At 45.9% G+C, this 1,030,887-nt stretch overlaps 7 protein-coding genes and 3 long non-coding RNA genes across 43 annotated transcripts in view; 6 read left to right on the top strand and 4 right to left on the bottom strand.

Annotated features, from left to right (window-relative positions):
- Window positions 1-7,618, bottom strand: part of TMEM218 (transmembrane protein 218) — a 10,841-nt gene extending 3,223 nt beyond the window's left edge. The window contains exons 1-3 of one of the 2 annotated variants that reach the window (XM_077249599.1): window positions 7,484-7,618; window positions 4,641-4,751; window positions 1,972-2,074 (exon numbers count right to left, since the gene is read on the bottom strand). In XM_077249599.1, the coding sequence (XP_077105714.1) occupies window positions 1,972-2,074; window positions 4,641-4,750 (213 nt within the window). In that variant the 5' untranslated portion in view covers window position 4,751; window positions 7,484-7,618. Of the gene's footprint in view, window positions 1-1,971; window positions 2,075-4,640; window positions 4,752-7,441 lie in introns of both variants that reach the window. The other variant, XM_077249600.1, reaches the window with a different exon arrangement.
- A 74,585-nt stretch (window positions 7,619-82,203) lies between these two features.
- Window positions 82,204-451,903, top strand: PKNOX2 (PBX/knotted 1 homeobox 2). Of its 23 annotated transcripts, none has more exons than XM_077249565.1 (14): window positions 82,211-82,269; window positions 174,310-174,365; window positions 279,933-279,992; window positions 329,404-329,508; window positions 372,032-372,141; window positions 390,832-390,968; window positions 420,417-420,588; window positions 424,656-424,844; window positions 431,581-431,710; window positions 433,829-433,926; window positions 443,953-444,135; window positions 448,298-448,374; window positions 449,949-450,100; window positions 450,991-451,903. In XM_077249565.1, the coding sequence occupies exons 5-14, from the start codon at window positions 372,055-372,057 to the stop codon at window positions 451,203-451,205; spliced, it is 1,440 nt and encodes a 479-aa protein (XP_077105680.1). In that variant the 5' UTR covers window positions 82,211-82,269; window positions 174,310-174,365; window positions 279,933-279,992; window positions 329,404-329,508; window positions 372,032-372,054; the 3' UTR covers window positions 451,206-451,903. The 23 variants fall into 23 exon arrangements, with proteins under 23 accessions (XP_077105692.1, XP_077105680.1, XP_077105690.1 ...); XM_077249579.1 differs by having other exon boundaries at window positions 82,219-82,269; window positions 444,016-444,135; XM_077249566.1 differs by lacking the exon at window positions 82,211-82,269 and adding an exon at window positions 100,161-100,249.
- LOC143764218 (uncharacterized) lies at window positions 131,416-149,804 on the bottom strand. Of its 2 annotated transcripts, XR_013213107.1 has the most exons (6): window positions 149,665-149,804; window positions 145,051-145,118; window positions 140,986-141,097; window positions 140,297-140,342; window positions 135,004-135,196; window positions 133,997-134,496 (listed from the first exon to the last, which is right to left on the bottom strand). It is a non-coding gene; the product is annotated as an uncharacterized LOC143764218 (long non-coding RNA). The 2 variants fall into 2 exon arrangements; XR_013213106.1 differs by having other exon boundaries at window positions 131,416-135,196.
- On the bottom strand, window positions 231,092-260,241 carry LOC143768781 (uncharacterized). Its single transcript, XR_013214023.1, has 4 exons — window positions 260,151-260,241; window positions 232,696-232,847; window positions 232,204-232,268; window positions 231,092-231,202 (listed from the first exon to the last, which is right to left on the bottom strand). It is a non-coding gene; the product is annotated as an uncharacterized LOC143768781 (long non-coding RNA).
- Window positions 451,904-452,987: 1,084 nt separating the features above from the next.
- FEZ1 (fasciculation and elongation protein zeta 1) lies at window positions 452,988-593,188 on the bottom strand. 8 transcript variants are annotated; one of them, XM_077249596.1, is made up of 13 exons: window positions 593,068-593,188; window positions 592,940-592,990; window positions 592,490-592,623; window positions 519,859-519,981; window positions 514,084-514,444; window positions 504,616-504,715; window positions 484,490-484,576; window positions 471,585-471,750; window positions 463,689-463,960; window positions 463,434-463,514; window positions 461,636-461,711; window positions 461,426-461,491; window positions 452,988-453,823 (listed from the first exon to the last, which is right to left on the bottom strand). In XM_077249596.1, exons 5-13 carry the CDS (start codon window positions 514,389-514,391, stop codon window positions 453,807-453,809), a joined length of 1,173 nt encoding a protein of 390 aa, XP_077105711.1. In that variant the 5' UTR covers window positions 514,392-514,444; window positions 519,859-519,981; window positions 592,490-592,623; window positions 592,940-592,990; window positions 593,068-593,188; the 3' UTR covers window positions 452,988-453,806. The 8 variants fall into 8 exon arrangements, with proteins under 8 accessions (XP_077105711.1, XP_077105712.1, XP_077105706.1 ...); XM_077249597.1 differs by having other exon boundaries at window positions 592,490-592,606; window positions 593,073-593,168; XM_077249591.1 differs by lacking the exon at window positions 519,859-519,981 and having other exon boundaries at window positions 593,068-593,178.
- An 11,743-nt stretch (window positions 593,189-604,931) lies between these two features.
- Window positions 604,932-636,767, top strand: EI24 (EI24 autophagy associated transmembrane protein). The gene is made up of 11 exons (XM_077249598.1): window positions 604,932-605,098; window positions 610,324-610,472; window positions 612,633-612,778; window positions 612,941-613,001; window positions 616,884-616,950; window positions 617,104-617,228; window positions 631,986-632,105; window positions 632,201-632,312; window positions 632,491-632,602; window positions 633,023-633,097; window positions 636,013-636,767. The coding sequence occupies exons 2-11, from the start codon at window positions 610,431-610,433 to the stop codon at window positions 636,155-636,157; spliced, it is 1,005 nt and encodes a 334-aa protein (XP_077105713.1). The 5' UTR covers window positions 604,932-605,098; window positions 610,324-610,430; the 3' UTR covers window positions 636,158-636,767.
- Window positions 636,768-639,651: 2,884 nt separating this feature from the next.
- STT3A (STT3 oligosaccharyltransferase complex catalytic subunit A) lies at window positions 639,652-660,423 on the top strand. The gene is made up of 18 exons (XM_077249563.1): window positions 639,652-639,787; window positions 651,292-651,417; window positions 651,505-651,565; window positions 652,196-652,317; window positions 652,807-652,952; window positions 653,482-653,572; window positions 653,777-653,883; window positions 654,482-654,646; window positions 654,736-654,916; window positions 655,130-655,285; window positions 655,952-656,043; window positions 656,344-656,499; window positions 656,577-656,765; window positions 658,179-658,295; window positions 658,536-658,638; window positions 658,772-658,960; window positions 659,481-659,596; window positions 660,163-660,423. Exons 2-18 carry the CDS (start codon window positions 651,330-651,332, stop codon window positions 660,199-660,201), a joined length of 2,118 nt encoding a protein of 705 aa, XP_077105678.1. The 5' UTR covers window positions 639,652-639,787; window positions 651,292-651,329; the 3' UTR covers window positions 660,202-660,423.
- Window positions 660,424-670,934: 10,511 nt separating this feature from the next.
- On the top strand, window positions 670,935-699,429 carry CHEK1 (checkpoint kinase 1). The gene is made up of 13 exons (XM_077249526.1): window positions 670,935-671,205; window positions 672,275-672,347; window positions 677,154-677,377; window positions 677,828-677,892; window positions 678,229-678,298; window positions 694,280-694,468; window positions 694,851-694,955; window positions 695,101-695,196; window positions 695,326-695,425; window positions 696,962-697,145; window positions 697,232-697,363; window positions 697,853-697,954; window positions 698,732-699,429. Exons 2-13 carry the CDS (start codon window positions 672,283-672,285, stop codon window positions 698,825-698,827), a joined length of 1,428 nt encoding a protein of 475 aa, XP_077105641.1. The 5' UTR covers window positions 670,935-671,205; window positions 672,275-672,282; the 3' UTR covers window positions 698,828-699,429.
- A 27,387-nt stretch (window positions 699,430-726,816) lies between these two features.
- Window positions 726,817-750,073, top strand: LOC143764193 (desmoplakin-A-like). 3 transcript variants are annotated; one of them, XM_077249527.1, is made up of 8 exons: window positions 726,817-728,030; window positions 730,764-730,804; window positions 733,137-733,263; window positions 734,599-734,750; window positions 736,041-736,203; window positions 736,499-736,582; window positions 736,735-736,842; window positions 737,163-738,134. In XM_077249527.1, the coding sequence occupies exons 1-8, from the start codon at window positions 727,719-727,721 to the stop codon at window positions 737,352-737,354; spliced, it is 1,179 nt and encodes a 392-aa protein (XP_077105642.1). In that variant the 5' UTR covers window positions 726,817-727,718; the 3' UTR covers window positions 737,355-738,134. The 3 variants fall into 3 exon arrangements, with proteins under 3 accessions (XP_077105642.1, XP_077105644.1, XP_077105643.1); XM_077249529.1 differs by lacking the exon at window positions 737,163-738,134 and adding an exon at window positions 749,834-750,073 and having other exon boundaries at window positions 726,821-728,030; XM_077249528.1 differs by having other exon boundaries at window positions 727,094-728,030; window positions 737,182-738,134.
- Window positions 750,074-751,786: 1,713 nt separating this feature from the next.
- Window positions 751,787-804,980, top strand: LOC143768782 (uncharacterized). The gene is made up of 3 exons (XR_013214024.1): window positions 751,787-753,003; window positions 776,206-776,310; window positions 804,859-804,980. It is a non-coding gene; the product is annotated as an uncharacterized LOC143768782 (long non-coding RNA).
- The last annotated feature ends 225,907 nt before the right edge of the window (window positions 804,981-1,030,887 follow it).

Here is a 1,030,887-nt window from a genome sequence, read left to right on the forward strand (position 1 = left end):
GTGGTGGTGTACCTGGTAACTGTACACTCCCCCATAACCAGTGGAGGTGTACATAATGACCGTCTACTCTTCACTGCTAATATTCTTGAGGTCAGTATAGTCTCACCGCCCCCCCCGATGCAGCAAATACAGACACTTTCCACCCCTAGCAGGATGCTGATGAAAGAAAGTCAGCAGAAGCCTAATAAGAGTTATTTTGCCGGGCATGAAACAAGTGTGAACACATAAGAGGTGATCTCCTGAGCTATCCTTAGCTGTAAACTGGCTCCAGGGACCGGGCCAACACACTGCTGCAACACGAAAGGTCATTCTAAGGAGTCCATATTACGCCTGACCTTGGCTTCGGCACAGAACAAGTCTCTTGTGGATGACATGTTTGTCTGGGCAACGCGTTTCGCTTTTTAATTAGCCAATTAGTGGACCTTCAGCGCATAAAGCCCTAGTCATGTATTATTGATAGAGCCCTAGTGCTGCGAGATGGAAAAGGGGGAGGGGGATGGGAGGAACACAAATCTTATAATTAGTTCTCAGACGAGTGCGGTGGTCACCGGGAGATAAATCGGCCACAGATACCTGCGTTCATTTTCTGTTTATTTCTGATCCAGTGACCTGTAATCTCCGGCTGCGGGCACCCCATATTTACATAACGAGCAATCCCGCATATTTTGCTTTGGATTCTGGCCATGTGTATTGTGAGGGAAATGTGGGTAACTTTTCATCCGAAAGAGGAGAATCACATAATATTAATGCTTCTACGAAATCCTAACGTTAAGCCGTATAATATTATTACTAAGAAAGTAGCTAGAAATCAAAACGGCTCCTGGATCCCAGATGCTGCACATTATAGCATCCATCACCCATCGTTAGTTCACTATACAAATATACAACAAAATTTTGTGAAATGCAGAACTGTTTTCAATTTTTCAATATTCGGTAAATAGTAAAGTTGCAATTTTAACCATTTAAAAGGTTATTTCCAAAATCACAATGTATTCTTATAATAATGTGAGCATATTTATTTATTTATGCAATATAACTCATGTTTATATCGGCCTCGTCTTGCACATATCACCCCCTCCCCCCAAGGATGCTCCTCGAGGAGGAAGAGAAATGCTCCCTATGACCCAAAGAACACCATCCTCACTGTCAAGCATGGAGGTGGAAACATTATGTTTTGGGGGTGTTTCTCTACTAAGGGCACAGGACTACTTCACCGCATCAATGGGAGAATGGATGGAGCCATGTACCGTAAAATCCAGAGGGACAACCTCCTTCCCTCCACCAGGACATTAAAAATGTCACGTGGCTGGGTCTTCCAGTAAGACAATGACCCAAAACATACAGCCAAGGCAACAAAGGAGTGGCTCAAAAAGAAGCACATTAAGGTCATGGAGTGGCCTAGCCAGTCTCCAGACCTTAATCCCATAGAAAACTTATGGAGGGAGTTGAAGCAAGCCAAGCGACAGCCTCAAAATCTTTTTGATTTAGAGATGATCTGCAAAGAGGAGTGGACCAAAATTCCTCCTGACATGTGCGCAAACCTCATCATCAACCACAAAAAACGTCTGACTGCTGTGCTTGCCAACAAGGGTTTTACCACCAAGTATTAAGTCTTGTTTGCCAGAGGGATCAAATACTTGTTTCTCACTGCAAAATGCAAATAAATGTATATAAAATTTATTCAATGTGATTTTCTGGATTTTATTTTTGATATTCTATAATGTTAAAATTAACCTACCCTTAAAATTATAGACTGTTCATGACTTTGTCAGTGGACAAACTTTCAAAATCAGAAAGGGATCAAATACTTATTTCCCCCACTGTATCAGTAACGCACGCCTCCTTATCCGCAGCTTCCCCAGAAGACCAGACTGAACAATAAGGCGCGATCACCCATGTACATTTCAGTATCTCGCTGAGTGCACTGGGGCTAGTATATATGTAATGTCAGAGGAGGATCAGATGAAATACCTGAACTTCTTTTTCTGGAGAGGGCGTTTCGCTCGCTCGGGGAAAAAATACCAGAATAAGAGTAATGATCACTGCCAGGAGGAGCAGAGCGAGGCTTGAAAACCTGGAAGACAACAATAATAGTAGCAAAAAAGATATAAGGAAAGAGCATCTCTCCCAAGATTTCTTTACAATCTGACATCCGGTCCCTGCAGACTTACTTGCCATGTGGATACCATGAGGTCTAAACTGTTTTGTTGAGTCAGCTATAATTCCATAAGGTGTTATGGAGATACTATACATCGTAGCCGTACATTGTGTATATTTCCGAGATCCCCAGAACATGGCGAATGCCCGGCTGGGTCTCAACCTGTTCTATCACGCAGGGGTATGGAGATACATAGAATAGCCAGTAAAAACCAGATAGCAATGGGGTGTTTGGTCTTAACGCATAGTGGGGACTTGGCTGGATCTGATGGCACCAGAACTGCCTCCCTAGGACTGTCTATTAAAGAATTATGACTTCTCTTAGGTTTTGGAGTTTTTAGCTGCCAGAGGCAAGAGGAGATTTAGGTTCAGCCCAGATGGCAGGAAGGGAGTGACCCAAAGGCTAGTGTAAAGCTATGTGGTCCCTCTCACTGGTATGCTTGCTGGTCAATTTGAAAGTGGGTGCCGCATCAAGTAACGTGCTGAACAGGTACCAGGGAGACAGCTGGCGGCCCATGCTCCATGCCGCCCAGCACCCACACAGTCGAACATCAACACAGTAATTGACATTCTGCTTATACCTTTTGTCCTACCACTATCTGTATTTGCATATCTGACCATTGTATATGTATAACCATTGTGTACATGGAGTATTGTCTAGCGTACCCGATATTGTATATGTATAACCATTGTGTACATAGTGTGTTGTCTAGCGCAGAGGTGTCAAACTGCATTCCTCGAGGGCCGCCAACAGGTCATGTTTTCAGGATTTCCTTGTATTGCACAGGTGATAATTTAATCACCTGCACAGAATGATTCCAGCACCTTGTGGAATGCTAAGGAAATCCTGAAAACATGACCTGTTGGCGGCCCTCGAGGAATGCAGTTTGACACCTCTGGTCTAGCGTACCCTTAGGCCATGTGCACACGTTCAGGATTTTTCGCGTTTTTTCGCTATAAAAACGCGAAAAAAACGCTTACATATGCCTCCTATTATTTACAGGGTATTCCGCATTTTTTGTGCAAATGTTGCATTTTTTTCCGCGAAAAAAATCGCATCGCGAAAAAAAAAGCAACATGTTCATTAAAAATGCGGAATTGTGGGGATTCCGCACACCTAGGAGTGCATTGATCGGCTTACCTCCCACACGGGGCTGTGCACACCATGCGGGAAGTAAGCAGATTATGTGCGGTTGGTACCCAGGGTGGAGGAGAGGAGACTCTCCTCCACGAACTGGGCACCATATAATTGGTCAAAAAAAAAGAATTAAAATAAAAAATAGTCCTATACTCACCCTTTGATGGACCCCGAAGTGTTCCCGCCTCTCCGGTGCATGCTCTCTCTTCGGTTCCTATAGATGGTGTGGTTCAGGACCTGTGATGACGTCACTGTCTTGTGATTGGTCGCGTGAGTCACATGAGCGGTCACGCGACCAATCACAAGACAGTGACGTCATCACAGGTCCTGAACCACACCGGCATCTATAGGAACGGACGCCGCTGAGGAGATCGTCTGGGTGAGTATAACCATTTTTTATTTTTTTTAATTATTTTTAAACATTCTATCTTTTACTATAGATCCTGCATAAGCAGCATCTATAGTAACAAGTTGGTCACACTTGTCAAACAGTATGTTTGACAAGTGTGACCAACCTGTCAGTCAGTTTTCCAAGCGATGCTACAGATTTCTTGGAAAACTTTAGCATTCTGCAAGCTAATTACGCTTGCAGAATGCTAAAAAAACGGGAAAAAAACGGGAAAAAAACACAAAAAAAAAATGCGGATTTCTTGCAGAAAATTTCCGGTTTTCTTCAGGAAATTTCTGCAAGAAATCCGGACGTGTGCACATACCCTTAAGGTGATTAAATATATAATTTCATCTTGAGCTGCTCTTTTATATTGTTCCACACGTCCGTTTCTCGGCTTAACTTTCCATGCTACTGGGGCTGGTTTCTGGCCTGATATAATCCCGTTAACGGATCGGGCTTATATCGAACGAGGAACGGATGGCAGTCCTACTGAGCTAGCAGCGCTCTGTTTCACTGGTGCTAGTGAAAGGTACCTCTCAGCCTGTCAGGGTTGTGAGCGAGTGTGATGCCACGTCAGTGACTGCATGGGCCACATCCTCTCTCACTCCCTGTGCCTCCCTGGACCCGTGTGTCTGGGGTGTGTGTAAAATTGCACCACGTTGACCTATGTGTCCCCAGGGGGTGTGGAACGTCATGTTGGGATAAGTGAGGAGACCATACCACGTGATCTCGCTGATGTAATAGTGATGTTAGGCGGGGTGGCGAGATCGTCACATGTGGTGGCAGTGGACGGATTCTGCGTGATATCGCTGGTGTCATCCATCACAAGTACCGTCTGACATGGCTGCTGGACCAGGTCCTGTGAAGCGATCTGCATCATCTTCATTTGGGGAGCACATGACCATGACTGCTTCAGTAATACAGACTCTTATTAGCGAGTACCATGGATCTTACCGCGCTGCTCCAGACGCTCGAGACAGAACGATGCACATCAGCAGGGTGACCACCCAGATCACAGCGATCACAAACACCCCGGTGCCCACGCCGAGGACCGTGGAGGCCATCCTATGGGAGAGCACACAGATGTGAGGTTACTCTGCAGCAGGACCATCATACATGCTGCATCCATTGTCCGTGTTACTTCTGCCATCCCCGGCCGCACGTCTCCGGATCGGACCTGTCTTATAGGGATATACACTGTGTTCCAAATTATTATGCAAATAATATTTCCTCATATTTTCTCTAAATTACCTATCTGAATTGCAGTCATTGTTATATTCCAGTCATCTACTATTCTAGTATAATTGCAATGTTTTGGAACAAACTGCCTATGAAAACAGTATCTTTTAAAAAAAAATAAACACTCAAAATGCATGTTCCAAATTATTATGCACAGCAGAGTTTTCAACCTTTTTTTTTTTTTTTAACAAGAAAATGGTCAATTGTGAAGTTATAAGCATTATCAGCTTATTACAAAATAAAATCAAACAGTTTTCAAGTGAAACTTTATTCTAGGTGATGTTACATTTGCACATAGGACCCCTTGTTCGAAAGAAGCTTCTGAACTCTCTCGTCCATTGAATTTGTCAGTTTTTGGATGGTTTCTGCTTCAATTGTTTTGCATGTGGACAGAATACCCTCCCAGAGCTGTTGCTTAGATGTGAACTGCCTCCCGCCATCATAGACACTCTCCTTTTGATGATACTCCAGAGGTTCTCAATGGGGTTGAGGTCAGGGGAAGATCGTGGCCACACCATAAGTTTGTCCTCTTTTATGCCCATAGCAGCCAGAGATGCAGATGTGTTTTTTGCAGCATGAGACGGTGCATTATCATGCATGAAAATGATCTTGCTGCGGAAAGCACGGTTCTTCCTCTTGAACCATGGCAGGAAGTGTTGTTTTAGAAACTCCACATAGATTATGGAGTTCATCTTTACCCCTTCAGGGATCATAAAGGGGCCGACAATCTCTCTCCCCATGATTCCAGCCCAAAACATTACTCCACCTCCTCCTTGTTGGCGCCTTAGCCGTGTTTTCATGGGGTGTCCATCAACCAGCCATCCTCCACTCCATCCATCTGGACCATCGAGCATTGCACGGCACTCATCGGTGAACAAAACAGTTTGGAAGTCAGTCTTCATGTATCGTTTGGCCCACTGGAGCTGTTTCTGCTTGTGTGCAGTGGATAGAGGTGGACAGGATGGCTTACGCACCTCTGAAGGACCCTGCATCTTGTTGTTCTGGGGACGTTGGAGGCACCAGCAGCTTCAAAAACCTGTCTGCTGCTATGACAAGGCATTTTTGCAGCTGCTCTTTTAACCTTACGCAATTGCCTGTTGGAAAGAGTCCTCAATTTTTCCTTATCAGCACGCACACGTGTGTGCTGGGAATCAGCTACATACTTCTTGATTGTGCGATGATCACGATGAAGTGTCTTGGCAATGTTGATTGTAGTCATGCCTTGACCTAAATACTCCACAATTTGTTGCTTCTCAGCAGCCGACACATCCTTTTTCTTTCCCATTTTGGCAAAAAATGTAGGCTGCTTAATAATGTGGAACAGCCTTCTTAAGTAGTCTTGCCTTTATTTGGACGCACCTGCCAAACTAATTTGCACAGGTATCTGCAATTGCTTTCAGTGATATAATGGTATGTTTCCACGTTCAGGATTGCATCAGGATTTGGTCAGGATTTTCCATCAGTATTTGTAATCCAAAACCAGGAGTGGAACAATTAGAGGAAATGTATAATAGAAACATATGCACCACTTCTGCATTTATCACCCACTCCTGGTTTTGGCTTACAAATACTGATGAAAAATCCTTATCAAATCCTGATGCAATCCTGAACATGGAAACATACCCTAAAGATCCCTGACACACATCACCATCAATGAGTTTAAATGACAAACAAAAAAATTCTAACCTTATCACTCCTAAACTCTTTGTGCATAATAATGTGGAACACAGTGTAAAGCTGTTAGTTCAGGGCAGAGGACGGCGAGAAATGTGACTGTAACATGAAATGTAAAATACGACTGAGCATGGACACGTGAATGTACCGCGGCCGCGCTCAGACCAGGCGCAGAGTTCAGCTGCCGCCACAGACGCAGAATTCGTGCACTTCATGCTGCAATGTCACAGAAACAATTCTTAGCAAATCCCCCATTATAAGAGGCTGCTGGACACTGACACTATGGCGCATTACTGGGGTGTCACATTAGAGCGCCACCTACAGACAGAGGCCTGTCACATTAGAGCGCCACCTCCAGAGACCTGTCACATTAGAGCGCCACCTCCAGAGACCTGTCACATTAGAGCGCCACCTCCAGAGACCTGTCACATTAGAGCGCCACCTCCAGAGACCTGTCACATTAGAGCGCCACCTCCAGAGACCTGTCACATTAAAGCGCCCCCTACAGACAGAGGCCTGTCACATTAGAGCGCCACCTACAGACAGAGGCCTGTCACATTAGAGCGCCACCTCCAGAGACCTGTCACATTAGAGCGCCACCTCCAGAGACCTGTCACATTAAAGCGCCCCCTACAGACAGAGGCCTGTCACATTAGAGCACCACCTCCAGACAGAGGCCTGTCACTGAACCACATTAGGGGGAACAAGTGTTTCCATAGGAACCAACATGGCAGCAACGTTCGATTTCAGTCCTACACAAGGAAAATGTCGGTTGCTAGGGGTGACCGCGCGGTTTACATGGCTCAGTGCACGATATCACAGAGCTGTAGTGTCCGTGTTACCCCGGATCAGGAGCCCTCCCGGGACACCGCAGAACCTCTCACCCGCTGCCCGGTATCAGCAATCGCTCTCGTGTTGCAGGCCTGTTAAGAGTGGAGACGCAGTATAGCCAATCCAAACTGACGTCACATCAGTCCTCTTGCCGCATGTCCAATCACAGGCGCAGTCTCATCGCGTCCTCGGTCTGCGGTTGGCTGACGTGCGTCTCCTTGGTAACCCTGGTTTGCTGTGGTCACTCAGGCCTGGGGGGTTTTGAGCACAGGACGGCGGCGGGTGAGGACGGCGGCGGGTGAGGACGGCGGCGGGTGAGGACGGCGGCGGGTGAGGAGGAGGCGGCCGCTCCTGTGTATAATCCTATCATTGTAGTCAGAAACCTTCCTGCTGACACTGTACAGACAGCGGCGACAATCACTGTGCGCCTCCGGATACCAACAGTGCAGAGCGCGACTGTAATAATTATAAGGGTATGTGCACACGCTGCGGATTACCCTTCGGAATTTCTGCTGCAGATTCTTCCCTCTCTTGCCAGTAAACGCAGGTGCGGTTTTTGATGCGTTTATTCCATGCGGATTTGTATGCGTTGGTGAAAGCTAAATAAAGATCCATTGACAGAAAAAAAGAGTTGTGGTGTCTTTTCTTGTCTAACCCACACTCCATTACACACAGATAGGCTCTGTTCACACGCAGCAGATTTTGCTGCAGGTCTGCAGCAGTTTTCCATGCGTTTACAGTACAATGTAAACCTATGGGAAACGCAATCCGCAGTGCACATGCTGCAGAAAAAAACGCGCGGAAACGCAGCGTTGTTTATTCCACAGCATGTCAATTCTTTGTGCGGAATCTGCAGCGGTTTACACCGGCTCCATAATAGAAAACCGCAGGTGTAAAACTGCAGTGGAATCCACACAAAAACCGCGGTAAATCCGCAGAAAAAACGCAGTGTTTTTGCCCTGCAGATTTATAAAACCCGCTGCGGAAGAATCTGCAGAGGACCGTTCTACGTGTGCACATACCCATAGACAGATGGAAGGTAGCAGGCCGGTGTCACACTAGAGAGTTTTACGGACGTATGAGAGGCGCAAAAACAACGCATTGCACACGGACCAATGTTTCTCTATGGGGCAGCTCCTATCTGCCGTATATTTCGCAGCCGCATTTTACGGACGTAGAAAATCGCAGCATGTTGCGTTTGTCAGTGTATTGCACAACAAATCCACCAATGAAAGTCTTGCCAACGGATTACATACAGAACACTGTTTTGGGAACATTTCTGCATATTGCGCCCGTAAAAAACGGACCATATTTTCCTACGCCAAGTGTGACGCCGGCCTGAGATAGATAGAAGGAATGAGATGGATAGATGTAGATAGATATATGGATAGTGAGGGTGTGTGTCCACGTTCAGGAAACGCTGCGTGTTTGATGCTGCGTAGAGCCGCAGCATCAAACCAGCAGCGTCCAGATGTTACAGCATAGTGGAGGGGACTTCATGAAATCCCGTCTCCACTATGCATTAAAAGACGCATGCGGAATTCCCGCAAAAATGCACATGCGGTGCGTTTTTTAAGAACGCAGCATGTCCTTACATAGCATAAAAAACGTAAGGACAACGCAGGTAACCTGCCAGTGACCTCAGGTGCAGATTTGGTCAGGATTTTACCTGACCAAATCCTGATGCAATCCTGAACGTGGACACATACCCTTACGGTATGGCTCCACGGTACGGTTTGCCGGCGGGATCGCCGCAGCGGCGAAGCCGCTCGGCGCTAAGCCCCGCCCCCTTAATGGGACGCGATGGTGCCGGATGTGTACAGTACACATCCGGGATCATCACACCCCTCGCCATAGGGCCCTGTGATATGCCTTGCGGGGACGCTGCGTCCCCGCAAGGTGTACGGACATGCTGCGTTCTGAAAAGACGCGCAGCATGTCCGGAGTCGCAGGGCCGCCGCGTGCGGGTTTCCACGCATAGTGGAGACGGGATTTCATAAAATCCCCTCCACTATGCTGGAACATCTGGACGCTGCTTGTTTGACGCTGCAGCGTCAAACAAGCAGCGTTTACTGACCGTGGAAACATACCCTTAGGCTACTTTCACACTAGTCTGTCGGTACGGGCCGTCGCAAACCGTCGGCCCGACGGACAGTGTGATAATGTAGCACAACGGGGGCAGCGGATGCAGTTTTTCAAGGCATCCGCTCCCCCATTGTAATGTCCGGGGAGGAGGGGGCGGAGTTTCGGCCGCTCATGCGCGGTCGAAAATGGCGGACACGACGCGCAAAAAAAGTTACATGGAACGTTTTTTTGTGCCGACGGTCCGCCAAAACAGGACGCATCTGTCGCACGACGGATGCGACGTGTGGCAATGCGTCGCTAATGCAAGTCTATGGAGAAAAAACGAATCCTGCGGGTAACTTTTTAGGATGCGTTTTTTCTCCAAAACGATTTACACAACAGAAGTAGGCAGGCACCACTACCAGGGATCACCTACTGCATGCTACAAATAAGTATAAGGGTATGTGCACACGTCCGGATTTCTTGCAGAAATTTCCTGAAGAAAACCGGAAATTTTCTGCAAGAAATCCGCATTTTTTTTTTGCGTTTTTTTCCGTTTTTTTCGCGGTTTTTTTAGCATTCTGCAAGCGTAATTAGCTTGCAGAATGCTAAAGTTTTCCAAGCGATCTGTAGCATCGCTTGGAAAACTGACTGACAAGTTGGTCACACTTGTCAAACATAGTGTTTGACAAGTGTGACCAACTTTTTACTATAGATGCAGCTTATGCAGCATCTATAGTAAAAGATAGAATGTTTAAAAATAATAAAAAAAAATAAAAAAATGGTTATACTCACCCTCTGCAGACAGCCAATCTCCTCAGCGGCGTCCGTTCCTATAGATGCCGGTGTGGTTCAGGACCTTCAATGATGTCGCGGCTTGTGATTGGTCGCGTGAGTCACATGAGCGGTCACGCAACCAATCACAGGTCCTGAACCACACCATCTATAGGAACAGAAGAGAAAGCATGCACCGGAGAGGTGGGAACACTCCGGGGGCCATCGAAGGTGAGTATATGACTATTTTTTATTTTAATTCTTTTTTTTTGACCAATTATATGGTGCCCAGTCCGTGGAGGAGAGTCTCCTCTCCTCCACCCTGGGTACCAACCGCACATAATCTGCTTACTTCCCGCATGGTGTGCACAGCCCCGTGCGGGAAGTAAGCAGATCAATGCATTCCTAGGTGTGCGGAATCCCCGCAATTCCGCATTTTAATGAACATGTTGCTTTTTTTTCCGCGATGCGATTTTTTTGCGGAAAAAAATGCAACATTTGCACAAAAAATGCGGAATACCCTGTAAATAATAGGAGGCATATGTAAGCGATTTTTCGCATTTTTATCACGTTTTTATAGCGAAAAAAACGTGAAAAATCCTGAACGTGTGCACATGGCCTAACAATCAAAGCAAAAGACAAAAGGGTAGCATGCATTTCAAAAAGGGATCACCACTCAAAAGTATCAAAAAGGGGAATAATTTTATTAAATCACAACACTAGCACTGCACAAAGATTAAAAACATTTAAAATTGCAAACCACAACAAATACAGAGACCCATAATGAGGTCATGCCACAGTCCCACCCTAAACAAAGATGAATATACCAGATGATATCAATAACTCACAGGTAACCATACTAGGTAAACAGAAGCATCATGTCAGTATAATACAGCAGATGTATATATAATAAGAATCAATCGTCAAGGGTTACAGGTGCAATATTTACCCATTCAGAAATCCCTTTAAGGTACCGTCACACTTGGCGACGCTGCAGCGATATAGACAACGAGCCGATCGCTGCAGCGTCGCTGTTTAGGTCGCTGGGGAGCTGTCACACAGACAGCTCTCTCCAGCGACCGACGATCAGGGGAACAACTTCAGCATCGTTGAAACTGTCTTCAACGATGCCGAAGTCCCCCTGCAGCACCCGGGTAACCAGGGTAAATATCGGGTTACTAAGCGCAGGGCCGCGCTTAGTAACCCGATATTTACCCTGGTTACCATTGTAAAAGTAAAAAAAAAAAACACATACTCACCTTCTGATGTCTGTCACGTCCCCCGGCGTCCACAGGGTTACGCGCTGCTGCTCAGAGCTTCCTGCACTGAATGTGTCAGCACCGGCAGTAAAGCAGAGCACAGCGGTGACGTCGGTAACCCGATGTTTACCCTGGTTACAAGTGAACACATCGCTGTATCGGTGTCACACACGCCGATACAGCGATGACAGCGGGTGATCAGCGACAAAATAAAGTTCTGGACTTCTAGCTCCGACCAGCGATATCACAGCGGGATCCAGATCGCTGCTGCGTGTCAAACACAACGAGATCGCTATCCAGGACGCTGCAACATCACGGATCGTCGTCGTTCTCGCTGCAAAGTCGTTAAGTGTGAAGGTACCTTTAGGCTTAAGGTGCCGAACAATACAGCAGCCTACACAACCTGAGCCTATGAACAAAGCTTCCTAAGCAGGGTCCCTGTGAGAAGCATCATAGCAATAAAGGGTAAAGAATGAAAGGGTGGACCAGGGCACTGAACGCCCAAAACACACATCAGTTTGTTTCCGTCACGCAGGATCCGGCGAATTTTTGAAAAAACGGATCCGTTGCAAATAGTGAAAAACTGATCCGTTTAAAAAAAAAAAAAGAAAGCGAACGGAAAATGTGCATGATTTGAATGGAAACATGCATGAAAAAGCGGATTCGGCGGCCGGATTCATCATTTAACATCTCAGTTTCATACGTTTTTTGCTGGATCCATCGCTGTGCGTTTTTTCGCTGGACAGAAAAACCGTTCCTCTGTATGTGTTTTCTGTCTGGCGGAAACAGCTTTTTTTTAAACGGATCTGGCCAAAAACAGATGAAACATGTGGCCATCAGGCGCAATCCGGCGCTAATACAACTCAATGAGAAAAAAACATCCAGCAGAAAAAAAAACGGATCGTTTTTTTCAAAAACTCGCCGGATTGTGCCTGACGGCAAAAACCTGATGTGTGAAATTAGCCAGATAGATATATGGATAGAAACATCTATGTATCTATAGATATACTGTATCTATAGATAGATATATCCATAGATAGGCCGATGTTGATTAATGAACATAAAGTAAAAAACGTGAAAAAAAATGGCGTGGGCTCCTACGCAATTTTCTGTGCCAGAGGCTGGGGGCCAATATTTGTAGCCTGGGCTATGAATATCAGCCCGCAGCTGTCTGCGTAGCCTTTACTGGCTATTAAAATAGGGGGACCCCCCAAAAAAAATGACGTGGGGTCTCCCTATATTTTATAGCCAGAAAGGCTACGCAGACAGCTGCGAGCTGACATTCATAGCCTAGAGAGGGGCCATGGATATTGCCCCCCCCCCCCCCCCGGCTACAAATACCAGTCCGCAGCCGCCCCAGAAATTCCAGCACTTAGCCCCTCTCTTCCCACTCCCGAGTAGCGGTGGGATATGGGGTAATAAGGGGTTAATTGTTGCTATTGTAAGGTGACATTAAGCCGGGTTAATAATGGAGAGGCGTCAATAAGACGCCTATCCATTATTAATCCTAGAGTAGTGAAAGAGTTAAAAAAAAAATAAAGACATAGCCAGAAAAAAGTATTTTATTATTCTTAATTTAACCATACTTACCATACTCGATCACCTGCAAAAAACGTAAAATAATAAACCGTATACTACCAGTCCGACGCAGTCCAATTAATAACGAGTGTCCCACGATGATCTCCCCTATAGAACAGTGACATCGGGTGATGTCACTGCTCTATAGGATCTCCAGCGACATGCTGACAGGAGACAATGGCTCCTGCTGTGCATCACTGAGAGGTTACTGTAGTTCACTGGTCTCACTCTATGGCCATTGCTGCGTGGGAAGTTTCTCACACAGCAGTGCCAAAAGTGAGACTAGGGACTATTTTTTTTACAGTCGGAGGAATACAGTGTGGAAGGATACCTTCCTCCCATCATTGTATTCCTGGAGCCCCTAGAGAGCGGTCTCATCAGCTGATGTTGCTGCTCTCCACGGGAGATCATTGTGGGACACTCAGGGAGTATAGTGTTTGTTATTTTAATATTTTTTACAGGCGACACTGGCTTCGGGGATCAAAGTGACAAGTGATGGTGAGTATGTAATCTATGTTATATGTACTGTATGTATGTATTGTATGTAATGTATGAATGTACTGTATGTATGTCTATATGTATGTATGTTATATGTTCTGTCATATGTTGTATGTTCTGTCATGTTGTATGTACTGTCATATGTTGTATGTACTGTCATATGTTGTATGTACCGTCATATGTTGTATGTTGTATGTACTGTCATATGTTGTATGTTCTGTCACATGTTGTATGTACTGTCATATGTTGTATGTTCTGTTGTATGTTCGTGTTTTGTATTTTTTTGTTTGTTTTTTTACATTCAACACATTAGCCGGATGATGGGACTACTACTGTCCCATCATTGGCTAATGTGTCAATCACTGTCACTGTAGCAGGCATAGCCCGATGGGACTTGTAGTCCCATCGGACGATGCCTGCACACGCACACACCCCCAAGGACCCCCCGACAGCCCGGCACAGACCCCCGACAGCCACGCACAGACCCCCGATAGCCCGCCGCAGACCCCCAGCAGCCCCGCACAGACCCCGACAGCCCGCCGCAGACCCCCAGCAGCCCCGCACAGACACCCGACAGCCCCGTGATCCCCGCAGACCCTCGCGATCGCCGCAGACACACAAACACCCGCACACAGACACGCACATCTTCCCCGCACACTCACTCTTCCCCCCTCCCGATCTGCAGCGTTTCTCACAGCAAAACTGCAGATCTTTTTTAGATCTGCGGTTTTGCTGCGGATGTGCCCGACTCAATGCAAGTCAATGGGTGCAGAAACGCTGCAGATCCACATACAGTACTGTGCCCCCACAGCACTCCACATACAGTACTCTGCCCCCACAGAGCTCCACATACAGTACTGTGCCCCCACACACAGTACTGTGCCCCCACAGCGCCCCACATACAGTACTGTGCCCCCACAGCGCTCCACATACAGTACTGTGCCCCCACAGCGCTCCACACACAGTACTGTGCCCCCACAGCGCTCCACGCACAGTACTGTGCCCCCACAGCGCTCCACATAAAGTACTATGCCCCCATAGCGCTCCACATACAGTACTGTGCCCCACAGCGCTCCACATACAGTACTGTGCCCCCACAGCACTCTACACACAGTACTGTGCCCTCACAGCGCTCCACACAGTACTGTGCCCCCACAGCCTCCACACACAGTACTGTGCCCCCACAGCGCTCCACACACAGTACTGTGCCCCCACAGCCTTCACACACAGTACTGTGACCCCACAGCGCTCTACACACAGTACTGTGCCCCCACAGCGCTCCACACACAGTACTGTGCCCCCACAGCCTTCACACACAGTACTGTGCCCCCACAGCCTCCACACACAGTACTGTGACCCCACAGCCTCCACACACAGTACTGTGCCTCCACACACAGTACTGTGCCCCCACAGCCTCCACACATAGTACTGTGACTCCACAGCCTCCACACACAGTACTGTGCCCCCACACACAGTACTGTGCTCCCACAGCGCCCCATACACAGTACTGTGTCCCCATACGGCCCTCCATACACAGTACTGTGCCCCCACAGCTCCCCATACACAGTACTGTGCCCCCACGTCGCTCCATACACAGTACTGTGCCCCCACACAGCGCTCCATGCACAGTACTGTGCCCCACACAAACCCCCACTGTACAATGCAATGTGCCCACAGTGCTCCATACACAGTACTGTACCCCACACAACCCTCCTCAGTACAATACAATGTGCCCACAGCCCTCCATACACAGTACTGTGCCCCCACAGCACTCCATACACAGTACTGTGCCCCCACGGCACTCCATACACAGTATTGTGCCCACACAGCGCCTCACACACAGTACTGTGCCCCCACACAGAGCTCCATACACAGTACTGTGCCCCCTCACAGCGCTCCACAAACAGTACTGTGCCCCCACACAACTCCCCATAGTACAATGTCTCCACAGGGCCCCATACATAGTACTGTGCCCCCACAGCTCTCCATACACAGTACTGTGCCCCCAGTGTCCCACACACAGTTCTGTGCCCCACAGCGCTCCATACACAGTACTGTGCCCCACACAACCCCCCACACAGTACAATGTCCCCACAGTGCTCCATTCACAGTACTGTGCCTCCACACAACCCCCCACAGTACAAAGTCCCCACAGCGCTTCATACACACTACTGTGCCCCACACAACCCCCCACACAGTACAATGTCCCCACAGTGCTCCATTCACAGTACTGTGCCTCCACACAACCCCCCACACAGTACAATGTCCCCACAGTGCTCCATTCACAGTACTGTGCCTCCACACAACCCCCCACAGTACAAAGTCCCCACAGCGCTTCATACACACTACTGTGCCCCACACAACCCCCCACACAGTACAATGTTCCCACAGCGCTCCATACATAGTACTGTGCCACCACACAACCCCCCACACAGTACAATGTCCCCACAGCGCTTCATACACACTACTGTGCCCCACACAGTACAATGTCACCACAGCGCTCTATACACAGTACTGTGCCCCCGCACAACCCCCCACTCCCACAGTATGATGTCACCACAGGACTTCATAAACAGTACTGTGCCCCACACAGTACAATGTCCCCACAGCGCTCTATACACAGTACTGTGCCCCCACACAACCCCCCACACAGTACAATGTCCCCACAGCGCTGCATACATAGTACTGTGCCCTCGCACAACCACCACCCAGTGCGATGTCCTCACAACGCTCCATACACAGTACTGTGCCCCCGCACAACCCCCCCACACAGTACGATGTTCCCACAGCACTCCATACACATATGTTGGTGCTATATAAGCAATGCGACCAGCGATGCTACTATGCACTGAACTGCAACAACACTTAAAGGGGTGACCCAGTGAAAATATGTTATCACCTGTCCACAGGATGCTGATCAGTGGGGGTCCAACCGCTGGGGCCTGCACTAATCGGAAGAACGGGGCACTTTTATCCCTGTTAGAATGAAGTGGAGGTGTGGATGCCCGACCACCACTTTTTCTGGCAGCCCCATAGAGAATGAATAGAGAAGTCGAGCAACTGACCTGCAGTTCTATTAATAATAATAGTCTTTATTTATATAGCGCTAACATATTCCGCAGCGCTTTACAGTTTAACAGTTTCAAACACAAGTCATAAGTAACAACGTTAACAATACAATAATTAAAGCACAATAAGACGACCCTGCTCGTGAGAGCTTACAATCTACAATGAGGTGGGGGAGATACAAAGTACAGAGGTGTATATACAATGATGTATTTACAATGATGGTCCAGCCATCTTCAGGGAGTGGGGGATAGATGGAGATAGTGAATGGGCTACACACACATACAAACATAAAATGGCTTTGATTAGGGAACATGATAGGCCGCTCTGAACAAATGTGTTTTGAGCGAGCGCCTAAAACTATGCAAGTTGTGGATGGTCCTAATATCTTGGGGTAGAGCATTCCAGAGGATTGGCGCAGCGCGGGAGAAGTCTTGGAGTCGGGAGTGGGAGGTACAGATTAGTGCAGAGGTTAGTCAAAAGTCATTTGCAGAGCGCAGAGGTCGGTTAGGCCGATAGACAGAAATGAGGGAGGAGATGTAAGGGGGGCCGCACTGTGGAGAGCTTTGTGGGTGAGAACAAATACTATGTTGTAATATATTGTATACTGTAATGAATGGGCAGCCAGTTTAAAGACTGGCGAAGAGCGGACGCGTTTGAGTAATGATTAGCCAGATGGACGACCCTGGCTGCTGCACTAATGATAGGATTGGGGAAAGACGAGTAAGGGGGAGGCCAATTAATAGAGCATTGCAGTAGTCCAGGCGGGAGTGGATCAGGGCAACAGTGAGGGTTTTTGTTGTCTCCATAGTGAGAAAAGGGCGGATTCTAGAGATGTTCTTTAGGTGTAAGCGGCACGAGCGGGCAAGAGATTGTATATGGGAGGTGAAGGAGAGATCGGAGTCAAACAAAACACCCAGACAGCATGCCTGCTGCCGGGGTGTTATTATGGTGTCACTCACGGAGAGGGAAATGTCAGATTTAGGGAGGTTAGTAGATGGCGGGAGCAGAAGAAGTTCAGTTTTGGAGAGGTTGAGTTTCAGATAGAGAGCGGACATGATGTTGGAGACTGCAGACAGACAGTCAGTGGTGTTCTGTAGTACAGCGGGGGTAAGGTCAGGGGAGGACGTGTATAGTTGTGTGTCATCAGCATAAAGATGGTACTGAAAGCCAAATCTGCTGATGGTCTGTCCAATTGGACAATTGGGGCCGTGTAGAGGGAGAAGAGAAGGGGGCCAAGGACTGAGCCCTGAGGTACCCGAACAGTGAGAGGAAGAGGAGATGAAGTGGAGCCAGAGAACAGAACACTGAAGGAGCGGTCAGAAAGATAGGAGGAGAACCAGGAGAGAGCAGTGTCCTTAATGCCTAGTGACTGGAGCCTAGAGAGTAGGAGAGGGTGGTCAACAGTGTCGAAAGCTGCAGAAAGGTCGAGAAGAATGAGCAGAGAGTGGTCGCCGTTACATTTTGCTGTCAGAAGGTCATTGGTCACCTTGATGAGTGCAGTTTCTGTCGAATGTAGGGGGCGGAAACCGGACTGTGAAGGGTCTAGGAGGGAGTGAGTGGAGAGGTAACGGGTAAGGCGGGAGTACATCAGGCACTCCAAGAGTTTAGAGATGAAGGGGAGAATGGAGACCGGTCTGTAGTTGTTTGTGCAGGATGGATCGAGGGTTTCTATTATAGCAGAGTCCTGTTCTGTCAATCTATGGTGGTCCCACCAGTCAGACCCCCCCACCAACCAGTAAGTTGCCAACTATCGCGTGGCTAAGTGATAACTTGTTTTCATAACGATCCAGTGGTGTAATGACCACGATCTCAGAGGTTGCTACGACCAGGCCCATGAGGGTGAAGGGCCCACCGACGCCAGCGTGCATCCTTGGAAGTGTATTGCAGCGCACTAACTCACTGGGTCAATGTGCCCCAATGCACGCTGCCGGCCAATCAGAGGCCAGCAGCTGACATCGGCGTCTACGTGACTGGCGGTGACATCTTGGACGCTGAAGTCAGCTGCTGGCTTCAGAAGATGGCGCCGTGCAGCGGGGAAGCAGAGGGAAGGTTAGGCTTCTTTCACACTTCAGTTGTTTGGCGTCAGTCACTTCCGACATAGTGACGGATCGACGGACCCGTCACAATTGTTGAGAAAACGGTTCCAACGGATCCGTTTTTTTGACGGATCCGTTACTTGGGGGTTGTCTGGGAAAAGTATCTACTTTTTGGAGCATGCGCAATTGAAAAAACGGATTGGGGCGACGGATCCGCCGAAATGACGGTCGCGACGGATCCGTCGCCCATAGGCGGCCATTCTATGGAATGACAGACGCGACGGATCCACTGCGAACCGTCATTTCGGCGTTGACAAAAAACGTTTCAATGTCTATATCTAGACAACGTCCGCCAAATTTCGACGGATCCGTCGCATGACGGATGGAACTGACGACCATCCGTCACAATCCGTCGCCAATGCAAGTCTATGGGAAAATAACGGATCCGCAAAAAAAAAATGACGGATCCGTTATTTGAGGAAACTGGCGGTTTTAGACTGACGCCAAAAAACTGAAGTGTGAAAGAGGCCTTAGTAGTAGCATTTTTATTTTTTTTCTTATGCATTGAACAACAGTGCCACGGTCAGAATGAGGAACATATACCAAGAAGGGGCTGAGGATGAGGGACATATAATAGGATTGGGGACATATACCAGGATGTGGGACATATAACAGGATAGAGGGATATATATACCAGGATGGGGGACATATACCAGGATGGGGCTCAGGATGAGGGACATATAATAGGATGGGGGACATATACCAGGATAGAGGGACATATATACCAGGATGGGGGACATATACCAGGATGGGGCTCAGGATGAGGGACATATAATAGGATGGGGGACATATACCAGGATAGAGGGACATATATACCAGGATGGGGATCAGGATGAGGGACATATAATAGGATGGGGGACATATACTGTACCGGGATAGAGGGACATATATACCAGGATGGGGCTCAGGTTGAGGGACATATACCAGGATGGAGACATTATACCAGGATGGAGATGATATACCTGGATGGGGGAACATATATCAGGACGATGGAACATATATAAGGATGAGGGAACATATAGCAGGATGGGGGACATATACCAAGATAGAAGAACATAAACCAGGATGGAGACATTATACCAGAATGGGGGACATAAACCATGATGCAGACATTATACCAAGATGAGGGAACATATACCAGGATGGAGGACATATATACCAGGAAGGGGACCTTGATGGGGGGTATATATACCATGACGGGGCCCATGATGACAATATAACAAAATAGAATAGGAGGGGGGTGAATGGTATGTCCTTAAAACACTACAAGATCCCATAAATCTAACTAACATGCAGGAGAGGTGACAAGTCTAATTTTACATGGGGCCCATCGGACTCTAATTACACCACTGTAACAACCCCTTTAAAGGGCCACTGTCACCCCCTCCAGCCGTTATAAACTAAAAGAGCCACTTGTGCAGCAGTAATGCTGCATTCTAACAAGGTGGCTCTTTTAGTTTTTGGTTCAAGTATTCCCAAAATAAAGCGTTTTGAAACTTAGCCAAAATACCTGTCTTTAGCCAGGGAGGCGGGTCCTCACTCCCCAGCTTGAACCGCTACTCTGCCTTCACTCAAATCTTCAGGGGCTTTCGGCGCCGCCCCCTCCGCTCTTTTTTCGCTTCAAAACTGGCGCCTGCGCTGTGTTTAAGCTCTGGCCGTCTGACGTCCCAGCCAGGCTTGCAGACTGCGCCTGTGCGGGCAGTGCGGCCACCCTGCTACTGAATCCCCGCCCCCACAGTGTGCTATGCATTATGCACAGTGCGGGGCTGGGATTCCTGGGCACGGCACAGGCGCAGTCCGGGAACCCGGCATCTGAGCTGACGGCCAATGCTCAATGCGCCTGCCCCAGGCAGAAGAGCACAGCGCAGGCGCCGGATTTCAGAGGTAAACATCGCTGAGGGGGCGGCGACCAGCACCCCAGAAGAGATGACTGACGGCAGTTGGGCGCTTCAAAGAGGGGGGTTCAGACCCGCCTCCCTGGCTAAAGACAGGTATTTTGGCTAAGTTTCAAAACGCTTTATTTTGGGAATACTTGAACCAAAAACTAAAAGAGCCACCTTGTTAGAATGCAGCATTACTGCTGCACAAGGTGGCTCTTTTAGTTTATAACGGCTGGAGGGGGGTGACAGTGGCCCTTTAAATATTACAACTGCAATCTAATGCTATTTATACTTAAAAAATTGACATAAAAAGTACTATAATTGCTTTTTTCTTGCAACTACCTCCTCCACCCCTCAAAAAATTGGAACAAAAGTTATATGTTACTCAAAATAGCACCAATAAGAACTAGAGCGCCAGAAGTTAGTGTACACACAGGAGCACTGGTACTGATGACCACTAGAGGGCGCTCAATAAACACCACTGACACTGGAATCCCCACACATCCGAGTGTCACATTATTTGCACTTCCTACTCACTTTGTCATAAGTTTTTAAGCATCCAAGTCCATCTAGGTCATGTTCACACGCTGCATATTTGCGGTAGGTGTTGCTGTTGTTCACCTGGAACCAGCCCCATTCAGGTGAATGGAACTGAAATTCAGCTGAGGAAAATTTCGGCAGAAAAATTTGCAGTGTGGGAATTCACCCAACGTTCTGAGCTGACAACGTTCGGACCAATGTTCTTTATTAGGAGCACTGAAATGCAAAATCACAACTAAAGTAAAATTGCATACACTGTAGGGGTCCGACCTGTGAGCGAGCGGTGGAGTGACTATCATAGAAAGGGTCCGGCCTGTAATACACTACATCGGTATATCAGCACAGTCATGGACGTGGCTCCAGTCCCTGCAGTCTACAAGGCAGATAAGGCTACTTTCACACTAGCGTCGGGAACAACCCGTCGCTGTGCGTCGGGCCGAGGTTCCCGACGCTAGCGTGGTCTCCGCCGCACAACGGGGGCAGCGGATGCATTTTTCCCACGCATCCGCTGCCCCATTGTGAGGTGCGGGGAAGTGCGGGGAGGTGGGGGCGGAGTTCCGGCCGCGCATGCGCGGTCGGAAAAAGCGGACCGTCGGGAGCAAAAAACGTTACATGTAACGTTTTTTTTCCCGACGGTCCGCTAACACACGCCCAAGCGTCGCAAAACGGACGCGACGTTTTGCAATGCGTCGCAAATGCGTCGCTAATGTTAGTCTATGACAAAAAAACGTATCCAGCAAGAACTTTTGCTGGATGCGTATTTTCGGCAAAACGACGCATTTGCGACGTATTGCAGTTAACGCTAGTGTGAAACTAGCCTTAGGGCACTCAGGAGGAACTTCACAAGCCAGGGAACCCTGCCTGGTGGTCTCTTGTTAGCCCAGGCCCTATAACCGCTCGTGTACATTCTGCGTTGTAGGATCTCTTATATATGTGTCGTATAAGACAATGGGCTCCCTGCACCAGCAAAATCCAAAATGCAGGTTTCAATGTAACTAGAGAAAAGTATGAAGCCGGCCATCGTCATGGACACAGGAGAAAAATGTTTGTAGTTTTTTAATCAGTAGATAGAAAGCTATAAACCACCGAGCGATCAGAGGAGGCGATGTAGCAGAGCAATGCAGACGTATGGTGCCAGACTCCGCTATTTCAGGGTGAATTCGCACTCTGCAGATTTGGTTGCAGGAAGATCTTCATCTGAAATCATCCCGTTCAGATAAATAAAACCAACCGTCAATCACAGACATGTCTGCAGCGGAATCATCCCTTCCATTTCCCATCTCTGTGTGGCGGTGTACATGGAGAGTCACTGGACACAATGATCGGGGGAGCCTTCTGTGCGCAGAACCTCTGAGTTACTCCTCTACTTGCAGGTTTTGTCATTTGCGTTGTCTGCTGTAGCCCTGCGTAGAGGAGAACCTGCGCACAGTGCACATCTCTATCTTCACATCGGATCCACAGCTAATCTAGGTGCTAAATGCTGATTTCTTTGTCACAGATTTCAGCCTATGTGTTGCAAAAAGTAAAAGTCAAAATTAAATTCTGCAGAAAGAATTGATATTTGCAGATTTTAGGATCCACGCTACAAGGCAATTTCCAGAATGTTTAGGTGACATTTTTAAAATCTCATGTCTTAGCTGTTGCTTTATTACACTGGGAATTTTCTGCATGGAAATCTGCACTGACTCCACTAAATCTGCATATAACCTTCTTTCTTGTGTTTTTTCCCCAGAACTTGTCATCATTCTAGCGCAGGTGCCGGATCCATCCTACAAGTCTCTACGTCTAGGAATCCAATGCCTCCGTCTTGTGCACAGACAATATCCTTCCTGAAGATACAAGAAAGTGTGGATTCCTGTCTGCCTGGCAATGTGTGCGGCCTCCCCACCTTCTCTACAGGCGCCATGACACAGGGCCGCTCTGGGATCGGAGCAGGAGTGCTGACCGGCCGCATTCTGCAGCCATTACACTTTTTGTCTATTTAGCTCTCATCCTGTGAATTTGGCTGTACTGTTATTTTTTGGGCCCCCTCGGTGACACTTGCGTTTCGCACCTGTGGCTGTTGATTGTCTTCAGGATGCTTACATCTGGACAAAAAGCAGCTGACAATGAGCCAAGGAGAGCTGACAATCAGCAGCGGGCGGCACACACAGAGAAAATGTTTCCTCGCTCAATCCTCCTGTCTGCCATTAGCCGCGCACAATCTTTATGGCGAGCCAAGGAAGTGAATTAGAGAAGGAAGTCAGCGTTTATCTCAAGAAAATGTTTAAGTAACAGCGACATTTGAGTCAAGAAGTTGGTCCCCAAGTTGTTCTTTAAGACATCGGAGCTTTTTATGTAACCTGTAATTACAATGAAAGGAGAAAGGGAATAAAATGGAAATAGAAGCCGCTCGCGACAAAGTTTTAGACAGTGGTCCGGTGCAACAGGGTTAAAAAGCAAAAGAGGTGAACAGGCCTCATTCAGACGTCCGTTTTTTGCATATAGGTGCTATTCATTATTCTCACAGACAGCACTCGTACCTATGATAATCTATGTACCCATGCCCGATGTTTCCCACGGACGGAGTGATCCACAGAAAGTATCAGACAATTGTCCGATTTTGATCTGACGGTTGGCTTAAAATCGGCAATGCAGGTCAATGGGTCAGTGAAAAAAAATTGGAGAGTGGTCCGATTTTCACAGACAGAATGGAGAATATGGAAAAAATGTATTTTTTTATTTCTCCACATACGAAAAAAATCGGATGACACTCGTACCCGGAGTCTGATCAATCTTTGATCAGAATAATCGGTCCGATTTTCCCGTACACAAAAAAATGGGACATCTGAAAGAGCCCTAATAGAGATGGGACACAAGTCAGTAGTAAACTGCAGGTAGTGGGATCAGGTGCGGCCCCCCAGTAAGCCGCTGGCGTCCACTCCATACAGAAGCCTGCGCCGGACAATGGTAAGAGAAAGAAAGCAGGAAACCACCATAGGATGAACACAGATTGATAAAAAAAAAGAAAAACGTGTTTCGGCTGCATCCATTCTTCAATATGTATGATATACTGTATATCTGATGAAAACTGGAGGCAGCCAATATGCGTTGTATTTTTTAATGTTTTTTTTTTTTTTTTTTAAACTGTGTTCATCTGATGGTGGTCGCCTCACTGAGGCGCCTGATTACCTACTGAATCCTTACATATATTTTCAGTTACTACTGATTTATGCTAACAGTATTTTTTAACATAATGACCTCAAGGACTGTAGCTGGGCCCTATTGTTATGGTCAGGGCACATCACATTTGCAAGAACTGCACCGTCTGGCCTTGCCTTACATTTGGAGACAGGCGTATGAATGCCACAGGCTAGGTACGTCATATCTAGGTGTCTGCTTTATCATACCACGCTCATATCATGTCCAGCAACATGCGCACCCCGCAGAAACCTTGCACACCTAGATACCCACCCACTTTCTGACTCTATCCTACCACTGGCATCCATATCCTCACTCCACGACACAGACACTGCCACTGCTTTCTACAATGCCACTCTCGCATCAGCTATTGACAAGGTCGCCCCTCTCGTTCATGGCAGAGTGCGATGTATAAATAGACAACCCTGGCACAATAACACCACTAAAAAGCTGCAGCAAGTGTCCAGGGTTGCAGAGCGGCATTGGAAGAAAACACATTCACAAGATGACTTAACTGCAATCAAACAGGCAACACTCGCTTTTAAATCTGCTCTCACCTCTGCTAAACAGGCGACTTCACAACCCTCGTATCTTCCCTATACTACAACCCCAAACAGTTATTCAAAACCTTTAACTCCTTCCTCCACCCACCACTGCCCCCTCAAACCTCCCTCATCTGTGCTCAGGACTTTGCCACACACTTTAAAAATAAGATCGACCAAACAAGGCAACTCTTCATTGTTCAACCACCACAACCCCTTTGTATACCAGACCAATGCCCAAACCCCATAACCTCCCTATCCAACATCACTGAAGGGGGGCTTAATTGTCTCCTCTCCAAATCACACCTCACCACCTGTGCGCTCGACCCCATCCCATCTCCTCACCACCACACTTATCCCATCCCTAACTCACCTCTTCAACCTATCACTAACTTATGGCACCTTCCCTTCTGCTTTCAAACATGCCACAATCACGCCTATCCTTAAAAAGCCAACCCTCGATCCAACAGCTATGTCCAGCTATCGCCCAATATCGCTGCTCCCATTTGCTTTTAAACTCCTGGACTTTCCTCCCATCTCTCATCTAACTCGCTCATTGACAATCTACAATCTGGTTTCCGCCCCCATCACTCAACTGAGACTGCCCTGACCAAAATTACTAACGACCTACTTACAGCCAAAGCTAACGGCCAATAATCTATACTCCTCCTTCTAGACCTGTCCTCTGCTTTCGACACAGTTGACCACTGATTCCTACTACAGATCCTCTCCTCCTTTGGCATCAAAGACCTCGCCCTATCCTGGATCTCCTCGTACCTTTCCAACCGCACACTCAGCGTCTCCCACTCCCACACTACCTCCTCATCCCACCCTCTCTCTGTTGGAGTCCCCCAAGGCTCTGTTCTAGAACCCCTACTCTTCTCAATCTATATACTTGGCCTGGGACAACTCAAGGTCCTATGGCTTCCAGTACCACCTTTATGCTGATGACACTCAGCTCTACCTCTCTGGCCCAGACATCACCACTCTGCTGTCCAGAATCCCGGAGTGTCTATCAGCCATATCCTCCTTCTTCTCCTCTCGCCTCCTCATGCTAAATGTGGACAAATCTGAACTCATCATCTTTCCTCCATCTCATAGATCTTCCTTACCTGACCTATCTATCGCAATTTACGACATTAACGCTTTCTCCCATACCAGAAGTCCGCTGCCTCGGAGTAACCCTTGACTCTGCCGTCCTTCAACCCGCACATCCAAGATCTTTCCACCTCCTGTCGCCTCCAGCTCAAAAATATCTCCAGAATCCGTCCTTTCCTTAACTGTCAATCTACTAAAATGCTTGTGCATGCCTTCATCTCCCGCCTCAACTACTGCAACATCCTTTTCTGTGGCCTCCCTGCTAACACCCTTGCACTTCTCCAGTCCATCCTTAACTCTGCTGCCTGACTAATTCATCTCTCTCCTCACTACTCTGCTTCCAACCTCTGCAAATCTCTTCACTGGCTCCCGTTCCCTCAGCGTATCCAGTTCAAATGACTAATACTGACCTACAAAACCTGTCTCCTCCATATATCTCTGACCTAATCTCCCGATATCTTCCCTCACGTAATCTCTGGTCCTCCCAAGACCTCCTTCTCTCCTCCACATTTATTCGCTCCTCATCCAACCGCCTCCAAGACTTCTCCAGAATATCCCCCATCCTCTGGAACTCTTTGCCCCAACACGTCCGACTATCAACCACATTCGGATCCTTCAGACGGAACCTGAAAACCCACCTCTTCAGGAAAGCCTACAGCCTGCACTGACCCCGCTGCCTCCTCACCACTACCGAAGCTACCGCCTCACCAACACCGGAGCTCCTGCAACCCTCAATCTACTGTCTCCTTCTCCACCATCCTGTTGAATGTAAGCCCGCAAGGGCAGGGTCCTCGCCCCTCTGTATCAGTCTGTCATTGTTAGTTTGCTTACTGTAAGTGCTATCTAATTTGTATGTAACCCCTTTTTCATGTACAGTACCATGGAATCAATGGTGCTATAGAAATAAATAATAAAAATACCACACCACAGCTATGGTGGCCACTTGGAGGAACCAGAAGCCATGGAGCAGTACAGCCATCCATTCAGCAATGACACAAGAACAGAACTAATTTACTTGTAATTCAGTCAGTTCTGAGAACGTGGAGAAGTGTTCGCTGCAAGTTTGTGCTTTTCAGTAAGTTTGGAAATTGTTTTGGAAATGTCCCAAGTTGGATGAGATTCCAAGCGGAGCTGGAGAGACTCAGCTAGTGCAACTTAATGTCTCGAGCAGAACAGCTGTGGTAGGCAAGAGGACTGGATGTTTCCACCGCCATCTCTGCCACTCCTACTGTGTGACCATATACAAGTTGCTTATTCCTGGGGCACCCCCAGACTTTATCTCTATGTTCCCGCACTCTTGCTCCCTTAATGTTCCTCTACCCCTCTGTGTGACAGAGAATTAGTAATTGTTACTGCATGTTCATTGATTGCATTGGACCCTCCTCAGTGGCAGCAGATGGCTGGGTCATCTGGGAAAAATAAAGCCATCTATGGATTTCCTCCGAGCAGAAAGGCGGAATATTTCCATTTACTGGGAATCACTAAAGATCCCACTTTCTTTTTTTTTTTTTGGGTAAGAAAAATATGCTGCTGTATAGAAGACGTCTGTGAGCAAAGTTTGTTCTCAAGTCGGTCCTTGATTTCTACCTCGCCGCTGTGTCGGCTTGGCAATGATTCAGATTAGACTGATTGTATCCACCTGTTGTATTGCTTTTTATATCCGGGACCTTTCTGTTCATTCTTATGCTGAAGTTTAAGAGCGCTTTCAGCGCTCGAAACGCGTCCAGCGACTTGATGGTTGTCTCCATCCTCATTTTGTGATCTACATTTTTTGTAAGCAGCTTTCCAATTTTTAAAGATGTTCGAATAAAATTTCTGTTAATTTTACTTCTGGAGCTGGATTTTTTTCTTCTCTTTTGCTCACAAACTGCAGCGTTGGACAGAGACGCTTTCCGTGCTCGGACTATACTTGGACTATGGAAAATTCTGTTATGCGGGTGAGCTGAAATATAATGTTTTTTCTTTCTATAGAAGACGTCTGCCTGGTGCGCATCGTAACGGCAGCGGTGATGGCGGCGTTCTGTTCACCGATATACACAGGAGCAGTAACATGGTAACACAAATACCAAGTGTCCCACAACCTAAGGGCTCATTCACACATCTGTATTTATCACCTATGATATAAATATAGTTTTCTCAGTGTTTTTCATCAGAGTTTCATCCGAGTGTCATCAGAGTTTGTTACAAGTTTGATTAGTTTTTCTTGGATGAGAAAAAAAAATTCTCCAGCTTCTCCCATCAAACAGTCCGTGAAGATTTTGTCACGGAAAATGCTTACAAGACCGCAATGCTATTCCTAAAACACTTTTTATTTTCTGTTTCAGTTTTAAAAACGTTCACATTAATAAAAGTGAGAAGTCATTTCTTTGATGCACCAAACTTTAAAGTGAAATCAAAAGGCTTAAAAAAAATAGTTAAAAGAAGTGTCGAAAGCAATAACAAAAAACACGTCAGAATCAAAGAATCGGGTCAAAACTAAAAACATCCTCAAAAACTCACATGGATTTCTAATGAGGATTTCTCACTTGGATTTTTTCCACCTGATAACAAAAAACTGTGTGAAAATCCACTCCCACTATAGAGGCATCACAGGAGCTAGATAGTCCTTGGTCAGATCTCGGCTCGGTCAGATCTCGGCTCGATCAGTTCTCATCCTGGTCAGATCTTGGCTCGGTCAGATCTCGGCTCGATCAGTTCTCATTCTGGTCAGATCTCGACTCAGTCAGATCTCGGCTCGGTCAGTTCTCGTCTCGATCAGATCTAGTCTCGATCAGTTCTCGTCCGGTCAGATCTGGGCTCGGTCAGATCTGCGTTCGGTCAGCCATGTGTCTTCCTTTATAGTAGGAGTTGATTCACGGTGGATAATTCATTACAAGTCAGATTATATTGCACTTTTAGGCAGGAAAAAAATGTGTTTTTAGCTGAAAATGACTAATTGCGCTGATTTTGATGACCCTGGTTCTGTAATTATTCCGCTAATCGCTCTGCATGCCATTACATTCACATAACTAGGTTCGCAATTGGTCTTGACAAATATGATGACGCTGGTTAATTCTCTACCCGGGCAGAGAACATTTCCTTAAAAAACCTATTAAAAAGAGGATTTTCATAATGGTGATTTTTGGAGAGCTTCATTAGAGGGTGGCGTGTCCTTCGCTGCCACAATCTTCATGTATTACATCCATATACAGGTTTTATTCCGCTGCCGGCTGAAGACAGAAGAAGTCATAGACTCTGATTTAGGAAATAAACTGATAAATGAATGAGATCGGAGATGGCGGAAACTTTCCATCGTATATGACAGAACTTCAGAATTAAAATCCAGAGCGGCACCGGTGCGAGGAATAAATATTCTGTCGCTAATTTAAGGGAGGTATAGGTAAATAGTTTTATTAGCAGCACATTCGAGGCAAGAAGTAATTTCATGGGCTGCAGAGATGGAAGTTTGTTGGGGAATGGCGTTAAATTAGTATCGCGTGTACAGCCCTCCGCAAAGTCTAGGAGACCACTTGGTGGCAGCAGAAATGAGAATCTAGGGGAGATTATAGTCGTGGTTGGCGGCAATACAGAATATTAATGTGGAATGTAGCATAGAAAGCAGAATTGATTTGTAATTTCAAAAAAAATTAGAAAAAGAGTCTAGTATTCTACATAAGCAAAAGTCAAAAATCCAGGATCCTCCTCAGTGCTGGAATTCCCCTAAATTGACTGAATAGCACAGTATATAAAAGGGAGTATGGCCCACAGAGCAGAGGGGTCCGGCCCTGTAAGTGGGCTGGGGGCAGGCAAGTGTGCCTAACTTTGACAATATGGAGTCGTAATCAGTCAGGTTCCCTAAATATATGTTTCTGAGACCTCATAGCCTCCCACAGTATGATTACGTCAGAGCCCCCCGCCAAGTCTGATACTCCCTACACAGAATAATGCCCTCTCAGCCCCCCGCCAAGTATACTGACCACAGTCTAATGTCCTCACAGCCCCCCGCCAAGTATGAAACCGCCCACACAGTATGATCCTCTCACAGCCCTCTACCAAGAATAATACCCCCTACACAGTATTATGCCCTGAAGCCCCCCGATAACTATGATACCCCCCAACACAGTATGATGTCCTCACAGCCCTCTACCAAGTATACCACCTACACAGTATGATGCACTGAAGCCCCCCGATAACTATGATACCCCCAACACAGTATGATGCCCTCACAGCCCTCTACCAAGTATAATACCGCCTGCACAATATGATGCCCTGAAGCCCCCCGATAACTATGATACCCCCCACACAGTATGATGCCCTTACAGCCCTGTCAAGTAAGATGCTCTCCACACAGTATGATGCCCTCACAGCCCCCCGCCAAGTATGATACCCCCCACACAGTATGATGCCCTCTGTTATGATCTGGTGACCTTGGAGCCGCATGGGACTTTCTCAGGAGTAGGTGGAACCTGTACTGACCGCAAACCCTAAACTGACACCGCAACTAGAAGTAGCCGTGGGGTGTACCTAACACATCCTAGACACCTCGACACAGCCGGAGGACTAAATACCCCTATAGATGGAAATGGGAATTCTATCTTGCCTCAGAGCAGAACCCCAAAGGATAGGCTGCCCCCCACAAATATTGACTGTGAGTATTAGAGGAAAAGACACACGCAGGCAGAAATCAGGATTTAGCAAAAGAGGCCACGCTAGCTAAATAGGAAAGGATAGGACAGAATACTAAGCGGTCAGTATTAAAACCCTAAAAATATCCACAGCAGAAAATACAAAAATTCCACATCTAACTAAAGACATGGAATGTATATCTGCTTCTACTGAGAATCCAACTTGACTGAAAATATCCAAACACAGTCTAAGCTGGACAAGAAAAAAACATGAATAGCACTGAATTGTAAAGCACACAGCATGTGCGCTGTAGAAACAAAAACCAGACACTTATCTTTGCTGATTTGGCAGCAGGGCAGGAGGAACCAGACAGAGATGCAAAACCTCCAAGAACAATGGACAACTGGCAAGGGCTAATGAATCCTGCACACCTAAATATCCCAGTCAGAGCTGCAATCAGCAGGGACACCTGCCCAGGATTGCAACCCAGGGACAACTGCATTACTATCAACAACCACCGGAGGGAACCCAAGAGCAGAATTCACAACAGCCCTCACAGCCCCCTGCCAAGTACTATATGATACAGGACAATATGATGACCATAGTCCCCGCCAAACTATACAGTATGATGCCCTCACAGCCCCCAAAGTATGATACCCCCTACACCATGATTCCCTCACAGTCCCCCGCCAAGTGTGATACTGCCTACACTGCATGATTGCCTCACAGCCCCTGCCATGTATGATACCCCCACACAGTATGATGCCTTCACAGCGCCCCAACTATTATATCCCCTACACAGTATGATGCCCTCACAGCCCCCCATCAAGTATGATACCGAACAGACAATATGATGGCCACAGCCCCCCTGTCATACTATACAGTATGATGCCCTCACAGCCCCCAAAGTTTTAAACCCTCTACACAGAATAATTCCCTCTCAGTCCCCGGCCAAGTTTGATACCACCCACACAGTATGATGCCCTCACAGCCCCCCGCCAAGTATTATACCCCCCGCACAGTATGATGCCCCCATAATATAATACCCCCCAGCCCCTCCCTTGGTAATATTTCTATATATCCTACACACTTTATGATGCCCCCATTATCCGTTCATACAGTATTATTTTATTTTTACAGCACTATTGACTCCATGGTGCTGTACAGAAGAAGGTGTTACATACAATACACAAATAGAAAATTACGATGAACAAACGAATAGCGACAGACAGGTACAGAGGAGTGAGGACAATGTCCCTGTGCGCTCACAATCTACAGGTATGAGACCTCCATAGACCCTACACAATATGTTGTCCCTATCCCCACAATAACACCCCCAAATCCCTTATACACTTTAGGATGCTCCCACAGTCTCCGCACAAGGCGTGGCTGACAAAATTAAAAACAAACCACTCAGCACTGTTCCTCTGCGGCTCTGCTCCGGTCGCTGCTGTTTGTGGACTGAGGCTCCGCACAGCAGGTGTAACCTAGTGACATCCTCGTGCCTGCTGTGCCGACGACTGCACCACTACATCCAAAGGATTAAATCGAGATCCGGGCACAGCGCCGCTCCAATTCACAGGCCCCACGGCAACTCTTAGTGGTGTGCCTCTGGTGTAAGTACCATAAAGGACAAAAAAATAGAAGTTCCCCAGTGATAAGGAACGTAGTGGTGTGAACCCGCACCAAAAGCTGGCTCCATATACAGTACATCCCGGACTATGAGGACAATGTAGAAGAATGATGCTTGTACACTTTAAAAACTGGATTTATAATTTTATTTTTTTATTTTTGGGGACCTTTTCTTATGGCAGACAACAGCAATAAGTACAGATATATATGGGCAGAAACAAAAAAAGAATATCTAATTTATCCAATGAAGTGAATGTACGGATTAGAGTAATCAGTGCACATATTATCCACCTGTCGTCTGTTTTCATGTCTCCGGAGTACCTCGTACGGTAACATGTGGCCTTGTCGTTCCCTCGCTCCTCTCTGGATAGTTCAGGGCTTGGCCTGTTCCTCCGTGGAGGGCTGCACTTTATCCCTGTGATCTGTGACCTCACATAACCTTATTGATGGCGCTCGTTCTTCCCGGCGTGTACTTCAGCGGGGTCATTATGAAGGAAGTGGGCACATTAGGCCGCCGCGATGATGTCAGAGAAATCCAGCTATTATCTTATGCCGCCATGAAATATTAAATGTTACTATTGAAGCGCTCACTTCCGCACTACGGCCGTAATGACATTAGCATGCGGTTTCCCCGGCTAGGAGGGAAGTCAAACCTGGCGGAATTGATGCAGAAATTCCTATGATTATAAGTGAACGAGGCTTGAAGAAAAGCATGTGAATCCACCATTCATAGAGTGTACTAGGATTAGATGGAAATGCAGCGCCCCAGAGTCCTGGTCGTTGCAGTACTGTGGCTCCGCCGCTAAGGGGGGCCATGGTACGTCTGATGGCACTGAAGGAGTTCATCTGACCAGGTATCACATACACCAATACATTTCACAGTCGGGCCTCCAGGGGGAGCTAAGGGTGCTATTTATTAGGCCACTCCTCACCGTGTGGGTAAACTGGGGGTCAGGCAGGAAGTTAGTTTAGAAAGCTGACTGGGTTGGAACCAGGCAACACCTTGTGGCAGAGGGTGTTGTGGGGAAGATTCGGTAGGGTCCCTGTCAGGTTTGGGACCCTGACAGAGGCCTGGCAACAAGAAAGAACGTCACGGGACCGTGCCTGCTCAGCATAGCGGCGGTGCCCTAAGAAAGGATCAGAAGCGAGATATATTGTGCTGAGTGAGAAACGAGATCAAAGCAAGAAGGAGATTACCAGTAGGAGTCGTGCTGTAAGATCGAGGCAACATCCTACTGAGGCGCACAACCGGCGGCCGGAACGCCGAGGAAGTATTCATATATCTAGCTCCAGGCAATACTTCAAACCAACGGCAGGACAGTCAGTCACAGGCGGGCTGTCTCACCTAAATCACCTATGCAGACTTGGGGGGCAACCCGTGGAGAGGGGCGACTCTAGGGTCCCGGAAGAGCTCCGAGCCTACCCGTCATACGGGTGCGTCCCAACCATAACACCGGGAGGGACGGAGGATTAGCAGAACATCATCTAATCGAGTTGTTGTGAGGGAACACGAGAAACAGGCACAACAGTTGTGGGGACTATCCCGTAAGCACAGCAGGGGAGGACCACAACACATAGCGCAAGCAGGAAGGCACAGATTTCCACCTGCAAAGGGAACTCTGGAGGTGCCATCGGACCGGCCGGACTTGCGCAGCCTGGTGAACCGTATTCCGGACTGAGGACCCAGAGACCTTCAGTAAAGAGGTAAAGAGACTGCAACCTGGTGTCTTCGTTATTTACTGCACCGCACCACCACCACCATCCACATCTATCATTCACTGTACGCCCCTCAGCAGGGTCACGGACCGGGCCTAGCCACCGTGACAACCCCAGAGCAGAGACTCAGAGGCCCGGTACCGGGTACCCCTCGGCCCTGCGGCAGTGGGGGTGCTACAGAAAGACGGGGTCAAGTGAGAAACCTGCGACATGTCAATTATTTCAGTGTTTTTGCAGCATTTTTTTCACCAATAGAAAGTAATGATAAAGTACAAAAGAGCACCTCAGCGTTTTTTGGTGAATAAAACTAACTTTATTAAACATGTACTGTAGACAAATCACACAAGTAATCCGCACCCAGAAAAAGCCATGAAAATGATGAATGATTGTTTTGAACGCAGCGTTTTTTTCTGCCAAGAGTGCAGGGTTTGGCTGCTGAAAATACATGTGCAGATAGTGTTATGGAGACAGTCCCATGAAAAACCTGGACCGTGAACATGCCGGACTGCACGGTGTGAAATAAGTGGAGATATCAGGAGCAGAGAGTGACAGGTGTCATATCTGGAGCAACGGTCAGTCTAGGCCGGGGTCACACAGCGTGTATTCTGCCGTCCCAGAGAATTGGGCCGATGGTGACCATAGTGTGACTGATTCTCTTGGATGAGAAGAAATAGTGAAAAAAAGTCTCCATCTTGTCCATTCCATCAGTCCATGAAAATCATATGGAACAGAAGTCATCCGAGTGCAGACTGATGTTTTCCACGGACTCACTGACTTCCATGGCCATGTGCGATATATGCACGGCCCCATAGAATTACACCGATCCGATGATTTGTCGGAACGATAATTCACTCGTCCTCTCACTGAGGATTTTCTAGTAAGAAGGAGATTTTGAGAAATCAGACGCAGATCTGCAGATTACAGTCTGCCGAGGACTTGTCCTGTGGAAGCGCAGCCCTGAAATATTGGTGGTGAGCGATAACATGGGGTCACACAACCGTTTTCTTCACAACCAAGAACAATGGCCCATTATTGTGATCAGTGAGGCATCAGTTTTTCTCAGCCATTGAGTGAAAAATAAGTATTTCCACCTTCTCCCTTCTGTCGGATTTGATCCGAGCGCTGTCCGATTTTTTTCACGGACTCATAGACTTGCATTGCTGATTTTGATCTGACACTCATATCAAAATCAGACTTGTCTGATTTTTTTTCAACAGACCACTCCAAGGATAAAATCGGACATGTGCACAGCGTCACAGAATATCACAAGAATAAGGGCTGTGAAACCACTGATCGCACTCATCCGAGAAAATCGGTCCTGTGCACAAACCCATAAGATGATGTAGCATCTATACAAACCCACATGGACTCGTGCATGCTCCTAATGAGCAGGACAGGTGTACGGAGCCTGCCGATCATGCACCCGTCACAGCCTCTGCCGATCGTGCACCCGTCACAGCTCCTGCCGATCAGGCACCCGTCACAGCCCCTGCCGATCGTGCACCTGTCACAGCCCCTGCCGATCGTGCACCCGTCACAGCCCCTGCCGATCATGCACCCATCACAGCCCCTGCCGATCGTGCACCCGTCACAGGCCCTGACGATCAGGCACCCGTCACAGCCCCTGACGATCGTGCACCTGTCACAGCCCCTGCCGATCGTGCACCCGTCACAGCCCCTGCCGATCATGCACCCATCACAGCCCCTGCCGATCGTGCACCCGTCACAGCCCCTCCCGATCACGCACCTGTCACAGCCCCTGCCGATCACGCACCTGTCACAGCCCCTGCCAATCACGCACCCGTCACAGCCCCTGCCGATCACGCACCCTTCACAGCCCCTGCAGATCATGCACCCGTCACAGCCTCTGGCGATCGTGCACCAGTCACAGCCCCTGCAGATTATGCACCCGTCACAGCCCCTGCCGATGATGCACCCGTCACAGCCCCTGCCGATCAGGCACCAGTCAGAGCCCCTGCCGATCAGGCACCCGTCACAGCCTCTGCCGATCAGGCACCCGTCACAGCCCCTGCCGATCACGCACCCGTCACAGCCCCTGCCGATCAGGCACCCATCACAGCCCCTGACGATCAGGCACCCGTCACAGCCTCTGCCGATCAGGCACTCGTCACAGCCCCTGCCGATCACGCACCCGTCACAGCCCCTGCCGATCAGGCACCCGTCACAGCCTCTGCCGATCACGCACCCGTCACAGCCCCTGCCGATCACGCACCCGTCACAGCCTCTGCCGATCAAGCACCCGTCACAGCCCCTGCCGATCACGCACCCGTCACAGCCCCTGCCGATCACGCACCCATCACAGCCCCTGCCGATCACGCACCCATCACAGCCCCTGCCGATCGTGCACCCGTCACAGCCCCAATCACCTCTGATGTTAAAGTGAGCGACGCCGGACAGTCCCATCAGGCACAGCGCTGCCATAGGGCAAATATGCTTATATTATTCACGTTATTTTGGTGCTGAGTTGAGCGGTAGGTTATATTCAGCCATGAACAGAGACAAATGAAAGCATGTTAAGTACTGTTGACAATAGCCACGAGTCTACTCTCTGACTATTTCCAAACAACAATCTTATTTTATAACACGTTAATACTGCAAATTATAGAATGCAAATAAAAACAGCAAAAAATAATACATTTCCTAACGGTAGAAAATATAAATATATGGCCACAGTATTGACCGGCACTTCAGAAAAATTACGCAAAACCTCTAAGATTCCTGACCCCTTTAATGGTGTCGCACAATCCGCCCACGACCATTAACCAAGAACTGATGACTTTTGTGACAAGGAGGACCATGAGCCAAATCCCAGCTGTATCCTCCCGGCTGCTCTCAGGTGCAATGGGACAAGGTGGGCTCATTTCCCCATCCTAACATCATTGGAGTGAAGATCTGAAGTGCGGTAATCCCTCACGGTAGGAATGGATGATAATAGCACTTGAATGCTTTCCAACAGATGCATTGAGGCACAGAAAATATATTGATGAGCCTTTAAAAATATGGCCGACCATGAATAATTCTACCTGACATTTATTGTAATCTGATTAAAAACCTTGTCCTTCTCCGAGTTTTAATGTGCATATAATGTTTAATCCATATTAATTTAGCCGTGTCTCAGCAGGAGATAGCACAGTCTTACCCGGCCGACGGAGAACACGCAATCTCTCTCACCCAACGCGGTGACTACGGGAAGTCTTGTACCACTAATCCGTTTGGCAGGGTGTTATCGCACTCGCTGTATTCGGGACCTGGATGCAGATTACACAACCTAATGGAATGACCTCAATGCACACAAAGAGAAATAATAAAAGAAGAACATTTCTGCAAATTGTAGTAAAAGGCCCTAGAGAGGCCATCACTAATACAGGTGTGACGCTGCCGCCATGTTTGTCTACGGCAATGCTGCACAGAGCCTGATAACCAGAGGACTCCTCCTGGGGGCACTTACTTTCTACTCATTTCATAAAGGGAATGTGAGATGAGAAAATGGGCCAGTGCTTAAATCACAGGTTTTTATTTAAAAGAAATAAAAAAAAAAAAAAAATATATATATATATATATATATATATATATATATATAATATATTATTTTAGTATTAATGTTTATCTATATTTAAAAAATCCTGCAGCCAGGATGAGCCTCTTACGGTTAGTACTTTCTGTCCTGTACTGATCACTTCTCAGCAGACATCTCTTTATCATCACAGATACGATTATAATGTCACCTCTACATACAGTAGATAACACAGGATCCACCATTCACAATAGGTGATGTCACAGCTCACCTCCTCCTCCTGTACAATGACTGGTAACACCTCTATATACATTAGATAACACAGGATCAACCATTCACAATAGGCGATGTCACAGCTCACCTCCTCCACCTCCTGTACAATGACTAATAACACCTCTATATACAGTAGATAACACAGGATCCACCATTCACAACAGGTGATGACATAAATCCTCCTCCTTCCTGCACAATGGCCTCTGCACACTACAATCTCCGACTCCTATACAAATCAGTGAGTGACTATCACAGCTCACCTCCTCTCCTTCTGTTCCAATGAACTCACACCATTTTTGTCAGGAGACAACCCTATCTAGAGCGCTCAGTGGAGCAGGTTATTTACTATTAGGGTCCATTACTTTTACAGGAGGCTTCACAACTAATTTATATTAGTCCATAAGGATATAATGTGTATTTTAATAGTCACTGAGGCTACAAAGTGATGCAAAGGGTCATGCACACATCCTTCCTCCACTTTCATGTCTTTTTTTCGTCCATGATGACCATTGTCTATTATAATTTGTCAGTTAGTCCTATGGGCCAAGCACTAACCTAATTATGAATGGGCTCGGAGCCACACGCTCTGTAGACGGCTATGTATATATATATGTTTGTTTAGTTGACAATGGAACAGGAAACAATAGTGAGACCCCCAAACAGACGGAGCGTTACATAGACTCATTCTGAGCGTCTGCTTCCTGGATATCGACATATATACTACCATCTCCAGAAACATATAATATCATCACTCAGCCTTGAGATTTCTATTTAGGAGCGGAATACTTTGAGGTTGTGCCAAGAAATACCTCGAATTTCCTGCTTCAGAAAAATTACCTTCTGAACTTCCGCCGTGAATGTAACTCTTGACACAATGGACATGATGCCGGACTCCTTCCCTTATTCCCCGGCCTCGCTCTATTTTATGCCATTGTTTCTGCAGTTCTTACGGACAGGTTGCGTATCGTCTGGCACATAACATAGCGGGACATTGACCTGTCTGCGCACCTGAAGCTAAAACTTTAAGGATACGTTCCCACAAGACCTTTCCGCCCCAGAATGGTCGTTGAGGAAATGGTGCGGACGTGCCACGCATTTCACTCTTTGCACTGCAGACATTTGCAGTAACATCTACAGCAGGATTTGGCATGTTGCGGATTTTCTGGTCGCACCTTGCAGATTTTCTGGTCGCACCTTGCAGATTCTGAGCAGTTTATAGATAAAACATGGGAGTCTACTATGAAAAAATTGACCCATGGCGGTTCCTACTGGACCCGGGACCGGTTGTTCGGATCCCCATCTGCCGAGTCTGCTTCTTTAATTCAGACATAAACATATTCCTCGACTGGTGGAAGCGGCTGCCTTAGTTTCTGCTGAACATACAAGGCAGGAACGAGCAGCCTTCGTCCTAGTGGCCACGTTTAATGCACGAGGATCTAACTGAAAACCACAGAGACAAGCAATAATTCAATGAAGTGGAAAGCTTGGGGGAATTGTGGGTAATGTGCCCGTCCGGTGTCGTCAGGTAATGCTACAGGCCTGTGTGCAGATTTATCATCTAACCACACTTCCACTTCTTCCATGTCAGAGCAGACTGCAGACTGTCCAGTCTGGGCATTCATACCTGCGGTCAGCGAGAGCGGCCATATTGATCCGAGTGGTTTCTTATGAGTACTTCGCATTTTAACTCTTCATATGATGTTAAATCATTTTACTTTACTTCTCTGTCATTACATTTTAGGAGGCAAAAAAAAATCAATGTAAAAGGAACTGGAAATATAATGGAAGACGTTATACTTCTTCTCGCTGGATTCATTGTTTCGCCAGTTACCTGAATATGTAAAGATGCTGGAGGAGGTGATGTGCGAGGCGAGAGGTGCACAAGAGCGGAGGGAGACGCAGCGGCCAGCGCTGGTCAGGAGATGCTGGTGTCACCTCACACCGAGAAAACTAATCCACAAGGAACAAAACTGTCTTTTAGTATCATCTTTAGATTGCTTGCTGCAGTTCTGATAAAATCCCTGTTTTATCTGATGCAAATCTAGCAGTTCTCTGAATGCTGAGCAGTGCATAACCCCACCCACACCCGATTGGCTGCTTCCTGTGTATAACTCCACCCACACCACTGATTGGCCGCTTCCTGTGTATATCCCCACCCACACCCAATTGGCTGCTTCCTGTGTATAACTCCACCCACACCACTGATTGGCTGCTTCCTGTGTATATCCCCACCCACACCCGATTGGCTGCTTCCTGTGTATATCCCTGCCCACACCCCTGATTGGCTGCTTCCTGTGTATAACTCCACCCACACCACTGATTAGCAGCTTTCAGTGTACACTATGCATAGGCAGAAAGTTGCATCAGTGGGATGCAATATAGAGCTTATGAATATGGAGGACTTCATGGCAGCAGGTGTACTAGTCCTCTAGTGATAACCTCCTATCCTAGGGGACAGATTCCCTTTAAGTGACAGGATTCATATCCATGTTTACTCTCTGCCATATTATTAATATTAAAAGTGATAAAGCTCATTTATATTCCACGGCGCATTTCTTTATTATATCGGTCTTTCCATTTATCAATAGAAGGAATAAATCAGCTGAGAGGAGTGAACCAGATACGGCAGAGAGGGAGAATCTCAATTTGCATCTTTAAAGAGTTGTGACCAAAACCTGGACCCCGTCTGCGCTGCCGCCCTCTGCCAGTCCTGTTAATAAACATTCAGCAGAGTGTGCTCGGTATAAGCAGAAGATTACGTGACACTTCTGTTTGATAACATGTCGCAGGGACAAGTATCAGTCTCATCCTCAATGTTTTTGCAGCAGGAACAGAGTAGAAAGAATACACGGATGACTCTTGTTCATAGAGGTTTGTACTGTTGTACAGTGAGTAAGCTTCGCAGTATTGAGTTAGTTGGCTCGGCCCTATTGGTCTAGCTGGCTCTGTACTATTGGGTTAGCATGCTCCGCACTATTGGGTTAGCTGGCTTGGCATTATTGGTTTAGCCGACTCTGCAATGTTGGGTTAGCCAACTGTGCACTATTGGGTTAGCCGCCTCTGCACTGTTGGGTTACCCAGCTTGGCACTATTGGGTTAGCCGGTTCTGCACTGTTGGGTTACCCAGCTTGGCACTATTGGGTTAGCCGCCTTTGCACTGTTGGGTTACCCAGCTTGTCACTATTGGGTTAGCCAACTGCGCACTACTGGGTTAGCCGGTTCTGCAATGTTGGGTTACCCAGCTTGGGACTATTGGGTTAGCCGCCTCTGCACTGTTGGGTTAGCCAACTGCGCACTATTGGGTTAGCCGCCTTTGCACTGTTGGGTTAGCCAACTGTAAATTATTGGGTTAGCCACCTCTGCACTGTTGGGTTACCCAGCTTGGCACTATTGGGTTAGCCAGTTCTGCACTGTTGTGTTACCCAGCTTGGCACTATTGGGTTAGCCGGTTCTGCACTGTTGGGTTACCCAGCTTGGCACTATTGGGTTAGCCGCCTCTGCACTGTTGGGTTAGCTGCCTCTGCACTGTTGGGTTACCCAGCTTGGCACTATTGGGTTAGCCGGTTCTGCACTGTTGGGTTACACAGCTTGGCACTATTCGGTTAGCCGCCTTTGCACTGTTGGGTTACCCAGCTTGGCACTATTGGGTTAGCCAGTTCTGCACTGTTGGGTTAGCCAACTGCACACTACTGGGTTAGCCGGTTCTACACTGTTGGGTTACCCAGCTTGGGACTATTGGGTTAGCCGCCTCTGCACTGTTGGGTTAGCCAACTGCGCACTATTGGGTTAGCCGCCTTTGCACTGTTGGGTTAGCTGGCTCTGCACTGTTGGGTTAGCCAGTTCTGCACTGTTGTGTTACCCAGCTTAACACTATTGGGTTAGCCAGTTCTGCACTGTTGGGTTAGCCAACTGCGCACTACTGGGTTAGCCGGATCTGCACTGTTGGGTTACCCAGCTTGGCACTATTGGGTTAGCCACCTCTGCACTGTTGGGTTAGCCGCCTCTGCACTGTTGGGTTACCCAGCTTGGCACTATTGGGTTAGCCAGTTCTGCACTGTTAGGTTACCCAGCTTGGCACTATTGGGTTAGCTGCCTCTGCACTGTTGGGTTACCCAGCTTGGCACTATTGGGTTAGCCAGTTCTGCACTGTTGGGTTAGCCAACTGCGCACTATTGGGTTAGCCGCCTATGCACTGTTGGGTTACCCAGCTTGGCACTATTGGGTTAGCCGGTTCTGCACTGTTGGGATAGCCAGCTGTTGTGAATTCTGCTCTTGGGCTCCCTCCGGTGGTTGTAAGTGGTAGCGTTGCTGTCTCTGAATCACAGCATTTATCAGGTGTTTTCACCTTTTGCAATTTGGACAGGGCTATTTAGTCTTGCTTCACCCTTTAGTCAGTGCCAGTTGTCCATTGTTCCTGGAGGATTCACATCCCTGCCTGGTTCCTTCTGCTTTGCAGTTCTTTTCATCAAAGATAAGTTCTGGCCTTGATTTGCTGTCCACATGTTGTGGTCTTATTGCTCAGTTCCTTTCTATGTTTTGTCTTGTCCAGCTTGGTCTGTATTAGGATTTTTTTAGCCAAGCTGGTATCTCTGGAGATGCAGATATACCCTCCATATCTTTAGTTAGCTGTGGAGTTTTTGTATTTTCTGTGGTGGATATTTTCTAGTTTTTTTAATACTGACCGCATAGTACTCTGTCCTGTCCTTTCTATTTAGCTAGAAGTGGCCTCCTTTGCTAAATTCTCATTTCAGTCTGTGTATGTTTTTTCCCTCTCCTCTCACAGTCAATATTTGTTGGGGGCTGCCTGTTCTTTGGGGATTTTCTCTGAGGCAAGATAGTTTTCCCTTTTCTATCTCTAGGGGTAATTAGTCCTCCGGCTGTGTTGAGATGTCTAGGGAGCGCTAGGTACATTCCACGGCTACTTCTAGTTGCGGTGTTAGGTTCAGGGTCTGCGGTCATTACAGGTACCACCTTCTCCAGAGTACGTCCCATGCTGCTCTTAGGCCACCAGATCATAACAGTACAACTGGCCAACAATGAGTTAACCGCATCTCAGAAGAAGGGAAGGAAAGTGATAAGCCATTTTTTTTTCTGTAGTCTGTTGTGTTTTTTTCTCTTCCCTCTTTGCCTCTGGGTGGCTCAAGAGTTTGGCGCTGGTATGGATGTTCAGGGACTGGTTTCTCGTGTGGATCAACTTGATGCTAGAGTACAGGGTATTTCCGATTATATCGTTCAGACTCCAGTTTTAGAGCCTAGAATTCCAACTCCTGATTTGTTTTTTGGGGATAGGTCCAAATTTCTGAGCTTTAAAAATAACTGTAAACTGTTTTTTGCTCTGAAACCCCGTTCCTCTGGTGATCCCATCCAGCAGGTTAAAATTATTATATCTCTGCTGCGTGGTGACCCCAGGATTGGGCATTTGCCCTGGAACCTGGGAATCCGGCGTTGCTTAATGTAGACACCTTTTTTCAGGCGCTTGGGTTATTGTATGACGAACCTAATTCTGTGGATCATGCTGAGAAGACCTTGTTGGCCCTGTCTCAGGGTCAAGAAGCGGCAGAATCATATTGCCAGAAGTTTAGAAAATGGTCTGTTCTGACTAAATGGAATGAGGATGCCTTGGCGGCAATCTTCAGAAAGAGTCTTTCTGAATCCGTTAAAGATGTTATGGTGGGGTTCCCCACGCCTGCTGGTCTGAATGATTCTATGTCTCTGGCCATTCAGATTGATCGGCGCTTGTGCGAGTGCAGAGTTGTGCACACTATGGCATTGTCTTCCGAGCGGAGTCCTGAGCCTATGCAGTGTGATAGGATTGTGTCTAGAGCTGAACGACAAGGATTCAGACGTCAGAATAGGTTGTGTTTTTATTCCGGTGATTCTGCTCATGTTATTTCTGATTGCCCTAAGCGTACCAAGAGAATCGCTAGTTCTGTTACCATCAGTACTGTACAACCTAAATTTCTGTTATCTGTCACGCTGATCTGCTCATTATCGTCATTTTCTGTCATGGCATTTGTGGATTCAGGCGCCGCTCTAAATTTAATGGACTTTGAATTTGCCAGACGTTGTGGTTTCCCCTTGCAGCCTTTGCAGAGTCCTATTCCTTTGAGGGGCATTGATGCTACACCGTTGGCTAAAAATAAACCTCAGTTTTGGACACAGCTGACCATGTGCATGGCGCCAACCCATCAGGAAGATTGTCGTTTTTTGGTGTTGCATACTTTGCATGATGCTATTGTGCTGGGTTTCCCATGGTTACAGGTGCATAATCCGGTATTAGATTGGAAATCTATGTCTGTGACTAGTTGGGGTTGTCATGGGGTTCATGGTGACGTTCCTGTGATGTCAATTGCCTCCTCCCCCTCTTCTGAAATTCCTGAGTTTTTGTCAGATTTCCAGGATGTATTCGATGAGCCTAAGTCCAGTTCCCTTCCACCACATAGGGACTGTGATTGTGCTATTGACTTGATTCCAGGCTGTAAGTTCTCTAAAGGCCGACTTTTCAACCTGTCTGTGCCAGAACATACCGCCATGCGGAGCTATGTGAAGGAGTCCTTGGAGAAGGGGCATATTCGGCCATCTTCTTCACCATTGGGAGCAGGTTTTTTCTTTGTTGCCAAAAAAGATGGCTCCTTGAGACCCTGTATTGATTATCGCCTCTTGAATAAGATCACGGTCAAATTTCAATACCCTTTGCCTTTGCTTTCTGATCTGTTTGCTAGGATTAAGGGGGCTAGTTGGTTTACTAAGATTGACCTTCGAGGGGCATATAATCTGGTTCGTATTAAGCAGGGGGACGAATGGAAAACTGCGTTTAATACGCCCGAAGGCCATTTTGAATACCTTGTGATGCCATTCAGACTCTCTAATGCTCCATCTGTGTTTCAGTCCTTCATGCATGATATATTTCGGAATTATCTTGATAAATTCATGATTGTATATTTGGATATTTTGATTTTTTCAGATGATTGGGAGTCTCATGTGAAACAAGTCAGGATGGTATTTCAGATCCTTCGTGATAATGCCTTGTTTGTGAAGGGGTCTAAGTGCCTCTTTGGAGTACAGAAGATTTCTTTCTTGGGCTTCATTTTTTCTCCCTCATCTATAGAAATGGATCCGGTTAAGGTTCAGGCCATTCATGATTTGATCCAGCCCACACCCGTGAAGAGCCCTTCAGAAATTTTTGGGCTTTGCTAATTTTTATCGCCGTTTCATTGCCAACTTCTCCAGTGTGGTTAAACCCCTGACCGATTTGACAAAGAAAGGCGCTGATGTTACTAATTGGTCCTCTGCGGCTGTTTCTGCCTTTCAGGAGCTTAAACGCCGATTTACTTCTGCCCCTGTGTTGCGTCAGCAGGATGTTTCTCTTCCTTTTCAGGTTGAGGTTGACGCTTCTGAGATTGGGGCAGGGGCCGTTTTGTCTCAGAGGAATTCTGATGGTTCCTTGATGAAACCGTGTGCCTTCTTTTCTCGAAAGTTTTCGCCTGCAGAACGCAATTATGATGTCGGCAATCGTGAGTTGTTGGCTATGAAGTGGGCATTTGAGGAGTGGCGACATTGGCTTGAGGGGGTCAAGCACCGTATTGTGGTCTTGACCGATCATAAGAATCTGATTTATCTCGAGTCTGCCAAACGGCTGAATCCTAGACAGGCCCGATGGTCCCTGTTTTTCTCCCGTTTTGATTTTGTGGTCTCGTATCTTCCGGGTTCTAAGAATGTTAAGGCTGATGCCCTCTCTAGGAGCTTTTTGCCTGATTCTCCTGGGGTCCTTGAGCCGGTCGGTATTCTGAAGGAAGGGGTGATTCTTTCTGCCATCTCCCCTGATTTACGACGGGTTCTTCAGAAATTTCAGGCTGATAAACCTGACCGCTGTCCAGTGGGGAAATTGTTTGTTCCTGACAGATGGACTAGTAAAGTGATTTCGGAGGTTCATTGTTCTGTGTTGGCCGGTCATCCTGGGATTTTTTGTACCAGAGATTTGGTTGGTAGGTCCTTTTGGTGGCCTTCTTTGTCACGGGATGTGCGTTCTTTTGTGCAGTCCTGTGGGACTTGTGCGCGGGCCAAACCTTGCTGTTCCCGCGCTAGTGGGTTGCTTTTGCCTTTGCCGGTCCCTGAGAGGCCTTGGACGCATATTTCTATGGATTTTATTTCGGATCTTCCGGTTTCCCAGAGGATGTCAGTTATCTCGGTGGTTTGTGACCGGTTTTCTAAGATGGTTCATTTGGTACCTTTGCCTAAGTTGCCTTCCTCTTCTGATTTGGTTCCGTTGTTTTTTCAGCATGTGGTTCGTTTGCATGGCATTCCGGAGAACATTGTGTCCGATAGAGGTTCCCAGTTTGTTTCTAAGTTTTGGCGGGCCTTTTGTGCTAGGCTGGGCATTGATTTGTCTTTTTCTTCCGCATATCATCCTCAGACAAATGGCCAAACCGAGTGAACTAATCAGACTTTGGAAACTTATTTGAGATGCTTTGTGTCTGCTGATCAGGATGATTGGGTGGCTTTCTTGCCATTGGCCGAGTTTGCCCTTAATAATCGGGCTAGTTCTGCTACCTTGGTTTCACCCTTCTTTTGTAACTCTGGTTTTCATCCTCGTTTTTCTTCAGGGCAGGTTGAGCCTTCTGATTGTCCTGGGGTGGACTGTTGTGAATTCTGTTCTCGGACTCCCTCCTGTGGTCATGAATGGTACTTTGGTTAGTTCTGCTCCCTCTGGTGGCTTTGAGCGGAACTGCTGGTCACTGAGGTTGGCTTTGTCAGCTGCTTCGTTTATTGCTATGTTGGCTTCCCTATTTAACTCCACTCAGATCGTTACTTGATGCCAGCTGTCAATGTTTCAGTATTGGTTCAGATCTCTCTTGGACTTCTCTGAGGACCTGTCTACTCCAGCAGAAGCTAAGTCTTTGCTAGTTCTTTTGTTGTTACTGCTTCCTGAATATATTTCTTAGTACTGCTAATTTCTTGTCCAGCTTGCTATCATGATATTCCCTTGCTAGCTGAAAGCTCTGGGGTGCAGAGTGGCACCTCCACACCGTGAGTCGGTGTGGGGAGTCTTTTTGCTTACTCTGCGTGGTTTTTTGTAGTCTTTTGTGCTGACCGCATAGTTCCCTTTTCTATCCTCTGACTATTTTAGTGAAGTCTGGCCTCCCTTTGCTAAAACCTGTTTCATTCATGTGTTTGTGACTGTCCTCTTAACTCACAGTCAATATATGTGGGGGGCTGCTTTTACCTTTGGGGAATTTCTCTGAGGCAAGGTTAGGCTTCTATTTCTATCTTTAGGGGTAGTTAGCTCTTAGGCTGTGAAGAGGCGTCTAGGGAGAGTTAGGTACGCTCCACGGCTATTTCTAGTGTGTGCGATTAGGAGTAGGGTTTGCGGTATGTTTTTCATAGATCTTTGTTGCGGAAATATGTGGTGCCCGTTGTTCCCTCTGTTGATCCTCCTGCCCCGGTGTTGATTGATGGGGAGTTGGAGTATGTGGTTGAGAAGATTTTGGATTCTCGTTTTTCGAGGCGGAGGCTTCAGTATCTTGTCAAATGGAAGGGTTATGGCCAGGAGGATAATTCTTGGGTTGTTGCCTCCGATGTTCATGCTGATGATTTGGTTCGTGCCTTTCATTTGGCTCGTCCGGATCGGCCTGGGGGCTCTGGTGAAGGTTCGGTGACCCCTCCTCAAGGGGGGGTACTGTTGTGAATTCTGCTCTTGGGCTCCCTCCGGTGGTTGTAAGTGGTAGCGCTGCTGTCTCTGAATCACAGCATTTATCAGGTGTTTTCACCTTTTGCAATTTGGACAGGGCTATTTAGTCTTGCTTCACCCTTTAGTCAGTGCCAGTTGTCCATTGTTCCTGGAGGATTCACATCCCTGCCTGGTTCCTTCTGCTTTGCAGTTATTTTCATCAAAGATAAGTTCTGGCCTTGATTTGCTATCCACATGTTGTGGTCTTATTGCTCAGTTCCTTTCTATGTTTTGTCTTGTCCAGCTTGGTCTGTATTAGGATTTTTTTAGCCAAGCTGGTATCTCTGGAGATGCAGATATACCCTCCATATCTTTAGTTAGCTGTGGAGTTTTTGTATTTTCTGTGGTGGATATTTTCTAGTTTTTTTTAATACTGACCGCATAGTACTCTGTCCTGTCCTTTCTATTTAGCTAGAAGTGGCCTCCTTTGCTAAATTCTCATTTCAGTCTGTGTATGTTTTTTCCCTCTCCTCTCACAGTCAATATTTGTTGGGGGCTGCCTGTTCTTTGGGGATTTTCTCTGAGGCAAGATAGCTTTCCCTTTTCTATCTCTAGGGGTAATTAGTCCTCCGGCTGTGTCAAGATGTCTAGGGAGCGCTAGGTACATTCCACGGCTACTTCTAGTTGCGGTGTTAGGTTCAGGGTCTGCGGTCAGTACAGGTACCACCTTCTCCAGAGTACGTCCTATGCTGCTCTTAGGCCACCAGATCATAACAGCCGACTGCACACTATTGGGTTAGCCGCCTCTGCACTGTTGGGTTACCCAGCCTGGCACTATTGGGTTAGCCGGTTCTGCACTGTTGGGTTAGCCAACTGCGCACTATTGGGTTAGCTGCCTCTGCACTGTTGGGTTACCCAGCTGGCACTATTGGGTTAGCCCGTTCTGCACTGTTGGGTTAGCCGGCTCTGCTCCATGTGCCATTGAGAACCAATAGAGCGGGTAATGTCACGTCTACTGATGCCGCCAATTGCACCTGTATCCCGACAGATATTAGTAGACGTAACATCACCTGCCTCCTCACCTCTCATAGCAGAAGTGAGAAGAGCAGGATTAACCATTTAAACTCCGTAAACGGCAAACAGAAGGAGCTAAAGAGAGAATAACGCACCCGATTCATCATGTGATTTATTGAAATCACTTTCTTTTTACTTCGTGTTATTTGATGACCGATTCTGAAAAATGCTGCACACGAATCACTAATTTAGCTCCAAATAAAAAATGCTCTTTGTTTTTAAACTTTGTTTTGTAACTTTTTACAGCAAAAAATGCACAAATCCTTTAAATAGTCAGTGTCAAAAAATGCACCAAATTATTTTTTACATAGATATATAGGTTGAAAAAAAACACCTAGGTCCATCAAGTTCAACCTTTCTCCACCAATACTCCAGGCAGAATTTGAAGTCGGACACTGAAAAAATAAATAAAACAAAATTACGCATTTGTTAGAAATCACATTTTGTGAATCCAGCAAACATCTGGATAAATAAAGTTGTCAATGAAGAATTAAAAAAAAAAGAAAACTTTAACAATGGCACAAATCTTATAGAGAATAAGGCGCACATACTAAAGCCGCTAAAAAAAAAAAGAGCAAATGACACCAGAAAATGGGAGAAACTCTGATGATTCGGAGCCAAGGTCTATAAAGAATCTGTGACCTGTGACAAAATCATAGCTTCGTAGTAGACAGAAATGTTACTCAGCTCCAGGTACAGAGGAGATTAGGAGTATAATGTCTATCCCTTCGGAGGGAGGATACAATGAGACTTCTCAGTACAGCACAGTTGTGAGATTTGAGCTAAGATTTGCAGTACTTGTGAATTACCATTTCGAGGCCCCATCAATGTGGGCATCACAGGGGGTTCCAGCTTCCAGACTGCTAACAATCTCATTCTCTGACAGGTCCATGCCATGTGAGGAGATAACGAAAGGTGGCATTCCCTTTTCATAAATGGGTTGAGGAAGACACAGCTGGATAGTGTTATCTATGGCTGAACCTTACATATGAACACACAATATCCTTGCAGCCAGACAGCAGAAAATTGATGTGCGCATTAGTCATGTCCACAAGTGTGACCCCAATGTGCCATGATCATGGGGAGGCAAAGATCCTACAGAACTTTTTCCTGTTTAATTCTCACGGTAAATGGACAGCGTATAATCGGCTTTAACACGTGGTAAGTAAAAATCTTCATCCTCCGTCACCAGCGACTCTGCGTGACTCCTATGAGAAAAGGTTCTGGAGATGAAACCAAGACAAGTGTTTGGAGCAGACTCCCCACATGTCAGACGCTCACAGTGGGGTGTTCAGCGTAAATGCGAGCAATAAAACTCTGCTATCCTTCCGTGCAGGACGTGAAATGTGGGAAAGCATTATATGGCTATTCCACACAATATCATTGTCTGCACAGAGGATATTGAATCCGGCACTGACATTTTAATGACCGTGAGTCTGAAAGTTACGTTTAATTCCAAGCCCAGAGTTGGTCTCTGGGAAAGAAGTTATAGACATTGGGGCACGTTTATGAAAAGTTAGGACTGAGATCACACCACACAGTCAAAAAGGTGTCATCCTGGGAAATGTAAGACTGGGATGTGCCATCAGTCATTTGTACTTTTAATACAATAGTATCTGTTAACACACACACACACACACACACGTTGCTTTTGTTCTAATGCTCGTCAGTGGGAGATGTATAGATATATAAATGCATATAGTCACATATTTTGGCTGTATCAAGCAGCGTGAATTTAATAAATTTTGCAAGTTTCATGATATACTAAGAGAAAAAAAGCAAAAGTGCTTATTAGAGTACAAATTCCAAAACAAGCAAATTTACACAAACGTCACAATAAACCCTTTGCAAAAAGAAGATCAAATATAAAACAGGTTTGCAAAATCAGACATGTCTAGATTTAAAAAAGAAAAATACATATTTTTTCTTTTTTTACTAAATATAACTCCTCTTTTTAAAAAAGGGACATAATAAAAAATGCTAGGTGGATAACTACACGTGCTAAAAGCAAAAGGCGGCAAGTGGCAGTAGTGGTTTTCGCATGCATAGTTGTTACAATGAACTAGTAAAACAGGTGTGCAGAAGGTGACATGCACAGTTAAATGCCTAGATTTAAAAACAATTTATTTATTTTAATTCAACCATCTTTCCCCAAAAAGACACAATAAAAAACACTAGGTAGGTACAGGAACAGAAAGCAAGAGGAGGCAGGAGACTGCAGCATATTAATTACACCGTGTGCAGATTAGGCAAGTTGTATTTTAGAGACTTATTTTAATTATTGATCAAGAACTATGTTCTCAATCAACCCAAAAGACTCATAAATATCAAAACTTAATATTTTTGGAAGCTGGAGTGTTTTTTTTTTTTAGATTTGGCTATCTTAGGAGGATATCTGTTTGTGCAGGTAACTATTACTGTGCAGAATTATTAGGCAACTTAATAAAAACCAAATATATTCCCATCTCACTTGTTTAATTTCACCAGGTAAACCAATATCACTGCACAAAATTTAGAAATAAACATTTCTGACATGCAAAAACCAAACCCAGAAAAATTAGTGAGTGACCAATATAGCCACTTTTCTTTATGATGACACTCAGCAGCCTCCATCCATAGATTCTGTCAGTTGCTTGATCTTTACGATCAACATTGCGTGCAGCAGCCACCACAGCCTCCCAGACACTGTTCCGAGAGGTGGACTGTTTTCCCTCCCTGTAGATCTCACATTTTATGAGGGACCACAGGTTCTCTATAGGGTTCAGATCAGGTTAACAAGGGGGCCATGTCATTATTTTTTCTTCTTTGAGACCTTTACTGGCCAGCCACGCTGTGGAGTAGTTGGAGGCATGTGATGGAGCATTGTCCTGCATGAAAACCATGTTTTTCTTGAACGATACCGACTTCTTCTTGTACCACTGCTTGAAGAAGGTGTCTTCCAGAAACTGGCAGGTCTGGGAGTTGAGCTTCACTCCATCCTCAACCTGAAAAGGTCCCACAAGTTCATCTTTGATGATACCAGCCCATACCAGTACCCCACCTCCACCTTACTGGCGTCTGAGTCGGAGTGGAGCTCTCTGCCCTTTCCTGATCCAGCCTCTGGCCCATCCATCTGGCCCATCAAGAGTCACTTTCATTTCATCAGTCCATAAAACCTTTGGAAAGTCAGTCTTAAGATATTTCTTGGCCCAGTCTTGATGTTTTATCTTATGTTTCTTGTTCATAGGTGGTCATTTTTCAGCCTTCCTTACCTTGGCCATGTCCCTGAGTATCGCACACCTTGTGCCTTTTGTTACTCCAATAAAGTTGCAGCTCTGAAATATGGCAAAACTGGTGGCAAATGGCATCTTGACGCTTGATTTTCCTCAATTTAGACAGTTATTTTGCCCAACACGCTTCTTGCAACCTTGTTGGCTATTTGCCATGAAACGCTTGATTGTTCAGTGATCACACTTCAAAAGTTTGGCAATTTCAAGACTGCTGCATCCCTCTGCAAGACATCTCACAATTTTGGACTTTTCAGAGCCCGTCAAATCTCTCTTCTGACCCATTTTCCAAAGGAAAGGAAGTTGCCTAATAATTAAGCACATCTTATATAAGGTTTTGATGTAATTAGACACAACACCCCTCCTCATTACAGAGATGAACATCACCTGATTTACTTAATTGGTAGTTGGCTCTCAAGCCTGAACAGCTTGGAGTAGGACATGATGTATAAAAAGTATCATGTGATCAAAATACAACTTGCCTAATAATTCTGCACAGTGTATGGGCACAATCGATGAATTGGACTAGCAAAACGTGTGTAAAAAGAGGTTTGAAAAACACACACACTGTGTAGAATATGTAGGACTGAATTAAGGGGTATTTTTCTTTTGTATTACAAAAAAAAAAGCCCCCTGAAACAAAAAAAGGGATTGATTAAGAAATGCAGAATTTGAGTAAAGACGTTTGTGATAAGCAAGCCCATGTCTCTGACAATGATTTCAGATTTTTTTTTGTTTCCTGTAAAAATCTTGTGCTGAATTGCTGCTGCTTTCTAGTGCATTAAGAAAAATGTGTAATTGTAATTCAAATGCAGGACAGATGCTACACGATATCACACTGAGTCTGACACTGCTGTTGACTCCTCTCCTCTTTTCACTTGAATCTCTGTATTAGGCTGGTGTCACACTTGCAACTATAATGTGAGAAACTCGCCTCAGTACCTGGCACTGCTGCCAGCACTGGGGATCGAAGAGTGCGGCTCCATGTATTTCTATGCAGCTGAACGCTCCGGCACAACACGGCAGACGGCGACAACCCTGGCACACGCTGCAAACGCGTTTCCTATAGTGGTGCGCCAGGTGCGCTGAAGGTCTGTGGAGAAATTCCAATCTACCAGATGATTTCATCCATTATAAGATTATGCTTAAAACATACAACACTGCCCTTCACCTCTCCAAACAAACCTACTTCAACACGCTCATCACCTCACTGTCCAATAACCCTAAACTTCTTTTTGACACTTTGCATTCCCTACTCAACCCAAGAGTGCAGGCCCCAACCACGGATCTCCATGCTGACGATTTGGCCATATCTGACAGGAAATTATCTCCCAATCCCCTCATACCATGCATAGTCCTCCCTACCCCACTGCATCTAGTTCACTCTCTGAATTTGAATCTGTCACAGAAGTAATCAGGCTCCTTGCATCTTCTCGCCTGACCACTTGCACCAGTGACCCCATTCCGTCACATCTTCTCCAGTCACTCTCCCCTGCTGTCACCACCCACTTAACAAAAATATTCAACCCCTCTCTCTCTTCCGGTATCTTTGTCTCCTCATTTAAGCATGCCATCGTACATCCATTACTTAAAAAACCATCCCTCGACCAAAACTGTACCGCTAACTATAGACCTGTCCCTAATCTTCCCTTCATCTCTAAACTCCTCGAACGCCTGGTCCACTCCCGTCTAATCCGCTATCTCTCAGATAACGTTCTGCTCGACCCTCTACAATCCGGTTTCCGCTCTTTACACTCTACTGAAACTGCCCTCACTAAAGTCTCTAATGATTTACTAACAGCTAAATCTAATGGTCACTACTCCACGCTAATTCTCCTGGATCTCTCCGCAGCATTCAACCCTGTAGATCACCAACTCCTCCTCACTATACTCCACTCCATCGGCCTCAAGGACACCATTCTCTCCTGGTTCTCCTATACCTCTGACTACTCCTTCACTTTTACTGGCTCCTTCTTCTCTCATCTTCCCCTTACTGTTGAGGTTCCTCAAGGATCAGTTCTAGGACCCCTTCTCTTCTCTTTGTATACTGCCCCTATTGGACAATCAGTAGATTTGGTTTCCAGTACCAATTATACACAATTATACACTTCTTCTCCTGACCTGACGCCTGCCTTTTTTTTAGAAAATACTAGTGATTGTCTTACCGCTGTCTCTAACATCATGTCCTCCCTCTGAAACTGAACCTGTCAAAAACTGAACTCCTCGTGTTTCCTCCCTCTACTAATGTGCCTATGCCCGACATTGCCATTTCCGTGTGTGGTTCCACCATTACTCCCAAGCAACATGCCCGCTGCCTTGGAGTCATACTCGATTCCGAGCTTTCATTCACCCCCCACATCCGATCACTGGCTCGCTCTTCTTATATGCACCTCAAAAACATTTATAGAATTCGCCCTATTCTTACTTTCGACTCTGCAAAAACTCTCACTGTTTCATTCATTCATTCTCGTCTGGACTATTGTAATTCTTTCTTAATCAGCCTCCCTCTTATCAAACTCTCCCCACTCTAATCTGTCCTGAATGCTGCTGCCAGGATTATAATCTTCGCCAACCGTTACACCGATGCCTCTACCCTGTGCCAGTCATTACACTGGTTACCCATCCACTCCAGAATCCAGTACAAAACTATTACCCTCATTCACAAAGCACTCCATGGCTCAGCACCACCCTAGATCTCCTCCCTGGTCTCAGTCTACCACCCTACCCGTGCTCTCTGTTCTGCTAATGATCTGAGGTTAGCATCCTCAATAATCAGAGCCTCCCAGTCCCGTCTCCAAGACTTTTCACTTTCTGCGCCAATTCTTTGGAATGCACTACCCAAGTTAATATGATTAATCCCCAATCCACACAGTTTTAAGCAGGGCCTCAAAACGCATTTGTTCAGACTGGCCTACTGTCTCAATGCATTAACCTACCTATCCCTGTGTGGCCCATTCAAAATTTTTACCATAACCAGGTTCCTCGCATCATTTTTTATGTATTTAATAGCCCTCTGTGTCTGTACTGTTACATACTTAGGCTGATTACCGGTTCATGCAGCATTACATGAACACCCTATTCTTACACTATGGCTCGTCCGAACAACTAAAGCAATTGTTACCATTCATGTGCCTCCCCTTTTCCTCAAAGATTGTAAGCTTGCGAACAGGGCCCTCATTCCTCTTGGTATCTGTTTTGATCTATGTGCTTATTGTTATGCTGTAATGTCTTTTATTGTCTGTACAAGTCCCCTCTATAATGTAAAGTGCTGCAGAATATGTCGGCAGCACTATAGAAATAAAATTATTATTATTATTATTATTATTATTAATAAGATTGGCTTAGATTGGGCATTTCCATGATCAGCAGAAACTGGGTGTGCATCTGAAAGGCGGCAGCAGATGCTAATAATTTATTTTTTTTATGCTACTCCAAACCTTTAAAAAAAAATGTCCAACTGAACAACCCAGTCAAGGAGGACACCGTGGGGATCACACAGATCCCACCACTGCCACCAGTTGGTCAGGGAGATGTAAGTCATCAGGACAATTAAGCAATTAACTGATGAGTGATGGATGAGGCTGCAGCTGCTTCCACTACTAGGCCAGTTATTGGGGACTCACAGTGAGGGTATGGTATATACAACTACGATTCTCCAACTCATTCAATATATATATATATACCGCTCCTGTGACTGCCATGTCCACAATAACAAAAAGGAACTACTAGCTGCCACAACCAATTGCTTATACAGGCCGATTAGACACCCATTACAGGTAGCGTATGGCTTCAGGGGTGCGGTTTACAGAGCAAGAGGAACAGAGATAAATTTTATATATTTAATCCGGAAAGGTAGGCACTGTCTATCAAAAACATACAAAGATGATACAAAATGGGAACAAACAATACAGTATATACAATTACATAGTATAAAAGAGATAACAAAAAATTACTTAACCTGATGTTGCAGGAATGACTCAGAGCTTAGGTTAGGATTAGGAAAGATTAACATTTTCACAGCAAAGTGTGTCTTCCAGAATGAAGACAGACACCCAAATTCTGCTTTTCATTAGATCAAGGCTATGCCTTCATACCTCCCCTTGATGAACTCTTATGTGGGCTAATCGTGAGATGTGATAGGTCTGTTAGAATTTTATGAAATCCGTAATTTTCAGGTTATCTTAGCCCATGGAGGTCCCAGGCGGTAGACATTGTCATCATGTTTCTTATCGCGATTTTATCTGTCTACAGAGATGAAACATGGCCTGGATAGCACCATCCACTGGGCCGATATTAAGTTGGAGGGTTAGAATGGCCTATTGGTGATGTGAGTGAAGGCGTTATGTGGGTCCCTTTGCTATGAAGCTGAAAATGTATCTCCTATAGATATTGGATCAATACAAACCCCAATATTCATTACTGGCCACTGGCTCCAAAAAGTCTCACTCTCGGAAACATCCTTTGAACAGAGGAAGCTCCAGTACTTTTCCGCCTCTGAATAAATAAATCTCAGCCTTGGTGTCTTTTTCTCCAAATAAATCTCCGGTAGTCAATACCTGGTCACTGCAGGAGGCACCTACTTTAATGGAGGTTGAAGTGTCATCTCTCTCACACTTCACTAGTATAATTAATTTTCTCTTTTCTAGCTATAATTAATCCCATATGTTCAATGTGAGGGTGATATGTCCCCTCTCCGGAGAAGTCTTATGGATTTTAATTTTTCTCTATGATAAAATCCTTTAAGGCCATATCCAGAGACTTGTAACTTGAAAGGATGAATATCCCCAGTCCCTTCTGCTCCCCTCCTGATATCACGTTTTGGTGCAGGTCTTTGATGTGAAGTCTCATCTGTCCATATTTTGTAGTAAATATTGGATAATAACAGTTTAAATCCGGCCCTGGTGCTATAATGTAGGAAAATGCAAGTTTATTTTCTGTCGTTCTCGGTTTATCTACTAGTCAAATATCTCAGGGAACAAGATAATATTTCCTTCTCAGTCTGCCGGCGGAGAGGATCCACAGACACTTGTGTAATATGGGTTTATGGGTCCACACCATGTGCCTCTCCTGTGGAATATTAATGGAGGTGTTAGGACAGTGATTTACTAGTCGCCCACACTGCAGCCGCCGTAATTTACGGTATAAATGACAAGAAATAGCTGTAAATTGTCACTCCTCCAAATCTCTGCAGAATTGGTGACAGAGAAGGGAAAGAAAAGCTTCTCTCAGTCACTCCTTAAATGATCATTTTCATGCTGACATGAGACTCTTGCAGCCTCAGGAACGCGTCCATCCTCCGCCGTGATTTATGCCTCATGTCCTGGGTGCAGTAGAAGCACGGGGCTGTCAAAATGGCAAATTTGCAGCCTTGAATCAGGTATCCGCTGATTGCTCTGCTATGGAGAGAGCGGGAGGAACTTAACCCTATGCTGAGGCCCAAACTCTGACCCCGTGTCTTTTTAGCACAGAAAACGGTCCTGGCAGATTATTATTATATTACATTTCTAGATAAGTATCAATTTGTGCGCAATATGTAGCATTGCGAGAAAAATGCATAACATGGCGCTCTGTTTCCAGCAGCGTTCACGCTATACTTTCCCAATCTCAGGTCTCAAACAATCGGAATGGATGGAAATCCATGCAGGACAATGGAAGACCTCGGTAAGATGCAAGCTTAGGATTCCAGTGTAAGATGTCCTACACTTCCCATCATTGTTCACAAGATTTGCAGAAAGGAAATATCGCATCACCCAGTCCTTTTTGTGCCCGCACAGAAATATTGCCCCCAGTACATGTCCGTGGTGTTCCCATACAGTTCAGTACCTTTCCTTGCAATCAGAAAAAAATGTAAAACCTGTCCATTTATAATGACCACGGACAAGATAAAGATCCCCAATTCACATCAGGACTACAAGATACCAGGTACTCTCAGCTGCGTCACTTCTAATGTGGTGTACCTAATTATTTGTACTAAATGTCCAACTGAGGGTCTGTATGTGGGGGAGACAGGGCAAAAACTGAGGACAAGTATGAATTCTCACCGCCATACAATAAGAGAAAAAGGAATGGATCTGCCTGTGGCAATACATTTTTGTCTCACTGATCATAACATTATGGACATGAAATTACTTGTATTAAAAGGTAACTTTAAATCTCAAAGAGACAGAAGAGTCTGTGAATATAAGCTGATGATGACCTTTGACACACAGCGCAGGAATGAATGTTTTGCATGGATTTATGTCTTTTTAGATCAACTAAGGAATCTGCCCTTCAGACCATGTGGGGTCATCACAACAGAACCAGACCCCAATCAGAGGACAATAAAACATTCCCTATCTAAGAACTGGTCCAATATTTATGGACATAACTGTTTATCACCCTTGCTTCATGTCACCTGTCTTATCCATTTTTTTTTTCTGTGATGTTTTGTGCATAAATATTTGATTCTTCAGAATTTCTTTTAGTCTATGCCTGATGAAGAGGCCTGAGTAGTCTCGAAAGCTGCAATTTGTTACCATCTTTTCAGTTAGCCATTAAAAGGTATCAACCACTGAGGACTCTCAATTCTAAATATTTTTCTCATACAGTATCAAAACACTTTCATGGCCCTAACCCAGTTGCTCACACATTCTTTTATCACGGCTATGTGATGCCATAAAACAAGAAGGCATCCCTATACGTAAAGACCGTGAATCCCACCACTAGACCCTCAAATGGGCATCAGTAAAAATGGGGACGTAGTACAAAAACCAGTTATTCTGACATCTAATAGACAAGACTCCATTTCGGACTATAGACCTGGCACCGAGGTCCTCCCTACATCTGAAGGCTTTATATATGGCAGAGCTAGGATGCTGGCTGTAGGATCAGTCACATGTGGGAGAGAAGATGTTAACTGCAGATCAGAGAAGCGTCCTCGCCGTAATGCTTTTTTTAAGTAAATTGTCTCTAGTGCAAACATCATTTATCTGCCAGCTGCACCGCAGGGTACAGGCTCAATGACCTGAGGTGTATCAATGGGTGGTTAATGGACCATTACCCAGCTCTGCCTAATTGGAGTTTTAATCAGACTACACTTACATATAGCAAAATGATGGATTTACTTCTTGTAAATTATATATATATTTTTCTATAATGGAAGAAAATAGAGTCAGGGTCTAGTGATAGTAACAGAAGTGGCTGTCATCCACAATATGAATGATGATGTCCTGTAGATACTTGACCCCAGCCCTGGATGACGGGAAATGTTCATAGAGAACCTCTGACTAGTTTACAACCAAATGCAGACGTCTTTCACTTCATTTACCTAAAGGTACCTTCACACTCAGCAACTTTACAACGAGAACGACAACGATCCGTGACGTTGCAGCGTCCTGGTTAACGATCTCGTTGTGTTTGACACGCAGCAGCGATCTGGATCCCGCTGTGATATCGCTGGTCGGAGCTAGAAGTCCAGAACTTTATTTGGTCGTCAGGTCGGCGTGTATCGTTGTGTTTGACAGCAAAAGCAACGATGCCAGCAATATTTTACATGGAGCTAACGACCTGTGAGAACGATAAATGAGTCACCGTTACGTCACAGGATCGCTCCTGCATCGTTCTGGAGCTGCTGTGTTTTGACATCTCTACAGCGACCTAAACAGCAACGCTCCAGCGATCGGCTCGTTGTCTATATCGCTGCAGCGTCGCTGAGTGTGACGGTACCTTAAGTCAGCGATTCCCCGCATTATTACCATGGGGGAGCAGCTACAGGAGGTTTTAGGTCCAGAGAACTCCCAGTCACATTACTACCTGAAAGAAGCTTGGTTTAGGGCCAGCAAAACATTTCATTATTCACATTTTGCAAAACAAATTGTACTAACTTTTGCCAAGAATCTTTGAGATGGCTGAAATCATCAGTTTGTCATCTCTAGTGTGACAGTCCTTGCAGGGTGTTCCCGATTACTGTATGTTTTGTAGGGTGTTCCCAGTATATGGCGGATCTTGTGGGGTGTTTCCAATACACCGCAGGTCTTGGTGGGTGTTCATCTCTACTGTGACAGTTCTTGCAGGGTGTTCCCGAGTACTGTATGTTTTGTAGGGTGTTCCCAGTATATAGTGGGTCTTGTGGGGTGTATCCGGTACACCGCAGGTCTTGGTGTGTGTTCATCTCTACTGTGACAGTTCTTGCAGGGTGTTCCCGAGTACTGTATGTTTTGTAGGGTGTTCCCAGTGTATGGTGAGTCTTGTGGGGATGTATCCAGTACACCGCAGGTCTTGGTGGGTGTTCATCTCTACTGTGTGACAGTTCTTGCAGGGTGTTCCTAAGTACTGTATGTTTTGTAGGATGTTCCCAGTGTATGGCGGGTCTTGTGGGGTGTATCCAGTACACCGCACGTCTTGGTGGGTGTTCCTGATATACAGCGTGTCTTGTGGGAATTCTTGAAATGTAGTGGTTAGATCCTATTCAAAAGTTTTAAAGAAAGGGTATTTGGTTCTTTGGCTACAGGGTCCTGGACGGCCACCGCTCATTGTGACTCACCTGTCCAGGCTCAGGTGTTGCCTCCTTCCCCTAGAGTGTTTTCCCTTTGTGCATTATCCACACTGGATTATAGTGGGAGTCCAGCAATCACCCTTGACATCATCACCTAAGGCCTTTTACGACTGACTCGATACTGTGCAAAGTTTTTAGGCAAATGTGGAAAATATGCGGCAAAGTAGGAATGCTTTAAAAAAATAGAAGTGTTAATAGTTTATTTTTACAATTACCAAACTATAAAGTGGAGAAAATAAATATGTAAATCCTGTCAATATTTTGGTGACAGTCCGTCACCTTCATCACTTCTTGCTGGTCACTTCTGCACAGTTTTTGAAGAAAATTGTCAGGGGGTTGTGCCAAACATCTTGGAGACCTGATCCAAAATCTTCTGTGTATGAGGCCTGTGTAGATCCTTCTGTCTCTTCATGTGATCCCAGACAAAGGGGCTGATGAGAGATCAGGGATCTGTAGGGCCAGATCATCACTTCCAGGACTCCTTGTTGTTAATGACATTGGCTAGATGTTGGGGGTTGTCCAGCTTTAGGATAAACTTGGATCAAATCAGACACCTCCCTGATTGTATTACATGATGGATAAGTATCTGCCTTTATTTCTCAGCACTGAGAACACCATAAATCCTGACCAAACGCTGAACTCGCCATTTGCTGGAATGCATCTCCAAACTTGCAGGATTCTCCACCATGCTTCACTTTTCCTGCAGATGCTCAAAATTGTGCTGCTCTACAGCCGTTAGGGGAACAAACCGCCTTTTGTTACAGCCAAATATTTCACATTGTGACTGATCAGTCCAGAGCACCAGTTGCCATTTTGTTTGCACCCCTACAGAATATGGTGCATAGTTGAGTCACTTGACCTTGTTTCCATGTAGAAGTTAAGGCTTTATGGCCACAATTCTTCCATGAAATTAAAGGGAACCTGTCACCCCCCAAAATCGATGGTGAGGTAAGCTCACCGTCATCAGGGGCTTATCTACAGCATTCTGTAATGCTGTAGATAAGCCCCCGATGTTACCTGAAAGAGGAGAAAAAGAGGTTAGAATATACTCACCCGGGCGGTCCCGCTGTGGTCCGTGGTCAAATGGGCATCTCAGGTCTGCTCCGGTGCCTCCCATCTTCATTCCATGACGTCCTCTTCTAGTCTCCGTGCCGCGGCTTCGGAGCAGGCATACTTTGTCTGCCTTGGTGAGGGCAGAGCAAAGTACTGCAGTGCGCAGGCGCTGGGCCTCTCTGACCTTACCGGCGCCTGCGCACAGCAGTACTTTGCTCTGCCCTCAACAGGGCAGACAAAGTACGCCTGCGCCGAAGCAGCGGCGCGGAGACCAGAAGAGGACGTCATGGAATGAAGATAGGAGGCGCCGGAGCAGACCTGAGATGCCCATCGGAGCGGAACCGCCCCTGGGTGAGTATAATCCAACGTCTTTTTCTCCTCTTTCAGGTAACATCGGCGGCTTATCTACAGCATTACAGAATGCTTTAGATAAGCCCCTGATGCCGGTGAGCATACCTCACCATCGATTTTGGGGGTGACAGGTTCGCTTTAACTTCTGGACAAACTTCTAAGCCCAATAGATGGTGTAGCTGGGTCCCACTAATTGCATACATCTCAGCCATTGACCATATAATATTACTCATTTGCCTGCAGTAAAATACATCTTCACTTCTCATCCAGATCTACACTCCTGAATTTGTGTGTTCTGGTGTTTCCTGCCCCACTTGTCTGCCTGCCATCCTGTGCTCCCCACTGTCCCACTACTTTCTGATCCATGTGCTGTCCTGTCAAGTCTTGCTATGTAGCGTTAATGCCTCCAGCCTAGGTTGCTCACTCTAACCTACAGCTTAGAAAATCCACCTGCCAGGTGTGCCCATAACATTAATCAATCCCACAAAAAAGCTTCTGTAGAATTAATTACTGATAAAGTTACAGCTGGTTATGATAGAAGGCTGTTAGACTATATGTAGAGCATGGTAGCTACAATAGAAAGGTCAGAAGAAACAAAGCATGGAAGCTATGATAGAAAGGTGTCAGAAGAAACAAAGCATGGAAGCCATTATAGAATGGTGTCAAAAGAAACAAAGCATGGAAGCTATGATAGAAAGGTGTCAAAAGAAACAAAGCATGGAAGCTAGGATAGAAAGGTGTCAGAAGAAACAAAGCATGGAAGCTAGGCTAGAAAGGTGTCAGAAGAAACAAAGCATGGAAGCTATAATAGAAAGGTGTCTGAAGATACAGAGTGTCACAGCTCATTGTGTGTACAGCATGCAGTCTGACACCTGTCCACAGCCAAAAGCATCTACAATGGGCAAGTGATCATCAGAATTGGGTCATAGACCAATAACCTTTTACATCTTATTGCTGAATAGGTGTTTGTACATGTCGCTAACCTGAAGAAATCATGATCATCTGTGGATGTGGAGGAAACAGAGGTATGATCTATGGAGTCGGCAGCAAACAACTTCCAGGAATTAAAGTATGCGTTGTCTGTCTTGTGCCAGATACCATGTGTTTATGGGTCAAAACTGTTTTGGTGGCAAGGGGAGAACTTACACAATATAAAGCGCAGGGACAGGAGGGTTATTACTAAATGTTTATACTATGTGGGTGTGTAGAGTAAACTAAATGGGCAGTATATATGGAGTTCCACAATCCACACCAAGTATCCCACTGATAAACATTTGACAGGGAGATGTATAAGGAAAGGCTCCGGGGCAATTCCTCTAGAAAGCTTTTCTTTTGTAAGACGAGCATTGATTGGCCGCTTTGGGGACGTCACTCATCCTTGTGACATGAAGAACAGCAGGCGGCAGCGCAATCATCATTCAGAGACATAATGTATTATTAAAAGAGCACATTCCCTAAGGCTTCATCTCCATAACCAGTGATGCAATTAATTACAAAAGCAAATAATGCATTATGTCGTATACATCAAACATATTGTCTAACCCTGCAAATATATAGGGCTGCAGAACAATGCTGTAATGACAATGATTCTCATCATTGGGAAAAGGAATACATAAATGTGACCAAGTAATGGGCTTTCATTTCTCTTAGAAAGAAGGTAACACATTTACCGTTAATGCAATTTTTCAGGACACACTTTTCAAAGTGTGAAAAATAACCTAATAGGTGACCTGGCCGAGGGGAAGACAACTGGGAAAATTAACTCAAGGAACTAAGCCAACGCCCAGCTCTAATAGCACATCAAATTATGTTATTTGCAAATGTTACATTTATGTAACACAACTACTGTTACCAATATGTAACACACCTACTGTTACCAATATGTAACACAACTACTGTTACCAATATGCAACACAACTACTGTTACCAATATGCAACACTACTGTTACCAATATGTAACACACCTACTGTTACCAATATGTAACTGTTACCAATATGTAACACACCTACTGTTACCAATATGTAACAACTGTTACCAATATGTAACACAACTACTGCTACCAATATGCAACACAACTACTGTTACCAATATGTAACACAACTGTTACCAATATGTAACACAACTACTGTTACCAATATGTAACACACCTACTGTTACCAATATGTAACACAACTGTTACCAATATGCAACACAACTACTGTTACCAATATGGGGATGGTAATGGGTTGCATCAACAGAGACTGATTGAAGGGCTGTCCAGCTTACAAAGAAAGTCCACCTAGTAAGTAATGTAATTCATGTAGTGACCCCAACATAGTGATAAGTGATAGAATGTACAGTGCTCAGCATAAATGAGTACACCCCTTTTGAAAAGTAAAATTTTAAATAATAACTCACTGAAGACCAGAACAATTTCCAAAATGTTGGCAAGTCTGAGTTTCATAGAACACTTTTCAACCCATAACATGACAGAAACGTTAATATTATAACTTTCATTATAAAATCTTCACTTTTACGCAAATTGTCTCCTCAATAGGAGATCTGTATGATGCGGGGAGTTTTGCGTCTTTTGAACAATTGCAAAACAAATATGAGATACCGAGGTCTCAATTTTTTCGATACTTACAGCTAAGGTCGGCTATTCAATCATATATGAGACACTTGGGTACAGGTCGTGCTATATCCTCTCTACCTTTGATAGGAATCCTTAAATCGCAGGGCCTTCAGGGTCTTATCTCCTCCTTACTTTTATTTTACAAATTACTTGATGAGTACACCTCACATCAAAAACTTCTACATTTAGGATTTTGTGTGACCTCCATAATTTGTAAGGACAGCACTGAGTCTACTAGGCCGCCTTTTTCCATTTATCAAAAATAAGCTCCAGAGCCTGGATCCTGGATGGAGAGTAATGACAACTTATCTCTTCAGAATTGCTCATAAGTGGACGGTTGTCAGATCAGTAGACACTTGGCCCCTGAGTCACAGTCACCCTGTTCTTCAGAAATGCAGTAGATACATGTTGTATATCATTGTCATGTCGGAAAAGGACTAGTCTACTAAGAGCACAGAGTCTCTGTCACTATAGAGCAGCACATCTGTGAATCCATGATCCCAATGACTTGTAGCTCTGACACCAGCAGCTCATGTGCCTCCAATACTAGCAGCTCATGTAGCCCCGACACCAGCAGTTCATGTGCCCCCTGATACCAGCAACTCATGTGCTCCCCCACCCTTCTGACACCAACAGCTCATGTGCCCCCTGATACCAGCAGCTCATATAGCCCCGACACAAGCAGCTCATGTGCTCCCCCCAGACACCAGCTCATGTGCTACCCACCCCCGACACCGGCAGCTGATGTGCTCCCCCCTAACACCAGCAGCTCATATGCTCCCAGATACTGGCAGCTCATGTACTCCCCAGCACCAGCAGCTCATGAATCCCCACACATAAGGACACTGCCACCACCATGGTTCACTGTAGGTACCATGCATTTTTCTCTGTACTCCTCACCTTTGCGACCCAATACAGTTTTGAGGCCATCAGGTACAAAACATTAATCTTTTTCTCATCACTCCAGAGTACAGAGTCCCGGTATCTTCATAATTTTCAGCATGGGCCCCAGCACACTGTAGGCAGCTTTTCAGCGCCTGGGCTTTAAGGAGCAGTTCCCTTCGTGACAGGCTCTCATGCATGCCGTTCCTCTGCAGTGTACGCCATATTGCGTCACGGGAAATGCTCACTCCATTTCGGCTTTCTATTTCTTTAGATAACTGCAGGGAACTTCCATGTGGATTTTCTTCCTCTTTTTTTTATCAGAAGACGCTCCTGTCTAGGTGTTAATCTCAGTGGTCACCTGGACGTCCCTTTGAGATGCTGCAGTTCCATCTTTGTCACATTTTTGTTTCACTTTTGCCAGTTTTCTGACTTATAATAAAAACATTGATCTTTTTGTAGACTTCACCTTTCTTGTGTAAAGAAATTCTTTTCTCTAACAGGTCTTGTGACATTTATCTTCCATGTGGTGCTATTGCTGACAGCATGAAATAGGAAGGGATTTACTTTGCTAAATAATTGCCTGTTATAGACATCTATCTGCTGGAGACGAACAACCAGAATTAACTGTGATTGAATTGAGTAGAAATTTGTAGTATAAACTTTAGCTTTGCTCCTGATGTACAATAACAAATTGTATTGTGGTACCGTGTTAGCCAGAAAAATCGATCTATTTGTAATCTTGCCTGAAGAAGGAGCCACTGTGCTCTGAAAGCTTGCAAACATATTATTTTCTGGTTAGCCAATAAAGGTATCACTCCTAGAATACTTCTGTCATCATTGGGCAGAAAAGTATTCTCATAGCTTTGCTCCTAAAACTTTCATTGTGTACTCATTTTTCCATTAAAACAACAGAGTTGCAGCCAATCGCTGAGCTTAACAGCTCTACTGGTGTAGATGGCAGGAGTCACTGAGTTTAGTGATTGGCTGCAGCGTCGGTGTGACGTAAGCCCTGCAGCCAAATACACAAGGATGTTGCATTTTTAATGGAAAAATAAAGAATGGGAAATTTTAAAAGGAGCTGGAACTACTAACTTTTTTCACATATTGGATTGAAGACACGTTGGGTCAGGACGGGTTCCGTGCACCTGTGAAGCGAATCAGTGAGCTGGCTGAGGCTTCGCCTCATATTTATTTATTTACTTTATATCCTGCAGCCAAATAACAGGGAAGGATACACTGGCGCTGGACTTGGGGAGGGTAATTTAAGATCAACTCATTTTTTATACACCTGTCTGAGCCTGGAAGGAAAAAAAACTCAAATTTGTGTTCCCCTAAATAAATAAAAATCTCTGACCCCTCTCCGGTCATATGCTCGCTGCTTTCACAGCCTCACCTTCACAGACACACAATACACCCCTTTTCAGATCTGACACAATTATAGGATGAAATAAGTAAAAACTTTACAACTCTAGGAAGTGCAACACAGGATTTCCTGGGAATCTAATTTTATTTGTATGTCCTTGGCTGATGAATATCTAGTCTCTAATAGTAGATGTAATTTGCACCATGATGAGATAGTCGACAACAGGTTAATTGTGGCAAAATTAATGTGCCTAATGTGCCAACTTTTTGGCTTAACCTTGTGCAAAAAAATACAGCCATAAATGCTGTGAACGTGGAGTAGCTTAAATGAAAGGAACCTTTCAAGAAAGTTTGCATAAATCAATAGTAGAGGCGATTATAAGAAACTTTGTAATGTATTTTTTCAGAGATATCAGAGTCTTTCCACAATTATCAGACATTTCTACCTCTCCCCAACCTCAAGAACTCAACATTCATTGTGAAAATGCAGCTTGTCAGTCTTGCACAGAGGAGATGGATGTGAGAATGAGTAAGGCGCAGGGACCAGAGGCAGACAGAAAACATTGTGCAGAGCTCTATAGTAAGTGTTTTACATCACATCAAGGTTTCATTTGGATCAACACAGCTGAGCTCTGCTGTATAATGTCCTTCACGCTGCTGCATCTTGAGCTAAAAAGTGAATGAAGAGCAGACATTCCCCTTTCTGTGATGAATTATTTGAATCACTATAGCTCCATGATAAATATTCACATTAGTGTACACCATTTGTTATAAATATAATTAATAGGGGAAGAACAAAGGGGGGGAAAAGATGCAAATGTGCATAAAATACAGGGCCGTGCTGTCGGTGTCCATTTTGGTGGAGTCGATATAAATTGGACCGACTCCTAAAACATATAATAAATTGGATAAAGTATTTAAATTCTGTATGTACTGTAAATGTTTACATAAGAATTTGTGAAAGTTATGAAATCTCCTATAAATGTCTGTTCTGATTTCCGCTTTTAGTTGAGATGAATCTGTGCTGCACTTTATGTTTATGCTCAGTAGTAAAGCTCCTTCTCCACAGAGCAGAGCAAAAAGGCACTGATAAGGAATGCCTGCGGCCCTGCACTCATCTCAAGAACTGATAGCATGAATAGGAAACTTGTTCAACTTCTGTCTTGTCAATCCACAGAGTATTCTCCCAAAACTTATGGAGAACATCAATATGTTTTCTTGCAAAACAGAGATGAGCCTTTATGTTCTTACTAGATGGTGGCCCGATTCTAACGCATCGAGTAATCTAGAATATGTATGTATGTATATAGCAGCCACATAGTATATAGCACAGGCCACGTAGTATATAGGAGCCATGTAGTACATAGCAGACAAATACTACGTGGCCTGTGCTATATACTATGTGGCTGCTATATACATACATACATACAGTACATATTGTAGAATACCCGATGCGTTAATACAGGCCACGCAATATATAACAGTGGCCACGCAGTATATAACACAGGCCAAATAGTATATAACACAGCCCACGCAGTATATAGCAGCCACGCAGTATTTAACACAGGCCATGCAGTATATAACAGTGGCCACGTAATATATAGCACAGGCCACGCAGTACATAACACAGCCCACATAGTATCTAACACTGGCCACGTAGTATATAGCAGCCACGCGGTATAGAACGCAGCCCATGCGGTATATAACACTGCCCACACGGTATATAATACTGCCCACGTAGTATATAACACTGGCCACGTAGTATATAGCAGCCACGCGGTGCCCACGCGGTATATAACACTGCCCACGTGGTATATAACACTGCCCACGTGGTATATAACACTGGCCACGTAGTATATAGCAGCCACGCGGTGCCCACGCGGTATATAACACTGCCCACGTGGTATATAACACTGCCCACGTAGTATATAACACTGTCCACGTAGTATATAGCAGCCCACGTGGTATATAACACTGCCCACGCGTTATATAACACTGCCCACGTAGTATATAACACTGGCCACGTAGTATATAGCAGGCACGCTGTATATAACGCAGCCCACGCGCTATATAACACTGCCCACGTAGTATATAGCAGTGAGGGCATATATCCGTGTTAAAAAAAGATAATTAAAACAAAAAATAGTTATGTACTCACCCCCTGGGATCCAGCGAAGCTGTCCCTATGCGCGCGGCTGCTGCCATCTTCCGTTCCCAGGGTGCATTGCAAAATTACCCAGATGACTTAGCGGTCTCGCGAGACCGCTAAGTCTTCTGTGTAATTTCGCAAAGCATCTCTGGTAACGGGAGATGGCGGCAGCCGCGAGTGCATCGTCGGACTACGGAGGGTGAGTATAGCAGGTTTTGTTTTTTTTTAATTATGTTTAACATTAGATTTTTTTTACTATTGACGCTGCATAGGCAGCATCAATAGTAAAAAGTTGGGGACACACAGGGTTAATAGCAGCGGTAACGTTACCCGCGGCATAACGCGGTCCGTTACCGCTGGCATTAACCCTGTGTGAGCGGTGAGTGGAGGGGAGTATGTGGGCGCCGGGCACTGACTGCGGGGAGTATGGAGCGGACGCCGGGCACTGACTGCGGGGAGTATGGAGCGGGCGCCGGGCACTGACTGCGGGGAGTATGGAGCGGGCGCCGGGCACTGACTGCAGGGGAGTAGGGAGGGACTAATCGGACTATGCCCGTCGCTGATTGGTTGCGGCAGCCATGACAGGCAGCTGGCGAGACCAATCAGCGACGCGGGATTTCCGTGACGGAAGTTGCAGACAGAAAGACGGAAGTACCCCTTAGACAATTATATATATACACTCACCGGCCACTTTATTAGGTACACCTGTCCAACTTCTTGTTAACACTTAATTTCTAATCAGCCAATCACATGGCGGCAACTCAGTGCATTTAGGCATGTAGACATGGTCAAGACAATCTCCTGCAGTTCAAACCGAGCATCAGTATGGGGAAGAAAGGTGATTTGAGTGCCTTTGAACGTGGCATGGTTGTTGGTGCCAGAAGGGCTGGTCTGAGTATTTCAGAAACTGCTGATCTACTGGGATTTTCACGCACAACCATCTCTAGGGTTTACAGAGAATGGTCCGAAAAAGAAAAAAAATCCAGTGAGCGGCAGTTCTGTGGGCGGAAATGCCTTGTTGATGCCAGAGGTCAGAGGAGAATGGGCAGACTGGTTCGAGCTGATAGAAAGGCAACAGTGACTCAAATCGCCACCCGTTACAACAAAGGTAGGCCTAAGAGCATCTCTGAACGCACAGTGCGTCGAACTTTGAGGCAGATGGGCTACAGCAGCAGAAGACCACACCGGGTACCACTCCTTTCAGCTAAGAACAGGAAACTGAGGCTACAATTTGTACAAGCTCATCGAAATTGGACAGTAGAAGATTGGAAAAACGTTGCTTGGTCTGATGAGTTTCGATTTCTGCTGCGACATTCGGATGGTAGGGTCAGAATTTGGCGTAAACAACATGAAAGCATGGATCCATCCTGCCTTGTAGGAGCATCTTTGGGATGTGCAGCCGACAAATCTGCGGCAACTGTGTGATGCCATCATGTCAATATGGACCAAAATCTCTGAGGAATGCTTCCAGCACCTTGTTGAATCTATGCCACGAAGAATTGAGGCAGTTCTGAAGGCAAAAGGGGGTCCAACCCGTTACTAGCATGGTGTACCTAATAAAGTGGCCGGTGAGTGTAGATTGCTCTGCAGTGGTTATCGTCTTGAAACTCTGCCATGCTTTCCATTTTTGCCCAGTCTCTTTCTTATGCTGGAGTCATGAACATTACATAGTTACATAGTTATTGAGGTTGAAGGAAGACTTTAAGTCCATCTAGTTCAACCCATAGCCTAACCTAACATGCCCTAACATGTTGATCCAGAGGAAGGCAAAAAAACCCCATGTGGCAAAGAGTAACTCCACCATGGGGAAAAAAATTCCTTCCCGACTCCACATACGGCAATCAGACTAGTTCCCTGGATCAACGCCTTATCAAGGAATCTAGTGTATATACCCTGTAATATTATACTTTTCCAGAAAGGTATCCAGTCCCCTCTTAAATTTAATTAATGAATCACTCATTACAACATCATACGGCAGAGAGTTCCATAGTCTCACTGCTCTTACAGTAAAGAATCCGCGTCTGTTATTATGCTTAAACCTTCTTTCCTCCAGACGTAGAGGATGCCCCCTTGTCCCTGTCTCAGGTCTATGATTAAAAAGATCATCAGAAAGGTCTTTGTACTGTCCCCTCATATATTTATACATTAAAATAAGATCACCCCTTAGTCTTCGTTTTTCCAAACTAAATAGCCCCAAGTGTAATAACCTATCTTGGTATTGCAGACCCCCAAGTCCTCTAATAACCTTGGTCGCTCTTCTCTGCACCCGCTCTAGTTCAGCTATGTCTTTCTTATACACCGGAGACCAGAACTGTGCACAGTATTCTAAGTGTGGTCGAACTAGTGACTTGTATAGAGGTAAAATTATGTTCTCCTCATGAGCATCAATGCCTCTTTTAATACATCCCATTATTTTATTTGCCTTTGTAGCAGCTGCCTGACACTGGCCACTGAATATGAGTCTGTCATCCACCCATACACCCAGGTCTTTTTCATTGATGGTTTTGCCCAGAGTTTTAGAATTAAGCACATAGTTATACATCTTATTACTTCTACCCAAGTGCATGACCTTACATTTATCCCCATTAAAGCTCATTTGCCATTTATCAGCCCAAGCTTCTAGTTTACATAAATCATCCTGTAATATAAAATTGTCCTCCCCTGTATTGATTACCCTACAGAGTTTAGTGTCATCTGCAAATATTGAAATTCTACTCTGAATGCCCCCTACAAGGTCATTAATAAATATGTTAAAAAGAAGAGGGCCCAATACTGACCCCTGTGGTACCCCACTGCTAACCGCGACCCAGTCCGAGTGTGCTCCATTAATAACCACCCTTTGTTTCCTATCCCTGAGCCAGCTCTCAACCCACTTACACATATTTTCCCCTATCCCCATTACTCTCATTTTATGTATCAACCTTTTGTGTGGCACCGTATCAAAAGCTTTGGAAAAGTCCATATACACTACGTCCACTGGGTTCCCTTGGTCCAGTCCGGAACTTACCTCTTCATAGAAGCTGATCAAATTAGTCTGAGATGAGCGGTCCCTAGTAAACCCGTGCTGATACTGGGTCATGAGGTTATTCCTCTTCAGATACTCCAGTATAGCATCCCTTAGAATGCCCTCCAGGATTTTACCCACAGTAGAGGTTAAACTTACTGGCCTATAATTACCGAGTTCAGTTTTTGCCCCTTTTTTGAATATTGGCACCACATTTGCTATACGCCAGTCCTGTGGTACAGACCCTGTTATTATGGACTCTTTAAAGATTAAAAATAATGGTCTATCAATGACTGTACTTAGTTCCTGCAGTACTCGGGGGTGTATCCCATCCGGGCCCGGAGATTTGTCAATTTTAGTGATTTTTAGACGCCGCTGTACTTCCTGCTGGGTTAAGCAGGTGACATTTAATGGGGAATTTTTATCACTAGTCATATTGGCTGCCATGGGATTTTCTTTTGTAAATACTGATGAAAAAAAGTCATTTAGCAGATTGGCTTTTTCCTCATCCTCATCCACCATTTCACCCAGACGATTTTTAAGGGGGCCAACACTGTCATTTTTTAGTTTCTTACTATTTATGTAGTTAAAGAATATTTTGGGGTTATTTTTGCTCTCTCTAGCAATGAGTCTCTCTGTCTCAATCTTTGCTGCCTTGATTTGCTTTTTACAGAATTTATTTAATTTTCTGTATTTATTTAATGCCTCATCACTACCTACTTCCTTTAATTCTCTAAATGCTTTCTTTTTGTTCCTTATTGCGCCCCTAACAGCTCTATTTAGCCATATTGGTTTCCTCCTATTTCTAGTATGTTTATTCCCATACGGTATATACTGTGCACAGGTCCTATCCAGGATGCTAATAAACGTCTCCCATTTTCTTTGTGTATTTTTGTGTCTCAGGATATCGTCCCAGTTAATTGCACCAAGATCCTCTCTCATCCGTTGGAAATTTGCCCTCCTGAAGTTTAGTGTCCTTGTCACCCCCCTACTACCCATCTTATTAAAGGTTACATGAAAACTTATTATTTTATGATCACTATTCCCCAAGTGACCCCCAACCCTTATATTTGATATGCGGTCTGGCCTGTTGGTTAATATTAGATCTAGCAGTGCCCCCCTCCTTGTTGGGTCCTGAACCAGCTGTGAAAGGTAATTGTCTCTCATAGTTGTCAAAAACCGATTACCTTTGCTGGAACTGCAGGTTTCTGTTCCCCAATCTATTTCAGGGTAGTTGAAGTCCCCCATAATAATGACTTCTCCTTGAGTCGCAGCTTCATCTATTTGCTTTACGAGGATATTCTCCATTGCTTCCATTATTTTTGGAGATTTATAACAAACCCCTATCAGTAATTTATTATTTTTTCCCCCTCCCCTTATCTCCACCCACAGGGACTCCACATTTTCATTAAATTCACCTATATTATCACGCAGGATGGGTTTTAAGGAAGATTTTACATATAGACACACCCCTCCCCCTCGCTTATCTGTACGGTCATTTCTGAACAGGCTATAGCCCTGCAAGTTAACAGCCCAGTCATGGCTCTCATCCAGCCACGTCTCAGATATCCCCACCATGTCATAATTATGCTCCAACAACATTAGTTCTAATTCGTCCATTTTGTTGGCGAGGCTTCTGGCATTAGTATACATGCACTTGATGTTACTCTCTGTACCTCTATTCTTTCTTAAATTAATAACTGTTCTAACCCCACCCCCCATGCCACCGCCACCCCCAACTTCCTTATTTGTGCCCAGCTCTCTATCTGCACTATCTTCCCCTCCTATAAAATGAATACCCTCCCCCCCAATCCCTAGTTTAAACACTCCTCCAACCTTCTAACCATTTTCTCCCCCAGCACAGCTGCCCCTTCCCCATTGAGGTGCAGCCCGTCCCTAGCGTAGAGCCTGTAGCCCACTGAGAAGTCGGCCCAGTTCTGCAGGAACCCAAACCCCTCCTTCCTACACCAATTCTTGAGCCACTTATTAACCTCCCTAATCTCCCGTTGCCTCTCTGGCGTGGCACGTGGTACAGGCAGTATTTCGGAAAATACCACGTTGGAGGTCCTTGCTTTCAGCTTGCAGCCTAATTCCCTGAAATCATCTTTAAGGACCTTCCACCTACCTCTAACTTTGTCATTTGTGCCAATGTGCACCATGACTGCTGGGTCCTCACCAGCCCCTCCCAGTAATCTGTCCACCCGATCAGCGATGTGTCGGACTCGAGCGCCAGGTAGGCAGCACACCGTCCGACGATCCCTGTCTTTGTGACAGATTGCCCTATCTGTTCCCCTAATAATTGAGTCCCCCACTACCAGCACCTGTCTGGCCTGCCCTGCTCTCCTATTTCCCTCCTTACTGGAGCAGTCACTCCTCCGGCTTTCAGAGGACATGCCTGGCTGCAGCAGTGCTACCCCTGTACTGGCACCCCCCTCATCTGCCAACTTAGCAAACTTATTGGGGTGTGCCAGATCAGGACTAGCCTCCCTGGCACTCTTCCCTCTACCCCGCCTTCTATCTGTCACCCAGCTAACTGCCACACTGTCCTGCTGCTCCATCCTACCATCCCCCTCCTCATCTATCCCATTGAGCGTCTGCTCTGTGAGCAGAAGACTCCTCTCCATATTGTCTATGGATCTCAGTGTTGCCAGCTGCACATTTAGATCCAAAATCTGGGCTTCCAAATGCACAATGTGCTCACATCTCGCACAGCAGTATGCACCCTCGACCGGCTGGTCAAGGACTGCATACATGTGGCAAGATGTGCACTGGATGGCATTAACAATTGTGGAGCACATTTCCTAATGGGGATTGCACCACACAGAAACTTTAATTAAAAATAAATACAAAGTATTAATTAAAAAAAAAAAAAACAGAAGCAATTCCTCCCTTGGAAACTCCCTGATTCCAAAGTCACTGAATCACAAGTCACACACTTACCGCCGTTCACACTTACGCTCAGGTCACACTCAGCTCGCTCACACTCGCTGTGCTGAAGATTTATAGATTTTTTTTTTCTCTCTATCTCCCCTCAACAGCAATCCACCTTGCTGTTCAGATGCACTTCCAAAAAGGGCTTGAGCCCCAAACAGCTGCCCCTTATAAACCCTTGATTATGACCGCCCACCCTAAGTTAACACCTTGTGAATATAGCTACTCCCAATTCAGCAATTCACACAAATTCACACAGGTATTTGTTAAAGGCCTTCCAAATACCTCTTCACTGAATCACAAGTCACACACTTACCGCCGTTCACACTTACGCTCAGGTCACACTCAGCTCGCTCACACTCGCTGTGCTGAAGATTTATAGATTTTTTTTTTCTCTCTATCTCCCCTCAACAGCAATCCACCTTGCTGTTCAGATGCACTTCCAAAAAATGAACATTGACCTTAACTGAGGCCGGTGAGGCTAACAGTTCTTTGGATGTTGTTGTGGGGTCTTTTCTAACTTCTTGGATGAGTCGCACGGGTAATTTTGGTCGGCCACTCCTGGGAAGGTTCACCGTTTTATGTTTTTGCCATTTGTGGATAATGGCTCTCACTGTGGTTTGCTGGGATTTCAAAGCTTTAGAAATGGCTTTATAACCTTGGCCAGAGTGATAGATCTCAGTTACTTTGTTTCTTAATTGATCCAGAATTTGCTTTGATAGTGGTATGATGTCTAGCGTTTGAAGATCTTTTGGTCTACTTTACTTTGTCAGGCAGGTCTTATTTAAGTGATTTCTTGATTGAGAATAGGTGTGACAGTAATCAGTCCTGGGTATGGCTAAGGAAGTTGAACTCAGCTTCCTAAAGATCTGATAAACCACAGTGAATTTAGGTTTTACGGATGGAGGGGGGCAATCACTATCACACAGGACCCTGTAGGTTTGGATTTCCTTTTCCCTTAATATTAAAGACCTTCATTTAAATACTGCATTTTGTGTTTACTTGTGTTGTCTTTGTCTAATATTTAAATTTGTTTGGTGATCTCAAACATTTAAGTGTGACAAACTTGCAAAAGAATAGTAAATCAGGAAGGGGGCGAACACTTTTTCACACCACTGTAGATACATGAATGGATAGATAGATAGATAGATAGATAGATGGATAGACATTCTTATTCAGTGGCATTTTCCTCCTACATTGAACATAGTAAACTACGATAACTAGACACCATCTTGCCGATTGTTCTTGTCGCTTTTCCACCAGACTCTCATTCTCTGTCAGTTTTGTTTTACAGAAAATCCCTTTTATTCCACTGGTCTTTCAGACACAATTTTTCTGTAATAAAATCCTGATTAGCTTACGCAGAGGAACAGAAGTCAGGGATTGGCATATTTGGAAACAACAGCTGTGCTATATGTTAGAATACTTATTTGTCTAATATCGCGCCTCAGATCCAGCTTTCAGGATAGAGACCAAATACCAAACCCAGATCAACAGAAGGGATTTTCATGATTTCCCTTTAAATGCCTAAGCTACAACAAATCTGAATGAGGCCATTAAAAGCAATGATATGTCTTGTAAAATGTCACTTGTCAGTGAATATATGTGCTGGGGGTTATGAGAATGGCCTTGTAATCTCTATCCATAAACTGAATTATTGGAGATCAAACTAAGAGGCTACGGCCATAGACTGGAAAACACATTTCATGGAGAAAACATGATGAATACAGGACTTAGCCAGACTCACGTCCCCGGGTGAGTTAATAGCCCTCCCCTCATCCCACTGCCTAGATTAAGCAAAGATCTTTGAAAGTCTCCATTTGGACACATTGTAGAAGGCAATTGTTGAGAGACGCTTTCAGCTAAGTAATTTCACTTTACTTCTTACATTTATATATCTGGCAACTGGAACTAAATTTGTCTACTACAGATTCTCACCCACTGCAATAGGGGTAGCTCCCGGTATACAGAGATACATGATAAGATCCTGTCTGCAGCCACCACTAGGGGGAGCTCCCCGTATACAGAGATACATGATAAGATTCCGTCTGCAGTCACCACTAGGGGGAACTCCCTGTATACAGAGATACATGATAAGATCCTGTCTGCAGCCACCACTAGGGGGAGCTCCCCGTATACAGAGATACATGATAAGATCCTGTCTGCAGTCACCACTAGGAGGGGAGCTCCCTATTTACAGAGATACATGATAAGATTCTGTATGCAGTCACCACTAGGGGGAGCTCCCTGTATACAGAGATACATAGTAAGATGCTGTCTGCAGCCACCACTAGGGGGAGCTCCCTGTATACGGAGATACATGATAAGATCCTGTCTGCAGCCACCACTAGAGGGAGCTCCATGTATACAGAAATACATGATAAGAGATACATGATACTCTAGATCAGGGATCCCCAACCTGTAGCTCGGGAGCCACATGTGGCTCGCGGTCCCATAAATTGTGGCTCGCGGCTGTCTGCCAGCTTGGTGCATTAGCTCCAGATCTAACAAACAGGTATGAAGATCACATTTTAAAATTATGAATGTTGTGAGCAGCCCTGCAAAGAAGAGCAGATGTGGATGCACATATACTGGTCTTTCGTTTAGATATAGTTTAAGTATGGTAAGCTGAGAACTGGATGATACTACCTGGGAGAGGAGGTGCTTGAAGCTATATGCAACCATGTTTTGGGAGTGATTGATGGGAGAATACTGAAGGGGTATTGTGATAACCCCTGGATCTTGGTATTATGCTTTGGGGTAATTTATGTGGAAAAGCTTTGATTATCATCATACCCATAATGGGGGCTTTGGTTGCCATTATTGTAAGGGAGTCGAGACTTGGATGTGGCTCGCGACCCTCTCCCAGAGCTGAATGTGGCTCGCGACCCTCTCTCAGAACTGAATGTGGCTCTCAAGGTCAGAAAGGTTGGGGACCATTGCTCTAGATCAACTCACAGGCACTTACACCCGTAAACGCAAAACAAATCGGTGGCCAATGGTTGTTTTTTGCAACATTCTTGATGTGTTGGCATACAATGCATTCTTGCTATGGCGTGAAATAGACCCAAATTGGAACAAAAATAAACTATATAAAAGACGAAGTTTTATAGAGGAGTTGGGAAAAGAAAGAAAAGTAACACCCAGAGATCATGGAGCGGCAGCCATTGTCCACAGGATCCAACATCACGCTAAAGAAAGTGAACCAACGGCTTCCACCAGCAATACTACGATACCCACGGCCTCCACCAGCACTGCTACGATACCCACGGCCTCCACCAGCACTGCTACGATACCCACGGCCTCCACCAGCACCGCTACGATACCCACGGCCTCCACCAGCACCGCTACGATACCCACGGCCTCCACCAGCACCGCTACGATACCCACGGCCTCCACCAGCACTGCTACGATACCCACGGCCTCCACCAGCACTACTACGATACCCACAGCCTCCACCAGCACTGCTACAATACCCACAGCCTCCACCAGCACTGCTAGGATACCCACGGCCTCCACCAGCACTACTACGATACCCACGGCCTCCACCAGCACTTCTACGATACCCACGGCCTCCACCAGCACTACTACGATACCCACAGCCTCCACCAGCACAGCTACGATGCCCACTGCCTCCACCAGCAATGCTACAATTCCGAGGGCCTCCACCAGCACTGATACGATACTCACGGCTTCTACAAGCACTGCTCCGATACCCACGGCCTCCAACACCACTGCTACGATACCCACGGCCTCCAACAGCACCGCTACGATACCGACAGCCTCCACCAGCACCGCTACGATACCCACGGCCTCCACCAGCAATGCTACAATTCTGACGGCCTCCACCAGCAATGATACGATACCCACGGCTTCTACAAGCACTGCTCCGATACCCACGGCCTCCACCAGCAAAACAACCAACCTAAAACGGAAACGATGTGCCTTCTGTCCAACATCAAGTAATCACAAAACAAATGTGATATGTTGCGGTTGTGTAAAGTACTTATGCAAAAGATATGTAAATTATACTTGTGAAAAATATAAACAGGAAATTTAGCACCGTGAACCTTATTTACCATTTTATATAGAAAAAACTGAACTTTTTATTTTTTTTGTTTTAAATATATTTACATACAGTTTGATGTTATTAGCTATAGTTTACAGTTATATAAAGAATATTTTTATGTGCAAGTGTCCAATACGCATGAATACTGCAGTAAGGCCATGTAACATTTTTTGACAAAAAAAATTAAGTTTAGCTCAGTCTAAGGCTACTTTCACACTAGCGTTAACTGCAATACGTCGCAATGCGTCGTTTTGCCGAAAAACCGCATCCTGCAAAAGTGCTTGCAGGATGCGTTTTTTCTGCATTGACTAACATTAGCGACGTATTTGCGACGCATTGACACACGTCGCAACCGTCGTGCGATGGTTGCGCCGTGTTGTGGCGGACCGTCGGGAGCAAACGCTTTTTGCTCCCGACGGTCCGCTTTTTCCGACCGCGCATGCGCGGCCGGAACTCCGCCCCCACCTCCCCGCACCTCACAATGGGGCAGCGGTTGCGCTGGAAAAATGCATCTGCTGCCCCCGTTGTGCGGCGCAGAGAACGCTAGCGTCGGTAACCTCGGCCCAACGCACTGCGACGGGCCGAGCCCGACGCTAGTGTGAAAGTAGCCTAAGTTAAATCAATATCCACCTGCTCATCCTGACTGACAGCTGCAGCTTGTACTGAGCAGAAAACAGTCAGGTTAGATGGGCAAAGATACAGCAGGAGGGAGGAGGGATACTGAGGAGATAGCAGTCAGGTTAGATGGGCAGAGATTCAGCAGGAGGGAGGAGGGACACTGAGGAGCCATCAGTCAGGTTAGATGGGAGGATACAGCAGGAGGGAGGAGGGACACCAAGGAGATTGCAGTCAGGTTACATGGGAGGATACAGCAGGAGGGAGGAGGGACACCGAGGAGATAGCAGTCAGGTTACATGGGAGGATACAGCAGGAGGGAGGAGGGACACTGAGGAGATAGCAGTCAGGTTAGATGGGAGGATACAGCAGGAGGGAGGAGGGACACCGAGGAGATAGCAGTCAGGTTACATGGGAGGATACAGCAGGAGGGAGGAGGGACACTGAGGAGATAGCAGTCAGGTTAGATGGGAGGATACAGCAGGAGGGAGGAGGGACACCGAGGAGATAGCAGTCAGGTTACATAGGAGGATACAGCAGGAGAGAGGAGGGACACCGAGGAGATAGCAGTCAGGTTACATTGGAGGATACAGCAGGAGGGAGGAGGGACACTGAGGAGATAGCAGTCAGGTTAGATGGGAGGATACAGCAGGAGGGAGGAGGGACACTGAGGAGATAGCAGTCAGGTTACATGGGAGGATACAGCAGGAGGGAGGAGGGACACCGAGGAGATAGCAGTCAGGTTACATGGGAGGATACAGCAGGAGGGAGGAGGGAGGAGGGACACTGAGGGGATAGCAGTCAGGTTACATGGGAGGATACAGCAGAAGGGACACTGAGGAGCTATCAGTCAGGATAGATGGGCAGAGATACAGCAGGAGGAAGGAGGAACACTGAGGAGCTATCAGTTAGGTTAGATGGGCGGCAAGGATACAGCAGCAGGGAGGAGGGACACTGAGGAGCTGTCAGCTTAGATGGGCAGGGATACAGCAGGAGGGAGGAGGGACACTGAGGAGCCATCAGGTTAGATGGGCAGGGATACAGCAGGAGGGACGAGGGACACTGAGGAGCCATCAGGTTAGATGGGCAGGGATACAGCAGGAGGGACACTGAGGAGCTATCAGTTAGGTTAGATAGGCAAGGATACAGCAGGAGGGAGGAGGAACACTGAGGAGCTATCAGTTAGGATAGATGGGCAAGGACACAGCAGGATGGAGGAGGAACACTGCGGAACCATTAGTCAGGTTAGATGGGCAGAGATACAGCCAGGTGGTTCAGTGGTTAGCACTGCAGCGTTGGAGTCCTGCGTTCAAATCCCACCAAGGACAACATCTGCAATGTATGTGATGCGCTGAGGAATAACATAGCGATATATAAGCAAAGCATAATAAATAAATAATAATAAATCAGTCAGATTAGATGGGCAGGAGGGAGGACGGACACTGAGGAAATGGCAAGCAGGCTAGGTGAGCAGAGATTCAGAAGCAGATAGGAGAGATAATGAGATATCAACATGGCTTGGTGGTGAGAGAATTTGGAGGAGGACCAGAGGAGATGTTAATTAGGCTACTTGGTCAGAGAGGTGGAGAATAACTTAACTGTCACAACAAAATAATACAGCTGTTTTAAAAGTGGAGAGATCACGATACCTGGACTGCGCTTACAGGGATTAAGCATAGTATAAATTTAAGCTATATATTACACCAACGCATTTCGGCACCCAGACTGCCACCTTTTTTAAGGTTAAAAAACAACAAATGTGCTTATGGGAATGAAGACTCCTGAATGGTAAAAAAAAAGGCTTTTATTAAACTAGCATGCTTTGGTGCCAGACTGGCGACTATTGCAAGGTGAAAAAATATAAATCACATTTGAAAAAGTAGCCAGCCAGACGCCAAAACACGTTTGTGTAAAAATCGCAATTTCCTACCATCGAGGAGTCGTCATTCCTCCAAGTGCAGCACAGGTACCATGATATCTGCACTAAAGTGAACAAATCCACTTTAAGACCCCGGAACGAAATACTAAAATAATAAACATTGTACAAAGTTTGACCTGTAGGTTCTGCTGCATGAAAGCTTGTCTACAGACAGTCCAATACGTGGAGTAGGCTGCAAAGAAAATATGAGGTTTTGATGTGGGATATGATGTCCTGTAATTGACCAACAAATCCTAATATTTTAAGAACACATGAGCTAGACATTGGGATATTACTGTGAGATCATATTTCTCACAACATAATTAGAAATGTTAATTATATAATTAATTAAAACACTTTCACCAGTAAGCCATGGGGATGCATATGGGTTATGGAAACTCCTTTCAGACCTTCTGGTACATCTGGTGGTCATGCTATACATAGTTTTGGGGAAAACCTATTAACAGGAGCTCATGGATAATTGTGTGACCCGGATTCCGTTCCGGTCATATATTTTAGTAATGTGATGTAGTGCGAGTTGTAGAATATGGATCCTCAGGATATCTGACATTTTGCAAACTGTTAAGTGCATCTACAGGAAAATTTCCAAGTAAATTTCCACCGAACTCTTTGACATTTTCAGTGCATCCCATGTACGACGTTTCAGCGAAATGCTCCACGTGAATTGTAAAAGAATTCTTTTTCTTCTTTTGCATGGAAGGAATCGCTGTTGGGTTGGCTATGCTTTTCTCCTTATAGATGGGACCCAATATTTGGAGTCATTTTTCCAGCTGTCACAAGTAGCGGAATGTGGGAGAAGGATGACATCTCCGCACGTCCACTAGATGGCGCAAAAAATCTAGGAATAAACCGGTACCATGTAAAGCCAAAAGCAAAAGAAGTAGGGGGCGTGCGTTTGGACCCCCCTCCAGTGACGTCACAGCCTGTGCTGGGAAGTATAGGCTGTGCTGTCACGCCAGTGTCAGTCTGATGAAGATTGGCACTCAGGTAAGCTGTCATTCATTCTCAATGTCAGGAGCTGCTTTCCAGGCTGCAGGCTGCTGCCGTCGCTGTTGTTGCTTGCAGCCTCAGTGTGTGTGTGTGCGCTCTCATTGCAGCGTGCGCCTCTCCCTCTTTCTTTTTTTTTTCTCTTTTTTTTTTTTTTTTTTTTTTTTACAGTCCCATAGCCAGAGCTCTTCATACATACAGGGCACAGGAGGAGGAGGCGGCAGCACAGGGCAACCTCTAATGCCATCGCTCCTCACGCCCGGATCTACGCGGGCGCGGATTTCACACCCGAGCTGACACACACGGATTTATGCCGCCATACATATGCACACATACTTACATGCATGGATTTACATGCAGAATTTAACACATTTGTATTTCCGTGTTTCCATGGACACATTAATACCAATATACACACGGTGCACGATATACAGATATATTCACATAGAGATATTTTATATACATATTGGAAATAACATCTTTACATGTTCACGTGCACAATGACAATTATTTCACTATACATTTTTACTACAGAAAATTGACATTTTTTTTATGTTTTTTTTTTACATTTTCATATTTTTTTGTGATTAATTTTTTTTTTTACTTTTTTCCCTCTGGGAAAAATATCTGTCCGGTGCATCTGATTATTTTATGGGACTTTTTTTTTTTTTAAAGAAAGACCAAGCAGGAGAGGCTGCACTACTGATATTGGGACTTGGTGTATTATTTGGGCTGCACTACTTATATTGGGACTTGGTGTATTATTTGGCTGCACTACTGATATTGTGGTTTGGTGTATTATTTGGGCTGCACTACTGATGTTGTTGTTTGGTGTATTTGGGCTGCATTACTGATATTGTGGTTTGGTGTATTATTTGGGCTGCACTACTGATGTTGTTGTTTGGTGTATTACGGTATTTGGGCTGCACTACTGATATTGTGGTTTGGTGTATTTGGGCTGCATTACTGATATTGTGGTTTGGTGTATTATTTGAGCTGCACTACTGATGTTGGGACTTGGTGTGTATAGTTTGGGCTGCACTACTGATGTTGGGACTTGGTGTGTATAGTTTGGGCTGCACTACTGATGTTGGGACTTGGTGTGTATAGTTTGGGCTGCACTACTGATGTTGGGACTTGGTGTGTATAGTTTGGGCTGCACTACTGATGTTGGGACTTGGTGTGTATAGTTTGGGCTGCACTACTGATGTTGGGACTTGGTGTGTATAGTTTGGGCTGCACTACTGATGTTGGGACTTGGTGTGTATAGTTTGGGCTGCACTACTGATGTTGGGACTTGGTGTGTATAGTTTGGGCTGCACTACTGATGTTGGGACTTGGTGTGTATAGTTTGGGCTGCACTACTGATGTTGGGACTTGGTGTGTATAGTTTGGGCTGCACTACTGATGTTGGGACTTGGTGTGTATAGTTTGGGCTGCACTACTGATGTTGGGACTTGGTGTGTATAGTTTGGGCTGCACTACTGATGGTGGGACTTGGTGTGTATAGTTTGGGCTGCACTACTGATGTTGGGACTTGGTGTGTATAGTTTGGGCTGCACTACTGATGTTGGGACTTGGTGTGTATAGTTTGGGCTGCACTACTGATGGTGGGACTTGGTGTGTATAGTTTGGGCTGCACTACTGATGTTGGGACTTGGTGTGTATAGTTTGGGCTGCACTACTGATGTTGGCACTTGGTGTGTATAATTTGGGCTGCACTACTGATGTTGGGACTTGGTGTGTATAGTTTGGGCTGCACTAGTGATGTTGGCACTTGGTGTGTATAATTTGGGCTGCACTACTGATGTTGGGACTTGGTGTGTATAGTTTGGGCTGCACTACTGATTTTGGTGTGTCTGGAGTGTCAGGGGGCTTTTTTGCTGCACCCTTGCATGTCTGGAGCTGGATCTTGACGTTTGGGTGCAGATTAGCGGATGCAATGCTTGCAGCTGATGTATGCTAATGTCTTTGCGTGTCCTCGCGCTCCGTGGGCTGAAGAGCTCATTATTGGGCTGGTGTCACTACTATTAATAAACCCACTTTGGATTCCAGTGTGTGAGCTCTTGAATTATTCAGAGTGTGATGTTTGCCTCTCTGGATTTGCATAGATCTACATCCTTGTGTAGATGGATGGTTTGGAGCGGGGACTCGGCTTCTGGCCGGTGATGTATTTTTTGCCTCTTTTTATCCTCGCCCTCGGCTGGGCTCCGTGTTTTCACTGAAGTCTTTTTACTCCTTGTTTTGTGAGTCCGGACCGTCTATTGAGGCATTCGGGATCCTGTCATGTTGTTTTAATTAAGTCTGACTAATCCCATACTGAGCAGAACTTTGCTACTTAAAATGTGCTCAGAAGCTGCAACGTGTTTTAGAATTTGCTTTTTTTTTTTAGTCTGATGCGATTTATTGAGTCGATTTATTGCAAATGCGCCATGTAAATAATATTTTGAGGGCGACCCGTAATTCCCTTTTATTTATACAGTTACAGCCTTGATACGGAGACGCTGCCATTAGTTTGGAGTAATGTACCCGAGCACTGTCATATCCCCACGTGTTCTTCGCTTAATTCACATGGGCATCGATTCTTAATTTCCAATACAAAGTTGATCATGGCGATAGGCGGAGGTCGCATTATCAGGTGCTGCGGACGCCCTTGTCTTGTTCATTATAGGGAGAGACGATTTTGCATTTTCTTCTGTCGCTTTATGTAAAAAATACCCAATAATTGGGACAGACGAGCAGTAACGTGAAGGAAGGCCGCTTTGTTGCTTTCCAATAAATTATTATCCGTAGCAAAGTTTCCTTCCTAGAAGCCGCTGAGCGCCAATAACGGCCATAATATTTTTTGTTATGTTCTATGTGATAATGCAGAGCGAGCGTCTTTCATTTGCATTCTACAGATGGGTAGTGTGGCAATCATTTTTTTTTCTCTCCAGGATTTTAATTGTAGCAATTAAGAAGGAAGGAAACCGTGTTGTGTAGCGGTGGACTCGGTCACATCTGCAGCAGGAGGGGGGTCTGTCCAGATCTGGATGGTTCGCTTCTGCTTAGGGATAATGTGATACTTTCTTTTGCTCAAGTGATCAAACAAAAAGTTTCCAAAACTTTTCCCTTGTTTATCTGTTTACACTCCATGCGACATGGGTGGCATTCTGCAGGATTAACAAGCCACTGATCAGCCAATGAGGCTAATGAGATGGAATAATACATTATACAGCGCTGCCTTCCCTGTCATTGAGTGCGGCCGGAGGAAAACACAAAGTACGGTGACAGCTGCAGGATTGCAAAATAATGTGTGTTGTGGAGAAGTATAAGTCCCCCAGTCCAGGAATCTGGGGCTCTGACACCATGACGTCCGTCTCTCTGCATTTATTGCATCTGATTTAGTCGCATTGTGTGAGGAGTTCTGTGGGTGATCGCAGGATGTCCTGTTATTTTTTAGGGCAGACGCTTTTGTTCTCAGACATGTTATGGATCTATTGTATTGTATGGAAGTGACTGCAGATTACCTTTACATTTCATGCAATGTGCAGGACCCTAAATCTAAGCAGATGTGGGGTCTAACATTTGTAATGGGATAGAAGCTCGATAGCTGTGCTCTTGAAGTTGCAGCTGTCTTTTCACTACAAGTCTCAGCATGCTCCAAGGCACGCTATGTCTCCACGATGAGCTTTTGATGTTGCAGATTTTCAGCACACAATAAGTTACTTGCATTTTTTTCGAAAATACACAGTGAGAAAAAACACTAATATTGGGAACATAGCCTTCCAGTTTTACAACAGCTGATCAATGCTGTGAAATACTAGACAACAGTTTCTGCGCTTTTTTTCTTTTTGACTAGTGACTGCGAGTAAGTGAAATATTCATTAAAAAAAATTGGAATGCAATTATTAAATAAATTTCCCTCATAAATGTTCCAAAATATATTGAAAAATGCATCTATCCATCTATTACCTGGAATATTACACATTGCATTAACTAATATGACTACCACAGTCAGGGGCAAGCGGTGGCTTTCCATTTGCTGGGGAACTACAAGGCCCATCCTTCTTCCACGTAGGAGAGATGCAGATATATATATATGTATATTGGTGCATTTTATTTCTATGGATTACTATACTACTTTATAATAATTCTGCATTTGCTGGAGATCGACTATTGACGCGCTCAGTCCTCAAAGTATATAATAAAATCCTGTAATTACCGCTAACAGGAAGAGTCCTGAAAGACTTTTAGGTCCCCGCATCGCACTAAATCCGGTGATTACGTCATTTTAAAGTGTCTGAAAAGTTAAAAAAATTCTGTTATTAAAATAAATAAATAATAATCATAAAATAAATAAATAAAAATCATCAAATAAAATAAATAAATAATAATCATCAAATAAATAAATACATAAATAATCAAATAAATAAATGAATGAATTCTCATTACGGCTGCCAGCAATATGGTTTCTATGGCTGGAGGAGAATGAATCTACTATTCGCCTTCAGAAATCGTGCCTATAGAGAATATAGAACCTAGGTTGCGGTACGGGGGCGACGTATTGCACATTCCTGGTAGGGATTAATAGGACGGAGCGGCACACAAAGGGTTAGCGGCCATTATTCCCTCCTCTGGGCCTGCTATGTCTTTGTGTGTAATCCTTGCTCTATTTCCAGGGCTCGGATAGTCTAGCGTCTTAGAAACGAGAGGAATGAGAGCAGTGATCTCGTCTCCCGGGTGCAGTTCCTGCCGTACACAGGCACAATATGACCGGCTGTAGCCGACTATTCCGCCGCCGCCGGCAATCAAAACTAAACCGGCACAAATCATTAAACCGAAGCTGCAGCTTATGAGGCGCAGGTTCAGCAGTCGCCCCTCCTGGATACTCACCTACTGAATTGTTGCATCGCTTACTATGTAACACAGCGAGGACGCAGCCCTGGGAATGGATCGTAGCTCCACGTTCTAAAACAACAAGAATAAAAAAGTGACGGTATAAGAACCCGTAACAGAACCGCAGACTCGGAGACGGATGGGGAGACATTTCTGGGCCGCAGTGACGGGGGGACACTTGTTGGGTGATGTCGGTTGTAGAATTCGGACTGAAATTCTGAAATAAAAGTAAAATACAAATGTCGTAAATGTGGCATTAACCAATCAATATTACAGTAACAATCTGTCACGGGCCTTAAGAACTGGAGATTTGGGAGCAATGCTGCAGATTTTCATTTATTCAATCCAATCAATTGTGCACAAAAATAGGGAAAATCCAAAATGTATCGCGTGAAGTTTTCACTGAAAAGAACAAGTTTTAGCCCGTAATTTTTCCATGCGTTCCCTTAAAGGGCTCCTCAGTCCAAAACCACATATACCATACTAAAAATAAGTGCAATGTCCCGTCATATTCCCATCTGGGACATTGTATCCTTTTACAGAATAATTGGTTTTCCTTTACTTTTTGACCCTATGGATCCACTATTCTGTTAAGTTGGTTTCATTCACCGATTTTGTTTTTTGCATATGAGAAAAAACAGACGATTTCTCATCCATGTGCCTCTCCAAATCCTCATCCCCTTTTAGTCTATGTCAGATTTTACCATTAATGTTTCGTCAGTGTCTCTTTTATGCCAAAAAACACAAAAGTCACAGCTTCTCCCACCAATTAAACATTAAGAAAACGGACAATAAATGGAGGTCACACGGTTGCATCTGTCACAGATTTATAGACTTGTATAAGTTGATTGTGATCCGCAGATTGGATGAAAATCAGTTGTGGAAGTGTCCGTTTTGTTTTTTGTTAGGACAATCGGCCCACAAAAAATACAGACATGTGACCAGCACCATAGGGGCCTCAGTCCAGTATAGAAATCCACCGGTGACGTCCCACCTCCCCCCCGTATCATGCAGCAGCCCACAGCTCAGCATCCCGGGCTCTTGTGAGAGCGATGGGAGGAATAATGATTTGGATGAATTTCTCGATTTTACACAAATCACTAAGAATCTTAGCTGGGATGAGGGTTGGGTGCAGAAGTTTAGACTTTTGTCCCATCCATCCAGGAATGATTTCTTCCATTACGGCACGTCTTGATGATGAATGGTTTTATGGATGGCCTCCGCTGTGACCACCGCTCTTGCTCCCTCGTGAACACAGGTGTCATCAAGTACAAAAGATGCCTTCAGATCCATAACAACCGCCGTAGGGATCCTGGATTGTATCACGCTCCCACGCTGGGAGTTTTGCAGGAATCCAATGTGTAAGAAGAGCAGTAATTGTGCTGTAATATCTGGCTGAATGTGACCTCATTGGGGTCCGTGGGGTTAGGAATTATATTTAACCCCTTATAGTATTATAAAACCTCTCCTTCTGATTGGATCCGTTATTGCAGAACGTAATAAAGACATATTAATATAACATGTTGTGTGCCGCTACATTATTATAAAAGACCTGGACACATTTTATGGCTATGGTAACACTTCATGTTCATGGTTCGGTAAGTGTGTCCATAGGGAATAATGGGTGGGCAAAAGCCCGACTAGGAGTGCCTAGAAAAGAGGAGACAACTATGCTTTTCAGTATAGGAGGACCCATCCACGAAAGGATGCACCAGTATCGGTTGGATACTGGCTGTCTCCATGTCCCAAGAGTTACACAAGCCATTATTGACAGCTACAGAACCACCCAAATGTTTATAACCCGGCCAACCACCCTTCCCATGCACAAAGAATGATCGGACACACATGGTTCTGTTCTCGGCAGCACACACAATGTGCCGCTGAGAACAGTTACTTTTAGGCTATGTTCCCCATGATGAGTTTTTCATGTTGTAGATTTTCTGCTCCCATTCTTTAAATTAGATTACTTGTGCTTTTTCATTACATTTTTGAGTGATTTTTTGACATGCATTTTTATGTGTTTTTCTTCTCTTTTTGCTTTATAATGTTTTAAATAAAGCTGCTTTGTTTTTGACACTTCCTGGTATTTGACTTTGAGAAAACTTTATTGATACAGTCATGTGCAGATGACACAAGGTTTTGATGCGATTCCGCATTGGAAACACCGATAACGGATATGTTTTCTTTTCCTGCATATTTTCCACAACTAATCCAAGTCTATGTGAAAAATCTGCAAATAAAACTCGCACGGCAGGTCAGTTTTTATGCTTAGTTTAGAAAAAGAAGTGGAGTGGGCATAAGATTTCTATGAATCCCATCCACATGCTGGAACTATATGGCTATGTTCCCATGATGAGTTTTTTTTACTAGGACTATTTTTGAAAAAATGCAAGTTAGCTATTTTATACAATGGGAGTGAAAAATCTGCAACATCAGAAACTCATAGTAACAACAGAGAATCAAAGCTAAAGTAGCTTTTTTAAAAACATGACATACTAAAAGAGAAAAAAAACAGCGGCAAAAAAGCATGTAAAAAACTGACTCATAAAAAGCAAAGAAAAAAAAACGTGAGTAACCGAATTTACTTAATAGGTGCAGAAAATCAGCAACATCAAAAACTCACCAAATACGCATCATGGGAACGTCGCCTTATGGAAGCTTAAAAATAATTTCACGCCGTAAATGTGCATTTTGGGGTAATTGGCAGCCTGTCTACACCCTCTAATTAACGGAAAATGATAGATAGGTCAATGCGCTGAGAATGAGCCATTATTGTTCCTCCGGCCACACGATCTGCCTGATAGGACGTTACTGCTGGCGTCACAGACCTGGTCGCTTTCACTATGGATTCTTTGAAGATCCCTTAATCTTATTTAGTTTATAATATTTTTGAGTGGTTGTTAATAAAATGTCAATGCTTTAGATTAGTGTCATATGGATATGAGTAATCGTAAGAGGCTAAATATTCACTGAATGAAAGAATTCCCGCCTCCAAATTCCATAGAAATGTGCAGGACGCTAAGTATTAATTTTTCAGTCATTCTTGTAATTAACGATCACATGTCTACAGCGTACGATACGGTAAATAATCGGAGACGACAGATGATATACCGTGTAGTATTACTCGTATGATGCATTTCAGTAACTCTTACCAATCCAGTATCAGAACAAGCGTTACAGGGGTATTAGAGGGGTCTTCCGGCTCATCCGGAGGTAAGGGGGCTGCTGATATCACCCCTGCTTATACCTGCCGGGTCGTGTGCGAGATCAGGGACATATGACTATTTGTGGGCCTGGAGCAGAGCAAGATGCCACACTTTACTGCAGAATGATAGCACGCATGCTTCTGCCTCTCTCAAAGTTTCCTAAAGGTTTAATGGATAACAGATCTATCAAATTGCTATTTTCTCCAAGGATACAAAAAGTTTTAAGTTCACAGAGAGTGACAAGCAAAGCCTGGCATGTCAGAATGAGGAGACTTATAAGCCATGCCTGCTCCTCTGGGAAATTAAATATGCAAATTGTCTCTTGAGAAAGGAAGAGGACTAAAGATCTAGTGCTGCCTACAAGTCACTATTGACCCTTTAACGAGCCTTGCTATATGACTTAGGATAAAAGCCAAACCAGAATCTCAGTTTGCAGACACGGTGTCAGCCCCTCATCAGTGCAAAGCATGAGATCTGATTTGGCTAGGTGAGAGGCTCTGGGCTGGGGTGTAAGAGGTAATGTGTAGAGTGACAAGCCGAGCATGGCATGTCAGAGTGAGGAGACTTATAAGCCATGCACCGATCCACAAACACATCCCATCCCCTAAGGCTCAGAGTGAGTCTTATTCTCATCCATTTTGCAAAACAGACTCAGATGAGGATATGTAGACTTCAATAGCAGCGTCTGATCTGCAAATCGGAAAAAAGATGATAAAATGAGTGTAAAATACGGTAACTAAAACATCACCAACAAGGAAAGGATGGAAATCGCATGTAAAAAAAATGCAATAAAGATCCATTATACAAAGCAAAGATAAATAAAAGTTTTAGTTTGAAAGGGAGAGGAAGAGAGAGGTCATTATTTTGGTTGTTTTTTGGTGTTCTCGTGGGGGGAGAGGAGAGGGAGGCTTAGGGGGACGCATGGATATTGTATAGAATTAGTAAAAACAAAAGGTCTATAGGGATATGGTAAAAATGGAAGACAACTCTTACTAGGTTTTAACTTCTCCATTGCTAAGATCCAATGGATAAAATAGTTCAGACAGTCGACCCTCTTCAGTTTTTTTTTTAAAAGGCAAGAAAAAAAGGATGCGAAATGGATGATGACACTGTAGTTGTGAAAACAAAACCAGGGCAAGATTTTCAGCTCCTGGGAATAAATAAGGTTTCTATTCAGTGACAGAAAGCAGTTTTGTTATCACGTGTATTAGGAGGCTGCAGATCTGTCTTGTACACCGAAAGGTTTCCCTCTTCATGTCATCACTTTATGATCAGTGGGGTCCAACCTCCTGGGAATGGAGGGGCCACAGCACTGGTGCGGAGCCACGTCACGTCACCTGCAGAGACACCAGTGCTATCTCCCCCCTATTCCCAGGCCCCCGCGGAGGTCTCAGGGGCCGAATATTCATATCAGTTTATAATATGGTTTAAAACATCGGAAAACTTCAACTTTCAAAACCAGAATAAATTAGTAGAACAGGAAACCATCTGTGGGATAGGACGAAACTCCATGACCACAGATACTAAACCTGGTATGGAGCTAGAGACTATGAGCCCCAGGCATCATTTGTGGGGGGGTTTAACTCGCTTTTCTTTTTTTCTTTTTTCTTTTTTATATATATATATATATATATATATATATATATATATATATATATATATATATTTTACATTCCAGTGCAAAAGGCTGCAGGTTTTCCTAAAATTTTGCATCATCTGCGACATTTCAGTTGTGCATAACATCACTCCTGGGGGAAGGGGAGCGCATTTCTGCAAAAAATATTGCGACTTTTTAAAAGGTTGCAATTGATGAATCAGATGCAAACACCTGTTATACAAAACCACCTCCACACTGACGATCATAAAAAGAAAATAGGTGAAAATACATATATGTGTGATATATATATATATGTGTGATATACACTCACCGGCCACTTTATTAGGTACACCATGCTAGTAACGGGTTGGACCCCTTTTGCCTTCAGAACTGCCTCAATTCTTCGTGGCATAGATTCAACAAGGTGCTGGAAGCATTCCTCAGAGATTTTGGTCCATATTGACATGATGGCATCACACAGTTGCCGCAGATTTGTCGGCTGCACATCCCAAAGATGCTCCATACAAGGCAGGATGGATCCATGCTTTCATGTTGTTTACGCCAAATTCTGACCCTACCATCCGAATGTCGCAGCAGAAATCGAGACTCATCAGACCAAGCAACGTTTTTCCAATCTTCTACTGTCCAATTTCGATGAGCTTGTACAAATTGTAGCCTCAGTTTCCTGTTCTTAGCTGAAAGGAGTGGTACCCGGTGTGGTCTTCTGCTGCTGTAGCCCATCTGCCTCAAAGTTCGACGCACTGTGCGTTCAGAGATGCTCTTAGGCCTACCTTGGTTGTAACGGGTGGCGATTTGAGTCACTGTTGCCTTTCTATCAGCTCGAACCAGTCTGCCCATTCTCCTCTGACCTCTGGCATCAACAAGGCATTTCCGCCCACAGAACTGCCGCTCACTGGATTTTTTTTCTTTTTCGGACCATTCTCTGTAAACCCTAGAGATGGTTGTGCGTGAAAATCCCAGTAGATCAGCAGTTTCTGAAATACTCAGACCAGCCCTTCTGGCACCAACAACCATGCCACGTTCAAAGGCACTCAAATCACCTTTCTTCCCCATACTGATGCTCGGTTTGAACTGCAGGCGATTGTCTTGACCATGTCTACATGCCTAAATGCACTGAGTTGCCGCCATGTGATTGGCTGATTAGAAATTAAGTGTTAACAAGAAGTTGGACAGGTGTACCTAATAAAGTGGCCAGTGAGTGTGTATATATATATATATATATATATATATGTATATATATATATATATATATATATATATATATATATATATATATATATATATATATATATATATATATATATGTGTATATACTAGATTGTGGCCCGATTCTAACGCATCGGGTATTCTAGAATATGCATGTCCCCGTAGTATATGGACAATGATGATTCCAGAATTCGCGGCAGACTGTGCCCGTCGCTGATTGGTCGAGGCAACCTTTATGACATCATCGTTGCCATGCTGTGCCCGTCGCTGATTGGTCGAGGCCTGGCGGCCTCGACCAATCAGAGACGTGGGATTTGCAGGACAGACAGACAGACAGAAAAACCCTTAGACAATTATATATATATAGATACACAGGGGTTGGACAAAATAATGGAAACACCTGGAAACATCAACAAAAGTTAGTTTAATATGGTGTAGGTCCACCTTTTGAAGCGATTACAGCCTCAATTCTCCGAGGTATGGATTCATACAAGGTGTGAATTGTTTCCAAAGAAATTTTAGTCTATTCTGCATTTAAAACACCCTCCAGTTCTTTGAGCGACGATGGCGGTGGAAATCGACATCTAACTTGAATATCTAAAATCGACCATAAATGCTCAATAATGTTGAGGTCTGGGGATTGTGGGGGCCAGATGAGATGCTCATTTCATTAGAATGTTCCTCGTGCCATGCTTTAACGATTCTAGCTGTATGAATTGGTGCATTATCATCCTGAAAGATGGCGTTCCCCTCCGGGAACAGTGCTTGAACCATTGGATGCACTTGGTTGCCCAAATAATCTCAGCTGTTAATTCTTCCATGAAGGGACATCATTGGCTCGGCGGATCTGCACGAAATAGCACCCCAGATCATCACAGAACCTCCGCCATGTTTTACGGTTGGGAGAAGGCAGTCTGGATGGAATGCTTCCTTCGGCTGTCTCCAAACGTGCACTTGGCCGGAGGTCGGAAATAGAGTAAACGATGATTCGTCTGAGAATATCACATGTTTCCACTGCTTGAGGTACCAATTCTGGAGGTTTCTACACCACTCTAAACGCTTGGAAACATTTGTCATTGAGAGCAGCGGTTTTCTAATTGCAGCTCTTCCGTGGAATCCAGATTTGTGCAGCTCCCGGCAAACAAGTTTCATGGAAACTAGGTTCTGTAGGTGTTCTTTGAGCTCAGCAGTGATTTTCGGAGCCATGGTCTTGCGATCCTCTCTCACAATTCGCTTTAGAGTCCGACGGTCTCTCCCAGTCAACTTTGACTTTCGGCCGGACCGGTGCTTTGCTGCTTATGTTTTTCATTTTATTTCAAGTGCAGTTATTACTTTGGAGACAGTACCTCTTGACACGCCAAGCATTCGGGCACTTTCTGTTACACTAGCGCCTGCCATACGAGCACCAACAATTTGGCCTCTTTGAAAATCCGAGAGGTCTGCCATTGGTATCAGGTTCTCATCAATGTTCTTACAATTATGCAAAACAAACAGTTAATTTACATACACATATCACATAATACAAATAATCAACTACAAAACATTACCATATGTCACGGTTTGCATGTTTATCACATGTTCGAAGATTATGATGCCAAAACGTTAGGTGTTTCCATTATTTTGTCCAACCCCTGTATATTTATAAAACACATAATAGATAAAAAAGAGAAAACTAGGTGCAAATAAAAAACAAGCTAAAAAAAAAAACCTAGACAAAAAAAGCTGCAAATGCAATAATATTAGGACCTATACGTCTCTTTATCGTGCTTTTCAAATGCCATATTCTTCATGAAATGGGAACTGAATTCATATAGAAGTACATATATCTCTATGGTAGCTCCATTACATCTCTGCATTAAAAAAAATGCAAAACGCATTCACTTCCAATTATAATACAGTTTACCATAATCATTTTCTGTGCTGAACTAAACACTCACTAAACACCACCTCCTAATAATTCATTTATTCTTATAATTATTTGGAATGAGACGTTCGTTACTTCTCTACACGTCTCTTATTCCCCCTTCCCTATTAATCGTGGCATGGAATAATATGGGGGGGGGGGGGAATTTATTATGAGTGCAATTTTTTAAAGTCAGTTTTACTTTTTGGTTTCGTGTTGCGATTGTTAAATTTGCCGCATCTTTATAACACTTCTATCTAGAGGAGTTTTCCCATTCGTTACGTCTCCCCCTAATAGAGTGAAGATTACTCTTAAGTTTGTCTTGACCTTATTTGCAGACTAACGCTCCACCTTTTGAAAGTGACAAAAACATAGTAAAATTGTAAAATGTCGCTATTTTTTTTTTTTCCGCAAAATTGATGTGATGGAAAATGTTTCACATAAGGAAACGGAGATAAAAAAATCCTCATGTATCAAGATACTTAGATTTTCTGTATGGGACAAGTGGAAACTAATTTAAAGAAAACATATCTGTCGTGTCGCTTTATTTCACCAAGTTTTCATCGGTTTCTGCCGCGATGGTCTTATGTGCCCCGGCCGCGGCTCTCACCACATGTCATAAACATTTTAAGCTGCGGTTACACAGAAACAGCTCGGTGCTCGGCCAAGATGTGTTTCATTAGCTTCAGCAGACTCCCGTGCGCTCGCCGGCATTATATATTGTAGGAAAACACTGAGTAAATCTATGCTGAAATGCAAATTATAGTGTTTTTTATGAAGGAAATTAAGTGGTGTTTTCGACTCCAGTTGCCTTTCAGAGGCCAGCTGTAATAATTTAGATTTTTTTCCGTGGCCAGCGCAGGGTTACACAGTTCTCTCAGATGAACGACACCGTGTTAACATTTTGATCCGGGGACAAGGTTACACATTAGCGGTTTTACTGTAAAAAGGTAAATGATGACATAATAATGACTCTGAATTGATGGTGAAGGGGCCGATCTTGTCATCTCGCCGTATCGCTGGGCCTAGAATATTGTAACGATTTATTTTCTTGTTGCTTACACTTCGGCACTTGTTTCACCTTGCCATATCGCCGGGACTGGAACGTTGTCACGATTTATTTTCTTGTTGCTTACACTTCGGCACTTGTTTCACCTTGCCGTAATGCCGGGACTGGAACGTTGACACGATTTATTTTCTTGTTGCTTACACTTCGGCACTTGTTTCACATTGCCGTATCACCGTGACTGGAACATTGTAACAATTTATTTATTTTCTTGTGGCCTACACTTCAGTACTTGTGTCACCTTCCAGTATCGTCGGGCCTAGAACGTTGTCATGATTTATTTTCTTGTTGCTTACACTTCGGCACTTGTGTCATCTCGCCGTATCGCTGGGCCTAGAACGTTGTCACAATTTATTTTCTTGTTGCTTACACTTCGGCACTTGTTTCACCTTGCCGTATCGCCGGGACTAGAACGCCACGATTTATTTTCTCGTTGCTTACACTTCGGCACTTGTATCACCTCGCCGTATCGCCAGACTAGAACGTTGTAACGATTTATTTTCTTGTTGCTTACACTTCGGCACTTGTGTCACCTCGCCGTATCGCCGGGACTGGAACGTTGTCACAATTTATTTTCTCATTGCTTACACTTCGGCACTTGTATCACCTCGCAATATCGCCGGGACTAGAACGTTGTCACAATTTATTTTCTTGTTGCTTACACTTCGGCACTTGTTTCACCTTGCCGTATTGCCGGGACTGGAACGTTGTAACGATTTTTTTTTTTGTTGCTTACACTTCGGCACTTGTGTCACCTCGCCGTATCGCTGGGCTTAGAACATTGTCACGATTTATTTTCTTGTTGCTTACACTTCGGCACTTGTGTCACCTCGCCGTATCGCTGGGCTTAGAACATTGTCACGATTTATTTTCTTGTTGCTTACACTTCGGCACTTGTTTCACCTTGACGTATCGCCGGGACTGGATCATTGTAACGATTTATTTATTTTCTTGTGACCTACACTTCGGCACTTGTGTCACCTTGCCGTATCGCCGGGCCTAGAACGTTGTCACGATTTATTTTCTTGTTGCTTACACTTCGGCACTTGTGTCACCTCGCCGTATCGCCAGACTAGAACGTTGTAACGATTTATTTTTTCGTTGCTTACACTTCGGCACTTGTAACTAATCAATAACATATCAATGAAGCGTTTCTCACCATGTGCTATTGATCTGGAAGTCTTGCACATGCAGGTCACATGCGTCACCGGCAGGGCCACAGTTACAGTACTGGGGGTCACACATGCCCCACTGTGGGGTCCCCACATCTGTACCTGTTCATCACTTCATTATTTATATTAGGACCATCTGACACAAATCTAAACTGCAAAAATTGTATAAGAGCAGATCGGTCAATAGATCTCACAACACAAAATACCTACAGACCTGATGAGGCTGATACTTACCTTTTTACCTTGAGAAAGGCACTGGTCCGCTGCCGAAACGCGTTGGGACAATAAAGAACCATTTTGGAAGATACAAAAAAAGGCTTCTCAGTTATCGTAGAGCAGCCTGTTCAATGTGATATCGTCCTCCTCTACTATGTGTTATGGCAGGCATACACATTAGGCAAATCGTAACTGACTACAGTTAGAACTGGAAGTGTGAGGTATAAAGGGGTGTCCCTGCCCTCGCTGAAAGCAGATCTCAAGGGAAAAAAAGAAGTGTTTTTATATATGGACAACTAAAAAATTACATGAAGAAACTTTGTAAATAGATCACTCCTTCTGTTACCCTTTCTTACCATTCTGCACATAGCAGAGGAGGCAGATGGGAGATAGTGAAGCTGGCCCTACACCTGACATTGCTATGATGATGCTAGATGATTAGTATTTTTTACCACTATTGTTTCTGCTGACTCCTCCATAAGTCACTTGGCTTTTTAGCGATTTCTCTGCCTCCAATTAGTGTAATTGTTCAAATGGTGTACACCTTCTCTATTCTCTGTGTTCCTGTATTTCATCTTTGTTGCCTAAATTTAACCATTTGCCTAGCCCCTTTGTCTGACCTCGGACTGACGTGATTATGCCTTTGCCTTACCCCTTTGCATATAACGAGCCTTCTTGGCATCTGACCTCTTGACTACCCATCATCATCGTTTGTCAGTGTATAGTGACTAGCGTCACATTCTGATCCTTTTTAAGGCAACCAAAAATGTCCCGTTGTCAAGTCGAAGACACTTCTGGAAACTCTCCTTTTCTCTGGCATTTTTAATAATAATAATAATAATAATAATAATAATAATCTTTATTTTTATATAGCGCTAACATATTCCGCAGCGCTTTACAGTTTGCACACATTATCATCACTGTCCCCAATGGGGCTCACAATCTAAATTCCCTATCAGTATGTCTTTGGAATGTGGGAGGAAACCGGAGTACCCGGAGGAAACCCACGCAAGCCACACCTGGAAACCTGAAGCTTTAACAGCTCATAAGAAAAACATGGATTTCTCAAAAATAAGACATCGGATCACCGGCACTAGCTTGCCCAGATAGACAACTTAAAGAAGCACTTCCATCAAAATTTGTATCCTCTTAAAGCATTAACGTCATCATATTGTACAGCATTGTGCACTTACAATTGCTCATTTTTACTATCTACCCAGATAATTCTCCTCTTTTCCATTAGGTCTATGACATCCCGTGATTAAAAACTGACTAGCTGAATCCTTCTAAGCTCTATGTAGAAACAGCAGGTAAATTCTCCCTGTCTTCACTGCAAAAGTCTATAGGGGGGAAGAGCAGAGCACCTGGGTCAGGAGGTGAAGAGGGGGATGACTCATGCAGGGAAAATAGGCTTCTTGCTTCTACACAGAGCAGAAAAAAGAGGTTGGAAAGGTAAAATGAGCAATTGTAAGTACACAGTGCTATATAATATGATTGATGACTTCAATAAATCAAGAGGATCGAAACTTTGATGGGAGGAGGAGTGCATTTTAAGAAAATTGATCCCACTGACATACTACCTTTAAGCCATTTCCAGCAGTCACAATGAGTGAAGCAGAGACCAAGCCTGCACATCTCTGCTCCATTCAATAGTGTTCTCAGGATCGCTAGGAATTCCAGTAGTCGGACCCCCAGCGATCAGCACCCGTGACGTGTGGCTCGCGGGCCCGTGCTGTGTGGCTCGCGGGCCCGCGCTGTGTGGCTCGCGGGCCCGCGATGTGTGGCTCGCGGGCCCGCGATGTGTGGCTCGCGGGCCCGCGATGTGTGGCTCGCGGGCCCGCGATGTGTGGCTCGCGGGCCCGTGAAGTGTGGCTCGCGAGCCCGTGATGTGTGGCTCGCGATTGTCTTCCTGCTTGGTGCATTAGTTCCAGGTGTAGCAAGCAGCTATTATGAGTGAATCTCTAGATGGTGACTTTTGTGTGTAGCCTGCACAGAATAGCAGATCTGAATAGGGGTAAGATTGGAAACCTTGGATGTTGGCACACTGGCTTGGTGTGATTATACCGGTAATAGGGGACGCTGAGTGTCAGTACTGGGAGTGGGGCAGGAGCTGGATGTGGCTCTTAAGGTTAGAAATGTTGGGGACCTCTGATCTAGTGTGAAACCATAAAAAGTGGATTAAAGAACCCAAATACTAAAAAAGGAGAGCATACCATAGCGCCTACATAACAGAGTGCAGCGTATTTATTGTTCTTGTGAGGTTTCCTGAACCTTTTGAACAGCAGAAGATGCAATCTTCTACATGGACACAATGTGTTCTCCTTCAGCTCTTCCTTAGTAATAGTAGTGTATTGGGCCTCGATAATATTAGATACATTACAGAAGCGCGTCATCCTGACCTTGCTATTCCAAGTTTCCTGGGCCAAAAAAAGCAGATCTCAGAAAAGAGGAAATTCTGTTTTGTGTCTGCTGGAGAACTTACGCGGATTGGGTTCTAAAATAACTCGTGGGCTCCGCCGGTCGGGGATTGTGCAGATACTTAATATGCGTTACTGTAACGCTAGATCCTGGGGACTTGTAAAGACGAGAACTGCATAGAGCAGCGCTTTCCTGCAATGTCACCTGCTCCTATGGATGCCTACCAACTGTCTGCATGATCTCCACTGCCTACTACAGCTAGGACTTTACAACTTCATGGGAAAAATACTGCAATAAGTAAGTGACCCTCCCACAACCTCAGCTCTACACTGGTTTACCATTGATAAGATTGTGTATAGACAAACATAAAACCTTCAAAAGATTTGCACAGCAGCTACACGAGCAAATAAATGACCAAATATAAAAAATAAAATGTTTTAATGATCTTCAGAACAGAGGGCAGGATGGGGGCAATGGTTTCTAAATGACAGGGGTTACATGGTATCACCTATACACGGTTATAGCTATTAGATCGGAGGAGTTCTGACCGCTGAGATCGCCACCGACCACCAAGACAAACGACTCGTGTCCCCCCATTTGAACAGGCGGTGTACACATACATGTCTGCTATCTGTGCGGTCACAGAGACAGCCGGAGGGAGCCAGGAATATCAAGGTGAAAGTGTTACAGCAGCAGATCGAAGGTACCTGCAGTCTGTAGAGCGGAGCAGGTTGATATATAGAGGAGTCAAAAGCTTCAGATAAATAGTTTTTTTGTATTCATTTGAATTATCAGTCACTGTGGGCTAAAGAGTCCAGTGGGCAGTCTCAATGATTGACAGCTTTCCTGTAAAGCTGAAAATTGGGGAATATAAATCACTAAAATACTAATTATAGCCACAGAAACTTTGTAGAGCTTGTTGACTATGCACAGTGTATGATATACTCAGGGTCGGACTGGGGTGTCTGGGGCCCACCAGAGGAATGGACTCTAGGGGCCCACCCTACAGCTATATGCAAATATCTGTCATTATAGTGGAGCACCGGCTGTAAAACACCGGCGGCTGCTGCACATCTACCGTGTGCCCCAATAACTGGGATGTATAATTACGGTAGTTTACATTAATGGGGTTCTTGGTTAAAACAAGTTATCACTGATCCATGGGCTCCACAAGATAGGTGATCGCTTAGATCCGACCATTAGAAACTGCACCGATCGGAAGAATGGGGAAGTTTTATCCCTGACAGGACACTTTTATCACTAGTTTAAAATGCAGCGGCAGGTGGGATTTCTGACCGCAGCTCCATTCATTCTCTTTGGGGCTTCCAGAAAAAAACAAGTGCAGCCACAGAGTGAATGAATGGATCAGTGATCTAGTCGGACATGCCACTCCAGTCTAATGGGGATAAAAAGTTCCACATTTTGCTGAATGGGTCCAAGCAGTCAGACCCCCACCAATCAATACGTTATCACTTAACCTGTGGAGAGGTGATTACTTTTTTCCACAGGAACCCCCCTTTAAGTGCATCTCCGCCGCTGTGTACAAAGCATTAAAACTCTAATGAAAATAAAGAATCTTCTAATTAATATCAGAGAGAACAAATGACCGCCATACACAACACAATCCACTATACCAAGACCAATAATACCACATACAGGAAGAAATACCACCACACCATGACCAGACCACATAGTGACCGAATAATACTACATACAAGGGACAAATACCACCGCACCATGTCAAGACCACATATTACCACCACTTGGTGACCAAATAGCACATACAAGGGACAAATATCACAACACCATTTCCAGACCACATATTACTACCACAAAAGAATCTGAAGACCCACCTCTTCCGACAAGCCTACAACCTGCAGTAACCGCCGATCGACCAAACCGCTGCATGACCAGCTCTACCCTCACCTACTGTATCCTCACCCATCCCTTGTAGATTGTGAGCCTTCGCGGGCAGGGTCCTCTCTCCTACTGTACCTATTATGACTTGTATTGTTCAAGATTATTGTACTTGTTTTTATTATGTATACCCCTCCTCACTTGTAAAGCGCCATGGAATAAATGGCGCTATAACAATAAATAATAATAATAATAATAATAATAATAACATAGTGACTGAATACTACAATACTGATCAGTAATAAAAAAAAAAAAACACAATACTATCACCATAAGTGCCAGTATTCACAGGAGATCTGTACTTAGTATGCAGTGTCTGTGTACAGGTAATACAGAGATCACTGGTGGTATTATACACAGGAGCTCTGTATATAGTGTATAGGTAATACAGTGATTACTGGTGACATTGTACACAGGAGCTCTGTATATAGTATACAGTGTATAGTGTCAGTGTATAGGTAACACTGACTCACCAGTGACGTCTCTAGGTGAAGTCCTTCATCTTTCATCCAGCACAGACCACCATCATTTCTTCCAGCCAGGACTCATTTCTGCAGGAAATAACACAGTTATCTAGAGCTCCGTTTGCAGAACACATTACTTAATTTTTCACAACTTCTACATTACACCACATGAAGAAAAAAAGGCGATATAGTGTCACTCCGCACAGTAACAGGACCGCCCCCTCATTTAAAACAGTATACTCAAAAAATAAAATAAATACATCACTGCAGTAAAGGCCCCGTCTCACATAGCGAGATCGCTAGCAAGATCGCTGCTGAGTCACAAGTTTTGTGACGCAACAGCGACCTCAGTAGCGATCTCGCTATGTTTGACACGTACCAGCGACCCGGCCCCTGCTGTGAGATCGCTGGTCGTGTCGGAATGGCCTGGACCTTTTTTTGATCGTTGAGGTCCCGCTGACATCGCTGAATCGGTGTGTGTGACTCGGATTCAGCGATGTCTTCACTGGTAACCAGGGTAAACATCAGGTTACTAAGCGCAGGGCCGCGCTTAGTAACCCGATGTATACCCTGGTTACCATCGTAAATGTAAAAAAAAACAAACACTACATACTCACATTCCGGTGTCCGTCAGGTCCCTTGCCGTCTGCTTCCCGCACTGACTGACTGCCGGCCCTAAAGTGAAAGTACAGCACAGCGGTGACGTCACCGCTCTGCTGTTAGGGCCGGCGCTCAGTCAGTGCAGGAAGCGGACACCGGGGGACGCGAAGGTGAGTATGTAGTATTTGTTATTTTACATTTTACACTGGTAACCAGGGTAAACATCGGGTTACTAAGCGCGGCCCTGCGCTTAGCAACCCGATGTTTACCCTGGTTACCCGGGGACCTCGGCATCGTTGGTCGCTGGAGAGCGGTCTGTGTGACAGCTCTCCAGCGACCACACAGCGACGCTGCAGCGATCGACATCGTTGTCTGTATCGCTGCAGCGTCGCTATGTGTGACGGGGCCTTAATAATATCCCTTAATTAGCCCCTATGGTAATAATATTCCCCACCCTGGCCCCGTTTATCTCATTCCTGGCTCCAGCCATATGTTCTCGCATCCTGCCCTCATGAGTATCCATTCTGCAACATATGATCTCCCCATCCTGCCCCATCTGTCTCCATCGTATCCATCCTGCCCCATGATCCAATCCTGCCCCATGTCTTTCATTCTGCCCCGTGTCTCCAATCATGCCCCGTATCTACATTCTGCCCATGCCTCCAGTCCTGCCCCCAGTGTGTCCAGCAATCTGCCCCGTGTGTCCAGCATATTACCCCCAGTGTGTCCAGCAACCTGCCCCAGTATGTCCAGCATATTGCCCCAGTGTCCAGCAATCTGCCCCAGTGTGTCCAGCATTGCCCCCAGACAGTGTGTCCAGCAATCTGCCCCAGTATGTCAAGCATATTGCCCCAGTGTGTCCAGTATTGCCCCCGGACAGTGTGTCCAGCAATCTGCCCCAGTGTGTCCGGCAATCTGCCCCAGTGTGTCCGGCAATCTGCCCCAGTGTGTCCGGCAATCTGCCCCAGTGTGTCCAGCATATTACCCCCAGTGTGTCCAGCATATTACCCCAAGTGTGTCCAGCAATCTGCCCCAGTATGTCCAGCACTGCCCACAGTGTGTCCAGCAATCTGCCCCAGTGTCCAGCATTGCCCCAGTGTGTCCAGCAATCTGCCCCAGTATGTCCAGCACTGCCCCCAGTGTGTCCAGCAATCTGCCCCAGTGTCCAGCATTGCCCCCAGTGTGTCCAGCAATCTCCCCCAGTGTCCAGCATTGCCCCAGTGTGACCAGCACTCTGCCCCAGTATGTCCAGCACTGCCCCCAGTGTGTCCAGCAATCTGCCCCAGTGTCCAGCATTGCCCCAGCGTCCAGCAATCTGCCCCAGTGTCCAGCAATCTGCCCCAATGTGTCCAGCAATCTGCCCCAGTATGTCCAGCACTGCCCCCAGTGTGTCCAGCAATCTGCCCCAGTGTCCAGCACTGCCCCCAGTGTGTCCAGCAATCTGCCCCAGTGTCCAGCATTGCCCCAGTGTCCAGCATTGCCCCAGTGTGTCCAGCATTGCCCCAGTGTGTCCAGCATTGCCCCAGTGTGTCCAGCATTGCCCCAGTGTGTCCAGCAATCTGCCCCAGTGTCCAGCGTTGCCCCAGTGTGTCCAGCAATCTGCCCCAGTGTCCAGCACTGCCCCCAGTGTGTCCAGCATTTCTGCCCCAGTGTCCAGCATTGCCCCAGTGTGTCCAGCAATCTGCCCCAGTGACTCCAGCATTGCCCCAGTGTCCAGCATTGCCCCAGTGTGTCCAGCAATCTGCCCCAGTGTCCAGCATTGCCCCAGTGTGTCCAGCAATCTGCCCCAGTGTCCAGCATTGCCCCAGGGTCTCCAGCACATAAGTCAGACATAAAGAAAAAAAAAAAAAGTAAAATCCTCACCTCTCCCGTTCCCAGCGCAGGTCCGATGCACTCAGCGTCTCTCCGGCTCTGCAACGCTCAGGACAGAGAGGCTGAGCGCGCAGTGATGAGGTCATCGCACCCTCTGCCCTGAGACGTCACAGAGTCAGAGGGCGCTGAAGACGCTGCAGCTGCCGCAGGTACCAGGAGAGGTGAGTATTAAAGGGGGGGCCCAATGCCAGCGCTGGCACCGGGGGGGTGGGTGTTGTGGATTCTGTTTGTGGGCTCCCTCTGGTGGTTACTGCTGGTACTGGGTGACTTTGGTGGGTTGCGGCCTTTGGTTTCCACCTGTCCATCAGAGGCTGGGTGTTTCCTATTTTACCTGGCCTTTCTGTCATTCCCTTGCCGGCTATCAATGTATTCAGATGTGCTCTGTTTGGTTCCTGCCTACCTGCTCTCAGATCTTTCAGGATAAGCTAAGTGCTGATTTTCAGTTGTTGTTTTTTTTGTCCAGCTTGCTTATTATGTCTCTATGCTAGCTGGTAGCTCTAGTGGACTGAGGTTCTCCCCATGTGCCATGAGTTGGCACATGGGTTCTTGTAATCTCAGGATGGTTTTTTGATTAGGGTTTTTTGCTGACCGCTCAGACCCCTTTTGTATCGTTCTGCTTTCTAGTTTACAGCGGGCCTCAATTTGCTGAACCTATATATATCATCTCTATGTGTGTGCCTTCCTCTCATTTCACCATCAATACATGTGGGGGGCAACTATATCTTTTGGGGTTCATTCCTCTGGAGGCAAGTGAGGTCTTTATTTTCTCTGCAGTACTAGTTAGCTCTTAGGCTGGTGCGTGGCGTCTAGAAAAACGTAGGCACGCTCCCTGGCTATCTCTAGTTGCGTTTGTCAGGCGTAGGGCAGCGGTCAGCCCAGGTTCCATCACCCTAGAGCTCGTCCGATATTTTGTATTACTTTGCTTGTCCCTTGCTATCCCTAGCCATTGGGATTCATGACAGTATAGCCGGCCAACAAAGTGTTAATTGTTTGGGCTGAAGCAGGAGAAAAAGAAGTGTTTTAGGGAAATATTTTTTTTTTTTCCTTCAGAGTTTTGCTGCCTAGCCCTTAATTGCTGTCTAGCTGCTTCTTACCTCCTCTTAACCCTTGAATGGCTCTGATATTAGCTGTTTAACATGGATGTCCAGAGTTTGGCTTCCAGCCTGAGTAATCTCGCGGCAAAAGTTCAAAACATACAGGATTTTGTTGTTCACACTCCCATGTCTGAACCTAGAATTCCTATTCCAGAGTTCTTTTCTGGAGATAGATCTACCTTCCTGAATTTCAGGAACAATTGTAAATTGTTTCTTTCTTTAAAATCTCGCTCCTCTGGAGACCCTGCTCAACAGGTCAAGATTGTAATATCTTTCCTGCGAGGCGACCCTCAGAATTGGGCATTTGCATTGGCACCAGGGGATCCTGCATTGCTCAATGTGGATGCGTTTTTTCTGGCATTGGGATTGCTCTATGAGGAACCCAACCTGGAGATTCAGGCTGAAAAGGCTTTATTAGCCCTCTCTCAGGGGTATGATGAAGCGGAAATATATTGTCAAAAATTTCGGAAATGGTCGGTGCTTACTCAGTGGAATGAGTGCGCCCTGGCTGCAAACTTCAGAAATGGTCTTTCCGAGGCCATTAAGGATATTATGGTGGGGTTCCCTACGCCTACAGGTCTGAATGAGTCGATGGCTATGGCCATTCAGATTGATCGGCGTTTACGGGAGCGCAAACCCGTGCACCAGTTGGCGGTGTCTTTTGAACAGGCACCTGAGACTATGCAATGTGATAGAATTCAGTCCAGAAGTGAACGGCAAAATTATAGGCGGAAAAATGGATTGTGTTTTTATTGTGGTGATTCAGCTCATGTTATATCAGCATGCTCTAAACGCACAAAAAGGGTTGATAAATCTTTTGCCATTGGTACTCTGCAGCCTAAGTTCATTTTGTCTGTGACTCTGATTTTTTCACTGTCTTCCATTTCCGTCGATGCCTATGTGGATTCGGGCGCTGCCCTGAGTCTTATGGATTGGTCATTTGCTAAACGCTGCGGTTTTAGTCTGGAACCTCTGGAAGTTCCTATTCCTCTGAAGGGAATTGACTCTACACCATTGGCTATGAATAAACCGCAGTATTGGACACAAGTGACCATGCGCATGACTCCCGTTCATCAGGAGGTGATTCGCTTCCTTGTACTGTATAATTTACATGATGTACTAGTGCTTGGTCTGCCATGGTTACAAACTCATAATCCTGTCCTGGACTGGAAAACAATGTCTGTGTTAAGCTGGGGATGTCAGGGGGTTCATGATTATGCACCTCCGATTTCAATCGCTTCATCTACTCCTTCTGAGATCCCTGCGTTTTTGTCTGACTATAGGGATGTTTTTGAGGAGCCTAAGCTCAATTCGCTCCCTCCGCATAGAGATCGTGACTGTGCTATAGAATTGATTCCTGGCAGTAAGTTCCCTAAGGGTCGTTTATTTAATCTGTCACTGCCAGAGCATACTGCTATGCGGAATTATATTAAGGAGTCCTTGGAAAAGGGACATATTCGTCCATCTTCGTCCCCTCTGGGAGCAGGTTTTTTTTTCGTGGCAAAAAAAGATGGTTCCCTGAGGCCTTGTATAGATTATCGCCTTCTGAATAAGATTACAGTCAAGTATCAGTATCCATTGCCATTATTGACTGATTTGTTTGCTCGCATTAAGGGGGCTAGGTGGTTCACTAAGATAGATCTTCGCGGTGCGTATAATCTGGTGCGGATAAAACAGGGTGATGAGTGGAAAACCGCATTTAATACGCCTGAGGGCCATTTTGAGTATTTGGTAATGCCTTTTGGACTCTCCAATGCTCCGTCAGTCTTTCAGTCCTTTATGCACAATATTTTCCGTGAATATCTGGATAAGTTTATGATTGTGTATTTGGATGATATTTTGGTGTTTTCTGATGACTGGGAGTCTCATGTTCTACAGGTCAGGAAGGTGTTTCAGGTTCTGCGGGCTAATTCTCTGTTTGTGAAGGGCTCAAAGTGTCTCTTCGGAGTCCAGAAGATTTCTTTTTTGGGGTACATTTTTTCTCCTTCTACTATTGAGATGGATCCCGTCAAGGTTCAGGCGATTTGTGACTGGACACAACCTACATCTGTTAAGAGCCTTCAGAAGTTCTTGGGGTTTGCTAATTTTTATCGTCGGTTCATTGCTAATTTTTCCAGTATTGTTAAACCTTTGACTGATTTGACTAAAAAGGGTGCTGATGTTGCTGATTGGTCTCCTGCGGCCATGGAGGCCTTTCAGGAACTTAAGCGCCGGTTTTCTTCTGCTCCTGTGTTGTGTCAACCAGATGTTTCACTTCCTTTTCAGGTTGAGGTTGATGCTTCCGAGATTGGAGCGGGGGCGGTTATGTCACAGAGAAGTTCTAATGGCTCGGTGATGAAGCCATGTGCATTCTTCTCTAGAAAATTCTCGCCCGCCGAGCGCAATTATGATGTGGGTAATCGGGAGCTTTTGGCCATGAAGTGGGCATTTGAGGAGTGGCGTCATTGGCTTGAGGGTGCTAAACATCGTGTGGTGGTCTTGACTGATCACAAGAATCTCATTTACCTTGAGTCTGCCAGGCGTTTGAATCCTAGACAGGCTCGTTGGTCGTTGTTTTTTTCTCGTTTCAATTTCGTGGTTTCATACCTGCCAGGTTCAAAGAATGTGAAGGCAGATGCTCTTTCCAGGAGTTTTGTGCCTGACTCTCCTGGAGACTCTGGGCCTACTGGTATCCTTAGGGATGGGGTAATATTGTCCGCCGTATCCCCAGACTTGCGACGTGCATTGCAGGAGTTTCAGGTGGATAAACCGGATCGTTGTCCACCAGAAAGACTGTTTGTTCCGGATGATTGGACCAGTAGAGTCATCTCCGAGGTCCATTCTTCTGTGTTGGCTGGTCATCCTGGAATATTTGGTACTAGAGACTTGGTGGCCAGGTCTTTTTGGTGGCCTTCCTTGTCTAGGGATGTGCGTACCTTTGTGCAGTCTTGTGAAGTGTGTGCTCGAGCTAAGCCTTGCTGTTCTCGGGCCAGTGGGTTGTTGTTATCCTTGCCCATCCCGAAGAGGCCTTGGACGCACATTTCCATGGATTTTATTTCTGATCTCCCGGTTTCACAGAAAATGTCCGTTATCTGGGTTGTGTGTGACCGCTTTTCTAAGATGGTTCATTTGGTGCCCTTGCCTAAGTTGCCTTCCTCCTCTGAGTTGGTCCCTTTATTTTTTCAGAACGTGGTTCGTTTGCATGGGATTCCGGAGAATATCGTTTCTGACAGGGGATCCCAGTTTGTGTCTAGATTTTGGCGGACGTTTTGTGCCAAGATGGGCATTGATTTGTCTTTCTCGTCTGCATTCCATCCTCAGACGAATGGCCAGACGGAGCGAACTAATCAGACCTTGGAAACTTATTTGAGGTGTTTTGTTTCTGCTGATCAAGATGACTGGGTTGCTTTTTTGCCACTGGCCGAATTTGCTCTTAATAATCGGGCTAGTTCTGCCACGTTGGTCTCTCCTTTTTTTTGTAATTCGGGGTTTCATCCTCGTTTTTCCTCTGGTCAGGTGGAGTCTTCGGATTGTCCTGGAGTGGACGTGGTGGTGGACAGGCTGCATCAGATTTGGAACCAGGTGGTGGACAATTTGAAGTTATCTCAGGACAAGACTCAGCAGTTTGCTAATCGCCGTCGCCGCGTGGGTCCCCGACTTCTTGTTGGGGATTTGGTGTGGTTGTCTTCTCGTTTTGTCCCTATGAAGGTCTCTTCTCCTAAGTTCAAGCCTCGGTTCATCGGTCCTTATAGGATCTCGGAGATTCTTAACCCTGTATCTTTTCGTTTGGATCTCCCAGCATCGTTTGCTATTCATAATGTGTTCCATCGGTCGTTGTTGCGGAGGTATGAGGTGCCCGTTGTTCCTTCGGTTGAGCCTCCTGCTCCGGTGCTGGTGGAGGGAGAATTGGAGTATGTTGTTGAGAAGATCTTGGATTCTCGTGTTTCCAGACGCAAACTCCAGTATTTGGTTAAGTGGAAGGGTTATGGTCAGGAGGATAATTCCTGGGTGGTCGCCTCCGATGTTCATGCGACTGATTTGGTCCGCGCCTTCCATAGAGCTCACCCTGATCGCCCTGGGGGTTCTCGTGAGGGTTCAGTGACCCCTCCTCAAGGGGGGGGTACTGTTGTGGATTCTGTTTGTGGGCTCCCTCTGGTGGTTACTGCTGGTACTGGGTGACTTTGGTGGGTTGCGGCCTTTGGTTTCCACCTGTCCATCAGAGGCTGGGTGTTTCCTATTTTACCTGGCCTTTCTGTCATTCCCTTGCCGGCTATCAATGTATTCAGATGTGCTCTGTTTGGTTCCTGCCTACCTGCTCTCAGATCTTTCAGGATAAGCTAAGTGCTGATTTTCAGTTGTTGTTTTTTTTGTCCAGCTTGCTTATTATGTCTCTATGCTAGCTGGTAGCTCTAGTGGACTGAGGTTCCCCCCATGTGCCATGAGTTGGCACATGGGTTCTTGTAATCTCAGGATGGTTTTTTGATTAGGGTTTTTTGCTGACCGCTCAGACCCCTTTTGTATCGTTCTGCTTTCTAGTTTACAGCGGGCCTCAATTTGCTGAACCTATATATATCATCTCTATGTGTGTGCCTTCCTCTCATTTCACCGTCAATACATGTGGGGGGCAACTATATCTTTTGGGGTTCATTCCTCTGGAGGCAAGTGAGGTCTTTATTTTCTCTGCAGTACTAGTTAGCTCTTAGGCTGGTGCGTGGCGTCTAGAACCAACGTAGGCACGCTCCCTGGCTATCTCTAGTTGCGTTTGTCAGGCGTAGGGCAGCGGTCAGCCCAGGTTCCATCACCCTAGAGCTCGTCCGATATTTTGTATTACTTTGCTTGTCCCTTGCTATCCCTAGCCATTGGGATTCATGACAGGTGGGGGCCCCTGGTCGTGGCGGCGGTCGGCGCCGCCCGAAGATTTAAAGGGCCCGCGTCTTTTTTTTTTTTTTTATTCCTTCCTCCTCCTCCTCTCCGGGTCGGGGCCCACCGGGCATTTCACCGGTATCCCGGTGGGCCAGTCCGACGCTGGATATACTGTATATGATATATCTCAGGCGCCTCCTGAGGAAGTCTTACCGAAACCTGCGTTGGGGCGGCAGGGACAGCTTGTTACCAGCACACTGCCACTTTTACTAGTAAGTTTATCCTCTTAAATCTTGGTTTTTACAAATAGACTTGCCCCCAGTGTTTTTCCACTTACGGTCCACATCCATTCCATGGTTGGCTAGCACTCTGCACTTTAGGTTTACACTGCTATTAATGCTGCTATATAAGTGGACCTATTCTGCAACAAATTCGTATGTTATGGGTATATGGTATGCTTTTCTGCATCTATATTTATCAAATTTAAACATATTACTGAGGTTTGCACTTTGCGCTTTTTTTCTGAGAGCTGCCACTTGCAGAAGTTTTTTTGAGGTTATATTATCAATTTATTTACTTATGGCTTAATTCCATACTGTGCTGCTGATGCGGTAACACCCTGTCCCTGTATACATGGTGTCCAGTAGTTTTTTCAGAATTTTTGTTATATTATATATTTGTTTAATAAAGATTTAATTTTAAGGATTATACTCTTTTGGTGGTGGTTCATTCACCTACTCCTGATAGTGTTATACTGTATCTGTATGTTTGGTGATAATAATTCACCGTAACAGCCACAGTGACCCCACAACAGTCACAGTACCCTAACAGACAGTGCCCCGCGACAGCGACACTGCCCCCGCGACAGTGCCCCCGCGACAGCGACAGTGCCCCCGCGACAGCGACAGAGCCCCCCACGACAACGACAGTGCCCTCCACGACAGCGACAGTGCCCCCCACGACAGCGACAGTGCCCCCCACGACAGCGACAGTGTCCCCCACGACAGCGACAGGGCCCCCCACGACAGCGACAGGGCCCCCCACGACAGCGACAGGGCCCCCCCCGACAGCGACGGTGCCCCCGACAGCGACAGTGCCCCCACGACAGCGACAGGGCCTCCCACGACAGTGCCCCCAACGACAGCGACGGTGCCCCCACGACAGCGACAGGGCCCCCCACGACGGCGACAGGGCCCCCCACGACGGCGACAGGGGCCCCCCACGATAGCGACAGGGTCCCCCCACGATAGCGACAGGGGCCCCCCACGACGGCGACAGGGCCCCCCCACGATGGCGACAGTGCCCCCCATGACGGCGAAAGTGTCCCCCCACGACAGCGACAGGGCCCCCCACGACAGCGACAGTTTCCCCCCACGACAGCGACAGTTCCCCCACGACAGCGACAGGGCCCCCCACGACAGCGACGGTGCCCCCCACGACAGCGACGGTGCCCCCGACAGCGACAGTGCCCCCACGACAGCGACAGCGTCCCCCACGACAGCGACAGTGCCCCCCACGACAGCGACGGTGCCCCCCACGACAGCGACGGTGCCCCCGACAGCGACAGTGCCCCCGACAGCGACAGTGCCCCCACGACGGCGACAGGGCCCCCCACGACGGCGACAGGGCCCCCCACGACGGCGACAGGGCCCCCCCCATGACGGCGACAGGGCCCCCCACGATGGCGACAGTGCCCCCCACGACGGCGACAGGGCCCCCCACGACGGCGACAGGGCCCCCCACGACAGCGACAGTTCCCCCCACGACAGCGACAGGGCCCCCCACGACGGCGACAGGGCCCCCCACGACGGCGACAGGGCCCCCCACGACGGCGACAGGGCCCCCCCCATGACGGCGACAGGGCCCCCCACGATGGCGACAGTGCCCCCCACGACGGCGACAGGGCCCCCCACGACGGCGACAGGGCCCCCCACGACAGCGACAGTTCCCCCCACGACAGCGACAGGGCCCCCCACGACGGCGACAGGGCCCCCCACGACGGCGACAGTGCCCCCCACGACGGCGAAAGTGTCCCCCACGACGACGACAGTGCCCCCCACGACAGCGACAGTTTCCCCCCACGACAGCGACAGTTCCCCCCACGACAGCGACAGGGCCCCCCACGACAGCGACAGGGCCCCCATGACAGCGACAGGGCCCCCATGACAGCGACAGGGCCCCCATGACAGCGACAGGGCCCCCATGACAGCGACAGTGCCCCCATGACAGCGACAGTGCCCCCATGACAGCGACAGTGCCCCCATGACAGCGACAGCCATAACACTTCTCATACCAGTTTAAAAATAAAAAACCTAATGATTTCTAAGGCTCACACATCTGTAGCCCAATGTTGCCCTTCTTTACACGTCTCTCACGCTGCACCTGAACGATAATTTTTGCACATCTGTCTTTTGTGTCACAGCACTCTTTCACTAGTAAACTCCTCTTTAGCTTCTAGCTGCACCATCCATTGCATTTCTGGTTGGCATTCGCACAATTTGCATATTATACTGTATAAATGGCACTATAGCTACTAATGCACAGCAATGTCAGACATCGGCTGCCATTATTATCTCTCTGGGTGGTCCAAGTTTTTGAGCAAACTGACCTTCTTTCCATCGACCACTCTGCCTCACTTTTATGTCTAGAGGGTGAAATACTTTGGCTTTTTTTTTTTACGATTAGTTTGTGGTTTTGAGAAACTTTCTACTAAAAGTTTGTGTTTGTCTTTACAGAGGGGAAAAAAAAACACAACTTTTGTTCCCGACTAATGACCATTCCTTGCTATAAGTTGAATTGCTGTCTGGTGAGGGATAATAGAGCGGCGCTCGGTGCAGGGGTTGCACTTGTCGGCTGCACAGAGCCTTCTCTTGCTGGCCAGCCTGATGCTCTGTATTCTAGGTCGCTCCGGCCTGATCCATACATTGGAGGCTGAGGCTTCCAAACCATGGCTACCTCCACACCTCACATGGATCCAGCAGGGTCCTCCGACTGCGATATCATTTACCAAGTCAGGAATCCAAATCAGTTGATTAACATGAATGGAAATGATGAAGGATTCTGTCTCAAACACAGAACCTGCAAATCTCAGAATCGTTAATTAAATTTTACACGGCACCTCTAATAATTTATGCTGCAATTATTTTCTGTGCCAGACTGCCTCAGTGTCTTTCCTCCTGTTTGAAGGGAAATGTCAGGATACATTAAGTCAAATAACGATGACATCCTCTTGGGGAAACATTCCTCACTTGTCAATTACTTTCCTTGGGGAACAGAAATAGCTGTACGACCCCCAAAGCCTACGGTGCGTTCCAGTAATTGAGGAGAACTCTCTTGCCTGTGATAGCCTTCGTCTTTCAGGGTTGCCCTTGTTCATCTCTGAGGGCTGACCACGACTTTTTACCAAGGGTTAAATCGAGTGATACATGATAAACTCTCATTATTATGTGTATTTTTCGCATAAACTGATAAATGAGACGCACAATGGGGAAGATTAAAAGCCTGACAACTTCCCTGAGCGAAGATTTAAGCTAAAGGCAGAAGTAGTCATGGCTACCTATATAGAAAATGACCTTCGATGGCATCATCTTATTTTGTAATTTAAAGGGGTTGCCCTCTATGTTTATACTGATAACCTATCACTTGGATAGGACATTAAATCAGATGGGCGAGGGTTTGGCACCGCATCTATCAGCTATCTGCTGGATGTAAATAGTGTGTAGGGCTGTAATGGCACGGCTCCGTACACTGTGTCGTAGCTTTCGGCTCTTAGGTGTCGTATCCTACTGAAATGCTGAGCTGCAGAACCTGATAACAGGAACTACATGGTGAGAACAGAGCCGTGCTGTGCACACCTTCTACATCTGAGCATACCTTAAAGTTGCACTTAAGGTATGTAATGTAAGGTACAGGACAGAATGCTGCACACCGGAAAGGTAAAACCGGTACATAATGGAAAGTTTCACCTCATTGTGCCTATAACGGGAGATGTAGTGTTAAGGGCTCACCTGGTGAGGTGGATCCTTCAAGCCCAAGGTCCATGTGGGCACAAGGGCCATGCGCGTTGGTGTGGCAGCCAGGTGAGGCACACAACACAGTAGTAGAAGCAATGGAGACTGCATGCTGACAGGAGGCAGGGAAGCAGGTAGCAGAGGTAGTGGAAGACGCAGGCAGAGATCACGAACAAGTAGCAGAAGTCCTGAAGATCGCAGACAGGTAGCAGAAGTCCTGGAGACCGCAGACAGGTAGAAGAAGAGACTGCAGACAAGTAGCAGAGGCCCTGGAGACCACAGGCTAGTAGCAGAGGCCCTGGAGACCACAGGCTAGTAGCAGAGGCCCTGGAGACCACAGGCTAGTAGCAGAGGGCCTGGAGACCACAGGCTAGTAGCAGAGGGCCTGGAGACCACAGGCTAGTAGCAGAGGGCCTGGAGACCACAGGCTAGTAGCAGAGGGCCTGGAGACTACAGGCTAGTAGCAGAGGCCCTGGAGACCACAGGCAAGTAGCTGTGGCCCTGGATTCTAAAATCAGGTACCAGATGCCCTGGAGACCGCAGGCAGGTAGCAGAGGCCATGGAGACCGCAGGCAGGTAGCAGAGGCCATGGAGACCGCAGGCAGGCAGCAGAGGCCCTGGAGACTGCAGGCAGGCAGCAGAGGCCCTGGAGACCGCAGGCTAGTAGCAGAGGGCCTGGAGACGACAGGCTAGTAGCAGAGGCCCTGGAGACCACTGGCTAGTAGCAGAGGGCCTGGAGACCACTGGCTAGTAGCAGAGGGCCTGGAGACCACAGGCTAGTAGCAGAGGGCCTGGAGACCACAGGCTAGTAGCAGAGGGCCTGGAGACCACAGGCTAGTAGCAGAGAGCCTGGAGACCACAGGCAAGTAGCAGTGGCCCTGGATTCTGAAAACAAGTAGCAGATGCCCTGGAGACCGCAGACAGGTAGCAGATGCCCTGGAGACCGCAGGCAGGTAGCAGAGGCTCTGGAGACCGCAGGCAGGTAGCAGAGGCTCTGGAGACCGTAGGCAGTGCCTGTAAGAAATCTCTGCCTCCTGTCTTCATTATCATAGCACCCCCCTTCCTATGCACGTCACACTGCTCGTAATCCCGCGCCTGCGCGATTATCCATACCTTATCTACTCTTCTATGGGCAGAGTCTTCATCCTTCTTCTTCGCAGTAACAGAAGAAGTATGAAGGCATTTCCCATAGAAGGGCAGATAAGGTTTGGATAATAGCGCGAGTGCAGGATTACGGCGTCACAACTGTACGTCACAGGGCAGCGTGACATGCATGGGAGGTGGGTGGGATGATAATGAAGGCAGGAGGTAGAAATTTCTTCCAGGCACCACACGCCCTGGAGTCTCAAATAAATCATTAACATAAAACATTAAAACTCAATTTCTCAACAACTACACCGCAGGCGTACAGGTAAGACTATTTTAACCATTCTATTACCTGTATGCCCATAGTAATAGGTTATATACGTCCCAAGAAGTGACAGATTCCCTTTAAAGGTTTGTTTTGGAACAGTTATTGTGCAACCATTGAGCCCTCTATTCTCCTGGGCCTGAGATGTTGCTTGTGCTGGTAAAGGTGGAAGTCGGAACTTCTTATTGACTCGGAAAGCCTTAATAGGACATTTTATAAAAGTTGCTGCAAATGTCAGGAATTCACACATCAAGAATTTGTTCTGGAATCAGCACCGAAATACTACCACAAAGTTCGGCACAATGTAAGTAAATGGAGTTTTACTTGATGTATAAAAAATATCTTGCAAATTCTAGGTAGAGAATTTGCTGCTGCTTGAATAATAGTGTCTTGTCACAAGCAAAGTAGCCACACAGTTTAGCCCAGGAAGCTCGAACTGGAAATGTGCAGCAGAAAAACTAAGACTTGGATGTTTGCAGCAAATTTCACGGCAAAAGCACACTGAATTTTTAAATCGCAAAAAAAACCGTTCCAATGTTCACAAGAGGCGACTATGCTGCAGATTTTCACATCACAGCAGCAGCAAATCTCAGGAAAATGTGTCAGAAAAACCCTAGGAAAATCTGTAAGGAAATTGATCCGTAGTACGGAATGCAAAAAGTGTCTTTGTGTCTTGGACTCTGCGGATTTCTTCCCTGGGGTGAAATCTGATGGGTAATAAATGTGGAATTTACTGCAAATCTGCAAAAAATATATGAACACAGAGGAACTTTGTCAGATTCTGCAAGAAGGAGAGCTGTCCTTGGGTCTGTAAATGTGCATGTACGGAAGGACTGAAAAACAAAACCGGGACAACACGTAAACGGGTAACTCCAAAATTGGCAAAAATGCTCCAAAGTGGCGGTAACAAATCATGCCCCTTCCAGACGTGAGCGGGAGCCTTATTTCACACAATCATAACTGCTTATTTCGGAGTTGTGTAGTGTGGCTTAGATATTTGCAACTCAATGGGGCATCGCAAAACAGAGTTTTCTACAGTTAAACCGATGCCGAGAGGCATTTAGAATGAGTCTCGGTGTAAATTTATCAAAGAGATCTGAAATAGTAATGCATTGATTTAGCTCACAAAGCAGGAAATCTCAGAGACAGTGGGCTGCATTCATTTACATGCGCGTCACAGGATCATCAGACATTTGTATTGTGCCAGGATTGTCATTTGTGGACGATAGTTTATTACTAGAAGGAGCTGAAATAAGAAAAACATAAAGGTTGTAGGAGGACACGTAATAAAAGGTCGCATCTGTCCAATATTAACAAAAAAAATGAAGAAAAATTAATATGCCGAACAGAAATGAAAAGGCGAAGAACCTAAGGGCGATAACATTAGGGAAGGTCAGACGTCTGCACAATTTAATCCTGATTATTATCAATAAATTTCACTAAAATTGACAATGCAAATGAAGCGGAGGGCAGGGATTATCTGGTGGCCTTATTACACACAGGGTCAGCACTATTCCTGCAGTACAGGCAGCAAAATGGCAACGATGGTGTACGCGGATGAGCATCGTGTCACAAGTATACGAACAAAAGACTACAAACATCGAACAAACGACTACAAACATCTCTGTTATATTAGAACATTTCTCTGTGCTGCTGTGGAGCCCATCAATCACTCTCCTGAAATAATCCTCCCACTATGTGATGCTTAGCTGGTGAAAAGCAATCATTTATGACTACAGCTCCATTGCAGAGCAATATGACTCCATGGTTACAGACTGCAAGCACTCCTGTGTAGCCAGGTCCTGCGTAGTCAGGTCCTCATTGCAGTAACAGAAATGGCTGCACTGGTTGCAGGAAAGGCGAGGTCTTGCCTGGCGAGTACATCATGGCAGTCGGTGCACATGCATAGAGCTCTATACCTGCTTGGCAGAGATAATTTGTGTGATCATTGGAGATCTCGGCAACTTGACTTCTTGTGCACTGGACACTTCTCGCTTCTGGTAATAGACCCTTAACCTCCCGTCACCTCATTACATCCTAATGACCGTGATGAATGACCTTGCGGGCAGATTTCAAGGTATATGATGAAGCTCATGTTGAGTGGATGAACGTGGCGGCTTGTGCAGCTAAATGACAGGATCGGTGCGTGCAGCAATGTCGTTGGTCCCGTAGGCTGAGTGCACAACGAGTTTCTTAGAGCCGGTCAAAAATAACGCGTTTTCAAATTGAAACCAAATTAGGAAATGCTCCTACTTTGAGGAATTTTTCTAGTTTTCTGAGGTGGTTTTGAAGAATTTTGGAAGAGATTTTTGCAAGCTTTTAATTGGACAGTGACTCATTTGGAGCGGATTCTATGAAGTGACATGCACTTGTAACCTCTCCAGGAGCCCTAAAATGCCCAAAACACTGAATATATGAACAGCAAAATGGTTCTACAATAGAAAAGTATAGGAAGAGTCTGTCAAGCAATTGTTCTGAAGCGGACTCACTCTAATAAAAATTCCATTTGTTCTGAGGATATAAAGCTTGTGACTTGTTGCCATTAGTATGGGACGACATCCTCTACTAGGGCCATGTATGTAAAGTGTCACCATGGACATCAAGGAGAGGTCTTCTTCATTCAGTGCCTCTACTAGGGCCATGTATGGAAAGTATCACCATGGACATCAAGGAGAGGTCTTCTTTATTCAGTGCCTCTACTAGGGCCATGTATGTAAAGTGTCACCATGGACATCAAGGAGAGGTTTCCTTCATTCAGTGCCTCTACTAGGGGCCATGTATGTAAAGTGACACCATGGACATCAAGGAGAGGTCTTCTTCATTCAGTGTCTTTACTAGGGCCATGTATGGAAAGTGTCACCATGGACATCAAGGAGAGGTCTTCTTCATTCAGTGCCTCTACTAGGGCCATGTATGGAAAGTGTCACCATGGACATCAAGGAGACGTCTTCTTCATTCAGTGCCTCTACTGGGGCCACATATGTAAAGTGTCAACATGGACATCAAGGAGAGGTCTTCTTCACTCAGTGCCTCTACTAGGGCCATGTATGGAAAGTGTCACCATGGACATCAAGGAGTGGTCTTCTTCATTCAGTGCCTCTACTGGGGCCACATATGTAAAGTGTCAACATGGACATCAAGGAGAGGTCTTCTTCATTCAGTGCCTCTACTAGGGCCATGTATGGAAAGTGTCACCATGGACATCAAGGAGAGGTTTCCTTCATTCGGTGCCTCTACTAGGGGCCATGTATGTAAAGTGTCACCATGGACATCAAGGAGAGGTCTTCTTCATTCAGTGCCTTTACTAGGGCCATGTATGGAAAGTGTCACCATGGACATCAAGGAGAGGTCTTCTTCATTCAGTGCCTCTACTAGGGCCATGTATGGAAAGTGTCACCATGGACATCAAGGAGAGGTCTTCTTCATGCAGTGCCTCTACAAGGGCCATGTATGGAAAGTGTCACCATGGACATCAAGGAGAGGTCTTCTTCATTCAGTGCCTCTACTAGGGCCATGTATGGAAAGTGTCACCATGGACATCAAGGAGAGGTCTTCTTCATTCAGTGCCTCTACAAGGGCCATGTATGGAAAGTGTCACCATGGACATCAAGGAGAGGTCTTCTTCATTCAGTGCCTCTACTAGGGCCATGTATGGAAAGTGTCACCATGGACATCAAGGAGAGGTCTTCTTCATTCAGTCCCTTTACTAGGGCCATGTATGGAAAGTGTCACCATGGACATCAAGGACAGGTCTTCTTCATTCAGTGCCTCTACTGGGGCCACGTATGTAAAGTGTCAACATGGACATCAAGGAGAAGTCTTCTTCACTCAGTGCCGGATCTGTACGTTTTCCAGTACTGCTCACCATTAAAGTTACATAATGTCCCAGCGTTCAGAGTAGATGTACTGGGCCACTGAGTAATGGAGGTGGGGTAGATACACTGCAACCCAACCTACAGAGATACAGGAATATTACTCGCCCTGTCACAGCCGGTCTCCTGGGTTTGTCCGTATCAGTTCTGGACTCCATTCTTTAAGAGACATGGTTAGTTCTATGCATTAGCTGCAGAAATCATAGTTCTTGTCTGTCCTATATGGACAAATGTATAGTGTGGTTAGTAGTTCTACCGCTAGACCCGTACTACAGGTAACCAACGCCTAGGTGAAATCTATTACATATTAGTGGCTTCGCAGCACAAAGCACTTGAAGTGTTCAAGCTCATTTAACTTCTAGAAAGTTGATAATGAGAACAAGAGCCTAAAACTATCGGCTCTTTAATTTGTCACTAACATGCAGCCACTCTTCAATGGGTCTGCTCTTAATGATCTCACGGATAAGAGTGAAATCACTTAAAGCGCTGGAGAGACGGCGAAATATGTTCCTACCACCCTTGCATCAGACTTCCTAATGGTTATTGGAATTTGTATCCTGTTTAAAACAAATGACCTCTAATTAGTTATTTCATGGCTTCATTAGTCAGACAGGATGGAAAAAGCAAGTGGAGAAGAATGCTAAACATACGTAAGGAATCGTTTCTGCTCAACGCTGAACCTTTAGGTCTTTTCTCAAATAATCCACAATATATGAAAGTGAAATACATCACCTAGCAATGTAAAGCTAGTGATCGTCCTATTGGAGTTTACTGAGCCAATAAGGGGGCCCATCAGCCACAGCAAAAAGACTGCCAGGGTATTAATCACCTCTGAAAATCCACAATATATGAAAGTGAAATACAACACACAGCTACGTAAAGCTAATGGTCGTCCTATTGAGGTGTACTGAGCTGATAAGGGGGGCCCATCAGCCATAGCAAAAAGACTGTCAGGGTAATAATCACCTCTGAAAACTGTTGTCTATTTACCTAAAAGGGCCTGTTCAATAAGCAAAGTTCATTACCTATATACAGGATAAATGTATAATTATTGGGGGTCTGCATAGTAAGACCCAACACTAATACTGAGGACAGGGGTCCCAAGTTCCCTGTCAATGGAGCAGTGGTCGCATACACTCAGTATCGTTCCATTCACCATCTGTAGGAGAGGCGGTCACACATGCTCACACTCCATTCACTGTTTATAAGAGTGGTGGTTGCACATGCTCAGTATCGCTCAGTTCACCGTCTGTAGTAGTGGTGGTGGTCACACATGCTCACTACTGCTCCATTCACCGTCTGTAGGAATTGTGGTCACACATGGTCACTATCACTCCATTCACTGTCTACAGGAGTGCTGGTCGCACACGTTCAGTATCGCTCGGTTCACCAGCTATAAGAGTGGTGGTTGCACATGCTCACTATCACTCCATTCACCGTCTGTAGGAATGGTGGTCACACACACTCACTATCACTCCATTCACTGTCTGTAGGAATGTTAGTCGTACACACTCACTATCACTCCAGTCACCGTCTGTAGGAATGGTGGTCATCCACACTCACTATCACTCCATTCACCGTCTGTAGGAATGGTAGTCGTACACACTCACTATCACTCCATTCACCGACTGTAGGAATGGTGGTGCACACGCTCACTATCACTCCAGTCACCGTCTGTAGGAATGGTAGTCGAACACGCTCACTATAACTCCATTCACGTCTGTAGGAATGGTGGTCGTACACACTCACTATCACTCCATTCACAGTCTGTAGGAATGGTGGTCATCCACACTCACTATCACTCCATTCACCGTCTGTAGGAATTGTAGTCGTACACACTCACTATCACTCCATTCACCATCTGTAGGAATGGTGGTCATATCCACTCACTATCACTCCATTCACCGTCTGTAGGAATGGTGGTTGTACACACTCACTATCACTCCATTCAACGTCTGTAGGAATGGTGGTCGTACACACTCACTATCACTCCATTCACCGACTGTAGGAATGGTGGTGCACACGCTCACTATCACTCCAGTCACCGTCTGTAGGAATGGTAGTCGAACACGCTCACTATCACTCCATTCACCGTCTGTAGGAATGGTGGTTGTACACACTCACTATCACTCCATTCAACGTCTGTAGGAATGGTGGTCATACACACTCACTATCAGTCCATTCACCGTCTGTAGGAATGGTAGTCGTACACACTAAATATCACTCCATTCACCATCTGTAGGAATGGTGGTCGCAAACTCTCACTATCACTCCATTCAACGCCTGTAGGAATGGTGGTCATACACACTCACTATCAGTCCATTCACCGTCTGTAGGAATGGTAGTCGTACACACTCACTATCACTCCATTCACCGTCTGTAGGAATGGTGGTCGTACACACTCACTATCACTCCATTCACTGACTGTAGGAATGGTGGTGCACACGCTCACTATCACTCCAGTCACCGTCTGTAGGAATGGTAGTCGAACACGCTCACTATCACTCCATTCACGTCTGTAGGAATGGTGGTCGTACACGCTCACTATCACTCCATTCACCGTCTGTAGGAATGGTGGTCATACACACTCACTATCACTCCATTCACCGTCTGTAGGAATGGTGGTTGTACACACTCACTATCACTCCATTCAACGTCTGTAGGAATGGTGGTCATACACACTCACTATCAGTCCATTCACCGTCTGTAGGAATGGTAGTCGTACACACTAAATATCACTCCATTCACCGTCTGTAGGAATGGGGGTCGCACACTCTTACTATCACTCCATTAACCGTCTGTAGGAATGGTGGTTGTACACACTCACTATCACTCCATTCACCGTCTGTAGGAATGGTAGTCGTACACACTAAATATCACTCCATTCACCGTCTGTAGGAATGGTGGTGCCCACGCTCACTATCACTCCAGTCACCGTCTGTAGGAATGGTAGTCGAACACGCTCACTATCACTCCATTCACGTCTGTAGGAATGGTGGTCGTACACACTCACTATCACTCCATTCACAGTCTGTAGGAATGGTGGTCATACACACTCACTATCACTCCATTCACCGTCTGTAGGAATGGTGGTCATGTCATACACACTCACTATCACTCCATTCATCGTCTGTACTAATGGTCGTACACACTAACTACCGCTCCATTCACCGTCTGTAGGAATGGTGGTCACACATGCTCACTATCACTCCATTCACCATCTGTAGGAATGGTGGTCGTACACACTCACTATCACTCCATTCACCATCCATAGGAAGAGTGGTCACACATGCTCACTGTTGCACCTGTCATAGAGGGGATTTTGGGACCTCTTCTCTTGTGACTGATGAACCCCTAGCGATCATACTTTTATCAGCTATATAAACAGATTTATGTTATTTACAGTGCAATCCTTCTAAGATAATCTTGTCCTATATGATAATATTGCCCCACAGTTTAGAGTTAAAAGAAGGTAGAACTTTATGATCTGCACCCTGCCCTCATCGTATCTGTGTAAAGATGGCATGTACGATATATGGGAGCTGCGCAGCAGGCGCCAGACGTTCCTGCTATATCCCATTCAGGAAACATGTTATGTATAAGTGTCCAAGGTAACGGATATCTGCCAGCAGCATACAGATCTTAAAACATCCACAACTCTGCGCTGATTCTTTTCCTGATGCATCTTTACCGGTGTTGTGACCTTGACATGTATAAGAAAATGCTACTTTTTTGTGCATGTTTTTTTTTTTTAAATTCTACCTTTGTAGCTTCCCAGGTGTTTGCATGGTACAGCTTCAGTGCACTTTTTACATTGTTTTTGGAGGGGTATATTTACACTTGCCAGGTTTCCAGCGGGACAGTTCCACTCATTTGAATTGAAGCTGCACAAATGCAATTGTTTTCCACAAAAACATTTTATGACAAATGACTGAAGCCAATTTTCAGTTGCAGAAATTTCAGCAACAAGCCTGCCATGTGTGAATGTATTCATACTCAAAAACAAGTTTGGATTGGCTTCCATTCACACTGCCAGTACTTATAAATTCACTCCAACAAAATATATAACCAAAAACTGAAACCAACCCAGACATATGGGCTGAGGTTCCCGTCTGCCTCCTGACAGTAACTTGACCAAGCTGTTGTGCAAAGGTAGAGTCCTGCAGGGGTGTAGCAAAACGACTGAGGCTGCAGACTGGGGAATAAACCCGCGAAGTTGTCACATGTATCAAAAGGTATGCCCACAGACAATACCTACTGGATGCGTTGCCCGATGGCATCAGCGTCACACAATCAATCATGCATATCTGCCTGTCACACTGTGACGGTCTCGGGTAGGGGTTCTCAAACTGTCCCTGTCCCAGGGGTACTGTTGATGGTAGAGAGGCCCGAGTCTCCGACCTCACTATGCTCCTGTTAATCCCTGCTCTGTCCCCTCCCCATGGAGCCTGGGACAGAAATGTAATGTGAACAAGACACACAAGACAAAACAGGGATAACAGAAACCCTCTATCATTCAAAAGCACCAACCAACAATAAGAAGGAGGATAGGGACAGGGAGGAATAAACTTAACGGGAACAGGGACTAGGAGATAAACACACACGTACAACAGAACAACTCCACAACAACTTTTCTCCAAAAGACTTAGCTTAAGCACACCGCACAGAAAGACAAACCTCCCATAGCAACAACAAACTCCTATTCAGCACAGTAGCTCCTAACAGGAAGGAAGAAGAGCTTTCACTGGCAAGTCAGAGAGGGTCTGACCAGGTTTTATAGGGAGAGGTAATGACCAGATCAGAAGCAGCTGAAATGAAGCTGCATGTTTCTGACCAGCATAGAAAGGGTCGTTAAGGCTACGTTCACATTTGCGTTGCGTCGGGCGCAGTTTGGCGACGCATAGCGACGCATGCGTCATGCGCCCCTATATTTAACATGGGGGCGCATGGACATGCGTTGTCTTGCGTTTTGTGACGCATGCGTCATTTTTGGTGCAAGCGTCAGGGCGCAGAGGACGCTGCATGATGCAGTTTTTTTGCGCCAAAAATGGACGCATGCGTCACAAAACAATGCGTTTTGCATGCGTTGTGCATTGCGTCACCGACGCAACGCCCAACAACGCAAATGTGAACGTAGCCTAACCTCTTCTCCCAGGTTGGTGTGACACACTCGTGACACTGCCCTTACATATCCATTTTCCTTCACATTTGTCTTCTAACACTCATTTTTTATTAAATAATGGAAATCCGCTGTAAATATTGCTCACCATTAAGGACGTGAGGACAAGGGGTTGATACGTGTATCACACCGACTTGTTTATGTAAACACACAAAAAATGAAAGGGTTAGGAAACGTCCATCTGTTAATGATGGCATCTGCGCAGCAAGACAGAACCGTGCGTCGCTCGCTCATCCACTGGAAAATGACACAATGTACCCAGGGCTAACAGGGACATGAAATGAAAATCCCTCTATATTTTGATGGCTAATCCTTTTAATTCTGCTTGTCTTCATGTTTCTCTGTGCGTTTGATACAGAGAAACAAAGATTGAAGCAGAGCCGTCTATTTCTGGAACGTGTCGTGGAACAAAGTGCGGTGCAGCCATGATTAATGTTACGGGTTCGCTTTTAACGTTAATAAGGTGCCACGAACGCCATGAAACATATTTTACAGCTTGCTGGGTTTACAGTGCAAGTTCTTTACTTTATTAGTCAAACATTATTCCGTCTTCTCTAAACAGAAGTGGCTGGAGCGCAGGCTTCGCTGGGTATTCTGTGGCTGAATTTATTGTCATCGAATGTTGATACAAGTAAAGCCATAATTCTAGTATTAGTTTAATAGTGCTGGAGCGTGAGCCCCGGGGCGAGGTCTGTAGGGGCTCTCTTGTGACTGCTATTTACAGAACACGGATACGGGTCATGGAGTCATTAACTACAGCGCGGCACCAAGGAGAGGCCGGCGAGATTGGGGACTAAGCTGGAACGTTTTACATATATATAAAAAATGTTTCAGGCTGTGGTTCGGCATAGACGTAGTGTAAAAAGTAGAGAACCTGAGAGCTTGGAACATTTAGGGAAAATTCCAACTCTGCAGTTGTTGCAGCAGAAAATTGTTTCTCTTCATCTGAACGGGGACGTTCCAGGTGAATGAGACAGAGGAAGAACTTTTCCGTAATTAAATCAGAAACTTTGAGTCTGGACAGAAGACTTTTTCTTTCCCTAGGTAAAAAGATGGAGATGGGTTCTGCTAAGGGGTGAAATGTTGCAGGCAAACGTTAGAAGATGCCACAATTCCATAATTAGCTGACAGTCAAATGCCGCATGAGCCGAAAGGAATCATTGCACATTTCGTTCTTGGTAGGACATTTGTTTGGAGCTTTGCAACTTTTTATGACTCTTTATTGCAATACATTGCAGTGGCAGAGGCTGCATGATAAGCACACGTACACATCATAGTCTATGGCGCTGTTCACATGTCCATGTTTTTTATTTATTTATTTTATTTTTTTTTTTACAGACCTCGTGTCTGTAAAAAGATCATGAAAATAAGTCTATGGGTCCATGAAAATTGTGGACAACTCAAATAGGTCAACTGTGTGCTGTCCGTTATTAACACTGCAATTGTTTTGTATAGGAGAAACCCCTTCCTTTACTAGACCTTCTCCATGTCCTCACACTCAGTAAGGTGGCCGTTTCACAGGCCGATCGCGCTGGCCTGACGCTTGGGAACTTCTGTTCTCTTTCTCTCTTCTGTTAACACTTCTAACCTTTCTTCTTTTCTCCATCTATTTCTCTCAGTTGATTATTGACCTAGGAGAGCTGTGCACACATACACAATAAGGTAATTGTTTAGTCTACATATTTACAGATCATTTTAATGGTAGGGTCCCATGACCAGTTTTCCACATCGGAGAAAAACGGTCCTATTGTTCTGATCAAAGAGGCGCCAGTTTTTCCACCTACTGCATTCTTGCAGCTCATGTCATCAGAGTGCGGTCCGATTTTTTTCACGGACTCGTAGCCTTAGGCTGGAGTCATACGCAACGTACTGTATTTTCTGGCGTATAAAACGACTTTTTAACCCCTAAAAATTTTCTCAAAAGTCGGGGGTCGTCTTATACGAAGGGTACGACATGTGCGCGGAGCTCTGAAGTCACCGCATATGGTGCAGGGAGCGGTCCCAGATGGTTCCCAGGGTCTAGAGGAGAGGAGACTCTCCTTCAGGCCCTGGGATCCATATCCATGTAAAAAAAAAAAGAATAAAAATAAAAAATATTGATATACTAGCTGGGGGGAGGAGGGCAATAACCATGGTCCCTCTCTAGGCTATTAGTATCTGCCCTCAGTCACTGGTTTCCCTCTCTGGAGGAGAAAATTGCGCAGGAGCCCACACCATTTTTTCCCGTGAATTAACCCTTTAATTTAACACCTACAGCTTCAAAATTTTACACACAAACAATTATAACATTATATATATATCTATATGTTACAAAACTGGAACAGCACCAAACCCAGTACCTTAACCCCTTAATCCCTTATGACGTACTATCCCGTCAAGGTGACCTGGGACTTAATCCCCAGTGACGGGATAGTACGTCATATGCGATCGGCCGCGCTCACGGGGGGAGCGTGGCCGATCGCGGCCGGGTGTTAGCTGTCTATCGCAGCTGACATCCGGCACTATGTGCCAGGAGCAGTCACAGACCGCCCCCGGCACATTAACCCCCGGCACACTGCGATCAAACATGATCGCAGTGTTCCGGCGGTATAGGGAAGCATCGCGCAGGGAGGGGGCTCCCTGCGGGCTTCCCTGAGACCCCCGGAGCAACGCGATGTAATCGCGTTGCTCCGAGGGTCTCTTACCTCCTCCTCCCTGCAGCAGGCCCGGATCCAAGATGGCCGCGGCATCCGGGTCCTGCAGGGAGGTGGCCTCACTGCGCCTGCTCAGAGCAGGCGCCGGGAAGTCCCCAGGAGCTGTGCACGTCAGATCGCCGATCTGACACAGTGCACAGCAAAGTGTCAGATCGGTGATCTTACACTATAACATCATTGCCCCCCCCCCCCCCGGGCAATGTTATAGTGTAAAAAAAAAATTCACGTGTAGAAAAAAAAAAAAAAAAAATTCCCCAAAAAAATGCAAAAAAAAAAAATATATTGTTCCTATAAATACATTTCTTTATCTAAATTTTAAAAAAAAACAATAGAAGTACACATATTTAGTATCGCCGCATCTGTAGCGACCCGACCTATAAAACTGTCCCACTAGTTAACCCCTTCAGTGAACACCGTTAAAAAAAAAAAAAAAAAAACACGAGGCAAAAAACGTTTTATTATCATACCGCCAAATAAAAAGTGGAATAACACGCGATCAAAAAGACGGATATAAATAACCATGGTACCGCTGAAAACGTCATCTCTGTGGACCAAAATATGGAAAAATTATAGCTCTCAAAATGTGGTAACGCAAAAAATATTTTTTGCATTAAAAAGCGTCTTTCAGTGTGTGACGGCTGCCAATCATAAAAATCCGCTAAAAAACCCGCTATAAAAGTAAATCAAACCCCCCTTCATCACCCCCTTAGTTAGCGAAAAATTAAAAAAAAAAATGTATTTATTTCCATTTTCCCATTAGGGCTAGGGCTAGGGTTAGGGTTGGGGCTAGGGTTGCAGCTAAAGTTAGGGTTAGGGTTGGGGCTAGAGTTAGGGTTGGGGCTAAAGTTAGGGTTAGGATTACATTTACGGTTGGGATTAGGGTTGGGATTAGAGTTAGGGGTGTGTCAGGGTTAGGGGTGTGGTTAGGGTCACCGTTGGGATTAGGGTTAGGGGTGTGTTTGGATTAGGGTTTCAGGTAGAATTGGGGAGTTTCCACTGTTCAGGCACATCAGGGGCTCTCCAAACGCGACATGGCGTTCGATCTCAATTCCAGCCAATTCTGCGTTGAAAAAGTAAAACAGTGCTCCTTCCCTTTCGAGCTCTCCCGTGCGCCCAAACAGGGGTTTACCCCAACATATGGGGTATCAGCGTACTCGGGACAAATTGGACAACAACTTTTGGGGTCCAAGTTCTCTTGTTATCCTTGGGAAAATAAAAAATCGGGGGCGAAATATCATTTTTGTGAAAAACTATGATTTTTTATTTTTACGGCTCTGCATTATAAACTTCTGTGAAGCACTTGGTGGGTCAAAATGCTCACCACACATCTAGATAAGTTCCTTAGGGGGTCTTCTTTCCAAAATGGTGTCACTTGTGGGGGGTTTCAATGTTTACGCACATCAGGGGCTCTCCAAACGCAACATGGCGTCCCATCTCAATTCCAGTCAATTTTGCATTGAAAAGTAAAATGGCTCTCCTTTCCTTCCGAGCTCTGCCATGCGCCCAAACAGTGGTTTACCCCCACATATGGGGTATCAGCGTACTCAGGACAAATTGTACAACAACTTTTGGGGTCCATTTTCTCCTGTTACCCTTGGTAAAATAAAACAAATTGGAGCTGAAATAAATTTTGTGTGAAAAAAAGTTAAATGTTCATTTTTATTAAAACATTCCAAAAATTCCTGTGAAACACCTGAAGGGTTAATAAACTTCTTGAATGTGGTTTTGAGCACCTTGAGGGGTGCAGTTTTTAGAATGGTGTCACACTTGGGTATTTTTTATCATATAGACCCCTCAAAATGACTTCAAATGAGATGTGGTCCCTAAAAAAAAATGGTGTTGTAAAAATGAGAAATTTCTGGTCAACTTTTAACGCCCTAACAAAAAAACATGTTGGTTAAAAAATTGTGCTGATGTAAAGTAGACATGTGGGAAATGTTACTTATTAAGTATTTTGCGTGACATACCTCTGTGATTTAAGGGCATAAAAATTAAAAGTTGGAAAATTGCGAAATTTTCAAAATTTTTGCCAAATTTCCACTTTTTTCACAAATAAACGCAAGTTATATCGAAGAAATTTTACCACTATCATGAAGTACAATATGTCACGAGAAAACAATGTCAGAACCGCTAAGATCTGTTGAAGCGTTCCAGAGTTATAACCTCATAAAGGGACAGTGGTCAGAATTGTAAAAATTGGCCCGGTCATTAACGTGCAAACCACCCTCGGGGCTTAAGGGGTTAATAAAGTGCACGCATCCCCAGCCAGCAATCTCATAAGGCTCCTTGCAATAGTAGAAAAAAAAAAAAAGGGGAAACAGTACAGCAGACTTCCAGAAAAAAATGTCTCACTGACATATGTATGTATGTATGTATATATATATATATATATATATACACTCACCGGCCACTTTATTAGGTACACCATGCTAGTAACGGGTTGGACCCCCTTTTGCCTTCAGAACTGCCTCAATTCTTCGTGGCATAGATTCAACAAGGTGCTGGAAGCATTCCTCAGAGATTTTGGTCCATATTGACATGATGGCATCACACAGTTGCCGCAGATTTGTCGGCTGCACATCCCAAAGATGCTCCATACAAGGCAGGATGGATCCATGCTTTCATGTTGTTTATGCCAAATTCTGACCCTACCATCCGAATGTCGCAGCAGAAATCGAGACTCATCAGACCAAGCAACGTTTTTCCAATCTTCTACTGTCCAATTTCGATGAGCTTGTACAAATTGTAGCCTCAGTTTCCTGTTCTTAGCTGAAAGGAGTGGTACCCGGTGTGGTCTTCTGCTGCTGTAGCCCATCTGCCTCAAAGTTCGACGCACTGTGCGTTCAGAGATGCTCTTAGGCCTACCTTGGTTGTAACGGGTGGCGATTTGAGTCACTGTTGCCTTTCTATCAGCTCGAACCAGTCTGCCCATTCTCCTCTGACCTCTGGCATCAACAAGGCATTTCCGCCCACAGAACTGCCGCTCACTGGATTTTTTTTCTTTTTCGGACCATTCTCTGTAAACCCTAGAGATGGTTGTGCGTGAAAATCCCAGTAGATCAGCAGTTTCTGAAATACTCAGACCAGCCCTTCTGGCACCAACAACCATGCCACATTCAAAGGCACTCAAATCACCTTTCTTCCCCATACTGATGCTCGGTTTGAACTGCAGGAGATTGTCTTGACCATGTCTACATGCCTAAATGCACTGAGTTGCCGCCATGTGATTGGCTGATTAGAAATTAAGTGTTAACAAGAAGTTGGACAGGTGTACCTAATAAAGTGGCCGGTGAGTGTATATATATATATATATATATATATATATATATATATATATATATATATATATATATATATATATATATATATATATATATATATATATATATGTGTGTATGTATGTATGTATGTATGTATGTATGTATGTATGTATGTATGTATGTATGTATGTATGTATGTATATATATATATATATATATATATATATATATATATATATATATATATATATATATATATATATATATATACACCTGTTCTATGTGTAGACATCTATTTTATCTATTCTATTGTTAACCTGCCAGCGTGATTTTACTGTACACCGCACTGAATTGCCGGCTTTTCTATAGGACACTGGTGCGTATTTCTCACAAGTCACAATGACGGTCCGTGTGGCTGCGAGTTTTTCCTCGCACCCATAGACTTTCATTGACGAGTCTCGGGCCGGTGGACAATCCCAGCATGCTGCGATTTCTCTCGCAAGTATAATACGGGCGGGAAAACAACGGATGATGGGAGCTGCCCCATAGATTAACATTGGTCCGAGTGCTATGCGATTTTTTATCACATAGCACGCGTCCGTATTACGGTCTAGTGTGACCCTGGCCTTACCCTGCCAATGTTGATCCGACATTTGGACCAAAATCAGACGTGACTCTGAATTTTTTCTGCTGACCAAGAAAATAAAAAAAATTGGACATGGAAACAGCCCCAAAGAATACAAGACCTATAGGTGATAGCACTCACCAGAGAATATCGGTCATGTCAGCGATCCACATCTATAACAATACGATTCAGTCTATACTTTTCTAGAGTTAACAAGTTGCCATTTTTTGCTTTTTTCTTAGAAAATATAATTTGGCTGGAAATTGGCCTAATGGCCTGGTTTGTATGTGGCAGGACATAGAGCTGCTGCCCTACCAACAAATAAAGGTTGTGTGTAACAGCAATTTTGCCATTATCCAGCATTCCTAACCTGTTCTTTTTAACGACAACCCTTTAGAGAAGTCTTCCTACAAGTCAGCATCACACTGGGCTAGGAAGGTGACATGTTTGGCTTCCTACGTGATACAAATTGACACTTTAATGGCAGGGCACTGTGGATACTTTCCATCACTGGCCACTGGTGGGTAACATGAGTGGCAGTAATATGGAGAGCTTTCATTCGTAGCATCCCATCTCTTTAATGACTGCCTAATCGGATTTAAATAGAGTTTGGGAAAGTATCCAGTCATCCATATTGTTACCATGTGTGTTTGTATTTTTATCATGTAGAACATAAATCAGCCAGAGCTACCAAATACGTCCTTCCAGAAAAAATCCCGGGTAACGCGGGAGGCCAAGCCTGGGGTGTATCATGGTGAAGTGTGGAGACAACATAGGAGCGGAAATCATGTCCAGCAGAACGAAATATTTGGGCTGCATTTTTTCCATTTGTTTCTAAATAATGCAAATTGACAGAGCAATGAAGCTCAAAGAATTCTGGACAGATGGCTTGGAATTAACTCAAATGCACATAAATTAACTGAGTCGGAGTAAAAAAAACAAAAAAAACATCAACATGAGTTACATTCTAAGCTACAAAGCCAAGTGGATGAAAATTAGCCCGATTCTTCACATGGAAAATGAGATACAGAACTTCGTAATGAACCCAGCAGCCTCGAGCCGGCACTGTGTGTGACCCGGCACTGTGTGTGACCCGGCCAGCCATGGAGCGCTTACATATTGATGAGACGAGGGAGAGGTCACTTCAGTTCACCGTTCTGTTTCTGCCGAGATCAAGCTCCAGTTGTTGTTTGGAATCAGGTATATAAGAGGAGCAGACTACAATCAGGCTCCAACTAATGAAATAATCCGCCCTGTGATATGTGAATCATCCCGCACCAGAGTATATAAGAAATACCCCGCTCACTGCAAATAATGAAGGGATTTTGCAGAGCTGTAAAGTTAATACAATCACATGCACCCTTCCCAGGGGCCACACAATCTACTACAAGTACCGTGTATACTCAGCCCTGGTCACAGATCACCAATTTCCTAATTATATATTCACAAATAGGTAAAAAATAGTACTGAATACAGAATTTGCAGAAGGATCAGAGACAGATTTTTTTGTAACAGTTAAAATGACTAATACTAAAGGTAACAGCCTTTATTAGGCTGAGCAAACGGCATTGTTTTCCAACTCTTTGACTTTCTCAAATACAGTTCTAGCTCTAATGTCTATGTGGACCCTACTAAAGAAGGGCAAATAGCACTGATATACAGTTGTGTGAAAAAGTGTTTGCCCCCTTCAGGAAGAGGACAAACACTCTTTCACAACTCTATGTATCCACTTTTGGAGGTGTTTGGTTAAAATGTTCGAGAATTACATTAAATCCTATGCGCACCTTCACACAAATTTTTATTATTGTTCATTTGCCTCCTAAATGCAAAGTTAAAGCAACTTTCAAACTAGTCTCCAATACAATGCTCATATATTTTGCTTCTGCGGTGTTTGTAAGTCCTTTTGTAAAAATGTTCCAAATCCATCAGTGCGTCTCTTTTCCCCTTCTCTCGGTGTTAGAGATAGGAGGAAAGGGGGTTTGTACACAGATCTGAAGTGTACAGGATAGGGGAGAAAGTAACTAAAGTCTCAAGGAGGGCAGCGAAAACAGGTTACGAAAAGCAGATGAAGAGGAAAGAAGTGCAGGACAGAAACTATGTTGATATGAGAGTTAACACATAGACCTAGCATCCAACCTATGTCAGTGGTCACAGAAGAAATATCAGAAACTTGAATCATGCTGAAAACAGCATATTTTGGAATTACTGAAAATTGCAGACAGGCTTTTATTAAAGGTTCCCACTGATGTATGAAAAAAATATATACTTCCACATCAAATGTGTTCACAGCGTTAACAGTAAGGAATGGGCCATAGTTATTCACAGCCGGTCACCCTTGGGGTCATCAGCAGTCTGATATGGGTGATTATTTGGTTATCTTTAAATGCACACAATGCAAGTCTTGGTGTTTCCACCCTTACATACACCATACACTTTTACAAATAGCAGACTTGGGTATGCAGGAGGTTAACCCTTTGCCGAAACAGTGCGCAGCATATCCGAGAAGAGAATCTTTGGAACAGACAACAGCCCCCTGCGACCTTAAACCTCATCTCCTGTGTCTTGTATCAATAAATTAGAAGCTTCTGTTCTGGCAATGCTAGATGTATACCTTTCACTCTCAATTACAGGAGAGCATAGACGTGAGAAATCCAACTCTTGTGTTGACAGGGGGCATTAGAGGGTTAATTCAATCGCGCTTGTTACTAAATGAAATAAGAAAAAAAAAATGAAGAAAAAAAACCAATGAAACCCATTAGGAGGACGGTCTAGGGGCTTTATCAGATCTGGATACTGACAGAAGAGAAGATGACACCATCAAAAAATAGTAAATTCCTATAAAAAGCTACAAATTAATGGAGTAAATGGTAAAGAATTGCAGATTACGAAAACAGTCGAAAATTAACAACGGGGAAGATTACAACATCCCATCCACATAGAGAAGACGGCCTGAAACTAGGCTAAATTTATCAGAGTGGCGCAAAGGTCGATGACAAATGTGGCACATCGTTAGATACCTTTTACTACCTCTTGGTTGTCTTTCTTTGTGCAACTTTTCTTTGGTTCAGTTTGTGATCTCATTTTTTGCTATTCCTCATTCATGTTAAAGCAAACCCCCTTTGTCGAAAGAGCTTAAAAAATGTTTAACACATAATGAATAGATCTAAAACTAGATAAAATAATGTGTGGCAGAATATAGCACATTTACTAACCAAGCACATGAGTAAATCTGCCGCATGGAGACACGACAAGGTCCGATAAGAATGGAGAGCGGTCTATAGCATGTTGATTGGCGCTCGTTGTATATGTGCGAGCGGTCGATAGCCTGGTTGCAGAGGGTGAAGATTGGGCACATTTGCTCCCTTGAACGTTCGTTTAGCTGATCATCTGCCAGTGTAAATGGGCCTTAAGAACAATTCACAATATTATTCCCGTCAGGTTAAGTAGGTTCTAATTCAGAATTCATAACATCACAACTTAAAAGTAAAGTCAACATTAGTCAAAGTCTACATTTCCGACCACATCACGGCTTATTCAAAGACATGGGAGCTTTAATCAATTCCCTGTGAAAGGAGAAGAGCATTAAATGGGGTATTTCCATCTCCAAGATCCTATCCCAATATGTAGGTGTAATAATAATAATATTACCAAATACCACTAATTAAAAATGCAGTACAGTTCTTCTGATTCGCTATGTTGCTTATGTTGCTTACCCCATGTGCAGGGCATTACAGAAGCTTATGTATCCATGGTTACAGCCACTCACATAGTGAGTTATTAGTGGTCGTAACCATGGATATCTAAGCTACTGCAATACCCTACACATGGAGCAAGTTACATAGCTAATCAAAAGAACTATACTACATTTCTAACTGAAGGAATTTTCTAATATTATTATCCCTACTACATATAGGGATAGGATCTTGAAGATGGGAATATTATTATTTATTATTATAAATTTTTATAGCGCCATTTACTCCATGGCGCTTTACATGTGAAAAAGGGGGCAAATATAGACAAATACAACTAAACATGAGCAAAAAACAAGACGCAAATATGCGTCTGTTCCACGGCAAGTGAGACAGTATCCGTCAAGACAGCATGTCCTAAGGAACGATGAGCACGTCTTCATTGTGTCTGTGCCCCTGTGGAGACCATCAAGTTCCTTATTTTCTTTGCCATTTTAAGTTTGTGGAAAGTTTTTACAGCCTTTTGTGAGGATTTAAAATACTCTGTTCCCAGCTTTTTTTTTTAGGTTTTAAAGCAGCAATTACAATTTTTCCTGTCCCCTGGCAGGCTCATGCTGGGATAGTGTATGTAAGCGGTTTCAGACATTTTAATACTCCCTGGCGATAAATCTAAGAACCCCCCTCCTCTCCTCTCTACAAATGAGTGGCGCAGTATTCCTTTCTAAGCTCTAATTTATGGTGTATATAAAATTCTATAGAGTAGTTGTGCATCCTTCTGTGGGAAGGTTTAGATTTTTACTGTTTCAAGCTGTTAATTTTTCCATTTAAATATAGCCTTCTGTTTATGTCAACTGCGCCAAGAACATGCCAGGGACTGTCAGCAGACATGAGCGAGACGCACTCCGTCCTGGAGGCAGAGGAAGGGAAGAAAAAAAAAAAGACAGCACTCAGATCAGAGCGATTTGAAAAAAAAAAAAAAAAAGTTTTATTCTGCCAAAATGTAAAATTAATTAAAAAAATGTGCAATGGAAAAAGTTCCATAATAATTATTAAACCTAAGTTAATAGCAGTGTAACTCAGTGCAGTCTGTTGAATTGTTTTGATTGAAATTTAGGATTTTAAATAATCAGTTTTCCACTTATGTAATTACTAAGATGACAAAGAAAAAAAACAAACCTACAAGACTGCAAATACATGTAAAATGGCCAGTACTGATACAAAGTTTACAGTCGTCAAATGAGCATTTCTTTTTTTAGTTGTAAGTGAAGAGCTCATATAATGAGTTAGTTAGTGGTCGTAACCATGGATACCCACTGCAATGCCCTGCACATGGGTAAGCGACATAGCTAATCAGAAGAACCATACTACATTTCTAATTGGAGGTATTTGGTAATATAATAATAATTAAATCTGCTACTTATTAAGAAATGGGAATACCCTTTTAGTCATCAAACATGTTTCTAACTGTGATGTTTTCTGGTCAATGACACAACTTGTTCTTTTGAGTACAAAGCTGTGGAAAGAAATGTGGATATGTCTCGAAAGAAGTCGCTTCATCAAAATCAACCTCTTTCAGTTTGGAGCCGCTGCATCCGGCAAAGTTAGGGTATGTGCAGACGATCCGGAAGTGGCAGCGCTTTGGACGCAGCACATGTCCGCTGCCGTCTATTGAACGCAGGCGATTCCGCATGTGTTCACTGAACCGTGCAGATGCACCACGTCCAATACATTGTATTGGTGAAATTTCTCTTTGACATGCTGCGGTCTGGAAAGACGCGCCGCATGTCCGTCTATGCGGGTGATCTGTGGACACATAGTGAGCATGGAATATCTTGAAATCGCATCCACTAAGCTGTAACATCTGGACGCTGCACAAGTACGCAGGGTCAGACCCGCAGCATTTACTGCTGGCGGCTTCTAAAATGCTTTAGGGCAATCTCTTTGTGTAAAAGGGATATAGAAAAGTTGCTCATTTCCACATCTGGAAGTGAACCCCTTGAAGCTGATAAGGGAAAATTATAAAGGGGCACGACTATAAGTGTAACTACGGCTCCACTGTTTTGATCCTTTTTGCAGTGACGTTTAGCTGGTCACTTATGAGGTCTAGCTTTTAATATACAGTAGTTAGATATGTGATTTATTACAATATGGAAAATAAAAAGTATCCATTATTATCAGAATGCAAAAAAAAAAACTAAAATGATATATGTTCCATTAAATATTTGCATTTCTGTATGAGATAGGTCATAGGCGGGAAACCTAAACTTTTTTTTTTTTTTAGATATTTGCACAGTCTTGGTTTGCAACCAGTGAATTAGCCTCTATTTAGAGAAGGAGATTTTGTGTGAATAGTTAAAGCTAATCAGAATTTCACCTTAATAAACTTGGCTGAGATTATGCCTAAAAATGTAAGTTGGTAGAAGAGTTAATCCAAGGGAGAGCGAATGCTACCTGCCCCACCGAGTATTCAGTCTTCTGCTCACATCATCACCTTTACAGCCCATAGGAGAATACTAGAGGACACAAATTGATTGAATCGGCCAAGCATTGAGAAGTAAGTTGTTGCATTAGTTTGCAGCCTCGGTGTACTTTTTTTTAGCTCCTAAAGTTTGAGTCCTATATTCCAAAATGAAATGAATGCTGCTGGGCGCTTTTTAATAAACACCAGCAGGCTACATTAATCCAGTCATCTTTTCTGCGACATGAAATATGGGCACTTTTCCTATGTGTCCATTTATATGACCCATCCAAAAACACAGGCGGCACAATGGTCTCGCTGTGTTTGCACATGCAGACATGATTTACAGACATGTGCTTGTGAAATGAGCGCCTCCATATAAGTGTTGCTTGATGACTGCAGCTTCTGTACGAGCCAAAAACATCTAGAACGTTCTCCGTCTGCATCCTGTTGTGTTGCAATTAACCAATTCAAGTCTGGACTTTTCCCATAACGAGCCTTCTAATCAGCCTTGGTGTGGAAATGGAGAGGACCTAGTAAACTCTCAGTGCATGGCCATGTTGGCCTGTGTCCATCCCCGGGCCGTGGATGTGGAGCATGAGGTTATACCAGACAGGCCTTGCACCCTTTGGTTCCTGTTTGGAGAGCTCTGCAGTTAGTGAGGCGAGTGATCTCAACAAGACAGTCTTTGTATTAATCTAATTAATGATTTAACGCGCGGCAGACGTATTTCAAGGAAGTTTGTCTTAATAATTGTGTATTTAACATGGTTACTGTGTCAATGACACATTGTCCATCCAACGGCTCCATTCCTTCCTTGTGACATTTTTCCTGAGCCATGTCTGCAGACGCGGAATGGGGAACTGACACGCGAAGGGGGTTTAATTGGCCGTTACACTGCATATCCAGTGTAAGAAGGAATCTCTGCTTCATAGAAATACTGAGAAATCGCTTCTACCCAGGTAATATGAGACAGTGTTTTCATTTGCTGCTCTGAGATGACAACTGCAAGAGCGGCATCTCTATGTATAGTCCTTCCATCTGTCACGGGAAAGCACTGGCCATAATGAAGAGAATAATTAGAAAATATATTGCGCTGATAAGTTTGTCAAATCACATGTTGTTAAAGAACGTGACTATTACAGAAGAAAATCGAGGTGCTGTTAACTCATCGAGGGTCAACACAAACTATATCTCATGTACAGGCAGTCCCCAACTTAGGAACATCAGACTTTATGTGCGACCCAAAAGTTACAGACATTGGATGTGCAAAAAAAAACAAACTACTAATACCTCTCTGGCAGCCTGATGCTCATCTTTCTGCCACTGCTGCATCTCCGGCCTCTTCAGTATGCGCCAGAGCATCAGGACGCTTCCAGGTCAAAAGGTACAAGGTTGTGCCATCGTGATGATGCGCAGTGACTCCCGAGGCCTGGACGCGACCGAAACTCCTGGCCTATATTGAAGAGGCCAGAGATGTCGGCATGCTACAGTGGTAAGATGACGACTAAACTATAGGCCACGAGCAGGCCAGAGGGGTCAGCGATGAGGTATTAAGGTACCTTCACACGAAACGACTTTACAACGAGAACGACAACGATCCGTGACGTTGCAGCGTCCTGGATAGCGATATCGTTGTGTTTGACACGCAGCAGCGATCTGGATCCTGCTGTGATATCGCTGGTCGTTGATTAAAGTTCAGAACTTTCTTTGGTCGTCAGATCGGCGTTTATCGTCAGGTTTGACACCAAAAGCAACGATACCAGCGATGTTTTACGCTGGTAACCAGGGTAAATATCGGATTACTAAGCGCAGGGCCGCGCTTAGTAACCCGATGTTTACCCTGGTTACCAGCGTAAAAGTAAAAAAAAACAAACAGTACATACTCACCTGCGCGTCCCCTGCCGTCCGCTTCCTGCTCTGACTGAGCGCCGGCCCTAAAGTGAAAGTAAAAGCACAGCGGTGACGTCACCGCTCTGCTGTTAGGGCCGGCGCTCACACAGTGCAGGGAAGCGGACGCCGGGGGACGCGCAGGTGAGTATGTACTGTTTGTTTTTTTTACTTTTAGGATGGTAACCAGGGTAAACATCGGGTTACTAAGCGCGGCCCTGCGCTTAGCAACCCGATGTTTACCCTGGTTACCCGGGGACCTCGGCATCGTTGGTCGCTGGAGAGCGGTCTGTGTGACAGCTCTCCAGCGATCAAACAGCGACGCTGCAGCGATCGGCATCGTTGTCGCTATCGCTGCAGCGTCGCTTCGTGTGAAGGTACCTTTAGTTGTATTAGTTTGGGTTTTTTTGCAGGCCCTCCTCCAACTTATCTACAAACTTATCTATAAAATGTTACAAACAAACTTACAGAATATATCTAGTTTGCATACCGGGGACTTCTTGTCGTTACAAACCTGTAAAAGGTGAGAGGCTGAAACATTTGTCCTCGGTAAAAGGGAAAGATGTGATAATGAAGAAACATCTTAGGGTCAGTTCTCATTGTATTTGCAAAGTACGCCAGGATTACATGTCAGAAAGTTTTACCGACATATAGCTCCAAAAAAAGCCCCTGCCATATAGTGATATAGGTCACACATATGATGCGTGCCTACTGCTATATTTGACATTTGCTGGGCTACACATATAGCAATATAATAGCCATAATGTCAAATTTAAGTTACATTGTGTTTATGAGGTTTTGGCTTCTAATGTAACAGGTTAACAGAAATTTACACTGAAAAAAAAAAACACAAGAAACCTAAAAAAAAACAAAAAAAACCCCTTTTTTGGCAGATATGAATAGCCCTTGTATTAAACAAAATCCCCATGGTCATAATAACAGAAAAGCATTGTACTGACAGTGAAAATAACAAGTCGGGAACCACAGCTGCCATCATGTAAAACAAACATGGTCGCACTGTGGTAACATTGTTGTTCTGCAATGTTGGAGCCCTGGGATTAATTGTATCTTTGTTGAGTTCGTAGGCGTATGTGGTTTCATCTTGGGCCAAAAAAACACGAATGCTTTCATTTTGTTTCACATTACAGAGTACTTACAGTGAGGAGGTAACGCTGCAAATACTGGGGGATCGCTGTACCTGCAATTCTGTAATGTAATGATGGAGACTTAGCAATGTCAGCGCTCCGCTCTGCTCTCCAGGGCAGCTTGCTGGAAAAAAAAATGAAAAGAAAAAAATAGTTGTATATTATTATTATTGAATCTGGTGGTGTCTTACAGAAACATTGGTTAGGACTTGTGAGTCCGTGGGATACAATCTGACTGTTCAGATATTTGCAATTCAAGGTAGCACTAGCATTTATCATAAAATAATGATCACAGGGGACAGACCCGTGTCTCCAGCTGCTCTGCTTTACGTAGGACTTGGCAGTTCTCCTGCCAGGTCTGCTTTAGTTAATCGTTTTCTTCTTATATATGTCCAGTAACAGCCGCAAAACTGTAATTTTTGTACAAATTTTACTAAGCCCTATTCTCTATGTGGCCCGGTTCATGGCACTGTCCAGGGAAATATGCATGCTACGACGATTGTTGGGCATCTTCTTATACATCGATGATTCCCCTTGGAACTATGAAGGGTTTGACAGCTGGGTGTTGCCCTTCCTCTTGTAACTCAGTTTTAATCTATGGCACATTGATGATTCTGACCGCAAATGTTGATCTATCAACCTAGAATTACATAATGCAAATAGATTGCATGCCTTTAGAAAAATGGGCCGTGTATATCAATACTATTTACTTTTTTGGACAGTGCAAACTTGAGCCACCATACACATTAGATTAACATCAACGATATCGATGGAGTCGGCCGACAGTCATCTCAGCTGACTTTCCCATACACAGGAGCGCTCTTTCGGCTCTATGAGATGCCGGCTGACATGTCTGTCAGAGGCTTAATTCTGAGAGGACAATGCGATCTCAGTCCTCGATAAGACATGCCTGACTTGACACGTCCCTTGACGATTCCCTAGACTGCTGGCTGAATGAGTCAATATGGACAAGTTTGGCCATAAATGTGGATGGAGGCTTCCCGGAGATAAGGATCTGGCCTGTCCAATTTCAGACGGCCAATCCTTTTGTCCTATAGAGACAAGCTGCCACCGGAGATGTCCAACAGCGGCTTTCTCGGGTTACAGTCACTTGATCAATTTTCTCTCATCCAAGAAAGTCGGACCAATTATGCCATTTTCTCAAATGTGGAGGAAAAAAATATATATAAAAAAGTCTCCATATTCTACATGTAGCATGTCCGTGATTTCATCCCAGTGCGGTCTGATATGTTCCATGGACCCATAGACATGAATAAGTCAAGTGCCATCTGATTATCGGGGCAACTTGTGCATGCCGTTATTTTTTTACTCAGATCGGTCCAGGAGAAAAAAAAAAAAAAAAAATCGGACATGTGCATTGCCTCATTGAATACCACGGGGACGATTGCCAGCCGTCAAAATGACATATAGCCCTGGTCCAATTATTACAGTCGTGTGTGTGAGACCTTATAGAGAATACAGGAGCGTCAGCGGGGGGTCAGGAGATAAATGTCGGATTAAGAACATCGACAACTGAAGGGTATAAGGGCCTTAGCCAGGACATTCTCACTGTGTGGCTGTGTGGCACATGCTGTTTGATAAATGTGATGCCAATTCGGACTGTCTAGCATAATTTTGCACGGCCTATTAGTTTTCTTACTTTATGCTAAAAATGTGGTTCCTTTTTGGCATTTGTCCACTTCCTTTACATGAGGCCGCACCATGACAGTGTCTAAAACACTAAATATAAATGCAATGCAAGTCATGGAAGTCACTTTGCGGCACAAATTAGGCCAGATTTCTGGAGTATATGCCGGTATATGGCCTACCAAATCTCTTAAGGAGCATTCATTATATTTCTTGACATCTACAGAAAACAATCATCGCCAATTACTATAATACTGATTGTTACATGCAATTATTATGTCCATGTGACTAAAAACGATCAGTCCCAACCAATTAAAACCTGCCCCATTGGTCACTACCGTGTACAGTTTTTCCACCCATGGTACAACCACAGCATTTTTCTACTGCCCAAGAAAAGCATACACTAGGTATTAAATATATTGCTCTTATTTAGGGAAAATGTATGCAAGTGTTAAAAAAGACTTGCTGTAAAGGATTATTATAGGACTTTTACTAAGCAAAATGCTGAGAGGCTCCAAGAAAGCTGGAACGTTAAAGGATGCTATGAAATGAGAGCTAGGAACTGGAATATGAGGAATGCAAGAAATGCTTTGTCAGGGGATGGCGTATCTGGGCACTGGGATGTTTCATGTGGGGCCCCGATGAGGGTCTGTATCACTTTCACTAGTAGCGTGTATTTTCCCCATGCAAAGAGTATCAGTGCCTGAAATAGAAGTCAGAGCAGCGGCATCATGCATAAATAATTATCCACATGTTTTCCGGCTGCCCTTTCTACTCAGACAGTTTTTTTTCCGTTTTTCTCAAAGTGTTAAATATTCGGTTGGTGGAAAGCGCCCTGCACCTCGGGCTGTGCACAGGTCAGATGACTCGTCACATTCATCCCAGGACCCGTCTTCAGGGAGGCAGCTGTTTTCATCAGCTGTTCTTGTTGTAGAGCGGACCCTCTCAGTGACCCATGGGGGGCATAACATGACACCGGCGAATCTGTACCATGGGTAGTATTACAAATGAAAGTTTTATAAACGAGACAGGGTGCACTTCAACAAATCTCCACGTGGAGGGTAGTTTTTGTATTTGGTTTCTCGTATGACTGACATTTTGTACAACAAAACTTCTACTCCAAAGACATAAATGATTGATAGATTGCACCAATTACAACTAACCAGAGCTTTTATTTTATCAGATTTTATGTATAAGTATAGTACAAGCGATCAGACGATCACAGCTTCAGGTTCCCTAAAGGGACTAACAAATACAGTAAAAAGTCAAACAAAAGTTTCTAAAACTATGAACAAATATACATAAAAATATAAAAGTTCAAATCACCCTCTTCCCCCCCCACCCATTAAAAGTAAAGCAATGAAAAAAATATATAAATACACGTTTGGCATCAAAACGTTTGTAAAAGTCCAATCTATTAAATAATATAATAAATTCATTTGATCAGTAAATGGCGTAATGAAAGAAAATATTGGAAGACCCAGAGTTGAGGTTTTTTGGCTGCCGCAACATTGCAATAAAAGCAATTAGACTTGATCAGAACATTGTATCTACCCCAAAAAGGTATCAGTAAAAATGTCAGCTAAGGGCACAAAAAATAAGTCCGCACATATCCCGAAAACTAAAAACGTTACCTGGCAACAAAAGCAAAATATTTAGGCTTTTTGTTACAAATTTCTTTTCGCCACTTAAGGGGGTATTCCCATCTCCAAGATCCTATCCCAATATGTATTGGGTGTCATCCAAAAGAGCCATACATCTTGCCTCGCAAAAAAACAAGCCCTCATTTGGCTATGTTGACTGACATATTAGAGAAATTATGTTTTTGGGAAGAGGGAGGAGGAAAAAACAACATTGAAAAAACGAGAAGTGGAAACAGCGTGAGTCGGTTAAACAGATAAAAGGAGGCATTCAGGACCTAACGATTGAGGATGTAAATAATGTAAAACTTAAGAATAATCACATTTGTGAGTAACTTGTATCAGTTGCTGATCTTTGGTTGATCAGAAGCCTGTGGTACCAAAAAGCAGATGATTGACACCCGTCACCAACACCAATCACCTGGAATCTGCTCCTGCTGCAGCCAGATGTGGGTGATGTATAGGGCACAACAGCTCCATACATCCTTTAGGGGGCGCTGCCGAGCACTGCAGTTTATTTACCAATCACTTGAATTAGATATAAATTGCAGTACTAATTAACAGTGACCAAGCCGTGTAGGGGTGATTGTTGTCCCCCACAAAGAACCCTGATATACAGCTGCTGCAGATTTCAGCTGATAGGTGGAGGTGCAGATGTCTCTTTTGGAATTCTACTGTATAGACATATGGTACACTCCACACGCACGGTGTGAATTGACCCCAATGTATCAGTGTCCATTACGTAATGTGCATGTACTTTATAGCAGCTCCCTACACTGTCCAGACTTACCTTAGAGTGAGTTTCCTTCCTCCTCTCTCAGATGCCGATAATACTAGTGATCCTCGAGATGTCGGCTTCTGGACACAGTAAATTTAGAAAGAAACAAATAACATAAAAGTCAAACAATTTACACACATTGTAAAATATTAATCAGAACACAAATGTTTAACCATTGCAATATAGCAATAAATTATCTTTCATGCTTTGTTAATCATGGCTGCTTCTCTAAATCTACAGTCGGTTTCACACATTCAATATTGCCGATCTAAGTACGGATAGAGATAACCGGACCGACAAAGGTCTAAAGGGCTCCTGAAAACCGGCAGCCTCACACACGCAGGCAGCCTCACACACGCCGGCAGCCTCACACACGCCGGCAGCCTCACACACGCCGGCAGCCTCACACACGCCGGCAGCCTCACACACGCCGGCAGCCTCACACACGCCGGCAGCCTCACACACGCCGGCAGCCTCACACACCCCGGCAGCCTCACACACCCCGGCAGCCTCACACACGCCGGCAGCCTCACACACGCCGGCAGCCTCACACACGCCGGCAGCCTCACACACGCCGGCAGCCTCACACACGCCGGCAGCCTCACACACGCCGGCAGCCTCACACACGCCGGCAGCCTCACACACGCCGGCAGCCTCACACACGCCGGCAGCCTCACACACGCCGGCAGCCTCACACACGCCGGCTCGGAACAGGAGACCTGTGGCCAGTCCAGGCATTGCACTCTGTACTTGGACCGTGAACGTCAGATCCTCATAAACTTCTATAAATCATTCGTAAGTTCAGGATCTTTGTTTGACCAAAATATTGGGAGCAAAAAGTAAGTGTAGGTTTATTCTAAAAATTCTCATCCATGAAGGGCTCATTCCCATTTGTGATGCAACCGAACAAGTGCAATCCAAAAAAAAATCAGATTGCACTCGCCCCATTGTTTCTCTCCGGCTCATATCTGCGGTTATTTTCTCATGCAGATTCGGCAGAATGCTGCGACTGCACCCGAGAATCAGATCGCTCGCACCCATAGAAGTCTACGGTGCATGTGAAACATCACACTGAATTCTGACATCACCTGAGCGCAGTGCGATACACGCCAACACCGCAGGCAGAGGAGACGGAGAAAGCTGCGTTTCCAATCCTCTCATGCCATGGGACCCAGGCCAAGTAATGTGATGTATCTCTGTGGGGGTCTCTATCCGTATAAGGGTCTGTATCTCTGTGGGGGTCTCTATCCCTATAAGGGTCTATCTCTGTGGGGGTCTCTATCCGTATAAGGGTCTATATCTCTGTGGGGGTCTCTATCCGTATAAGGGTCTGTATCTCTGTGGGGGTCTCTATCCCTATAAGGGTCTATATATCTGTGGGGGTCTCTATCCCTATAAGGGTCTGTATCTGTGTGGGGGTCTCTATCCCTATAAGGGTCTGTATCTCTGTGGGGGTCTCTATCCCTATAAGGGTCTGTATCTCTGTGGGCGTCTCTCTCCCATTAAGCGTCTGTATCTCTGTGGGGGTCTATATCCCTATAAGGGTCTGTATCTCTGTGGAGGTCTCTATCCCTATAAGGGTCTATATCTCTGTGGGGGTCTCTATCCCTATAAGGGTTTATATATCTATGGGGGTCTCTATCTCTATAAGGGTCTGTATCTCTGTGGGGGTCTCTATCCCTATAAGGGTCTATATATCTGGGGGTCTCTATCCCTATAAGGTTATGTATCTCTGTGGGGGTCTCTATCCCTATAAGGGTCTGTATCTCTGTGGGGGTCTCTATCCCTATAAGGGTCTGTATCTCTGTGGGGGTCTCTATCCCTATAAGGGTCTATCTCTGTGGGGTCTCTATCTCTATAAGGGTCTGTATCTCTGTGGGGGTCTCTATCCCTATAAGGGTCTATAGATCTGTGGGGGTCTCTATCCCTATAAGGGTCTGTATCTCTGTGGGGGTCTCTCTCCCTATAAGGGTCTGTATCTCTGTGGGGGTCTCTATCCCTATAAGGGTCTCTCTCCCTATAAGGGTCTGTATCTCTGTGGGGGTCTCTATCCCTATAAGGGTCTGTATCTCTGTGGGGGTCTCTATCCCTATAAGGGTCTGTATCTCTGTGGGGGGTCTCTGTCCCTATAAGGGTCTGTATCTCTGTGGGGGGTCTCTGTCCCTATAAGGGTCTGTATCTCTGTGGGGGTCTATATCCCTATAAGGGTCTGTATCTCTGTGGGGGTCTCTATCCCTATAAGGGTCTCTATCCTTATAAGGGTCTATATATCTGTGGGGGTCTCTATCCCTATAAGGGTCTGTATCTGTGTGGGGGTCTCTATCCCTATAAGGGTCTGTATCTCTGTGGGGGTCTCTATCCCTATAAGGGTCTGTATCTCTGTGGGCGTCTCTCTCCCATTAAGCGTCTGTATCTCTGTGGGGGTCTATATCCCTATAAGGGTCTGTATCTCTGTGGGGGGTCTCTATCCCTATAAGGGTCTCTATCCTTATAAGGGTCTATATATCTGTGAGGGTCTCTACCCCTATAAGGGTCTGTATCTGTGTGGGGGTCTCTATCCCTATAAGGGTCTGTATCTCTGTGGGCGTCTCTCTCCCATTAAGCGTCTGTATCTCTGTGGGGGTCTCTATCTCTATAAGGGTCTATATATCTGTGGAGGTCTCTATCCCTATAAGGGTCTATCTCTATGTGGAGGTCTCTATCCCTATAAGGGTCTATAGATCTGTGGGGGTCTCTATCCCTGTAAGGGTCTATAGATCTGTGGGGGTCATTATCCCTATAAGGGTCTATAGATCTGTGGGGGTCTCTATCCCTATAAGGGTCTGTATCTCTGTGGGGGTCTCTCTCCCTATAAGGGTCTGTATCTCTGTGGGGGTCTCTATCCCTATAAGGGTCTGTATCTCTGTGGGGGTCTCTATCCCTATAAGGGTCTGTATATCTGTGGGGGTCTCTATCCCTATAAGGGTCTGTATCTCTGTGGGGGTCTCTATCTCTATAAGGGTCTATATATCTGTGGAGGTCTCTATCCCTATAAGGGTCTATAGATCTGTGGGGGTCTTTATCCCTATAAGGGTCTATAGATCTGTGGGGGTCTCTATCCCTATAAGGGTTTGTATCTCTGTGGGGGTCTCTCTCACTATAAGGGTCTGTATCTCTGTGGGGGTCTCCATCCCTATAAGGGTCTGTATCTCTGTGGGGGTATCTATCCCTATAAGGGTCTGTAACTCTGTGGGGGTCTCTATCCCTATAAGGGTCTATAGATCTGTGGGGGTCTCTATCCCTATAAGGGTCTATATCTCTGTGGGGGTCTCTCTCCCTATAAGGGTCTGTATCTCTGTGGGGGTCTCTCTCCCTATAAGGGTCTCTATCCCTATAAGGGTCTGTATCTCTGTGGGAGTCTCTATCCCTATAAGGGTCTGCATCTCTGTGGGGGCCTATATATCTGTGGGGGTCTGTATCTCTGTGGGGGTCTCTATCCCTATAAGGGTCTATATATCTGTGGAGGTCTCTATCCCTATAAGGGTCTATCTCTCTGTGGAGGTCTCTATCCCTATAAGGGTCTATAGATCTGTGGGGGTCTCTATCCCTATAAGGGTCTGTATCTCTGTGGGGGTCTCTATCCCTATAAGGGTCTATAGACCTGTGGGGGTCTATAGATCTGTGGGGGTCTCTATCCCTATAAGGGTCTGTATCTCTGTGGGGTTCGCTATCCCTATAAGGGTCTGTATCTCTGTGGGGGTCTCTATCCCTATAAGGGTCTGTATCTCTGTGGGGGTCTCTATCCCTATAAGGGTCTATAGATCTGTGGGGGTCTTTATCCCTATAAGGGTCTGTATCTCTGTGGGGGTCTCTCTCCCTATAAGGGTCTGTATCTCTGTGGGGGTCTCTATCCCTATAAGGGTCTATATATCTGTGGAGGTCTCTATCCCTATAAGGGTCTATCTCTCTGTGGAGGTCTCTATCCCTATAAGGGTCTATAGATCTGTGGGGGTCTATATATCTGTGGGGGTCTCTATCCCTATAAGGGTCTACATCTCTGTGGGGGTCTCTATCCCTATAAGGGTCGATCTGTGGGGGTCTCTATTCCTCTAAGGGTCTGTATCTCTGTGGGGGTCTTTATCCCTATAAGGGTCTGTATCTCTGTGGAGGTCTCTATCCCTATAAGGGTCTCTATCTCTGTGGGGGTCTCTATCCCTATAAGGGTCTGTATCTGTGGGGGTCTCTATCCCTATAAGGGTCTGTATCTCTGTGGGGGGTCTCTATCCCTATCAGGGTCTCTATCTCTGTGGGGGGTCTCTATCCCTGTAAGGGTCTATATCTCTGTGGGGGTCTCTATCCCTATCAGGGTCTCTATCTCTGTGGGGGTCTCTATCCCTATCAGGGTCTCTATCTCTGTGGGGGGTCTCTATCCCTGTAAGGGTCTATATCTCTGTGGGGGTCGGTTTAGGGACTGTTTAGTGGTCCGTAACCCATTGTGCCTCTATACCTCAGGTCTGGTTTGGCCTCTGTATCTGTGTAGGGATCTAGTTTGGGTGGTAATCTGGGGGTACAGCTGATAGTCACTGCACACCCTCCTGTGTTGTAGGCAGCAGCTTCCTCACACCTGTGTCCTCCATGATTACTGACCGCAGAGAAGGTCTCGTCCTGTCAGACTTCACCAGCAGCAAATCATCCCGGGACCCGAGGTGTACTGAGCTGAGCCCGCCTTTTTTGTCTCCATAGCAATCGCAGAAAGCAAAAGTCCTTTAGATACACACAAAGTGCAGAACAGGGGCACGTGACTGAAACCACCAATCAGCATGTAGCAGGTGGGTGGAGGCTCCACCCACTCTTTTTCCACAAGGGTTCAGGCAGAAGGATGTTGTTGTCACCTGGAGCTGCTGGGGGGACACAAGCCTCCATGTCTGAGGGCAGAGCTGAGGGACAAGCCTCCCTGTCTGAGGGCACACAAACCTCCACGTCTGAGGGCAGAGCTGAGGGGACACAAGCCTCCATGTCTGAGGGCAGAGCTGAGGGGACACAAGCCTCCATATCTGAGGGCAGAGCTGAGGGGACACAAATCTCCATGTATGAGGGCAGAGCTGAGGGGACTGTGATAAACCTCCGTGTCTGAGGCCAGAGCTGAGGGGACTGTGATAAACCTCCATGTCTGAGGGCAGAGCTGGGGGGACTGTGATAAACCTCCATGTCTGAGGGCAGAGCTGAGGGGACTGTGATAAACCTCCATGTCTGAGGGCAGAGCTGAGGGGACTGTGATAAACCATGTATGAGGGCAGAGCTGAGGGGACTGTGATAAACCTCCATGTCTGAGGGCAGAGCTGAGGGGACTGTGATAAACCTCCATGTCTGAGGGGACTGTGATAAACCTCCATGTCTGAGGGGACTGTGATAAACCTCCATGTGTGAGGCCAGAGCTGAGACAGGGAGGGCAAGTGAGACTTCGATAACAAAGCCAGGGTGTCCCCAGTCAGTGCTTAGTCAAAGGACCTCAATAATACTTTGTGGAGGCCTCCACCATCATAATGTCTTGTGTTTAACCTGACACAGCTCATTTTTGTTTAATTCTCCACATTTTTATTTTCGTCCATGTTGTCATATGAGGGCCTGTGTTTTGTTTTGTTTTTGCTGGGCGAGTTGTAGTTTTGATTGACACCATTCACTTTACCATGTAATGTTCTGAAAAATGTTTGTACTAGGAGGCATGAGGCAGCTAGTCCTGTAGTGATAATCCCCTGTTGATACAACACTGATTGTTTTTAAACAGCAAAACAAAGTCCAGTAAGTGATACATCACTGCAATCAGGGTCTCTGCTCCTACATTTTGCTGCTGTCAGATTACAGAGCAAAAACAGCTGACAGATTCCCTTGAAATTGTGAAAAAAAACCACCATTCTGTCATTGTCTTGAAAGTTGTTTTTGCGGCATTTATTGTGCGGGTCCTCCAGGTAAATACGATTACAGAGATTTCAGTCTTGTAATTTTTTTTTATTATGGTAGAGGCAAAAAAATTATATTTTGAGGCCATTCTTTGAGACCATTAACCTTTATTTTTTCGTCTCTGTGTGAGGAATTGGGTTTTGGGTTTTTTTGCATGCAGGAGTAACAATTTTATTACTGTCATTTTGGGGCACATACCACTAAGGAGCGCAAATTGTTTTATTGCATTTTTGGAGTGAGGTGCATCAATCTACTGACTGGTAATTGTGGCATTTCAGGTTTTGTTTTTTTTTCTTGATTTTTTTTTTTTTTTTTTGTCATTTGTTTTTAATAGATTTTTTTCTCTTTTTTTTTGGAGATGGCAGTACAGAATGTGCATTTTTTTTTTTTAGATGAGGGGAAGGGGATGATGCCATCCTTTTTTTTAATCGCCATGTGGTGCTTGGACTTGATCATATTGCAGTGTATAGTAAAGGTGCTCCCATGTATGGGCTTCAGAGGAGCACCAAGATGGCGGCTACTGGAGGCCTTCCTCAGGCCCTGGCTGCAATGCTAACCTCTCTGTCTCCTGCGGTCACGTCAGACACCTGACTACTATAAGTAGATGAGAGCTCCTGCCCGACGTCCCCAGAGATGTGGTGCACGAGATCCGGACAGAGAGTGTTCCCTGGATGAAATTAAGGTGAGGAAATAACCTGTGTTTAGGACCAAGCTATATTTTTTTTCTCCACTCTTCAGATACATAGCAGTCTTTTATTTCCGTCAATATATCTGCATGGCGGCTTGTTTTATTGTGGAATGAGGTGTGTTTTTCAGTGGCTCCATTTTGGGATCCATACAAATTACAAATTGATTAAAGTGGTCTTTAAAAAAAAAAATAATAATTTTTCTCTGTTTTATAGAATAAGTTATAAGTTGCTCGGAACCCCTAACAGTCTGTAAAATGGGGCTCCAGAGAACATGGCTCTGCAGCACCATTTTAGGCTTGTTTTACACTTACCAGGGTTTTTGCGGGCCGTATTGCCGCAATTTTCAAGGACTGTCGCAATATCGGACCGCAAAAAAACTTGTGGAATGCCGTTTTTCAAGTTCCCAATACTATAGCAAAAGTATTGGGGGGAAAAAAACAGCGGTCCGCAAAACCGGAAGTCACGGCGCACCGCATAAACAACCTTCTATTGTTTTTGCGGCGGCCACATTGATTTACAATGGGGGCTGTGTCCGTAAGCTGTGAAAAATATCGAGCTGCTCAATATTTTTTCACGGCCCTAATTACGGCGCACCATGAAATTATTGCGGCCCCATAGAAATGCATTGGGGCCGCAAAAACGGGCCGAAAAAACACGGCAAGTGTAAAACCAGCCTTAAACAGAGCGGAGGCTGTGCATGCACATGTCCACTTTATGGAAGATAGATTTTTCTTAGGATTGCAGGGGTCCTAGCACTCAGACCACCAGCGATCACCACGCTATCATATGAATAGGAGATAACAATTATAAAGAGAGTAAGTCATGGCCAATAACACAGTTTACCTGCAGATGTGGGGTCAATAGCATTACAATTACAGAAAGCATGACGAAAATAAACTTTTTTTTTTTCCTCCTGGTAGCTGCCTACTTTTAGTCATAAAGGTGAATGTAGCTGCATCGGCCGCATCTCTGTGACTGAAGGGGGGTGGATCCTGGGAGCAATTAAGTTTTTTCCTCCCATTAGCCGCCCTTTCAGTTAGGTGGTCAGACTGGATAGTAACGACCCATATCTACAGGTAAATAGCAATTAGGCACATGACAGGTTCCCTTTAAGAAAGTCGGGGCATGTACTATTGATAAAGTTTAACTTTTTCCTGTGCTTAGGTGGGCCTATGGTGATACCAAATACATATAGTGCATCAGTCACAACTTGCACTCCCCTGACTACAAAGAACAGATAAAAGTTTGCTGGACTAATCAGAAGTTTCACCTCTTGTGATTCAGAAATCATCGTTACTTTGGGAAGAAGCGGCATGGTTGTAGTTTGGTATCTGTAATTTACCTCCATGCATTGTTACTTTGTAGCACATTCTAATTAATTCCCGTAACAGCTGCAAGATTTTCATTATTCCCTGTAATGGATTCTGAGATATAAATTAGTCACTTAGTTTTGTCTATTAGATGTAAACTGTCTCTGTCCTAAAATCTAAATACTCTTTTGAGACAAAGAATATAAAAGACCATATTGAGAGCAGAGCCGTTCCTTGCACATATACAACTATTACAACCAATTAAGCATTTGCTTTATCTAATAACACCATTCTGCCCGGCAGGGGCAATTTCCATTGTTCTACGTCTTTTTTTTGTTGTTCTTGGATTGTTGTACTTGCAACAAAACTAATATTGTGGTGTGTATAATAGCGTGCGCATCTTCACTTCTTGCACGGGTTGCGGCTGTCACAGCTCATGCATGGAGAACCTGTGTGTTGGGCGCTCCATGCATGTGCTGTGACAGTGAAACAACTGCGACACATGCAGCTGCGGCACTAGACAGCTGATCAGCCGGAGCGCTCCATGTATTCGGGTTCTCTCTGCTGCTTATTCAGTAAGTGCTATAGCTTGCCAAATAAGCAGGGACCCGATGAAATTCGCTGAACTCTATTAAAGATGTGCAAAGACAGATGAGATGTATAATTAGTGTTTGTGCAGTGTACAGTACTTTTATTAAGCTAATAAATGGAAAAAAAACAAAAATGATTTGGGGTTCCCTCATTTTTTTGATAACCAGCAAGGTAAAGCAGACAGCTGCTGGCTTATATTATTAGGTGGGAAGGTCCATGGATATTGGGCTCTTTCCAACCTAAAAATACCAGACCGCAGCCACCCTATAATTGGCACAAGACATGAGATTAGCAAGATCTGGGATTATCCATCTTGAGACATTTTGCCATTATGTAGATCTTGTGCTTTGCTTAGTAGGAAAATTTCTGCCACTTGGTTAGTAGACAGACAGTTGTACATCTGTCAGTTGCTGCAATCAGTTTCTCCAATTGCATAGAGATGACGGTTTGACCATTTTTGGAGACCTTTAAGGGTATGATCACACTGGGTTATTTTCCACCAGTTTTTGAGCACTCAGAAAAAAACACTAAAAAAATAACCAAAAGAATGATCCTAGTAATTTGTATACGGCAAGTGTTTAAAAGCAGTAACATACACTCAATATTTTACAATAGGAATGAATGGAAGTTTTTGACTGCCGTTAAAAAAACATTAACCTGTATAGTTTTGTTTTTTTTCCTCTTTTTTTAAGTAGTCAAAATTTTTGAATTTTCTATTGGAATTTACATCAGAAAAAGCTTCTTATTTGGGGAGTTTTTCATTTCCTCAAGTGTTTTGGAAGAGGTTCACCTATTAGGTTACTTGTGTTTTTGAGTCTATTTGGTATGTTTTAAATAAAGCTGCTTTGTGATACTTGCGAGTATTCATCTTTGTCAAAACTTTATTGATAGTCATGTGTGGATTATGTTTGTTTTTGGGGGGTCTTACCTGTGGATTTTTTGCATTTAATGCACTTTTAGGGTATGGCTCCACGGTACGGCTTGCCGGCGGGATCGCCGCAGCGGCGAAGCCGCTCGGCGCTAAGCCCCGCCCCCTTTCTGGGACGCGATGGTGCCGGATGTGTACAGTACACATCCGGGATCATCGCACCCCTCGCCATAGGGCCCTGTGATATGCCTTGCGGGGACGCTGCGTCCCCGCAAGGTGTACGGACATGCTGCGTTCTGAAAAGACGCGCAGCATGTCCGGAGTCGCAGGGCCGCCGCGTGCGGGTTTCCACGCATAGTGGAGACGGGATTTCATAAAATCCCCTCCACTATGCAGGAACATCTGGACGCTGCTTGTTTGACGCTGCAGCGTCAAACAAGCAGCGTTTACGTACCGTGGAAACATACCCTTACAGTATGTGTCCACGTTCAGGATTGCATCAGGATTTGGTCAGGATTTTTCATCAGTATTTGTAAGGCTAGGTTCACATTTCGTTTTTGGGTGATCGCTAACGGACAGCGTTGCACGGCGAAAATGTCGCAATTAACGCCGTGCAACGGGTCCGTTAGCGCACCCATTGACAGCAATGTTCTTTTTGCCTGAAGCGCATAGCTAGCGCGTGCCTTTTTCGGCTCGCGCTAGCGATGTGCCGTTCTTTTGTGGCGCGCCTTGGACGCTGCTTGCAGCGTCCACGGCGCGCCCGAGGTCCGTTCCCCGCTCTCGCAGATCGGGGATCTGCGAGAGCGGGGACGTTAACGCGAACCCCAAACGCGACCCCTAAAAATACATTGCGTTAGCGCAATCCGCTAGCGCTAAACGGATTGCCCTAACGCAATGTGAACCTAGCCTAAGCCAAAACCAGGAGTGGAACAATCAGAGGAAAAGTATAATAGAAACATATGCACCACTTCTGCATTTATCACCCACTCCTGGTTTTGGCTTACAAATACTGATGAAAAATCCTGACCAAATCCTGATGCAATCCTGAACGTGGACACATACCCTTATGGGTGAAAATCCACACATAAAACTCATCATACTCGCCATAGAGATTGACATGCTCAGGATTTGAAACTTGCACCGCAGATCAGTTTTTGCTGCTTTAAAAAAAAAAGCACAGCAGGCATGGGTTTCCTATGAATTGTCAGACATTATATTTTTATTTTGCTAAGCAAAAATACAGAGCGTCAAAAACTCATTGTGGGAATTGAACTAACAGGTCATTGTCCGCCAATGGTTTGGATTAGAGAACGGGTCCCAAGAAAGACAAAAGTTGTGTCTTTCCCTTCTCCAATGACAGCACCATCAAGGACAAGAAACCTACTGAATAAGAGCAGTACCTCTCCTCCGCATCAGTTTTGGTTTCCTGTCCTGGATGAAGGATGGTACGGAAGAATAAGTCTGGCTGGTATCTGTTAGAGGACTTTCCGGTGGCACTGGTGGGTCTGGAAGCGCCTCCGCTGGTGCAAGTGATTGATTGTGTGTGGTCACGTGTAGGCGGGGAGACCTCTTTTTCAAATGTCTCTGACCGACACGCTGTCCTGGGCCTGCTCATGCACCAGACGCGCTGGATTGCTGTGTCGAGAGACTGCCACCCGGGTCTGCCCATGCGCGAACATGCCGGTGATGTTGAAGTTGGCGCACCCTGATGAAGAGCACGCTGGAAAATGTTTGCAGCTGGAAAAAATAATGGGTTTGCTCATGCACAAGACACGCCTGGTAGCTTCCTGCACAGAACTTCGGAGAAAAAGTCTAACCCAGAAGTGCATGGAGAATACTTCCAAAGGGTCTGCAGAAAAACGCTGAATGTGCGGCTGGTCCCTCATATATAACAGATGTAGGACCACCGAAGAGCAGATTGCTCCAGCTTTACTTCCCTTGATGAGCATGGATGTGCAGCAGCAGCATCTTCGCCAAAGAGGACGCAGCGGCAGCCATATGACTGGCAGCAAGACCAGCCAGAAGAACAGAGCATTTCTTGAGTCCACCACCTCCAGGGGGAAAAAAAATCATACAAGTTGATCAAGCCTCTGATTCCGGTACCCTAGATTGAATGGCAGAATAGTGAATGATTTTCGTGAAAGTTCACCATTTTAAATAGGTCCCTTTCTCTTTGTATTTTTTTCTAGGAAAGGCCTAAGAAGTGTAGCGCCAAGCTTAAAAATAATGTGCACTGTGCAGGGATGAGTTACCTAGCACATTCCAGAAGAGACTGTGCCCAGGTTGCATTCAGAAAACTATATGTGAAGAATCCCCCAACCTCCCCATGGATTTAAAATCTGTAATTAGGGCAGAGGTCAGGTATTCCATCAGATCACTTATTCAAAAGGAAGGGGGTATAAGGGAGAAAAAATCTATCCGGCAGATTAACAACTGATTCAGATGATTCCATAGTATCTGAAGATAGAGATGAATCAGACTCCTCTCCTCATCCTCTGATGGTGATACGGGTGTAAGGCCGTGTTTTCCCATAGAAGACATGGATAAGCTAGTTTAAAGGGACTCTGTCACCCCCTCCAGCCATTAGAAACTAAAAGAGCCACCTTGTGCAGCAGTAATGCTGCATTCTGACAAGGTGGCTCTTTTGGTTATTGGTGCAGTCAAAGCAGAAATAAAGCGTTTTATAATTTCGCAAAAATACCTGTCTTTAGCCCTGGAGGCAGGTCTTAACCCCCCTGCTGCACATGCCACACTGCCGTCACTCGAGGCTTCTTCGGCGCCGGGCGCCGCCCCCTCCACGCTGTTTTCAAATCAAATCCGGCGCCTGCGCTGTTTTGTTCTGCCTGGGGCATGCGCAGTGAGCGCTGCCCGTCTGACCTCAGATGCAGTCTCGCAGACTGCTCCTGTGCGGCCACCCAGCTTGTGAATTCCTGCCCCGCACTGTGCATAATGCATAACACACTGCGGGGCTGGGATTCACAAGCCCCAGGCAGAACAAAACAGTGCAGGAGCCGGATTTGATTTGAAAACAGCGCGGAGGGGGCGGCGCCCGGCGCCGAAGAAGCCTTGAGTGACGGCAGTGTGGCGTGTGCAGCAGAGGGGTTAAGACCTGCCTCTAGGGCTAAAGACAGGTATTTTTGCGAAATTATAAAACGCTTTATTTCTGCTTTGACTGCACCAATAACTAAAAGAGCCACCTTGTCAGAATGCAGCATTACTGCTGCACAAGGTGGCTCTTTTAGTTTCTAACGGCTGGAGGGTGTGACAGAGGCCCTTTAAGCCGTAAGGGCCATTATGGGTATCTTAGTCCAGGTCATCATATTTAGTGGATTCAAACAAAAGAAAAGACTCACATTTGCCATTAATGATAAAATCAAGATGTTCATTGATAGGGAATGGAAACAGACGTAGATAAAAGGTCTGCTACCCTCGTCATCTAACAGAAATCCATTTAATGAGGAGAATCGGCCATATGCAATAAAACCCCTAAAAGAGATATGGCGGTGGCCAAATTATCCAGGAAGTCGACCTTGCTCTTTGAAGATTTGGGCATTCTTAAAGACCCCCACTGAATAGGAAAGCAGATGTACCGTATGGTGAAGCAAACCTGGGAGTCTTCGGTGGGGGTGTTAAAGCCAGCCGTTTCTGCAACCTGTGCGACCAGAGCAATGATGATTTGGTTAGAGCAGCTAGGGGATCAAATAAAAAATAATGTCCCTAGAGATAAGATTCTGGCCAATCTCCCGTTAATACAGAGAGCAGCTGCTTTTCTTGCGGACGTCTCGGCAGACTCAGCAAGGTTGGCGGCCAGATCAGATCGGCCAGCCCTTCCTCAAAGCCAAGAAATTCTTCCCAGTGACAGGTTTCCCCAGGTAGGAGGCAGGCTTCCACGTTTCCTTCCTGCCTGTGAAAATATATCATCCAGTGCCTGGATCCTCATGACAATACAGGTAGAATTGAGACTGGAATTCAGGACTGTTCCCCGGCAGAGAATGAGGGTAACATCTCCTAGGGGTTCTTGCAGGGAACAGTTAGCCCTGATGGCAGAAGTTTTAAACCTAGTGCAGAAGCATGTCCTCACAGACGTACCAGTGGAGGAGATTTTATTCCCCCTCTTCTTAATAAACTGATGGCATCTTCAGGACCATAGTGAACCTGAAAGGACTAAACAAATTTCTGGCCTACAGGCCCTTTAAAATGGAGTTCTTAAAATCTGCCATAAAGATACTGTTCCCAGTGTACTAGACCTGAAGGACGCTTATTAGTACCATGTCCCAATCCACACGGAAGATCAGAAGTTTCTGAGGGTGCCTTATCTATAAACAAGGAAGTCAGGAATTTCCAATTTAAGGTTTCACCCTTTCCTTTGGCCTGTACATGGCTCAAAGGATATTTGCGAAAATCATACTGGAAGTGACCGCACATTTCCAAGAACAGAACACCCTTATAATCCCACAAATGGACGATCTTCTAGTGGTGGACCGGTCAATAGAACACTGCAATTGTCAGCTGATAGAAGTTTAAGACCATCCTGGCCAGGCTGGATTGGCTTATAACCCTAAGGAAATCGAAATTGGAACCAGTGAGAGTTCAACCTTCCTTTCCTTTTTCTTTCTTTCTTTTTTTTTTTTTTTGGGGGGGGGGGTTATTTTGGACTCAATAAATCAAACCTGTCTACTAACAGAAGAAATAATGGTCAATGTGTCACTACTAGGGACGATGACCTCATGTATTCCAGTGGGCTCAGATACACTCCAGACCATTACAACAAGAAATTCTGAGTGGTGAAAAAACCTCAGAGGCTGCTTGGAGGGAAGGGAACTTTATCCGGTGACTATCAATTTCCTGACATGGTGGCTGTAAATAGGGAATCTGTCACTAGGAGTCCCTTGGTTATATAAGATCAAGGATTTAATAACGATGGACTCAAGCTCGGATGGATGGACAGAGCATCTGAGGGATTGTGTGGTATAGGGAATCGGGTCACAAACTAAAAGAGATATTCATCCAACATAAAAGAGCTGCCATTAGTAAAATATGCAATGGCAAAGTTCCTTTCCTCTCTGCAAGGAAATCATGTTCATATCCTATCGGTAGCCTACATCAACCATCAAGGGGACACAAGATCCCGCTCTCTCTGATGGTGGTAGTGAAGGAGATCGTTCACATTGCAGAACATCTTTTGATACTAACAGTGTTTCATATACAGGGAAAAGAGAACAAAAGAGCAGATTTCCTAAATTGAAACCAGCTAAGACAAGGAGAACAGGAGCTAAACCGAATAATATTCCAACAGATTGTGGATTGATGGGGTCAGCCAAATATGGACCTGTTTGCAAACATAGAACAGGAAAGTGAAAAGCTTCTGCTCTCTAAATGCAAGAGAAAATCCTCACGCAGTAGATGCTTTGCAGACTTCCTGGGACTTCGACCTGGACTATGGTTTTCCCGCATTGATGTTGATTCCAGCTGTATTGAGTAGAATCATTCTCATTGACCCATTCTTGCCCAAGAGATCCTAGTTCTCATGGATAAGAATTATGTCAATATCAGATCCTAGGATCCTTCCAGAAATTCCAGACCTCCTCAGGGTCCAGTTTTCCATCCGCTGAAGACAGGTCTTCATTTGACGGCCTGGAATTTGAGAGGGCATTATTAATTCAGAGAGGCTTTTCCCAGAATTTTGTATCGACTCCTTTTTAAATCCAGAACACTAGTAACATCTAAAATATATGGTAGAACCGGGGCAATGTTTTTGTCTAGATTGGGGGAAAGTTTGAGTAGTGAAATACCAATTCATGCCATAATAGAGTTCCTTCAGAAGAGTATGGAACTAGGCCTATCTACTAGCAGTCTTATAGTGCAGGTGTCGATCTTATACAACTATAACCTGGCAGCTGATGGATTTGTTAGATTTATCAAAGCATGTGATAGATCCAGGCCGATACCTAGCCCAAGGTTTCCTCTCTGGGATTTAGATTTGGTCCTGGAAGCGTTAACTAAACCCCCGTTGGAACTACTGGAAGGGTTTCCAGTCAAGGTTCTCACCTTTAAAGCTGTAATTTTATTGGCATTAAAGGGGTTGTCCTCTACTAGGACAACCCCTTCTTAAACAAAATGTTTGGACCCGATAAAATAAACAAACCTATACTCCCTGCTCCGGTTCCAGCGGTGTCGGTAGTTGCGGTCCTGGGGCTGTGATGCAGTGGAATGACACATGGTGCCTGGCGCCCAATCGGCGTTTCCAAATTCTGTCAAAATGAACGTGAAGAGAAAGTCTGAGATCTGCTGCAGCCCGGACTTCCGCTTCATGTTCTGTTCATACAAAATCAGGGCCAGGGATGTCATCGCAGATTGGGCGCAAGGCATCACATGTCATTCCACAGCCCTGGGACCGCACGGGAAGCGAGTATAGGTTTGTTTATTTTATTGTTTCTGACCATATAGTTTAAGAAGCGGTTGTCTTAGAAGTGGACAACCCCTTCAACTTCTGCCTTTAGAGTCAGCGACATACAAGATTTGTCGGTTAATCATCATTTACTCAGATTTTTGAGGATTGCATTGCCTTAAGACTGTACTCAGCCTATCTTCTGAAAGTGGCCACAAAATTCCATAGTATCCAGGAAATTGTTCTCCCCTCTTTTTTTTTTTTTTTTTGTTGATAGTCCTAAAAATGCCAGAGGACAAAAACTTTACACACTAGACGGTAGACAGGCCATGGTAGAGTACTTGGCTGTGACGAAACAGTGGAGGAAGAGAGAGGCCTTGTTTGTTTCTTCCCAGGGGGTTAGGAAAAGCCTCAAGGTGGCAAGGGGTACACTAGCTAGATGGAGTAGGGAGGACATTAGGCTAGCCTGCTCATCTAGTAATGTGTCAGTTCCAGAGAACATGAAGGCTCATTCTACTCAGGCCGTAGCGATCTCCTGGGCAGAGAAGGTGGAAGTGTCTATCGACCAGATATGTAAGGTGGCAATATGGTCCTCTCCTTCCACCTTCTATAAACATTATCAACTTGATCTGTCATCCTCTGCTAATCTATCCTTTGGGATAAAGGTATTACAAGTGGTGATCCCTCCCTGGGTGGATTTGTTCTATATAAATCTCTCAGGTGGTGCTGTCATGGGAGAAGGGGAAAAATCTTAGTTACTTACCAGTAACGGGATTTTCCAGAGCCCATGACGGCACCCTTTATATTCCCTCCTCTTTTATCACTGGTTGGTGTGCTACTTAAATTCGGGTGTATGGTTAGAAATTGTGATGGTTGTATAAATAACTGTCTGGAGGTCCTCTCATACTCTGAAACCCACCTGATGCGGAGGAGAGGTACCGTCCTCATATTCAGTAGGTCTCCTGTTCTTCATGGGCGGAACCTTCCCTCAGGTGGTGCTGTCATTGGCTCTGGGAAATTCCATTACCGGTAAGTAACTAAGATGTTTCTGCTTCTCAAATCTATTCCCGTAATTGGTGAGCAGTGATGGATCGAATGACGTTTATTACAGACCCCAATAGACATGCCGCCTGCATTATGTCACCTCTGAAATCTGTGGCTCCATACAACTCAAGGACAGTAGATTATCTAAAAGTGGAGCTCCCTTTGAGAACATGGGTGAACATGCAGCCTCTGTGGAGGTTTCTTTAGGCCACAAGGCTGTAACGCTGCCTTACATCCCCGGTGCGGAGTCTGCATGTGCTGGGCTTGGAAATGAAAACCAGAAAAACTGAAATATGAGCAGCTTCGTCTCTGCAACGGATCGTATTAAAGGGATGACAGACTTTATTGCAAGACATTTATTGTCATACAGATAAAAATGTTAATTGAATTCTTGAGATTTCAGCCCCTAAATGTTATGCATAAAGTTTCCTTCCCCCCCCCTCAACCTTCCTACGTCTCATACAGATGTTTGCAGAAATACAACACAATTGGTTTTGATAGTGAAAACTTCAGCGATGCCTCATAGTCTGAGATGATGGATCTGTCTTCTAGATTGCTGGCGACACTCTCGTGTTCTGCTGCACATTCTCTCCGAGGCTTTGGAGAGACAGTAATATAATTGTAGGTTTCTTATTAATTCCTAAACATGAGCGTTTCCGGGGAGGATTATTGATGTGTCGTCGTATTTATCCATCTATTTGTGATGATTTATCCTCGCGGATTCCACTTTGTTCATTTTGAGCCTAGTTGGCATATGTAATAACGGAGCGGCTGGTTTTAGTATCTTTGTTCTTTGCTGTGTCAGGGATTGGCCGCTCCTGACGGTAACACCTCCGTGCTGCGCTATTAAGCACATTAGTGGAATGGTTATGACCTTTACAAATGTGCAATCTGAAACTCCTGATCATTCCTTTCTCTTCACAAGGACATGGACTAGTTCCCGTGTGTGTAGCTCTATCACTGGTATTGGGCACACACTGTTAGTAGTAGGAGAAATCGGCATCCGTAGATTACAAGGGAACCAATATTGGCGATCAATACATTTCAATCCCTGGGGTATTAGCCACTCACCCATCTAAGTGCAGACGAGAGTATAATCTGTTTGTTTGGACCTTCCCCTCATTTTGTCTGTTCGATTTTAGGAGCAGATATATAGAATAAGACCGGGATCATGCGACCATATATTTTCTCATCCAAGAAAATCGGGACGATTATGCTAATGACACTCTGATCAGAGTTTGATCGGATTGTCAACTTACTGTGATACGGTTCTCGCGTCCGAGAAAATCTGAGCAAACTTTCTTCATCTTCTCCTTTCTGATTCTGTGGAAATCGGACTGCACTCAGATGTCGTACAAGCGCAGTCTGATGATTTCCATGCACCCATAGCCTCAATTGGACAAGTGGCATCCGATTTCAGAGGTAAATAGCAAGATGTTGTGACTTTTTTATTTTTTCATAGAAAGATTCTGTCAGTGGAAACAATTGGTTATCAGCACCGCCCCATTGAATAATATTGGTCCAAGTGCTATACGATGAAAAATTGGATAGCACTCGTCCGAATTATACGCTTGCGTGACCCTCACCTTTGAGATCCGCTGCATCTGTTATACGAGTGGAAATAGAGGGTCACAATTGATTATTATGGGATCAATCTGTGCTCCGTGTTATAGATCTAAATAAAAAGTTCTGCATGCAATACTTATCAGCAATAATGCTTTGCAGGGGGAAATATATATATAATGTATATATATTCTACTAGATGGTGGCCTGATTCTAACGCATCAGGTATTCTAGAATATGCATGTCCACGTAGTATATTGCCCAACCACGTAGTATATTTCCCAGCCACGTAGTATATTGCCCCGCCACGTAGTATATTGCCCAGCCACGTAGTATATTGCCCAGCCACGTAGTATATTGCCCAGTGACGTAGTATATTGCCCAGTGATGTAGTATATTGCCCAGTGACGTAGTATATTGCCCAACCACGTAGTATATTGGCCAGTTACGTTGTATATTGCCCAGTGACGTAGTATACAGCACAGAGCCACGTAGTATATTGCACAGCGACGTAGTATACAGCACAGAGCCACGTAGTATATTGCACAGCCACGTAGTATATTGCCCAGTGACGTATATTGCCCAGCCACGTAGTATATTGGCCAGTTAGGTAGTATATTGCCCAGTGACGTAGTATACAGCACAGAGCCACGTAGTATATTGCACAGCGACGTAGTATACAGCACAGAGCCATGTAGTATATTGCCCAGCTACGTAGTATATTGCCCAGCCACGTATGTCACAGGTTAAAAAATAAACATATACTCACCTTCTGAGGGCCCCTTGTAGTCCTGTCGCTTCCGTTCCCAGGGTTGGTATGAGTGCAGGACCTGTGATGACGTCGCGGTCACATGACCGTGACGACGTCGCGGTCACATGACCGTGACGTTATGGCAGGTCCTTCTCGCGCAGGCACGCAGGACCTGTGATGACGTCACAGTCACATGACCGTGACGTCATGGCAGGTCCTTCTCGCATACCATCCTTGCCACCGGAACCTGACGCTTGCATGGAGCGGTCACCGGAGCGTCGCGAGGAGCGGGAAAGGCGGCGGAAGGTTAGTATATAATGATTTTTTATTTTTTTCATTATTTTTAACATTATATGTTTTTACTATTGACGCTGCATAGGAAGCATCAATAGTAAAAACTTGGTCACACAGGGTTAATAGCGGCGGTAACGGAGTGAGTTACCCGCGGCATAACGCGGTCCGTTACCGGTGGCATTAACCCTGTGTGAGCGGTGACTGCGGGGGGAGTATGGAGCGGGCGCCGGGCACTGACTGCAGGGGAGTAGGGAGGGACTAATCGGACTGTGGCTGACGCTGATTGGTCGCGGCAGCCATGACAGGCAGCTGGCGAGACCAATCAGCGACTTGGATGCCATGACAGACAGAGGCCGCGACCAATGAATATCCGTGACAGAAAGAAAGACAGAAGGACAGAAAGACGGAAGTGACCCTTAGACAATTATATAGTAGATATGGCTATGTTCACACACAGTGTTGTCCTTTTCCAACTAAGTAGCGTTTTACAGTAACGGCAAAAGCTCTGAGATTTTAGAAATCTCCTGCACTCGCTTGTTTTGTTTTAATTTTTGTTCATGACTGAATTTGAGAACTTTTTTAACTCCGCATCATATCTATTATTTTAGTGTTTTTGCAGTATTTTATTTTCACCCATAGAAAGCAAGGAAAGTGCAAAGCCTTTTTTTTACCCAACCCTTTTATCGCCATGAGAGCAGGTTTTGATTGCATGAAAAAACGCTTTGTGTGAACATTGTCAGAGGGATCCTAGTTCCTCATAGGATCTCCTGCCTTTGCCCTGTTGATCAATTGTCATCTGATTTGCAGAGCAATTGACAGTTAGGCTGCATTCACACCTTGTGGTTTTTGTTGTTTTTCTTTTGCCAATAATTGCAAAGTTTTTGCCACAATTTTAACCCCTTCCCGACCTTTGACGCATACGCTGCGTCATGAAAGTCGGTGCCTTCCCGACCTGTGACGCAGCGTATGCGTCATGGAAAGATCGCGCTCCTGCAGATCGGGTGAAAGGGTTAACTCCAATTTCACCCGATCTGCAGGAACACGGGGAGTGGTGCTTCAGCCCAGGGGGGGTGGCTTCACCCCCTCGTGGCTACGATCGCTCTGATTGGCTGTTGAAAGTGAAACTGCCAATCAGAGCGATTTGTAATATTTCACCCAAAAAAACGGTGAAATATTACAATCCAGCCATGGCCGATGCTGCAATATCATCGGCCATGGCTGGAAAACCTAATCTGCCTCCCCCCCACCCCACCGATCGCCCCCCCAGTGCTCCGTTACGTGGCCGCCCCCCTAATTCGTCCTGTCCGCTCCTCCGTCCTCCTGTCCGCTCCCCCTGTGCTCCGGTGCCCCCTCCCTGTGCTCCGGTCCCCCCCCCCGTGATCCGATCACCCCCCCTTCATACTTACCGGGCCTCCCGGTGTCCGTCCGGCTTCTCCATGGGCGCCGCCATCATCCAATATGGCGGGCGCATGCGCACTGCGCCCGCCGAATCTGCCAGCTGGCAGATTTGTTTCAGATGTATTTTGATCACTGCGATATAGCCTATCACAGTGATCAAAATAAAAAAAATAGTAAATGACCCCCCTTTATCACCCCCATAGGGACAATAATAAAAATAAATAAAATATATATATATTTTTTTTTTCTGCTAGGGTTAGGGTTAGAACTAGGGTTAGAATTAGGGTTAGAATTAGGGGTAGGGTTAGGGGTAGGGTTAGGGCATGTGCACACAGTGCGGATTTGGCTGCGAATCCGCAGTGGATCGGCCGCGGATCCGCAGCGGATTGGCCGCGGATCCGCAGCGGATTGGCCGCGGATCCGCAGCGGATTGGCCGCTGCGAATTCGTAGCAGTTTTCCATCAGGTTTACAGTACCATGTACACCTATGGAAAACCAAATCCGCTGTGCCCATGGTGCGGAAAATACCGTGCGGAAACGCTGTGTATTTTCCGCAGCATGTCAATTTTGTGCGGATTCCGCAGCGTTTTACACCTGTTCCTCAATAGGAATCCGCAGGTGAAATCCGCACAAAATAACACTGGAAATCCGCTGTAAATCCGTAGGTAAAACGCAGTGCCTTTTACCTGCGGATTTTTCAAAAATGGTGCGGAAAAATCTCACACGAATCCGCAAAGTGGGCACATAGCCTTAGGGTTAGGGTTGGAATTAGAGTTAGGGTACCGTCTCACAGTGGCACTTTGATCGCTACGACGGTATGATCCGTGACGTTCCAGCGATATCCATACGATATCGCTGTATCTGACACGCAGCAGCGATCAGGGACCCTGCTGAGAATCGTACGTCGTAGCAGATCGTTTGGAACTTTCTTTCGTCGCTGGATCTCCCGCTGTCATCGCTGGATCGTTGTGTGTGACAGCTATCCAGCGATGTGTTCACTTGTAACCAGGGTAAACATCGGGTTACTAAGCGCAGGGCCACGCTTAGTAACCCGATATTTACCCTGGTTACCCGGGACCTTGGCATCGTTGGTTGCTGGAGAGCGGTCTGTGTGACAGCTCCCCAGCGACCACACAATGACTTTCCAACGATCACGGCCAGGTCGTATCGCTGGTCGTGATCGTTGGTAAATCGTTTTGTGAGACGGTACCCTTAGGGTTGGAATTAGGGCTAGGGTTGGAAATAGGGTTAAGATTAGGCTTGTGGTTAGGGTTAAGGATAGGGTTAGGGTTGTGTTGGGGTTACAGTTGTGGGTAGGGTTGGGATTAGGGTTAGGATTAGGGTTGGATTTAGGGTTACGGGTGTGTTGGGGTTAGGGTTGTGGTTAGGGGTGTGTTGGGGTTAGGGTTGTGATTAGGGTTATGGCTACAGTTGGGGTTAGGGGTGTGTTGGGGTTAGTGTTGAAGTTAGAATTGAGGGGTTTCCACTGTTTAGGCACATCAGGGGTCTCCAAACGCAACATGGCGCCACCATTGATTCCAGCCAATCTTGCGTTCAAAAAGTCAAATGGTGCGCCCTCCCTTCCAAGCCCCGACGTGCGCCCAAACAGTGGTTTACCCCCACATATGGGGTACCAGCATACTCAGGACAAACTGGGCAACAACTATTGGGGTCCAATTTCTCCTGTTACCCTTGCAAAAATAAAAAATTACTTGCTAAAACATAATTTTGAGGAAAGAACAATTATTTTTTATTTTCACGGCTCTACGTTATAAACTTATGTGAAACACTTGGGGGTTGAAAGTGCTCACCACACATCTAGATAAGTTCCTTCGGGGGTCTAGTTTCCAAAATGGGGTCACGTGTGGGGTGTTTCTACTGTTTAGGCACATCAGGGGCTCTGCAAATGCAACCTGACGCCCGCAGACCATTCCATCAAAGTCTGCATTTCAAATGTCACTACTTCCCTTCCGAGCCCTGACGTGCGCCCAAACAGTGGTTTACCCCCACATATGAGGTATCAGCGTACTCACAACAAACTGGGCAACAAATATTGGGGTCCAATTTCTCCTGTTACCCTTGCAAAAATAAAAAATTACTTGCTAAAACATAATTTTGAGGAAAGAACAATTATTTTTTATTTTCACGGCTCTACGTTATAAACTTATGTGAAACACTTGGGGGTTGAAAGTGCTCACCACACATCTAGATAAGTTCCTTGGGGGGTCTAGTTTCCAAAATGGGGTCACTTGTGGGGTGTTTCTACTGTTTAGGCACATCAGGGGCTCTGCAAATGCAACGTGACGCCCGCAGACCATTCCATCAAAGTCTGCATTTCAAATGTCACTACTTCCCTTCCGAGCCCTGACGTGCGCCCAAACAGTGGTTTACCCCCACATATGAGGTATCAGCGTACTCACAACAAACTGGGCAACAAATATTGGGTTCCAATTTCTCCTGTTACCCTTGTGAAAATAAACAATTGCTTGCTAAAACATCTTTTTTGAGGAAAGAAAAATGATTTTTTATTTTCACGGCTCTGCGTTGTAAACTTCTGTGAAGCACTTGGGGGTTGAACGTGCTCACCACACATCTAGATAAGTTCCTTGGGGGGTCTAGTTTCCAAAATGGGGTCAATTGTGGGGGGTTTCTACTGTTTAGACACATCAGGGGCTCTGCAAACGTAACATGATTCCCGCAGACCATTCCATCAAAGTCTGCATTCCAAATCGTCACTACTTCCCTTCCAAGCCCCGCCATGTGCCCAAACAGTGGTTTGCCCCCACATATGGGGTATCAGCGTACTCAGGAGAAACTGGACAACAACTTTTGGGGTCAAATTTTTCCTGTTACCCTTGGGAAAATTAAAAAATTCTGGGCTAAAAAAATATTTTTAAGGAAAGAAAACACATTTTTTATTTTCACGGCTCTGCGTTATAAACTTCTGTGAAGCACTTGGGGGTTCAAAGTGCTCACCACACATCTAGATAAGTTCCCTTGGGGGTCTAGTTTCCAAAGTGGGGTCAATTGTGGGGAGTTCCTACTGTTTAGGCACATCAGGGGCTCTGCAAACGCAACGTGACACCCGCAGAGCATTCCGTTAAAGTCTGCATTTCAAAACGTCACTACTTCCCTTCCGCTCCCCGACGTGTGCCAAAACAGTGGTTTACCCCCACATATGGGGTATCAGCGTACTCAGGAGAAACTGCACAACAACTTTTGGGGTCCAATTTCTCCTGTTACCCTTGGGAAAATAAAAAATTGTGGGTTAAAAAATCATTTTTGAGGAAAGAAAAATAATTTTTTTATTTTCATGGCTCTGCGTTATAAACGTCTGTGAAGCACTTGAGGGTTCAAAGTGCTCACCACACATCTAGATTAGTTCCTTGGGAGGTCTAGGTTCCAAAATGGGGTCACTTGTGCGGGAGCTCCATTGTTTAGGCACACAGGGGCTCTCCAAACGCGACATGGTGTCCGCTAATGATTGAAGCTAATTTTCCATTCAAAAAGCCAAATGGCGTGCCTTCCCTTCCGAGCCCTGCCGTGCGCCCAAACAGTGGTTTACCCCCACATATAGGGTATCATCGTACTCAGGACAAACTGGACAACAACATTTGGGGTCCAATTTCTCCTATTATCCTTGGGAAAATAAAAAAACTCCGGGCTAAAAATCATTTTTGAGGAAAGAAAAATATTTTTTTATTTTCATGGCTCTGCGTTATAAACTTCTGTGAAGCACCTGGGGGTTTTAAGTGCTCACTATACATCTAGATTAGTTCCTTGGGGGGTCTAGTTTCCAAAATGGGGTCACTTGTAGGGGAACTCCAATGTTTAGGCACACAGGGGCTCTCCGAACGCAACATGGTGTCCACTAACGATTGGAGCTAATTTTCCATTCAAAAAGTCAAATGGCGCGCCTTCCCTTCCAAGCCTTGCCATGCACCCAAACAGTGGTTTACCCCCACATATGAGGTATCGGCATACTCAGGAGAAATTGCCCAACAAATTTTAGGATCCATTTTATCCTGTTGCCCATGTGAAAATGAAAAAATTGAGGCTAAAAGAAATTTTGTGTGAAAAAAAAGTACTTTTTCATTTTTACGGATCAATTTGTGAAGCACCTGAGGGTTTAAAGTGCTCACTATGCATCTAGATAAGTTCCTTGGGGGGTCTAGTTTCCAAAATTGGGTCACTTGTGGGGCAGCTCCAATTATTAGGCACACGGGGGCTCTCCAAACGCGACATGGTGTCCGCTAAAGATTGGAGCCAATTTTTCATTGAAAAAGTCAAATGGCGCTCCTTCCCTTCCGAGCCCTGCCGTGCGCCCAAACAGTGGTTTACCCCCACATATGAGGTATCAGCGTACTCAGGACAAATTGGACAACAACATTCGTGGTCCAGTTTCTCCTTTTACCCTTGGGAAAATAAAAAAATTGTTGCTAAAAGATCATTTTTGTGAGTAAAAAGTTAAATGTTCATTTTTCCCCTCCTTGTTGCTTCTGCTGCTGTGAAACACCTGAAGGGTTAATAAACTTCTTGAATGTGGTTTTGAGCACCTTGAGGGGTGCAGTTTTTAGAATGGTGTCACTTTTGGGTATTTTCAGCCATATAGAACCCTCAAACTGACTTCAAATGTGAGGTGGTCCCTAAAAAAAATGGTTTTGTAAATTTTGTTGTAAAAATGAGAAATCACTGGTCAAATTTTAACCCTTATAACTTCCTAGCAAAAAAAAAATTTATTTCCAAAATTGTGCTGATGTAAAGTAGACATGTGGGAAATGTTATTTATTAACTATTTTGTGTCACATAACTCTCTGGTTTAACAGAATAAAAATTCAAAATGTGAAAATTGCAAAATTTTCAAATTTTTTGCCAAATTTCCATTTTTTTCACAAATAAACTCAGAAATTATCGACCTAAATTTACCACTAACATGAAGCCCAATATGTCACGAAAAAACAATCTCAGAACCGCAAGGATCCGTTGAAGCGTTCCTGAGTTATTACCTCATAAAGGGACACTGGTCAGAATTGCAAAAAATGGCAAGGTCATTAAGGCCAAAATAGGCTGGGTCATGAAGGGGTTAAAATATCTCCACAAAATTATGCATTTTTGTCAATTGAGACAATGAAATGCAACATGTGAACTCAACCTTCCCAGTTTCGGTTGAAATAAATAGGCTGAATTTCTACATTTGTCTGTTAGATGCGGATCCTACCCCTGAGATCCTGTGGATATGCCCTAAATGCCCTTTTAAATACGTGGCCACCTTAAAGTCAGGACTCGATGCCTCTCATGCAGGCACAGATGGATTAGACTGTCTCTTCTGCCACAACGCTAGTTCTAGGGATTTTATTATGATTTTTGGAATTTTAGCCATTAGTGGCGACTCCTCCTTACCCGGTTCCTGATGATGAGGGGGGTCGCCATACTCTGATACTGTTGCCCATTGTATAGAGATACTGAATTAGTAAAAAAAAATAAAAATCTGGAGATCTAATCCTGACTATTTTTTCTACAAGAGTTTCCGTACCAGTATTTAGTTAGTATAATTCCTTCATATGCACCATTAATTTTTCTTTATACCTGTCCTGATGACCGTTAGACTTTTTTCTCCTTTTGTTAATGCCTTTATTTCCCATTTGTTTTTTTACAATTAACAAAATGCCTTGAATCTTTTTTTTTTTTTTTTTCTTCTTTTTTTGTAAATCCAATTTCAATGGGAGAAAGGTCTATGCACTAAAGTGATTCTAATGGACTGAAAACGACGCAAATATCGATGTTTTTAGGCCATGAGGACGTAAAGCTCGACCGTGCTACAACTGGACATTATGGCTTGTAGAAAGCCGAGCTCTGGTGGATTTTTTTTTTTTTTGCGCCCTCGCAGAAGAAAGGTTTTCTTTGTGTGTAGGGCTATGCCATAAATGTCCAATGCTTGCTCAGTTGTACTCAGGGCTTCCATAGTTGTGAATGGAGACTGCCCGGCGCGGTCATCACTGCTGTCATTACGGCTGGGACCTGTCAGAAAGGGGGGATCTGGGGGCTTTTCCTCTGGAGATAGGTGGGATCTACATTTACTTAGAAATCTTTTTGGTGGGATCTACATTTACTTAGAAATCTTTTTGCATGTTCACTAGACAACCTCTGTAACCAATCATTCGTGTACAGTGTATGCACGATAGGGCATAGGTATATGGAGAACTCGGCTGCTACTCATTAGTTAGGGAGACCCTAAGGGTATGTGTCCACGTTCAGGAAACGCTGCGTTTTTGACGCTGCGTTATTCCGCAGCGTCAAAAACGCAGCGTCCAGATGTTACAGCATAGTGGAGGGGATTTCATGAAATCCCGACTCCACTATGCGTTAAACAACGCATGCGTTTTTGCCGTGAAAACGCATGCGCGGTGCGTTTTTTCAAAACGCAGCATGTTGCTACAATGAGCAAAACACGCAGGCACACCGCAGGTGACCTGCCAGTGACCTCAGGTGCAGTTTTGGTCAGGATTTTACTTGCATAAAATCCTGACCAAAGCCTGAAGCAAACCTGAACGTGGACACATACCCTAATGGTCCGTACAGCCCTGAATAAACTGCAGTGCGCAGGTGCTGGGCCTCTCTGACCTTTCCGGTGCCTGCGCACTGCAGTACTTTGCTCTGCCCTCAACAGGGCAGACAAAGTACGCCTGCGCCGGAGCCGCGGCGTAAAGACCTGAAGAGGACGTCATGGAACGAAGATGGGAGGCGCCGGAGCGGACCGGAGACACCCATCCGACCGGACCGCCCCTGGGTGAGTATAATCTAACGTCTTTTTCTCCTCTTTCAGGTAACATCGGGGGCTTATCTACAGCATTATATAATGCTGTAGATAAGCCCCTGATGCCGGTAAGCTTACCTCACCAGCGATTTTGGGGGTGACAGGTTCCCTTTAATAAGTGGGTCTATTCTTAGGGTGTTTACCCACGGAGATCAATCAGGTTTCATAGGGAAAAAAACTCAGTCAGAAATGCTAAATTTCCACTCCGGTTTTCTGGTCATAGAGTTCTTTGTGCAAAAACAAAGCGTCAAAAACTCTGCAAGATTCACTATGACAATTACCACCGGTGCCCTAGGGACCATCTTGACTTATAACTGGGTCCATCTGGCTCTGTCATTATTTGTTGTGTTTACATAAACCATAGGATTGAATGGATCGCTATTTGTTCTGCCAAGACTGCAGACTGATGCTCCAAACTGAACCGGAAAGTGATCGGCAGAAACGGAGGGGTCCTTGCACCACTGTATTCATATGGACCCCTCTGTTTCTGCCGATCACTGTCCATTTGGAGCATCAGTCCGCAGTCTTGGCAGAACAAATAGCGATCCATTCAATCTTATGGTTTACGTCAACACGACAGAAATCATGACCGAGCCCGATGGACCCTGATAAATATATATATATATGTATATATATATATATTGTTTTTTTCTGAATAGGATGACTGATGTGTTGCTTATTTATGCTGCAGCTGAAATCTGTGTGTACATACAAATTTAGCATAAAAAATCAATGAGAAAATAAAAACATATTAAAGAGGAAAAATCAGCATGATAAATAAAACTATGCAATAATGTAAGTGCTTGTATATGATACTAATGTGAATTTATACTTACAGGCACCGTACCATCGGTGTATAGGATTGGGTGTATGTATTAGGATTGCGTCGGAGGATCAGATGTCTGACTGATGACAGACATATGAGATATGAATTACATTACTCATGCCCCTGTCTCCAGGACACAGCAGGTCAGCGCTATGTATATGTGACACCTGCTAGTCCCCGACACACAACGATCGGTACTATTTAACCCTTTATATTAGTGTGCATTGAAGATTTCACGGAGCAGCTCTTAAAAATAATTACATTTATTTTTATTTTATTTGCAACCAGTCTGCAGGGGTGATCACATTGACTGTGATTTCATATGAGCGCATAACAGATCATTCATCCAGGAAAATGGGCCGATTTGTTTTCTTACTAACTTCCATCAGTATGTACACAGACATCCATGTATACACAGAGCACATGCACACATGTATGCAAAGCACATACATACACATATTACTGTACATGACACTCAAAAGCTGGGAATGGAAACAAAAATGAAGATTGGATCCATCACACTAATGAGAAAATCAGTCTATTTTTTTTTGTGTGTGGGAGTAGCAACATGTGAATGAAGCCTAAATCTGCGGTTGCCGTTTGGGTCTATACTACCGGAGCAGTGCGTTATTCTCCCGTTTTCCGCCTTGCATGTTGTTCTCGTGTGCTGTCAGGACGTAGCGGTCTTATGATTTCATAAGCGTCTGTTCCAGTGATTTACACGTTAGTAATAATTAAGCTGCTGACGGTTTAGTGTTGGAGGTGATCACTAATGATGCTTTGCTTCTTTTCTTGCAGATGACCTCGGTTTTCGGTGATAAGGTCATGTCGCCCTTTTGTCAGCACTGAACATGGTAAGTTAATGGCTTTGCCGTCATTTTATTTTGATGCCTAGTTGTAGCAATGTCATTTTAAGATAAATAGATTTCAAGGAGTTTTTCCATTTTGCACATTTATGGCATATCCATAAAATATCTTATAAATGTCTATTAGATGTGGGCCCTACTTAAATCAGATTGTAACGATTTGATCCTTTTGTTCTGTGGAAGTCATTGTCAGATGTATCAGACAGAGGAGTCAGGGGGTGGCTCAAAGCACCCAAACAATACACATTATACTAAAGTCAGCTAAACCCATCAATATCGTCGAGATCAGCCAATAGTCTAATGTGTATGGGGGGCTCTCAACTTGTCCACAATGGATGATGTCAGGGGAAGAGAATGATCCGGTTTATTTTTTTGGAAGGGGGCAGATCCTTTTCTTCAGGGTGGAAATAAGACGCTGCCAGAGCAGCCTGGCGGATGGGAGGGCGGCGCAGCCTGGCGGAAGGGGGCGGATCAGCCTGGCGGAAGGGGGCGGATCAGCCTGGCGGAGGGGGGGCGGATCAGCGTGGCGGAGGGGGGGCGGATCAGCGTGGCAGAAGGGGGGCAGATCAGCCTAGCAGTTACTCTCACGGAGGACACAGGAACATTCGGCCAAGCATTCATGTAGATGGGGGGAGTCAGGAGAGATATCAGTTGGCAGAACAATCTTTCATCCAACGGCTATCTAATGTGTTTGGAGTCCTTTTCTGTTTCTCCTGAGAACACAAGGACACACAGCCAAGATGAGCATGTGCATATACATCAAGGTGCTGGGTTTGTCGCAAGCATCTTTTTTTGATGCAAAGAATAAATGTCTAACAAATATGTGCTAAAAAAAAAAGAAAAACAAATATGATAAAAATGTATTTTTCAGTGTCCTGAAGCAATATATTATCCAATGTGTAGAATTGTGATTACTTGTTACTATATAACATAATGCTGTTCACGTTCTGTCTCTCCTGTTGTCGTTCTCTCAATTGTTTGATATTTCTTCAGCTAAATAAGCTGAAATATTAACCCCCACAAAATTCCCGCTAATACTTGGTAACATCATGGTAGGTTATCGTCGTCACTCGGAGGCGCTGGTGAATGTTTGATACTGCGGTGAGGAGCGTTTTCATTTCAAGGGTGAGGAAAGTGCAGATAACCCCTGAGAGTAGCTTCTGCCTGGTCTCCGATGGTTCATTAACGAGTGGTGTGTCTACAGAGTATGATCACACATCACTGGAGATTGACGAATAATTTTGTTATTTTTTTATGTAGCTTCTTCGTAGCGTTCGCCTTTGTCACCTGTGTGAATTGTATTTCTGAGGGTTTGTTTACACTACACAACCTGTGGTGTCGCCTACTTGTTCGCCGAGCCTGTTTAGACCATACGACCACGTGTGTTGCACACTGACCAGTAATCTTCCTGCGTGTGTGTGTAGACCACCATTCTTCTCAGCAGCACATTACCTGTTCACACTGGCCGATGTGCTGCAGAGAACAATGATTTTTACATTTGCTTTTTCACCTGGTCGATTATCAGGAGACAATTGTTCTTTAACCTGAAGCCAAGTTCCCAAGATGAATATTTGATGCTTTTTTTTTCATGCTGCAGATGCATTTCTGGACCATTTAGCTAAACTGGGTTATTTGCATTTTTTTTGCATTTTTTTCCAGCTGCAGTTTTGTTTTATGCCTATGCCAAGTCATGAATAAAACTACTTTATTTTGGAAACGTTCTATTTGCAGAGCTTTGATAAAGCTTAATTGATAAACCCACATATGGATTACATTCATTTTACAACAATTCCACTGCAAAAACGCAATAAAAATGCATGTACACTTTTTTTTATAATGCAGGTTTTCTGCTTCTCGTTCAAGTCCATGGGGAAAATTTTGTAAATATATTGTACAGGTGATAACTTTGTAACATCTGTCCACAGAGTCCAATCCGCAGCAAAATCTCAAGCAATATGCCCCATGGAAACATACCCTTACTCTTCAACTGAAACAAAACCGTGTATTTTCTCCCAAGTTTTTTTTTTTTTTTTTCTTTAAGCTAACTTTTTTTTGTCATTACATTTTGTCTGAAATCCTGACTGTCAATTGGAAAGATGTGAACCTCTGAGTAATATTTACACCCACACTAGTTGTAGTGATACTTCTCTCCAGATTTCTGTCACTTTGCTATTCTGGCTGCGTGGGTGGTCTGTACAGCTGGAACGCCGATGAGATCTTCTTTACTAACAGACGGAGGTTTTTTTGTAATTCTTTAATTATATAATAATGATTTGTTTTGTGGAAAGTGACATCACATAAGACTCACAGGAACCTATCAGTTTGTCTGGTATGAAGCCATTACATAGCCGTTAACCTTATTAATTCAGAACAAAAAAGTGTGAAATCGATGCATAAAGTCTTTCATTGCGATTTTTTTATTTATTTTTTTTTAATTTTAATATGAAATAAACAAAAACTTAGTCTTAAAGGGAATGTATCATGAGAGAATTTTTACCTACATACAAAAACATACGGTAATATAAAAGTGTGTTGTTTGTTTTGTTTTTTAATGGGAGTTTTTTCACAACGTTGTCTCTTTTGTATAGCAAGATCTGTATTAAAAAAAAAAAAAGAAAAAAAAATACTAAATTGGTAATCTTTTTTACACAGGCCACTGGGGCTGTTTTAGACTCATATTTCTTGTGTTTTCCTCTCTGAAGAGACAATGTACATAAGGAAACTGCTAAAAATTGTTCATGAAGAGGACTAGAACAATAGTGCCACCTATTGGAAGCCGCAATCCTAAAAATCAATATCGACTTTAAGTATGCATGACTTATAAGTCTCCTCACTCTGGCATGCCAGGCTTGGCTTGTCACTCTCCACAAGGAGAAATGTTACCCCTTAGATGGCAGTTTCCTTATAATACAAGGCAAGATTACAATGATAAGTAACTCCTCTATACATAGCTGTTATATTATAATCACAATAGGTGATGTCACAGCTCACCTCCTCCTCCTGTACAATGACTGATAACACCTCTATATACAGTAGATAACACAGGATCCACCATTCACAATAGGTGGTCACAGCTCACCTCCTCCTCCTGTATAATGACTGATAACACCTCTATATACAGTAGATAACACAGGATCCACCATTCACAATAGGTGATGTCACACCTCACCACCTCCTCCTGTACAATGACTGATAACACCTCTATATACAGTAGATAACACAGGAACCACCATTCACAATAGGTGATGTCACACCTCACCTCCTCCTCCTGTACAATGACTGATAACACCTCTATATACAGTAGATAACACAGGATCCACCATTCACAATAGGTGATGTCACACCTCACCACCTCCTCCTGTACAATGACTGATAACACCTCTATATACAGTAGATAACACAGGATCCACCATTCACAATAGGTGGTCACACCTCACCACCTCCTCCTGTACAATGACTGATAACACCTCTATATACAGTAGATAACACAGGATCCACCATTCACAATAGGTGATGTCACAGCTCACCTCCTCCTGTACAATGACTGATAACACCTGTATATACAGTAGATAACACAGGATCCTCCATACACAATAGGTGATGTCAGTGCTCACCTCCTCCTCCTTTACAATGACTGATAACACCTCTATATATAGTAGATAACACAGGATTCACCATTCACAATAGGTGATGTCACAGCTCACCTCCTCCTCCTGTACAATGACTGATGACACCTCTATATTCCGTAGATAACACAGGATCCACCATTCACAATAGGTGAGGTCAGAGCTCACCTCCTCCTGCATAATGATAACTCCTCTATATACAGTAGATAACACAGGCTCCACCATACACAATAGGTGATGTCACAGCTCACCTTCTCCCCCTCAATTCACTATGACCTTTGTCGATGTTCATTAGATGATTTGATACAGACAATGGGGTCTGCTGATTGCTGCTGATGTACATAAAAAAACAGTAGTCCGTGTGAAAATTACAAGATTTCTTTGTTTTATGTATTGTGATATTTAAAAAAAAATTAAAAAACTCCAACAATTTATGAAAAAAAGAGAAGAAAAATACATTTAAGAACTTTTAACTGATCGTGACTGCTGAACACCTTTTAGGGTCTGGTCTGATTGACATAAAACTCACAAATCAAATTCAGAAGACTTTTTTCCGGATTCAGCAGACGACTCTACATCACAACAGACAGGAGTCCAGTGAATCAGGACAACCGATACTTGTTTGACCTCAACATCTGTCCCAGAAGTTTAATTTTTTTGGAATCCATAAGGTCTTCTGCGTATAAGTTTTACCCCAGACTCCGTTTTAAAAAGGTTTTGCGCAGTAACCATCAGTTTTAAACTTCACATGAGGTGTTTTAAAATGAGGCTTGGTGGGCACAGAGACTAAAAGATGTGTGCACAGATATTGCTGCCTTCCCCTATGACTGGAGATGGCGTAAGTTCAGGTAATATTGCTTTTCTAGATATAATGTATGCATATATACTAGTACTTTCCTGTAGGCACAGGTAGTGCTCGCTCCTCATTTCCCCATCAATGACAGTAGATGGCAAAGGTTCCGATAATATTGCCTCCCTGTAAAAGATATATGCACAGATAGTACTGCCTTCCCCTCTGACCAGAGATGGTGTAGGTTCAGGTAGTGTTGCCTCCCTGTAAAAGATATATGCACAGATAGTACTGCCTTCCCCTCTGACCAGAGATGGTGTAGGTTCAGGTAGTGTTGCCTGCCTGTAAAAGATATATGCACAGATAGCACTGTCTTCCTCTCTGACCGGTGATGGCATAGGTACAGATATTATTTTTCTTACCAATAATGTATGCATATACTGTAGCACCTTTCTGATGTGTCACAGGTAGTACTCTCTCCCCATTGATGATGCACAGATAGTGCTGCCATCCTGTTGAATGTGTAAGCACAGACGTTACGGGCTCCCCGATCGGTGCACACACAGTTTCCCATTCATGCACACAGTACTAAACCATACAATGAAGAACTTACTAATTGAAAACCCAACAAGAACATCATTACTCCAGCACTTTTATAATACGTTGTATCAGGGGATTACATGCGTCACTGTCACCTGGTAGAATTGTAGGGAGAAATAGGTTTTTCTTTGTCCGTAGCTCTTGCAATAAAAAAAAAGTCTGCAGTGTAAATGGTAGACCACTGCTCCAAGTTATTCTTGTAGTAAAGCCTCATCATGTCGCCCCCTTCTTCAATAACATCCCTTACATCTGAGCCGGACCGCAGATTCCATCCAAACCTGTTTATGCAATCTAAATTGCTTCTGACCCCAGAACATTTAATGCGCTCCGGTGTTTACACAGCTGCAGATAAGCCCAACAACAATAATTAAATATCGATATGTGCGCAGAGGCGAGTACCCCAGGGGATCCCTTTATTAGGGCTATATAAGGCTCACACATTATTTTAAGGTGGGATGTATGGCACTTTAAGAGAAAATCAAATAACACAAGTAGCCAGAAATGTCTGACCCTTTAAATAACTAAATATTTGTATAATTTCTTAGGTTGTTTATTTTTAAAGGGTGTCTGTCACCCCAAATTTACGCTACAAATGCACCACATAGACATGTAGGAAATAGACCAGCAATAAAAAAATCAATTTTTTTTTTTTATGTCTTGCTTCCTCCAATTTTGTTCTAATATAATGTGCTCCGTGTATGTGACTAAATGCCTCTATGCACCTCTCCACCCACTTACTTAGATCACTGCCCCTCCTTCTATGATTGACAGTGGTGCTTGCCCAGAACCAGCACTGCCTGAATATAAACTTCTATCGGGCGCGTGCACCCAAATCGCTTTTCTCATTTATCACTTCAGTGCAGGAGAGTGCACACAAATTGCGTTTGTCCTTTATCACTAAAGTGCAGGAGAGTGCACACAAATCACTTTTTCCTTGCAGTTAAAATCTCTACAAGACTGCACCCCAACGGATCCTGAGAACGGTGTTCTGAGCTACTCCATGAGTGGCCACACACGCGCCTGTCATTCTTTATGTAGGGATAAAAAAAACAAGAGGCGCTCCCTGTGTGCGACAGGTGAGGGTGAGTCAGAGGGTCGGTCGCTCACCTGATCAGACCCACCAATGCAGATGAGCTGAAGGCTGCTATCAAAGAAACCTGGGCTTCCATAACCCCTCAGCAGTGCCACAGGCTGATCGCCTCCATGCCACGTTGGACGTTTTTTAGACTTGTCTCCAGGATTATACTTTGTCTGCTGCAGCGCCCCAGATCTACCGCACTCCTCTCTCCTTTACTTTTCATTCTCTATGGGCCTGCTGGGGATAGAGTACAGCTTGACCTCTGTTATGTCGATGTTTGTGTCTCAAGCTGGACATAAGCATAAAACGTCATTAAATAAAACAATGTGTGTATCTATATCTACCATATATATCTCTATCTCTCAATTGTACCGATGTATAAATTCCTCCAAGCTCCAGTGGTCCTCAGAATCGCAAGCATTGTTCATGTAATGACTGCCGCCAAACTCCGTCCTCCATAGTCGCAAGCCGCACATCACATGAAGCATGTGACTATTTTGTTGCAAGGCTCTAAGAATACGGGCGACATTGGTGGACAAGATGAAGAAAAGTTGCTTTTGGATAAGATTCTAGTTTTCGCAAGAGTAAGCGATAAAAGTGGAACCACTGATTCCAGTGAAGTAGAGCGTCAATTTCCTAAATGAGCAGCTTTGTTTAATCATACCCCCTGTCCAGATGAGTATTGTCTTCTGAATCATTTTGTTTGCCTAACGAGATTTCACTAATTAAATCTCCTTTTGGATGGTGTGACTCTTGCCGCAGGGGAAGAGTGGGTTTTCTGAGCCCCGTGAGCTTACATTTCTACTCCACTTCAGGATGGCAAAACATGGCTTTTTTTGTGTGTTTGTAGCACAGGCTTTAAAATTAATTAGTTTTCTTTTCTTTTTTGTTGCAGTCAAAAGGTACCTTGTTTTCTAAAACCACTTTTAATAACCTCTCTTGTTTTACAAGCCACTTTAATTCCAGACTGCCTACTACTCCAATCCCCGCTGTGGCTTGTCCACCCCACTGTTCCCCTGTAGACTCGTTGTGCCAAATTACAGATGTAATGGACAGTTATGGTCCCACTACTTGCATTCTTTTTTACTTTAATGCCTTAATTGGCATTTACAAAGAGCCATTAATCAAATGGGTTTTGATTTTGTTTGCTCAAATCGAATATAAAGCGACTCTTAAAGTCCTTGCATAGTGAAAACACAAATAATCAAGGCCTGCAAGACATGAAGGGGAGCTTCAACTTCGGAAAAATTTTGTGGATCAGTGTCAAATGTATGGAAGTCTGTGTAACACCTTACCTAAAATTATTGTAGGATTATATACAGCAGCTGCACCTGTGATAGATTAAGACAAGCAAAAACTGTCCAAAAAAACCATTTATAAAGTGACATTTATAAATGCAGGATTTACAGTATGCTGGGGTTCACCAAATCTGATGAAGCTACTCCCAGCACATTCGAAGCTTTTACATAAGCTCCAGAGCTAAAGGTTGGAAACCAAAGAATTAGAAGATGCACAAAGCTATGTTTATCAAAGCAGTAATAGGAATCGGAAGGAAAAAAAAATCTAAAGTTGCAAAACTAATTTTATTAAAGAAGAAAAAAATCACATTTATCGTATGCACTAACTTGTCAAGGTTTTAGATGAGTGCAGCGCCCCAGAGTCCTGGTCGTTGCAGTGATGTCGCTCTGCCACTAAGGGGAGTGATGTCACGTCTGATTGCACTAAAGAAGTTCACCTGACCAGGTATAACAGTCACACATTACACTTCACACTCTGGCCACCAGGGGGAGCAAAGGGTTCTATGTATTAGGCCACTCCTCACACTTTGGTAAAACTGGGGGTTGGATAGGAAGTTAGAGAGAAGCTGACTGGATTTTGCCCAGGTAACATCCTGTGAGAGAGGGAGTTCCTGGGAAGATTCAGGGGGGTCTCTGTCAGGGGTGGGATCCTGACAGTGGCCTAGCGAAAAGGACAGATCGTTACGGAGCCGCGCCTGCACCCGTTGCGGCGGCATCCTAAGAAAGGACACGAAGCGAGGTTTATTGTGGAGAAGTGAAAAACGAGATCGCAGCACAAAGGAGAATAGAACCAGTAGGAGTCGTGCCCTAAGACCATGGCAACATCCTACTGAGGAGCGTAGCCGGTGGTCGGAACGCCGAGGAAGTATTGGGCTCCAAGCATTACTTCAAACAGCGGCAGGACAGTTAACGCTAGGTTGGCTGTCTCACCTAAATCACCTAAGCAGACAACGGAGGCAATTGTGGGAGAGGGGCGACTCTAGGGTCCCGGAAGAACTCCAGGCCAACCCCGTCATACGGGTGCGTCTTAGCCATATCATCTGGGGACGGAGAGAGAAAGAACATCAGAAACAGACACAACAGTTGTGAGGACTATCCCGTGGAGCTCAGCAGGGAGGTACTACAACACACAGGCGCTAGAAGGTAGGCACTGATTTCCACCTGCAAAGGGAACTCTGGATGTGCCTTCGGACTGGCCGGTCTCAGCCAGCCCTGTTAGCAGTGCTCTAGATTGCGGATCCCGAAGCCTTCAGTAAAGAGGTAAAGAGACTGCAACCCTGTGTCCTCGTTATTCATCGCACCTTGCACCGCACTCCATCATCACACCTTTCATTGGACACCCCTTAGCAGGGTCACGGACCGGGTCTAGCCACCGTGACAACCCCAAGACCGAGACAGAGAGGCCCGGTACCGAATACCCCGCGGCCCTGCGTCTCGGGGCGCTCCATGAGCATGTTACATTGCATGGCTTATAAGTCTCCCTACGCCAGCTTGGCAGTCTCCTTACCCAGCAAACCAGTCTCCTACTTTGCACTGATGAAAGGCAAGGCCCCAAAATAGCTGTCTGCAGATGGTGGACTGGTTTCAGGTTTGGCTTTATGGCCTAAATCCTGTAGCAAGGCTCTTTAAAGGATCAAAATTGACATATTGGATTGTTACCTCCAATAGGTGGAGCTAGAGGCCCTGCTCTCTTCCTCTATGAAGAGGCCGTTTGCATATTTCCCAGGAAGCATTGTGTGGCCTACAAATCTCCCTACGTCAATTTGGTGGTCTCTTAAGGACATACTTTTCTCCTTAACCCCCTCCTAAAGTATAGGTGCGCCATAGGACGTGTCCAGGCATTTAATGACGGCTCCAGTGCCGGAGCCCGCATCTTTTCAGGCACATGATAGCTGATTTGATCAGCTGTCATGTGTCATTAACTGCGTGGGTGGAAACGATCAGATGATCACAGATTCAAGTCTCCAGATGAGACTATTGAAGCCAGTAAAAAGTGCAAAAAAAAATAACAAAAAAAAAATATATAAAAAAAGTTCAAATTCTCACCCCCCCTTTTACCTGTATTCTAAATAAAACAATAAAAAAATGCACATATTTGGTATCGCCGCGCTCAGAAATGCCTGATCTATCAAAATATAGACTAAATTAATCCGATCGGTAAAAGGCGCAATGAAGAAAGAAAAAATTAAAACTCCAGAATTGCAGGTTTTTTTTGGCTGCCGCAACATTTCAGGAAAGTGCAATAACAGGCAATCAAAACACAGTATCTACCACAAAATGGTATCAGTAAACGTCAGCCTGGCGCGCAAAACATCAGCTCTATATCCTAAAAAAAAAATGCAAAATGCTGCGCTTTTTTTTTTTTTTTTAATACCACTTAAAACTATGAATGTTTGGTTTCTGCAAACTCATAATGACATTTAGTGAACATAGTAAAAAAAGTTGTGGAATTGCACTTTTTTTTTTTTTTTGCCATTTTTAATCACACTTTAATTTTTTTCCCATTTTCCAGTACACTTTATGGTAAAATCAATGGTGACGTTCAAAAGTACAACTCGTCCCCAATAAACAAGACCTTAGACGGCCAAGAAGGGGAGCAAAAAATGAAAAATCCCATGTTCCTGAAAGGGTTAAGCTATGCGAAATTGGAGCCTTTTTGAAGCTGTCAAAAGCGATTATTTTTAATAGTTTTTTTTTTGCAGCCTTTTGATAGAAGAGCATCTAGTTTGGAGCATTTTCCTTCAGGAGCCTCTTCAAAGTAACATGCATTACCATTTCTACCACCAGGCTTTATCAAATCTAGAAGAAAAGAGAAATGCTTAAGACTGATCATGTGGACAGCAAGGTGGTTTTACAATAGTAATGCTTCAGAAGAGCAAGCATTTTTTTTTTTTTATTAAGCAAACCCGTTCCAAAAAAGCTGTGTGCTCATAGGCTTGGGCCCCCTTTGTGCTTCCATGGTTCAATCATCCTGTCTGTCGATGGCGATGGTTAACATCCTACAGTGCCACAACTCCAGAAAGTAATGGAGAAATTCTGTTTTTATGGTTGGTCTGAGCACTCAGCATGTAGGAGGTCACGGCCGATCTTTTCCCTGTGTTAGCGAGCGGCACAAGACTAATATACTACCCCTGAGGGCCACAATCCAGGCACATGGGGCCACTCTCCACCAATTGGCATCACGGCACTGTGTAATAATACATATTTATGCCACTTCCTCTTTCCATTGTTTTTAATGGTTAATATATTATAGTCTACAGCATTTCTAGCTTTCAAGAAGTGTAAAAGTTAGCCGGGTGCAGCCATCATCCATCTCGGCCGAAGCAAGTTCAGCGAAGTCTTCAGTTTACTGCCTTGAGCGTTGAATAATTTGCCCCAAATAATTTCTTTTTTTGATACTGCAAAGTAATGCTCACTGGTTATCGTACAAAAATATTTCTCTTGTTTTTTCTTTTGATTTTCAGACCTTTGACTTCATATCCTATTTCTTAGCCCACCTTTTGAGCCCCCAAACCTTGTTCTATAGAAAGAACAGGATTCTGGGCTGGCAGCCAGGCGTTTTAATCAGTCGTACTCGCTCAAAGTGTAGGATTTCAGGCCACCTGTTGAGATGGTTTCAGCCTTGATTTTTTCAGATGCATCTCGTAGAGACGGCACACTGTTCTGCTTCTCAAAGTGTTTTCTGTTAAAAAATAATGTCGTTTTGAAAGTGTTTTTTTTTCTTAATGGAGATAGCTTGACGATCCTACAGGTGACCTTTTCCGTGGTGTAACATCTAAAATGTTAAGACATGCCGCCATGGTTGCACGTCGCTGCCTTGGAGTCTGAGCGCCATTAGTTGCTGTAATTACTTGAATACGTTGACCTTAGCGTTCAGTCATGTGATCTCTAAGATGTTATGTGATGTTTAGCCCAAGAGCTTTACATACACTATCCAGTATCTGTCAATCTGGAATATGCACATTGTAGATTGACTGAAGGCAGCAAAACCACAAAAAAAGGACTCCTATGGAGATGAGGAGTAAAGAAACACACATGAAACAAAAAGGCATTAAACCTTAGATTCCCCACAGTTCTCCCATTTCACTTTGACAGCTTTACACCCATCCTCATTCTCTCCGCAGCTTCATCAGGTCGCCAAGGGAGGCTTCCAATGGTCTTTGTAAAGTTTCCAGTGGTGCTGAGCGCTTGTCGGCTTCTTCTCCTTCACTCTTCAACCAACTCATCCCAAATTATCGCCATTGGGGTGAGGTCGGGTGATTGTGGCGGCCGTGTCATCTGACAGTCTCCATCCCTCCCTTTCTTGGTCACATCACCTTTATGTACACTAGTGGTGTTTTGAGTCATTGTCCTGTCACAACACAAATTATGGTCCCACCAACTGCAAACCAGATGGGATGGTGGTCACTGCAGGACGCTGTGGTGGCCATGCTGCGTAATGTGGCATTAATTTGGAATAAAGCAAAAAGAGGGGTATTGTGAGGAATCTGCAGTTTAATTCATACTCTGGTTTGTTTAACATGTATTTATTTGTTTCTATATGTGTTCCTTCCTTTCTGTGTGGTTTTTCTTTCTTTAATATGAATCTACAATATACATATTCCAATAAGAACAAGTAAAACCATTGCATGAACAGGTCTCAAAACTTTCGATCGGTAATGTATGTAGTGACAATTGGGGATGGTGATAAATTGTCCCTCGGAATCACAATATTTTGGTTTAGATGATTGGCAAAAAAACTAACTTTTACTCCAACACAAAGTAGATTCCAAACTGCAACCAGATTTATTTTCTCATACATGGCATTACAACTACTGTAGAGTTAAGCGAATATGTTTGGATTCGGTCACCGAATATGACTGTGCCATATTGGTACCCTATTCATGTCGAATTTATGTTTTAATGATCAGTACCAAACATATTAGTTCATTTCTACTCCCATTGACTCCAATGATGTTCGGCTGTGTTCGTCGAATATTGCAAAAATAATATTCGCCGCCGATCGTAATCTGAACCGAAGTTGAAAAACTTGATCAACTCTAATTTACAACGCAAATTTAACATATTGTCAGTTGTCAGTCCATTAGTTAGTCAGTACTACTCCAGTAAGGGGCACCTATTCCCACCATACTAATCCTGGCGTTAGGTGTCATAATTGCGCCCTCTCGGCGTTTTTAATGTGTCCCATCGTAGGTTCAGAGAATGAGATCGCACACAGGGACACTACATTCTGCTTGCGACGGAGGACCGTGAAAGTCACGCATGTCGAGGAGGAGTGATTGACACCTAAGGTCGGGACTAAGGGGACATAGACACCTCACCAGACTAATCCTGGCTAATTATGAGCAGCGATATAAAAGTCATTTTGCTGCTCCTATAAGCAGAGTTTTGGAACACCAGATAATTCATTAAAATGCAGGAATTGGGCTATGGCAGATATTGGTGGCAATCGGACAGGTTCCATTTAAGATTTGCATCCTATGAATCGAAGAGACCCAAACCATCAAAAACATTTCCAACTAATACTTCCAACAGTCTTCAGTCATTTAATTGGGAAGGGTCTTCCAGCAATCCTCTCCTACTGAACTGAGTCTTCTGAATATTGGTTTAGCGTAGTAGATTAGCCCTTCACTGCGTATTTGGGCCCCTCATAACGCTGCAGACTTTTGTCTTAGGGGATGAGCTGCCACAGTTTTGTAGGATAAAAGAAGAAATTATGCTACCAAGATCATTGTATTTTAATGATTTAACACATGCAGACTTTTATTCCGAATTGGGGAAATAAAAATTCATTGATTTTTAATGGAAAGAGGAAAAAGCTGCAGAAGTAAGAATGTAATTGCAGGTTGCGCTACAGTTATCTAAATTTTTAATAAACATTTCACAATGCCGAACTGCCAAAGTGAGATCATAAAAATTAAAATTTAACAAATTGCAGGATGTTACGCTGCATATGAGACAATGACTTCCAGCCGCCAGGGTCCGCAGTAATGAAGTGTAATTTGCTGTTTCAGAGTTTCGCTCAGTGTGGATGCTAGCCGTATTAAATTATGCTGCGTCTCCTACCACTTCTGCTGCAAGTATGCAAAATCTTGAAGCTGTAGGAGCCGTGTGAAGAAAGATGAGGGCAGATATCGCATCGCATGCACTTCCTGAAAGAAAACAATGCAGGGTTGGAGAGATGATTCTTAGAGATCATGATGGATATTTCGATATGGGCAAAGAAAGGAACGATTGTGATAACTGGTATTGGATAGGGAGAAAGAGTTCATTTTCTTTTAGCTGCTGCCTTTTCATGCTGCAAGTTACATGTCGTATCTATGTCCTACAGAATTACGGTAATTGGAACTAAATTACTCTCCACCTTTTATATCCAAAGTTGCTCAGCTCTTATAGGATAGGTCTCACCGCCAGGGATCTCCCTGCTGGGAACTTGGCCGTTAAGTGAAGTGGGTCCTGGCTCCAGTGAGATGGAGTTTGATTTGACCTGTGGTCACAAATGTCCTATCGTGGTGACTATGGGCTTCACAAAATCTGCCACCCATGGTTCTTAACCATCCCTACTGACTCTGAAAAGGTGCAACTGCTCCATTTGGACTGCCATCATCTCTTCGCTCCACTTCAATATAGTAACGCGATGAAGATTAACTAAGCGCTCAGGACCACCATTCTTGAGTTTGTTGGAGCCCAGAGAATGTTGAGACCCTGAGCAAACTCGCTGTCCATCATTGTTCCGAGAGATTATACTCCACCTATCAGTCATTTGTATTTCATCCTATGCATCCCACTGACCAAACACAATATCTGGGACTGAGCCGGACAGTTCCACAATATGTAAGGCTGACTTGGAATTCTATAAATCTGTCCTGATAGATGTGATCGATCATTACTCACTTCTCCAAGACTGCAGAGATTATGATGATGATGATAATAATAATGATGATGAATGCAATAATATCCCTATCTAGGGAGTTGTCGTTGCAACACAAGTCTTGAGTTATTTCACTGGATTGCACGTAGTCCTCGCAGTGCTGGTTATCCGTGCACGGGTTTTCACATTTGTTATAGTGTTACATCATGGTGTCTGCGCTACTATACTACACGTTTCTTTCTTTATCAGTAATTACCGGAATGTTTTTGGTCATTTGACATGAAGAATAAAAATGGCAGTGATATTGAAAACTGTGGGAGCCAAATAGAATCATCTTCTTGGCCTGAAACTCAACATCTTAAATTCATTGTCAGCAGCATTTAGGCAAAGAGATAAATCCGATATTACACAATGTCATATTCTCAACATTTTTATTGTCCCAAGGACTTTATTATTTATTTAACTGCCTTTGGCCTGATCTCGATCCATAGTGACTTGATGGATGAACGCTGTGTAGGTAGATCAATTTTGTGCAGCCTAGAGAGGACCACTAGGGTCTTCTCCACCACTATGGTGATTGTATCATGCCATCAGGTTGTTGGTCTTCCTCTTTTTCTTGTTCATTCTATTGTCCCGACCATGATGTCCTTCTCCAGTGATTGCGTTCTTCATCTGATGTGTCCACAGTAGACCAGTCGTAGCTTGGTGATCCTTGTTTCGAGTGACATGTACGGCTTGAGTTGTTCCAAGATTGATTTGTTTGTTCTTCTTGATAACATCCTTCACCAGCACTTCATTTCAAAGGCGTCTATTCTTCTTCTTCTTCTGTCTTTGTTGTTTTTATTATCCAGGTTTTCCATCCGTATGTTACTACAAAAACCGCCAGACTATGTACGAGCCGTGTCTTCTTAGCCAGTGAAATGTTCCTCGATTTGAAGACCTTGTCCAGTGACTTCATTGTTGATTTGCCCATAGCGATTCTCCTATTGACTTCAGGTGTTGACACTGCATCTTGAGTGATCGTTGATCTGAGTAGGTTGAAGTCTTCTACAACTTCCAGTTTGCCGTCGTCCTTCAAGGACTTTAATAAATGCAACGCAAAATATGTATAAAGTATTTGATCCTTTGTTACTGGACGTCAGATTGTAAAACCCTGAGCCAGGGCACCTAAATCACTATATACACTGTATATCGTATATTATAGTTTATTTTGTGTCTCTTACTTAACATCTTTGTGTGTTTTGTTGTTTTTTTTAGCTACTTCTTTGAATTTCCCTAAGATTTTCTAGTGTTTCTTCCCATACCAACATCTTGCGAAGTTCATTTTCTATTGTATCCCAATATTCATAATTTGCATTTATATAGCATGCAAAGTACAGCATGGAAAATACAATTTGCCAGTGTATAGATTATGAGAAATTGAAATCATTGTTGGGAACATTATGGTTTCCGATATGGCGAAGTGCTAAAGAAAACTTTTGATGGCGCCATAAAATGGAAGGGAAATAAAGTTATTTGAATAATTGAGGCGGCTAATGATATGGCGGAGTATAACGAGGAGCTAGAAGTGTATGATTATTGTTTTGTTTCAGAAGGAACAAAAAACCTGCAACAGATTTTTCCAGCAGAATACATAACCTATAAACGCTGGCTGCAGCTTTATGATGGTGCTTAAAGGGGTGTTTGTATTAACAGAATTCATCCCCTAACCATAGGACCGGGAAATACTGCAAGGGTGGTACTGACTGGACTACGGAGGCCTGCTTCATCTGCTGCTTATTGGAGGCTAGGGATACCTTCATTATTTTTATTCTTTTTACCTAAACACTTGCCGTTTGGATCAAAAAATATTTATTTGCATTTGGCTTTAATAACAAATTTTCAACCGTTCAGTTTTTATAGACTTTATGTAACACAGGCAGACTATCCTCGTGAGCTGATTTACTTTGAATTAAACTTCACCTTTTGTGGTGGGAAATTAGCCTAGAAGATGGCTCATAAGAGGAGAGATAAGTCACAATCGGACAGATACATAGACTATGTAGATAAATTATTATATGTGAGTGTATATGTATATATGTTTATGTATATAATATATACAGTTGTGCTCAAAGGTTTACATACCATGGCAGAATTTTTGCTTTCTCTGCCTTTTTTTTTTATATAGAGAATATGAATGATAACACCAAATCTTTTTCTCCGCTCATGGTTAGTGGTTGGGTGAAGCCATTTATTGTCAAACTACTGTGTGTTCTCTTTATAGATCACAATGACAGCCCAAAACATCAAAATGACCCTGGTCAAAGGTTCACATACCCTGGTAATTTTGGCCTGATAACATGCACAGAAGTTGACACAAATGGGTTTGAATAGCTACTAAAGGTAACTAAAGCTGAGTGAGTTTCTGGGATCCAGACAGACTCTTGCATCTTTCATCCAGCCACTGACATTTCTGGATTGTGAGTCATGGGGACAGCAAAAGAATTGTCAACGAATCTACGGGAAAATGTTGTTGAACTGTATAAAGCAGGAAAGGGATACAAAAAGATATCCAAGGAATTGATAATGCCAATCAGCAGCGTTCACACTGTGATTAACAAATGGAAAATCAGGGGCTCTGTAAAAACAAAGCCACGGTCAGGTAGACCAACAAAAATGTCATCTACAACTGCCAAAAAAATTGTGGGTTTCAGCTGAAATACTGGACATTCTGAAAACTAGCGGTGTGGCTGTTTCAACATGCAAAATAAAAGGGCACTTGAAGAAAAATGGGCTGCATGGTCGAGTCGCCAGAAGAAAGCCATTACTGCGCAAATGCCACAAAGTATCTTGCCTACAATACGCAAAACAGCACAGAGACAAGCCTCAAAACTTCTGGAACAAGGTAATTTGGAGTGATGAGACCAAAATTGAACTTTTTCACCACAACCATAAATGTTACATTTGGAGAGAGGTCAACAAGGCCTATGATGAAAGGAACACCATTCCTACTGTAAAGCACGGAGGTGGAGATCGCTGATGTTTTTGGGATGTGTGAGCTATAAAGGCACAGGAAACTTGGTCAAAGTTGAATGAAAGATGAATACAGCACGTTATCAGCAAATACTGGAGGCAAATTTACAATCATCAGCCCGGAAGTTGCGCATGGGACGTACTTGGACATTCCAACATGACAACGATCCAAAACACAAGGCCAAGTCGACCTGTCATTTGCTACAGCAGAACAAAGTGAAGGTTCTGAAGTGGGCATCTCCGTCTCCTGACCTCAGTATCATTGAGCCCCTCTGGGGAGATCTCAAGTGTGCAGCTCATGCTAGACAGCCCAGGAATTTACAGGAACCGGAGGATTTTTGTCAGGAAGAGTGGGCAGCTTTACCATCTGAGAAAATAAAGAACCTCATCCACAACTACCACAAAAGACTTCAAGCTGTCATTGATGTTAGAGGGGGCAATACATGGTATTAAGAAATGGGGTATGTGAACTTTTGATTAGGGTCATTTGGATGTTTTGGGTTGTCATTATGATTTAAAAAGCGAATACACAGTAGTTTGACAATAAATGTCTTCACCCAACCACTAACCATGAGTGAAGAAAAAGTTTTGGTGTTATCATTCATATTCTCTGAAGAAAGGCCAAGAAAGCAAAAATTCTGCCGGGGTATGTAGTATGTAAAGTTTTGAGCACAACCGTGTGTGTGTGTATATATATATATATATATATATATATATATATATATATATATATAATTATATATAATATTACACAGTCATGTCAAGATTTTTCTGTATTTTCATGACTATGAAAATTGTACATTCACACTGAAGGCATCAAAACTATGAATTAACACATGTGGAATTACATACTTAACAAAGTGTGAAACAACTGAAATTATGTCTTATATTCTAGGTTCTTCAAAGTAGCCACCTTTTGCTTTGATGACTACTTTGCACACTCTTGGCATTCTCTTGTTGAGCTTCAAGAGGTAGTCACAGGAATGATTTTCACTTCACAGGTGTGCCCTGTCTGGTTTAATAAGTGGGATTTCTTGCCTTTTAAATGGGGTTGGGACCATCAGTTGTGTTGAGCAGAAGTCTGGTGGATACACAGCTGATAGTCCTACTGAATAGACTGTTAGAATTTGTATTATGGCAAGAAAAAAGTAGCTAAGTAAAGAAAAACGATTGGCCATCATTACTTTAAGAAATGAAGGTCAGTCAGTCCGAAAAATTGGGAAAACTTTGAAAGTGTCCCCAAGTGCAGTTGCAAAAACCATCAAGCGCTACAAAGAAACTGGCTCACATGAGAACCGCCCCAGGAAAGAAGACCAAGAGTCACCTCTGCTTTTGAGGATAAGTTTATCCGAGTCACCAGCCTCAGAAATCGTAGGTTAACAGCAGCTCAGATTGGAGACCAGGTCAATGCCACACAGAGTTCTAGCAGCAGACACATCTCTACAACAACTGCTAAGAGGAGACTTTGTGCAGCAGGCCTTCATGGTAAAATAGCTGCTAGGAAACCACTGCTAAGGACAGGCAACAAGCAGAAGAGACTTGTTTGGGCTAAAAACACAAGGAATGGACATTAGACCAGTGGAAATCCGTGCTTTGGTCTGATGAGTCCAAATTTGGTTCCAACCACCGTGTCGTTGTGCGACGCAGAAAAGGTGAATGGATGGACTCTACATGCCTGGTTCCCACCGTGAAGCATGGAGGAGGAGGTGTGATGGTGTGGGGGTGCTTTGCTGGAGACACTGTTGGGGATTTATTCAAAATTGAAGGCATACTGAACCAGCATGGCTACCACAGCATCTTGCAGCGGCATGCTATTCCATCCAGTTTGCGTTTAGTTGGACCATCATTTATTTTTCAACAGTACAATGACCCCAAACACACCTCCAGGCTGTGTAAGGGCTATTTGACCAAGAAGGAGAGTGATGGGGTGCTACGCCAGATAGAAGGAATATAAACCAGCTCACCCGTGATGCATAAACCAATCTTCGGGAGCACGGACCCGCTGTGTCCAGGCGTGTAGAATCCAAAAAAAGAAAAGAATGTCCAGCTTCACCAAATCCGTAATTGATTAATTAATCATGACATTGTTGTCATGATTAAGGGAGCTTAGTCTCCAGAAATTCGTTGAGATTCTTACCCATATGGTTCGTGCTAAAGTCTGTATCCTCTATGCTTAAAAGTTCGTGAATAAAGAAAACTCTTTTTTACGGATTTGGTGAAGCTGGACATTCTTTTCTTTTTTTGGCTGCGCAAGATGACCTGGCCTCCACAGTCACCAGACCTGAACCCAATCAAGATGGTTTGGAGTGAGCTGGACCGCAGAGTGAAGGCAAAAGGGCCAACAAGTGCTAAGCATCTCTGGGAACTCCTTCAAGATTGTTGGAAGACCATTCCCGATGACTACCTCTTGAAGCTCATCAAGAGAATGCCAAGAGTGTGCAAAGCAGTCATCAAAGCAAAAGGTGGCTACTTTGAAGAACCTAGAATATAAGACATATTTTCAGTTGTTTCACACTTTTTTGTTAAGTATATAATTCCACATGTGTTAATTCATAGTTTTGATGCCTCCAGTGTGAACTCTGTATTGTGTGTGTGTGTGTGTGTGTGTGTGTGTGTTTGTGTGTGTGTGTGTGTATGTATGTGTATATATATTTCATTGAAATGTTATTTCACTCCACCTTCACACCTTCTTGTTTTCCATCTGTAGCCATCCTCCTTGATTGTCAGTTTTGCTTTACAGGAGTCTGAGCTGGGAAGAAATAGATGAAAAATAAGTGAGAAGGTACAGTGAAATGCTTAACTTAGCCACACCAAGGGTGCACTGAGCACATGTGCTTGGTGTGAACAGTCGTTTTCTGCAGACTGACTAAACGAATGTAAGATGTAAAAACCTTGGAAAACCTTTTCTAGGCTTGATTTGAGCGGTGGTTGAATATGTGCACGGTCACTCCATGCAACTACTTGAGTGATATGGAGTAGCCAAGTTCTCGCTCAAATAGTTTTGTTGTGCAAGGTTATAGGAAGCGGCAGTGCCTAGGATCACTGCTCCTAATATTATTATTTTGTTTTGCCATGACACTATCTAATGTACCCTTAATGGTGAGGCACTATAAAAGTAAGTAAACCTAGCTGGCTTTAAAAGTGCTTAGACACCTAAAGTAAATGTCCCAGCTAGAGTGTGTATAGGGGTCCTCAGGCTCTTCTCCCAAATGCCAGGGGTTGGGGTGAGATGGAGAGAGGATTGGGTATGTTGGATTTCAACATGTCCCAATCCTTTGTCATTGTGGGAGATAAGCTGCTGCCGATGAGGTTTGGGTAACAGTTTGTCTTCCTCTCCCCCATTGGTAAAACATGGATGGTCAGCCAAGCCATGAATGTTTTTAGGAGACTCAGTGACTGATATCTTAACTATGACGACCTAAAAAGTTGTAGGTTCTTCTGACCTGCTCCTACGGTGGTCCCACCACACTGCCCCCAATGTGCCCAGGGATTATTTGCAGTAACTACCGATATCTTCCTTGCCATTTAGTGTGGGTATACTCGGGCCTTCAGCAGTATTACTTTTTTTTTTTTTTTAAGACCAAGAAAAGTGCTGAGCTGGCGTCGAAGAGTAAAAGTCTGCTTTTAACAGATTCTGCCTTCCTTCTGTTATAGCAGTGTGTGAATGAGACCCCCGTGCTGAGCTCAAACCCATTTACATAAACTAAGGGGGCACCGAAGACAGAAGTGCAGCCCGATGAATGTTGGCTTTTCTAAAGACTGTAAAACGTAACCCTTTATAACCTGCCAAGATTCGCTTTCCATGAGCCCTGAGTATACTCCGAGCATCTTCTCATGTGATCGCAGATATCTGACTGCCTAGACCCATCGCTGTATCCGGGGTTGTGGGACGTGCCGATGAGCGACAGGTGTATGATAAATCCACAGCGTCTCTATGGCATTGACGTCTTCTGTAAAGACTGGTAGCTTAAGGGAGAAAGTAATACCATTCCATAGATTTTTACATTTTTATTTTTTATCTTCCGTTCATTTCTACAGGAGAAAAATAAGTATATGGCGGCTTATAAAAAAGATACCTTTGCACAAACAAACTAGCAGCTCACAGATACCTCTGTATAGCAACCTTATCACTATTTTACATGCCTCATAGAGCTGGAAGCTTGCACAAAGCTTCTTATTGAATACTATGTATGAGACCTGACACCATAAAGAGCATTGATGCCTAGAATCAAAGAAAAACACAGACGGGAAGGAAAAAGGCAGGATAAGGGTCTTGTCTCATTTTATAGGCAACCAGGAGAATTTTCTTAAGAGTAGATTAACAAGAGTGCACTTTCAGTCCTGGTGGCATCCATGAAAAAACGGACGTGGACCAATATTATTCAATGGAACAGTGCAAATTAGCTTTTTTTTTTTTTTTTCACTGATCGGATCTGCATGTGAAAAAAAAAATTGCAGGACATGTACTAGTTTCTTCCGGCTATCTGATAAGATTCGCCCACTCATGCCTATGGGAGGCACCATATTGCATTCATATCTTTTTTTTATCGGATATATTGCAATTCTTGAACATAGGAAACTGTAAATGGTCTTAAAAATTAATCACTGCTGCTGTAAAAACAAAAACAAAGCCTGATGCTCATGTGAACTTTGCCTAAGGGCTCATGCAATGATTATATCGGACAAGTGCTTTCCAAGGTTTTCACTGACAGCACGAGTACACATCATTCTATGGGGCTGTGCACATGTATGGCTTTTTTCCTCCGACCGATTTTGATTCGACTGTCAGATCAAAATCAGCAATGCAAGTCTATGGATCCGAGAAAAAATTCTGATCACACTCGGATGACATCTGAATGCAGTTCGATTTTCATGTTCCAACACAATAGAGAAGGCAGATAAACTTAGAAAAAAAAGATTCTGTTTGGATCAAAGTCTGATTGCAAAAATCAGACCATATTTTTCAGATGGAGAGAAACTTGTTGCACCTGCCGAACAGGCCGAGGTCACCTAGGTTAAGCCCGGCTGGAAAGCAGACTCAGTGACGTCACTGCTACTCACCGAGGCTAACCCACTCACAGCAGCTCATTCACCAGTGGTTCTCAGCCTGGATGGTCGCATCTTGGCACCGTCCAGGTTGAGAACTATTTATCCCCAGAATTGGATTACGGCATGGGACAGAACAATGGAGAGTTCAAGGATATGGTTGTTTGTTTTTTTTTGTTTTGTTACAGATGATGAGGGCTTCGGTGGAATTGGGCATTAGGTGAGTTTGTGTGTTTTGATATTTTTAAATAAAAAAGTAAGTGTGTTTTGTTTTATTTGAAATAAAGGACTTTATTCTGGTTGTGTTTATTTACCATATAACTATAGGATTAGTATTGGATACAGGTGTCTTATAGATGCCTCTCAATTACTAAGCTGTGGGCTTGATGTCACCAGACAATACAAAGGTGACATCAACCCCACAAATATGAACCCCCAGAAATATGAATTGGTACATATGTGCCTTTTCTGGGCTGCTGGGGGGGCAATATCCATGGCCCCTTACCAGCATCAAATTGAGAATGCCAGCCCCCATCTGTCTGCTGTAGCAAGGCTGGTTGTCAAAAATGGGGGGACCCCACGCTGCTATTTTAAATTATTTAAATAATTTTAAAAAAACAGCATGGGGACCCCTCTATTTTTGGTAACCTGCTGAGGGTTGCAGCCCCCAGCTGTGAGTTTTGCCTGGCTGGTTATCAAAAATTATGGGGGTATCCACATAGGTTTTTTGTGTTGTTTTTAATTATTTATTTACACCGCAGGAGCCGACTGATGAATACTCTTATCAGCCGCTCCTGCTCTCACTGTTATTAGCTGCAGCAGGTGTTGGATGATGGGAATACCGCTCCCATCACCTGACACCAGTTCCCGGAGGTAAACTTTATACCTCCGATCATAGCTGCTGGCTCACCTGGTCTTTTGACAGCGTGGGAATTGCGGCTGTCTGACTGGCGGGGATAGTTTCACCGCCAATCAGAAGCGGTGTTTGCCGTGCTGTCATGCACATGACAGCATGTGAAACACTATATTGTCGGGCCCCCCATTCAGGTGAATGGGGTTCGGGTCCACTGCTCAGTGTCTCTGCTGGATGACAGGCTGTATGGACGCATGATGCCACCATGCTGCCTGCTGACTGTGAGGTAACATCCTGCTATATTTGACTTTTCTGCAGCAAATATGCTGCAAAAAAAATCAACCAATGTATTTGCAGTGTGTTTTCACCATCCACTCAAGTGGGTGAAAAACGCTGAAAGAAGTGACATTCTCTATGTCAAAAAAGCGCTGCAAGGCACAAAATCCTTGTGCATGAAATTAACTTACAAAAAAAAGGGAGCAAAAACGCCCAGTGTGAGCATATCCTAAATATGTAGATCCGTTAAATGGACTAAACTGGTTCCTATAGACCAGATTACGTGTCATCGTGCCACTTATCCACCATTGTTTTGTGATTTTTGTTTTATAATGAAAGCCATGAGACAAATGTGAATATGACCATAGGATGAACCCATCCGGTCACTTGTGGCGCCTCCCAATTGTCACTTAGTATCATCAGCAGTTATTCCTAGTGCCACGTCCAGACCTAGCCTATTGCTGATAGCTAACGATATATTATTCATTAACGATATTTGCACTTGCAAAATTATCATCGGCAACAAAATGCTGTAATTTTTAATGAGGTCTTTTATTGACTCATTTACAGACGTCCCGCTGGCTCGTTGGATTTTGACAGTCTTCTGAATTTGACATTATTTTACATTTTATCAAAGGCTGAATAGTGTTTGGTATAAAGGTTGGCGGATCCGTGATCGTAGATGATGTGTTTGTCATCCAGAGTTTCAGGAGCATGTAATGCAGATGATATTTCGTATCCTGGAACATATCACTCTATCGACCCTCCTGATCTAAGCGCAGAGACGGGAAGCCGTAAAATAAATGACGGCGATAACATTAAAGCACCGCTTTGGCAGGGAGGTGGCAATTTGTGTTTTAGGGCCAGGCTAGACTGGTGGGCATACATACATAATGTCACAATGGCTTGATCAAGGCTCGGCTTGTAATTGTTGACCTTGTTGCCAGCAGCACAATGAGGATGGTTTTTACAAGGCGTTAATGTGCGTCGTACAATCCTTGGCTTCTCACCGCTACATGTGAGCCCTGTATCGTGTTCATCTTATGGACAATCTATTTGCAAATAAGCAGTCAAATTTCACTGGATTTCCGCTCCCCAAGTCTGCGAGCGTCCGTGACAGATGTGTCCACTTGGATCCGATACCAAATAGCGTAAAAAAAATCAGAATCACCCATGTCCTAATTGTAATATCAATTAGCGCTGCGGTAAAGCTTAATTTTAATGTGGTGTCTATAAGGAAAGACTGTATCGCGTCTGGTGTCACAGGAACCTGGTTAGAAAGGTCAGTATCTAAGCCGATGCTTGTAGTATCCTAAAAAGTCACATAAAATGGCCACAATATTACTGTGCAAAACAAATAATGGAAATTAGGATTGGTTTCAATGTCTCTGTCATCAGTCAGATGCCAGGTTTGTTTTTTTTATGTACGAAAAAACGGACCGAGTTTTATTAGTAAGTTTCAGCAGTTTATAACTGATAGGAGAAGGTGAAGAAACTTTTTTTTTTTTTCACCCATCTGTCAGTGGAAAATGGACAGAACACAGAAGGCATCCGAATGCTGCCAGATTTTTTTTTTCACACAGCCATAGACTTTCATTGCGGAGTTTGATCCGACACTCTGATTAATATTGGATACGTCTACGTGATTGTGCCGGACCACTTGGTCTGCAAAATATCACTGATGTGAACAGCTCCATAGACTATCATATGAAATAAAATGCACAAGTTTTTCCTCATATACCACAGGCCAGAGCTTTAACATAGAAAGTTTAATAAATTGTAATACCACTGGGGTTATACATTTATAGAATGTGTACGGCATAATAAAATTCAATCCGTGAACTGTACTATTGGCCCTTGAAGAATCCTCAGGAGGCACGGGTCAGATGCAGCCATTCATATCTCTGCACTTTCTAGGCATTGTCTCCATATACATGAAGGGGATGTGTCTGCCTTTAAAATTAGTTGATTTATGGACCCTTTCTATGCCAATCAGAGGAGGAAACCATGGAAAAGAACATTCTCAATGGAGAATTTTTTTATTCTTTAAATTAATACGAGAACTCCATTGGCACTTACAGGAGTATTCCCATCTCCAATATGTAGTGGGTCTAATAATCTTGGCAAATACCTCCTGGCATTGGAGGACCTTAGGTATCCATGGTTACAACCACTAGCAAGTAACTAACTATCACTTCATCAGTGGATGTAACCGTGGATACCTAAGGTCCTGCAATGCCTGCACACGAGGAAAGTGACATAGAAAATTAGAAAAACTATACTACATTTCTAATTGAAGGCATTTGCTAATATTATTATTATTACACCTAGTACGTATAGAGATATATATGTTTTAATCAAATGTTTTGTATTATTAACATTATTTTTTGTAACACAACAGTAAAAGCTACTTTACCATGAAAGGTACCCAGTCCCTCTTCTATCATCCCCCACAACACGTCACCCATGCCATATTTGTCAGGGCTCAGATTTTCTATATACCCCAGTATACATCATATGAAGCAGGTTACATCTAGTACACAGGGAGTCTGGTCGAAGCCCTATATCGTGGAGAAATTGGGGTGTTCTGTATGACTGGTGTAATACCTGTAAGTGGGAGAGTCTATGGGACTCAAACATAACTGTGTATTTATTCGGACTCCCATGACAGCACCACGAGAGAGGGGATCCGCCCCTTTAGGAACAGGAAACCCACTGATACAAAAGGGCGGCACCTCTCCCACGCATCAGTTGGTTTCCTGTTCCTAATGGGACGGGATCCTACAGAATTTACAAGAGGATCCCAGGCCGGCCGGCCGACTCAGGTAGCGAGAGGGTCTCCTACCTCGGCCGGTGCGGAATTCCTGGATGATGCCACGATGGTCCTGGTAGGGCTGCATGGCGGTGGCATTTCAGCAGGGAGCGGTCGCCGGTGGTGTCCTGTCTCCAAGCCAGCGCCGGGTGAGTATTTCCCTGGGGTCTCCTCCTGCTGAAGGTGGCTGGGGTCTCTGTGTGCGGCGGCGCTTGGGGGCGCAACCCGGGGTGCTGCGGCTCTGTCCGGCGTCCTCGCCGCTCTGCGCGCTGATGGTAAAGCGCCGGGAGCCCGGGTGACGTCGGGGGAGGAGTCGGCAGTCACTTCCGGGTTTCCAGGGTCCTGCGCATGCGCAGTGTATCCAAGATGGCGGCGCCCACCGGTATAGCGTCGCCGGCGCTCTCAGCCCTAGAGAAAACCGCCTGCACCAGGGGGAGGCCGGAAAGATCAATCAGGGGAGCGCTAGGCACAGCTGCTGACCGGAGGAGGGGCTATAAAAAGAACTCCGGATCGTGATCCCTTGCTTCTGGCCTCATATCTGGTAAAGATGGAGGACGAGCACGTGCAGCTTCAGGAAGAGGTGTCCCAGAAGCCTAAAGAGAAGGATCGCGACAGAAGGAGCAGTGAGTCCCCCTCGTATTCCGGGGAAGAAATGTGCCGGGAAGGCGAAACACAGGGAATGTGGAATCTGCGGGGTTCCCCTACCTGATTCGTGCCCTAAAAAGTTATGTGGCCCCTGTATACAGCAGACGGTGAGGTCTCAGGAAAGGGGAGAGGGGGAGAGCATTATATCTACAGGGATTAGATTGCTTTACTTACCCCCCTCAGGTGGCGGAGGAATCCCTTACTATGACCACCAGCTTAAAGGAGATGATCAGAATGGAGGTCAGACAATCCTTAAAGGGTTTTGCTCAAGGAGGAAGCTCTAAATCCAAAGCTCCGTTACTCTCCGATTCTTCAGTAGAAGAGGATAAGGAGGAAGTTTTCTCCGGTTCAGCTGCGTCATCCTCTTCCTCGGATGAGGACACCGCCCGTTTCTGTCTACCCCTCGAACGAGTAGATAAGCTGGTCAAGGCGGTCAGAGGGACGATGGGCATAACGGAACCGAGACCCCAACTTTCCAAGGAGGAAATTATGTTCAGTGGGTTGGAGCAGAAAAAACGCAGAGTCTTCCCGCTCAATGAAAAAATCCAGGCTCTTATCAATAAAGAGTGGAAAAAACCTGAGAGAAAGGGTTCGTTACCTCCAGCGCAGAAACGCAGATATCCGTTTGATGATCCTGCAGTCACCAACTGGGAAAAAGCCCCTAAGTTGGATGCGGCAATAGCCAAAGTGGCCAAACGGGCCTCTCTCCCCTTTGAGGACATGGGGACCCTTAAGGACCCCCTTGATAGAAAAGCGGATACCTTTCTAAAAACTACCTGGGAGATGGCGGCCGGTTCTTTAAGGCCTGCGGTGGCTTCAACCTGTACAGCCAGATCAATGATGGTCTGGTTGGAACAATTAGAGACTCAGTTAAAAGAAGGTGCATCAAGGGATTCTATCCTGACTGCCTTACCACTGATCCAAGAAGCAGCTGCTTTCTTATCAGATGCGTCTATTGACTCTGTCAAAATGGCTGCTAGGGCAGCAGGTCTCTCGAATGCGGCCAGAAGGGCTCTTTGGCTGAAATGTTGGCCAGGCGATATACAGTCAAAATCAAAACTCTGCATCATTCCATGTAAAGGGGAGTATCTATTCGGGCCCACCTTAGATGATCTCCTAGAGAAAGCGGGAGATGACAAAAAGAAGTTCCCCAACCTGCTGGGGTCCTACCGTCGTCCCTTTAATAAAAGAAGGTTCGGTCGCGGAGGGAAGCGTACCTTTTCACCTTCAAGGGATCGGTCTAGGTGGGACGACAGACGTAGACGAGGTACGGGATATATGTTCCGTCGTTCCTCAAAAGAAAGGAAGAAGGAGGACAAATGACTAGAAGCCCCGGTGGGGGGCAGACTTTTACATTTTGGTTCAGAATGGTCAGAGATCACGAATAGTGTCTGGGTGCAAGATACTATTTCTCGAGGTCTTACTCTTGAGTTTTGCCATACCCCACGGGATAAATTTATGTTAACGCCCTTACGTTCTAATCCCCTAGAACAATCTGCTCTAGAAGAAGAAGTTTGGTCTCTCTGTTCTAAAAATGTTCTTACACAGGTTCCAGAGACTGATAGAGGGAAGGGATTCTATTCTCCCTTGTTTCTCATTAAAAAACCTGATAACTCGTATAGAACCATTATAAATCTCAGACATCTTAATAGTTTTTTGGTTAAGCATACCTTTAAGATGGAGTCCATCAGCTCGACAATAAAGATGCTGTTTAAAAACTGCTTTATGGTGGTAGTCGACTTAAAGGATGCCTATTACCACATACCTATTCATGTGGATTTCCAGCAGTTCTTGAGGGTAGCAGTATTAATGGAAGGGGTTGTTTATCATTTTCAGTACAGAGCTCTTCCTTTCGGTATAACATCAGCCCCTAGAGTATTCACAAAAATAGTGGCAGAGGTGATGGCTCACTTGCGAGAATCTAATGTCCTTATGGTCCCATACCTGGACGATTTCCTCATAATAGGTAACTCGGTAGAACACTGTTTGTCCCAACTAGAACTAACTAGGGTTAAGTTGGAACGCCTGGGCTGGATAATTAATTTTGAAAAATCTCGATTACAGCCTCAAAAAATTCAGAAGTTTCTGGGCTTAGTACTAGATTCAACTACACAACAGTGTTATCTTCCGGAAAACAAACTATCTCAGATTCAGCATAAGGTACTGAAAGCAGTAAATACACCCTCTATGACCCTGCGGCAAGCTATGTCCCTGTTGGGGTCCCTCACATCGTGCATTCCAGCGGTAAGGTGGGCACACTTTCACACTAGATCCCTCCAGAAAGAGATTTTGGTTAAAGATAGGATCTTGAGGGGTGTATTAGAGGAAAAAATAACGCTAGAACCAGCGACTCTCAAATCCCTAAGTTGGTGGCTGGATAGGGATAATTTGTCAGCAGGTGTTCCCTGGATGATAGACGTGTCCCGGGTTGTGACTACGGATGCCAGCTCCTCAGGTTGGGGGGCTCACATGAATGACATTGTAGTGCAAGGCCAATGGGAACCATACTCAACATCCTCTTCCAATCAGAGAGAATTATTAGCAATCGAATTGTCAGTTAAAAACCTCCTCATGTATCTGCAGGGCCACCACGTCAGGATCCTCTCAGACAACCGGGTGGCAGTCTCCTATATAAATCATCAAGGAGGGACACACTCCGAGGCTCTGATGAAGATCACAGATCGTCTCCTCCGGATGGCAGAAGGGAATTTACAATCTTTGACTGCTCTGCACATCACAGGAAAAGACAACATAAAAGCGGACTTTCTCAGCCGCAATGTTCTAAAGCAAGGAGAATGGTCTTTAAACGGAGACATCTTCAAACAGATTGTTCGCTTATGGGGTCAACCGGTAGTGGACCTATTTGCCACAAGAGAAAACAAAAAAGTAAAAAACTTTTGTTCCCTAAATCCCAGGGAAAATCCACTGGCAGTGGACGCATTCCTCATAAAATGGGATTTTTCTCTGGCCTACGCCTTCCCGCCACTGAACCTACTACCTCTAGTGGTGAGGAAGGTCAGAGAAGATCGTGCGAGACTCATTCTGATTGCTCCCTTTTGGCCCAGGAGAACCTGGTTTTCATGGCTCAGGACGATGTCAGTGGGCGATCCCTGGGTACTTACAGACATCCCAAATTTACTCTCCCAGGGGCCGATACTCCATCCACAAGTGAAGGGACTTCATTTGACGGCTTGGAGTTTGAGCGGTCATTGTTAGAAAATAAAGGCTTCTCTCCTAAATTGGTCAATACCCTTTTAAGAAGTAGAAAGCCAATAACAACAAGAATCTACTCCAGAACCTGGAGAAAGTTCTTAACTTCCTCAGAATTTAATATTAATGATGGTGTACCAATACGTCAAATATTGGAATTTTTGCAAAGAGGGTTAGAGTTAAAACTCTCCACAATCTCCCATATTTTGACAAAAATCTCCCATATTTTGACAAAAAATTTGAGACTTGGAATAAGGCCCTTGAGACAACAGTGACGGCTGTGTCGGCAAATACATCTCGGATTACAGTAGCTGAACAGCGGATTAGTGATGTGGAGGATACTGTGGTAAATACCCAGACCACGGTGGAGGCACAAAAGATTCTCATTGGTTCTTTGGTGGACAAAGTTGAGGACCTTGAGAATCGTAGCAGGAGGTCTAACCTCAGGTTTATTGGCATCCCTGAGAGTTGCAAGGGTGCAGACCTTATTCGGTTTCTCACGATTGACTTGATGGCGGCCCTCCAGCTGGAGCCTGGCTCTTCTAGACAAATTGAGAGGGCACACCGGGTGGGACCGGAGAGGAGAGAGTCTGGTGCGAAGCCTCGTCCGGTCATCACTAAATATTTCCATTACCATGACAAAGAGAGGGTTCTGTCAGCAGCTAGGAAACTTAGAAATGTTACTATTCAGGGATCTAAGATCTTGGTGTTTCAGGACTTCTCGGCAGCTATCTCCCAGCGTAGAAGGGAGTTTGGCCCGGTTTGTAGGCTCCTCGTTGATCGAGGAGTTCGTTTTGCTTTAGTTTATCCGGCTAGACTCCGAGTAACCCTGGGCACAGAGACAAAGGTATTTGAGGACCCTAAGCTTGCTTTAGATCAGCTGCGACGAGACCTTGCTTCCCCAGACACTTGAATTATATCTTATATTTGTGATGGGACTAAATATGATATTAACAGACTTCTCTTTAAATAAGTCAAAATGATAAGAGACGTAAGGTGTATAGTAATGATAAATATACTTTGGTTAAAGTTAATTTTTTATATCAGCGTGAAATTGGTTACAGTGTTTTTGTATAAGTGTTTTGTTGCTAATGATGTCACACACCTATTTAATTTAAAGGGTCGCGGAGCAGCTGGGACTCCGAAACCCTATATGTTATTGTATACTGGAAGTATTTTGCCTTTACGCCACTTCTATCCACCATGATGGCAACTTCGCAAATACCGGGTCGGAAGGGGGCAGGTAATCCTTTAAAAATTTTATCATGGAATGTGGCGGGCCTTAATTCGCCGGTGAAACGGCGTCGTGTATTACAGGCACTCAAACGAGCCAAACCTGATGTTATATTTTTGCAGGAAACTCATTGGTCGCATAAGGATACATTACATTTGAGGGATACTTGGCTAGGCCAAACTTATGCTACTACATACTCTTCCAAAAAGCGAGGAGTGGCCATTGTGTTTGCCAGACACTTACGGATAATCCCGGGAGACATAGTTAGTGACCCCCAGAGTAGATTTCTTCTCATGAAAGTGACCATTGAAGATACCCCCTACTCATTATTGAACATTTATGCCCCGAATGTTGACAACGCTGCCTTTTTTGCCACTATTTCCCAGATGATTTTAACGGAAAACTTGCCTAATTTAGTGGTGAGGGGTGATCTCAATGCTGTGCTAGATCCTCAATTGGATAGATCTGTGGGTTTGCCTACTTCCTGCTCTGGTTCGGGACCTGGCCTGATTAATCTTATGCGTGATACCCCCTTGGTGGACATATGGAGAGTGTTACATCCGACGGAAAGAGATTATACTTGTATGTCTAGGGCACATAAGTCCCTCTCACGCATCGATATGTTCCTGGTTGGTGAGTCCCTTTTGTCGGAGGTGGTGGAAGCAACTATAGGAGATGCTGGTATTTCTGATCACACGCCTATTATTTTGCTTCTTCGCTGTGGCCGGAACACTCATCAACCGGCAACATGGAGATTCCCAACCTATTTGGCTAAAAGCAGAGAGTTTGGGATGTTCCTCAGACAGGAATGGGGTAATTTTGTTGATGACAATATTCAGCATTGGGATGATCCGGTACTCATGTGGGAGACGAGCAAGGCAGTTATGAGAGGGAGAATTATAGCATATGTGACGGGAAAAAAGAGAAAGACTGGACAGGAGACGAGAGACCTCCAGAATATGGCCATACTAGCCTACAGACGGTTCCTTGGATCTGATGATCTAGAGGATTGGTCGCAATGGCAGGATACTTTATCATTACTAAATGCACATTTGACTAAAATAGCCCAACAGAAAGTGGACTTTGATAAACAGCATTTCTTCCGATGGGGTAACAAAATAGGAACCTTACTGGCTAGGCTGGCAAATCCAAAAGGTCCCAGACAGAAAATCCCGCTTCTAGTGGACCCTATTTCAGGGACTCATCTGACTAAAAGTGAAGATATGTTGCAGGCTGTTCATACCCACTACACGGCCCTTTATTCTACACGGGGAGGTGACATATCTTCTATAACAGACTCTTTAAATTCTTTACAGCTACCTATATTGACAGACTCCCAGCGTACAACCCTTGAGATGCCTATTACATTAATAGAGTTACGCTCTGCTATCAAAACAATGGCAAACCATAAATCACCAGGACCGGACGGTTTACCTGTGGAATATTACAAATTGCTCTCCCCTGATATAGACCCCCTCCTTAAAGATCTACTTAATTATTATTTGGAAGGGGGTGCATCCCCAACCTCCTTTAACTCTGCATTAACTTCCCTAATTTTAAAGCCGGGTAGAAGTCCAGCACAGATAACATCATACAGACCCATATCCTTGTTGAATCTGGATTACAAGTTGCTGGCAAAGATCATGGCTAATAGAATACAGATGTTTCTCCCCGAGATTCTCTCGCCGAACCAGTATGGTTTTACCCGAGGCAGACATTCGACCATTGCCATCCGCACGGCAATTGCGGCCACTATAGTGTCAGCTAGAAACAAGAACTCTCCAAATGTCTTACTCAGTCTAGATGCGGAGGCTGCGTTTGATAGTGTAGAATGGCATTGGATACATGCGGTGCTTGAGAATCAGAGATTTGGTGAGAAATTTGCGGCATTGATCAGACTATTATATAATTCACCTAAGTCCAAAATTATAGTTAATCAACAACTAACGGAAGGGGTGGAGTTAACCAGAGGTACTCGTCAGGGCTGTCCACTTTCTCCCATCCTATTTAATCTTGCCCTTGATCCTCTTATACGTGCTTTGGAGTCTCTGCCATTGTTCAAAGGGATACGGGTGGGGAGACTTACTTTGAAACTCACGGCATTTGCAGATGACATCTTGCTTTATATTGCTAACCCGGAGGAGGCCCTCCCTGGAATTATAGCCCTTATGGAAAGACTGGGGGCTTTGTCTGGCTACTCCATCAACCCAACTAAATCCAAGGCACTTAACCTGCGCGCTCCGCGTAAACCACCATGGGCAGGGTTGTATACTTTTGAATGGTGTAAAGAGGCATTGCCCTACCTGGGTGTACTTATAACTAAAAACCCTCATGATCTTCAGAGATGTAATCTTTTTCCTCTTATGCAAAAAATTAAAAAAGAACTGGAAGGATGGCAACATTTAACCCTTTCATATTTGGGTAGGGCATATTTGTTAAAAATGGTTGTTATTCCACGGATACTATATTTTATACAATCCCTCCCAATACTGCTTTCCCCTAGTGAATTGCGGGAAATAAATGGAATGTTTCGCACTTTTATCTGGGCAAAGAAGCATCATGCTATTAGTATGGCCATATTGGAACAGCGCCCATCGAATGGAGGTATTAATTTTCCAAATTTGGAGGATTACAACCTGGCGGCGCTGCTTCGTTATCTTAAAGACTGGATTCAAGATACTTCCATATTCACTAACACTCAAGTAGATCAGAATCTGATACCTCATACTAACTTATTATATCTATTACATACACATAAGGAATTGTTGCCCTCTTCAGTGTTAGATAATCCTTTACTAATGGTGATATGGAGGGTATGGCATAAGCTGCGACATAGACTCTCTCTTAATGCACATTCTTCACTTTTCTTACCAATATTTGGGAATCGAGATGTGGGGTTGAGAATGGGGAGGGAGGACTTAGATACCAGATATCGGGTTGTGACAGTGGGTTGCATATTGGATTCTTCGACACGTAGACCACACTCCTGGTCAATTATTAGGAGATACCTTCCTTTGACAATGGGATACCTTGCGAATTGTGCGGTTCTGGAAGTTTATGCTACTAAGGTGGGAGAGAGACTATCAGATAACGATTGGGAAAATCCATTAGATATCATGCTACGAAATAGGTCTTCGCTGTCCCACTCTACGTCTAGATTCTATCTCTTTTTGAGAAGAGAGATGGACTACACTAAACGAAAAGCAGGCCTTCCGAGATGGCTCTCTCGTTTCTCAGCCTTAACCCCAGAGCATATCCTTAAGGCAATGTTTTATGCTTGGAAGGCCTTACCGGCCTCTTCTTACAGGGAAATGTTGCTTAGATTGTATCATGGCACATATGTATCCCCACACCGTTCGTTTCTTATGGGTCTATCTCAATCGGATAATTGTTTGAAGTGTGCGGCTCCTGGGGCAGACCTTTATCATCAATTTTGGGATTGCCCGATTATCATGAGGTTTTGGGGAGAGGTAAAAAGTTTCTGTCTAGACCACCTCTTGAATTATATACCCTACATGGCAGAGTGGGCGATTTTGGGAATATGGCCTAGAGAAGCTTTAAGAATTACAAGAGGGGCTAAACGTTTGGCATCTATAGTGTCCATGGTGGGGAAAAAATGTATATTACAACAATGGATAACAGCAGAACCCCCAACACTGATAATGTTTTTAAATAAATTAAAGCATGTGTTCCGTATGGAATGGATAGAGACGCAGCTGGGGGAAGATCGTATGGTACCCCGCTTTTTTGATACATGGGAGAGTTTTATTGACTTGTTCTCTGAAGAGGTAAAAACTCATCTTATAGCTTGTTTTGAACAGTCCACATGGTATATTACTAGGATGGTGGCAGGCGACCCCCCGATCCGATCTACTGGACAGGATGGGATGGGACAGGAGTGATAAATCATCAAACAATTGTGGCCAATGGGTTGGGAGGGTTCTTGTAATGCAGAGATATTGTTGGTTCGATTAAATGGACATGTCAGGGTGTGACGGAAGTGACATTACACTAAATAATTGTTCCTTGTAGGTTATGATAGATTCAATACTGAAAAGTTATTGTTTGTTTTATAATTTTTATTTTTATTGTTTAAAACTGAAACAAAAAAAATAAGTTAAAATGAAGGTCATTTTTCTTTTAAATATGTGATACTGTTGAGTCTACAGTTCTTATGGACACTGTCTATAATCTTATATACTTCAAATATTTGATGCTCATGAGACATTGAATTGTATACTAATGTATGGATTACTGTATTGCATAATTTTGTGAGCATGTATATTACATCCTTCAATAAAAACTTTTAAATATAAAAAAAACTCTCCACAAGCACATTAAAAGTACAAGTTTCTGCACTTGGGGCCCTGTTCTCATGTAATATTGCGGGAAACTACTGGGTGTCGAGATTCATTAAGGCGGTCGGTAGAATTAGACCACTTTATAGAAACAAAATGGTACCATGGGATTTAAATCTTGTCCTTTCTTCTTTGACAAAACCCCCTTTTGAGCCGTTGAATGAAGCCTCAGTCAGGATGTTGTCTCTTAAAACAGCTTTCCTAGTAGCTATAACATCAGCTCGCAGGATAGGAGACATCCAGGCACTCTCTAGACTTCCCCCGTATATAGAATTTCTCCAGGATAGAGTTATCCTTAGACCGGACCCAGCCTACTTACCAAAAGTAGTATCCCAGTTTCACAGGTCGCAGGAGATAGTTTTACCTTCGTTTGTCCCTAATCCTTCTAACCCTAAAGAAAGGGAGCTCCATACCTTAGATGTCAGGAGATGCCTTCTTCAATATATTTCGGTCACTAATGATTGGAAGAAGGATAATGCACTATTCCTGTCCTTCCAAGGTCCAAGGAAAGGGGCTAGAGCATCTAAATACATACTAGCTAAATGGATTAGGGAGGCTATCTCTCTTGCTTACACGACAGGTGGGGGTCCGGCTCCGCAGAATCTGAGGGCACATTCCACCCGAGCCATGGCGTCATCCTGGGCAGAGAGGTCTGGAGTGTCGGTCGACCAGATATGTAAGGCGGCCACATGGTCATCCCCTTCCACCTTTTTCAAACACTATAGATTGGACTTGGGGTTCTCCTCAGATCTCACCTTCGGGTTAAGGGTGCTGCAGGCTGTGGTCCCTCCCTAAAAATGGCTTACATCTCTGTAAATCTCTCGTGGTGCTGTCATGGGAGTCCGAATAAAGCATTAAGCTACTTACGGGTAGCGGCATTTTTCGGAGGCCCATGACAGCACCCTTAGTTCCCTCCCTTTTCACATGGGGTTGCACATCTTGGAGTTATAAATAACTAAATAATTTAAAGAAGAAATGTTATCTTCTCACGTGTGTTACTTTATTAAAGTCATTGTGTTTAATTGTATGCAATATTGTGTTTGCTTGTCATTAACTGCGGTAGTCCTCTCAGGCTCTGTAATCCAACTGATGCGTGGGAGAGGTGCCGCCCTTTTGTATCTGTGGGTTTCCTGTTCCTAAAGGGGCGGATCCCCTCTCTCGTGGTGCTGTCATGGGCCTCCGAAAAATGCCGCTACCCGTAAGTAGCTTAATACTTTCCGACCACAGCCCCTCTTCAATAGCGCCTATCATACACTCCTATTTTTCTTCTGACCATATGGGGTGTTCTGTTTATATAAGGTCCAACATATACCTATAAAGTAATGAGATTTGTCCCCCAGAGTTCTCTGTATTATATTATTTTGAGGCACTCTGTTATTTAGGACGAGACCCTCTGCCTGACATGCATGTCGTAACTGAAGATACTTATAAAATTCCGCGTTGGGTAGTCCATATTCATTCTGTATTTGTGATAACTCGTTGAGTGAATCTCCCATAAAACATGTGTAAATCTTTCTACTCCTTTTTGACTCATTTTTAATCCCTTCCAAATTATATAGATTAGGGAGCTGTGGCTTTTCCCACAGTGATGTAAATTGTGAAATTTCTTGTATACCCTGTAGTTTCTTCACCGTCCCCCAATGTTTGTGTATATATAGGGATATATAATGGATCCTGATACCCCTTTCATCCACCTTACTATTGCCTACCTGTATGTGACCACTGCCATTTAGTGAGGGTCCTTTTTGTACACTGTATTATGTACATGGTTTGGATACCTGGTCATCCAGCTAGCGGGAGTTACTGAACTGTTATTAAACCCTGTCTACCTAGTATTTTATTTACTCCCTCCACATTTGCTCTGTGTCCCTTTTTATGGCATTTTTTTTTTTGCTTTTTTAATGGTATGTTTTAATATTTTTCAATTTAATTTCTTTTAATTTTACTCGGTTGGATCGCTTCTTTTGGCTTTCCACATTAACCACATGTGCGGGGGGGTTTGGTTGTTGTATCTTGTACAAAGTGCCTTCATCTACTAATTTTGGTTTAATATTCCAATATAATGTAGAGGCGATTGCTAAATATCACTTAGTGACACCCTGGAGGTGTCAACATTATAGGGCAAACAGGTCAGCTTTTCTTATAGCGTGTTTCACCGCAGATGCGACATCATCAGGGGATGTGACTACAGCTAGAATTCTGTCTATAGTCCCATCCCCTGATGATGCAGTGAAACATGTTGTTGGGCTATGTGCTCTAGGAAAACCTGTCCTGTTTGCCCCATAATGTTGACACCCTGCGGTGTCACTAAGTAATATTTGCCAATCTCCTCTACATTATCTTAGAATCGTTTGGGCAATATAGGGACAGAACGTTTCATGTTTAGTTTTGCCCCACTATTTTAATCCATAATAAAAGTAAAGTTTTAGCACTTGTTAGTGAGGGTTCCTGTTGGGTCATCCCAAATTGTAAATAAATGTTATATATAACCCTCCCAAGCCCTTACCAGATCTACACAATGTGCGCAGTGATATCCTAAATGAGAGAGGTTAGAAAGTCGGGAGGAAAAATGACACCTGCCGGCAAATAGAATGTGTTTGTCATTGGTGACTGACCGTCAACCTGGTGAATATAGGTCTGTGTATGAGCTGTATCCCCAATGCCACAACACTTTGAATATAAATTATTTACAAAGTTTCATTTTTTTTTTTTTTTTTACAGGTAAGATTATTTAGAGAGAAAATATAATGGCATTAATTAATTCCACCCAGGGTATGCTAATGAAAGGATGCAATCAACATCCAAGTGTAAATACTGAGATTGGATGAGGCCTGGATGCATATTCATCTTCCCATTATGATAAGCCATGATGATAGGAGACAGACTACAGCACCGTCCTGTTGGGGTAGGAGCGCCCGTCTTGTGACAACTAGCGCCTTGTTGACCATGTTGTGGCGACGCTGTATATTGGGGCTGCCGGTAGCAGTGTCACAATTCTAGACACAGTGTAAATTGATCGCGGCTCATGATTTACTTCCAGGCTTTCCAGCTGCCCAAAGGTTCACTTAATTTTGTACTTAAAGGGGATGTAAGAAAGAAATTGATCTAGCAGCAGGAAAGATCGTCCAATAGCTGGCCCCAGTGGTCTTGTGTTCTGTTGTGTTAAGGCTAGTGATTGGCTGCAGCGTTTACTTAACAGCAGTACGATATGTCATTTCCCCAGCAAAGTAAACAGTATTGTGCCACCTCCAAAACATCAACGTGGGGCAATTACCGTATTAGCTGAGCAATGTTTGATTCTCTTTTTATTATTATTTATAACCTTTTTTGCAATCGGCTTCATTTCTTTAACCCCCTGACAACCTCTTTGGAATATTTATTATATAACTTTATACTTGGAGTAGTTGTTCGTGTTTTCATATTATCAACCCTATAAAAATGAACAATATTTTGTTAGTTTCCAACGATAGAGAAATATTGTATCACATAATTTACACCTGCTCTGCGGGTGTCAAAGTGTTAGAGCAAACAATAAAGACATTTTATTACAGGAATTGTGTAGAATTTGCCATTTAGCAGGATTTTCTCTTCTTTACATATTAATTTGCATCCTTTCAGTTCATGAGCATGGAGGTTTTTGACCCAATTCTGTTATCTCTGTGGGTATCTAGTGTTTTATAGCCTCCTGTTGTATGAATAATAACAATTGGTCAGAAAATTATCTAGTTTACAAATCAAGTTTATATGTCAAACTTTTTTTTGCAAAAAAAAAAGTCCTTTTTCTTTTTTTAAAAGATAAAATATAAGTTGTTTTTTTTAAACCTTTATTTAATGAAAGATCACCTTGTAAATCAGGAAGTAGATAACAGTTTTTTACCATTAATGGGGTTGTCTGGAATAAACGTTTAGTTAACCAAAGATTTGAAGACGTATAAAATAAAGAGTTGTAACTTTTCAACCTCACCTCCGGCCCTTCCTCTCCTACACTGTTCTGGTCTTTGACAATCTGCTGCAGAGACGTCATGTTGACAGGGAGTGTCACTGCTTAGGCCGATCTCTGGGCTCCGCAGCTAGTGCTCTCTAAGTTGGATGAGATGATGAGCCTAGTGATTGGCTGCAGTGGTCTTGTTCATTACTGATGTGAAGTCACCAGAGCCACAGAGAGGTAACACTGGACATGGGGAGTGTGAGTAATTTCCATATATTATTTTATACAGTAATCACTTTTTTTTTTTTTTTTAATTTAAATTTACTTATACCGTACATTGCTTCCATTTGTATCTGTTTTTCTTTTGTTTGTTTTTTAAAATAAAAGTTATGTGGTTACTTCCTGAAAAAGAGTGATATACTTCAAAACGCGTAGAGTAAAAACCACATTGGTAATATCTCTTGGCACCGGATTTTCTTCAATCTTCAGCATTACTAAAATACTACACAAACTTTTTCCTACAAAGTGCTGTGAAACCACTCTTACATGTACAAACTATTAACCCTATGATAAAGTCCCCTGTTCATACACCCTCCACATCCAACCGTCCGTCCACCCTCCTTTCCCGTCCGTCCACCCTCCTTTCCCGTCCGTCCACCCTTCTTCCCCGTCTGTTCGTCCGCCCTCCCTCCCCGTCCATCAGTCCGCCCTCCCTCCCCGTCCATCGGTCCGCCCTCCCTCTCTGTCCATCCGTGCACCCTCCCTCCCTGTCCATCCGTCAACCCTCCCTCCCTGTTCGTTTGTTCATCCTCTTTAATACCAGGACATACCTCCAAGATTGTAATTCCTTTCTTATACCATTATTTAGTTAATTATTTTTTTTCCTTTTTAACAAATTCCCTGCCTTTGTTAATTTTTATGATTCGCTGCCTCTAACCTGTGCAATGTCTCCATTTATTATGTTATATCTACAAGCCTTTGGCAAAGTGCTAGTTTATTGCGGCCACCAACCCTCATCTGTGACCGCTCCTCTTCCCCTCTCTGCATGGTGTCCCCTGCACAGGTTACAGAGCATGCTCACAACACTGCGTCGTAATAGTCAAAACGTGTTTGTTTTGGGTTTTTTTCTTGCTGTTGAAGCAAATCACAGTAGCACCCCAACCAAGATGGTTGCCTTATAATAATGTGCAGAAAATGAAAAAAATATTACATGTCTAATGTAAGAAACTAAAATATATTAGCAGAAAAATTTAGGTTTCAATATATATTTTCAATTGGAAAAAATTGTGATTAGAGAGGAGTGAATCGATTTCCATGACCCTGGTCCGGCAACTACATGGGTAGTGGTGCAAACCTGCCAGCATCCGCCTCCTGATTAGTAGACCCCACATGTGTCCCACCATAACAATGTCATTGCATCGCACATACAAATCAAAAGAAAATCCGAGGATGCAGATTACTGATGTGGCCCTGGACCAGGGTCCTGCAGGAGATGCATCCTAAGAGCTGGTGTGGACAACTCTCTTGTGTGTTCATCATGGAGTAAGGTTGTAATAAGGTTGTACTTGCCCTTTAAAACAAATAGTCCTGTTTCGGAGCTCCCTGGTCCTCTCTCTAGATTTTGGGATGCTGAATCCTTTCTCAGGAATATGGCGCTTCTGCTGTCTTCTTGTATCTCCCCAAGTTCGCCCAGACTGAGTGAGTAATGGTGTTAATTTCATATCGTTAGCACCCCCCTTTTCTGCGTTGTGCAAGCTGAGCACTTGCTACCCCGCTGTCTGTTTTTCCTTGCTAAGGTTCACTTGTAATTATGTTGATTTTCATCAACCCACCCCCTCATGGAAGCTTATTAGTTTGAATATTTTTTATTTATGATCATTTCACCAAACTCCTGCTAGCAATTCCAATTACTCTCACCGCTTCCTTGTAATTGTCTTTCCATAATGGCTCAGAAACAATTGCACTAAATGAGGTGGCTCCAGCAAGATGAGAGTCTCACTTCATTAAAGGCTAATGTATTCTCAGCTCCCGCGCGGTGGGGCCTGGCTTGGAAGTGAGACGTTTAAACAGCTCCGCTTTTTTATTCCGCCACATACTTTGTTATATTTCCTTCATTTTGGTGGCATCACAGCATTTTTTTTTTTTTTATCAGTGGCGGTAAGGATTTTGTAGGTGTCTTCTGCACAAACGACAATGAAATGTTACAGATCGTTGTTGCAAAATATCTGTGTATAATCATTCCTGTATATTATTTGATGGAGGGTATATAGCCTATAATCATAAAAAACGCACTCATTATAGTCTATGCGGCTGTTCACACGGGTGTTTTTTCCTACTCCCCTCCAAAAAAAGTCTGTTTGGTTTTTTGTCTTATACTGTTTAATAATGAGTTTTTTTGTTTGCATATGAGAAAAAAAACACTGGTTGGAAAAAAAAAGACTTAGACCAAAAGTGGTTAAAAATTAAATCCATCACACTGATGACCCACGAGAGCAGAGCTCTTAAAGGGATTGTCTAACATTTATTTTATTTATTTTTAGTTCTTTGTAGCTGAGTTATGACCATTGATGACATCAAAGTCGAAACTGCAGGAAAACAAAGACTCTGTAAAAACAAAACTGTGCAAAATTTTTATTGGCGTTAAATTGTTAAATTGATTTACTAAACCTGCTGTTTAGTTATTGAAAGGGAGAAAGTTGTAGGTAACTTGCGTAATTATTGTACTTGTCTTGCAACATTTTCTTTACAGGAAAACATTGATGTTGCCTTGATCACTGTAACCTGTAGTTTTTTTGGATGACCTTCATGTAACCAGAAATCACCATAGAGTAGACCTAAAGGAGTTGTCTCGCAAACAATCACAAATCCACAGATGATACAGATAAGTCCCCTATATTATTGTAATATTAGTACTCATGTGTGACCACCACTCCTGTATATGGGGAATGGAGCAGGAGTGAGCATGAACGGCCACTACTCCTATATGTGGCACTGAGTCACTTCTCGTGGACAAGACACGAGTCAGGGTAGTAGAGGAGTCCGAGGTCAAGAGCCAGAAGGGTACATATAAACGGAGGGAAGAGACAAAGGCGTAGTCAGGTAACGTCGGAAGACCGACTACCAGGAGGATAACGCATCAGAGCAAAGGGGCTAAGCAAAATTGGGTGGTCAGAACTAAGTCCAAGGTCCAGCAACCAAAAGAGGGGTGGAATTGTGTCTATATATATATATATATATATATATATATATATATATATATATATATATATATATATATATATATATATATATTGAATGGAGGTGAGGTGTACAGGGCGTGTGCTACCCCCTCTCCTATAGATAACCAATAGAGCGGTAGTACGCGTGTGCGACCACCACTCCTATACATGGTGAATGGATTGGTAGTGACATGCGACCACCACTCCTATACATGGTGAATGGATCGGTAGTGACGTGTGCGACCACCACTCCTATACATGGTGAATGGATCGGTAGTGACGTGTGCGACCAACACTCCTATACGTGGTGAATGGATCGGTAGTGACATGTGCGACCACCACTCCTATACGTGGTGAATGGATCGGTAGTGACGTGTGCGACCACCACTCCTATACGTGGTGAATGGATCGGTAGTGACGTGTGCGACCACCACTCCTATACGTGGTGATTGGATCGGTAGTGACGTGTGCGACCACCACTCCTATACGTGGTGAATGGATCGGTAGTGACGTGTGCGACCAACACTCCTATACGTGGTGAATGGATCGGTAGTGACGTGTGCAACCAACACTCCTATACGTGGAGAATGGATCGGTAGTGACGTGTGCGACCACCACTCCTATACGCGGTGAATGGATCGGTAGTGACGTGTGCGACCACCACTCCTATACGTGGTGAATGGATCGGTAGTGACGTGTGCGACCACCACTCCTATACATGGTGATTGGATCGGTAGTGATGTAGCGCCCCCACTGCCGCAGGGCCGAGGGGTACCCGATACCGGGCCTCTGAGTCTCTGCTCTGGGGATGTCACGGTGGCTAGACCCGGTTCGTGACCCTGCTGAGGGGCGTACAGTGATAGATGTAGATAGTGGTGGTGGTGCGGTGCAGTAAATAACGAGGACACCAGGTTGCAGTCTCTCTACCTCTTTACTGAAGGTCTCTGGGTCCTCAGTCCGGAATACGGTTCACCAGGCTGCGCAAGTCCGGCCGGTCCGATGGCACCTCCAGAGTTCTCCTTGCAGGTGGAAATCTGTGCCTTCCTGCTAGCGCTATGTGTTGTGGTCCTCCCCTGCTGTGCTTACGGGATAGTCCCCACAACTGTTGTGTCTGTTTCTCGTGTTCCCTCACAACAACTCGATTAGATGATGTTCTGCTAATCCTCCGTCCCTCCCGGTGTTATGGTTGGGATGCACCCGTATGACGGGTAGGCTCGGAGCTCTTCCGGGACCCTAGAGTCGCCCCTCTCCACAGGTTGCCCCCCAAGTCTGCATAGGTGATGTATGTGAGACAGCCCGCCTGTGACTGACTGTCCTGCGGTTGGTTTGAAGTATTGCTTGGAGCTAGATATATGAATACTTCCTCGGCGTTCCGGCCGCCGGTTGTGCGCTTCAGTAGGATGTTGCCTCGGTCTTACAGCACGACTCCTACTGGTATTCTCCTTCTTGCTTTGATCTCGTTTCTCACTCAGCACAATATATCTCGCTTCTGATCCTTTCTTAGGGCACCGCCGCTATGCTGAGCAGGCACGGTCCCGTGACGTTCTTTCTTGTTGCCAGGCCTCTGTCAGGGTCCCAAACCTGACAGGGACCCTACCGAATCTTCCCCACAACACCCCCTGCCACAAGGTGTTGCCTGGTTCCAACCCAGTCAGCTTTCTAACTAACTTCCTGCCTGACCCCCAGTTTACCCACACGGTGAGGAGTGGCCTAATAAATAGCACCCTTAGCTCCCCCTGGAGGCCCGACTGTGAAATGTATTGGTGTATGTGATACCTGGTCAGATGAACTCCTTCTGTGCCATCAGACGTACCATAGCCCCCCTTAGCGGCGGAGCCACAGTAATGCAACGACCAGGACTCTGGGGCGCTGCAGTGACGTGTGCGACCACCTCTCCTATAGATGGTGACCGATGTAGGGGACTTTGGCACCTCGTTCTTGTGGTTGTTGAGGGTCTCAGCGGTCAGACCCTCAGCTATCCAATATCTACCAGCTATGATGTCTCTTGTTTATGGGACAACCCTTTTCCATCTTCTTGATATTAAACCCAATTGTTTCATACATAAGATGATGCCCCCCGCGTCACGCCTGGAAATCTGACATCTGGGTCTGATATCTGTAATATGGACGTTCTCCGCTCTGGGCGACTGCGAGGATTAATCCCGGACTTATTAGATGACTAACATAGAAACGGTCGGCCTGACGAGGATGCTGAGCGAACGCTTCCTTCTGTCCCTGAAATGTAGATTTTATTTAGAGTAAAAACATTCCCTCAATCTCATCCTGAAATTAGACGAATTGTGAGATATCGCTTTTCACAGCAATTTACCAGGAATGTGACAAAAGCCGCTGCTGTGACCGTTCCGCTTTGCGGATCTAGAAATAAAAACAAGTTGTGTGCGGCTAAATCCTAAATTTAATTAGCACTTTCCTGCGTCTCATCCCCCACGGCCTCGTACCTTGGTGAGCGCTGGGGATGGAATCGGCCCACTAAAGTGCGGTAATTGGGAGGCCGCGCAGAAGGCGCCTTATCTCTAGCAGGAATGTTTGACTGGAAAGAGAGTTAGTCTCCCATGTAAACATGGATGGTGGCCAGGATCTGTGCTTTTCTCATAGACAGAGGATCCGTTTCAGCTTCAGACCACATGTCCGCAGAGAACGGTTACACGTTAGTTAATTGCAGACAGCTCCATTCCTATCCTAGTTATCAGACCCAGTGGTTGAGGGTGGATCACTTTCTCCAGCACTATCTTTCTAATTGGCTGGAAAGAAGAGTAACCTAAAACTGCGTAAGACTAAAGTCGGCTCCCTCCGAGGCCCAAGAAAAACACCTTCACTTAGACAGTCAGGCCTCAGAGACGGGGATTTGTTTTGCACTTTTTCTCACTTTTCCCTGGTCTTGTTATCCTTACCCCACAATTGGCTTTCAGAGCTGAGAGTAGTTTAACATTTCAGACTAATAATATTAATGTAAACTATACGGGGGCTCTAGTGGAAATTTCTCAAGAAATGTCCTTCGTAGACAGTGGATCATCTACAGGTCCGTCTTACTCCCAACGCCAGGGGGGAATTCGGAGCCAGAAACTATCCGTGGGATTATAAATAATTTTATTTCCATAGAGCCGACATATTCCGCAGCACTTTACATTTTAGAGGGGACTTATACAGACAATAAAAGACATTACAGCATAACAATAATCACATAAATCCACAGATACCAAGAGGAATGAGGGCCCTGCTCGCAAGCTTACAATCTTTGAGGATTAGTTTATAATCGATCCTGTTAGGTATGTCTTATATGGTGGAGGTGTTCCCCATTATTATGACGACACAAAAATTAAATGATTTTCTACTAAACATTAAAAATGACACTATATTTTAAGCACATCTGACAGCTTGCTATTGTATGACTTACTCGGGTTTTCCCATCTCCAAGATACTATCTCAATATGATAATGATAGCAAATACCTGCAATCAGAAATATAGCATAGTTCTTCTGATTAGCTATGTAGCTTATCCCATGGGCAGGGCATTGTAATAGCTTAGGTATCCATGGATACGACCAGTCATATAGTGACAGTTAGTTGCTGCTAGTCATAACCATGGATACCAAAACTACTGCAATGCCATGCACATGGGGTAAGCAACGTGGCTAATTAGAAGAACTATACTACATTTCTAATTGAAGGTTTTTGCTATTATTATTATTATTATTATTATTTATTATATCTACTACATACTGAGATAGGATCTTGGAAGTGGGTATACCCATTTAAAGCATTTTTTAGTCCTTTGCTGGAACCATGAAAAAGTGACATCTAGGTTCCCACCATATTGTTTCTCCCTTGCCATTCTTTTTATTTCCCCCACCATATTAGTTTTCTGCCTATGTTCAGAAGCAGAAGACTGTACCAGTATGACTTCTTGCAGTTATTACAGGACTTCTGTGAGTAATATAGAATTGTAGCTTTTTATTTCTGGATAGGGAATGTGAATCCTAGGTGATTACATACAATGCAACCTTTTTTTTTAATTGCTCCATAAGGAAGATATGGTGGTGCTCTGTAAGGTCCAGAGGTGCCACAAAGAACCGGGCTGGATACTGGATCAGTGCACCAGGAATCGAATTACTAGTTTCTGGTATACAGGTAAAAAAAGAAAAGCGTTCAATGTGTTACAACATAAGTGCCGTATGTCACATCATTTCATACGATGGCACCTTATGTCGTTGTCTGTCTTTGGGGGTCAATGTTGGATGCGTCTCTCTGCTTCTACACTGAATGAAGGTTCAAGGCGGGATGTGTACAGGGCCAAACGTTTAGCGAATTGCCCTAAATAGGACCTGTGCCATTTTGATAAATTTTACAGAACTTGGTTATTATAATAAGTTTACGGATTCATGTTCTTAGTAAGTTTTGTGATTTCTATAATATGTGACTGCTCTATTGAGAAAGAAAACAATGAGTCTTTAGTTGGCAAAGTGGAAGTTTTACCAGTTGGGATAACTTTACCGTTGTTGTACGGAGATGTCTCGGTGTGATGCCACGGTTATACGTCTACCTCCAAACACTAGACATATCCCTACCTCATCCTCCTGCGCCACAAGCGAAGCGTTGTTCACTTTGCAAATGTGTGTTGGGAAAATGTCGACATCTGTTACTGCACAGCTCAATTAACTCCCAGAAATGTGATTACCACAGATCAGGAGTCACTTATGCTTCCCCTCATCTCGTTGAGAATATTCGCTAGTGATAAAGTGAGTTGTCGCATTGTTGATTCCACAGCTTTCCTGTAAGGACGGTGCTCATGTTCTCCATCTTCCTTCATCAGGGCGACCTTCTAGGGGTTCTGGTTGTCAATCACGTACCTCTTATGTACATCAGTCACATCGGTAATGGTGGGCAAGTGTTCTAGAAAAGGCTCTTACTACACTGAGATGTATCATGAGGCCGAGATCGTACTTGCAGTTTGACACCATTTTTTATGCTTTTTTTTTCTTTGTTGTTTTTGAGTCAAACTTAGAAGCAAATATATTAGAGTGGATGTATCCCCCTTTCCTTTTTATACTTTTTGGATCTACTCCCAGATTTGACTAAAAAAAATAACAACTCAAAAACTGCTCCGTCTCTGCATCCGGAGGTGAACGATGGCGATGACTTCAGATCTGCACATGAGTGACGGGACACATGCACTATTGTCAGGTTGTGTGTCTGATCAGTAAAATAGGACATGTGGTTGAATGGTTGAAACTTGACAATTGTGCACACGTCCCGGAGATTTGTATAGGTGCAATGTCGTCCCCACATCATAGGACAGGGGCACGATACCATCCGGTGCGACACTGGTATGTATGCATGATCATCGGCACAGGTCACCTCCCTATCGGGAGGTAAGTGGTGCCGGCCATTAGAGCTAACCACACATTTGTGATAGGTTGAATAGTAATTTAATTTCCATTCTTTTTAGACTGGAAAGGTACAGTTGTTTTTTTTATGCCTTTTTGTGCCAAAGTCAGAAGTGGATCCAACTGGAAGAGGACGTATAATGGTGTGTCTACAGCGGTCGGATAGGTGATGTGCTCTAGTACCAGCATTGTGCGCCAGATTTAGGGAAGGTTCATCCTCACACTTCAGGGAAAAAATTACCTCTGACAATATATACTGCAGATTATTACCGCAACGCAAAGGGTGAAAGCTTCTGCAAATCCAGTAAAGCCGCCGCTCGTCATTAATTGGACCAACTGTGGCTTTATGCCCCAGGCTCAGCCATTGGGCAAAACAGTTGTGAAAACGCCAAAAGTCACCATTTTTATTTTTGCAAAAAAATTTGCAATTTTTCTAAGAGATTTACATCAAAATACCGGCATAATGTCTTTGATGAATTGAGGCAATTATGAGTCCACTGGAAAAATAACGTCACTACAAACTGGCACAAATCTTTGTGTGTGCTTTTCCATCCTTATCGCCATGTAAAACTGGCCAAATTTAGAGCGTACGAGTGTGAACACTGTTTAAAAAATAAATGATTAAGGATTGAATCGATATTAAAAATGTATTTGCTACAAATTTATTCTGAAACCCACAAAGATATTTTTGATGCTGTTATTCCAGTTAACTTTGAAAATTTTAATTAGGACGAAGACCCAAATGTTAGGCAGGCTGCAGTCCCAAATTGCAGGTTCACTAGTGAGGCAGTGATGATCCCTCAGCCCCATCGCCCGCTCCATAGTCCCTCTTATGTGGTATCGGTTCTAATGGGCCTAGATGCCGCCCACGCCCCAGATACTGGATGTAAGTGACTGCCATCCGCTCTGGCTTCTGAGGACCATAAAAGATTCCTGGGACTCTGGGACGGACAGGAGATGTGTTTTGTTTACTGGTTTGCCGACTAATTGCTATTCTGGGGATGCTAATTTACTTTCTAGTGTTGCATATTTTTAGATGCGGCTTTTATGCTTTGCTGTGAATTTCTTTTTTTTATTCTGGTTGTTTATTCTCGGAAGGTTTGTGTCTGTAGTGATGAACGTCTGCAGGAGCGACGTGTCGGTTGGGCAGATTAAAATCCGATTGAGACCCCTCGTGTCATGTTCCATCATGTCAGGCTTTATGACTGAACACGAGGAGTGATGGTTGACGACATCTCGCTTGTTCTTTTGTACTAAATGGAATCCGCATCGTTTGTTACGTTTCTAGAAAAAAAGCCGCATGTAAATGATCAAATAAGAAAAGTCGTAGGGGAGATTTCACTTCTTGGAGCAAAATCCAAATCAAATACAGTATAAAAAAAAAAAAAAGGAAATATTGTGTCTGACACATTGTCTTCTCTAACTGCATATTGTAAGTCACTGCATTGGGAAATATCTGGGTATATAAACCTAGGGGTGACAGAGAAAGCACTTAATGTAGAGGTGGACGCGATGTCATAGGTTCGGCATGAAGCGATGGCCGGGGGACCACCACGGTGCAGGAAGACTACTGTACACAAGATGAGGTGCAAACAACAAAGGGTAGATTTATTGGAGGGCAAGGAATGAAAGGAATGAGGAAGATGCAAACTGGGGTATACAATGGCAACAGACAATTTACAAGAGTTATGAACTTTAACTTTTCCGTAAAACAGCAAGGTGCTACAACTATTGCAGACTCAACATATGTCTAGCAAGCAAATGTAAACAATAAACAAGTGATGATGCTACTCTACGTATAACCTCCCTGGCCTTTACTAAGCAGGCCACACGGGTGCCGTGTACTGACTATTGAAGCCTACACTAGGCCCTAACAGGTGCACCAAACAGGAACAAACTAACGGTGATGTTGGAGAATTAGATCCAGTCCCAGGGGGACCCCAGCAGTCTAATATGGTGGTGCGCACGGCTTTCTGTCAGCTCTGTGAAACGTGGTCTTCTCCTTGCTTCTGGATCCTAGGGATGCTCCTGGAAACAGTAAATCCCTTTCTCTGTATCTTCGTGGCTCTCTTGCAGCTATATCCGGACACAGTTCTTCTCTCTTTCAGCTATCAGCACAAAAAGTCCTCTCTGCACCAGCCTCAGCTCACACACGCTGCTCCAGCTCCACACCTGCACTCTGCACCGACTAGTTCATTACAACGATTATTGCAGGGGAGAAACAGAACATTCCATCATGCCAGACAAGGGGGTGCAGCCTCTTAGTGACAGCGTGTTCCTTACTGTCCATAACAGCACCACCCTCTTACATGCCTCCCTTCTTAATGATGGTCGTCCTCGGCCATCACAGCATCAGGGTCAAAGTGTAATGGAGGAACGTGAAATGCGGAAACAGCACCTATAGAGGGGGAAACAAAGGTGTAAGAACAGACAGAGCACACTGTTCTACATATCGGACTGGTGGAACCCCTACATTAGACCTCTGGGATCTCCGAAGCTCTTGGGTGTCAGGCAAGGCTTGACTATCTTCCAGAGGACCACTTGTTGCAGGAGACATTGCGAGCTCTTGTCTGGTCTCGTCCTCGCATGGCGGTACTGGTACATCCATGGGATTACCGTCTCTGTGCGGCTAAGGACCCCCTACTGTGTCAGGGACGGTCCACCACTCATTATTGATTTCACCATCAGGCATGACAGATTCAGGAAGTGGAGTAGCGCCTTCAGGCGACAATGGTGTAGAACAGACCTCAGACCGGCAAGGCCGCAGCATATTTCTGTGAAGTACTCTAGGGGCGGATGCCCCAGTCTCAATCTGTACTTTGTAGACAGGGCCGTTAGCATACACTCGCTCGATAACTTTGTACGGCTGTACTTCCCGTCTCACTTAGTTTTCCCTTGGGCCGTTTCTCTCTGACTAATACTCGATCTCCAGGTTGGAGCGGTAACTCTTGAGTCGGTTTGTGGCCCGTATGTTCTTTTTCTTGCAGCTGCTGACCCGCCAACCGCTGTATCGTTTGCAATCATTGTGGATGCTCTTTCACCCATGAAGTTACAGTTCGCTCCATCAGCTCCTCTGGCTGTTCCAAATTCAGCTCAATGATCTCTCGTCCAGCTCTTCCAAACAACAGTAGATAGGGGGTATAACCCGTGGTGGAGTGGACCCGATTGTTGTAGGTCCAGACCAATTCCGGCAGATAGTCTGGCCAACACGCCTTCTTATCCTCTTCCAACGTTCTCAGCATTTGAAGTAAGGTTCGGTTGAAGCGTTCACAAGCTCCGTTGCCTTGAGGGTGGTAATGGGTGGTCCGGGACCGCTCGATGCCATACATACAATACAATTCTTCCATCACCTTGCCTTGGAAACATGCGCCTTGGTCGGAGTGGATGCACTTTGGGCACCCATACACCCGGATGAAGTCTTGACAAATGGCTCGCGCCGCCGATTCCGCAGTCTGATCTCTAGTCGGAGTGACTACTGCGAACTTAGAGAAATGATCGGTCATCACCAAACAGTATTGCAGCCCTCGAGCCGAGTGTCCCACGAGGAGATAGTCGATCATCAAGACTTCTAGCGGTTCCTTAGTTTGTATGGTTTGGATGGGTGCCCTCTGTTTGGTACTCTTTAATGAGGTCACATACTTGACATTGCCGGCAAACCTCTTCCACCACAAATTCCAACCGGGGGCAATACACATACCGCTGTAACCATTGGTAGGTCTTTGTGGGGCCGAAGTGGGCTCCAAATTCATGGGCTTCTTTAGCTACTTATTGAGCCATTTCTCCTGGGATGACCACTTGCCACCTTACTTCCATATCTTTTGGCTGTTGCCTCTTACGATATAGCACTGACTCTCGCACTTCCAGTCTATCCCACTGGTGTAACACACTCCTCATTTCAGAGTCCAGATCATCTCTCTCTTATTTGCCAGGCTTCCACTTTTGAGTTACCCACCATTTCATCTGTCTCAGCCCTTTGTCTTCATCCTGAACGTGTCCCCATTCCTCATTGGTTCTCCCGAGGGACCGGGGTAATGCGCAGTCCTCCCTTTTTGACTGGGCCGCAACCATTGGGGGCTTAAACTTACGAAAGTCTGGGGTTTCCTCCTCTTCGAATTGCTCATCAAGATCCCCCACTGGAGTCTCTATAGTCACTCTTGACAGCCCATCAGCATTTGCGTTTTCGGTAGCAGAGCGATAACGGATGGTAAAGTCGAACTTGGCTAGGCGAGCCATCCACCGTTGTTCCAAGGCCCCCAATTTAGCACTCTCAAGGTGGGCCAGGGGATTATTGTCTGTTCGAACTTGAATCTTAGTACCTGTCAGGAAGCCTGCAAACTTTTTTGTCATGGCCCACACCAGGGCCAGGAGCTCTAACCGGAAGGAGCTGTAATTGTCAGGGTTTCTTTCGCTGTCTCGCAGGGACCTGCTGGCATACCCGATGACGCTCTCATGTCCATCCTGTATCTGAGAAAGTACTGCACTGAGTCCATGAAGGCTACCATCTGTGTACAACAGGAACGGTTTATCGAAGTCTGCGTAGGCCAAAATAGGGGCTGAGGTAAGGGCATTCTTTATAGCCTGGAAGGCTTCGTGTTGTCCCTGTGCCCAGGGGATGCGCTGGGTCTTCGGCACTCCAGCGGTCCCCCTCAGCAACTCATTGAGAGGACCCGCCACCTTTGCGAAGTCTTTAACAAACCGGTGGTAGTACCCAGTGAGTCCCAGGAAGGCCTTGAGTTCTCTCACGGTTTGAGGGACTGGCCACTTCTGGATAGCAGCCACTTTTTCTGGCGAGTGTAGAACTCCATCTTGTGACACTATGTGGCCCAGGTACTCGATCTCTCTCTTGAAGAGGTGGCACTTCTTTGGCTTCACCTTCAGGTTATGAGCCCGCAGTCTTCTGAGTACCTATCCAAGCCAGGCAAGGTGTTCTTCGAATGAGGCCGAAAACACAATGATGTCATCCAGATAGATCACGGTAGCCTCAAAATTTAAGTCTCCCAAACACTTTTCCATCAGCCGTTGAAATGTGCCTGGAGCATTGGAGAGCCCGAAGGGCATCCGGTTAAACTCGAACAGCCCCATAGGGAGGATGAAGGCTGTTTTCTCTTTGTCTTTCTCTGCCATGGCTACTTGCCAGTATCCGCTTGCTAGGTCCAGGGTGGAGAAGTACTTGGCTTTCCCCAACGCTGTCAAGGATTCCTCGATGCGGGGCAACGGGTACGAGTCTCGAACAGTGCAGGCATTGAGATTCCTGTCATTTACACAGAACCGGATGGTCCCATCCTTTTTCTTGACAAGCACCACCGGGGCTGCCCAAAGGCTCTGACTACCCTGCACCACTCCTGAATCCAGCATCTGCCTCGGTAATGTTTTCACCTCTTGATACATCTTGGGCGGGATCTGCCGGTATCGTTCTCGAATTGGACGAGCTTCCCCAGTCGGTATCTCATGCGTGATGGCTTCAGTACAGCCGAAATCTTCAGCGTGACGGGCGAATGCGGCCTGATTTTCCCACAGCATAGTTTCTATTGCTTGCACACGCTCAGGGCCCAGAGCCTTCACATCCACTTCCATTTGATCAAGTATGGCCCGTCCACTCCACTCCGGGGATGGCGTATCTTCGTCCCCCGCAGTAACTGCTAGGGTCCACCCCGCGCCTTCTTTCAGTGATAGACATCTCCTTCTGACTCACCATTTCACCCTTATGTAGGTACACCCGGACCAGATCTGTCCCTCGTGGCAAGATGACCTCCCCGGGGCCCACATTCAAAGCTCTTATGGGGACATGTCCTCGCTGGACCACAGCTATGTACGAGCTATCATGACTTCTTGGTCCACTCCTCCACCTACCACAGGCTGAACAACCACTTCCAACCCGTCAAGGTTGCGGTGAGTCCCAACTGGAAGGTATACTATACCTATCGAATATTCATCCACACGACCCCTGTGACCGGGATCGGTTGTTGGTTGGTAGCAAATAACCGGATCAATGTCTCTTTTTCTGGCTTGGCCAGGTCCTGGAAATGCTGCTTGAAATACACTTCTGGCATCGTTGTCACTTGTGACCCGGTATCTATCAGGCAATCCACTAGAACTCCTTCGAATTCAGCACGTAGGATGGGGCTCCCAGCAATCAAGTGTTCGTTATGATATGGAGCGGCCTCTCTTCTCGCCTCCCCCGCAGAGTGCCGCACTACTGCGGGGGTTGGTAGTTTAACGGCGGCTTCCGCTGGCCTTGAGTATAGTTCCGACAGTCTCTGGCAAGGTGCCCCCGTCCTCCACATTCCCAGCATTGGATGCCTCCTCCTCTTCGAGGGGTACCTCAAACCTGTCCTCGTGCCTCCGATGCCTGACGGGAGGGGGCTTGCTCCCACTGATCCCTTATCGGTCGGGCTGAAGAATGGTTGCATGAGTACGGTGGGTCAGACTGTTGTAGTTCCCCCACTCTTCGCTCCATCTGGGTCAGTTTCTCTTGCACGTTGACAAGGGACCGCTGCAAGTCTTGCACCACCTGGACCAGCACCTCCTGATGGTTTGGGTCCCCTCTGGTATTGGTGCCCTGGACACGCATCACCCCAGACGCATAGCTCTCTTCTTTACTTCGGGCCACTGTTTCCGCCAGGATTTGACGAAGCGTAAGAGCCGGATCTGCCCAGACCCGTTCTGACAGTGCTCGCCTCAAGGATGTGCTGTGCAGTCCCAGAATGAATTGCTTTCGGAGTATCCGGTCTTTAGAGCCCATGCCGCCAAATCTATCCGCCTCCTTTCTCTGCACCTCTGCTAACACTTCTTGCAGTGCTGTTGCATACTGAGAGATTCCTTCTTCCCGCTGCAGCCTAGAGAAAAATTTGGCGCAAAGGTGTCCGGCGCTAGCAGTCTCGCCGTAGATATCTTCCAGGAACTTCACTAGCTCCTTCAGGGTGCTGCGGGTGAGTTCTGGTTGTAGGCAGACGTTTCTACGGGCTTCTCCCTCTAGGGCAGTTAACGCAATGTCCACTTCAAGGTCTGGGCTGATGTTATAAATCTTCAGGGTGCTTTGCAGCCGGGACACCCAGTCGGACAGTGGCATATTCTTGCCGTCAAACTTTGGTAGCACACTAAATATGGTGCCCATAGGGAGTGTCCTTGCAGGGGTTCCACCAATGCCCACAGCATCTCCATTAACATTAGCATTCCCGCCATTGCTGTGTGCTGCCTCTATCTTGGTGACAGTACCCTGCTCGCAGTGCCACTTGAAGCGATGGCCGGGGGACCACCACGGTGCAGGAAGACTACTGTACACAAGATGAGGTGCAAACAACAAAGGGTAGATTTATTGGAAGGCAAGGAATGAAGGGAATGAGGAAGATGCAAACAGGGGTATACAATGGCAACAGACAATTTACAAGAGTTATGAACTTTAACTTTTCCGTAAAACAGCAAGGTGCTACAACTATTGCAGACTCAACATATGTCTAGCAAGCAAATGTAAACAATAAACAAGTGATGATGCTACTCTACGTATAACCTCCCTGGCCTTTACTAAGCAGGCCACACGGGTGCCGTGTACTGACTATTGAAGCCTACACTAGGCCCTAACAGGTGCACCAAACAGGAACAAACGAACGGTGATGTTGGAGAATTAGATCCAGTCCCAGGGGGACCCCAGCAGTCTAATATGGTGGTGCGCACAGCTTTCTGTCAGCTCTGTGAAGCGTGGTCTTCTCCTTGCTTCTGGATCCTAGGGATGCTCCTGGAAACAGTAAATCCCTTTCTCTGTATCTTCGTGGCTCTCTTGCAGCTATATCCGGACACAGTTCTTCTCTCTTTCAGCTATCAGCACAAAAAGTCCTCTCTGCACCAGCCTCAGCTCACACACGCTGCTCCAGCTCCACACCTGCCACTCTGCACTGACTAGTTAATTACAACAATTATTGCAGGGGAGAAGCAGAACATTCCATCACGCCAGACAAGGGGGTGCAGCCTCTTAAAGTGACAGCGTGTTCCTTACTGTCCATAATAGCACCACCCTCTTACAGGCATATAGCAATAGAAACACATTACATTTCCACACCGTACAGCACCTCTTGTGTTTTTTTCTTTTGTTTGTTTTTTTTTTACCACAATTGCAGATCTCGTCAGCAATAAATTTTGGCAAATTTTAGGACCCTTCCAAGTCGGGCCCCATTTTCTAAATGATTCTTTAAGTTATAAAGTGCTTAAACTGATAACAAATGTGGCACAAGGCAGGTCCACTTGTCTTTTGGTGCAATTTGAGCCCAAATTCTAGTGCATTTATTTGGCTCAGTAAATCTCTCAGTATGAGAAAATTACATTTCTTATTCTTTCACTTTGTGAATAATAGTGGAAAGCTTATTTCTACTCTGTTTTAATTCATTACATTTATTTTATTTTATTTTACTACATAGTTATTTTGTAACGAGCTGTTATAGCTGTAACTATGGTGGAAAATACCCTGAGGGTCGCAACGAGCGTCTGTGTCACCTGAGAGTCGTTCCGACAGTCCTGCGATCTCCAGGGACCGGTAGTGTCACTGCCTGCATTAAATACAGATGTCACAAAGCACTGGAATATAACAAAATAAAAACATTTTCTTTAGTTTTAAATGTCTGTAAAAAAAATCCTTTTAGACAATTTTCAAGTCAAGCACCAAATGCCGTAAGTTTTGTGTCACGACTGAAAATTTCTCAAGTGCAGCTCAAGAAAGGACCAAGGTTTCATGCCAAATTAGTCATTAGTCCATGGATTAAAACTATTTACACATGAAGCATTAAGTGTGCAAAATCTGTATTATCTCACAAGGTCAGAGCATCCCAATGAGTGAAAATACAGAAATCTATTATGACACAAAGGTAAAAGGCATCAATCAAGAATAAATGTGCGAAAGAAGAAAAGCGAATAAGCAGCAGTTAAAGGGAAGGAACATATACAGGATCTGTCGTTTGTCTTGGAGCTGGCCCCGATTAGGGGGTGACCACAATTCTGGCAGCTTCAAAACCGTGTTTACAAGCTCAATGGAAAAGAGCTTGTAGCGCTGCACTTGTTCTGCTATCCAGCAGCGGTGGTTGGTCTCTAAAATGACAAAATGTCTTCTGTTTACAAGTTCTTTCCAACAATATCTATCCATGAAGATGTAGGGGAAAAATCAACGGGATGGGACTAAAAATGTAATATATTAGTATGCAAAATAAATAGTTTTATGACAAGTGTATGAAAAAAAAGGTATAAAACTATTGTAAAAAAAGGAGAGAAAATGCAAGTGTTCATTACTTTATCCTCCTTTTTTTTCCTTAGTTTCATCATATTTACACATTTTCACTTTTATAGACTTTTGCAATAAACCTTTTTATCTTGCATATTACGGATCAGTGGATTGTACTGAGCTTTTTTTTCCTGTTTTGGGCTTTTCTGATCCCCTCGGTTTTTCCCTTATCCCAGGCGAGGTCGGCCACTCATACTTAAGGGAGTCTGTAAAAATCTGCTGCATTTTCTATATCACTCCTACATTTGTTATTTTCTAGGAGCGTTTTTTCCCCATTATCTTATTGCAATATCCATTGACTTACTCATGCGGCGCTTTTTCTTTTTTTTTTCTGCTTTTTTTCCTCCTCCTGTGAATTTTAGAATAAACCTGTAAATGATAAAATGTTACGATTATATGCTCCACTTTTTGTATGCACTTTTTGTATGCACCGTGGTAATGTTTCCCCTAAGATTAACAAGACCAATAACTTTCAGAGACCCTAAAATGAACCACAATGATACTTCTGATGCCGTTATTACCCGGTAATACTCCAGGTCCCGTTATATTGCTACCCGTGTCCCAGAGAATAAAACCCTTTTCTTTTTCTCCACTGGAATTCTGCTGTATCTATTTTGCAGGCTTATAAGACTCTTCCCCTTTATTGCAGATTCTTCATTTTGTTGTTTCCATGTCCTTAGCCCACCCCAGGGGGTCTTGGCAATGGCCTCTGGTATCATTAGGAGGGCACTGGAGTGAGGAGAGAAGCATTTTACATATCTTAGCAATAATGACTTAATGGCAGTTTTGAGTTCACCTGGTAGACACGAATCCATGAGATGAATGTCCCTCGGCGTTCCTCTTTCCTCCTGCGTTTTTTCCTGTTTGTTCTGTGCACCACGGTGAATACGTAGAATATCACTGCTGCAAATGTACTGGTATTGGAGCAAGATGTATGAAGAAAGAAATCTGAAAGAAGAGTTCACACGGATTATATAAACTCTTCATAGTGCGGTCATACCGCTAATCTGAGCGAAGCCGGTTATGGGGCCACATTACATCTATTGCATTATATCCTACTCTATAATTTGGTAATAGGTTTAGGAGAGCGTAACTTTCCAGGGTCGTCCTGCCGCCGGACACAGGTAATGCTTTTATGGCAGTCTGTCATATTCAACTATTGTGGCCGCCGCTCTGGTCTCCCCTCCATTCGCTGAGCACAGGGTGAGCACACTCCCCAGTAACAGACCCGCTGCAGAGTTGTGGATGGATTACATCCCCCTTATATAAAGGTGACCAAACTTATTCAGCTATTGAAGAGATAGGAGGTCCAGGAGCGAAGCAATCGCCAATGCAAGCAATTGTTACCATCCACCTTACTGTAAGCCTGCGAGCAGTGGGGCCCTCATTCCTCTTGGTATCTTGATTTATGTGATTATTGTTATTCAGTAATGTCTTTTATTGTCTGTACAATTCCCCTCTAAAATGTAAAGTGCTGCGGAATATGTTGGCGCTATAGAAATAACATTATTATTGTCCTGCATGTAAGGGGAGTTTATTATGACAAAATTATCTTCTGTTGATATAAAGTTTTGTACTAAAGTCAATATACAGGTGATGTCACAGCTCACCTCCTCCTCCTGTACAATGACTGATAACGTCTCTAAATACAGTAGATAACACAGGATCCACCATTCACGATATGTAATTGGAGCGTCCCCACTGCCGCAGGGCCGAGGGGTACCCGGTACCGGGCTTCTGAGTCTCTGCTCTGGGGTTGTCACGGTGGCTAGACCCGGTCCGTGACCCTGCTGAGGGGCGTCCAGTGAAATAAATGGTGGTGATATTGCGGTGCAGTGTAGGTCGTAGTAAATAACGAGGACACCAGGTTGCAGTCTCTTTACCGAAGGTTTTAGAATCCTCAGTCCAGAGCGCTGTCAACAGGGCTGTTTGAGACCTGCCGGTCCAAAGGCACATCAGGAGTTCTCTTTACAGGTGGGAATCAGTGTCTACCTTCTAGCGCTGTGTGTTGTAGTCCTTCCCTGCTGAGCTCCCGAGATAGTCCTCACAACTGATTCTGTCTGTCTCTGATGTTCGTTCTCTCCGTCCCCCAGGTGATATGGTAGGACGCACCCGTATGACGGGGTAGGCCTGGAGTTCTTCCGGGACCCTAGAGTCGCCCCTCTCCCACAGCTGCCTCCGTTGTCTGCTTAGGTGATTTGTGTGAGACAGCCAACCTATAATTGGCTGTCCGGCCGTGGTTTGCAGCAGTACTTAGAGTCTCTTACTTGCTCGGCGTTCCGGCCACCGACTGTTTGCGCCTCAGAAGGATGTTGCCTCGGTCTAACAGCACGACTCCTTCTGGTCCTAATGCCTCTTTTCTGTATTCCCGTTGTTCACTGGTTAGTTCTGCTCTTAGGAGTCTGCCAGGATCCCATCCCTGACAGGTCCTCTCACTAGCTCTTCCCAGTTACTTCTCCCTGTCTTCCTGTCCAACCCCCAGTTTTACCAGAGTGTGAGGAGTGGCCTACTAGATAGAACCACCCCCCCTGGTGGCCGGAGTGTGAAGTGTAGTGTGAGTGTTACCTGGTCAGAGAAACTCCTTTAGTGCAATCAGACGTAACATCACTCCCCTTAGTTGCAGAGCGACATTACTGCAACGACCAGGACTCTGGGGCGCTGCACTCTCCCCCGGTTAAATCCAGTACTCCCGGACTGGGAAAACAAGAACAACAATACATGTTAACAGAAAACACACAAATTTTGAAATAGCATAAACAATTAAACATAACAGTGCTTCCCTTTATGGGAGGTGAGGACTCTTGAACGTTGCAAAAGTTAGGTCATGCACAGTTTGACTCTCAGTTCAATGGTTCAAAAAAGCGGGGACCCCGGGTAAACAAAGGGGTCCCCCTTTTGAAAGTTTTTGAGCAATTCACCGTCCATTACTCTATTGTCCATTTTAAAACCTGTAACAAAAGATATGCACACAAACATTTTCAACTAAATAGCAGCCCTCGCTAATACCTCCAAGTTTTGTAGCGGAGGGGAGTTTGGTTCTGAGTGCTGCGTGTGGACCTTCGCAGCGCAGGGGTTGCTTTTGGCCTAACAGGGCCCGCTATGCTTGCTACCGCTGGTGTAGTGCACTGTCTTCTAGCTACACTTCTAGTGAGTCTGGGTAGCACTGGCAGGTTGGGGCTCTCAGAGCTGCTGCTATCAACAGTGGGTACAGCAGATTCACCGATAGCAGAGGGAGGATTTGCCGGTTCAACGGTTGGCATGGCATCTTCAGGTAGGGCTTGTTGAGGTTGCGGGGCCGGATGATCTGGTACCACCATCGCTTCTGGTGGGTCCGGCTGTTGAAACGTTAGAACAGGTACCACGATGGCCTGATTTATCTGAGTCCAGGACTGGGGAAAGTCACCAAGGACGGTATGGATAATCTTCTCCTTTACCACCGGCGGGGAGATTCTTGGGGCCGTGTCCCTCTCTCTCAACTTATCGGGGCAGACCTTAAGGTGATCCCTGGATACCACTGTCGAAGTCTCCCCTCTGTCCTTGCTGATGAGACAGACCTTCGTGTTGTCGAAATCGGATGGCAGGATGGTATACAGTTCCGCTTCCCATTGGTCATCGAGCTTGTGTAGTCTCCTCTTTCGTTTAAGTACTTGCTCACCAGGTGACAGGGGAATCGCAGGAGCGTGCTGGTTGTAGTCCCTTTCTTGTTTTTGCCTAGCCTGGGCGAGACTTCTTTCCACGCACTCCTGTACTTTGCGGTACCTTCGCTGCCTTTCTGCATCCCAATCTGCGTCCGGCGAGGTATCTTCGGGGACTAGGACCCCCATGTCCAGATCAACGGGTAACTGGCTAGGCCTTCCCCTCATTAGGTACGCTGGAGTACAGTTGGTGGAATTTACTGGGATGTGATTGTAGATATCCACCAAGTCAGGCAACTTTGTCGGCCACAGGTTCCGTTCCTCTACGGGCAAGGTCTTCAATAAGTCGATCACCACCTGGTTCATCTTTTCGCACATCCCATTGGTTTGAGGATGGTACGGCGTGGTTCGGATCTTCTTACACCCGTACAGTTGGCAGAACTCTTGGAACACTTCTGCTTCGAATGCTGGTCCCTGATCGGTCAGTACCTTCTCTGGGTAGCCATGGGGCCTACAAAAGTACTGCTGGAAGGCCTTGGCGGCAGTCCTGGCCGTTAGATCCTTGACAGGTACAACCACCAAAAATCTGGAGTAGTGATCTACGATGGTAAGAGCGTAGATATAGCCTGACCGGCTAGGTGTCAACTTCACATGATCCAGCGCGACCAGTTCGAGCGGCCATTTGGTGATGATAGGCTGCAGGGGAGCCCGTTGGCTGCCACGGTCCTTCCTGCGTAGGCTACATGGACCGCACTCCCGACACCACTTCTCAATGGCTCTCTTCATGCCAATCCAATAGAACCTCCCTCGGAGTAGCCTCTCTAGCTTCCTCCATCCGAAGTGTCCGGCTCCATCGTGGTAGGCTCCCAGAACCATGGGCGCATCTCGCCTTGGCACCACTATCTGCCACACCAATTCATGAGTACGTGGGTCGATGCTCCTCCCGCACAGCTTGCCATCATGGATAAACAGTTGGCTTCTCCCCTTCCACAGCTGTTGGGTTTCCTGTGGATCATCTGGGCCGGGATGCAACCCTGCCTGCGTCAAGAGCTCTATCACCCGACAGACCGCGGGGTCACCATCCTGGGTCTCCGCCCACCCGTGATGGGGCAGGGGATTCAGCGTGGCATCCAGTTGGTTCCTGTGCCTGTTCTTCACATGATGAGAGTTCTGAGTGGCTTTGGGGCGATGGAATGCAGGCAGCTCCACCTCTTCAAGTGCCTCCGGGTCTTCTCCCGTTTCTAGCAAATTGGGCATTCGGGACAAGGCATCGGCATTGGCATTCTTGTGTCCCGCCCGGTATTTGATGGTGAAATCGTAGTTGGACAGCCGGGCCATCCACCGCTGTTCCAAGGCCCCGAGTTTGGCAGTATCCAGATGCGTCAGCGGATTGTTATCCGTGAAGACGGTGAATTTCCCGGAGGCCAGGTAGTGTTTGAACCTCTCTGTCACTGCCCAGACGATGGCAAGGAATTCCAGCTTAAAGGAACTGTAGTTGTCAGGGTTTCTTTCCGTGGGACGGAGTTTCCTGCTGGCGTAAGCGATCACCCTTTCTTTGCCTTTCTGGACCTGGGACAGCACGGCTCCTAATCCCACATTGCTGGCATCTGTGTACAGCACAAACGGTTGGTCGTTTTCGGGGTAAGCCAGTACCTCTTCTCCCGTCAGTGCCGACTTCAAACAAGCGAAGGATCCCTCCAGCTCCTCGTTCCAATCAAAGGGGGTGTTCCTTCCCTTGGTCTTCTTTGGTTGGCCCACCAACAGGTTTTGCAAGGGTGCGGCCTTCTTGGTAAAGTCCTTAATGAACCTCCGGTAATAGCCTACCAGCCCGAGGAACTGCCGGACTTCGTAAAGGTCACTGGGCCTTGGCCAGTCCTTGATCACCGTGACCTTGTCGGGGTCTGGGGCCACTCCTTCAGCGCTCACCACATGGCCCAGGTACTGCACTTTAGGTTTCAGCAGATGACACTTGGACGGTTTCACCTTTAAGCCAAAGTTGGACAGGGCTTCAAACACCTCGGCCAGGTGCTTCAGATGGTCTTCGTAGGTCTTAGAGAAGACAATGACATCATCCAAATACAGCAGCACGGTTTCGAAGTTCATGTGTCCCAGGCAGCACTCCATCATCCTCTGGAACGTCCCGGGAGCATTGCACAATCCGAAGGGCATGTAATTGAACTCACAGAGACCCATTGGTGTCGTGAAGGCCGTCTTCTCTTTGTCCGCCTCCGCTACAGGAACCTGCCAGTACCCACTGGTGAGATCTAAGGTAGAGAAGTAGTTAGCAGATTTTAAGGCAGCCAGAGACTCCTCTATCCTGGGCAGTGGGTATGCGTCCTTATGTGTAATGCGATTCAACTGCCTGTAATCAACACACATCCTCATTGTACCATCTTTCTTTTTAACAAGGACTAACGGAGCTGCCCAGGGGCTACAGCTGTCTCTCACCACCCCAGCCTCCTTCATTTCCCGCAACATGTCCTTGGCACACTGGTAATGAGCTGGGGGTACAGGGCGATATCTCTCTTTTACGGGTTGGTGATCTCCCGTGGGGATATGATGTTGGATCCCTTTCACCTGCCCAAAATCTAAGGGGTGTTTGCTGAATACCTGCTCGTACTCGTGTACCACCCTGTAGGCCCCCTGTTTTTGATGGGATGGGGTAGAGTCAGTGCCCACATGCAATTCCCGACACCAATCTTTCGAGTGCTCTGCAGAACCGTTGTCCTCCGCCACGTTTGACGGGACCAAGGGTTCAGGTGTCTGTATCACACTATTATTAACAGTGAATAATTTGGCGAGCGTGGCATACTTGGTGAGGTGAACCTCTTCCTCCCCACAATTGAGGACACGTACGGGCACTCTCCCCTGGCGAACGTCGACCACCCCCCAGGCTGTCAGAATAGTAGGCCTATTGTCTGAATATACGGGTTCTACCAAGGCCTGGTAGTCCTTTCCCCTGAGGCCTATGGCTGCCCGACACCATATTAACATTTCACTCCTGGGGGGTATCGCGATGGGGTTTGAATCACTCACAGTGACACGACCAATCTCACCACCAGTCAGCTCTACCTGCTGTCTCTGCATCAGAGCTCTGATTTCCTTCTGCAGGGCACGTTGCTCACTGTGGCCAGCGGTTTCTGCCACCTGTTGCAACAAAACAATAACTTCTGCAAGACAATTTTCTATAACATTAGTACCAAGAGTCATCATGGGATTACATTCTCGACGATCAATATCAACAATCACAATCCCTTGGGCTTTCAATTCCACCCGCCCCACCTTGATGGTGACCTCCTTATACCCCACTTGTGGCAACGGCTGACCATTACTGGCTATTATGGTGAAATCATCGTCAGTGCCACGAGTAATATCGGTGTCCTCCCAATACCGTTTATAAAGCACGTAAGGTATAGTCGTCACCTGAGAACCGGTGTCCAGCAAAGCATTCAAGGGGATTCCATCAACCACTACAGGGAGAACTGGTCGTCCTCCAATGTACTTGGTTCTCCAATGCTGCGGGCCTGACCGTCCTACTCCTGGGGGTTGGCCCTTTGCCCCAGGGGTTGCTCGTTTAAAGGACAGTAGCTTGCAAGGTGGCCCACCTGGTGACAGCGGCGGCAGATGGGTCGTCCGTCCTGGTGGAAGCGATCGTCGTTCCGGCCTCTGGTCGGCGGAGTCCTCCTCTGTCGCATCCAAGGGACATCCTCTGGTCTGGAGGCCAACTGGATCTTCTCCTTGGGGGCCTCCTGTAGGGACTGCACCGTCCGGGCCAGGGCAGCAACGCTCTTGGTTAGCTCCTGCATCTGGAGACGAAGTCCTGCAGGGGAGTCGTCCTCTAGGCTCTGGGCATCGGCCTCGGCGGCGACTGGGGCATCCGACGCCACCTCCTGGTGGTATGTGAGAGCGGGACGCCGGGGAGGTGCTGCACGTTTGGGCTGTCGCTCCTGCAATGCCTGGATAGCTTTATCTTTGAATTGCGCAAAAGTCAAGTCTGGATTTTGCATGGCCAGGAAGTGCAATTGGCCCCGCTGGTGACTGCACAGGAGCCCCTCAATGAACCGCTCCTTCAGGATTTTATCCTCATCCTGCATGCTGCCGGGGTCACTCTGCTTAATGGCCCGCATCGCCTCCTGGAGATTAAGGGCATAGTCCCGTAAGCTATCCTGCGGCCTCTGTTTGCATCCATAGAAAGTCAGTTTAATTTCTGTAGCAGTGCGAGTATCGAAGGTAGCTTTAAGCTTTGCAAAAATCTGCTGTGCAGTTCCCTTATCCTCGGCGGGCCAGGACTTCAATTCTCTCAGAGCCGCCCCAAAGAGTTGGCCGGTTATCATATGAACCTTCTGCGGCTCTGTCAGGGGATAGAACTCGAGCAGGCTGCAGAGCCCTTCCTTAAAGTCAGTGAATGTATGTGACTCCCCAGAGTATCGTGGGAGCCAGGCCGCTCCGGGCAGGTACGGCATAGAGAAGGGCATTATGGCTTTTGTGTTAGCGGCAGCGTCCGACTGGCTGAGGGGAACAGCGGGTTCTGCGGCAACCGGTGGTTGTATTAGGGCCGCGGCTTCGCCCGCTGCGGATCCCGGAGGTGCCCCTGCGTCCCCGGCTGCGGCCTCTTCCTCCGCTCCTCCCGACTCGGACATGGCTGGCCCTTCCTCCACTAACCTGCTGGAGATCGGAGTTCCTCTTCCGGGATCGGCACGTTACCACGCTTTCTCGTTCCGCGCTTCTTTTTGGCCGGTCCCGCCCACGAAGCTGAGGCTCCTCCCTCCGCACACTGCGATGGCGAATCGTGGCGGGAACTCCTGGCGGCAATTGTCAACGCACAGTCTTTGCAATAAGTTACAGTCCAAGCACAATAAATCACAGTTCCAAGGCACACATGACCTGATTCTTCAGGCTTAAGTAAATCCTGTTCGTGACGCCAAAATGGAGCGCCCCCACTGCCGCAGGGCCGAGGGGTACCCGGTACCGGGCCTCTGAGTCTCTTCTCTGGGGTTGTCACGGTGGCTAGACCCGGTCCGTGACCCTGCTGAGGGGCGTCCAGTGAAATAAATGGTGGTGATATTGCGGTGCAGTGTAGGTCGTAGTAAATAACGAGGACACCAGGTTGCAGTCTCTTTACCTCTTTACTGAAGGTTTTAGAATCCTCAGTCCAGAGCGCTGTCAACAGGGCTGTTTGAGACCGGCCGGTCCAAAGGCACATCAGGAGTTCTCTTTACAGGTGGGAATCAGTGTCTACCTTCTAGCGCTGTGTGTTGTAGTCCTTCCCTGCTGAGCTCCCGGGATAGTCCTCACAACTGATTCTGTCTGTCTCTGATGTTCGTTCTCTCCGTCCCCCAGGTGATATGGTAGGACGCACCCGTATGACGGGGTAGGCCTGGAGTTCTTCCGGGACCCTAGAGTCGCCCCTCTCCCACAGCTGCCTCCGTTGTCTGCTTAGGTGATTTGTGTGAGACAGCCAACCTATAATTGGCTGTCCGGCCGTGGTTTGCAGCAGTACTTAGAGTCTCTTACTTGCTCGGCGTTCCGGCCACCGACTGTTTGCGCCTCAGAAGGATGTTGCCTCGGTCTAACAGCACGACTCCTTCTGGTCCTAATGCCTCTTTTCTGTATTCCCGTTGTTCACTGGTTAGTTCTGCTCTTAGGAGTCTGCCAGGATCCCATCCCTGACAGGTCCTCTCACTAGCTCTTCCCAGTTACTTCTCCCTGTCTTCCTGTCCAACCCCCAGTTTTACCAGAGTGTGAGGAGTGGCCTACTAGATAGAACCACCCCCCTGGTGGCCGGAGTGTGAAGTGTAGTGTGAGTGTTACCTGGTCAGAGAAACTCCTTTAGTGCAATCAGACGTAACATCACTCCCCTTAGTGGCAGAGCGACATTACTGCAACGACCAGGACTCTGGGGCGCTGCACTATGTCACAGCTCACCTCCTCCTCCTCCTGTACAATGAGCAATGTACAGGTCACTGAGCATGACCACAACACTCTCCACAGGAGTCCTCTCGAGACTATTGTTTCCTATGGACTAAGTGTCAATTGTATAACGCCGTCATCCGCAGCCCAGACAAGATTGCCGGCACTATACAGAAAATACATTGGAAAAAATACATATGTGTGTGTAGAACTCTGTTTGATTTTTTTTTTACAAAATAATTTTATTTAAATTAATAGGACATATGGAAGTGAGTATGCTTACAAATGGAGTTCTGTTGATTAGACATTTATGAAACCGTTATCCCTGGAGCTCTGATTAATTATTTCGGGTAGCCTGACCCACGGCACGTGCTAAGCCTCTGCCTGCAGCTGACACTGGACTCGGTGAGTTCACTGCTGGCTGTATGGATCTGAGTGCGGTTAGCGCCCCCTACTGGGTCTGCAGATTCTCAGAATGTTATCATTGAAGGAAAGCCGGAGATCTGATGTAAATATTATGAAATTATAGTAAATATTTACCTCAAAAGAAAATGAATACATTAAAGACTAAACTTTTATTGAGCCCATGTTGAGCTTTATCACAGGACTGTGTGTTTGTGATGGGTATAGGCTGTAGCATTTTGATGGGAATAGGCTGTAGCGCCTACAGGTATGTGCTGTAGTGCACCGATGACATGTATGCTGAAGTTCGCTGATATGTATGGGCTTTAGCATGTTGACGGGTATAAGGTCTAGTTGTGGTGCGCTGACAGTATGGGGTCTAGCTGTGGCGTGCTGGCGGGTACGGGCTTTGATGCGCTGGCTGGTACAAGCTGTGATGCGCTGGCAGGTTTGGGCTGTGATGCGCTGGCGGGTATGGGCTGTGATGCGCTGACTGGTTTGGGCTATGGTGTGCTGACGGGTATAGGCTGTGGTGTGCTGACTGGTATGGGCTGTGGTGCGCTGACTGGTATGGGCTGTAATGCGCTGACTGGTATGGGCTGTGGCGTGCTGTTGGGTATGGGCTGTGATGCGCTGGCTGGTACAAGCTGTGATGCGCTGACTGGTTTGGGCTGTGGTGCAGTGACTGGTATGGGCTGTGATGCGCTGACTGGTATGGGCTGTGGCGCGCTGACTGGTATGGGCTGTGGTGCGCTGACGGGTACGGGCTGTGGCGCGCTGTTGGGTATGGGCTGTGATGTGCTGACTGGTATGGGCTGTGGTGCGCTGGTGGGTGAGGGCTGTGATGCGCTGACTGGTATGGGCTGTGGTGCGCTGACTGGTATGGGCTGTGATGCGCTGACTGGTATGGGCTGTGTTTGCCCTGACTGGTATGGGCTGTGATGCGCTGACTGGTATGGGCTGTGATGCGCTGACTGGTATGGGCTGTGATGCGCTGACTGGTATGGGCTGTGGTGCGCTGACTGGTATGGGCTGTGATGCGCTGACTGGTATGGGCTGTGATGCGCTGACTGGTATGGGCTGTGATGCGCTGACTGGTATGGGCTGTGGCGTGCTGTTGGGTATGGGCTGTGATGCGCTGACTGGTATGGGCTGTGGTGCGCTGGTGGGTGAGGGCTGTGATGCGCTGACTGTTATGGGCAGTGGTGCGCTGACTGGTATGGGCTGTGGTGCGCTGACTGGTATGGGATGTGATGCGCTGACTGGTATGGGCTGTGATGCGCTGACTGGTATGGGCTGTGATGCGCTGACTGGTATAAGCTGTGATGCGCTGGTGGGTAAGGGCTGTGATGCGCTGACTGGTTTGGGCTGTGCTGCGCTGACTGTTATGGGCTGTGGTGCAGTGACTGGTATGGGCTGTGATGCGCTGAGAGGTATAGGCTGTGGCGCGCTGACTGGTATGGGCTGTGGTGCGCTGTTGGGTATGGGCTGTGATGCGCTGACTGGTATGGGCTGTGGTGCGCTGGTGGGTGAGGGCTGTGATGCGCTGACTGATATGGGCTGTGGTGCGCTGACTGGTATGGGCTGTGGTGCGCTGACTGGTATGGGTTGTGGTGCGCTGGTGGGTGAGGGCTGTGATGCGCTGACTGATATGGGCTGTGGTGTGCTGACTGGTATGGGCTGTGGTGCGCTGACTGGTATGGGCTGTTGTGCGCTGGTGGGTGAGGGCTGTGATGCGCTGACTGATATGGGCTGTGATGCGCTGACTGGTATGGGCTGTGGTGCGCTGGTGGGTGAGGGCTGTGATGCGCTGACTGATATGGGCTGTGGTGTGCTGACTGGTATGGGCTGTGGTGCGCTGACTGGTATGGGCTGTTGTGCGCTGGCGGGTGAGGGCTGTGATGCGCTAACTGATATGGGCTGTGATGCGCTGACTGATATGGGCTGTGATGCGCTGACTGGTATGGGCTGTGGTGCGCTGGTGGGTGAGGGCTGTGATGCGCTGACTGATATGGGCTGTGGTGCGCTGACTGGTATGGGCTGTGGTGCGCTGTTGGGTATGGGCTGTGATGCACTGACTGGTATGGGCTGTGGTGCGCTGGTGGGTGAGGGCTGTGATGCGCTGACTGATATGGGCTGTGGTGCGCTGACTGGTATGGGCTGTGGTGCGCTGACTGGTATGGGTTGTGGTGCGCTGGTGGGTGAGGGCTGTGATGCGCTGACTGATATGGGCTGTGGTGCGCTGACTGGTATGGGCTGTGGTGCGCTGACTGGTATGGGCTGTGGTGCGCTGGTGGGTGAGGGCTGTGATGCACTGACTGGTATGGGCTGTGGTGCGCTGGTGGGTGAGGGCTGTGGTGCGCTGACTGATATGGGCTGTGGTGCGCTGACTGGTATGGGCTGTGGTGCGCTGACTGGTATGGGCTGTGGTGCGCTGGTGGGTGAGGGCTGTGATGCGCTGACTGATATGGGCTGTGGTGCGCTGACTGGTATGGGCTGTGTTGCGCTGACTGGTATGGGCTGTGGTGCGCTGGTGGGTGAGGGCTGTGATGCGCTGACTGATATGGGCTGTGATGCACTGACTGGTATGGGCTGTGGTGCGCTGGTGGGTGAGGGCTGTGATGCGCTGACTGATATGGGCTGTGGTGCGCTGACTGGTATGGGCTGTGGTGCGCTGACTGGTATGGGCTGTGGTGCGCTGACTGGTATGGGCTGTGATGCGCTGACTGGTATGGGCTGTGATGCACTGACTGGTATGGGCTGTGGTGCGCTTACTTGGTATGGGCTGTGATACGCTGGTGGGTATGGGCTGTGATGCGCTGACTGGTATGGGCTGTGGCGTGCTGGCTGGTATAAGCTGTGGTGCGCTGACTGGTATGGGCTGTGATGCGCTGACTGGTATGGGCTGTGATGCACTGACTGGTATGGGCTGTGGTGCGCTTACTTGGTATGGGCTGTGATACGCTGGTGGGTATGGGCTGTGATGCGCTGACTGGTATGGGCTGTGGCGTGCTGGCTGGTATAAGCTGTGATGCGCTGGCGGGTAAGGGCTGTGATGCGCTGACTGGTTTGGGCTGTGCTGCGCTGACTGTTATGGGCTGTGGTGCAGTGACTGGTATGGGCTGTGATGCGCTGAGAGGTATAGGCTGTGGCGCGCTGACTGGTATGGGCTGTGGTGCGCTGTTGGGTATGGGCTGTGATGCGCTGACTGGTATGGGCTGTGGTGCGCTGGTGGGTGAGGGCTGTGATGCGCTGACTGATATGGGCTGTGGTGCGCTGACTGGTATGGGCTGTGGTGCGCTGACTGGTATGGGTTGTGGTGCGCTGGTGGGTGAGGGCTGTGATGCGCTGACTGATATGGGCTGTGGTGTGCTGACTGGTATGGGCTGTGGTGCGCTGACTGGTATGGGCTGTTGTGCGCTGGTGGGTGAGGGCTGTGATGCGCTGACTGATATGGGCTGTGATGCGCTGACTGGTATGGGCTGTGGTGCGCTGGTGGGTGAGGGCTGTGATGCGCTGACTGATATGGGCTGTGGTGTGCTGACTGGTATGGGCTGTGGTGCGCTGACTGGTATGGGCTGTTGTGCGCTGGTGGGTGAGGGCTGTGATGCGCTGACTGATATGGGCTGTGATGCGCTGACTGGTATGGGCTGTGGTGCGCTGGTGGGTGAGGGCTGTGATGCGCTGACTGATATGGGCTGTGGTGCGCTGACTGGTATGGGCTGTGGTGCGCTGTTGGGTATGGGCTGTGATGCGCTGACTGGTATGGGCTGTGGTGCGCTGGTGGGTGAGGGCTGTGATGCGCTGACTGATATGGGCTGTGGTGCGCTGACTGGTATGGGCTGTGGTGCGCTGTTGGGTATGGGCTGTGATGCGCTGACTGGTATGGGCTGTGGTGCGCTGGTGGGTGAGGGCTGTGATGCGCTGACTGATATGGGCTGTGGTGCGCTGACTGGTATGGGCTGTGGTGCGCTGACTGGTATGGGTTGTGGTGCGCTGGTGGGTGAGGGCTGTGATGCGCTGACTGATATGGGCTGTGATGCACTGACTGGTATGGGCTGTGGTGCGCTGGTGGGTGAGGGCTGTGGTGCGCTGACTGATATGGGCTGTGGTGCGCTGACTGGTATGGGCTGTGGTGCGCTGACTGGTATGGGCTGTGGTGCGCTGGTGGGTGAGGGCTGTGATGCGCTGACTGATATGGGCTGTGATGCGCTGACTGGTATGGGCTGTGGTGCGCTGGTGGGTGAGGGCTGTGATGCGCTGACTGATATGGGCTGTGGTGCGCTGACTGGTATGGGCTTTGGTGCGCTGACTGGTATGGGCTGTGGTGCGCTGACTGGTATGGGCTGTGATGCGCTGACTGGTATGGGCTGTGATGCGCTGACTGGTATGGGCTGTGATGCACTGACTGGTATGGGCTGTGGTGCGCTTACTTGGTATGGGCTGTGATGCGCTGACTGGTATGGGCTGTGATGCGCTGACTGGTGTGGGCTGTGATGCGCTGACTGGTATGGGCTGTGATGCGCTGACTGGTATGGGCTGTGATGCGCTGACTGGTATGGGCTGTGATGCGCTGACTGGTATGGGCTGTGATGCGCTGACTGGTATGGGCTGTGATGCGCTGACTGGTATGGGCTGTGATGCACTGACTGGTATGGGCTGTGATGCACTGACTGGTATGGGCTGTGGTGCGCTGACTGGTATGGGCTGTGGTGCGCTGACTGGTATGGGCTGTGGTGCGCTGACTGGTATGGGCTGTGGTGCGCTGGTGGGTGAGGGCTGTGATGCGCTGACTGATATGGGCTGTGATGCGCTGACTGGTATGGGCTGTGGTGCGCTGGTGGGTGAGGGCTGTGATGCGCTGACTGATATGGGCTGTGGTGCGCTGACTGGTATGGGCTGTGGTGCGCTGACTGGTATGGGCTGTGATGCGCTGACTGGTATGGGCTGTGATGCGCTGACTGGTATGGGCTGTGATGCACTGACTGGTATGGGCTGTGGTGCGCTTACTTGGTATGGGCTGTGATGCGCTGACTGGTATGGGCTGTGATGCGCTGACTGGTGTGGGCTGTGATGCGCTGACTGGTATGGGCTGTGATGCGCTGACTGGTATGGGCTGTGATGCGCTGACTGGTATGGGCTGTGATGCGCTGACTGGTATGGGCTGTGATGCGCTGACTGGTATGGGCTGTGATGCGCTGACTGGTATGGGCTGTGATGCGCTGACTGGTATGGGCTGTGATGCACTGACTGGTATGGGCTGTGGTGCGCTGACTGGTATGGGCTGTGGCGTGCTGTTGGGTATGGGCTGTATCACACTGTCGGGCTTGGGCTGTATCACACTGACTGGTACGGGCTGTGGCGCTGATTGGTATAGGCTGTGGCGCACTGTCAGGCTTGGGCTGTGGCTCTCACTATAGATGTACAGTATGCCCTGTCTGGCTGTCAGTCCTTTTGTGTATGTGGAGCGCACAGCGTTTATCCTACAGACGAGTCAGATCTCATACAGTTGTGACTACATCTGTCATGGTGCGGCCCTTTCCCCTATATCGGCCATTGCAGACATTCTGGTTGGCACAGGTGGCACCGCCTCTGCTTTTCATGCCAGGCACTGACTTATTTATAGTGTAAGCTGCAGGCTGGTAGGCAGCGCTGGGGCCGTGTCCTTGAAGTTGGTTTGAGGGGGATTAATGTTTATTTTTCAGTGTAAGTGGCCGGGATTCCTGCTTTTGTAGAGGCCTACAAACAGCTGCGGTCCAGCTGCTGGCATCCCCGCTGAGGGAGAGTGTTAAAACCACTCAGGGGTCAGAGCTGTGGTATGTTGGTTTCTATAGCAACCAACGAAAGGGCCACTTTCTTTGAACAATCCCCCTACTCAGTCCTGTCCTGCAGTTAGCTCAGCTAAAGGGTATGCAGCTCAGGGGGAAAGGATCTGCGCTGGGGGAGGGGAGAGGAGAAGGACATGTCTAGGAGGAATAGTCACACTGCAGCCACATTCATTCCTTCCTGAGCAGCCGTGGGGGCAGCACCATATGCAGGCCCACTGCTTATACATGCAGATGTTATGTTACATGTGGCGCGAAATGTCCGCTCTCATCATCGACTAATTGTAACATACGACATCCAGATTATAACGCGCGCAAGTCGCAACTTATTAAAGTATTTACAAAGGATTTCCAAGTATCTCGTAGTGACCCATTCACAAAAAACTGCAAACGAATGCCATCATATTTCCATATGACCATATTTAGTTTATTTGTTTTAATGGACAATTTATACCCCCATCTGCCTTCATCACCGCCTTGTGGAAACTCCAAACTGCAGATTCATTTTACTTCCTACTTTTGTGGAATCTTTTACAAATTAATCTGATATTCTTATATTCGATGGTTATTATTCCTTACTGCTCAGTATGAAAGATCTCAGATATTTCCATGTGGGATGAAAAAAAAATTTTTATTTCAGAAATACCTCTGATTTATGCAGATTTTTGTGCATCTTATTTTTTGTAATCATTTAATTTACAGTAAAATCCACAACAATTTCCTTTTGAAATGAATAGTAAAAATCTACATAAAATCCATAATCCTTCTAGGGATTCGTACACACGGCAGATTTTTTCATACAAGCGCTATCACAGATAGCACTCATACCTATGATATTCTAAGGGACTGTACACTTGTCCAATTTTATTTTTTTTCTTCTCTCGAACAGCATGGTCCATGAAAAAAATTGGAGACATCCAATTTTGACCCAAGTGTTTGAAAACCTGCAATACAAGTCTTTTGGGTTCATAAAGAAAAAAACGTGATCAGACTGTTTTTCTCGGATGTGGATGCATCGGTGGTGTGAACCTACCTTTACAGAAACTGGCAATCTACAGATTCAATGAGGAGCGGTCACTTCCCATAAATAACTTTTTTTTTTTTTTTTTTTTTTCAGTTCCTGAAATATTACCTCCTCTTCTTTCTATAAGGCTATGTGCACACGTTCAGGATTTATTGCAGAAATTTCCTGAGAAAAACCTGAAATTTCCTGCAAGAAATCTGCAAAGAGTCTGCATGTGTCTTTTGCGCGTTTTTGGTGCGTTTTTTTCCGGATATTTCCCAATGCATTTTATAGTGGGAAATCCGCAAAAAAAAAAAGCAAAATTAATGAACATGCTGCGTTTTTTTACCGCGATGCGTTTTTTTCGCGGAAAAAAACGCATCGTGCACAAAAATTGGGAATTCATTCTAAATGATGAGATGCTTAATGTATGCTTTTTTTTGCAGTTTTATAGCGTTTTTATAGCGATGAAGCGCGAAAAAAAACGCGAAAAATCAGCAACGTGTGCACACAGCCTTAATCTGGCCTTGTTTTACAACTGGGAGTGGTCTTAAGAAAGATGCGCAAAGAGAAATGTTGAGGACCATGCCCAGTTGGCTCACAAGACTAGATTTATATGCAGGAAACAGGAGGCTAAGAGCAAATATTGAAAAGACCAGCGGCATTTACACTGCTTAAAAATAAATGCATAAACAAAAAGTATCCACACCCACAGGTCAATTTTTGTAGCATATGGATGAGATTTATCAAACATTATTATTTCCCCTATAAAAGTGGGCAGAGTTGACAAAGAGGTCACTTCATTCCTTCGAGCACTTAGTGTTTAGTGTTTTAATGTTTTGTCTTTATGATTTTTAATCATGTAAATGTAATGTATAGTCATGATTTTTAAAGCCTGTATGCAATTATCAACCAATCACGTCATTGTCTCTGTAAAGCACCGAGTGTGATATACATTTTGTATTCACCTGATGAAGGGGAAGGATCGTCCCTGAAACGCGTTGTTAAATGAATCCAGTTTTCTTATCTGACCTGGGCGGTTCCTGGGCATGGCGCCCTGCGGATTTCCACCGCACATCTTTCATCGTTTTTCACTGCGTTACTGCTCCTGAGCAGGACTCGAGGTGCCGCAGCTCTTAGGACCGCCATCATTCACCGCTTATCATCAGCATTGTGCCTGGCATGCACATCTACCAGAGAAGAGCTGAACACCTCTTCCCTCGCAACATATGTGTTGTGCCATTCTTCACATGGAGCGCCCTCTCATTTTGGTTTATTTTTACTATTTAAGGCCCACACTTTTTAGTGTTTTAGTATTTAAACTCTAGTTTCCAGTGTTTGGTGTGCTGCACCATTGATGCTCCAACTGTGAGCCTCCATATCTACAGGTCACCTTGTTAACCCTCATTTTGCTTTCCCTGCATTCACCCATGCACCTGTACTTCTAGTCCTGAGTCTCATGCATTTGCCTAGTCCTTGCTTCCAGTGTGCTTTGTCTGTCTGCCGTGCTGACACACGGGGCCCGTGTGCCCACCCAGACCTGGGATTTATAGGACCCATCTCACCAGGTGATTGCAAACAGTTGGGTTTGCACAAGTCGTCTGCAACCATTACACAAGTGCCTCCGATCGGCTACATGCATCTCGCCTGCAGTAGTTTTTTGGCTTCTTAAGACCAGATGACCTCCCTTCTATAGAATCGTTCTACGTGCATATCATATAATTGTTCTCTGCAGCACATGCTAGATACACAGGTTGTGCTGCCGAGAACAATCTTTTAAGCTAGTTAAAGAAATAATTGCAGCCGAATAACTAAAAAATGTTCTTCTTTGGGGAGTTTTTGAAGGAGTTTTTTTTGTTTCCTAAAACAGTTTGTTTGAAGCCTTTTTTGGAAAGTCTTCCCCCCCCCCCCCCCCCAAAGCATTCTAATTGTATCGTGACTAATTTGATGTGTCTTTTATCAAGAGACTCTTTAAAGTAGTGACATGCGCTTAATTTTTTTTTAAACCTGAAGAGGATGAGGTCTGGCTTTGGAATGATGCTCAAAATCAAAGTGGAAAATGAAGTTACAGGCTGATCCAACTTCAGTTTAAATGCCTCAAGACAAGGAAATGATGCTCAGTATTGTGTGTGGCCTCCACGCCTGTATGACCTCCCTACAATGCCTGGGCATGCTCCTGATGAGGCGGCAGTTGGTCTCCTGAGGGATCTCCTCCGAGACCTGGACTAAAGCATCCGCCAACTCCTGGACAGTCTGTGGTGCAATGTGACATTGGTGGATGGTGCGAGACGTGATGTCCCAGATGTTCTCAATCAGATTCAGGTCTGGGGAACGGGCGGGCCTGTCCATAGCTTCACTGCCTTCATCTTGCAGGAACTGCTGGCACACTCCAGCCAAATGAGGTCTGGCATTGTCCTGCATTAGGAGGAACCCAGGGCCAACCGCACCAGCATATGGTCTCACAAGGGGTCTGAGTATCTCATCTCGGTACCTAATGGCAGTCAGACTACCTCTGGCAAGCACATGTAGGGCTGTGCGGCCCTCCAAAGAAAAGAACACCCCACACCATTACTGACCCACTGCCAAACCCTTCATGCTGAAGGATGTTGCAGGCAGCAGATGGCTTTCCATGGCGTCTCCAGACCCTGTCACGTCTGTCACATAACCTGCTTTCATCTGTAAAGCGCAAGGGGCGCCAGTGGCGAATTTGCCAATCCTGGTGTTCTGTGGCAAATGCCAAGAGTCCTGTATGGTGTTGGGTTGTGAGCACAACCCCCATCTGTGGACATCGGGCACTCAGACCATCCTCATGGAGACGTTTTCTAACCGTTTTTGCAGACATATGCACATTTGTCGCCTGCTGGAGGTCATTTTGCAGAGCTCTGGCAGTGCTCCTCCTGTTCCTCCTTGCACAAAAGCTGAGGTAGCGATCCTGCTGCTGGTTTGTTGCCCTCCTACGGCCCCCTCCACATCTCCTGGTGTACTGGCCGGTCTTCTGGTAGCGCCTCCAGCCTCTGGACACTACGCTGACAGACACAGCAAACCTTCTTTCCACAGCTCGCATTGATGTGCCATCCTGAATTTGCTGCACTACCTGAGCCACTTGTGTGGGTTGTAGAGTCCGTCTCATGCTACCACGAGTGTGAAAGCACAACCAACATTAAAAAGTGACCAAAACATCAGCCAGAAAGCATTGATACTGAGATGTGGTCTGTGGTCCCCACCTGCAGAACCACTCTTTTATTGAGGGTGTCTTGATAATTGCCAATAATTTCCAGCTGTTGTCTATTCCATTGCACAACAGCATGTGAAATTGATTGTCAATCAGTGTTGCTTCCTAAGTGGACAGTTTGATTTCCTAGAAGTTTGATTTACTTGGAGTTATATTCTACAAATAAATAAACAAATATCACTGGCGCTCACCACTTATGTCCGCCGAACAAATCGAAATGGACCAAGAAAACTCCCAGCTGCTGGTATCCACAGAAATGGCGCCCCTTCTGTAAGATAACTAATACATATAACAACTGATACCGCGCTTGGGAACAGATCAGGAGGGAGGGGGGGGGGAAAAGAAAGGAGAACTACCCCTAAATGTGAAAATGTAGCCAGACTAAGAAAATGTACAACAAAGGACAAAACTATCCACTGTATTCTATCACAAGTCGAATAGAAAACTACTCATACTATCAAACTGCTTGCTCACTCACAAAAAATGCATGTGCACCGGTATATATATACACTCCCGCAGGAGTAACCAAAAAAGTCCGTATACTAATAGATTAATGACATTTGTATGCTACAATAACTACAAGAGATAAGGATCTCTACATTTTCACATTTAGGGGTAGTTCTCCTTTCTTTCCCCCCCCCCCCCCTCCCTCCTGATCTGTTCCCAAGCGCGGTATCAGTTGTTATATGGAGTTATATTCTGTTTAAGTGTTTTTGTTCCCTTTATTTTTTTGAGCAGTGTATGAACAGCAAAATGGCTTTAGAATAGTAATGAAAAGGGTCATCAAAAAAAACCAAAAAAACTGATGGATAAAACTTGAGAATCATCAACCAAACAGGCAGTGAAAAATGGATGTTGTACAGATGCCATCACAGTGCTGTCCAATATTTTTTCTTAGAGGCTGATAACTTACAACTCAGGTCAAAATTGGACTTGTCTGCGTTTTTTTAATGTACTGCTCAGTACGCCGAAATACATGTATGTGTGAACCGCTCCATAGACTATAACAGGTCCAAGTTCTATCCATGAAAAACCGAAAAGTCGTACGTGAAATCCAGGCATCGGAATGAGCCGTTATATGATGCTTTATAATAGAAAAATACAAATTTGGTAGCAGGTCATATATTATCCAATAACAGTGTGTTGTCTGTGGTTTTCTTTATACTGTGGCCCGCTTTACTTTCTGGGTCGTTCCTCACTTATGCAATGATTTTTCTTGCAGAGTGTTTGAGATCCGCTTTCCGGAGAGGTGCGACTGCTGGCTGTGACCTCGTCACGTCAGGTCTCCGAATTCAGTGCATATATCGTTCTTAATGAACATGTTAAGATGATTTTTTTTTTTAAACACTTTGTAGTCGAAGATCTAAACCCTGTTCCTTGTATACAGGTCTCCCGCCCCCAGCACGAGCATGTAAATGGTGGAGAATTAGCAGAGTGAATGAGAATGTAATCCTGCAAAACGAAAGCAATCGCCTCCCAGTTCCCTCTGACAGCATCTGCTGAGCAATCTGTGATCAGAGACACAAACTATTTATTTATTGTCAATTAGATTTTTTGCTTGTATTGTATTTACATAAAACAATGGAACAATTATAATTATTACAGCATTTGTGATCCAGGGCTCCTGGCAGAACCAGCCATTTTCTTCTTTGGAGAATCATTGTAATTTGATTAGTTTTGTACGGGGGAGATTGTCTGGAATAGGAAAATGCAAATTAGATTAAAAATTATAGCTTAAAAGTAAGTGAGCCCCATGTGCAAAGGCAACCATCGAAGTATACTCTGGAATCACTGCATCCGTGTAGTGTTTTCTCCATAATTTCCATACAATTGTGTCCTGAGATTGAGATGATGGAGGCCCTGGTTACACTTGCATCATGATCTATCCAGTGGTAGTCTTCCCTTACTTTCTCTATTGTAACCCAATGGATGCTGGTCCTGAAGCCGCCGTAGTACATACATGGTATGTCATGTGAGCCTTATATATAGTGCCCTCATGGCGTCCTCAATCAGGATCCTTTTCTAAGAGCAGAGATTTACAGCAAATCTTCCCAAACTGCTACCACCCCCATCCATGTCAATAGTAAATGCATGGAGAATTTTACGTATAATCATCCAAAGTCTCCAAAAAAGACTTCTTGTGTCGCTCACCATCCACCCAGTTGTTGCCTTTGTCATAACACTATGATAGTTTTCATTGAAACGTATTAACAGATGGTTCGAAAAGTCCTCTTTTCAAGGGTTGTAAAATAAAGGGGTTGTCCATTTTTGAGATTTTTTTTTAATAATTATCCATGTTTTTAGAACTAAATCTAATTTTTGAACTTTTTTGATAAAAAAATGTTCGTACCATATGGCTGTTTATAGGCTTCTTGTTTCTCTAAACATTCAACGTTTTAATGTGGCCTGTGGTTATAAATCAGCTGAGAAGAGCGCCGAAAGAAGGATTAGAGCTACACGCTCCCCAGCAGAACCAGATCACTGATGGATTCTTTGCAGCACAAAGGCTGTAGAAGGCAAATGGTGCAAAATTAACGAAACCCAAATACAAAAATGATTTTTAACCCTAAATGCATGTGTGTCCTCTCCTGGAAGGTAGACAAGCACTTAAAATGCAATATTTGCCGTGATCATAAGATGCAGGGGGAAAAAATGACAGTATCTACCACAGAGTTCTAACATTGCCTTACATAGGTTGGTGCCACTTGGTGTTCAAAACATATAGAAATGTGTGTGTCCATGTAAAGAGCGGCGTGCTGGTGGACTCACATGCTCAGTTAACTCTCCTCACAGCATTGTAATCCTGTTATTAATGCAAGGAGTCCATCGTCTGCAGCACATGGCAGGATATATGAGAAAATGCCTGAAAGTGGAAGTAATGCCCCCAAACGGATTAGACAAAAATCGGCCATACTTGGTGATTGTGGTCAGCCATCTGATGTTTATGGGGCCCTCCCAACTCTCCCCTGAGAAATGCTCTGTTAAGAGGCAGAGGTCAGGGTTCCTTTTGTTTTCAAGGGTGATAAGCCGGTGTCAGAGGAATCTGGCAGCGGCTTTTTAATTTCTCCCTGTTGGAAATAAATGAGTGCTCTCGTTAAGTCGAGCATTTGTGTGTATGCAGGGGTCAGGAGAGTTTGCTGTTTAGCAACCAAGTGTTCAACTGGAAGCCTTGGTGTCTGTGAAGGCGCTAGATCAGCTGCCAGGGGGGGAAGGAGACTGATTCTGACCAGAACCTGCCCCCAGCAGCATCTCAGGGCATACATTGAAGTAAAAGAATAAAGCTAAAATGAAAAAGGTGCTTTTCTAAACTGCAAGCCCTGAATGACATTAAAACAGGGATTACCTGCATTTCTGAACCTTTAGTATAAAATAGGTCAGAAGAGCGGCAGTGACCGCAGTAGATCGAGGCCTTTTATTTAATCTATAAAACTAAAAACAATGCAGAAAACATACCGAGGCGACTGTCTCTTCACATCGCAGTCAGAGCGTGCATTACATTGTCAAGCGACGGCCCCGGCTCGTTTTTGCCATTGTGCATTCGCCAGCCTTTAACTTGGGTTAAAAGAAAGGCCGTGATCTACTCCTACTAGTGCCAGTCTTCTGGTTTTCTCCATGGCTGAGCACCCAGATTGACATGGTTCCCTGTAACATGCTCCTGAGGCTCAGGCAGAATTATTTTTTTTCTATACAAATCACTTGGTTATAAAACGGAGAATCACATGGTCATCAGCCTCTGCAGTTTACTGGGTTGCTGCACTATACATTCTTGTTCTTGTAGTGCCTCCTAGATCCTGAAATGATTTCCACAGCTCCATATTTAGTCCCTGTGACTCCTCATATCCGTGATGCAATGTTATTCATATTACACGATTAGGGCAGCTCGTTAATTGCCAGCGGTAAGGACATCCCATACCAACATTTTTATTTTAGTCACAGAACATGCTGCTCGTTGTAAGGGGCCGCTGCCAGCTCAGACAACAGACGCCTTCTTCTCGTTGAAAGTGGCGAGCGTTTCCAGCCATCGCTCGCTCTACATTTACTCATGGGATATCATTGTCGTCCGGCTGCAGAGAGAGGTGGCGGCCATTCTGAAATTATCACGGTCAAAGCTCAAGTCCAGGACAGAGATTAAAAATTATTCCCATCACCCTGCAAGAGTGACACGGGCAGAACGCTTCAGGCTAACACCGTGCAATAACACATGTCCGTCACCCTCGGTACAATTGGTATCAGCTGATTAGTTATTAATCTTAATCAGTTTGTTTTATACTCAAGAGCTACATTCACATTTCTGCCGGCTTCAGAGCTGAACTCTTCCAAAAATCCCTATAGGTTTAGTGTCCGCATAGAACTTAACTTTTTTTTTGGAGTAAAGCTTTATACCGTATCCATAGGTTAAGTAGGAATAACTTAATGATCGCTGAAGGTCCGACCACTGGGGTCACCAGCAATCCTGAAAATGGGAACCTGCAGCCCCCTTCTGTCAAGACTTTGAACATTTTTTATTACCTTTTTGTGCATTACTGCCCTTTTCCAAGATGGCGTCTTTGGTCTCATGTGCACTGTGTCTTCCTGCTATAAAACTCCACCCCAGCCTTCAGTCTGTGCTATAGTATTCTGCCTTGCATCCAGCTCCTGACCTCTGGTGACTCCCTGGCTATATACCTATACTATACCTATACTATATATCTACTTCTTATTTGTTTTTACTTCTGCTTTCTCACAACTCGCCCGCCCTTTAACACATTCTGGGCACTCTCTCTATATCCACCCCTCCCTTCTCCCCTCTCCCATGTATAATTCTGAGGCTCTACTGACATTTCTTACCCACTCCAAACCAGCCACTACCGCCATGCAGCACTCAAAACGTTCATACAAATCATCCCACAACCTGCTCTTTCTGTTTTTTCTCCTTCTACTAGTTGCAGGTGACATCTCCCCGAACCCTGGCCCCCCTCCACCAGCATACATTACTCTCCTCCAGCTGCATATAGAAACCCTGCTAATCTTATTAACATTCAGTGCATGCCTTCTCCTATGGCTTTCCACTGTGCTCTCTGGAATGCACGGTCTGTATGTAACAAACTAACTTACATTCACGATCTTTTCCTCTCTAATTCCCTTAACCTTCTGGCTATTACAGAAACCTGGATCCAGAACGCAGACACCACCGATGCTGCCGCTCTCTCGTTTGGTGGGCTGAAATTTTCACATACCACCAGACCTGAGAACAGATAGGGTGGAGGCGTTGGTTTGCTCCTTTCATCACAATGTGCTTTCCAAGTCATCCTCCCGGTTCCCTCACTCACATTTCCTTCCTTTGAAGTCCACGCCGTCAGACTCTTTAAGCCCTTCTCCTTGTGAGTGGCGGTTATTTATCGCCCTTCAGGCTCCTCCCGCCAGTTTCTAGACCACTTTGCCACCTGGCTTACTCACTTTCTATCCGTGACATCCCCGCCCTCATCATGGGAGACTTCAACATCCCCATCAATGATCCCCTCTCCCAATCTGCCGCTCATCTTCTTTCTCTAACTTCTTCATTCGGCCTTTCACAGTTTACTAATTCTCCTACGCATGAGGACGGGAATACTCTGGACCTGGTCTTCTCCCGCCCCGGCTCGCTGCACGACTTTACGAACTCCCCTCTCGGACCACAACTTTCTTTCCTTCTCTGTCAAGAATTGTCTCCTCACCCGGGACACCCCCACTTACCACACTTATCGGAATACACGTACCATTAATACCCAGCAGCTTGTGGACAATCTCCACACATCTCTAGCCCCCATCTCCTCCCTCTCCTGTCCAGACTTAGCATTGTCACACTTCAATAATACACTGAATGCCCTAGATGAAGCAGCACCTTCTACACGCAGAAAGACACGACACAGACAACGGCAGCCCTGGCACACTATGCAAACATGCTTCCTGCAGCATTGCTCAAGGTGTGCAGAGCGGCAGTGGAGAAAATCTCTCTTAGCAGAAGACTTCATCCACTATAAGTTCATGCTCAAAACCTATAACTCTGCCCTTTATCTGGCCAAACAATCCTACTTCACCACCCTCATCACCTCACTATCCAACAACCCAAAACGACTTTTTGAAACCTTAAACTGCCTCCTGAAACCTAAAGTACAGGCCCCCATCACCAACCTCAGCGGTGAGGATCTGACCACTTATTTCTTAGAAAAAAATCAACCACATCCATCAGGATATCTCAGCGCAATCTCCTCAGTGCCTGGATCCCCTTCCCTGCCGCACCTCAAGCTCACTAGACATCTTTGAGCCTGTTTCAGAAGAAGTCTCCAAGCTCCTCGCTTCTGCTCAGCCTACAACTTGCAACAGTGACCCCATTCCTTCACATATCCTGCAGTCTCTCTCACCAGTGGTCACCACTCACCTGACTAAAATATTTAACCTCTCTCTTTCTTAAGGTATCTTTCCCTCCTCATTTAAACATGCCATCATAACCCCTTTACTTAAAAAGCCATCCCTGGACCAGAACTGCACTGCTAACTACAGACCTGTCTCTAACCTTTCCTTCATCTCTAAACTCCTGGAATGCTTGGTCCACTCCCGTCTAATCCGTTATCTCTCAGATAACTCTCTTCTTGACCCCTTACAATCTGGTTTCCGCTCTTTACACTCCACTGAAACTGCCCTCACTAAAGTCTCTAATGGTCTAATAACAGCCAAATCCAAAGGTCATTGCTCTCTGCTGATTCTCCTGGATCTATCTGCCGCATTCGACACTGTGGATCACCAGTTCCTTCTCACTATGCTCCGCTCCATAGGCCTCAAGGACACAGCCCTCTCCTGGTTCTCCTCCTACCTCTCTGACCGCTCCTTCACTGTATCTTTTGCCGGCTCCTCTTCCTCTCCTCATCCCCTTACTGTCGGGGTTCCGCAAGGCTCAGTCCTAGGCCCCCTCCTCTTCTCTCTTTACACGGCCCCTATTGGACAAACAATCAGCAGATTTGGGTTCCACTATCATCTCAATGCTGATGACACCCAATTATAAACTTCTTCCCCCGACATCACCCCTACCCTAATTCAAAATACCAAGGATTGTCTGTCTGCTGTCACTAACATCATGTCCTCCCTGTACCTGAAACTAAATCTCTCCAAAACGGAACTTCTTGTGTTTCTCCCTTCTACTAACCTCACTCTTCCCAACATCAAAATTACCCTGGAGGGTTCAACCATAACTCCCAAGCAGCATGCCCGCTGTCTTGGGGTCATATTCGACTCCGAACTTTCCTTTACTCCCTATATCCGCTCACTCACTCGCTCTTGTCACCTGCATCTTAAAAACATCTCCAGAATCCGACCTTTTCTCACCTTTGAAACTGCTAAGACTCTTACTGTCGCTCTTATTCATTCTCGTCTGGACTACTGCAACTCTCTTCTAATCGGTCTCCCTCTTACCAAACTTTCTCCTCTCCAATCCATCTTGAATGCTGCAGCCAGAGTCATATTTCTGTCCAGCTGCTTCACTGATGCCTCCATCTTGTGCCAGTCATTACACTGGCTACCCATTCACTACAGGGTCCAGTATAAACTCATCTCTCACCCACAAAGCTCTCCACAGTTCTGCACCGCCTTATATCTCCTCTCTCATCTCTGTATATCGCCCTACACGTGCCCTCCGTTCTACAAACGACCTAAGACTAACATCCCTCCGTCTCCAAGACTTCTCTCGTGCTGCGCCAGCTCTCTGGAATGCACTTCCCCAGACGATCAGACTGATACCTAGCCCCGACCTATTCAAGCGAGCTTTAAATCCCATCTCTTCAAACAAGCCTACCACACCAACTACTCAGTAAACTAACTTTGCCCTGTTCCCTCCCTCCAAATATTACTCTGAATCTGCCCCCTACTATTCATCTGTCTCCACACCCTCCATGCACACGATTAACTGCACTTGATACTTGACTATTGCACTTAAACACACGGGCTGATGACCGGATCATGCAGCTTTGTATGAAAATCCCTATGTATTATAATTCCAGACCTGAAATAACAATCACTTTTCACCTATTGTGTCCCCCCATTTCCTTGTAGATTGTAAGCTTGCGAGCAGGGACCTCACTCCTAATGTCACTGTTTAAATTGTCTTAACTCGTACTGAATTTATTGTTTGTACATGTCCCCGCTTAATTGTAAAGTGCTGTGGAATATGTTGGTGCTATATAAATAAAAATTATTATTATTATTATTATTATTATTATTATTATTATTATATACCTGCTCCTGTGAACCTGTGGGGTTATCCTGCTACTCTGCTCTGAGTTCCTGCTGCATACACCAGTTCCAGTAATCCTCCTTCATCTGCTGCTCGTGTTTGCTTCCATCTGCATTTGCTGGACATGTAAGCTATTTCTGCTCTGCAAGAACCTGAGACTATTACCCAGACCTCCCTGGTTGAGCTAAGAAAATTATTTGAACTGCTTTATAAGCATATCTATTTGTGTTTTGGACTAAGCAAGGACTTATTCATGTCAAGTATCTTCAAGAATAATTGTGCTTCATAGACTTTCTGCATGATTGCATTTTCCTCTGAAGTTTCCTATAGACTGATGAGCTGCATTTGATATTTGCACCAAGTGTTGTGGACTTGAGTTTCTCTCTGCACCTGTTTTAATCACCGTGTGATAATATAGACTTTACCACTTATAAAACTGTGTCCTGTAGTGGTCTTGTTCCACGCAAAGAGTCTCCTGAGTTATCCCCTATAATTACACCTTCTGAATGAGGCGGAGGTATGGGGAAAGACATGGGCTGTACTGGAATGTCTCCATAGTCAATGAACGGAGTCGAAGCAGAGTATAGACACCCCCACTATAATCAAGGCCGGCACTGGCGGACACGGAAAAGATCAGGAACAATATATGGACCCTTTGCAGCCCAAGGGCTCCTAAAAATGCACAGATTGCACCAATAATATGTCCACCCCTGAAGACAGGGCAGGAATTGCTGGGAGTCCCTAAGGTCGGACCCCCAGCCATCAGAAAGTTGTGCCCTTTCATGTGGATAAGGGGTAAACCATGTTATTTTGGGAATAACCCTTTTATCAATTCTGGAAAACATGGTGTAATGACAAAGTATTGTACAGTTATCTGACTAGCAAAAACGATAACTCCCTGCGTACAAGCAACTCGGCTAAGATGTTAGGGGGAAATCTCCCAACAAATTTATTGATTGCTTCTAGTGGCAACTTGAATAATAGTGAGTGCAGCTCTGGAGTATAATACAGGATGTAACTCAGGATCAGTAATGTAATGTATGCACACAGTGACTGCACCAGCAGAATAGTGAGTGCAGCTCTGGGGTATAATACAGGAGGTAACTCAGGATCAGTAATGTAATGTATGTACACAGTGATTGCACCAGCAGAATAGTGAGTGCAGCTCTGGGGTATAATACCGGATGTAACTCAGGATCAGTAATGTAATGAATGTACACAGTGACTGCACCAGCAGAATAGTGAGTGCAGCTCTGGAGTATAATACAGGCTGTAACTCAGGATCAGCAATGTAATGTACCGTATGTACACAGTGACTGCACTAGCAGAATAGTGAGTGCAGCTCTGGGGTATAATACAGGATGTAACTCGGGATCAGTAATGCATGTACACATGGACTGCACCAGCAGAATAGTGAGTGCAGCTCTGGAGTATAATACAGGATGTAACTCAGGATCAGTAATGTAATGTATGTACACAGTGACTGCACCAGAAGAATAGTGAGTGCAGCCCTGGAGTATAATACAGGATGTAACTCAGGATCAGTAATGTAATCTATGTTTACAGTGACTGCACCAGCAGAATAGTGAGTGCAGCTCTGGAGTATAATACAGGATGTAACTCAGGATCCGTAATGTAATGTATGTACAGAGTGACTACACCAGCAGAATAGTGAGTAGTGAGTGCAGCTCTGGAGTAGAATACAGGGTGTATATACAGGTACCTCTCACAAAATTAGAATATAATCAAAAAGTTAATTTATTTCAGTTCTTCAATACAGAAAGTGAAACTCCTATATTCTGTAGTCGTTACACACAGAGTGATCTATTTCACGTGTTTATTTCTGTTAATGTTGATGATTTTGGCTTACAGCCAATGAAAACTCAAAAGTCATTATCTCAGTAAATTAGAGTAACTAACAAAAAACACCTGCAGAGGCTTCCTAATCGTTTATAAAGGTCCCTTAGTCTGTTTCAGTAGCTCCACAATCATGGGGAAGACTGCTGACTTGACAGATGTCCAGAAGGCAGTCACTGTCAAAAAAACAAGGCAGCACACTGTAGCGCCAAAACATGCAAACATGAAACATGAAAGTTAGACTGCATTACTGCACTAGAATTATGAAAAAATGAGAGCGTTTAGCGCATAAATTGGCCAATTTACGTGTACCTGGTAGCCACTTTACGGCATCTCACATATACCAGGTCCTACACTTTCCCTGCTGAGAACAAACGTCTTCAGCAGGGAAAGCGTAGGACCTGGTATACGAGAGATGCCGTAAAGTGGCTACCAGGTACACGTAAATTAGCCAATTCATGCGCTAAACGCTCTCATTTTTTCATAATTCTAGTGCAGTAATGCAGTCTAACTTTCATGTTTCATGTTTGCATGTTTTGGTGCTACAGTGCCTTGTTTCTTTGACTGTGTACGAGTTGGTGACTCTAGGTTCAGCACCTGTTCACACTTGATCTATATTTGGATGTGATGGTCAGTTTTTTTAAATTTGCAGAAGGCAGTCACTGACACACTCCACAAGGAGGGGAAGCCACAAAAGTTCATTGGTAAAGAAGCCGGCTGTTCAGAGTGCTATATTCAAGCATATTAATGAAAAGTTCAGTGAAAGAAAAAAGTGTGGTAGAAAAAGGTGCACAAGCAACCGGGATAACCGCAGCCTTGTAGGATTGTTAAGAAAAGGCCATTCAAGAATTTGGGGGAGATCACAAGGAGTGGACTGCTGCTGGAGTCATTGCTTCAAGATCCACCACACACAGATGTATCCAGGACATGGGCTACAAGTGTCACATTCCTTGTGTCAGGCCACTCATGACCAGTAGACAACGCCAGAAGCGTCTTATCTGGGCCAAGGAAAAAAAGAACTGGACTGTTATTCAGTGGTCCAAGGTGTTGTTTTCAGATTAAAGTAAATTTTGCATTTCATTTGGAAATCAAGGTCCCAGAGTCTGAAGGAAGAGTGGAGAGGCCACAATCCAAGCTGCTGGAGGTCTACTGTGAAGTCTCCACAACCAGTGATGGTTTGGGGAGCCATGTCATCTGCTGGTGAAGGTCCACTGTGTTTTATCAAGACCAAAGTCAGCACAGCCGTCTACCGGAAATTTTAGAGCACTTCATGCTTCCTTCTGTTGACAAGCTTTTTGGAGATGGAAATGTCATTCTCCAGCACGACTAGGCCCCTGTCCACACTGCCAAAAGTACAAATACCTGGTTTAAAAACAACAGTATCACTGTGCTTAATTGGCAGCAAACTCGCCTGACCTTAGCCCCATAGAGAATCTATGGGGCATTGTCAAGAGGAAGATGAGACACCAGACCCAACAATGCAGACGAGCTGAAGGCTGCTATCAAAGCAACCTGGGCTTCCATAACCCCTCAGCAGTGCCACAGGCTGATCACCTCCATGCCACACCGCATTGATGCAGTAATTGATGCAAAAGGAGCCGAGACCAAGTACTGAATGCATTTACTGAACATACATTTCAGTAGGGAAACATTTCGGATTTTAAAATAATTTTTCAAGCTGGTGTTAAAGTATTCTACCATATATACTCGTGTATAAGCCGAGTTTTTCAGCACTTTTTTTGTGATGAAAACTCCCCCCTCATCTTATACACGAGTCATTGTCCCAGAAAGACGCAGGGAGAAGAGGAGCAGCGGGCCACAAGAGGCAGGAGCCGGCGACTGCGGCTAGTGCCTGTGCCCGCTGATAAAGAGAAATTAATATTCACTGTTCTGGCAGTGAATTTTCATTTATCTTATAGCGCACACAGTTACAGCCACAGCCGCCAGCTTCTAGCACACATACTACTTACCTTCCCTTCGCACCCTCGCTGCATCTCGTTCCGGCGCCAGCAGCTCTTCCAGCTGAACGATCACGTGTCCTCCACTCATTAAGGTAATGAATATTCACGTCTCTCCACTCCCATAGGCATGGAGTGAATATTCGTTACCTCAATGAGCACGAACATGTGATCGCTCGGCCGGAAGATCTGCTGACGCCGGAGCGAGATGCAGCGAGGGCGCGCAGGGAAGGTAAGTAGGATGTGTTGGTTTTTTTTATAGGAACCATGCATACAACCACGGGCAGCCATGCATACAAGAACGTTGATAAGGAGCCATGTGTACAGGGATCGGGATAAGGAGCCATGCATACTAGGACAGGGATGGGGAGTCCTGCATACTAGGACAGGGATGGGGAGTCCTGCATACTAGGACAGGGATGGGGAGTCCTGCATACTAGGACAGGGATGGGGAGTCCTGCATACTAGGACAGGGATGGGGAGCCATGCATACAAGGACAGGGATGAGGAGCCATGCATACAAGGACAGGGATGGGGAGCCATGCATACAAGGACAGGGATGAGGGGACAATGCATACCCGGCTTATACTCGAGTCAATACGTTTTCCCAGTTTCTCGTGGCAAAATTAGGTGCCTCTTCTTATTCTCGGGTCGACTTGTACACAAGTATATGTGTTAGTTTACTGAGATAATGACTTTTGTGTTTTCACTGGTTGTAAGCCATAATCATCAACATTAACAGTAATAAACACGTGAAATAGATCACTCCGTGTGTAATGACTCTATATAATATGAGATTCACTTTTTGTCTTGAAGAACTGAAATAAATTAACTTTTTGATGATATTCTAATTTTGTGAGAAGCACCTGAATATGTGAGGGGAAGAAAAGGCAGAGTTTGGGTACATTATTCTATGAATACAGAGTTTGAGGTGCTTTTTACTTAAAAACACTTTTTAAGAAACTTTCCACTTATTTTTTTTTCAAGACATCCTTTTCATTTCAATTGTGAAACCACTTTTAGTCATACATTTAGTCTTCTGATATAACATTTAGTTTTATACTTCAGTTTTTGAAAAACGAGTAGTGTTAAAAAAGGCAGTACATGTCATTTCTTCACAATCCCATTCGATTGCTACAAAAACCACTTTAAGCTTTGTTCACATGTTGCCTTTTTTGTGCATGTTTTTTTTTCCCCACAGGCAAAACTTGCTCTTCTGGCATTAAAAAAGCAAGGTAAAAAAAGCAGGTTTTGCTGAGTGTTTGCAGAGTTTTTGCACTACCTATTGTTTTGAATGGGTGAAAAACGCTGAAAAAAGTGACATGCTGCATTTTGTGACAAAACCGTCAGGAATTAAAAAAACAAGCCATGTGCACGAGATTCGTAAAATCTCAGACTTTGCTGGTACTGTGAAACGCAGCTGAAAATTTGCATTAAAAAATGCTGCAAAAACGCAACAAGTGAACATTTCCTTAGGTAATGAAAATCTTCTCCAGTAATCCACAAGGAAGCAGTGTTTCATGCTGCAAGTTCCACTAGAAAACTTAGTTTTTTAAAACCTGGAAAATTCTTCTTTTTGCTTAGTAAATTTTGTCATCTTGTCTACTAACATCAGTTCAAGAACTAAATGTAGCCGTCATCGCCGAGCGCTTCCGTCATTAGACACTTTGCATTTAGCCGACATACTGACAAACAGGTTTTAAACTAATTTTAATATCCAGTAGTAAAATTATTTACTGCAATAATCCAAAAATGAAGAGAATGCGGCAGCACAGTCGTCTTTTGAATCCTTCCATTTGGCATTGATTCCACGCTGATCTCCATCTGCACCTACTTTACTGACTCTTCTCTGGGAGAACTTGTGACTAATAAAGAGAGAAGCGTCGGAGGTGTTGGTATGGAAAGACTGCCAATTTTCCTGTTGAAGAGGTGTTGGCAGGGAGCAGGAGTCATTTAATACCTGTCTTCAGCTGCTATCTGCAGGCGCATAGCTCAGAGATGTTGGAATACTGGTTTATCCCATACCATCTGCGTCACTCGCTGGGTCTGGTTTCCTCAGCTTGTGCCACAACAACTACACCTATCCTCTCGCACTTACTAGGGAGAATATACTACCTACCTGAAATGGTTACCGTTTCCTCAAAATGTTTGAAACATGACTAATGACTCAACGGGCTTAATGAAAGATGTTACTAATCTGTAATGGGAAGCTGGAGCAGTGAGCAAAGCAGGGAACGTGTGCCTGGGAAGGGAGAGATTGGGTGATACACCAGCATGGCGGCGCAGAGCGTATAGCTGAACTGACACATCCAGTGTTTCCAGGCAGTGGCAGCAAATAAGTACGGGGAAATGTGACTTTATATCCAGGCAGTGGCAGCAAGTAAATGTGGGGAAATGTGACTTTGTATCCAGGCAGTGGCAGCAAATAAGTGCGGGGAAATGTCACTTTGTATCCAGGCAGTGGCAGCAAATAAGTGCGGGGAAATGTGACTTTATATCCAGGCAGTGGCAGCAAATAAGTGCGGGGAAACGTGACTTTATATCAAGGCAGTGGCAGCAAATAAGTGCGGGGAAATGTGACTTTATATCCAGGCAGTGGCAGCAAATAAGTGCGGGGAAATGTGACTTTGTATCCAGGCAGTGGCAGCAAGTAAGTGCGGGGAAATGTGACTTTGTATCCAGGCAGTGGCAGCAAATAAGTGCAGGGAAATGTGACTTTGTATCCAGGCAGTGGCAGCAAATAAGTACGGGGAAATTTGACTTTATATCCAGGCAGTGGCAGCAAGTAAATGTGGGGAAATGTGACTTTGTATCCAGGCAGTGGCAGCAAATAAGTGCGGGGAAATGTGACTTTATATCCAGACAGTGGCAGCAAATAAGTGTGGGGAAATGTGACTTTATATCCAGGCAGTGGCAGCAAATAAGTGCGGGGAAATGTGACTTTGTATCCAGGCAGTGGCAGCAAATAAGTGCTGGGAAATGTGACTTTGTATCCAGGCAGTGGCAGCAAATAAGTGCGGGGAAGTGTGACTTTGTATAGCACACGTGATCAGACAATCTCAGGTTCAAGTCCCCTAATGGGACTAACATATACAGTAGAAGGTGAAAAAAAAAATATTGTAAAAATATGAAAAATAAAAAATATATAAAAGATCAAATCACCCCCCTTTTTCCCCATTAAAAATAAAGAAACCCCCCCCAGATATTTGGTATCGCTGCCTTTGTAAAAGTCCGTCCGTTAAAATATGAAATAAATTTGTAATGTACACCGTATCAGACTCACCACCAGAGACTGTATGTGTGCTGGGGAACCCGGCAACTCCTGCAGTGGAAAGTGGACATCGCAGGTTCTGTTCCTCCTGCAGCACACTTTCTGCCATCACATGATCACTGAGGGTGTGATCGGGGGCGGAGCTAGGTCGCGGACTCCTAGCAGGGATAGTGGGACCCAGCAGAGCCAAGAGAATAGTCAATAGAGCCGAGGTCAGACCAGAGGGCAGCGCGCGGTAACAAGCAGGTAACACGAATAGAGTGGTAAGGAACAAGCCGGAGGTAAGAAGCCAGAGAAAGCAACTCTGTACCAGAGGAACAGGCAGGCGAGAAGCCAGGGACGTAGCCGGGGTAGAACCAAGAGTAACACAGAAACTACAGAATCAGCAAACGAATATCAAACGGGAAACAGACCGGGTCATACACAGAGCAATCGTACAGAAGCAGGCAATATACACAGGTATGCAAGGGTCAGCTACTCAGCCAGGAACGGACGTATCACTGAAAACAAGCATAGCACCAGTGCGGTTACTTATAGCCCTCCCCAAACCAAAGAGAGGCCACATAGGATTAACCCTAGAAGGACTGTAACAGAAACTCCAGGCAGACCATGACAAAATTAACCCGACCAGTAATTGATGTAATGAGAAAACAAAATTGAAACTCTGGTATTATGTTTTTTTTGTCCGCCGCAACACTGCAATAAAAGCATTTATATCAAAATTGCATGCATAAAAGCGACAGCTCAGGGAACAAAAAAATCAGCCGTGGCACAGCCCCATTGATCAAAAATGTAAAACGTTATGGGTTTCTAAAAATGGCGGCATAAGTGAATTTTTTTTTTCCTGAATTTTTTTCACCACTTAAAAAATAAATAAATAAATAAAATCTATACATGTTTTGATATGTGTAATCATAATGACCTTGATAATCATATTTCCAGGTTAGTTTTACAGTATGGTGAACATGGCTAGTAAATATGCAAAAATGATGGATCAACCGATCGTTGGGCCCATATCCATATCAGCCACCTCTCCCATACACAGAGGCGCTCGCTCGGCCCAATACACCAGTATACTCTACAACAAAGCATTAAGCTTTATTTCTGGGAGAACAATGCGATTGTGCTTGTCCGATTTCCAACTGGCAATTGTTATCCCTCCTGACCATCATTTGTCTGGCGTCCCCATACACATTAGACCGTCATTATTATAATATGTATAGGTGCCTTAATAGTCAGGTACTATAAATGATATTGTACAGTCCACAGGTTTAGTGTCCATTTACAGGGAATCTGTCAACAAGTGTTTGCTATTTAATCTGAGAGCAGCATCAAGTAGGGGCAGAGAGCCTGATTCCAGCTATGTGTCGCTTGCTCAGCAGATTGTTGTAGTTTCATTCCAATCATTGTTTTATCACAAAGAGATTATCACTGCAGGACTAGTTCTCACGTGCACACCAGTCAGGCGGATCTGTGCAACTCCACCCACACCACTGATTGGCAGCTTGCTGACACTGTACACAGGAAGCTGCCAATCAAGAGAGTGGGTGGGGTTATAAACAGCTCCTCATTTGAGCACTTCTACATCTACAGAATAGAAAACAGAGATTGTATCAAAACTGCTGTAAACAGCCCAGTAAGTGACACATCGCTGCAATCAGGCTCTCTGCCCCTACATCAAATTAAAAAACTACTGAAAACAGCAGAGCTGAACTCCGCCAGTCCCATAGACAATGAGACCCTCCGTAGCATAGACCCCTCTGTACTAATGCGGAGTGCAGCGGTGCTCCCCTCCAGAAGGTGAATGCAGGCATGATACAAAATGTCAATGTGTTACTATACTTAACCCCGAATAATAAAATCCTCACCCCGGACGAGGCGGGAGGCTTACACCGCCTCCATCAACCATGCAACCGCGGACAGTCCAAATGAGAAACTGTGAATTTACCCTTAAACCTGCCAACACGTCAGCAGAATTAAACACTTTTCTGTCAAGCGCTGGGGTTTTTTTCTGTGTTTTTCCTCCTTTTATTGGCTGATTCCAACAGTCCAGTTGTCATAGTAACAGCCTGCTCTGAAAAAAAAAAAAGGTCACCGGCAAGCAAGTCTGTTTTAGGAACAACTGGCGGAGATTAGAAGATTAGCTAATATTTCTCTCCTTTATGCAGCAAAAGGAAAATAAAATCAGACTGAACTTCCAGCTTCTCCTTCCAACGGAGAGAGAAAAAAAATTGGTAATCAAGGTTTTTTTTTTTCTCTATCTTATTATTTTTTCCTCTCTTCCCTTGCCGGTATGTGGTCGGCTGGTGTGTGAAGCAGCACATCTCCCCTCTGTGCCTTTTGGATGACTTTAATTAAACCTCACTTAGGGCCGGGAAAATGTGCTGAGAGCAGATAATTGAATAATTTCTCTACGTTCTGCTTAGACTTGTGCTGTGTTCACAAGGAGCTTGCGATTAGATCTCGCTTTGCACAGGTCACTTTCTTCAACGTCAAAGCAAAAGTTCCTCATTCCTGCTGAGATGCAGCACAAATCCCAGCCTAAGAAATGGGCTTTATATCCTTCTGACCTCCGTAAGGCTGCACACACCGGTCTGTCCTTGCTAACCAACGCCCAGCTGGCCCAGGGTGTTTACGGACCCTTCTCCACTGCTTCTAATAAGTTCTGTAGCTCTGGTCTGTTCAGTTCTTCAGATTTGTCTTCCAGTTACCAACCTGGCCTCTATCCTGATATTTGTCTGCAGCCTGCCCTGACTGCCTTCTAGTCTTCCCCTTTGTCTGCTGCCTGCCCTGACCTCGATTTTATCAGATTCTGATCACGGATCCGATCTTTATCGCTAATCTCAGATTGTACCATCTCTCTGCTGTTGATAATCCCAACTGCACCTTGTGAGGGGTTAGGGCTCCATCACTTCCATGTACACGTGTAGCCAGAAGCTGCTGGCAGTGCAGATCAGCAGCTCTTTTTAAAGGGTTTACATCCGGCGATTATTGACGCAAAAAAAAACAGCTTATTGGTGAGGGCGCGGGATGTCTGACCCTCACCTTTGTGCTGTTGAAGATTTGTCATCAAATACTTATGCCCAGACATCCTCTTTAAACCTCCACCCTAATAACATGACTCTGCTTACCCTGACCTAGCCAACACAGCAAAGTTGACAAATATTTCAATGGCCAGTGTAGAAATTAAAAAATTGTTTTTACGTTGTGTATGGCCACAACAATAATAAATATTATGTATCGTCACAGTAACAATAATGATGTTTAAATATGTAGTCAGATGACTACGGATGCCAAATATGAGTAAGAAAAAGACAATGTACATCACTTGTTTACTCATGATACATTTTAACTAGAAATTTGACATTTTTTGTCAGTGTTTCTTTGCTTTAAATGACAATTTTTGTAGAATGTTATGTTTATCAGAGTGGAAAAATCTACGTAATAATTTTTACGGGAGAGCAACTCTGCATATATTGTGGACTTGTGGAGGTTTTTTTATACTTTTTTTTTTTTTTTTTAACAGCAACAAAAAAAAAGATAAAACTTTTTGGAAAACCACTGAGATGACATGATGCCCAGATGTCAGCTGTATGTACGATGTTTAACAAGTGATATTGCCCCATGTCCACAACGGGGAGAAATCTGTTTCGAGCTTGTTCTCCTCCTCGCTCCTTTCTTGGCTCCAGATATAAATCTGTACATTTGTAACTTGGCAGAAAGTTTTGTAGATCAATATTTATTTTCATTGTTGAGGAGTGCGCTTTGAACTTCAGGCGTCAAACACAAGCCGCCCGCATGCCATCATCATTAACTGATTGACAGTGTCACATGGGGATTTCACGGTACCGATCCCAAGCAATATAGCCGATGCTTAGCATCCATCATTGATTTTTTGTTTTATTGTACCGAATGTGGGATCTTTAACAAGTGTTGGTTCAGTCTTCAATCATTTTTTTAGGTCAGTTTCCTAGTAAATGTTCATTGCTTTAAATGCTTTGGCAAAATTAGTCACTGCTCCACCTTCCTGTGTCTGCTACCACTACAGAATATAGCCTGCTGATGGAACAAGTGGGCAGTGGCCGGGGTCAGACTGGCACACCAGCCATCTGGAGAATCCTCGGGTGGACCCCAATACTAGGCTCCATTGTATAGTGTGCGTCACGTTGATGTTATGTCTATAGGTTCCCGCCAGGATACGTGCACATTGCCATGTATCACTGTCCTATTTTTAATTAGCACAAGTTGATGGGTCCGAGCAGATCTCTGTAGACATAACATCTCCAGCGCTGCCCACCTCTCAAGCTGCAAGTGAGCGGTGCCGGATCCGAGCAGATCCCTGTAGACATGAGGTCTCTAGCGCTGCCCACCTCTCAAGCCGCAAGTGAGCGGTGCCGGATCCGTGCAGATCTCTGTAGGCATAACGTCTCCAGCGCTGCCCACCTCTCAAGCCGCAAGTGAGCGGTGCCGGATTCGAGCAGATCTCTGTAGACATAAGGTCTCTAGCGCTGCCCACCTCTCAAGCCGCAAGTGAGCGGTGCCGGATCCGAGCAGATCTCTGTAGACGTAAGGTCTCCATCGCTGCCCACCTCTCAAGCCGCAAGTAAGCGGTGCCGGATCCGAGCAGATCTCTGTAGACGTAAGGCCTCCAGCGCTGCGCACCTCTCAAGCCGCAAGTGAGCGGTGCCGGATCTCAGCAGATCTCTGTAGACGTAAGGTCTCCAGCGCTGCCCACCTCTCTAGCCACAAGTGAGCGGTGCCGGATCCAAACAGATCTCTGTAGACATAAGGTCTCCAGCGCTGCCCACCTCTTAAGCCGCAAGTGAGTGGTGCCGGATCTGAGCAGATCTCTGTAGACATAAGGTCTCCAGCGCTGCCCACCTCTCAAGCCGCAAGTGAGCGGTGCCGGAATAACCCTGTAAAATCTATTTTGTACGGGATGATATGCACAATAGATGTAGGGTGGCTCTCAGAATCGTGGCCACCATGATTAGTTCAGCGCATCCCAGTATCACCTGACTTCTCTTATTCTTTTCCATCCTTGATTGATGGTAGCGGGTTCTTGTCTTTTTTGTTTAGTTTATGGAGGAGTTTGTTTTCTTCCTGTCATTGCTGCACAATGAAAAATGACTCCTTTTAATCTGAAATGTAGTAATTCAATTAAACGCCTTCATAAAAGCAATTGTGTTTATACAACGGGAAGATAATAAACTCCACTTCGCCGCCTGCAGCTCTGAAAAAATGGCAAAGCATTTCCAAATTTTATTAGAAAAATGCCTGCACATGTTCACGGGTTTACAATGACATTCCACAGACGGGTGTTGTGAGATCCCAGCCCCTGCACCAGGGAGATGAAAATAAGGACCGGGAATCAGCAGCTGATGTCCGGATCATGTGGGAATGATCGCAGGTGACGGTGGAAGTCCAATAGGTGCCATAGTATGTGGCCAATACTGTATATAGTCACTATATGCCAGCGCATGGAGGAACTATAGGCACCTTCTTTCTATGGCTCTGTCGTGTGCATGGAGACTTAGAGGCAATTTGGGCATTGGTTTGTGAGCAGGGCCGGTGATGTGTCATCTTCAGATATGTGCCGGCTCATTTGCACAAGCAGAAGGTATCTTGCACCTGTCCTGTTCTTTAGAAATAGGAGAGGTGCATCTGAGCCGGCACATATCTGTTGACGTGACGTCACCGTCCCCATTTGCTTTTGGTGAGCAGGGGCAGATAGCCTTAATAAAATGGTCATCCAAGAATAAAAAATATGGCGGCTTTCCAGAAACAGCGCAACTTTAGTCACCTGTGTCTTTATTAGATACACTGAGATGTGAAATCATTGGAGACCCAATCTGTTCTTCTATAAAGAAGAAAAACCCAAGATCTGTTGTCATGAATTTCAGACTTTTGTTTTTTGGGGGTACAATCACTTAGAACTGATCCTTTGGGAAACTTCTGCAAAATCCCATCGTGTGTTTTGTTGATGAAATTTTGTGTATTTGCATTGCAAGAATATTTTTCACACCTGGCAGCTTTGCAGCAATTTTTTTCAGTACCGTATCTGCCTCAAAATCAGCATTTGCGACCTGCAGATCTGACCATTTGCATAGCAAACTGTGAAATCCAGCGTGAATGACACACAAAGAATTAACACGCTGCATATTTCAAAATTCTCTCCACGTATCCATTTCCTCCCACAATTTTTCAGCAGCATCGAGATGAGATTTCATGGTCTTATCTACATGTTAACTTGTCGCCATGAAAATGCAAAATGCAAAAGGTGCAGGCAGCATGTTATAGAGCAGGGAGACAGATTTGTGAGAAAAAATTCAATATAACCTGTATTTTCATCGTTGAAACTTCTGCTTTTTCTGGGGGGTTTCAGTCCAGTGGGCGGTCCTATCGGTGATTGTATCAGTCTGCACACGGAGATTGCTGTCAGTCACTGAGGGGACCGGCCACTGGACTGAAAACCCCAGAAGCAGCAGAGGTTTACATTATGAAATCGGGTATTCTGAAGCTTTTTTTCACTAAACTCTCCATCCATCTACTCCCCTGCCTGCTACATAACATGGTACCTGCAGATTTGACTGCATTTTCGTGGTGACAGGTTAACTTTTAATCTGCAGAATTTCCGCTCAGAAATTCCTATGGGCAATCCGCTGCACATGTTCACAATGAAATCTGTGATGAAAATCTGTGGCCTAAGTGGGCGTATAATCTGAATGTCGGTCAATTTACGCTGTGGATTTTCTCCGCATCGCATGGATGTGATTGTATGAAATCTCTTGTATTTTGCTGTAATACGCAGAGGAATGTCTGTACCAATTCTGCAGAGTTTTTGCTATAAGATTTGGTTTCTTCATTGTTACATTTATTTGCACGAATGCAAACATTTCTGAGGATTAGACATAAATCTGCCAGGCGTGGGCATTGCGCTGTGCACGGCGGAGAAGCATTGTTGCTGGGATGATTGTATGACACGATGATACAGTCGATAGTGTTAGAACTTTCCAATGGCTCCTCAGTCCATTATACGCAGCCGTCTCTGCAGGTATCGGCTCTCGGGAAGCACGCCGACTGCGGACAGACTACTCATTATATTACAGCCATAGATAACGGCCAGAGCTGCTGTCGGATTTGTGCAGAACATAATGACAATTGAATTACATTTCCAAAATCCCTTCCCATGGCATTGTGGGGCTGAAGCCAGAAGCCGCTGCTGGGATTCATACTACCTGGAAAATGTTTTTCAGGTGGAAGAACAAACACATTTCTCCTACGGATCATAAAGGGCTACTGGCAGAATTAGATGTTCTATCCATCCGAAGGATTTATCACTGAGATCAAGGCTCCAGAACAAAGCCCTGCACCCCCAATATGGCAGGGGTTCAGGGGGGTGATTTGGGGAATAAATGGAAACAATCAATAAGCTGATGGATCTTGCGATTTCATTTCGTGTCTCTTATTTCTGGGGGCCAACAAAGCAGTTAGTATGCGGCTCCTGCATTATCGAAAGTGCGGCTGTCATGCATCCACTTAATAAAGGCTGTATCATTAGAAATTCAGTGCAAATTATTAGCTTAATGGACACAATGTTGCAGCAAACAAAGTAGTTAAGTAAAAAGAGCAAATACATTGTTCTATCGGACTTCTTTGCGATCTCGATCCATGGTGACTTGATGGATGAACGCTCTGTAGGAAGATGGATCTTGTGCAGCCTAGAGAGGTCCACCAGGGTCTCCCCTGCCATTTTATTGCTAGTATCCAGCCATCGGGTCGCTGGTCTTCCTCCTCTTGTTCCTTCTATTCTCCCGGCCATGATGTCCTTCTCCAGTGATTGCTCTCTTCATGTGATGTGTCCATTTGGCAAGTCGTAGCTTGGTGATCCTTGCCATCCATGCTATTGATAACCACCTTCTCCAGCACATTTCGAAGGCATTGATCCTTATTCTGTCTTGTACATCGCAACTATGTGCAAATAAAATCCCCATCTCCATTGTCTCTTACGAAAATCAAAATTGCAAGCAACTTTGATGGAAATCATGGGACATTCACAGGGTGCTACTTTTTCTCTCCTTTGAGAACTGTTAGAACAGCCTAAAGTGTAAGTGAGGTGTAAATTATCTGATAATATCAACTTTATTAATTGATTACTATGGGAGCATTTCAATAACAAGGGAAGGAATCCAGAGATAGTAGATACTTTGCAATGTATGCTGCATTATGCAGAATACTGGCCGCTGTAAGCATCTCCACATCTGCTGCTACCCTCGTCTTAAAGGATCCCTGTCTGCAATGTCTTAATAGTCATGCATAGGCCTCACTTTACGGTACATGAAGCTTGTCCATTATCGGCTGCAGACTAGATGCTTCCACTAGCGCCACCTAGAGGTCAGATGACAAGCCAAATAGATGAGCTATTGCATGCCTTTAATTCAGGAGGTAAAATGTCTCAATACCCTGAGCTAGTGAAATCTCATTATTGGTATGAGGACGTATCTGGCCGGCTCTTGTGTTTCTACATCAGTTACTCGGTGCGCCACGTTCTGCTTGCCCAGGGCTTGCTATGTGATGACATTTGTAAGTTAATTATCTCTTAAATCCCCCCGACCGTTTAATTTTCTACAGCTGCTGGTGCTTACTCCTCTTTTCTTTTTCTTTTTTTTTCTATTACTATATGCATGACTTTTTTTTTTTTTTCCAAAAAAAGTTGCACTTGGAAAAGTAATATTATTTCTTTAGATATTTATACCGTATACAATTGCTTCCACTTAGAAGAAAAAGTTAATTTAGAGAAACAGCTTGGTTTGTATGTTCATCCAAATAAAGCGCAAAAGTAAAATCGCTCTTGGTGTAAATGACCGAGACAGGAAACCGAGCCTGAATTTGTGGAAATTTCAGCACAGTGGGGGCAGTTTAATAGCAAGGTCATTGTAGACCCGGCTCCAATCCCAGCATCTTGTACTTGTGGTTTCGGGCAAGTTCTTTATTTCTTTGTTCATTAGGCACAAAAATTAGAGTGTCAGCTCTGCAGGGGAGTAATTAGTTTCTGTAAAAGCCTTCTGTAGTGTCCTGCTCAACCGCTGCTATTACATTCTTCACTCCCCTGACGGAGACTCGCCTGCATCACAAGCTGCGGAACAGGGGCTCGAAAAATAAATAACCCTCCTGGATTTTAGTGATTGTCGAGAATCTACAAATGAACTAATTCTAAATCACATTTCCTAAAGTCAAACAGCAGCTTACAGACTGAAATCTACAGCTGCAGACCCGGGGGACTCGTAATGTTCAGAAAGACTGCTGACCCCTATGCTTTGGTGAAATATCTCCTAACAGCGCTCAGAAAATATCCATTTGTGGGAAGTGTTCACCATTGGGACCGGAGGGATAATAATTGCATTACGCTCTTTCTGCAAGATCTCTCATCGGCACCATACAGAGCGACGTAGCCGAGCCTGACTTTATGTGGACCCAGTGCATCTCCGCCAGAGGGGCTAGTGATTGCAGTAGCAGACCTCTTACAAGAATTGTTTACAGCACTTAACATCATTGCACCCTCAGATAGTGATGGGTCCATTGGGTAAGATGAGGAGGCTCACAGACCCATATAGCCTCCAACACGGTGGCCGACCGGGCTGGCTCAGCCCCACCAATAACATCTTGGGGCCCAGTGTTTAGCTGCATGCATTAATAACCTGACCGTAGTATGAACATTTACTTTTGCTACCATATAATGTTAATTGGCTAGTTTGTTTGCTGACTGATTAGATGATATCCTTTCCTGCAAATAGTGAGTCAAGTGCAACAGCGCTGCGCGTCAGCATTTCTTTACAGAGGATTTTCCGGTTCCCCTGTGGGCCAGTCCGAGCCTACTTCCAAGTTTCTTTTGGGCCTTTGGAGAACCCAAAGTTTGGAGGACATTTCTGCCTCTCAATAACTGCGGCTTCTCATCCCTTGGTGAGAAGTAGAGATTACTATCAGGTGACTGGTCATCTCACAATGCAAACATGGTGGCTCACTAGTGGTTAATGCTGTTGCTTCATATGTCCGGGGTCCTGGATTTAGATCTAGCCCAAGAGCACGTTTGCATAGTGTTTGAGTTACTAATGAGTATTGGAGACAGCGAGTGATGAAGATGAGCAATAAAATAAAGAAAGGGATGTCCATGCCGGGATCTGTAATCTCCGCCCCGGGCTATCTTCGATGGAAGACTAGCTCCCTTTGGGCTGCAAATTGTTGCTTAGTATATAAAACTCTTAGGGTACCGTCACACAGTGCCATTTTCATCGCTACGACGGCACGATTCGTGACGTTCTAGCGATATCGTTACGATATCGTAGTGTCTGACACGCTACTGCGATCCGGAACCCCGCTGAGAATCGTACGTCGTAGCAGATCGTTTGAAACTTTCTTTCGTCGTCTAGTGTCCCGCTGTGGCGGCATGATTGCATCGTGTGACACAGGTTGTATACGATGTGCGCACAGTAACCAACGGCTTCTAAATCGCAAATACGTCATTAAATTATCGCTCCAGCTCCGTGTATTGCAACGTGTGACCGCAGTCTACGACGCTGGAGCGATAATCATACAACGCTGCAATGTCACGAATCGTGCCGTCGTAGCGATGAAAATGGCACTGTGTGACGGTACCCTTACAGTTACTCCTTAGCATCTACACACAAGCATTAACTTTCTCAGTTTGTGTTAGTAAAGTGCCACTGAGAGGTTGTAGACTGTGCCGGCATCCAACTGAAAAGGATGTATGGGAGGAGCCTTCCCATTCAACCAATGGGAGTGTTTTTAGAAATGACTGTGCTGCCCAAACATTATCCTCCCACCTGTCCTCTTCAGTTGGATGACCGTCTACAGCCTCTCACGATGGTCTTGCTCTAAAAATACTTTCTGAATGAGCTAAGCTCATATGTATATATAGATAACAAACCAAAATATCTGAGGTTTTCATGGCCTACACTCAGAATAATGTTATGTTCCATGTCCTGGTCCTCTCGATCTCTTTTGGCTTTTTTACCTTTTTCAGATATTTGTTGTATAGTTTAGGATATTTGTATATCTTCTAGGCAGGATACTATTGATCCACGGATACACGGATATAGCTGGGTATTGTCATCTAGCAGGTGTAATTGTGATAAATGGCGTAATATAATTCCTTTATCGTGCTGTCATGTGCAGGAAATCACCGGTATAAGTGATTGCCCCCAGCCTTGGTGATGATGGCCGCTTCTCTTCCGTAGGCGCTCAGTCATATTGTCATATTTCTATTCTTCGGGGCCACTGACAGCTGTGTAATAAGAGCCCACATGGTTTGCCTATCAGTGTGAAGTAGTGATCCCATCAGCTATAAAGCGTAATATTAGAAGTGCATAGATTTCTTATTGTTAATGTCAAGTGGTAATGCGATCACTTCTCGGCTATGAATAATGGCCTTTTTTACGATCTCTGCGATTCGTTAATGTAGTTGCCAGCATACCAAGAATAGGGAATTTTCCTGACTCCGAGCATTGCTGCACATAACGTTATCACAAGAGCCTGACTCCGGAAAAACGATGACAAGACGGATATTTCTCCAATTGTCGTTATGACTCTCAATTCAAGAACATGAAGGTTTACTTCTATGGTTTCCTGTTGAGTATTATCTTTTCACGTCTGTCCATGGTTATCATCATTACTGTTACAGAATGGGCCAGAAAGGTAGATGTGGGTCCTAAGTCCCAGCGCACTGACCATAGAAATGAGTGGAGAGAGCTGCACACGAGTGTCCGTCTCTCCATTCCTGGTCTTGATGGTGGGACCCTCATCTATTGGATTTCTCCTCTCAATATGTCATGAGTGCCCAAGTTGGGACAACTTAATTAACAGCGCTGTTAAAGGACCCTCACCATCTTAAAAAGCAATTGCACATCTCTAGGAGACGCCATTATTTAACAGTGTTGCTCCAACCTTTTGGGGCCTCTGCCTCTCTAAAGAGCAAAGGGGAACCACCGCCTCAAATTGTGAGGTCTACTCACTCTGAAGATCATGGTGGGTCCGTGCAGTGGATTCCCACTAAATAGTGTCCTACACTGAAATAATTATTTTTTTCTGCTTGTGGATGATTTTAAAAGAATAAACAGATAAATCTTCACCTTCCAGCACGGGCCTTTCTGGATGTATCTATTGTCTCTGGAAGTGATGTCTGCTCCTCATCGGGACCACTGCAGTCTGTGATTGACTGAAGCAATCGTGACTACATGAGCATCTCGTCAGCGGTACATCTAAGGATGTACTGTTCTAGTCACCTGATCGCTGTAGCCAATCGCAGGCTGTGGCAGTCCTGGAGCCTTCTGGGGCCAGCGGAGATCTCCGGAGCAGGCTCTTGCTGGAGGGAGAGTATGTTCCATTTATTCTTTTAACCCTATGGATTCCTAGAAAATAAAAATGATTTCCTTGTCAGATGATCCACTTTAAATTTATCATATGTTCTTTATTTTTCTTCTTTAATTTTTTAATGTACTTTTATGATAACTTTGGACTTTAGACACTTTTGTAGCACTTTTATTAGTTGGATTTACTCTTTAATCAGCATTTAGCGTCATAATTCTGACGTATACAAATCGATCCAGACGTTACACATATTTAATTTCATTGTATCTCAAGATATTTGATTATTGTCTTGTTTTTTTTTTTCCCCGCCTCAGGTTTCAAGAGGATTTTCCCAATGATTTGATCAATCCGGGTGCATCGTTTTCCGCTGAAAGGTAATCTACGACTTTATTAATTCCTAGCATACAAACTGTGCCAATCACGAGCAAACCGGAGACGTCGTCTTGTGCAGCAGCACTTGTTCTAGGACAATATTGTCCAGTGGTGGTCATTGGACATGAAATACGCACTTAAAGGGTATTTTCCAGTTTAGAAAGGTGGACCCCAAATGTTTCCTGTAGTGTAATATACTGAAGCAGGACAGTACTTACGTCACCACATCGGCGGAGAGCTGGGGACAGCAACAACTGCAGCCAGTCACTGAGCTCAGCGACTTTGTGAGTGTAGACGGCTCGAGCAGCTGCGCTTAGTGATTGGTTGCAGTGGTGAGGTCTGTAGCCATAAGGATAAATACTGAGAAATACAAAAACGTGGAAAACTCAATACTGGTACAAAAGCCACAGTCACACGTGGCAGAAAATTTCCAATGGCAAAGTGGCCTGGAATCCCATAGCGGAAATGACCACAAAGTGATATACTCAGCTAAACTTTTTTACGTATAATTAAGCGTAATAGAGAAATAAAATTTTTATTCCTCTATATCTAACTTAACTAGAGATTACCCAGCTCCATAAACTTTTTTAAGCCTGACTTAGAAAATGGGAGGGAAAGGTGTGTGACTTTATGAAAGTGGGGGGGACGGTGTTATTAAATATGCTCGTAGGGTGTGCAAAAAACAAGCCCCCACACTGGTCCATCGACTGAGAACTAAAGCTATGGATCTCAGAAAATGGCGACACTCATTTTAATTTTTTTTTTCAGCCACTAAAATAATTTTAACAAAAATTACACAAGTTTCGTGTCGCTGTAATCATACTGACCTGCAGAATCGTGATGATAGATCACTTGTTTTCGCACAGGGGATGCTGTAAAAACAAAAGCTTAAAAAAAATGGTGGAATTGCATTTTTTTTTTTTACCATTTCAGCCCAATTGGAATTCTATTCCCATTTTTTTTTCAGTACATTGTACAGTAAAAAAAAACAACAGCAAGCTGTCCTTAACGACTATACCGCCAAATAAAAATAGAACTAAAAATTAAAATTGAAAATTGTTAGTTATTGAAGTTTAAAGGGGTTATGCCATCTTGGATGTTCTGGCATGAGAGTGTGTTTTAAACAAATCTGTCATCAGGTTTTTGTTACCTAATCTGAGAGTAGTATAATGTAGAGATGGAGACCCAAATTCCAGTGATTTGTCACATACTGGGCTGCTTGCTGTAGTTTTGATACAATCAATGTTTTACCAGCAAAAAGATACTGCTACAGGACTAGCAAACCTGCTGCCATGTAGTCCAACCACACCCCCACCACTGATTGGCAGCTTTCTGCCTATGCACAGAAAGCTGCCAATCCATGGTGGAGGGCGGGGTTATATAGTGAAAGCTACCAATCATTGGTGGAGGGCGGGGTTATACAGGGAAAGCTGCCAATCGGTAGTGTGGGTGGGGATATTCAGGACAGGGCTTAGCATTAGAGAACTGCTAGATCTGCAGAAGAGAAAATGGGGATTTTATAAAAACTACAGCAAGCAGTAACTTAAGTGACATATCGCTGGAATAAGTGTCTCTACATCATGCTGATCTCAGATGGAGATGCAAAACCTGCTGACATATTCCCTTTGGTGTTTAATAAGGGGGTCCGACTACCGAGATCGCCTCTGCTCCCTGGAGGGTGTCACTTTTTTTTTCCGTTTAAGACATTTACAACTTGCAATTTGTAAAATGATGTTTTGCATGATGAGTGTGGTCACTCTGCACTTTACGCTTGTGGAGGGGGTTTCTCTTGGTCCTGTTGTCTCTTCCCTCATCAGTAAGTGCAGTAATGTCTTCCAGTTGCTGCGGTGGGGATCAGAAGCAGGAGCCATTTACATGCAAGATGCGGCATTAATATTGATGTGCTGTCAGGTAATTTCCCCCAGTGCCGGCAGCATATAAATACCATTATGGAGCAATTAGTCAGCATCAAGCGGAGTCCTGATTGATGAAAACTTTGTCAAGTGTCGCCTACCTGCTCTTTTCCTTCCGTCAGTCAATCCACCAAATCAGAACGTTCCCTCTTCGGAAGAGATTCTCCTGTTATCAGCTCGGTTAATACTCGGTCGCCCCTGTGCCTGTTTAGTCATCTACATAGATGTCTTCAGGGGACATTATGTTAGAAGGCTCTTCTGAGGCTGTCACACATGGCAGACAAGCCTTGTAGACATTTGCATCTGTTTTAGAAGTTGCGGATTAGTTTGTGCCCTTGGAGCTGGAGCTGATTTGTATGCCGCTTATGTATCAGAGGAAGAGTGCAGCCGTTTTTTATTGAGATCTTTGGATCTCGTCACCAAAGTCCTGCTTTTGTCCCTTCTTAGTTACTGTTGATGACCCATTTGTCACCTGGATTATATTTTTAGTGGGTTTCGGGGACGTATCTCAGTCTTGACGTGGATGGCAAATGAAACCATAATACTACACAGCGTGTAATAAATTCTAGAGCCATGTAATCATCGCACCGTCCAGGAGAGAGCAGAAATTGGAGGATTACCTGGATGATAATGAACGAGCTGCAGGGAGAGATAAGAGGAGGAAAGTTTGTATCCCATCTCCTATATAATTGTCAGAGCAGATATTAACCAATCTGTCATCACCCTATGTGTAATACTAAATGCATGTATACATTGATCAGATCAGGGTCTTATTAAAGATTGGACATGAAAAGCTAAAAAGTTCTGCAACTTTCTAAAATACTTTGGCTCTCATTCATCGAGTCATTTTTTCCCTCATAATTCTGCTTGAAATGTCCCAAAAAAGTGATTAACTAATGGCATTCTTACACCAATCGTGTGCGGAGCTCGGGCTGGACTGGGCCTGATAAATTCATTATTTTTTACGTCACATGCGATGAGTGACTAGAAATATAGAACCTTGGTGGCTCGCTGGACAGCGGCTCGCTAGCTTGCGCTGGACAGTGGCTCGCTGGTTGTGCTCGAAAGGCGGCTGAGTGTCTGGCGCTGGACGGCGGCTCGCTGGCTGGTGCAGGACAGCGGCTCGCTGGCTTACGGTGGCTCTCTGGCCGACGCTGGATGGTGGCTCGCTGGACAGCGGTTTGCTGGTTGGCGCTGGATGGCGGCTCGCTGGTTGGCGCTGGACGGTGGCTCGCTGGACGGCAGCTCGCTGACTGGCGCTGAACTGCGGCTCGCTGGTTGGCGCTGGACTGTGGCGCGCTGGACGGCAGCTCGCTGACTGACGCTGAACTGCGGCTCGCTGGTTGGCGCTGGATGGTGGCGCGCTGGACGGTGGCTCGCTGGACGGCAGCTCGCTGGCTGACGCTGGACGGCAGCTCGCTGGTTGGCGCTGGACGGCAGCTCAGTGGCTGGCGCTGGACGGTGGCTTGCTGGACCTTGGCTTGCTGGCTGGCGCTGGACGGTGGCTCGCTGGCTGACGCTGGACGGTGACTCGCTGGACGGTGGCTCGCTGGCTGACGCTGGACGGTGGCTCGCTGGTTGGCGCTGGACGATGGCTCGCTGGTTGGCGCTGGACAGCGGCTCGCTATATAAATAAGTAAACCTATGGTGTAGAGTTTATCTTTTGTATCTTTGGGTTGTCCACCAGCTCAAACTAATGCCGCCTCTGCATTAGAGAAACATAACCTAAAAGTAATTGGTGATTTCCACCTTTGCACGGTGTGCTGGGATGATGCACATCTCTGATTTTGCTGCGTGCAGCTTGTGTACGTGGGTCAGTCTGTGCAGTGGGTCGCTGTAATGGAGCCTGTCTCCGCTGTGACCTGCACATACTTCTTTTCCCGCTGTCCCTTTTCCAAACAATTTTCTTCTTAAGCAGCAAATGAATGTTTTGCGTAAAGCCTCCCCTGCAGCTGTCGAAAGGATTTCATTCCTTCAGCCGTTTACTATTTTTGATAGGGCTGTTAACGGCTTGATTTAGGGATCAGCTGCGTAATAAATTGTTTCATATTTTGGGCCTTTTCTTTTTTCAGACTTCTTTTCAGATCTCACCCCTGAGGCTTAGAGCGGTGTTTGAGACATGTCAGCACCGTGTCCCTCGGCTCTCCGTCATGTCAAAGCTTTTGCCTAATCCCTCGCCCACCCAGAGCCGGCTGCTACCAACACAACCAAGTACCTGTTTGTGATATGAAACACACCCCGACGCAATAATACCTTCCAGATGTGTCCGAGCCCCATAACAAGGGCTGCGTTCTGCCCCAATATCTCCTCCACTTTACTTTTACAAATATTTCCCTGATTAATGTATTCTGGCTTTAATATACTCAAAAACTGTTTCTTATTATTATTTAATGCACGCTGCTGGAATACTTTCCAGAGTCCTCAAATGGGCTGAAAACGAGACGGCAGAGTAAAGGCAACTTTATAGTCTTAATAGCTTAAGGCTCGTTAAGGATTTCAAATTTTTCTCTGTATTTCAGGGCAATTTACTATGATGATGGGGTCATTTGTCCACCTGATCAGGAATTTCATCATTAGGATAAATCTCCCTCAATCAATACTTAAAGACTGATGACAGATGCACAAAGTGCAACTCTATTTGAAAAAGCAAAAATATTAAAGTTTTTTTTTCAGGAAAGTGGTTATAGCATCAGGAGCTGCAGTCTTTCATTGTTCATTAGTGTGCAGCCATTGGGCATATCTAGAATGTCTGTCATCTTAAAGTGGTTGTTCACAAGTAGATGTCTAGCAGAAAAAAATATGGAATCCAGGATTTACTCACCCAGTAAATCCCCTGCGACTCCAGGGTTCCCTGCTGCCAATAACTATTACTCACCTGATTATATCTACTTCTGATCTAGTGATCCTACATCTGGGCAAGAAAAATGAAAATTACATCTACAGAATTGGAGGAATAGAGCTAAGCAACAGCACGCGTGAAACAGACTTGGGTATACTAATAGATCACAGACTGCACATGAGTCAACAGTGTAATACAGCAGCAAAAAAGGCAAACACAGTTCTAGGATTTATTAGGAGAAGCATAGAGTCTAGATCACGTGAAGTAATTCTTCCCCTCTATTCCTCCTTGGTCAGGCCTCATCTGGAATACTGGGTCCAGTTCTGAGCACCACGTTATTAAAAGGACATGAACAAAGTGGAGCAAGTTCAGAGAAAAGCGTCCAGGATGGTGAGCGGACTGCAAAGTATGTCCTACGAGGAACGGTCAAAGGATTTGGGAATGTTTAGCTTGCAAAAAAGACTGAGAGGAGACTTAATAGCTGTCTACAAATATCTGAAGGGCTGTCAGTGTAGAGGGATCATCATTATTCTCATTTGCACATGAAAACACGAGAAGCAATCGGATGAAACTTAAAGCGAGAAGAAACAGATTAGATATTAGAAAAAACTTTTTTACAGTGAGGGTGATCAATGAGTGGAACAGGCGGCCACGAGAGGTGGTGAGTTCTCCTCCAATGGAAGTCTTCAAACAGAGGCTGGAGAGACATCTGTCTGAGATGGTTTAGTAACTTCTGCATTGAGCAGGGGGTTGGACACGAGGACCCTGGAGGTCTATTCCAACTCTAACATTCTATGATTCTATGAATTGCAGGAAATAAGACTTTTTTTTTTTTTGCAGTAGCTCCAAATAGATCTCTGCTTAAAAGTGCATTTATTATAAATTAATACTTAATCAGCGTTTCCCTGGAAACGGTCGTATAGCACAAGTGTACACAGGCGTCTTGCTTGCGTCGAGGCTGCAACTCCTGAATGGTAAATTTGTGAGATTTTTTATATTTTTATTCACATCAGTGAAAGCTGTAACCCGAGAGAGATTTGTAATGGTGGCCATTGAGCGAAAGAACGTTAACCGGCAAATATGATTGTTAGCGGACCAAAAAGAGTGATAAATGAATGGTATTTTGCTCTGTTTTAGATGGGAATGCTTTTCTCTTTTGTATCCATGCAGAGTTGCATGGAGAATGGAGTTATTCTTTATTATTGTATATTCTGGATATCTTCATTATGCAGGAAACTTTTTGTAGCAGTCACGTTTTGCACCCTTAGCCACCAGGGACTTTGTTAGTCTGCCATGTGGGGGCCCATTACAGCTCTGGAGATAGGCACAGAATACATTTGGTCCATGCAAACATTTCAGTAAATCGGGTTATTCGTTAAATCGGGATATAAAAGTTAACTGAGGCCGGATTCACATGAGTTTTTTCATAATTGGGATACATGCCACAATGTATGGACAGAACGAGGGTCTTCTGACCCAAACTTGACTTCTGATACCGATCTGACCTGAGCTCGATGTTAACGTAGGAGGCTGTGGAGCTATGGTCAGTAGACCTGTGGCCGGTCTCTGCATCAGTCCATATTCGTTCCATGTAGCCCTCCTGTGAATCTAGCTTTAGGTTGGAGCTATATGTTGACTTTGGTCATGCAAGAAGTTGCATATGATAATTGTGCAATTTGTCTGTGACTTGCTGGCGATCAACTATTTTATTTTGGCTGTTAATTGCCTGCGATTTAGGGTGTGTAACACCCAGTCGATAGTAAAAAATGGAATTGGGTGTCAGTCGTACTCCACTTCCATTGTAGTCCAACTTGGCAAAGTTGCGTGCAAATAGTAACCTGCAATGAAAAATCAGGCAGGTTTGATATTTTCGTGACTGACTGTGCCTTTCATACAGCATTGGGTTAACATCGCCAACACATTGACAATCATCGCTTGCAATCTTCATGTAGAGAGCCAGGAGCCTAATTGCTTTGGGACTGTCCGTTTTAATACTAGGTAGTATCTGACTACTTTTGACCACTCACACTATCAGAGTACCCTAGATATTGTCTTTACTGCCTGTACCTATGGAGCGGCCCCCAAACGCAGGGCAGCGGGGTACCCGGTACCGGGTCTCTCGGTTCTGGGGATGTCACGGTGGCCTGACCCGGTCCGTGGCCCTGCTTAGGGGCGCCCAATTAAAGATGTAGGTGACGGTGTAGGTCGCAGTAAATAACGAGGACACAGGGTTGCAGTCTCTTTATCTCTTTACTGAAGGCTTCGGCATCCACAATCCAGAGCACTGCTAACAGGACTGGCTCAGAATGGCCGGTCCGAAGGCACATCCAGAGTTCCCTTTGCAGGTGGAAATCAGTAGCCTACCTACTAGCGCCTGGGTGTTGTAGTACTTCCCTGCTGAGCACCACGGGATAGTCCTCACAACTGTCGTGTATGTTTCTGTTCTTTCTCTCCGTCCCCCAGATGATATGGATAGGACGCACCTGTATGACGGGGTAGGCCTGGAGTTATTTTATAGGGACCCTAGAGACGCCCCTCTCCCACAGTTGCCTCCATTGTCTTCATTTGGTGTAAAAGGTGAGACAGCCAACCTAAAGTTAACTGCCCTGCCGTAGTTCAAAGTAATGCGTAGTGTCTATTACTTCCTCGGCATTCCGGCCGCCGGCTACGCGCCTCAGAAGGATGTTGCCGATCTCGGGGCACGACTCCTTCTGGTTCTATCGCCTTTGTGCTGTGATCTCGTTTCTCACTTCTCCACAATATACTTCGCTTCGTGTCCTTTCTTAAGATGCCGCCGCAATGAGGTGCAGGCACGGCTCCGTAACGATCTGTCCTTTGCTAGGCCTCTGCCAGGACCGCCCCTGACAGGGACCCCCCTGAATCTTCCCAAGTAACGCTCTCCTCTCACTAGATGTTACCTGGGCAAAACCCAGTCAGCTTCTCTCTAACTTCCTATCCAACCTCCAGTTTTACCAGAGTGTGAGGAGTGGCCTAATACATAGAACCTTTTGCTCCCCTTGGTGGCCAGAGTGTGAAGTGTAATGTGTGACTGTGATACCTGGTCAGGTGAACTCTTTTAGTGCAATCAGACGTACCATCACTCCCCTTAGCGGCAGAGCGACATTACTGCAACGACCAGGCCTCTGGGGCGCTGCACTCCCATCCCCCCCCCCCCCCAGCCCCGTTAAATCCAGTACTCCCAGACTGGGAAAGAAGAACAACAATACATGTTAGCAAAAGACATACAAAATTTTGAAATGCTGTAAACAAGTAAATTTTAACAGTGCTTCCCTTTATGGGAGGTGAGGACGCTTGAACGTTACAAACAAAACATATTTACATTATGCTTAAGATTTTAAATAACACTTATTGAATAACTGACTATAAATAACTATCATTACCCAGCCGGGCATTCTATCTACTAAGTGCAAGTTCGGAACAATAATTTAACTCTTCCTTTAAGGGCGTAAGGGCAGGTACCCACTAAAGGCATACTGTAAAACACTATAGTACAAATTAACTTTTCTTTATCTTCCTAAGTACAGATTCACCAACCATCTTCTTATGGCTTTCCGGAGGACTCGCTAACCCCTACGGGTTCACTTTATTGAAACTCAGTTTTCAACTTTCCCTGGTCCTCAATTTTCAAAAAATATCATTAAACGTTTCTTATTACTATCTAACCAACTACATATTCATATGTAAACATTATTACTATTTAACTCTCTTAAGGCAACATTATATTTTGGCTAAGTGCAACAAGGAACATTCCCTTTAAGAGGGACATCTCAAGTCTCTTTGAGGTAGTGCAAACTATCAATTTGCAAGTCTGTGATAAACAAGAACTTCTGCGCTGTAAGCAGGAACAGTCTCTTCAAAAAGCTCTTCTTTCTTTTGTAAAACCAGTAGGGGGCACCTTTAAGAAGGTGCAAACTATATACAGCAACAGTTTGTGAATCATTCACCGTCCTTGATTCGGCAGTCTTTGATAAACGTGGAAAACTTGTGCAAAAACATAAAACGATAGGGATCCCGGGTCAAAAAAGGGATCCCTTTAAGAATAACCCTGGTCGGGTTTTAGCAGCAAAAACAGGAAAACCGTTTTAAAGAACTATTTACAGTCTCATTGCTCCAAGGTTTACTCTGGTAAATCAGGAGGTGGCCTCCGCCAGGGCCTTACCTGACAGGTGGCCCTCTGCGGTTTAGGAAGGCTTGACTCCAAGTCCACTCCCGGCGCCAGGTGCACTCCATGAGTTTGTCCTTTCTGCACGACCAGGTCGTGCGCTGCAATGCGTGTCTGAGTGGGCCAGTGGATAACGCCGGTGGCGGCGGAAGCTGCTGCAGCCGCTTCAGCGGCGAGCTCTTCTCCTTCGGTTCTAGATACCGCCAGGACGGCTGTACATCTCTGCATATCTCGGGCCCACCAGCGACTCCCCTTGAGATATCGGCGATAAGGCTACTTTCACACTAGCGTTTTTTGTCCTCCGTTGCAATGCGTCGTTTTGGAGCAAAAACACATCCTGCAAAAGTGCTTGCAGGATGCGTTTTTTCTCCATTGACTTGCATTAGCGACCCATTGCGACAGATTGCCACACGTTTCATCCGTCGTGAGACGGATGCGTCATGCTTTGGCGGACCGACGGCACAAAAAAACGCTACATGTAACTTTTTTTTGTACCGACGAACCGCCATTTCCGACCGCGCATGCGCGGCCGGAACTCCGCCCCCACCTCCCCGCACCTCACAATGGGGCGGCGGATGCGCTGGAAAAATGCATCCGCTGCCCCCGTTGTGCGGCGTATACAACGCTAGCGTCGGTAACCTCGGCTCGACGCACTGCGACGGGCCGAGCCCGACGCTAGTGTGAAAGAAGCCTAAGTCACCACGTCTCCAGGCTTCAGGATGGATCTGACACCGTCTCCGCACAGGCAGGGCTCTACCTCGTCCTGCGTAATGCGAACCCTTATTGTCGTCCCAATCTCCTGAACAAAGCCTTTTCCTTCCTGGGGTTGGTAGATGATCACAACACCCCATTTCGGCAGGGAGCCGTCCCGCAGCTCGCCTCATGCTTCCCGCTCCACTTCCCGCCGGGACTCCGCAATCAGGTGATTCCGGTACTCTCCCCAAGGGAAGGGCCCAAGGTCAGGCCCCCCCGGTGGTCTGGGGTCAGGCGACGGGAACGCCGGGGCTCCAGCAGTCGCGGCGATAAACGGATCAGGTGCGGAGGGGGGATGGTCCTCTGGATAGCCGCGGCACCGGGTACCTGCGCTTAAGGCGGCTCCTTCTGCGCCACTCCACTCCTCTGAGGAAGGCGCCAGGGCTGGTGTCGACACAGGCAGCGGACCCTCCATCGGCAGCTCCCAGGGGTCCAGGCTCTCCAGCGGTGGCATGTCGGAGTAGTCCTCCGGTGACGGGGGTCTGTGCGGGGCCATTCTTTTTCAGAGGTTCCCTCTGGTCGCCGGCTCCGTTCCTTCTGAGTCAGTTTCTTTGGACTCCGCCCGCCATAGAGAATTAGGAGGCGGACCTCGGCTGCTGACGGACACGTCCTCAGGATACAGAAATATTTAGACTGGGCGGCCATGGTTCTTCACGCTCTTCAGTCTGTCCACGCCCACAAATCCACGCCCTTCTTCTTCTCCTGCGCTCCTCGTGGCGCTGTAATGGCGGCGGTTTTGGTGGGAATTTTTGGCGGCAAATAGCAATACAAAGTCTTTGCAATAAATCACGATTCAAGCACAATTCAGTCACAGTTCCAAGGCACACATGACCTGATTCTCAGGCTTAAGTAGATCCTGTTCGTGACGCCAAGTTTGGAGCGGCCCCCAAACGCAGGGCAGCGGGGTACCCGATACCGGGCTTCTCGGTTCAGGGGATGTCACGGTGGCCTGACTTGGTCCATGGCCCTGCTAAGGGGCGCCCAATTAAAGATGTAGGTGACGGTGTAGGTCGCAGTAAATAACGAGGACACAGGGTTGCAGTCTCTTTACCTCTTTACTGAAGGCTTCGGCATCCACAATCCAGAGCACTGCTAACAGGGCTGGCTGAGACCGGCCGGTCCGAAGGCACATCCAGAGTTCCCTTTGCAGGTGGAAATCAGTAGCCTACCTACTAGCGCCTGGGTGTTGTAGTACTTCCCTGCTGAGCACCACGGGATAGTCCTCACAACTGTCGTGTATGTTTCTGTTCTTTCTCTCCGTCCCCCAGATGATATGGATAGGACACACCCATATGACGGGGTAGGCCTGGAGTTATTTTATAGGGACCCTAGAGACGCTCCTCTCCCACAATTGCCTCCGTTGTCTTCATTAGGTGTAAAAGGTGAGACAGCCAACCTAAAGTTAACTGCCCTGCCGTAGTTCAAAGTAATGCGTAGAGTCTATTACTTCCTCGGCATTCCGGCCGCCGGCTACGCGTCTCAGAAGGATGTTGCCGATCTCGGGGCACGACTCCTTCTGGTTCTATCGCCTTTGTGCTGTGATCTCGTTTCTCACTTCTCCACAATATACTTCTCTTCGTGTCCTTTCTTAAGATGCCGCCGCAATGAGGTGCAGGCACGGCTCCGTAACGATCTGTCCTTTGGTAGGCCTCTGTCAGGATCCCACCCCTGACAGGGACCCCCCTGAATCTTCCCAAGTAACACTCTCCTCTCACTAGATGTTACCTGGGCAAAACCCAGTCAGCTTCTCTCTAATGCTGGAGTTACACTAAACGACTTACCAACGATCACGACCAGCGATACGACCTGGCCGTGATCGTTGGTAAGTCGTTGTGTGGTCGCTGGGGAGCTGTCACACAGGCAGCTCTCTCCAGTGACCAACGATCAGGGGAACGACTTCGGCATCGTTGAAACTGTCTTCAACGATGCCGAAGTCCCCCTGCAGCACCCGGGTAACCAGGGTAAACATCGGGTTACTAAGTGCAGGGCCGCGCTTAGTAACCCGATATTTACCCTGTTTACCATTGTAAAAGTAAAAAAAAAAAAACACTACATACTCACATTCTGATGTCCGTCACGTCCCCTGCCGGCGTCCACAGGGTTAAAACTGCTTTTGGCAAGAGCGCTGCTTATGCACGTGCTGCTGCCGAGAGCTTCCCTGCACTGAATGTGTCAGCGCCGGCAGTAACAGCGGTGACGTCACCGCTGTGCTCTGCTTTACGGCCGGCGCTGACACAGTCAGTGCAGGGAAGCTCTCGGCCGCAGCGCGTGCATTAGCATAGCTCCTGACGAAAGCAGTTTTAACCCTGTGGATGCCGGGGGACGTGACAGACATCAGAATGTGACTATGTAGTGTTTTTTTTAAAACTTTTACAGTGGTAACCAGGGTAAATATCGGGTTACTAAGCGCGGCCCTGCGCTTAGTAACCCGATATTTACCCTGGTTACAAGTGAACACATCGCTGGATCGGCGTCACACACGCTGATCCAACGATGACAGCGGGTGATCAGCGACCAAAAAATGGTCCTGATCATTCCCCAACGACCAACGATCTCCCAGCAGGGGCCTGATCGGTGGTCGCTGTCACACATAACGAGATCATTAGCGGGATCGTTGCTACGTCACCAAAAGCGTGACGTTGCAACGATATCGTTAACGATATCGTTATGTGTGACTCAGCCTTAACTTCCTATCCAACCCCCAGTTTTACCAGAGTGTGAGGAGTGGCCTAATACATAGAACCTTTTGCTCCCCCTGGTGGCCAGAGTGTGAAGTGTAATGTGTGACTGTGATACCTGGTCAGGTGAACTCTTTTAGTGCAATCAGATGCACCATCACTCCCCTTAGCGGCAGAGCAACGTTGCTGCAATGACCAGGTCTCTGGGGCTCTGCACCTACATAGTGTAATATAACAATGATGACGTTGGTCTGGATCTTCTCCTTAAGATGAAGGTGTTTTACCTTCAGCACAAGGGAAGGTGAAGACTCCTCTTTAATCTTGCTCCTACCCTCCCTTGCATCCTCTTCCTTCACTCTTTGCGTCCTCTGGCTTGTCTCTTTGCTCCCCCTGGCTTGTCTCTTTGCTCCCCCTGGCTTGTCTCTTTGCTCCCCCTGGCTTGTCTCTTTGCTCCCCCTGGCTTATCTCTTTGCGCCCTCTGGCTTGTCTCTTTGCGCCCTCTGGCTTGTCTCTTTGCGCCCTCTGGCTTGTCTCTTTGCTCCCTTTGGTTTGTCTCTTTGTGCCCTTTGGCTTGTCTCTTTGCTCCCTCTGGCTTGTCAATTTGCACCCTCTGGTTTGTCTCTTTGCTCCCTTTGGCTTATCTCTTTGCGCCCTCTGGCTTATCCCTTTGCGCCCTTTGGCTTGTCTCTTTGCGCCCTCTGGTTTGTCTCTTTGCACCCTTTAGCTTGTCTCTTTGCGCCCTCTGGCTTGTCTCTTTGCACCTTCAGGCTTGTCTCTTTGCGCCCTTAGTCTTGTCACTTTGCCCCCTTTGGCTTGTCTCTTTGCGCCCTCTGGCTTGTCTCTTTATGCCCTCTGTCTTGTCTCTTTGCGCCCTTTGTCTTGTCTCTTTGCTCCCTCTGGCTTGTCTCTTTGCTCCCTCTGGCTTGTCTCTTTGCTCCCTCTGGCTTGTCTCTTTGCTCCCTCTGGCTTGTCGATTTGCACCCTCTGGTTTGTCTCTTTGCGCCCTTTGGCTTGTCACTTTGCGCCCTCTGGCTTATCTCTTTGCGCCCTTTGGCTTGTCTCTTTGCTCCCTCTGGCTTGTCGATTTGCACCCTCTGGTTTGTCTCTTTGCTCCCTTTGGCTTATCTCTTTGCGCCCTCTGGCTTATCTCTTTGCGCCCTTTGGCTTGTCTCTTTGCGCCCTCTGGCTTATCTCTTTGCGCCCTTTGGCTTGTCTCTTTGCGCCCTCTGGTTTGTCTCTTTGCACCCTTTAGCTTGTCTCTTTGCGCCCTCTGGCTTGTCTCTTTGCACCTTCTGGCTTGTCTCTTTGCGCCCTCTGGCTTGTCTCTTTGCACCCTTTGGCTTGTCTCTTTGCGCCCTTTAGCTTGTCTCTTTGCACCCTTTAGCTTGTCTCTTTGCGCCCTCTGGCTTGTCTCTTTGCACCCTTTGGCTTGTCTCTTTGCGCCCTTAGTATTGTCACTTTGCCCCCTTTGGCTTGTCTCTTTGCGCCCTCTGGCTTGTCTCTTTATGCCCTCTGTCTTGTCTCTTTGCGCCCTTTGTCTTGTCTCTTTGCTCCCTCTGGCTTGTCTCTTTGCTCCCTCTGGCTTGTCTCTTTGCTCCCTCTGGCTTGTCAATTTGCACCCTCTGGTTTGTCTCTTTGCTCCCTTTGGCTTATCTCTTTGCGCCCTCTGGCTTATCTCTTTGCGCCCTTTGGCTTGTCTCTTTGCGCCCTCTGGCTTATCTCTTTGCGCCCTTTGGCTTGTCTCTTTGCGCCCTCTGGTTTGTCTCTTTGCACCCTTTAGCTTGTCTCTTTGCACCCTTTAGCTTGTCTCTTTGCGCCCTCTGGCTTGTCTCTTTGCACCTTCTGGCTTGGCTCTTTGCACCCTTTGGCTTGTCTCTTTGCCCCCTTTGGCTTGTCTCTTTGCGCCCTCTGGCTTGTCTCTTTATGCCCTCTGTCTTGTCTCTTTGCGTCCTTTGTCTTGTCTCTTTGCTCCCTCTGGCTTGTCTCTTTGCTCCCTCTGGCTTGTCTCTTTGCTCCCTCTGGCTTGTCGATTTGCACCCTCTGGTTTGTCTCTTTGAGCCCTTTGGCTTGTCTCTTTGCGCCCTCTGGCTTATCTCTTTGCGCCCTTTGGCTTGTCTCTTTGCGCCCTCTGGCTTGTCTCTTTGCACCCTCTGGTTTGTCTCTTTGCGCCCTCTGGCTTGTCTCTTTATGCCCTCTGTCTAGTCTCTTTGCGCCCTCTGGCTCGTCTCTTTGCACCCTCTGTTTTGTCTCTTTGCTTCCTCTGTCTTGTCTCTTTGCACCCTCTGGCTTGTCTCTTTGCACCCGCTGGCTTGTCTCTTTGCGCCCTCTGGCTTGTCTCTTTGCGCCCTCTGGCCTGTCTCTTTGCGCCCTCTGGCTTGTCTCTTTGCACCCTCTGGCTTGTCTCTTTGCACCCTCTGGCTTGTCTCTTTGCGCCCCCTGTCTTGTCTCTTTGCGCCCCCTGTTTGTCACTTTACCCCCTCTGGCTTGTCTCTTTACACCGAGCTTTGTTCTTACAATGTAAAGAAAAAAACATACAATGTCTCCTTAAATCAAAAGCGCCCAGAAATAAAGCAGCAGTTCCATGTGGTAAACGGTTTCATCTGCAGCCACATCCCATGTCCAGATCTTCTTTTTCAGCAGCTTATTTCTAACAATGTGCAGAATGTACATTTCCTTCCAGCACCCGTTTATTGTGTAACTCTTACCGGGATGATTGACTTTTTGTTAGCGGCGTCCAACATCTGTCTTTTAAATGCCTTAAATCAATCACGGATTGGGGCCCTTCCTTATAAATAACCTTGGAAGAGAAGACACTGATTGTTACACGTTTTCATTCTCGCCGTCACTTTCAATGTTCGCCTGAACCTTTAGCGGAGGAGCTGCAGTGCATGAAATGGCAGCGGTTCATGGAGGACCGCATAGAACTCAAACACTTTCCAAACTTACCTCGCACAAAACATTTCCTCTCCATCCCATAATGTCTGATATTTTGCTGCCATTAAGAAGTGGAGAAGGCTGGGGGGATAAATGCAGTCCTCGGCACTAAGCAGATGTGCCACAGCAGGAGGATTGGATCCACGGTAGGGCAGTGAGCTCACGCCTCACTTGCATTTCCACCGCTGCCAAAGCCGGCTCTGTTTATTCAGCAATACATTCTCGAAAAGTCCTGGAGGAAGCAATTGCCGGCATGATATTTGTTTCATGGTGGTTTGAACATTATTGTTTTAAAGACGCCAAAAAAAGTTCTTTACACCTAATCAAATTCTGTTCCATAACTGTGCTTTTTTTTTATTTTTAACTTCTTCTTACTGTTTTAAAGTTCATTGCAAACTTTTATTGTTCTGGAAAAAAAAGAAGAATGATTAGCAACTTTACAATGGAGATTGCAAAGCCATAGAAAAGTCAGCGCCCTGGTTATAAACTTGGCATCTCCAGTCTAGTCATGAGTGCATGGATGCTGCGGTGGCCATACGGCTGGGGGTTGTCAGCCCATATGTCGGCATGTAACCAGGCAATTCCATGTATTTTATGCTATGTTCTCATTACGTTTGAAATAGAAGCCGCCAAAAAAACAACTTGGACAGAACGGAGCCATTCACTATTAGGTCTACCGTGTTTTTGTATCTGCCCCAAAAAGATGGACTTGGAATGAAGGCTGCTTTGGGAAGAAAGCTGATTATTGCTAACTAGATGGTGGCCCGATTCTAACGCATCGGGTATTCTAGAATATGTATGCGTAGTGTATAGCACAGCCCACGTAGTATATTGCGCAGCCCACGCAGTACATTGCGCAGCCCACGCAGTACGTTGCGCAGCCCACGTAGTACATTGCGCAGCCCACGTAGTACATTGCGCAGCCCACGTAGTACATTGCGCAGCCCACGTAGTACATTGTGCAGCCCACGTAGTACATTGCGCAGCCTACGTAGTACATTGCGCAGCCCACATTGTATATTGCGCAGCCCACGTAGTATATTGCGCAGCCCACGTAGTATATTGCGCAGCCCACGTAGTATATTGCGCAGCCCACATAGTACATTGCGCAGCCCACGCAGTACATTGCGCAGCCCACGCAGTACATTGCGCAGCCCACGCAGTACATTGCGCAGCCCACGCAGTACATTGCGCAGCCCACGCAGTACATTGCGCAGCCCATGTAGAATATTGCACGCCCACGTAGTATATTGCGCAGCCCACGTTGTATATTGCGCAGCCCACTGTTGTGAATTCTGCTCTTGGGCTCCCTCCGGTGGTTGTTGGTGGTAGTGCAGTTGTCTTGGGGTTGTAATCCAGGGCAGGTGTTTCTGCTGATTGCAGCTCTATTAGGTATTTAGGTGTGCAGGATCCATGAGTCCATGCCAGTTGTCCATTGTACTTGGAGGGATTGCATCTCTCTCTGGCTCCTCATGCCCTGCTGCCAATTCAGCTAAGATAAGTGTCTGGTTTTTTGTCTCTGTGCACACATGCAGTGTGCTTTGCAATTCAGTGCAATTCATTGTGTTTTTGTCCAGCTTAGACTTTGTTTGGATTTTTCAGTCATGCTGGATTCTCAGGAGATGCAGATATACTTTCTATGTCCTTAGTTAGATGTAGAATATTTGTATTATCTGCTGTTGATATTTTTAGGATTTTAATACTGACCGCTTAGAATTCTGTCCTATCCTTTTCTATTTAGCTAGAAGTGCCTCTTTTGCTAAATCCTGTTTTTCTGCCTGCGTGTGTTTTTCCTCTTATACTCACAGTCAATATTTGTGGGGGGCTGCCTATCCTTTGGGGTTCTGCTCTGAGGCAAGATAGAATTCCCATTTCCATCTATAGGTGTATTTAGTCCTCCGGCTGTGTCGAGGTGTCTAGGACGTGTTAGGTACATCCCACGGCTACTTCTAGTTGCGGTGTTAGTTTAGGGTTTGCGGTCAGTTTAGGTACCACCTACTCCTGAGAAAGTCTCTCATGCGGCTCCAAGGTCACCGAATCATAACAGCCCACGTTGTATATTGCGCAGCCCACGTTGTATATTGCGCAGCCCACATAGTATATTGCGCAGCCCACGTATATAGCAATGTGGGCATGATATCCCTGTAAAAAAATAAATAAAAGAATTAAAATAAAAAATAGTTATATACTCACCTTCCGTTGGCGCCTGGATCCAGGAAGCGGTTACCGACGCTTGGGATCCACCGAAGCTCCGCCGAGCCGCTCGCGCCGGCCGCCATCTTCCGTTCCCAGGATGCATTACGAAATTACCCAGATGACTTAGCGGTCTCGCGAGACCGCTAAGTCTTCTGGGTAATTTCGCAATGCATCGCCGGGAACGGAAGATGGCGGCCGGCGCGAGCGGCTCGGCGGACTACGGATGGTGAGTATAGCAGGTTTTTTGTTTTTTTTTAATTATTTTTTAACATTACATTTTTTTACCATTGATGCCGCATAGGCAGCATCAGTAGTAAAAAATTGGGGACACACAGTGTTAATAGCAGCGGTTACGGAGTGCGTTACCCGTGGCATAACGCGGTCCGTTACCGCCGGCATTAACCCTGTGTGAGCGGTGACCGGAGGGGACTATGAAGTGGGCGCCGGACACTGACTGCAGGGGAGTAAGGAGCGGCCATTTTCTTCCGGACTGTGCGCGTCGCTGATGGTCGCAATGGTCATGGGCGTTTTGCCACGACCAATCAGCGACTTGGATCCCATGACAGACAGAGGCCGCGACCAATGAATATCCGTGACAGAAAGACAGACAGACAGAAGGACAGACAGAATGAAGTGACCATTAGACAATTATATAGTAGACTAGATGGTAGCCCGATTCTAACGCATCGGGTATTCTGGAATATGTATGTAGTTTATTTATGAAGATTTTAGAATAATACATTGAATACACAGGATTCGGCCGGCTTCGACCAATTAGCGAAGCGTGGTTCAAATCCCATGCCAATTCGCGGCCGGACTGCGCCTGTCACTGATTGTTCGTGGCCGGCCATGTAGTATATAACAGCCCACGTAGTAAATAGCACAGCCACGTAGTATATTGCACAGCCATGTAGTACATAGCACAGCCCACGCAGTACATAGCACAGCCCACGCAGTACATAGCTCAGCCCACGCAGTACATAGCACAGCCCACGCAGTACATAGCACAGCCCACGCAGTACATAGCACAGCCCACGCAGTACATAGCACAGCCCACGCAGTACATAGCACAGCCCACGCAGTACATAGCACAGCCCACGCAGTACATAGCACAGCCCACGCAGTATATTGCACAGCCCACGTAGTATATTGCACAGCCCACGCAGTATATTGCACAGCCCACGCAGTATATTGCACAGCCCACGCAGTACATTGCACAGCCCACGCAGTACATTGCACAGCCCACGCAGTATATAGCACAGCCCACGCAGTATATAGCACAGCCCACGCAGTATATAGCACAGCCCACGCAGTATATAGCACAGCCCACGCAGTATATTGCACAGCCCACGTAGTATATTGCACAGCCCACGCAGTAAATAGCAATGTGGGCATAATATCCCTGTTAAAAAAGAATTGGCCCCAGATCCAGGCGAAGCGTTTACCGATGCTCCTCGCGCGCTTCGGTCCCAAGAGTGCATTGCGGTCTCGCGAGATGATGACGTAGCGGTCTCGCGAGACCGCTACGTCATCATCTCGCGAGACCACAATACATGGAGCGGTCACCGGGGCGTCGCGAGGAGCGGGAAAGGCTGGTTCTGGATCCGAGGGGCTGAAGGACGGTGAGTATATAACTATTTTTTTTATTATTATTATTTTTAACATTAAATCTTTTTACTATTGATGCCTCATAGGCAGCATCAATAGTAAAAATTTGGTCACACAGGGTTAATAGCAGCGGTAACGGAGTACGTTACCCGCGGCATAACGAGGTCCGTTACCGCTGCCATTAACCCTGTGTGAGCGCTGAGTGGAGGGGAGTATAGAGCGGGCACTGAGTGCGGGGAGTAAGGAGCGGCCATTTTGCCACCGGACTGTGCCCGTCGCTGATTGGTCGTGGCCGTTTTGCCGTGACCAATCAGCGACTTGGATTTCCATGACACAGAGGCCGTGACCAATGAATATCCGTGACAGACAGAAAGACAGACGGAAGTGACCCTTAGACAATTATATAGTAGATACTGTGCCACCTCCTACATTTCTAGTTATGGAAATGAAGACTGGACCTGATTTGTTAAAAAAGACAGCAATGTCTAGAGCAGAGGTGGGTGAACAAGAACGTGGGGCCAGAGGTGGCCTGCAAAGCTTTTCTCAAGCAGCCCACCGTCACCTTTGGCCTCCATATTTGGGAGTTCAATGGAGAAAGCTGCACTTGTATGTTGCTATCTTGACTCCTTTTTTCTGCCAAATCAGCAGGTGATTTCCTTTCTCCAAATAACTAAGTCCCACAAATTGAACCCTCTACTTATCAGAGATTTATGGTAGAGTGGAGTAACCTTTTAAGTTTTAATGCAGAACTCTGAAATGTGGCCCACGGACTGAAAAACTTTAAACAACCCTAGTCCATAAAATGGATAAGGCTGTGCCCTTAGGGGCTTCCTCTGTCTCTTTTTGTATGGAGGAGTCTGTCTTCATATTGAAGATTTCGATACATTTCGTTCCATTTGGAAATAAAAGTGAAGGTTTTGGGATGGATCCGAGCTTGTAAACCTCCATGGCAGCGTCGTCTGAGGTGTCCGTGATGAGATTTACTGTCGATCATCTTTTCTGACTTATTTGTACTTGAATTTGCTCCTTTTTAGCGTTTTTATTTTGCATGCCATTAATTCTCTGGTACTTTGTTTTGCCATTTTTGCTGTGCTCCAGTTAAGTGAGGAAGTGTTTGCTATTTTTTTGTTGATAACCTCTGCCTGATATGTATTTGTTTACAATGCATTAAAAAAAATCCTGCAAAGTTTCGTTTTTCCAAGTATTAAAATGAGACTGGAGAGCGGAAATATAGAAATTTGTAGTCAGAGATTTGCGTTCGATTAATTAATGCATTTGGGCCTTTTTTTTGTCTAGTTTTTAGTGTTTGTGACTTTTTCATATGCACCTTTTTTTTTTTTTTCTTTTTTTTTTCATTTGTGCCTTTTTTTAAAGTCACTTTTTTTATGTCCGCCTGTTTTTTTTTAATGTGCATCATTGTGGATGGGGTTTGGGTTTTCTCCTTTTTTTTATCTAATTCATCAATTAAGTCTTTTTTTGTATTTTATTAAATAAGTTGTAATTTTTGGGGAACAAAAGTACTCCAGTCCCTTCCTGGTGTGATTTTATGCAAGTCTGGATTTTTTTGTGCAAATTTTGTAACAATTTGGTGGAACATGTCACATTTTGGGTAAAAAAAAAAAAAAAGAGGAGGTAGAAATAAATAATATTTTGGATTTTGCATAAAATTTAGTAACCACATGCATCACTCTGAAGTCTTTTACATCAACAAGTACAAGTTTAAAACAAAAATAATAATTATTTGAGGAAAAAAAAACAGGAAATGGTGAATTGGACCCAAAATGTTTTGTGGTTCTTCAGCTCTGATTACGAAGGTCAAAGTAGCACTTACTAGGATCAGTGTGGACCCCGACGGTAATCCTATGCATTCAGGCCTTGTTTATAGTCGGTCTCTGATCACTATTCTGATTCATAATTTGTTAATGAAAAAATATCATTCATGAAATATTTGGTTCTTCATCAAAGAATTGTGGTGTTTGCTTGACTTGCGGCATTAGGTGAAGCTGATCCAATCTTCATGTGAGGTCATAAATCAGCTTTTGTGACACACATATTTATTAGTTCTGGTTGTGCACGTATTTCAGAGAAATTACTCCACACTACGATGATTCTGTTACACAGGATAGAGTGGTGCTGGAGAGGAGCCGGGAATTGTGTCCTCCAGTTCCAACACCTGCATAGTATAATAAGCCACCAGACCAGAAGAGGAAACGCCCATTCACACCAAGTGCGATGTATCCTGCTTGCCACGGACAACTTAAGCATTTAAACAATGACAAGTTGTCCTTGTGAGAACTCCGCATCAATCGGGCCACTTGTGTGGGGGGTGAACTAGTCTTAATTATGACAGAAGTATTATTCCTTTGTTCAGTAAGTCAAGGGACATGAGCCATTGTTTCATGTGAGACTGATTGATGACCTTTTTGTATGCTAATTTGTGTAATGTCTGCTGATTATGGATTTCATCATCTCCCCTGCAGCATACTAGTCTGCATTACTTGGAGGACAGTTAAGGTACCGTCACACTCAGCAACTTTGCAAAGAGAACGACATCAATCCGTGACGTTGCAGCGTCCTGGATAGCGATCTCGTTGTGTTTGACACGCAGCAGCGATCTGGATACCGCTGTGCCATCGCTGGTCGGAGCTAGAAGTCCAGAACTTTATTTCGTCGCCAGGTCGGCGTGTATCGTCATGTTTGACATCAAAAGCAACGACGCCAGCAACGAGCATAGGGGGCGTCGCAGCCTCTCCTTCTAGCCAGTCGGTACACTCCGGCTGTTTGACATGGAGCTAACAACCAGCGAGAACGAGAAGTGAGTCGCCATTGCATCACTGGATTGCTCCTGCATCGTTCTGGAGTTGCTGTTTGACTTCTCTACAGCGACCTAAACAGCGACGCTCCAGCGATCTAGTTTAGGTCGGCTCGTTGTCTAGATCGCCGCAGCGTCGCTGAGTGTGACGGTACCTTTATACAGTCTAATCGAACAATGAGGGAACAGTCATGACTATCTTCCCCCAATCCTGTGGGACAATGCCCTGAAATGGGAGCTGAGAATTATAAAAGGGGCCTGCTCGTATCATTGGTGTGATTCTACAGGACTTCCACCTAAGGGCCATTTGTTCCAGCTGGTGGAATACAGAACTGCTCCACTGCCCATCACTGCGCCCATAAAGTTGTTTGGAGAACCCAGGTTGGGACTATCTGGTCATCTGGCCACATACCTCGCTGTGCTTTGTGTTCTGCCCACAGGGAAGGAGAACGGATGTTCAGTGGCATGAGTTCCATCCTGTGAAGTCTTTCTAAAGCAGAGAAAAGCACCCACTGACCCTCATGTCTCCTCAATCTTAATTAAATACGTAAGTGGAATTTTGCAAAATTGCTTTTATACCTTGCAACAGAAAACGGGAGAAAGGGGGGTTGAAGACACGTTGAACACAATATCAGCAATGACTTCTTCTGTCCAGGCTGGACTCTCCTCTCCGACTAACCACGTGCTAAACAGTTTTCTCAGTAATTATACTGAATATTGAGAAAGCTGCTCAGTGCATGCTCAGTAGAAGAGAAGGAGAACAGACAGTTGTGTCCAGATGCCATCCAAATCTGACATCAGATGCAAAAAGTGCATTCACGTGACATATGGCTGCACAATGCATTGGGGCCACTGGGGCTAATCAATATTAGTAAATAAAAAAGTGCAGACAAGATGGATCTATAAAAAGGCTCTTCACATTACTTACTTCACTTACTATTTTCTCAGGAAAGTGTGAGGCCCTTACAGTGGTAATTATGATTATAATAGCTGCTTGTTTTTTCTGGTGAAATAGCTGTTTTGGGGCAAAATAATGTACAAATGTATTAAGTCAAGAACTACAGCAGCGGCATAATGTAGAGGTTTTGTACCAAATCATTAACACATGTTATGGACTTACCCTAGTACTTTGAGAACACATGGATGTACTAATTAGAACAGTGCTCATAATTACTTTTAATAAGCTTTTAAGCCAGGCCTTTAATACCTGAATTTCCAGTATTAGTTAATAGTTAATTCTGGCAAATAGCGGTACCTAATTTCTAATTGCAGACTAACAAACCATTCTGCACAGTACACCCTTGAGCATTCAAAGTACTAAGGAGGGATGCATAACTATTCTAAAAGTTAGGATTTTAATACTTTGCAAGCAAAAAAAGTAAATTCTTTGCCATACAAAAGTGACAATCACTATATTATGGTTCATTTAGCCTTTCTGTATGTAGTAACAATCTGACCGAAGGAGATCCCCTCTATATCCATGCTTTACCTTGAATTTTACGTTAGACTACAAGTGAGTGTAAACTCGATTAGCATTTCTATAATTGGGTTATTTTAATTGGGAAAGTTTCTGTTTTCCTGCAGGTGTAATAAACAGAAGATTAATGTCTGGCAATCTCCGTTATTAGGCAGAGATGATGTCGATTCTCATGTCTCGGTTCTGTCCACGTATTTACCGAACACAAAGAAGCAGGCATTGTTATTATTATGCGTTGTGGGTTCACCTGCCCAGACTTCCTTCATCAGACGATCACAATCAGGAGTTTCCTTTCAGATACAACTTAGAGGAAATAATTAGGACCCAGCTGATTAATTAAACCCAATCAGTGGATGAGGAAGAGTCTCCTGGCAGACGCACCCCTCATGTTTTGCTTGGTAGAGATTTTGTCAAACTATGCATTCACTTGTTAACCCTACGGTTTCATCTACTGTAGTTTTTTTTTATTTTATTTTATGGATATGTGAAATAGAGAGCTATGAAAATGCACCAATTCTGTCCCTCAGATGGACTGTGAAATCTGATAATGACTGAGCTCAATCATATGTAGGACTGACAGATTCGATGCAGTTAGTGCCTGCTAGGAAGGGGCTCCCAGGAATGTCATAGACCATTATTCTACACCTGGTGGAATATAATGAGGAGTGGCAGCAGAAGAACAGGTATCTGATGGACAACCCCCCCTTGAATTAATATTGGGAGCTCCTTTTGGAACACCTTTGGTTTTTGGCAACAAAGAGCAGCTTTAACCCTACAGAAACGACTGGTAAAGTGACATGCAGCAAACACCACCACCTGTGATCTGGCAGCGTGCCGAACACTACTTATTACGCTATTCTTACATATGTAAGGATGGTTTTCAGGTTGTGACTGTTGGCAGCCTCTGATCTCCAGGGGGCCCACAGTGGGATGTAACTCAATAATTGAGAATTTTTGTGCAAGAGCCTTGTGCAATCAGTGAACTGGGCAGCACGGTGGCACAGTGGTTAGCACAGCAGCCTTGCAGCGCTGGAGTCCTGGGTTCAAACCCCACCAAGGACAACATCTGCAAAGAGTTTTGTATGTTCTCTCCGTGTTTGCGTGGGTTTCCTCCGGGTTCTCCTGTTTCCTCCCACATTCCAAAGACATACTGATAGGGAATTTAGATTGTGAGCCTCAATGGGGACAGCAATGATAATGTAAAGCGCTGCGGAATGTTAGTGCTATATAAAAATAAAGATTATTTATTATTTATAACTGGACAATCCTTTTTAATGTTGACTTATTATATATGATCACTGCTATATAGGGAAATAGGGATCCCCAAATGTTTTCACTTTCGTATGTACATAAGGCATAACCGTATTTCTGGCCATTTATATGAGTTGTGTGCTGCATTTTTTCCACTCTGCAGACTCTCTAATTTTCAACTGTGTGAGCTACGGGCCAAAGACTAGCTGCTATGATGTCTCACATACTGAGCAGTATAACTGTGACTACAGCTCCAGGTTAGATGAGATTCAAAAAAACATCAGTATGAAGGTCAGTTTATAGTAGCAGTGTAGCTGTGAATCTAACTCTTTGGTAAGAAATGCTTACTAGAAAGCAGTAATGTGGAAAACAATTTACAATGCTTTTGAGCAGTAAAACTGTGAATCCAGCACTGAAGTGAGATCAGACACTAACTAGAAAGCAGCTGCACAGTCTGTGTATTTTTTGCCTCTCTCTCTTTTTTCCAATTTTCCTAGTTTTCATTAGTCAGCATTAATCTGATTCCTCCGTTAGACAGCAATCCATTTTTTTCAGCAAGATGGAATGATTTCTGAAGGCCAGGAAAATGAAAAGAAGTGGCTCCTAAGTGAAGAAAGAAGCACATTTTCTTATAGTCTCTAGTTCTAATAATTTACGCCAAGTTTATGGAAATGACATCAACCATATAAAGATCAGAAACTGATTAGTATGGTGCCCAGCTAATAATCCTACCATACAGGCTCCATCGGGTGGTGTACGTGTTGAGATATTCTCTTCTAGAAGCTGTGTCTCCTTTATACTTTTTTAAATGGGGGAAGCTCAAACGGATTCCATATTTTGTGTATTTTTGTAGAATGCAAGAAACAAAAAAATTAATTCTGCTATATGTAACGAGACATACGTAGGTGGCCTAATAATGTGTCCACAGTGGGCATGAATGGTCAAACATTGTTGGTACACTGGCACCTCTTCCAATACAGGCAGCAGTATGGTGGTGGCTACATCTACTTCCCCCAGCTTTAATGCGTCCAAGTCCAGAGGTGTCATCAGTTTCTTATAATTTGCTTTTCTCTGCAGCGGAGGTGACGACAGTACTAGTTTCCGGACTTCTTTGCTTTTAGTGTTGGGGACATCTGTATTATGCGGAGGTCATGCTTCTTTATTTTGCACGCTTTCAGCTATGCTGCGTGCGGAGTCAACACTGGGATGACAATGGGCAGCATTCAGAGACCGCTACAATGTAGTAATGTAGGAAATAATAAACATGATTATGTGCATCTACCTGCTCTGACCGGATATCGGTAATGAAGCCTAATGGCGAGCACTGGAGATGTCCCAGAGATGCGGCCAGAGAGGCTGAATAGAGGATGTACAATGATGCCATAACCAAAGCGCTACTGCCGCGAACAACAAAGAGCGAGCGCTACAGTAAAGCCACGCTGGACGGAGGCAGGAAAGACTCAGAGGAAGCCATTCTTTTGCCAACTCCAAGGGATTTTATCTTCCCTTATGTATTAGTCTGCCATTTCTTTCTTTAGTCTATATGACATTAACTTTCTATACGTTATGTGATGCAGTCACCCCTGTGGCAACTAGGGGGCGCTGTGTGTGCTCCTTGGGATATGCACGGGGGCGTATCTGTGGTTATAATGGTGATGAAACAGCCACTGGCAGAATTGTAAGTGGCCGATATGTGTCGCAGAGGGAGTCTGCGTGGTAAGTCTGAAGTAATGTTGTTGTTCTGGGACCTGCAGTTCTACAAGTAAATTGTGTTGTTTGTATAGTTGTGAAGGGAGACTTACTGGGCTAGTTATGAGAGATGAGCGGGTCGAACTAGCCACACACACACACACACACACACACTCCCACCTGTGGGAGTGGTTACAGCTTCATAATGTGAACAGGGTGTGGGTCACATGGTCTCTGAGTGTGGACTGAATGATCTATGCTGGAAGGGGCTTTGGACCTGGTGGCCTGGGGTTTTGGACAAACGTCCTGAATAGCACCCAGACAGGTCACATGCCTGTGTGTTGGACGGTCCCCGGCAGGGATGGATGTCCTGAATAGCGCACTGAGTAGCCTGTGTTGGAAGTCCTGGGAGTAGGAATCCTGAAGAGCACAGGCCAGTGTGTTGGACGGTCCCAGGTGGGATGGACGTCCTCAATAGCGCGCAGTGAGACTGTGGTCCTGGACGGTCTGTGTTGGAAGCTCCTGTGAGTGGAGTCTTCCTGGAGCGCCTGAGAGACCGTGGACCTGGACGGTCTGTGTTGGGGAAGCTACCGACCTTCGGCGGCTCTGGACTAACTGATGTGTGCCTGCCAGGCAAGTTGGTGAACCCCGTAAGGCAGCTTCCCTGAAGAAGGGGGAGGACTGACAGTAGGTCAGCGTGTGGAGCAGGAGCTCCAGAAAGGTAACACCTGGGAAGAGGGGCTATCATAACGGCAGAGACATATCTGCCAGTGGAACAGACTGTTTGTGCTTGTTGTGTTCCATGGATAGTGATGAACTGTGCGGTCTCCCACGGTAACTGGATGAAGTGAGGTCCAGCGTGTTTAGAGATGGCGAACCATTGTATTATGCGCTATATGACACGGACATTTACACAGCGTACGGACACCCCGGGAACTAGTCAAGGAGGGCTGGCAGGTGTAGTGTCTGAACTGTGAGTTAAAGCCGTATATGAAATATCTGAGTCAAAGCTGCAACTTAATGTCACCGGTTGGTGCCTGTTGTGTTCTATGAAGTTTATAACGAACTGTGCATAACCCGGTTTATGATGCTATAACACAGGTCAACAAAAAAAAAAATTTTTTCTGGTGTCCAAAATATTTTAATGAATTTGGGGTATTTTTGGGGTGCTGATTCTGAATATGCTATCAGTTTTGCCAGATTGGCTCAAGTTTTTGACATTTTTGGTATCTTATTTATAGCACTTGTTGGTAAATGCGACGCATCATCTCATTAATTTCTTTGGATTAGTACTTGAACTGAGCAGTTCTCAATATAGTTTTGTGTTAATTAGTGTTCTAAAAGTTTGTTCATAGCTTGATTTTTGCACTAACTTTATGTTGTTGTCTGTTTTCCAGTGAAAAGCATGAACTCATCAAGAAGAAGTTGTCTTAACGATCCAGACTCATTCTGTTACATTTGTGGTGAATACACACTGCCAAAACATAGAAGAAACATAACAGACTTCGTAAAAAAAAGTGTATTTTGCCTATTTTGGGGTTATGCTTGGGGACCAAGACAAGTTTTGGGCACCACACATAGTGTGCAAAGCATGTATCGAATTATTACGAAAATGGAGCAAAGGACAAAGAAAAAGCTTCAAATTTGGTGTTCCAATGGTGTGGAGAGAGCCAAAAAATCATCATGATGACTGTTATTTCTGTGCAGTGCAAGTGCAAGGATTCAATAAGCATAAGAAACGAAAATGGGAGTAACATGGAATCTGCAAGAAGGCCTGTCCCTCATTGTGAAGATGTGCCTGTACCTGTGTTTACCATAAATAACAGTCATCATGATGATTTTTTTGGCTCTCTCCACACCATTGGAACACCAAATTTGAAGCTTTTTCTTTGTCCTTTGCTCCATTTTCGTAATAATTCGATACATGCTTTGCACACTATGTGTGGTGCCCAAAACTTGTCTTGGTCCCCAAGCATAACCCCAAAATATGCAAAATACACTTTTTTTTACGAAGTCTGTTATGTTTCTTCTATGTTTTGGCAGTGTGTATTCACCACAAATGTAACAGAATGAGTCTGGATCGTTAAGACAACTTCTTCTTGATGAGTTCATGCTTTTCACTGGAAAACAGACAACAACATAAAGTTAGTGCAAAAATCAAGCTATGAACAAACTTTTAGAACACTAATTAACACAAAACTATATTGAGAACTGCTCAGTTCAAGTACTAATCCAAAGAAATTAATGAGATGATGCGTCGCATTTACCAACAAGTGCTATAAATAAGATACCAAAAATGTCAAAAACTTGAGCCAATCTGGCAAAACTGATAGCATATTCAGAATCAGCACCCCAAAAATACCCTAAATTCAATGAAATATCTTTGGCACCAAAAATGCTGTTGACCAGTGTAATAAACCGCATGGACTGTTGTGTGTGAAAAAAAACATGCCTGTGTGACTGAATCTTGTTGCTAAGCGAGTGTCCCCCAACACATGCGGTAAGCACAATCTTACAGCTATCACAATGATTTAGCAATGGTCTGTCAACTAATTTATATTTGCAGTCACAGTTCTTAGTTCATCTTTTTTGTAACACAATTTTCGTTCCTGGCTTCCAAGTGTAATACTTCAACTGCTTACGGTATGTTTAAATATTGTGGAAAAATTACTACATTCAGCACAAATTTTGATTTTAGGACCACAGGCCAGAAAAATTTTGTATTTTCGTGTAAAAAAAAAAAAAAGGAAATTACACTAACAAATTTTTATTTATTTTTTGTTCCTGGGTCCAAAGTATGTTTTCCTAACCCATTATGCCTAAAACAAATAGAAAATAGTTGTTCCACAAAAACTTTGCTTCTGTGATCAGGACAATTAAATTTTGAAATTTGTCTGTTTTCGGGAAAATATTTAGAATTGAGAGTCCTCAGTGGTTGATACCTTTTTAAGTCTAAGCCTGATGAAGAGGCCTGAGTAGTCTTGAAAGCTTGCAATTTGTTACCATCTTTTCAGTTCGCCATTAAAAGGTATCAACCACTGAGGACTCTCAATTCTAAATATTTTTCTATCTACTGGCTAACACGGTACCAACATATACACTCACCGGCCACTTTATTAGGTACACCATGCTAGTAACGGGTTGGACCCCCTTTTGCCTTCAGAACTGCCTCAATTCTTCGTGGCATAGATTCAACAAGGTGCTGGAAGCATTCCTCAGAGATTTTGGTCCATATTGACATGATGGCATCACACAGTTGCCGCAGATTTGTCGGCTGCACATCCCAAAGATGCTCCATACAAGGCAGGATGGATCCATGCTTTCATGTTGTTTACGCCAAATTCTGACCCTACCATCCGAATGTCGCAGCAGAAATCGAGACTCATCAGACCAAGCAACGTTTTTCCAATCTTCTACTGTCCAATTTCGATGAGCTTGTACAAATTGTAGCCTCAGTTTCCTGTTCTTAGCTGAAAGGAGTGGTACCCGGTGTGGTCTTCTGCTGCTGTAGCCCATCTGCCTCAAAGTTCGACGCACTGTGCGTTCAGAGATGCTCTTAGGCCTACCTTGGTTGTAATGGGTGGCGATTTGAGTCACTGTTGCCTTTCTATCAGCTCGAACCAGTCTGCCCATTCTCCTCTGACCTCTGGCATCAACAAGGCATTTCCGCCCACAGAACTGCCGCTCACTGGATTTTTTTTCTTTTTCGGACCATTCTCTGTAAACCCTAGAGATGGTTGTGCGTGAAAATCCCAGTAGATCAGCAGTTTCTGAAATACTCAGACCAGCCCTTCTGGCACCAACAACCATGCCACGTTCAAAGGCACTCAAATCACCTTTCTTCCCCATACTGATGCTCGGTTTGAACTGCAGGAGATTGTCTTGACCATGTCTACATGCCTCAATGCACTGAGTTGCCGCCATGTGATTGGCTGATTAGAAATTAAGTGTTAACAAGAAGTTGGACAGGTGTACCTAATAAAGTGGCCAGTGAGTGTATATCTTTCCTGTATCTGTTTTTGGGAAAATTGTCCATTCTTATTCAATACTGAGTAGTCTTCATTGTCCTGATCAGAGGCAAAGTTTTTGTGGAACAACAACTATTTTCTATTTGTTTTAGGCATAACAGGTTAGGAAAACACACTTTGGACCCAGGAACAAAAAATACAAATTTGTTACATAATTATCAATGCTTATATCGGTGGTCTTAACCATAAAGGTGCAGGAGCTGCCAACTATCTAATGTGCACCAGATTGTCCTGACTCCTGACAGGATCTGCAGATGGGTGCAGTTGCCCAGAATATAATAGAGGGGTGTGTAGGGGGACTGAGGGGTCTGGAGGTGGGGACAGAGTTACCCAGAAAATAATAGATGGGAATGTAGGAGGACAGAGGGGTCTGGAGGTGGGGACAGATTTACCCAGAGGATGATAGAGGGGCGTGTAGGAGGACAGAGGGGTCTGGAGGTGGGGACAGAGTTACCCAGAGGATAATAGATGAGCATGTAAGAGGAAAGAGGGGTCTGGAAGTGGGGACAGATTTGCCCAGAGGATAATAGAGGGGCGTGTAGGATGACAGAGGGGTCTGGAGGTGGGGACAGAGTTACCCAAAGGATAATAGATGGGTGTGTAGGAGGACAGAGGGGTCTGGAGGTGGGGACAGAGTTACCCAAAGGATAATAGATGGGTGTGTAGGAAGACGGAGGGGTCTTGAAACAATTATTCCCCTCTCCCTGTTGAGAACACATGCACGGTCAGCAGAACTAAGCGTGCATGTGAATGGGGGAAGGGGTCAGAAGGAAAAGCTCTCAGCCAGTCGGCCTCCTTAGGCTACTTTCACACTAGCGTTAACTGCATTCCGTCACAATGCGTCGTTTTGCCGAAAAAACGCATCCTGCAAAAGTGTTTGCAGGATGCGTTTTTTCACCATTGATTAATATGAAGCGACGCATTGTGACGGATTGCCACACATCGCACCCGTCGTGCGACGGATGCGTCGTGCAGTGGCGGACCGTCGGGAGCAAAAAACGCTACATGTAATGTTTTTTGCTCACGACGGTCCGCTTTTTCCGACCGCGCATGCGCGGCCGGAACTCCGCCCCCACCTCCCCGCACTTCCCCGCACCTCACAATGGGGCAGCGGATGCGCTGGAAAAATGCATCCGCTGCCCCCGTTGTGCGGCGGAGACAACGCTAGCGTCGGGAACGTCGGCCCGACGCACAGCGACGGGCCGAGCCTGACGCTAGTGTGAAAGTAGCCTTACGTTTTCATTCCAGATTATTTTGTGGTCCATTTCTAAGAACATGCGGACGACGTAATAAAACCTCCATGTTTGGTGATTACAGGAATGGTCACTGCACACGTGTATTGGCTTTTATTGATCGTTTAGCCCTGCTATACTAACAGTAATGACGCACTCACTCTATTGAGGTGTATGAACATATCCACAATGTGTGAATGCACCCATACTGGTAGGATATAGTAGAGGACAAGCGCCTAGTTCATGAAGGGGTTAAATGCCTTTCATATCCGTGTAATAGTGTGAGCGCCCCCCTTCTATGGACAGATATGACAGATGTGGACGGCATCCAGCAGGGGGCAGCACAGTGTAATGGATGAAGCGTGCACTGTCCCTTTTAGCATCCCTATTGTCATGCACATGGCCATATGTATACATGGTGGTGGTAAATCGCCCCTTTGGGTCCTCTGCTCCTATCCTCTCGCCTCATGGCTGTGTGTATAGTGAAGTCTGACATTCTCCAGGTCTTTTATGCAATTCTTTAATGCAATGAGAAGCTCCTGCATGAATTATAAGGACAAAGGAGACGGCATAATATCCTATACCGGTGTTCTTGCCTTAATTTCCATGGCATTGAGTGAAGTCTCCTCCATCCCCCTCTCCAGGACGGAACATGTCTGCATGCAGAAATCTGAATAAGTAATCAGACTGCTCATTAGCCCCCCGCCGAGATGCTCAAACATTCACTTTGCTGTTTGTGAAGCAGAAAAAAAGGCCGCTGCATTAAAATTGATGCGTTATTAATCCCACTGTTTCAGAGCTGGCGGGCAGCGCATTTCCTCCGTCTCTGCCTCTCATCTGCCCGAGGCCAAACAGTGTGGCGCTCACTACTTCAGGGCGCTTTAACTTTCTCTTATTTATCGGCCTTGTGCGGCCGTCCCGCTGCTTGTTCCTAGCTTGTCAGATTTCATCCTCGGGGCTGGCAGCAGCCAATGTGCCCAAGCAGCCTGCGCTTCAGAATGGGCATCTCCTGACATGTGCGGGTGCTGTCCACGCCTGCTCCATTAATCTTCTGCTCAGATATTTAGCACGGCGCCTGTAAGATCCAGTTCTGAAGAGCTGTAAATGTCACGGGCTGTTGTGCGCTGCTATATCGAGCTGCCGTCAGCATGTATTTATTTTCCATCATGGGACGCAACGTGCGCTCCGGTTAATGAGCCTCTGTAACCAGACGGCCAGGAAATGCACATGGCGAATATGAAACAGGGTTAATGTCTAGCCTTAAAAGCCAAGAGGGGCCATGTCAGGTCCGACATGTGGTAAATTCAGCCCTGGGGAGCTGCCGGACTGATCGCCATGTCAGGCTGCGTTCACATTTACGCTTTTCTGATCCTTTTGAGACTCAAAAATATGTAAATAAAATGTTCAGTTACAGGACTCTTTCAATTGAAGTTTTTTTCTCGGTCCCCCATGACAGCACTACGGAGAGAGGGGATCCGCCCTTCAGGGACAGGAAACCTACAGATAAAAGGGCGGTACCTCTCCCTCGCATCAGTTGGTTTCCTGTCCCTGACGGGGAACCTCTTCTTGGTGGTACCTGAAGAAGACACCGTATCACGTACCGGGACCGGGCAGTCGGGTTCCGGCAGCGAGGAGGCTCCTGCCGCGGCTTGTCCAGCACCCGAAGCCGCCACCGCTGGAACCAAGGGGTTCTTCAGGGTGTGCGGGGGAGAGAACGCCGCCCGACTCTGAAGGAAGAAGGGGCGCTGGTCACCCGGAGCTCCTGTGCCACCTACCGCACGCTCCGGGTGTGGAAAGATGGCCACCGCTCCGGAAATGCGGCAATAACTTCTGGGTCATCTCCGCGCGCATGCGCGGTAGTCTCCTCTCCCGGGAGGATGTGCGCAGGACCGAAAGTGCGGTAAAACGCAGGAGGTGGCGCCGGATTCAAATAGGGAGATGGTGCACACATAGTGCGACAACTATCTCCCTGTAACCATGGAGGACAGCGATCCACAGCAGCAACTGCAGCCCAGGCAGCAGCACCATAAGAAGGTGGACCCTAAGAGTTCCAGAAGAAGTGGGTCTAGCAGTCAGTCCATGCAGCGCAGCAGATCTGCTGCAAGGACTAACTCCCCTCCTCAAGAGACTCCTCTACCAGACCCGGGCCCTCCTCCAGAATCGGTACCTGCCTCCACATCTGAATGGTGAGTGATCTCCGTGAAAGTACATATTTTATAATGGGGTTCCCTCTTCTCCCTTACTAGGGTAAGAAGAGGCTGGAGAAAAAGAAAAATAGGGCCTGCCCCACCTGTAGCAAAGCTTTGCCGATAACCTGGAACAAAAAGCTTTGTAAATCATGCATTCAACATTTATTGTGTGAAGAGACCCCTGATTTCGTATCTGAACTTAAAACTATAATTAGATCTGAAGTTCAGAATGCCCTTTTATCTTCCAAAAAAGGGAAGGATAAGGTGAAGGAAACGGTATATTCCCACTCTGTCCGATCCTCATCTGAGGACGTGGATTCTGACGATTCTAAATCCTCCCTATCTTCCTCCGATGAAGATTCGGGCCGTCATTGCTTCCCACTAGAGGAAGTGGATGCTCTAGTGAAAGCCGTCAGAGCCACTATGGGGGTTGAGGATCCCAGACCCGATAAAACGGCTCAAGATATAATGTTCGGAGGTCTGGGACAAAAAAAGCAGAGAACTTTTCCATTAAATTCCAATGTCCAGACACTGATCAAAAAAGAGTGGGAGAAACCGGACAGGAGAAATTCTTCAGTGCCCTCGCTTAAAAGGAAGTATCCCTTTGAGGACGAGGCGTCCACTTCTTGGGACAAGGCACCAAAATTGGACGTAGCAGTGGCCAAAGCCTCGAAAAAATTTGCGCTCCCGCTTGAGGATATGGGTACCCTCAAAGACCCTTTAGATAAGAAAGCGGATACCTTTCTTAAAGGGGCATGGGAATCGGCTGGGGGTAGCTTGAGACCTGCAGTTGCAGCGACCTGCACCTCCAGGTCTTTAATGGTGTGGGTTGACCAGCTGGAAAGCCAGATTAAGGATGGGTCACCCAGGAGTAAAGGTACCTTCACACTAAACGACTTTGCAGCGATAACGATAGCGATCCGTGACGTTGCAGCGTCCTGGATAGCGATATCGTTGAGTTTGACACGCAGCAGCGATCTGGATCCTGCTGTGATATCGCTGGTCGTTGCTGAAAGTCCAGAACTTTATTTGGTCGTCAGATCGGCGTGTATCGTCGTGTTTGACACCAAAAGCAACGATGCCAGCGATGTTTTACAGTGGTAACCAGGGTAAATATCGGGTTACTAAGCGCAGGGCCGCGCTTAGTAATCCGATGTTTACCCTGGTTACCATTGTAAATGTAAAAAAAACAAACAGTACATACTCACCTTCTGCTGTCTGTCACACGTCCCTCGCCGTCTGCTTCCCGCACTGACTGTGAGCGCCGGCCGGAAAGCAGGGCACAGCGGTGACGTCACTGCTGTGCTCTGCTTTCACTTTACGGCCGGCGCTCACAGTCAGTGCGGGAAGCAGACAGCGAGGGACGTGTGACAGACAGCAGAAGGTGAGTATGTACTGTTTGTTTTTTTTACATTTACAATGGTAACCAGGGTAAACATCGGGTTACTAAGCGCGGCCCTGCGCTTAGTAACCCGATGTTTACCCTGGTTACCCGGGGACCGTTGGTCGCTGGAGAGCTGTCTGTGTGACAGCTCTCCAGCGACCAAACAGCGACGCTTCAGCGATCGGCATCGTTGTCGATATCGCTGCAGCGTCGTTTAGTGTGAAGGTACCTTAAATTGCTAGACTCAATCCCTGCAATTAGGGCAGCAGCAGCGTTCCTAGCGGACTCCTCAGCGGACTCAGTGCGTTTAACATCCAAGGCCGCTGCCCTCTCCAACGCAGCTAGAAGAACCCTATGGCTTAAGAACTGGCCAGGGGACCTCCAAATGAAGCTAAAATTGTGTTCTATCCCATGTGAGGGGTATTTCTTATTTGGGGAGACCCTGGATGACATCCTCCAGAAAGCTGGAGACAAAAAGGGGTTTCCAAATCTGGGACCAGCCCCATTTAGACAGTCCTTTCGGAACCGAAAAATTTTTCAGCGGAGACCTCCCAGAGAACAGAATAAATGGGAAGAAGGGAGAAGATGGGATAGAGGTCACCTTCTCGGCAACACCTCCCGTGACAAAAAGCCCTCCAAATGACATTTTTCCTACGGTGGGGGGAAGACTCGCCTCATTTCTTCCTGCCTGGAAGAAAATATCCAACAACACCTGGATTTTAAAACTCATACAATCCGGTCTAACAATAGATTTTCTTTCTCTCCCCCCCCCCCCCCCCCCCCCCCGAAATTACATAGTGACGAAAACAAGACCTTCGGCAGCAGAACAAGCGGCATTAGAGAAAGAAATTATTTCCCTACTGCAGAAATCCGTAATTCAGGAAATCTCCCCTCAAGAAATGGGGGAAGGTTTTTTTCTCCCCTCTGTTTCTAGTACCGAAACCCGACGGGTCCTTTCGGACGATTATAAACTTAAGAAACTTAAACAATTATGTAAGAAATCACAAGTTCAAAATGGAAACCATAAAGTCTACAATAAAAATTATTTTCCCAAATTGCTACATGGTCGTGATAGACCTAACCGACGCATACTACCATGTGCCCATCCACGAACAATCTCAAAAATTTCTCAGGATGGCGGTCTCCATAGAGGGAAAAATAAGAAATTTCCAGTACAGGGCCCTCCCGTTTGGGATCTCAATTGCTCCGCGAATATTCACGAAAATAGTAGCAGAAATGATGGCCCACATAAGGGAGCAAAACATTATCATAGTCCCTTACTTGGACGATTTTCTTATTGCGAGCGACTCGGCTCAAAGTTGCAGACAACAGAGAGACCGAGAGTAATGACTATTCTACTTGGGTTGGCTCATAAACATAAAAAAATCAAAGTTGGAACCCTGTCAAGTACAGGAGTTCCTAGGGCTGACGTTAGACTCCCTGGTTCAAGAATGCCGACTCCCGGGCCCCAAAAAAGACAAAATATTAACCATGATAGCACAAACTCTACAAAACCCCTCCATGACTCTAAGGAGGGCAATGTCACTGCTGGGCTCTCTATCTTCATGCCTGCCAGCGATACCTTTCGCACAATTCCACACAAGGGAGCTTCAGTGGCACATGCTAGAATGGCAGTTAATATTAAAAAAACAATTTGGAAAGCAGGGTCATCCTAAATTCCTCAGTTATTCATTCCCTTCTTTGGTGGGGAAAGAACCAGAATATTTCAAAAGGAATTCCTTGGGTACCAAAAATATCTCGGGTAATAACAACCGATGCGAGTCCCAGGGGGTGGTGGCCCACATGGAAGACAGAGTGGCTCAGGGCAACTGGTCAGTTCAGGAACTGTCAGCATCCTTAAACCAAAAAGAACTTTGGGCGGTGCATCGTGCTCTTCTATCTTTCCTAACCTACATTCGGGGACATCATGTCCGAATTTTCTCGGACAACATAGTGACAGTAGCATATATAAATCACCAGGGAGGAACAAGGTCTCGGTCACTGATGAGTTCCTCTGCCAAAATTATCAGCCTTGTGGAAAAAAATCTACTGTCCCTTTCTGCGCTACATATTCAGGGTTCAAAAAACGAGAAAGCAGATTACTTGAGTCGAACCCAGTTGAAACAAGGCGAGTGGTCCCTGAATCAGTCTATCTACAACCAGATCACAGGAATGTGGGGAACTCCAACAATAGACTTGTTCGCCAATTGCAAAAACAAAAAAGTAAGCAAATTTTGCTCACTGAGTCCGGAAGGGAATCCCCAGGCTCTGGATGCCTTTCTGATCCCATGGACCCACAAGCTGACATACGCTTTTCCGCCAATCATTCTGATTCCGGCAGTCATTCGGAAAGTCAGAGAAGACAAAACAAAAAGGATCCTTATTGCCCCGTTCTGGCCAAAAAGGACATGGTTTTCCTGGCTAAGGATGCTATCGGTCTCAGACCCATGAGTCCTACCGAATTTGCCAGACCTACTACAGCAAGGACCGATCTTCCACCCACAAGAGTCGAACTTGCATTTGACAGCCTGGCTTTTGAACGGGGACTATTAAAAGAAAGGGGCTTCTCAGACAACTTAGTTGCTACATTGTTAAAATGTAGAAAACCTGTTACTACTAAAATATATGGGAAAACATGGAAAAAATTCTTGTCTGTCTCCAAAGTAAAAATCCAGGAGGGACCCTCAATTAATAAAATACTTGAGTTCCTACAAAAAGGTCTGGAACAAGGGTTAGCGGTCAGTACTCTTAAGGTACAGATAGCAGCCCTGGGAGCACTCTATAACCAAAATATTGCGGCTAACCCGTGGATAATAAGATTCATTAAAGCGGTAACAAGATCAAAACCTGTAGTTACCCAAAAGATACCCCCATGGGACTTAAACTTAGTCCTCTCAGCGTTTTCTGGTCCTCCATTTGAACCCATAGACACGATTCCCATAAAAACACTATCACTTAAGACCATTCTTCTGGTAGCCTTAACATCTGCGTGCAGAAGAAGCGATATTCAAGCCCTATCCTCTAACCCACCTTTTACAAAAATATTGGATGATACAGTCACTCTTAGACCTGACCCGGCCTATTTGCCAAAAGTGGCATCAAAATTCCATAGGTCACAAGAAATATCCCTGCCGTCCTTTTGCCCAAACCCCAGAAATGAGAAAGAGCAGAACTTCCATAATCTAGATGTCTAGATTCCACCAGGGAGTATAGGAAGGAAGGCTCTTTGTCTGTTTTCAGGGTCCCAGAAAAGGATTCCGGGCATCTAAAGGTACTTTGGCAAGGTGGATAAAAGAGGCAATAGCGTTGGCATATTCATCCACGGGGAATGCGATCCCGGATGGTATAAGAGCGCATTCCACAAGAGCAGTAGCTACCTCATGGGCTGAGAGGTCAGAGGTATCAATAGAACAAATCTGTAAGGCGGCCACCTGGTCATCACCATCAACCTTTTTTAGACACTATAGATTAAATCTAGCCTCTGTGTCTGACTTGACCTTCGGGAGAAGGGTTCTCGAGGCGGTGGTCCCTCCCTAAGCTTAGTCTCTGCAATTCTCTCCATAGTGCTGTCATGGGGGACCGAGAAAGTCATAGTTACTCACTGATAACGGTGTTTCTCGGAGCCCATGACAGCACTCGCTTATTCCCTCCCATCACGAGTGCGGTGAGCACCTTTAATTACATATGATTTATATAATTTATATAATATAGTCTAGGCACGGGGTTCCTTTTTTAAGAAATGTTATAATATGATTTTCTCTCTGTTGTAACTAACCTGGAGGTCCTCCGATGCTCTGTAAACCAACTGATGCGAGGGAGAGGTACCACCCTATTATCTGTAGGTTTCATGTCCCTGAAGGGCAGATCCCCTCTCTCCGTAGTGCTGTCATGGGCTCCGAGAAACACCGTTATCGGTGAGTAACTATGACTTTCCCCCCTAGGGGTCTAAGGGATAATGTTTCTCCTTGTGGTGAGTGGTAAACTAAGCCTGGCATGTCAGAGTGAGGAGACTTATAAGCCATGCATGCTGCTCTGGGAAATTTAAATATGCAAATTGTCTCTTCACAGAGGAGTAGAACTCTACCATCTCCTATTGGAAGCAGCGACCCTAAAAGTAATTATATACCCTTTAACGAGCCTTGCAATATGACTTGGGATTAAAGGCAAACCACAATCTCAGTTTGCAGACACAATGTTTTGGGGTACTACCCCACATAAGTGCAAAGTATGAGATCTGATTTGGCTAGGTTTGAGTCTCTGGACTGTGGTCTAATGTTTCTCCTTGTGGAGAGGGACGAGCCAGGCCTGGCACGTCAGAGTGATGAGGAGACTAAGGGTATGTGTCCACGTTCAGGAAACGCTGCGTGTTTGACTCTGCGGAGAATCGCAGCGTCAAACACGCAGCGTCCAGATGTTACAGCATAGTGGAGGGGATTTTATCAAATCTCGTCTCCACTATGCGTGGTAACATGCACCGTCTTTTAAGATCGCAGCATGTCCGTGTACCTTGCGGCGACGCTGCACCGCCACAAGGTATATCACAGGGCCCTATGTGTGGGGTGCGATGATGCCGGATGTGTGCAATGAACACATCCAGCATCATCGCGTCACAGAAGGGGGCGGGGCTTAGGGCGGAGCGGGTTTGCCGCTCCGTCCAAACCGCCGGCCATCCTGAAGGTGGACACGTACCCTTATAAGCCATGCATGCTCTTCTTGGAAAAATGTTTTAATTTGCATCTATTCCATCCGCTACATTTTTTTTAAGAGATTGAAAAAAAACCTCACTACCTTCAGTCGGATTTCAGACTGAATGGGCACAAGGCCCCGAGTCATCAAGACTGGTGTTTTGCACACTTTTTTTGAGGAACTGTGCGCTGCTGATTCACCAAATTCATTAAGGTGTGTGCACTTTGTAATGAAATTAGTGCATCCTTCACCTACCGGATATATTACTCCAGTCAGGGACAGGAATACATTTCTTCCGCAATGTACACCACCAGTGGTGTAAATTATCAGGAGTTGGTCAGGGGCACGCTATCACGCCCCGTCCGACCCCAGCTTTGCCTACTTTTGTAAACAACTACTTTTGTAAAAAAAAAAAAAAAAAGCTCAATTTTATTTCAACTTTTAAATTGCGCCAAAACATTTAGGAATCTGGTCCAAAATAATTTTTAATTAATTTTTTCTATTACATTAAAGCTAATGGGAAATGGATCTTCATGGTCATTAATTATATGCTTTCTGCATAACGGATCTGTTTTAAAAGACCATTCTAGTAAAATAAAGAAAAAAGGAATATGATTAAGGCTATGTGCACACGTAAGAAAAGAGGTGCAGGATTTTCTGCACAAAATCCGCATCTCCTGGCAGAATCCGCAGCCGCGGATTTGCCGCTGTTTTTATGCGAAATTTGTGAGGTTTTTATGCGTAATTGATGCGGATTTTGTGCAGATTTTCTGCGGATTTTGCCACTGCGGATTTTTATCATGGAGGGGTGCACAAACGCTGCAGATCCGCACAAAAGAACTGACATGCACTTTAAAATCCGCAGCAATTCCACACTGATTTTTCCGCACCATCTGCACAGCTATTTTTTTTTTCCCATTGAATAACATTGTACTGTACATCACAGTGCAGATCTGCAGCGTTTCTGCGCGGAAAAATAATCCGCAGCAAATCCGCATCGTGTGCACATAGCCTTAAACATTGAAAAAGAAAAAAAAAAAAAAAACACACCAGACGGTACTAAAATTTCACTTTAAACAGATCCATTTGGCAGGTCTGTTACAAATGAGCTTTTTTTTCTGTTTGATCCTTTTTAGTTTCAACTGGTTCAGATACACACTGATCCCAAATGGAAATGTGGACTTGGCCGATGATTCTCCCTAAAACTACAGAGAATGGCGGCGTATTATGGGTGCATTAAAGTGACCCCTGCCTCTCATTAACACGGTTCTGTTGTACAACATCTTAATGTAACAATTTACTCATTTTTAGTTCATTTATAATCTGTATAATCTGTATAATCTGTATAGTCTGAAAATAATCTAATAATCTACGTTGTGAAACCACGATCATGCTGCTGCTTACCGATCTCTTGTGCAGATCAGGCTGTAAATCTTATTCACTTGTGGGAATCTACTTGAGGCGTCTTTCATACTTTTTTTTTGTTGAGTTTTTATTGGTTTGCAAAAAGAAGCCATGATTGTAAAGCAAGCTTTCAGTAAAATAAATATATATTTTTTCTATATAGAGAAGCCTATAGGAAAGCTATATCTTGTGAAAAAAATAAGCCCCAAAATATCCATACACAAATAGAACAAACAAATTTTAAACGCAATAAACACCAATTTCTTTTTTTATTTGTTGACTTGCAGATAACATCTGTCTGCATGAAAATCATGGCTGGACATGCTGCATGTGAAGCCACCATAGTAGGGCGTCCAGTTGTATGTAGAGAAGGCTTAGAGGGTTGTTGTGTTTTCTTTCTTCAGGAGCGCACCGCTCTTCTTCCTCTCTGCTTCCTGCTTGGCAAGGTCGCACCTCCGGTCAGGACTGAACGCCCGCTGTGTTGCTGGCAGACATTGCTTTGCCTCTGCACCATCGGAGGAAGTTGGTGGGATACAGTGGTCTGACGAGTTTCACAGCAGCACTTGCAACCTCCTAAAGTATAAACCTGCGATTTTCCCACATGGATTATCTGTTTAGAGAATTACAGCAGGTCCTGCTTTCATCATAATTTGCAGACGAGTCGCCCTTCGGTCCCTTGCTATAAGTCCATGGAAAACTGATCTAAATTGAATGTAAAACTGGTTAATCTTTTTTTTCACTAGTGAAGCACTGACCGTTTTCAGCCATTTTTGAGTACAGCTCTATAATTGTATCTCACCTGTGCAGCCTTGTCTCCGATGGCTCTTGTCAGCACTGATACATTGTAGCAAACCACCAGGACATAGTGGGACCGAATTAGAAAGGTGTGTTTGCCATTTTTTTCTGGCTTAAAAAAAAAGTCAAATGTTGCAATAAGGAAAAATGCCTTTTGGAGTTTTTTTGCGTCAGCTTCCCCAAAATGGACTTTTCATTGGTGGAAATTGTCGGGCTCCCCTTTATGAATTGGGCACATCTTACTCCAGCAGTCCCGTTAATTTAGACTGGCGGGCGAAGTCTTAACGAATCTTGTAGAAGATGGTCTACTGTATACAAGTGTAACAAACCTTCACTTGTGAGAAGTAGAAGGTCCAGACAGGTTCGATTGCTAATTATACACAAAGGAGAAAAAAAGAACAAAAATAATTAAACGGAAATATAGTGCCGAAAACCAAAAAACAAGACTATTGTGATCCCAAGCAGACTTGTACCCAAGTGTTATGAAACTAAGGTATTAAAGTTGTTAATGCTATTCTACGTTCCTACGATGCGGTTTTGGATATGTTTTGGATGTTGCAGATTTTCTGCAGTAATTCTGCCCCATTGTGTCTGGGCCATTACCCCCTGCCGGGTGGACAGATTCCCTTTACATGTGATGCTAGAACAGAATTACAACAGAATGCTCTTTTCTGCCATTAGCAATGTGTTCATCTTGGATCCATTACCTGGAAATGGCTTCTATTTTTATAGCTGGGCATATCGTCCCCACAGCTGCCATAAATGTGTTCAGACACTCGTACCTGGTGCTGCTGGGGATTGGGCCATTTTCCAGCCTCCGGACTCTGTTCTGGAGGTTGGTTCCACATTTAGATGCCTTACTTTTGGATTTCAGATTTCCCTTCACTGTTCTGCGTGGAGGCCTTGGATATATTCTCCACCTCCCGGAGTTTCTAAGGAATCATTATTTTGTAGTATATTTTAAGCATTTCCGAGGGGTGGGGAAACTGCTCAGAGCTTTTTGCAGTTGTGCAAATGTATACTCTAATAAATCCTCCCTCCTTCCGCGCGCAGGCACATAGGAGTATTGGGAATGGCGTTGCTTTCCCTAAGAGACACCCGCTCTGTCTCTTTCACTATGTTTCCAGGCCATAGCCGCGGCCTCCCATGGAGATGAAGCACTGTCAGCCTGGCTGTTAATTAGGCGTTGGGGGAAATGTTGGCTGATGGCTGTTGTGAGCGGCCGCTCTGGAGCCTCTGGGCCCGTTTGCTGCAATGAATCAGCACGGTTCTCTATTAAAGTGGATGCTACATCTAGAAGCACACCTGGATCTGTAGACCGCAGGCGCCGAGATGCAACTAATGACACTGGGATGAATCCTTCCTATTACGGGGTGGGAAACACCTGACTACTTACTAAGGGGCAGTGCAATCTATGCTGCCTGATATTATTGACAGTCCATTGAAATCCCTGAGATTCCAGTGCTTCTTAGACTGGAATATTCAGAGCAAATTCTTATCACTGCAGCATCATTGTTATTCTTTGTAAATGAAAACAATCTTAAATACATATTGTAATGGGAATCCCTGTATCTGCAGTGATGTACCTGTGCGCACTGATGCTTACGGTCAGTTTTCAGCTTTTGCTATTGTGATGCAGTGCCAGTGACCCATGATGCAGCCAGGGGGCACTGTGTGGGCTCCTCAGGATACACATGGAGGCGTAACTGCGTTTGTGAAACGGGGTCCGGCATGTTTGTAAATGGCCGGTATGTGTCGCAGAGGGAGTCTGCGCTGTAAGCCAGTATTGTTGTTCTGGGACCTGTAGTTTCACAAGTATTTGTTTAGTTTAAGGGGAGGCTTACATAGTTGGAGAGCTGGGCGGGAATGGCTAACCACACACACCTCCCAAAAGGGGGGGTAGTTACCGGAGTGTATGGACCGGAATGGTCAGTGTGTAAAGTCCTGGATGGCCTGTGTGTTGGAATGTCCTGGAGTGGACTGGATTCCTGGAAGCACCTGGTGAGGCTATGGTCTGAAGGCCTGTGTGTTGGAAGTTCCTGGGACTAGTCTTCCTGAATAGCACACGGAGGGGCCATATCTGGATAGCCTGGAACGGCTACCGTGTTGGGGAACCTATTGTTCCTTCTGCGGGTCTGGACTATCTGCCCTGGTCACAAGGACGGTGATCCCAGTTAGGCAGCTTCCCTGGGAACCAGGACTGACAGGAGTCAGTGTGTGGAGCCAGAGCTCCTTTAAGGTAACGTCAGATAAAGGGGGTTATGGGCAGAGAAGTATCTGCCATTGGAACAGACTGTCGGTGGTTATTATGTTACATGGGTGTATATAATGAACTGTTTGTGGTGCGGTTTATGAGTGCAAAATAAAACAAATAGACTGTTTTTGTGAGAAACCGTTCCTGAGTGCTTTAATCCCGTTGCCAAGCGAGTGTCCTCCAACACACTCAGGTAGCGCTATATCACACTATATACACCAGGTCAGCACTCATATATCATTGTCTTCAGAGAGCAGGGTAGGAGACCATTCACATTAGACTTACTGCCTGAACACGTTGCTTCTGGGGAGATTGTTTAACCATAGGATGTTCTGCAGATGTTCATTTAGCTTATATCACTGGTGAAAAAGGAGGGTGAGATATATTGAATTTGAACATGCCCACTCATTGGTTCTCTGGCATTATTCACTGCCAGATAGGTCTGGAAGATAGAGAGGGGTCTGGACAAAAGGGTGTGGTAACGGGATATTCGTCTCTCTCAGAATACACGCATGTACGAACTGAGCGTATGCATGGAGGAGTTAGGAAAGGCTATTGGCACAGGATTCACAGGCATGTTCCTTCTTCACACATGACCTGTACAAATCGCTGAATGATGTTCAGAATGTGAATTAATATATAGTAAGGAGCAAGAAATAGATTTGATAAAAATGGCAATTTATTCATGCAAATATATTGCTCTGTTGCAAAAGAAGGGACAGTAGTGAATGGGGATAGAGGTAACAAAGGTGAGAATAATTTAATTTTGAATAATTTATGTAAAAGAAGGACCACTTCTTGTGGAGAGGCAAAGGGCCGCCCCCGCTTCTCCTTGCGTAGACATACTGCACAGGAGCATTATAGTAAGTTTTTATCGCACATGTAATACAGGTGAAGAAAAGTAGGAAGACCATTACACTTAGAGAGACGCCTGTGTAGTATGTAGGGTTGATCCTGAAAGTACGCCTGTATGTAGAAGTGATTCTGGGAGCATGGCTGGATGTAGAGTTGATTCTAGGGGTGATTCCGGGGAGCGCCGGTGGATGTAGAGGTGATTCTGGGGGTGATCCCAGGAGCGCAGCTGGATGTAGAGGTGATCCTAGGGGTGATCCCGGGAGCGTGGCTGGATGTAGAGATGATTCTGGGCATGATCCGGGAGCGTGACTGGATGTAGAGTTGATTCTAGGGGTGATTCTGGGAGTGCGGCTGGATGTAGAGGTGATTCTAGGGGTGATCCCGGGAGCACAGCTGGATGTAGAGATGATTCTGGGGGTGATCCCGAGAGCACGGCTGGATGTAAAGATGATTCTAGGGGTGATTCTGGGAATGCGGCTGGATGTAGAGGTGATTCTAGGGGTGATCCCGGGAACGTGGTTGGATGTAGAGGTGATTATGAGTGTGATCCCGGGAGCATGGCTGGACGTAGAGTTGATTCTGGGCGTGATCCCTGAGGCATAGAGGTGATTCTGGGCATGATCCTGGGAGCGTGGCTGGATGTAGATTTGATTCTAGGGGTGATCCCAGGGGCGTGGCTGGACGAAGAGGTGATTCTGGGGGTGATCCCTGGAGCATAGAGGTGATTCAGGGTGTGATCCCTGGAACATTAAGGTGATTCTGGTCATGATTCCAGGAGCGTGGCTGGATGTAGACGTGATTCTAGAGGTGATCCCAGGAGCGTGGCTGGACGTAGAGGTGATTCTGGGGGTGATCCCAAGAGCACGGCTGGATGTAAAGGTGATTCTGGGAGCGTGACTGGATGTAGAGGTGATTCTGGGGGTGATCCTGGGAGTGCGGCTGGATGTAGGGGTGATTATGGGCATGATCTCGGGAGCTCAGCTGGATGCAGAGATGATTCTGGGCATGATCCCGGCAGCATGGCTGGATGTAGAGGTGATTCTGGGGGTGATCCCTGGAGCACGGCTGGATGTAGAGGTGAATCTTGGGGGAGCCGTGTAATGTACCATGCCCTGCGCAGCGCGTCGGTGATAGTTGTGAATCGGCATATATCGTGTGGAATCACCGCAGAATATTGCAGTAATTCTGTAGGGATGAGTTTGGGCCAGGATTTCTTTGTGATCAGGGCAGTATGGATGGTCCACATTCATTCATTGCAAATGTCGCTCATACTTTTTGCAGCACATAATTGGCGCCTCTTCCCTCAGCCTTGTCTGTCTGTAATCTCGATAATCCGGTGTAAATTCGGCACTAACGATTAGTAACTTTTGATGCGTCACATTTTGGTGCTGCTGAAGGTTCCTATTTCTGTGTTCTGTAGAGATGAATGTGTTGCCTTTGCCAAGGGATGATAAATTGTAACGTGTGTTGACAGTATGTTGTTACATTGCTGGTTTCAGCAGCTTTGCTTACACCTGGGAGGGATCACATAAAGCCAAACGTCTGCATCATGAGCCTCTCTATACCGTGCGCAAACCTCCTGACTCCACGCGAGATGCACTGACCTCATTCAGCTCCTGGCAACCAAGGAGTTTGCTGTGGCTTCAGTCTTCAAGTCTTCACCTTTAGAGGCCTGTGCAGAAAATAAGCTCAGAATGAGCTCCACCGGGACCCTGCCAGAAAAGGCGACTGCAAGCACCGCGCATTGAAATGACTGCCAAGGTCTCTCCGCTCGGGCCACGGCTGTGACTGGCATTCAGCTGTTTGTGGAAACTTTTCATGTGGTCATAATGAGTACTAATGGTTCTGGAAATGTTCTTGGTTTTTATTGATGTGCTGACATTTGGTGTTTTTTTTTGAGGAGCGGTGAGGGAGTTGGACTTTGAGGAGCGAGCTTGTGGCCGCTGCCGGTCTGCACTTGTTTGGGGCAATCACAGATGGCAGAACCATAACTGTAAATCTGACTATTAATGCTACAATGTCTAATGGTTTACATATAGACCATCAAAAGAACCATTTGTAGTCAGTACCGAACAACCCAATCATCAAGTGGATCGGTTAAACAGCAAACAAAATAGGACACTCCTCAATACAACCAAGATATCAAGAAAAAAATGGAGTACTAAGTCCACAAATAATTAAGAGTATAGCTTTAATAGAATACATAATCAGTACAAAAACCTCAAAAAATGATAATAGTAATGTACACAAGTAAATAAGAGACACAAAAACAGCAAGGGATCAGGTATGTGGTGGTATATGTGTCCTAGCTGAATCGGAACAGGGGTATTGCATAAAGTGCTAGTGCTTAGAAGTTCAAAATATAGGGGTATAGGAGATTAAACATCAATATTTACGGAAACCAATGCCATCAATCCCAGTAAATACCATGTTTCCAAATGCTTAACCCCTCATCCCAAAGTGCTTACCCATACTGCCGCTCAGACCGGAACATGCACCACTCCGCCACCAACGCGCGTTTTGCGTGAGCTTTTTCAAGGTGCACCGAAACGCGCATACCTGATCTTTTGCTGTTTTTGTGTCTCTCTTGTTTACTTGTGTACATTACTATTATCATTTTTTGATGTTTTTGTACTGATCATGTATTCTATTAAAGCTATACTCTTTTAATTATTTGTGGACTTAGTACTCCATTTTTTTCTTGATATCTTTAATGTCTAATGGTTGTTCTTTCTTCATTAGGACAGGTATAGTAGACCTGTAAGATGTAGACTGGTTTTACGCGATTTCTGCAGGGTTGGCTTACTGTGTGCAGCAGGGAAGCTTCTGGCACATACATCAGACTTGCCCTGTGCTGCCATTTATAGTATTCATCAGCTATACTTGTGCACAATAGCTCAGAAGTCCGTGTTACTCCATACAGAGGGATCCTGAAAAAAAAAAATGCATGTGCTCGGTATAATGTAGATCCCGTCACATTGATTCCCGGCTGTTTGATCTAATTGAGGGCGGCGTGTAATCTGTATCCACCTAAACTATGAGAGCAAGTGTGTCCGGGTGATGCCGTGTCTCAAGGGCCATGTAGCAGATTGAACATGTCATGTCTCCTGTAACCACAGAACTCTCATCTTTATAGTATTTTATTTCATGGTGCAATAAATGCAAACAAAAAAAGTAGGGCAAGATCATCTATTAAATGTCCACACTGTCCACCCCTGCCGAAAACTGGGCCTCCAAGTCCATCGTGCCTCCCATTGGGAAAGTGTAGATGGGGTATATGGGTAAAGGAAATGGCTGTTTTGGAAAACACATTTTCAGATAACCAACTTAATAAGGATGGGGTAAGAGTCGAAGAAATCTTATCGACAAGTTGCACAAAAATTGACCTATAATTTGCAGCATGGCATTTTATAGTGCAGACGTCCAATATGGATTTCAGTCTTTTGCAATAAATCGGATGACATTTGTGACAAATCTGCAAACCCTAAACCAAGCCGCTATCCTAGATGTTGGCGCAACGCAGAGTCTTCATTTGTTGCTGGCATTTCCTATTATTACTTGTCGGAAATTATTAGAGCTGAAGAGTAAAACTGGAAAGGAACGATTAGGATAAGCTTCCTGTGCGAGCTCCTTGTCCGACACCACCAGCTCAAGATGTGCAGTAAACCAGTCGCTCGGATATGCAGGTAACGCTTCTGCAGTCTCCTCCAACCACCAGAGCCAAGCCATTCTAGTGGTGCCCCTGATAGGGGAAAGTGGGCGACATTGCTTTCCTCCTTCATCCTTTTACCCAGATGTAGTGACTCTGCTACGTGGGATGATAAGTGGGCGAATGAGTATTAATAGGAACTCTCGTCCCCGATCAATGACCTATGTAAACATGGCAGCAATTTAACCAATGGCCGATCACACGCTTTATATCGCCTAATAAGAGTCATCACTTAGGATGTGGATGTTCTCCTGACAATGTGCAAACTGAAAGACACAGATCAATAGTATTAGCAATGGTCTGTCCCCATATAGTCTACATCAGCTCATGTAAACCAGCGCCCAGAAGTCTACCTGTGCAGAAGACTGTGACACTAGACAACCGTAGGTGTTCTGACCGACGTCATCCAATGTTCATATCACCTATTAGATGGCAAGCAAATGTCTCTGTGCAACCAGTGTAACTTGATTTTTGCATTTGCCTTAAATCCATGTAGTCACTGCAGACACTGATGCACAGACTGCTGTTCTGTTTTTCTTCTTAGGTGCATGGAATAATCACCAGAGTGTCGACTTCCATCATCTGTCAGACAACTAAGAAGTTTACAGGAAACTCCCCAGATCTTCTGCTCCACGTGACACTCTGCACGGTACAAAACCTAATTTTACTTGCAATCCGCCAGCAATGGTCATTTACCTTTAAGGGCTATATTATCGTTCTTGCTTTGATAGAACGAGATCATCTATCTATTAAATTTCAACACTGTCCACCCCTGGCGAAAATGGAGCCTCCAAGTCCATTGGGCCTCCCATTGGGAAAGTGTAAATGGGGTATATAGATAAAGAAAATGGCTGTTTTGGAAAACACATTTTAAGGTACCTACGTTAATAGGGTTGGGGTAGGGAGTCCTTGTTCTAAGAGTCTAAGAAATCTTATCCACAAGTTGCACAAATATTGACCTATAATTTGCGGTGTGGCATTTTATAATGCAGATATCCAATATGGATTTCATTTTGTGCATTGAATAAGATGAAATATGTGACACATCTGCAAACCCCTAAAACAAGCCGATTTCCTAGAATTTTGCGCAACGCAGAGTCTTCATTTATCGCCGGCATTTCCTTTTATTACTTGTCGGAAATGATTAGAACTGTAGAGTAAATTTTGGAAGGAACGATTAGAATAAGCTTCCTGTGCGGGCTCCTTGTCCGACACCATCTTTATGATTAAGATCGGATCAGAGTTCATTGTAAGACACAATGAAGACGCGGATACATTTACATTCACTGGTCGTATCTCTGATGTGAGAATTCTGCATTATCAGCGCTTCTGTGATTCATCTACATCGATCTAATGTCTTTCCAAGGAACCCAAACATCCTGTGACTTCTAATATGCAAAGTGGATGAAAATGAGCCTGGTATCTGCATACAGGGAGAGCGTACGGCCCCAATGACCGCTCTTTATCTGTAATGCTTTTTCAAACTTCAGTTATCTAAAGACAACTGGGAGGTGAATCCTCTTCTGGACAATATTGGACCAGTTCCAGTCCTAATGATATATACTCCGAGATAAAGAGCCATGAAAAGTGCAAAAATATCTGGACTTAAAATGGCTATATACATAAGGGGTGAACCTTCTACACCCACCAGAAATAATAGAAAGACCATTTGTAGGCAAAACAACTTTGTGGTTACATGCCACGTTTTATTAAAGTGTCTTCACCTCCCCTTAGATGGGTGTCATCCCAATGATCATTGGTCCGGCAGCTTTCACTCGAACTCACCTGTACACAGAAATACTTGCGCCCCACTTCAAGAGCCACTGCCAGAATTATGTCTGCTGATGTCTCCCCGCTGAATAAAAGAATTGGGCGATTGAAGTCCAACCTGTCAATACTACGCCCCCCAACATCATCTATCAGGAGAGACGGTCGGGTGATCCCTCTGAAATCTGCATGTTCAGACGACTTCTATCTTGAGTTTTGTGATTCTTGAAATTAAATTCTTTCCACAATTTTTAAAGCAAAATTTCAACCTAGTGGTGTAGAAAATGGCGCCCATGGCCTAATGGCACGGCACCCTGGACATATTGGTACACATGCATGACTGGTTGTGGTCCAGGTCCTGGCACCCCTATTAAAGAGCAGACTGACTGGTACTCTGCCATAGAAGCGAAGGGAGAGAGGGTGCAGCATGTCCAGTGCTCGGTGGCTCCGGCGATTAGCTGATTAGTGAGGCTGCCCCTTATCTGCCAACTTCATCCGACAGGTAAATGTTCACATTCGGCACCATTTTGTTTCCTTTACTCCTGATAGAGCCCAAGTTCTGCACGGACGTACAGTATGTGATAATAAATCTTTACCGTCCTTCGTTTTTCTGACCCATCTTTTCTGTACGTAGTCATAGAGTTCATTCAGAGATGTGGCGGTTGTATCATGGTTTTTACTGTATAACCAAGAACTTTGCTGCAAAAACTTTCAATTTTTGCTTGCATAGATGAAGCTGTTTAAAACCGCGAAATAAAGGTGCATTTTTGGTGCATGGCAGGAGTACATTTCACCCTTTACATCGCAAACTACGCGCTGATATGTTTCCAATGTAAATATCTGGAAATGCGGATGTGCACCCCTTATCAAATGTGTGTTTTGTAACGTTGCATTAGTATTGGGTCCAGTTGTCGGCCGTGTCACACTGGCAGCTGTCATCACAATTTCAGCATTAGGTGCAGCCGGACCCGACCCTGAGATGTTGCCCCCGCGTCACACAGCAAAAGGGCTTTCCATATCTCGCATCTTAAACACAATACCACGAGATCCGCTGCCAAAAAAAAACAAAATAAAACCCTTAACAGGCACAATTATTGCTAATGTAATTCGCTCCCCAAAATGGTATTCGGCGTTTCATAAAGTGGGAACATGTTTTCTACGTCCGCAGAGTATTTATTAGTGAGCACCGTAAACCTCGCTCTCGTTTCATTTTAACACAGTGAACCCAGTCCCGACTTACACGGCACTGAAATAAAAGCAACTTCTTCCACTTTTTATGGACATGACTTTCATTTCGAACTCAAGGCCCAAAGCGAGTTAATGCTTTCTATAAAGGAGCGCGTTTAAAGCACTGCCAGAATCCGCCTCTATATCCAGGATCTTGGCTTACAACGCTTTAATGAGCTCTGTCAAATTTGATTGGCAATAAAGTTACTGCATTAAAACGTTTATTAAAAAAAAAGTCAATTACTTTTTTTTTCCTTTTATTATTTTTGTTTTATGTGCACTTCAATAGGGGAAGGTGGGTCTGACGGGGCAGTCATTTCCTTTCACTTACAATTGGTGCTTTAACCCAGGAGCAGCATTTACGGCAGATCCAGAGATGCTTTATCTGACATCTTGGTGGCAAGTGAAATGGAAATACCACTGTACCATGAAGTGCAGAAAGTAAAGACATAAAATAGTCAACACATTTATGACCGCATATAACTCCTTACAGAGGGCTAGGGGGGACCCAACTGAACCTCCTTACATCGGAAGGATATGGCTGTATCTTTCACTTTTTTATTTTTTTGAAACGTGTGGAGCGAGCAGATTCACACCGGTGTCACTCCGTTACTTTGTATTTTACTACTGTCCTCTATTATCCCATATCTCTGTTGAATGATTTTGTCGAGTGTACGCCAGTACATGGAATTTCCACAGTCAATTTTATATAAATCTATTAAAAAAATCTATATAAAATGAGGAAGGCAGAGCATGCAAAACCAGCAGGTGAAACACCTCTCTGAGCCTCTCGGCCACATCCAGGGTGCATCCTAAATAACAATATATTTCATTAAACTTCAGTTTCTCCAGAACGGAGGCAGCGACTAGAGCACTAAAATTACTAATGGGTAATGCAGTTTATAAATGAAGGTCTTTATTATTAAGGGAAAAATAAATCCAAACCTACAGGGCCCTGTGTGAAAAAGTGACTGCCGCCCCCATTAAAACACAAATTAACTGTGGTTTAATCATATTATTGGGATGCTGAGTTCACATTCCCTAGCCACACCCAAGCCTGATTACTGACACACCTGTTCTCAATCAAGAAATCACATAAATAGGACCCGCCTGACAAAGTGGAGTAGAACAAAAGATCCTCAAAAGCTAAATATGCTGAGATCCAAAGAAATTCTGGAACAAATGAGAAACAAAGTAATTGAGATCTGTTAGTCTGGAAAAGGTTATAAAGTAATTTCTAAAGCCTTGGGACTCCAGTGAACTACATTGAGAGCCATGATCCACAAATTGCGAAAACATGGAATAGTGGGGAACCTTCCCAGGTGTGGTCAGCCAAAATTACCCTAAGAGCGCAGAGTCGACTCATACAAGAGGTCACAAAAGACCCCATAACAACATCCACAGACCTCACTTGCCTCAGTTAAGGTCAATGTTCATGACTCCACCATTAGAAAGAGACTGAGCAAAAATGGCCGGCATGGCAGAGTTCCAAGACAAAAACCACTGCTGAGCAATCAGAACACAAAGACTTGACTCAGTTTTGCCAGAAAACATCTTGATTATCCCAAGACTTTTGGGAGAATACTCTGTGGACTGACAAGACAAAACTGTAACTTTTTGGATGGTGTATGTCCCATTACATCTGGCGTAGGAGTAACAGAATTTCAAAAAGGCACATCATACCAACAATAAAAGAATGGTGGTGGTAGTGTGATAGTCTGGGGCTGTTTTCCTTCTTCTGCATCTGGAAGACTTGCTGTAGTAAATGGAACTAAAAATTCTGCTGTCTACCAAAAAATCCTGAAGGAGAATATCCGGCCATCTGTTCGTGACCTCAAGATGAAGTGCACTTGGGTTATGCAGCAGGACAATGATCAAGAACACACCAGCAAGTCCACCTCTGAATGGCTTAAGAAAAACAAAATTAAGACTTTGGAATGGCCTAGTCAGTCATAACCTTAGTTCAATTTGAGATGTGGTTGTATAACCTTAACCCCTTAAGCCCCGAGGGTGGTTTGCACATTAATGACCGGGCCAATTTTTACAATTCTGACCACTGTCTCTTTATGAGGTTATAACTCTAAAACGCTTCAATGGATCTTGGCGATTCTGACACTGTTTTCTCGAGACATATTGTACTTCATGATAGTGGTAAAATTTATTCGATATAACTTGCGTTTATTTGTGAAAAAAATGGAAATTTGGTGAAAATTTTGAAAATTTCGCAATTTTCCAACTTTGAATTTTTATGCCCTTAAATCACAGAGATATGTCACGCAAAATACTTAATAAGTAACATTTCTCGCATGTCTACTTTACATCAGCACAATTTTGGAATCAAAATTTTTTTTTCTTAGGGAGTTATAAGGGTTAAAAGTTGACCAGCAATTTCTCATTTTTACACCACCATTTTTTTTTAGGGACCACATCTCATTTGAAGTCATTTTGAGGGGTCTATATGATAGAAAATACCCAAGTGTGACACTGTTCTAAAAACTGCACCCCTCAAGGTGCTCAAAACCACATTCAAGAAGTTTATTAACCCTTCAGGTGTTTCACAGGAATTTTTGGAATGTTTAAATAAAAATGAACATTTAACTTTTTTTCACAAAAAAATTATTTCAGCTCCAATTTGTTTTATTTTACCAAGGGTAACAGGAGAAAATGGATCCCAAAAGTTGTTGTACAATTTGTCCTGAGTACACTGATACCCCATATGTGGGGGTCAACCACTGTTTGGGCGCATGGCAGAGCTCGGAAGGAAAGGAGCGCCATTTTACATTTCAATGCGAAATTGACTGGAATTGAGATGGGATGCCATGTTGTGTTAGGAGAGCCCCTGATGTGCGTAAACATTGAAACCCCCCACAAGTGACACCATTTTGGAAAGTAGACCCCCTAAGGAACTTATCTAGATGTGTGGTGAGCACTTTGACCCACCAAGTGCTTCACAGAAGTTTATAATGCAGAGCCGTAAAAATAAAAAATCATATTTTTTCACAAAAATGATCTTTTCGCCCCCAATTTTTTATTTTCCCAAGGGTAAGAGAAGAAATTGGACCCCAAAAATTATTGTGCAATTTGTCCTGAGTACACTGATACCCCATATGTGGGTGTAAACCATTGTTTGGGCGCATGGCAGAGCTCGGAAGTGAAGGAGTGCCATTTGACTTTTCAATGCAAAATTGACTGGAATTGAGATGGGACGCCATGTTGCGTTTGGAGAGCCACTGTTGTGCCTAAACATTGAAACCCCCCACAAGTGACCCCATATTGGAAACTAGACCCCCTAAGGAACTTATCTAGATGTGTTTTGAGAACTTTGAACCCCCAAGTGTTTCACTACAGTTTATAACGTAGAGCCGTGAAAATAAAAAAAATAAAAAAAAATGATATATTCGCCCCCAGTTTTGTATTTTCCCAAGGGTAACAGGAGAAATTGGACCCCAAAAGTTGTTGTCCAATTTGTCCTGAGTACGCTGATACCCCGTGTGTGGGGGGCAACCACTGTTTGGGCGCATGGCAGAGCTCGGAAGGGAAGGAGCACCATTTGGAATGCAGACTTAGATGGATTGGTCTGCAGGCGTCACGTTGCATTTGCAAAGCCCCTGATGTACCCAAACAGTACAAACCCCCCACAAGTGACCCCATATTGGAAACTAGACCTCCCAAGGAACTTATCTAGATGTGTTGTGAGAACTTTGAAACCCCCAAGTGTTTCACTACAGGTTACAACGCAGAGCCGTGAAAATAAAAAATCTTTTTTTCCCACAAAAATGATTTTTAGCCCCCCAAATTTTTATTTTCCCAAAGATAACAAGAGAACTTGGACACTAAAAGTTGTTGTCCAATTTGTCCCGAGTACGCTGATACCCCATATGTTGGGGTAAACACCTGTTTGGGCGCACGGCAGAGCTCGGAAGGGAAGGAGCACTGTTTTACTTTTTCAACGCAGAATTGGCTGGAATTGAGATCGGACGCCATGTCACGTTTGGAGAGCCCCTGATGTGCCTGAACAGTGGAAACTCCCCAATTCTACCTGAAACCCTAATCCAAACACACCCCTAACCCTAATCCCAACGGTAACCCTAACCTCACCCCTAACCCTGACACACCCAACCCTAATCCCCACCGTAAATGTAATCCAAACCCTAACCCTAACTTTAGCCCCAACCCTAACCCTAACTTTAGCCCCAACCCTAACCCTAGCTTTAGCCCCAACCCTAACCCTAACTTTAGCTCTAACCCTAGCCCTAACCCTAATCCTAGCCCTAACCCTAGCCCTAACCCTAGCCCTTACCCTAGACCTTACCCTAGCCCTAACCCTAACCCTAACCCTAGCCCTAATCCTAATGGGAAAATGGAAATAAATACATTTTTTTAATTTTATTTTTTTTCCCTAACTAAGGGGGTGTTGAAGGGGGGTTTGATTTACTTTTATAGCATTTTTTATATCGGATTTTTATGATTGGCAGCTGTCACACACTAAAAGACGCTTTTTATAGCAAAAAAGTTTTTGCTTCTCCACATTTTGAGACCTATAATTTTTCCATATTTTGGTCCACAGAGTCACGTGAGGTCTTGTTTTTTGCAGGACGAGTTGACGTTTTTATTGGTAACATTTTCGGGCACATGATATTTTTTGATCGCTTTTTATTCCGATTTTTGTGAGGCAGAATGACCAAAAACCAGCTATTCATTAATTTCTTTTGGGGGAGGCGTTTATACCGTTCCACGTTTGGTAAAATTGATAAAGCAGTTTTATTTGTCGGGTCAGTACGATTACAGCGATATCTCATTTATATCATTTTTTTATGTTTTGGCGCTTTTATATGATAAAAGCTATTTTATAGAAAAAATAATTATTTTGGCATCGCTTTATTCTGAGGACTATAACTTTTTTATTTTTTTGCTTATGATGCTGTGTCGCGGCTCGTTTTTTGCGGGACAAGATGACGTTTTCAGTGGGTCCATGGTTATTTATATCCATCTTTTTGATCGCGTGTTATTGCACTTTTTGTTCAGCGGTATGATAATAAAGCGTTGTTTTTTGGCTCGTTTTTTTTTTTTTTCTTCTTACGGTGTTCACTGAAGGGGTTAACTAGTGGGACAGTTTTATAGGCTGGGTCGTTACGGACGCGGCGATACTAAATATGTGTACTTTTAATGTTTTTTTTTTTTTATTTAGATTAAGAAATGTATTTATGGGAATTATATATAATTTTTTTAATTAATTTATTTATTTATAGTGGAATTTTTTTATTTTTTATTTTCTTACACATGTGGAAATTTTTTTTTTTTACTTTGTCCCAGGGGGGGACATCACAGATCGCCGATCTGACAGTTTGCACAGCACTCTGTCAGATCGGCGATCTTGCTTTCATTGCTGCAGGCTTACCAGAGCCTGGTCTGCACCCGGAAGTAATCCCTGCAGGACCCGGATGCAGCCCCGCGGCCATTTTGGATCCGGGGCCTGCAGGGATAGGAGGTAATAGACCCTCGCAGCAACGCAATCACATCGCGTTGCTCCGGGGGTCTCAGGGAAGCACGCAGGGAGCCCCATCCCTGCGCGATGCTTCCCTGTACCGCCGGCACACCGCGATCATGTTTGATCGCAGTGTGCCGGGGGTTAATGTGCCAGGGGCGGTCCGTGACTGCTCCTGGCACATGGTGCTGGATGTCAGCTGCGATAGTCAGCTGACACCTGGCCGCGATCGGCCGCGCTCCCCCCATGAGCGTGGCCGATCGGCTATGACGTACTATCCCGTCACTGGGAATTAAGTCCCAGGTCACCTTGACGGGATAGTACGTCATATGGGATTAAGGGGTTAAAAAGGCGGTTCATGCTTGGAAACCCTCCATTGTGGCTGAATTATAACAATTCTGCAAAGATGGGTGGCCAAAATTCCTCTAGAGTGTTGTAAAAGACTCATTGTCAGTTATCGCAAACGAGTTATTAGGTTTAGGGGGCAATCATGTCTTTACACAGGGCACGGTAGGTTTGGATTTCTTTTTCCCTTAATAAAAATGACCTTCATTTAAAAACTGCATTTTATGATTACTTGTGTTATCTTTGTCTAATATTTACATTTGTTTGGTGATCTGAAACATCAAATTGTGATAAACATGCAAAAGAATAGGAAATCAGGAATGGGGCAAACACTTTTTCACACAACTGTATACTCTACTATAGGACTACGAGGCGTTCTTTGGGAAAGACATGCCACCTTCAATTAATAGCCAAAATCCGATGTAAGCCTAAATAGCCACATTCCTGCCTCTGTGTAAAGCCGCTACCTGTGACAGTTTTTCGGACCATTTTGCCCCAATGGGACTGGTGCAGAGTCCAAGTCACATTTTTACGTCTTAATCTATACTGGCGCCATTAGGTCATCTGGTGAATTCATCCTCCCATTTGCCAGATGAACGTTTGCTCATTAGGAATCTTTTAAAATAAAACCACAGATTTTACAATTACGATGGAAAAAAAAGTTTCCTGCGCTGGATGAAGCTTAGTGTTAATGACGGTTCATATAATCTACTCTGAATTTCTGGATCAATCTTTTGAAACATCAGCTTCCAGATTTCCACAGCGGTGCTAATTTTTCCACAATCCGGAGTCTTGCCTTTTTTATTCCTTCAGGACATCTTCTGCCAAAATCGTGTGATAACAGAACGCAGGTGTCGTATCTGGACCCGGCCTGTAAGGTCAGAAAATGGCACACAATGCCAGACTAAGCCATGTGGCTGAAATCCGGAGTCACAAATAAGTCAGAAACTGTGAAATACAAGTGTAAACCAAAGCTCCCGACATAAGGACCTGAACCAATAAGAACAGGACAGGGAATATTGATAATATTAATTAATTTATTTTATTAAGTGACAATAGTGACAAACATTAATTGGAAATATATAGACATAAAATTAAATATAAAAATACATATATTAGTAAAAAGATTTTTGTGCACACTAAAAGCCGCAACACTTATAGGGCAAGCCAGATCCTCATAATGAGTTATAGCATGTATGGCACATTATCCCAATATACACACTAAAAAATATAATAAATAATAAAAAATATATAAAAATATATAAAAAAAATTATGTGTATAAAAATCAATTTGTGCCAGTGATATAAAGATATCACAAAAGAACTCCAAACAATTCACTCTCAAATATCAAAGTGACCATGAAGAAAATATACATAAGTGCTATGTGCAAGAGTTAAACCACCATTAAGATTACATAAGGTGCAAAAAAATGACCAAAAGGCCAAAAAGTGCTATGTGCCTATGGAAAAATGCCAATTACTTACAATGGTAAAGCAAGGGAATGACCCCAGGCTGCCAGCGGCTGATTAGTGTGCACCCCGACGCGCGTTTCAGACACGCAGTCCTTCGTCAGGGGGAGTGTGTATGCAACATGACCAGAGATGTCTTTATATTGTGGATGTGCTGATGTAAATCCCCGCCGTCTGTGCGGCGCATGAGCCGCCCGAACAGACCGGAAGTCCGGGACGCAGCGTCACGTGACCGGACGCACATGGTATGATCATGGCGTTGCCAAGGACACAGAAACGCCGCGACCCAGACACCAGACCGCCGAGCGCTCATGCGCACAACAGCAGGAACAACATGGACACAGAGAAGGGAAACTAACAACGATTTGCACCTTATGTAATCTTAATGGTGGTTTAACTCTTGCACATAGCACTTATGTATATTTTCTTCATGGTCACTTTGATATTTGAGAGTGAATTGTTTGGAGTTCTTTTGTGATATCTTTATATCACTGGCACAAATTGATTTTTATACACATAATTTTTTTATATATTTTTATATATTTTTTATTATTTATTATATTTTTTAGTGTGTATATTGGGATAATGTGCCATACATGCTATAACTCATTATGAGGATCTGGCTTGCCCTATAAGTGTTGCGGCTTTTAGTGTGCACAAAAATCTTTTTACTAATATATGTATTTTTATATTTAATTTTATGTCTATATATTTCCAATTAATGTTTGTCACTATTGTCACTTAATAAAATAAATTAATTAATATTATCAATATTCCCTGTCCTGTTCTTATTGGTTCAGGTCCTTATGTCGGGAGCTTTGGTTTCCATTTTCTAGTGGTTTTTCACTACAAATATCGCACACGTGGTGGTCCATCAATTATAATATATTATATATATATATATATATATATTTATATAAATTCTTTATTATTATTTTTATACTTTGGTGTCATTACTGTGCGGTTTTACTGAAATACAAGTGTGAATAATGTGATCTAAATGGACATCTGTGACGGTTTATGAATTCACGACTTTAGGCCAGTGACACGATCCCGATCATCAGGAAAAATGGTATGTGGACACGTATTGGCCAAAAGAGGACTGTTTTTGAGTATACTAGGCCCATTAGAGGTTGATGTGTTTGACGAATAGATTTTAGATTTCCCATTGAATACGATCAATGTTCACCACTAGCCTGGTGTGAACAGACTTCAATGTGCAATGTCAGATTTCCACATGAGCACCTTGTATTTTCACTAAGTTCGCGACTTGTGAATGTACTGTATATACTTGTACTCCCCGAGTGGTATCACACAGGACGTCAGGTTATCCAATTAATAAGGCTGGTTACTTGAGACTCCTCACATGGTAAAAGCCTGTGGCCGTGAAGAATTAATTTAAAATAATGACTACTCCTGAAACAAAATGCCCGCAAGGCAGGAATGGATTGGCTCACCACGGTTCATAATTAAAGTAGCCTCTTTTGGCCACTGTGGACCCTCTTTGTAATGGGGCACTTGTATTTGGGCATTGTAGCTAGGTCTGGTCTCAAGAGTTTACGATGATCAAAGCTTATCATGGACGCTCTGCAGGTTTCTGAGAGATCAAAAAGGAGGTTGTTATTTGTGATCATTCAGGACAGGTCCGGGGTGTGAGTCAGGTCTCCGGTGAGGCCTATTCCCCACCAGCTCTTCATATTTCAGCGATGTTGGAAGTGGGCACAGAAGCTTATTTCTGTGTAGTTCATGCTTCCATATCGCTGCCCTGTGGGTTTTACAATGATGTATGCAGTGCAGTTCTTTTAATGTTTAAATCTAGGGTGTTACTAATATTTAAAATCCCATAGTTTTCGTGTATTGTGCTTGCACAGTGCAATGTATTTAAATTCTATATTGTGAGATGCCTTCATGGGGGCAATCACTAGGCGGAGCCCACTGCATATAGTTTTATGCCCCTTCAGACATCCATTTTTCATGTCTGTATGCGGTCCATTTTTTAAGGACCGCAAATACAGACACAAACCCCCATTGTATTCAATGGTGGTGGGCACGTCAGGTTTTTCACATGGACAGTGTGAAAAACCTGCAGACGTTAGTTTTTTTCTATCGGCACGGGCGGCAAAATGTCTCATTCACTGATACACTGATTACATCCGGGTGTCATCAGCGTGACAAGCATCAGTGCCAGGAAAAAAGCCATACAGTTCTCGCTTTTCCCAGGTAAGGGGTGTTGAAGGAAGCTCTCATTGTTGCCTGATCTCCTTGAGATCAGCACAACCAGGCAACAATGATGAGAGTTGTATTCAGCACCCACTGTGTACATCGTGTTTCAAATTAAAAAATGAAATGGAAAAATTGGCTTGGGCTAATTTTGCTAACCAGCACAGGGAAAGCCCAAGGCTTGGGGCTGATGTTACTAATCTGGGAAAGGAGACAATATCCCAAAAGGTTCCCAGGTTATTAATAACAGCTCTTAGCTGTTTGCTTAGCCTTTACTGGTTAGTTTACAGAGAATCCAGAACAAAAAAGACGTAGGGTCCCCCTAAGAATTCTAACCAGCAAAGACTAAACAGACAGTTGTGGGCTGACACTAATAGCCAGGGAGGGGGCCATGGATATTGGCCCCCTCCCAGGCTAATAACCTCAGCTGCCCCTGAAATGGCGCATCCATAAGATGCGCCAAATCTGGGGCTTAGCCGTGCTCTTCCCACTTGACCTGGTGCAGTGGCAAGTGGGGTAATAGTGTTGATGTCAGCTTTGTATTATCAACTAACATCGAGCCCAGGGGTTAGTAATGGAGACGCGTCCATAAGACGCCCCCATTACTAATCCCATTATCATATTGTAAAAAAGACACAGCAAGAATAAAGTCCTTTAAATTGAAATACACATTCCACCCTCATTTTCCAATGTATTGCTATAAAAATATGTCCCACGCTGTAATCCATCTCTGCTTCATCTGGATGCCTTGATGAGCAGTGGCACAATGCGACCGTTTACTCTGTCATCCAGTAGACGCTGAGCTGAGATTAGGGTGCAGCTTCGGTGTCGCGCTGTAACGTCATAAAGGTTACCGCCAGTCACAACCAGCTGTTCCCACGCTTAGTTCATTGTGAGCTGCCAATGAATTGCGGTAATCTTCATTATGTCACTGCATACAGATTTATACAGCTACCACTAGGGGTAGCTTACTACATACAGATTTATACTACAGACACACACCACTAGGGGAGCTCACTACATACAGATTTATACTACAGACACCACTAGGGGAGATCACTACATACAGATTTATACTACAGACACCACTAGAGGGGGCTCACTACATACAGATTTATACAGTCACCACTAGGGAGAGCTCACTACCTATATAATTATACTGTGACCACTAGGGGAGATCACTACATGCAGATTTATACAGCCACCACTAGAGGGAGCTCACTACATACAGATTTATACAGCCATCACTAGGGGGAGCTCACTGCATACAGATTTATACATTTGCCACTAGGGGGAGCTCACTACATACAGATTTATACAGCCACCACTAGGGGAAGCTCGCTTCATACAGATTTACATGGCTCCAATTTCACGTAGTGAGCTCCGCCTAGTGATGACAACAGTCAGACTTTTTTTAATAATTTTTCATGTCAGAAAAAAAGAAGCACCCCATTACAGATATTTTATTATTCAGCACTGTGCAAATTGTCTCTTCAGAGAGGAAGAGGACTAGAACTCTAGCGCCACCTATTGGAAGTAGCAATCCTAACAGTCAACGTTGACCCTTTAACCCCTTTACCCCCAAGGTTGTTTGCACGTTAATGACCAGGCCAATGTCCACTGACCACTGTCCCTTTATGAGGTTATAACTCTGGAATGCTTCAAGGGATCCCGGTGATTCTGACATTGTTTTCTCGTGACATACTGTACTTCATGATAGTGGTAAAATTTCTTTGATACTGTACTACCTGCGTTTATTTGTGAAAAAACAGAAATTTGGTGAAAATTTCGAAAATTTCGCAATTTTCCAACTTTGAATTTTTATGCAATTAAATCACAGAGATATGTCACACAAAATACTTAATAAGTAACATTTCCCACATGTCTACTTTACATCAGCACAATTTTGGAACCAAAATTTTTCTTGTTAGTGAGTTATAAGGGTTAAAAGTTGACCAGCAATTTCTCATTTTTACAACACCATTTTTTTTAGGGACCACATCTCATTTGAAGTCATTTTGAGGGGTCTATATGATAGAAAATACCCAAGTGTGACACCATTCTAAAAACTGCACCCCTCAAGGTGCTCAAAACCACATTCAATAAGTTTATTAACCCTTCAGGTGTTTCACAGGAATTTTTGGAATGTTTACATAAAAATGAACATTTAACTTTTTTTCACAAAAAATTTACTTCAGCTCTAATTTGTTTTATTTTACCAAGGGTAACAGGAGAACATGGACCCCAAAAGTTGTTGTACAATTTGTCCTTAGTACGCCAATACCCCATATGTGGGGGTAAACCACTGTTTGGGCGCATGGCAGAGTTCGGAAGCGAAGGAGCGCCATTTGACTTTTCAATGCAAAATTGACTGGAATTGAGATGGGACGCCATGTTGCGTTTGGAGAGCCACTGTTGTGCCTAAACATTGAAACCCCCCACAAGTGACACCATTTTGGAAAGTGGACCCCCTAAGGAACTTATCTAGATGTGTGATGAGCACTTTGACCCATTAAGTGATTCACAGAAGTTTATAATGCAGAGCCGTAAAAATAAAAAATCATATTTTTTCACAAAAATGATCTTTTCGCCCCCAATTTTTTATTTTCCCAAGGGTAAGAGAAGAAATAGGACCCCAAAAGTTGTTGTACAATTTGTCCTGAGTACGCCGATACCCCATATGTGGGGGAAAACCACTGTTTGGGCGCATGGGAGAGCTCGGAAGGGAAGGAGCGCCGTTTGACTTTTCAATGCTAAAATTGACAGGAATTGAGATGGGACGCCATGTTGCGTTTGGAGAGCCACTGATGTGCCTAAACATTGAAACCCCTCACAAGTGACACCATTTTGGAAAGTAGACCCCCTAAGGAACTCATCTAGATGTGTTGTGAGAGCTTTGAACCCTCAAGGTTTTTCACTACAGTTTATAACGCAGAGCCGTGAAAATAAAAAACCTTTTTTTTCCACAAAAAATGTTTTTGTAGACCCCAGTTTTGTATTTTCCCAAGGGTAACAGGAGAAATTGGACCCCAAAAGTTGTTGTCCAATGTGTTCTGAGTACGCTGATACCCCATATGTTGAGGTAAACCCCTGTTTGGGCGCACGGGAGAGCTCAGAAGGGAAGGAGCACTGTTTTACTTTTTCAACGCAGAATAGGCTGGAATTGAGATCGGACGCCATGTCGTGGTTGGAGAGCCCCTGATGTGCCTAAACAGTGGAAACCCCCCCAATTACAACTGAAACCCTAATCCAAACACATCCCTAACCCTAATCCCAACGGTAACCCTAACCACACCTCTAACCCTGACACACCCCTAACCCTAATCCCAACCCTATTCCCAACCGTAAATGTGATCCAAACCCTAACCCCTAACTTTAGCCCCAACCCTTACTGTAGCCTTAACCCTAACCCTAGCCCTAGCTCTAACCCTAACCCTAATGGGAAAATGGAAGTAAATACATTTTTTTAATTTTTCCCTAACTAAGGGGGTGATGAAGGGGGGGTTGATTTACTTTTATAGCAGGTTTTTTAGCGGATTTTTATGATTGGCAGCTGTCACACACTGAAAGACGCTTTTTATTGCTAAAAATATTTTTTGCGTTACCACATTTTGAGAGCTATAATTTTTCCATATTTTGGTCCACAGAGTCATGTGAGGTCTTGTTTTTTTGCGGGACAAGTTGATGTTTTTATTGGTAACATTTTTGGGCATGTGACATTTTTTGATCGCTTTTTATTCCGATTTTTGTGAGGCAGAATGACCAAAAACTAGCTATTCATGAATTTCTTTTAAGGGAGGCGTTTATACCGTTCCGCGTTTGGTAAAATGGATAAAGCAGTTTTATTCTTCGGGTCAGTACGATTACAGCGATACCTCATTTATATAATTTTTTTATGTTTTGGCGCTTTTATACGATAAAAACTGTTTTATATAAAAAATAATTATTTTGCGTGTTATTCCACTTTTTGTTTGGCGGTATGATAATAAAGCTTTGTTTTTTGCCTCGGTTTTTTTTTTTTTTTCTTTACGGTGTTCACTTAAGGGGTTAGCTACTGGGACAGTTTTGTAGGCCGGGTCGTTACGGACGTGGCCATACTAAATATGTGTACTTTTATTGTTTTTTTTTTTATTATTTAGATAAAGAAATGTATTTATAGGAACAATATACATATATAAATATATATATATTTTTTTTATTATTTTTTTACACATGTGAATATTTTTTTTTTACACTATAACATTGCCCCAGGGGGGGCATCATGTTATAGTGTAAGATCGCTGATCTGACACTTTGCTGTGCACTGTGTCAGATCGGCGATCTGACGTGCACAGCTCCAGGCTTCCCGGCGCCTGCTGTGAGCAGGAGGAGGAGGTAAGAGACCCTCGGAGCAACGCGATCACATCGCGTTGCTCCGGGGGTCTCAGGGAAGCACGCAGGGAGCCCCTCATGTTTGATCGCAGTGTGCCGGGGGTTAATGTGCCGGGGGCGGTCTGTGACCGCTCCTGGCACATAGTGCCGGATGTCAGCTGTGATAGTCAGCTGAAACCCGGCCGCGATCGGCCGCGCTCCCCCCGTGATCGGCGCCGATCGCATATGACGTACTATCCCGTCGGTGGTCATACGGACCCACGCCACCTCGACGGGATAGTACGTCTAATGTCAGAAAGGGGTTAACGAGCCTTGTCACATGACTTAGGATAAGAGCCAATCCAGATCTCAATTTGCAGGCACTATGTATCAGGGTACTGCCCCTCGTCAGTGCAAAGTGGATCTGGTTTGGCTGATTGAGAGGCGTCTGACCGGGATCCAATAAGTATCGTTTCTCCTTGCGGAGAGTGACATGTTAAGCATTTCGAGATGAGGAGACTTAAAGCCGCAATGCTCTTCTGGGAAATATAAAAATTATCTCTTCAGAGAGGAAGAGGACTAGAATTCTGGTGCCACCTATTGGAAGTAGCAATCCTAACAGTCAATATCGACCCTTTAACGAGCCTTGTCACATGACTTAGGATATAATCCAAACTGAATTTCAGGGAGAAAAAACAGCACAGTGGACATTTGAATAAAGTGCTTGGAGCTCTTAGTGGAGCCCATTCTAAATCTCTGTTTGGGACCCAATGATTTATTTGTTTGCCTCTAGCCTTATTAATGATTTGCTTTCCGTTCATTTTCCATTTCATACAGAATCTCAGACTTATAATGTGATGTGATTGCAGTTCCGGTGATGACTTTCCTGACTATTATATGAGTAATACCTATGATGGATTATTGGTATGTGAATACAATGAATACTCTGTACGACAATATGCGGATGACTGTCCGCTGACCCAACCGAATCCTCCAGACGGTCTGGCACGTATGTGCTGCACTCGCCCATCCAAGCAACCAGATCCGCTGCTCACGCTCAAGTGCTGGATTGGGATCAATTTCTGACTCAACTCCTGGAACTAAAATCTATTTCTCCTGAACAAACAAAACTCTTCTCACTCTCATCAGACAGAACAACGACCTAAATGGTCCAGATTGTACAAACTTGGTGGACAGTGAATCCCAATGTCTGTTCTTTGAAAACTTCAGCTTCTCAAGTGGAAGACGACCCTCGACTATAGTGTGCAAAATATAGGGGCAGATCTGGTGATCACGGATAGTTGTGTCACAGCCATGGGTGGTCTTATGAGATCTTCTATTAGGGGCTGACAACCGGAGCAGGACAAAACTTCATAAAGGAGGAAAATCGCCTCCAGCCCTTTCTATCCTTAATGGAAATATCTGCCGCCACAATAGGGATCTCGCTCTTCTATGCCATCTCGGCCCCTCACTCATCTATATTTCCTCTATGATTATTAATTTATCCCATGAAACCTGTAGATTTCCTCGCTTTCATTTGGGCGGCATCGTCTGTTCGTGCTGAAAATAGTCTAAACCAGGGACCTGCAGCATCCCCACCTCCCTTTTATCTACCCCCCAAACCTTGGAATACGTCCCTGTACTAAAATTGTATTTTGCCATGGGTTATAAAAGGGATTTGTGTGTCTTGCTAGAAATCTATCATGCTGTACAAGAGGATTAGCTGAGGGAATTTGCTCCATCATTTCCTCAAGAGTAAATTCTACATGGCTTGTCTCATCCGTCCCGAGCAGACCGCAGACTCATAAATAACCCCGCGTTGTCACTAATCACAATTCTCATAGCATGGAAAGCTAATTGATCTCACGGAGTTAAGCGCTTTTTTTTTAACCATTCTATTTTTATTTTTTTAAAACTCTGCTATGAAATTATCTCCTAGGGTTGGGGGTGAAAAGATCCCATAAAGACAGTAACATGGACGGGGTCGTTCCTTTACATGGCAGGCTCTGTGCACTGCCCTTTTTTTTCCTATTCATGAACTTGGTAGTGTCTCAATTCAGTGCACGGACACTAAGGAAACGTCTTGTCCTTCACACTCGGATGACGCTCATCCCTGGTGGATGCCCAATTCTCAGTTATCGGGCAGCTTTTATCTATGAGAGTTGATTTCTAAGCCAATGGTGACAATTTAGGCGAAAAGAAGATCGAATTCGGGACAACGACAAAGCAAAGAACAGGCGACTGGTCACAAGGTTATCAGAATTAAAATAACCGCATTAGCAGGAAAAAAATGCAAATCAAAATTGCATTATGTTGCTTGCAAGAACCGGGATCCCATAAAGTGGTGAACACGCAGCTACTGCTAAGTAGAAGTTGTTTCTACTCTTGGAAGTGCAGTACAAATTGCTTATTGTTAAAGGTTTTATGGTTTTAAAGAAGATCTCGTATACTGATGACTACTCTTTGGAGTATGTCCCCAATATCCGATTAATGGTGGTGCCAGATATCAGACCCTCACCAATCAGCTGTGCCCTGATGTAAAGAGTGTACGAAGCCGGACCGGCGCAGCTCAATTCCTACTGAAGTGACTGTGATTTGAGCAGCCGTATGGAGAACAGCCATTACGTAGTGTATGGAGATGTGCCGATCCGGCTCTGTTCACTCTTTATATTCAGCCACAACTTCTGGGGTCCCGAAGGTCGGAGCCTCACTGATCTGATATTAATTACCTATCCTAAGTATAAGTTTGCAACATATAAGTCATGGCCACATGGGTTCTGACCCCTTCCTGGGACTCCAGCCTTAGCGGCCCCAGGACCTAGGGAGGAAGTGACTGAAGACGTAGCTGACACTAAGGTGGGGCATATTTCTTTTTACCATAGTCAAGGATGGAAAGGTGTAAGGTCTCATTGGTTTCGGGGGCTCAATGGATCTGTCGATGGAGGGTGGGCAGCTGTAAGTAAAGATGGCAGGACTGGAATTGTGGATTTGGTGAGGTGAATGTAATGGATCTTGGGGAGGGTCAGTAATTGATGGTGGTCATAAAATTAAAATGCCAATAATCCATGGGCTATGGCGCTAGGCACGAAGTGTTGTAGGATGGACAAGGTCAGACACATGTGGGTCATAAATGGCGATGAACCTACTCCATCTCTTATGGCTTGGTTGGAGTCAATGCCACTAGGAATTTGAGAGCATGACACTGGATGTTGTGCAGAGGATGGACAAGTTTGAGTTCAGGATTTAAGGAGCTCAATTTGGGCTTTACCTGATGTGAGTCAAGGATTTTCAGAGCTCAGAAAGTGGAGTGAAGCCTGGCGAAGGTGAATGTGTGGAGAATCTAGGGGGGCACTTCGTAACCTTTGTCTGACATAGTGCAATGTCAGGACCTCATGGTTCAGGGGGCTCTGTATTAAATGCCGTAACTGCAGAGGATTAAGGACTTCTGGACAAAGGCGTTCAGTGCTGGATGTTCTAACTGGGCCTGGGGATTTAGAAATAAAGGCAGCTGACTGCAGCTGTCTTACTTGATGCACTGGAAGAGAAAGCGATGGGGTGGGTGAGGAAGTTAGGAATGCAAAGGGGATTAAAAAATGAGCTGATAGCAGCTGAGGCTCCCAAATCTCCGATGAGACGGTTATCCTTGCTAATTACTTAACCCTTTTACAGCCCTGTTTCCAAACAATAACTTCCCGTGGACTCTGGTAACTTTTCTCACTGTCTGTAAAAGTTCTAGCTGTAACTGGGTAGTTGATGGGTTGCAGCATTTTGTGCGGCCCACTTTGGTCCATATCATACATGAATCCCCCCATTGACAGTCTGATATTGGACTGATGGGGGTAGTAGGCTTTGGCTGGGGGTGAACAGATGGGAAGGCTGTGGGTCGGGGACCAGCAGGGGTGGTGTGCAGGGTCTGCAGCTTACACATTATATGGCCACGGTGTGTCAGCTTATTTACGGCATATGGGATATAATGTGTACGGTGTGAATACTGCGGGCAGTAAGAAACTGTGATCTTAGGAGTCACATAAAGCAAATATACTAAATTATCAGTAAAGTTATATTCTCTAGAGAAGCAAAATTACATTGTAATGTGTCCATAAACCAGATAAGAATTGGCTTAGGGGGGATGTGGGAGGAATATTGTCATTAAAATAATTTCCTTGCAAGTTTTCTTATAACAGAACAAGCAGTTGCCATGGGGCACGTTAGTCGGAGTCTAACCATGAATAGTCCTCTTCACCGGTCAGATGGGTCTTTAAGTAAAATGGGGTGATGGTCAATCTGTCTCAGAAGGAATGAACTGGTGGGGGATTGTAAAAAGTACCGGTCGCCCCTGTCCTGGGATGACTGGGTCTTGGCAGGTTGGAACGTATGTGCAGAACTACAACACCCAGCATGGCAGAATACTCAGTGGCTGTCGGGAAATGCTGGAAATTATTGCTTTGCAACATCTGGAGTCAGTCAGGTTGGACATCACTGATTTTTGGATGCTTGATGCTTCCCGAATTTTGCAGAGAAGTGGTCAGAGCATTCGCTACATGGGGCTGAAACGGAGATTTCCTTATAGAGTCTCAGAAAGCAAATTAATAACCACCTAAAATTGCTGAAAAGTGGCCGCTTAAGCAGCCGCTCAATTCTCAGGATTTGCGCGTTCAGATTTACTAGGGTATAAAAGAGAAGCCAGCGCTATAAATGCAGCTCACTAATGAGCTTATAAATAATCAATTAGTGCTACTCTGTTTACCACCCGACGTCCTCCGCCCCCCAACAATAAAGCCGAATCTCCTGGACTCTGTCGTCTCCGCACTTGTGTATTAACCGTCTGAGGATGACGGAGTAGCACTAAGCATCTGTACTGTACCCCCTGCCCCACATGGGCTCGTACCCACCGGTGATGCTCCGCTCGGGGTCTTTATTCTATAACTCAGCTGGTCAGCGTGTATATGTATGTAGTAGCTCATTTACTGAAATGGGTAAAATTGCAAAGTGTTTGTTACAACAAGTAATTCACCTTTTATAAGAAAACCTCTCTGTTCTAACAAAGAAAATATTAATTTACTATCTTGCTGGTTGTTGCCTAGGTTACCGACCACCTCTGCAGACTGTCAGAGATGTCTGTTTCCTAGGCAAAGAGTAGAGTGCAGCACTTTCAAGCTCTTTTGCAAGCGCCGCTCTGAAGGTGGACGGCTACTCCGATGCTGAAGCGGTAAAGCCATCTCCACTCTCAGTATCGCAGAGGGCACCGTTCAGACCAGCGGTGCAGCCGTGCCGATGGTCCGAACCATCAATCTTCAGGAGCTCCTGGAAAAAAAAAAGTAGATTTGACAACCCCTTTAACAGTTGCATGCTTCCACTATAGGACAGCGCACTTATAGTGACCCTACACATTCACATAAGGTGGGCCTAACCCACTGATTTCGGTGGGTGGTAGTAATGTGTATTAAGTGTTCCATCCACTGAGGTTCATTATGTCACGGCAAAGAATGCTTGGCCATGTTTAAACTTTTTTTTTTCAAAGTTTGTTGACGCCAGTGAGGAGGTGGTCGGAATTCACATTAATTTGTATGGAAAATCAGACCAACTCTCTACTGAGAGCAGCGCGCAGCGGGGTCCCCGACTGCAAGATTGATGAGGGTCCCATGGTATCTACAGATGATGTATTGAGCTGGAATTGCCTGTTTCACCTGGTTACTGGCAGGTGTGAAAAGTGGCCATACACTTCATGAACCTTGACCTCACCCATCGATCATCCATATGGGGGTGTCTTGACTCTACCCCAACAGTAGCGGGAAAGGTTTGGCCCACCACCAGATTGAGTCTTCAGGGGATTGAAGGGTCTAGAACGTCCTCCCTCTCCCCGTTGAGAACACAAGCTTGACTTGCAAGAATAATAGTGCTTGGCAAAACTGAGCGTCCATGTGTGTATGGAGGTGGGGATCGTCTCTGGAAGGTGCATGGCCCACTTTAGAGTAGTCTGCAGCTAATGGCGCATTTACGTGGCACCTCTGTGGGTGCGGAGCCTGGAATGTATGGCTGTAAGGGGTCTCTGGACAGAACAGGTATACTCACCCCTCCAAAAAGGTTTAGTGGCAATTTAATGTAATTTTATTTGAAGATCCATCGGAGTGAGAGAGAAGAACACGGCCATCAATTAGGAGACTCTTCAGTCATTTCGAGAAGACCTCACCAGTGTAAGATCTGGGGCAGCTCCTCGCTAGCGGAGGCCGAATGCAAGTCTGAATGCAGCTCTGGATGTGAGTCTAGAAGAGGCCACGATATAAGGCACCCTGGGATAAGTGAGGCTACATTATCGTCAGTCTCAATTCTCACGTTTTGTGGTCAAGCTGCACAACTGGGCCCTTGAGAACACTTTAAACTTTGTGGTCTGATAGCAACATGTGAATAAGCCTTAAAGGAGATTTATTAGGGTGGACACGTCGTACCCAAAGTAAAACTGACGGTGTAATTAAAGTAAATTGGACTAAATTTATTAAGTTGCTCGCCCCTTAAATAAGCACATTTGGCACATCTTGGACGGTCGTAAGGGCAGAAGGTGAAGTGTGCGATGGGACAGGATTAATCTGCGTCTGCTCATATTTTCTGTCTTTACAAATACAGTTGGAGATACATTTTTGGCTGTGCCTCCTTCTCCCGGTTATCTCCATTTACCGTACATATCTCAGGTTTTGCCACAAATATGGCAAACCAAAACTTTTATGCACTATGAAACTATAGCTAACATCTTCTAAACAGCCATTAAAATGGTTAGTATCCATGTCCTGTTGTGATGGAGTTGCACCTGTGCATGCCCGCCACCACAACACGTATAGCCTGAGTATAGAGCGCCACTATCTCTGGCACTGGAAGACGCATACATTCTAGTGGGACAATCAGAGACGAATTTTGGGATCACAAGTTGCCCATCGGTCAGAACTGCGCTGACCAACAAGGTATCCTGTATCCTTGCAGTGTTGGGAGTAACCCTTTGTCATCTTCATGTATTGCGCACTTGTGCATTGTCTTTTCTTGCTATAATGCTGTTTGTTCTACATGGTTATTGCAAAAGTTGGCACACATTTGTAAAGTAGAAATGTTTTTTTGGTCACCGGACCCTGCAATCTGAGATGTCCATTCTTCTGTGCATCCTCACCAGACTGATCTTCCAGCTGACATTGATGCCTTGCTTGGCTTTCGGTGCAGGTACACAGAAAAAGGGTGAAAAATTAGGACTTTACGTTTTTGGGCAGATTACCCGACAATCGTGTAGATATTTCAAAGAGAAAGACTGCCACCTGAAGGGGAAATTAGGTCAGGACAAGAATGTCTCTGGGGGGATAATGGCAGCAGGACGGAGATCGGAAAGAGAAATTTACTATTTTAACTTATTTTAAACTTAATCATAAAAATCAGAGATGATGCGTTTCCTTTCTATCACCCCCAGTTATAATCATTGCAGCCACTCCGTGTTCAACCCTAAATAATCGCTGTCATTAAAATGACTCTGACGTGGGTAATCGGTTCAGGCTGTCCGTGTGGGATGAACGTCCCCCAATTCCCCAAAAGCAATCAGTGTCCTAAAGAAATCATTCATATTGGAAAATACCAGTTCTGTGTAGACATATACAGTCATCAGAAGTAAATGGGACCAAGCATGCGATTCTCAAACGTCCATCCTCAATGGAAAGAGCAGAAAATCTGCAGCATTTCTCATCCATAAAAATCCACAGGAATTGGCGAGCTTCAGATATCTCAATATGAAGAGAAATGAAGAGAAATTAAGAGTGAAATCTGAAGCAATTCCACAAAGAAAACAGCAAAAAAAATTAAAAATGAATTGTTTGCAATATTTTCCATTGCAGAAATTCTACAGCAGATCTGCACCATGTGGTCACACCCTAAGGCCATGTTCCCACAAAGCATAAATGCTGCATTTTCTGTTCTGCAGCTTTTTATTGTGTAGAAAATCTGCTGCATTTAACGGGTAAAGCAAAGTGCATGTGATGTCATGAAAAATGGTCCCCACCGTGCGGTCAGAGACACTGCTGAACTGTGATATTTTTATAAAAAAAATTTTTTTCCAATATTAGCTTCTTTGTGGAGCCTGAAAAAAGCACATTCAAAATGTATTTGTGTTAAGTGCACAATCCCAGTGCTCTGTACTAATAATTTCATTTAAAAAAATCATCAAATCTAGAAAAAAAATCATCCAACAAGTGCTGCAAAAATTCAATAATTGGAGCAAAATGCTGTTCCATTTTTGGGTTGCAGACACCTGCATAAAAAATTCAATAGAAAAAATGCAATAGAAAAAATGCCGTGTTTGTGCATTTGACGATTTACTACTTTTGCACTTATGTGAAGACAGAAATGAGCCAAATCGTGCCAAAACTTTAAGTATTAGTCTAATGTAAACCAGCCAAGAGGAAGTTTTTAACAAGTAATTTCTTCTTGTTTGTTGTATTTTGGTGGGGGGAGGGTGCTAGTGGCGCTTTATTTTATTTATTTTTTTCCATTTTTCTGATTTTTTTTGCCACTTTTTACATATTTTCTCTTTAGCAAAATCTAGCAAAATAAAAACACAATGGATAAAAAAGTGTCGCACTGAATCTTGCCAGAGTTTGAGGAGGATTAATTGATTCTTTTCTATTTTTTGTTTCTAAACTTACTCAAGTGTAGTAAAATATTGTAAGGTTTGCACCCAGCCTTTTGGTTTGTGCCATTTTGTATCACCCTTTTTTTTTCTTTGAAAACTCTGCATGTTATGCAGTTTGTCTATAGGCTTCTTCATGGGACCTCCAAAAAATATAGATAAAAACCCCTTTATCATGCTCTGCTTTTTGTAAAGCTGAAGAAGGCCTCTGCTGACATACACCTACACTCTCTGCCCTGTGTCGGATTAATGGAGTCCTATGGATACATTGGACGTGTACAGCGTGAAGAAAAATCTACTTCCCACAATGTAATCTCAAGTCTTTTTTTAGGCTGCCGTCACACTAGCAGTATTTGGTCAGTATTTTACATCAGTATTTGTAAGCCAAAACCAGGAGTGGGTGATAAATGCAGAAGTGGTGCATATGTTTCTAGTATACTTTTCCTCTAATTGTTCCACTCCTGGTTTTGGCTCACAAATACTGATGTAAAATACTGACCAAATACTGCTAGTGTGACGGCAGCCATAGTTTGATTTCACACAAAGCTTTTTGCAAGAATTCTGCATTGTTTTATTTATTTTTTTCTGGGGGATTTTGTTTGCTGTTTTACACCACAAAACACCATGGACGGACATCGGCTGGCACTGGAAAGCAAAAACATGAACCGCCCGACAAATTGTGCAGATTTTTTTGTGTTCACGTCACTGTTCATGCCCCTTGTATCTGAAGAAAACAATTTGGTCGGATATTGCACCTGTCCACCGTTACCCCAGACGTGGAAGGACTTTCCTATAACCGCCATTGTAGATGTCTTCACAGGTAGCCCACTGCCTGTGTATACAGGGGTAGTGTGGTCTTGCCGCTTGCACGCCTTTTCTTCTCCCCTTGTAATATGCTTATATCGCTCTATATATAGTATAAAACCTTTGGATTTCGGTGGAGTCCCAGGGATTAATACCGCGGCTTCTCAGCATCTCTCCTTGTGTACAATAAATGAATATTCTGCAGTTTCCCTCCACCTGAGCCACATGAGAGTAATAAATACCCTGGCCTGAAATTTATGGTAATCCCTGAACCAATATTTCTTTTCTTTCTTGATTAGAAATCACTTCCTCCAGCCGGGCTGTGTCTTCATCTGCAATTACTGTTTGATTATTTCGGCTCCGGATTTGCGGGAAGCGCCGGTCGCCCAGCTTTGCCTCTGCGTTGCGCCTCCAGTAAAACAAACACATGCCATTATCCCTGCTTGGTGACTGCCACCGACATGTTGCAAAACAATCTCTGTTGATTGCCCACAAGTCGCCTGTGGAGTGTGCACCAGCTTTTTATTTTTGAAGGGGCATTAACCCTCTCATCTATGCATACATATATTCTTTATGCAGAGGGAAGGCAAGAAATATGCACCATACTATGATTGCATGGATGTGATCTCTACTGTTTATCAAGCAGTGTCTCCAGAAGGCATTGTGCGTGTTTCATCTATAGGCTCTTTATAATTCAGGGTATATGGAGCAGAAGCCGCTGGTGTTCTTACATATGTGACCAGTGCTTACTCCTCCGAGAACAGAGGCCAAGATCTCAGTTTGTGTTACATAATTCAAACTTCTGCAACATGTCAAATGGTAAACCCATTAATGAGCATCTAGACTGATAGAAGTGTCATGATCCAGACCGAGTTTTGGGTGTTGTCTCTCCTTTCCCGGTCTGGTCATGTCAGGGGTTAACTTTCTCTGCCTCATTCCGGTGTTGGGTCTACTATTTCTCTGCACTGCATCCTGCAGGCGGTGCCAGTTATATTTCCTGCCTACAGCGTGAGTAGCTGGCTCTGTTGAAACACTGATTTGTCATGCTGCATTTAGCAGTCTTTGCCTTTGTCTGTTAATTCCTCTCCTCTCACCCAGACTCTGTGTGTTCCTGTGTGTTTGGATTCCCCGGTACTCAACTCTACTTTGGCTCTGACCGGATTCTGTATCTTCCTTCTGGTACTTCTGCTGCAGACCGGTACTGACCTTTTGGCGCTCCTCTGACTCTGTGTTTGGGATTCCCCTTGGTACTATGCTACTCTCTGGTATCGACCCGGCTTGTCTGACTACTCTGCTGCCACCTGGTGGTAGCCTCACTGCAGTTCTGCTGGTCTGCTCTGTGCAGGATTTCATCCCTCTCTCCACTCTGCTGCCATCTAGTGGAGTTTGCATTTAGCTGCAGTGCTGCAGCGTGACAGAAGAGCCTCTTATTGCTCATCGTGTTTCCAAACTGCATAGAACTGAAGAAGCACAAACGTTCGTAGACTGTCGTGTCCGTGTTGTGCACAACTGGGAGCATGTAGATGCATGCATTAATATGCTCCTGCTGCAAGTTTGCCTGCAAAAATTAATTCCACAGTGCACCAAAAAAAAAATCTGCTGGAAAAAAACAAAAACAAATGTGTGTGATTTACAGAAATGGCACAGACGCTCTTTTGCATTTCCATAGCTTTTTCTCTGAGCTGTCAGGGCTCATAAGAGTTATTCCCGCCACAACCAAGAAAGTCCGAGATGGAGAGTAATCCGTTAGGACAAAATGTTCTGTCCATCTTGCGATGATTTAGATGATGACAATAATGTATCCGCAATATGAGCTGTCAAGAGGTTTGTGGTTCACTTACATAAGTCTCTACTTACTCACATTTTCCCATATACTCTTATGGTCACATTTATATAATACTAGATGGTGGCCGATTCTAACGCATCGGGTATTCTACAATATGTATGTATGTACGTCGCGCTTAGCACAGCCACATAGTATATAGCACAGCCACGTAGTATATAGCACAGCCACGTAGTATATAACACAGCCACGTAGTATATAACACAGCCACATAGTATATAACACAGGCCACGTAGTATATAACACTGCCCACGTAGTATATAGCAGCCAGGCAGTATATAACACATCCCACGTAGTATATAACACGCATCTGGTATTCTAGAATATGTATGTACGTCGTGCTTAACACAGCCACGTAGTACATAGCACAGCCACATAGTATATAGCAGCCACATAGTATAGAGCTCAGCCCATGTAGCACAGACAGCCACGTAGTATATAGCACAGCCACGTAGTATATAGCACAGCCACGTAGTATATAGCAGCCACGTAGTATATAGCACAGCCCACGCAGTATATAACACTGCAGGATTTACGTTACAGACAGACAAACAGAGGGAAGTACCCCTTAGACGACTATATAGATAGACTAGATGGTGGCCCGATTCTAACGCATCGGGTACTCTAGAATATGTATGCAGTTTATTTATGAAGTTTTCAGAATAATGCAATTTATACACAGGATTCGGCTGGCCGGCCGCAACCAATTAGCGAAGCGTGTTTCAAATTCCGCACCAATTCGCAGGCTGTCGCTGATTGTTCACGGCCGGGCATGACCAATCAGTGAAGCCAGGGCCGGCTCCAGGTTTTTGAGGGCCCCGGGCAAAAGAGTCTCAGTGGGCCCCCCTCTTTAACACATACCACGATTCATGATGCACAGATACAGCAGAGAAATATAGCACAGCCAAGTAGCGCATAACACAGCCCACGTAGTATATAACACAGCTCACATAGTATATAGCACAGCCACGTAGTATATTGCCCAGCCACGTAGTATATTGCCCAGCCCATGTAGTATATTGCCCAGCCACGTAGTGATTGCCCAGCCACGTAGTATATTGCACAGCCACGTAGTATATTGCCCAGCAACGTAGTATACAGCACAGACACGTAGTATATAGCACATACACGTAGTATATAGCACAGACACGTAGTATATAGCCCTGCCACGTAGTATATTGCCCAGCCACATAGTATATAGCACAGCCACATAGTATATAGCACAGTGACGTAGTATATAGCACAGACACGTAGTATATTGCCCAGCCACGTAATATATTGCCCAGCCACGTAGTATATAGCACAGCCACGTAGTATATAGCACAGAGACGTAGTATATAACACTGCCCATGCAATATATAACACAGGCCACGTAGTATAGAGCACAGCGATGTAGTATATTGCCCAGCCACATAATATATAACACAGCCACATAGTATATAGCACAGTGACGTAGTATATAGCCCTGCCACGTAGTATATAGCCCTGCCACGTAGTATATTGCCCAGCCACATAGTATATAGCACAGCCACATAGTATATAGCACAGTGACATAGTATATAGCACAGACACGTAGTATATTGCCCAGCCACGTAATATATTGCCCAGCCACGTAATATATTGCCCAGCCACGTAGTATATAGCACAGCCACGTAGTATATAGCACAGAGACGTAGTATATAACACTGCCCATGCAATATATAACACAGGCCACGTAGTATAGAGCACAGCGATGTAGTATATTGCCCAGCCACATAATATATAACACAGCCACATAGTATATAGCACAGTGACGTAGTATATAGCCCTGCCACGTAGTATATAGCCCTGCCACGTAGTATATTGCCCAGCCACATAGTATATAGCACAGCCACATAGTATATAGCACAGTGACGTAGTATATAGCACAGACACGTAGTATATTGCCCAGCCACGTAATATATTGCCCAGCCACGTAGTATATAGCACAGAGATGTAGTATATAACACAGCCCACGTAGTATATAACACAGCCCATGTAGTATATTGCAATGTGGGCACCATATCCCTGTAAAAAAAAAAAAAAAAAAAAAGAATTAAAATAAAAAATAGTTATATACTCACCTTCCGTCGGCCCCCCGGATCCAGCCCAGGCGTTTACCGATGCTCCTCGCGACGCTCCGGTCCCAAGAGTGCATTGCTGTCTTGCGAGATGATAACGTAGCGGTCTCGCGAGACCGCTACGTCATCATCTTGCGAGACCGCAGCTACGTCATCATCTTGCGAGACCGCAATGCATGGACCGGTCACCCGAGCGTCGCGAGGAGCGGGAGAGGCCTGGGCTGGATCCGGGGGGCCGACAGAAGGGGAGTATATAATTTTTTAATTTTTTTTATTATTTTTAACGATAGATCTTTTTACTATTGATGCAGCATAGGCAGCATCAATAGTAAAAATTTGGTCACACAGGGTTAATAGCAGCATTAACGGAGTGCGTTACACCACGGCATAATGCGGTCCATTACCGCTGCCATTAACCCTGTGTGAGCGCTGACTGGAGGGGAGTATTGAGCGGGCACTGATGGCAGGGGAGTAGGGAGCGGCCATTTCGCCGCCGGACTGTGCCCGCCGCTGATTGGTCGTGGCCATTTTGCCGTGACCAATCAGCAACTTGGGATTTCCGTGACAGACAGACAAACAGAAAGACGGAAGTGACCCTTAGACAATTATGTAGTAGATGACTCCATATTCATTCCATTTCTCTTTCTTTTTATTTTTCAATGGTTTTAGTCACATTTCAGTTTTTGTAATATGCATATCTTTATGTGCAACACTAAAATATATATGGTAATGTCCGAAAGTGTTGGCATGAAAAACACCAAAAAAGGAAAAATTCAAGAAAACACACCAAAAACAGGCAGAGATGCTTACCTGTCTAAATAGGCCTCAATACAAATGCACAAGCAGGGTGCAGCGGACCCAAATAAAATAGCAAATGCACAGGTGCAATACCTAATGAAACAGCCAGCCTTCAATCAGGGATTGGCCGTGTGGTACACCAATGCACTAAGATACATAATCTGTATGTGGCGTGTTCACACAGGGAATGCAGAGCATCTGGTTCTCAGCCTATTAGTGACGCCCTATGGCGGGCTGCCCAGTGCTAAAATGCGTCCTGTGTGAACAGAGGCCACAGTGTACAGAACCATTTGGGCCCAACTGCACCCTGCAAAAATACAACGTGCAAAACAAAACATATAAATATATGTAAGGTATTGGTTGATATTCTGGCCATAATATGTAAGCTGGCAACCCGCGTCAAGGGTTTTTCCTTTTTTGGTGTTTTTCATGTTAGAGTAGGACTGGCAAAAAGTAAGGACCTGCTGCTACACATTCTCCTGTGAACCATGTAATTGGACTTTGGATTTTATCCTCAATAAATTTTGATATTTTTGGAAGCTGGATTTCTTTTCCTGTTTGCCCCTCCAAAATACGAGAGAACTGGAGCAGTTTGCAAAAGAAGATTTGTCCAATATTCCACTTGAGAAGCTTACAGATGGTTATAGCAAGCAATTGATTGCAGTTATTTATTCTAAAGGGTGCAACCAAATATTAAGTTGAGGGTGCCAACAATTGTGTCTGGTCCATTTTTGGGATTTTGTGTCAAAATTATGTCCAATTTGCCTTTTTTTCTTCTTTTTTTTTTGTTAGTTATTCCAATACACACAGGAAATAAACGTGTGTAACAAAACATGTGATTTCAATAATCTTCTAGGAGAATTACTTTGTTTTCTGGAACAATTTCAAGTGTGCCAACACTTTCTGCATGACTGTACATACAGGTGCTTCTCAGTAAATTAGAATATCATCAAAAAACTGATTTACTTCAGTTCTTCATTACGAAAAGTGAATCTCATATATTCCATAGAGTCATTACACACATAGTGATCTATTTCACGTGTTTATTTCTGGCAATGTTCATGATTATGGCTTACAGCCAATGAAAATCCAAAATTCATTATCTGTCAATTAGAATGCTTTCTAATACTAGCTTGAAAAATGATATTAAAATCCGAAATGTTGCCTTACTGAAATGTACAGATGTGCTGAAAAGTTTACATACCCCAATAGAATTTTTGCTTTTTTGGGCCTTTTTTCAGAGAATATGAATAACACCAAAACTTTTTCTCCACTCATGGTTAGTGGTTGGGTGAAGCCATTTATTGTCAAACTACTGTGTTTTCTCTTTTTAAATCATAATGACAACCCAAAACATCCAAATGCCCCTGATCAAAAGTTCATACCCTGGTGATTTTGGCCTGATAACATGCACAGAAGTTGACACAAATGGGTTTGAATGGCTACTAAAGGTAACATCCTCACCTGTGATCTGTTTGCTTGTAATCAGTGTGTGCATAAAAGCTGAGTGAGTTTCTGGGTTTCCAGACAGACTCTTGTATCTTTCATCCAGCCACTGACATTTCTGGATTGTGAGTCATGGGGAAAGCACTATGTTCAGTAAATGCACTCAATACTTGGTCGGGGCTCCTTTTGCATCAATTACTGCATCAATGTGGCGTGGCTTGGATGCGATCAGCCTGTGGTACTGCTGAGGGGTTATGGAAGCCCAGGTTGCTTTGATAGCAACCTTCAGCTCGTCTGCATTGTTGGGTCTGGTGTTTCTTATCTTCCTCTTGACAATACCCCAAGGTCAGGCGCGTTTGCTGCCAATCACACACAGTGATACTGTTGTTTTTAAACCAGGTATTGGTACTTTTGGCAGTGTGGACAGGGGCCAAGTCCTGCTGGAGAATGACGTTTCCATCTCCAAAAAGCTTGTCGGCAGAGGGAAGCATGAAGTGCTCTAAAATGTGCTGGTAGACGGCTGCGCTGACTTTGGTCTTGATAACACACAGTGGACCTACACCAGCAGATGACATGGCTCCCCAAACCATCACTGATTGTGGAGACTTTGCACTAGACCTCCAGCAGCTTGGATTGTGGCCTCTCCACTCTTCCTCCAGACTCTGGGACCATGATTTCCAAATGAAATGCACAATTTACTTTCATCTGAAAACAACACCTTGGACCACTGACAACAGTCCAGTTCTTTTCCTCCTTGGCCCAGGTAAGACGCTTCTGGCGTAGTCTATTGGTCATGAGTGGCCTGACACTAGGAATGTGACACTTGTCGCCCATGTCCTGGATACGTCTGTGTGTGATGGCTCTTGAAGCAATGACTCCAGCAGCAGTCCACTCCTTGTGAATCGCCCCCAAATTTGTGAATGGCCTTTTCTTAACAATTCCTTTCCGGGCTGCGGTTATCCCGGTTATCCCGGTTACTTGTGCACCTTTTTCTACCACACTTTTTCCTTCCACTCCACTTTCTATTAATCTGCTTGGATACAGCACTCTGTGAACAGCCGGCTTCTTTAGCAATGACCTTTTGTGGCTTCCCCTCCTTGTGGAGTGTGTCAGTGACGCCTTCTGGACATCTGTCAGTCAGCAGTCTTCCCCATGATTGTGGAGCTACTGAAACAGACTAAGGACCTTTATAAACACTTAGGAAGACTTTGTAGGAGTTTTTGTTAATTATTCTAATTTACTGAGATAATGACTGTTGGGTTTTCATTGGCTGTAAGCCATAATCATCAACATTAACAGAAATAAACACGTGAAATAGATCACTCTGTGTGTAATGACTCTGTATAATATATTAGATTCACTTTTTGTATTGAACAACTGAAATTAATTAACTTTTTGATGATCTTTTAATTTAGTGAGAAGCACTTGTATGTTTAACTATGAACTGCTTCTGTGTTTCAGAGAAAAACATAGTTTAAGAGACGCCAAGCTCTGAGCCGCAAATGAGACTAGTCAGACAGGTGGGTTTCCAGTAGTTTCTCCCAACCCGCTGCCCTGTAGTGACTGGTCTCTCGCTGCGTGTGCGTGTAGTAGTCTCCTGTGAACTTCGGTCCCCAGCACCTTTTAAACTATATTTTTTGGGAACACCGCAGTGTTTCAGAACTAAGCTTACATAGCTGAAATCTTGCGGCCAGTGTCTGGTACATGCTGCCCATGGATCATGCAGCATAGATCAGATGTCAGGTTCTCTTTCATTTATTTGCAAATGTTATATTAAACACAATGCATAAACTGCCTCTTTATTTATTTTTACTTGCATTTTTAATAATTGTAGTATTTTTTTTTATTTACTTTTTAATTTCCTTCAGCTCTAGGTATAGTGCCTTTATGGGATCCTTTGTAACATTTTTCTCACGATGACTCCTCCCTGTATGTGTTAATAGACTGTACTTACATAGTACATTTTTTTGATTTTAAGAAAAATCTGGGTCACATGAATACCAAAATAACATGCTTTTTAGTCTTCACTGTTATTTCAATAAACTTAAAATAAGCTGCCCTGTGTGTACATGAGGAATAACACTATTTATGGCCACTGAACTATATACTGCACTTTATCCAGTTTCCCCTCTGCTATCTCTGATTTTCAGTTGTCTCTGACCTGGTGGGTGTAGATTAGCTGCTATGATGTCTTCCATACACAGCACACACAGACATGAGGGATTCCTGATCTCCTGTGTCTATCTAGCTCATGTTCAGAATCAGCAGCAGCACGGAGGACATTATACTGCAGTACTGAGCAGTGTAACTGTGAATCCAGCTCTGAGTTGAGATAAACACAATCTCCAGAAACTTTTGTGTTTTTTGCTTTTTCTTAACTTGACACATCAGTTAGCTGGCTGGTAGTATTGCTTGGTCCAAGGCTTGTTTTAGTAGTATTTCGGGGTCAGGGAGAGAAGTGGCTCATAAGTGAAGAAAGACACAGATTCTTCTTTAGAAGACATATTTCAAAAGTTTCTTATACTTTCTTGTACTATTGATTTATACAAAGTTTGTGTAAATGACAACCACCATTGAAGAAATAAAAATTCCAATAAAGTGTGCGTGCGAAGGTGGCATTACGGGCAGCGAGTGCATGTAGGGACCATGTGCATGCGTTCTCCTGGATGCATGCGTTCTCCTGGATGCATGCGTTCTCCTGGATGCATGCGTTCTCCTGGATGCATGCGTTCTCCTGGATGCATGCGTTCTCCTGGATGCACGGGTCAGCAGAGTGACATGGATTTGTTTTCTATACGATTAAGCCTCTTCCGTTCTCGGGACCTTCCTCGCTTCATGTTTGTGCAGACAATTTTCGTGCAGCTGTGTTTTGTTTACTTCATGTGTAATTTTCCAAATCTGCCATTTCCTTAACTCTTTGCAAATCGAGAGTGGAGGAGGCAGAGGCACACGGCGGCTCTGTGCTCCGCAAACAGTGCTCGGTGTGTTCCCCTCGGCACCGCGGACACCCAGTTTTCACTGTGGCCCCCCGTGCTCTGAATTACACCTAGTATCCAGCTCGGGAGGGGACTTTCTGCATTACATGTCTCCTGTTCATCACCAGCCGGCATTAACCCATTGGTGCCCTGGTAAACACAAGCTCCAGTAACAGAAAGTTAATTGGTTTAATGTCAACATTCTCTAATTAGCTGGTATATAACAAGCTCATTATTTTCCCTGTTGCTTTTCATAGTGTGCATTAATATTTTCTTGGTAACTGAGAAAGCCTTTAAGCTATTGGGGACCTTAGACCGCGTTCTCGATATCAGTCGATACCTCCTCTCATTATCTCTCGATACGTCTCTCTTTATTTACAGTTTGTTGTGACATTTTGTGCAGTTACGGAAACTGAAATGTGGATTTAGATGTAATAAATTCCAGTAAGCAAACCGGACTTTCCAGGCGGCCATACTGCGGCATCCTGACAAGGGGGCATGGATTTGTAAGAAGGGGCATGAACTTTACGCCATGGAAAGTCTGCATGCAACTCAGAGCAAATTACATTATTGTAAATAAACACTCTATAATTGACACAATTGCTTCTGCAATAGACACAAAGGGCTAATATATATATATATATATATATATATATATATATATATATATATATATATATATATATATATATATTATACACTCACACACATACACACATACATATACATAGAAAGCTTATGGCGGTGCAATTGGAAAAGTATCTTATCACAGCCAAAGCAAAGTGGGAAAGAAATTTGGGTCCCCTATCTGAGGAACAATGGAAAGAGGTGCTAGATCTAATTCCTAAATTATCCTTGTCCGAGTCAAAGACTGTCCCAAATCTTTCTTATTCATACAGTATATAAGACCCTGAGTATCCTATTTAAAATTGGTATAAGAGGGGACAACGTGTCCAAGATGTGGGAAAAACAAGTCTCACTTAATGCACACGATGTGGCAGCGTGTAAACAGTGGGAACTATTGGAAGGGGGTAGTTGACTTGATAAAATCTGTGTTCGGAATCCATATATCGTTGGAACCCAGAATCTGCTTACTTGGTCTGATGGAGGGGCGCTGGATTAGGACTCCCCTATAGCTATCTCCCGGGTGCCATTTCAAGCTAGAAAACTATTAGCACTACACTGGATAGAAAAATACCCCCAAACAATAGAAGAATTGAAATCCAAACTAAATAATGTCTTATGTGTGGAAAGGGGAACTTATATTAAAAGAAACACCCTCAAAAGATGTGTAAAGATATGGGAACAAAGGTTAACTACTCCGGGGATAGCATCGGAGCCTTCTCAGAAACACTATGATAGACCGTCTGTACATCTCCTTGTCATATATCAGTAACATTTCCTAACTCATCTCAAGTTCCCAACTCTCAGACCCAAAGTGTTAGATTTTTTCTTTTAGGAATTAAAAGGGTCCTAGATAATTATATGCAAATGCTATAATTCTCTGTATTATAATGCAATACATGAGCAGTCAGATGGAAATCACTTATGTTTGGCTTCATGTACCGTATTTTTCGGACTCTAAGACGCACCGGACCATAAGACGCACCCCAAATTTTCAGAAGGAAAATTGGGTGAAAAAAAAAAAAGTCAAATGTGGGTCCGTCTAACAGTCCGAGTTCAGCTTACCGGGGAGGGGTTTCAGCACAGGTGGAGGAATGGTCACAGGGGTTGTTCGGTGGTCCAGGCTGGTGTGGTGGCCTCTGGGAAATCCCATCCCAGGCTGGTGCGATGGTGCTGCTCTGTGGTGTGGGGCTCTGACGGCATGTTGTGACAGGTGGTCTGTGGGGCTGAGGTGGCCTGTGGGGCGGCGGTGATCTGTGGGGCAGCGGGGCGCCGCCGGCATTTTGGGAATGCCCAGAGGCCCACACAGATCCATTCCCGATGTGGTGGCCTCCGGAAAAATAGCCGCCGGGGCGGCGCATGCTCCAGATTCAGATCTCTGCGATGAGATCTCATCTCCCGAGATCTGAATCTGAGCATGCGCCGCCCCCGGCGGCCATTTTCCTGGAGGCCACCACATCGCAAGAATGGACCTGAGTGGGCCTCCAGGCATTCCCGAAATGCCGGCGAAGACCCGCCGCCCCACAGAGCACCGCCACCGTCCTACAGAGCACCGCCGCCCAACAGGCCACCGCCGCAACAGAGCCACACCAGCCTGGGAAGGGAGGCTGCAGCGTCGGACTGGGACCGCCACCAGGATATTTGTAAGTATATTCCGAGTATAAGACGCACCCCCATTTTCCCCAATAAATTTTTGGGAAAAAAGTGCATCTTATAGTCCGAAAAATACAGTATGTAAATTGTAATAAGTGAATAATACCTTCAATGAATGTTAATATAAACCGGTTTTTCTTTGGTTCGCAACGACTTATGTTTTTTTTTTAATTTGTGTATTTGGTTTATTTAGTTTTGATTGTAACTAAAAACAAAATTACGTACTCATATGGGATAGCTGGCGCACTACTCTGTTGAACAAAATAATAATAAATGGGGGTGCAAAAATGATGGCTAATATATAGTCACAAAAGCACAAGAAAAAGGAGCCACCATAAATATCTGCACACCACCAGAATTAGAGTGAGAATAAAATAAGCTTTATTGAAAACATTATTAAAAACAATTAAAACCAATGAAAACACCCTCTGTACATTTGTGCTTGTGAATCCTGTGTACTGTACAGAAACTCACATATGATAAAGGAGCATGTACACATAATATGAACAACCCTCAATACATTGCATTCAATGTTGGCAGTAAAGCTCTCAGCCATCCAATTAGTGCTGAACCAGACTATCACAAACAATGAGTACACAAAGAATCGTATTAAAGACCCAATGCCATACAGCACCCCACCAAAATCTAGCCCCCAGCAGAATACCTGTGGGTAAGACGAAGCTGGTAGCACAAAATGCCCCAAGAAACCAACACGAGGGGAGGAGACAATAAGAATAGTCTGTATGTTAGGAAACCATGCCCTGAATAATTACCCTCCAAGTTGGTGTGATAGCTGGAAAAAAGGTGCTATGCGGAGCACCAAAAAAAAAACGTGCCAGCTGAAGGGGGCTGTAAGGCTGGGTCAGTACAGGACAATTGCGGCCAGAGGGAGAACCCAACGCGTGTCGCTGTTCAAAGACAGCTTCGTCAGGGGAAGTGCTTCAAGTCTTCACAATAAAGCTTATAAATACCTTATAATTACACGTGTGGTCTGCTCCGGTGTGTAGCTGGCAAGGAGCGGAAGCCTGGGAACCGGAAATGACATCCGGAAGAAGGGCAATGGAAAGAGTACTGAATGGAAAAGTGCGCATGCGCTGGTAAGAAGGTCAGAACAGCGAAAAGGATTGCGAAGAGCAATATAAGAAAAAGGTGGATATAACGGCTGTGCCGATCCCGGGATTGGATCAGATGACAGTTCTGCAAAGCACAACGGTCAGCGTATCCAGGGCACAGAGAAGAAGATATGGCTCAGATGAGCACAAGATAGAGGAAAAATAAGGGGCCACAAAATGAGGAATAATACACCAGCCACATAAGATGAAAATGTGGCTGGGAATGATGTCCCAAATGCTGTAAAAAAGGAATTATTTATGAGATTAAAGCATATACAAGAAAACAAAATGACCATGCAAATGGTTAGTAATGCACAAATAAAAATGTCATATACAGTACTAGTTATTGCAATAAATATGTAGTGAAAATTGTAAGTACATGTAAACAATAGTCCATACCAATACACCACAAAAACAATATATATATATATATATATATATATATATATATATATATATATATATATATATATATATATATATATAAAGTTGTAAAGCAAAAAAAACTATATATACGAAAATATGACAACAATGCATATATATTAATTAGAAATCACAAAGGATTCATAATGCAGGCTCAATACACATGCATTAACAAAATTCCACCATGTGACATCAGTGTCCAATTTAGGGATCCTCAAATGGAACAAAAGTCCAACCAGAAAAAGGTCCCATATTATATTCCGCTAGAATCCAAAGTGTTTCCTCCTCCCCAAAGGCTCAAGATGAAGGATTTGAAGATTTTCATCCAGTCTTCCTACCCCCGTCTTGGAAACCTGTTGTAGATCCGTGTGACATTCCGGAAAGAGGGAGATGACCCAATGATGTACGTCAAGATGCCAAAAAGAGGGGGTCCTGAGGAAGCGAAGATCCATTATCCCAGAAAACCTGTGAAGAGGAGATCCTCATTAATTCCATGGGGTGCCATAGAGTGAAGCAGGTAGATCCAACAGGATTCTACCTGTAACAACTTCCTATGCAGCGTGCCACCCCTGTCAGAGATCTTTAAATGTTCCAAGCCAATTACCCTTGTATTGGCATGACTCCCAGCATGATAGGTCAAATAGTGTGCTGCCACCGTCGTTAAGGTCTTACCCTTATGTCTGTCAGCTGCCGCTGTATTGATTGTCGAAAAACAAAATTACAATGTGAGTGTATCTTGATATTTTTCACAACAAAAAATGATCTGATTGAAAGTCTGCAGCAGCAAAAATGATTGCATCTTTCATTGTGGCGATGCTGCATATCGCCTGTTCCATTGCAAAAGGCAAAATCCGCAGCGCTATTAAGTCCATAGTGCTAGTCCAAATTATGCTGAGGATTTTCTCTGCAGAAATTGGATAAGATTTCAGGGAATCTCATCTACAATGCCTCTGCTTTATTACACCGCCTCCATTATGCACACAATCCTGCAGTAGAGAATTTGCTGCATATTCCCTAAGGGTGTGTTCACACCTTGCAGATATCTGCGACTGTCACATTAATCTGAATGGAACTTTTAGGCTGTGTGCACACGTTGCGTTTTTTTCGCTATAAAAACGCAATAAAAACGCATACATATGCATCTTATCATTTAGAATGCATTCTGCAATTTTTGTGCACATGATGCGTTTTTTTTCCATGAAAAAAACGCATTGCGGTAAAAAAAAATGCAGCACGTTCATTCATTTTGCGGGGTTTTTTTTCACGTTTTCCCGCTATATAATGCATTGGGAAAGCTCTGGAAAAAAATGCAAAAAAACGCATGCGGATTTCTTGCAGAAAATGTCCGATTTTCTTCAGGAATTTTCTGCAAGAAATTCTTACGTGTGCACATACCCTAAGAAATTCATGTGCGACCGCCTAAACAGTGCCCTTGTCAGATGGACTGATTATATATCGGTCACAGAAATTTCTGTCCGAATCTTCCACCCATGAATAGGCACTGAATTTTATTTATTGTTCGTTTGTTTCCTAAATACAAAATTGTAATCAGGTTTCCAGCTAAAAAAAAAATTACAGCTGGATGTCATCCTTATGAAAAGAAGCGATACTCCCCCCTGGGAACCCGCTCCCTGCTCCAGCACTACCATGGTCCCTGGCAGCCCGAAAACAGGTGACATCCCCACCAACGGTCTCCTGACTCTGCAGCCAGTCAGTGACTGTAGTGGTCCGGTGGCTTTGGTCGTGACGTCTTCTCTTGTGGTCAGTGCTGAAGCAGAGAAGTGGATTCATAGTTGGAATATTGCTTTTTCTTCATTTACCAGCATGGAACCCCACTGTGATTCTTTTTTTTTTTTTTTTTTTTTTTTTTAAAGGATGGAAAACCCCTTTAAGCATCTACCCTACCATTTTGCTGTTGCAGAGGCTTTTCAGTTAGCTAGGTGTCAAACTGATACAAATCCATCACTGCTCTACTCCTGGCTCCTACAACTCTCTCTACTTTCCACCTCCCTTTTCTGTGCCTAGAGAGCAAGGAAAGCATTTACATTCTCAGAGAGAGCAGAGGAATGAAAGCTGTAGATGGGAAGACAGGCACATTAAGAGCAAATCAGTCCAGGAATGTAGGTGTGCTGATACACGAGAGCAGGTGATGATTGCAGCATGCTGTACACGCAGACATGACATTCAGCATGTATTACTGAGAGCGACATGCTTATTATCAGCTTTTTTGTCTAAGAGCAGGCTACAAACTGCTTAACAGGGGACTGCAAAATCAGTGCACATTTTTAAACTAAAGGTTATTACTTATATACTGATCTTTTTTTGTTTTTCTTTTTGCCTTATGTCAGAGGTGTCCATAACCTCTGAGTAATTGAAAGTAAATGATACAGACCATGAGAAGTGAGTGTAAAACATCTGCATCCATCACCATAGATGTGATGAAATGGGCCTCTAGCTTAAGACCTTCCACTCCTATAAAGCCATGTTCTGACGTAACAGAAATGCTGATTTATTTTTTTTGTGTGTGCAAAAAATCTGCTACATTTAAGGTTGAATTGATAGGATGTGTTCATTCTGCATGTTACTCAAAACGCTTTTAAACAAGGCATCAATTTTAACACCTTTTTTGGAAAATGGTGACAAAAAAACTGCATCCGGAACACATTGTATGAACACTGTCTTAGGGTATGTGTCCACGTTCAGGATGGCCGGCGGTATCGTCGGAGCGGCGAAGCCGCTCGTCGCTAAGCCCCGCCCCCTTCTGGGACGCGATGATGCCGGATGTGTTAACTGTACACATCCGGGATCATCGCCCCCCTCCCATAGGGCCCTGTGTTATGCCTTGCGGGGACGCTGCGTCCCCGCAAGGTGTACGGACATGCTGCGATCTGAAAAGACGCGCAGCATGTCCGGAGTCGCAGGCCCGCCGCGTGCGGGTTTCCACGCATAGTGGACACGGGATTTTAAAAAATCCCCTCCACTATGCTGGAACATCTGGACGCTGCGTGTTTGACGCTGCAGCTCTGCGCAGCCTCAAACAAGCAGCGTTTACTGACCGTGGACACACACCCTTACAGTTCAAGCAAAGTAAAAGTGATTTCATTAAACACGTAGGCAGTGTGCGATTAAACATGCTGTTGAAGCTTTTTTTTTTAATAAGCTTCTCTGGGGAGTCTTAAAAAAAAAAAATGTGTAAAAACGTAAGTGTGTTAATTGCAGAATCCTAGTGATTCTGTAGTAAAAAAGAATTAAACTGCATCAAATCTGCACCAAGAATGCAACCAAAAAAGGGAAACTGTGCTAAAAAAAAGTTGTAGAGAAAATTGCTTCTGAGAGTTTTGGTGCAGACATGTACAGGAAAAAAAAAGTGCGTTTTCGCACTCGGGAAACATGACCAAAGTGCGAAAGTTGTTTCATACTGGATTAGTATGACTTGTGAAGATGGCTGCCTGTAGCACGGCACATTTAGGAGATTTCAGTCCGGGCTGTTGTTATTATGGTAAAATGTATCAATATGATGAGTGTAAAATGCAAAATGTAGAAAAAGTTTTTTTTTTAATGCATTGAACCTTGTTGGGATCTGTTCTTTGGGCGGTTGGTAATGGAGGGGAAGGTGCATCCGAGGAAAGGCCGCTCCTTACTAAACCCCAGACTGGTCGTGTGTAGATACGTCTCATGGTGTCCCCCAGTATTTTACGTCCCTCCCCGATCTTTGGCTCTGGGTTCACATGATGCATCATCACGATACCTCTCCTTGTGAATTTTACAAGTGCTCGAGCAGTTCTATTTATTTGTGACTAGTACATTCATATATTTTTTATTACCTACAACTTTTTTTTTTTTCTTTTAATCAAGATGAACTTTCTCCCCTTTAACAGGGCCCTAGATGTGAATCAATCCCATGATGCAACATGTGTCCCCAGCACCAGCTCTGTCAATGATGGCCACCCAGAGTGTGCCGCCACCCCCTTACCAAGAGAGCCCACAGGTGAGTGCAGACACGCAGGGTGTGCCGACTAGGAAAGCGACACCGACACTGGTGTATGGCTGTCCTCCGGGTCTGATCCCATTAATGTCTGACACAGGAATGATCCAACGGTTGTCGTAGTGGTTAGATATTAATTGTCGGATCCTGCTGATTGCATCGGGATCTGCAGTCCATGGAACCTGTTAGGACCACACTGGAGATGAACGGCATTATATACGTCTGGCAGCTGTCGATTGTGATACTGTTTGATTCGGGCTGATTGTCAGGATTAGTCATGAGCGAATATACTCGTTACTCGAGATTTCCCGAGCACGCTCGGAGGTCCTCTGAGTATTTTTTAGTGCTCGGAGATTTAGTTTTCCTCACCTCAGCTAAATGATTTACATCTGTTAGCCAGGCTGATTACATGTGAGGATTCCCTAGCAACCAGGCAACCCCCACATGTACTTATGCTGGCTAACAGATGTAAATCAATCAGCTGCGGCAAGAAAAACTAAATCTCCGAGCACTAAAAAATACTCGGAGGTCACCTGAGCGTGCTCGGGAAATCTCGAGTAACGAGTATATTCGCTCATCACTAGTCAGGATCTAATGCTCTTCGGACATGTTCCTATAGTGCATGGTCCAAGGCGCCATTGGAGTAAACTCATCCCTATAGTCTGTGCCAAGGGGAAGACGACGATCACACTCCTCCAAGATCAACCTTAACCATCTGCAGAGGCTGCAGCCGCCTCATTCTGCACAGATTCGTCAGCAGCTGGAAGAGGTTTAGGGCTAAAAGGATTAGCTGAGAGAATCAAATGCCTCCGATCTGCAGAAATAGAAGAGTTACTTAAGTGTGAAGAGTCTAATTAAATTCACATTTTACTGCAAATAAACTCATCACAGCTGCTGAACGGCGGACTCTGCCCTCCCCAGGGATCTGCAGCCCATTCCCTTCCTCCTGTTCCAGAGCACCCTCGTAAAGAATGTTCCTGCGTTCTGTATGGCTGCGACATATACCATAGGGCAGTACAGAGAATGTATTATCTGCTCTCATCAGTCCCTGCCTATAATGTAATTTCCTGATGTCAGGCATGTGCCATGATCACGTAGCCTGGAGTTGATTTTGGAGTGTAGAAACCAGTAAATTCTGGAAATCTATGAAAAATTAGGAGAAAGCATACAAACTCCATGTAGATGTTTCCAAAGACCCCAAAGTCATTAAAGGACAGTGCTAACAGGTTACTGACATGTAATATAAATTGTGTGGTAAGAGCGACACGTCACTAAGGGAAAAGTAAGGAGGGAACTGATTATTTCAGGTCTGATATCTCTACAGAATTCACTCCCAACATACAGCATTTATGTAAGGAATAAAATCCCAAATTTTATGTGTGACATTCTTTAGCACCCCCAAAAATAAAGACCCAATACCCACCCTTCTATACAAACCTCAGCCCGGACCTTCCCTCCTATACAGACCCCAGACCAGACACTCTATTTATACAGATCCTCCTTTGCAGAACTAAGACCTTCCCTCCTATACAGACTTCAAACCCTCTACTTGAATAGATCTTCCTCCTGTGCAGAACTTAGACCTGCCCTTATTTACAGAGACCACCTAGCCCTTCTATACAGACCCTCCTCCTGTGCAGACTTCAGACCTGCCCTTCTTCAGAGACCACCCAACTCTTCTGTAAAGACCCTCCTTCTGTGCAGAACTTAGACCTGCCCTTCTTCAGAGACCACCCAACTCTTCTATAAAGACCTTCCTGTTCAGAACTTAGACCTGCCCTTCTTTACAGAGACCACCTAGCCCTTCTATACAGACCCTCCTCCTGTGCAGAACTCAGATCTTGGCTCCTATATATATATAATCCCCCTGCAAAACCTATTCAGACCCTACACAATAATTCAGCAACAAATCTGAGATCAGGCGAGCCTGTGTGTCCCACAACTGACAGAAGAATATTTCCGCTGCTACGCCTAATAAAGAACCACCTACAGTGCGTGCAGTGGCGAGAGATTTGGTGCAGGGCAGCTGTCAGGTTTTTACTGCACCTCCTTTTGGGCGACTGCAGGATTCTGGATATTTGATAAATCTTCCAGGAAGTAGAGATGAGCGGGTTAATCTGTAAATCAACTGAGTCGATTATTTTGAAATTCTGTTTGTCTTTCAATTTGAGAGGGTCATGAAAAAATATTCCCCGCTCCATTTCACACATTGCTAAAGATTGCATCAGTCAGAGCGAGGGCTCATGGTGTCAGGAGGAGCCGCACAGGCTTCCACATAATGCCTTGCAGCTATTACATCACATGGTGTAGAGTAGCCAATAGGGGGGTACTATCTCAGCCACCATAAAAGATGAGGACAAGGTAAGCAGTGCAATTTTAAGGTTTTACAATTTAGGGATAAGAGGGGAAACTACTGATTGGGATTACCACTGCCATTTTCAGTCTGTGAATGATAAGACAAAGATTCAAGTGATGTAGATTGAGGTGCTGGCCCTGCAGAGTCTGTGACTGTGAATTGATGCTGCATTGTATGTACTGCAGTACACCAGCACCTTAACAACATTTTTTTGTTTTAATTATTCTTCACACACTACAAAGAAGATGGTCAGGTTAATGCCCACTGTTCTAATTTTGCTACTGACAGAAAATACTGAAATCAAGGCTTGTGTGTCACAGAAAATATGCTTCCTTGCAAAATTGTTGTGGATAACAAAAAGGATATTTTTTCACCTCTATTTGAGAAGCCATTACTATTTCACATTCAAAATGGCACATCTATTCCTGCTAACTAAAAAAAATAAAATAAATACATTTTAGACAGCTTATGAAAAAGCTATGGCTTCTTCATTACCAGAGAACAAATAGGCAAGTTTGCAATTGCCTTGCATTTTTTTTTCTACTGTACATTACTGTAATGATGGTGTAGCAACTCACTCTGAAAAACAGTTTCTGTACAGACTAGAGATCCTGATCCCACAGTCGCTAGTGGTTCCTGGGTGAGATAAGATAGCCCTAACCACAGACTAGACGATGGCAGTTTGTTCCTATGCTACCTGAAAGGCAGTCGAGCGCTTCACATTCCTCCTAAAGAACTGGCGATCAAAGTGCAAATTACCAACAGATGGAAAAGTGTGCTGAAATAGAAAGAGATCCCAAAGTGAGTAAAACAAACCACAAAATACAAAATAAAGAATTAAGAACTTACTGTTGGAGAATATGCCACCAACATCATAAAAATAGACAGAAGATAGGTGCAGGGTAAAGAACATAAACCTTAAACTACAGTAATATGGCTGGACATGCAAATGAGACCAACACCAGCAGGAAATACCAGTGGGGGAAAGTATATAAAGCTGCATCCAAAAGATGATAGGGCAGACAAAGGAGTAAATGAAAACACCTGTTACCTTAAAAAGACTGAAACAAGGATTATTATTTATTATTATAGCGCCATTTATTCCATGGCGCTTTACATGTGAGGAGGGGTATACATAAAAAAAACAAGTACAATATTCTTAAACAATACAAGTCACGACTGGTACAGTAGGAGAGAGGACCCTGCCCGCAAGGACTCACAATCTACAAGGGATGGGTGAGGATACAATAGGTGAGGGTAGAGCTGGTCGTGCAGCGGTTTGGTCAATCGGTGGTTACTGCAGGTTGTAGGCTTGTCGGAAGAGGTAGGTCTTCAGGTTCTTTTTGAAGGTTTCGATGGTAGGTGAGAGTCTGATATGTTGTGGTAGAGAGTTCCAGAGTAGGGGTGATGCTCGAGAGAAATCTTGTATGTGATTGTGGGAAGAGGAGATAAGAGGGGAGTAGAGAAGGAGATCTTGTGAGGATCGGAGGTTGCATGCAGGTAAGTACCGGGAGACGAGGTCACAGATGTATGGAGGAGGCAGGTTGTGGATGGCTTTGTATGTCATGGTTAGGGTTTTGTACTGGAGTCTCTGGGCAATGGGGAGCCAGTGAAGGGATTGACAGAGGGGGGAGGCCGGAGAATAGCGGGGGGACAGGTGGATTAGTCGGGTAGCAGAGTTTAGAATAGATTGGAGGGGTGCGAGAGTGTTTGAGGGGAGGCCGGCCACAGAGCAGGAGGTTGCAGTAGTCAAGGCGGGAGATGATGAGGGCATGGACTAGGGTTTTTGCAGATTCTTGGTTTAGGAATGTACGGATCTGTGAAATAGTTTTGAGTTGAAGGCGGCAGGAATTGGAGAGGGCTTTGATATGTGGTTTGAAGGAGAGATCAGTGTCAAGGATTACCCCGAGGCAGCGAGCTTGTGGGACTGGGGAGAGTGGGCAGCCGTTTACTTTAATGGATAGGTTCATTGGGGGGTTGCATGAGATGTGGGAAAGATGATGAATTCTGTTTCGTCCATGTTAAGTTTTAGAAAGGAGGATGAAGGAGGATGAAATAGCGGACAGACATTGAGGGATTCTGGTTAGTAGGGAGGTGATATCTGGTCTAGAGTTGTAGATCTGTGTATCATCAGCATAGAGGTGATACTGAAAGCCGTGAGATTCTATGAGCTGTCCCAGGCCAAAGGTGTAAATGGAGAAGAACAGGGGCCTAGGACTGAACCTTGCGGGACTCCGACAGATGGGGGCGAGGTGAGGAGGTGGTGTGTGAGTGGGAGACGCTGAATGTCCGGTCTGTTAGGTAGGACGAGATCCAGGATAGGGCCAAGTCTTTGATGCCAAGGGATGAGAGGGTCTTTAATGATGGGGAATGGTCCACTATGTCAAAGGCAGAGGACAGGTCCAGGAGGAGGACAGAGTAGTGTTGCTTGCTCTTGGTGGTTAATAGGTCATTGGTGTTAAGGCAGTTTCAGTGGAGTGGTGTGACCGGAAGCCATATTGTAAGTTGTCGAAGAGGGACCAAGTAGAGAGATGGGAGGACAGTTCAAGATGGACGTGTTCCAGTAGTTTTGAAGTATAAGGGAGAAGTGATATAGGGCGATAGCTAGATACAGAGGATGGGTCAAGAGAGGGCTTTTTGAGGATATGTGTGATTGAGGCATGTTTAAAGCTTGAAGGGAAAACACCAGTTGTTAGTGATAGGTTGAAGAGATGGGTTAGGGTTGGAATGAAGACTGTGGTGAGGTTTGGAATGAAGTGGGATGGGTTCGGGTCAAGTGCACAGGTGGTGAGATGCGATCTTTAGAGTAGAGTGGAGAGTCGATCTTCTGTAATGGTGGAGAAGTTGGTTTTGGAGGTGGAGGGATGGGCAGTTGGGAGGAATGGCTCTGGGGATTGTCCACCAAAACTTTCTCTGATCTTATCAATCTTCTGCTTCAAAAATGAGGCAAAGTCTTCAACTGAGATGAGTGGGGAGGGAGGAGGTGCTGGGGGACGGAGGAGAGAAATGAAGGTGTTGAATAACTGTTTAGGGTTGTGAGACCGGGAGGATATGAGAAATGAGAAGTAGGTTTGTTTAGATGTGGCGAGTTTGGCCTTGAAAGTAGTGAGGGGGACTGTTTGAATGTGATGAATAGTCCATGAGCCAAGAACCAAATTTGACGATATCGGTACCAAGCGGAGTGACTAATTCTCTTTGGTATTTTTAGGTAGATGCATGTCTGTAGTTTATTTTTTGATATGATAGCCCTTACATATACGTAGCTTATTAACCCCTTCAGCCCTAGGCCTATTTGTACCCAAGTGCCTAAGCCAATCTGACCTGTGCCACTTCATGGGCTAATAACTTTGGAACGCTTTCACCTATCCAAGCCATTCTGAGATTGTTTTCTCGTGACATATTGTACTTCACGTCAGTGCTAAATGGGAGTCAATATATTTTACCTTTCTATATAAAAAAATGCTAAATATTCGGAAATTTTGGAAAAATCGGCAATTTTTTAACTTTGAAATTCTCTGCTTTTTACAAAAATACTGATACCCCCCATAATAGTTATTAATTTACACTCCCCACATGTTTACTTCATATTGGCATCATTTTGAAAATGAAACCTTATTGTTTTACGACGTAATAGGGCTTATAGTTTTATGCGAAATTTTTCACATTTACAGCAAAACCCACTTTTCAAAGGACCAAGTCACTTCTGAAGTCACTTTAAGGGGCTTACATAACAGAAACCACCCATAAATTACCCCATTTTGCAAACTACACCCCTCAAGCTGTTCAAAACTCATTTTTAAAAACTGTTAACCCTTTAGGTGTTCCACAGGAATTTTAGCATGAGCCAAGAACCAAATATGACGATATCGGTACCACCCGGAGTGACTAGATGTAGTATTTGTAACAAAATTTAATCCAAGTTATGTAAATACACACTGAACATGTCATGTGCATATATATATATATATATATATATATATATATATATATATATATATATATATATATATATATATATGTTACTCCATAATATCTTCAACATCGGACTCTGAATCTGACTGTTGTTCTACTGGCTCGTCTTCAGTACCCTTGTTCTGGCATGTCTGTAATCTGCACATGTCTGTGCACTTCAGGCCATTGCTGAGGCAAGTACACTGAGGAAGTTCACATGACCGCACACACTTGCAGGACAGTAGCTGTATAATAGCTTCTGGTGCTGGTGCCCCTTGCATCCACTTGACAACAAGCTTTCCGTCGTTATCTATCATCCAACCGCAGTCTGTTGGGTTTGCAACCCATGGCTGGCTCTGCAGACTTCTCCTCCAGATCGCAGCCTGGTAGTTTGCACGCAGTGCATGCATGAAAAGGCAGTCCTGGCAAGGAGGGAGTTGACTTGACTCTACCACTCCACGTCTGGCACAGAACAGCTGATAACGGAGCCTGTTTACCTCAGTTGTTTGGGTAGTTGGCAGGTACATGTGGCAGGTGATTTCCTGTAACTTCTCAAAAAGTTCGGTAGACACTTCCCATGAACGACCAACTTCCTGAAAGGCATCCTGGTATGTCTTGTTCATCTTCAACTGCTTGAGTGTCGTCATCTTCCCACGGCCAGCGAATGCACTGACGGTGTCACAGCCTGTAAATGCATGCATACCAATCAATGAATCACATACGCTGCCTCCCAATGTTCGGCTCAGAGTGGTGATATCCAGGAATCTTGTCCGGTTCTGTGTACCGCATTTCTGGAACAGGTGGGATGGGATTTTGTGGCACATGCCCAGACACAGGACCATGACATCAGTATCCTCCGAAGTGATGATGACCGACTTGTAACCAGATTCTGCTGCATGAAGAGCATGGAGAAGGAGGCGTGTGTCTGCTTCTTCTTGATTTGACTTAAGGTCAGCAGCCTCTTCCCACTGTTCTTTGGTGATCTTAAAGCAGAGCTGCTCACATGTGACATACAGCTCCTTCTCCTCAAGCTTCTCCCTGTGGTGTTTCGCCTTCCATTCTTCTACCAGAAACTTTATGAGACTTGCCTTGTTGGAGGAACTACTTAGAAGCTTTTTCCACTGCTGGATGTTGTGCCCATGTTGAATGTTCTTGAAATGGATCCCTGTGCCTTCATATCTGTTGACTCTTTCTGTATCTTTGATGGATGTCTCCTTGTAGACGTCAAAGACAATATCAATGCGCTTGCTCTTAGCACCCTCATGGATAGCGCGACTCATTGCTGTGCCTGCTAGCTGGCCAAATGTTGCATTGTTTCCCTTCAGTTTCTGAACCAGGCTCATCCCATCAATGATGGTTGCAGAGGGCTCGGGGATCACTTCTGCAGGACGAGCATTCCTCTCCAACTCCCTTGCGAGGGCAGCCTTGTTGGTCTTGCGGATAGACCCATCACCATTGGCAAGTGCCCATGGCAATGGACCCAGGGGATGAGTCAAGACATCACTCATTTGTAGCTTTCTGTTCTCAGCTACAAGTATCATCTGGCCAAATAGGTTTCTGTCAGCCTTCAAAATTACCTCCTTGCCAAGACCTTGTCTGCGTGTCTTCATTTGGATGTTAGAGAACGTTTTAAGTTTGTTCTTCGTCATCTTGTCATGAAACAATGTAGTTGGCTTATCGGTACCCAAACGCTCATCCTTGAATGTTTGATATGCATCCTCTCCTATACTGTATGCCCCTTGAAGGTCTTTGGCTACATCTGGTGGTGCTACAGTCGCTGTTGACAAACTGATAAGTTCACCATTATGCTCTTTGTTGAAGGGGTTCACCCAACCTGTCTCCAGCAGTTGAACGAAAGATTGGACATCGGCTTCATCTCTTCTAATCCTAGACACCTGTAGGTCTGAATGGCTGAAGTCAGTATATTGTTGGCCTACCAGGGCCCTCAGCTGCCTCAAGTACATACTGCGGTACTCTGATGTCAGGTAGAACCTGGAAACAGCTCCAACTTTGAGGCTGAAGCCTTTTGTGCCCCCTGGTGTCTGGGTGTCTTTGTTGATTGTCTCTTCAATGGTCTGGTCCACAGGAATTCGTCCAAAAGGATTCTTGCTACCGATCTGGACCGAAAAGCCACCTTGCATGAAGTATTCATGGACCTCTGGGTGTTCTATGGGCAGCCGAGACATTGTGGCATAGTAATAGGTTAGGTATCGGGCATAGTTGACCTTGTCATAGGCAAAACACCATGGTATCATCTGTCGGATTGCTCCTAGGTGAAGCATCCAGTTGCCTTCTCTTGAAGCTCGAACCAGGGCCAGCATGGTCTCGACCATGTCCAAGTATGACATCCAGAATGCTGAGAGTTGTTCATTTCTGAGGGTCTCAAGATAAACTTGAAAGAGCTTCAGGGTAAGTGTGCAAGATTCATTATCCAAGAGCTTTTCGAAGGATCCCTGCGACACACTGATGCGAAAGTTTGTGATGTTCTTCAGTGTTTCATCCAGATGGTGAAGGTCCCTTGCATGGTTTTCTTCTAGCCATGGAAGGAAGTTTTTCCATGCAAGCCTCATAAGTGCTTCATAGACCAGCTTGTGTAGTCTCACTGCTCTGTTGTACCTCCGGCCGTCCATCACTCCAGACACTGATCCTTCAGCGATTACACCGGATTCAACACACAGATCTCTAAGGCCTGCATCCTGAAATAGGTGTCAGCCTCTACAGAGGGAGATAGGAGCTCTGCAGAGAAGACCGGAGAGTCCTGTTCAGCACAGAACGTGTATGTGTCAGTGTGTGTGCGTGTGTTGGGGCACCTCAGGGTGTCTTCAAATGTGACATAGCCCCCTAGATTTCTTCCAGTAAAATTTGCACTCCAAAAGTCATTTGGCGCTCCTTCCCTTCCGAGGCCTGCCGTTCCCCAATACTGCAGTGTACGACAACATATCGGGTGTTGTTGTGTTCGGGAGAGATTGGTGAACAAATAGTGGGGTGCATTTTTTGCTGGTACACCTCTTAAAAATAAAAAAATGAGCCTAAAATGACACCTTCATGTAAAAAATGCACTTTTTCCATTTTCTCAACCAAGTGTTTCCAACTACTGTGAAACACTGGTTGGGTCAAAGTGGTCACTATACCCCCTAAAAGATTCCTTGGGGGTGTAGTTTCCAAAATAGGGTCACTTTTTGGGGTTTCCACTGTGGGGGTACCTCAGGCAGCCTTCAAATGTGACATGGCCCCCTAGATTTCTTCCAGTGAATCCGCCACCCAAAAACCACATAGCGCTCCTTCCGTGTTGAGCTGTGCTGTGTGCCCATACTTTAGTTTACGAGTACATGTGGGGTGTTTCTATAAACTGCAGAATTAGGGTAACCAAGTTTGGGTTTGCCGTTAACCCTTGCTAGGTTGCAGGTAAAATTGGATTACAATGTAATATCTGGAAAAAAAATGAAATTTTGAAATTTCGCCTTCATTCTGCTAAAATTCCTGTGGAACACCTAAAGGGTTAACAGTTTTTAAAAATGAGTTTTGAACAGCTTGAGGGGTGTAGTTTGCAAAATGGGGTAATTTATGGGTGGTTTCTGTTATGTAAGCCCCTTAAAGTGACTTCAGAAGTGACTTGGTCCTTTGAAAAGTGGGTTTTGCTGTAAATGTGAAAAATTGCGCATAAAACTATAAGCCCTATTACGTCGTAAAACAATAAGGTTTCATTTTCAAAATGATGCCAATATGAAGTAAACATGTGGGGAGTGTAAATTAATAACTATTATGGGGGGTATCAGTATTTTTGTAAAAAGCAGAGAATTTCAAAGTTAAAAAATTGCCGATTTTTCCAAAATTTCCGAATATTTAGCATTTTTTTATATAGAAAGGTAAAATATATTGACTCCCATTTAGCACTGACGTGAAGTACAATATGTCACGAGAAAACAATCTCAGAATGGCTTGGATAGGTGAAAGCGTTCCAAAGTTATTAGCCCATGAAGTGGCACAGGTCAGATTGGCTTAGGCACTTGGGTACAAATAGGCCTAGGGCTGAAGGGGTTAATAAGCTACGTATATGTAAGGGCTATCATATCAAAAAATAAACTACAGACATGCATCTACCTAAAAATACCAAAGAAAATTAGTCACTCCGGGTGGTACCGATATCTGGCCCGGCTCATGGACTAGAAGTGCTCTTTGGAGTGGGATCTTTTCCATCTCCCCTCAGCAGCCCTGGAAGCTCGCCTCAGTTCTTTGGTCAGGCTGGTGTGCCACGGCTGTCTGTTGATTTTGCGAGCTCTGGTATGTGAAAGGGGCAACAGATTACAAAACTACAGCTATTGTGGTGTTATATAGCACGGCAGAGACATCCGCATTGTGTAGGGAACTTATTTCTGTAAGAGGGAGAAGGGATTCAGAGAGTGAGTGTAGATCGAGGTGTTTAAGATTTCTGCGAGTGTGTGCAAGTTTGTGGGTTGGGGATTGTAGACAAGGAGTGGAGAGGGAAGAGAATGTGAGTAGGTTGTGGTCAGAAAGAGGAAGAGGTGAGTTAGAGAGGTTAAATAGGGAGCAGAGGTGGTTGAAGATGAGGTCCAGTGTGTGGCCATCTTTGTGGGTGGCTGTAGAAGACCATTGAGTGAGGCAGAAGGAGGAAGTGAGAGATAGAAGTTTAGTGGCAGCTGAGAGGGAAGTGTCAATGGGGATGTTGAAGTCATCCAAGATGATAGTGGGGATGACAGCGGAGAGGAAATTAAGTAGCTAGGTGGTGAAGTGGTCAAAGAAGTTGGTGGCTGGCCCTGGGGGACGGTAAATGACAGCCAGTTGGAGGGGGAGTAGATGCGCACAGAGTGCACCTCAAAGGAAGGGAGGGTACTAGAGGGTGGTAATTGGATTGGGGTGAAGGAGCGGTTATCTGACAGGAGGAAACCAACTCCTCCACCATGCTTGCTGCTGGGGCGGGGTGTGTGAGAAAGGTGGAATCCACCATATGAAAGTGCAGCAGGAGAGGCTGTGTCAGAAGGGGGTGAGCCAGGTTTTGGTGATGGCGAGGAAGGAAAGTTTGGTAGTAACTAAAAGATCATGGATGTAGGAAAGCTTGTTGCAGACAGAGCGAGCGTGCCACAGAGCTCCTGTTAGCGGGACTGGGGAAGCGGGGACTGGGCGAATGGGTATAAAGTTAGAGAGGTTACGGAAATTTCTGATAGAGCTTGGATGGGAGGTAGAAATGACTGTGGGGATATGGTGGTGAGGATAACAGAAACTAAACACCCAGAGAAAAGGTATAAGTGTTGTGACTCGGCAGACAGTGAAACCGACCACAAAACACAGGCTTAAGAGTTCAGACCCAAACTCATGACTAATGCTTTTGTTGAGCTAGCTTTTGTCTTGCATAGTGTACAGCTGGTTGCCATGAAGCTCAACCACTAAACCCTGGTCGAGTGTGTGCAGTACCTACATTCCTGTAGAGGTTAACTACTAATATACCAGTCAACTCTTTCCAGCCTAATGATTTATATACACCAGCTAGCTACTCATCTCCCTCCCTCTTCCTCTCATCTTCTGAAGAGATGCTGTTATAAATCTTGCAAAATAACCAGCTCTTGAGCTTTCGTGTCTCCTAATCCTGACTCTCACTGTCCTGAGTCATATGCTTGTTCAAATGTCCTATTATCTCTGTGTAAATATGGTGATAGCTGTATAGACTAACACAAAAGCACTGAAAGCTGAATGTGTTACAGCAGAACTTGTGCTGAGCGTTCTAGTTCTACTAATACTACAGCTTTGCTGCTCATCAGAACTGACACTCAAGAAGGAGAGCCTGCTCCCCAGATTCCAGGAAGTAAGGAGACTGCACAGCTCTGAGCTCCCCAAGAGACAACTTTAGAATACCTCTTTAAATACAGAGCCAGGAGACTTCAGTGTTATATTCAAGGCAACTAGAGGCGTTTCAGTTTTGAGATTGATGGAAAATTCATTTGCTGATCTACCTTTTTGGAAAAATTATTTGCTGAATTAAAATTTCAAAATACTTTCTAAGCACTTCATCTGTACCAGGAAGTCTTTTCTTTCTTTGGAGCCTCCTGGACAATTTCAACGAAGTGTTCATGTATGCAACAGAAGATGGAAGATTATCTATCTATTTATTATAATACAGAACGTTGCTACTTTTGGCTATGGGGTCTGGGTGATTTTTATAAGCAATGCAAAGAATGTAAAGTATCACATGTGAATTCAGAAGTAGAAGAGCTGTTGTAAATTATCCACGTCTGTCTCATTCATCTAAATATTGTTTTCAGAAATCCACGTAGATACCCCTTCTCTTGTCGGACTTATCCCAATATTCAGTGCCATAACCGGGTTTAGTCAATCATCACCTAATATTAACCATCAAACCTCCGGTAATCCAGGATCTCTCTTCTTACACTCTATCATTTTCTGATATTTCTCAGCCGTTGCAAATTAACATGGATCTTGGTCGTTATTGCGTTTGCCAGCTCATTTGCATGTTCCATTTACATCGCCTCGCTTTTCGTGTTTAGTGATAAATATTCATTACCATGTTCCTGTGCATTTTTTTTATTTTTTTGGGGAAAAGGTCATATTGTAACAAATGGTATTCTGTACACACGTTCAGCGATTACGGAGACGCCTCACAAGGGCGGACATAATAGTATTTAATGTCAAGTGCTGTTCCTATGGTATATAAATGTAACCGGATGAAATGACGCCTAAAATAGCAGATTACCATAGAAATAATATCAGAAGGCGTTCTTTGCTGGGCGATTACCAGGTATGTTCAGAATAGTTTTAAAAGCTCGGTGCGGCCATGTTTACCGTATTTATACAGCATGTTCCGGCTGGATTTTGGAGGAATATTTTGTCGTTGTTATTTTCCTTATGAGCTGGAAATCTTGTTGCAGATTCTGCATTGAAAATCTTCAACATTTTGCACTATTATGCATCTAGATGGTTTTTTTTTACAGCCCCCATTACATGGAAAGAAATTGTCAAAGATTTCCCAAATTATGCTGCAGATTTTATCATGCCGGATTCATCCTTTTGCAGTCGGAGGTGTATCTAGCTTCTCCAGCATCCGGGGCAAGAATTCAGTTTGGCGCCCACCACCCCAAAGCACATATTACATTTGCACACTTACCGGTAGTCATGTGCCGATGAGCTGCTGTAACTAATTCTCTCGATATTCACATATCCACGTATGACTAGTTGACATGTGACCGCATGTACACAAATTGCCGGCAACAGAGAATCCTGAGAGCGTGCAGCAGAATTCAGAAGTCTGCAGGCACACAGAATAACTACAGACTCATCACAAACTTGGACAACCCCTCTAATGCTCCTAACATTAAATAAAAAATGAGAATTAGTTAGTATCACAAATTTTTTTTATATCCAGCTACCTGATCTCTGATTGGAGTCATTCTTTCTTTTCATCTTGTCCAGCCGCCATGATGACTTTTTTACAGCCACAGCTCATCTCTGCAGACTTCCATCTTCTCCGGTTTTCTGCAGCACATCCCCACACCATGCCCTTAAAGATAGCAGTGTCATTATAGTGCTTCTGAATAAAAATATCTGCCCTATGCTGAGCCCCTGAATAAATAATTACCCCTCACTATATTCCCTGCACAAAATATGACCCACACACTAACCCCCTTATGGTACATACCCTCCACACTGCCCTCTCCTTTCCATCATGTATCCCCAATTCACACTGTGTCCCCCCTATAGGGCCCAGTGTCTGTACTGTGCCCCTTCATCACTCTCCACCTCCTTGGCTTGCTGTGCCCTTACACTGTTTCCCCATTCTACCCTCCCGATACTACTCATTCTCTATTCTGTGCTCACTCACACTTTTCTCCCCACATACTGTCTCCTTGCACTATTCTCCTCAATAGTCTCCTCACACATTTCCGCCCCCCCCTCATACTGTCTCCTCTCACATTTCCCCTGCTAACCATACTTTCTACTCATATATTTACCCCACTCGCTTGCTATACTGCCTCCTCAAGCATCACCCTCGCTCCCCATACTGTCTACACCCATCCCATCACCCTCACTCCCCATACTGTGTCCGCATACATTTTTTACTTCGCTACCCATACTGTCTGCATCCATCCCCCACTAACTTCCCATACTGTCTGCACACATTCCTCCCCTTTGCTCCCTATTTTGTGTCCACACCTATCCCCCTCACTCACCATACTGTCTGCACACATCCTTCCTACTCACTCCCCATACTGTCTGCACCCATCTCCCCACTAACTTCCCATACTGTCTGCACACATTCCTCCCCTTTGCTCCCTATTCTGTGTCCACACCTATCCCCCTCACTCACCATACTGTCTGCACCAATCCCCTCATACATTCCCTCCCTCGCTCATCATACTGTATCCGCACCCATCCCTCATTCGCCATAGTGTCCAATTCCATCCCCCCATTGCTTCTCATACTGTGTTTTTAAATGTCTCTCGCTCCCTTCATTGTGCACCTGTCTCTTCCTTGCTCTTCAAACTTGTGTCCTCAATCTTCCCCCTTACACCAAATCTCCCCCAGTGCCACTACACTAAATCTCCCTCACACTAAATCTCTCCCACCCCTCCACAGTAAATCTCCCCCCGGCAGAAAATCTCCCCACACAGTAAATCTCCCTTCGTTACATTACATCTTTGTGGTCTTCAGCTCCACTGGTGTGGAGCACTTACCACCAATGTTCTTCGTGCCTCTGTGTGCCGGCAAATGACGTCAGCAGCGTGATCACATGACCTGATCATGCTGCTGACGTCACTCTGACCTGGTGGTTAGAGCTGCACACATCCGCTCCCACGTGGGTATTGATATCGCCCGCATCCGGCTGCTGCATTGTTGGTCTCCACCCATAATATTACTTTTTATAAATGCATTGAAGTGATTTTGATTATGGTGTATGATCCAGGAGTGTACTTTCTATAAGGCCGCATGGTTATAAACGTCACCTGCGTCAGCGCATTCAGACAATGGTATTTTCACGTGCTATATATGGATTGTATCATTATTGAAGGGTAAAATTGTAAAGTGCTTGTAAAAAAAAAAAAAGAGCAACTTTGCTTTTTACTTATTAAAAAAAAGCCTTCCTTTCTCAAGAAGATTCTATAGTTTACTGCTTGTTGCCAAGGTTACCGGCCACCTTTGCAGTCTTGAACTGGCTGATTACCTAGACAAGGCTCACGCCGTTTCCACGCTCTCTGCATTAGGGTCTGTAAGCGCCGCTGGATCCAAGCAACCTCCGTCTTCTCGCGTGCTGCAGACACCAAATTCTCAATTGAGACAAGAGGTGCGATCATGACACTGGTCCAAACTGCCAGTCTACAGGAACATTCTGCCGCTGGCGAGATGTAAGCCGGGAAGCAAAAATGTGGTGCACTACTGAAGAAAGAGGAGGAGACAACCGTTTAAAGAAAATCTTCATGAATTGGGTGCATCTTTCATCTGTTTTGCTCTCCAGCATGAAATGTCCGTACAGTCAGGGACTGGCATACACTTGTCATGAGTTACGCCACCTCTGTCGTGCAAGTTATGTTGATTTTTGTTGGCCATGCTCTGCCATGCCCCCTCCTGACTAAGGTCTGCCCACTTTCCAACAAGTTATCGGGACCGTCCTGGACTGAGTGGCAACAAATAAGTTGCGCAAAAATCTTGCAACATTTCAAGCAGTTGTATGCTAGAATTCTGATGAACCATGATACATTTCCTCTAAAAGACATTTACTCAGAAATTCTACTTATCCCCAATCTCACTGCTGAGACCACTGGAATTTCCTAGGATAGGGGGCTCAGTGCTGATATTTCACATAGACATTCGGGGACTTTGGTGTCCTGACCCCAACTTGTGAAAGACACATGAATTCAATATTCTACCGCTGTATCCACCATCTTTATACAATATCGAGTTTCTGCAGCATTTGAGTTTCTATATTTTCTTGTAACTAACGTGCCCTAATTTTAGGATGTTTTCTTGTAACGTGCTCTAATTTATGCAGCATTTGTAACAACCGCATTGCATATGTAAGCCGATGTCTGCTGGTTAATTCCATTCGTGTGGTTTGACTTTACCGAGCTGGATGGATTACTCAAGAGGTCATTCTTAAATCTTGCCCTTTTTTCCTTATATTTCTGATCCAGCTGATATGAAATACAGATTTATTTCAGGAAGGAGAAATCTATTTAGAGATAAACTGTTTTGCTTGCAGCCGTAACAATGGAGCGAGGCATTCGCTGAATTGGGCCCCCAGCAGCTCTATAAATCTGAAGCATCGCCGTCCTTCCCGGAGCAAGATGCAATAACAACGTCTCAGCTGGTGGTTGTTTTGAAGCTGGGAGCTGACTGCTTCCAGATTTACATTTTCATTGCGTTGGGTCGCTGCTCCTTTTATCTCCGCTGCCTCTGTCCTTTTCAATTAGAGTTCCGATAAACGAGGAAAGGACGCCTTTCACGCAGGTCCGAGGTGCACTGCATATCACACTATGAAGATTGCGCTTAGATTGGAATAATCGCCCACATATGGCCAAAAATATAGAACAGAGCCAACGTGGAAACAAATCTGCAGGCGCCGGGAGGCCTGTTTACCAGTCCGACGTAAATACCCGAGGGAGTTTTCAGGACTTCTCACGGTGACCTTGTCTCTGGTGTATCCTACAAATGAGCATTTCTCTGCTATTACCTGTCCTTTGGGTATATGCGATCACTCTATCTTCTCCCATACTCAGAGAGTTCTATGTGACCTCCTAAAATCCTTCCATTTTATATTATGGGCAAGTTTGCACCATCCTGTCTGCATACCCAAGTGGCTAAAAAAGATTCAGTCGATTGCTTTATGGAGAGAGTTCATCTATTTAAAGGCAGGAGACCTCTGCTATTGCCTACCAGGCCGCTACAATCAGGGGTGAATCAAGGTTTTTGCAGCAAAACAAAAGGGCAAGAAAAGTAAAAACTGCTTCCATATTACTGCTGAAGTAATAGTACCAATGTGTTATACTGCTATGTAGCGACTGCATACGGCAAGCAAATAACAGCACCTTTGCTTCCTGGTGCTACAAAGTTTCCAATGTGATTTTTATTTAGTCGTAGGATCTTAAAGGAAATTTCACTAGATTTTTTAAAATTTAAATGGAGTACTTCCTCCAATGGGTTCTGCGCCACAGATTTTGGTACAGTTTTTCTTCTGTGCCCCTCCGTTCCAAAGTTATGCCCCCGGTAATAATGGTGCAAAGTTTCCCTTCAACCCTCTGGGTGTGTATCATAGAACTTTTCTGTGGGTGTGGCCGTGTTTTGATTGGCCAGCTTCAGGAAAAAAGCAAACGCCCACAGAACTGTGGTACACGCCCAGTTCGTTGAAAGGAAAATTTGAAACTTTGTTATCCGGGGTCATAACTTTGGAATGGAGGCGCACAGAAGAAAAAGAAAAAACGTTCCAGGAGCAGCGGCAGTCGGAGGAGGTACTGAGAGTAAATTAAATACTCTAGTAAAAGGTCCTCTTTAAGAGATGAGGAAACCTCTCCTAGTGAATTGTGACATAAAGATAGTCGCATGTTATATATATATAAAAAAAAAAAATATTCACGAGAGAAGTGTAGTCAGAACTGTAGTCGATGAAATGTAGGACATCTGTGGATGCATGTGCATGTCCAGGAGTTATTCCCATTTTTTCTTACATTTTGGCATGGCAAAAATGGAAACGGATATGTGTGATGCATAGTGGTGGCTTACAGCCTATTGATGGCCCCCATACCTTGTGGGGTGCACTTATATAGTGCTGGTCAGCCCGCCTGATCTAATAGTATGGGCGTCATCAATAGGCTGTAAGGCAGACCCTGTGCACTACACGTACCTGTGTGACCAGCGTCCTGTACAAGCTCCATCTGGGCACATGTTTAATACCACACAGTCGCCCCTCCATGAGTCGGTGGGTTTGTGAGTTGCTGTCTGCATCAGTATTTTGCCCCTGTGCTGCCCCCGCCTTTATCATGGGGGTCTTCTGCATCCCGCTAGTGCATTGGTAATCTCACCTGGTGTTGGTAAGGCTGGATCTTTATCCTCTGTGATGTTGTTTTAATTTTTGTTCTAGGATAGCCGCAAACATCACTAAGCAAAAAATAGGTGGAAAGTGGACAACCCCTCTAACTGTCAACTAGCAGAAATGTCGAAAATGGTGGGGAGTGTAAATACAAAGTATATTCTAAAGCTGGAGAAGTTTTCATGGTGCATCCTCCTTATTGGAGATTATCGCTGGTCGTTTAGTGCCAGGATTACCTAGCGATGTGCCGCATTGTCTCCTCTCATGCGGTGAATTATGATACAGAATCTACCAACGCCCTCTCGTTACTAACATCTCGGCTTTTGTGTCTCTGCAGATGACGGCCACAGCTCAGCAGACTGCCAAGGCCCAGCCAGTCCACCTCCCAGCATCCTCTGCGGCAGCAAACCCTGTCCCTGGTGCACCGATTGACCCTCAGGCTCAGCTGGAAGCTGACAAGCGTGCTGTCTACAGGTACTTGAAAGAGCTTCTTGCAGACTCTGTAAAATGCTAATGTGCAGCTCCATAGTGATGTGCCAAGGTACAGTGTGAATTCAGCCTCAGGGTAACTTGTCAGCATGATTCTTGTGTTAGGAGAACTTGTCATCAAGTCTTTCTCTCTTTTCATTTTCTCAACAACATGACTTTAAAATGGGATTAAAGACAAAGCTCAGATCAGTGAATGTGGTGGGTGATGATGGCAGCGCTGCTGACAAGAGACACGGCTGCGAAGTCCTGCACACGTGTTCCTCTGGGCCGAGACGTCTCCCCGGGTTGTTGGCTTATTTTATCACTCGTGGTCTCAGATTTAAGACATTTTTTTTTCATATATTTAGTAGTTTATATATGTGCTACAGAAAACTGTGAAGATTCTGGACCGTAATGATACAATTCACTGACTGCAAGCAGAAGTAACAACTGGGGAAGAATTAGAAGGTTGCAGAACTGTTTACTACAAGTGAATTAGTGTCATCCACAATAAAACAGAAAACTCATTTACACAATTTATTACTTTTCTGCTCACTATATTTGTTGTAATACACAGAATACAAAGAAACGTATATGTTACTACTTCTTATCTGGAGGAGGAGGGAGGATGAAGGAGTAATAATAATAATAATCTTTATTTTTATATAGCGCTAATATATTCCGCAGCGCTTTAGAGTTTTGCACACATTATCATCGCTGTCCCCAATGGGGCTCACAATCTAAATTCCCTATCAGTATGTCTTTGGAATGTGGGAGGAAACCGGAGTGCCTGGAGGAAACCCACGCAAACACGGAGAGAACATACAAACTCTTTGCAGATGTAGTCCTTGGTGGGGTTTGAACCCAGGACTCCAGCGCTGCAAGGCTGCAGTGCTATCCACTGAGCCACCGTGCTGCCCATGGTATGTGAGGTGAAGGGAGGACGGAGGCGTCTGGAGGTGAAGGGAGGACGGAGGCGTCTGGAGGTGAAGGGAGGACGGAGGAGTCTGGAGGTGAAGGGAAGGCGGAGGAGTCTGGAGGTGAAGGGAGGATGGAGGAGTCTGGAGGTGAAGGGAGGACCGGGGCGTCTGGAGGTGAAGGGAGGACGGAGGCATCTGGAGGTGAAGGGAGGATGGAAAAGTCTGGAGGTGAAGGGAGGACGGAGGCGTCTGGAGGTGAAGGGAGGATGGAGGAGTCTGGGGGTGAAGGGAAGGCGGAGGAGTCTGGAGGTGAAGGGAGGATGGAGGAGTCTGGAGGTGAAGGGAGGACCGGGGCGTCTGGAGGTGAAGGGAGGACGGAGGCATCTGGAGGTGAAGGGAGGACGGAGGCATCTGGAGGTGAAGGGAGGATGGAAAAGTCTGGAGGTGAAGGGAGGACGGAGGCGTCTGGAGGTGAAGGGAGGACGGAGGAATCTGGAGGTGAAGGAAAGGCGGAGGAGTCTGGAGGTGAAGGGAGGATGGAGGAGTCTGGAGGTGAAGGGAGGACCGGGGCGTCTGGAGGTGAAGGGAGGACGGGGGCGTCTGGAGGTGAAGGGAGGACGGAGGCATCTGGAGGTGAAGGGAGGATGGAAAAGTCTGGAGGTGAAGGGAGGACGGAGGAGTCTGGAGGTGAAGGGCGGATGGAGGAGTCTGGAGAAGTCTGGAGGTGAAGGGAGGACGGAGTAGGAGGGAGGTGAAGGGAAGACTGAGGAGTCTGGAGGAGGAGGGAGGCTCGCAGCGCCATTTGAAGGGGTGTACAGGGCCGTTTGCTGTGGGCCGGGACTGAGTTCTCATTGCCCTGAAACCCCTCTTCTACACAGCAGTCAGACAGGTGTAGGGTGTTGTGCTGTGGAGTTGGTTCTTTACTCACTTGTAGTTTGAGTCCTTGTGACCATGGGACCGGATCCGGCTGCAGCTACAGAACTGACCGGAGACCATAGGTCCAATTTAACAAGTTTGGCTTTACTGTGCAAAACAGATACAAACAATTGTGGCATACATATTGATACAGAGTCCCTTTTTGGTGATGTTTCCTTGTTCCTTTGTATTATACGACCTTGACTTCATTCTGCCCGACCTGCCGCCACCTCAACACTTGTTGTTGGTTTCAGGAGCTTCCCATCCAGCATAACCATTTCCTGAAACCCACCATCCTTTCCTTTTGTTGTGACCCGGCCAACATCTTCCTCATCAGGTAGACAGACACGATGCTCAATGTCTCTCCCGGGCCCTAGGTCCAAGACTGTCCCGGTGTCCACACGAAGCTTGGGATGTCTTCCTATTGTTAGAGACTTGCACTGCAGGAACCATTCCGCCTCTACTACATCCATCCGTTTTCTTAGCAACCGTTGGCACCTTCATTATCTAGCACTTCTTGATTCTCCTAAACTCCTCACTCTCCATCTACTCTGACTCTCACTGACTCTCTTGCCTGAACTCAGATAGGAAGTGCTTCCCCTATAAATTAATCTAACCCCTCACAACTGGTAGGCTAGTTCCATGAATTAACTATATGTTTTCCTGTGTAGTACATGCTGTATCCCTATGCTGGTAATGGTCTCACTAGTGGACAGACCTCCTCCCATTCCCAGGGATGGCCGTGAGGCAGAGCCTCCAAGAGAGCGAGACATAAACCGGCCATAAGGATAAAATACAACTTTTATCACACTTTTATCATAAACCGCAAACATTAGCACATAACCCACTTGTTCCACAACGTCTTCCAGTCACCCCCATTACACATCACTGAGAATAGGTGAATTGTTAACTGACAACAAGCAGAGAAGTTGAAAATGGTGAGGAAAGAGGACGACCGAGGAGTCTGGAGGAGGAGGAGGTGGTGTTCTTGGGCAGTTTCAGTGAGTGTGGAGGAGACTGGAGAATGGGGACAGAGAAGTCTGGGGAAGGTATAGAGGGATCTGGAGGAGTTCAGATATGGAGTGTAGAGATGGGGGCAGGGGACAGGAGTGTCTGTAAAGACAGCCGAAAACTTCCCTGTTCCAATGCAAAATATATGCATTCTCATCATCTCAGAGCGTGCATATGTATGGGGGTCGGGCGAGGGAGCTTACTGCCAGACGAGTGTTCACCCAACAGCTATCAGAGGAGTATATGGACAACATTAGACTGTGTGGATTCCTGACGACATTGCCTGCTGTTACTGGAGGATGGAGGAAAGCGGGAGCCTGTTATAATTTTTTTTTTTTAATTAAAATTTCTTGCCTCTGGGTAGCATGACAGTTCAAAACCACAGTGGGGATTTTTCATTTCATGTCAATAAATTTAACAAGGCCCCATTCAATTCAAATTAACACTTGGTCTCTGAGGCTTTCATGCTCCGTAGTATCAGCGCAGATAAAAGGGAAATCATTTTGTGGCCTCATTTGGACTTTTTTTTTTTTTACCTTTACAAATAAATGTAAATAAAATAAATGTCTTCATTCTCGAGCGACAAAACCTTTCCAAACTGTGGTGGAGCCCAGCAATCTATGGGACCTTCCAGGAGGCAGAAAAAGAAAGATATATGCAAACCCGGGCTGGAAAAACGCGACTAACTTCTCAACGTCTGCACCGTGCAAGCCAAGCTTTGCATAGATGAAGAAAATGGTAACTTTGAGTCCCAAGAGAGCCGTTCTGTGCAAAAGCAAGAACAAAAATGGGACGTATCTGAGCTATAAGATCATCTCCTTCAACAATGTGCTGTCCTGGATCCAGAGAGATGGAGCCGCTGAGGTCCTCGATGGAGACTTTCTCCATTCACAGCCTTATCCAGTGTGAAACAAGCAAATCTATCTGTTTCTCGCTAGTCATTTGGACCCCGGCCGGCAGTTTTCCAAGCACAGAATATACTGCAAGGTCATCTGCGCCTTTACTACTATCGTACATAAAATTAATACTAATTGGCTAGTAATAATGTATCGTCTTGTAAAATGGAATGTGAGCTTTTACAGGGATTCATATAGAAGTCTAATTAATTCTGGTGTAATTATGTCACAGCTGCCACGTGCTTTACTCATTTCACAGCTGCCAATTACGGCCAGTGCTAATATAGAAGTTTTATGCAAGTCGAAAAACTGCTGCTTTTATGGGGAAAAAAATACCGAAAAAAATAAGAAAAAATTGCAAAATGATAGAAAGTTTGTTTATTGCTTCCACATCTGTATATACCTCCAGCCCTGGGAATGCCGTCAATGGTGATATCTGGGCCCTTAACAGTAACATCCTCTATTTAATAACTTGGAGGTTATTTATCAAGAATATTTTCCCAGTTTTGTGACATCAAAAAGTTGCAAATTTTGTAGCTATTTCTTTTTTTTGCAATAAAATTCAACTTTTTGTACACTGCTCTCTACATTTTTGAAATATGGGTGACAATATTGCAAAGTTATCTATGCAAATAGGTCTAAGCTCGACTTCTAACTGAGTTGTGACTTCATAAAAAGTTGCATTTCTCACTTCAGCAGGAAGATGAAATAACAATTGGCGATACCGCTCCAGACAGGAGTGTTTTATATAAACGTGCTCCATGTTTATCAAATATTTGTGCAAAACTTGAGTTTTTTTGCATAAATCTTAACTCAGCCAGAAGCAAAACCGACTTTTAACAATTTCCTTTATGAAAGATTCCCTTCATTATTCTTCGCTGATTTCTCACTATAAAGTGGTCAAAGCTTTGATTTCCTAAAGCAGAACTTTAGATCCCCTGCACAGACATACAGGTGCTTCTCACAAAATTAGAATATCATCAAAAAGTTTATTCATTTCACTTCTTCAATACAAAAAGTGAAACTCATATATTCTATAGAGTCATTACAGAGTGATCTATTCACATGTTTATTGTGTCTGTTAATGTTGAGGATTATGGCTTAAAGCCAATGAAAACCCAAAAGTAATTATAGCAGTAAATTAGAATAATTAACAAAAAAACACCTGCAAAAGCTTCCTAAGCATTTATAAAGATCCCTTAGTCTTTTTCAGTAGCTCCACAATCATGGGGAAGACTGCTGACCTGACAGATGTCTAGAAGGCAGTCACTGACACACTCCACAAGGAGGGGAAGCCACAAAAGGTCATTGCTAAAGAAGCCGGCTGTTCACACAGTGCTGTATCCAAGCATATTACTGGAAAGTGGAAGGAAAAAGTGTGGTAGAAAAAGGTGCACAAGCAACCAGGCTCACCTAGGAATTAGTAGTCAGGAGTTTCCTGCGCATATGTTTATCATTCCCTCTCCCGCATGGTGTTTCCCCCCCCCCCCCCCCTTGTGTTTACAGACAAGTTCTGAGATCTTCAGACAAAATAAAGATGAAGAAACTCCTTAATCATCGCAGGGTATTCACATACAATAAATTATACGTGCATCCACTTCATCCATGTGTGAATATTGCCCTGTCGTCAGATCGCGTTCGCCAGGTGCCGGCTTAGGGTGGAGTGCGGGATCTATAGAAGTCATGAGACATTGCGCGTCCACTGCCTTCCTGATCCGGAATGGAAGAGCAGATGGGGAAAGTAGATCCTATTTCCGAGAGGCGATCAGGGCCGATATTTCATGAGAATCTATAAATGGGATAATAGATTATTAATTATCCCCTGCTATGACCCTGGGTGCACCCCACTGCTCTGTGCTTGGCTATGTGAGCCCTTCTCATTATTGCCGCTGATGACCCTTTTTTCATTTGGCTCACTGGGAATAAAATTGTAGAGGAAATACATTGAGGAAGCATTTACATGGCGCAGAGCCTCTGGCTTTCATTTGCCGTGCTGGCTCCCAGGCAGAGCAGTGCTGAATGCGCTCAATTAGGCCATTAGAGAGATGCATTCCTCTTTATTAGCCTGTGTCAAATCCTTTTTATTAGTGGCTGCAAACGACCCTTCGTCTGCAGTAAAATGTCATGCCAGTTCAGCCCTTTTATTTGTTCTGCGCTGAAGAAGATCAAACTCTCCCCAGAAATATGGCAGAAAGAGAGAGGGTTATTTACCTTCTGAATCCGGTGGCGCGTTAACTCTTTACGTCAATCGTTTTTAGCCAAGATTTCCTTGCTATAAAGCAAAATAGTCCATGCAACATTGTGAGGAAGCAGACGACCGGGCCGATTTATTAATGTTGCTCCTGAGGACGGGGCGGCATATGTCAAAATGCATCCATGCCTGGATGATAAATCTGCAAAAAAGTCTCCAAAAGCAAATCTTGTAGTTATGCATATGTATGCAAAAAAGTGCCCAAGATTATAAAAAAAGGAAATGATTAGCCACTCTATTAACTCTTGAAAAAAGGAGAAACCTGAGTTCATGCTAATGAATAAAAATATGTATTTTATTAGAAAAATATAAATAACAAATATAAACACATAAGTAGTGGGCAAAATTGGGTTAAAACATTGACATTAAAACCAGAGTTGAGAGAGCCAGGAATGTGGTATAAGTAATAGTAGCCAAGGGTAAATGCATATACAAATTATCAATAAAGAAAAATTTTTAGACAGTAACCATCCTACACATAATCCAATGGTGTAATACGTACAGGGCAATCGCATATATTAACAACCATAAATGCATGAATGCATAGAGAAAGGATGGTGACAAAGAGAAAAGGATTAAAATATAGCCACAATTACCCATTAGTGTAGTTTTAGCAGCACGCTGGCTCGCTATCCCCGACGTACGTTTCGCTTGATCATTGCTTCCTCAGGGGCGTGGCTTAATATCGTATGTGTACGCCCTTATATGTTAAGTTCCTCCTATCAAATGGTTGGCTGGAACCATCCACAATACTGAAATCCACGCATGTGTAGCGCCCCCACTGCCGCAGGGCCGAGGGGTACCCGGTACCGGGCCTCTGAGTCTCTGCTTCTGGGGTTGTCACAGCGGCTAGGCCCCGGTCCGTGACCCTGCCGTGGGGCGCACAGTGAATGATCGGTGTGGATAGTGGTGGTGGTGCGGTGCAGTAAATAACGAGGACACCAGGTTGCAGTCTCTTTACCTTTTTACTGGAGATCTCTGAGTCCTCAGTCCAGAATATGGTTCACCAGGCTGCGCAAGTCCGGCCAGTCCAATGGCACCTACAGAGTTCACTTCACAGGTGGAAATCGGTGCCTTCCTTCTTAGCGCTATGTGTTGTAGTCCTTCCCTGCTGTGCTTACGGAAAGTACCCCACAACTGTTGTGTCTGTTTCTCGTGTTCCCTCACAACTCGATTAAATGATGTTCTTCTAATCCTCCGTCCCTCCCTGATGTTACGGTTGGAACGGCACCCGTTTGTCGGATAGGCCTGGAGTTCTTCCGGGACCGTAGAGACGCCCCTCTCCCGCAATTGCCTCCCAAGACTTCATAGGTGATTTAGGTGAGACAGCCCGCCTGAGACTGACTGTCCTGCCGCTGTTTAGAGTATTGCTTGAAGCTGGTTATTGTAATACTCCCTCGGCGTTCCGGCCACCGGTAGTGCGCCTCAGTAGGATGTTGCTCCGGTCTTACAGCACGACCCCTACTGGTATTCTCCTATCGCTTGATCTCGTTTCTCACTCAGCACAATCTATCTCGCTTCTAATCCTTTCTTGGGTCCCGCCGCTTCCCGGAGCTGGCGCGGACCCGTTACGTTCTTTTCAATGCCAAGCCACTGTCAGGATCCCACCCCTGACAGAGACCCTACTGTCTCTTCCTCCACAACACCCTCTGCCACCAGGTGTTGCTTCGTCCAATCCAGTCAGCTTTCTGATCTAACTTCCTGCCTGACCCCCAGTTTACCCACTATGGTGGGGAGTGGCCTAATGAATAGCACCCTTAGCTCCCCCCGGAGGCCCAGCTGTGAAATGTATTGGTGTCTGTGATACCTGATCAGATGAACTCCTTCAGTGCCATCGGACGCACCGTAGCTCCCCATAGTGGCGGAGCCACAGTACTGCAACGACCAGGACTCTGGGGCGCTGCACTCCCCCCTGGTTAAACACAGTACTCCGGGACTGGGAAGAAAACAACAATACAAGTTAGCAAAAAGACATACAATTTTGTTGAGTGCAATAACAATAAGCATATTTTAACAGAGCTTCCCTTTATGGGAGGTGAGGACACTTGAACGTTACAAACATGGTTAACATTATAAATTACAGGCTATAAATAACTCCTGTTACCCAACCGGGCATTCTACTTAAGTGCAAAATTGTTGAACAATAATTTAACATTGCCTTAAGGACTCACACTCTAAATCCACTAAAGACCTTCCTATAATCACATTATAAGGCACTTTAACTTTCTCATTCTCCTTCTTTAAATCTGCAGGACCGCCGGTCCTATCGGCACCAGACCTACTGCCTCTCCTTTCTTTTACAGGACCGCCCCGTTCAGCCAGGGCCTACTGCCTTTTCAACTACTATACACAGTATAGAACATAACATTTCTTTCAGTTTAAGAGCACGGAGTCATCTCTACATGACTCCTATCAGGACTCAGGGTTTACCTTCTATCCTAACTTTCTATCAGCATTATCTAAACATTGTCTATCGAACATTAAGCCTTCTCATTATCTTTCTTCCTTTCTTGCATGCTGGACACCACATCTATTTCTACGGGCCCACTGCATCCTTCTTCTATCTTTCACCTTTTACTTCTCAGAGCACATCATCAGTATTCCTTCACATTTAACTAATTAAACACATATAACTCTCTTGTACAAACATTATCATCACTTTTCTCTCATTGACATTATTGCTATTTATCTTAAGCAATTTTACTATTGAAATACGATAAATGAACATCCCCTTTAAGAGGGGACCAAGTCTCTGTGAGGTAGCGTGTCTTCCCAAGCTACCAGTCCATACTCAGCAAAGGTTCCAGTGCGGTATCTTCGCAAAGAGTCTTTAAGTAAAACCAGTAGGGAGCGCCTTTAATAAGGTGCAACTATTTACAAGAAGTTCGGATCATGCACTGTTCATGATTTCAGCAGTTTTTGAATAACATAGAAAAATAGAAAAATAACCAAAAACAATAGGGATCCCGGGTAAACAAAGGGATCCCTTTAAGAGTTAACCCTTTACGGGTATAGCAACAAAGTAGTGGAACAGTAACTATTTACAGATTCAGGGTATCGAGGTTTATTCTTCTAAAGCTGGAGGCGGCTTCCGCGAGTACCGGTCTCCCCCCGCCACCACATAGAGGGCGTCCGCACCCTGGATAGGGGTCTGGGTACTCACGGTTCTCCTTGGAGTGATGGCCCGCAGGCATTTGGCGCACAGGGAAATCGGGGCAATAGCCGCCGGCCTTGAGGAATCATCAGAGGATGGTACGGTCACTTCCGGCTTGTATTTGCGTACGTGCAGGGCATACCACCCCTTATCCCCCCAATGGCGGGTGTACCGAACCCGGTCTCCTGGGTAAAGATTCCGGCCTGGGTGTCCTTCAATGAGGTGCGCCTCTACATCCCGCCGGTTTACAAACACTTCCAAGGCAAGACCGGGCTCCTTAATGAAGCCCCAACCTCCTTGCAGCCGGAAGGTATTGATCACGCCATAGCGCTGCGGCCCCCAGTTCTCCTCTGCAACTTGCCTGACTTGGGCTTCATTCTGAAGGTCCTTCTCTCGCTCAGCCTGACGCCGGAGCTCCTTCTTGCGGGCCCATTCTTCCTCTTGCTGGCGCAGCTGTTGGCGGTACTCCCGCTGGCGGATGACTTCGATACTCTCCCCCTCCTCTTGGGCATCCCCTGGGAACCCCATCAGGTTGGTAGTGGCCGCACGGGTCCATTTGAAGGTTACCCATTCTCCCTGGAGCTGCGGCCGTAGGGGGCGATCGGCCGTCTGCAGAGTTTCCCAGGGCCTCTCGCACTCGATGCGGCTACACACTCGCCCGGGTGGTTGTGGTGGGGGTGAGTCTACATCCACCAGCAGGGGCTCTTCAATCGCCACGCCGGGATCGGCGCAGTTACCTGCCTCCGATGCACCCCCGGTGTCGGCCTCCTCCGTTGTCGGCTGCAGGGCCGATACCTGGTGCGGGGGCGGCTCCTCGCCAGGGGTGGTTGCTCGCTGGCACAGACTCCGGAACTGCCGGCACAGCTCCTCCACTTCTGCCCCGAGGATTTCCTGGTTAGCGCAGCCTGGTATGGACTCCGCCGGCTCCCATTGGTAGAACCCGGCACGGGTCTTCTCTCCCTCCCCGGGGTGACTTCCGCGCTCCATGCTGCCAATCGGATTCTGCCTCGTGGTCCCCAGAAGTTCTTGCCCCTCCCCGTCCGGAGGGTGGCCTTTCTCTCCTCCACCATCCCACACTAGGAGGCGGGCCCTTCTCCTTGATGGGCATATTCTCTGGACATAGTAATATCGGTGAGGGGCGGGCTCCATCTTCGTGCCACTCTTCCAAGCTACGCCCACGAAGACACGCCCCATGCTCCCTGCGCGCCACATAGTGTTATAATGGCGGCGGTTTTGGCGGGGAATGTCGGGACACAGTCTTTGCAACATAATACAGTCCTAACACAGTAGACCACAGTTCCAAGGCACACATGACCTGATTCTTCAGGCTTAAGTAGATCCTGTTCGTGACGCCAAGTTGTAGCGCCCCCACTGCCGCAGGGCCAAGGGGTACCCGGTACCGGGCCTCTGAGTCTCTGCTTCTGGGGTTGTCACGGCGGCTAGGCCCCGGTCCGTGACCCTGCCGTGGGGCGCACAGTGAATGATCGGTGTGGATAGTGGTGGTGGTGCGGTGCAGTAAATAACGAGGACACCAGGTTGCAGTCTCTTTACCTTTTTACTGGAGATCTCTGAGTCCTCAGTCCAGAATATGGTTCACCAGGCTGCGCAAGTCCGGCCGGTCCAATGGCACCTACAGAGTTCACTTCACAGGTGGAAATCGGTGCCTTCCTTCTTAGCGCTATGTGTTGTAGTTCTTCCCTGCTGTGCTTACGGAAAGTACCCCACAACTGTTGTGTCTGTTTCTCGTGTTCCCTCACAACTCGATTAAATGATGTTCTTCTAATCCTCCGTCCCTCCCTGATGTTACGGTTGGAACGGCACCCGTTTGTCGGATAGGCCTGGAGTTCTTCCGGGACCCTAGAGACGCCCCTCTCCCGCAATTGCCTCCCAAGACTTCATAGGTGATTTAGGTGAGACAGCCCGCCTGAGACTGACTGTCCTGCCGCTGTTTAGAGTATTGCTTGAAGCTGGTTATTGTAATACTCCCTCGGCGTTCCGGCCACCGGTAGTGCGCCTCAGTAGGATGTTGCTCCGGTCTTACAGCACGACCCCTACTGGTATTCTCCTATCGCTTGATCTCGTTTCTCACTCAGCACAATCTATCTCGCTTCTAATCCTTTCTTGGGTCCCGCCGCTTCCCGGAGCTGGCGCGGACCCGTTACGTTCTTTTCAATGCCAAGCCGCTGTCAGGATCCCACCCCTGACAGAGACCCTACTGTCTCTTCCTCCACAACACCCTCTGCCACCAGGTGTTGCTTCGTCCAATTCAGTCAGCTTTCTGATCTAACTTCCTGCCTGACCCCCAGTTTACCCACTATGGTGGGGAGTGGCCTAATGAATAGCACCCTTAGCTCCCCCCGGAGGCCCAGCTGTGAAATGTATTGGTGTCTGTGATACCTGATCAGATGAACTCCTTCAGTGCCATCGGACGCACCGTAGCTCCCCATAGTGGCGGAGCCACAGTACTGCAACGACCAGGACTCTGGGGCGCTGCACATGCGCACCAGCACCATACGCGTCACGCAGCCGTGCCTCCACCCATCTGATGCCTATGTTATATGTAAAAATGACCCATTAACGTATTTGGCCATGTTTATTTTACATGTACAGCATATTATCCTTATATAAGTTTATAAATCAAATTATATGTACATAAATATAAACATAATACAATGTATCACCACAGGCAATGATAGGATCACGTAGATTCATAAACAATACATGTGGGGTTTAGAATCCCTTGCAATATTGTGAGCCCTCGCGGGCAGGGTCCTCTCTCCTACTGTACCAGTTATGACTTGTATTGTTCAAGATTATTGTACTTGTTTTTATTATGTATACCCCTCCTCACTTGTAAAGCGCCATGGAATAAATGGCGCTATAACAATAAATAATAATAATAATAATAATAATATAGTGAAGTTCATCCTTAGACTAAACGCACTCAACCATGTGTACAAATCAAAGATGCATGATGATGAGGTAAAGTGCCGAAGAAAGGAACAATATGAGATTTCGTTGAATTACTGCAAAAAGGACAAATAATACACAAATAATTAAAAGAAGAGTACAAATATATTAAAAGCACTTTAAAATATCAAGTGAAAATAGAGGCAGCAATTGCTGAGGCTACAAATGTCCAGAACCAAATTTTTTAGTCTGTTTTTAAAAAAACTGATCTCTGCTGGAAAAAAAAATGCATTAATTGACCACCCACATTAATTTGTAGCTGATCCTGAAAGCAAAAAATGGATCCTTTACAAATAAGAGCAAAACGGATGGCTAATTAACGGATTGTTACTGGACTTGTGAACTATCCTAATTTAGTGCTGGGTCTGGTCACCACAGCCAGTCCGCTGTGCAGCTATACTATTATAATCCTTACTATGCCAACGCATTGCCTTACAGAATGTGCCAGGCAAACTCTGATCTTCAGCTCTGAATGTGCAGAAAAGGGTACAAGTCGGCTATCTGCTGTATACATATAGTATTGCAGCAAAAGTTGGGCATGAAGCCTGGTATTGCAGCTTGTTATATGGGATAGAAATAAAATGTAGAGGATCCAGGACTGGTAGGAGCCTCTGTGGTCTGTGCGAGTCGTCTGCAGCTGTGCCGCCCCTGAATAAAGGCCCTGTGAAGTAGTAAAGTAGCTAGAAGTATAGAAATGTTGCACACAGCTCTAAAGCAGGCCTACACAACATACAGCCCGCCGAAGGATTTTGTGTGGCCCGCGGAGCTTGTCGCTCATCACACAGCTTCCAGGGCTGCACAGACAGAGAGAGACATCGGGCACTGGTAAGCACTGCATGGAGGAGCCGAGGATTAAATGTCATGTTATTTTAAATGAGTAGCCAGTGGAGGGCTACGAGGTGCAGCGCCAGCGTCTCTGCCCTCTGCCTCCATTCCCTGGCAGAGACGCCGACTCGCTCATGACCGAGGTCCCACACTTCAGCTCTCCTGAGGGAATAATTTGGAGAAGGGTAGTGTGGGGGGTTATTTTATAGAAAAGCAGTGTGGGAGAGCGTATATTGACAGTGTTTCTGGTGCTGTATTCATGTACTGATGGTGGTTCTGACACCAACATTCATGTACTGACGGTGGTTCTGATGCTGCATTCATGTACTGACGGTGGTTCTGACGCTGCATTCATGTACTGACGGTGGTTCTGACTCTGCATTCATGTACTGACTGTGGTTCTGGCGCTGGATCCATGTACTGACTGGTTCTGACGCTGCATCCATGTACTGACTGGTTCTGACGCTGTATTCATGTATTCACTAGTTCTGATGCTGCATTCATGTACTGACTGTGGTTCTGATGCTGCGTTCTTGTACTGACTGTGGTTCTGGCACTGTATTCATGTAATGATGGTGGTTCTGGTGAAACATTAATGTACTGACAATGTTTCTGGATCTGCTTTCGTGTACTAAAGGTGTTTATGACCATGCCATGACTGGGCTGTTAACTTGCAGGGCTATAGCCTGTTCAGAAATGACGTGCAGATAAGCGAGGGGGTGGGGTGTGTCTATATGTAAAATCGTCCTTAAAACCCATCCTGCGTGATAATATAGGTGAATTTAATGAAAATGTAGAGTCCCTGTGGGTGGAAATAAGGGAAAGGGGGAAAAAATAATAAATTACTGATAGGGGTTTGTTATAAATCTCCAAAAATAATGGAAGCAATGGAGAATGTCCTCGTAAAGCAAATAGATGAAGCTGCGACTCAAGGAGAAGTCATTATTATGGGGGACTTCAACTACCCTGAAATAGATTGGGGAAAAGAAACCTGCAATTCCAGCAAAGGTAATCGGTTTTTGACAACTATGAGAGACAATTACCTTTCACAACTGGTTCAGGACCCAACAAGAAGGGGGGCACTGCTAGATCTAATATTAACCAACAGGCCAGACCGCATATCAAATATAAGAATTGGGGGTCACTTGGGGAATAGTGATCACAAAATAATAAGTTTTCATGTATCCTTTAATAAGATGTGTAATAGAGGGTTTACAAGGACACTAAACTTCAGGAAGGCAAATTTCCAACGGATGAGAGAGGATCTTGGTGCAATTAACTGGGACGATATCCTGAGACATAAAAATACACAAAGAAAATGGGAGACGTTTATTAGCATCCTGGATAGGACCTGTGCACAGTATATACCGTATGGGAAAAACATACTAGAAATAGGAGGAAACCAGTATGGCTAAATAGAGCTGTAAGGGGCGCTATAAGTGACAAAAAGAAAGCATTTAGAGAATTAAAGGAAGTAGGTAGTGATGAGGCATTAAATAAATACAAAAAATTAAATCAATTCTGTAAAAAGCAAATCAAGGCAGCAAAGATTGAGACAGAGAGACTCATTGCCAGAGAGAGCAAAAATAATCCCAAAATATTCTTTAACTACATAAATAGTAAGAAACTAACCCCTTAAGCCCCGAGGGTGGTTTGCACGTTAATGACCAGGCCAATTTTTACAATTCTGACCACTGTCCCTTTATGAGGTTATAACTCTGGAACGCTTCAACGGATCTTGGCGATTCTGACATTGTTTTCTCGTGACATATTGTACTTCATGTTAGTGGTAAAATTTCTTCGATATAACTTGCGTTTATTTGTGAAAAAAACGAATATTTGGCGAAAATTTTGAAAATTTCGCAATTTTCCAACTTTGAATTTTTATGCCCTTAAATCACAGACATATGTCACACAAAATACTTAATAAATAACATTTCCCACATGTCTACTTTACATCAGCACAATTTTGGAACCAAAATTTTTTTTTGTGACGGAGTTATAAGGGTTAAAAGTTGACCAGCAATTTCTCATTTTTACAACACAATTTTTTTTTAGGGACCACATCTCATTTGAAGTCATTTTGACGGGTCTATATGATAGAAAATACCCAAGTGTGACAACATTCTAAAAACTGCACCCCTCAAGGTACTCAAAACCACTTTCAAGAAGTTTATTAACCCTTCAGGTGTTTCACAGGAATTTTTGGAATGTTTAAATAAAAATGAACATTTAACTTTTTTTCACACAAAATTTATTTCAGCTCCAATTTGTTTTATTTTACCAAGGGTAACAGGAGAAAATAGACCCCAAAAGTTGTTGTACAATTTGTCCTGAGTACGCTGATACCCCATATGTGGGTGTAAACCATTGTTTGGGCGCAGGGCAGAGCTCGGAAGGGAAGGAGCGCCATTTGACTTTTCAATGCAAAATTGACTGGAATTGATATGGGACGCCATGTTGCATTTAGAGAGCCCTTGATGTGCCTAAACATTGAAACCCCTAACAAGTGACACCATTTTGGAAAGTAGACCCCCTAAGGAACTTATCTAGATGTGTGGTGAGCACTTTGACCCAACAAGTGCTTTACAGAAGTTTATAATGCAGAGCCGTAAAAATAAAAAATCATATTTTTTCACAAAAATGATCTTTTCACCCCCAATTTTTTATTTTCCCAAGGGTAAGAGAAGAAATTGGACCCCAAAAATTGTTGTGCAATTTGTCCTGAGTACGCTGATACCCCATATGTGGGTGTAAACCATTGTTTGGGCGCAGGGCAGAGCTCGGAAGGGAAGGAGCGCCATTTGACTTTTCAATGCAAAATTGACTGGAATTGAGATGGGACGCCATGTTGCGTTTGGAGAGCCCCTAATGTGCCTAAACATTGAAACCCCCCACGAGTGACACCATTTTGGAAAGTAGACCCCTTAAGGAACTTATCTAGATGTGTGTTGAGCACTTTGACCCAACAAGTGCTTCACAGAAGTTTATAATGCAGAGCCGTAAAAATAAAAAATCATATTTTTTCACAAAAATGATCTTTTCACCCCCATTTTTTTATTTCCCCAAGGGTAAGAGAAGAAATTAGACCACAAAAGTTGTTGTGCAATTTGTCCTGAGTACGACGATACCCCATATGTGGGTGTAAACCATTGTTTGGGCGCATAGCAGAGCTCAGAAGGGAAGAAGCGCTATTTTACTTTTCAATGCAAAATTGACTGGAATTAAGATGGGATGCCATGTTGCGTTTGGAGAGCCCCTGATGTGCCTAAACATTAAACCCCCCCCACAAGTGACACCATTTTGGAAAGTAGACCCCCTAAGGAACTTATCTAGATGTGTTTTGAGAGCTTTGAACCCCCAAGTGTTTCACTACAGTTTATAACGCAGAGCCGTGAAAATAAAAATTATTTTTTTTTTTCACAAAAATGATTTTTTAGCCCCCAGTTTTGTATTTTCACAAGGGTATCAGGATAAATTGGACCCCAAAAGTTGTTGTCCAATTTGTCTGGAGTACGCTGATACCCCATTTGTGGGGAGGGACCACTGTTTGGGCGCATGACAGAGCTCGGAAGGGAAGGAGCGCCATTTGGAATGCAGACTTAAATGGATTGGTCTGCAGGCGTCACGTTGCATTTGCAGAGCCCCTGATGTACCCAAACAGTACAAACCCCCCACAAGTGACCCCATATTGGAAACTATACCCCCCAAGGAACTTATCTAGATGTGTTGTGAGAACTTTGAACCCCCAAGTGTTTCACTACAGTTTATAACGCAGAGCCGTGAAAATAATTTTTATTTTTTTTTTACAAAAAAATGAAATTTAGCCCCCAGTTTTGTATTTTCACAAGGGTATCAGGATAAATTGGACCCTAAAAGTTGTTGTCCAATTTGTCCTGAGTACGCTGATACCCCCTATGTGGGGGGGAACCACTGTTTGGGCGCATGACAGAGCTCGGAAGGGAAGGAGCGCCATTTGGAATGCAGACTTAAATGGATTGGTCTGCAGGCGTCACGTTGCATTTGCAGAGCCCCTGATGTACCCAAATAGTACAAACCCCCCACAAGTGACCCCATATTGGAAACTAGACCTCCCAAGGAACTTATCTAGATGTGTTGTGAGAACTTTGAACCCCCAAGTGTTTCACTACAGTTTACAACGCAGAGCCGTGAAAATAAAACATATTTTTTTTCCCACAAAAATGATTTTTAGCCCCCCAAATTTTTATTTTCCCAAGGATAACAAGAGAACTTGGACCCCAGAAGTTGTTGTTCAATTTGTCCCTAGTACGCTGATACCCCATATGTTGGGGTAAACCCCTTTTTGGACGCACGGGAGAGCTCGGAAGGGAAGGAGCACTGTTTTACTTTTTCAACGCAGAATTGGCTGGAATTGAGATTGGACGCCATGTCGCGTTTGGAGAGCCCCTGATGTGCCTGAACAGTGGAAACTCCCCAATTCTACCTGAAACCCTACCCCTAACCTCACCCCTAACCGTTTACTGAACATTTTCTGACAGTCATAAGTGCCACGTATATAAGTGCCACGTATATAAGTGCCACGTATATAAGTGCCACGTATTTAAGTGCCACGTATTTAAGTGCCACGTATTTAAGTGCCACGTATTTAAGTGCCACGTATTTAAGTGCCACGTATTTAAGTGCCACGTATTTAAGTGCCACGTATTTCAGTGCCACGTATTTCAGTGCCACGTATTTCAGTGCCACATATTTCAGGCACTGAAAAATACGTGGCACGTAAATACTTCAGTGCCACGATATTTCAGTGCCACGATATTTCAGTGCCACGTATTTCAGTGCCACGTATTTCAGGCACTGAAAAATACGTGGCACGTAAATACGTGGCACTTAAATACGTGGCACTTAAATACGTGGCACTTAAATACATGGCACTTAAATATGTGGCACTTAAATACGTGGCACTTAAATACGTGGCACTTAAATACGTGGCCACTGAAATATCGTGGCACTTATATACGTATATACGTATATAAACGTATATTTCAGTGCCACGTATTTCAGTGCCACGTATTTCAGGTTAGGGGTAGGGTTTTTTGTTTTTTTCTTGTTTTCTTGTGTTTTTCTATAAAAACGCATGCGTTTTACTGCGTTTACATGCATTTTTTCACACATGCGGTTTTTTTAAAAAACGCATGCAGATAAAAACGCAAGTGTGAAACCAGACTAAAAGACGCTTTTTATAGCAAAAAAGTTTTTGCGTCTCCACATTTTGAGACCTATAATTTTTCCGCATTTTGGTCCACAGAGTCATGTGAGGTCTTGTTTTTTGCGGGACGAGTTGACGTTTTTATTGGTAACATTTTCGGACACGTGACCATTTTTTATCACTTTTTATTCCGATTTTTGTGAGGCAGAATAACCAAAAACCAGCTATTCATGAATTTCTTTTGGGAGAGGCGTTTATACCGTTCTGCGCTTGGTAAAATTGATAAAGCAGTTTTATTCGACGGGTCAGTACGATTACAGCGATACCTCATTTATATCATTTTTTTATGTTTTGACGCTTTTATACGATAAAAACTATTTTATAGAAAAAATAATTATTTTGGCATCGCTTTATTCTGAGGACTATAACTTTTTTATTTTTTTGCTGATGATGCTGTATCGCGGCTCGTTTTTTGCGGGACAAGATGACGTTTTCAGCGGTAACATGGTTATTTATATCCGTCTTTTTGATCGCGTGTTATTCCACTTTTTGTTCGGCGGTATGGTAATAAAGCGTTGTTTTTTGCCTCGTTTTTTTTTTTTTTTCTTACGGTGTTTACTGAAGGGGTTAACTAGTGGGCCAGTTTTATAGGTTGGGTCGTTACGGACGCGGCGATACTAAATATGTGTACTTTTATTGTTTTTGTTTGTTTTTTTTAGATAAAGAAATGTATTTATGGGAATTATATTTTTTTTTTTATTATTATTTATTTAGGAATTTTTTTTTTTTTTTTTTACACGTGGAAATTTTTTTTTTTACTTTGTCCCAGGGGGGGACATCACAGATCGCAGATCTGATAGTGTGCACAGCACTCTATCAGATCTGCGATCATACTTTCATCGGAGCAGGCTGCAGCTTTCATCTGCAGCCTGCTCCGACCCGGAAGTGCTCCCTGCAGGACCCGGATACAGCCCCTCGGCCATTTTGGATCCGGGGCCTGCAGGGAGAAGACGTTCGGTACGAGGTGAGTACATCACCTTGTACCGATCGTCTCAGGGAAGCCCGCAGGGAGCCCCCTCCCTGCGCGATGCTTCCCTGTACCGCCGGTACACCGCGATCATGTTTGATCGCGGTGTGCCGGGGGTTAATGTGCTGGGGGCGGTCCGTGACCGCTCCTGGCACATAGTGCCGGATGTCAGCTGCGATATGCAGCCGACACCCGGCCGCGATCGGCCGCGCTCCCCCCGTGAGCGCGGCCGATCGCGTATGACGTACTATCCCGTCACCGGGAATTAAGGCCCACCCCACCTCGACGGTATAGTACGTCATACGGGCTTAAGGGGCTAAAGAATGATAGTGTTGGCCCCCTTAAAAATAGTCTGGGTGAAATGGTGGAGGAGGATGAGGAAAAAGCCAATATGCTAAATGACTTTTTTTCATCAGTATTTACAAAAGAAAATCCCATGGCAGACAAAATGACTAGTGATAAAAATTCCCAATTAAATGTCACCTGCTTAACCCAGCAGGAAGTACGGCGGCGTCTAAAAATCACTAAAATTGACAAATCTCCGGGCCTGGATGGGATACACCCTCGAGTACTGCAGGAATTAAGTACAGTCATTGATAGACCATTATTTTTAATCTTTAAAGACTCCATAATAACAGGGTCTGTACCACAGGACTGGCGTATAGCAAATGTGGTGCCAATATTCAAAAAGGGGACAAAAACTGAACTCGGTAATTATAGGCCAGTAAGCTTAACCTCTACTGTGGGTAAAATCCTGGAGGGCATTCTAAGGGTATGTGTCCACTTTCAGGATTGCTTCAGGATTTGGTCAGGATTTTATGCAGGTAAAATCCTGACCAAATCTGCACCTGAGGTCACTGGCAGGTCACCTGCATTTTTTCTGCAATGTAAGGACATGCTGCGTTCTTAAAAGACGCGCCGCATGTGCGTTTTCTCGGGTGTGCCGCATGCGTCTTTTACTGCATAGTGGAGATGGGATTTCATGAAATCCCCTCCTCTATGATTTAACATCTGGACGCTGTGTTTTTTATGCTGCTGCGTCAAAAACGCAGCGTTTCCTGAACGTGGAAACATACCCTAAGGGATGCTATACTGGAGTATCTGAAGAGGAATAACCTCATGACCCAGTATCAGCACGGGTTTACTAGGGACCGTTCATGTCAGACTAATTTGATCAGCTTCTATGAAGAGGTAAGTTCCGGACTGGACCAAGGGAGCCCAGTGGATGTAGTGTATATGGACTTTTCAAAAGCTTTTGATACGGTGCCACACAAAAGGTTGTTACATAAAATGAGAATAATGGGCATAGGGGAAAATATGTGTAAGTGGATTGAGAGCTGGCTCAAGGATAGGAAACAAAGGGTGGTTATTAATGGAGCACACTCGGACTGGGTCGCGGTTAGCAGTGGGGTACCACAGGGGTCAGTATTGGGCCCTCTTCTTTTTAACATATTTATTAATGACCTTGTAGGGGGCATGCAGAGTAGTATTTCAATATTTGCAGATGACACTAAACTCTGCAGGGTAATCAATACAGGGGAGGACAAATTTATATTACAGGATGATTTATGTAAACTAGAAGCTTGGGCTGATAAATGGCAAATGAGCTTTAATAAATGCAAGGTCATGCACGTGGGTAGAAGTAATAAGATGTATAACTATGTGCTTAATTCTAAAACTCTGGGCAAAACCGTCAATGAAAAAGACCTGGGTGTATGGGTGGATGACAAACTCATATTCAGTGGCCAGTGTCAGGCAGCTGCTACAAAGGCAAATAAAATAATGGGATGCATTAAAAGAGGCATAGATGCTCATGAGGAGAACATAATTTTACCTCTATACAAGTCACTAGTGCGACCACACTTAGAATACTGTGCACAGTTCTGGTCTCCGGTGTATAAGAAAGACATAGCTGAACTGAAGCGGGTGCAGAGAAGAGCGACCAAGGTTATTAGAGGACTTGGGGGGTCTGCAATACCAAGATAGGTTATTACACTTGGGGTTATTTAGTTTGGAAAAACGAAGGCTAAGGGGTGATCTTATGTTAATGTATAAATATATGAGGGGACAGTACAAAGACCTTTCTGATGATCTTTTTAATCATAGACCGGTGACAGGGACAAGGGGGCATCCTCAACGTCTGGAGGAAAGAAGGTTTAAGCATAATAACAGACACGGATTCTTTACTGTAAGAGCAGTGAGACTATGGAACTCTCTGCCGTATGATGTTGTAATGAGTGATTAATTACTTAAATTTAAGAGGGGACTGGATGCCTTTCTGGAAAAGTATAATGTTACAGGGTATATACACTAGATTCCTTGATAGGGCGTTGATCCAGGGAACTAGTCTGATTGCCGTATGTGGAGTCGGGAAGGAATTTTTTTCCCCAAGGTGGAGCTTACTCTTTGCCACATGGTTTTTTTTTTTGCCTTCCTCTGGATCAACATGTTAGGGCATGTTAGGTTAGGCTATGGGTTGAACCAGATGGACTTAATGTCTTCCTTCAACCTTAATAACTATGTACTGTAACTATGATGCTGCATTGATGTACTGACGGTGGTTCTGATGCTGCATCAATGTACTGATAGTTGTCTTACAACTATTTAGCATATGATTAGCATAGCTCCCAACCGTCCCTCATTGTGCGGGATTGTCCCGGTTTTCAGCCTCTGCCCCGCACTCCCGCATGGGACGCTCTAATCCCGTGGCGCAGACAGCAGGACCGACACGCCCCCTTGTATAGTTAAGCCATGCCCCGGGCCCTTACCCTTTTGTATGGCTGCCTGCTTTCTGAGCACAGGACCTGTGATGAGGTCACAGGAGGGGAGGAGTCAGGGGTCACATGATCGGCAGATCGGGACCTCCGTGGATTGCAGGACTTTCTGCCACCTTGCCACATGGTCTTGCAGGAGGTAAGTAATGCCTTGTATGGGGTCAGGAGGTGTACAGTGTGGATGTAGCAGAGCCGTGTGTGTATGAGGTGTGCGGAGCGGAGCCGTGTGTGTACGAGGTGTGCGGAGCAGAGCCGTGTGTGTACGAGGTGTGCGGAGCGGAGCCGTGTGTGTACGAGGTGTGCGGAGCGGAGCCGTGTGTGTACGAGGTGTGCGGAGCGGAGCCGTGTGTGTACGAGGTGTGCGGAGCGGAGCCGTGTGTGTACGAGGTGTGCGGAGCGGAGCCGTGTGTGTACGAGGTGTGCGGAGCGGAGCCGTGTGTGTACGAGGTGTACGGAGCGGAGCTGTGTGCAAAGTGTACGGAGCGCAGCCCTTTGTGTAAGAGTAGCTATGTGTGGCCATTATATGGTACGAAGTATCATGTGCGGCCAATATACAGTATGGAGCATCATGTGCGGTCATTATACGGTATGGAGCATCATGTGCGGTCATTATACGGTATGGAGCATCATGTGGGGCCATTATACAGTATGGAGCATCATGTGGGGCCATTATACAGTATGGAGCATCATGTGGGGCCATTATACAGTATGGAGCACTGTGTGGCCATAGTTTTTTTGTTTATAATTATTGTATATGAAACAGTGTGATCAGCAGTGCTGAATGGGTGTGGTTGGGACGTGGATATGGGTGTGGCTAATTATGAATGGGTGTGGTCAGAGGCGTGGCCTAAAATTTGCCGCGTTGCGCGCCGCAAACTTTGTCCCTCTTTCCCATCTTCAAAAGTTGGGAGGTATGGATTAGTTATACAGATTCTTATTATGTCACTGCATTGTTACTGTTTTGCTCCTATTGGTGGAATAACCTTTTCCCTAGTAGCTCAGTGTGTTATTAGGTTGATTCCCAAGTGAAAGTTCACTGGTTTGAATTGAAGCAGATTTCTCAAGAAAAGAGAAACTTCATGATCCAGCTCCTCAATAGTGGTCTCTCGGCCAAGAAAATAGCCAAACTTATGTGAGCGCCATGACAGCTGTAAGAATATGAAATGAAGTCTGTCCATCCATTCAACAGCCAAGAGGTGGCCATCCAGGCAAAATGTCGGAGTCATCAAGTTGGCACATCATAAGGACTATCGGTTCTGGCACGACAAACATGGCAGTGGAGGTGATTCGTGTGCTTCATAATAGTGAGATCACAGACGTCCATATCAGCACCATGTAACGCACATTACACAAGTCTGGAAAGGTGAAGAAGCCTCAACTTCAATATCGTCATAAAAAGTGTTTGCTTGAGATTGCAAAATAAGTACGGAAAGTAGAAGATTGGAAATGGGTGATTTGGAGCAATGAGACGAAAGTCCATAGTGTAGGCTCTGATGGGTGCAGATCTGTCTAAGGGAAAAATGGCTAACGTATCAAGAAATTGAAGGATCTGTCAAGTTCGTTGTAGGAAGCCTGATGATATGGGGATCGTTTCACAGCCAAAGACGTTGGATACTTGACCAGGATCGATGGTGGTCTCAATTCTGAGCTATGTGTGAGGATCCTACAAGATGAGTTACTTCGTACACTCAAGTACTATGGATGTGAAAAGAACAAAAAGCAGGACAACGACCCGAAACAGACGTCGAGATTGTCGAAGAAATGGTTCAATGACCATGTAGATGTGCCGGATTGTCCCCACAGTCCCCAGACCTCATCACAATCAAGCACTTTTGGGGAGAGGAGAAGAAAAAGCTGTACACAGACCCCAGTGTGGCGACCAGTATGTACCAACATGGGGAATGTGTAGTAGAGACCTGTGATCAGAATTCGGTCAAGAGATAATAATCATTTTATTTTATATAGCGCCACAGCACTATTAAATTAGGTGGTTACATATACAGACAATAAATCCAATACAAGGTAAGACGGTTTAAACAGTGACATTAGGAGTGAGGTCCCTGCTCGCAAGTTTACAAATGCTGGAATCTGAGAGCAGCCCAGAAGGATTCAGGCCGTGGTGAAAGCCAAAAGTGGATTTACAAAATACGAACAAAATAATAAAAATTAGCTCCTTTACCACCTTGGGTTTATGCATTTACGTTGTTTGCTCCCCTTTTTACCAGAGCGATAACTTGTTTTTTTGTGGGACGAGTTGTACTTTGAAAGACCCCATTGATTTTACCATATAGTTTACTGGTAAACGGGGGAAAAAAGTGAAATTACAAAAAAATAAGTGGAATTCCACAATTGTTCTTTTTTGTTACCATGTTCACCAAATGCTAAATCTGACCTTCCATTATGATTCTCCAGGTGATTACGAGTTCCTAGATACCAAACATATAGGTTATATATAGGTTATTTTTTATTTAAGCAGTGAAAAAAAAAATCCAAAGTTCGTTTAAAAAAAAATAAATAAATAAATGGCCCCATTTTGGAGAATAGTTGCGTCTCCATTTTTCTGTGATCATGGGCTGGGTGAGAGCTTGTTTTTTGCGCGCCGAGCTGACATTTTTAGTGATATTTATTATTGATTTTCTATTGATCGCCTGTTATTGCATTTTATTGCAATGTTGTGGCAGCCAAAAAAATGTAATTCTTGCATTTTTATTTTTTTCTCGTAATACCGTTTACCGATCGGATTAATTATTTTTACATTTTTATAGATCGGGCATTTCTGAATTTGGCGATACCAAATATGTGTATATTTGTTTTATTTTGAATGGGTCAAAAAGGGGTAATTTTAACTTTTTTAGATTTTTTTTTTTTTTCTTTTACATGCTTTAATAGCCTCCTTAGGAGACTTAAGGCTGTGATCATCTGATCGCTTGTGCTACATAAGCCCTGCTATATGTAGCAAAAATGCTCATCCGTGGCTAGTGCTCACAGCAGTTCGGCAATGACAACCACAGGGGTCTCATGCCCCCCAGGTTGTCATGCCAACCCATCGGCGCACCGCCTTCATGTGACGGGTGCCAATGGGTGGAGCTAGAGACGCGCATCCGATTTGCTCATCAGATTAGCTGTCATGTGGCAGAAAAGGTGCGGGCTTAGCACCGGAACCCGCACCATAGAGGGGGAGGCGACCTATGCCGTACCAATACGTCATAAGTCTTAAAGGGGTTCAAATTTTGATTTTTAGGAGTAAAACAGTAAGAATGCAGTGACAAGACAAGAATCTGCATAACTAATCATGTGCTAAATAGTTGCAAGTTAAATTTATGTAGGAGATAGCCAAGATGTTTGTCTGTAAAATTATGGTAGTCTCGCATTCGAAGCTGTTGTGGATGGTGAGATATGGAGTCTGAAAGTCAGAAGATCAAAACGGTGTTAACCTCCAGCTCATCAGCAGGGCCAGCGTTAGGGGCAGGCAGACAAGGCAGCTGCCTAGGGCCTCCGCTCCACCATCCAAGGCATGCCGCTAATTGCAGCACACCATGCTACCGCTATGGGGCCCGCCCCGGCGCCAGCACTGCCTCATTCCCCTGCGCGCCGCATTCAACTGTATCGACATCATAGACTTCAATATTGTCGATCACACTCGTTTATCGGCCTGAATTCAGCACATGTAAATACAACCAAAATGTTTCTGTGTGAAGTGCAGTATGGTACCATTTGGGGCCCCATTTTAAACTTTTGCCCAGGGCCCCACTTTGCCTAAAACCGTCCCTGCTCGTCAGTGTATATCACTATATGCTGTTCTTGTAGATGCCTAAACAGTCGGTTCCCATGTTATGAGCCACGGCTAGTGGCCTGTTTAGCACCACTGCGTGGGTGGTCCATCCACGGTTCCTACCTGGGTGTATTTATATCATTTTATCGGCCCTATATTAGTTGGCATGAACTTTGCCAAAGTTGAAGGATAACTCCTTTCTCCAGTCCAAACTTGCAGCTTTATTTCTCCGTCAAAATTAGTGCAGAGGTTGAGGGCACGCGGCTGAACTCCCACCACCGGGCACCGCTGCTCGGATTATTAGTTCCTGGTAATTTAGTGCCCTTGCACTGGGTCGATTTGTGCCTTTTCATTTCTAATTGATCTAGTGCCTGTTTAAATGGCAGCAGGCATCTGCTGAGAGTTGGAAGGTTTATAAGGCGCAATAATTCATAACACAGTCTGGAATTTGTCTTTCATATCCCTGGGCTAAGCCCCTGCAGGGCCGGTGAAATTACGGCAGGCAAGGCAGCGCGTTATATTCTCTGCTCAGGACTCAGAGCCTTGCATTAAACTGGGATCAGCGCAGATTACTCTATAATATGATGCAGCATTAGAGCCTGCAAATTAGACCCCGCAAACGTCTTAACCCATTCATCGCCTCGTTTATATTACTCCTTGGTATATTTCACACGACTGCTGCAATAAGGGCGCAAAGAATAAGAAAGCTGCGGCTCCTGTCATCTTAATGAGAGTTATTCCAATCCGTATCATTTCCGTTTGCTCTTTTTGTCTCGCAAAACTAATCTGGCGTGTATTGTTTATTTTAGTAAAAATAATGCTCAAGTTTTTCTGGAAGTACGGAAATGTCGTAAAGGGTCCTTTTTAGGCTGGAGTCACAATAGCGTATAAACAATCAATCCGATGTTGATCCAGAAAAATGGGATGAGCGTCATGTCATTACAATGCAATTTTTCTCACCTACCATCCGTATGACATTCGTATGCAATGCGTTTTTAACATGATTTTTTTTTACATATTCTATGTAATTTAAAGCTAGTTTTCCAACTAAATAACGCTGCCGCTCATCATTTCGGCTCTTGCGCTGCCATCTGTGACCCAGATCTGTAACCCAGCAGCTGTGAACTGCGGTAACCTGACTGATGCCACCGCTCCTCACAGGAGCCGGGTTTTCGCAGCGTGAGACACGGCATTGGCTGCTGCTCCAGCCTCTAAAAGGGGCTCCATACACTGTATGAAGAAGACTGGGATCGTCGTGGGACCTCCATTTTTTGTATTAAGGCGGACTGGTGTTTATTTTTTTTAACACGTGGGTAAAAGAGAAATTGTCGAGGAGCGATTTTTAGAAATAAAGGACTTTTCTGTGTGTGTTTAATTCTTTTGACTACGGGGTTAGAAATTGGGGTGTTTTACAGGTGCCTATTTATTACTAACCCCAGGGCTTGATCTCCGTGTCAGCTGCTGAAATCAACCCCACAAACCAATTACCCCGATTGCCCTAGTGCTCTGGCAAAGTGCCAAAATTGGCTCATCCAATGGAGGTTTAAATCAACACGTGTCCAAACATTAAAGGGGCACTTAATGCATAATGCAACAACTAATCTCATATAAATAAATATAAGACAAGGAAGAGATCCCTCCAAGTAAAATTAAAATAATAATTTTATTAAACAATATTAAAAACAAAAAGTTAAAAAAGCAGGAATGCCATTAATAGGGGACGCCGAGCACTATATACACTCACCGGCCACTTTATTAGGTACACCATGCTAGTAACGGGTTGGACCCCCTTTTGCCTTCAGAACTGCCTCAATTCTTCATGGCATAGATTCAACAAGGTGCTGGAAGCATTCCTCAGAGATTTTGGTCCATATTGACATGATGGCATCACACAGTTGCCGCAGATTTGTCGGCTGCACATCCCAAAGATGCTCCATACAAGGCAGGATGGATCCATGCTTTCATGTTGTTTACGCCAAATTCTGACCCTACTATCCGAATGTCGCAGCAGAAATCGAGACTCATCAGACCAAGCAACGTTTTTCCAATCTTCTACTGTCCAATTTCGATGAGCTTGTACAAATTGTAGCCTCAGTTTCCTGTTCTTAGCTGAAAGGAGTGGTACCCGGTGTGGTCTTCTGCTGCTGTAGCCCATCTGCCTCAAAGTTCGACGCACTGTGCGTTCAGAGATGCTCTTAGGCCTACCTTGGTTGTAACGGGTGGCGATTTGAGTCACTGTTGCCTTTCTATCAGCTCGAACCAGTCTGCCCATTCTCCTCTGACCTCTGGCATCAACAAGGCATTTCCGCCCACAGAACTGCCGCTCACTGGATTTTTTTTCTTTTTCGGACCATTCTCTGTAAACCCTAGAGATGGTTGTGCGTGAAAATCCCAGTAGATCAGCAGTTTCTGAAATACTCAGACCAGCCCTTCTGGCACCAACAACCATGCCACGTTCAAAGGCACTCAAATCACCTTTCTTCCCCATACTGATGCTCGGTTTGAACTGCAGGAGATTGTCTTGACCATGTCTACATGCCTAAATGCACTGAGTTGCCACCATGTGATTGGCTGATTAGAAATTAAGTGTTAACAAGAAGTTGGACAGGTGTACCTAATAAAGTGGCCAGTGAGTGTATATATATATATATAAAGATCTGGGGACCAAATTAATAATAATAGCAGCACAAGGAAAAGCCTCACATTGGAATAAATCCAGTAAAAAATTGTAGTGAATTTACCACCATAATATTAGTCCATATATATGTAAGTAGAACTGCTAACAAAAAAGTCCCTTGCAGAAACTAAGTAACCAAAGAAATCAAGACCATGTCAGTCTAAATAATATTATCCATACATATACAAAGGAAATGCCATAATTGCCAATGTTTACCTGTGGAGGTGCTCCACTTCGTCCTCTCACCCCGACGCCTTCTGAAGAAGCTGGCGGCGAAACGCGCGTCCGGGTGAGGGGACGCCTGGAGCACCTTCACAGGTAAACATTGGCAATTATGGCATTTCCTTTGTATATGTATGGATAATATTATTTAGACTGACATGGTCTTGGGTCAGCTCACTATATAGCCTACACGGCCAGCCCTAGTCTTATTATAGTAAGGAGCACTACACTTGGATATATTTGGATACTGACCTTGATTTTTTGGTCCTTCTATTTATGCTTTTGAACCTGTGCGGTTACTTAGTTTCTGTAAGGGACTTTATTGTTAGCAGTTCTACTTACATATATATGGACTAATATTATGGTGGTAAATTCACTACAATTTTTTGCTGGATTTATTCCAATGTAAGGCTTTTCCTTGTGCTGCTATTATTATTAATTTGGTCCCCAGATCTTTATATATAGTGCTCGGCGTCCCCTATTAACGGCATTCCTGCTTTTTTAACTTTTGTTTTTTAATATTGTTTAATAAAATGATTGTTTTAATTTTACTTGGAGGGATCTCTTCCTTGTCTTATATTTATTTATGAGTTTAGTTGTTGCATCTAATGGATGCGCCAATTCTGGGGCGGCTGAGGTCTGTTTTTAGACTGGAAATGGCCTCATAACCATGGACATTTCCAGCCTATTAATGTCAGCCTACAGCTTCTCTACCTTGCCGATAATCAAAAATTAGGGTACCCCACATCATTTTTTGGGGCTCAGCCCCCCCCCCCCCTCACCCCAATGTTCCTTTTCTGCCATTCTTTCCCTAAGATGGTCACTAATGTAGACATTTGTGTTTCTTTTCAGACACCCGTTGTTCCCGCTGTTGACGTTGCTCTTTGAGAAGTGCGAGCAGGCCACGCAGGGGTCCGAGTGCATCACATCTGCCAGTTTTGATGTGGATATTGAGAACTTTGTGCACCAGCAAGAACAAGAGCATAAGCCATTCTTCAGCGAAGATCCCGAGCTGGACAACCTGGTAAAGATGGCAGCTATGGAGGCAGACGGTGTCCTCACAGGCAGCGCGCGAGCTGCTATCCTCATGGTATTCTCCCTACATGCATGGAATCCAGGCTATACTGTTCTATGGGTGCCACATTATAAGTCCTGAGGCACAAAGGATGCTCTTAAAATACGAAAACATGACTACTGTATCACCAAATCAGCGCCACACCTGTCTGCAGGTCATGTGTGGTATTGCAGTTCAGTTACATTCACATTTCACGGGTTCTCCAGGGTCATTCACTGCCACATCAGGAGCTGAGCGGCACCAATGATGATTCGGCAGATATCTGCCACGATCCTGCGTGCGTCCTGAAAGGCGTCTTCCAGCACATCATGAATGTCGCTGCTCTGTTCCCTATGTAGTGTTGAGCGATGCTGGAGAACCCCTTTAAGGGAGCTGTGATGCAATACCACATGCAGCCTGTGGTCAGTGGTGGCGCTGTTTGTTTTTGCTTTGTATAATAGTCGGTGGCTTTTTTGTTTCCAGATACTTTTAATTCCTCCTTGTAACAATTACAAGAAAACGTGGAGGGAAATGATCATTTAAGCAATTATTGCGATTCTCCGGACTTTGCGCATCACATAATTAATGAACAGAAATAATAATTCCACATGAACACGTCTTAATTGAGCTCTTTGTCATTCAGTCACGACCATTCTGCGGTCACTAGTTTTTATTTGTTGTGTGGCTAAATGTTAATGGTCCTGACTTCCCCTTCATAAGCCGCGCCGTCTTCATTGTGAGGAGGATTGGATTTTAAAGGGCATGAAATCTATTTATTGTCACAGGGATAATAATGAGAAAAGGGATGAAAACTCAGAGAGGATGTGACACCCCAGATGCTTCCAATATCCTATGTGTCACTTATTACAGATAAGACATGGGCTGTCCTGACCCCCTCTATTCCCCCCTCTGTCCTGACCCCCCTCTATTCCCCCCTCTGTCCTGACCCCCCTCTATTCCCCCTCTGTCCTGACCCCCTCTATTCCCCCTCTGTCCTGACCCCCTCTATTCCCCTTCTGTCCTGACCCCCTCTATTCCCCCTCGGTCCTGACCCCCTCTATTCCCCTTCTGTCCTGACCCCCTCTATTCCCCCCTCTGTCCTGACCCCCTCTATTCCCCCTCTGTCCTGACCCCCTCTATTCCCCCTCTGTCCTGACCCCCTCTATTCCCCCTCTGTCCTGACACCCTCTATTCCCCATCTGCCCTGACCCCCCTCTATTCCCCTTCTGTCCTGACCCCCTCTATTCCCCTTCTGTCCTGACCACCTCTATTCCCCATCTGTCCTGACCCCCTCCATTCCCCTTCTGTCCTGACCCCCTCTATTCCCCTTCTGTCCTGACCCCCTCTATCCCCCCTATGTTCTGACCCCCTCTATTCCCCCACCTGGTTCCCCCTCGGTTCAGATGCCCTCTGTTCCCCCTCGGTCCGGATGCCCTCTGTTCCCCCTTGGTCCATACCACCCCTGTTCACCCTCAATCCAGACCCCTCCGACAGGTTAAAAGTCCACCTTCTCAGTAAGTGTCCCCATTTGGGCAGCCGTCCTTACACGTAGGATTGGTGGCCGACCGTCTTATCACATACGTCGTGTGCGGCTGATCTCGCTGGGCCGTCCATCTCCATAGAGCATGTAACATACATCATCTTTATAGTAAATAGTGATGTGATCAGATTATTTAGGGGTTATATATATTGACCCCAGCTGTCCATATAGAAAAGCCTGAATATGCAGATACACTAATCAGGACCTACATTATTCCCATCTTCATCACTTTTGGAATATACTGTTTATTAAAATTTACAGCTGTTCTTGTGATATTACCACTTCTTTGTTTTACAGCTTGTTGCCTTATAGACCGACCAACCCTGCTAGATGGCAGAACACGTGCAGTGCTTACAAGCCCTTTTCTATTGAGCTTGAAAACAATGTTTTGAATCTACGAGGATCCGTGGAGCACAAAATTGCCTCCTAATCCCGGCAAAGCCTGTGCACAGGGCTTACAAGCTAGACAGCCGCGGTGGTCGGTCTCCTAAGCAACAAACTCTAAACAAATGTGTTTAATGCCTCTTGAACGGCTGCACATTATTACTGAGCGATAAACTACAAAACTGCTTCTTTTTCCAAGCCCTATCTGACAATATCCATCTATGAATGAGCGAATAACCCTTTACAGGCGGTGGAATATTCTTTTTGGTATATTTGCTTCTTTATATGTGCTGGGATGTGCCAGAAATGCAAATCTGCCCCAATGTTGTAAATCTGGTAAAAACCCCCAGATGAGCGCAGCAGGAGTGCGAGAAGTTCTCAATGAGTTCCACAAAAGTTTTCAACGTTTGTAGTTTTTGACTAAGGCTGAACTTTAGATGCCGGCAGAAACCTGTATGCAGCTCATACATTGACCTTTCCTTCCTCCGACCATTTATGCCCAGTATTACGACTTGGTTTTTAACTGACCGGAAATGTCTCTCGCCCCCCAGTATGCTGAATCCTTATTGCCGCCTTATGTTCTGCCTCTCCTCCTGCAATGTAAATCCCCAGAAATTATTCTGGCGTAGAGATGATGAAAAGGCCAGCGACATTAGCCATCATTAGAAGAGAAATCATGTATTCCTCACAGCCGAGATGCACATAATTAGAAAATAGAAAAAGGTCAGATCTTGCCATTATCAACTCAATCAGCCGCAGAGTGCCACGCAGTCAATTAATTCAGCATCTGTGTTTTTTACAATCCTGTGCACATCTTGCGGTGGCCTGTAACTCTTCACGGGGACAGATATACTGCTTGGCCAGGCAGCGACATAAATGAGAGCCGAACAAATGATCTGAGCTAATTGAGAGATTTATGTCATTGTGTAGCCGGAATGTATGGATAATGTGCGAGTCCTCGCTCAAACACCGTCCATAGAAATGTGCATGAATCTCATCGGGGTGTTATCCCGCCACCTGCTATATACTGCCGTGATGTATATTTATATACACCTATATGCCATGCAACGGCGAAACATTAACGGAAGGAAATTTCTCTCCAGCAGGCGTCTTATCTGTGTGCATTAATTAGGACGGATTTATATTAAATGTTTATTTGTTGTGAAAAAAAAACCCTGCTAAATATTTTACCAAAAATGGCATTTTTTTTTTTTGCAGCAAAAAGGTGACATGTAGACAAGTCTAAAGGATATGTTACTATGGGGTTTTTCAAGTGTATTTAATTTGCACAAAAATCCACAAGGAAAAAACTCTGAATAAACTTCCTAATGGATAAACCTACAGAACACATGGGGCAGTATTTTTTTGTCAATTCTTTAGTTTCTGCTTACAAAAAAAACACTCCAAATTTTAATACCAAGTCATTTGAAGTATGTAAACTGCTCCATACCTGAAAATGCACCAAAAACTCGTTCCAAAAAAGTTTTCTTTCCATGCGGTTTTTGGATGCGTATTTGCACCCAAATTCTCCCAGTGAGTGTGGCCTTCGGGCGTCCTGCAGCGTTCCTGCTCATGGCCACTAGTTTACAGCCTGTGGTTTACATACAGCCCAGTGACATTGTCTTACAAGTTGCTGCTTTATTTGCAATGTTTATTGCTTGAGCCACATAAATTATGGGGTCCTGTCCGTCCTTACCCCTAGAAACTATCTTTATCGTCTCTTTACAAGTCATTAAAAATGTGCAGCACTAAACAGATTCACGGAGGTGCGCAGCTCATTCATCTCTGGAGACAAGTGACCTCCATGTCTTCTGTAACAGGGTTATGGGGGTTATTTAAAGCTTTTTATTGGGGGTCGAAAGAGCAGGAAAATCCTTGAATATAGGAGTGTAATGGTTTCCGACCTTTGGCTCTCCAGTCAGTGTCTAGTGTGGGCTGCATCACCGTGTGCATGCTTGGAGTTGTAGTCCTGTAATCTGTAGGGTCAGTCCGCCCCACATCTCTGCCATATTGTGCCGTTTCTCTGAAGTAGCCTCTTTGTCCAGAACCTTTTACATAAGATGCTGCATTGCTGAAGGATGATGTGTGTCATGGAGTCATTTGACTTTTTCAGATGGTGAAGGCGATCCAGGTGCTGAGGATCCATCTGCTGGAATTGGAGAAAGTAAGTGAATTGTGCAAGGACTTTTGCAACCGGTACATCACCTGTCTGAAGACGAAAATGCACAGTGATAATCTGCTCAGGAACGACTTGGGTGGACCCTATTCCCCAAACCAGCCATCCAACAGCATTCACGCACAGGTCAGAAAATGCTTTCTGTTCGTGGTTCTTATCTGCCAGCAAATGATTGTGCAACCAACATAGCGTAAAACACTAAGACCAATATTTGTGTCTGACATAAAGATGTCAGGAGACGATCGATAGATTTGTGTCCTGAAATACACATGTACGCTGCACGCAGCCGACTCTGTAGGGCTTCTTGATGAGAGGAGGGTAATAAACCATTGGCAGACACCTCTGGTCGCCGCTTATCTCATGGAGTCGTAATTCAACAGCCCCGACCCTTTGCTTTTTGGGGGCTGGCAGTGAGGAGAGTCGGCACATCCCCATAGACATAAGTTTGGCCAATCCGGCTGAAAATGGTGGGTTTAGCTGACGTTCATCTACTGTGTGTGACCACCTTTATTTGTTGACTGCTTTGTCTACCCCCATGCAAAGCATCTTTAACATCTCGGAGTTGTGCCGTTCATATACTGTTGTTTAGCTGCAAAGATGAAGAATTATATGATACAATTTTCTCCGTCTGCAGCCACCACTAGGGGGAGCTCCTTGTTTACAGAGATACATGATAAGATCCTGTCTGCAGCCACCACTAGGGGGAGCTCCCTGTATACAGAGATGCATGATAAGATCCCATCTGAAGTCACCACTAGGGGGAGCTCCCTGTATACAGAGATGCATGATAAGATCCTATCTACAGTCTCCACTAGGGGGAGCTCCCTGTATACAGAGATACATTAGATCCTGTCTGCAGTCACCACTAGGGGGAGCTCCCTGTATACAGAGATACATGATAAGATTCTCTCTGCAGTCACCACTAGGGGGAGCTCCCTGTATGCAGAGCTACATGATAAGATCCTATCTGCAGCCACCATTAGGAGGAGCTCCCTGTATACAGTGATACGTGATTACATTCTGTCTGCAGCCACCACTAGGGGGAGCTCCCAGTATACAGAGATAATGGTAAGATGCTGGCTGCAGTCACCACTAGGGGAGCTCCCTGTATACAGAGATACATGATAAGATCCTGTCTACAGCCACCGCTAGGGGAAGTTCGCTGTATACAGACATACATGATAAGATCCTGTCTGCAGCCACCACTAGGGGGAGCTCCCTGTATACAGAGATACATAAGATCCTGTCTGCAGTCACCACTAGGGGGAGCTCACTATATACAGAGATACATGATAAGATCCTGTCTACAGCCACCGCTAGGGAAAGATCGCTGTATACAGACATACATGATAAGATCTTGTCTGCAGCCATCACTAGGGGGAGCTCCCTGTAAACAGAGATACATAAGATCCTGTCTGCAGTCACCACTAGGGGGAGCTCCCTGTATACAGAGATACATGATAAGATCCTGTCTACAGCCACCACTAGGGGAAGTTCGCTGTATACAGACATACATGATGAGATCCTGTCTGCAACCACCACTAGGGGGAGCTCCCTGTATAGAGATACATAAGATGCTGACTGCAGTCACCACTAGGGGGAGCTCCCTGTATACAGAGATACATGATAAGATCCTGTCTGCAGACACCACTAGGGGGAGCTCCCTGTATACAGAGATACATGATAAGATCCTGTCTGCAGCCACCACTAGGGGGAGCTCCCTGTATACAGAGATACATGATAAGATCCTGTCTGCAGCCACCACTAGGGGGAGCTCCCTGTATACAGAGATACGTGACAACATTCTGTCTGCAGCCACCACTAGGGGGAGCTCCCTGTATACAGAGATACATGATAAGATCCTGTCTGCAGCCACCACTAGGGGGAGCTCCCTGTATACAGAGATACATGATAAGATCCTGTCTGCAGCCACCACTAGGGGGAGCTCCCTGTATACAGAGATACATGATAAGATCCTGTCTGCAGCTACCACTAGGGGGAGCTCCCTGTATACAGAGATACGTGATAACATTCTGTCTGCAGCCACCACTAGGGGGAGCTCCCAGTATACAGAGATACATGGTAAGATGCTGGCTGCAGTCACCACTAGGGGGAGCTCCCTGTATACAGAGATACATGATAAGATCCTGTCTGCAGCCACCACTAGGGGGAGCTCCCAGTATACAGAGATACATGGTAAGATCCTGTCTACAGCCACCACTAGGGGAAGTTCGCTGTATACAGACATACATGATAAGATCCTGTCTGCAGCCACCACTAGGGGGAGCTCCCTGTATACAGAGATACAGAAGATCCTGTCTGCAGTCACCACTAGGGGGAGCTCCCCGTATACAGAGATACATGATATGATTCTGTCTGCAGTCACCACTAGGGGGAGCTCCCTGTATACAGAGATACATGATAAGCTCCTGTCTGCAGCCACCACTAGGGGGAGCTCCCTGTATACAGAGATACATGATAAGATCCTGTCTGCAGCCACCACTAGGGGGAGCTCCCTGTATACAGAGATACATGATAAGATCCTGTCTGCAGCCACCACTAGGGGGAGCTCCCTGTATACAGAGATACATGATAACATCCTGTCTGCAGTCACCACTAGGGGGAGCTCCCTGTATACAGAGATACATGATAAGATTGTCTGCAGCCACCACTAGGAGGAGCTCCCTGTACACAGAGATACGTGATTACATTCTGTCTGCAGCCACCACTAGGGGGAGCTCCCTGTATGCAGGTTTATTATTGCAGAAAGCTTAGTGTGCGCGTTTTATCCACTGAGCCGTTAGGTTAATCCTTTATGGTTTTGCAGTACTGTTTCTGCGTCTATATCTCTTGCAGCTGTTCTTTCCTGTGTATAATAAAGGCTTCTCTCCCTTTGTTGATGGCAGCGGGGAAGCATCTGCAGGGAATGTGACGTATCTAATAGGTATATATTGGATAAGTGCGGTAGATACCATGCACTAATCTATAAGCAAAGCTTTACTTTACAGATTTTCTGGCATTGCTCACGAGATGCCGCTCACCTTTCATGTGCATTTCTGCGGTGTTTTCTGTGGCGCTGACCATCGTCTGATGCCTCCGCGCAGCGGTCTAATGAATGCCGCCGCGCTCGCACTCCCATCATTCGCAGCTCTTGATCCAGCTGTCACACTTCCAACAGCTTTTGTTTTATGTATTTTATGAGCTGGAGAGAATATTTAAATATTGCATGTGCTGGCGGCCGCCGAGGTGGGAGATGATGATATCTGGAATATTTGATGCGCTCGTCATTAACAGACAGAATATTCCAAGCAAAATTTCACGACATTTTTACTTTTAGTTCTGGAATGGCCTGTAAAGCATCCAAATAAATAACGGCGTGAAAAATCTAATTTAGACATCCTGGAATAACAAAGTCACTTAATTACTGATTTTAGAAGTAGAGAGAAAGTGTTTTTTCTTTTTTTTTCTTTTCTTGTTTGCTAATATCCTCTTGAAATAAACTCCTTATCCTTTCCTTGCTTATTGCAGTTTCCCTTATGAGCGAAATTAGCAAGAAACTTGCATAAAGGACGACAATAATTGCTCAACGAGCATCTCGTTTGTAATTTATTAGCTTCTATTATTGCTGGTTGTCATAGCAACAGCTCGCATCCAGGGCGACAAGAGAGATGTTAGATATGAGGAGATGAGACTGCGAGCTCAGGAAAAAAATGGAGATGCACATTTTTATCAGTAATTTTGCTGAAAATAGGAAGTAAGAAGTTAATGAGATGTAAAGCTGTCCTGTGGCTGTTGTGAATATATATATATATATATATATATATATATATATATATATATATATTTTTTTTTTTTTTTTAACTGTTGATCTAATTAGAATGCATCGGTCAGGAAACATAATAAGGATTTCACATGTCACAAAAGCCCCCGATCGTGACGGAGAAGAAATCTATGACACAATCGCAATAGCCGGTGGCTCAGAGTAGAGACTCATCTCTGCTATCATCCAATTCAGGCTTTATTTATAGGAGGAGACCACCGGGGCTAGCCAGGAGAGTAGTATGGCCACCAAGCCCCAGCAGTGCCAAGTGGTGACGGCCGGCGCACCTCCACTGTAGAGCGGGGACACCCTGGGCAGCTCCACTGTAGAGCGGGGACGGCCGACGCAGCTCCACTGTAGAGCGGGGACTCCCTGGGAAGCTCCACTGTAGAGCGGGGACTCCCTGGACAGCTCCACTGTAGAGCGGGGACTCCCGGCGCAGCTCCACTGTAGAGCGGGGACCGCCAGCGCAGCTCCACTGTAGAGCGGGGACACCCTGGGCAGCTCCACTGTAGAGCAGGGCTGGCCGATGCAGCTCCACTGTAGAGAGGGGACAGCCGGCGCAGCTCCACTGTAAAGCGTGGAGAGCCGGCGCAGCTCCACTGTAGAGCGGGGACAGCCGGCGCAGCTCCACTGTAGAGCGGGAACACACTGGGCAGCTCCACTGTAGAGCAGGGCTGACCGATGCAGCTCCACTGTAGAGCGGGGATGCCCTGGGCAGCTCCACTGTAGAGCGGGGACGGCCGGCGCAGCTCCACTGTAGAGCGGGGAGTCCCTGGGCAGCTCCACTGTAGAGCGGGGACAGCCGGAGCAGCTCCACTGTAGAGCGGGGACCGCTGGCGCAGCTCCACTGTAGAGCGGGGACCGATGGCACAGCTCCACTGTAGAGCGGGGACCGCCAGCGCAGCTCCACTGTAGAGCAGGGACCGCCGGCGCAGCTCCACTGTAGAGCGGGGCACCCTGGGCAGCTCCACTGTAGAGCAGGGCTGGCTGATGCAGCTCCACTGTAGAGAGGGGACAGCCGGCACAGCTCCACTGTAAAGCGGGGAGAGCCGGCGCAGCTCCACTGTAGAGCGGGGACAGCCGGCGCAGCTCCACTGTAGAGCGGGAACACCCTGGGCAGCTCCACTGTAGAGCAGGGCTGGCCGATGCAGCTCAACTGTAGAGCGGGGATGCCCTGGGCAGCTCCACTGTAGAGCGGGGACGGCCGGCGCAGCTCCACTGTAGTGCGGGGACTCCCTGGGCAGCTCCACTGTAGAGCGGGGACTCCCTGGGCAGCTCCACTGTAGAGCGGGGACAGCTGGAGCAGCTCCACTGTAGAGCGGGGACAGCCGGCGCAGCTCCACTGTAGAGCGGGGACAGCCGGCGCAGCTCCACTGTAGAGCGGGGACAGCCGGAGCAGCTCCACGGTAGAGCAGGGCTGGCCGATGCAGCTCCACTGTAGAGCGGGGACAGCCGGAGCAGCTCCACTGTAGAGCAGGGACCGCCGGCGCAGCTCCACTGTAGAGCGGGGACCGCCAGCGCAGCTCTACTGTAGAGCGGGGACCGCCGGCGCAGCTCCACTGTAGAGCGGGGACAGCCGGAGCAGCTCCACGGTAGAGCAGGGATCACCGGCGCAGCTCCACTGTAGAGCGGACACGGCCGGAGCAGCTCCACGGTAGAGCAGGGATCACCGGCGCAGCTCCACTGTAGAGCGGACACGGCCGGCGCAGCTCCACTGTGGAGTGGGAACGGCCGGCGCAGCTCCATTGTAGAATGGGGACAGCAACCAGGGGTGTGTCGAACGGGGCAGATGGCCATGGGAGCTCCAGTGTAGAGGGGGGATGGTCACTGGATCTTCCCCATATAAATGGGATGGCTGGCAGACCTCTGCCATAAAGGGGGAACAGCAGCCGGTGCTCTGCTGTGAAGGGGGTATTAGAGCTCCTCTGTGGAGTGGGGATGGCAGCTGGGTCATGGCTGCGTTAGGGCAGGGGCAGCAGCCAGGTCTCTGCTGTAGAGTGACAGCTGCCAAGCCTCCCCTGTTAAGAGGTTATGGCCACCGTGGATCGACCATTGAGGGAGGGATGGCGGCAGCTCGGGCTCCAACATAGAGGAGGGATTGCCTCTGGTGCGGTGCCTTAGAGATGGGACAGCTGCCAGGGCTCCACCATAGAGTGATGGCCTCCCCAATATAGAGGGTTGACCACTAAACCTCCACTGTAGAGGAGGGATGGCTGCCAGGGCTTCCCCATTGAGTTTGGAGGGAGTGGGACAAGGAGTCTGACTGAGGATTAGTCCCTTACCCCAGTTGAGAACACATGCATGCTCAGCTGAACCCCGTTTGCTCATCTTGGGATGGTCAGAGAGAATAGCTTTCGGCTGAACGAGCGTTTGGCTGGAAGCTGAGTACGGTTATAGGCACCTTAAGGGTTAAAACAAACATAATTACCCTCAAGGACTGGATGCGGAGTTGTGGAACAGATGGAGGTGACTGATAGTTTGGTGACCTGGAGACCAACAGCTCGACCAAAGTAGAGCAGGTGCCAGCTCCTGTCTCGCCCTCTCTCTGGCGTCCTGCCGCGCTCAATGTAGGATTACGACCTGCCGGGATGGAAACTTTCTTTCTGAAATCAATGAGAGTCTGGGCAGCAGCAGAGTTACGCAGCCGGACGGACGGATGGCCATGTGCTCAGCTTTGGCGCATTGTGTTGGCATTTCATATTGTAAACCCTCTTGAATCTGAGCCGAGGGTGAGGATTTGGGGGTGTTTTGATCTTTAGTATTAAGCCCCCTCTTATCATGGCTATATCAGCCCATGCATTGGCTCCTGAAGGAGAATGCCACCTGAAAGCTGAAACCATGACCGAGCTAATTATAGGGCTTTACCCATCACACAAGCGCCTCGAATTCTGAAATATTTCCAAAAGATGGTAAAACCTTTTGTCGTTAAGCACAGGCTGCGAATGTTTCTATTGTGCGTTATGGGTGGTGGTATAAAGGGGTCTCTGTCCATGCTGCACATTTCATACATGTGAATATTTGTGCTTTTTACCGTTGCAGGATCTGTTGCAGAACTCCCCCAGCTCATTGTCCGGCTTATCCAGCAACCCACAAGGAATCGTGGTGCCGTCCTCCGCCCTCCAGAGCAGCCTCTCCATGACCACCATCAACTCCTCGCAGGTTGTATCAGGTGGGAAAATGTCAAACTGAAATGTCTCGTACAAAAAAAGAAAAATGGCTTAATTATGGCCTCGCAGATAACTCGGGTGGCCATAATTAAAGAGGATGGGTCCGGACTCCCGATGTGCCGTTCCTCTGTTCTTCTTCCTGTAAATAAATGAATACAATCACTGCCAGGTGTTACCGTTCTCCCTTATTATATGGGGTGTCACAGCACTGACTGGATAGTGGAGGGAACGAGCCAAGCTGACACATTTCCAGGAGTAAGAACAGAGGACCGGCACAATACAGTTCCATTTAATGGAGAATGTGAGTGTTTACTAACTAGACATGTCAGGAAAGTGGAGACGTCCTCTTTACGTGGGGTCCTTACCGATTTTTCCCGTGATCGTTTTGCCCGAATTGGTGTACAGTCATATAAATCCCTCGTATCGGGGTCTGACAACCAGCAGAGTCCAGTAGTAATGGCCGTGGCTGATGATGTCTCCACCGTTATATTTTCCCACGGAAACGTGGCATATAAAGTTTTCTGCCTCTGGTGTTCAGTGCTGGCCCCGTCCAGCGTCTGGCCTGTAGTGACTTTACTTCCCCGATTTCATTGCTTTGTGTCACAACCGCTCTACGTAAGGTTATTATTATTTTTATTTTCTTTAATGCGATGCTCTCAGAGGCGAGGACGGTATAATAATACAAATCTCTCATGATCTGGATTCATGAGGGAAAGATCCGGGATCCCTCCACAAAATAGTTTAACCCCTCTGAGCCCAGGCTTTGTTACATAAAGGCAGAAGCCATTACATCTCCGACGTGTGGACCTGCCGTGCTTCATTTCATTCTTTGCAATATCGTATCTGTGCTTTCTCGTTTTAATTTCTGCAGAAGGAAATGACTGCTTGGTTAGGAGCCTCGATTAGTAAATGCGGTAACACCGATAAGGTGACACATCCCTGGGATGGGTCCTACTGTACCACAGCTTCCATCTAAGATAGAAAAGTTCCTAAACCGTTAACCATTCACATGGTCAATGATCCCGCAAATGTGGTGACATGAGAATATGGATCTATGAATTATACATGACCTTAAACCTCTTCTGTTTGGGAATTATCAGGGTTCACTTTTGCACTTTGGGGCATTTATGTATTGAATTATTTATATAAATAGTTGAAATTATTTTATAAATACATAAACCGGTTTTATAAGATGGCACGACTGTCAGACATGAACCGCTGGATGGTCGTTGTGTTTCTGAGACGAGCAGCCTGACAGAAGTCCAACCATGCCGGTCCCTATATAATCAAATCTGATTTTGATATTTAAAGGGGTTTCTTACAAACAGAAGTTCATTTTAATTAACAGATCTTGGAATAATAATAATTTCCACAATTGGATGTGTTTTAAAAAAATGTTCCTGTGCTGAGATAATCTTAGAATGTTCCCTGCTGTACTGTGTAATGGTCGTGTCTGACCGTCCAGGAACATGGTCTGATCATACCACATCTCCTGGGCAGGGGAGGATGCAAAATAGTTTACAGACAGGACAGGACACGATCACAAATGATTCTTTTTGTGAGATATAACATTTCCCTGACTGTTTAAACAACAGTGTACCTCAAAGAAAGAATCATTTGTGATCCCGTGCTGTCCTGTCTGTATAATATTTTGCGCCCTCCTCTGCCCAGGAGATGTGGTATGATCAGACCATGTTCCTGCACGGTCAGACACGACCATTACACAGTACAGCAGGGGACATTTATAAGATTATCTCCGCACAGGAACATTTGTTTTAATCACATCCTATTGTGGAAATTATTATTATTCCAAGATCTAGTGATTAAAATTAACTTTTGTTTGCTGGAAAACCCCTTTAAGTGGATAACCTGAAAATATTCAGCAGACCCTGACTGTATAATGTCTGTACATTGTAATTAGTGATGGTTTTATAGATTTCCAGACAATGTCATGTCAGGAGAAACACAGTAATCTGCAGCCGGCTCCGCGGTGGCGTAACCACAGATAACATGTACTGTATATGTAAAATATGACGATAAACGCTGCAGAATTGAACGTTGCATGCATGTTTGGATATCTCGCGTGTCGCCGCTCCTAATCTCTGATCTCTGCTTCTCAGGAGGCGCACTTTACCAACCAGTTGCAATGGTAACATCCCAGGGACAAGTAGTAACACAAGCTATCCCACAAGGAGCCATCCAGATCCAAAATGCACAGGTAAATTAAGAACAAAAGCATGCCCTATGTCTAATGGGTAATGAATTGTGACCGTCCGCGACATCTTGTGACTGTAGGATAAGATGAGGATGATGTTTTAGTTCCCCGTATCACATACTCTGCTGCGCCTTTGCGTGCATTAAACAAAAGCTGCAACAAAAAGGTGCAAAGATATTGATCCTAAAAAGCAAACCTTGATATTTATATGTAATTGCACATTTGCAAACACTTTGTATTACTCTATTGCATTTTAACTTAAAAAAGTACTGTTTTGTGTACACAGCTCCAATGCAGACACATCGTGTAGTCTGTGTCACTTGCTCGCTGCATGCACTTCATGATGTCTTGAATTCGTACCATTAAACAAAGGGTTTATCCAGCCTTGTCCATAGCCATACATAAATAAACTGGTATTCTGTCGGAGGTTCCTATAGAACAGTGTTAGAACAGTGTTCCCCAACTCCGGTCCTCAAGAGCCACCAACAGGTCATGTTTTCAGGATTTCCTTGGAATTCCTGCCTGTGCAGGTGATGCAATTATCACCTGTGCAATACTAAGGAAATCCTGAAAACATGACCTGTTGGTGGCTCTTGAGGACTGGAGTTGGGGAACACTGCTATAGAATCTTGTTGATAAAAGTTTGGGTAACACTAGAGGACAATAAGAAGCGAACACCTCTAGGCAGATGCCCCTTTTGCCCTCCATGTAATGGTGCGATTGGTACATGAGATTTATTGCCCCTTTCTCCCTTGTAAGGAGACGTGATCGGTGTCGCTTCGTACTGCAGGATCTGCTGCACCGCATGGGGCAATCTGCAGCTTGAAATTAAATGGTGGAATCTCCCTTTAAGGCAACATTGGCGGGTTCGGAGCCGTCAGCCGCGTGCAGTTTCCTGGTGTTACTGTAGATCTTATTTCCATCATCGTATAGTCCCTGCGCCTGTCACAAAAATTGTCAAACAATGCACAATGATGATGGGAACATCCAAGCTCCACAGAGACCCCCAGTAAAATGTGAGCTGCTCGCCGAGTCTCCGGGGCCGTCCCCAGGCACTCGGTAAAGAGCCAGAAGCTTATTTGCAGCTGCTCTTTGGTGGAGAAAGGCACTCTTAGAATTGGCGGCCTGTGTTTCACCTCTGCAAGAAATTGAATGATGGATGAACAGCTATAAAAATGTCTGCAATGCCGGCTTTGTTTATGTCCATAACTGCGCTTGATGGACTGATGAAATCCATTCATAAATGAAACTGCAGGACGGCAAAGTGCGGCTCAGGAGACAAAAGTTTTTCTTCAGATAAATCACATTTTTATAAAAAAAAATAAAAAGTTTTCATTGTTCTCTGGGAGAAGTAATGAAGGAGATGAACTTGTATCAGTGTCCCTAGAGGAGAGCAGGGTGTAAGACAGATGTGGTCCCGTTACCTACTGAGCAGAGGACGGGCACACGGATGTCTAGAGACTTAATGAGAAGTCATGTCCCTCTATCAGGACGGGATGGTTGGGTCGGTAATCAGACTTTCTACACATCAGTGAGTAGCCTGGAAGGAGTCCACAGATGGTGGCCCCAGGTGCCAAACTTTTAGGCGTGGACTAGGGCTAAGGTAATATAAACACATTCAAGGATAAGCTGAACACCTCTGTCCCTTGGTTTGAGTAATTGGTGGTGGTTCGATTCGGATTCCACTGATCAATAATACCAGCAAGGGGCTACGAGATATCAGAAGCAGACCTAGGGACGGCCGTAACGTTGTGTATTATGGCTCTGCGCTATAAGATGTCTGATTGTAACCCTTCACGGCCCTTTCCACACTACACACATTTACCCCTTGTTAGATGATGAACGTATGATGCCGGGACCCCCTGATCCTGAAAACTTGGGCTCCTAGACTCTGTGTGCTCTTACTTGACCACTGCTCCATTCGCTTCTATGGGACTGACGGAGATGCTGCAATCATACGTACTATAGCCATTTGGGTTTTTTTCATCACTGCATTTCGAGACTCACAACTTTTTATGTACTTGGCGGTACGTGACCCCATTTTGGGGGATTGTAATGTACTGAACATTGTTTTTATAGGGAGACAAGTGAAAAACAAACACAAATCCGCCATTGTGTTTTAGGTTTTTCTGCAATTATGTTATTGAGATTGTCATTTTTTCATGTTGCACACTATGTCGTCTCTTGGACTTGCACTTCTTTTTTTTTTTGAGGGACAAGAGGTACTTTTCTTTTTTCGGGTTAGATGGGAGTTACTGATCATTTTTTACTACATTTTTATGGATGTGGTGGGGCAGGTGGTTTATTTAAAAAAAAAAAAAAAAAAAAAAAAAAGCTGTTCCGCTAACTTTTTTTTTTTTTTTTTTTCCATTAATTTTGAGTTTGTTTTATCTTTATGGATTGGTAGGGATGTGGCGATGCTGATTTTCTGTATTTTTCTAGTACTTGACAGTTTAATTGCTCAGTGCTTGACTAGACAGTCCGGTGTCTGTAGATCAGCGTATTCTGTAATGGGCACAGGCGGAGCGCCATCACGCTGCTGGACCAGCAATAGGTGACACATGAAGCCTTCTCACTGGGTGACTGTTTAGATGCTGCGGATGCTATTGGCCACAGCATCTGAGAGGTTAAACAATCGGGATCACAGCTATCTCCAATCCTGAACTCTACACCTGGGTGTCAGCGGTAATAAAGAGCTGATACCTGAGGAGGACCGTGCAGGCTCAGCTCCTGGTCCTTCATCACTCCACATGCCATTTGTCTCATAGCAGGATCATGGTGAATGTCCTGCAGATGACTCCAAGGGTTAAAGTGCTCTCACACATGACACCGGTGAAGGACAGCTATTTTGCATACTTTTTTTCCCAGTATGCATTGCCCCCAAAGACTCAGTGCCAGCTGGATCTACCAAGAGGGAACCTGTCATGAGTCTGGCCGGATCCCTGAGTCCTGATGGTAGCATCGGCAGGGAAGCTAAATGATGTTTTCTTCCATGAGGTCGGGGGAGAAAAGATCCCTGTGAGATGATCCGCTGAAGGGCACGTTCATATGCAGAGTTATCGCGCTGCGTCATTAATGTTTGCAATGCATATTTTAATTTTCACCTTCCAGATTCTGTTTGCTAAGCTGCAGGAAATTAACCACGCTTCCAAGGAATTTAATTTGTATCCAATTACAAAAAGACCGAACATGTAGTGAGATGCCCCAAAGCCGACGCTGGCGATGATTTAGCTGTAGAAGAGAACATGTCAAAAATCATCTAACGTTCACTGCAGATTCGGCCTGTCTGCAGTGACATCGACGTGAGCTCAGTATTCACCATCGTGTCTGCAAAGTCTCCCGAAGTCACTGACAATTGTGCCGTGCAGAAGAGGCTATGGACAGTGTCAAGCAATGAAACTACAGGCTGTGTCATCCAGACATCCATAAAATGTGTGACTGCACCAGACGAGCTCTAAAATCCATCACTATGAAGAGACACAATATATCCCTGCCGGTACAATCACAGGCAACATAGCGGTGCTGTTACTCTACAGCAGCAAAGACTATGGAAGTGCAATATCCAAAACAAACCGATAGCAACTAAAACGTGAGGAGCTTCAAAAGTGCAACGCCAAAGACCACAGCCACTACCCGTGTAATAACGATGTAGTCAACAAAAAAACCTGTATACGGGGAGCTCCCCCTAGTGGTGGCTGCAGACAGGATCTTATGTATCTCTGTATACATGGAGCTCCCCCTAGTGGTGGCTGCAGACAGGATCTTATCATGTATATCTGTATACAGGGAGCTCCCCCTAGTGGTGGCTGCAGACAGGATCTTATCATGTATCTCTGTATACAGGGAGCTCCCCCTAGTGGTGGCTGCAGACAGGATCTTATCATGTATCTCTGTATTCGGGGAGCTCCCCCTAGTGGTGGCTGCAGACAGGATCTTATCATATATCTCTGTTTACGGGGAGCTCCCCCTAGTGGTGGCTGCAGACAGGATCTTATGTATCTCTGTATACAGGGAGCTCCCCCTAGTGGTGACTGCAGACAGGATCTTATGTATCTCTGTATACAGGGAGCTCCCCCTAGTGGTGGCTGCAGACAGGATCTTATCATGTATTTCTGTATACAGGGAGCTCCCCCTAGTGGTGACTGCAGACAGGATCTTATCATGTATCTCTGCATACAGGACGATCCCCCTACTAGGGACTGCAGAAAGGATCTTATCATGTATCTCTGTATACAGGGAGCCCCCCCAGTGGTGGCTGCAGACAGGATCTTATCATGTTTCTCTATATACAGGGAGCTCCCCCTAGTGGTGGCTGCAGACAGGATCTTACCATGTATCTCTGTATACAGGAGCTCCCCCCAGTGGTGGCTGCAGACAGGATCTTATCATGTATCTATGTATACAGGGTGCTCCCCCTAGTGGTGGCTGCAGATAGGATGTTATCATGTATCTCTGTATACAGGGAGCTCCCCCTAGTGGTGGCTGCAGACAGGATCTTATGTATCTCTGTATACAGGGAGCTCCCCCTAGTGGTGACTGCAGAGAAGATCTTATCATGGATATCTGTATACAGGGAGCTCCCCCTAGTGGTGGCTGCAGACAGGATCTTATCATGTATCTCTGTATACAGGGAGCTTCCCCTAGTGGTGGCTGCAGACAGGATCTTATCATGTATCTCTGTATTCGGGGAGCTCCCCCTAGTGGTGGCTGCAGACAGGATCTTATCATATATCTCTGTATACGGGGAGCTCCCCCTAGTGGTGGCTGCAGACAGGGTCATATCATGTACTGTATCTCTGTATAGAGGGAGCTCCCCCTAGTGGTGGCTGCAGACAGGATCTTATCCTGTATCTCTGTATACAGGGAGCTCCCCCTAGTGGTGGCTGCAGACAGGATCTTATGTATATCTGTATACAGGGAGCTCCCCCTAGTGGTGACTGCAGACAGGATCTTATCATGTATCTCTGTATACGGGGAGCTCCCCCTAGTGGTGGCTGCAGACAGGATCTTATCATGTATATCTGTATACAGGGAGCTCCCCCTAGTGGTGGCTGCAGACAGGATCTTATCATGTATCTCTGTATACAGGGAGCTCCCCCTAGTGGTGGCTGCAGACAGGATCTTATCATGTATCTCTGTATTCGGGAAGCTCCCCCTAGTGGTGGCTGCAGACAGGATCTTATCATATATCTCTGTATACGGGGAGCTCCCCCTAGTGGTGGCTGCAGACAGGGTCATATCATGTATCTCTGTATAGAGGGAGCTCCCCCTAGCGGTGGCTGCAGACAGGATATTATGTATCTCTGTATACAGGGAGCTCCCCCTAGTGGTGACTGCAGACAGGATCTTATGTATCTCTGTATACAGGGAGCTCCCCCTAGTGGTGGCTGCAGACAGGATCTTATCATGTATCTCTGTATACAGGGAGCTCCCCCTAGTGGTGACTGCAGACAGGATCTTATCATGTATCTCTGTATACAGGGAGCCCCTCCAGTGGTAGCTGCAGACAGGATCTTATCATGTTTCTCTGTATACAGGGAGCTCCCCCTAGTGGTGACTGCAGACAGGATCTTATCATGTATCTCTGTATACAGGGAGCCCCTCCAGTGGTAGCTGCAGACAGGATCTTATCATGTTTCTCTGTATACAGGGAGCTCCCCCTAGTGGTGGCTGCAGACAGAATCTTATCATGTATCTCTGCATACAGGACGATCCCCCTAGTGGTGGCTGCAGACAGAATCTTATCATGTATCTCTGTATACAGGACGATCCCCCTACTGGTGACTGCAGAAATGATCTTATCATGTATCTCTGTATACAGGGAGCCCCTCCAGTGGTAGCTGCAGACAGGATCTTATCATGTTTCTCTGTATACAGGGAGCTCCCCCTAGTGGTGGCTGCAGACAGGATCTTATCATGTATCTCTGTATACAGGGAGCTCCCCCTAGTGGTGGCTGCAGACAGGATCTTACCATGTATCTCTGTATACAGGGAGCTCCCCCCAGTGGTGGCTGCAGACAGGATCTTATGTATCTCTGTATACAGGGAGCTCCCCCTAGTGGTGACTGCAGAGAGGATCTTCTGTATTAGAGAGGACTTTGAACCCGGCTTTCTAATAGAGAACACAGGAGTCCTTGGCTGAGAGTTCCTGTATATGGAGGAGTCAGGAGAGATAACGGCCCTCTGATGTGTGTGGGGCCCTTAAGGTTAAACTTCCTATTAGTTGGCTTAATCTGTGCCAGAAATGTGCAGCAAAGCTGTGGCGCCTTTTCTGGCACACGTTATGCCCAGATTGTAGCACATTTTTGCATCGTTCCCTTTTTATCCTCTTTCTCTGCAGGACGAGCGTCTTGACCCCACAGCGGGTGATGCCAGTAATTCAGTTCCCTCCATGATGGTCCTAGAAGCTGTTGCAACCACCTATGAGTAGTATAGTGTCTGTGATAAGTAGTGCCCATAGTGTTAGGAAATGCTGGGAGTTGTAGTGTCATCACAGTAGGATTGTATAACCTGTTATGTGGGTATTTGCAGATTGTGGGTTTTCTTCTGGATGTGAAGGAGTCATTGGTGGTCGGACCCCCACATCCCATTCATATATATGTGATCACACGGACCGGCCTTCCTCACTTCCCGTCCACCGTCACCAAGGAAACCAGGATGCTATTGTGAGCTGGGGTGATCAGAACGTGGTCGTCATGACAACGCGTACTGCCTTTTTGAGCCTGACTTCCTGAGAAGAAAGAGCAGCTTAGAAGATAAAGTCTGAGAGCGGCGACAAAACCATCAGCATCCGGGAAACACAGTCCCAAGGGTGCATGGAAAAGATGCCGAGAACCGAAAACCTGGAACGGCTGCACAAATGGCATCAATGCACTCCCATCAACCTGCACAGCGAGAAACGACGTCACGAGGACCAAGTGTATATGATGTGTACACCCCGACGCATAGCTACAGCTTCCTCTCATTACTCGTGGTGGTCCGTCACTGCAGGGCCAAACACCGGGGGCACGACACCCCATAAGGGAAGATCAGGTCAGGAAGGTTCTACACATAAAAGCATCTACCGAACACTGACCGCAGGCGTATCGGGCATGGACAGGTGGAAAGACACAATAACTTTGTGCCCAGAAATGTTTTCTTACTGGCATCACATTTCTGAAGTGTTTTAGACACTTTTAATTGTTTATTTTATGCACTTATATAGCGCCATTAATTCCGCACCGCTTTACAGACATCGTCATCGCTGTTCACAATCTACATTCCCTATCCGTCTATGGAGTGTGGGAGGAAACCGGAGGACATGGAAGAAACCCACAGAAACATGGGGAGAACATACAAACTCCTTGCAGAAGTTGTCATCAGTGGGATTTGAACCCAGGACTCCAGTGCTGCATAGCAACAGTGCTAACCACTGACCCACCATACAGTGCTGACCACTGAGCCACTATCCACAGTGCTAAATCTGGAGCTTTTTAGGACTATCTTATCCACATTTGCACTGTGTAAGCTCGGACTGGCCCACTGCTGAACAGGAGAATCCCCTGGTAGGCCACCCCTGTGTTGGAGTGCTAATGAGCAGTTCTATTAGACTTGATTCACAATTTGCAGAAAAATGTATAGTTTAATGAATGATTACACTACACAAGTCAGCCAAGTTAATATAACAGAAAAGCTAAAGTAAATTTGTGCTCTGGGTTCAGGTTATTTTTGCATGTAGCTGAACAGTGGGCCCGAAGAATAAATGCACTGGCGGGCCTTTGCCGCCCCACTGACGCTTTGTGTAAGAGTTAGACTGTAATGATAAATCTGCCCCAACGCGTCTGCATGACCGACCTGAACTTCGTCAGGTCTCTGACAGCCATCCTTTGTATATGGATAAGGCCAGAAAAAGAACTGGAGGCTTCTTACCCACCGATTCTCTGGTTCCACTGCACTTGTCTACCGGCTTCTACTTCCCTCTTGTACTGTGTGTGACCACTGCAGCCAATCACTGGTGGCGGCAGTCACTTGTCTGTACTACCAGGAAAGGATGTACAAGGCTGAGTATGGAGTCTTACTGGCAATGCTCCCAGGGAGGAAGAAAGCATTCTCTTGTAAGAGAAGAGTCGCCGCACCACGACTCTGACACCACCCGTCTCTCCATCCAGGCACGGGACAGCGAGTCCTGAATACCCCCAGTCTCAGACCCTAAAAGTCAGCAAAATAAGGGTCAGATGCACAATCGTCCGGCTGTCAGACCTCACCCAGGGTCACCCAGTGACACATTCGTCACCTCCTGTCTGTTCGTATGTGTGAAAGCGGAGGAAGATTCATATTCTGCTTTTCTTTTACTTTAAATACACAAATAATCTCCCCCCACCTGACTGTGGCCGCCAGCGACATCTACCCTGGTTCACGTCTTGTGGCAATAAATGAGCAGTAGTTGAAATTTCAGAATTCAAGGATCATCATTATTCACCGTTTTCCTGGGTTATTATAGCTAGGATGGATCATCAGAAGCAGATTGGTGGGGGTCCAAGACCCAGCTCCGGCATCACCAATCTGGACCACCACAGTGCCATGCACCGTGTAGTGTCCGTCCTCGGTACTGCAGCTCAGATTTCCATTGACTTCAGTAGGAGCTGCAGTACTGAGAACGGCCACTACCCAGTGTATGGCGCTGTGCACATCTACGTGGAGCTTGATGGCTGGAGTGCCGGAGCTTGATGGCTGGAGTGCCGGAGCTTGATGGCTGGAGTGCCGGAGCTTGATGGCTGGAGTGCCGGAGCTTGATGGCTGGAGTGCCGGAGCTTGATGGCTAGAGTGCCGGAGCTTGATGGCTAGAGTGCCGGAGCTTGATGGCTAGAGTGCCGGAGCTTGATGGCTAGAGTGCCGGAGCTTGATGGCTAGAGTGCCGGAGCTTGATGGCTGGAGTGCCGGAGCTTGATGGCTGGAGTGCCGGAGCTTGATGGCTAGAGTGCCGGAGCTTGATGGCTGGAGTGCCGGAGCTTGATGGCTGGAGTGCCGGAGCTTGATGGCTGGAGTGCCGGAGCTTGATGGCTGGAGTGCCGGAGCTTGATGGCTGGAGTGCCGGAGCTTGATGGCTGGAGTGCCGGAGCTGATGGCTGGAGTGCCGGAGGACTGCATTCTGATAGTGATGACCTGTCCTAAAGATAAATCACTACTATAGGCCGGGAAAACATCTGGGAAGAAAAACTCCAATTTTTAAGAGCAATTTACTGTTACAACATCAAATGTTGAGGAACGATGTAAATGTCGCTCTTGTATCAGTGATCGACAACCTGCAGCTCTTGCAAAACTACAACTCGTGACAGCTGCAATCAGCAGTGGAGCCATGCTGGGAGTTGTAGTTTGGGAGTAATTGGGGATCGCAGACTTATATAGAGTTTTATTTTGCTTTTTTTTGTGTAAAGTCACTATAGATTCAGTATTTTGCCGGTGTAAGAGCTCTGACACAAGATCTGATGTCTGACAACGGGGCGGAGCTAAACTTTTGTTAGTTTCCAGTGGCAATTAGCAGAACATAGTAAATTAATAAACAAACTCACTTTCAAGGGGGAAAAATAAACTTCAAAATTAGAATATAATCCTTCATAATAATATTTCCAAAGTTTATCAACTTTTCAGGCAAGTGAAAATATAAAGGGTTAAAAAAATGACTCTTTTTTTTTTTTTCCTGTTGGTGGGATCGGGGGTAAGTGGTTGAGCTCGGCCTCCACTCCATTGACTATGGGAATGCAGACATTGCGGCTTTCTCCGGCAGTCCCATTGACCATGAATGGAGCCGATCCTGGCACCTCCACTCCAGCCATGAGGGCTGGCAGGTCTCCATTGCAGGGTGGTCAGATCCCATTAAGTTCTATGCTATGGATATGTAACTTTATGGAATAACCCTTTACATTCTGCTGAGGATGTCGCCTCCTGCCTTTATCTGTAGTAGTTCTGCTTTCTGCTCGTCTTTTTGTGTGTGTTTGTCATCTTTTTGCCTTATTTCTTAAGAAAAGGACGTTCTTACATTGTTTTCTTCAGGGGGCGATGAATCTGATGGATATAAAGCACATTTCATACTCAGGCTTCTCTGCTGTCTCACAGGTCAATCTGGAACTGACCTCTCTGCTTGACGGGGAAGATAAAAAGTCTAAAAACAAGCGCGGAGTCCTCCCGAAGCACGCCACCAACATAATGCGCTCGTGGCTTTTCCAGCACCTAATGGTAAGAGCCACTAAAACGTACAGCCGGCCCATAATGAGGGGGAACGTGGCCCCTAATCTCCAGATTGCAGTGGAGATACTGGTCATATACTGGGAGGATAATGGTGGATATTAATGTAACAGAGTATAAGGGGGATAGTAACACAAGAATGTAAGCACATTGCATCCTGGCACTGTGGTCATGCGGCGTATATGGGATAGAACAGCATGGTAAATTAGGGAAGACCAGTAGTTTCTAGTTCAACCCTAAATTCTTTGGTGATGTTTTTGGGTATTTCATAAGGACATTTCTGGCCTTGTGTGCAGCGAGCTTACCACTTCTATTAAATTTACCAATCTCCAGAAAGGGCGTTTTATAGGTTGGTTTAGAAGTTAGTACTACTATTCAAAATCCCCTTTTATGCGGCCACCACTAGGGGGAGCTCTGTATAACTCTGTATGCATTGAGCTCCCTCTAGTGGCGACTGAAGGCAGAAAAGCTTTTGGAACCATTACTTCCAGATCTACTGCAAAAAAAAAATGGAAAAATCACAGACCAGGAAGATGACAAATTAAAGCGGAAATTACACAGAACCGGTGGAGAAGCGCCGATGCTGATTCAGCTCCATGATTTGCTTTGTGATTCGTGGTTTGGGGGTGAAGGGCCATAATTCCGGCTCCGCCGCGCTGCAGTCTCGTTTTTCTCTACAACTTTCAGTAAAGAATAGATGTGATGTAGAAGCCACTGGTGCATTTAAGGACGAGTTTATGTGAAGAGCAGAGTAATGAAATCTTAAATGTCACTGAACCTTTAATATTCATTAGCCCGGTGCTGACCCGGTGGCTGAGCGGATAATGGCCTCCCATGTTTCCTTCTGTCCTCCCAACTCGTCTCCTCATACCTGCAATGTCCAGGGGGGCAGAGAACAGAATTCACCTTTATCAAATTAAACTTTTATGTAAAGAACACCCATCTGTGAAATCTCTGCAGTACGGCTACTGCTCTGGTCACACCTAGGATTTCAGGACTGATGCAAATAGCACTAGACAGACCCTAAAGATGAGGAGATGGGGGTCTTTCTGATTAGACAGACCCTAAAAGATGAGGAGATGGCGGTCTTTCTGATTATACAGACCCTATAGACGAGGAGATGGGGGTCTGTCTGATTAGACAGACCCTAAAGATGAGATGGAGGTCTTTCTGATTAGACAGACCCTAAAGACGAGGAGATGGGGGTCTTTCTGATTAGACAGACCCTATAGACGAGGAGATGGGGGTCTGTCTGATTAGACAGACCCTAAAGACGAGGAGATGGGGGTCTTTCTGATTAGACAGACCCTAAAGACGAGGAGATGGGGGTCTTTCTGATTTTACAGCAAACTGAATGTGATTTCTAAAATCTCATTCACACTGTACATATTTTTTACGCATATTAATTCTTTCAGTGTTTTTACTGCAATTTTTCCCAGTTAAGATCAAAATAGCACCAAAATCCAGACATATTTCCCGGCATTTTTATGTGGGGGAAAAAAGGGTGAAAAACACGACAATACTCAGTTGTTTGTTTTATTTTTCTCTTTGCGCTAAACAATTTTTATTTCATTGGAGAAAAACATCAGTTTAAAATTGATGAAAGACTTGTTAGGATGCCTTTTGTTTTTTTTAAAGCACACCAAATAATCAAGGAAAAATGCGCCGTGTGAATGCGATTTTAGAAATCTAATTAATGTATGCCGGACCCGATTCATGAAGAACTGGAACTTTGTACAGGAATAAGATGCACCTAATTCAGTAAGCGGTGACGCCTCCGTGCCCTCACCAGAAATGTTACTCTAGTCAGTAAGTTACCCCACAACTATTGATGAATGTTGAGTTTTTAGGGCGGCTTCCCGTCGCCTTGTCTCGCCCATGTCCCACACACTTCAGCGCAGCTGGCTGAACACGAAAAAAAAATCACAAAATGTTGGTGCAACTTTTTAAAGTGTTTTACGTTAGAGATGTGCCCAAAAGTGATTGAATCGGGGACATCATTTATTTTTACGCACAAATGAAGTGCAGGGAAAACAGATGTGAACACGCACTAGAGGTTTGTTACAGTTTCCGCTACTGTCCACAATCCTCTCTGAGACTCCATGTTGATACAATGTATCAGTAAGTACAAGTACAGTAAATGTTTCAACCATGACAGGTGAGCTATCTGCTGTTGCTGTCTGTAGCTCACAGAGGATTGTTGAGCCAGGATCCAATATAACAAACCCTCAGCTGTGTGAAGTAATAGGCCTGAATGCAAACTGTGGCTGTTTCCTCACCATTTGAGCCGCCTGACGAGTAGCTGATGCCCTGACAGAAGAGATGTGGATGGCTCAGGGTATCGAGGTGACACTGCTGCCTGTAGGCACCTATAATACAGGGGCGCCGCTGCCTGTAGGCACCTATAATACAGGGGCTCCGCTGCCCGTAGGCACCTATAATACGGGGGGCGCCGCTGCCTGTAGGCACCTGTAATATGGGGGCTCCCCTGCCTGTAGGCACCTATAATACGGGGCTCCGCTGCCTGTAGGCACCTGTAATACGAGGGCGCCGCTGCATGTAGGCACCTGTAATACGGGGGCTCTGCTGCCTGTAGGCACCTGTAATACGGGGGCTCCGCTGCCCATAGGCACCTATAATATGGGGGTGCCACTGCCCATAGGCACCTGTAATACGGGGGCTCCGCTGCCCGTAGGCACCTGTAATATGGGGTCTCTGCTGCCCATAGGCACCTGTAATATGGGGGCGCCTCTGCCTGTAGGCACTTGTAATACAAGGGTTCCACTGCCCCTAGGCGCCTGTAGTATGGGGGCTCCGCTGTCTGTAGGTACCTGTAAGATGGGGTGCACCGCTGCCTGTAGGCACCTGTAAGATGGGGTGCACCGCTGCCTATAGGCACCTGTAATATGGGGGCACCGCTGCCTGTAGGCATCTGTATCATGGGGGTGCTGTGTGATACGAGCAACTGATGACTGCACAGAAGAGCGATCATTGGGATTTGGATGGATGTAAATTTGGACTCTGCTGACATCTAGTGCCCATTGTGGAGATTACACTTTGTCACTGCACCATGTGGCTGTCATGGTCTTTGTACACGGGTTCTGTACCCCATACTTTTTTACCCGGGAGCATTGCCACCTATAGACTCTCTACCGCATCCGTACATCCGTACTCCACCATTCTGCTTTCTGGTCGGGCCCATATTCATATCATTATTTGGTCTATGTTTGGTTTCTGTCACTGTTGTTCCAGTTTTGGGTTGTAAACATTTCTGTTTTTTTTTACTGCTCTTGTGATTCTAGTCGAGAATGTGATCAGTGCAGCAGAAATAACTGGAAAATCTGCAAAATAATGAAATAAAACCTTAAAGATTATTCTCCTTTGTTATCATTTCCCATGATGCTTCAGTCCAAGATGCCATAATTAAATATTTTTTAGCAGGAGCTTATTACAGTAATTGAGATTTGTGCAGGGAAAGAAAGCCGAGTCTGACCTGTCCTCACCGTCCACAAGTGGCCCAAGTTCTCCTTTAGACCCTGTCTGCCTCGGCTCTGTTCATATTTAGGGGGGGTTCTTGTTCTGTGTCCATAAATCTGAATCGCCAAGTAGTAAAATATTCTGCAGATTTCTAATACTTTGTGTCTCACGGTCTCTGCTTGATGGAGAATAGAAACTTTCCATGGCAGAACCTGAATCTGGATGTGGCCCTTGGACTTCGTGCCCAGTTCTGATCGCGGTGATGTGCACCTGTATGTATCTCATCCTCTCAGGACAAGGTTTCTATTCACTGATTGCAGAGATGTTTACAAATGTAAAGCATTTCATACAAGAATTAGGAGCAATGTTCAGGACTGTATTATTGATGAGGAGCCTTAGGATAGGCCATCTATAGGAGATTGTTGGCAGACCCCCTCCAGCAATCACTTGATTAAAGGGGCTGTGGACCGTGAATCCTGCTGCAGCAGCTCACTCATTTTTTTCCTATAGATTGGACTTGAATTTTAAAGTCCTGGAAAAACATTTTATATGAAGTGTGAAACCAATTCCCAGAGTGTTACAGTAGGGTGAGGTTCCTGTATACCCTTATTATTGGTGCTGCCTGTCTCTGTACCCCATTACTGTCACTATAACTGATGTGTGATGTTTCTTTCAGCACCCGTACCCAACAGAGGACGAGAAGAGGCAGATCGCGGCACAGACAAACCTCACACTATTGCAAGTCAACAACTGGTAAGTGACTCTTGCTGCGTGGCAACAAAACCACCAGCCGGACCCTGCGATCTGCCCCTTCTGGGAGCGTTCATCCACGCAGATATTCCTTCCATTTGGTGAGAATGTTGTCAGGAGCAGAAACGGGAAAATCTCTGCAGCAAAATCAAATATTGCTTTGTAAAGATTAAAATCCATGTGCGTCCAATCTGCTGCAGAAATCACACCACATGTGAATGGAGACTTATAAACTCCACTCGCATTTAGGGTATGTGCACACGGTGTGGTTTCGTGTGCGGATTTTTCCACACAGATTTAGAAAAATCCGCAGGTAAAACACACTGCGTTTTACCTGTGGATTACCCGCGGGATTTACTGTGGATTTCCAGCATTCTTTGTGGGGATTTCACCTGCATTTTAACACCTGCGGTTTCCTATTGAGGAACAGGTGTAAAACCCTGCGGAATCCGCACACAGAATTGACATGCTGCAGAAAATAAACCGCAGCGTTTCTACGCGGTATTTTCCGCAGCATGTGCACTGCGGATTTGGTTTTCTGTAGGTTTACATGGTAATGTAAACTGGATGGAAAACTGCTGCGAATCCGTAGCGTCCAATCTGCTGCGGATCCGCAGGAAAATCCGCACCGTGTGCACATAGCCTTATTGTACTGGATTTTGCAGATTTTCAGTGTAGATTCTGCACCAAAAGTTTGCGTTGTGACTGAGCGCCACATTGGATTTCTTGTTACAGTTTGTGACTCCACTTAGATTTGTTCTGTGATCAATGATCAATTTACCCACCGGCAGAACCAGTGTATGGAATATAGAATGTGATTATCCCAGAGGCGGCGCTGAGATAACAGTAACAATAGGTTTATGCACAGATTCTATGGAGTTTATTGCTGCCTATGCATGTGTCCATGTAGTCCCGCACCGCAGGAACCTGGGTTACTAAAGTCAATGTTCATTTGTGAGATGTGACACATTCATTTTTTTTTTTTTTAAATAAATCAGGTCTGATAAGAGTAAAATGTGTAAAATGATTAGACATATTCCTGAAGTGGTAAATCTGTTGTTGCTCTGGTGCTTCCTGTAGTTTTCTGCACCGATGGCTGCTTCAGTGACTGTCGCAGCCATGTGGGTAGTTGAGGATGTCCTTGCAGGATATATTATCAGGGAGCACCATTACAGCAGTGAATTTATCACATAGGGAAACAAATGTTTAATTATTTTATCTTTGTTTTTCCCCTGGGCACTTTTTTTTTTTTTAAAGAAAACAATTAAAAAAAATAGTCTGTTCACACAGTGTAGGGGGTTGTTACAATGTATCACTGCACATCATCACCCCCAGAGTATAAGCCAGATAACATCCAGAGGCTGAAAACCTATGTAAAAAGGAATGTTTTTATTTATTAAAAGAAATCGGATATCTTGAAGAAAAAAATTGTAAAGAATTGTTATAAAATTGCAGAACGCTTCATTTTAGTCTTTTGCATCTAGTAATAGAAAATAGAAGGGCTCCCTCTGGTGTTAGAATTACAAGCCCGGGTTGTTTTCTTCCTCCCATCATTACTCACCTTCTTGATTTTGTAGGTTCATTAATGCCAGGAGACGCATCCTGCAGCCAATGTTAGATGCCAGTAATCCAGACCCTGCACCAAAAGCAAAGAAGATAAAGTCTCAGCACCGGCCAACCCAGCGATTCTGGCCCAACTCAATAGCAGCCGGAGTGTTGCAGCAACAAGGTGTGTTACCTGGGACTAACCCTGATGGCGAGTGCTGGAGTCGTAGACTGCAGGGTAAAGCTCCGCATTTATCAGACACTACTACGGTCTGTGATTTATATGGAAGCAGACCTTCTTGGTGATGAGGTAGTGACATCAGATCATTGCATTCACCCAGAAGATGCCACATGGCCTCTCAGAGCTTTTCTTCTCAACTTGTAGGGCGGACATAGGAGCGAGAGAAGCTGAAATGTCACAGTATGAGGAAATATTCATCTTACTGGTAGTTTTCCCCCTTGGAGCATTGCTGTCTGTCTGTACCCCTTGGTAAACTCCTGAAAGGGCATTTTTCCAATCAATGCACTCCCCAAAAAATATCATTTAAATATATTAAGTCTTAAGTATCCTAACAATGTATCAATAAGAACACCAGCGCGTAAGAAACGAGACATCACAGTCTGCATGAGATGGAAAGGTTACATTTACCGGTCACAGAAAATGGCAACACAAACCAAAGATTTTTTCTGTCATTTATATATTTGTGGGTTGTTTTTTAATTCTTAAAAGTTTGGTGTCATCATAATCGTGTTGAGCTGTTGAATCATGGCTCCAGGTCACCTTTACTGTACAATGAACACTGCAAAAACAACAAATTCCCCACCAAAAATTGTGGAATTGCACATGTTTTTTACCAATTCACCCATTTGAATTTTTTTTTCTAGTTTTTTTAGTACATTACATAAAAAAATGAGAGGGGTCACTGAAAATTACAAATAAACAATGATACGGATTTGGTGACAGAAATAAAGTTATGGTTCTTGGAATAACTTGAGGAAAGAAAATGAAAGCGCAAAAAGAGTCCGGGTCCTGATTGGGTTAACGCCAACTCTTTACATTCTGCTGTTTTCCAGGTTCTGTGAACATCGACAACCTCCAGTCTCTGTCGTCGGATGCTCTGTCCATGCAGCAGGCCTTGATGAGTGCACATGACGACTCACTAGATGGAACAGAAGAGGAGGATGAGGAGGAGGAGATGGAAGAGGATGAACTGGAGGAGGACAGTGAAGATCTCCAGACGACAAACGTCAGCGACCTGGGCTTAGAACAAAGTGACTCCCTGGAGTAGCAAAGTGCTGACCTGCACCCGCAATATTACTAATCCCAGGCTGAGGGTCCATGGATTTGTCATGGCCTCTGGTTTACCTGTCTGTGACTGACTGAAGCCCACGGCCTGCACTTGCTCGGAGTAATGTCTGCCCTCTGCACATTTTGGTGGACCAGAGCCGCCCGTGATGGGACTTCATCTCTCTGCTCCATTAACATAAAGGACGCACAAGCTGAGACTAATTTCTTGTACTGTTGAGACAGAAGGATGTAAACAGTCGTCTCTCCAGGACCCCGTCTGGTGGTGGCCGCTCCCCGCTCCGGCTGTTATTTAAGTGACGGACACATGTTTACAGAGCCACATGTTGTGGCCATATTGGTTTCTGGTTTTGTTTTTTTTTAAAACAAGATGTTTTTAGGTCAATTTTTTTTTTTCTGTATTATTGATACTGAATGCTAATGAAATGTTTTCCCAGTTTTTCTCTCGGAAGACGACTGTATGTATAGATATGCCGGACTGGCACACGTGTATCTATATGTACATGGATAAAACTTTTCATCTCTAGAACAAAAAAACCCTAAGCATTTGTGTGTAAATTCTGGGACCGCACTCCTCCCCGTCCCCCGATCTTTCAGATAACGAACTATTATCAGACTCATCTATTTTGGCAACTAAACTGTTTTATGAAATTTCCATATAAACAGAGTATGACAATTATAGAGCGGCCTGTGGCTTCACATTCTGTACTGCGGCCAGGAACGAGTACACAGGACTGGTGCTGAGTAATGTGGTGCCTGCTGGAGTAAGCAGTGTGCACGAGGAGGGGCGGCTTTACCTGAAATAATGTCCAATATGGACCTGCATGTTGGATTCATGTCTCCCCCATTTTGTGCACAAGTCTTTGGGCTCCATTCATCAAAACCAGGCTTGTTCACACCAGTCTTGCTGGAGACAGTCGCTCCCGATTCTTAAACTTAGTAGCAAAGCCAAAAAAGAGGATTAAAAATCCTCCAAAAATGCAGCTGAAAAAGAGCCTTTTTCAGCTGTATTGCTGGAGGATTTTTAGTCCTCATTTGTGTTTAGTGATAGGACTCGCAAGCATGGAGACCCTTAACGTTGGGTTGGAGCTTGCATAACTTGGCCAAAATATCGACCAGTACCTCACATATTTATGTATTTTGTGCACTTTATTTTTCAGGGTGCAGCCAAGCCCAGCATGTTGGGTCTTGTATACAGGGGTATTCACATGGGATGCACGGAGTGCTGGCCAGCCCGCCTAATCGAATAGTGTGGGCGTGACTAATAGGCTGAGACACTATGCATTACGTACATGTGAACATCGCCCTATACAGGCCTCTATTGTGCAAATGTCTACTAAGCAGTCACCCCCTCCATGAACTGGTAGGTTGTGAGTGGCTGTCTATTTAGTATTCTTGTAACATCTCTGCTTTATGGGTTGGCTGCATCCTGTAGTGCATTTGTTCAGAGACCTGCGCTCCTGATTCTTGAAGACGTGCATGCCTCTTCATGAATCTGGATGGTCGGACAAGGGTTGTGCACCTCCGTACGCTAAGCCAAGCTCCTGACCCTCTTCTCCATAGAAAAAGCTTTAGCCCTGCTATTTTTCTTCCACAACATTGTGCTTTTTGCACGATTATGAATTAAAAAAATATGCATCACTGCTACCCAATGTGAGCTCGGCCTTATAAGCGCAGGGAAGGCATACCTCACATTCACTAACTCCCAATGAGGACAGCGCTATGAGTGCGGGTTTTAGTGTAATGACAGAAAACACGGCCAACGTTCACTACATGGGATTTATTTCATATCATCTATTACATGGCAAGACACATCCTAATACACTACAATGTACAGAGACCTCCACGTGTCAGACGTCGCCCCCTCCTGTCTGTGGATGGTAATACTCGCAGGGACACTCATCGCCCACAGGAAGCCGCCATTAAAGCTATTTGTTGGCAAAAAACATAACTGTTACACACGACCCCAAATCTCTCCATAACGTGTTACACAAACAGGTGAAAATCTCAGCAATATAATGAGGAAAAAAATGCTGATTTGGCCAAAATGGGCAATAAGATACAAGGAGCGGACGCCCAAAACACTGTCACAGGTAAATGCCCTGAAGGTCTTGGCAGCAAGTGGCCACTTACAATACTACAGTTGAGTTATATCACAGGAAATCCAATGTGGATCCATTATCCGCTGCTCCAGGGCGCCATCATTCCTCCACCTCACAGAGTAAGGTACTGGTAGTAAGACGTCATCTTTACTAGTACATAACAAAACTATTGTCCCAATATCCCTCTTTACTGTTGATCATGAGGTAGGTAGAGTTCTACCACAAAGGATCTGTCGACTACTGATTTCCAGCAGGGGGCAGAAATTTTGGTAGAAGACTAACCAAAGCGCTCATGGGTAACACAAAATATCAAGGAGATAATCCCATGTTTCTCTGAGCACATGGTGGTTAAATTGATGAGAAAGCAATAGGTAATCAATACCGGCCTGTAACTGATTAATTCAATGCAAATTTATATGTTATGTCATGCAGTCCTGATGTGAATGAATGTTCTCCCTGATCCGCCGTCCGGGTGGCACACGTTAGGTTGGGCAAAGCACTAGAAAAAAAAAAGAAGAAAAGGACAAAGATCATTTCACAGATGCGATGATCAGACAATATTCAGTGGCAGAATTGTCAATGTTCTCTCCAGATGTGGCTTTTAAGAGAAGGCAAGGGGTTAATACGACACACGTGCTAAGCCGGACTGACAGCAGGTGGAAATGATGTGCAAGTCTTATCATTATGGACATTTATCTCCATTACTGTAAGGGTGTGGCTTGTCATAAATACAGCACATAAATTACAAGGACACAAGTCTAAATTAATGCTAATGTAGGGCAGGAGGAGTCATTTAAGTGCCCCTGTGATAAGGATTGTGCTCAGTGACTACAGACAGTGTCAGGTCGGTGCCGTTATACTGATTACACTGATAGCTGGTGATGAAATCCGTCTTGTGGTTGTTGTGGAATCTGTATTTTCAGTTAATGAGATTCTCGTGCTCTGGGGCGGGGCTGTGGGCGGGGCTTCATGTGGTGCTCTGCTTGGGTATTCATAATGAAGACTGCTGACAGATCACTGATCCCTCAGTGACCCGCCCCCAAGTTTACATATTATATTCAGTATGTATTGAAGAAAAAAAATCACATCAGGCAGGCACCGGTGGCAGCGACTACACTGCAGCATGATTGTATCTATACTACGCATTAAATTATTTTATTTAGGGATATACATATATTTTGAAAAAAAAAATGGCGCAGCCATGCCTGCGCAGTAGCATCTCTTGGCGATCTCTAGATGCTACTGCGCAGGCGCCGCTGGTGCCATCTTGGTACAGACAATTTATTTCCTCTATCAAAATGTCGCTGGCAGCGCGTGCACAGCAGCATCTATCGGATTGCTGATGGCCGTGCCTGCGCAGTAGCATCAGCGATCCGACAGATGCTGCTGTGCAGGCGCCATCAGCACCCATTTTGCTAGAGGAAAAAAATTGTCTCTACCAAGATTGCATCGGTGGCACCTGTGCAGTAGAATCCATCAGATCGCCGACAGATGCTACTGCGCAGGAGTGGTTGGCGCCATATTGAGAGATTTTTTTTTCAGAATAAACATATAAATAAAATAATTTAATGCATATTATAGATGCGATCATGCTGCAGCGCAGGTGCCTGCTGAATGTGATGTATATATTTTTGTCTCAATACATTATATTCCGGATGTAAAATAGGGGGCAGGTCACTGAGGGATCGCTGACCTGTAATGAGCCATACAGATGAATAGCTAAGCAGAGCACCATATGAAGACACCCCTCCAAGTAAGGCCGGCCTCACACTCAGCGTATGTAAATACGGTCCGTTTTTTACGGCCGTAATACGCAGAAAAGTCCCCAAAATAGTGATCCGTATGTCATCCGTAGGCAGGGTGTGTCAGCGTATTTTGCGCATGGCATTCTCCGTATGTAATCCGTATGGCATCCGTACTGCGATATTTTCTCGCAGGTTTGCAAAACCGACATCTAATGGATTTATGTGCTCAAATGTTCGTTAAAACATATAATATACAGTATATATATATATATATATGTAATTGAGACACATATATATATATATATTCTGTATTTATATTTAATTCAGCGCGATATATGTGAAAAGCCGGTAATTCAATTGCCGGCTTTTCATTTCTCCTTCCCAAACCTGACATGATATGAGACATGGTTTACATACAGTAAACCATCTCATATCCCCTTTTTTTGCATATTCCACACTACTAATGTTAGTAGTGTGTATGTGCAAAATTTGGGTGCTGTAGCTGCTAAAATAAAGGGTTAAATGGCGGAAAAAATTGGCGTGGGCTCCTGCGCAATTTTCTCCGCCAGAGTGGTAAAGCCAGTGACTGAGTGCAGATATTAATAGCCAGGAGAGGGTCCATGGTTATTGGCCCCCCCCTGGCTACAAACATCTGCCCCCAGCCACCCCAGAAAAGGCACATCTGGAAGATGCGCCTATTCTGGCACTTGGCCACTCTCTTCCCACTCCCGTGTAGCGGTGGGATATGGGGTAATGAAGGGTTAATGCCACCTTGCTATTGTAAGGTGACATTAAGCCAGATTAATAATGGAGAGGCGTCAATTATGTCACCTATCCATTATTAATCCAATTGTATGAAAGGGTTAAAAAAACACACATTATTAAAAAGTATTTTAATGAAATAAACACACAGGTTGTTTTAATATTTTATTGCTCTCTCAATCCACCTGAAGACCCTCGCTCTGCAAAATAATAAACCAACAATATACATACCTTCTGTTGATCTGTCACGTCCCACGAAGTAAATCCATCTGAAGGGGTTAAATCATTTTACAGGCAGGAGCTGTGCTAAAGCACTCGCTCGTGCCTGTAAACCCCGGGTGCTGAAAGGAAAGCTGGGTGATCTGTACTTGCATTGAGTCGCGGTGAGGCGCCCTCTGCTGGATGTCCTCATGAACTGGAGCCTAGGAAAAGTTCCCACGCTCGAGTTCATATGAGTTGACTGACGGTATCAGTGTAATCCGTATAACGGCACTGACCTGACACTGTCTGTAGTCACTGTGCACAATCCTGATCACAGGTATCAGCGTAATCAGTATAACGGCACCTACCTGATACTGTCCATGCCTCCCAACTTTTGAAGATGGGAAAGAGGGACAAAGTTTGCGGCGCAAAGCGCGCCGCGGCAAATTTGAAGCCACACCTCTGACTACACCCATTCATAATTAGTCACACCCATATCCACATCCCAACCACACCCATTTAGCACTGCTGATCACACTGTTTCATATACAATAATTATAAACAAAAAATATGGCCACACAGTGCTCCATACTGTATAATGACCACACATGATGCTCCATACTGTATGATGACCACACATGATGCTGCATACTGTATAATGACCGCACATGATGCTGCATACTGTATAATGACCCCACATGATGCTCAATACTGTATAATGACCGCACATGATGCTCAATACTGTATAATGACCGCACATGATGCTGCATACTGTATAATGACCCCACATGATGCTCCATACTGTATACTGGCCGCACATGATGCTCCATACTGTATACTGGCCGCACATGATGCTCCATACTGTATACTGGCCGCACATGATGCTCCATACTGTATACTGGCCGCACATGATGCTCCATACTGTATACTGGCCGTACATGATGCTCCATACTGTATACTGGCCGCACATGATGCTCAATACTGTATAATGGCCGCACATGATGCTCCATACTGTATAATGGCCGCACATGATGCTCCATACTGTATAATGGCCGCACATGATGCTCCATACTGTATAATGGCCGCACATGATGCTCCATACTGTATAATGGCCGCACATGATGCTCCATACTGTATAATGACCGCACATGATGCTCCATACTGTATAATGGCGCACATGATGCTCCATACTGTATAATGGCCGCACATGATGCTCCATACTGTATAATGGCCGCACATGATGCTCCATACTGTATACTGGCCGCACATGATGCTCCATACTGTATAATGGCCGCACATGATGCTCCATACTGTATAATGGCCGCACATGATGCTCCATACTGTATAATGGCCGCACATGATGCTCCATACTGTATAATGGCCGCACATGATGCTCCATACTGTATAATGGCCGCACATGATGCTCCATACTGTATAATGACCGCACATGATGCTCCATACTGTATAATGGCGCACATGATGCTCCATACTGTACAATGGCCGCACATGATGCTCCATACTGTATAATGGCCGCACATGATGCTCCATACTGTATAATGGCCGCACATGATGCTCCATACTGTATAATGGCCGCACATGATGCTCCATACTGTATAATGACCTCACATGATGCTCCATACTGTATAATGACCGCACTTGATGCTCCATACTGTATAATGACCTCACATGATGCTCCATACTGTATAATGACCGCACATGATGCTCCATACTGTATAATGACCTCACATGATGCTCCATACTGTATAATGACCGCACATGATGCTCCATACTGTATACTGGCTGCACATGATGCTCCATACTGTATAATGGCCACACAGTTGTTCTCCATACTGTATAATGATCCCACATGATGCTTGGCTCATATTCCCCCCCCTCTCCTGTATGCATGGCTCATATTTCCCCCTCCTGTATGCATGGCTCATCTCTCCACACGCTCCCCCCACGCTTCCATCTTGAATGGCGCGGCTTACCGTCCTCCTTCATCCCCCCTACCCTGTCCCCCGTCCCTCATACTTACCTGTTCCTCACCGCGCGGCCATCCCTCTCGCTCCGTCCCGGCTCAGCACCTTCTTCCTGGGTGAGCGGTCAGGTGATACCTCATTAAGGTCATGAATATGCGCATATTCATGACCTATAATGAGCGGTACAACGTGACCGCTCATTCAGGAGCACTGCAGAAGCCGAGACCATCGCTGGAGCAGGGTGAGTATCCTCTTCAAGGAGGGTGGGTGGGAGGCGGCCGGGGGGGCGGAGTCGGTCAGGAGGTGACCCAGCTTTTATCAAAAATAAAATAAAATAAAAAAACAGCCACAAACCTTGCTCAGGTGCCGCCCCCTGCATTGTCCCCGCCCTAGGCATGTAGTGCGGGACAACTAATGTCCCTCCCGGGATCTCGGGGCTGACTGTCAAAATCAGGACAGTCCCGCGGGATCCGGGACGGTTGGGAGGTATGACTGTCTGTAGTTACTGAGCACAATCCTGATCACAGGTATCAGAGTGTAACCAGTATAACGGCACCGACCTGACACTGCCTGTAGTCACTGAGCACAATCCTGATCACAGGTATCAGTGTAATCAGTATAACGGCACCGACCTGACACTGTAGTTACTGAGTATAATCCTGATCACAGGTATCAGTGTAATCAGTATAACGGCACCGACCTGACACTGTCTGCAGTCACTGAGCGCAATCCTGATCACAGGTATCAGTGTAATCAGTATAACGGCACCGACCTGAAATAATGATCAACAGCCTAAAGGTGTGCATGTGTGAGATAATAAAATATACAGATATGCAAAATGATATATATACTACCCAGCAAGCAAGGTCCTGTTCACATCACGTATTGTTTCTACTTTTGGAATATAGGCCCGATTCATCAGTGTGGGAAAGAAAACTTTTGTGAAACTATTGCAAAAGTTTTGTGCAACAGACAGCCCCACAAAAAAAAATTGCAACTTTTGTGATTCTAAGGCTATGTGCACACGTAGGAAATGTGGTGCAGAATTTTCTGCACTAAATCTGCATCTCCTGGCAGAAAACGCAGGTGCAGATTTGATGCAGTTTCTGTGCAGATTTTACCAGTGCAGATTTTTATCATGGAGGGGTGCAGAAACGCAGCAGAACTTCTTTGAAATCTGCAGCGTTTCTGCGCAGATTTTTCTGCACCATGTGCATGAGCAGCTTTTTTTTTTCACATTGATTTACATTGTACTGTAAATCACAGTGCAGTTCTGCAGCAGAAAAATCTGCTGCAGTTCTGCACTAAATCTGCATCGTGTGCACATACCCTTACTCCAGTCTCAGCATATTTTGAGAAGTGGGTGAAGTTTAAGGCTATGTGCACACGTTGCGGATTAGGCTTTGGAATTTCTGGTGCGGATTCTGCCTCTCCTGGCAGGAAACGCACCTGCGGTTTTTTGTGCGGTTCCGCAGTGTTTTTTGTGCGTTTTTGCTGCGGTTTTCTTGTGGATTTGCTGCGTTTTTTTACCCCTGTGGTTTTCTATAATGGAAGGGGTACAAAAACGCTGCAGATTCACAAAAAAGAAGTGACATGCTACTTCTTTTAAACCGCAGCGTTTCCGCAGCGGATTTTCCGCAACGTGTGCACAGCATTTTTTTTTCTCATTGATTTACATTGTACTGTAAATCAATTGCGGATCTGCAGCGTTTCTGCACTGCAAAAAACGCTACGGATCCGCAGAGAATCCGCAACATGTGCAACACAATCCAACAAATTTGCGGTAATTTACAAACAAAAGTAGAGTTAATTATAGCAGAAATATCCCCCAAGTCCATGACTGATGCACTCCTGTCTCTGACACAAGGCCGCCATAAAATGTGCTAAATTCATTAGGAGGTGCGCGCTTCGAAATGAACTTGGCGCCTCTTACTCCAACAATCTCTGCGTAAGGATGGGAATGCTTTTTTCCCCTCATTAAACATAAACATAAATTTAAAAAAAATTAAGATATGGTATCGCTGCATCCGGAAAAGTTCTAGCTATGAAAATATAAAATTAACTTGTACAGTAAACACCAAAAAGAGGCAAAACAAAATGCCAGAATTGTGTTGCTGTTTTGGGCACTACAATGCCCTAAAAATAAGCGATGAAATTGTCATATCTACACCAAACCCATATCAATAAAACAGTAGGCTTGACAAGCAAAAGCGTGACCTCCAGCAGTGGAAATATTAAGATGCTACATCTCAAAAAATTATGACAGAGATCAATTATTTTTTTTAACCACTTAAAAAAAAAACAAAAAAAAAAACACGTTTGGTAATATTTGTCATAATCTTATTGACGGGGAGAATCGTGTTTCTAAGTCATTTTATTGAGCAATGATCAGCAAACAGAATTTTAACATTTCATCCCACTTGGACTTTTTGTTGTTGTCTACAACACATTATATGATAAAATAAATGTTAAGCAAAATTACAACTTCTCCTGTAAAAAAAAACCTAAGCCTCTGGCAACAGAAAACAAAGGTTCTTCCTCTTTGTTGAAGGGGAAGAAAACAAAACACAAATTAAAAATCACCTGGCTGGTACGTCTACTTTCAGTAAAATGCTCCCCAAATTGGGAGGTGTACATAACATAATAAACTACTAGGTTCTCTCCTGCGATCCGGCTTCCCACCAATACTGTGACTCTGGTGTTGTGACGCTCAGATCGGCCGCAGGTTGACGACACAATGCTGAGCTCGGTGACTTGTGCTCTCGACGTCACCACTCTAGGAACCGCTGGATCCAGGGGGGTGAAGTACTAGTGAATTTGTAATTGTACTTTACACTCCTTAGGAACCACTTTAACCCCTTAAAGGGGATGTTCACTCTCAGTAAATATAAAGGAAAAAAGTTTGCAGATATTGGAGGACATTTGTGGCATAAAGACGGAGTAACATTTAAGATATAACTCCATTTTGGAAGGAGAAACAAAGCGTATAAGTGTATGTCTAATATACGTAAAGTGTTGTGTTTGCATAGGTCATCAATTATCTAGAATGGAAAAAATAAAACAACCGCTTTTCATTACAGAATAGCAGGATGGACTGCGCTGACGTAAGGGAAGTCACACGGAATGAAATGTATACCTGTAATACCTACTATTGACCTTGAAGTGCGGAGGACCAGAAGCGTGATGTGAACAGGGCCCAAGAAATGATGAATCGTGTGATAATATTTAATACTCGAGGAGATGAAGCGTGGACACATGAACAGCAGGGAGCTCGAGACTTCTAACCACGGCACCATTAGTCCTAAATAGAGCTGATATTTACAGCCCAACCTCTATGCAATAGACGACGGTCTATTCTTACCGCATCCTTTTATTTCTTTCTACACTAGTAAGGCAGGAGAAGAACTTTACCTTTTAATATGTAGTCCGTTAATAGCATCGGGACCTTCTCACTGTCTTCTTTCATCGCAAACAATACTGCGGGGACAGAAAACACAGAAAGCCATGGTGTTAGTACAGGAAAATGATCACTGTAACAAAGGTCTAGTGTGTATAGACATTGATGCTGCGGATCTGTGGCCATTACTGGGAATATAAGTCGCCACTAGGGGGCAGGCTTACTGTTAGTCAGCATCTGCAGGTCCTCCACTGTCGGGGGTGTCGCTTTCTTCTCATAAGGGATGACTGTATTCAGATACTGCGAGAGAAGATCATGTTCACACATTACACTTCACAATCAAACGTCCTGTATGTGACCATTACTTTTTACATGCTCCGTCCAGCTTACAATTTACTATCTGGTGATTCAGGAATTTGGGACTAATCTGTGCACTGGATGCCTTATTCAGCTTAAGGGCTCCTTCTTACTTGCAAGAAATACGTCCGAGTCTCGCAGGTTAAAACCCTGCTCTGGTGCCAGCACTCCAGAGCGGAGCGTGCAGCCGCACAGCAATACATGGAGCTGCACGCTCCGCTCTGGAGTGCCGGCACCAGAGCAGGGTTTTAACCTGCGAGACTCGGACGTATTTCATGCAAGTGAGAAGGAGCCCTTAAAGTGGATATTTCCAACTGTAAACCACATACGTTATTAAAAGAAACTAGGACCTGATGATGCTGGTATGCTTACTATGAAAATCCATTTCAGCTAAAGAGTCTCATCAAACCTGACTGTCTAAAATCTCACACTTCTCAGTACAAGCTGCAGGTCACACCGAGGAGCTGCCACTAAGGCCGGTTTCACACGTCAGTGATTCCGGTACGTGAGGTGACAGTTTCCTCACGTACCGGAGACACTGACACACGTAGACCCATAAAAATCAATGCATCTGTGCAGATGTCATTGATTTTTTGCGGACCGTGTCTCCGTGTGCCAAACACGGAGACATGTCAGTGTTCGTGGGAGCGCACGTTTTACACGGACCCAATAGAGTCAATGGGTCCGCGTAAAACACGGACCTCACACGGACATTCTCCGTCTGGGGTCCGTGTGCGTGCAGGAGACAGCGCTACAGTAAGCGCTGTCCCCCCCACATGGTGCTGAAGCCGCGATTCATATCCTCTCTGCAGCAGCATTTGCTGTAGAGAAAATATGAAGAATAGTGTTAAAAATAAAGATTTAGGTGTCCGCCGCCCCCCCACCCCCTGTGCGCCCCCCCCCCCCCCCCCGCTGGTCAGAAAATACTCACCCGCTCCCTCGCTCCTTCCTGGTCTGGCCGCGCCTCCTACTGTATGCGGTCACGTGGGGCCGATCATTTACAATCATGAATAGTCGGCTCCGCCCCTATGGGAGGTGGAGCCACATATTCATGACTGTAAATGATCGGCCCCACGTGACCGCATGCAGGAGAAGCCGCGGCCAGACCAGGAAGCAGCGAGGGAGCGGGTAAGTATTTTCTGACCAGCGGGGGGCGCACAGGGGGTGGGGGGGCGGCGGACACCTAAATCTTTATTTTTAACACTATTCTTCATATTTTCTCTACAGCAAACGCTGCTGCAGGGAAGATATGAATCGCAGCTTCAGCACCATGCAGAGTGGGTACCACACGCTCCGTGTGGTACCCACTCGCCATACGGGCGGCACACGTGTGCCGCATGTATGGCCTCCGTGAGTTCCCAGGCACACGGACACGGATAACTCCGGTACCGATTTATTCCGGTACCGGAATTATCTGGACGTGTGGGACAGCCCTAAAGCTGGGAGAGCGGAAATTATGTTTTTAACTTTCAGAAATTATTTTTACAGCCATTCTGACGGGGATTTTTAAAGTACACCAGTCTTCTCAGGACTAAAAAATGTATTTAAAAATGTGTTGTGCAATCTGGTGATAAATCTGCTTTTAAGAATTACGAAAAATGGCAGCAGCCATCAGACACGTGAGCGCACACTCAGGAGCTGAGCATTGAGCACAATGGGACTCACCTGCTTCTCGTTCCCTGAATTACCAAATGTTTGTCTGATTCCTGTCTGCAGAATATTGGAGATCCCCTCCATGCTGAAACGCTGTAGAAGAGCAGAGCTTTAGTCTCAAGGTGCACAGTAGTGAGAAACATCACTATTAAGAGTAATACATTTACTATACAGATGAACTTGGCCTGTGCTCGGTGAGTGGAGAATAATGACGCTACTCCTATCTGGTCATTTTTCGTTTTCACCCTCCCCCGGTCGCCCTGGTACCTTCATGGGCATCTGTCCGTTTCTCTCGGAGCGGCTGCTCTGCAGACTGAGGCCCTTCTCTTTCCTCCTCTTCTTCACCAGCTCTCTCTGCTCCTTCTGCTTGTTCTGCACTTCCAGCAGCGCCGTGATGAACGAATTCTTCACCTCTTTCTCAAACTCCAGCTCATCCCGCCGAGCAAGATGCTGCACCAGCTCTTCAGAATAGTCGCAGATGGCTCGCTCCACTCGCTCCAGTAACTGCATCAGCTCCTCCATGCTCATGTGCTGCAGACCTGCTGGATGGGACAGATGCGGAAACACAAGAAATGTTATGCTACAGCTTCTTCTATATTACGAAGTAGAAAGCAATAGCCCTTTGTTATGTGGATGTGTGGGCGAGTTCACAGCCACCCAAGCATGGTCATTCTGGTCCACATAATTCCAAAACCGCTCTTCCCTCTGTTAGGCCACATTCAGGCCGTATTTTATCACGTCATTATAGCAGATATATTGGGGTCTTTCCAAACTTGTTGACAAAATAAATAATATACAGTATGTACATATAGATATATACACACATTTAACATGCAGCCCTTCAGATGAGAATTAGTTGCATGCACAATAACACGCTGAAAACTGGACAAAAAAAAAAAAAGACTTCTGATGCCAATTCTCATATGCTGAATGTGAAGGTCATCAGGTGCCATTCGTGAAGGCCACGTTCACATGATCAGTATTTGGTCAATATTTGACATCAGTATTTGTAAGACAAAATCAGGAGTGGAACAAATAGAGGAAAAGTTCAACAGACACCCGTCACCACTTCTGTATTTATCACCCACTGCTGGTTTTAACTTAGTGAATAGTAAATAGTGAACTTGGTCTTAGAATGGCACCATAGGACTTTCACATTTAGCATATGAGAATCGGCATCAGAAGTCTTTTTTTCCAGTACAGTTTTCAGCATGTTACTGTGCATGCAACCAATTCTCATCTCAAAGGCTGTGTGGTTAATACGTATATATATCTACATATACAGTGTGGAGATTAAGTATTTGATACACTGCCGATTTTGAAAGCTTTCCCATCTACAAAGAATGGAGAGGTTGGTAATTTTAATAGTAGGTACACTTCACCTGTGAGAGACAGAATCTTAACGAAAAAAAAATCCACATTGTATGATTTGTGCATAATTAGTTTGCATTTTATTGCATGAAACAAGTATTTCATACAATAGAAAAACAGAACTTAATATTTGTACAGAAACCTTTGTTTGTAATTAGAGGTCAGACGTTTCCTGTGGTTCTTGACCAGGTTTGCACACACTGCAGCAGGGGTTTTGGCCCCCTCCTCCATACAGATCTTCTCCAGATATTTCAGGTTTCGGGGCTGTCGCTGGGCAACATTGAGTTTCAGCTCCTTCCAAAGATTTTCTATTGGGTTCAGGTCTGGAGACTGGCTAGGGCACTCCAGGCTTTTTACAGAGCCACTCCTTAGTTGCCCTGGATGTGTGTTTCAGGTCATTGTCATGCTGGAACACCCAGCCACGAACCAACTTCAATGCTCTTAATGAGGAAAGGAGGTTGTTGGCCAGAATCTCGTGATACGTGACCCATCCATCCTTCCTTCAATACGGTGAAGTCGTCCTGTCCCCTTTGCAGAAAAGCATCCCCCCCCAAGAATTAGGTTTCTCCACCATGCTTCACAGTTGGGACGGTGTTCTTGTACTCATCCTCCTTCTTTCTCCAAACACTGCGAGTGGCGTCGATACCAAAAAGTTCTATTTTGGTGTCATCTGACCACATGACCTTCTCCCATGTCTCCTCTGGATCATCCAGATGATCATTGGTGAACTTCAAATGGGCCTGGACATGTGCTGGCATGAGCAGGAGGACCTTGTGTGCCCTGCAGGATATTAATCCATGATGGCATGGTGTGGTCCTAGTTTTCTTCAGGTCATCGACCAGGTCCTCCCGTGTAGTTCTGGGCTGATTCCTGATCTTTCTCAGAATCATCCTTACTCCATGAGGGGAGATCTTGCAAGGAGCCCCAGACCAAGGAAGATTGACAGTCATCTTATGTTTCTTCAGCAATGGACAGAAGAATGCGGCAACACTCACCGATCCAGATGCAAAACTTTTATTGAAGACTCTTAGACAGACATCTCAAACGCGGTCCGGGACGGTGAACCAGGAAGGAGGTGAGCAGGATGTGACGACGGCCGTTTCGCGCTTACGTCAGCGCTTCAACGGGACCCGTTGAAGCGCTGACATAAGCGCGAAACGGCCGTCGTCACATCCTGCTCACCTCCTTCCTGGTTCACCGTCCCGGACCGCGTTTGAGATGTCTGTCTAAGAGTCTTCAATAAAAGTTTTGCATCTGGATTGGTGAGTGTTGCCGCATTCTTCTGTTCATTGCTGTGGATTCACCCTTATTCCTGCGAGCACCTCGACCGTGACCCTGGATCCTGGTTCAGCGCTAAAGTGACTGTTATCTGTGTATGGTCCAGCAGCAGCTGTGCAGTCAGAGCTTTGTTTCTTACCTTGTGCCATCTTATGTTTCTTCCGTTTTTTGTTTTTTTTTAATAACTCTACCAACAGTTGTTGCCTTCTCACCAAGCTGCTTGCCTATTGTCCTGTAGCCCATCCCAGCCTTGTGCAGGTCTACAATTTTGTCCCTGGTGTCCTTAGACAGCTCTTTGGTCTTGGCCATGGTGGAGAGGTTGGTGTGTGATTGTGAGGACAGGTGTCTTTTATACAGGTAACAAGTTCAAACAGGCAATTAATACAGGTAATGAGTGCAGAGTAGGAGGCTTCTACAGAAAAACTATCAGGTCTGTGAGAGGCAGAATTCTTGTTGATCGGTGATCGAATACTTATTTCATGCAATAAATGCAAATTATTTGTGTAACAATCCTACAATGTGTTTTTCTGGCTTTTATTTTTAGATTCTGTGTCTCACAGGTGAAATGTACCTACGATAAAAATTGCAGACCTCTCAATTCTTTGTGGGAAAACATACAAAATCGGCAGCGGATCAAATACTTAATTTCTCCACTGTAAATATATATTATTAATTTGTTCAAAAAGTTTGATAAGTCCCTAATATATCTGCTAATGACATAAAATAAGGCACCAAATAATCTTTCATATTGAGGTAAGGTGGTGTTTGGTTTGGGGTTTTTGTGTTCATCTCTTTCTGTCTTTTTGCAGGATATTAGTAATCGTAGTAACAATGTGCTACAGTGTGTTCCACTAGCGAGCCACCAGGGGGCGCTGTGACTGAAATTACCTGTTTGTAGGGTGGTAGTACAGAGTATAATAGGGATGGATATACGGTTGGGATCCGTCTACACGCCGCATACATGTCACTACGGCTGGGCCACGTCACTGTGATTTGCATTAAAGAAGTTGTCCACTACAATAATTTTTTTTTTTTCATAAATCTTGCTATTATGTGCCACTGAAAACATCCACTGTGTTTATTTTAGCAATATTACCTTTTATCATGCTGTAGCAGCACATCTTCAGTGCTGGATCCAGCTCTCATGGGGTTAATCGACAACTTCCTTTCTCCTGAGTTAGGGTATGTGTCCACGTTCAGGAAACGCTGTGTTTTTGACGCTGCGTTTTTCCGCAGCGTCAAAAACGCAGCGTCCAGATGTTACAGCATAGTGGAGGGGATTTCATGAAATCCCGACTCCACTATGCGTTAAAAAACGCATGCGTTTTTGCCGCGAAAACGCACATGCGGTGCGTTTTTTCAAAACGCAGCATGTTGCTACAATGAGCAAAACACGCAGGAACACCGCAGGTGACCTGCCAGTGACCTCAGGTGCAGTTTTGGTCAGGATTTTACTTGCATAAAATCCTGACCAAAGCCTGAAGCAAACCTGAACGTGGACACATACCCTAAGAGTATGTGTCCACGTTCAGGATTGCATCAGGATTTGGTCAGGATTTTCCATCAGTATTTGTAAGCCAAAACCAGGACTGGGTGATAAATACAGAAGTGGAGCATATGTTTCTATTATACTTTTCCTCTAATTGTTCCAGTCCTGGTTTTGGCTTACAAATACTGATGGAAAATCCTGACCAAATCCTGATGCAATCCTGAACGTGGACACATACTCTTAGGGTATGTGTCCACGTTCAGGTTTGCTTCAGGCTTTGGTCAGGATTTTATGCAAGTAAAATCCTGACCAACACTGCACCTGAGGTCACTGGCAGGTCACCTGCGGTGTTCCTGCGTGTTTTGCTCATTGTAGCAACATGCTGCGTTTTGAAAAAACGCACCGCATGTGCGTTTTCGCGGCAAAAACGCATGCGTTTTTTAACGCATAGTGGAGTCGGGATTTCATTAAATCCCCTCCACTATGCTGTAACATCTGGACGCTGCGTTTTTGACGCTGCGGAAAAACGCAGCGTCAAAAACGCAGCGTTTCCTGAACGTGGACACATACCCTAATACTACAAGTTCCGTGATGATTTGCACTGCCACTAAGCACGAACTCACCACACCCACTCCAAAACACACCCAACCCCTCCCTCCTCTAGCTTCAAAAAGATTTGTGATGTCATTTCTGTCCAACCTCCTCTTTTACATTTGTCCAACCCACACTCCATTACACACGGATAGATAGATAGATAGATAGATAGATAGATAGATAGATAGATAGATAGATAGATAGATAGATATAGATATATCTCTGTATGTATCTATCTATGTCCATATCCATGTTTCTAAACCCCTTCACCCCTGGAGCTTTTTTAGTTTATCGCTCCCCTTTCCAGGGCCATAATTTTTCCGTCAATATGGCCATGTGGGGGCTTATCTTTTGCGGGACAAGTTCTACTTTTGAACGACACCATTGGTTTTACCGTGTTGTGTAACAGAAAATGTGAAAAAAATTCAAAGTGCGATTAAATTGCAAAAAAGTGCAATCCCACACTTGTTTTTTGCTTGGCTTTTTTGCTAGGTTCACTAAATGCTAAGGCTGTGTGCACACGTTGTGGATTTGATTCCAGATCCGCAGGGTTTTCTGCTGCACAGAATTGCATCAAATCCGCAGTGTAGTGCACAACCAATGTAAGTCTATGGGAGCCGCAGACTTGTTGTGCACATGCTGCGGAAAAAGCCGCACCGAAACACAGCTTTTTTTTTCCGCAGCATGTCACTTCTTTTGTGCCGAACTGCAGCGTTTCTGCACCCTTAGGCCGGGATCACACACAACGAGATACGGCCGAGTCTCGCAGGTTAAAACCAAGCTCTGGCACCAGCACTCCAGAGCAGAGCGTGCAGCCACATAGCAATACATGGAGCTGCACGCTCCGCTCCGGAGTGCCGGTGCCAGAGATTGTTTTTAGCCTGCGAGACTCTGCTGTATCTCGCTGTAGTGTGACTCTGGCCTTAGACTTTCATTGAGTCAGGCACATCCGCAGCAAAACCGCAGATGTAAAAAAGATGTGCAGTTTTGCTGCGGATGTGGGTCCGAGAAACGCTGCAGTTCGGGAGGAGGGAAGTGTGTGGGCGGTGACTGTGTGTGTGTATGTGTGTGTGTGTATGTATGTGTGTGCGGGGTCTGCGGACTGTTCGGGTGTGTGCGGGACTGTTCGGGTGTGTGCGGGGCTGTGCGGGGGGTCTTTTGGGGTGTGTGTGCAGGCATCATCCGATGGGACTACAAGTACGCAGCATCCAATCTGCAGCTAATTTGGATGTAAGGCTACTTTCACACATCGGCCCGACGTACCGACGGACGTTGTGCTAAATTTAGCACAACGAGGGCAGCGGATGCAGTTTTACAACGCATCCGCTGCCCATTGTGATGAGAGGGCAGCAGGGGGCGGAGTTCCGGCCACACATGTGCGGTCGGAAATGGCGGACACGTCGCACAAAAAAACGTTACATTGAACTTTTTTTTGTGCATCACGTCCGCCAAAACACGACGGATCCGTCGCGCGGAGATCGGGTGATGTCACTGCTCTATAGGACCCTCAGTGACACACTGACAGGAGACAATGGCTCCTGCAGTGCATCACTGAGAGGTTACTAGAGTTCAAAGTCTCACTTTATGGCAATTGCTGCCTGGGAAAATTTCTCACACAGCAATTCCATAAGTGAGACTAGGGACTATTTTTTCACAGGGGCGTAGGAAAACATTGTGAGGAATACATTGTGGAAGGATACCTTCCATCATTGTATTCCTCGAGCCCCTGGAGAGTGGTCGCATCAGCTGATGCTCCTGCTCTCCACGGGAGATCGTCGTGGGACACTCGTTTTAATTGGATATCTGCGGATCAGGGAGTATATTGTTTGTTTATTATTTTAATATTTTTTACAGATGACACTGGCTTCGGGGATCAAAGTGACAAGTGATGGTGAGTATGTACTTTATGTTATATGTATATATGTCTATATGTATGTTGTATGTATGTAATGTATGTATGTACTGTATGTGGCATGTTGCATGTCGTCGCATGTTGCATGTCATCGCATGCTGCATGTTGCATGTCATCTCATGTCGCATGTTATAGCATGTCGCATGTCATCGCATGTTGCATGTCGTCGCATGTCACATGTTGCATGTCGTTGCATGCTGCATGTCATTGCATGTCGCATGGTGCATGTCGTCACATGGTGCATGTCGCATGCTGTCACATGTCCCATGTCGTCGCATGGTGCATGTCGCATGTCATCGCATGTCACATGCTGCATGTCATATGTTGCATGTCGTCGCATGTTATTGCATGTCGCTTGTCTTCGCATGTCGCATGCTGTCACATGTTGCATGTCATCGCATGTTGTCGCATGGTGCATGTCACATGTTGCATGTCATCGCATGTCACATGTTATTGCATGTCGCATGCTGTCACATGTCGCATGTCATCGCATGTCACATGTTGCATGTTGTCGCAAGTTATTGCATGTCGCATGCTGTCACATGTCACATGTCATCGCATGTCGCATGTCATCGCATGTCACATGGTGCATGTCGTCGCATGTTGTTGCATGTTGTCACATGTTGCATGTCACATGGTGTATGTTGTATGTAATGTATATGTGTGTATGTTTTTTTTTTTTACATTCAACACATTAGCCGGATGATGGGACTACTACTGTCCCATCATTGGCTAATGTGTCACTCACTGTCACTGTAGCAGGCATCGTCCGATGGGACTTGTAGTCCCATCGGACGAAGCCTGTACACAGAGACACACACACTAATGACCACCCCCCCGCAGCAGACCCCAGCACCGCCCGCACATCCCGGCGCCGGTACGCAGACCCCCGCACATACCGGCGCCGGCACGCAGACCCCCGCACATACCGGCGACGGCACGCAGACCCCCTCCGCCGGCACGCAGACCCCCGCACACGCCGGCACGCAAACCCCCGGTGATGGCACACATACCTCTGGCGCCCGCACATCCCCGCCTAGCCCTGCCCCACAGACAGCCCCACCCACAGCCCAGTCACTCTTGATGAGTGACTGCTGACTGTGAGGCTGGGTCACGCCAGCTCATGACTTCACATCAATTTCCAGAGTCTGGAAATTGACGTGACGTCGGCGGAAATAAGCGGCGGCTGCAGCCTGGGGGTCACGTGACCCAGACTCAGCCGCCGCCATAGCGCCGCTCACAGGAGAAAACGGCAATGGAAGGTATTTACACAATTCGTTAGGAGCCCCGGGGGATACATTGGTGGGTTAATTGAAAGTAGTGGACAACCCCTTTAAGTCCTCAGTTTCTATCTGTCAATTATCTAATGTGCTAAATGGTAACAATGGCTAAACTTTCCTGTTAGTTTGAGCAGTGAGAAAGATAAAAAACACAATGCAAGTGTGGGGTGAGTTGGAGTGCGGTGCGTGGAGCGCGATGCATGGAGCGTGGAGTGCGGTGCGTGGAGCGGGTTCCTTACCCTCTGCGCTCCAGTTATTGTTGAAGCTGTGGCTCAGAGCCTGCATCTCCTGGAGGAGGACGGTGTCAGAGCGAGAAGAAATCTCTTCAAGGTCGTTCTCATCTTCCTCCAGTTCTTCCTCAGGATCCGGGGAGTTCTGCATCATCTCCTCAATCTCTTCAATCACCTGCAGAGGAAATAGGGATTATTATATACTGCGACATACTGGGATATTGGTCTTCACACTGGGACATCTCTTATAAGAACACCTGCACAAGAAAATCCCTTTACATTGATATAAAGTCTCCTGATCAGAGGAAAGCAGCGACCCCACAGCTGCAGGTGCAAAACCTCGGGCTCTCATCACTGTTGTCTACTGTTCAGGGGACAGCGAGAGCGAGGAGGCGCGGGGGGCTGGCTGGGGGCGGACACTGGGCCAGAAAGAGTTAAAAATAAATCTTGAGCCATCCGCAATTTAGAGACCGACAAACACCACATCTGTCTCCACTGGGAAAGGGAGGAGTGAGAATATCGTGGGAATTCCTAAAGATGGTATCACTATATGCGGAGCTGATCCCAGGCTGTATGGCTGCTCCAGATCCACGGGCGATTTCACTACAGAAATATGTAGAAAGAAAAAAAATGGAAAGTTTGTGGTCTGTGTCCGCGCTGCCAGGTAATTAAGAAACATCAAATGATGGAGATAATGTAAAAAAATATATATATATTTTTCTGGGCATTTCAAAGTGCAGCCCACTTCTTCAGGAAACAAAAACCATCTTCAGGTTTATGTTTCCTGAAGAAGAAGTGAGCTACACTTCGAAACGCCCAGAAAAATATTTTTTTTTTTTACATTATCTTCGGCATTTCATATTCCTTCATCACCTGGATACAGACCACAAACTTTCTATTTTTTACACATATCATGGGAAGTTACAGCCTTAAATAGCAACAGGGGCCCTCACCATCGGCCCAGCCACAGGGGCACCCGACCATCGGCCCAGACACAGGGGCCCCCGACCATCGGCCCAGACACAGGGGCCCCCGACCATCGGCCCAGACACAGGGGCCCCCGACCATCGATGCAGCCACAGGGGATCCCAAGCATCGGCTTTTCCGCTGTACATGTGGATCTATTAGCAGTCAGCCCACATGTGAAAATCCACCATCTAGACCGCAGTGTATTGCTGCTCCTTCCGGGAACGTCCCCCCTTTACAGAGCAGAATGGAAGTCTTTGGTGGGACGTGCTCAGATTTCCTGTCCTCCTATAATGCCGGCTGTGTTATACACCATAACTCACCCATTCTTTTACTGCACATAAATTCCGATTCATTCTTTGATTTTTATGTTTAAGTATCTTTTCCTATTGGTCATTGATTATTCATTGCTGATTTTTTATTCCAAATTTTTAATTCGTACCCGGATGGTCCTGACCCGACCGTCCATGATCTGATATTGCAGCAGCCACGCGCTACCGTACGGGACATCATATCAGCAATCACTGGATGCGGCTCGGTGCTTGCCTATATTGTCAGCGACGGGCAGATATCACAGTCTGCTGCACTAGAGGTCCTGTACAGCAGCATGAGGCAGTGTCTACAACCAACAGAAGTTGCTTAGATAGTGCAGCTCATCCATGATGGCACATCAAGAGGGCAGGTTCACACTGAGCACATGTGACAGTCTGGAGACGCCATGGAGAGCGATCTGCTGCCTGCAACTTTCTTCAGCATGACCGGTTTGGCAGTGGGTCAGTAATGGTGTGGGATGACATTTCTTTGGGGGCCGCACAGCCCTCCATGTGCTCACCAGAGGTAGCCTGACTGCCATTAGGTACCGAGATGAGATCCTCAGACCCCTTGTGAGACCATATGCTGATGCACTGGGCTCCTTCTGATGCATGACAATACCAGGCCTCATGTGGCTGGAGTGTCAGCAGCTCCCGCATGATGAAGGCATTGATGTCATGGACTGACCTCAGGGTGGTCCAAAAGTAGGTGGATAGTATGTGTAATAGGGTTATGAGGTCAGATTGAGGGTTCTATATGGCTGAAAATACCCAAAAGTGACACCATTCTAAAAACTGCACACCTTAAGGTGCTCAAAACCACATTCAAGAAATTTATTAACCCTTCAGGTGTTTCACAGCAGCAGAAGCAACATGGAAGAAAAAAATTAACATTTAACTTTTTAGTCACAAAAATGATCTTTTAGCAACAATTTTTTATTTTTTTTTCGCAAGGGTAAAAGGAGAATGTGGACTGCAAAAGTTATTGTCCAGTTTGTCCCGAGTACGCTGAAACCCCATATGTGGGGGGGCCACTGTTTGGGCGCACGCCGGAGCTTGGAAGAGAAGTAGTGGAATGCAGACTTTGATGGAATGGTCTGCAGGCATCATGTTGCGTTTGCAAAGCCCCTGATGTACCTAAACAGTAGAAACCCCCCACAAGTGACCCCATTTTGGAAACTAGACCCCCCAAAAATAATCTAGATGTGTGGTGAGAACTTTTAACCCCAAAAACCATGTTTGATAAATCTCCCCCTTCATAACCCTATTACACATACTGTCCCACCTACTTTTGGACCACCCTGTATATATATATATATATATATATATGTTAGCTTTTATCCTTAGTCTTGTGGCATGGTTCATTAGAGGGTGAACATTGAGATTTAGGATTGAATTTTCCAATAGGTGGCACTGGAGTTCTAGTCCTATAGTTCTCTGAAGAGACAATTTGCATATACAAGTGCATCTCAATAAATTAGAATATAATCAAAAAGTTTATTTATTTCAGTTCTTCAATACAAAAAGCAAAACTCAAATTATATAGACAGAGGGATCAATTTCACGTGTTTATTTATGTTAATGTTGATGATTATGGCTTACAGCCAAAGAAAACCCAAAAGTCATTATCTCAGTAAATTAGAATACTTTATAACACCAGCTTGAAAAATTATTTTAAAATCCAAAATGTCATCCTACTGAAATGTATGTTCAGTAAATGCATTCAATACTTGGTCGGGGCTCCTTTTGCATCAATTACTCCATCAATGCAGCGTGGCATGGAGGCGATCAGCCTGTGGCACTGCTGAGGGGTTATGGAAGCCCAGGTTGCTTTGATAGCAGCCTTCAGCTCGTCTGCATTGTTGAGTCTGGTGTCTCATCTTCCTCTTGACAATACTCCATAGATTCTCTATGGGGTTAAGGTCAGGCGAGTTTGCTGCCAATCAAGCACAGTGATACTGTTGTTTGTAAACCAGGTATTGGTACTTTTGGCAGTGTGGACAGGTGCCAAGTCCTGCTGAAGAATGATATTTCCAAAAAGCTTGTCGGCAGAGGGAAGCATGAAGTGCTCTAAAATGTCCTGTTAGACAGCTGTGCTGACTTTAGTCTTGATAAAACACAGTGGACCTACACCAGCAGATGCCATGGCTCCCCAAACCATCACTGATTGTGGAGACTTCACACCAGACCTCCAGCAGCTTGGATTGTGGCCTCTCCACTCTTCCTCCAGACTATGGGACCTTGATTTCCAAATTAAATGCAAAATTTACTTTCATCTGAAAACACCTTGGACCACTGACAACAGTCCAGTTCTTTTTCTCCTTGGCCCAGGTAAGACGCTTCTGGCGTTGTCTATTGGTCATGAATGACGTGACGCAAGGAATGTGACACTTGTAGCCCATGTCCTGGATACGTCAATGACTCCAGCAGCAGTCCACTCATTGTGAATCTCCCCTAAAGTTTGAAATGGGCTTTTCTTAATCCTCTCTCAAGGCTGCGGTTATCCCGGTTGCTTGTGCACCTTTTTCTACCACACTTTTTCCTTCCACTCAACTTTCCATTAATATGCTTGGATACAGCACTGTGTGAACAGACGGCTTCTTTAGCAATGACCTTTTGTGGCTTCCCCTCCTTATGGAGTGTGTCAGTGGCTGCCTTCTGGATATCTGTCAGTCAAATTCTTCCCCATGATTTGTGGAGCTACTGAAACAGACTAAGGGACCTTTTTATACACTTAAGAAGCCTTTGCAGGTGTTTTTTGTTAATTATTCTAATATAATGATATGACTTTTGGGTTTTCATTGGCTGTAAGCCATAATCATCAACATTAACAGAAATAAACACATGAATAGATCACTCTGTAATGACGCTATATACACTGCTCAAGAAAATAAAGGGAACACTAAAATCCCACACCCTAGATATCCCTGAATGAAATATTTCAGTTGTAAATCTTTATTCATTACATAGTGGAATGTGTTGAGAACAGTAAAACCTAAAAATAATCAACGTAAATCACAAATAATATCCCATGGAGGTCTGGATTTGGAATGATGCTCAAAATCAATTGGAAAATGAAGTTACAGTATATGCTGATCTAACTTCAGTGGAAATGCCTCAAGACAAGGAAATGATGCTCAGTATTGTGTGTGGCCTCCACGTGCCTGTATGACCTCCCTACAACGCCTGGGCATGCTCCTGATGAGGCGGCGGATGGTCTCCTGAGGGATCTCCTCCCAGACCTGTACTAAAGCATCCGCCAACTCCTGGATAGTCTGTGGTGCAACGTGACGTTGGTGGATGGAGCGAGACATGATGTCCCAGATGTGCTCAATCGGATTCAGGTCTGGGGAACGGGCGAGCCAGTCCATAGCTTCAATGCCTTCATCTTGCAGGAACTGCTGATGCACTCCAGCCACATGAGGTCTGGCATTGTCCTGCATTAGGAGGAACCCAAGGCCAACCGCACCAGCATATGGTCTCACAAGGGGTCTGAGGATCTCATCTCGGTACGTAATGGCAGTCAGGCAACCTCTGGCGAGCACATGGAGGGCTGTGCGGCCCTCCAAAAAAATGCCACCCCACACCATTACTGACTCACTGCCAAAGCGGTCATGCTGAAGGATGTTGCAGGCAGCAGATCGCTCTCCACGGCGTCTCCAGACTCGGTCACATCTGTCACATGTGCTCAGTGTGAACCTGCTTTCATCTGTGAAGAGTACAGGGTGCCAGTGGCAAATTTGCCAATCCTGTATTCTGTGGCAAATGCCAAGCGTCCTGCACGGTGTTGGGCTGTGAGCACAACCCCCATCTGTGGACGTCGGGCACTCAGACCATCCTCATGGAGTCGGTTTCTAACCGTTTGTGCAGACATATGCACATTTGTAGCCTGCTGGAGGTCATTTTGCAGGGCTCTGGCAGTGCTCCTCCTGTTCCTCCTTGCACAAAGCAAGCAAGCTTGTGTGGGTTGTAGAGTCCGTCTCATGCTGATGAAGTGACCGAGGGCAAGTTCGCCCATGTATATACATGATCTGGCTCAGCAAAACTTCCACACCCAGATTCCATTTTAACAAACATATCTTTACTGTTGTACATTTTTCCTTAACACAGCGAAACACAATAATAAACAACACAAAATATGCCTATCCACAGAAATAAACGTGTAATACAAGCTGTCCCTCACTTTCCCTATCCACACGTTACCAGTCTCTTTGCTCCAGAAGGTTATCTTCCCACGTCGCAGGCCTGTCTGTCTCTGCAGGGATTAAACAAAGCTCCGTCTCTCAGGTCCAGACTGTAGTCCTTGGGGTACGGCAGGTAGGGGTGGAATATTCGGCCTCTCAACAGAGGACCCGCTTACAGTTCGTGGGTTCAGGATCTGTGGAGATGTCACCGCTGAGTGAATATTCGGCCTCTCAACAGAGGACCCGCTTACAGTTCGTGGGTTCAGGATCTGGAAGTCAGCTTTCAAGGGAGAGGGATCATCCAGACAACCTGTTATATCGCATTCACAGGAGGGCACCAGCATACACAGACTTCTCTCTGCACAGACTGATTTCCCGGGCTCTTCTTCCTCTCTCCCTCCTTCCTGGTCACATGACATAACAGGGGGGAGCTTAGCCAATACAGTTTGTTTCTCTGTAATCACATTCGGCATAGGTATAACTTCTGGCCACACGGGGGCAGTGTCTGTCACAGATTCTTCTATGTCAATGATAACAGAACAGTCAGAGCCGGCCAGCTCATTACACGCCCCCCCACTTGAAGGTTGGCAGTCCCTGTCAACGACTGTCTCCAGGGCGGCGATGGCTGTGGAGGTTGTAGGACCCGGCTGTGAAGAGGGCCACACATATTGGTCTCTGTAGGACTGTCCCGGGGGCACTCCTGCGGTGGTCCTCGCTGTCCGCCTAACGGGTGCTAGTCTCTCTCCCCGATCAGTCACTCCACTCTCCGCCCCAGTCGGTAAGTCAGTCGAGGAGGTAAGGGTATCAGACGTGTCAGTCAGGCGAGCAGGGGTAGGTATGTCTTCTACCTCTACATCCCCGGTATCGGTGTCTCCCACAGTATTAGTGATATCCATCTCTCTAGGTATCACAGGAGGGGAGTCAGGCTGAGAACGGCAGGGGCGCAACATGTTACGGTGCAGGGTGCGGAGGCTGCCGCTGTCTTCGCCTTGTACTTGATAGACGGGGCCATCAGGGTACGGGTGTCCAATTATTCGATAGACTTCGGTCTCCCACTTGGGCCGGAGTTTTCCTTGTGGTTTCTTTATACGAACTAGGACCAGTTGACCCACACTCAGTAGGTCTTCTTGTACTGGAAGTGGATCAGTGTGGACCTGGTCCTGGATCTGCTGTTCCACCAGCCGGTAGACAGTTTCCATCCTTTGACGGTGTGCTTGTAGCCAGGAAGGATAGGTACCACAGGTGTCTTCATCAGAGTTAGACAGGTGTAGCTCATGGATGCCTTTGCCTGGGCGGCCAAACAGGAGGGTGTAAGGCGTGTATCCGGTGACAGAATGGACTTGATTTTTATAGGCCCACAGCAGTTCTGGGAGGAATCGAGGCCAGTCAGGCTTTTTGTCTTCTGCTAAGGTTCGGATCAGTTGTAAGAGAGTCCGGTTGAAACGTTCACACGCGCCATTCCCTTGTGGATGATACGGGGTGGTCCTGGACTTCTTGATTCCATACATCTGTTGAAGTTCTTCAATGACTCGCCCTTCGAAACACGCCCCCTGATCAGAGTGTAGCCGTTCCGGACACCCGTAGACCCGAACGAAGTGCTGACAGATGGCCTGTGCAGCTGATTCGGCAGTCTGGTCTTTGGTAGCAACAGCGACGGCGAATTTCGTGAAGTGGTCCACCATCACCAGACAGTACTGGTAGCCACTATTCGCCGTTCCGATCAACAGATAGTCCACCATCAACAACTCGAAGGGCCTGGATGTGCTAATGGTCTGGACGGGTGCACGCTGCTCAGTAGACTTGTGGAGTTCACATGTACAACAGCTTAGGCAGACGTTTTCAACAAGCTTACGGAGTCCTGGGCAAAAAATGAATTGCTGGGTCCACCGGAGGGTCTTGTCTATGCCGAAGTGGCCGTTCCTTCTGTGGGCTTCAGCCACCATCTCATGGGCTAGCTGCACCGGGACGACAATCTGCAAACATTCTTCCAGCATATGGGATAAAAGGACCCTGCGATACAAGACTCCATTTTTCACGATCAGCCGATCCCATTGGGCAAGTAGGGCAGAGGCCCTGGTTGATAGTCGGGCTCTTACTTCGGAGGGTGGTTTCTCTTGTGTCTTCACGTACTGTTTCAGTAAGACATGTTCAGGGTCTCGATCTTGAAGCTTGGCCCATTCTTGTTGGGACAGGGGGGACCCCACTACGGCTTCGATCCCACCTACAGCATACTGGCGGCTATCTTCTATTTGTTTAGCTAGCCGGGCAAAGTCGGGCAGTTCATCTTCCTCCAACTCTTCATCCCGGTTCCCCACTGGCGGGGATGATGTCACTCTGGAAAGGCTGTCAGCATTCTGATTCTCCTTCCCTGCTCTGTATTTAATTTTGTATTGGAATCTAGAGAGCCTTGCCATCCAGCGCTGTTCCATTGCCCCTAGTTTGGCATTTTCTAGGTGGGCAAGAGGATTGTTGTCTGTCACGACCAGCACCTCCGCCCCTGTCAGGTAGCCAGCAAATTTCTCTGTCATAGCCCAGGTCAGGGCCAGGAGTTCCAGGCGGAAAGAGCTGTAGTTGACGGGGTTCTTTTCGGTGTCACGGAGGGATCTACTGGCATAGGCTATTACGCGTTCCTTGTTATCTTGGACTTGGGAGAGGACCGCCCCGAGACCTTGAAGGCTGGCGTCGGTGTATAACTGGAACGGCAGGGTGTAGTCTGCAAATGCCAGAATAGGGGGTGATGTCAGAGCAGCTTGAAGCGCCCGGAAGGATTTTTCTTGGTCGGGCCCCCAGCTTATGCGTCGTCCTCTGGGACTGTTCGCGGTCCCTCAGAGGGTCTCATGCAGTGGTTCCGCAAGCCGGGCAAAGTCCTTGACAAATCGGCGGTAATAGCCCGCTAGCCCCAGGAAAGCCTGAACCTCTTTGATGGTAGTTGGTTGTGGCCACTCTCGGACAGCTGCTATCTTCTCTGGAGAGGGTTGGACACCTTCGGCCGAGATCCGGTGTCCCAGGTAATCGATCTCCTGCTGGAATAGACGGCACTTGCTGGGCTTCAACTTCAGGCCGTGTTTCTTCAAGCGCTGGAACACTTTGCCAAGCTTGTGAAGGTGATCCTCAAAGGTGGCGGAGTATACCACAATGTCATCAAGGTATATCAGCGTGAATTCGAAGTTGAAATCTCCCAGACAGCGTTCCATCAGTCTCTGAAAGGTCCCTGGTGCGTTATTCAAGCCGAATGGCATCCGGTCAAACTCGTACAGGCCCATGGGAAGGATGAAGGCGGTCTTTTCTCTGTCCTTCTCACTCATGGGGACCTGCCAATATCCACTGGCCAAGTCTAGAGACGAAAAATATTTGGCCTTTTTCAGGGCGGTCAGTGACTCTTCGATTCGGGGGAGTGGATAGGAGTCCCGGATCGTGCAAGCGTTCAGCCGACGGTAGTCTACGCAAAATCTCAGGGATCCATCTTTCTTTTTGACTATCACCACGGGTGCAGCCCATGGACTCTGGCTTTCCCGCACCACTCCAGCGTGTAGCATAGATTCTAAGAGGCTTTTCACCTCCTGGTATTGTTGAGGTGGTATTTGTCGTACCTCTCGCGAATAGGGGCAGCATCACCCGTGGGAATCTCGTGTTGGATACTGGTGGTGTACCCGAAGTCAGTGTCATGCTTTGCAAAGGAGTCTTGGTGTTCTCGCAGTAGTTTCTCCATTTGAGACACTTCCTGTTTGGTGTACTGGGACGGGTCCAGTTGCACTTTTTCCAGTAGCTTTCGCCCAATGTCTTCATCATCTGCTTGAGCATTTATGGCTGAGACAGTTACCGTCCGGCCATCTTCTGTAGACGGGGTGAATTGTAAGGGTCCCATGGGGTTCACTTCTGTAGGTAGAGCATATACTCTGGCAAGTTGCGTTCCAGCTTCAAGGGCTACACCTACGTCTGCGGTGTTGTTTAGCCTGACAGGGACTCTTCCGTTCCTCACGACGGCTAGGGTGCGGGCGACTAGTGGGTTTAGCTTACCCCCACTTGGAGCCCTCGGTTCGATTAACACTTCAACTCCTTCAAGTTGTCGGTTGGTGTTAAGAGGCAGGGAAATGACTGTCTCTTTTTCAGCGGGCAAAGTAATCCGGGTACAGCGGGGCACTTTAATGGCTGCTAGGGGTAGTTGTTCCTTTGCCATCTGTTGAAGTCCAACGGTCCGGATTACGCGCTGGAACGCCAGACGAGTCGGTTTATGTTTGGTAACTTTCTGCCAGTACTTGGGCCCTTTTCTTTTCAACAGCATAAGATCCAGGTCTTTCAAGATATTCATTCCGATTATTACTGGAGTCTCGGAGCCGAAGCCTTCCTTGACAATGACGATTCCTCGTTTCCCTAGGTCTTGTCCGCAGGCCTTCGTATCCATCCAGGCGACTCCGGTTACTGGAATGGGTAGGTTATTAGCCGCAATTATTTTAATGGTGGTATCTGGATCACAAGCAGTTCTTGGTTTGAGGTACTTTTCATAAAACTGTTCAGAGATCGTGGTCACTTGCGACCCAGTGTCCATCAATCCTTGTACTGCTACTCCCTCCAGAATAACTTCAAGTGTAGGACTACTCGAGGCAAGAGTACTCCGTTGCTGGTTCTGTTTTTCTACACCCCGTTCTCTGTCCCCCCCTGCTGCTCGAACCTCAGCTGCAGGGGTGTCTAGTTTAACGGCGGCCATTGTGGTGAGACCTGGCGTGGTGGCTCTGCTTGTGGATGTAGCCGATATTCTGTTCGTCGTGGTAACTGATGGTTTGTTCGTTGAGGACAACGATTTGCCCTATGACGGGGATCACCACATGACCAACACGGTCCCGCGGGACGGCTAGGTTGCATCCGCTGGTCTCTCTGCCGTTCTAGTGTTAACTGTGACACCTGTTGCTGTAAATCTGCTACCATCTGTTTCAGCTCCTCGGTGTCACTGTTGGGCTGTTTAATGTCTAATATGGATCTGCACGCAGCGCTTTGAGTCTCCACATCCATGACGGGTCCCCTATAACGTTCTATGGCTTCCTGCTTGACTTCAGCGAAGGTGAGAGTCGGCGTCATCCGAATCAAGTCCTGTAGCGTACGGTTAAGATACTGGTCTCTCAGCCCTATAACGAATTGGTCTCTCAGTACCAGGTCACGAGGAGCTATAGTAGCCAGTTGTTCCCCTTTTGCACAGACTTGTTCAAGGAGTACCTGAAGGGCATTTGCATACTGGGGAATGTCTTCCCATTCAAGCTGTGTCCATCTAAAGAACAGGTATCGCAGTGTTCCCTGGTACGTAGTAGGTCCATAGGTCTTTTCCAGCACCCGCACCAAATCCTCTAACACACGCTGCCCCCTGACCGTCTCCAGTCTGACTGTCGTCCATGCCTCCCCCTCTAGTGTCAGTACCGCCATTTCTGCCAAGGTCTTAGGGTCAATATTATACATTTCTCCCAGTATCCGCACTTGTTCCGCCCACTCTGGTACGGGGTAGTTTCGCCCGCCAAATTTCCTGACCTGGTTTACAATGGACACCGGCGGCGGTTTCTGACTGTACACTGGGCCTGGGTGGGAATCTTGCAGGGCACAGATCCTGCCGACTACGCCAGATGAAGTGACCGAGGGCAAGTTCGCCCATGTATATCCATGATCTGGCTCAGCAAAACTTCCACACCCAGATTCCATTTTAACAAACATATCTTTACTGTTGTACATTTTTCCTTAACACAGCGAAACACAATAATAAACAACACAAAATATGCCTATCCACAGAAATAAACGTGTAATACAAGCTGTCCCTCACTTTCCCTATCCACACGTTACCAGTCTCTTTGCTCCAGAAGGTTATCTTCCCACGTCGCAGGCCTGTCTGTCTCTGCAGGGATTAAACAAAGCTCCGTCTCTCAGGTCCAGACTGTAGTCCTTGGGGTACGGCAGGTAGGGGTGGAATATTCGGCCTCTCAACAGAGGACCCGCTTACAGTTCGTGGGTTCAGGATCTGTGGAGATGTCACCGCTGAGTGAATATTCGGCCTCTCAACAGAGGACCCGCTTACAGTTCGTGGGTTCAGGATCTGGAAGTCAGCTTTCAAGGGAGAGGGATCATCCAGACAACCTGTTATATCGCATTCACAGGAGGGCACCAGCATACACAGACTTCTCTCTGCACAGACTGATTTCCCGGGCTCTTCTTCCTCTCTCCCTCCTTCCTGGTCACATGACATAACAGGGGGGAGCTTAGCCAATACAGTTTGTTTCTCTGTAATCACATTCGGCATAGGTATAACTTCTGGCCACACGGGGGCAGTGTCTGTCACAGATTCTTCTATGTCAGTGATAACAGAACAGTCAGAGCCGGCCAGCTCATTACACTACCACGAGTGTGAAAGCAAAACCAACATTCAAAAGTGACCAAAACATCAGCGAAAAAGCATTGGTACTGAGATGTGGTCTGTGGTGCCCACCTGCAGAACCGCTCCTTTATTGAGGGGGTCTTGATAATTTCCAATGATTTCCATCTTTGTCTATTCCATTTGCACAACAGCATGTGACATTGATTGTCAATCAGTGTTGCTCCCTAAGTGGACAGTTTGATTTCACAGGAGTTTGATTTACTTGGAGTTAGATTCTGTTGTTTAAGTGTTCCCTTTATTTTTTTGAGCAGTGTAATATATGAGCTTCACTTTTTGTATTGAAGAACTGAAATGAATTAACTTTTTGATGATATTCTAATTTATTGAGATGCACTTGCCTACACAAATTACACATTTATATTTTTGCCCCCAATAGTATGGCTTGTGAATGGCCCCTCAGTCGGTGTCATGTCGGACGCTGTTCAGACCAGGTCGTTCGACAGACAGCGGTAATTCCGCTTTTGACCACTATGTGCTCATTGGCGTCGGCTAGATTTTATCTAGCTGGTCCGGGGTTAATTTACCTGATGCTCGGATTGGAAGCTGGGCCATGCCCATTGCCTTTAAATAGTTCTCCTGAACATTGCCGATTATAGCTTCTGTCTTGTGCATTGTTATCTCGGTCTAGAATGGTGAGCTAGTAGTTGGAGTATCGTTGCTGGTGGCGTATTTCCCTCTGTCTTATTTACTCCTTCCTATATTTGTATTTATTTTGCCCTGCGCATTTATAGTGTATTCCTGAGTGACTGTGGCGTGGTGTATATTTTCCGTTATCCTTGTCTGTTCTAACTGTGGGTATTGGTGTATTATCTTTTCACTGGGTGGTGGGCGGCGGTTTCAGCCTAGGGTTGAAACAGGAAACAGGGCGAGGGTCGAGGCCTAGACATGCACACCATCAGTGTAAACTCTAGGTAGAGGGTCAGTCAGGATTTCCCTAGTCTGAGGGAAATTGCAGGGGCCCGGGTTATTAGCTCTTGCCCACCTAGTCTCCCCGTGACAGTCGGGCCCCTGTAACAGCGGCCATGTATGCCGCGTTCCCTTTACCTGGTCAGCGGTCAGCAGCGGCTCCTCATTGATACCAGAATCGTTCTCACTCTTCTCATTCAGTTCTTCCTCCTCTTTCTCATGGAACTGAAATCAGACGATAGGAAAGTTTTATACAAAAAGTCGTTTCTGTGCAATAATTACATACCTCCCAACTTTACAGGAACGGAAAGAGGGACAACCAAGCCCCGCCCACCCTCATAACCCCACCCCTGGCCACACCCATCCCACACTCCACTACTATTGCCACCCCAAAACGCTAAATACGGCAGCAATGCTTACCGCAAAGCAATCATGATGCGGTAATAAGTATGCTGCCGACCCCCCTCCCCATTACTCACCTCTCCGCCGCCTCCAGAATCTTCCACCGCACTTTGCTTACTGCACGGGCTGCCCGCCACCAAGACCTCCGGAAACGATCAGGAGTGATGCAGCAGCATGACCAGACAATAGATCATGCCGGCCGCTTACGTCACTCCTTCCTGACCCCGCCCGGAGTGCGGGAGTCCTAATCGGGCTCTCTCTACGTCCCGGAAGTGGGCGGGGCTTCACCGGCGGCCGCAAATTCGGGATTTTAAATGCCCGAAGCGGGACAGCGGGACCCCGGTGCCAAAGCGGGACTGTCACGCTGAAATCGGGACGGTTGGGAGGTATGTAATTATAATTTATTCATAAACTTCTCTCTCTGACAGATGCAACATCAAAGGAGGGTCCCCAATATCTCGGCTGCCATCAGCTCCTGAGCTCACAGTCGAGCTGACCACACAGATAAATATTAGGTAAAGCGTTAGATACTTTGCGGACGATGACAGGAAAGTCATGCATAATATCTAATCATTCAGAAGACAGATTTATGTGGAGCAGATTATGTATGGAGCTTTCATTAGAAAACAAAAAGTTTCTACCAGGATCTAAACAGCACTGGCTGAGAAAAATTTGCCTTGTGTGACCCTCACTACGTTTAATTTTAACTGGAGGAAGAAAGACAATGAAAACAGTAAAAAAAAAATGTACCTTAAAATTCCTTAAACCTGGCATTAGTGAGACCCAATAGCTGAAAAGAAAATGTAAAATATACAATCTTTGTACATAAAGAGTCTCGTGCTGTCAGAGATATCAAATATAAAAGTATATATAGAATTTCTGGAGAATTGACACCACAATAAAGGAGTTTTCAGTTGTCACATCCCAGCCTTATTTTCGGCCGCTGATGACACAGATCGCCTATGGAAACCCAAGTTTCTATACTTTAGTCAACACCTGGGAATTTCAGCTGATATATGGTATGGTTTTGTAAAGGAAGCTTCCTTTCCTGAAATCCTCTGTGCTGCCCTTTTTGTTATCGATGATCAGGGTTGTTATATAAGCAGCTTCTTAATAAACCAAACGGATATATATATATATGGTCATGTATCTGTCAGAACATAGAATACCTACAAATATGATACACAAACCAAATAATTTTTATAAAAAATATAGTTCTTACCGATAACGGTATTTCTCTGAGCCCATGACGGTACCACGGAGAGAGGGGATCCGCCCACCAAGGACAGGAAACCTACAGATAAAAAGGCGGTACTACTCTCCCGCATAAGTTGTTTACTAGAGAACGATGGGAGACTATGGAACAGCTTATTAGTTTTAATATTACTTAATTGAGATACCGCGTGACCTATCATAAAATAACCTATGGCAGTATATTAGCGTGCACACCCATAAGTGAAGGGAGGGAATGTACGGGTGCCGTCATGGGCTCAGAGAAATACCATTATCGGTAAGAACTATATTTTGCTCTGTCGCCCATGATGGCACCACGGAGAGATTTCATAGATTGTACATTCAGGGAGGGACCACCGCTTCCAGAACCCTTTTACCGAAGGTAAGGTCTGAAGAGGAGATGAGGTCCAATCTATAGTGCCTATAGAATGTAGAAGGTGATGACCAGGTAGCAGCTCTACATATCTGGTCAATTGAAGCTCCGGCCTTCTCCGCCCAAGAAGCCGCTACTGCTCTCGTTGAGTGAGCCTTGACCTCCCCTGGAACGGACATTCCACTTGATGAGTATGACAGGCTGATAGCATCCGTGATCCATCTTGCCAGAGTAGCTTTGGAGGCTTTTTTCCCCCTCCGGGGACCCTGAAAGCACACAAAAAGAGAGGCATCCTCCCTCTCTCTCTGGTGGCTTCTATGTACTGCATGAGGCATCTCCTGACATCTAGTGTATGTAATGATTCCTCCTCCTTATTTTTAGGGTTAGGACAAAAGGAGGGGAGAGATATCTCTTGAGTTCTGTGGAACCGGGATGCCACCTTCGGGAGGTATGCTGGGTCTATTTTGAGAATGACCCTATCCTCTAAAAACTGTGTGTAAGGAGGGTTTGCCGATAGTGCCTGTATGTCGCTAATTCTACGAGCCGATGTGAGGGCGACGAGCAGGGATGTTTTGAGGGATAGGAGTTTTAATGGGATATCCTCTAAGGGTTCGAAGGGTGGTTTAGTCAGGGCTTTAAGGACCAAATTTAAATCCCATTGAGGGGCAGTTTTTATTGGAAGTGGCCTCGATCTACCTGCTGCCCTGATGAACCTGGAAACCCACCGATTACCTGCCAAATCATAATTAAATAGGGCTGTCAATGCTGCCACATGGACTTTTAGGGTACTCGTGGCTAAACCAATCTCCAATCTGTTTTGTAAAAATTCTAATATGCTTTTAAGGGGGACCTCTTCCCCTATTTTAGTGCCTGATGATGACAGGAATTTTTTCCATATCTTCCCATATTGTTTTGTTGTAAACGGTTTCCTACTTTGTAAAAGAGTGGATACCAGCCCTGGAGAAAAACCTCTGCTTCCTAGTAGCTTCCTCTCAAATGCCAGGCTGTCAAGTGTAAGCTCGTAACTTGTGGATGGTGGACCGGGCCTTGAAAGTCTGTGAAGGTCTGTGAGTACCCATGGGTCGGATATTGACATTCTCCTCATCCAAGAGAACCAAGGTCTCTTCGGCCAGAATGGGGCTATTAAGATCACATGAGCCCCGTCCTCCCGAATCTTCCTCAGCACTGCCGGAATCAGAGCAAATGGGGGAAATGCGTAAGCCAGCTGATGCAGCCATGGGATCAGGAACGCATCCAGAGCTACTGGATTCCCCCGAGGAGTTATGGAACAGAAAGAGGTTACTTTTTTGTTTGTGTTGTTGGAAAAGAGGTCTATGTCGGGAACCCCCCATTTTTCCTTGATCCGGGTGAATACTGCCTGATTTAGCTCCCATTCTTCTTGTTTTAGACTGGAGCGGCTCAGAAAGTCCGCTTTGTAATTGTCCACTCCCCTTATATGCAGACTTGTCAGGGATAGAATGTTGTCCTCGGCTATTTGAAAGATTGCCTCGGTTACTTCCATCAGATTTTTGGAGCGAGTACCCCTTGGCGATTTAGGTATGCCACTACAACCCTGTTGTCTGACATGACTCTGACGTGGTGAGAGTGAAGGGCCCCCAAGAATTCCAGCAGGGAGAACTTGACCGCTAGAAGTTCTTTCATATTGGAAGATTCTTTTTCCAGAGACGTCGACTGTTGTGAATTAGACTTTTTGGCTCCCTCTTGTGGTTACTAGTGATATGACTCTGGGATTGTCTTCCCTCAGTTTGGCACCCACCTGGGTCGTTAGTCCAGGGGTGTTGCTATATAAACTTCCTGGATCCTTAGTCCAGTGCCTGGCATCGTTGTAATCAGATCCTTTCTGTTTGCTCCTGTCTGATGGTCCTGGTTCGTGCATAATTAAGCTAAGTCCTGCTTCTTTGTTTTTTGGTTATTTGCTTTGCTCTTATTTTTGGTCCAGCTTGTACTAAATGTGATTCCTGACTTTGCTGGAAGCTCTAGGGGGCTGGTGTTCTCCCCCCGGGCCGTTAGACGGTTCGGGGGTTCTTGAATATCCAGCGTGGATATTTTGATAGGGTTTTTGCTGACCATATAAGTCATCTTACTATATTCTGCTATTAGCTAGTGGGCCTCTCTTTGCTAAATACCTAGCTCATTCTTACGTTTGTCTTTTCCTCTTACCTCACCGTTATTATTTGTTGGGGGCTTGTATCCAACTTTTGGGGTCTTTTCTATGGAGGCAAGAAAGGTCTTTCTTTTCCCTTCTAGGGTTAGTTAGTTCTCCGGCTGGCGCGAGACATCTAGAACCAACGTAGGCACGTTCCCCGGCTGCTGCTATTTGTGGTGCTAGGATTAGATATATGGTCAGCTCAGTTACCACTGCCCTATGAGCTGGTTTTTTGTGTTTGCAGACTTAGTAATTATTTCTGAGACCCTCTTCCTCCCCTTTACCTCTGAGTGGCTTGTGCTTGCTGCAGACATGAATGTCCAGACCTTGATTACAAGTGTAGACCAGCTTGCTGCTCGTGTGCAGGGCATACAAGATTTTGTTACCAGTAGTCCAATGTCTGAACCTAAAATACCTATTCCTGAACTGTTTTCTGGAGACCGATTTAAGTTTAGGAATTTCAGGAATAATTGTAAATTGTTTCTATCTCTGAGACCCCGTTCATCTGGAGATTCAGCTCAGCAAGTTAAAATTGTTATCTCTTTTTTACGGGGCGACCCTCAGGATTGGGCTTTCTCGCTAGCGCCAGGAGATCCGGCATTGGCAAATATTGATGCGTTTTTTCTGGCGCTCGGATTGCTTTACGAGGAACCCAATCTTGAAGTTCAGGCAGAAAAAGCCTTGCTGGCTATTTCTCAGGGCCAGGATGAAGCTGAAGTGTATTGCCAAAAATTTCGGAAATGGTCCGTGCTTACTCAGTGGAATGAGTGTGCTCTGGCCGCAAATTTCAGAAATGGCCTTTCTGAAGCCATTAAGAATGTGATGGTGGGTTTCCCCATTCCTACAAGTCTGAATGATTCCATGGCGCTGGCTATTCAAATTGACCGGCGTTTGCGGGAGCGCAAAACCGCTAATCCTCTGGTGGTGTTGTCTGAACAAACACCTGATTTAATGCAATGTGATAGAATTCAGACTAGAAATGAGCGGAAAAATCATAGACGTCAGAATGGGTTGTGTTTTTACTGTGGTGATTCTACACATGTTATATCAGCATGCTCTAAACGCCTAACAAGGGTTGTTAGTCCTGTCTCCATTGGTAATTTACAACCTAAATTTATTTTGTCTGTGACTTTAATTTGCTCATTGTCTTCTTACCCTGTTATGGCGTTTGTGGATTCAGGTGCTGCACTGAGTCTTATGGATCTGTCATTTGCCAAGCGCTGTGGTTTTGTTCTTGAACCGTTGGTAAATCCTATTCCTCTTAGAGGTATTGATGCTACGCCATTGGCGGAAAATAAACCGCAGTTTTGGACGCAGGTAACCATGTGCATGACTCCTGAACATCGGGAGGTAATTCGTTTTCTTGTTTTGGTCGTTTTGGGTCTGCCATGGTTACAGACCCACAATCCAGTCTTGGATTGGAAGGCAATGTCTGTGTCAAGTTGGGGCTGTCAGGGAATTCATGCTGATTCCCCGCCGGTGTCTATTGCTTCCTCTACTCCTTCGGAAGTTCCTGAGTATTTGTCTGATTATCAGGATGTATTCAGCGAGTCCAGGTCCAGTGCTCTGCCTCCTCATAGGGACTGTGACTGCGCCATAGATTTGATTCCAGGTAGTAAATTTCCTAAGGGAAGACTATTTAATCTGTCTGTACCTGAGCATGCCGCAATGCGTTCGTATATCAAGGAGTCTCTGGAGAAGGGGCATATCCGTCCATCCTCTTCCCCTCTTGGTGCGGGATTCTTTTTTTGTGGCCAAGAAGGACGGATCTTTGAGACCTTGTATTGACTATCGGCTTCTGAATAAAATCACTGTTAAATTTCAGTATCCTTTGCCTCTGTTGTCGGACTTGTTTGCCCGGATTAAAGGTGCCAAGTGGTTCACCAAGATAGATCTTCGTGGTGCGTACAACCTTGTGCGCATTAAGCAAGGAGATGAATGGAAGACAGCATTTAATACGCCCGAAGGTCATTTTGAGTACTTGGTGATGCCTTTTGGGCTCTCTAATGCTCCCTCAGTGTTTCAGTCCTTTATGCATGATATTTTCCGGAAGTATCTGGATAAATTTATGATTGTTTATCTGGATGATATTCTGGTTTTCTCTGAAGATTGGGACTCACATGTGGAGCAGGTCAGGATGGTGTTTCAGGTTTTGCGTGAGAATGCTTTGTTTGTTAAGGGCTCAAAGTGTCTCTTTGGAGTACAGAAGGTTCCCTTTTTGGGGTTTATTTTTTCCCCTTCTGCTGTGGAGATGGACCCAGTCAAGGTCCGAGCTATTCATGATTGGACTCAACCCACGTCAGTTAAGAGTCTTCAGAAGTTCTTGGGTTTTGCTAACTTCTACCGTCGTTTTATCGCTAATTTTTCTAGCGTTGTTAAACCTTTGACGGATATGACCAAGAAAGGTTCTGATGTTGCTAACTGGGCTCCTGCAGCCGTGGAGGCGTTCCAAGAGTTGAAGCGCCGGTTTACTTCGGTGCCTGTTTTGTGCCAGCCTGATGTCTCACTTCCCTTTCAGGTCGAAGTGGATGCTTCTGAGATTGGGGCAGGGGCCGTTTTGTCGCAGAGAGGCCCTGGTTGCTCGGTAATGAGACCATGTGCTTTCTTCTCTAGGAAGTTTTCGCCTGCTGAGCGGAATTATGATGTTGGCAATCGGGAGTTGCTGGCCATGAAGTGGGCATTTGAGGAGTGGCGTCATTGGCTCGAGGGTGCTAAGCATCGTGTGGTGGTCTTGACTGATCACAAAAATTTGATGTATCTCGAGTCTGCTAAACGCCTGAATCCTAGACAGGCCCGCTGGTCATTGTTTTTCTCCCGTTTTGACTTTGTGGTCTCGTATTTACCATGTTCAAAGAATGTGAAGGCTGATGCTCTTTCAAGGAGCTTTGTGCCTGACTCTCCTGGAGTCGCAGAACCAGTTGGTATTCTTAAAGAGGGAGTTATCTTGTCGGCCATTTCTCCTGATTTGCGACGTGTGTTGCAGAGATTTCAGGCTGGTAGACCTGACTCTTGTCCACCTGACAGACTGTTTGTTCCTGATAAGTGGACCAGCAGAGTCATTTCCGAGGTTCATTCCTCGGTGTTGGCAGGGCATCCGGGAATTTTTGGCACCAGAGATCTGGTGGCTAGGTCCTTTTGGTGGCCTTCCTTGTCACGGGATGTGCGGTCATTTGTGCAGTCCTGTGGGACTTGTGCTCGAGCTAAGCCTTGCTGTTCTCGTGCCAGCGGGTTGCTCTTGCCCTTGCCTGTCCCGAAGAGGCCTTGGACACACATTTCCATGGATTTCATTTCAGATCTCCCGGTGTCTCAGGGCATGTCTGTTATCTGGGTGGTATGTGATCGCTTTTCTAAAATGGTCCATTTGGTGCCTTTGCCTAAGCTGCCTTCCTCTTCCGACCTGGTTCCTGTGTTCTTTCAGAATGTGGTTCATTTACACGGCATTCCTGAGAATATTGTGTCTGACAGAGGATCCCAGTTTGTTTCCAGGTTCTGGCGATCCTTTTGTGCTAGGATGGGCATTGATTTGTCGTTTTCGTCTGCCTTTCATCCTCAGACTAATGGACAAACGGAGCGAACTAATCAGACTCTGGAGGCTTATTTGAGGTGTTTTGTTTCTGCAGATCAGGATGATTGGGTGACCTTCTTGCCGTTGGCTGAGTTTGCCCTTAATAATCGGGCTAGTTCCGCTACTTTGGTTTCGCCATTTTTCTGCAACTCTGGTTTCCATCCTCGTTTTTCCTCGGGACATGTGGAGCCTTCTGACTGTCCTGGGGTAGATTCTGTGGTGGATAGGTTGCAGCAGATCTGGAATCATGTGGTGGACAACTTAAAGTTGTCACAGGAGAAGGCTCAGCGTTTTGCCAACCACCGCCGCGGTGTGGGTCCCCGACTTCGTGTTGGGGATTTGGTATGGCTGTCTTCTCGATTTGTTCCTATGAAGGTCTCCTCTCCTAAATTTAAGCCTCGCTTCATCGGTCCTTACAAGATATTGGAAATCCTTAATCCTGTGTCCTTTCGCTTGGATCTTCTGGTGTCGTTTGTGTCATGATTCCCAATGGCAGGGAAACATCAAAACACAAAGATAACGGACGAGCTCTGGGTGATGGAATCTCGAGCTGACCGTGAGCTAAATCTACCACACAACTTATAGTAGCCAGGGAGCATACCTGATTAACCCTAGATGCCACGCGCCAGCCGGAGGACTAACTACCCCTGGTAGAGGAAGGAACAGACCTGGCTTACCTCTAGGGAAATACCCCAAAAGATGATAGCAGCCCCCCACATGTAATGACGGTGAGTTTAGAGGAAAAGACATACACAGTATGAAGGTAGATTTAGCAAAGAGAGGTCCACTTACTAGATAGCAGAAGGATACAAAAGAGGACTTCACAGTCAACTGAAAACCCTATCAAAAAACCATCCTGAAATAACTTTAAGACTCCTGTGTCAACTCATGACACAGGAGTGGCAATTTCAGCCCGCAAGAGCTTCCAGCTACAGAGAATAACAAAACTGCAAACTGGACAAAAGATACAAAACAAAAGGACAAAGTCCACTTAGCTGATCAGCAGACTAGTAGCAGGAACATGAAACCGAAGGCTCTGGTTACAATGATGACCGGCAAGGAAATGACTGGAGAGCAAGGCTAAATAGGAAACTCCCAAACACTGATGGGAGCAGGTGAACTGAGACAGCAAAGACACACAAGTCACCAGTACCACCAGCAACCACCAGGGGAGCCCAAAAGCGGATTCACAACAGTACCCCCCCCCCCTTAAGGAGGGGGCACCGAACCCTCACGAGAACCACCAGGACGATCTGGATGAGCCCTATGAAAGGCACGAACCAAATCCGAGGCATGAACTTCAGAGGCAGTTACCCAAGAATTATCTTCTTGACCATAGCCCTTCCATTTAACCAGATACTGAAGTCTCCGTCTGGAAATACGGGAGTCCAGGATCTTCTCCACAACGTACTCCAATTCACCCCCTACCAGCACAGGAGCAGGAGGTTCAGTAGAAGGAACCACCGGTACCTCATACCTCCGCAACAACGACCGATGGAATACATTATGGATAGCGAAAGATGCCGGGAGGTCCAAACGAAAGGACACAGGGTTAAGAATCTCCAAAATCCTATAAGGACCGATGAACCGGGGCTTAAACTTAGGAGAAGAAACCCTCATAGGGACAAAACGGGAAGACAACCACACCAAGTCCCCAACACGAAGGCGAGGACCAACACGACGCCGGCGGTTAGCAAACTGCTGAGTCCTCTCCTGGGACAACTTCAAATTGTCCACCACTTGTCCCCAAATCCGATGCAACCGATCCACCACAGCATCAACTCCCGGACAATCCGAAGATTCCACCTGACCAGATGAAAAACGAGGGTGAAACCCTGAATTGCAAAAGAAAGGGGAAACCAAAGTGGCAGAACTAGCCCGATTATTAAGAGCAAACTCTGCCAACGGCAAAAAGGCAACCCAGTCATCCTGATCCGCAGACACAAAACACCTCAAATAAGTCTCCAAAGTTTGATTAGCTCGCTCCGTCTGGCCATTAGTCTGAGGATGGAATGCAGACGAAAAAGACAAATCAATTCCCAACCTGGAACAGAATGTCCGCCAAAATCTAGACACGAACTGGGTTCCCCTGTCAGAAACGATGTTTTCCGGAATCCCATGCAGGCGAACCACATTTTGAAAAAACAGAGGGACCAATTCAGATGAGGAAGGCAACTTAGGCAATGGCACCAAATGGACCATTTTAGAAAAACGGTCACACACCACCCAGATGACAGACATCTTCTGAGAAACAGGGAGATCAGAAATAAAGTCCATAGAGATGTGCGTCCAAGGCCTCTTCGGAATAGGCAAGGGCAACAATAACCCACTAGCCCTAGAACAACAAGGCTTGGCCCGAGCACAAACATCACAAGACTGCACAAAAACACGCACATCTCGAGACAGGGAAGGCCACCAGAAGGACCTAGCCACCAAATCTCTAGTACCAAAAATTCCAGGATGACCTGCCAGAGTAGAAGAATGAACTTCCGAGATGACTCTACTGGTCCAATCATCAGGAACAAACAGTCTACCAGGTGGACAACGATCAGGTCTATCTGCCTGAAATTCTTGCAAAGCACGTCGCAAGTCTGGGGAGACAGCAGACAAAACCACCCCATCCTTAAGGATACCAGCAGGTTCAGAATCCCCAGGAGAGTCAGGCTCAAAACTCCTAGAAAGAGCATCTGCCTTCACATTTTTAGAACCCGGTAAGTATGAGACCACAAAATTAAACCGAGAAAAAAAACAACGACCAGCGTGCCTGTCTAGGATTCAGGCGCCTGGCAGACTCCAGATAAATCAGATTCTTGTGATCAGTCAAAACCACCACCTGATGTCTGGCACCCTCAAGCCAATGACGCCACTCCTCAAACGCCCACTTCATGGCCAAAAGCTCCCGATTACCAACATCATAGTTTCGCTCGGCGGCCGAAAATTTACGAGAAAAGAACGCACAAGGTCTCATCACTGAGCAATCGGAACTTTTCTGCGACAAAACCGCCCCTGCTCCGATCTCGGAAGCATCGACCTCAACCTGAAAGGGAAGAGAAACATCAGGCTGGCGCAACACAGGAGCAGACGAAAAGCGGCGCTTAAGCTCCCGAAAGGCCTCCACATGTAACAACTGATAATGAACAAATCAAGGTTACAGACAGAATAAATTTAGACTGTAAAGTGCAAATAGACTTGTCAGCCTTCTTTGTGCGTTTAGAGCATGCTGATATAACATGAGCAGAATCACCACAATAGAAACATAACCCATTTTTACGCCTGTAATTCTGCCGCTCGCTTCTGGACAGAGTTCTGTCACATTGCATATTCTCTGGCGACTTTTCAGAAGATACCGCCAAATGGTGCACAGGCTTGCGCTCCCGCAAACGCCGATCAATCTGAATAGCCATTGTCATGGACTCATTCAGACCTGTAGGCGCAGGGAACCCGACCATAACATCCTTAACGGCATCAGAGAGGCCCTCTCTGAAATTTGCCGCTAGAGCGCACTCATTCCACTGAGTAAGCACAGACCATTTACGAAATTTTTGGCAGTATATCTCAGCTTCATCTTGCCCTTGAGATAGGGCTATCAAAGCTTTTTCAGCTTGAATCTCCAAATTAGGTTCCTCATAAAGCAAGCCTAAAGCCAGAAAAAAGGCATCCACATTGAGCAACGCAGGATCCCCTGGTGTCAATGAAAATGCCCAGTTTTGAGGGTCACCTCGCAGCAAAGAAATCACAATCTTAACCTGCTGGACAGGATCTCCAGAGGAGTGAGGTCTGAGAGAAAGGAATAATTTACAATTATATTTGAAATTCAGAAACCGAGATCTATCTCCGGAAAACACCTCTGGTGTAGAAATCTTAGGTTCAGACATCGGAGTATGTATAACAAATTCTTGTAAATTTTGAACCTTAGTAGCAAGATTATTTAAACCTGCAGCCAAGCTCTGAGGATCCATCTTTACACAGGTGAGATCAGACCCATTCAAGGATTAGAAGGAGAGAAAGGCAAAGGCTGTAATTAGAGCTGAAATACAACTGATCCAACTATGGAGCAAACATAGGAAAAAAAAAAAAAACTCTACAGACTTCTTTTTCTCTCCTTTCTTCTGCCAGTAACTTTAACACAGGCCGGTCATACTGTCATGATTCCCAATGGCAGGGAAACATCAAAACACAAAGATAACGGACGAGCTCTGGGTGATGGAATCTCGAGCTGACCGTGAGCTAAATCTACCACACAACTTATAGTAGCCAGGGAGCATACCTGATTAACCCTAGATGCCACGCGCCAGCCGGAGGACTAACTACCCCTGGTAGAGGAAGGAACAGACCTGGCTTACCTCTAGGGAAATACCCCAAAAGATGATAGCAGCCCCCCACATGTAATGACGGTGAGTTTAGAGGAAAAGACATACACAGTATGAAGGTAGATTTAGCAAAGAGAGGTCCACTTACTAGATAGCAGAAGGATACAAAAGAGGACTTCACGGTCAACTGAAAACCCTATAAAAAAACCATCCTGAAATTACTTTAAGACTCCTGTGTCAACTCATGACACAGGAGTGGCAATTTCAGCCCGCAAGAGCTTCCAGCTACAGAGAATAACAAAACTGCAAACTGGACAAAAGATACAAAACAAAAGGACAAAGTCCACTTAGCTGATCAGCAGACTAGTAGCAGGAACATGCAACCGAAGGCTCTGGTTACAATGATGACCGGCAAGGAAATGACTGGAGAGCAAGGCTAAATAGGAAACTCCCAAAGACTGATGGGAGCAGGTGAACTGAGACAGCAAAGACACACAAGTCACCAGTACCACCAGCAACCACCAGGGGAGCCCAAAAGCGGATTCACAACACGTTTGCCATTCACAACGTGTTCCATAGGTCTTTGTTGCGGCGGTACGTTGTACCTGTGGTTCCTTCTGTTGAGCCTCCTGCTCCGGTGTTGGTTGAGGGCGAGTTGGAGTACGTGGTGGAGAAGATCTTGGATTCTCGTCTCTCCAGACGGAGGCTTCAGTATCTGGTCAAGTGGAAGGGCTATGGTCAGGAGGATAATTCCTGGGTGGTTGCTTCTGATGTGCATGCGGCCGATTTAGTTCGTGCCTTTCACGCTGCTCATCCTGATCGCCCTGGTGGTCTTGGTGAGGGTTCGGTGACCCCTCCTTAAGGGGGGGTACTGTTGTGAATTAGACTTTTTGGCTCCCTCTTGTGGTTACTAGTGATATGACTCTGGGATTGTCTTCCCTCAGTTTGGCACCCACCTGGGTCTTTAGTCCAGGGGTGTTGCTATATAAACTTCCTGGATCCTTAGTCCAGTGCCTGGCATCGTTGTAATCAGATCCTTTCTGTTTGCTCCTGTCTGATGGTCCTGGTTCGTGCATAATTAAGCTAAGTCCTGCTTCTTTGTTTTTTGGTTATTTGCTTTGCTCTTATTTTTGGTCCAGCTTGTACTAAATGTGATTCCTGACTTTGCTGGAAGCTCTAGGGGGCTGGTGTTCTCCCCCCGGGCCGTTAGACGGTTCGGGGGTTCTTGAATATCCAGCGTGGATATTTTGATAGGGTTTTTGCTGACCATATAAGTCATCTTACTATATTCTGCTATTAGCTAGTGGGCCTCTCTTTGCTAAATACCTAGCTCATTCTTACGTTTGTCTTTTCCTCTTACCTCACCGTTATTATTTGTTGGGGGCTTGTATCCAACTTTTGGGGTCTTTTCTCTGGAGGCAAGAAAGGTCTTTCTTTTCCCTTCTAGGGTTAGTTAGTTCTCCGGCTGGCGCGAGACGTCTAGAACCAACGTAGGCACGTTCCCCGGCTGCTGCTATTTGTGGTGCTAGGATTAGATATATGGTCAGCTCAGTTACCACTGCCCTATGAGCTGGTTTTTTGTGTTTGCAGACTTAGTAATTATTTCTGAGACCCTCTGCCATTGGGGTCATAACAGTCGACCAGGTGCCTCGAGCTACTAGGTCGCCCAAATGAGCCCCCCACGCGATTGGGATTACCCACGGGACTCCCTGGGAAAGATTCTTTTGCGATGCCCACCAGATTAGTGACCGAGTTGTGTTTGGAGATAATCTCAACCGACTTTCTAAACACCCTCCCAGAGAGATCTCCTCTGACAAAATCTGCCATTGAAGGTGTCTCGAATGGAGCTGAGCCCATTGGACCGCAGGTATGCATGAAGTCATGGATCCCAAGAGGGACATAGCCTTGCGTAGAGTTATAGAGGGGAGAGCTTGTATTTTGGACACTAGCCTTATTATTCTCTGTATTTTTTCCCCGGGGAAGTCGGCATTCTTCCTTTATAGAGTCTAGAGTGAGACCTAGGTATTCCTGGACCTGGGAAGGCACCAATCTGGACTTTAAGTTTATTAGCCAGCCCAGTTCCTCTAGAGAACTCGTTACTGTTTCCAGCTGATTGCTGCAGTGTTGGGGAGAGGAGCTTATCACCAAAAAGTCGTCCAGATATGGTACAATCAAGGTGTCTTGCTCTCTGAGATGAGCCCTCACCTCCGCAATTAGTTTTGTGAATATTCTCGGGGCTATAGCTAGTCCGAAAGGTAGGGCTGAAAATTGAAAGTGGCATAATACCCCCCTGATATGAACTGCTATCCTGAGAAACCTCTGGTGATCTATGTGGATAGGGACGTGATAGTAGGCATCCTTCAGGTCCAGGACTACCATGAAACACCGAGGAAACAGCATTTTTATAGATGACTTTATTGTTTCCATCTTGAACGGCTGAACCTCTAGGTATTTGTTTAGGCTTTTCAAGTTTATGTTAGTCCTGTACGACCCATCCGTTTTTTTTCTCAGAAACAGAGGGGAATAGTAACCTTGCCCTCTTTCTTGTGGGGGAACTTCCAGAAGAACTCCTTTGTCCACTAGTCCCATGACCTCGTTTTCCAATGCCACCAATGCCAATTGCTCTTCCACTGAAGACCTTGGAGATCTTATCGAAAAGGAGGGGCGAGGGGTTTTTAGAAATGTTAGTTTCAGCCCTGGTTTTATTATGCCCAGGATCCATTGGCTGCAGGTAATCTTTTCCCAGGCCGGGAGAAAGAGTGACAATCTCCCCCCCCCCCACCTGGGGCCAACCTTCATTGGGAAGGTTTCTTGTTGTCGCTGGGGTTTTTGTTAAACAAGAAGCCTTTATTTCTGTTTTTCTTATCCTCCCATCTTCCCTGGTTTCTCCCTAGCTTTTTACGGAAAAACCTCTTGCTCCGAAAGGGCCGTCTATAAGCGGGGAAGCCCAGGGAGGGAAAAGATTTATTTTTATCTCCCGCCTTCTCCAGGATGTTATCCAGGGTGGGACCAAACAAAAACTCCCCCTCGCAAGGAATGATACATAATTTAGATTTTGTCTGTAAGTCACCCGGCCAGCACTTAAGCCAGAGGGCGCGCCTAGCCGCGTTAGAGAAGACTGCTGATCTAGCAGCTAATCTAATAGAATCAGCAGAAGCATCTGCTAAAAATGCGGCTGCCCCCCTTAATACAGGTAAGGTGCTTAGTATGGAGTCACGGGACGTTTTTCTTTTTAGCTGGCCCTCAAGTTGGTCTGACCAAATCATTAGCGAACGGGACGTGCATGCGGCGGCAACTGCCGGTTTTAGGCCTCCCCCAGCTGCTTCCCAGGAACTTTTGAGAAAGGCATCCGCCTTTTTGTCCATAGGGTCCTTCAAGACCCCCATGTCCTCAAAAGGGAGGGTGAATTTCTTAGATGCCTTAGATATGGCGACATCTAGTTTGGGGGCTTTTTCCCAAAAGGAGCAGGATTCATCCTCAAAAGAGTACTTTCTCTTTGGTGTTAATAACGCCTTCCTTATGGGTTTTTTCCACTCTTTTTTGATTAGTGCGGAAATTGTCTCATTAAGCGGAAAAGCCCTCTTCTTCTTTTGCTCAAGACCCCCGAACATAATGTAACCGACCTTTTGGGGTGAGAGTCTACTAACCCCATAGTGCTCCTGACTGCTTTTATGAGGCCATCGGTGTCTTCCAAGGGAAAACAGCTGTGACCCCCAGAGGAAGAAGAAGATGATGAAGAAGAAGATGAGGAATTAGACGAATCTGAGTCCGCATAATCACTGTCTGTATTAGACACCGGAGACGGGGACCTGTCTCTAGTCTTCCTCCGTTTTTTCCCACTCTTAAGAGATCTAAAGGTGTCTTCTACCTGATTTTTAATCAGGGTTTTAAGATCAGCTGCAAACCCGGGAAACCCTTCGGATACTGTTTGCTGTATACATATATTACAAAGTCTCTTCTCCCAGGTAATTGGAAGGTCTTCTCTACAAAGGGCACAAATCCTATGCTTAGTTTTCCCTAAGCTTTTCTTCCCCTAGAGTAAAAAGAGACAAAATAATACCCTTACTGTCTCTAACTTTCACGAAGATCACTTACCACCTCAAGGACCCATAAATACCGGTTGGGGATGCTCTGCATCTGTCTTTTTCCCCGACGGCGTACTGGACTCCTTGCTATGCTGGGACCTTTGTCGTTCTTTACCGGTGGTATCCTGATGTCCTTATTGTTGTCGACGTTTTTGCTGCTGCTGCGGCGATGCTGGTGGTGGTGGTGATTCTGGTAAGGGTGATGCCAGGTCGCTCATAGCTGTGACTGTAGGCTGTGGCCTTACGTAGGCTGCTGTTAGGCTGTGGCTCGTACTGCGGCCAGCTAGTGCTGCGGCTAGCGCTGCGGCTTGTGCTGCGGCTCGCACTGAGGCTCGTGCTGCGGCTTGTGCTGCGGCTCCTTTTGCCACGGATACTGAAGCAGCTCCCTTTTTATGCGACGATGATTCCCGCCGCTTGATTCGAATATGCGCCTGCGCAGAAGCACCTCTTCCGGCGCCTTCGCAGAAGCGCCTCTTCCGGCGCCTGCGCAGAAGCGCCTCCTGCCTGCGCAGAAGCGCTGCCTGCCGGCGCCTGCGCAGTGGGCCGCTATCACGTGTCTCCCAAATCTCGCGCACGCGCAGTTGGCCCAAGATGGCGCCACGCATGGCGCGCATGAGACGCTGCCCACCGGAGCTCCCGGTCTCTTTGCAGCCTGCAGCCTCCTTAACGCGCGGTTCCCTGCACGCCGGCTATGCAGTGTGCAGGCTGACGCTTCCAAAGGGAGAGCCGCACCGCTCTTCCCGCAACCACAGAGGGACCCCCCTGGATGTTGCCGCTGCTGCATCTTACCTGGGGAGGTGACCCACGAACTCCATGTCACCTCCCCCGCACACCCTAGAGGCCCACTAGCCCCAGCGGTGGCGCCTCGGGTCACCACACCAGCCGAGGCAGGGGGACCCCCGCTGCCTGAGTCGGACTGATTGGCCCCGGAATCCCACGACGATCTTCTTCTGGTAAGTCTGTAGGTCTCCCATCAAGGACAGGAAACCAACTGATGCGGGAGAGTGGTACCGCCTTTTTATCTGTAGGTTTCCTGTCCTTGGTGGGTGGATCCCCTCTCTCCGTGGTGCCGTCATGGGCGACAGAGAAAAGTATATATTTTATTGTTTACATAATAATCACAACATTAAAATTAGGGAACAGACCACCAGGTGGCAATAGAGTGCAAGGTTCAATCAGGGGGTATATAGATAATAAATATGTACATCAAATTTTAATAAATATAGATATGGAGATGATCACTATTATTATTTAATTCCATGCAACAGATCAAACATTGATTAGATGTAAGTAAAAGGCTAAAGTGCACTCAATATTCACATTTCTAGCTTAAAGTGCATATATCAGGTAAGTACCCAGAATAAAGTGAGCGCCGTGCATAAGTACTATCAAAGCTGAAGCGAAATGCGCGTTGGGCCGTGCGGGTCTATTAACTGGGTATGTAAGATCATGGCAACAATGTAGTTTATCATAATTATGTTTGATGAACCAATTTGGTGCGCTTTGTAATAAATAGGCTTTACTCCATTTGTTATTCCCCATCTTTATATTTATCACTGTTGTATTTATTTATAATTGTTTGGGGTAATATAGTACTTATGCACGGCACTCACTTTATTCTGGGTAATTACCTGATATATGCACTTTAAGCTAGAAATGTGAATATTGAGTACACTTTAGCCTTTTACTTACATCTAATCAATGTTTGATCTGTTGCATGGAATTAAATAATAGTGATCATCTCCATATCTATATTTATTAAAATTTGATGTACATATTTCTATATACCCCCTGATGGAACCTTGCACTCTATTGCCACCTGGTGATCTGTTCCCTAATTTTAATGTTGTGATTATTATGTAAACAATAAAATATATACTTTTTCACACACGCTGTAGACCAGATGCTCTGCATTGCTTGTGTGAACAATGCCACATGCAGACTATTATCGTTTATCTCTTTGTGCACTAATGCCAAACAACCAATACTGGATTGAAAGTGGTTGTTTCATCGGTATTTTTTGCACCTGTGTTGTTGCCATCATTAATCGGGTCCGATGCGCCCTGCTGGTGCATTTGTTTGGAGGCTTCAGCAGGTAATCATCTCTGCTTTTTTCTCTGTGATTTTTTTTGTAAATTTTCTGGAGGATTTTTAAGTCCTCTTTGTGCGTCTGTGAGCTTTTACATATTTATTATCTATATACCCCCTGATGGAACCTTGCACTCTATTGCCACCTGGTGGTCTGTTCCCTAATTTTAATGTTGTGATTATTATGTAAACAATAAAATATATACTTTTTATAAAAATTATTTGGTTTGTGTATCATACACTCACCGGCCACTTTATTAGGTACACCATGCTAGTAACGGGTTGGACCCCCTTTTGCCTTCAGAACTGCCTCAATTCTTCGTGGCATAGATTCAACAAGGTGCTGGAAGCATTCCTCAGAGATTTTGGTCCATATTGACATGATGGCATCACACAGTTGCCGCAGATTTGTCGGCTGCACATCCCAAAGATGCTCCATACAAGGCAGGATGGATCCATGCTTTCATGTTGTTTACGCCAAATTCTGACCCTACCATCCGAATGTCGCAGCAGAAATCGAGACTCATCAGACCAAGCAACGTTTTTCCAATCTTCTACTGTCCAATTTCGATGAGCTTGTACAAATTGTAGCCTCAGTTTCCTGTTCTTAGCTGAAAGGAGTGGTACCCGGTGTGGTCTTCTGCTGCTGTAGCCCATCTGCCTCAAAGTTCGACGCACTGTGCGTTCAGAGATGCTCTTAGGCCTACCTTGGTTGTAACGGGTGACGATTTGAGTCACTGTTGCCTTTCTATCAGCTCGAACCAGTCTGCCCATTCTCCTCTGACCTCTGGCATCAACAAGGCATTTCCGCCCACAGAACTGCCGCTCACTGAATTTTTTTTCTTTTTCGGACCATTCTCTGTAAACCCTAGAGATGGTTGTGCGTGAAAATCCCAGTAGATCAGCAGTTTCTGAAATACTCAGACCAGCCCTTCTGGCACCAACAACCATGCCACGTTCAAAGGCACTCAAATCACCTTTCTTCCCCATACTGATGCTCGGTTTGAACTGCAGGACATTGTCTTGACCATGTCTACATGCCTAAATGCACTGAGTTGCCGCCATGTGATTGGCTGATTAGAAATTAAGTGTTAACAAGAAGTTGGACAGGTGTACCTAATAAAGTGGCCAGTGAGTGTATTTGTAGGTATTATAAGCCGCTTCTTTACAATGTCTGATTGTCCTTTTAATAACTGAAAGTCCGATCCATCAACATTCGGCATGGATTAGAAGGTAGGATTTGTGGCGATTCGTGCACTTTTGGGATTTTCCTCCGCCTCGTCCTGCCGCTGGCCGCGCTCTCAGCATTTTACCTTTGTGATACTTTCATTCAGCGTCTCGTCTGCCAGTAAATGGCTTCTGTCTGCAAGGTCAGCGTGTAACAAACATCCGGCTCTTACACAACAAACTCTGCACATTACATCCCATTTGGAGTATTCCCTCAAGAACAGAACAAGGAGTCCGAGAGCCTGAGAGAGCAATCGAGTCCAGAGTGCCTCCGACAACGGACAGAACTCACAATGTGCTCCATATAATGGAGTAATGGACTCTAATCTGCTGGTCTCATTGATAATGTCCTCCCTCTCCATGTTATCCTTCTAATTCCTTTTGAATCCACTTTTGACTTTAACAAAATAAAAATGGCATTAAAAAAATTGTAAATTTATCTTAAAAAGGCATCTGTGCACATTAGAAGAAGAAAGAAGGTCGAATTCACTGAGAGTGGCTTCATGGTACTAAAAACCACTGGTTCCAATCAATGGAAATTTAATCCAATGACGTGGACATGCAGCAAAGTAATCATCATATGTATCCATGCCAAATATTCTGGATTAGAGGACAGTGCCAGAAACCTATAGATGATCTTCCCCTAACTTTGGCTTTTAACCACAGAAGTAAATTAGTTCCTGTTCAGTTAATGGTGTTGGGACTTTGATTTATGCAATAAACAGATCAGAATTTCTGTATTATTAAAAATTAGTGGGAAGGAATTTTATTCTACAAAACCTTACATAGAAAGTATCACTGGAGACCTCCGTACCTCGGTGTCTGACAGGTTACCATTCAGCAGCTCTTCGCTCTGTTCTCTCCATTTCTCACCATTTAATGGTATATAGTTGTCGGTGAGGGCGTCCCAGACTCTGTGAATGGAAGAAACTGGTCAGTACTGAAGAATGGATGTTCCGTGCCCCGGGGACAATGATGTCAGTGCCCAGAAATCTTACAGAGAGGCCAGAACACAGAACAGAGCAGCGGGGCCTGCTGCACACAAGCTCACCACTGCTCCCCTTTATCTTACAAGTTCCACCCCTCATCTTAATAAATGGAAAAAAATGCTTTTTAATTTCGCAAACAAAATATAAATATACAAGAGTCATTAAAACACCAATTACACACATCCAAGTATCCCAGCTCGAGTACAGAATGGCGTTCATACACTAAGGCTCCGAGCACACCGCGAGCATACACCAAGGCTTTGAGCACACTGCGAGCATACACTAAGGCTCCTAGCACACTGCGTTCATACACCAAGGCTCCGAGCACACCGCGTGCATACACCAAGGCTTTGAGCACACTGCGAGCATACACTAAGGCTCCTAGCACACTGCGTTCATACACCAAGGCTCCGAGCACACCGCGTGCATACACCAAGGCTTTGAGCACACTGCGAGCATACACTAAGGCTCACAGCACACCGCATGCATACACTAAGGCTCCGGAGCACACTGCGCGCATACACTAAGGCTCCGAGCACACCACGTGCATACACTAAGGCTCCGAGAACACTGCGTGCATACACCAAGGCTCCGAGCACACCGCGTGCATACACTAAGGCTCCGAGCACACCGCGTGCATACACTAAGGCTCCGAGCACACCACGTGCATACACTAAGGCTCCGAGCACACTGCGAGCATACACCAAGGCTCCGAGCACACCACGTGCATACACTAAGGCTCCGGAGCACACTGCGCGCATACACTAAGGCTCCGAGCACACCACGTGCATACACTAAGGCTCCGAGCACAGCACGTGCATACACTAAGGCTCCGAGCACAGCACGTGCATACACTAAGGCTCCGAGCACAGCACGTGCATACACTAAGGCTCCGAGCACAGTGTGCATACACTAAGCCTACAGTATACAGAGGAAGCTTTCCTCATGTATGCTTTAGGATTACCATAGGCTGTTTTTCAGCAGATGGAGATCAAAATTGTGTTCTTTTTGGCCATTTAGCTAGGACTCATCAGCATAGCATTTAGTTATACAGGAAAGCATTGCAGACTGCACTTTCCTAAAGAAAAAAAAAGGATTTATTATTTATATACACCTTGCTGTACAGACGTTTGCTTTTTTTCTATTACGGACGGAGGCCACCGTGTCAATCCAAGCTGTAGCAACTGTCTGACAGATACCGCCTGTCCTGAGAATGCACCCGACAGTGGTCACGTATGAAGTGTACACTGCGCTGAGGACAGAGTCACACATCAAAACTGGGCCTTCCAATAAATTTCCAAGATTCGAGAAAATAAAAGCACAAAAGCAGTAGCCAACAGTAGAGACTTTGTAGGATTTTAAGCCCCAATGATTAGGGATGGGGGTGGGAAGGTGGAAAAGAAAACCATCGTCCTGAGACTGCGCAGTTCTAGGAATATTTTTAACAGCAGCAGCGTCACTAATGACACTTGTGAATATGTTAGGGAGCAATAATAATCTTTGTAAAAAACTGTAAAAGGAAAATATTTTGTATTCCTATGTTCTGCTTAGGTGTTAACATATGCATAACAAATTGCATTCACCTAGTTATTCAGCAACCATTGCTCTGCCATTAAAGGGTTACTGATCATTATTATTATTTATTTATATAGCACCATTAATTCCATGGTGCTGTACATTGATGAATGATTTCTATGGAAAGATGAATTGTGCAGAATGGAGGCGGCTGACCATGGGGCCGATATCCCACCTCAATGATCCCAGAGGCTTCTTGGTGCTCCCACACGCCACACCCTGTATCTAGATCTGTGGGCAGAGCTGCATTACTGAAGTCCCGGGCACAAATCTAGGTGCCACTAGTCACCAGGGTCACACAAATCCCAACATACAGTATGTCCTCTAGGATAAATTCATTCCACCATTTCTTAGGAACTTACAGACAAAAATAAGGACATTTTACATAATGAGAAGAAGAGCAACGTGTGGTGCTCCTGGTGCTCTGCCAGGTCAGGAGTCGGAGAGTGGACTCAGCACAGACACGGACAACCTGTGGTTTTACAGCTGCTGCAAAAAATACAAATCCCAGCACGACTTGTACATGGCGCAGCATCTGGGCAGCCACCTGCTCCTTATGTCTGATCTATGGTATCCATCAACGTCTCATCACAACATTACGCATTTATCTGCAGGGGCTGCTTTAGAGAAAACTTACTAATACATACGGATCAGAAATTCTGCTTTTTTTTGTTGTTGTCTATATGAAGCCTCTGACATCTTGCCTCTCCTGTCCAGACAATAGATGAGATCAGTAATGTCCACTGAAACAGTTCACAGGTGAAGCCTTTTTGGATGTCCAGGACCTGCAGAGTCGCAGATGAGCGCATTTGCTCATCTCACTATCAAGCTTTTATCTGCACTTATTAAAGACCTGGACATCCATGAAACTAGTGCATGGGCAACTGGCAATGCTATGGACACGTCCGGTCACTAGAGCAAAAAGATGACAATTATCCTGCGCCAGCATCCAGGTCGCCCTTAGTAGCAGGACAATGCTCATTTCTATGGGGGCAATTCTCTGCTGCTTACTAGGCCCCCCGAAGTTAGCAGAGACACAACGCACCTAGCATGCAGGATACCTGGCAGTAGATAGCCGCCACATAAGTGAACACTACCCTGGTCTGGCTGCCACGGCGGACTGAGCTAAATGCTGGACCAGGGTAGATTGAACGTCATCATCTCTGTTTGTCAGAAGATCTATGAGCTGTGGCCATTTTCTGGATGAAAGCAGTGTGCAGTCAGCGAGAGAGGTGGTTTTGCCAATCAGGGGGTGAAATTATTGGTTATGGCACAAAGGACCAGACTCATTAAGCAGTTTGCACAGGGGGCTTTCTTTCCCCCGTTACCACTGCATCCGTCCTCCTGTAGTTTTAATGCTGTCACTCAGATCTCCTAATGACCCTGTCTAATAAATCATGTGATACTGGGGTTGCAGCACAGCTCAGCTATGCTGTGCCGGACATCTCACTGACACCAGCTGCAATTGTACCTAATGACCCTGTCTAATTCATGAAAAACAGATGCACCTACAACCCTGTCTAATAAATCAGCCTCAGACACTCTCACGGGATCCTTAGCTATTCTGTGCTCAGCTCAGCTATACGTGCACGGGGAGCATGATCATATACTGGAGCCCCCCATGAACCACCAATGAAATGTGGAGTTTGTAAATGGTAATGAATATTGGTAAAATACATTCTACTTTATCGATGATCACATACTCCATATAAATAAGAATTGTCCATGTTGCCATCACACAGGGGAGCAGAGGGAGGGATCTGCAGCACTGAGGAGTAGCAGGTGCTGCTGGGAAATGTAGTTTAAGCAAACAAGAATAGGACCACTCTTTAACCTAAAACAGAGGACCACTAATGAAAGTAGAGCATACTTCTAGACTGAACTACACAACCAAAGCAACACTGAATCTCAATCGGTGTTCAACCTAGCCTAGACAGATAGTAATGCTATGACATATGAGTAATATGGCCCGCCAGGGATGATGGGAGACAAAAAGGCAAAAGGGGTAGCTTTAACAATAGATAATAAATTTTATTTGTGCAATAATATTAACATGCCTAGAAAAGAAGAAAAAATGAAAGAAGGAGAGAAAAACGACTAAAAATAGATATGGAAATAGATGGAAAAAGTAATAATAATAATAATAATTTCATTTATATAGCGCCAACATATTCCTCAGCCCTTTACAATTATAGAGGGGATTTGTACAGACAATAGACATTACAGCATAACAAACACAGATCAAAACAGATAACAGGAGGAATGAGGGCCCCGATCACCAGATACAGGAGGAGTGAGGACCCCGATCACCAGATACAAGAGGAGTGAGGACCCCGATCACCAGATACAAGAGGAGTGAGGACCCCGATCACCAGATACAAGAGGAGTGAGGGCCCGATCACCAGATACAGGAGGAGTGAGGGCCCCGATCACCAGATACAAAAGGAGTGAGGGTCCCGATCACCAGATACAAGAGGAGTGAGGGCCCCGATCACCAGATACAAGAGGAGTGAAGGCCCTGATCACCAGATACAGGAGGAGTGAGGGCCCCGATCACCAGATACAAGAGGAGTGAAGGCCCTGATCACCAGATACAAGAGGAGTGAGGGCCCCGATCACCAGATACCAGAGGAGTGAGGGCCCCGATCACCAGATAAGAGGAGTGAGGGCCCCGATCACCAGATACAAGAGGAGTGAGAGCCCTGCTGCTCGCAAGCTTACAAACTATGAGGAAAAGGGGGAGACACAAGAGGTGGATGGTAACAATTGCTGCAATAATATTAACATGCCTAGAAAAGAAGAAAAAATGAAAGAAGGAGAGAAAAACGACTAAAAATAGATATGGAAATAGATGGAAAAAGTAATAATAATAATAATAATAATTTCATTTATATAGCGCCAACATATTCCGCAGCCCTTTACAATTATAGAGGGGATTTGTACAGACAATAGACATTACAGCATAACAAACACAGATCAAAACAGATAACAGGAGGAATGAGGGCCCCGATCACCAGATACAGGAGGAGTGAGGACCCCGATCACCAGATACAAGAGGAGTGAGGACCCCGATCACCAGATACAAGAGGAGTGAGGGCCCGATCACCAGATACAGGAGGAGTGAGGGCCCCGATCACCAGATACAAAAGGAGTGAGGGTCCCGATCACCAGATACAAGAGGAGTGAGGGCCCCGATCACCAGATACAAGAGGAGTGAAGGCCCTGATCACCAGATACAGGAGGAGTGAGGGCCCCGATCACCAGATACAGGAGGAGTGAGGGCCCCAATCACCAGATACAAGAGGAGTGAGGGCCCCGATCACCAGATACCAGAGGAGTGAGGGCCCCGATCACCAGATAAGAGGAGTGAGGGCCCCGATCACCAGATACAAGAGGAGTGAGAGCCCTGCTGCTCGCAAGCTTACAAACTATGAGGAAAAGGGGGAGACACGAGAGGTGGATGGTAACAATTGCTTTCGTTGTTCGGACCAGCCATAGTGTAAGAATCGGGTGTTCATGTAAAGCTGCATGAGACGGTTATCAGCCTAAATATGTAACAGTACAGACACAGAGGGCTATTAACTGCAAAAAGAGTATGAACATGATGCGAGGAACCTGGTTATGGTTGAAGTTTTTGGAATGGGCCACACAGTTAGGTTAATGCGTTGAGGCGGTAGGCCAGTCTGAACAAATGCGTTTTTAGGGCACGCTTAAAACTGTGGGGATTAATCATACTAATCTGGGTAGTGCATTCCAAAGAATCGGCACAGCACGTGTAAAGTCTTGGAGACGGGAGTGGGAGGTTCTGATTAATAGGCATGTTAACCTCAGGTCATTAGCGGAGCGGAGGGCACGATGTCCTCGATACGCGTTTCGCCTGTGGCTTCGTCAGGCTTCTATTTCAGTACATATTGTGAAGAGGGAGCAGCTGCCATCTTTGGATATGGGGCATAATGCTGGCCTCCTATCAGAGATTGGCCTGACTCCATTTTGTCTCATATCAGAATTCAACTGGTCACACGTCTGCAGGGACATGACCACTCCTGGCCCCCACCTTTTTCCTACTTGAATGAATACCCTTTAGTATGGTAATGGACTGAGACCAGTGTAGCAGGCAGATGGCACTTCAAAGCTTGAATAAGGAAGCCATGCCAGCAGAGGGCATGGAGGTGCCTGGGGGCTCAATTAAAGCATACATGTCAGAGGGCTACAGGAGGACACGTCTATTGTCTTCCCAGCCGGACCGTCTACAACATGAAATTATGAATTATGAATGCATCGTCCGAGGTACAGGCTCATAAAAAAATATCCTCATCACCCTGCAGAAATTGCGCATCTGACAGTGCAACTCCTGGGCCAGTGAGAGTTCTGGAACCTGAGATATAGAGATCAGCCTCACTGTTGTGAATTCTGCTCTTGGGCTCCCTCCGGTGGTTGTTGGTGGTAGTGCAGTTGTCTTGGGGTTGTAATCCAGGGCAGGTGTTTCTGCTGATTGCAGCTCTATTAGGTATTTAGGTGTGCAGGATCCATGAGTCTGTGCCAGTTGTCCATTGTACTTGGAGGGATTGCATCTCTCTCTGGCTCCTCATGCCCTGCTGCCCAATTCAGCTAAGATAAGTGTCTGGTTTTTTGTCTCTGTGCACACATGCAGTGTGCTTTGCAATTTAGTGCAATTCATTGTGTTTTTGTCCAGCTTAGACTTTGTTTGGATTTTTCAGTCATGCTGGATTCTCAGGAGATGCAGATATACTTTCTATGTCTTTAGTTAGATGTAGAATATTTGTATTATCTGCTGTGGATATTTTTAGGATTTTAATACTGACCGCTTAGAATTCTATCCTATCCTTTTCTATATAGCTATAAGTGCCTCTTTTGCTAAATCCTGTTTTTCTGCCTGCGTGTGTTTTTCCTCTTATACTCACAGTCAATATTTGTGGGGGGCTGCTTATCCTTTGGGGTTCTGCTCTGAGGCAAGATAGAATTCCCATTTCCATCTATAGGGGTATTTAGTCCTCCGGCTGTGTCGAGGTGTCTAGGACGTGTTAGGTACATCCCAGGGCTACTTCTAGTACCACCTACTCCTGAGAAAGTCTCTCATGCGGCTCCAAGGTCACCGGATCATAACACCTCCCAAAGCGATCGAATGGGTCCAGGTTTGATCCCTGTACGACAGGCAAAACAAACCACATGCGCTGGTACCTCCCGTGTACTGATCCGATCATCCTGAGAGAAGTTAGTACATTTATTAGGTATTGGGAATAGATTCTGCAGGGAAGTTGAAGGGTGGAGATTGTTAGCCCACCCAGGTACAGGGGGGAGGGACACAGAAGGATTAAGAGCTGAGGACACATGGACGGTCAGACACAACAGAAGAAGATGATGATGAAATAAGGAACAGGGCATATGCCAGCCAGAGGGGAGCAAGCACATGCTTTTTGGGGGCTGCCCGGCAACTAGAAGTCTTGTAGCTGTGGAATGCAAAGCTCCCCGGCCTCCACAAGCGACCTTCAATCTGGTAAATTGACCTCCGGACTGTATAGAGCCCATGTAATGTTCCTGTACAGGGACCCTCTTATGTCTGTATCTACCTCTACTGTAAGGGAATATCTGCATCTGCTACTTTTGTGCTTTTGATGCACAATCACAGCAGAAGAGCACAAATATTATATGTGTGAACACAGCCTTGATGTGTACACAGTAAAAACTTGATATCTTTCTTGAAAATTTTACATTGGTGTCATGGTAAGACAAACCACGTGCCTATGAAATGAGCAGGGGTGCCATTTCACTATGTTACTGAAATTGGGAACACCTGTGTCAAAGTCTCACAAAGAGGAACCATGTGCCCATGATCAGAAAATGTGACCTTGGGCCTGAGGATCGGAATGCTGCCCTGAGAAAGGGGAACCTGAGGACAAGACTTGAGAGAAAAAAAGGTGTCTGACAACAGAGGTGACCTAACCTTATACTAAGATTCCAGCTGTGGTTATCGGGGCTGATCAAGATCATGACGGTCTCATGACACATACCACCGGTCACTTTCATCCTATGACTTACACACACACACACGTACAGGTCCTTCTCAAAAAATTAGCATATAGTGTTAAATTTCATTATTTACCATAATGTAATGATTACAATTAAACTTTCATATATTATAGATTCATTATCCACCAACTGAAATTTGTCAGGTCTTTTATTGTTTTAATACTGATGATTTTGGCATAGAACTCCTGATAACCCAAAAAACCTGTCTCAATAAATTAGCATATCAAGAAAAGGTTCTCTAAATGACCTATTACCCTAATCTTCTGAATCAACTAATTAACTCTAAACACATGCAAAAGATACCTGAGGCTTTTAAAAACTCCCTGCCTGGTTCATTACTCAAAACCCCCATCATGGGTAAGACTAGCGACCTGACAGATGTCAAGAAGGCCATCATTGACACCCTCAAGCAAGAGGGTAAGACCCAGAAAGAAATTTCTCAACAAATAGGCTGTTCCCAGAGTGCTGTATCAAGGCACCTCAATGGTAAGTCTGTTGGAAGGAAACAATGTGGCAGAAAACGCTGTACAACGAGAAGAGGTGACCGGACCCTGAGGAAGATTGTGGAGAAGGACCGATTCCAGACCTTGGGGAACCTGAGGAAGCAGTGGACTGAGTCTGGTGTGGAAATATCCAGAGCCACCGTGCACAGGCGTGTGCAGGAAATGGGCTACAGGTGCCGCATTCCCCAGGTAAAGCCACTTTTGAACCATAAACAGCGGCAGAAGCGCCTGACCTGGGCTACAGAGAAGCAGCACTGGACTGTTGCTAAGTGGTCCCAAGTACTTTTTTCTGATGAAAGCAAATTTTGCATGTCATTCGGAAATCAAGGTGCCAGAGTCTGGAGGAAGACTGGGGAGAAGGAAATGCCAAAATGCCTGAAGTCCAGTGTCAAGTACCCACAGTCAGTGATGGTGTGGGGTGCCATGTCAGCTGCTGGTGTTGGTCCACTGTGTTTCATCAAGGGCAGGGTCAATGCAGCTAGCTATCAGGAGATTTTGGAGCACTCCATGCTTCCATCGGCTGAAATGCTTTATGGAGATGAAGATTTCATTTTTCAGCACGACCTGGCACCTGCTCACAGTGCCAAAACCACTGGTAAATGGTTTACTGATCATGGTATTACTGTGCTCAATTGGCCTGCCAACTCTCCTGACCTGAACCCCATAGAGAATCTGTGGGATATTGTGAAGAGAAAGTTGAGAGACGCAAGACCCAACACTCTGGATGAGCTTAAGGCCGCTATTGAAGCATCCTGGGCCTCCATAACATCTCAGCAGTGTCACAGGCTGATTGCCTCCATGCCACGCCGCATTGAAGCAGTCATTTCTGCCAAAGGATTCCCGACCAAGTATTGAGTGCATAACTGAACATTATTATTTGATGGTTTTTTTGTTTGTTATTAAAAAACACTTTTATTTGATTGGACGGGTGAAATATGCTAATTTATTGAGACAGGTTTTTTGGGTTATCAGGAGTTGTATGCCAAAATCATCAGTATTAAAACAATAAAAGACCTGACAAATTTCAGTTGGTGGATAATGAATCTATAATATATGAAAGTTTAATTGTAATCATTACATTATGGTAAATAATGAAATTTAACACTATATGCTAATTTTTTGAGAAGGACCTGTATATGATGGTACTCCAACAGAAGTGTCACTTACTCCTCATCTCTGAGCCTTTCCTCCTCCTCCTGAATCTGCAGATGATTCTTCACAGGAGCCAAGTTCTCCGTTTTGGCATTGTAATTTCGAAAGCAAACATTCAGCTTTTCATCAAACTCATTGACGAGATCTTCCATAGACTTGAAGCTGATGATCTCAGAGCTGAAGTTTTCTAGCTCAGAAAGAGAAGCATCCTCCAGATGCCGGGACGGTGACATGTAGATGCTCCTCGACTTGTCTGCTCGATCCTCGGAGTAAGATCTGACATCTTCAAACTCCTCATCCAGAGACACCAACGGGGCCTCCATCTCTGAGCACCTCAGGAGTGGAGGCTGAGAAGATACCGTCAATTTCAGTTTGCCTGGTTGGACACCAAATAGACATCAGTTGACAAAAGACAAAAAGCAAAGAAATCGTAGACATTGATTATAGCGGATGATTCGCAACAATTGTTCACGTCTCATCTTCTGTACAGCTCATACTGGTGATATAATTGTCTGGACACTTTACCCCTAAAACTGACAAATAACTAATTCATAGTTAAGAAAGAAAAAGTAAAAAAATTAAATTAGGAAACACTATTACTCCCTAATTAGGTCCTTGAGTAGTGTATTAGGCTCTGACATCGCGAGGTCTTCTCATACAGTCACCGATCATCGACCTCCATGGAGAACTTCCATTTCTGACAAATATCACAATTGTGAAGCCAATAAAACAAATTATTCTCCATTAGTTTTATTCTTTATATATCACAGGTGTCCGGCTATCAGAGACAGATCAGATTAGATGGAAACTAAACACCAAAAGAAATCAGTGCTGGGGTCCTGGGTTCAAATCCCACCAAGGACAACATCTGCAAGGAGTTTGTATGTTCTCCCCGTGTATGCAAAGTTTTCCTCCAGGTTCTCCAGTTTCCTCCCACACTCCAAAATACATACTGATAGGGAATTTAGACTGTGAGCCCCATTGGGGACAGAGATGATAATGTCTGTAAAGCGCTGCGGAATACGATGGTGCTGTGTAAGCAATGCTAAGAACGAAGCAGATCAAATATAATGCAAAATAAAGACTGATTATATGGGGTCTGAACAACATAACACCGCAGAACAGCTTAATATATTATCTACATAAAGACACATATCTATATATACACACACTGCAGGCTGCTGATTATTGAAAAGAAACGTACTTATTAGTGATGAGCGAACGTGCTCAGATATCGTGTTATCTGAGCATACTCGGGTGTTATCAGAGTATCTCGAGCGTGCTCGAACAATATGTTCAAGTCCCCGCGGCTGCATGATTCGCGGCTGTTAGACAGCAGCAACACGTGGGGATTGCCTGTTTGTTAGGTGTCCCTTGCATATGTAGACTCAACAAAAAAGTCCCCAAAACATTTATTTCCATTTTGCTGTATTTTTATTTTTTTTTACATTTGAGTTGTGCATTTGGAGCTGGTGACCCCCTCCATAGTTACCTTTATCTCTGCAACCCTCTCCTCCTCTTTGACAGCTGGGGATTTAAAGAGGTAAAGAAGGGCAGAGCTAGATGATGGAAAATGAGTAGGTGGGAAGGTGTAGTTAAATGTTCGGCCGCGCCATGGTGCGCCTGACCGCGTCCCTTCAAACACAAGAGGAACTGGTCTCTCAATATTTTGTATTAAAGAAAAAAAAAAATCAGTAAATTGAAAACCATTCATAATAGTTTAGGTGCCCAGACAAGGCACACATGGGGTAATATCACTCAGCCTGGATCATTCATGAAAGTAGATAATATGTCAGTGTGTATTCATGTGAGTACACGCTCACTGATTACATTAATATTCCCCCTTTATGCACACATTATGCACAGCAGTCTCATGTCGCTGTGTGGGATAATGTCTGCACATGTCAGCTGTTCACATTTCCTACTGTGTAAAAGTTTGGTCCCAGAGGCTGCAGGGAGGAGACCTACACAACAAGCGCTCATAGACCGCTCCAGCGGGGAAGAAACACAGTCTGATAGTTGGTGTTTTATAAAAACAAATGTCTGAATCTACGGAGGTTCTTAGAGCTGATCGTCTGGCTCACAGCAATGAAATAGTTAAGACTATGGTCACAAGTTGTGTTTTTTTTCAGCAGCCAAAACCTGCTTGATTAGCAGTAAATACGACTATTTTTCAGCATTTTCTTGCTGCGTTTTTGGTGCAGATTACTTGTGTGATTTGTCTACAGTACATGTTTAATAAAATTAGTTGTATTCACCAAAAATGCATCAAAAACACTAGCCCCGCGTTATTGCGTTTTATGATTATTTTCTATGGGTGAAAAAATACGGAAGATTCCAAAACACTGCAATTTTTCAATTCAATGAGGAAAATAAAAAACAAGGGTGTGCAGGAGATTTCTGAAGTCCCGCAGCTTTTACTGATACTGTAAAATCAGCTTTTAATTTGAATTAAAATATGATGAAAAAAACGCAACATGGAACAAAGCCTTACACTGTGTGTGCAGTTCATTACTGTGAATTCCGATAAGTTGGTGGAAATACTGGTAATAAGCACTGATCTGACTGCAGTGTGCGATTAGATCCATTGTCTGGTCCATATCATACAGCACCATTCTTCTTAGCACAAGCATCTTGTAGGCCGCTACCTCTAATTTCAGGCCGTACTTGTACAGTGAATTATCCAGAGATATCTTCCTTTGTTCCCACACAACTTATCGCCCTTATTGCCAAAGTGCAATGTGTCCTATTCCCCTAAAAAAATAAATTTGCTCCATCAAGATGGCGCCAGCGCGGTAGCATCTATTAGAACATCATAGGTGTTACTGCGCAGGTGCCCTGTCGGCATCCTTTTGATGAATGTTATTTATTTTTTTTTACCACATAATATGATATGCATTATGTAAAATAGGATCAGTGACCTGTCATAAGCCCGTACAGATGCATATGTAAGCAGAGGACCACAAAGACCCCATCCACACCTCCGCCTACACGCCACCCCGTTTAATACAGATTAAACAATAACCACAAGACGGATTTCATCACCAGGTATCATTGTAATTAGTGTAACAGTGCCAACCTAACAGTGTCTGTAGTTACTGAGCACCATCCTGCTGACAGGTTCGCTTTAAAGCTATTACATGACCTAAACATTGCTGAAAGCGGCCTCTATGTTACTGTATACACGTACTGATGGCCTCTACATGCGGCAATAAATCCTCATCATTCAAAACTATCATACAGACAGGCTCACAAGTGGAATCTGTCCCACCCTGGCTGTACTCACAGTATTTTGCATAAGTATTTTGAAGCCAAAAGAAAGGACACAGCCCCAAATAGAGGGAAAATACAATGACAAGATTTCTACTTTACTTTGTATCCACTCCTGATTTAGGCTTAAAAAAACTGATGCAAAATACTGACCAGATGTGCAATTTGGCCTTAGGGGCAAGACCCACTGAGTGACATGAGTCGACCACTGAGATTTGTTATAGGAAGACTGAATATACATCTGAGCAGCCATTAAGGCATGGTTATAAAACAAGGTAAGATCATCACTACCAGGCCTAGCGTCAGCACTAGAGTACTGGGACTTTGGAAAGCCAATAAATCTTCAACATTAACATCTGTAATAAGGAAATTGATACAGCACGGGCCACTACCTGTAATCATATGACAGACACCAGCCGCCACATGTAATCATAAGACTGATGCCGGTAACCACGTGTAATCATATGATAGAAACTGGCAGCCACGTCTAATCATACGACCAATACAGGCCGTCATGTGGAATCATAAGACCGTCAGATGCCACCACGTGTAATCATATGACAGACACCACGTGTAATCATAAGACTAACGCCAGCCGCCGTGTGTAATCATAAGACCAACGCCGTCCGCCACGTGTAATCATAAGACCAACGCCAGCCACCACGTGTAATCATAAGACCAACGCCGGCCGCCATGTGTAATCATAAGACCAACGCCGGCTGCCACGTGTAATCATAAGACCAACGCCGGCCGCCATGTGTAATCATAAGACCAACGCCGGCCGCCACGTGTAATCATAAGACCAACGCCGGCCGCCACGTGTAATCATAAGACCAACGCCGCTGCCACGTGTAATCATAAGACCAACACCGGCCGCAACGTGTAATCATAAGACCAACGCCAGCCACCACGTGTAATCATAAGACCAACGCCGGCTGCCATGTGTAATCATAAGACCAACGCCGGCTGCCACGTGTAATCATAAGACCAACGCCGGCCGCCATGTGTAATCATAAGACCAACGCCGGCCGCCACGTGTAATCATAAGACCAATGCCGGCCGCCGCGTGTAATCATAAGACCAACGCCGCTGCCACGTGTAATCATAAGACCAACACCGGCCGCAACGTGTAATCATAAGACCAGCGCCGGCCGCCACGTTTAATCATAAGACCAATGCCGGCCGCCGCGTGTAATCATAAGACCAACGCCGGCTGCCATGTGTAATCATAAGACCAACGCCGGCCGCCACGTTTAATGATAAGACCAATGCCGGCCGCCGCATGTAATCATAAGACCAATGCCGGCCGCCGCGTGTAATCATAAGACCAACGCCGGCTGCCATGTGTAATCATATGACAGACACCAGCTGCCACATGTAATCATAAGACTGATGCTGGTAACCATGTGTAATCATATGGTAGAAACTGGCCGCCGCTTCTAATCATATGACCAATACAGGCCGTCATGTGGAATCATAAGACCATCAGAGGCCACCACGTGTAATCATATGACAGACACCACGTGTAATCATAAGACCAACGCCGGCCGCGCGTGTAATCATAAGACCAACGCCGTCCGCCACGTGTAATCATAAGACCAACGCCGTCCGCTACGTGTAATCATAAGACCAACGCCGGCCTCCAGGTGTAATGATAAGACCAACGCCGGCTGCCACATGTAATCATAAGACCAACGCCAGCCACCACGTGTAATCATAAGACCAACGCCGTCCGCTACGTGTAATCATAAGACCAACGCCGGCTGCCACATGTAATCATAAGACCAACGCCGGCTGCCACATGTAATCATAAGACCAGCGCCGGTCACAACATGTAATCATACAACAGAAACCGGCCGCCATGTCTAATCATATGACTGACGCCGGTCACCACGTGTAATCATATGATAGAAACTGGCCGCCATGTCTATTCATACAACCAATAAAATATCCACAATTCCCTATCATCAGTGATTTCCAGTAAATTACATTTTTTGCGGCCTCACCGCTTCCTTTATATAAGTATTTTCCTTTTAGTCCCATGAATCACACAGATTTCCCGGAGGGTTAATAATGAAATTTGTCTGGAGCAGACGAAATGTGTGTGCGGAGTAATTAATGGCTGGATTGTGTACCTGTCTGGTCCTGCCTTTACGCTCATCGTGCATTATACAACACCCATGTATGGAACGTGTGTATCTGATTACAGCGCACCGGTCACATTACATCGCACTGTTCTGTGTCCGCCAAGATCCACTGGATCACAGCCGTGATGCAAAAATCATTCATTCCCTGTGGATAAACAATACGTCATGTATTTACCCGGGACCAGTGGTACAGTGTGACACGTAACACCGCCATGAGGACCGGCCACAGACCCTCATGATGAATAGGAGCCCCTGATGTGCAGCTGGAAACCCTATGGTGCAATGAATTGCAGATGAGCTGATCACATCTGCACGTAAAGAATGGTGTGCAGGGATAGGGGAGGGCAGGATGGCAGAAGGACAGAATCATCACCTGCAGCGATCACAGGTCCAGTCACCAGAGTCTCAGCATCAGGACAAAGACTGCAGACGAGAGTGGTCCTTCCTAGCGCAGCATCCTACTGCCTGGATCTTCTCCAGCCTCCTCAGATCTTGCCTGGAAAAGCAGATAAAATGCACAACGGTGATGATGATGATGATGATGATGGCTCAAGTCTTGCTGGGAAGAAGCAATCCAGCGGCACAGCCCTGCCTCAGCTGCTCATGAATATTCATTGCCTCCACAACACTGTTGACAAGACTATAGTCACTCCCAGGGCAGGCAGAGATAGGCAGGAGCATGAATAGCTGCGGAGAGAGCCAGTGAGATGAGTCTAATTCACTGCAATCACAGCCTCGATTGTCCTCACTGTGAAAGGGGGACGATTAATCTTCTCCCGACATGTCCAAATGTAGGGGGTGCTAGATATTATTTTTCATTTTTTATATATCCCCAATATGAACATTTACCGATGCACGGCGCTAGATAATGATGGTATGTTTGACCTAGATAATTAGAGCCGCTATACTCCTGCCATATGTAAGGCGCCGGGCTGCGGATAGCGCAGAGATATTAAAGGCAGGAATAATCTCATCACGTTAATTTACATAGAATCATAGTCATGTTTCCTTTAGTCGGGCGTTATCAGACATTCATCCCGTTCTACCAGTGTTTTACCTTTCTTATAGGTCTGATCACCATCGATACACAACCATTTCTAATAACTGTGCACCTAGGACTTACACGCTCGGACTGGCCCACAGGAGAGCAGGAGAATCCTCCGGTGGGCCGCCATGTAGGAATGGGCTCTCCACTCCACCTATATGAGAAGTAGTTGGCACCATACATTCATTTCACTGTGTACATAAGAAGGGCATCCTCTCAACATTTATTTAACAAACTATCCCGTTTATTAATATACTAGATGGTGGCCCGATTCTAACGCATCGGGTATTCTAGAATATGTATGTATGTACGTCGCGCTTAGCACAGCCACGTAGTACAGGGGTTGGACAAAATAATGGAAACACCTAACGTTTTGGCATCATAATCTTCGAACATGTGATAAACATGCAAACCGTGACATATGGTAATGTTTTGTAGTTGATTATTTGTGTTATGTGATATGTGTATGTAAATTAACTGTTTGTTTTGCATAATTGTAAGAACATTGATGAGAACCTGATACCAATGGCAGACCCCTCGGATTTTCAAAGAGGCCAAATTGTTGGTGCTCGTAAGGCAGGCGCAAGTGTAACAGAAAGTGCCCGAATGCTTGGCGTAGCAAGAGGTACTGTCTCCAAAGTAATGACTGCATTTGAAAGAGAAGGAAAAATGTCCGCAGCAAAGCACAGGTCCGGCCGAAAGTCAAAGGTGACAGAGAGACCGTCAGACTCTAAAGCGAATTGTGAGAGAGGATCGCAAGACAACGGCTCCGAAAATCACTGCTGAGCTCAATGAACACCTACAGAACCCAGTTTCCACGAAAACTGTTTGTCGGGAGCTGCACAAATCTGGATTCCACGGAAGAGCTGCAATTAGAAAACTGCTGCTCTCAATGACAAATGTTTCCAAGCGTTTAGAGTGGTGTAGAAACCTCCAGAATTGGTCCCTCGAGCAGTGGAAACATGTGATATTCTCAGGCGAATCATCGTTTACCCTATTTCCGACCTCCTGTACGTTTGGAGACAGCCAAAAGAAGCATTCCATCCAGACTGCCTTCTCCCAACCGTAAACCATGGCGGAGGTTCTGTGATGATCTGGGGTGCTATGTCGTGGAGATCTGCAGCGCCCCAGAGTCCTGGTCGTTGCAGTACTGTGGCTCCGCCACTATGGGGAGCTACGGTGCGTCCGATGGCACTGAAGGAGTTCATCTGATCAGGTATCACAGACACCAATACATTTCACAGCCGGGCCTCCGGGGGGAGCTAAGGGTGCTATTCATTAGGCCACTCCCCACCATAGTGGGTAAACTGGGGGTCAGGCAGGAAGTTAGATCAGAAAGCTGACTGGATTGGACGAAGCAACACCTAGTGGCAGAGGGTGTTGTGGAGGAAGAGACAGTAGGGTCTCTGTCAGGGGTGGGATCCTGACAGAGGCTTGGCATTGAAAAGAACGTAACGGGTCCGCGCCAGCTCCGGGAAGCGGCGGGACCCAAGAAAGGACTAGAAGCGAGATAGATTGTGCTGAGTGAGAAACGAGATCAAGCAATAGGAGAATTCCAGTAGGGGTCGTGCTGTAAGACCGGAGCAACACCCTACTGAGGCGCACTACCGGTGGCCGGAACGCCGAGGGAGTATTATAACATTCAGCTTCAAGCAATACTCTAAACAGCGGCAGGACAGTCAGTTTAAGGCGGGCTGTCTAACACATATCACCTATGAAGTCTTGGGAGGCAATTGCGGGAGAGGGGCGTCTCTAGGGTCCCGGAAGAACTCCAGGCCTATCCGACAAACGGGTGCCGTTCTAACTGTAACATCAGGAAGGGACGGAAGATTAGAAGAACATCATTTAATCGAGTTGTGAGGGAACTTAAGAAACAGACACAACGGTTGTGGGGTACTTTCCGTAAGCACAGCAGGGAAGGACTACAACACATAGCGCTAAGAAGGAAGGCACCGATTTCCACCTGTGAAGTGAACTCTGGAGGTGCCATTGGACCGGCCGGACTTGCGCAGCCTGGTGAACCGTATTCTGGACTGAGGACTCAGAGATCTCCAGTAAAGAGGTAAAGAGACTGCAACCTGGTGTCCTCGTTATTTACCGCGACCTGCACCCCACAACTGCACCGTTACAACACCACTTATTGCACCGGACGTCCCCCACTGACAGACAGGGCCACGGACCGGGTCTAGCCACCGTGACAACCCCAGAGCAGAGACCCAGAGGCCCGGCTCCGGGTACCCCTCAGCCCTGCGGCGGTGTGGGGGCGCTCCAAACTTGGCGTCACGAACAGGATCTACTTAAGCCTGAAGAATCAGGTCATGTGTGCCTTGGAACTGTGATTTATTGCGCTTGAATTGTACTTTATTGAAAAGACTGTGTGTTGCCACTTGCCGCCAGAAGTTCCCGCCAAAACCGCCGCCATTACAGCGCTAAGGAGAGCGCAGGAGAAGAAGAAGGGCATGGAAGTGGGCGTGAACAAGCTGAAGAGCGCGAAAGACAATGGCCGCCCAGTCTAAATATCTCGGCCCCTTGAGGACGTGTCCGTCAGCAGCCGAGATCCGCCTCCTGATCCTTAATGGTGGGCAGAGACAACGAAAACGAAACCGCCCACGAAGAAGAGAGCGGGAAAAGGACCAGGAAGAAGAAGTGAGCGACATGGAGGACGCCATGGCGAGCCGCCCGGAGCCGGAGCGTGGGGTCGGAGCAGAGGACTCCCCCAGCCACCCGGAGGGGCACCGCAACCAGGCGTCCACCGCTGATGCTGAATTCCTGCAGGCCGGAGTGGACGAGCTCAGCGTTCCAGACCCCAGCGCAGACGGAGCAGACCGGCACCGGAGGAACCGCATCTGAAGCAGGTAGGAAGAGCCACCCTGCCCTGACGACCGACACCACTCCAGTGACTGCTAGTGCCACAGCTGCTGACTCCGTTCCAGTGACTGATCTTGCAGCGGCCGCTACCTCTGCTGCAGCAAATGCCCATACTCAAGCTGCGCAGACCTCCATCGCTGCGCATGATTTAACCATACATGAAGGACGGATTAACGGCGTTTGTCCAGCACTGGGTGTAACCCTGGACCTCACTTTGCCCAGGCCAAGAAGGGTTAAGTGCCAGGTGCAGCCCTGGAAGCCGTCCAACTAAACCTCGGAAACCTGAAACTGTAAATAGTTAACTGTTTATTTCCTTGCTGTTTTGCTGCTAAAACCCGTCCTGGGTTAACTCTTAAAGGGATCCCTTTGTTTACCCGGGATCCCTATTGCTTTTTATTTTTGCTTTCACTTTCATTTTTGCTTTTTGGTTCACAATGTTATAAAAACTGCTGAATCATGAACAGTGCATGATACAAACTTCTTGTAAATAGTTTGCACCTTATTAAAGGCGCTTCCCTACTGGTTTTACTTAGAGAAAGACTCTTTGCGAAGATACCGTACTGGAACCTTTGCTGAGTAAGGACTGGTAGCCTGAGGAGATACGCTACCTCATAAAGACTCGATCCTCTCTTAAAGGGGATGCTCAACTGTGTACTTATGAGTGATACTGTTTTAGAACAGTAATGTGATGATAATGCTTATATGTTGAAGTTACTTGTATTGAACTAGTTGGCTGTAAGACAAAGAAATGTTGATAATGTCCTTTAGAAGAAAGAATGAGAGCTAGAAGAAAGATGCAGTAGGCCCGTAGGGGTAGACATAGTGTCCTGCATAGTCGGTAGTAAGAAGAGTAAAGATGGAAGTTCGATATTTAATAATGTTGATAGAAAAGGGGGGATAGAAGGTAAACCCTGAGTCCTCCATAGTAAGTTAGTTATTGTAAAGAAAGAGTTAATAATGTGTTACAGAGGACAGAAAGTGAGCCCGTAGGGGTTAGGTAGTGAGTCCTCCTAGGAGCCATACGTAGATGGCTCAGTGCTTCTAAAACTGAAAGTAATGTTATGATCTATACTGTGCATAGAAGTTGAAAAGGCAGTAGGCCCTGGCTGAACGGGGCGGTCCTGTAACAGAAAGGAGAGGCAGTAGGTCTGGTGCCGATAGGACAGGCGGTCCTGCAGATTTAAAGAAGGAGAATGAAAAAGTTAAAATACCTTATAATGTGATTATAGGAAGGTCTTTAGTGGATTCGGAGTGTATGTCCTTAAAGGCAAAGCTAAATTATTGTTCAACAATTTTTGCACTTAGTAGAATACCCGGTTGGGTAAGAAAAGTTAATTATAGCATGTTGCTATGATATTTTACCATGTTTGTAACGTTCAAGTGTCCTCACCTCCCATAAAGGGAAGCTCTGTTCAAATATGCTTATTGTTATTGCACTCAACAAAACTGTATGTCTTTTTGCTAACTTGTATTGTTGTTTTCTTCCCAGTCCCGGAGTACTGTGTTTAACCAGGGGGGAGTGCAGCGCCCCAGAGTCCTGGTCGTTGCAGTACTGTGGCTCCGCCACTATGGGGAGCTACGGTGCGTCCGATGGCACTGAAGGAGTTCATCTGATCAGGTATCACAGACACCAATACATTTCACAGCCGGGCCTCCGGGGGGAGCTAAGGGTGCTATTCATTAGGCCACTCCCCACCATAGTGGGTAAACTGGGGGTCAGGCAGGAAGTTAGATCAGAAAGCTGACTGGATTGGACGAAGCAACACCTAGTGGCAGAGGGTGTTGTGGAGGAAGAGACAGTAGGGTCTCTGTCAGGGGTGGGATCCTGACAGAGGCTTGGCATTGAAAAGAACGTAACGGGTCCGCGCCAGCTCCGGGAAGCGGCGGGACCCAAGAAAGGACTAGAAGCGAGATAGATTGTGCTGAGTGAGAAACGAGATCAAGCAATAGGAGAATTCCAGTAGGGGTCGTGCTGTAAGACCGGAGCAACACCCTACTGAGGCGCACTACCGGTGGCCGGAACGCCGAGGGAGTATTATAACATTCAGCTTCAAGCAATACTCTAAACAGCGGCAGGACAGTCAGTTTAAGGCGGGCTGTCTAACACATATCACCTATGAAGTCTTGGGAGGCAATTGCGGGAGAGGGGCGTCTCTAGGGTCCCGGAAGAACTCCAGGCCTATCCGACAAACGGGTGCCGTTCTAACTGTAACATCAGGAAGGGACGGAAGATTAGAAGAACATCATTTAATCGAGTTGTGAGGGAACTTAAGAAACAGACACAACGGTTGTGGGGTACTTTCCGTAAGCACAGCAGGGAAGGACTACAACACATAGCGCTAAGAAGGAAGGCACCGATTTCCACCTGTGAAGTGAACTCTGGAGGTGCCATTGGACCGGCCGGACTTGCGCAGCCTGGTGAACCGTATTCTGGACTGAGGACTCAGAGATCTCCAGTAAAGAGGTAAAGAGACTGCAACCTGGTGTCCTCGTTATTTACCGCGACCTGCACCCCACAACTGCACCGTTACAACACCACTTATTGCACCGGACGTCCCCCACTGACAGACAGGGCCACGGACCGGGTCTAGCCACCGTGACAACCCCAGAGCAGAGGCCCGGCTCCGGGTACCCCTCAGCCCTGCGGCGGTGTGGGGGCGCTCCAGATCCGCCAGGCCAATGATATCCCTTCATGGAAGAATTAACAGCCGAGATTATTTAGGCATCTTGGGCGACCAAGTGCATCCAATGGTTCAAGCACTGTTCCCGGAGGGGAACGCCATCTTTCAGGATGATAATGCACCAATTCATACAGCTAAAATCGTTAAAGCATGGCACGAGAAACATTCTAATGAAGGTGAGCATCTCATCTGGCCCCCACAATCCCCAGACCTCAACATTATTGAGCATTTATGGTCGATTTTAGAGATTCAAGTGAGACATTGATTTCCGCCGCCATCGTCGCTCAAAGAACTGGAGGGTGTTTTAACTGCAGAATGGGCTAAAATTCCTTTTGGAAACAATTCACACCTTGTATGAATCCATACCTCGGAGAATTGAGGCTGTAATCGCCGCAAAAGATGGACCTACACCAGATTAAACTAACTTTTGTTGATGTTTCCAGGTGTTTCCATTATTTTGTCCAACCCCTGTATATAGCACAGCCACATAGTATATAATACAGACAGCCACATAGTATAGAGCACAGCCAGCCACGTAGTATATAGCACAGCCAGCCATGTAGTATATAGCACAGCCACGTAGTATATAACACAGGCCACGTAGTATATAACACAGGCCACGTAGTATATAGCAGCCAGGCAGTATATAGCACTGCCCACGTATTATATAGCATTGCCCACGTAGTATATAACGCCGCCCACGCAGTATATAACACAGCCCACGCAGTATATAAAGCAGCCCACGCAGTATATAACGCAGCCCACGCAGTATATAACGCAGCCCACGCAGTATATAGCAGTGTGGGCACCATATCCCTGTTAAAAAAAACTTAAAATAAAAAATAGTTATATACTCACCCTCCAGCGTCCAATGAAGCTGTCCCGATGCGCGTGATGCTGCCGCCAGCTTCCGTTCCCAGCGGGTAATCTGGGTAATTTCGCAATGCATCACTGGGAACGGAAGCTTTTTAAATTATTTTTAACATTATATCTTTTTACCATTGATGCTGCATAGGCAGCATCAATAGTAAAAAGTTGGTCTGGGATGGGGTGACACACTGGCGCTGACTGGAGAGGAGTAGGGAGGGGCCAATTCGTGGCTGGACTAAGCCTGATTGGTCCCGGCTGGCAGGATTTCCGTTACAGAAAGACAGACAGACGAAAGTACCCCTTAGACGATTATATAGATAGATAGCAACATAGGCAAATTTCTGAATGAGGGTAATGTGATATTTTCATGTAGCTGAGCAGCGGCCCACCAAAATCAATGTTACTGATGGGCCCTTGGCACCCGCGTCCGGCACTGTTAACGCGGTGCAGTTATGTATTGGGTAATATTATTGGTGAAATCATAGGCAAAAATTCACAGCGACTGACAATTTATGCTGCAGACTACTTTGCAAAAAAAATAAAGTAAAAAATAAATGGTGAGGTTCAGCCACTCAGTTCCACCCATGGTAAAATCTACAAAATACATTCCAGGTTTTATATCTGATCAGAATTAGGCCATCTACACATCAGTATTTTTCACTATTTAAAAAAAATAAAAAAATAATGCAAATATTACCATAAGGTTACGTTCATACATATTTACACTGGAGTCTGCAGCACAAATTCATGGCAGGCCCCACGTTTCTGCAGTGAATTTGCAGTGTGAACTGTATCAGAAGGGTACCATTCAATGGTAAAACTGCGTTAATAGAAGCCTAACTACTTATTAAAGCAGATTTTAATTACTTTACGGAACAAGCTGAGGAGAATTGCAGAAATATTGAAGAATAAGAGTCAGTGCTGTAAATATTAAGGCTTTACAGAAAGGATGTATTTGTCAATAAAGGTTTGGGGTTTATGAAGTAAAGTTTCTCCTTGTGGACAGTGACAAGCCAAGCCTGGCATGTCAGAGTGAGGAGACTTACAAACCAAGCCTGCCCCTCTGGGAAATTAAATATGCAAAATTACCATAATCAATAAAAAAGTTAAAAAAACGTTCAAAATGTTTATAATTGTACTTCAGGAACCATAGAAATGTCTGAATAAAAGAGCGAAAAACACTGAAGTAACAAAATGTGTGAAAACCACAATTTATATCAGTATCAAAACTTTTGGCCACCACTGTACACTGCACTATTTTTTGTGTCACATATGAATGTGAACATCACCATCAATATTTACCGTTTATTTTGCCTACCACCTATTTTCACATATATAATTTCCTAATATTTTCCACTCTAATTTACTAAATAAAGACTATGAACTATAAATATAAGAACACATCATCGAAAACAAAAAGCATGTATAAACTTTTACCATTTATGGTGGCACTTAGGAGGTAAGCCAACTCTTCCGGGAGGTAAAAGAAAGCTCTGGGAGCCTCTTGGACAATGCGGGAGAGTTGGCAGTAAATTCTATATTAATAATGAAATGTAGAACTGCAGGATTCCAAAAATCCATGCATATTAGACTAAAGTTGGCGGAGGACGCCCCTGCCAGCAGTCCGCTGACCTGCAGCCAATCAGTGGCCTGAGGGTATGTGCACATGATCAGTAAAACGCTGCGGGAAGAGCGTCCAACCCACAGCGTTCAGATGTTACAGCATAGTGGATGGGACTAAGAAATCCCGTGTCCGCTATGCATCCAGCGACGCCCGCTTGCGGAGACGGACATGCGGCGACTCTCTCCAGACCGCAGCAAGTCAACTTCAGAAATGTGATCCATACAATGCATTGGACGCAGTGAATCGGACGGTTCAGTGAACACAGAGGAGTCACCTGCGTTCAACATGTTCACTACGTGCAAACCGCTGCCAGTTCCGGATCGTCTGCACATACCCTGAGCGGTCAGGTGGCTGTGACATTATTCCTTCCAGGCCGGCAGAGAGGGTTGGAGCGGCAGCTCTTTAGCAGGGGGTGGATTTAGGAGTAACTATGTTTTCTTTATATCTATTATCAGCATCTGCTAAGTTTTAGGGGGAAAAAACCCAAAAGATTAGAAAATCCCTTAAACTTTTCCTGTACAAAATTATTCAGTAACCAACTATGGATAATTTAGGCAGGTGAAGTATTTACTCTCTGGCAACAATGAATAACAGTAATGTGGCCGCTTCTTGTGGTGCACATTTTGCTTCTTTTGTTAATGCAGTTGAGCGCAGATTGCATCTGGATAAAAAGCTTCCACTCAGCAGACGCTGTAATGAGGATTCTCTAGTAATGAGGTTTACTACTACAGGAAGTATGAATCACATTCTGGAAATAGGAATGATGATCCGATCAGAGCTGGGGGTCTGGTACACAGAGTCAGACGCTGGCTGCTGTATGGCATTGCCCCATGGCATTGCCCACCAGTCCAATACATCTCATTTAGAACGGAAATGTCCCGGCTCTGACCGTAAAGGGTGTTGCAGCAATGTGGTATAATGAGGGCCTCCATGCTGTTATAGGCGCTTACATTGAAACATTTGTTTTATGATTCGCAGCTGCAGCAGTGCAGGTTTAATACCCTTTATAATAATAATAATAATAATAATTTTTTTATTTATATAGCGCCAACATATTCCGCAGCACTTTACAATTAAGCGGGGACATGTACAGACAAATTCAATACAAGTTAAGACAATTTAAACAGTGACATTAGGAGTGACGTCCCTGCTTACAATCTACAAGGAAATGGGGGGACACAATAGGTGAAAAGTGATTGTTATTTCAGGTCTGGCAATTATAATAAATAGGGATTTTCATATAAAGCTGCATGATCTGGTCATCAGCCCGTGTGTTTAAGTGCAATAGTCATGTATCAAGTGCAGTTATCATGTGCATGGAGGGTGTGGAGACAGATGAATAGTAGGGGGCAGATTCAGAATAATATTTGGAAGGAGGGAACAGGGCAAAGTTAGTTTACTGAGTAGTTGATGTGGAAGGCTTGTTTGAAGAGATGGGTTTTTAAAGCGCGCTTGTAAAGGTCGGGGTTAGGTATCAGTCTGATCGTCTGGGGAAGTGCATTCCAGAGAGCTGGCACAGCACGAGAGAAGTCTTGGAGATGGAGGTGTGAGGTTTGGATTACGGGGGATGTTAGTCTTAGGTCATTTGTAGAATAGAGGGCACGTGTAGGGCGACAGACAGAGATGGGAGAGGAGATATAAGGCAGTGCAGAACTGTGGAGAGCTTTGTGGGTGAGAGAGATGAGTTTATACTGGACCCTGTAGCGAATGGGTAGCCAGTGTAATGACTGGCACAAGACGGAGGCATCGGTGAAGCGGTTGGACAGAAATATGACCCTGGCTGCCGCATTCAAGATGGATTGGAGATGAGAAAGTTTGGTAAGAGGGAGACCGATTAGAAGAGAGTTGCAGTAGTCCAGATGGGAATGAATAAGAGCGACAGTGAGAGTCTTAGCAGTTTCAAAGGTGAGAAAAGGTCGGATTCTGGAGATGTTTTTAAGATGCAGGTGACAAGAGCGAGTGAGTGATCGGATATGGGGAATAAAGGAAAGTTCGGTGTCGAATCTGACCCCAAGACAGCGGGCATGCTGCTTGGGAGTTATGGTTGATCCCTCCAGGGTAATTTCGATGTTGGGTAGAGTGAGGTTAGTAGAAGGGATAAACACAAGAAGTTCCGTTTTGGAGAGATTTAGTTTCAGATAGAGGGAGGACATGATGTTAGAGACAGCAGACAGACAATCCTTGGTATTTTGAATTAGGGTAGGGGTGATGTCGGGGGAAGAAGTGTATAATTGGGTGTCATCAGCATAGAGATGATACTGGAACCCAAATCTGCTGATTGTTTGTCCAATAGGGGCCGTGTATAGAGAGAAGAGGAGGGGGCCTAGGACTGAGCCTTGCAGAACCCCGACAGTAAGGGGACGAGGTGAGGAAGAGGAGCCGTCAAAAGATACAGTGCAGTTGCGGTCAGAGAGGTAGGAGGAGAACCAGGAGAGGGCTGTGTCCTTGCTAGAGGCCTATGTAGTGGAGCATAGAGAGAAGGAGCTGGTGATCCACAGTGTTGAATGCTGCGGAGAGATCCAGGAGAATCAGCAGAGAGCAATGACCTTTGGATTTAGCTGTTATTAGATCATTAGAGACTTTAGTGTGGGCAGTTTCAGTGGAGTGTAAAGAGCGGAAACCAGATTGTAAGGGGTCGAGAAGAGAGTTATCCGAGAGATAGCGGATTAGACGGGAGTGGACCAAGCGTTCCAGGAGTTTAGAGATGAAGGAAAGGTTAGAGACAGGTCTGTAGTTAGCAGTGCAGTTCTGGTCCAGGGATGGCTTTTTAAGTAAAGGGGTTATTATTGTATGTTTAAATGAGGTGGGAAAGATACCTGAAGAAAGAGAGAGGTTAAATATTTTAGTCAGGTGAGTGGTGACCACTGGTGAGAGAGACTGCAGGAGAGGTGAAGGAATGGGGTCACTGTTGCAGGTTGTACTGCTTGCACTGTGTGAACCTAGACCTAGTATACGGCAAGAAGATACAGGTGAGAGGTACTCCCATCCAGTGGCTATAAAATACTATTGTGGCTGATCCAACATTTTCAGTGTGGACCTCTCACAGCAAATTTCACACTGAATATAACTATGTAATTCATTGCAGAATTGCAAGGTTACAATGTGCAGTAACATGTGCTGCATAAATGGAAATGCTAAGGATTTAAAAATCAGCAACTTCAGTGAAATTATTCTGCGCAGCGAGTGTATGAGGCTCCCTAAAACTGCAGGAAATCTGCAGCACATGTACATGAACTTTTGGCATCAGCAGCAACACTGCGCAGTGCGTGTGTGACTCCAGCTTTATGGCTAGTTTAAACTAGCCATAAAGCTGGAGTCACACACGCACTGTGCAGTGTGTAAATAATTGGACATCCATTAAATTGATGTTGGTGTCTACTCAGTTGCAGCATATCAGATAAGACTGCCGATAACGGACATGCTTTGTGCACAATGCGGACAGTGGCCACACATACAGGACTGATGTAACGCTCAGCGATACCACCATCGCTCAGAAGCCTAATTATCACAAACAAGATTTATAGGATTTGTGGACAGGAGAAAGAGCATATGGAATAAACACCGATGCTTTATAAAGAACCTGCATAAAGAACTGCTCACAACCTGTGGATAAAAACCATGGTGGTCCTCCATTCCGGACCCCCTCTGTGCACTAGATGGGAAAGTTCCTGACATCTGAATTGCTGCCATGTAATTTCACATTTGTCAGCGAGACAGATCTAGATCCTCCTCAGAAAATAATATGTCCACATGAGATTTATACAGAGTGGATTTATTGCTGTGGATCTGTGATTGGAAGATCTGCTGCTTCATACAGTACCAGCATCGTGGACGAGATTTTAAAAGGTTATTTCCATCTTCATAGGCTGACATGGTCAGAAAGTGATTGTAAAAGCAAACACTTTTGCATTTTACTTATTACAAAATTAAATCCATTCTTGATATAGACACTTTTCTTTTGTTCAGCTTGTTGCCTTGGAGACCGACCACCGCTGCTAGGCAGCAGAATATGTGCAGTGCTTACAAGCTCGTTTCCATTGAGCTTCTAAGCACCGTTTTGAAGCTGGCCAGGATCACTGGAGCTCGCTATTTCCTTCTTATCCAGGCCAGCTCTAATCTAGACAACAGCAGTGGTCGGTCTCCAAGGCAACAGTCAGTAAATAGAAGAAAAGTGTTAATATCTCAAGAACGGCTGCAAATTTTAAGAAGCAGTAAATTGCAAAAACTTAAGTACAACCCAACAATATCCATTTATGAATATGGGAACAGCTGTGTAAGAAATCTGGCAGTGGACCAACCTTTTTGTATGGGGTTAGCGAACACTGGGCAGGACCAGTGGACAGCCGGCCTGTAGAATATTTCCCGCTTAGGAAGCTTACAAGTCATATATATTTTGTCTTTCTAAAATAACTTGGTTAAAGCACAACATTTAGAAAAAGGTTAAATAGGTCAGTGGCTAATGACCAAAGTCAGTTCTAGAAAATTACTTATCTAGCCATATCGCTTATATACCAGGGACAGAACCACATCCAGGATGCTCTCGCCTCGTCTCCTTCCGTGCAGCCCACAGTCCTGTCCCCATCTTTTTTACAACAACGATGACTTGCACATGAGATAAGGCAAATGTGCAGACACAATCCAGTTGGAATGGAGATGATGGTTAATTATGTATAAGATGATCACATAAAATATTAACATCGAGCTGGTCCAAAGACGGACAAAAGACAGGCAGTGACAATATACGCTAGGTCTTTAAGGTATACTTGTCTTACTAAGGCTATATTCACACAGTATTTTTTTTTACGTGGATTTTGAAGCAGATTTTTATTTGCTTTGCTCTAAAGCTGGCCGAATCCTCTTGCTTTCCAACAGTAATGCAAAGACAAAAGTGCACAGCCTTGGGCACAATTTGGGCCAGCGTCGCAGCTATGCCACTGGTCCAAACTGACTATCAGGAGCACCACCAGCAGCAAGTCGGAAGCCATGAAGTAGCGGAGTTGTTATGTTTCTGAAGACAGAAGACGAGAAAATCCCTTTAAGTCAGAAAATGCTACCAGCATCTACCTCAGCCATGTCTAAAGAAGGAGCTTGAGCTTGTTTTTGGTTAGTTTGTCATCTCTTTGTCAAACAACCAATACTTAAATCAATGCAGGTGAATGGGTTGGTAAGTTCAGGGCAGCATGTACTATTCTTATCTGATTTTTCAAATCAGACTCATTGGGGACATAAAAAAAATCAAAGAAAAATAGTGCTATATGGACGCTATCCATGTGGCATCAGTTTGTTCCAATGATTACATAGAAAACTGTATTTCACCTTTAATTTTATTTTATTAAGATGTAAAAAAACCCACAAATTTGATGTGAATGACAACCAGAAGTGATAAATGGCCATATGGATGAAAAATCTTCTTTTTTCTAGATCTTGTCTGAAGCAGGCTTAAGAGTAGGTAATATGAAAAGACAGAGTGGCAGCGGCTAGCTCGGGGGAGGGGCATCGGCCAGCTCGGGGGAGGAGCAGCGGTGGCTAGCTCGGGGGAGGGGCAGCGGCCAGCTCGGGGGAGGAGCAGCGGCGGCTAGCTCAGGGGAGGACCAGTGGCTAGCTAGAGTAAGGGGCAGCTCAGGGGGAGGGGCAGAGCGGCATCAACCAGCTCAGGGAAGGGTCAAGGCAACAGGTGGCCAGGTCAGCGGAGGGGCAGCGCCAGTTTGGGGAAGGGGTAGAGCAGCAGCACCAGCTTGTGGGGAGGGGCAAAGCAGCAGGTGGTCACACAATCATTCATCACCACCTAATGAGCCAAGTGTTGGAGGACACAGTCACAATCACCTAATGTACCCAGTCCTGGAGGACACTGTTGTGAACTGTGCTTCTGGGCTCCCTCTGGTGGTCACTAACGGTATTGTGTTAGGCATGTCTTGTTGCAGGCCTGAGCTCCAGCTGTGTCGTTAAGCAGCGGGTGTTCCCTATTTAAGTCTCCTCCGGACTCAGTCTCTTGCCTGGCATCGTTGTATCCAGACCTATATGGTCTCCTCCGGATTCCTTTCAGTCTGTCTCATGCAAGAAAAGCTAAGTCCGTTTTGTATAATTTGGATCGGTTGCATTTTTCAGTGTCTTTGTCCAGCTTGCTTAATATTTGATTTTCTGGCTCGCTGGAAGCTCTAGGGGGCTGATATTCTCCCTCCGCACCGTCAGTCGGTGTGGGGGTTCTTGAATGTTCAGCGTGGATGTTTTTGTAGGGTTTTCTGCTGACCGCATAGTCCACTATCTATTTTCTGTCTATCTAGACTAGTGGGCCTCACTTTGCTGAATCTAGTTCATCTCTACGTTTGTGTTTTCCTCTTGCCTCACCGTTATTATTTGTTGGGGGCTTCCTATATCTTTGGGGTTCAATTTCTCTGGAGGCAAGTGAGGTCTTATTTTCCCTCTAGGGGTAGTCAGTTCTCCGGCTGGCTCGAGACGTCTAGAACCAACGTAGGCTGTTGTGAAATTGGATTTTGGGCTCCCCCGGTGGCCACTGGTGGAATTGAACTTGTGTGCATCATCCCCTCTGTTCACCTGTTCCCATCAGGATGTGGGAGTCGCTATTTAACCTTGCTCCTCTGTCACTTCCATGCCGGTCAACATTGTAATCAGAAGCCTTTCTGTGCATGTTCCTGCTACCAGACAACTTCCAGCTAAGTCGGACTTTTGTCCTTGTTTGTTTTTTGCATTTTGTTCCAGTTCACAGCTGCAGTTTCGTTTCTGTGTCTGGAAAGCTCTTGTGATCTGAAATTGCCACTCTGATGTTATGAGTTAATACTAGAGTCTTAAAGTAATTTCAGGATGGTGTATTGATAGGGTTTTCAGCTGACCATGAAAGTACCCTTTCTGTCTTCCTGCTATCTAGTAAGCGGACCTCGATTTTGCTAAACCTATTTTCATACTACGTTTGTCATTTTCATCTTAAATCACCGCCAATATATGTGGGGGCCTCTGTCTGCCTTTCGGGGAAATTTCTCTAGAGGTGAGCCAGGACTATATTTTCCTCTGCCAGGATTAGTTAGTCCTCCGGCCGGCGCTGGGCGTCTAGGGATAAAACGCAGGCTACGCTACCCGGCTACTGCTAGTTGTGCGGCAGGTTTAGTTCATGGTCAGTTTAAGTTTCCATCCTTCCAAGAGCTAGTTCCTATGTATGCTGGGCTATGTTCTCTTGCCATTGAGAACCATAACAGTTTGACCGGCCCACAAAGGGTTAAATTAATTGGCAGAGAAAGGAGAGAAAAAAGAAGTCTGCTGAAAAATTTTTTTTTTTTTTTTTTCCCTTCAGTTCTGAGTGTGCTTTCAATTGAATCACTTGCAAGTCTGCCTATATTGCAGCCTTCCTCTCTCTCTCTCCTTCTAATCCTGGAATGGCTCTGTGTTCACCTGTTTAAAATGGATATTCAGAGTTTAGCTGCAGGTTTGAATAATCTCACCACGAAAATTCAAAATTTACAAGATTTTGTTGTTCATGTTCCTATATCTGAACCTAGAATTCCTTTGCCTGAATTTTTCTCGGGGAATAGATCTTGCTTTCAAAATTTCAAAAATAATTGCAAGTTGTTTTTGTCCCTGAAATCTCGCTCTGCTGGAGATCCTGCTCAGCAGGTCAGGATTGTGATTTCCTTGCTCCGGGGCGACCCTCAAGATTGGGCTTTTGCATTGGCTCCAGGGGATCCTGCGTTGCTCAATGTGGATGCGTTTTTTCTGGCCTTGGGGTTGCTTTATGAGGAACCTCATTTAGAGCTTCAGGCGGAAAAAGCCTTGATGTCCCTATCTCAGGGGCAAGATGAAGTTGAAATATACTGCCAAAAATTCCGTAAATGGTCTGTGCTTACTCAGTGGAATGAGTGCGCCCTGGCGGCGAATTTCAGAGAGGGTCTCTCTGATGCCGTTAAGGATGTTATGGTGGGGTTCCCTGTGCCTGCGGGTCTGAATGAGTCCATGACAATGGCTATCCAGATCGATAGACGTCTGCGGGAGCGCAAACCTGTGCACCATTTGGCGGTGTCTACTGAGAAGACGCCAGAGAATATGCAATGTGATAGAATTCTGTCCGGAAGCGAACGGCAGAATTTTAGACGAAAAAATGGGTTGTGCTTTTATTGTGGTGATTCAACTCATGTTATATCAGCATGCTCTAAGCGTACTAAGAAGCTTGATAAGTCAGTTTCAATTGGCACTTTTCAGTCTAAGTTTATTCTATCTGTGACCCTGATTTGTTCTTTATCATCTATTACCGCGGATGCCTATGTCGACTCTGGCGCCGCTTTGAGTCTTATGGATTGGTCCTTTGCCAAACGCTGTGGGTATGATTTAGAGCCTCTTGAAACTCCTATACCTCTGAAGGGGATTGACTCCACCCCATTGGCTAGTAATAAACCACAATACTGGACACAAGTAACTATGCGAATTAATCCGGATCATCAGGAGATTGTTCGCTTTCTTGTGCTGTATAATCTACATGATGTGTTGGTGCTTGGATTGCCATGGCTGCAATCTCATAACCCAGTCCTCGACTGGAACGCTATGTCTGTGTTAAGCTGGGGATGTAAGGGGATGCATGGGGACGTACCTTTGGTTTCCATTTCGTCATCTATTCCCTCTGAGATTCCTGAATTCTTGTCTGACTATCGTGACGTTTTTGAAGAACCTAAGCTTGGTTCATTACCTCCGCACCGGGAGTGCGATTGTGCCATAGATTTGATTCCGGGTAGTAAATACCCTAAGGGTCGTTTATTTAATCTGTCTGTGCCTGAACATGCTGCTATGCGAGAATATATAAAGGAGTCCTTGGAAAAGGGACATATTCGTCCTTCGTCATCTCCCTTAGGAGCCGGTTTTTTCTTTGTGTCTAAGAAAGATGGCTCTTTGAGGCCGTGTATTGATTATCGGCTTTTGAATAAAATCACGGTTAAATATCAATATCCGTTGCCACTGCTGACTGATTTGTTTGCTCGCATAAAGGGGGCCAAGTGGTTCTCTAAGATAGATCTCCGTGGGGCGTATAATTTGGTGCAAATTAAGCAGGGGGATGAGTGGAAAACCGCATTTAATACGCCCGAGGGCCACTTTGAGTATTTGGTGATGCCTTTTGGCCTTTCAAATGCCCCTTCAGTCTTTCAGTCCTTTATGCATGACATTTTCCGTGATTATTTGGATAAATTTATGATCGTGTATCTGGATGATATTCTGATTTTTTCGGATGACTGGGACTCTCATGTCCAGCAGGTCAGGAGGGTTTTTCAGGTTTTGCGGTCTAATTCCTTGTGTGTGAAGGGTTCTAAGTGCGTTTTTGGGGTTCAAAAGATTTCCTTCTTGGGATACATTTTTTCCCCCTCTTCCATCGAGATGGATCCTGTCAAGGTTCGGGCTATTTGTGATTGGACGCAACCCTCTTCTCTTAAGAGTCTTCAGAAATTTTTGGGCTTTGCTAACTTTTATCGTCGATTTATTGCTGGTTTTTCTGATGTTGTTAAACCATTGACTGATTTGACTAAGAAGGGTGCTGATGTTGCTGATTGGTCCCCTGCTGCTGTGGAGGCCTTTCGGGAGCTTAAGCGCCGCTTTTCTTCCGCCCCTGTGTTGCGTCAGCCTGATGTTGCTCTTCCTTTTCAGGTTGAGGTCGACGCTTCTGAAATCGGAGCTGGGGCGGTTTTGTCGCAAAGAAGTTCCGACTGCTCCGTGATGAAACCTTGTGCTTTTTTTTCTCGTAAATTTTCGCCCGCCGAGCGGAATTATGATATTGGGAATCGGGAGCTTTTGGCCATGAAGTGGGCTTTTGAGGAGTGGCGTCATTGGCTTGAGGGGGCTAGACATCAGGTGGTGGTATTGACCGACCACAAAAATTTAATTTATCTTGAGTCCGCCAGACGCCTGAATCCTAGACAGGCGCGCTGGTCGTTGTTTTTCTCTCGGTTTAATTTTGTGGTGTCATACCTACCGGGTTCTAAGAATGTTAAGGCGGATGCCCTTTCTAGGAGTTTTGAGCCTGACTCCCCTGGTAATTCTGAACCTACAGGTATCCTTAAGGATGGAGTGATATTGTCTGCCGTTTCTCCAGACCTGCGGCGGGCCTTGCAGGATTTTCAGGCGGATAGACCTGATCGTTGCCCACCTGGTAGACTGTTTGTTCCTGATGATTGGACCAGTAAAGTCATTTCTGAGGTTCATTCTTCTGCGTTGGCAGGTCATCCTGGAATCTTTGGTACCAGGGATTTGGTGGCAAGGTCCTTCTGGTGGCCTTCCCTGTCACGAGATGTACGAGGCTTTGTGCAGTCTTGTGACGTTTGTGCTCGGGCCAAGCCTTGTTGTTCTCGGGCTAGTGGATTGTTGTTGCCCTTGCCTATCCCGAAGAGGCCTTGGACGCACATCTCGATGGATTTTATTTCGGATCTTCCTGTTTCTCAGAAGATGTCTGTCATCTGGGTGGTGTGTGACCGTTTCTCGAAGATGGTCCATTTGGTTCCCCTGCCTAAGTTGCCTTCTTCTTCCGAGTTGGTTCCTCTGTTTTTTCAAAATGTGGTTCGTTTGCATGGTATTCCGGAGAATATCGTTTCTGACAGAGGAACCCAATTCGTGTCTAGATTTTGGCGGGCATTCTGTGCTAGGATGGGCATAGATTTGTCTTTCTCGTCTGCTTTCCATCCTCAGACTAATGGCCAGACCGAGCGGACGAATCAGACTTTGGAGACATATTTGAGGTGTTTTGTGTCTGCAGATCAGGATGATTGGGTTGCTTTTTTGCCTTTAGCGGAGTTTGCCCTCAATAATCGGGCCAGCTCTGCCACCTTGGTGTCTCCTTTTTTCTGTAATTCGGGGTTTCATCCTCGATTTTCCTCCGGTCAGGTGGAATCTTCGGATTGTCCTGGAGTGGATGCTGTGGTGGAGAGGTTGCATCAGATTTGGGGGCAGGTGGTGGACAATTTGAAGTTGTCCCAGGAGAAGACTCAGCTTTTTGCCAACCGCCGGCGTCGGGTTGGTCCTCGGCTTTGTGTCGGGGACTTGGTGTGGTTGTCTTCTCGTTTTGTCCCTATGAGGGTTTCTTCTCCTAAGTTTAAGCCTCGGTTCATCGGCCCGTACAAGATATTGGAGATTCTTAACCCTGTGTCCTTCCGTTTGGACCTCCCTGCATCTTTTTCTATTCATAATGTTTTTCATCGGTCATTGTTGCGCAGGTATGAGGTACCGGTTGTGCCTTCCGTTGAGCCTCCTGCTCCGGTGTTGGTTGAGGGCGAGTTGGAGTACGTTGTGGAAAAAATCTTGGACTCCCGTGTTTCCAGACGGAAACTCCAGTATCTGGTCAAATGGAAGGGATACGGTCAGGAGGATAATTCTTGGGTGACTGCCTCTGATGTTCATGCCTCCGATCTGGTCCGTGCCTTTCATAGGGCTCATCCTGATCGCCCTGGTGGTTCTGGTGAGGGTTCGGTGCCCCCTCCTTGAGGGGGGGGTACTGTTGTGAAATTGGATTTTGGGCTCCCCCGGTGGCCACTGGTGGAATTGAACTTGTGTGCATCATCCCCTCTGTTCACCTGTTCCCATCAGGATGTGGGAGTCGCTATTTAACCTTGCTCCTCTGTCACTTCCATGCCGGTCAACATTGTAATCAGAAGCCTTTCTGTGCATGTTCCTGCTACCAGACAACTTCCAGCTAAGTCGGACTTTTGTCCTTGTTTGTTTTTTTGCATTTTGTTCCAGTTCACAGCTGCAGTTTCGTTTCTGTGTCTGGAAAGCTCTTGTGATCTGAAATTGCCACTCTGATGTTATGAGTTAATACTAGAGTCTTAAAGTAATTTCAGGATGGTGTATTGATAGGGTTTTCAGCTGACCATGAAAGTACCCTTTCTGTCTTCCTGCTATCTAGTAAGCGGACCTCGATTTTGCTAAACCTATTTTCATACTACGTTTGTCATTTTCATCTTAAATCACCGCCAATATATGTGGGGGCCTCTGTCTGCCTTTCGGGGAAATTTCTCTAGAGGTGAGCCAGGACTATATTTTCCTCTGCCAGGATTAGTTAGTCCTCCGGCCGGCGCTGGGCGTCTAGGGATAAAACGCAGGCTACGCTACCCGGCTACTGTTAGTTGTGCGGCAGGTTTAGTTCATGGTCAGTTTAAGTTTCCATCCTTCCAAGAGCTAGTTCCTATGTATGCTGGGCTATGTTCTCTTGCCATTGAGAACCATAACAGTAGGCACGTTCACCGGCTGCTTCTAGTTGTGTGTGTTAGGATCAGGTATGCGGTTAGCCCAGTTTCCACCTCCCTAGAGCAGTATTTATGTTTTTGCTATCTTGCCGCAATATCAGAGATCTTCTACCACTGGGATCATAACAGTATGCCAGGCCGAAAGAAAATGTTTATTGCATCGCAGAAGCGGGATTAAAAAGAAGTTCTGAGTTTTTTGGGTTTTTTTTGTTTTTTTTTGCTGCAGTTTGCCTAGCTTCTTACATCCCCTTTTTCTCTGAGTGGCTGGAACTCTGCTGCAGATATGAATGTCCAGACTCTGACTTCTAGTGTGGATCAGCTTGCTGCTAGGGTGCAAAGCATTCAGGATTTTGTTATCCATAGCCCTATGTCTGAACCAAAAATACCTATTCCTGAGCCGTTTTTTGGAGATAGATCTAAGTTCCTGAATTTTAGGAATAATTGCAAATTGTTTCTGTCTCTGAAACCTCGTTCCTCTGGTGATTCCGCTCAGCAAGTTAAGATTGTTATTTCCTTCTTGCGCGGCGACCCTCAAGATTGGGCCTTCTCTCTGGCGTCAGGAGATCCTGCATTGGTGAATGTTGATGCGTTTTTCCTGGCACTTGGTTTGCTTTATGAGGAGCCTAATCTTGAAAATCAGGCTGAAAAGATGTTGCTGGCTATCTCTCAGGGTCAGGACGAAGCTGAGGTATATTGTCAAAAATTTCGGAAATGGTCCGTGCTTACTCAATGGAATGAGTGTGCACTGGCCGCAAATTTCAGAAATGGTCTTTCTGAAGCCATTAAAGATGTGATGGTGGGGTTTCCTATCCCTACAGGTCTGAATGATTCTATGGCTCTGGCCATTCAAATTGATCGACGTTTGCGGGAGCGCAAATCTGTTAATCCTTCGGCGGTGCTGTCTGAACGGTCACCTGATTCTATGCAATGTGACAGAATTCTGACCAGAGTCGAGCGACAAAATCATAGACGTCAAAATGGGTTGTGTTTCTATTGTGGTGATTCAACACATGTTATCTCAGCATGCTCTAAACGCTTAAAAAAAATTGTTAATCCTGTCGCCATTGGTACTTTTCAGCCTAAGTTTATTTTGTCTGTGACTTTAATTTGTTCATTATCTTCTTACTCAGTTATGGCTTTTGTGGATTCTGGTGCTGCTTTAAGTCTGATGGATTTGTCGTTTGCCAAGCGCTGCGGTTTTGTCCTGAAGCCTTTGGAAAATCCTATTCCTCTTAGAGGAATTGATTCTACGCCATTGGCAGAGAATAAACCTCAGTATTGGACGCAAGTGACCATGTGCATGACTCCTGTACATCAGGAGGTGATTCGTTTTCTGGTACTGCATAAAATGCATGATGTTGTCGTTTTGGGTCTGCCATGGTTACAGGCCCATAATCCAGTTTTAGATTGGAAAGCTATGACTGTGTCTAGTTGGGGGTGTCAGGGGATTCATGGAGATTCTCCATTGGTGTCTATTGCTTCTTCTACTCCTTCTGAGATCCCTGAGTTTTTGTCAGACTTTCAGGATGTATTTAATGAGGCCAGGTCCAGTGCCCTTCCTCCTCATAGGGACTGTGATTGTGCTATAGATTTGATTCCTGGTAGTAAGTTTCCTAAGGGACGACTCTTTAATTTATCTGTGCCAGAGCATGCCGCGATGCGGAGTTATATAAAGGAGTCTTTGGAGAAGGGACATATTCGCCCATCCTCTTCTCCTCTTGGTGCAGGATTCTTTTTGTGGGCAAGAAAGACGGGTCTTTGAGACCTTGTATAGATTATCGTCTTCTGAATAAGATCACGGTTAAATTTCAGTATCCTTTGCCATTGTTGTCTGATTTGTTTGCTCGGATTAAGGGATCCAGTTGGTTCACCAAGATAGATCTTCGTGGTGCGTATAACCTTGTGCGCATAAAGCAGAGAGATGAATGGAAAACGGCATTTAATACGCGCGAGGGTCATTTTGAGTACCTGGTGATGCCTTTTGGATTATCGAATGCCCCTTCTGTGTTTCAGTCCTTCATGCATGACATCTTCCGGAAATATCTGGATAAATTTATGATTATTTATCTGGATGATATTTTGTTTTTTTCTGATGATTGGGAGTCCCATGTGAACCAGGTCAGGATGGTGTTTCAGGTTCTGCGGGAGAATGCTCTATTTGTGAAGGGCTCAAAATGTATCTTTGGGGTACAGAAGGTTTCTTTTTTGGGTTTTATTTTTTCCCCTTCTACTGTGGAGATGGACCCAGTCAAGGTCCGTGCCACTCATGACTGGACTCAGCCCACGTCTGTTAAGAGCCTGCAGAAGTTCTTGGGCTTTGCTAATTTTTACCGTCGTTTTATCGCTAATTTTTCCAGCGTGGTTAAACCTTTGACGGATATGACCAAGAAGGGTTCTGATGTTGCTAATTGGTCTCCTGCGGCCGTGGAGGCCTTTCGGGAGCTGAAGCATCGGTTTACTTCAGCGCCAGTCTTGTGCCAGCCGGATGTCTCTCTTCCCTTCCAGGTTGAAGTTGATGCTTCTGAGATTGGTGCAGGGGCTGTTTTGTCGCAAAAAAAGTTCTGATGGCTCCGTGATGAAGCCATGCGCCTTCTTTTCAAGAAAATTTTCGCCTGCTGAGCGGAACTATGATGTTGGTAATCGGGAGTTGTTGGCTATGAAGTGGGCATTTGAGGAGTGGCGACATTGGCTCGAGGGAGCTAGACATCGTGTGGTGGTCTTGACTGATCATAAAAATCTGATTTACCTCGAGTCTGCCAAGCGCCTGAATCCTAGACAGGCTCGTTGGTCGTTGTTTTTCTCCCGTTTTGACTTTGTGGTCTTGTACCTGCCTGGTTCGAAGAACGTGAAGGCTGATGCACTTTCTAGGAGTTTTGTGCCTGACTCTCCGGGAGTCTCGGAGCCGGCTGGTATTCTCAGAGAGGGAGTGATTTTGTCTGCCATTTCCCCAGATTTGCGACGAGTGCTGCAGAAATTTCAGGCTGATAGGCCTGATTGTTGCCCACCAGAGAGACTGTTTGTCCCTGACAGATGGACCAGCAGAGTTATTTCTGAGGTTCATTCTTCAGTGTTGGCGGGACATTCTGGGATTTTCGGTACCAGAGATTTGGTGGCTAGGTCCTTTTGGTGGCCTTCCTTGTCGCGGGATGTGCGTTATTTTGTGCAGTCCTGTGGGATTTGTGCTCGGGCTAAAGGTACCGTCACACTAGGCGATATCGCCAGCAATCCGTGACGTTGCAGCGACCTGGATGGCGATATCGCTGTATTTGACACGCAGCAGCGATCTGGATCCCGCTGTGAAATTGCTGGTCGCTGCTAGAAGGTCTGCACATTATTTGGTCGCTAGGTCGCCGTGTATCGCCGTGTTTGACAGCAAAAGCGACGATACCAGCGATATTTTACACTGGTAACCAGGGTAAACATCGGGTTACTAAGCGCAGGGCCGCGCTTAGTAACCCGATGTTTACCCTGGTTACCAGCGTAAAAGTTAAAAAAACAAACAGTACATACTCACCTGCGCGTCCCCCAGCCTCTGCTTCCTGACACTAAAGCGCCGGCCCTAAACTGAAAGTGAAAGCAACAGCGGTGACGTCACCGCTCTGCTGTTAGGGCCGGAGCTCAGTCAGCGTCAGGATGCAGAGGCTGGGGGACGCGCAGGTGAGCATGTACTGTTTGTTTTTTTAACTTTTACGCTGGTAACCAGGGTAAACATCGGGTTACTAAGCGCGGCCCTGCGCTTAGCAACCCGATGTTTACCCTGGTTACCCGGGGACCTCGGCATCGCTGGTCGCTGGAGAGCGGTCTGTGTGACAGCTCTCCAGCGACCACACAGCGACGCTGCAGCGATCGGCATTGCTGTCGCTATCGCTGCAGCGTCGCTTAGTGTGACGGTACCTTAAGCCTTGCCTTTCTCGTGCCAGCGGGTTGCTTTTGCCCTTGCCTATCCCGAAGAGGCCTTGGACGCACATTTCCATGGATTTCATTTTGGATCTTCCGGTATCTCGGAAGATGTCTGTCATCTGGGTGGTGTGCGATCGTTTTTCTAAAATGGTCCATTTGGTGCCCTTGCCTAAGTTGCCTTCCTCCTCTGATTTGGTCCCTTTGTTCTTTCAGAATGTGGTTCGTTTGCACGGCATCCCTGAGAATATTGTGTCTGACAGAGGATCCCAGTTTGTGTCCAGATTCTGGCGATCCTTTTGTGCTAAGATGGGTATTGATTTGTCTTTTTCGTCGGCTTTTCATCCTCAGACTAATGGCCAGACCGAGCGAACTAATCAGACGTTGGAGACTTATTTGAGATGTTTTGTTTCTGCTGATCAGGACGACTGGGTTACCTTTTTGCCACTGGCCGAGTTTGCCCTTAATAATCGGGCTAGTTCTGCCACTTTGGTTTCACCCTTTTTCTGCAACTCTGGTTTTCATCCTCGTTTCTCCTCGGGCCAGGTTGAACCTTCTGACTGTCCTGGGGTTGATTCTGTGGTGGATAGGTTGCAGCGGATTTGGAACCATGTGGTGGACAATTTGAAATTGTCACAAGACAAGGCCCAGCGTTTTGCCAACCGCCGCCGCGGTGTGGGTCCCCGACTTCGTGTTGGGGATTTGGTTTGGTTGTCTTCTCGGCATGTTCCTTTGAATGTCTCCTCTCCTAAGTTCAAGCCTCGCTTTATCGGTCCTTATAAGATTTTGGAAATCCTTAACCCGGTGTCTTTTCGCTTGGACCTTCCAGCGTCATTTGCTATTCATAATGTGTTCCATAGGTCCTTGTTGCGGCGGTACGTGGTGCCTATGGTTCCTGCTGTTGAGCCTCCTGCCCCGGTTTTGGTTGAGGGCGAGTTGGAGTACGTGGTGGAGAAGATTCTGGATTCTCGTATCTCTAGACGGAAACTCCAGTATTTAGTTAAGTGGAAAGGCTATGGTCAGGAGGATAATTCCTGGGTTGTCGCCTCTGATGTTCATGCGGCTGATTTGGTTCATGCCTTTCACGCTGCTCATCCTGATCGCCCTGGGGGTCTTGGTGAGGGTTCGGTGACCCCTCCTCAAGGGGGGGGTACTGTTGTGAACTGTGTTTCTGGGCTCCCTCTGGTGGTCACTAACGGTATTGTGTTAGGCATGTCTTGTTGCAGGCCTGAGCTCCAGCTGTGTCGTTAAGCAGCGGGTGTTCCCTATTTAAGTCTCCTCCGGACTCAGTCTCTTGCCTGGCATCGTTGTATCCAGACCTATATGGTCTCCTCCAGATTCCTTTCAGTCTGTCTCATGCAAGAAAAGCTAAGTCCGTTTTGTATAATTTGGATCGGTTGCATTTTTCAGTGTCTTTGTCCAGCTTGCTTAATATTTGATTTTCTGGCTCGCTGGAAGCTCTAGGGGGCTGATATTCTCCCTCTGCACCGTCAGTCGGTGTGGGGGTTCTTGAATGTTCAGCGTGGATGTTTTTGTAGGGTTTTCTGCTGACCACATAGTCCACTATCTATTTTCTGTCTATCTAGACTAGTGGGCCTCACTTTGCTGAATCTAGTTCATCTCTACGTTTGTGTTTTTCTCTTGCCTCACCGTTATTATTTGTTGGGGGCTTCCTATATCTTTGGGGTTCAATTTCTCTGGAGGCAAGTGAGGTCTTATTTTCCCTCTAGGGGTAGTCAGTTCTCCGGCTGGCTCGAGACGTCTAGAACCAACGTAGGCACGTTCACTGGCTGCTTCTAGTTGTGTGTGTTAGGATCAGGTATGCGGTTAGCCCAGTTTCCACCTCCCTAGAGCAGTATTTATGTTTTTGCTATCTTGCCGGAATATCAGAGATCCTCTACCACTGGGATCATAACAGGACACACACGCTCAGTCCCCTCCTCTTAAAGAAACAAGTGATGTAGGACACACGTGCAATCCTCTCCTCCTATTGTACCGAGGGCTAGAGGACACACACGCTCTGTCCCCTCCACCTGATGAGCAGAGTGCTGGAGGATACACATGCTCAGTCACAACATCTAATGTGCCGAGATCTGGAGGACACCCATGCTCAGTCACGACCACCTAATGAGACGAGTGCTGGAGGACACCCATGCTCAGTCACCACCACCTAATGAGACAAGTGCTGGAGGACACATATAACTAGTCCCCTCCTAATGAAATGAATGCTGGAGGACACATGCGCACTCCCCTCCTCCTAATATGCAGAGTGCTAGAGGACACACACGCTCAGTCCCATCCACATAATGATAAGAGTACTGGAGGACACACATGCTCAGTCACCACCACCTAATGAACTGAGTTCTGGAGGACACACATGCTCACTTTGCCATAGCCAGGTCTCTATATTGTGATCTGCTGGTTACATGATAACCAATAGAAAAAGCATTCTGCCTGCTTTCCAGGAAGGAAACTTGTCATGATTCTCAATGGCGAGAGAACATAGCCCAGCATATATGAGAACTAGCTCTTGGAAGATGGAAACTATACTGACCATGAACTAAACCTGCCGCACAACTAGAAGTGGCCGGGTAGCATGCCTACGTTTTTTATCCCTAGATGCCCAGCGCCAGCCGGAGAACTACCTAATCCTAGCAGAGGAAAAGACAGTCCTGGCTCACCTCTAGAGAAATTTTCCCAAAAGGCAGACAGAGGCCCCCACATATATTGGCGGTGATTTTAGATGAAATGACAAACGTAGTATGAAAATAGGTTTAGCAAAAATCGAGGTCCGCTTACTAGATAGCAAGAAGACAGAAAGGGCACTTTCATGGTCAGCAGAAAACTCTATCAAAACACCATCCAGAAATTACTTTAAGACTCTAGCATTAACTCATAACACCAGAGTGGCAATTTCCGCTCACAAGAGCTTTCCAGACACAGTAACGAAACAGCAGCTGTGAACAGGAACAAAATGCAAAAACACACAAGGACAAAAGTCCAACTTAGCTGGGAGTTGTCTAGTAGCAGGAACATGCACAGAAAGGCTTCTGATTACATTGTTGACCGGCATGAAACTGACAGAGGAGCAAGGTTATATAGCGACTCCCACATCCTGATAGGAGCAGGTGAACAGAGGGGATGATGCACACAAGTACAATTCCACAAGTGGCCACCGGGGGAGCCCAGAATCCAATTTCACAACAGTACCCCCCCCTCAAGGAGGGGGCACCGAACCCTCACCAGAACCACCAGGGCGATCAGGATGAGCCCTATGAAAGGCACGGACAAGATCGGAGGCATGAACATCAGAGGCAGTGACCCAAGAATTATCCTCCTGACCGTATCCCTTCCATTTGACCAGATACTGGAGTTTCCGTCTGGAAACACGAGAGTCCAAGATCTTTTCCACAACGTACTCCAACTCACCCTCAACCAACACCGGAGCAGGAGGCTCAACGGAAGGCACAGCCGGTACCTCATACCTGCGCAACAATGACCGATGAAAAACATTATGAATCGAAAAGGATGCAGGGAGGTCCAAACGGAAGGACACAGGGTTAAGAATCTCCAATATCTTGTACGGGCCGATGAACCGAGGCTTAAACTTAGGAGAAGAAACCCTCATAGGGACAAAACGAGAAGACAACCACACCAAGTCCCCAACACAAAGCCGAGGACCAACACGACGACGGCGGTTGGCAAAAAGCTGAGTCTTCTCCTGGGACAACTTCAAATTGTCCACCACCTGCCCCCAAATCTGATGCAACCTCTCCACCACAGCATCCACTCCAGGACAATCCGAAGATTCCACCTGACCGGAGGAAAATCGAGGATGAAACCCCGAATTACAGAAAAACGGGGACACCAAGGTGGCAGAGCTGGCCCGATTATTGAGGGCGAACTCCGCCAAAGGCAAAAAAGCAACCCAATCATCCTGATCCGCAGACACAAAACAACTCAAATATGTCTCCAAGGTCTGATTAGTCCGCTCGGTCTGGCCATTAGTCTGAGGATGGAAAGCAGACGAAAAAGACAAATCTATGCCCATCCTAGCACAGAATGCCCGCCAAAATCTAGACACGAATTGGGTCCCTCTGTCAGAAACGATATTCTCCGGAATACCATGCAAACGAACAACATTTTGAAAAAACAGAGGAACCAACTCGGAAGAAGAAGGCAACTTAGGCAAGGGAACCAGATGGACCATCTTAGAGAAACGGTCACACACCACCCAGATGACAGACATCTTATGAGAAACAGGCAGATCCGAAATAAAATCCATCGAGATGTGCGTCCAAGGCCTCTTCGGGATAGGCAAGGGTAACAACAATCCACTAGCCCGAGAACAACAAGGCTTGGCCCGAGCACAAACGTCACAAGACTGCACAAAGCCTCGCACATCTCGTGACAGGGAAGGCCACCAGAAGGACCTTGCCACCAAATCCCTGGTACCAAAGATTCCAGGATGACCTGCCAACGCAGAAGAATGAACCTCAGAGATGACTCTACTGGTCCAATCATCAGGAACAAACAGTCTACCAGGTGGGCAACGATCAGGTCTATCCGCCTGAAACTCCTGCAAGGCCCGCCGCAGGTCTGGAGAAACGGCAGACAATATCACTCCATCTTTAAGGATACCTGTGGGCTCAGAATTACCAGGGGAGTCAGGCTCAAAACTCCTAGAAAGGGCATCCGCCTTAACATTCTTAGAACCCGGTAGGTAAGACACCACAAAATTAAACCGAGAGAAAAACAACGACCAGCGCGCCTGTCTAGGATTCAGGCGCCTGGCAGACTCAAGGTAAATTAAATTTTTGTGGTCAGTCAATACCACCACCTGATGTCTGGCCCCCTCAAGCCAGTGACGCCACTCCTCAAAAGCCCACTTCATGGCCAAAAGCTCCCGATTCCCAATATCATAATTCCGCTCGGCGGGCGAAAATTTACGGGAAAAAAAAGCACAAGGTCTCATCACGGAGCAGTCGGAACTTCTCTGCGACAACACCGCCCCAGCTCCGATTTCAGAAGCGTCGACCTCAACCTGAAAAGGAAGAGCAACATCAGGCTGACGCAACACTGGGGCGGAAGAAAAGCGGCGCTTGAGCTCCCGAAAGGCCTCCACAGCATCAGGGGACCAATCAGCAACATCAGCACCCTTCTTAGTCAAATCAGTCAATGGTTTTACAACATCAGAAAAACCAGCAATAAATCGACGATAAAAGTTAGCAAAGCCCAAAAATTTCTGAAGACTCTTAAGAGAAGAGGGTTGCGTCCAATCACCAATAGCCTGAACCTTGACAGGATCCATCTCGATGGAAGAGGGGGAAAAAATGTATCCCAAGAAGGAAATCTTTTGAACCCCAAAAACACACTTAAGGCCCCGTCTCACTAAGCGATTTACCAACGATCACGACCAGCGATATGACCTGGCCGTGATCGTTGGTAAGTCGCTGTGTGGTCGCTGGGGAGCTGTCACACAGACCGCTCTCTCCAGCGACCAACGATCAGGGGAACGACTTCGGCATCGTTGAAACTGTCTTCAACGATGCCGAAGTCCCCCTGCAGCACCCGGGTAACCAGGGTAAACATCGGGTTACTAAACGCAGGGCCGCGCTTAGTAACCCGATGTTTACCCTGGTTACCAGCGTAAATGTAAAAAAAAACAAACAGTACATACTCGCCTTTCGGTGTCCAGGTCCCTTGCCGTCTGCTTCCTGCTCTGACTGAGCCGCCGTACACTGAGAGCAGAGCGCAGCAGTGACGTCACTGCTGTGCTCTCACTTCTCACTGTACGGCCGGGAGTCAGTCAGAGCAGGAAGCAGACGGCAAGGGACCTGGACACCGAAAGGCGAGTATGTACTGTTTGTTTTTTTTTACATTTACGCTGGTAACCAGGGTAAACATCGGGTTACTAAGCGCGGCCCTGCGCTTAGTAACCCGATGTTTACCCTGGTTACCAGTGAAGACATCGCTGGATCGGTGTCACACACACCGATTCAGCGATGTCAGCGGGGCCTCAACGACCAAAAAAAGGTCCAGGCCATTCCGACACGACCAGCGATCTCGCAGCAGGGGCCTGATCGCTGGTACGTGTCACACATAGCGAGATCGCTATGGAGGTCGCTGTTGCGTCACAAAACTTGTGACTCAGCAGCGATCTCGCTAGCGATCTCGCTATGTGAGACGGGGCCTTTAGAACCCTTCACACACAAGGAATTAGACCGCAAAACCTGAAAAACCCTCCTGACCTGCTGGACATGAGAGTCCCAGTCATCCGAAAAAATCAGAATATCATCCAGATACACAATCATAAATTTATCCAAATAATCGCGGAAAATGTCATGCATAAAGGACTGGAAGACTGAAGGGGCATTTGAAAGACCAAACGGCATCACCAAATACTCAAAATGGCCCTCGGGCGTATTAAATGCGGTTTTCCACTCATCCCCCTGCTTGATTCGCACCAAATTATACGCCCCACGGAGATCAATCTTAGAGAACCACTTGGCCCCCTTTATACGAGCAAACAAATCAGTAAGCAGTGGTAACGGATATTGATATTTAACCGTGATTTTATTCAAAAGTCGATAATCAATACACGGCCTCAAAGAGCCGTCTTTCTTAGACACAAAGAAAAAACCGGCTCCTAAGGGAGATGACGAAGAACGAATATGTCCCTTTTCCAAGGACTCCTTTATATATTCTCACATAGCCGCGTGTTCAGGCACAGACAGATTAAATAAACGACCCTTAGGGTATTTACTACCCGGAATCAAGTCTATGGCACAATCGCACTCCCGGTGCGGAGGTAGTGAACCAACCTTGGGTTCTTCAAAAACGTCACGAAAGTCAGACAAGAATTCAGGAATCTCAGAGGGAATAGATGATGAAATGGAAACCAAAGGTACGTCCCCATGAGTTCCTTTACATCCCCAGCTTAACACAGACATAGCTCTCCAGTCGAGGACTGGGTTATGAGATTGCAGCCATGGCAATCCCAGCACCAAAACATCATGTAGATTATACAGCACCAGAAAGCGAATAACCTCCTGGTGATCCGGATTAACACGCATAGTCACTTGTGTCCAGTATTGTGGTTTATTACTAGCCAATGGGGTGGAGTCAATCCCTTTCAGAGGTATCGGAGCCTCCAATGGCTCCAAATCATACCCACAGCGTTTGGCAAAGGACCAATCCATAAGACTCAAAGCGGCGCCAGAGTCGACATAGGCGTCCGCGGTAATAGATGACAAAGAACAAATCAGGGTCACAGATAGAATAAACTTAGACTGTAAAGTGCTAATTGAAACAGACTTGTCAGGCTTCTTAGTACGCTTAAAGCATGCTGATATAACATGAGTTGAATCACCACAATAGAAGCACAACCCATTTTTTCGTCTAAAATTCTGCCGCTCGCTTCTGGACAGAATTCTATCACATTGCATATTTTCTGGCGTTTTCTCAGTAGACACCGCCAAATGGTGCACAGGTTTGCGCTCCCGCAGACGCCTATCGATCTGAATAGCCATCGTCATGGACTCATTCAGACTCGCAGGCACAGGGAACCCCACCATAACATCCTTAATGGCATCAGAGAGACCTTCTCTGAAAATCGCCGCCAGGGCGCACTCATTCCACTGAGTAAGCACAGACCATTTGCGGAATTTTTGGCAGTATATTTCAGCTTCATCTTGCCCCTGAGACAAGGACATCAAGGCCTTTTCCGCCTGAAGCTCTAAATGAGGTTCCTCATAAAGCAACCCCAAGGCCAGAAAAAACGCATCCACATTGAGCAACGCAGGATCCCCTGGTGCCAATGCAAAAGCCCAGTCTTGAGGGTCGCCCCGGAGCAAGGAAATTACAATCCTGACCTGCTGTGCAGGGTCTCCGGCAGAGCGAGACTTCAGGGACAAAAACAATTTGCAATTATTTTTAAAATTTTGAAAGTGAGATCTATTCCCCGAGAAGAATTCAGGCAAAGGAATTCTAGGCTCAGACATAGGTGCATGAACAACAAAATCTTGCAAATTTTGTACCTTTGTGGCGAGATTATTCAAACCTGTAGCTACACTCTGAAGATCCATTTGAAACAGGTGAACACAGAGCCATTCAAGGATTAGAAGGAGAGAAAGAGAGGAAGGCTGCAGTATAGGCAGACTAGCAAGTGATTCAATTAAGAGCACACTCAGAACTAGAGGAAAAAAAAAAAAAAAAAAAAAATTGTAGCAGACTTCTTTTTTCTCTCCTTTCTCAGCCAGTAATTTAACCCTTTTTTTTTTTGGGCCGGTCAAACTGTCATGATTCTCAATGGCGAGAGAACATAGCCCAGCATATATGAGAACTAGCTCTTGGAAGATGGAAACTATACTGACCATGAACTAAACCTGCCGCACAACTAGAAGTGGCCGGGTAGCATGCCTACGTTTTTTATCCCTAGATGCCCAGCGCCAGCCGGAGAACTACCTAATCCTAGCAGAGGAAAAGACAGTCCTGGCTCACCTCTAGAGAAATTTTCCCAAAAGGCAGACAGAGGCCCCCACATATATTGGCGGTGATTTTAGATGAAATGACAAACGTAGTATGAAAATAGGTTTAGCAAAAATCGAGGTCCGCTTACTAGATAGCAAGAAGACAGAAAGGGCACTTTCATGGTCAGCAGAAAACTCTATCAAAACACCATCCAGAAATTACTTTAAGACTCTAGCATTAACTCATAACACCAGAGTGGCAATTTCCGCTCACAAGAGCTTTCCAGACACAGTAACGAAACAGCAGCTGTGAACAGGAACAAAATGCAAAAACACACAAGGACAAAAGTCCAACTTAGCTGGGAGTTGTCTAGTAGCAGGAACATGCACAGAAAGGCTTCTGATTACATTGTTGACCGGCATGAAACTGACAGAGGAGCAAGGTTATATAGCGACTCCCACATCCTGATAGGAGCAGGTGAACAGAGGGGATGATGCACACAAGTACAATTCCACAAGTGGCCACCGGGGGAGCCCAGAATCCAATTTCACAACAGAAACTAGGGAGCAAAAATCGTGCAATAGGATTTTATCTGGCGGTAATTGTATAACAGATATAGAGTACTTCCTCACCTGGTGGCATTGTGATACACAAAACTTTCTGAGCAATTGAACCAGCGGCTGGAAGCCACGAGTCAAAAAAACAAAAAGATCTTCAGAAATGATGCATAGGTGCTTTTTCTGCGCTGCTGGTGAAGTTCCGCAGATAAAAACAGGACAACCAGGATGAAGACATTCACGGTTTTAATATCGACGCATTTCAAAGTTATCCAACTTGATACTGTGGTTGTATACTGAGGAAGACGCTGGATAACATTGAAACGCGTTGATATTAAAACCGAAAAATGTCTTCATCCTGGGTGTCCTGCTGTTTAGGAAAGGAGCAGAGCCTCTGCAGCACTTAGCAATATTGCTAAGAAGATTCCTTCTGAAGGGAAGTAAGAAGGGACAATTCTTTAAGCTGCCAGAGGGGGAAGAAGACTTTCTTGCCAGGTCATACGCCAGCAGCACAAAACAGCAGCTGCATAACAGGAGACATCTGTAAAAAGCTGTAGCTATCTTACCAGCTTTTAAAAGGGGTTCTACAAACAGACAAAATGATTCTGAAAACATCCAAGAATGTTACGAAGAAACAAAAGCAGGTATTCCTAACCAGCCCGATCCTCAGCTGCCACTTCGTTCCCGGACCCTTGTGTTCCTCGGCTTTCCCTAGCAGCAATGAGCCCCACATCACAGACACAATTATTGGCTTCAGATGTCACTTTTTTCATTTGACAGAAGTCTGATATTTATGCAGCGTCAAAACCGCAGTGGCCAGATGTTACAGTATAGTGAATGGGATTTCTAGAAGTCCCATGTCCTCTATGCTTGTATGTGCACCTGCGGATCACCGGCGGAAACTAATATCTGACGTGGGTTTATTAGCCACAGCATGTCAATTTCTCTTGCGGAGACCCTAGACTCTGCAACAAAAATTTCAACAATAGAATATATTTGAATGTGATAAATCTGCCTGGTTTAGTGAACACATGCGGATTTACCTGCGTGATTACAACGCAGCAAAAATACACTGTGTCCAAAGCGCTGCTGCTTCCTGATCGTGGGACCATTACACACCCTAGATATATAGCAGTTGGCACTCAGTAATGTGGTGTGCCATGTAACAGGTATATGAAGGACACCTGTCACCTACCAGTGTCTGTAAACACATGATGCCGCTCATCTCACTGGGGTTTGCAGGAGCAGGAAGGTTAAATGTTATTTTATCCACCAGTCCTACTTTCTTCGCACACACTGATTTTCTTAGATCTCTTGTCAATCAGCGGGATTCGCCAACACAAATCTAACGTGTAGGGCCGGCGTTACTGGTTGTGATGAGGATTTGCTGTACGAACGTCTCAGAATGTCAGCAGTAAATAAACACAGAGCTTCGGATGTTACTGAGCGTCAGCTCACGAGCCGCCTTGCTTGGAACCATGTCATTTTCTGTGGAGCAATGCACCCATTTGCATTCATGTCGGCAGTCTCGGCAGCGAGGCCCCTGGCTCTGTTACCATGGAGACAGAAATCCCTAAAGGTGCCGAAGCCAAACAAGACCCATCACCGTCTCCCTGCCAAAAAGACAGAATTGATCACAAACCTCCGGACTGGTTTCAGTCTCCCATTACATCACCGGCGTTTACCTCAAAAGACCAGCAACAGCAAAAAAAAGCATCAAATTCCCGAGAATTTCCATGTAAAGACGCAGACAGATACATAGTAACACTTGTATACTATCAATGCATAAGGAGGTCAGAGGACTAGATGTAGAACATAAAAAAAACAACCCTCAGCATCTATCTATATATCTACTATATAATTGTCTAAGGGTCACTTCCGTCTGTCTGTCTGTCCTTCTGTCTGTCTTTCTTTCTGTCACGGATATTCATTGGTCGTGGCCTCTGTCTGTCATGGAATCCAAGTCACTGATTGGTCGTGGCAAAACGCCCACGACCATTGCCACGACGCACAGTCCGGAAGAAAATGACCGCTCCTTCCTCCCCGCACTCAGTGCCCGGCGCCCGCTCCATACTCCCCTCCGGTCACCGCTCACACAAAGTTAATGCCGGCGGTAACGGACCGCATTATGCCGCGGGTAACGCACTCCGTAACCGCTGCTATTAACCCTGTGTGTCCCCAATTTTTTACTATTGATGCAGCCTATGCGGCATCAATAGTAAAAAAATGTAATGTTAAAAATAATAATAAAAAAAACCCTGCTATACTCACCCTCTGCAGTCCGCTCACGCCGGCCGCCATCTTCCGTTCCCGGCGATGCATTGCGAAATTACCCAGAAGACTTAGCGGTCTCGCTAAGTCATCTGGGTAATTTCGCAATGCATCCTGGGAATGGAAGATGGAGGCCGGCGCGAGCAGCTCGGCGGAGCTTCGGTGGATCCCAAGCGTCTGTAACCGCTTCTTGGATCCAGGCACCAATGGAAGGTGAGTATATAACTATTTTTTATTTAAATCCTTTTTTTTTTTTTAACAGGGATATCATGCCCACATTGCTATATACGTGGGCTGCGCAGTATACAACGTGGGCTGCGCAATATACAACGTGGGCTGCGCAATATAATCTTTATTTTTTTTTTACATAGCGCTAACATACAATATACAACGTGGGCTGCGCAATACACAACGTGGGCTGCGCAATGTACTACGTGGGCTGCGCAATATACAACGTGGACTGCGCAATACACAACGTGGGCTGCGCAATAGACTATGTAGGCTGCGTAATATACTACGTAGGCTGCGCAATATACAACGTGGGCTGCGCAATATACTACGTAGGCTGTGCAATATACTACGTGGGCTGCGCAATATACAACGTGGGCTGCGCAATGTACTACGTGGGCTGCGCAATGCACTACGTGGGCTGTGCAATGTACTGCATTGGCTGCGCAATGTACTGGGTTGGCTGCGCAATGTACTGCGTTGGCTGCGCAATGTACTGCGTGGCTGTGCAATATACTACGTGGGCTGTGCTATACACTACGCATACATATTCTAGAATACCCGATGCGTTAGAATCGGGCCACCATCTAGTATATATATTTGTCTAAGGGGTACTTCCGTCTTTCTGTCGGCAACTTCCGTCAAGGATATTCATTCGCTGATTGGTCTCGCCAGCTGCCTGTCATGGCTGCCGCGACCAATCAGCGACGGGCACAGTCCGATTAGTCCCTTCCTACTCCCTTGCAGTCACTGCTCGGCTCCCGCTCCATACTCCCCGCAGTCACGGCTCACACAGGGTTAATGCCAGCGGGTAACTCACTCCGTTACCGCCGCTATTAACCCTGTGTGACCAAGTTTTTACTATTGAGGCTGCCTATGCAGCCTCAATAGTAAAAACATCTAATGTTAAAAATAATTAAAAAAAACAAACAAATCATTATATACTCACCTTCCGACGCCTTTCCGACGCTCCGGTGACCGGTCCATGCAAGCGGCAGATTCCGATGCTAAGGCTGGTGTGCGACAAGGACCTGCCATGACGTCACGGTCATGTGACCGCGACGTCATCACAGGCCTTGCGCGCCTGCGTGAGAAGGACCTGCCATGACGTCACAGTCATGTGACCGCGACGTCATCACACCCTCGGACCGGAAGCTGCCGCCTGAACCGAACACAGGCAACAGAACTACAAGGGGCCCCTCGGAAGGTGAGTATATGTTTATTTTTTATTTTTTAACCTGTGACATACGTGGCTGGGCAATATACTACGTGTCTGGGCAAAATACTACGTCGCTGTGCAATATACTACGTGGCTCTGTGCTGTATACTACGTCACTGGGCAATATACTACGTAACTGGGCAATATACTACGTCACTGGACAATATACTACGTGGCTGGGCAATATACTACGTCGCTGGGCAATATACTACGTGGCTGGGCAATATACTACGTCACTGGGCAATATACTACGTCACTGGGCAATATACTACGTCACTGGGCAATATACTACGTGGCTCTGTGCTGTATACTACGTCGCTGTGCAATATACTGCGTGGCTCTGTGCTGTATACTATGTAACTGGATAATATACTACGTGGCTCTGTACTGTATACTACGTCACTGGGCAATATACTACGTGGACATGCATATTCTAGAATACCGGATGCGTTAGAATCGGGCCACCATCTAGTTTTACATATAATCCATTATACCTCATGTTCCCACCTATAAAAATGTTGCTTTTCTTTTTTTGGATGTGTCTGCACCAAAATGAATAGTGACCTTCTCTGATTATTATGGTGTTTAGGTGCAGATTTGGTGCAGCCTTTAATGATTTTTCTTAATACAGAACTGCTAAGATTCAACATTTAAAAACACAAGTTATGTTTTTTATATGCATAATTCTGCACAAAGCAGGCAGAAAACCATGATGAAATACTCCGCCGGGAATCAAGGACCATAATTCTGTAATAATTGCGTAATATGCGGGTACCTTGAGAACCGTTCAGCCCGCCGTGCGAGGTCGCAGTGTTCTGCAATATACCATGTATATATCTGTATTTCACATCTACACCCCTGCATTAATATAAGACTGTAAAAATGAAAACACTTCTCAGGAAATTAATTTTGACCTCCTTACTGGGCCAGCTAATATATAAATGACAAAAAAAAAAAAAAAAGAACTAGTGCGATATATTCACCACCGTGCCGATATAACCAAATAATTGTAGACTGGCAGCGCAGTCCTGTCACCGGCGGCCGGGGAGAGAAGAGGGGGAGTCGCTGACTAATTTCCTCCATTCAGTCACAACAATACTGCAGTGTTCCAAGCACAGAGCGAGAGAGGAGGGAAGCTGCTGAAAATAAGACGATATGTACTATTATCTCTGTGCTTTAGAAGAAAAGACATTTGACTGGAGGAGCCGTGATTATCCCCCCCAAATAATTACAGCCATGTCATCTGTGGCTGAAAATCCAACATATGTACTCATGGGAGGGGTGAACCACAAAGGTGGATGGATGAAAGTTCACCAGGATAGGCAATGCCCTATAATCCGAGTCCATAATAGGAAAGTATAACATTTGAGAATTTATTTGGATACTTTTTTTTCCCCTTTACTAAGGGTTCATTCAGACATCCATGATTCTAGCACAATTTTCATGGATTGATGCTCACACCCATTATCATCTATCAGTATGTTCACATCTGAATTTATTGCAGACCAAGTTGTGTGCAAAAAAATATAAACAAAAGCTTATACGTTGTCAATCCCAGTCACAGACGGACAAGCCAACTGAGGTTTATACAGTAGGTTCTTGAAAAAATAAATAAATAAATAAATAAAAAATGGAGAGCACCTGTACGTCACACTAGCACTGTCAGATGTTCATGTTTGATAGAAGTTTTTAGAAAAACGTCTTGTATTTAAACAAAAAGCCACAACAACCTTCATTTCTCCTACTCAAAATGGTAAAAAATACTCAAGCTACTTACCGGTAGCGGTGTTTTTCAGGAGCCCATGACAGCACTAACGAGAGAGGGGATCCGCCCTTCAGGGACAGGAAACCTACAGAGATAAAAGGGTGGCACCTCTTTCCCGCATCAGTTGGATTACAGAGCATGAGAGGACCTCCTTGGTTAGTAGCACAAAAATAATTTACACATTTCAACCTGTGACTAAACTTACAAAACTTATTTCAATAAGTGGTGATAAGTAGGGTTGAGCGACTTTTGCTTTTTTAGGGTCGAGTTGGGTTTTGTGAAACCCGACCTTCTCGAAAGTCGGATCGCGTGAAATCGGACGATTCTACTGTAAAGTCGGGCTCCGGACCGGAACACGAAACCCAATGCAAGTCAATGTGGATTATATTTTTTTTATTCTCTCTCTCTCTCTCTCTCCCCTCCGTGCAAAGCATGTGTTGTGTTTGACTGCGGAAATCACTGCGGCCCAAACGGTAATATGGCTCTATGACGCCGCAGAAACCAGGCCGGAATCTATGTCATCACGCTGCCCACACTCCTTAATTGGCTGAAAAAATGGCGGGGAAGGCGTCATACAAAACGCGACTTTGGCGCCAAGATCGCCGACCACGTGGCCGATCCCACGCTGGAGTCGGGTCGGGTTTCACGAAACCCGACTTTGCCAAAAGTCGGCGACTTTTGAAAATGAACGATCCGTTTCGCTCAACCCTAGTGATAAGCCATGCCAGAATAAAAGGAGGGAATATAGGAGTGCTGTCATGGGCTCCTGAAAAACACCGCTACCGGTAAGTAGCTTGAGTATTTATTCAGTCGCCATGACAGCACTAACGAGAGAATTACAGAGAAAAGAGTTTTAGGGAGGGACTACTGCTTTTAGCACCCTTCTACCAAACATGAGATCGGAGGAGCCGCCCAGATCTAATCTATAATGCTTAACCCCTTAAGCCCCGAGGGTGGTTTGCACGTTAATGACCGGGCCAATTTTTACAATTCTGACCACTGTCCCTTTATGAGGTAATAACTCTGGAACGCTTCAACGGATCTTGGCGATTCTGACATTGTTTTCTCGTGACATATTGTACTTCATGATAGTGGTAAAATTTCTTTGATATTACCTGCGTTTATTTGCAAAAAAAATGGAAATTTGGCGAAAATTTTGAAAATTTTGCAATTTTCCAACTTTGAATTTTTATGCCCTTAAATCACAGAGATATGTCACACAAAATACTTAATAAGTAACATTTCCCACATGTCTACTTTACATCAGCACAATTTTGGAAACAAATTTTTTTTTTGTTAGGGAGTTATAAGGGTTAAAAGTTGACCAGCAATTTCTCATTTTTACAACAAAATTTACAAAACCATTTTTTTTAGGGACCACCTCACATTTGAAGTCACATTTAGGGGTCTATATAGCAAAAAATACCCAAAAGTGACACCATTCTAAAAACTGCACCCCTCAAGCTGATCAAAACCACATCCAAGAAGTTTATTAACCCTTCTGGTGCTTCATGAGAGCTAAAGCAATGTTGAAGGAAAAAATGAAAATTTAACTTTTTAGTCATGAAAACGATCTTTTAGCAACATTTTTTTTATTTTCCCAAAGATAACAGGAGAAATTGGACTGCAAAAGTTGTTGTCCAATTTGTCCTGAGTACGCTGATACCCCATATGTGGGGGGGTACCACTGTTTGGGCTCATGGCAGGGCTCAGAAGGGAAGGAGCGCCATTTGACTTCTTCAAGCTAAAATTAGCTGGAATTGAGATCGGACGCCATGTCGCGTTTGGTGAGCCCCTGATGTGCCTAAACAGTGGAAACTCCCCACAAGTGACCCCATTTTGGAAACTAGACCCCCTAAGGAACTTATCTAGATGTGTGGTGAGCACTTTTATCCCCCAAGTGCTTCACAGAAGTTTATACCGCCCGTACGTGAAAATAAAAAAACGTATTTTTTCCACAAACATGATGGTTTAGTCCCCAATTTTTAATTTTCACAAGGGTAACTGAAGAAATTGGACCACAAAAGTTGTAGTCCAATTTGTCCTGAGTACGCCAATACCCCATATGTGGGGCGGAACCACTGTTTGGGCGCATGGCAGGGCTCAGAAGGGAAGGAGCGCCATAAGACTTTTTCAAGCTAAAATTAGCTGGAATTGAGATTGGACGCCATGTCGCGTTTGGTGAGCCCCTGATGTGCCTAAACAGTGGAAACCCCCCACAAGTGACCCCATTTTGGAAACTAGACCCCCTAAGGAACTTATCTAGATGTGTGGTGAGCACTTTTATCCCCCAAGTGCTTCACAGAAGTTTATACCGCCCGTACGTGAAAATAAAAAAACGTATTTTTTCCACAAACATGATGGTTTAGTCCCCAATTTTTAATTTTCACAAGGGTAACTGAAGAAATTGGACCACAAAAGTTGTAGTCCAATTTGTCCTGAGTACGCCAATACCCCATATGTGGGGCGGAACCACTGTTTAGGCGCATGGCAGGGCTCAGAAGGGAAGGAGCGCCATAAGACTTTTTCAAGCTAAAATTAGCTGGAATTGAGATTGGACGCCATGTCGCGTTTGGTGAGCCCCTGATGTGCCTAAACAGTGGAAACCCCCCACAAGTGATCCCATTTTGGAAACTAGACCCCCTAAGGAACTTATCTAGATGTGTGGTGAGCACTTTTATCCCCCAAGTGCTTCACAGAAGTTTATACCGCCCGTACGTGAAAATAAAAAAAACGTTTTTTTCCACAAACATGATGGTTTAGTCCCCAATTTTTAATTTTCACAAGGGTAACTGAAGAAATTGGACCACAAAAGTTGTAGTCCAATTTGTCCTGAGTACGCCAATACCCCATATGTGGGGCGGAACCACTGTTTGGGCGCATGGCAGGGCTCAGAAGGGAAGGAGCGCCATAAGACTTTTTCAAGCTAAAATTAGCTGGAATTGAGATTGGACGCCATGTCGCGTTTGGTGAGCCCCTGATGTGCCTAAACAGTGGAAACCCCCCACAAGTGACCCCATTTTGGAAACTAGACCCCCTAAGGAACTTATCTAGATGTGTGGTGAGCACTTTTATCCCCCAAGTGCTTCACAGAAGTTTATACCGCCCGTACGTGAAAATAAAAAAACATATTTTTTCCACAAACATGATGGTTTAGTCCCCAATTTTTAATTTTCACAAGGGTAACTGAAGAAATTGGACCACAAAAGTTGTAGTCCAATTTGTCCTGAGTACGCCAATACCCCATATGTGGGGCGGAACCACTGTTTGGGCGCATGGCAGGGCTCAGAAAGGAAGGAGCGCCATAAGACTTTTTCAAGCTAAAATTAGCTGGAATTGAGATTGGACGCCATGTCGCGTTTGGTGAGCCCCTGATGTGCCTAAACAGTGGAAACCCCCCACAAGTGACCCCATTTTGGAAACTAGACCCCCTAAGGAACTTATCTAGATGTGTGGTGAGCACTTTTATCCCCCAAGTGCTTCACCAAAGTTTATACCGCCCGTGCGTGAAAATAAAAAATCCTATTTTTTCCACAAACATGATGGTTTAGTCCCCAATTTTTTATTTTCACAAGGGTAACTGAAGAAATTGGACGACAAAAGTTGTAGTCCAATTTGTCCTGAGTACGCCAATACCCCATATGTGGGGGGGAACCACTGTTTAGGCGCATGGCAGGGCTCAGAAGGGAAGGAGCGCCATAAGACTTTCTCAAGCTAAAATTAGCTGGAATTGAGATTGGACGCCATGTCGCGTTTGGTGAGCCCCTGATGTGCCTAAACAGTGGAAACCCCCCACTAGTGACCCCATTTTGGAAACTAGATCCCCTAAGGAACTTATCTAGATGTGTGGTGAGCACTTTTATCCCCCAAGTGCTTCACAGAAGTTTATACCGCCCGTGCGGGAAAATAAAAAATCCTATTTTTTGCCCACAAAAATGATCTTTTAGTCCCCAATTTTTTAATTTCCCAAGGGTAACAGGAGAAATTGGACCACAAAAGTTGTTGTCCAATTTGCCCTGAGTACGCTGGTACCCCACATGTGGGAGAAAACTACTGTTTGGGCACACGTCAGGGCTCGGAAGGGAAGTAGTGACGTTTTGGAACGCAGGCTTTGATGGAATCTTCTGCGGCCGTCACGTTCCATTTGACGAGCCCCTGATGTGCCTAAAAAGTGGAAATCCCCCACAAGTGACCCCAATTTGGAAACTAGACCTCCTAAGGAACTTGTCTAGATGTGTGGTGAGAACTTTGAACCCCCAAGTGTTTCACTAAAGTTTATACCGCCCGTGCGGGAAAATAAAAAATCCTATTTTTTGCCCACAAAAATGATCTTTTAGTCCCCAATTTTTTAATATCCCAAGGGTAACAGGAGAAATTGGACCACAAAAGTTGTTGTCCAATTTGCCCTGAGTACGCTGGTACCCCACATGTGGGAGAAAACTACTGTTTGGGCACACGTCAGGGCTCGGAAGGGAAGTAGTGACGTTTTGGAACGCAGGCTTTGATGGAATCTTCTGCGGCCGTCACGTTCCATTTGACGAGCCCCTGATGTGCCTAAAAAGTGGAAATCCCCCGCAAGTGACCCCAATTTGGAAACTAGACCTCCTAAGGAACTTGTCTAGATGTGTGGTGAGAACTTTGAACCCCCAAGTGTTTCACTAAAGTTTATACCGCCCGTGCGGGAAAATAAAAAATCCTATTTTTTGCCCACAAAAATGATCTTTTAGTCCCCAATTTTTTAATTTCCCAAGGGTAACAGGAGAAATTGGACCACAAAAGTTGTTGTCCAATTTGCCCTGAGTACGCTGGTACCCCACATGTGGGAAAAAAATGTTTGGGCACACGTTGGGGCTCGAAAGGGAAGTACTGACGTTTTTGAATGCAGACTTTGATGGAATCGTCTGCGGGCGTCATGTTCCGTTTGCAGAGCCCCTGATGTGCCTAAACAGGAAAAAAACCCACAAGTGACAACATTTTGGAAAGTAGACCCCCAGAGAACTTACCTAGATGTGCCAACTTTGGAATTATTCTATTTCCTGTAAAGTAAATTAGTAGTGCATGGAGGTGTGGTACAATTTAAAGCAATCCTTCATACACAGGCCAGGTTTGTCGGGGCAGGTGTCGCATTGATAGATGGTGTCACTTCGAATTCCTCTTTTGTAGCACACTCGGCACCTTTTTTGCGGCTTACCTTTTTTTTCAGTTGGCGGGACCACCCCAGGAAAATGCTGGCCTGGTACGACACGTGCACCTTCAGTTCCAGAAGTACTGGAGCCCGCTCCTTCCCTCGTGCCAAACATCAGGGCCTTAACCACTACCTCCTGGAAATGAAGGTACGACGTATCGGTGTTGCGTGCACATCGTGACAGCAGGAAAGCGTTGAGCATTGCCATTTGTACGATGTGCACGGACAGCTTTTTGTACCACACCCTGGCCTTTCTCAAAGCACTGTATGGTTGGAGGAGTTGATCGGAGAGATCAACGCCCCCCATGTTTTTGTTGTACCCCAGTACACAGTCCGGTTTGCAGACCTGTGCAGAGGTACCCCGTACAGTGCTGAGGGCGCTGCCATCACCGTGTATGGTGGTCAACAGAAGGACATCTCTTTTGTCCTTGTACTTGACAACCAGCAGGTGGTCGCTACATTGGGCTTTGCTCTCGCCTTTTCTGAGAATCTGCCCAAGTAGCGTCTTCGGGAGGCCTCTCTGATTTTTGCGGACAGTACCGCAAGCTGCGGTACCTCGCGCAAAGAGAGATTTGTAGAGTGGGATGCTGGAATAAAAGTTATCGGTATAGAGGTGATAACCTTTATCCAGCAGTGGGTGCACCAAATCCCACACAATTTTCCCACTCACTCCCAGGATAGAAGGACACTCAGGCGGTTCAATCCTGCTGTCCTTCCCTTCGTAGACTCTAAAGCTGTGGGTGTACCCTGAGGTACTCTCACACAGCTTGTAGAGTTTGATTCCGTACCTGGCCCTCTTGCTGGGCAGGTATTGACGGAATCTAAGCCGCCCCTTAAAATGAATTAAGGACTCATCCACGCAGATGTCCCTTTGAGGCACGTACACTTCTGCAAACTTTTTGTTGAAGTGTTCGATGACCGGCCGAACTTTGAACAGACGGTCAAAGTTGGGGTCATCACGTGCGGGACACCGTGCATTATCGTTGTAATGCAGGAACTTATGGATGGCCTCAAAGCGCGTCCGGGTCATGACCATTCGGAATACTGGAGTGTTATATAAAATATCCACACTCCAATATTGCCGAAGTTCAGGCTTCTTCAGGATCCCCATGTGGAGGACCAGGCCCCAAAACTGCATCATTTCAACTGCGTCTACAGGAGACCAGTTAGAATATGATGAACCCGAGTTTTGGTCCAAAAATTGCCGAGCGTACAGATTAGTTTGCTCCACCATGAGGTTGACGAAAGCCTCAGAGAAAAAGACTTTGAAAAAGTCTAGTTCTGTGAGGCCGGTGGTGTCAAACTTGATTCCTGATTCTGCCACAAAATCAGGAATCAGTGGCTCGTAATTTTCAGGTGGCGAGGTCCATATGGGGTCCGCAGTGGGGTGCGCTGGTTCGTCTTCAGCAATGGTGGGCGCTTCATCTTCATCTTCATCAACGATGGGCCTAGCCTCATCTTCTGTCCTGCGGCGTCTGCGTGGCGGTTCCGCAGGGCCGGAGGAGGAAGATGAGGAGTGGGAAGAGGATGAGGAAGAATCAGAAAAATAAAGAAAAGTGGGATCCTCTCCCTCGCTATCAGTGTCGGAGGCAAGGAAAGAATATGCCTCCTCCGCTGAATAGCGCTGTTGGGACGAACGAGATGAGCGGGACATTTTTTTTGTAAGTGTGGTGCTTGGGTGCACTTTATTGGTAACTGTGTAAGTGTGGGGGGATAGTGTTTGGTGCAAACTACTCTGAAAAGAAAAAGCTAAAGGAAAAAAAAAATACCTGTGAAAGAAAAGTATAAAACAGCAGGCCCCAGCTCTGATAAGTGAACCGCGTCACTTATCAAAGTTTGGCGGCTGCTGGGTGTGTGAACGGGGATGTGAAAAAAAAACAAACGCAGGCACGAGAGCTCTGATAAATGAACCGCGTCACTTATCAAAGTTCAGTGGCTGCTGGGTGTGTGAACGGGGATGTGAAAAAAAAAAACGCAGGCACGAGAGCTCTGATAAATGAACCACGTCACTTATCAAAGTTCAGCGGCTGCTGGGTGCGTGCACAGGGATGTGAGAAAAAAAGAAAAAAAAGCACGGGTTAGACGCGGCGGGGTGAGCGCACGGAGATGTGGGGGAAAAAAAAAAGGAAAGCACGGGTTAGATGCGGCGGGGTGAGCGCACGGAGATGTGGGGAAAAAAAAAAAAAAAAAGAAAAAGGAAAGCACGGGTTAGACGCGGCGGGGTGAGCGCACGGAGATGTGGGGAAAAAAAAAAAGGAAAGCACGGGTTAGATGCGGCGGGGTGAGCGCACGGAGATGTGGGGAAAAAAAAAAAAAAGGAAAGCACGGGTTAGACGCGGCGGGGTGAGCGCCCGGAGATGTGATGAAAAAAAAAGAAAAGGAAGGCAAGGGTCAGATGCGGAGGCTGGGTGAGCGCACGGGGATGTGTAAAAAAAAAAAAAAAAGAAAACGGCAGGCACGAGAGCTTTGATAAGTTGATAAGTGAACCGCGTCACTTATCAAAGTTCGGCGGCTGCTGGGTGTGCGCACAGGTGTGGTGAAAAAAAAAAAGGAAAACGGCAGGCACAAGCTCTGATAAGTGAACTGCGTCACTTATCAAAGTTTGGCGGCTGCGGGATGGGTGTACGGAATTGGGCAAAGGGGGCTGCTGAAAAAAAAGCGAGCACGAGTGTTGATCTGTGAACTGCGTCACCAATCAACGCTCGGCGGCTGCTAAAAGTGCGCACGGCGGCGACGCAAAGAGGGACGGAGGGGGTAAAAAAGAGGGGGGAAGGGGGGGAAGGGGGGGAGGGGGGGATGGGTGGATGGAGGGGGGGATGGGGGGGTGGATGGAGGGGGGGATGGATGGAGGGGGGGATGGATGGAGGGGGGGATGGGGGGGTGAAGTGAGACCGGGTAGGGGCTGTTAGCACTTACCTTTTGTAGTCTCTCTTCTTTCTTTGGTTTTCTTTCTTCTTTCTTTCGCTTTTTTTGTATCGCAGGGGATTGTGGTGTTACAGGCTTCTGTAGCACCACAAGGCCCAGCAAGACAGGATCTGGCTGTGTGACCGCTCAGCAGGAGTCCCTCAGCTAGAGTGAGGACCCCTGCAGAGCGGTCACACAGGTCACCTGCAGGTGACAGACAGGTCACAGAGCGGTCACACCGCTGCTGTGAGCTGTCATTGGTGGGATCGAATGATAACATCGATCCCACCAATCCCTGCAGGGCTTGGTGACCATGGCAACTGCCTTGGATCTCTCCTATCCTAGGCAGGTCACTGCCAGGTCACCAGCAGGGCACACAGCGGTCACAACGTGACCGCCGCTGTGCCCTGTGATTGGCGCGATCGTCGATCGCATCGATCGCGCCAATCAGCACCTGCAGGCCCTGCTGGGCCTGCACTAATCACTGGCCTGTGATCGGTGCCATTGCAGCACCGATCCAGGCCGCTACACCGGGGGACAGCAGGGAGCAGGGCGTACGGTACAGAAGGGCACAGCGGCGGTATTACCGCCGCTGTGCCCTGTGATTGGCGCGATCGTCGATCGCATTTATCGCGCCAATCAGCTCCTGCAGGCCCTGCTGGGCCTGCGCTAGGCTCTGGCCTACGATCGGTGCTATTGCAGCACCGATCCAGGCCAGTACAGCAGGGCACAGCGGCGGTAATACCGCCACTGTGCCTTGCGATTGGCGCGATCGATACGATCGGCGATCGCGCCATTCCGGGGGGGTTGTGCCGGTGCCTGGCGTTGCCAGGCACCGGCCCTAGGATCGAGTACATCGGTACTCGATCCTAGCCTGCGACCTCATTGTTTCAGCCGCTCCGATTGGCTGAAACAATGAGGAACGCTGTGATTGGCTGTTCAGAATTGAATAGCCAATCACAGCGATCCAGAGGCCTGGGGGGCGGAGCCAGGCCCGGGGATGTCGGCGCCATCTTCATCCAGGTAAGATGGCACCGGCAATTTAATGCGATCACCGCGACTTAAGTCGCGATGTCGCATTAAACAGTATGACGTACTATACCGTCGGTGGGAATTAAGGCCCACCCCACCTCGACGGTATAGTACGTCAGATGGGATTAAGGGGTTAAAGAAAGTAGATGGAGATGACCATGTGGCTGCCTTACATATATCCTCAATTGACACCTCCGACCTTTCTGCCCAGGAAGTCGCCATGGCCCGAGAAGAATGAGCTCTTATGCCTTCCGGAACTTCTAGGCCACCTGCTGAATAAGCCAAATAAATCGCTTCCCTAATCCATCTACCTAAGGTGTTTTTGGACACCCTAAACCCTTTCCTGACTCCCTGAAAGGATATGAATAAAGAATTATCTATTTTCCAGGGGTCTGTTAAAGATATATACGTAAGTAGACATCTTTTGACATCTAAAGAATGGAGTTTGAGTTCTTTTTGATTTTTAGGATTAGGGCAAAAAGTGGGGAGATTTATTTCCTGAAGTCTGTGGAACTTTGACGCCACCTTTGGAAGATAAAGGAGATCCGTTCTTAATACTACCCTATCTTCTCTAAACTGAATGTATGGAGGCTGTCTAGAGAGGGCCTGTAAGTCACTAACTCTCCTCGCAGATGGGAGAGCGACCAAAAGAGCTGTTTTCAAGGACAGGATTTTTATAGGAGCAGATTCTTAGGCTATGTGCACACGTTGCGGATTCTTCTTAGGAATTTCTGGTGCGGATTCTGTCTCTCCTGGCAGAAAACGCACCAGCGTTTTTTTGTGCGTTTTTGCTGCGGTTTTCTTGCGGATTTGCTGCGTTTTTTACCCCTGCGGTTTCATTTCTGCACTGCAAAAAACGCTGCGGATCCGCAGAGAATCCGCAACGTGTGCACATACCCTAAAGGCTCAAAGGGGGCTTCCGTCAAAGCTGTAAGTACCAGGTTTAAATCCCACGGGGCTAGTTTTTTCTTAACCATGGGTCTTGATCTAAGCTGCTGCTTTGATAAATCTAACAATCCAATAATTGTTAGCTAAATTACTCTTGTATAAAGCCCCTAAAGCTGACACATGGACTCTAAGGGTACTTGAAGCTAGCCCCATCTCCAGACCTCTCTGCAGGAACTCCAGAATCTTAGTAATATTGACTTTTTGACCCATCTCTGATCCTGAAACAGTCAAGAACTTTCTCCAGACTCTAACATAAATATTTGTTGTGGAAACCTTCCTTCTTTTTAATAAAGTATTAATTAGTCCTTGCGAAAATCCCCTTTTCTTTAGTAATAACCCTTCAAATTCCACGCCGTCAGATGTAAATTGGACACTCGTGGATGGAGAATTGGACCCTGGGAGAGAAGGTCTGGGAGTTCTGGGAGAATCCAAGGCTGAGAAATGGACATTTTCCTCAGCCACGGAAACCACGGCCTCCTGGGCCAGAACGGCGCTATTAGGATTACCCGAGCTCTGTCCTCCCGAATCTTCCTCAGAACAATCGGGGTCAAGTTCAATGGGGGGAAAGGCATAGGCCATATTGAAGTGCCATGGAACTAGGAGGGCATCCACCGAGTACGGATTGTCTCTGGGGTTTAGGGAGCAAAACCGGTGACACTTTTTGTTTTCTTTGCTGGCGAAGAGGTCTATATCTGGGCACCCCCAAAGAAGTGAGATCTGGTCGAAGACAGTCTGATTGAGAACCCAATCTCCTTGCCCGAGTTTCCTGCGACGTAGGTAATCAGCCATGATGTTGTGTTTTCCATTTATATGAAGAGATGTGAGTGACAGTAGATGAGTTTCGGCTATCTGCAAGATACGACCTGCCACTTCCATTAAAGATCTGGATCGGGTTCCCCCCTGATGGTTAATATAAGCTACAGTTACCTGATTGTCTGAGACTAGCCCCTATAGTAACCAAGTGGTACCGTAGATTGCGGGGCGACCCTCTCAGCCATTGAAACGTCCTTACGGCTTGAGGATTTTCCAGCTTTAGAACTTTGATCAACTCTATCACCTCCAGGATGACTACTGCCACTAGATCGCTGCTGGGTACTCACTGTTTGGGGCTTCTCCAAGGATTGACACTGCTGCTCGGACTGCAACGGTTCCTGCTCCTGAAACTCCATTGTAACATGGATAGGAAGCATGTGATAGCCCATACGGAATCCTTAAGTAGCCGGCCCCTTTAGGTACCTCCCACGGATGGGGTCAGCAGGTTAATCCAGGTGAACTGCCTGGTACACCGCATATGGGAGGCCCCTCCCCAGAAACTCGCCCCCCTAACGGAACCTTCCCCCACAGCTGTGCCGTATGTCACACCTCACCTGACCCCGTAACCGCCCACATTCCCCCGCTGTGTACTGCAGGGCGCCGCCATATTCACGGCCGCGGCCCAACTGCGCATGCGCCGCGCGTCATCACTCCTCGCCGTCTCAATCTATAGGGCGCCGCCATGTTCACAGCCACGGCCCAACTGCGCATGCGCCGCGAGTCATCCCTCCTCGTCGGCCACAATCTACAGGGCGCCATCACCGCGCATAGGGCGCCGACACTCACCAGGCCCCCCACTATGTCCGGAACGCCGACCGCACCTGCCACACGTGCTATCCACCGCCGGTCCGCCAGCTCCGCCGCAGGACTACAGAAGACAGGGCCTCCCATACATACATACCTGTACCTGCGGCGATGGGACACTCCAAAGGCAGCACTCCCCCTGAAGGCTGCTTTCCTCTGCTGTTGCCTACCCCCACAGCCCTTTGTGGTGTGGCACCTCCAGCGTACCGGACCCGACCGAGGAAGGGGAACCCCCGCTTCCAGAACCGGCCTGCCGAGCCTGGGAACTGTCTTCAGTCTTCACCTTTCTTCTTAAGGCAATTCTGTAGGGTCCCCTGTCAGGGACAGGAAACCAACTGATGCGGGAGAGAGGTGCCGCCCTTTTATCTCTGTAGGTTTCCTGTCCCTGAAGGGCGGATCCCCTCTCTCGTTAGTGCTGTCATGGCGACTGAATAAACGTCCAACGTCTGGAATATTATTATTTGTTTCATCTAATATATATATAGAGAGAGGTGTTATATTATACATTTTTATAGCGCCATTTATTCCATGGCGCTTTACATGTGAATACGGGGTAAATATAGACAAATACATTAAACATGAGCAAAAAACAAGGCACACGGGTACATAAGGAGGGAGGACCCTGCCCGCGAGGGCTCACAGTCTGCAGGGGATGGGTGAGGATAAACTAGGAGAGGGTAGAGCTGGTCGTGCAGCGGTTCAGTAGGTTGAGGATCACTGCAGGTTTGTCGGAAGAGGTGAGTCTTCAGGTTATTTTTGAAGGTTTCTATGGTAGGCAAGAGTCTGATGTGTTGGGGTAGAGAGTTCCAGAGTATGGGGGAAGCACGGGAGAAGTCTTGGATGCAGTTGTGGGAAGAAGAGATGAGAGGGGAGTAGGGAAGGAGATCATGAGAGGATCGGAGGTTGCGTGTAGGTAGGTACCGGGAGACCATGTCACAGATATATGGAGGAGATAGGTTGTGGATGGCTTTGTATGTCATTGTGAGGGTTTTGAACTGGAGTCTCTGGGTGATAGCAAGACAGTGAAGGGCTTGGCATAGGGGGGAGGCTGGGGAATAGCGGGGAGACAGGTAGATTAGTCAGGCAGCAGAATGTAGAATGGATTGGAGTGGTGCCACAGTGCTAGAGGGGAGGCCAGAGAGTAGGAGGTTGCAGTAGTCGAGGCGGGAGATGAGAAGGGCATGCACTAGTGTTTTTGTGGTGTCGCGGTCAAGAAATGCGCAGATCCTGGAAATATTTTTGAGTTTGAGACGGTAGGAGGAGGCAAGGGCTTGGTTATGTGGCTTGAAAGAGAGGGCAGAGTCGAGGATCACCCCGAGGCACCGGGCGTGCGGGACTGGGGAAAGTGAGCAGCTATTGACATTGATGGATAGATCTGGTGGAGGGGTAGAGTGAGATGGGGGAAAGATGATGAATTCTGTTTTGTCCATTTTCAGCTGTAGAAAGCGAGCAGAAAAGAAGGCTGAAATAGCAGACAGACAGTGCGGGATTTTGTTAAGGAGGTGAGGTCAGGTCCAGATAGATAGATCTGCGTGTCATCGGCATAGAAATGGTAATGCATACAGTGGGATTCTAGGAGCTGTCCCAGGCCAAAGGTGTAGATGGAGAAGAGTAGGGGTCCTAGGACCGAGCCTTGAGGAACACCGATGAACAAGGGGCGAAGTGAGGAGGTGGTGTGGGGGAGGGAGACACTGAATGTTCGGCCTGTTAGATAGGATGAGATCCAGGATAGGGCCATGTCTGTGATGCCAAGAGATGAGAGAATCTGTAACAGGAGGGAATGGTCCACAGTGTTGAAGGCAGAAGACAGGACCAGGAGGAGGAGGACAGAGTAGTGTCGCTTGCTCCTGTTATCAGTCATTCATTGTACAGGAGGAGGAGGAGGTGAGCTGTGACATCACCTGTGAAGGGACAAATTAAGAAAGATTCCCCAGTTTGTGCTTTTCGACTCCATTTTGCTGTTCTAAGATAAATTTTGTTACTAGGCTAAAGTTTACAGCTGTTATGAGACCTTGATTGTTGCAATCTAAACAGAACATGAGACTGAGGGTGTATTGTTCTACGAGACTTTGACGCACAGACTGTTCCTGCATTCTTATAGGTTAAGAACTGTGAGCGTGTTCTTATGCTGATTGGTTGAAGTATAATTTCTATGACTATGAAAAGTCATACACAATAAATGGGGGCCCAGAGATCTGCTTGATCCCCCCCAAACAGAGACACACGTCTCCGTCTGGTCATTTTCAGTTGCCAGCAACGCCCTGTAGATTAATTTGGAAATCACTGAGTTAACCGTGAAGGATCACTTTAGATCCTCCCTCAACAGTTGGCGCCCAAAAACGTGGAGCCCCAAACAGGAACACCTCTGCCCCCCGGAGGACAACACGACAAAGGACCCTCGGACCGGACACAGGCACTGGAAAATTGGGACTGATCATCCCCCACAACAACCATGGTAAGTTGGCAGTTATACTGTCCAGACTGACCATTTGGTGTGGTTTTCCTGTTTTTGTGCTGCAAAGAGGATCTGAGGTTTGTCCCCGATGGTGGGGTGATTCTTGGGTGGAATCATATAGAGGTGTAGTTCCGTTGGGAGCCCAGTGCTCGAACCGTACCTCATAAGGGACAGACACCCCGGATTGACCAGTGATGTAATTCTCTTTATAGTCAAAATATCCTGAATTCCTGATCACTGTTAGAATCAGGCGTGGTGAGGTAATCGAAGATGGGAAGGATGCGTAACTCAGGAATATATAGATATATATGTGTATTTCCAGAGGTATCTGGAGGGAAAGTCTGAGACGCCCTCCTCCTTTCGCTGAGTACCGCGGTTTTGGGATGTCCCAGAGGGGGACAGGTAGACCCAGTGGAACAAAACTAATACAGCCGCTCTGGTATTGTGCACGACTAAGTAAGGATATTTAGCTCTAAAGGAGAATCAGTTTCCATGGAAGAAGACTTTGAATTTGTGTGATGAATCTGATACTGTTAGCCCAAAGACGGGGAAAGAAATCTGTCAGGAATGCAGGGAAAATATTCACAATCATTGGTTTTTCTAAGGTGTTCTGGCATGTGAATTGTGTGATGAAGATTTTGTAGAAATTAATTAAGTCTGAGAACTGCTGTATTCTGTTTCTGTGTGAAATTTCTAAGATACCAGATTGGAGGGGTCAAACAGCTGCGCTATTGCTTTCTCCTTTCTGTGCTGAGGAATGCTGCGATTTTCTTATCTATGCTGTGTCTCTGGTATGAAGGGGCATGTAGCTGCGTTGTCTCTGTATTTTCTTGGTGTAGTACGCGCTGGGAGATCTGTGTTTTGTTTAAAGCAACAATATCGTTTTGCAGTACAAAGAAATATTGTAAGTTGAAGTTGGAAGTTGAAAGTTAAATATGGTCCCTCCCCAGGAAATTAAGCCTCTACTCCTGACTGTAAGCCCTATGTCCCCTAACCCCTTTCTGACATTGGACATACTATCCCATCAAGGTGGGGTGGGCCCGTATGACCACCGATGGGATAGTACGTCCAGCGCGATCGGCGGCGCTCACGGGGGGGGGAGGGGGGGCGCGGCCGATCGCGGCCGGGTGTCAGCTGACTATCGCAGCTGACATCCGGCACTATGTGCCAGGAGTGGTCACGGACCGCCCCCGGCACATTAACCCCTGGCACACTGCGATCAAACATGATCGCGGTGTGACGGCGGTACAGGGAAGCATCGCGCAGGGAGGGGGCTCCCTGCGTGCTTCCCTGAGACCCCCGGAGCAACGCGATGTGATCGCGTTGCTGCGAGGGTCTCTTACCTCCTCCTCGCTGCAGGTGCCCGGATCCAAGATGGCCGCGGCATGCGGGTCTTGCAGGGAGGGAGGTGGCTTACCAAGTGCCTGCTCAGAGCAGGCGCTTGGTAAGCCTGCAGTGCTGTAAGTCAGATCGGTGATCTGACAGAGTGCTGTGCAAACTGTCAGATCAGCAATCTGTGATGTCCCCCCCTGGGACAAAATAAAAAAAAAATTTCCACATGTGTAAAAAAATAAAAAATAAAAATTCCTAAATAAAGAAAAAAAAAAAAATATATATATATATATTATTCCCATAAATACATTTCTTTATCTAAATAAATAAAAAAAACAATAAAAGTACACATATTTAGTATCACCGTGTCTGTAGCGACCCGACCTATAAAACTACATCACTAGTTAACCCCTTCAGTGAACACCGTAGGAAAAAAAAAAAAAAAACTAGGCAAAAAACAACGCTTTATTATCATACCGCCGAACAAAAAGTGGAATAACACGCGATCAAAAAGACGGATATAAATAACCATGGTACCGCTGAAAACGTCATCTTGTCCCGCAAAAAAAGAGCCGCCATACAGCGTCAAAGAAAAAAGAAAAAAGTTATAGTCCTCAGAATAAAGCGATGCCAAAATAATTATTTATTGTAAAAAATAGTTTTTATCGTATAAAAGCGCCAAACCATAAAAAAATGATATAAATGAGGTATCGCTGTAATCGTACTGACCCGAAGAATAAAACTGCTTTATCAATTTTACCAAACGTGGAACGGTATAAACGCCTCCCCCAAAAGAAATTCATGAATAGCTGTTTTTTTGTCATTCTGCCTCACAAAAATCGGAATAAAAAGCGATCAAAGACTGTGAAGTGTCCGAAAATGTTACCAATAAAAACGTCAACTCGTCCCGCAAAAAACAAGACCTCACATAACTCTGTGGACCAAAATATGGAAAAATTATAGGTCTCAAAATGTGGAGACGCAAAAACGTTTTTGCTATAAAAAGCGTCTTTTAGTGTGTGACAGCTGCCAATCATAAAAATCCGCTATAAAAAATGCTATAAAAGTAAATCAAACCCCCCTTCATCATCCCCTTAGTTAGGGAAAAATAATAAAATTTAAAAAATGTATTTATTTCCATTTTTCAATTAGGGTTAGGGCTAGGGTTAGGGCTAGGGTTAGGGTTGGGGCTAAAGTTAGGGTTAGGGTTGGGGCTAAAGTTAGGGTTAGGGTTGGGGCTAAAGTTAGGGTTTGGATTACATTTACGGTTGGGATTAGGGTTGGGATTAGAGTTAGTGGTGTGGTTAGGGGTACCGTTGGGATTAGGGTTAGGGGTGTGTTTGGATTAGGGTTTCAGTTAGAATTGGGGAGTTTCCACTGTTTAGGCACATCAGGGGCTCTCCAAACGCGACATGGCGTCCAATCTCAATTCCAGCCAATTCTGCATTGAAAAAGTAAAACAGCGCTCCTTCCCTTCCGAGCTTTCCCGTGCGCCCAAACAGGGGTTTACCCCAACATATGGGGCATCAGCGTACTCGGGACAAATTGGACAACAACTTTTGGGGTCCAAGTTCTCTTGTTACACTTGGGAAAATATAAATTTGGGGGGCTAAAAATCATTTTTGTGGGAAAAAATATATATTTTATTTTCACGGCTCTGCGTTATAAACTGTAGTGAAACATTTCGGGGTTCAAAGTTCTCACAACACATCTAGATGAGTTCCTTGGGAGGTCTAGTTTCCAATATGGGGTCACTTGTGGGGTTTTTTTTCTACTGTTTGGGTACATCAGGGGCTCTGCAAATGCAACGTGATGCCTGCAGACCAATCCATCTAAGTCTGCATTCCAAATGTCACTCCTTCCCTTCCGAGCTCTGCCATGCGCCCAAACAGTGGTTCCCTCCCACATATGGGGTATCAGCATACTCAGGACAAATTGGACAACTTTTGGGGTCCAATTTCTCCTGTTACCCTTGGGAAAATACAAAACTGGGGGCTAAAAATAATTTTTGTGGAAAAAAATATTTTTTATTTTGACGGCTCTGCGTTAGAAACTGTAGTGAAACACTTGGGAGTTCAAAGTTCTCACAACACATCTAGATAAGTTCCTTGGGAGGTCTAGTTTCCAATATGGGGTCACTTGTGGGGGGTTTCTACTGTTTGGGTACATCAGGGGCTCTGCAAATGCAACGTGATGCCTGCAAACCATCCATCTAAGTCTGCATTCCAAATGGCGCTCCTTCCCTCCCGAGCTCTGCCATGCGCCCAAACAGTGGTTCCCCCCACATATGGGGTATCAGCGTACTCAGGACAAATTGGACAACAACTTTTGGGGTCCAATTTATCCTGTTACCCTTGTGAAAATACAAAACTGGGGGCTAAAAAATCATTTTTGCGAAGAAAAAAAATAATTTTTATTTTCACCGCTCAGCGTTATAAACTGTAGTGAAACACTTGGGGGATCAAAGCTCTCAAAACACATCTAGATAAGTTCCTTAGGGGGTCTACTTTCCAAAATGGTGTCACTTGTGGGGGGGTTTAATGTTTAGGCACATCAGGGGCTCTCCAAACACGACATGGCATCCCATCTTAATTCCAGGCAATTTTGCATTGAAAAGTCAAATGGCGCTCCTTCCCTTCCGAGCTCTGCCATGCGCCCAAACAGTCGTTTACCCCCACATATGGGGTATCGGCGTACTCAGGACAAATTGCACAATGACTTTTGTGGTCTAATTTCTTCTCTTACCCTTGGGAAAATAAAAAATTGGGGGCGAAAAGATTATTTTTGTGAAAAAATATGATTTTTTATTTTTACAGCTCTGCATTATAAACTTCTGTGAAGCACTTGTTGGGTCAAAGTGCTCACCACACATCTAGATAAGTTCCTTAAGGGGTCTACTTTCCAAAATGGTGTCACTTATGGGGGGTTTCAATGTTTAGGCACATCAGTGGCTCTCCAAATGCAACATGTCGTCCCATCTTAATTCCAGTCAATTTTGCATTGAAAAGTCAAATGGCGCTCCTTCCCTTCCGAGCTCTGCTATGCGCCCAAACAGTGGTTTACCCCCACATATGGGGTAGCGGCATACTCAGGACAAATTGCACAACAACTTTTGAGGTCCAATTTCTTCTCTTACCCTTGGGAAAATAAAAAATTTGGGGCGAAAATATGATTTTTTATTTTTACGGCTCTGCATTATAAACTTCTGCGAAGCACTTGGTGGGTCAAAGTGCTCACCACACATCTAGATAAGTTCCTTACGGGGTCTACTTTCCAAAATGGTGTCACTTGTGGGGGGTTTCAATGTTTAGGCACATCAGGGGCTCTCCAAATGCAACATGGCGTTCCATCTCAATTCCAGTCAATTTTGCATTGAAAAGTCAAATGGCGCTCCTTCCCTTCCGAGCTCTGCGGTGCGCCCAAACAGTGGTTTACCCCCACATATGTGGTATCAGCGTACTCAGCACAAATTGTACAACAAAGTTTGGCATCCATTTTCTCCTGTTACCCTTGGTAAAATAAAACAAATTGGAGCTGAAATAAATTTTGTGTAAAAAAAAATTAAATGTTAATTTTTATGTAAACATTCCAAAAATTCCTGTGAAACACCTGAAGGGTTAATAAATTTCTTGAATGTGGTTTTGAGCACCTTGAGGGGTGCAGTTTTTAGAATGGTGTCACCCTTGGGTATTTTCTATCATATAGACCCCTCAAAATGACTTCAAATGAGATGTGGTCCCTAAAAAAAAATGGTGTTGTAAAAATGAGAAATTGCTGGTCAACTTTTAACCCTTATAACTCCCTAACAAAAAAATTTTTGGTTCCTAAATTGTGCTGATGTAAAGTAGACATGTGGGAAATGTTGAACATAAAGATCCATAGAGCAACTATTAAGGTGCATATTGAATCAAGAAGTGTTAGGCTTTTAAAACTTTATAACTTTATTAATATACAAAAACTACACACAATAAAACACAAAGTAAAACAATGCCTCATCAACTTGAAAAAAAAAATTTGAATTTTTTTTTTTTTTTTAAATATTATGGCAGAAAAAGGCAGAAAAATGCAGAAAAATTCAAAGGCTAGCAGGAGCAAACGGTAATAATTAAATTTCTATAGTTAAATTTAATCTGACCCAATAGTTCAATATAGTATGGTTACATAGTTGGGTAAATACCGCTAGAATTTACCATGTCCTTTAATAGTATTTGATGTAATAGAAATATATTGCAGCACCTTATCAGTACACTAATACCCGAGCTTTCAATATTATGAAGTTTAAAAGGGTCTTACAGGACAGCTGCAGTTACTCAATTTTGTAACATATAAAAATGGACTAAGGGCTGTCCCACACGTCCAGATAATTCCGGTACCAGAATAAATCGGTACCGGAGTTATCCGTGTCCGTGTGCCTGGGAACTCACGGAGGCCATACGTGCGGCACACGTGTGCCGCCCGTATGGCGAGTGGGTACCACACGGAGCGTGTGGTACCCACTCTGCCTGGTGCTGAAGCCGCGATTCATATGTTCCCTGCAGCAGCGTTTGCTGCAGAGAAAATATGAAGAATAGTGTTTAAAATAAAGATCCATGTGTCCGCCGCCCCCCCACCCCCTGTGCGCCCCCCCGCTGGTCAGAAAATATGTACCCGCTCCCTCGCTGCTTCCTGGTCTGGCCGCGGCTTCTCCTGCATGCAGTCACGTGGGGCCGATCATTTACAGTCATGAATATGTGGCTCCACCTCCCATAGGGGCGGAGCCGACTATTCATGATTGTAAATGATCGGCCCCACGTGACCGCATACAGTAGGAGGCGCGGCCAGACCAGGAAGGAGCGAGGGAGCGGGTAAGTATTTTCTGACCAGCGGGGGGGGGGCGCACAGGGGGTGGGGGGGCGGCGGACACCTAAATCTTTATTTTTAACACTATTCTTCATATTTTCTCTACAGCAAACGCTGCTGCAGGGAAGATATGAATCGCGGCTTCAGCACCATGTGGGGGGGACAGCGCTTACTGTAGCGCTGTCTCCTGCACGCACACGGACCCCAGACGGAGAATGTCCGTGTGAGGTCCGTGTTTTAGGCGGACCCATTGACTCTATTGGGTCCGTGTAAAACGTGCGCTCCCACGAACACTGACATGTCTCCGTGTTTGGCACACGGAGACACGGTCCGCAAAAAATCAATGACATCTGAACAGATGCATTGATTTTTATGGGTCTACGTGTGTCAGTGTCTCCGGTACGTGAGGAAACTGTCACCTCACGTACCGGAATCACTGACGTGTGAAACCGGCCTAACACAGTAATTGTGCTCAGCAACACAGTATTAAGTCAGAGCACTATGCATAGATTTCAGCAGTAGGTTTCTGAAAAACAAATGCAGACAAGCCGGCCTTTAAGTCACACAATGCAATGCAATCTCCATGTGCACCTGTAAGGCAGCAGCTAAATTCCTTTAGTGTACATCATAACAACAACGAACACCAATGAATTCAAGGCGTCACTTTGCCAATGTAAAATAAGTCTTGCCAGGTAATATGTATTTTTGTAGTTTTTGTTTATTTTTTCCATTCGCATATGCTATGTACTGATTAGCAGCGGATCTTGTCTTTGCAAGACTTATTTTACATTGGCAAAGTGACGCCTTGAATTCATTGGTGTTCGTTGTTGTTATGATGTATACTAAAGGAATTTAGCTGCTGCCTTACAGGTGCACATGGAGATTGCATTGCATTGTGTGACTTAAAGGCCGGCTTGTCTGCATTTGTTTTTCAGAAACCTACTGCTGAAATCTATGCATAGTGCTCTGACTTAATACTGTGTTGCTGAGCACAATTACTGTGTTAGTCCATTTTTATATGTTACAAAATTGAGTAACTGCAGCTGTCCTGTAAGAACCTTTTAAACTTCATAATATTGAAAGCTCGGGTATTAGTGTACTGATAAGGTGCTGCAATATATTTCTATTACATCAAATACTATTAAAGGACATGGTAAATTCTAGCGGTATTTACCCAACTATGTAACCATACTATATTGAACTATTGGGTCAGATTAAATTTAACTATAGAAATTTAATTATTACCGTTTGCTCCTGCTAGCCTTTGAATTTTTCTGCATTTTTCTGCCTTTTTCTGCCATAATATTTAAAAAAAAAAAAATTTTCAAGTTGATGAGGCATTGTTTTACTTTGTGTTTTATTGTATGTAGTTTTTGTATATTAATAAAGTTATAACGTTTTAAAAGCCTAACACTTCTTGATTCAATATGCACCTTAATAGTTGCTCTATGGATCTTTATGTTCAACAGTTGATTGGAGTGTAGCCCATCCCTTGGCTTGGTGAGATGGGCTTGGGTCATATGTTTACATGTGGGAAATGTTACCTATTAAGTATTTTGTGTAACATATCTCTGTGATTTAAGGGCATACAAATTTCAAAGTTGGAAAATTGCGAAATTTTCAAAATTTTCGCCAAATTTCTGTTTTTTTTCACAAATAAACGCTAGTTATATCGAAGAGATTTTACCACTATCATGAAGTACAATATTTCATGAGAAAACAGTGTCAGAATCGCCAAGATCCGTTGAAGCGTTCCAGAGTTATAACCTCATAAAGGGACAGTGGTCAGAATTGTAAAAATTGGCCCGGTCATTAATGTGCAAACCACCCTTGGGGGTAAAGGGGTTAACCCCAAGGCACCAATATATCCTGGACTGCCGAGAAGTTCTATGGGCGTCTTATGGTAGTATTTATAGTTCTGGGATTCTCATTGTAACAAAAAGCCCATACACACCTTTTTGTAGTAGCTTTAATGTCCGGCCTTAAATCTGAATTGAAAGAGGCAATAATGTCAGTCAGACCCGATATTGAGACTTCCACTCCGGATGATGCATTAAAAGTAGGGTTGAGCGAAACGGATCGTTCATTTTCATAAGTCGCCGACTTTTGGTAAAGTCGGCGTCTCATATAACCCGACCCGATCCCTGTGTGGGGTCGGCCATGCGGTACGCGATCTTGGCGCCAAAGTCGCGTTTCGTATGACGCGTTTAGCGCCATTTTTACAGCCAATGATGGAGCGTGGGCAGAGTGATGACATAGGGGTTAGGGCGTGCACGCCTATCATCATTTTATCGCTTGTGCGCAGTAGCGATTTGGAATGTGTAAAACGAAAGAGAGAGAGAGAGAGAGAGAGAGAGAGAGAGAGAGAGAGAGAGAGAGAGAGAGAGAGAGAGAGAGAGAGAGAGAGAGAGAGAGAGAGAAAAAAAAAAGTCCCCGTTGACGTGCATAGGGTTTCGTGTTCCGGCCGATCCTCGACTTTGCGCAGTAATCGGCCGATTTCGCCCGACTCGACTTTTCCAACGGTCGGATTTCGTGAAACATGACTCGACCCTAAAAAAGTCAAGGTCGCTCAACCCTAATTAAAAGTAGTATAGAAAAAAAAAAAAAAAAAGTTTTCAGAACTTAGCGCCCCCCCCCCCCCCCCCCCAAACAGTAAAGGCTGAGTCACACATAACGATATCGTTAACGATATCGTTGCAACGTCACGCTTTTGGTGACGTAGCAACGATCCCGCTAACGATCTCGTTGTGTGTGACAGCGACCAACGATCAGGCCCCTGCTGGGAGATCGTTGGTCGATGGGAATGATCAGGACCTTTTTTTGGTCGCTGATCACCCGCTGTCATCGCTGGATCGGCGTGTGTGACGCCGATCCAGCGATGTGTTCACTTGTAACCAGGGTAAACATCGGGTTACTAAGTGCAGGGCCGCGCTTAGTAACCCGATATTTACCCTGGTTACCATTGTAAAAGTTAAAAAAAAAAAAAAACACTACATACTCACATTCTGATGTCTGTCACGTCCCCCGGCGTCCACAGGGTTAAAACTGCTTTCGGCAAGAGCGCTGCTAATATGCACGCGCTGCTGCCGAGAGCTTCCCTGCACTGACTGTGTCAGCGCCGGCCGTAAAGCAGAGCACAGCGCTGACATCACCGCTGTTACTGCCGGCGCTGACACATTCAGTGCAGGGAAGCTCTCGGCAGCAGCGCGTGCTTATTAGCAGGGCTCTTGCCGAAAGCAGTTTTAACCCTGTGGACGCCGGCGGGGGACGTGACAGACATCAGAATGTGAGTATGTAGTGGGTTTTTTTTTTACTTTTACAATGGTAACCAGGGTAAATATCGAGTTACTAAGCGCGGCCCTGCACTTAGTAACCCGATGTTTACCCTGGTTACCCGGGTGCTGCAGGGCGACTTCGGCATCATCGAAGACAGTTTCAACGATGCCGAAGTCATTCCCCTGATCATTGGTCGCTGGAGAGAGCTGTCTGTGTGACAGCTCCCCAGCGACCACACAACGACTTACCAACGATCACGGCCAGGTCGTATCGCTGGTCGTGATCGTTGGTAAGTCGTTTAGTGTAACTCCAGCTTTACAAGGACGCAGCTAGTTCCTTATCAGTGGCGCACACAACAGACTTCAGCTCCAGCCCTCCCACCCTACACAAATTCAGTTCTCCAATATCCCTTTTAACCCTATGTCTGGGAATCTCACTCCCCAGCCCCGCCATGTCAATTCTCAGATCAAGAGCTTGTTTTAATTAGAGTAGATGGCAGACCCAATAAATATACTCTTACAAAACCCTGTGGGTCCTTTCCTTGAGGTTACTGCTCAGTTCCTAATCTCTCCCGTATGTCCGGTGAATTTACTGGGGGCAGATTTATTATCACAGTTCCGCTCCAGAATACAATTCCAAGATGATGGTCAGATGGTCCTTACGTTATATAACCCCTATGCAGATGAACATAATGTGGATGATCTTTTGTTGTGTGCACGAACAGAGCAGGAAGCCATTGCTGCCACTGTTAGCCTCCTCAAGTATCTGGCAGATCTGAACTGTTGGGTTTCGGCCTGCTTTGGTCAAGTGATATTTTTAGGTCACTGTCTCCTTCAGGGTGTCAGACACCTCACAGAAGAAAGAAAAATAGCCATCAGCGCCCTTCCTTTTCCAAAAGATGAGACTGAACTCTAGCGTTTTCTTGGCCTATGTACTTATTGTCATCAGTGGATACCGGACGCATCCCGCATAATGCAACCTCTCTACAATGCCCTGAAAGACGGTTCAAGATATGCTGATGATTTTGGCAGATTCCACACCGGATACGCTGTTTTTACGCAAGACACTGTAGTGCACGCAGCTGCACTCTCTCCCTCACAGTCAGCACAAGAAGCAGAACTTCAGGCTCTGTCTATTGCATGTGTTCTGGCCAAAGACAGGAGGGCTAATATATACACAGACTCACAGTATGCATTTGGTATTGCTCATGATTTCGAAGCCCTATGGGCCAATTGAGGGTTTATTACCACCGCCGGGACTCCAGTGGAGAATGCTGAAGCTGTTAAAACCCTCATGGACTCAATCAAATTACCTACCTAGGTGGCCATTATCAAAGTTAAGGCGCACGGTTCTAGGAACAGTCCACAGACTGTTGGTAACGCCTTTGCGGATATGGAAGCAAAAGCTGCTGCTCTCCTACCCGTTGACCTGACCATACCAGCTATGGTGACCACACGCTCTCAGCGTAAACAGTTACAAGAAACACTGACTCTACAGGAACCTGATGATCTACGACAGACTGAGGTTTTCTGTCGAACCCTGTGAGACCGCTTAATGATGATGCAAAAGGAAGAAGTGAAGCAGTGGAAGGCTGATGGAGCATGTATGGACAATTGTCTCTGGAAAAAGGACTAACTTGTGTGTCTCCCTAAGCGGATGTACCCTGCTATTGCCATGTGGGCACATGGGCCCACACATCGAGGAAAAAACCAGGCCCTAGCCCTGGTACAAAAATTCTACTGGGCTCCAGGTATTTCTACAGTCCTGACAGCACTCAACCGTGCATGTAACATCTGCAATCCCGGTCAACTTCAATGTGTACCCCCGAAGCACCTTGCTAAGCCGGACTATCCTTTCCAAAGGCTCCAGGTGGACCACATCACGTTGCCTAAGTCTGGAAGGTATGAATATTGTCTGGTGGTTGTCGACATGTTGTCCAGTTGGCCGAAAGCATTCCCCGTTACCAACATGACTGCAAAGACTACAGCAAAGAAACTGGTGATGGAAGTTATATGCACATATGGCGTTCCAGAAGTCGTCAAAAGTGACCAAGGCCCGGTATTTTCTTCTCATGTGTATCAGGAGGTTTTGACAAGGTTTGGATCCACTGCAGCCCTCCATACTCTCCACAATCCAGTGGGAAAGTTGAGAGGCTGAACGGCACACTGAAGGGACACTTGACCAAAATGATGAGGAGACTACGGCTCCATGGCCAGAGCTCCTACCCATTGTACTGTACCACATTCGTACTACCCCTAAGGCAAAACATGGCCTGTCCCCATATGAGATATTGTTTGGTGCTAGCCCCCCAGTTGCAAATTTCCAGCCTCAGTAGTTGTCAGAAGAAACTGACCGTGCTGTTCAATATATTATTCAGCTTAGTAAAAATCTTGCTAACACCCATGTTTTAGTTTCTTCTTCCCTTCCAGATTCAGCAGAAACCGACACTTCTCACAACTTGAAGTCTGGTGATTTTGTGGTCGTGAAAAGCCATGTCAGAAAATATGGACTAGAACCCTTGTATGACGGTCCCTACCAAGTCCTCAGTATCACTCCTATGTCAGTAAAGCTGGAAGGAAGGTCGACGTGGATCCACGCATCACACTGCAAGCTGGTCAAACAGACTAGTAGCAAATAAGGGGACATAATGTTTTTTTTTTTTGTATTTCCATATAATAATATTGGTAACCACATGGGACAGCCTAAATTCCCCAACATCCTTAAATAATAAGTTTGTACAATATCATGAAAGATTAGTAGTACAAATGGGTATAGCCAATAAAATTGTCAGTTCTATTTCCATTTACCCTATGATTACACAAATGTGGGATAAATTGTTTAGGGCCACAGACTATCTAGATGATCAAATTTGGGATATATTGGATGTACTTAATACTACTGTTGTTGTCCAAAGCCAACTTATCATAGTCACTAATTAATATACTGTAGTACTGGATTACTTAACAGCAGCACAGGGTGGTACGTGTCAGGTTATTGGACCCGCATGCTATCATTATATAGATCCCAATAGCACTATGAAGTTAAAGTTAGAGGACATTCAAAGACTCGGAGATTAATATGATAAAGACAATGACCGTAATAAGGACAGTTGGTGGGCAGACACCTTCTCCTTTTTTAATCCAGCCAATTGATCTGAGGGACTTGGGGGCTGGATAGCTGGAATCTTGCAAAGTTTATGTATTGTTGCCTTTATCCTTGTTATGTATGTAATACTAAAACTTGTTCTTTGGTGTATTTCTGTATGTATTAGGAAATTCTGCACTAAGACAACTAATGATGAAACCAAAAGCGTTGCTACCCTGCTCTTCTCTACACCGATTTCACAAAGTTACCTGATGAAGATGTTGAAGCCAAGCGCATGGCTATCTTCAAAAGATCCCCACCACTGTTATCAATAATTGTTATTCGTAAATTCTAGTATACAGGGGGGACGGGTACACCGCAACAGCCATGGCTGGTAACAAGGCACCAGCCATGTGAAGACCAGTACCCCTCGAGCTTATAGCTTGGGATAGTACCTCTGATGCTGGACATTAATTAACAAAATTTATCTAGGGGGGAATGTGAAGGGACAAATTAAGAAAGATTCTCCATTTTGTGCTTTTCGACTCCATTTTGCTGTTCTAAGATAAATTTTGTTACTAGGCTAAAGTTTACAGCTGTTATGAGACCTTGATTGTTGCAATCTAGGCAGGACATGAGACTGAGGGTGCATTGTTCTACGAGACTTTGACGCACAGACTGTTCCTGCATTCTTATAGGTTAAGAACTGTGAGTGTGTTCTTATGCTGATTGGTTGAAGTATAATTTCTATGACTATGAAAAGTCATACACAATAAACGGGGGCCCAGAGATCTGCTTGATCCCCCCCAAACAGAGACACACGTCTCCGTCTGGTCATTTTCAGTTGCCGGCAACGCCCTGTAGATTAATTTGGAAATCACTGAGTTAACCATGAAGGATCACTTTAGATCCTCCCTCAACACACCTATTGTGAATGGTGGATCCTGTGTTATCTGCTGTATATAGAGGTGTTATTAGTCATTGTACAGGAGGAGGAGGTGAGCTGTGATATCACATATTGTGAATGGTGATTCCTGTGGTATCTACTGTATATAGAGGTGCTATCAGTCATTGTACAGGAGGAGGTGAGCTGTGATATCACATATTGTGAATGGTGATTCCTGTGGTATCTACTGTATATAGAGGTGTCATCGGTCATTGTACAGGAGGAGGAGGTGAGCTGTGATATCACCTATTGTGAATGGTGATTCCTGTGGTATCTACTGTATATAGAGGTGTTATCGGTCATTGTACAGGAGGAGGAGGTGGTGAGCTGTGACATCACCTATTGTGAATGGTGGATCCTGTGTTACCTACTGTATATAGAAGTGTTATCAGTCATTGTACAGGTGGAGTTGGTTGAGCTGTGATATCACCTATGGTGAATGGTGAATCCTGTGTTATCTACTGTATATAGAGGTGTTATCGGTCATTGTACAGGAGGTGGAGGTGAGCTGTGACATCACTTATTGTGAATGGTGGATCCTGTGTTATCTACTGTATATAGAGGTGTTATTAGTCATTGTACAGGAGGAGGAGGTGAGCTGTGACATCACCTATTGTGAATGGTGGATCCTGTGTTATCTACTGTATATAGAGGTGTTATCAGTCATTGTACAGGAGGAGGAGGTGAGCTGTGACATCACCTATTGTGAATGGTGGATCATGTGTTATCTACTGTATATAGAGGTGTCATCAGTCATTGTACAGGAGGAGGTGAGCTGTGACATCACCTATTGTGAATGGTGGATCCTGTGTTATCTACTGTATATAGAGGTGTTATCAGTCATTGTACAGGAGGAGGAGGTGAGCTGTGACATCACCTATGGTGAATGGTGGCTATGTATATAGAGAGGTTACTGGTTATTATAATTCAGCCCCTGATGATGATGAGTTTCCTGAAAACTTCCTGAAATTAAGTAGGAGTCTAATAAAGCCCCAGTGGCCAGTGTGAAAATTACAAGATTTCTATATTTTTGTTTTTAAAGATCGTGATTTGAAAAAAAAACAAAAAACAAGACAACAACATTGACAAAATAAAAAAAAATAAATGTATATACAATATACATAGCACAAAAACTTACTTTCATCAACAGGTCATTTTCAGATGACACCATCCCTTTGAATTACATTGGTTAAAAGGACAGAATACAGACCAAAAATATATTTGTCTCTGAAATGTAAAGTGCTGCAGAATATGTTGGGGCTATAGAAATAATTATTAGTCAATATGTAGTCATAGGGAAAACACAGCTGTGCCAAAAGCAGATAAGAAGCCATGGATTGAGGTCATAAGACAACAGAGCAGAAAAACGAACTAGAACAGGGGGGTACAAGCAATGTAGCAGACATCAAGAATGACGAAACATGAATCAAGTGACAGCCTGAGGTGTCTTGTATGGACGAAATTAGGATGCTGCAGCCGATCAGCAGCCGCTGACTATCATCAGTGGTCACATGAGGTCACCTGCAGGACTTTATCCCAGGACACCAGCAGGGCACACAGACCTGAAGATGGAGCAGCTGTCCCTGTCCATTACGTGAGCATAAATTCTTTCTTAATTTCTTATACATCCTTGGGCCTATCAAGTTTAACTTTTAAAGTTATCTTTAAGGGTAAGATCACACTAGGCATTGTTTTCATTGTTTTTCTGCAGCAAAAGATGATCCCTACACCTGTTTTTTTGCTGCGTTTTTGGCACCCTAGATTTGTTTCTTGCGCATCATAACGTTTAGTGGAAACAAAAAGTCCTATTCTACAGAATCAGGTTTTGGCACAAAACAACACAGCAAAACCTGATACCTGCAGATTTTCAGCGTTTTTTCACCACCCATTCAGGTCAATGTGTGAAAAATGGTTAAAAAAAACGCAGAAAAAAAAACATGAAAGAAGTGACGTGCTCTAAAAAAAAAATGTGTGTGCATGAGATTTCTGGATTCTCAGACATTACTAGTACTATAAAACGCAGCTGAAAATTGCATAAAATAAAGGATTAAAAAACGGCTAGTGTGAATTTACCCTTAAAGTTATATAAAGAGACAACTGAATCAAATAATGTAATTGGTAAGGCTTGGTTCACAACTGAGCACAGAATTCGGGTCTTCTGTTCCATTTAAAAATCCAGAAAACAAAACTCTTGCAAAAAAATGGCCCTGTACTATGTGCACCCCAATGGTGCCAGATGGACCCCAATAACTATACTTGAACTAAGGTATGAATATAGCAGGGTATAGTGCATGGATGAAGCTTCTTATTACGGTATGAGAGTTATAGGAGCACGATGGCATATTTTACATGATGGCATCTCTCTCCTGTGCGGTGTGCAAGTCTATTTGGTGCTGTGAATACAAGTGTATAGTTTAAGATCCCTTCTCCCTTGAAAACTTTTGAAAGCCCCTTTAGACAATGTTCACACATTGCATTTTTGCTAAACTTTGCTATGCAATCTAAAGCTGCGTTTTACAGTACCAGCAATAGTTACGATATTTCAGAAATAACATGCACACACACTTTTTTCCTGACTGAACTGTAAAACTGCTGTGTTTTTGAAACCAGTAGGATGTCCATTCTTTCAGTGTTTTTCTCACCCCACTAGAAAGCAATGAGTAAAGGCCCCGTCTCACATAGCGAGATCGCTAGCGAGATCGCTGCTGAGTCACTAGTTTTGTGACGCAACAGCGACCTCAGTAGCGATCTCGCTATGTGTGACACGTACCAGCGATCAGGCCCCTGCTGCGAGATCGCTGGTCGTGTCGGAATGGCCTGGACCTTTTTTTGGTCGTTGAGGTCCCGCTGACATCGCTGAATCGGTGTGTGTGACACCGATCCAGCGATGTCTTCACTGGTAACCAGGGTAAACATCGGGTTACTAAGCGCAGGGCCGCGCTTAGTAACCCGATGTTTACCCTGGTTACCAAAAAAAACAAACAGTACATATTCGCCTTTCGGTGTCCGTCAGGTCCCTTGCTGTCTGCTTCCTGCTCTGAGATCCGGCCGTACAGTGAGAGCGCAGCACAGCAGTGACGTCACCGCTGCGCTCTGCTCTCAGTGTACGGCGGCTCAGTCAGAGCAGGAAGCGGACGGCAAGGGACCTGACGGACACCGAAAGGCGAGTATGTACTGTTTGTTTTTTTTGGTAACCAGGGTAAATATCGGGTTACTAAGCGCGGCCCTGCGCTTAGTAACCCGATGTTTACCCTGGTTACCCGGGTGCTGCAGGGGGACTTCGGCATCGTTGAAGACAGTTTCAACGATGCCGAAGTCGTTCCCCTGATCGTTGGTCGCTGGAGAGAGCTGTCTGTGTGACAGCTCCCCAGCGACCACACAGCGACAAAACAGCGACGCTACAGCGATCAGCATCGTTGTCTGTATCGCTGCAGCGTCGCTGTGTGAGACGGGGCCTTAAGGGTATGTGCACACGTTGCGGATTTCCTGCAGATCCGCGTTTTTTGTGGTGCAGAAACGCTGCAGATCCGCAAGTGATTTACAGTACAATGGAAATCAATGAGGAAAAAAAAAGCTGTGCTAATGGTGCGGAAAATTCCGTGCGGAAACGCTGCGGATTAAAAGAAGTAGCATGTCACTTATTTTTTGCGGATCTGCAGCATTTTTGTACTCATTCCATTATAGAAATCTGCAGGGGTAAAAAAAAAGTCAGTAAACCCGCAAAAAATCCGCAGCAAATCCGCACAAAATCCACACAAAAACGTGTCAAAGCCGCACCTGCGTTTTCTGCCAAGAGATGCAGAATCCGCACCAAAAATTCCTAAGCCTAATCCGCAACGTGTGCACATGGCCTAAGTGCAAAAATAATGCTATACATTTGTTGAAAGAAAACAAACAAAAAAAAACGCAGTTTAAACCACAATGTCTTGGTCTTCTTACATGGGCATGGCTGTTAGTATTAGTATAGTTAAAATAAAGGGATTCTGTTCTGTGAAAAAAAAATGCTATTACCTGCAGATATGGGGTTAATCTGCAAGGTAATGGCGTTCTGACTTGCAAGACAATGCCCTAAAAACAGACAATGTTAAGTATATACCATATTTAGAAGACAACCCCAAACAAAACAAAAACAATATATAATCCTAATGATAAATAGCAGCAATTGGTTACAATATCCAAAGTATAAAAAGTATGAAGTAAACTGACAATAGTTGTTGATATCTCACAGCGTGGGTGAAAAGGAGATTGTTGTTATGATTATTATGAGGGTTTGTCTGCATGAAAGGGGCTGATCACTAAAACACATGAAAACACTTTCCTTTGTGTCTGCCTGACTCTAGAGACTGGTACCCTAGATATACTCAAATGCCCTAAATACCAGCCCTAATGTGTCCCATCTCCTTATAGCAGCTCATAATCAGACATATCAAAACAGGGACAAATTAGCAATCTATGAATAAGCGTGGATAATCCACCAGTCAGTATTACTACATAGACAGACATCAAGTATTCACATAACACGAATCCCTAGATAGTACACATAACACGTGCCCATTTTGTCCACAGGTCCACATATGATAAAAGTTATACTCCTTCCTTAAACAAAAAAATAAAAATAAAACCCTTTTTTTTTTTTAATAGCGTTGTGAACCTGCCCGGCACCTGAACTTTGAGCCCCACTGATGGGAGGAAATGGACTTTACTCCCCCTCGTAGCGTCTCAGCTTCAGTCACAGGGGTGGCGCCAGTGCCCTTTCAGTCATTATTCAGTTTATAGAGTAGAGGGTGAAACCAAGCCCCAGCACTGACTGACAGCCGGTCCAAATGATGAGTGAGCTGTCAGTCAGTGCTGGAGGCGCGATTACAGCCGCCGCTCTCTATATACTGAGTGGTGACAGAATCCGCGACAGCACCAGTGCTATGACTGAAAAACCGAGGCTGCCAGGGAGGGGGATATAAAGTTAATTTCTTCCTGGCATTGGGGCTCTAAGTGCGGGCACAGGGCAGGTTCAGAATGCTATAAACCTACAGATTATCCTCATATCTGTAGACTAAGTGTTTTTTTTAATTAGACATATTCCCTTTAATTTAGTAATATGTTAAGTAAACAATGCCCAACCAACTTGTGAAAGTGAACAATGCTCAACCAACTCAATGCCCTACACATCCGGCAGAATTATTTTAGAACTGGTGCCCATGTAACGGTGACTAATGCTCTTTGCAAGGAATATATATTTTTAATGTTTGTCTGTGATTTACAAAACCTTACTTCCCGACACAGACATTTTCTAACAATGGCATGTGCTCAGCGGCATTGGGTGTACACCCTACAACACTGTATCTGTCGCTCTCTTTCTGGATATCACTATATTGTTACCAGCCTCCGGGTCTGATAATAACACTGTGCATTTTTTCCTCACGCATTAGCAACCAATGTGGCGCCCCCTGTTGTCTACTGACACCATATAAACATTCATTGATGGAACATTACGACGACGTCATTGTGTTAGGGTTGCAATACACAGAGAGAAGAGACATTTATATGCATTTTATGCTGCTTTTCGGCTATCGTCTGCAAATCCATTACTGTGAGACGAAGAATCCCCTTACATCAGTCTATTGTATGGTCTAATTATTCAGAACAATACGAAATGAAAGAATTCACTCACCTCCTTCCTTGAACGTTATTATGAGTTTTCCCACAATGCACCCGCTTCTCATTCACAGACCATCACAGGGTTGCCATGTTAATGTAGTTTCCATAGTAACGAGGATCCAGCGTTCCCCTGGGTGAGAAATAGTCCTGAGTGGAGGTAAAATACATACGTTCTATGTGCAGTATAAATAGAGATGCTGCATGTGGCATGATCTACATATCAGCACATCAGGTGCTGGGGACAGCTCCAAGTCAACATGGTTTATAAGGAAGATGGAGACATTTACCTTTTTAAAAAAAACAAACAAACAGATTCTTTGAATTTTTCTGCATTACTTATAAAGTGCGTATTACGCTTGTGAGCGGTTATAAAACCTTGCTGCTCTTTGCACCGCAGGAATGTTGCTTGCTGCTCCTGGGGCGTGAATGCTGCATGCAGATGTTGGGGGTTGTGGATACTTACCGTGTCATTCTGTGCTGCACCCGTCTGTGGGTAGCACCCAACTCAGACACTCTAAAAACATGTAAAAGAAAAACCATTAGTGCAAACACAAACAAAGCTTTGCTATCGGCTGGTGCTGGCAGCCATACATCACCAAGCATAATGCCAAACGTCGGACGAAGAGGTGTAAAGCTGCCACTACTGGACTCTGGAGGAGATGTGTTCTGTGCAGTGACGGATCGCACTTCTCGATCTGACATCTAATGGAGGAGTCTGGGTTTGGCAAATCACTATGGGATGAACTAGACAGGAGATGGTGAGCCCGGCCTCTCCTCAGCATCAGAGTCTGACCTCATAAATGCTCTTTGGGATAAATGAGCAAAAAGTCCCACAGATGCATCCAAAAGCTTGTAGAAAGTCTTCCCAGAAGAGTGAGATCTGCCATAGCTACAAGGGTGGGGGGTTGAAGAACAACTCTATATTAATGGATGGAATATGGAAGGTCAGAAAAGCTCCAGGAGGTGAAATGTGGAGTGGGCACAAACTTTTTCCATATAGTTTATCTCAACACAGTAGTGGTACTATGGTTGGTACCATAATTTGTCCATTTTATATATATATATATATATATATATATATATATATATATATATATATATATATATATATATATTATATATTTTTTTTACCTCTATTAACATATAAAATAATAAATAACAAAATATCAGAATACGCAAGTAAATATATACATCATCAAGTATATATAACAAAAATCAGGGGCTCTAAATACATAGTATGACTGATAAATGGAAGCAGACATGAATCTATTCAGCAATAAAGAGGCTGGTGCTGTTACAGTCCGTATCGCCGGCATTGTTACATATACTTGTAGCTGGTGTTCTGGTATTGGAAGCTCGGGCCATAACAGCAGAGGCATAAAAGAGAAAAAAAAACACTATAAAAAAAAAAAAAAGGATGTGTAATATATCAGTTGTAGGAACGTATTCACCTACACCTGAGGGGGATGCAGGACATATGTCCCGATAAGGACAGAGAATGAAAGTGAATGAAATGAGAGTGAAAGCACAATTGAATAATGATAAAAGCAAACATTTTTGTCGCTTCAAAGCTACTAAAAATATTTGAGGGTTTTTTCTGGTTTCTGCTCACTAAGTCTGTGACTTCATAAGGTAATGTGAGACCTAGTGACTTGGCTCTATGAGATGTTGTGGGGCTCTAATCACCAAGAGGCACCAGGGAAGCTGTGTGTGAAGACAGGTGGCCACGAACGACTGGACACTGGGCCAGGGAGGGGCGATTGAATTGCTCCCTTTTAGGGCTGTCCCACACGTCCAGATAATTCCGGTACCGGAATAAATCGGTACCGGAGTTATCCGTGTCCGTGTGCCTGGGAACTCACGGAGGCCATACGTGCGGCACACGTGTGCCGCCCGTATGGCGAGTGGGTACCACACGGAGCGTGTGGTACCCACTCTGCATGGTGCTGAAGCTGCGATTCATATCTTCTCTGCAGCAACGTTTGCTGTAGAGAAAATATGAAGAATAGTGTTTAAAATAAAGATCCATGTGTCCGCCGCCCCCCCACCCCCTGTGCGCCCCCCGCTGGTCAGAAAATACTTACCCGCTCCCTCGCTGCTTCCTGGTCTGGCCGCGGCTTCTCCTGCATGCGGTCACGTGGGCCCGATCATTTACAGTCATGAATATGTGGCTCCACCTCCCATAGGGGCGGAGCCGACTATTCATGATTGTAAATGATCGGCCCCACGTGACCGCATACAGTAAGCCGCGGCCAGAGCAGGAAGGAGCGAGGGAGCGGGTAAGTATTTTCTGACCAGCGGGGGGGGGGGGGGGAGGGGGCGCACAGGGGGTGGGGGGGCGGCGGACACCTAAATCTTTATTTTTAACACTATTCTTCATATTTTCTCTATAGCAAACGCTGCTACAGGGAAGATATGAATACCGGCTTCAGCACCATGTGGGGGGGACAGCGCTTACTGTAGCGCTGTCTCCTGCACGCACACGGACCCCAGACGGAGAATGTCCGTGTGAGGTCCGTGTTTTACGCGGACCCATTGACTCTATTGGGTCCGTGTAAAACGTGCGCTCCCACGAACACTGACATGTCTCCGTGTTTGGCACACGGAGACACGGTCCGCAAAAAATCAATGACATCTGAACAGATGCATTGATTTTTATGGGTCTACGTGTGTCAGTGTCTCCGGTACGTGAGGAAACTGTCACCTCACGTACCGGAGCCACTGACGTGTGAAACCGGCCTTAGTGCATAGGCACTTTCAGGGTAAGTTCACACAGGGCGTTTTTGCTTTTTTTTCTGCAGCAAAACCTGATCTTCTTGTCAGGAAAGAAGGTGCGTTTTTGGTGCATTTTTTTTTCTCTTTGTCCATGGTAATATCCTTGGATTTTCAGCAGCAAAAATACAGCAAATAATGATACCTGCATTTTTTTCAACACCTATTCAAGTCAATGGGTGAAAAAACGCAGTAAAAACGCTGAAAGAAGTGACATGCTCTATGTCCCAAAAAAACGCAGCAAAGCACAAAATACTGATCACACAAAAAAAACAATGAGTGTGCATGAGAGTTCTGAAATATCATAGGCTTTACTCGTATTGTAAAAAGCAGCTGTAAATTACCATAAAAAAGCAGCAAAAACGCCCAGTGTGAACTTACCCTCAGAGAGCAAAATATCACCAAAACGGCAAGGATTGAATTGTGTAGATGTAATATACTGAAAAGCAGACAACTCTTTCTCATGTTATGTATCAGCCTGTACTTCAGACTGAATTGTAGCAAATTATAAAGCTCCTTACTGCTGACAGAACACTGTCTAGGGCCGGTTTCACACGTCAGTGGCTCCGGTACGTGTGGTGACAGTTTTCTCACGTACTGGAGACACTGACTCACGTAGACACATTAAAATCAATGTGTCTCTGCACATGTCAGCGTGTTTTCACAGACCGTGTGTCCGTTTGAAAAACACAGAGACATGTCAGTGTTCGTGGGAGGGCACGGATCACACGGACCCATTAAAGTCAATGGGTCCGTGTAAAACACGTACCGCACACGGATGCTGTCCATGTGCCGTGCAGGAGACAGCGCTACAGTAAGCGCTGTCCCCCCAGCTTGTGATGCTGAAGCCGCCATTCATTTCTTCTCTCCAGCAGCGTTTGATGGAGAGAAGGAATGAAAAATCATTGTTTTTTTTATTTTTTTGTGCTTAAAATAAAGATCCTTGTCACCACCCCCTGTGCGCCCGCCCACTGGAAATAAAATACTCACCCGGCTCCCTTGATGCCTCCTCTCAGCGTCGCAGCTTGTCCTGTATGAGCGGTCACGTGGTGCCGCTCATTACAGTGATGAATATGCGGCTCCACCTCCCATAGGTTGCGGAGCCGCATATTCATCACTGTAATGAGCGGTACCACGTGACCGCTCATACAGGAAGAAGCTGCGTCGCTGAGAGGATGCATCGAGGGAGCCGGGTGAGTATTTCATTTCCAGCGGGCGGGCACACAGGGGGTGGGAGGGGGGTGGTGACAAGGATCTTTATTTTAAACACAAAAAAAATAAAAAAACAATGATTTTTCATTCCTTCTCTCCAGCGAACGCTGCTGGGAAGAAGGAATGAATTCCGGCTTCAGCACCAGATGCTGGGGACAGCGCTTATCTCTAGAGCTGTCTCCTGCACGGTCCGTGTGGTACCCAGTCGGCACACGGGCGGCACACGGCTGCCGCACGTGTGCCACACTGATGTGCCACGTGAGCACACGGACACAGATAACTCCGGTACCGATTTCTCTGGTACCGGAAATATCTGGACGTATGGGACAGGCCTAGCATGGATACAATTGTAGCAAATTCTCAGCTGTGATACATTCAGCCTCTGAATGTAAACAAAAAAAAAAAAAGTTTACATTAATTGAGAAGAGGCAGAGATTTTTTAAAGGGAACCTGCCAGGTACCTGATGCCCTCCAACCCAGCAGCATTCACTTCTTTATGAGTAAATTTCCTACCTAATGAGTCCTGTATAACATTTTTCTGTACAAATGAGGTTTAACCCCTTCACCCTGAAGCCCGTTTTCACCTTCCTGACCAGGCCAATTTTTTTTCAATACTGACCACTGTCACTTTAAGGGTATGTGCAGCGGATTTGATAAATCCGCAGGGCAAAACCGCTGCGTTTTTTCCTGCAGATTTATCGCGGTTTCTATTGCGGATTTCGCTGCGGGTTTACACCTGCAGTTTTCTATTGGAGCAGGTGTAAACCCGCAGCGGAATCCGCACAAAGAATTGACATGCTGCGGAATGTAAACCACTGCGATTCCGCACGTTTTTTTCCGCAGCATGTACACTGCGGATTTCGTTTCCCATAGGTTTACATTATACTGTAAACGCATGAGAAACTGCTGCGGACCCGCAGCTGCGGATCTGCAGCAAAATCCGCAGCGTGTGCACATACCCTATGAGTTCACAACTCTGGAACGCTGCAACGGATCCCACTGATTCTGAGATTGTTTTTTTTTCGTGACGTATTGTACTTCATTATAGTGGTAACATTTCTTTGATATGACTTAATTTATTTGTGGAAAAAATTAGAAATTTGGAGAAAAGTTTGCAATTTTCAAACTTTTAATCAAGGTGCTCAAAAGCACATCAAAGTTAATCAACCCTTCAGGTGCTTCACATGAATTAAAGGGAACCTGTCACCCCCAAAATCGCGGGGGAGGTAAGCCCACCGGCATCAGGGGCTTATCTACAGCATTCTGTAATACTGTAGATAAGCCTCCGATGTATCCTAAAAGATGAGAAAAAGAGGTTAGATTATACTCACCCAGGGGCGGTCCCGCTGCTGGTCTGGCGCCTCCCATCTTCATCAGATGACGTCCTCTTCTGGTCTTCACGCTGCGGCTCCTGCGCAGGCGTACTTCGTCTCCCTGTTGAGGGCAGAGCAAAGTACTACAGTGCGCAGGTGCTGGGCCTCTCTGACCTTTCCCGGCGCCTGCGCACTGCACTATTTTGCTCTGCCCTCAACAGGGAGACAAAGTACGCCTGCGCAGGAGCCGCAGCATGAAGACCAGAAGAGGACGTCATCTGATGAAGATGGGAGGTGCCGGACCCGGACCAGCAGCGGGAACGCCCCTGGGTGAGTATAAGGGCTGTCCCACACGTCCAGATAATTCCAGTACCGGAAAAAATCGGTACTGGAGTTATCCGTGTCTGTGTGCCCGTGAGCTCACGTAGGCCATACGTGCGGCACACGTGTGCCGCCCGTGTGGCGAGTGGGTACCACACGGAGCGTGCAGGAGACAGCGCTAAAGTTTAGCGCTGTCCCCTGCATCGTGCTGAAGCCGCGATTCATATCTTCTGTGCAGCAGCGTTTGCTGCATAGAAGATATGAATAATAGTGTTTAAATGAAAGATCTACCTGTCCGCCGCCCCCCCACCCCCTGTGCGCCCCCCCGCTGTTCAGAAAATACTCACCCGCATCCCTCGTTGGCTGTCGCTCCTTCCTGGTCTGGCCGCGGCTTCCACTGTATGCGGTCACATGGGGCCGCTCATTTACAGTCATGAATAGGCGGCTCCACCTCCCATAGGGGCGGAGCCGACTATTCATGATTGTAAATGAGCGGCCCCCGTGACCGCATACAGTAGAAGCTGCGGCCAGACCAGGAAGCAGCGACAGCCAACGTGGGAGCGTGTGAGTATTTTCTGAACAGCGGGGGGCGCACAGGGGGTGGGGGGGCGGCGGACAGGTAGATCTTTCATTTAAACACTATTATTCATATCTTCTATGCAGCAAACGGTGCTGCACAGAAGATATGAATCGCAACTTCAGCACCATGTGGGGGGGACAGCGCTTACTGTAGCGCTGTCTCCTGCACGCCACAGGGACCGCACACGGAGAACGTCCGTGTGAGGTCCGTGTTTTACACGGACCCATTGACTTTAATGGGTCCGTGTAATACGTGCGCTCCCACGAACACTGACATGTCTCCGTGTTTGGCACACGGAGACACGGTCCGCAAAAAATCAATGACATCTGCACAGATGCATTGATTTTAATGGGTCTACGTGTGTCAGTGGCTCCGGTACGTGAGGAAACTGTCACCTCACGTACCGGAGCCACTGACGGGTGAAACCGGCCTAATATAACCTCTTTTTCTCATCTTTTAGGATACATCGGGGGCTTATCTACAGCATTACAGAATGCTGTAGATAAGCCCCTGATGCCGGTGGGCTTACCTCACCCGCAATTTTGGGGTGACAGATTCCCTTTAATGGAATGTGGAAGGAAAAAAAAACATTTAACTTTTTTCATAAAAATTTTAATTTAGACCTATTTTTTTTTTTTACTTTACTTTCACAAGGGTAACAAGAGAAAATGGACCCTACAATTTGTTGTGCAATTTCTCCTGAGTACGCGGATACCAAATATGTGAAAGTAAACTACTGTATGGGCGCATGGCAGGGCTTGGAAGGGAAAGAGCATCATCTGACTTTTTGAATGCAAAATTTTCTGGAATAATTAGCGCACCCATGTTGCGCTTGGAGAGCCCTTGATGTGCTGAAACTATGGAAATCCTCCACCAGTGACACCATTTTGGAAACTAGACCCCCAGGGAACTTATCTAGATGTGTGGTGATCACCTTGAACCCCCAACTATTTCACAGACATTTATAACATTTATTAACAGTGAAAAAGCAAAAATGACACTTTATCCCATAAAAAAAAAAAATTTAGACCCACATTTTGCATTTTCACAAGGTTAACAGGAGGAAATGGACCCCAAAATTTGTTGTGCAATTTCTCCTGAGTTCACCTATACCTCATATGTGGTCGAAGGCACAGTGCAAAACTCGTTCAGTACGATTAAAGCGATACCACATTTAGATCGTTTTATAGAAAAAATTGTTTTTGCATCGCTTTATTCTGACAGTTATACGTTTTTTATTGTTCTGCTGATGGAACAGTATGGTGGCTTGTTTTTTTGTGGTGACATTTTCAGAGGTAGCATTTTTATTCACATTGTGTTTTTGATGGTGTTTTATTGCACTTATTGTTCGGCGATATGATGATAAAGCATAGTTTTTTGCCTTGTTTTTTATTTTACTGTTTTCACTAAAGGAGTTAACGCGTGGGACAGTTTTATAGGTCGGGTTGTTCCAGACGATGGGGATACCAAATGTGTACTTTTATTGTTCTTTTTACATAAATAAATGTATCTATTGGATTAATATTTTTTCATTTTTTTGTTCTTTTTTTGGCGATTTATTTATTTTTTTTTTTAAACATTTTAACAACTTTTTTTTTTTTCAGAATTGTCCCAGGATGGGACGTCACTCTACAGTGACATATAGCTGATCTTGCAGCCAGAAGTCACCAAGGGGACAATCAGCTCAAAGGGAGCTCACTCTCTGTGCGATACTCCTCGATGTCGCTGTCACTTTTGGCATCAGAGGGGTTAAACGCCTACAATCGGTGCTAGCAAAAAATCGTGGGTGTGGCTGCGACTCTGAAGCCGGGTGTACGCTTTTCAGCTTCAGATTTGCGCACTGCGCATGACTGGAAGCAGTCTTCTGAACTTCCGGACATGGGTGCCTCCGAAGCCGGGAAACAAACACCGGGCTTCAGAGATGCAGTGAGCCTGATGGAATGGGCACATGTGCTAGATTTGCATTAATGGTGAGGATAACAAGGAAAGAGGGCTGATTAGTCTAGGGGGCAACTAATGCCCATCGATTAGTCAAAGCCCTTATTAGTACAGCAAACGGAGACAATATAAATGTTTTTTTTTTTTTAAACTTCATTTGTACAGAAAAACATTACATAGGACTGGTTAGGGAGTTTACTCATAAATAAGTAAATGCTGCTGGGTTGGAACGCATGAGGGACCCGACTGATTTCCTTTAACATAGTAAGGCCGGGATCACACATACGCGAGATACGGCCGAGTCTCGCAGGTGAAATCCCTCCTCTGGCGCCAGCACTTGGGAGCGGAGCGTGCAGTTCCATGTATTGCTGTGCGGCTGCACACTCCGTTCCGCAGTGCCGGCGCCAGAGGAGGGATTTCACCTGCGAGACTCGGCCGTATCTCGCGTATGTGTGATCCCGGCCTTAGGGACATAAATGTACAGAAGTTTCCATTTATACAGTTATGACGCTTTATGTACATGAGGTTGTTGAGTTTGGGTTCGTACTTGATCAATGTTTGAAGTCGGCGTAGTATGAAACCACACAATTGCCTGTAACTTGATTCACAAATCGATTGAATGTTGTCCAAATTAGGCTAGTTTCATACATCAGTTTTTTGTTTTCAGTCTAAATCCGGCTAATTTTAAAAAAAACGGATCCGACGTAAATTGTGAAAAACTGATGCGCCGGATCCGTTTTTTAGCTGGATCTGGTCTTTTTAAATGCGCATGGATTTTTTGACTTCCTGGTTCGGGAGAGAGAGGGGGAGGGGGAGAGGGACCAGATTGGCAAATCTGCATGATTTGTATGGAAAATGCTTTGAAAACCGGATCTGGGCGCCGGATTCAGTGTTTCACATCTCCGTTTCATGTGTTTTTGGCCAATTCCGTCACTGTGCGTTTTTTTTCCGCCGGATCAAAAAACGTTGCAGTGGACGTTTTCTCCGTCCGTCGGAAACGAATATTTGGACGGATCCGGAAAAAAACGGATGAAATGTCTGGCCATCAGGCACAATCCGGCACTAATACAACTCTATGGGAAAAAAAACGGATCCGGCGTAAAAAAAAAACGGATCCGTTTTTTCCAAAAATTGCCAGATTGTGCCTGAAACAAAAAACCTGATGTGTGAAAGTAGCCTTAGGGTATGGCTCCACGGTCCGGAGGGGCGGCGGTATTGCCGCAGCGGCGAAGCCGCTCGGCGCTAAGCCCCGCCCCCTTCCTGGGACGCGATCATGCCGGATGTGTTAACTCTTCACATCCGGGATGATCGCTCGCTCCCATAGGGCCCTGTGATATGCCTTGCGGGGACGCTGCGTCCCCGCAAGGTGTACGGGCATGCTGCGATCTGAAAAGACGCGCAGCATGTCCGTAGTCGCAGGGCCGCCGCGTGCGGGTTTCCACGCATAGTGGAGACGGGATTTCATAAAATCCCCTCCACTATGCTGGAACATCTGGACGCTGCTTGTTTGACGCTGCAGCGCTGCGCAGCGTCAAACAAGCAGCGTTTCCTGAACGTGGAAACATACCCTTAGAAAAAAAAGGGGGTCAGCTTAAACTGTCATTTTCTGCACAAAAACAGAAAAAAAACTGGTACAAGGGAAAATGGCCTTTATGTACTAAAATGAACACATGTAGAACAAATGCGATAATCAGAGCAGATTGCTATTGGGTATTTTGCTGCAGAAATCTGAAGAAAAAAAAAAAAGCAGTGTTAAGGCTATGTTCACACGTTGTATTTTTGCTGCTTTTTTTTCTGCAGGCAAAACCTGCTCTCCTGTCAATAAAGAAGCTGCTTACAAAAAAGGAGGTTTTGCATTTTTATCAGTTACATTTGTCTCTTGTGCATGCTGATAATGTTTAGTGCATAAAAAATCATGATGCAACTGAGATTTTTGCATTAAAAACACAGCAAAAGCGGATACCTATGTTTTTTGCACTTCCTCATTGTTTGTGTGTGTGAAAAACTGCTACAAGACGTGACAGCAGTCTGCAGAAGTTTTCTAATTCAGTCAGGGAAATAAAAACAATGTGTGCAGGAGATTTCTGAAATGTCTGACTTTGCTGTTTAAAATGTGCATAAAAAAGCAGCAAATGTGTGAACATGGCCCAAACTGCCTGCATGGTGTGTCCCAATGAGGCAGATGATTTGTGGTCATAAGGCCGGTTTCACACGTCAGTGGCTCCGGTACGTGAGGTGACAGTTTCCTCACGTACCGGAGACACTGACACACGTAGACCCATAAAAATCAATGCATCTGTTCAGATGTCATTGATTTTTTGCGGACCGTGTCTCCGTGTGCCAAACACGGAGACATGTCAGTGTTCGTGGGAGCGCACGTATTACACGGACCCATTAAAGTCAATGGGTCCGTGTAAAACACGGACCTCACACGGACGTTCTCCGTCTGGGGTCCGTGTGCGTGCAGGAGACAGCGCTACAGTAAGCGCTGTCCCCCCCACATGGTGCTGAAGCCGCGATACATATGTTCCCTGCAGCAGCGTTTGCTGCAGAGAAAATATGAAAAATAGTGTTTAAAATAAAGATCTATGTGTCCCCCGCCCTCCCACCCCCTGTGCGCCCCCCCCAACCCCTGTGCGCCCCCCCGCTGTTCAGAAAATACTCACCCACTCCCCCGTTGGCTGTCACTCCTTCCTCTCTGCCCCGCGCCTCCTACTGTATGCGGTCACGTGGGGCCGCTCATTTACAATCATGAATAGTCGGCTCCGCCCCTATGGGAGGTGAAGCCACATATTCATGACTGTAAATGATCGGCCCCACGTGACCGCATACACTAGAAGCCGTGGCCAGACCAGGAAGCAGCGAGGGAGGCGGGTATTTTCTGAACAGCGGGGGGGGGACGCACAAGGGGTGGGAGGGCGGCGGACACATAGATCTTTATTTTAAACACTATTATTCATATTTTCTCTGCAGCAAACGCTGCTGCAGGGAACATATGAATCGCGGCTTCAGCACGATGCAGGGTACCACACGCTCCGTGTGGTACCCACTCGCCATACGGGCGGCACACGTGTGCCGCACGTATGGCCTACGTGAGTTCCCAGGCACACGGACACGGATAACTCCGGTACCGATTTATTCCGGTACCGGAATTATCTGGACGTGTGGGACAGCCCTAAGGCAGATTCGGGAACAGAGTAGAGCAGGTACGGACTGGGGCTGAAATTCAATCCTGGCATTTGAAATCACACAGGCCCATGTTGTCCCCGGCCCCAGATAGGAAATATTACTAATATTACCCTGGATGGAGGAAAGCAAGATTTACTACAAGACGAATATTTGTAATGGTACCAGCAGCTGCTGAGGTAAGTGACGGAATCAGCGAGTTTGTGCTCCATCACATCTCTTAACAGTATGGGAGTCCTGAGAACACGGATACTGGTAACAACGTAGCAGACAATGCGGCCCATGACCAGACCGGTCCTGGAGTAGAGGCCCCAATACCGACACATCTGTCCGAGGAGAACAGGCACAACAGCCCCTTCCCACCCCACAATGTACGGCGACATTAAGGAGCCATTATACGACTATATGACGGCAGCGTGTAAGTGGTAGTGTGAACAGGACGTGAAGGCTGCTGAATGCTCCCATGTCAGTCCTCCTGTCACAGGGCTACAAAGAGCAAACAATTAAAACAAGCTGATAGATATATAAAATATATAAATAATGATGTACATGAATATATAATAATAATTTTTATTTATATAGCGCCAACATATTCCGCAGCGCTTTACAACTTATAGAGGGGACTTGTACAGACAATAGATATTACAGCATAACAGAAATCACAGTGCAAAACAGATACCAGGAGGAATGAGGGCCCTGCTCGCAAGCTTACAAACTATGAGGAAAAGGGGAGACACGAGAGGTGGATATATACAAATAAAAACAAATTAGAATTGCCACATTTTCTCCATAAAAAAAAATTGGTTTTGCTGCAGAAAGTTGAAACCATTACTGGTCACTGAAAATTATTATTTTTTTTACATTTTTTTTTTGCCACCATTGTTTGCTGTCGTCACCATCGTCCGGCCCTGGAGAATCAGCTTGTTTTTACATACAACGATCACGGTTCAAAGTATGGCTCCTCAGCAGTACCTGTATTTTTTGGAAAATGCACAGGAAAACTAGATTATGCGTAAAAAAAATCCTGTCAGAAAATACAGAACACAATTCTCTGTGACCAGATTACAAAAAGGCGGGAAAATAAAACCGCGGGAAATCTCCTCACACAGCGCGATTCTATCTCCCAGCATGCAGCGGGTGAGTGTGTAGACACCACCACATCCCGGCATGCAGCGCGCCAGGCAGACGTCAGTTGTTCTTACCAGGACTTCATTTCCCAGCAGGCAGCGCGGCCGCTGGACATGCGCAGTGCGGGCCGGCCCGGGTGTTGTGGTCCAGCTGTGGAGGGAGAGTCCAGTAGGTGAGCGGCCGGGGTGATGATTGCTGTGTTGTGCTGTCATGGCGGCCGGTGCCGGGCGCTGCCGGGATGGTTTATAGCCCGGTGTGACTGTGGGGCTGACATGTTGTGCGGACGTATTCGGGGGTCCCGGGGCTTCACTCTCTGTACATTATATGCTCCGTCGGGCGCCTGTTGCTTCTCTGGTCATTTCCATGGGTTACGGTTGCCAACAAGCTGGTCGCCATGGGGATATATATATATATATATATATATATATATATATATATATATATATATATATATATATATATATATATATATATATATATATATATATATATATTTTGTCCGGCACAACATAGATGGTAACTAAGTCCGACCCCCAGTATCAGTTCTCACACTCACCGATAGGATCACTACAATCCTGTCCTGACCTATGAGTTGTCACAGCTGAGGGTTTGTTACAGTTGTATCCGGTCTGACACTTTACCTGCACTGATACATTGTAATGGAACATCCTCAGGCCTCAAACAGCCCAGATCAGTGATCGCCAAGCAGATATAGCAGAACTACAACTCCCAGCATGCCGCTACACCCTGTATACAGCCCAGATTATTGATCCCCAAACTACAACTCCCAGCATGCCCCGACACACTGTATACAGATCAGTGATCTCCAAACTACAACCCCCAGCATGCCCCGACACCCTGTATATAGAGAGATTATTGATCTCCAATCTACAACTCCCAGCATGCCCTGACACCCTGTATACAGCCCAGATCAGTGATCTCCAAACTACAACTCCCAGCATGCCTCGACACCCTGTATACAGCTCAGATCAGTGATCTCCAAACTACAACCCCCAGCATGCCCCGACACCCTGTATACAGCCCAGATCAGTGATCTCCAAACTACAACCCCCAGCATGCCCCGACACCCTGTATACAGCCCAGATCAGTGATCTCCAAACTACAACCCCCAGCATGCCCCGACACCCTGTATACAGCCCAGATCAGTGATCTCCAAACTACAACCCCCAGCATGCCCCGACACCCTGTATACAGCCCAGATCAGTGATCTCCAAACTACAACCCCCAGCATGCCCCGACACCCTGTATACAGCACAGATCAGTGATCTCCAAACTACAAATCCCAGCATGCCTCGACACCCTGTATACAGCTCAGATCAGTGATCTCCAAACTACAACCCCCAGCATGCCCCGACACCCTGTATACAGCCCAGATCAGTGATTTCCAAACTACAACCCCCAGCATGCCCCGACACCCTGTATACAGCCCAGATCAGTGATCTCCAAACTACAACCCCCAGCATGCCCCGACACCCTGTATACAGCACAGATCAGTGATCTCCAAACTACAAATCCCAGCATGCCTCGACACCCTGTATACAGCTCAGATCAGTGATCTCCAAACTACAACCCCCAGCATGCCCCGACACCCTGTATACAGCCCAGATCAGTGATCTCCAAACTACAACCCCCAGCATGCCCCGACACCCTGTATACAGCCCAGATCAGTGATCTCCAAACTACAACCCCCAGCATGCCCCGACACCCTGTATACAGCCCAGATCAGTGATTTCCAAACTACAACCCCCTGCATGCCCCGACACCCTGTATACAGCCCAGATCAGTGATCTCCAAACTACAACCCCCAGCATGCCCCGACACCCTGTATACAGCCCAGATCAGTGATCTCCAAACTACAACCCCCAGCATGCCCCGACACCCTGTATACAGCCCAGATCAGTGATCTCCAAACTACAACCCCCAGCATGCCCCGACACCCTGTATACAGCCCAGATCAGTGATCTCCAAACTACAACCCCCAGCATGCCCCGACACCCTGTATACAGCCCAGATCAGTGATCTCCAAACTACAACCCCCAGCATGCCCCGACACCCTGTATACAGCCCAGATCAGTGATTTCCAAACTACAACCCCCTGCATGCCCCGACACCCTGTATACAGATCAGTGATCTCCAAACTACAACCCCCAGCATGCCCCGACACCCTGTATACAGCCCAGATCAGTGATCTCCAAACTACAACCCCCAGCATGCCCCGACACCCTGTATACAGCCCAGATCAGTGATTTCCAAACTACAACCCCCTGCATGCCCCGACACCCTGTATACAGCCCAGATCAGTGATCTCCAAACTACAACCCCCAGCATGCCCCGACACCCTGTATACAGCCCAGATCAGTGATCTCCAAACTACAACCCCCAGCATGCCCCGACACCCTGTATACAGCACAGATCAGTGATCTCCAAACTACAAATCCCAGCATGCCTCGACACCCTGTATACAGCTCAGATCAGTGATCTCCAAACTACAACCCCCAGCATGCCCCGACACCCTGTATACAGCCCAGATCAGTGATCTCCAAACTACAACCCCCAGCATGCCCCGACACCCTGTATACAGCCCAGATCAGTGATCTCCAAACTACAACCCCCAGCATGCCCCGACACCCTGTATACAGCCCAGATCAGTGATTTCCAAACTACAACCCCCTGCATGCCCCGACACCCTGTATACAGCCCAGATCAGTGATCTCCAAACTACAACCCCCAGCATGCCCCGACACCCTGTATACAGCCCAGATCAGTGATCTCCAAACTACAACCCCCAGCATGCCCCGACACCCTGTATACAGCCCAGATCAGTGATCTCCAAACTACAACCCCCAGCATGCCCCGACACCCTGTATACAGCCCAGATCAGTGATCTCCAAACTACAACCCCCAGCATGCCCCGACACCCTGTATACAGCCCAGATCAGTGATTTCCAAACTACAACCCCCTGCATGCCCCGACACCCTGTATACAGCCCAGATCAGTGATCTCCAAACTACAACCCCCAGCATGCCCCGACACCCTGTATACAGCCCAGATCAGTGATCTCCAAACTACAACCCCCAGCATGCCCCGACACCCTGTATACAGCCCAGATCAGTGATCTCCAAACTACAACCCCCAGCATGCCCCGACACCCTGTATACAGCCCAGATCAGTGGTCTCCAAACTACAACCCCCAGCATGCCCCGACACCCTGTACACAGCCCAGATCAGTGATCTCCAAACTACAACCCCCAGCATGCCCCGACACCCTGTATACAGCCCAGATCAGTGATCTCCAAACTACAACCCCCAGCATGCCCCGACACCCTGTATACAGCCCAGATCAGTGATCTCCAAACTACAACCCCCAGCATGCCCCGACACCCTGTATACAGCCCAGATCAGTGATCTCCAAACTACAACCCCCAGCATGCCCCGACACCCTGTATACAGCCCAGATCAGTGATCTCCAAACTACAACCCCTAGCATGCCCCGACACCCTGTACACAGCCCAGATCAGTGATCTCCAAACTACAACCCCTAGCATGCCCCGACACCCTGTATACAGCCCAGATCAGTGATCACCAAACTACAACCCCCAGCATGCCCCGACACCCTGTATACAGATCAGTGATCTCCAAACTACAACTCCCAGCATGCCCCGACACCCTGTATATAGCTCAGATCAGTGATCACCAAACTACAACCCCCAGCATACCCCGACACCCTGTATACAGATCAGTGATCTCCAAACTACAACCCCCAGCATGCCCCGACACCCTGTATACAGCCCAGATCAGTGATCTCCAAACTACAACCCCCAGCATGCCCCGACACCCTGTATACAGCACAGATCAGTGATCTCCAAACTACAAATCCCAGCATGCCTCGACACCCTGTATACAACTCAGATCAGTGATCTCCAAACTACAACCCCCAGCATGCCCCGACACCCTGTATACAGCCCAGATCAGTGATCTCCAAACTACAACCCCCAGCATGCCCCGACACCCTGTATACAGCACAGATCAGTGATCTCCAAACTACAAATCCCAGCATGCCTCGACACCCTGTATACAGCTCAGATCAGTGATCTCCAAACTACAACCCCCAGCATGCCCCGACACCCTGTATACAGCCCAGATCAGTGATCTCCAAACTACAACCCCCAGCATGCCCCGACACCCTGTATACAGCCCAGATCAGTGATCTCCAAACTACAACCCCCAGCATGCCCCGACACCCTGTATACAGCCCAGATCAGTGATCTCCAAACTACAACCCCCAGCATGCCCCGACACCCTGTATACAGCCCAGATCAGTGATCTCCAAACTACAACCCCCAGCATGCCCCGACACCCTGTATACAGCCCAGATCAGTGATCTCCAAACTACAACCCCCAGCATGCCCCGACACCCTGTATACAGCCCAGATCAGTGGTCTCCAAACTACAACCCCCAGCATGCCCCGACACCCTGTACACAGCCCAGATCAGTGATCTCCAAACTACAACCCCCAGCATGCCCCGACACCCTGTACACAGCCCAGATCAGTGATCTCCAAACTACAACCCCCAGCATGCCCCGACACCCTGTATACAGCCCAGATCAGTGATCTCCAAACTACAACCCCCAGCATGCCCCGACACCCTGTATACAGCCCAGATCAGTGATCTCCAAACTACAACCCCTAGCATGCCCCGACACCCTGTACACAGCCCAGATCAGTGATCTCCAAACTACAACCCCTAGCATGCCCCGACACCCTGTATACAGCCCAGATCAGTAATCTCCAAACTACAACCCCCAGCATGCCTCGACACCCTGTATACAGCTCAGTGATCTCCAAACTACAACCCCCAGCATGCCCCGACACCCTGTATACAGCCCAGATCAGTGATCTTCATCTGTTGCAAAACTACAATGATGGGAGTTTTCATTTTGCTACAATTTCTGGATGGCAACAATTGTAGATTACTGGTCTAGACTGTACACAGGGACTCGGGATGCTGGGAGTTGTAGTTTTTCTGTCTGGAGAGCCACAGATTGGAGATCACTGATCTACACTGCATACAACGTGTCAGGAAATGCTGGGAGTTGTAGTTCTACGTCTGGAGAGGCAGATTTTTCAGGCCTCGGATCGTGGTTGTAAATCACCGCGGTCTATAGGTTTTCAGTGTCTGGAGGTCGGCAGGAATATTTCCACCAATTCCCAGCAAGCAGAGATCCTGGAATAGAGGGACTGTGGCTGCAGCATGAGGATTCCTGGAGGAGGGACGTGTCGTATGATGAGTGATAATAACCTGGTGCCTCAGCTGCACCTCCTCCTGATCGCCCTGTGATCAGTCACTATAACCTCCTTGTCCCTGGCTTTCAGCTCGGCTGGTTCACCCGCTTCCTCCATGATGACCCGTTGTGGCCCCTCACACTTCCCCGCTCCGTGCAGCTGATGGTCAAGACGCTTATAGGGTACAGAAGAGGAAAATGGCCGACAGCTTGAAAAGTTTCCTCCAAGACCTTGTGCGGGTGAGTGCACAGCTGACACTGGGGGAACCCGTAATACCAGTGCGGACAAAGGCGCGACATCAAGAGCCTGCACATCACCCAGATGACTAAGGGTACTGTCACACAGTGCAATTTTGATCGCTACGACGGCACGATCCGTGACGTCGCAGCGTCGTATGATTATCGCTCCAGCGTCGTAGACTGCGGTCACACGGTGCAATCACGGCGCTGGAGCGATGCCGAAGTCCCCGGGTAACCAGGGTAAACATCGGGTTACTAAGCGCAGGGCCGCGCTTAGTAACCCGATGTTTACCCTGGTTACCAGCGTAAACGTAAAAAAAACAAACAGTACATACTTACATTCCGGTGACTGTCCCCCGGCGTTCTGCTTCTCTGCACTGTGTAAGCACCATAGCCGGAAAGCAGAGCGGTGACGTCACCGCTGTGCTCGCTTTCCGGCCGGCAGGCGCTCACAGTGCAGAGAAGCTGAGACGCCGGAGGACAGACACCGGAATGTGAGTATGTACTGTTTGTTTTTTTTACGTTTACGCTGGTAACCAGGGTAAACATCGGGTTACTAAGCGCGGCCCTGCGCTTAGTTACCCGATGTTTACCCTGGTTACAAGCGAACACATCGCTGGATCGCTGTCACACACAACGATCCAGCGATGTCAGCGGGTGATCAAGCGACGAAAGAAAGTTCCAAACGATCTGCTACGACGTACGATTCTCAGCAGGGTCCCTGATCGCTGCTGCGTGTCAGACACTGCGATATCGTAACGATATCGCTAGAACGTCACGAATCGTACCGTCGTAGCGATCAAAATTGCACTGTGTGACAGTACCCTAAGGGGTGACTACAGGGTGGAAGGACCTGAATATACTGCCTGTGTACAGGTCTGCCCTAGTAATGTATGCACACAATGACTGCACCAGCAGAATAGTGAGTGCAGCTCTGGAGTATACTACAGGATGTAACTCAGGATCAGTAATGTAATGTATGTACACAGTGACTGCACCAGCAGAATAGTGAGTGCATCTCTGGGTTAGAATACGGGATGTAACTTGGGATCAGTAATGTAATGTATGCACACAGTGACTGCACCAGCAGAATAGTGAGCGCAGCTCTGGAGTATAATACAAGATGTAACTCAAGATCAGTAATGTAATGTATGTACACAGTAACTGCACCAGCAGAATAGTGAGCGCAGCTCTGGGGTATAATACAGGATGTAACTCAGGATCAGTAATGTAATGTATGTACACAGTGACTGCACCAGCAGAATAGTGAGTGCTGCTCTGGGGTATAATACAGGATGTAACTCAGGATCAGTATTGTAATGTATGTACACAGTGACTGCACCAGCAGAATAGTGAGCGCAGCTCTGGGGTATAATCCAGGATGTAACTCAGGATCAGTAATTTATGTACACAGTGACTGCACCAGCAGAATAGTGAGTGCAGCTCTGGGGTATAATACAGGATGTAACTCAGGATCAGTAATGTAATGTATGTACACAGGGACTGCACCAGCAGAATAGTGAGCGCAGCTCTGGGGTATAATACAGGATGTAACTCAGGATCAGTAATGTAATGTATGTACACAGGGACTGCACCAGCAGAATAGTGAGCACAGCTCTGGGGTATAATACAGGATGTAACTCAGGATCAGTAATTTATGTACACAGGGACTGCACCAGCAGAATAGTGAGTGCAGCTCTGGGGTATAATACAGGATGTAACTTGGGTTTCCATATAGAATTGTGCCTTTCAAAACTATATCTCGTCCTGCAGATCAGGGCTGTGGAGTCTGTTGCCCAAACCTCCAACTCTGACTGCTCAATTTCCGTGACACCGTCTCCGACTCCATAGCCCTGCTGCAGATAACAAGCCTCATATCTTTATAGGGATGGAAAAAAGGAGTAAAATGTGAATCTCACACAGAAGCTTGGTGCAGTCAGATCGGCCGCTCAGTGGCATTACGTGATATATAATCTGCTATATCGCATTTTTGTTTCCACCTTTTGATGGTTTTTCCTTCACACTGACGTCATCTCTGCTGAGATCGGCTGCAGCGGTGTCGTTTCTTCTGTCGTTTTTTATTGTTTTCGTCTTTGATTCCTGGTGAACTCTTTACTGGTCTTTTAGTTATTAATCAGACATTGTCGTTCCGTCCTGCAGGGCATTAAAGATTCCATTTGGGGAATATGTACGATTTCCAAGCTAGATGCCCGGATTCAGCAGAGGCGAGAGGAGCAGCGGAAGAGACGTGCGAGCAGCGCGTTGGCTCAGCGCAGAGCCCAAAGCGAAGAGAGAAAGCCGGAGAGGTGAGCCGCGTTATTCCGTGTACAGCACTGTGTTGTGGTCCTGATGTGGAAGTATCACACTCATCGGGGCAGGCGGCTGGGGAATGATGGGCGATGCTTCCTCTGGGAGCTGTGAAATGGGACGATCTTGGTTGTCGCTCAGCTTTTCTCTTCTGTTCATAGTGAACCTCGCATCGTCACCCGGATATTCCAGTGTTGTGCTTGGAACGGCGGAGTCTTCTGGGTAAGTAGCTGGTTATTAAAGGGAATGCGGCTTCCACCCCGTTACGGCGTTCTTAAAGGGTTATTCCCAATAAAGCAAGTTATCCCATATCTGCTGTAGGGATGACTTACTGATTACCTCTTGGACCCCCCAGTGTATTCTGAGGATGGGACCCCCCAGTGTATTCTGAGGATGGGACCCCCCAGTGTATTCTGAGGATGGGACCCCCCCAGTGTATTCTGAGGATGGGACCCCCCCAGTGTATTCTGAGGATGGGACCCCCCCAGTGTATTCTGAGGATGGGACCCCCCCAGTGTATTCTGAGGATGGGACCCCCCCAGTGTATTCTGAGGATGGGACCCCCCCAGTGTATTCTGAGGATGGGACCCCCCCAGTGTATTCTGAGGATGGGACCCCCCCAGTGTATTCTGAGGATGGGACCCCCCAGTGTATTCTGAGGATGGGACCCCCCCCAGTGTATTCTGAGGATGGGACCCCCCCCCCAGTGTATTCTGAGGATGGGACCCCCCCCTAGTGTATTCTGAGGATGGGACCCCCCCCTAGTGTATTCTGAGGATGGGACTCCCCCCTAGTGTATTCTGAGGATGGGACTCCCCCCTAGTGTATTCTGAGGATGGGACTCCCCCCTAGTGTATTCTGAGGATGGGACTCCCCCCTAGTGTATTCTGAGGATGGGACTCCCCCCTAGTGTATTCTGAGGATGGGACTCCCCCCTAGTGTATTCTGAGGATGGGACTCCCCCCTAGTGTATTCTGAGGATGGGACTCCCCCCTAGTGTATTCTGAGGATGGGACTCCCCCCTAGTGTATTCTGAGGATGGGACTCCCCCCTAGTGTATTCTGAGGATGGGACTCCCCCCTAGTGTATTCTGAGGATGGGACTCCCCCCTAGTGTATTCTGAGGATGGGACTCCCCCCTAGTGTATTCTGAGGATGGGACTCCCCCCAGTGTATTCTGAGGATGGGACTCCCCCCTAGTGTATTCTGAGGATGGGACTCCCCCCTAGTGTATTCTGAGGATGGGACTCCCCCCTAGTGTATTCTGAGGATGGGACTCCCCCCTAGTGTATTCTGAGGATGGGACTCCCCCCTAGTGTATTCTGAGGATGGGACTCCCCCCTAGTGTATTCTGAGGATGGGACTCCCCCCTAGTGTATTCTGAGGATGGGACTCCCCCCTAGTGTATTCTGAGGATGGGACTCCCCCCTAGTGTATTCTGAGGATGGGACTCCCCCCTAGTGTATTCTGAGGATGGGACTCCCCCCTAGTGTATTCTGAGGATGGGACTCCCCCCTAGTGTATTCTGAGGATGGGACTCCCCCCTAGTGTATTCTGAGGATGGGACTCCCCCCTAGTGTATTCTGAGGATGGGACTCCCCCCTAGTGTATTCTGAGGATGGGACTCCCCCCTAGTGTATTCTGAGGATGGGACTCCCCCCTAGTGTATTCTGAGGATGGGACTCCCCCCTAGTGTATTCTGAGGATGGGACTCCCCCCTAGTGTATTCTGAGGATGGGACTCCCCCCTAGTGTATTCTGAGGATGGGACTCCCCCCTAGTGTATTCTGAGGATGGGACTCCCCCCTAGTGTATTCTGAGGATGGGACTCCCCCCTAGTGTATTCTGAGGATGGGACTCCCCCCTAGTGTATTCTGAGGATGGGACTCCCCCCTAGTGTATTCTGAGGATGGGACTCCCCCCTAGTGTATTCTGAGGATGGGACTCCCCCCTAGTGTATTCTGAGGATGGGACTCCCCCCTAGTGTATTCTGAGGATGGGACTCCCCCCTAGTGTATTCTGAGGATGGGACTCCCCCCTAGTGTATTCTGAGGATGGGACTCCCCCCTAGTGTATTCTGAGGATGGGACTCCCCCCTAGTGTATTCTGAGGATGGGACTCCCCCCTAGTGTATTCTGAGGATGGGACTCCCCCCTAGTGTATTCTGAGGATGGGACTCCCCCCTAGTGTATTCTGAGGATGGGACTCCCCCCTAGTGTATTCTGAGGATGGGACTCCCCCCTAGTGTATTCTGAGGATGGGACTCCCCCCTAGTGTATTCTGAGGATGGGACTCCCCCCTAGTGTATTCTGAGGATGGGACTCCCCCCTAGTGTATTCTGAGGATGGGACTCCCCCCTAGTGTATTCTGAGGATGGGACTCCCCCCTAGTGTATTCTGAGGATGGGACTCACCCTAGTGTATTCTGAGGATGGGACTCCCCCCTAGTGTATTCTGAGGATGGGACTCCCCCCTAGTGTATTCTGAGGATGGGACTCCCCCCTAGTGTATTCTGAGGATGGGACTCCCCCCTAGTGTATTCTGAGGATGGGACTCCCCCCTAGTGTATTCTGAGGATGGGACTCCCCCCTAGTGTATTCTGAGGATGGGACTCCCCCCTAGTGTATTCTGAGGATGGGACTCCCCCCTAGTGTATTCTGAGGATGGGACTCCCCCCTAGTGTATTCTGAGGATGGGACTCCCCCCTAGTGTATTCTGAGGATGGGACTCCCCCCTAGTGTATTCTGAGGATGGGACTCCCCCCTAGTGTATTCTGAGGATGGGACTCCCCCCTAGTGTATTCTGAGGATGGGACTCCCCCCTAGTGTATTCTGAGGATGGGACTCCCCCCTAGTGTATTCTGAGGATGGGACTCCCCCCTAGTGTATTCTGAGGATGGGACTCCCCCCTAGTGTATTCTGAGGATGGGACTCCCCCCTAGTGTATTCTGAGGATGGGACTCCCCCCTAGTGTATTCTGAGGATGGGACTCCCCCCTAGTGTATTCTGAGGATGGGACTCCCCCCTAGTGTATTCTGAGGATGGGACTCCCCCCTAGTGTATTCTGAGGATGGGACTCCCCCCTAGTGTATTCTGAGGATGGGACTCCCCCCTAGTGTATTCTGAGGATGGGACCCCTCCCCCTAGTGTATTTCTGAGGATGGGACCCCCCCCCCTAGTGTATTCTGAGGATGGGACCCCCCCCCTAGTGTATTCTGAGGATGGGACCCCCCGCCTAGTGTATTCTGAGGATGGGACCCCCCCCCCTAGTGTATTCTGAGGATGGGAACCCCCCCCCCCTAGTGTATTCTGAGGATGGGACCCCCCCCTAGTGTATTCTGAGGATGGGACCCCCCCCTAGTGTATTCTGAGGATGGGACCCCCCCCTAGTGTATTCTGAGGATGGGACCCCCCCTAGTGTATTCTGAGGATGGGACCCCCCAGTGGATTCTGAGGATGAGGCTCTGCAGAGCTCCATTTTTAATGGAGTGGAGGTGCTCATGCTCGGCCTTCGTTCCTTTCATTGTGTATAGGACTGCTCAGTACAGCGCTGGACGAGGATAAATGCTATTTTAGGAATAACTCCTTAAAGGGGTTATAAAACTGAATCCTGCCAGCTTGCAGTGCACACTGTCAGGATTCACAGATATTGCCGGTGAGAGCGGGTGGTCACTCGACAGCAAATATACAAGTTACTTACATGTTTCACATGCCGACACCACGTGCCTGGATTTATGTAAATTTTATGTTTGTGGCTACATGACTGCCTGTGCTCTGGCAAAACGGGTGAATCCTGACAGTGTGCGCATCGTGGACCAACGACTTTTATCAGCACACTGGACAATCCCTTTAACACCGGCGCATTTTGCACATGTTTTGTACCGTTAATGCAAAATTGGATTACAGTCTATGATAAAACATGTGGGAAAACGGCAGCCAAGTGTTTGATTTTAGTATAAAAATCGCACAAGATCTGACGAGCGGCCGTTATTGTGCCCCGTGGTCCTTTCTCCTTACACATAACTTGCATGTTTTATTCTGGGTGTCGGGTGAATTTTCGCTTGCCGTTCTCACTCGCTATTTTTTTAATCTGTTTTTTTTTTTGCAGCTCAGTCTCTTCTTGTTCTACCGAATGTTCATCCCCCTCCTGCAATCCGTCACTGCGAGAATAATCGGTGAGCGTCCTCTGGGACATAATAACGTTGCAGTTCTGATAGAAAGTCTTCATGATGATTCTGATTATAGCCGATCTCTGCCCTCGCTTCTGATGCAGGGAACTGACCGAGGGCCCCGAGATGAGGGGCCGCACTGATCGCCTCTCTTTTCAGGTGACCCTTCCCTCCATGGAGATGTGTGGTCCTGGCTGGAGTTTATCCTCATGTCTGTGTTCAGCGCGCTCTGGGTCCTTCCTCTGTTTGTACTCAGCAAGGTGGTAAATGCCATCTGGTTCCAGGTGAGAAGTTCTTCAATCAGAAGATTTACACCAGCATTGGAACTGCAGCACCAAGAAGATAAAGTGGTGGAATGATGGAAATCGCCGGATGGAGACGTCATTTACAAATGCTGAAAAAAAACAGAACAAAATGTTTAGAACATCTGGAGTCTGAGCCTCGTGCAGAAATCCCGGCACCTCCGGCCTCAGCTGCTGTCACTGGGGTTATTAATGGTCGTCTGAGGAAGGTTCTGCTGCTGAATGTACAAATCATCAGGATCCGCTGCCAGCAGCTCTCTGCTGCTGAATGTACAAATCATCAGGATCCACTGCCAGCAGCTCCTGTGTAATCACCGACCAATGACGTCCCCGATGTACGTGATGGAGACAAGTCCAGAGACCCTCCAGCCACAGGACAGCGCTTTTGGACTTGTCTCCATCGGGCACATCGGGGACGTCATTGGTCGGTGATTACACAGGAGCTGCCGGCAGTGGATCCTGATTATTTGTACAATCAGCGGCAGAACCTTCCTCATACGACCATTAATAACCCCAGTGACAGCAGCCGAGGCCAGAGGTGCCGGGATTTCTGCACGAGGCTCAGACTCCAGACTGAAGTGATTGTGTTTTGTCATCTTGAGCAGGTCAGTGACATCTCCATGCTGTGATCTCCACCCCTTGATCTTGGTGCTGTCATGTCATTTCTGAGGGTAGAAGGTGCTGGTTCTGGCCCATATTACAGCATAGGTTTTCGCTGCCTTCTCTCTCTGCAGAATATGGGAGGACAGATCGCGTATTGCAGTGTTACTCATACTGGTCATAAACCATTTTCTTTTAGGCCGGCGTCACACTAGGCGTATGAAAATTCGGTCAGTTTTTTAGAGCCGTAATACGCAGAAATGTTCCCAAAATAGTGATCCTTATGTCATCCGTAGGCAGGGTGTGGCAGCGTATTTTGCACATGTCATCCTCCGTATGTAATCCGTATGGCATCCGTACAGCGAGATTTTCTCACCGGCTTGAGATATATATATATATATATATATATATATCTATAATTTATTTTATTTAATACAGCGCTAGATAGCGGAAAAGCCGGTAATTAAATTGCTGTCTCCTTCCCAAACCCCCGACATGATATGAGACATGGTTTACATACAGTGAACCATCTCATATCCCTTCTTTTTTTTTTTGCATATTCCTCACTACTAATGTTGGTAGTGTGTGTGTGTGTGTGTGTGTGCGCAAAACTTTTCTGAATATTTTTCCACGCTCAAGTTCATATGAGTTTATGCCAGCAGGGGGCGCATCACCGCAAGTCTAGGTAGCTACGTTCCCCTGCTTCCATTCATTCCCCAATGTTTACAGCCAGGAGCACAGCTGCATTAGCAGAGCTCCTGCTTGTAAATTAATTTAACCCCTTCAGATGGATTTACATCGTGGGACTTGACTGTAACGACGGAAGGTATGGGATATTGTTGTTTTTTAATTTTAACTTTGTTTCAGGTGACAAGGGTCTTCAGTTGGATTGAGAGTATAATAAAATATTACAACGCCCTGTGTCTTTATGAAAAAAGTATTTTAATGAAATAATGTGTGTGTGTTTTATTAACCATTTACTACTATTGGATTAATAATGGATAGGTGTCTTAATTGACACCTCTCCATTATTAACCAGGCTTAATGTCACCTTACAATAGCAGGGTGACATTAACCCTTCATTACCCCATATCCCACCACTACACGGGAGTGGGAAGAGAGTGGATAAGTGCCAGAATAGGCGCGTCTTCCAGATGTGCCTTTTCTGGGGTGGCTTGAGGCAGATGTTTTTAGCCAGGGGGGGTGCTATAACCATGGTCCCTCTCTAGGCTATTAATATCTGCCCTCAGTCACTGGCTTTCCCACTCTAGCGGAGAAAATTGCGCTGGAGCCCACGCCAGTATTTTCTGTGATTAAACCCTTTATTTAAACAGCTAGAGCCCCCAAATTTAACACACATACACTTCTAACATTAGTAAAGAGGAATATTTAATAAAAGAAGGGATATGAGATGGTTTACTGTATGTAAACCATGTCTCATATCCTGTCGGGTTTGTGAAGGAGATGGGAAAAGCCGGCAATTGCATTACCGGCTTTTCTGCTATCTAGCGCTGTATTATATATATATATATATATATATATATATATATATATATATATATATATATATATATCTCTCTACCTATACTATGTGTAGACATCTATTCTATTATAACCTGTCAGTGTGATTTTACTGTACACCGCACTGAATTACCGGCTTTTCTATAGAACATATTCCTCGCAAGTCACACTGCTGGTCCGTGTGTAATCCGTATTTTTCTCGCCCCCATAGACTTTCATTGGAGTATTTTTTGCGCAATACGCTGACAAACGCAGCATGCTGCGATTTTCTACGGCCGTACAAGACTGTATAATACGGATCCATAAGATACGGCAGATAGGAGCTGGGCCATAGAGAATCATTGTACCGTGTGCAATGCGTATTTCCAGTTCACCATCCTGACAGCACCATTGGAGGACATCCTTCTTACCCTCAGTGGGACAGGAACAACAAGCGGTTAAAAGGATCCTCCCCACTCCACCCACCAGTGTTTTTCCTGTCCCACTGTGGATAGGAACGGCAAGCTTTTCCTCCGACGGTGCTGTGCAGATGGTGGGGATTGGGGGGCCCAGCCTTTCCCTTCCCTGCCACAAGATATCTGCGGCTGATACCTGCTATGGGGGGTCCCTCAGCCTCCCCAGTGTAGCGCTGCTCCTGGGGTCGGGTCCATCTCCTCCGCTCAGGGGGCTCTCGGTCCGGGCACTTCTGCCGGGGGGTGAGTGCGGCGGCCGCTTCCAGCAGCGGCCGGTTCCAGCGTGCGGCCGCAGTGTTCCCCATCAGCTTCCAGGTGGCTTCCGGGTCCAGCGGCCGCGTCACTTCCGGTCGCGGCAGCATGGAGAATGGCGCCGGCAGCAGCGCCGGCCTCAAGGCAAAACAGCACGGTAAACCGCAGCAATGGTAAGGAGGGCAGGATCAACCACGTAAAACTTATATAAACGCCTTATGGGGGTCTTTATCCGCCGGCCATCCTGACAAAGGAGTACACGGCTATATGGTAATTTGTCCTCACTATGGAGGAAACTGCCAGACCTGAGGGGACTGACCAGCTTCAGGGGCACGTGAGTAGGCTATACTAAGCCATATCACAATGCTCACCCCTCCCCCTACGTCCCTATCTACAAGGTGTACTATGTATTTCTATCTATCCTAGGCAGAGCCTCCTATCCCCACATCCGAAAGGAAGAAATCAGGGAAAAATAAATGCCCAATATGTGCTGCTAAATTTCTGGAAAATTGGCGGAAGCCACTATGCAAGTCGTGCACATCTAAAACAGGGATTTTTGTGTTACTCACCGTAAAATCCTTTTCTCCGAGTCGTTCATTGGGGGACACAGGACTGTGGGTGTATGCTACTGCCACCAGGAGGCTGACACTAAGTAGACACACAAAAAGTTAGCTCCTCCTCCGTAGTATACACCCTGCCACTGGCCCTGACAGCTCCAGTTTGGTGTACAAGCAGTAGGAGAAAGAGAAAACAACAGCATTAGTGCAATGTCAACATGTCTAGAATAACTTTACTGACAGAACAACCCCATTGATAACCAAAAAATTAACAGGGCGGGAGCGGTGTCCCCCAATGAACGACTCAGAGAAAAGGATTTTACGGTGAGTAACACAAAAATCCCTGTTTCTCCATCGTCTCATTGGGGGACACAGGACTGTGGGATGTCCCAAAGCAGTCCCAGGGTGGGAAGAAGACTTACTGGAATATACCACTTAGGCACTTACCGCCTATAGGTGTGATACCGCAGCCTGAAGAATCCGCCTTCCCAAACTTGCATCAGCAGAGGCCTGAGTGTGGATATTGTAATGTTTGGAAAAGGTATGCAGACTGGACCAAGTTGTCGCTTTGCAAACCTGTTCTGCTGATGCTTGGTGCCGAAGTGCCCAGGAAGCCCCTACCGCTCGAGTGGAATGTGCCCTGATCCCAGCCGGGATAGCTACGCCCTTGATGCGGTAGGCCTCCTGAATGGTGGCTCGTATCCATCTGGCTAAGGTCGATTTAGAGGCTGCGAGTCCCTTCCTATGACCCACGGGAAGAATGAACAGTACATCCGTCTGTCGAAAAGAAGCTGTCCGAGAAACATACCTTCCCAGAGCTCTCACCAGATCCAGGGTATGGAGAGCCTTTTCCACACGGTGCGTTGGTGCGGGACAAAAAGAAGGTAAGACAATGTCCTCATTGATGTGGAACGAGGACACTACCTTTGGCAAAAAAGAAGGTGCTGGTCTTAGCACCACCTTATCCTGATGAAATTGTAAAAACGGGGACTGGCAGGACAAGGCTGCCAATTCCGACACTCGTCTAATGGAGGTTATAGCTATTAAGAACAGAACCTTCCAAGAAAGGTACGTTAAAGAGACGTCTTGGAGAGGCTCGAATGGAGCTTCCTGTAGAGCACTCAAGACCAAATTAAGGTCTCAAGCTTCTAGTGGAGCTCTGTACGGAGGAACCATGTGAGAGACTCCCTGAAAAAACGTCTTCACTTGCAAATTGATCGCGATCCTTCGCTGAAAAAGAACCGATAGGGCTGATATTTGCCTTCTAAGGGTACTTGGTGCGAGACCTGAGTCCAAACCAGCTTGGAGAAAGGCTAAAATATTAGGAATGGAGAACCGTAGAGGAGGAAGACCCTGCTTCCTGCACCATACGAGAAAAACCTTCCAGGTGTGATGGTAAATGTACGACGAAACGGTCTTTCGAGCATTAATCATAGTGGAAGCTACCTTTTGAGAAAAACCGGCCTGGGTCAGAATCCAAGATTCAGTGGCCAGACCGTCAAACGTAGGGCCTCTAAGTTCTGGTGGAATATCGGCCTCTAAGTTCTGGTGGAATATCGGCCCCTGCGACAGAAGGTCTGACTGCATTGGAAGTTGCCAAGGAACCCCGGCAAGCAGCTGCACCAGGTCTGCGTACCATGACCGCCGAGGCCAATATGGAGTGACTAGTATTGCTGGAACTCCCTCTGTCTTGATCTTCCTGATTACCTTCGGGAGCAGCGCCAGAGGAGGAAACAGATATGGAAGATGAAATTGGTTCCAAGATAGTACTAGTGCATCTACGGCAATTGCTCTTGGATCTCGATACCTTGCGACGAACCTGGGTACTTTGGCATTCAACCCGGATGCCATCAGATCCACGTCCGGGGTCCCCCAGCGTTGGCATATTTGCCAAAAAACATCGGGGTGAAGAGACCACTCCCTGGACGCAAGACCCTGTCGACTCAGAAAATCCGCAGCCCAGTTCTCCTTGCCCGGAATGTGAACTGCCGAGATCACTGACTGGTTGTCTTCGGCCCAGCGGAGAACTTGTTTTATCTCTTGCATGGCTGACCTGCTGCGGGTGCCCCCCTGATGATTTATGTAAGCCATAGCCGTGGCATTGTCCGATTGGATCCGGACGGGACGACCCGCCAGAAAGTGGTGAAAATGCTGCAGTGCTAGCCAAATCGCCCTTATTTCCAACAAATTGATCGGAAGGGATGACTCCCTTGGGGACCAGCGTCCCTGTGCTGTGTGTTGGTGAAACACTGCTCCCCAACCGAGAAGACTGGCGTCTGTAGTGACTACCAGCCAATGATCTGGAGGAAAGACCTTCCCCTGCTGCAGAGAGGCACTCTTTATCCACCATGTTAAGGATTATCTGACCCGGGGTGATAGACGACACATGAGATTGAGAGAAAACGGACTCCTGTCCCAGGCTGTCAAGACTGCATGTTGGAGTGGGCGGAGATGAAGTTGTGCAAATGGCACTGCTTCTATAGTAGCCACCATCCTTCCTAAAACCTTCATGCAAAACCGGATTGTGTGTGGACCTGGCTGCCGAAGAATTCTCACTTCTTGCCGGAGGCAGAGTACCTTGTCCTGGGGAAGGACCGTGAGACCCCGAGCGGTGTCGAAAACCATCCCTAAAAAATAAATTTTTCGAGAAGGTACTAGAGATGACTTTTTCAAATTGACCAGCCACCCTAGGCGGAATAGGGTGTCCAGAGTGATACTGACGTTCTCTTGGCATGCCCGAAAGGTTGACCCCTTGACCAAGAGGTCGTCTAAATATGGCAGAATGACTATGCCCCGAGAGTGCAGGATGGACACAACTGTTGCCATTACCTTTGTGAACACCCTGGGAGCTGTGGCGAGCCCAAAAGGCAACGCCGTGAACTGGAAGTGTAGTTCGCCTATGGCAAACCGTAAAAATCTTTGATGTGGAGGAAATATGGGGACGTGCTGATAGGCATCTTGAATGTCTATGGAAGCTAGGAATTCTCCCTTTTCCATAGCCGCAATGACAGAGCGGAGAGACTCCATTCGAAAGTGACGAATGCTGACAAACTTGTTTAAACACTTTAGGTCCAGAATGGGTCTTACAGCCCCATCCTTCTTGGGAATTATAAACAGATTGGAATAGAACCCTTGAAACCTTTCTTCCTTTGGAACGGGAACAATGACCCCGTTGAACTGAAGAGATTTGACTGCCTTGAACAAATCTCGTAAGCGGGACCTTGAACTGAGAAGACTGGACGGAAAAAAACGGCCTGGTGGAAGAGTGACAAACTCTATTTTGTACCCTGAAACCACCAGTTCTCTTACCCATCTGTCGTGAATGACAGATAACCAGGACTGATGGAACAGAAGTAGGCGACCGCCTACTCTGTTGGAAGCGACCTGAGGCTGCCTCCAGTCATTTGGCCGAAAACCGAGGATACCTAGATACCCTTGATCTTGTCGGTTGAGATCGCATTCTTGCCAATGGATTAGCCCTATATGAAACCTGGTGTTCTCTGTCTTGGTTAGACCGACTTGGAGGGACTGAGCTTGGCGCCGTAGTCCACCGGGTGCTACGAAAGGATTTAAACCTTGCTTGAAATTGGTGACAAAATGGTTGTTTAACCCTTTGTTGTGGAAGAAAATTGCTCTTCCCTCCTGTAGTATCAGATATAAGCTGATCCAACTTTGCGCCAAATAGCCGACCACTCTGATAAGGAAGAGATGTAAGAGATTTCTTTGAGGTAGAATCCGCCCGCCAAGTCCTCAGCCATAGGACCCTTCTGATAGCAATAGCATTTGCCGCTGCCAATGCTGCACAATTTGCCGCATCCAGGGCTGTGTTAATCAGGTAGCTTCCAGCTAAAGATATCTGATTAGACATCTCTGTCACTTCTATAGGTAACTCACCATCCTGAAGAGCCTTAGTTACGGACTCTGACCAAGATATCATGGCTTTGCAACCCAGGTCGACGCAAAAGACGGTGCGAGGGCTGAGCCAGAGGCCTCAAACACAGACCGAGCTAAGCTCTCTATGAGCCGATCAGTCGGATCCTTAATACCCGTCAGGTAGGGACAGCAGCGTGTTAGAGGCCAACCGGGATACGGGAGGATCCACTGCAGGGGAATCTGCCCATTTTTTATGAAGCTCTGGCATGAAAGGATACCTAGCACTTAGAGCCTTATGGCCTAAAAAACGTTTATCCGGTCGCTCCATGTGTCGTTGGACTAAATCCTCAAACTCAGGATGAGTAGAAAACACCTTATGCGGTTGCTTGAATTTCTTAAAAGACACCTTATGACCCGAAGTCGAGGTGGCTACATCCTCTACTCCCAAAGTCTGGTTAACGACCTCAATGAGACTATCAACTGATTCCTGATAACCAGGAGCCTCTAAATCAAGAGACCCTTCTCAGCCATAGTCCGAACCGTATTCACTCATTTCCCCCGAAGAGGGAGAACGAGAGACGGAACTCAAAGATGATGATGCACCCGACGGACCGGGAGATGCTGTGTGGGTTCGTTTCCCCTGCATCTGCCGAGTGGGAGCGTGGCCTCTGCAGACCGGAGGATCTCGAGAACTGGAGGACTTTTCCAATACAGGCGGATGAACGTCTCTGACCCCAACAGGGGCTTGAAGGGACTCAACCGCTTTTGTTAGTGACGCCATAGATTGCGTTAAGGATATGACCCATTCAGGGGGCGATACCGCAGTCTCAGGTACAGATGCACCGGACAGGGTCGCAGGGGGGGGCTCCTGAGAGCGTTCGGAATCGCAAGCCTCACAGAAACGGTTACTCTGCGCATGCGGAAAGTCAGACCGACAGGCACTACATGAGGTATACAGAACTGTATGAGTCTTAGTCCTTCTAGACATGCTGACTCTGCTGCTGTTATGATCTGTACCTTACAAAAGCTACTAGATCCAAAGTAGTGCCGCTGTCAGGCTGAGGGGAGTAGCACTTACCCCAGTCCTGTGTCCCCGTATCCCACACTGAACCAGGTTCTCTCTTCCCTCCTGTCCTTATGTAGATTACAGGGCGGATATGCCCGGAGAAAGAGAAAAAAGGGAGGAGGAGTTACCGGTGCACGGCTCTGACTCCGACCTCCGCGACTAGGCCGAAGCAGGGGACTTGATTTTCTCCCATTCCCTGGGCTCCCAGGAAAGCTGGGTGCGCGCACGCGCGACCGGAAGTAAGCGCGGCCGAAGGGGGCGGGACTTCCGCCCGTGTCCTTGCTGGGAACTACAGGCCCCATGATGCAACGGACCGGAGCTGAAACCGGAAGTTGCCGATAGAGGCGGAACTACCGCCCACTCTGTACAGCGCATGGGAATCAGGAAAGACACCGTGCTGAGCCTGCAGAACGTGATGCAACAGGAGCCCCCGCAGCCTCCTGATAAAGCATAAGGTAAGAGAGGCGCACAACTTGATTATTCCCTATGTACACGTGCAGACACCCTAGCTCCATACACCCTTCAAAAAGGTGAGGAGAGAGGGACCGTCTGCCTCCTTTAAACACCGCCGACAGTGCATGGGTGATAAAAAGTGGAGGCTGCACGGACAGAATATACATGCCTGTACAACCTAGGGTTCCAATACCTCAGGGTGGTCAGGTTTTAGTCCGGCAAAAGATCCCACGTTGCGGGAGAGGATACGTGGAGGCGACACTCCACTTGCTCGCCCGTTGTTGGTTTGGGGAGACCGGACCCTTTCAAAAGGATCCGTCGCCCCTGTTTGATGATCCTAGAAGATATATATATCTGGGGAAACCCAGAGATGTGCCTCCTACGGACACTAAGCATAAACTGGAGCTGTCAGGGCCAGTAGCAAGGTGTATACTACGGAGGAGGAGCTAACTTTTTTGTGTCTACTTAGTGTCAGCCTCCTGGCGGCAGTAGCATACACCCCACAGTCCTGTGTCCCCCAATGAGACGATGGAGAAATTGTGGGTGATGAACAGACTGCATTGTTAACCAGTATGCGAACAATGATTCGTCAGGAGGTTCAGGCATTCATCTCAAGCTTGAATCTTCCCCAGACAAGCCAGTCAGAACCGCAGACATCACGGAAAAGGCCAAGAGAGTCTAGTCCCTCTTCCGAAGGAGAGGTTTCGGAGGATTCAGACCAGGAGGAAAGAGATGGATCATTGGGCAGAGGGAAGAGATATCTCTTCTCGGCGGCAGATACAGATGAGCTTCTTTATGCAGTTCGTAACACCATGACAGGACACGCCAGAGGAGACCTCGATCCAGGATGAAATGTTTGGCGGACTACATGCCCAGGTCACAAAGGTTTTTCCAGTCAACAACCACATCCGTTCCATGATTCTGGAAGAATGGCAGGAAGCGGAGAAGAGACTAGTAGTGCACAGAGATTTCAGACTTCGTTTGCCTTATAATCCAGAGGACATTAAAGTGTGGGATGAAGTTCCCAAGATTGATGTTCCGTTGGCAAAAGTGGCGAAGAAGACCTCAATTCCATTTGAGGACTCCTCCACTTTAAAGGATCCTATGGATCACAAAGCTGATGGACTGCTCAGGAGAACTTGGGAGTCATCCGCAGCGATAATACGGGCCAATATAGCTGCAACATTGGTAGCCCGGTCAATGCATCTATGGATAGATGATTTGGAGGAACATCTCAAAGCTAAAACTTCCAGAGATGTTATTGTCAAATCCCTACCGTTACTTAAGCTTGCAACAGGCTTTATGGCAGACGCTTCTGCAGAATCTGTACGCTTCGCTGCCAGAAGCGAGTCCTTATCCAACGTGGCCAGAAGAGCCATCTGGCTAAAGACCTGGTCAGGGGATATCCAATCAAAAAATAAATTGTGCGGAATCCCATTCTCAGGGAATAAAGTATTTGGGCCTATTCTAGATGACATCCTAGAAAAGGCCTCAGATAAAAAGAAGGGGTTCCTTGAGGAAAATACAAAAAAGTACCAGCCCTTTCGTAGATCCCGACCTAGTCAGAAGACAGACTACAGGGGGAAAGGGAAGACTGGGAGGTGGTCTTATCCCAAGGGTGGAAAGGGTAGAGACTCCATCTTCCCAAGTGCAGCCAAATAAATGACATCAAGGTGGGTGGTCGGTTACAAAAATTTCTAGGGGGTTGGCAGAAAGTATCCCAAAATCCTTGGATTCTGCAGGTAATTGCTCAGGGGTACAAGATAGAGTTCTCCAGCAGTCCCCCAGAAAGATTTGTTGTAACCTGACCCTGTCCGCTCTCAGACTCCTCTATGTGCACAAACATCCAGGAGTTGATAGAGTTAGACGCAATAGTCCCAGTACCCATCTCAGAAAGAGGCAAGGGCCATTACTCCCATTTATTTTCAATAAAAAAAACGTCGGGGGACTCCCGAACGATCACAAATTTAAAACCCCTAAACAGGTGGGTCCGGTACAAAAGATTCAGGATGGAATCTATAAAGTCCACAACGCCTCTCATAGACAAGGACATGGTGATGTGCACCTTAGATCTAAGCAATGCATACTACCATGTCCCAATACACACGGCCTACCAAAAATTTCTGAGATTTGCCCTAATGAACAAGGGAATATTGTATCCCTTCCAGTTCAAATGTCTCCCCTTTGGCTTGCTTCGGCGCCCAGGATATTCACCAAACTAATGTCAGAAGTTGTGGCCTATTTAAGAAACCAGAATGTGACCATAGTGCCATATCTGGACAACTTTCTGATAATGGCGAGATCAGAGAAACTTCTCAGAATAGACTGCAGCTTCACACTTTCCATCCTACAGGATCTGGGGTGGATTGTGAATTGGAAGAAATCTTGCCTGGTCCCAGATTCCAGAATGAAATTTTTGGGGGTCATATTAGACTCCAATGTCAGAACATCTTTTTTACCAGAAGACAGACAGGAGGCCTTGATCAGGCACATACACCAATTCAGGAGAAGTACCCCCTCCATAAGAGAGGCAATGAGGATTCTGAGCTTTATGACGGCATGCATACCCTGTGTGAAATGGAGCCAATTCCACTCGTGGGGATTACAGAGAGAGATTTTGAAATCTTGGAACAGGAAACAGAGTTCCTAGACAAGAAGATGATTGTGTCTCCATCAGTAAAGAGATCCCTAACTTGGTGGACCACACCGAAAAACCTAAAAGAGGGAGTTCCGTGGATCCTCGATCCCTGTGTTACCGTTACCACAGACGCCAGTCAATTCGGATGGGGCGGTAATATAGAAAGGACATACTACCAGGGAGAATGGACTCCCCAGATTGCCGCAAGGTCGTCAAACTTCAGGGAGCTATATATGCCATCTGGAAGGTGTTACACCAGGCCCAGTCACAGGTCAGGGGCAGACACGTAAGGATACTGTCCGACAATGTCACAGCAGTGGCATTTCTAAGACACCAAGGAGGTCCGAAACATCCACCACTGCAACACCTAGCAGACCAGATCTTCAGATGGGCGGAGAAATCTGTCAAATCCATCTCGGCAGTTCACCTGGAAGGCGCCAAGAATCAACTAGCAGACTTCTTGAGCAGAACGTCTGTACATCCCGGAGAATGGGAACTGAACCCAGAAGTATTCAGCAGTAGGTGCCAGAAATGGGGAACACCTCAGGTGGATCTTTTTGCCACCAGCTCAAATACAAAGACCAGAGCATTTTTCTCTCTCAATCCTCTAGACGGAGCCACTGCAGAAGACGCCTTGTCTCAGTATTGGGGAGAAGGTCTCCTGTACGCATTCCCGCCTCTTCCTCTGATACCGAAGACACTCAGAAAGATACGAGACGAGAGAGCAACCATAATCCTGGTGGTTCCTTTTTGGCCAAAAAGGAGCTGGTTCTCTCTACTATCCAGAATGTCAACAGAGAGACCAATCTTGTTACCGAACAGGCAGGACCTTCTACTACAGGGGCCGGTATTCCACAAAGAACCCAGACTCTCTTCACCTGTCTGCTTGGATCCTGAACGGCGAACCCTAAGATCCAGAGGCCTGTCAGAAGAAGTCATTGCTACACTCCAGGCAAGCAGAAAGCCGGTGACTTCAGCAATTTATAACAAAATCTGGAAGCGGTATTGTTCCTTTCTGGGAGAGGTTTCTGTGGATACTTCAAAACCTGACATTCCCAGAATTCTTGACTTCCTGCAACTCGGTTTTGAGAAGGGCCTCCGGCCTAGTACTTTAAAAGTACAAATTTCAGTGCTTAGTGTCTTTTTTGATACGTCGCTAGCCTCCCATCCTTGGATAGCAAGATTTTCCAGGGCCACGCAAAGAATGAGACCACTTGTGAGAAAATCAACTCCTCCTTGGGACCTAAACCTGGTCCTTAATACCCTTTGTAAAACCCCGTTCTTGTTATCAGAAGATATGGGCATAGCCAATCTCTCCTTTAAAACTGCCTTTCTGATTGCCATCACGTCGGCTAAAGGCTGAGTCACACATAACGATATCGTTGCAACGTCATGCTTTTGGTGACGTAAGCAACGATCCCGCTAACGATCTCGTTATGTGTGACAGCGACCAACGATCAGGCCCCTGCTGGGAGATCGTTGGTCGATGGGAATGATCAGGACCTTTTTTTGACCCGCTGTCATTGCTGGATCGTCGTGTGTGACGCCGATCCAGCGATGTGTTCACTTGTAACCAGGGTAAATATCGGGTTACTAATTGCAGGGCCGCGCTTAGTAACCCGATATTTACCCTGGTTACCATTGTAAAAGTTAGAAAAAAAAACAGTACATACTCACTCACATTCTGATGTCTGTCACGTCCCCCGGCGTCCACAGGGTTCACTGTGTCAGCGCCGGCCGTAAAGCAGAGCACAGCGGTAAATATCGGGTTACTAAGCGCAGCCCTGCACTTAGTAACCCGATGTTTACCCGGGTGCTGCAGGGGGACTTCGGCATCGTTAAAGACAGTTTCAACAATGCCGAAGTCGTTCCCCTGATCGTTGGTCGCTGGAGAGAGCTGTCTGTGTGACAGCTCCCCAGCGACCACACAACGACTTACCAACGATCACGGCCAGGTCGTATCACTGTTCGTGATCGTTGGTAAGTCGTTTAGTGTAACGGTACCTTAAGAGATTGGGGGAGATGCAGGCTCTTTCCACTCAGGACCCATATCTTCAGATCTTTGACGACAGTATAGTTTTGAGACTTAACCCAGCCTTCCTTCCCAAAGTAGTGTCTTCAACAAATATAAATCAGGAGATAATCCTTCCCTCATTCTGCCAACACCCTAGAAACACAAAGGAAGGGGTCTACCATAACCTTGACGTTAGGGAGACTGTTCTAAAATACCTGGGGGCAACAGAAGGGTGGAGACGAGACACTAACTTGTTCATACAGTATGGGGGTCCAAATAGAGGTTGTAAGGCAGCAAAATCAACCATTGCTAGGTGGATCAAAACCATGATAAACCTAGCATATACAGACCAAGGGAAAGATCCCCCGGATATTCTTAGAGCCCATTCAACCCGAGCTATCTCTACATCATGGGCGGAGAAGGGGGGAGCCTCAGCTGAGCAAATTTGTAGGGCGGCGACTTGGACCAGTCTTTCTACCTTTGCTAGACACTATAAATTAATGTCTCATCAGATCAGTTAGCTTTTGGTAGAAAGTATTACATGCAGTAGTCCCACCCTAGTTTAACATCCTTTGGTATTCCTCCAATGGTGCTGTCAGGATGGTGAACTGGAAAACGGTAATTAGTCTTACCGGTAATTGTATTTCCAGGAATCCATCCTGACAGCACTACTAGTTCCCTCCCACTGCAAGTTTATACTATTGACTAATGTGATGTAACATTGGTATATGACTGTTAATAAACTCTCTTTTTTGCATCCATCCAGATGTGGTACTTAGAAAATCACTGGTGGGTGGAGTGGGGAGGGTCTTTTTAACCGCTTGTTGTTCCTGTCCCACTGGGGGTAAGAAGGACGTCCTCCAATGGTGCTGTCAGGATGGATTCCTGGAAATACAATTACCGGTAAGACTAATTACCGTTTTTCTGCGCCTTTCATACGTCCGTAATACCCGCTAGTGTGACGCCGGCCTTAAATGGAAAAAAATATGCATTTTCATTATCTAAAAAATTGTGTCTCAAATACTGGAATACATGTGACTCACGGAAGAGCTGCTCAGATGCAGGGGCGACTAGATGAACAGCTGCTCTTATCCTCCCCCTAAATGTGACAATAAGGGGGCACCTGTATTCTCTAGTGGTGAGGAGGGGGCTAACATGAGGAACATTTCCAGTATTATCCCTTTAAGAGGAGGACCATTTATAATGTGACATCAAGGCCCTCGGGCCGTTACGTACTTGGTCCATGAGCAGATATGTGGACACCTTCCTGCATTCAGACTTTGGTCATAATGAATGTTCTGTTTTCTTTCCAGGACATTGCAGATTTGGCTTTTGAGATGTCCGGGAGAAAAGCACAGCCCTTCCCCAGCGTTAGTAAGATCATCGCTGACATGTTGTTCAACCTCCTGCTGCAGGCGCTGTTCCTCATCCAGGTAACGTCCTCCCTACAGACGAGCGCCGGCCGAGGACATCAGGAGGGTAAGTGCGTGGATGTCAGTGCTGAGCCTCATCTCCTGTCTGACTACAGGGCATGTTTGTCAGCCTCTTCCCCATAGAAGTGATCGGACAGCTCATCAGTCTGCTGCACATGTCGCTGCTCTACTCGCTCTACTGCTTCGAATACCGATGGTTCAACAAAGGTAACGAGATGTCTACGAACCGGCCGGCAAATGTTGGCATCGCCCTCCGAGCCGGCGCTATGGCACACCCGCTTGTCTGCCCGGGTCGCCTCTTTCCCTCTTTTTTTTTTGTCACTTTCTCGTTTCATTGCTTATTGTCTCTGTCTTCTTTTCCTCTTTTGTTTTCTTTCTCTTCCAGGGATTGAGATGCATCAGCGTCTGTCGAACATTGAGCGTAACTGGCCCTATTACTTTGGCTTTGGTTTACCCCTCGCCTCGCTCACCGCCATGCAGTCATCCTACATCATCAGGTAGAGGAGGACACTGGCTGGATATAATGCCGGGATCGGGGACACTGGCTGGATATAATGCCGGGATCGGGCTGCGTTCACATGTTCAGGATTTGCTGCAGACGTGCAGTCATTTACAGAGATTGTGAAACTGTATTCACACGTTAAGGATCAACCCCGAGAATGAGGATATATGGCGGATTTTATACAATTCTTGTGCAAATTTTCACAGCAGATTTCACCATATTCATTGCTTTGTAACAGAATCTGGGGAAAGCTGCATTGGAAATCGTCCATTGGTGTATTGTAATGTCCTTGACTGAGTGCATTATTAGTATTTAGTGATTTATTTTTTTTTTAAGTTTTTTTTGGCGCTGGCAGATTGATTACTGATTTCTCCAGGATGCTGATTTTTTTTTTTTAATTCTCTGTTTTCCGCAGTGGCTGCCTGTTCTCCATTCTCTTCCCTCTTTTTATCATCAGTGCAAATGAAGCAAAGACCCCCGGCAAGGCGTAGTAAGTATCAGCCGCCCCCTAGAGAACTAATCACTGTTGCCGCCTTGTACATTTTGGCATATGAATGTATGATAGATGCGGGTCTGTCTCCGGACCAGGACCTGGTGACCTGCTGATACCAGTGGAAAAGTTGGATGTCTCTGAGAGCGCCACACCTACAGTGGCAGGTAAAAGTTTGTGCACCCCTGGTCAAGAGTACTGTTGTTGTGACAAGATAAACAAGTTGAAGATAAAATGATCTCTAAAAGGCCTAAAGTTAAAGATTACACATTTCCTTTGAATTTTAGGCAAAAATTTATATATTGTGTTTTTTTCTCACTTTAAAAAGTACAAAAAGTAATATTGGTCCAATTCAAAAGTTTGTGCACCCTTGGAGATTTGTGTGCGCAGATAACTTTGACCAAGGTTTCAGACCTTAATTATCCTGTTAACGTTATGGCTTGTTCACCATGTTTGTTAGGAAAGGCCAGGTGATGAAAATTTCCCAGCTTTATAAAAACCCAACCTCCTCTAACCTTGTGCTAAAAACAGCCATGGGTTCTTCCAAGCAACTGCCATGCACTCTGAAAATGGTGGAGGCCCACAAAGTAGGAGAAGGTTATAAGAAGATAGCAATGCGTTTTCAAGTCGCCCTTTCTTGAGGACAAAAAGAGAAATGATCCAGCTGGAGGTGGAGGCAGTTCAAACTTTGTGAGACTTTATTAGACAACTAAACCGATAAATAGTTCTGATCATGAGTAAGACTTCATAGTTGAAACGCGTTGATCCTCCTCACTGGTGTGCCAGGTGTTTGCTATGTAAAGATTTTTCATTTTGAAGAACTATTTATCGGTTTAGTTGTCTAATAAAGTCTCACAAAGTTTGAACTGCCTCCACCTCCAGCTGGATCATTTCTCTTTTTGTCTTCATTTGCTGTGGGCGCTCACCCTGAACCGTGCTGGGCGTTGGCAGGTCTGGGGGATTTCGTCCAAGACCGGTAAGCTGACTATATTCCTTTTTTCTTTTGTTATGCCCTTTCTTGAGCTCCAAATGTAATTAAAAAAATGGCAGTTACCAGGAACAGTGGAGGTTAAGATAAGGTCTGGAAGACCAAGCAAAATTTCAGTGAAAGCTACTAGTAGGATTGCTAGAGAGGCAAATCAGAACCCTGCTTGACTGCAAAAGATCTTCACAAAGATTTAGCAGACTGGAGTTGTGGTACATTGTTCTACTGTTCAGAGACACCTGCACAAATATGGCCTTCATGGAAGAGTCATCAGAAGAAAACCTCTCCTGCGTCCTCACCATAAAGTTCAGCGTCACAAGTATGCAAAAGAACATCTAAACAGGCCTGATGTATTTTGTAAACAAGTCCTGTGGGCCGATGAGGTTAAAATAGAAATCTGTGGGCGCAATGATCATAGGTATGTGTGGAGGAAAAAAGGGCACAGAGTTTCAGGAAACGAACATCTCACCAACCATTATTAAGCATGGTGGTGGATCAATCATGCTTTGGGGTTGTGCTACAGCCAATGGCACGGGGAACATTTCACGGGTTTAAGGAAGAATGGATTCAATGACATTTCTACGAATTCTTGATGCAAACATAACACCATCTGTAAAAAAGCTGAAGATGAAAAGAGGAAGGGGATGGCTTCTACATATGGATAATGATCCTAAACACACATCAAAATTCACAATAGATGACCTCAAAAGGTGCAAGCTGAAGGATTTACAATGGTCCTCGCAGTCCCCTAATCTGAACATCATTGAAAATCTGTGGCTAGACATCAAAATAGCAGAGGATGGAAGACGCCCCAGGAATCTCACAGAACTGGAGGAATTCTCCAAGGAAGAATGGATGAAATCCCTCAAACAACAACTGAAAGACTCTCTTTTCTGGCTACAAAAAGCTTTTACAAGCTGTGATACTTGCAAAAGAGGGTGCTACTAGATACTCAACATGCAGGATGCCAAAACTTTTTCATTGGCCCATTTTTGTTTTAGTAATTTTTAAAATCTAAAAGATGAAAATGTATTTTAGGCAAAAAAAATCTAAATCTAAAAGAAATGTCATCTGTAACTTTAGCCCTTTTTTGAGACCATTTCAACTTGCTTGTGTTCACAAAAACAGTAATTTTTGCCAGGGGCGCCCAGACTTTTACATGTCACTGTATGAGTGCCTCTCTCTGAGACATCCACAAGTCACCGAGTTCTGTTGCACAGCCACCTCTCAACTGAGAGCAGCACAGGATGGAGCCCGGTCCGGACACAGACGCCGTGAGCCCAGCATCTGTCATTCTAGCAAAGTGGTTTAATGTCAAATGTAATTTGCTTCTAATTTTCTCCAAAACTTGGATTTGCCTCAATGACAATTTTTGGTTCTTCAAATTTAGCAAACTGGTTGCCTCAAACGCCGTCCGTGTCTGGTTCTCTTCGCTGCTCCCTCCAGCTTCTCCTCTCCCGCCATCGTCACCGCCCATGATGTCCTCTCCTGCCATCGTCACCGCCCATGATGTCCTCTCCCGCCATCGTCACCGCCCATGATGTCCTCTCCCGCCATCGTCACTCTGCTCCGGGCTCAGTCAGTGCTTCAGGCAATGTACTAGCGCCGGAAGCCATGAGGAAGGGTGAAGGTGGTGGAGGAGGGCATCGGTGAAACACGGTGGAGGAGCGGCCAGGGGCCTGCGGCGGTGGGACAGGTGAACGGTGAGATTAGTTCTTGTTTTTTTCATACCTTCACCCTACAGATGATCTTTTGCATTGGGGCTTGGAAGGACCATAATTCCCGTCAAACAAATTAGATGAATATTGAGTTGTCTCACTTTGTCGGCTTCTCACTATCTGTCGTACGTGTCTGGCAGCGCAGTGCGTAGACGGCGGGGGGTGATGCTGTGCGCCGACGGTCTGATGTTCCTTGTACTTCTGTCTTGCAGTCACTTCCAGCTGCGCCTCTTCTCGCTGGTCGTCTTCCTCAGTAACCGCCTCTTCCATAAGACAGTGTACCTGCAGTCCAGCCTGAGTGCCGCGACCAGTCCTCACCCCTCTCCTGCCAAACACAAGGCCACATTGGGACATTGATGTGAGAAGCGTCCATCCCCGGCGACCGCCATGTTTTTAACTCTTTCTGACTGGCACAAGTGTCCGGGCTCCTCTGCACAAGGTGCCACTTTCTTACTTTATGATTTTTCGTTTCCCCTCAATCCTGAGACTTTTGCACGTTTGTAAAACTTCTGCGCTCGTCAACGAGTGCAGCCCTGATCTGGATCATCCACTTTATACGGTTTGTAAGAAAATCTGCGAGATGTAACCTGACGGCAAAGAAGCAATATGGCCCCCGACAGCGGTCCGAGCCAGCCGGTTCCCCCCACATGACAGTGTTACACGGTTCCCAAAATCCAGATGAACGACCTGCAGAATGGAACAGATTGTGACTCACAATGACGTTCAGTCGGCTGCGCCGGCCCAGGCCGGATTAATGGAGAAAAACCCCCAAAAGTGAATATTACTTGTTAAATTGTTATTTTTGTGTTTTATTTTGGTTTTGGGTATCCAGTAATGACTAAGCACTCGCGCTTCATCACTCAGGGATGGAAGGGGTTAATTACTGTTTTTAATATCTTGATGTTAATTATTTGTGTCTAATTGAGCTACGGACAAAAGAACAAAAAAAAATATTGTCTGAATTTGACCATTTTGTGATTTATAAAAAGAAAAAAAAAAAGCAAATTAACAATTTCTATGTGACTGAGGTGTCGTGTGGTGGATCCGATCTCTCACCCGCTACCTGTGGATTACGCTGGGAACCAGGAATACGAGTCGTGGCCCCACATCTGGGGGGTGCGTGGTCCCCGGAACAAGCCCTCAGGCGTCTGTGGTGATCGATTTTCCTGTTTTAGGGTTTTGATAATGGGACGATCGCAGATACTGGAGTTCAGCAATACTTGCAGTATGCCTGTCCAGTGACCAATGGTGCTGGAGGCTACAGCCCAGGGTGTGCACATCAAGTCGTGCCTGTCCAAATAGTCAGAAGAGGTGCTGGGGATGTCGGCAGGCGGCTCGCTGGGCTCCGGCACCATTGGTCACTAAACCAGCAGACTACTTCTGTACGGAGAGGAGCAGGTGACGTTTTCTGATAGTGCTCGTGTCCTGCAGAGATCTGTATGACGTCACCTGTCCCTCCATAGGGAAGTGAGCGGAGCAGGGGTCGCTCCGTGATCTGCACTCAGATCAGTTGTCAATGTGGTCATGAACCGAGAGGAGCTCAAAGACACAAACTTCATCAGCAGCACGAGCTCCCTGACTGATTCCCCGTTCACTCCTTCTGCCACCGGCACTAGACGATGTAACACCAAGGATATAGGGGGCAGCCCCCGTGATATTTTGGGCTCTGGCCTCAGGCTACCGTCACACTAGCAGTATGTGGTCGGTATTTTACATCAGTATTTGAAGCCAAAACCAGGAGTGGAACAATCAGAAAAAAGTATAATAGAATCTTATCCAACACTTCTGATTTTTTTTTTTCTCCTGGTTTTGGCTTTCAAATACTAATGTGAAATACTGACCAAATACTGCTAGTGTGACTGTAGCCTCGCACCGAGGATATACGGGGCAGCCCCCGTGATATTTTGGGCTCCGGCCTCGCACCGAGGATATACGGGGCAGCCCCCGTGCTATTTTGGGCTCCCGCCTCGCACCGAGGATATACGGGGCAGCCCCCGTGATATTTTGGGCTCCGGCCTCGCACCGAGGATATACGGGGCAGCCCCCGTGATATTTTGGGCTCCGGCCCCGCACCGAGGATATACGGGGCAGCCCCCGTGCTATTTTGGGCTCCCGCCTCGCACCGAGGATATACGGGGCAGCCCCCGTGATATTTTGGGCTCCGGCCTCGCACCGAGGATATACGGGGCAGCCCCCGTGATATTTTGGGCTCCGGCCCCGCACCGAGGATATACGGGGCAGCCCCCGTGATATTTTGGGCTCCGGCCCCGCACCGAGGATATACGGGGCAGCCCCCGTGATATTTTGGGCTCCGGCCCCGCACCGAGGATATAGGGGGCAGCCCCCGTGATATTTTGGGCTCCGGCCTTGCACCGAGGATATAGGGGGCAGCCCCCGTGATATTTTTGGCTCCGGCCTCGCACCGAGGATATACGGGGCAGCCCCCGTGCTATTTTGGGCTCCCGCCTCGCACTGAGGATATACGGGGCAGCCCCCGTGATATTTTGGGCTCCGGCCTCGCACCGAGGATATACGGGGCAGCCCCCGTGATATTTTGGGCTCCGGCCTTGCACCGAGGATATACGGGGCAGCCCCCGTGATATTTTGGGCTCCGGCCCCGCACCGAGGATATAGGGGGCAGCCCCCGTGATATTTTGGGCTCCGACCCCGCACCGAGGATATAAGGGGCAGCCCCCGTGATATTTTGGGCTCCGACCCCGCACCGAGGATATAGGGGGCAGCCCCCGTGATATTTTGGGCTCCGGCCCCGCACCGAGGATATAGGGGGCAGCCCCCGTGATATTTTGGGCTCCGACCCCGCACCGAGGATATAAGGGGCAGCCCCCGTGATATTTTGGGCTCCGACCCCGCACCGAGGATATACGGGGCAGCCCCCGTGATATTTTGGGCTCCGGCCCCGCACCGAGGATATAGGGGGCAGCCCCCGTGATATTTTGGGCTCCGACCCCGCACCGAGGATATAGGGGGCAGCCCCCGTGATATTTTGGGCTCCGGCCTTGCACCGAGGATATACGGGGCAGCCCCCGTGATATTTTGGGCTCCGGCCCCGCACCGAGGATATAGGGGGCAGCCCCCCGTGATATTTTGGGCTCCGACCCCGCACCGAGGATATAGGGGGCAGCCCCCGTGATATTTTGGGCTCCGGCCTTGCACCGAGGATATACGGGGCAGCCCCCGTGATATTTTGGGCTCTGGCCTTGCACCGAGGATATAGGGGGCAGCCTCTGTGATATTTTGGGCTCCGGCCTCAGTCTGGGGTTTCTGGGACTAGTTTTGGTGCAGTTCAGACCTGCTCTTCCATTACAGCTGTTGTAGGCGCGGTTCACACTGAGGGTTTTGGGGTCTTTTCCGCATGAAGATGAATTGGTCACCTGTATCTGTACAAGATGTTCTATGATCGATTTCTACTGGTTTATAGAAGCATTTCTGCCTGCATGGCGCCTCCTGGTGGACACACTGGGGACTGGCTCCATCCTTTGCGGAATCTGAGTAACAGCAGACACAATGGAACAATAGCGCGCTGCAGTGACCTATCTCCGCCGCTAGGTGGCAGTGTGCAGCCCATTGTGCCTGAGAGAAACGTTCCGCCACTCCTCCTTGGCGGCAGATGGCGCTGCTCCCGCTGTGGCTTCCGTATAGCTTTGCGCGCCTGGCTAGAATGGACACGTCACTCCTCGCACCTCAACCGAACCTGGCTTGGCTTTCATGCGCATCTGTGACAGTCCACTAGGAAGCTCCGCCTCCGTAACGTGACGCAGCCATTGAGGAACCAATAAGCAAATGCCCCTTCGGCTTCTCTCAGACAACCTTGTTTGTTTTTATCCAATGCGAATAGATGTGGCAGTGCGGCGGACCAACCGGGTGACGGGGCAGAGGGAGGGCGGGTCCGCTCCGGTGTCGGGGTAGATTGAGAAAGTGTGGGGAGTTTGATGGGGAGTGTGAGGAGAGAGGAGCGGCCGCTGCCAGGTGAGATGAGGCCGGCGGGCGGCGAAACGTAACTGTACGGTGCTGCGTCCTGTGTGAGGGCTGCGCTGCACATGTGTCCTGTATGGGACGGCAGTGTATATGCAGGAGGCAGCACTATATACGGTGTCCTGTATGGGACGGCACTGTATGAGGGAGACAGCACTATACACTGTGTCCTGTATAGGATGGCACTGTATGCAGGAGGCAGCACTATATACTGTGCCCTGTATGGGATGGCACTGTATGAAGGAGGCAGCACTATATACTGTACCCTGTATGAGATGGCACTGTATGAAGGAGGCAGCACTATATACTGTGTCCTGTATGGGACGGCACTGTATGAAGGAGGCAGCACTATATACTGTGTCCTGTATGGGACGGCACTGTATGAAGGAGGCAGCACTATATACTGTACCCTGTATGGGATGGCACTGTATGCAGGAGGCAGCACTATATGCTGTGCCCTGTATGGGATGGCACTGTATGCAGGAGGCAGCACTATATACGGTGTCCTGTATGGGACAACACTGTATGAGGGAGACCGCACTATATACTGTGCCCTGTATAGGACGGCACTGTATGAAGGAGGCAGCACTATATACTGTGTTCTGTATGGGATGGTACTGTATGAAGGAGGCAGCACTATATACTGTGCCCTGTATGGGATGGCACTGTATGCAGGAGGCAGCACTATATACTGTACCCTGTATGGGACGGCACTGTATGCAGGAGGCAGCACTATATACTGTGCCCTGTATGGGATGGCACTGTATGAAGGAGGCAGCACTATATACTGTGTCCTATATGGGATGGCACTGTATGAAGGAGGCAGCACTATATACTGTGTCCTGTATGGGATGGCACTGTATGAAGGAGACAGCACTATATACTGTGCCCTGTATGGGATGGCATTGTATGAAGGAGGCAGCACTATATACTGTGTCCTGTATGGGATGGAACTGTATGTGCAGGAGGCAGCACTATATACTGTGTCCTGTATGGGATGGCACTGTATGAAGGAGGCAGCACTATATACTGTGTCCTGTATGGGATGGCACTGTATGCAGGAGGCAGCACTATATACTGTGTCCTGTATGGGATGGCACTGTATGCAGGAGGCAGCACTATATACTGTGCCCTGTATGGGATGGCACTGTATGAAGGAGGCAGCACTATATACTGTACCCTGTATGAGATGGCACTGTATGAAGGAGGCAGCACTATATACTGTGTCCTGTATGGGACGGCACTGTATGAAGGAGGCAGCACTATATACTGTGTCCTGTATGGGACGGCACTGTATGAAGGAGGCAGCACTATATACTGTACCCTGTATGGGATGGCACTGTATGCAGGAGGCAGCACTATATGCTGTGCCCTGTATGGGATGGCACTGTATGCAGGAGGCAGCACTATATACGGTGTCCTGTATGGGACAACACTGTATGAGGGAGACCGCACTATATACTGTGCCCTGTATAGGACGGCACTGTATGAAGGAGGCAGCACTATATACTGTGTTCTGTATGGGATGGTACTGTATGAAGGAGGCAGCACTATATACTGTGCCCTGTATGGGATGGCACTGTATGCAGGAGGCAGCACTATATACTGTACCCTGTATGGGACGGCACTGTATGCAGGAGGCAGCACTATATACTGTGCCCTGTATGGGATGGCACTGTATGAAGGAGGCAGCACTATATACTGTGTCCTATATGGGATGGCACTGTATGAAGGAGGCAGCACTATATACTGTGTCCTGTATGGGATGGCACTGTATGAAGGAGACAGCACTATATACTGTGCCCTGTATGGGATGGCATTGTATGAAGGAGGCAGCACTATATACTGTGTCCTGTATGGGATGGAACTGTATGTGCAGGAGGCAGCACTATATACTGTGTCCTGTATGGGATGGCACTGTATGAAGGAGGCAGCACTATATACTGTGTCCTGTATGGGATGGCACTGTATGAAGGAGGCAGCACTATATACTGTGCCCTGTATGGGACGGCACTGTATGAATGAGGCAGCACTATATACTGTGTTCTGTATGAGATGGCACTGTATGTGCAGGAGGCAGCGCTATATACTGTGCCCTGTATGGGATGGCACTGTATAAAGGAGGCAGCACTATGTACTGTGCCCTGTATGGGACGGCATTGTATGAAGGAGGCAGCACTGTATACTGTGTCCTGTATGGGACGGCACTGTATGCAGGAGGCAGCACTATATACTGTGCCCTGTATGGGATGGCACTGTATGAAGGAGGCAGCACTATATACTGTGCCCTGTATGGGATGGCACTGTATGAAGGAGGCAGCACTATATACTGTGTTCTGTATGAGATGGCACTGTATGTGCAGGAGGCAGCACTATATACTGTGCCCTGTATGGGATGGCACTGTATAAAGGAGGCAGCACTATGTACTGTGCCCTGTATGGGACGGCACTGTATGAATGAGGCAGCACTATATACTGTGTTCTGTATGAGATGGCACTGTATGTGCAGGAGGCAGCACTATATACTGTGCCCTGTATGGGATGGCACTGTATAAAGGAGGCAGCACTATGTACTGTGCCCTGTATGGGACGGCATTGTATGAAGGAGGCAGCACTGTATACTGTGTCCTGTATGGGACGGCACTGTATGCAGGAGGCAGCACTATATACTGTGCCCTGTATGGGATGGCACTGTATGAAGGAGGCAGCACTATATACTGTGCCCTGTATGGGATGGCACTGTATGAAGGAGGCAGCACTATATACTGTGCCCTGTATGGGATGGCACTGTATGAAGGAGGCAGCACTATATACTGTGTCCTGTATGGGATGCCACTGTATGAAGGAGGCAGCACTATATACTGTGTCCTGTATGGGATGCCACTGTATGAAGGAGGCAGCACTATATACTGTGTCCTGTATGGGATGCCACTGTATGAAGGAGGCAGCACTATATACTGTGTTCTGTATGGGATGGCACTGTATGAATGAGGCAGCACTATATACTGTGTCCTGTATGGGATGGCACTGTATGAAGGAGGCAGCACTATCTACTGTGCCCTGTATGGGATGGCACTGTATGAAGGAGGCAGCACTATATACTGTGTCCTGTATGAGATGGCACTGTATGAAGGAGGCAGCACTATATACTGTGTCCTGTATGGGATGGCACTGTATGAAGGAGGCAGCACTATATACTGTGCCCTGTATGGAATGGCACTGTATGAAGGAGGCAGCACTATATCCTGTGTCCCGTATGGGATGGCACTGTATGAAGGAGGCAGCACTATATACTGTGTCCTGTATGGGATGGCACTGTATGCAGGAGGCAATACTGTACCCTGTATGGGACGGCACTGTATGCAAGAGGCAGCACTATACACTATGTCCTGTATGGGATGGCACTGTATGAAGGAGACAGCACTATATACTGTGTCCTGTATGGGATGGCACTGTATGAAGGGGATGGCACTGTATGAAGGAGACAGCACTATATACTGTGCCCTGTATGGGATGGCATTGTATGAAGGAGGCAGCACTATATACTGTGTCCTGTATGGGATGGAACTGTATGTGCAGGAGGCAGCACTATATACTGTGTCCTGTATGGGATGGCACTTTATGAAGGAGGCAGCACTATATACTGTGTCCTGTATGGGATGGCACTGTATGAAGGAGGCAGCACTATATACTGTGCCCTGTATGGGACGGCACTGTATGAAGGAGGCAGCACTATATACTGTGTCCTGTATGGGATGGCACTGTATGAAGGAGGCAGCACTATATACTGTACCCTGTATGAGATGGCACTGTATGAAGGAGGCAGCACTATATACTGTGCCCTGTATGGGACGGCACTGTATGAGGGAGACAGCACTATACACTGTGTCCTGTATAGGATGGCACTGTATGCAGGAGGCAGCACTATATACTGTGCCCTGTATGGGATGGCACTGTATGAAGGAGGCAGCACTATATACTGTACCCTGTATGAGATGGCACTGTATGAAGGAGGCAGCACTATATACTGTGTCCTGTATGGGACGGCACTGTATGAAGGAGGCAGCACTATATACTGTGTCCTGTATGGGACGGCACTGTATGAAGGAGGCAGCACTATATACTGTACCCTGTATGGGATGGCACTGTATGCAGGAGGCAGCACTATATACTGTACCCTGTATGAGATGGCACTGTATGCAGGAGGCAGCACTATATACGGTGTCCTGTATGGGACGGCACTGTATGAGGGAGACAGCACTATACACTGTGTCCTGTATAGGATGGCACTGTATGCAGGAGGCAGCACTATATACTGTGCCCTGTATGGGATGGCACTGTATGAAGGAGGCAGCACTATATACTGTACCCTGTATGAGATGGCACTGTATGAAGGAGGCAGCACTATATACTGTGTCCTGTATGGGACGGCACTGTATGAAGGAGGCAGCACTATATACTGTGTCCTGTATGGGACGGCACTGTATGAAGGAGGCAGCACTATATACTGTACCCTGTATGGGATGGCACTGTATGCAGGAGGCAGCACTATATGCTGTGCCCTGTATGGGATGGCACTGTATGCAGGAGGCAGCACTATATACGGTGTCCTGTATGGGACAACACTGTATGAGGGAGACAGCACTATATACTGTGCCCTGTATAGGACGGCACTGTATGAAGGAGGCAGCACTATATACTGTGTTCTGTATGGGATGGTACTGTATGAAGGAGGCAGCACTATATACTGTGCCCTGTATGGGATGGCACTGTATGCAGGAGGCAGCACTATATACTGTACCCTGTATGGGACGGCACTGTATGCAGGAGGCAGCACTATATACTGTGCCCTGTATGGGATGGCACTGTATGAAGGAGGCAGCACTATATACTGTGTCCTATATGGGATGGCACTGTATGAAGGAGGCAGCACTATATACTGTGTCCTGTATGGGATGGCACTGTATGAAGGAGACAGCACTATATACTGTGCCCTGTATGGGATGGCATTGTATGAAGGAGGCAGCACTATATACTGTGTCCTGTATGGGATGGAACTGTATGTGCAGGAGGCAGCACTATATACTGTGTCCTGTATGGGATGGCACTGTATGAAGGAGGCAGCACTATATACTGTGTCCTGTATGGGATGGCACTGTATGAAGGAGGCAGCACTATATACTGTGCCCTGTATGGGACGGCACTGTATGAATGAGGCAGCACTATATACTGTGTTCTGTATGAGATGGCACTGTATGTGCAGGAGGCAGCGCTATATACTGTGCCCTGTATGGGATGGCACTGTATAAAGGAGGCAGCACTATGTACTGTGCCCTGTATGGGACGGCATTGTATGAAGGAGGCAGCACTGTATACTGTGTCCTGTATGGGACGGCACTGTATGCAGGAGGCAGCACTATATACTGTGCCCTGTATGGGATGGCACTGTATGAAGGAGGCAGCACTATATACTGTGCCCTGTATGGGATGGCACTGTATGAAGGAGGCAGCACTATATACTGTGTTCTGTATGAGATGGCACTGTATGTGCAGGAGGCAGCACTATATACTGTGCCCTGTATGGGATGGCACTGTATAAAGGAGGCAGCACTATGTACTGTGCCCTGTATGGGACGGCACTGTATGAATGAGGCAGCACTATATACTGTGTTCTGTATGAGATGGCACTGTATGTGCAGGAGGCAGCACTATATACTGTGCCCTGTATGGGATGGCACTGTATAAAGGAGGCAGCACTATGTACTGTGCCCTGTATGGGACGGCATTGTATGAAGGAGGCAGCACTGTATACTGTGTCCTGTATGGGACGGCACTGTATGCAGGAGGCAGCACTATATACTGTGCCCTGTATGGGATGGCACTGTATGAAGGAGGCAGCACTATATACTGTGCCCTGTATGGGATGGCACTGTATGAAGGAGGCAGCACTATATACTGTGTCCTGTATGGGATGCCACTGTATGAAGGAGGCAGCACTATATACTGTGTCCTGTATGGGATGCCACTGTATGAAGGAGGCAGCACTATATACTGTGTCCTGTATGGGATGCCACTGTATGAAGGAGGCAGCACTATATACTGTGTTCTGTATGGGATGGCACTGTATGAATGAGGCAGCACTATATACTGTGTCCTGTATGGGATGGCACTGTATGAAGGAGGCAGCACTATATACTGTGCCCTGTATGGGATGGCACTGTATGAAGGAGGCAGCACTATATACTGTGTCCTGTATGAGATGGCACTGTATGAAGGAGGCAGCACTATATACTGTGTCCTGTATGGGATGGCACTGTATGAAGGAGGCAGCACTATATACTGTGCCCTGTATGGGATGGCACTGTATGAAGGAGGCAGCACTATATACTGTGTCCTGTATGGGATGGCACTGTATGCAGGAGGCAATACTGTACCCTGTATGGGACGGCACTGTATGCAGGAGGCAGCACTATACACTATGTCCTGTATGGGATGGCACTGTATGAAGGAGACAGCACTATATACTGTGTCCTGTATGGGATGGCACTGTATGAAGGGGATGGCACTGTATGAAGGAGACAGCACTATATACTGTGCCCTGTATGGGATGGCATTGTATGAAGGAGGCAGCACTATATACTGTGTCCTGTATGGGATGGAACTGTATGTGCAGGAGGCAGCACTATATACTGTGTCCTGTATGGGATGGCACTTTATGAAGGAGGCAGCACTATATACTGTGTCCTGTATGGGATGGCACTGTATGAAGGAGGCAGCACTATATACTGTGCCCTGTATGGGACGGCACTGTATGAAGGAGGCAGCACTATATACTGTGTCCTGTATGGGATGGCACTGTATGAAGGAGGCAGCACTATATACTGTACCCTGTATGAGATGGCACTGTATGAAGGAGGCAGCACTATATACTGTGCCCTGTATGGGACGGCAGTGTATATGCAGGAGGCAGCACTATATACGGTGTACTGTATGGGACGGCACTGTATGAGGGAGACAGCACTATACACTGTGTCCTGTATAGGATGGCACTGTATGCAGGAGGCAGCACTATATACTGTGCCCTGTATGGGATGGCACTGTATGAAGGAGGCAGCACTATATACTGTACCCTGTATGAGATGGCACTGTATGAAGGAGGCAGCACTATATACTGTGTCCTGTATGGGACGGCACTGTATGAAGGAGGCAGCACTATATACTGTGTCCTGTATGGGACGGCACTGTATGAAGGAGGCAGCACTATATACTGTACCCTGTATGGGATGGCACTGTATGCAGGAGGCAGCACTATATGCTGTGCCCTGTATGGGATGGCACTGTATGCAGGAGGCAGCACTATATACGGTGTCCTGTATGGGACAACACTGTATGAGGGAGACAGCACTATATACTGTGCCCTGTATAGGACGGCACTGTATGAAGGAGGCAGCACTATATACTGTGTTCTGTATGGGATGGTACTGTATGAAGGAGGCAGCACTATATACTGTGCCCTGTATGGGATGGCACTGTATGCAGGCAGGAGGCAGCACTATATACTGTACCCTGTATGGGACGGCACTGTATGCAGGAGGCAGCACTATATACTGTGCCCTGTATGGGATGGCACTGTATGAAGGAGGCAGCACTATATACTGTGTCCTATATGGGATGGCACTGTATGAAGGAGGCAGCACTATATACTGTGTCCTGTATGGGATGGCACTGTATGAAGGAGACAGCACTATATACTGTGCCCTGTATGGGATGGCATTGTATGAAGGAGGCAGCACTATATACTGTGTCCTGTATGGGATGGAACTGTATGTGCAGGAGGCAGCACTATATACTGTGTCCTGTATGGGATGGCACTGTATGAAGGAGGCAGCACTATATACTGTGTCCTGTATGGGATGGCACTGTATGAAGGAGGCAGCACTATATACTGTGCCCTGTATGGGACGGCACTGTATGAATGAGGCAGCACTATATACTGTGTTCTGTATGAGATGGCACTGTATGTGCAGGAGGCAGCGCTATATACTGTGCCCTGTATGGGATGGCACTGTATAAAGGAGGCAGCACTATGTACTGTGCCCTGTATGGGACGGCATTGTATGAAGGAGGCAGCACTGTATACTGTGTCCTGTATGGGACGGCACTGTATGCAGGAGGCAGCACTATATACTGTGCCCTGTATGGGATGGCACTGTATGAAGGAGGCAGCACTATATACTGTGCCCTGTATGGGATGGCACTGTATGAAGGAGGCAGCACTATATCCTGTGTCCCGTATGGGATGGCACTGTATGAAGGAGGCAGCACTATATACTGTGTCCTGTATGGGATGGCACTGTATGCAGGAGGCAATACTGTACCCTGTATGGGACGGCACTGTATGCAGGAGGCAGCACTATACACTATGTCCTGTATGGGATGGCACTGTATGAAGGAGACAGCACTATATACTGTGTCCTGTATGGGATGGCACTGTATGAAGGGGATGGCACTGTATGAAGGAGACAGCACTATATACTGTGCCCTGTATGGGATGGCATTGTATGAAGGAGGCAGCACTATATACTGTGTCCTGTATGGGATGGAACTGTATGTGCAGGAGGCAGCACTATATACTGTGTCCTGTATGGGATGGCACTTTATGAAGGAGGCAGCACTATATACTGTGTCCTGTATGGGATGGCACTGTATGAAGGAGGCAGCACTATATACTGTGCCCTGTATGGGACGGCACTGTATGAATGAGGCAGCACTATATACTGTGTTCTGTATGAGATGGCACTGTATGTGCAGGAGGCGGCACTATATACTGTGCCCTGTGTGCAGAAGGCAGCACTGTATACTGTGCCCTGTATGGGACGGCACTGTATGCAGGAGGCAGCACTATACACTGTGTCCTGTATGGGATGGCACTGTATGAAGGAGGCAGCACTATACACTGTCCTGTATGGGATGGCACTGTATGCAGGAGGCAGCACTATACACTGTCCTGTATGGGATGGCACTGTATGAAGGAGGTAGCACTATATACTGTGCCATGTATGGGACGGCATTGTATGAAGGAGACAGCACTGTATACTGTGTCCTGTATGGGACGGCACTGTATGCAGGAGGCAGCACTATATACTGTGCCCTGTATGGGATGGCACTGTATGAAGTAGGCAGCACTATATACTGTACCCTGTATGGGATGGCACTGTATGCAGGAGGCAGCACTATATACTGTGTCCTGTATGGGATGGCACTGTATGAAGGAGGCAGCACTATATACTGTGCCCTGTATGGAATGGCACTGTATGAAGGAGGCAGCACTATATACTGTGTCCTGTATGGGATGGCACTGTATGAAGGAGGCAGCACTATGTACTGTGCCCTGTATGGGACGGTACTGTATGAAGGAGGAAGCACTATATACTGTGTTCTGTATGGGATGCCACTGTATGCAGGAGGCAGCACTATATACTGTGCCCTGTGTGCAGAAGGCAGCACTGTATACTGTGCCCTGTATGGGACGGCACTGTATGCAGGAGGCAGCACTATACACTGTGTCCTGTATGGGATGGAACTGTATGTGCAGGAGGCAGCACTATATACTGTGTCCTGTATGGGATGGCACTGTATGAAGGAGGCAGCACTATATACTGTGTCCTGTATGGGATGGCACTGTATGAAGGAGGCAGCACTATATACTGTGTCCTGTATGGGATGGCACTGTATTAAGGAGGCAGCACTATATACTGTGTCCTGTATGGGATGGCACTGTATGAAGGAGGCAGCACTATATACTGTGCACTGTATGGGATGGCACTGTATGAAGGAGGCAGCACTATGTACTGTGCCCTGTATGTGATGGCACTGTATGAAGGAGGCAGCACTATGTACTGTGCCCTGTATGGGTCGGTACTGTATGAAGGAGGCAGCACTCTGTACTGTGCCCTGTATGGGTCGGTACTGTATGAAGGAGGCCGCACTATATACTGTGTCCTGTATAAGATGGCACTGTATGTGCAGGAGGCAGCACTATATACTGTGTCCTGTATGGGATGGCACTGTATGAAGGAGGCAGCACTATATATTGTACCCTGTATGGGATGGCACTGTATGAAGGAGGCAGCACTATATACTGTACCCTGTATGGGATGGCACTGTATTAAGGAGGCAGCACTATATACTGTGTCCTGTATGAGATGGCACTGTATGTGCAGGAGGCAGCACTATATACTGTACCCTGTATGTGATGGCACTGTATGAAGGAGAAAGTACTATATACTGTGTCCTGTATGGAGTGCAGGAGACAGCACAGTGTATTGTGTCCTGTAGGGCAGTGTTCCCCAACTCCAGTCCTCAAGGCCCACCAACCGATCATGTTTTCAGGATTTCCTTTGTGTTGCACAGGTGATGCAATTATCACCTGGGCAAGACTAAAGCCCCCGTCTCACATAGCGAGATCGCTGCTGAGTCACAAGTTTTGTGACGCAACAGCGACCTCAGTAGCGATCTCGCTATGTGTGACACGTACCAGCGATCAGGCCCCTGCTGCGAGATCGCTGGTCGTGTCGGAATGGCCTGGACCTTTTTTTGGTCGTTGAGGTCCCGCTGACATCGCTGAATCGGTGTGTGTGACACCGATCCAGCGATGTCTTCACTGGTAACCAGGGTAAACATCGGGTTACTAAGCGCAGGGCCGCGCTTAGTAACCCGATGTTTACCCTGGTTACCAGCGTAAATGTAAAAAAAACCAAACAGTACATACTCACCATCTGTTGCCCGTCAGGTCCCTTGGCGTCTGCTTCCTGCTCTGACTGAGATCCGGCCGTACAGCGAGAGCAGAGCGCAGCAGTGACGTCACCGCTGCGCTCTCGCTGTACGGCTGCTCAGTCAGAGCAGGAAGCAGACGGCAAGGGACCTGACGGACATCAGATGGCAAGTATGTACTGTTTGTTTTTTTTTACATTTACGCTGGTAACCAGGGTAAACATCGGGTTACTAAGCGCGGCCCTGCGCTTAGTAACCCGATGTTTACCCTGGTTACCCGGGTGCTGCAGGGGGACTTCGGCATCGTTGAAGACAGTTTCAACGATGCCGAAGTCGTTCCCCTGATCGTTGGTCGCTGGAGAGCGGTCTGTGTGACAGCTCCCCAGCGACCACACAGCGACTTACCAACGATCACGGCCAGGTCGTATCGCTGGTCGTGATCGTTGGTAAATCGCTATGTGAGACGGGGCCTTAAGGAAATCCTGAAAACATGACCTGTTGGTGGGCCTTGAGGACTGGAGTTGGGGACCCCTGCTGTAGGGGATGGCACTGTATGAAGGAGGCAGCACTATACATGTATCGTGTCCTATATGGGATGGCACTGTATGAAGTAGGCAGCACTATACATGTTTCATGTCCTATATGGGATGGCACTGTAGTTGGTTCCCTGTGCTCATGCGGGTGACTCCGTCTGGTTATAGATCTGTTTTTCTCCTATCTCCCAGGTGTTTGAGTGTTGTGTGTCCCTTCCCTACATGTGAAAATGACTCGGCTCGGATTCTTGCGGCTGTCCTACGAGAAGCAGGACACTCTTCTCAAACTCCTCATCCTGTCCATGGCCGCCATTCTCTGTGAGTACTCCCATCATCCGCCCTCCCAGTGCTCCGCACCCTCCTCTCCATAGTAATGTTTGCTTTTTTTTTTCCTCTCTCCCGCAGCTTTTTCCACCAGGTTATTCTCCGTCTTGAGATTTGAAAGTGTCATCCACGAGTTTGATCCGTAAGTTCCTGTTAATTACCATGAGGCCGTCCGACCAGACAGACGGGTTACTGTGCGGTCCTGGATGGAGGAGATGATGATGGTGATGTGTATCCCACACCCAGAATCCTTTTATGTCTGGCCTCGTGCTCCAGGCTCATTATAGCAGGGTGCACCTTCTGAGCCCCTATTTTACAGGCTGCTTGTGCCCGGGGACATCTGACCTCGTCACCCCCAGGGCTGCATGCAACATTCTGCACTTCTTTCCTAATTCTGTGCCATTTAGAGTTGAGAAAAAAAAAACATGGAGGGACCGTGGTGCAGCTGCTGGACGAGAGCCCCACTCGCCTCCTGCTGAAATCCCCGGCGCCCAGCGGGACGTCAACATTGCGATGTGACTCACGTTGGGTTTACTAATTAGAAGAGGCGCTGGGGATGCCGCAAGGTGGGACAAGGTTCCTGGGGCTTTGGTCCGAAGGCCACGGACCACCAGGGTCCTGCACAGTTGTGGTACATTGCATCCTCTTCTGGGAGGTGAATCTTTCCATCTATCCTATACAGCAAGTAATGGAAGGTCACTCCACTCACATTCAGAGCTGCACACAAAACTTTGCTACTAGGGAGACTGACTTGCATTTTTTCCCTTTTCAGGTATTTCAACTATCGGACCACCAGGTTCCTGGCAGAAGAAGGGTTTTATAAGTTCCATAATTGGTTTGATGACCGAGCATGGTACCCGCTGGGAAGAATTATTGGGGGAACCATCTATCCAGGTATGCAGTATTTGAGTTAGGGTGGGGCTACACCAGGTCTTTGGCCGCGGTACCAAAGATGGCGGCATGCCGCTGCTGCATCTCGGCATAGCGCTATTGATCTGGTCGCAAAATACCACATTGGATTTTTGCCGCATTCTTAGCGACCAATGTAACGGTCCAAAGTCGCCCTGTAGCCCCAGTCTGTTTGTCCTCAGCCGGGCAAGGATCAGGCCAGCTGGGCTGCTACAAAGCTGCACCCTGACCTGGAGGTCAAAAGTGACGTCAGTTGCAGGTCCTCCATGTAATACAGGATGAGAGTATAACCCGTTGCATCTAGGCATTGTGCAGCCTGTCCATTCATCACAGATCTGTGCTGAGCATGTAGCACATGGTTTTCTCTGAAGATGTGCTGCAATAATCTGCTGCGTGCATGTCTCCAGCATCGCCGGGCGTGCAGTGATGGTGGAGATGTCTTTTCCATTTAGGAATGTTCTCTTGTCCCCTTAGGTTTGATGATCACATCAGCTGCGTTCTACCACATTCTGCACTTTTTTCACGTCACCATCGACATCAGGAATGTATGTGTGTTCCTCGCCCCTCTCTTCTCCTCCTTCACCACTATTGTCACTTACCACCTGACCAAAGAGTTGAAAGTAAGTAGTCCTCTTCTGCGTTATGTATTTATTTTCTTTAATGTAGTAGTAATGACATTGATGATAAAGTTCTAAAACTTCCTAATATAGACTTTGCGTCATTTTCTTTGTTTTTTAAGCTTCTGCTTGCTGTCAGTGAATGAAAACACTTTTGTTTCTTATCGGCTCTTGTCCCGCTGACACGGCTGCTCTGCCGGTTACAGTGTACGGGAGCCATCTGTTGTAACGTGCTGGGAATCAGTATTAGGCCAAGTTCAGACACGTGAATGCTGCGACCAGTCGGCGCACGAACTGCTGCCATTAGGAACAGTTAACACTGGCATTACTAAACGGACAAGTCTAGTGCACGCCACGGACTGAGCGTCTGCTCTGAGTCTGGCAAGATCAGGACAGGTCTTAAGCGTTTGGTTATGCACAATGTATGTTTCCAGTCAATGACAGCAAGCCGACATTATATCATTATGCAATAATTAAACATGAGGTGTATTATAAAGCAGCAGAAGATTGATAGAGTCCTCTCCCCCCACAGGACGCCGGCGCTGGGCTATTAGCTGCAGCAATGATTGCAGTCGTCCCGGGGTACATCTCCCGTTCTGTGGCCGGGTCGTACGATAATGAAGGTGAGTGGGCGACGGCACGGGTCGTGGAGTGGGCGACGGCACGGGTCGTGGAGTGGGCGACGGCACGGGTCGTGGAGTGGGCGACGGCACGGGTCGTGGAGTGGGCGACGGCACGGGTCGTGGCGTGGGCGACGGCACGGGTCGTGGCTGTGTCCTGTGTGTATTTGCTATGTTATGTAATGCCGGCTTCTCCCCTGATATCAGGCATCGCCATCTTCTGCATGCTGCTGACTTATTACATGTGGATCAAGGCGGTGAAGACGGGCTCCATCTACTGGGCAGCCATGTGCGCTCTTGCCTACTTTTACATGGTGAGTGTATGACCCTGTGATTCGCACATTAATAATCCGCGTCCTGTACCGATGTTCACTCAGCTTTAATATCAATCCAATAAGATTTAATAACGGACTTCTCGTCGCTGCTGGCGGGGCAGGTATTGTGCACCAGGATAGTCATTAGCACAGGACCCTTGCTGGTTACCAGGATGACTGGCCGATTTACCTCGTCTCCTGATGGATCACCCCTTTAACACTTCGCCTTTGGTGAATTTATCTGTCTGTGGAAGCCATTGGCGAGCAGATGTAATGTTTTGCTGTGCGTCAGACTACCCCATAGAAGTCAATGACGGCCATCATCGGAGAGTTTCCATCCTTGATGGTTGGAAAATAGGACGGAACAAACGCCACAGCCATTATTGGGGTTTTTGCCTCTCATAAAGCAGCGGCAGATCTTTTATGATCTGATTTTTTTTGGCTATTTAGCAGTGTAATACCAATTTATTAATCCATTACTGGCCATTTTGTTAAAGGGGCTACTTTTTAAATTTAAAGCTGCTACAACAACCCCTTTAAAAAAAATCAGATTCCGTCTGTTATGTTTTCTTGTCTAAGCCTTTCTACTTGTGCACAGGTGTCGTCCTGGGGAGGTTATGTCTTTCTGATCAATCTTATCCCTCTTCATGTCCTTGTCTTGATGCTGACCGGACGCTTCTCCCATCGCATCTACGTGGCCTATTGCACGGTGTATTGTTTAGGCACCATCTTGTCCATGCAGATCTCCTTTGTGGGATTTCAGGTAATGACCCCAGAGGCAGCGTCGCCGCCCGTCTTTCCTACTTTGCATCAGTTCTCGCCGTGACTCCGGTGTTTTTCTGTCGCACACAGCCTGTCCTGTCCTCCGAGCACATGGCGGCCTTAGGAGTGTTCGGCCTGTGTCAGATCCACGCCTTTGTGGACTATCTGCGCAGTAAGCTGAACCCCCAGCAGTTTGAGATCCTCTTCCGGAGCGTCATCTCCTTGGTGGGCTTCATCCTGCTCACTGTGGGAGCGGTGCTGATGCTGACAGGTAAAGAGCTGGGGTCCATCTCCTGCCAGTTATTTCCCGAGGGGGTGTAAGGACGAGTCTCTATCATGTGTAGCAAGGAGCGGTACTCACTATGCAGCACGTGGCGCTGTGACAGCATGGGGCGGCTTCTGTCTCCTCTCAGCCAAACTTTAGGGCAGGTTGATGAATCTCCTCTGTTGTCTGTCAGGACATTGACTTTTCCTTTTTTCCCAGGTAAAATCTCCCCGTGGACCGGCCGCTTCTATTCCCTCCTGGATCCTTCTTATGCCAAGAACAACATTCCCATCATTGCGTCCGTTTCTGAGCATCAGCCGACTACCTGGTCCTCCTACTACTTTGATCTGCAGCTCCTTGTCTTCATGTTCCCAGGTCCGGTGATGCTTCATTGTATATCGAATTAGCGTTTCCTATGTCACATCCTTTAACAGTGAACAATATAAGAATGGACTGGTCGTTATATACAGCGACGCCCCAGCCCTCGAGCCCAGGCAGTGCGCATGCTCTGGTTCAGCATGTACACTGCAGCTGGGTTAGGGTGTGGACAACGGCTGCTGCATTACTTGGCTTACTGTGCAGTGCACGGCTGTTCTCCAGTGTAGTAGCACTTCCCACTATGACACCAGTATACCCATAAAGAGCATATGAGAAGGTATTTTCCAGGTAACAACACCTTTTAAAGAGATTTTCCAAAATGACATAGGTTTGACATCTGGTACCTCCACTGATGGGATGTTTTCATCTCCCGCTGAGGCTGGGTGTAGACTATGTATGAAGCCAGAACAGTGTGCCTCCATGCGCCATGTAATGGCTATTCTCCATGCTGCATCTCCACTCTGGACACCGTGTAGTGGCTAATGTTCCAGATCTCACCCGGGCCTGCAGACTTCTGGGTATCGGACCCTCACTTATCTGTTACTGATTGCCCGGAATCCCCTTTACTAGTCATAGGAGGCATTCGGTGATGGTTTCCCTCCCAGCAGTGCAGTATTTTACCTTGTGCATGTTCTCACTGCCGCCCTTTGTGTCGTCCTCCAGTTGGTCTCTATTATTGCTTCAGCAACCTGTCTGATGCCAGAATATTCATCATCATGTACGGAGTCACCAGCATGTACTTCTCTGCTGTCATGGTACGTAGTCCTCCAGGATTAGGCCGTGTTCACACCTTCTGTGGATCTGCAGTTAATGCACCATCCAGACTGAATGTGGTCTGCAAAACGGTAACTTGCAGAAAAGCTGCACCTTTATGCTGTGGCGTTGACCACAATGCTGTGGTGAAATCAGCAGCAAGGTCCATGTGTATCACGCTTGCATTTTATTTCTCCATGTGAGAACATAGCCCTAATTTGTGACCTGTCGTAGGCAGGACTCCATTGTAGGTTTATACAGTCCCATCGCTAATTTAATTCTGCCTCTGTTTTTTCTTAAAGGTACGTCTGATGCTGGTCCTGGCTCCCGTCATGTGCATACTGTCTGGTATCGGGGTATCTCAGGTATTAGCCACGTACATGAAGAACCTTGATATAAGCCGTCCTGATAAAAAGACAAAGAAGCAGCAGGATTCCACCTACCCCATTAAAAATGAGGTGAGATTGTAATATAGCAGCTCCAATGGATCTCTTGTCCTGTGAAACCATCTAACGATCTGATTTTGGACCATCAGGTCGCCAGCGGGATGATTATGGTGATGGCTTTCTTTCTCGTCACTTACACATTCCACTCTACCTGGGTCACAAGCGAGGCCTATTCCTCCCCCTCCATTGTGCTTTCTGCCCGTGGCGGAGACGGAAGCCGCATCATCTTCGATGATTTCAGAGAGGCTTATTACTGGCTGCGGCACAACACCCCCGAGGTGAGGCTACACGGCTGATCCTGGGACCCCCCCGACTATGGTCCTGGGGTAGCTTTATATACATATATTAATGGAGGGGCTGCGGCACAACACCCCCGAGGTGAGGCTACACGGCTGATCCTGGGACCCCCCAACTATTGTGCTGGGGTAGCTGTATATACCTATATTAATGGAGGGGCTGCGGCACAACACCCCCGAGGTGAGGCTATACGGCTGATCCTAGTACCCCTGACTGTGGTGCTGGGGTAGCTGTATATACCTATATTAATGGAGGGGCTGCGGCACAACACCCCCGTGGTGAGGCTACACGGCTGATCCTGGGACCCCCCGACTGGTGGTGGGGTAGCTGTATAGTAATGGAGGGGCTGCGGCACAACACCCCAGAGGTCAGGCTACATGGCTGATCCTGCGACCCCCGACTGGTGGTGGGGTAGCTGAATATTCGTATATTGATGGAGGGGCTGCGGCACAACACCCCCGAGGTGAGGCTACACGGCTGATCCTGGGACCCCCGACTGGTGGTGGGGTAGCTGTATAGTAATGGAGGGGCTGCGGCACAACACCCCCGAGGTCAGGCTACACGGCTGATCCTGGGACCCCCGACTGTGGTGCTGGGGTAGCTGTATACGTATATTAATGGAGGGGCTGCGGCACAACACCCCCGAGGTGAGGCTACACGGCTAATCCTGGGACCCCTGACTGGTGCTGGGGTAGCTGTATATATGTATATTAATGGAGGGGCTGCGGCACAACACCCCCGAGGTGAGGCTACACGGCTGATCCTGGGACCCCCGACTGTGGTGCTGGGGTAGCTGTATATACGTATATTAATGGAGGCTAATAGGTTTACACCAATGGGGTTGAATAGTAACTAAGGTTCAAGTCCTGAGACCCTCCTATGTTCACTCAAAAGACCCCTGACTGTTGCAGAGCGTGAACAGAGCAGAGCTCAGGTACAGTAGGAAAGCGCAGGCTACAGAGCCAAATCTTCAGGGCTGTGCAATTATTCGGTCTTTTTGAGCGACCATTAGGGGTCTCAGGACCCGGACCCCTGTGATATACATGCAACTAAAGTGCTGCAAAATATAACAAGTCTGCTGAAAGTTTACTTAATGCAGAATGGAGAATCTGGAGATGGAGAAAATTCTGCAGAATCCTCTTGTTTGTCACTGACTGTTGTCAGGCATGGATGATTTTCCTGTCTAGAGGTAACATGGTGCCCTACACCCGGTCTCCTTGATAAGAAGCGTCTGCTGCATTATAAACGCTGGTGGTCTTCACCATGCCGCCGTTAGAAAATGAGAAAATCTGTCACCTCCCGTCATTCCCTAGCCAAGATTACTAATCCGGATTTAGCTTCATGGCTTTTGGACGAGAAGTCTGGACACATCATGGTCCCTTTTTTATTTCCAGGATGCCAAGGTGATGTCCTGGTGGGATTATGGCTACCAGATCACGGCCATGGCCAACAGAACGATCCTTGTGGACAATAACACCTGGAATAACACGCACATTTCCAGGGTGGGACAGGTAAGGCTCCGGCACAAGACAGGATGTTTGTTTTATTCTTCATTAATAGAATGTGATGCAGGAACGTCTCCAGGGATTGTAGTGCACAGTGCTGTCTGGTGTGAATGTGCCAGTATTTTACTGCAGTACTACAACTCCCAGCATGTCCTGACATTGCAGTCTGCTTGGTGCAGAGATCTCCATCTATAGAGTATATGTCACGGGTAGGTGTAACGTCTCTGAGCTGTCCTCTCTTCCCAGGCGATGGCATCCACCGAGGAGAAAGCCTATGAGATTATGAGGGAGCTGGACGTTAGTTATGTCCTCGTTATATTTGGAGGCCTGACCGGATATTCATCAGACGGTGAGCCATGTGCAACATTCAGCACTACAACTCCCAGCATACCCTGACAGACGGCTGTTGGGGCATATTGGGAGTTGTAGTTTTGAACCAACTCCAGTACTTATTTCTGAATCTTATAAACTTTTTTTTTCAGATATTAACAAGTTTTTGTGGATGGTGAGAATTGGTGGCAGCACAGACACTGGGAAACACATAAAGGAGCACGATTACTACACCCCCACGGGGGAGTTCAGGGTGGACAGAGAGGGCTCCCCGGTTCTGCTCAATTGCCTTATGTATAAGATGTGCTACTACCGATTTGGACAAGTTTACACAGAAGCCAGTAAGTATCGTCATGGGAAGAGATGGTACTCTGCCGCCTCTGCGCTGGCCGGCCTGCGAAAGACTACGCGTAATGGGCTTCTAAGCCAACTGTGCAGGGGCTCGCCTGGTCCTAACGAAGCAAAATCAATCAGTAAAAAGTTCTTCAACTTTCCACTACACCTTGTTTCAGTGAAACTTTTTTGTAATATCTCTGCCACTTGCTCTGATCCATCCTGACCTAGTCCTGCGAGTTATAATGTATCAGGATAGAAATCTGCCTCTACTTTGTAGCAAACCTTCAGCTGTATACACTGCATTAGATACGTCTAGGTTTACACTAGGAATGCAATCACTGTTTCCATTCACTGACGGCAAGTAGAGATATTCAATTGTTAAAAATTGGAAACCCGATGCCTATTGGAAAGTTGCAGAGGACCCGGCCGTTTGCATCTTGTCCTCGGGATTCCTGACGTCACCTCTTCAGTCTAAAAACTACTTCGTTGGATTTTCTTAAAAACCATGATCTTTTTTCTTTTCAGAGCGACCTCCCGGCTACGACCGCGTGAGAAATGCTGAAATTGGAAACAAAGACTTTGAGCTGGATGTCTTGGAGGAAGCCTACACCACCGAGCACTGGCTGGTCAGAATATACAAAGTGCGTATTGTAAGAATCCCCGGGATAGGTTTCATCATTTTCATGACTTCCTCAGCTCCCTACTTATATGCATGTATTTGGGGCTAAAATCATTATTACAATTGGGTTTCATTACAAATTGCTAGAACAGCCAGGAGTTCGGAGCTCTCCTCTCTGCGGTCCTGAGCGCCTCTCAGGTGATTTATGGCCACAGAGAAAAGTTGAACGCACCGAAGCCAATTATATAAAAATTGATAATTAAACGTAATTGCAAAAAATGTTTTTTAGCCCCAACTAAATACAATTAAGAAAAAGATAAATAGAAAACCCCTTTAAGTGCATAGGAAAGTAAGACGGCTATTACCTATGAGAAAAGGCCATGAAAAAAAAAAAGTATATTGTATGATGTTCCCAATGGCGGCAGCGACGTCCTGACTGCGGCCATCGTTGGGCGCAGACCTCCTGACCGCGGCTGCTGTGGGGCGCAGACGTCCTGACCGCGGCCATCGTTGGGCGCAGACCTCCTAATCGCCCATAGACGCAATGTGACCTTTTCTCCTGTTTTTGTTTTTTTGCTTTTGGAACAGGTGAAAGATCTGGATAACCGCGGACTGTCCCGGACATAACGATGCCTTCAGCTCCACCAAAAGCAGCACTGACAGAACCCTCCTCGCCTGGGAACCAGATTTTTATACTGTTTCTATTGACGGGAAGAATGGAACTTGATTGGCCGCAGATGGCGCCGCTCCTGACGAGTTGGAATACTTTATCAATGCGAATGTTGTTACCAAATGATTGAAATTGTGGTTTCGCCTTTACAGTGTGGTCAATTAAAGATGGGGATACAACACCGCGTCCTGTGCTTCTTGTCCTCAATACCGGGGGTATAAAGCTGCACGGCATTCCTGGCAAACTCACAAGAGCCTGCAGAATGCAAGCATCCAAGCTGAACTTAAAGGGGGTTATCCACTACTTATACTAAGGATTAACCATTGGTGTTTGAGTCATCAGTATCAGACCTCAGGACCCCCACTGGTAAGCAGCTCCAGCTGGATGTGTGCAGTGTAAAGAGCCAGCACAGCGCCATACAATGTGTAGTGGCCGTTACTGGTACTGCAGGTCAGCTCCTATTGAAGTGAATATGATCTAAGCTGCAGTACCGAGAACGGCCACTACATAGTGTATGGCGCTGTCCTAATCAGACATTGAGTAAAAGCTCACAGACGCACAAAGAGGACTTAAAAATCCTCCAGAAAATTGACAAAAAAATCACAGAGAAAAAAGCAGAGATGGTTACCTGCTGAAGCCTCCAAACAAATGCACCAGCAGGGCGCATCGGACCCGATCAATGATGGCAACAACACAGGTGCAAAAAATACCGATGAAACAACCACTTTCAATGCAGTATTGGTTGTTTGGCATTAGTGCACAAAAAGATAAGCGATAATAGTCTGTATGTGGCATTGTTCACACAAGCAATGCAGAGCATCTGGTCTACAGCCTATTACTTAACGCACATACAGGCGGGCTGCCTGTATCTCCATGGTATATATAAGAAATTATGGTAAGATTTAGGATTCACCGCACACTCTTAAGTAGCATAAAGTATAGTGAGAATTTATTGTATACACAATCTGGGAGCGGAACAGAATGACCTCAGGTTAGCATCCTCAATAATCAGAACCTCCCACTCCCGTCTCCAAGACTTTACACGTGCTGCGCCGATTCTTTGGAATGCACTACCCAGGTTAATACGATTAATCCCCAATCCCCACAGTTTTAAGCGTGCCCTAAAAACGCATTTGTTCAGACTGGCCTACCGCCTCAACGCATTAACCTAACTATCCCTGTGTGGCCTATTAAAAATAGAAAAACAAAAAAACAAAACACATAATCAGGTTCCTTGCATCGTGTTCTCATACACTTTATGCAGTTAATAGCACTCTGTGTCTGTACTGCTACATACTTAGGCTGTTAACTGGTTCATGCAGCTTTACATGAACACCCGAGCCTTACACTATGGCTGGTCCAAATAACTAAAGCAATTGTTACCATCCACCTCTCGTGTCTCCCCTTTTCCTCATAGTTTGTAAGCTTGCGAGCAGGGCCCTCATTCCTCCTGGTATCTATTTTGAACTGTGATTTCTGTTATGCTGTAATGTCTATTGTCTGTACAAGTCCCCTCTATAAGTTGTAAAGCGCTGCGGAATATGTTGGCGCTATATAAATAAAAATTATTATTATTATTATTATACAGCTTATGCGATCTTTTTACAACGTTTCGGCTCAACCAGAGCCTTTATCACGTGATCGCTTATTTCAGTATACACAGTATTTAGGTAGAGGAAGGTTCTAATGAAAATCCTACACTAATGGGATGTAAATGTCCACCTGAAGCAGCCAAAAATCTGGATCTGCAGTGTCCTGGGTAGTAAGCGGCGCTCCCGCGCCCTGCTGTGACCGGCGGGAGCGCCGCTTACTACCCAGGACACTGCAGATCCAGATTTTTTTAAATAAGCGATCACGTGATAAAGGCTCTGGTTGAGCCGAAACGTTGTAAAAAGATCGCATAAGCTGTATATTCTGTTCCGCTCCCAGATTGTGTATACAATAAATTCTCACTATACTTTATGCTACTTAAGAGTGTGCGGTGAATCCTAAATCTTACCATAGTTGAGACCTTTGGTCTATTACACCAGCACCTCGCCAAGGGCTGAGTGCACACCATTACATTTCCTTTATATAAGAAATTAGTCTGCACTCTGCTATATATAGAGAGGGTGCTGGTGTAACGGACAAAAAGTCCTCAACAACAGTAATAAAGAGATACACCGCACTCATTTCTACTGCATATACAGGTCCTTCTCAAAAAATTAGCATATAGTGTTAAATTTCATTATTTACCATAATGTAATGATTACAATTAAACTTTCATATATTATAGATTCATTATCCACCAACTGAAATTTGTCAGGTCTTTTATTGTTTTAATACTGATGATTTTGGCATACAACTCCTGATAACCCAAAAAAATCTGTCTCAATAAATTAGCATATTTCACCCGACCAATCAAATAAAAGTGTTTTTTAATAACAAACAAAAAAAACATCAAATAATAATGTTCAGTTATGCACTCAATACTTGGTCGGGAATCCTTTGGCAGAAATGACTGCTTCAATGCGGCGTGGCATGGAGGCAATCAGCCTGTGACACTGCTGAGATGTTATGGAGGCCCAGGATGCTTCAATAGCGGCCTTAAGCTCATCCAGAGTGTTGGGTCTTGCGTCTCTCAACTTTCTCTTCACAATATCCCACAGATTCTCTATGGGGTTCAGGTCAGGAGAGGCCAATTGAGCACAGTAATACCATGGTCAGTAAACCATTTACCAGTGGTTTTGGCACTGTGAGCAGGTGCCAGGTCGTGCTGAAAAATGAAATCTTCATCTCCATAAAGCTTCAGCCGATGGAAGCATGAAGTGCTCCAAAATCTCCTGATAGCTAGCTGCATTGACCCTGCCCTTGATGAAACACAGTGGACCAACACCAGCAGCTGACATGGCACCCCACACCATCACTGACTGTGGGTACTTGACACTGGACTTCAGGCATTTTGGCATTTCCTTCTCCCCAGTCTTCCTCCAGACTCTGGCACCTTGATTTCCGAATGACATGCAAAATTTGCTTTCATCTTAAAAAAGTACTTGGGACCACTTAGCAACAGTCCAGTGCTGCTTCTCTGTAGCCCAGGTCAGGCGCTTCTGCCGCTGTTTATGGTTCAAAAGTGGCTTTACCTGGGGAATGCGGCACCTGTAGCCCATTTCCTGCACACGCCTGTGCACGGTGGCTCTGGATGTTTCCACACCAGACTCAGTCCACTGCTTCCTCAGGTTCCCCAAGGTCTGGAATCGGTCCTTCTCCACAATCTTCCTCAGGGTCCGGTCACCTCTTCTCGTTGTACAGCGTTTTCTGCCACATTGTTTCCTTCCAACAGACTTACCATTGAGGTGCCTTGATACAGCACTCTGGGAACAGCCTATTTGTTGAGAAATTTCTTTCTGGGTCTTACCCTCTTGCTTGAGGGTGTCAATGATGGCCTTCTTGACATCTGTCAGGTCGCTAGTCTTAGGGTACTGTCACACAGTACCATTTTGATCGCTACGACGGTACGATTCGTGACGTTCTAGCGATATCGTTACGATATCGCAGTGTCTGACACGCAGCAGCGATCAGGGATCCTGCTGAGAATCGTACGTCGTAGCAGATCGTGTGGAACTTTCTTTCGTCGCTTGATCACCCGCTGACATCGCTGGATCGTTGTGTGTGACAGCGATCCAGCGATGTGTTCGCTTGTAACCAGGGTAAACATCGGGTAACTAAGCGCAGGGCCGCGCTTAGTAACCCGATGTTTACCGTGGTTACCAGCGTAAACGTAAAAAAACAAACAGTACATACTTACATTCCGGTGTCAGTCCTCCAGCGTCTCAGCTTCTCTCCACTGTGTGAGCGTCTGCCAGCCGGAAAGCGAGCACAGCGGTGACGTCTGACGCTTACACAGTGGAGAGAAGGAGAACGCCGGGGACAGACACCGGAATGTAAGTATGTACTGTTTGTTTTTTTTACGTTTACGCTGGTAACCACGGTAAACATCGGGTTACTAAGCGCGGCCCTGCGCTTAGTTACCCGATGTTTACCCTGGTTACCGGGGACTTCGGCATCGCTCCAGCGCCGTGATTGCAACGTGTGACCGCAGTCTACGACGCTGGAGCGATAATCATACGATCGCTGCGACGTCACGGATCGTGCCGTCGTAGCGATCAAAATGGTACTGTGTGACAGTACCCTTACCCATGATGGGGGTTTTGAGTAATGAACCAGGCAGGGAGTTTTTAAAAGCCTCAGGTATCTTTTGCATGTGTTTAGAGTTAATTAGTTGATTCAGAAGATTAGGGTAATAGGTCGTTTAGAGAACCTTTTCTTGATATGCTAATTTATTGAGACAGGTTTTTTGGGTTATCAGGAGTTGTATGCCAAAATCATCAGTATTAAAACAATAAAAGACCTGACAAATTTCAGTTGGTGGATAATGAATCTATAATATATGAAAGTTTAATTGTAATCATTACATTATGGTAAATAATGAAATTTAACACTATATGCTAATTTTTTGAGAAGGACCTGTATTCCTCCTTAGAAAACTAAGGAGTTGGTGGCCAACTATAGCAGGATAAAGATGGAATGCTTTACCGATCACTATTGCTGCTTGCTGGTCAGGAGGTGGAGCAGGTGGAGAGTTACAAATATTTGGGGGTCCATTTGGATAGCAAACTGGACTGGAGATGCCACTCAGTTTGTCTACAAGAAGGGGATGAGCAGATTGTATTTCCTAAGGAAACAGGTCTTTTAATGTGTGCAGCAAAATGTTAGAAATGTTCTACCAGTCTGTAGTGGCAAGTGCCATCTTTTTTGCGATCGTATGCTGGGGTAGTAGTGTGCGGGCCTCTGATGCTAATAAAGGCCCCGTCTCACATAGCGAGATCGCTAGCGAGATCGCTGCTGAGTCACAAGTTTTGTGACGCAATAGCGACCTCAGTAGCGATCTCGCTATGTGTGACACGTACCAGCGATCAGGCCCCTGCTGCGAGATCGCTGGTCGTGTCGGAATGGCCTGGACCTTTTTTTGGTCGTTGAGGTCCCGCTGTCATCACTGAATCGGTGTGTGAGACACGGATTCAGCGATGTCTTCACTGGTAACCAGGGTAAACATCAGGTTACTAAGCGCAGGGCCGCGCTTAGTAACCCGATGTTTACCCTGGTTACCAGCGTAAAAGTAAAAAAAAACAAACACTACATACTTACCTTCCGGTGTCTGTCCCCCGGCGCTGTGCTTCTCTGCACTGTAAGCGCCGGCCAGCCGGAAAACACAGCCGGAAAACACGTCACCGCTGTGCTTTCCGGCCGCTGTGCTTACACAGTGCAGAGAAGCAGAACGCCGGGGGACAGACAGCGGAAGGTAAGTATGTAGTGTTTGGTTTTTTTTACTTTTACGCTGGTAACCAGGGTAAACATCGGGTTACTAAGCGCGGCCCTGCACTTAGTAACCCGATGTTTACCCGGGGACCTCGGCATCGTTGGTCGCTGGAGAGCGGTCTGTGTGACGGCTCCCCAGCGACCACACAGCGACAAAACAGCGACGCTGCAGCGATCAGCATCGTTGTCTGTATCGCTGCAGCGTCGTTGTGTGTGACGGGGCCTTAAGCTGAATAAGATTATCAAGAAGGCAAGTTCTGCTGTGGGCTGCAATCTGGGCTCTTTTGAGGAGGTAGTGGAGAGAAGAACTCTGAAAAAGTGTATGGCAATTATGAACAATAATGCACATCCATTATATGAGCTATTCATGAGACAGAAGAGCACCTTCAGTAACCGGCTAATACTTCTGAGGTGTAAGGGTATGTGTCCACGTTCAGGATTGCATCAGGATTTGGTCAGTATTTGTAAGCCAAAACCAGGAGTGGGTGATAAATGCAGAAGTGGTGATGTGTTTCTATCACCCACTCCTGGTTTTGGCTTACAAATACTGATGTAAAATCCTGACCAAATCCTGATGCAATCCTGAACACGTGGACATATACCCTAAGAAGGAAAAATATAGGAAATTGTTTGTGCCAACTGCTATGGGAATGTACAACAATAACATTAGGGTTAAATCATCAAGGTGAATGTCTACTTTATTTCTCTACATTTCAGTTCACTCGTTGTGTATGTCCTATTCTAATGTATAATGTTCTTCTGTCAACTCCACTGTCATGTCAATTAAGTAATTCATGTATGATTTTTATGATTTAAGTTGTGCTGCTGTGATACCATAATTTCCCACGGGATCAATAAAGTGTATCGTATCGTATTAAAATATATGCAGTAGAAAGCGTATATAAATGACGTTTCGAACCCAACCGGGTTCTTAATCATATACCACTATATAAGCTGTTGGAAGAATCCAGATGGGGGCTAGCTATCGCTAGATATTGGAGCCTGGAGGCAGAGTAGTGAAGAGCGGCGCTCCCTCGCCCTGCTGTGCTGCGTGTCCCGTTCAAAACGTCATTTATGTACGCTTTCTACTGCATATATTTGAATTGTTACTGTTGATATTTATGTACATGAATAAATTGTTATATGATTTGCAATATATTCCATCCATGAGTGCGGTGTATCTCTTTATTACTGTATCTCCATGGTAACATGGTACAGCTGACAGCGGATCACAACAGCCAGAGGGGCTCCACTAGGTGTGGCTGACGGCGGATCACAACAGCCAAAGGGGCTCCGCTAGGTATGGCTGATGGCGGATCACAGCAGCCAGAGGAGCTCCACTAGGTATGGCTGACGGCGGACCACAACAGCCAGAGGAGCTCCGCTAGGTATGGCTGACGGCGGATCAAACAGCCAGAGGGGCTCCACTGGGTATTGCTGAGGCTGACGGCAGATCACAACAGCCAGAGGAGCTCCACTAGGTATGGCTGACGGCGGATCACAACAGCCAGAGGGGTCCCACTAGGTATGGCTGATGGCAGATCACAACACAACAGCCAGAGGGGCTCCACTAGGTATGGATGAGGCTGACGGCGGATCACAACAGCCAGAGGGGCTCCGCTAGGTATGGCTGACGGCAGATCATAACAGCCAGAGGGACTCCACTAGGTATGGCTGGGGCTGACGGCGGATCACAATAGCCAGAGGGGCTCCGCTAGATATGGCTGACGGCGGATCACAACAGCCAGAGGGGCTCTGCTAGGTATGGCTGACGGCAGATCATAACAGCCAGAGGGACTCCACTAGGTATGGCTGAGGCTGACGGCGGATCACAATAGCCAGAGGGGCTCCGCTAGATATGGCTGACGGCGGATCACAACAGCCAGAGGGGTTCCACTAGGTATGGCTGACGGCAGATCACAACACAACAGCCAGAGGAGCTCCACTAGGTATGGCTGAGGCTGACGGCGGATCACAACAGCCAGAGGGGCTCCGCTAGGTATGGCTGACGGATCACAACAGCCAGAGGAGCTCCACTAGGTATGGCTGACGGCGGATCACAACAGCCAGAGGAGCTCCGCTAGGTATGGCTGACGGCAGATCACAACAGCCAGAGGGGCTCCGCTAGGTATGGCTGACGGCGGATCACAACAGCCAGAGGAGCTCCGCTAGGTATGGCTGACGGCGGATCACAACAGCCAGAGGGGCTCCGCTAGGTATGGCTGACGGCAGATCACAACAGCCAGAGGGGCTCCACTGGGTATGGCTGAGGCTGACGGCAGATCACAAGAGCCAGAGGAGCTCCACTAGGTATGGCTGACTGCAGCTCACAACAGCCAGAGGGGCTCCACTGGGTATGGCTTAGGCTGATGGCAGCTCACAACAGCCAGAGGGGCTCCAGTGGGTATGGCTGAGCCTGATGGCAGATCACAACAGCCAGAGGGGCTCCACTAGGTATGGCTGACGGCGGATCACAACAGCCAGAGGAGCTCCACTAGGTATGGCTGACTGCAGCTCACAACAGCCAGAGGGGCTCCACTGGGTATGGCTGAGGCTGACGGCAGCTCACAACAGCCAGAGGGGCTCCAGTGAGTACGGCTGAGGCTGACGGCAGCTCACAACAGCCAGAGGGGCTCCAGTGAGTATGGCTGAGGCTGACGGCAGATCACAACAGCTAGAGGGGCTCCACTAGGTATGGCTGACGGCGGATCACAACAGCCAGGGGGGCTCCACTAGGTATGGCTGACGGCGGATCACAACAGCCAGAGGGGCTCCACTAGGTATGGCTGACGGCAGATCATAGCAGCCAGAGGGGCTCTACTAGCTATGGCTGACGGCAGATCACAACAGCCAGAGGAGCTCCGCTAGCTACGGCTGACGGCGGCACACAGTAGGCAGAGGGGCTCCACTAGGTATGGCTAACGGTGGATCACCTAGAAATGATAGAAAAACGACTGGCACTTCCAAAGTAGTGTGAATAGGTGCATACCAGGAGCAGCTGCCTCCATATACAATATACAAAAAAAGTTGCACTCTATCGTGCCAAAGCATGTCGAATATGAAATATGAATAGCAAAATGGCTTTTTGAACATTAGGAAAAATATTTGAGACGCTTTGCACAGAATTTGGCCAAATAGTGTGAGCCCATCAACCATCGTCAAGGTGGTCTCATTTTTTTGGGATATGATGGCGGATCACAACAGCCAGAGGGGCTTCACTAGGTATGGCTGACAGCAGATCACAGCAGCCAGAGGGGCTCCACCTGGTATGGCTGAGACTGACAGCGGCTCACAACAGCCAGAGGGGCTCCACTAGATATGGCTGAGGCTGACGGAAGATCACAACAGCCAGAGGAGCTCCACTAGGTATGGCTGACAGCGGCTCACAACAGCCAGAGGGGCTCCACTAGGTATGGCTGAGGCTGACGGAAGATCACAACAGCCAGAGGAGCTTCACTAGGTATGGCTGATGGCAGATCACAACAGCCAGAGGGGCTCCACTAGGTATTGCTGACAGCGGCTCACAACAGCCAGAGGGGCTCCACTAGGTATGGCTGAGGCTGACGGAAGATCACAACAGCCAGAGGAGCTTCACTAGGTATGGCTGACGGTAGATCCCAACAGCCAGAGGGGCTCCACTAGGTATGGCTGAGGCTGACGGAAGATCACAATAGCCAGAGGGGCTCCGCTAGCTAAGCCTGACGGCAGCTCACAAGAGCCAGAGGAGCTCCGCTAGGTATGGCTGAGGCTGACAGAGGCTCACAACAGCCAGAGGGGCACTGCTAGGTATGGCTGACGGCGGCTCACAACAGCCAGAGGGGCTCCACTAGGTATAGCTGACAGCAGATCCCAACAGCCAGAGGGGCTCCACTAGGTATGGCTGAGGCTGACGGCAGATCCCAACAGCCAGAGGGGCTCCACTAGGTATGGCTGACAGTGGCTCACAACAGCCAGAGGGGCTCCGCTAGGTATGGCTGAGGCTGACGGCAGATACCAACAGCCAGAGGAGCTCCACTAGGTATAGCTGACAGCGGCTCACAACAGCCAGAGGGGCTCCACTAGGTATGGCTGAGGCTGAAGGAAGATCACAATAGCCAGAGGAGCTCCACTAGGTATGGCTGACAGCGGCTCACAACAGCCAGAGGGGCTCCACTAGGTATGGCTGAGGCTGACAGCAGATCACAACAGCCAGAGGAGCTCCGCTAGGTATGGCTGACGGCAGATCCCAACAGCCAGAGGAGCTCCACTAGGTATGGCGGATGGCAGATCACAATAGCCATAGGGGCTCCACTAGGTATGGCTGAGGCTATGTGCACACTTTGCGGATTCTGCTGCGGATTTTTACGCAGCGGATTTGATGAAATCCGCAGTGCAAAAAGTACTGCGGATTTATCGTGTTTTTTTGTGCGGTTTCCACTGCGGTTTTAGACACCTGCGATTTTTTAACATGGAGCAGGTGCCAAACCGCTACGGATTCCGCACAAAGAATTGACATGCTGCGGAATGTAAACCGCTGCGTTTCCGCGCGTTTTTTTCCGCAGCATGTGCACAGCGTTTTTTGTTTTCCATAGGTTAACATTGTACTGTACACCACATGGAAAACTGCGGATCCGCAGCAAAAACCGCAAAGTGTGCACATAGCCTTAGGCTGACGGAAGATCACAACAGCCAGAGGAGCTCCACTAGGTATGGCTGACAGCGGATCACAACAGCCAGAGGAGCTCCGCTAGGTATGGCTGACGGCAGATCCCAACAGCCAGAGGGGCTCCACTCGGTATGGCTGACAGCGGCTCACAACAGCCAGAGGAGCTCCGCTAGGTATGGCTGAGGCTGACAGCAGATCACAGCAGCCAGAGGAGCTTCACAAGTTATGGCTGACAGCGGCTCAGAACAGCCAGAGGGGCTCTACTAGGTATGGCTGACGGCAGATCACAACAGCCAGAGGGGCTCCGCTAGGTATGGCTAACAGCAGATCACAACAGCCAGAGGGGCTCCGCTAGGTATGGCTGATGGCAGCTCACAACAGCCAGAGGGGCTCCGCTAGGTATGGCTGATGGCAGCTCACAACAGCCAGAGGGGCTCCGCTAGCTACGGCGGGATGACGGCTGTTTTTGGTTCACTGCATAAACTTGTCACATGTAACTAATGAGCCAATTTTACAGTGTGAAGGTGAATAACTGAGACTTTATCCGGAGATATGTTCTACAGTAATGACGTCAGTGCTCTTGGATATACAGTTTGTAGCTATGACGTCAGCAGCCCCTCGTTACTGCTGCATAGCACAGTAGTGACGTCACTGATATAACCGGGCTGCTGACACTGCCTCATCTCTGCAGCTCCTCCGGTAGTGCTGCGCCTCCAGGTCATGGACCGCGCATACAGCCACACACAGTACTACTTACTGACTGAGGCGCTCCTCCTGCGGCCGCAGACATGTTTATATAAGGGCACTGAGTGTCACGTGGTCTTGCGTGGCGCCGGCGTTGTGACGTAGTCTGTTGCCGGGTAGTTTGAAGCCTATTGGGCGGGAAAATCCTAGAGAGGCGAATGCGAGGTAAAAGTGAGGAGACGGCGGAGAAGCCGCGAGTTACCTGCGGGATCAGGTGAGCGGCGGGCGCCACTGTGTCACCCGGGGGTGCGGGGACCGGGGAAGCCGAGGAGGAGAGAGGGGCTGAGGTTGTCGGTGACCGAGGGGAGCCTCCGGTGTTGCCGGCAGTATGATATATGGTCACGATAAAAACGCGAAAAAAACGCTTACATATGCCTCGCATTATTTTCAGTGTATTCCGCATTTCTTGTGCAAATGTTGCATTGTTTTCCGTGAAAAAATCGCATTGCGGGAAAAAAAGCAACATGTTCATTAAATTTGCGGAATTGCGGGGATTCCGCACACCTAGGAATGCACTGATCTGCTTACTTTCCGCATGTGGCTGTGCACGCCATGCGGGAAGTAAGCGGATTATGTGCGGTTGGTACCCAGGGTGGAGGAGAGGAGACTCTCCTCCACGGACTGGGCACCATATAATTGGTAAAAAAAAAAAATAATAAAATAAAAAATAGTCCTATACTCACCTTCGATGGCCCCCGGAGTCTTCCCGCCTCTCAGCGGTGCATGGTGCCGCTTCTGTTCCTATAGCTGGTGTGTGTGAAGGACCTGCGATGACGTCGCGGTCACGTAACCGTGACGTCATCGAAGGTCCTGCACACACACCAGCTATAGGAACGGAAGCCGCTAAGGAGATCGGCTGTCTGCAGGTGAGTATAACCATTTTTTTAATTATTTTTAAACATTCTATCTTTTACTATTGATGCTGAATAGGCTGCATCTATAGTAAAAAGTTGGTCACACTTGTCAAACACTCTGTTTGACAAGTGTGACCAACCTGTCAATCAGTTTTCCAAGCGATGCTACAGATCGCTTGGAAAACTTTAGCATTCTGCAAGCTAATTACGCTTGCAAAATGCTAAAAAAAAAACGCAAAAAAAAATGCGGATTTCTTGCAGAAAATTTCCGGTTTTCTTCAGGAAATTTCTGCAAGAAATCCTGACGTGTGCACATACCCTGATAATTTGACACGTTTCCAATACGTTACTGCTGTTGTTACAGGGGTGCGGCTGTCAGTAACTTTGTGGACTATTTCTTGTACTAATTTGCACGTTTCCTTCTGGCAGCGCTGATCATGGCCGTGCCGTTTGTTGAAGACTGGGACTTGGTGCAAACTCTGGGAGAAGGAGCGTACGGAGAGTAAGTTGCTTATAACAAGTGCCGAATTGCGCTAGCGCAGATAGAGCTAGCAGATGCTCTATCTGCGCTAGCAGTGACGGACCCGGAAACGCTGCAGCCCACGTCCCAGGGCCCGTCACTCAATGACGGCACATCACTAGCGCATGCCCATTGTGGGCGTGCGGTAGCGATGCGTCCGACATAGGGATTAATGGCGGCGTTAACGGACTACGTTATGCCGCGATGTAACGGACTGTCAAAACGAAATGTGAACCTGGCCTAATACAGGAGGGAACTCAGGATCAGTAATGTATGTACACAGTGACTGCACCAGCAGAACAGTGAGGGCAGCTCTGGGGTATAATACAGGATGTAACTCGGGATCAGTAATGTATGTACACAGTGACTGCACCAGCAGAATAGTGAGTGCAGCTCTGGGGTATAATACAGGATGTCACTCAGGATCAGTAATGTATTTACACAGTGACTGCACCAGCAGAATAGTGAGTGCAGCTCTGGAGTATAATACAGGATGTAACTCAGGATCAGTAATGTATGTACACAGTGACTGCACCAGCAGAATAGTGAGTGTAGCTCTGGAGTATAATACAAGATATAACTCAGGATGAGTGATGTAATGTATGTACACAGTGACTGCACCAGTAGAATAGTGAGTGCAAGTGCAGCTCTGGAGTATAATACAATATATATCTATATATCTATCAGGATCAGTAATATAATGTATGTACACTGACAGCACCAGGGTCATTCCATGTCAAGTGAACCAATGATTTTTACCTCTATATTTTTAATCTTTTGAGATTTTGTTATTTGGTAATAGTGTGTCAGAGAATGCAAAATGTGAAGAAAAGAAAATTCTAGATATACAGTACAGACCAAAAGTTTGGACACACCTTCTCATTTAAAGCTTTTTCTGTATTTTCATGACTATGAAAATTGTACATTCACATTGAAGGCATCAAAACTATGAATTAACACATGTGGAATTATATACTTAGCAAAAAAGTGTGAAACAACTGAAATTATGTCTTATATTCTAGGTTCTTCAAAGTAGCCACCTTTTGCTTTGATGACTGCTTTGCACACTCTTGGCATTCTCTTGATGCGCTTCAAGAGGTAGTCACCGGGAATGGTCTTCCAACAATCTTGAAGGTGTTCCCAGAGATGCTTAGCACTTGTTGGCCCTTTTGCCTTCACTCTGCGGTCCAGCTCACCCCAAACCATCTCGATTGGGTTCAGGTCTGTGACTGTGGAGGCCAGGTCATCTGGCGTAGCACCCCATCACTCTCCTTCTTGGTCAAATAGCCTGGAGGTGTGTTTGGGGTCATTGTCCTGTTGAAAAATAAATGATGGTCTAACTAAGCACAAACTGGATGGAATAGCATGCTGCTGCAAGATGCTGTGGTAGCCATGCTGGTTCAGTATGCCTTCAATTTTGAATAAATCCCCAACAGTGTCACCAGCAAAGCACCCCCACACCATCACACCTCCATGCTTCACGGTGGGAACCAGGCATGTAGAGTCCATCCGTTCACCTTTTCTGCGTCGCACAAAGACACAGTGGTTGGAACCAAAGATCTCAAATTTGGACTCATCAAACCAAAGCACAGATTTCCACTGGTCTAATGTCCATTCCTTGTGTTCTTTAGCCCAAACAAGTATCTTCTGCTTGTTGCCTGTCCTTAGCAGTGGTTTCCTAGCAGCTATTTTACCATGAAGGCCTGCTGCACAAAGTGTCCTCTTAACAGTTGTAGAGATGTGTCTGCTGCTAGAACTCTGTGTGGCATTGACCTGGTCTCTAATCTGAGCTGCTGGTAACCTGCGATTTCTGAGGCTGGTGACTCGGATAAACTTATCCTCAGAAGCAGAGGTGACTCTTGGTCTTCCTTTCCTGGGGCGGTAATCATGTGAGCCAGTTGCTTTGTAGCGCTTGATGGTTTTTGCCACTGCACTTGCGGACACTTTCAAAGTTTGCCCAATTTTTCGGACTGACTGACCTTCATTTCTTAAAGTAATGACGGCCACTCGTTTTTCTTAGCTGCTTTTTTCTTGCAATAATACAAATTCTAACAGTCTAGTCAGTAGGACTATCAGCTGTGTATCCACCAGACTTCTGCTCAACACAACTGATGGTCCCAACCCCATTTATAAGGCAAGAAATCCCACTTATTAAACCTGACAGGGCACACCTGTGAAGTGAAAACCGTTCCCGGTGACTACCTCTTGAAGCTCATCAAGAGAATGCCAAGAGTGTGCAAAGCAGTCATCAAAGCAAAAGGTGGCTACTTTGAAGAACATAGAATATGACATAATTTCAGTTGTTTTACACCTTTTTGCTAAGTATATAATTCCACATGTGTTAATTCATAGTCTTGATGCCTTCAGTGTGAATGTACAATTTTCATAGTCATTTTTAAATTGATTTTCAAAGTTCAGAAAAAGTGCGAATTTCGGTGTTGCCTGCCTTTACATTTCTCCTCATAACTCAGGCTAGAAAAACGATAGAGAAAAGAAACAAAATGAACACCATTCTACTCAGAACTGTGCAGGCTTTCACCAGATATGTCAAGAGTATCTTTGATAATATTTTACCCATGCAAACGCAAAATTTTAAAACGCATTTCCGAAAAAAAAAACTTCACAATTTCAAAAACTGCACATGTGCCTGCTATGCTCCTAGCCACATCTTTACCAAAACACAAACTGGGATTGTGATGGGATCATATTTTAAAAAATAAAACTTGATTACAGTGTCAATTCAAAAATCTTAAATTCAGATCTGTTCAGCCTGTGGTCTAACAGTGTGGGGGCTGTATTTACCAAATAATCCATGATTGTTGGATATTACTGTATTATTTTATGTTTAGAGTCTTAGAAGCAGAAGAGGACAGAGGAGAAAGCTTTGTTAGGGCCCAACCTGAGACTGAGCGGGGGTAGACGGTGAATGCAGAGCAGATGACAGGCCGGCAGCTCGAGCCTCCAGAGGCCGTATTCATACCAAATCTTAACACCCAGGAAACTCCTCAAATGGAGGGAGAAAAGTATTCTTAACATCCAGTTCATGTATTGTATGAACCAGGACTTCGAAGAGGAGGAGAGTTTGTGAAAACATCGGTTACAGGAAGCAAAACCCATCAAAGGCACTCTGCAATACCGGACTGTCATCCCATGTAGGGAAACAGAAATAAAAACAAAGACAGTGAGGTCCATGAGGTGGTAGAAGGCGGCACAAGATTGGCAATGGATGACATAACTGGTGATGTGACCTGTGAATATGATTGGCGCTGGTGGCTACTGGACTCTCCAAAGATTGTGAAAATGAAGAAGTAGAAGTGACTTTTTTTTTTGCACCTTCTGGTCCAGCGCCGTCCTTTGTGTATCCAAGAAAACCAGACATTGTAAAAGTGAACAAAAATCAGATATTAAGTCAGGTGGAGCCGAACACCATGACAGGCCGTCCATTGCTAGTAAGCACTTATGGACAAGATGACATTTCTTCCACTAGAAGGGACACATTGATGATAAAAGGCCAGTGTAAAAACCTATTAATTGTTTGATTAGTTCATATTTTATAGAACGAGGATTTTAACTACTGTACTATTCTTAAACACTTCATAAATTACATGTTTAGTGATATAATAGAAAAAAAATTGTTACATGTATAAATAGGTGGTAAAAATATTGGCTCTTTTAATCTTGTTTTTAAAATATAATTAGGAGGAGGCTGTATTTAGAAAACCACACTTGAGGATGTGATCACCTTTATTCTTTTGGCTTGTTCAATGCATTCAGGTTGAAAATGCTGAGCAAGTTGTGTTATGATGATTAAGATGTATTTATTCTGGCACTTCGGTACTTGTTTTTTGTGTTTACTGTTGCATATAAATGTTGAATTCAATAAGTTGTAATTTGAAAAGAAAAAAGGAAGAAACTCACAGAAACATAAAATCAGATGATTCAAGGCTTAAAAAAAAAAAAAAAAATACAAATTTGATAGATCCCAAGTTGAATCCCTGTACAAATATAATCAAGAACACAAGTAACACACATGCATGTTTTCACAATTTTAAAACATACGTTGTTTTTCACAATTGCACATCAAAACTTTGAATTTGATTTCTCCAAAACAAAATATAAAGAAACAGTCTTGTGACATATCAAATGAAAGCTGGTACCGTTCTGAGAAAAATGATGCCTCTCCCAGCTCTTTATCTTAATTCTAGCCTGAGATATGATGATAAATGTAAAGCCATACCAGGCCAAAATTCGCGCTTTCAAAACTTTAGAAATCTGTAAAAAATTAATCGATGAAGAAAAAAATTCAAAACTTTTAATTTGTAATTAACTAAAGTTGTACTTCATAAAAACAAAAAATCCTAAAGACGTCAGGTAAAAAAAATATTCATATTTGGATCACTTGATATGGAATGACCCACCAGCAGAATAGTGAGTGCAGCTCTGGAGTATAATACAGGATGTAAAAAAAAGTATTATTATTATTTTTCTTTATATCCTGTATTATACTCCAGAGCTGCACTCACTATTCTGCTGGTGCTGTCACTGTGTACATACATTACTGATCCTGAGTTACATCCTGTATTATAACCCAGAGCTGCACTCACTATTCTGCTGGTGCAGTCACTGTGTACATACATTACATTACTGATCCTGAGTTACATCCGTATTATACTCCAGTGCTGCACTCGCTATTCTGCTGGTGGAATTGCTATGAACCTGCACATTTCTGGCAGTCTTTTCTACTTTATAATTGTCCTCTACACATTGTTTCTTTTCGTTCCCTGTCAGGGTACAACTGGCTGTGAATCGGAAGACGGAGGAGGCGGTGGCAGTGAAGATTGTAGATATGAAACGTGCATCCGACTGCCCAGAAAACATAAAGAAAGAAATCTGCATCAATAAGATGCTAAACCATCCAAATATCGTCAAATTCTACGGACAGCGCAAGGAAGGCAGCATTCATTATCTGTTCCTGGAGTATTGCCGGGGCGGTGAGCTCTTTGATAGGATTGGTGAGTGGCTGTATAGCTTGTACCTCGTCGTGGTGGGTTTCTGCTTTGTGGTGATTCACAGTTTTGTTGTGAGGTTGTAGCCCTAATGGGGTGTAAAACTGCCTCACTGTACACTGTGCTGAACATACTGGTGTGTAATAGATGTGGTTTACTATAGACAGGAAGTGTTTCTTCTGTGTTCTTACAGTCGCAGTATATATGTATCTGGAGTTGGTCTGAGTGGTGGGAGTTTGACGCAGAACAATCCTACAACATGGGATAGCCGCACTGGCTACGAATACTTTGTATTTGGGGCTCAGTCGATCAGATCCGCATTGATCTCATCCCATCATTCTTATGATAAGAAAGGCGTCTTTTTTTTTTTTTTTTTTTTTTCTCTTCCTCCCAAGCTTTGGCTCTTGTGATATACACAATACCGATGCTTAATCATAGTCGTCATGTCTCTCCTAGAGCCAGATGTGGGGATGCCCGAGCAGGAGGCGCAGAAATTCTTCCAGCAGCTCATCGCAGGCGTGGTGAGGAATATACTTCTTCCTGTTAACTTTTTGCTTCCCTTTTATTATTGAGTAATCATATTACGGGACCGCTGCAGGGTAGACGTGTGATCATTTATATGATAATTTACTGAATCAGTGGAAAGCATAGGCTTTGTAGGCTCCGGGTCCTGAGCCCCCACCAATCTGCAGAAGTGCATGCTATATATGAAAAAAATATTGTCTAGTTACTCTTTGACTAGAATACCAATTTAACAATACAAATAGGTTTGGCAAGCAAGTTTATAAGACTATACATTTTAAGCTTCTTTCTCTGTGCAGCAAATTGTTACTGGATGTTTTTTATTTTATTGTAAGGAATATCTGCACGGTCTGGGGATTACTCACCGAGACATAAAACCAGAGAACCTGCTCCTCGATGACAGAGGTAAGTCTTGTCTTGTGGTCCCTTGTGGAACTATTGTGTACAATGGTAAGTTGGAATTATCTGACTATAAAGTTGTTGTTTTTTTTAACTCAAATACATTTTTATTAAGAATAACATTACAATTGACATGTTACATTCTTGTTTTCAGTACAAAGTTTTCCCCCCAAACGAACCCCGCAATCCCAACTTATCCTGCCCCCCCCCCCCAATAAGACAGTCCACCTTGTTTAATAGCTCCACACTCAAATCTATAAGATGACTTTCTTTATCGCTTCATTGGGGGACACAGGACAACCACGGGTGTATGCTGCTGCTGCTAGGAGGCTGACACTATGCAAAAAAGGAAAAGGCGTAGCTCCTCCCCGGCAGTATACACCCACCGACAGGCACCAAGCATCTCAGTTTGTGCTTAGTGTCTGTAGGAGGCGGACCTGGATCTTCAGATCCGCTGCTAATCTTGATTCCTTTACAGGTTTTGTTGTTTTTATTAATGTTTTGGCTTTTCTTTTTCAGATACAGCATTCAGGGATTCAGGGTGCAATCTTTCTCCCTGCCTCCCCAGGAGGGCGGCTGAGCGAGCAGTGTGGTGTCGTCCGCATCGCAGCTCTCAGACCGCCGGCAGGACATTATCCCCTGTCACCCTCCCAGGTGCTCAAGGGTCTTTATGGTGGCGGTCCTTGCCAAACAGCCCCCCTCACCCCTCTCCTCGGAGAGGGCTGAGAGGAAGACTGTGGTCACCAGCGGTGACCCTCCCCCTTGTTTTGGGGTTGAGGCCGTCTTCTGCACGAAGGATTCTGTTTCCAGCGACCCCTCTCTCATTGGGCCCCTGGTCGATCCTCTCTCACTCTACCTGTGGAACCGGAACATGCAGGTACCAGCGCTTCAGCAGCCGCTCCCCCGCAGCAGTATTTCCCTGTCTAAATGTACAGTACTTTCACACAGTCACGGGCGTTTTTTACTTTCACTTTCACCGCTGCGGCTGGCCACGCCCCCTCCTCGGCCGCGCTTTTTCAGCGCTCTTTTCCTCCTCCACTCAGAGGGGCTTTTACATCCCGGGCACACCCTTCCCTTTCGGTGCGGCCCTATCAGGAGCCTTGGCTTATTCCTCTCAGTACAGCACCGCCCCTTCTTCTCCGCTGGCACTTCCTGCTTCAGCAGCTCCGTGCACAGGAGACATCGTGTGTTGGGGGACACGGACAACTCTGCTCTGCGGTGCAGTAGGATTGCGACGCTATATTGGCCCCTCCCTGGTATTATCCATACCACTGTAGGCCCTTTAGTCTTTTCTGTAGTATAGTGCTGCAGAATATCCTTATGTCCAACTCTTCTGTAGCCTTCCTTACCAAACCTACCATAACTCACTACGCCTGTGCTCGTTGTAAGATAAAGTGGTCTGTAGGCCAATCGTCGCCTCTCTGCCAGTCCTGCAGTCCTCCTGCCATGTCTGCCCCGCAGGAAGCTTCTGACTCTCGGGATGGGGGCGCTCCCCCTCCCCCTGAGTGGGCCGTTGTTATCTCACAGTCGGTCTCTGATTTGACTAAGGTATCTCAGTCCCTGGTCCAGGCGCTTGAACCTCTTCCACAGCCTCCTTCAGCCACCAGCGCTCCGACCGTCTTCCATGGCGAGTCGGCCGCACCTGACCCTGAACCACAGGGAGAAAAATCAGCCAGCCGCTCTAGAAAGAGGACTCTGGCTCTTCGTCTCGTTCTCCAGGTCCCTCCGCAGCGCTCAAGCTGCTCTCCTCCCAATTCCCCTCTTCGGAGGAGGACATTGGGTCTGATGTGGATTCCCAGTCCGGTTCTGACTCCGATTCAGACCAGGCTCCTAGCATGCAGGCTGTCGTAGATAGTCTTATTTCGGCTATATCGCTAACCCTCAAACTAAAACAAGACGAGGTTTCCCCCCAGGATTCCTCTGTCTCCTTTAAGCGGGTGAAGCGTCTCTCTCGCTCCTTTCCTACCCATGAGGAGTTTGAGTCTACCCTGTCTAAACACTGGGAACATCCTGAAAAACGTTTTTCGGGTAGAAACCATCTGGACGTGCTCTATCCCTTTAGCGCCGATCTTCTCTCCAAGTGGGCTGAATCTCCCAAGGTCGATCCACCAATCTCCCGTCTTTCTTCCAAGACTATTCTCTCCTTACCGGACGGCGCGTCGCTTAAGGACGCATCGGACAGACAAATTGAGGTGCTGGCCAAATCAGCTTTTGAGGCAACGGGTGCTTCCCTCTGCCCCAGCTTTGCTTCCACCTGGGTGGCTAAGGCCATATCTGCCTGGGCCAAGATTCTCCGCCGGGGCATTTTGGCTTCGGCCTCCCCTACCCAGCTGGTTGACCTCGCAGACCAGATTAACCACGCAGGGAAATACCTTCTCACTGCCTCCTTAGATGCAGCAGCCTGTGCGGCCAGGGCAAGCAGCATTTGCGCTTTTCGGCGCATTCTGTGGCTCAAAGCATGGAATGCAGATGCTACTTCCAAAAAGTCTCTCTCCAACTTGACGTTTCAAGGTTCCAGGCTTTTTGGCGCTCGTCTGGATCAAATTATCTCAGACGCGACTGGGGGCAAGAGTACCTCTCTCCCCCAGTCCAAGCCAAAACGCTTCTTTAACCCAAAGGGTCCTCGAACATTTCGCCCCCTTCGTCCGTTTGCAGCCTAAGATTCCTCTTCGCAACAAGAGCGACCCGCTACCACGGGTGAACGTAGAAAACCCTCTTACAAGCCAGCTCCCATGTGGAGATCCAGGGCTCCACCTCCCAGGTCTTCCGGACCTCGTTCCAACAGATACTGTTCCAAGTGACGGGTCGCCCCCACCTGGGAGTCTTTCCAGGGTGGGAGGCAGGCTTCTTCTCTTCAAAGACGCCTGGGTCAGAGAGATTATCACCTCCGGGTACAAGATCGAATTTTCTCCTACGCCTCATTGGGGGACACAGGACCATGGGTGTTATGCTGCTTGCCACTAGGAGGACACTAAGTAAATACAAAGAGTTAACTCCTCCTCTGCAGTATACACCCCTTGACTGGCCAGTAACGACCCAGTTCTTGCTTAGTGTCTGTAGGAGGCACTTGGGTCTGTTCAGACCCCACCATTTATTTATTTTTTTTTTCCCTGTAAATTTTTATTTTTTATCTAACAGAGTGAAGGGGGCGACGGACTCCTTTCCAGGGTCCGCTCTCCCCCGAACCATCAACAGGCGAGCACGGCGAGTATACCTCCCCGTTCCTCTCCTGCGACGTATGGGGCATGCCTAACCTAAACCCAGGGCGATGGTTCCTACTCGGTCCCGATCTCCCCCAATATAGGAGGGCGAGCACATAGAGTATACCTCTCATGTGCATCTCCCGGGCTCCACCGCACTCAAGCCCTCACCTCGGCGTCTTGTAGTCCCCACGGTAGCCGTAAGTCCCCTGCGGCAGGCACATCTGCACGGTGGCACAGCCATAAGTCCCCTGCGGCAGGCACATACGGCGCTCTCCATCCCCTCCTCACGCTGCAGTGTTGGAGGATGCAGTCCGGGTCCCTGGGGAGAGGCGCCGCTGTTTGGTGCTACACCGCGCCCGCAGGCGCATGCCGCTGGCAGCCTGAAAAATTTAGTCCCCGGCTTTTCAGCCGGACTAGGCCGCGTTTGTAATTCCCACCCACTGCTGGAGCCCTGCCCACCGCTCAGGCGCTTCTTGTTCTGAACGACAACAGCCCTGCAAATCTCGGCCGCCATCTTGGGTCTCCTCTCCTGCGTGGGATTCTGCAGCAAACGCTTCCTCCTTCCTCCCTGGGGACATCGACACAGGACCGTGGGTAAGCTGCCCCTTCCTATAGGGAAACGCTTAACCCCTTCTCTGCATCCACATCCCGGCTAGTGCAGTATTTTGGAGGCACAGACATACACTATGTCTCAGTCTAAGGAGGCAAAAAGGGGCAACAAAAAGCACGCTGTATTTTTTACCACATGTGCCACTTGCAATTATTCTTTGCCACGTGCCCACAATACCCCTCTGTGCCAGAACTGTGACCCGGCCTGTGCGCAGCCGCCTTCTGCCGCCACCTCCAATGTCGCCACCGATCCCGCTGAGCCTAACCCTCCTGAGTGGGCCGTGTCCCTGTCACGTTCAATGGAGTCCTTGGTCAAGGCATTGGACTCTTTCCGAGGGTCCTCCTTAAGCCAGAACTCACCTCCGTCGGCTGCTACGGAATCTGGCGACGGTGCGGGGCCGTCCGACCTTAAGGGGCGTACCGTTCTACGGGACTCTCGGGAGTCCTGGAAAAGGACCCTTTCCTCATCTCCCATACACGCTCGAGCTACAGCTTCTGCGAGCTCATCGTCTCGCTCCCCTCCCCTGTGGGTCGCAGCGTACAGGACTCAGTATACGAGTCGGAGGAATCTTTAACCCAAGACTCCTCTATCGGTCAGGAGACACTTGACTCCCTTACAACAAAACATGACGACGAATCTTTTTCCTCTCAGGAACACGTATCTTTTAAAAAGACTAAACACGTCCAAAAGCTATTTGCTAATCACCCTGAGTTTCAGGACATTATCCAAAAACACAGGGAGCACCCGGAGAAGCGTTTTACGGCTCAAAAAGCCACGGAAGCTAAATATCCTTTCTCAAAGGATCTGGTGAAGGAGTTGCTTCTCTCTCCTTCTGTGGATCCTGCCGTATCGCGACTCGCATCCAAAACAGTCTTATCCCTGTCAGACTGTTCATCAGTCAAAAATCCTTCTGTCCGTCAAATTGATTATTTGGCTCGCTCAGTCTTTGAAGTCTCAGGAGCAGCTCTCCTTCCATCTTTTGCAGCTACCTGGGTAGCTAAGACAATGGTGGCCTGGGCAGAAGTGTTAACCTCTACCGTCCATGGCAGTAATCTTCCTCCAGAGACGGCCAGACTAGCTAACCAGATAGCTCAGGCCGGAGATTTCATTGTTAACGCTTCCATAGATGCGGCTAATTGCGCAGCGCAAGCGGCTGCAAACACAATTTCCATCAGGAGGGCCTTATGGCTCCGCGATTGGCGAGCAGATTCTGCTTCCAAAAAGTTGCTGACTTCTCTACCTTACCAAGCGGGACGTTTATTTGGGGAGAAACTAGACCAGATCATTTCTGACGCTACCGGAGGGAAGAGTAAATTTCTTCCCCAGCAAAAACCGGCCCGGCCTTTTCGGAATCAACAACTCCAACTCCACTTGGTCCTCCTCTTCCCCTGGTTCGGGACGACGGGAAAACAGAACTTCCCAGGTCTCATACAGACCAAACCGTTCCTGGAAACCGAGACCGTCTGCCCCTAAGCCGTCCGCATCCCTTAAACCTTCTACACAATGACTCGTTGGCGGACACCGACAAAGTAGGCGGACGCCTTCTTTCGTTCCGTCAAGATTGGCTCTCTGTCGTTCACGACGAGTGGGTCAGAGAGCTCGTGTCTTACAGATACAAAATCGAGTTTTCTTCCATCCCCCCTCCGCGCTTCTTCCAGTCTTCTCCTCCCAAATCAAGGGCGTCACATCTTCTTCAGGCCATACAGGTGCTTCAAAGGGACGGTGTCATCGCTCCGGTACCTCGAGATCAAAGGTTCAAGGGGTTTTACTCCAACCTTTTCGTGGTCCCAAAGAAGGATGGGACTCTACGGCCCATACTGGACCTCAAACTGCTGAACAAGTTCGTACGGGTCCGACACTTCAGGATGGACTCGCTCCGTTCCTTTGTCGCGTCCCTGGAAAAAGGAGAGTTCCTCGCATCCATAGACATCAAGGATGCTTATCTACACATTCCAATTTTTCCCTCTCATCAGCAGTTCCTGCGCTTTGCAGTCTAAGAAAAACACTTCCAGTTTGTGGCCTTGCCCTTCGGACTTGCCACCGCCCCCAGAGTCTTCACAAAGGTCATGGCGGCTGTCATGGCCATTCTTCATGTTAGGGCAGGACTACCACTCCCCGATCTGGACGACCTATTAATCAAAGGTCTGTCCCAGTCTGCCTGCGAGGAGTCTGTAAGCATCACCGTAGATTCTCTTTCTCGCCTGGGTTGGAAGATAAACTTCGAGAAATCATCTCCAGTGCCGGCTCAGCAAATCTGCTTCCTGGGCATGATTTTGGACTCTTCCCGCGGGTTAGTCGTTCTCCCTCCGGAGAAGGTCTTATCCTTACAACAGGGAGCGTGCAAGCTCTCCCGCCCAGTCCCTCACTCCATTCGCTTCGCAATGTGCATCCTCGTGAAAATGGTTGCGGCGATGGAAGCCGTTCCGTTTGCGCAGTTCCCTCTCCGTCCCTTGCAACAGGCGCTCCTGTTAGCCTGGGACAGGAGCCCGGTTTCCCTTGACCGTCATTTTCGCCTGCCCCCACAGGTCAGGCAGACCCTCAGGTGGTGGACGCTACAGTCCTCCCTGAACCAAGGGAAGTCCTTTCTTCCAGTGCGCTGGTTAGTGGTGACCACCGATGCCAGCCTTTTGGGCTGGGGCGCAGTTTTCAATCACCACACGGCACAGGGTCGTTGGTCCACAAGAGTCGCGTCTCCCAATCAATATCTTTGAAATTCGAGCAATCACTCTTGCCTTGCGCAACTTTCACCACCTTCTTGCAGGCCATCCCATCAGAATTCAATCCGACAACCCCACAGCCGTGGCGTACATCAACCGACAAGGGGGAACCCGCAGCAGGACAGCCATTCTCGAAGTCTCCCACATTCTGCGCTGGGCCGAGACCAATCACTCGCTCATCTCGGCGATCCACATTCCGGGCGTGGAGAATTGGGAAGCGGACTTCCACAGTCGCTAAGGTCTTGCCTCGGGCGAGTGGTCTCTCCATCCGGAAGTCTTCCAGCAGATTTGCCTTCGCTGGGGGACGCCGGATGTGGATCTCATGGCCTCGAGGTTCAACAACCAGGTTCCCCAGTTCATTTCTCGCTCCCGCAATCCTCGTGCCATCGGGGCAGATGCTCTGGTCCTGTCGTGACATCAGTTCCAGCTGCCATACATATTTCCGCCTCTTCCTCTGCTCCCGAGAGTCATCAAGATCAGAGCAGAGGGGAGACGGTGATTCTCGTCGCGCCCGACTGGCAGCGCCGAGCATGGTTTGCGGAACTCGTCCAAATGGTCGCCGACACCCCCTGGCACCTTCCAGATCGCATAGATCTTCTCTCACAGGGCCCCATTTGCCACCAGAACTCCGGGGCCCTGTCTTTGACGGCGTGGCCGTTGAATCCTGGATTTTAGCCCAAGACGGATTTTTTCCAGGGGTTTTTTCTACCATGGTTCGCGCTAGGAAACCCGTATCCATGCGCATTTATCATCGCACCTGGCGCATCTTCTTTTCATGGTGCAATACCCATGGACGTTCTCCTTTTGGTCTTTTCCACTCCGTCCATTCTGGAGTTTCTCCAATCAGGTTTAGAGTCAGGCCTTGCCCTAAGCTTGCTCAAGGGACAAGTGTCCGCATTGTCTGTTCTTTTCCAACGAAAGATCGCTTCCAGACTGCCGGTTAAGACGTTCATCCAAAGAGTCTCCCGGGTGGTCCCTCCCTATAGAATGCCTTTGGCGTCATGGGATCTTAACTTGGTTCTCGGAGTTCTTCAGGAGGCCCCTTTCGAACCATTGCAGGACATCTCTCGCCCTCATCGCCCTCCTCTCATGGAAGGTGGTCTTTCTCGTGGCGATTACGTCAATCAGGAGAGTTTTGGAGTTGGTGGCTCTCTCTTGCCGAAACCCCCCCCCCCCCCCCCCCCCTCCTAATTTTTCACCCAGACAAGGTAGTTTTGAGAACCTCTCCCTCTTTCCTACCGAAAGTCGCCTCCTCCTCCTTTCATCTAATTGAGGACATTGTCTTGCCGTCATTCTGTCTGGCACCAACCCATCATATCGAGAAAGCTCTCCATACTCTGGATGTGGTTAGAGCTCTTCAGCGGTACATATCTCGCACGGCTCCCTTCCGTAAGTCGGATGTCCTGTTCGTGCTTCCGGAGGGACATAGGAAAGGTCTACCTGCCTCAAAGGCCACTCTAGCCGTGGATTCGTTCCACTATTCAGGAATCCTATCAGGTCAGGAACACCCCTGTCCCAGCAGGGATTAAGGCGCATTCGACTCGGTCGGTCGGTGCTTCTTGGGCCATACGGCACCAGGCGTCCGCACAACAGCTTTGTAAAGCTGCGACTTGGTCCAGTCTGCATACCTTCACGAAGCACTATCACATCCATACCCAGGCTTCAGCAGACGCTGCCCTCGGCAGGCGCATTCTGCAGACAGCGGTACCTCAGTAAGCCAGTGGTACATGGGGTTTTAGCAGTGCAACTGCTCCCCACCCAGGGACTGCTTTAGGACATCCCATGGTCCTGTGTCCCCCAATGAGGCGTAGGAGAAAAGGAGATTTTTGTGTACTCGCCGTAAAATCTTTTTCTCCGAGCCAATCATTGGACACAGCACCCACCCTGTTAGCCAATGGTGGTTGTTGGTTTTTTGTTCCTTAATTTTGGGCATAGTTTACTTGTCTTGGTTTTACTCCTACTGCTTTACTACCGAACTGAGTCGTTACTGGCCAGTCAAGGGGTGTATACTGCAGAGGAGGAGTTAACTCTTTGTGTTTACTTAGTGTCGTCCTAGTGGCAAGCAGCATAACACCCATGGTCCTGTGTCCCCCAATGTTTGGCTCGGAGAAAAAGATTTTACGGTCAGTACACAAAAATCTCCTTTTCTACCCTCCCGGAAAATCGCTTCTTTCTCTCTCGCCCCCCAAAGCAACCATCCCATTTACCCGGCTTGCTTCAAGCCGTAACGTCTCTGGTCGCCGCCGGAGTCGTAGTTCCCTTTTCTTCCGAAGAACGTTTTTCCGGGTTCTACTCGAACCTTTTTGTAGTCCCAAAGAAGGACGGGTCTCTTCGCCCTATCCTGGATTTGAAGCTTCTGAACTGCCACGTCCGACCTCGCCACTTCAGAATGGAATCCCTGCGGTCAGTGATCGCCGCCATGGAACCCGGGGAGTTCCTCTGCTCGGTCGACATCCAAGATGCATACCTTCATGTCCCCATCTGCGTATGGCATCAGAGATTCCTTCGGTTTGCTGTTCCTTCGGGGACAATCACTACCAGTTCACGGCTCTCCCCTTTGATTTAGCGTCTGCCCCCAGGGTCTTCACCAAAATCATGGTGGCGGTCATGGCCCTCCTTCGTTCCAGGGGGATCCTCGTTATCCCCTACCTGGACGATCTGTTGATCAAGGGGTCCTCTCGTCTAGACTGTGCCCACAGTCTCCAGGTCTCCCTGGACACCCTGACCCGTCTCGGCTGGATTATCAACCGGACCAAGTCCTCTCTGATTCCATCCCAACGACTGTCCTTCCTGGGCATGGTGTTCGACACGAACTTAGCTCGGGTCTTCCTCCCAGAGGACAAGTTCTCAGTACTCCTCAAGGCGGTCCGCCTTCTCAAACGCCCAGTCCCTCAGTCACTTTGTTTCTGTATGGGAGTCCTGGGAAAGATGGTGGCCTCCATGGAGGCTGTTCCTTTCGCCCAGTTCCACACCCGCCCCCTCCAACTATTCCTCCTATCCACCTGGAACAGGTCCTTGGACTCCCTGGACCGTCCCGTCCACCTTCCTCTCCAGGTCAGTCAGTCCCTAACCTGGTGGACGCTGTCCTCCTCTCTCCTGAGAGGAAGATCATTTCTTCCTCTTCAGTGGCAGGTCATCACCACCGATGCCAGCCTTCTCGGGTGGGGAGCATTCTTCCGACAACACACGGCTCAGGGCCGTTGGACCACCCAGGAAGCTCTCCTTCCCATCAACCTTCTGGAGATCAGGGCAATCTTCCTTGCGTTAATCCGCTGGCAGTCTCTTCTGTCGAATCTTCCCGTCCGCATCCAGTCGGACAACGCCACGGCCGTGGCGTACTTAAACCACCAGGGCGGGACTCGCAGCCGCCAAGTAATGGCAGAAGTGGCACTCCTTGGAGACTCCCGGATCGGCCCGATCTCCTCTCGCAGGGACCTCTCTACCACCAGAGTTCTCAGTCGCTGAGTTTAATGGCATGGCCGTTGAGGCCGCAGTCTTGAAAAACTCTGGTCTCTCTTCCCAGGTCATACAGACCATGATCAGAGCCAGAAAACCGGCTTCTTCCCGTATCTACCACAGGTACTGGAAAGCGTTCTTTCGGTGGTGCGAAACCAATGAAGTTTTTCCAATGTCCTTTTCTCTTCCTGATATTCTCGGTTTCCTCCAGTCTGGTCTCGATTCAGGCTTATCCCTCAGAACACTCAAGGGACAAGTGTCCGCTCTGTCGATTTCTCTTCCAGAGTGACCTTTCCTCCATTCACCAGGTTCGGACTTTTCTACAGGGAGTTGCGCATATCGCCCCTCCTTTCCGTCCTCCCTTGGAACCTTGGGACCTTAACCTGGTCCTTGGCGCTCTTCAGGCTGCTCCCTTTGAGCCTCTTCATGACGTGCCCTTTTCCCTTCTCTCTTGGAAGGTCGCCTTCCTCATTGCCATTACATCCTTCAGGAGGGTCTCCGAGTTGGCAGCCCTGTCATGTCGTTCCCCTTTCCTGATTCTTCATCAGGATAAGGTCGTTCTTCGACCGGTTCCCGAATTCCTTCCCAAGGTGGTCTCGGCTTTCCACATCAACGAAGACATTGTCCTTCCATCATTTTGCCCTTCTCCGGCTTTCCTTTCTAGAACCGCTCCTTTCCGTCAATCCGATTCTCTCCTTGTCGTTTCTGAGGGTCGTCGGAAGGGCTTTCAAGCGTCTAAATCCACCATTTCGCGCTGGATTCGCTCGGCAATTTCAGAATCGTACCGTGTTCATGAGGCACGTCCTCCTCCGGGGGTGCGAGCTCACTCCACCAGAGCTGTCGGAGCTTCTTGGGCTGTTCGCCACCAGGCCTCCGCCTTACAAGTTTGCAAGGCCGCAACCTGGTCGTCTTTGCACACGTTTACGAGGTTCTATCGGGTTCATACCCAAGCCTCGTCCGATGCAGGTCTTGGTAGGAAGGTACTGCAGGCGGCGGTCGCACACCGGCCGACCTGAGACCTTTTCACATTTCCTTTCTACCCACCCTTTTCCCGGACTGCTTTTGGACGTCCCATGGTTGTCCTGTGTCCCCCAATGAAGCGATAAAGAAAGAGGGATTTTTGATACTTACCGTAAAATCTCTTTCTTGGAGCCTTCATTGGGGGACACAGCACCCTCCCTACTGGTTTGTTCTGGTACCGTGTTTGGGGCCTGGAGACCCTAGTTGAGTTGGTACTTTTACTGTTATGAGTTCTGTCGCTTCTCCTACTGCTTTCTGCACTAACTGAGGTGCTTGGTGCCTGTCGGTGGGTGTATACTGCCGGGGAGGAGCTACGCCTTTTCCTTTTTTGCATTGGGTCAGCCTCCTAGCAGCAGCAGCATACACCCATGGTTGTCCTGTGTCCCCCAATGAAGGCTCCAAGAAAGAGATTTTACGGTAAGTACCAAAAATCCCTCTATCCCCTCAGTTAGGACCATAGGACACGTGTTATGTTTTCACCAATTCAGGGTCTTGATTCACCCGGTCTCTATAACAAACCTATCCCATGGCAAGCCACGGAGACCACAGCTTATCGAACATTTCAATTTTCCCTCTGTTCTGATAAAACCCCTTTTACAGTCTCAGGCCCTGCTTCACATATTGGAGGAATTCTCTTCTTGAAGGCGGCTCGTTCTTAATCCAATTTCGCGCTATTACCTTCCGGGCCATGTACAGCAATCTGGCAATAGCTGTCTTCAGGTTGTTATCCACTCCAATCTCATCCACGCACCCCAAAAAGCACACCATCGGGTCCCTTGGCACCGTGCATCTGTATGCTCCTTCCACACAACTCAAAACTACCAACCAAAAAGCAGCCAATCTCGGACACGTCCACATCATATGAAATATATCTGCATCTGTAGATTTACACCTCGGGCACTCAGAATCATCACGCAAGCCTGCTTTATATAACATCTTCGGAGATTTGTAAACTCTGTGTATTACATAAAGCTGTGACAGCCTATACGGTTCGCTCAGAGACAGCCGTGGAACCCACTCCAGCACCGACTCCCAAGTTTCATTCTCCATTGGGCACAGATCCCTCTCCCACTTAGCTCTCGCCAGTATTGGAAACCTTAACAGGAAAGTGTGCAGCAAGTCTTTATAAAGAGTGGAAATAACCCTCCCAGTAGTCCCTTCACCACACACATACTCTAACACTATATCCCTTTGAATTCTGATGCCTCCGTCCCTATTCTGAGCTCCAAATGCGTGTCTCATCTGCAAATATTGATATTCCCCCGCAGGCCCGAGATCAAATTCCACCTGCAATTGGGAAAAGGATTTCAACTCTCCCTGCTCAATTATCTGATAGACATATTGAATCCCCTTGGCCTGCCATTCTGGTAGTACCCCCACTGCCACAAACTCCTTTAAATTATTATTATGCCATAGCGGGGAGAATCTGGTCAGACCCGTAATCCCACGTATATATGTTTTAGTCTACCTCACAGCTTACATATCAATAACATAGTCTGATACAATTTCCCCATGCCCCCAGGGAGCCATCCTCCAGACATTGTACTGCTGGCCTTCTTTTTGTCACCTTTTCCATTAATTCCTGTACCGCCCCGGACGACCATTCATGCGACCAGCCCTTTAAGTGCTGACTCTGGGCTGCAAGAAAATATAATTCAGGGTTAGGCAATGCCAAGCCCCCATCTTCCTTGGGTCGCTGAAGTGTCTCCAGTCTGATACGTGGATGTTGTCTCCCCCATACCAAATTCCTGAACAGGGAGTTAATCTGCCGAAATTTCCCGCGCGGTATCCAAACTGGCGCATTATGAAGAACATACAGAATCTTCGGCATCAAAATCATTTTGATAAGATTCACCCTGCCCACCACAGATAAATGCAGCTTAACCCAAGCATCCACTTTTGCCTTAAGAGCACCTAAGATCGGAGTCAGATTCCTATGTATGTAATCCGTAATCAGCATAGATACCCATATCCCAAGATATTTAAATTGACTTACCACCTTGTCGCCCATCCTCCAGCAGCTCACTCCCCTACTTCGTCCACTTTAAACAAAATAGACTTACTCCAGTTTATCGTCAGTCCTGACAGTGAGCCAAATCTTTCAATAATCCCAATAGCCCCCCCCCCCCCCAAGGAAGCAACCGGGTCAGCTAGAAACAGTAGAATATCGTCCGCATACAACGCCACCCTCTCTTCAATCATCCCATATTTAAACCCAGACACCTCGTCAGACTGTCGAAGTTTAGTAGCCAATGGCTCCACGGCCAGGGCAAACAAGAGGAGAGAGCGGACATCCCTGCCTCTAGCTAATTGTATAGTCCGTGATAACTCCCCATTCACCCGGACTCTGGCCATCGGCTGCGAATACAGCAGCCGAATCCAGGACACAAACTGCAAGCCAAACCCCATATATTGCAACACCTGAAGAAATACCCCTATTCCACACTGTCGAATGCCTTATGGGCGTCTAAAGGTGCAATAACTCTCTGGCCACAGTTATCAGACCTAAGCTGCAGATTCATAAATAGCCTCCGTAGGTTGACCGCCGTGGATCTATCAGGCATAAAGCCAGATTGGTCTGGGTGCACTAGGCCGGAGATTACACTCGTCAACCTCATCGCCAACACCTTGGCCAGAATCTTGACATCTATAGTGAGCAAGGAGATTGGCCGATATGACTCAGGTTGCCCCAAGTCTTTCCCCTCCTTAGGAATCACCGCTATTATGGCCTCTCTCATGGATGTAGGCAGACACTCCCTAGTCTTAGGGTACCGTCACACAGTGCCATTTTCATCGCTACGACGGCACGATCCGTGACGTCGCAGCGTCGTATGATTATCGCTCCAGCGTCGTAGACTGCGGTCACACTTTGCAATCACGGCGCTGGAGCGATGCCGAAGTCCCCGGGTAACCAGGGTAAACATCGGGTTACTAAGCGCAGAGCCGCGCTTAGTAACCCGATGTTTACCCTGGTTACCAGCGTAAACGTAAAAAAAACCAAACTGTACATACTTACATTCCGGTGTCTGTCCCCTGGCGTTCTGCTTCTCTGCACTGTGTAAGCACCATAGCCGGAAAGCAGAGCAGTGACGTCACCGCTGTGCTCGCTTTCCGGCCGGCAGGCGCTCACAGTGCAGAGAAGCTGAGACGCCGGAGGACAGACACCGGAATGTGAGTATGTACTGTTTTTTTTTTTTTTTACGTTTACGGTTTACGTTTTTATGTTTACGCTGGTAACCAGGGTAAACATCGGGTTACTAAGCGCGGCCCTGCGCTTAGTTACCCGATGTTTACCCTGGTTACAAGCGAACACATCGCTGGATCGGTGTCGCACACAACGATCCAGCGATGTCAGCGGGTGATCAAGCGACGAACGAAAGTTCCAAACGATCTGGTACGACGTACGATTCTCAGCAGGGTCCCTGATCGCTGCTGCGTGTCAGACACAACGATATCGTAACGATATCGCTAGAACGTCACGAATCGTACCGTCGTAGCGATGAAAATGGCACTGTGTGACGGTACCCTTAGCCTCCTCTAGGACCGCCTTTAATCTGGGAATTAGCACTTCCCCCATATGTTTATAGATCTCAGCAGGAAACCCATCTACTCCAGGCGCCTTCCCATTAGCCATAGACTGTAATGCCCGACCCAGTTCCTCCTCCGTGATAGGAGCCTCCAAGCCCTCTCTCTGCATCACTCAACCTTGGGAGCTCCAGTCCCTCAAGGAACGCCACTGTGTCTCCCACCGTCCCATCCACCCGAGAGGAATATAGGTCCTCGTAAAAATCCGCAAAAACCTCCAAAATCTCTGGAGTCTGAGACACTCTTACCACTTCCGAAAACCAGAGAATGGACAAACGAAGTACTTCTCTGTGCAGAAGCCGCCAGCGACAGCATGTGACCTACAGTTTCACCCTCCTGATAAGCCAGCTTCATGAATTCCCGCTTCCTTTCAGCTTTACCCAGCAAAATTTTTCAGATGACTTTGAGCTGCCTTTAATCTCTTCCCAGCTTCTGGAGTACCCAGTGACACCATCTCATCCTCTGCTGCCCTCAACCCATCAATCGCTGCCTTCTCTGCCTCTCTCGACTTCCGCTTACATCTACTAATGTCTCTAAACAGCAGCCTTCATGGCTTCCCATACAGTAAGAGCATCTACACTCCCATCATTCAGCTCAAAAAATTCCACCAACTCCCGATTTATCTTATCTAGATCTATACTGTGCAGCCAGTTAGGGTTAATCTATCTGACTATAAAGTTGATTTTATGGCTCATTATATAAACATATGAGCACTAAAATATTACTGCTTCCTTCACAAGCAAATATTATTAGGCTATGTGCACTTGACGTATTTTAGACGTGCACGATTCTGCCGAGGTTTACAGGGGATGAGAGGAAAAAACTCCAATGGAATATATCCTAAATTTCCTTCAATATGTAGACACTTTAGATTGTTTATGGGGGGGCCTTAAGCGGCCTAAACCCACTGATATCATTCGTTCTTATTAGTGGAGGAGATCTGTTGGACAACCTTCCACTTTGGTGACAGCTGCCTATTGTGTATTGGGGGCTTTGGAGTGTTGATGAGCCAAAAAAAAAAAAAAATAAATATATATATATATATATATATATATATATATATATATATATATATATATATATATATATATATATATATATATATATATATATATATATATATATATATATATATATATATATATATACATATATACGTATATATATATATATATATATATATACACATGTGTATATATATATATATGTGTGCATGTACGTGTATGTATGTATATATATATATATATATATATATATATATATGTATGTATATATGTGTATATATATATATATATGTATATGTGTATATATATATATATATATATATATATATATATATATATATATATATATATATATATATATATGCTTTTTTTTTTTTTTTTTTTTAATCCAGATCAGCTGAAGATCTCCGATTTTGGATTAGCAACTGTATTTAGACATAATGGACGGGAGCGCATGTTGAACAAGATGTGTGGGACGCTGCCGTACGTGGCACCTGAACTCATTAAGACGCGGGGGTTTCACGCTGAGCCTGTGGATGTCTGGTCCTGTGGAATCGTACTGACAGCCATGTTGGCTGGTGGTAAGTTGGCAGAAATTTTGTGATACTGGACAAATCTTCCTCGTTTGCTTAACTTGTAAATGTACATTAAAGTATCCTCACAGAGACTTAATTTGTATTTTCTTTGTAAATTTATAAGTGGGTGACTTGTGGGGACATTACTAGAGGCATGATGAAAGAACAAGCTTTGTGTATCCATTTCATGTCCACGCTGATCCCATTGCTGAGTTTCCATCCTAATAACACCACCACTGTTAGAGCTGATAGAGCTTATTAGGGTAAAACTTACATGAACCAAATGGTTTCCATTATCCATGAATATGGTGGTTTTGGACAGAATATTGGTCTATTAGACTGACCCATGGAAGAATAGTATGTCCTACTTATTAACTTTTATTGGCAGAATTACCATGGGATCAGCCAAATGACGCCTGTCAAGAATACTGTGACTGGAAGGAATCGAAGCATTACCTGACTCCATGGAAGAAGATTGACGCTGCACCTCTGGGTACCTGTTTTCTCTCATTTTTACTCATAAAATTGCCGTTAATTTCTCAAGATGTCGATTTTTCTTTTTTGAGCTGCGTAGCTCGAGAACCAGAACCCCGCCACAGACCTGCAATAACACTGACCTCTCATCCCCTTCTTTCCAGCGTTGCTGTGCAAGATGTTATCTGAATTCCCTGGTTCAAGGCTTACTATTCCAGAAATCAAGAAGGACCGTTGGTTCACTAAGCCACCCAAGAAGGGTATGTTAGGTTGTATTGTGGTAAAGGGAGTGGTTTAAGTTTTAATTTTTTTTTTTTTCGAATTGTCAAAGGATTTTCTTTTTTTTTTTTTTTTTTTTTAAGGATTTCACTTTTTTTTACTGCCCATAGGTATAAAGAGAAGCCTTGTGTCATCAGGAGGGTTAGAAACTCCCGGACTTCTCAGCAAACACATTCGGTCTGATATGGATTTGTCTCTGTTCTCTTACAGGTACATCTTCTCTCAGCAGAAAAATGTGGTATATTAAAATATTCTGGCTTGTAGTGTTTCACATACCTAAGAAGGTTTCGGTATTGGCTAGCTTTAAAATGTTGTAATATTTTAAAGCCTCTTTTAAATGCACTATTGATCAGAATGGGTCCGGGTTTTTAGACTCCGCCGCACTCCTTGTTCAGACCATCGGGCAGGAGCATGCAAAACCTATAGACACAAGATCAACCTTCCACACAACTCTGCACTTGCTTATGTATCAGCAGAGTGCTTCAGTCCTAAAGGCCCCGTCACACATAGCGATTTACCAACGATCACGACCAGCGATACGACCTGGCCGTGATCGTTGGTAAGTCGCTGTGTGATCGCTGGGGAGCTGTCACACAGACAGCTCTCTCCAGCGACCAACGATCAGGGGAACGACTTCGGCATCGTTGAAACTGTCTTCAACGATGCCGAAGTCCCCCTGCAGCACCCGGGTAACCAGGGTAAACATCGGGTTACTAAGCGCAGGGCCGCGCTTAGTAACCCGATGTTTACCCTGGTTACCAAAAAAAACAAACAGTACATACTCACCATCTGATGTCCGTCAGGTCCCTTGCCGTCTGCTTCCTGCTCTGACTGAGTGCCGCCGTACAGTGAGAGCAGAGCGCAGCGGTGACGTCACTGCTGTGCTGTGCTCTCACTGTACGGCGGCACTCAGTCAGAGCAGGAAGCAGACGGCAAGGGACCTGACGGACATCAGATGGTGAGTATGTAGTATTTGGGTTTTTTTTAATTTACGCTGGTAACCAGGGTAAACATCGGGTTACTAAGCGCGGCCCTGCGCTTAGTAACCCGATGTTTACCCTGGTTACCAGTGAAGACATCGCTGGATCGGTGTCACACACACCGATTCAGCGATGTCAGCGGGACCTCAACGACCAAAAAAAGGTCCAGGCCATTCCGACACGACCAGCGATCTCGCAGCAGGGGCCGGGTCGCTGGTACGTGTCACACATAGCGAGATCGCTACTGAGGTCGCTGTTGCGTCACAAAACTTGTGACTCAGCAGCGATCTCGCTAGCGATCTCGCTATGTGTGACGGGGCCTTTAGACCCCCACCAATTAATTGGCTTAGTTTAAGGCCATGTTACCACGTGCAAAGTATCTGCAATTTTCTGCTGTATTTACTTTGCAGATATCTTGCACTGCACACTGTCGGGATTCTTTGGTATTGTTGACGAGAGCAGCCGTCATTTGACCGCAAGTATGCATTTTGCATTTATGTGGTCACATGCCGACATGCTTGACCTCTCTCATTACAAGTCCAAAAGTAAAAAAAAAAATCAGTCACTTGCTCTTGCCGGCAATACTTGAAAATCCTAGCAGTGTGTGGTGTACACAATGTGAAGATTCAGAAGTTTGCAGGCACACACAGTGATTGTATACCGGACAACCCCTTTAACAAAGAAATGGTTGCTTTATACTGGAGCGATTGCTTAATGCAGCAGTATCTGATCATTCTTCTGTAATAAAGCTGTCTTTTTGTTGCAGTGAAGAGAAGGTGATCTATTCCAGTACCCAGCCTGAGCCTCGCACAGCCCTCCCCGCCTGGGACAGCAGTACGTCTCATATAGATAAACTAGTGCAGGGGAAAGGATTCAGTTTCTCACAGCCGGCCTGCCCTGAGAACATGCTGCTGAGCAGCCAGTTACTGGGGACGCCGGGCTCCTCACAGGTAATACAACTCTTGCTAATATTCTCTTTCCGACATCTTGTTTTTTCTGTAATTCACTCATCAATCATTGCTTTGTCCATCCACAGAACCCATGGCAGCGGTTAGTTAAAAGGATGACCCGCTTCTTTACTAAAGTGGATGCAGAGACTTCGTACAGCAGTCTGAAGGAGACTTGTGAAAAGATGGGTTATGTCTGGAAGAAATGCTGTGTCAACTTGGTGGGTGTACGAACTTCTGAATTGCAAGCCGTTATATAGGCTTAAAGGGCCACTGTCACCCCCCTCCAGCCGTTATAAACTAAAAGAGCCACCTTGTGCAGCAGTAATGCTGCATTCTAACAAGGTGGCTCTTTTAGTTTTAGGTTCAAGTATACCCCAAATAAAGCGTTTTTATACTTAGCCACAATTCCTGTCTCTATCCACGTAGGCGGGTCCTCACTCCCCAGCTTGGCCAGATCCTCTGCCATCAAGCAGAGCTGGCCAAGCTGGGGAGTGAGGACCCGCCTCCCTGGCTAGAGACAGGAATTGTGGCTAAGTATAAAAACGCTTTATTTGGGGTATACTTGAACCTAACACTAAAAGAGCCACCTTGTTAGAATGCAGCATTACTGCTGCACAAGGTGGCTCTTTTAGTTTATAACGGCTGGAGGGGGGGTGACAGTGGCCCTTTAATGCCAATGACTGATTTTTTTTTTTTCTTTTTATCAGGTGACCATTTCAACCACTGATCGGAGAAACAGCAAGCTGATATTTAAAGTTAATATAGTTGAGTTGGAGGAGCGCATATTATTGGACTTCCGACTTTCCAAGGTATAATAACATGAAGACGCTGGAGTTATGTGACCTCTAGATCTGAAGATGATGCAGAGAAAAATCGCATTTTGACGTTGTCTGGAAGTGCGTTGAGGCGTTATGAGATGCACTTCTAGATTCTCAGCCTCAATTGTATTTACTACCTACCAGCACCGTCCGCTGGATGATTGACAGGTCAATGGCGGTGTCCCAGAGCAAAAGACCTATTAACAAGCCACATCATCCATGAAGCACTTCCAGACACAACTTACCTTTTCATTGCTGGAGCAGCGTTTTAGGATTATAAAGTATCCACTGGCTTATCTTTTAAAGCGATTCACAATCACTAATGGTTTGGGGAGCTAAAATTTTGACAGATTCCCTATTAAAGGGGTTGTCCGGTGAAAAAAAGTTATCCTCTATATACAGCATTGGTGGTAAGTTACTGATTGGTGGGGTCCAACCGCTGGATTGGCAGAACAAGACGCTTTTATCCCCGTTACAAAATGACGCAGGAGCTTTGCATCCTCTGAGGCTGCTGGAAAAGCGGAATGCAGCACTCGGCATCCCATAGGGAATGAAAGTAGTGCAGGATGGACATGTGCAATGTCGCTCCACCCTAACTGGTGTAAAAGTGACCCTTCTACCTGTTTGTTGGGGGTCTTGACCAACCAATCAATACGTTAGCACTGATTCTGCGGTTAGGTTATTGTTTTCACCGTATAACCCCTTTAATGTTTGTAAATGTGTTAATCTTTTCCTTGTTCTCTAATCACTATTGTTTTTGTTTTATAGGGTGATGGACTGGAGTTCAAGAGACATTTCCTTAAGATAAAAAAGAAATTGGATGACATAGTTGCTAATCAAAAAGTTGTCATGTCTGTCACATGATCACATGGAGTCTCTGTTGTGACATTTTTAATGCCTGACCCCAGACTCATGTTGGTGTTAAGTATTAGTTCCCGGTTTCCTTTTATTGCTCTGGCTCAGTTAGGTGAGTAGTTGATGTGGTCAGCGGATGTTGAGCTGTTCTCGGGGACGGTGGGGACCCAGGAATTTCTGTCATGGACTCTACTGAATGGTAACTTTGATATAGAAGGGACAGCCAGTGTTCTTTTGTAATTCGTTTTTTTTTTTTTTTTTGAGAAACCTCTTTCCTGGTTTTCTTAATGCTGTTTCTGAATACAGTCCTGATCTGAAGAAGAAATATTGTTGTCACTACATCATAAGGGCCGGGTACTACTACTTGGGTCAATAGTCATCCCTGAAGGAAACATCTGTTGCTCCCCTTGTGACACTGGTTTCAGAAAATATTATCTGCTAAACCCACGGGTGACACATACTTGATTTCAGAAAACATTTCATAAGACGTAGTGACCATAGATTTAACCCTGCGCCCGAATTGGTTTATCATTGTATTAAAGTGAATGTTTCCAGTTTAATAAATAAATGTAATAAATGTTTTGGTTAAACAAAAGTCACTCCTAAAGATTAACCACATGTGTCTTTTCCGACTTCTTGTTTTCACACACCCTGGTATACTATAACCAGCTGCAGGCCCCATGCAAATAACCAGTTTATCGATCCACATCTGACTGGTGTGTAACTCTGCCTATATCTTAGTGTCGACCCGGCCATTGTGTCCCGTTATAAAGCAAGTGCTATAGAATCGAAGCTTGGCAATATGGCCGCAAACTTTAGATACAGCATCCAACTCGGTCAGTGTGAATCAGATTTTACTTTCTTTATTGCTTCATTGGGGGACACAGGACAACCATGGGTGTATGCTGCTGCTGCTGCTAGGAGGCTGACACTATGCAAAAAAGGAAAAGGCGTAGCTCCTCCCCGGCAGTATACACCCACCGACAGGCACCAAGCACCTCAGTTTGTGCTTAGTGTCTGTAGGAGGCAGACCTGGATCTTCAGATCCGCTGCTAATCTTGATTCCTTTACAGGTTTTGTTGTTTTTATTAACGTTTTGGCTTTTCTTTTTCAGATACAGCATTCAGGGATTCAGGGTGCAATCTTTCTCCCTGCCTCCCCAGGAGGGCGGCTGAGCGAGCAGTGTGGTGTCGTCCGCATCGCAGCTCTCAGACCGCCGGCAGTACATTATCCCCTGTCACCCTCCCAGGTGCTCCAGGGTCTTTATGGTGGCAGTCCTTGCCAAACAGTCCCCCTCACCCCTCTCCTCGGAGAGGGCTGAGAGGAAGACGGTGGTCACCAGCGGTGACCCTCCCCCTTGTTTTGGGGTCGAGGCCGTCTTCTGGACGAAGGATTCTGTTTCCAGCGACCCCTCTCTCATCGGGCCCCTGGTCGATCCGCTCTCACTCTACCTGTGGAACCGGAACATGCAGGTACCAGCGTTTCAGCAGCCGCTCCCCCGCAGCAGTATTTCCCTGTCTAAATGTACAGTGCTTTCACACAGTCACGGCCGTTTTTTACTTTCACTTTCACCGCTGGCGCCGGCCACACCCCCTCCGATAGGCCACGCCCCCTCCTTTTTCGGTGCTCTTTTCCTCCTCCACTCAGAGGGGTTTTTACATCCCGGGCACACCCTTCCCTTTCGGTGCGGCCCTATCAGGAGCCTTGGCTTATTCCTCTCAGTACAGCACCGCCCCTTCTCTGCTGGCACTTCCTGCTTCAGCAGCTCCGTGCACAGGAGACATCGTGTGTTGGGGGACACAGATAACTCTGCTCTGCGGTGCGGTAGGATTGCGACGCTATATTGGCCCCTCCCTGGTATTATCCATACCTGTGTAGGCCCTATAGCCTTTTCTGTAGTATAGTGCTGCAGAATATCCTTATGTCCAACTCTTCTGTAGCCCTCCTTACCAAACCTACCATAACTCACTACGCCTGTGCTCGTTGTAAGATAAAGTGGTCTGTAGGCCAATCGTCGCCTCTCTGCCAGTCCTGCAGTCCTCCTGCCATGTCTGCCCCGCAGGAAGCTTCTGACTCTCGGGATGGGGGCGCTCCCCCTCCCCCTGAGTGGGCCGTTGCTATCTCGCAGTCGGTCTCTGATTTGACTAAGGTATCTCAGTCCCTGGTCCAGGCGCTTGAACGTCTTCCACAGCCTCCTTCAGCCACCAGCGCTCCGACCGTCTTCCATGGCGAGTCGGCCGCACCTGACCCTGAACCACAGGGAGAAAAATCAGCCAGCCGCTCTAGAAAGAGGACTCTGGCTCTTCGTCTCGTTCTCCAGGTCCCTCCGCAGCGCTCAAGCTGCTCTCCTCCTCCCAATTCCCCTCTTCGGAGGAGGACATTGGGTCTGATGTGGATTCCCAGTCCGGTTCTGACTCCGATTCAGACCAGGCTCCTAGCATGCAGGCTGTCGTAGATAGTCTTATTTCGGCTATATCGCTAACCCTCAAACTAAAACAAGACGAGGTTTCCCCCCAGGATTCCTCTGTCTCCTTTAAGCGAGTGAAGCGTCCCTCTCGCTCCTTTCCTACCCATGAGGAGTTTGAGTCTACCCTGTCTAAACACTGGGAACATCCTGAAAAACGTTTTTCGGGTAGAAAACATCTGGATGTGCTCTATCCCTTTAGCGCCGATCTTCTGTCCAAGTGGGCTGAATCTCCCAAGGTCGATCCACCGATCTCCCGTCTTTCCTCCAAGACTGTTCTCTCCTTACCGGACGGCGCGTCACTTAAGGACACATCGGACAGACAAATGGAGGCGCTGGCCAAATCAGCTTTTTAGGCAACGGGTGCTTCCCTCTGCCCCAGCTTTGTTTCCACATGGGTGGCTAAGGCCATATCTGCCTGGGCCAAGATTCTCCGCTGAGGCATTTTGGCTTCGGCCTCCCCTACCGAGCTGGTTGACCTCGCCGACCAGATTAACCACGCAGGGAAATACCTTCTCACTGCCTCCTTAGGTGCAGCAGCCTGTTCAGCCAGGGCAAGCAGCAACATTGTCGCTATGCGCCGCATTCTGTGGCTCAAAGCATGAAATGCAGATGCTACTTCCAAAAAGTCTCTCACCAACTTGGCGTTTCAAGGTTCCAGGCTTATTGGCACTCGTCTGGATCAAATTATCTCAGACGCGACTGGGGGCAAGAGTACCTCTCCCCCAGTCCAAGCCAAAACGCTTCTTTAACCCAAAGGCTCCGCGAACATTTTGCCCCTTTCGTGCGTTGCAGCCTCAGATTCTTCTTCGCAACAAGAGCGAACCGCTACCATGGGTGAACGTAGAAAACCCTCTTACAAGCCAGCTCACATGTGGAGATCCAGGGCTCCACCTCCCAGGTCTTCCGGACCTCGTTCCAACAAATACCGTTCCAAGTGACGGGTCGCCCCCACCTGGGAGTCTTTCCAGGGTGGGAGGCAGGCTTCTTCTCTTCAAAGACACCTGGCTGTCAGTGATCAGCGACGCCTGGGTCAGAGAGATTATCACCTCCGGGTACAAGATCGAATTTTCTACCCTCCCGGAAAATCGCTTCTTTCTCTCGCCCCCAAAGCAACCGTCCCATTTAACCGGCTTGCTTCGAGCCGTAACGTCTCTGGTAGCCGCCGGAGTCGTAATTCCCGTTCCTTCCGAAGACCGTTTTTGCGGGTTCTACTCGAACCTTTTTGTAGTCCCAAAGAAGGACGGGTCTCTTCGCCCTATCCTGGATTTGAAGCTTCTGAACTGCCACGTCCGACCTCGCCACTTCAGAATGGAATCCCTGCGGTCAGTGATCGCCGCCATGGAACCCGGGGAGTTCCTCTGCTCGGTTGACATCCAAGATGCGTACCTTCATGTCCCCATCTGCGTATGGCATCAGAGATTCCTTCGGTTTGCTGTCGGGGACAATCACTACCAGTTCACGGCTCTCCCCTTCGGTTTAGCGTCTGCCCCCAGGGTCTTCACCAAAATCATGGTGGCGGTCATGGCCCTCCTTCGTTCCAGGGGGATCCTCGTTATCCCCTACCTGGACGATCTGTTGATCAAGGGGTCCTCTCGTCTAGACTGTGCCCAGTCTCCAGGTCTCCCTGGACACCCTGACCCGTCTCGGCTGGATTATCAACCGGACCAAGTCCTCTCTGATTCCATCCCAACGACTGTCCTTCCTGGGCATGGTGTTCGACATGAACTTAGCTCGGGTCTTCCTCCCAGAGGACAAGTTCTCAGTACTCCTCAAGGCGGTCCGCCTTCTCAAACGCCCAGCCCCTCAGTCACTTCCTTTCTGCATGGGAGTCCTGGGAAAGATGGTGGCCTCCATGGAGGCTGTTCCTTTCGCCCAGTTCCACACCCGCCCCCTCCAACTATTCCTCCTATCCACCTGGAACAGGTCCTTGGACTCTCTGGACCGTCCCGTCCACCTTCCTCTCCAGGTCCGTCAGTCCCTAACCTGGTGGACGCTGTCCTCCTCTCCTGAGAGGAAGATTATTTCTTCCCTTTCAGTGGCAGCTCATCACCACTGATGCCAGCCTTCTCGGGTGGGGAGCAGTCTTCCGACAACACACGGCTCAGGGCCGTTGGACCACCCAGGAAGCTCTCCTTCCCATCAACCTTCTGGAGATCAGGGCAATCTTCCTTGCGTTAATCCGCTGGCAGTCTCTTCTGTCGAATCTTCCCGTCCGCATCCAGTCGGACAACGCCACGGCCGTGGCGTACTTAAACCACCAGGGCGGGACTCGCAGCGGCCAAGTAATGGCAGAAGTGGCAAAGATTCTTCCGTGGGCGGAACGCCACGTTCCGGCCATATCAGCCGTACATATCCCCGGGGTCGAAAACTGGACAGCTTACTTTCTCAGTCACCAGGGACTAGCAGCGGGCGAGTGGTCTCTCCTCCCCGCAGTCTTCAATCAAATTTGCCTCCACTGGGGTACGCCAGACGTCGATCTTATGGCGTCCCGGATGAACCACAAGGTCCCTCAGTTTGTCGCCGGGATCCTCTTGCCGTCGGCCACGACGCCCTGGTAATTCCATGGTCCCAGTTTCAGTCTCCCTACCTGTTCCCACCCCTCCCCTTGATTCCAAAGGTGGTAAAGAAGATCAAGTTGGAAGGGATTCTAGTCATACTGATAGCGCCGGACTGGCCAAGGCGGCCGTGGTACGCCGAGCTCGTAAACATGCTCGCGGACACTCCTTGGAGACTCCCGGATCGGCCAGATCTCTCGCAGGGACCTCTCTACCACCAGAGTTCTCAGTCGCTGAGTTTAATGGCATGGCCGTTGAGGCCGCAGTCTTGAAAAAAAAATAGTGCAGAGTGAACATACAATAATAATAATATTGTATGTTCACTCTGCACTATTTTTTCTCTTCGCCACGACAGCACCCACTGAGAGAGGGGATCCGCCCCTAGGAACAGGAAACCCTACGGAGAGATAAAAGGGGCGGTCCCCCTCGCTCCCACAGTTTGGTTTCCTGTTCCTACGGGAATCCACGGAGAAGAGGATGCCTAGCCTGGATGCCGCTTGCGCAGTTTACCTGTGAGGACGGCAAGGGCTCCAGGGCTGGATGCAGCGTCGGGGGTCCTCTTCTCAGTTCCCCCCTCTGCTGGCAGACGCCATGAGGCCACAACTGCAGGGGTTCCTGGCTCATGGGAATCCATCCGGGCAGTCTGCGGGACCTAGCGCCGAGGAGAGGTAAGCGCTGCGCTTTGGCGAGCGCTCAGGCGGCGTGGAGCTCCACAATTTACCCGGGAGTCCTGAATTGAAACTCCGGGCGGAGGAGGAGGTGGACGGCACCCGCGCTGATGCCGGTGACAGCGCGAGTGCACACAGTATGGCCGCGACCCGGAAGTGGTTAGCACTTCCGGGTTCAACCGGAAGAAGATGGCGGCCCCCATGTAAAAGGACGCCGGCACAAGCGCCCGGTGTCCACAATGGATTCGTCACAGACCCCTGCGATGCTCTCCATAGAAGACACCGCGGCTACCCCACGTACACGGGGCAGCAGCAGTCGCTCCAAACAGAGCGGATCCTCCAGGAAGAAATCCGGTTCTCCACCTAAATCTCCTCGTCAATCGGTACCGTAAAAGCTTCACTGGGGTAAGTGTGCTTCTACCCTCATAAGCTGACTGGTGTTCCCTTTCCCTTTATACACTTAGGGAAAGAAAACAGAGAAAACGAAGCACAAACAGTGTGCATTATGTCTCCAGCCTCTCCCGGATAGTTATAAAAAGAGATTGTGCAAATCATGTATTGCTTCTACCTTGCGGGAGGAAGCCTCAGTTAAATCTGAGGACATCAGGCTCATGATAAGGCAAGAGTTACAAGCCTTGCGAGGTTCTGATAAAGAGCCACATACTAGAAGTAAAAAAGGATATGAATCCCCTATATCTGACCCATCTTCGGATAGGGAGAAAGCGGACTCTGACATCTCCTGCGAATATGTTTCCTCGGACGAGGAACAGGATACATGCTTTCCCACGGATAGTATTGACAACCTTGTCAGGTCCGTGTGTAATACGATGGGTATCGAAGATTCTAAAATTCCCAGAACACAGCAGGACATTATGTTCGCTGGCTTATCGGAAAAGAAAAGGCCTTCTTTTCCGGTGATAGCAGCAATAAAATCTTTAGTTAAAAAAGAATGGGAAAGCCAGGGCCAAAGGGGGTTACCTCCATCCTCAAAGAGACGGTATCCCTTCAATGATGAAGAGTTCTCGACATGGTCAAAAGCGCCAAAAGTGGACGCTGCGGTAGCATCTACATCTAAAAAATCTTTGCTACCTGTGGAGGATTCAGGCTCATTACAGGACCCGTTAGACCGTAAAGCCGACTCACTACTAAAAAGAGCCTGGGAGTCGTGTACGGGAGCCTTCAGACCATCTATCTCTGCTACATGCACCGCTAGGTCCATGTTGGTCTGGCTGAGTGACTTAGAGGAAGGCCTTAAAAGTGGTCTTTCCAGAGACAAACTGCTGTCTTCTATACCCTTAATTAGAGGGGCTACAGCTTTTTTGGCGGATTCATCGGCCGATTCTATACGTTTGGCAGCCAAATCAGCAGGTCTCACAAACGCGGCACGCAGAGCCCTATGGCTTAAGGGCTGGAAAGGCGATCCACAGACAAAGTCTAAGTTATGTGGCCTCCCATGTCAGGGTGAGTACCTGTTTGGTACCAAACTGGACGAGATTCTAACTAAAGCGGGGGAAAGAAAGAAGGGCTTCCCTAATAATAATTACCTTCCATTCTATAGGAAAGCGTTCCGGAAGCCCATATTTAATAAAAGAAAAGATTTTAAAAACCAAGATCGCTGGACCCCTAGAGACGCAAAACAAAGAGGTGCATTCTTTGGGAAGCGCCCTTTTAAATCTGAAGACAAGCCCCGTTAGAGCAGATCTACCTGTGGGAGGTAGATTATCCTCTTTTTCAGACCAATGGAGGAAAATAACTTCGAACAATTGGGCAAATAATCTCGTCACCTCTGGCTTAAAATTAAAATTTGCCCGAGTCCCTTCGGACTCATTTCTATTGACTTCCTTAAAGTCACAGTCTCAACAGGAGGCATTACAGCAAGAAGTAATGAATCTGCTATCCAAAGGAGTTTTGGTGGAGGTTCCATTTCTTCAGGAAGGGAAAGGGTTCTATTCCCTGCTGTTTCTAATCACAAAACCTGATGGATCATTCAGAACCATCATAAATCTTAAAAAACTGAACACCTTCCTAGAAAATCAAACTTTTAAAATGGAATCCATTCGATCCACCGTAAAACTCCTGTTTCCCTATTGCTTTATGGCGGTTCTGGACTTAAAAGATGCGTATTACCATCTACCAATCTTTAAAGAGCATCAACAATTTCTCCGCGTAGCGGTTATATTAAATGGATGTATACGGCACTTTCAGTACACAGCAATGCCCTTTGGACTATCAATTGCTCCAAGGGTATTTACTAAACTAATGTCAGAGGTTATGTCTTATCTAAGATTAAAAGACACACTCATAATCCCGTACTTAGACGACCTGCTAGTAGTGGGAAAATCCACCTCGCAATGTCAGCAAAGACTATGTCATATGATCTCATCCTTACAGAATTTAGGATGGATAATAAATTGGGAAAAATCTAGACTGATCCCGACAACCCGGCAGATATTTTTGGGAATTATATTAGATTCTGTAAGTCAAAAGTGTTTCCTCCCAGAATCTAAACAGATAACAATTAGGGATAAAGTTCAGTCCATACTAGATAAACCTATAATTTCCCTCCGGGAAGGCATGTCCTTGCTTGGCTCCTTCACGTCATGTATCCCAGCGGTTCCGTGGGCCCAGTTCCACTCGAGGTGCTTACAGTATACAATTTTACATGAGGAGATAAAATTACAAGGGCGTTTAGACGGTAAGATTTCCCTTTCTAATGATGTAGTCCAATCCCTAACCTGGTGGCTACAGCCAGATCATCTAGTTAGTGGGGTTCCCTGGGAGGTCAAACCCTCAAACATAATTTTTACGGATGCCAGCCCTCATGGTTGGGGGGCACACTTGGGGAACCAGGTTGTCCAGGGGCTGTGGTCGGTTACGGAATTAGACGACTCCTCCAATAAAAAAGAACTAAAAGCCATCTATCATGCCCTATGTGAATTCCTCCCGCAGCTGCACGGAACACATACCAGGGTGCTCTCAGACAACATGACATCGGTGGCTTACGTCAACCATCAAGGCGGAACGAGATCAGGCACTCTCATGTCTATAGCCGAAAACATCTTGACTATAGCCGAAAATCATCTTCTGTCCTTATCAGCACTACATATCCGGGGGATAGACAACGCAAAAGCAGACTTTCTCAGTCGTCATACCCTCCATCAGGGGGAGTGGGTGTTAAATCGTCGGATATTCAGTATGATAACTATAAAATGGGGTATACCCGACATAGATCTCTTTGCCACAAGAGACAACAGGCAAGTAAAAACATTCGCCTCAATGTTTCGAACAGACAACCCCGATGTTCTCGACGCCCTCCAGATTCCATGGACATTTCAGAAAGCATATGCCTTTCCCCCAATGATTCTTCTTCCAACAGTCATCAGGAAGATAAGAGAGGACAGAGCGAATGTGATATTGATCGCTCCATTCTGGCCAAAGAGACCATGGTTTTCCCTGCTCAGAGCCATGTCCATCTCGGATCCATGGATTCTCCCAGAGAATCAAGATCTGCTTTTCCAGGGACCCTTCAACCACCCTCATGTGAAGGGTCTACGGTTGACAGCCTGGGATTTGAGAGGCAGCTGTTAAAACTAAGGGGCTTCTCTGATAAAGTAATTGATACCCTATTGCTGAGTAGAAAAAGATCCACTACATCGATCTATGTAAAAGTATGGAAAAAATTTTTAAGCCTCTATCCCTCAGCCCTGTCAAATGAAATTCCAGTCCCTATTATTCTTGAATTTCTCCAAAAAGGACGTGATTTAGGCCTTTCAGTTAACACCTTGAAAGTGCAAGTTTCAGCGCTAGGGGCTTTGTATAGTCACAATGTTGCAGGAGATAGATGGATATCCAGATTCATCTCAGCCTGCCAGAGAGCAGAACCAGTCCATATTCCCAACTCACCTCCTTGGGATGTTAATCTGGTCCTTGAAGCCTTAACAAATCACCCGTTCGAGCCTCTACATTCTGCTCACATTAAACATGTCTCCCTCAAAACAGCTCTTCTTGTTGCCTTAGTATCGGCAAGAAGGGTAAGTGACATACAGGCGCTATCAGTAGATCCTCCATTTATGTCAATATTGCCAGATAGGATTGTCCTAAAGACAGACCCTTCCTACTTACCTAAAATGAGTACCAAATTCCATAGGTCTCAGGAAATTCTTCTTCCTACCTTCTATAATAATCCTACAAATCAGGAAGAAGAAAAATACCATACTTTAGATGTGAGGAGGGCTGTAATAACCTATCTAGACAGAACTAGCGCCTGGAGGAAGAGCAGGGCTCTCTTTGTTTCCTTCCAGGGTCAGAGGAAAGGAGCTGGTGTTACGAAAGGCACATTATCCCGATGGATTCGGGAGGCGATATACCTGGCCTATTCGTCTAAAGGGGAAGATCCACCTGAGACTATAAAGGCACATTCCACCCGGGCGATAGCATCATCCTGGGCAGAGCGAGCAGAAGTTCCAATAGAACTCATATGTAAGGCCGCAACCTGGTCGTCTCCTACTACCTTCTATAGTCACTACAGATTAGATTTATCTGCCTCCACTGACCTGTGTTTCGGTAGATCGGTTCTTAACACGATAATCCCCCCCAAATAACTATCTCTGAAAGTCTCTCAGTGGGTGCTGTCGTGGCGAAGAGAAAACACCGGATTACGTACCGGTAATGCTCTTTTATAGAGCCACGACAGCACCCCTTCACTTCCCTCCCTTATATATATTAGTTTGCATATGAGCACAAATAAGGGTGATTGGTTCTTGTAAATATTAGTAGTATAAGATTAAATGATAATAGAATTGCCTACTAATACTGGTGGGCGGTTCCTCGCAATCTCTGTAACCCAAACTGTGGGAGCGAGGGGGACCGCCCCTTTTATCTCTCCGTAGGGTTTCCTGTTCCTAGGGGCGGATCCCCTCTCTCAGTGGGTGCTGTCGTGGCTCTATAAAAGAGCATTACCGGTACGTAATCCGGTGTTTTGCACTTTTTTGCACTTTCCTACCTGTGTCTCCCACCCTGCTGCAGCTCTCTTTTGATTAAGCCATAGCCATAATTGGCCTTATCCTATCCCTATGTATCTTCCTGTTGAATGATTGATAGTACTAATGGCACATCAGCCTAGACTATAAGGCCATGTGCACACGTTCAGTATTTTTCGCGTTTTTTTCGCTATAAAAACGTGATAAAAACGCGAAAAAAACGCTAACATATGCCTCCCATTATTTTCAATGTATTCTGCATTTTTTGTGCAAATGTAGCCTTTTTTTCCGCGAAAAAATCGCATCGCGGAAGAAAAAGCAACATGTTCATTAAAATGCGGAATTGCAGGGGATTCCGCACACCTAGGAGTGCATTGATCTGCTTACTTCCCGCACGGGGCTGTGCACACCATGCGAGAAGTAAGCAGATTATGTGCGGTTGGTACCCAGGGTGGAGGAGAGGAGACTCTCCTCCACGGACTGGGCACCATATAATTGGTCAAAAAAAAAGAATTAAAATAAAAAATAGTCCTATACTCGCCTTCGATATCTTCCCGCCTCTCCGCTGCATGCTGCCGCTTCGGTTTCTATAGCTGGTGTGCGGTGAAGGACCTGCAATGACGTCACGGTCTTGTGATTGGTCGAGACCGGTCATGTGACCGCTCACGTGACCGCGACGTCATGGAAGGTCCTGAACCACACCGGCATCTATAGGAACGGACGCCTGCAGGTGAGTATAACCATTTTTTTTAATTATTTTTAAACATTCTATCTTTTACTATAGATGCTGCATAGGCTGCATCTATAGTAAAAAGATGGTCACACTTGTCAAACATAGTGTGACCAACCTGTCAGTCAGTTTTCCAAGCGATGCTACAGATCGCTTGGAAAACTTTAGCATTCTGCAAGCTAATTACGCTTGCAGAATGCTAAAAAAACGCAAAAAAAAAAATGCGGATTTCATGCAGAAAATTTCCGGTTTTCTTCAGGAAATTTCTGCAAGAAATCCGGACGTGTGCACATACCCTTACAGGAGATCTAGGGACAGACTACGAGGAGCGGGGGCGCCAATCTCGATATTACTTAGGGTGCCAACCTCCGCTGACAGGTAGTGATTATCAGGGTCTGCAACAGGGTTGTTTGGCAGGGAGCACGGTTGTTTGTTGTGTGTATTTGTGGTTGTTGTTCATGGTTTTAAGGATATTTATTAAAAGTTGTGTTTTATCTGGTATATCTTTAAAGATTTAAGGTCGCTTTTTTACAATAGTGTCAGCCTCCTAGCAGCAGCAGCATACACCCATGGTTGTCCTGTGTCCCCCAATGAAGGCTCCAAGAAAGAGATTTTACGGTAAGTACCAAAAATCCCTCTTTTTCAGTCTGAGTAAAGGGGGGGTTCTCTCCTCATAAATAGGTAATATTAGAAGGTGCTTGTAAAAAATAAGAGGAGATGCCTTGGCAAAAACAGGATAGGAATAGAATTCACCTCAATAGTTTGTCTTGTATCCGAAGGAGACAATTTCCCTGATCCAAGCATCCTCGACTGCCGAAAGCCTCACGTCCCGTAAAAGATGGCCGCCCACCTGAAGAAGGTTCTTGGGTGGGAGAACCCCTCTGGTCCTGGAGGGATTATCCAACTGTCTTTGTGGAGGCCAAAGTGGAGCTGCTTTGAAGGATGGTCTTTTCTCATCTTGAGCTGTGGAGAACCTTTCCTGGGGATTCAAAGAGAATTGATAAACGGGATGAAACTGTTGAGGATTTTGCGTTAGACAAGATAATATCTGACACTAACTTTGAGACGACCGTTTGGTCCCCTGAAAAGGCAGATCCGTGAGATATTTTACTGTCGCCTCATTGGGGGACACAGGACCATGGGTGTTATGCTGCTGTCCACTAGGAGGCGACACTATGCATAATCTGAAAAAGATTAACTGTGGCTCCTCCTCTGCAGTATACACCCCTGGACGGCGTCCGCCTTCTCCAGTTTTTGCTTAGTGTCGCATAGGAGGCACACCTAAGATTTATTTATTTATTTTTTTACTCCGTTTTTTTTTTTTTTTTCCCGACGGATTACAGATGAAGAAAAGTGGGTCTCCTGTGAGACTCCCCGGCATGGCTCCTTCCTCAGACCCCTATTACGGGGTGCCCGGTTGAAGTAGAGATGGCTATTCCCCATGTTGCTCCTTCCCCAGTCCCTCGGGTGCTGGTTCAAAGTCGAGACCCCCCCCCCCTTCTTCCCCAATCCTCTTGGTTTCTGGGTTGAGGTCAGGGCGAGGATAAAGGCCCCTGAAGGTGACAACAGCACCCTCCCTAATCCCTCTCTGGGGCATTAGGTTGAGACGCCTCAGGTAGGGCCTATACAGGCAGCACTCTGCAGCTCCCAGCAATGGGCCAGCACACTGCCCCTGCATCCAGGGACCCCAGCCCAGCTGCGGGCTCCTGTTGGAGCCGGGGGGAGTGCAGGCAGGCATGGCACAGACAGACACAGGACTCCCTGCGCCCCTGTCCCGCTATCCTACCTTTAAATCCAGGGGGAAGGGGGGGGGATCCGGTTCAGATCCGACCCCTTCCCGGACTTGCGCGCCAGCTAATTTAGGCCCTGGCTTCGGCCTAGCTGAAGCCGCCGCCTCCTCTCCGCCCCCCGGATGACAAATATGACACTCTACAGTGTCATAGAGGGGGCGGATCGAGACAGTACGCGTTTTTACATAGCTTTGCCGCCTTTTTCTCAGCTCTCTGCCCCCTTCTCCCCCTGCCTCTTCTCCTCGGTGGCCATTTCTCCTGCAGCAAGGATTATCCCTGCATCTCCCGGTCATCAGGACCAGGCCAGCCAGTCTCCGGGGGGCACAGGACTGTGGATCTTCGGCGCTGGACCTAGGGGCAAACTGGTGGGGTAAGATCACAGCTGGGTTGTTTTTACTCGGCTGTGAATCCATATTCCCTATAAGGCTCCCCTATAGGGTCCTCTGCATAGCTACCCCTGTAAGGTCCTCTGCATAGCAGCCCTTCTGCACAATGCCGGGCTCAAAGTCCAAGAGAACCAGGCAGGACTGTTATTATGCATTCTGCACAGCCTGCAGGACCACTCTCCCCAGTGGCAGTATGTACCCACACTGCCAGGACTGCACTCAGACTACTGCGTCAGAGCCCCAAGAGGCCCCTGCCAATGCTTCGGTGTCTAATGCCACGCCGGAATGGATCACTCAGATGTCGCAATCTATGACGCAGTCTATAGATAACCTAACCTCCACATTGCTCCAGGCTCTGCAGAGTCATGCCTCGGCTATGACCGTTACCCAGCAAAGGGAGAGCTTGACTCAGGGACAGGACGACCCTGTCACATCCATGTCTAAGTCAGGACGCAAGCGGTCCCACAGTCCATCTACGTCATCCCATAGCACTCGGTCATCCCCTTCTAGGGAGAGACCCTGTAGTTCCAGGTCATCTAGACCATCCCCTTCCAGGGACAGACAATGCAGATCTTCGCAATCCCTGACCAGAGAAGGCCTCCCCAGCTCACCCAGCAGGGGACGCCTCAGTGATGCACAGGATGCGGAAGGCATGTGTGACTCCGACTCAGACAAGGAAACGGAGGGGTCCCTGATCCCAATCCCCTCTAGCAATACAGCGCTAGTTGAGGACTTAATCTCTTCCATCCATCGGGTGCTGGACATTTCTGATCCGCCACCAGAGGCCCCAGAACACAAGATTTCCTTTGAAGGTCCTCTGAAGCAGCCTAAGGTTTTCTCTAACCACCCAGAGTTTAAGGCGTTCCTTAAAAAGCAGTTCACAGCCCGAGAAAAAATTAGCTAATCTCAAATATCTGGAGGCAAGGTACCCCTTCCCGCAGAAGGATACCGAGGAGTGGACAGACCCACCCGAAGTGGCCCCCTCAGTCTCTAGACTAGCAGCACAGACCCTCCTTTCACTGCCAGATAGCTCAACCCTCGGACGCAGCAGACCGGCAGGTAGAACGCACGTTCAATTTTCGAGGCCGCAGGGGCATCCCTGGCTCCCGCGTTCGCTTCAGTTTGGGCTGCCAAGGCCATTCTGGCCTGGACCAAAAATTTACAAGCTGGCCTCCAAGCATCTGCTCCTGAGCTGTCGGACCAAGCGGTTCAAATAGCATTCGTAGCAGATTACATGCTTCATGCAGCTCTGGATTCAGCAAGGGGTGTAGCGGGGATAGCATCAAACGCCATCACAATTCGGCGTATCCTCTGGCTGCGGGAATGGAAAGCTGACGCAGCCTCAAAGAAGTCTCACACACCTCCCCTACCGATGATATCCAACGCCACCGGGGGTAAGAGTACCTCTCTTCCCCAACTGAAACCTAAACGCACTTACAAGAAGCATAACCAAACTCAATTCCGATCCTTTTGGAATTCTTCGGGCTGGTCCATCTCGCGTCCAGCACAAAATCGTATCCGTTCCCCACGCAGGGACAACTTACGATCAACGCAAAGGTCGGACAAGACCTGGCAGTCAAAAGCAGCCCAGTCTCAACCCAGAGGAGGAAAATCTCAGACTTTCTCCTCATCATGACTCACGGACCCCGGAAGACACCACACCCGTAGGCGGCCGACTTTTGCTCTTTCATAAAGTCTGGCTGCCTATTACAGAAGACAGGTGGGTCAGGGAACTAGTGTCTTCCGGATACAAGATACTCAGAGTTCACCTCCAACCCACCGGACCGATTCTTCCTCTCTGTCCCCCCAAAACCACCAGCCAAGGCTCGTGCCTTCCGGCAAGCGGTCTCCTCGCTTTTTCAAGCAGGAGTCATAGTACCGGTCCCCACGGCCGAGCGCTTCCGAGGGTTCTACTCCAATCTATTCGTAGTCCCCAAGAAAGGAGGCAGCGTGCGGCCCATACTGGACCTAAGACAACTCAACAAATAAGTACGGGTCCGTCACTTCCGCATGGAGTCCCTTCGGTCCATCATTGCGTCCATGGAGAAGGGAGAATCTCGCCTCCATAGACATACAAGACGCATACCTGCATATACCGATTGCACCTGCTCATCAGAGATTTCTCAGGTTCGCAATCGACCAGGACCACTACCAGTTCGTGGCTCTCCCGTTTGGACTCGCCATGGCTCCCAGAGTGTTTACCAAAGTCATGGCAGCCACCATGGACGTCCTGCACTCCAGAGGCATAGTAGTCGTTCCATACTTGGAAGATCTACTCATCAAGGCTCCCACCTTCACGGACTGCGAGCTCAGCGTCTCAATCACAATTGACACTCCGAGTCGCATGGGCTGGTTAGTCAACCTACAAAAGTCATCACCACCCCCGAGTCAGTCTCTGACCTTCCTGGGAATGCTATTCAACACCTCCAGGGGTCTAGTGCTCATTCCCAAGGACAAGGCACTGGCTCTCCATCTAGGAGTTTGCACCCTCCTCCGCAAACCCCCTCGATCTTTCCGGTTTGCCATGAGTCCTCGGCAGGATGGGTGCAGCAATAGAAGCCGTCCCATTTGCCCAGTTTGGCCTCAGGCCTCTCCAACTAGCCATCAAGTCCTGGGACAAGAACCCTTTCTCTCTTGACAGGGAGTTACGGCTAATGTCTTCAACCAAGAGGTCCCTGCACTGGTGGCTCAAGCCAACCTCCCTAGCAAAGGGGAAATCCTTTCTCACAAGTCATTGGAAAGTTCTGACCACCGATACGAGCCTGACGGGTTGGGGTGCAGTGCACCTACACCACAGGGCAAGTGGTCACCAGTGGAAGCGACCATGCCCATCAACATCCTGGAAATTCGTGCCATCCTCCTGGCATTGAGGGCCTTTCATCACTTACTGGCAGCCTCTCGCATCAGAATACAGTCGGACAATGCCACGGCTGTGGCATGTGTGAATCACCAAGGGGGGACCCGCAGTACCCAAGCGATGCGAGAAGTGTCACATATCCTCCACTGGGCGGAGGACACAGGGTCGGTTCTCTTGGCGGTCCACATTCCAGGTGTGGACAACTGGGAAGCAGTGTCATGGGGGTACTGGGTAGACTACAGCTGATTACCCGGGCCCCTATGATATTCCTCAGACTAGGGAAAACCCTGTCTGTCCCTCTCCCAGAATTTACACTGATGGTGTGCTTGTCTGGGCCACCAGGCCTGACCCGGACTCCTTTTTCAGCCCTATGCTGAAACCTCCGCCCGCCACCCAGTGATAAGACCACACACCAACCTCCACAGAAAACACAGACAGGGAAAACTAAAAAACGCACTTCGCCGCAGACACACAGGAAAACACTATAATGTGCACAGGGCAAAACAAACACAAATATAGGAAGGAGAAATATGACAAAGGATAATATACACCACCAGATACGATATTTCTTCTCCTAGACCACCACTCCAGACCGAGATCACCAGGCACAAGATACAAGCTATAATCGGCGACGCCCAAAGTCCAGAATGACTATTTAAAGGCCACGGGCGTGACCCAGCCTCCAACCAGATTACCAGCTAGATTAACCCCGGACAACCTGGACAAAATCTAGCCGGCGCCACTGAGCGTATAGTGGACGAATGTGGAATTACCGCTGTCTGTCGGACGCCCTAGTGTGAATAGCGTCCGACATGACAGTACCCCACCTTCTACGAGGGACCCCAGGGCCCTCACGACTTATAGGACCCGGCTTGTCCGGATGGCGGCGGTGAAACATACTGACCAGCCGGTCCGCATGTATGTCCGAAGCTGATACCCAAGACCTCTCCTCCGGCCCATAACCACGCCAGTGTACTAGGTACTGTAATGTGCGGCGCACTATACGAGAGTCAACCACCTTGGAGACTTCAAACTACAAATTGCCATCCACCAAGACTGGAGGTGGCTTCGGCGCCGCGTCCACGGAAAACACTATAATGTGCACAGGGCAAAACAAACACAAATATAGGAAGTAGAAATATGACAAAGGATAATACACCACCAGATACGATATTTCTTCTCCTAGACAACCACTCCAGACCGAGATCACCAGGCACAAGACACAAGCTATAATCGGCGACGCCCAAAGTCCAGAATGACTATTTGGCCAGCCTCACACTCAGCGTATGTAAATACGGTCCGTTTTTTATGGCCGTAATACGCAGAAAAGTCCCCAAAATAGTGATCCGTATGTCATCCGTAGGCAGGGTGTGTCAGCGTATTTTGCGCATGGCATCCTCCGTATGTAATCCGTATGGCATCCGTACTGCGATATTTTCTCGCAGGCTTGCAAAACTGACACCTAATGGATTTATGTGCTCGAATGTTATATATGTGTATATATATGTATATGTCATTGAGATATATATATATATATACACTCACCGGCCACTTTATTAGGTACACCTGTCCAACTTCTTGTTAACACTTAATTTCTAATCAGCCAATCACATGGCGGCAACTCAGTGCATTTAGGCATGTAGACATGGTCAAGACAATCTCCTGCAGTTCAAACCGAGCATCAGTATGGGGAAGAAAGGTGATTTGAGTGCCTTTGAACGTGGCATGGTTGTTGGTGCCAGAAGGGCTGGTCTGAGTATTTCAGAAACTGCTGATCTACTGGGATTTTCACGCACAACCATCTCTAGGGTTTACAGAGAATGGTCCGAAAAAGAAAAAAAATCCAGTGAGCGGCAGTTCTGTGGGCGGAAATGCCTTGTTGATGCCAGAGGTCAGAGGAGAATGGGCAGACTGGTTCGAGCTGATAGAAAGGCAACAGTGACTCAAATCGCCACCCGTTACAACCAAGGTAGGCCTAAGAGCATCTCTGAACGCACAGTGCGTCGAACTTTGAGGCAGATGGGCTACAGCAGCAGAAGACCACACCGGGTACCACTCCTTTCAGCTAAGAACAGGAAACTGAGGCTACAATTTGTACAAGCTCATCGAAATTGGAAAAACGTTGCTTGGTCTGATGAGTCTCGATTTCTGCTGCGACATTCGGATGGTAGGGTCAGAATTTGGCGTAAACAACATGAAAGCATGGATCCATCCTGCCTTGTATGGAGCATCTTTGGGATGTGCAGCCGACAAATCTGCGGCAACTGTGTGATGCCATCATGTCAATATGGACCAAAATCTCAGGAATGCTTCCAGCACCTTGTTGAATCTATGCCACGAAGAATTGAGGCAGTTCTGAAGGCAAAAGGGGGTCCAGCCCGTTACTAGCATGGTGTACCTAATAAAGTGGCCGGTGAGTGTATATATATATATATATATATATATATATATATATATATATATATATATATATATATATATATATTCTGTATTTATATTTAATTCAGCGCGATATATGTGAAAAGCCGGTAATTCAATTGCCGGCTTTTCATTTCTCCTTCCCAAACTGACAGGATATGAGACATGGTTTGCATACAGTAAACCATCTCATATCCCTTTTTTTTTTTTGCATATTCCACACTACTAATGTTAGTAGTGTGTATGTGCAAAATTTGGGCACTGTAGCTTGTAAAATAAAGGGTTAAATCGCTGAAAAAATTGGCGTGGGCTCCCGCGCAATTTTCTCCGCCAGAGTGGGAAAGCCAGTGACTGAGGGCAGATATTAATAGCCTATAGAGGGTCCATGGTTATTGGCCCCCCCTGGCTACAAACATCTGCCCCCAGCCACCCCAGAAAAGGCACATCTGGAAGATGCGCCTATTCTGGCACTTGGCCACTCTCTTCCCACTCCCGTGTAGCGGTGGGATATGGGGTAATGAAGGGTTAATGTCACCTTGCAATTGTAAGGTGACATTAAGCCAGATTAATAATGGAGAGGCGTCAATTATGACACCTATCCATTATTAATCCAATAGTACTAAATGGTTAATAAAACACACACACTATGTACAAGTATTTTAATTAAATAAAGACATGTTGTAATATTTTATTAGACTCTTAATCCACCTGAAGACCATCGTCCTGAAACAAAGTTAAAAAAACAAACAACAATATTCCATACCTTCCGTCGTTATGTCCCACGATGTAAATCCATCTGAAGGGGTTAAATCATTTTACAGCCAGGAGCTGTGCTAAAACACTCGCTCCTGTCTATAAAACCCTTGGTACTGAATGGAAAGCAGTTTGATCTGTAGTTACCTTGAGTCGCGGTGATGCGCCCTCTGCTGGATGTCCTCATATGAACTAGAGTGTGGGAACTTTTCCAAGGCTCCAGTTCATGAGGACATCCAGCAGAGGGCGCATCACCGCAACTCAAGGTAACTACAGATCACCCTGCTTTCCATTCAGTACCAGGGGTTTTACAGGAAGGAGCGAGTGCTTTAGCACAGCTCCTGGCTGTAAAATGATTTAACCCCTTCAGATGGATTTACTTTGTGGGACGTGACTGATCATCGGAAGGTATGAGATATTGTTGATTTGTTATTTTTACTTTTTCACAGAACGAGGGTCTTCAGCTGGATTAAGAGAATAATAAAATATTACAACAACCTGTGTCTTTATTTCATTAAAGGACTTTGTAATAATGTGTGTGTGTTTTATTAACCATTTCGTACTATTGGATTAATAATGGATAGGTGTCATAATTAACGCCTCTCCATTATTAATCTGGCTTAATGTCACCTTACAATAGCAAGGTGACATTAACCCTTCATTACCCCATATCCCACCGCTACACGGGAGTGGGAAGAGAGTGGCCAAGTGCCAGAATAGGCGCATCTTCCAGATGTGCCTTTTCTGGGGTGGATGGGGGCAGATGTTTGTAGCCAGGGGGGGGCCAATAACCATGGACCCTCTCTAGGCTATTAATATCTGCCCTCAGTCACAGGCTTTACCACTCTGGCGGAGAAAATTGCGCGGGATCCCACGCCAATTTTTTCCTCCATTTAACCCTTTATTTTAGCAGCTACAGTGCCAAAATTTTGCGCATACACATTATTAACATTAGTAGTGTGGAATATGCAAAAAAAAAAAAAGGGATAGGAGATGGTTTACTGTATGTAAGCCATGTCTCATATCCTGTCGGGTTCGGGAAGGAGAAATGAAAAGCAGGCAATTGAATTACCGGCTTTTCTCTCTAACACCGGTGCGTATTTCTCGCAGGTCACACTGCAGGTCCGTGTGTAATCTGTATTTTTCTCTCCCCCATAGACTTTCATTGGCGATTTTTTTTTTTGCGCAATACGGTGACAAACGCAGCATGCTGCGATTTTGTACGGCCGTACAAGACCGTATAATACGGATCAGTAAAATACGACTGATAGGAGCTGGGACATAGGGAATCATTGGGCCGTGTGTTATGCGTATTTTATGGACGTAGTTTATGCGCTCATACGTCCGTAAAACTCGCCAGTGTGAGGCCGGCCTTTAAAGGCCACGGGCGTGACCCAGCCTCCAACCAGATTACCAGCTAGATTAACCCTGGACAACCTGGATAAAATCTAGCCGGCGCCACTGAGCGTATAGTGGACGAATGTGGAATTACCGCTGTCTGTCGGACGCCCTAGTGTGAATAGCGTCTGACATGACAAACAGACTTCCTCAGCCGACAAGAAATAGACTCGGGAGAGTGGTCTCTCCATCCCGAAATTTTTTGCCAGATCTACCATCACTGGGGGACCCCGGATGTGGACCTAATGGCATCCCACTTCAATGCCAAGGTCTCCAACTTCATGGCCAGAACACACGATCCGCGGTCGCTCGGAGCAGACGCCCTGGTTCAGGACTGGACCCAATTCCTGCTTCTGTACATTTTTCCACCTCTCCCCCTGATATCCAGAGTGGTGAGGAAGATCAAACAAGAGGGAGTTCCAACCATCCTAATTGCACCGGACTGGCCCAGACGTACATGGTACGCCGACATCGTACAACTTACAGCAGACGCCCCCTGGCGTCTCCCCGACCCCCACGATCTTCTATCACAAGGCCCGTTCTACCACCAGAACTCAGGGGCTCTCAATTTGACGGTGTGGCCCTTGAGACCTGGGTTCTAACCCAGGCAGGGCTCTCGCCGGACTTCATTGGAACCATGAGTAGGGCATGGAAGCCAGCCTCTGCCAAGATTTATTACCGTATCTGGAAAGCTTTCTTTACCTGGTGCGAATCTCGTGGCCAGACCCCACTCCCTTTTTCCCCACCGAAAGTACTTGGTTTTCTCCAATCGGGTCTGGAGGCCAGGCTGTCATTGGGCTCGCTTAAGAGCCAGGTGTCAGCCCTCTCAGTGCTTTTTCAAAGGTGCATTGCTACCAAGCCGCAAGTAAGGACTTTTCTTCAGGGGGTTTCCCGATTGGTTCCCCCCTACAGACGACCACTAGAAACGTGGGACCTCAACCTGGTCCTGACAGCATTGCAGGAACCACCCTTCGAACTCCCAGAAGGTGGTTTTCCTGGTGGCAGTCACCTCGCTACGCAGGGTGTCTGAACTGACAGCACTCTCCTGCAGACGGCCCTTCCTGGCCTTTCACCAGGACATGGTAGTTCTTCGTACGGTCCCACCCTTCCTTCCGAAGGTTGTGTCCAACTTCCACCTCAATGAGGAAATTTCACTACCATCCCTTTGTCCGGTTCATAGAGTGGAGAAGGCTCTGCATACGCTTGACCTCGTCAGGGCATTGCGTATATACGTGTCTAGGACTGCCTCCTTCTGGAGGTCTGATTCTCTCTTCCTCCTTCCGGAAGGCGGCCACAAGGGCCTGCCAGCTTCCAAAGCTTACCCTTGCTAGGTGGATCAAATCCACCATACAAGAGGCCTACCGCCTTAAGAATTCTCCTCTTCCAGCCGGTATTACGGCACACTCTACACGGGCGGTAGGGGCCTCCTGGGCCATTCGGCACCAGGCTTCAGCACAACAAGTGTGTAAGGCGGCGACTTGGACTAGCCTACACACGTTTACTAAACACTACAGGGTTCATACCCAGTCCTCAGCGGATGCGAGCCTGGGTAGATGTGTTCTGCAAGCGGCGGTGCCCTAAGTATAGGGGCCTGTCTGCACAATATTCGTCCATTGCTTTCCACCCAGGGACTGCTTTAGGACGTCCCATGGTCCTGTGTCCTCCAGAGTAAGGGTATGAGCACACGCTGCGGATTTTGCTGCGGATCCGCAGCGGATTTGACGCTGCGGATCCGCAGCAGTTTTCCCAAAGTTTACAGTACCATGTAAACCTATGGGAAAAAAAAGCGCTGTGCACATGCTGCGGAAAAATCCGCGCGGAAACGCAGAGGATTATTTTCCGCAGCATGTCAATTCTTTGTGCGGATTCAGACCAATAGGAAAGTGCAGTTGAAAATCCGCAGAAGAAACCGCGAGAAAATCCGCAGTGAAAACCGCAGTGGTTTTGCACTGCGGATTTTCAAAATCCGCTGCGGAAAAATCCGCAGCAGAATCCGCAACGTGTGCACATACCCTGTTGCCCTTTCCGGGCCGTTGTAACTGTTGAGTTCTCATATTGTTTTCTTGAGCTCGTACATAGTTGCCTTCTTACAGGCATAATTATGTTATTCATGTTACGTTCCTCCTGCTTTTGCACAAAACTGGAGAAGGCTGACGCCGTCCAGGGGTGTATACTGCAGAGGAGGAGCCACAGTTAATCTTTTTCAGATTATGCATAGTGTCGCCTCCTAGTGGACAGCAGCATAACACCCATGGTCCTGTGTCCCCCAATTAGAGGCTAAGAGAAAGAGATTTTACGGTGAGTACACAAAAATCTCCTTTTTTTTAGATGCTCAATCTGCATTGAGCCAAAGCTTATGGGGGATTATTGTGATGTTGCTTGAAGCCCGGACAGAACAGTTAGTAGCCTTAAGCGAGGCAGATATACCGTATTTTACGCTTTGTAAGACGCACTTTATTTCCCCCAAATTTGGGGGGGAAATGTGGGTGCGTCTAACAAAGCGGATATACCGCTTACCATTACAGGCTGGGATGAGGGGGTGTCCGCCGCTGCTACCGCCCGCTGTCGCCCGCCGCCGCTGTCACCCGCCGCCACTGCCGGGGTTGTCCGCTGCTGCCCCGGGTGATGCTGGAGGCTCCGGTGCTGCGGGGGGCTCTGGCGACATTTTGTGAAAGACCAGAGCCCCCCGGCAGTTCGTCCATGCGTTCTAGTATGACTGACTCCTGGAAAATGGCCGCCGGAATCTCAGGAGATGAGATTTCAGCACTGAGATCTCATCTCTCGAGATTCCGGCGGCCATTTTCCCGGAGTCAGTCATACAGGAACGCATGGACGAACTGCTGGGGGCTCTGGTCTTTCACAAAATGTTGCCAGAGCCCCCCGCAGCACCGGAGACAGCCCTGCAGCACCAGAGCCCCCTGCAGCACCAGAGCCCCCTGCAGCACCCCTCATCCCAGCCTGCAGCACAGCAGCCCCCATGCAGCACCGAAGCCCCCCTGCAGACCCCATCATCCCAGCCTGCAGCAATGCTCCACTCCTGCCTCCAGCAACGACCCTGGGACCCTGATCCACCGCAGCCACAACCCCTGGTAAGCAATAAGACGCATGGATTATAAGAAGCCCCCTCAATTTATTAAAAAAAGTTTTTTCCTATTTTTCTCCTCAAAATTTGGGGTGCGTCTTATAATCCGGAGCGTCTTACAAAGCGAAAAATACGGTACTTTGCCGCACAGCCTATTTGGTCTGCAAGATCTGCCAGTTCAGGAGTCAATGCACATTTCATATTTGATTTTTTATTTTTTGTAGGAGGTCTGTACTAGCGATGAGCGAATATGATAGGATAAGGTGTTATCCAGGCATGCTCGGGGGCTAACCGGGTGTCTTCGGTGTGCTCGAATAAGGGTATGTGTCCACGTTCAGGTTTGCTTCAGGCTTTGGTCAGGATTTTATGCAGGTAAAATCCTGACCAAAAATGCACCTGAGGTCACTGGCAGGTCACCTGCGGTGTTCCTGCGTGTTTTGCTCATTGTAGCAACATGCTGCGTTCTGTAAAAACGCAACGCATGTGCGTTTTTGCGGGAAAAACGCATGCGTTTTTTAATGCACAGTGGAGACGGGATTTCATTAAATCCCCTCCACTATGCTGTAACATCTGGACGCTGCGTTTTTGACGCTGCGGCTCAGTGCTGCGTCAAAAACGCAGCGTTTCCTGAACGTGGACACATACCCTAATATGTTCCATGTCCCTGCGGCTCTGTCTCGCAGCTGTACGACAGCCACAACACATGCCGTTAATTGCCTAATCAACAGAACAACACAAAGAAAAGAGGCCGGATTTCTGTTCTGTTTAAATTCCGCACAATAAAGACTTAATAGTTTAATAAGTTGTATTACCCCAAAATGATAACACTGACAAACTGGAAAACCCTCATGAGTCTCCCAAAAAATAGTTGTGGGTCCTGCAGTATAATAATAGTTCAAAGAACAAAAAATAATAATTTTTAGTTGTGAAGACTGAAACTGGATGTGACTCCAAGTTAAAGGGCCACTGTCACCCCCCTCCAGCCGTTATAAACTAAAAGAGCCACCTTGTGCAGCAGTAATGCTGCATTCTAACAAGGTGGCTCTTTTAGTTTTTGGTTCAAGTATTTCCAAAATAAAGCGTTTTGAAACTTATTCAAAATACCTGTCTTTAGCCAGGGAGGTAGGTCCTCACTCCCCAGCTTGAACCACTACTCTGCCGTCACTCAAATCTTCAGGGGCTTTCGGCGGCGCCCCCTCCGCGCTTTTTTCGCTTCAAAACCGGCGCCTGCGCTGTGTTTAAGCTCTGGCCATCTGACGTCCCAGCCAGGCTTGCAGACTGCGCCTGTGCGGGCATTGCGGCCACCCACCTTGGGAATCCCAGCCCCGCAGTGTGTTATGCATTATGCACAGTGCGGGGCTAGGATTCCTGGGCATGCGCACTGCGTGTCAGCCTGTCACCCAGGTCCCCCGCCTTACAGCGTCTGTATACTGTACTGTATACTGTATGAGGAGGCACGATCAGCTGAATACAGTATACAGATGCTGTAAGGCGGGGGACCTGGGTGACTGGCTGACACAGGCAGTGCGCATGCCCAGGAATACTAGCCCCACACTGTGCATAATGCATAACACACTACGGGGCTGGGATTCCCAAGGTGGGTGGCTGCAATGCCCGCACAGGCGTAGTCTGCAAGCCTGGCTGGGACGTCAGATGGCCAGAGCTTAAACAGCGCAGGCGCCGGTTTTGAAGCGAAAAAAGCGCGGAGGGACCGGCGCCGAAAGCCCCTGAAGATTTGAGTGACGGCAGAGTAGCGGTTCAAGCTGGGGAGTGAGGACCTGCCTCCCTGGCTAAAGACAGGTATTTTGAATAAGTTTCAAAACGCTTTATTTTGGGAATACTTGAACCAAAAACTAAAAGAGCCACCTTGTTAGAATGCAGCATTACTGCTGCACAAGGTTGCTCTTTTAGTTTGTAACGGCTGGAGGGGGGTGACAGTGGCCCTTTAAGGTGGTGTTACAAGGAAATAAGGCTTTTTTTTTTTTCCCCTCTCAGCAGGGCGTACCCCTTGCTATGCATGCAGAGAATGGTGCAGGATGAATGAGAAAACCTCATGCATGACTTTAGTTTATGCACAATTGGCTCTGCCCGTCTCCTTAGATCATGTATAAATGTTTTATGACTTCTGCATACTGTCCTGAGCCTAGATATCATGAATGAGACATGGAACGTGAAATGATGCCTGGCTAAACCCTTAAGGTTGCAGTCACACACGCAGTTTTTCTTGCAGCCTTTTGAACGAAAACAAGGTTTAATGCTCCTTTCTGTTGGATCCACATCTGTCTTTGGCAGACAGAAAACTGCATGTCTGATTCCAGTCGCCTTTTCAATGAAGACAAAACTTGGAAAAGTTCTAGATTCCCTCCTGCTTAGGAAAATTAAAAAGGTTCTGCTCCCTGGAGGACTATGTGGACTAATCGGATGCAACTGGAGAAGCACAGTGTGGGATGTCTTTTGTTATCCCTTGCATGTCTAAGGCTATGTGCCCACGTTGCGTTTTTGCCGTGTTTTTCAGCTGCTGAAACGCTTGCAAAACGCATCCCATTATTTTTAATGGAATTCCACAATTGTTGTGCCCATGCTGCATTTTTTTCCGCAGCGGAAATGCATTGCGGAAAAAAACGCAGCTTGTTCATTAATTTTGCGGAATCGCGATGATTTTGCCGCTATAGAATTGTATTGGGACGCATAGAAAAAAAACCACGAAAAAAAATGCTAGAAAAACACGAGCGGATTTCCTGGTTAGGGAGTCCGGTTTTGATTAGGAAAATTCTGCTTAGGTTCTGCAACGTGGGCACATAGCCTAATAGATTTATTTAGACAAGATATAAATGAGCGGACGCTGGGGGCAACTGATAGGCTGTGTGCCCACGTTGCGTTTTTTATGCGCTTTTGCTGCAGTGGAAACTCTTAAAAACCGCATTCCCATGCAATCCTATGGGATTCTGCAGTTGCTGTGCCCATGCTGCGGATTTTCCCGCTGCGGAATCGCATAGCGGGAAAATCCGCAGCATGTTCATTATTTCTGCGGAATTGCGGCAATTCTGCAGCCATAGGATTGCATTGAAACGCTCACTTTACGCATGTGGCTATGCTCACCATGCATAAAGTGAGCGCTTCATGTGCGGATGGTACCCAGGGTCTGGAGGAGAGGAGACTGTCCTCCAGGCCCTGGGTACAGTATTCCTGTAAACAAAAATTAAGCTAAAAAATAGGGATATACTTACCTTCTGATGGCCCCCAGAGTCCTCCCGCCTCTCAGCGGTGTACGCGGCAGCTACCGTTCCCCGGGATGCATTGCGCGAATCACCTGAGATGATGTCGCGGTCAAAGCATCCCTGGGAACGGAACGTACCGAGAGCGCCGCTGAGGAGATCGGTGGACGTCGGAAGGTGAGAAAACCATATTTTTTATTTTTATTAGAATGTTAAAAATATCTTTTACTATTGATGCTGCATAGGCAACATCAATAGTAAAAAGTTGGTCACACTTGTCAAGCACTATGACCAACCTGTCAATCACTTTTCCAAGCGATGCTTCAAATCGCTTGGAAAACACAAGCAATTCTGCAAGCTAAAAACGCTTGTTTTGCGGGAAAACGCATGCGAATTCCGCATACGTTTTACCCATGGTAGAGATTTGCGTAAATGCTGCGGACATTTCCGCAGCATTTCTGCAACGTGGGCACATAACCATAATCCATAATTAATATTAAAGTCATACTGATTATTAATAGTGATGAGCGAATGTGCTCAGATAAGGTGTTATCCACGCATGCTCGGGTGCTAACAAAGTATCTTAGGAGGTGTGCTCGAAAAATATGTTCAAGTTCCCTTACAAACAGGCAATCCCTGCATGTGTTGCGGCTGTTGAAAACCCAAGAAACATGCAGCCGCGGGGATTCAAACATATCCAAGCATGCCGAAGACCCTCTGCATCCGAGCATGCTCAGATAACACCTTAACACATGTTCGCTCATCACTAATTATTAACAATTTTGATTACTGCTCAGCCACAAAACCATACGTTTGCAAACTTGAGGTCTCTCTCATATTTTTTTTTTTCCTTTGCTGTCAATGCCCTCAAGTCAGTGAATTTATAACACTTAAACATATTTACTTCGCTATTAGTTTTCACAAGTATGGCTGCCAGGCGTGTCTGCAATAACTGAGGACTGCATTTTCTTACAGTACACTGTGCCATATGGGGTAACTTGTCCTAATTCAGCCGGCAATCAAAATACACCGAATTTGACCTAATTCTGGAAATATTGGAAAAAGCTGCCCACCTGGATTCACATGCTCAATAGAAATTTGTTCTTTTTAATGCAGTTGTCAGGAAACGGACTTTCTTGCCTAAATCTTTGCGTCTCGTTTTATCTGCTGTTTGACTTGAGTTTGAAACTGCTTGGCAACTTCTTGCGCTTTCTTCCCTTGCATACGAGTGACTTGACTTTCGGCTGAGACCCTCCCTGTTTAGTGATTTCACGCCTTCAGAGCATCGTGTGACTTTTTGACCTGAAATCTTGATTTTCTGGACAAGCCACATTCATGAAATAGATGAAATCTAAAGGACTGGAATCTACAGAGTTATGATGCGAGTATAGAAGACGAAAGTGAGTACAGATGTAGCGCGCATCAGGGAAGACCTGAGCACACCTCCACAGGCGATCTAACAAATCACTCCAGGTCTGGAGAAAGCAACCGAGGACGTGATGAATTTACCCGACCTGTAGAGGAGTCCGGACCTCCTGTATAGATGGAATTGAATATGATCTGTAACCAAGCGATCTACGTCTGCAGGATTCCGATGAGGACATGAGCGGACTCCTGGCTGTGCCGGCGATCATCGTGAATCTGCGTAACTGGACGCCACGGTTGCCGGAAAATTATGGGATTCGCTCTGGCATCCTATGTGCCCTACTGGTCGTGTGCTGGACCCAAGCGAAGGGACTGGTGGATTACAGAGAGCTTATCTCACTTATTGCCTCCTTGATAGCATGTGTGGTGATGGTCTGCAGCTTCATAAGCAGCTTCTTCTGTAATTATTTCTCTCTCTTGTTGTTGTGGGTGTTCAGTATTTTTTGCGTTAACAGATTTGTGGAAGCCGAAAAGAGGAAAACTGTAAAAGTAAGTGGAAACGCTGAGGAGTATAATTAATGATTGACATTAAGAAAAGGGAAACTCGTATGAATGGAAGTTGTGTAGAAATACATTTGTGTACATTAGTCATGTACTGATTCTGTATTATACTCCAGAGCTGCACTCACTATTCTGCTGGTGCAGTCACTGTGTACATACATTACTGATCCTGAGTTATCTCCTGTATTATACTCCAAAGCTGCACTCACTATTCTGCTGGTGCAGTCACTGTGTACATACATTACATTACTGATCCTGAGTTACATCCTGTATTATACTCCAGAGCTGCACTCACTATTCTGCTGGTTGCAGTCACTGTGTACATACATTACATTACTGATCCTGAGTTTCATCCTGTATTATACTCCAGAGCTGCACTCACTATTCTGCTGGTGCAGTCACTGTGTACATACATTACATTACTGATCCTGAGTTTCATCCTGTATTATACTCCAGAGCTGCACTCACTATTTTGCTGGTGCAGTCACTGTGTACATACATTACATTACTCATCCTGAGATACATCCTGTATTATACCTCAGAGCTGCACTCACTATTCTGCTGGTGCAGTCACTGTGTACAAACATTACTGATCCTGAGTTACATCTTGTATTATACCCCAGAGCTACATTCACTATTCTGCTGGTGCAGTCACTGTGTACAAACATTACATTACTGATCCTGAGTTACATCCTGTATTATACCTCAGAGCTGCACTCACTATTCTGCTGGTGCAGTCACTGTACATACATTACTGATCCTGAGTTATCTCCTGTATTATACTCCAAAGCTGCACTCACTATTCTGCTGGTGCAGTCACTGTGTACATACATTACATTACTGATCCTGAGTTACATCCTGTATTATACCTCAGAGCTGCACTCACTATTCTGCTGGTGCAGTCACTGTGTACATACATTACTGATCCTGAGTTATCTCCTGTATTATACTCCAAAGCTGCACTCACTATTCTGCTGGTGCAGTCACTGTGTACATACATTACATTACTGATCCTGAGTTACATCCTGTATTATACTCCAGAGCTGCACTCACTATTCTGCTGGTGCAGTCACTGTGTACATACATTACATTACTGATCCTGAGTTACATCCTGTATTATACTCCAGAGCTGCACTCACTATTCTGCTGGTGCAGTCACTGTGTACATACATTACATTACTGATCCTGAGTTACATTCTGTATTATCTTACAGAGCTGCACTCACTATTCTGCTGGTGCAGTCACTGTGTACATACATTACTGATCCTGAGTTATCTCCTGTATTATACTCCAAAGCTGCACTCACTATTCTGCTGGTGCAGTCACTGTGTACATACATTACATTACTGATCCTGAGTTACATCCTGTATTATACTCCAGAGCTGCACTCACTATTCTGCTGGTGCAGTCACTGTGTACATACATTACATTACTGATCCTGAGTTACATTCTGTATTATCTTACAGAGCTGCACTCACTATTCTGCTGGTGCAGTCACTGTGTACATACATTACTGATCCTGAGTTATCTCCTGTATTATACTCCAAAGCTGCACTCACTATTCTGCTGGTGCAGTCACTGTGTACATACATTACATTACTGATCCTGAGTTACATCCTGTATTATACTCCAGAGCTGCACTCACTATTCTGCTGGTGCAGTCACTGTGTACATACATTACTGATCCTGAGTTACAGTAGCCTGTATTATACTCCAGAGCTGCACTCACTATTCTGCTGGTGCAGTCACTGTGTACATACATTACATTACATTACTGATCCTGAGTTACAGCCTGTATTATACTCCAGAGCTGCACTCCATGTTCTGCTGGCTTTACCTGTGTACAAATATCAAAAGCACATCCAAACAGAAGAAAACAGGTGTGGACAAGTGCTTGCTAACAGTAACCATCTCCATAAATAATCAAATAAAGCAGCACTTTGTAGCACTACAGCATGCAGACATTAAATATATGAAATTTGAAATGCATTGCTGATATTTGTATAATATATATATATATATATATATATATATATATATATATGTCTTTATAAACTGCATGCTCAACAGTCTCCATGGGAGACTAGAGGCTGCAGTACTGCAATCGCCTCTGTGTAGCAGAAAGGCTCACTTGCTATGAGCGCTGACAACGGTGTGGCAATCACAATCAGAGGTCTGCTGCAGACCTCTGGTTGTCATGCTGACCCATCAGTGACCAGCGATCATGTGACGGTCAGAGATTGACAGCGGAATTTAACTAGTTAACAGACGCGGGTGGATTCCACCTGCGGCTGTTGCGGACATGTCAGCTGTATAGATTAGCTGTCATGTGCCTGGAATGGTGAGGGCTCAGCGCTGGAGCCCGCACCAAACAGGAAGAGTCCGACATCGGCATACTATTATGCCCAATGTTGGAAAGGGGTTAATTACAGCAGGATCCTACTTTCTCATATAGGCTTCAGCCCAAAAGCAGATTCACATTAGGCTGGTTCCCAGCAACGAGAATCGCCTTATCGTGGCTGCCGGGTACACATGAATTGGCCGATTTATGCGCCAAGTATTCTCAATTTTCTAGAGCAGTAATGCAATTCACATTTGATATATTTCATGTTTGCATGCTATAGCGATACAGAGTGCAGCTTTATTTGTCTGTTATCTGTATGTCACGTGGATTGCCACCACAGACATACCGTTTGTAAATCTCCATTGTCTCTATTTCAGGTGTCAGAGAATGCAGTGAAACGAGGTGAAGGCAGTGGAGGGTTGGTGTCCATCATATTATTCTACAGTAGATGGAATTGTCTGTTTTCTTCCAGTTTTGCTCTGACAAAGCTTTGTGCATTAACAACTTCCTCTGGCAGGTCATCCTTATCTTCATCTGAGTTACACTGAATGAAATATTCCAGTTGTAAATCTTTATTCATTACATAGTGGAATGTGTTGAGAACAATAAAACTTAAAAATGATCAACATAAATCACAACTAATATCCCACAGAGGTCTGGAGTTGGAATGATGCTCAAAATCAAAGTGGAAAATGAAGTTACAGGCTGATCCAACTTCAGTGGAAATGCCTCAAGACAAGGAAATGATGCTCAGTAGTGTGTGTGGCCTCCATGTGCCTGTATGACCTCCCTACAACGCCTGAGCATGCTTCTGATGAGGCGGCGGATGGTCTCCTGAGGGATCTCCTCCAAGACCTGGACTAAAGCATCCACCAACTGCTGGACAGTCTGGTGCAACGTGACGTTGGTGAATGGTGTGAGACATGATGTCCCAGATGTGCTCAATCAGATTCAGGTCTGGGGAACGGGTGGGCCAGTCCATAGCTTCAATGCCTTCACCTTGCAGGAACTGCTGACACACTCCAGCCACATGAGGTCTGGCATTGTCCTGCATTAGGAGGAACCCAGGGCCAACCGCACCAGCATATGGTCTCACTAGAGGTCTGAGGATCTCATCTCGGTACCTAATGGCAGTCAGGTTACCTCTGGCGAGCACATGGAGGGCTGTGCGGCCCTCCAAAGAAATGCCACCCCACACAATTACTGACCCACTGCCAAACCGGCCATGCTGAAGGATGTTGCAGGCAGCAGATCGCTCTCCACGTCGTCTCCAGACTCTCACGTCTGTCACATGTGCTCAGTGTGAACTTGCTTTCATCTGTGAAGAGCACAGGACGCCAGTGGTGAATTTGCCAATCCTGGTGTTCTGTGGCAAATGCCAAGCGTCCTGCACGGTGTTGAGCTGTGAGCACAACCCCATCTGTGGACGTCAGGCACTCAGGCCATCCTCATGGAGTCGGTTTCTAACCGTTTGTGCTGACACATGCACATTTGTGGCCTGCTGGAGGTAATTTTGCAGGGCTCTGGCAGTGCTCCTGTTCCTCCTTGCACAAAGGCGGAGGTAGCGGTCCTGCTGCTGGGTTGTTGCCCTACGGCTCCCTCCACATCTCCTGGTGTACTGGCCTGTCTCCTGGTAGCGCCTCCACCCTCTGGACACTACGCTGACAGACACAGCAAACCTTGCCACAGCTCGCATTGATGTGCCATCCTGGATGAGCTGCACTACCTGAGCCACTTGTGTGGGTTGTAGAGTCCGTCTCATGCTACCACGAGTGTGAAAGCACAAACCACATTCAAAAGTGACCAAACATCAGCCAGAAAGCATTGGTACTGAGATGTGGTCTGGGGTCCCCACCTGCAGAACCACTCCTTTATTGAGGGGGTCTTGATAATGGTCAATAATTTTCATCTGTTGTCTATTTGTCTATTCCATCTGCACAACAGCATGTGAAATTGATTGTCAAACAGTGTTGCTTCCTAAGTGGACAGTTTGATTTCACAGAAGTTTGACTTGCTTGGAGTTATATTCTGTTGTTTAAGTGTTCCCTTTATTCTTTTGAGCAGTGCATATATGTATGTGTGTGTGTATATATATATATATATATATATATATATATATATATATATATATATATATATATATATATATATATATATATATATATATATATATATATATATATATATATATATATATATATATATATATATATATATAATATTATCCACTGCTTAATTTCTGACAGTTTAATGTAAAGGCTTCAAGCTGACAAAGGACGGACTGGGACATTACATGTAACTTACTGGGATTACTGCGCAGCCAAAACTTCCTGCACCCTAATTCTTCCTGCTAAATGCGCGTTTCCTTCTGAATATATTTGAGGATTTTGTGTGTTCTTTATTATATTTAGTGTTTATATTGAAGATTAATCAAGATCCGTGAGGATCATGAGCGGAAATTGAGTAGTATTAGTCCCCTCAGTGCAGTATTGTGGGAGTCCTAGCATGGGGTGACTGTGTCCTGTACTCCCGCAGTGCTTCCTCTGCGCGGGTCATAACATGACCTTGGTTTAGGACCTCATTAGCAGAAGGGGCCCAAATCCTCTGTCTACATGGGTCAACTAGGATTCGGCTCAATACTGATATTTTGCACCCGTCCTCCACCTAAAGGAACCCTTTGTCTCTATATACAGTATACACTGTATATACAGTATGTATTGTGTGTGACTAATAATAAGGGTCATCTTCAGGTCCTCCGCTCTGACCAGTCTCGTGAATGCAGAGAAGTTTGTGAAATTATATCAGTCCTGGCTGTGGGAAGAGGAAACTATGGGAACCGATTCGGAATCGATAGAAGAAAAGATTTGCAAACTGAAGGTAAATAATCGGCTGTGGTGTAGGCCGCAGTTCTGCCGCATTCACATGTTACTTTTGCAGCATCAGTTTGTTGCATGGGACTGCATCCGACATATTCATCAAAAGTATCTGCATGTCCATCCACATTCCCTCGATGGGGCCATAACTCTCATATCCTCAGTCAGGATGGAATATGTTCATAAACTTTTGTTATTTCCTGTTGTATAAATCGCTGCAGACTGTGTCCTGAGAAAGGACCGGACCTACTTCAGGGTTTTTAGCCTATGAACGGAGTTTGTATTTGCTGACTGCAAGCAGAGATCTTGCTTTTGGGATTAGAACAAATTTGGAAAGTTCTTAACCCTTGAAAGGGTTGCTAATGTTGCAGCACACGCATGTTCATGGTTTTTGTTTTTTTTACTTTTCTGCTCTGATCGGTGGAGGTCTGACAAGTGATGTCCACCACTGATCAACTTTTATATCTGCACTGCGCAGCTTATAAAAACTGATTACAAAGGGTGTCTGACCCCCACCGATACTGAAGACTTATCCTCGGAATCTTGTGACAGGACAATCCCTTTAATAAACTATGTGCATCCTGCTCCATCAAAACTGGAGGATGAAGCCCACTGTTAGTTAGAAAACTTTTCATGGTGCAGTTACGTAGGCTGGGGGGTACCGGGGAGATTTTTTTGCAAAGTTCATAGTTCAACCCTCCTTTTTCCTAAGAGCATTGTCTTTGCACTCCTGTGCGCTCCTCTTCTCAGTAGTTACTGACTTTCTTCATCTCCTCCCTCATTTTTGTTTTATAAGCTTACCCACTTGCTATGCTATGCAAACTGACTTTCGACTAACCTCTGTACTAATCTGTACCTCACACTTCCGGCTCCTAGACTTCTCCCGTGTTGCACCAATCCTTTGGAATGCTCTACCTCAACAAATTAAGGACCATCCACAACTTGCACAGCTCTATTATGTTCCCTAATCAAAGTCCTTTTATGTGTGTGTGTAGTCCCCATTCACTATCTATCTGAGAATAACCCTCAAATTCCACCGTGCCCAACAGCACCATAAAAACTATCTGGTGACCAGCTCATGCAGCCTTTATCCATCCCCATTCCCTCCAAGATGGCTGGACCATCATTGTAAATACATCATTGTAAATAAGCCCCTGTACTTTGTATCTCCCCACCTCATTGTAGATTGTAAGCTCTTACGGGCAGGGTCGTCATTATTATGCTTTTATTATTGTATTACTTTGAATGTTACTTATGACTTGTGTATGATCTGTTGAAACGTAAAGCGCTGCGGAATATGTTGGCACTATATAAAGATTATTATTATTTCTTTCCCCAGATTGCCTGTAAAGAGCTGAGGAAGGTACAGATCAGCATTGACTCTCTGAAGACCCAGGTTTCATACAACTTCCATCCTCCCATGAATGATTCCAGGAGAGTTCAGGGTCTGATTGACAAGTTTGAGCACACAAAGGCCTACATGGAGCTGCGGTCAGTACCAGTGCTTGAGATAAATGTCACTCATCATTATAGGGGCCGGAGTGCTGTTCTGATGCCGGAGCGCCACATTCACCTTTCAGGTTACAAAACACAACCCCATTATTACGTCTGCCATCAGCACCACTAGAGGGAGCTCTGTACGAGCATAATTATAGCTGCCATCAGCACCACTAGAGGGAGCTCTCCGCATTATTACTTCTGCCATCAGCACCACTAGAGGGAGCTCTCTGTATGAGTATAATGACATGCCATCAGCACCACTAGAGGGAGCTCTTTGTATGAGTATAATGACATATGCCATCAGCACCACTAGAGGGAGCTCTCTGCATTATTACAGCTGCTGGCAGCACCACTAGAGGGAGCTCTCTGCATTATTACAGATGCCGACAGCACCACTAGAGGGAGCTCTGTACGAGCATAATTATAGCTGCCATCAGCACCACTAGAGGGAGCTCTCTGTATGAGTATAATGACATATGCCATCAGCACCACTAGAGGGAGCTCTCTGCATTATCACAGCTGTCGGCAGCACCACTGGAGGGAGCTCTCTGCATTATCACAGCTGTCGGCAGCACCACTAGAGGGAGCTCTCTGCATTATTACAGCTGCTGGCAGCACCACTAGAGGGAGCTCTCTGCAGTATTACAGCTGCTGACAGCACCACTAGAGGGAGCTCTCTGCAGTATTACAGCTGCTGGCAGCACCACTAGAGGGAGCTCTCTGCATTATTACAGATGCCGACAGCAACACTAGAGGGAGCTCTGTACGAGCATAATTATAGCTGCCATCAGCACCACTAGAGGGAGCTCTCTATGAGTATGACGACATATGCCATCAGCACCACTAGAGGGAGCTCTCTGCATTATTACAGCTGCTGGCAGCACCACTAGAGGGAGCTCTCTGCATTATTACAGATGCCGACAGCATCACTAGAGGGAGCTTTGTACGAGCATAATTATAGCTGCCATCAGCACCACTAGAGGGAGCTCTCTGCATTATTACTTCTGCCATCACCACCACTAGTGGGAGCTCTCTGCATTATTACAGCTGCTAGCAGCGCCACTAGAGGGAGCTCTCTGCAGTTTTACAGCTGCTGGCAGCACCACTAGAAGGAGCTCTCTGCATTATTACAGCTGCTGGCAGCACCACTAGAGGGAGCTCTTTATAATTACAGCTGCGAGCGTCAATGTTACACTTTGTATTTTTGCATAACACATTACTACTTGCTTTGCCATTATAAGCCTTAGAATTTTACATTATTTTTTCATATTCTGTTTCCAGAAGGTACTTGCTCACCACGGCTCAGAGGCAGCTATCGTCGTTCACTGAGAAGGGGATGACGCTGAAGGTTTGGCTGTCTGAAGCGCTGGAGTTTCATGAGAATCTCCACAGTGCGGCCTGTCGCAGCCGCGTGGATATCCGGCAGCTTTCCTCATTGCTAATGGTAATATTACAGGCGGTGTTTCATCGGTGCAACGTCACCCAATCCTTGTGTCGTGTTAAGAATCATATGAGCTTTTCACCATTTCTCAGTTTGTCTACTGCTAGGAAAGCTGACTGACATCTGTATTGCCATTATCACTGTACATGACCAGCTATAATGGCAGCCTAGTAGCAGATGATGATTTCTGTAACATCTTTAAGTTTGTCTGTAAACAATAATGCACATAAAAGCAAAAAAAATGTCTGCACTTTTATCATGCTGAATGGGTCGGTCTTCCTGTACCTGATATTTGCAGAGCATCAGAAAAGACAGTGAAGTGATCTCCAAGAAGCTGGCGGAATATGTGCAGGAGGCGCAGACCCTGAGGGCATCGCTGCAGGTGAGGTCCATCATCACGGCACAGGGTGGTCACTGATCAGCCCCCAGACATCGATCACTTCCATCCATCAATAAGACTGAAAAGAGCTTCGTTCTTGAGTATTACATCGCCCATCAGCTCGCTGCGTCTCTAATACACCCTATTATTTCCAGGAGATGAGCGCATGTTCCGGAATCTTTCACAAAGCCTTGGAAGGAGCAAGAAGTCAGACGGGAAGAAAAACCTGGCATGACATACTGACTGTTTCCATAACAGAGGAGGTGAGTGTATCAGTCATGTCTGATAGAATTTGTATTAGTCTACGCCTGATGAAGAGACCTGAGTAGTCCCGAAAGCTGCAATTTGTCACCATCTTTTCAGTTAGCCATTAAAAAGTATCAACCACTGAGGACTCTCAATTCTAAATATTTTCCTATCCACTGGCTAACACGGTACCAAGATATATATCTTTCCTGTATCAGTCATGTTTCTAATAAGGGGGGGGGAAATCCAGAAAAAAAATGTGAAAAACTGTGAACTGAACTTCATATTTTCCCACCACCTTTATTTAATAGAAATTCCTCGTGCAATGTAATAACAGGTACAATTTTTCCTGGTAGGCGACACAAGTGGCCCAGCGATTCTCCAGATTAACAAAGCTGAATGCGTGTTACCAGGCTCATCTCGATGGGCTCCTCCAATTCACTGCTCACCATGTCGGAGACTCCGGATCAGCGGCCGAGTCCTGAGATTTTATGAATCTTATCCTGAGTGTTGTCCATGCCGGGACTAATGCTGCATCCTTCCCCGTGTCTTCTCATCTAACATCTCTGGTCTCTTCCATTCCCTGGTTAATCCTCCTCTGCCGGCCCCTTCACTGGCTTCCCACTGCCCCGCGCATACGGTCCCTAATATTACCAATGGCTTACAACACTGTCCGCAACCCGTCCCCTCATACATCTCTGCCCTAATTTCCTCCTACATCTCTACACTCCTCTTCTTTTGGTCTCCGATCTCCAAGTTTTCTCCGCTACTTCCGCATTCTCTTGAACTTTATTTCCCACCTTTTGAAACTTTCAAAACTAACCTGAAAAAGCCAATAAACTGCAATAACTTCGCGGCCAGTAGCACATGAGCGGCTTCTCTCGGCACCTATTGTACTTTCGCTGTCTGTTTTGTTTTTTTGTTACAGAAAATCAGGTGCGTTTATAAATTGCAGCTGCTGTGCGTTTAAAGCTGCTCTGGAACAACATTTTTTTTATGCATTATTTTTTTCCCATAAGTTTCTATGGGGAGCCTGAAAAAATACATGTTAAAAAACTAAATTAAAAATGTATACAAAAACATACTGCATCAAGAGGAAAATTATGTATAAAAAACCGAAGCAAAAAAGCAATAATCCGAACAGATTTTGGTGCAGAAAAAAATGCAGTAATTTCAAATGTGTGAATGTGGCCTTATTATACTTGCTTTTTGTGTATTACATACTGTATATATGGACAGCATCTGGGAATTAGACACTTTATGAACAATAACAAAATTATATTATAAAAAATTACTTTCTCTTACGCAATTGTGGGTCATAATGAGTTATTTAGCTTTTAACTTGATCACTGCAGTCATCCATGCCGCGCTCCTCAGTGCGGACACAAGGTGACAGCAGAGTCCTCTATATCCATGCCGCACTCCTCAGTGTGGACACCAGGTGGCAGCAGAGTCCTCTATATCCATGTTGCACTCCTCAGTGTGGACACCAGGTGGCAGCAGAGTCCTCTATATCCATGTTGCACTCCTCAGTGTGGACACCAGGTGGCAGCAGAGTCCTCTTTATCCATGTTGCACTCCTCAGTGTGGACACCAGGTGGCAGCAGAGACCTTTTAAAACTTTTTTTTTCTCTACATCGAACTTGAATTAACCAAAATGTCAACATCCAATAAAAACACTGAACTTATTAATGTATTAATGAGTCCGGCCCAGACTCGCATCTACAGTAACTTCTACAAGACCTGAGATGTATTGCATTACAGAGCGCTGGACACAGAGCTCAGTCTGAAGACTCCTCTCTGTAATTACCTGGGAGTAATGATGGATAATTACACTCGATCATCTCTTTCACCATTAAAATGACCTCTTTCTTCTCCGCACAGTGCATTATTTTGTACGAGGCTTTCAGCGGACTATATTTAGTGAGTGAAATGTTGGCCTGAGATTCGGGAGGTTGGCTGGACGGGGATAACGCACCTCCACCTCTCTCTTAGGGATGATTGCTCGGTGATTTTAATTGGGAAATTGCTTGGTGTCGTCTCGTCAGATTTCTGCCTTCGGCCAGGAGAAGTTTCCTTACTGCGTGTGTTGTGGACCCGTGTATGCAGTGATATCAGCGTGATGGCTTCTGCCCTACAATCCATGTGATCCCTGATAAAACCTGCACTTGTCAGCTCGCTATACTTTGTCATCGGAGACCCCTGTGTTTGCCATTGGGGTCTTTTTTTCTTTTAGAGGTTTAGGACAGATGATCTTTTTTTTTTTTTTTTTTTTTTTAAACATAAATTAGTAATTCATGGTGGATTCGTTGTGGGATTAGTAATTTATTAAACCAGATGGCTGACATTACAATCCCACAATGATCTTGGTTTTTGCAGGGCTTCCTGCTCTGCGTCTGTGACCATTAATAAGTGGCCGCTCGGATGCACATCTCTGGCCTCGATTCTGAGCTGTTTATGATTAAACAAACAAGCAGAAACAACTTAATCATGAGAACTGCCCCATAAACATTCTGCCTTTACCTCTGCATGGAACAATTACATGTCTGAGCCTCGGCTCCATCCTCCGGGACGTCTGCCCTGTCCTCCTGTCATTAGGGATGTGACCTTTAGTGGTAGTTGGCAAGAAAATCACAGGCCTGCTGGGATTAATGGTGGATTAGTGTTTGTTGGGCCCACTGTTAAAGGGGCGGTCGTAAAGTGACCATTATTTTCCATAGTCATTTGCAAAATGTTTTTTTCTACAACTGCTCCTCCTGACTCCCATATTGATATGCAAGTGTTCTCAGGAGGAGGAAAATAAGACACAGACAAACTCCCGCTCCTCCTACTACATACTGTTGTCCCCCTTCCAGACTCCTCTTTTGTCCTCCCTCCTCTAGACCCCTCTGTCCTCCCTCCAGACTCCTCTGTCCTCCCTCCTCCAGACCCCACTGTCCTCCTCTAGACCCCAATGTCAGGACTATGAACATTTTTTATTACTTTTTGTGCATTACTGCCCTTTTCCAAGATGGCGTCTTTGGTCTCATGTGCACTGTGTCTTCCTGCTATAAAACTACACCCCAGCCTTCAGTCTGTGCTAGAGTATTCTGCCTTGCATCCAGCTCCTGACTCTGATGACTCCCTGGCTATATACCTGCTCCTGTGAACCTGTGTGGTGATCCTGCTACTCTGCTCTGAGTTCCTGCTGCATATACCAGTTTCCAGTAATCCTCCTTCATCTGCTGCTCGTGTTTACTTCCATCTGCATTTGCTGGACATGTAAGCTGTTGCTGCTCTGCAAAGACCTGAGACTATTACCCAGGCCTCCCTGGTTGAGCTAAGATATTATTTGAACTGCCTTATAAGCATATCTATCTGTGTTTGGACTAAAACAAGGACTTATTCGTGTCAAGTATCCTCAAGAATAACTGTGCTTCATAGACTTTCAGCGTGATTGCATTTTCCTCTGAAGTTTCCTATAGAGTGCTGACCTACATTTGATATTTGCACCAAGTGTTGTGGACTTGAGTTTCTCTCTGCACCTGTTTGACTCACCGTGTGATAATATAGACTTTACCACTTATAAAACTGTGTCCTGTAGTTGTCTTGTTCCATGCAAAGAGTCTCCTGAGTTATCCCCTATAATTATTACAGGATACTCTAACCACAAAATAGGAGACTGCTGGAACAATGACTGCAGAGAGCAGATTAGAGCAGGTGTTTTCCATAATTAGATCACTGCAGAAAGATGTGGAAGGTCTGCAAAAGAAGTTTGGAAGCTTTGAACACAATCAACAAGTGTTTGGACAGACTTTGCAGGACTTAAGCACACGCATGGCAGCCCAGGAAAACAAACTTGCTGGCATAGAGTCCCAGTATGGACGGGCTTTTCAGGACATAAGCACGTAAATAGCTGCACAAGCGACTTTACCCTCTGGGCAACCGCCACCAGCTAGCCCACCTAAGTTGCCCCCATTCAGATTTAATGGTGATCGCGACAAATTTCGTGGCTTTGTGAATCAATGTATGCTATATTTTGATGTGCATGCTGGCCGTTTTCTTAATGATAGATCCAAAGTATTGTGTGTAATAATGCTGCTGACCGCACGAGCGCTCGCCTGGGCGAATCCGATGATTGAGTCTTGTAACCCACGGTTAAATAACTTGGATGATTTCTTGGCCGCTATGGCATTAATGTTTGATTACCCTAATCGCCGTGCAACCGCTGAATCTGCTTTATTGTCTTTAGGCCAGGCTAAACGTTCTGTTATTGAGTATGCTACTGAATTCAGGAGATTAGCGGTAGATACCAATTGGGACAGTTATGCACAATTGCCCATTTTTAAAAGGGGTCTGTCTAGTATTGTAAAAGATGAACTAACCCGCTCTGAGTCACCACAAGAGCTAGAGACCTTTATACAGCATTGTGTGCGCATAGACATTTGCCTTACTGAGCGTAGGCAGGAGAAGTTTGCTGCATATAACCGTATTTCTAACTTTCCCTTCCTTCCAAAGAGCCTGCAGGTAAAACATCTCAGGAGGAGGAGGCGGTGCCTATGCAAATTGATTCCGTTCAGAGGCGCGAGATCAATGAGCGCTGGGAGCATCGCCTTCGTGAAAGTCTGTTTCTACTGCGGCCAGTCTGACCACTTCTTGATCAATTGTCCTAAGTGTCCTAGACAGCCTAACAAGGTGCTAGCAGCAGTAGGGGAGTATGACAACTGTGATGATGAATCTGACACCTCTGAATGTAGCCTGCCTTTAAATGCTGTATTCCATTCACTTTCTATGACTTCACCCCCCAAGGAGCTTAAGGAAAAGAACTCTCACTGTTCTCTCCCTATTAAGATCCTGTGTTCAGGACAGTGGATTTCCAGTGCAGCTATGATTGACTCTGGTGCAGGTGGCAATTTCATGGATATCGCATTTGCCAAGGAACATGGTATTGAAATTCAGCCAAGAGCCTCTCCAATTACCATGGAAACAGTGGATGGGTCATTTTAATCTCTGGGCCTGTGGATCAGGAGACCGTACCCCTTGAAATTGTGTTGGAGCCTAATGATCAGGAGCAACTTCTCTTTCCTGCTAATTTCTTATCCTCATTTTCCTGTGATTTTAGGCATTCCTTGGTTGTATTCTCAGAATCCAATTATCAACTGGGAGACCAAGGAGATTATCTTTCCAACAAGGAGCAACTCGGCGTTAACAGAAGCTGTCCCTGAGTCCACGGCTACGGAACCACATGTACAGGTATTTTCTTTACCTCCAGCATGTAAAGAGTTCTCTGACATCTGTGACAAGAAGAATGCAGATCAGCTTCCTCCACACATGCATTATGGCTGTCCCATTGAGCTGCTTCCTGGGGCAGCTATTTCTTTTGGTAACGTATACCCTTTGGCGGCACCTGAGCCTCAAGCCTTAAAGGAGTATATTGATGAAAATCTGGCCAAAGGCTTCATACGTCCTTCTTCCTCACCAGCAGGGGCACCTATATTTTTTGTAAAAAAGAAGGATGGGACCCTGAGACCCTGTGTTGACTATCGGGAACTCAATAAGGTAACCGTACAAAACTGTTACCCTTTGCCTTTGATTCCCGAATTACTGGAAAGCGTCCGCCATGCTAAGGTGTTCTCTAAACTGGATCTTCGTGGGGCTTATAATTTGGTGCGTATTCGTCCAGGGGATGAGTGGAAGACAGCATTCAGATGCCGGTATGGACACTTTGAATATCTTGTGATGCCCTTCGGGCTTTGTAACGCCCCTGCAACGTTTCAGCACCTTGCTAATGACATTTTTAGAGATTTGTTGGACCAGTTTGTGGTGATCTATTTGGACGATATACTAATCTTTTCTGACTCTTTACAGGAACATGAAGAACATGTCAAAACTGTTTTAAGATGTCTGAAAGAGAACCATCTGTATATTAAGCCGGAGAAATGCGAGTTCCATCGTTCTGAGATACAGTTCTTAGGTTATATCATCTCTCCATAGGGGCTGAACATAGAATCTGGTAAGATTCAGGCTTTCCTTGACTGGCCGGTACCCAAGAACGTTAAGGAGGTCCAACGTTTTATTGGTTTTGCAAATTTCTACAGACGCTTCATTCGAAATTTTTCTGATATTGTCCGTCCCATTACTTCCTTGACAAAGAAGGAAAAGCCCTTTAAGTGGTCATCACAGGCTCAAGAAGCTTTTGATCGGCTTAAGATCTGTTTCACATCAGCACCGCTGTTGATACACCCAGATCCAACACTTTCTTTCATTGTGGAGGTGGATGCTTCTGATAATGCTTTGGGGGCTATTCTCTCCCAAAGAACTGGAGAGAAGGGTCTGCTACATGCTTGTGCTTTCTTTTCCCGTAGACTAACCTCAGCAGAGAAGAATTACGACGTGGGAGACAAGGAATTGCTGTCTATTATTGCGGCTTTCAAAGAATGGAGGCATCATCTGCAAGGAACTGCACAACAGATCATAGTGCTAACTGACCATCACAATTTAGAGTTCCATAGATCCGCTAGATGTCTTTCTCCTCGTCAGGCTCGTTGGAACTTATTCTTAAATCAATTTAACTTTGTTATCTCGTAACGTCCAGGTTCTCGTAATGGGAAGGCTGATGCTTTATCCCGAATCCATGCTGTGGATTCCGTACCTGGAGCCCCGTCCAAGACCATTCTATCTGATGCCAATTTCATCGGAGTTATCCACGATCAGGACTTGTGGAAGGAGTGCAGGGAGGCCTATGAAGGTGATGTATTTCTGGCCAACCCACCTGTGGATATTAATCTTGTCTTTAAGGGTGGCATGTGGTTCAGAGATCGACGTATCTACGTGCCTGAGGTCGTCCGTCTGCAGATCCTCAAGTTGGTACATGACTCCAAGTTGGCTGGTCACAGGGGGGTACAGAAGACACAAGAGTTCCTGAGCCGATTCTTCTGGTGGCCAACTTGCCTGAAGGATACCAAGGACTATGTTCTCTCTTGCGAGGTATGTGCTCGTTACAAGACTCCTCATGTGGCACCTACGGGTCTTCTAAAACCATTACCTGTTCCGTCCCGCCCTTGGGGGGTCTATATCGATGGACTTTATTGTGGAGCTGCCTACATGGGGGGGGCATGAATACAATCATGGTGGTAGTTGATCGCCTGACTAAAGCTGCTCATTTTGTTCCGTGCACCGGCCTCCCCTCAGCTAAAGATACAGTGAACTTGGTTATACAGAATGTCTTTCGGTTGCATGGGGTTCCGGATGAGATCATCTCTGACCGTGGAGTACAGTTCACTTCAAGATTCTGGAAGGGGTTTTGCTCTGCACTCAATATTAATGTCTGTCTCTCTTCCGCTTATCATCCCCAGACAAATGGTTCGATTGACCGTACCAACCAGACGCTGGAACAATATCTAAGATGTTATGTCAGCCATCTTCAGGATGATTGGTTGGAGTTGCTGCCGTTAGCCGTATTTTCATATAACAATTCTCAGAGCGCCTCCACTAAATTTACACCTTTCTTTGCCAATCTGGATTATCATCCTTGTATCTTACCTAGGTCTCCAATTAATTCTCCGGTTCCGGCAGTGGAGGAAAGGCTGACTGCGATGAGGCAAAATCTGGAGGTTCTGAAGGAATCCCTGACCACAGCTCAAGAACGTTATAAGAGATCGGCTGATAGATTCCATAAACCTGCACCCATGTTCAAGGTAGGAGATTCTGTGTGGTCAGCAACTAAGAATCTGAAGTTAAACGTTCCTTCACGAAAACTTGGACAGAAATTCATTGGCCCTTTCAAGATCAACGGTATTGTGAGCTCTGTGGCCTGCCGGCTGAAGCTGCTTAGGACTATGAAGGTACATCCAGTTTTTCATGTATCTTTACTAAAGCCTGTATCTCCTAATACCTTCCAAGGACGTGTTGTGCCACCTCTGCAGCCTGTGGTGATTGATGGGCAAGAACAATTTGTGGTGGAGGAAATTGTTGATTCCAGGATTCGCAGGAATCGGCTCCAATATCTGATAAGATGGCAGGGATATCCCCCTGAGGAAGACTCTTGGGAACCTGTGGAAAACATCAATGCCCAACAGAAGATCTCTCGTTTTCATCAAAGATTCCCTGAGAAACCAGGTCCAGGATCATCCTGAGGCCGCTTCTAAGGAGGGAGTAATGTCAGGACTCATTTTTTATTACTTTTTGTGCATTACTGCCCAAGATGGCTTTTTTGGTCTCATGTGCACTGTCTTCCTGCTATAAAACTACACCCCAGCCTTCAGTCTGTGCTAGAGTATTCTGCCTTGCATCCAGCTCCTGACTCTGATGACTCCCTGGCTATACAGTATACCTGCTCCTGTGAACCTGTGTGGTGATCCTGCTACTCTGCTCTGAGTTCCTGCTGCATATACCAGTTTCCAGTAATCCTCCTTCATCTGCTGCTCGTGTTTACTTCCATCTGCATTTGCTGGACATGTAAGCTGTTGCTGCTCTGCAAAGACCTGAGACTATTACCCAGGCCTCCCTGGTTGAGCTAAGATATTATTTGAACTGCCTTATAAGCATATCTATCTGTGTTTGGACTAAAACAAGGACTTATTCGTGTCAAGTATCCTCAAATTAATTGTGCTTCATAGACTTTCTGCATTTTCCTCTGAAGTTTCCTATAGACTGCTAAACTGCGTTTAATATTTACTCCTAGTGTTGTGGACTTGAGTTTCTCACTGCACCTGTTTGAATCACCGTGTGATAATATAGACTTTACCACTTATAAAACTGTGTCCTGTAGTTGTCTTGTTCCATGCAAAGAGTCTCCTGAGTTATCCCCTATAATTATTACACCCTGTCCTCCCTCCTCCTCCAGACCCCTCTGTCCTCCCTCCAGACCCCTCTGTCCTCCCTCCTCCTCCAGACCCCTCTGTCCTCCCTCCTCCTCCAGACCCCTGTCCTCCCTCCTCCTCCAGACCCCTCTGTCCTCCCTCCTCCTCCAGACCCCTCTGTCCTCCCTCCTCCTCCAGACCCCTCTGTCCTCCCTCCTCCTCCAGACCCCTCTGTCCTCCCTCCTCCTCCAGACCCCTCTGTCCTCCCTCCTCCTCCAGACCCCTCTGTCCTCCCTCCTCCTCCAGACCCCTCTGTCCTCCCTCCTCCTCCAGACCCCTCTGTCCTCCCTCCTCCTCCAGACCCCTCTGTCCTCCCTCCTCCTCCAGACCCCTCTGTCCTCCCTCCTCCTCCAGACCCCTCTGTCCTCCCTCCTCCTCCAGACCCCTCTGTCCTCCCTCCTCCTCCAGACCCCTCTGTCCTCCAGACCCCTCTGTGCTTCCTCCAAACTCCACTGTCCTCCCTCCTCCTCCAGACCCCCTGTTCTCCAGACCCCTCTGTGCTTCCTCCAGACTCCTCTGTCCTCCCTCCTCCGGACTTCACTGTCCTCCCTCCGCCAGACTCATCTGTCTTCCCTCTTCCTCCAGACCCCTCTGTCCTCCCTCCTCCTCCAGACCCCTCTGTCCTCCCTCCTCCTCCAGACCCCTCTGTCCTCCCTCCTCCAGACCCCCTGTTCTCCAGACCCCTCTGTGCTTCCTCCTCCAGACTCCTCTGTCCTCCTCCAGACTTCACTGTCATCCTCCTCCAGACTCCACTGTCCTCCCTCCTCCAGATCCCTCTGTCCTCCAGACCCCTCTATGCTTCTTCCTCCTCCAGACCACTCTGTCCTCCAGACCACTCTGTCCTCCAGACCACTCTGTCCTCCAGACTACTCTGTCCTCCTGCAGACTCCTGTCCTCCTGCAGGCCCCTCTGTCATCCTACAGACCTCTGTGCCGCTGGTCACATCTGAGCTTGGAATCATTTACTGCACATTGATTGCCAGGCTGGTAATCCGACCTCCAATTCTCCAGAAGCTCAGATGTGTCCAGAGTCGCAGGCAGACCTGTGCTGTGTTACACAGCCAGAAACTGGTGCGATTGGTTTCCTCCTTTTCCCCCCAAACGTGATTGTGAAATATAATTGATAAAAAATGATCATATTTGTTCCCAACTTGTGTAATCGTCCAAACAAAGAAAATATCACAATATTTTTGCTAATACGGAAAACACAGAAACATCGACATAACTTCGCTGAACTTCTCCTTCCCACTGAAAATGCAGTAAGAAAATCTCGGGTTTTTTTTTGTTTTGTTTTGTTTTTTTCATTTTTCAGTAGATTATAGGTAAATTAATCACTGTGACCCGTCCACAAAAAGCAAGTACCGGTAATAACTAAGAAGAGGAGGAAAAAACAGAAAATTGCCCAGTCCTTAAGTTATAAAGTTCCCCACTTCTTTGCCCAGTCAGGCCTCTTACTGTACAGCTGGCCGACAACTTGTGGGAACGGTTATTTTGTTGTCACATTCACTGCCGCAGAAACTGGGACATCAGAGATCTGTGGCCCTGCCTGTCCTGCTCCGGTTCCTGTCTTTAATCATCGCCCAGAGACGTCTCGTCCTCTTGTAACGCGCAAGAGACCTGAAAGCCAACAATGAGGAATAATACAGGCAATTAATCCGTCATCAGCGTGGACAGAACTCCAGATAATCCTCGGCTCTACCTCGCGACGTGGGAAAGGAGGATAAGAATGTCTGCCCCGATGGCTGTATGTCTAGGGTCTCTGCCCCCGATGGCTGTATGTCTGGGGTCTCTGCCCCCAATGGCTGTATGTCTGGGGTCTCTGCCCCCGATGGCTGTACGTCTGGGGTCTCTGCCCCCGATGGCAGCGCCTCTGGGGCCTCTGCCCCAATGGCTGTACGTCTGGGGTCTCTGCCCCGATGGCAGTGCGTCTGGGGTCTCTGCCCCGATGGCAGCACATCTAGGGTCTCTGCCCCGATGGCTGTACGTCTGGGGTCTCTGCCCCGATGGCAGTGCGTCTGAGGTCTCTGCCCCGATGGCTGTACGTCTGGGGTCTCTGCCCCGATGGCTGTACGTCTGGGGTCTCTGCCCCGGTGGCAGCACGTCTGGGGTATCTGCCCCGATGGCAGCACGTCTGGGGTCTCTGCCCCGATCTCTGTGGCTCTTGGAAGAAGGGGAGATAAAAGCAGAAAATCAAATAATTGTGTCCTGGAGGCAAACATTCCTGTTCTACAGCCACTCGCATCTGTCCCCTGGTCTCACTAACCTACTACATGTTCGTGAGTGAGAATTCTGGGCCTCCCGACCTCCACCGGGCCTTCTCCCGGCCTCCTAGCCTTTTCCCAGCTGCCTCCCGTCCTCCTCCTCCTAGCCTTCTCCCGGCCTCCTCCTCCTCCCGGCCTCCTCCAGCTCTGCTCAGTGATTGGCACTTGATCCTGGGCTGCGGCACATTCTGCGCCAATGACAATTTCCAGTTGCTTCCCGGCCCTGAGGATTAAGTGACCAGAAAGCTTACACCTTAAATTAACGTTCTTATGATGTGAAAATGATCTGCGGTGCAGCGGGGATCCCGAATCATGTGTAATGTGTCCACACAAGACGTAAATTATAAAACTGCAGAATAAACAGCAAATTATATAATGAGGAAAAACATAACCAGTTTAGAAATCGATAAAGGGAGCGTGGCAGAATCTGCATGCGGCAATAAGACGCGTCCCGGCAATCGTGCGAGAAAGGTCACGATTTATAATGGAGGTTGGATGTGCGTGGTGGTCGGCTGACGCGTTTTTAGCACCAGCCCTAAGTGTTACACTGACATGTCATCATGGCTTGTGCTCGGCGCATGTACAGTGCAAAGTCCGCGCTGCTGTGCTACATGGGAGGAGGCTGTGCGAGTGGAGGCTCCAGCCACAATGCCCCAGCGCCAGCCACAATGCCCCAGCGCCAACCACAATGCCCCAGTGCCAGCCACAATGCCCCAGCGCCAACCACAGTGCCCCAGCGTCAGCCACAATGCGCCAGCCACAGTTCCCCAGCCACAGTGCCCCAGTGCCAACCACAATTCCCCAGCGCCAACCACATTGCCCCAGCCACAGTGCCCCAGCGCCAGCCACAATGTGCCAGCCACAGTGCCCCAGCACCAGCCACAGTGCCCCAGTGCCAGCCACAATGCCCCAGCGCCAGCCACAGTGCGCGGGCACATGGGGCAATGTTTTTTCTTGCCTTGAAGACTCCACACTTTAATGGTCTTATAATATTGCTGGAGGTGAGGGGTTTGGCTATGAAAGGGTTACGTGGGCACAATTTTCCGTCTAGTTAATTGTAGAGCATGTCTGATCGCTCGGCGGTGGTCACATGAGATGGTTTTATCTGGCATGAGTAATATTACATTCCAGCCTGCTCGTCACGCAGCCGCCTCATCTGCTGATCATTGGTGTTTCTGTCACCAGTGGGGGGCGTCCCGTCACTGCCGTGGTGCGGACCTATGACAGCTGATGGATACATTGAATATCTGCTCTTGGCCAGACTTACTGTCTACCCCATGTTATAAATGAGCCGTCACACGAGGCTCCTCCCCGGCCGTCCATCGCAAAGCGCAGCGGCGTCTGGATAAACTTAATTCTTCCACGTTCGACAAAAATTTACATAGTCGATCCGAATAGAAACATCTTATTCTGATGAAGATACTGGAGAGATAATATTTTGTGTTGTTTGGACGGATCCCCGTGATATGACAAAGAACAGTGCAGCTCAAGAGTGCGAGACTAAACTGGTGCTGTACCCATGGGGACTCGCGCATCAATCATCGCACGCCAGAAAACGTGTCCTACTCCATAACGCCTCGCACCGGCCTTCCATCATCTGCGCCGAGCCTGCAGACGGCGCTGACAATCGGTCACAATGTTAGTACATGTGTAGCATCGAGGTACGTGCCAGTAAAGAAATGGAGGACGCGGGTTCTCACATGCTTAGGGTTCTTTAGTCTGTTTAGCCAGTAACGGTAAGTTCACACCTTAAGTATTTGGCACAGATTTTTTGTTTGTTTTTTTCTTGAAAAATAAAATAAAATAATGAAAAATTGCTTAAAACCTGCTTGACTCTTTCTATTCATTCCTATAGTAAAACAATATACGGTCTGTTTTTTTATCACTTTTTTTTTTTTTCTGCTTCAGATATTGAAAACCGCCCGATGGAATAAAAAAATAAATCTGTGAAGCGTCTCTCAAACTAGGCCCTGTCCAATCAGAAGCCTGCAAAAACCGCTCCAGGAAAAAAAAAGTCTCCTAAAACTCTTTAAAAGTTTTCAAAACTACTTCAGGAAATAAGAAAAACCTTTCCAAAAACACTGAGCGTTCCCTGAAGCTATTTCCAAAAGAAAACTTGTCATTTTTTAACTTTTTTTTTTTTTTTTTTTTTTTTTTAAAGGTGCAGATTTTGCTGTGGATATTTTGGGTATTTTCTGCAGATTTTGCCCTTTCTTTTGAGTTTGGTTTACTCGTTTTTTATACTGGAGTTTTTAAGGCTAAAAAAATCATGGTTAAAAAATGTTCTTAGATGCACATTTATTTATTTTTTAGTTTACAGAATTTTTTTCCACTTCTTTGCTTTCAGTGGTGAAACTTCCAGGCATAAACACAAGAAGAATTTACAGGTTGCTGCTTTCTCCACACAAATAAGATGAAAGACAAAAACAAAATTGTACCCTGTGATGTACACTATAGATGTTTTTCCATTGATATCAGTAGAAAGCTTTTTAGAGTCTTTAGAACAGTTCTTTATGTGGATTTTAAGACAGAATTTGTGTCAAAAGCCAAATGAAAAACTGTGTGTGAATGAAGTCCCGCAAGGGGTGAAATCCAACATGAATTCCCCATAAAGATTTTACTCTTGCAAACTTCACCCCATGATTATAATCTGCGCACAGAAATTATCAGAAATTTGCAGAAGAGATTTGTTATGTTTATTTGGCTTCACTTTTCTGCACTTTTTCTATGTTGCCCGTATACAGACACTGGGCTCATGTGAGCAGCCATGTTCATGTCACTGGAGGGAGGTGAAAGATACCAAATACTTCACAATGGGAGGGATGTGGGAAATCTGTTTTGCTTGTGGCGACGTTACCGTTATTTACACCAAATTTATCAAAGTGTCCATTGATGTGTTCTGAGAAAAAAAGATTTATCAAACAATATTTACTAAAAATTAGAAATGTTACACTTTTCACACCAAATACTATGACTTTTTTTTTTAAACAAAATATGTATATTATACACAGTGAACAGTCTCTGACTCTATATTTTGCATTGAAGCATCTAATAAGCGTGTGTAAATGTCATTGCGTAGGGAGGAGGAGGTGAGCTGTGACATCACCTACTGTGAATGGAGGATCCTGTTATCTGTATATAGAGGTGTTATCAGTCATTGTACAGGAGGAGGAGGTGAGCTGTGATATCACCTATTGTGAATTGAATAGTGGATCCGGTGTTATCTACTGTATATAGAGGTGTTATCAGTCATTGTACAGGAGGAGGTGAGCTGTGACTTCACCTATTGTGAATGGTGGATCCTGTGGTATCTACTGTATATCTCCCATGTAAAGCGCCATGGAATAAATGGCGCTATACCAATAAATAATAATAATAATAGAGGTGTTATCAGTCGTTCTACAGGGGGAGGAGGTGAGCTGTGACATCACATTGTGAATGGTGGATCCTGTGTTATCTACTGTATATAGAGGTGCTATCAGTCATTGTACAGGAGGAGGTGAGCTGTGACATCACCTATTGTGAATGGTGGATTCTGTGTTATCTACTGTATATAGAGGTGTTATCAGTCATTATACAGGAGGAGGTGAGCAGTGACATCACCTATTGTGAATGGTGGATCCTGAGTTATCTACTGTATATAGAGGTGTTATCAGTCATTGTACAGGAGGAGGAGGTGAGCTGTGACACCACTTACTGTGAGTGGTGGATCCTGTGTTATCTACTGTATATAGAGGTGTTATCAGTCATTGTACAGGAGGAGGTGAGCTGTGACATCACCTATTGTGAATGGTGGATCATGTGTTATCTACTGTCTATAGAGGTATCAGCCATTGTACAGGAGGAGGAGGTGAGCTGTGACATCACCTATTGTGAATGGCGGATCCTGTTATCTACTGTCTATAGAGGTGTTATCAGTCATTGTACAGGAGGAGGAGGTGAGCTGTGACGTCTCAATGGATTTATTTATTTTAAAACTGTGGAAAAAAAATGTTTTCTCTTGTGAAAAAAATGTGATCCATTCCCCTGTAAGAATCTGACGTGCTAAAAAGTCCTATGGCCGAATAATCTTTTCCCATGATGTCCGCATACGGAGGAGAGAGGCCGGGGCTGAGGATTCACCGATGTTGAATGTGTACGGTCGTCTGATCTGGTTGTGTGACCGGGATTTAAAAACTGAAACAGAAGTTTTTTCATTAATAAACCTCCAGGATGAAGAGAGCGAATATGGCCTCCGGTACGTGTTTTCTCATTGACCTTCCTGGAAATGAACAGGATTATTATGTCGCTTTCTTCTGTGCTTATTCCATTATATCGGATGCTGCGGACTGATGCGTTCCGAGTCCCTCAGAATCAAATCAAATGTCTCTTGATTCTGTGTCCTATAATGTGTGAATTGGCCGGACGCTGCGGACAACATCCCCGGGTCCTCCGTATCTGATGATACGTATACGCATTCATCTCTTCTCTCACCTCCAGTCCGTGCCGCTCACGTGGTCCCCGCTCTCCTTCTTGCCAGTCTCCACAATATTTATTCACGTCAGACGCTAATCAGAACCAAATGTAACTTCAACGTCTGCTTGAGACAATTTTCAGCGCCGACTGTTCTTTAGTAATTGAATTATATTGGAGAAAATACCTTTACAGAGAATGAATTTCACATGTAACCTGTGGCACCATCCTATTCTGAAGAGTTCCTGCGCTGCCATCCTGCATACACAATCCCATTGTTTATTCATCCGTGCTGGGAAACCTTCATAAAGGAATTACTGACGCGTTAATATACTGAGAGAAGCAGGAGGCAAAAGGGAAACTTCACCCAAAATACGAAGCATATTAGTGGGGCGACTCATTAGATAGGGTATATAAATAAATAATAATAAGGTAGGGATTACTTACCCCTATCTGGAGTCAGTTTTGCTTCATGATGATTTTTTTTTTTTTTTTTTTTTTTGTCAGGTCAGACTTTATACTCTGATTTTGAATGCTGCTTTATAAGTGTGTGGAGAAAATTGTTTAACATCTGATCAGTGAAGAATGGCTACAGCAAAGTATCTACCATAGAAATTATTATATAGGTCAGTACAAAAATATAACTACTATAATACTACTCCTATGTACAAGAATATAACTACTATAATACTGCCCCTATGTACAGGAATATAACTACTATAATACTGCCCCTATGTACAAGAATATAACTACTATAATACTGCCCCTATGTACAAGAATATAACTACTATAATACTGCTCCTATGTACAAGAATATAACTACTATACTACTGCTCCTATGTACAAAAATATAACTACTATAATACTGCCCCCATGTACAAGAATATAACTGCTATAATACTGCTCCTATGTACAAGAATATAACTACTATAATACTGCCCCGATGTACAAGAATATAACTGCTATTATACTGCTCCCTATGTACAAGAATATAACTACTATAATACTGCTCCTATGTACAAGAATATAACTACTATACTACTGCCCCTATATACAAGAATATAACTGCTATAATACTGCTCCCTATGTACAAGAATATAACTGCTATAATATTGCCAAGACAGATTTACTAAATCTATCTTTTGGATTTTGTAAAGTTGTAATAGATCGTTGACATTTTGATGGCAGTGGCTCGTGTGGGTTGATTAGTTTTTGGCATCGTTACACCGTCCTGGGTCACACTTTAGGCTTTGCCGTTCATTTCTGGAGTTGGTTTTTGACCACAGTTTTTTGTTCCACAGTATGTGAGATCTCTGGTGTCTTTTGTTTGTGGATCTTCCCCATCATCTAATAAATGTGTTTTGTGGACAGACCGCCATCTTTCTTATGATCATGTCATGTGGATGTCCTGACTTCTCCCGGGATCTGGACACTGTCTGGGATAAGGGCCGGGCGCACACTGGAGGGTTCTGGATCTTGGTTTTTAAATTTTTTTTTAATGATTTTTCTAGAGTGAATGATTCTGGGAGTGAACATGAAATGTAAAACACATTTTCTGGCACAGACTCCACTTTACCTCATTTTCCTGCAGAGAACAAACCGTCAAGAAATGTGACGCTGACTCTCCACTGTGCGTTCCCAGGTTTTTTTCACAATAGCCTCATCTGAGCCCTAAAATTCTTTCTGTAAAGCTGCTCTCCCCTGCTGTGCATGCACACGACAGAAGCCGAACCAGCACCGGACTCTAAGGACAAACTGGTTCCAGTATGAACTCAGAATATTGCCCTCCTGATTAGGTTAGGACTCTGATGGTTTCCACTAGTGCTGCAGTGGCCAAGATAAGCAGCTGCTGCTCCCAAATGCTACACATTTACTAATGCATTATGTTATTACTATTCCTTCCCTCTCGTCTGCGATAAGACACAGGATATCTCAATCTTTTCTGTGGCAAAATGTTCTCTAAATGTGATTTCATTAGACTTTAAGCCCTGAATTACACTCCAGAGCTACATTGACAGTTCTGCTGGTTGCGATTAGAAACAGTCAGCAAGATTGTTTTTAGAAACATTCTGTCAATTTAGGGTCATCCTGACTGTCCCCCAGTGGGTCCATGTTTGCATAAAGGAGGATTAGGCATGTTGGATTTCCATATGCCCAATCCTTTGTAGCTGTAGAAGCTGTGTGGCAGCGGCTCACTCCTCTCTGCCTTCTATAAACCTGCCAGTTCCTCTGCCTTCTGTAAACCTGCCAGTTCCTCTGCCTTCTGTAAACCTGCCAGTTCCTCTGCCTTCTAGAAACCTGCCAGTTCCTCTGCATTCTATAAACCTGCCAGTTCCTCTGCATTCTTTAAACCTGCCAGTTCCTCTGCCTTCTAGAAACCTGCCAGTTCCTCTGCCTTCTAGAAACCTGCCAGTTCCTCTGCCTTCTAGAAACCTGCCAGTTCCTCTGCCTTCTAGAAACCTGCCAGTTCCTCTGCCTTCTAGAAACCTGCCAGTTCCTCTGCCTTCTAGAAACCTGCCCGTTCCTCTGCCTTCTGTAAACCTGCCAGTTCCTCTGCCTTCTAGAGACCTGCCAGTTCCTTTGCCTTCTAGAGACCTGCCAGTTCCTCTGCCTTCTGTAAACCTGCCAGTTCCTCTGCCTTCTGTAAACCTGCCAGTTCCTCTGCCTTCTAGAAACCTGCCAGTTCCTCTGCCTTCTAGAAACCTGCCAGTTCCTCTGCCTTCTAGAAACCTGCCAGTTCCTCTACCTTTTAGAAACCTGGCAGTTCCTCTGCATTCTATAAACCTGCCAGTTCCTCTACCTTCTAGAAACCTGCCAGTTCCTCTGCCTTCTATAAACCTGCCAGTTCCACTGCCTTCTAGAAACCTGCCAGTTCCTCTGCCTTCTTGAAATCTGCCAGTTCCTCTGCCTTCTTGAAATCTGCCAGTTCCTCTACCTTCTAGAAACCTGCCAGTTCCTCTGCCTTCTTGAAATCTGCCAGTTCAAGTCACACAGGTAAAATCCGCATCAGGAAACAATTGTCATCCACATTGTACATCACAGAACATGAGTGTTCACAACAGATGTCACCACCTCCATGGTCGCAGATATGAAATCTGCAAGTAGCGCATGAAAGGTTGTTTGAAGGCAGAGTTCTCCTTTACATCTCTACCTTAACACATTTTGCAGTGCCCAGTAATGTCCAGCAGAGGGTGCCACCATCCTGGAGTCGGTGTGACAGTTGTCCTGCCATGTGTAGTCTTTCCAGCACACGGCCGGACACTACAGGACGCGGCAGAGCTCACTCTCAGCTGCGATGTGACTGCGGCTCTGTGGAAATTCTTGGTCAGGGTTGTGTTTTGGCTGCGCGTGTAGCCAGGTCTGTGAACATCTCCTCGTCGCCTCCGCCGCTCAGTGGACTTAATTACTGAGATTATGAGCAAATAGAAAATACTGAACATCTGGAAACGTTTTGTCCAATTATTATGTTACTTCTGTTCCAACGCTTTCAGGGCAACTCGGCTCTTTTTATTTTATTTATTAAATTCCTTCTTATATTCTTGTCGTCTGTTCATCATCAGTAATAGGACCCGTAAGGTACTGTGGACACTGTGAGTGGCCCCGTCATGGAGGAATTGTAGATGTCTCTGTTATGCTGGGCCACAGAGCCCCTATAACAGAAATAGGTCCTATAATGGTGACCGTCTCAGTGCCCCCATAACAGTAGTATCGGCAACCACATGGCCCCCATAACAGTAGCATCAGCAGCCACAGTGCCACAAAACTGACGGACACAGTGCCCCCATAACCGTAGCATCGGCAGCCACAGTGCCCCCACAACTGACAACCTCAGTGGCCCCATAACAGTAGAATTATCAGCCACAGGGCCCCCATTAATAATAATCTTTATTTATATAGCGCAAACATATTCTGCAGCACTTTACAGTTTCAAACACAACAGTCATAAGTAACAACGTTAACAATACAATAATTAAAGCACAATAAGCTGCCCCTGCTTGTGAGAGCTTACAATCTACAATGAGGTGGGGGAGATACAAAGTACAGGGGCGTATTTACAATGATGTATTTACAATGATGGTACAGCCATCTTCAGGGGGTGGGGGATAGTAAATTGGGCTACACACGCGCCCTTGCACATAAAATGACTTATTAGGGAACGTGATAGGCCGCTCTGAACAAATGTGGTTTGAGGGCGCGTCTAAATCTATGCAAATTGTGGATGGTCCTAATATCTTGGGGTAGAGCATTCCAGAGGATTGGCACAGCGCGGGAGAAGTCCTGGAGTTGGGGAGTGGGAGGTACGGATTAGTGCAGAGGTTAGTCGAAAGTCATTTGCAGAGCGCCGCGGTCGGTTAGGCCGATAGACAGAAATGAGGGGAGGAGATGTAAGGGGATGCCGCACAGTGGAGAGCTTTGTGGGTGAGAGCAAGTAGTATGAATTGTATCCTGTAATGAATGGGCAGCCAGTGTAACGACTGGCAAAGAGCAGACGCGTCCGAGTAACGATTAGCTAGATGGACAACCCTGGCTGCTGCATTAAGGATGGACTGGAGAGGGGAAAGTCGAGTGAGGGGGAGGCCAATTAAAAGCGTTACAGTAGTCCAGGCGGGAGTGGATCAGGGCGACTGAGGGTTTTACTGGCAACCTCAATGCCCCCATAACAGAAGCATCGGCACCCACAGTGCCCCCATAACTGACAGTCACAATGCCACATAACAGAAGCATCAGCATCCACAGTGCACCCATAACAGCAGCAGCCACAGTGCCCCCATTATAGCAGCCACAGTGCCCCCATAAGAGCAGCAGCAGCCACATAACTGTTGGCCACAATGCCCCATAACAGCAGCAGCCATAGTGCCACATACCGTAACTGTCGGCCACAGTGCCCCCATAACAGCAGCCACAGTGCCACATAAGTGATGGCCACAGTGCCCCCATAACAGTAGTAACAGCCACAGTGCCCCATAATAGTAGCATTGCAGGTACAGTACCCCCATAACAGCAGCAGCCACAGTGCCCCATAACAGTAGCATTGCAGGCACATTGCCCCCATAACTGGCAGGCACGGTGCCCCATAACAGTATCAGCGGCAGGTACACAGCGCTATTTTGGGGGCTCTGCTTTGCCATTGTCTGTCGTCACTTGTCTCGCACATACTGATGGTCTGAGTAGTGGGGGACTTTAGATCATTCCTGGGGTCTGCAGCCTGGATGGGCTGTTTGGCTCTGGGAGGGGTCACAGAGTGGATGGGGGATACCCCGCTGCTTGCCCCCTGACCCCGTCACTGCTGCCCCCGCTCTGGAGTGCTGATATGATTAGCCATTTCACCCCCTATGTAGATAAAGGCTCGGCGTGAGTCCTCGCCACCATATTATGTGCGCGCTCTATAGGCCGAGCGCCTCCAATCTGCATGATAAAGGCAGCGGCTCGGCCTTTCAGTCCCCCTGACCTGAGACAAGGAGGCCTCTTTGGATGTTCATGGTGCTTGTTCTGCCATCACTATTGTGTCCCCCACATCATCCTTTAGGGATTAGGGACGAGCGGTGACAGCGCCTGGGGGGACATCACCATCGGGGCGTCATCTGGTATCTGCACCGCCACAGACCCCGCTCCCTGTAATCATTAGGTCCCTCAACAGCCACAAAAATCGTGCCGGATATTCCTGACATTTTCGGAATCTCAAAGACATTGAATTTTACCACTTTTTTTTCAGTCTACGAACAGGGAACTTAAAGGGACATTCAACTTCTATATGACATTATATACTAAAAAATATTGTCCTGTTTCCCTTTCGTAACTTCTGTGTATATCTGCCGTGCTCTCAGGTACCCGGCTGTGCAGTGAAGTGGAGCACGGCCATGTTTATTTGCATGGGGCTGCATTGCATGACCAGGGGTGAGGGGGTTGCACCCTTATTATTAGGATTGGCCGGACCCCAGAAGATTCAACTATTATAATGTATCCTAGCAACAAAACAAACAAACATTAATACATATTAAAGGGACAGTTTTGACTTTTTTCTGGCATGGTTTCCTTTTTAGGGTATGTGTCCACGTTCAGGAAACGCTCAGTTTTTGACGCAGCATTGAGCAACATGCATAAAAAACGCAGCGTCCAGATGTTACAGCATAGTGGAGGGGATTTCATGAAATCCTGTCTCCACTATGCAGTAAAAGACGCATACGGCACACCCGAGAAAACTCACATGCGGCGCGTCTTTTAAGAACGCAGCATGTCCTTACATAGCAGAAAAAACTCAAGGACAACGCAGGTGACCTGCCAGTGACCTCAGGTGCAGATTTGGTCAGGATTTTACCTGCATAAAATCCTGACCAAATCCTGAAGCAATCCTGAACGTGGACACATACCCTAATTGTTTGTAAAATCTGCTAGTTGCATTGCCACTTTTTGTCCTGTAGGAGGCAGCAGCGCTCACTCTATTCGTAAACAGTCTCATCTCATCAAAACGGAATCATCATCGCACCAGGAGAAGCTTTACAACTTTCAAATAAACTTTGGGGTCAATTTAATAGTTTGCTTTTTTTCAGACTTTTTTTTTTCTTTTGCGTAGCACGATTTTGCACTTTTGCTGTGCGATATTTAATGAATTAATGCAAATTCTAAGATGCTTTTTTTTTTTGCTACTTTTTTAAGTATCACGATCCTTTACAACGTTGGAAGTGCAAATAAAAAAATAATTGGACAAATTGTACACTTTACTAGGATCCTGGAGCACCATTGCCCCAAAAAGTGTCACCAATTTGTGAAAAGTTGTAAATGGTGAATTCAACTAAACATCTGGATAACCAAAAATGTGCTGGATAAGAAAAATAAAAAAACACGAAACCAAGTAAAATCAACATGAAAAAAGGGCAAATTAGATAATAAATAAAATAAATACTGTTAGAAACATTTTTACTCCAGAAAAAGAGCAAAATCGATGATGAATTGCCCTCTTTGGGCTTAGATTCTAAACTCTTTTCCAAACCTCTGCTTGCTGTCAATGAATAGTAACAATAATAATAATTGTTATTTCTATAGCGTCAACGTATTCCGCAGCGCTTTACATTTTAGAGGCGAATTGTACAGACATTTGAGGCTGAAAACCCGTCCAAGTCCAGTTCTTATTATGGTCCCGTGATGGCCTGTAATATTCATCATGTCCCGTATTGGGAATATTAGGGTATGGCTCCACGGTCCGGAGGGGCGGCGGTATCGCCGCAGCGGCGAAGCCGCTCGGCGCTAAGCCCCGCCCCCTTTCTGGGACGCGATGGTGCCGGATGTGTACAGTACACATCCGGGATCATCGCACCCCTCGCCATAGGGCCCTGTGTTATACCTTGCGGGGACGCTGCATCCCCGCAAGGTGTACGGACATGCTGCAATCTGAAAAGACGCGCAGCATGTCCGGAGTCGCAGGGCCGCCGCGTGCGGGTTTCCACGCATAGTGGAGACGGGATTTCATAAAATCCCCTCCACTATGCTGGAACATCTGGACGCTGCTTGTTTGACGCTGCAGCTTCAAACAAGCAGCGTTTACTTACCGTGGAAACATACCCATAGGGTATGTGTCCACGTTCAGGTTTGCTTCAGGCTTTGGTCAGGATTTTATGCAGGTAAAATCCTGACCAAAAATGCACCTGAGGTCACTGGCAGGTCACCTGCGCTGTTCCTGTGTGTTTTGCTCATTGTAGCAACATGCTGCGTTCTGAAAACACGCACCGCATGTGCGTTTTTGCGGGAAAAACGCATGCGTTTTTTAATGCACAGTGGAGACGGGATTTAATTAAATCCCCTCCACTATGCTGTAACATCTGGACGCTGCGTTTTTGACGCTGCGGCTCAGCGCTGCGTCAAAAACGCAGCGTTTCCTGAACGTGGACACATACCCTTAGACGGGGGGCTCACGGCATGATTTTCTTTAGCAAGTGGGGTGTTTGTTGTGTATTTTCTGACACGTCCCGGTCACCGGGGCCCAGGAATAGCAGCAAGGGGCTTATCTGAAGGACACAATACATTTTTGCTGGTGAATAGTTCTCCTCCTCCTGTTTTGTGGGCTCCCTATCATCACCCACAGTGGCAGAGGGATAATGTGCATTGGAGGCCCTTGTGTTTAATGAGGTTACTGCTGTTGTCAGTGCAATAGAAGGCGGAGTGGATTGGGTGACCCGTGGCCCCTGCTGCCTGTCTTTGCTTTCATCTTAAGATTTTATGAGCTGACTAAACAGCTTCTGAGCAGGGACCCACCACAGTAAGTGGGCCTATGGCTGCAGAGCGAAAGTTCGGACCCTCATGGGGTACAGGGCTGGGGCCTCCCCACTTTACAGCTGTGAACTTCTACTACATCAGTGCCCAGAACTGTCATCTCACTTTGCGGTTTTTTTTTCCCCCGCAGCACATCTGCAGCAGAATCCATGCACTTTGCTGCGATTTTTCATGCAGATTTCACTTTTTTTTTTTGTAAATGGTAAAATTGGCGCCAATTCTGCAAAAAAAATTTGATAATAAAATAAAATTAAGCATGGTTTTAGCATTAAAAAAAACCTGAGCGGCATGATGATGAGATGAACAGGTATTAAAAAATGGGGCCAAAGTCCGCACCAAAAATGTGATCTGTGGGTATTTGCAAGAGAGAGTTTTCCGCCGTGGACTCTGGTGCAAAAGTCAAATAAAATTTTGAGTTTTTCTTTGCATAAATGCAAATTTGCCGCAACACCCTGTACATTACAAAAAGGTTAAAACTGTAACGGAAAGAATGTCATAAAAAAACTCCATAAAATTCATGCCAATATTTAAAAGCTTTTACAAGAAAACTCTCCAGGAAAAGTTAAACTTTTTAAAAGTTTTGAAAATGTACTAATATTATTCAGTCATATAAAATTGTAAAATATAATTAAAAAAAAACCACAAAAAAAAACCCTCAATTGTGGTTGTGTGATGATCGTGGGACGGTCTGTTCTATAGGACATTGGACTAGGACGGTTTTCTTGATCTCTAACACTTTTGGGTTTCTTTTACTCATCAAAGTCAATTGCTCAAAATCAGCGAGAAAGGAAAAAAAAATTTAAAAATGCCGCCTGGTGTGAACTTTGCCGGAATTTAGCTAAGGCGACATTTGTAGGCGATTTCTGCCCCCTCCGGGCACAAGGGGATATTGAGACTCAGCAGTCGGTGCTGGAGAAGAGGCCGTTGTTTGGCCGCTCCCTTCACTCTATCTGTCACTTCATAATGAGCTAAGTCACTTGAGGAGCCTAAACAAACATTTTCTCCCCGCAGACAAAGGCTATGAACCCTCCAGAGTGGGGACAATGTCTATAGCATAGCAGCATGGAGGGGGCTGGGCCGAGCGCCAATTCAATCCGTGCGGACGTCCCAGGCAAATGGACAACTGTGACATTCAGGCCTCAATGGCTTTGCTTAGCAACATTGGTAAGAAGGCAAGAAAAGAAAAGCATCTTGCGCATGTAACTGATAGGATAAAACTCTCTGCCATTTCTCCGGCCTCTTCTCTTGTTGGATCTGGTGAATAATGACATGTAAGGGGAGCGGCACAAGAGATCTTCCTTCTTTTGGGCTGCGGCTGATGAGAACGGATGCCAAAAAACATTGGAACATTAGCATCATGGTCTCCGTTACCGATAAGATTGTGACACAATTTCACAGCATTACAGGGGACTTAGTCCCTATAAGATTCAGCCCTGCCATATAGATTTCACTCCTTGCACAGAAAATTGGCATTATTGCAAAAGTAAATAATGGTTCCACTGTGCAACCATGACGTAGCCAAGCACCCGATGCTCCCCTGGCGTGGCCAAGGATCCGGTGCTCCCCTGGCGTGGCCAAAGACCCGGGGCACCCATGGTGTTGCCAAGCACCCCTGGCATGACTAAGGACCCGGTGCACCCCTGACGTGGCCAAAGATCTGGAGCACCCATGGTGTGGCCAAGCACCCGATGCACCCCTGACGTGGCCAAGGTCCCGGTGCACCCCTGGTGTTGCCAAGCACCCCTGATGTGGCCAAGGACCCGATGCTCCCCTGGCGTGGCCAAGGACCGATGCATCCTTCTCTCCTCATAACACACACCTTAGCTTGGTTAAAAGGAATATGTCAACAGGATTTTGCTTCACCGAAAACAGCATAGTACCCTGATTCCAGTGATGTGTTGCTTACTGGGCTGCCTGCTGTAGTTTTAATAAAACCCCTGTTTTCTCTGCTGCAGATCTAGCAGTTCTCTAAATGCTGAGCTCTGTATAATCCCACCCTCCACCACTGATTGGCTACTGTCTACACAATGCATAGGCAGAAAGCTTCCAATCAGTGTTGGGGGGCGGGGTTACACCGAGAAGGAGGACTACCTGGCACCAGACAACTAGTTCTCTAGTGATAATCTCCTGTTGAAAAAATGCTGATTTTATTGAAACATCAGCAATCCAGTAAGTAACACATTGCTAGAATCAGGGTCTCTGCCCCTACATCAGATCACATAGCAAAAACTTCACCGATTGCCTTCAACATCACTCGTATGCTAGAGCGAACATTGCTTGAGTCAAATCCTTTCTCCTACACGTCCGCACTAATCACTGCAGGATCTGAACAGTGTCGGTGCTGGTGCGCTCTCATCCCGCTCTCCGGTTTGCGGCGCCGTCTCGCTGCACTTAAGTAAGTGATGACTGTGAAAAACTGTAACTTGCACGCTGGAAAGTGGCAGAATTTCCAGACATTGCGTGACCAAACAAGGTCAGAAAAATAAGAACACAGGTTAATTATAAAGTGGATGGAAAGCGCCTGTCACCTTGGCTCAGGGAGGCGCTGCTGACTAGAGACGAGCGGCGCCGCAGCTGCATGTGTCACGGCTGTGTGACTGTCACGACACATACATGGATGGCCTGTTTGTTGGGATATAGCTTGCCTGTGTCGTGACTGTGAAAAAATTGCCGACTTAAAAAAAAAAAAGTCTGAATGAATCTGCTACATATATCTGTAAAGCAAAAATCACGATCACGATGGTAAACCGATAGAAATTAGCAAAGAGGTGAACACATGAAATAGACTAAAAAATGGTGCAAATTAAAAGATTAATTCGGCTTAAATCAAAAACAGGCGAAAAACACCAAAAACCCGAGAAAAAAAAAAACGTTTTCAAATGCAATAATAACTCGGTCCCCTTTGATTTTTTTTTTATCATTTGCAAAAAGGGGTCAGATGTCTGCAGAGTCCAGACAACAATCCTCGTCTGCCCCATCTGCTTGACGCTGTCAATCTGACTGTTGGCCCTGTGTGCATGGAAAGGAAAGAGTTAAAAGGTGACCTCTTTCTCAGGCCTACCAGACGTAATGTGTTTCTATTGAAAGCCCCCAGCCCTGCGCCCCCTCCCCAATCTCAGCTGCCAAAATGAAAAATGATTGAATCCTGCAGCAGCAGGAGGAGGAGGAGGGTGGGAGTGAAGAATTCCCAGGCTGCTCCATGAGAAACCACAGTGGGATTCTGGGAGTCCAAAAAAAAGAGAGCAAACTGGCTCCCACTCACACCTGGGCTTCTCTGGGGCCCATAGTATTTTGCAGCCTAAAATTTAGTGACCTCGCTTTTATGTGTGTCCTGCAGCGGAAACACAAAGGACAAATTGTAAGATGATCCCTCGCATTGTTAGAAAATTACAGCATGTTTCCGTTGCATTCCCCTCCGGAGCTGCATTCATAATGCTGCTGGATCCCAGAGCCATGTAGCAAATCACATGCTGCATTGTGAACAGAAAAACTATAAAGTAATGGGAGCAGATATACCTATAAATAATAATAATTGCTAATAACTCATCATTGACTCGGCTTTTTTGTTTGTTTGTCTTTGCGCTTTCATATTTCCTCTTCCCCTTCTATGAACCATAACTTCTTTTCTTTATTTTCCCATTTCCATCGGCGTATAAGGTCTAGATTGACACTATTCTTCATTTTACCATATAATGTACTGAAAAAGGGAAAAAAAATTAAATTCCAAGTGGTGAATACAAAACAACGCACAATTCCACCATATTTTTTTGGGGGGGAAGGGGTGTTTTTACTGGGTATAAGAGGTGGTGGGTACGACCTAGAAACAAAATTCTGCAGGTCAGTATGATTTGCAGTGATAAAGGGTTTTTTATATTTTACTAGTAAAATTCAGAATGTTGTAAAAGAAAAAAAAATTGGTTTGTTTCCAGTTTCTGAGACGGGTAACATTTTTATCTGTCCATTGGTGTCGTGTATGAGAGTTGTTGTTTTTTTTCTGTGTACAGAAGATATCATGATAACTTTTTATTGCATTTTTTCAGGGTAGTGTGATGAACAAAAACTGCAATTCTTTTTTTTTTTTTTCCTTTGTCTTTGCAATATTTACTGCTTGGGTTCAAGTCATTGCACATGAGGAGGAGGAGGTGAGCTGTGACATCACCTATTGTGAATGGTGGATCCTGTGTTATCTACTGTATATAGAGGTGTTATCAGCCATTGTACAGGAGGAGGAGGTGAGCTGTAGCATCACCTATTGTGAATGGTGGATCCTGTGTTATCTACTGTATATAGAGGTGTTATCACTCATTGTACAGGAAGAGGAGGTGAGCTGTGACATCACCTATTGTGAATGGTGGATCCTGTGTTATCTACTGTATATAGAGGTGTTATCAGTCATTGTACAGGAGGGGGAGGAGGTGAGCTGTGACATCACCTGTTGTGATTGGTGGATCCCGTGTTATCAGTTGTATATAGAGGTGTTATCAGTCATTGTACAGGAGGAGGAGGTGAGCTGTGACATCACCTATTGTGAATGGTGGATCCTGTGTTATCTACTATATATAGAGGTATTATCAGTCATTGTACAGGAGGAGGTGAGCTGTGACCTCACCTATTGTGACTGGTGGATCCTGTGTTATCTACTATATAGAGAGGTGTTACCAGTCATTGTACAGGAGGAGGAGGTGAGCTGTGACATCACCTATTGTGAATGGTGGATCCCGTGTTATCAGTTGTATATAGAGGTGTTATCAGTCATTGTACAGGAGGAGGAGGTGAGCTGTGACATCCCCTATTGTAAATGGTGGATTCTGTGTTATCTACTGTTTATAGAGGTGTTATCAGTCATTGTACAGGAGGAGGAGGAGGAGGAGAGCTGTGACATTGCCTATTGTGAATGGTGGATCCTGTGTTATCTACTATATATAGAGGTATTATCAGTCATTGTACAGGAGGAGGGGGTGAGCTGTGACATCACCTATTGTGAGTGGTGGATCCTGTGTTATCTACTGTATATAGAGATGTTATCAGTCATTGTACAGGAGGAGGAGGTGAGCTGTAACATCACCTATTGTGAATGGTGGATCCTGTGTTATCTACTGTATATAGTGGTGTTATGAGTCAGTGTATAGGAAGGGAAGAAGGTGAGCTGTGACAAGTAAATACAAGAAACTAATTTATCTTAGATAAATCTTTCCTGCACTTATGAGCCACTACGTTCACTTATGAACGTATTATTTACTACAAAAAATTTGCTTAAAATTATCCTGTTCAAGATAAGACAAAATGCCAGTTCACTGAGGGATCAGATTACAGCTGCCTCTTAAAGTCTATGGAGAAATAAGGTGCAAAAAAGGAGGGCCAGCGTGATACAGAGAGGCACAGAGACCCATAAGAAAAGTGATTAATTTAACTCCACTGCTAAATTCTGCTGCGCTACTTATTAATGTTATATAATGTCCTCCATTCTGCTGTGTGCTTTATCTCACCCCAGCACTAGATTCACAGCAACGCAGTTCAGTACTGTTGTATATTGTCCTCCATGCTGGTGCTGCTTCTAATTTATGTCATCTCTGAGTGTGTTGTGTATGGGGGACCTGACAGCTCAGAGACAACTGAAATTATAGAGACAGCCTGTAGAGGGGAAAGCTGGTGAAAACAGAAGTTATATAATGTCCAGAAATAGACAGAGGGGCCTTAATTAGATGACTCTGCTGACCTTGTCCCAGTCTACACAGCTAAGTCAGCCTCTTGTTATGTTTAGTGGCCAAAACTGGAGTATTTTAAGATTTTATGGACCGCCACAACAAAGAACATCCCCATTCATGTTAATTGGCACACTGATTTGTGCTGTAATGTAAAGCCATTAAAGGCGATAGATACGGTTCCATATTGATCATGAGGCCTTCTAACATTGCACATTGAGCAGTTGCTTACTTCTGATCTCTCATCCAAGCTTGCACATTGTTTTTTTGCACATAGTGTACCACAGCTGACAGACATCTGGTCCCCCCTTACCCCGGGAAAGGCGCATTATATGGAGGGCTAAGATTTTAAGGCTGGAATGTGTAGGGTTAATCGGTTTATGGAGATGAACTTGGCAGATGTTTGTGCTTTCTCTGATTCTGACATCTGTGTCCACTTGTCTAAAAAAGCTTCATAAAAGATCTGACGATTTGGCTTATCTCCCTCCTTTAGGAAAGGCTCCATCAGCTCAAAAGCAAACAATTTATTTCCTTGCCTGAGTCAATGGACACCAGACATGGCTTCTGTGAACTAAGGGGGAGAACATCCTCCTAAAACTAATGCAAAGGAACATCGTCGATATACCAGCCACTAGTGTCACAAGACCACAGATGTCCATAGATATCTTCTTGACTGCGCTGATTATTTTAAGGGATTAAGACTATTTTGGGCGTGAAGAACTGTATACAAGGTTAACAACATGAACTGGACACTTTTTTTTTATTTTTTTTACTATTTGTTGAAAATTGCTGCTTGTTCTTGGACCTGACAACAAGGAGAAATGAAGTGCAGATGAGTATGTTCTTGGATTTGTCAGCTGGGAGGTCATCCATGGCCAGACGTGAACGTAGAATACATGTCCTCCCAGTGATGGCAATCCTTTATGAGCTAACTATACCAGCAGCTGATTCTGATGCATGGTCTGGAATCCGGCTGGATGAGCTCACAGAGGATTTTCTAGACTGATCCGGCTGGATGAGTTCACAGGATTTTCTAGACTAATCCGGCTGGATGAGCTCACAGAGCATTTTCTAGACTGATCCGGCTGGATGAGCTTACAGAGGATTTTCTAGACTGATCCGGCTGGATGACCTCACAGAGGATTTTCTAGACTGATCTGGCTGGATGACCTCACAGAGAATTTTCTAGACTGATCCGGCTGGGTGAGCTCACAGAGGATTTTCTAGACTGATCCAGCTTGATGAGCTCACAGAAGATATTCTAGACTGATTCAGCTGGATGAGCTCACAGAGGATTGTCTAGACTGATGCGGCTGGATGAGCTCACAAAGGATTTTCTAGCCTGCATGCAACTGAATCAGCCCTTCAGCTGTGGGAGTAAGGACTAGGTCAGGGCAGGGTTTCAACTCTTCATATTGAAATACAACTGCACATATGGATACAAATACATATTGTATTCTCCAGTTTGGTCGCAGGGCACGCATACCATGGGGGCAGCTTTGGAGCTCATCGAGGGGCTGGACAAGCACTGGTTAGCAGGAACTTGATGGGGAGGGTCGGGGTCATGTTTTCATATTTGGGTAGCAGGAAGTGAAAATAATACAGCTATAATACAGCCTAAATAATAGTGCCATAGTGTCTAATAACAACATACCTTCTATATCAGAACCGTACAGTGCCTATAAAATACTTCGAAAGATTTTGCATATAAGTTTTCAACAAGACACATAGGAGTAAGATGTAAGATGTCCATACACATTATACACATTAGATGGCTAGGAGTAAAGGTGTCCATACACATTAAACACATTAGATGGCTAGGAGTAAAGGTGTCCTTAAATATTATACACATTAGATGGCTAGGAGTAAAGGTGTCCATGCACATTATACACATTAGATGGCTAGGAGTAAAGGTGTCCATGCACATTATACACATTAGATGGCTAGGAGTAAAGGTGTCCATGCACATTATACACATTAGATGGCTAGGAGTAAAGGTGTCCATGCACATTATACACATTAGATGGCTAGGAGTAAAGGTGTCCATACACATTATACACATTAGATGGCTAGGAGTAAAGGTGTCCATGCACATTATACACATTAGATGGCTAGGAGTAAAGGTGTCCATGCACATTATACACATTAGATGGCTAGGAGTAAAGGTGTCCATGCACATTATACACATTAGATGGCTAGGAGTAAAGGTGTCCATGCACATTATACACATTAGATGGCTAGGAGTAAAGGTGTCCATGCACATTATACACATTAGATGGCTAGGAGTAAAGGTGTCCATGCACATTATACACATTAGATGGCTAGGAGTAAAGGTGTCCATACACATTATACACATTAGATGGCTAGGAGTAAAGGTGTCCATGCACATTATACACATTAGATGGCTAGGAGTAAAGGTGTCCATGCACATTATACACATTAGATGGCTAGGAGTAAAGGTGTCCATGCACATTATACACATTAGATGGCTTTTGTCTGACTGTTATCTCTCTTTCAACCCCCAATGTCACCATAGAGTTTTCATATGTTTTCAGTGGGGACAGCAGAGTATAGCTGGACACCTCTGGCAACAGAGAAGGGGGTTCACACTGCGTAATATTTATTTTCCCACTACATCATCTGTAGTAGGAGGGTTGAGAGACCCTCATACACATTAAATGCTCAACCACTTCCACCAAAATTGGTGGATTTAGCCAATTTAACTCTAATGTGCATGGGGCAAATAAAGGGATATTACCATAACTGTAAGCTATACATAGAAGAGAAGCTGCTGGACTCCACCAGCAATTATGAACATGATGTGGGTCCTGAAAAATAGACTAGCAAAGGTGCACATGCTTGATTGTCTATGGGACTGCTGGAAATAACTGAGCGCTGTACTCTGTCTATGGGACTCCTGGAAATAACTGAGCGCTGTCCTCTGTCTATGGGACTACTGGAAATAACTGAGCGCTGTGCTCTGTCTATGGGACTCCTGGAAATAACTGAGCGCTGTGCTCTGTCTATGGGACTCCTGGAAATAACTGAGCGCTGTACTCTGTCTATGGGACTGCTGGAAATAACTGAGTGCCGTACTCTGTCTATGGGACTCATGGAAATAACTGAGCGCTGTGCTCTATCTATGGGACTGTAAGGAGGTTGCTTTTCCTGCTCCTTACCTGGAACCACTTAGTCAGACAGCTGGGTTGTCGGGGGGAAGACTTTATGCCCTGGACAGAGGAGACCAAGTGACTGCTGGGGGCAGAGAGGAAGAGAGGGGGGTGTGGTCAGAAAAGAGCGGGAGAGCAGAGGGCGCCAGACAGAGGGGACAGCGCGCCAGACAGAGAGCAGGCTGCAGCGCCACACTCCCCGAAAGAGAGTGCTCCCCGTGGGGGCACTGAGGCTGAGATACCAGCCGTAGTGGAGGCTGGATGTGAGAGTGTGGACTTGGAAGACTCCATAATCAGAGAAGACGTATCCCCAGACAGTGACCTGTTCGCGTAACCCCGGTGACCGCAGTGACAAGCCAGGACCCCTGAGTGTGACAAATAAACTGCTTGGTGTGTGTAGCATTGCTACTGCAGAAAGCTTGCCAGCCTTATATACAGAGACTGGCAGCAGAGAGGCTGAGTAACTTCCTACTTTCATCTTCACTGGAAGAAAAGACTTAACCCCGGAGTCTCCAGTTCTCAGGACACAGAGGAGAGACTTCCGGATCTCAAGCGCTGCTGGTGACTGTACCCACATTGGAATTAGGACCCTCCAGTCAGGACCTCCCTGGACTGATAAGTTACAAGAACACTCATTAACCCTTTTGATTCCACTTAACTGTTTACTGTTTTATTTATCTCTATTAACCCCCTGTTTACTCCCTGCGAGGAGAATCTTACTCCTGTTAATAAATTCCCCTCAACAGTTGGTCTGTCTGTTCCGTGGTGACATACTCAACCCTGCACTCTATTACAGGACTCCTGGAAATAACTGAGCGCTGTACTCTGCCTATGGGACTCATGGAAATAACTAAGGCTAGGTTCCCATTGCGTTAATGGGATAGCGCTAACGGACAGCGTTGCACGGCGAAATTAACGCCGTGCACCGCGTCCGTTAGCGCTCCCATTGCCGGCAATGTTAGAGCGCATTGCTAGCGCGTGTCATTTTCGGCACGCGCTAGCGATGTGCCGGTCTTTTGTAGCGCGCCTCGGACGCTGCTTGCAGCGTCCGCGGCGCGCCAGAGGTCCGTTCCCCGCTCTCGCAGATCGGGGATGTGCGAGAGCGGGGACGTTAACGCGGCCCCTGAACGCAGCCCCGAAAAAGACATTGCGTTAGCGCAATCCGCTAGCGCTCGCGCTAAACGGATTGCACTAACGCAATCTGAACCTAGCTTAAGCGCTGTACTCTGTCTATGGGACTCCTGGAAATAACTAAGCGCTGTGCTCTGTCTATGGGACTCCTGGAAATAACTGAGCGCCGTACTCTGTCTATGGGACTGCTGGAAATAACTGAGCGCTGTACTCTATGGGACTCCTGGAAATAACTGAGCGCTGTGCTATGTCTATAGGACTCCTGGAAATAACTGAGCGCCGTACTCTGTCTATGGGACTCCTGGAAATAACTGAGCACTGTGCTCTGTCTTTGGGACTCCTGGAAATAACTGAGCACCGTACTCTGTCTATGGGACTGCTGGAAATAACTGAGCGCTGTACTCTGTCTATGGGACTCCTGGAAATAACTGAGCGCTGTGCTATGTCTATGGGACTCCTGGAAATAACTGAGCGCTGTACTCTGTCTATGGGACTCCTGGAAATAACTGAGCGCCGTACTCTGTCTATGGGACTCCTGGAAATAACTGAGCGCCGTGCTCTGTCTATGGGACTCCTGGAAATAACAGTGCTGAGCTCTGTCTATGGGACTCCTGGAAATAACTGAGCACTGTGCTATGTCTATGGGACTCCTGGAAATAACTGAGCACCGTACTCTGTCTATGGGACTGCTGGAAATAACTGAGTGCTGTGCTCTGTCTATGGGACTCCTGGAAATAACTGAGCGCTGTGCTCTGTCTATGGGACTCCTGGAAATAACTGAGCGCTGTGCTATGTTTATGGGACTGCTGGAAATAACTGAGCGCTGTGCTCTGTCTATGGGACTCATGGAAATAACTGAGCGCTGTTCTATGTCTATGGGACTCCTGGAAATAACTGAGCGCTGTGCTATGTCAATGGGACTACTGGAGAAACTAGTAGAGCAACGCACTCAGCTATTTCCGGGGGTACCACAGACAATCATGAATGTGCTCCTCTGCTCCATTCATGAATGGGGTATAACTTCCATTTATGGGAAAACCCTTAAAAATTAATTTGTATTTATCTATGTAGCGTAAACATATTCTGCATTATTCTAAGGCTTTCATATAGGATAGTAAAATGTTCTCCCTTCCTCATTATCTGTACTTATCCTTTAGGAGAAGCTCCTACCTGCCACCTCTGCGGGTCACAGACCCTGTACCCTCAGAAGAGCCCAGAGTCCATCCCCAGTGCCAGCTGGTGGAGTAAGTCTCCCGCGGACACAGTTCTCCTTACTTTCCATCTGTTTTGCCTTCTGCTGTTGTTATTATTTCCTCATACAGCTGTTTTCCTTGATAGATCAGAATATACTTAACTGCTGACCCTTTGCTACGTTCCTCTGGCCTTGGAACAAGGTTAACCAAATTTTGTCCCTCAGCAGATTTCTGCCTCATCTGTCCTGGACCATTTGGTGGAGATGAGGTTTGTTATCAAAGGGAAAACATCTGTGAACCATTGTGTTAGTTTATGGGTGCGAGCTCCAGTCCACCACTGAGGCTGCACCTTCATCTTGGTACATGGGGCTGATCTCAGGTGCACCATGCCACCACTGAAGATGTACCTTCATCTTAGTACGTGGGGCTGATCTCAGGTGTACCATGCCACCAGTGAGGCTGTACCTTCATCTTAGTACACGGGGCTGATCTAGGGTGCACCATGCCACCACTGAGGCTGTACTTTCATCTTAGTACACGGGGCTGATCTAGGGTGCACCATGACACTACTGAGGCTGTACCTTCATCTTAGTACATGGGTCTGATCTAGGGTGCACCATGCCACCAATGAGGCTGTACCTTCATCTTAGTACATGGGGCTGATCTAAGGTGCACCAATCCACTAGTGAGGCTGTACTCTCATCTTAGCACACGGGGCTGATCTAGGGTGCACCATGCCACCACTGAGGCTGTACTTTCATCTTAGTACATGGGGTTGATCTAGGGTGCACCATGCCACCAGTGAGGCTGTACCTTCATCTTAGTACATGGGACTGATCTAGGGTGCATCATGACACCACTGAGGCTGTACCTTCATCTTAGTACACAGGGCTGATCTAGGGTGCATCATGCCACCAGTGAGGCTGTACCTTCACCTTAGTACATGGGCTGATCTTGAGTGCGCCAGTCCACCACTGAGGCTGTACCTTCATCTTAGTACATGGGGCTTATCTAGGGTGCATCATGCCACCAGTGAGGCTGTACCTTCATCATAGTACATGGGGCTGATCTGGGGTGCATCATGCCACCACTGAGGCTGTACCTTCATCTTAGTACACGGGCTGATCTAGGGTGCACCATGCCACCACTGAGGCTGTAACTTCATCTTAGTATGCGGGCTGATCTAGTGTACACCATGCCACCAGCGAGGCTGTTCCTTCATCTTAGTACATGGGGCTGATCTAGGGTGCACCATGCCACCACTGAGGCTGTACCTTCATCTTAGTACATGGGGCTGATCTAGGGTGCATCATGCCACCAGTGAGGCTGTACCTTCATCTTAGTATACAGGCTGATCTAGGGTGCGCCAGTCCACCACTGAGGCTGTACCCTCATCTTAGTACATGGGGTTGATCTAGGGTGCGCCAGTCCACCACTGAGGCTGTACCTTCATCTTAGTACACTGGCTGATCTAGGGTGCACCATGCCACCACTGAGGCTGTAACTTCATCTTAGTACGCGGGCTGATCTTGGGTGCACCATGCCACCACTGAGGCTGTAACTTCATCTTAGTACACGGGGCTGACTTGGGGTGCACCATGACATCACTGAGGCTGTACCTTCATCTTAGTACACGGGGCTGATCTAGGGTGCACCATGACACCACTGAAGATGTACCTTCATCTTAGTACATGGGGCTGATCTAGGGTGCATCATGCCACCAGTGAGGCTGTACCTTCATCTTAGTACATGGGGCTGATCTAGGGTGCATCATGCCACCAGTGAGGCTGTTCCTTCATCTTAGTACATGGGGCTGATCTAGGGTGCACCATGCCACCACTGAGGCTGTACCTTCATCTTAGTACATGGGGCTGATCTAGGGTGCATCATGCCACCAGTGAGGCTGTACCTTCATCTTAGTATACAGGCTGATCTAGGGTGCGCCAGTCCACCACTGAGGCTGTACCCTCATCTTAGTACATGGGGTTGATCTAGGGTGCGCCAGTCCACCACTGAGGCTGTACCTTCATCTTAGTACAAGGGGCTGATCTAGGGTTCACCATGCCACCAGCGAGGCTGTACCTTCATCTTAGTACATGGGGCTGATCTAGGGTGCATCATGCCACCAGTGAGGCTGTTCCTTCATCTTAGTACATGGGGCTGATCTAGGGTGCACCATGCCACCACTGAGGCTGTACCTTCATCTTAGTACATGGGGCTGATCTAGGGTGCATCATGCCACCAGTGAGGCTGTACCTTCATCTTAGTACACGGGCTGATCTAGAGTGCGCCAGTCCACCAATGAGGCTGTACCTTCATCTTAGTACACGGGGCTGATTTAGGGTGCACCATGCAACCAGCGAGGCTGTACCTTCATCTTAGTACAAGGGGCTGATCTAGGGTTCACCATGCCACCAGCGAGGCTGTACCTTCATCTTAGTACATGGGACTGATCTAGGGTGCACCAGTCCACCACTGAGGCTGTACCTTCATCTTAGTACACGGGGCTGATCTAGGGTGCACCATGCCACCACTGAGGCTGTACCTTCATCTTAGTACACAGGGCTGATCTAGGGTGCACCATGCCACCACTGAGGCTGTACCTTCATCTTAGCACATGGGGCTGATCTAGGGTGCGCCATGACACCAGTGAGGCTGTACCTTCGTCTTAGCACATGGGGCTGATCTCGGGTGCACCATAACTCCAGTGAGGCTGTACCTTCATCTTAGCACATGGGGCTGATCTAGGGTGCACCATGGGGGGTGTTGAACCTTAGGCTATGTTTACACTGCAGTATTTTGGTCAGTTGTTGACAGTATTTGTAAGCCAAAATCAGGAGCCTTCAGTACGAACGCTGAACTTTTAACTTCGGGTTTGCTCATCTCTATACATTAATTATTTCTTCCAAAGACAATATTAAGGTCCAGGGGGAATCATTACGGGTGGAAGATAGGCGATTCCGGCAGCTAATGAGAAAGGGTTCTTTACAGTTAGAGCAGTCAGACTATAATGCCGACTACAAGAGATAGAAATGGCCGACAGTATAAAAGCTTTTGTACAAAGGTCGGATGTATTCCTCATTACACAGAATATTGTGGGTTAGAGATAATCTAGTGACAAAATGTATAATTGGTGGAGAAAGGTTGGAGTTGATGGACTGCAGTTTTTTCAGCTTATGTAACTATGCAACCATAGGATTGGATGGGTAAAATATATGACTGATGGTGACCTTGCTCTATTTTACCTCTTAATATTTTTTAAGAAAATGCTTGAAGCAGGGAACTTTTCACCTGTCTTGTTGGTTGGGTCTGTGAGAGAACACCAGAGGCTGTATTGAGGGGCCTTAACACTGATGGGTATCTGGAATCTGAAAGAGAGCTGCCCGGCAAAGGTTCTTAGTGGAGACCACTATAACAGCACACCCCACGGGGACCTCCGTCACTCTCCTGCTTCCTGTTGCCTCCATTGGCTGGATATAATGGCAATATCTAGCTTGTCCCCTTACAGTTTGCGTTGTCGGCAGCACATCCCGTGTTTACATGGGGCGACTTGTTGCCAGCAGAGATGATGTTGGCCCTCATAAGCGATCCGATCAGCGGGTGCAGGAGCACTTTGCTTGTTTCTCAGCTGATCGCTGCCATATTGTGGAAGCTCGCTCGTCGCTCTTTGTCCCTCACATATTATCATTGAACATGTTGGCCGTTCTGTAACCTCCTGTGAAGTCTATATGGCTGCACTGACATTAATGATCTTCTCGAGACGATCGTTGGATCATTGATAGTCTAACCTCAACCTGCTTCAGTCTTCTGCATATGACCATCTGTGGGAGCAATGATTCGCTGGTTAACCCTGGTGCCAGGTGGTTAATGGTCTCCGGGCAGGGTGGCGTCGGTGAGCGTACCGGCCTCTGTCAATAGAGGTTGTTCTTCCATGGACTTGACCTTAAATGTTCTCCACATTGTCCATAAATAGAACCTTCGGTGGGGATCTTGATGGAACAGTCCATACTTGTCCTGCAGACAGGACCTAGCTGCATACAATCAGCCGTCCCTGTGATTCACTCTCTCCGTTAATCGTCTCATCATGGGGATTTGTAGGGACAGGTTTAAAGTACATTTCAGTCATGACATCTTTCCTCTTTACATATGAAAGGCTTATGCCGCTCATCACAATATTCCATTTTCTGCCGCATTGGTTATTTCCCTTGTAATGTTGGATGTCTGCATCTGTCTCCGATTAACTTCAGGCCTAAAATTGGCTAAAAGTATTTCACAGTTCATACATCTCCGCGGCACAGTCTTCCTTTCTGCAAATGTAGGCTTAAAATAGTTAAGTTATGTATTTTTCACGTGTTTGTTTCTTCCAGTGACGCTTGAAATCCTCATTAATATGATCTGACATTTATCCGAAAAAAGATGGAAAACTAGAAAAACTGCCTCACCTAAGATAGCGGCTCGAGGTTTATTACAAGGTGAGGAAGGGGTCCTTACTATTCACTGGTCTATCCTGTACCCAGAGTGTCGGCGCCATTATCCTGTACCCCGAGTGTCAGCGTCATCATCCTGTACCCCGAGTGTCAGCGTCATTATCCTGTACCCCGAGTGTCAGTGTCATTATCCTGTACCCCGAGTGTCAGCGTCATTATCCTGCACCCCGAGTGTCAGTGTCATTATCCTGTACCCCAGTGTCATTATCCCGTACCCCGAGTGTCAGTGTCATTTTCCTGTACCCCGAGTGTCGGCACCATTATCCTGTACCCCCGAATGTCAGTGTCATTATCCCGTACCCCGAGTGGCAGGGTCATTATCCTGTACCCCGAGTGTCAGTGTCATTATCCTGTACCCCAAGTGTCGGCACCATTATCCTGTACCCCCGAGTGTCAGTGTCATTATCCTGTACCCCGAGTGTCGGCACCATTATCCTGTACCCCGAGTGTCAGTGTCATTATTCTGTACCCCGAGTGTCAGCGTCATTATCCTATACCCCGAGTGTCACTGTCATTATCCTGACCCCGAGTGTCAGTGTCATTATCCTGTACCCCGAGTGTCAGTGTCATTATCCTGCACCCCAAGTGTCAGTGTCAGTATCCTGTACCCCGAGTGTCAGTGTCATTATCCTGTACCCTGAGTGTCAGCGTCATTATCCTGTACCCCGAGTGTCGGCACCATTATCCTGTACCCCCGAGTGTCAGTGTCATTATCCCGTACCCTGAGTGTTGGCACCATTATCCTGTACCCAGAGTGTCAGCGTCATTATCCTGTACCCCGAGTGTCAGTGTCATTATCCTGTACCCCCGAGTGTCGGCACCATTATCCTGTACCCCCGAGTGTCAGTGTCATTATCCTGTACCCCGAGTGTCGGCACCATTATCCTGTACCCCCGAGTGTCAGTGTCATTATCCTGTACCCCGAGTGTCAGTGTCATTATCCTGCACCCCGAGTGTCGGTGTCATTATCCTGCACCCCGAGTGCCAGTGTCTTTATCCTGTACCCCGAATGTTGGTTTCATTATCTTGTACCCCGAGTGTTGGCGTCATTATGTTGTACCCCAAGTGTCTGCGCCCTTATCCTGTACCCCAAGTGTCAGCACCATTATCCTGTACCCCGAGTGTCGGCATCCTTATCCTGTACCCCGAGTGTCAGCGTCATTACCCTGTAACCCGAGTGTCAGTGTCTCTTTTTGCTGATTTCATTTTCTGGATTATGATTCGGACTTTTCTGCACTCTTCCTTTTGGATCTGTGCTCTGTCCTCTGACAATAAAAGCACACACATCCAGAGACTTGCTGACACTTGTAGTACCTCAGCAGCTGGAATTGCTTTTACCTTCCTCCATCTGGTATGTAGAATATGATGCCGCCTGCTGCTACTGTAATGTGCGATCGCCCAGCTCCCATATTAACTTTTCCGACCTAATGTAACATGAGGCTGGTGCCATTTATCACACAAGATTCCTGCAGCTAAATGGCTTCTTACACACTCACTCTGCCGGACCGTCCTGTCAGTGCACTCAATAAATTACTGGTCCCCTGTGTCTCAGCTCAGAAAATGCAGAATGTTTCCTGCCCTGCATCTGATGAGGTCATTGTGCCCCAAGACTGGGGGGACAGGAGTTGGGTGGGGATTACCCCCGTGCCATAGGGGTATTCTGCTGAGAGGCCACGACGCTCATCGAATGTTTTCTATGGGCTTGGGCCCTAGTGACACGTCCGCACCCCTGTAGCTGTTTTCCCTGCTCCAGTTTTGACCAATGAGCCACCATTTATATTTTTTGCAGTTTAGCTGTCAATCATGTGACTTAAAGGGATTGTCCTACAACCAACATATATGGCCTGTAGAGTTGAGTAAAAGTATTTGCAGGACCCTGAACCAGCAGCCATGTCGATACACCATGGCCGCTGGACTAATGCCCTGCAACCCTCTTCCTACCTACCGGGGGCCCAGGAGCCGTAGGCGCGGTGCGACATCATCTGTGCGTTGTGCCCCAATGTAATGATGATGCGGGGCACCAGGGATGCCCTCAGTTGAGAGGAGCATTGCAGGCCTCAGGTCTGGCATGCACATCCTGCTGGGCCAGGGTCTTGCAAATCTATTAAGACCCCCACTGACTGTGAAAACGGTGGTCCCAAAATCAGGAACACTACTGAGCATGTGCGGCTAACACTCCAGCAGGCGCACATGCTCATGGCCACTACATTTACACAGGTGAGTTTGGGCACCGCATTCCCATGATCGGTGGCAGTTCCAGCCATCGGACCCCTTGCCCTACATCGGCTAACACTCCAGCAGACGCCCATGCTCACAGCCACTACATTTACACATGTGAGTTTGGACACCACGTTCCCATGATCGTTGGCAGTTCCAGCCATCGGACCCCTCGCCCTACATCGGCTAACACTCCAGCAGTCGCACATGCTCATGGCCACTACATTTACACAGGTGAGTTTGGGGACCGCGTTCCCATGATTGGTGGCAGTCCCAGCCATCAGACCCCTCGCCCTACATTAGCTAACTGTTATGATCCTGGTGGTAGGATCTCAAACTGACCTGACACATATACCCTGAATATATAGGACAAGTTCTGGGGATGTGGAAGCTATACTGACCGCAATCCTGATCCTATCCAAACACACTAAAGGCAGCTGTGGAGCGTTACCTGAAAACCTAGACGCCTCGTCACAGCCTGAGAAACTGACTACCCCTAGAGAGAAAGCAAAGACCTCACTTGCCTCAGAGAAATATCCCCAAAGTTTTAGATAGCCCCCCACAAATAATAACGGTGAGTTAAGGGGAAAACACAAACGTAGAGATGAAACAGGTTTAGCAAATGAGGCCCGCTAATACTAGATAGGCAGATAATAGATAGCTTTTGTACTGACCGCACAGACACCTATCAAAAGTAAACCACGCAGAGAATACAAGAACCCCCACACCGACTCACGATGTGAGGGGCGCACTCTGCACCCCAGAACTAACCAGCAAGCAAAAAATCACATAAAAGCAAGCTGGGCTGAACTCATAATATAATGAGAAACGTTTTCAAGGAAATAATGAGAAACTGAACAAGCAAACTTAGCTTCTCATAGCAGGAGACTGGTCACAAGGAATATTCAGGAGAGCACAGGATCAGGACTGAATACACCGACAGCAGGCGACAAGTAAAGGTCCAGGTGAGTTAAATAGGCCCAGCCTAGCAGGAGATGAAACAGCTGAGCCCAGCCAAGACCAGTCATATCGCTAAAGGCCACCAGTGGGAGCCCAAGAACAAACTCACACAGTACCACTCATGACTACAGGAGGGAGCCCGAGAACGGAATTCACAACAGTACCCCCCCCTTGAGGAGGGGTCACCGAACCCTCACCAGAGCTCCCAGGCCGATCAGGACGAGCCAAATGAAAGGCACGAACCAAATCGGCCGCATGGAAATCGGAGGCGACAACCCAGGAATTATCCTCCTGACCATAACCCTTCCATTTCACTAAGTACTGAAGCCTCCGTCTCGAAATACGAGAATCCAAGATCTTCTCCACCACATATTCCAACTCCCCTTCGACCAAGACCGGAGCAGGAGGATCAACAAAAGGGACCACAGGCACCACATATCTCCGCAACAATGACCTATGGAACACATTATGAATGGCAAACGATGTTGGGAGGTCCAAATGAAAAGACACAGGGTTGAGGATTTCCAAAATCTTATAAGGACTGATGAAACGAGGCTTGAACTTAGGAGAGGAAACCTTCATCGGGACATAACGAGAAGACAACCATACCAAATCCCCCACACGAAGTCGGGGACCCACACAGCGACGGCGGTTAGCAAAGCGCTGAGCCTTCTCTTGGGACAAAGTCAAATTGTCCACCACATGGTTCCAAATCTGCTGCAACCTATCCACCACAGAATCCACCCCAGGACAGTCAGAAGACTCAACCTGACCCGAGGAGAAACGAGGATGAAAACCAGAATTGCAAAAGAAAGGTGAAACCAAAGTAGCAGAACTAGCCCGATTATTGAGGGCGAACTCAGCCAATGGCAAAAAGGTCACCCAATCATCCTGGTCAGCAGAAACAAAACATCTCAAATAAGTTTCCAAGGTCTGATTAGTTCGTTCGGTTTGACCATTCGTCTGAGGATGGAAAGCTGACGAAAAAGACAATTCAATGCCCATCTTAGCACAAAAGGATCGCCAAAATCTGGACACAAACTAGGATCCTCTGTCGGACACAATGTTCTCCGGAATACCATGTAAACGAACCACATTCTGAAATAACAGTGGCACCAAATCGGAGGAGGAAGGCAACTTAGGCAAGGGTACCAAATGAACCATTTTGGAAAAACGATCACAAACCACCCAGATGACAGACATCTTCTGAGAGACAGGAAGATCCGAAATAAAATCCATGGAAATATGCGTCCAAGGCCTCTTCGGGACAGGCAAAGGCAAATGCAATCCACTGGCACGAGAACACGAAGGCTTGGCCCACGCACAAATCCCACAGGACTGCACAAAGGAACGCACATCCCGCGACAAGGAAGACCACCAAAAGGATGTCGCCACCAAATCCCTGGTACCAAAAATCCCAGGATGACCCGCCAACACCGAAGAATGAACCTCGGAAATAACTCTACTGGTCCATCTGTCTGGGACAAACAGTCTTTCCGGTGGACAACGGTCAGGTCTATTGGCCTGAAACTCCTGCAACACCCGTCGCAGATCAGGAGAGATGGCAGACAAAATCACCCCCTCTTTGAGAACACCAGTAGGTTCAGAAACTTCCGGGGAGTCAGGTACAAAACTCCTAGAAAGGGCATCAGCCTTCACGTTTTTCGAACCCGGAAGATATGAAACCACGAAATTGAAACGAGAGAAAAACAGCGCCCATCGAGCCTGTCTCGGATTCAACCGTTTGGCAGACTCGAGATAAGTCAAATTCTTGTGATCCGTCAAGACCACCACACGATGCTTGGCTCCCTCAAGCCAATGTCACCACTCCTCAAATGCCCACTTCATTGCCAACAACTCTCGATTACCAACATCATAATTCCGCTCGGCAGGCGAAAACTTTCTTGAAAAGAAAGCACATGGTCTCATCACAGAGCCATCAGAGCTTCTCTGCGACAAAACAGCCCCTGCTCCAATCTCAGAAGCATCAACCTCGACCTGAAAGGGAAGAGAGACATCGGGCTGGCGCAAGACAGGAGCCGAAGAAAACCGACGTTTCAACTCCTGAAAGGCCTCCACGGCCACAGGAGACCAATTCGTCACATCAGAACCCTTCTTGGTCAAATCCGTCAAAGGCTTCACCACACTAGAAAAATTAGTGATGAAGCGACGGTAAAAATTAGCAAAACCCAAGAACTTCTGAAGACTCTTCACAGATGTAGGTTGAGTCCAGTCATGAATAGCCTGGACCTTGACTGGATCCATCTCGATAGTAGAAGGAGAAAAAATAAAGCCCAAAAAGGAAACCTTCTGGACTCCGAAGAGACATTTAGAGCCCTTCACAAACAAGGCATTGGCACGCAGGACCTGAAATACCATCCTGACCTGCTTCACATGAGACTCCCAATCATCAGAAAAGACCAAAATATCATCCAGGTACACAATCATAAATCTATCCAGGTACTCTCGGAAGATGTCGTGCATGAAGGACTGAAACACAGAGGGGGCATTAGAAAGCCCAAAAGGCATCACCAAGTACTCAAAATGGCCTTCGGGTGTATTAAATGCTGTTTTCCATTCATCGCCCTGCTTTATGCGCACAAGATTATACGCTCCACGAAGATCTATCTTGGTGAACCAACTGGCCCCCCTAATCCGGGCAAACAGATCAGACAACAGTGGCAAGGGATACTGAAATTTGACCGTGATGTTATTTAGAATGCGATAATCTATACAGGGTCTCAGAGAACCATCCTTCTTGGCCACAAAAAAGAACCCCGCACCCAAAGGGGACGAGGACGGGCGAATACGTCCCTTCTCCAAGGACTCCTTTATATAACTCCGCATAGCGGTATGTTCTGGTACAGACAAATTAAAAAGTCGTCCCTTAGGGAACTTACTACCAGGAATCAGATTTATGGCACAATCACAATCCCTATGAGGAGGTAGGGCACTGGATTTGGGCTCATCAAATACATCCTGGTAGTCCGACAAAAATTCAGGGACTTCAGAAGGAGTAGAAGAAGCAATTGACACCAAAGGAGCATCGCCATGAATCCCCTGGCAACCCCAACTTGACACAGACATTGCTTTCCAATCCAGGACTGGATTATGAGCCTGCAGCCATGGCAGACCCAACACGACAACATCATGCAAATTATGTAGCACCAGAAAGCGAATTACCTCCTGATGTACAGGAGCCATGCACATGGTCAATTGAGTCCAGTACTGAGGTTTATTCTTGGCCAATGGTGTAGCATCAATTCCCTTTAGCGGGATAGGGAATTGTAAAGGCTCCAAGATAAAACCACAGCGCCTGACAAATGACAAATCCATCAAATTCAGGGCAGCACCTGAATCCACAAAAACCATAACTGGGTAGGATGACAGAGAGCAAATCAAAGTAACAGACAAAATGAATTTAGGTTGTACAGTACCAATGGTGACAAACTTGGCAACCCTTTTTGTGCGCTTAGAGCATGCTGAGATAACATGAGCAGAATCACCACAGTAAAAGCACAACCCATTCTGACGTCTGTGGTTTTGCCGTTCAACTCTGGTCAGAATCCTGTCACATTGCATAGGCTCAGGTTTCTGCTCAGAAAATACCGCCAGAGGGTGCACAGGTTTGCGCTCCCGCAAACGCCGATCAATCTGAATGGCCAAAGACATTGACTCATTCAGACCCACCGGCGTGGGGAATAACATCTTTAAGGGCTTCAGAAAGACCCTTTCTGAAAATCGCCGCCAGGGCGCACTCATTCCACTGAGTGAGCACTGACCACTTCCTAAACTTCTGACAATAAACCTCTGCTTCATCCCGACCCTGAGAGAGAGCCAGCAAAACCTTCTCTGCTTGGTCTACCAGATTTGGTTCCTCATAAAGCACTCCAAGTGCCAGAAAAAACGCATCAACATTTAGCAGTGCCGGATCTCCTGGCGCCAGAGAGAATGCCCAATCTTGAGGGTCACCCCGCAACAAAGAAATAACAATTTTAACTTGCTGAACAGAGTCGCCAGAGTAGCGAGGTCTCAGAGAAAGGAATAACTTACAATTATTCTTAAAGTTCAAAAACCTAGATCTATCTCCGGAGAACAGCTCAGGAATGGCTATTTTAGGCTCTGACATAGGACTGCGGACTACATAATCCTGAATGCCCTGTACCCTTGCAGTGAGATGATCCACACTAGAAGACAGACTCTGAATGTCCATATTAGTAGCTGCATACAGAACCACCCAGAGATTAAGGGGAGGAGAGAGGCTAAACACAGTGCAAAGGAAAAAAAAAAAAAAATGACCTTAAGATTTCTCTTCTCCCTCTTCTGCTGCATTAACACTTTCGGGCCTGCTGTACTGTTATGATCCTGGTGGTAGGATCTCAAACTGACCTGACACATATACCCTGAATATATAGGACAAGTTCTGGGGATGTAGAAGCTATACTGACTGCAATCCTGATCCTATCCAAACACACTAAAGGCAGCTGTGGAGCGTTACCTGAAAACCTAGACGCCTCGTCACAGCCTGAGAAACTGACTACCCCTAGAGAGAAAGCAAAGACCTCACTTGCCTCAGAGAAATATCCCCAAAGTTTTAGATAGCCCCCCACAAATAATAACGGTGAGTTAAGGGGAAAACACAAACGTAGAGATGAAACAGGTTTAGCAAATGAGGCCCGCTAATACTAGATAGGCAGATAATAGATAGGTGTCTGTGCGGTCAGTACAAAAGCTATCAAAAGTAAACCACGCAGAGAATACAAGAACCCCCACACCGACTCACGATGTGAGGGGCGCACTCTGCACCCCAGAACTAACCAGCAAGCAAAAAATCACATAAAAGCAAGCTGGGCTGAACTCATAATATAATGAGAAACGTTTTCAAGGAAATAATGAGAAACTGAACAAGCAAACTTAGCTTCTCATAGCAGGAGACTGGTCACAAGGAATATTCAGGAGAGCACAGGATCAGGACTGAATACACCGACAGCAGGCGACAAGTAAAGGTCCCGGTGAGTTAAATAGGCCCAGCCTAGCAGGAGATGAAACAGCTGAGCCCAGCCAAGACCAGCCATATCGCTAAAGGCCACCAGAGGGAGCCCAAGAACAAACTCACACAGTACCACTCATGACCACAGGAGGGAGCCCGAGAACGGAATTCACAACAGCTAACACTCCAGCAGTCGCACATGCTCACGGCCACTACATTTTCACTGGTGAGTTTGGTGTTGTGACCCCAATGGCAGAGGGTCTCAGAAATAATTACTAAGTCTGCAAACACAAAAAAACAGCTCATAGGGCAGTGGTAACTGAGCTGACCATATATCTAATCCTAGCACCACAAATAGCAGCAGCCGGGGAACGTGCCTACGTTGGTTCTAGACGTCTCGCGTCAGCCGGAGAACTAACTAACCCTAGAAGGGAAAAGAAAGACCTTTCTTGCCTCCAGAGAAAAGACCCCAAAAGTTGGATACAAGCCCCCAACAAATAATAACGGTGAGGTAAGAGGAAAAGACAAACGTAAGAATGAGCTAGGCATTTAGCAAAGAGAGGCCCACTAGCTAATAGCAGAATATAGTAAGATGACTTATATGGTCAGCAAAAACCCTATCAAAATATCCACGCTGGATATTCAAGAACCCCCGAACCGTCTAACGGCCCGGGGGGAGAACACCAGCCCCCTAGAGCTTCCAGCAAAGTCAGGAATCACATTTAGTACAAGCTGGACAAAAATAGAAGCAAAGCAAATAACCAAAAAACAAAGAAGCCGGACTTAGCTTAATTTTGCACGAACCAGGACCAGCAGACAGGAGCAAACAGAAAGGATCTGATTACAACGATGCCAGGCACTGGACTAAGGATCCAGGAAGTTTATATAGCAACACCCCTGGGCTAACGACCCAGGTGGGTGCCAAACTGAGGAAAGACAATCCCAGAGTCATATCACTAGTAACCACAAGAGGGAGCCAAAAAGTCTAATTCACAACAGTGTTCCCCCCCTTAAGGAGGGGTCACCGAACCCTCACCAAGACCACCAGGGCGATCAGGATGAGCAGCGTGAAAGGCACGAACTAAATCGGCCGCATGCACATCAGAAGCAACCACCCAGGAATTATCCTCCTGACCATAGCCCTTCCACTTGACCAGATACTGAAGCCTCCGTCTGGAGAGACGAGAATCCAAGATCTTCTCCACCACGTACTCCAACTCGCCCTCAACCAACACCGGAGCAGGAGGCTCAACAGAAGGAACCACAGGCACAACGTACCGCCGCAACAAAGACCTATGGAACACGTTGTGAATGGCAAACGACAAAGGAAGATCCAAGCAAAAGGACACAGGATTAAGGATTTCCAATATCTTGTAAGGACCGATGAAGCGAGGCTTAAATTTAGGAGAGGAGACCTTCATAGGAACAAATCGAGAAGACAGCCATACCAAATCCCCAACACGAAGTCGGGGACCCACACCGCGGCGGCGGTTGGCAAAACGCTGAGCCTTCTCCTGTGACAACTTTAAGTTGTCCACCACATGATTCCAGATCTGCTGCAACCTATCCACCACAGAATCTACCCCAGGACAGTCAGAAGGCTCCACATGTCCTGAGGAAAAACGAGGATGGAAACCAGAGTTGCAGAAAAATGGCGAAACCAAAGTAGCGGAACTAGCCCGATTATTAAGGGCAAACTCAGCCAACGGCAAGAAGGTCACCCAATCATCCTGATCTGCCGAAACAAAACACCTCAAATAAGCCTCCAGAGTCTGATTAGTTCGCTCCGTTTGTCCATTAGTCTGAGGATGAAAGGCAGACGAAAACGACAAATCAATGCCCATCCTAGCACAAAAGGATCGCCAGAACCTGGAAACAAACTGGGATCCTCTGTCAGACACAATATTCTCAGGAATGCCGTGCAAACGAACCACATTCTGAAAGAACACAGGAACCAGATCGGAAGAGGAAGGCAGCTTAGGCAAAGGCACCAAATGGACCATTTTAGAAAAGCGATCATACCACCCAGATGACAGACATGCCCTGAGACACCGGGAGATCTGAAATGAAATCCATGGAAATGTGTGTCCAAGGCCTCTTCGGGACAGGCAAGGGCAAGAGCAACCCGCTGGCACGAGAACAGCAAGGCTTAGCTCGAGCACAAGTCCCACAGGACTGCACAAATGACCGCACATCCCGTGACAAGGAAGGCCACCAAAAGGACCTAGCCACCAGATCTCTGGTGCCAAAAATTCCCGGATGCCCTGCCAACACCGAGGAATGAACCTCGGAAATGACTCTGCTGGTCCACTTATCAGGAACAAACAGTCTGTCAGGTGGACAAGAGTCAGGTCTACCAGCCTGAAATCTCTGCAACACACGTCGCAAATCAGGAGAAATGGCCGACAAGATAACTCCCTCTTTAAGAATACCAACTGGTTCTGCGACTCCAGGAGAGTCAGGCACAAAGCTCCTTGAAAGAGCATCAGCCTTCACATTCTTTGAACCTGGTAAATACGAGACCACAAAGTCAAAACGGGAGAAAAACAATGACCAGCGGGCCTGTCTAGGATTCAGGCGTTTAGCAGACTCGAGATACATCAAATTTTTGTGATCAGTCAAGACCACCACACGATGCTTAGCACCCTCGAGCCAATGACGCCACTCCTCAAATGCCCACTTCATGGCCAGCAACTCCCGATTGCCAACATCATAATTCCGCTCAGTAGGCGAAAACTTCCTAGAGAAGAAAGCACATGGTCTCATTACCAAGCAACCAGGGCCTCTCTGCGACAAAACGGCCCCTGCCCCAATCTCAGAAGCATCCACTTCGACCTGAAAGGGAAGTGAGACATCAGGCTGGCACAAAACAGGCGCCGAAGTAAACCGGCGCTTCAACTCTTGGAACGCCTCCACGGCTGCAGGAGCCCAGTTAGCAACATCAGAACCTTTCTTGGTCATATCCGTCAAAGGTTTAACAATGCTAGAAAAATTAGCGATAAAACGACGGTAGAAGTTAGCAAAACCCAAGAACTTCTGAAGACTCTTAACTGACGTGGGTTGAGTCCAATCATGAATAGCTCGGACCTTGACTGGGTCCATCTCCACAGCAGAAGGGGAAAAAATAAACCCCAAAAAGGGAACCTTCTGTACTCCAAAGAGACACTTTGAGCCCTTAACAAACAAAGCATTCTCACGCAAAACCTGAAACACCATCCTGACCTGCTCCACATGTGAGTCCGAATCTTCAGAGAAAACCAGAATATCATCCAGATAAACAATCATAAATTTATCCAGATACTTCCGGAAAATATCATGCATAAAGAACTGAAACACTGAGGGAGCATTAGAGAGCCCAAAAGGCATCACCAAGTACTCAAAATGACCTTCGGGCGTATTAAATGCTGTCTTCCATTCATCTCCTTGCTTAATGCGCACAAGGTTGTACGCACCACGAAGATCTATCTTGGTGAACCACTTGGCACCTTTAATCCGGGCAAACAAGTCCGACAACAGAGGCAAAGGATACTGAAATTTAACAGTGATTTTATTCAGAAGCCGATAGTCAATACAAGGTCTCAAAGATCCGTCCTTCTTGGCCACAAAAAAGAATCCCGCACCAAGAGGGGAAGAGGATGGACGGATATGCCCCTTCTCCAGAGACTCCTTGATATACGAATGCATTGCGGCATGCTCAGGTACAGACAGATTAAATAGTCTTCCCTTAGGAAATTTACTACCTGGAATCAAATCTATGGCACAGTCACAGTCCCTATGAGGAGGCAGAGCACTGGACCTGGACTCGCTGAATACATCCTGATAATCAGACAAATACTCAGGAACTTCCGAAGGAGTAGAGGAAGCAATAGATACCGGCGGGGAATCAGCATGAATTCCCTGACAGCCCCAACTTGACACAGACATTGCCTTCCAATCCAAGACTGGATTGTGGGTCTGTAACCATGGCAGACCCAAAACGACCAAATCATGCATTTTATGCAGAACAAGAAAACGAATCACCTCCCGATGTTCAGGAGTCATGCACATGGTTACCTGCGTCCAAAACTGCGGTTTATTTTCCGCCAATGGCGTAGCATCAATACCTCTAAGAGGAATAGGATTTACCAACGGTTCAAGAACAAAACCACAGCGCTTGGCAAATGACAGATCCATAAGACTCAGGGCAGCACCTGAATCCACAACCGCCATAACAGGGTAAGAAGACAATGAGCAAATTAAAGTCACAGACAAAATAAATTTAGGTTGCAAATTACCAATGGCGACAGGACTAACAACCTTTATTAGGCGTTTAGAGCATGCTGATATAACATGTGTAGAATCACCACAGTAAAAACACAACCCATTCTGACGTCTATGATTTTTCCGCTCATTTCTAGTCTGAATTCTATCACATTGCATTAAATCAGGTGTTTGTTCAGACAACACCACCAGAGGATTAGCGGTTTTGCGCTCCCGCAAACGCCGGTCAATTTGAATAGCCAGCGCCATGGAATCATTCAGACTTGTAGGAATGGGGAAACCCACCATCACATTCTTAATGGCTTCAGAAAGGCCATTTCTGAAATTTGCGGCCAGAGCACACTCATTCCACTGAGTAAGCACGGACCATTTCCGAAATTTTTGGCAATACACTTCAGCTTCATCCTGGCCCTGAGAAATAGCCAGCAAGGCTTTTTCTGCCTGAACTTCAAGATTGGGTTCCTCGTAAAGCAATCCGAGCGCCAGAAAAAACGCATCAATATTTGCCAATGCCGGATCTCCTGGCGCTAGCGAGAAAGCCCAATCCTGAGGGTCGCCCCGTAAAAAAAGAGATAACAATTTTAACTTGCTGAGCTGAATCTCCAGATGAACGGGGTCTCAGAGATAGAAACAATTTACAATTATTCCTGAAATTCCTAAACTTAAATCGGTCTCCAGAAAACAGTTCAGGAATAGGTATTTTAGGTTCAGACATTGGACTACTGGTAACAAAATCTTGTATGCCCTGCACACGAGCAGCAAGCTGGTCTACACTTGTAATCAAGGTCTGGACATTCATGTCTGCAGCAAGCACAAGCCACTCAGAGGTAAAGGGGAGGAAGAGAGGAAAAAAAAAAAAAAAAAACTCAGAATTTCCTTTCTTATAATCCCACTTCTGCAATGCATTAAACATTCAATGTTGGCCTGGCATACTGTTGTGACCCCAATGGCAGAGGGTCTCAGAAATAATTACTAAGTCTGCAAACACAAAAAACCAGCTCATAGGGCAGTGGTAACTGAGCTGACCATATACAGTGGGGCAAAAAAGTATTTAGTCAGTCAGCAATAGTGCAAGTTCCACCACTTGAAAAGATGAGAGGCGTCTGTAATTTACATCATAGGTAGACCTCAACTATGGGAGACAAACTGAGAAAAAAAAATCCAGAAAATCACATTGTCTGTTTTTTTAACATTTTATTTGCATATTATGGTGGAAAATAAGTATTTGGTCAGAAACAAAATTTCATCTCAATACTTTGTAATATATCCTTTGTTGGCAATGACAGAGGTCAAACGTTTTCTGTAAGTCTTCACAAGGTTGCCACACACTGTTGTTGGTATGTTGGCCCATTCCTCCATGCAGATCTCCTCTAGAGCAGTGATGTTTTTGGCTTTTCGCTTGGCAACACGGACTTTCAACTCCCTCCAAAGGTTTTCTATAGGGTTGAGATCTGGAGACTGGCTAGGCCACTCCAGGACCTTGAAATGCTTCTTACGAAGCCACTCCTTCGTTGCCCTGGCGGTGTGCTTTGGATCATTGTCATGTTGAAAGACCCAGCCACGTTTCATCTTCAATGCCCTTGCTGATGGAAGGAGGTTTGCACTCAAAATCTCACGATACATGGCCCCATTCATTCTTTCATGTACCCGGATCAGTCGTCCTGGCCCCTTTGCAGAGAAACAGCCCCAAAGCATGAGGTTTCCACCACCATGCTTTACAGTAAGTATGGTGTTTGATGGATGCAACTCAGTATTCTTTTTCCTCCAAACACGACAAGTTGTGTTTCTACCAAACAGTTCCAGTTTGGTTTCATCAGACCATAGGACATTCTCCCAAAACTCCTCTGGATCATCCAAATGCTCTCTAGCAAACTTCAGACGGGCCCGGACATGTACTGGCTTAAGCAGTGGGACACATCTGGCACTGCAGGATCTGAGTCCATGGTGGTGTAGTGTGTTACTTATGGTAGGCCTTGTTACATTGGTCCCAGCTCTCTGCAGTTCATTCACTAGGTCCCCCCGCATGGTTCTGGGATTTTTGCTCACCGTTCTTGTGATCATTCTGACCCCACGGGGTGGGATTTTGCGTGGAGCCCCAGATCGAGGGAGATTATCAGTGGCCTTGAATGTCTTCCATTTTCTAATTATTGCTCCCACTGTTGATTTCTTCACTCCAAGCTGGTTGGCTATTGCTGATTCAGTCTTCCCAGCCTGGTGCAGGGCTACAATTTTGTTTCTGGTGTCCTTTGACAGCTCTTTGGTCTTCACCATAGTGGAGTTTGGAGTCAGACTGTTTGAGGGTGTGCACAGGTGTCTTTTTATACTGATAACAAGTTTAAACAGGTGCCATTACTACAGGTAATGAGTGGATGAAAGAGGAGACTCTTAAAGAAGAAGTTACAGGTCTGTGAGAGCCAGAAATCTTCATTGTTTGTTTCTGACCAAATACTTATTTTCCACCATAATATGCAAATAAAATGTTAAAAAAACAGACAATGTGATTTTCTGGATTTTTTTTCTCAGTTTGTCTCCCATAGTTGAGGTCTACCTATGATGTAAATTACAGACGCCTCTCATCTTTTTAAGTGGTGGAACTTGCCCTATTGCTGACTGACTAAATACTTTTTTGCCCCACTGTATCTAATCCTAGCACCACAAATAGCAGCAGCCGGGGAACGTGCCTACGTTGGTTCTAGACGTCTCGCGCCAGCCGGAGAACTAACTAACCCTAGAAGGGAAAAGAAAGACCTTTCTTGCCTCCAGAGAAAAGACCCCAAAAGTTGGATACAAGCCCCCAACAAATAATAACGGTAAGGTAAGAGGAAAAGACAAACGTAAGAATGAGCTAGGTATTTAGCAAAGAGAGGCCCACTAGCTAATAGCAGAATATAGTAAGATGACTTATATGGTCAGCAAAAACCCTATCAAAATATTCACGCTGGATATTCAAGAACCCCCGAACCGTCTAACGGCCCGGGGGGAGAACACCAGCCCCCTAGAGCTTCCAGCAAAGTCAGGAATCACATTTAGTACAAGCTGGACAAAAATAGAAGCAAAGCAAATAACCAAAAAACAAAGAAGCCGGACTTAGCTTAATTTTGCACGAACCAGGACCAGCAGACAGGAGCAAACAGAAAGGATCTGATTACAACGATGCCAGGCACTGGACTAAGGATCCAGGAAGTTTATATAGCAACACCCCTGGGCTAACGACCCAGGTGGGTGCCAAACTGAGGAAAGACAATCCCAGAGTCATATCACTAGTAACCACAAGAGGGAGCCAAAAAGTCTAATTCACAACAGTTTGGGGACCGCGTTCCCATGATCGGTGTCAGTCCCAGCCATTGGACCCCTCGCCCTACATTAGCTAACACTCCAGCGGTCGCACATGCTCACGACCACTACATTTACACAGGTGAGTTTGGGCACCATGTTCCCATGATTGGTGGCAGTCCCAGTCATTGGACCCCTCGCCCTACATCGGCTAACACTCCAGAAGTCTCACATGCTCATAGCCACTACATTTACACATGTGAGTTTGGGCACCGCGTCCCATAAACGGTGGCAGTCCCAGCCATCGGACCCCTCGTCCTACATCGGCTAACACTCCAGCAGTTGGACATGCTCGCGGCCACTACATTTACACATGTGAGTTTGGGGACTGCGTTCCCATGATCGGTGGCAGTCCCAGCCATTGGACCGCTCGCCCTACAGCGGTGACATAGGGTGTGTATAGGACATCCCTTTAAGTCACATGACTGACACCAGCAGATTGGAGGGTAAGACTTGGCTGTGTTTACACTTTGCAACCGTGTTGCGTTTTTAGCATCGTCAGTTTTTAAAAATCGCAGCAAAAAACGCACTGTGGCCTCAATGTGTGAACACGGTGTAAAATATCTGCAAACCACCTCAGCTTATTATAACCGTTTAACCCCTGAATGCAGAATTTTAGTAACGGCTGAGTCCTGTAATTCGGGGGGAGCAGTGCTGTGATAGCTGCCAGCACTGTCTCCTCGCACGGTTTTCGCACAGACTCGTTGCCCATGAGCAGGCCAAGCTCCGGTTTGTTAAATATACATCCACAGGCATCTGTATCCAAACACAGTCACGTGGCTTCTTCCCGGATTTGTATTCCGAGGTTTCCTTAACTCGTTAGTACTGGAGCAGCGGAGCCGGGGATTTGGAGCCAGGTCCTGAGTAGGCCCGGCGAGCAGCAGGTTAAGGAATCCTGAGCTGTAGATCACCGTGTGTGGCCCGTCTTCAATGAATTGTAAATACTCCCAAGGTTCAGCTCTGTAGGAGGTGCGAGGACCCGGCCAAAAGTTTCTGACAGCAGTTTGCTAATTTATTTCATTTTCCTACTTTTTTTTTTGCCATTGAACGTTCGCTCTCTTTCTTAGTTTTTTTCGCAATATTAATGTACAAATAAATGAGATCACGGATTTTTGCTTAATTTCTTCGACACCAAACAATTAGCTGGGAGGTGTCCTAATTATCGCAGTGATGGAAAGCAAATAAATGACAGGAAGACAAGACGTCTGCTGAGCCTGGTGCAGACAGGGAGAGACGCAGATGACAGGTCGCAGAGTACACTGGCAGCGGTAGTAGTGCACCACTTTGCGGTGGGCTGATTGCGGTTTTCGTCATCCATTTGGCACTGCACAGTGCTGCCTGAATTATAATTAACATTTCCTACAGGAATCGCTTGTTAACTTGTCCTTCAGATTTGATGGTCAATCATTTGGACAAGTAGAACTGAAATATGTCTGTTCTGTTACGTTATTTAGCATAGGGGGGCTGTGTGGCCCTGTTAGTAGGGGGGCTGTGTGGCCCTGTTAGTAGGGGGGCTGTGTGGCCCTGCTAATAGGGGGGCTGTGTGGCCCTATTAGTAGGGGGGCTGTGTGGCCCTATTAGTAGGGGGGCTGTGTGGCCCTGTTAGTATGGGGCTGTGTGGTCCTGTTAGTAGGGGGGCTGTGTGTCCCTGCTAGTAGGGGGGCTGTGTGGCCCTATTAGTAGGGGGGCTGTGTGGCCCTATTAGTAGGGGGCTCTGTGGCCCTGTTAGTACGGGGCTGTGTGGCCTTGTTAGTAGGAGAGGCTGTATGGCACTGTTAGTCGGGGGCTTTGTGGACCTGTTAGTAAGGGGGCTGTGTGGCCCTGTAGTAGGGGGCTGTGTGACCCTGTTAGTAGGGGGGCTTTGTGGCCTTGTTAGTACGGGGCTGTGTGGCCTTGTTAGTACGGGGCTGAATGGCACTGTTAGTAGGGGGACTGTGTGGCCGTGTTAGTAGTAGAGGCTGTGTGGCACTGTTAGTAGGGGGATTTGTGGCCTTATTAGTAGGGGGCAGTGGGACACTCTTAGTAGGGGGCTGTGTGGCCCTGTAGTAGGGGGCTTTGTGGCCCTGTTAGTAGGGGGCATTGTGGACCTGTTAGTAGGGGGGCATTGTGGACCTGTTAGTAGGGGGCTTTGTGGATCTGTTAGTAAGGGGGCTGCGTGGCGTTGTTAGTAGGGGGCAGTGGGGCACTCTTAGTAGGAGGGCTGTGTGACACTGTTAGTACGGGGCTCATATCTGGTGACCATATGGTACTATTTATAGAGGGCTGTGTGGCCCTGTTATTAGGGGGTTGATATCTGGTGACTGCATGGTACTATTAGGAGGAGGCTGTGTCCATGTTAGTAGAGGGCTGTGTGGCCCTGTTAGTAGAGGGCTATGTGACACTGTTAGTAGAGGGCTGTGTTGACCTGTTAGTAGGGGGCTGATATCTTGGGACCATGTGGTACTATTAATAGAGGGCTGTGTGGCCCTGTTAGTAGAGGGCTGTGTGACACTGTTAGTAGAGGGCTGTGTTGACCTGTTAGTAGGGGGCTGATATCTTGGGACCATATGGTACTATTGCATGTAGAAAAGCCGCGGAGACACCATCACGTGTTTCTCAACGCAAGCAATTAATAGCCAGGTCTTTCACCAGGAAGGAACAACCACGGGAAGGGCAGCATCCAATAACGGAAAACCACCTATGCCAAAACATGGTATCCATCCACAGACAGCTGTTTTGGGGTATTTGCCCCTCATCAGTGTGGAGTAGAAAACTGGCTATTAGGAGCAGTGCCTAGTGAAAAGGCTATAAACATAAGGATGAATGACCTCGGGGAGATCAAAACATCCAACACCGCAGAGAGACCATCAAGTGTTTCTCAACGCAGTGATCCAGAACACTGCCCCCATCCCTTATGGGAAATATGCAAATGCATGTAGAAAAGCCGCGGAGACACCATCACGTGTTTCTCAACGCTTTTCTACATGCATTTGCATATTTCCCATAAGGGATGGGGGCAGTGTTCTGGATCACTGCGTTGAGAAACACGTGATGGTGTCTCCGCGGTGTTGGATGTTTTGATCTCCCCGAGGTCATTCATCCTTATGTTTATAGCCTTTTCACTAGGCACTGCTCCTAATAGCCAGTTTTCTACTCCACACTGATGAGGGGCAAATACCCCGAAACAGCTGTCTGTGGATGGATACCATGTTTTGGCATAGGTGGTTTTCCTTTATTGGATGCTGCCCTTCCCGTGGTTGTTCCTTCCCGGTGAAAGACCTGGCTATTCATTGCTTGCATTGAGAAACACGTGATGGTGTCTCCGCGGCTTTTCTACATGCATTTGCATATTTCCCATAAGGCCATATGGTACTATTAACAGAGGGCCGTGTTGACCTGTTAGTAGGGGGCTGATATTTGGTGACTGCATGGTACTTTTAGGAGGGGGGCTGTATTTTCCCTCTGATTGGCTTTGGGAAGGACACTTCTAGCCCCCAGCTCAGCTGTGATAGGACATCATACAGACCTGGACACATGTTGCGCACCCTCACTACAGTATGGCGGTGATATGGCGGATGGTGCTAACAGTCTGACCCATTGCCAGTGACCGCAGACATGGCAGACAGACTCTTCTGAGACACTTAAGTCCTTTAAGATCTTTTCACAGACATCTTCCTAACCAATGACAAGAGCTTGTTATGCAGGATCCGCGGTACATTGCACTGTCCTAATGAGGTCAATTAGGACATATTTTCATCCTCCTATTACCTCCCCAAATGAGGTCAGTCCCTTTGATTTGTGCTCGGCCTTCACAAATACTCAGTCACATTCAATATTCTCATTATTTTCTGAGATTAATGAGCAGAGAGCTGTCCGGAATGATTAGGGTAGACGAGGGGATAACGGTAAATGGGTGACCAGCCTGTCACTACGTGTCTTCATTACGGGGCTTGAATTTGCCCCTCATTACATTAGTCACAGTCGATCCCAGGAATAGCCGGCATTGGACCTCTACTCAAGGAATATAGATTATTACGGCCAATTGCTTTTACGGGATTACTGTGGGGTACGGCGGGTGGACGGCTCATTACCGATATTTATTAGGACTGAAAATGGCCATAAATGATGAACAGGAGACTTTAACCATTTCGGTGCCTGAGCCGTTTATATGACATCATAGCTGGTGCCGTAACTTCCAATACTGAAAGACCGGAAAAAAGAAATCTATTGCAGTGTGCACTGTATGATGCCCCAACAGTACCCTCCACACACAATATAGTGCCCCCACGCACAATATGATGCCCCTCTTACACAAAATTAGATCACATTCAGAAAATACCTATAGATGCCTATAGATAGTTATTGGGGGATTGATCCCTACAGATAGTTATTGGGGGATTGATCTCTACAGATAGTTATTGGGGGGATTGATCCCTACAGATGGTTATTGGGGGATTGGTCCCTACAGATAGTTATTGGGGGGATTGGTCCCTACAGATAGTTATTGGGGGGATTGGTCCCTACAGATAGTTATTGGGGGGATTGGTCCCTACAGATAGTTATTGGGGGGATTGGTCCCTACAGATAGTTATTGGGGGATTGATCCCTACAGATAGTTATTGGAGGGGATTGATCCCTAGAGATAGTAATTGGGGGGATTGATCCCTATTGTTATTGGGGGGATTGATCCCTATGGATAGTTATTGGGGGGATGGATGCCTATAGATATTGGGGGATTGATCCCTACAGATAGTTATTGGGATGATTGATGCCTATAGATAGTTATTGGGGGATTGGTCCCTACAGATAGTTATTGGGGGGATTGATTCCTATAGATATTGGGGGATTGATCCCTACAGATAGTTATTGGGGGGATTGATTCCTATAGATATTGGGGGATTGATCCCTACAGATAGTTATTGGGGGGATTGATTCCTATAGATATTGAGGGATTGATCCCTACAGATAGTTATTGGGGATTGATCCCTACAGATAGTTATTGGAGGAGATTGATCCCTAGAGATAGTAATTGGGGGGATTGATCCCTATAGTTATTGGGGGGATTGATCCCTATGGATAGATATTGGGGGATTGATCCCTACAGATAGTTATTGGGATGATTGATGCCTATAGTTATTGGGGGATTGATCCCTACAGATAGTTATTGGCGTGATTGATGCCTATAGATAGTTATTGGGGGATTGATCCCTACAGGTAGATATTGGGGGCTTGATCCCTACAGAAAGTTATTGGGGTGATTGATCTCTACAGAGTTATTGGGGGGATTAATCCCTATAGATATTGGGGGATTGATCCTGCCAGATAGTTATTGGGGGATTGAGCCCTACAGATAGTTATAGGGGGGATTCCTACAGTTAGTTATTGGGGAGATTGATGCCTATAGATATTGGGGGATTGGTCCCTACAGATAGTTATTGGGGGGATTGATTCCTATAGATATTGGGGGATTGATCCCTACAGATAGTTATTGGGGGGATTGATTCCTATAGATATTGGGGGATTGATCCCTACAGATCGTTATTGGGGATTGATCCCTACAGATAGTTATTGGAGGAGATTGATCCCTAGAGATAGTAATTGGGGGGATTGATCCCTATAGTTATTGGGGGGATTGATCCCTATGGATAGATATTGGGGGATTGATCCCTACAGATAGTTATTGGGATGATTGATGCCTATAGATAGTTATTGGGGGATTGATCCCTACAGGTAGATATTGGGGGCTTGATCCGTACAGAAAGTTATTGGGGTGATTGATCTCTACAGATAGTTATTGGGGGGATTAATCCCTATAGATATTGGGGGATTGATCCTGACAGATAGTTATTGGGGGATTGAGCCCTACAGATAGTTATAGGGGGGATTCCTACAGTTAGTTATTGGGGAGATTGATGCCTATAGATATTGGGGGATTGGTCCCTACAGATAGTTATTGGGGGGATTGATTCCTATAGATATTGGGGGATTGATCCCTACAGATAGTTATTGGGGGGATTGATTCCTATAGATATTGGGGGATTGATCCCTACAGATAGTTATTGGGGGATTGAGACCTACAGATAGTTATTGGAGGAGATTGATCCCTAGAGATAGTAATTGGGGGGATTGATCCCTATAGTTATTGGGGGGATTGATCCCTATGGATAGATATTGGGGGATTGATCCCTACAGATAGTTATTGGGATGATTGATGCCTATAGTTATTGGGGGATTGATCCCTACAGATAGTTATTGGGGTGATTGATGCCTATAGATAGTTATTGGGGGATTGATCCCTACAGGTAGATATTGGGGGCTTGATCCCTACAGAAAGTTATTGGGGTGATTGATCTCTACAGATAGTTATTGGGGGGATTGATCCCTATAGATATTGGGGGATTGATCCTGACAGATAGTTATTGGGGGATTGAGCCCTACAGATAGTTATTGGGGGGATTGATGCCTATAGATATTGGGGCATTGAGCCCTACAGATAGTTATTGGGGGGAATGATCTCTACAGATAGTTATTGGAGGGGATTGATCCCTAGAGATAGTAATTGGGGGGATTGATCCCTATAGTTATTGGGGGTATTGATCCCTACGGATAGTTATTGGGTGATTGATACATGTAGTTATTGGTGGATTGATCCCTATGGATAGTTATTGGGGGGATTGATCCCTACAGATAGTTATTGGGGGGATTGATCCCTATAGTTATTGGGGGATTGGTCCCTACAGATAGTTATTGGGGGGATTGATCCCTACAGATAGTTATTGGAGGGATTGATACCTATAGTTATTGGGGGGATTGATCCCTATAGATATTGGTGGGATTGATCTCTACAGATAGTTATTGGGGGATTGATCCCTATAGTTAGTTATTGGGGGATTGATCCCTATAGATATTGGGGGGATTGATCCCTACAGATATTGGAGGAATTGATCTCTACAGATAGTTATTGGGGGGGATTGATCCCTTAAGTTATTGGGGGATTGATTGCAATGGATAGTTACTGGGGGATTGATCCCTACAGATACTGAACAGTGATAAGTACTGACACTTAGGCTATGTGCCCACGTTCAGGATTTTTAGCGTTTTTTTTTTAGCATTTTTGCAAAAACGCTTAAAAACGCTTACATAATGCATTCTGCAATTTTTGTGACCATGCTGCGTTTTTTTCCGCAAAAAAACGCATTGCGGAAAAAAACGCAGCATGTTCATTAATTTTGCGGAAAATCTGTGGATTTGCCGCTATAATATTGTATTGGGACGCTCTGGAAAAAAACACGAGAAAAACGCGAGGGGATTTCCTGCGAAAGGAGTCCGGTTTTGATCAGGAAAATTCTTCGAACAATCCTGAACGTGGGCACATAATGTGTTAGTACTTTTATTGTTTCTTGCCCGGTGAATGCTATGTATGGATTCTCTTATCTGCTACGGATACGTTACTGTTTTGGCCATTGTTCCTCCATCCTCGCCGGTTCCAGGACCAGCTGAGGTCACAGGAGTTATTTTTTTGATGACTTCACAAAGAAAATATCCCTATTTTGACAGTCCGGCCATCGGGGACTCGGCCCCATCTATCATTGTCTGGTCCAGGACACATTCCTGGATTGAACATGTTCGGTATTTTGTGTTCGCCCCAATTAAATCATTTCCCACCAAAGTGGAAAAAAAAAAAACAACTTAAAAGAGTTAACACTGAGCGTCCTATATTGTGGGGTGAATTCCTGGTGCTTATTAAAAGCAGATTCATTTGTTCCCAATAAGTTCTCCTGCCAGATATCCAACCTCTGGGGAGTCCGGGTATCTAGGCGGATTCCAAGAAGACCTTTAATTAAAATTTATTTTTCGGGAGGGGAGATTCGTGGGGAGGGCTGGACGCCTTTGAGAACCAATTACTGCCTCCCTTTTTGGCATTTTTAATTGAATATTTGTATTGAAAACAGAAGAAGGAGCCGGGAAGCTGATTAAGAGATCCGGGAAACAATAGATTGCAACGTGCTTTTGACTGAGGATTAGGTCCCTTATTGTCAGAGAGATCAGGGATTGTGCTCCTAGATAATTGGGCGAGAGTCTGTTAAGGCCCCGTCTCACTAAGCGATTTACCAACGATCACGACCAGCGATACGACCTGGCCGTGATCGTTGGTAAGTCGCTGTGTGGTCGCTGGGGAGCTGTCACACAGACAGCTCTCCCCAGCGACCAACGATCAGGGGAACGACTTCGGCATCGTTGAAACTGTCTTCAACGATGCCGAAGTCCCCCTGCAGCACCCGGGTAACCAGGGTAAACATCGGGTTACTAAGCGCAGGGCCGCGCTTAGTAACCCGATGTTTACCCTGGTTACCAAAAAAAACAAACACTACATACTCGCCTTTCGGTGTCCAGGTCCCTTGCCGTCTGCTTCCTGCTCTCACTGACTCCCGGCCGTACACTGAGAGCAGAGCGCAGCGGTGACGTCACTGCTGTGCTCTCACTTCTCGCTGTACGGCCGGCAGTCAGTGAGAGCAGGAAGCAGACGGCAAGGGACCTGACGGACATCAGAAGGCGAGTATGTACTGTTTGTTTTTTTTTACATTTACGCTGGTAACCAGGGTAAACATCGGGTTACTAAGCGCGGCCCTGCGCTTAGTAACCCGATATTTACCCTGGTTACCAGTGAAGACATCGCTGGATCGGTGTCACACACACCGATTCAGCGATGTCAGCGGGGCCTCAACGACCAAAAAAAGGTCCAGGCCATTCCGACACGACCAGCGATCTCGCAGCAGGGGCCTGATCGCTGGTACGTGTCACACATAGCGAGATCGCTATGGAGGTCGCTGTTGCGTCACAAAACTTGTGACTCAGCAGCGATCTCGCTAGCGATCTCGCTATGTGAGACGGGGCCTTTACTTCTGTCTCTGGTTCACTGCTTGGAACTGGACCTGTCCCTAGGACAATTCTGCCAAATTACCAAGTGAAAATATATATCCTGCTCCAAAAGATGATTAAACTACCTGCAATGGTCTAGTGTGCAGAAGTAACACTGCGGGAGATGGGTGCTCAAGGAATAAAGTGTCATGGACTGTACAGTGAGGTTACACTGATGGAATAACTTACAGGGGTCATTCTACAAATGTTCTTATCGGGGGTCTTAGAATATAAATATCCACAAATTCTCATCACTTCCTTTTCTGCTGAGGGGTGTCAGGTGACCACTGCTTTCAGTCAGCTCCTACTGACTGGCTGCAGTGGTGCAATGTTCAGGACACAACGCCACCGCTGCAGCAAGTCAGTAGTTGCTGGTTGGCTGCAGCAGTCAAGCATGCCAATCCCTGTACCGTTAGTGGCCACGCAAGTATGATAAATGGCAAAATGGTAGGTGAGAGGGGGGTCGTCTTATTGATTTTTCATTCGGACGGACCCCGTTCCTTATTGTTAAACCTATGTTCCTGCTCACTTGCTCCAGTGACAGGAAGACGAGAAAGCAGGAATGTGGTCTTTGTGTTTTCTCCTGTGATATCTGCTCTGAGCAAATAGAGGTTTCCCCGTGCTGCTCCTTTTACCCTTCACCTCTGTGAATTAAATTCTGCAGCTTCATCTCCCTCCTCTCCATCTTGAGTATTTTGAGAACAGAGGGCAGCTACAGTTTGCTGGAAGGTGAAAAAGAAACCATTTCCATTTTGTAAAACTTTTTACCCACCTAGTTTCCAATATAAGGAGATTAAAATGACTTATCTAGCGATTATGGGGTACCATGCCAGAGCGGGTACCATGACATTTACCTTTCCTGGGGTCATTTGGATCTTATATGGCAGATTGAATTTCATCTTGACTGTCCACCCAAACTGGACTTTCACCAAGTCGGCTCTGACAGCGTTCCTATCCTGTAATATCACCGGGCAGGGTGGTAAATGGTTAGTGAATGTTTTGGACTCCAGGAAAGTCTGATTACTTCAATATGGGAGAAATATTCCTATCAGCGGGGTGGCAGACATATCGTTTTAATGGACTTCTTGTCATTTCACCTTTATTTACATTCCATAATAATGAAAAAAAAATCACAAAAAAAGTCAATACAAAAAAATCGCAAAACTGATACTAATATGACTCGAAAGCTTAAAGGAGCAGAAGGACCTGTGTTGCTTTATGCATTGGCTCCAAGCGTCTGACACACTGAACAGGCCCAAATTCAAACCATGTGATATTTTCTTGGAGTCATCGGCTTCCAAAACTTTAAATTTTCTGCATTGGAAGAGGTGCATGATGTCACCGCGCTCATCAGAAATTGGCTCTACGCCTTTACGAAACCTATTCTCCAGAGGATGAGAAAGATGATTTAGGTAAGGCGAGAGGTCGGCGCTGTTATTCTAATGATATTGTGAAGGAGGGCGAGGCGTGGAAGGAAGCTTCGATCTCTGCACATGTGTCAGGACAGATCTGCAGAATCCGTCCATCGAGCCGCAGCTGTTTCCTCTGACTGTTTATTGTTCCGCTCCATCCTATAAACGCTCTTGGACGCCTTTGTATAAATGTTGTTTTTTTCAATAAAGTTTGTTTGGACGAAGTAAACAGATGTCATTGAAACAATGTTGTGGAGCATGGACTGTTCTGTAATGAGCAAGTGCTGCTAATTAAAGGGAAATTACTTATATATTTATCTTATCGCAAGTCATGTGGAGATTGGAGGGTCCCCATCAGCTTGGACCCCCACCACATACCTATTTAAAGGAATCACACTGCATTTAAAGCATTGTTTGAAAGCTCCCTATGCATTATGTCTCTATATGGGATAATGGAAATTGTGTTGATAGGAGGTAGTTTAGGTCCAGGGTCTGTGTTACAGGGAGATAGTAAACACTAGTGATCAGGTCAAGAAACCCAACTCTGCTTCTATGTCCCCTGGTCACACACTTTTCTTTTAAGATGTCCACAAACATGAAGACCCCTGACCCTGCACAAATTGGCCATATCCTGCTATAATCATCTAATGGCCCAATGCCTAGACGCAGTGCTAGCTGTATTAACAGCAGCACCATTCACACTGCTTGTTCAACGCAGGGAAGAGCGGTGATAAAAAGACATCAGGACTGGCCCATCGGAGGACCGAGGAATCTCCGGTGGGCCCAGGAACTGGCACCTGCTGTAACAGGAAAGTGTGTCGGTGATCTCCCGGGTTGTCTAACTCTGGGAGTAGCGGTGACATAAAAAGTCATCAGGTTCTGTCCCTTACAAATAGTGAACGGCAGTCTTCAGCAGGCGAGTGTCAGCAGTCATGGGCACACTGCTCCCCCAGGTTCACTAATGCTACATACTGCTCTCTGCTACTCCCAGCGTTAGACAACCCGGGAGAACAGTACGCGCATCTCTATTGACACACTCGCCCACTGAAGACTGACGTTCACTTTTTGTAAGGGACAGAACAGCCTGATATCTTTTTATGTCACTGCTACTCCCAGAGTTAGACAACCCGGGAGAGCGGTGTACGCATGTGTGGCACCCCAGGAGTTCGGGTAAAACAGTAGTGCTGCCTTCCTCTCGGTGAGGGTAGTGCTATGCCTGGAAACAAGAGGGATCTCTTTGGTAGGTAAATCACACACACAACACCTTCTGAATCCAGGCCAGGAGGGGGAGCTCAAAACCCTGTTTTAGGGCAGCTTCCCTGTATAAAGATCCTGGTCTGGAGGAGGAGCTAGTTTTGTTTGGATCAGACAGTCTGGAGAGCAGACAGGAAAGGAGCAGAGGAGAGATTCTAGGGCTCAAGGAGGCTGCAAGTAGGCCTCCGAGGAGCCAAAGCGCAGAAACCGGGTACCGGGAGCCCAAGGCTAGAGTGGAACTGTAGGACACCTAGCAGAACCGGAGGGCACAGAACTACAAGTGTATTGCCCAAATTAAGCCTGTGGTACAGCAGCACCCTGGAGCCTGGAGTCACCGTGCAGAGACCCCAGAAGGAACGTCTCAAGCTGCCTACCATACAGGTACCTGTCCCAGGACAGGGGAAAGAACCAGGACCTTGTTAGGACATTACAGATATCAAGGGACTATAGCAAGCGTGCAGTGGAAGGCTCCCAACCTGACTTGCCAAGGGGATTCCACTTGTTTCCGGGCTGCCTGGACTCCTAATGTACCTGTTGCCGGTACCCTGGACTGTGGCCTGCCAACTACAGTAAACCAGGTAAAGACTTTACAAGTTGTGTCCTTTTCTCATTGACCAGCAAACACCATTATCACCATACACTCTAGGACCCCTGGGGACCCCGCTTCACTTGTGGGAAGCGTCACCATCATTGCTACAACAACATCCTACAGAGGACCCCTTTAAAGCAACGTTGGTCCCCCTATTGACCGAACACCACAGGTGGCATCAGAACAGACTTATTCACAATTTCCCTTTAAAGACCGTTCCCTTTTACAGTGAGTCCCAGGGCCACGGACCGGGTCGCAGCCACCGTGACATCCCCTTTAATAGCCGACCGGACCCCGTACCGAGTACCCTGTCCTGGCGGGTGACTCACATGATCGCTGACACACTTCGCTTTTCCAGCAAGTGCCAGTGACTGGGCCCACCGGAAAATCCTCCGATCCTCCCTCCGGTGGGTCAGTCCGACCCTGCCTAGACTAGACACAATTGTACAAAGAATACATACACACTGGTTTTCACCCAAGAATGTTTTATTCACTGACAGCAAGCTGAGCTACTAATGTACTTAGCTCAAGGAGGATGGTTTTAACTGGTTACCATTATCACAAATCCTCGGTTGTAAGAAGTGTTATGTATGTGCAATTAAAACCGTGTCCATTCACAGCCAGCAAGCAAGCAAAGATCTGGAGCCTGTGGAGGAGATGTAGCACAAAGTATATTGGAAAGTTTCAGAACTTCTCATAAGGCAGTAATTATTCTTCATAGAAGAAATATTGGAGAACTCCTTTGGTGTGGTAATTATTATTATTATTTATTTATATAGCACCATTGATTCCATGGTAATATGATAGATGACTCGATAGTTAGCTGTGTAAAGTATGGTGGATCAGTGGACGTTCTGGACCATTGTACTTTCTGCATGTCAGTATGGATCTGGATTACAGGCTGAGAGCTTAGTAAGGTTGACGACTGATGATACCTGACAGGAATGATTCTGACATTCTTGCCCCCAGCCAGCTCTGATAATAGGATTAAGTTGTCTTTCCTTGTCAGATCAGGGAGTCATTACATGGGGGGAAGTTTTCTGAGCCTGGTGGGGAGAGATGAGAGGATCGGATGAATGATGTTGACTTCAAGGATTTTTGTTCATCATTATCTCAATCAATGTTAGAAGAATGAATAGAAAAATTGCCTGGACGTGTCCAGAGACCCCAAGACCCTCTTCCGATTCAGTCCAGTCACATGACACGATGGGAATGGAACCAAAGATTTCTTTTCCCCTAATGTTAATCCTTTAATTCTTTCAACTAGTAACAATCTCTACATTTATCTATTCCAAAGGTGCAAAGATGAAGCTAGAGGGTGGAAAAGATAGTAAATATGGTTATAGGATGGAGATTTATACAACACTGATGTTCTAAAGCAAAAAACTATAATAATAATCTTTATATAGCACCGACATATACCGCATAATTTTACAATTCTGAGGATTCATGTACAATCAGAGGTTACAGAACGACACATTATTCCACTGTTCAATCGTGAATATTTCTATAAGGAAATTGTGGGACACGAGCTGAAAAGGGCTCGTATTGTACAGTCCTGCAATTTTTAATAACAAAATAAAGTTGTACATGAGAAGCTCCTATGTACAAGAATATAACTACTATAATACTGCTCCTATGTACAAGAATATAACTACTATAATACTGCCCCCTATGGACAAGAAAATAACTACTATAATACTGTCCCGTATGTATAAGAATATAACTACTATAATACTGCTCCTATGTACAAGAATATAACTACTATAATACTGCCCCCTATGGACAAGAAAATAACTACTATAATACTGTCCCGTATGTATAAGAATATAACTACTATAATACTGCTCCTATGTACAAGAATATAACTACTATAATACTGCCCCTATGTACAAGAATATAACTACTATAATACTGCTCCTATGTGCAAGAATATAACTACTATAATACTGCCCCGTATGTACAATAATATAACTACTATAATACTGCTCGTATGTACAAGAATATAACTAGTATAATACTGCCCCTATGTACAAGAGTATAGCTACTATAATACTGCTCCTATGTACAAGAATATAACTACTATAATACTGCTCTTATGTACAAGCATATAACTACTATAATACTGCTCCTATGTACAAGAATATAACTACTATAATACTACCTCTATGTACAAGACTATAACTACTATAATACTGCTCCTATATACAAGAATATAACTACTATAATACTGCTCCCTATGTACAAGAATATAACTACTATAATACTGCTCCTATATACAAGAATATAACTACTACAATACTGCCCCTATGTACAGGAATATAACTACTATAATACTGCCCCTATGGACAAGAATATAACTACTATAATACTGCCCCCTATGTACAGGAATATAACTACTATAATACTCCCCCTATCGACAAGAATATAACTACTATAATACTGCCCCCTATGTACAGGAATATAACTACTATAATACTGCTCCTATGTACAAGAATATAACTACTATAATACTGCTCCTATGTACAGGAATATAGCTACTATAATACTGCTCCTATGTACAAGAATATAACTACTATAATACTGCTCTTATGTACAAGCATATAACTACTATAATACTGCTCCTATGTACAAGAATATAACTACTATAATACTGCCGCAATGTACAAGAATATAACTACTATAATACTACCTCTATGTACAAGACTATAACTACTATAATACTGCTCCTATATACAAGAATATAACTACTATAATACTGCTGCCTATGTACAAGAATATAACTACTATAATACTGCTCCTATATACAAGAATATAACTACTACAATACTGCCCCTATGTACAGGAATATAACTACTATAATACTGCCCCTATGGACAAGAATATAACTACTATAATACTGCCCCCTATGTACAGGAATATAACTACTATAATACTCCCCCTATCGACAAGAATATAACTACTATAATACTGCCCCCTATGTACAGGAATATAACTACTATAATACTGCTCCTATGTACAAGAATATAACTACTATAATACTGCTCCTATGTACAGGAATATAGCTACTATAATACTGCTCCTATGTACAAGAATATAACTACTATAATACTGCTCTTATGTACAAGCATATAACTACTATAATACTGCTCCTATGTACAAGAATATAGCTACTATAATACTGCCGCTATGTACAAGAATATAACTACTATAATACTACCTCTATGTACAAGACTATAACTACTATAATACTGCTCCTATATACAAGAATATAACTACTATAATACTGCTCCTATATACAAGAATATAACTACTACAATACTGCCCCTATCTACAGGAATATAACTACTATAATACTGCCCCTATGGACAAGAATATAACTACTATAATACTGCCCCCTATGTACAGGAATATAACTACTATAATACTCCCCCTATCGACTAGAATATAACTACTATAATACTGCCCCCTATGTACTGGAATATAACTACTATAATACTGCTCCTATGTACAAGAATATAACTACTATAATACTGCTCCTATGTACAGGAATATAGCTACTATAATACTGCTGCTATGTACAAGAATATAACTACTATAATACTGCCGCCTATGTACAAGAATATAACTACTACAATACTGCCCTATGTACCAGAATATAACTACTATAATACTGCTCCTATGTACAAGAATATAACTACTATAATACTTCCCCTATGTACAGGAATATAACTACTATAATATTATCCATATGTACAGAATATAACTACTATAATACTGCCCCTATGTACAAGAATATAACTACTATAATATTGTCCATATGTACAGAATATATCTACTATAATACTGCTCCTATGTACAAGAATATAACTACTATAATACTCCCTCTATGGACAAGAATATAACTACTATAATACTGCTATGTGCAAGAATATAACTACTATAATACTGCTCCTATGTACAAGAATATAACTACTATAATACTCCCTCTATGGACAAGAATATAACTACTATAATGCTGCTTCTATGTACAAGAATATAACTACTATAATACTGCCCCTATGTACAAGAATATAACTACTATAATACTGCCCCATGTACAGGAATATAACTACTATAATACTGCTCCTATGTACAGGAATATAACTACTATAATACTGCTCCTATGTACAGGAATATAACTACTATAATACTGCCCCCTATGGACAAGAATATAACTACTATAATACTGCTCCTATGTACAAGAATATAACTACTATAATACAGCCTCTATGTACAAGAATATAACAACTATAATACTGCCCCTATGGACAAGAATATAACTACTATAATACTGCTCCTATGTACAAGAATATTACTGCTATAATACTGACCCTATATACAAGAATAAAACTACTATAATACTGCTCCGATGTACAAGAATATAACTACTATAATACAGCCCCTATGGACAAGAATATAACTACTATAACACTGCCTCTATGTACAAGAATATAACTACTATAATACTTCCTCTTTGGACAAAAATATAACTACTATAATACTGCTCTCTATGTATAAGAATATAACTACTATAATACTCCCTCTATGGACAAGAATATAACTACTATAATACTGCCCCTATGTACAAGAATATAACTACTATAATACTGCCTCTATGGACAAGAATATAACTACTATAATACTGCTCCCTATGTATAAGAATATAACTACTATAATACTCCCTCTATGTACAAGAATATAACTACTATAATACTGCCTCTATGTACAAGAATATAACTACTATAATACTGCTCCCTATGTACAAGAATATAACTACTATAATACTGCCCCTATGTACAAGAATATAACTACTATAATGCACATTGGATATTTTATTTTCTACTTCCTGGAGGTCAATAAATTGATATTCTTTCTTATACCTGCCCATTCCTCCACGTGGGGTGGTGTGCAGGACGTACTGCGGAGTGTTTCTGTGACAGTATATTTTCTATAACCTCTTATACGGCTCTCAGTTTTCACATAAACACCTACATTCCCAGTATAAAAACATTCCTCATCTTCAGTGGAGCGGCTCTGCCCCTATGTATTGGGATCATTACTCCGGGGACTCTCATTGCCCCCTTATCAGCCTTCATCCTATTTGTCTGAATCTGTTTAATTAGTATATAAAATCTGAAAACTTTTCCTGTGTTTACCAAAGACATAAATACCTCTCCAATTGTAAAGCCCTGAAATGACTGTTTTTGCAGTATGTTGACCTGTGCGGTATGAAATGTCCTGGGTGGTCTCCTGATAGGGGTCTTACGTTGGCTGCAGAAATATTTACAGTGTGAAGCATGCCATGTTATTGGTGTCTCTTTCGGTCACCGGCTCTGCTGGCACCAGAAATGTTTAGTGAGTGTCTGACGAGCGCCCGCTCTGCCCATGTTCTCTACTCCTCAGTGACACAATGTAGCAATGATTAGACATATAGATACTTCCATCCTGACACTGGCGGCCCTATGTCTGGAGGGCAGAGCCCCTGATGACGCTTGTGGCGCTGCATTTAGAGTTTTACGCAAGACAGTAAAATATGACATTATCCTGTATTTAGATAATGACGATTCTGCTCAGAACATAGTATGTCATGATTCTCAATGGCGAGAGAACATAGCCCAGCATATATGAGAACTAGCTCTTGGAAGATGGAAACTATACTGACCATGAACTAAACCTGCCGCACAACTAGAAGTGGCCGGGTAGCATGCCTACGTTTTTTTATCCCTAGATGCCCAGCGCCAGCCGGAGAACTACCTAATCCTAGCAGAGGAAAAGACAGTCCTGGCTCACCTCTAGAGAAATTTTCCCAAAAGGCAGACAGAGGCCCCCACATATATTGGCGGTGATTTTAGATGAAATGACAAACGTAGTATGAAAATAGGTTTAGCAAAAATCGAGGTCCGCTTACTAGATAGCAGGAAGACAGAAAGGGCACTTTCATGGTCAGCAGAAAACCCTATCAAAACACCATCCAGAAATTACTTTAAGACTCTAGCATTAACTCATAACACCAGAGTGGCAATTTCCGCTCACAAGAGCTTTCCAGACACAGTAACGAAACAGCAGCTGTGAACAGGAACAAAATGCAAAAATACACAAGGACAAAAGTCCAACTTAGCTGGGAGTTGTCTAGTAGCAGGAACATGCACAGAAAGGCTTCTGATTACATTGTTGACCGGCATGAAACTGACAGAGGAGCAAGGTTATATAGCGACTCCCACATCCTGATAGGAGCAGGTGAACAGAGGGGATGATGCACACAAGTACAATTCCACAAGTGGCCACCGGGGGAGCCCAGAATCCAATTTCACAACAGTACCCCCCCCCCTCAAGGAGGGGGCACCGAACCCTCACCAGAACCACCAGGGCGATCAGGATGAGCCCTATGAAAGGCACGGACAAGATCGGAGGCATGAACATCAGAGGCAGTGACCCAAGAATTATCCTCCTGACCGTATCCCTTCCATTTGACCAGATACTGGAGTTTCCGTCTGGAAACACGAGAGTCCAAGATCTTTTCCACAACGTACTCCAACTCACCCTCAACCAACACTGGAGCAGGAGGCTCAACGGAAGGCACAGCCGGTACCTCATACCTGCGCAACAATGACCGATGAAAAACATTATGAATCGAAAAGGATGCAGGGAGGTCCAAACGGAAGGACACAGGGTTAAGAATCTCCAATATCTTGTACGGGCCGATGAACCGAGGCTTAAACTTAGGAGAAGAAACCCTCATAGGGACAAAACGAGAAGACAACCACACCAAGTCCCCAACACAAAGCCGAGGACCAACACGACGACGGCGGTTGGCAAAAAGCTGAGTCTTCTCCTGGGACAACTTCAAATTGTCCACCACCTGCCCCCAAATCTGATGCAACCTCTCCACCACAGCATCCACTCCAGGACAATCCGAAGATTCCACTTGACCGGAGGAAAATCGAGGATGAAACCCCGAATTACAGAAAAACGGGGACACCAAGGTGGCAGAGCTGGCCCGATTATTGAGGGCGAACTCCGCCAAAGGCAAAAAAGCAACCCAATCATCCTGATCCGCAGACACAAAACACCTCAAATATGTCTCCAAGGTCTGATTAGTCCGCTCGGTCTGGCCATTAGTCTGAGGATGGAAAGCAGACGAAAAAGACAAATCTATGCCCATCCTAGCACAGAATGCCCGCCAAAATCTAGACACGAATTGGGTCCCTCTGTCAGAAACGATATTCTCCGGAATACCATGCAAACGAACAACATTTTGAAAAAACAGAGGAACCAACTCGGAAGAAGAAGGCAACTTAGGCAAGGGAACCAGATGGACCATCTTAGAGAAACGGTCACACACCACCCAGATGACAGACATCTTCTGAGAAACAGGCAGATCCGAAATAAAATCCATCGAGATGTGCGTCCAAGGCCTCTTCGGGATAGGCAAGGGTAACAACAATCCACTAGCCCGAGAACAACAAGGCTTGGCCCGAGCACAAACGTCACAAGACTGCACAAAGCCTCGCACATCTCGTGACAGGGAAGGCCACCAGAAGGACCTTGCCACCAAATCCCTGGTACCAAAGATTCCAGGATGACCTGCCAACGCAGAAGAATGAACCTCAGAGATGACTCTACTGGTCCAATCATCAGGAACAAACAGTCTACCAGGTGGGCAACGATCAGGTCTATCCGCCTGAAACTCCTGCAAGGCCCGCCGCAGGTCTGGAGAAACGGCAGACAATATCACTCCATCTTTAAGGATACCTGTGGGCTCAGAATTACCAGGGGAGTCAGGCTCAAAACTCCTAGAAAGGGCATCCGCCTTAACATTCTTAGAACCCGGTAGGTAAGACACCACAAAATTAAACCGAGAGAAAAACAACGACCAGCGCGCCTGTCTAGGATTCAGGCGCCTGGCAGACTCAAGGTAAATTAAATTTTTGTGGTCAGTCAATACCACCATCTGATGTCTGGCCCCCTCAAGCCAGTGACGCCACTCCTCAAAAGCCCACTTCATGGCCAAAAGCTCCCGATTCCCAATATCATAATTCCGCTCGGCGGGCGAAAATTTACGGGAAAAAAAAGCACAAGGTCTCATCATGGAGCAGTCGGAACTTCTCTGCGACAACACCGCCCCAGCTCCGATTTCAGAAGCGTCGACCTCAACCTGAAAAGGAAGAGCAACATCAGGCTGACGCAACACTGGGGCGGAAGAAAAGCGGCGCTTGAGCTCCCGAAAGGCCTCCACAGCATCAGGGGACCAATCAGCAACATCAGCACCCTTCTTAGTCAAATCAGTCAATGGTTTTACAACATCAGAAAAACCAGCAATAAATCGACGATAAAAGTTAGCAAAGCCCAAAAATTTCTGAAGACTCTTAAGAGAAGAGGGTTGCGTCCAATCACCAATAGCCTGAACCTTGACAGGATCCATCTCGATGGAAGAGGGGGAAAAAATGTATCCCAAGAAGGAAATCTTTTGAACCCCAAAAACACACTTAGAACCCTTCACACACAAGGAATTAGACCGCAAAACCTGAAAAACCCTCCTGACCTGCTGGACATGAGAGTCCCAGTCATCCGAAAAAATCAGAATATCATCCAGATACACAATCATAAATTTATCCAAATAATCGCGGAAAATGTCATGCATAAAGGACTGGAAGACTGAAGGGGCATTTGAAAGACCAAAAGGCATCACCAAATACTCAAAATGGCCCTCGGGCGTATTAAATGCGGTTTTCCACTCATCCCCCTGCTTGATTCGCACCAAATTATACGCCCCACGGAGATCAATCTTAGAGAACCACTTGGCCCCCTTTATACGAGCAAACAAATCAGTAAGCAGTGGTAACGGATATTGATATTTAACCGTGATTTTATTCAAAAGTCGATAATCAATACACGGCCTCAAAGAGCCGTCTTTCTTAGACACAAAGAAAAAACCGGCTCCTAAGGGAGATGACGAAGGACGAATATGTCCCTTTTCCAAGGACTCCTTTATATATTCTCGCATAGCCGCGTGTTCAGGCACAGACAGATTAAATAAACGACCCTTAGGGTATTTACTACCCGGGATCGAGTCTATGGCACAATCGCACTCCCGGTGCGGAGGTAGTGAACCAACCTTGGGTTCTTCAAAAACGTCACGAAAGTCAGACAAGAATTCAGGAATCTCAGAGGGAATAGATGATGAAATGGAAACCAAAGGTACGTCCCCATGAGTTCCTTTACATCCCCAGCTTAACACAGACATAGCTCTCCAGTCGAGGACTGGGTTATGAGATTGCAGCCATGGCAATCCCAGCACCAAAACATCATGTAGATTATACAGCACCAGAAAGTGAATAACCTCCTGGTGATCCGGATTAACACGCATAGTCACTTGTGTCCAGTATTGTGGTTTATTACTAGCCAATGGGGTGGAGTCAATCCCTTTCAGAGGTATCGGAGCCTCCAATGGCTCCAAATCATACCCACAGCGTTTGGCAAAGGACCAATCCATAAGACTCAAAGCAGCGCCAGAGTCGACATAGGCGTCCGCGGTAATAGATGACAAAGAACAAATCAGGGTCACAGATAGAATAAACTTAGACTGTAAAGTGCTAATTGAAACAGACTTGTCAGGCTTCTTAGTACGCTTAAAGCATGCTGATATAACATGAGTTGAATCACCACAATAGAAGCACAACCCATTTTTTCGTCTAAAATTCTGCCGCTCGCTTCTGGACAGAATTCTATCACATTGCATATTTTCTGGCGTTTTCTCAGTAGACACCGCCAAATGGTGCACAGGTTTGCGCTCCCGCAGACGCCTATCGATCTGAATAGCCATCGTCATGGACTCATTCAGACTCGCAGGCACAGGGAACCCCACCATAACATCCTTAATGGCATCAGAGAGACCTTCTCTGAAAATCGCCGCCAGGGCGCACTCATTCCACTGAGTAAGCACAGACCATTTGCGGAATTTTTGGCAGTATATTTCAGCTTCATCTTGCCCCTGAGACAAGGACATCAAGGCCTTTTCCGCCTGAAGCTCTAAATGAGGTTCCTCATAAAGCAACCCCAAGGCCAGAAAAAACGCATCCACATTGAGCAACGCAGGATCCCCTGGTGCCAATGCAAAAGCCCAGTCTTGAGGGTCGCCCCGGAGCAAGGAAATTACAATCCTGACCTGCTGTGCAGGGTCTCCGGCAGAGCGAGACTTCAGGGACAAAAACAATTTGCAATTATTTTTAAAATTTTGAAAGTGAGATCTATTCCCCGAGAAGAATTCAGGCAAAGGAATTCTAGGCTCAGACATAGGTGCATGAACAACAAAATCTTGCAAATTTTGTACCTTTGTGGCGAGATTATTCAAACCTGTAGCTACACTCTGAAGATCCATTTGAAACAGGTGAACACAGAGCCATTCAAGGATTAGAAGGAGAGAAAGAGAGGAAGGCTGCAGTATAGGCAGACTAGCAAGTGATTCAATTAAGAGCACACTCAGAACTAGAGGAAAAAAAAAAAAAAAAAAATTGTAGCAGACTTCTTTTTTCTCTCCTTTCTCAGCCAGTAATTTAACCCTTTTTTTTGGCCGGTCAAACTGTCATGATTCTCAATGGCGAGAGAACATAGCCCAGCATATATGAGAACTAGCTCTTGGAAGATGGAAACTATACTGACCATGAACTAAACCTGCCGCACAACTAGAAGTGGCCGGGTAGCATGCCTACGTTTTTTTATCCCTAGATGCCCAGCGCCAGCCGGAGAACTACCTAATCCTAGCAGAGGAAAAGACAGTCCTGGCTCACCTCTAGAGAAATTTTCCCAAAAGGCAGACAGAGGCCCCCACATATATTGGCGGTGATTTTAGATGAAATGACAAACGTAGTATGAAAATAGGTTTAGCAAAAATCGAGGTCCGCTTACTAGATAGCAGGACAGAAAGGGCACTTTCATGGTCAGCAGAAAACCCTATCAAAACACCATCCAGAAATTACTTTAAGACTCTAGCATTAACTCATAACACCAGAGTGGCAATTTCCGCTCACAAGAGCTTTCCAGACACAGTAACGAAACAGCAGCTGTGAACAGGAACAAAATGCAAAAACACACAAGGACAAAAGTCCAACTTAGCTGGGAGTTGTCCAGTAGCAGGAACATGCACAGAAAGGCTTCTGATTACATTGTTGACCGGCATGAAACTGACAGAGGAGCAAGGTTATATAGCGACTCCCACATCCTGATAGGAGCAGGTGAACAGAGGGGATGATGCACACAAGTACAATTCCACAAGTGGCCACCGGGGGAGCCCAGAATCCAATTTCACAACAATAGTACATAGAAGGTATCAAATGTAGACCATGCCGGTATAACTGGGGTACCTCCTCTATGTAATTCTATATATACAGCTGGTATAACCTGGGTATCTCCTCTATGTAATTCTATATATACAGCTGGTATAACCTGGGTATCTCCTGTGTATAATTATATATGTACAACTGGTATAACCTGGATATCTCCTGTATATAATTCTATATGTACAGCTGGTATAACCTGGGTATCTCCTCCATGTAATTCTATATATACAGCTGTTATAACCTGGGTATCTCCTCCATGTAATTCTATATATACAGCTGGTATAACCTGGGCATCTCCTGTATATAATTCTATATGTACAGGTGGTATAACCTGGGCATCTCCTGTATATAATTATATACGTACAGCCGGTATAACCTGGGTATCTCCTCCATGGAATTCTATATATACAGCTGGTATAACCTGGGTATCTCCTCTATGTAATTCTATATATACAGCTGGTATAACCTGGGTATCTCCTGTGTATAATTATATATGTACAACTGGTATAACCTGGATATCTCCTGTATATAATTCTATATGTACAGCTGGTATAACCTGGGTATCTCCTGTATATAATTCTATATGTACAGCTGGTATAACCTGGGTATCTCCTCCATGTAATTCTATATATACAGCTGTTATAACCTGGGTATCTCCTCCATGTAATTCTATATATACAGCTGGTATAACCTGGATATCTCCTGTATATAATTCTATATGTACAGCTGGTATAACCTGGGTATCTCCTCCATGTAATTCTATATATACAGCTGTTATAACCTGGGTATCTCCTCCATGTAATTCTATATATACAGCTGGTATAACCTGGGCATCTCCTGTATATAATTCTATATGTACAGCTGGTATAACCTGGGCATCTCCTGTATATAATTATATACGTACAGCCGGTATAACCTGGGTATCTCCTCCATGGAATTCTATATATACAGCTGGTATAACCTGGGTATCTCCTCTATGTAATTCTATATATTATTCATATAAACTTTATTTTGAAAAAAGATAAAAATTAGTAAATATTAAAAATGTAACCATGAGCCACTTTCGTATGTTTCATGGATGTGAGTCATCGAAATTTCAAGTTAGAGGAATTGACAGGGTCTTCCCCGGTATACGAGGGGGAAATTGGAAAATAATTTTGGCACAAAGGGAATCACTGTGGATTTTTAAATTGAATACAATTGCTCCGTATGGCCTAAATGACCATAATAGTTTTGTCCCATTCCTTCCCATATAAATGATTGTTATTTTTTTTGGACCCTTGATATAATTAATTTATGTTGATATCATGGTATGGGGTATTGTTCTGCCATTCTGAGTTCTGTTACCACCATGTTTGCAGTTCGAGGTTGTTGCTAAGTACATTTTAACTTATGGATTCATATATATTTACAATTTTAAGTATTCGCTAGTCCTCTGTTATGTGGGTAGCTTGCTTTGTTTATGTTGTATGTGTTTATATTTTATTTTAATTTTCTTCTTTGTTTTTGCAGAGGCTTATTTTGTGCCATTGGTCATGTCCACCTTTAGATTTGATTATGGGATGATTGCCACATAGTATCAGGATGCTTCATTTTGCTATATGTACTTGTGGACTCACGTGGCATACACTCATATACTTGTGGTATATTTATATTGTTAGTTTTACATGTTATATTTTTGCATGTTTGCTATGTTTACAACATTTACCACTATAATATTACTGCATTTTGTCTATTTTTTATTCTTATTTTTATTATTATTATTATTATTTATTATTCTATTATTTTTATTCTTATTTTTATTATTATTATTATTATTATTATTATTATTATTATTATTATTATTCACATCTATTTAATATTTCTTTATTAATCGTTTTAGTTTGTGCTTACCTTTATGGACTTTATTGTCCCTATATACTGTATGTTTCATGTATTTCGTGCATATTTGTGGTATTTTTTGCAAAACAATTTACATTGTTTTACAGGACACTTTGCACTATTCACTTTTTATATCACACAAGTATATTTGGTATATGGTTTGTATGTGTCTTGAACTCGCAGTTACTTCGGATTCTTACCGTGGACACGTCCTGTTCCCTGCACCATCGCTATATGTGAAACTGGTCTGGATACGAGTTGACTGCTCTGGACCCTAATTATGAATGTGAACCTTTCCTATTACCATGGTTATGCTGCTCTGTTATGTGTCCATTGTCCGGAAATGACGTTATCTCCCCAGACTTCTGCTGCTCACGTGATTGGAATACAATACCATGGTTACGGCTGGAATCTGGTGTGCGTAACCCGGAAATTGAACCAAGATACTCGGGAAGTGATTCCTAAAGCGTTTACCGAAAATTAGCTCACATTATTGTATATACTGGACTTGTAATATAGTATATGTATGTGTGTTTGTTATTTGGTGATCTTGCGGGTACTTATATGGTGGGTCATGTTTTTGGATCGTTTTTAAGGAGAGGCGATTTGCCTTTCTGTCATTGGCCAATGACAAATATAAATAAGCCTCCTTTTCAGCTACCCACCACCCCTGGACGAAGCTTTCCTCAGCAAAAACGCGCGTCGGGTGCGGTGGGTCCCTGGCTGGTGGCGTACACTAGGTAATTATGTTCCTCCCTTTATTTACAGTGGGCATATGATATGTTTCCCGGCATAGTGACTGATGGCTATCGTGCTCCTCTTTGCCTACTTTATATTTTGTGATTGTTTCACACTTGTGATTATACACTCACCGGCCACTTTATTAGGTACACCTGTCCAACTTCTTGTTAACACTTAATTTCTAATCAGCCAATCACATGGCGGCAACTCAGTGCATTTAGGCATGTAGACATGGTCAAGACAATCTCCTGCAGTTCAAACCGAGCATCAGTATGGGGAAGAAAGGTGATTTGAGTGCCTTTGAACGTGGCATGGTTGTTGGTGCCAGAAGGGCTGGTCTGAGTATTTCAGAAACTGCTGATCTACTGGGATTTTCACGCACAACCATCTCTAGGGTTTACAGAGAATGGTCCGAAAAATCCAGTGAGCGGCAGTTCTGTGGGCGGAAATGCCTTGTTGATGCCAGAGGTCAGAGGAGAATGGGCAGACTGGTTCGAGCTGATAGAAAGGCAACAGTGACTCAAATCGCCACCCGTTACAACCAAGGTAGGCCTAAGAGCATCTCTGAACGCACAGTGCGTCGAACTTTGAGGCAGATGGGCTACAGCAGCAGAAGACCACACCGGGTACCACTCCTTTCAGCTAAGAACAGGAAACTGAGGCTACAATTTGTACAAGCTCATCGAAATTGGACAGTAGAAGATTGGAAAAACGTTGCTTGGTCTGATGAGTCTCGATTTCTGCTGCGACATTCGGATGGTAGGGTCAGAATTTGGCGTAAACAACATGAAAGCATGGATCCATCCTGCCTTGTATGAAGCATCTTTGGGATGTGCAGCCGACAAATCTGCGGCAACTGTGTGATGCCATCATGTCAATATGGACCAAAATCTCTGAGGAATGCTTCCAGCACCTTGTTGAATCTATGCCACGAAGAATTGAGGCAGTTCTGAAGGCAAAAGGGGGTCCAACCCGTTACTAGCATGGTGTACCTAATAAAGTGGCCGGTGAGTGTATATTAATGTATGTTATTATATGGTGGTATTTGTATTTTGCGTGATCGCTATCAGTTACTATATCGGAGTTATTGGGATTGACATTTAGGAGTGGTTTATGTGTTGCTATTATTGTTAAATGCTACTGTGGGAGGTGGTTTCATGTTCATTTTAAGCCACTTGTTTCCCAGCTATACCTGCCTAGCTGTTACTGCACCTTGTTGTGTCTCATGGTTACATTTTTAACCCCTTCCTGACATCGGATGTACTATCCCGTCGAGGTGGGGTGGGCCCCCATGACCACGGACGGGATAGTACGTCCAGCGCGATCGGCGGCGCTCACGGGGGGAGCGCGGCCGATCGCGGCCGGGTGTCAGCTGCCTATCACGGACCGCTCCTGGCACATTAACCCCCGGCACACCGCGATCAAACATGATCGCGATGTGCCGGCGGTGCAGGGAAGCATCGCGCAGGGAGGGGGCTCCCTGCGGGCTTCCCTTAGCCCCCCGCAGCAACGCGATGTGATCGCGTTGCTGCGAGGGTCTTACCTCCCTCCCTGCCTGCTCCAGACCCGGATCCAAGATGGCCGCGGATCCGGGTCCTGCAGGGAGGGAGGTGGCTTCACAGAAGCCTGCTCAGAGCAGGCACTGTGAAGCAGCCTGCACTTCTCTCAGATCGGTGATCTGTCAGAGTGCTATGCAAACTGGCAGATCACCGATCTGTATTGTCCCCCCCTGGGGCAAAGTAAAAAAGTTAAAAAAAAAATTTCCAAATGTGTAAAAAAAAATAAAAAAAAATATTCCAAAATAATGGAAAAAAATATATATATATTATTCCCATAAATACATTTCTTTATCTAAATAATAATAAAAAACAATAAAAGTACACATATTTAGTATCGCCGCGTCCGTAACGACCCGACCTATAAAACTGGCCCACTAGTTAACCCCTTCAGTAAACACCGTAAGAAAAAAAAAAAAAAAAACGAGGCAAAAAACAACGCTTTATTATCATACCGCCGAACAAAAAGTGGAATAACACGCGATCAAAAAGACAGATATAAATAACCATGGTACCGCTGAAAGCGTCATCTTGTCCCGCAAATAACGAGCCGCCATACAGCATGATCAGCAAAAAAATAAAAAAGTTATAGTCCTGAGAATAAAGCGATGCAAAAATAATTATTTTTTCCATAAAATAGTTTTTATCGTATAAAAGCGCCAAAACATAAAAAAATAATATAAATGAGGTATCGCTGTAATCATACTGACCCGACGAATAAAACTGCTTTATCAATTTTACCAAACGCGGAACGGTATAAACGCCTCCACCAAAAGAAATTCATGAATAGCTGGTTTTTGGTCATTCTGCCTCACAAAAATTGGAATAAAAAGCGATCAAAAAATGTGACGTGCCCAAAAATGTTACCAATAAAAACGTCAACTCGTCCCGCAAAAAACAAGACCTCACATGACTCTGTGGACCAAAATATGGAAAATTTATAGCTCTCAAAATGTGGTAATGCAAAAAATATTTTTTGCAATAAAAAGCGTCTTTCAGTGTGTGACGGCTGCCAATCATAAAAATCCGCTAAAAAACTCGCTATAAAAGTAAATCAAACCCCCCATCATCACCCCCTTAGTTAGGGAAAAATAAAAAAAATGTATTTATTTCCATTTTCCCATTAGGGCTAGGGTTAGGGTTAGGGTTGGGGCTAGGGTTAGGGCTAGGGTTAGGGCTAGGTCTAGGGTTAGGGCTAGGGTTAGGGCTAGGGTTGGGGCTAGGGTTAGGGCTAGGGTTAGGGCTAGGGTTAGGGCTAAGGTTAGGGCTAGGGTTAGGGCAAGGGTTGGGGCTAGGGTTAAGGCTACAGTTAGGGTTGGGGCTAAAGTTAGGGTTAGGGTTGGGGCTAAAGTTACGGTTAGGGTTTAGATTACATTTACGGTTGGGAATAGGGTTGGGATTAGGGTTAGGGGTGTGTCAGGGTTAGAGGTGTGGTTAGGGTTACTGTTGGGATTAGGGTTAGGGGTGTGTTTGGATTAGGGTTTCAGTTATAATTGGGGGTTTTCCACTGTTTCGGCACATCAGGGGCTCTCCAAACGTGACATGGCGTCCGATCTCAATTCCAGCCAATTCTGCGTTGAAAAAGTAAAACAGTGCTCCTTCCCTTCTGAGCTCTCCCGTGTGCCCAAACAAGGGTTTACCCCAACATATGGGGTATCAGCGTACTCAGGACAAATAGGACAACAACTTTTGGGGTCCAATTTCTCCTGTTACCCTCGGGAAAATACAAAACTGGGGGCTAAAAAATAATTTTGGTGGGAAAAAATTTTTGTTTTATTTTTACGGCTCTGCATTATAAACTTCTGTGAAGCCCTTGGTGGGTCAAAGCGCTCACCACACATCTAGATAAGTTCCTTAGGGGGTCTACTTTCCAAAATGGTGTCACTTGTGGGGGGTTTCTACTGTTTAGGTACATTAGGGGCTCTGCAAACGCAATGTGACACCTGCAGACCATTCCATCTAAGTCTGCATTCCAAATGACGCTCCTTCCTTTCTGAGCCCTCCCATGCGCCCAAACAGTGGTTCTCCCCACATATGGTGTATCATCGCACTCAGGACAACTTGGACAACAAATTTTGGGGTCCAATTTCTCCTGCTACCCTCGGGAAAATACAAAACTGGGGGCTAAAAAAAATAATTTTTGTGGGAAAAAAATTTTGTTTTATTTTTACGGCTCTGCATTATAAACTTCTGTGAAGCCCTTGGTGGGTCAAAACGCTCACCACACATCTAGATAAGTTCCTTAGGGGGTCTACTTTCCAACATAGTGTCACTTGTGGGGGGTTTCTACTGTTTAGGTACATTAGGGGCTCTGCAAACGCAATGTGACGCCTGCAGACCATTCCATCTAAGTCTGCATTCCAAATGGCGTTCCTTCCCTTCCGAGCCCTTCCATGCGTCCAAACGGTGGTTCCCCCCCACATATGGGGTATCAGCGCACTCAGGACAAATTGGACAACAACTTTTGGGGTCCAATTTCTCCTGTTACCCTCGGGAAAATACAAAACTGGGGGCTGAAAAATAATTTTGGTGGGAAAAAATTTTTGTTTTATTTTTACGGCTCTGCATTATAAACTTCTGTGAAGCCCTTGGTGGGTCAAAGCGCTCACCACACATCTAGATAAGTTCCTTAGGGGGTCTACTTTCCAACATGGTGTCACTTGTGGGGGGTTTCTACTGTTTAGGTACATTAGGGGCTCTGCAAACGCAATGTGACGCCTGCAGACCATTCCATCTAAGTCTGCATTCCAAATGGCGCTCCTTCCCTTCCGAGCCCTTCCATACGTCCAAACGGTGGTTCCCCCCCACATATGGGGTATCAGCGCACTCAGGACAAATTGGACAACAACTTTTGGGGTCCAATTTCTCCTGTTACCCTCGGGAAAATACAAAACTGGGGGCTAAAAAATAATTTTGGTGGGAAAAAATTTTTGTTTTATTTTTACGGCTCTGCATTATAAACTTCTGTGAAGCCCTTGGTGGGTTAAAGCGCTCACCACACATCTAGATAAGTTCCTTAGGGGGTCTACTTTCCAAAATGGTGTCACTTGTGGGGGGTTTCTACTGTTTAGGTACATTAGGGGCTCTGCAAACGCAATGTGACACCTGCAGACCATTCCATCTAAGTCTGCATTCCAAATGACGCTCCTTCCTTTCCGAGCCCTCCCATGCGCCCAAACAGTGGTTCTCCCCACATATGGTGTATCATCGCACTCAGAACAACTTGGACAACAAATTTTGGGGTCCAATTTCTCCTGCTACCCTCGGGAAAATACAAAACTGGGGGCTAAAAAAATAATTTTTGTGGAAAAAATTTTTGTTTTATTTTTACGGCTCTGCATTATAAACTTCTGTGAAGCCCTTGGTGGGTCAAAGCGCTCAAAACACATCTAGATAAGTTCCTTAGGGGGTCTACTTTCCAAAATGGTGTCACTTGTGGGGGGTTTCAATGTTTAGGCACATCAGTGGCTCTCCAAACGCAACATGGCATCCCATCTCAATTCCTGTCAATTTTGCATTGAAAAGTCAAACGGCGCTCCTTCCCTTCCGAGGTCTCCCATGCGCCCAAACAGTGGTTTACCCCCACATATGGGGTATCAGCGTACTCAGGACAAATTGTACAACAACTTTTGGGGTCCAATTTCTTCTCTTACCCTTGGGAAAATAAAAAATTGGGGGTGAAAAGATAATTTTTGTGAAAAAATATGATTTTTTATTTTTACGGTTCTGCATTATAAACTTCTGTGAAGCACTTGGTGGGTCAAAGTGCTCACCACACCTCTAGATAAGTTCCTTAGGGGGTCTACTTTCCAAAATGGTGTCACTTGTGGGGGGTTTCAATGTTTAGGCACATCAGGGGCTCCCCAAACGCAACATGGCGTCCCATCTCAATTCCAGTCAATTTTGCATTGAAAAGTCAAATGGCGCTCCTTCGCTTCCGAGCTCTGTCATGCGCCCAAACAGTGGTTTACCCCCACATATGGGGTATCAGCGTACTCAGGACAAATTGTACAACAACTTTTGGGGTCCAATTTCTTCTCTTACCCTTGGGAAAATAAAAAATTGGGGGTGAAAAGATAATTTTTGTGAAAAAATATGATTTTTTATTTTTACGGTTCTGCATTATAAACTTCTGTGAAGCACTTGGTGGGTCAAAGTGCTCACCACACCTCTAGATAAGTTCCTTAGGGGGTCTACTTTCCAAAATGGTGTCACTTGTGGGGGGTTTCAATGTTTAGGCACATCAGGGGCTCCCCAAACGCAACATGGCGTCCCATCTCAATTCCAGTCAATTTTGCATTGAAAAGTCAAATGGTGCTCCTTCGCTTCCGAGCTCTGTCATGCGCCCAAACAGTGGTTTACCCCCACATATGGGGTATCAGCGTACTCAGGACAAATTGTACAACAACTTTTGGGGTCCAATTTCTTCTCTTACCCTTGGGAAAATAAAAAATTGGGGGTGAAAAGATAATTTTTGTGAAAAAATATGATTTTTTATTTTTACGGTTCTGCATTATAAACTTCTGTGAAGCACTTGGTGGGTCAAAGTGCTCACCACACCTCTAGATAAGTTCCTTAGGGGGTCTACTTTCCAAAATGGTGTCACTTGTGGGGGGTTTCAATGTTTAGGCACATCAGGGGCTCCCCAAACGCAACATGGCGTCCCATCTCAATTCCAGTCAATTTTGCATTGAAAAGTCAAATGGCGCTCCTTCGCTTCCGAGCTCTGTCATGCGCCCAAACAGTGGTTTACCCCCACATATGGGGTATCGGCGTACTCAGGACAAATTGTACAACAACCTTTGGGGTCCATTTTCTCCTGTTACCCTTGGTAAAATAAAACAAATTGGAGCTGAAGTAAATTTTTTGTGAAAAAAAGTTAAATGTTCATTTTTATTTAAACATTCCAAAAATTCCTGTGAAGCACCAGAAGGGTTAATAAACTTCTTGAATATGGTTTTGAGCACCTTGAGGGGTGCAGTTTTTAGAATGGTGTCACACTTGGGTATTTTCTATCATATAGACCCCTCAAAATGACTTCAAATGAGATGTGGTCCCTAAAAAAAAATGGTGTTGTAAAAATGAGAAATTGCTGGTCAACTTTTAACCCTTATAACTCCCTAACAAAAAAAAATTTTGGTTCCAAAATTGTGCTGATGTAAAGTAGACATGTGGGAAATGTTTCTTATTAAGTATTTTGTGTGACATATCTCTGTGATTTAATTGCATAAAAATTCAAAGTTGGAAAATTGCGAAATTTTCGAAATTTTCGCCAAATTTCCGTTTTTTTCACAAATAAACGCAGGTACTATCACACAATTTTTACCACTATCATGAAGTACAATATGTCACGAGAAAACAATGTCAGAATCACTGGGATCCGTTGAAGCGTTCCAGAGTTATAACCTCATAAAGGGACAGTGGTCAGAATTGTAAAAATTGGCCCGGTCATTAACGTGCAAACCACCCTTGGGGGTGAAGGGGTTAATATTTACTAATTTTTATCTTTTTTCTAAATAAAGTTTATATGAATAATATTGGTGTTGCCTAGCGCTATTTTTTTGTGTTTATAATTATAATTGCTTGGCTTGATAGATTTATTTTTGCTAATAATTATAGGTGTTTATTCTATATATACAGCTGGTATAACCCGGGCATCTCCTGTATATAATTATACATGTACAGCTGGTATAACCCGGGCATCTCCTGTATATAATTATACATGTACAGCTGGTATAACCCGGGCGTCTCCTGTATATAAATATATATGTACAGTAGGTATAACCTGGGTATTTCTTCTATGTAATTCTATATATACAGCTGGTATAACCTGGGTATCTCCTCTATGTAATTCTATATATACAGCTGGTATAACCAGGGTATCTCCTCTATGTAATTCTATACAGTGCCTTACGAAAGTATTCGGCTCCCTGGAGCTTTTCCACCTTTTCCCACATATGCTTCAAACATAAAGATACCAAATGTAAATTTTTGGTGAAGAATCAACAACAAGTGGAACACAATTGTGAAGTTGAACAAAATGTATTGGTTATTTTACATTTTTGTGGGAATTCAAAAACTGAAAAGTGGGGCGTGCAATATTATTCGGCCCCTTTACTTTCAGTGCAGCAAACTCCCTCCAGAAGTTCATTGTGGATCTCTGAATGATCCAATGTTGTCCTAAATGCCTAATGATGATAAATAGAATCCACCTGTGTGTAATCAAGACTCCGTATAAATGCACCTGCTCTGTGATAGTCTCAGGGTTCTGTGTGAAGCACAGAGAGCATCATGAAGACCAAGGAACACAACAACAGGCAGGTCCGTGATACTGTTGTGGAGAAGTTTAAAGCCAGATTTGGATACAAAATAATTTCCAAAACTTTAACCCCTTCCCGACATGCGCCGTACTAGTACTGCGCTGCCGGCACTGCGTTACTGACAGCCGCAGTACTAGTACGGCGCCCCGATCACCGCGGTCTCACGCTGAGCGCCGCGGTGATCGGGTGCGGGTGTCAGCTGTATATGACAGCTGACACCCCGCAGCAATGCCCACGATCGGCGCTGTCGCCGATCGCGGGCATTTAACCCCTCTGATGCCGCTGTCAATAGTGACAGCGGCATAGAGGGGGATCGCGCAGGGACGGGGGCTCCCTGCGCTCTCCCACCGGAGCAGCGCGATGAGATCGCGCTGCTCCGGTGACCTGGAAGGAGTCCCCGGATCCAAGATGGCCGGGGGACTCCTTCCGGGTCATAAGATGACCCTGCTTGCCGGCGTCTGCTGAGAATCCTCATAGCAGGCGCCGGCAAGCCCCTGCAATGTGCCTGGCACATCGGTGATCAGACCGAGTGCTATGCACACGGTCTGATCACCGATCTGTGATGTCCCCTCCTGGGATAAAGTAAAAAAGTAAAAAAAAAATTTTTCCACATGTGTAAAAAAAAAAAAAAAAAAAAATTCCTAAATAAAGAAAAAAAAAATAAATATATTCCCATAAATACATTTCTTTATCTAAATAAAAAAAACACCACACAATAAAAGTACACATATTTAGTATCGCCGCGTCCGTAACAACCCCACCTATAAAACTATATCACTAGTTAACCCCTTCAGTGAACACCGTAAAAAAAAAAAAAAAAAAACGAGGCAAAAAACAACGCTTTATTCTCATACCGCCAAACAAAAAGTGGAATAACACGCGATCAAAAAGACGGATATAAATAACCATGGTACCGCTGAAAACGTCATCTTGTCCCGCAAAAAAAAAGCCGCCATACAGCATCATCAGCAGAAAAATAAAAAAGTTATAGCTCTCAGAATAAAGCGATGCAAAAACAATTATTTTTTATATAAAATAGTTTTTATTGTGTAAAAGCGCCAAAACATAAAAAAATTACATAAATGAGGTATCGCTGTAATCGTACTGACCCGAAGAATAAAACTGCTTTATCCTTTTTACCAAACGCGGAACGGTATAAACGCACCCCCTAAAAGAATTTCAGGAATTGCTGGTTTTTGTTCATTCCGCCTCCCAAAAATCAGAATAAAAAGCGATCAAAAAATGTCATGTACCCAAAAATGGTACCAGCAAAAACGTCAACTCGTCCTGCAAAAAACAAGATCTCACATGACTCTGTGGACCAAAATATGGAAAAATTATAGCTCTCAAAATGTGGTGATGCAAAAACTATTGTTTGCAATAAAAAGCGTCTTTTAGTGTGTGATGGCTGCCAACCATAAAAATCCGCCCAAAAACGCTATAAAAGTAAATCAAATCCCCCTTCATCACCCCCTTAGTTAGGAAAAATAATAAAATTTTAAAAAATATATTTATTTCCATTTTCCCGTTAGGCTACTTTCACACTAGCGTCGGTACGGGGCCGTCGCGCTGCGTCGGCCCGACATACCGACGCATACTGTGCAAGCGCCGCACAACGGGGGCAGCGGATGCTGTTTTTCCACGCATCCGCTGCCCCATTGTGAGGTGCGGGGAGGTGGGGGCGGAGTTCCAGCCGCGCATGCGCGGTCGGAAATGGTGGACCGTCAGCACAAAAAAAGTTACATGTAACGTTTTTTGCTGCCGGCGGTCCGCCACAACACGACGCAACCGTCGCACGACGCTTGCGACGTGTGTCAATACGTCGCTAATGTTAGTCTATGGGGAAAAAACGCATCCTGCAGATGACTTTGCAGGATGCGTTTTTTCGCCAAAACGACGCATTGCGACGTATGCAAAAAAACGCTAGTGTGAAAGTAGCGCTAGGGTTAGGACTAGGGTTAGGGTTGGGGTTAGGGTTTCAGTTAGAATTGGGGAGTTTTCACTGTTTAGGCACATCAGGGGCACTCCAAACGCGACATGGCGTCCGATCTCAACGCGTTTGTTTGCGTTAAAAACGCATGCGTTTTTATAGAAAAAAAACAGAACACACACTGAAAAGTCACCCACCACCATCAAGGTGATAAAGGGATCCAAACCCTAACCCTAACCCTACCCCTAAACTCATCCCTAACCGTTTAATGAACATTTTCTGACAGTCATAGTGCCACGTATTTCAGTGCCACGTATTTCAGTGCCACGTATTTCAGTGCCACGTATTTCAGTGCCACGTATTTCAGTGCCACGTATTTCAGTGCCACGTATTTCAGTGCCACGATATTTCAGTGCCACGTATTTAAGTGCCACGGTATTTCAGTGAAATACGTGGCACTGAAATATCGTGGCATTTACGTGAAATACGTGGCACTTAAATACGTGGCACTTAAATACGTGGCACTTAAATACGTGGCCACTGAAATATCGTGGCACTTATATACGTATATACGTATATACACGTATTTCAGTGCCACGTATTTCAGTGCCACGTATTTCAGGTTAGGGGTAGGGGTAGGGTTAGGGGTAGGGTTAGGGTTTTTTGGTTTTTTCTTGTTTTCTTGTGTTTTTCTATAAAAACGCATGCGTCTAAAAAAACGCATGCGTTTTACCGCGATTACATGCGTTTTTTCACACATGCGTTTTTAAAAAAAACGCAAGTGTGAAACCAGCCTTACCCTTGGGAAAATAAAAACATGGGGGCTAAAATATAATTTTCGTGGAAAAAAATATATTTTTTATTTTCGCGGCTCTGCGTTATAAACTGTAGTGAAGCACTTGGGGGTTCAAAGTTCTCACAACACATCTAGATAAGTTCCGTGGGGGGTCTAGTTTCCAATATGGGGTCACTTGTGGGGGGTTTCTACTGTTTAGGTACATCAGGGGCTCTGCAAATACAACATGACACTGCAGACCAATCCATCTAAGTCTGCATTTCAAACGGCGCTCCTTCCCTTCCGAGCTCTGCCGTGCGCCCAAACAGTGGTTTATCCCCATATATGAAGTATCAGCGTACTCAGGACAAATTGGACAACAACTTTTGTTGTCCAATTTCTCCTGTTACCCTTGGGAAAATAAAAATGTGGGGGCTAAAATATAATTTTCGTGGAAAAAAAAATATTTTTTATTTTCATGGCTCTGCGTGATAAACTGTAGTGAAACACTTGTTGGTTCAAAGTTCTCACAACACATCTAGACAAGTTCCGTGGGGGGTCTAGTTTCCAATATGGGGTCACTTGTGGGGGGTTTCTACTGTTTAGGTACATCAGGGGCTCTGCAAATGCAACATGACACTGCAGACCAATCCATCTAAGTCTGCATTTCAAACGGCGCTCCTTCCCTTCCGAGCTCTGCCGTGCGCCCAAACAGTGGTTTATCCCCATATATGAAGTATCAGCGTACTCAGGACAAATTGGACAACAACTTTTGTTGTCCAATTTCTCCTGTTACCCTTGGGAAAATAAAAATGTGGGGGCTAAAATATAATTTTCGTGGAAAAAAAAATATTTTTTATTTTCATGGCTCTGCGTGATAAACTGTAGTGAAACACTTGTTGGTTCAAAGTTCTCACAACACATCTAGACAAGTTCCGTGGGGGGTCTAGTTTCCAATATGGGGTCACTTGTGGGGGGTTTCTACTGTTTAGGTACATCAGGGGCTCTGCAAATGCAACATGACACCTGCAGACCAATCCATCTAAGTCTGCATTTCAAACGGCGCTCCTTCCCTTCCGAGCTCTGCCGTGCGCCCAAACAGTGGTTCCCCCCAATGTATGGGGTATCAGCGTACTCAGGACAAATTGGACAATAACTTTTGTGGTCCAATTTCTCCTGTTACCCTTGGGGGAAAAAAAATTGCGGGCTAAAACATCATTTTGTGGAAAGAAAAAATTATTTTTTGATTTTCACAGCGCTACATTCTAAACTTTAGTGAAACAACTGGGGGTTAAAAGTGCTCACCACACATCTAAATAAGTTCCTTAGGGGGTCTTCTTTCCAAAATGGTGTCACTTGTGGGGGTTTCCACTGTTTAGGCACGTCAGGGGCTCTCCAAACACGACATGGGTTCCGATCTCAATTCCAGCCAATTTTGCATTGAAAAGTCAAATGGCGCTCCTTCCCTTCCGAGCTCTGCCATGCGCCCAAACAGTGGTTTATCCCCATATATGAAGTATCAGCTTACTCAGGACAAATTGCACAACAACTTTTGGGGTCCAATTTATCCTGCTACCCTTGGGAAAATAAAAAATTTGGGGCAAAAAGATCATTTTTTGTGAAAATTAATATTAATTTTTTTTACGGCTCCACATTATAAACTTCTGTGAAGCACTTGGAGGTTCAAAGTGCTCACCACACATCTAGATTAGTTCCTTAGAGGGTCTACTTTCCAAAATGGTGTCACTTGTGGGGGTTTCCACTGTTTAGGCACGTCAGGGGCTCTCCAAACACGACATGGGTTCCGATCTCAATTCCAGCCAATTTTGCATTGAAAAGTCAAATGGCGCTCCTTCCCTTCCGAGCTCTGCCATGCGCCCAAACAGTGGTTTATCCCCATATATGAAGTATCAGCGTACTCAGGACAAATTGCACAACAACTTTTGGGGTCCAATTTATCCTGCTACCCTTGGGAAAATAAAAAATTTGGGGCAAAAAGATCATTTTTTGTGAAAATTAATATTAATTTTTTTTACGGCTCCACATTATAAACTTCTGTGAAGCACTTGGAGGTTCAAAGTGCTCACCACACATCTAGATTAGTTCCTTAGAGGGTCTACTTTCCAAAATGGTGTCACTTGTGGGGGTTTCCACTGTTTAGGCACGTCAGGGGCTCTCCAAACACGACATGGGTTCCGATCTCAATTCCAGCCAATTTTGCATTGAAAAGTCAAATGGCGCTCCTTCCCTTCCGAGCTCTGCCATGTGCCCAATCAATGGTTTACCCCAACATGTGGGGTATCGGCGTACTCAGGACAAATTGTACAACAACTTTTTTGGTCCAATTTCTCCTGTTACCCTTGGTAAAATAAAACAAATTGGATCTGAAGTAAAAATTTTGTGAAAAAAAAGTTAAATGTTCAATTTTTTTTAAACATTCCAAAAATTCCTGTGAAGCACCTGAAGGGTTAATAAACTTTTTGAATGTGGTTTAGAGTACCTTGAGGGGTGCAGTTTTTAGAATGGTGTCACTTTTGGACATTTTCTGTCATATAGACCCCTCAAAGTCACTTCAAGTGTGAGGTGGTCCGTAAAAAAAATGGTTTTGCAAATTTTGTTGCAAAAATGAGAAATCGCTGGTCAACTTTTAACCCTTATAACTCCCTAACAAAAAAAAATTATGTTTCCAAAATTGTGCTGATGTAAAGCAGACATGTGGGAAATGTTGTTTATTAACTATATTATGTGATATAACTCTCTAATTTAAGGGCATAAAAACGAAAAATTTGAAAATTGCTAAATTTTCATAATTTTCGACAAATTTCTGTTTTTTTCACAAATAAATGCAAGTCATATCGAAGAAGTTTTACCACTATCATAAAGTACAATATGTCACGAGAAAACAATCTCAGAATCACCAGGATCCGTTGAAGCGTTTCAGAGTTATGACCTCATAAAGTGACAGTGGTCAGAATTGTAAAAATTGGCCGTGTCAGTTAGGTGAAAACAGGCTTCGGGGTGAAGGGGTTAAACATCCCAAGGAGCACTGTGCAAGCGATCATATTGAAATGGAAGGAGTATCATACCACTGCAAATCTACCAAGACCCGGCCGCCCCTCTAAACTTTCATCTCAAACAAGGAGAAGACTGATCAGAGATGCAGCCAAGAGGCCCATGATCACTCTGGATGAACTGCAGAGATCTACAGCTGAGGTGGGACAGTCTTTCCATAGGACAACAATCAGTTGTACACTGCACAAATCTGGCCTTTATGGAAGAGTGGCAAGAAGGAAGCCATTTCTCAGACATCCATGAAAATTGTTGTTTAAAGTTTGCAACAAGCTACCTGGGAGACACCAAACTTGTGGAAGAAGGTGCTCTGGTCAGATGAAACCAAAATCGAACTATTTGGCAACAATGCCAAACGATATGTTTGGCGTAAAGGCAACACAGCTCATCACCCTGAACACACCATCCCCACTGTCAAACATGGTGTTGGCAGCATCATGGTTTGGGCCTGCTTTTCTTCAGCAGGGACAGGGAAGATGGTTAAAATTGATAGGAAGATGGATGGAGCCAAATACAGGACCATTCTTGAAGAAAACCTGTTGGAGTCTGCATAAGACCTGAGACTGGGACGGAGATTTGTCTCCCAACAAGACAACGATCCCAAACATAAAGCAAAATCTACAATGGAATGGTTCACAAATAAACGTATCCAGGAGTTAGAATGGCCAAGTCAGAGTCCAGACCTCAATCCAATGGAGAATCTGTGGAAAGAGCTGAAAACTGCTGTTCACAAACGATCTCCATCAAACCTCACTGAGCTCGAGCTGTTTGCCAAGGAAGAATGGGCAAGAATTTCAGTCTCTCCATGTACAAAACTGATAGAGACAAACCCCAAGCGACTTGTAATCGCAGCAAAAGTTGGCGCAACAAAGTATTAACTTACAGGGGCCGAATAATATTGCACGCCCCACTTTTCAGTTTTGGAATTTCCACAAAAATGTAAAATAACCAATAAATTTTGTTCAACTTCACAATTGTGTTCCACTTGTTGTTGATTCTTCACCAAATATTTACATTTGGTATCTTTATGTTTGAAGCATGATATGTGGGAAGAGGTGGAAAAGTTCCAGGGGGCCGAATACTTTCGCAAGGCACTGTATTATATATGTACAGCTGATATAACCCGGGCATCTCCTGTATAGAATTATGTATGTACAGATGATATAACCTGGGTATCTCCTGTATATAATTATATATGTACAGCTGGTATAACCTGGGCATCTCCTGTTTATAATTATATATGTACAGCTGGTATAACCTGGGCATCTCCTGTATAGAATTATGTATGTACAGCTGGTATAACCTGGGCATCTCCTGTATATAATTATATATATGTACAGCTGGTATAACCTGGGCATCTCCTATATATAATTATATATGTACAGCTGGTATAACCTGGGCATCTCCTGTATATTATTGTATACAGTGGGGCAAAAAAGTATTTAGTCAGTCAGCAATAGTGCAAGTTCCACCACTTAAAAAGATGAGAGGCGTCTGTAATTTACATCATGGGTAGACCTCAACTATGGGAGACAAACTGAGAAAAAAAAATCCAGAAAATCACATTGTCTGTTTTTTTTAACATTTTATTTGCATATTATGATGGAAAATAAGTATTTGGTCAGAAACAAACAATCAAGATTTCTGGCTCTCACAGACCTGTAACTTCTTCTTTAAGAGTCTCCTCTTTCCTCCACTCATTACCTGTAGTAATGGCACCTGTTTAAACTTGTTATCAGTATAAAAAGACACCTGTGCACACCCTCAAACAGTCTGACTCCAAACTCCACTATGGTGAAGACCAAAGAGCTGTCAAAGGACACCAGAAACAAAATTGTAGCCCTGCACCAGGCTGTGAAGACTGAATCTGCAATAGCCAACCAGCTTGGAGTGAAGAAATCAACAGTGGGAGCAATAATTAGAAAATGGAAGACATTCAAGACCACTGATAATCTCCCTCGATCTGGGGCTCCACGCAAAATCCCACCACGTGGGGTCAGAATGATCACAAGAACGGTGAGCAAAAATCCCAGAACCACGCGGGGGGACCTAGTGAATGAACTGCAGAGAGCTGGGACCAATGTAACAAGGCCTACCATAAGTAACACACTACGCCACCATGGACTCAGATCCTGCAGTGCCAGACGTGTCCCACTGCTTAAGCCAGTACATGTCCGGGCCCGTCTGAAGTTTGCTAGAGAGCATTTGGATGATCCAGAGGAGTTTTGGGAGAATGTCCTATGGTCTGATGAAACCAAACTGGAACTGTTTGGTAGAAACACAACTTGTCGTGTTTGGAGGAAAAAGAATACTGAGTTGCATCCATCAAACACCATACCTACTGTAAAGCATGGTGGTGGAAACATCATGCTTTGGGGCTGTTTCTCTGCAAAGGGGCCAGGACGACTGATCCGGGTACATGAAAGAATGAATGGGGCCATGTATCGTGAGATTTTGAGTGCAAACCTCCTTCCATCAGCAAGGGCATTGAAGATGAAACGTGGCTGGGTCTTTCAACATGACAATGATCCAAAGCACACCGCCAGGGCAATGAAGGAGTGGCTTCGTAAGAAGCATTTCAAGGTCCTGGAGTGGCCTAGCCAGTCTCCAGATCTCAACCCTATAGAAAACCTTTGGAGGGAGTTGAAAGTCCGTGTTGCCAAGCGAAAAGCCAAAAACATCACTGCTCTAGAGGAGATCTGCATGGAGGAATGGGCCAACATACCAACAACAGTGTGTGGCAACCTTGTGAAGACTTACAGAAAACGTTTGACCTCTGTCATTGCCAACAAAGGATATATTACAAAGTATTGAGATGAAATTTTGTTTCTGACCAAATACTTATTTTCCACCATAATATGCAAATAAAATGATAAAAAAAAAACAGACAATGTGATTTTCTGGATTTGTTTTTCTCAGTTTGTCTCCCATAGTTGAGGTCTACCTATGATGTAAATTACAGACGCCTCTCATCTTTTTAAGTGGTGGAACTTGCACTATTGCTGACTGACTAAATACTTTTTTGCCCCACTGTATGTACAGCTGGTATAACCTGGGCTTCAATGTATATAATTATATATGTACAGCTGGTCCTGTAAGAACACCCCAATGTAACAAATAACATACTCAGTATGAAAAAGACTATAATAGATAATTACAAGTATATGGAACATAATTATGCCAATAAAGTCTGTAATAGGGAAATGAGCAACAAAGATCTGTATTGAACCCCCCCCCCCCAGCCCAGCTGACCATAAGATAATGGTATAGGAAGGACCTGTAAGTTGAGGCAGTCGAGGGGAGGAGATACCCCCCATGCGTTTCACCAACAGACCTTTGGCTTCCTCAGGTTTAAAGTCTCCCCCCGATGAAGCCACAGGTCAAAGTAAGTGGATGTGACGTCATGAAAGCTTGTGCACGCTGCATCTATCCATTAATGCATTAGGACAGAGATTTCCTTCATGGAGCAAGTTGGGGTGTGCGGGATGAGCGGGATGAGCCGCCATCTGTGTCTAACAGCCATGGCCGGGGTGAGCATCTCGTGCTGCTGTTAACCATTTAAATTCCACCGTCAATCTCTGACATCTGCATTGCAATGTTTAATGCGACGGGCTCAGTGTGACGCAATTGTGAGGAAGTGCTGGATTTCCGTGGCAGACGGGGCCTGCTAAGACGCCTGCCGCTGCTACCGTGGGACACCAATGTAGCTGAGCTTCACAGGAGTTTGGGATTTTCACTATATACTGTAACACTGTGATGCTGCAGGATATAGTATAATCAGATGATTGCAGGTTCAAGTCCCCTAGGGGGAACTAGAAAATAAGGAAAAATGCAAAACAAATATATACATAAAATATTTAAAAAATATAAATAAATTAAAAAATCTAACATCAAATCAAGACAAAAAATAAACCACGTCGTATTGTATATTTTCGGTGAGGTCAAAAGGACAAGTAGAATAAACAGCAGAGTTTTGCACATGGGAACATGGCCGTACGCTCCACTGGACATGTCATAAGTCTTATATCGGGGGCTGGTGTTCTTGTTCCTCATTTTGCACAGTGAGAAATACCTGCCAGTGGCACAAACAGGATTAGGGGCACCTGCTGCTCGCGCCATTGCTGGCAGAGTCACCACCCTCTGCTGATCTTAATTAGTCGCAATGGACGGCTGCTCCAGGCCGGGGAATACAGCAGTCGTCCATTTGATCCCACCAGTAGGAGATGCACATTCTTCTCCTTTTATACAAAGACTTGTGGAAGTCCTGGTTTTGGTAGATTCGATCTGGTCTGTAATCACGTATGTAATAAGAATTATCCAAAAATGTCAAATTTGCAGAACATCCCTCTAAGGTCCTCCAGAAAAGCAGTCCTTGGGACAGAAGTCTGTGGACGGTGGTCTGAAAGTATTTATTTCTAAAAGTGTAAACTCCAAAAACAACTCTGCTTGCTGTCAACCCTGTCATTGCCCTTAAGCCCTTAGTGGACACAGACAGAAGAGGCCCCTGTGCAAGGAAAATATAGGGGTCCTTTACAGTCCAATAGTTAATGATAAGGTGGATGTGCCCCCCTGACCTCTCGGAACCCCTGTTCGGCTGCACAGGGTGCACCAATGATGGTCTTAGGCTAGTTTCACATTTGCGGTTAAGTCCGCAGCATATCGTCAGCAACCGCAAACGCATGCAAAAACGCATGCAAACGTCTGATAACGCAGAGTTTTTTTATCCCCATCAGCTTACACATGATGGTAAAAAAACGCATTGTTTGCATGCGATTTACATGTGTTTGCGCTTTTTATGCGCATGCGTTTGATATTTCCAGGAGGGTGTGTCTTTAATGGGCATGTTTAAATCAGTTCCTGGACATGCGCAGTCCGAAGTACGCAAGCGCATCAAATGCATGCGTATGCAAAGACATGTGTACATGTGCGTTCACACAGACCGTAATGCGTTTTTTTTGCCGCATGCCTTCCACTAACAGCCGCATACGTTTCTAGGCAGCAAATTAACGCCTCTAAAATTACTACATGTTGCGTTTACCGCGCCAAACCGCAGACGACGAAACGACGCATGCATCATCAAACGCGGCAAAACACAACCGATCGCAGACACATGCGTCCCTAATGTTAAATATAGGAAAACACAACGCATGTGGATAATTGCAGAAGAAACGCTGCGGACACAACCGCAAATGTGAAACCGGCCTTAGCACCTTGTTACAATGTATTAGTGCAGGTAAGGGTGCTTTCACACTAGCATCATACGACGCACGTCGCAATGCGTCGTTTTGGAGAAAAAATGCATCCTGCAAAATTGCCTGCAGGATGCGTTTTTTCTCCATACACTTGCATTGCGACGGATTGCCACACGTTGCATCCGTCGTGCGACGGATGCGCCGTGTTGTGGCGCACTGTTGGCACAAAAAAAGTTACATGTAACCTTTTTTGTGCGTCGTGTCCGTCATTTCCGACCGCGCATGCGCGTCCGGAACTCCGCCCCCGCCTCCCCGGACAGCACAATGGGACAGCGGATGCGTTGTAAAACTGCATCCGCTGCCCCCGTTGTGTTTTTCTTGCACAGTATGCATCGGTACATCGGCACGTCGCATTTCGACGTACGACGCTAGTGTGAAAGTAGCCTAAGCACTATCAGTTATCACAAGGGGATGATCTGATACATTGTAGCAAACACAGCAACTCTTTACATTCAGAGAAGGGAAATCCGTTCTCAGGTTAAAATGTGCAAATTGTTTTCCCATTCACTGACAGCTAGATGAGATATCGAATTTGGTGAAAAATGTAAGATTTTACAATTCTTTTCCCAATATTTTATTTGTTTTAACAAGGGTAAAGAGGGGGGGGGGATTTTAAAGTGAGTCAGGGAGGTGTTAGGAAGGCAAGGGGGGTAAAACAAAACATAACGCACGTAAAAATGCAAATTGGCTACAGTTTAGCCTGAGTAAAGCAAGGGACGCAGCCCTTGGAACAAACAGCCTTATAATCAACGACTATAGTGTAAAAGTCAGAAAACAGAGAGTACATTGTTGAGACATAGTTGAGACCATTGATAAAGAGCGAACTGGATAAAGAATGATAGTGAGGCGAGAGAGTAAATGATCAAAACGTAAAAAGTTGATTCCATTTGTACCATTTCTGATAGAACTTGCCAAATCCATTGTTGGACAAAGCGAATTTAAGCTCAAGTTCTCTATGTTGAGACATAAGTTTGATGATGAGGTCGGAGTTGGGTAGAATAAGTTTTTTCCAATGGTAGGCAATGGAATTTTTGGCGACCATGCATATGTGCAAAACTATATGTTGCAGAGAGTTGTCTAGAAGTTTAGTATCTAAGGAAAGTAAAGCCAATTGGGGTGTGAGGGTAAATGTAGAACCCGATAGTTTAGTGATTATTGAGGAGATTTCCGACCAAAAGGCGACGACAATGGGACAGTTCCAGAAAATATGTAGTAGGTCTCCTTTGTGGCCACACTCTCTCCAGCAAAGTGGGGAATTAGAAGTATCTATGTGAGAAAGCCTAGATGGTGTATAGTACCATCTGGAGCATACCTTGAAGTGTGACTCTAGGAGAGACATAGATATTGTGGAATGGTAAGACGTTGAAAACGCCTCTTCCCAGTCGTCTGTAGAAGCAGTGAAATTAATGGACTTTTCCCAAGCTAGTATGAAAGCGCTTTTTGCAAATGACGTGTCTTTGTTAAAGCTATCATAGACAAACGTATGACTCCAAAAAATTTGGTGGTTTGGATTGACCAATATTTTTAGAGATGCCTCCGAGAATCTCAACTTGTAACCCAGAAATAACTTAACGTGTTCCCTCAGTAACATTTAATCAAGGAAGGAGGATGATGGGACCTTGAATTTATTTTTTAGCGTGCTGAAATTCAGATGGTTGGGTCCATCCGAGATATCGCCCAAAGTGTGAATTTTAAAATCCACCCAATGGGGGGGCATAGTTTGGTTCAAAAATGAGTAAACAAAAGTTAGAGGCAATTTATGTAGCGTGGACCCTTTCTGGCTGCGACCATCTATTCTGGAGATTCTGGACCAAGCCAAGGATATTGCTTGAAATATTGGGTGCGTAGAAGTGTTTGGAGTCGAGCTAGATATAGCTTTAAAGACCAGGGATTTAGGGTGTTTGCCTTTGTTAATTTCCATCTCCAAGTCATACCATGCGGGGACATTTTGGTCTGAAAACCAAGATGTGCTCTGTTTGAGTAGTAGCGTGAAGTAATGGGCATATATATTAGGAAGGTTGATTCCACCATGAGTTTTCATTTTGAACAGAGATCTAGTATCAGTTCTGTTTTTTTTTGTTATTCCAGACAATGTTGTTCAATTGAGATTGAATGGCCATCAGGTAGGCCGTGGAGATGGGAAGTGGGATGCACCTGAAAACATATAAGATTTTGGGCAGTGTAAATAGTTTAATCGCCAAGTTTCTCCCCCACCAGGACAAATCTCTGTCTTTAAAAATTATACTATCTCTAAGGATCGAGTCTGTCAGTTTTTTCATGTTTGATATGGCGGTCTTGTCCAAGTTTTTATTGATTGTAATGTAGCGCCCCCACTGCCGCAGGGCCGAGGGGTACCCGGTACCGGGCCTCTGAGTCTCTGCTCTGGGGTTGTCACGGTGGCTAGGCCCGGTCCGTGACCCTGCCGAGGGGCGTACAGTGATAGATATGATGGATGATGGTAGTGGTGGTGGTGGTGCGGTGCAGTAAATAACGAGGACACCAGGTTGCAGTCTCTTTACCTCTTTACTGAAGATCTCTGGGTCCTCAGTCCGGAATACGGTTCACCAGGCTGCGCAAGTCCGGCCGGTCCAATGGCACCTCCAGAGTTCTCCTTGCAGGTGGAAATCTGTGCCTTCCTGCTAGCGCTATGTGTTGTGGTCCTCCCCTGCTGTGCTTACGGGATAGTACCCCACAACTGTTGTGTCTGTTTCTGATGTTCCCTCACAACTCGTTCGGATGATGTTCTTCTCCTCCGTCCCTCCCTGATGTTCTGGTTAGGACGGCACCCGTATGACGAGTAGGCTCGGAGCTCTTCCGGGACCCTAGAGTCGCCCCTCTCCTAGTGCGCCCCCCATGTCTTCATAGGTGATGTATGTGAGACAGCCCGCCTGAGACTGACTGTCCTGCCGTTGGTTTGAAGTATTGCTTGGAGCTAGATATATATACTTCCTCGGAGTTCCGGCCGCCGGTTGTGCGCCTCAGTAGAATGTTGCCTCGGTCTTACAGCACGACTCCTACTGGTATTTCTCCTCTTGCTTTGATCTCATTTCTCACTCAGCACAATATATCTCGCTTCTAATCCTTTCTTAGGGCACCGCCGCTATGCTGAGCAGGCACGGTCCCGTGACGTTCTTTCTTGTAGCCAGGCCTCTCTCAGGGTCCCAAACCTGACAGGGACCCTACCGAATCTTTCCCCACAACACCCTCTGCCACAAGGTGTTGCCTGGTTCCAACCCAGTAAGCTTTCTGTCTAACTTCCTGCCTGACCCCCAGTTTACCCACAGTGGTGAGGAGTAACCTAATAAATAGCACCCTTAGCTCCCCCTGGAGGCCCGACTGTGAAATGTATTGGTGTATGTGATACCTGGTCAGAAGAACTCCTTCAGTGCCATCAGACGTACCATAGCCCCCCTTAGCGGCGGAGCCACAGTACTGCAACGACCAGGACTCTGGGGCGCTGCAGTAACACCTAGGTATGGAAATTCCTCTTTACTCCATTTAAATGAGGTAGAAGCTTTTAGATGACGGATTTCTTCTGGGTTAACATGGATGAGCAAGATGTTAGATTTTAGGTTGTTAATTTTAAATTTGGAAAGAGCTGCAAATATCTCTAACTCGTTAAGGGTCCCCAGAGTAGAAGCTACAGGATTCGTGCGGGTCAGGATTATGTCATCTGCGAATAGGCTAAGCTTATGCTGGCGTCTGTTAGTGCGTATACCAGATATTTTGAGATTTTGTCTTATGTGTTCCACTAAGGGTTCCAATGCTAAGTTAAAGAGTAAAGGTGAAAGGGGGCATCCCTGTCTCTTGCTGTTATTAATGGCAAATGCGTCCGAAACGTGGTTATTACTGGTAATTCTAGCTGTGGGGCCATTATATAGTGTCGTAAATGTGGTGATAAGGTTACTGTTAAATCCGAATTTGATTAAAGTCTGTCTGAGAAAGCACCAATCAATACGGTCGAATGCCTTCTCAGCATCTAGTGATATGAAGACTGTTGGGGTCCTGGTTAAATTGGTGAGTTTAATGGAGTCCAGTATTCTTCTTGTAGCGTCAGCTGGTTGTCTGCCCTTAACAAATCCCATTTGGTCGTTAGCTATTAGATTGGGTAAAATATAGCTAAGCCTATTAGCCAGGATTTTTGAAAATATTTTTATATCCGTGTTTAAGAGGGATATCGGTCTGTAGCTACTAAGGGATGTGGGATTACCTGATTGATTTGGGATTAGTGTAATGGACGCCTCCAGCATCTCTGGTGGGAAGGATCCTGACTTTGAGGCCATGTGCACACGTTCAGTATTTTTCGCTTTTTTTTCTCGTTTTTTTCGCTATAAAAACGTGATAAAAACATTTACATATGCCTCCCATTATTTTCAGTGTATTCAGCATATCTTGTGCAAATGTTGCATTTTTTTCCACAAAAAAAATCGCATCGCGGAAAAAAAAGCAACATGTTCATTAAATTTGCGGAATTGCGGGGATTCCGCACACCTAGGAATGCATTGATCTGCTTACTTTCCGCATGTGGCTATGCCCACCATGCGGGAAGTAAGCAGATCATGTGCGGTTGGTACCCCGGGTGGAGGAGAGGAGACTCTCCTCCACAGACTGGGCACCGAATAATTGGTAAAAAAAAAAAGAATTAAAATAGAAAATAGTCATATACTCACCTTCGATGGCCCCCGGAGTCTTCCCACCTCTCAGCGGTGCATGGTGCCGCTTCCGTTCCTATAGCTGGTGTGTGTGAAGGACCTGCGATGACGTCGCGGTCACATGACCGTGATGACGTCGCGGTCACGTGACCGCGACGTCATCGAAGGTCCTGCACACACCATCTATAGGAACGGAAGCCGCTGAGGAGATCAGCTGTCTGCAGAAGGTGAGTATAACCATTTTTTTAAATTTTTTTAATTATTTTTAACATTCTATCTTTTACTATTGATGCTGCATAGGCTGCATCTATAGTAAAAAGTTGGTCACACTTGTCAAACACTATGTTTGACAAGTGTGACCAACCTGTCAATCAGTTTTCCAAGCGATGCTACAGATCGCTTGGAAAACTTTAGCATTCTGCAAGCTAATTACGCTTGCAAAATGCTAAAAAAAAACGTGAAAAAAACGCAAAAAGAAACATGCGGATTTCTTGCAGAAAATTTCCGGTTTTCTTCAGGAAATTTCTGCAAGAAATCCTGACGTGTGCACATACCCTGAGGCGTAGTTGAAAAGCTTCACAAGATGTGGAGATAAACTTTTGCCAAAGGCTTTATAATAGGCATTATTGTAGCTGTCCGGCCCTGGGGACTTATGAAGGTCAAGGTGGTTGATAGTACCTTCCACCTCTTGGGTGGAAAAAGGTGCAGATATGGAGTCCAAGTCGTCTTTAGTTAGGGATGGCAATTCAATGTTTGCTAGGTAAGTTTTTATATCGAGTTCGTTAGGGGGAGGGGAAGATGGGTCTGAGTTTAAAGGGAACCTGTCACCTGCCTTGCGCAGGCGTGTACTCCAGAGGACAGAGAATGAACTTCAATCCAATATTGCGGCCAGCATGCAGCCAGCGGGTAAGGAAAGGGTGAATCAAACACCCGAAAACCCCGCCCATATGACCCAAAACTGGTCCCGCCAAATTCAGGTGACAGGTTCCCTTTAAGTTGTATAGTTTGGTATAATATTTGGAGAATTCGTTGGCTATGTCCTGAGAGTGAGTTAACGTAGTATTTCCCTCCATAGAGGAGATTCTATTTATTTTGTTTTGGGTTCTTAATTTTTTTATTCTGTTTGCCATGTACCAGGTAGGCTTATTTAATGAAGAGTAGCACTTGTATTTTGAAGAATTAAGTGCTGCGTCGTATGCTGAGTAGAGTGAAGATCTTAATTCTTGCCATAGGGTACCGTCTCATAGTGGCACTTTTGTCGCTACGACGGTACGATCCGTGACGTTCCAGCGATATCCATACGATATTGCTGTGTCTGACACGCAGCAGCGATCAGGGACCCTGCTGAGAATCGTACGTCGTAGCAGATCGTTTGGAACTTTATTTTGTCGCTGGATCTCCCGCTGTCATCGCTGGATTGGTGTGTGTGACACCGATCCAGCGATGCGTTCGCTTGTAACCAGGGTAAACATCGGGTTATAATAATAATAATAATAATAATTTTATTTATATAGCGCCAACATATTCCGCAGCGCTTTACAACTTATAGAGGGGACTTATACAGACAACAGACATTACAGCATAACAGAAATCACAGTTCAAAACAGATACCAGGAGGAATGAGGGCCCTGCTGCTCGCAAGCTTACAATCTATGAGGAAAAGGGGAGACACAAGAGGTGGATGGTAACAATTGCTTTAGTTATTTGGACCAGCCATAGTGTAAGGCTCGGGTGTACGGGTGTGACGTCACCGCTGTGCTCTGCTTTCACTTTACGGCCAGCACTCAGTCAGTGCGGGAAGCAGACGGCGAGGGACCTGACGGACACCGGAATGTGAGTTTGTACGTTTTTTTTTTTTTTTACATTTACGATGGTAACCAGGGTAAACATCGGGTTACTAAGCGCGGCCCTGCGCTTAGTAACCCGATGTTTACCCTGGTTACCCGGGGACTTCGGCATCGTTGGTCGCTGGAGAGCTGTCTGTGTGACAGCTCCCCAGCGACCACACAACGACTTACCAACGATCACGGCCAGGTCGTATCGCTGGTCGTGATCGTTGGTAAATCGTTTTGTGTAACGGTACACTTAGAGATGTTAAGTCAGACTGTTTCTTAGGGGAGGGGGAGGGGAGGCCTAGTAGAGTCTTTTCTAATTCACGTATGGACCTTTGTAGTGTGCGTATTTTCTCCCTGTTTTCTTTTTTGATTTTGGAAGAAATGCTCATGGTGCCTCTGATAACTGCCTTGTGGGCACACCAGTTAACGGATGGGTTAGTAGATTCTGGAGTATTTTCAGTAAAATAGTTGTCAATAGCTTTTTGGATCGTGGCCATGTGAATGGGATTATGGGTGATGGAGGAGTTGCATTTCCACAACCTCGCATTTTTTAGTAATGGGCCAAGGAGAATCTCACCAGTGACTGGGGAATGGTCTGATATCGTCCTATCTCCAATGTATACTTTTTTGAACCTCTCCAGAGAGAAAATGTCTGTGAGGATCAGGTCTATCCTAGAAGCCGATTGGTGGGCTGTAGAGAAATGAGTGAATTCCTTAGATGTGGAATACAGACATCTAAAAGTGTCATAGAGTTCGTTTCTATCCAGCCACCATTTTAGGTTATCTGAGGCTGGTTTAGAGCCTGATGAAGAGTCTAGAAATCTGTCAGGTGTAATGTTGAAATCTCCCAAAAGTATGAGAGTCCCTCTTTTTACCTCATTTACCTTCTTCAGTAGTTTTGATAGGAATCTAACCTGGCTTCTATTAGGTGCGTACACATTCGCCAGGGTACATGTTTGACCATTGATGACACAAATCAAGATATGGTATCTGCCTTTGGCATCACCAAACTCTTCAAGGACCTCAAAGGGGACGGTATTTTTGACCAAAGTGATCACCCCAGCACTTTTACTGGAATTGCAGGCTTCAAAAATATGAGGGAAGCTGCGATGTTTGAAGTAGGGGTGATTTCCTGCCAAAAACTTCGTCTCCTGAATACAAGCAATATCTGCCTGAGATTTGAGTAACTCTCTCCATATAGTATGCCTCTTTTGGGGGCTGTTTAGCCCTCTGATGTTGTAAGAGAGAATTTTAAAAGTCATTTTAACCAGTTCGCTATGATAGAAAATAACACTTTAAACCTTAGTATTTCTATAGTCTGAAAAGGAAAAATTGCACTGAGGAGCGAAATATAGTGATCACCCGTATACCGTATTATATCTTTCTTCTTGCGAACCGCAGTCTCGACGGGTCTTTAGTTGAGACCTGAAAGATAAGATAACGTCTACAATGTCTACACAAGTAGGTCCGCAGGACTACCTGAAAAGAGGAATGGGGTTATTAAAAGTGGGTGGGAATAGGGGAAGAATCCCAAATAGCGGTTGAGACGGAGGCCCCCACCACTAGGGGATGGCTGAGAAAGAACTTCCCTATGACCATCATCTGGTTAGTCTCTATTCAGCGGTCTAACAATCTAACGAAGTTCAGTCCGTCTTCAATGGAGAAAATTGGTATGGTTCTTCCCCGATATGAAATTAGCAGTTTCAACGGAAAGCCCCATTTGTAACTGATTCCTTTATCGCGAAGAGCTGTAGTCACGGGCCTGAATTCCCTTCGGCCTTCCAGAGTTTCTTTTGAAAAGTCGGGAAAAACCTTTAGTTACTTATAAGGCTCTGGGAAGGTTTTCTTATCCTTTAGGTAGGCAAGTATCATCTCTTTGGTTTTGAAAAAGTTAAGTTTGAGGATAGTGTCTCTTGGTAATTCCGCAGAGACCTTGGGAGGTTTGGGCAACCGGTGGGCTCTATCGATCGTTAGGTTCAGATCTGAAAGGTCGGGCAAGGCCGATTTAAAAATATTCTTGAGGTGAGTTGCAGTTGTCCCTGAGTCACATCTTCCGAAATGCCCCTTATTTTCAGATTGTTTCGTCGGCCTCTGTCTTCAAGATCCGCCATTTTGGAGCGTAAATGTTTCATCTCTAGGTTGAGCCGGTCCAGTTCATCAAAAGATATTGATGATCTGTGTTCGAGCCCATTTAGCCTCTCCTCGTGTTTTGACAGTTGTTTATCGATCTTGTCAATCTTGTCACAGTATCTTTGGAAGTTGGAGTCCATTTCTATTTTCATTGTCTTTACAAGAGATTCTAGCTTTTCATCCATTTTGTTCATTAACTTACTTATTAGGTCGTCTTGATCTGATTTACTTGAACCCGCAGAGTGTGTAGGTGCGTGTAAACTTGCTGAGTTTGCACCTTTGTGGGATTCAGAGTCGTCGTATTTTATTTTGCTTTTCAGTGGTGTTTGATTAGGGGACGTGTCACTGGATTCGACATCATCCCCTACTTCAGAATTATTCCCAGAAGAAATGTATCTCTCACTTATAGCTCCTGAGTTCATTCTTTTCAAACTAGTAGAAGAGTCCATTTTAGTAGGAGAAGATTTACTGTCAACGGATTTAGTATTAGGCCCATAGTCAAGTAAACGAGGCATATCTCTCCGAGGAGATCTAGACCTACGCCTAGGAGAAGAAGTGGAGTTAGCCCTGTTTCTTTCTTGGTCTCTACGGCCTTGAGGTTTATCTTGTTTTAGGCTGTATTGAGATTTAATTGGGGTAGTGGGGTTAGCTTTCCCCTTAAATTTTGAGTTGTACATGGTCTCAGTCAGAGGATGCTGACGGAGTGATTCTTAATGTTGTGGAACGGCCGGAACTATTTCCTATATATAGATGCTGTACGTGACAGTGTTATAATAAAAAACGCACTTATACTCCTCTCCATGAGTAATTTCTTATAGGGCCGATGAGAGGAGGACACTCATATAATTACCCCCCTTTTTGTAGAGCTCCCCGCAGTATATAGGATGTTTTTCAGGGGACTACTTTTTTCAGGCCTCCATAAACCGCTGGGTTGGATCCGGGGCCTCGATTTGACTATGTACTGACCTTGCAGTATGCCTCTAAGGGACTCCCCGGGAAGGCAGAGATCCTCGTCGGAAGGCAGGGAGAGGGCGGGATGATTCACTGGCAATGAACCAGCAGTCTCGGTGACCGCCGGTCTTCTGATACAGAGGCACGGAGCCTGCCGGTTGGATGACGCCGGCGCCTGGAGAGCAGCGGTGAGACCTGCATCTGATGAGGAGATGCTGCACCGCAGTTCCTGCTCTCTGCTATCTGCCGCTTGATGTGGCGCTTCAGCGGCGCTGTCCTCCGCCAGTCTCCTGGGGCCGCGGCTTGCGGCCGACTCTGTGCGCCCGATGAGGAGACGCTGCACCGCAGCTCCTGCTCTCTGTTGTCTGCTGCTTGATGCGGCGCTTCAGCGGCGCTGTCCTCCGCCGGTCTCCTGGAGCCGCGGCTTGTGGCCGACTCTGCCTGTAAGGCCTGCTGCACCTGCTCTCTGGGGTTAGCCTGGCAGAAGGTCCTCCGGCTTGTGACCTGCAGAACTCCCTGTGGGATCGCAGTGGAGGGCCGTTTTGCAGGAAATGGGAAAGAATGGGGATGAGCAGGAAGAAAGTCTCTCGTTAGTAGTATTGGGCCTCTCAGGCTTAAAAGGCCTCAAAGGCCCCGTCAGGCGGATGCCAGATTGCGGCCTATCGCGCAGTTTAGCCAGTCAATTTTTGATTGAGAGTGTTCCCTGTAGTGTGAGGGGTCTATATAGAGGGGTTGTGTGGCAGGTAGCCCCCTTTAGGATGCGTTGATAGCCGCTTTGTGGGATTTTTCCCCAGAGCTCCCTCTTCAAGTGTGTCTCTCCATTGACACCGAAGCCATGCCCCAAGATTTTACAATTCTGATAAGGACATAATACTTGTACACCAGAGGCACGCTGATTCCTCCCTGGATCAGCTATCAGTGATAACCTCGTAATCTGACATTTATCTACCCTAAATCTGCAATAACTGATTTATGACAATCTGTACAGTACTAAATCTCCATTGGACAAGCCCTGCAAATAATCAACTATTGTAAACCTGCAACAAGTATGAGAATGACCCCAGACCATTCTCACACGTGGACATATTCTCATTGTAATCAGGTGTAAACTAATTGCAATCAATGAGAACCGGACTTTACCAGTGATCGCCATCAGGAGAGCAACATTGTGACGTCATGTATCACCTGGACTTAGCTCCTCGCCTGAATACGAGGCCTTATATTTTTTAGACTACGGTAAGTTCAGACGGCCATATTTCAAACTCTGTAAGCTATTGACATAAACTTATAGCCTCATAACCTCCCAGGAGGCTGTAACTTAAGCCTAAGTCACACTAAACGACTTACCAACAATCAGCGATACGACCTGGCCGTGATCATTGGTAAGTCGTTGTGTGGTCGCTGAGGAGCTGTCACACAGACAGCTCTCTCCAGCGACCAACGATCAGGGGAACGACTTCGGCATCGTTGAAACTGTCTTCAACGATGCCGAAGTCCCCCTGCAGCACCCGGGTAACCAGGGTAAACATCGGGTTACTAAGGGCAGGGCCGCGCTTAGTAACCCAATATTTACCCTGGTTACCATTGTAAAAGTAAAAAAAAAACACTACATACTCACATTCTGATGTCTGTCACGTCCCTCGCCGGCGTCCACAGGGTTAAAACTGCTTTCGGCAAGAGCGCTGATAATGCACGCGCTGCTGCCGAGAGCTTCCCTGCACTGAATGTGTCAGCGCCGGCAGTAACAGCGGTGACGTCACCGATGTGCTCTGCTTTACGGCCGGCACTGACACAGTCAGTGCAGGAAGCTCTCGGCCGGAGCGCGTGCATTAGCAGCGCTCCTGCCGAAAGCAGTTTTAACCCTGTGGACGCCAGGGGACGTGACAGACATCAGAATGTGAGTATGTACTGTTTTTTTTTTTAACTTTTACAATGGTAACCAGGGTAAATATCGGGTTACTAAGCGCGGCCCTGCGCTTAGTAACCCGATATTTACCCTGGTTACAAGTGAACACATCGCTGGATCGGCGTCACACACGCCGATCCAGCGATGACAGCGGATGATGAGCGACCAAAAAATGGTCCTGATCATTCCCCAACGACTAACGATCTCCCAGCAGGGGCCTGAACGTTGGTCGCTGTCACACATAACGAGATCGTTAGCGGGATCATTGCTACGTCACCAAAAGCGTGACGTTGCAACGATATCGTTAACGATATCGTTATGTGTGACTCAGCCTTTACAGTCAGGAGACCCACAATCAGTACAGGTTGCAGTTCATTCATTGACCAGGAAATCCAGCTTTCTACACCCAGAAAACTATTTCATAAGATGTTTAGGAAGGAATATTAAAATGGGGAGGGATAGGATAAAAGAAGTGGAAGCCGATGGGAAGATGAAAAGAGGAAGAGAGAATGTAAGCAAAGGAGGCTAGAAAATATAGGAGGAGGTAAAGGGGGAAGAAAGGAAGAAACGAATGGAAGGGAAGAATGCAAAAGAAGTGAGGCAAAAGGATAAGAGACAGAAGGGAAGACAGACGAAGGATGAAAAAGCTGCAGAAGGGAAGGAAAAAGGGAATGGAGAGAAAGGTAGACTTGAAAATAGGGAGGAATAAGGTGAATAGAAGGAAGGTGGGAAGGGAGGAACACGGGAAGGAAAAAGCATCAGAATGAAAGTGTAGAGAGGGGAGGAGTGAAGAAGCAGGCAGGAGTGGAAAAGGAAAGAGAAGAAAGGACAAGAAGAGAAGGGGAAGAGAGTGAAAGGACAGAAAAAGATAAAAGAGGAAAAACAGGTAGGGGGAAAAGAAGGACAGAATAAAGAATGGAACAAGAGAGGAAAGGTGGGAAGTGGGGAGGAAGGAAAGAGAAAGGAAAAGGTTGATAGGAAATGGATGGTGAGAAGAGAGCAGCAGACAGTGTGAAGAGAAGGAGGAATATAGAGAGGACATTCTTATCATGTCAGTACAAAGACCCCCAGACGGGTGACTCCTCAGTAATGATCTGCAGCCTCTCCTGTCAGTGCTCCATACCACACCTGCCCGGCTCCATCACCTGGACAGGACGCGTTTCACCAGTTTACGGGTCTGTCTTCCCCATTCCGATATTTATGAGCTTGCACCGATGTCCCGGCCGATCCTCACAAAAATGACAGATGACCTTTCAGCGTCCATTAATGAGCAGCTGTCAGTTACACCTTCTACCCTCCATCATGAGGCCCGCACAGCTTAATGACCGCCATTTCCCAGAAATGTTCCACCTCTTCACCTGGTGTTTTTGGCAACGAAAGAGTGACAGTCATCTTGGACTGTGTCCAGCCTGAACCAATAGTTTGAGCCAGACAAGGATGTGATGGTTTAATAGGATTTAGTTAACATCTGGGTGAGTTCCAGACAGCTTCAAATCCCCCCAGAAAAGATTCCCTCAGATCTTGTTTTCTCATGGATAAAACCTTATGTTAGACGGTCAGTGAACTGAGCAGACAGATATCTCTCATTGTAATCCCTAGGAATAGTCTGTAGCCCTTGTGTCTGCAATATTCCCACTAGTCCTCATGTGGTCATTCGGGGGCATGGAAACAAAATCATGGGCATGCTATACCCCATGGAGCAGAAACTCAGCTGCTGAATATGTCGTATGTCCCCTGGAGTAAAACCCTTCTAGAATTCAGATCGTCATAGCATGCTCTGTGCAGACACTGAACAAGCAGGGAATGCCGGGAGATTTCAGCTCTGAGGCTGCAGAATTCTGACTGCCGCTCTGGCATGTAATACAGGCTGGAACTCAAACATTACAAGACAAGCAATGTAAAGTGACTGTGGTTTCAAGTAGATGAATCCTATTTTTTCTGTTTTTTATTTATCTTTTTATTTTTACTCACATAGCACCATTAATTCCATGAAACTTTACAGACATTAAAATGTGCAAGGAAAAAATAAAATTAAAAACATTGTATCAACATGTTTCTGGTGTAATAACAAAGCATCATAATTAACCCCTTCAGGACGGAGCCCTTTTTCGTTTTTGCGTTTTCGTTTTTCACTCCCCTTTTTCCCAGAGTCATAACTTTTTTTATTTTTCCATCAATATGGCCATATTAGGGCTTATTTTTTTGCTGGACGATTTGAAAGACACCATTGGTTTTACCATATCGTGTAATAGAAAACGTGAAAAAAAATTCTAAGTGCGGTGAAATTGCAAAAAACAAGTGCAATGCCACAGCAGTTTTTTGGATTCCATTTTACCATGTTCACCAAATGCTAAAACTGACCTGCCATTATGATTCTCCGGGTCATTACGAGTTCATAGACACCAAACATGTCTAGGTTATTTTTTAAAAGGTAAAAAAAAATCCAACGTTTTTTTTTTTTTTTTTTAAAGCATCATTTTCCGAGAGCCGTAGAGGGCGGCGTTCATAGCATTCCGGTAATGACAACCACAGGGGTCTCCTGCAGACCCCGGGTTGTCATGCCAATCCATTGGGCGGGATTTCCGGCGCGCTTCCCGAAAGCGCAAGTTAAGTGCTGCTGTCAGAGATTCACAGCGGCATTTAACAGTTTAACAGTCGCAGGTGGATTGCGATTCCACTCACAGCTGTTAGAGGCACATGTCAGCTGTTAAAAACAGCTGACATGTGCCAGCAAAAATGTGGGCTCAGCACCGGAACCCACATCAAAGGGGAAGACATGACATGGGCAGTTCATGTACGGCGCATGTCGTGAAGGGGTTAAGAGTGCTATTGCACCAGAAACGCGTTGATACGATGTTTTTAATTTTATTTTGTCCTTGCACATTTTAATTGTATCTTGTACATGGCTATTTTTTTCCACTGAATAAACTATTTTGCACCATCATGAAGCTGAACATGTTCTCCTTTTCCGCAGCATGATAGTACTTATATTCTGTACATAGGGGCAGTATTATAGTAGTTATATTCTGTACATAGGGGCAGTATTATAGTAGTTATATTCTTGTACATAGGAGCAGTATTATAGTAGTTATATTCTTGTACATAGGGGGCGGTATTATAGTAGTTATATTCCTGTACATAGGAGCAGTATTATAGTACCGGTAGTTATATTCTTGTACATAAGAGCAGTATTATAGTAGTTATATTCTTGTACATAGGGAGCATTATTATAGTAGTTATATTCTTGTACATAGGGGGCAGTATTATAGTAATTATATTCTTGTTCATAGGAGCAGTATTATAGTAGTTATATTCTTGTTCATAGGAGCAGTATTATAGTAGTTATATTCTTGTACATAGGGGCAGTATTATAGTAGCTATATTCTTGTACATAGGAGCAGTATTATAGTAGTTATATTCTTGTACATAGGGAGCAGTATTATAGTAGTTATATTCTTGCACATAGGGAGCAGTATTATAGTAGTTATATCCTTGTACATAGGGGCAGTATTATAGTAGTTATATTCTTGCACATAGGGAGCAGTATTATAGTAGTTATATTCTTGCACATAGGGAGCAGTATTATAGTAGTTATATTCTTGTACATAGGGGCAGTATTATAGTAGTTATATTCTTGCACATAGGGAGCAGTATTATAGTAGTTATATCCTTGTACATAGGGGCAGTATTATAGTAGTTATATTCCTGTATATAGGGGCAGTATTATAGTAGTTATATTCTGTACATAGGGGCAGTATTATAGTAGTTATATTCTTGTACATAGGGGGCAGTATTATAGTAGTTATATTCTTGTACATAGGGGCAGTATTATAGTAGTTATATTCCTGAATATAGGGGCAGTATTATAGTAGTTATATTCTGTACATAGGGGCAGTATTATAGTAGTTATATTCTTGTACATAGGGGCAGTATTATAGTAGTTATATTCTGTACATAGGGGCAGTATTATAGTAGTTATATTCTTGTACATAGGAGCAGTATTATAGTAGTTATATTCTTGTACATAGGGGCAGTATTATAGTAGTTATATTCCTGTATATAGGAGCAGTATTATAGTAGTTATATTCTTGTACATTGGAGGCAGTATTATAGTAGTTATATTCCTGTATATAGGAGCAGTATTATAGTAGTTATATTCCTGTATATAGGGACAGTATTATACTAGTTATATTCTTGCATATAGGGGGCACTATTATAATAGTTATATTCCTGTTTATAGAAGCAGTATTATATTAGATATATTCTTGCACATATGATGTCATGTCGGACACTGTTCAGACCAGGTCGTCTGACAGACAGCGGTAATTCCGCCTTTAACCACTGTTTGCTCATTGGCGTCGGCTAGTTTTCGTCTGGCTGCTCCGGGGTTAATTTATCTGATCCTCGGATTGGAAGCTGGGCCATGCCCATTTCCTTTAAATGGTTCTCTTGATCTTTGGGCGTCGCCAATTATAGCTTCTGTCTTATCTGTAGTTATCTCGGTCCGGAGTGGAGAGCTGGTTGTTGGAGAATCGTTGCTGGTGGTGTATTTTCCTTGTCTTATTTACTCCTTCCTATATTTGTATTTATTTTGCCCTGCACCGTTATAGTGTATTCCTGATTGACTGCGGCGTGGTGTATATTTTCCTTTATCCTTGTTTGTTATAACTGTGGGTATTGGTCTATTGCATTCACTGGGTGGTGGGTGGTGGTATTCAGTCTAGGGCTGAATCAGGAGTCAGGGTGAGGGTGGAGGCCTGAACATGCACACCTTCAGTGTAAACTTCAGGTAGAGGGTCAGACAGGGTTTCCCTAGTCTGAGGGAAATTGCAGGGGCCCGGGTTATTAGCTCTCGCCCTCCTTGTATCCCCGTGACATTATAATCGGCCTAACAAAAAAAAAAAAAAAGGGGGTTCCTTTTTTTTTTTCTTCTCTGTGTTTTGTCATGGATCCCATGACTTCCATAACCCGCCAGTTGGAGGCGCTTTCCCTACAGGTCACTGAGTTGAGGGGAGCAGTGCAGCAACAGGGACTAGCAGTATCTAATATACAGGCTGGAGCGACAGGAGGAGTTAATGAGCCCAAGTTTCCTTTGCCTGAAAAATTTGCTGGGGAACGCAGTAAATTTGTTTCTTTTCGTGAAGCTTGCAAACTGTATTTCCGTATGCGCCCGATCTCCTCTGGTAATGAGGCTCAACGTGTGGGCCTGGTGTTGTCATTATTAAGCTGGGATCCCCAAGCATGGGCATTTTCGTTGCCGTCTGATTCTGCTGCATTTAACTCAGTGGAGGGTTTCTTTTCTGCTCTAGGACACATTTACGACGATCCAGACAGAATGGCTCTAGCAGAATCTAAGTTACGCACTATTTGCCAGGGGAAGCGTGTTGCAGAGGATTACTGTTCTGAATTTCACCGCTGGGCGGTTGACACTCAGTGGAATGAGCCAGCATTGCGGAGCCACTTTATTCATGGAGTTTCTAATAGGGTTAAAAAAGCCCTCCTGATGTACGAGACTCCTGCTTCACTAGATTCCGCTATGAGTCTTGTTGTCCGCATTGATCGCCGTTTACGTCAGGGGAATCATGAGACGCCGCCTGTGGGTGAAGGTTTAGGTTCACGTGAGGTTGCTGCAGGTGAGCCCACGGAATCTATGCAAATCGCAGGGGTGTCACATGTTAAGAATCGTACCCCTGTACTCAGGAAGCAGGGAGCCTGTTTTTTCTGCGGTAAAACTGGCCATTTTATTAATATCTGTCCTCTGCTATTAAAGAAAAATGCAACGGCGGAAAACTTCTGAGCTTAGAGGGTATGGAGGAGTCCAGTCTGAGCTTATGTACAGGTCCTTCTCAAAAAATTAGCATATAGTGTTAAATTTCATTATTTACCATAATGTAATGATTACAATTAAACTTTCATATATTATAGATTCATTATCCACCAACTGAAATTTGTCAGGTCTTTTATTGTTTTAATACTGATGATTTTGGCATACAACTCCTGATAACCCAAAAAACCTGTCTCAATAAATTAGCATATCAAGAAAAGGTTCTCTAAACGACCTATTACCCTAATCTTCTGAATCAACTAATTAACTCTAAACACATGCAAAAGATACCTGAGGCTTTTAAAAACTCCCTGCCTGGTTCATTACTCAAAACCCCCATCATGGGTAAGACTAGCGACCTGACAGATGTCAAGAAGGCCATCATTGACACCCTCAAGCAAGAGGGTAAGACCCAGAAAGAAATTTCTCAACAAATAGGCTGTTCCCAGAGTGCTGTATCAAGGCACCTCAATGGTAAGTCTGTTGGAAGGCAAAAATGTGGCAGAAAACGCTGTACAACGAGAAGAGGTGACCGGACCCTGAGGAAGATTGTGGAGAAGGACCGATTCCAGACCTTGGGGAACCTGAGGAAGCAGTGGACTGAGTCTGGTGTGGAAACATCCCGAGCCACCGTGCACAGGCGTGTGCAGGAAATGGGCTACAGGTGCCGCATTCCCCAGGTAAAGCCACTTTTGAACCATAAACAGCGGCAGAAGTGCCTGACCTGGGCTACAGAGAAGCAGCACTGGACTGTTGCTAAGTGGTCCCAAGTACTTTTTTCTGATGAAAGCAAATTTTGCATGTCATTCGGAAATCAAGGTGCCACAGTCTGGAGGAAGACTGGGGAGAAGGAAATGCCAAAATGCCTGAAGTCCAGTGTCAAGTACCCACAGTCAGTGATGGTGTGGGGTGCCATGTCAGCTGCTGGTGTTGGTCCACTGTGTTTCATCAAGGGCAGGGTCAATGCAGCTAGCGATCAGGAGATTTTGGAGCACTTCATGCTTCCATCGGCAGAAAAGCTTTATGGAGATGAAGATTTCATTTTTCAGCACGACCTGGCACCTGCTCACAGTGCCAAAACCACTGGTAAATGGTTTACTGACCATGGTATTACTGTGCTCAATTGGCCTGCCAACTCTCCTGACCTGAACCCCATAGAGAATCTGTGGGATATTGTGAAGAGAAAGTTGAGAGACGCAAGACCCAACACTCTGGATGAGCTTAAGGCCGCTATTGAAGCATCCTGGGCCTCCATAACATCTCAGCAGTGTCACAGGCTGATTGCCTCCATGCCACGCCGCATTGAAGCAGTCATTTCTGCCAAAGGATTCCCGACCAAGTATTGAGTGCATAACTGAACATTATTATTTGATGTTTTTTTTGTTTGTTATTAAAAAACACTTATTTGATTGGACGGGTGAAATATGCTAATTTATTGAGACAGGTTTTTTGGGTTATCAGGAGTTGTATGCCAAAATCATCAGTATTAAAACAATAAAAGACCTGACAAATTTCAGTTGGTGGATAATGAATCTATAATATATGAAAGTTTAATTGTAATCATTACATTATGGTAAATAATGAAATTTAACACTATATGCTAATTTTTTGAGAAGGACCTGTATATCCTCCATGATGATTTCTCAGTGCATGCTCCCTGCCAAATTTGTTGTCGCTGGCAGAGAGATACCAATCACTATTTTTGTGGATAGTGGTTCCGCCACAAATCTCATTGATGAGGAGTTTGCGCGCACTGCTGGTTTTAAGATTGAAAAACTGCCTCATCCTATCCGTGTGGTCACCATCAATTCTGCTCCTCTTCCACAGGGGGAGATTACTGAGTTCATTGCTGAGGTTAAACTCCACATTGGGGTTCTTCATTTCGAGCAGGTCACATGTAAGGTGCTCAAGAGTCTTCCGGCACAATTGGTTCTGGGTTTTCCATGGTTGTCTACACACAACCCAGTGATTGACTGGAAAACTCAGGACATAATCCAGTGGATTGATTTCTGTCAGGAGAATTGCCTGGCCACATGTGTGTCCGCTGTGACTTCAAGCGTTCCTGAGTCACTTCAGGATTATGCGGATGTGTTCTCTGAGAAGGGTTGTTCAGAGTTGCCGCCACACCGCTCCTATTACTGTTCTATCAGGTTTAAACCAGGGGCCAAGTTGCCTAAAGCAAGGATGTTCAACATCTCCGGTCCGGAGAGACAAGCGCTCAAGGATTACATTTCTGAAAGTTTGAGCAAAGGGCACATCAGGCCGTCTTCCTCGCCGGTGGCAGCAGGGTTCTTCTTCGTGAAGAAGAAAGATGGCGGATTACGCCCGTGTTTGGATTTCAGGGAGTTGAACCAGATTACGGTTCGTGATCCATACCCTATGCCACTGATACCTGACTTGTTCAACCAGGTGGCAGGTGCTAAGTGGTTTACCAAGCTTGACCTCAGGGGGGCGTACAACCTCATAAGAGTCCGTCAAGGTGATGAGTGGAAGACGGCTTTTAATACCCCTGAGGGTCATTTTGAAAATTTGGTGATGCCTTTTGGGTTAACTAACGCACCTGCAGTGTTCCAACATTTCAGCAATGATGTGTTCTCGCATGTTTTGAGGAAATTCGTTATCGTGTACCTAGATGACATGCTCATATATTCTTGCGACCGTGATGCTCATTTAGATCATGTCAGGCAGGTGTTACAGCTTCTCAGAGAGAATAAGCTGTATGCTAAACTTGAGAAATGTGTATTTTTTGCTCAAGAGTTGCCGTTCTTGGGTTATATTGTGTCTGCTTCTGGTTTTAAAATGGACGCCGCTAAGGTGCAAGCGGTGCTGCATTGGGAACGTCCTGATAACCTGAAAGCACTTCAGCGGTTCCTTGGGTTTTCTAACTACTATAGGAAATTTATCAAGGATTTTTCTATCATTGCTAAACCGCTAACTGACATGACTAAAAAGGGTACCAATTTCTCCGTTTGGCCTGAGGCTGCTGTTCGCGCATTTGAATTTCTCAAGAACAGTTTTGTTTCAGCCCCCATTCTTGTGCAGCCAGACGTATCTAAACCATTTGTCGTGGAAGTCGATGCGTCTGAGGTTGGTGTGGGGGCGGTACTATCTCAAGGCTCATCCTTGAGTGGTTTGCGTCCGTGTGCCTATTTCTCCAAAAAACTGTCGTCCGCTGAACGTAACTACGATATCGGCAACAGGGAGTTGTTGGCTATTAAGTTGGCCTTTGAGGAATGGCGACACTTCTTGGAGGGGTCGGTACATCAGGTCACTGTTATTACCGACCATAAGAATCTGCTGTATTTGGAGTCTGCCAAGCGTCTGTCTCCCAGGCAGGCTCGCTGGGCATTGTTTTTCACGCGGTTCAACTTTGTTGTCACTTATAGACCAGGGTCTAAAAACACTAAGGCGGATGCTCTGTCCAGGTGTTTTCCGGGGGGAGAACCTCGGGAAGACCCAGTACCCATTCTCCAAAAGGGTGTTGTGGTTTCAGCCCTCACTACCGAGGTTGAGGCTGAGATTGCCGAGGCTCAGGAGGAGGTACCATCTGAGCTTCCCATCAACAAATCTTTTGTACCGCTTCATCTCCGCCTAAAGGTGTTGGCGGAGCATCATGATACTGTCCTGGCTGGCCACCCAGGGGTTAGAGGTACTTTGGAGTTGGTGTCACGTCGATTTTGGTGGCCCAAAATCCGACAGGACGTGGTCTCATATGTGTCAGCTTGCACCATGTGGGCTAGGGCGAAGACGCCCTCTCCCATCCTGTTGGCACACTACTTCCTCTGGAGGTACCTAGTAAGCCATGGACGGAAATCACCATGGATTTCATCACGGATTTGCCTCCCTCAGCTGGGAACACGGTCATTTTGGTGATTGTGGATCGGTTTTCAAAAAATGTCGCACTTTGTGTCTTTGCCTTCTTTAACTAACGCTAAGACTCTTGCTCAGGTGTTTGTGCAGGAGGTGGTCAGGCTTCATGGAGTTCCGTCTGACATCGTGTCAGATAGGGGTACTCAGTTTGTAGCATAATTTTGGAAAGCATTTTGCTCACGGCTGGGGATCAAGTTGTCTCATTCGTCTGCTTTTCATCCCCAGTCAAATGGTCAGACCGAGCGTATGAACCAAAATTTGGAGCAGTACTTACGCTGCTTTGTCTCTGATAACCAGGAGGAGTGGTCTACCTTTCTTCCTTTGGCTGAGTTTGCCATCAATAATCACCGCCAGGAGTCATCTGGGGAGTCTCCTTTTTTTGTGTTTACGGGCTACATCCTCAGTTTTGTACGTTGAGTCAGAGAGGCTCTTCCGGCGTTCCGGAGGAAGACCAGTTGGGAACACAATTGTCATCAGTCTGGAGGAGAGTGAAACAGCGCCTGTTGAGTGTGGGTGCTAGGTACAAACGTGTGGCTGACAGTAGGCATGTGCCAGGTCCGGACCTGAGTGTGGATGACTGGGTGTGGTTATCCACAAAAAACATAAGACTCAAGATACCATCCCTTAAATTGGGTCCACGGTTTATTGGTCCATTTAGGGTCACCACCGTCATTAACCCAGTTGCGTACCGACTGGAGCTCCCTACGGTGTATAAAATACACAACGTGTTCCACAGGTCTCTTCTTAAGAAGGTGGTGGGTTCTGTGGACGCGGCGCCTATGCCACCTCCAGTCTTGGTGGATGGTAACCTAGAATTTGAAGTCTCCAGGGTGGTTGACTCTCGTGTGGTGCGCCGCACTTTACAATATTTGGTACACTGGCGTGGTTATGGGCCTGAGGAGAGGTCCTGGGTACCAGCCTCGGACATTCATGCGGATCGGCTGGTCAGGTGTTTTCATCGTCGCCATCCGGACAAGCCGGGTCCTATAAGCCGTGAGGGCCCTGGGGTCCCTCGTAGAAGGCGGGGTACTGTCATGTCGGACACTGTTCAGACCAGGTCGTCTGACAGACAGCGGTAATTCCGCCTTTGACCACTGTTTGCTCATTGGCGTCGGCTAGTTTTCGTCTGGCTGCTCCGGGGTTAATTTATCTGATCCTCGGATTGGAAGCTGGGCCATGCCCATTTCCTTTAAATGGTTCTCTTGATCTTTGGGCGTCGCCGATTATAGCTTCTGTCTTATCCGTAGTTATCTCGATCCGGAGTGGAGAGCTGGTTGTTGGAGAATCGTTGCTGGTGGTGTATTTTCCTTGTCTTATTTACTCCTTCCTATATTTGTATTTATTTTGCCCTGCACCGTTAATAGTGTATTCCTGATTGACTGCGGCGGCGTGGTGTATATTTTCCTTTATCCTTGTTTGTTATAACTGTGGGTATTGGTCTATTGCATTCACTGGGTGGTGGGCGGTGGTATTCAGTCTAGGGCTGAATCAGGAGTCAGGGTGAGGGTGGAGGCCTGAACATGCACACCTTCAGTGTAAACTTCAGGTAGAGGGTCAGACAGGGTTTCCCTAGTCTGAGGGAAATTGCAGGGGCCCGGGTTATTAGCTCTCGCCCTCCTTGTATCCCCGTGACATATGAGCAGTATTATAGTTTATGATTTGGCAGTGATATTAGTATCTTTTTATCAGAATTAGATGTAATTATTGGATGTCTTTTCCCAGTGAAATCCTCTGCTGATTTGTGCATTTCTGTTGTTCAGGAGAGATGATGCAGTTTGGGGATGAGCCCTTAGATACCTCAGGTCTCTGGTATTTCTCTGCTGCAGTATTCACCTTGGGGCTGGAGGGATGTGTGGGGGGAAGGGAAGAAGTATCAGTCCTAAAACTAAAACATATGCAAACATCACAGGAAATACAATGAAAAACTAAGAATTTACCTCAAAGTGTAAAAAAACCCTTGATACTTAAGCAGACTCAGATTTCATTATTTACAGCGTTTGGATGGAGTCCAATAATTGAAATGACATCTGTCCTTAAATGTTCTGCTTTATTACATGTACCGCGTACGCACCATACGGGCCCAAACTCCACCGCCGTCTATTGCAGACTGCGTTGTGCCACAAGTCATTTATTCTTTGTGCTTTTAATATGATTTTATTATTCTGTTTGTTTTACCTGATTTATAGGTTGGATGGGTTCAGACCATGTCCACATTTACATCCACCAAAATGTTTTACTCTTCCCCCTAAGCATATAATATATAATATTAAGTCCTAATAATAAAAAAAACTCCTACCGTATTTTGTATACAGCGGCAACACAAAGCTATGTTCAAAATTACAGTCCTTGACTGCTCTGATCCTGCAGTCAAAATTAAAGGAAACTTATCGGGAGAATGTTTTATCTCAAGCTTCTGTATGTCCTGGGGCTGTCATGCTGAAGAAATCCATTTATTGATTGTAAGAATCCGTTTGGTCGTTTCTGAGAAATACAATGGACTGTGCATTATATTATATGGAGGACTATGGGCTGTGCATTATATTATATGGAGGACTATGGGCTGTGCATTATACTATATGTAGGACTATGGGTTGTGCATTATATTATATGGAGGACTATGGGCTATGCATTATACTATATGTAGGACTATGAGCTGCGCATTATACTATATGGAGGACTATGGGGGTGCATTATACTATATGGAGGACTACGGGCTGTGCATTATACTATATGGGTGATTCTGAGCTGTGCATTATACTAAATGGAGGACTATGGGCTGTGCATTATACTATATAGAGGACTATGGGCTGTGCATTATACTTTATGGAGCACTATGGGCTGTGCATTATACTACATGGAGGACTATGGGCTGTGCATTATAATACATGGGTGATTATGAGCTGTGCATTATACTATATGGATGACTATGGGCTGTGCTTTATACAATATAGAGGACTATGGGCTGTGCATTATACTTTATGGATGATTATGGGCTGTGCATTATACTATATGGAGGACTATGGGCTGTGCTTTATACTATATGGAGGACTATGAGCTGTGCATTATTCTATATGGAGGACTATGGACTGTTCCTTATACTATATAGAGGACTATGGGCTGTGCCTTATACTATATAGAGAACTATGGGCTGTGCATTATACTATATGGAGGACTATGGGGGAGCATTATACGATATGGAAGACTATGGGCTGTGCATTATACTATATGGAGAACTATGGGCTGTGCATTATACTATATGGAGGACTATGGTCTGTGCATTATACTATATAGAGGACTATGGGCTGTGCATTATACTTTATGGATGACTATGGGCTGTGCGTTATACTATATGGAGGACTATGGGGGTGCATTATACTATATGGAAGACTATGGGCTGTGCATTATACTATATGGAGAACTATGGGGGAGCATTATACGATATGGAAGACTATGGGCTGTGCATTATGCTATATGGAGGACTATGGGCTGTGCATTATGCTATATGGAGGACTATGGGCTGTGCATTATACTATATGGAGGACTATGGGCTGTGCATTATACTATATGAAGGACTATGGGCTGTGCCTTATACTATATAGAGGACTATGGGGTGTGCATTATACTATATGGAGGACTATGGGGGTGCATTATACTATATGGAAGACTATGGGCTGTGCATTATACTATATGGAGAACTATGGGCTGTACATTATACTATATGGAGGACTATGGGTTGTGCATTATACTATATGGAGGACTATGGGCTGTGCATTATACTATATGAAGGACTATGGGCTGTGCCTTATACTATATAGAGGACTATGGGGTGTGCATTATACTATATGGAGGACTATGGGGGTGCATTATACTATATGGAAGACTATGGGCTGTGCATTATACTATATGGATGACTATGGGCTGTGCTTTATACTATATAGAAGACTATGGGCTGTGCATTATACTTTATGGATGATTATGGGCTGTGCATTATACTATATGGAGGACTATGGGCTGTGCTTTATACTATATGGAGGACTATGAGCTGTGCATTATTCTATATGGAGGACTATGGACTGTTCCTTATACTATATAGAGGACTATGGGCTGTGCCTTATACTATATAGAGAACTATGGGCTGTGCATTATACTATATGGAGGACTATGGGGGAGCATTATACTATATGGAAGACTATGGGCTGTGCATTATACTATATGGAGGACTATGGGGGTGCATTTTACTTTATGGATGACTATGGGCTGTGCATTATACTATATGGAGGACTATGGGGGTGCATTATACTATATGGAAGACTATGGGCTGTGCATTATACTATATGGAGAATGTCATGGATCCCAATGGCTAGGGATCGCACTGGACAAGCAAAATAACATAAATAACGGAAAAACAAAACTTAGCTTATCCTGAGAGATCTGGGAGCAGGTAGTCAGGAACCAAACTGAGCACATCTGAGTACATTGATAGCCGGCAAGGGAATGACAGGAAAGCCAGGTTAAAAAGGAAACACCCAGCCTCTGATGGACAGGTGGAAACCAGAGACCGCAACCCACCAAAGTCACCCAGTACCAGCCGTAACCACCAGAGGGAGCCCAAAAACAGAATCCACAACAGTACCCCCCCCTTGAGGAGGGGTCACCGAACCCTCACGAGAACCCCCAGGGCGATCAGGATGAGCTCTATGGAAGGCGCGGACCAAATCAGTCGCATGAACATCAGAGGCGACCACCCAGGAATTATCCTCCTGACCATAACCCTTCCACTTAACCAAATACTGGAGTCTACGTCTGGAAACACGAGAATCCAAGATATTCTCAACAACATACTCCAATTCTCCCTCCACCAGCACCGGAGCAGGAGGCTCAACCGAAGGAACAACGGGCACCTCATACCTCCGCAATAACGACCGATGGAACACATTATGAATAGCAAACGATGCTGGGAGATCCAAACGAAAAGACACAGGGTTAAGAATCTCCAAGATCTTATAAGGACCGATGAACCGAGGCTTGAACTTAGGAGAAGAGACCTTCATAGGGACAAAACGAGAAGACAACCACACCAAGTCCCCAACAAGAAGTCGGGGACCCACGTGGCTACGGCGATTAGCAAACTGCTGAGTCTTCTCCTGAGACAACTTCAAATTGTCCACCACCTGATTCCAAATCTGATGTAGCCTATCCACCACCACGTCCACTCCAGGACAATCCGAAGGCGCCACCTGACCAGAGGAAAAACGAGGATGAAACCCCGAATTACAAAAGAAAGGAGAGACCAAAGTAGCAGAACTAGCCCGATTATTAAGGGCAAATTCGGCCAGTGGCAAAAAGGCAACCCAGTCATCTTGATCAGCAGAAACAAAACACCTTAAATAAGTTTCCAAGGTCTGATTAGTTCGCTCCGTCTGGCCATTCGTCTGAGGATGGAATGCAGACGAGAAAGACAAATCAATGCCCATCTTAGCACAAAACGTCCGCCAAAATATAGACACAAACTGGGATCCCCTGTCAGAAACGATATTCTCTGGAATCCCATGCAAACGAACCACGTTCTGAAAAAATAAAGGAACCAACTCAGAGGAGGAAGGCAACTTAGGCAAGGGTACCAAATGAACCATCTTAGAAAAGCGGTCACACACAACCCAGATAACGGACATTTTCTGTGAGACCGGGAGATCTGAAATAAAATCCATGGAAATGTGCGTCCAAGGCCTCTTCGGGATAGGCAAGGATAACAACAACCCACTGGCCCGAGAACAGCAAGGCTTAGCCCGAGCACACACTTCACAAGACTGCACAAAGGTGCGCACATCCCTTGACAAAGAAGGCCACCAAAAAGACCTGGCCACCAAGTCTCTAGTACCAAATATTCCAGGATGACCAGCCAACACAGAAGAATGGACCTCGGAGATGACTCTACTGGTCCAATCATCCGGAACAAACAGTCTTTCTGGTGGACAACGATCAGGTTTATCCGCCTGAAACTCCTGCAATGCACGTCGCAAGTCTGGGGAGACGGCGGACAATATTACCCCATCCCTAAGGATACCAGTAGGCCCAGAGTCTCCAGGAGAGTCAGGCACAAAACTCCTGGAAAGAGCATCTGCCTTCACATTCTTTGAACCTGGCAGGTATGAAACCACAAAATTGAAACGAGAAAAAAACAACGACCAACGAGCCTGTCTAGGATTCAGACGCCTGGCAGACTCAAGGTAAATCAGATTTTTGTGATCAGTCAAGACCACCACACGATGTCTAGCACCCTCAAGCCAATGACGCCACTCCTCAAATGCCCACTTCATGGCCAAAAGCTCCCGATTACCCACATCATAATTGCGCTCGGCGGGCGAGAATTTTCTAGAAAAGAACGCACATGGCTTCATCACCGAGCCATTGGAACTTCTCTGTGACAAAACCGCCCCCGCTCCAATCTCGGAAGCATCAACCTCAACCTGAAAAGGAAGTGAAACATCTGGTTGACATAACACAGGAGCAGAAGAAAACCGGCGCTTAAGTTCCTGAAAGGCCTCCACAGCCGTAGGAGACCAATTAGCAACATCAGCACCCTTTTTAGTCAAATCAGTCAAAGGTTTAACAACACTGGAAAAATTAGTAATGAACCGACGATAAAAATTAGCAAAACCCAAGAACTTCTGAAGACTCTTAACAGATGTAGGTTGTGTCCAGTCACAAATCGCCTGAACCTTGACGGGATCCATCTCAATAGTAGAAGGAGAAAAAATGTACCCCAAAAAAGAAATTTTCTGGACTCCGAAGAGACACTTTGAGCCCTTCACAAACAGAGAATTGGCCCGCAGGACTTGAAACACCTTCCTGACCTGTAGGACATGAGACTCCCAGTCATCAGAAAACACCAAAATATCATCCAAATACACAATCATAAACTTATCCAGATATTCACGGAAAATATTGTGCATAAAGGACTGAAAGACTGAAGGAGCATTAGAAAGTCCAAAAGGCATTACCAAATACTCAAAATGGCCCTCAGGCGTATTAAATGCGGTTTTCCACTCATCACCCTGTTTTATCCGCACAAGATTATACGCACCGCGAAGATCTATCTTAGTGAACCACCTAGCCCCCTTAATGCGAGCAAACAAATCAGTCAATAATGGCAATGGATACTGATATTTGACTGTAATCTTATTCAGAAGGCGATAATCTATACAAGGCCTCAGGGAACCATCTTTTTTTGCCACGAAAAAAAAACCTGCTCCCAGAGGGGACGAAGATGGACGAATATGTCCCTTTTCCAAGGACTCCTTAATATAATTCCGCATAGCAGTATGCTCTGGCACTGACAGATTAAATAAACGACCCTTAGGGAACTTACTGCCAGGAATTAATTCTATAGCACAGTCACAATCCCTATGAGGAGGGAGCGAATTGAGCTTAGGCTCCTCAAAAACATCCCGATAGTCAGACAAAAACGCAGGGACCTCAGAAGGAGTAGATGAAGCTATTGAAATCAGAGGTGCATCATCATGAACCCCCTGACATCCCCAGCTTAACACAGACATTGTTTTCCAATCCAGGACAGGATTATGAGTTTGTAACCATGGCAGACCAAGCACTAGTACATCATGTAAATTATACAGTACAAGGAAGCGAATCACCTCCTGATGAACGGGAGTCATGCGCATGGTCACTTGTGTCCAGTACTGCGGTTTATTCATAGCCAATGGTGTAGAGTCAATTCCCTTCAAAGGAATAGGAACTTCCAGAGGCTCCAGACTAAAACCGCAGCGTTTGGCAAATGACCAATCCATAAGACTCAGGGCAGCGCCCGAATCCACATAGGCATCGACGGAAATGGAAGACAGTGAACAAATCAGAGTTACAGACAAAATGAACTTAGACTGCAGAGTACTAATGGCAAAAGATTTATCAACCTTTTTTGTGCGTTTAGAGCATGCTGATATAAGGCTACGTTCACATTTGCGGTCAGCGCCGCAGCGTCGGGCGCCGCAGCGGCGCCGCATGCGTCATGCGCCCCTATATTTAATATGGGGGCGCATGGACATGCGTTGTGCTGCGTTTTGCGCCGCATGGCCGCAAGCGTTGGACGCAAGAAACGCATCAAGTTGCATTTTTTTTGCGTCCAACTTTCGGCCAAAAACGACGCATGCGGCGCAAAACGCAGCGTTTTAGCGTGCGTTTTGCCGCATTTTGTTTGCGTTGTGCGCTGCGGCGCCGACGCTGCGGCGCACAACGCAAATGTGAACGTAGCCTAACATGAGCTGAATCACCACAATAAAAACACAATCCATTTTTCCGCCTATAATTTTGCCGTTCACTTCTGGACTGAATTCTATCACATTGCATAGTCTCAGGTGCCTGTTCAGAAGACACCGCCAACTGGTGCACAGGTTTGCGCTCCCGTAAACGCCGATCAATCTGAATGGCCATAGCCATAGACTCATTCAGACCTGTAGGCGCAGGGAACCCCACCATAATATCCTTAATGGCCTCAGAAAGACCATCTCTGAAGTTTGCAGCCAGGGCGCACTCATTCCACTGAGTAAGCACCGACCATTTCCGAAATTTTTGACAATATACTTCCGCTTCATCATGCCCCTGAGAGAGGGCTAATAAAGCCTTTTCAGCCTGAATCTCCAGGTTAGGTTCCTCATAGAGCAATCCCAGTGCCAGAAAAAACGCATCCACACTGAGCAATGCAGGATCCCCTGGTGCCAATGCAAATGCCCAATTCTGAGGGTCGCCCCGCAGGAAAGATATTACAATCTTAACCTGCTGAGCAGGGTCTCCAGAGGAGCGAGATTTCAAAGAAAGAAACAATTTGCAATTGTTCCTGAAATTCAGGAAAGTAGATCTATCTCCAGAAAAAAACTCTGGAATAGGAATTCTAGGTTCAGACATGGGAGTGTGAACAACAAAATCCTGTATGTTTTGAACTTTTGCAGCAAGATTACTCAGGCTGGAAGCCAAACTCTGGATATCCATGTTAAACAGCTAAGGTCAGAGCCATTCAAGGGTTAAGAGGAAGTAAGAAGCAGCTAGACAGCAATTAAGGGCTAGGCAGCAAAACTCTGAGGGGAAAAAAAAATAAAAAATTTCCCTTAAACACTTCTTTTTCTCCTGCTTCAGCCCAAACAATTAACACTTTGTGGGCCGGCTATACTGTCATGGATCCCAATGGCTAGGGATCTCCAAACGAATAAATAACGGAAAAACAAAACTTAGCTTATCCTGAGAGATCTGGGAGCAGGTAGTCAGGAACCAAACTGAGCACATCTGAGTACATTGATAGCCGGCAAGGGAATGACAGGAAAGCCAGGTTAAAAAGGAAACACCCAGCCTCTGATGGACAGGTGGAAACCAGAGACCGCAACCCACCAAAGTCACCCAGTACCAGCCGTAACCACCAGAGGGAGCCCAAAAACAGAATCCACAACAGGAGAACTATGGGGGAGCATTATACGATATGGAAGACTATGGGCTGTGCATTATGCTATATGGAGGACTATGGGCTGTGCATTATACTATATGGAGGACTATGGGCTGTGCATTATACTATATGAAGGACTATGGGCTGTGCCTTATACTATATAGAGGACTATGGGGTGTGCATTATACTATATGGAGGACTATGGGGGTGCATTATACTATATGGAAGACTATGGGCTGTGCATTATACTATATGGAGAACCATGGGCTGTACATTATACTATATGGAGGACTATGGGCTGTGCATTATACTATATGGAGGACTATGGGCTGTGCATTATACTATATGAAGGACTATGGGCTGTGCCTTATACCATATAGAGGACTATGGGGTGTGCATTATACTATATGGAGGACTATGGGGGTGCATTATACTATATGGAAGAATATGGGCTGTGCATTATACTATATGGAGAACTATGGGCTGTGCATTATACTATATGGAGGACTATGGGCTGTGCATTATACTGTATAGAGGACTATGGGTTGTGCCTTATACTATATTGAGGACTATGGGCTGTGCATTATACTATATGGAGGACTATGGGCTGTGCATTATACTATATGGAGGACTATAGGCTGTGTTTTATATCATATGGAAGACGATGGGCTGTGTATTACACTTTATGGATGATGATGGGCTGTGCATTATACTATATGAGGGCTATGGGAGTGCATTATACTATATGGAGGACTATGGGCTGTGCATTATACTATATGGAGGACTATGGGCTGTGTATTACACTATATGGATGACTATGAGCTGTACATTATACTATATGGAGGACTATGAGCTGTACATTATACTATATGGAGGACTATGGGCTGTGCTTTATACTATATGGAGGACTATGAGCTGTGTATTACACTATATGGATGACTATGGGCTGTGCATTATACTATATGGAGAACTATGGGAGAGCATTATACGATATGGAAGACTATGGGCTGTGCATTATGCTATATGGAGGACTATGGGCAGTGTATTACACTTTATGGATGATGATGGGCTGTGCATTATACTATATGGAGGACTATGGGCTGTGCATTATACTATATGGAGGACTATGGGCTGTGCATTATACTATATAGAGGACTATGGGCTATGCATTATACTTTATGGATGACTATGGGCTGTGCATTATACTATATAGAGGACTATGGGCTATGCATTATGCTATATGGAGGATTATGGGCTGTGCATTATACTATATGGAGGACTATGGGCTGTGCATTATCCTGTATGGATGATTATGCCCAATTCTCTCAGATGAGAGACTACAGGCTCGTCTACACCTGTCCTTGCTAAGAAAAAAAACTTGAGCTTGGTTTGAGTTGGTACATATGCAGCACATAAACACATGTTAACATTGGCCATAAAACAAACAAAACCTACAAGAAACAAAATTAGTTAAAACCCTGCTGAACCAAATAAGTAAAGAGTAAAAGTGCATTTAAGTAACACAGAGTTCTTAGCCTACTTTCACACTAGCGTCGGGAACAACCCGTCGCTGTGCGTTGGGCCGAGGTTCCTGACGCTAGCGTGGTCTCCGCCGCACAACGGGGGCAGCGGATGCATTTTTCCCACGCATCCGCTGCCCCATTGTGATGTGTGGGGAAGTGCGGGGAGGTGGGGGCGGAGTTCCGGCCGCGCATGCGCGGTCGGAAAAAGCGGACCGTCGGGAGCAAAAAACGTTACATGTAACGTTTTTTTCTCCCGACGGTCCGCTACCACACGCCCAAGCGTCGTAAAACGGACGCGACGTTTTGCAATGTGTCGCAAATGCGTCGCTAATGTTAGTCTATGACGAAAAAACGTATCCAGCAAGAACTTTTGCTGGATGCGTATTTTCGGCAAAACGACACATTTGCGACGTATTGCAGTTAACGCTAGTGTGAAACTCGCCTAAGGCTTCCCCAGACTGGTGTCCACTGGTTGGGACCCGGTCCTTTTGCACTTTCCTTATTCAGTTACAGCAGGGTTTTTGCTCATTTTGTTTCTTGTAGGTTTTGTATGTTTTATGGCCAATGTGAACATGTATTTATGTGCTGCATGTATACCAAATCAAACCAAGCTCAATTTTTGTGTTTTTTCTTTGTATTTTTACATTCTGTGCAAGCCGGCGTGTGGCCTCCCTCTCCTTGGCTTGACACTACATTTAAAGGCTTCCCCAGACAGGTGTCCACTGGTTGGGACCCGGACCTTCTGTCTGCCCTTGTTCACACACTGAGGTCCATTCTGACACATAAGGTTTTTAATATTCGACAGTGTAGAACCGCCCCGATCAGAGTCACCTTGTTGACAGTGGGATGGCTTTTATGCTATTTTTGATCAAAAACAGTATTACTAAGAACTCTGTGTTATTCAAATGCACTTTTGCTTTTTACTTATTTAGTTACAGCAGGGTTTTTGCTCATTTTGTTTCTTGTAGGTTCTGTCCTTACTAGGGTCTTCTCTCATCTGCAAGAGGTGGAGATCGACAAAGGTACATTACATCCAACATCCAATCCTCCCGACCTTCCTTCTTTCAGTTATATCTGACTCATCCAATCTTGTTTGTGTTCAAATTTAAAGGGAAAAAGCAGCAAGGTGGCAGTCAGTCTCCTATAAGTACAAAGGATCGGCCATGTTGGTTTGCAGCATGTCCAATCCTTTCTTCTTTCTCCTGATATCTGCTGTTAAATGAGAGTTGGGACCCCCCAATACATATTAGATGGTCGGACAGCCCCGCAATCTGTGTTTGGTCACCTTCATTACGTCACCTTTAATTACAGGCTTGCAGACCATGGCGGAGCACTCACACCTTCCCATCAGAGTGCAGATGACTGTGAGTCAGGGCCGGACTGGCCATAGGGCACTTCTGGCAAATGCCAGAAGGGCCGGTGCCAGTGGTGGGCCGCTCAATCCGCCGCCCCCGCCGTCGCATTCAACTATACCGGCGTATAGACGCCGGTACAGTTGAATGCAATGATGGAGGAGAGAGCGTCTACAGACGCTCCTCTCCCATCATTCCCCGCTCTGCCTCTGACACTGCGGGTGCGCGATGATGTCATATCATCGCGCACCTGCTGTGTCCCGGGCAGACTGCAGCTGCTGAGACAGGAGCAGGAACCAGTAAGCAACGCTGGGCACGAGGAGAGGTGAGGAGAGTTTTTTTTTTTTCTGGACTGTGGGGCCATTCTCGGAGGAGGTGAGGGGAGGAAGAGAAGAGATGTGGGCTGTATATAGTTCTCTGTGGGCTGTGCTCTGTGCTGTATACTGCTGTGGGCTGTATATAGTTATCTGTGGGCTGTGCTCTGTGCTGTATACCACTGTGGGCTGTATATAGTTCTCTGGGCTGTGCTCTGTGCTGTATACTGCTGTGGGCTGTATATAGTTCTCTGTGGGCTGTGCTCTGTGCTGTATACTACTGTGGGCTGTATATAGTACTCTGTGGGCTGTGCTCTGTGCTGTATACTGCTGTGGGCTGTATATAGTTCTCTGTGGGCTGTGCTCTGTGCTGTATACTGCTGTGGGCTGTATATAGTACTCTGTGGGCTGTGCTGTATACTGCTGTGGGCTGTATATAGTTCTCTGTGGGCTGTGCTGTATACTGCTGTGGGCTGTATATAGTTCTCTGTGGGCTGTGCTCTGTGCTGTATACTACTGTGGGCTGTATATAGTTCTCTGTGGGCTGTGCTCTGTGCTGTATACTGCTGTGGGCTGTATATAGCTCTCTGTGGGCTGTGCTCTGTGCTGTATACTACTGTGTGCTCTGTGCTATATATAGTTCTCTGTGGGCTGTGCTCTGTGCTGTATACTGCTGTGGGCTGTATACAGTTCTCTGTGGGCTGTGCTCTGTGCTGTATACTGCTGTGGGCTGTATATAGTTCTCTGTGGGCTGTGCTCTGTGCTGTATACTACTGTGGGCTGTATATAGCTCTCTGTGGGCTGTGCTCTGTGCTGTATACTACTGTGGGCTGTATATAGTTATCTGTGGGCTGTGCTCTGTGCTGTATGCTACTGTGGGCTGTATATAGTTCTCTGTGGGCTGTGCTCTGTGCTGTATATAGTTCTCTGTGGGCTGTGCTCTGTGCTGTATACTACTGTGGGCTGTATATAGTTATCTGTGGGCTGTGCTCTGTGCTGTATGCTACTGTGGGCTGTATATAGTTCTCTGTGGGCTGTGCTCTGTGCTGTATATAGTTCTCTGTGGGCTGTGCTCTGTGCTGTATACTACTGTGGGCTGTATATAGTTCTCTGTGGGCTGTGCTCTGTGCTGTATACTACTGTGTGCTGTATATAGTTCTCTGTGGGCTGTGCTCTGTGCTGTATGCTACTGTGGGCTGTATATAGTTCTCTGTGGGCTGTGCTCTGTGCTGTATATAGTTCTCTGTGGGCTGTGCTCTGTGCTGTATACTACTGTGGGCTGTATATAGTTCTCTGTGGGCTGTGCTCTGTGCTGTATACTACTGTGTGCTGTATATAGTTCTCTGTGGGCTGTGCTGTATATAGTACTCTGTGGGCTGTGCTGTATATAGTACTCTGTGGGCTGTGCTGTATATAGTACTCTGTGGGCTGTGCTGTATATAGTACTCTGTGGGCTGTGCTGTATATAGTACTCTGTGGGCTGTGCTGTGTATAGTACTCTGTGGGCTGTGCTGTATATAGTACTCTCTGGGCTGTGCTGTATATAGTACTCTCTGGGCTGTGCTGTATATAGTACTCTGGGCTGTGCTGTATATAGTTCTCTGTGGGCTGTGCTCTGTGCTGTATACTACTGTGGGCTGTATATAGTTCTCTGTGGGCTGTGCTCTGTGCTGTATACTACTGTGTGCTGTATATAGTTCTCTGTGGGCTGTGCTCTGTGCTGTATGCTACTGTGGGCTGTATATAGTTCTCTGTGGGCTGTGCTCTGTGCTGTATATAGTTCTCTGTGGGCTGTGCTCTGTGCTGTATACTACTGTGGGCTGTATATAGTTCTCTGTGGGCTGTGCTGTATACTACTGTGTGCTGTATATAGTTCTCTGTGGGCTGTGCTGTATATAGTACTCTGTGGGCTGTGCTGTATATAGTACTCTGTGGGCTGTGCTGTATATAGTACTCTGTGGGCTGTGCTGTATATAGTACTCTGTGGGCTGTGCTGTATATAGTACTCTGTGGGCTGTGCTGTGTATAGTACTCTGTGGGCTGTGCTGTATATAGTACTCTCTGGGCTGTGCTGTATATAGTACTCTCTGGGCTGTGCTGTATATAGTACTCTGGGCTGTGCTGTATATAGTACTCTGGGCTGTGCTTTATATAGTTCTCTGTGGGCTGTGCTGTATATAGTTCTCTGTGGGCTGTGCTGTATATATTACTTTGTGGGCTGTGCTGTATATATTACTTTGTGGGCTGTGCTGTATATATTACTCTGTGGGCTGTGCTGTATACTACTGTGTGGACTGTGCTGTATACTTCTACGTGGGCTGTGCTGTATACTACTGTGTGGTCTGTGCTGTATACTACTGTGTGGTCTGTGCTGAATACTGCTGTGTGGGCTGTGTTATCTACTACGCGAGCTGTGCTATAGTATGCAGGCTGTGCTGTATACTATGCGGTTTGTGCTATATAATATGCGGGCTTTGCTATATACTATGGGGAGTATATTATATTCTATGGGGGAGGCCATGTTATGTACTATGTGGCTGTGTTATATACTATTGTGGGGGTATATTATATTCTATGGGGGAGGCTGCGTTATATACTATGGGGGGCTGCATTATATTCTATGGGGGGCTACATTATATATTATGGGGAGGTGGGCTGTATTATATTCTATGGGGGTTACATACTCTGGGGTGGCTGCATTATACTCTGTGGGGTGGCTGCATTATACTCTGGGGTGGCTGCATTATACTCTGGGGTGGCTGCATTATACTATATGTGGGCTGCATTATACTGTATCGAGGACTATGGGGAATACGTTATACTATATGAAGAACTATGGGGTGCATTATACTATGGGAAGTGAATTGTACTACATGGATGACTGTGGCGGTGCATTATACTATATGGAGCACTATGAGGATTGTATTATGCTATATGGAGGACTATGAGGATTGTATTATGCTATATGGAGGACTATGAGGAGTGTATTATACTATGTGGAGGACTGAGCAGTGTATTTTAATATATGGAGGACTATAGGGAGTGTATTATACTATATGGAGGACTATGGAGCACATTATAATATATGGAGGACTATGGGGTGTATTTTACTAAACAAGTAAAATGCTGCATATTCGGATTGTTTTTGCTGGAACAAAAAGCCTTGTTGTCAGCAGCACATTGCCAGTGTAAACTGTAGATGTGCTGCTGAAAACATGATACTGTATGGTGATCTATTAGTGATCGTTCTGTCTCATCATTATTCCTCAGCTGGTGGAAAGAGGCCGGGAAACAAGCGTTGAACAACTTCAGTATTGTCGATCAAACTCGTTTAGCGGCCTGAACTCAGCGCACGTAAATACAACAGAAAGGCTTCTGTGTGATGTGCAATATGTTAGCATTTGGGGACCCATTTTAAACTTTGCCTAGGGCCCCACTTTGCCTAAAACCGGCCCTGCCTACAAGTGTACAAAGATATTATACAGTCACCATGTGACAAGTGGGCCTGTGTACCTTCAAATGCCAGGGCTGAATTTTAGTCCCAGTCCGGCCCTGCTGTGAGTCATTGGGGTGATTGGAGCGCTCAGCACTCGGGCGCCTCTCGGGCTGCGTAAAAGTCACAAAAAAAAACTCCACTTAATAAAAAGCTCCAAGTCGTTCAGCCTGGTGCACAAATTATGATGCTTTGCTATTGCCTTGTATCAAGCAATGACACAATGTAACACATCATAAATCGCCGGCGGGGGCGTCGGAGCAGAAATTGCGTATCTGTCTGGTTCTCGTTCCCTGGGTGCGTCCAGGCCCGGAGCTCCGTGCACTCGTATGGACAGGTGTGCGCCGACACGTCCAAACACCTGGGCTATTGGTTACGGGAATCCGGTTCATAACGGCAGCCTTTGCTTTTCCTGGCACTGCCAATCATCATGACATCAACGCTTTCTGGCCGCTGCGTCTTACGTCATTGGCGCTGGAAGACTATCACGGCTTCTTATTGTCAGGCAGAACCACAACAGGTGAAGGACGGCAATATTTATACAGCGCCCCGGAGACTAGTAAGTAAATGCAGGTTAGGCCGGGTAATTTATGGGTATGGAATTAATGAAAGGCTTTATTTACTAACCCGCCTGGTGCCGGAATATGGGGTCTGAGGCTTAGCCTAAAACTCTGGGGACGGGGCGCAAAAGCCTCATGTTCTCCTCCCCCACCATGAATACCAGAGGTGATGACGCTGCCGAATCTAATGTCAGAACACTGTCATATATGTCAGTTGTGTAATGAAAACCCCGACAGCTGGGGGTTTGTTACAATGTATTGTGCAGGGGAAAGACATGTTTCCTTCTTCTCTGATACATTGTAGTAAACTGCAGCCGTGTGTGGCACATGATCAGAATCGCTTTCCAGCCTTCCAATGCATTCAACGATTGTTTTGGTTCACCGACAGCAAGCAGAGATCTTGAAAAACTTTCAAGTCAACCAGTACTGTGGAATAAGTGCAAAGAAAACATTTTTTTTTTGCGATAAGAAAGATTTCAAGGAACTCTCCAGACAATACTGATGCATGGTGTAATAACTACTGCACGCCCTAGGGGACAGGGTATGGACCGTGCACTAGACAAAACATAACCTTAAAGGGGCTGTCTGGACACCTGGCAACAGGCATTTTAGAGAATAACCCTTTAATACCTGTGGGTCAGGTGTCCAGCATCCTCAGCTGTTGGCCAAAATGGAGAGCGGGGTTACAAAGAGCATCTCTTGCTCTGGAGGACCCGACCTGTCCTGCATTACACAGACAACCCATTGATTAAAATAGGCAAAGTGTAATACTTTGTTATGCCTGTGGAGGTGCTGCAGGGAAATTGACCAGTTGCTGCCTGGTTTCTGCAATAACAGCAGACGATCACTGGTGATCCCAGCAGGTAGGGATTGCCCTGAACTGTGTGGCGGTGACCATTTCTATTGCCGCCATGTGCAGGATGTAATCTGGCATTTCGCACTATGGTTCACCTGGATTCACCTGGAAGCTCCAGACTCTGGTCCCATCCATGTCTCCAGCTCTCACTCTTCATTTTTTCCATGGAGCAGAAAAGGCCTGATCTCTCAGCAGGAGCTTTCCCAGAAGCTGATAGCAGTGCATTATGTACAGGCTGGGATTTATGTGGTGCCACTCACTTACTTGAAGTTTTTTCCCCCCAATTAATGACACTTTTGAAGAAATATGTGCTGGGCTGTTTGAACTATAAACAAGCTGTTAATGAGGTCGGAGTGCAGGTTCCAGCTGGCTGCAAGTCACAGCTCCTGAGCAAAGTAAATCAGAAGGAAGCTAAATAACAACATGTATGACATGTGGGGGGAAAGCGTCCTGGTGGGGTTCTCATCAAATTAGTTGTGGAGCAGCGATGACTGCACAGGTTAATACCGCCATTCAGAAAGCAACGGCAAAGTATTTCTCATTATCAATACCATAGTAGTCATTACATTACTAAGCCTGTATTATGCTCCAGAGCAGCACTCACTATTCTGCTGGTACAGTCACTGTGTACATACATTACATTACTGATCCTGAGTTACCTCCTGTATTATACTCCAGATCTGCACTCACTATTCTGCTGGTGCAGTCACTGTGTACATACATTACATTACTGATCCTGAGTTACATCCTGTATTATACCCCAGAGCTGCACTCACTATTCTGCTGGTGCAGTCACTGTGTACATACATTACATTACTGATCCTGAGTTACATCCTGCATTATACCCCAGAGCTGCACTCACTATTCTGCTGGTGCAGTCACTGTGTACATACATTACACTACTGATCCTGAGTTACATCCTGTATTATACTCCAGAGCTGCACTCACTATTCTGCTGGTGCAGTCACTGTGTACACACATTACATTACTGATCCTGAGTTACATCCTGTATTATACCCCAGAGCTGCACTCACTATTCTTCTGGTGTAGTCACTGTGTACATACATTACATTACTGATCCTGAGTTACCTCCTGTATTATACCCCAGAGCTGCACTCACTATTCTGCTGGTGCAGTCACTGTGTACACACATTACACTACTGATCCTGAGTTACATCCTGTATTATACTCCAGAGCTGCACTCACTATTCTGCTGGTGCAGTCACTGTGTACACACATTACATTACTGATCCTGAGTTACATCCTGTATTATACCCCAGAGCTGCACTCACTATTCTGCTGGTGTAGTCACTGTGTACATACATTACATTACTGATCCTGAGTTACCTCCTGTATTATACCCCAGAGCTGCACTCACTATTCTGCTGGTGCAGTCACTGTGTACATACATTACTGATCCTCAGTTAGATCCTGTATTATACTCCGGAGCTGCACTCACTATTCTGCTAGTGCAGTCACTGTGTACACACATTACATTACTGATCCTGAGTTACATTCTGTATTATACTCCAGAGCTGCACTCACTATTCTGCTGGTGTAGTCACTGTGTACATACATTACATTACTGATCCTGAGTTACCGCCTGTATTATACCCCAGAGCTGCACTCACTATTCTGCTGGTGCAGTCACTGTGTACATACATTACATTACTGATCCTGAGTTACATCCTGTATTATACTCCAGAGCTGCACTCACTATTCTGCTGGTGCAGTCACTGTGTACATACATTACTGATCCTGAGTTACATCCTGTATTATACTCCGGAGCTGCACTCACTATTCTGCTGGTGCAGTCACTGTGTACATACATTACATTACTGATCCTAAGTTACTTGCTGTATTATGCTTCAGAGCTGCACTCACTTTATCACATATTTTTCCGCTGATGATTATTCTGAATATCCAATAATCTAGCACCTTGTCCGGCTCACAATAATATTCTTATCTCCGTTGTCGCCATCGTTATCCCGCCGCCATTGTGAGTTTTGCTTTCTAGCACATGTAAACATAATAAAGCTAATGATTTATCCAGATCGGCTGGGAAGAAGAGGGAGATTTATTTTCTGAGATTTCTTCCAAGACTCTATCCGTTACTCAAACACATCTAATTTTTCTCTGGCCTCCACATGTGAAAACAATTGTACTTACAGGATCATGTAAACAGCGGCTCGTGTTTATTGCACATGTAAACAGTGAGATGGAGCTACCGAGCGTGGAGGCGGCTAACGCATCGTCTCGGGCCCGGCATCTCTGGAGATGGATCTGAGCTCCAGGACTGTCCATGACCACTGACGCCTGTAACTCATAGTCTCATCAACACTTTCCTTTCCACCAATCTTCAACCTCACTTGGATTCAAGATTAATAAACAGGGATGATTCCTCCGACTTTTGTGCCGATGTGCCCAAAAAGGGGCAACAAAACACCAGAATGTTGTCACTTTGTTTAATAAAACTCCCTCCTCCCTCTCGCAGCGGGCAGTCAAAGCATGTGGAAGACATCCTGCAGCTGCATCCCCCTCCTCCTCATCTACTTATCCTGCTTTTTCTAAGTGGCTGAAGTTTAAGAACTTAACATTTTTCCAAATTTCCAACCTAGATTGGATTTAGGATTCGCAGGAACTGCCACCTCCTCCCACCTTTCCGCCCATGTGCCAAAAATAGGGACAAGAAACAGAAGGTGATGACTTTCCCCTTTCCCCTCACAGCATTTGAGTCAAATCGGAGGGAGGGATATTGTCATGTGACTTTCACTCTCTTCTCACAGCGTGAGTCTCAAAGACGCAGAGGAGCAGATTGTGCAGCTGCATCGCCCTCCTCACCCCCTACTATTTTTTGGATTACTGCTGGAGGATTCTTTCGGTCGATGAAGAGTTTACTACAGAAATGATTGTAAATTGTCTTTTTATATGAAAATAGGTGCATTGTAGGAGTATAACCCTCATTATGTTCCTCTGTCTTTAGAAAAAATACAACTTTCATATAAGGAAGTCTGGTTGAGAAATTGAGTTGTCCCAATCTTTTTTTTTGGCCACACCACCACTGTTCCATATCTGCCGGTAAATGGGTTGAGTTGTCTCCTTTTCTTGGATGTGACTTGCATTTTGGTGTTACTGGCTGTCTCTTCGCTGATGACCTCACTTATAAAACGTGTCCAAACTAAAGACTCCCTGACACTCCGTCCACACGTCTCCGAGGGTCCAGCCCTTTCTTGCCAGGAAGAGATGAATCATAGTTTTAATAGGAAAATAAGGTAATTGGGAATGGCAGAGTGGCGCTGCAGCGGGCGTGTGCTGGGCGGCATCGTTACGCAGCGGGCGTTTGCTCTGCACCCAGGAATCATTGCAGGGTCAGCTAAGATCTAATAGGAATGTCATTAGATATATTATTGCTGTGCCTTATAATTACCAGAATTCCTACTTATCTGCTTCATATAGAGCTCTGCAATCCAATCATTATAGATTGTATGCTCCTGTGGACAGGGCCGTCTTCCATGACGTGACCCCAGTCTGTGGCTTCTTTGCTGATGTCCTGTACCCTTTGTCTCATGTTTGTTCCGCTCTTGCACCTGGATCGTGCTTGAACCCAAACCTGAAATTTCAAAAGTGCATAGAACCTAATTCCAGGGCTTTCTTGCAGCCAGCTGGCATTGTGCTGTAGGCCATAATTGAGAAGGATTTTTTTCTGATAATCGTGCGTTGTTCACGTCTAATCACAACCATGCCAGGTTGATGGGTCCGTCCAGGTCCATCCCCCCACAGTGCCGCTTCCACATACGTTTTACATAAAAGCTCATTATTAATACTTTTGCCAAAAGCCCTGCAGATGGTTATAGTTTTGGACGGCTGGAGACCGAGGACGGATGCCACAACCAATCCCACCGCCGCACCGTCCCATTCCTTGATCTATAACGTGTGATGTTAAATTTTTTTGGCGTTTCATATTTTTCCAATTTTTCACATAAAAGCAGAAGGGGGCACAGGAGTCAGGGGGTGAGGACAGACTACTCCTTTAATTGCAGGCAGGTGTTGGAGCGCAGCATTTCTCATGTATCAGGCTCTGTCATATAATCACTTTAAAGACTTCTAGAAAGAATTTTCCAGGCAGCAACCCCTGGTGACCCGGGGGCATTAGCGAGGTCAAAGGTGTCTGGCGGACGAACCTAAACCAATGGATGCAACTCATTAGTTAAAAATACTGTTATTCTTATTCCTAATGCCTCTCCCCTTAAAATAACCATTTCTTCTTAATGTTGTGTATGTAGCACATTTATACTGAGTGCATAATATAGTAGGTAAGGACACAAATCAGAGACGACTGTCATATCTCACTGACGGACACAGACCTAAAAGGGCCCTGTGCAAGAACATTATAGGGGTCCTTTCCAGTCCAATAGCGCCTAATAATACACAATTCCACCTACTGTGGAGGCAGAAATGGGCCCTCTTACCTCCTAGGCCCCTTTGCGGCTGCACCAATGATATGTCTGCCCCTGTCATATCTGCAGCCTCGCAGGAGCCCTGCAAGCGAGGGGCCACTGAGACCCTAAAAGCAGCCACAATTATCTTAACGTATATGGATTGGATGTAACGCGCTAAACTAAGAATATGTTTTATATATAAATACTGCCATAGTAATAGTGCTGATATAATATTGCATTGTAAAAGTGGTGATACAATACTGCCACAGTAATAGTGCTGTAATAATACTGCCATAGAAATAGTGCTGTAATAATACTGCCATAGTAATAGTGCTGTAATAATACTGCCATAGTAATAGTGCTGTAATAATACTGCCATAGTAATAGTGCTGTAATAATACTGCATAGTAATAGTGCTGTTATTATACTGCCATAGTAAGTGCTGTAATAATACTGCATAGTAATAGTGCTGTTATTATACTGCCATACTAATAGTACTGATATAATGCTGCCATAGTAATAGTGCTGTTATGATACTGCCATAGTAATAGTACTGATATAATGCTTCCATACTAATAGTGCTGTTATTATACTGCCATAGTATTGGTGCTGATATAATGCTGCCATAGTAATAGTGTTGTTATTATACTGCCATAGTAATGGTGCTGATATAATGCTGCCATAGTAATGGTGCTGATATAATGCTGCCATAGTAATAGTGCTGATATAATGCTTCCATAGTAATGGTGCTGATATAATGCTGCCATAGTAATAGTGCTGATATAATGCTGCCATAGTAATAGTGTTGTTATGATACTGCCATAGTAATGGTGCTGATATAATGCTGCCATAGTAATAGTGCTGATATAATGCTTCCATAGTAATAGTGCTGATATAATGCTGCCATAGTAATAGTGCTGATATAATGCTGCCATAGTAATGGTGCTGATATAATGCTGCCATAGTAATAGTGCTGATATAATGCTGCCATAGTAATAGTGTTGTTATGATACTGCCATAGTAATGGTGCTGATATAATGCTGCCATAGTAATAGTGCTGATATAATGCTTCCATAGTAATAGTGCTGATATAATGCTGCCATAGTAATAGTGCTGATATAATGCTGCCATAGTAATGGTGCTGATATAATGCTGCCATAGTAATAGTGCTGATATAATACTGCCATAGTAATGGTGCTGATATAATACTGCCATAGTAATGGTGCTGATATAATACTGCCATAGTAATAGTGCTGATATAATGCTGCCATAGTAATAGTGCTGATATAATGCTGCCATAGTAATAGTGCTGATATAATGCTGCCATAGTAATAGTGCTGATTTAAAGCTGCCATAGTAATAGTGCTGATTTAAAGCTGCCATAGTAATGGTGCTGTAATAATACTGCCATGTAGTAAACAGCTTGTGACAAACAATTCTCCATCTATACTGCCATAGCGTGCATGAATAAGCAGTCCCTGTCCTGCACTGTGAGCCTGTGTGGAACTGCCCCTTTTGCCCGTGCCACCATTTGGGCTGCTCCTTGTGTATCCGCTCTGCTTCTGTATACAATTGGTACAAGTGTTACTGGGGGCAGCGCTGAGCCCCCTCCCGTGCTCCTTACACTTCTCCGTTTCCTGCCTTCTTAGTACCTCTGTTCCCGGAGGACTCTGGTTTAAGGTGAAAAAATGACTTGTCTTACTCTGTTAGGATCACTTTTAACCACAACGTCCCTCTCGACTTTTTTTTTTTCTCTCTTGACCTAATAATGGGTTTTTTTGTGATGTGAAACCTTGGGGCCGCATTCCTGAGTGCGCGGCGCCTGCCCAGATCCATATGTTGCCTGTCGGGCAGGAATGGCGCAGGCCGGTGTTTCCCGAGTGTCAGTCGGACGCCATTGCTCAGCATGGCACATGGGCTCGGCTGATGGGTGGGAAAATTAGTCGTCAATGTATCTTCCACAAAGTTCTGTAAAACGTGCGGACCCTGCGACGTTCACATACCATTTCCTGGACAAGGCAATGATTTCCACCTTTTTTGAGATATTTGCACTCGCCATGTCCAAGTATAAAGGATGCACGTGGGCTGTCATGTGGCAATTTCCATCAGCCTAGATGGTTAGGATTGGAAAATTTTGCCAAAAACAGTGCCACCCCTGGCTAGGGGTTGTGTCTGGTATTGCAGTTCAGCCCTATTGCAGGGAACGGTGCGGAGTTGGCCCACCACTATACACAATTTTCTGTTTTTGGAAGATGGAAGTCATGTTTTTCTAATCCTGAAGGACCCGTTTACCCATTTTTTTTTTTTCTTGGTCAGTGAATAATCCTTGGATTACTCTCCCAATTAAATGAAAATCCCCCAATCCCACCGTCATTCCTGCCCACCGGGTGCACGGTTAATTGCAGACGTCTTTTACCAACCGTCCTCATGACACGGCAGCTGGGAATGTGGCGGATGCGGTGGTCACATGCCCATACAGTCAGGTTACGTGGCCGCCCCAGGCTCCTATACGTCGGGTAAAAGGCGACTTGATCTGGACTTTCAGCATCATTTCTCGCACCTTTCAGATCCAATGAACCGGAAACTACAAAACAAAACAGAAAAGGAACTTGTGAAGAGCGGAGGCAGAAAAGGAGGCGCAGACCCTCGCCATGAATCTGTGATGAACAGACAGAGGCGACCCAGCAGTGAGGGTGGGTGCAATGTCATTATTGTTGGTTTAAGTCATTTTGCATGGTTCACTTGGCCTCTGAGAGCTTCTTTATTCGGCAGCTTTCTCTAACAAGCTCCTATTGCTCTGGGCGGCCTGGTCGCCGAGATCAGTAACAATAGCGTCTTTCAGCCTTAGACGCTGCTCGCCGCTCCATAATATTTTAGTCTGGGGAGTTCACTGGAGATGGAGGTTTTCACGGCACTTTGTAAAATAAAAATAATAAAACATAAAAACCATTTACCTTCACTTTACAGGAAAATCTCCAAAAGTTCTGAGCACGGCTTAGAAAGGAGGAGGACGCAAAAATAGAAATGCTGAAGATGCGTCTCATTATCCACTCGACTGCTGCACATGTCATCGATATCACTGCCGCAAAGACCGTGTGACATCACTGCACTTGGTGACATCATCAGTCACTCACAGACTGACCCAGTGACATCACTGCACTTACTGGGTGACATCATCATTCATTCACAAACTGACCTTCAGCAAAAGACTGTGACATCCTCAGCCAATCATAAAGTAACCTGCATTATAGACTGTATGAGGTCACGTGAAACAACCTGTGACATCATCATCTAATGTCAGACATGCACACTACGCAGGCTCTGAGATATGATGATCTTTGCTACATCACTGCATCCATTAGGACTTCATGATACAGATGAAGATTGACCTGCTTTGAAAACTGTGTGACCTCACGGCACCTACCTTGCGACATCATCACCCAACTGCAAAGTGACTTGATACATTGACTGTGTGACAAAATTGCACCTATTATGACGACACCATCTCATTGCAGACTGTTCTGCTTGTAAGCTCACTGCACTCACCCTGTGACATCATTTAATCACAGACCTACAAGTGTGACAGGCCAAAAAACGGAAAAAACGGCACCAGGTGATTTCCATAAAAATTCAAGTTTTGTCTTTTATTTAATCCATTGTTTGTAAAAAGTTATAAACATACATGTCATAGAATGTCAAGGGGCAAACATCCCCTGAACGCCCGACGCGTTTTGGACTTTATGTCCTTACTCATAGGCATCTACTAGATGCCTACAAGTGTGATCTCACTGCACTCACTCTATGACATCACCCAGTCATAGACCTGTCTGTATGACCTCACTGCACTCACCCTGTGACATCACCCAGTCATGGACCTGTCTGTGTTACATCACTGCACTCACCATGTGACATCACCCAGTCATGGACCTGTCAGTGTGACATCACGGCACTCATCCTGTGACATCAAAAAGCCATGGACTTGTCTGTGTGACTTCACTGCACTCACGCTGTGACATCACCCAGTCATGGACCTGTCAGTGTGACATCACGGCACTCACCCGGTGACATCACCCAGCCATGGACCTGTGAGTGTGACATCACTGCACTCACCCTGTGACATCATCAGTCATGGACCTGTCTGTGTGAGATCACTGGACTCGCCCCGTGACATCACAGTCATGTTTCCTGAGCTCCAACACAGCACTGCTTAGTATCAGTATTCTGTTTTGTGGCTGTATGTAATATTCCCCATTACAGCTGGGGACCCCGCACCGCTGCCATCGTGACTCCCCCATATTATCACACAGTAGTGTGCACAGGGCCACATCCCTGACTCATTATATATAGGCTGTTTATTTTGGGGCGGCTGCGCTCGGCTCGCGGCTGCTCTGCTATAGGCACGGCCTGGGATTCATGGCTTATTTAGCAGACTGCTCGCACAGAGGAGGCTGCTGACAGCCCAGCAATGATGTTATATATAGTGTGGAAGGAGTCTCCTTACGGTTCACTGGTTCTCAGCTGATCCAGAGGAAAGAGAATATTAAACAGTGTAAAGTAGTACTTACTCGCTCTGTATAAACACAGCCTGCCGCAGTTTACATAGCTGTCAGAAGAGCTGCAGGCCGGTGCGAATGCTTATACAGTTCCATGTAATGCACAAAATAACCCCAAGACATGCCAGGAAAACGAACGCTGCATACAAGACACACCAGGAAAACCAACGCTGCATACAAGACACACCAGGAAAACGAACGCTGCATACAAGACACACCAGGAAAACGAACGCTGCATACAAGACACACCAGGAAAACGAACGCTGCATACAAGACACACCAGGAAAACGAACGCTGCATACGAGACACACCAGGAAAACGAACGCTGCATACAAGACACACCAGGAAAACGAACGCTGCATACAAGACACACCAGAAAAACGAACGCTGCATACAAGACGCACCAGGAAAACGAACGCTGCATACGAGACACACCAGGAAAACGAACGCTGCATACAAGACACACCAGGAAAACGAACGCTGCATACGAGACACACCAGGAAAACCAACTCTGCATACGAGACGCACCAGGAAAACCAACGCTGCATACAAGACACACCAGGAAAACGAATGTTGCATACAAGACACACCAGGAAAACGAACGCTGCATATGAGACACACCAGGAAAACCAACTCTGCATACGAGACACACCAGGAAAACGAACGCTGCATACGAGACACACCAGGAAAACGAACGCTGCATACGAGACACACCAGGAAAACGAACGCTGCATACGAGACACACCAGGAAAACGAACGCTGCATACGAGACACACCAGGAAAACCAACTCTGCATACGAGACACACCAGGAAAACGAACGCTGCATACGAGACACACCAGGAAAACGAACGCTGCATACGAGACACACCAGGAAAACAAACGCTGCATACGAGACACACCAGGAAAACAAACGCTGCATACGAGACACACCAGGAAAACGAACGCTGCATACGAGACACACCAGGAAAACAAATGCTGCATACAAGATACACCTGGAAAACGAATGCTGCATACGAGACGCACCAGGAAAACCAACTCTGCATACAAGACACACCAGGAAAACAAATGCTGCATATGAGATGCGCCAGGAAAACGAACGCTGCATATGAAACACACCAGGAAAACAAATGCTGCATATGAGATGTGTCAGGAAAACGAATGCTGCATACGAGACGCGCTAGATAAACGAATGCTGCATATGAAACGGGCCAGGGAAACGAATGCTGCATATGGGATGCACCGGAAAACGAATGCTGCATATGAGATGTGCCAGGAAAACGAATGCTGCATACGAGACACCCCAGGAAAATGAATGCTGCATACGAGACACCCCAGGAAAACGAATGCTGCATACTAGATGTGTCAGGAAAACGAACGCTGCATACGAGACGCACCGGAAAACGAATGCTGCATACGAGATGTGCCAGGAAAACTAATGCTGCATACGAGACACTCCAGGAAAATGAATGCTGCATACGAGACACCCCAGGAAACCAAATGCTGCATACGAGACACCCCAGAAAAACGATTGCTGCATATGAGACGCACCAGGAAAGCGAATGAGCGAGAGATGTTCGGATGATATAGTGTAGGTAGGATAATAGATGTGTTACAGGGAAATAAAATGAGATGTTCCTGAAGTTCTGAAATGTTTTCTTTTGTTAGATTGCATTTCACGCATTGTTTCCCCATCTGGGTTCTCTGGGGTTGAATATCCCACGACCATTGTTACTGCTGGTTTCTACACGTTAGAGGCCAGACTTATCTTGAACCCACTTTTATCTATGTTGTGATTTTGTCACCTTACGGCCATCAGTAAAAACAAAAGATTGTCACTTGCAACTTTTTTACTTTTACAATTGTTGCAGACGTCCCAGTAATTCTTCACTTTTACTGTGACTCTCAGCCTTGCCGTGCAGCCCTGGAAAGAAAACCTGAAAGAAACTGTGTCGTAAAGTTGTTACCCACTAGGGCCAAAACCAAAAATATTCCTTCAGGAAAAATTAGGCTGGCATTACCACCAATGAGGAAACTAAGTCAATGGGCTGTAAAATCCGGACTGATGGAACTTAAGAATGGTCATGTGTCCGAGAGCCGAGGTCATGTGGTGGCCTTAGCTGACCAGTTCACACAATGTGGTTGGACCTTTGAGAGGCTTTTTAACAAGTCCTCCAGGCACCATGTTCCTCCATCTGGCTGGCAGATCATTGTGGCCCTATGAAGTGACATCTGCTCTCCAGATGTGAAGGAAGATACTTCAAGTTATCCAGCTGCTCCGAAACATTCAGTGCATGGAAAATCCTATTTCTCCATCCTTGGAGCCTATTAAATTTTTCAGATCTGAAGTTCACATTCTTCCATTCCATCTTATGTGCAAATTATTTTGATTTCCTGTAATCCACAATATTGGGTAATCTTCTTTTCTTTACAAGTTTGACCATCTAAATGGTGCGTTTCCGATTTCTGAAATATTGTCATGAGCTGTGACATTCACTGACGTCCTTCCATAGTTCCATGCAATAAAACAATGGCCCCTCTAGGAGGGTTTTTGTTTGTCCTACAATATAAAATCATCCAAATTATAAACTTCAAATATCCAAATATATTTAAAATTGACAAATTAACACAAACCAAAATTATCTTTTTATCATTGATACTTTGAATTAATTAAAAAAAGACAACTAATAATTTGCTTCCTAAAATAATATATCTAGGTTTAGGTGTCGGTGAGGACCCAGAGAAAGCTTTGTGTCAGCCAGTAGTAGACCTACAAAGACTGGTGATTTTCGCCGAGTAATTTTTTTCAATTTTTTTATTTTTAATTACATTAGTAAAATTGGACTAATAAATTAGAAAATGATGCAAGTGTATTTTTTTTAATATATAAATTAGTTCTGTTTTCACTACTTTTAGTTCTTTGTCTAAATGTTCATAAACCTCCTCAGTTACCAGAAAAATTTACTTTGTGCAAAATAAGGCTGAATTCACACATCCTTGATCCATGGAAAACTCCGCCCAATCTCTTGCTTCATAGAATATTGTCATGATCCAGACCGGGTTTTGTATTCTGTCTTTCTTTCCCGGTCTGATCATGTCAAGGGTTAACTTTTCTCTGCCTCGTTTTGGCTTCAGGCTGACTGTTTCTCTTCACTGCATCCTGCAGGCAGTGTCCATTATAGTTCTGCCTATGGCGTGGGTAGCTGACTCTGTTACACCCTGACTTGATCTGCTGTTATTCCTGACTCGACCCGTGTCTGTGTTATACCCTGATCTCTGTCCTGTCTGTGTATCCCCTTTGTGTCTGGACTTCTTGGTACTTGAACTTAGCTTGGACCCTGACCTGCTTTTGTCTCTTGTCTTTGGCATATCTGCTCCTGACCGTTACTGATCCCCTGGCTTGTCTCTGACCTGGAGTTTGCTTATTCCTTTACTACTCCCTACAGTCTTGGATTTGACCTGGCTTGATTGACTTGTTTGCTGCCACCTGGTGGTAGCTTCGCTGCTGGACAGCAGGTCTGCTTCATCTGTGTGCATGACCTCTCTCCACTCTATCGCCACCTGGCGGAGCTAGCTTCTACCTGCATTGCAGCAACGTGATACATATAAGAAACAGTTCAGGTAGAAAGACCCTTCTGATAAGAGTGATCCGTGATTTATGTAACTGTGAAACCGGTCTTAGAAGATAAACAAAAAGGAAGGGAGAGGAGGGAGATGAAGCTGCAGTTTCTCAATCAGAAGCAGAAGGAGACATCTGATTGGCTGAGAGCACACAGCACAGCTCTGACATCAGACGAGGAAGCTCCCGCCCACGCGCAGGAATAAAGAGAGATGTGCACATATGTAGAAATCTGCAGGTTACACATTTTGTAAATCTGCATACATTTTCATCTACAGGAGAATTGTTGTTTTTTTCTTCTACCATTCTAAATTTGCACTCAAAAATATTTGAAAATAAGGCAAAGGTTTTTTTTATATGTGAAGATGAAGAATGGCACCACCTGGTTTAATGAATAGAAATTAGAGTTCCACCCGTTGGGGCTTCATAGCACTTTTCCTCCTCCGTCCATTTGCAGGAATCTGGCAACTTTCCCAACTGAATTGTCGTCACTTTTCCAGTATGTGTTTTCACTTAGGGATACGGTTTAATAGCGTCTCTTATTAAACATTCCTCTCGCCGTTATTACAGAGCAACGCGCTGGCCTATTAACCACGTTTCCACAGCAATTTTCCAAAAACTTTAAAAAATAAAAAAAATTAAAATGACGTGAAAATTTGACATCAGAAAAAGAAATTTACACATTTTGAAATGTCCATTGTAATATCACTTAATAGATTCGATACCATTTTTAAGCATTCTTGACATTTTGTTATTTTTGCCAAATTAACACTGAAATTCAGACGTTTTCTTCCTCCTTTCACAGTCTAATGACGTCCTGTAATATCACTCAGCATAAAATGATTCACTATTGTATTTTCCGTGTAGGTAATAGATTTTATTAACTATTTCTTGTTTTATCATATTAATGCTTAAGGTTCCAGTGAGAGTGTAGTATATCAGTATTGTAACTACTATAATACTGCCCATATATACAAGAATATAACTGATATAATACTGCCCCTATGTACAAGAATATAACTGCTATAATACTGCCCCTATGTACAAAAATATAACTACTATAATACTGTTCCCTATGTACAAGAAAATAACTACTATAATACTGCCCCTATGTACAAGAATATAACTACTATAAGACTGGCCCTATGTACAAGAATATAACTACTATAATACTGCTCCTATGTACAAGAATATAACTACTATAATACTGCCCCCTATATACAAGAATATAACTACTATAATACTGTTCTTATGTACAAGAATATAGTTACTATATTACTGCCCTCTATGTACAAGGCTATAACTACTATAATACTGCCCCTATGTACAAGAATATAACTACTATATTACAGCCTCTATATACAAGAATATAACTACTATAATACTGTGAAGCGCCCCCAATGCCGCAGGGCCGAGGGGTACCCGGTGCCGGGCTTCTGAGTCTCTGCTCCGGGGTTGTCACGGTGGCTAGGCCCGGTCCGTGACCCTGCCGAGGGGCGCACAGTGAAGTAGATATGACGGGTGATGATAGTGGTGCAGTTGTGGGGTGCAGGTCGCGGTAAATAACGAGGACACCAGGTTGCAGTCTCTTTACCTCTTTACTGAAGATCTCTGGGTCCTCAGTCCGGAATCCGGATAACCAGGCTGCGCAAGTCCGGCCGGTCCAATGGCACCTCCAGAGTTCTCTTCGCAGGTGGAAATCTGTGCCTTCCTTCTAGCGCTATGTGTTGTGGTCCTTCCCTGCTGTGCTTACAGAAAGTCCCCACAACTGTTGTGTCTGTTTCTTAAGTTCCCTCACAACTCGATTAGATGATGTTCTGCTAATCCTCCGTCCCTCCCTGGTGTTCTGGTTGGGACGGCACCCGTTTGACGGGTAGGCTCGGAGCTCTTCCGGGACCCTAGAGTCGCCCCTCTCCACAAGTTGCCCCCCAAGACTGCATAGGTGATTTAAGTTAGACAGCCCGCCTTAGACTGACTGTCCTGCCGCTGTTTAGAGTATTGCTTGAAGCTGGATGTTGAAATACTCTCTCGGCGTTACGGCCACCGGTAGTACGCCTCAGTAGGGTGTTGCTTCGGTCTTACAGCACGACCCCTACTGGTATTCTCCTATTGCTTGATCTCGTTTCTCACTCAGCACAATCTATCTCGCTTCTCGTCCTTCCTTGGGCACCGCCGCTATCCTGAGCAGGCACGGTCCCGTTACGTTCGTTCAAGTTGCCAAGCCTCTGTCAGGATCCCACCCCTGACAGAGACCCTACTGTATCTTCCCCACAACACCCTCTGCCACAAGGTGTTGCCTGGTTCCAACCCAGTCAGCTTTCTGATCAAACTTCCTGCCTGACCCCCAGTTTACCCACTATGGTGGGGAGTGGCCTAGTGAATAGAACCCTTAGCTCCCCCCGGAGGCCCGACTGTGAAATGTATTGGTGTCTGTGATACCTGATCAGATGAACTCCTTCAGTGCCATCAGACGCACCATAGCTCCCCATAGTGGCGGAGCCACAGTACTGCAACGACCAGGACTCTGGGGCGCTGCACTCCCCCCTGGTTAAACACAGTACTCCGGGACTGAGAAGAAAACAACAATACAGGTTAGCAAAAAGACATACAATTTTGTTGAGTGCAATAACAATAAGTATACTTAACAGAGCTTCCCTTTATGGGAGGTGAGGACACTTGAACGTTACAAACATGGTTAAAGGTCATAGCAACATGCTACAAATAACTTTCCTTTTACCCAACCGGGTATTCTACTAAGTGCAAAATTGTTGAACAATAATTTAACATTGCCTTTAAGGACATACGCTCTGAATCCACTAAAGACCTTCTTATAATCACATTATAAGGCAATTTAACTTTTTCATTCTCCTTCTTTAAATCTGCAGGACCGCCTGTCCTAACGGCACCAGACCTACTGCCTCTCCTTTCTATTACAGGACCGACCCGTTCAGCCCGGGCCTACTGCCTTTTCAACTACTATACACAGTATAGAGCATAACATTACTTTCAGTTTAAGAGCACTGAGCCATCTCTACATGACTCCTATGAGGACTCAGGGTTTACCTTCTATCCTCATTATCTATCAACATTATCAACCATTTTCTTTATATAACATTAAACCTTCTCATTATCTTTCTCACTAACATGCATGCTGGACACCACGTCTACCCCTACGGGCCCACTGCATCCTTCTTCTCGCTTTCACTTTCTTTCAGGGAACATCATCAGCATTTCTTTACAATTAACTAGTTGGATACATATAACTTTCTCATATAAACATCATCATCACTTTCTTTCATCAAACATTATTGCTATCTCTTAGCCTTTAAAGCAATATCACCCTTTAAGTGCAACAAATGTACATCCCCTTTAAGAGGGAACCAAGTCTCTATGAGGTAGCATATCTTCTCAAGCTACCAGTCCGTACTCGGCAAAAGGTTCCAGTGTGGTATCTTCACAAAGAGTCCTTTTTGAAGTAAAACCAGTAGGGAGCACCTTTAATAAGGTGCAAACTATTTACAAAAAGTTTGTATCATGCACTGTTCATGATTGCGGCAGTTCTGGAAACTTATGCAAAAACTTAGAAGAACAAACAAAACAATAGGGATCCCGGGTCAACAAAAGGATCCCCTTAAGAGTTAACCCTGGACGGGTCTTGCAGCAAAACAGGAAACGAACAAACAGCTAAAGAACTATTTACATATTTAGAATACGGAGACATTTACTCAAACCACCCAGGAGGCAGCACCGGCGGGGGCAACCCCTTTGGGTATTGCGAGCCGCCCGGTACTGCATAAGGGGGTCTGTCGTCCCATCTGGGGGTCTGTGTACCCACAGTCTTCGGTCCTTGGGCAGTAGTCACGCGTGTCATGATCTCTGCGGGCAGAGATCATAGCAAGCCTATAGAGGGACAAGCTCTCGGAAGATGGAACTATACTGACCATGAACTAAGCCTGCCGCGCAACTAGAAATAGCCAGGTAGCATTTCCTATTTATCGCTAGATGCCCAGCTCTGGCCTAAGACCTAAATAGCTAGCAGAGGGAAATATAAGACCTGGCTCACCTCTAGAGAAATATTCCAAAGAAGACAGTAGCCCCCCACATATAATGACGGTGAGTTCAGATGAAACAACAAACGCAGCAGGAAAATAGTCTTAGCAAATTTGAGGTCCGCTTACTAGATAGCAGAAGACAGATAGTATACTTTCATGGTCAGCAGAAAAACACTAACAAAACACCATCCAGAGATTACCTTAAACTCTGGCATTAACTCATAACGCCAGAGTAGCAATCCCTGATCAACGAGAGCTTTCCAGACACAGTAACAAAACTTCAGCTGTGAACTGGAACAAATAGGCAAAACAAAACATGGACAAAAGTCCAACTTATCTAGTAGTTGTCTAGAAGCAGGAACAAGCACTGAGAGGCATCAGATAACATTGTTGACCGGCAAGAAACCACCAGAGAAATGAGCTTAAATAGCGACACCCACTACTGATGGAACCAGGTGAAACAGGAAAGAGGATGACAAGTCCAATTCCACAAGCGGCCACCGGGGGAGCCCAGAATCCAAATTCACAACAGTACCCCCCCCTCAAGGAGGGGGCACCGAACCCTCACCAGATCCACCAGGGCGACCAGGATGAGCCCTATGGAAGGCACGAACAAGATCAGAAGCATGAACATCAGATGCATTGACCCAAGAATTATCCTCCTGGCCGTAACCCTTCCAGTTGACCAGATACTGGAGTCTCCGTCTGGAAACACGAGAGTCCAAAATTTTCTCCACAACGTACTCCAACTCACCCTCAACCAACACCGGAGCAGGAGGCTCAACTGAAGGTACAACAGGTACCTCATACCTGCGCAATAACGACCGATGAAAAACGTTATGAATGGAAAAGGACGCAGGGAGGTCCAAACGGAAAGAAACAGGATTAAGAATCTCCAATATTCTATAAGGGCCGATGAACCGAGGTTTAAACTTAGGAGAAGAGACCCTCATAGGGACAAAACGAGAAGACAACCACACTAAATCTCCAACACAAAGCCGAGAACCAACACGACGATGACGGTTGGCAAAACGCTGAGTCTTCTCCTGGGACAACTTCAAATTGTCCATAACCTGCCCCCAGATGTGATGCAATCTCTCCACCACCGCATCCACTCCAGGACAATCCGAGGATTCCACCTGACCGGAGGAAAATCGAGGGTGAAACCCCGAATTACAGAAAAACGGGGAAACCAAGGTGGAAGAACTGGCCCGATTATTGAGGGCGAACTCTGCCAATGGCAAAAAAGCAACCCAATCATCCTGGTCAGCAGAGACAAAACACCTCAGATATGTCTCAAGGGTCTGATTAGTCCGCTCGGTCTGGCCATTAGTCTGAGGGTGAAAAGCAGATGAAAAAGACAAATCTATGCCCATCCTAGCACAGAATGCCCGCCAAAATCTAGACACAAATTGGGTACCTCTGTCAGAAACAATATTCTCAGGAATACCGTGCAATCGGACAACATTCTGAAAAAACAGAGGAACCAACTCAGAAGAAGAAGGCAACTTGGGCAGAGGAACCAAATGGACCATTTTAGAGAAACGGTCACAGACCACCCAGATGACAGACATCTTCTGGGAAACAGGCAGATCTGAAATAAAATCCATCGAGATGTGTGTCCAAGGCCTCTTAGGAATAGGCAAGGGCAACAGCAGTCCGCTAGCCCGAGAACTACAAGACTTGGCCCGAGCACAAACGTCACATGACTGCACAAAGACTCGCACATCTCGTGACAGGGAAGGCCACCAGAAGGATCTTGCCACCAAATCCCTGGTACCAAAAATTCCGGGATGACCTGCCAATGCAGAAGAATGTACCTCAGAGATGACTCTGCTGGTCCAATCATCCGGAACAAACAGTCTATCAGGCGGACAACGATCCGGTCTATCCGCCTGAAACTCTTGCAAGGACCGCCGCAGATCAGGAGAAACGGCCGACAAAATTACTCCCTCCCTAAGGATACCTGTGGGTTCAGAATTACCAGGAGAGTCCGGGTCAAAACTCCTAGAAAGGGCATCTGCCTTAACATTCTTAGAACCCGGTAGGTATGACACCACAAAATTAAAGCGAGAAAAAAATAAAGACCAGCGCGCCTGTCTAGGATTCAGGCGTCTGGCAGTCTCAAGATAAATCAAATTTTTGTGGTCAGTCAATACCACCACCTGATGCCTAGCCCCCTCGAGCCAATGGCGCCACTCCTCAAACGCCCACTTCATGGCCAAAAGCTCCCGATTCCCAACATCATAATTCCGCTCTGCGGGCGAAAATTTGCGAGAAAAGAAGGCACAAGGCCTAATGACGGAGCAGTCGGAACCTTTCTGCGACAACACTGCCCCAGCTCCGATCTCCGAAGCGTCAACCTCAACCTGAAAAGGCAGATTCACATCAGGCTGACGCAACACAGGGGCAGAGGCAAAACGGCGCTTAAGCTCCTGAAAGGCCTCTACAGCATGAGGGGACCAATTAGCAACATCAGCGCCTTGTCTGGTCAAATCAGTCAGTGGTTTAACGACATCCGAAAAACCAGCAATAAATCGTCCGGTCAAACTGTCATGATCTCTGCGGGCAGAGATCATAGCAAGCCTATAGAGGGACAAGCTCTCGGAAGATGGAACTATACTGACCATGAACTAAGCCTGCCGCGCAACTAGAAATAGCCAGGTAGCATTTCCTATTTATCGCTAGATGCCCAGCTCTGGCCTAAGACCTAAATAGCTAGCAGAGGGAAATATAAGACCTGGCTCACCTCTAGAGAAATATTCCAAAGAAGACAGTAGCCCCCCACATATAATGACGGTGAGTTCAGATGAAACAACAAACGCAGCAGGAAAATAGTCTTAGCAAATTTGAGGTCCGCTTACTAGATAGCAGAAGACAGATAGTATACTTTCATGGTCAGCAGAAAAACACTAACAAAACACCATCCAGAGATTACCTTAAACTCTGGCATTAACTCATAACGCCAGAGTAGCAATCCCTGATCAACGAGAGCTTTCCAGACACAGTAACAAAACTTCAGCTGTGAACTGGAACAAATAGGCAAAACAAAACATGGACAAAAGTCCAACTTATCTAGTAGTTGTCTAGAAGCAGGAACAAGCACTGAGAGGCATCAGATAACATTGTTGACCGGCAAGAAACCACCAGAGAAATGAGCTTAAATAGCGACACCCACTACTGATGGAACCAGGTGAAACAGGAAAGAGGATGACAAGTCCAATTCCACAAGCGGCCACCGGGGGAGCCCAGAATCCAAATTCACAACACACGCGGGTCACCTGAGGAGGTGCCTGCGTGGCCACGACAGCGGTGGAGGTCATGACGCGGCAAGTCGTGGTCTTCACAATTGTGCTTGTTGGGGTGACCACGGTGGTCTCAGTGGTAATCGTGGGCCGGCCACAAGGGGGCACCCTGGCCACGGGGGACAACTTTTCGGACACCCTAGGCAAGGGGGTCATGGAACGGTGCCTCTTGTGGACGTTCAGGGCAAACCACCCCTTCTCCCCAAGGTGCCGGGTGTAAACGACATCATCCCCTGGATAAAGATCCCGGCCTGGGTGGCCCTCTCTAAGATGCGACTCTACATCCCGCCGGTTAACAAAAACTTCGGCATATAGACCCGGCTCTTTTATAAAGCCCCAGCCTCCACGGAGCTTAAAGTCAATGACGGTGCCCTGCCTGCGCGGAGCCTGCTGGACAGTGGGATCCTTGCGGGCCCGGTCCTTGACCGCCAAGTCTTTTTGATGGTGGGCCTCCAGCCCGGCCTGGTATGTCTTCTCCTCCTCTTTCCACTGTTGTTCTAGCTGGACCCGATATTCCTCCCAGCTTAGGGCCTGTACCATCTCCCCCTCTTGGGTCTTCACCCCGGGGAACCCCATAAGGTCAGATCCTGGGTTCACCCAGCGACACACTGTGCGCTCTGCACGGACTTCACACAGCAGGGTGGTTGGCGCGATCGGGGCCTTCATTCGGTGTTCCATGCCCGTGGCCTCCTCCCAGGGTAACAGGCGTTGGAGTCTATGGGTCCCGGGGAGAGGGGGTGCCGCAACGGGGCCTACTAGTAAGCCCTCGGCCGGTGGGACGGGGTCAGCGGACTCACCAGACAATGCAGGGGCCTCCTCCGCGGCAGATTCTTCCAGCGGTGTCGGCGAGGATCTCAGCGGTTGCTCCGGTAACGGTGCAGGATCTGACGCCTGAGGACCTTCTTCCGGCGCTGCCTGGTGCGGAGCCTGGGCCTTCATGTTCAGTTGGAGGAGCTGGTCGATCAGGCTCTCCATCTCGACCCGCAGAAGTTCGGTGCTGTCCACAGAGAACGGGCTGCTGTGCTCATCCGGGTAGCTGGGGGAGACTTCCACTTCAACCCCACTGTCGGGTTCGGAGCTGCTGGCCATAGCGTCCTCCACGTGGGTCACTTCCTGGTCTTTTTCCCGCTCTCTCCTTCGTGGGCGGTGTCGTTTTCTCGGTCTCCGCCCTCCATTGAGGATTAGGAGGCGGATCTCTGCTGCTGACGGACACGTCCTCACGGTGCAGAAATATTTAGACTGGGCGGCCATTGTTATTCGCGCTCTCCAGCTTGCCTACGCCCACTCCACGCCCCTCTTCTTCTCCGGCGCTCTCCTCAGCGCTGTAATGGCCGCGGATTTTGGCGCGAACTTTTTGGCGGCAAGTGACAATCCACAGTCTTTGCAATAAAGTACAGTAAATCACAGTTCCAAGGCACACATGACCTGATTCTTCAGGCTTAAGTAGATCCTGTTCGTGACGCCAAGTTGAAGCGCCCCCACTGCCGCAGGGCCGAGGGGTACCCGGTGCCGGGCCTCTGAGTCTCTGCTCCGGGGTTGTCACGGTGGCTAGGCCCGGTCCGTGACCCTGCCGAGGGGCGCACAGTGAAGTAGATATGACGGGTGATGATAGTGGTGCAGTTGTGGGGTGCAGGTCGCGGTAAATAACGAGGACACCAGGTTGCAGTCTCTTTACCTCTTTACTGAAGATCTCTGGGTCCTCAGTCCGGAATCCGGATAACCAGGCTGCGCAAGTCCGGCCGGTCCAATGGCACCTCCAGAGTTCTCTTCGCAGGTGGAAATCTGTGCCTTCCTTCTAGCGCTATGTGTTGTGGTCCTTCCCTGCTGTGCTTACAGAAAGTCCCCACAACTGTTGTGTCTGTTTCTTAAGTTCCCTCACAACTCGATTAGATGATGTTCTGCTAATCCTCCGTCCCTCCCTGGTGTTCTGGTTGGGACGGCACCCGTTTGACGGGTAGGCTCGGAGCTCTTCCGGGACCCTAGAGTCGCCCCTCTCCACAAGTTGCCCCCCAAGACTGCATAGGTGATTTAAGTTAGACAGCCCGCCTTAGACTGACTGTCCTGCCGCTGTTTAGAGTATTGCTTGAAGCTGGATGTTGAAATACTCTCTCGGCGTTCCGGCCACCGGTAGTACGCCTCAGTAGGGTGTTGCTTCGGTCTTACAGCACGACCCCTACTGGTATTCTCCTATTGCTTGATCTCGTTTCTCACTCAGCACAATCTATCTCGCTTCTCGTCCTTCCTTGGGCACCGCCGCTATCCTGAGCAGGCACGGTCCCGTTACGTTCGTTCAAGTTGCCAAGCCTCTGTCAGGATCCCACCCCTGACAGAGACCCTACTGTATCTTCCCCACAACACCCTCTGCCACAAGGTGTTGCCTGGTTCCAACCCAGTCAGCTTTCTGATCAAACTTCCTGCCTGACCCCCAGTTTACCCACTATGGTGGGGAGTGGCCTAGTGAATAGAACCCTTAGCTCCCCCCGGAGGCCCGACTGTGAAATGTATTGGTGTCTGTGATACCTGATCAGATGAACTCCTTCAGTGCCATCAGACGCACCATAGCTCCCCATAGTGGCGGAGCCACAGTACTGCAACGACCAGGACTCTGGGGCGCTGCACTCCCCCCTGGTTAAACACAGTACTCCGGGACTGAGAAGAAAACAACAATACAGGTTAGCAAAAAGACATACAATTTTGTTGAGTGCAATAACAATAAGTATACTTAACCCCTTCCTGACATCCGACGTACTATCCCGTCGAGGTGGGGTGGGCCCGTATGACCGCCGACGGGATAGTACGTCATAGCCGATCGGCCGCGCTCACGGGGGGAGCGCGGCCGATCACGGCCGGGTGTCGGCTGCATATCGCAGCTGACATCCGGCACTATGTGCCAGGAGCAGTCACGGACCGCTCCCGGCACATTAACCCCCGGCACACCGCGATCAAACATGATCGCGATGTGCCGGCGGTGCAGGGAAGCATCGCGCAGGGAGGGGGCTCCCTTGGGGCTTCCCTGAGCCCCCCGCAGCAACGCGATGTGATCGCGTTGCTGCGAGGGTCTTACCTCCCTCCCTGCCTGCTCCAGACCCGGATCCAAGATGGCCGCGGATCCGGGTCCTGCAGGGAGGGAGGTGGCTTCACAGACGCCTGCTCAGAGCAGGCACTGTGAAGCAGCCTGTACTTCTCGCAGATCGGTGATCTGTCAGAGTGCTATGCAAACTGGCAGATCACCGATCTGTATTGTCCCCCCCTGGGGCAAAGTAAAAAAGTAAAAAAAAAAATTTCCAAATGTGTAAAAAAAAATAAAAAAAAATATTCCAAAATAATGAAAAAAAAAAAAAAAATATTATTCCCATAAATACATTTCTTTATCTAAATAATAAAAAAAAACAATAAAAGTACACATATTTAGTATCGCCGCGTCCGTAACGACCCCACCTATAAAACTGCCCCACTAGTTAACCCCTTCAGTAAACACCGTAAGAAAAAAAAAAAAAAACGAGGCAAAAAACAACGCTTTATTACCATACCGCCGAACAAAAAGTGGAATAACACGCGATCAAAAAGACTGATATAAATATCCATGGTACCGCTGAAAACGTCATCTTGTCCCGCAAAAAACAAGCCGCCATACAGCATCATCAGCAAAAAAATAAAAAAGTTATAGTCCTGAGAATAAAGCGATACCAAAATAATTATTTTTTCTATAAAATAGTTTTTATCGTATAAAAGCGCCAAAACATAAAAAAATGATATAAATGAGATATCGCTGTAATCGTACTGACCCGAAGAATAAAACTGCTTTATCAATTTTACCAAACGCGGAACGGTATAAACGCCTCTCCCAAAAGAAATCAGGAATTGCTGGTTTTTGGTCATTCTGCCTCACAAAAATCGGAATAAAAAGCGATCAAAAACGGTCACGTGTCCGAAAATGTTACCAATAAAAACGTCAACTCGTCCCGCAAAAAACAAGACCTCACATGACTCTGTGGAGCAAAATGTGGAAAAATTATAGCTCTCAAAATGTGGAGACGCAAAAACTTTTTTGCTATAAAAAGCGTCGCTGGTTTCACACTTGCGTTTTTGTCTGCAGCGTTTTTTGCACAAAAAAAACGCATGCGTTTTTTCCCTATATTTAACATTGAAAACGCATGCGTTTTTTTTGTACACGTTTGGTCGCGTTTTCAAACGCATGCGGTTTTTTTCTGCATGCGTTCATTTTCAGAAATACAACCTGCAGTATTTTCTTGCGTTTTTAAGCACATGCGTTTGTTTGCGTTAAAAACGCATGCATTTTTATCGAAAAAAAACAGAAAACACACTGAAAAGCCACCCACCACCATCATTGTGATAAAGGGATCCAAACCCTAACTCTACCCCTAACCTCACCCCTAACCGTTTAATGAACATTTTCTGACAGTCATAGTGCCACGTATTTCAGTGCCACGTATTTCAGTGCCATGTATTTCAGTGCCATGTATTTCAGGGCAACGTATCACGTATTTCAGTGCCACGTGTTTCAGTGCCACGTATTTCAGTGCCACGTATCACGTATTTCAGTGCCACGTATCACGTATTTCAGTGCCACATATTTTAGTACCACGTATTTCAGTTGCACGTGTTTCAGTGCCACGTATTTCAGTGCCACGTATTTCAGTGCCACGTATTTCAGTGCCACGTATTTCAGTGCCACGTATCACGTATTTCAGTGCCACGTGTTTCAGTGCCACGTATCACATATTTCAGTGCCACGTATTTAAGTGCCACGTATTTAAGTGCCACGTATTTCAGTGCCACGTATTTCAGTGCCATGTATTTCAGTGCCACGTATTTAAGTGCCACGTATCACATATTTCAGTGCCACGTATTTAAGTGCCACGTATTTCAGTGCCACGTATTTCAGTGCCACGTATTTCAGTGCCACGTATTTCAGTCACGTTTAGGGTTAGGGGTAGGGTTAGGGTTAGGGCTAGGGTTGGAGGTAAAGTTAGGGTTGGGGCTAAAGTTAGGGTTGGGGCTAAAGTTAGGGTTGGGGCTAAAGTTAGGGTTGGGGCTAAAGTTAGGGTTAGGGTTTGGATTACATTTACGTTTGGATTAGGGTTGGGATTAGAATTATGGGTGTGTCAGGGCTAGGGGTGTGGTTAGGGTTACCGTTGGGATTAGGGTTAGGGGTGTGTTTGGGTTAGGGTTTCAGGTAGAATTGGGGAGTTTCCACTGTCCAGGCACATCAGGGGCTCTCCAAGCGCGACATGGCGTCCAATCTCAATTCCAGCCAATTCTGCGTTGAAAAAGTAAAACAGTGCTCCTTCCCTTCCGAGCTCTCCCGTGCGCCCAAAAAGGGGTTTACCCCAACATATGTGTTATCAGCGTACTCGGGACAAATTGAACAACAACTTCTGGGGTCCAAGCTCTCTTGTTATCCTTAGGAAAATAAAAATTTGGGGGGCTAAAAATCATTTTTGTGGGAAAAAAAAGATGTTTTATTTTCACGGCTCTGCGTTATAAACTGTAGTGAAACACTTGGGGGTTCAAAGTTCTCACAACACATCTAGATAAGTTCCTTGGGAGGTCTAATTTCCAATATGGGGTCACTTGTGGGGGGTTTGTACTGTTTGGGTACATCAGGGGCTCTGCAAATGCAACGTGACGCCTGCAGACCAATCCATTTAAGGCTGCATTCCAAATGGCGCTCCTTCCCTTCCGAGCTCTGTCATGCACCCAAACAGTGGTTCCCCCCCACATATGGGGTATCAGCGTACTCAGGACAAATTGGACAACAACTTTTGGGGTCCAATTTATCCTGTTACCCTTGTGAAAATACAAAACTGGGGGCTAAAAAAATCATTTTTGTGAAAAAAAAAAGAATTTTTATTTTCACGGATTTGCGCTATAAACTTTAGTGAAACACTTGGGGGTTCAAAGTTCTCAAAACACATCTAGATAAGTTCCTTGGGAGGTCTAGTTTCCAATATGGGGTCATGTTATGGTTCTCAATGGCAAGAGAACATAGCCCAGCAAACATAAGTACTAGCTCTTGGAAGGATGGAAACTAAACTGACCATGAACTAATCCTGCCGCACAACTAACAGTAGCCGGGTAGCGTTGCCTACGTTTTTTATCCCTAGACGCCCAGCGCCGGCCGGAGGACTAACTAATCCTGGCAGAGGAAAATATAGTCCTGGCTCACCTCTAGAGAAATTTCCCCGATAGGCAGACAGAGGCCCCCACATATATTGGCGGTGATTTTAGATGAAATGACAAACGTAGTATGAAAATAGGTTTAGCAAAATTGAGGTCCGCTTACTAGATAGCAGGAAGACAGAAAGGGCACTTTCATGGTCAGCTGAAAACCCTATCAAAATACCATCCTGAAATTACTTTAAGACTCTAGTATTAACTCATAACATCAGAGTGGCAATTTCAGATCACAAGAGCTTTCCAGACACAGAAACGAAACTACAGCTGTGAACTGGAACAAAATGCAAAAACAAACGAGGACTAAAGTCCAACTTAGCTGGGAGTTGTCTAGCAGCAGGAACATGCACAGAAAGGCTTCTGATTACAATGTTGACCGGCATGGAAGTGACAGAGGAGCAAGGTTAAATAGCGACTCCCACATCCTGATGGAAACAGGTGAACTGAGGGGATGATGCACACCAGTTCAATTCCACCAGTGGCCACCGGGGGAGCCCAAAATCCAATTTCACAACAGTACCCCCCCCCCTCAAGGAGGGGGCACCGAACCCTCACCAGAACCACCAGGGCGATCAGGATGAGCCCTATGAAAGGCACGGACCAGATCGGAGGCATGAACATCAGAGGCAGTCACCCAAGAATTATCCTCCTGACCGTATCCCTTCCATTTGACCAGATACTGGAGTTTCCGTCTGGAAACACGGGAGTCCAAGATTTTTTCCACAACGTACTCCAACTCGCCCTCAACCAACACCGGAGCAGGAGGCTCAACGGAAGGCACAACCGGTACCTCATACCTGCGCAACAATGACCGATGAAAAACATTATGAATAGAAAAAGATGCAGGGAGGTCCAAACGGAAGGACACAGGGTTAAGAATCTCCAATATCTTGTACGGGCCGATGAACCGAGGCTTAAACTTAGGAGAAGAAACCCTCATAGGGACAAAACGAGAAGACAACCACACCAAGTCCCCAACACAAAGCCGAGGACCAACCCGACGCCGGCGGTTGGCAAAAAGCTGAGTCTTCTCCTGGGACAACTTCAAATTGTCCACTACCTGCCCCCAAATCTGATGCAACCTCTCCACCACAGCATCCACTCCAGGACAATCCGAAGATTCCACCTGACCAGAAGAAAATCGAGGATGAAACCCCGAATTACAGAAAAAAGGAGACACCAAGGTGGCAGAGCTGGCCCGATTATTGAGAGCAAACTCCGCTAAAGGCAAAAAAGCAACCCAATCATCCTGATCTGCAGACACAAAACACCTCAAATATGTCTCCAAGGTCTGATTCGTCCGCTCGGTCTGGCCATTAGTCTGAGGATGGAAAGCAGACGAGAAAGACAAATCTATGCCCATCCTAGCACAGAATGCTCGCCAAAATCTAGACACGAATTGGGTTCCTCTGTCAGAAACGATATTCTCCGGAATACCATGCAAACGGACCACATTTTGAAAAAACAGAGGAACCAACTCGGAAGAAGAAGGCAACTTAGGCAGGGGAACCAAATGGACCATCTTAGAGAAACGGTCACACACCACCCAGATGACAGACATCTTCTGAGAAACAGGAAGATCCGAAATAAAATCCATCGAGATGTGCGTCCAGGGCCTCTTCGGGATAGGCAAGGGCAACAACAATCCACTAGCCCGAGAACAACAAGGCTTGGCCCGAGCACAAACGTCACAAGACTGCACAAAGCCTCGCACATCTCGAGACAGGGAAGGCCACCAGAAGGACCTTGCCACCAAATCCCTGGTACCAAAGATTCCAGGATGACCTGTCAACGCAGAAGAATGAACCTCAGAAATGACTTTACTGGTCCAATCATCAGGAACAAACAGTCTACCAGGTGGGCAACGATCAGGTCTATCCGCCTGAAACTCCTGCAAGGCCCGCCGCAGGTCTGGAGAAACGGCAGACAATATCACTCCATCCTTAAGGATACCTGTAGGTTCAGAGTTACCAGGGGAGTCAGGCTCAAAACTCCTAGAAAGGGCATCCGCCTTAACATTCTTAGAACCCGGCAGGTAGGACACCACAAAATTAAACCGAGAGAAAAACAACGACCAGCGCGCCTGTCTAGGATTCAGGCGTCTGGCGGACTCAAGATAAATTAAATTTTTGTGGTCGGTCAATACCACCACCTGATGTCTAGCCCCCTCAAGCCAATGACGCCACTCCTCAAAAGCCCACTTCATGGCCAAAAGCTCCCGATTCCCAACATCATAATTCCGCTCGGCGGGCGAAAATTTACGCGAGAAAAAGGCACAAGGTCTCATCACGGAACAATCGGAACTTCTCTGCGACAAAACTGCCCCAGCTCCGATTTCAGAAGCGTCGACCTCAACCTGAAAAGGAAGAGCAACATCAGGCTGACGCAACACAGGGGCGGAAGAAAAGCGGCGCTTAAGCTCCCGAAAGGCCTCCACAGCAGCAGGGGACCAATCAGCAACATCAGCACCCTTCTTAGTCAAATCAGTCAATGGTTTAACAACATCAGAAAAACCAGCAATAAATCGACGATAAAAGTTAGCAAAGCCCAAAAATTTCTGAAGACTCTTAAGAGAAGAGGGTTGCGTCCAATCACAAATAGCCTGAACCTTGACAGGATCCATCTCGATGGAAGAGGGGGAAAAAATATATCCCAAAAAGGAAATCTTCTGAACCCCAAAAACGCACTTAGAACCCTTCACACACAAGGAATTATACCGCAAAACCTGAAAAACCCTCCTGACCTGCTGGACATGAGAGTCCCAGTCATCCGAAAAAATCAAAATATCATCCAGATACACAATCATAAATTTATCCAAATAATCACGGAAAATGTCATGCATAAAGGACTGAAAGACTGAAGGGGCATTTGAAAGACCAAAAGGCATCACCAAATACTCAAAGTGGCCCTCGGGCGTATTAAATGCGGTCTTCCACTCATCCCCCTGCTTAATTCGCACCAAATTATACGCCCCACGGAGATTTATCTTAGAGAACCACTTGGCCCCCTTTATGCGAGCAAACAAATCAGTCAACAGTGGCAACGGATATTGATATTTAACCGTGATTTTATTCAAAAGCCGATAATCAATACACGGTCTCAAAGAGCCATCTTTCTTAGCCACAAAGAAAAAACCGGCTCCTAAGGGAGATGACGAAGGACGAATATGTCCCTTTTCCAAGGACTCCTTTATATATTCTCGCATAGCAGCATGTTCAGGCACAGACAGATTAAATAAACGACCCTTAGGGTATTTACTACCCGGAAACAAATCTATGGCACAATCGCACTCCCGGTGCGGAGGTAATGAACCAAGCTTAGGTTCTTCAAAAACGTCACGATATTCAGTCACGAATTCAGGAATCTCAGAGGGAATAGATGATGAAATGGAAACCACAGGTACGTCCCCATGCGTCCCCTTACATCCCCAGCTTAACACAGACATAGCTTTCCAGTCAAGGACTGGGTTATGAGATTGCAGCCATGGCAATCCAAGCACCAACACATCATGTAGGTTATACAGCACAAGAAAGCGAATAATCTCCTGATGATCCGGATTAATCCGCATAGTTACTTGTGTCCAGTATTGTGGTTTATTACTAGCCAATGGGGTGGAGTCAATCCCCTTCAGGGGTATAGGAGTTTCAAGAGGCTCCAAATCATACCCACAGCGTTTGGCAAAGGACCAATCCATAAGACTCAAAGCGGCGCCAGAGTCGACATAGGCATCCGCGGTAATAGATGATAAAGAACAAATCAGGGTCACAGATAGAATAAACTTAGACTGTAAAGTGCCAATTGAAACAGACTTATCAAGCTTCTTAGTACGCTTAGAGCATGCTGATATAACATGAGTTGAATCACCGCAATAGAAGCACAACCCATTTTTTCGTCTTAAATTCTGCCGTTCACTTCTGGACAGAATTCTATCACATTGCATATTCTCTGGCGTCTTCTCAGTAGACACCGCCAAATGGTGCACAGGTTTGCGCTCCCGCAGACGCCTATCGATCTGGATAGCCATTGTCATGGACTCATTCAGACCCGCAGGCACAGGGAACCCCACCATAACATCCTTAATGGCATCAGAGAGACCCTCTCTGAAATTCGCCGCCAGGGCGCACTCATTCCACTGAGTAAGCACAGCCCATTTACGGAATTTCTGGCAGTATATTTCAGCTTCGTCTTGCCCCTGAGATAGGGACATCAAGGCCTTTTCCGCCTGAAGCTCTAACTGAGGTTCCTCATAAAGCAACCCCAAGGCCAGAAAAAACGCATCCACATTGAGCAACGCAGGATCCCCTGGAGCCAATGCAAAAGCCCAATCCTGAGGGTCGCCCCGGAGCAAGGAAATCACAATCCTGACCTGCTGAGCAGGATCTCCAGCAGAGCGAGATTTCAGGGACAAAAACAACTTGCAATTATTTTTGAAATTTTGAAAGCAAGATCTATTCCCCGAGAAAAATTCAGGCAAAGGAATTCTAGGTTCAGATATAGGAACATGAACAACAAAATCTTGTAAATTTTGAACTTTCGTGGTGAGATTATTCAAACCTGCAGCTAAACTCTGAATATCCATTTTAAACAGGTGAACACAGAGCCATTCCAGGATTAGAAGGAGAGAGAGAGAGAGAAAGGCTGCAATATAGGCAGACTTGCAAGAGATTCAATTACAAGCACACTCAGAACTGAAGGGAAAAAAAAAAAAAAAATCTTCAGCAGACTTCTCTTTTCTCTCCTTTCTCTGTCAATTAATTTAACCCTTTTTGGGCCGGTCAAACTGTTATGGTTCTCAATGGCAAGAGAACATAGCCCAGCAAACATAAGTACTAGCTCTTGGAAGGATGGAAACTAAACTGACCATGAACTAAACCTGCCGCACAACTAACTAGCCGGGTAGCGTTGCCTACGTTTTTTATCCCTAGACGCCCAGCGCCGGCCGGAGGACTAACTAATCCTGGCAGAGGAAAATATAGTCCTGGCTCACCTCTAGAGAAATTTCCCCGATAGGCAGACAGAGGCCCCCACATACACTCACCGGCCACTTTATTAGGTACACCATGCTAGTAACGGGTTGGACCCCCTTTTGCCTTCAGAACTGCCTCAATTCTTCGTGGCATAGATTCAACAAGGTGCTGGAAGCATTCCTCAGAGATTTTGGTCCATATTGACATGATGGTATCACACAGTTGCCGCAGATTTGTCGGCTGCACATCCCAAAGATGCTCCATACAAGGCAGGATGGATCCATGCTTTCATGTTGTTTACGCCAAATTCTGACCCTACCATCCGAATGTCGCAGCAGAAATCGAGACTCATCAGACCAAGCAACGTTTTTCCAATCTTCTGCTGTCCAATTTCGATGAGCTTGTACAAATTGTAGCCTCAGTTTTCTGTTCTTAGCTGAAAGGAGTGGTACCCGGTGTGGTCTTCTGCTGCTGTAGCCCATCTGCCTCAAAGTTCGACGCACTGTGCGTTCAGAGATGCTCTTAGGCCTACCTTGGTTGTAACGGGTGGCGATTTGAGTCACTGTTGCCTTTCTATCAGCTCGAACCAGTCTGCCCATTCTCCTCTGACCTCTGGCATCAACAAGGCATTTCTGCCCACAGAACTGCCGCTCACTGGATTTTTTTTCTTTTTCGGACCATTCTCTGTAAACCCTAGAGATGGTTGTGCGTGAAAATCAGCAGTTTCTGAAATACTCAGACCAGCCCTTCTGGCACCAACAACCATGCCACGTTCAAAGGCACTCAAATCACCTTTCTTCCCCATACTGATGCTCGGTTTGAACTGCAGGAGATTGTCTTGACCATGTCTACATGCCTAAATGCACTGAGTTGCCGCCATGTGATTGGCTGATTAGAAATTAAGTGTTAACAAGAAGTTGGACAGGTGTACCTAATAAAGTGGCCAGTGAGTGTATATTGGCGGTGATTTTAGATGAAATGACAAACGTAGTATGAAAATAGGTTTAGCAAAATTGAGGTCCGCTTACTAGATAGCAGGAAGACAGAAAGGGCACTTTCATGGTCAGCTGAAAACCCTATCAAAATACCATCCTGAAATTACTTTAAGACTCTAGTATTAACTCATAACATCAGAGTGGCAATTTCAGATCACAAGAGCTTTCCAGACACAGAAACGAAACTACAGCTGTGAACTGGAACAAAATGCAAAAACAAACGAGGACTAAAGTCCAACTTAGCTGGGAGTTGTCTAGCAGCAGGAACATGCACAGAAAGGCTTCTGATTACAATGTTGACCGGCATGGAAGTGACAGAGGAGCAAGGTTAAATAGCGACTCCCACATCCTGATGGAAACAGGTGAACTGAGGGGATGATGCACACCAGTTCAATTCCACCAGTGGCCACCGGGGGAGCCCAAAATCCAATTTCACAACAGGGTCACTTGTGAGGGGTTTGTACTGTTTGGGTACATCAGGGGCTCTGCAAATGCAACGTGACGGCTGCTGACCAATCCATTTAAGTCTGCATTCCAAATGGCGCTCCTTCCCTTCCGAGCTCTGTCATGCGCCCAAACAGTGGTTCCCCCCCACATATGGGGTATCAGCATACTCAGGACAAATTGGAAAACAAATTTTGGGGTCCAATTTATTCTGTTACCCTTGTAAAAATACAAAGCTGGGGGCTAAAAAATCATTTTTGAGAAAAAAAAATATATATTTTCACGGCTCTGCGTTATAATCTGTAGTGAAACACTTGGGGGTTAAAAGCTCTCAAAACACATCTAGATAAGTTCCTTAGGGGGTCTACTTTCCAAAATGGTGTCACTTGTAGGGAGTTTCAATGTTTAGGCACATCAGGGGCTCTCCAAACGCAACATGGCGTCCCATCTCAATTCCAGTCAATTTTGCATTGAAAAGTCAAATGGCGCTCCTTCCCTTCCAAGCTCTGCCATGCGCCCAAACAATGGTTTACACCCACATATGGGGTATCAGCGTACTCAGGACAAATTGCACAACATTTTTTGGGGTCCAATTTCTTCTCTTACCCTTGGGAAAATAAAAAATTGGGGGCGAAAAGATCATTTTTGTGAAAAAATATGATTTTTTATTTTTACGGCTCTGCATTATAAACTTCTGTGAAGCACTTGGTGGGTCAAAGTGCTCACCACACATCTAGATAAGTTCCTTAGGGGGTCTACTTTCCAAAATGGTGTCACTTGTAGGGAGTTTCAATGTTTAGGCACATCAGGGGCTCTCCAAACGCAACATGGCGTCCCATCTCAATTCCAGTCAATTTTGCATTGAAAAGTCAAATGGCGCTCCTTCCCTTCCAAGCTCTGCCATGCGCCCAAACAATGGTTTACACCCACATATGGGGTATCAGCGTACTCAGGACAAATTGCACAACATTTTTTTGGGTCCAATTTCTTCTCTTAACCTTGGGAAAATAAAAAATTGGGGGCGAAAAGATCATTTTTGTGAAAAAATATGATTTTTTATTTTTACGGCTCTGCATTATAAACTTCTGTGAAGCACTTGGTGGGTCAAAGTGCTCACCACACATCAAGATAAGTTCCTTAGGGGGTCTACTTTCCAAAATGGTGTCACTTGTAGGGGGTTTCAGTGTTTAGGCACATCAGGGGCTCTCCAAACGCAACATGGCGTCCCATCTCAATTCCAGTCAATTTTGCATTGAAAAGTCAAATGGCGCTCCTTTCCTTCCGAGCTCTGCCATACGCCCAAACAGTGGTTTACCCCCACATATGGGGTATCAGCGTACTCAGGACAAATTGTACAACAACTTTGGGGGTCCATTTTCTCCTGTTACCCTTGGTAAAATAAAACAAATTGGAGCTGAAATAAATTTTGTGTGAAAAAAAGTTAAATGTTCATTTTTATTTAAACATTCCAAAAATTCCTGTGAAACACCTGAAGGGTTAATAAACTTCTTGAATGTGGTTTTGAGCACCTTGAGGGGTGCAGTTTTTAGAATGGTGTCACACTTGGGTATTTTCTATCATATAGACCCCTCAAAATGACTTCAAATGAGATGTGGTCCCTAAAAAAAATGGTGTTGTAAAAATGAGAAATTGCTGGTCAACTTTTAACCCTTATAACTCCGTCACAAAAAAAAATTTTGGTTCCAAAATTGTACTGATGTAAAGTAGACATGTGGGAAATGTTACTTATTAAGTATTTTGCGTGACATATGTCTGTGATTTAAGGGCATAAAAATTCAAAGTTGGAAAATTGCAAAATTTTCAAAATTTTCGCCAAATTTCCATTTTTTTCACAAATAAACGCAAGTTATATCGAATAAATTTTACCACTAACATGAAGTACAATATGTCACGAGAAAACAATGTCAGAATCGCCAAGATCCGTCAAAGCGTTCCAGAGTTATAGCCTCATAAAGGGACAGTGGTCAGAATTGTAAAAATTGGCCCGGTCATTAACGTGCAAACCACCCTTGGGGGTGAAGGGGTTAACAGAGCTTCCCTTTATGGGAGGTGAGGACACTTGAACGTTACAAACATGGTTAAAGGTCATAGCAACATGCTACAAATAACTTTCCTTTTACCCAACCGGGTATTCTACTAAGTGCAAAATTGTTGAACAATAATTTAACATTGCCTTTAAGGACATACGCTCTGAATCCACTAAAGACCTTCTTATAATCACATTATAAGGCAATTTAACTTTTTCATTCTCCTTCTTTAAATCTGCAGGACCGCCTGTCCTAACGGCACCAGACCTACTGCCTCTCCTTTCTATTACAGGACCGCCCCGTTCAGCCCGGGCCTACTGCCTTTTCAACTACTATACACAGTATAGAGCATAACATTACTTTCAGTTTAAGAGCACTGAGCCATCTCTACATGACTCCTGTGAGGACTCAGGGTTTACCTTCTATCCTCATTATCTATCAACATTATCAACCATTTTCTTTATATAACATTAAACCTTCTCATTATCTTTCTCACTAACATGCATGCTGGACACCACGTCTACCCCTACGGGCCCACTGCATCCTTCTTCTCGCTTTCACTTTCTTTCAGGGAACATCATCAGCATTTCTTTACAATTAACTAGTTGGATACATATAACTTTCTCATATAAACATCATCATCACTTTCTTTCATCAAACATTATTGCTATCTCTTAGCCTTTAAAGCAATATCACCCTTTAAGTGCAACAAATGTACATCCCCTTTAAGAGGGAACCAAGTCTCTATGAGGTAGCATATCTTCTCAAGCTACCAGTCCGTACTCGGCAAAAGGTTCCAGTGTGGTATCTTCACAAAGAGTCCTTTTTGAAGTAAAACCAGTAGGGAGCACCTTTAATAAGGTGCAAACTATTTACAAAAAGTTTGTATCATGCACTGTTCATGATTGCGGCAGTTCTGGAAACTTATGCAAAAACTTAGAAGAACAAACAAAACAATAGGGATCCCGGGTCAACAAAAGGATCCCCTTAAGAGTTAACCCTGGACGGGTCTTGCAGCAAAACAGGAAACGAACAAACAGCTAAAGAACTATTTACATATTTAGAATACGGAGACATTTACTCAAACCACCCAGGAGGCAGCACCGGCGGGGGCAACCCCTTTGGGTATTGCGAGCCGCCCGGTACTGCATAAGGGGGTCTGTCGTCCCATCTGGGGGTCTGTGTACCCACAGTCTTCGGTCCTTGGGCAGTAGTCACGCGGGTCACCTGAGGAGGTGCCTGCGTGGCCACGACAGCGGTGGAGGTCATGACGCGGCAAGTCGTGGTCTTCACAATTGTGCTTGTTGGGGTGACCACGGTGGTCTCAGTGGTAATCGTGGGCCGGCCACAAGGGGGCACCCTGGCCACGGGGGACAACTTTTCGGACACCCTAGGCAAGGGGGTCATGGAACGGTGCCTCTTGTGGACGTTCAGGGCAAACCACCCCTTCTCCCCAAGGTGCCGGGTGTAAACGACATCCCCTGGATAAAGATCCCGGCCTGGGTGGCCCTCTCTAAGATGCGACTCTACATCCCGCCGGTTAACAAAAACTTCGGCATATAGACCCGGCTCTTTTATAAAGCCCCAGCCTCCACGGAGCTTAAAGTCAGACGGTGCCCTGCCTGCGCGGAGCCTGCTGGACAGTGGGATCCTTGCGGGCCCGGTCCTTGACCGCCAAGTCTTTTTGATGGTGGGCCTCCAGCCCGGCCTGGTATGTCTTCTCCTCCTCTTTCCACTGTTGTTCTAGCTGGACCCGATATTCCTCCCAGCTTAGGGCCTGTACCATCTCCCCCTCTTGGGTCTTCACCCCGGGGAACCCCATAAGGTCAGATCCTGGGTTCACCCAGTGACACACTGTGCGCTCTGCACGGACTTCACACAGCAGGGTGGTTGGCGCGATCGGGGCCTTCATTCGGTGTTCCATGCCCGTGGCCTCCTCCCAGGGTAACAGGCGTTGGAGTCTATGGGTCCCGGGGAGAGGGGGTGCCGCAACGGGGCCTACTAGTAAGCCCTCGGCCGGTGGGACGGGGTCAGCGGACTCACCAGACAATGCAGGGGCCTCCTCCGCGGCAGATTCTTCCAGCGGTGTCGGCGAGGATCTCAGCGGTTGCTCCGGTAACGGTGCAGGATCCGACGCCTGAGGACCTTCTTCCGGCGCTGCCTGGTGCGGAGCCTGGGCCTTCATGTTCAGTTGGAGGAGCTGGTCGATCAGGCTCTCCATCTCGACCCGCAGAAGTTCGGTGCTGTCCACGGAGAACGGGCTGCTGTGCTCATCCGGGTAGCTGGGGGAGACTTCCACTTCAACCCCACTGTCGGGTTCGGAGCTGCTGGCCATAGCGTCCTCCACGTGGGTCACTTCCTGGTCTTTTTCCCGCTCTCTCCTTCGTGGGCGGTGTCGTTTTCTCGGTCTCCGCCCTCCATTGAGGATTAGGAGGCGGATCTCTGCTGCTGACGGACACGTCCTCACGGTGCAGAAATATTTAGACTGGGCGGCCATTGTTATTCGCGCTCTCCAGCTTGCCTACGCCCACTCCACGCCCCTCTTCTTCTCCGGCGCTCTCCTCAGCGCTGTAATGGCGGCGGATTTTGGCGCGAACTTTTTGGCGGCAAGTGACAATCCACAGTCTTTGCAATAAAGTACAGTAAATCACAGTTCCAAGGCACACATGACCTGATTCTTCAGGCTTAAGTAGATCCTGTTCGTGACGCCAAGTTGAAGCGCCCCCACTGCCGCAGGGCCGAGGGGTACCCGGTGCCGGGCCTCTGAGTCTCTGCTCCGGGGTTGTCACGGTGGCTAGGCCCGGTCCGTGACCCTGCCGAGGGGCGCACAGTGAAGTAGATATGACGGGTGATGATAGTGGTGCAGTTGTGGGGTGCAGGTCGCGGTAAATAACGAGGACACCAGGTTGCAGTCTCTTTACCTCTTTACTGAAGATCTCTGGGTCCTCAGTCCGGAATCCGGATAACCAGGCTGCGCAAGTCCGGCCGGTCCAATGGCACCTCCAGAGTTCTCTTCGCAGGTGGAAATCTGTGCCTTCCTTCTAGCGCTATGTGTTGTGGTCCTTCCCTGCTGTGCTTACAGAAAGTCCCCACAACTGTTGTGTCTGTTTCTTAAGTTCCCTCACAACTCGATTAGATGATGTTCTGCTAATCCTCCGTCCCTCCCTGGTGTTCTGGTTGGGACGGCACCCGTTTGACGGGTAGGCTCGGAGCTCTTCCGGGACCCTAGAGTCGCCCCTCTCCACAAGTTGCCCCCCAAGACTGCATAGGTGATTTAAGTTAGACAGCCCGCCTTAGACTGACTGTCCTGCCGCTGTTTAGAGTATTGCTTGAAGCTGGATGTTGAAATACTCTTTCGGCGTTCCGGCCACCGGTAGTACGCCTCAGTAGGGTGTTGCTTCGGTCTTACAGCACGACCCCTACTGGTATTCTCCTATTGCTTGATCTCGTTTCTCACTCAGCACAATCTATCTCGCTTCTCATCCTTCCTTGGGCACCGCCGCTATCCTTAGCAGGCACGGTCCCGTTACGTTCGTTCAAGTTGCCAAGCCTCTGTCAGGATCCCACCCCTGACAGAGACCCTACTGTATCTTCCCCACAACACCCTCTGCCACAAGGTGTTGCCTGGTTCCAACCCAGTCAGCTTTCTGATCTAACTTCCTGCCTGACCCCCAGTTTACCCACTATGGTGGGGAGTGGCCTAGTGAATAGAACCCTTAGCTCCCCCCGGAGGCCCGACTGTGAAATGTATTGGTGTCTGTGATACCTGATCAGATGAACTCCTTCAGTGCCATCAGATGCACCATAGCTCCCCATAGTGGCAGAGCCACAGTACTGCAACGACCAGGACTCTGGGGCGCTGCAACTGCCCCTATGTACAAGAATATAACTACTATAATACTGCCCCTATGTACAAGAATATAACTACTATAATACTGCACCTATGTACAAGAATATAACTACTATAATACTGCTAGTGTATATAGATAGCGGCGCTGTTGCGTATGGTAAATATGGACTGCTGCAAGTGAAACCCTGAGGAAGGGATCCGTAGTAATCCCGAAACGCGTTGGTTAATTTTTTTGGCTCCCATCGTTATCCGTACTCTTCAAAGAGCAGCATCACGTGACTGCTGAACACGTGGTACGAAGGTCCTTCACTACCTCCGGCGGAGATCTACAGTTACGCGCGTGTCCGTCACCGGCCGGGACGGCGTGCGCCGAAGATCCAAGCTTCCACAGCCACCACAAGACCCTAACAGAATAAGGACAGATAAGTAACGCTGTCGCGTGATCTTTATATATATTCTTTTTATTATGATATGCTAACCTCGGATTTGGCTCTGCCCACTCCAGCCGCAACTCTCAGGCTACAGAAATAGCCGATCATCTGCGGCATTTCCCTTACAGTTTTATGAACAGGTACAAAGCAGTTACCAGCTCTGTTGATATCAGACCTGTTTCAAAGTGTTCTAATCTTTTTGGTGGATATATCTTTGCAGGTTTACATTCAGAATATTCATCTTTATGCCTAAGATATCCTGAAGATACGTTATATAACGTTTCATCATATAGTGACTATATCAATGTGTTTGTATATATATATATATATACATTTGAGCACGGCATTTGAATATATACCTAAATATTTACCTTTATCTTCCTTTTAGAAAGCACACCCTTACACCATTATTGTTGCTTCACGTTCCCATTAGAACAAATTCAAGTGCTTCGTTCCCTTGAGCAGGTAAATTTCACACTAATGGCATTTCTATTTATGACAACATAGGACGTAGCGCAAGTGCATACATATTTTGTATATATTTTTATTGTTAGTACTATAATACTGCCCCTATGTACAAGAATATATCTACTATAATACTGCTCCTATGTACAAGAATTTAACTACTATAATACTGCCCCCTGTGTACAAGAATATAACTACTATAATACAGCCTCTATATACAAGAATATAACTACTACTAGATGGTGGCCCGATTCTAACGCATCAGCTATTCTAGATTATGTATTTATGTATGTACAGTCGTGGCCAAAAGTATTCACACCCCTGCAATTCTGTCAGATAATACTCAGTTTCTTCCTGAAAATGATTGCAAACACAAATTCTTTGGTATTATTATCTTCATTTAATTTGTCTTAAATGAAAAAACATAAAAAGAATTGTCCTAAAGCCAAATTGGATATAATTCCACACCAAACATAAAAAAGGGGGTGGACAAAAGTATTGGCACTGTTCGAAAAATCATGTGATGCTTCTCTAATTTGTGTAATTAACAGCACCTGTAACTTACCTGTGGCACCTAACAGGTGTTGGCAATAACTAAATCACACTTGCAGCCAGTTGACATGGATTAAAGTTGACTCAACCTGTGTCCTTGTGTGTACCACATTGAGCATGGAGAAAAGAAAGAAGACCAAAGAACTGTCTGAGGACTTGAGAAACCAAATTGTGAGGAAGCATGAGCAATCTCAAGGCTACAAGTCCATCTCCAAAGACCTGAATGTTCCTGTGTCTACCCTGCGCAGTGCCATCAAGAAGTTTAAAGCCCATGGCACTGTGGCTAACCTCCCTAGATGTGGATGGAAAAGAAAAATTGACAAGAGATTTCAAGGCAAGATTGTGCGGATGTTGGATAAAGAACCTCGACTAACATCCAAACAAGTTCAAGCTGCCCTGCAGTCCGAGGGTACAACAGTGTCAACCCGTACTATCCGTCGGCGTCTGAATGAAAAGGGACTGTATGGTAGGAGACCCAGGAAGACCCCACTTTTTACCCCGAGACATAAAAAAGCCAGGCTGGAGTTTGCCAAAACTTACCTGAAAAAGCCTAAAACGTTTTGGAAGAATGTTCTCTGGTCAGATGAGACAAAAGTAGAGCTTTTTGGGCAAAGGCATCAACATAGAGTTTACAGGAGAAAAAAAGAGGCATTCAAAGAAAAGAACACGGTCCCTACAGTCAAACATGGCAGAAGTTCCCTGATGTTTTGGAGTTGCTTTGCTGCCTCTGGCACTGGACTACTTGACCGTGTGCATGGCATTATGAAGTCTGAAGACTACCAACAAATTTTGCAGCATAATGTAGGGCCCAGTGTGAGAAAGCTGGGTCTCCCTCAGAGGTCATGGGTCTTCCAGCAGGACAATGACCCAAAACACACTTCAAAAAACACTAGAAAATGGTTTGAGAGAAAGCACTGGAGACTTCTAAGGTGGCCAGCAATGAGTCCAGACCTGAATCCCATAGAACACCTGTGGAGAGATCTAAAAATGGCAGTTTGGAGAAGGCACCCTTCAAATATCAGGGACCTGGAGCAGTTTGGCAAAGAAGAATGGTCTAAAATTCCAGCAGAGCATTGTAAGAAACTCATTGATGGTTACAGGAAGCGGTTGGTCGCAGTTATTTTGGCTAAAGGTTATGCAACCAAGTATTAGGCTGAGGGTGCCAATACTTTTGTCTGGCCCATTTTTGGAGTTTTGTGTAAAATGATCAATGTTTTGCTTTTTGCTTCATTCTCTTTTGTGTTTTTTTCATTTAAGACAAATTAAATGAAGATAATAATACCAAAGAATTTGTGTTTGCAATCATTTTCAGGAAGAAACTGAGTATTATCTGACAGAATTGCAGGGGTGTCAATACTTTTGGCCATGACTGTATGTATATAGCAGCCACATAGTATATAGCACAGGCCACGTAGTATATAGGAGCCATGTAGTATATAGCAGATAAATACTACGTGGCCTGTGCTATATACATATACATATTCTAGAATACCCGATGCGTGTTGTGAAATTGGATTCTGGGCTCCCCCTGTGGCCACTTGTGGAATTTAACTTGTGTGCATCATCCCCTCTGTTCACCTGCTCCTATCAGGATGTGGGAGTCGCTATATAACCTTGCTCCTCTGTCAGTTTCATGCCGGTCAACAATGTAATCAGTAGCCTTTCTGTGCATGTTCCTGCTACTAGACAACTCCCAGCTAAGTTGGACTTTTGTCCTTGTGTGTTTTTGCATTTTGTTCCTGTTCACAGCTGCTGTTTCGTTACTGTGTCTGGAAAGCTCTTGTGAGCGGAAATTGCCACTCTGGTCTTATGAGTTAATGCTAGAGTCTTAAAGTAATTTCTGGATGGTGTTTTGATAGGGTTTTCTGCTGACCATGAAAGTGCCCTTTCTGTCTTCATGCTATCTAGTAAGCGGACCTCGATTTTGCTAAACCTATTTTCATACTACGTTTGTCATTTCATCTTAAATCACCGCCAATATATGTGGGGGCCTCTGTCTGCCTTTTGGGAAAATTTCTCTAGAGGTGAGCCAGGACTGTCTTTTCCTCTGCTAGGATTAGGTAGTTCTCCGGCTGGCGCTGGGCATCTAGGGATAAAAAAACGTAGGCATGCTACCCGGCCACTTCTAGTTGTGCGGCAGGTTTAGTTCATGGTCAGTATAGTTTCCATCTTCCAAGAGCTAGTTCTCATATATGCTGGGCTATGTTCTCTCGCCATTGAGAATCATGACAGTTTGACCGGCCCAAAAAAGGGTTAAATTACTGGCTGAGAAAGGAGAGAAAAAAGAAGTCTGCTACAATTTTTTTTTTTTTTTCCCTCTAGTTCTGAGTGTGCTCTTAATTGAATCACTTGCTAGTCTGCCTATACTGCAGCCTTCCTCTCTTCCTCTCCTTCTAATCCTTGAATGGCTCTGTGTTCACCTGTTTCAAATGGATCTTCAGAGTGTAGCTACAGGTTTGAATAATCTCGCCACAAAGGTACAAAATTTGCAAGATTTTGTTGTTCATGCACCTATGTCTGAGCCTAGAATTCCTTTGCCTGAATTCTTCTCGGGGAATAGATCTCACTTTCAAAATTTTAAAAATAATTGCAAATTGTTTTTGTCCCTGAAGTCTCGCTCTGCCGGAGACCCTGCACAGCAGGTCAGGATTGTAATTTCCTTGCTCCGGGGCGACCCTCAAGACTGGGCTTTTGCATTGGCACCAGGGGATCCTGCGTTGCTCAATGTGGATGCGTTTTTTCTGGCCTTGGGGTTGCTTTATGAGGAACCTCATTTAGAGCTTCAGGCGGAAAAGGCCTTGATGTCCTTGTCTCAGGGGCAAGATGAAGCTGAAATATACTGCCAAAAATTCCGCAAATGGTCTGTGCTTACTCAGTGGAATGAGTGCGCCCTGGCGGCGAATTTCAGAGAAGGTCTCTCTGATGCCATTAAGGATGTTATGGTGGGGTTCCCTGTGCCTGCGAGTCTGAATGAGTCCATGACGATGGCTATTCAGATCGATAGGCGTCTGCGGGAGCGCAAACCTGTGCACCATTTGGCGGTGTCTACTGAGAAAACGCCAGAAAATATGCAATGTGATAGAATTCTGTCCAGAAGCGAGCGGCAGAATTTTAGACGAAAAAATGGGTTGTGCTTCTATTGTGGTGATTCAACTCATGTTATATCAGCATGCTTTAAGCGTACTAAGAAGCCTGACAAGTCTGTTTCAATTAGCACTTTACAGTCTAAGTTTATTCTATCTGTGACCCTGATTTGTTCTTTGTCATCTATTACCGCGGACGCCTATGTCGACTCTGGCGCTGCTTTGAGTCTTATGGATTGGTCCTTTGCCAAACGCTGTGGGTATGATTTGGAGCCATTGGAGGCTCCGATACCTCTGAAAGGGATTGACTCCACCCCATTGGCTAGTAATAAACCACAATACTGGACACAAGTGACTATGCGTGTTAATCCGGATCACCAGGAGGTTATTCGCTTTCTGGTGCTGTATAATCTACATGATGTTTTGGTGCTGGGATTGCCATGGCTGCAATCTCATAACCCAGTCCTCGACTGGAGAGCTATGTCTGTGTTAAGCTGGGGATGTAAAGGAACTCATGGGGACGTACCTTTGGTTTCCATTTCATCATCTATTCCCTCTGAGATTCCTGAATTCTTGTCTGACTTTCGTGACGTTTTTGAAGAACCCAAGGTTGGTTCACTACCTCCGCACCGGGAGTGCGATTGTGCCATAGACTTGATCCCGGGTAGTAAATACCCTAAGGGTCGTTTATTTAATCTGTCTGTGCCTGAACACGCTGCTATGCGAGAATATATAAAGGAGTCCTTGGAAAAGGGACATATTCGTCCTTCGTCATCTCCCTTAGGAGCCGGTTTTTTCTTTGTGTCTAAGAAAGACGGCTCTTTGAGGCCGTGTATTGATTATCGACTTTTGAATAAAATCAATGTTAAATATCAATATCCGTTACCACTGCTTACTGATTTGTTTGCTCGTATAAAGGGGGCCAAGTGGTTCTCTAAGATTGATCTCCGTGGGGCGTATAATTTGGTGCGAATCAAGCAGGGGGATGAGTGGAAAACCGCATTTAATACGCCCGAGGGCCATTTTGAGTATTTGGTGATGCCTTTTGGTCTTTCAAATGCCCCTTCAGTCTTCCAGTCCTTTATGCATGACATTTTCCGCGATTATTTGGATAAATTTATGATTGTGTATCTGGATGATATTCTGATTTTTTCGGATGACTGGGACTCTCATGTCCAGCAGGTCAGGAGGGTTTTTCAGGTTTTGCGGTCTAATTCCTTGTGTGTGAAGGGTTCTAAGTGTGTTTTTGGGGTTCAGAAGATTTCCTTCTTGGGATACATTTTTTCCCCCTCTTCCATCGAGATGGATCCTGTCAAGGTTCAGGCTATTGGTGATTGGACGCAACCCTCTTCTCTTAAGAGTCTTCAGAAATTTTTGGGCTTTGCTAACTTTTATCGTCGATTTATTGCTGGTTTTTCTGATGTTGTAAAACCATTGACTGATTTGACTAAGAAGGGTGCTGATGTTGCTGATTGGTCCCCTGATGCTGTGGAGGCCTTTCGGGAGCTCAAGCGCCGCTTTTCTTCCGCCCCAGTGTTGCGTCAGCCTGATGTTGCTCTTCCTTTTCAGGTTGAGGTCGACGCTTCTGAAATCGGAGCTGGGGCGGTGTTGTCGCAGAGAAGTTCCGACTGCTCCGTGATGAGACCTTGTGCTTTTTTTTCCCGTAAATTTTCGCCCGCCGAGCGGAATTATGATATTGGGAATCGGGAGCTTTTGGCCATGAAGTGGGCTTTTGAGGAGTGGCGTCACTGGCTTGAGGGGGCCAGACATCAGGTGGTGGTATTGACTGACCACAAAAATTTAATTTACCTTGAGTCTGCCAGGCGCCTGAATCCTAGACAAGCGCGCTGGTCGTTGTTTTTCTCTCGGTTTAATTTTGTGGTGTCTTACCTACCGGGTTCTAAGAATGTTAAGGCGGATGCCCTTTCTAGGAGTTTTGAGCCTGACTCCCCTGGTAATTCTGAGCCCACAGGTATCCTTAAAGATGGAGTGATATTGTCTGCCGTTTCTCCAGACCTGCGGCGGGCCTTGCAGGAGTTTCAGGCGGATAGACCTGATCGTTGCCCACCTGGTAGACTGTTTGTTCCTGATGATTGGACCAGTAGAGTCATCTCTGAGGTTCATTCTTCTGCGTTGGCAGGTCATCCTGGAATCTTTGGTACCAGGGATTTGGTGGCAAGGTCCTTCTGGTGGCCTTCCCTGTCACGAGATGTGCGAGGCTTTGTGCAGTCTTGTGACGTTTGTGCTCGGGCCAAGCCTTGTTGTTCTCGGGCTAGTGGATTGTTGTTACCCTTGCCTATCCCGAAGAGGCCTTGGACGCACATCTCGATGGATTTTATTTCGGATCTACCTGTTTCTCAGAAGATGTCTGTCATCTGGGTGGTGTGTGACCGTTTCTCTAAGATGGTCCATCTGGTTCCCTTGCCTAAGTTGCCTTCTTCTTCCGAGTTGGTTCCTCTGTTTTTTCAAAATGTTGTTCGTTTGCATGGTATTCCGGAGAATATCGTTTCTGACAGAGGGACCCAATTCGTGTCTAGATTTTGGCGGGCATTCTGTGCTAGGATGGGCATAGATTTGTCTTTTTCGTCTGCTTTCCATCCTCAGACTAATGGCCAGACCGAGCGGACTAATCAGACCTTGGAGACATATTTGAGGTGTTTTGTGTCTGCGGATCAGGATGATTGGGTTGCTTTTTTGCCTTTGGCGGAGTTCGCCCTCAATAATCGGGCCAGCTCTGCCACCTTGGTGTCCCCGTTTTTCTGTAATTCGGGGTTTCATCCTCGATTTTCCTCCAGTCAAGTGGAATCTTCGGATTGTCCTGGAGTGGATGCTGTGGTGGAGAGGTTGCATCAGATTTGGGGGCAGGTGGTGGACAATTTGAAGTTGTCCCAGGAGAAGACTCAGCTTTTTGCCAACCGCCGTCGTCGTGTTGGTCCTCGGCTTTGTGTTGGGGACTTGGTGTGGTTGTCTTCTCGTTTTGTCTCTATGAGGGTTTCTTCTCCTAAGTTTAAGCCTCGGTTCATCGGCCCGTACAAGATATTGGAGATTCTTAACCCTGTGTCCTTCCGTTTGGACCTCCCTGCATCCTTTTCGATTCATAATGTTTTTCATCGGTCATTGTTGCGCAGGTATGAGGTACCAGCTGTGCCTTCCGTTGAGCCTCCTGCTCCGGTGTTGGTTGAGGGTGAGTTGGAGTACGTTGTGGAAAAGATCTTGGACTCTCGTGTTTCCAGATGGAAACTCCAGTATCTGGTCAAATGGAAGGGATACGGTCAGGAGGATAATTCTTGGGTCACTGCCTCTGATGTTCATGCCTCCGATCTTGTCCGTGCCTTTCATAGGGCTCATCCTGATCGCCCTGGTGGTTCTGGTGAGGGTTCGGTGCCCCCTCCTTGAGGGGGGGGTACTGTTGTGAAATTGGATTCTGGGCTCCCCCTGTGGCCACTTGTGGAATTTAACTTGTGTGCATCATCCCCTCTGTTCACCTGCTCCTATCAGGATGTGGGAGTCGCTATATAACCTTGCTCCTCTGTCAGTTTCATGCCGGTCAACAATGTAATCAGTAGCCTTTCTGTGCATGTTCCTGCTACTAGACAACTCCCAGCTAAGTTGGACTTTTGTCCTTGTGTGTTTTTGCATTTTGTTCCTGTTCACAGCTGCTGTTTCGTTACTGTGTCTGGAAAGCTCTTGTGAGCGGAAATTGCCACTCTGGTCTTATGAGTTAATGCTAGAGTCTTAAAGTAATTTCTGGATGGTGTTTTGATAGGGTTTTCTGCTGACCATGAAAGTGCCCTTTCTGTCTTCATGCTATCTAGTAAGCGGACCTCGATTTTGCTAAACCTATTTTCATACTACGTTTGTCATTTCATCTTAAATCACCGCCAATATATGTGGGGGCCTCTGTCTGCCTTTTGGGAAAATTTCTCTAGAGGTGAGCCAGGACTGTCTTTTCCTCTGCTAGGATTAGGTAGTTCTCCGGCTGGCGCTGGGCATCTAGGGATAAAAAAACGTAGGCATGCTACCCGGCCACTTCTAGTTGTGCGGCAGGTTTAGTTCATGGTCAGTATAGTTTCCATCTTCCAAGAGCTAGTTCTCATATATGCTGGGCTATGTTCTCTCGCCATTGAGAATCATGACAGATGCGTTAATACAGGCCACACAGTATATAACACAGCCCAAACAGTATATTACACAGCCCACGTACTATATAACACAACCCACGCAGTATATAGCAGCCACGCAGTATATAACACAGCCGACGTAGTATATAACACAGGCCACGTAGTATATAACACAGGGCACGTAGTATATTGCACAGCCCACGCAGTATATAACACTGCCCATGTAGTATATAGCACAGCCCCCGCAGTATATCACACAGCCCACGTAGTATATAACACTGCCCATGTAGTATATAGCACAGCCCCCGCAGTATATCACACAGCCCACGTGGTATATAACACTGGCCATGTAGTATATAGCACAGCCCCTGCAGTATATCACACAGCCCACGCAGTATATCACACTGGCCATGTAGTATATAGCACAGCCCCCGCAGTATATCACACAGCCCACGCAGTATATCACACTGCCCACGTAGTATTTAGCAGTGTGGGCACCATATCCCTGTTAAAAAAAAATAATTAAAATAAAAAATAGTGATATACTCACCCACCGGGATCCACCGAAGCTCTGGCGATTTGAGTGCGGCAGCCGCCATCTTCCATTCCCAGGATGCATTGCGAAATTACCCAGAAGACTTAGCGGTCTCGCGAGACCGCTAAGTCTTCTGGGTAATTTCGCAATGCATCTCTGGGAACGGAAGATGGCGGCAGGCGCGAGCACATCGTCGGACAACGGAGGGTGAGAATAGCAGGTTTTTGTTTTTTTTATTATTTTTAACATTACATATTTTTACTATTGATGCTGCTTAGGCAGCATCAATAGTAAAAGTTGGGGACACACAGGGTTAATAGCAAGGGTAACGGAGTGCGTTACCTGCGGCATAACGCGGTCCGTTACCGCTGGCATTAACGCTGTGTGAGCGGTGACTGGAGGGGAGTATGCGGGCACCGGGCACTGACTGCAGGGGAGTAGGGAGGGACTAATAGGACTGTGCCCGTCGCTGATTGGTCGCGGCAGCCATGAGAGGCAGCTGGCGAGACCAATCAGTGACGCGGGATTTCCGTGACGGAAGTTGCAGACAGAAAGACGGAAGTACCCCTTAGGCAATTATATATATAGATAATACTGCCCCCCTGTGTACAAGAATATAACTACCATAATACTGCTCCTATGTACAAGAATATAACTACTATAATACTGCCCCCTATGTACAAGAATATAACTACTATAATACTGCCCCCTATGTACAAGAATATAACTACTATAATACTGCTCCTATGTACAAGAATATAACTGCTATAATACTGCCCTTATGTACAAGAATATAACTACTATAATACTGCCCCCTATGTACAAGAATATAACTACTATAATACTGCTCCTATGTACAAGAATATAACTGCTATAATACTGCCACTATGTACAAGAATATAACTGCTATAATACTGCCCCCTATGTACAAGAATATAACTACTATAATACTGCTCCTATGTACAAGAATATAACTGCTATAATACTGCCACTATGTACAAGAATATAACTACTATAATACTGCCCCCTATGTACAAAAATATAACTACTATAATACTGCTCCTATGTACAAGAATATAACTACTATAATGCTGCCCCTATGTACAAGAATATAACTACTATAATACTGCTCCTATGTACAAGAATATAACTACTATAATACTGACCCTATTATTATTTATTGTTATAGCGCCATTTATTCCATGGCGCTTTACATGTAAGGAGGGGTATACATAATAAAAACAAGTACAGTAATCTTAAACAATACAAGTCATAACTGATACAGGAGGAGAGGGCACCCTGCCCGCGAAGGCTCACAATCTACAAGGGATGGGTGAGAATACAGTAGGCGAGGGTAGAGCTGGTCGTGCAGCGGTTTGGTCGATCGGTGGTTACTGCAGGTTGTAGGCTTGTTTTGAAGGTTTTCGATGGTAGGCGAGAGTCTGATGTGTTGTGGTAGAGGGTTCCAGAGTAGGGGTGATACGCGAGAGAAATCTTGTAAACGATTGTGGGAAGAGGAGATAAGAGGGGAGTAGAAAAGGAGATCTTGTGAGGATCAGAGGTTGCGTGTAGGTAAGTACCGGGAGACAAGGTCACAGATGTATGGAGGAGACCGGTTGTGGATGGCTTTGTACGTCATGGTTAGGGTTTTGTAGTGGAGTCTCTGGGCAATGGGGAGCCAGTGAAGGGATTGACAGAGGGGAGAGGCCGGGGAATAGTGGGGGGACAGGTGGATTAGTCGGGCAGCAGAGTTTAGAATAGATTGGAGGGGTGCGAGAGTGTTAGAGGGAAGGCCACAGAGCAGGAGGTTGCAGTAGTCAAGGCGAGAGATGATGAGGGCATGGACTAGGGTTTTTGCAGATTCTTGGTTGAGGAATGAAATATTTTTTAGTTGAAGTCGGCAGGAAGTGGAAAGGGCTTGGATATGTGGTTTGAAGGAGATATCTTGCCCCTATGTACAAGAATATAACTACTATAGTACTGCTCCTGTGTACAAGAATATAACTACTATAATACTGCCCCTATGTACAAGAATATAACTACTATAATACTGCCCCTATGTACAAGAATATAACTACTATAATACTGCCCCTATGTACAAGAATATAACTACTATGATACTGCCCCTATGTACAAGAATATAACTACTATAATACTGCCCCTATGTACAAGAATATAACTATTATAATACTGCTCCTATGTACAAGAATATAACTACTATAATACTGCTCCTATGTACAAGAATATAACTGCTATAATACCGCCCCTATGTACAAGAATATAACTACTATAATACTGCTCCTATGTACAAGAATATAACTACTATAATACTGCTCTTATGTACAAGAATATAACTACTATAATACTGCCTCATGAGTATTTCTTAAGTAGGAATTGTATTCCGAGGATTATGGAGAGGAGCTGCACCAGTTCTGGCAAAAGCCTTAATGTTAAATCTTTCAGAACCCGTTTAATAGATCAGATTTTTAGGGAAGTTGCGCTCTTTATCTCCTTTTCCTCTTTTATCGCTCTGGTGCTGTAGCGCCGGTGTCACTCCTCATTACTTTGTGGGCCGCAGATTGCGTTCCCGCGGTTTGGAATGCAGGTGGAATGATCTGGTCTTGAGTCGTGTAGAGGTCGTCTCATTGATATTGGTCCTATATAGATATTTCTAGACACCATAATGGCTGCGTTTTATTACAGACAGTGAGGCATTATCGAGTGCTGAGCGCACTTTCGGCATAATAGTGGCAGGAAAATGACATGTTTTCATTCTGTTCTAATGATTTATGACTAAGAAAGCAAAGCTGGAGAGTTTGGCGCTTGTGCTGGCGCGCGTCCAGGGGAACATCGTAACATTATAGTAAGCAAGCGTTGGTGCCAAAGCTCATTTTCTATTCATTTTCTATGTAGTTATGTCTTGGGGTAGTAGGAACACCGGCGAATGTTGTGATTAATCCACAGGAAAGCTGTGTCCCCCATCCACCTCCAAACCTCCGTATTTACATTACTACCCTCATTTTGCCGTCTCGCACTTCACACCGCTCCCAGTATTTATGCACCCAGAACAATGTTCTCTGACTTGTCACAATGAATTTGCTTCGAGGATAAATGTTCTGGCAATGGAGCCATCCATTATATGGGGGCACAATGGAAATCTGTGCTGACTGCAGCGTCACGGAGGGTAACTCGAGATGATCCGCAATACTGGACAAAACCTATAGTAGCGCCATATTTAGAGAACGATTACGGTACACCTTTTATTTCAAATACTGCCTGAGAATGCATTGTGCTATACCGCTACCCTCATAGTGATTTCTCCCTCACTCCAAGACAAACTGATAGGGAATGTAGCATGTGAGCCCCAATGGGGACAGCCAAGATGATGTCTGTAAAGCGCCATGGTATATGATGGCGCTATATAAGTGAGTAAAATAAATACTTCCAGCTTCATGATAAAGTCCGTCATACTGGAATGTTGTAGGAAGTTACACTTTAGCAGCCAATCAGGAGCCATTTCCTTGAACTTCCCTTTCCTTCACCCATTTCTCTCCTTAGAGATCAGTGCAGGAAATAGCTGTCTGTATAGCCGGAATCAGGGGCCTTGTAGGGTTAAGTGATGCCCCCTTTTTGTCCGGGCAAAGCTTTGCCTTAATAGGAGAGCGCATCTCGCTTTTCGGTTGGTGCCTCACCAGTAGTGGAGCATATAGAAGCATACCTCCCAACTTTTGAAGATGGGAAAGAGGGACAAAGTTTGCGGCTCACAACGCACGCCGTGGCAAATTTTAGGCCACGCCTCTGACCACACCAATTCATAATTAGTCACACCCATATCCACGTCCCAACCACACCCATTTAGCACTGCTGATCACACTGTTTTATATACAATAATTATAAACAAAAAAAAATATGGCCACACAGTGCTCCATACTGTATAATGACCCCACATGATGCTCCATACTGTAAAATGGCCACACACAGTGCTCCATACTGTATAATGGCCACACACAGTGCTCCATACTGTATAATGGCCACACACAGTGCTCCATACTGTATAATGGCCACACAAGATGCTCAATACTGTATAATGGCCACACATGCTCCATAGTGTATAATGGCTGCACATGATGCTCCATACTGTATAATGGCCACACATGATGCTCAATACTGTATAATGGCCACACATGATGCTCCATAGTGTATAATGGCCACACATGATGCTCTATACTGTATAATGGTCACACAGTGCTCCATACTGTATAATGGCCACACAGTGCTCCATACTGTATAACGGCCACACACAGTTCTCCATACTGTATAATGATCCCATATGATGCTCAATACTGTATAATGGCCACACATGATGCTCCATACTGTATAATGACCACACATGATGCTCCATACTGTATAACGGCCATTGGCCACACATGATGCTCCATACTGTATAACGACCACACATGATGCTCAATACTGTATAATGGCCACACAGTTCTCCATACTGTATAATGATCCCACATGATCCCCCTCACTCCTGTATTCATGGCTCATATTCCCCCCCCCCCCGTATGCATGGCTCATCTCCCTCCCATCCCATATACATGGCTCATATCCCCCCTCCTGTATGCATGGCTCATATTCCCCCTCCTGTATGCATGGCTCATATTCCCCCCTGTATGCATGGCTCATCTCCCTCCCATCCCATATACATGGCTCATTTCCCCCCCTCCTGCATGCATGGCTCATATTCCCCCTCCTGTATGCATTTCTCATATTCCCCCCCCCACTGAATGCATGGCTCATATTCTCCCCCCTGTATGCATGGCTCATATCCCCCCCCCCCCGAATGCATGGCTCATATTCCCCCTCCTGTATGCATGGCTCATATCCCCCCCCCCCCTGTATGCATGGCTCATATTCCCCCTACTGTATGCATGGCTCATATTCCCCCCCTGTACGCATGGCTCATATTCCCCCCCTGTACGCATGGCTCATATTCCCCCCCTGTACGCATGGCTCATATTCCCCCCCCCTCTGAATGCATGGCTCATATTCCCCCCCCTGAATGCATGGCTCATATTCTCCCCCCTGTATGCATGGCTCATATCCCCCCCCGAATGCATGGCTCATATTCCCCCTCCTGTATGCATGGCTCATATTCCCCCCCCCTGTATGCATGGCTCATATTCCCCCCCCCTGTATGCATGGCTCATATTCCCCCCCTGTATGCATGGCTCATATTCCCCCCCCTGTATGCATGGCTCATATCCCCCCCCCTGTATGCATGGCTCATATTCCCCCCCCTGTATGCATGGCTCATATTCCCCCCCTGTATGCATGGCTCATATTCCCCCCCCTGTATGCATGGCTCATATTCCCCCCCCTGTATGCATGGCTCATATTCCCCCTGTATGCATGGCTCATATTCCCCCCCCTGTATGCATGGCTCATATTCCCCCCCTGTATGCATGGCTCATATTCCCCCTCCTGTATGCATGGCTCATATTCCCCCTCCTGTATGCATGGCTCATATTCCCCCCCTGTATGCATGGCTCATATTCCCCCCCCCCCTGAGTGCAAGGCTCATATTCCCCCCCCTGTATGCATGGCTCATATTCCCCCCTGAATGCATGGCTTGTTATCTCTCCACCCCCCCGCTCCCGCTCCTGCTCCCATCTTGCATGGCGCGCCAGCTTATCTCCTCCTTCATCCCCCCGTCCCCCGTACCTCATACTCACCTGTCCCTCATACTCACCTGTCTCACATCGCGCGGCCGCACCGACATCCCCCTCGCTCTGTCCCGACTCCCGGCGCAGCACCTTCTTCCTGCGTGAGCAGTCACGTGATACCGCTCATTAAGGTCATGAATATGCACATATTCATGACCTTAATGAGCGGTACCATGTGACCGCTCATTCAGGACGAGCTGTGTACGCCGAGACAAGGCATCGCTGGAGCAAGGTGAGGTGAGTATCGTCTTCAAGGAGGGAGGGCGGGCGGGGGGCGGGATCAGAGCATCCCGTGCTGGACAGCGGGGCGAAGCAACAAAACCGGGACAGTCCCGCACAATGAGGGACGGTAAGGAGCTATGTAGAAGGCGCACACGGGGAGCACGCGCACACGGGCGGCACGTGCACACGGGGGGCACGTGCACACGGGCGGCACGTGCACGCCGTCATTAGCTCTGCGGCAGTGATGACCTGGAGTTACATTTTGACCAGAGCACGATATCTCTGCAGTTCCCCTGATCTTGTGGTTGTGGTTTTCTAGTTACCGCTGTGCAGAGCGTCTACTGCCTCCAGCTGCGGCTTCTTCCTGGGAATTGTGCGGCCAACACAATAAATACACACTTATGTCCTAAATTCGGCTGAGTCAGCATTGTGCTGTGCAATGTGATACGCGGTGAATAATACATAGCGTGGCCTGGACAAGCTGAAAGCCCGAACTTCAGCCATCACGGAGAAGAATCAGGATTGTGACCGGGCCAGAAAAATCTGAAATGCGATTAATCCACCTAATGTTGTTGTGTTCCTGGGGCGCATTGTGCAGTGGGAGAGCGGCGGTGGCACAGACCCTCCATTCTCTCCCAGGGTGATGAATCAGTCATGAGTGCGGCCCCTTTAATGCGCTGCTTAGAAGTCGTCTCAGGGAAACAAGAAAACAATCACGTGATCCCCAAATGTTTATATAAGATCTGGCAATGGGTAGACCAGCGACAGTAGGGTCACTCCACTGTACACCCATCAGATTACGGAAGGGTCCCCCCACTATGTACCCATCAGAATACAGAAGGGTCACTCCACTGTACACCCATCAGATTACAGAAGGGTCCCCCCACTATGTACCCATCAGAATACAGAAGGGTCACTCCACTGTACACCCATCAGATTACAGAAGGGTCCCCCCACTATGTACCCATCAGATTACAGAAGGGTCACCCCATTGTGTACCCATCAGATTACAGAAGGGTCACCCCACTGTGTACCCATCAGATTACAGAAGGGTCACCCCACTGTGTACCCATCAGATTACAGAATAGTCACCCCACTGTGTACCCATAAGATTACAGAAGGGTCACCCCACTGTGTACCCATCAGATTTCAGAAGGGTCACCCCACTGTGTACCCATCAGATTACAGAAGTCACCCCACTGTGCACCCATCAGATTACAGAAGAGTCACCCCACTCTGCACCCATCAGATTACAGAAGGGTCACCCCACTCTGCACCCATCAGATTACAGAAGGGTCACCCCTCTGTGTACTGTGAGGCTGTAGCCTCTGATACAGCTAGGGGCACTGTTTGTTCTCCCCAGAATGTGCATGCAGACGAATGAAGTCCATAGGTGTGCATGAGAGTCACGGATTTCCCGTCCGGGTTTTCCATGTGGCTGAAGGCCACAGGTTTGTGTGTGTTTAAAAACCCTGCAGTAAGGGGTATGGGTGTGTCAGGTGTCTGGCCAGGTCAGGTCAGGTGTGCGAGGTGCACGTCAGTGTCAGACTGGTGTGTGCTGGTCTGCAGAGTGCATGGAGGCACAGGCCAGCAGAGCCAGCACCCAGGGCAGCTGAATAGCCTGGCACCCACAGCGTACACAGAGATGCAAGTCGTCCATGGTACTGGTCTTGGATGTGGACAGTCCTGTGCCCGGAGGTGGATGTCCTGTGCCCGAAGGAGTGTGGATGTGGACAGTCCTGTGCCCCGAGGGGGATGTCCTGTGCCCAAAAGAGGACTAGCATGTGCAACGATTGCAAACAGGAGGATATGGTGCCCGGCTGCTATCCGGAGGATATCCTGAACAGTGTACAACTGTGTGAGTAAAGAGTCTGTAAAGAGACTGTGATACAGCGATGCAGGACACCCACGAGAACTAGTCAGAGTAGGGCTGGCATGTGTAGTGTCTGCAACATATGAGGCTGTGTGTATGGAGACGTATAGAGACTGTGAGATGGCGTGCGGTCGCCCAGGGAAACTGGACAAGGGAAGTCTGGTCTGTTTATGGACCGTAAATCTAAAGCCATGTGATATGTATTGCTTTGAACTGGTATAAACTGGTCACTGATAATATCCACTGAAGTTATATGCATTTATGTGAATTGGACTTTAATGCTGTGAAGAAACACATTAAAAGAGACTTTTGTGTTTGAATTTGTGGGTCACTGCTTCTTCACTGCGTAAGATGCTACTGCAGCTTTACATATGGTGGAGAATGCGGGCAGTGTGAACTGAGGCATACCCCAAAGCGTGCTGCATAGCATTGTGCAAAGTCGGCTGGAAATTTTTTTTTTTTTTCTTCTCAAGACTGTCTTGCTGTGGCTCGGCAGGGCCATGAAGATTGAAGGCTTCTTGTGGTAACCCGGTGGGGTTACGAAGATTTGCTGTGGATCGGCGGGTCCACGAAGTCTGCGCAGCAGGAGCTGCAGTTCTGGCAGCAGCAGCTAGAGGCGCTGCAGTTGCAGCAGAGAATGTGTTTATGTACTCTTTTGGGCGTAGAACCTGAAAATATTGAGATACCTGCCATACGGGTCGCCAAATTAGGGTCAGAGTGTAATCCCGATAGGTTTCCCCTAGAGGTATTGGCAGGAGAAACTGAAAATGTTATTTTGGGCGGGGATGTCACAGGGTCATACGGATGCCTTATTATCTCGCGCCCATATGGGGTAACAAGTGTTCAACCCCACAGGTATGAACAAGGGGGGAGGATATGTGAGGCTGTGGCCTCTGATACAGCTAGGGGCGCTGTTTGTTCTCCCCAGAATGTGCATGCAGACGGATGAAGTCCATAGGTGTGCATGAGAGTCACGGATTTCCAGTCCGGGTTTTCCATGTGGCTGAAGGCCACAGGTTTGTGTGTGTTTAAAAACCCTGCAGTAAGGGGTATGGATGTGACAGGTGTCTGGCCAGGTCAGGTCAGGTGTGCGAGGTGCACGTCAGTGTCAGACTGGTGTGTGCTGGTCTGCAGAGTGCATGGAGGCCAGTTAAGCCAGCACCCAGGGCAGCTGAATAACCTGGCACCCGCAGCATACACAGAGATGCAAGTCGTCCATGGTACTGGTCTCGGATGTGGACAGTCCTGTGCCCGGAGGTGGATGTCCTGTGCCCGAAGGAGTCGGATGTGGACAGTCCTTTGCCCGGAGGTGGATGTCCTGTGCCCGAAAGAGGACTAGCATGTGCAACGATTGCAAACAGGTGGATATGGTGCTCGGCTGCTATCCGAAGGATATCCTGAACAGTGTACGACTGTGTGAGTAAAGAGTCTGTAAAGAGACTGTGATACAGCGATGCAGGACACCCACGAGAACTAGTCAGAGGAGGGCTGGCATGTGTAGTGTCTGCAACATATGAGGCTGTGTGTATGGAGACGTATAGAGACTGTGAGATGGCGTGCGGTCGCCCAGAGAAACTGGACATGTGAAGTCTGGCCTGTTTAGGGACCACAAATCTAAAGCCATGTGATATGTATTGCTTTGAACTGGTATAAACTGGTCACTGATAATATCCACTGAAGTTATATGCATTTATGTGAATTGGACTTTAATGCTGTGAAGAAACACATTAAAAGAGACTTTTGTGTTTGAATTTGTGGGTCACTGCTTCTTCACTGCGTATGATGCTACTGCAGCTTTACAGTACCAATCAGATTCCAGAAGGGTCACCCACTGTACACCCATCAGATTACGGAAGGGTCACCCCTCTATGCACCCATCAGATTACGGAAGGGTCACCCTACTATGATGGTCACCATACTATGATAGTCACCATACTATGATACTACTTCTGATGGGTACCATCAGAATACAGAAGGGTCATCCCACTGTGTACCCATCAGAATTCAGAAGGGTCACCCCACTGTGTACCCATCAGATTACGGAAGGGTCGCCCCACTGTGTACCCATCAGATTACAGAAGGGTCACCCCACTGTGCACCCATCAGATTCCGGAAGGGTCACCCCATTATGTACCCATCATATTACAGAAGGGTTGCCTCACTGTGTACCCATCAGATTACGAAAGGGTCACCCCACTGTGTACCCATCAGATTCTGGAAGGGTCACCCCAATGTGTACCCATCAGATTACAGAAGAGTCACCCCACTGTGCACCCATCAGATTACAGAAGGGTCACCCTACTCTGCACCCATCAGATTACAGAAGGGTCACCCCACTCTGCACCCATCAGATTACAGAAGGGTCACCCAACTGTACTCATCAGATTCTGGAAGGGTCACCCCACTGTGTACCTATCAGATTACGGAAGGGTCACCCCACTATGTACCCATCAGATTACAGAAGGGTCATCCCACTGTGTACCCATCAGATTACGGAAGGGTCACCCCACTGTGTACCCATCAGATTACAAAAGGGTCACCCCACTGTGTACCCATCAGATTACAGAAGGGTCACCCCACTGTGTACCCATCAGATTATGAAAGGGTCATCCCACTGTGTACCCATCACATTACGGAAGGGTCAACCCACTGTGTACCCATCAGATTATGAAAGGGTCACCCCACTGTGTAGCAATCACATTACGGAAGGGTCACCCCACTGTGTACCCATCAGATTATGGAAGGGTCATCCCACAGTGTACCCATCAGATTACGGAAGGGTCACCCCAAAGTGTACCCATCAGATTATGGAAGGGTCACCCCACTGTGTACCCATATTATGGAAGGATCACCCCACTGTGTACCCATCAGATTACGAAAGGGTCACCCCACTGTGTACCCATCAGATTATGGAAGGATCACGCAACTGTGTACCCATCACATTACGGAAGGGTCACCCCACTGTGTACCCACTAGATTAGAGGACAATGAGGGGAGAAAGGAGGCAAAGTAATAGCATAAAAAATAACCACATCCAATGCAAAGAGGGAACAAAACATAAATCCTTTAGAAACTCCCTGTATGACACCACCCTGTATAACGAATACCATCCTGCATTAGGGGATCTACTAAATATCTATCTTCCTACCTACACAACAATGAGAAAAGTATTGCCTGCACATCTCATTGAGATTTGTTTTTTGTTTTAGACCCGTTTCTTATAGGGTTATAACATTCATTTCCCCCTCGGTGTACAACCTCCGGACCCCCACATTGCGTCTGTGTTTACTACTATGTGACAGAGCTGCTGGTGGTGCAGAACTCACTGATACCAGCTGTAATAGGAGCCATCAGGGTAACAGGTCCATTCATGACATTTCTTCCTCTGGAATCTTTCCATCACCTGTGAGTGATATTATGGAGAAGTGGAAGGAACCGCAGCAACTCATCCATGAAGTGAAGACCCCCATAATGTTACAGAGTGGGGGCCAAGGAGCAGAGGGCAGAAAAGTCACCAAAGCTCTGCTGACCCCACAACTGCAGAGTCCAGACATCCTCTGGTATTAACATCGGCACAAACACTGTGGGGGCCACCAGGAGTTTCATGGCCAAGCAGCTACATGCAGACGTACATCACCAAGCACAATGCCGAGTGTCAGATGGAGTGGTGTAAAGCCGCCACCACTGGAGTCTGGAGGAGATGTGTTCTGTACAGTGACAGATTGCACTCCTCTGATGGAGGAGTCTGGGTTTGGTGACGTTACCCCCTGACTGCATTGTGCCCCTGTACAGATGGTGGAGGAGGATAATGCTGTGGGCGCAGCCTCGGCCCGTCAGCTCCAGTAAAGGGAATAATGTCCTAAATGGATCTGTCTCATGATTCCTTACTGAAGGAGAGGGACCCCTCACCACAGTGATTATTCTGGGGTCCATCTGGGTTGTGTTATGTGTCTGTTTTTCGGGTGGAGGAAAAGGGGCAGGATGCAGAACTTTCTTCAGTTCTGAAAACAGAAACATGACAAAACCTTGCCGGACCCCATAACAAACATTATAGCCCATCTGCTTCCATTTGTATCAGTAATGCGTTGGATCCTTTTTTGCCGTTTTTTCCCGTTTTTTGCAGAACTCTAGTCCGGTGCCGTGTACGTAGTCGTTGGCTGTAAGATGGCAGCCTCCTAACTGGCAGGGTCCCCAGCGCCCCTTCTGATTAGTAGGTACGTCGTTATGGCGGCTGCCCTCCTACTAATCAGAAGAGGTGCCCAGGATGTCGCCCGCAGCACCAGAATGTGGCCACTGGTCCAGGATCCTGTGAATCTACTTGCTCATCATTATAATATTATAGTTAATAATATTAATTTAGAAACGTCTTCACTGTTCTGCTTTTGTTTGTGATACTCGGGGAATGGTGCACAGATGGAGGCGGGCGAGCGCCAGATGTGACATTCCTGCTCCGCCATCTATGGCGTCTAAAGAGAAGTGTGTGATCTGTGACCAGTGAAAGCCTCTGGGATCCGCTCTTGCCCCTCGGTAATCAGATTGCAGGCCTCACGGCCCGTCTTCAGATTTCCAGCAAACATTCTGCGCTGTGGGACTCGGCAATATTTAGAATGGGGATTTGTTTCCACATCTGATAGATCTGGGTGGAACCAATGGATTGACTCCTTCTTAGCATGTTGCATTTCCTTCCTCTTTCAAGAGTTTTTAAGACACAATGTATCTATTTTCAATGTTTAAATGTTGTTCTTTGTGCGATGCCAGGGAATTTTCCATGGCCGGATTCCTTTGCACTCACAACATGGCCTCGGGCGGCGAACAACAACTGGCAGGGCGAGTGTCTAAGGCGGCACGGGCTCCGCTTCGACCTTCCCGATTCCTTCTCCAACATTTCCTTTTCATCGTGTTGGTTTAGAAAATTAAAGTGTAACATTAAAAAAAACAACACAGATGTGACAAGATCTAAGTGCACGGATTTAGGGCAAATCCCCCTCTCTATTACAGGACACTTTGGAAAGCTTAGGGCATTCGCCTTCTGCGGGGAACGGCAGCTGTCGCAGGAACAGGTTTCCACCAGGCCGGGGCAGATGGACGGATTTACACTTTAACCTCTGCATGGCTTAAGTTGATGCCTTTGTGTAACATGACCCAATGTTCCAGCATCGATTTCACCATCATTAGATGCTATCAGAAGTCCAAGGCTAAGTGTGAACACGGCCTGAATGGAGAAAGTGTCATAATGTCTGCAGGGCGGAGGACAAGTATCTGCTGCTTATGTGGAAACAGATACCAAGGGTCATCTCCTAACATTGGGGGCAGAGATACCAGGGATCTAATGTTTAGCATTCTTCGTGTTTGTCGGTCTTGTATGTGCCATGTTGTGACAAGGACTGGATCTAAGGCGAAGAAGTCACATTTTGTCCATGTTTAGTAAGGTTTTTAGGCAGGTATCACACTAGCGTACGGCATCCGATGCAATATGCTCATGACAATCGGCTCCTGCTCTGCTGCGACGTAAGAGCACCGCTCCGGAGGAGACGGAGAAAGTAATTTCTCCATCCCCTCCATGGCCTGACTTGTTGTATATCGGACAGCACTGGGATGACCTCAGAGTGCAGCCTAATGTTTCACTATAGACTTGTATGAGTACGTGAGAACCGAGTTTCGCTGCCAATCGGAATATGCTGCCGAATTATCATGAGAAAATAATCGCACACAAAATGAGAGTTTGGACTCAAGTTGTTGCAGGTCAAACTGTTTAGCTCACATTTCTGTGATTTTGATTTGATATGTGTTGTTGATCTGCGACCCTATGCCTTTATTGTACTCTGTTATGTTTTGCTCTCATTAAAAGATTTTGGATAAAAAAAAGAAAAGAAAATAATCGCACATGTGATCTGCCCTATAGAATAACACTGGGCCAAGCGCTATCTGATGTTTTATCCACAGCACTCGGATGAGTTATACGGTAGTGTGACTCCGACCTTACAGAGCAACTCCACTTGGACATAGAAATCTATATTTTTTCAGTATTATAGTAGTTCTATTCTTGTACATAGGAGCAGTATTACAGTAGTTATATTCTTGTACATAGGAGCAGTATTATAGTAGTTCTATTCTTGTACATAGGAGCAGTATTATAGTAGTTATATTCTTGTACATATGAGCAGTATTATAGTAGTTATATTCTTGTACATAGGGGGCAGTATTATAGTAGTTATATTCTTGTACACAGGAGCAGTATTATAGTAGTTATATTCTTGTACATAGGAGCAGTATTATAGTAGTTATATTCTTGTACATAGGGGCAGTATATTAGTTATATTCTTGTACATAGGGGCAGTATTTTAGTAGTTTAGTAGTCTTCAAAAAGAATCTGAAGACCCACCTCTTCCGACAAGCCTACAACCTGCAGTAACCACCGATCAACCAACCGCTGCACGATCAGCTCTATCCTCACCTACTGTATTCTCACCCATCCCTTGTAGATTGTGAGCCCTCGCGGGCAGGGTCCTCACTCCTCCTGTACCAGTTATGACTTGTATTGTTCAAGATTATTGTACTTGTTTTTATTATGTATACCCCTCCTCACTTGTAAAGCACCATGGAATAAATGGCGCTATAACAATAAATAATAATAATAATAATAATAATAATAGTTATATTGTATATAGGGGCAGTATTATAGTAGTTATATTCTTGTACATAGGGGCAGTATTATAGTAGTTATATTCTTGTATATAGGGGCAGTATTATAGTAATTATATTCTTGTATATTGGCAGTATTATAGAAGTTATATGCTTGTACATAGGGGCAGTATTATAGTAGTTATATTCATGTACATAGTGTAGCATTTCACCCGCTACGGGTCTAGGGGACACTCGCTTAGGTGCGGCGGATGACACTCAGGAGACACGTTTCCTTAAAAGTTCACAGGGTTTATTGCTCCATAAACCACATTGCAACAGGAACAACAGGTAAACAGTCTTACGTTAGACAGGTGATTCCCCAATGTCCATAGTAGAGCTCCACTCTCTCACGTCTGTGGGCACACAGACCGTGCTATGACCAGAACGTAGGCTCTCCAGCCTAAAGATGGCCTCTGTGTGTTGTTCAGGACGTCTGTCCCCACTTGGAACCGTCCAACACACAGGCCACTCTGCAGTGTCCAGCCAAGACACCTGGAAGTGTGTCCACCCTGACACACACCCACACACTCACTCCATGTGCTACACACACCTCTTTACATAGTAAGGTACCTGTCACATGGCTAGTCAGGTGAGCGTGACATCACCACAGGTCCTTACACACAAAACCATCTTACGTGTTCAGACATGCCTCTTTGGGAGGGTTTGTAGGTGACTGAACCCACCCATCTCTCCAATCACCTGGAAGCCTTCCCAACGTAAACAAATCCCTCAGCAGTAGATCTGCTTGAGCAAAACATACCCAGGCTTCCGTCACAGGGCCACCCACCTCTGCGATACATACCGTCCATCAATCACATGACCAGTCGCTATGCCACAATAGGAGCAGTATTATAGTAGTTATATTCTTGTACATAGGGGCAGTATTATAGTAGTTATATTCTTGTACATAGGAGCAGTATTATAGTAGTTATATTCTTGTACATAGGGGCAGTATTATAGTAGTTATGTGCTTGTACATAGGGGCAGTATTATAGTAGTTATATTCTTGTACATAGGGGCAGTATTATAGTAGTTATATTCTAGTACATAGGAGCAGTATTATAGTAGTTATATTCTTGTACATAGGAGCAATATTATAGTAGATAGATTCTTGTACATAGGGGCAGTATTATAGTAGTTATATTCTTGTACATAGGAGCAGTATTATACTAGTTATATTCTTGAACATAGGGCCAGTATTATAGTAGTTATATGCTTGTACATAGGAGCAGTATTATAGTAGTTATATTCTTGTACATAGGGGCAGTATTATAGCAGTTATATTCTTGTACATAGGAGCAGTATAGTAGTTATATTCTTGTACATAGGGGCAGTATTATAGTAGTTATATTTTTGTACATAGGGCCAGTATTATAGTAGTTATATGCTTGTACATAGGGGCAGTATTATAGTAGTTCTATTCTTGTATATAGGGGCAGTATTATAGCAGTTATATGCTTGTACATAGGGGCAGTATTATAGTAGTTATATTCATGTACATAGGAGCAGTATTATAGTAGTTATATTCTTGTACATAGGGGCAGTATTATAGTAGTTATATTCTTGTACGTAGGAGCAGTATTATAGTAGTTATATTCTTGTACATAGGGGCAGTATTATAGTAGTTATATGCTTGTACATAGGGGCAGTATTATAGTAGTTATATTCTTGTACATAAGAGCAGTATTATAGTAGTTATATTCGAGTACATAGGAGCAGTATTATAGTAGTTATAGTCTTGTACATAGGAGCAATATTATAGTAGTTAGATTCTTGTACATAGGGGCAGTATTATAGTAGTTATATTCTTGTACATAGGAGCAGTATTATACTAGTTATATTCTTGAACATGTCTTGAACATAGGGCCAGTATTATAGTAGTTATATGCTTGTACATAGGGGCAGTATTATAGTAGTTATATTCTTGTACATACGGGCAGTATTATAGTAGTTATATTCTAGTACATAGGAGCAGTATTATAGTAGTTATATTCTTGTACATAGGAGCAATATTATAGTAGTTAGATTCTTGTACCTAGGGGCAGTATTATAGTAGTTATATTCTTGTACATAGGGCCAGTATTATACTAGTTATATTCTTGTACACAGGGGCAGTATTATAGTAGTTATATTCTTGTACATAGGGCCAGTATTATAGTAGTTATATGCTTGTACATAGGGGCAGTATTATAGTAGTTATATTCTTGTACATAGGGGCAGTATTATAGTAGTTATATTCTTGTACATAGGGGCAGTATTATAGTAGTTATATTCTAGCACATAGGAGCAGTATTATAGCTGTTATATTCTTGTACATAGGAGCAGTATTATAGTAGTTATATTCTTGTACATCATCTTATTAGATCATATAATGTGTATTACTCAGTTGCGCGGCCCGTGTTTTGTATACTCCTGTATATTGTGTGTTACTCAGTGACGTGGCCCCTGTATTCCTGTATACTCCTGTATAATGTGTATTACTCAGTTGCGCGGCCCCTGTATTGCTGTATACTCCTGTATATTGTGTGTTACTCAGTGACGCGGCCCCTGTATTGTTGTATACTCCTGTATATTGTGTATATCCAGAATCTTTACATATGACCGAGTTCTGGACATAGTGATGAGTATCTGACTTCATCTGGAGAATGTAGAAAGTTCTCTGGTTTCTCTGGAATGTCATACATCGGTCACTGACAACTGGAGCATGGAGTGAGAGGTGATGGGGAAATTTTTATGTCTATGTTCAAGAGTCAATTATTAGAGTATTATAAAGATAAATCCGATCAGGATCCTTCTCCCGGAGGCTTTAAACAAACCATCTGAAGCTCTGTCTTTGTGGTGAGATCTCTGCAAATTTTCAGTGCCTGGAAAGTCCATTTCCTCCAACCAAAAACTCAATAAATTAGATGCTTCAGGAATGTAGAATGCGTCTGTTTTTCCTCAAAAACAATCTTCGTTTTCTGTAGATTTTCTATGAGTCTTTTATCTCTGCGATTTATGACTGTTAGCAGCAGATTTACTCCCACCCCATAAACTGAGCATTTTCTGACTCCGAAGGTGAGGAGCCTGAATAAACTAAAGCTCTCTTGGACTCCTTTGGGTCTATGTACAGAATTGCTCCAGCGTGGAGTCATCAGGGCTCTCTGCACATCATCCATATGGCATCATGAACAATGCTTTGTGTTAGCTGGGTTTAGAGTTTGGGAGCCATGTCTATTTTGTTTCAGGCTGGAGCCCAATAGTGCACGAGAGGCTAAACCCAACCCGTCTCTTCCCTGCTTGTAATTCCAACAAAACTTACTGACACCTGAAGATACATTGCAAAATTAACAATACAAGTAAATATAAGAAACTTCATAGTATATAATTCAAATCTCCTTCCCAGCTCTGCTTCCTGAACTGATGGTTCACTGCTTAAAACAGACTAGCAGCCCACTGAGGGATCAGGTTACAGTTGCCTATCAAAGTCTATGGTGAAGGTGCTTCCTACTAACTGTTTTATCTCACCCAGTGCTGGATTCACAGTTACACTGCTCTGCTGTACAATGTCTTCCATGTTTTTTGCTTTCTAACAAATGTTTATCAGACCTCAGAGCTAGAATAACAGCTACACTGCTCTTCTCTGCTATGTAATATCATCCATATTTGTTTCCTAGTAACTGTTTTATGTCACTCCAGTGCTAGAATCACAGCTACACAGCTCAGTACTGCTACAGAATGTCCTCCAGTATGCTGCTTCTTCTAAACATAAGCTACGCAGAGACAAAAGAGCAGGAATCCCTAATGTCTGTGTTTTCTGTGTATGGGGGACATCATAAGAGCTAACAGATATATACATGAACACACTGTGATTAACGAACGCTTGAGTTCCACTAATGCTATACACATAAAAATGGAAGGCACTTAGTTAACATTTTCTTTTTTTTTTTTGAAAATCTGTTTATTAGATTTTAATATAATACACACCATACAATTCCAATATCAATAATACAGTAATGTCACAATACCTTTGACATTGCATCCCAGAACCCTCCCACCCCAACATAAACCAAACATGACCCTCTGGACTCTGCGTACACCTAGCGAAAAAGTACCTCATGGAATTGGTGAGTCACCCCCTATCCGCTGCAATAAATACCATTGGGTATTTTCAAACTGTGCTCTCAGTTTCTCCCTAGTTTCCAAAGGAAGCGATGGAATAAAGGTAGCCCATGTGGAAAAGAATTTGCTTACTTGTTTTTCTTTGTTAGTCAGTGCCTCCAACCACTCCATCCTAAATATGAACTGTATTTTTGTGCGAATGAAAGGGAGTGAAGGGACTAAGGGACTCAACCACTGGTGCAAAATACTCTTCCTAGTTGCCGAAGCCCATATCACAAGTGTTGCTTTGATGTGTTTGGGTAATTTTCGAGATGTTTCATCTAGGATATTAAAAATGGCCCATTGTGGAGTAAGTGGAAAACCCGCTCCACAAATTTTTTGCAATTCTTTATGTATCTCTCTCCAAAGTCCCTGAATTTGCGAGCAGCTCCATAGGTGATGATATATGTCAGTATTATGGGTTTTACATTTGGAACATGAGTAGACGATGGATGGGGACATCTTAGATTGCATGCAAGGTGTGACGTAGGCTCTATGTAATATTAGAAGTGCCATGTCAGTATAGCTGCTATATGATAAAATTTTTCTTTGTGTCATGGTAGCCTCAAAAAGGTCACTCACCTCCAAGTCAGGCATATCTTTCAACCACCTTGCCACGCCCGTGGTTTTCCCTTCCCCCACCCATTTCCCACGCAAGATTGAATAAATGTTACTTATAGAAGCCGGATTAGACTTAGCATTTCGGATAAACCCATCTAAGTTAACCCTCCCCTCTGCCGTCTCTTTCAGTGTCTGACATTTTTGTACCAGGCTACGCGCTTGGAGAAATAAAAACGGTTTATTGTTAAATAATGGGTAATGTTGTGATGCCGTTTCAAAGGATATTATTGAAAAATTAAGATCCAAGAGGTCTATCACCTGCCTGCATCCCTGAGAAGCCAAAATCCTATAAAAGGACGATACGGAGCCCTCTATGAACCTCGGGTTTCCCAAAAAGGTCTGGAATGGGGATAGATTATATCTTAAACTACAAATCTTCCTACATTGTCGCCAAGTTTGCAGCGTTTGCCATAGTGACGGGTGGTCATGTATTCCTACTGGGAGTTCCTCCCCACCCAGATGTAATAAAGCTGGTAGCGAAATGTGTGGGTAAAATTGTTGCTCTATTTCAACATTTGCAAAGTGAGAAAGACCCCTAATCCAGTCAATTGCATATCTGAGATTAGCCGCTAAGTTATATCTTCTCAGATCCGGGAAGTTAACACCACCCTCCAATTTAGTCGCTTGTAGTTTTGCAAGACTTATACGTGATCTACCCCCAACCCCCCAAATAAATCTTCTAAAGTTTAGGTTCAACAAATTCTGATCTGACTGGGTCAAGAGAAGGGGCAGAGTCTGAAAAGCGTATAACAGCTTGGGAAAAACTATCATTTTAATTAAATAGCATCTACCAGAGAACGACAGTGTGAAGTGTTTCCAGGAGTGGAGAAGATTAATTATGGAGGAGATTAGTGGTTTGTAGTTAGCTCTATATAAGATAGATGGGTCTGCAGGTAACCGTATCCCCAGGTATTTAATGGAGTCTTGGCACCAGTGGAATGGGAATGTGGGGTCACTCAACCTCCCCGATCTAAAAATTGCCAGGGCCTCAGATTTACTATAATTAACTTTGAATCCAGAGCATTTACCAAAACACTCCAGGATACGCATGATGGCCGGGATTGCCCCAACTGGGTTGGCAATAAATAAAAGAATATCATCAGCAAAGGCTGAAATTTTTACCGATGTAGATCCCACCCTCACCCCCTCAAAGGCCACCTCGTTCTGTAATCTTCTCAGGAATGGGTCTAATGCTATGTCGAATAATAGTGGAGACAGAGGGCATCCCTGTCTGGTCCCCCTCTGAATCTCAAAAGGTTTGGATAGAACATTGTTCACGGACATCCTGGATAGTGGCTTTCTGTAAATTGCTTTGACCGCTTCACTAAACCACGGGCCAAACTCTCGGAATGATAGTAGATCATATAGATAGTTCCATGCTACTCTATCAAACGCCTTATCCGCGTCTAGACTTACTACTATGGTTTTCATATGTTTATTTGCTCTACTATAAGATATGGCACTCACCGCTGTCCTAATGTTGTATGTAATGGATTTCCCGTGGATAAATCCAGTTTGTTGTGGCGATATCAATTTTGGCATTATTTTCTGTAGTCTGTCTGCCAGAATTTTTGTGAAAATTTTAAAATCCGAATTTAATAATGAAATAGGTCTATATCCCTCAACCTGAGTATGATCTTTACCTGGTTTTGGGAGAACAATAACTACCGCCTCGTTAAATCGGTCTGGCATATGACCAAGTCCAACTATCTTATTAAATAACTCACTCAAATAAGGAGCTATATATGAACCTAGAATCTTATAGTGTTCGTTGCTGAACCCGTCAGGACCAGGTGCTTTAGATACTTTAAGTTTAGTTATAGTCTGTACAATTTCTGATGGTGTTATTGGGGAATTAATGATCACTCTCTCTTCCTCTGTGAGCATCGGGGCAAGGTTGTCTTTGAGGAATTCCCCGCTTCCTCCCCCAGTCTCTGACCTATACAACTCGCTGAAAAAAGAAGTTAACATTTTCTTAATGAAAAAGTGTATAAGCCCTCCAACCATGTCAAGGCGATCTGTTCATTGGATGGTCCCTAATCTAATGACTTGACTCTCTATTTGCCCAGACCTCATATGGGTAGTAGCCATTCTCTACCCACTAGCTCAGAGAAAACTGAGAATTGGAGAGATCACCTGCGGAGGGGAAAACTGGTGTAAATGCAGGATACAAGACATAAAATGGCCAGAAATCGTGTTTTTCCATGAGCAGACAAAGACAGAAGCGGCCTCTGTGCTAGAACAGTATATGGGCCCGTTGCAGTCCAATTGCTCACCTGCTTTGTACATAGAAGTGGCCCCCTTACCTCTCGGGCCCCTGTGTGGTTGCACATGTGGTATGTCGGCCTCTGTGTCATTCTTTGCTTTTACATGATCTCTTATTCTGAAATGTCAGGTTCACTTTTATATAGATAATATCAGTTTGGTGAAATATTGATACTCTTGTTATCACTGTTGTAACATTCCAATGAAGGTTTTGTATGAAATGTTCCTTTGAGGTGGTCACTGTTGGCATTACTTTCTCTACTAACATGGGCCGTTGGTTGTCAGCCCCCGGAGACCCCTTTCCTGATTGTAGATCTGGCTGTGCTTTTGGGCTTGATGGCCGCACTAGGAGAAACCCTAGATTTGTAGTGGGACAGAAGAACCATGAAGCTTTCATTTGTTTCATCCAGCGCTTGGACCACATGTATTTTATGTGAATTTCTGCAAGTAATTTCTGCTCTGTTCTTGGGGCCCGCGCTCCTGGCTTTTGTAGACTGACTCATTAAGATGTCTTCGGACTTGGATGGTATCTCCTCTGCATACTTTGGCTGCAGCGAAGATGACATACAAGTAAAAAAGTGTCTAAACAGGCGATTTTTCTTCTTAAAGCATGACTAACAAGGCAAACAGCCCCCTCCCCTGCCCGAATACCAGGAAAATATTAATTTTCAGACTCCTAAGTAAATCCAGGCCTGACAAATAAAAACTTTTGTACAGCACCATTCATGGAGAAGACAGAAAGCACAGCCGTGCGGAGGAGATGATGCAACGGCCGTGTACACTGCAGTGGTGCAAAAACCTTTTTCTGTGGGGAAATGTTTTGTGCCATCATTTATATGGTTAATAAATGCTCATTTCTTGACTTATAGACCACAAAGTGATTTATACTGATTTATGCATATAAAGGTGTTTGCAGAATCTTACCACTAAGCTTTGGCTTAGAGGCAGCAGATGGCACAAAATCAAATCCCGCGGTGCCCAGTGGTCTCTCAACATCACGGGCAGAACAAGGGTAGCGAAAGGGTGTGAGGGCTGAGGAGGAAAATGGCTTCATGTATCTCAGCTTCCCGGACCCATGGCCGAGAGCAGGAATATTGAGGGTTACTGCAGCTGTGCATATACTGGTAGATTCCATGGGATGCAACTAAATTGTTGCACATTTCACTCCTTACTTTGCAACTGGTGAAATCTGCAGGAAAAATTGCCAATGTGCGGACGTCAGACCTCAGCGCGGGGTAATTATTGCTAATGTGAGAATGGATGTCATGAGATCCCCGCTACCGTGCATACGATTCTCCATTCACAAATCCGCAACTCCTAAATTTGTCCTCAGATTATATTAATTCCTCACTTTTTTTCCAATATCTCTGCTTGCTGTCCGGCTTTCCTACTCCCCAATTGCTGTATATACGTGCCAGTTTATCTGTCGCCTGCTGCTGTTGCTGTAGAAGTCGGCACTTTGCAGTGATCCCATCTTTGCTGTAAGGCTATGTGCACACGATGCGGATTTACTGTGGATCCGCAGCGTTTTTTCAGCGCAGAAACGCTGCAGATCCGCAAAGTGATTTACAGTACAATGTAAATCAATAGGAGAAAAAAATGCAGTGCTAATGGTGCTGAAAATTCCGCATGGAAAACGCAGCGGATTGAAAGAAGGAGCATGTCACTTCTATTGTGCGGATCTGCAGCTTTTTCTGCACCTATTCCATTATACAAATCCGCAGGGGTAAAAAAATGCATGAAAACCGCACAAAATCCGCAGCAAATCTGCACAAAATCTGCATAAAAAACGCATCAAATCTGCTCCTGCGTTTTCTGCCAGGAGATGCAGATTTTGTGCAGAAAATTCTGCACCCAAATCTGCAACGTGTGCACATAGCCTTAGGCTCTGTCCACATCTGCATTGGAGGCTGAAAAGAATGGAAACTTTGTAAATAAATAAGAAAAATATTTAGAATTGAGAGTCCTCATTGGTTGATACCGTTTAATGGCAAACTGAAGAGATGGTAACAAATTGTAAGCTTTTGAGACCACTTGCAATTTGTTACCATCTTTTCAATTCGCCATTAAAAGGCATCAGCCACTGAGGACTCTCAATTCTTCATAGCTTTCTATCTACTGGCTAACACGGTGCCAAGATACAGCTCTGGCAAAAATGAAGAGACCACTGCAAAATGCTCAGTTTGCCTGATTTTTCTCTTTACAGGTATATTTTTTAGTAAAATGTAAATTGTTCATTTAGTCTATAAACTACTGACAACGTGTCTCTGAAGTTCCAAGCAATACATTTTGTTTTTTCCGAAAAGGAGAAATGGTCAAAATAAAAACAAAACACTGCTTTCAGACCTCAAATAATGCAAAGAAAACAAGTTCATAATCATTTAGAAACAACAATACTAATGTTTTAACTCAGGAAGAGTTCAGAAATCAATATTTTGTGGAATAACCATGATTTTTAATCCCAGCTTTCATGCGCCTTGGCAGCTTTCCACCAGTCTCTCTGCTCCTGGTACAATAATGTAATCAGTTCTTCTTTGTCTGCGCGGTTAGAAGGCTCCATTCACAAGAGCGTATACAAAAATCATCCAGAAAAAAAACGGAGGATTTTGCATCTGTTTTGTCATCTGTTTTTATACATCTGTAGTCAATGAAATGTAGAAGAGCAAAGTTACTTATGTTAAGGATTGAATCGTATCCAGAAAAAGTGCAAGCAACACGGATGGTCCATATGGGATCCGTTTTTCTTTTCTTTGGCACAAGTCTCATCCAAAATACTGTACTGTCCACTGAGTGCTGCAAACTTTTTTATGGTCCTCCGAAGAGCCCAGTTGTGTAACATCGGTCCTAGTTCTGTCTGTGTGATTTTTTATTTTTTCTCACTGACGGCACCAGGACTGAAAATACAGTCAGGCGGTCATCCCCTGCAGGTCGTACCTTACATATCATTTTTGAGTTCCTGAATGCACACACCCGAATATTGGCAGTCTAATGCACACCCATTGATTTCACCTGCACTGAAACTTTGTACCAAACTCTCAGGATAGATGAGAGATTTGTGCCTGTGATTAGCTCACAGAGTATTGCATAGACCAAGTGTAATTGTAACAAAACCTCAGCTGTGAGAATGGGATGATTCAATAATTTTAGTGTCCGGATATAAATAAAGATGTAAAAGTAAGTAGAAAGCTTTCACTAGTGTAGAAATTAAACAAAAACAATGGGTTAACCTCTGGTCTGATTATCTGCCTGATTTGCCCATGGAAAGTGGATAAGTAACGAGTCCATTTTTCATGATCTCCGTCCTGGACGATTTTCAGAAACATCTGTCAGCGACATTTTATAGATTTTCATCAGGTTCCATTGCAAATAATGTCAGTAAAATTAGTGGTTCCGCAGTAAGCTCTTGTGGCCACAGGCAGCTCCGAAAGTTTGGAAACCGGAACATTGTTTGCTTTGGCCCCCAGCTGCATTGTGCATTCACAGTCATCAAGTACCACGTACGAGGTGCTAAGATCTCACCAAAGTGCTTCCAGCACGAGGCAGTAAAAGCCAATGGCCACATTCCCTCCATACACAGGCAATGAACATCATCACCCCTCCTATACTGCTGGATCTTACAGCAATGCATGAAGAAAGGCTCAACAACTAATATACAGTATTATGCTATATATATAACAAACAGGAAACTCAGTAGGAATTCACCTCCGAGCCCAAGGAAGAGGACCAAGAATTATCAAAAAATGTAACTCATTTTATTGAAAGCATAAAAGACAAAAGGTACGGTACAAAAAATACCCAGGGGAGATACGGAATTAATACCCTAATTTGTATTGCTTAAGTATATGCCAAAAAACACAACGTAAAAAAAGAACATAATGTCCATTTAGCTTGTGCTATCATAGCATTGCCATATATGCGGAGTGTATACTGAGATTATTAGATTATGATTAGACTATTCTCATATATAACACCAGGCACAAGAGGTATTACCTAACCGCTTAAGTATATGTCAAAGAACGTAGCCACACTCAGAGCATAATACTCAATAAGTGCTATCAAAAAATCTTGCTGTATATGCCCAATATATGAAGTAAAGTTTCACCAATTAATAGTGCCCAAACGGGGCATACATCATGGGCAATCATCATACACAGAACCAACATCAAAGGTATTACCTGACAGCAATGGATCGCCGGTATATAGGCTGATAGATTAGACGGTATAGGGTGATATCGTGTTCCCCTGTGCGCCCCGACGCGCGTTTCACCCTTAGCTTCTTCCGGGGGCGTACCCAGGGGATGGAAAGTGTGATCTTTTAAACCGGTGGCAACCAATAAAGGTGTAGGGAAGAGGCGGACCTATACCCCTGCTCGTGTCTCATTGGGTGCATTAATACACTAGGAATCGGCGCGAAAAGATGATCTCAATGGCCCGCATATGAAACGCATAATACTAGCGTTCACGGGACTATTACCTGGAGGGAGTTTATCAGCACACCACAAGTGAGATCACTGGCGCATGCGGTCATCGTCATCATACCATAATAAAGTACTTCTGGATTTGCGCTCCCTGGATCTCGCACATAATAGTGCGCAGGCCCAGACTGGAGCGCTTACGGAAATACATGGTGATGCGATAGACAACGCATGCGCACTATCGCCCGTGTGCCTAATAGAAGATTACCGAAGAAACAGTGCCAGAATTGTGAGACATAATATGCTGTGCTGTGCATAATAAACGATTACACCAAAAAGAGTGTGGACTGAATTCCAGTGAAGGTGTGCTGGACAAAGATAAAAGTCCTCAAAATAATGGGCGACCAGGTTAGATATAATATAGAAGGTGATAAGAAAATATATATATATATATATATATATATATATAAAACCAGCTAATAAAAATACCTGGTCGACAACAGAACTTGGAAAAAACAGGTACCAGAAATAAAGGGACAAAAGTGCTGTGCCATCTTTAGATAATGAAAAGTGAGTATATACCGGTGAAAGTATAAGAAAAAAAGTGCACAAATATATACTAACAGTTTATTGAGAAGTGATGAGAAATATAAGACTACTATCTCAATAATCTAATATGTATAGAGCTACCATTACAATCAATACAAATACGGTAATATCCCATATGAATAAAACACATGTGTACTTACATACATATTAATAAGCAATGCAGTGAACAAAGCTGTACTTGGAGGACAGCATGATCATTGTCACGGCCGACGTGGAATCCCTTTACACTTCCATCCGTCACCAGGATGGTTTGAGGGCAGCCAAACGGTTTCTGTCTTCAAGCCCATTGGATGGTCCCTTTGTGGAATTGATCCTGATTTTGTTGGAATTTCTGTTAGCCCATAATGCTTTCACCTTCAACACCCATACATACTTACAATTGCAGAGCACTGTGATGGGGGCCTACTGTGCCCCATCGTATGCTAATCTGTTTTGGGGGGCTTGGGAGGAGGACATCTTCAGAGTGACCTCATCCAGGGAATGAACAAAGTTCACAACTGGATGAGGTACATTGATGATGTCCTATTCCTATGGGACGGAACAACTCAGGAACTAAATGTATTGATGCAACAACTTAATGAGAATCATCTCAATATTAGGCTTACCTTTAAGCATGGAAGAGAAATGGATTTTCTGGACATTAAGATGAGCGTGGGTTTAGATGGACATATTGACACTGATATGTTCAGGAAACCCACATCAACGAATTGTTTTCTGTCTGCAGATTCATCTCATCCACCATCCACAATCCGCGGAATACCAATTGGGCAATATCTACGAGCTAAACGAATTTGTTCTAGCGAAGCAAACTTTGATGCACAGGCCATCGATCTTACGCGTAGATTTATAGACAGAGGTTACAGCAAACGAACAATCAAAAGGGGATACCTCAGGGCCGAAAAGACTACGAGAGACCAACTTTTGTATCGCACTCCTCCCACCAAAAAACAAGATAATACTAATCAAGTGCGCTTCATCTCAACATTCAATAAAGAATGGAGAGGCTTGAAGAACATTGTCCGCAAACACTGGGAAGTATTATTAGTGGATCCAGTTCTACGACGCATATTACCAACACAGCCATCCTTTGTAGCCAGAAGGTCAGCCAATCTAAAGGACATATTGGTCCGTAGCCATTATGAATCCATGAGGAAGGCTACTAATCGCGCCAACCAGAGCAGATTGCCAGGCTTCTTCCCCTGTGGCTTGTGCAAAGGGTGTTACAATCATATTAAAACTACTACTTTTGTGAACTGGAATGGCTCACGGTGCTACGACATACGAAAACATCTCACATGCGCATCCACTGGAGTGATCTACCATGCCACCTGCCCCTGTGGGAAAGTCTATATTGGCTTAACCACAAGGGAGCTAAAGGTAAGAACCCGCGAACATGTTAGGGATATTGAAAAGGCGAAAGTAAGTGAAGATGATTCTTCCTTAAAAAGCCTCCCTAGACTTTTCAAATATTTCCATGAGAGCAATGCAAGGGGACTAGTGATAAAAGCTATTGACCAAGTTATACTTGGACCTTGTGGGGGAGATCTGCCCAAAGTCTTAGCCCAGGTAGAAAGCAAGTGGATTTACCGACTGGGCACCATGAGCCCGGGGGGTCTAAATGAGAGTTTGGGTTTCACAGCATTTCTATAGTAGGGCTTTAATGGGAGTATGATATTTGTAGTATCTTTGATCCCCTTATATACATCTGAGGCATCTTTTTAGGGATGGGTTTATTTTATGTTTTTAATTTACTTTGGTACATGCTTATATGTTTATTAATTGTACTTTTTGTTTTATTCTTTAAGATTCTTTACTTCATGTCCTGGTGTGGTCCTAAGATTGGTGGCTCCATCTGTGTTTTTGAAGAGGCTATTTGCTGTTTCCCTGTTTACGGACATTTCACAAAATTTTGAATGGGTCTTTATCTTATATATGATCAAGTGCATGCCAGAGACCATGGTGTCAGAAGAGTCAAGACGTTTTTATTGGACTATGTATAGGTTAGGACGGATGGTGGTGAATTACTATACGCACTATCGGCGCTATTCTGCATGTCTGACTTATTATTATTATATTTATTACGTATGCAATATTTTTAACAAGTTTGTTTTACATTATTACGCTTTGTTCACTGCATTGCTTATTAATATGTATGTAAGTACACATGTGTTTTATTCATATGGGATATTACCGGATTTGTATTGATTGTAATGGTAGCTCTATACATAATAGATTATTGAGATAGTGGTCTTATATTTCTCATCACTTCTCACCCTCAATAAACTGTTAGTATATATTTGTGCACTTTTTTTCTTATACTTTCACCGGTATATACTCACTTTTCATTATCCAAAGATGGCACAGCACTTTTGTCCCTTTATTTCTGGTACCTGTTTTTTCAAGTTCTGTTGTCGACCAGGTATTTCTATTAGCTGGTTTTATATATATATATATATATATATATATATATATATATATATATATATATATATATTTATATTTATTTTTTTATTTTTTTTTTCTTATCACCTTTTATATTATATCTAACCTGGTCGCCCATTATTTTGAGGACTTTTATCTTTGTCCAGCACACCTTCACTGGAATTCAGTCCACACTCTTTTTGGTGTAATCGTTTATTATGCACAGCACAGCATATTATATCTCACAATTCTGGCACTGTTTCTTCGGTCATCTTCTATCAGGCACACGGGCGATAGTGCGCATGCGTTGTCTATCGCATCACCATGTATTTCCGTAAGCGCTTCAGTCTGGGCCTGCGCACTATTATGTGCGAGATCCAGGGAGCGCAAATCCGGAAGTACTTTATTATGGTATGATGACGATGACCGCATGCGCCAGTGATCTCGCTCGTGGTGTGCTGATAAACTCCCTCCAGGTAATAGTTCCGTGAACGCTAGTATTATGCGTTCCATATGCGGGCCATTGAAATCATCTTTCCGCGCCAATTCCTAGTGTATTAATGCACCCAATGAGACACGAGCAGGGGTATAGGTCCGCCTCTTCCCTACACCTTTATTGGTTGCCACCGGTTTAAAAGATCACACTTTCCATCCCCTGGGTACGCCCCCGGAAGAAGCTAAGGGTGAAACGCGCGTCGGGGCGCACAGGGGAGCACGATATCACCCTATACCGTCTAATCTATCAGCCTATATACCGGCGATCCATTGCTGTCAGGTAATACCTTTGATGTTAGTTCTGTGTATGATGATTGCCCATGATGTATGCCCCGTTAGGGCACTATTAATTGGTGAAACTTTACTTCATATATTGGGCATATACAGCAAGATTTTTTGATAGCACTTATTGAGTATTATGCTCTGAGTGTGGCTACGTTCTTTGACATATACTTAAGCGGTTAGGTAATACCTCTTGTGCCTGGTGTTATATATGAGAATAGTCTAAAAAAGTACGCCCGGTGTAGGGCACCAAATAAATATTGTTATATTCAATCTCAGTATACACTCTGCATATATGGCAATGCTATGATAGCACAAGCTAAATGGACATTATGTTCTTTTTTACGTCGTGTTTTTTGGCATATACTTAAGCAATACAAATTAGGGTATTAATTCCGTATCTCCCCTGGGTATTTTTTGTACCGTACCTTTTGTCTTTTATGCTTTCAATAAAATGAGTTACATTTTTTGATAATTCTTGGTCCTCTTCCTTGGGCTCGGAGGTGAATTCCTACTGAGTTTCCTGTTTGTTATATATATAGCATAATACTGTATATTAGTTGTTGAGCCTTTCTTCATGCATTGCTGTAAGATCCAGCAGTATAGGAGGGGTGATGATGTTCATTGCCTGTGTATGGAGGGAATGTGGGCTCGGAGGTGAATTCCTACTGAGTTTCCTGTTTGTTATATATATGTTGTGAAGTGCCAAACCAATTCTGAAGGACAATTGTTGAGTAAGTAGTAATATGCTATATGTAGCGCAAGGACTCGGATTGTTAATATATCTGCTTGCTGCAAGTAAATGAGAGCAGTTCAGATTACAGTCAGAGGGAAGAAAACTGCACTGCTATCAGAAGTGAATGTAACAGTATCCAGTCTATACTAGGATGAGCGAAACACAAACCTCTCCTGCTACAATGTATCAGTAATATATAGAAGAATAGTGAGTGCAGCTCTGGGGTATAATACAGGATGTAACTCAGGATCAGTAATGTAATGTATGTACACAGTGACTGCACCAGCAGAATAGTGAGTGCAGCTCTGGAGTATAATACAGGATGTAACTCAGGATCAGTAATGTATGTACACAGTGACTGCACCAGCAGAATAGTGAGTGCAGCTCTGGAGTATAATACAGGATGTAACTCAGGATCAGTAATGTATGTACACGGTGACTGCACCAGCAGAATAGTGAGTGCAGCTCTGGAGTATAATACAGGAGGTAACTCAGGATCAGTAATGTAATGTATGTACACAGTGACTGCACCAGCAGAATAGTGAGTGCAGCTCTGGGGTATAATACAGGATGTAACTCAGGATCAGTAATGTAATGTATGTACCCAGTGACTGCACCAGCAGAATAGTGAGTGCAGCTCTGGGGTATAATACAGGATGTAACTCAGGATCAGTAATGTATGTACACAGTGACTGCACCAACAGAATAGTGAGTGCAGCTCTGGGGTATAATACAGGAGGTAACTCAGGATCAGTAATAGTAATGTAATGTATGTACACAGTGACTGCACCAGCAGAATAGTGAGTGCAGCTCTGGGGTATAATACAGGATGTAACTCAGGATCAGTAATGTATGTACACAGTGACTGCACCAGCAGAATAGTAAGTGCAGCTCTGGGGTATAATACAGGAGGTAGCTCAGGATCAGTAATATAATGTATGTGCACAGTGACTGCTTCAGCAGAATAGCGAGTGCAGCTCTGCAGTATAATACAGGATGTAACTCAGGATCAGTAATGTAATGTATGTACACAGTGACTGCACCAGCAGAATAGTGAGTGCAGCTCTGGGGTATAATACAGGATGTAACTCAGGATCAGTAATATATGTACACAGTGACTGCACCAGCAGAATAGTAAGTGCAGCTCTGGGGTATAATACAGGAGGTAGCTCAGGATCAGTAATGTAATGTATGTACACAGTGACTGCACCTTCAGAGTAGTGAGTGCAGCTCAGCTGCTGCTCACTGTGTTGATTGTGGGTGTGGTTGCCACTGAACCTGCTGTGTGCTCCTGAGCTCCTGAGAACCACCACCTCTCCGCCCAGGGACCTGCTCTTTCTCTTACCCAGGGAGGGAGTGGGTTTCCTGGGATGAGTGAAGGAGCCAAGTCCCAGGCTTCTGCTTCCCGGACCAGGCTGGCGGGGGGCAGAAGGGAACCAGCAACCAGCCTGCACATCAGAGGATTCGGGGGTGAGACGCTCCACCAGGAGTCGCAGCAATGTGGCTCCTACTCCCCCCAGGTCTGCAGAGACCCAGAGAAGCCGCAAGGCTTCCATGGAGGAGAAGCCTGCTAGCGTGCAGGATGACGGCCCTTCCGGAGGAAAGCTGAGTGCTCACGGAGGTGAGGCCGACCTCACTGAGGAGGGTTGAGCGCTGCAGAGACCCCGGGAGTCTGTGTCCACCTATGCCTCCCGGGTCATGAGCCACCTCCGTGAGTATGAAGACGCAAGCAAGAGATTGAGAAGGCTCCGGGAGGAGCTGCGCTGCAAAAGCGCAAAAGCTGCAGGCGCCTCCAGACCCAGGAAGACACAATTCCAGGCGGAGGTAAAGAGGCTGAAGCTTGAAATTAATGACCTGGAGGTGAGAAAAGCGTTTATCCAAGAAAAAAGTGGACCATTTAAAGAAAAATTGCAAAATGAAGATCGATTCAGAGAAATGGCTGATAACAGAGAGCAAAGGCAGATAGGGCTGCAGCCTGGGAGCCAGGTGGATGATGATGATGATGATGAGAAGGAGGAGGATGACCAGCAGAAAGCCCCACCTGGCAGCCTGCTTAGTCACTCACAGGCCACGTGCAGCGAGCTCCCTGCTGGACAGGCGACAATGACATCTCGTCGCAGTTCTGCTGGCTCTGGGGAGGACAGTGACATCGGCCAGGGAGGGGCGCTAATGGCAGAGATCAAGCTCCTGGAGTCCCCAGTGTGCCTTCAGAACTTCCATCTTGGTGATGATTTACCAGAGGAGGCACCTGGGAGCCACAAGAAAAAGGTAAAGAAGATCAAACCTAAGCTCCAGGAAGCGGTAAGCTATGTGTATGCCCCCCTCCCTGTACCCCCTGAGTCGGCTGCAGGGTCAGCTTGCTGTATAAGCCCCGTTGCCCAGCCCAGCCCGGGTTCTGCTGTGGATCCGGTGCAAAGGCGCGGGGAGACTACAAAGCAATGTAGTGAGGCGCAGAGCTCCGTCTCTGCTTGTAGTAGCGGGGACGTAGCAGCAGGTGCATCAGCCGAGAGGCTGGACAGTGAGGGCGGCCCAGCGGCGGGCGAAAAATCAGGCCACGATACTGTGGTGCGCTCCCCAGTGGGAGGGGGGAGCAGCCCGGTGTCGTGGGCAGCTCCGGTAGCCTCAGTGCCCCTGAATGCTGTTGCCGCTGATCATTTAGTTGAGAAGCGGCGGCAGTGTGAGGGGGTTACCGGGGCTGGGCGTTCCGGTCCTCCCACCAAAGTCCTGTTCTGTGTTGGCGCCGCTGGTCAACAAGATCCTGATGCTAAGGATCAGCGGTGCCTCACAGCAGCTAAAGATCAACGGCGCCTGGTAGCAACCATGAAGCAGTGGAAAATATCAACTGATGATGCGGAGGGCACACATAAAACCAGGGGTGAGGTCACCTCCAGTTCTGTGGAGGAGACTCAGCCCCTTGTGCCTGATGATGCGGGGGCCAAAGTGTCACCCCCTGTTGTCACTGGTCCAGCAGGAGTGAATGTGATGGTGGGTATGGATGAGGAAAACTCTTTGTCTAGTGGTGTGGTTGCTGGTTTGGTGGAGGGTGAGGAGGTTGCGGAGGTGGGTAATGATGATGCTGTCGGTGTGGATGTGGTCACTGGTCCGGTTGCCCCCCTGGTGGTGGCAGCACCTGTCAGGAGTTATGCCGCTGTCACCTCCGGGGGAAATAGGGCGTCCTCGTCTCTGGGCTCTGGGGACGGCATGTTGCAACGGCGTCTCCTGGAGGCTCTAAAGAAGGGAGAGAGATCACTAATGGTAGAGGGTCGAGAGGTTGATCTATCCTTCTGGATAGAGAGGCATGGCCTCGGGGCCTTCCGAGAGCAAAGAGGGGGGATACAGTGTGGTCCCTCCCAACAGCCGGGCCGGGTAGTGTGCGTAGGAATGTGGTCCGTCTTCGGTGGAGGGGCAGTGATGCATGTCCTCCAAGGTCGAAGGTTGTGGAGCTCCTACTGAGGATGGGCTTCAAGGCGAATGACATCTACGCCTTGATACATCCCTATTCCACACCTGAGTTTGATGTCAGCTTTGTTCGGCCGGAGGGGCTTGAACTTTTCTGGTCGAACTATGAGTTGGCAAAAAATGAGCCCGGCTGGCGAGACTTTGCCGTTCAGGCGGTGTCTCGCCAAAATCAAGTCAAGAAAGTGACCGTAATGACATGTAACGAGTCAGGGGCCTGGACGTTTATGGTAAAACTTAAGCGTTCAGGTGGTACGGTTGCCCACATACCATCATCTGCCTTCCTGGGTAGGGATCGTATCCTGGTCTTCTACCAGGGGCAACCGAAGCTCTGTCACAAGGGCGGCGACCCCACACACTTCAGCGCAAACTGCACTGTGCAGAAGTGTGCATTGTGTAGGGATGTCGGCCATCTTGCTGCATCTTGTGTGGAGATTAGGTGCCACCTGTGTGGTGAGTTAGGTCACCCATTCAGCCGTTGTCCTCGCTCCTTCGCTAACGCAGTCCTGACCCCGGTGGGAGAAAGCCGTGAGGCTGATTCTGCTGGGGAAGGGACTAGCAAGGGTGAGGGAGCTGAGGGGCCAAGGAAGAAAAGCAATAAAAAGACGCCTGCCCAGCTAAGGCGTCTAGACAAGCGCAGACAGGATAGGGAGCTGGGCGAGCCTCGGGCTACTGGGGCGGCCCCTGTCCTGGATGCCAGTCTTGCTGCTGAGGCCCCAAGGGATGATGAGTTGGATGAGGAGGTCAGGAGGATCCACAGGGAGGAGAGTGCCACTGCCTCAGAGTCCTCCCATTATGAAAGTATGGATGAGGATAATAGGCAGTGGCAAGAGGACAAGCGTAAGCTCAGCACCAAAAAGAAGAGAAAGAAGGGAGAAAAAAAATCTCTCACTCTGACCAAGGTACCTGTCATGAATCCCCAATGGCTAGGGATAGCACAGGACAAGCAAAGTAGAAATAAATAACGGACGAGCTCTAGGGTGATGGAACCTGGGCTGACCGCTGCCCTACGCCTGACAAACGCAACTAGAGATAGCCAGGGAGCGTGCCTACGTTGGTTTTAGACGCCACGCACCAGCCTAAGAGCTAACTAGTACTGCAGAGAAAATAAGACCTCACTTGCCTCCAGAGGAATGAACCCCAAAAGATATAGTTGCCCCCTCACATGTATTGACGGTGAAATGAGAGGAAGGCACACACATAGAGATGATATATATAGCTTTAGCAAATTGAGGCCCGCTGTAAACTAGAAAGCAGAAAGATACAAAAGGGGACTGAGCGGTCAGCAAAAAACCCTAATCAAAAAAAACATCCTGAGATTACAAGAACCCATGTGCCAACTCATGGCACATGGGGAGAACCTCAGTCCACTAGAGCTACCAGCTAGCATAGAGACATAATAAGCAAGCTGGACAAAAAACCAAACAACTGAAAATCAGCACTTAGCTTATCCTGAAAGATCTGGGAGCAGGTAGGCAGGAACCAAACAGAGCACATCTGAATACATTGATAGCCGGCAAGGGAATGACAGAAAGGCCAGGTAAAATAGGAAACACCCAGCCTCTGATGGACAGGTGGAAACCAAAGGCCGCAACCCACCAAAGTCACCCAGTACCAGCAGTAACCACCAGAGGGAGCCCACAAACAGAATCCACAACAGTACCCCCCCCCTTGAGGAGGGGTCACCGAACCCTCACGAGAACCCCCAGGGCGATCAGGGTGAGCTCTATGGAAGGCGCGGACCAAATCAGTCGCATGAACATCGGAGGCGACCACCCAGGAATTATCCTCCTGACCATAACCCTTCCACTTAACCAAATACTGGAGTTTGCGTCTGGAAACACGAGAATCCAAGATCTTCTCAACAACATACTCCAATTCTCCTTCCACCAGCACCGGAGCAGGAGGCTCAACCGAAGGAACAACGGGCACCTCATACTTCCGCAACAACGACCGATGAAACACATTATGAATAGCAAACGATGCTGGGAGATCCAAACGAAAAGATACAGGGTTAAGAATCTCCGAGATCCTATAAGGACCGATGAACCGAGGCTTGAACTTAGGAGAAGAGACCTTCATAGGGACAAAACGAGAAGACAACCACACCAAATCCCCAACAAGAAGTCGGGGACCCACGCGGCGACGGCGATTAGCAAACTGCTGAGTCTTCTCCTGAGATAACTTCAAATTGTCCACCACCTGATTCCAAATCTGATGTAGCCTGTCCACCACCACGTCCACTCCAGGACAATCCGAAGACTCCACCTGACCAGAGGAAAAACGAGGATGAAACCCCGAATTACAAAAAAAAGGAGAGACCAACGTGGCAGAACTAGCCCGATTATTAAGAGCAAATTCGGCCAGTGGCAAAAAAGCAACCCAGTCATCTTGATCAGCAGAAACAAAACACCTCAAATAAGTTTCCAAGGTCTGATTAGTTCGCTCCGTCTGGCCATTCGTCTGAGGATGGAATGCAGACGAGAAAGACAAATCAATGCCCATCTTGGCACAAAACGTCCGCCAAAATCTAGACACAAACTGGGATCCCCTGTCAGAAACGATATTCTCCGGAATCCCATGCAAACGAACCACGTTCTGAAAAAATAAAGGGACCAACTCAGAGGAGGAGGGCAACTTAGGCAAGGGCACCAAATGAACCATCTTGGAAAAGCGGTCACACACAACCCAGATAACGGACATTTTCTGTGAAACCGGGAGATCAGAAATAAAATCCATGGAAATGTGCGTCCAAGGCCTCTTCGGAATGGGCAAAGATAACAACAACCCACTGGCCCGAGAACAGCAAGGCTTAGCTCGAGCACACACTTCACAAGACTGCACAAAGGTACATCCCTAGACAAGGAAGGCCACCAAAAAGACCTGGCCACCAAGTCTCTAGTACCAAATATTCCAGGATGACCAGCCAACACAGAAGAATGGACCTCGGAGATGACTCTACTGGTCCAATCATCCGGGACAAGCAGTCTTTCTGGGGGACAACGATCCGGTTTATCCACCTGAAACTCCTGCAATGCACGTCGCAAGTCTGGGGATACGGCGGACAATATTACCCCATCCCTAAGGATACCAGTAGGCCCAGAGTCTCCAGGAGAGTCAGGCACAAAACTCCTGGAAAGAGCATCTGCCTTCACATTCTTTGAACCTGGCAGGTATGAAACCACGAAATTGAAACGAGAAAAAAAACAACGACCAACGAGCCTGTCTAGGATTCAAACGCCTGGCAGACTCAAGGTAAATGAGATTCTTGTGATCAGTCAAGACCACCACACGATGTTTAGCACCCTCAAGCCAATGACGCCACTCCTCAAATGCCCACTTCATGGCCAAAAGCTCCCGATTACCCACATCATAATTGCGCTCGGCGGGCGAGAATTTTCTAGAGAAGAATGCACATGGCTTCATCACCGAGCCATTAGAACTTCTCTGTGACAAAACCGCCCCCGCTCCAATCTCGGAAGCATCAACCTCAACCTGAAAAGGAAGTGAAACATCTGGTTGACACAACACAGGAGCAGAAGAAAACCGGCGCTTAAGTTCCTGAAAGGCCTCCACAGCCGCAGGAGACCAATCAGCAACATCAGCACCCTTTTTAGTCAAATCAGTCAAAGGTTTAACAATACTGGAAAAATTAGCAATGAACCGACGATAAAAATTAGCAAACCCCAAGAACTTCTGAAGGCTCTTAACAGATGTAGGTTGTGTCCAGTCACAAATAGCCTGAACCTTGACGGGATCCATCTCAATAGTAGAAGGAGAAAAAATGTACCCCCAAAAAAGAAATCTTCTGGACTCCGAAGAGACACTTTGAGCCCTTCACAAACAGAGAATTGGCCCGCAGAACCTGAAACACCTTCCTGACCTGTAGAACATGAGACTCCCAGTCATCAGAAAACACCAAAATATCATCCAAATACACAATCATAAACTTATCCAGATATTCACGGAAAATATTGTGCATAAAGGACTGAAAGACTGACGGAGCATTGGAGAGTCCAAAAGGCATTACCAAATACTCAAAATGGCCCTCAGGCGTATTAAATGCGGTTTTCCACTCATCACCCTGTTTTATCCGCACCAGATTATACGCACCGCGAAGATCTATCTTAGTGAACCACCTGGCCCCCTTAATGCGAGCAAACAAATCAGTTAATAATGGCAATGGATACTGATATTTGACTGTAATCTTATTTAGAAGGCGATAATCTATACAAGGCCTCAGGGAACCATCCTTTTTTGCCACGAAAAAAAAACCTGCTCCCAGAGGGGACGAAGATGGACGAATATGTCCCTTTTCCAAGGACTCCTTAATATAATTCCGCATAGCAGTATGCTCTGGTAGTGACAGATTAAATAAACGACCCTTAGGGAACTTACTGCCAGGAATCAATTCTATAGCACAGTCACACTCTCTATGAGGAGGGAGTGAATTGAGCTTAGGCTCCTCAAAAACATCCCTATAGTCAGACAAAAACGCAGGGATCTCAGAAGGAGTAGATGAAGCGATTGAAATCGGAGGTGCATCACCATGAACCCCCTGACATCCCCAGCTTAACACAGACATTGTTTTCCAGTCCAGGACAGGATTATGAGTTTGTAACCATGGCAGACCAAGCACTAGTACATCATGTAAATTATACAGTACAAGGAAGCGAATCACCTCCTGATGAACGGGAGTCATGCGCATGGTCACTTGTGTCCAGTACTGCGGTTTATTCATAGCCAATGGTGTAGAATCAATTCCCTTCAGAGGAATAGGAACTTCCAGAGGCTCCAGACTAAAACCGCAGCGTTTAGCAAATGACCAATCCATAAGACTCAGGGCAGCGCCCGAATCCACATAGGCATCGACGGAAATGGAAGACAGTGAAAAAATCAGAGTCACAGACAAAATGAACTTAGGCTGCAGAGTACCAATGGCAAAAGATTTATCAACCCTTTTTGTGCGTTTAGAGCATGCTGATATAACATGAGCTGAATCACCACAATAAAAACACAATCCATTTTTCCGCCTATAATTTTGCCGTTCACTTCTGGACTGAATTCTATCACATTGCATAGTCTCAGGTGCCTGTTCAGAAGACACCGCCAACTGGTGCACGGGTTTGCGCTCCCGTAAACGCCGATCAATCTGAATGGCCATAGCCATAGACTCATTCAGACCTGTAGGCGTAGGGAACCCCACCATAATATCCTTAATGGCCTCAGAAAGACCATTTCTGAAGTTTGCAGCCAGGGCGCACTCATTCCACTGAGTAAGCACCGACCATTTCCGAAATTTTTGACAATATATTTCCGCTTCATCATGCCCCTGAGAGAGGGCTAATAAAGCCTTTTCAGCCTGAATCTCCAGGTTAGGTTCCTCATAGAGCAATCCCAATGCCAGAAAAAACGCATCCACACTGAGCAATGCAGGATCCCCTGGTGCCAATGCAAATGCCCAATTCTGAGGGTCGCCCCGCAGGAAAGATATTACAATCTTGATCTGTTGAGCAGGGTCTCCAGAGGAGCGAGATTTTAAAGAAAGAAACAATTTACAATTGTTCCTGAAATTCAGGAAGGTAGATCTATCTCCAGAAAAGAACTCTGGAATAGGAATTCTAGGTTCAGACATGGGAGTGTGAACAACAAAATCCTGTATGTTTTGAACTTTTGCCGCGAGATTACTCAGGCTGGAAGCCAAACTCTGGACATCCATGTTAAACAGCTAAGATCAAAGCCATTCAAGGGTTAAGAGGAGGTAAGAAGCAGCTAGACAGCAATTAAGGGCTAGGCAGCAAAACTCTGAAGGGAAAAAAAAAAAAAATTTCCCTTAAACACTTCTTTTTCTCCTGCTTCAGCCCAAACAATTAACACTTTGTGGGCCGGCTATACTGTCATGAATCCCCAATGGCTAGGGATAGCACAGGACAAGCAAAGTACAAATAAATAACGGACGAGCTCTAGGGTGATGGAACCTGGGCTGACCGCTGCCCTACGCCTGACAAACGCAACTAGAGATAGCCAGGGAGCGTGCCTACGTTGGTTCTAGACGCCACGCACCAGCCTAAGAGCTAACTAGTACTGCAGAGAAAATAAGACCTCACTTGCCTCCAGAGGAATGAACCCCAAAAGATATAGTTGCCCCCTCACATGTATTGACGGTGAAATGAGAGGAAGGCACACACATAGAGATGATATATATAGCTTTAGCAAATTGAGGCCCGCTGTAAACTAGAAAGCAGAAAGATACAAAAGGGGACTGAGCGGTCAGCAAAAAACCCTAATCAAAAAAACCATCCTGAGATTACAAGAACCCATGTGCCAACTCATGGCACATGGGGAGAACCTCAGTCCACTAGAGCTACCAGCTAGCATAGAGACATAATAAGCAAGCTGGACAAAAAACCAAACAACTGAAAATCAGCACTTAGCTTATCCTGAAAGATCTGGGAGCAGGTAGGCAGGAACCAAACAGAGCACATCTGAATACATTGATAGCCGGCAAGGGAATGACAGAAAGGCCAGGTAAAATAGGAAACACCCAGCCTCTGATGGACAGGTGGAAACCAAAGGCCGCAACCCACCAAAGTCACCCAGTACCAGCAGTAACCACCAGAGGGAGCCCACAAACAGAATCCACAACAGGTACCTAAGGAAGGAAAAACCGACTCCCCTCTGGTTGGTCTTTCTAACCGGTTCCAAGCCCTTGAAAACATCTCTTCCTCTGAGGAGGAAGCTGAGGGTGAGGTTCTGGCTTCGGCGGGGCTCACAGGGGGCGCCGAGTCTCCTCCTTCTGGGAACATAAGATCTTTGGAGGGAGGGACTGGCCCAGAGTCCGGAGACGAGGACGAAAAAAATAAAAAACGCGTGGAAATGGATACCTCCATGTCATTAAAGAGGGGGAAGGATTCCTCCTCTGAGGCAGAGGATAATGGTAGTGGAAAAAGAAAGCCATCTAACTCAATCACCAATGATGGCGGAACCCACTCCGTTGACACTGGCGTCCATTAATGTCGCCAGCATAAAGTCAAATACAGCTAGATTTGCGGCCTTTGATTTTCTCAGCCGGGTTGAAGCTGACATTTTCTTTTTGCAAGAGACCAGGCTCCAAACATGGCAGATGTGTTTAAAGCTAAGAGGGAGTGGAGACTCGGGCCCTCCTATTGGTCGTTTGCGGCCGAGCCTTATAGCGGAGTGGCGGTCCTTTTTACCGCATCGGTGGAATGCCGACGGGTTATTGAGTTAGAAATGGGGAGGTGCCTGATCTTAGATGTCCTCATGAAGGGACAAGAGCTCCGGCTCATTAACATCTATGGTCCCCATTCTAAGTGGGACCGGAAGTGTCTCTTTATGAGGATCAAGCCCTACCTTTTTACAAGTCGGCAGGTTGTCTTTGGAGGGGGCTTCAATGCTGTCACGAGGCCCCGAGATAGAGGAGGTTCCAGAGACAAGCTGACTTATGATAGCGTCACCCTTAATAGTTTAGCTAGTGAGGCTCGCCTGGTGGATGTCCACATTCGGCACACCCCAGGCCACGAGGGGTTCACCTATCATAGAGGTAACTGTAGGTCCAGAATAGATAGGTTTTATTTAGAGGAGGAAGCTGTCTCTTCAGCAGTGTCTGTTGTTGAGGTGGAGTTCTCCGACCACTGTTTAATTTTGTTTTCTCTGAATTTTACAGAGACCCTCCGGATGGGAAGAGGCTTTTGGAGGCTCAATTCGTCTCTCTTGGAAGAAGCGGAGATAAGACAGTCCTTTGAGGATTTTCTTCAGAGCCAGGTACCCTTACTGGATCTTTGTAGTAGTAGGTCAGAGTGGTGGGAGATGTTCAAGGAAAGGGTGTCGAGATTCTTCCGCCAGCTCTCGAGCCTCAGGAGTCTGAGCAGGTACCGCCGGTATCAGGGTCTAAGGAGGAAACTCGAGCATCTTGTCTCAACTGGAGGTAGCCGCGAGGAGATCTCCAGAGTGAAATCTTTGCTTATGAGGTGTCAGTACGATAGACACGCATCTTTGGTTTTTGAGAGGGATTACGGGAAGTACCGCTCGCCCGACCCTTACAGAAACTGCAAGATGTCAGTGAATAGTAAAGTGGTTACAGGACTGGTCGACACTACGGGGTCCCTGAGGCGATCCAGATCAGGGATCCTGGAGGTTGTCAGATCCTTCTACTCGCACCTCTTGGGGAAGAGGGATCTTGATTGGGATGAGATGTCGGCTTTCCTGGCAGAAGCTGTCCCCGAACCAGGGGTAGACCCCTCTCTTGACGTTTTGACAGAAATGATCAGGGAAGAGGAAGTTCAGTTGGCAATTGAAGGGCTTGCCCCAAAAAAATCGCCTGGTCCAGATGGCTTAACATCTGAATTCTATAAGACCTTTAAGGACGTTTTGGTTCCCCTCTTGACTGAGGTATTCAATGAGTGTCTTTCCTCGGGCACTCTGCCGAAGTCAATGAGGAGGTCTGCTCTGATCATCTTGTCAAAGGGTAAGGACCCGTCTTGCATTGAGAATTGGCATCCCATAGCGCTTCTCAATGCAGACAGGAAGGTTCTGGCAAAGGTGCTGTTTAATCGGCTGGTGAAATTTGCACCCCGACTCCTTTCGGGGGCCCAGCATTGCTCTGTTCCAGGCCGCAGCACATTTAGTGCTATGCTCTTTGTCCGAGAGGCAGTGGAGCAGGGTAGGGCTGGTCACTGGAAGGGGTACATGCTGTCACTGGACCAGGCAAAAGCGTTTGATCGGGTTAATCACGAGTACCTCTGGTCCGTCCTTCTGAGATATGGCCTGCCGGGGGGGTTTGTTGATTGGCTTAAGACCTTGTACAGTGGGGCAGAGAGTTTCCCGCTTGTGAATGGTTGGATTGGTAGCTCTTTTGAGGTTGGGTCTGGTGTTCGCCAGGGTTGTCCCTTGAGCCCGCTGCTGTACGTGTTTGCGATTGACCCTCTTCTTAGGAGGGTGGAGCGTGGACTGTTGGCCGGGATCGGGATGGATCAGGCAGCACCGGAAGCCACTCTGAGGGTGGTGGCGTATGCCGATGATGTCACTGTGTTTGCTTCCTCTCAAGAGGAGGCAGGGTGGCTGATGTCAGAGGTAGATCGCTACTCGGAGGCATCCGGGTCCAAGATCAACCAGGATAAGTGTGAGAGTCTCTGGCTGGGAGGAGGAGATCCTGGTTTTGATCTCCCGGACACCCTTCCAGGACCCAAAGTCTCTGCAAAAGTCCTTGGCATCGAATTTGGCCAGGGGGATTACCCCAAACAAAATTGGGATAGCAGGCTAGAGATCGCCACTCAGAAGGTGAACCAATGGAAGGGTTGGTCTTTGACCCTAAGGGAAAGGGTAAACCTGATCAAAACTTACCTGCTCCCTTTACTGATTTATACGGGCAGTGTGTGCATCTTGCCGGAATCTCTCTGGACTCGGGTCTACAGTTTGTTCTTCCAACTGTTATGGGGGAATAGACTGAACCTGGTCAAGAGGGAGGTTACTTACCGTACGAGGAGACTAGGAGGGTTGGGTATGGTCAACCCTGTGGTATTCCTTGTGGATACCTTCATTAAGATCAATATCACAAACCTCTGGAAAGAGAGGGCTCCTCCGTGGGTATTCTCCTGTAGGGGATGGTTTCAGCCTTTCTTCCAGGAATGGGAGACAGGAGGGCAAGTGAAGGATCTTCGCACACCGCATGGACATCTTCCGGCTTACGCTACCTTGGTTCTGAAGGTAATTCGTCGGTGGGGTCTGGGAATGTGGGAGATCAGGACTCTGCCAAGGAAACTACTTGACAGTAGGGTTCAGTTGACCCATTTCCAGAGGCCTCTGGCGCTCAGGGACTGCCCAAGTCGGGATCTTGGGGTGGGTTTGCATCTTTTGAATTCTATCCGGATCCCCTCGAAGTTTTGGGACTTGGCTTGGCGCTGCTTCCATGGGAAACTGTGTGTGAGGGACAATCTGAAGTGTAGGAGCTCTGAGGACAGGAATTGTCCTCGGGAGCATTGTGGTACCTTGCTGGAAAGCATGGACCACTTCCTGCTTCATTGTCCCTTCAACACAGAGGTGTACAACAGGGTGGGCGCCTTCATTGGCTGGTCTCGGCTGGCCGGTCTCTCCTATGCGGAATGGGCCTATGGAGCATTCGGAGACCTTGGTGGTCGGGACCGCTGCACCTTATTTCTAGTTAGCGCAGTGGTTAGGTGTCACACATGGAACGCACGGTGCTTAGTATCGACGCAACGAAAAATCCTCCCAGTGGACGATGTGTTTAGGACCATACTCGGTGAGCTGGTGAAGGTGCGCTCTCTGGAGTATGGGAGACTGGGCGCACGGAGGGCTGCGCTCCTCTAGAGGGGCTTTTCTTTTAGTGTGCCCTAGTCTGGTCATCTCCTTTCCTGGTGGTGGGCTGCTGCTGACACTGTAGATGTTTGTTTTGTTTGATTATACAGTGATGTAGGGCTGCAGGTACCAAACTTGGGCTTCGTGAGTTGTGATTATTGTGGTGTGTGCTGCTGTATATATTGTATATATTTTATATGGGGATATAGATTTGGGTATAGGTCTTAGGTTGGGTGGTGGGAAAAGGGGGGAGGTGGGATTATCTTGTTGGACTATGGGACACTGGGTTGTTTGGGGGAAAAACTGGCACTGCCTGATCTGGCCTATGGACGTTGGACATGGACTGAGGCATGAGACGCAGGACCAGCTCTCAGGTCAGTGCGGGGGGTTGGGAATGGAGGATAGCTTAGTATTGTATATATTTGTTTAATTTGTAGTTATTTTATTTAACCCCTTAACGACCGCCGATACGCCTTTTAACGGCGGCCGCTAAGGGTACTTAAACCACAGCGCCGTTAATTAACGGCGCTGTGGAAAAAGTGAATAGCGCCCCCCAGAGTCGGATTTTCTCTGGGGTCTCGGTTGCCGAGGGTAGCCGAGACCCCAGAGAACATGATTCGGGGGGTTTTTACCGACCCCCGAGTTGCGAACGCCGGTAATTAACCGTTTACCGGCGGTCGCAACAAAAAAAAACAAACATAGTAACATAGTAACATAGTAACATAGTTAGTAAGGCCGAAAAAAGACATTTGTCCATCCAGTTCAGCCTATATTCCTATATTCCATCATAATAAATCCCCAGATCTACATCCTTCTACAGAACCTAATAATTGTATGATACAATATTGTTCTGCTCCAGGAAGACATCCAGGCCTCTCTTGAACCCCTCGACTGAGTTCGCCATCACCACCTCCTCAGGCAAGCAATTCCAGATTCTCACTGCCCTAACAGTAAAGAATCCTCTTCTATGTTGGTGGAAAAACCTTCTCTCCTCCAGACGCAAAGAATGCCCCCTTGTGCCCGTCACCTTCCTTGGTATAAACAGATCCTCAGCGAGATATTTGTATTGTCCCCTTATATACTTATACATGGTTATTAGATCGCCCCTCAGTCGTCTTTTTTCTAGACTAAATAATCCTAATTTCGCTAATCTATCTGGGTATTGTAGTTCTCCCATCCCCTTTATTAACTTTGTTGCCCTCCTTTGTACTCTCTCTAGTTCCATTATATCCTTCCTGAGCACCGGTGCCCAAAACTGGACACAGTACTCCATGTGCGGTCTAACTAGGGATTTGTACAGAGGCAGTATAATGCTCTCATCATGTGTATCCAGACCTCTTTTAATGCACCCCATGATCCTGTTTCCCTTTGCAGCTGCTGCCTGGCACTGGCTGCTCCAGGTAAGTTTATCATTAACTAGGATCCCCAAGTCCTTCTCCCTGTCAGATTTACCCAGTGGTTTTCCGTTCAGTGTGTAATGGTGATATTGATTCCTTCTTCCCATGTGTATAACCTTACATTTATCATTGTTAAACCTCATCTGCCAACGCGATTTGCCGTTTAATTTCTCTGTCCTCCGATGTGATCGCACATCGGAGGACAGAGAAATGTGGTCCCCGATGGCCCCCAATAGCCCCCCGATACTTACCTACCTCCTCCGGTGCTCCTCGTGTCTCCCCATGGGCGCCGCCATCTTTTTTCCGGGAAAAAATGGCGGGCGCACGCGCAGTGCGCCCGCCGCCCGGCACCCGGCAGATCTTGGGGGTCTCGGCTGCCGGGGGTAGCCGAGACCCCAAAGAACATGATCGGGGTCTGTTTGCACCGACCCCTGTTTTGCGATCGCCGGTAATTAACAGTTTACCGGCGACCGCAAAAAAAAAAAAAAAAAAAGCGATCTGTAATTCTCTGTCCTCTGATGTGATCGCACATCAGAGGACAGAGAAATAGGGGGATTCGGGGACCCTAACATACTCACCCGGTGTCCCTGGGTCCTCTTCTGTCTTCTCCTGCCAGCCGGCTTTTTCATCATGGCGGGCGCATGCGCAGTGCGCCCGCCATCTGCTGCCATCTGCCGGCCGGCAGGAGAAGACGAGTTGGGGCTAAAATTAGGGTTAGGGTTAGGGTTAGAGTTAGAGTTAGGGTTAGAGTTAGGGTTAGGGTTAGGGTTGGGGCTAAATTTAGGGTTAGGGTTAGGGTTAGGCTACTTTCACACTAGCGTTTTTTGGCTTCCGTCGCAATGCGTCGTTGGAGAAAAAAGTGCTTGCAGGATGCGTTTTTTCTCCATTGGCTTGCATTAGCGACGCATTGCGACGGATTGCCACGTCGCATCCGTCGTGCGACGGATGCGTCGTGCTTTGGCGGACCGTCGGCACAAAAAAGCTACATGTAACTTTTTTGTGCGACGTGTCCGCCATTTCCGAATTTCCGGAACTCCGCCCCCGCCTCCCCGCACCTCACAATGGGGCAGCGGATGCGTTGAAAAAACAGCATCCGCTGCACCCGTTGTGCGGCGCTTACAACGCTAGCGTCGGTACGTCGGCCCGACACACTGCGATGGGCTGAGTACGACGCTAGTGTGAAAGTAGCCTTAGGCTTCTTTCACACTTGCGTCGGTATGGGGCGGTCGCAATGCGTCGGCCCGACGTACCGACGCACGTTGTGAAAATTGTGCACAACGTGGGCAGCGGATGCAGTTTTTCAACGCATCCGCTGCCCAGTCTATGTCCTGGGGAGGAGGGGGCAGAGTTACGGCCACGCATGCGCGGAAATGGCGGACGCGACGTACAAAAAAAAGGTTACATTGAACTTTTTTTGTGACGACGGGGGCTAAAGTTATGGTTAGGGTTGGGGCTAAAGTTAGGGTTAGAGTTGGGATTAGGGTTAGGGTTTGGATTAGGGTTGGGATTAGTGTTACGTTTGACATTAGGGTTGGGATTAGGGTTACGTTTGGGATTAGGGTTAGGGGTGTGTTGGATTTAGGGTTTTGATTAGGGTTATGGTTAGGGTTGAGATTAGGGCTGTTTTGGGGTTAGGGTTGTGATTATCGTTAGGGTTGTGATTAGGATTATGGAACGGGTTGAGATTAGGGTTAGGGATGTGTTGGAGTTAGGGTTGGAGTTATAATTTGGGGGTTTCCACTGTTTAGGTACATCAGGGGGTCTCCAAACACGACAGCCAATTTTGCGCTAAAAAAGTCAAATGGTACTCCCTCCCTTCTGAGCCATGCCGTGCGCCCAAACAGTGGTTTACCCCCACATATGGGGCATCAGCGTACTCGGGATAAATTGGACAACAACTTTTGGGGTCCAATTTCTCCTGTTACCCTTGTGAAAATAAATACTTGGGGGCTAAAAATCTTTTTTGTTGGAAAAAAAAATATTTTTTTATTTTCACTACTCTGCATTATAAACTTCTGTGAAGCACTTGAGCTTTCAAAGTTCTCACTACATATCTAGATAAGTTCCTTAGGGGGTCTAGTTTCCAAAATTTGGTCACTTGTGGGGGTTTCTACTGTTTAGGTACATCAGGGGCTCTGCAAACGCAACATAACACCCACAGACAATTCTATCAAAGTCTGAATTCCAAAATGGCGCTCCTTCTCTTCCGAGCTCTGCCGTGTGCCAAAACAGTGGTTTACCCCCACATATGGGGTACCAGAATACTCAGGACAAATTGGAGAACAAATATTGGCATCCAATTTCTCTTGTTACCTTTGTGAAAATAAAAATTTGGAGGCTAAAAAAATCTTTTTTGTGGGGAAAAAAAATATTTTTTATTTTCACTACTCTGCATTATAAACTTCTGTGAAGCACTTGGGCATTCAAAGTTCTCACCACATATCTAGATAAGTTCCTTGGGGGGTCTATTTTCCAAAATGGGCTCACTTGTTGGGGGTTTCTACTGTTTAGGTACATTAGGGGTCTGCAAACGCAACATAACGCCAGCAGACAATTCTATCAAAGTCTGCATTCCAAAATGGCGCTCCTTCCCTTCCGAGCTCTGCCGTGTGCCCAAACAGTGGTTTACCCCCACATATGGGGTACCAGCATACTCAGGACAAATTGGACAACAACTTTTGGGGTCCAATTTCTCTTGTTACCCTTGTGAAAATAAAAATTTGGGGGCTAAAAAAATCTTTTTTGTGGGAAAAAAAATATTTTTTATTTTCACTACTCTGCATTATAAACTTCTGTGAAGCACTTGGGCATTCAAAGTTCTCACCACGTATTTAGATAAGTTCCTTGGGGGGTCTATTTTCCAAAATGGGGTCAATTGTTGGGGGTTTCTACTGTTTAGGTACATTAGGGGTCTGCAAACGCAACATAACGCCCGCAGACAATTCTATCAAAGTCTGCATTCCAAAATGGCGCTCCTTCCCTTCCGAGCTCTGCCGTGTGCCCAAACAGTGGTTTACCCCCACATATGGGATACCAGCATACTCAGGACAAATTGGACAACAACTTTTGGGGTCCAATTTCTCTTGTTACCCTTGTGAAAATAAAAACTTGGGGGCTAAAAAATCTTTATTGTTAAAAAATATATATTTTTTATTTTCACGACTCTGCATTATAAACTTCTGTGATGCACTTGGGCATTCAAAGTTCTCACTACACATCTAGATAAGTTCCTTGGGGGGTCTAGTTTCCAAAATGGGGTCACTTTTGGGGGGTTTCTACTGTTTAGGCACATCAGGGGCTCTCCAAACGTGACATGGCGTCCGATCTCAATTCCAGTCAATTTTGCATTGAAAAGTCAAGTGGCGCTCCTTTGCTTCCGAGCTCAGCCATGCGCCCAAACAGTGGTTTACCCCCACATATGGGGTGTCGGCGTACTCAAGACAAATTGTACAACAACTTCTGGGGTCCATTTTGTTCTGTTACCCTTGGTAAAATAAAAATTTGGAGGCAAAAAGATCATTTTTGTAGAAAAAATGCGATTTTTTTATTTTCACGGCTCTACGTTATAAACTTCTGTGAAGCACCTGGGGGTTTAAAGTGCTCACCACACATCTAGATAAGTTCCTTAAGGGGTCTAGTTTCCAAAATGGTGTCATATGTGGGGGGTCTCCACTGTTTATGCACATCAGTGGCTCTCCAAACGTGACATGGCGTCCGATCTCAATTCCAGCCAATTCTACATTGAAAAAGTAAAACGACACTCCTTCTCTTCCAAGCTCTGCGGTGCGCCCAAACAGTGGTTTACCCCCATATATGGGGTATCGACGTACTCAGGAGAAATTGCACAACAACTTTTGTGGTCTAATTTCTCCTGTTACCCTTGTGAAAATAAGAATTTGTGGGCGAAAAAATCATTTTTGTGAAAACAAATGCAATTTTTTATTTTCACGGCTCTACGTTATAAACTTCTGTGAAGCACTTGGGGGTTCAAAGTGCTCACCACACATCTAGATAAGTTCCTTGGGGGGTCTAGTTTCCAAAATGGTGTCACTTGTGGGGGGTTTCCACTGTTTAGGCACATTAGGGGCTCTCCAAACGCGACATGGCGTCCGATCTCAATTCCAGCCAATTCTGCATTGAAACAGTCAAACGGTGCTCCTTCACTTCCAAGCTCTGCGGTGCGCCCAAACAGTGGTTTACCTCCACATATGGGGTATCGGCGTACTCAGGAAAAATTGCACAACAAAATTTGTGGTTACATTTCTGTTTTTACACTTGTGAAAATTAAAAAAAATGGTTCTGAAGTAAAATGTTTGCAAAAAAAAGTTAAATGTTCATTTTTTTCTTCCACATTGTTTTAGTTCCTGTGAAGTACGTAAAGGGTTAATAAACTTCTTGAATGTGGTTTTGAGCAGCTTGAGGGGTGCAGTTTTTAGAATGGTGTCACACTTGGTTATTTTCTATCATATAGACCCCTCAAAATCACTTCAAAGGTGATGTGGTCCCTAAAAAAAACATGGTGTTGTAAAAATAAGAAATTGCTGGTCAACTTTTAACCCTTATAACTCCCTAACAAAAAAAAAAATTGTTTCCAAAATTGTGCTGATGTAAAGTAGACATGTGAGAAATGTTATTTATTAACTATTTTTGTGACATATCTCTCTGATTTAAGGGCATAAAAATACAAAGTTTGAAAATTGCAAAATGTTAAAAATTTTCGCCATATTTCCATTTTTTTCATAAATAATCGCAAGTAATATCGAAGAAATGTTACCACTAACTTGAAGTACAACATGTCACGAAAAAACAGTCTCAGAATCAGCAGGATCCGATAAAGCGTTCCAGAGTTATAACCTCATAAAGTGACAGTGGTCAGAATTGTAAGAATTGGCTCGGTCATTAAGTACCAAATTGGCTCTGTCACTAAGGGGTTAAAACTAAAAAAAAAAAAGTTCATGTATATAGTCTTTGTTTGCCATTGTTTATTTTATTTGTTATTATTATTTTGTTTGGTGACCGGACCAGAAGGTCAAAGTAGTTATTATTCTGTATATACTGTATAATATGTGTGAGAGGAGAGAATGAGCGGCTGGACCAGTGTTCAGTATACTGATTATTTTCTGGCTAATATTTTTGTTATGTTTTCTGCTATTATTGTTGTTATGTTTTTCATTTTTATAATAAAAGATCTACAGGAGGTAACTCAGGATCAGTAATGTAATGTATGTACACAGTGACTGCACCAGCAGAATAGTGAGTGCAGCTCTGGGGTATAATACAGGATGTAACTCAGGATCAGTAATGTAATGTATGTACACAGTGACTGCACCAGCAGAATAGTGAGTGCAGCTCTGCAGTATACAGGATGTAACTCAGGATCAGTAATGTAATGTATGTACCCAGTGACTGCACCAGCAGAATAGTGAGTGCAGCTCTGGGGTATAATACAGGATGTAACTCAGGATCAGTAATGTATGTACACAGTGACTGCACCAACAGAATAGTGAGTGCAGCTCTGGGGTATAATACAGGAGGTAACTCAGGATCAGTAATAGTAATGTATGTACACAGTGACTGCACCAGCAGAATAGTGAGTGCAGCTCTGGGGTATAATACAGGATGTAACTCAGGATCAGTAATGTATGTACACAGTGACTGCACCAGCAGAATAGTAAGTGCAGCTCTGGGGTATAATACAGGAGGTAGCTCAGGATCAGTAATATAATGTATGTGCACAGTGACTGCTTCAGCAGAATAGCGAGTGCAGCTCTGCAGTATAATACAGGATGTAACTCAGGATCAGTAATGTAATGTATGTACACAGTAACTGCACCAGCAGAATAGTGAGTGCCGCTCTGGGGTATAATACTGGATGCAACTCAGGATCAGTAATGTAATGTATGTACACAGTGACTGCACCAGCAGAATAGTGAGTGCAGCTCTGGAGCATAATACAGGATGTAACTCAGGATCAGTAATGTAATGTATGTACACAGTGACTGCACCAGCAGAATAGTGAGTGCAGCTCTGGAGTATAATACAGGATGTAACTCAGGATCAGTAATGTATGTACACAGTGACTGTACTAGCAGAATAGTGAGTGCAGCTCTGGGGTATAATACAGGATGTAACTCAGGATCAGTAATGTAATGTATGTACACAGTGACTGCACCAGCAGAATAGTGAGTGCAGCTCTGGGGTATAATACAGGATGTAACTCAGGATCAGTAATGTATGTACACAGTGACTGCACCAGCAGAATAGTGAGTGCAGCTCTGGGGTATAATACAGGATGTAACTCAGAATCAGTAATGTATGTAGATAGTGACTGCACCAGCAGAATAGTGAGTGCAGCTCTGGAGTATAATACAGGATGTAACTCAGGATCAGTAATGTAATGTATGTACACAGTGACTGCACCAGCAGAATAGTGAGTGCAGCTCTGGAGTATAATACAGGATGTAACTCAGGATCAGTAATGTAATGTATGTACACAGTGACTGAACCAGCAGAATAGTGAGTGCAGCTCTGGAGTACAATAGAACATTTGTCTTGGGTTTAGCATTTTATGTAATGATGCTATTTGTCATGGTCAGTGGACAGTATAAATGTTACCTTTGGTTTTATTTGTCACTTTTGTTCAGTTTTTATGTCCATGTTGCTCACCATCCTCCCGTCCGTCTATAACAGACAGAATTCCAATCAGTCAGCGTCTCGGGTTCTCTCATAAATGCCATGGAAAATGCCAAGTTTATTTTCTGTACATCATAAACCCTTGTAGTACCCATCTCTCCTGTCTTGTCTTTTATGTCTCTGGTGACACTATGTCCTTTGCTGATAATATCACTCCCCACGGACTCATAGAGAAATATCTAGATAATGACACGGAAACTTCAGCTTGTTTAGTGCTGCTGGTTATTTCCTTTCTCCCTTATTTATATTTTCTCTCTTTTTCATCGCTTTTGTCAGATTTTGGATCTTTTGTGGCTTTTTATTTCTGGATGATCGGATGTTGGATAAAAAGAATGTTACCATGTAGAATTTGGGCAGTTTTGATGCGTCGTCTCCTGACATTGTTCCTCATTACGTATTCATTCTCTGACTTTCCTCTATAACGTGATGTTATTGCCGGGAAACATTTAATTTGTCTTACAACATGAACATTTGGAGATGTTGTTGGATGTGTCGGGGCAGGCAGCCGAGGCCGGTGCCAACGCCGCCAGTAATATTGGTAGCAACAAAACAAATCCGCGCCCGGGCCGATCCCCCTGAGCATTGGATATAGCTTTACTAAAAACGTCCGACCTTCAGTTTTGGAGGTCTGGGGCTGAGCGGGAGGAGGAGACCCTCTAAGGGTATGTGTCCACGTTCAGGATTGCATCAGGATTTGGTCAGGATTTTTCATCAGTATTTGTAAGCCAAAACTAGGAGTGGGTGATAAATGCAGAAGTAGAGCATATGTTTCTATTATACTTTTCCTCTAATTGTTCCACTCCTGGTTTTGGATTACAAATACTGATGAAAAATCCTGACCAAATCCTGATGCAATCCTGAACGTGGACACATACCCTTACAGAGATAAATCAATAAGTGCAACTACAGCAGCCAACATGGAGGACGGTATAAAGGGGTCTACGTGGTGCAACCCGTCCTATGAGCAGTGCACCCCAGTTATCAGGTCATGTGACAGACAATATGCGGGACCCCCAGGTCCATACCCCTGCCATTTTACACTTAGCGCAGCCCCAGTGCAAAATCCGTTTAGTCCCACAACATCCTTTTTTTTTTTTTTTAAATACTGGAGTCCTCGGGTTCATCCAAACACCAGGGTCAGTGGTGATTTTCATCTTTGCGTTCCCTGCGGATCCTCCCCCTGAATATCATCCCTATGCAGATCCACGCTCTGCAGATCATCCCCCTGCAGATCCTCTCCCCTGCGGATCGTCCCCCTGCAGATCCTCTCCCTGCGGATCACTGGAGGAGAAATACATTGACTGTAGAAAACTGCATTGGGGACACACGAAATTTGTACCTGACATATTTTAGAAATTCACCCTCTGAGACTCTAGGAAGGGCGATGCTTCACCAGAATTAGTAGAACATAAACACATTTTTTTCCCTGGCTGTCTCTTACCGTGCCCTGGCCCCTGACTGTGCTTCCTTTGCAGACTGTGGCCCTGTTCACACTCAGTCTTTACGCCAGGACTGAGGCTGGTGACATGTGTCCTTACAGACCTCATCTTGCTTTTTTTGCAGACCATAGCTTGTTTTATGCCCCCTCCTGCACATCGGGGCTCATGGCTGTCGGCGGTGCAGTTTCTTGGCATCACGCACGGAAAAGATTTAGGGAGCGCTGCTTTCTGGGGGCTTCTGTAATATGAGGGGATTTGACATCTCTTCTGTTTCCCCTTTTTACTTGACCCTTCCAGGTGGTTCAGGAGGGTTGGCCAGTGTGCCTCTATTGTGCCCTCCCTGTACAGTGACTCCTTCACAGCTATGGTGGGCACTGTGGCTGGCATTGAGCTGTTATCGGGGGACTGTGGCCTCGCAGTAATACGGGCACTGGCGGACACAAGCAGGAAAGGCCCATGTGCAGGACAGTATAGGGGCCCTGTGCAGGACAGTATAGGGCCCCTGTGCAGGACAGTATAGGGCCCATGTGCAGGACAGTATAGGGCCCCTGTGCAGGACAGTATAGGGCCCCTGTGCAGGAGAGTATAGGGGCTCTGTGCAGGACTGTATAGGGGCTCTGTGCAGGACAGTGTAGGGGCCCTGTGCAGGACACTATAGGGCCCCTGTGCAGGACACTATAGGGCCCCTGTGCAGGACAGTATAGGGCCCCTGTGCAGGAGAGTATAGGGCCCCTGTGCAGGAGAGTATAGGGGCTCTGTGCAGGACAGTGTAGGGGCTCTGTGCAGGACACTATAGGGCCCCTGTGCAGGACAGTATAGGGGCTCTGTGCAGGACAGTGTAGGGCCCCTGTGCAGGACAGTATAGGGGCCCTGTGCAGGACAGTGTAGGGCCCCTGTGCAGGACAGTGTAGGGGCCCTGTGCAGGACAGTGTAGGGCCCCTGTGCAGGACAGTATAGGGGCCCTGTGCAGGACAGTATAGGGCCCCTGTGCAGGACAGTATAGGGGCCCTGTGCAGGACAGTGTAGGGGCCCTGTGCAGGACAGTGTAGGGCCCCTGTGCATGACAGTATAGGGGCCCCTGTGCAGGACAGTGTAGGGGCCCTGTGCAGGACAGTGTAGGGGCCCTGTGCAGGACAGTATAGGGCCCCTGTGCAGGACAGTATAGGGGCTCTGTGCAGGACAGTATAGGGGCTCTGTGCAGGACAGTGTAGGGGCCCTGTGCAGGACACTATAGGGCCCCTGTGCAGGACACTATAGAGTATAGGGCCCCTGTGCAGGACAGTATAGGGGCTCTGTGCAGGACAGTGTAGGGCCCCTGTGCAGGACAGTATAGGGCCCCTGTGCAGGACAGTATAGGGGCCCTGTGCAGGACAGTATAGGGCCCCTGTGCAGGACAGTATAAGGGCTCTGTGCAGGACAGTGTAGGGGCCCTGTGCAGGACAGTATAGGGGCCCCTGTGCAGGACAGTATAGGGGCCCCTGTGCAGGACAGTATAGGGCCCCTGTGCAGGACAGTATACGGGCCCTTTGCAGGACAGTATAGGGCCCCTGTGCAGGACAGTATAGGGCCCCTGTGCAGGACAGTATAGGGCCCCTGTGCAGGACAGTATAGGGCCCCTGTGCAGGTCAGTATAGGGCCCCTGTGCAGGACAGTGTAGGGCCCCTGTGCAGGACAGTGTAGGGCCCCTGTGCAGGACAGTATAGGCCCCTGTGCAGGACAGTGTAGGGCCCCTGTGCAGGACAGTGTAGGGCCCCTGTGCAGGACAGTATAGGCCCCTGTGCAGGACAGTGTAGGGCCCCTGTGCAGGACAGTATAGGCCCCTGTGCAGGACAGTGTAGGGCCCCTGTGCAGGACAGTATAGGCCCCTGTGCAGGACAGTGTAGGGCCCCTGTGCAGGACAGTGTAGGGCCCCTGTGCAGGACAGTATAGGCCCCTGTGCAGGACAGTGTAGGGGCCCTGTGCAGCCCAATCACTCCTCATAATGCACAATTCCTCCTGCTTTGGTGGTGGATGTGGCCCCTGACCTCTCGGGCCCCAATGATATGTCCGCCCCCGAAGAGGGGGCACAGGCAGACTACAATGGGGGCATTTTGCCGATTTTGCCCTTGGTGCTCTAGTAGCTTTCCATGGCTGCTGCCAGCTCTGTGGTGATATAATAGGGGGCAGACTGGTATGACAAGCGCCCCCCCGAATATTCCAGCACTCAAGACGCCGCGCTGCTCAGTGTCTGTCTTGCCATTTTCTTAGGAATTTTCAGGAGACGACTTTGACACCCGGCTGATAAGCTGCCAAACACCTGTGATCCTCACCCACCTGCGGCCGTCTCCGCTCATCTCCCTGACATCTCGCCACATAATCGTGGCCTGAGGCTCCCGGCCAAGATCTCCTGATAAATCTGTCACTGACGCAGATGGATGAGACTGGAGAAGAAGCCTGACACAAGTTACAACAGTCGCTAAGGCCTCTTTCACACTAGCGTCGTGCACTGCACGTTGCAATGCATCGTTGTGGAGAAAAAACTCGTCCTGCAAAGTTGTCTGCAGGATGCGTTTTTTCTCCATAGACTTATTAGCGACGCAGCGCGACGGACCCTTACCGATGCTAGTGTGAAAGCAGCCTAATAGCCCGCACCGCGCATTTAAAGGGGCCGCGGCTGCTAAATGGGATCAGTGGCGCTTAGATCCGCATCACGGAGACGTGTAAATGCACAGCAATATGGGGGATAGGCGGCCACTGCGCCCAGGTGCATTATGGGGCACAAACAATGTGCTGGTCCTAGTGCAGATTGTGATCACAGCGTGACCCTAAGAATACATCTGAGACCTGATGATACTGGTGTGCTTACTGTGACCATACATGTCAGAGAGGCCAAATAGTCCTTTTTTTCAAGTTTCCTTGCCTGCTATTAAAATGAGCATTGTAGGAGTCCAACTGTAGCTTTTCTGATGTGGCTTTGTCATAGTAAGTACACTAGACCCATCAGGTGTAAGGGGTGTATTTCATCATGTTTTCAGGTTGTATTGTGAAATCTGGTGTTGGATCCTATTCTCGGTGTTTGCTAAGCGTTTTGTTTGGCGTGTGTGCTGCAGGTGTACACCGCACGATCAGGCGATTCTATAGGAAGCTCCTTAGTGATGGGACTGATAAGGTCTCATCTCCGCTGCTCCTCTCCTCTGCTCCTCTCCTCTGAGTAATGGGACTGATAAGGTCTCTCCTCTTCTCCTCTGAGTGATGGGACTGATAAGGTCTCCTCTCCTCTGCTCCTCTCAGTGATGGGACTGATAAGGTCTCTCCTCTGCTCCTCTTCTCTGAGTGATGGGACTGATAAGGTCTCCTCTCCTCCTCTTCTCTGAGTGATGGGACTGATAAGGTCTCTCCTCTGCTCCTCTTCTCTGAGTGATGGGACTGATAAGGTCTCCTCTCTGAGTGATGGGATTGATAAGGTCTCCTCTCCTCTACTCCTCTCCTCTGAGTGATGGGACTGATAAGGTCTCCTCTCCTCTGCTCCTCTCCTCTGAGTGATAGGACTGATAAGGTCTCCTCTCCTCTGAGTGATGGGACTGATAAGGTCTCTCCTCTGCTCCTCCGCTGCTCCTCTCCTCTGAGTGATAGGACTGATAAGGTCTCCTCTCCTCTGAGTGATGGGACTGATAAGGTCTCTCCTCTGCTCCTCTCTGCTGCTCCTCTCCTCTGAGTGATGGGACTGATAAGGTCTCCTCTCCTCTGAGTGATGGGACTGATAAGGTCTCTCCTCTGCTCCTCTCCGCTGCTCCTCTCCTCTGAGTGATAGGACTGATAAGGTCTCCTCTCCTCTGAGTGATGGGACTGATAAGGTCTCTCCGCTGCTCCTCTCCTCTGAGTGATGGGACTGATAAGGTCTCCTCTCCTCTGCTCCTCTCTGCTGCTCCTCTCCTCTGAGTGATAGGACTGATAAGGTCTCCTCTCCTCTGAGTGATGGGACTGATAAGGTCTCTCCTCTGCTCCTCTCCGCTGCTCCTCTCCTCTGAGTGATAGGACTGATAAGGTCTCCTCTCCTCTGAGTGATGGGACTGATAAGGTCTCTCCGCTGCTCCTCTCCTCTGAGTGATGGGACTGATAAGGTCTCCTCTCCTCTGCTCCTCTCTGCTGCTCCTCTCCTCTGAGTGATAGGACTGATAAGGTCTCCTCTCCTCTGAGTGATGGGACTGATAAGGTCTCTCCTCTGCTCCTCTCCGCTGCTCCTCTCCTCTGAGTGATGGGACTGATAAGGTCTCTCCTCTGCTCCTCTCCGCTGCTCCTCTCCTCTGAGTGATGGGACTGATAAGGTCTCTCCTCTGCTCCTCTCCTCTGAGTGATGGGACTGATAAGGTCTCTCCTCTGCTCCTCTCAGCTGCCAGGTTTCTTGGCTCCAGATCTGAATTCCATTGGAAGGAATGCAGGAGATTACTTGTTCCTTATCTGTACCAGGTCCCAGGCAGAGGGAGGATGAAGCACGATGATTCACTTATAACATGGGGAATATGTGCGCAACAGCTCTGCTCCGTAAGTGGCGTCCACGCAGCCTTCATCTAGATCACTAAAACATTCACATTAAGCCGCCATACACATTAGACAAATGTCCCTTCCATATCGTTTTAAGAGGCCGCCCCTGATAACAGCCCCTAGCCTTATCCTCCTCCATCATCTGTACAGGGGGCACAATGCAGTCAGGGGGTAACGTCCTCCTGGAATCACCAAACCCAGACTTCTCCATCAGACGCAGAGATAGAAGTGCGATCTTTCACTGCACCGAACACGTCTCCTCCAGAGTCCAGTGGTGGCGGCTTTACACCACTCCATCCGATGTTCAGCGTTGTGCTTGGTGATGTACGGCTGCATTCAGCTCCTCAGGTCTGGATTCTGCAGTTATGGGATCAACAGAGCGGTGCTGACTGTTCTGCCCTCTGCTCTTCAGCACTTGGCCCCCACTCTGTAACGTTAAGGGGTCTTCTTTTACAGGAACACTTTGGTATCTTACCACTAATTGTCATATGTTAGTAAAGGCAGACGTATGGTGAGGGTCCGGATGTTGTATACTGGGGGCGAGGGGCCAGATTAATATACCAGGGGCCGGATGTTGTATACTGGGGGCGAGGAGCTGGATGTTATATACCGGGGGCGAGGGGCTGGGTGTTATATACCGGGGGCGAGGGGCTGGGTGTTATATACCGGAGGCGAGGGGTTGGGTGTTATATACCGGAGGTATGGGGCTGGGTGTTGAATACCAGGGGCGAGGGGCTGGGTGTTGAATACCGGGGGCGAGGGGCTGGGTGTTATATACCGGGGGCGAGGGGCTGGGTGTTATATACCGGAGGCGAGGGGTTGGGTGTTATATACCGGAGGTATGGGGCTGGGTGTTGAATACCAGGGGCGAGGGGCTGGGTGTTGAATACCGGGGGCGAGGGGCTGGGTGTTATATACTGGGGGCGAGGGGCTGGTTGTTGTATACCGGGAGCGAGGGGCCGGATGTTGTATACCAGGGGCAAGTAGCTGGGTGTTATATACTGGAGACGAGTTGCCGGATGTTATATACCAGGTGCTGGATGTTATATACTGGAGCAGAGGGGCCGGATGTTATATACTGGGTGCTATATACCGGAGGCGAGGGGCCGGATGTTATATACCAGATGCTGGATGTTATATACTGGAGGAGAGGGGCCGAATGTTATATACTGGGTGCTGGGTGTTATATACTGGAGGTGAGGGGCCGGATGTTATATACCGGGTGCTGGATGTTATATACTGGAGGAGAGGGGCCAGATGTTATATACTGGAGGAGAGGGGCCGGATGTTATATACCGGGTGCTGGATGTTATATACTGGAGGAGAGGGGTCGGATGTTATATACCAGGTGCTGGATGTTACGTACTGGAGGAAAGGGGCCGGATGTTACATACCGGGTGCTGAATGTTATATACCGGAGGCGAGGGGTCGGATGTTTTATACCAGGTGCTGAATGTTATATACTGGAGGAGAGGGGCCGGATGTTATATACCAGGTGCTGGATTTTACGTAAAGGAGGAGAGGGGCTGGATGTTATATACTGTGTGCTGGGTGTTATATACCGGAGGCGAGGGGCATGATGTTATATACCAGGTGCTGGATGTTACATACTGGAGGAGAGGGTCCGGATGTTATATACTGGGTGCTGAGTGTTATATACCGGAGGCGAGGGGCTGGGTGTTGTATACCGGGGGCGAGGGGCATGATGTTATATACCAGGTGCTGGATGTTATATACTGGAGGAGAGGGGCCGGATGTTATATACTGGGTGTTATATACCATGGTCGAGGGGTCGTATATTATATACCAGGTGCTGGATGTTATATACTGGAGGAGAGGGGCCCGATGTTATATACTGTGTGTTATATACCGGAGGCGAGGGGCCGGATGTTATATACCAGGTGCTGGATGTTATATATTTGAGGAGAGGGGCCGGATGTTACAGTTAGGTCCATATATATTTGGACAGAGACAACATTATTCTAATTTTGGTTCTAGACATTACCACAATAAATTTTAAACAAAACAATTCAGATGCAGTTGAAGTTCAGACTTTCAGCTTTCATTTGAGGGTATCCACATTAAAATTGGATGAAGGGTTTAGGAGTTTCAGCTCCTTAATATGTGCCACCCTGTTTTTAAAGGGACCAAAAGTAATTGGACAGATTAAATAATTGTAAATAAAATGTTCATTTCTAGTACTTGGTTGAAAATCCTTTGTTGGCAATGACTGCCTGAAGTCTTGAACTCATGGACATCACCAGACGCTGTGTTTCCTCCTTTTTGATGCTCTGCCAGGCCTTCACTGCAGTGGTTTTCAGTTGCTGTTTGTTTATGGGCCTTTCTGTCTGAAGTTTAGTCTATAACAAGTGAAATGCATGCTCAATTGGGTTGAGATCAGGTGACTGACTTGGCCATTCAAGAATATTCCACTTCTTTGCTTTAATAAACTCCTGAGTTGCTTTGGCTTTATGTTTTGGGTCATTGTCCATCTGTAGTATGAAACGACAACCAACCAGTTTGGCTGCATTTGGCTGGATCTGAGCACACAGTATGGCGGCTCTGGATACCTCAGAATTCATTCGGCTGCTTCTGTCCTGTGTCACATCATCAATAAACACTAGTGACCCAGTGCCACTGGCAGCCATGCATGCCCAAGCCATCACACTGCGTCCGCGGGGTTTTACAGATGATGTGGTATGCTTTGGATCATGAGCTGTACCACGCCTTCGCCATACTTTTCTCTTTCCATCATTCTGGTAGAGGTTGATCTTGGTTTCATCTGTCCAAAGAATGTTCTTCCAGAACTGTGCTGGCTTTTTTAGATGTTTTATAGCAAAGTCCAGTCTAGCCTTTTTATTCTTGATACTTATGAGTGGCTTGCACCGTGCAGTGAACCCTCTGTATTTACTTTCATGCAGTCTTCTCTTTATGGTAGATTTGGATATTGATACGCCGACCTCCTGGAGAGTGCTGTTCACTTGGTTGCCTGTTGTGAAGAGGTTTCTCTTCACCATGGAGATTATTCTGCGATCACCCACCGCTGTTGTCTTTCGTGGGCGCCCAGGTCTTTTTGCATTGATGAGTTCACCAGTGCTTTCTTTCTTTCTCAGGATGTACCAAACTGTAGATTTTGCCACTCCTAATATTGTAGCAATTTTTCAGATGGGTTTTTTTCTGTTTTCGCAGCTTAAGGATGGCTTGTTTCACCTGCATGGAGAGCTCCTTTGACCGCATGTTTACTTCACAGCAAAACCTTCCAAATGCAAGCACCACACCTCAAATCAACTCCAGGCCTTTTATCTGCTTAATTCAGAATGACATAATGAAGGGATTGCCCACAACTGTCCATGAAATAGCCTTGGAGTCAATTGTCCAATTACTTTTGGTCCCTTTAAAAACAGGGTGGCACATGTTAAGGAGCTGAAACTCCTAAACCCTTCATCCAATTTTAATGTGGATACCCTCAAATGAAAGCTGAAAGTCTGAACTTCAACTGCATCTGAATTGTTTTGTTTAAAATTCATTGTGGTAATGTCTATAACCAAAATTAGAAAAAGGTTGTCTCTGTCCAAATATATATGGACCTAACTGTATATCCTGGGTGCTGGATGTTATATACCGGAGGCGAGGGGCTGGGTGTTATATACCGGAGGTGAGGGGCCGGATGTTATATACTATGGGCGAGGGGGTCGTATGTTATATACCAGGTGCTGGATGTTATATACTGGAGGCGAGGGGCTGGGTGTTATATACTGGAGGTGAGGGGCATGATGTTATATACCATGGGCAAGCGGTCGTATGTTATATACCGGAGGTGAGGGGCTGGATGTTATATACCATGGGCGAGGGGTCGTCTGTTATATATCAGGAGCTGGATGTTATATATCGGAGGCGAGGGGCTGGTTGTTATATACCGGAGGCGAGGGGCCGGATGTTATATACCATGGGCGAGGGGTCGTATTTTATATACCAGGTGCTGGATGTTATATACTGGAGGAGAGGGGCCGGATGTTATATACTGGGTGCTGGGTGTTATATACCATGGGCGAGGGGTCATATGTTATATACCAGGTGCTGGATGTTATATACTGGAGGAGAGGGGCCCGATGTTATATACCAGGTGCTGGATGTTATATACTGGAGGAGAAGGGCCGGATGTTATATCCTAGGTGCTGGATGTTATATACCGGAGGCGAGGGGCTGGGTGTTATATACCGGAGGTGAGGGGCCGGATGTTATATACCATGGGCGAGGGGTCATATGTTATATACCAGGTGCTGGATGTTATATACTGGAGGCAAGGGGCTGGGTGTTATATACCGGAGGTGAGGGGCATGATGTTATATACCATGGGCAAGGGGTCATATGTTATATACCAGGTGCTGGATGTTATATACTGGAGGAGAGGTGCCGGATGTTATATCCTGGGTGCTGGATGTTATATACCGGAGGCGAGGGGCTAGGTGTTATATACCGGAGGTGAGGGGCATGATGTTATATACCATGGGCGAGGAGTCATATGTTATATACCAGGTGCTGGATGTTATATACCGGAGGTGAGGGGCCGGATGTTATATACCATGGGCGAGGGGTCATATGTTATATATCAGGAGCTGGATGTTATATACCGGAGGCGAGGGGCTGGATGTTATATACCGGAGGTGAGGGGCCGGATGTTATATACCATGGGCGAGGGGTCATATGTTATATATCAGGAGCTGGATGTTATATACCGGAGGCGAGGGGCTGGATGTTATATACCGGAGGTGAGGGGCCGGATGTTATATACCATGGGCGAGGGGTCGTATGTTATATACCAGGTGCTGGATGTTATATACCGCAGGCACTTTTCTCTATATAGTGCAGATGAATAGACAGGAGAGGGATAATAGAACAGACAGAGATTGATACAAGAGGACTTTAGTATTACCTCTGTCCATGGATCGACCATCGGCACTAAACGACCACAGATCAATAAACGTTTCTAAATCGTTGGTTGTTTAATGGTCTGTTCACAGGCCACCGAAGTAAGTGATGTGCAGTTATGATCTGGGTCAGTGAACATGGGTCTTGCTGTGCAAAAGATCATTTTTCCTGATGTACAAGTGTTTTGCTCATTTATTGGGTGATTGGCAGCCTGACTACATGGAAGGATTCGTGATATGCCCCATAATTCCACTTAATGGTAGTCTGTTACCATGGAAACGATTAGATCTGCATAGGCGCTGCATACACAAAATGATGGGAGATTCTAATAAAAACTATTTGTAAACGTCATTTTGTTTTTCTTTTGCAATAAAACATTTACAAATGTGCACAAAAGGAAGAGAAGTCCGAGGGCGGGGGGTGAAACTGAGGAATCGTAGACAACAATGTCAACATGACCCTACTAATACGAGGGAGCCCAGAAGAATCAGTCAGTAATGGAGGGAGGGACAACGACAGCTCAGACAACAGAGGACCATCTACTGTATTATCTATCTATCATCTATCTATTATCTATCTATCTATCTATCTATCTAGCTATCATCTATTATCTATCATCTATCTATTATCTATCTGTATTATCTATCTATTATCATTCTTTATCTATTATGTATTATCTATTATCTATCTTCTATTATCTATCATCTATCTGTCTATTATATATGTATTAACTATCATCTATCTAACATTTGTCTATTATCTATCATCTATCTATCTATAATCTATCTATTATCAATCTATTATCTATCTATTAATCTATTACCTATTTATTATCTATTATATATCTGTCTATTTTCTATATATCTATCTTTCTATTATCTATCTATTATGTGCCTATTATCTATCTATCACTTATCTACTATCTCATAGCTATCTATAGATATAATACGTCATAATTAGGTATATTTATCTCCTATCCATCACCCTCTCACCCTCATACCTCAGTCTCTCTATTATTAATATCCGTTCTCACCTTTTTATATCTATGAAAGTTACCAATCTCTTGCTGCATTTTCTGTCCTACACTGGATTCCTCGGTGATGATCTCTTTCTAGTAAATCTATAATCTTTTTCCAATATAGTAATGTTATGAAATCAAACATATATAATAACTGTAATCACCGTACAGACGTAGCACTAGTCCGCCATCGCTGCTCCCTGAGACACAAGCCCCTGTCCCCGTTATTCTTGCACTTGCCGGGGTGAAGAGGATGAAGCTTTTAAACTTAAACTTTTGCAGGATGCGTTTTTTCTCCAAAACGACGCATTGCGGCGGAGGCCAAACGACGCTAGTGTGAAAGTAGCCTTAAAGAGACAGTTCTAGTCCCGTGCTTACACACAGCAGAGAGCCGGCTGGGAACGAGCCTGCGGGCGCTGCCCCGGGACGCTGCTGTCCACCCGCCATCTGTGCCGCAGCTGTTTAGCTCCATCCTGAGAGCTAAGATTGCCGCGCAGCTTGATAGGACATGGTGGGATTAACCCCTTCATGACCTTACCGTTTTTTGCAATTCTGACCAGTGTCCCTTTATGAGGTAATAACTCAGGAACGCTTCAACGGATCCTAGCGATTCTGAGATTGTTTTTTCGTGACATATTGGGCTTCATGTTAGTGGTAAATTTAGGTCGATAATTTCTGAGTTTATTTGTGAAAAAAACGGAAATTTGGCAAAAATTTTGAAAATTTCGCAATTTTCACATTTTGAATTTTTATTCTGTTAAACCAGAGAGTTATGTGACACAAAATAGTTAATAAATAACATTTCCCACATGTCTACTTTACATCAGCACAATTTTGGAAACAATTTTTTTTTTTGCTAGGAAGTTATAAGGGTTAAAATTTGACCAGTGATTTCTCATTTTTACAACAAAATTTACAAAACCATTTTTTTTAGGGACCACCTCACATTTGAAGTCAGTTTGAGGGTTCTATATGGCTGAAAATACCCAAAAGTGACACCATTCTAAAAACTGCACCCCTCAAGGTGCTCAAAACCACATTCAAGAAGTTTATTAACCCTTCAGGTGCTTCACAGCAGCAGAAGCAACATGGAAGTAAAAAATGAACATTTAACTTTTTAGTCACAAAAATGATCTTTTAGCAACAATTTTTTATTTTCCCAAGGGTAAAAGGAGAAACTGGACCACGAACGTTGTTGTCCAATTTGTCCTGAGTACGCTGATACCTCATATGTGGGGGTAAACCACTGTTTGGGCACACGGCAGGGCTCGGAAGGGAAGGAGCGCCATTTGACTTTTTGAATGAAAAATTGGCTCCAATCTTTAGCGGACACCATGTCGCGTTTGGAGAGCCCCCGTGTGCCTAAACATTGGAGCTCCCCCACAAGTGACCACATTTTGGAAACTAGACCCCCCAAGGAACTTATCTAGAAGCATAGTGAGCACTTTAAACCCCCAGGTGCTTCACAAATTGATCCGTAAAAATGAAAAAGTACTTTTTTTTCACAAAAAAATTATTTTAGCCTCAATTTTTTCATTTTCACATGGGCAACAGGATAAAATGGATCCCAAATTTTGTTGGGCAATTTCTCCTGAGTACACCAATACCTCACATGTGGGGGTAAACCACTGTTTGGGCACATGGTAAGGCTCGGAAGGGAAGGAGCGCCATTTGACTTTTTGAATGAAAAATTAGCTCCAATCGTTAGCGGACACCATGTCGCGTTTGGAGAGCCCCTGTGTGCCTAAACATTGGAGCTCCCCTACAAGTGACCCCATTTTGGAAACTAGACCCCCCAAGGAACTTATCTAGAAGCATAGTGAGCACTTTAAACCCCCAGGTGCTTCACAAATTGATCCGTAAAAATGAAAAAGTACTTTTTTTTCACAAAAAAATTATTTTAGCCTCAATTTTTTCATTTTCACATGGGCAACAGGATAAAATGGATCCCAAATTTTGTTGGGCAATTTCTCCTGAGTACACCAATACCTCACATGTGGGGGTAAACCACTGTTTGGGCACATGGTAAGGCTCGGAAGGGAAGGAGCGCCATTTGACTTTTTGAATGAAAAATTAGCTCCAATCGTTAGCGGACACCATGTCGCGTTTGGAGAGCCCCTGTGTGCCTAAACATTGGAGCTCCCCTACAAGTGACCCCATTTTGGAAACTAGACCCCCCAAGGAACTTATCTAGATGCATAGTGAGCACTTATAACCCCCAGGTGCTTCACAGAAGTTTATAACGCAGAGCCGTGAAAATAAAAAAATAATTTTTCTTTCCTCAAAAATGATTTTTAGCCCAGAATTTTTTATTTTCCCAAGGGTAATAGGAGAAATTGGACCCCAAATGTTGTTGTCCAGTTTGTCCTGAGTACGATGATACCCCATATGTGGGGGTAAACCACTGTTTGGGCGCACGGCAGGGCTCGGAAGGGAAGGCACGCCATTTGGCTTTTTGAATGGAAAATTAGCTCCAATCATTAGCGGACACCATGTCGCGTTTGGAGAGCCCCTGTGTGCCTAAACATTGGAGCTCCCGCACAAGTGACCCCATTTTGGAAACTAGACCTCCCAAGGAACTAATCTAGATGTGTGGTGAGCACTTTGAACCCCCAAGTGCTTCACAGAAGTTTATAACGCAGAGCCGTGAAAATCAAAAATGTGTTTCCTTTCCTCAAAAATATTTTTTTAGCCCAGAATTTTTTTATTTTTGCAAGAGTAACAGGAGAAATTGGACCCCAAAAGTTGTTGTCCAGTTTCCCCTGAGTACGCTGATACCCCATATGTGGGGGTAAACCACTGTTTGGGCACATGCCGGGGCTCGGAAGGGAAGTAGTGACGTTTTGGAATGCAGACTTTGATGGAATGGTCTGCGGGCATCATGTTACGTTTGCAGAGCCCCTGATATGCCTAAACAGTAGAAACCCCCCACAAGTGACCCCATTTTGGAAACTAGACCCCCCAAGGAACTTATCTAGATGTGTGGTGAGCACGTTCAACCCCCAAGTGCTTCACAGAAGTTTACAACGCAGAGCCGTGAAAATAAAAAATCATTTTTCTTTCCTCAAAAAAGATGTTTTAGCAAGCAATTTTTTATTTTCAGAAGGGTAACAGGAGAATTTGGACCCCAACAGTTGTTGCCCAGTTTGTCCTGAGTACGCTGGTACCCCAAATGTGGGGGTAAACCACTGTTTGGGCGCACGTCGGGGCTTGGAAGGGCGGGAGCACCATTTGACTTTTTGAACGCAAGATTGGCTGGAATCAATGGTGGCGCCATGTTGCGTTTGGAGACCCCTGATGTGCCTAAACAGTGGAAACCCCTCAATTCTAACTTCAACACTAACCCCAACACACCCCTAATCCTAATCCCAACTGTAGCCATAACCCTAATCACAACCCTAACCCCAACACACCCCTAACCACAACCCTAACCGCAACACAACCGTAACCCTAATTCCAACCCTAATCCTAACCCTAATCCCAACCGTAACCCTAATCCCAACCCTAACCACAACTGTAACCCCAACACACCCCTAACCCTATCCGTAACCCTAACCACAAGCCTAATCTTAACCCTATTTCAAACCCTAGCCCTAATTCCAACCCTAACTCTAATTCCAACCCTAACCCTAAGGCTATGTGCCCACGTTGCGGATTCGTGTGAGATTTTTCCGCACAATTTTTGAAAAATCTGCAGGTAAAAGGCACTGCGTTTTACCTGCGGATTTACAGCAGATTTCCAGTGTTTTTTTGTGCGGATTTCACCTGCGGATTCCTATTGAGGAACAGGTGTAAAACGCTGCGGAATCCGCACAAAGAATTGACATGCTGCGGAAAATACAATGCAGCGTTTCTGCACGGAATTTTCCGCACCATGGGCACAGCGGATTTGGTTTTCCTTAGGTGTACATGGTACTGTAAACCTGATGGAAAACTGCTTCGAATTCGCAGCGGCCAATCCGCTGCGGATCCGTGGCCGATCCGCTGCGGATCCGCGGCCGATCCGCTCTGTGTGCACATGCCATAACCCTACCCCTAACCCTAACCCTACCCGTAACCCTAACCCTACCCCTAACCCTACCCCTAGTTCTAACCCTAGTTCTAACCCTAACCCTAGTGGAAAAAGAAAAAAAAATATTTTCTTTATTTTATTATTGTCCCTACCTATGGGGGTGATAAAGGGGGGGGGTTATTTATTATTTTAATCGCTGTGATAGAACCTACCACAGCGATCAAAATGTACTTGTAATGAATCTGCCGGCTGGCAGATTCGGCGGGCGCACTGAGCATGCGCCCGCCATTTTGGAAGATGGCGGCGCCCAGCGAGGAGACGGATCGACACCGGGAGCCTCGGTAAGTATAAGGGGGGGAGATTGGGGCACGGGGGGGGGCGTCGGAGCACCGGGGGGTGACATAGGAGCAGGGGGGGAGCGGGCAGGAGGACGGGGGAGCGGAGCACAGGACGGAGGGGAACGGACCCCATAACGGAGCACTGGGGGGGCGATCGGTGGGGTGGGGGTCACTTCAGGTTTTCCAGCCATGGCCGATGGTATTGCAGCATCAGCCATGGCTGGATTGTAATATTTCACCAGTTTTTTAGGTGAAATATTACAAATCGCTCTGATTGGCAGTTTCACTTTCAACAGCCAATCAGAGCGATCGTAGCCATGGGGGGGTGAAGCCACCCCCCCTGGGCTGAAGTACCACTCCCCCTCTCCCTGGAGATCGGGTAAAGTAGGAGTTAACCCCTTCACCCGATCTGCAGGGACGCGATCATTCCATGACGCCACATAGGCGTCATGGGTCGGGAAGGGGTTAAAAGTCAATTTTACATTTTTAAAATCACAATTATTTTGGCTTTATCTTTTGCCAAAATAAATCTTTTTGGCTTTAGGCTCAGTTAGCTTCGCCATGGTTTATTAACTCTTCCTTTATGGAGTTATATTTGCTCTTGCGTCATTTATTATATATTCATCTGTACATTTGCTTTTTACTCATTTTATGTCTACACCTGTAAATCGAAGTGCAGCAAAATTCTACAGTCACACATTTTTCATACCTCTGTAATGGTCAGAAATTCATTTTATACTGTGCTCCAGATGTCCTGCATAATCATAGGGTTTTACGATAAATTTCTGGTTTCTAGAAGCCAGCACTAGGGGGAGCTCACCGTATACAGCGTATCCATTGAAATCTACTATATAATTGTCTAAGGGGTACTTCCGTCTTTCTGTCTGTCCTTCTGTCTGTCTGTCTGTCTTTCTTTCTGTCACGGATATTCATTGGTCGCGGCCTCTGTCTGTCATGGAATCCAAGTCGCTGATTGGTCTCACCAGCTGCCTGTCATGGCTGCCGCGACCAATCAGCGATAGCCACAGTCCGATTAGTCCCTCCCTACTCCCCTGCAGTCAGTGCCCGGCGCCTGCTCCATACTCCTTGCAGTCACCGCTCACACAGGGTTAATGCCAGCGGTAACGGACCGCGTTATGCCGCGGGTAACTCTCCGTTACCGCCGCTATTAACCCTGTGTGACCAAGTTTTTACTATTGATGCTGCCTATGCAGCGTCAATAGTAAAAAGATCTAATGTTAAAAATAATTAAAAAAAAGTAAAAAATCATTGTATACTCACCTTCCGCCGGCTTTCCCGCTCCTCGCGACGCTCCGGTGACCGGTCCATGCAAGCGGCAGGTTTCAGTGGCAAGGATGGTCTGCGAGAAGGACCTGCCATGACGTCACGGTCATGTGACCGACGTCATCACAAGTCCTGCGCGCCTGCGCGAGAAGGACCTGCCATGACGTCACGGTCATGTGACCGCGACGTCATCACAGGTCCTGCGCGAGAAGGAGGCGACAGAACTACAAGGGGCCCTCGGAAGGTGAGTATATGTTTATTTTTTAACCTGTGACATACGTGGCTGGGCAATATACTACGTAGCTGGGCAATATACTACGTGACTGGCCAATATACTACGTGGCTGGACAATATACTACGTGGCTCTGTGCTGTATACTACATCGCTGTGCAATATACTATGTGGCTCTGTGCTGTATACTACGTCACTGGGCAATATACTACGTAACTGGGCAATATACTACGTGGCTGGGCAATATACTACGTGGCTCTGTGCTGTATACTATGTCGCTGTGCAATATACTACGTGGTTGGGCAATATACTATGTAGCTGGGCAATATACTACGTGGTTGGGCAATATACTACGTTTGCTGGGCAATATATTATGTGACTGGCCAATATACTACGTGGCTGGGCAATATACTACATGGCTGGGCAATATACTACGTCACTGTGCAATATACTACGTTACTGGGCAATATACTACGTGGCTGGGCAATATACTACGTCACTGGGCAATATACTACGTCACTGGGCAATATACTACGTGGCTGGGCAATATACTACGTGGCTGGGCAATATACTACGTGGGCTGGGCAATACACTACGTGGGCTGGGCAATATACTACGTGGGCTGTGCAATACACTACGTGGGCTGGGCAATATACTACGTGGGCTGGGCAATACACTACGTGGGCTGTGCAATATACTACGTGGGCTGTGCAATACACTACGTGGGCTGTCATGATTCCCCAATGGCATGGGAACATCAGAAACACAAAAATAACAGACTAGCTCTCGGGTGATGGAAACTCAAGCTGACCGTGACCTAAATCTACCACACAACTAACAGTAGCCAGGAAGCATTCCTACGGCTGCCTAGATGCCATGCGCCAGCCGGAGAACTAACTACGCCTGGAAGAGGAAGGAACAGACCTGGCTTACCTCTAGAGAAATTCCCCAAAGATGATAGTAGCCCCCACATATATTAACGGTGAGTTCAGAGGAAAAGACATACACAGTATGAAGGTAGATTTAGCAAAGCGAGGTCCACTTACTAGATAGAGGAAGGATACAAAAGAGGACTTCACGGTCAGCTGAAAAACCCTTTCAAAAAACCCATCCTGAAATTACTTTAAGACTCCTGTGTCAACTCATGACACAGGAGTGGCAATTTCAGTCCACAAGAGCTTCCAGTAACAGGAAATGACAAAACTGTAAACTGGACAAGAAAAACAAAACAATAAGGACAAGAGTCCACTTAGCTGATCAGCAGACTAGTAGCAGGAACATGCAACAGAATGACTCAGGTTACAATGATGACCGGCAAGGAAGTGACTGGAGTGCAAGGCTAAATAGGGAACTCCCAAAACTGATGGAAGCAGGTGAGCTGAGGCAGAAAAGCACACACAAGTCTCCAGTACCACCAGCCACCACCAGGGGAGCCAAAAAGCGGATCACAACAGTACCCCCCCTTAAGGAGGGGGCACCGAACCCTCACAACAACCGCCAGGGCGACCTGGATGAGCCCTATGAAAGGCACGAACCAAATCCGAGGCATGAACATCAGAGGCAGTTACCCAAGAATTATCTTCCTGACCATAGCCCTTCCATTTAACCAGGTACTGGAGTCTCCGCCTGGAAATACGGGAGTCCAAGATCTTCTCTATAACGTACTTCAATTCACCCTCAACCAGCACAGGAGCAGGAGGCCCAGCAGAAGGAACCACCGGCACCTCGTATCTCCGCAACAACGACCGATGGAACACATTATGGATAGCAAAAGATGCCGGAAGGTCCAAACGAAAGGAAACAGGGTTAATAATCTCCAAAATCCTATAGGGACCGATGAACCGAGGCTGAAATTTAGGAGAAGAAACCCTCATTGGGACAAAACGGGAAGACAACCACACCAAGTCCCCAACACGAAGGCGAGGACCAACCCGACGCTGGCGGTTAGTAAACCGCTGAGTCCTCTCCTGGGACAAATTCAAATTGTCCACCACTTGTTCCCAAATCCGATACAACCGATCCACCACAGCATCTACTCCAGGACAATCCGAAGACTCCACCTGACCAGAAGAAAAACGGGGATGAAACCCCGAATTGCAAAAGAAAGGGGAAACCAAAGTGGCAGAACTGGCCCGATTATTAAGAGCAAACTCCGCCAATGGCAAAAAGGCAACCCAATCATCCTGATCCGCAGACACAAAACACCTCAAATACGTCTCCAAAGTTTGATTAGTTCGCTCCGTCTGGCCATTAGTCTGAGGATGGAAGGCAGACGAAAAAGACAAATCAATGCCCAACCTGGCACAGAATGCCCGCCAAAATCTAGAAACGAACTGGGTACCCCTATCAGAAACGATATTTTCAGGAATACCATGCAAGCGAACCACATTTTGAAAAAACAAAGGAACCAACTCAGACGAGGAAGGCAACTTCGGCAATGGCACCAAATGAACCATCTTAGAAAAACGGTCACACACCACCCAGATAACAGACATCCTCTGAGAGACAGGAAGATCAGAAATAAAGTCCATCGAGATGTGCGTCCAAGGCCTCTTCGGAATAGGCAAGGGCAACAACAACCCGCTAGCCCTAGAACAACAAGGCTTGGCCCGAGCACACACATCACAAGACTGCACAAAAACACGCACATCACGAGACAGAGATGGCCACCAGAAGGATCTAGCCACCAAATCCCTGGTACCAAAAATTCCAGGATGACCCGCCAGCGTAGAAGAATGAACCTCCGAGATGACTCTACTGGTCCAATCATCAGGAACAAACAGTCTACCAGGTGGACAGCGATCAGGTCTATCCGCCTGAAACTCTTGCAAAGCACGTCGCAGATCTGGGGAAATAGCGGATAATATCACCCCATCCTTAACCCCTTCACCCCCAAGGGTGGTTTGCACGTTAATGACCGGGCCAATTTTTACAATTCTGACCACTGTCCCTTTATGAGGCTATAACTCTGGAACGCTTTGACGGATCTTGGCGATTCTGACATTGTTTTCTCGTGACATATTGTACTTCATGTTAGTGGTAAAATTTATTCGATATAACTTGCATTTATTTGTGAAAAAAACGAATATTTGGCGAAAATTTTGAAAATTTCGCAATTTTCCAACTTTGAATTTTTATGCCCTTAAATCACAGACATATGTCACGCAAAATACTTAATAAGTAACATTTCCCACATGTCTACTTTACATCAGTACAATTTTGGAACCAAAATTTTTTTTTGTGACGGAGTTATAAGGGTTAAAAGTTGACCAGCAATTTCTCATTTTTACAACACCATTTTTTTTTAGGGACCACATCTCATTTGAAGTCATTTTGAGGGGTCTATATGATAGAAAATACTCAAGTGTGACACCATTCTAAAAACTGCACCCCTCAAGGTGCTCAAAACCACATTCAAGAAGTTTATTAACCCTTCAGGTGTTTCACAGGAATTTTTTGAATGTTTAAATAAAAATGAGCATTTAACTTTTTTTCACACACAATTTATTTCAGCTCCAATTTGTTTTATTTTACCAAGGGTAACAGGAGAAAATGGACCCCCAAAGTTGTTGTACAATTTGTCCTGAGTACGCTGATACCCCATATGTGAGGGTAAACCACTGTTTGGGCGTATGGCAGAGCTCGGAAGGAAAGGAGCGCCATTTGACTTTTCAATGCAAAATTGACTGGAATTGATATGGGACGCCATGTTGTGTTTGGAGAGCCCCTGATGTGCCTAAACACTGAAACCCCCTACAAGTGACACCATTTTGGAAAGTAGACCCCCTAAGGAACTTATCTTGATGTGTGGTGAGCACTTTGACCCACCAAGTGCTTCACAGAAGTTTATAATGCAGAGCCGTAAAAATAAAAAATCATATTTTTTCACAAAAATGATCTTTTTGCCCCCAATTTTTTATTTTCCCAAGGGTAAGAGAAGAAATTGGACCCCAAAAAATGTTGTGCAATTTGTCCTGAGTACGATGATACCCCATATGTGGGTGTAAACCATTGTTTGGGCGCATGGCAGAGCTTGGAAGGGAAGGAGCGCCATTTGACTTTTCAATGCAAAATTGACTGGAATTGAGATGGGACGCCATGTTGCGTTTGGAGAGCCCCTGATGTGCCTAAACATTGAAACTCCCTACAAGTGACACCATTTTGGAAAGTAGACCCCCTAAGGAACTTATCTAGATGTGTGGTGAGCACTTTGACCCACCAAGTGCTTCACAGAAGTTTATAATGCAGAGCCGTAAAAATAAAAAATCATATTTTTTCACAAAAATGATCTTTTTGCCCCCAATTTTTTATTTTCCCAAGGGTAAGAGAAGAAATTGGACCCCAAAAAATGTTGTGCAATTTGTCCTGAGTACGCTGATACCCCATATGTGGGTGTAAACCATTGTTTGGGCGCATGGCAGAGCTTGGAAGGGAAGGAGCGCCATTTGACTTTTCAATGCAAAATTGACTGGAATTGAGATGGGACGCCATGTTGCGTTTGGAGAGCCCCTGATGTGCCTAAACACTGAAACCCCCTACAAGTGACACCATTTTGGAAAGTAGACCCCCTAAGGAACTTATCTTGATGTGTGGTGAGCACTTTGACCCACCAAGTGCTTCACAGAAGTTTATAATGCAGAGCCGTAAAAATAAAAAATCATATTTTTTCACAAAAATGATCTTTTCGCCCCCAATTTTTTATTTTCCCAAGGGTAAGAGAAGAAATTGGACCCCAAAAAATGTTGTGCAATTTGTCCTGAGTACGCTGATACCCCATATGTGGGTGTAAACCATTGTTTGGGCGCATGGCAGAGCTTGGAAGGGAAGGAGCGCCATTTGACTTTTCAATGCAAAATTGACTGGAATTGAGATGGGACGCCATGTTGCGTTTGGAGAGCCCCTGATGTGCCTAAACATTGAAACTCCCTACAAGTGACACCATTTTGGAAAGTAGACCCCCTAAGGAACTTATCTAGATGTGTTTTGAGAGCTTTGAACCCCCAAGTGTTTCACTACAGATTATAACGCAGAGCCGTGAAAATAATTTTTATTTTTTTTCTCAAAAATGATTTTTTAGCACCCAGCTTTGTATTTTTACAAGGGTAACAGAATAAATTGGACCCCAAAATTTGTTTTCCAATTTGTTCTGAGTACGCTGATACCCCATATGTGGGGGGGAACCACTGTTTGGGCGCATGACAGAGCTCGGAAGGGAAGGAGCGCCATTTGGAATGCAGACTTAAATGGATTGGTCAGCAGCCGTCACGTTGCATTTGCAGAGCCCCTGATGTACCCAAACAGTACAAACCCCCCACAAGTGACCCCATATTGGAAACTAGACCTCCCAAAGAACTTATCTAGATGTGTTTTGAGAACTTTGAACCCCCAAGTGTTTCACTAAAGTTTATAGCGCAAAGCCGTGAAAATAAAAATTCTTTTTTTTTTTCACAAAAATGATTTTTTAGCCCCCAGTTTTGTATTTTCACAAGGGTAACAGGATAAATTAGACCCCAAAATTTGTTGTCCAATTTGTCCTGAGTACGCTGATACCCCATATGTGGGGGGGAACCACTGTTTGGGTGCATGACAGAGCTCGGAAGGGAAGGAGCGCCATTTGGAATGCAGCCTTAAATGGATTGGTCTGCAGGCGTCACGTTGCATTTGCAGAGCCCCTGATGTACCCAAACAGTACAAACCCCCCACAAGTGACCCCATATTGGAAACTAGACCTCCCAAGGAACTTATCTAGATGTGTTGTGAGAACTTTGAACCCCCAAGTGTTTCACTACAGTTTATAACGCAGAGCCGTGAAAATAAAACATCTTTTTTTTCCCACAAAAATGATTTTTAGCCCCCCAAATTTTTATTTTCCTAAGGATAACAAGAGAACTTGGACCCCAGAAGTTGTTGTTCAATTTGTCCCGAGTACGCTGATAACACATATGTTGGGGTAAACCCCTTTTTGGGCGCACGGGAGAGCTCGGAAGGGAAGGAGCACTGTTTTACTTTTTCAACGCAGAATTGGCTGGAATTGAGATTGGACGCCATGTCGCGCTTGTAGAGCCCCTGATGTGCCTGGACAGTGGAAACTCCCCAATTCTACCTGAAACCCTAACCCAAACACACCCCTAACCCTAATCCCAACGGTAACCCTAACCACACCCCTAGCCCTGACACACCCATAATTCTAATCCCAACCCTAATCCAAACGTAAATGTAATCCAAACCCTAACCCTAACTTTAGCCCCAACCCTAACTTTAGCCCCAACCCTAACTTTACCTCCAACCCTAGCCCTAACCCTAACCCTAACCCTACCCCTAACCCTAACCCTAAACGTGACTGAAATACGTGGCACTGAAATACGTGGCACTGAAATACGTGGCACTGAAATACGTGGCACTGAAATACGTGGCACTGAAATACGTGATACGTGGCACTTAAATACGTGGCACTGAAACACGTGGCACTGAAATACGTGATACGTGGCACTGAAATACGTGGCACTGAAATACGTGGCACTGAAATACGTGGCACTGAAATACGTGGCACTGAAATACGTGGCACTGAAATACGTGGCACTGAAATACGTGGCACTGAAATACGTGGCACTGAAATACGTGGCACTGAAATACGTGGCACTGAAATACGTGATACGTGGCACTGAAATACGTGGCACTGAAATACGTGGCACTGAAATACGTGATACGTGGCACTGAAATACGTGGCACTGAAATACGTGGCACTGAAATACGTGGCACTGAAATACGTGGCACTGAAATACGTGGCACTGAAATACGTGGCACTGAAATACGTGATACGTGGCACTGAAATACGTGGCACTGAAATACGTGGCACTGAAATACGTGGCACTGAAATACGTGGCACTGAAATACGTGGCACTGAAATACGTGGCACTGAAATACGTGGTACTAAAATATGTGGCACTGAAATACGTGATACGTGGCACTGAAATACGTGATACGTGGCACTGAAATATGTGATACGTGGCACTGAAATACGTGGCACTGAAACACGTGGCACTGAAATACGTGGCACTGAAATACGTGGCACTGAAATACGTGGCACTATGACTGTCAGAAAATGTTCATTAAACGGTTAGGGGTGAGGTTAGGGGTAGAGTTAGGGTTAGGGTTTGGATCCCTTTATCACCTTGATGGTGGTGGGTGGCTTTTCAGTGTGTTTAAATGCATGCGTTTTTAACGCAAACAAACGCATGTGCTTAAAAACGCAAGAAAATACTGCAGGTTGTATTTCTGAAAATGAACGCATGCAGAAAAAAAACGCATGCGTTTGAAAACGCGACCTAACGCGTACAAAAAAACCGCATGCGTTTTCAATGTTAAATATAGGGAAAAAACGCATGCGTTTTTTTGTGCAAAAAACGCTGCAGACAAAAACGCAAGTGTGAAACCAGCGACGCTTTTTATAGCAAAAAAGTTTTTGCGTCTCCACATTTTGAGACCTATAATTTTTCCACATTTTGCTCCACAGAGTCATGTGAGGTCTTGTTTTTTGCGGGACGAGTTGACGTTTTTATTGGTAACATTTTCGGACACGTGACCGTTTTTGATCGCTTTTTATTCCGATTTTTGTGAGGCAGAATGACCAAAAACCAGCTATTCATGAATTTCTTTTGGGGGAGGCGTTTATACCGTTCCGCGTTTGGTAAAATTGATAAAGCAGTTTTATTCTTCGGGTCAGTACGATTACAGCGATATCTCATTTATATCATTTTTTTATGTTTTGGCGCTTTTATACGATAAAAACTAAAATATAGAAAAAATAATTATTTTCGTATCGCTTTATTCTCAGGACTATAACTTTTTTATTTTTTTGCTGATAATGTTGTATGGCGGCTTGTTTTTTGCGGGACAAGATGACGTTTTCAGCGGTACCATGGATATTTATATCAGTCTTTTTGATCGCGTGTTATTCCACTTTTTGTTCGGCGGTATGGTAATAAAGCGTTGTTTTTTGCCTCGTTTTTTTTTTTTTTTTCTTACGGTGTTTACTGAAGGGGTTAACTAGTGGGGCAGTTTTATAGGTTGGGTCGTTACGGACGCGGCGATACTAAATATGTGTACTTTTATTGTTTTGTTTTTTTTATTTAGATAAAGAAATGTATTTATGGGAATAATATATTTTTTTTTTTTATTATTTATTTAGGATTTTTTTTTTTTTTTTTTTTACACATGTGGAAAAATTTTTTTTTAACTTTTTTACTTTGTCCCAGGGGGGGACATCACAGATCATTGATCTGGCAGTGTGCACAGCACTCTGCCAGATCGACGATCTGCTGTGCAGGGCTGCAGGCTTACCAAGTGTCTGCTCTGAGCAGGCACTCGGTAAGCCACCTCCCTCCCTGCAGGACCCGGATGCCGCGGCCATCTTGGATCCGGGACCTGCAGCCAGGAAGGAGGTAGGAGACCCTCGCAGCAACGCGATCACATCGCGTTGCTCCGGGGGTCTCAGGGAAGCCCGCAGGGAGCCCCCTCCCTGCGCGATGCTTCCCTATACCGCCGGTACACTGCGATCATGTTTGATCGCGGTGTGCCGGGGGTTAATGTGCCGGGGGCGGTCCGTGACCGCTCCTGGCACATAGTGCCGGATGTCAGCTGCGATATGCAGCTGACACCCGGCCGCGATCGGCCGCGCTCCCCCCGTGAGCGCCGCTGATCGGTGATGACGTACTATCCCGTCGGCGGTCATACGGGCCCACCCCACCTCGACGGGATAGTACGTCAAATGTCGGGAAGGGGTTAAGGATACTTGTAGGTTCCGAATCAACAGGGGAATCAGGCTCAAAACTCCTAGAAAGGGCATCCGCCTTCACATTCTTAGAACCTGGTAGATATGAGACCACAAAATTAAACCGAGAGAAAAACAACGACCAGCGCGCCTGTCTAGGATTCAGGCGCCTGGCAGACTCAAGATAAATCAGATTCTTGTGATCAGTCAAAACCACCACCTGATGTCTAGCACCCTCAAGCCAATGACGCCACTCCTCAAATGCCCACTTCATGGCCAAAAGCTCCCAATTACCGACATCATAATTTCTTTCGGCGGCAGAAAATTTTCGAGAAAAGAACGCACAAGGTCTCATCACTGAGCAATCGGAACTTTTCTGCGACAAAACCGCCCCCGCTCCGATCTCGAAAGCATCGACCTCAACCTGAAAGGGGAGAGAGACATCGGGCTGGCGCAACACAGGGGCAGACGAAAAGCGGCGCTTAAGTTCCCGAAAGGCCTCCACAGCGGCAGAGGACCAATTGGCAACATCAGCACCCTTCTTAGTCAAATCCGTAAGAGGCTTAGCAACACCAGAAAAACCAGTTATAAATCGACGATAAAAATTAGCAAAGCCCAAGAACTTCTGAAGACCCTTTAGAGAAGTAGGCTGCGTCCAGTCACAAATAGCCCGAACCTTGACAGGGTCCATCTCAACAGAAGAAGGGGAAAAAATGTACCCCAAAAAGGAAATCTTTTGAACCCCAAAAACACACTTAGAACCCTTTACACACAGAGAATTCTCCCGCAAGACCTGAAAAACCCTCCTGACCTGCTGAAAATGAGACTCCCAGTCCTCAGAAAAAAATCAAAATATCGTCCAAATACACAATCATAAATTTATCCAGATATTCACGGAAAATATCATGCATAAAGGACTGAAAAACTGAAGGCGCATTAGAAAGGCCGAAAGGCATTACTAAATACTCAAAGTGGCCCTCAGGCGTATTAAATGCGGTTTTCCACTCATCCCCTTGCTTAATTCGCACCAAATTATACGCCCCACGGAGATCAATCTTGGAGAACCACTTAGCCCCCCTTATGCGAGCAAACAAATCAGTAAGCAGCGGCAACGGATACTGATATTTGACAGTAATTTTATTCAGGAGTCGATAATCAATACAAGGCCTCAGCGAGCCATCCTTTTTAGAGACAAAGAAAAACCCAGCTCCTAAAGGTGATGAAGAAGGACGAATATGTCCCTTTTCCAGGGACTCCTTAACATATTCTCGCATGGCAGCATGCTCAGGTACAGATAGGTTAAACAAACGACCCTTTGGAAATTTACTGCCTGGAATCAGATCTATGGCGCAATCACACTCTCTGTGGGGAGGGAGAGAACCAATTTTAGGCTCTTCAAAAATATCCCCAAAATCCGACAAAAATGCAGGAATCTCAGAGGGAATAGATGACGAGATAGGAACCAAAGGTATGTCCCCATGAGCCCCCCGACATCCCCAGCTTAACACAGACATAGTTTTCCAGTCCAGTACTGGGTTATGAGATTGTAACCATGGTAATCCAAGCACTAAAACATCATGTAAATTATACAACACGAGGAAGCGAATCATCTCCTGATGGTCTGGAGTCATACGCATAGTCACTTGCGTCCAGAACTGTGGTCTATTACAAGCCAGAGGTGTAGAATCAATACCCTTCAGAGGTATAGGAACTTCCAGAGGCTCCAAATCAAACCCACAGCGCCTGGCGAAGGACCAATCCATGAGACTCAGAGCAGCGCCAGAGTCCACATAGGCATCCACGGTAATAACTGATAATGAACAAATCAGAGTTACAGACAGAAGAAATTTAGACTGTAAAGTGCCAATAGAAACAGACTTGTCAACCTTCCTAGTACGTTTAGAGCATGCTGATATAACATGCGCGGAATCACCACAGTAGAAGCACAAGCCATTTTTGCGCCTATAATTCTGCCGCTCGCTTCTTGACAGAATTCTGTCACATTGCATTTTCTCTGGCGTCCCTTCAGAAGATACCGCCAAATGGTGCACGGGTTTGCGCTCCCGCAAACGCTGATCAATCTGAATCGCCATTGTCATGGACTCATTCAGACCTGTGGGCGTAGGAAACCCCACCATGACATCCTTAACGGCATCAGAAAGGCCCTCTCTGAAATTTGCCGCTAGGGCACACTCATTCCACTGAGTAAGCACAGACCATTTACGAAATTTTTGGCAGTATATCTCAGCTTCATCTTGCCCTTGAGACAGGGCTATTAAAGCTTTTTCAGCTTGAATCTCCAAATTAGGTTCCTCATACAGCAACCCTAAAGCCAGAAAAAACGCATCCACATTGAGCAACGCAGGATCCCCTGGTGTCAATGAAAATGCCCAATTTTGAGGGTCACCTCGCAGCAAAGAAATCACAATCTTAACCTGCTGAACAGGATCTCCAGAGGAGTGAGGTCTGAGAGAAAGTAATAATTTACAATTACATTTGAAATTCAGAAACCGAGATCTATCTCCGGAAAATACCTCTGGTGTAGGAATCTTAGGTTCAGAAATAGGAGTACGTATAACATAATCTTGTAAATTCTGAACCTTCGTAGCAAGATTATTTAAACCTGCAGCCAAACTCTGAGGGTCCATCCTTAAACCGGAGAGATCAGAGCCATTCAAGGATTAGAAGGAGAGAAAGGCAAGGCTGTAAATAGAGCAGAAATACAACTGAGCCAACTAAGTAGCAAACATGAGAGGAAAAAAAAAAAAAAAAAATCTACAGACTTCTTTTACTCTCCTTTCTTCTGCCAATTACTTTAACAGTAATACTACGGCAATATACTACGTGGGCTGGGCAATATACTACGTGGGCTGGGCAATATACTACGTGGGCTGGGCAATATACTACGTGGGCTGGGCAATATACTACGTGGGCTGGGCAATATACTACGTGGCTGGGCAATATACTACCTGGGTTGTGCAATACACTACGTGGCCTGGGCAATACACTACGTGGGCTGGGCAATATACTACGTGGGCTGGGCAATATACTACGTGGGCTGGGCAATATACTACGTGGGCTGGGCAATATACTACGTGGACATGCATATTCTAGAATAACCGATGTTAGAATCGGGCCACCATGTAGTCAATAATAAACCTGTATGCAGTGAGCGCCCTCTGGTGGTGGCTTATGAAGATTCTGAAACTGTTTTGCTCCAAAATCCACATTAAAAAAACAAACAAAAATAAAATATCTGCTCTGTGAACATGGTCTTAAGATCCCTTGCGGCATCCTGTCTTCTCTGCTCATGTGGCTGAGAGTTTGTTACAGTGTATCAGTGTAGTCGATGTGTTATGATGAGCTAATGAGAGAGCCGCCTGCCTACTAACAGTGATACATTGTAACAAACCCTCCGCAGGACAAATTCTAAGCCACAAAATGAAGACAAGAATGTTTCTATTCTCTGAGAGCCGGAATAAATCTGGAATGAGCCCTGTAGACGCCGCCACCTTGTATTGCCCATGCACTTTCTGCAGTGGTTGTACCGCCATCTTTGGTGAAGGAATCGGACTGATTTCCGTGACTGTATCTGCGTGGTATCTCTGTGGACGGAAGGCGACAATGTTCTAAGCTGCGGATCCCACAAACACAAGCAGCTAACAATAATAGAGAGCATGTAGTGTATATGTAGGCGGAGGGGACATCTGGAAACAGTCAGCAGCCAGAGGAGCAGGTACACAGCACTGTGTTTATGTTACAAGTGTTAAACATGGCACATTGTAAGCAGCCAATGAAGAGAGTCGTTATCAGCCCCTCGCCCCCAGTCATCAGCACCCCGCCCCCACAGTTATCAGACCTCAGTCATTCCATCATTTACATATATAACAATGGGGAAATAATACTGGGCTCAAATGTCAGTAAAGGAACGTCTCAGCATTGATGGAAGAGATTTTGCGCACTTACAAGATTAAAAAAATGTAATGTATATTGTGTCTGGGGTGTATAATTACCCATCTAGTCTATATATCATCTATCTATTATCTATCTATTATCTGTCATCTATTATCTATCTATCTTTTATCTGTCATCTATCTATCATCTGTTACCTATCTATTATCTATCTATCATCTATTATCCTTCTATTATCTATCATCGATCTATCTATCATCTTTCTATCATCCATCTATCTATTATCTATCATCTATCTATTATCTATCTATCATCTATCTATTATCTATTGTCTATCATCTATTATCTATCATCTATTACCAATCATCTATTATCTGTCATCTATCTATTATCTATCTTTTATCTGTCATCTATCCATCATCTATTATTTATCATCTATTATTTATCTACTAGACTGTGGCCTGATTCTAACGCATCGGGTATTCTAGAATATGCATGTCCCCGTAGTATATGGACAATGATGATTCCAGAATTCGCGGCAGACTGTGCCCGTCGCTGATTGGTCGAGGCAACCTTTATGACATCATCGTCGCCATGGCAACCATTATGACATCTACGTCGATACTGTGCCCATCGCTGATTGGTCGAGGCGAATTTGCAGCAGACTGTGCCAGTCACTGATTGGTCGAGGCAACCTTTATGACATCATCGTCGCCATGCTGTGCCTGTCGCTGATTGGTCGAGGCCGCCAGGCCTCGACCAATCAGAGTGGCGGGATTTCCAGGACAGACAGACAGACAGAAAAACCTTTATGACATCATCGTCGCCATGCTGTGCCGGTCGCTGATTGGTCGAGGCCGCCAGGCCTCGACCAATCAGAGTGGCGGGATTTCCAGGACAGACAGACAGACAGAAAAACCCTTAGACAATTATATATATAGATAGATTATTTATCTATCTATCATATATCTATTATCTGTCATCTATCTATCATCTATTATATTTTATCTATCTCTCTATTATCTATCTATCATCTATTATCTATGTATCTATTATCTATCATCTATCTATCCATCATTAGCTATCTGTTAATTATCCTATTATCTATCTATTTACCTATTATCTACCACATCTATCTATTATCCTATCTGTTATCTATCTATTATCTATCTATTTATCTATTATCTATCTATTATCTGTACCCTTATCACTAAAAATTGACTTTTATGTAGAGCTTGACCCTAAGCCCGACCCATTGAGAACTGGGGGTAAATGATGCCCCGTGACGTACTCTCTAGCCCCTTCCAGTCCTTCTGGGCCCTGATACATAACAGAAGAACACATTTGGCCCCAGGGCCCTGCATAGCTAGATGTTTTCTATTCCTCCAGAAAATTCCGCCGGTTCCTTCCAGATGGGCCGCTGTTTATTAGACGTCTGACGGAGATTTCTGCATTAATTGCACTTCACCTTAGGCCCGAGCGCTGGCTGCTTGTATTGGAAGCCTCTTTCAGGGGGAGTTGGGATTTGCTGACGTCTGTTATTTCAGTGATAATACTTTGAGCCTGTGTTTATTTAATACGTGCGGCCCAGGCCACAGAGAGCTAGTCACTGTAATAAGGGGCATGAAAGACAGGGAGGAGAGCTGGGGACCCCACCATGGGACTGTGCTTCCTGTTGTTGACAGCTGGTAAACCAGGGGTCTCCAAAGGTGACTTCCAAGGGTCACTAATGAGTTTCAGAAGCCTGAGCCTGGAGAGCCCAGGACATATCGGAGACCCTTCCTATGAACGCTGACCACTTTCCAGTTCATTACAATTTTCAAGATATTTGGTTGTTATCGGTGAATGAGAACTGGATACAATTGTGTCCAATCTAGACAATACTCTGTGAGCTGAACACACCAGCAGCTGCACAAATATCTGTTACAATGTATCAGATAAAATGGTCTACACTGGATACATTGTATCCACTTCTCAGAGGACAGGAGGACTAGCTGTTTTCTGTCACTAGGCTGCACAAGTCAATAAATTCTTATCAGGCTGGTACAGTAATGGTGGGCGCAGTTTTCTTGGCACCTATTGGAGGTCTGGTAACTGAAGATAGGAGACCCTTCCTTTCAGACTTGTGTAGGTGAAGTAATGGTGGGGCAGTTTTCTTGGCACCTCTTGGTGCTCTGGTAACTGAAGATAGAAGACCCTTCCTTTCATACTTGTGTAGGTGAAGTAATGGTGGGGGCAGTTTTCTTGGCACGTTTTGGTGCTCTGGTAACTGAGGATGGAAGACCCTTCCTGTCAGACTTGTGTAGGTGAAGTAATGGTGGGGCAGTTTTCTTGGCACCTCTTGGTGCTCTGGTAACTGAAGATAGAAGACCCTTCCTTTCATACTTGTGTAGGTGAAGTAATGGTGGGGCAGTTTTTTGGCACCTCTTGGTTCTCTGGTAACTGAAGATAGAAGACCCTTCCTGTCAGACTTGTGCAGGTGAAGTAATGGTGGGGCAGTTTTCTTGGCACCTCTTGGTTCTCTGGTAACTGAAGATAGAAGACCCTTCCTGTCAGACTTGTGCAGGTGAAGTAATGGTGGGGGCAGTTTTCTTGGTACCTTTTGGTGCTCTGGTAACTGAGGATGGTAGACCCTTCCTGTCAGACTTGTGTAGGTGAAGTAATGGTGGGGGCAGTTTTCTTGGCACCTTTTGGTGCTCTGGTAACTGAGGATGGAAGACCCTTCCTGTCAGACTTGTGTAGGTGAAGTAATGGTGGGGGCAGCTTTCTTGGCACCTCTTGGTGCTTTGGTACCTGAGGATAGAAGACCCTTCCTGTCAGACTTGTGTAGGTGGAGTAATGGTGGGGGCAGTTTTCTTGGCACCTCTTGGTGCTCTGGTAACTGAGGATGGAAGACCCTTCCTGTCAGACTTGTGTAGGTGAATTAACGGTGGGGGTTAGTTTTCTTGGCACCTTTTGTTGCTCTGCTAACTGAGGATGGTAGACCCTTCCTGTCAGACTTGTGTAGGTGAAGTAATGGTGGGGGCAGTTTTCTTGGCACCTTTTGGTGCTCTGGTAACTGAGGATGGAAGACCCTTCCTGTCAGACTTGTGTAGGTGAAGTAATGGTGGGGGCAGTTTTCTTGGCACCTTTTGGTGCTCTGGTAACTGAGGATGGAAGACCCTTCCTGTCAGACTTGTGTAGGTGAAGTAATGGTGGGGGCAGTTTTCTTGGCACCTCTTGGTGCTCTGGTAACTGAATATAGAAGACCCTTCCTTTCATACTTGTGTAGGTGAAGTAATGGTGGGGCAGTTTTCTTGGCACCTATGGTGCTCTGGTACCTGAATATAGAAGACCCTTCCTGTCATACTTGTGTAGGTGGAGTAATGGTGGGGGCAGCTTTCTTGGCACCTCTTGGTGCTCTGGTACCTGAGGATGGAAGACCCTTCCTGTCAGACTTGTGTAGGTGGAGTAATGGTGGGGGCAGCTTTCTTGGCACCTCTTGGTGCTTTGGTACCTGAGGATGGAAGACCCTTCCTGTCAGACTTGTGTAGGTGAATTAACGGTGGGGGTTAGTTTTCTTGGCACCTTTTGTTGCTCTGGTAACGGAGGATGGTAGACCCTTCCTGTCAGACTTGTGTAGGTGAAGTAATGGTGGGGGCAGTTTTCTTGGCACCTTTTGGTGCTCTGGTAACTGAGGATGGAAGACCCTTCCTGTCAGACTTGTGTAGGTGAAGTAATGGTAGGGGCAGTTTTCTTGGCACCTTTTGGTGCTCTGGTAACTGAGGATGGAAGACCCTTCCTGTCAGACTTGTGTAGGTGAAGTAATGGTGGGGGCAGTTTTCTTGGCACCTTTTGGTGCTCTGGTAACTGGGGATGGAAGACCCTTCCTGTCAGACTTGTGTAGGTGAAGTAATGGTGGGGGCAGTTTTCTTGGCACCTTTTGGTGCTCTGGTAACTGAGGATGGAAGACCCTTCCTGTCAGACTTGTGTAGGTGAAGTAATGGTGGGGGCAGTTTTCTTGGCACCTTTTGGTGCTCTGGTAACTGAGGATGGAAGACCCTTCCTGTCAGACTTGTGTAGGTGAAGTAATGGTGGGGGCAGTTTTCTTGGCACCTATGGTGCTCTGGTACCTGAGGATGGAAGACCCTTCCTGTCATACTTGTGTAGGTGAAGTAATGGTGGGGGCAGTTTTCTTGGCACCTTTTGGTGCTCTGGTAACTGAATATAGAAGACCCTTCCTTTCATACTTGTGTAGGTGAAGTAATGGTGGGGCAGTTTTCTTGGCACCTATGGTGCTCTGGTACCTGAGGATGGAAGACCCTTCCTGTCATACTTGTGTAGGTGGAGTAATGGTGGGGGCAGCTTTCTTGGCACCTCTTGGTGCTCTGGTACCTGAGGATGGAAGACCCTTCCTGTCATACTTGTGTAGGTGGAGTAATGGTGGGGGCAGCTTTCTTGGCACCTCTTGGTGCTTTGGTACCTGAGGATGGAAGACCCTTCCTGTCAGACTTGTGTAGGTGAAGTAATGGTGGGGGCAGTTTTCTTGGCACCTCTTGGTGCTCTGGTAACTGAGGATGGAAGACCCTTCCTGTCAGACTTGTGTAGGTGAATTAACGGTGGGGGTTAGTTTTCTTGGCACCTTTTGTTGCTCTGGTAACTGAGGATGGTAGACCCTTCCTGTCAGACTTGTGTAGGTGAAGTAATGGTGGGGGCAGTTTTCTTGGCACCTTTTGGTGCTCTGGTAACTGAGGATGGAAGACCCTTCCTGTCAGACTTGTGTAGGTGAAGTAATGGTGGGGGCAGCTTTCTTGGCACCTCTTGGTGCTTTGGTACCTGAGGATGGAAGACCCTTCCTGTCAGACTTGTGTAGGTGAATTAACGGTGGGGGTTAGTTTTCTTGGCACCTTTTGTTGCTCTGGTAACTGAGGATGGAAGACCCTTCCTGTCAGACTTGTGTAGGTGAAGTAATGGTGGGGCAGTTTTCTTGGCACCTCTTGGTGCTCTGGTAACTGAATATAGAAGACCCTTCCTTTCATACTTGTGTAGGTGAAGTAATGGTGGGGCAGTTTTCTTGGCACCTATGGTGCTCTGGTACCTGAGGATGGAAGACCCTTCCTGTCATACTTGTGTAGGTGGAGTAATGGTGGGGGCAGCTTTCTTGGCACCTCTTGGTGCTCTGGTACCTGAGGATGGAAGACCCTTCCTGTCATACTTGTGTAGGTGGAGTAATGGTGGGGGCAGCTTTCTTGGCACCTCTTGGTGCTTTGGTACCTGAGGATGGAAGACCCTTCCTGTCAGACTTGTGTAGGTGAAGTAATGGTGGGGGCAGCTTTCTTGGCACCTCTTGGTGCTTTGGTACCTGAGGATGGAAGACCCTTCCTGTCAGACTTGTGTAGGTGAATTAACGGTGGGGGTTAGTTTTCTTGGCACCTTTTGTTGCTCTGGTAACTGAGGATGGAAGACCCTTCCTGTCAGACTTGTGTAGGTGAAGTAATGGTGGGGCAGTTTTCTTGGCACCTCTTGGTGCTCTGGTAACTGAATATAGAAGACCCTTCCTTTCATACTTGTGTAGGTGAAGTAATGGTGGGGCAGTTTTCTTGGCACCTATGGTGCTCTGGTACCTGAGGATGGAAGACCCTTCCTGTCATACTTGTGTAGGTGGAGTAATGGTGGGGGCAGCTTTCTTGGCACCTCTTGGTGCTCTGGTACCTGAGGATGGAAGACCCTTCCTGTCATACTTGTGTAGGTGGAGTAATGGTGGGGGCAGCTTTCTTGGCACCTCTTGGTGCTTTGGTACCTGAGGATGGAAGACCCTTCCTGTCAGACTTGTGTAGGTGAAGTAATGGTGGGGGCAGTTTTCTTGGCACCTCTTGGTGCTCTGGTAACTGAGGATGGAAGACCCTTCCTGTCAGACTTGTGTAGGTGAATTAACGGTGGGGGTTAGTTTTCTTGGCACCTTTTGTTCCTCTGGTAACTGAGGATGGAAGACCCTTCCTGTCAGACTTGTGTAGGTGAAGTAATGGTGGGGCAGTTTTCTTGGCACCTCTTGGTGCTCTGGTAACTGAATATAGAAGACCCTTCCTTTCATACTTGTGTAGGTGAAGTAATGGTGGGGCAGTTTTCTTGGCACCTCTTGGTTCTCTGGTAACTGAAGACAGAACACCCTTCCTGTCATACTTGTGTAGGTGGAGTAATGGTGGGGGCAGCTTTCTTGGCACCTCTTGGTGCTTTGGTACCTGTGTATGAAAGGCCTGTTCTGGTTAGGCTGGTGGAGTTGTAGAACTGGCATTCAGAAGGATTTCTTGGCACATCAGATGTCCTCTGATACCTGTGGATGGACATTAGAACAACTAGGTCCTATCCTCAACATTGTGGCCAACCATGTTCATCTCTATATGGCAGCTGTTTCCCCTGAAGCACAATGCCCAATGGCACAAAGGGGTCACGGATGTACTCCCAGAGTATGACAGCAAGTTTTTCTTGTTTTCCTGGACTTCACAATCACCAGATCTTAATCCTTTAGCCCTTCTAGAACTGGCCAAGGTTACATGACTCACGTTCCAGCAATGTGGACTACTGGTAAACTGGATTTTTCTCTTGAAATACTTTAGAGGAGTTTAAGACTCAACTTGTTTGATCCCTTAAATGCCGCTTTTAGGAAGGGGTAGTAGATTTTGTTATTTGCCCTGGTAATATATTAACCAGACCCAAAACTGTTTCCAAACATAAAAAAATAGATTAATGCAAGAAAAACGCTTGTAACACATTCCCGGAGAGCTTTGTTACCAGTCCTAATACATACTGTGCTGTTGTTTTTCAATATAACCCATTTGGCACAAGAGGAAGACTCTCCCTCCGCGTCTGCAGACTGTAACCTCGGCCCGTGAGATGCCAGCACTCCCTTTCTCTTGTGGTATTTGCACTCTCATCTTCTTGCATACAAGGAACTGTCCTGATTTAGCCTCTGTAGCCCAAGATTCTGTGAATACAAAAAAGACAAGGGAAAAAAATATGAAATCCATTTTATTTTTTATGTCATAAGGGGGCAGTAAGGAGCATCATGACTCTAAGATGCACAACATTCATCATATATGAAATAGGAGACACTATATAACAGCATGTGAAATGCAAAGCTACTATAAAACTACTCCTGTGTACAAGAATATAACTACTATAATACTGCTCCTGTGTACATGAATATAACTACTATAATACTCCCCCTATGTACAAGAATATAACTACTATAATACTGCCTCTATGTACAAGAATATAACTACTACAATACTGCTCCCTATGTACAAGAATATAACTACTATAATACTGCCTCCTATGTACAAGAATAGAACTACTATAATACTCCCCCTATGTACAAGAATATAACTACTATAATACTGCCTCTATGTACAAGAATATAACTACTATAATACTGCCTCCTATGTACAAGAATAGAACTACTATAATACTGCCACTATGTACAAGACTATAACTACTATAATACTGCCCCTATATACAATAATATAACTGCTATAATACTGCCCCTATATACAATAATATAACTGCTATAATACTGCCCCCATGTACAATAATATAACTGCTATAATACTGCCCCATATGTACAAGAATATAACTGCTATAATACTGCCCCATATGTACAAGAATATAACTGCTATAATACTGCCCCTATGTACAAGAATATAACTACTATAATACTGCTCCTATGTACAAGAATATAACTACTATAATACTGCCCCTATGTACAATAATATAACTACTATAATACTGCCCCCTATGTACAAGAATATAACTACTATAATACTGCTCCTATGTACAAGAATATAACTACTAGAATACTGCTCCTATGTACAAGAATATAACTGCTATAATACTGCCCCTATGTACAATAATATAACTGCTATAATACTGCCCCTATGTACAATAATATAACTGCTATAATACTGCCCCTATGTACAATAATATAACTGCTATAATACTGTTGTGTGCTGTGTAGCATTATAAGGACTGTAGATATGTGAGAAGCTGGAGATGACTTGTAGTTTCACAGTTGCTTTCCTTTCCTTGCTGTAACATGCAATAACACCGCGCTGATTTGTCATTCTGTGTGACAGATCTGTTTGGGTTTATGCCGTGTGCCCCTCTACAAGCAGGAATCCGCCAGAAAGGGTCCTTTGTGTAAATAATAGCCCCCATCCCACAGCTCATATTGTATTACCGGCTTTGACACACACAAATATTTCCCCTTCAGGTACAGTCACATTTAATGGGAGAGGTCAGGAATGATCATGAAGATTTGTGCTGCTGATAATAGTGATGGGGGGATGCAGGAGATCACGTTGTGCTGTTATTCTGTGGGGGGATACAGGAGATCAGGGTCACGTCAGAGGTCGTCCTGTTAACACCTACTACAGGTATTTCTGTAGTTGGAGGGAGTGCAGGGAGTAATGAGGGCCGGAGTCGCCATCGGAATTGTACAATATCCCTTTATACCAAATGATACATAAACAACGTGTCCCCTAAATTACAATGTATATTCTCCTTTCTTCTTCCCTCCCTGCTCTTCCAGGCCTTCCTGCACCACCACTCTGCTAGTTTTCCCTTTATCAGACACCTCCGCTCCGGCCGCCTTCTTTTTCTTGAAGAAGAGTCAATGCTTGCCAATCTGCAGTAGTTTAGTGGCCAATTTAGCCAGTCCGACCCAAGTCAGATGTGCACTGATGGGTCTGTAGTAGGTCGTTCAGTGCAAATAGTGTGTCATATTATCGGCAGCACAGAATGGACACATGGAACGATGTGCTGCCGAGAACAATGATCTTTTTTTCGCCAGCCGATGCTCGAGCGTTTTGCTTGTTGGCCAAGCGGTAGGAAAGCTTTTTAGATTGTATGATTATCGTGAAAGGATCTTTACTTTACTGTATGTATCCTGGCTCTATTGTAGCTGATATGGCTGATAACAGAGAGCAATACATTCTTACCATACAGACCACCCCGCCCTCAATTAACCTGGCTGATACCATGGAATTATAGATTGTATTCACTTGTTCTAAGCTCAACTTCCCATGTGGCTATGGGCGCAGTCAGACGCCGTATAAATCAGACAGCAATGCACGGACTGGCTGGCGGCTCTCCCCACCCGGGCGTGACAGCTGCAGGGAAGTATATGAAGCTGTCACATTTGGGTCTGGAGAGCCACGGGCCAGTCCGTGTATTGCTGTCCGATTTATACGGCCGTCTGACTGCACTCTAAAAGTTGTCGGGAGCGCACCTTATCTGGACTGCGGTGCCATTTTTCAACTTTTGGTAAAAGTAGAGCAAAAAATTGAAAAATGTTTACAATTCGTCACTTTTTTACAAACTTTAGCTCAAACTTTTTGCAGTTTAATTTATAATCTTAATCTTTTTAGACCGATGTATAAAGTGCCAGCCTTCCGAAATCTGCCCCAATGTATCTGAGGCTTTGTCATCCTGGTTCAGGGGTCGTTGCCATCCCCAATATTGGATAGCAAAAAAAAAAAAAAAAAAAAAAAAAAGAGAAAGAGAAACTTCCCAGTCCCAGCTCCGGCCCATCTGTAATGTCCGCCGCACCAGGGAGAATTCCGGGTCCAGTGTCACCCCGCAGTGATCTCCTGCCATCTCCCCCCTCATTATCCAGAACTAATTGCCATGTTCCCACCAGACTGCTCCCACAGTAATTACATTTACAGTAATCTCCGCTCCCTGGATCAGACCCTGCAGAAAACTGCTTTTTAGGGGCAAGAAAGTGAAACTGAGGTCAGACCCTGCAGCATTGCGCTGTCAGTGTCTGGGTCGGGACCGTCTTGGTCTTCGTACCTCCATGTATAAACACCATCATAGTCCCAGCTCCTGTTCTGCGCGGTGGAGACGGCTGAGCGCTCCCCGCTGTGGCACAGCAGAGTTGATTTCATCCTCATATTCCATAATCATTGGAAGATGGATATTTCAGATATTTCTGGCCGCGATGCAGACGGGACATTACTGAGAGGCGATGGTGGCTGGCACCTTCACAAATAACTGCTGATAGAAACCATCTGCTCTCCTGCCGTTACTGTAACCAAGGTGGGAGCGACGTGGACAGATGCTTCTCATGGCCACCTTCACTGCAGCAGAGGAGGCAGAGTGGTCTGCAAGTGGCAGCAGCGTCCGTCATGGTAGATGGCGAATAATCGACAGATGTGCTTGATCATTGGCTTCTTCCATCCAGTCATATTCCTGATTGTTAGAACTCCGGGATCTACAGAGGATCCCGCTCTTCATCTATTAACGAAAGCCAGACGGGCCCCAATACAGTCACCAGGGCCTTTCTGTTTCCATTTTTTGTTTGCTACAATTATACTCAAAACCGCAGATGTGAACAGATCCTAAAGTTACATCCTGTTGTCACGAAATGTAACAACCCAACAGGGGTCGGTCAGCGGACAGCACAACACACACACACACTCAATGGGATAGAAATGTGGAGAGGAAGGCCCTACTGATAGGGAATGAGGGATGGACACCTCCTAAGCTCCAACCAGGGCCTGTCCCTGCACTCCCCTAAAGTCCTGAGTGGGTCCTTCCCCAGCCGCCGTCACAAACCTTATCCCTCACTGTCACCTCACACTGCTGTGGCTAGTGCACTGGCTGGCGAGGGTGCTAGCCTCACCACTGCAGATGGTACAACACATGGGACAGTGACAAACACAAGACAGGCAAGGTAAAAACACAAAACTTAGCTTAACAACTTCCTCTGCTGCAAAGCACTGCACAGCAGAAGAAAAGCACCCAGACCACAAACTCCTCGAAACCAGCAGATTCACCACTGCAGCCAGAGAGCTCCTTACTCCAGGCTTGGTCAACATAGATTACTCAGTCAGTTGATGCATCAGGTGACTGTGTAAAGTCTGTTGGGAGTGGTCACCACCCACATCAGCTGACCTAGTAACTCTGCAACTGCAGCATTCTGCCTGCAAAGGAAACTGCCATTAACCCCTGCTGGCCTGAAAGGAAAAAAAAAGCTACATTTAAATCATAGTGGAACCAGAGCTGCCATGCATCCAAAAATGGATTGTGACACATATATTATACTCCAGAGCTGCACTCACTATTCTGCTGGTGCACTCACTGGGTACATTACATTACAGATCCTGTGCTGATCCTGAGTTACCTCCTGTATTATACTCCAGAGCTGCATCTTATCACTGACTCTATAAGACGTCTTACTGCAGTCTCGGCACTATAACGGTGTAACTTTAGATGACTTTCCCAGGTCGCTCGGTCGCACCCCAGTTTTGCCCACTTTGGCGCTGCTGCCTGGGATGGCATCAAAACACCAAAATATTTTTGCTTAACTCCGAGTTGCACAGGGTGCTTTAGTCCAGAATTCTGGTGAAAACACTTTGATGGATTGGTGCTCAGTTTCCACTCTTCCTTATACTGGTGGACCTAGACAGACTAGGGCCCCGCAGCAGTATGTGGCCCTTTGCAATGTAATACTTCTGCTATGACAGAAGCTCCTCGCTGCTTTGGAGGTGAAGTGGCCCCTTGGGCTCCTGTGTTTCTGCACCATTGAATCGTCCGCCTCTGCTCCAGATCTTGGCTTGCTGTAAGTGAATGTGACCATTCGTCTTATACAGAAAGCTCCTCCTGATCTCTCACAGTGGAGGGTTTGTTACAATTGTATCCAGTTCACATATTAGTACAAAAAATGCGATACAGGAAAAAGCCTCTTGTAAGTGCTGGAAGCTTCTATTCTTCATCTCCGTGACTTGGATGTATGAGATGTTCTTTCTCAGAGGTCGGCTCTGTATCTGCAGAAAGTCATATTTCTCTTGGAGCTTTTCTCCCACTCCAGGCCGAGTTCTGGAAAAACTCTACCATTATCTGGAGGAATGTAGAAAGCCCAGGCAGATAGGGCAGGAACCGTCCATTAACAGTGAGAGGAGCCAAGCTCTCCTCAATCCTCCTGATAAAATCCTCACAACATCCAGTGCATTCTAGGGGCTTGACATCAATCACAGCGGAGATCCTAGGAGCAATGGGGCTCCCATATCCCCCCGCCCAGATATATGGCGGCAATGTAACAAAAGACCTGTGCAATATGTATTAATGCTTCAAACTGATACTTTGGTGAAGGAAGCGAGCATACTTGCAGGGGACATCAGTAGCATTACCGAGGTACCGCAGGGGTTCAGTAGATGAAACATATTTTAAGATTCTATTTAGAATAAATAGAATGGCGTATATGTTCTTATCAGTCATCTGAAGCTAGGTTATTGGTATTGACTGGGTACATAACCAGCGTGGAAGCTTCTTGTGTGTGCAGGATTGTGCACTGGCTACTCCAACCCTTTGGTTTAAAGCCATTGGCCAGGTTGTTGGAAAGCTTAGCGTGGTTAATTGCCCCTGAGGTGCCGGAACTCACTAGGTGCTGGCACTTTACTCGCACTCAATGTTTTTGTCATGCATCGGTTTGGGGATTAAATCCGGTGACCTCTTGCCCTGTGGCCGGTTCTCCTGTCTGCTGAGCTATTGCCTTCTTCTTCCCTGTTCTTATTCTGATGGTTCCTACTTCCTTTATTTTTCCTCTCTGGGTTTGCCATTGTCCCATTTTGGTTGCCCTTATCACATTCTTGGTTGATCTATATATATTCTCCCTTCACTGCAGTTCCTTGCTGGCTATACTTTTAAATGGATTAGTGCTAAGGAGTTTTCAGCTCTTCGGCGAAGGGATTTTTCCTGCTAAGCAAACACTGTATTTTTGCTGTTTGTTTGATGTCTACCTTTCCATCACCTTTTCTTTCTTCTCAGTTAGGTTGGTGGGAGATTATTCTTGTTTCATTTATTATTCTTTTTAGTTCTCCTTATTTCCCATTCGTGCACATGCTTTAAGTTTCCCCAGCGTGGGTCCTGGCTTCACTCTCCACATTTTCCCTCTCCCGGTTAGCTGTGCACTGTGGCCTCCTCTCTGGTTCCTCAGAAGGTGCTAGAAACTACTCAACAGCCTTTTAAACAGTCAGGTCTGAGGTGGTGTCCTTCAGTTGTGCGGTTAGGGATTGTCTAGTCTATACAGGGACCAGTAGGGTGTGAATATGACTTCTGTATGTTGTAGGCTTTATTATTCCTGTTACCTGTGTATCAGTACGTCACGTGCATATGTTTTTTCCCATTTGCGCACTCTCTGCTTTCTGCCCAGCCTTCTGGCTAAGATGGTACAAGGAATTCTGGTTGGAAGTCAGGGCCTTCTTCATCCTTCTGGGGTGTTCCTCTTTGAGGTGTACAGATAAGTATGTGGCCATCAGGTTTAAGCTGTAGACCTTGAGTAAGCTTTTGTATGGATATTGAGGTGGATGCTGGGAGCGACAAGGTCTACCCTTAAACATCAGCTAAGCAAGACCACCAATCCATGACCTTTGTTGTGACCTTTGGTCCTGATGATTGAGGCAGGCGTCTTTTTGCCCTTGTCCTATCAGAGATGGTGTGTAGTAGACTGCATCATCCTTCTGCATGGTTTTGTGTTTTGATTGCACTTTGCACTGGGGCTTTCAGTAAATAATAACAATAACAATCTTGTAACAAATTTTGCAGTGAGGTCCAGAAGGACGAGATCCAGCAGATCCCTTCTCCTGCAGAACCTGACATGTTCAGCTCACAGGAGTCGGAGCTGCAGGAGCTGAGTCTTCCCAGGAGACCCACCTAACTCTACAGGAGGTTCTGCTCCCTGACATGATGGATGATGTCTGCCTATAACCACAGCACCTCATTTCAGTCCCGGGGACGGCCAGGCTGTGTCTGTTTCCAGTTGAGGTGTCGCAATGTTGCACATTTACATACGTGTTGCAGAACATCATCTCCTCTGATGATGCTTTTATGGTTTCGTTTTTCAATAGCTTGTTGGTTTCTGGTTCTGTTTATCTCTAGCAGCGAATGTACAGATGTAAGTGACATTATGAACCGATAAAGGGGTTGTCCTCTGCTCTCTGAAGGAACACTGGAGGGTTGCAGATGGGGATCAGTCACTGATTGGCTGCAGCGGTCACTTGACACAATAATATCCTGTGACCCGCTGAGAATAGCTGCAGTAACATCCCAAAAACAGCGCTGCTGTGGGAGGGGAGGATATATAGCTAATGGTTTATATGGGGCACTGAAGGGATTAAGACAAGGTGGTGCAGTAATGAACAAGCCCTCTAACCTCAGACATACAGTGGCTTGCAAAAGTATTCACCCCCATTGGCATGTTTGATATTTTTCTACCTCACAACCTGGAATTTCAGTGTTTTTTTTGAGGGTTACATCAATTCATGTAAAGAATGTGCTGACAACTGTGAACATTTGGTTTTCTTTTTATTGTGAAGCAAATAAAAAATAGGACAAAATAGCCGAAAACTTCAGTGTGCATAACTATTCACCCCCCTAAAGTTAGTACTTTGTAGAGCCTCCTTGTGTGACAATTACAGCTGTAAGTCACTTTGGGTAAGACTCTATGAGCTTTCTACATCTTACTGCTGGGATTTTTGCACTTTCCTCAAGGTTTCCTCTGGTGAACATTAATCTTCAAATCTGACAACAGATTCTCCATTTTCTTAAGCACTGGGCTTTGACTCAGCCACTCCAAAACATTTGCAAGTTTCCCCTTAAACTACTCAAGTGTTGCTTTAGCATACCTCCCAACTTTCGAGGAAGGGAAAGAGGGACAAAGTCAGTGGCGCGCGCAGCGCGCCGCGGCAAATTTTAGGCCACACCTCTGACCACACCCATTTCACAACTAGTCACGCCCCAACCACACCCATTTAGCACTTTGTTTCGTAAACAATAATTATAAACAAAAAAAAATATGGCCACACATGACGCTCCATACTGTATAATGGCCACACATGACGCTCCATACTGTATAATGGCCACACATGACGCTCCATACTGTATAATGGCCACACATGACGCTCCATACTGTATAATGGCCACACATGATGCTGCATACAGTGTACTGGCCCCACGTGATGCTCCATACAGTATAATGGGCCCACATGATGCTGCATACTGTATAATGGCCACACATGATGCTCCATACTGTATAATGGCTCCACATGATGCTCCATACTGTATATTGGCCACACAGTGCTCCATACTGTATAATGGCCACACAGTGCTCCATACTGTATAATGGCCACACATGATGCTCCATACTGTATAATGGCTCCACATGATGCTCCATACTGTATAATAGCCCCACATGATGCTCCATACTGTATAATGGCTCCACATGATGCTCCATACTGTATATTGGCCACACAGTGCTCCATACTGTATAATGGCCACACATGATGCCCCATACTGTATAATGGCCACATGATGCTCCATACTGTATAATGGCCACATGATGCCCCATACTGTATAATGGCCACACATGATGCTCCATACTGTATAATGGCTCCACATTATGCTCCATACTGTATAATGGCCACACAGTGCTCCATACTGTATAATGGCCACACAGTGCTCCATACTGTATAATGGCTACACATGATGCTCCATACTGTATAATGGCCACACATGATGCTCCATACTGTATAATGGCCACACATGATGCCCCATACTGTATAATGGCCACATGATGCTCCATACTGTATAATGGCCACATGATGCTCCATACTGTATATGGCCACAAATGATGCTTCGTACTGTATAATGGCCACACATGATGCTTCGTACTGTATAATGGCCACACATGATGCTGTCTACTGTAGAATGGCCACACATGATGCTCCATACTGTATAATGGCCACACATGATGCTCAATACTGTATAATGGCTCCACATGATGCTCCATACTGTATAATGGCCACACAGTGCCCCTTACTGTATAATGGCCACACATAATGCTCCATACTGTATAATGGCCACATTATGCTCCATACTGTATAATGGCCATTGGCCACATTATGCTCCATACTGTATAATAGCCCTACATGATGCTTCGTACTGTATAATGGCCACACATGATGCTGCGTACTGTATAATGGCCACACATGATGCTCCATACTGTATAATGGCCACACATGATGCTCCTTACTGTATAATGGCTCCACATGATGCTCCATACTGTATAATGGCCACACAGTGCCCCGTACTGTATAATGGCCACACATAATGCTCCATACTGTATAATGGCCACATTATGCTCCATACTGTATAATGGCCTCACATGATGCTGTGTACAATATACTTGCCCCACGTGATGGTCCATACAGTATAATGGCCCCACATGATGCTTTGTACAGTATAATGGCCCCACACGATGCTGGGTACAGTATAATGGCCACACATAATGCTGGGTACAGTATAATGGCCCCTCACAATGCTCCATACAGTATAATGGCCCCACACAATGCTAGGTGCAGTATAATGGCCACACATGGTTACCCCACCCCCATCATTGCCTTCTCCATCACTACACACACCTTTCACCGCGCTCCCTTGCAGTAGCCGGCAGCTTCCACTCCCATGGCGCTGGATGGTGTCATCCAGCTGCACCGCTGACTGCTCACGTTGCTGCAGCTGTCATACGCCACTGATAAATACCTCCTGTGTCTCCTGTGCCAGTCAGTGTCAGAACGAGGAGCAATATCTGCTCCGATCCGACACAGCCAGCGTCCGCTCCGTACACCTCGTACACATGCGACTCCGCTCCATACACCTCGTACACACACGACTCCGCTCCATACACCTCGCACATGCGGCTCCACTCCATACACCTCGTACACACACGGTTCCGCTCCGTACACCTCATACACACACAGCTCCTCCCCATACACCTAGTACACACACGGCTCCACTCCATACACTTCGTACACACACGGCTCCGCTCCATACACCTTATACACACACGGCTCCACTCCGTACACCTCGTACACACATGGCTCCGCTCCATACACCTTGCACATGCGGCTCCGCTCCGTACACCTCGTACACACACAGCTCCGCTCCGTACACCTCATACACACACGGCTCCACTCCGTACATCTCATACACACACAGCTCCACTCCGTACACCTCGTACACACACAGCTCCGCTCCGTACACCTCATACACACACGGCTCCACTCCGTACATCTCATACACACACAGCTCCACTCCGTACACCTCGCACACACGGCTCCACTCCGTACACCTCGTACACACACGGCTCTGCTCCGTACACATTGCACACGCTGCTCCGCTCCGTATACCTTGCACACACGGCTCCGCTCCGTACACCTCATACACACATGGCTCCACTCCATACATCTCGTACACACACGGCACCACTCCGTACACCTCGTACACTCACGGCTCCGCTCCATATACATTGCACACGCTGCTCCGTATACCTTGCACACACATGGCTCTGCTCCGTACACCTCATACACATACGGCTCCTCTCCATACATCTCGTACACACACTGCTCCACTCCGTACACCTCGTACACACACAGCTCCGCTCCGTACACATTGCACACGCTGCTCCGCTCCGTATACCTTGCACACACGGCTCCGCTCTGTACACCTCATACACACATGGCTCCACTCCATACATCTCGTACACACACGGCACCACTCCGTACACCTTGTACACTCACGGCTCCGCTCCATACACATTGCACACGCTGCTCCGCTCAGTATACCTTGCACACACTCGGCTCCGCTCCGTACACCTCATACACATATGGCTCCTCTCCATACATCTCGTACACACACAGCACCACTCCGTACACCTTGTACACAAACGGCTCCGCTCCATACACCTCATACACACACGGCTCCACTCCGTACACCTCGTACACACACGGCTCAGCTCCATACACATTGCAGACGCTGCTCCGCTCCGTATACCTTGCACACACACGGCTCCGCTCCGTACACCTCATACACACACGGCTCCTCCCCATACACCTCGTACACACACGGCTCCACTCCGTACACTTCGTACACACACGGCTCCTCTCCATACATCTCGTACACACACGGCTCCGCTCCATACACCTTATACACACACGGCTCCGGTCCGTACACCCCATACACACACGGCTCCTCTCCATACATCTCGTACACACACGGCTCTGCTCCGCACACCTCATACACGTGGCTCTGCTCTGTACACCTCGTACACACGTGGCTCCGCTCCATACACCTTATACACACACGGCTCCGCTCCGTACACCTCATACACACACGGCTCCTCTCCATACATCTCATACACACACGGCTCTGCTCCATACACCTTGTACACACACGGCTCCGCTCCATACACATTGCACACGCTGCTCCACTCCGCACATCTCGTACACACGTGGCTCCACTCCGTACACGTCTTACACACACGACTCTGCTCCATACACCTTTCACATGCTGCTCCGCTCCATACACCTCATACACACACGGCTCTGCTACATCCACACTGTAAACACCTCCTGACCTCACACATACGGCATGCTTACCTTCCTCCAGCGCCATGACAACCAGCAGAGTCCTGTACACGGAGGTCCTCCCAATCATGTGACCCCCTGACTCCTCCCATCCTGTGACTTCATCACAGGTCCTGTGTGCACAGAGCAGCCAATATGCTGCTCTGCGGGTGCAAGGGCTCAGGGAGCTGACCGGGTGATATACACACCTCCCAACCAGTGCGGGACAACTAATGTCCCGCCCGGGATCGCGGGGCTGACTGTCAAAATCGGGACAGTCCCTCTGGATCTGGGATGGTTGGGAGGTATGGCTTTAGTAGTATGATTTGGATCATTGTCTTGTTGGAAGGTGAACCTTCGTCCCAGGCTCAAATCACTGACAAACAGGTTTTGCGCAAGAATATCCCTGTATTTCACACCATCCATCTTCCCCTCGACTCAAACCATCCTTGCTGCCGGAAAACATCCTCACAGCATGATGCTGCCACCACCATGTTTTACTGTGGGGATGGTGTTCTTGGGGTGATGAGCTGTGTTGGTCTGGAGCCAAACATAGCGGTTACCCTGGAAGCTGAAAAGTTCAATTTTTGTCTCATCTGACCACAGCTCCTTCCTCCATACATTTGGGGAGTCTCCTACATGTCTTTTGGCAAACTCAAAACAAACCTTACAATTTTTGTGTGCAAGTAAAAATGGCTTTTTTTCTGCCCACTCTTCCATAAAGGCCAACTCTGTGAAGCGTATGGCTTATTGTGGTCGTATGGACAGATACTCCAGTCTCTGCTTGGGAACTCTGCAGCTATTCCAGGGTTAACGTTGGTCTCTGTGCTGCATCTCTGATTAATGCCCTCCTTGCCTGGGCTGAGCGTTTTGGTGGGCGCCTTCTCTTGGCTGGTTTGTTATGGTTCCATGTTCTTTCCATTTGATGATAATGGATTTGATAATTCTCTGGGGAATCATCAAAAATTGGGATTTTTTTTATAACCCAACCCTGACTTGTACTTCTCAACAACTTTGTCCCTGACTTGTTTGGAAATCTCCTTGGTCTTCATGGTGTTGTTTGAAGATTTCCTTGGTCTTCATGGTGGTGTTTGGAGAGCTCCTTGGTCTTCATGGTGTTATTTGGAGATTTTCTTGGTCTTCATGGTGTTGTTTGGAGATCTCGTTAGTCTTCATGGTGTTGTTTGGAGATCTCCTTGGTCTTCATGGTGTTGTTTGGAGATCTCCTTGGTCTTCATGCTGTTGTTTGGAGATCTCCTTGGTCTTCATGGTGGTGTTTGGTTAGTGGTGCCTCCTGTTAATCGTGCTGCAGCCTCTGTGGCGTTTCAGAAAAGGTTAAGTGTGTATACTTACAGACATGTAACACTTAAATTGCACACAGAGGGACTTCCTGTCACTAAGCTTGGGACTTATGAATGGTCACTGTGGCTGTCTCTGTTATGGGGGCGCTGTGGCTGTCGCTGTTATGAGGGCACGGTGGCTGTCGCTGTTATAGGGGCACTGTGGCTGTTGCCGTTATGGGGGCGCTGTGGCTGTCTCTGCTATGGAGGCGCTGTGGCTGTCGCTGTTATGGAGGCACTGTGGCTGTCGCTGTTATGGGGCACTGTGGCTGTCGCCATTATGGGGGTGCTGTGGCTGTTTCTGTTATGGGGGCACTGTGGCTGTCACTGTTATGGGGGCACTGTGGCTGTCACTGTTATGGGGGCAATGTCGCTGTCTCTGTTATGGGGCGCTGTGGCTGTCTCTGTTGTGGGGGGACTGTGGCTGCAGGTGGTGGTGTGTGAGTTATCGTTTTTATTCCACGAGTTGTATTTTCCCAGAAATATTTCGCATTAAAGAGCAATGAGTTTCTTGTTAGCGGTCCCCTGATTAGAGGAGCCTCTCCGGGGGGTGCTGCCCCAGCCCAGGACAATGTTGGCACGGCTCGGGGTTACTTTGACCTCTTTTTATCTCTGAATTTAATGATGAGGTAAAATCTTTAACTCGGTGCCAATGGTCGGTTTCCTGCCAGCTCGGCTCCACGTGTGAGCGCACAGAGGGGAGCGAGCGCCGGCGACACCTGGAAGTAATGAGCGGAGGTGAAGATTCGGATCTGGGATGTCGATCCGGGGCTTTGATCTAATGGTGTCAGTCCTGCCCTTTCCTTGGATGCCATCAGCATCTTCAGCTGAATTTATCATGGTCTATAAAGTGATTCTCTGATGAATGTGTGAACTGGACCCTTGGGGTCCCGGTGAGGGGGGGGGGGGAATATAAATCCTGACAGGTAAAGTGCGAGTCCAGAAGCTTCTATAGATGCACCATTGTTACAGGAGCGCTCATGTTCCCATTCTTCTGTCTGTCCTTCCACAACTCCATGCAATGCACAAGCCCCTGTCTGGGATCCCACCAAGTGATATGTCCATTCTGAGCCTCCTGGTTCACTAAAAGGAAAAAGCAAATGGCTAGTTCTACGCTGCTGTGAAAGAATGGAGGACGACAGTCCAATAGTATGTGGTCTATACTTCAACGCGTTTCAAAGTGTACAAGTTCTTCATCAGGACAACCACGATGGTGACTTGTTTTCCAGCAGATCCCACGGATGGTCGACCTGAAGACAAGTCATCACCTCGATCCCAGTCGACCATGATCTGCTGAATGAGGCGCTGGCGTTAGGAATTCTGCTGCCATGCGGAGGGGCACCGAGTCTGTATGCTTACACACCAAGAGTTGGTGCTTTCCCAAGTGATTGGGTCGGACTCCGCACGGGCCTTCTGACCAGTCTTAGAGGGGTTGTCAACCGCCAGACGACCCCTTCTTCACTGCTATATAAAATAAGAGGCTCCCCTCCCAGAATGACGCCATTACTGCGATGCTGGCATTGTTGTGTCCCTTCACCTCTGCACATACAGCCTGCACATACAGCGCCAACATCAGAGGCACAGCTCCAATCTGAAAGGTAAGAATAGATTTTTCTTTATTTTGGGCACTGGAGCTTAGAACTAAACTTTAGTCATTTTGCCATTCAGGAGAGTTGTAAAGCTGAGTGACGATGACATGGTGACTACAGTCAGACTAATATATTTTCGGTCAGGTCACACAATGGTCCGCAGGTGGTTAGCACACGACCTGTACACTCGGATGTCACGGACGGGGATCTGTCTGTGTGTTAGTCTCAATGATATGTGACCTGGTCTGTCCATCTGCAAAGGCGACACAATGGGGCGGCCGGAGAAACGCTCATGTGAGCACAGCCTGAGACCCCCGTACATATTACAGGGCTCTCGGACGACCATACACCGGAGCTCCGAGCCGAGTGCTCTTATGTTCACCATGAGAAAGATGAAAAGTGACAGATCGGCCGGAGGAAAACAAAGCAATCAGTCGTCCGAAATCCGACACATGTGATCGACATCTTCCCTGACCATCAGCCGGCCGGAGCCCACATATACATTGTATCATCAGCTGAACCTTTCGATACCATGGGGTTCGGCCGACATTAGTCTCATGTGTATGGGGGGCCTGACTTTAGGATTGTGAACTGATCCGAATCAGATCGGACATGACGCGGATCCGTAATCCGGATCAAATACCAATCTGCACCCCATGAGCGTGAATAGGGATCCCGCAGCTCTGGAAACCTCTCTATAGACTGCGCTGCAAATAAATAATGGCATGAAACTAGCCTGACGGAAAGACAGCGAGGCATATCCTGGGTCATGTGATAAGCAGGGCCGTATTTGCCACTAGGCACTCGAGGGCACGTGCCTAGGGCGGCGACATTGCGGGGGGCGGCACCTGAGCAAGGTTTTTTTTTTTGTTTTTTTTTTTATAGTCCCGCGTCACAAACGCGACCGCCCCCCCCCCGCCCCCCCACCAAACCGCCCCCGCCCGCCTCCGAGTCCCACCCACCCTCCTTGAAGACGATACTCACCCTGCTCCAGCGATGCCTGGTCTCAGCGTCTGTAGCGCGTCCTGAGTGAGCGGTCATGTGGTACCGCTGATTAAGGTCATGAATATGTGCATATTCATGACCTTAATCAGTCGTACCACATGACCGCTCACTCAGGAAGAAGGCGCTGCGGTGGGACAGAGCCAGAGGGAGGATGTCGGCGCAGCCACGCGGTGTGTGGGACAGCTGACAGGTGAGTATGAGGGACGGGGGGCAGGGGGGTGAAGGAGGAAGGTAAACCCCCCGAGCCATGCAAGATGGGAGAAGGAGCAGGGGAGGGGGTGGAGAGATGAGCCATGCATACCGGGGAGTATGAGCCATCAGCCATGCATACAGGGTGGGGGAATTATGAGCCATCAGCCATGCATACGGGGGGGGGGGGAATTATGAGCCATGCATACAGGGGAATATGAGCCATCAGCCATGCATACAGGGGGGGGGGGAATTATGAGCCATCAGCCATGCATACAGGGGGGGGGGAATTATGAGCCATGCATACAGGGGAATATGAGCCATCAGCCATGCATACAGGAGGGGGGAAATATGAGCCATCAGCCATGCATACAGGGGGGGGGGGAATTATGAGCCATGCATACAGGGGAATATGAGCCATCAGCCATGCATACAGGGGGGGGGGGATTATGAGCCACCAGCCATGCATACAGGGGTGGGAATTGTGAGCCATGCATACAGGGGAATATGAGCCATCAGCCATACATACAGGGGGGGGGATTATGAACCATGCATACAGGGATGAGCCATGCATACAGGGGAATATGAGCCATCAGCCATACATACGGGGGGGGGGAATTATGAGCCATGCATACGGGGGGGGGTGGAGAGATGAGTCATGCATACAGGGGGGGTGGAGAGATGAGCCATGCATACAGGGGGGAGGTGGAATATGGGCCATGCATACAGGGGGGGTGAATATGAGCCATGCATACAGGGGGGAATATGAGCCATGCATAAAGGAGGGGGGGTCATTATACAGTATGGAGAACTGTGTGTGGCCATTATACAGTATCGAGCATCATGTGTGGCCGTTATACAGTATTGAGCATCATTTGTGGCCATTATACAGTATTGAGCATCATGTGTGGCCATTATACAGTATGGAGAACTGTGTGTGGCCATTATACAGTATGGAGCACTGTGTGGCCGTTATATAGTATGGAGCATCATGTGTGGCCGTTATACAGTATTGAGCATCATGTGTGGCCATTATACAGTATTGAGCATCATGTGTGGCCATTATACAGTATGGAGAACTGTGTGTGGCCATTATACAGTATGGAGCACTGTGTGGCCGTTATATAGTATGGAGCATCATGTGTGGCCTTTATACAGTATTGAGCATCATGTGTGGCCGTTATATAGTATGGAGCATCATGTGTGGTCATTATACAGTATGGAGCATCATGTGTGGCCGTTATACAGTATGGAGCATCATGTGTGGCCAATGGCCATTATACAGTATGGAGCATCATGTGTGGCCATTATACAGTATTGAGCATCATGTGTGGCCATTATACAGTATGGAGCATCATGTGTGGTCATTATACAGTATGGAGCATCATGTGTGGCCATTATACAGTATGGAGCACTGTGGCCATATTGTTTCATTTATAATTATTGTATATACAACAGTGTGATCAGCAGTGCTAAATGGCTGTGGTTGGGACGTGGATATGGGTGTGACTAGTTGTGAAATGGGTGTGGTCAGAGGCGTGGCTACGCGCGACGCACACTTTATACCTCCTTCCCTTCTTCAAAAGTTGGGAGGTATGGTACCGCATTTGCCAGATCATGGCAAGTGCCGCAAATCCCATAGGGAATGAATGAGGCCGAACACAGTGTTGCTGTAAGTGATCCGTTACGCGGCACATGCAGAAAAACTGATGGATCTGCTGCAAAAGGCGACTTTCACATCAGCGATTCTTGCTAAAGTCACTGCCGATAGTGTCATACTCACCAAAGGGGGAGGCAGCACTAAAAGTGCCTAGGGCAGCAGAAACCCTAAATACGGCCCTGGTGATAAGTGCAAATCTGGCATGTGTGCACTCACCCCAAGGAGCTGATGCTTATTACACTTTTTTTTTTTTCCTTTGGGGGGTGGGAAGGGTGTGCAAATACTAACTTATGTTATTTTGCAATTTTGGATTTATTGTTCCGTCCGGTAATAAATTTGC

The sequence above is a fragment of the Ranitomeya variabilis genome, chromosome 4 (assembly GCF_051348905.1).
Source record: "Ranitomeya variabilis isolate aRanVar5 chromosome 4, aRanVar5.hap1, whole genome shotgun sequence".
In the NCBI taxonomy this organism is placed as follows: Eukaryota; Metazoa; Chordata; class Amphibia; order Anura; family Dendrobatidae; genus Ranitomeya; species Ranitomeya variabilis.

Excerpts from the sequence above, each read along its gene's own strand:
- PKNOX2 (XM_077249565.1), top strand. The coding sequence starts at position 372,055 with ATGATGCAACATGTGTCCCCAGCACCAGCTCTGTCAATGATGGCCACC. Across the intron at positions 431,711-433,828 it reads CTCCTCGCAGGTTGTATCAG|GAGGCGCACTTTACCAACCA; the intron begins GTGGGAAAATGT and ends TCTGCTTCTCAG. Across the intron at positions 433,927-443,952 it reads TCCAGATCCAAAATGCACAG|GGGGCGATGAATCTGATGGA; the intron begins GTAAATTAAGAA and ends TGTTTTCTTCAG.
- FEZ1 (XM_077249590.1), bottom strand. The coding sequence starts at position 592,541 with ATGAGAAGCGGGTGCATTGTGGGAAAACTCATAATAACGTTCAAGGAA. Across the intron at positions 461,712-463,433 it reads ATTCAGGGAACGAGAAGCAG|TATCTGAATACAGTCATCCC; the intron begins GTGAGTCCCATT and ends CTTCTCTCGCAG. Across the intron at positions 461,492-461,635 it reads CCTGCAGATGCTGACTAACA|TATTGTTTGCGATGAAAGAA; the intron begins GTAAGCCTGCCC and ends CTGTCCCCGCAG.
- EI24 (XM_077249598.1), top strand. The coding sequence starts at position 610,431 with ATGGCCGACAGCTTGAAAAGTTTCCTCCAAGACCTTGTGCGG. Across the intron at positions 612,779-612,940 it reads GAAGAGAGAAAGCCGGAGAG|TGAACCTCGCATCGTCACCC; the intron begins GTGAGCCGCGTT and ends TTCTGTTCATAG. Across the intron at positions 617,229-631,985 it reads TAAATGCCATCTGGTTCCAG|GACATTGCAGATTTGGCTTT; the intron begins GTGAGAAGTTCT and ends TTTTCTTTCCAG.
- STT3A (XM_077249563.1), top strand. The coding sequence starts at position 651,330 with ATGACTCGGCTCGGATTCTTGCGGCTGTCCTACGAGAAGCAGGACACT. Across the intron at positions 651,418-651,504 it reads GTCCATGGCCGCCATTCTCT|CTTTTTCCACCAGGTTATTC; the intron begins GTGAGTACTCCC and ends TCTCTCCCGCAG. Across the intron at positions 658,639-658,771 it reads GACCGGATATTCATCAGACG|ATATTAACAAGTTTTTGTGG; the intron begins GTGAGCCATGTG and ends TTTTTTTTTCAG.
- CHEK1 (XM_077249526.1), top strand. The coding sequence starts at position 672,283 with ATGGCCGTGCCGTTTGTTGAAGACTGGGACTTGGTGCAAACTCTGGGA. Across the intron at positions 694,469-694,850 it reads GACAGCCATGTTGGCTGGTG|AATTACCATGGGATCAGCCA; the intron begins GTAAGTTGGCAG and ends TTTTATTGGCAG. Across the intron at positions 694,956-695,100 it reads GATTGACGCTGCACCTCTGG|CGTTGCTGTGCAAGATGTTA; the intron begins GTACCTGTTTTC and ends CCTTCTTTCCAG.
- LOC143764193 (XM_077249527.1), top strand. The coding sequence starts at position 727,719 with ATGAGCGGACTCCTGGCTGTGCCGGCGATCATCGTGAATCTGCGTAAC. Across the intron at positions 734,751-736,040 it reads AAGGCCTACATGGAGCTGCG|AAGGTACTTGCTCACCACGG; the intron begins GTCAGTACCAGT and ends TTCTGTTTCCAG. Across the intron at positions 736,204-736,498 it reads AGCTTTCCTCATTGCTAATG|AGCATCAGAAAAGACAGTGA; the intron begins GTAATATTACAG and ends TGATATTTGCAG.